Source organism: Spermophilus citellus (assembly GCF_964194105.1).
Source record: "Spermophilus citellus genome assembly, chromosome: 1".
Lineage (NCBI taxonomy): Eukaryota > Metazoa > Chordata > Mammalia > Rodentia > Sciuridae > Spermophilus > Spermophilus citellus.
Genome location: NC_138182.1, coordinates 25,706,685 through 26,765,952, shown reverse-complemented (window position 1 = coordinate 26,765,952; position 1,059,268 = coordinate 25,706,685). Strand labels below are relative to the sequence as shown.

The following is a 1,059,268-nucleotide window of genomic DNA, read 5'->3' as shown; positions in this document are numbered from 1 at the left end:
TTAATCATTTCTTTGTGTTAGAACACTGAAAATCCTCTCTAGTAATTATTTGGAAATATTCAATTAGCTGTTGTCAACCAGAGTTACCCTACTTGCTGTAGAAGGCTAGAAGTTTCCCCCCATCCGGCTCCACCCTAGTGTCCTTAACCATCCTCTCTCCATTCCTTCCTGTCCCACATCTTTCCTGGGCTCTGGTGACCACTGTTTTATTCTTTGCTTCTGTGAGATCAACTTTTTAATGAATTTCATTTTTAATCATGCCCACTAATTATGCAGAAGTTTTTATTAAACTTTGGCTGTTAAATTTGTATTTTCCTTGATGTTAGTTAGTTCTTGAGAATTAATTGGAAGGTTGAATTTTATTTTAATAGTTCAAAACCCACTGAACTTCTTCCTTTGGAAGATTTTTAAACAAAAAGAATTGTTTCAAGGGGGATAGTAGAGGATAGGAAAGGTAGCAGAATACAACAGTTACTAATAGGGCATTATGTAAAAATGTGGATGTGTAACCGATGTGATTCTGCAATCTGTATTTGGGGTAAAATTGGGAGTTCATAACCAACTTGAATCTAATGTATGAAATATGTCAAGAGCTTTGTAATGTTTTGAACAACCAATAAAAAAAAAAGAAAAAAAAATTTTAAAAAGAATTGTTTCAAGTTTAAGTTGCACATATTAGAGTATTTAATACGAGACTGTTTTTGGCAACAAAATCATGTAACAGTGGAAATATTTCTCAATATTAGTTCTCTCCACATAACAGATTTCTTTCAACCAGTAGTTATTTTCTCATACTAAGAAATTTGTAAACTGAGAGTAAGCAATTCATTTTACATGGTATGTATGTGAGTGCATGTAAATATAGGTACAACTCGAGTTTGGTTTAAAAAAAAAAAAAAATGTGCCCTTATCATGTGCAATGCATTTGACATTTTCCAGTCAACTTCGTTTTGTGAAATTGCTGACCTGATGCAGGAAATTGATTTCATTATCACTGACACCTTGTGATTTAAAACATTCCCTCCTGGACTGAGCCCTGGATGCAGCCCTGGCCTTCCTAGTGCCTCTGTGCCGATTCCTTGGTGACCCATTTTAGACTGGAAGTGGCCACCTGCACCTGGTCTTCTGGGCACCCAGGGGCCTGTTCTTCACCATGCTCTTCCTGACGGGTTATTACGGGTATATTTATTGCTTGAACGTCGTTCTCAGGTTCCCAGTGTGAAGCACTGGATATTTGCCCTCTCCCTGCCTTCCTCCCTGACCTTTATATGCCGACGTATTCCAGCTGCTCATCCCACTGACTGGTTTTCTGACAGCTCTGTCTAGACATGATAGTCCTTGGATAGGACAAGTTGAATTCCTATTGAATTTTCACTTCTCCATCTTAAAATAACCCTTGATAACATATGAACCATGTGAAGGTTGACAGAGCCACACACTTTTGGTTTTACTTGGCTGTGCTTCCGGCCACAGCATCATTCCTGATTTTTAACTAGACACCTATTTACAATGAAACATCCTTCAGATCACAGGTTGTGAAAACTCCCCCTCTGGGGTTGAGGTTGTGGCTCCATGGGTGAGTGCTCATTTAGTATGTGTGAGGTCCTCGGTTCCATCCCCAGCACCACAAGATACGGGGAAAAGAATCTTTTGGAGTCAGAAACCTGGATTTTAGCCCCAGCTCTACCACTTCCAAGCTGTGGGATTTTGAACAGGTTACTTGTCCTTTCTGTGCCCGTGTTAACCCACGGAGACAATGACAATAATAATGTCTTTCTCATAGCACTCTTGAGAAGATTAAATGAGGTAGTAAAGACCTTTCAGTTTCTGACACCCTAATAAACCCTCAGCTCAGTGTTAACTGCAGTGGTGGCCCTAGTTGTAGATTTCTGAGATCCTGCTGGATAGGAAGGAGTGTTTCCAGCCTTTGGACTTCTGAGAGCTTGAAATTAGCCATGGGGAGGACATGTACACCATGGAAACCAGCAAGCACTGCAGGTCAGAGCTTTCCCATCCTCCAGCCCTTCTGGAGAGCTCGTTTACCAGCATGTCCCTGGTTAGCAGTTGTCACTCCCTCTAAAGCAAGTGGACATTGTCGTGAATAACACGACTCATCCTTGCCAGTTACAGCATCTAGGATCAGCTCGACTGTAATGAACCCTTTTGACTAATGACTATTTTGGCATCTGCCAAAGTGAGGGGCCAGATTGTACCAGATAACTTTTATTACAGTCACAGAACTCTTAGGACACCAGGAGTAGACCAGAGGGTTCACTCCCTGTCATTCTAAATACCTTCTGAGCTACCTCTAGGCTATGTCCACACTGCTTTCAGCCTTTTGCCAAAAGTGGGACTCTTCAGTTGTCCAAAAGGTTCTGGACCCCACCAACTGGCGTGGCTTACTAGTGGTAGCAGACTTGTGCACGCAGAAGTGTATTGGCCAAGTTTTTATGAAAGCTAGAAGGTTCCTTTCCCAGCAAAGGTGGGGGAGGCAGGAGGAAGAGGCTTCTTTTAATACGGGTTCTCACCTGCATTAGTACCTTTCCTGAACCAAAAGCCGAAGGTTGATGGTAGTGCCCAATCAGAACCCTCTTGCTTCATGTAGCACAGTGAGAATCGCATTTCTCCCTATTTTCAATAGAAACTAAAAAGCAAACATAATTTCTCAGTAAGAAGTGCCTCAGTAAGGAGGCACTTTAGGGAATTTACAGAAATTACACATCGTCGTCCTTGTTGCAGATATATTTTAGGGAATCTCACAGATGTCTGTGTACCTCGCTTAAAAATCACAGGCTAGAGTCACAGTGCATTGACTTTGCACAAGAGAGGAAAAGCATTACTTGATGTCAGGAGGGTTTTAAAGTCTTCCATAAGATAGTTTCTGTGTGATCCAGAGGGCGTGACACAGAGTCTGGAGGGTCTCGCCAGGACATCTTTCCATCATCCAAATTTGAATCTTATAATTTTTGTTATGTAGGTCATTACTAGACTAGAACATGTAGCAGAGTTGAAGCACAACCCTTGGCCTCAAGGAACTCAGTCCTGGTGAAGAAAGCCATGAGACCATCACAGGGACTCTATGCAGTAAGAGCAGGTAGTGTGCACCAAGAGGTGGTCCAGAAGAGAAGGACCAGGAGCCTTAGCAGGACATGAGGGCACAGGGTTCTGAAGCCAAGACATTTACAGGTGGCATGGAAGGGGACACCAGTGTAGGCATAGGCACACGTCCCTGCCTTCCTGGCCCTTGTATTAGAGCTGTATTTGCCTCTTCCTTGAGTGAGTCCCTTGCAGAGCTGTTACTTTGCTAGATGTCATGCTGGGCAAGGATTGGAGCACCCCCTCTTCATGGCTATCTCCACAGGATTTTTCAGGTGTTCAAGTCCCCTAGGGACCCGGAGGATCTACAATCATACATGAAGGTCTCTTTTCTTCAGCACATCCCTGTAAGCATGAACCCAAAGAACACAGAGCAGATACTTTCCAGCCATGCTGGCAGAGCTCAGCTTTGAAGCCAGCTCCTAGGGAGAAAGCCCAGAGCAGAAGTCAAGGCCTTGTCTGTGAACAAGGCCCAATAAATACAAAACTTAATTGCCTTTCATTGTTGTGTAGCTTAAAGGAACCTTCCTGTGTGGACCCATGGAGTTGCCGAGGAGCTACTTAGCCTGCTTTCTCAAGAGGGAAAGTGGCTGTCCTGCCACCACAGTCCCTGTGTGGTGCACCCACTGCCACAGCCCTGCTCTCAGGGGTCTAACAAGTGCTGTGACTGATGACTCCACGCCACCTTCATGGTATTTTTTCATTGCTGCAAAATTTCCCTCCCTTTTCCCAGATCCACGTGCAGTCTGTTAACCCATATCATAGAATCTTCTCCTCTTACGAATCAAGCTTACTTTGAAAATCAAAAGGCGCTTCCTAATTTGCAGTTGTATATTAAATTCACACATTTCAGATTGAAATTCGCACAATCTATTTTGCACTACTCACACTTAATAGTAATTTCTTTGGGCTATTGCCCCCAGGCTCTATGAGAATGAAAAAAATAGAATTGAGCTCTTGATTTTGACTTTGTTCACAGATTGTACATCTAATTAGTTCTCTGGGTTTTCTTTTTCTCCCTTAAAGAAACATACACATTGCCCACCAAACGAAGACTGATAAGTGAGGGTAGTTTCGCCTACAGCCACATTTATCTTAAATGGTCTTGTCAATTCATTTGGAAAATTCATGTGCTGCTTTTTTTTTTCCTTCTGCCCTAATTTGCTGCATCAAGTTGATGTGTGCCACTAATAGATATGGTATGCACCTGTGAAATGGTGAGGAAAGTTATGTCTAGATTAGATAATGCTTTAAGATTCATCTCTTCCAGAGCTGGGAGGAACCTATGGATCATTGAATTTAGTATTTCTTAGACTAAGCTAGAGAGTCCATTTATTCTATGAGAAGTTTTAAAATATTTTTATTTAGATGAGCAACAACAAAGGGCACAATCTGGCCCATTGGAGAAGACTTCCTGGTGATTTTGTAAGGTCATGTGACTTGGCTCCAGGGATAAGGTCAAAGTCTGCAGACTTAAAAGAATTCAGCAGTTAGTGTGGCCTGGGACTGGGGAGGGGGTGGCGGGGAATAAGTCCAAGGTCCTCTTCAAATTGGACTCCCATTGGAGGTAGCAGTGATTGAGGATTATTCCTATAGCAGGCAACTATGTTACACACTTGAATGGTTTTGCATCTCTGGTGGCCACAGAACTAGTAGAATTACAAGGCTTCTGCTGCCAGGAGCTTACATTCTGAGGGCATGTATTATTAGTCAAGTTATGCCTCTCATGCTTTGAGCATTTGTCATGTATGTGGAGTCCACCTTCTCAAGGCAGGACTCCGGTAAGGAAATGACCCCAAAACACCAGGTGACTTGCAATAACAAAGTTATACTTTTTGTTCACATGTCTGTGTCACCTGCTGCTCTGCTTGGGCCACAATCCTGCTCTATCTATCCTGCATTATTTATCTCATTTGGTGACAATTGTGATGCCTTCAGGATGTCCATGTTCTCACAGCCTAGGAAAAAGAGCAAGAGGACTCAGAAACTTTCAGAGCCTCTCAAAACTGCGTTCAGATATGGTAGGTATCACTTCCACTCATGTCCCATTGGCCAAAATTCATTGTCATTAGAACCAGGAAATGTCACTCTCTGCTCAGGGCATCAGATGGTACTGTCCTCTTCCAGAAAAGGAGGCTGAATAATTGGTCACCCTAATGCTCCACCATAAGAAGGGTCCACCTCCTGACACAGCCATGCGCCCCACTCAGTGCCCTGGCCGGCTGCGCTATTCATTGCAACTTTGTGTTTTAATATTTATGTTTTCCTTTCTGGAAGTTTTAGGATTGGAAAGTCAGAAAGCTGTAGGGCTGGGTGGACATTTGGAGATCTTGTGCTCTTATGTTTCTAGCAGGGGAACCGAGGTCCAGTGAGGTGACTGGCCTAAGATCATACGGCATGATTTCATTCTAGCACTTTCTTCACATTAATTTGGGGAAATGGTTGGAAAATAATTGCTCCTTTGTTAATTATGAAAGAAAATGCTTTGTTGTTCCTGAAATCATACCCCTCTGGGAGACAGAGACATAAAACAGAACCTGAGTTCTGGTCAGTTTGAGAATGAAAACCAGCTCAGTGTTTGATCAATTTTCCCCCCAGCACATTCATGTTAGAGGAAACTCATTTAAATTTATTATGTAGTATCAACACAACACCAGGAGTTATTTCATCCTCTAATAAGTCACAGTTCCTGCCAAGGCAAATTGCATCTCTGTTTTACAAACCCTTTGCACTATGTGCTGATTTGATTTCAAATATAACCTGTATGTAGTATCCAGTATGTTTCCTTTCAACCTTTGTGTGGGGGAACAGTGGATGGATGATTCTTAAGACTGGAGAAATTAACATAGGTGAAAGCTATTCAGTGGGTATTCTGTGGGTGCCTTATATTTTCATGGTGCTCAGCTGATAATAAAATAACCAAGCCCAGCATCACCTGCATGAGATACAGATAACCTTCATTCAGTTATTGACGTTCCTGGCATCTGCTCTTCAGATTTCAAATCCTGAGGTCAATGATCAGAGATAAAGTAGATGGAAGATACTGGAAGGGTGCACAAGTAGAGCACTGAGGCCAGGAGACACCAGAAAGAAGAAAAGTAGAAGCCGCTACTGCTGCTTTGGAAGGGGATGGTGATGGGGGAGACAAATGTTGCATGAGAAGCTTCCAGATAAAACGGTGATTTTCACGTGCTCCATAGAGCCTCTAACTTGGAGCCATAATCCCTTTCTCTGAGAGCAGCTCATGGGCAAGCGCACCTTGATGAGGGACTGCATCATACTTCACATTCGAAGGTCTGTGACATCTGAGACTGACATAATTTAAATATGTGTCTGCAATTTTCAGCTTCTTAGATAACATAGATGCCCAAGATAGAGGATTTCTTGGAGAGTTGCCCATGTGGTTGAGGTTAAGTGGCTCACATGGGTAACGTTACAGGTTAGGAAGAGTGCCCCCATCCTGGATGCACACTGTTTCACCTTGAGCTTGTGGCAGTGAAATGGGTAAGAAAAAGGAAAAGAACACCCGAATGGAGTTCATTGGAAATGCCCTCGGCATCTGGAGATTTAAAGCAAAATTAGTTCGACCAGTTGAAAAGCCCTCTTTCTGGTTTTCTACTTCCTTCCACCTCCTAAAATGTCTCCCTGTGACCAAGGCCCCAGTGCTCCTAGGTTTTCCAAAGCCTCGTGTTGTAACAACCCAAGCATACTCATGCCATGTCAAAATCATGTCCCCGTCTGCATGTCAGTCAGAACACCTCTGCCCCTGGCCCTTGGTGAAGGGTGTTAGGCAAGCAATCCGATTAGATCCTGTTATGCATGTTGAAGTTCCAGCACTTCGTGCATCTCCAGAGACTGGAAACGCTTGAACGAAGATACGTTACAGTCCTTGGAACTGCTTGGCTTAGAAAAGTGGAAGTCACCCCTAACCCCGATCTTACAGATGCCCCTCTTCCATCTCCCATATCCCTTCTTTTTTTCCTCTTCTCCTTTTGGTCTTCCCTCTTCTTTTCCTCTCCTTGGCTGCAATTTCTAATTACCTCTGGGTGCACACATAATGGGTACAAGTCCACACACATGATGTTTCTCAACAAGGGTGATTATCAGAAGCACTTGGGGAGCTTTTAAAATACACATGCCTAAACCCCCTTCCTTGAGATCTGATTTGGTAGATTTAAGACTGTCTGAATTTTTGAAAGGCTTCCCAGGGGATCTGAATCAACGCCCCTGGCCGTGACTGTCGCATAGGAAGTCTGCTTTCCTCCTGTCGCTTGCCTTCGTGATGGAGGCACTTACCTTCCATGGGAGTTTCTCAGCACCAGAATCTGCTTCCCAGGGCGTCTTTTATTCCAGAAGATTGAACAAGTATTCTTAGAGTCTATCCCCTCTGCCCAAATTTCTAGCTTGTTCAGCCATCTCCAGAGATTGGAAACACTTGAACAAAGATATGTTACAGTCCTTGGAAGTGCTTGGCTTAGAAAGGATGGAAGTCACCCCTAACCCCGATCTTACAGATGCTCCTAATTCCATCTCCCATATCCCTTTTTCCTTCCTTCCTTCCTTCCTTCCTTCCTTCCTTCCTTCCTTCCTTCCTTCCTTCCTTCCTTCCTTTTTGGTACTGGGAATTGAACTCGGGGGCACTAGATCACTGATCCCTATTTTGTATTTTACCTAGAGACAGGGTCTCACTGAGTTGCTTAGTGCCTCGCCATTGCTGAGGCTGGCTTTGAACTGAGATCCTCCTGTCTCAGCCTCCTGAGCCACTGGGATTACAGGCATGTGCCACTGTGCCCCGCTTTCTTTTTTCTTTTAGAATGTCTCTTACTCAATGTGTACTCCAAGGATTTTTGACTATTTAAGGAAATCATTTCCGGCTTTATGGTGAGTGTCTTATCATTCCCATTTAACTATCATACAGCACAATCATGACCATGCATATTGTTCAACTGTATTGTATTTGCATAGTCTTAAATTTTGTTTAATGCTGCCACTGAAGTCTGTTTATGTAATGCCCCAATCCATGCCTGTTTGCTCACAAATGAACGAAACAAAGAGGGACCACTGTCTGGTTACATTTCACTCATGTTGGAAGATTTGGCACCAGGCAACAAAAACCAGCTGTGAGCAACAGGCCTCAGTGGGCCAGCACGGCAGAACCTGAGAGGTAGTGGTGTCACTTCAGATTTTAGATTTGAAAGCAATGTGGTCTCCCTGGCTTTGCACCAGGATTGTGTGTGTGTGTCCTTGACAGTGGACACAGGATCCTTGCCAAGATGTTGGTAACATCTCCAATGATGTCCTTGTGCACAAGGTAGAGAAATGCAACCTGGAGGACGGGGACCTGGATTCCTGGCTGGCTGAGCGACTGCGCCAAAGGGTGTGGATTAGTGGCTATTCTGGATTCCAAACAAGGCTCTGTATACATGCTCTAGGGTCTCATGCTCGATCCTGTTCTCAAGGTGTTGTAATCCAAGGCGAAGATGAAGATGTCAAATTTACAGAGGACCCAAACCTGGGAAGGACAGATTATGTTTAAGACTTTTAAACCAACTTTAAAAAGGCTCAGTAGGGATGCGAGGGAGAGCTGAAATGAGCAAAATGAAATGTGAAGAAAGAAAGTGAGGTGAGGGAGAGATGTAGAGGACAGTGTGTATCAGTTGCCTGGTGCATGAGGCAGAGAGACCACATGACAAAAGCCTGCTCCAATATTCCCCTCGAGAGATTCCAGCTTCCCAGAAGTTAGCCGCAAGGGTTCCAGAGTAAGTGTAGACAGGTCAGCCTCCAGAGACTCCTGAGGATGCCAGGCACGCCAAAGGTGAGTGAGAAGAAGCCCGGAACCCTGGCGCCCACAAGCAGCCCACCATGCACAGCTCTCTGTCCCTCCTTCTGGTCCAGCTCTTATCACAGGGCACACGGGGGTGCACGCCCTGCCTCAGCTCCTCCTCTACACCTCTCCAGGGTGGGGACCACGCTTTGCTGCTTTTTCTGATGTCCCAGGGCTTCAGTACCCCCAGTGGCACAGAGTCCCCATAGGCAGGGATTTTGTTGACTGTTTACTAGCGGCTGTGTCCGCAGGACTTAGAACAATGCTTGGCATAAGTGGGTCTAGGTCTCAGCACATATTTGTTGAAAGAATGAATGACACATAGAGCTGCTCCATAAATCCTAGCCATTCATTCTCAATGCGGTGTGGCGTGTCCTATTAATAAGGCACCATTTGGCTACTCTACAGGCTGCAGGCACTTTCCATCCTTTTTCTTTCTTTAGCTCTTCAGTTTTTAACGTGTTCCCATCTCTGACTATGGTGTGGATTTGAACAGAAAAGCCCAAACAGAACCAAAAAAAGTTTGGTGATCCTTTGTGAAGACATACTGTAGTCATAGCAACGCGTCCCCCTTTGGCGGGAAGTTAAGTGCACAGGTTGAAGTCAGACACATCTGGGTTCAGATCCTGACTGGGACAGAGATTTATAGCGTCGGGAAGAATCTCATTTTCTTGAAGCCTTGGTTTTCTCATAAATGTGGACAAACAAGTTTCTCCAGAGAGTAGATATGGCGTATATAGAACACAAACTACAGTCTTAATAAATGTCACTATTATTGTGACTCCTGCAAGGCGGTGGCTCAAATAAGAGCTGCAAGTGGAGAGGGCAAAAACTCTCTAGGAAGAATCAAGGAAAAAGAAATTGGAAATTGCTGAAGGCTTGCCTTCTGAGGCTTAATTCTTTTGTATGTCAAAGCACCTGCTCCTATTAGACAAGTAAGCTCCTCAGAGGGGGGAATAGGGGCCCCGCATTGGCGAGGGAGTGCCAGTCTCCATGGCAACAGCACATTAGATTCTGAGGCAGGCACACCTGGCATTCTCAGGCTGCTCTACCATATGGCACCTCATATATTTCATCAGGAAAAAAAAATTCTTCCTTGACCTCCCTGCTACCACCCAGGAACCCAGAGCCCACACGCCCTCATTCCCGGTCTAATCCACAGCCACCGAAGCGACGTAAATCTCTGTCACAGAGACTGGAAACACAGTTCCAGAAGGCATTCAACCAAACAAAGGGCCAGAACAGTGATTCGTGCTTCAAAGTGGTGCCCAGAAGAGGGGTACCTGACACCCACATTCGCAATGCACGTCTGATGAGACTGATGTAGGACTGGGTGGTCACCACCCATCCGCTTGTTCTTAAGGCAGCCCATTGATCACCGGCTGGAAGCCGAATCCCAGCCTTGACCATGACTCATCTCCTGACACTATTGGTAAAAGTGGCCTCGAAAATTCGCCCTCCATATAAATGGCCATTAAATGCTCTGCTTTGAACTAGTTTAAAAGGAGAGAGATTTTCTGATAGGATTTTTAAAAAGAAAGAAAGGGTGGGGAGACGCAGACAGCCCACGACAATAGCAAAAAGCTATGGCTGCTTGGAGATGTCCTGCTCTGCCTCAGAAACAGATGTTTAGAAACTTTGTGTTAAAAGAGATGTCAGGAATTGGGGGACAAAAGTCACCATTCCTTGCAGCATATCAAAGTCCTCCTTTTCAATGGGCATCTTATTGGTTTGGTTTCTTCACACCGCATTTCCCGGATCGCCCATTGGAATTACCCACGCACGCTGCTCCTCCGCTCGCTTGAGTGCAGCCCTGGTGCCTGTGAGTGTCATGCTTCATCAAGGGCTTTGAAGGCAATGTCGTAAGAAGCTGCAGTTAAGAAACGTTAGAACCCAGCCATCTAGACATGTTGGCTTACTGGGGTGCTGAGGGCGTTTTGCACAAGTACCCTGGGCGGCCGGCCTACGGGGTGATAAATAATCATAACCAAATGCATCTGCGTGACACGGGAAAGTGGGCTGTGCGCTATGAAGTTTGTACTTCATGTTTTGAAACCGGCTCAGTGTGCAAGGTTCCTGGATCATTACTTCATTTTAATTCCTGGAAAAGGCATGATGTTGAAAGCAATAAAAACCTTTTTCTCCCATGTCACAGCAGCCTTTTGGCCAGCGCCCTGGCTGTTCCTCTCAGCCACTCGGTGGTGTCAGCCTTGTAGCTCCAAAGGGGACATCTCTGACCTCTCCTAAAAGTACCAGGTATAATCAAATTTTTGGTTCCAACCTCGATGAAGTAGCCACATTCCTGGTGGCTCCTCGCTTCTACCACTGACCTGACACAAGGAACAAGCACAGAAGGCTGAAGAAAGTTGGAGGAGATGGCGGTCTCCCGGGGTCCCCAGGACCAAAGGAACAAGAGAGGGGTGGCTCTCCAGGTTTCCTATTGCCTCCTCCATATTCCAGACAGAGCTCCAACCAGAAGTGCCATCAAAAGTCTCCAAGAAAACTGGTTCCCTGCTGCTAACACGTGAAGGGTGACCTACAGGGGTGCCACAGAAAAGCTTCTTAGTGACACTTCTCCCCCTAAAGAAAAATGGAAAAACCACACCCCCTGGAATTTCCACAGGGTTGAACAGGGAGCAGACCCACCACCCGCCTGCGCTGAGAGGGTGGGCTCCAGCGCTCCAGTCCTCCTGGAGCTCAGCAGAGACCTGCCTCCCACCTCTGGTGGGCGGGGCCTCTCATTCTTGCACCAGGTGCCAGGTCTGGGCTGAGTGTGGCGTTGATCTTCCTCCTCTGCTCTTTCCTGTGGGAGCAGGCAGTGCTCTGATCTCCCTGCCAGGCTCATGATCCTGGAGTCCAGTAGCTGATCCAGCCTTGAACTTACCCAGCATCAAAGCTGTGGGAGGTGGGAGGCAGGACGATTGGCACTTCTATTACTCTCCCCTTCCCTAGTGTCAGCAGGGCCCTGCAAGGAGCTGAGCTTCTGCCCCAAGCCTGCAGAACGGTGTGAGCTTAGCCCTCCTCTCTTCCTTGCTCCTGGTGTCACTGGGTCCTTGGAGACCGTGGGGCAGTGTGAGTGGATGCCCTACATTTGCTGAGAAGGTATTTATGGGGTTCAGCCATAAATTTATAGATTCAAGAAACTGAATGAAAACCAAATGGGATACACCCAAATGGCATGCAACTCATGCCCAGGCACATTATCATTAAACTTTTAAAAGTTAAAGACCAGAAAACAAAAAGAGAGTAAAACAACAACAACAACAAATTTTAAGATGGCTAGAAAGATACAATTCATTACTTACTTACAAGGGAACTCCAATTCTCTTCCCATCTGAAGCCATGAGGCCAGGAGGAGCTGGTGCAATTTTTCAAGTATTGGAAAAAAAGAACTGCCAACCACAAGTTCTGTATCCCATGCAAATACCTGAAAGGTACAAAGAACGAAGGAGAGCTGGGTGTGGTGGTACATGCCTGTACTTCCAGTGACTTGGGAGCTGGGGCAGAAGGATTGAAAGTTTGAGGCTAGTCTCGACAACCCAAGGAGACGCTGTCTAAAAGAAGAAGAGGAAGAATGATGGGGAAATAAAGATATTATCAGACAAAGAAAAACTAGGAATTTATCTTTAGCAAACCTCTTTTATACCATGGAAACACAGGCTTTTAAAAAGGCAGGAATGGCTAGATTAATATCAGATAAAGTAGACTTCCAGCAAAGAAATTTCCTAGAAACAAGAGGGGCATTTTATAACGTTAGAAGGCTTGAGTCTTAAACTAGGAGGTAACAAGAAACTGCTGCGCTGTTGTGATGGCACAAGTCTCCCTCCCTCCTTGGACTTTCAGAACCTTGGAGGGCAGGGACCCCACCTGTTGGTCATGTTCTCTCGCCCCACCTGTTCCAGGAGATGCTTAGGAAACGCTTTTAACTAAATGTAATGGAAGCAGATTGCAGTTGTGGTCTGGCTCACAGACACGCACCCCTTCTCCCTGGAGTGAGGAGGACGTTGGCTATTCCTGGCACACAGTAGGCTGACAGCTGAGGTGCCCTTGGAGGCAGAGCAGGTGTTGACCGGCTCACTCTTGATGCTTGTGGCAGGGACCAGTTTTCCCATCATGCTGCTGCTTTAGGGTTTGGCTAGAGCCTTCCCTTTGGTATCTGTGCCCTATAGTGCAGAATCTGCCCCTAAGCTTCCCACAGTCTTTTTTTTTTTTTTAATAGGCCCTCCCAAGAAACCTAGAGGCTATTATGCAAATAACTGCCCAGCTCTCCTGAGAGCCATATGCAAATTAGGCCCTACAGTGACCCTACACAAGAAACCCGTATCCATAAATAATCCCAACTTGAAGACACATGGGGGTCAACCGTGAACCATTGATTAAGTGATGGGGGGAATGCAGCGAGGAGTCCTTCTGACGTGTGGATGTAAATCTGAGAGGGGCTAGCCAGGAAGACATGGAAAGCTTTCTAGTTTGTATGATCATGACACTTGGTGGTCAGAAAGGAAATTGTTTACTTGGGATATCTCACAGTGACATCATGAGATCATCTGGTACATTGCTAATGATTTCTGTGGTCTCATTTTATAGTTTTGTATTTGCTCAGTGCCCCAAATTGACAGGACGTGATGTGACATTGCATCAAGTTTGCCTTGTGATCCTGGTACTCACAGTGGGGTGAGCTTGGGGCTGAGGCCCAAGCAAGCTGGACTGATGCTGAATAATGACCTCCCAGGCCAGCAAAGTGCTGAGGTCCTCCCTAACATCTCCTGACCACATCCTCCTAAGGAATCCATCCTGGTTCTTCTTTCAATGGTGCCATCTGTACTCAGAGGCCCAGACTTCAAACTTCTACAGTCATTTTACCCCAACAGCTGGCTCTAGCTCAGACCCTCCCCCTCCTGGCCCATCTCAGCCCATGGTCTCAGGCAGCTGCATCAACTATACACCAGGAGGCCACAGCTGGCCAACCCCGGCCTTTCCAAATGGGATACTTTGGTTTGACTAAGTGTCCCCCTAAAGGCCCATGTGCTGAAGGCTTGTTCCCTAGTCCATGGTGCCACTAGGAGGTGGGGCCTAGTGAGAGGAAGTTAGGTGGTTAGGGGAGCATGCCCTTGAAAGGAGAAGACCTGCCCCCCCCCATTTCTTTCTCTCTTTGAGCCTGCCACAGTTTTCTGTCTTGGTACAGGGCTCAAGGTAAAGGCCAAGACCTCATGGACTGAAGCCTCTGAAACTGTGAGCCAAAATAAACCTTTTTTATTTTTAAGTTGGTTCAAGGATTTGTTACAGTAATGTGAAACTGACTAACACACAGAGCCTTGCCTCATTGTTCTCTTGGTCCACATTGGCTTCGGAACTTCAAAGCCCTGCTCCTCAGCACAATATTCACATGTGTTTTCACTTGTCTTCGGTCCCTTTTAACATTCTCCTGGCTCGTCTGCACGGATCCCGTGAGCTGCTCTTGGTCACTGCATATCCTGGCAATAGCCTCTTTGCCTAGAGCCTCTCCTGGATGAGCCCTTTCCTCTTCTCTTCATTCCCTCCCCTTACTTATCCTCACCCATGAATATTCATCCTAAGAATCCAGTCTAGCCTTTTCATGACCACAGATGATAGGGACCACCCTCTTCTACCCTGCATACTTTACCATGTGGCCTTTATTGCTAAGAGCTGGGATCACAGGGTGGCTAAAGGTGGCACTGGAGCCCAGCTGCTGCCCAGCCTCCTGGCCTCATTCTTGCTGTGTGATCCAGGGTAAGTTAGTGAGTCTTGCTGCCTCAGTTTCCTGTTTTATGAAATCAAGATCATCATCGTAGCTCCCTTACAGGGTTGTGGAGAAGATTAGGTGAGTCAATCTGTAGAGAGCACTTAGAACAGAGCCCAGCACACAGCAAGAGCCGTGTGTCTACTATTTTGCCAAGTTAATCATTAAGAGGTAAGCCGGCTTCTAAAAGCCCATGTCTGTAACTTTAGGACTGCTGCCGTGCCTTGTCATGCTTGGTATGCCATGGCCATCCAGCCAAACAGGAAGTCTAAAATAAAGTCAGCGTGGATGGAAGCAGAGGGAATTTCAGATACATTTCTGTAATTTTTGAGAAGCAATCTATCTCCCTGAGATTGAGCTGAGTATTAGGTCCTAAAGCAGATGACTCCTGAAGAGTCACTTTTAATGGAAGAAATGCCTTCAAAAAGTGGATGCCATTTCCTCAAATTCTCCATCTCCTTTGTCAACCAAGTGGGGGATCTTAGCTCTGAAACTCTTCTGAACGGCAGTCTGTCTTCTGCAGGCCGCCCCTTATCACAGCACTGGGTTCCTCGGCTCAGGGTTGAGTGATCATAGCGTCTTCTTAGCCGCAGGTGGCCTCTGCTCTCTGGCAAGATGTCTGTGTTGCTTGCGGTGAAGGCCGTAATTCATTTAGCGACGTTCTTGTGCTTCTAGTTAGTTTTCTTTCTCTAGCAGAAGAGGGAAGGAAGAGGTCATCTCGTGTTACCACTGAGAACAGGTGAACTGCTGGGGAGGCCTGAAAACCACAGCAGGTGGCCACGTTACCTGGAGGACCCTGCCACCCATGGTTGCCACACCTGGTTGCCCTCCTGTGCTCCCTGCCAGAGTGGCCTTTGACCATCCTGGCTTAGCAGGACCACACAGCCCTCTTCCTCACCCCATGGTGCCACAAGCCTTCCGTACTGCAGGCTCAGGCTTCGGCCAGGACTGGCAGAAGGACCTGATTCTCTGTCCTGGGATCATAACGGTGGTGGGTGCTAGAACCCACAGCTGTGCTTCCTGGGGCCTGGGAGTGGCAGGGGATGGGGCATCAAAGGAGGCTTCCTCAGAAAGGTGATGCCTGGGTGGAATTTTAAAATTAGGCAGGTGTCTGCCAGTTGACTGTGTGTGTGTGTGTGTGTGTGTGTGTGTGTGTGCGTACGTGTAGGAATGCACCTGGAGCTGAGATGCAGAAGCACAGGGGGCCACGTGCAGAGGAAATGGTGCAATGACAGCTGAGTGGGCAGGGAGTCCCCAGGGACCCGGGGCTGAGGGATGTTCCAAACCTAAAGTACACACCGTTCTGTACTCAAGTTTGACTCTGTCGGGTCAGAGAACAATTTTGCCTGCCAAAGAGCAAGAAGACTCCCTTCATAGATCCCTGGCTATTTCCTCATCTTTGGGGCCCAGAAGGAGATGAACTAGCATTGCTAGGCAGACACCCTGTGTGCAGAGGACCCTGGAGGATCCTTCAGGGGACAGCCATGGGCTGGAGAATAGACAGATACTCTGGAGAGAGGCATGAACAGGGTCTGCAATTAGATCACACGGACCTGCCCCTAGGATGGGCTAGACTGAACTAATTTTATCCTCCCTCAAGGTGGGACTCCCAAAGAACCTTCTGGACAGGTCCTCCAGCAGTGTATAATTAACTGTTGTAATTAATCAGGTAGCCAGACATTTATATTTAGTTAATTAATTAAGCATTTATTAAATGGTATCGATATGCCTGTCATTGATCATCCCAGAGGGGATGCAAAGAAGGGGAAAACTGGTCTCGCCCTCCAGGACCCTGCAGTAGGAGAGATGGGTCCATAAACAAGTGTCACCACCGCCATGTGATAAGTGCCTCAAATCACATCTTAAAAAGGAGGCCACTCCTGGGACTGGCAAAGGGCAGGGTTGGAAAGGGATAAGAGATACTTCCTGGAAAGATCTGATTATGTTGAATCCTGAAAGTGGGGTAGGAATTAAGCTGGTGGACAGAGCGGGAAGCAATCTTCAGTCGGTTGCAACAGCGCTTTCAAAGGCATAAAGTTAGGAAAACTCATACGGCATCTGGGGAACACCTAGTAGCGGCTCATTAACTCACAACCCGTCAAACCATCTCCCATCTCCAGAGCCCAGGAGGATGAGCCAATCGGCAACAGCAGCGCCTCCCAGTTCTCTACAAAGAGTCTGGGCAGCTCCCACAGATCTATGGGCTCAGTGCTCTTGCCAGCCTGGAATTTGAATTTTTGTGCGGTTGGATTATGAGGTGTTTGGAGAAGAATAGCAGGAGATGAGGGAGAGAAGGTAGTTTGGGTCCCGGATGTGCAGAGCCTTATCTTTCATTCTGGACTCCATCCAGTAGATGATGGAGGTTTGTCGGAAAAATTCATGTTTTAGAAATGAACTGTGCACAGTACAGGGTCCTGTCTTTGCTCTCCGGGCTGCACACAGTCCGTGTGGAAAAAAGCAACTAGGTTAGAGCACTGGGGCTTGCAAAGGACGTCCTTAAAGCAACCAAGAAGGGGAAATCCATTTTGGCCTCCATCCTCCTTTTGCTCACACTGGGAAGGTAGGGAAAGGGGCTGGAGTTCCAACTGCTGTACTGAGAATTCCATAGGAATTTGGGAATCACCCTCTTTCCACCCCCCTTGGAGTGCCTGAGCTGCTACTTGCTTCCTTTTAGATAACTGGGTTCCTGTTCTGTGTTACTTCTATTCTCTTATCTGTGAGCTTATTTATTATGCCAATTTGATTCTTCTTGGTCCATCAATTCCTACCTTTCTCTTTCCTGGGGTACCTTAGTCTGTTTGCACTGCTCTAGAGAAATAACTTAGACTTAGGGGCTTATAAACAACAGAATGTGTTCCTCACAGTTCTAAAGGCTGGGAAGTCCAAGGTGAAGGCAGATTTGACGTCTGGTAAGGGCCCACTTCCTGTTCATAGATGGAAACTTCTGACTGTGTCTCCACCTAGCAGAGGAGGTAAGTGAGTTCACTTGGGACTATTAGGGCACTGATCCAATTCACAAGGGCCCCGCCCTTCTGACCTATTTACCCACAAAGGCTCCCACTCCTAATTCCATCACCTTGGGGATTAAGATTTCATGTCTGTTGAATATTTATACCTTTTAATTATAATATCTAATTCATTTATATTTAAATTAATTATTGATATTTTATATATATATATATATATATATATATATATATATATATATATATATATATAAACACCTGACATGAAGGTCAGGGAAGAATTGGGTAAATGATAGGTTTGATGATGGAATATTTCAATATTTCTGGAAAACAAGTTGAATACTCCTGCTGTCAGGCTCAGAGAGAAGGGTGTTGGAATGCTTTTGTTGCAATTGTTCATTTTCTCATTTATATATTTACCTGATTGTTAACACTTTTTATTTTGCAAATAAAAAATAATGATAACATAAAAAAAGAAAAATATACCCCATAAAATTATCAGAAAAATTCGAGGATAAGAAGATAAATATAGAGACAGATAGACAAGCATTGACTAGAACAATATCTATTATTCCAGACAAAATATAAAGAATCAGTGTATAAAAAGAAAAGATTTCATGTCTGAATTTGGGGGAGACACAAATATACAGACCAGAGTGGAGGGTGTGGGCTGTTTGGTTTGATGTTTCCTTTACGATGGTTGTACTCCCCAGAGGTGCGGGTATTTGTTTTAGTAGCTCATTTCCGGGAACATGTCAGCTTCCCCATTTGGTAATGTGTATCAGCAGGAACCTAATATGAGGCCCTAGTGTGTGTCCCTCCTGGGGACTTCAGCAGAGGGACAGGAGTGAGCCCTGGAGTATGGAGTCCCAGGACCCACTATGACCCTCTTTGCTGCCTCCCCATCACTAAGGGCCCTGCTATACTCCTTGAGGTGGGAGGCAGCATTGGGAGGAGGAAGGTGCCCAGTATGCATGGCTCCAGTCCTGGGGGACAGGCCCCACTTGTCATCAGCATCTCTGTCCAGCAGGCACTGATGTTCCCAAGACCTGGAGGTTGCCACCTAGTTCTGTGACAGACAGCAGGTCCCAACAGTCCCAAGGCAGTGAGAGGGATGGTGAGTGCCAACCTGGAGGCCTCCACAGCTTCCTCTGGCTCAGTGCCCAGCACCACCCCTACCATGCCTCAGACCCCCTCGTCCCCAACACCTACAACAACCATGGTCTCTCTAGTATTTTCTCCCTGGTGTGAGTTCTGTCTTCCGATGCGCACGGGCTTGCCTCACACTTCTGCAGTTCCTCCAGAACTGATTTTGGGGGAATGTCCCTGCTCTTGTCCACAGTGCTAGCTCTCTCTCCACAAGCCACAGACACAAGCCTCTTGATTTGAAATATTACGTGAAAAACAGGTGCTCTAGGTACAAGTCTTCTAAAATGAACTACTGCTTCACTCAGATTCACTTAAGAAACTTTTGCAATATTACAATCTTTGCACTTATTAATCCACCACTGACCTTCAATTCCCTTAATAGGAGCTTCTTCCAGAACAACCTATATAGGTCGTGTTAAGTGCCTCTTGAGAGTTTATAGAAGAACCACCTTCCTGCACAAAAAGATAAAAACGGGCTCCCAAAGGAGGAAAATTTCAATTCCACAGCACCCCACAGGCTGATGTGATAGTCCTAGCTTTATAAACATCTGATTTCATACCATCATAAAAAGTGATGTCATCTTCAGAGAGGCATCCATTCTGGTGCAGGAAGTGACTTTTGATGACATGGTCTTCCTCTCCCTGTGCCAGTGACATTCTTATGTAACAACCAAGCCTGGTACCCAGTTATGATGGGAAAGTGCAGCTCAGTATCCACATGCAGTATCCACTTTGCCAAACACTATTGGTTTGGGCAACTCTCTTCAGCACCCAGGTGGATTGTAGTTGATTCCAGTCAATAGGTTAACTTTCTGGAGGTGTATTTGATGACTAGCTCAGCTTGGCAGACATAGAATGTGGCCATATAAAACACAATGTTGGAAAGCCACTTGTGGGTGGCACTGCCTGTAGCCCCAGCTACTCCAGAGGCAGGAGGATTCCTTGGGCACAGGAGTTCCAGGCCACCTGGGCAGCATAGTGACACTCCATCTCAACAAACCAAGAAGCAAACAAAAACCAAAAAAAATCCAAAATCCAGCATTCTAGAGAAGTTATGTTAAAACTTGTGGAGATCTACTTTCTTCTCTATAATGTGAAACCCTGGGGTTCCAACTATGCACCTCCACATTGGGATAAATCCAAGAAACGATTTCTAAGAAAAGTCTGACCCTGATTTATTTTCTTCTCTAATTCACCATCAGTGGAGATGAAATAATATTTCATCCAGCCAAGAGTATATTATTGATTCTCTAGTCTCATAGGAAATGGACACTTTAGCCTCCTACTGTTAGAGTCAGCAAAGTTTGGACCTTCCTTTTAAGCTGTTGCCCTGAATACCTGTAGGTCAGGCATTTCCACCTCCTGTCATCCTACTTTTCTACATCCCATGTGGAATGAATAAAAATGTGAAATGAGGAAAATGATTTTTCAGAAAGAACCACAGGGCCTGCCAACCTTCCTTCCCTCATAAGTGGTTCCTGGAGGTGAGGGTGTGTGCCCCTCCCCAACATCAGAGTCTGAAGGAGGCATGCCTTAAGGAAGAATATGCAATTTATAAAACCATTTATTTTTGCAGAATTTTAAAAAATGACCATTATTTTCTTAATAAAATAATGGTTCATAAAAACCCCCAGAGTATGAAGCTCTATAGCTTCTTCTGACCGACGGAGCGGGAGATGGGTATTTTGCATCTCACATCCATTCCCCCACGAGTGGAGTGAGATCTGTTTGTTAATCACAAAAGGGAATGCTTTCAAAGGATTATGAGAGAAGGCTCTGTCCCTAATTAAACACCACTTCTGAATGTAGAACCCAGAAAACACGTGGATACCCGTGGAAACATCTTTCCATTTGGGCCACATTAGCACCAAATAAAAAAGGAGAAAAGGCTGGGGTGCACACCCTTCAGAAGGCTCCACTGGAGCCTGTCGAGAAGGATGGCAGCAGAAGTTCTCAGGGAGAGGCGTGGAGGACATCGCAAAGCCAGACACCAAGGGGGGACCTGCGAACCAACACCAGTGAGCTCAGCCGGGTGATCCTTGGCCATGGCAGCTAACACATCACATCCTCTTGACCTTCACAAAGTCCTGCACCAGGCGGCGTTGTGTTAACTGTCCACGGAAATCCCACCACCCGAGATCTACAAATCCATCGCATCCTTGACCTTGAAAAAGCATCCATGCAAGAAATGATGGTATCAAATTTCTATTAGGTGAAGACTCATATGTGATTGTTTTCTTTCAAATTCATAAAACGGTGGACCTCCCCTTATTAAATAAAATAAAAGCTTTTCACCTTGTCTGCTTCTGATTTTCTCTTAACTCAGCCAAATTTTGCGTTCACTCATAAAACCTAGTATTAGCTTAGGATTTTGGACACAACTTTCTCTCCAAATTTGTTACTTTGTAGTTGGCATTTTTTCAAACTTCTGGAAGGGGATTTTATATATATATATATATACACACACACACACACACATACACAACCACACATATATACACACACATGCATATATATATATAGTATACAATCTATATATTATATTTTTTTTAACTTTTTTTTCTTTTTCTATGTCCTTTTGTGGAAGTAGGTGGCATATCACATTAACGGTCCTCTAGAAAAAATTCCATACTCTGGCTTCTATTACAAACTCTTGTCAAAAGTATCATTTAAAAAAAACCATGGAATTATAATACATTTTTTTTTCTTTTTGAGACTACTTTCTCTCTGATGCCCAGGCTGGCCTAAGACTCCTGGGCTCCAGCAATCCTCCTGTGCCAGCCTCCTGAGTAGCTGGGATCACAGCACACACCATTGCACCTGGTTTTAACACATTGTTAAGAATTAAATAAAATAGCTATATATGTTGATTTTTGATACAAAGACACATATAGCCACAGTCTTAAAGCAAATCTAAAAGAAGAGGATAATGGGAGTAATATTTTTAAATAAAATCTATTTTATCCTTGGGACATTCCTTTCTAAAGGACCACTGACCTTCATTTTTTCAAATTCCTTATTTTCAAACCCTGATCATAAGGAACCAAAGTCATTATGACTGGTGCAGTGGATGGGGTGCTCTGTGCTCCAGGTGCTGCTGCTACTCCTCAACACCCCTGCAGGAAAGGAATCACCCAACCTATCTCCTAGAATAAGAAACAGGCTCACAAGGGTCGGAAACCTTGATCAGTGTCATGAAGTTAGTCATTGAATCATTTCATAATAAAATGTTTTTTTTTTTCATTTGTTTGTTTTTAGCTGAGGATCCAACCCAGGGCCTGTGCATGCTAGGCAAGTGTTCTACCACTGAGCTAGAGCCCCAGCCCCAAGAAAAGGTTTGAGGTCACTGTGCCAAGTGTAATCTATCAGCCTGGGAGGCCATAGTGGTTAGTGAAATGCTTGTTGGCTCAGTGGGCAAGTGACCTCTGTAAACACTGAGAGGTGTGGGGTGTGTGTGTGTGTGTGTGTGTGTGTGTGTGTGTGTGTGGTGTAGACATCTAAGATAACTTCAGAGCAATTCTTCACCATCTTATCGTCCACAATCCTATTCCAAACTGTTTTCCTAAACTTTTGACCCAAACTGCTTAAAAGGCTCTAGGAGCCCAGATTCTACTTGTCAGACTTGTGTTTTCTCTCACACGGTCCATTTCACACCTCGTTGCAATTTCCAACAGAGGAAGCCTGGTTTTTAGGTGGCATTAATGAGTTAAGAGAAGACTTACAAACATGTGGGTTTCTTATGAGGCTAGTTGTTTGGTTTTAATTTTTTGGGAACCCTGTGTTTAGCCATCCAAAAACCTAATTGTCTTTTTCAACCCAAATAAGCTATTTCCTTCTTAGATCCAAGAGCTTTCAAGCTTTGAAGATGAAAGGGCAGGCTGGTGCACAGCCCAAACTTTCCACGGCCTGCATGTTGCTGGGATAGGAAGTGAATTTGCAACCCTGGCCGCATCCTGAGAGGTTTGTTCTAAGAGGCATGAGACTCTCCAGCAGCGACCCCTGTCTCTCTGAACTATGCAGGACACTCAACTTTGACTGTCCTGTGGTCCCCTGAGTCAGAAGCCAGCGCTTCATGGGGCTACTTGGGACACATGCTCTAGCACTGGAGTGCCCCTGAGAAGCTAGACTGTGGCCAGCCTCCGTGACATCCTCAAGAGAAAGGGTGGCATCTGTCTGGAAGATGAGGGACTCCTATTTGTCAATGACAAACCTTGGAAAAAAATGAAAGCCCTCATGTAGAAAAATGTGATCAAAATACAAAATTTAATATATTCATGTTTTATCTTCTCCATGAGAACCAAGAAGTAACCATCCACAAATTTGTCATGCTCAACAGAGCCTCTAGGGAGGTCAACACAGAATATTAAATATCGTTCATTAAAAAATTACATTTCACAACAGTGAATTAAAGGAAAAAACATTAACAAACAAAAGATGCTCTTCTTCCTCCCCGGGTTTATTTTCATGCTCAAACTATACTATTAGTTACAAGAGAGGAAAAAAGACAAAGTTAAAAGCTCTTAAAACTTAGAATATAATGGAATTGTTTCCTCTTGTGAAATACTGTTTTGAGTCTGTTTATTTCAGAGTAGGGTCAGAATGCCACCTGAAGGTTACAAAGTGTCGTGACTTCTAACACTGCTTCTTAGTTACTAGGCACAAATCTTTAGAAACTTTTTAAAAAAATCCCTATATAATTACAGGGAAACATTTAGACATATACTTGCGCTTTCAAGAGTTATTGAACAATAATGTAAAATAGTCACTAGGGCCCCACCTGCCAGTGTGGCATTAGACAAGTCCATGAAGTCACTACTGGTAACCTGTGGTGAGAAAGGAACAGAGGTAACATAGTCATCAGCCTGTCTCCAAAGGACAACCTGAAGTGGCACCGGAGGGCCTGTGGGTTCCACAACCTTGCTCAAGTGATTTTTTTCCAGGGGCCAAAGGACTTTTCAAATCAATGAGCATGTGCATAGATCCAATGTGGCCAAAGACTGTAAGCAACCGTGGGGTGTCCAAAAGGGCAGGAGACCAGTCCCACCTTTTCATGTTCATAAGTGACTAAGTGACTGACCCAGCACATAGTACACAATGACCCTTATGGGTAGTGTAGTGAGGCATGTCCAGGTGGTCCCCATGCAGATTTACCTAATGGTAAAGAGGGAGGTCACTGGGGTCAGACTCCCCGGGCTGCCGTCTCAGCTTCCCTGCTGGTTCCTGGCTGTAGGAACATGGGGGTACAGTGTGGCTATTATTTGAGTGTGCCCCCAAGTGTGCATGTGTTGAGATTTAATGGGTATGGAAGGTTTTGAGAGAGTAGTCCAACTATGGTGTTTAAGGTGAGGCCTTTGAGAGGTAACTAGGGTGAGACAAAGTCAACAGGCTGGGGGCCCACGTGATTGCGTACCAGTGGCTTTGTAAGAAGAGAGAGAAGGACCACTGTACGTACACATGCACGCTTCCTAAATGCTGCCCCGCACCATCTTTGGACTCTGCCAGAAAGAAGGCCTTTGGCAGACATGGCCCCTTGACCTTGGCCCAGATGGTGAGTCGGAATAACTTACCCGGACTGTGGTGTTGCTGTGTTAGCAACAGAAAATGGACCAAGGCACACAGCACCCTCCTGTGAGGGCTAAGATGCCTGGTATCTACCCACTGGGCCCCTTTCTCCAGCTCTCCGCACCCTGGGCACCCCTGCCTGGTGAATTTTCATCAAAGTCCACTTGACAGGCACATCACTTTCTCCCTGGATCAAAAATACCTAATGGCTTCCAAGTGACTACAGGAAAACAGTCATTGGTGTGGTTTTCAACCACCCCCATGGTCTTCATGCCTCGCCCACTCCCTCCCCACCATTCTCCAACACACTCTGTTCATGTTCACCTCAAGACTTCTCCAGCTCCTCCTGCAAGGAGGACTCTCCCTCCTTTTCCTATGTCCCTCCTCAGTGAGCTCCTTGGCCACCTTGAGCACCGTGCTGCACCCCCCAACAGTGCCTGCAGGCCTTGCCCCCTTCACCTAATCCCAGGTTTTGTAGAGGTGGCCTTACCCCTCTAATTCCCCCAATACATTATCTCTTCTCACTAGATGTTGGCTTTGCATAGGGACAGGGCTGTGCCTACTGTCTCCTGGCACCTCCAGCATCAATATGTGGCCTTAGACAAGGCTTTGGGTAACAAGATGCATCCTTGAGGTGATGAGAGGACTCAGAGGGACACATCGCATGCAGTTGGTTACACAATCAGAAGTGGGCCAGCTCCATCCACTGTACTCTGTGAGCAGATCTAAAATGGAAAGGCTCTTTTTATTTTCTCATCTTGGGAAAGATCATTTTGTCAGCAATACCATCTCTACGAAGGGAGAGTCCTCACTGGGACTGAGGTGAAATGGTCAAAATTAGCTCAGCAAATAGAGGTCATCTGGGAATGCCTCACCTTATTCTGAAGTCACCTACTCAGCCAATGTTGATGTGTCCTTGCTAATAACAGGACTCACCCAAGCTTCTGGAATCCCAGTCCCTGGCTTCCAGGACAGGAAAGAGAGACAGACAATAAATGAGCATTTATTTTCCTCCCACAGTTGGAAGAGGTATAGGCACATGGACATGTGACGCTCCAGGTGCCCTTGGGAAAGACACCTGAGGCAGGAGAGGTCTGGGAAAATTTTCTGAGGATGGGCTGCCTAAGTTAAAACTGGAAAGATAAGTAGGAGTTAGTCAAGAGACAAGGAAGTGAAGGGCCGTGGCAGCAGGGCTGATAGGAAGGCCAGGAGGTGAGAAGAGAGTTCCCAGGAACAGGGGTGACACCATAAGTTCAGGGCATTGCAGGAGGGTGGGGTGTGCAGGGACCTGGTTAGGAAAGGCCTTTAGTGCCCTAACCAAGGGCATTTGGTCACGCAGCTCCGAGGTGGAATGAGTCCCTGCCTCTTTTATTTTTATAAGAGTCCTTGAAGGATGGATGTTCATTAGTACAATTCACCAGTTAAGCTATGTAGTCAGGGGATTTTACTTTCAGGGTGTTTTAATTACTGAATTCAGCATCTCTCTTTATTATAGGCCAACTCAGATTATATATGCATTGGGTCCATTTCCCTAGTTTATGTGTTTCTACAATTTTTTTCCCATTTCACCTAGTATATCTGAATTTATTTGGTATATAATTGTTTATAAGATTTTCTTATAACTTTTTACTTCTCAAAGGTTAGCACTAATGCTGCTTTTCAGATCTGATTTTAGAAATTTGAGTCTTCTCCCCACACCCTTGGTCAGTCTGATGAAATGCTTTGCAGTTTTATTGGTCTATTGGTTTTATTGTGTTTTCTCTATTGTTTTCCTAGTCTCAATCTTATTTTCTCTAATCTGTATTAGTTCCTTCTTATGTTTGATGGGTTTAGTTTGCTCTTCTTTTTCTAGTTTCTTAAGGTAGAATGTTGGGTTATTGATAATTCTTTCTTTTTAAATAATATATTTTTATAGCTACTAATTTTCCTGTAAGTACAGCTTTAGCTGCATTCTTAGGTTTTATGATGTCGTGTTTTCATTTCCATTTGTCTCAAAGTGTTTTATAATTTATATATATATATATATTTATATATATATATATTTATATATATATATATATATATATACACACACACACACACACACACATATATATAATGGGAATATGATATTTATATATATTCAACAATTTATATATGTATGTATAGGAATTAGCTCACATGATTGTAGAAGCTGAGAAATTCCACAAAAGGGGGGCTGGGGTTGTGACTCAGTGGTAGAGCACTTGCCTAGCATGTGCAAGGCCCTGGGTTCAATTCTCAGCACCACATAAAATAAAAATAAACAGAATGTGACCAACTACAACTAAAAAATAACGATTAAAAAAAGAAAGAAGTTCCACAAAAGACTATGCAATCTGGAGAATCAGGAAGGCCGATGGCATAATTTAATTTGAGGCTAAATGCCATAAACCCAGGGATCAGATGATATAACCCTCAGTCTAAGACCAAAAACCCGAGAAACTGGGGCTTCATTGGTGCAAATTCCAGAGTCTGACGGTCCAAGAATCTGGAGTTCTGATGTCTAAGGGCATGAGAGGATGTATGTCTCAGCTCCAGAAGAGGAAGTGGATTCCCATCTTTTCTGCCTTTTTCTAACTGGGCCTTCAGTAGGTTGGATAATGCTCACCTACATTGGTGAAGGTGGATCATCTTCACTTAGTCCACTGACTTAAATCTTCTTAGAAGCAACCTCACAGACATTTGCAGAAATAATATTTTACTGGCTATCTGGATATCCCTTGACCTAGTCAAATTGATATATAAAATCAACCACCTCAGTCACTTTTCCTCTCAAAGCTTTTAAGATTCTGTTTTTGTCTTTTGGTGATTTAATCATGATGTATCTGTTATGGTTTGGATGTGGTGTCTCCTAAAAATTCACATGTGAGACAATGCTAGAAGTTTCAGAGAAAAAAATCATTGGGTTACAAGAGCCTTAATCCAATTGATGAATTAATCACCTGATGGGAATTAATGAGTGGTAACTGAAGGCAGGTTGGGTGTAGGTGGAGGAGGTGGGGCATTGGGGATGGGGCTTTGGGGTATATATTTGTATCTGGCAAATGGAGACCTCTCTCTCTCTGCTTCCTGACCACCATGTGAGCTGTTTCCGTCTGCCATGTCTGCCACGTCTGCCACACTCTTTCACCGTGATGTCCAGCCTTACCTTGAGCCCTGAGGAATGGAGCTAGTCTTCTATGGACTAAGAATTCTGAAACCATGGGCCCTCAAATAAACTTTTCCTCCCCTACAATTGTTCTGGCTGGGTCTTTTAGTCACAGTGGTGAAATGCCGCAGTCTGGCTGGGCACAAAATCACGAGCCACTCAAGCAGGAACAAACTTTATTTCCAAAACTCCCGCGAATGCCACACATGCGGCCTTCTCCCAGGACACACTACACCAACAGGAAATCCCTCCTCTGGAATTCCCTCCTACCGCACTTCCCCAACCAATGGGAACTCTCCGGGAGTCCTGCAAGAGCTCCAAAGTAGCAGGCCAAGGCGGACAGCAGGGGTCTAATCTCCAATTGAATGCACATCTTAACATAATCATTATCATCTCAATGGCTTGCTGGAGTCACCTTTCAACCAAAAATGCCATGCGTCATTCCTACTCAGCTATGGCTCTTAGCAGTGAAATGGCTGACTGAAAGAGTATCCATCATGGATCTCTTTGAGTTCATGCTACCTGGAGTCCCTTGACATTCTTGAATGTAGAGATTAATGTTTTTCATCTAATATGGGGAGGTTTTGGCTTCTATCTCCTTTCATTTTGTGATTTTTATTAAATATACATTGATACACATGATTGTGCCCCACAGATCTTTGGGGCTTTGTTCACTTTTCTCTCTTTTCTTCTTTTGGTTTCTCTGACTGAGTAATCTTAATTGGCCAGTCTTCAAGTTCACTCATTCTTTTTCCTGCCTGCTCAAATCTGTTGAGCCTCTCTAGTGTAATTTTCATTTCAGTCATTATATTTTTCAACTCCAGAATTTCTGTTTGTCTTTCCCTCCCAGAAATAGCTATCTCTTTATTCATATTCTCTATTTGGTGAGACATCATTCTCTTACTTTTCTTTAGTTATTTAGAGATGATTTCCTTCATGTCTTTAACACACTTGAAATAATTGATTTAAAGACTGTCTAATAAGTCCAGTGTCTGGGCTTTTTCAGGCAAAGTTTCTGTTCACCATTTTTTCCCCTTAATTCTGGTGTTCAAATCATACTTTCTTTCATTTTTTTCTTTGAATGTCTCTTAATTCTTTATTAAAACGGTATTTTATTGAAAACTCTGGAAATCAATTTTTTTATTGAAAACAGTATTTTATTGAAAACTCTGGAAATCAGATTCTGCCCTGTCTCTGAGGTTTGTTATTGTTGCTGTTACTGTTTCATTTAGTGACTTTTCTGAATTAATTAAATAAAGCCTATAGTCTTTGTCACATTTAACCATTAAACTCTGCTCAGTTAGCCTAGTGGCCAGTTAATGAACAGAGGTTTTCTTGAATGTCCACAACCAATAAATCTCCTAGTCTTTGTCAAGGGACTCTGTGTGTATATCAGAACATTTTTTCAACTTGAAATTTTGCCTTAGTTTTTCACTTCTTGTGTGTGCAGAGCTTCAAGGTCAGCAGAGGTGAGAGCTTAGGGCCTTCTTAAGGTCTTTTCTGAGCATGTGCATGACCCTGTATGTGCGCACTGCCTTCTAGATGCCCAGGAGTAAGTCAAAGACCCTACAGAGATGTTTTGGAGGATCACTATGTCCCTACTGTCTAGAAGACCCTGGGGTTTGGAAAAACTAGAATTAGGGAGATAGGTTGGGAGTTTTGTGGTCAACAGGCAACAGATCATTAATTCTTCAGATTTTTCCACTTAAGCTTTTTGCTTAGGGAATTGTTTGCCTCAACTATTATCCACTGCTTCAGGCAGCCACCAAACACCCAGTCAGAAAGTTAAACAGTTGCCTTCCTTCTTTTCAAGAAACATCCCTGGAGAAAAACCTTTTTCCCTGGGCAAGTGAGTCCAACAAATACAGCCTTGCAAATGAGGCCAACTAAGGAAGCACAAGAGAGGTCAAACAGTGGCAATTTTCTGAGAATCAAGCTTTATGTAGCCCTAACCCCATTTTTCTCCCTTTTATGGGTGCTGGTTTGCTGTCTTTCACTGTGGTGGTTAGTTCTCAAGGCAACCAAAGCTGGAGACAGAGACATAGGAAAAGAGCAAGTTAAGACACTCTTCTGTTCATACCAAGACCTGGCCATTTTTTACTGAAAAAAAAATCATCCTAATTAGTCCATTAGCCTTTGATTAATTTCCAGAGTTCTTAAAAAGTTGATGTTGACATTTTTTTTTTTTTGGATGTGTTTTCTTGTTGTCTTTTTTTTTTTTTGAGAAAAGGAATTTTCAGATTATAAGTGTTAATTGACTCAGCTGTTATTGACCAACTTGGATTATATGTTATCCATCATATTTATGTTTGGAGGATCACTATGGCCCTACTGTCTAGAAGACTCTGGGTTTTGGGAAAACTAGAATTAGGAGACAGGTTGGGAGTTTTGTGGTTAACAGGCAACAGATCATTAAGCAGTGAGCTGGGGGCTATGGGGCTGACCCTAAAAACAACTCATGTGTTGAATGACTGCAGATTGCCAGGTTCAGTGCTTTATATATGACAATGAAAACTTGTACATTATGGTACCTATTTTAAAGATGATAAAACTATATTTAGAGCCGGGTGCGGTGGTATACGCCTGAAATCCTAGTGGCTTTGGAGACTGAGTCAGGAGAATCAAGAATTCAAAGCCAGCCTCAGCAAAAAGCAAGGCACTAAGCAACTCAGTGAGACCCTGTCCCTAAATAAAATACAAAATGTGGCTGGGAATGTGGCTCAGTTGTTGAGTGCCCCTGAGTTCTATCCCCAGTATTCACCCTCAAAAAAAAAAAAAAAAACCAAAAAACCAAAAAAAACAAAAAACAAAAAACAAAAAAAAAAAACCCAAAAAATAAAAAAACCTATATTTAGAGAAGTTTAATATTTTCCCCCAATGTCCCATAGCTAAAATGGGGTTAAAAAAAGTTTTTTGAATTTTCATTAGACTAACTTTAAGATCCATGTTCAAAATCACTAGTGAATATTTCTAGAAGAAGGCTTAGTGACTACAGAAAAAAAAAAACCCTTCACTCAACAAATACTGGTTGATGACCAATGGTGTGCCAGGTACTGTTGTAAGGGCTAGAGAGATAGTTGTAATGAATAAAATAGAAAAAAATCCATGTTCTCAGGGAATTTACACTGTAGTTGGTAACGACAAACAATAAAGATATATGAGCACACTGTATTTAGTTAGAAGAGCTAAAATTGAGCAAGGAGAGAAAGAGGGTATCAGAAGGGTTGGTGGATTCAAGTCAAGTGTCTAGATAAGGCCCTCCCTAGCGAGTGGTGTTGAGTAAGGGCCTGAAGCTGAGGAAGCACTCAAATGTGTATGCAGGTGAAGAGCATTTCAGGCAGAGGAAACTGCAAGTGCAAAGGCCCTGAGAAAGGAACATCAAGGGGTGAGGGTAGGAAGGGAAGCTTAGTAGTATGAGAAGACGAGATCAGAGGTAATGGGGACCCAGATCACCTGGGCCTTGCAGGTCACTGTAAGGACTTCTATGCTGAGGAGTAACTTGAATGAAAGGATTGCTCTGGTGTATATGTTGAGAATCATGAGACAAGGCCAGAACCTGGAGGCAAGGTAGGAAAACTTCCTAACCCAGGAATGAGCAGGTGGTGGTTTGGCCCCAGGTGGAGGTGACAGAGGGGTTGAAGGTGATCAGATTCAGTATATACGTTGAAGGTCGAGGTCACAGAACTGACTGGAAGGATGGGAAGGAGTGGGAGGAGGTGGCTGGGGACTGAGGGCAGGCACGGAGTCTGGGAGGGTGCAGTTTGGGTTCAGTACGTTTGTGCAGCTGATAATGGGAAGCTTTATGTGCCAGTCTGTTGTTCAAGGAAGGCCTGGGCATGTGAGTGACAGGAGAGGACCCAGAAAAGACCAGCAGTGGCCTTGTGGTGGAGGGGAACGAGTAGAAATCCCAGACACGAAGGATGGAAAAGCACAGCCCTGGACCTCCTCATCTTATCTACCTCTACAGGGGTCTCACTCCGTCAGCCACATTCCCATCCGTGACCCATAAGAAGTCGTCAGTCTGTCACTACCAACCAGCAGAGGGCGCCGCTGAGCACCCATGGCGTGCAGGGTCCAGGCTGGACTCTCCTTGTATCCTCTCCCGAGAGACGCAGGGCAGAGAATTCTGACATCAATTTTTAAAAAGATCTCTTTAAAAAAATTGGACTTTAAAATAAACCAATGTTTGCGATTCAAATAGATCAGCCCTAGTTTTTGGTGAAATGAAATCTCGTGGACCAGGTCTTGCCCAAGGATGTCAGACAAATGAGATTTTGCTTGCATGATGGTTAAACCAAGGTAGGAGGAGTGGGCAGCAGAGAGGAACTGGGACAGACTCATCAAGTCCTCCTGGTCCAGGATAAATGGCCATTCATCACTTGGCACTCTTAGGGTGACAGTGGGCGCAGTCCCTGAGGGAGGGCTCCCGTCCCCTTGATTCCCTGCTCCTCCCCATCCTCCCTCTCCAGGGGCTTTGCCAGTTTGCTGAGGAAGCTGCAGCCATCAGCACTTTGGACTCAGTGAGAGCCCTTTGTTCCTCCCCTCTTCCCAGTGACTGGTTGCTGCTGGCCACGCGGGAAGCATCTTTTCAGTCAGTTGCCACATACTTCGGGCCCATCCCACGGTACTTGGCTCTGCAGCGTCTTCTTGCTGCAATCTGTGGTTGTACAAACTTAATAGACGGATGTATCTTTCTATCCCCGAGGAAAGAAAGGAAGGTTTCCACTTGGCGCTGTTTTCCCGCCACGGTGTTTCTGTTGTTGTTCTAGAAATGGAGCAGAAAACTTGCTGTTCCTCCCTGTATTGCCCAACTGCCCGCGCCGCTTCCAGTGCTCAGGAAGAAAGTCAATTGTTTTCACAGATTTTATTCGGACATTTGGGTCATTATTTGCCGAGATCTTCTCCATTCATTCTTCCCACCAAGCCATAGTGTTGTGATGGGAAAAGAAACCATGTTCCCATAAAGAAATACGATGTGGATGCACGTGACCAGTTACACTTAGAGAGATGGTTTGCATAGGATGGCAAGGCTTAGAACTCCCTTTAAATGGCTTATTTTTCAAAACTTGGCTCTGATTTAGAGCACATATTTCGTACCCCTTGAGAGTTCTTGATTGTGCAACAAGCAGGTCATTATAAAATCTGGGCTATGGGGGCATGATACATTAACTCCAGCTTCCTTTCAAGTGAAAGGAAGACATTCATGCTGGCCACTAGCAGCAATTGCCCTTAAATCTCAACTCCAGCAGACATTCTCCAGAAGAGGATGAGCCGGTAGCAAATATCACTAAGTTCCTTTTGCAGACACCAGGAGCACTTGCTCACTAAGATTCCAGATTGAATAATTAGGATGGATTTTGATTCCATTCTTAACTTAGTCACTGCTACATTAGAATCTGGAGTGTTCCCCAAAGGCCCATATGTTAAAGGCTTTGTCCTCAGGGGAGTGCTTTTGGGAGGTAGCAGAGCCTTCAGGAGCTGGTAGCTAAGTGGGGGGCCTCAGGCCATTGGGGCCGTGCTCCTGAAGGTGTAGGGAGTCTCAGTTCTTTCTTCCTCTCTCACTATTGCTTCCTAGTCATGAGGGGAGCATTTCTGCTCTCCCATATGCTTTCCCACCATGTTGTGCCACTGTCAGAGGCACAAAGCAACTGATCACGGACTGAAACCTCTTAAACTGTGAGCCCAAAGAACCCTTTTCTCTTTATGGATGATCTCAGGTATTTGTTATAGTAACAGAAGGCTGACTAACACAGTCGCTGACTTTCTTGGATAAGTCACTGACCCACATTTGGCTCACTCCTTGTAGGGTCTAGAACAGGTGGCTCTATAGGCGAGTGTAAAGAGAGGGAGGTAGGAGAGGGCAAGAAGGCTGTGCAGGGGGCAGTTGGGACCATGCAGGGTGGTCATTGCCTGACACAGTTCCTGTGGTTTATGAAGAACTCCACCCTGAGGCCGGTGGATGGGTGAGACTAGGAGCTGGAGATCCCCTTGGGCTCTGTAAGCAGAGAAGGATTTTATTCAGACCTATTCTCCTTCCCTCAGGGTTGAAATGAGAGTCCTTACATTGGTTGGATCAGGCTGCTAAAACAAAGTACCACAGTCTGGGGGGAGGCTCAAGCTACAGAAGTAATTTTCTCATGGATCTGGAAGGCTGGAAGTCTGATGCTAAGGTGCCAGCAGGGTTGGTTCCTTCTGAGACCTCTTTCCTTTGCTTGTAGATGACTGTATTCTCCAGTGTCCTCATGGGAACATCCCTCAATGTGTATGTGACCTAATCTCCTCTTCTTGTAAGGATGCTAGTCATATTGGATTAAGGCCCATCCAATGACCTCATTTAATGTTAACAATCATGCTAAGAGCCATAGCCAAGTAGTATGATGCATGGCATTTTTTGTTGAAAGGTGACGCCAGAAAGCCATTGAGATGATATGATTATGTTAAGACCTGCATTCTTATGGATATTGGACCCCTGCTGTCCACCTTGGCCTGCTAAGGGACTCCTGGAGAGTTCCCATTGGTTGGGGAAGTGCGGTAGGAGGGAATTCCAGAGGAGGGACTTCCTGTTGGGGTTCGGGGAGAACGCCGTGTGTGTCGGTAGGTCGGTCGGCAGTCCCCCCCCCCCCCCCCCCCCCCCCCCCCCCCGGGAGCGTACGGGGCATTGGCAGTAGTTTCAAAAATAAAGTTTGTTCCTGCTTGAGTGGGCTCGTGATTTTGTGCCCAGCCGGACTGCGGCAATAAGACCTTGTCTCAGAGCCAGGCTACTGGGGAGGCTGAGGCAGGAGGATAGAAAATTCGCAGCCAGCCTGGTCAACTTCGTGAGACCTTTTCTCAAAATAAAATTAAAAAACAAGAAGAAAGCTTTAACTTCAAACACAATCCCATTCTGAGGAACTGGGGGTTTGGGCCTTTAATGTATTAATTTTCAGAGGACACAATTCAGCTCACAATCTCCAGATCAATTTTATCAAACGTGTTGAGCATAAACACCCAGTCAGTCTGCTTACTTACTATAAACTGTATTCTAGTGGACTAATAGGTGTTGCACATTGTAAAACATCCCTGTTTATAGAATTTTGAAGGAGAAGCAAGACAGAAATAGAAGTTGCATTTTGTCCCCTAACTCCATGGATCATCCCAGTGTCCACTGAGTAGCAGGCACCCTTCCGTGGGGACCACTGCCTTTGTAGTTAGCACCACTGTCTTGCTGATTCTGCCTTTTCCCGGCCTCCTCTGGAAACCCACATGCACACTGCATTGATGTATTCGTTCCTCAGATGCAGACCTTCAGTTAGATCCCAGGGAGGTCTCCTGGCCCCTTCCAGCCTCAGAGCCATTCTCTGTCTTTAAGCAGATTCCTCCGCATCCCGCTCATCCTGAGTTGATTTATAGTTTGCCTCAGCAACTGGATTCCCTTTAGTTCTTAGTCCTCAAGGGCATGTGCCAATCAGGACCACTGCCTGCACTTACCACATGCCACCCTGCATTCCCTCTGTGACACACTTTCCATTCTTCTTCCATGTAATTCCCTCCTCACTGCTATGGTTTGACTCTGTCCCCGCAAAAGCATGTGTTGAAAACTGGGAGGTGGGGCCTAATGGGAGGTGGTTAGGTCGTGAGGCCCAACCCGTGAGAGCAGATTGATGCTGATTGTAGAAGGACTTCAGGCTGCAGATTTGATCTCTTGCTCTCTCTCACCATATGGTGCCTTCCACCAATTATGACAACAAAAAGGCCTTCACCAGACTACAAGAAAAAGACTACAAGAAAAAGGAAGCTTCCATTGTTCTGCTTTCAGAGAAAAGAAGGCCAGACTTATTGAGGATGTATTATCTGCTAGGCACTGTTCTAGTACTGTCCCTAAGGATCTCCTTTGATCAAACTGACACTGCAAGATAGAAAATATCTGCATTTTCCATGTCTCTGCTCACAGAAGTAACTTTCTCTGGGAGGCATACAGAGAAGCCAGGACGGCCTGACTCAGGGGACCAGGGCTTTGCCTAGACCTGGTGATTTTCACCCAGACCTGGTGATTCCAGGAAATGGCCCATGGTCTAGCATCTTTACTTGACTCTCCTACATCCATCAAATAGTGTCTTTGACTTATTTCCCTATTAGAGCTTTTTTCCTAATTTAGGTGGGCTGGTAGCGCAAAGGTGGTAATATGTGAATGTGGACTGACATTCTTCTCTGGAGATCTAGGTACATTTTGATATTGGTCTCTTAGGGACTGCTATAGTTTGCCCATGTATTTAAGTCTTGGTCCCCAGGATGGGGCTATGGAGAGGTGGTGAGACCTTTGAGAGGTGAGGTCTTGTGGGTGTGTGTCCTCAAAGGAGATTGTGGGATCTCAGCTGTTTCTCTTGCTTCCAGGCCATTAGGTGAGCAGTTTTGCTTTCCCATGGGCTCCCACTATGGAGCTGCCTCACCACAGGCCAAAGTAATTTGATCAAGAGCTGTAATCTCCAAAACTATAAATCTAAATAAACCTTCTTTCTTTATTTTGATTACTTCTGGTGTTTTGTTACAGTGATGGAAAGCTGATTAATGCCAGGACTGTGCTTGACGCAACCATGAAAGGAGATACTTGGGGGAAGGGAAGGTCAGCCTATGGGTTTTTCTCAGATCAAGTCATACCAGCAGCTGTCTTTGTGGCTCAGGCACCCAGGGGGTTTGTCAAGCTTAAGTCCTGACAGCAGTGGGAGACAAATTATGGGGTATTATGCTCTTAGCCACCCTTACCTTGGACTATGATGTAAAAACCACCAGCGTACAGAGCATTAGAATCAGAATGGAGGAATAATAGTAAGCTAGTAAGCTCTGTTTTTTGTTTTTTTTTTTTCCTTTCCCTAGTACTTTGTCTTGTCTGCAGGGGCCCTCTACCACTGAGCTACAAACCAAGTCCTTTTATTTTTTACTTTAAGATAGAGTCTCACTATATTGTCCCGGCTGTCCTCCAACTTGCAATCTTCTGCCTCAGCCTCCGCATCACTGGGATCACAGGCTCACACCACCACACCTGGCAGCAAGCGCTGTTTCAATCTCTCCTTGTGGCTCTGTTGCCCGGCTTAAGGAGGGATTGCAAGCTGTGCGTGTTTGTGGTTTTGACCTCAGTGGCCCTCGCTCACTGATGCCTGGATGGGGTGGTTTGGTTCTTCGTGACTCCTTCTTTAGTTTTTTTTTGCCCACAGACGTCAGTTTCTTGGGTAAAGTGACTAATGGGGACTTTCTTGTGTTAAGGGGCTCTTACTATGACTATATAAAATTGCACACTTTGTGACTGGACAGGACCTCAGGCCTTCTGACATCCTGTGCGAATCCTGCCCTCTGGTCTTTCTAAGTCAAGGAAAAATTGTGTCTCCACTCTTTTGAGCCCAATTCAGTATTTAAAAACTCAATAATAATTTCAACTACTATATTTCCCCTTTGTCTGCTGGGGATATGTTCTAAACTCCCAGTGAGTGCTGTGCCTGAAACTATGAAGTAACAGACTCTGTAGAGATGTTCCTTGATTTAGAGTGGGGTTAGGTCCTGATAAACCCATCAAAAATGAAAATACTGTAAGTGAAAATTCAGGTGGTCCACCTGACTTACCAAACATCTTAACTTAGATTGGCTTGCCTTAAGCTTGCTCAGAACACTTGACATCAGCCAACAGCTGGACAAAAGATCATCTGTTATGATTTAGATATGAGGTGTCCCCCCGAAGTTCATGTGTGAGATAATACAAGAAAGCTTGGGGTGAAATGATGGAGTTGTGAGAGCCTCAACCTAATCAGTGCATTGAGCCACTGAAAGGGATCCACTGGGTGGTCACTGTAGGCAGGTAGGTGTGGCTGGAGAGGTGGGTCACTGTGGGCGTGCCCTTGTGGTTTATATTTTATCTGTGGTGAGGGGAACACGCTCTCTCTCTCTCTCTCTCTCCTTCCTGTTTACCAGGTTCTGAGCCCCTTTCCTCTTCTACCATGATGTTCTCTGCCTCACCTCGGGCCCAGAGCAATGGAACTGGCCATCTATGGACTGAGACCTCTGAAACCTTGAGCACCAAGTAAACTTTTCCTCCTCTAAAATTGTTCTTGTCAGGTCTTTTAGTCACAGTGGCAAAAAAAGCTAACAACACATCATCGAATACAAAGCGTATTCCATAATGATGTATGAGTATATCATGTAACTCCATGAATACTGTATGAAAAGTGAATTGTACCATCACAAAGTTGAGGAACGGTTAAGTTGAACCATTGTAAGTCGGCACCATCTGTATATACTTTCTTTTTTTCTTTTATGTACCTACCTATGACAAAGTTTAATTTATAAGTAAGGCATAGTGACGATTAACAATAACTAATACCAAAATAGAATGATTATAATGATACACTGTAGTAAAGTTACGTGAAAATAATTGCTCTTGAAAGAATCAAGACAAATATCAGTATTTTAGGACCACAGTTGATCACAGGCAACGGAGATCATAGAAACTGAAACTAGATAAGAGGGGGACAACCATAGCAAAAGACAGCAGGGGAGTGCCTTTGGTGCCCAGAGCCCCACGGTGGGTTCAGGGATGTGTCCCGTGGGAGGCGCTGTTCTAGAGTGGACAATGGCCTCAGGCTACCTGCACCGAGTCTTTGATGCTCACCCTTGATTTCATTTACTCTTTACATCGATAAGAAGGCATGATTCTTCCTGTCTTACAGGTCAGGGAGCTGAGGTCAGAGACACTGCAGTGCTAGCGAGAGAGTCGGGATCTGAAGCAGGGCCTGGCTCCAAACACCTGCTGTCTCCTCAGCCTTTGCGCTCGGGGAAATTGTGACCTTTGATGCAGAGAGAGGCAGCAGAGGGCTGGTCACCCACAACTGCAAGGCCATGGTTTATCAGTCCCATGCCGACAACCTTTTGCCTAGGCAGAGGGCGTTCTTCACAGTTCTTCACACACACCTCTATTCTGGGAGCGGTTGCTTTGTTCTTTCCTGGTTTGGTGCCACATCCATCATCCATCCGAGTCAGTCAACCCAGCCCGGTGTGTTTTAGAGTCTGACAGGCATGCACGAGTTCATCTTCCTGGACTGGATGGTACATTGGTTCATTTTATTTCAAGGAGACAGGAATGAGAGGATACAAAGAGAGAGCAGCTAATGGGTTTCATCTTCCATTTTCTCCCCTACTAAATGTGATACCAAATATCACCCAGATCCTGTTGGCATAGTGGAGCCCATTGATGATCTGAGCCGTCCTGGGCCTGCTGGGGCTGACTCCTTAGTGATAAGGGTGTACATGTCAGATTTGCTGGAATGTCTCAGCCCCATCTTTGCAAGAAAGTCAGACCTGTTTTGGAGAGAGAAAGAGAGAGAGAGAGAGAGAGAGAGAGAGAGAGAGAGAGAGACAGACAGACAGACATGCATCTGTGCTGAGACCTTTTCCCCAGGGAAGACAGTGTAGGTCCCTAGTAAAGTCACCTCATCATGACTTTATCTTAGTCAAAGGAGTGAGTTTCTCTCCAAGTCGTTGATAGACGCTGTCAAAAGAACCAACACGAATAATTCCTAAAGTGGGGGCAAGAGGCCTTTAAGTGGGAAATTCATCAATGTCACATTTCTCCTCCTTCGATGCGGAGATGTGGCTCATCTCTTGGAAGGGACCAGTGATGTTGGTTTATTGACATTGCTGGTTTCCCAGAAGAAAGAAGAATCATGAGATGGTGTCAGGGTGACTCAGGCCATGTCAGGGAGTTTTTCCCCCAAGGACCTCGCACAGATGTGAAGCTCTTCAACTGTCTGGTTTTCTCGTTTTACAGAGAAGAAGACTCTACATGTTGCCATGTAGGATGTGACTAGTCAATGCCACAGTGAGTCGGGGGACAAACACCAGCCTCGAGTCTGTGGTGTGGCTGCCTTTGGCTTCCTGTGGGGAAATGACAATGTGGCCATGCCCCCTTCCCACCCTTTGGGGGAGGAGTTTGTGAGGAAAGCTCCCATGTCCACTAAAAGCAGAGCAGTGCTCTTTAAAAGAAGTATGTCTCCAAAATAAAGAGCTTCTAGAGCTACGGTGGACTGGTGGACAGAGCATTGACTGGGGTCGGAAGAACTTCTCGTTTCACCATGAACCATTTCTGTGAGCTGAGGAGAGTCTCCCTGACTCCAGGGACCTCGCCATTTTTAAATCTATAAAAAGGTATCAGTGGTTTTTGACATATTTGATGATGGGACAGCTTCTCAGATTCCACAATGGAAGAAAATCTCAGAAACCTGGCGGATACGTTGGGAGGAACACTCACTGAGGTGGGTGAAGACAGGGCCAGGAATCCACACCTTCCCAAATCCCAAACTCCCCGCCAAGCTACAGGACTACACCCATCATGAGAGTCTCCAGCACACTGCCACTTTTCCTACCAGGAGATGGCTCTCTTACCTCACGTCCCAACTGAATTATTTGGAGGGAAAGTTACTTATCTAACTAGCTTGTGGACTTCCTGCCGAAAACTATCTTCTGCATTAAGGAAACCTCTGGACAAAGTGCCCTCTTTGACCTTGCCCCTAGGTTTTTGATGATGTGCCACCTCCATCTGTGCAGGAGACCCTCCTTACGTTCTCTGTCCTGAGAATGTGTCCCTAGACTAGCATGGGCACCCTGGACGTTCACTCTCCCCAACCAACCAGTGAAACCGTCTTTAAATTAATGAGGCATAATCCTGAGGCCTGAATGTTTGTGTCTGCTCCGGCATATGTTGAAATCCTAACCCTCAAGTGTCGGGGGTTTTTAGCCCCCCCGTCTCCTCCTGACCGTTGGGAGAAGCGGGAAAGCACGCCCCCACCAGGACGAGCCAAGAAAGGCAAAGGTCGACTGGCCGCCCACACCCAGCCCTCCCTCGATGGAGGACAATCAGACGCACCAGGGAGAGGAGTCAAAGCAGGATCTCCTTTATTGAGGAGGTACACACAGCTAATATAATGCACAGGAGCCCATCAGGATGAAGGTCAGGGGGTGGAGCAAGTTCACGTGTACACCCATCCCATGGTTTGTAAGGGAAGGCACGAGCTGTCCACGAGGGTGGAAGAGTCCTGGACCTATCCTGGAGGTGGTCTGTTTTCTCTGTCACCACCCACAGATCCGCCTCCTGGCTGATCGCCAGGCGCCATCCCAGCCACATGTGCGGCCCCAAGACCGGGAAGCGGGCAGCAAGTCATGCCCTACACTCAAGGAGAAGGTATTTGGCTGAAGGTCCCTTGGGAGGTGATGGGGTCATTGCAGCAGAGGCCTGTGAATGGGGTTACTATCCCTGTAGAAGGGACCCTGGGGGAGCCACAGGTTGCCATGTAGACATGGCCAAGTCCAAGAACCACACTACACGCTCAAAAATGGCAATTGGCTTCAAGAAACTCTTGTCACAAAGACCCCAGGTTCCTGAGGAACATGCATTTCACCAAGAAGCACAAGGGCCTGCGGAAGAGGCCGGCCACCAATGCCATGACTGTGAGGGCAAGTGCTGGGACTATTAAGGCCTCCTAAAGCCCAAGGAGGTTAAGCCCCTGGCACCAAAGTGTGTCAGCTGCAAGTTCAATCAGCCTGCTGACCTTGCCCACTCCAACCTTGGGACACAAGCTTGGGCCCTCATTGCCAAGTATCTCAGACCTTGCTGTCCAGAGGCCAAGGCCAGGCCAAGGCCAGGCCAAGGTCAATGCCAAGCCAAGACCCAGACTGCAGCTTTGGCTCCAGCTCCAACATTAGTTCTGACTCCAGCTCGGGCTCCCAAAGGTGTCCAGGTCCCCAAGGGGACCCCAGAATAAGACCTCTGCCTGCCAGTGTGTGGACAATGTGTGGACAAGACTGACCCCCTGGACTGCCACCTGCATGGGGCTGGTGTCCTCTGGTGCTGTTGGTATAAATAATCCTGAAGCAGGTCCTGTTTTAAAAAGGGAGACCCTGGAGAGCTAGCTAGTCCCTTCCACCATGTGAGCACCCACAGAGGTGCTGCCTCTGAGGAACAGGCCCTCTCCAGACACGGAATCTACTGGTGTGTTGATACTGGACTATTCATACTTTAGAACTGTAAGAAACAAAAATTTATTGTTTATAAGCTACCTACTTTATGTTATATTTGCTATAGTGGCTCAAATAGACTAAGATATGCAATACAGGAAAACAAAATAAATTTTAAACAATACCTAAATAAGCATTAAAATCAAATAGACTTACACTTCCAAGATGGTGGACAACAATGGGTTTCTCAGACTAAATCTCACCTTGAGAACAACTAGGGAAACTGGGCAGAGTATTTTAAAAACTTTGTTGAGGTATCAGAGAGCTACCAAGGCAGCCAGGACTTGAGCCAAAATCAATAGGAGAAGGAAATTAGAGATGTGAGCCTGACACTTTCACTCTCCACACTGAGAAATTTGCCAATGTCAAAGTGCCCGTGGACAGGCTGAGACTCTGGGTGGGATTTCCAGCTGTCTCCGGAGGCTGTTAAAACCCATATTTCTGTTTAGGGCCTGCAAGGAGCAGTGTCCAGGTAAGCCCTCCAGGACTTCAGGTGTGGCTCAGCAGTTGTCCTCAGGCACAAAGGTGACCCAGGTATGGCCTGGCCTTCGCAAAGACTGAAAGCAGTTTTGAATCAGCTCATCCAGCCTGGATTAAGTTAATCTCCAGGGCTGGGGGTACAGCTTAGTGACAGAGCACTTGCTTAGCATGCTTAAGGCCCTGAGTTTGCTGGCACCCTCCCCTTCAAAAAAGATAATCTCCCCTTGGCCTAAGTGCCTGCCAAAAGCAAAAGTAAACCCCCCAGAGGCAGGCAGATAAGGTCATCTGGAACTTCAGATTATCTCTGTCATTTTTCATCAGAATAGCTAGTATTCAAACCAGACAGACCGTAGGTATAAAATCCAGGCCACAGAGGGCCCCGGTGATGTTGCAGGGTTTTCTGCAGCTCTGTGCGTGTGATGTGTCCCTAGGACGGCAGCTGCTTAGAAACAGGCCTACGTGCTGGGGCTAAATGTGGTCTCCATAGCACAGAGCACATGGGAGCTGAAAGCTACACTTGATCATTTCCACCAGACAACAACCCTAGGGTGTCAATATTATTATTTTCCTCACTTCACAGATGAAAAATTGGGCTAGGGGTTTTGACCTGCATCTCTGTCTGACTGCACAGCCTGCTTCCCCCCATGAGATGGTCTTATTTATGAATGTTGTGTTGTGACAGGCTGGAGGCGGAGACTCTGTGCTGTCACATCTGCCTGGCTTAAGGCTTGCCAAAGGAAACACTCATCTACCAGGCCCTGCATGAAGGCAGATTGTTCCTGAATTTAAGCTGTGGAGAGTCCGTGGCATCTGCAGGGGTAAGGCACCACACTATTTGATTGGGACCCAAGTGTCAATGTGCAGACAACTGTTGGTGCTGAGTGACATTTGTCCTGACATGGGACTAAAATCCTCAGCCTCCTGATAGACCCATATGGAAGATGGAAGGTGGATCCTCCACACCCCTGGGGACAGTGCCCAGAGTCTCCCTCTAATCCAGGCCTCCTGCTGATTTCCCAGTCTCCCTCCAGGGAGTCCAGTGAAATCCTGAAGCCTAGAGAAAGCTGCTCAGGAAAGCCCCTCAGCTAAGTGGGATGCTCCTCAGAAGCACTTCATTCAGGGCTCCTTGGGGCCCTGGGATTTTTTGGAGCTAAGGGGTGAGGATGGTTGGGGGCCAGTAAGTGGGCAGACTTGCCTGCCCAGCCTAATTCTGCAGTGGTCTTTCAAGCTGGTATTTCCCACATGGAGGCTCCACATCATATTTCGTTGTTTAGTATTTGAGTTAATTTTTCTTTCATCTTAAAATAATATACTGTTTAAAAAAGAGGTTGAAAGGCGGCCTTTCTAATCTAACTTTCTTGTTTGAGACAGGAAAGATTTCCGGCCCAGCAAGGGCAACATACACACAGAAGGTCACCACCCATGGAGGAGGTGGCAGAGAAACAAACCTGGAGTTCCTGACACCTTCCCCTGTAAAGATAGTACAGGGGCCTCCTGACCTGCAGACCATAGGCACCGAGACCCCAGTGGGCCTGAAGCTGGAGAGTACTGAGCCATAGATAGACTATGTATATATATTTTTTCCTATATTATATACCTGTGTCAAAGTGTAATTTATAAATTAGGCTCAGTAAGAGATTAACGACGACAGCAACAAAACAGAACAATATATATTAATACACTGTAATAATAGTTATGTGAGTGCTGTCCCCTCCTCTCTCTCTCTCTCTCTCTCTGTCACACTCTGCTGTCCTGTATTTTGGTGTCTTTTATTTATTTATTTATTTATTTATTTTTGAGAGAGAGAGAGAGAGAGAGAGAGAGAGAGAGAGAGAGAGAGAGAGAATTTTAATATTTATTTCTTAGTTTTCGGCAGACACAACATCTTTGTTGGTATGTGGTGCTGAGGATCGAATCCGGGCCGCACGCATGCCAGGCGAGCGTGCTACCGCTTGAGCCACATCCCCAGCCCCTGTCCTGTATTTTGGGGCTGCTGTTAACTGTGGGTAACTGAAATGACAGGAAGTGAGACCTCAGATGGGAAGGGACTGCTATACTGTGTGTGTGGTTGACACTGAGTCTCAAGGACAGACTGGAGCATCCCCTATGACAGACATAAGTGGGTGGCAGTTAGGCCCCTGTGGTGGGGCTGAGACTGACCTTGAACTTGTGATCCTCCTGCCTCAGCCTCCTGATTTGCTGAGATGACAGGCGTGTGACACCACATCTGTTCGGTACTTTAAAATCCTTAAAGATTTAATTTCTTTTCCTTTACCCAGACACTACCCTTTCTGAGCCCAGTGGCTTTGTGTGGCAAACGAACGCATGACAATATTGGCGAGGAGCTAGGAGCCCAGCTAGAGGCTGGCAGAGACCTCAGGTAAACAGTGATTGAACTGGCTGCCAGGGAGATGGTGCCGATGCAGGACAGGCTGGAGAGGAGTTTGGAGCAAGAACACTTGCTGATGAATGAGACTGGGTGGGGGTGCAGTGAGGGAAACCGACCCTCAGGTTTGCGGCTTTGGAACTGGAGTGTCCTGAGATTTCACTTCTGCAACATTCCTGTGAGCTGCCCAAGGTCACATGGGTGTAAGTGGCAGAGCTGGTTTCTAGATCCAGGTCTTTCCGGCAGTAGAGATGCTGTTCTCCCTGCTACATAAGCCAATTTCCTGGGACTATGGATCTTCCAATGGGAGAAATCTGGGAGGTGCCTGGTAAGCCCCGAGCCTCCTAGCAGGGGCAGCAAGGGTCAGGTTGTTTGACAGACGACCGCTCCCTCCCACCCTCCACTGCGGCTGACAGATATTCCCTGGTCCACACCACCCAGAAATGCACTTCCCAGAATGGCCCATGTGGTCTTTCTGGAAAGTTCATCACAGCTCCTCCTTGATTGCCTGCTTTCTCCCATGCTCCACTGTCCCTTTGCAGACGTTAACTTGGTGGCCAAGCTCAATTAAACCTTCACCTCCCTGGGCAGCGAGGGTGGGAGGCGGTGTGCCCAAGTGCAGCCTACTGACCCTGAGTTGCTAGTCAGCGTGACAACAGCCCACGTGGGCTCTAGGGGCACAGCCTGGTTATCCACAGGAGCTCACAGCGACTGAAAGCATTCACGTAGCCAAGCACCTAACCCAGTTTCCTGTTTATAAAACTCAGCATGACCTTCCCCATTCACTGTGATTTTATAGACCGAGCTCTCAGCGAAGCGCATGCAGCTGACCAACGTCCCCTTCATCACGGCTCTCTTTCATTGTGACGCACAGAGCCTCTGTTCCCACCCTGGACTGCTATAGAGTGTGTCCTCTCTCCAGGTTGTCATGACGATTCTCAATGAGAAGCTGTTTCTGGAGAGGGATCTGGAAGAGAAATGGGGGAAAAAACACTTATTAAAGTCAGGCTTGTGGCTCAGCGGTAGCGCACTTGCCTGGCATGTGTAAGGCACTGGGTTTGATTCTCAGCACCATGTATAAATAAATAAAATAAAGGTTTATCAACAACTAATATCTATCTATCTATCTATCTATCTATCTATCTATCTATCTATCTATCTATCATCTATCTGCCCATCATCTATCTATCTGCCTATCATCTATCTATCTATCTATCTATCTATCTATCTATCTATCTATTCAGGTCTCGTGAATCTGAGGATCTTAACGGCATTGATACGTCTCACTATGGCCTCTTGTGAAAAATTGCAATTTCTGTCATCTTCCAGCTAGCAGCTAGGAACTCTGCTGTTACATAGTTGACAAAGCATTAAGTTCAGAGTCAATTTTATTATGTTAATTTTAGCAATAATGATAATAATAATTAGACGTGAAACTTTCAAGTCAGGTCCCCCCGGCATAATCCCTTATGGAGAAAGGGTGCATTACTCAGATGATAGAGGCACATCTCAGTTTTGGGGAGTGGTTGTGTGATCCGGGTAACAATTTTGTTCTCTGCCTCTCTGTCACCGGCCATCTGCCCTTACAGTGTCTTCTTCCCCGATCTTAACCGTCTATCCAGCAACATCTCCTTAATCCTCACAAACAACCCTCAGTAACAGAGGAAAGTACAGGCTAACACCCCCCCTTCACAGGTTAGTCATCGATTCCTTAATAAGAGGGAGGATCCCAGAGGAAGTACTCCCAGGTGAGCATGTCCTCAGAAGAGTAGGACCCTGGAACTGTGTTTGGGCCAGACAAAGTGGAAATTGCACACTTGGTGAGGATATTTTTATTTTCTTTCATCACTAAACAAATACACATTCATTTTAATAAATCTAAAAATTCAGAAAATCATCTGAAAAATACAGTAAATATCATCCAAAAATCCTAACACATGGGTTTAATCTTAACACTGTGGAAGAAAGGCCTTGTCTGCCAAAGCCTGGCAACTGATGTGAGTCAGATCAGGATGGGTCCCGTGCCTCCCTAGGGCTGGCCTGGGCCGTGTGTCCTATGGGCGTCTGGCTGGTTGGATGCAGAGCCCCAAGGGTCACATCCAAGCTCACCTACCTCCCACACCTCTGCCTTGTGTCGTGCTGTGTGATGGGTCCTTGAGGTTCTGAATTTGCACAGCCTTCGGCTCATTAGATCTCAGGAACAAAGCAGAAACTAGAGGCTCTTGCTAGAGATCATCCAATCTTTCATATCACCTGTACGACATTTGCAGAGGCATTGTGGGGATAAACGAAGAAGAAACTGTAGACTTTCTTCTTCTTTTTTTCTAAAATATTTTTTTAGTTGTTGAGGGACCTTTATTTTATTTACTTATTTCTATGTGGTGCTGAGAATCAAACCCAGGGCCTCACACGTGCCAGGCAAGTGCTCTACTGCTGAGCCACAACTCCAGCCCCTGTAGCCTTTATCTTAAGGAGTTCACAGACTAGCCTGGAAAACAGGTGTTTGAAGCAACTAGTCCAACGGTGGGTTCTTGCCTGTGGATTCAACTAATTATGGATCAAAAAATATTTGAAGCCAGGTGTGGTGGTACAGTTTGTAATCCCAGCAACCTGGGAGGCTAAGGCAGTAGGGTCACAAGTTTGAGGTGAGCCTCAGCAATGTAGTGAGACCCTGTCTCAAAGAAAGAAGAAGAAAAAGAAGGAGGAGAAGGAGAAAATTTAAAAAAAAAATAGCTGGTGGCATACACCGTAATTGCAGCAATTTAGGAGGCTGGGGCGGGAGAATCACAAGTTTGAGGCTGGCCTTAATAACTTAGACCCTATCTCAAAATAAAAATAAAAAGGGCTAGGGATATAGTTCAGTGATAGAGCACCACTGGGTTCAATCCCAAGTACTGCATGCCAAAAAAAAAAAAAAATCAGAAAGTTAAAAAAACAAACAAAATTTGAATTTGCTGTGCTCTGAGCACTGTGTTGAGTCCGCGTGATTGAAACTATGCGTAGGCACACCTGCGGCAGCCTCCTGCAGCCACAGACCCTGTATCTCCAGGACTCCCTCTTGACTTTCCATCTCATATGTACATTGTGGAGCTGAGCCTACAATGGCTGCCCTTGTGTTGGACATTGTACAGACACATTTTTGACATTATTCCCTAAACAACACAGGGTAACAATCATTCATACAGCAGTCACGTTGTGTTAGGTATTAGAAGTATGATTTAAAGTGTAGGGGTGGCTATGGATAGGTTCTATGCAAATGCTATGCATTTCCTATAAGAGACTTGTGGGTTTTGGTATCTGTGGGATCCTGGAACCAACCCCTGCAGATACCAAGGGATGGCGGAACTTCGTTTTATAGACGAGCAGATGGAGCTACAGGCCACATGATTGTCAAAGTCTGGGTGCAGCAAGTCCCAATTTTTGGATCAATATTAGGAGAGAGACAACCCAGTGATCCTTGTATTCATACATGGGTATCTGTGTAGTCCCTTCCCATGCTGAATCAGGATGTGGTAGAGTTACTGTTCGTGACTTCCAAGCTGAGGTATGAGTGCCTCAAAGCTTCCACCTTGTTCTCATGGATCATTTGTTTCAGCCAAAGTCAACTGGCACATTTTGTGGACTCTCAAATAGCCACTTGTGGAGGCTTTGATTGAGGAGGCTGAGCTACTGGCCAGCACCAGTTTGTCAGCCACGGTGAGCCACCTCCTGAGCATATCCTCCACTCCCAGTGGAGCCTTCAGATGTAACCAAAGCCCTGGTTGACACCTAACTGCAACCTTGTGAGAGTCTCAGAGCCAGAGCTCCAGCCAAGTGGCTCCTAAATTTTCTGACCCCCACAAACTGAGAGATTAAAAATAAAATATGATTGCTGTTTTTAATCCACCTAATTGCAGGGTGATTTGTTATGTAGAATTAGACAATGAATACAGTATCTCCTATTGCTCCCTGGGCAGAAAGTCCACATTGGCTCCATTGATAGAGTACTTGATTTTGTGCCATGCACTAAGCTGGGGATTTATATTCTTAATCTGATTCAATCCTCACAATACTAGGGCAGTGAGCATCATCAGTATATCCACCTAATAGATGAGGAAGTGAGGGTGTGGAGAGGGGAAGGGTTGGCTCAGAATCAGGTAGTTAATAAAGTGGCAAGGCTGGCATTTGAACTTAATGCCACCTGATCCTAAAGCCCAAGGTCTTAACCACATGCTTATGATATTTTCTTGTAAATGTGCAAACCAGAAAATGTTTATTGAGATCCTGGCCGGGTATAACCAGCTGTCTACCTTAGAAATTGACCAAGCAGTTATCAGGGAAGGATTGCTCAGGGAAACTGCAAGATGGTGGTTATCAAGGATGGGTTTCCAGGTGCAGTGGTGCACACCTAGATTCCCAGCCATCAGTAGCCTGAGGCAGGAGGATTGCAAGTTCAAGGCCAGCCTCAGCAACTTAGTGAGATCCTGTCTCAAAATAAAGTGAGCTGGGGGTGTAGCTCAGTGGTAGAGCACCCATGGGTTTAATCTCCAGCACTGGGGGGAAAAACAAAAAGAAAAAAAAAGGGAGGATGATTTTGTGATTTTGGGTCCAGGGAACATTTGGCAATACCTGGTGACATTTTTGGCGGCCAAACTACATGCTCCTGGCATCAAGTGAGCAGAGGCCAGGTGTGCCGCTAAACATCCCACGGGGCATAGAACAGCTTCCCCCAGCAAAGAATTAAATGTCCCAAAATGTCCATGGTGCTGCAAGTGGAGTTAGCTTGATCTAGGTTCTTGGCACTTAGTTCCTGATTTACTCCTAAAATGTCATTTGCTTTCTGCTTCCCTTTCCTATTCCTGGGGAAGGAATCGTCCTCTGAATATTCCTAAAAGGATAAAGACTTTGTCCCTTCTTCCTCTAGAACGTGCCTCCACTCCCAGTACGTTGGCCCAGGGAAGTGCAACGCCACCCCAGACAGCTGTCCCCATCATCCCTACCTCCAGCCCAGCCACCTTCAGTTCATCTCCTAAAGAGGAATTTGGTGCCAGCCACCCAGCAGGTCTTCCAGTGTCTCCAGGAGGCCACTGGCTTGAACTGGATTCTCCTTTTGCAACAGTCCTACCCCGTCTGTGCCAGGAGGCAGTTCTTCAGCAGAAAGTTCTGGAATGGTCACTGGGCTCTGGCTTAGGTGACCAGGCTATATGGAAAAGGGAGTGCATTGTGTTTACCCTTTTGCCACATTAGGAGCTTCAGATGTCAAGATATCTCCCTAGACCCTTAGGAGAAACTGGGGCTAAGACTTCTTGGCATCAGCCATTTGAAAATACGACCCCTCCCTGAACAGCTATTCTCTCCCCCAACTGTCATTTCTCTGTGGGGATTGACACTCAGTCCTCTACGTCTTACCACCCCTGGGATGCTGTTATGGTTTGGATGTGAGGTGTTCCCCCAAAATCTTACGTGTGAGACAATACTAGAAGGTTTGGAGGAAAATGATTGCATTATAGCCTTAACCTAATCAGTGAATTAATCCCATATGGGATTAATGAGAGGTAACTGGAGGCAGGTGGGGTGTGGCTGGAGGAAGGGGCTCATTGGGGGCATGGCTATGGGGTATATATTTTGTCTCTGGACTATGGAGTCTCTCACTCTCTGATCATCCTGTGAGCTGCTTCCCTCTGCCACACTCTTCCGCCATGATGTTCTGCCTCATCCTGAGCCCAGAGGAATGAAGCCGGCCTTCTGTGAACAGAGACTTCTGAAACTGTGAGCCCCTTCAAATAAAGTTATCCTTTTCCTACAGTTGTTCTGGTCAGGTTCTTTAGTCTCAGCGGTGACTAAAGCAGATGCTGACAGATAAGGGAAGCCAGGAGTCAAGGGGTCCTGAGCTATGTGGCAGCCTTAGTACTTGGCCTCATGATCAATTTGTGAGACAGAAGCTGCTGCTTTTCTTTGGACCCCAGCTTCACCTGAATAATCTCAGGTCAAGAAGGAATACGATGTGTTCAGTTTGCCATTTTAGATGCCCTGGGGTCTTAATATAAGTATGGTGAGGGCTGAGATCTTTCAGACAGGCGTCAATGATTTGGGTTTCATTGATACCCATGCTTCCTGAACTGTGCCAGCCCACAGTGGAGTCTTGATAAGAACGTGTTGATATGAACATCGTTAAGAGACTCTGCAGCTTGAGGAACTCCCTGGCATGCCCCGCTGTAGGATCCTCCATCTTTGAGATAGTGAAGCTCAGGAGAGCTACCCCCTTGACTTCTGGGGTGACTGACTCTCCGTCCTAGATCCAGTGCCTGCCGTCCCCAGTGAGCAAGTGTTGCTTTCTGAAGTCTCCCCATTCTTCCTCATTTCTGTGTCACCAGGGTCAAGAACAGCCCCTAGCACACAGTAGATGTTCGATAAATATTGGGCGATTGAAGGAATGAGTGAGTGATTCAGGCTCTGGTGAGCTCTCCTTAACTCTCTACCTATAGCCAAGAGCTGGCCAGGGAAGGCAAGGGGCAGAGCTCTGTACTCTTGTTTTTCAGAATGTGAAACACAAGGCTGGCTCCTGGCTCCCCACCCTCTTGCCTCTTCCCATTGCCAGGCAGGGAATTGCCACTGGTGACAAATGCTGGATGGCGTGGCTGACAAGCCGGTCCCATGTGTGCAAGGCCCTGGCACTGCTGAGCGCCAGGCTTTTGCTCCTGTGCATTTGGAGCCGTGAGTTTGGAGAGAATCCACCACTTAACAGAGTGGAGCTGCCGAAGTGACAAGCCACCTCCTCTCGCCAGGAGAGCCTTCCTGCCCAAAACGTATGGTGCGTGTCCAAGGGCTCTCAAGGTACCCGGAGTTGTGCCAATTTGCAATAATTAAGCAGTAAGACCCAAGCGAATGGGTTTGCTATTGCTGTGTGACAGCCAGATGCCTGGAGTGTGAGCCGAGGCCCAGCACAGAGTCTCTGCATCACACTGAAAACTGTCTTGTTGAAACTATAAAATTGTCAGTGACGCAAAGAGGGAACAATAATGGTAGTGATTTGATGCTAATGTGGCAGCTCACTCCAAGGGCTTCACACATCATCTCCTTCGCCTTGATAACATCTCTGGGAGGTAGGAACTTGGCCTGGCCTCTGTCTTCCATTATCCACCCAGAACCCAGGTGCAGCCAGAGCACACCTGGGCAAGTAGGCCCCATCTTTTCCTCTATGCTCTGGAGGCCAGTGGGACTGTGAGTGCCAGATCCTGAGGTGATACTTTCCCTCCATCACTTGTATCAAGGCTCATAACAGCTCTAGAAAATTGGGTCTTGCTGGACACAGTGGCTTACACCTGTAATCCCAGTGACTCAGAAGGCTAAGGTATGAGGATCACAAGTTCAAAGCCAGCCTCAGTAACTTGGCGAGGTCCTAAGCTATCTAAGACTTGTTGCAAAATTAAACACACAAAAGGGGCTGGGGATGTGGCTCAGTGGTTAGCACCCCTGGGTTCAATCCCTGGTACCAAAATAAAAGAAAAGAAAAAAGTTGGGTCTTGTATGTTTGTCCCACAGATGAGAAAACTGAGGTTCTCATTTACCTGGATCACAGAGTAGTCAATGCATAGGAAGGAGCAAAGCCTGGGTCTGCTGGAATCCAAAGCCTGTGCTCTCAACGACCCCAATTCCTTGCCTCATTTTAACAAACAAATGGAGGCCAGCCTGGTCCTGGGTGTTGTATTAGTTGGTATTAGCTGCCAGGGAGCTCCTCAAGCTGCAGGCTGAGCAGAAATGTACTCTTTCACAGTTGTGGAAACTAGAGATCCCAAATCAAGGGGTCTGCAGACCATGCTCTCTCAAAGGCTCTGGGGAGGATCTGTCCCTTGCCTCTCTTAGCTCCTGGTGTTTCTGGCCATTCCTCAGCTTGTAGCTGCATAAATAACACTGCCCTCGATTTCTTTCTTCCTTTTTTTTTTGGGGGGGGGTAGGGTGAGGGGAGTACCAGGGATTGAACTCAGGGGCACTCCACTACTGAGCCACATCCCCAGCCCTATTTTGTATTTTATTTAGGGACAGGGTCTCACCAAGTTGCTTAGCACTTTGCTTTTGCTAAGGCTGACTTTGAACGTGCGATCCTCCTGCCTCAGCCTCCTGAGCTGCTGGAATTACAGGTGTGCACCACCTTCACCGACAATGACCTCCTTTCTATATGACATTTTCCCTGGCTTCACAAAGTCCTCTTCTTCATAGAACATGTGGCACATTGGACTAAGGCTCCACCCCACACTAGGATGACATTATTTTAATTTAGCTAATTACATCTGTGAGGATCATCAAAATCCTTCTGTATTTTTCTTGTTCTGCCCAGAGTTGGGGACTCAACCAGGGTCTTCCAGAGGTGACTGTACTCTCTCAGTTCTGCATAACCTCCTTGGATTAAATTCAACCCATCGGCCAACAGCTCTTACCCTCTTAGAGGCCCACCCCACCACAAAACAAAATAACAACGAAGAAATCCCTCAAACAAAATGACAACCTCCTGATGGTCAGTCTGCCTTGCCTGGGACATCTGAACAAAGGGAAGAAAGGGATGACATCAGAGATTTGTCAGGATTGGGAGAGAGGCAGGATGACTTACTGTTGGTGACACAAATTCATCTTATTAAGGAGTAATGAACAGGTTTGCTTGGCAATCAATCACCAGAACTTTCTCCCTGGAGCTAGAAGAAATGGGAAATGCCAAAGTAAAGCAAGTTGGAAAGAGCTATGGTAGCGGCTTTAGCAGCAGGTTCTGATGGAGGCTGCGCATTCCGACCACCAGAGACCCAGGGTCATGATGGTTCCACCTGCTGGGCCTTCCCCTGGGCCCGTGTGCTCAGATGGGCTCACTCACCAGGGTGCTTCTTACTGGATTATCCATTTCTTATTCCTCTTTCCTCTGATGTTGGGGTGATCTAGGGGATTTTGAGAGTCATTTTGATGAGGTTATTTTTGGTAGCTCTTCTGTATAAGACTCTTAGCAAAATACAAAAATGGATTTTTATTGCCAAGAAGTCAGTACAGCAGATCTCCCTGAACCCTAAGCACCCAGTTCCCAGAGACTGGCCTGGCAGGATTGAAAGCACGAAGTGAGAAACAGCGAGTCCTGGGTGTGGGCAGAGAATATCTGTGACATTGATTACTTGGTAAGAAAAAGTTTTGAGCTTGATGGTTTCTGTCCATATCAAAATGTCCTTGGATCAAAGCAAGTACAAGTATGTCAGAATGTCCTGAGTCTTAGCCCATCTTGTGCTTCTATAGCAGGATATCTGAGACTGGATAAATTATAAAGAATGGAGATTTATTTCCTAAAGTGTTGGAGGCTGGGAAGTCCAAAGTCCAGGAGCCTGCATCTGGGGAGGGCCTTCTTGCTGCAGCACCCTGTGGCAGAGCATGGGAGAGCAAGAGAGCGGAGAGCAAAAGGGTTCTAAGCTGGCCTTTCTGGTGGACCTGCTCTTAGGACAATGACATTGCTACATCTAGACCTAAGCACCCCTGAAGACTTCCCAGCCCAGCCTTCATGTAAGAGAGTCATAAATGTCTACCTCCTCAGCCGCTGATACACTGGGATTTTTCAGTTATTCATGATCGAGCACAACGTTTCAATTTAAGATTAACCAGTATTCCACCCGGGATTCAGCCTACCAGAAGACCTTTCCAGAGGGCCTGGGATTCCTTCTGGGCAGTCTTTCTCCTAAAGGAGGAAAACAAAACCCCAACAGGAGGAGTGCTTGTGGCTCTAGGACCCCTGTCCCACCCCAGTTAGGGCCAAGTCAGACCCTAAACCACTGGAGGCTCAATAAGAAAACAGGGCAGAGGGAACGGGCTGGGGACAGATCTTTCAGTAGTGCTTAGGGTGGGGCCGCACTTGGATGCATAAAGAGGGTCCACATTTCCTGTGCTAATGGAGACAGTGTCCTCCACCACAGCGTCCCCACGAGGGCCCTGTGCCCTCCACGCTCAGTGGTGGGTAGCCTCTGGATCACAGCTGCTGCTCCGCTTTCAGTAACAGGAGGAGCAACAAGAGCTCAGGGCCCGGGGGCGCTCCAGGAAGCTCTGGTCAGACAGCCTTACGTGTCCCCCAAGTCATCAGAGGGAAGCATCCCAGGACCCCTGCAAAAGGGGCGGAACCAGAGCAAGAGAGACACGGAGCCCCAAGGCTGTGGCTTGGGGAAGAGGGGACAGAAATCAAGCTGGCAGGGCAAGGCCTGCGCAGGCGCCAACCTCGGGCTCACATCTGGGCGCCACCAGCGCCGCTCCCACAAAGTGGAGCTCTGTTCCCGCCAGGGCTCGGGGGGCCAGCTGTGCGCCCCCTCCCTGCCCACAGCAAATAGTTCCCAGGCTGCTCCCAGCTCGGAGGCTGGATGTGCCTGTTCATCAAAGGCTCTGCGGGCCCTGGGGGCTCAGGGCGACCTTTCCTTTCTCCTCCAGTGTGTAGGGCCCCTGGCAGGTCGCAGCCCCCACCCCACTCCTGTTCTCCGGGGAAAAGGACTTAATGACTCATGAAGACACATGCCTGGCAGTTTCCTTTGTTTCTTTTCAAGTGAGGAACAAGACACCCATGGAAATGGCCCAGTGGTTTATGAATAGAGAGAGGCCCTGGAAAGTGGCGAGTGGCCTCTCCCAGCTAAGGAGGTGCAGGGATCCCGGCTGTGCCTTCCAGAGCCCGGGTTCAAAGGGAGCCCGCAGAAGGTTACTGTGCTGGGGGCTTTGGCAAGCAGGTGGGTTTGGAAGCACTTTTGTGGCTCCTGGTCAAGGGTGGGTTTGGGGGGGAATTCTCTGAATATTTCTAGAAACCGCTGAAGGGACCTCACTGTTTTTTGGCTACGTTTTTTCATCAAGGCTAACTTGGGTTCGGGCTGATGAGGAAACTTGTGGATCACCCTACAGGGCTCAGCGGGGGTTCCAGGACAGAGTTACCTGTTTCCCTGGCTAGAACAAAAGGCTCTCCACCTGGGCCCTCCCCTCCCACCTGCAAGCCCCCCTCCTGCAGGTGGCACCCTGTGAGAATCGCTCCTTCCTCCCCTGGGAAATGTCCAGGAGCTGCTCTTAGGTTGCCTGGGATACCCAATGGCTTAATAACCCTGATGATGCTGAGAGAGTATGAAACGATGATCAAAAGGAACATCCGCCCTCTAGATGTCCTCTGAGCCTGACGGAGGATTTCACTTGTGAGCAAATGAGTCATCTCTCAGGCAAGCTGCGCCTCTAAAAGCTGGAAGAAATCAGGGTGTGAAAGAAATCAGGCCGGGCCAGAGATATCAGTCCTCGGGTAAATCAGGGTGCTAGTAAAAAGAGGAACCATGAGATACCACCTGTACTATTTTTCATAAGTTGAAATATCTGCAAAATTGTGAGATTTGGGGTGCACAAGCCTGCCACCCCCACATGTGGTCTATTTATCTGCACAGCTGACTTTATACAAACCAAAGGGGAAATACCATTTAATCATAAGCTGTTTTACCTCAGGTGGATCTCCTGACCTCTCTGGTCTGTTTCTTCAGGTAGAAATGAGGGTGTTGGACTGGGTACTCCATGGTTTATCTCCTCTTTCTCCATGTTTTCTGACCTTAAGATGTTTTTCAAATTGAATACATGAAACAATATAATATCTAAGTCAGGCACTATGATAGGTACAGGAAATACACAGTGAATGAGACCTTGTCCACCTCCATTAGAGCCCAGTGAGGACAGAAGGGGATTCTTGGCATACAATGAGATTAAGGACATTCTGGAATTACATACAAGTTGCTTCAGAAGTCTCAGAGAGAGTCCTACAACTTTTATGTGTTGGACACTTAAGCCCCCAATTCATATGCTGATGGTATCTGGAGATGACTGAGTCATGAGGCCTCTGCCTTTATGGATGGATTGACCCCTTCTTGGGTGAATGGCTTAATAGGTTATCACGGGAATGATTATTGTAAATCACTTTATTGTGAGCTCTCTGTGACAAGCTTGCTGTCTCGCCATGTCACGATGCAGAAAGATGCCTTCATCAGATGCTGGTGCCATGCTTTTGGACTCCCTGACTACAGAAATGTGAGCAAAAATAAACTTCTTTTTAAAATAAATTACCCAGCCTCAGATATTCTCTTATAGCAACAGAGAACAGAGGGTGTCCTGAGAGTCTGATGAGGTTCAGGTGGGCCACATGGCCCAAGTCTAGAAGGAGAGTCGGGCAGACTCCAGGTGGTCATGAGCACCCTAGACAGGGCCATGTGGAGTGCTGGAAGATGAAGGGGAACAAGAAGTGTTTTGGGGTTCTGCAAGTAGCTTCTTGTGAAGAAGGATGAACCAGAATCTGAGGCTAAGTCCAGAGGGACCTGGGGCTCCACTGCAAAGTGATACCCTCAGATTTGGAGTCTAAGGTCATCTGTTTTGAAGGAAGAAAGACTAAAGCGTGGAGGCCAGGTACCCAGGGCTGGTCGGCTACAGGAACCACAGATAAAGGCCTGGATGAGGTGGTAGCAGGGAAGGTAGGTGGGGGTGGGACACAGCCAACGTGACGGGAGTCTGGGGGGAAGGGGAAGGAGTGGGGATGATTCTCAGGGTTTGGGCAGCGGCTGGACGGAGTCGCCACTGACCTGTGGAGGGGAGTAGAGAGGAGAGGCTGAGGCCTGGAGTGGCCTGCTGCCTAAACAGCTTGGAGCTTGGATGGAAGGGGCTGGGCAGAGCGCCACAGAGAGCTCAGTTGGGTGCTTCTGCCCTGGGAAACCCGCTGGCCCAAAGCCACAGACTTGGGGGCCGACGGCCCTGGGGGGCTGGTGAAGGTGAACCTGTTCCAGGTGTGCATGAAGGCCCCGGGCTGGACCTGGGGGCAGCAGTCTGCATGAGCAGGCCCAGCAGGTGCAGGGGGGCTCTTCTTGGAGGAGGAAGAGCCAGTTTCAGGACAGAGAAGGCAGGAAGGACACTCAGTCCCCCTGTGAGGACACTGGCCCAGCAATAAGAGACCACTTGACACCACAAGGCAGGCGGGAGCCAGGCAAAGGGGAGGGACAGGCTCCTCTGCCCGGGTGGCCCACCCTCACCCGACACCGTCCTTCAGCCTGTGAGCTCCTGATCCTAATTCTCAACGGAGGCTGTACTCAGGAATGTCACAAAAGATCTCCTGGGTCCTGAGATGCCTAGTGTGGCCTCTCCTGCCTGGGAATCTTGCCTCTCAACTGCTCAGGTTACTACTCCCTAGAGAACAGCTTCAAGCCAGGCTGGGGCTTGACACAGAGGTCAGGGTGGGCCAGTGGTGACACAACCCAAAGCTGGTCCCACACCAATATCTCCCTCCTAATTGCACACTCATGTACGCTTTTTTAATTAAAAATTTTTTTTTAATTGTAGATGGACACAATATCTTTATTTATTTATTTTTATGTGGTGCTGAGAATTGAACCCAGGGCCTCATACCTGCAAGGCAAGCGCTCTACCACCGAGCTACAGCCTCAGCCCCATCACACTTTATTTTTTTTTAAACAATTTTAAACCTACAGAAAAGTTGGAAGATCAGCACAATGAATGTGTCCATCATCTGCGTTCACCAATTAACATTTGTCTCTTTTGATCTCTCCTTCTGTAAATGTCCTCCCTCTTCCCATTCACCCTTCTCTCTACAGAAACACTGCAGGAGGTTCAAGAGGATTCCTAATGCTGTTATTGGTAATGCTAACTTTGATAACAAGTAATGACAGCCAAATCTTTCCATGGTAAAGGCATCTTTTACATTGTATGATTAATGAGAAATTAGTGGAGTGTTACTATCTTAGTCTGTTTTGTGTCACTATTACAAAACGCTTGAGGCTGGATACTTTACAAAAAAAAAGAGGTTTATTTTGGCCAATTGTTTCAGAGGTATGGAAATTCAAGAGCATGGCACCAACATCTGTCAGACTCCTGATAAGGGCCTCATGGAGGTTCAATTTGCAGTGGAAAAGCAGAGAGAGAAAGTGAGTACATTAGGAGAGCACATGTGTGAGAGAGAGCAAGGGGCGAGGTCAGACCTGCTTTATTAGAACCAGCTGCCCTGGTGAGCAATCCAGTCCTGGTAGGCCTAACCCCGTCCCATAAGATGGGGGTTAATCCCTTCCAAGGGTGGTATTCCCTTGACATAATCACCTTCTCCCAGGTTCGCCTCTTAAGATCCCACCACTCTGTAACATTATGCTGGGGAGCCCCCTCCACCCTAGAGGTTCAAGAACCTTGGAGAACAAACCACATCCAAATCATGGCAGTGACTGTCAGGAGATGTGTTACCCTGTTCCCCAGCAACCTTGAATGATGGGCAGCATTGATGCTGTGACCACCAACCAGTAAGTGTGCTTATCACTTATTAAACATATTTATTATTATTGGTGGCCTTATTGTGCCAATGTCTTGGCTGGGCACAAGATCACGAGCCACCACACAGCTTTGTAGATTCAAACAGCAATCTTTATTCCCGAACTCACCCCGGCCTCTACACACACGTTCTGGGGCAATCCCAGTTCTCCTCCACCCAATTCACCTACTCCACGAGGCTTTTTTCCAATCTCCCATTTGAATCTCACGAGAACTCAACGGGAACAAGCAGCAGGAACACCCTAATCCCGGCAGCAATAATCTTCAACCTCCAACTTCCCTAAAACCCCTATTGTCTTAAACCGGGAACGCCTTAAAACCAAATTATCTTAAACCCGGACACTTCCTAAAACCTGGATCCACCCTGGTCCTTGAGCAGGGTCACCTTTCTCAAACACACATGCAAGGTCACAGCAAATTTCCAAGGCAAGTCCATTTAACATGGGGTACGCTGGCAAGGAAATATCGATGCGTCATTCCTACTTGGCAATGGCCCTCAGCATTATTGTACCAAATTTGGTCAGGGAGTCCCCCTCAAGCTGGGTCCTGTGTATAGTGTGACCTGTTTCCCTTAATCTGAACCTTTCCTCACCTTCAAAACAGCAAATATGCTAGGTCACCTGGTACTTATCTTGTCCCAGCCTGGTCTGGCCACTCCCCTAGGAAGTCCTGACATTCTTTAGTGGGGAATGGCGTTTAGAAAGCACCACGTGGATTTGGTGTGTTTATTATTATAGGGACGTCATTGCTTCTAGGCCCTTTGATAGTGTTAGAAAATAACCACGACGTGAGTAGCTGAAGGCTCAGTTGTTCATCGCATCATTTTATTTGATTCCCACAGCAGCTCTGTAACATAGGGACTTTGGTTATCTCACTTTACACTTCAATAAACCAAGCTGGAAAGTATTAAGGAATCTTCTGGAATCAGGATGCAAGGTGCCTGGCTCCCGAAGCCCCTTCCTAACTGCGGCCTGTATCCCGAGGGACTGGGATGGGGCTGGTCCCACCTTCGTCTTGGTGATCACTAATCTTGAAAAGTTACAAAGATCCGTGTTCCCACCGTACAGAAGGGGGGACCCAAGGCTCCCAGAGGGTCCGTGATCTGCCTTAGGTTGTCGTCAACAGATAGAGACAGAGCCTGATCCTGGGTCCTGGCCAGAACCCCCACAGGACTGTGTCAGCATGCTGGGGGCCTTGTCTCAGCCAGGAAGGTCAGGGAGTGGGGCACTGAGCCTATTCCCCCAGGCCTGCTCTGAGGACTGAAATGCCCACATCTGTGTGGGGAGACAGGAACCCTGGGCTGTAGGGTGGGCACTCAGGGTGCCAGGGTTCACAGGTGCAGGCTTGAACCTCATCTCTGTCTCTTGTTATCTCTACGATGTTGAGTTGATCACTCACTCACCTCTCCAAGCCTCGGTTGTCTCATTTGAAAAATGGGGTAACAGTCTTTACCTCCTTCCCTGGGTCGCTGGGAGGAGAGGATAACACATAGGGAACGCTTGGCACGGGGCCTGATCCTCTGTACTAGCTTGAATGAATGTCATCTGCCTTTACGGCCACTTCAGGACTGTGGAGGCAGCAGCTAGCCGCAAGGAGAGGAAGATCCGGCGGCACAGGATCCGGCGGCACAGAGCTTGTTTGGCAGGGCTCTGCCTCTCCCTAATCAGGTCAGTCCCTTCAGAACCGAGCCAGTGGCTTTTTAAAAAATTAATTCTTAATTAAGTTGAAGAGAGAAAGCAGTTCTGGAGCTTCCTTGCGCCCTGGTGGAACTCAAAGCTGTCAACAGTGGGAGAGACACCTGAGCCCGGAGCCGGGATGGGGCTGAGGGCCACAGGAAAGGCAGGCAGGTCGCCTGTGCCTCGAGGGTGCTCTAGTTGTTAGGCTGGAAGTCCTCAACAAATCTCTTCAGTATTTTCTCCAACTGCCTACTTGACATCTCCTCCTGGAGGTCAACAGGCATCACAGACTTAAACAGAACTCCAATGTTCCTCCACCACAGTGCCCACTGGGCTTGTCGCAGTGAATGGCCATCTAATCATGCTCTTCTCTAAGCCCCACAATAGGCAGCTGTGCATTAGTATAATGGAATACCTGAAGCAATTAACTCACGCAGAGAAAAAGTTCATTTTGGCTCTTGGCTTCCTATCCAAGAGAGGCAGCAAAGATCTAGGGAGGGCGGCACATCTTGGCAGAAGCAAACCATGAGTCAGAAACAGAAGGTGGGAAGAGAGGAAGAGGCCAGGGATCCACAATCCCCTTTGAAGCCATGCTCCCAGTGGCCTAAAGGCCTCCCACTAGGCCACGCCTCTTGAAGTTCCCACCATCTCTCAATAGAGCCCCTTTGGGACCCAAAGCTTTAACACATGCACCTTTGGAGGACTCTCATCCAAAATGAGCAGGACCCAACCTCACAGGAATCTGTCTTCAACACCCACATTCCTCATCAGCCACGACAAGAACAGGTTGGTAAGTGCTAGCTGGCTCTTCCTCCAAAAAGCTCCCCAACTTGTCATTTTCTATTGGGTGCCTAGGGCCCCCTCTTTCCCTCCAGAGGCAGGTGGTGGCTGGAGGGCAGCCATCTGGCAGTTGGCCAGCTGAGGCTGGGTCGCAGAATGAGCCGGTCTCAGCTTCTCCCCGGAATCAGGCAGACTCACTCCCTTAGACCAGAACTCTGATCTGACATAGTCCAGTCACCAGCCCCAGGGACAGAGCCTGCCCTTCCTGAGGACAGAGGTGAGACTAAGCTGCGCAGTCATCCATTCCTGTACCTTCTGGTTCCTCCAGCTCCCCCCTGGGCTGGAAGTGCCTTTCCAGAACATTCTCTCCTTTATTTCTGGGCGCTTGAGCCATGGAGGGTGCTTCCTCCCATGCTGTTCTCAAAGGGGAGTCACGTTCCTCTCTTGCTGGGTCACCGATGCCCACTGGACCTCTGGTTTTGCCTCTCAGTGGTCCTGAAGCCGGCAGAGGTGTGACCTCTGAAGGACAGCGGTCAGGCCCCATTGCTTGCCAACTTCAAGTCTGTTTCCACGTGGGGCCTTTGCTGGGCCTGGACTGCGCCCGAGATGGCTTAAGAGCTCTCCTTCTTGAGCAATATTCCCAGCAGTAGGTTCAGACTGAGCTCTGAGTCTTTTTTCCAGAAAGACTGTGCTGCACCCAAACCAGAGTTGCTCCTAGCCCATCCCAGAATCGCCCTAAGTTTTCAGCATCACCCTAAGTTGACCTCCCTTCTCACTTAGTGATTTATTTTGCTCATCTGTTCGCTGACTTGCTTATGGTAATGGCATGCTTATTCCTCTCCTAGAGCACAGTTCATCAGCATAAGGACTTCGTCTTGTTCCCTGTTCCTGGCAAGAAGTAGGTGCTCAATTAAACATTTGTTAGGGGAGGAGTGGCCGTCAGGGAAAATGCTGCCCGTGGCCGTTCTTCTTCCAAGAGGACTGAAGGCTGTCCCAGGAGATGGTTGGTGTCTTTGTTCAGAAGCTGCTTTAAGGCTTCCCCACCCTCCAAATTAGGAAATTTTTTCTGCCTGGCTGGGCTCATCTTTGTTTTCAGCGCCTGGTGGTTTTCCAGCTGAAGCAACAGAGCAATGCAGTTTAGACTGTGCTGGGCTTTGGAGGACACTCACATCTGGGTTTAAATCCAGGTTCTGCAACTTGCTAGCTTTGCAAATCTCAGGAAGTGATTTAACCTCTTAAGGCCTCCATTTCCTTGGCTGTCACACAAGAATCCTACAGGTGGTGACAATTCCATAAAATGACGTGAGCAGAGTGCCTGGCACAGGGCCCAGCACCTTGAAGGGCCACTGACTTTTTTCTGTTATTGTAGGATCTGCGGGGGTTGGGGGAGGGGGCCAGCAACTGGCTTCCTGGGGTGGTCAATGGACCTGTTTGTGATCCCTGCTTTAAAATCTCCTCTGAAGTTGACCTTGTGCCTGTGTCCTTCTCTGCTCCCTGGAAGGAGGTTGAGGCCCCACCTGAAGTCCCCTCATGCCGCAGCACTGGCAGGATCCAGGACCCTTCCCACTAGACTCTTCCGATGGAAGGAATCACAGGGACGAGTGTCCCTCAATGTCAGGAGACCAAGTGACGCCAGGTTCCTCTGCAGACATTGCCTGGTGTCTTGTCACCAGCCTGCATGAAGCCGGCCTGTTTTGGCCATTAGCTCCAGTTCTTTCAAGATAAAGAGAAGCCACAGTTGAATCTGCTTCTCTGAACAGGAGCTATTTTTAGATTTCTGGCTTCATAACAACCTGGGAATTTCCTATTTTCTCCCACTCTTCCTTTTTTTTTTTTAAAGCGCACAAGGCAACTTAAAACGCTGAATAAATGACACAGCAGAGAGAGCACAGGACGGTCGGGTGAGCCCAGAACGGGGAGCCAAGGCCCACGTCACTGTAACCAGGGGGATCTGAGGGAGTTAAGGGACCTCTGTGGTCCAGCTCCAGTTGTCTGAAGACACCTTCAGGAATCGGGGCCTCCACTAAGGGGGTCCCAGCCCGGGATCCTGGCAGCTGGAGGGGGCGAGTGTCACAGAGAGTGGCTGAACCAGGGCCAGCACCTCCTTGGTAGGCCCTGGACGCATGTTGCCGTGGGTGCTGGCTCTTTGGTCCTGCCTGGTGTCAACAGGTGAAGATGAAGGTCATCATTTAGGGGTGGACTCTCCACAGGAAGGAAATCAGCACTGCCCACAGTCTGGCTGCACAGGCCACACAAGGTCCCCATTAAAGAGCTACAGGTCTGTGTTCCTGCTTCAGGGGCAAGACAAGGGCCGGTTCCTCCCCAGGTGCTAATGTGGCCCCAGAACCACAGGGCTACGCACTTTCACCAGGCCCTCTGGGCTCCCGGCTGGGTCAAAAGAGCAACAAAAATGAAAAGAAGGGAGACCCTCAGCCTGGGCAGCCGGCAGCCGCCCGAAGGACTTTGTATATGAGTGGCCCCAACTGCAAAACCACTCGCACCAGGTGGTGGCCTGGAACGATGGACAGCCACTCATGGGTAACCGGCTGCTTTAGGTGGCCAGGAAGAGAAGTGGGATTATGAGAAATGTCCTTCTAGTAGCAGAGGAAGTCCCGTGGTTGGCCCCGTGGAATGGGAGGAGAAAAAGGTCAAACCAAGACCCGGCCCATTGGCTGCACTATAAGGGGGAAGTGGGGAGGCTGCACCAGGGGCCTAGGAGAGGCCATTGGGTCTTTCCCTAAGTGCAGCCCACGCCAGGGGGCAAGGGATATGTGATGCCATTGGCTCTCCTGGGCTATCTGTCCTGCCTTCGGGCTCCCCTTGCTCTGTCCATGGGCCTCCCATCCAAAGACAACTCCCAAAGAGCAAGAACGGGTGGCATTCTTTGCTGTCATCAATGCCTAGTGTCAGGTCCAAGTCTCAGAGAGTGCTGCAGAGAACTGAGAGCAGACAAACCCGGGTGCTGAGGGAGGACCTTGGCCAGGGCCATTGCCTCGCCATCCTTCCTACAGAGGCAAAGGCTGAGAAAAGAGTGATTTACAGGGCTGGGGTTGTGGCTCAGTGGTAGAGCGCTTGCTTAGGACGCGTGAGGCACTGGGTTCGATCCTCAGCACCCCATAAAAATAAATAAAGGTTAACTTCTTGAAAAAAATAAAAAAGATTTACAGTTCGTGGGGGGGAGCCTGTGCTTAGGCACACTCCATTTAAACCTGCCTTCTCTGAAAAATAGGGCTGTGAGGCTTTCCGCTTGAACAGAGAGAAGCTGCCCTCTGCTGGCTACAGTCAGTAAGGCCAGGAGAACTCTCCCAGGCTCATAGGACTTGACTTAGATTTTTGGGTTTTAAAAGCTTTGATTTTCTTCCTCTTTTTTTTTTCTGTTTATTTGTTTCCTAGTGTCCCATCACCCCATACCCGACTCCTGGTCCTTCCAGTTCCAACAATTGACCCTGTGAATGCCAGTTGAAAGTCAACAGCCTGTTTTGGATGTAATTTTTATCTTAGAAAAGATCAGTTAACAACTCCAGGAAAGGAAATGAAAACATAATTTTAAGTCTCAAAGCTCAAATTCACTACTAGGGCTATGAATTTTTAGAAATGATTATTTATTTCCACACAACAGAGACACTATTCTCTTTGGGAGGCATTTTTTCTCCAACATAAGTGCAAATGTATTTTTAAAAACTGATAGTTGGGGGTTGGGGTTGTGGCTCCGTGGTAGAGCGCTTGCCTAGCATGTGTGAGGCACTGGGTTTGATTCTCAGCACCACATATAGATAAATAAATAAAATAAAGATCCATTAACAACTAATAAAAATATTTTTTTAAAAAAACCTCTGATAGTAGGCAGAAAGGTGTGTGTATATTCCTATTTGTGGGTGTATTTGGTTGACATCGAGTCTTTGGATTAAAGTCTGCTCTTCCAGTTGGGTCCACCTGGCTGGCATGACAGTGAGGTCCTGGAGAATGTTGATTGTGCCTTATGCCAATTGCAGCCTTCGGTTCAACGCTGTCTTGTGCTCATTTCAAATAACGTACCCCACCAAGGGTGCCCTGAATGTGTGAAGAGTTGATGTGAATAAAGTCTTGGCTTATCTCTGCAAACTTGCTTCTGCAAATAGAGCCATCTGATCCCTGAGGAGAAATCCTGACAATTTGGGGACAGAAACCCTTTCACATCAACCAGCCGAGGTGTCATCAGAGCATCAGTGGGAAGAGTGCGGGCTGTGGAGTCAGCCTCTCTCCAGATCTCAGCTGTGCGTGCCATGAGTCAGCTGGGATTAAGGCCACTTCTTTAGCTTGTGAGAGCCTAGTTCCTCTTCTGTGAAATTGAGGTACTGATACAACATCATATGGTGGGTGTGAGAATCAGATGTGGCATTTGGAAAGGCAATGGTCAGCTCGGTGAATGGTGGACATTCATTGTTATCACTGGCTGACCACCATCAGTGTATGTCGGAGGTGACCATGGCAGAGGGGATTGGACTTCTGTTGGCTGAAAACCTAGTGTTGTTTCCATATCAGTATACACTGTTGGGATCCTCAGAGAGATGCTTTCCTTCTGCCTGGGGTGACACCTCACCCTGCTGGGCTACAAGACAGCCTGCTCACATCTCAGGGTGATTGTAGTTTACCCCGTGCCTGTACCTGCCAAGCACCCAGGCATGAAGGGGGCTGGCTGCTTCTCCTTGAGTCAGTGGTCTCCAAACTATTCTGTCTACTCCTCCATCAGTAAATGTTTCTGAGCATCTATACTACCTGATTTTATATATATTCATTCCCCTGTATCTGTGGGTCTTCACCCACAATTCAACCAGCTGTCGATCAAATATTTGGAAAAAATTGTGTCTGTATTGAATATGTAAAGACTTTCCCCTTTTGTCATGATTCCCTAAATAACAGAGTATAACAACTATTTGTATAACATTTACACTGTATCAGGTATTACAAGTCATCTGGCGTGATTTGAGGTAAACGGGAAGATGTTCCTAGGTTCTGTGTGAGCACTAGGTCATTTTGTATAGGGACTTGAGTATTTGAGGATTTTGGTATCCCCAAGAAGACTCGGAACCCTCCACCCCAGCCCCCACCAGATTCTGAAGGATGACTACACATGCATGCATGAGAACACACACGTGCTCTACTCTCAGTCTATATGTCAAATATTTATGTAACTTTAGGTTTTCATTTTTTATTTTTTTGGTACCAGGGATTGAACTCAGAGGCACTCAACCGCTGAGTCACATCCCCAGCCCTATTTGGTATTTTATTTAGAGACAGGGTCTTACTGAGTTGCTTAGCACCTTGCTGTTGCTGAGGCTGGCTTTGAATTTGTGATCCTCCTGCCTCAGTTTCCCGAGCTGCTGGGACTACAGGCATGTGCCACTACACCCAGTTCTAGGTTTGTATTCTTAAAGAAAATAATTACCAATAGAATTTGTGGTTTTATCTTCCTACATCTCAGCATATTTCCTTGGGCCATACACTTGAGAGATCACATCTCTGCAGGGTCTGGGAACTGTCAAACTGTCCAGACTTCCAGAGGCTATACTTCCTATCATCTCACTTTGGATACCCAAATGTGAGGATGCTACAGTCACCCAGATAAAGGGGCCTAGTATTGTGTAGAAGCCATGTACATTCTCCTATATACTAACTATAATCATCTCTACATTATTTACAACAGTTAATTTAATACAATGCAAACGCTTTGAAACTATGCAACTTAGCAACTCTGTAAGTAGAAAAATGACAAGAAAAGTCTGCATGTGACAGTACAAATGCCATTTTTTCCTGAATAATTGTGATCTAGCGTCTGTTGAATCTGCATGTTTGGAAGTTGGGGCTCCACCATCCACCTGCCTCCCTGTACTCCCCAGTGCTTTCCCTCGGTTCCTGGGATGTCCATGTCTGGATATATGGATGACAGCAGGCTGCCATCACTCACTAGGTACTTAAGCATTTCTAGGAAATGTCGTTTGACACAAACACCATGCGGGCTCTGGGGAAAAGGGATGGGAAGAGGGGTGCTCAGAGGCACCTAAGGTAAAGGATGGCAGCACCTGGCAAGGACCCTGCGAGGATTTTCACCACTCCTGCAGGCCATATCCCCATCTCTCCATGGAGCTGAGTGCCGATTTCAGTACCTGCATCCACACAGGGACACTTGTGCGTCTCCCAAAGATGCCTGAACATGAGATGCTGTGACCGTCCTCATCAATGAACATTCAGGAATCTGTCGTCACATAGGTCATGATTAAGATCTCACCCTTAATACGTAACATCAATTTCTTGGAAAATCATATGCATTTCTAAACTTTTTGTAATCAGTGTTTTCAAAGTCTGAAGCAATTAAAAATGGCAGAGCTGTGTTCAAGAAGTCAGAGAGGTGTAGAGATGGCACACACTCGTTGGAAGAGGGACTGTCACTAGATCAGAAGAGCGAAGTGCAATTTCACGAAGACGGACCGACAGCATGGAGAAAAACTGAGAATGAAAGAAAGACGAGGGAAACTGCAGGATGAATCGAACCGATGACCCAGGTGGAGTATCGACCAGCAGCATTGACTTGGAGGCTCCAAGGTAGGAAATGTGGGCTACGGTATGAGCAAAGATGGACCCTGGGGAGAGCCTCTCACCCATCCAATAAACACAGTGGTACTTCGCTAATAATCAGGAGGGTGTTCTACCAAGCTCTCTGCCAAATCAGTGGCAGTGAATGTCATCACTACGGCAACTGCTACCTAGAGAAGCTCAGGGTCCAGGAGGGAGGATGTACCCAGAGTAGTCCTGTTTCCTTCCATTAGTTAGGGGGATGGGTTTGAATAATCAACTACAGGTTGAGGGCAATAACACCTGGGGCTAGGGAAGGCCCTGAGAGCTAGGTGGTTGTAGGCTCAGTGGAACTCAGGGGTAGAGAAGTGCATTCTGGGCAGGGGAGCAGCAGGAGCCAGGGGCTTGGTTCAAGGAAGAGCTCGGCTGGTTTCTGGGAGTGAAGGGTTCAGTGTGGAGGGAGAGCAGAGAGAATGTGAGTCAGAGAGGAAGGAAGCCAGGGAAGCGGGTGGTAAGGAGAGTTCTGACCCTGCTCTGTGGGCAACAGAGGGTGAGCGGAGGGTCTCCGGAAAGGCAGCAGCAGGGTTATCATGAGGTAATCATTGACTAGCATTGAGGAACTTCTCTTATGGACAGAGGTTTGTCCCCAGGCAAGTGGGGCTAGGAAGCTGTCCTGGATGGACTGGCATGGTCTTGGGTCTCAGTCTCGGCTCACCTGTGTTCTGGAAGTGGCTTTAATGCAGTGTGGCTCCTGCTGGGGCAGCCCCCTTAACTCCTAGCACTGGGTGGCTTGCTTGGGACATTTGTCCTGGAAAAGCCTTCAAGTACCTAGATGCCCCAGACATGGCCTGAGTCCTCAGTCACGAACAGGCCACCTGGTCTCTGGGGAGGCTTACGTGTGGAGAGGCAATGAGTTGGGTCTGCCATTTGACTTCAGCCCTGGCCTGCACAGCACTTCACACTCAGGCTGAGGGGACCGATGGCCAAATGCTAAAGACACCTCACTTGGGAGCTCCCACCTTGTGGTGAGGGAGGAGGGAGAGGTCCCCTCCCTCAGCTTCAGGGCCATGTACACAGGGTGGAGCCCAGTGAGGTAGAGGAGGAGAAGAGTGTCCATTTGGGTTTGAATTCTACTCAGCTGCTCACTAATGATATGCCCTTACTAATGATCCAGTCTCCCCGGCCTCAGTTTTCCTGTCTGTAAACTAAAAAGGCCATAGTGTTTGTATTAGATTCTACTACCGAGGAATTGCAATTTAATAAGATACATACATAAAAAGCTTGACATACAGACAGGTGCACAGTAATTGATAAATGGTAGCTATTACTGACTTATTTTAAGGAATCTCATTCATGATGGCATTTTGGGGAGTAGGGTTGAGCTGGGTATTGAACCCAGGCCCTTGAGCATGCTGAACATGCCCTCTAATCATTGAGCCACATCCCTAGTCCCCATTGATGGTGTTTGTTTTCCTGTAGTTTTATCCTCCACCCTCTTTCACCTGGCTTTGCCTCTCTGTGTTCCTGGTAGCTGGGGACCACTCCCTTGTAAACTCTGGCTGCTCAACTTTGCTCCCTAGGGAGGACCAGCAAGGCCTCAGCCCCTCCTGGAGTGCTGACCTAGCTTCCAAAGTATAACTGGCAAAAACCTAAGAAGTAGTTACTGAGTTGGGTGCAGCATGGAAACTCTGGTGTATTACCAGCCTCTGGCTGGCTGTGGCTTAGGGGTTGGCTGGATTCACAGCATGAAGCCTTGCAGGACAGGATGTTCCAGGAACTCAGTTGTGGAAGCAGGGTCAGGAGAGTGCAGGTGGGAGGCTGGAATGGAGAGATCATTCCCTTGGGCTGCACCCTTTGTCCAGGTTGGGAAATGTCATCAGTAGCAGGAGCTAGGGTGAAACTCAGGTGATGATGGTGTTTGGGGAGGTCAGGATGAGCTGGGAAACATGCAGGCATCTGTAGAACTTGGAGTTCAACTGATATGTTTTATGGCTTCTTCTGACTATGCATTTAGTCCAGGGGCAGGAGAGGATGGCCAGAAGGCAAGGCTGAAATCTCTAGGCCCTAGGCACAGGCAAATAAAGAGACATTGATATGGGCAGGAGCCACACGAGATCATTCAAATTGTGATCAATAAAAAGACTTTCTTGTTAACCCCCAGTACTCATGAGAGATGGGCAGATCCCCCGGAGAGCTAGTGCACATCCTGGGCTGGGTGGATTGAAGCATTAAAGGTGGTCCGGTTATAAAAGTGACATGCATTTTAGGGGGTTTGGACTAATTCAGTCTTTAAATCTCCAAACTGCAAGAGGTCATGATTAAAGGCATCTCAAGACTTTTAGCACCCTGGGTGACTCTGGCTGGGACTGCTGGCTGCAGGCCTCATTCCCACACTATAATAGGGAGGGGTGGCAGGATCTCTAAAGCTCCTTCCAGCTCCCCAATCTCAGGATCAGTTGTAAAAATCTGAGAAAAACAAATCATAGGGGAAAAAACCTCACATTTTCTTTCTATTTAATCAGAGCTCTTTTTAAAAAAAAATGTAAAAATGATAAACATTGGACCATGAATTTCTAGAATGACCAGTACACTCTTTCAGCTAAGTCCTCTGCACATGATGCCCAGTCTCAGTCTCTCCAGATCCCTTTGTTTTCTTCTTGCAGTGCTGGGGACTCCAACATTACTTTTTAAATTCTATAATCAGGAAGGTTTTACCAAGGATCCTTACAATTCATGAACTCGGGGAACGTTCTTTACAACCCGGCCCACAGACTCAAGAACAGGACGCATTTCTGTGAGTGTTCTGAAGATGTTTTTACCGTCATGCCTGTGGCCTCTCTGTGCTCCGTCTTATTTTTGCCAAACCTGTGCGAATCACTCACATTTGGGCCAGAAACTTTCATCCATCTGCAGGTTTCCCCCAAGCTGTGTTGACAAAGGAACACTTCACCCTCTTTATGCAATATTGAGGGGTGGAAGAAGCAACGAGGGACCAAGAGCGCATAGAAGTCAGACTCACACACGCATCGACCCAGGGCTCAGGGCAACATTACTCTTCAAAGCACCTGGCTCGCAGAGTTAATTTATGGAAGGCAGGAAAAACGTTCCTCCAGAGGACGAAGTTAATGCACGACTGAAAAGTGGACAAGAAGAAAGAAATGAATATTTATGGAGTGTCGACTCGGTGCCAGGGGCTGATGGAGCTGTCACATCTGGGAATGGAGAGGCAGGTGAGTTGACCACAGAGCAGAGCGACAGGATCAGGCAGATTATGGCTGCGTGGCCCTGGGCAAGTGGCCTAACTGCTCTGTGCCTCGGTATCCTCATGTATAAGTAGGGATAACAGTAGCCTGTGGTACAGGATTAAAAAATTAAATAGGATAACACATGTGCACATGACTTAGCTCCGCACCTGGCTCATACTAGGTACTCACTACAGGTCAGCTATCATTTTTGTTATCTTATTTAATCTTCACAAAAATCCCTGTGAATTGGCAATGTTAGTCCTTTTTTTTTTTTTTGTAATAGAGATTAAACCCAGGGGTGCTCAACCTCTGAACCACATCTCTAGCCCTTCTTATTTTTTATTTTGAGAGAGGGTCTTGCTTAAGTTGCTTAGGGCCTTACTAAGTTGCTGAGGTTGGCTTTGCACTTGCGATCCTCCTGCTTCAGCCTCTAGAGCCACTGAGATTACAGGCGTGCACCACCACGCCTTCTTGAGAGGTTGATCTCTGCCTGTAGCTCTCAGCAGAGTCTGCAACACCTGGAGGGAACAGGTCAATTTCAGTCTCTCAGTGCTTTCCATTTTTCTCTCTGAGGAGAGAGTAAACCTAGCACCTAAAGGCTCCAGCCACTTCCTCACCAAACCCTGACGTGGGCCTGTTTCCGAGAAGCTTGTCTTCAGAATGTGGGTTTGAAATGCGGCCAGCATTGCGAATCCAGAAAGGACTGTAGAGATCATTTCAAAATCACCCCAAGTTTTCATGAGAAGAAACTCAGGGTCCAGAGAAGTGGGACCCAGGGTAACATATCAGAGCCACCTGTTGACTGAGTGCCTCCCCCGACGGTCTCTCTGTGACAGACCGCACACTTTCCACAGGCTGGTCTCCCTTGGTCCCATCTGGTCTTCACTCTTTGGACCTCCTCCTGTTGCCTTTCACCCCATTGTGGTGTCTCACGGGGGAAAGAAGGTGGCTGGTTCAACAGCAGGACCACCCATCGTCCCTTCAGGCACGTGGTCTTTATGCAGCACTGGAGGTGTCAGGCTCCCGTGACAATAGGAACGCTTCCCCTCCGGGCTCTATTCTATGCCCAGGACCCATGGAGACCAGGACAGGCGGGCTCTGAGCGCGTGGAATGTTCATTCTGGTGAGAGGTGGTAGACAACCAAAGGGCAGAACAGACCCAGCCGTGGAAAGAGCAGAGACTCGGGGCAGGTGCACTGCATGTGATGGAAAGAGCCTGGCTCTGCCACCAGGGCTGCTTTGGCACAGGTGGGGTCAAGGACAGCTTTCTGAAGCAGCGATGTTTAACAAAGACCTTGAGTCTCAGGAAGTGGACATTGGAGGGGGTTCCAGGGCACCAGGGTCAGGGGCCTGCCTCGGCTGGCCCTTTGTTAAAATGCTGTGGAAACTGCTGAAGGTGCTAAGCAGGGGAATGACTTGATACGGTTCATTTAAAATTTTCAATGCTCATTCATGGCCACTGCCTGGAACAGATTTCAGAGGACTTATTAGCAGGCTTTACCGTGGTATCCCAGGACCTCAAATTGCCCAAGCTAACAAGACATTTAGCCCTTGCTCACCATTTCGGAAGGCCGACAGCTGGCCTGGGCTGGGCCCAGCTTCCCTCTTGCTCCAAAAGTGTCCTGAGGAGCTGAGACTAGGCACAGAGGCCTGGCTCTGCTGGCCAAAGCAAGTCATGAGGCCCAGGCCAAAGTCAAGGAGGCAGGAGATACGAAGCTCTTTACTGCAAATGGTAACACCACCACCCAGTGAGGACGGCGGGAGCCAGGGGCCCAGTGAGGGGAGGCCTGCGATTGTTCAAGGGAAGATGAGGGTGACTGAGGCCCAGCTCATGAGTGTGGAAATGGACTGAAAGTGCCGGATGGGGAATATGTTTGGGCGATATGGTCCATGTGAAAGGGGCACTGGGAAAGGGGGGAGTCCGTGGTATTTTGTGGCCATGGTGCCATTTATTGAGATAAAGAGCCCAAAGTCCATGTGTTATCTTCATGGTGCTCATGAGCCTGGAGATGTCACAATGGTAGTTGGCTTATGGAGCTGGAGTTCCAATGGGGTAGGGGACAGATTGGTGGTAACCTGATGCTGTGGTTTGGAGGTGGCTTGTCCCCCAAGGGTTCATGTGTGGGAGGCTTAGTCCACAGGGTCATGGTGTTTGGAGGTGGGGCCTCATGGAGGTGATGGGGGGATCAATGTTGTTCTTGTGGGACCCCTGAGCACTCACAAGAATGAGTTGTTATAACAGCAAATGTGATCTCGGAATTTCTCTCTGGCTTCCTGATTGGTGATGTGATCTCTGCCTCTCACACATGCTCCAGCCATCTGCCATGAGAGCCCAGATGATCAGAGCCCAAGAGATACCAGTGCCATGCCCTTGCATCTCAGACCAGGAGCCAAAATAAACCTCTTTACTTTATAAAGCTAGTCTGCCTCTGGTATTTTGTTTTAGGAACAGAAAAGAGGCTAACACACCTGACTTTGTGCCCATCCTTTTGTTCCTTTCAGAGGTGGAGAATTTCTGAACGTTTGCTGCTATGGGGGCGGAAAGAACTATGATTTTAACTTATGAAAATAAGGAGGTAAAGTATGTGATGCTTTTGGAGTAATTTATAGTTTCATGTTCTCTCTGTTAGCGTAGGAGTGTGCAAATCAGTTAGGGGAAACCTCTAGGCAGAGGGGACTCTAAATGAGGTGAAGGATCAGAATGTAAGCACAGTGAGGGGAGTCCCTGCCAGTGGAAACCAGCCCGGGACTCAGCCCAACCAGGCGCAGAGGGCCTGAGAAGCGTGTCCCCACATGGGCATAGGGGTGGCCTAAGTAGGGAGCTTGGTCAAACAAGCGAATATCCCGAGCCTAGCGGAACCAAGTTTCCTACTGTCAGTGAAGGGAGGTTCAATATGAGAATGGAGGAAACTAGAATTTGTAATTAGTTTGGAATTGGAGGTATTTGTGAGAATGCTCAGTTTTCAGTTGATAAATAGTCTGCCCTAAAAAAATACCAGACTGGGGGGCTTAAAGAACAGACGTTTATTTCTCACATCTCTGGAGGCTGGAAAGTCCAAGGTCAAGGTGCCAGCAGATGTGGCTTCTAGAGAGGGCTCTGTCCTAGCTGACAGCTCCCCTCTCTCTGCAGCCTCACGTGGCCTTTCCTCTGTGCAGGGGGAGATGGTGAGTGGGGTGAGGAGGAGATAAACCTGTCGATCTGGTGCCTCTTCCTCCTCTTAGAAGGACACCAGTCCTAGTAAAGTCTCCACCTTTACTACCTCATGGTAATTACCTCCCTACACACCTTTCTTCACATACAGTCATATTGGGGGTTAGGGATTTTGAGAGGACACAACTTAGTGTGTAATGAATATGGACATAAATATACCTATAACTGTGTGCGTGGATCTGTCTATGTCTATATCATGCCTATGACTCTACAGGAATATATCTATGATGACCTCTGTCTATATCTCTACTTATATAAAATTATAAGCATATCTGTACATACATATCTATAGAGCTATGTCCCTTATCTATACATCTACCTCCAAATGCCTGTAGGTATATCTATGTATCTATACCTAGTCTGTACATATACCCTCTGCTCTGTCTCTCACGTCAGTCTGAGAGCCATGACATTCATATAACCATGAACACATTTAACACTCAGATCTGAATTGTAAAAGACACTTAAAAGAGCTCCCAATGGCTGAACTCCAGAGACAACATAAGCACCAAAATAAAAAGCCAGAGTAAGAGATCCCTATTGAATAAAATAGGAAACCACAAACAGAGAAATGGATGAGTGAATTGAAAGTGATGAGGAACATGGAATTTATATATTAAACCTCCTTATAGGGATGGGTTTGTGGCTCAGTGGTAGAGTGCTTGCCTAGCACACATGAGGCACTGGGTTCAAGCCTCAGCACCACATAAAAATGAAATAAAGATATTGCATCCACCTACAACTTAAAAAAATAAAATAAAATAAACCTCCTTATAACACAGTTTTCCTAACAAAGTAGAAATGTGTTATTTTACACAGGAGAACACTGGTTGACACAACTCTAATCAGGGGAGAAAAAGTAGTAGAACAAGTCAAAATTTTGTGCCACCTGATAGGATACAACAAAAACACAGTCTTGCAGCTGTGACATTCCTTCCAAAGATGTCTGACCCGAATGTCACCATGAGGGGACATCAGACAGACCTACTTTGAGAGATACCACAAAATACCAGGCCTGTCATTTTCCAAAGTTTCCAGGTCCTGAAAGTGGAGGAAAGACTGAGCCGTTGTCCCAGACTGCGGGGGAATAAGGAGACAGGACAGATGAAGCAACCCTCGGCCAGGACTGATCCTTTTTCTAGAAAGGGCTGACAGGTGAAGCTTGAATGGAGGCTGAGGTCCTAAAGCATCGGTGTGACTTTCCTGATGTGGAGGGTGCACTGTGGTCTCGCAGGTGACAGTTCTTGTTTGTAGGCATTACATTGAAAAGGGTCAGGGGCTGGTCAGGAACAAACTGAGTTCCCTGAACCGAGCTTATGGTTCCTGATTTTCACCACAAATGTAAGGATGTTTTATTTAGACTTCATAAGTCACAGGGCCGAAAGACCATTGGCCCAATCACCTCAGTTTTACAGATGAGGAAATTCAGGCTCAGAGACCTTAAATTCCCAGTGTCCCACGGCTAGTGAGAGGACCGAATCTAGTGTCCGTGTTTTCTGTGGTCCAGACTAGGTAGAGAAGAGTCCCTCAGCACTAGGATGTATCCAAGAGAAGAGGAATCTTGAAGGTCATTCATCAGGAACTGGAAGGCAGAGAAAGAGCAGGGTTCCTGACAAGATTCTGATAGAGAGTCTTTCAAATTGATGTAGAACTCTCAGAGTGTTTTCTTGAAAGTCTGCTAATTGACTATGCAGTACCTTCAGTCTGCAAGTTAACATTCAATTTTAAAAGTCAAAACAAGTCAAGTGTGGTTGCACACACCTGTAATTCCAGCGGCTTGTGAGCCTGGAAGAGCCCAAGTTCAAGGCCAAGCCTCAGCAACTTAGTAAGGTCCTAAGCAACTTAGCAAAGCCCTGTCTCAAATTTAAAAAGGGCTGGGGATGTGGCTCAGTGGTTAAGCTAAGTGCTCCTGGGTTCAATCCCCAATACTAAAAATAATAATAACAAATGAAAACAAAACAAAAACAGAGCAAAGTATCATTTCGAAAATTTAAGCAATCCAGAAAATGCAAAGAAGAAAGTTTGAAAAATCATCTTGGGTCTCACACTCATTGTCTCATTCCCTTTTCTGTTGCAATAGCAAAATACCTGAGGCTAAATAATTTCTAAAGAAACGATGTTCATTTGGATCACTGTTTTTCAGACTGAAGATTCAAGATTGAGTAGACTCACCTGTTCAGTGTCTGGTGAGGGTCTCCTTGGTTGCATCACAACATGGCAGAGAAGCAGAGAGAAAATGGCCTCATGCAAAAGGGATCAATTGCACCAGGTGGCCCCACTTTGCATCAATCACTCTTGACAGCAGTATCTGGGGACCTTGGAGAACTGCATTAACCCCTTCAGAGGGCAGTGCTCCCAATCACCTTCCATCAGGCTCCACCTCTCGAAGGGTCCACCACCTCTCAGTATTGCCACACTGGAGTCCATGATCTCCCAGCAAGTGAACATGGGGACTTGAACCATATCCAGACCATAGCACCTGTGGGTTATAACCACTGTTGGCTTTCAGTGAGTACCCTTGCAGAGAGCTTTTTCTGCATGTATAATTTATGTGCATGAAAATTATATGTGATTTTGCATAAATGTCACACTTCTATGTCTGTGGACATAGATCTATGTGGGACTTATGTTCTGCTGGAATGTTGTGGCAGAGCCTTCAGGCTGTGGCTGGGTCTGTTCAGCTTCCCATACTTCTGTCCTCCCAGTTGTTAAACATTTTAGACATTATCCCTTTATCTACAACATCATTTGTAATGTTTATCATTATCATGGGTAGTGACTAGAGATAATTCTCTTATATAAACATATGATAATTTATATTATATTAGTTATATAATTTATATAACTTATCCCCTATTGATAGGTATTTAGGTATTTAGAATATTTCCCACTATTTAGTATAAATAATGGTTGGATATGGTTGTACATTTATGTACACATCTTTGTATGCTGTGCTCTGAATTTCCTTACTTTTTTTTTTTAAGGAACAAATACCAAACCCCAAGACAATACAGGCACCCATTTAGAATTCACTCCAAGCAACCTAGTGTTCTGGAGTTAAAGAACCTATCTTGTTATTTAAAGTAGAAGAGACATTAAAGGCTAGTTCTACTCCCAGCCCACTCAGGAATCTTCTGGAATCATTGTCTAGGCAGAGATTGCCCAGCCTCTGCTCCCCATTTCCAGGGACTGCCCAGCTCCCCCCCCCCTTTTCTCTTGATATGGCCTGTGTCTTTGTCAGATGTATTTATCGGAAGCCTAACTCCTTTTAATTCCTATTTTTCAGGTCTAAGTTTGCTCTCTGGTGATCCCCTAAGCATGTCTAACTCCTCTTTCGTTCACCATCCGTTTAATCATTTGAGGATAGCTCTAATCTTCCCCTGGAGATTTGATTTCATACCCCAAATGCCTCCAATTCTTTATGTCACTTTGTGTGATTTGACAATAAGAAGAATAAAGCCTAACAATACTATCGTTTATTGATTCTCTCCTCCGTGCTAGGCTTTGTCACAAGCATCTGCATGCTACAGTATACTGCCTTCTGCCCTCGAAATTAATTGCTGTTGTCTGGAATTCATATGTTAGGATGCTGAAGCCTGCGCCAGGTCACAGAGCCAGTAAGTGACAGGTGCAGGAATCAAACCAAGAATGCCTGTGTCTGAGTCCTTGCCCTCTGAGGGTCGGCCATGGATTCTCCCAGGAGTCTCTGGTAAGTGGCTCCCACCAGCCAAAGCCAGTCTTCTGAGGTCACAGGTGTGAGCCCTGAGCAGCAGGGTTCACGAAGTTGGAGGATGGGGGCACCGGCCGGTGGAAGGAGGGGGCTGGCTGTCAAGCGGCTTGGCTACAGGTGAGGACCACCTTCCCACCTGCGGAGAGTTGGAAAGTCCCAAGGAAGGGCATTGAGCTTCACGCTTGTGCTCCCCGACTCCAGGCCACCAAGAGCCTCTCTGGAGACTGCCACCACCTCCAAATTGAGCATGACAATAGCCAGACATTTGTCATTTCTTTACCTAGAGCTTTAGCTTGAGTCTGGGCCACTGTCCTCCTTTCCCCTGGTCTTCGGCACAGACCTTCCTGAGATCTATTATATTGCTTCAACCCAGGGTGCGCACCCCTCCCCCACCCGTTTGGGGCACCCCGGCTCCTCTTTCCAGAGCGCCCGCTTCTCTCTGCTCAGCTGGATCCGGCCATCTTTCACAGCCCACTTCCTCAACACAAAACCAAAAACGTTGATGAATCCAGCCTTCTTTGATTCCTTCTTTTCGACCCTTCTTCCCATATCTTTTCAAAACTCATTACTAGAATCTTATTCTTTAATTATCAGATGTGTTCTCTGCCCTCTCCCAGGGGAGAGCTGTCCATCTATATTTATTTTGCCCGTGGCTCCTGGGTCAATGCTCTCTGTAGGCAACTAATAAATACTCTTCTCTCTCCAAATTCGAGCTGCTGCCAAAGACTGAGTACTTAAGCCTCCAAAACCTTTTTAAAAATGCATTCCTTCCTCCGCATCTCCAAAGCCACATCCGTGCATGGGGTTAATCATCACCTGCTCAGGCTCTCACAACCTTTTGGACCTTCTTGCTTCCTGTCTACCTGGCTCTAGTGAGAGCCAAGAATGGCTGTGCTATCCTGTCAGCTCAGGATCTCTGGGTTCAGAGGGACCTTACCCAGCATCTAATCCACCTCCTCTGGGGCTTGAACTCCTTTTACATCGTTCACATTCCTAGCAAACTGCTGCTCCACTGTTTGCTTACCTTCAGCCTCGGAGGAGTCACTATCTTTTTAGGCTATTCATTCCCCTTTGCCCAGAGGGTACTTGAAACTTGTCACCTACCTCACAGCTTCTGAATACTGGTGCTATTTTTTTCCTCCAGGGACCACTCAGAAAACTCTTAATGCCTCCCTTGATAAATTCATCTCCTGGAGTCTGGTGCTCAGAACCAAGCACAGTGCAGCCTAAAATTCTCTTCTCTCTTCTTGCATGACTGTCCTGGAGCTGCTGGAACAATTTACCACAAACCTGGTGACTTAAAGCAACAGAAATTAATTTTCTTACATTCTGGAGACCAGAATTCCAAAATCAACATCACTGGGTGCTGTAGTTTAAACTTAGAATGACTCCCAAAGGCTTGATTCCCAACCTGGGGATATGAGGAGATGGTAGAATCTTTAAGGAGTAGGGCCGAGTGGATGTCCTAGGTCACTGGGTTGTGTCCCCACAGCGGACAGTGGGACTCCAGTGCTTTCCTAGCTCTCTTTGCTTCCTGACTGCAATGAGGTGAGCAGTCTTGCTCCACCATGTGTCCCCCTCCAAGATGTGCTGCCTCACTACAGACCAAAAGCAGTGGAACTGCCAAAAATGAACTAAAGTAAACTCTCCTCTTTTTAGATTGATTGTATCAGATGTTTGTTATAGTAATCGAAAGCTAACACCTGGGGCCAAAACCAAGGTGTCTAAAGCTTCTCCATAGACTTTAGGGGAGAATCCATTCCTTGCCTCTTCCAGTGTCTGGTGGCAGCTGGCATACCTTGGCTGGGGCTGAATCACTCTGATCTTTAAGGGTAGCATCTTCAAATCTCTCTGTTCCATCGTCACGTCCCTTACCTTCTCTGTCTGTCTTTCATACTAGGGATTGAACCCAGGGGTACTCTACTACTGCTACTACTGATATATATATAAATATTCAGACAGAGTCTCACTAATTTGCCCAGACTGGGCTCTAACTTGCAATTCTCCTGCCTCAGCCTACTGACTTTCTGGAACTACAGATATCCACCACTGCCCCCTGGCTTTACCTCCTCTTTTGCAGGAGGTCAAATCATCCTCTGCCTCTCTTTTATTTTTTGGTAGGGGGATATCAGGGATTGAACTCCGGGGCACTCAACTACTGAGCCACACCCCCCATCCCTATTTTGTATTTGATTTAGAAACAGGATCTCACTGAGTTGCTTAGCATCTTGCTTTTGCCCAGGCTGGATTTGAACTCATGATCCTCCTGCCTCAGCCTCCCTAGTCACTGGGATTACAGGTGAGTGCCACCGTGCCTGGCTCTGCCTCCTTCTTATAAGAATGCATGTGATTGTGTTTACGATCCACCTGGATATGGCAGGATAACCTCTCCTTCTCAAGAACCTTCATTCAATCACATATGTGCCCTTCCCCACCCCCACACACTGCTTTTCCACATAAGGTAATTTTCTTTAGGGGAGGCAATACTTTTTTCTCACCCACCACAAGGGACGTGGCCAATAAATCTTCCTATAACAAGGACAGATTGATGAGAAACAAGTTTTCATTTAACCAAAGTTTGCATGACCTGAGAATCTTCCAAAGTGACCCAAAGATCCAGGAAAAACTTTGTTTTTATGTTGTTTTGATGAAGAAGGTAAAATATGACTGGATAAAAAGTATGGACCAAAGGTGCTAATGTGAGAGGAGAAAGCCGGCCAGGGCTGTCTGCAGATTCTTCTTCAACCTCCAGGTACAAGACAGGTGCCTGTCATGAGAGCGTCTATGACCTACTTTCTAGAAAGGCAGTTTGGAAATTCCATATGATCAGCTCTTGGGGGAAGGTCAGAGAGTGACTTTTATGCTTCTGCTAATTTCTCAGATTACAAGATTCCACATTTGGGGGTGGTGTGTTCTGAGCCCAGACAATTCACAGGTTCTGGGGATTAAGGTCTGGATATCTTGGGGGAATTTTTTTTCTTTCTCATACTCCCTTTTAAAGGCTACACTTCTTTAAGAGCCCCTGGTATCTCCTTAGCTTTCTGGTGGACATTGACTTTTACAGTGAGTGTATTCTCTGACTCTAATTATTTAGCATCAAGGCTGATCTTCGTTTGGTCCTGACTACGGAATGTTATACTAAATGAATATCAGTTAGCTTTAAACTGCTGTTCCAATTCTGTCGATAGCCTCTTAGAGCCATCAATCAAACATTTCTGCCAACTAATTAATCTGGAAATTAAAATTTTGTAAGCACTTGGTTAGCTTTGTCAATGATTGAGATATTAAGCAGGCCAGACTGAAAGCAGAACCCTGGGGCACATCATCCAGAAACCTCTCTCCAGATCCATTCAGTCAGTTTTCTTCCCGTTCCATCCTCTCTCCTCATGGGATCCCTGCTTATCTATGTCTTGGAGTTGGGAGTAATGATTTCAGATCAAATTTTATTCCCCATATTCCAAACCCTATTTTAAATACCTTGATTTTGAATCTACTCTGACTTTTGGAACTAGTTGAGCATCTGACACTACAAGAAGACAGGAGATAGGACAGTGGGTCTCAAACTTCAGGGTACATCAACATCACCCGGAGGGCTTGTTAGAGCAGACTGTGGGTCCTAGCTGCTGAGTTTCTGGGTTGGCAGTCTAGGGAGAGACCTAAGAATTCACATTCTTGTGAGTTCCTGAATGGTGCTGAGACTGTTGGCCTGGGAACCCACACTGAGAACCACTATAGTTTCATCATATCTTCACATAAACAAAGATGTCAGGACTCTCATTGCTTCTCTATAAATGTTTGGCCACAACAGGTGTTTAATATTTGTTAAACAGTGAATCAGCACTTAATGACTTGAATTAAAAGGCTGAGCATAAACACTAAAGCATGGTGTCATGCTGTTTTTCAACCAAATAAAGTGGATTTAAGAAGATCATTCTGCACCTGTGCTTCTGGGGCATCTTTGCTCCTTAGATCCATTTTAAGCTCAGGGCCCCGGCACTGCCTTTCTCCCAACTAGGACTCCAGGAGTGCCAGTCACTCACATCAGATGTGGCCTCCTCCAAGTAGAAGGATGGCCCTTGCTTTGACAGCTGGGTGATGGAAATTTCAAAAGGGGGCCTTCTGGGAGATGTTGGAGAGGGATCTTCATGTTGCCAAACCCTGAGGGTGGGAGTTCCTCCAAGGTGGGCTCAGCCTTGGGCCTCCCAGGAGACCCACCTGCCTTAGCTTCTCTGCATAAGTTTCCCCAGGTTTGAAGACCCCAAAGCCCTGAGGGACACATCCCAACCTTGCTTATTTGATCTAAAACAGAACTACCTGTAAACTTACTTTACAAAGTAAGAAAGTGACACGTATTTTCTCATCTTCTTTCTTTTTGCTGTGCTATTCAGAATCATTCAAATGCTCACGGCTGCTTCACCTTCTGTGAGATTTCAATCAACAGCACAGATGTCCAGGTGCAGAGGAAGGTACAGGAGAGGGTCCATGTCACAGGAGCTAACTTTCATAGATGATTGAAATTCCCAGGCATTTTCACATTTATTTTTTTTATAAGGAAATAAAACACAAGGTTGATCTATACTATGGCTGGAATAGTTTCCTCTAAGTCAGTGTTAAAACCTAAATCACCTGGCTCAGGAGGCTGAGGCAGGAGGATCTCAAGTTGAAAGCCAGCCTAAGCAGTTGAGCAAAGCCCTAAGCAATTCAGTCAGACCCTGCTCTGTCTCTAAATAAAATACAAAAATGGGCTGGGGATGTGGCTCAGTGCTTAAATGCCCCTGGGTTCAATCCCCCAAAACAAACCAAAACAAAATAAAACCCTAATCACCAAGGTAGTGGTATTAGAAAGTGAAGTCTTGACAGAGCCCTCATGAATGAGATTAGTGCCCTTGTAGGAGAGAAGGAAGAAAGCTCTTTTCTCCCCTTGCAAACCAGATATGAACATAGTTAAAAGGTGCCATCTATGAAAACTTTTAAACTTACTCAAACTATGTTCTATGGTACTGAACTTTTATTCTTTGATCCTACATCATTCATTCCTTGTTTCTATCTAAATCCTTTATGAAGATTGATGTTACATATTCAATATATTTAAGAAAACGACTTGCACCTGTAACTCATTGGTTCCTTGCCAAAATGTATGAAATTCCACGAAAGAGAACCAATAGTGTTATATTTGCCCTGATGATGAGCACAAATGCAATGAGGAGCATTTCGTTGATACTCGGTTCACGACACGTGGTGGCATGGCCTTCTCTGTCCTTACCATTCTTCCTTTCTCTGGCATCTCGGCTCCTTCACGCCTTACCCTGCGTGAATCTTGCTGCTGCCAAGATCTCTGAGGTCTTCAAGGGAAAATGCCCCTAAACCACTGATCAGGAAAGTCCCCAAATCACCTGGGACGCGTTAGGGATCTGGCGTCCAGCAGGGGGAGCCCTGGTTGCTGTCTGGGGGACGACCTAGCTCCGTGCCAGCAGCGGGCGGCTGAGACAGCGGCGCAGGGAAGTCCCGCGCGTGTTGGAGGCGCTGCGAGGTGACTCGGGCCCGCAGGGAGCCTGGAGCTCAGCCGGGCGACAGGCGACTGACGGCCCGGCCCGCGACGGGCGGATGATGGACAGCGCGGCGCCGGGCTGTGAGCGCGCGGGCGGTGACGCTGCGAGTGAGCGGGGTCACCGAGTCACTAATGGCCCGTTCCTGCGCCGGCGGAGGAAATGGCCCTGCCTAGCATTGATCTTGGAAGTGGCTGAGTCGGCGCTGCGGTTCTGAGGAGTCCAGCCGCCTCGCGCCAGATGCCCTTCCGTGTCCATCCTGCAGCCCTGTCCCCACCCCCTCCCCCTCCCAGGTCTCCCCCTTCTTTCTCCCTCTCTCTGTCTCTCCTTCCATTTTCCCTGTCTGTCCCCACCCCCCTTCACTCCTCTCTTTCCCTTTTAAAATGTTTCCAAATTCCCAGCCAGGAGCCCCTGTCTTTGAAAAGGGATATAACTTAAACATTGAGATTTTTAGATCAAAGATCACTGGAAAGCAATTTTGTAAACTTTGCTTTTATCCGTGGATTGTGGCTCCAGGAGATGGGGCTGTTTAGATGGCTACAGCCCCAAACAGCCTCTTCTCCTCTACTTTGAAACTATGAGGAAGGTCTGAGTTCTGAACATTTTTGCTGGAGGAAGTTTGGGAGTTCTGATGTTCACTTTCTCAGTAAGGAGTGGCTGGTGGAAATGTACTGGGCAGTTACTACATGCCAGATGCTGTGCTGGGTCCCCCACACAATGAGCACATTTCATTTTTCTGACAATCCCATGATTCTCTTCTAAAGGAGGACAAAATTAGGGCTCAGGGATGCATGGTAACTTGCTAGCTAACCTACCTAGTCTTGGCCACAGGCAGATGGGGCATCCAACTCCAACTCTGGAAGGGTCCTGATCCTCCCCACACCTCCTTCCAGGAAACCAGTTCCAAGGATAGACTGAAGGAAAAACAGCTTCTAACAGATGGGAGTGAGAAGATGGCAAAGAGTGGTCCCAAATCCATTGCCCTACACTCCAAGGTCAAGAGGTGTACAAAACAGGGACACAGAGCTTGGCTTCAGGCACTGTTAGCATCAACATGATCAGTATTTCCTCCAGTGTCCTAGCATTTGCCTAGCTTGGGGTGAGGGTGGGGTTAGGAGCTATATTAATTTACTAGGACTGCCATAACAAAATACCATAGACTGAGTGGCTTAAACAACAGAAATGTACTTTCTCACAGTTCCAGGGACTGGAAGTCCAAGCTCAAGGTGTCTGCAGAGTTGATTTCTCCCAAGGTCTCTCTCCTTGGCTTGAAGATGTCTACCTTCTCTCTTGTGTTCTCATATGGTCTTTCCTCTGGGCATGCATGGTGCTGTCACATTTTCCCCCAAACACATTCATAATTGGATAAGCCTGATTTTAACTTGATTACCTCTTTAAAGACCTGGTCTCCAAATGGATTCAGGACTTTACCCATGGATTTTGTTGGGGGTCAGGAGGGACACATTCAGCCCCTAACAGAAGCCCAAATAGGTTTTAGTTGCATGATGGCACACCCTGCAAAATGTGCACTTTCATATGCAAATCGGTTATTTTTTTTATGCGTGCACATAAACATCTTCCTTAAAAACAGACATCCATGAGAAAAATGTCCAAACACTCTGTACATTCCCTATTCGTTGTTTGTAAGAGTCATGAGTCTTTGGTTTGGCTCAAGAAAAATTATGTGTGAAATCCAATAAATGAGAAGTCTATTGCTCAACCACTTTTGAAAAATGTCTATCACAGAGGCCAATTTTTTGTCTCGATCAAGTGTTGTGATTCTCTGTGAACCAGATCTTTGCAAGAAAAGGCTTAAGAGGGCTGGAGAGTGTAGTACAGGATTTAGGACACTAGATGGCGCCTGGGTTAGAGGCGAGGAGGAGACAAAATGTCCGCAGGCTCACTCGGTTCAGGCTCTTGTTTTGGTTTGAATGAATGCATCATTCTCAAAGTTGAATTTTTTTCAATCAAAAAGAAACCTACTGCTCTGATTCTAGTGAAAAAGTCAGATTTGCGTGTGCGCTCGTGCGCCATGTGTTTTAATGAGCAGTCTGTAATCTAGGGATCATAATTGAACCAGACTGTAATAGATATTATAATCAGGAGCTCTTTTTCTCTATCAGAAATGTTAGGCATCTTCTGTGTTCTCTTTGAGATGACGCTTTCAAATCTCGTCCTCCTCTTGTTCCCACAGGACTGTGAGCCTCTGGGGTACAGACACTCCTTCTACAGTGGCGAATACAAATTCATGTCTCTGCTGAATACATTGGCTGTCTGTATGCAGAGGACCATATCAATTGAGTGTTAGAGCATAATGTTAGGAGAATAGGGGACATCCGTAGAGAAGGAGGTGAAAAAGTGTTTGTGAAGTGCAATGCTCATTATGTGCAATTCCCCAGGCCATGTACTACAGAGCTTCACCTTAATTTAAGTTCTGGGGTTGTAAATATCAGGATGTTGCTAGGATATGACTCTCCTGGATTCTCATTCATTTGTTCTCCTAGGCTATTGTGGGTTGGTTGGGGGACTCTAGATTACACAGCTATAGCTCCTCCCTCCATGTTGCTGGATGAGCAAGGGCAGGGCAATAGATGACATACACATGTCTAGATAATGTTCTCCTGAACTGTCCCTAGTCTGCTAGGTCTGAAGTCACAGGGCTTCTATTTCAACACCAGGTGCTCACACCATGTTCTTTGTTCAGTGGTAAAAGACAGATTATTCCATGATTCCCAGTTGCAGCTTCACATTTTACCATTTGTGTTGGCTGGTCTCCAGTGTTCCCTTCTATTTATTTGAGAACTTTCTCCACTCTCAGGGCCTCAGAGACTGTTCTGTTCTTTGTGAACTGGTCTGGTCTCTGTCTCCCACTCTCTTGACTTCTGGCTTTCCAGCCGGGCTCAGCCATTGGATGGAGGAGAGAAAAGTGATGTCTGTGCCTGTGGTCCCCTTCTGCTGGTGGTGGCAAATCCCTCTGGGGCCCTGCTCCTCTCAGCAGCCCTTCTGGGACCTCTCATGAGCTTGCTATGACATCACCTTCTGCCCTTACCCCTTGAGACTTGGTGTGAAGCAGCTTCCTGCTCTGCTGCTCCTGGTTGATTTGTTCACCTGTCCAGGCCTCCCTCCAGCCAGCCCTTGGAGACACTGGCTCTTTCCTGGAAGCCTTTGATGGATTCACTGTCCAACCAAACTGGCGTTCCTAACTTAGCCTTATTGTTCCTTCTGAAATGGGAACATTAATATCTACCTTGCTGGTTGTGAGCAACAAATATAATAGCCACTATAAAACAAGATATATTAAAATATTAATTTCATATAAAAACTTGTAGTTATTGACACAATGAATGCCACAGGTTATGTTGATTTTTTTTCATGAATGGATAGATTTATGAATGGATGGATGCATAAGCACCCTAGAAAGGACAGGAGTGCCAGCACACACCATGGTCCAGAGCATGGACTCTGAGGCCAGACTGCCTGCAGTAGAACCCCAGGCCCTTTCAAGCTCCGAGGGACCTGTCTGTGCCTCAGTTTCCTCAGCTCTTAAGTGCAGCCAATGATAGGACCATCCCCTCCACAATGTGGCTGCAGACAGGATTATACCAAGTAATATATATGCAAAGCATGTGTCTTTGATTATTTCTGAAATGTACTAAACTGATGTTGCCCCTCCTTCTTGTTTTGGGTGACTCCCTGCCCCTCTACCAGTCAAAGCTACACAAGTCCAATTGCCACTTGCAGCCACATTCAGCAGGAACCTTGCTGGTGGCAGGGGGCAGCCTTTGGGTCTCATCTGTCCCAGTGGCAGCTTGAGACTGGGTCCCCGATGCTTTGGAGTAACAGTTCAGAGGCTGGGCCAAACTTGAATGCTAGACTCAAGCTGTTATCTCAGCAGGGAGCAGGCTGGAAGGTTTTAGCCTCCAAGCTCAGAGTCAGCCGACGGTCCATGTGGAACAAGTCTGCAGATGGTGGGATGAGATGGCCACATCCCTGGCCCTGTGGTGTTCCTGCAGTCTGGGAAGATGGGGGCAGCCTGAGCAAAGAGGGCTACCGAACAGGGGCCTCCTCTGGCTCCTTGGGATGAAGGGTCCTGAAGATCATATTCCACCTTCCTGCCAGGATGCAAAAGTGTCCTCTCCATTCTTGAATCCCGGGAGTTGAGTGGAATTTGCTGCAGAAGTGTCATCCATCCTCTGAGGACTTCCTTCACTGTAGTTCCCATCCACATGAGCTCTGGGAGGATGGCGTCGGAGCCCGTCTTGGTGGGTGTCATGAATATTTAAGTGTGGTTGCTGCAGAGAGGGGAAAGTGGGTTCCTGATCATGCAGCCGCTGGCCTTTTTGTTGGTTTGTGATGGGGAGGACGGGAGCACATGAAACTCCTGCCTATGTTATCTCAGTGCTTTATTAACGAAATCTCTGATGACCCAGTATCAGACGGAAATCAGCACTGCTCTACCTAGAATTCCAAGAAAACTGAGTGTACCATCAGGATGGAACCCTCTCTCACCTCTTTTAGTGTAGAGTGGATGATTTAGAATGTTTTACTCTTCCTTCATCATCCCATCTTTTCCATCCCTGTGGCAATAGCCGTACCTGTGCAGGTGTTCAGTCAGTGAGAGATGGTGTGCGCGACCGTGGTCCCACGAGGTTAGGATGGAGCCCAAGCAGACCTCTCACCTAGTGATGGCTCGCAGTCTTAATGTGTGTCACAACAACATTGTTGCCCAATGACACGTTCTCAGAACGGGTCACTGGGGTTGAGCTGCATGTAACTGCCTTGTGTCCCCTGTCCTCAGGCCCTCTTTAATTTTTCCACTCCTTTCCAAAAGTTTGATTCTTAGCACAGAATAATTATGTCCTGGTAAATTCTTTCATTTGTAATTTCTTAAATTCTTTTGACATAAACACATGTAGGTTATGTTAGAGTTTTCCATTTATTTTGTCTTAAAATAGCATTTTATTACCAAGGCACATTTGATCTGAGATGTGACGTGACCTCCCAGGCTTTTTACGGTTGACCCATGATTCACATTTTGGGTCTGTAGCTTTTTTGCAGGTTCTAAATGGGCCCAAACCTTGTCCATAGGGGATGTCAAATCATTTCTGTGATTTTGAGAAGCCTTTTTATTTTGGGGGTGGGTGGGTACTGGGGATTGAACTCAGGGACACTCGACCACTGAGCCACATCCCCAGCCCTATTTGGTATTTTATTTAGAGACAGGGTCTCACTGAGTTGCTTAGTACCTCACTGTTGCTGAGGCTGGCTTTGAACTCATGATCCTCCTGCCTCAGGCTCCTGAGCTGCTGGGATTATAGGCGTGTGCCACCATGCCTGGCTCGAGAAGTCTTTTTGACATCTCAGGCAGAGTCTGTGTCTGTTCTCCCTCTCACTGATGTTCCCTATAACTTCAATGGGAAAGTCTCAATTTCGTTATTTCAATTCCTCGGGGATGGGGATATGAAGTAGTTCATGCTCCACTTCTGATCCCTTTGTGAGGACCCCCAGGAGGCGCCTGCCTGGCCTGTGGGATCCTGGGGACTTCCGCTGGGCTCATTTTCCTTCCAGGCTGGCCCTGGGGGGCCCTGTGACGGCAGAACTCCACCTCTTGCTCTGTGCCCAGGTGACCCTGCTCCTGCTGCAGTTATTACCAGATGAAACCTGAGGGAGGAAGGCCAGGTATTTCCCAAACGTCACGGAACACGAGGCCCCAGATGACTCAGCAAGGTCAGAGTCTGCAGCGGCTGTGGCAGCAGCTGCGATTGGCAAGTGGGAGCCTGGAGGGAGGGGGATGTTAATGCCTGACTGTCTCCTCCCCACCTGCCTTGTTTCCGGCTCTGCCAGGCCTGTGATTGCATCATGCACACCTTTGTAAACAATCCATTTAGCAACCAAATTATACCCCGGGTAATTATAGCTTCCAGCCTCCTGTCAGGGGTTCCCAGTTCTACAACCTGCCTCTGGTGATATCACAGCCTGCAACAAGAGGGGGGACCGGCTTTTGCTGAAATCTTGACTGAGACATCGGGGAGAGATGGCACGTGGGGGTGGGTTGCCTTGACTTATGCTAATTGTCTGCGGATCTTGTTTTGACAGTCCCGAAATTGTGTTTGGACTGTTGATTAGATCAATATGGGAAACCGGGCTGGAGCAGTTTGTCTTTGAGGAAATAACAATCTGGGGAAGATCAGCTTCTCTGGTGTGAAGGAGGAAGTTCATTCCTAGCTCTGGCCACCTTCCTGTTCCACTTGAAGCTGCCTTTTTCTACTGTAGCTCTTAAAATGGACAGGGGACACCCTGGCACAGGCCAGGAGCTGGGCAGTGGGTGGAGTAACAGCAGAGGGCAAGACTGGATGGGTGGCCAGCCTGTGCATTTAGAAAGAGGACTCCACGGGGGCAGGGTCATGGCTTAGTGGTAGGCTCATGCTCCCATGTGTGTGGCCCTGAGGTCCGTCACCAGCTCCAAAAAAAAAAAAAAAAAATTAAATCAATAGTAGTAAATAATTAAAGCAATTAATAAAAAGAGATATCCAAGGGATTATTCTGAGCCTCATTCGGTGGCTCTATAGACGATGGTTCTATAAAAAGGCACCGTGGGAGGGGAGAAGGGCACCAAGTAGGAGACGACAGCAGTAGGGGGGACCGTGGAGTAGCCACAGGCTGAAGAGAACCTGATTAGGGCCCTGTGCCAGCAAAGGAGTGGGAATGTCTCAGATTTCCTAAAAGCAGCATCTGCTGGTGATGCTTGGGTTTATGACCTTGCTGTTCGCTGAGATCTGATGACTCTGGTGACAGGAAGATTTCATCCCTGGAGCTGAGGACAGGAAGCCCCACAGCCATTTACACAGGCCACATTCCAAGGCAGAGCGGGCCTGTGCAGCCTGTGATTCTGTGGCTGGGATTCCCTCTGCAGGTGTGCCGTCTCTCTGTGGCAGAGGCCCAGAAGCATGGAAGGCGACAGGGAAGGGAATGAAAATGAGCTGTGTATGAGTGTCTCCAGGCTTCCCTCCCTGCCCGTCAGAGAGCTTTGCATCTCAGCTGACTGGCCTTCTCCATCCTGTCCACTGGGAAGGGGCAGCCATGTTTAGGATGCTTCTCTGCTTGCTCAGCTGTGGCTGGCCAGGGGTCCTTTGGGATGATTTTAGGACAGAGTTGCTGGAGTACAAGGGAAATAGATGGGAAAAGAGAAGGAGATTTAAAGAAGTATTGCCGTGAGCCCTGTATCTCTGTCACAGTGTTTAAGAGATGTATATATAAAAATATAGACAGTCATTTTGAGGGTCTTTGCCGCAGCACTGGTCTGAGACTGGGCCACATGGATCATGGAGTAGCAGTATGTGGAGGCAACGTGATCAGGAAGGCTGGACAGTAGCCAACGCTTCCCTGTCTTTTGGGAGAGCCTGGCAATGGAGCTCTTCTGGCTTAGTCTACATCCTTGAGAGCTTTAGCACACACACAGACCCTGGGATACAGGCTCTGATCTCAGTCCAGCAGGAACTGAGGGGAAAACATTTGTTTCCTTCGGAAACTCAGCAACACATTCATGCAAGCTTTCCAAAACGCTGGGTCTGGAGCCAACTCCACTGTGCATTTAGAGGCCTCTGCCCATTTTTCTAAGTCCATTTCTGGGACTCTTTGTAGAACTATGATCCCATTTAAAAAATTTGCCTGAGTGCTTCCTCAAACGCAATGGATAATTTGCTTGGCTGTACTATTAGCATATATTTGCATATTTGTTTCCTAATTAAAATATGAGTAAGAAGAAAAGACTAATTATACCCAAAGTGCATGAGTCGTCATGATTAAAACCACATTTAATAATTTTACTTACTGGTTTTGAAATCCTGAGTGATCTGCTATTCATCATTAAGTTCTCATTCTTATCATGTTTTAGCTGTGTACTTAATGTTGTGGGGAAGACTCGAGATCAGGTGCTGTGGAATTGGAATTTGAAGCTATTCCTAGGCCTCAGAAAGACTAGAAGCAAATGGAGGAGAAAGGACCCATGTAGAAATTACACTCACACCAAAAGAGGACTGGGCCCAGGTACCTTCAGTGGTACCCTCGGCCCAGTGGGCTACTGGATTCGACCCCTGCAGATACCAAATTCTGCGGATGCTCAGGTCTCTTAAATAAAAAGCTGTAGTATTTGCTTATAACCTACTCACATCCTCCCATAGGCATTAAAGCATCTTTGGATTACTTATAATACCTAACGTAATGTAAATGCCATGTTATCCTGTGTTGTTTAGGGAATAATGACAGGTGGATAAAGTCTGCACATGTTTAGTACGGACAATTTAAAAAAAATTTTTGATATGCACGATTAGTTGAATTCATGGATGTGTAACCCACAGATACAGGTATTATTGTTAAGAATCCTAGTCTTAAATTGGGTGGTGGGCTTCTTAATCAAATAATATTATTGAATTCATAATAGTACAAATTTCATCAGGTACTCTTGAATATGCTGCATATTACTTGAGTGTGTGTGTGTGTGTGTGTGTGTGTGTGTGTGTGTGTGTTACTGGGGATTCAACCCAGGACCTCACACATGCTAGGCAAGTGCTCTATCACGGAGCAACATGCCCAGCCCTTTTTATTTTATTTTGAGACAGGTTCTCACTAAGTTGGTCTTGAACTTGTGATCCTTCTGCCTCAGTCTCCTGAGTTGCTGGGATTATAGGCATGAGACACTGCCTTGGGCTCAGGTTTTTTTTTTAATTATTATTTTAAAATGAGAACTAGCATCTCAGGAGAGTTGCTGCTTTTTATTCATGATAAGGAGCCAATCTTTTTAAGAATACTGAGTTCTGAAGAGCTAACTTTTAGAAGAAGGGAAAGCAGAAAGTCCTAATTTGGACACATTTCTATGAGACTCCTGGAGTCTCCATCAGCTCTGGGGAGTTTAGGTAAGTCAAATAAGCAAGTTGGGCAGAGTCACCTTCTTGGCCTGCATGGGCCTCTGGTCCATTAAGTGACACAGATCTGAGTACAACTGGGGCTCCCTCCCTGGCAGACACCGTCATTGAATGCCACCATGGTAGTACTATTGCTTGGGTCTCCAGTGGAAAACTACATGGCTCTGAGCCTTCTACTGAGATTGAGTCCTGAGGTTGAGGCCTGTAGACCTTCTCGTCAGCCCTGTGAGGGGTGCTGAGAAACAGGAGGGGAAGAGCCAGCGGGAAGGGCCGCTTCGCCTTTGCTCCCCTCAGTCCCCACTGGTCACACCTCAGGGGTTGCTGTGGAGAGGGTTGGCAAGTGTCAGGGACTGAGAAGGGCCACGGTGCCACCAAGCCAGCACTGACCACCCTCCTGGTCCAGCCAAACTCCTCCCCTTCCCGATGCCACCACCCTCTCTCAGTCCTTAGGGGTTCCTGCCCCTTCAGTGACGCAGTTTCCTGAATGATGGATCTCCCTACCTTTGGGCTGTCCCTCCCCATCCAAAACGTACCCAGAGAGGGAGATCAGCTTTATTCTCTTGCTCAAAATATTCCAGGCTCTGCCCGTTTCCTTGTAGAGACGAGTCCCCTGTCAGCTAGTGTTGGGGGCCTTTTAGGCTGTGGCTCCAGTCTCCCTCTGAGCTCTAGGGAGACTTGGCTCCCAGTGGGTCTCTCTGTGCCCAGTGGGTCTCATCTCTTTGCAGATCCTTCTTGGCTCAGTGCCCAGGCCCAGAGCCTGGCTCCTGCTTGCACAATTATCTCTTGGTCTGTTGTCTTCTTGCCTTTTTTCTTTTGGCATCCTAGATGCTTGGAGAAGACAAAGCGTGAGACTAGGGAGGGGTTACAAAGACCTTACTGTGGCCACTAGTGTAGCTCAGTGGTAGTGTGTGCGCTTAGCAGTTTTGAAGCCCTGGGAAGAAAAGGAAGAGAAAGAAGAGGAGGAAGAAGGTTCTAGGCACTGCCTAATAAAATAAGGGCTGACTATGATGGGGCAGCAGGTACACTGAGCATTCAAGTACTAATCCTATATCACTCAGGCCTGTCTGTACCCATCGCTACCTTCCTCTTGCCCCTCACTCCATCCCCTTTCATGGCAGATCAGCCACCAGGTGACTTGGGGTGTTCTTGTGTCCCAACCTTAGTCCTAATCAGATCCTTGTCTGAGTGTTTTAGAATTTCTTCCCAATTTCTCATCCTCCCTGCTTAACTGTCACCATGAAAATCTCCCTAGCACACTGGACAAAGAAATCCACCGCCCACACAGACGGAGATCCACATTCCTTTACCTGGGGCATACTGTTTGTGCTTTCCTCTGTCACTACACAGGCCACCCTCCTGTCCTGTGACAACCTTTGTTGTGTCCTGACCCTCTTTCTGCAAGTGGGCCCACGCTGTCACCCTCCCTTCCCCCGACACCTCGGAGCCCTTGCTTCGTGGCAGGCCTTACTTTACACAGAGAAAAGAAAGAGATGGTCCTTGTCCTGTCTGTTCAGACTCCACTCAAATCTCCCATTCTCCATGGACTGATTCGGGATCTATCTAGTCTAGGTCGCTGGTCTAGACGCTGCGAGGGCTGCCACGTTGAGTAAGGACCAGTTCTTTTCCTCCAGAGGCTCCATGCTGCAAATCTGTCTCTCTCCATGAAACTTTATGTCCCTTCCCACTCAAGCCCGTGGAAATGCAGCTAAATTCCTACTGCTCTGTGTTAAGCAGGGTCTACGGGCGGGCGGGCAAGAAGCAGGGATGGATTCCAGAGTGACCTTTGACCCAGCAATTCTACTGCCAGGAGATGACTCCAGGACCCCCCACAGGGGACGTCAAGGTTGATGAAGAAGGATGCCTGTGGCACCACTGTTTGCGTAGCAGAACAGCCCAAGTGTCCACCAAGAGAAATCTGGTTAAATAAACGATGGCACATTCTTAGACCTGTTACAAAGATTTAAGAGGACTTCCATTTGCTGATGCCAGGATAAAGCCACCTCTGAGTTAGATTATGGAGTGAGAAGAGCAGAAAGCAGCCCAGTGTAAACAGTGTGATCCATCTCCCGTAATTTAAAAAAATGAGACGCTATATATTTTGGTAAATGCACACATTTATTTTAGTAGAAAATAGACAAGAAGCTGATAACAGTGACACCTTTGGAAAAACGGATAGAAAGAGAAGTTCTTACGTTTTATTAGATACTGTTCGATTTTCTTACTTTATACCATTGACTACATTTACTGGGAAACTTCAATAGGTGTCAGCTGGATAGTGAAATCAGGGGACAATTCTGGTTCCTCCCTTAGAGTTTTCCATATAAAATGAAATTCAAGAGTTGTATTCTCAGGCCGTACCCCAGGAATCCTGAGTTGTGCCGGTGGGGGTGCTGGGAAGGGATGGGATTCAGCTTGTCCTGAGATTTTGCTGATGGGTCAGGTTTGAAAGTCACTAAGGAGCTTCTGGAACCCGGCCACTCTCTTCTCTGGCTCAGGGGATGTGAAGATGTGAGGTCTGGCTCACTGTAGCCCCTTTGCTTCTGTGAAACAAAACTGGTGGTGATTCCACAACCTAAGGACAAGCAATGAGTGGTGACAGAGAAACAGGGACCCTGGTGACATTTTTGGGCCGTAGAAGCACGCCTCACCCAAAGGACAGCCCTGTCTCTAGACTTTTCATTTATGAAGCCAATAAATCCTCTGTGTTGTTTAAGGCAGCTCGAGTTCAGTCCTTCGTCACCTGTAACATTAAGAGTCCTGACTGATAGACTTCCATTAACTGAGACAAGTTGAGGATGTCTTTATCCCTCGAAGCCTGAAATTGCCTAATTTATAAAGTATTTAATGATGTTTCCAAGATAAACCCTCGCCTGGCACCCTGGGCTCTATCTGATTGCCTGCTATATTTCTACCTCTAGAAATGATCTGTCAAACCGAGAAGGATGTCGTTGGGATGCATGCAGCCTCCATGCCAGTGAAAGAATTATGCTCTCTGGTTACCCTTTGTCATGTAACTCTTGAATAAATTTGGGTTCGACAGATTAAGGGCATAACCAAGAAATATTGCTTGTGATTTAACTGGTATTTGGGTTTGTTCATTGAATCACTTCCTTTGACAGCCATGTGTCGAGGACTCACCGTGAGCTGGAATCCCTGCTAGGCCCTGGGTGTAGACAGAATGGTAAGTAAAACAGACCTGCTCTTTACCCTCATAGGGGTTAGGGGCTAATGGGGAAGATAGACACTAAACCAGTAACCAATATTCACACAGATAAACAGGGCATTTATACACTTAGATAAGTGTATAAAAGACAAGCACTGAGTACATAGAGAGCATTGCAGGGATTTCTAAGATAGATCCTTCTAAGGAGATCACTTTAAGCTGAGAGCTGAAGAATGAATTGCTATTAATTAGGCAAAGAGTGAGGAAAAGAATGTTCCAAGAAGGAATAAAGGCATGAGCAAAGGCCCTGAGGTGTATACGAACTTGACTCATTTGACTGCTTTGTATAGCCAGTGAATGAATGAGGGGAAGCTCTGCAGGGCACAGGGTCCCAGGGGCAGGGAGAAGCTCTATATTTTAGCCTAAGGGAAATGGGTGCCACTGAAGGTGAGAACGCAAAGCAGGAGAGAGACATGTTCTGAGTTGTGTTTTTAAAAAGATCTCTTTGGTTTATTGTGCAGAGAATGGATCCAAGAGGCAAGGGTGGAAGCAGTGAGACTAGTTGGGAGTTTTGCAGAAATCTAGGTGAGTTTCTGGGGACTAGGAGTCAGGTGGTAGCTGTAGTGGGAGAAGGTGGAGACATTCACTTTCAGGTGGCATCTGTAAGGTTCAGGACAGTGGCTCTGTGTTCTGTGGCAGGTGGGAGGGAGGGTCAAGGAGGACCACCAGCCTTCTGCCCTGAGCCACTGGACAGACTGGGGAGGGGCCCTTTGCACATTGAGCGTTCATTTTGAGCTTTGTCTGTGTGTATCCTTCTGCTGGGACAGGTGGAAGTTTTGTCTTCCTGTCTCAGCTGATGGGCAGATCCCAACCCTTTACAGAGACAGATTTTTCTAAGCTTGTCTAGAAGCCAGGCAAGAGTGGGATAGCACACTTCATTGCTCTCCTGGAAGAGCAGGCGGATGAAGGAGGCAGGAAGCCAGTGCAGCGTTAGGGGTTTGGAGGGGAGGGGCTGGGAGGACGTCTGGCCACCCTGTCACTTTCTTTGCAAGACCCCTGGATCGTTGCCTCCTTTGTCCAGGGCCTCTAGTCCTGGGATAACTGAAGGAAGAATCGTGGTCCAAGAACCATCAAGGGCAGACAACCTCTCAGCCCTGGGGACATCCTAGCATCCTAGTTTTTAAAATTTCTTAAAGATTTTCATTCCGTTGACCTATGTGGACTAGAAGCATATAGGAGTCTAATTTTCAATTTATTAACTTATTTCCCACAAACTATAATAACTATAAATTTTTTTTTTGGAAGGAAACATATTCATGAGTCCATGACCTAAGAACAATGATATCTTTTTAAAAAAATATTTTGCATATAACCTTCTAGTCCTTAATACATTAATTCAGTTCACCAAATTCTAATGAAGTACTCAGGACATACCAGGCCTTATTCTCAGTACCAGGGATACAGACAATAGCAAAATGGACCAAAGTCAACAAACATGCATATTTCAAATAGTTAAGCAAACAATATGCCATTTTAATCTTTAGGAATTTTAAATGGTATTTACATTTTTCTAAATTACTTAATGCCCACATGGTATGCTAACATGTTAAGAAAATAATTTATTAAAATATTCACCAGTTGGGACCACTGTCTCTGCCAAGAGACCCTGGGAATGATTCTCACCACTGCATCCCCAGCTGCCGGTACCATGCCCAACAGACAGAAGCAAATATTCAGTAAATATTAGCCGAAATGGCTCTTTGTTTCTAGTTTGGGAATAGCACTAACACAGCAACCATCATCTGTGTACCTAGAGGCTTCTGTTGAATGATTCCCGCAGACAGATCTTTTCAAACTTGCTCATCAAAGTTCTCATGGCAGCAATAGAAATTGAACACTTGGGGGCAGGCGTGGGGGGGGGGCTGTCAATGGTGGCTACAAAATACACATGTATTTAAATATAATTAAAACGATGTGGTCCAGGAAAATGTTTGTAACTACAGCATTAAGTCTTTTCTAATGACTTTGGCATATCCCTGAAGAGAGTAGTGCCTCACTTTGGTCTTCACAACAGGTTCAAGATGCATTGAATTGTCTTTCCCAAACATGCTGGAGTCCCGATCACCAGGACACCAGGACCCATGACGACAACCCAATGTAGAAATAGGGGTTTTACAGATGAGCCAGCTAAGATGAGGTCAAAAGGTAGTCCCCAACCCCATATCTGTCCTTAAAATGTGGGGACATTTGGATACAGAGACAGGTGATTAGCAGGTAAGACACCATGTGTACCTAAAGGCAGAGATCTGGTGTAGCACCTGCTGTGGGTGGCTGAACTAGCCCGTGACTGGGTCTGACTCCCCTGCTGAGTGATGTGGCATCTGGCGGCCATGCTGCTGGATAGCCCCGGTCTTCTAGGGTCCAGTGACTGTGTCTCCTGCATGGGCGTGCCTTCCTACCGGCCTATAGGTCGAGCTACGCTCACCTGTTCCTTTGTGACATTACCCTGTTTGGGATAGAGTGTTCCATGGAAGCACCTTTTGTGTGTCCCCTTCTCTTACTCTGCCCTTGGATGTGGCCTTCCTAGATGTCAGTCAACCTGCTGACTTCAGACATCATGAAGCTGGACTCAGCCCCTTGAAACCTGATCCCTTGCCTCATTTGAATGGCTTCTCCTCAATAAAAGGGGTCAGCACATGCTTGTTCTCTCTTTCTTTCTGTAGACTCTTAGGGTCAGAGGAGCCGTTACAGCACCCCCCAAAGAAAAAGGTATCTCTGTCTCTTGTGTGGTTATTTCCTGCAGCCCAGTTCCCCTGGAGTGACCCTGAGTGTTTTAGTCGTGAGCAACCCGGCAACCTGCAGGTCAAGATAGGCCAAAGTCCGCCAGCAAATGCCCAGAAGCTGGGAGAGGAGGCCTAGAGGATACCAACCCTGCTAATACCTTGATCTAGGACTTCTGACCTCCAGACCAGGAGACACATTTCTGGAGTCAAACCATTCAGTCTGTGGCACTTCACTATGGCAGCTAGGTAAGCAAACTTGTACAGATGTTGTGCAATAAACTGTCCTCCCCCCCCAATCTAGTGGGTGTCCAATGACTCCTTAATCCTGATTTTATTTATTTTTTATTACATAACTTGAGAGAATGAACGCTTGCCCGGGAGTCTGTTTGCTTATTGAACTCTTCCTTGTCTGTGTATGTCCTGAGGTGGGGTCTTACTCCCATTTGGGAGATGCCTGGAGTAGTCTGTGCTCATTTGATGAAGTAAAAGATCCATTAACAACCTAATTGAATTTTATTTCATGGAACATCTGTCCAATTAAGTCTGACCAAAGAAAATATGGTCTTTAATACTTACATTTCCTGTCAGCACCTATGACTCCTTTGAATTTGCTGAAACAAGGGCTTTGAGACAATTCTGCAGGGATCATTATTTTACTCTCACCACCTAGACAGGTCTGCTCAGGAGTGCTCATTGTTTTCTAACAGACTGTACCATTCCTTAGGGCAGGTATGAGTTCCTACCTCCAGGCTCAGGAGTGCCTGCACATAGTAGGGCTTCATACAAGATATAAGAAATGAGCCTCGGATAATAAGTTACACCAATAACCTGTTATCATGTGGGGGTCTGAGGAGGTCTTTCCAGAGACTGAGGAGAAAAGAAGGTTCAGAAAAGAGTTTAAGGACGTCAGATCTGAGAAACAGAGCAGAGATTCATTGTGAAGGGGAGGTACACATACCTGGGTGGGGGGCAATCTCAAGGGCAGGATGCTTCTCCAGGGCTGGCAACCAGGCATCTATTAGGGTTCATAATTAGGTGGAATATGTATGACCCAAGAGGCGGGACTTCCTTAGGGGTTGGAAACTATTGGGCAAGATTGTGTTTCACCGTTAGGGGGTCTGGTATGTAGGTTTCAGTTTGTATCAACATCTCTGGCTGTCAGGTGGTGAATCCAGTGATGTGGCCACAGGGTCATGGTCCAATCAAACATTGGCCCCTGGCCTCACGAGATTAATGGTCTTTTTCTGTCCAGGACTTGTTCCTGTTTTGCTACATTCCAGAAAACTTATGGGGAACTGGAAAGTTACAAAGTAATTTATGGGCTGTTCTGTGCATCCTTACATTCTGGCCCTTTCTGTCCCTTAGGTTCCTTTGTCCAGCTCACAAATTGTTACGAGTTGTTTGTTCTTGTACTTTAATAGGGATATTTTTCTTCAGAAACTCAGTGTTCCATGAATTTGTATGTGTATCCCTATATCCCTGAATTTATATCTTAGATCTACTTCTAAGAATGTGAGATGACTGAAAACCAATCCTATGATGAGTCCGGGTACTAAGACTACTTGCTACAACAGATAAAACTTCAAGTCTCAAGTTTGTATCTCACAAGGTCTGATGTGGGTCAGATGGCCAGCCTTTCTTGCAGCTAGAGGGTCTGTCTGTGGGGGATGAGTGAGGAGGGGTCCTTCAGGGCAGAGAAAGAGGGAGCTGGAGGAGTCCCATTTGCTCTTACCTGGCTCAGCCTGGAAATCGAAGCTGGTGGCCGATGCTCACATTTCTTTGGCAACACTAGTCACACGACCCCACTCTAACTGGGGCAGGGTGGCCGGGCAGGATGTAGAAGAGTTCAAGTGTGTCTCTGTTGAAGTGTAACAGGAAAGTACCTGGGCCCGTGAAGGGGTTCATGCAAGTGCAAGGGTATTCATGATGGAAATCTTTTTAAAAAGTAGCCTTGAAAAAAAAATCAGAGTTTTTACGGTAGAGATTTGGAAACAGTCCACATCTCCCATGGAGGCAACCCTCATGTTCCCCTTTTGGAGGACAGAAAAGGAGATAAATGAACTGAAACCTCCCCCACCCCGCTGCTACCCCTGCCAACTGGAAACCAGAACGGAGCCTCAAGGCAGAAAACAAAGTATGTTCCTGCACGTTCCTGCGGCCGCTTTGACAGGTGTTCACCTTTGTGTGACTGCATTGGAGTGTGGGTGAGGTTAGCACTGGAGGCCCCAAACTCTGATTGGTGAGTTTCCTACAACTATCTTTATTCCACAGGGGCTTCACGTCAGAGGCACCTGGGTTCCAGAACAGAAAAGTGAAAGGTTGGTCTGCTATTGAGGTGCTGGGACTCTCCCTGAGTGAGCCAGGGTGCCTGGGCAGAGTCTGAGAATCACCAGTGAGGAGGGTCCTTTGGGGGTAGAAGCATTTCTCTGGAGGTGACTCTTGGCATGAAGGAAAGGTATTCTGGTTCTGAGTGCTACTTTGTAACACCCACATGGCACCAAGGGAAGACCCAGGATGCCAATTCTAAGGCTTTTCCAAACCTGCCTTCCTTTCTTTGAAATAAATGGCAAGTATTGATCAGCAAAACCTTGCTGTTTTTCGCTTAAGGCCTTCAGTCATTTCTAATTATGGCTCTGCCCTGGACGTTTTTTTCAAACTCATTTTACCAGGAAGTTGGTCTGGACAAGAGTTGCAGGGGCGAGGTCTCGCTGTACTGGCTTTGTGCCAAATACACTCCTGATGTGCTTTACCAGCGCTATCAGGCGAGGCATTTGCAAACCTTGAGTTTGAAAAGTGATAGAATCGGCCTGTTTCACAATTTTATCCCAAGGCGAAGACTCATAAAACTAACAGTGATAAGAATTTTTGCTACTTAAATGCCTGTCTGCGTGGCTGGCACTGTGCTAGATGCTTTATATGTGTTATTTCTAAACTTTAAAAAGGACTGCAATCGTGCCCATTGTATAAGTAAGAAAAATTGGAACTTGGGGAGGGTTTACATATATGTCACTAGCTTGAAGTTATATACTTAGCAAGTGGCGGAGTCAGTTTACAAAGTCACAGGACAGTAGTGGATTTATAATGCAGGCCCCTGTTTTCCAAATGAGGAAGGAGCTGCAGGGAGGTTGTGGGACCCTCCCAAAGCGACTCAGTTTATTAGTGACCAAGTCATAACCAAAACCTGGGTTCATGATTCAGTCAGTGGTCTGCTCTGTGTTACCCAATGCACATTTACCCAGGATGCCCTTATCTTTAGACAAGAAGAGAAGTCAGGGACTGGCCACCACTAGGTAGGTTCAGGGTGAGTGCTGGTCACAGGCAGGATTAGAGGGTTGAGACTTTCAGCCTTATTCCCACCCCAACCTCTGAACTGAGCCATGGCGAGTGCTGTGATCATGCATGCCTAAGCAATGAAGCCTCCCTGAAGACCCCAGAGGGTGGGTTCGGGGAGCTCCTGTGCAGCTGAGTACACACAAGCTCTGTGGCCCTCCCGGCAGACCCCGCCCTGGGCTTCTCCTCCATCCGGCAGTTCATCTGCATCCCTGTGGTGTCCCTTGTGGTAGATAAACATAAGTAAGGTGTTTCTCTGGGTGCTGTGAGCTGCCCCAGCAGCTCAGTAGGACTTGAGCAGGGGATTGTGGGAGCCTCAATTTATACCCAATTGGTCAGAAGCAAAAATCACCACCCATGTTTCCAATTAATAACTGTAGGAGAGGTCAGTCTTGTGGGACAGAGTCCTCGGGCTGTGAGATCTGATGCCGTCTCCAGGTAGATGAGGTCTGGATTGGCCTGAACTATTGGACACCCAGGTATCTTCCTCTGTAGCATTGATTGCTTGGTGTGTGGGAGTCTGTGCATCGGAAGTATTGTATTGAGTGGTCAGTGAGAACAAAGGAAAAACATTTGTTTTCCTTTTCCTTAAGCGTCCATCACTAGACTGGTGGCCATCCTTCTAACACATATTGAGTTTAACATAAAGAACACAAGAAAGGAGAAAAATAAAAATTAAAAAAAATGAGGCAAGCATTTGAAATGTTATAGCCTGAATATTTGTGTTCCCCCCAAATTCCTATGTTGAAATTCTAACTCTAATATCATACTAGGAGGTGCTAGGACTGGGGAAGTGACCAGGTCATGAAGGTAGAGCTTTCGTGGATGGAAGAGTGCCCTTATATAAGAACCCCAGAGAGGTCCCTTTCTACCACATAAGGACACAAGAAGATTGCCCTTTGCAACCAGAAAGGGGTGACTCACCCAAATCCACTCATGCTGGATCCCAGACTCCCAGCCTCCAGAACCGTGAGGATCGATTTCTGTGTTTCTAAGCTGCTAGCCTGTGGTCATTTGTTATAGCTGCCTGAACTGACCAAACCTGAGGTTACCTTCTAGCAGAGTTGGTAAACCTTGACTCAGGCCAAACATGACAGCCCTTGCACAGTAGGTACCTTACCAATCTTTCAAGGGTTACCATGAGGATGAAATGGTAGGCTATTCTGTCACAAGTGTATATATACTATAAGCGGCCCAGGGCTGCTCTGCTCAGCCCAGCCCTGGTGCTTTTGCTCAGCTGTTAGCAATCAGCACCCCCACCCCCCATCAGTGCCCATGGCTCCTTCACTTGTTCCTTAGACAGGTGCTATGGGCAGCCTCACTGCTGGACACAGTGACCTGATGGCTTTAGGGGCCACGTGGTTGGCATGAATTAATCCACCCAATCTCCATAACAATCCTGGGAGGCAGGTCCTACATTCAGCAGAATTCTTCTTACGGTGACTTAAACAATCGAGACATTTATTATCTAACTTGACAAGAAGCCTGTAGGGAAGTGATCCCAGAATCGTGCCAGGGGTTCAGCAGTGGATTGGTGTCTCTGAGATTCTTCAGGTCCTTCCTTGTAACAGCACGACCGCGGCAGGGCCAAACATCTCACCTCACGTGACAGTATCACACTCTTATCAAGGAGGACAGCTGGCGTCCAGTAGCTCATTGACCAAACTGGGCCACAGGACACCCCAACCACTACATGGAGCTGTGAAGGGTCTTCTGACATGACATAAAAAGGAGCAGGAACGATAGGACGATGGAGTAGGGGAAGTGGAGTCTGGAAGTCACCTCCGCTTGTTACTCAGTTTCTAATGTGGGCTACTGAAGGTACCCAGGTTTCTCAGTTCACCCTCCAAACAACTGGGTAAGTGATGTCTTTGTCAGCTTGGGCTGCACAACCAGTAACCGTGGACCGGGGGACTCAACACACAGACATTTATTTCTCATAGTTCCTCATAGTTCTGGAACCCCAAATTCTGGAGGCTGGAAGTCCAAGGTCAGGATGCCAACTTGTTCTGGTTCTGATGAGGGTGCTCGCTGTAGTTTGGATCTTAAGCGTCAGGTGCATCTCAAAGGTCCTTGTGTTAAAGCCTTGGTTTCTTAAAAAGGCACTGTCCAGAGGGGGTACAGCCTTTAAGAAGCGAGGCCCATGTGAGGTCTTTAGGTCTGTAGTGTCCTTAAAGGACATAGTGGGATCCCAGGTCTTTCCTCTTTATCTTTCTCAGTCTCTTTTGCTCCCTGGGCATGAAGTGAGCAGCTTTGCTCTATCACGTAATCACGCCATGATGTGCTGCTTTACTGCAATCCCCAAAGCAGTAGGACCAAGAGACCCTGGACTGAAACCTACACAACTGTGAGCCAATAAACCCTTTCTATTTATAAGCTAATCATTTCAGTTATTTGTTATAGTAACGTGAAACTGACTAACACAGTCCTCTTCCTGGCCTATAGACAACCAGGTTCTTGATGTAGCCTCTGAAGGTAGGGAGTGGGGGGAGACAGAGAGAGAGAGAGAGAGAGAGAGAGAGAGAGAGAGAGAGAGAGAGAGAGAGATTCTTCTTATAAGGCTTCATGCCTATCAGATTAGGGTCTCACCTTAGGACTTCATTTAACCGTATTGCCTTCTGAAGACCTGGTCTCCAGATACGGTTACATGGTGGGTTAGGGCTTTAGCCTAGAGAGTGTGGGGAGACATAATTCAGAGCATGTGGGAATTAGGATCCCCATTTTATACATGAGAAGACTGAGACTCAAAGAAACAGCTATTTGCCTAAGGCCACCAGGGGTCATTGGTGGAGCCCCCTCTGCCTGGTTCTTCTTCAGCACTGGGGGCTTCAGGCTATCTTACAGAGCCTCTGGGATTCATGGAGGGGCCTCCAGACAGGAGTGGGGAATTCGAGGGAGTCCTAGGAAGGGAGAGGCTGGGAGAGTGAGGTTTCTGCCCCTGAGCAGCCAGACAGTGTTGAGAGCTATCTGTGAAATGTGTGTGGACAAGGTAGGCATAGAAGCCATTGAGTGGGAAAGTCTGGTGCCTGGGAACTCAGATCAGCACTCCTTCTGATGAGGTGGCCCAAGTACATGTGGATTCCCACCCAACTCTGCCAAAGATCCCACACACCACCCGAGACGGGGTAACCTGCTGCATGGGCACAGAGACACAGCCTCTCAGAGATGGGTGCGGCTTGCCAACATGCCAATCAACCTGTTGACGGAAGCAAGACTCCACCCACTGAAACCTTATCCCTGCCTTTGATGTACTCCCTTAAATAAAGAAGTGGAGCCATTTTTTAGCTGTTCTGTTCCAGCTCCTGTGTGGACTTGGAAGAAACTATCAGGTGCTCTGCTTTTAATAAATCTATTGTATGACTCTGACTCTTATTTCTTCACTAATTATTTCAGACTTTATTTTTCTCAGGTGGCTTATCCCCTTCTGAGCAGGCAAAATTTACCCTAGCAGGGTGCTGACTACCCTGCGATAAGGCGGATCCTGGCCACCCAGAAAATGAGCTCTGCTCTGATCACCTTTGTAGGTTAGAAGTTGGCATCAGATTTCCCTGACAGAGCCTCTGGAGGAAGGGCCTAGAGCCTGGTCTCTTCCCACATCCAGGGCCTTCTCCAAGACAGGCCCCCGAACCCCAGGAGAGGTTTCCTAGGATTGCCATTAACCATGGCCCCCCAACAACAGGAATTCATTCTCCCACAGCTCTGGAATCTGGAATCAGTCTCACTGGCGAGATTAGCTCCTTCTGGAGGCTGTGAGAGAGCCCCACGCCTCTCCCCTAATCTCTGGTGGCTCTAGACATTCCCTGGATCGGAGGCCAATCTCTTGCCTCTGACTTTGTTTCTGGGGCTGCTCCTCTGCTTCTGCCACAGAGCTCTTTCTCTCCTCCTAGTACCGCAGTTGATCTTGAATTCCTTGGCTCATTACACCTACAAAGACTCTGTTTCCCAATGAAACCACATTTATAGGTACTGGGAGTTAATAAGCTCTATGTCTGTTGGGAGGAACACAATCACTGCTATGGGTCATCCAGTTCACAGAATCCAAGGCCAACATGGCGGATCAGAAGGGACTTACTTACTATGTGTTCCTTCTGGCCCTCTACAGTCCCTTCCTAAAACAATAGTTTTGTCACCATGCCTGAAGAACTCATGGTCATGAACCAAGTTCCTTCTGACCTTGTGGATGGGCAGCAGGAGGGCAGCAGAGGAGAGACACACTCAGAGCCCGAAGGGCTGTCTTGGTACCCTGCGCGTGAAGATCCATAAATGGCCTCCTTGACGTCTCCCACTTGAACAGGTTATCCGGCGCCTGAATGTGCCTGAGGTAAGTACCTGAGGTGTGACAAGGAAATTTATTAAAGAAAAATGAAAGGTTCAGTTGAACTCTCAATTGCTTTTTTGGATGCATCATCAGATGGGATTCAGAACCGGAGGGGCTATGAGAGATGATGGAAGTGAAAGTGAGCAGGGGGAGGGTGGGAAGCCCAATCCAGCTTGGCTTCATTTAGCAGGGTCAGCAAGGTCAGGAAGTCCAGTGGCCAGGGCCAGGCAGAACGAGAAACGGTCCTGTCGTGACCTGTCCTCACGCCCCTCTCCGTCCTCCCACCTGCATCTCTTTAGCTGTTTGGGGAGGTCTAAGGAATTCCTGTACTTTTCTGTCTCATCTAAGAAACTATGAGTGTGTTAAGTCGCTCAGTCCCTAACAGAGGCACCAAGAAAAGGGGGACCAGGGAGAAGCACCCAGTGAATGGATCTTCCTTTCTGGCAACTCCTAGGTACCATTATCAAGTGTAGATAATGGTAGAATTGGCATAAGACAAGCAATCACTTTTAGAGGGTATATAATTAATTTTTTTTTGTTGTTGTTTGTTTGTTTTTAAAGACAGGGTCTCTGGTACCCAGGCTGGCCTGGAGCTCCTGAGCTGAAGGAGTCTTCCTGACTTAGCTAAGTGCTGGGACTACAGACACTTGCCAACCCTGGCTATGATGAGTTTGATGAACCAAATCAGCTATTTATCCAACACAATTACCATAGGGAACATTTGTATCACCCAAAAAACCCCTCTGTCCCCCTCTGTAATCAACAGCTTTTGAACAATCCTAGCTCCTGGCAATCACTATCTCATTCCCCACCCCCACCTCTGTGGTCGGACGTTTCCAGAAATCTTATAAATGGAACCATAGAGTGTAGAGCCTTTTGTATCTAGCGTCTTTCCTGTAGCATGACACTTTTGAAGTTCATTTATTTTTTATTTTTTTTTGTTTTTGTGGTACTTGGGATTGAACCCAGGGACTCACACATGCTAGGCAAGTGCTCTACGCCTGAGCCACATCCCCAGCCCTTCTTATTTTATTTTGAGACAGGATTTTACTAAGCGCCCAGGTTGGCCTCAGACTTACAATCCTCCTGCCTCAGCCTCCTGAGTAGCTAGGATTACAGGTGTGGTCCGCTGCTCCTGGCTGTTGTGTTTTTTCAATATCTTCTTTCTTTTTGTCCCCTATTTTGGGCCTACATACTCAAATTTATCATTTTAGTCATTTTTAAGTATGTAGTTCTGTGACATTAGGCTCATTCACACTGTTGTGTGGCCATAGCCACCATCAGTCTTCAGGACTTTATCTTCTCAAACGGATTCTCTGTCCCCACTAACTGCCAACTCCTATCCCACGTCCCGGCTCCCTCTCCTTCAGTTTTAAGTGGTGGACACCGTGACTGTGAGAGTGAGAGAGAAGGTGCTGGAAACCCAAACTGTGGCCTGCTGGTGCGCCCACCCAATCACTCCATCCCATGTGAGAATCTCACCATGCCTGGGTTCTTTGGGTCTGAACTGTAACGTGGAAGGAAGAGCAAGTGTCTTACCTATCACGTGGATGTCACCCATGAGAAGACAGGCATTCCTTAATGTGTGCAGTAATAGAGCAATGGGTCCCAGTCATCCCTGCCCCAGAGGGCATATGCTTTGAGGAAGAGTTGACATGATGCTTTGTCCACCAAAGCCATTGTCATTTCCATATCTCCAGGTCCAACCTTGCATTCTACCAGGAAAGAAACTGTAGGGACAGCCAGAGTGGCTGGGGGTCGGTGTCCCTCAAGTTTCTGACCCATTTAGATCCCGCTGCTGTGGGGCTGGAGCCATCTGTGAGGCTCTGCAGCCACAGGGGGATTTAAAATCTGGACTAGGTCAGCAGAAGAGGCCCCCCTGGGAGCCATGCAGAAATAAATCCAGGTTGTACTGGAAACAGAGCCCTGTGTTGGCAGGATGCCTTAGGGAATGCGGAAGAGCCTGACTCGTTTCATTTGACAGCATGCGCTTCCCAAGCTGAGAAGCCTCGCGCTTGCTGAGAGAAACAATCGAGACAGCCGAGAGCCCCCTTGTCCAGGGAAAGCATCCTGAGAATGGGAATTACTTCTGTCCCTTCACTCTAAGCCCCAGGCCTTGGTGCTTCAAGACCATGTGGGGGTGAAGACATTTGCTGATGATGAGCGACACACATTAACAACGCGGCCCCCCCAGGAGTGCCACCGTGGGGGCGGTCAGTGCACTGGGAGATGAAGGAAGGCTCCTATCCATGGGCACACCCATTGCTCCTGGGATTTTTTAATGTCATAAGCAGAATCAGCCTGGGAGGGTGAAGGTGTTCCTTGCCCAGAGACTGCCTCATCTGCTTTCATCTGCGACTCCAGAAACTATGAGGGGCCCATTGTCGATCCCAGTATGTGTGGGGGTGGGGTGGGGGAGGGAGGGGATCCTAACAGGAAGTACCTCTTGATCACAACACCTTGAACTTTAAAATGGTATTTAAAGGCTTGGGGTGTAGATCAGTGACAGCACTTGCCCTGTGAAGGACTGGATTCAATTCCTGGCACCACAAAAATGAAATGAAATAAATCGTATTCAAGCAGCGAACCTGAATCATGAGGTTTCCCTGAAACCAAAGGAGACTGTAAATTCCACGGAGAAGACATTCGGGTTTTTTTTTTTACAGCCGCATTTCCAGAACCTACAGTAATGCCCGGTACATAGGTGTCCACAAAACACCAGCTAGAATGAATGAATGAATGAATGAACCAACGGACAAACAAGAACTCTGCTAAAATGCAGGGGTCAGCATGACAGTGAGAACTCAAATTTCAATGTCTTTGAAGGCTGTTTAGACTTTTGTAACCTCTTTTGAGGCTGCAGGTGAAAAACACAGCATGCAGGTTCTGCAAGAAAGACCCCCCAGGGGCTCACCGCTCAAAACCCACCTGAGTGAAGTCAGGACATTTGGAGCAGATCACACCCTGGCACCAAGGGTGTGTTGGGTTGATCTCAAGACAATAGGAGACCAGGGGTTAGAATGGCTTTATCATGTCCAAGGTAAGTGTCTTCTTGATAGGCTTGTGTCCTGGCAGGGAGAAAAAAATGGTACTAGGACAGATCAAGGAATGTTTCATAAAGGGGCCCTTCACAAAAGGCTCAAGAGAAACCTGCTAGGATTGGGGAAGGCTCCAAGGCTAGCAACAGAGGGAGCTGGTACTGCCTGAGACCTGAAGGAGCAAGGGCTGCCATGTTTCCAGAACCCAGAGAAGAAGGTTAGAGGAGATGTCCACCTGGCAGGTGACATGGCCCTCAGCAGTCCTCCCGTGGTCTGGCATGGAGAGAGGCTCCTACTAAAATGACACCAAACCCTTGATATGTCCCATGATTCAAGACGTCTTGCAGCCACTTACTGACATGCATTCACTTTGTAGTCACCAAAGCTCTTTAGGGGTTTTTCCTCTAAGAGTAAAGTAAAAACTCGCACGCACAGTCCTGGGACCTCTCGTTTGTGACTTGTGGGTGGACACATGGTTTTAAGCCTGAAAAGAGGGACTCTAGTGCTGATGACCTAGTATATCTGTCACTGCAAATCCTGGATCATTTTGTGGCAGTAATCTGCAAAGTTTTAATGCCAGAAGACTTTCCTAGCCACTGGGTGAATAAGTCACACTGTAAATCACACATGATTTAAACGGAGGATGGGGAACGCTCAGCAGAAGTCTGCCTGGGGAAATGAAAGCACCTCTCCTCCTCTACTGCCTTAGAAGCTCTAATCAAGTCTCAGCTAAGACTGCAGCCCTCACCAACATCTTGATTGCAAGCTCAGGAGAGATCCCCGTTTGTCATCTGTTGTGGCTGCTGAGTGTTTGAGACCCTTTTGTAAGGGAATTCCTTCCCACGTGGGTCTGGGTAACTGAAAGGCCAAATACTTGCTTTCTGTAGCAAAGACTCATAGCTGATTACTAAACCCATTTCCCAGTCCCCCTTTGCTATTAGGTCATGTGATTGAATCCTGGCCAATGGCATGAAGCCACTCACAGGGCAGACCAACAAGATCTCCCACACGTGACCCCCTCTCTTACCTTCTTCCTCAGTCTCTGAATGTTGATGCCCTGGGCAACCTTCAAGGTTATATGTTGAAGTTGATGGAGTCTTTTTTAGCCTAGATCCTTGTAAAATAATCTGGATTAGAGTCCCTGACACCCTCTTGTTGGGCATTCTGTGAGGTTCTTGGGCAGGATCAATTTCTAGAGCTTGCAACTTAGAATTCAGACTTATATAGCATCAATAAAAATGATGGACCTATAAAGAATTTATTTTATGGGTAAATTGAATTGTTAGCCCGGAATATGGCGATCACTGTAGCTCTCCATAATTCACACGGCGCTCGTGGGAATTGTTAACACAGCACCATTGGCTGTTAGCTGTGACTTGTGGCCTGGAATTAATTCTGACTTTGAAAGCCTGTCTACAAGGATAACAGGTCATATATCAAACCCTTTAGACTGGTTTTCTGGAGAGGGAAAGGGAAGTAGAGATCAGAGAAGGAGAAGAAGAGTGTAACAAAAATAGTAACGAGAGAGCAAACCCACAGCTCCTACTACGCGCCTGCCAGAGTGCTAAGGGTTCTGTGTGTAATAACTAAACTGATCCTCACAGCAGGCTGCTGGTGGTAGTATCACTGTTGCTTCTGTTAACAGAGACCAAGCATGTCACCGAGCTAACACCAAGTGGTAGAGCCAGGGTTTGAAACAGAAGGTTCACAGCTACTGACAACAATTAAGGACTGAGGAGTCTAACTCAATTTTCTGTGTCCTTGAAGCACAATCAGAACAACTAAAAACAACTAAGAAAATAAAATCCCAGCTAGTGATACTTGGCAGGGTACTTGGAATAATTTGCCTGAAGCACTTAATGTTCCCTCAAATATCACCAAGAATCTTTATTTCATAGGTCATTTCAGGCCAAGAAGTTGATTGTGGATGATTTTTCAAAATGGCCTGAAATGCTCCCAGCTCCCTCCCCAGTCTGGCCTCAGCCTGCATGTGTGCCTCAGTTATTTGCAACACCCAGGTCGTCAGAGCCAAGATGTTCTGAAAGTCACCTGTTCACCCAGCTGAGCTGTGTGGACAGGAAGTTTGTCCTAGGGTAGTCGCGTGCCTCATCCCTGCTGACCAAAAGGCTGAAGGGAGAAGGTGGGCACTGGGGGGAGGGGCCCCAGCTGGATCCATGGGAGAGAGAAGAGGATGACTGCTAAGCTGTAGAGGACCCGAAGGTCTTGCACGGCCTGGGGCTGGCAGGGCCAGTGCTGTTGGCTGGAGCTTATCTGGGGATGGCAAAGGAAGAGCTTTGGGGGAGGAGAAGCCACGTGGGGCTCGTGTGAGAAACATCTACAGATGTATCCTGGGATCCAGGCCCTGGCTCTCGAGTCTGTCTCCCACCCTTCATGGGCCACTAGAGCATTTCCTTTCGGACTATTTGGAGTGGACTTGGCAGCCAGACATCCTCCCCTGAGCCACAGGTGCAGGGACCCTCACTTTTAGCCTGTGGGAGTGCCTGATATTCTATACAGGGGAAGCTTCTGGAAAGTGAAAGCTTCTGTGGCCTGAAAGGTCTGGGAGCTGCTGGGGGAGGGTGTGGTCTAAGCCAGGGGCTCAGCTCCTTGGACAGCGTTGGAGCCATTACAACTGCAGCACAGGCTGAGGCTGGGGAGGCCTGATGGTGTCCCCTCCTGCCACCAGCCTGCTTCTCGTTCCCTCCATAGCTTACCACGCACCAGAAATAGAGCCGAACCCTGTTGGACTTTTTCAGGTCACATGGCTTTCCAGGAACAATCGGAACTTTGTCCTGCACTGTGCTGCCCCCTGCGCCATGTGTATCTTCCATGGCGCTGGGGACTTAGAGCTTCAGAACAGCTAGTCTTCTGAGAGCCAGGGCTCTGGGATCAGGCTGTGAAGAAGAAGCTCCTAGCTTTGCCTCTTCTGGTCTCCTTATCTCGGTCTTCAGCTCTCTCTGCCTTGGTTTCCTTCGGATAGGCCGAGTGTTGCTATTTCGTAAGGTGCTCATGGGCATCAGAGGAGGAGATACTGTATTCAAAGCCCATGGACAAGGCATTTGGTAAGCCCTAGGCTTTGTTCGATGTCATGGTAACAGTGCCCCTTCTGTGCGAGAATACATTAATAATAGCAGCAGCACAGGCGCTAATGGCCAGTACCTACCCAGAGCTTGCTTTGTGTCCTGTTTCTCTCTGTGCTCAGAAAGCCTCCTTGGCCCTCACTCCTTGGCCTGGTTAATTCCTCCTCATCGTTCTAATCCTGCTCTAGTGTTGCCTCTGAGGCTGCAGGGCTTGTCTTCTGTGTCCCTAACACCCCTTACTTAATTTTAGTGTGGCTCTTCCACCCTGGACTGCTGCTGTTTTCTTTTTCTTCTCTGGAAGTTCCTGAGGTTGGGGATTGGGCTTTTATTATCTGAGTTTGCTGAGGGAATAAGGATGTTTTCTAGCCCTGGCCTCAAAGGCCATCTCTATCCTGACTTCTCCTTCCCAGAAGGAGCTCCATCAGCTACAGTGAAGACCAGCCAGCGGCTAGAGGGGGCTCTGAATCCAGAATCCACATACTTCCTGCTCAAGGTCACAGTGCTAGAGCAGCTGGAAGCCTCATTGACTGACTCCTAAGCTATGGGGTGGCCTATGGCTATCAGTCCCCTTCACTGGCTCTAAATTCATTAGAGCAAGCAAGAAAAGGTGATCCCCAAAGGAAGCTTCTTGAAATAAATGTATTTCAGATGTCACTGTCATTGGCCAGGTGGGGGTGGGGTGGGGGTAGCTGGGCCTGATAAATAAATATCCTCATTAGGTCTCATTATATTCTCCCTGTGAGTCATGGTATCCCACAAAACAGAGGCCACCCCAGCCTGGCTTTCAGCAGAGCCTATCTTAAAAATGCATTCGATGCAGATGGTTACATTAACGTAAAAGGCAGGCCATTGTGGCTATAAATAACTCAAGCTGAGTCCCGCTGACAGTGGGACACCTGACAGGAAATACTGTATTATCCTCCCTTCTGAACAAGGCAGGGACATACACATGATCTTCCCATTTTCGAAGGCAGGGTCCACAGGAGTCCAGCAAGCTCCCTGGGAAGGCAGATCCTTTACCATGAGACCCATGAAAGGGAGCTTTCCAAAGCAGGTGCACGAGACATAAAAATAATGACCCCTTTCTCCAAAGCTGTCCTCACTGGAATCCCTGGAACCTGGGAACAAAATATTATTTACACGGCAAAAGGAATTTTACAGATGTAATTAAAAGACCCCAAGGTGGGGAGATGATCCCAGATGGCCTGAATGACCTCAGTTAATCTCTAGGTCCTTATAAAGGAAAGAGAGGGACAGGAGAGTCAGAGACGTGAGGCGGGCAGCAGAGCTTGAAGGGAGGCGAGATTTGAAGATGCTGCACTGCTGGCTTTGAAGATGAGCCAGAAATGCAGGCTTCCAATAAAACTGGAAAAGGTGCATCAGTGTATCCTCCCCTAAAGCCTGCAGATGAAACAGACACTGTGGCTTTAGAATTTCTGACCTCCAGAACAGTTGGATTATGAGTTTGTGTTGTTTTAAGCCACTCACTAACTTGAGATAGTTATAGAAACCATAGGAAATTAATACACAAGGCGCTTGATCTAAAGTGATTCTAATGAAAACATTTTTTTCAGACTGTGTACTTTTTGCATTTCTTCCTTGGTGTCTGGAGCAGGATGGACACGGGAGGAGAGGGGATGCTTGGTGCTGGCCAGCCACTCCCCCATCTGCGGTGAAGTTGTACAGTTTGGAAAAATTTCCACAACAGTTGTCATTTTGTTTTATTTTGTTTTTGTTGGGGTGAGAGGGAATGTTATTTTTAAACACTTTTCTTTCATTTAAAAATGCTTCTGTAGGACTACTGTGCCCAGCCTCTTCCACCCGGCCCCACCCCTTGTTGGTTTCTGTCATGTGAAACTCTCAGTCCCCACTTCTCCCACCTGGGCTGTCGGCCATTTCCAAATGTAGGGAGAACAATGTTTCTAAGCTGCATTGGCATGTCACGAGGCCATCTGAAGAAGGTGACTGGCTCTAAGATATCGGCTGTCCCTTCACATCAGATGATCTCCCAGAGCAGTGTCACTCATGTTCCCCACCAATGGATGCAATGGATCTGGGGTGGAAGCTGAGATTCTGCATTTCTAACAAGCTTCAGAGGATCCCCAGAATGTGGGTTCCGGACCACATTTTGAGTGGAAAGGACACAGAGGGCTGAGGTTCATAATCTAGGCAGGTGGGGAGCTCATTCACAATCTACCAGGGGCACACAACTTTAGGACAATCTTGTGACTCCCAATGTGGTCCCCAAAGGGGCAGCATTGGTACATCCTAAGAGCTTGTTAGGAATGCAGCTCCCAGACCCCCTCCCCCAGACTGAATCAGAACCTGCAGGCTAACAAGGTCCCCAGGGGATTCCTGGGCACATTGAACTCAGAGAAGCGCCGCCTTAGAGCCTGGTTCTCAATTTAGCCTGCATCAGAAACACCCAGAGAGCTTGTTAAACAACATTGCTAGACCCCACTCTCAGAATTTATGATTCACCTCACCATGGACGGAGCCCAAGAATTCATATTTCTAACAAGTCCCCGGGTGATACGAATGCGGCCCAGGGACCCCACGGTGACAACCACTGCCTTAGAGTGAGCTGATGCCTTGAGACTGGCAGCCGGTATGCCCCAACCAGGAGTCCCAGAGTGGACCCTAGGGACATACTTGCTTGCGTATTTGGATGGCAAGACCTACCCATTCTTTTGACTGCTGAATTTTTGGTGGTTTTAATAAAAGTAGCATATGTATTTTCATTTTGTGGAATTTTTGTCAAATGAAGCAACAGGTGTCAGCTGTAGCTTCACAGAGAACTGTTTGACCTTGACAAAGAATTCTGTCTCTGGGTCTCTATTCTTCATCAAGAAAAGGACTGGGTTGAATGAGGATCATAAAACTCTATGCTTTAGAGCCCACTTTCCATCTCCCAGGTGAAGGCAGAAGTTTCAAATGACTGAATCTTGTTTTGTTTTTTTTTCATAATTGCTTGGTCATATCCAAGATTTATTTAAGTCAGGAAGGCAACCCTCTACCTTATGTGGCGCCACGGGATAATAAAATTCTGTTTCCCTCCCCATTTTATTTATTGTAAAAACAATATTCTAAAATAGGGAAGACAACTGGAGAGATTAAAAACTTCATTCCACCCTAACACAACAGCTGTTTTCATTTCGCTGTGTTCCCTTCGTGTGCGTGGATGATCTTTGAGTTTATATCCATTTGTATTCCACATCTTCACCGCATTTGGTCATAAACATGTCACCAGCAATATACAAATAAAGGAGTTCAGCATGAAGTCACTACTACTGGCATTTAACTTTGTTTGGCTAATGTGATCAGGGAGGCTGGTCCCTCATGGATGCTGTAAATTGTAATTTTTTTTTTTTTGTTCGGGAGGCTGACCATTTTCCCCATGTGTTTGTTTACAATATGAATTCACTAAAGTTTCTTCTCTGTGCCCTGTCTGTTCATGGGTAATGGAGGAAGTCATTAACAAGGGCCTTGCACTAGGTCTGGCAGTCATCAACAACCTCAACAATACTAGTTTGACTCCTGTCTGAGCCTCATTCCTCCTCTGGGAACCACTAGGGCAGTGGAAAGTTGGGGCCGGAGAGTTTGTGGCAAGGGTCTAGCATGGAGTCTGGTGGGCACGGAACACAGCTCTTCTGGGGTTCTCTATCTGCCAGGGCTTGGTAGTGTTCTAAATTTAACAGACACTCATTTAACAATGACATTTCCGCGAACACATTTTGGGGAAAAGTGACATCTTGTTGAATCTAGTAGCCCAGTTTTCCTCATTTGCAAAATAGAACTAATAATATACCTGCTCTTTGACTGGTGAGGATTAAATGATACGATCCCGTATAATATGGCCTCAGGCCTGGCACCCGGGGAAACACGCAGGGAACATTAGCCTCATCGTATGCTCTGCCACATTTATAACCGAAAAGATGATTATTTTTAATTTTAATAATCATAGCCAGATTGCTTTCCAAAAATCTTAAGTGGATTTCATTTAAATTTAGAGAATATTCTGAACTTTGAATTGAAAGACTTATTTGCATTTTGAAAGTCTCCAGCTACACATTGTACTAAGCCTGTTCCCAAAGCTCTCGTTTAAGAAACAAGGAGACAACATTGTGGAAATAAAGGCATATGCATAGTGTCAAGAAGAAGTAACTACGGTCAAGAAGGCATCTTTTAAAACATTCCTATTTGTTGGTGGTAAATATTACTTTCCCTGCTCCTTGGACATTTATCAACAGAAACTCTTCTTTCAATATTGCAAAAAGATTTACCAGGAAACTTGGATCGACCATGAATGATTCCCAATTGAAGACGTATATTCATGTGTATATGTATATGTATATGTATTTTTTCATATGTTCCTAAAATAGAGAGCCCCAGGGAGGAGGCTTCTCATTTCCTATGACATAGCAAATCAATAACAACTCCTCGTGTGTCTAAAGTGCTTTATGGTCTGCAAAGCAGATTCTCATAAATTTTCTAGTTTGATTCTCACAATGATCCACTGGGGAGGTAGAGCAAATTTTACAGTCCTTATATTACAGTTCGGGACTCTGACCCACAAAGTTGTTCTAGCTTATTTGAGATCCCATAGTGGGATCCCACAGCTGGGTCTGTCTGCAGATATATAGTCTCCAAATCTAGGGCTCAGCTCACCACTCACTCTGACCACTAGCTCTACTAAAACCCATTAGTCTTGATCAAAGGCACCCAACTTAATGTAAATATTGAAAGAACATTTATGAACCTCTAAACAGAATTCTCAATCCATCTTCAAAAGACAGGATTTGAGTCAGGTATAGTGTTACACACCTCCAATCCCAGATACTTGGGAGGCTGAGGCAGGAGGATTGCAAGCTGGAGGTCAGCCTTGTGATTTAGTGAGATCCTGTTTCAAGATAAAATTTTTTTAAAAAAGACTAAGGGTGTAGCTCAGTGCTAGAGTGTTTCCCTTGCTTGTATGAGGTCCTGTGTTCAATCCCCAGTGCAGGAGGGAAAAAAAAGAGACAAGTTTGCCAGGAAAGCCAGGCGTGCACTGACTTCCATTGAGGATGATAAGGTGTGCAAGTTAGAGCCAACTGATCTGATTCCACCTGGAGCTACCACTGTGGTTTGTTTGACCATGTCAAAATGCTCACTTAGTTTTTCAGGGACTTGGACATCTCTCAAGTAAGCACAGGGTGTGTGTTTGTTAAAGATGCTGATACAGCAAAGGAACATTACCCACATCTGGGCCTCAAGGATTTCCTGCAGGTAGGGGGCTTGCAAGGTCTTCACCTTGATCCCCTGCTGTGGAGCCAGCAGAAAGGGCTTAGGGAGGCACACTGTTGATAGGGAGAAAGGACACATCAGGCACCACTCCCTCTTCCCCACAGCAGATGATGTTTATGAGCATTCTTTTGGCAATGTGACCTAGAACAGCCCCATGAGAAGGCCCAGATGATGTAAGAAGATTACTGGCAAACACTGGGTGCTTCAAGTCAGACAACCAGCTTCTTAGTTACCCATGGTAAATACTGATAATTGTGCGTTCATCTTTGTTTTATGTCAGAGGCAGGGTTCCAGGGTTCATTCCCAACTGTAGTTGTCTCTGCCAAGAAGATACCATTGGCCACTGTATTAGTTTGTTTTATGTTACTCTGACAAAATACCAGAGGCAGACTAACTTTATAAAGAGGTTTGTTAAGCTTACAGTTCTGGAGGTTCAAAGCAGCATGGCACAGGCTCTGGGGAGGGTCCTCTTGGCTGCATCACATCATGGAGGATGGCAATGGTGGGAGCACATGCAAGGAAGAGATTATAACTCAAAACAGGAAGCCAGAGATAGCTGAGGTCCCACAGTCCCTTCCAGATTCAGGCCCTCAATTGACCCAAGAACCTTCTGCTAGGGCCCCACTACCTCTTAAAGCTCCCAACACCTGCCACCACTGCCACACTGGGGACCAAGCTGCCAACATATGAAACTTTGAGAGGACAAACATCCAAACATGGCAGCCACCTTCTGCAGGTGCTACAGCTTGCCTCCTGCCATATTCTCTGGGGTACTTGCTGGGACTTCTGGAGCATGGGCCAAGAGACCACTATAGGAGACGGGTTCTACCATTCCTTGTCATGGGGTCTCGGGCAAGGTGATTACCATGTCTGAGTTCCAATTCCTCAGCCGTGGAGTGGAGATCAAAGTGTCTGTTCTTCCTACATAGGCAGGTGGGGCAAAGGTGATCATGTGTGCGAAGGAGCATTTTTTTCTCTAGGATTTTTTTTTTCAATTTGATGTCTTTCAAATCATGAAAGTATAACCCACTGGCTGTAGTAGTTCAAACAGTTCAAAGACATAAAAAAGAAGAATTCCACCATTACTAACTTTTAGTCCTACCCTTCTGAGCTATCCAGAGTCTTTATACTTATAAGCTTTTATGCGGCTCATATAAGCATCTGCAGGTCAATGCACACGTTTACTGGAGTTTGGAGTTTATTTCATTTTATTGAAATAGAATCATTCCAAACTTATGGCCCTGCAACTTTCTTCTTCATTTGGTAATAGAGCATAAATATCTCTATAAATCTGTGGGTATAAATTTAGCTTAGTCTTCATTTTCTTGATTTTTTAAATACATGCATACATGTATATTTGTGTATGAAAGTGAAATACGAAATCATTTTTTACAAACATTTTCCTCTACTCCCCCGCTACCACTTGTCACCCTTTCTCTATGTATCCTTTATACTTTCCTTCATGTTCATATCATCAAATATTTATAAACATATGTACTCCTCTGAGAGTCTCCTTCATTGTTTGTTTCAAAAATGAAATAGTACGCATCCTTGTCTTATTTTACTCAATGAAAGCTCATAAAAATACTTTAACTGGTTCAGTGTGTGATTTTTTTTAAATGACTATGTTATTTTATGGAGGCACTTTTGAGCTGGTAGATATACAGCTACCAGCTCTGACCGCAAGTGCTTGCTAATACCTGTGCCCTAAATATCCCCACTCTGGTTAATTTCAAACTTCAAACATGTTGGCAGTGGAGGTGGAAAGAGATGTGCACAGCATCTCTGGAGAAGTTTCCAGAAAACTACTGGAAAGAAGTTCCACTTAGAATTTTTCTCTCTACTGATGAGCAGTCATTGTTTCCAAAAAGGCGGATGTGTTAAAGCTGCCTTATAGCTATAGTCTTCAAATTGATGAGTTTATGTCTGTGGGCTGGATTCCCCTGGAGTGAGGCTGTTGGTTCATAATGAATGCAGATTATTATTTAAAAAAAAAAAAAACCTTAGTAAGTGCTGCTAGATTGTTTTTCAAACAGCCTTCTTAAAAGAGCAGTTACAATTACCTTTCTGCCAGTAATACAGAGAGCACTCTCTTTCCCAGGGTATCTGAGAGGGATTGGTAATTATGTTCTTTCATAATTTCTGCCAGTTGAATGGATTTAAAGGGGGAAATTGTTTGTGGTTATTTATTTTGTTTCCCTGACCACAGTCACATTTGAACAGCATTTCATGTTTTTGGACATTTAGATTTGGCAGGTCAGCACATATCCTGGGTGCTAAACTGGGGGTGTAATTTAGTATAACAGTGTAAAAAGGCCCTGGCTTTGATCCCCAGCACTCCCCACTCCACCACCAAAAACAGACACCTGGAGGGCTGGGGATATAGCTCAGTTGGTAGAGTGCTTGCATGACACGCACAAGGCCATGGGTTTAATCCCCAGACCCCCACACTCCTGCCCGCCCCCCCCACAAAAAAAACCCAGATACCTGGCTTAACATCATAGCTCTGCCACTTCTCTGTGCTTCAGTTTCCCCATATGCAAAAATTTAAATTATGAATAAAATTGCACAGAACTGTTGAAAAATTAAAAAAATATGTAAAGTCTGTAGAGTGGTGTATACACCAAGTACAAAAAAGTATTACCTACTCTATTCTATAAGCCTCATAGTTTAGACTTTGTTCATTTTACCAGTGGCTGGTTTGCCTTGATGATCTGTTAGCACTGTTTATATTTGGATCTTGGTTCTTGTTATTTGCATTGCAAACATATTTCCAAATTAGTTAGTGGTCCCCCTAGCAATCTCTATTATGATACTTTTTGCCACTTTAAAAAAGCATGTTTTTTTTTTAACATAGTCAAGTATCTAATTTTTTTTTAAAAAAGCACATCTGGATGTTCTGATTTGGCTAAGAATGTCAGGCATAGTCTCTGGATTTTCCTTAAAAGTATTTATTGCTTTATCTTTCCCTCTATCCAGTTCTTGTTTTATGTCTGTTAGTATGTCATCAGAGGGGTCTTCATGTAGACCTCTGTCTTATATTTATTAGCAAAGATTTCATAGATTTTTGTCATTATTATATGTGGATTTCTTCTAAGATTTTTATTTTAAGTACTTATTATTACAAAGAAAATAGCTACACACACACACACACACACACACACACACACACCCCACATGCACAGTTGGCCCTCTGTATCTTTGGAGTCTTCTTCTCCTCCCTCCCCCCCAACTCCCCACCCTCTTCTCCTTCTTCTTCTTTTTGTCCTTTTTTAAAAAATTTTTTTTTAGATAGGGTTTCTCTGTATTGCTTAGTTTGGTCCCAAATGGTCCTCTTGCCTCAGCCTCCAGAGTAGCTGGGGCTCCAGGCCACACCCTGAGAAATCCAGAGTTTTTTAATCACATCTATAGTGAACATTCACATTTATTGTTATTTCCTAAACAAAACAGTAAAACAAACATTAACATAGTATTTACGTGGTGTTAAGTATTGTAAGTAATGTAGGGATTATTCAAAGTATACAGTTGTATACAAATACTGGACCATTTTTTATAAGTGATTTGAGTATTTGGGGATTGGGCTATCTCTGTGGTTGCTGGAATCATTCTCTCCTGATACCAAGGAACAACTACCTATGTAAAACCAGACTCTCTTACTGGTATTAGTGGTGTTGGTGTCTGAGTTTCACAATACTTTTGTATTTAGCTATATTCCCAAACTCTCCTATTAATTCTAGTAGTTTTTAAAATTGATCTCTCCCCCAGCCCCACACCAGAAGTGGCTCATGGAGGATGAGCAAGGTGGCCGTGTGACAAAGGAGTGAACTTGTTGAGTCAGTCACCACGTCAGCCACCAGTCTAATCCTGGGAGTGTACACAGCTCAGAATAATCCTGGCCACGGAGCAGGAGAACTGGAATATTTATACCCACATCCATTAGTCATCCTTTGGTGGCCATCCTGGGGTGGGAAGCCATCGTGCCTCTCCTGCCTTTACGTGAAGTGTCTGGAGGGCAGAGGAGAATAGAGCCTAGTTCTTAGAGTCTCTTGGTCCAAGGCAGTTACCTACCTTGAACTGGAAATTCAAGGTAGGTAACTGCCTACTTTAAACTTTATATGAATTTTGCATTCTACTCTCTCTTTTTTATCAAGCACATAATGATTGAAATAATTTCATAATGAGGGTTTTTACATAAAATAACAGCCATCACGGACCTTTCAGGAAGATGCCCTATATGCACCTCATGACCATTAGTGGCCCAGTACCCATGTGGTCAGCTTGGGGACCCAGCTCAGGGGCACTGTGGGAACCGCCTCCTCACCTTGCCCCCACTCTCTGGTGCTGTGCTCTTATCCCAAGCACAGAATGGAACTACGCTGCGTGCTCCAAGGCTAAAGCCCAACTCTTGACCTCCCTCTCTCCCTTGTTTCCATCACAGTCCTTCCCAAGTGCAGAGCTCTGTGAGCACCCGTGACGTTTCCCGGTGGACCGTCCCCTCCTCCTCCTAGGTATTGGCCCACTGACACCCCCTCTCCATCCCCGTCTGCGCCAGTTCACTTTATGCCGGCTCTTCCCAGAGAATGACTGCGTCCTAACAGCCCCCAGGTCCCCATTCCTGCCTCCTCAACCTCTGCTGTCACTTGGATCTGCTCCTGAGAGTCCTTGGCCGACTGACTCCCATCACCTGCAGGCCTGCAGGACAAGAGCTGCTAATGAAGCCTAAACTGTCTTTCATTTCAGTCCCCTGTCCCTACCCTCCTTCCCTCACTCTGCACAGTCCAAGCTTCAACCAATTTCTGTCCATTCCTACATATTGTCACTAGCCGGCTCCAACTGAAATGACACTGCATTCTTCAAGACCCAGGTGACAGGCCTCTTTTCCTTGATCTTCCTTGACACTGACTGGCTTTCGCCCTCACCCTCCAGAGCTCATTACTCCTTTTCTGTTTCTATTCCACTGTGTTCGTATTTGTATTCTAGCCAGCATATGAGGTTTCTCTCTCTCTCGGTCTGCCTCACTAAGAGACCCCCATAGCTTTAAAGAGGAAGCTCTATATCTTATCTTTGTTTTCTATGCCCTGGACAGTGCCTGGGACAAAATAGCATTTCAAAATATTTGAAGGCCACCCTGGGAAGGTAGGATGGATGTTGATCTTTTCTTTTTGGGGGCTCCACTTCTTTGAAGAAGTTTTTCTGTCCTTGAACTCTCTCACCAGATGTGCCAGAGAGGTCAGTCTGCTTTATCAGGGACCCAGGGAGCTAGCACACAGAGCTAAGACCCAGACTCTGCCTATTAGATCCCTTGTGTCAAACCACAGTGTGGGGACAGTGTGGTGGAGGTGTCTGCGGTAGTCTCTAATGCCTGGGGTCACACTGTGAACTGGGATATCAAGTCTTGTGGCATGTTTCCACCTGTCCCTGATTCAGGAAAGTCCATGAGATCCTCTTCATGTCCTTCAATGTGGTACCCTCAAACGATTAAAAAAATTTCCCATCCCTCAAGGACCGTTACTTTTGCAAAATATAATAAATGTGCATTGCTAGAGAAACAACAGACGAAAATCCAATAAAAAGTTGTCAAAACATACAAAATGCAAACACCAACTTTTATCATTAATTCAACAACATGCAATTATTCTGTCAAGTTGCTATAAATGTTTTTGACCACTTATTTGGGTTGGTGACAAACCACATGTAGATGGAAAGGGACTATAGCTCATGCTTTGAGCAGGTAAATTCCTTTTGGAGAACTGGCCAAAGTCGGCTCTGTTGATAGAGCCTGAGAAGCTTAGTTGGCCCAGTAGACAAGGTGGATGCTGTTTCTTTCTTATAATTAAGAAAACTTAGGATCAGTAACAGGTTAGAGGGTAACCGAGTGGGGAATACTCAGAATTGATATTTAAATAAAGAGAATGTTCAACAGGGAAATTACTTGCATATACTTCTGTTTAATATCTACATGTGTGACCATAAAGGACCGAAAAATAAGGACACTGGGGTCTCATAAAGTTGCAGGTCACTAAGGGAATTTTTGCAGTGGCCACAGGGAGCTGTCTTCAGGTGTGGACTGAAGAAAGGCTAGCAACTGGCAACCTCGTCCTTGGACAGCAGCAGCTGAGGGCAGGGTGGGTACCAGGGCTAATGTCCTGGCCACCCAATGCCTGGACCTGTGGGCACCTTTCCTCTCCGTGGGTGCTGGGAGAAGAAGAGTAACTGCCAAAGGCTCTGTCTCTCCTTTGGCGTTAGCAACTGCCCCATGGCTTGGGGTCACCAAGTAGGCACTAGGGAAATGGTCAGGTCACTCTCCACCCTGGCGTGGAGCACAGTTCCAGGTGCAGGAGACACCAGGAAAGAACACCATGGCCACCCGGGAAGGGCTCATATTCTGGGGAGTGAGATGCAATAAGTGACAAGCCTAATAAAGAATTGATGGTTATGTGACCATCAATTATGTGAATGCACCTAGTAACCCTGAGAATGCACTTAAAAATGGTTCTAATGGTAAATTTTATGTCTATTTTTACCACACTCAGATAAATCATCTTTTTGAAAAAATAACTTGTGTGTGGGGGGGTGCCTTTCAGCAATAGAGTATGCATTTAGCATGCAAAGGGCCCTGGGTCCAATAGCCAGCGCCAATAATGAGAATAAAGTAACAATACAGATAATAGTAAACTATGTGATTGGGTACCTCTTATCTGAAGTGCTACAGATTTGGGGATATTTCTGATTTTGGATTTGGGGTGAGGGATGTTCAACCTGTGATACGCTTGAAGATGATTCGTGCTATAGGAAAGATGCGACAGAGCAGGGTATAGGCGTGGGTCACAGGGGTTTGTAAATCTTGTAAATCAATAGGGGAGCTTTTCAGTTGTAAAGGCAGCTGCCAGCAAAGCCGGTTCTGGGCGGGGTATGGTTGAGAAGGGTTTCTCCTGGTTGGGCCTCGAAGATGTGAATGAGAATGTTTTAGACCCTTGAAGGCAAATTTGGAAAATGGAAAAACAATAGAGAGTTATTTTTGCAACCTCATTTAATAGTCAGTTTGTCGCAGGTTTTTGTTTTTGTTTTTTAAATCTCATTCCTTGGGTTTAGAAGTTCAAGTTAACAATCTTGTCATTCTGTTTTTAAAACTAGTTTGTTTTTCCAGGGCTGGGGATGGAACCCAGGGCCTTATATATACTAGGCAAGTGCTCTATCACGGAGCTATACCCCTAGCCACCAAATTAGTAAATTTTAACAATTGTTGTCAAAAGAATGTCATAATTTAGTAGATGACAATTTAGTAGATTGGAGTACCCTACTCCAAACTATGATGCCTCGATATATTGAATATTTTAAGCTGAAGGAATCTGAGTGTGTGTGGGAAGGTCTCTCTGACCTCCCGTGAAGAGGTCATAAGACCCTCTGTGAGCGGTGTCCTCCCTGTGTCTGAGGAAGGGGGCATCCTCATCTCTGTAGACACAGGGTTACAGAGAAGCATGTGAGCTGCCTGCAGACTATCACGTCTCCTTGATCCTATTGCATTTCTCTGTGGCCCTCTGAGCTTCATCCAACCTAGGTCAGTCAGATTTAACTCTTTCTTTGGGTCTTCATTTCCATACGAAGGCTCTAGCATCATGCAAAACTTAAATGAAATAAATGTGCATGTTTTCCTCTTGTTACTGTGAAGCTGAAGTTCTCTGAAGAAGCCAGATCTATGTTAAAGCTCCTGCAGAATGCTTGACCTTGGCGAGTAGGACATCGTGATTGCAGAGAGATGGAATGTTGCAGGTCAAGAACCAAAATTATCCTGGGTTATCTTAGGCCCTTTAATAGCCATTTACTTTCAACTTCTGCTTCTGACCTAACTCCTTGTGACTATTAGGTAAATCTCACAGAATGTGTCACTAAGCTTTACAGACCTCTTGACTCTCCCCACCCTAAACTAAGATGCTCCAAGGCAACATCTGAAACCTATAGAAGAGGCTTCCCTGCCCGCCTACCTCATGCCCTCACGGTTGTATTTGTCAAATGCATTCATCTAGGACTCACTATATTCTATAGCTCTACGAATTCATGTGACCTCTTCTGCAGCAGAACACATCATGCCATTCGGGGTAACTTGAATCTGTGTTCCAGGGCCAAGGTCCCTTGTATGTGGCTCAGAATAAACTATTGTCTTATTTTCCTAAAGCCCAATTGTTATTTTACATCAACATTATTCTGTCTTTTGTTATAGGGACCTTGGCCATGAACCTAGTTGGGGATGAGGGGAAATATATCTTTGCTTTCCTGTATTAACCTGATTCTTGTTACAGGGGCTTCAAACTATGATACTCTAAAATATGACTGTAGGAGCCAGAATTTGCCACCCCAAATAGACTTCTTTGGTATATTTTGAGCTGGTTATTCTGAGAAGCTGCAGACCTAGGAGTAGCTCTGAAAAGCTGTCCTTTGTAAAAGAAATTCACATCTAATTTTTTTTTCCTCTAGGTACTGGGTTTTCTCTAGGTACTGGGAACCCAGGGATTTCTCCATGTTGGGCAAGTCCTCTACCACTGAGCTAAACCTCAGCCACAAACTTATATCAATAAAAGAAATCTACATTAGTAAAAGTAGCTGTTTCAGAAAGAGGCGGCTCCAGACAACTTTTATCATCTGAGAGACTTTATCTGCGTAAGACCACTTTTGTTCATGGATAGGGTTTGGATAGGAGGTGTCCCCCCAAAGCTTCTGTGTTAATGTAGGAGTATTGAGAGGTATATTGGTTGGATTATGAGAGCTGTGACCTAATCCGTCCATAGCAGTTTGAATGGACTAACTGGATGGTGACCCTAGGCTGTATAACTGGAGGAGGTGGGTCACTGGGGGCATCCTCCCTGCGGCCCCTTCCCCTTCCTCTCTCTAATTCCCAGCTGTACCGAGTTGAACAGTATCCTGTTCTGCCTCACCTTGGGCTACAGCAATGGGATCAGCTGACCATGGACAGAACCTCTGAAACCACAAGCCAAAATAAGATTTTCTTCCTATAGAAGCAATGACATTTGGCCCTTCTTGAGTCTTGATGTTTTGTGGGACTCTTATGTCTACGTATGTAATTAAACATATTTTTCTCCTGTTAATCTGTATTATATCAACTTAACTCATAGCCCAGCCAAAGAGCCGAGAGGGCTGGAGGAAGCTGTTTTTCACTCCCCTGTGGTTCTCAGCTAATGCACCTAAGATGGGTAGGAGGAAATTACATTTTTCCTCCTCTACTCCCTTAAACATTTATAAATAATTCTATTTTCTTTTCCTTTTTAGCACCCCTAGAAGGTTAACAAAGCCTTCCCCAAAATGTAAGTCATTTTTATAAAATAAGTCAAACTTGTAAATATGATGACTCATAAATTCTCTTAGGTATTTAAATATTGTTTACCAGCTTTATTCTCTTGCTCTTTTTATCTTAAAATCTTAAGTCTAAATCCATCACTCAATTACGCACCAAATGGGAATAACAAGACTAACATACCAACTTCTCTTAGACATGACTAATCGGATAAATACCAGGTACACATAGATTATTCCTACACTCATATAAAAAGGATTGAGTTTGATTTCTTTCATCATTTTGATACTTGATTCTAGCCACAGAGTGAATGGCACTGACCTATAACCGGACAGTTGTGTCCGATGAAGCTGGAGTTTCCATCTCAGGAGGCCAAGGTTACGTACTCCTCAGTCTTTTGGCCAGGGGACAGGATTTGACTTATGCCCAAGCCCCTGGTGTGATGCCATGAACTGTAACTGAGACTCTGAGTCACACCAAAACATGCTCAGCTCATTCTTCTTCTGATGAGGATTTTCCACCTACCTCCTCCATGGATGTGGGCAAAGTCCTCTGCTGATTGGTGATTTTACATTTCTTTGAAAAAATTCCTTTGGCTTTCTTAGATAATATTCCTGATTTTAAAGACCCTTTAAGACAAGACATTGGACTCTGTGTCAAATCTTTATGATTCTTTGGTAACCTTTTAATTTCATTTCCTGACTTGGCAAAACAAAACAAACAAACAAAAACTACTTTCTCCACCCCCTGATGCTCATGCCAGATTGGGAATTGAACCCAGGGCCTCCCAGATGCAGGGCAAGCTCTCTACCGCAGACCTACATCTTCAACCTCTTCTATTGTTTTATCTTGAGACAAGATCTTTTGCTAAGTTGCCCATGTTGACTTTGAACTTGTGATCCTCCTGCCTCAGTATCTGGGATTATAGGCACGTGCCACTTGCTGAATTCTTTTCCCATTCTCCTCTCTGGCAGGTCCATGACTCTTATAGTTATTTTAAAAACATGCAATTGAATGCTTTGACTTTGTGGTCAAGTAGGAGAGGAAAAGATCTTCTCACCAATCGCTAGGTTCATGGATGAGGCTCCTACAGCAAAAGACAGATGAACAGGAGGAAAGCATACAAATCTATTTATTCTAAGTTGTACATGACACAGGAGCCTTTATAAGGGAGGAACACCTCAAGAAATAGGTAGACCTGTATTTTTTATGCTAGATTTAATTAAAAAATGAGTAGATGCAGAGAAGCATGATTGGATAAAACTATGATCTAATGGTAGTAAAGTCAGGGAATTTAGCAAAGCCAGGTTCTTCTCTGTGACCCTGTGTCTCCAGAGGAAAAGCACGTTGCTTTCCTCCAGGTAGAGAGAAAGGAAGTCGCCTCTTGAAGGAGGATCTTATGACCTGCTTCAGAGGAAAAGGGTGGAAGAAATTAAGAGCGTGATCTTCCTAGGTTTTATGATCTGCTTCAGGGAGAAGGGAAGGGGGAGGTGAGGGTGGCCTTCCTACTTCTGCTATTTTCTCAAATGTCAAGTTGCCATATTTGGGGGTAGAGTGTCCAGAACCCCATGATTCACAGCATTAACATCACACTAAAGGCAAGGGAATCAGCTCTGTTACTCCTGAGGGGTTCTTCTTTTAAAAATGACTTAATATTAGTAGATAGTACATGTGCACACTCAAACATTCAAAATCATAAAAGAGCAAAGAACAAAAAGGAAGCTTCCATCTCTCCTTCGTCTGTAGCCTCTTAGAGCTTCTTTCTGCAGGCAAGCACTGTGATCGTAGTTTGCCCCTCTTTCTGAAGATACTCTGTGCACTGCAGGAACATACACGGGCACATGCACACACACCTGTAGGAGAGCCCCGGTGGCATACCACGCAGCACCCTGCTCTGCACCTCATTTGTTTGTTTGTTTGTTAACAGTATATGTTGGTGATGGATCCTTAGCAATACACACAAAGTGACTCAGGAGGCTGAGGCAGGAGGACCACAAGTTCCAGACCAGCCTTCACAATTGATTGAGGCCCTAGGAAACTTAGTGAGACCCTGTCTCAAAATAAAAAATAAAAAGGGTTGGGGATATAGCTTAGGGGAAAGAGCCCCAGAGTCCATCCCCAGTAGCAGACCCCCCACACACACACACACAAAGAAGAAGAAGAGAAAAATAAAGGTTATATTATACTCAAGATGGCCAAGAACAATGGTAGAATGTAACTAGGTAGAACCATCCTACCTGCTCTGGGCCACCGACCTCTGGTATGAAGTATGATATGTCAAGAGCTTTGTAATGTTGTGAACAACCAATAAAAAAATAAATAAATAAAATCCTATGAAACGTAAAAAAAAAAACAATAAAAGACACTTTTAAAAAAATTTTTTGTTAAAGTCAGAACAGTCAAGCTTCTGTTACATGCAGAAGAATCAATTCTAAATGATGTGATACTCTTTGTCTGCCAATATCATTACTTATGTTACTAGCCTTTTAGAGTTGAAAAATGCTGTGATTAAAAAACAAACAACTAAAAAATAGCTGACCCTATTCTCTTTTTTCCACATATGAGAACATTATCTATAAGTTACATTCCTATAACTTTGAACTACTGGGTCAAAGGGTACTTTCATTTTTCACTTTGATTGGCATTGCTGGATTTTTCTCTGTACAGGTCGTACCATCTTGGAGACTCCTTAATGTGGGTGTGCAGGGCAGGAATCCTCCAAATGAAGCCTTCCGGACATATATGATCAAAAGCTTAACTCTGTTTTAGAATTTCTCTTGGTGAAATCATTTTCTTTTCTTCTTTAGAAGTAGAAAGGCTTCAATAGGCTGTATAACAGCACAAGACACTAAGATTCACTTACTAATTGAGTGGGATGTATCAAAGGAATACCAATAAGAACTCCGTCCTCAGAACGGGCCTTAAGGCACATTCAGATACAAATCTTAGCTCTTTTATCAGATAGGAATTATAGTTCCTTTAGCAAAGACCTGAATCCCTCCTTTTCTGACATATTATGATATGGTTTGGATAGGAAACGTCCCCCAAAATTCATGTATTGAGGGCGTGGTCCCCAAAGCAGCAATGTTCAAGCAATGTGGAGTTTTTGGGAAGTGACTGGATCATGAGGATGCTAACCTCATCAGTGGATTGATCCATTGATAGCTGAATTATCTACTGAGGGGTGACGGAAGCTGTATGTCATGGAATCTGGTTGAAGGAAACTGGTCACTGGGGGCATCCCCTGCAAGGATATTTCTTGTTCCCAGTGCTTCCCCACCCCCCATTTTCTTTCTTTTTCTCTGCTTTCTGACTGCCATGATATGAGCAGCTCTGCTCTACCATGCCCTCTCCGCCATGATGCTTTACCTCATCACTGATCCATAGTAACAGAGCCGACTAATCATGGACTGAAACCTCTACAACTGAGAGTCAAAATAAATCTTTCCTCCTTTAAATTGATTTTTTCCAGGTGTTTATCATTGACTAAGACAACAGGCTACTGACATAATTAAACCAACTTATTTTAGGCACCTATTGGGTCTTAGATACCAAGCCTGGTGCTGAAAAGATATAGATACTGAGTTGAACTGTGTCCTCCAAAAAATATGTTCAAGCCCTAATCCCTGGTACCTGTGAATGGAATTTTATTTGGAAATATGGTCTTTACAGATAAAACCATACTGGATTAATGTGGTTCTTAAATGCAGGGTCTTGTGTCTCTATAAGAAAATAGAAAAGGAGATTTAGACACAGAGTCACAAAGGGATGAAGTCCACATGAAGACACAGGCTGAGATTGGTTATGTTGACACAAGCCAAGGAAAGCCCAAGATTGTTGTGAACCACAAACCAGGAACCAGAAAGCAGCAAGGAAAGATTCTTCCCTGGGGCCTTCAGAAAGAACATGGCTCTTCTAATGTCTTGATTTAGGACTTCTCGTTTCCAGAAGAGTGAAAGAAAATTTTTCTGTTGTTTGAAGCTACCCAGTTTGTGGCACTTTGTTGTGTCATCCCCAGCAAACAGACAGATATCAGAGTTGAGCTCCTCATAGGAAGTGGAGGGGCCTCTTTCCTCCGTGACCATACAGAAGTTCCCAGCATATATGTCCATTTTTGATCAAGTCACAACACATGCATCACTCTCTGTTTCATGTCTGTCTCCCCTCTGGATTGGGTTTCCTTGGGGGAGAAACTGTGTCTTGTTTGTTTGTGTATCTCCAGAGCTGGGGGAAAGTGGGCAATATCTGGAGGCGTTCACTAAATATGGACAGGATCTATTTGTTGATTGACAAATCAACCATCTGGCTTTTGGGATTGGCCCCTTGATAGTCAGCTCAGGTTTGGAAAGCCTATCATTAAATCTCCTGTTCCTCTTTCTGCCAGTGACATTGCCATTCTCCATGTCACCCAGGACAAATTCAGTGGCTTCTGCCTCCTGCCTGTCCCCGGCAGCAAGCCAGTCACCTGTTGCTTCCCAGCCTTCTTTGACTCATCTCTATAACCTTTTCTCCCTTTCAATGCCCTCTCAGCACCCCATACTCCCTTGTGACCCTGTCCTACTTGGTGAGTTCCATTTTCCCCTTCAGGTGGATAATCTCCAGATCCTTATAATGGGCCCACGTGGCCTGAGGTCCAGACTTGGCTCTCCAACCCCTCCCACATCCCTGCTGGTCAGCAGTGGAGGTACTGAGCTCAACCTGTCCAAATCCATCCCACCATCTCCCCCTTCCAACCTGTCTCTCCCCTAATGGGTCCTACCTCAGTAATTGTCTCCATGATCTCCCTACCTGCTCACCCTCTCAAAGCCCAGGAGCCATCTTTCCCACCAGCCACGATGTGCTCAGGACCAGTCATCCTCCTGAACATCCTGAGGGTCCTTGGACTTTTCTTTACCACTGACTCGTTGAGGTTACTGTGTGCTCTCTTGGGCTCCAATAGTAAGCGGCCTCCAAGCTGGGCTCCTTGCCTCCGGTCTCCCTCCTCTGCCATTACTCCTCCAGGTTGTAACAAGAGTGATTGAAAAACAAAAAGCAAACCTGTATCTGAACATGTAACTGCCCTGTTTAAAACTGCGGTGGCCCCAAGTGTAAGACAACACTCCTCTCTGAGGCTTACCCCCGCCTCCCGACCTGGCACGTGCTGCCAGCGTTTCCAGCATGCTTGGTTCCCACCATATGAACATTTCCTGCAGTTCCTCAAACTTGCTCACCCTCTCTCACCTCCGCACCTTTGTATATAAGGTTCCTCTGCCTGGAGTGTTCCTTTCTCCCTGCTTCATTGATCTGCCCTCAACCAGTGCTCTGATCTCAACTGATAAACTGGGTTCCACTTTGTTGGGGAAGCCTTTCCTGCTCACCCGTACCTCTTAGTTTCCCATGATGTTGTTCCAATGTCCCCTGCCACCTCAGCTTCACACACCTCACCTGTACTTATTAGTTTGCATATCCATAATCCTTTCTAGATTGCAAAATTGCACAAGGATGGAGACCACTGTGTCTCCAGAGCCTGATGGTCCTCCCATATGGTAGATGCTCAATAAATATTTATCTAAGGAAAGAATGAATGAATCTCCAGAGCACCTAGTAAGCACTTAGTAAGAATTACTTGGGCTGAGGCAAGACAATCACAAGTTCAAGGCTAGCCTCAGCCATTAGTGAGACCCTGTCTCAAAATAAAAAACCCATACAGGACTGAAGGTATTGTTCAATGGTAAAGTTCCCCTGGTTTCAATCCCCAGAACCCAAAAGAAAAAAGTTGGTTAGATTAATGAATGTACATAAATTTTTAGATATTTCAGGTGCAATTGCTTCATTTTAACCTTTATCAACTCAAACTACATTTTTTTTTCATGTCACCTTTATTGGTCTCTCTGCTTCAACCCACACTGCAGAACACATCCAGATTAACTGTCACAAAGTATGACATTCATTGGGTAATGCTCAAGAAGAAAATGCATTTACAGCTCCCCAATAAATCCTGAGCAAAGTCCAAATGCTATAGCTGTGTCAAGCCCTACAGAATCTTTCGCATGGATTCTGTATATGTGTACTTGAGCTAAGGTGGGTACTAATGGGCTTCCATGGGCTGCTCTGCTGTCTAACCAGCACTGTTTGTTTGGAAAAAATGCCTCCCATATCCCAAGCACCCTCTTTGCAAATGAATGTTTGGAAATACAGCCTGTGATTAAGTTGAAGGTTGCTTGGTGTTTGAACTTGGTTGTTCCTGAAGGTCACCGGGGGACTGTGTCCAAGCTGTCAGTACAGATCAGCATGTGGGCTTTCAGTGGTCCTTAATTAATGGTTGTGCTTGGGAGGGCTGAGAAGATTAAGAGGATATGTTTGGCATGTTTGGATGGCTGACTCTCACAAAGCTCTCAAACTTTAAATTAAACGGTTACTTATTTATCTGATAACTTTTTAAAAGAAAAATTAGAAAGGCCACTATCATGGAGCTTGGGAATCCTGGACCTGGATTTTCTAGACTTGCATGACAGTTTCCCTACATCCTTTGTGATGTTACCTTGCTGGTTGCAGCTTGTCCAGGTGGGAGGAGGCTAGTAAGTTCTTTTAGGCCTTGTGTGTAGTTTTTGGCTCAGGTGTTGATCATGGTGCATTCAACAAGCATCTGGCAACCCCTGGCATAAACCACCTTCAGGTACTTCCTCTGCCAAGAAATACACAGCTGGAAATATGTGTGTGCATGTGTGTGTGTGTATGTGTGTGTGTGTGTGTGTGCATAAAATGGTAAATAAAAATTGTAAAGCTGGAGACTTTATCCTTTACCTTTACCATTTGAGCCTTCCTTTTCTACTCCTTCTGGCTTTGAGGTATACAATGTCCATATGACTTCAAGGCCTATTCCCTATCAAATTAAGAAATCAGCTTAGGTCGGTCTGTTTTACCCGAGAGACAGGATAGTGACCGGCAGAAGAAGATCTTTGACATTAGCCAAACCTGGATTCATCTCAGCTCTCTCTCTTCACGCACTGTGAACTTGGGGAGATTGATTTAGCTCTCTAGTCTCTGTTTCCTCATCTGTATGCTGCAGGTAGAACTAGTTTTAGCTCGATTTTGAGGATTAAATGCAATGATTAGGGCAATTATTTGCCTTGGATACAATAAATGCTCGTTAAGCATCAGCTGTTATTATTATACACCCTTTGATGCAATTGATTTGAAGTGTGAATTTGAAGCCCAGTTGCTGGTTCTGGGGTGGGTGGGCATCATTACCCTTAGAGCCACTGGTAAGATGAAGGGGTCTGTGGGTGGTGTGTCCTCTCTGGGGTTGGCTAATAGTGGTTGGCTCTACTACTGAAGTTTATTCCCTGGAGTTGTTGGAACCTGAGGGGCAGAAACATGACAGGTCTTTCTGGGGTTTACTGGAACCTGGAACAGCCCAGCCCTATCCTTGGACAGGTCCTCTTGACTTAATACTTGTTGAAGTCCCCCTTCTCCTTTTCTCATCTTGTTCCTCTTTCCCTACATTCTAGATTTAAAATTCTCAATTAGTTTCTGGATTGTACCTTATGGTAGCATTCTTGGGCTGGCTGTCCCCAACCAAAGTGTTATTGTGACCAGGTTAGTAGCCTCACCCCATGCAACACACAGAGCATAGTGACCAGGATTCCTATTACTCCAGACCCAGGAGATAAGTGGGGAAAGTGTTCCAAGTCCAAAGGGACTTGCACAGCTCTGGACCCACAGGCCTCCTACCAGGGGGATGTTGTGGTTTGGATGTGAGGTGTCCCCCAAATCTCCTGTGTTGATGCAGGAATCTTCAGAGACAAAATGAATTATGAGGGCTGTAACCTAATCAGTCTATCCCAGCTTGAAGAGACTAACTGGGTGGTAACTGTGGACAGGTGGGGTGTGGCTGGAGGAGGTGCACCTCTGGGAGCACGCTTGGAAGGTGCATCTTCCCTTGCTCTCTGTTTTCCAGCCACCATGAGGTAGCTTCCATGCTTATTTTTCTTCTTAGCATATCTCACCACCACCTCCTCAACACCTCCCCTGTAAGTTAATATCCTAAGGGTAGGATCTCCATGGTTTTAAGTACCCGAATTTCAAAGACTACATACATCTCTCAAAGCAATATTTTCCTCAGTCCACATTAATGTAGGAAAAATGTATACTTATGTCTCATGAGCTCAGTGTGACATCTTTAATAAAATGATGTGCAGGAGAATCTGGAGTTATTCTCCAAATACAATTGGTAGGATGTCAGAAGCAATTGGTCCATGTTTTGAAAAGTGTGCCAAGTGACAGCAGAGGGCTGGGCATCCCCTCCTTTCTCCATCCTCCAGTCTCAACATTCTTTGCTTAGTGAAGAAGAGTCCATTCCAGGAAACTTCTTTATATTTTTCACTGCAAGTATAAAAATTTGCAGTATATTTTATCTGCACTTTTACCTAAAAATTTGTAATTCTTTGCCATTTATGTATGTGTTTGGTAGGTCTCATTTCAAATGACATGGCATACAAACTGGATGTGTTGCTGCACATAGAATAACTGTTCAGAACTTTGTTAGTTATTGATTAGAGATGATGAATGGTTAAATCAGCCAATCCCTTGCCTTGATTGGCTGTCATGGAGCAAGCTTCCTTACTGTAGGCTGCCTTCTGGAGAGGCCACCATGACAAAGGAGACCTTTAGTCAACTAGTCCTGAGGCCTCAGCCCAACAGCTTTTGAGACACTGAGTCCTGCCAACAGCCACAGTAGTGAACTCGGAAGCAGATCCTTTGCCCCTGGAGCCTTGAAATGACTGCAACCTGAGACACTTTGATTGTCATCTAACAAGAACCTGCATTAGAGGACACAGCTTCATCATACCAGCATCCTGAGCCACATAAACACATAATCCAGGCTGTTGTTTTAAGTTACTAAATATGGGGGTAATTTTGTGTTCAGCAACAGATCTCCATTATTCCATGGAGTCTTTGCAGCAACTCACAACAACTCATTTGATGGGTGAGGACAATAAGGCTCAAAGTCGTACTACAGCTCCACTAATATTCACCCCCCAAATTATCTAGGTCCAATGTTCTTGTTCTTTCCCATAACCTTGGTCTTCCTCCAAATGTCCACCTTGGAAATGGCAGGAAAGCCCACCCAGGAGTGAGTCTGATAGTGTTGACCACGTGTCCACGAGTAGTAGTGGACTCCCCAATAGTAGGTCTACATGGAATCCCCCAGGCAGTAAAATGGGCTTATTTGGCAGCGGAATGTGTGTGGTGGGGAATGTGTGTGGTGGGGACTGAGGATAGGAGAAGAATGGCATGTGCCCAGGCTTCTCAGGAGAACAGAGCTAGGTCACCCTTCCGTCTTCCCCTCTGGAATGGTCCCCTGCCCCCTGCATTATGTATATATCATATTAAGCTTGGCAATCATTTGAGTTAACGATATAGAGATTCTCTAAATAAATCCCGCCACCAGCACTCAGACCTTTCAGTGAAAGACCCATCGTCCAGGAGTTAGCACTGAAGATAAGCCATTTTATAAGAAATTTGGTCCCATGAAAGAGAAAATGGGAAAGAAAGGAGAGTGCGGTGTTCTTCCCCTCCCACCTTCACAATGACAGAGAGCTTCCAAATAAACATGCTGTATAAAAATCATAGCTGGCTTTTCTTTTAATGCTGAAGTATGGGAAAATCTTTAATTTTTACCAATCCTGGGGGCTAGAAGTATGAAACTTTGCTAAATAGGATGCACCCACCAAGCACATTTTATTAGCTCCACTGTCTGATGGTGCTTTCAATTTTTAAAATGGTTGCTTTAAAAAGCCTCTGGGGGCATGCACAGCAATCTCAGTTAATCCTATAATAATAAAAACCAGCTAAAGTGCTGCTGTAACAATAATGACCAGAGCATGGGCTTGAAGATGGATAGTGAGGAGGCTTTCCAGCCAAGGAACACCAGGGATCCACCTCCGCTCCTTCTCCTTCCTTAGCCAGCAGAAGCACGCTCATCCTTCTTGTCCAGCTTTGCTGAGCTTGCCCGAGGCAGAGATAGATGAAGTGACCTCTCCACATCCTTTTCTATCCTGGGAGTCTGAAAATATCCCTGACGACCTATCCCAGAGGGAACTGACGTTCCGTTCCAGGCTGTGAAAATTCAACTCATCCAACAACACTCATAACCCAGCCACGGTTGGCAAAGCCCGAAGAAGTTTTGGGGAGGGGAAGAGTGGGATATTAACCTGATGCCCAAAGAGCACACATCTAATGGGATCTGGGTGTTCCTGGGAACCTGAGGGTGAATGAAATAGGTAATGTGGTAGATGTCCCAGTCAAGTGTGCAGTTGGGAGGAAGATATCATTCATGTTGTCTCAGGGTGGGTCAGTCTGCCAAAGGAGGTGGCAGTCGTGTAGCTGAATACCCAGTTTGCTCCTTGGTGGTGCAAAGTCAATGAGCACAACAAGGAGGTAAGAGTGAAGCGGTTTATGACTTGCAGCAAGTAAGGAAAGCACTGGAGATGAGTCCCAAATCAGTGTGTCCCTCTGAACAAAGAAAACAGGGCGCTTTAATTTGGGAAACTCATGTATATTCATATTGGAAAGACTTGTCACGTGGAGAGGTAGGCATGTTCCTGAGCGACTCCTGCTTCTTCCATACATCACATGTTAAAAAATGGCTGACAGGAAAGCCCCTGGGTGGAGAATTTAACATTCAATGAGATTATAATGAGCAAAGCTGATTCTAGGTTACCTAAGAGAGTGAGTGAAAGTGACTCGGCAATTTTGGCAGGTTCCTCGCACTTTTTCTCTGGAAATCTCTACCTGAAACAAAAGAACAACTTAGCTTGAAGGAACGTTAACATTCATTTCCAGGGCAGCAACTCCCACAACCCCAGCCCTGCGAGCATATGATTCCCCTCTAAAAGTTCCTGCCTAGAAGCTAACCATTGGACGACTTTTTAAACATTTTTTGTGGTACTGGGGATCGAATCCAGGGGCGCTCTACCACTGAGCTACATCTCTAGTTCTTTTTGTTTTTTAATTTTGACACGGGGTCTCACTAAGTTGCTGAGGCTGGCCTTGAAATTGTGACCCTCCTTCCTTAGCCTCAGAAGTGGCTAGGGTCACAGGCATGTACCACCACACCTGGCCCATTGGAATGAGACTTTGCTGGCTGAGAAGGGAAAGGGACACCAGGCTAAGGAAACAGCATCAGCAAGGACACAGAGGTGTGGGTACATGGGTTGTTTAGGCTCTTCCTGGTGACACTAGTAAAGCCCAGAGATATGTGGAAGGAACATGGATCCTGGAGAGTAAAGGAGGAAAGGCTCAAACATAGGCAGTCTTGAAGTCACATTCAAGAGTTTGGTCTTACCCTGTAGATGATGATGAAGATTTGAAAGGAGGGAATGAGTTAAACCTGAAGAAGGTCCATCCATGGTGTTATGGTTTGGATCCAGAATTTCGCCAAAGGCTCACGTGTTGAAGGCCTGGTCCTCAATGTAACAATGTTCAGAGTTCGAGCTTTCGGAAATGAGTGGATCATGAGGGCTCTAGCCTCATGTGTGGATCAATCCATTGATGGATTCATAATCAGAATGGTCTATTGGGAGGTGTTGGAAACTATAGGAGGTGGATAAGAAAGTTGCTACTGCCTGAGGAGCGAGGGTAGCTTCCACTCATCTCAAGATGTTTTTTAGATCAGACCTTGTTCTTGGAATCTGAGGAGATGTAAGCAAAATGGAGGCCCATTCGCCAAGACTTTAATCCTGGTTTTAGACACCTTTCATATATTTCCAGGCAAAAATGAAGAATCAAAATCCTTGTTATAGTGTGATAGCTATTCCCACAACATTTACATTGTATTGATATTATAAATAATCTAGAGTTTATTTAAAATATATATGTATTATACCATTTATATGAAGAACTTGAGCATGCATGGGATTTTTGGTATCCTCCAGGGTTCCTGGAACCAGTGGATACCAAGGGATGACTACACTAAAAAATGATTTATTTATCGGTAACTGGAATTTAACTGTGCATCCTGTATTCGGTTTGGTTGCCACAGGCCCAGAAAAGCATTAATTACAAAGCTTCATGCAGGGCAAAAATGCTCAGGAGCCAGGCCCAGAGGCCAGCATCTAAGTGAGGAGTCAATAGCACCAAGACCAATGCTGTGGTGGACACAGGAGTGGACACAGGGTGGCTGAAGCTGCCCGTGGCAGAGCAGAAAGAAGAGTCCATTTCTGGAGTGATACAGGGGGATGTGTAGGGTACCGATCAGGCATGAATATTTCTCCATCATTCCCAAGAGCAAGGGTTTTGTCTCGTCAGTTTCCATGCAGCTCGAATCCTATTGGCAAGGCTGGTAGAGCCCAATTCATTTCTTTTGATTTCATTTAGAGATGGGAAAAAGAAAGATACATCTCTCTAAAGAAAGGTACCTGTGAACCTTTGAAATGCAAACAAGCAACTCCTGGGCAACCCAATGCACATCCTTGGCCCCCATCCTTGGCCTGCAAGAGTAACAGGAATCAGGCGATATGCAAGTAACATTGTGTAACTCCTCCCTGGCTCCACCTCTAGTTCATTCCCTGGCTACTGAACCTTTATAAATATTAACATCCCGCAAAAATGGATTGCTCTCTCCTTTGAAGTTGGCCGCCATTCCCTCTTGAATGTATATTTCTTTCTTTATCCCAGAAGACGCCTCATTTTTGAAATAGCTGCCTTCTCTCTTGAATGTGTATCTGTTTTCCTCAATAAACCTCTGTGTCTCTGACAGGGCATGCTGAAATTCTTTCCTATCACATGTGCCAAGGAACCCACTTGTCCTGAGTTGAGGTCCCCCTCTCTGAGAATTCCCCTGGTGACAATTTTATTATTAACCTTCAATGCTGCCTTGTTCTCTACGCCTCGGTCCATAGACACAAATGACACTCTATGATCATCGGCTGATGATCAGCTGATTATATTGTGTCTGAGCTCACGTTGGCCACTGGCTCTAGGGTGGTTGGTAGTGAAGACAGAAATGTCCTTCTCCGCATCTCTGGAGAGTGTATTGGTGTAGTGGGTGTGTGGAGGATTGGGTGGACAGGGTAACAGTCACAATGACCCTCTCAACCCACTTCTCACCAAGTCACCGCTTCATAAACTCATTCAACAAAAACTTACCAGATGTTTCCAGTGTGGGGTGCTGCATTAGCTCCTCTGAAGAGAAGCAGGCATGCTTCTTGCCCTCAAAGAAGTTGTATTTCAACAAGTTATTATGTGGGTTATGGGGGCATAGGGGTGGCACGAGCTATGGGGGTCCAGGGGTCCAGCCATCAGACATGAGGCACAGGAGGGACAGTTCTGGGTGGCCAGAACTCAAACCCAAGCCTCATGATGAGAGAAAATGGACAGGGTGTGTCTGAGGACCTGAAAGAAATCCAAGTTGGCCAGAGCACAGGCTGCCAGGGGCACGGGGGAGGGGAGGCTGGGAGGAGGGCGGGTGTGCCTGGCCTTGGACTGCGTGGTTGAACCCAGCTGTTTCCTTAAGCTCTCCATTTCCCTTCCTCCCTACAGAATAAGGTTAGGGTACTAGACCTGGGCAGACCAGTCTGTTGGAACAGTGACCTGAGAAGAGAAGCTCTGTAAACATTACATTATTAATGTTAATAGACAACCAGTATAGCCTAAAGGGTTGGGTGACTCCAGGATCTAGAAGACACGTCTGACTTCATGATATGGTAAATCTGTCAACCCACACCGGAACCACCAAGCCCAGCGCCCGGCACTCACTGAATGCGGGCTGAAGAGAAGCGTAGGGGCAATTGTTAATGTCAGTTACCATGGACAAGAAGACGGCGGGGAGAGAGGGAGGAGGTTTCCAAAGGAAGTGGGACTCGGTGCCTCTGGGACCACAAGTTAGTCGGGTTTGAAGTAGCCACAGATCAAACAGGCCATGTTCTGACTTCATAATGAGTCTGTGATTCAAATGAAATAAACTTTCTAGATGGATTCATTCTAACCCAATTTATTTCACTTCAGTTCGTTTTAAATTCAATTCGATCAATACAATTCCCTACATGCCAAGGAAATTGTTTACAAATCGTATGGCCTATAGAAGATTTCCATTCCTGTAGCTACTACAAGGAAAAGACAAAAAGAAGAAGCCTGGAGCACAGGGTATTTATAAATAGAGGAGAGAGTTTATTATCACCTTCACCCAAAGAGAGCCCAGGTGAGCCATATCTAAGTAAGCTCATTAACAGTTTGCTTGTATTTTTCTTCATTTGTTTAAGCTGCATGGAATATACGTATGCTCTAAAGAAAAGTATTGGGAACTGGTTGAAAGCTATTTAAAAATATTTAGAATGAAGTGCAATTTAAAATGTTCAGGGGGTATAAGCTTTATTTGGAGGAGACTCAAGTATTTAAGGGATATACCTTTTATCTCAATACTTGTTGAAAATCCCTCTAAATTGTTTATTTTTTCCACTTTCTTGCCTCAGTGAGTAAAGAACTTAGAGGCGATTTTACTATTTTTCTGTTCCTTAGCTCTTGCTTTGTCTAGGGCAATGTGGACATATTGAACACCATCATGCACTCCCAGAATTATGGAAAGTCAGACTGAGAAGCAGCAAGAGAGATAATCTCATAATCCCCTCCTTTGTCAAAGAGAAAACAGTTCAAGGGAGGCAAAGTGGCTTTCATCAGATGTAGTCAAAGCCAGAACCCATGTTTCCCTCTTCTGCACAGGCTCCTTCCACCTCTCATTTCCCACAAATGTTTATCCCATAAGATGTGGCTAGATTTATGCATACCCCAGAATGCAACCCTGAAGTGATTTTTTTTTTTGCATGAATACCTGGACTGTGTGTATGTAGGTGTGTGTGAGAGAAAGGAGAGAGATTTGCATTTTAAGTCTTAGAAAGTGGCTTTATTAACATGGTGATTTGAAGATTCTATTTAGGTATACTCAAGTCATTTGTAGTTTTACTGTAAATACATATCACTGTGTATTCATATTGTGAAATCTATAGACAATACTCTTTCTGAGTTTTCAAAAATTGTGATGATGGAAACTAACAAACCAAACTACATCCAAATCTCCTAATCAGCCCTGTGGTTTATGTGACAGGGATGTATAGGGCCCATGTGTGAAGTTTTAAGATGACTGACACACAGACATTTAGGATAGTGCTGGGCAAATCAATCAATCTACTGACAGTTAGGTTAAGAGCTACATAGATGCTACAACAAAGAAAGACCTTTAATATGATGTATGTTATTTAGAGGTAAGGAAATCATCTCCCTTGAATATATCTAAAATAGGATAGGTTCTTCTCAATATAGATGAGGAGATAATATCGGAAGACAGCACACAGGCCTCAAAAAGAGTGTCCCTGAACTGTAAGTGAGCGGGTAATACATATGACCATACGGCACCAGGACTGCAAACCCAAGTGCCCCCGAGATTCTGAGGAATCTGTGACCGGCAAAGAGCTTTTAAACATCAAGACAAAATAGATCATCTTGACAAAATCAAGTCCACTGGAGGTCACTCATCATCGTTATTATTCACATGGTGATCTTAACACACAACATAACCATCCTCATGGGGCATGAACCCAGGAATCTGATGAAATGGACAGGGGGCAAGGCTGCAGTGTATCCATAAATGTCTGCAAGGGCTGAGCAAATGGGCCCTGTAGGAATTAAAACCCACACAGACCCAACTTAATCTGAAGCCCACCTCCCTTTAATATAGAGAACAGCTTGGAGCCCTCTTCCTGGGGCAAGTGCCACGTTGTGCCCCCCTACTTCCCCCTGCCCTGGAAGACTCCAGTGTGATGGAATACGTCTAACAGTAAGTAGCCTTAGCACATGCAACACAGTTCTGGAAATTCATGAAAAAAAATTTGCCAGAAGGCGATCCTTGTTCAAACATCTCTCTGCCCTGAGGCAGAAGTAGGGAGGACACTCCTAAGAAATTTCCAGAATGTGTCCCGAAAGTGCTGCCTTCATTCAAGTCTGCTCTCTCCTGGAGCAGGCACCTTCCTTCTCTGACTTCAGAGTGCGTGGATGTCTCTCCCTCTTCTTCTCTCTCCTTCCAGCTATAGGAAGAAATGACAACAATGATACCTTCTCCAGGTGCCTTTCATCTCATGGCTGCATTCGGGGGAGACCTTGTCTGGCTCATTCACAGACTGTCAAGGTTTTCCAAGAAGTTTAAAGATGTTTCTGTGATAGGGACTTAGACAAGCTGCCTCTGCCTGCAGATGCTCCATGGGGAACCGAGAAGCAGGATGAGGCTTGGCATCTCTGCCTTCGTTTTGTGTGTCTTTCTAGTATTTCCAGATGTGCAGCACTTTGGGTCAGGTTCATGTCCAGCTCTCCACGTAGCCATTTTAAGGAGTGTTCAGAGCCACTCACAGAACCAGAATTGAGAAAATGATCAGCCAGACCACAGTTTGACCAAGACAGCTTTGTCATGCACACCCCGTCCCCATCTCAGAATTGAGATGCTGGGTGTCGCTTCGTCTTCCCAGTATGGCCATGTGGATTAAGGTTTCCTTTCCTGCTTTTCACCATTACCTTATCTGTTTGGTTTCTGGGACAAGTGGCTGGACCTAGTTTATTGGGACCCCCGGAGCCAGGCCTGGGTCTAGGACTGTAGTGACATTTTTAACTGTGCCGCCATTCCTGAGGCCTGAATGAGGAGCTCCAGCACCAGATGCATGGTGTCACTTCTGTGTGACAAGCCATAGCTGTCTTAGCCAAGCATGTCACTTTCCTTCCTATTGAAGGTCCTCTTGACATCTCTGGAAATGGGGGAGGTGTGGGAGGAGGCTGGATTCTGTTTCATGGAGCTATGAGACATTGCAGACTTACCATTGTAGTTATCAAACCGTCTGTTCACACAAACTTTTCATCTTCATTCTTTTGATTGCCTTTAACAAACCTCTCTTGCCTACCTCCTAGTGCTAAGCATAGGGGATACAACAGGGAGACAGGCAGAGCCCCACCCTGGAGCCCCTCACATCAGTAGGGGGTGGGGAAGGAGATGCACATTGAAAGCCTTCCTCTCAGGAAAGTTTAAGGAGTGGCTTCCTGCAGGGTGGGCAGGGTTAAGGCAACCTGTGAGGGATGTTCAGACCCCCAGGGTAGGAACAGGAGGAACCATGGCGGCCTCAGCTGGAAGGGATTAGAGAGCAAAGAGCATTATCAGAACCAGTAAGCACCGGAGCCCAGAGGAAGATTCTGGAAGAAGATTCTCTTAGGAAGACCTGCCTGTCAGAAACTGTAGAAGCTGTAGCCAGAAGGGAAATCAGCCTTTGCCAGAAACGCATCTGGCAGGGAGCAAGTGGGAGCTGGTGGACACCTCTCGATGGTGAACCACATTGGTCGAGGGCAGGAGAACCCTTGTGATGCAGACCTCAGTTAGCTTCTGGGGACCAGAGGGGACAGAGAAAGGGGGAGGGTGGACCTGAAGAAACCAGGAGAGCCCCTGTGTCGTCTGGGTGGGGTGAGGATTTGAGGTGCTCATGTTGTATTTCTAGCCAATGACGTTTCAAATGTGTAACCAGAGCATAGAAAAGGGAGGGCTCAGTGGGTCCCTTCCCCTGTGTATCACTGTTGACATTCTTGCACTCACAGCTGGCCACTGGGGTCTGCACCCTTCCCCTTGCTCTGCAGATATGAAAAGACTTATTCGAGGAGGTAAAGCGAAGCCATAGTGATATATTTACCTGGGGGTCAGGGAGAGTCTGCACAAAGATCAATCAGAGCAGCTGCCCTGGAGCTGTCTCATAATCAAACAAAATATGATGCAGTCTTTGTCCTTGAGCAATTTATAATCTCACTTGGGAGAGCAAACCTATCCAGAAAAAAAAAAAAGAGAAACAATAATCTCAAAGACAGTAAAAATAAAACAGTGAAAAGTGAGACCCAGCAGCAAAGGAGTTTCCAGTGGTAAATGCAGCCCATTCCTCTGTGTAGCTGGCAGGCTGGGTGGCCATCAGCAGTCAGTGACCTCACAGCTTTCTGTGCTATGTGCTACTCTTGGTGTGCATACGCAGAGACACACATGCACACACAAGCACCTGTGATGCACAAGACATGCAGATTTCATGTACACATATGTACCCATGTGCCATCATACCCATATTCAGTCTCTGCTGAAATGAAAATGCAGAGAGGTGTAGAGATGATAAAAGGCATTGTTATTGGTGCCCACTCAGGCTCCTTTTACAATGCTTATGGCCCTTTTGAGGTTATCCTCAAAGAAAACAAACACTCATCTGCCTTTGCTGGATGTTTGGTGATTTTTCAGCTGGACGCCATGGGAATTCGGGAGCCTGTTTTGTGGTGCTATAATAGAATACCGGAGACTGTAATTTATAAAAAACAAAAATTTGTGTCTTACAGTTTGGGAGGCTGGGATGCCCACCAGGGTGCAAGCGGGTTTGGTGTCTAATGATGATCTGGCCTCTACTTCCAAGATGGCGCCCAGAAAGCTGCATTCTCCAGAGGAGAGGAGCACTGACAGGGCAGAAGAGGAGAAGAGAGAGAACTCACTCCTCAAAGTCCTTTTTTATAGCAACATTAAACTCTTCATGAGGGTGGACCTCTCCCAACCTAAGCATCTCCCATCAGGCCCCGCCTCTCAACACTGCTGAATTAGGGATTCAGCCTCCACATGAACTATAAAGGGGGCATATTCAAACTTAGTACAGGACTTGGATGATTCAAGTCTAGCTCCATCGTAAGCATTTATTTACTCTAAGCAAGGCTTATGCTAGAGGAAAACACAACCAATTTCAGCCTCCAACCTCCCTGACTTCCCAAGGACCATCTTGATGGGATGGATGGAGGGTACATCCCTCTTGGGACATGTTTACCTTTGGATGTCCTTCCATCTCCTCTTCATGACATTGACTTCAGCCCCTTAATACCCTGAGTCCTCACTGTTCCAGAATCAGTCAAACAGCAGGGGCTAAATGACAGTTACTACATGTCAGGTGGCATGTGATGAGGAAAAGCCCTAAGGGGTGGGGGAGAAGGATGGCAAGTTATTACCGTGGGGTCTTTCTAACTAGTAGGGGAATGGGGAAGCCTGGGAGAACAATGAGGAAAAACATTCCCTAGAGCCACTTCAACACCCGTGGAGGACACACCCCGGTTCTCCTCTCAACTGTCTTCAAAAGACAGCTGGAAAGTTCTACTATCCCCAGAAAAGTCACCACGAGTGTGACTGCTCTGCCGAGGTCAGACTGTCGGAACATATTTTCAAAAATGGTTTTATTTATGAACATGCCTGAGGCCCCGCCACCTTGCCAAAAATAGCATATTTCATTGAGCCCATGTAAAACCCAGAAGCTCAGGATGCATGAGAAATGCAGCACAATTTCCCAAGCACCAAAAACTGATTGCTGACTCTTGGTCATGGGCGTTCTTGAGCTGCTCCATGCAAGAAAGTTGATTCTGATAATTGAGTTCCCCTGCAAAAATTGATTCTCCATACCTGGTCAGTGGATTTTATGCACAGGTTTATTATGAGCTGACATCTCATTTGGAAACTTGAAAGAGGCTAATTTCATACTAGACCCAAACCCATTCTCTGGGGTAATGTCTCTGCTCCCATTGCCCCGCCCCCTTGGCTCACTTTCTAAACTTATTTAGGATCTTGCTGTCCTCCTCCATCCCTGCCAAGACACACGAAGGGTGCAGATTGGAGATTAACACACAGAAAGGCACATAATACATGTTTGATAGAGAGGTGCTTGACCAGGGTTGGGACAAAGGAATCACCAATAACAGCAGCCACCATTTGACTGGTCTGGTGCCTTTCTGTGAGTGCCATCTTAGGTGCCATCTCGAGCACAGCCAAATCCCTGTCAAATCCCAAGTCAAGTCTGACTTGATAATTCAGTCTTTAAACTGGTATTTGATTTCACCAGAGGCTTCTCGTGCTGGCTGCTCCCTCCAGTTGACCTTCCTTAGCTACTGTGTTAGTAAATAAATCCTGTTCCAATACCTTGGCATGATCTGGGTCACGCTAGCTATGCTGGCACCAAACCCCCCAATGATTATGTGTGACAGTGAGGGACGTCACCCTCAAGGCCACCCGCCAAGATCTCACTGGAACTCCTAGAAGACACTTGTCCCCTCTCCTGGACAATTTCTGAGTCCTCTACTGGCCATCAGTAGGAGACCGTGGCCACCTCTCTTCCTGCAAGACTCAACTTTCACAAAAGCTCTCTCCTCCCGCTGGTCCCGAGAAAGCAGGACGGTAGGGGGCGCGAGAAGGCGATGCCAGCATATAGAGTGAAAGGCATTGTAAGCTGTGTATTCTTTTTTTGGATGTGATGTCAAGAAAGCTTTCTTCAGTCATAGAAATTCCTTTTAAATAAACAAAAACCAGTAGGTCACATTCTTTTGTGAAGGCTCACTGTTCTCTTGTTCCTTTCCATTTGCACCATACGAATCTCTAACCAGGCTAAAAAACAACTCTTCCTACATAATATGAAAGCAAAAGAACGACTGGTGGTAGTAATAGCACTTTTCATTTACAGAATATTTTCCATCTTGAAAGCCCTTTATAAATATTAACTAATTAATCCCCTTAGCAACAGTCTTCACTGTGCTTCTAGGCATAAAGTGAGTAGTGGACCCAATTACAAATCTCCCTGGGAAGTGACCGGGTGTATTTTTCAAATTGACAACTTTGGATGAGATGCTTTTTCTGTCCAAATCTGAAGTCGAATTTTAAAAATCACTCTTTGAGAATGACTGGGGGTGGGGTGGGGATCGGGTAGATGCTTCCTTCTCCAGCTGATCTATCCTCCTGGTCAGCCTTCCTGTGCTACAGGCAGGAAAACTTTTTAGCACCGAATCTCCACTATAGCTTTCTGGTTATCAAACACTCCCTAGACGCTATCATCTCTGACGGCTCAAATAGGAATTTCCAGGTACAAGCATCTGTGGTTCTATTTGTGTGTTTTTGAAAATAAAGCTGACAATAATACTGATATTGCTATGGGCTATTACTGCCTCAGGTGCATTCTCCTCTTCTTGTTTGGGGGTTGATCAACAGACCAGAGAAGTCCCCGTCCCCAACTTTTCTCACTTCTGAAAAGGAATCACCCTGGGATCCTGTTGTGGTAGTACATTTTCTGGCACATAGTAATTGCTCAATAAATACCAAATGAACCCTGGCAGACTCGAGGAGTTTGATATTGCGTAAAGAACAGACGTGCCAGCCAAGCTCGCTTGATCCCAAGACATCCCCAGAGGTCTTTATGATGTGACTAACCAGGCTTCACATGCGCTAGGAGCCAGTCCTATTTTAACCAGATGCTTGGATTGGCAGCCTGTGGACAGGAACTGGCTCTTTAAATGGTGCAAAGAAAGAAAGAGACCAAAAAAGTCCTTACCCAACACAAGGGTGAAGCAGTGGCCCAGCCTTCCCAGGCTCCGGATCTATCACTTACAACAAGTGTTGCCCTTCTCTGAGGACCCCTCCCCTCTTTCCGGTTGAATGATTCTCTTTAATTTTATTTTAAGCAGACTCTGAATTAGAGCACTAAGCTGGGAAGTGAGTTATCCTGGGTGCTTTGTGGGGGCTCTGCAGCCACCCTCACCTCTCCACCCAGGAAGTCTCCGATTTCAGCTCAGAGCTGGGAAATGGCTAAGGCTTCCGACGGGTCCTGACTCCTAAGCACAGACTTGAATGGCCTCCTCAAACTGCCTGCTGGAAGTAACTCCATGATGAGCCAAACCCAGGGATTTCTCCCAGCCAGGTAGTGCTGAGGGTGTCTGAGACACTGGGAGTATTCAAGATTCTATCCATGCACATGCTAACTCACAATAAGTGGGGGAAGGGTACTAGGGAAGAATAGAGTTACTTTAGATTAGGTAGAGGGGTGTGAAGGGAGGGGAGGGGATGTGGGAATAGGAAGGATAGTAGAATGAAACAGACATTATCACCTTATGAACATACGTGACTGCATGACCGATGTGATTCCACGACACGCACAATCAGAAAAATGAGAAATTATACCCCATTTATGTATGATACATTAAAGTGCCTAAATGCATTCTACTGTCATGTATAACTAATTACAACAAATACAAAAACTTTTGAAAAAAATTCTAATTCGGATCCATCTCAAAACTGACCCAGTGGCCAAGCACCAGGGGCTGGGACAGGACATCATTCACCTCCCTGCTCAGGGTCAAGTTCTTCTCCAGCCTCTCAGATGACACTCTGCGCAGTGCTTCTTTAGTCCACCCAAGAGGAACAGAAGTCACTCATTCAGTACAGACCTTCAGACACCTTCATTTACTAATCTTCTAAGAGGTCCCCCTGCCCCCTCTCTTCACAGTGTGACTGGCTGACATTTGTGGAGCACTTAGTACTTAATACCCTATTGGGACAGTGCTTTCTGAGAGACTCTGTCATTTAAATGTCACAGCTACTTTGCATGGTACGTTTGTGTCAAAGTCCAAATTCCAGGAGGGGTCCTAGAATTCAGCATGTCTGCTATGGTTCTAATGGGCCCCCCAATTTTATTTGTTTAAAACTTAATCTTCAATAAAATAGTATTAGGCAGTGGAGCTTAAGGAGGGTGATCAGGCCATGCCGGTTAGTTATTTGAGGTTGGATTGCATATACAAGAGAGTTGGTCTGTCGTATCTTAGTGAGCTTCTTTGCTCCTGTGACTAAAAGACCTGACCAGAATAACTGTAGAGGAGAAAAAGTTTATCTGGGGGCTCATGGTCTCAGAGGTCTCAGTCCATAGACAGCTAGCTCTATTCCTCAGGGCTCCAGGTGACACAGAACCTCATGGCAGAAGGATGTGGCAGAGGGAAGCAGCTCACATGATGATCAGAAAGGGAGAGAGAGAGAGAGAGAGAGAGAGAGAGAGAGAGAGAGAGAGAGAGAACACCACTCCACTTGCCGGAATCTGTTGAGAGCCACAGCCGAAGGGGCCCCAGCAAACTTCCAGCTGCCAGCAAACTTTCAGACTGCCAGCTGATGATTGGCTCACAGCAGCCCCAGCAACATCTAGCTGATTGGCTCCTCTGTGGTGATGCTCATTGGGGGACTTCTTTGGCTCCGCCCACGCGACCCAGCCAATCGGCCTCAAGAGCAGGAGGATTGTGGGAGGTGGTGAGGCTTGTGTGAGAGGCTTGTGGGAAGCCAGTGGTGGCAGTTGGGCTCTGAGGGTTTTTCCTGAAGAGCTGTTTTGTTTGGCCTGTGTGGTTCTAAAAATAAAGTTCGTTTCTTTTGACAAGTGGCTCCTGAATTGTGCCCAGCCAGACTGCGGCAAGAATCAAAATGTAAACCATGACCCCAGTGTCCACCTCCAGCCACCCTCTACCACTCAGTCAATCCCTATCAGGGGATTAATTCACTGACTGAGTTAAGGCTCTCACAACCCAATCATTTCTCCTCTGAACCTTCTTGCATTGTCTCACATGTGAGCTTTTGGGGGACACCTCACATCCTAACCAGAACATGCTCTTTTTTACTTTCCCCTTCTTGGGAAGACATTTGGACACTCACCAGATGCTGGTGCCACGCTCTGACCTTTGCTTCCAGAAGCAGGAGCTAAATAAAGTCCTATTGTTTATAAATTATCTGGTCTTGGGTCTTCTTTTATAGCAGCAGAAAACAGACTAAGGCAATGTTGGAAACAGAACTCATGGTTTCCCCCACAGAGTCTAGTTCTCTGTCACCATCCCTCCGTTTCGTGAATGGCACCATTGTTCTTCTGATGGTGGATGACAGAAACCTGCTATTTCCTCAGCCCCATGTCCACTGTCCGTTGGTTTTACTGTCCACATGTGTGTCCATCCACGCCTGCTGTCCCTTGCCATTCTTGTACCTTTCTCCACCAGAATATAAACTTCCTGAGAACAGAAACCAGGTCTGTCTTGCACCTTGCAATCAACAGGCCACAGAATAGTGCCTGGAACCCAGAGCAGAACTGCATGAAGAATGAGTGAACGAATGATCACCACGGCTTCAGTCCAAGCCACTGTCATCTCTCACCGCAATGATCCCTCGACTGGTCTCCCAACGTCTATTTTTGACACCTCCAATAACTTCTCCACTCTGAAGCCAGTTTGATTCTTTATAAAAGGCATCCATAACTCACTGTGACTCGTAATGGCTTCCCAGGGCTCATGATTTAGCCCATCGGCCTTAACAGCCTACAAAGTCAAGTGTGTCAGTCAGGTTTCCATCACTGAGACCAAAATGTCCCTCAAGAATCACGTAGAGGTTACTGTGTCTCATGGTTTCAGAGGCTTGGTCCATGGTGGGCCCAAGGTGAGGAGAACATCATGGCGGGGGATGCTGCTCTGTTCGCTTAGGCAGCCAGGAAGTGGAGAGAGAAAGGCCACAGGGAAGAGGCACCCTTTTGGGGAACCTCCCCCAGGGACCCACCTCCTCCAGCCACACCCCACCTGCCCACAGTTACTGCCCAGGTAGTGCATCAACCTGAGATGGACTGATGGTTACAGCTCTCATAATCCAATCATATCACCTCCCAGCATTCCTGCCTTGACACAGGAGCTTTCGAGACACACCTCACATCCATGCCATAACATGGAGCATGGTCCATATCCACTCATCTTTACAGCCTGTGCTCTGTCACACCACCATTTTTCATTCTGGAACATTCCCACTACTCTCAGGACACTTGCTCAGGACATTCTCTTCCTTCAGCCCCACAGTCCACTCCTTCACCTAAAACACCTCCACATCTCCTTCCCATCTTAACTACTTATGACTCCTTGTCTGGGCCTACTGTGTAATTTGCATTACCCATTAGACTTTTTCTTAACATATTACCTATTATAATTTGCAATGATATAATTATTTTCTCTCTGTCTCTCTTTTTCTTTCTTTTTTGACCAGTGGCTCCCCAACTACACAGTGACAACTGTAGCGACTACACTGAGTGCTTCATCTGTATCTGCGGACTTACTGCAGAGTTTGGTGCTGGAGGGGAAGAAGAACCTCCACAGATGTTTTGATTGGCACACACCCCATCATGAAAGACAGATTTACAGGAGAAAACCCAACAGCAGTTTATTAACATGTGTATTTTATATACACATAGGAGACACCCAGCCCCGAATACTTCTCAGCGGGGCTGCTCTCCAGATTATATAGCATCCTCAACAAAGAGGAGGGAATTTTCAGGGAAGTGATAAGACAAAGGAAAAAGACTTGGAGTCTCTAGGGGTAGCAACTTAGGAGAAGGCAAATAACTGTGAGATAAAGCTCGGTTGGTGCAGCCTGTTAGCCCAGATCTGCTATATCTGCAGGGCTTAGTGGGGTCTTCAGTGGTTAACCTTTTTCTCCCTGGTAGAAGGCAGAGGAGGGCACTTTTGTTCTTGTGATTGCATGTCTGACTTTCATGAAAGTGGAGGGAGAGCAGAAAACCTTGCTGCATCTGTTTCTTCTTAATTGCCTTCAGCTCACCTCACTTTCGTATTTTGGGATGGTAGAGTCTGGTCTCCCAAAGGTCTTTCTTGGCACTCAATAAATTATTTGTTAAGGGTCCCAGTGATTTCCATTAGATCTTTCAGGTCCATCCTCCGGCCTTCTCTGCCCTGCCTCATGCCCTGGAGGCAGATTCTAATGAACTGCTTCACTCAGGCCCCTTGGGCACTGGCTGCTGACTGATTTTGCAGAAGGTGGGAGAGGGGACTGTCCTGGTCTGCAGCAGCAGTGGGTGTGCTCTGCCACCTCCAGCCTAGCTCCTGTGGGCTCTCCTCCCTCTCGCCTCTCTCCACATCTCTCCCCAGGCTCCAACAAACTGTCTTCTGTTGCTGATACCCACCTACACACTCTTAGTAAAGAGTCTGATCAAGGCTGAGCGTGGTGATGCACACCTGTAATCCCAGCAGCTTGGGAGGCTGAGGCAGGAGGATCACGAGTTCAAAGACAGCCTCAGCAACTTAGTGAGACCCTAAGCAACTCAACAAGATCCTGTCTCTAAATAAAAATATTTAAAAAGGGATGGGGATGTGGCTCAGTGGTAAAGTGCCCCTGAGTTCAATTCCTGGTATCAAAAAAAAAAAAAGTCTGATTGAATCCTCAATTCCACTCTGGCATCACGACACCCTTTTCTTGCTAATACCCTGATGTGATTATTGCTACCCCCTTTATTTACACCTGAGGAAATTAAAATTGGTTGCCTTTTTTTTTTAGAAGGGAGTCATTAGATTATCAAGGCTGACCTGGAACTCCTAGGCTCAAGTGACCCTCCTGCCTCAGCTTCCCAAGTAGTTGGGACTATAGACATGTGCCACTTTGCCCAGCTCAAGTCTAATGACCTCCTCCTCCTCCTCCTTATTATTATTATTATTATTATTATTATTATTATTATATTGGTAATGGATTGAACCCAGAGATGCTTAACTACTGAGCCACATCTCTGGCCCTTTTTAATATTTTTTTTTTTTTTAATTTTGAGACAGGGTCTCACTATGTTGCTTAGGGCCTCAATAAGTTGCTGTGGCTGACTTTGAATTTGCGATCCTCCTGCCTCAGCCTCCTGAGCTGCTGCGATTCCAGGTGTGTGCCACTGCGCCCATCTAGCAAGCCTGTTGACTTTTAAAGTTTGTGTTCACTTCACTACTGTATCCTGTAATGGACTAGTTAAGAACTGAAGCCTCGGTATAGAAGGAACTGTAGATGTTCCCCAATATGATCATAACCCCTGTGTGAGTCTGCAGTTAGCTCCCATTCTCTCACTGTCTTGGAGTCGTCTGAGAAACCCCAGTGTTGAATCTCTTCTTGCCCCAGACCTCTGGGTTCTGCAGCTAACTTGCGTCGTCAGCTTCTCTGTCCACCCAGACTCACCCAGCCTGGGCCTTCCAGGTATAAAAGTCAACTTTTCATGGCTGTGCCTGAAAATGAGTGAAGTTGAGACCTTAAGGTAGCAGGAATCCATTGCCTTTCTACTGCTCTTGATCTTGACGTTTCTAATTGCTTTTGCATTCAACCAAGGTGCCCAGGCACTGTAGGGGAACATTCTCCTGTGTAGCTCCTGCAAATACCCTCAGGGAAGCCATCTGCTGAATGCTAGGGGAGGGAGATCTGGGACAGTGCTCTGGCTCCCGTTGCTCGGAACTCTGTCCCCAGGTTCTCCCAGCTCCCCAGCTGTGTCAAACTCTTATCTTTAAACGTTCTCTTGACCACACCTAGTGTTAGAAGTCTCTATAATAAAATTCTACTTTTACAAAGGCTTTGCTGTTAGACTCTGCTACCCCAAGCTCCACTGCATGTAGGTTACGGTGTCAGTTGGGCTAAATATCTTCCATTCTTAGTGACAACTAGCTTTGAAGCCTGGTTCTTTGGAAACCCCTACACTGCTTAGAAGTTTGGGAGAGGTAAGGACAAAAGATGTGATGTGTCATACCCATAAAAACACCTTGGCTAACAACATAGCCGGGTGTCACGGACATTGGAGTTGGATGGACCTGGTCCCTGTCCCAGTTGTACTACTCTCTGGGCAGCCCCAGTTCACACGGTTAGAAATGCACAGTCAGAATTCCAATTCTCGGACCAGTTGCTTGACTTCTCCTTGAGCCTTGGATTTCTCATCTGTAAAATTGGTGCTTAGCTCATTCTGAGAGTGTCAAGTGATTATACAAAAGTACCCAGGTGCAGAACTTGAGTTGGCACCTAGTGAATACAGATGGTCCTCAACTTAAAGATGAGTTCAAATCCCAATAAACCCACTGTAAATTGAAAATATTGTAAGTAAAAAATGCATGTCATGCACCTAACCTACCAAACACCCAACTCCACAGCACAGCATGCTGTGTGCTAGGAGCCACAAGCATATATACGATGTATGGCACCTTTGGTTGTAAAGTGACGCCAGCTAGCCACTGAGATGATTATGTTAAAATTTACATTCATATGCAAACTGGACTCCCGCTGTTCACCTTGGCCTGCTACCGGACTCAAGTTACGGGACTTTACGGGACTGCTGGAGAGTTCCCATTGGTTGGGGAAGGATAGTAGGAGGGAATTCCGGAGGAGGTGGGAGGAGACGGGGGGGTTTCGGTCGGCGCGCGGCTCCGGTCGGACACCCTCGTGGGAGGACCGGTTTTTGACTTGCTGGCGCTGAGAGTGTTAGCGGCTTTTTCAAAATAAAGTTTTGTTCCTGCTTGATTGGCTCGTGATTCTGTGCCCAGCCAAGACTGCGGCATTTGGCGGCCCGTACGGGGAACGCCTGAAGCTTAGAGGTGAGTAAATTGCTCGCCCCTGAGGGAAGGCGACAGGATGGATGACCTTCTCAGAAAACAATGTGTTCTTGTTTTGATTTATTTTGTTTTCATTTCGAGCTCCCTAGCCCTAGAATTTTCTCAGGCGAACTGGAAAAAATGGTTGGCTCAAGGTTTGAAGTTATTCAGCCCTGAGAAAGAGAAAATTGATACAACCATTGTCTGCTCCGTCTTTGTTTCATTCTGCTTCGGCTTTGTTTTATCCTACCTTATTGGGTTAGGTTATAGTAGATTAGAATCCAATAAAAAACAAACCGAAAAACTGTTAAGTAAATTGTTAGAGGTCCAGACTATGGTAGAAAAAACGCTAGGTCAAGCAAAAGAGAAGGTCTCTCAAGCTAGTCAGACAGAGGAGAATTTAAAGAAAGCAAGCTTAGAGGACAAGCAGCCATCAGGTGGAGAATTACAACAGGAGGTTGCTACCAACTCCGTTCTATCACCAGAGGGCGTAACTCAGCCAACAGCTCCATCTACCGCTGAGCGGCCCTCAACTACCGTAGTTGATGGACGGAATTCTGAGGCAGGACCCCAAAGATTAGCATGCCCTGTACTTGAGCAGGCAGGAGGGCAACGAATTCACCGTGCTTTAGATTTCAAAACAATAAAGCAATTAAAGGAGGCTGTAACGACCTATGGGCCGCAAGCTCCCTTCACAATAAGCATGGTTGAATCTGTTACCAACTTGGACATGACACCAGCAGATTGGGCTAACATGTGTCGATCTGTGCTAAACGGAGGACAATATTTGTTATGGAAGGTTGCCAATGAGGAATTTTGCATGGAGACAGCTAGGCGAAATGCAGAAGCTGGGTACCCTCAAAGAAATATGGACATGCTTTTGGGGAAGGGACCTTATGAGGGTCAAAGACAACAAATTGAATATGACCCTGGTGTGTACGCACAAATTGCTGTAGATGCAGTTAGGGCATGGAAAACTTTACAGGGGCATGGAGACTTACAAGGTCAATTATCTAAGGTAATACAAGGAACTAATGAACCTTATGCTGAATTTGTAGATAGACTTATTCAGTCAGCCTCTAGGATATTTGGAAATACAGAACAGGTAATGCCATTTATAAAACAACTGGCTTATGACCAAGCAAATCGTTGCTGCAGAGAGGTCATTAGACCATGGAGACATGAGGATTTAAACACATATATTAAATTATGTAGAGACATTAATGAACAGGGGCAAGTCTTAGCAGCAGTACAACAGGCTTTAGATGCCAGGCCAAGAACATGCTATAATTGTAATCAAACAGGACATTTTAAAAGGAGTTGCCCCATAAGAGGAGGGTTTAACAAAGCTGGATATCAAAGGAATAGAATACCAGGTATTTGCCCACGATGCCGTAGAGGGAGACATTGGGCTAATGAATGCCGTTCTCAAACCACCATAGAGGGTATTCCGTTATCAAAAAACGGACAAGGACCAAGTGTTTACCCACGATATCGTGGAGAAAGGTATCAAGCTCCATTGCCAAAAAACGGACTAGAGGGCCCAATGCCCCGGGGCCCCAAACCACAAATATATGGGGCAATGGAGGAACCCAACAGCCCCATCAAGGTAGTGCCCAGGACGCATTATCCATTAAATCCCTCATCAGACAAACTAGAGGGGGCGCAGGGCTGGACATCTGCGCCTCTGCCAGAGCAGTACTAACCCCAGAGATGGGAATTCAAATCATTCCCACAGGAGTAAAAGGACCTCTTCCCCAGGGAACAGTAGGCTTATTATTGGGACACAGTTCTTCTACACTAAAAGGACTTATGATAAGTCCTGGGGTAATTGATCCCGATTATGAAGGTGAAATAAAAATTATAGCTAGTTCTCCAAGAGGTATATCAGTAATTTCACCAGGAGATAGAATAGCACAGTTATTAATAATACCCAGCCTGCATGATAAATTTTCCAGTTGTAATGTAGAAAGAGGTTCCAAGGGATTAGGCTCCACAGGTGTAGATTGGGCTATGCTGTCTTTAAATTTAGATTCTCGCCCAATGCTAAAATTAAAAATTCAAGGACATGACTTTAATGGGCTGCTGGACACAGGAGCTGACCTCAGCATCATATCTCGTCAAGAATGGCCAAAACATTGGCCATTACAACAAGCCACTCAAACGCTTCGAGGCCTAGGAGTGGCAACAAATCCCCATAGAAGTGCTATGGTATTAGATTGGAGGGATCCTGAAGGATGTGAAGGAACTATACAGCCCTATGTATTGGATCATCTTCCTGTAAATTTATGGGGACGAGATGTCCTAGATCAATTAGGATTGACATTAACAAATAACATCAATCCTAACGCGCCCACTACTAGGGCTAAACAAGGCTTTAGGAAAGAAAAAAGATTAAGAGAACAAGAACAAGGTATGACAGCACCTATTCAAATAGATCAAGAAATAAATAGACATGAATTGGGTTTTCAGAAAGGGCCACTGAGACAATCAAAATTACTTGGAAATCAGAAAGACCAGTGTGGGTTCCTCAGTGGCCCTTGACTAAAGAAAAGATACAAGTAGCCCATGACTTGGTCAGACAACAGTTAGCGGAAGGACATATACAACCTTCCGTATCCCCCTATAATACTCCCATTTTTGTCATTAAAAAGAAATCTGGTAAATGGAGATTATTACAAGATTTAAGAGCCATTAATAATGAGATGGTTATTATGGGACCTGCTCAATCAGGGATTCCTCAATTGTCTGCTTTACCAAAAACCTGGCATGTTTTAGTTATAGATATTAAAGATTGTTTCTTTTCAATTCCAATTCATCCCGAGGATAGTCCACATTTTGCATTTACTATCCCTGCACTGAATCATGAAGGTCCTGATCAGAGATATGAATGGAAAGTACTCCCTCAAGGGATGGCTAACAGCCCAACTATGTGTCAAATTTATGTTAATAAAGCAATCCAGCCACTTAGAAACCAAAATCCTGAACTACAAATATTTCACTATATGGATGATGTGTTACTGGCACATAAAGATAAAAACACATTACTAGAATGTTATGCCACACTTACAAATTTATTGAAAAATTATAATCTAGAGATAGCAATAGATAAAGTACAATTAAATCTTCCAATTAATTATTTAGGAGTTCTATTATCCTCAACCATGGTCCGTCCACCAAAAATTCAAATACGAGTAGATCAACTCAAATCACTTAATGACTTTCAAAAGTTATTGGGAGACATAAATTGGATAAGGCCTTATCTAGGCATACCAACAGGAGAGTTAGGACCCTTATTTGATATTCTAAAAGGTCCATCAGATCCAAATTCACCCCGCATGTTAACGCCTGAAGCAAGAAAAGTATTAAAAATCATTGAAACATATATGGAAAAAATGCATTTGGATAGAATTGATATAAGTTTGCCTTTATTATTTATTGTACTACCAACAAAAAATATTCCTACAGGAGTATTTTGGCAAGAAGGTCCATTATTGTGGATACATTTATCTTATTCCCCTAACACTATTCTTACTAGATATCCTGAGGCTGTAGGACAATTAATACTCAAAGGAATAAAAGCAGCTAAGGGAGTGTTTGGGATTTCTCCCAATAAAATTATTACTCCATATACTATGGATCAAATTGATGAGTTAGCTAATGAGTTAAATACTTGGGCAATAATCCTGTGTAAAACTAGTGTTTCATTTGATAATCACTTACCATCTAATCCTTTGTTGTCTTTTTGGTCTAAGCATCCTGTAGTTTTTCCAAAAATGACAAGAAAAACCCCTATCATAAATGCTCCAAATATATTCACTGATGGGTCAAACAATGGTACAGCAGCAGTAGTTACTCCTGATCAAACTTTTACATTTTTAGTACCCAAACAATCAGCTCAAAAGGTAGAGCTTAATGCAGTATTACAAGCTTTTATGATGTTTAAAGATTCTGTATTTAATTTATTTTCTGATAGTCAGTATGTAGTTAATACTATTAATTCCCTTGAAGATGCTGGTAGGATTTCCCCTTCCTCTACTGTTTTCTCTTTGTTTTCCGCTATACAAAGTCTAATCTGGGACCGAAAAGATCCATTCTTCATAGGTCATATCAGGGCACATACAGGATTGCCTGGAGCCCTTAGTATGGGCAATGAACTAGCAGATAAATCTACACATGACATACATATTTTCTCCACAATAGAAGAAGCTATAAATTTTCATAAAAGGTTCCATGTCAATGCTAATACTTTACAAAAGCGTTTTAAAATAACTAAAGAACAGGCCAGACATATAATAAAACAATGTCAAAATTGTGTGACATTTTTACCACAAGTTAATCTTGGAGTCAATCCTAGAGGACTAATACCTAACCATATTTGGCAGATGGACGTCACACACTTGCCAAAATTTGGAAAATTAAAATATTTACATGTTACAGTTGATACCTCTTCCGGATTTTTGATGGGCTCCCTTCATGCCGGAGAAAAAACTAAAGATGTTATAGCTCATTGCTTACAAAATTTTGCCACTGTGGGCGTTCCAAAACAGTTAAAAACGGACAACGGTCCTGGTTATACTTCCTCCTCTTTTAAACAATTTTGCTCATCATTTGGTATTACTCACATAACAGGAATTCCATACAATCCACAAGGACAAGGCATAGTTGAAAGAGCTCATCAAACTATTAAAATGTACTTATTAAAACAAAAGGAGGGAATTGGAAAGGGGTATATATCCCCCAAAGATAAACTTAAAATAACCCTTTTTACTCTAAACTTTTTAAATTTAGATTCATCGGGACTTAGTGCTGCGGAAAGACATTTGTACCCCAAAAATGTACATAAGCCTAAGGTACTTTGGAAAGATATTCTAACAGGACAATGGAAAGGCCCGGATCCAGTGATAGTCTGGAATCGGGGCGCTGTCTGTGTTTTCCCACAGGATGAACAGCAACCGATTTGGATTCCAGAGAGATTAACTAAAACAATTTCTACAGAAAAAGAAGATGATTTGACTCAAATCCATAACAGCTGACATCCAGAGCTCCAGCTTGGCTATTCTTACATCTGCGACAGTGATTAACCAAGGTTTTTTTTTTTTCAGTATCTATTTTATTATTGCATTTTTCCACATCATAAAGTTCTATTTTATTTTTGAGCTCATACAAACCTAGGTTAATGTTTTTCTGATCAGTTTTATTTTTTGACTGTGTTTTATTTTTTATTTATTTATTTATTTATTTATTTATTTTTTTTTTTTTTTTTTTGACTGTGGAGTTTTTAAACATTGCAATGGAGATTTCACCTAAGTATAGTTACAAGGCCTTTATTTACTATTGTCTTATGTGTTGTATGTTGTGTGCACACTTCTGTTTTGTGTTGTATGTCTGTATGTGTGTATGTCCATATTTCTTATATGAGGAGCGCTCATGAAAAAATGGATCCGAATTTTTTCTTTATTCACGTGATTTATATGGTTTAATTTAAATTAGGTGAACAGCTGTTTATGATTGTTGTTAAAGATGGTTAACAGATCTGTTTGTTTACTAATTTAAATTTGGTAAACGGCTGTTAAGGATTGTTTTTAAAGGAGTTTAACAGATCTGTTTGTTTACTTTCACCTTTTCTTTTTATTATATTTAATAATTCTGTTCAGGATAATGTCTCTTTACCATCATTGCCAGAATTTCCATCTCCATCCCAATTCCAGTGAAGACTGAGATAAAACCAAACTACAGCTTCTATGATAGCTATCACAGTAAACTGTATAAACTGATGCATCAATGAATATAACTCAACAAGTAATGCTATCAAGGACTTGATTTACTTTGGGAGGATATGGACATATTGATAGACTCCTCCAATTTGAACTGCTTGCAGAACTTGCCTGGACTATATATCAGTTGCATACATTGTGAAATATCATCTGGTGCACCGAATTGTGGTACTGCTGGCATATTTTTGCTGATGGTGTCACCAGTGATGCAATTTCCTTGCCAGCTCACCCCATGTTTATTGTGGTAATACTGGCATATCTTTGCTGATGGTGTCACCAGTGACGCAATTTTTCCAAAGGAGCCGTCAATTGGCTTGGTGTCGTGGCATTTCTGTATCCTCCTCCCTTCTACTAGTGATGGTCTAAATTTGGGGGCCAACAGAGGTGAGGCAAAGAACCTCACCCCCCCACTGGCACCAAGGCTAAATTTGGGGGCCAACAGAGGTGAGGCAAGAACCTCACCCCCCCACTGGTGCATAGGCCTATCCACAAGCATGGCTGAATGCTGGACCGGTAGTCAGCGACGGGTTGCTCTGATTACAGTGGATTCAACCTAAGACAGGAAGCTGACGCCTAAAGGTCAGTTCTCCCATGACGGGTAAAAACCATATGTTAAATTGGACAACCTACCAGGCACGGTCCCTAGCCACATTGCTTGTTGCTTAATTAAACAGAAGGGGGCAGATGCTAGGAGCCACAAGCATATATACGATGTATGGCACCTTTGGTTGTAAAGTGACGCCAGCTAGCCACTGAGATGATTATGTTAAAATTTACATTCATATGCAAACTGGACTCCCGCTGTTCACCTTGGCCTGCTACCGGACTCAAGTTACGGGACTTTACGGGACTGCTGGAGAGTTCCCATTGGTTGGGGAAGGATAGTAGGAGGGAATTCCGGAGGAGGTGGGAGGAGACGGGGGGGGTTCCGGTCGGCGCGCGGTTCCGGTCGGACACCCTCGTGGGAGGACCGGTTTTTGACTTGCTGGCGCTGAGAGTGTTAGCGGCTTTTTCAAAATAAAGTTTTGTTCCTGCTTGATTGGCTCGTGATTCTGTGCCCAGCCAAGACTGCGGCACTGTGGGCGTTGGTTGTCTCCCTTCATGATCATTAGTTGTTCCCCTCCGCCCAGCATCACAGGAAGATCAGACTGCATATCACTAGCCCAGGAAAAGATCTAAATCCAAAATTCAAATCATTGTTCCATCTGAATACATATCACTTTCACACCATTGTCAAGTCAAGAAATTCTACGTCTGTCTACACTGAACAACTCCTTGTTCTCTTTCTTCTCTATCATGACTGCAGATGTGGTGTCTGTCCTAGGTTCTTTATGAATGCAAGCCAGGCTTTTGATGAGACATTCAGGTCCCCAGGGAGAGGGGACCTACTGAACACTCTGCAGGGGTCTCATGCCCACCCAGCTACCCAGGTGCAAGAGTTCTCCATTTTTCTGCCCACATCCTCGCCATTCACAGTCACTCTATTTACTAAGCAATGCATTCCGGTGCAGCTTTGTTGCCATGGACGACAGTGCCTGTCCCACTGTTATTGAGAGCACTGCTATATTATCTGTCTCACAATAAAGAGAAAGGAGACATGTTCTAATGAAGAGTGGAAATGAAAGGGCTCAATCGCATCAGGACATACTACACGGCAAATCTGAATGCCAACCTCACAAGAAAGAGGCGCATTTATACCAGCATGGCAAATGGCCTGGGCTAGCCAGTTGACCACATCTTCAGCCCTCCGTTCCCTGGTCCAGGAACATCCCAGTCTATTGCTATTGCACAAATTTGGAAGCAGTCTCATGGTGTCAGGAGCCCGGCCTTATCGAACAGCCAGATGTCTGGACCCTTTCCACTCAGTCTCTGGTGACATGGATGTGCTCTTACACGTGATATCCATACCGATGGTCAAGGGTTGTCATTGCCCCAGCTGGCCAATCCCTGACATCCAGCGGGGCAGAGGGAGAAGGCATTCCTTGAGGACTTCTGATAGATAGCCTTAGAAATCCAAGATAATGAAAAGGAGCCCCTCAAAGGGGAGAGCACAGTGACAGGGCCCCAAACAGAGGTCCCTGGATGTAGGGCAGACTGGAGCTGTCCTGGGACAGTGTCCAAAGTGCTGACAGGAGACAGACTCTGCACTCAGGAGTGTGATGGTTTACATATGGGGTCCCCTAAAAGCTCACGGGTGAGACATTGCAAGAAGATTTGGAGGAGAAATGGTTGGGTTATAGCTTTAGTGAATTAATCAGTGAATCAATCCCTGATGGGATTAACCAAACTGTAGAGCGTGGCTGGAGGTGATGGTAGTTGGGGCATGGCTTTGGGGGTATATATTTGTATCTGGCAAATGGAGTCTCTCTCTCTCTCTGCTTCTTGATCACCATGATGTGAGCTGCTTCCCTCTGCCACACTCTCCCACCAGGATGGTCAGCCTCACCTCAAGCGCTGAGGAATGGAGCTGGCCTTCTCTGGACTAAGACCTCTGAAACTGGGAACCCTCAAATAAACTTTCCTCCTGTACAGTTGTGATGGTTGGGTCTTTAAGTCACAGCAGGAGAAAGCCGGCTGAAACATGGAGCCCGGATTAGCAACAACTCCAGAGAACGATTGGCCCCAGCCTTTGGGTCAGGACACAGGGCAGAGCCATATGGCTACAGGGAAATTAGGTACCAACCCAGGACAAGGAGCCAATCCCAGAGCGAGAGCAGAGGTCAAGAGGGTGGGAGAGTTTGTGACGTGCCTGCAACACCTCAGGTGTCTGTCCTTCATTTTAGGTAGTTTATAAATGGAGGGAAAAGAGAACTGATTCCTCTGGACCAGACTCAGGCCTAATGTGTGCCTCCTGGAGAAGGCAGGGAAAGCAGGGACTGAAGACATGGGGGCAGATGAAACCTGTCTCAACTCACAACTAAGCCTGCCTAAAAGAAGGGTGCTAGAGAGCAAAGGAGGCCAGCCAGGCATCTGCTGGTGGGGAAGGGGTGGAGAAGGCCCGGATGTATGGAGACACAGCTGTGGCCTTCGCAGTGTTCGGTGGCCCTCCCAGAGACCACAGAGCCTGCAGAGTTGGCATGGAGACCGGTCTAACCACTGTGGTGACAACGAGTAATTTCAGGTCAAGAGCACTCCAAGGAACAGTAAGGCAGAGCTGTGCTGCAGAGGAGGATCCAGCTAAACAATGGAAAGATGGGGACAGCAGGCCGACGGGGAACGGCACCCCTGCTTCCGGGAGAACACTTGCAGAAACTCGAGCAGAAATCAGTAGTTTCTGATTGAAATGATCACAAAGAAGCTCCTCTTTAATTAATCAGCATTTCCAAGCCTAAACCTCCGTTAACAAACGTGCTGACAAATTTGAGGTTGAACCTAGACTGCATATCAACCTTGGGCTATGAACAAATGTCAAATAAGAAAGCGGTTCGTGTGTATGGCCTCGGTGTGCTCCTAGGAGACTGTTTTAAATCACGTTACTCAATCCTCCTATGTAACCTTTCTATGGGATGTCTGGAAAGTTCTCCCAACTTAAACAAAATAAAAATACCAATGAGCTGATTAACCCTTTAAAAACTGGGCTTTTAAGAGGAAGTTGTAATCTTCTGGTAAAGGGATTCATAACATTTGATCTCAGCCCTAAGAGGTGGGGCATTGATTCAGAATGGGGCCTGGGACTGGAGCCCAGGAGTCCCCCTTCTTATCTGGCACTTAATTCTTCAACTCTGCTCTTCTCTAAACACCCCCAGTTTTAAAAAAAAATGCCAGCCTTTAAGTGACTTCTCAGAATGCTGTTTATCTTCTGGGCTGTCTATTAATTGTCAGTCTATTTAGCCAGCCTGCTTTGCCTGGGGTTGACAGATCTGTTTAATATCCTTCTATAAGGTGAAACTGACTTATCTTTACGGAAAGTGTTGCCCAGGTGCAGGATCATTACCTTGATTTATTATTTCCTCTATGGCAAATATCCCATAATAGTTTTCTTTAAGCCATATCTGGCCCTCCCCCAGCCCATGTATTTTCAGTGCCATTTTTGTTTCTGTTTCTTAAGTGTTGTGTGGATTTGGGGACCAGGAAGCCTCAGGACTCTGTCACAGGCCCTGTTCACAAGACCACTGAAGGGCAAAAATCATTTCCTGGGCCACAGGGCTGGTGTCAGAGCGGGAGGGGAAGTGGCTTCAGTGCTCCTCCTGGCTCCAGTGTTCCTATGACCTTGGGGAGGACCTTCCAGAGTGGCCTGCAGCAGGCACCCAGGAGCATGAAGGTGCAAGTTCTCAGCTGGGCTCAGTCCAAGAGCCTAGATGGAGAGAGGGTCAGGATGGGGGAGGAGTGAGACCCGGATTCTGAAAAGGAGATAAGGTCAGAGCGGGCCTGGGGGATGCACCATGTGCAGCCCACATCCTCTCCCAGGGGACACCAAGCCCTCAAACTTCAGTCCAAATCCAAAGACCCAAGAGAAGTCACTCTAACACTGGTTTGCTCTTTGTCTCAGGAGTTGGGGATGAATCACTGCTCTCCCTTTGCCTTCCATTTTTAAAATAAGTGTATGAGTAATACTCTTAATATTTTCCATTTTAAGAGAAACTCAGAAAGTTAAGGCAGACTGTGGAACTGTTGTGTGGTTTTTACCAGATTTTTCTTTCTTTAAAAAATGGAGATAAAATAAACCTCTCTCTCTCTCTCTCCCTCTCTCTCTCTCTTCTCTCTCCCAGATACATCACAGATAAGCACTTCCACTCTCAACCTTTAAGGCATCACATGGGAGGGCACGGAAAACATCTTATTGGTGTCTCTGAGCATGATCTCTAAATACTTGTTATTTGGAGGAAAAGAAAGGAAAGAAAAGATGGTGGAAGTTTTAGCTTTTCCTAAACTGCTGAAGGACCCAATCAGACATAATCAGCTGCCTTGGAAGTTGTAAGGGACAGAGATACGAACTCTGAAGCAGCAAGACCGAACTTCTTTATGGAAGAATAGATCAGGCTACCAGCTCTCTCTGTCCCTGTCTCTGTCTGTCTGTCTGTCTGTCTCTCTCTCTCTGTGTGCGTGTGCGTGTGTGTGTGTGTGTGTGTGTGTGTGTGAGAGAGAGAGAGAGAGAGAGAGAGAGAGAGAGAGAGAGATCACCAAGAAGGAGGAGCCCTTCATTCTTAAGATGCTACTTGTCAATGGCCAGACCCGACAGGATGTCCCTGTCATTCATCATCTGGCACTGTCTCTGCTCCTGTTGCAGGAGGGGTGACAACACCACGCCCTGGCACTCCTGTAGCCTTCTCTCTGTGGGACGGAGGAGGGGGTGGGAATGCGGGGTAGCTCCCTCCATATGTGAGTCTGAGCCCTGCCTGTTCCCAGGGCTGCCAGTTTGAGGAGCATGTGGGTTGTGATCCTTTTGTTCCTTTGGAAGGAAAAAAAAAATGTGCTCAGGGTAAAAATAGTGCTTTCAAGACTTAAAAAAAATAATCATGCCCCATCAGAGCTGATGACAAAGGAGGTTGTTCCCGCCGTGGCACCTGGAGGGCCCAGCCCGAGCCTGCAGGCTGGAGTTCCCTCTTCACCCCACCCTCCAGGCGTCTCCCCCTTCCCTGGAGTGTCGGGAGTGAGCCCAGGTTCCCACTTACTCCTCCTGTCACTTGCTTTAACAATTCACGGACTGTTCATTTGCTCAGGAAATTTCACTGGCGGCAGAGACGCTGCCGGGGGCTCAGCCTGCCTGGCGTCTGTACCTGTTTCTCAAAATGTCCCTCACGGCCTCTTTTTGCTCTTTTGCTGCTCTCCCTTGGGTCCCTTATATTTGCCTCATTGTCACCTAAGAGTTCCACACCTTGTCATTAAAGTGCCCCACTCACTCCCCATTTGCAGATTTTGTCTATTTTCCTCTCAGCAGCCCTGGTCTTCTTTACTTGAACACAGAAATTGTTTAAAGAATTTTAAAAAAACATTTATTTTTTAGTTGTAGTTGGATCCAATACCTTTATTGTCTTTATTTATTTTTATGGGGTGCTGAGGCTCGAACCCAGGGCCTCGCACATGCTAAGTGAGTGCTCTACCACTGAGCCCCAGCCCCAGCCCCATTGTTTAAAGAATTTCAGCTCTAAACAGAAGAACAGACTTCAAGGGGCTTGTTCTGGAAGCAGCTTCCCTGCTCCGTGACATTGGGAAAGGACACATTAAGAGTGCCAGGCAGGTCTGTACCTCTTCCGCCACGGACCCTGCAGCAGGTCTCTTTCCTGGCATTTTTCTGTTCTCTATGGGGGCAGAGACTATATTTTAGTTAAGTGAAATGCAAATCAAAACCACCCTAAGATACCATCTCACTCCAGTAAGATTGGCAGCCACTATGAAGTCAAACAACAACAAGTGCTGGCGAGGATGTGGAGAAAAGGGTACACTTGTACATTGCTGGTGGGACTGCAAATTGGTGCGGCCAATTTGGAAAGCAGTTTGGAGATTCCTGGGAAAGCTGGGAATGGAACCACCATTTGACCCTGCTATTGCCCTTCTCGGACTATTCCCTGAAGACCTTAAAAGAGCATGCTACAGGGATACTGCCACATCGATGTTCATAGCAGCACAATTCACAATAGCTAGACTGTGGAACCAACCCAGATGCCCTTCAATAGATGAATGGATAAAAAAATGTGGCATCTATACACAACGGAGTACTATGCAGCAATAAAAAATGACAAAATCATAGAATTTGCAGGGAAATGGATGGCACTAGAGCAGATTATGCTTAGTGAAGCTAGCCAATCCCTAAAAAACAAATACCAAATGTCTTCTTTGATATAATAAGAGCAACTATGAACAGAGCAGGGAGGAAGAGCAGGAAGAAAAGATTAACTGTAAACAGAGACATGAGATGGGAGGGAAAGGGAGAGAAAAGGGAAATTGCATGGAAATGAAGGGAGACCCTCATTGCTATACAAAATTACATATAAGAGGTTGTGAGGGGAATGGGAAAATAAATAAGGAGAGAAATGAATTACAGTAGATGGGGTAGAGAGAGAAGATGGGAGGGGAGGGGAGGGGGGATAGTAGGGGATAGGAAAGGTAGCAGAATACAACAATTACTAATAGGGCATTATGTAAAATTGTGGATGTGTAACCCACGTGATTCTGCAATCTGCATTTGGGGTAAAATTGGGGGTTCATAACCCACTTCAATCTAATGTATGAAATATGATATGTCAAGAGCTTTGTAATGTTCTGAACAACCAATAAAAAATAAAATAAAATAAAATAAAAAGAAAATAAAACCGAAAAAAGAAAAATTAAGGGGCTGGGGTTGTGGCTCAGTGGGAGAGCACTTGACTAGCAGGTGTGAGGCTCTGGGTTTGATTCTCAGCACTGCATATAGATTAATAATAAAATAAAGGTCCATTGACAACTAAAAAAATCCTATTAAAAAATAAAATAAATAATATAATGTTCCTGGTTCTGGTGAGGGATCTCCCTTCTGTCCCTACCCTTGGGTCCTTGGCAAGTCCCTCTGAGCATGTGGCATGCTCCTGTGCAGCCTAGGTGCTCAGTCACTGGCTGCTCGTCATTCTTGACCTTGAGGGAAGAGGCTGGGAAGGGGGAGGGAAGGCATGTGTGAAAACCAGTTGTAGAGGGTCCCTCTTGTGGGTAAAGCCAATAGAGGCTCTTCCGACCCTTGTAATTTTATAGACCAGGAAAATGAGACTTAGACAGGCTACGTTACTTGCCCCGTAACTCAGTTGGTTGGTCTAAGAGATGTGGAACTTAGATACCTGGATTCTTTGCTCATGGCTCTTTTTACCTGGTCACTGTATCTCCACATCTCCACAGTTGTGTGCTTAGATGAAATCATTTGGCCACTAAATTTTTATTTTGGTACTTTTCCCAAGAGTTGGCTAAAGGGGACTAATTGGCCTTCTTTTCCAAGAAACACACATCACACACATACACACACACACACACAAACACACACATTGTGTATATACACAAGCACATATGTATGTGCATACATGCTATATACACACACATAGAATACATATACACAGATAGTATGTGATATATATATATATATATATATATATATATATATATATATATATATATATATAATGACTTTGAAAAAAAATCAACGTAGGCCATGCAGGGCTTGACATGTTCCAGCTCCTATAAGTTACCCAGAAGGACACCAAGTGAGCGGTTAAGGCCACTGAATATATTTGTGACAGTATGGCTTGTTGTCCCCAACTTCAACTGCTTCCTGAAAATGGCCCTTAAAATTCAAAGTAGGTCCCTTTTGTTGTTGTACAAATTGAGCGTCTTAGATGAGAACTGTTTTCTTAATTTCCTTTGAAAAAAGCTCTGCTTTTTATTCCATAGACATTTATCACCTGCCCACTCTATGCTGGGCACTGACTTGACAAGATCCTGGTCCATGGGAACCGGCCATTCATCCCGTCGGCTCTCAGCTGAGCTTGGGGCTTTACTCTCAAACGATGTGTGTTTCTCAGATCTGCTCATAGCTCTACCCCTTGTCCTGGTGCCTAAGTCTGTTTTCTGTTGTGATAACAGAATACCACAGACTGGACAATTTATAAAGAAAAGAAATTTATTTTTTGTAGATCTGGACTGGGAGTTGGGGAAGCTTGCCTGGGATTAGCACAGGAAGCATGGAAGACTGCACCTGGCCTTCAGGCTGTTGAGGGGTGTTGGGAAGGAGGGTGTTTGGTGCTGACTACATGATGCCACTCCATAACTTCTAACTTGGAAGGGGGGGGGCAGTGGTGTGCCAGAAAGGGCCAGCAGGGACAGGAGTCCTCAGTATGTAGCAAACACTCAGCTTCGACTTGGATTGTGTATTTGGGAGGCCAGTTCTTGGGTCACCCTCTACTGGGGAGAGGTGGCTTTTGCCCTTGCTATGGGCTATGTGTCTCCTCCCCAATTCATAAGTTGAAGTCCTCACCTCCAGTACGTCATTGTGACTATATTCAAAGATAAGGCCTTTAAAGAGGCAATGAAGTTTAAAGGAGGTCATCAGGGGTAGGTCCTAATCCAGTATCACCCTGGTAATAAAATGAGATTAGGACACAGATAGGTACAGAGACAGGACCACACGGGGCCACACCAGGGGAGGGGCCTCAGGAGAAACCAATGCTACCTGCACCTGATCTTGGACTTGTAGCCCCCAGAACTGTGAAGAAATGAACGTCTGTATTTAACCACAGTCTGTGGTCCTTTGCTAGGGCAGCCTAGAAGGTTGATGTGGCCTCTATTAATCAGGGTTCTCTAGAGAAACAGAGTCCATAGGATACGCGAAGACACACGAAGGAGATTTATTATGGGAGTTGGCTAATGCAATTATGGTGGCCAAGACATCTGCAATCCATTCTCTGCCATGATGTTGATGGTATCGTTCGTCTGAATCTGAAGGCTGTGTAGCCAAACCAGTCTGAAGTTGAAGGCCTGAGAACCTGGGGTAGGAGTGCTGAGTATACATCCCAGAGTTGGAATACCTAAGACCCAGGAGCTTAGATGCCCAAAGGCAGGAGAAGATGGGTGTCTCAGCTCCAGGAAAGGAGGGAATTTGCCCTTCTCCACACTTGGGCAAATTTGGGCTATTAGGTGTCATCAACAGGCTGGATGAGGCTACCCCACATTGGTGATGCTGGATTTTTCCCCCCCATCAGTCTACCAATTCCAAAGCTAATCTCTTCTGGAAACACCCTTATAGACACACCTAGAAAGAACAATTTGTGCTGGGTGTGGTGGCCCATGCCATAACCTCTTCAACGTGGAAGCTGAGGATCAACTTGGGCTGGAATCACTTAGGGAATAGCAGAGAGCACCCCTGTGCTGGGCAGGGTGTGTGGAGTCCAGAACCCTGGATCAGGAACAAAAGCAGCCTGGAGGAGAGACCACCATGGGCAGCTCAAAACCTATACAATTTTCACCTAAGTCCTTTATTGTCTCCAAAGAAATGGGACCTCCTTGGTCCCACAACTGCCTCAGATGTGGTCCTCATGTATCCTCTCAGCCATGGCCATGAATCCTCTCCCCGTCAGCATTATCTGATTCAGTTATGGCGCCTGTTCTCCCTGTCCTCCTCATGCTCATTGCGTGATCTTCTGTCATGGCTACCTTCCAGCGTGGGGTACTTTCCAAAGGCCATGTTAGCATACCAACTTGTCTTCCACCAGAAAAGCTCATTGTTCAGATCAGTTTTCCTGTGTAAAGATGAAACTTAACAATTCCCTAGGGGGTACCTGCCATGTTAACACCACCATCTCACTCCCTCCTCAGGTCCCCTGGAGAAGCAGGCTGGTGTCGCAGCAAGAGCTCAGGGGTTTTGGAGTCCAATCCTCAGGCTTCAAATCCCAACTCTAACAGTTACTCTGTTTCACTTTGGGTAGGTAATTACTGAGTCAAAATTTCCTCTGGAAAAATGGAGTTAATAACACCTTCCTTATGAGGACAGAGAAGGCTTTGGGACCCATATGAAGTTTTGGGATGAATCAGAACAAGAAGACTTTCCCCCCAGACATTTTATTTCCTTTTGTCAAAGAATCATTGTAACCAAGGTTCAACACTGCAAGCGAACACAGTGTGACAGGTGTCCCTCAGACAGGGCTCTTCGTGTGGTTTCAGAGAACCTGTGGGCTCTCTGCTGTCAGCAGGTGAACAGCCTTTACTGTGTCTGTCTCCTGAGGAGACCTGGGATGACAGGTAGGGCCAGGACTGAACCCAAAGTCTGCTGACTTCTCCTCCAGCTCCTCTTTCTTCATTCTGAAACCCGTCTTCAGAAAAGATTTCTCTCAGTAGAACACTCAGCTAAGCATTTTGCCTGAAACAAACAAAAAAAAAAGTCCCCATATTTCAACTTTCCACAGGAATTATTCATCTTTCTCTCAGCTGAAATGTGGCATTCAGAGAACAAGTGTTGTGATTCCTCAAAACACAAGAGATCTCAGCTGGTGAACCAGCCCATAGTGGGGGTCCCAAGCTGCCAGATCCCATCTACTCTATTCGTGGTCTTGATGGAATGGTCCAACCTCTGATGTATATGTAAATCGGGAGAATAACACTCATCTTCTTTCCGAGATATTATCAGTTGGAATTTATGAGCTTCTCAAAGAACATTTCAAGAGAGCCAGAGGTAAGCTGTGCCAGAGAGGCTCAGCATGTTAGCCTTGCTATTGTTATCAGATCATCACCATTGTTCATGTTAAAAACATTTTGAAGGTCTCTTTTGAGGAATCTCGTCTAGTAGGAATAATTGAATTGGCCCAGGAAGGAAATATAAAGTATATGTAGTGCTTCATTCAGTCAGTCAACAATTTTTAATTGAGTTTCTACTATGGGCAGGATTGCCGTGGTTAACAAGAAACACATGTCTTTTCTCTAGGAGTCTGCAGACTAGGGGCCATAGGACTTGAGACCCAGATAAAGCAGCTGGGAGAGTCTCAGTACTACTGGGTGTGGGGTAACAGGGAAAAATGAATCACTTTTATCTTGCTGCCCATGGAATAAGTTGCAGTGGGTCTCTGTTTTATCTGTACAACACTGAGTTTCTCTGTACACATGCAGATGGGTCATACATACACAGATGTCTCCATCAACGACTGACCACTGTACTATGGTGGTCCGGTAAGATTTGAGTGGAGCTGAAAATTCCCATGGCCTAAGGATGTCATTTTCATAGGTAAAACAGTGTGGTGTGTTCTGCCAGCAGCAGCTTCGTGCATTTTGTGTTTACTGAGTCTCTGGATTGCACAGAGAGGCCACATGGACTGACTAAGGTAGTCCGTCTTCTTTTGTGTAAGCACCCCCTGTCAAGCTTGCACAATGATGAACTCACCTAATAAGGCATTTTCTCCATCTTTAAGCCATGCACAACCATACTGGATTGGTGATCCACTCACTTCTTACTCCCTGTCCATGGGATGGATTGGGGAGGGCTGACCTCACTCTGGGCTCCAGTTAAGCTCCCCATCTGCCTAGCCACATAGAGTGGTGTGGGGATGCATTGCCAGATAAAATACAGGATACTGATCTATGCCAAATTTAAATTCATAATTTAGCTAAATAGTGTCTTATACGTCCCCAATATTGCATGAGACACACTTAGAACTAAGAAATTATGCGTTGTTTATGTGAAATTCAATGTAACAGGACATCCCGGAGTTTTGATTTGCTAAATCACTAAATCCGCTCTTCAGGAGAATCCATGGGACATTTTTGGAATTATTGGGAAAAAGGCACTCTTTCCCCAGTAGGATTGTGGGAGATGCTGTTACCCACCTCTGGGAGGCCTTCCTGAGAAGGGAGGGTCTGAATGATGGGTTGAGAGATGGAAAAAATGTCCCTGTAATGTCTCCTCCAGACCCAGCTGTCCTGATGAACCCCAGCCTGGACACTTAGGTGAGCTAAAATCATTCCTTTGTTACTTGTAATGGAAAAAGCCTTGTCCAGAATATCCTGCCTATGTTCCCAACTCTGGACTGCAGCTCCAATTTCCTCAATTTTAAGACAATTTTTTTCTATCAAAAGCTTTTTCCATTCCTCAAAGAAGTCTACTCAGTTCCATTCTTCTCCAGGATCCTTTGCAAACCTTCCAAAAAGCCTGCCCACAGCCATAAAGAAAATGAAATCATGTCGTTTGCAGGAAAATGGATAGAACTTGAGAACATTGTGTTAAATGAAATAAGCCAAACTCAGCAGATCAAGGGTCTTGTTTTCTCACATATGTGGAAGCTAGAGAGGATCAAGGAAAAGAAAGGTATTGGGGTCTCTCATAAAAATCGAAGGGAGACGGGGATTCCAACATGGCGGCGGGCGCAGAGAGATCAAGTCCCTGACCTCTTCAGCTGTGCAGGCATAGGGAGTCGTAAACAACCTAAATCTGTTTGCTCAGGATCACTAGGCAATGCTGAGCTGACGTGGATCTGGGGCGAACAGTCTGGGCCTCTCAGAACACACTCTGAGCCCGGATCGGCTGAATTCAAGCTCCCGTTCGCCTGCTTCCCGCAGACAAACAGCTGTGACTCAGCACTAATCCATCCGGCTGAAACAACTGGTCAGCCCTTCTCATCCTACGGAGGTAAATGCCTACCGAGCCTTCATAGGTAGTGGCCACAGGTTTGAAACGGGGCTTGGGAGAGACAGTAAGGACCCACCCGTTGCATTGGTCGCCCGGCAAAGGGAAACGAACTGTCGCCATTTACAAGAGATACCACCATGGCAGAGAACTGACGTCATCAGACTGCAGTGGAGGAGATAACTTCATTGAAACCTGCGGGTACAGGTGTGTAATTCCCTAGCCTTCCCTCTCCACACATCGGGGAAACCTTAAGGGTCCCTCCCAGCTCTCCCGTAAGGGCCCCTCCCAGCTCTCCCGTGAGCGCTATAGCCAGCCCAAGGGAATCAGCCGTGGCGCGGGACCCAGGGCGCAGAACTACCGCTCCCACCAGTGCTGACAGCTGAGGTCTCTTGCACCAGCTACCCAGGGAGTGGCTACCGGAGGGCAAGTAAAATTCGCTGAGGATTCTCAGCCCCAAGCTCTACAAACTTAGGGTCTGAGGGAATGGCAAACTGGAAGAGTGTGCCCAGTCGTTCATGAAAACAGGGCTCCCGGGAGCAGCAGACCTGGCGTGTAGCCAGTATTGTGGTGAGCGGCACCCGTGAGAGGGGCCTGGCTAGAGGAAAAGTGGGAAGTGACTAGACACAAGAGGAGGCCCTAGGCACTCAGGATTGGAGACTCGCCCAGTCTGGGAGGAGCTGCTGCACAGTGATTGGTTCCCGCGTATTGACAGGAGAAACTTGGCCTGGTGGGCACATCGCCACCTACTGGAAGAGAAGTTAAACAAACTCTAAGACTGCATTTATTAGTTTTTTTTTCTTTTCTCTCTTTTTTTTTTTGATTTGGGTTTTTCTTTCATTTTCATTTTTCTTTCTTGATGTTTTTTTAAATTTTTTTTACAATTTTTTTAAATTTTTTTCTTCTAATTTTAATTTTAATTTTTTTATTATTTTTAAATTTTTTTTCTTTTTTTATTTCCTATTTTTTTCTTCTTTTCTCTTTTCATTTCTTTTCAATTATCTTATCCCCCCTTCCTTGAATTCTACCTGCTTACTCTCATTCTCTTTAGTGACTTCTTCCCTTCCCTTCTAATACCTTTCCTCCCAAGCATCTAATAAATTTATAGGAGTAAACAGTAACTCAGCAGTCAAACAGAACAAGAAGTAACATGAGCAGCTTCAAAAAGCAAGGAAGAAAAGGAGTACAAACAATGCAGGACAGCCTAAATATTTAGGAGGACCTAGAGTCATCAGAAACATGGTCATATAAAGAACTCAAGGAACAACTTAGACAGATGGAATGGAACCTTAAAGAGGATACAAGACAGCAAATTCAAGCAGCGAAAGAACACATTGAGAATGAATTACATAAACAGATAAAAGAAGAAGTTAAGCATCTTTATCAGGAGATAGAGATTATAAAAAATAATCAAACAATAATTCTAGAAATGAAGGAAATAATAAACCAAATTAAAAACTCAATTGAGAGTATCACTAACAGAGTGGAGCAAGTAGAAGCCAGAACGTCAGATAATGAAGACAAAATATATCATCTTGAAAAGAGTCTAGCCAACTCAGAAAGGCTGGTAAAAAATCACGAGAAAAACATCCAAGAGTTATGGGATAACATAAAAAAACCAAACTTACGAGTCATCGGGATAGAAGAAGGTACAGAGATTCAAACCAAGGGAATGAGTAACCTGCTGAATGAAATAATTACAGAAAACTTTCCAGAAATAAAAAAGGAAACAGATACACAAATTGAAGATGCATACAGGACACCGAGCACACAAAATCACAGTAGACCAACGCCAAGACACATTGTTATGAAGATATCCAATACACAGAACAAAGAGAAAATATTAAAAGCCACAAGAGAAGGGAGACAGATTACATTCAGGGGTAAACCAATAAGGTTAACAACGGATTTTTCATCACAGACACTGAAAGCAAGAAGGTCATGGAACAATGTATTTCAAACACTGAAAGACAATGGATGCCAACCAAGAATTCTGTATCCAGCAAAATTAAGCTTCAGGTATGACAACGAAATAAAAATCTTTCATGATAAACAAAAGTTAAAAGAATTTGCAGCCAGAAAACCAGCATTGCAAAGCATTTTGAGCAAAACACTACACGAGGAAGAAATGAAAAACAATAACCAAAACCATCAGTAGGAAGTGCCTCGGTAAAGACAGAGGGCGAGGGGAAAGATAATCATGAAAAAACAAACTAAATTTTTTTAAAAAAGGATAAATAATCAAACATGGATGGAAGTACAAACCATATATCAATAGTAACTCTGAATGTTAATGGCTTAAACTCTCCAATAAAGCGACATAGGCTGGTATCATGGATTAAAAAAAAACAAATCCAACAATATGCTGCCTCCAGGAGACACATCTGATTGGAAAAGACATACACAGGCTGAAGGTGAAAGGATGGGAAAAAATATACCATGCACACGGTCCTCGTAAGCAAGCAGGGGTGGCCAACCTCATATCGAATAAAATCGACTTCAAGACTAAGTTAATCAAAAGGGATAAAGAAGGACATTATATACTGTTAAAAGGAACCATTCACCAACAAGACATAACAATTATCAATATTTATGCACCAAATAAGGGTGCTGCGACATTCATAAAACCAATTCTCCTCAAGTTCAAGAATCAAATAGACCACAACACAATAATTATGGGTGACTTCAACACACCTCTCTCACCATTGGACAGATCCTCCAAACAAAAGTTGAATAAAGAAACTATAGAACTCAATATCACAATCAATAACCTAGACTTAACTGACATATATAGAATATATCAACCATCATCAAATGGATATACTTTTTTCTCAGCAGCACATGGATCCTCCTCAAAAATAGACCATATATTATGCCATAGGGCAACCCTCAGTAAATATAAAGGGGTGGAGATAATACCATGCATTTTATCTGATCATAATGGAATTAAACTGGAAATCAATGATAAAAGAAGGAAGGAAAAATCCTACATCACATGGAAAATGAACAATATGTTACTGAATGATCAATAGGTTACAGAAGACATAAAGGAGGAAATTAAAAAATTCTTAGAGATAAATGAAAATACAGACACAACATATCGGAATCTATGGGACACAATGAAAGCAGTTTTAAGAGGAAAATTCATCGCCTGGTGGTCATTCCTCAAAAAAAGAAAAAATCAACAAATAAATGAGCTCACACTTCATCTCAAAGCCCTAGAAAAGGAAGAGCAAAACAACAGCAAATGTAGCAGAAGGCAAGAAATAATTAAAATCAGAGCGGAAATCAATGAAATTGAAACAAAAGAAACTATTGAAAAAATTAACAAAACAAAAAGTTGGTTCTTCGAAAAAATAAATAAGATCGACAGACCTTTAGCCATGCTAACAAAGAGAAGAGAGAGAACTCAAATTACTAACATATGGGATGAAAAAGGCAATATCACAACAGATGCTACAGAAATACAGAAGACAATTAGAAATTATTTTGAAAACCTATATTCCAACAAAATAGAAGATAGTGAAGACATCGATAAATATCTTAAGTCATATGATTTGCCCAGACTGAGTCAGGAGGATACACACAATTTGAACAGACCAATATCAATAGATGAAATTGAAGAAGCCATCAAAAGACTTCCAACCAAGAAAAGCCCAGGACCGGATGGGTATACAGCGGAGTTTTACAAAACCTTTAAAGACGAATTAATACCCATACTTTTCAAGTTATTTCAGGAAATAGAAAAAGAGGGAGCTCTTCCAAATTCATTCTATGAGGCCAACATCACCCTGATTCCGAAACCAAAGACACCTCAAAGAAAGAAAACTACCGACCAATATCTCTAATGAACCTAGATGCAAAAATCCTCAATAAAAGTCTGGCGAATCGAATACAAAAACACATCAAAAAAATTGTGCACCATGATCAAGTAGGATTCATCCCTGGGATGCAAGGATGGTTTAATATACGGAAATCAATAAATGTTATTCACCACATCAATAGACTTAAAAATAAGAACCATATGATCATCTCGATAGATGCAGAGAAAGCATTCGACAAAGTACAGCATCCCTTTATGTTCAAAACATTAGAAAAACTAGGGATAACAGGAACTTACCTTGACATTGTAAAAGCTATCTATGCTAAGCCTCAGGCTAGCATCATTCTGAATGGACAAAAGTTGAAGGCATTCCCTCTAAAATCTGGAACAAGACAGGGATGCCCCCTATCACCACTTCAATTTAATTTAGTCCTTGAAATACTAGCCAGAGCAATTAGACAGACAAAAGAAATTAAAGGCATAAAAATAGGAAAAGAAGAACTTAAATTATCACTATTTGCAGATGACATGATTCTATACCTAGAAGACCCAAAAGGGTCTACAAAGAAACTACTAGAACTAATAAATGAATTCAGCAAAGTGGCAGGATATAAAATCAACATGCATAAATCAAAGGCATTTCTGTATATCAGCGACAAAACTTCTGAAACGGAAATGAGGAAAAACACTCCATTCACAATATCCTCAAAAAAAATAAAATACTTGGGAATCAACCTAACAAAAGAGGTGAAAGATTTATACAATGAAAACTACAGAACCCTAAAGAGAGAAGTAGAAGAAGACCTCAGAAGATGGAAAAATATACCCTGTTCATGGATAGGCAGAACTAACATCATCAAAATGGCGATATTACCAAAAGTTCTCTATAGGTTTAATGCAATGCCAATCAAAATCCCAATGGCATTTCTTGTAGAAATAGATAAAGCAATCATGAAATTCACATGGAAAAATAAAAGACCCAGAATAGCAAAAGCAATTCTAAACAGGAAGTGTGAATCAGGCGGTATAGCAATACCAGATTTCAAACTATATTACAGAGCAATAGTGACAAAAACAGCATGGTACTGGTACCAAAACAGGCGGGTGGACCAATGGTATAGAATAGAGGACACAGAGACTAATCCACAAAGTTACAACTATCTTATATTTGATAAAGGGGCTAAAAGCATGCAATGGAGGAAGGATAGCATCTTCAACAAATGGTGTTGGGAAAACTGGAAATCCATATGCAACAAAATGAAACTGAATCCCTTTCTCTCACCATGCACAAAAGTTAACTCAAAATGGATCAAGGAGCTTGATATCAAATCAGAGACTCTGCGTCTGATAAAAGAAAAAGTTGGCTCCGATCTACAAATGTGGGGTTGGGCTCCAAATTCCTTAATAGGACACCCATAGCACAAGAGTTAATAACAAGAATCAACAAATGGGACTTACTTAAACTAAAAAGTTTTTCTCAGCAAGAGAAACAATAAGAGAGGTAAATAGGGAGCCTACATCATGGGAACAAATCTTTACTCCTCACACTTCAGATAGAGCCCTAATATCCAGAGTATACAAAGAACTCAAAAAATTAGACAATAAGATAACAAATAACCCAATCAACAAATGGGCCAAGGACCTGAACAGACACTTCTCAGAGGAGGATTACAATCAATCAACAAGTACATGAAAAAATGCTCACCATCTCTAGCAGTCAGAGAAATGCAAATCAAAACCACCCTAAGATACCATCTCACTCCAGTAAGATTGGTAGCCATTATGAAGTCAAACAACAACAAGTGCTGGCGAGGATGTGGAGAAAAGGGTACACTTGTACATTGCTGGTGGGACTGCAAATTGGTGCGGCCAATTTGGAAAGCAGTTTGGAGATTCCTGGGAAAGCTGGGAATGGAACCACCATTTGACCCTGCTATTGCCCTTCTCGGACTATTCCCTGAAGACCTTAAAAGAGCATGCTACAGGGATACTGCCACATCGATGTTCATAGCAGCACAATTCACAATAGCTAGACTGTGGAACCAACCCAGATGCCCTTCAATAGATGAATGGATAAAAAAAATGTGGCATCTATACACAATGGAGTACTATGCAGCAATAAAAAATGACAAAATCATAGAATTTGCAGGGAAATGGATGGCACTAGAGCAGATTATGCTTAGTGAAGCTAGCCAATCCCTAAAAAACAAATACCAAATGTCTTCTTTGATATAATGAGAGCAACTATGAACAGAGCAGGGAGGAAGAGCAGGAAGAAAAGATTAACTTTAAACAGAGACATGAGATGGGAGGGAAAGGGAGAGAAAAGGGAAATTGCATGGAAATGAAGGGAGACCCTCATTGCTATACAAAATTACATATAAGAGGTTGTGAGGGGAATGGGAAAATAAATAAGGAGAGAAATGAATTATAGTAGATGGGGTAGAGAGAGAAGAGGGGAGGGGGGATAGTAGGGGATAGGAAAGGTAGCAGAATACAACAGTTACTAATAGGGCATTATGTAAAAATGTGATGTGTAACCGACGTGATTCTGCAATCTGCATTTGGGGTAAAATTGGGGGTTCATAACCCACTTCAATCTAATGTATGAAATATGATATGTCAAGAGCTTTGTAATGTTGTGAACAACCAATAAAAAAAAAGATTAAAAAAAATCGAAGGGAGACCAGGATGGGAAGGAGGAGAAGGAGAGGGGAAATACTGGGGAATGATATGGGCCAAATTATATTGTTAGATTTGTGTAGGTATGGATGTGTATCACCAAATTCTACCAGTATGTACAACTCTAAGGCACCAATAAAAATGTGGGTAAAAAACACAAAATAAAATAAAACTCTAAAAGCAAAGCAAAACAGAAAGCTTGCCCACAGTATTTCCGGGGTGATACACAGGTTGTTTCTGGGTTCTGGAATGTAATATGTCTGCCCCAGAGGCTTGGCTTATTTTAAAGCCTTGGATGCTCTCTGGGTTTCAATTTTCTCCAAGTTACATGAAGCCCCAAAACATTCTTGAGCACGTTTATTTAACAGACAGTGAGCAAAAGCAAGAGGCGGTCACTGGGAGTCAGCATGGTCTCTCTTAAAGTGGAAGGACACTTTGTAAAGACCCTTGTGTGTGGGGTCAGGAGCCCAGGTTCAAGTTGACCCAGGGTCACTGATCACACGCCTGGCCTGGAAGTGTGATGGTGCAGGTGAGCATTTGGGTGAGGAATCATTTAGAGTGCAGGCGGTTCTCCTGATCTGTCGGCTCTGTATCTGTGAATTCAACCAACCTCAGATTTTAAAGAGAATTTTTATTTATTTATTTTTTATTTCTTACATACATGACAATAGTGAAATGCATTACATTCATAATTATCCATTCACAGCACAATTTTTCGTAACTCTGTATATAAAGTATGTTCACGCCAAATTATGCCATTATACATGAGCTCTCTTATTTTTTTTGCATTCTTAATACACCTTTATACCACAATTTATCATACCTATGTTTGTATATAAGGTATGTTGACACTAAAATTGCATCTGTACTACTGCCAGTACAGTCTTGTTTCTTGTCATTCCCCTAGACAATATCACATCATAACTATTTGCAGATCATTTACATTGTACTGATATTATAAGTAATCCAGAGATGATTTGAAGTGTGTGGGAGGATGTGGGTAGGTGTATACAAATATTCCACCATTTTATACAAGGGTCTTGAGCATCCTTGAGCCTTAGTATCCACAGGGGTCCTGGGACTGACATCCTGTAGCTACTGAAGGACGACTGTACTCTCCCCATCCTTTTCCTCCTCTGTGAAATACCAAGGTTACAAGGACATCTAACACGCGTTCCCACCTCTGCGGCTCAGTGACCAACGTCATGCTAAGATCCAGGGAATTGGCGTGGACAAAGCCGATCTGGATTTCAGGGAGTGTTTTTGTTTTCCTTTTTGGATTTTTCGTTTTTGTTTTAAATGCTTGGATCTAATCCTGGTCCAGGTAAATGCTCTACCCCCTTGCCACATCCTGAACCCTGGAGGCAGATATTTTACGAGATTCTCTTTGGGAAGAAGTCAGGGATTTTTGAGGAGAAATGAAAAACAGAGAAAGAGAAAGAGCAAATCAATCTAAATGCCAGGAGATGGGTGCAACTTGCCTCCGAGAATTCACAGGCGCATTCTTAGGGGTGAGAGATGGCCCATCATCCTGGGGCTTGTTCTGTTACCCTGAGCTTCATCAACAATTTAAGGTAATTGGAAGCATTCTTAGCTGACAGGTGACAGAGAACTGAGAGAAATGGGCAGTACATTACATTGGACAGAAACTAGATTCGAACCCATTCAAGACATTCTGAATCAATGATTTAGAGTAGTGGGCAGTTTGGTTTATGATAATCGGAATGTGAGTCATCAGCAGTTGTCCAAAGAGCAAACATAGCACTAGTTTGTATTATCAGCTCTTCAGGGTCAAGTTCAAGGGAGACAAAAGCATCTTGTGCTCTGCTCTAGACAAGCCCCCCGACATTTTTTTTTTTTGTACTTGGAATTGAACCCAGGGACACTTAACTACTGAGCCACATCCCAGGCCCTTTTTAAAATTTTATTTAAAGACAGGGTCTTGCTAAGTTACTTAGAGCCTTGCTAAGTTGCTGAGGCTGGCTTTGCACTTGTAATCCTCCTGCCTCAGCCTCCCAAGCTGCTGGGATTATAGGCTTGCACCACAGTGACCCAGCTGGATGCACCCTTTTATTGTTAGGGGTCATCCTGTGGAGATCAAGGTGTGATGGGAGAGGTGTGGGAATCACCTGTTCACTTGCTCATTTGCCTGTGCAAGCCTTTATTCCTTGAGCAAATGGATTCAGCAAAGCCCTGATTGGTAATGATCTCCAATCCTCTTTGAAGTCAGATAGGGTATAAGTGAATAAAAGACAAGGAAATCATTAAATATGCCAGGAACTGTGCTCCAGCTGTGGTGTTCAGAGTGGGCTCATCAGCTTTGCATGACTGTACAAAATACCTGAGACAGACTTAAAAGGAGGACAGGTGTGTCGGGCTCCTGGTTTTGAAGAGTTTGGTTCACAGATGATTGGCCCATTGCTTCTGGGCCTGTGGGAGGGAGCACACCATGGGGGTGTGTGAAGAAGCTGCTCTGCTCATGGTGCTGGGGAGCAAAAGAAGAACGCCAGGAGGAGGCCCGAGTCCTGATATCCCAGTCAAGGGACGCCTCCAGGTCCTCCTTCCTCCCAGTAGACCCCAGCTCCTAACGGTTCCGCCACCTCCTCAGAGCCACAGGGGCTGGGGACAAAATCTCTAATACAGGAGCTTGGGGGGACATTCAAGACCCAAACTCTAGCACAGAGTAAATCAGAGTTCCGGCCTTCAAGGATCTCAGCCTGGAGGAGGGAGAGTCCACAGAGCAGGGAGACAGCAGAGAGTTGGGAACAAGAGCACAGAGAGAGAAGACCCAGGGCAGGTGGGAACAGGGGCCAGGGGGGTCAGTCCAGACCTGGGCGTGTGGAGGCAGGAGCTCAGTTCCCCCACTCGGAACCCACTGGCGTCTCTACTCTTCTCTGTCCATCATTTATTCCTTTTCACCTCCAACCCACACGCGGGAGGCAGCCTTCTTAACGGGCTTGAGAGCATCCTCCCATTTGGATGGGTTGTTGGAAGTGTGTGTGGTGGGCTTGGGGTACATTTTGACATCAATGGTCTTGTGCTAGGTATCTGATTCTTTCTCGCTTTTAGTTTTTTCCCTATTCAATCGTATGTTTGAAGAACCAACCCGGTTTATGAGTGTCCGACCCATCCTCATCATTCACAGATTCTGTATTTGAGATTTGACCTGCTCACTATAACTTATCAGCAGCCCCCAGATCAACAGTCGTGGCACTTTCCGTGGTCACTTGCAGACACACACCGAGCAGGGAAACCTCCAGTCCCCTGCTACACCAGGGTTCAGCAGAGGTAGAAACCAGTGTCCTTTTAGAAACTATCTAGTGCCATGTTTCCCACTTGAGTGCTTTTTTTCTTAGAAATGTCACTGCTTCAAATGGTCCCCAAGCATAGTGCCGAAGCTGACGAATGTCCCAAAGTGTTGGAAGGCTGTGATGTGATTGAAGGGAATATCCATGCACTAGACAAGCTCTGGCCAGAGTTATAGTGCTGTGGGCCACGAATCCAGTGTCAGTCAATCAGCGGTATGGATTAGATAAGTTGTCTTGAAACACACATGAAACAAGGTCATGTATTAGTCAGTTGGCAAAAACACTGTGACCAGAGGATCACAGAAACCTTACTTGTATATCCCCTAGAAGCAGCGATTCAGTATTTGTGAGACTTAAAAGAACAGAACTACTGTACATAATGAAAATTGACTTTATCTCTGTTTCTTGGCTTTTCAGTGCTGCATCGTACTCCACACCACATTTCCTTCGTGTATCTATTCCCCCAACAATGAACACTCAGAGTGCCTCCAACTCTCAGTTTCCGTTAACAAGACTGACTCAAGCATTTCCATGTATCTTCCCTCAGAGACCAGCTTGAGAATTTCTCCAATGGCATTCCCAGGAATGAGATCTCTTGATCCTGGGGTAGATGCATTTGACTAAGTACCACCTTATTGCTCTGAAGAAAGACTGCCCGTCTACACTCCCACCAGCATCACACAAGAGCCCTATTATGTGACCTGAAATTTCCTGAATTTCTAATCTTTACCAAATCTGTCAGGTAGTATTTTGGTCAGCTTTTTTGCTGCTGTGACTAAAAGAACTGACAAAAACAATTAGTGGAGGAACAGTTTATTTGGGGGCTCACAGTTACAGAGGTCTCAGTCTGTAGCTCCATTCCTTGGGGCTCAAGGTGAGGATGAACATCATGGCAGAAGAGTGTGGTGGAGGAAAGCAGCTCACTTGATGATCAGGAAGCAGAAAGAAACTCCACTTGCCAGATACCAAATATATACCCAAAAGCCACACCCCCAATGACCCACCTCCTCCAGCCACACCCTACTCACCTTCATTTACCACTCAGTTAATCCCATCAGGGGAGTAATTCATGGGTTGGGTTAAGGCTCTCTTAACCCAGTCATTTCTCCTCTAAAGCTTCTTGCATTGTCTCACACATGAGCTTTGTGGGGACACTAATAGCTTAACCACAACAGGTAGTAACTCACCATTTGTGTTAGTTAACTTTCCACTGCTGTGACAAAATACCTGAAATAATCAGCTTAAAAAGAGGAAAGGTTTATTTTGGTTTGTGGTTTCCAAGTTTCATTCTGGTCACTTGGTTCCATTGCTTTGGGCCTGTGGTGCCACAGTACACCACGGCAGGAGCACAGGGTAGAGGATGGCTGCTTGCCCCAGGGCAACCAGGAAGTAAAGGGGAGAGAGGAAGGGACCACAGCCCTGTTCGAGGGCAGTCTTCAATGACCTCACTTCCTTCCATGAGACCCTTCTTCCTGAAGATCCCACCACCCCCTGGTAGTGCCTCAGGCTGGGGATCAAGCCTCTGCCATAGGGGTGATTGGGAGGTTTGAGAGCTAAGCTATCCCATAATTCATTATAGTTCTTCTTTTATATCTCCAATTAAATGAGTCCGAGCCTTTCTTCCTTTGCTTATTATTTTGAGTTTCTCATCTCATGAACTGCCTACTCAAGAGTCTTTGCCCATTTATCTAGTAGGGTTCTTGTGTTGCTTTTAAAAATTAATTTGCAAAAGTTCCTTGTATCATTTAAATATTTTAACTACTCCAGGTTCTGACATTTTAGATATATTTTTAAGTGGTTATTTGCCTTTTAATTACAAGTTCATGATTTCATCACAAAACTGGAAATTCTTAATTGTGATGTAATCAAGGAATGTGACCTTGGCCTTGGGTCACAAAGGACCGAGGCTTCCTATAAGTAGAAGAAGGGGCAGAAGCTTCCGAGTGAGCTTCCATGTGAGAGGCCATTTCATTGAAGAAAGGGGAAAAGGACATTTTTTTTTTTTTTGAGGGGAGAAGATAAAATGTAGAGAGCAGAAAAGAATCTGAGAAGGGCTGTGAGTCCAAGAGGCCTTAGACTTCGTCGTACGCACGTAGCAAGACCAGCCCTGCGAGCCGGGGAGCACAGATGGCTACTCAGCTGCGAGAAGAGTGTCGGGGAGACGCCATGGAACTCAGCCTTGATGAGCCTCAAGTTGCTGTCAACCCTGGGAGCTTGGAGTCTGGGAAGAGACGGAGGGAGGCGGTGGTGGGGTGGGGGGACTCACACACAGCTCGTCCCCATGGTCCTGTGTAATGTTTTAAATGCTGGCCTGGCGGAGCTAGCCTTCCCAGATGGGTCAATAAGAGGGGACATGGTCTTGCTGTACCCCAGCCCCACCCCACCCTCAGTCACACGGCACAACTCATCCATCTCAAGGACATGGCATTAAGTGAGCCCCTCTGATGGTTTTTCCTCTAACTCATCATCTAACTGGAGGCTTCTAAATGGCTCTTCTACTTCTAGGGTCTGATGCTGCAGTCTTGGCTGGGCACAGAATCACGAGCCACCACACAGCTTTGTAGATTCAAACAGCAATTCTTTATTCCTGAACTCACACCGGCCTCCACACACGTTCTGGGGCAATCCCAGTTCTGCTGCCACCCAATTCACCTACTCCACGAGGCTTTTTTTTCCAATACTTTCTGAATCTCACGAGAGCTCAACGGGAGCTCAGGTAGCAGGAACGCCTATTTCCAGCAGCAATAATCCTCAACATGGAACTTCCCTAAAACCCAAGGTCTTAAACTGGGAACGCCCTAAACCCAAGGACCGGGATACTATACTTCCTCAAACTGCAGGATACACCCTAATCCTGGATCCACCCTCGTCCTTGAGTAGGGTCATGTTTCTCAAACACACATGCAAGGTCACAGCAAATTTAACATGGGGTACGCTGGCAAGGAAATCGATGCGTCATTCCTACTTGGTAATGGCCCTCAGCAGTCTGAGTCAGAACTGGGTTGGATAGACCCCAGCAGACTTAGGAGATGGGTGGAAAGGGGCGTTCCTGTCCTGTCTTTCATTCATTCATTCATTCATTCATTCATTCATTGCACACTGATGAGTGCCGTCTCCATGTGAATAGCTACTGTCCTGCCTTCCTGGAGCTCAGTGGAGAGGGGCAGTAACTTGCAAAACACCAAATCTATGAACATATCCACATTTCCACCCACCTTCTCCCTCCTTTATGTCTTGAAAACAAATAAAGCACATGCAAATTAGAATTAAATAAAAATACCATTTCACCTGTCATATTGGCAAACATCCAGGAGTTTGACAGCCTGCTCTTCTGCAGAGGGTGTGGGACATCCGGCACTTCCAAGCCCTGAGAGCAGGAATGCAAGTGGGGGGCAGCTCCCGTTGTCCTGTGGAGGAGAATGTGGCAACGTTGAGCCAAATTCCATATGCATTTAACTCTGATTTAGCAATCCCACTCCTAGGAATGCTCCCCTAAGACAAGCAGGCAAAAACAGTAAGGTAGGTGTACAGGGATATTTATTACTGTGCCATTTATGACAGCCAAAGTCTAGAAAAATAACCCAGATATCTGTCACTAGGGCATTAGTTGCAGAGTTATGGATTAGTCAGATCCGCACAATGGAGAATCCTGCGTTATAAAAATACTGATGGAAACTCAGAGGAATTAGGTCAGATGACCTTATAACCTAGTCATTAGACTGTGTACCCCAAGGACTAAAAGAGTCTTAAATTGTTTACAAAAATATAATTGTTAGTAATAATAATTTTAGTTATTAGAAACATTATTATTACTGTTATTATTACAGTGTTTTTATTTTGGAGCTTTATATATATATATAAAATATAACTTCTGTATTTTAACTATATGTATAATACAATTATAGCACAGACACAGTAAGATAAACCAAATAATTTGTAATAAAGTTAATGTCTAAAAAATTTTCAACATAAAAGAAAAGACATACAGTAAAGTCATAATGTATTTTCTCTTAGATTTTTTTTTCTAGCTCTCTCAGCTAGGAAGGTCTAGAAACAGTAACTACCTTGGCGTCTAACAGTACCCCTGACCCCCAGACTGTGGTCCTCCAAGATCATCTCCCACTGAGAAGAGCAGGAAGTCTTGCAGAAAAGGCAGTTTACATATCTGGAACCAGAAGAACCAGAGATTTATTATTGTTCCCAAAAGCAAAACAGTCCTCACACTACTGAACTGTCAGGCTTCTGGAAGGATGAAACCATCATCATCAAAAAAGATGAATAACTACACCGGATTGAGATAAAACAAACACTTAAAAGCCATATGATTTTAAATTTTTTTTCTTAGTTATACATCAACCCAATATCTTTATTTTGCTTCTTTATTTTTTATGTGGTGCTGAGGATGGAACCCAGTACCTCACATGTGTGAGGCAAGGGCTCTTCCACTAAGCCACAACCCCAACCCTTAAAAGCTGTATGATTTTAATAATATTAAATTTACAAAAACTCTGCAGTCACCTTTAGAGGATGCCAGAGAACCATCCCACATTCCCAACACTAGAAAATACAGGGAGGAACCAAGCCTGTACCCCGCATTTCCTGTTTGAAATGCATCTCAGAATAACAAGGAGTTGGTGAGGAAAATCTGTCTCCCATCTCTCTCAGATTCTCATCCCAAACTGAAGCAGAGATGGGCGCTGGCTTCCTAGGGCGGCTGTAACAAGGTACCACAAGCTGAGTGGCTTCGGCAGAAATCGCCTCTTGCTTGGTTCTGGACTGGGAGTGTGAGACAGAGGAGTATGCACTGCTGTGCTTTCTCAGAAGGTGCAAGGCAAGGAAGGATCTGCTCCAAGCTTCCCTCCTAACTTCTGGAAGTTTCCATGGCTTATGGCAGCCTAGCTCTTCCCACGCTTTCTCCCTGTGGAATAATGTGTCTGTCCCTGTGCCCAAATCTCCCTGTTTCATAAAAGACACCATTCACATTGGAGAAGTAGAACCTCATCTTAAGTAATTCCATTGGCAGCAAGCCTATTTCCAGATAATGCCCTATTCTGACGTACTGGAGGCTGAAATCTCCACCTATGAATTTTGAGGAGACATAATCCAACCCATTGCAGGATGTTAGATTATAATAGTATCATTTTGTGATTCCCAATGAAATAATGGATCTGGTAACTGGCCAACACTAGCAGGCCAAACCATTTAGTAAAAAGATGATGAGGAACTTTGTAGTGACAAGAGCAGGCTGACAATACCAAACCTGATCCGTCATTTAATTTATTTACTAATTATTTAATTAAATTAGTTTAGCTGGTACATCAAAACACAAAAGTTGTATATATAAATGGGGTACCACGTGATGTTTCAATACATGTGTACATTATGGAATCAGGTTAAACATATCAATCTCCTCAAACATTTATCATTTCTTTATGGTAATAAATTCCCAAATCCTTTCATCTAGCTTTTTGTGACACTATCTATTGTCACCTTACTGCGTAATAATTGCACACTAGAATTTCTTACTACAGCTGGAACCCACCCATCAAATTCTGCCCATCTCTCCCTTCCCACCCTGTCATTCCACCCACAATTTGTATTGTTTTAACTGACAAATAAAATAGTTTTTATTTATCATGTGCCACACATCATTATGAAATTAGCATGCATTGTGAAATGGTTAAATTGAACTATTTAGCATATGCTTTACTTCACACATCATTTTGATGAGAACATTTAAAATCTATTCTTCTAGCAATTTTCAAGAATACAATACATTGTACAGTCAGGTTAAACAGGTCTGTCTCCTTGTTAGCCATAGGTACCACGTCGTACAACAGAGCTCTTGAACTTGTTCTTTCTACCAAACTAAAAACTTGTATCTCATGATGGATATTAACATCTGGAGACACAGGACAGCCTGACAATAATATACCTCCTGAGACATAGCGCCACCAGGGAGGTAATCTCACCTCCTTCTGCTCCAAAGGAAAAAACAGACCTAAATCTGATCAAGCCCTTAGCTGTAAAATATAAACTAACAGTTTAGGAAAGTCTCAGTGAGAGAAAAAGGTGTTAAATGACACCTCACTTGTACACTCAGCAAAATCCAGAAAGTGAGAAATTCTATAGGACAAAAGATCTGGTTTCTTCCACATATGTCAAAAAGAAGAGAGGAATTTCCAAATCAGAAAGACCAGTATGGGTTCCTCAGTGGCCCCTGACTAAAGAAAAGATACAAGCAGCCCATGACCTGGTCAAACAACAATTAGCGGAAGGACATATACAACCTTCTGTATCTCCCCATAATACTCCCATTTTTGTCATCAAAAAGAAATCTGGTAAATGGAGATTATTGCAAGATTTAAGAGCCATAATAATGAGATGGTTATTATGGGACCTGCTCGGTTGGGGATTCCTCAATTGTCTGCTTTGCCAAAAACTTGATATGTTTTAGTTATAGATATTAAAGATTGTTTTTTTTCAATTCCAATTCATCCTGAGGATAGTCCACGTTTTGCATTTACTATCCCTGCACTGAATCATGAAGGTCCTGATCAGAGATATGAATGGAAAGTACTCCCTCAAGGGATGGCTAACAGCCCAACTATGTGTCAAATTTATGTTAACAAAGTAATCCAGCCACTTAGAAATCAAAATCCTGAACTACAAATATTTCACTATATGGATGATGTATTATTAGCACACAAAGATAAAAACACATTGCTAGAATGTTATGCCACACTTACAAACTTATTAAAAAATTATAATCTAGAGATAGCAATAGATAAAGTACAATTAAATTTTCCAATTAATTATTTAGGAGTTCTATTATCCTCAACCATGGTCCGTCCACCAAAAATTCAAATACGAGTAGATCAACTCAAATCACTTAACGACTTTCAAAAGTTATTAGGAGACATAAATTGGATAAGGCCTTATCTAGGTATACCAACAGGAGAGTTGGGACCTTTATTTGATATCCTAAAAGGTCCATCAGATCCAAATTCACCCCGAATGTTAACGCCTGAAGCAAGAAAGGCATTAAAAATCATTGAAACATATATGGAAAATATGCATTTGGATAGAATTGATATAAGTTTGCCTTTATTATTTATTGTACTACCAACAAAAAAATATTCCTACAGGAGTATTTTGGCAAGAAGGTCCATTATGATGGATACATTTATCTTATTCTCCTAACACTATTCTTACTAGGTATCCTGAGGCTGTAGGACAGTTAATACTCAAAGGAATAAAAGCAGTAAAGGGAGTGTTTGGAATTTCTCCCAATAAAATTATTACTCCATATACTATGAATCAAATTGATGAGTTAGCTAATGAGTTAAACACTTGGGCAATAATCATGTGCAAATCTAATGTTTCATTTGATAAACACTTACCATCTAATCCTTTATTGTCTTTTTGGTCATCGCATCCTGTAATTTTTCCAAAAATGACAAGAAAAACATCTATCATGAGTGCTCCAAATATATTCACTGATGGGTCAAATAATGGTACAGCAGCAATAGTTACACCTGATCAGACTTTTACATTTTTAGTACCCAAACAATCAGCTCAAAAGGTAGAGCTTAATGCAGTATTACAAGCTTTTGTGATGTTTAAAGATTCTGTATTTAATTTATTTTCCGATAGTCAGTATATAGTTAATGCTATAGTATCCCTTGAAGATGCTGGTAGGATTTCCCCTTCCTCTACTGTTTTCTCTTTGTTTTCCACTATACAAAGTCTAATCTGGGACAGAAAAGATCCATTCTTTATAGGACATATCAGGGCACATACAGGATTGCCTGGAGCCCTTAGTTTAGGCAATGATTTAGCAGATAAAACTACACATGACATACATATTTTCTCTACACTAGAAGAAGCTATAAATTTTCATAAAAAGTTCCATGCCAATGCTAATACTTTACAAAAGCATTTTAAAATAACTAAGGAACAAGCTAGACAAATAATAAAACAATGTCAAAATTGTGTGACCTTTTTACCACAAGTTAATCTTGGAGTCAATCCTAGAGGACTGATACCTAACCATATTTGGCAGATGGATGTCACACACTTGCCAGAATTTGAAAAATTAAAATATTTGCATGTTACAGTTGATATTTCTTCTGGATTTTTGATGGGCTCCCTTCATGCTGGAGAAAAAACTAAAGATATTATAGCTCATTGCTTACAAAATTTTGCCACTGTGGGCGTTCCAAAACAGTTAAAAACAGATAATGCCCCTGGTTATACTTCTACCTCTTTTAAACAATTTTGCTCATCATTTGGTATTACTCACATAACAGGAATCCCATACAATCCACAGGGACAAGGCATAGTTGAAAGAGCTCATCAAACTATTAAAATGTACTTATTAAAGCAAAAAGAAGGAATTGGGAAGGGGTATATATTCCCCAAAGATAAACTTATAATAACCCTTTTTACTCTAAACTTTTTAAATTTGGATTCATCAGGGCTTAGTGCTGCAGAAAGGCATATGTGTCCAAAAAATGTACATAAGCCCAAGGTACTTTGGAAGGATATTCTAACAGGACAATGGAAAGGTTCTGACCCAGTAATTGTCTGGAGTCGGGGGTCTGTTTGTGTGTTTCCACAGGGAGAACAGCAGCCGATTTGGATTCCAGAGAGATTAACTAAAGCGATTTCTACAGACCAAAAATAAGATGATTTGGCTCAAATCCATAACAGCTGATATCCAGAACTCCAGTTTGGCTACCCTTACATCTGCGACAGAACCAGGATGCTTTTTTCAATATCTATTTTATTATTGCCCTTTCCCACATCATGAAGTTCTATTTTGTTTTTTGAGCTCATATAGACCTAGGTTAATGTTTTGCTGATCAGTTCTATTTTTTGACTATAGAGTTTTTAAACATTGCAATGGAGATTTCACCTGTAAAAAGTTATAAGGCCTTTACTATTATGTTATGTGTTGTATGTATTATATTATGTGTGCACACTTGTGTTTTGTGTTATATGTTTGAATGTATCTATGTCCATATATCATATATGATGAGCGCTCATGAAAAAATGGATCCAAATATTTTTTTTCACATGATTTAAATGGTTTAATTTAAATTGGGTAAACAGCTGTTGAGGATTGTTTTAATATATGAACAAAAAAGGAGGTTAACAGATCTGTTTGTTTACTTTCACCTTTCCTTTTCATTATATTTAATAATTCTGTTGAAGATAAGGTACATTGTTAAGAAAATTGTTTTCTTTTAGTGCCTTCTGGAATGCTATATAATTTTTTTTTTCTTTAGCCATTATTGCCAGAATTCCTATCTTCATCCCAGTGCTGGTGAAGACAAAGATAAAACCAATCTACAGCTTCTGCAATAGCCATCACTGAACTGCTTGCAGAACTTGCCTGGACTATGTATCACTTGTATGCATTGTGAACTCACTTGTATGCGTTGTTGAACTATCTGTTGGTACAGCGACTTGTGGTAGTGTTGGGGTATTTATGCTGATGGTGTCATCAGTGGTACAATTTTTCCAAAAGGAGCCATCACTGAACTGCATGCAGAACTTGCCTAGACTATGAATCACTTGTATGCATTGTGAACTATTTCTTGGTACAGCGACTTGTGGTAGTGTTGGGGTATTTTTGCTGATGATGTCATCGGTGGTACAATTTTTCCAAAAGGAGCCGTCAATTGGCTTGGTGTATCTTCCTCCCTTCTGCTTGTCATGGTCGTTCAGCTAAAATTTGGGGGCCAACAGAGGTGAGGCAAAGAACCTCACCCCCCCCCCCCCCCCGCTGGTACAAAGACCTATCCACAGGTGTGGCTGTATACTGGACCAGTAGTCAGTGACGGGTAAGATCCAATTGCAATGGTACCAACCTAAGACAGGAGGCTGACGCCTTGAGGTCAGCTCATCCGATAACAGGTAAGAACCATATGATGTACTATTGGACAACCTAAGGCAGGCAGGGTCCCTAAGACACATGCTTGTTGTTTAAACAGAGAGGGGGAGATGTTGAGAGCCACAGCCGAAGGGGCCCCAGCAACCTTCCAGCTGCCAGCAAACTTCCAGCTGCCAGCAAACTTCCAGCTGCCAGCTGATGATTGGCTCACAGCAGCCCCAGCAACTTCTAGCTGCCAACTGATTGGCTCCTCTGTGGTGATGCTCATTGGGCTGTTTCCCTGCCCTTTCAGACCACAGAGCTGCTCATTGGGGGACTTTTTTGGCTCCGCCCACACGACCCAGCCAATCGGCCTCAAGAGCAGGAGGAGTGGGGGAGGTTGAGAAGCTTGTGGGAAGCTGGTGGTGGCAGTTGGGCTCTGAAGGTTTTTCCTCAGGAGCTCTTTTGTTTGGTGTGTGTGTTCTAAAAATAAAGTTCGTTTCTTTTGACAAGTGGCTCCTGAATTGTGCCCAGCCAGACTGTGGCAAATTTCCCTTAAAAATACCTTAGAGCCAAACTCAACGTGAAGACCAGGTTTTGGTTTTACTTTGAACGAGTCAGCTGTTGAAACACAAAACAAACACACACACATCTAAGGGACAGTCAGGGAAATTTGTGCACTGACTAGAATGCTTGGCAATGTCAATAAACTGGTTATTTTTAAGTTGATAAAAGTTTTGGCATATTTTTTAAAGTCTTTATTTTAAGAAATACTACCTAAATTATTTGTGAAAGATAATTTATAGGAAGTTGGATTGTTTTCAAATAATTCAGGGCTGCAGCTGAGGGTGCAACTCAGTGGTAGAGCATGTGTTTGCATGCACAAGACCCTGGGTTCAATACCCAGCATCATCATCATCATCATCATCACCATCACCATCACCATCATCATTTAGGGATGATGGATTGGGCAGGATTATAGAGCAAATGAGATTGGTCATGAGCTGAAGCTGGCTGGGGTGATGAGTACATGGAATTTCATTATATTTTTCTCTCTACTTTTGCATATTTGCAGTTTTATAGACTAAAGAGTTAAAAATCAATGACGCGGTTTTCAGACTATAAAAGTCTTCTCTCTTCATCTCTGTTTTGGATCCGTCTTATCTTCTCAAGGATTTGACTCTCTGCTGCTTCTCTGAACATTGTAAATCTCTGCCCCCTGAGTCAGCTCCACAGCCTGTAAACATGGTCTACATTCTCCATCTGAATTTTAATCAATTGATCAAGCAATTAATTAATTCAGGAAAACCAACTTCGATTCCTCCCTTAGCCTTTCTTTTCTCTCTCCATCCACTCTATGCTTCTGTTCTGCACAGCCCACACTTCTCTTTACGGAAGCAGGATTTTATTTTTCCTTTTTTAGATGCAAGCTTTTTAATTCCTCAGCCCCCATTTACTTTCCCACCCATGACCATCTGACTACTGCTGGAGCGTGGTGTCCCCGACACCTCTGACGTCTGTGTCGGCAACCCTCAACTCTCCCTTTCCTGCTGCCTCAGCTGCAAGGGCCCAGCTCCTCGTCATTCACTGCATGCTCTGGCCATGCTCTGGCCCTGTCCATCTGTCCTCATCTAGCATCTGTCTGTCTCCCCTCCTCCCCTGCCCTCCCTCCATGAAGCTGCCATCAGTTCCCTGATACCCAAGTGTCTACCTTCCTCATGTCTCCCTCTCTTTTCTGGGATCTTCCTGTGGGCATCTCCTTTCTCTCTTCTGACCTTCAGGATGACCTTAACCATCACTCTTTCTGCTGAGGTCCTTCCTTCAATCTATGTCATTGCACCTGCTTCACTTCCTTTACTTCATCCACAGCAAATTTCAAATGTATTTATATTTGTTTATTTCCCACTGGACTCCACGCTCCACAAGGAGATGAGCCAAATCTGTTTTGCTCTTCATTGCATCCCAGCAAATAGAACACTTCCTGGCACATACACAGGCACTTAAAAATATTTGTTGAATGAAAACATTGCATGATACATTAATCAAATGATTACGGAAGTTGGTATAATTACAAAAATATATAGCTGGTTGCTGTGGTACAGTCCCAGAGAATCAGGAGGATGAGACAGGAGGGCTGTAGCAGGGAGGTCACAAGTTCGAGGCCACTCTACAATTTAAGAAAACCCTGTTTGAAATTTTAAAAAATTAAAAGGACTGGAGATGTAGCTCAGTGGTAGAGCACTCCTCCTGGGTTTAATCTCCAGTATTTCTGGGGGCGGGGGGGGGTGGATTACAAAGTATAGAAAGCATTCTGAAAAAAAAAACCATTCTGGGAGTGTTAAAGTAGTTTGAGAGGTCATCAGAGCTGCCATGGAGAAATCACATTTAAGCTGGGATCTGGAGATAGGGAGAGAGCTCCTTGGGAGGCATGGGGTAAACATACTGAGAAAAGTTTAGCAGACCCAGTGAAAGACAGTGAGGACTTTTAAAACCAAAAAATCACCCCAAGGTGTTCAGAGGTTCATGAGACCCTTAGGAGGGCGAGTCTGTGTGTTTCTTAGGAGCACAGGACACAGGAGGGAAAGCTCAAGTTCAGGTTGAGCAGGCTACCCTAGCCGCGAGTTTACCAGCAGACCAAGAGCCCCAGGAAAGTTGCATTGTCCTTGCTCCTTCCAAGCAGGAAGCGTGTGGAAGGCTTTCGTGACGCCAGGACAGCTAGGACCACAGGGACAAGCACCAGCTGAGCTGAGGGAATTTTTCTCCAAAACTCCAAAAATCAACAGAGCTGACTGGCCTTGGACTATAACCACTAAAACTATGAGGCAAAATAAGTCAATTATCTCAGGTACTTGTTACAGACACAGAAAGCAGACTAAGGGGTTTGAAATGTCCATCAGCAGTATCAAGTAGCGGTAGATACCACATTTTTGTGTTAAGTCTGGAAGAAAGGTGAGTGAAAGATAATGCTAAGGCTCATTTTGATTGAAGAAAGACCTGGAAGAGGTCCACTAAGCCACTCTTGTTTCACAGTATTCTAGGGAATCTAAATAAATAATGACCTATTGCACTAGGGAGATGGTACAGTGTCATGATCATATACTTCCAGGTTGGTCTGAATTCCAGCCTGGCCTCTGGGACCTAAGTGACCTTCAGGAGGTCATTGGCAATCTAGGCACTGTAACTACACCCACCTCATTGAACTGGGCAGGCTAAATATAAAGTGCTTCAAATAAGGCCTGCCAAGAGTAAATGCCCAATAAACAGTAAGTGCTATTATTATTTCAAATTATTACTGTTGTTTGGTGCTGGAGCCCAGATGAAAGCTCAATTTTCTGGACTCCAAGGCCAGAGCTGTTTTTACTAAACTCTTTTTTGCTTTCATATTCTTCCTTTGATCCTTTACCCTTGACCATTTGTTCCTCTTTGGCTTTCCTGGCAGAAGTCTGGACCTTACAGAAGAGAGAGAAAATGAGAGAAATAGGAAGATAAACGGGAAAGAAGAGAGAGAGAGAGAGAGAGAGAGAGAGAGAGAGAGAGAGAGAGAGGGAGAGAGAGGAGGACATCCCATGTACAGTAGTTCACATCTTCCCAGAGTAATCAGGAAACAGGCAAAAATCAAGAAATGGTCACGGAAATCTCTGTTTTGGAATTTGCAGATAAAACTCTAAATCCTTTCCTGCATACTGGTAGTCAGAAGTGCCAAGAAACATCTATATATTCTGCATCTCATTTTGTAATGTAGGTCAATCTTCTTTCAAACAGAGAGCAGCAGGTAAAAAACATCTTGGTCACATAAAAGACCTTGATGGACGTTAACTTTTTCCAAGTTGTATTTAATGTGGCGTTCAAGGGTGGGGAGAGACACCTACATTTCTAGAACTTTCTATACATTATGATTTTTAAGATTAATCGTAATTCCCTCAAAATTCCAGTGTGTGACCTTTTACCGTATCCTCTTCTTCCTCTGAAGTGTCTGTTTATGAGTGTTCCCCTCTAGAAAGATCTCTCTCCTACGCCCCTCCTGGCTGGCTGCTTTGCCTGGCTGGGGAGCAGACTCTGGACTTCTGCTCCCGAGGCCTCGCAAAGTGCAGGGAGCGGTCCAATTAAAAAACTGGGCACACAAGAAGGGCGATCATTAAAGAACAACTCTGTGCTCTTAAAAAAGAAAGAAAGAAAAAGAAAGAAAGAAAGAAAAAAATAATGGGGTATAAATATTTTAAGTTTTCTTGTGCTAATAAGGGAATATTGGATGGTTGTTTGAATGGGCTTAGCAACCACACATTTCGAGAGCAATCTTCAGGAGGGACGGGTGTGGGGAAAGAATGTATTAATGGGGAGGCTCATTCCACAGGCACAGTCCCAAGCCATGTGCCTCCGCGGTGTCGGCGGCCTTCCAAGACGTGGCGCACTCAGGCGGCAAGCTGTGTCCCCCACGAGGCGACTCTTTCAGAGGGCATCTGCGTGGGAGCAACACGGCAGGCTCGGGCACCAAGCGTGCCCTTCAAGAGTGTCATTCTGAACCCCTGAAGCGTCCCGTTCATTTCTGAAAACACACGTGCCAGCTTGGATTCTTGCTCAGGGGACATAAAATAAATCAGGAGGTGGAGGAAAACAACCAGAGCCCAAATGTGTCAGTGACGTCTATTTTCTCTGCTTCTGTCCCCTCTCACCTCTCCTACGGGACCTTCCCTGTAGCACCATTAACGTGACAGTTGGGAACATGCCCTCCCTCTCAGCACTCCCGCGGGCTCCGTGTTTCTGGGCTGCTGCTGAATTCCGTGAGCATGGGCTGGGCATGGGGTGCTCCCGGCTTGGCTGAGACCCCCTGGCTCTGCCCAGGACTGTGAGAGATGCAATCCGGAAAAGGAAACAATATCTCCGTGGAGAGCAGCTGCCCTTGGCCTGAATTCGTCAAACAGGATGTATTGGGACAGGACAAGGGAGAGAGGGAGGAGGGAGGCAAAGAGAGTATACTCTGTAACAGTTGAGGTGTGGCTCTGGAGGTGTGGCCCTGCAGGGGGACACCGTAAAAGCAGGAGCCCCTGAGCAAGTTGTAAACACCCGATGGAAACCTCTCCTGCAAGCAGATTACTGAGGTTTATACCCAACAAATGTGCTAGGCACCCTTCTGGGGGTGGAAGGGGATCTCCTAATCCTCCTAGAAGGACCTGCCAGGGCCATCCTATTATTTCTGGTGCCCTGAGAAAACTGAGACTTGGAGAGGTTGACAGGACCATCAAAGTTAAAGCTCCCAGGACTGAGGCCTTGTGGCTATGGCCCGGTGGTTACCCACATTCTGCAGAAGAAAAAATAATCACCTCTTCAAAGTCCCCTGACATAATTAGTCAGCGTAACATAGATGTTCACTATTGGGGGAAACTGGGTGAGAACTTTGTGTCATCTGCATCTTCTCTTTAAACCTGAAAGTATTCCAAAATAAAAAGTTTATTTTAAAGAAATAGGCCACAATCTGGCAGTACAAATACTTCCAACAGACACACAGTGCAGAGAACTCTCATCTGCTATTGTTCAGCCCTACCTTGGTGTAGCTCAGTGCCCGCGTGCCCAGAGTAAGCATTCACTAAACACACCCAGAAGCACTCAAAGGAGGAAAGACACAGTGCACCAGGCAGTGAGGCCAGGGAGCTCTGTTTAGATTAGATTAGAGGGTCAGATAGGACGGCTCAGAAAATAATAGGCATGGATTTTAACTTATTGATTTGTGGATATGCTAATAAAGCTTGAATATGAAGTGATTACATGTTGAAACTACCTTCAGCTGACGTGTCTTAGGTTTATTATGCCACTGCCATAATAATATTTAATAAAAAATTATGATTATCAGTCTCTTCAATCTCTAAAATGAAAGAGATTGTCATTGGGATGGTATAACTTGGGGGGAAGAGAAGGTGAGAGATCTGAGTTCAGACTCAGAAAACTGGCTTTTCTACCCATATGATCTTAGCTGAGTGGCTCATAGTCTCTCTTCTTCATGTATAAAATGGGGAGTATGTTTACTGTAGGCATCAAAAAATGTAAATGCATTATAATATAGTGCACCTGCTTAGGAAATACATACATGAGTGAATGATTAAATATGGTTGAGATTGAAGATTGGAAACTTATGCTTAATTTAATAACAACAACAAAATCAGGTGTCAATCATGAGACAGACTATTGGTTAAAATAAATCACATGGATAAGTATGGAAAACATCTCCAGGCAGTGTTTTTAGTGGACGGTGGGCAGGGACTATTCAAGTGCAGGGAGAAATCACAGGGTACCAAATATAGATGGGGCTCCTCTCTCCTTGGGCATTCATTATGAGCAGAGCCAGAGGCAGCACAGACACTTGGAGCATCAGTATCCCACTGAGGCTCTGGACCGGAGATGCGGGAGATCCCCCGGGGGCTGCCATAAATATTTCTACCCATTGGTTGGCATTGTGACTGCAATTCATCATGTGGCTTCAAAAATCTCTGCCCTGGGTATTTGAGGAGGCATCAGGATACCAGAGAGTGGTGTTAAAAGGGGGGACCATGACCAGGTGCAACCAAGTCACACTGGGAAGGGAAGTAGCCAGGGTGCCTGCAGGGGATGAGGCACCCCTCAAAGCACCCCCTACCCCCCAACGTGCCACAATGGCATGAAATCTTCTCTTCTTGCTTAGAGAAACTGCCTTTTTTTTTTTTTTAATCAGCTATCAGTATACCCGGCTGTTGTCCTTCATGTCTCATAAAATTAGCCTGACAGTCAAGGAATGCAAAGACAGACACATAGCCTGAATTTATTAGCCAGAATCTGGCTCCCCAAATGGCCATGACCTGGAAGAAGTTCTGTCTGTCACTCACTTGGCTTTCTTTTTTCTCACTCTCTCAGTCCTCAGCAGAAAATACCAGTACAGCTGCAGGAGAGCAGCCCGTGTCTGTGGCCATTTCTCCTTCTATAATATGTGCATGTTTGAGGAGCAGGGGGCAGACCCAATCAGTGGTTCCCCAAGCCCCATGTGAACTTAAATCAGAGATATAAAAACACAGATCCACAGACCCCATCTCAAAATGCCAAGTGAGAGGCTGTTCAGGGGGAGCCCAGGAATCTGAATTTTTGAAAGTTTCCCCTGTGTGATTCTGATTATCATTCAGGATTGTACCATCACCTATCTACCAGGCTACTTTGGTCTGCAATAGTCTAGATTCTGGAAGCCCGGCTCCTCCCCTACACCATGGATGTCAATCCCAACTATGTATGAAGCTTAGAAATCATTTGCTAACAACCTGGGGGAAGTTCTACAATCAAAGAAGCTTTCTTGCTTTCCCAGGCACAATTTTTGCCTAAAGACATGGTTTCTTTAGGATTCCCTTTCAAATCACTTGGTAACGAATACACTCCAAAGTCAGCGGCTCCAAGACCAGCAGCAACAGTCTCACCAGTGTGCTCTTTGGAAATGCAGATTCTAGAGCCTGACCCCAGACTTCCTGAATCAAAATCCCCATTTTACCAGGATGCCCAGGCCACTCAGGAGCTCATTTTAGTTTTAGAAACAACTGGTTTGGGTCACAAGTTGCTGGGAGATTGGGACCCTAGCTCAGTGGTAGTGTAGTGTAGCATGTATGAGGCTCTGGGTTCAATCCCCACCACCTCAAAATAAAACAAAACACAAATGACTGGTTCTCAGCTGGGTTGTGCTTTGGAATCATTGGGTGTGTTTAAAAAATGACTGACTCCCAGTGACCAGGGTTTGAAGAATTTTAAAAACTCCCTAGGTGAATCTAACAAGAAGCAAAGCAACAGCAGAAAAAAAATGGTTAAAATAAAAAGTGGAGGGAACTTTTTATTAACTTTTGTGCGAGTTGCCAGGGGGTTGGGGGGCGGTAACGTGGAGGAGGTGTAGCAAGGGAATCTGTCTGTCATCACTGGTTGGGTTTTTTTGTTTCTGTTATTTTGTTTCGTTTTGTTTCCTTCACTAAACTGAGGTCAATTTGTGAAACAGCGATGGCCATGAAACCCTCTGATTAAAACAGGAGGAAAGAGGGGCGGGGCCCTTGGGACAGGGCTACTTCCGAGTAATGACACCATTTCAGATTTCCTTGGGTGCCTGCAGGAAAGGGCTGGAGTTTTCTGGGCCAGGCTGGTTTCTTGCCTGTCTTGGAGCAGCACACACCCCAGTCCTAGTTGCACAGGAGCACACACCCCATGCCATGCATACCTCTCCGTCCCTGTAGCAGAAAACTTCTTCCTCTACCCTCTGCTCTAGTTGAAGCATATTTCCTTTCTGTCAGAAGCTAATTTGCATTGCATACTTACTGGGACATTTTACAAAAATAGCAAAAGGCTCTGAGTTTTAATTAAACTTGGTTCCCATTGCATCAAAACTCTCACAAATGCTCTTGCCCAGCCCCTGGAATCAGCCTTGACTGCACCACTAGGTGGATGAGCAGGGGGTCCCTTCCAGGAGGGCTCATAGAAGGCCAGGGGAGGCGGGTTGGAACTGACTTTGGTTTGGACACAAGCTCTGGGATCCCTCATGTTCTGGATTCAATCTGACAAACTCACAGAGCAACTGCCAGTGGGTGAAGATTAGTGAGACAGCCTTGGACACAGCACTTGGGCTTTCCTGCTGCTCTCTGCCTTTGCTTGGTGCAGCCTCGGTGCCGAAGTCCAGCAAAGACCCAGAGCTGCACCCTCCAGCGGACTGACCCCAAGATCAATGTCAGGCTCCAAAAAGCTTCATAATAAACCTGGCTTGAGGAAGGTGGCAGCCTCCTTTCTTGCCGGCGTGGTGTGGGTGATCGCCTTCCCACTCTGCTCCCTGGGGCCTTCGAAGACACTCCTGAAACTCCAAATCGAAGAGCAGCCCTAGTGCACTCTCCCAGAGCTGGGGGTGCACCCTGAACGTTGGGGGACCGCATCATTGGAAAAAGACTTTCCGCATCACTGGAAAAAGAGCTCCATCTATCTGCCTGGCCCTCTCTTTCTTTGGAGTTGAGTTGAGACACAGACCACAGTGGACTCGTTGGATGGGATGGAGTCGACCAATCTGGGGGACACAGAGCAGCGGCAGCAGTGACCTGGTGGTGAAGTTTGGGGTCACCTCCTGATCCTCTGATCTGAGATTGGTGTTAAATGTGAGTGGTGGGAAATGTGGCCCGGCTGTTGGTTCAGACCTGGGCTCCCCAGGGCCACCCACGTGCACCCTTTGTGTGGCGCTGGGAAAGGCACTCACTCTGCCTTCAGGAAAAGAGGCGGGGCCTCTCCTGTCTCCTAGAGCTCTCCAAGCCCTGTGACTCTTTCGAATTTTCAGCCCAGGAAAATTAAAAAAAAAAAAAAAAAAAAAAAAGAAAGAAAGAAAGAAAGAAGAAAGAAAGAAAGAAAGAAAGAAAGAAAGAAAGAAAGAAAGAAAGAAAGAAAGAAAGAAAGAAAGAAAGCTAGTGAGACTGGAAGATGCTATTTCAGGACAAGAAATAGTATTTTGGGTGACTCCAAGGAAGTCATTTGTGAAGTTTCAGACAGAAGGGGGGAAAAAAGACTGTATCTGAATCCAAACAGCTCAGAAGGGTTGGCATGACAGAATAGAGAAGAGGTTTGTCTCAGAATCTTCCACAGGAAGCCTCAGGAGCAGCTCACAAGTGCAGACCAGCTAGAGCCCAGGCCCAGGTCAGCAAGCCTGCCCCACCCAGCAGCACAAAGGAAACAAGCTGGGAGCAGACACCAAGGGCACCTGAGGTGGCAGCCAGGAGGGGAGGGAGGGAAAGGGAGAGGCACCCAGAGGTGGAGGTTCTGAAAATAATTCTGCATTTTACTCATTTTTGCCGTGTGCCAACCATGTGCAAGGCACTCTGCTAGATCCTGGGCCAATGAGGCATTCTCATTTCCACAACTAAGAGTCAACTTTTGATTTTAATAATAATAATCTGCTAAGAGCCACAGCCAAGTAATATGATGCATGGCATTTTTGGTTGAAAGGTGATGCCAGCAAGCCATTGAGATGATATGATTATGTTAAGATCTGCATTCATATGGATATTGGACTCCTGCTGTCCACCTCGGCCTGCTACGGGACTCCTGGAGAGTTCCCATTGGTTGGGGAAGTGCGGTAGGAGGGAATTCCAGAGGAGAGACTTCCTGTTGGGGTCCGGGAGAACACCGAGTGGGTCAGTCGGCAATCGTCCCAGGAGCATACGGGACATTGGTGGCAGTTTCAAAAATAAAGTTTGTTCCTGCTTGAGTGGCTCGTGATTTTGTGCCCAGCCAGGCTGCGGCAATAATCCACTATTGTGAACATGCAGTAGGGACCAGCCACTGAACTTAACTGGGCACATTCGTTTCCCAATTTAATCCCTCTGACAAAGCCATGAATTCACTTGCCCTGACATTGGATAAGCGCACAGACATCGGAGCCAGATCAGAGTTCAAATCCTGCCTTGGATACTTATTAGCTGTGTGACCTTGAGTGATTTACTTAACCTCTCATGTATTCATCTGAAAAGCAGGAAAAGCAATTATGCCTGTGAGTAAGATTGTTGTGAAGATTAAGTTACTTTATATATTTAATATATACATAAGTTAGTTTATACATAAAGCATCTAAAAAGTACCTAACATACAGTAAGTACCATGTAAATGCCATCTACTGTTTCGCTGATGGGACAACAGGCATACAGACATGAACCAAGAGACTGGGGAGCTGGCCTCTGAGCTCAGGGTTTTCTGCCTGAAGGTTTTGCTACAATCCTTCTAGGCAGGCTAATCCTGAAGAGCTTGGTTGCCTGTGGGGTTATCAGTATTATCTCTTCTAGGAGCATATGCAGAGTGTGCCTAATACCGCCTGCCTCCAGCCAGTAATTTTTCTGAGTGGGGCCAAACATTGACAGCTGTAGACAGATGCCACTGCTCACCTTTCCCAAGTAGAGATGACTGGTCTGGCTGACCAAGCACAGGGAATCAGCATTTTTTTGTATCTGTAGACCACTCAAGGCATCCTAGGCTTCCAGAACCCAGTAATCTGTATTACCTTTCCAGAAACTTCCTTCTACTCTCGTGGGAAAGATGTTTCTCTATTTCTTCCAGGTCCCAAAAATGTTATTTGTCAGCATGATTTTAAAAGTACTGATATGTGGGTCCCACCTCCAGGGACTCTGGTCTGGTTGGCCTGGCACACATCCTGCATGTCAATTTTCAAGTTCTCCAGATGATTTTAATGTGCAGAAATATTTGAGAAGCGTGTATGGAAGCAGCCTTCTGCTAGTAGCTGTGATTGTGTGCAAGGATCTCTCCTTTCTACCTGCCCTTAACCCATAGTTAGCTGGCTCTTGGATTTAAGAGATGAGATTTCCTACCCTCCCTGCAGCAAGTTGTGACAGGAGATTTATTTCAGGTCTTGTCTACCCTCCACTTTCCACTGACTAGGACGTAGACCTTGAGAGGGGCTCCAGTTTCAGTCACAAGGACCAGAGCTTCCCTCTAGATGGTAAAACCTGCATCCCAGGACCATCCTGAGGAGTAGTGTCCCCTGCCTGTCCTAGATTGCCTGCCCACCCACCTTTGGGTGTTCAAAGAGAAAATAAATTCCCATCTGCCTGAGCCTCTGTGATTTTAGTGTTCCTTATCAAAGCACCTAAGCCTATCTCTAGAGAATGTTGAATGAATTATTTTCAAGTAGGGGTGAACATCACAGTCATCTGAAGAACTTTTTAGAAAGTTAGAACTTTTTAGAGGCCCACGCCAAGTGCAATGGGGCACCCTTCTAATCCCAGCAACTCAGGAGGCTGAGGCAGGAGGATCAAGAATTCAAAGCCAGCTGCAGCAACTGAACGAGGCCCTAGGTAACTTAGGGAGACCCCGTCTCAAAAATGGTGAGGCAATCCTGGTACCTGAATAAATAAATAAATACAGATGCCCAGGACCCAATAGAGACCTAGCAAGTCAAAATCTTCAAGAGTGAAATGGGATGTTTTAAAGACCTCCAGGTGATTTTAAGAGTCACTGTGGTGGGGACCCACTAAGAGAAACAGCCAAGACAGTTGGCTGCCCTGGTGAGACAGCCCTGTGCAAAGATGTGCAATTGAGTAGAGACCCAGGAAGCCCAGGGCTGCCTGGCAGGGCCTCTGGAACACAGCTGTCCCCAGCTGTTTTTCAGCACCCAGCCAGCCTCTCTTGATTGTATTGAGGGTGGCTTGTTGTCATCAACTGAGCCAGGAGCAGTCTGAATGCAGTAATCATGTCTTGTTCATTCTTTATCCCCTGTAGCACCTCCAGTGGTGCTGGGGCCACCAGGGGAGCTGAGCGTGCATTTGCTGATGGCTGGGTGAACCCACAAGTAAAGGGCTCCAAGGAAACAGAAAGGGACAAGTGAACAATCCCCATGTTTTTAACTCTTCTAGCAACCACACCTAGCTGACAAAGTTAGTTGTTCTCAAAAGGCTGATTTTATTTGAATCAAAAAAGAGAACTCACAAAATGCATATTTACAAATGTCCTTCTTTGAGTGTGAAAGGTTGCCATGGAGACCTGTGAGAGTGACATCAATTTCTGGCTTAAGAGCATGCCAGCCTCCTTGTATTAAGCCAGGTAGACTGCTGGGCTTGCGCGGCTGCAGCTGCAGCAGCACAGAGTGGCACTTGTGGGTGCCTGGGGACAGAGGGGGAGTGCTTGGTTCCTTCAGCTCAGAAACTCTTGCTGCACTGAGGATGCTACATTCTTTCCTAAAATGGATAATTAGGCAAGAGAAGCAGCATCTACCTCCCCAAGATCAAATCCTCTTCATTGCAAAGCCTTTGCCTATGTGAGCCACTCCAATCCCAGTCTGGCTTTGGCTGGCAGGATTTGGCCTTCAGAATCCACAATCTCAGTTCATCCTCCAGATCCCAGATAAGCAGGGCCTTTGTGCAGTGCCTATGCCTGCCCATAAAAACAACCCAATTAGCAAGACCATTGGCATGGCCACGGCTTGGCAGGGGATACCCATGATGCTAGTAATTAACTGCATATCTGATTGGGTGGAGCCCTTGCCTAAACTGTGAAGACCTACCCCAAGCTCTAGCTGACCTGCATTTTCTGGAACTCAGATGCTACAAACAAAAACAATAGCAGAAGTCAAATACTGCAGAGATGGTATCAAGGACCAAGGTATCCCTTAGATACATATCCTCAGCTCTAAAGCCCAGGGTATGTTCGAGGACTGTTGTAGATGGGATCTGGAATATTTCCCCAAAGCTCATGTGTGGAAGACTTGGCCCCAGCGCTCAGAGATGGGGCTCTGGGTCATGAGGTTTCTCATCTCATCAATCGATTAATACACTAATAAATTCATACTTGAAGGGACTGTTGGGAAGTGGTAGGAATTGTAGGAGGTGGAGACCGGTTGGAGGAAGTAGTCACTGGGGCCATTCCCAGGGAGGGTATATCTTGCCCTTTCCTTTCTCTCTCTGACTCTCTGCTTCCTGGCCGCCGTGAGGTGAGCAGCTTTGTTCTGCCATGATGCTCTCCATCACCACAGGCCCAGAAACAACAGAGCCAGCCGACAATGGACGGAAACCTCTGGAACTGTGAGCCAAAATAAAACTGTCTTCCTTTCGGTTGTTTCTCTCAGGAGTTTGTCAAAGCTGTTGTCATAGTTCCTGCTTGGCCACGTGGAAATGACCCTTTCCTTATCATGTGTCGTTTCACTAGGGATTAGGGGTCATATAAGTTTCTGCAGAGTAAGGATTGAATTAATTTACTTTTATTTATTTATTCATTTTGGTGCTGAGGATCAAACCTAAGACCTCATGCAGGCTAAGCATCTACTGAACTGCACCTCATCTACTGAACTGCACCCCCAGCCCAAGGAATGGATCTTTGATTTCTCTCATAAGGGACTCTTTCATGTTGGAAACTGGTGGATACAATTGGTGACATATCATTTGGGCCCTGAGTCAAATTCCTCCCCTCTGAGATTGTGACAGGGCTTCTCAGTGCCTTTGAGTACTTGGCATCTCTTTTTTTCTGTCCCAAAGCATTCCCCTTCTCTCAAAAGAGTGCACACTGCTTTCTAGCCACAGTGGGATATAGCATAAGAGCCACCCCAGAGACTGTGCCCTCTGGGCCTATTAATGCCTATGTCTTCAAGTGTTGTACAAGAGCTTTTCTGCTTTCCTTCCAAAACAGAAATTAAAGTAGATTAAGAGGTGTGTGGGTTGAGAACTAGCATAAAACACTGAATTGATCCAAAGAGTGGCACTAGAAATGCCTGGAAAGACAACTTAACTCTAATCACTCCAATTACCCCCAACCACCACTTACCCAGATTGATATTCTAATCTGCTCTGAGTGTTTGTAATGCAAAGTCTCAGACTACAAAAGCTCAGGAAGCTTCTTCAAATGTGCTTGTGAGACAGGAATTTGGGGATACAGAAAAGGAAAGATAGACTGAATCTCAAGAGAAGTGCCCATGAAGCACAGATATGCAGAAAATGGCCATGAATATCTGCAACTCCTGAGTAATCCTGCCAGTGCCGTTGACCCATGCACTTGACCCATCACCCTGCCTGCAAAAAGTAACTTGAGGGCAGTGTAAACGCACAGGGAAAACTTGTTGGAAAGTGTGTTGCTGCACCCCAGCTCCATCTCTAGTTCAGCCCCCAGAACCCACCCCACACCAAGAGGTTGCTCTCTCTCCCTCCGGAGATGGCCTGAATTCTTTGTAGAATGTGTCTCTATTTTCCTAACTTAAACCTTTTTCTGGGTCTCACACCAGCCTGTGTTGAAGTTCTTTTCTATCATGTCATGTAAGCCAAGAGTCCAACCTGTCCTTAGAGGAAGTCCCCTCTCTGGGAATTCCTCAGAACTCCAGTGGCAGTCCCTGGTGGGTAAGAACTGCACCCCAGTTGAGCACTATCTTGGTTAAGGAAGACCAGAAACAGAGGATGCCCAAGTGAGCTTTAATGTAGAGAACAGCTCGAAAACCACCACTGAATTAATTCTTCCCCGAATTCAGGACAGAATAAGACAGATTCTAACAGCATAAGGCAAGACACGACCATTGGCAGAAAGCAATTCATGATTTCCAGGACCATGACCCTTCGATAGGGCCACTTGGAAACACCCTTGAGTGCCCTGCTGTGCAGCACTCAGCAGTCAACACATGCTCAGTGCCTGTAGAGGTTTTACCCTCATGGCACCTAATTTCCTGTTTTCCAGAAGGTAACTATTAGCCAATGATTCATTGTTTAAAATGGCAGCTATTCTTTTTGATTCCAGGCAATACCCTATCAGAAAATTCCTTAGAATTCTCTGTCCAACTTACATCCCTCTGAGGATATCTGGAATATAAATGTTCTAAAATGTAAATGCACAGTTAAATGTCTGCCTGCCTTCTATTTCAACAGTTTCATCAGCTGGTAGATGAATCTGAAGGACCCAATCCCAGTCTTATCCCTTGTCTTGTGGGGAGGAGCATGGCTTGGAGGAGATGATCAGCATAGATTGGAAAAACCACCAGTGCTCCAGAGCCTCACAGGCATGGAATCAGGTGTGAGGTTCTCCGCTTGATACTGCTGTGACCTCTACACCTCAGCTTCTTATTTCTGAAGGGGGACTAGCAATGGTTCTCATCTCATGGGATTCTTGTGAAAATTAAACAAGATATTGCATAGATGGTGATTAGCCATCTTTATCCTGATTATTATTATTGTTAATAGTAGTAATTTGGGGCAGAGAGTTTGATTAGTCAGGCTTTGTCATTTACCATCCACTACCACCTTGCCCTTTTCCTGTTTTCCTCCCCTTGATCCCCCACCCCAAGGCTACCATTTTGACCTACCATATTTATCCATTCTCCTATTTCCATGGTTGCTGTTTTATTACACGTTTATTAACCTAAACAATATATTACCTAGTGGGATGGGGTTCGGGTCAGTGACAGAACACAGGCTAAGCATATGCAAGAGCCTGGGTTCAATCCCTAGCAACATACACACACACACACACACACACACACACACACACACACACACACAAATTTATCTCTGTATTGCTTAGTCTTCACTTTTGAACTTTTAAGAGTATCGGTCTCTGTAGTTTTCTTGTGCTTGCTTTTTTCAGTTAATGATACCAATGTTACCAACATCCATCTAAGTGCATGAATATAACTGCTGTTCTTTCATTTCTCATTATTACATAATGTTCTCTCTCTCTCTCTCTCTCTCTCTCTCTCTCTCTCTCTCTCTGTGTGTGTGTGTGTGTGTGTGTGTGTGTGTGTGTGTATTCTCCTATTTGCAGGCATTTGGATTTTCTGATTTGTAAATAATTTTATTTACATCAGACAAATCATCTATTAAAATGTACCATTTAATGGTTTTCAGTATATTCACAAACTTCAGTAACCATCACATCAGTTGATTTTAAAACATTTATATCACCCCAAGAAGAAACCTCATCTGCCCATTGGCAGTCTCTCCCTATTTCTCCCCAACCCCTCCAGCCCCTGGCAACCACTAATCTACTTTGTCTCTACAGATTCACTTATGCTGGACATTTCATACCAACGAAATCAAATTCTATCTGGCTCCCTTCACTTAGCATAATATTTCCAAGGTCCCTCCATGTTGTAGGATGTGTCAGTTCTTCATTTTATTGCCAAGTAATCTCCCACACTTTATTTATCTATTCATTAGTTTATGGACACTTGGGTTGTTTGTTTATAGCTTTCTGCTCTTACTAACAGTGTTATTGTGAACATCGTACCACATTATTTCCTGGGCACATGTGCAAGAGTTTCTCTAGGGTATATTCTTAGAGCTGTTGAAATAAAAGGAAGGCAAATGTTCAACTCTACTAAGATAATGCCAAATAGCTTCCCAAACTGTTTTAGCAATTTACACTCTCGACAGCCAAATAAAAGACACCATGACCCACATCCTTGCTAATATTTGGCATGGCCAGAGTACCTAGTTTTTATAAAGTTTATTTACATTTTCTTTTTGTAGCAGTCAAACCTCTGCTCTGTATTTGACCCTTTGCCTGATAATGAGATTCTAATGGAGATCTGGGCAGAATCAGCCGCCTACCCGATGGTTCCTTCCATAATTAGCAACTCTCTTCTGTAATAGTCCTAGCTTTTGCTTCCTGACCCAGAATTCAGATGTTGCTGTTTATGCTAATGTTCTTCCTTCCCAGATGGGATCTACGTTCCATCTTCTAGCTGATCCTGGAGTCCCGCTCCACCCCCAGGGCTAGCCTGTGTTCTTGGTCCTGGTAATAAACACCCTCCTCCCCACACAGAGACACACAAATATTTCCATCCTGGGCATCCAGCCACTTCCAGACAGGAGGAGGACCGTGCAGGGAGAGCAGATTTGACGGCTCCTAATCCAGGGAGAAAACCCTGTTCTTCATTTGAATGGCTCAGCCTGTGAGTGCCTGGAGAGAAGGGCCTTCTCGGGTTTTGCTTTTCTACTGTCCATCAATTTCCAGGCCATCAAATTTAGGTTGCAGTGAGCTTGGTTACAATTCCCATGCACTGAATTCTCTCCAGAATCTCATTTTATTTACTTACTGTCTTTCCCATTAATTAAATTTCAATAGCATTTTCACTCCAGAGAGCTCTACAAATAACTTCTACAATAAACACTTCATAAAAAGACTAACTCTCAAAGTCAGTAGAGACAACAAAGCAGAAGAGAAAGCCCAAGAAAAAGAGGAATGGGGTAGGGGAACTTTTAAAATGATTACGGGCAAGGATGTATCTGTTGTCCAGATAGAAGCCCCGGAGAAAGGATGTGCATATGGTCACCAAATCCTCCTCCTCTCCGCTCCTTCAGGGAGGGCTCAGCTGTGAGGGCCAGTGACCTCTAATCTTGCACCCAGCTAGCGCCTGGGTGAGGGGTGGGTCTGAAAATGTGGGCCTTCAACCTGAGCCCGCTTGGGTCAACTGAGGCTCTGCAGGGTCAGATGACTGTTCTCTCCATGAATCCTGGCTCATCCTGCCCCTTCGTACAGATCCAAAAATGTCCTTTTGTGTGTGTGTGACTGTGTGATTGACTGTTTAGCTAATCTCAAGTGGTTTAACATAGACTAGTCCCCCTTTACCAGTGGGGCATATGTTCTAAGACTCCCAGGAAATGCTTGAAACCCATAGATGGTGCAGAACCTACATACACTGTATATTTTCCTATACATACCTATGATAAAGTTTAACTTTTAAATGAGGCAAGGTGAGACAAACAACAACTTACTATAGACCTTAACAACCTCAGCAAATAAATTTTTTTTCTTTCCTTATTAAGTAAAGAACTCTTCTACCTTTTCACTTAAAGGAAGCTCTATAGGTCTTTAGCACATCCAAATTGCCAACAACATTACTCTTATGCTTTGGGGCCACTAGTAAGTAAAATAAGGGTTACTTGAACACAAGCACTGTGATACCATAACAGTCAATCTGATAACTGAGGCAGCTACCAAGTGACTAATGGGCAGGTAGTGTATACACACTGGACACACTGGACAAAGATCAACCCTGCCCTCGGTGGTATGGAACAGGATAGCACTAGATTTCATCATATTATACAGAATGGGGTGCAGTTTAAAATCTATGAACTATTTATTTCTGGAATTTTTCATTTTATATTTTTTGATCTCAAGTACCTGAAATCATGAAAAGCAAAACTATAAATATGGGGCCACGGCTGTATAGGTTATATGCTTTTTTTTCCCCAAAATATAAATAGTACTAAAATTATCCTCAAAACTGTCTTTCTCAGGTCCTAAGATAGGAAATATCCTCCAGAGCTAATTCCTAAAATGGACCGGGTTGAAATGTAAGGCACATTTTGATGGCTTTTAATATTTATTGGCAAATTGCCTTTGGAAATGTCAAACCAATTACCGCTCCCAATAAAAAAAATGTATGAAAGTGTAGGAGTCAATTTCTCCGCGTCTACACTTGCATTTCTTGTTTGTAAAGTTTTCCGTGCCTGTGGAGGTGGTGGTATTATTTTTGTTTTAGTTTTCATTTCTTTGATTATGGGTAAAGCTGAACTTTTTCTAAAGATGTAAAGCAGCAAAAGGCCACGGTATATAAGATAGAAGATTGCTGGGAATATGGGAAAATGAAAGGCAATATTGCAAGAAGAGCAGATTTTTGTTATTTTTTAGCAGTCTAGTGAGGTAAAATTGACCTTCAATAAACTGCACATATTTAATATATATATATATATATATATATATATATATATATATACAATTGGGTAATTCAAAATATGGTTATATCTGTGAAATGTAAGGGTAAAGGAAAACCTTATCCTTTGTCCTCCAGAGTTTTGCTAACATGAACTGACAATGAACAGATTAACAGGAGAAAAACAAATTAAAATTAAGTAAAATAAGGGTTACTTGAACACAAGCACTGTGATACCATAATAGTAAATCTGATACCTGAGGCAGCTACCAAGTGACCAATGGGCAGGTAGTGTATACAGGGTGGACACGCTGGTCAAAGATCAATTAAGTCTACTTAATGAGCATGGGGGAATCACAGGACAATGTTGTCCAAGGACCCAGTGGGTTTGGGTGCTTCTGTGCTCTTCTTCCCAGGGGAGACGGAAATGAAGGAGTAAGTGGGCCCAGGGACCAGACAATGGTTTGTAAACGATTCTTTTTGGAAGTTGAGTGGGCCCAAGAGATGAAAAATAGGTGTGGACAAGCTATGAGTAGGTGAGGGCCACATGCACTGCCAATAAAGCTTGTCTTATTGTGCAGATACTCTCCCAGGGAACCTCTCTGAACTGTCTTCAGAAGAATAGAAAGAAAACTCTGTCTGAACATTAGTGGATCTCTTCTCCAGTGGTTAATCTTTCCTGACTACTTAATGAGAGTGCCAGGGAGGGAGGTTTAAGACAATTGAATTTCTTTTGAAAAAAACTTTCTCTGTCTCATAAGGTGAACTTCAGAGAAAGTCCCTGTCTGCTGCCCACGGGAGAGAAAGGAGTTCAAGAAATGGGGAGCAGGGCAGGGGAAGGTCAGAGAGAAGTTGGTCTTTCCAGTGCAGCAGGTCACACATGGCAGTATTGATTTCCATGTCCCTACAGAAACAATCAAAGAAAAAAAAATCAAGGTAATGAACATACCCATGTCCTGACCCTTGGTAATCACACCCTCTCATTCCCCTACTGCCCACTCTGCCCTCCACTCCCAGGCAGCAGCTGCTGTCTGTCATTACAGATTAGTTTTCATTTTCAAGTATTTTAAGTAATCAGACACTATTGGCTATTTTTTTTTTCTTTCATGCTATATAATAAATTAAAACTCATCCGTGTTGTCGCATGGATCAATAGCACCTTCCTTTCATTTCTGAGTAGCATTCCATTGTGCGGATGGATCACAGCTTTTTAATCTGCTCACAGCCCGATGGACATTCCTTTCCTGATAGACCACAGTGGAACATCGTTGACCACGGAGATGCAGTTCTCACTCAACCCTGGTCTGAGTCTGGGGCAGGATCGCCTGACTTCTGCCCCCGTAACACTTTCATTCCTTGAGACTATTCAGGATGCACAAGCACATGATTGAAGCTATAGGAAGTCTCTAGGGTTTATGATTGGGGCAATTCCTCAGTGTGCAGATTCCAGGAAGTTCTGTCAATTGGACTCACCACTCTCTTCCCCTTTGATGAATTCCTTATCAGTTAGGAAGAACATGAGCGGCTTCAACATGCCAGCCAGGGGCATGGAATTATCTTTGTCTTATGGGTGTGAAGTTCAAGGTCCATCATCGTGCCTGCTTGTGACAGACTTCCTTTCATTCCATGGCACTCCCGAACCTCTAGCCTCACCACCACCCTGTGCCAGGCACGGTATACAGCATGAGCTCCTTTCAGTCTCACTTCTCACTCTCTCTCTCTCTCTCTCTCTCTCTCTCTCTCTCTCTCTGTCTGGTACTGGGAATTGAACTCAAGGGCATTCTACCACTGTGCTACATCCCCAGTTTTTTATTTTGAGACAGGGTCTCTCACAAAGTTGCTGAGGCTGACTGGCCTCTAGCTTGCAGTCCTCCTGCTTCAGCCTCCCGAGTCATGGAGATTACAGGCATGCACCACTGCACTGGCCAGCCTCACTGCATTCTATAAGACAAAGGTATTATTTGCATTACATAGTTAAAGAAACTAAGACCTAAAGAAGTTAAATAGCTCTCAAGATCATTTCTCTAGTAAGTGGCAGGGCAGGATTTAAAACCCAGCCTGGGGTTATAGGAAAGGATAAGGACTTTTTTCTTCACCTTCCTGGGCTCACAAGCCAGGGACCTGCCAATTAGACGAACAAAGGGAAGATTAAAAGGAGAAAAAGAAGCAGAGTTTATTAACACACGAAGCACATGTATGCACAGGAGAAATTCAGTGATGAGTAACTCAAAGGGGTGTCTGGATCTGGGGTTATGGTTCTGTGAAACCACAGGTTTCACATCTGCAGATTCAACAAACCCTGAATCAAAAATATTCACAGAAACCTTTCATCTGTACTGTGTATAAACTTTATTTCTTATTATTGTTTTCTAAAACAGTATAGTATGACAACTGTTTACACTGCCATAAGTCATCTAGAGATGATTCGGTTGTGCAAAGGTTATGTGCACCAACTACATCAGTTAATGTAAAGGATTTGGGCATCCTCAGATTTGGGTGTCTGCAGGGTGTCCTGGAACCCCATGGATACTGAAGGATGATTGTCTACAGTGTCTTAACAAAAGAGGAATAAATGTGTATAAAACTGACAAGACAGAGGAAAAAGACTTTTAGGCCTTTAGGAGTGGCAAATTATGGGATAGTAAATACATAGGGGAAATTAACGAAAGATAAGGTTACGTGGATTCCTCCGGTCAGAGGAATGATTCCAGAGAGATCTGGAATGATAAAGGCCTACAGTTGTCTCCAGTGATGAAGAAGCACAGACCGAAAATTGGTGGAAGTGGAGGGCAGAGAGTTTTTCTTGTGCCTATTTCTTCTCAGTTACATTCAGTTCAAAATAATCCTTATCCAGGTCTGGGGATGTGACTCCATGATAGGGCACTTGCCTAGCATGCAGAAGGCTCCGGGTTCAATCCCCAGTACCACTGTATATATAGTGATTTGAATGGCACACTCTGAATCTCTTCAACATCATAACAGTTTAATGGTTGAGCATTTTTCAAACTGAATGGCAGGCACCACACTAAAGATCAGGAAGCTAGCTAGTTATGCATGGTAGCACACAGCTGTTCCCAGCTAATGCTGTAACTGAAGTGGAAGAATCACTTGCACCCACACTTTTGAAATCAGCCTGGGAAATATACTGAGACCCTGCCTAAAAATAAATAAATAAAAATCCAGGAAGCCCAAAGAACACTAAGCAGGATCCATACCAAAAACTACACTGAGGCATATCATATTCAAACTGCAAACAACCAAAGACAAAGAGAAAATCTTTAAAAGAAGCCAAAGAAAGCAAGAATAAGAATTACATTCGATTTCTCACCCCAAACCATGCAAACAAGAAGAAAATGAAGTGTGATATTTAAAGTCTTAAAAGGAAAAACCATCAACCTAAAATTCTGCATCCGTTTAAGTGGATCACTTCAAAAGTGATGGGTAAATAAAGACTTTCTCGGAGAAACAAAAGCCAAGAGAATTCACCACCAGTAGATTTGCAATGTCAAAAGAATTTTTTCAGAGAGAAGGGAATGATACAAGTCAGAAACTCTGGTCAATGTAAAGAAGGAAGAATAAATGAAAGTAAAAGTAAAATATTCTATTTTTCTTATTTGATCTGATAAACCACTATTTGTTCCAAGTAAATAGTAGAAACAATGTACTGGATGATTCCAGCACATGAACGGGTGAATTGAAGGACAGCAATGTCACAGATATAAGGGAGGGTGTGTTTGTATACTAAATAATAAGGCCCCTAACCTGCCCATGAAGCTAATAGTGTGCATTGAAAGTGGTTTTTGATTAATTGAAAATGTAAATGTGGATAAATTATTAAATTTTTTAAAAAAATATATTTCCTCAAAAAGGAAAGAAAATATAATCATATAAAATGCTCTATTAAAACACCAGGAAAAGCACAGAAGGAGGGGAAGATAAAGCAGGGAGCAAAATTCAAGTGCAAAACTCTAAAGAACCAATTTTAAAAATGAGAAAAAAATCAAGAACAACCGATAGAAAACAATTACAAAAGTATTGCTATATGAATCCAAATAATTGATTTAAAAGTGTATGATGAGAATATGCCAATTAAATGACAGAGACTGTCATAGTGGATTAAAAAATAAGACCCAGTTTAATTTGAATTGAAAAACATAATGTCATTTACATTAGCACCAAAAAAAAAAAAAAAGGAAAATATTTAAGTAAAAATCTAGAAAAACAGTCACAGGACACATATGATTAAAACTAAAAACTCTGGTGAAAGAAATCAAAGAAATGAAGACATGAAAAGGCACATACCATGTTCATGGACAGGAAGACTCAATTTTAAGATGTCTTCTCTTCCTGACCCGATCTTGAGATTCCACACAACCCCAGTCAAAATCTCACCAACTTATTTAGTGGGTATCAACATATCAATCCTAACATTTCTGTGAAAAGGTAAAAGACCAGAGTAGCCAACACAATACTGAAGAAGAACAAAGTCAGAGGACCAACACTGCCCAAGTTCATTGTCATATTGCAGTCATCAAGAGAGCACAGCATTGGAGAAACTGTGAACACACAGCTGAATGGAACATCACAGAAAGTCCAGAAATCCACCCATACAAATGCAGTCAACTGATCTCTGAAAAAGCAGCCAAGGCAATTCAACAAATGATGATAGAACAATTGATCATCCATGTGTAAAACCACCATCACCATCATCACCATCACCATCATCATCATCATCATCACCATCACCATCACCATCATCATCTATAGATCTTATGCCATTCATGAATTTAACTAGAAATAGATCAAACACCTCACTGTAAAATGAAAAACTATGACACTTAATAAAAACTATGTAGGAGAAAAAAATCTAGATACCCTTAGGTGAGATGAACTTTAAGCATGATGAATTTTAGCTTTTGTTAACAAAATGCTAATCCATGAAAGGAAAAAAAATAGGAAATTTATTAAAATTTTATTAAAACCAAACACTCTAGCTCTGCAAAAACCCTATTAAAATATGAAGAGATCCATAGGCTGGGGGGAAACATTTGGAATTTACATATCTGATACAGGACTTCTATCTAAAATATACAATCTGCTCTTAAACTTAATAAGGAGAAATAAAACAGATGAAAAATCTGAATAGACACTTTACTAAAGAAGATACCCAAATGGTAGGTAAACATTTGAATGATGCTCAGCATCATATTTTATTAGAGAATTGCAAATTAAACAATGAGACAAACTTTTAGAATGGTTAAAATCCAAAATACTTCAGTTAGGAGGAATAAATTCTGCTGATCTATTGCAAAGTATGGTGACTAAAGTTAACAAAAATGCATTGTACATTTTAAAACTGCTAAAAGAGAGGAATTTGAATGTTCTCACCACAAGAAATGATAAGTATGCAGGGCAATTAGGTATGCTAATTAGCCTGATTTGACCATTTTACAATATACATATGCCAGGAACCATCACACTGCACCTCATAAACATACACAATTATTATTTATGAATTAAAAATAAAATGAAATAAGATAGAAGTCACTAACAGCACCAACTGCAAGAGAGGATGTGGAACATCAAGAATTCTCATTCATGCTGCTGGGAATGCCAAATGGTTACCCATTTTGGAAGACAGCTGGAATTTCTTACAAAGCTAAACATCATCTTACCATAAAATCCAGCAATCACTCTCCTTAGTATTAATCCAATTAAATTGAAAAAAATGTCCTTATAAAAACTTATACACAGATGCCCATAGCAACTTTATCTATAATTGCCTCCAAATGGAAGCAACCAAGATGTCCTTCAGTAGGTAGATGGATAAACATACGAGTACATCCTGACAGTGGAACATTATTTGGTGATTAAAACAAATGATTAGCAAGCAATAAAAAGATGTGGAGAAACCCAACTTGCATATTGTTAAGTGAAAAAGAACCATTGTGAACGGGCTATATACTATAGAATTCCAACTGTATGGCTTTTTGGAAAAGTTAACACTTCAGAGACAACAAAATCAGTGGTTATCAGGGATTTGGGGAGAAAAGGAGAGGGAGCACAGGACAGTAAAATTTTTCTGCATAATACTCTAATGTTGGATGCAGGTCATTATGAATTCATCAAAACCCATAAGAATGAACAAAAGAGTAAATTTTAATGTGACTATGGACCCTAGTTTATGGCAATGTTTCAGTATTGTCTCATTAATCATAACCACTGTACCACACGAGTGCAAGATGTTGATAACAGGAAGCTGCGCACAGAAGAGGGTCATGGGAACTGTACTATCTGCTCAATTGCTCTGTACATCTGAAGCTGTTCTAAAAACTAATCTATTAATTTTTTTTAAAGTCAAAGAGAAATAAACAAAAGCATTCAAGAAAAATCATTAAAAACATTAAACACAAAGTCCTGCCTGACTGCAGTGATCAAACCCAGGACCTTGAACATGCTCTGCAAGCATCCTACCAGCGAGTCTCAGCCCCAGGCCTTGCTTCCAAGTTCTTAATCATCCCTTCTAAGAACTATCCCAGATCGCACATTCTTATCTGACTCACCAGGACTCAAGGATCCTTGCTTTTTCCTAAGATCCTGGGTGAGCCCGAGACCTTGGGAGGAGGGCTGCTGGTGTTATCTGGTGGTATGTTTTTGCAATGGAATGCTCACTTACGAGAGAGGGACTACCTTCTTGGTTTGAAGAGGGTTGTGAAAGCCCACTGTCCTGTATCCTGAAAGACCAGCTCCCCCGTCCTGCCTGAATCAAATCAGCAAATCCTGTGGTCCCCTCATACTTTGCATCCAGGCCTATGCAAATGAGGATATTTATTTGGTGATGGATTGGTCATACTAAGAAATGCCAAGCAGTATCTGGACACTGACATTCGTTCCTCTATTCATGTCACAAATTTTTATCAAATACTTACTATGGACTTGGAACAACATGCTAGCTTGGGGAAGATAGCACTGAACAAGATATGGTTCTTACTCTCAATTTAATCTTACCCTGGAATTTAATCTAGTGCATAAAGCAAACAATGGAACACTAAAGAGTAAGGAGTGTCTGGCCAGGAGCCTGCCGAGTGCTGTGGGAACGTGTGCGAAGACATGGACTGATTCCATGAGGCAGATGTTCTGGGGCAGAACCCAGTAGCAGGTGGTAGGTAGTACCCGTGCCAAGGGCAGGGAAGCTGGTGACAGGTGGTGTGAGGAGGCCTGGTCAGAGGAGAGTGTGCAGAAGGCCAGCAAAGGAGAGCAAGGGGCTGTCCCAGATGCAGGACAGAGGAGAGCAAGGGGAGTCAGCCAGCTGGGTGTGGAAGTACACGGGCAGAAAGACCATGGCATCCAAGGGCCATGGCAGCTGTGACACAGTCCCTCATGGTCCAGTGGAGATAGGAGTGGGACTACAGTGCTCAGGAGAACCAGAAAGTGGAACCCGGGAGAAGCAAGACAAAGCTCTGAGCACCAAGACCCATGCCAGAAGGCTGTGCTGAGGCCAAGGCAGAACCCAGCTCCAAAGAACAAGGGCAGAGCAAGGGCAGCGGTGTTGGAGCTGACGGAGAGCCTGCTGGGCCCCTGACCTGGCGCTCCTGCTGCCATCCTGACAGGGACTGCCTCGGTGGGAGGGCCTGCGCCTCACGGGGTCTGCCAATGAGGAGCAAGCAGTACCCGTGCAGATGGCCGGCTGTGGCTGAAAGGCTGAGGGTCACAGCTCTGCAGCACGTGGGAGTCCCTAGGAGAGTGTTTTTTTTATTTTTATAAATCTTTGAATATTTTATTTATTTATTTGTTTTAATTGGGCATATATGACAGCAGAATGCATTTTGACTCGTTGTATACAAATGGAGCACAACTTCTCATTCCTCTGGTTGTACATGATGTAGAGTCACACCATATGTGCAGTCATACCCGTACCTAGGGTAATGATGTCCATGTCCATCTTATTCCACCATCTTTCCCCAGGAGAAGTTTTTTCTTTCTTTCTTTTCTTTTTTTAATGCCAAGGCTGAGGTCCTGACAGAGTTGGTCTGAGATTGGTATTTTTTTTAAATGTGGTTTTTGTAACTTATTAAAAAATCACTTAAAAATTACCAAACATCCTTTTGATAACTTTGAAATGATTTTTCCACCCAGATTTCCCAATTATTAACATTCATTATTCTCCCTCTTATGTGTGCATTCATGTAAGTGTGTCCCTGGCCGTTATTATCCTTATTCCTTATGGGAACTATCAGAGACCCTCATCATCCTTAATCATTTCTATGTGTATATTTTTGGAACATGGACACTTGCCTACGTAACTGGCATACGACCTTGCCCAGGAGAAGGTCAACAGTTCAACACAACTATCCAACCTATAGGCCCATTCATAGTTTGCCAAGTTGCCTTAACACTATCTCAGTATCTCTCTTTTCTTTCTGGTCAAGGATCCAATTCAGAATCACGTGTGACAATCTCTTCATTGTCACATCATCTTCATCTCCTTCAATCTGTAATGGTTCCTCCGTCCTTCCCTATCTTTCATGACCTTCATGGTTATATTTGATAATATGTCTCCCAACCTACATCTGTAGATGTTTCCTCATCACTAGAATCAAGCCAGGCATTCTTAGGGGGAATACTACAGAAAAGACACTGTGTTTCAATGAATGACACAACGTCAACCCCTCCTGCCATAGTAATATATTAACATATTAAATATATAGTATAATGTAATTTATTTTAGCCTTGGTCACTGGGTCAAGTTCGGGGGGCGGTCTGTCAGCCTTCCCCACTGTAAAGACAGCATTTCCCCTCTGTGATCCATAAGCAATCTGTGGGGAAAACACTCTGAAACTATGCCATTAGCTTGTTCCTCAGCAAATATCAAAACTCTACCCACCAGCATCCATTGATGATACCCTCAACACCATTCATGATGCTTGCTTGCTGTTAGTTGGGGTCTCTGAGAAGCAAACACCAAGACAGGATTCTCCCTACAAGGGATGGATTAGGGGAGACACCTGGAAAGGGCAGTGGAAGGGAGCCAGAAGAGGTTCAGGGCACTGTCAGACTGCGGTGGCTTAACCACCTTAGAGGATGCAGAGGAAAGGAAAGTGGGACAGAAAAAGTCCTAACCTGTAGTGTTCTAAGAATTTTGGCAGAGCCAGGGGGCAACTTGAGTGAAAGTTGTTTATCAAAGGAGTCCCACGTCTCTAAGGAGGGAGTCTCCCTTCACGTCTTCACCTTCCACAGTCATTGGAAACATGATCCTTGGGCAAACTCAGCAATGTATTTCAGATCACAGCATCTGGGGCTGCAGGTGGGTTATGCTCCCTCACAGTTGGGGAGCAGGTGCTCTTTCAAGACCGGCAGAGTTGCCAAATGGTGAGTTTCACAAATGTATCAACAAGTATGTTGATGCTATCATGGAGAGTTTGTTTTGTTTTGTTTTGTTTTTATGGTGCTAGAGATGAAACCCAGAGCCTTTCACATGCTGTCAGGCCAGTGCATCATTACTGAGGCACACCTCCAGCCAACTACTGAGTTCTAAAGGTCCATGCTGATTTTCTGACTAGTTGTTCTGTCAGTGGTTTTTGAGACAGGTATTGAAGACCCCAACTGTGATTTTCATACTTCTCCAGCGATGTTATTGCATCATATAGTTTACAACTCTGTTGCTTGCTGCATACATATTTAGGTGTTTTCTTGGGGGACTGGCCCTTTTAATCATTATATAATATCCCAATCTGTTTCCACTAATTTGCTTGGCTCTAAAGTCTACTTTATCTGATGTAGTACAGGTACTTCTCTTCTGATTATTTGCATAATATATCTTATTTCTATCCTTTTACTTTAAGCCTGCCTATATTGCTATATTTGAAGTAAATTTATTGGGCACAGTATATATAATTGGATCACAGTTTTTAATCCACTCCATCAATATCTGTATTTTAATTGGTGTATTTAGACCATTTACATTTAATGTAATCATTAATGTATTAGAGCCCAAATCTGCCATTTGTGCAGGCTCTTCTTGTATGATCTAATGGAACTTTTTATTACAATTTTGTCAATAAAATATTTGTATATATTTTTGCAATTCTAAGAGAGAGGGAATTATATCTTGTATCACTCAGGGTCCTAGGAGAGAAAGAGCAGGGGGATACATATAATATAATATAATTTATTCCAAGCTATTTGTCCACACAATTGTGTGGGCTGGGAATCCTGAAATCTGTAGGGCAGGTCATCAGGCATGAGTTAGTGCTGCAATTTTAAGGCAGAATTTTTTCTCCAAGTCACTTAAATTATTGATATTTAGGCAGTAGTCAGCTAAATGGACAAAGTACCACCACATTATTGAGGGGAATCTCCTTAACTTGCTATATTTACATAATACCTTCATAGCAGAACTTTGATGAGTGTCTGATTAAATAAGTAGGCGTGCTTGTTTAAAACAAAGATAACGTCATATATTTTATCCCATTTAGTTATTTTTCCTATTTAAGTAAGTATTAAAGCTTTTTAAGAGGTGAAATCATCTCCTGGTTGGGTTTTTGTTTTTATTCAACCAAAAGACTGATGAAGTACAGGAGGCTTTGACAGTCTTATGTGACACTCTAACATTCCATCACCTGAGCTGAGGGTGGCATTTGGAACCTATAATATGAAGCAAAACTGAAGGGTAACTTGGAATCCCAATCCTGCATTGGATGTTGTTTCAAGCATATCCAAGCCAATTTTTGAAAGACTTGCCTTTTGAAGAAAACTGCTCCTTGAATCAGGTACTGTCTGTGATGGCATTTGTAGAGTGCCATGGTTTGACTATGGCTTGTTGCCCCAGCAGGCCATCTGCTGCAAAGACAGTTTTCACGTCAGCCTAGTGACGTTTCATAAAGTTTCAAAAGTCAGACTCCTTTTGAGGTTCTGATCCAGTACACAGATGCCTTCCCAGAAAAAATGCATATATGCAAATGCAAATAATTTTACTATCAACCTCCAAGGATCTGGAGACAACCCTGACACCCCATAAGAGTCCATGAAACTCTCATGGTTATCTGCAGATAGGTAAAGGAATGTCTTGATGGGAGAGACTTCTGCTGGACTCCTCTGCAGGAAAACGCTGGGCCCTCTGTAGTACAAGAACAGGTCAACTGCCCTGTGACACTTAGGGAAAGCAGAGCCTCCACCTGTAACTGTGGCTGCAAATCCAGTATCAGTCATTGCCTGGCTGCCTTCCCTTCCCAAGGCATAGAAGATTCCAGGATTTAAGGTGTTACATCCTGCCACTTGTGTCCTGGAGGTTACCTAGTGTGCCCAGAACTGGTCCTGCTCATCTGCTGGGGGCTGTGGCTGTAGCTCAGGTCACTTACCTGCATGGCTTGTAGCCAGGTGGTCCTGTAGAGACACCTGCCCGTCTGGCAGCTCCACTCACTCTGAGCCTGGCTCAGTGTGAGGGGACCTTCACCTGAGCCAACAAGTTGGTCCGGACCCATGGTGGTCAGCTCTGCACAGTCATTGCAGCCTGAGAACAGGCTATCTCAAAGAGGCCTTCCCTTTGAGATAGCCAGTTTCCTGGGGAATCTGGTGCCTACTGTCCCCTTTCCCTATTTTTGAGGTTTTCCAACTACCTCCTTCCGTGTTGGCTCACTCTCCCTTCCTCTTGCTCTTCTTTGTAGGGCAGGCTCAAGATGGCTAGAGTCACATTCCCTTGCCAAGGCTTTGCCAAGGTCATAAACACCTTGATCAGCAAATGTACTCAAGATCCTAAATGTTTGCTCCTGAGCATGTGCTTACTTATGTAACCTGTTGGCCATGCACCTTATTTATCTGGCTTGCATATAAAAAAGGCCTTTGGAAAGACTTGGGGGGCTACTGCCACCTCTGAAAAAAAAAACATTTCTATTAACCCAACTGTGTCTCATGTCTTCTTTCACCTGCTGGGATCCCAATTCTGTTTCCCAGGGTCTGAGCCTCTGTAGGACACCATTCTTTCCCTTTTGGAAAAATCCAGAGTATCCTCTTCAAAGGTCTGGGATTTAGAATATGAATACCTGCTTACATCTGTGTCCCAGGCACAGACCATTGCCCCCATTTTACCATCAACTGCCACCCCCAAAAGTATTATTTTTATCTGGGGCAAAGAAATTGTAACCAACACCATCCAATACCATGCCAGCTACATACATATTGAATAGTAATTTCTAGTAGCCACATTTAAAAATAGAATTGGTGAAAGTAACTTTAGTAATATATTTAATTTAACCCAGTATTTTGAAAATATAATCATTTCAACATGTGATGAATGTAAAAAATTATTAGCGAAATAATTTGTGTTCACCCCCCCCACACACACACATATGTACATATATGGATACATATTTCTTTGACATCTGGTGTGCTCATACCAACAGCTCATCTGGATTCTCACTAGACACATTTTAAGGGCTAGAAAGCTGCATGTGACTGTCCCACTAGACAGAGTGGCTGATTCTGGAGCTTGGCTGTGGAGATGGTTCCTAGAGAGGAAAAAAAATATTCATTGTAGTTAAAAAAGGTGAAAGCAGTTTGCACAAAGCTCCGGGTAATTTCTCCATAAGTCATTGTGCTGTGCTAAATTATTAATGAATCACTTGCTACTTAAGGAATAAGCCTGGGCCTCAGCCACTCCAGGGGCAATGGAGAAATGAGATGTAAAAAAAAAAGGGGGGGGGGGAAGAGGAGAGGGTGTCACAGACATGCTTTTGAAAAATGACACCTGAGACCCCAGATTTCCTCTGTATCTCGGCTGTGCCTGGACCAATCAGCTCCTGGTAAAAGGTCCAGGCAGGGTAGCCTGGGAAATCTAAGCAGGGCCATCAATCTCTTCTCTGCTCCATTACCAGGAATCAAGATCCTGCAGAGAGTTCTCACGGCCTCAGTGGATCTCACACATGGCTGCACATTGGACCCACCTAGAAAATTAAAAATCATACCAATTCCAAAAATGTATCGATGTTACATTTGTTGAAGTTGATAATAATATGACAGAAGTAGAGGAGAATGTCCCCATTCTCGAACATAACACACTGAAGTGTTTAGAGGTAAGAGATCATGATGTAATTAACTTTCAAATGGCTCAGAAAAAAAGTAATTTTTTATTTTGTGCGTGTGTGCATGTGCATGTGTGTAGAAAGAAGTGATAAAGTAAACAGATTAAAATGATTGTGTTTGGTATAAAGGAGATATGGATGTTCTTGCGGTTTTCATTAAATTTGAATTTTTTTCCAAATAAAAATTTTAAAAGACTGGGTGCAGTGGTGCACGCCTGTAATCCCAGCGGCTTGGGAGGCTGAGGCAGGAGGATCAAGAGTTCAAAGCCAGCCTCAGCAAAAGAGAGATACTACACAACTCAGGGAGACCCTGTCTCTAAATAAAATACAAAATAGGGCTTGGGATGTGGCTCAGTGTCAAGTGCCCCTGAGTTCAATCCCAGGTATCAAAAAAAAAAAAAATTAAAAAGAAGTTTTTTTTTTAAACACTTGATTTTTAAGTCCCATCCCCAGAGGTTCGGTTTAATGGATTTGAGGTTTTTCAAATACCCAGGTGACTCCAAAGTGTGCCAAGATTAAGAACCCCCAGCTCAAAAGCTGAGGCACCCACTCACTTCTTTAGGTTCCTGGACTCAGTCTGTCTTCAGCCAAGAAGACCAGCCTCTAGGCCTCCTGGTGAGCACCCGCTACAGAAATGCCTCTGCCCAGGGTTGTGCCAGACTCCTGCTGAGTATCCATTTCCCTCTCATTCCCTACAGGGCTGGACACTGTGACTGCTGTCACCCCAACTGTCTCAGCTGTCTAGGTGTCAGAGGTGGCCTATTTGCCGTAGAGTAGTACCAGAGGTCACCATGCTGAGTGATTACTTAACACCTGTGCACCTTTGTGCCAGCTGCAGGGACGGGTAGTGTCAGGGCCGAGGGACGGGCTTTTCTCTTCCTGAAGAGCAGTGGTTAGTTAGAGAAGGGACAGAGGAGGCTGAGCGCAGGTGGTGACTTGAGAAAAAGCCCCAGGGGACCCTCCTCCCGCCTGCTTTAGCTGAGAACTGAATTGTCCCTCTTCCACTTTCAATTAGCAGAAATGCAGCCTCCTCATCTAGTCTACCATCACTTCCCTTCTGTCCTCTCTGGAGACCAATGACATGCGTTAGTGAGGTGAGAAGGGCAGTCTGGGCTGCAACATCCCGCCTTCCCTGTGGCGCCATTAGAAGCCTTTAGTGGCGCTCACCTGGAGCTCATTAACACCTTTTAAAGTGCTGGCAACCCAGCTTGCTCTAGGTCTGTGTGTGGTCCACTAAGAGCATCACATCTTTGTTGGCCACCTCATCTTCTCAGTACTGTTTGTGTGATGTCTTTTGTCCCTTAGCTGGTATTGTTTGCATAGGATAGAGTCCCCCTTCTCTGTAACCTGGAGCAGGTTTCTGGACCTGGCTGGGCTCAGGTCAGTCTGTTTCTATTTCATCTTTGCACATGTCTCCCCTTCACAGAGTAGCCACCCAATAACTAATTAGATTGGCACCAGGACAAATGTGGGAACAGAGCAGTGACCCATCACATCTCCACGTGGGAGGAGTTGGAGGGCCAGGAGCAGGGTAGCCCATCAGATGCAGAGGAGCAGATTGACAGGAGGAGTGGAGGATGTTAGCTACCCGCTCCAGCTAAGATGTGAGGAATACAAAGACTCACCACTGAAGGGCTCACGCAAGACTGTGGGAAAGAGTGCCTGGCAATCAGAGAGCTTAGCTAGGCAAGGGTGGGCAAGAGGAAGAGCTGGGGAGAGATGAATTCTTGATGGGCAGGGTGCTAGACCTTAGATGGTTCTCAGGGGAGGGGGCATTTGGGTTGAGATGCAATTTCTTTTTCTTCTTTATCTACATATAAAATGACTTTCAAGGGGGATTGAGTTTAGGGGCATGTGCTACCAAAACAACTTCTTTTACTCTCCTCAGGGTCCATGCAAAAGCAGGACTGGGGGACAAGGGGACAGATGAGGTGTCCCAGGTCCCTGATGCATTGCAAGAACACACTGCAGGCCAGGAGACGGGTGGGCTTTTAGGAGGAAGCTTAGAAGCCTGGCTCTCTGGAGAGTGTCCTGGATATGTCTGTCATGGGCAAGTCATCTGGCTCTGGCCAGCCTGAGGGTGATGACAATCCTCTCCAGAGCCCAAGGAGCCTGGGGTTCTCCCAAAGCAAATCAATTGCTTTTCCTTTACTTTCACCATGTGTTTTCATTAAAGATGTGCTCCAAAGCCTTCCTAACTCAAAACACTTGGCTGCATTATTCCTGTTTTGGTGTGCAGCTTGTACTTTTTGCTAGTGCTCCTCAGAAGGTCTCAATGTAACCTTATTCTCATGCTCACTGGTCACTGTAGCAATTTCTTATGCAAACTGTCTGTGCGTGGAAATGAAACCATGAATCCAACTCTTGGCCTTGGCAGCCGGGAATCTGTGGGAGGTCAGCCCTCCCCTTCCTACAGAAGCTGGGGATGGGGTGGGGATGGAGTGGGGCGCTTGGAGATGAGACAGAGTCTGCCTTCTGTATCCACTAGTTCTGGATGTCTGGATTCAAACAACTGTGAGCCCATTTTTTTTTTTTTTAAGTTGCATCTCTACTGAGCATCAACAGACTCCTCCCCGCCCCCCATCATTATTCCCTAGACCACACGGTACAACAACTTACATTGTGCTCACTATTATAAATACACTTGAGATCATTTTGTGTGTACAAGAGAAGGGCTGGGGCTAGCTCAGTGGTGGAGCAATTGTCTAGTATTCTCAAGGCCTGGGGTTTGATCCCAGCACCACTAAATAAGTAAATAAATAAGCAAACAGCAAAATGTGCATAGGTTATATGGAAATATAACCTATGGGACTTGAACACCTGTGGGTTTTGGTATCCTCAGGAAGTCCTGGAGCCAATTTCTGTGGGTACCAAATTAAGGCTCTACTGCTTATTTAAGCCTAGGTTTTCAGAAGTAGGGTAGAACCATCACTGCAAGTGAGTGGGCACTGGGCCCAGCGGGCTTCCTCGGATGTTGATGGGTCTGGGCAGGCACCAAGGGAACCTTGTCAATGTCAGGCTGGACGTCAAGACTGGAGGCAGCATTTTCACTATGTCCCGTGCATTTGGGCCTTTGCTTTTTATTTCTTTGTGATATAACCTCTAATCACTTCAAGCAGGTTTGTAAGTCTGTAAGCTCCTTCAGGACAGGAATGACAATACTTTTTTTTTTCTTTTTTTTTTTTTTCCTGAGCCTCACAGTGTTAAGGAAAACACCCAGTCTGTAGCAGGTACTCAATAAAATAAGTACTTGCTAAAGGGAATCATCTTAAGTATGACACACCTCTGAAAACTTTTAGAAGTTTGCAGGCAAAAAAGGGGCTGGAGCTCCCAGGTGTCCCTGTCTTGTTAGTGCAGGAGAAAAAGACTAGAAAACTTTTATTAATTAGTTATTTATGTATTATGTTTATTTGTTTGTTTGTTCGGCTCTGGAATTAGTATTGAATAGTATCAGTGCCATTTATTTAAGAACATGTAGGAAAAAAAAATCCCTACCTTGTGCCATTTATTATTTTAAGTCTTTGTGACCATTCTTTCTTTCTTCTGGTTTGTACCTCTTCCCTTCTGGACCCAATATTCTAGCTTCTTTTCAGCCTTGGAAACCACAGGATTGGTCTTGGACTTGTCCTTAGAGGGGGGGGGGGCAGTTGGAGGAGCTTCCCTCTTACACCCTTCCCCAGGAAAATCTGTTTCTTGTACCCACGTCTCCTGGCTAACTAAATGTCTGTTTAGTGCAAGATCAATCTGCCCAATGATGGCTTCTTACTTTCCAAAATGGACTGGAATATTTAAAGCAGAGATGCCTCCTAGGAATGGGGAGGGTGGATGTGAAAGCGTCTCAATATAAGTTTCCTTCTTCACATTATTTCCCCAAGGTGCTGAAACCTGGATATGGTTTGATTTTGCTTCTCCTGCTATTGATTTTTTTTTTTCACTCAGAGTGTCTTGCTGAGAGAGAGAGAGAGAGAGAGAATCCCAACTCAAAGGACTTTGAGATTTCTTATGTAATTTCCTCCTCACTGGCTGAGTTGTCCCATTTGGGCACATCTCACCGGAGCAATAGAGTTGCCCTTATAGAACTTTCTCTGTTCCATCATTCTCTTTTGATGTATTGGAGTCGTCGGTGATGAAGGAACTTATTTTTCAAATACAGACAGAAACCCAAGCGGCTGGTCCCCAGCACAGAAGGAGCAGGAGAGTGAAATTACAACCCGCAGGCAGTTTGCATCTTTCTCCGACAGTAGGCACACACCGTGTTGTGAATAATAAAACCAGAGCCTTGTAACTGTCTTTCCTCCCAGGAGCGTGGAGCAGTTTGCCAACACGATCATATCCATCCTTACAATATTTATATCAGGCAGGCATGAGGCGCTGGCGTCTCTCCGTGGACTCCTCCAGGATGAGGAGAGGAGGTGCCGATTGCATTATCTCCAGTCCCCCTTCCCAGCAGCACTTGGATCAGGAAGCCCTTGCTCTGTCCAGGCTTCATGTTGTCTTTATTAAAAATATAAAATGTGCATGGGGATAATTAGGAATATTAAAATGCCTTGCTTTACCCACTGAGAAGGAGGAAGCAAAATGAGCCCAGGGATGCGCCTCGGAGGGATTGAATATGTCACAAACACTAAATGCATCCCAGCCATCTGCTCCTCAGTTAGGTCTCCTTTGCACTCAGGCTATGGCAGAGTCCATGTGCTGGGCAAGATCCAGCTGGTGACATTCAATCCATCACTGTCCCCAACATCCGGGGACATGTCCCTGGGAACCCCAGCAGCCCGACAGCAGGGGCCCCCAGCAGATCTGCAACAAGGAAACACACTTTCCACCATGTTGGAGCCAGAGCTTAGCAACTCTGCAGAATTTTAGTTCCTCTTTGTCTTCATTTCTCACTTCCTCCTCTCTGATTCTCGCACCCCTTCTTCTCGCCACTCCATATTTTACCTGACTTTCAATCTCATTTCTTCACTCTTTCTCTTCTCAACAACTTCCATTTATCTTTTTTTGTTTGCTTTTCTTCTCTGAGGATATATGTGAAGAAAGAGGAAATCCTTTAGAAAACTCGATCCAATTTCCATTCAGGTTTTCAATAGTGCAATTGCAGGGGCCCTTGCAAGTCGGTCTTGTTCACGAACCTGTTTGAAATCCAGTCAGCAAGCAAGTGGTTGGCCTAAGATTTGACTCTCAGAACATCTGATAGAACCTGACAGAACCATTTCTATGATCACAACAGCTTTGGTCTAGTCGAGGGTGAATTGTCATTATTTTACTTTTTAGGCATTAAAAAATGGTTAAAGCTTGGATTAAATCCTCTTCACATGGCTCAGATCATGTGTGCGTGTGTGTGTGTGTGTGTGTGTGTGTGTGTGTGTGTGTATAGCCACAAAGCAGCTTCTGTGGCAGACGAGGAGAAGAGAGATCATGGATATACATATCACCAAGAACCAGCCATCTTTCTCCTCCTTGTTTGCCCAGAAGCTTGCTTCTCATGAAGACTGGCTGGATTTTACCTTCTGAACATGTTCTTACTTTAGGAAAAGGGCCCCCTCTAGCAGTGTCCATGAGAAGCATGTGGCTTTGACTAATGCATATAGAGGGGCCCTTCGATTTATAAGCACTCAGGTCAATGAGCCCCTGTTCTGGTGCTTCTTGACAGGGCAAGACCTGTCCCATCAGGTATTTTCACTTTAGTAAATACCCATTTCCCCTTCCACCATGATGATGCTGCACAAGGTCCTCACTAGAAGCCAACCAAATGCCAGTACCGTGCTTTCAGACTTCCAGCTCCCAGAACAATGAGCCAAAATATACTTCTTTCCTTTATGAATTATCCAGTCTCAGATACTCTCTTATAGCCACAGAAAATCAACTAAGATAATTGCTATGACGGATTATCTGGACACTGTATCTTCATTAATGGAGCCTACAATTACATCAGCTTTTTAAAGAAACCACATCACTGTATTGGATCACATAAGCCTTTGGCCAAAGAAAGACGCCAGATATTTGGAAAATAGGAGTTAAACCAGTTCTCCCTTGTTATGCTACTATGTAACAATTTTTGGACCTAAATATTTATGAACCCAATATCATCTGAATTGACATAGGATATTGTTTTCTTCAAATTAGTCTCAAGCTACTCTCTGGCTTTCCCTTTGAACCCAAGTCCCACTTCTACTCCTGCCTGAAGCTGGAATATGAGGTCACCAATTGGCTCCACCAGCACCAAGACCATATTTCTGCTTTTTTTTTTTTTTATTCTATCTAGTACCAAGCAAAGAGTGCTGTGGGAGAAGTCAGTTCCCAGCCAATGTTTGTTGAATGACAGAATGAAAGAACTGTCTGAGGCCTGACCAGCAAGGTTGTTTGCCAGAATGATTCCAGTTTGCCATTTAATGAATACACTCCTTGTGTGTTTTATATTCCATCCCTTCAGATCTTTGTCTTGCAAAAACTGTGAATTCATTTCAATCATGGAAAGTTCCCATGCTTTGGGGGAGAACTTTGAGCAATTTTCTCTCTTTAAAGAAAGGGGTTGGGTGACAGTGCTCATCATTATAATTTAGTTGCTAGAACTACTTTCTAAACACACCAGGATGGGAATATTACCTTTCCAACATGTTGGCTTAAAAAAAAAAGGATGTTGAGAAAAGCAGATTGAGCATAATAATCACAGCCTGTGGCACCAGTAATTTATAATCAGTATGGTCAGAGCTGTGGCTTTGAGTGTTTTGTCCTCTGAGTGCTTTGAGACTAGACAGGCCTTGGGAAAATACTTGCACATTATCAAAACTTGCACATTTTCTTGCAAGAGAGAAGAGGAGGGCAGATTTTACTATCCAATCCTATAACCATAATTGTCCAAGCATTTCTTTTCTTTCAAGGTCATGGGGCATCTTCTTTTTTTCTTTTCTTTTCTTTTCTTTTGGTACTGGCTACCAGGGGCTCTTTAACCACTGAGCTACATTATGGCTTTATTTATTTTTATTTTGAGGCAGGGTCTCACCACATTGCGCAGGTCGGCTTCAGACTTGTGGCCTTCCCGCTTCAGCCTCCAGAGTCACTGGAATTACAGGTGTGCACCATCATACCTGGCCTGATCATACAGTTTCTAAGACCACCACATTATCACAGAAATCTGAGAGCACTGGTATTCTTGATATTTGACTGATACCTGTAGTCTGCTCCGGGCTTCCAAAAAATTTCAAGGAAAGATTGGTAATTACAGGGTGGAGTAATGTTTGTGCTCATACAATCCTTGCCCGGGTTGGAACTGGGCTGCGGCGTCATTTCCACAGATGCCAAACGCGAACATGATGAGTTTGTGCAATCTGTGCTTATCTTTAGGAGTCTGCAGGGGCTGAGCTTTATCTGGTAATGAAATGGCATCGGGGTTTTCCCTGAAACAGAGAAGAGGAAACATTCAGAGAGCAGGGACATGGGTAAGCTTGGCTCTCAGAAGAAATCCAAAAGGCAAATCATTTTACTTTCTTTCAGCTGTCCAGACATTTCCAGACCCTAGAATGAGAATTGCTCAACATTTAGGCCACTGAGAACGGAGAAAAAGAGCTTCGTTTCCTCTTTGATGAGTTTTTCTTAAACCTTAACAGTCAAGAAGGCATTTATAACAAGAGGCGTTGAATCACTAAATTGGAGTGAGACTTATGCTGGGGCGTGGTTCAATATCCCTTAGTGAGTTTAAAAATGCATGTGACTCTGCCGCCTGCCCTCCAGTGCCCCTTGGATACCATGGAAGTGACGGTTGTGCTGAGTTCAGTTGCTTGGAAAGGAACCTGAGGACATGCAGCCTGGAGCCCCGTGTGTCTGAACATTTACCCCCGCCCCCCATCGCACTGGGACCTGCCTTGTCGGCTCTCAGGACCCTGTGCACTGGAAAGACAATGTTTACAGAGGCTAAAAGTACATATTTTAGAGTTAGCAAGACATGGATGGATTAAAATCTCAGCCTTACCATTACTAGGATGGCTTCATGAACGAGACCTTGACACTTGGTTTTTCTCACTGTAAAATGTAAAGTCTATTATCTCCTAAGTCTGTTGTGAGGAACAATCAATGAATGCTCATGCACTTACCCCAGAGCCTGCCATGCAAGACAGAACAGTCGTCACCCATTATCCATGGGAGACATGTTCCAGGACCCCCAGGGGATGTCTGAAACTGCAGATATTACCACACCCTGTATGTACTGTTTTTTCCTATACATATATACCTATGATAATGTTAGGCACAGTAGGATTAAGAACAGTAACTAATTATAACATACAACAATTACAACAACAAATTGCAATGAAATTGCTAACATCTCTGTTCTTGTGCTAACAGAGCATTATTAAGTAAAATAAGGGTAAATTGAGCACAAGCACTCTAATACCTCAATAGTTGATCTTATAACCATGAGGGTTACAAAGGACTAACTGGCAGGTAGCAAATACAGCATGGATACGCTGGACAAAGGAGTGATTCAGGTCTCTAGCAAGGTGGAGCAGGATATCATGAGATTTCATCAAGTTAGAACAGTGAGCAATTTAAACTTATGAAATGTTTATTTCTGGAATTTTCTATTTGATATGTTCAGACCACATATAACTGAAACCACAGAATTATGTAGAGAATAACTATAATATAATGCCTTTAAAAATAAGAGTTAACTATTAGACTTGGAGCTGAGATTAAGTGTGTGTGTGTGTGTGTGTGTGTGTGTGTGTGTGTGTGTATGTGTGGTACTGGGGACTTAAACCAAGGATGCTCTACCACTGAGTTACATCCCCAGCCCCTTTTAATTTTTTTTTTTTTTTTTTTGAGACAGGGTCTCACTAAGTTGCCGTGGCTAGCTTTGAAGTTGTAATTCTCCTACTTCAACCTTCCAAGTCACTGGGATTTTTTTTTTTTTAAAGAGAGAGTGAGAGAGGGGGGAGAGAGAGAGAGAGAGAGAGAGAGAGAGAGAGAGAGAGAGAGAGAGAGAGAGAGAGAGAGAGAATTTTTAATATTACTTTTTAGTTCTCGGCGGACACAACATCTTTGTTGGTATGTGGTGCTGAGGATCGAACCCGGGCCACACGCATGCCAGACGAGCGCGCTGCCGCTTGAGCCACATCCCCAGCCCCCAAGTCACTGGGATTTTAAGCATGGGTCACTGCACCCTGCTCAAATATATTCTTGAGAATGCAAAGATATTCCCAAGAGAGTTGAGTACATTTAGTGAGATACTACTATGAACTTAACCTAGCACTATACCTCGTGGGGCATTTAAATGAAAGAAACATTTTCAGTATCAGCCACTCTCCTTTGGGTTTTCTTTGTTTGCAACATTCCAATCAGTAGGAAATTGAAGCTGTACACAGACTCATTTTCTGGACTGCAAGGAACACTCTCCAAAATCGGTCACTGAAATCTACCATGAGCCTACAATATCAAATTTGTATTTCTACTCTCAAAATCCTTTAAAACCCAAAATATTTCTCCTTTTTTTTTTTTGTACTAGGCATTGAACTCAATGAACTGAGCCAAAACCCCCATTCCTTTTTTTTTTTTTTTTTTTTTGTTTTGAGACAGGGTCTCACTACTTGCCAGGTTGCTGAGGCTGGCTTTGAACTTGTGATCCTCCTGCCTCAGCTACCCAAGCTTCTGGGATCCTGGGCCACTGAGCCTAGTGGCACCAAAAAGATTTCTAAGAGCTGTGTTGAGAAGGATCTGACCTGAGTGTCCCCTTCTTCCTCCTCTTGCGTACTTTCTGCAGACGTACTAAGCTGCCCTGTTAAATGAGGAGATACGAGACAACAGAGAAGAAAAAGGGAAGGAGACAACCTCGGTGTTCACACCATGGGTCGCCTCCAGGACAGGACCGGGAGGTGGAGGGAAGGAGCAGGACGGCAGCCGGCAGACTCCCGGGGCTCTGGTGTCGGCTTTTCTGGGAGCTTAGAGAAAATTCGGGGGGTTATTGTCCGTTGCTGAGTAAATTCTTAAGAGGAACTGAGAAGAGAAACAGGCGTGAGATTGGTAGTGGGGGAGGAGATGGGGACTCATAGGGTGTGGGGGGGGATGGGGGACAGAGAAAGGAAGAGAGAGAAAGGAAGAGACACAGACACTAGGCTCCCACCCACTGCGGGAACTCAGATTTGGTCCCTTTGGAACCTTGGCCAACGTGGCTAAAGTTGGAAGTGAGGAATCCAGGATCTCATTTTTTTTTTATTGGTTGTTCAAAACATTACAAAGCTCTTGACATATCATATTTCATACATTAGAATCAAGTGGGTTATGAACTCCCATTTTTACCCCAAATACAGATTGCAGAATCACATCGGTTACACATCACATTTTTACATACTGCCATATTAGTGACTGTTGTATTCTGCTACCTTTCCTATCCTCTACTATCCCCCCTCCCCTCCCCTCCCCTCTTCTCTCTCTACCCCATCTACTGTAATTCATTTCCCTCCATGTTTGTTATCCCATTCCCCTCATAACCTCTTATATGTAATTTTGTATAACAATGAGGGTCTCCCTCCATTTCCATGCAATTTCCCTTTTTTTCTCCCTTTCCCTCCCACCTCATGTCTCTGTTTAATGTTAATCTTTTCTTCCTGCTCTTCCTCCCTGTTCTGTTCTTAGTTGCTCTCATTATATCAAAGAAGACATTTGGTATTTGTTTTTTAGGGATTTGCTAGCTTCACTAAGCATAATCTGCTCTAGTGCCATCCATTTCCCTGCAAATTCCGTGATTTTGTCATTTTTTTAGTGCTGCGTAATACTCCATGGTGTATAAATGCCACATTTTTTTTTTATCCATTCATCTATTGAAGGGCATCTGGGTTGATTCCACAGTCTAGCAACTGTGAATTGTGCTGCTATGAACATCGATGTGGCAGTATCCCTGTAGTGTGCTCTTTTAAGGTCTTCAGGAAATAGTCCGAGAAGGGCAATAGCTGGGTCAAATGGTGGTTCCATTCCCAGCTTTCCCAGGAATCTCCAAACTGCTTTCCAAATTGGCCACACCAATTTGCAGTCCCACCAGCAGTGTACAAGAGTACCCTTTTCCCCACATCCTCGCCAGCACTCATTGTTTTTTGACTTCATCATGGCTGCCAATCTTACTGGGGTGAGGTGGTATCTTAGGGTCGTTTTGATTTGCATTTCCTTGACTGCTAGAGATGGTGAGCATTTTTTCATGTACTTGTTGATTGATTGTATGTCCTCCTCTGTGAAGTGTCTGTTCAGGTCCTTGGCCCATTTGTTGATTGGGTTATTTGTTTTCTTATTGTCTAATTTTTTGAGTTCTTTGTATACTCTGGATATTAGGGCTCTATCTGAAGTGTGAAGAGTAAAAATTTGTTCCCATGATGTAGGCTCCCTATTTACCTCTCTTATTGTTTCTTTTGCTGAGAAAAAACTTTTCAGTTTAAGAAAGTCCCATTTGTTGATTCTTGTTATTAACTCTTGTGCTATGGGTGTCCTATTAAGGAATTTGGAGCCCGACCCCACAGTATGTAGATCGGAGCCAACTTTTTCTTCTATCAGACGCAGAGTCTCTGATTTGATATCAAGCTCCTTGATCCACTTTGAGTTGACTTTTGTGCATGGCGAGAGGAGGGGATTCAGTTTCATTTTGTTGCATATGGATTTCCAGTTTTCCCAACACCATTTGTTGAAGATGCTATCCTTTCTCCATTGCATGTTTTTAGCTCCTTTATCAAATATAAGATAGTTGTAGCTTTGTGGATTAGTCTCTGTGTCCTCTATTCTGTACCATTGGTCCACCCGCCTGTTCTGGTACCAGTACCATGCTGTTTTTGTCACTATTGCTCTGTAATATAGTTTGAAATCTGGTATCGCTATACCACCTGATTCACACTTCCTGCTTAGAATTGTTTTTGCTATTCTGGGTCTTTTATTTTTCCATATGAATTTCACGATTGCTTTATCTATTTCTACAAGAAATGCCATTGGGATTTTGATTGGCATTGCATTAAACCTATAGAGAACTTTTGGTAATATCGCCAGTTTGATGATGTTAGTTCTGCCTATCCATGAACAGGGTATCTCATTTTTTTAATAGTTGAAGTCTTTCTCTCTAGGTCAGGATACACTGAAATAGGAGTTGAAGACACCCATTTCCTGCGGTTGTAAACCACGAATCAGGAGCATCTCAGAGCACCGGGGGCAAAGCACCCACCGCCTGCCCTGGCTGTGTCCCTGGGAGGACTCTGCTGCTCACCACTGCAGGGAAGGCGTGGAGCATCCAGAGTCCCAGGCCCTGAGCACTGGCTCCCGTCACCTGGGCCTGGGGGTCAGGCGGGGACGCAGACCTTGGCAAGACCCAGGCTATTACTCCAGTGCCCAGGAAAACACCCACCCCGAGAACACCAATCATTTACCCGGCCGCCAAAAATAGCACCCATAATTTACTCCTCACTTCCAGACTTCTCTTCTCCAAACAGTCCCCACGGCCCGAGGGATCTCTGGACGCCACAGCCTCCTTTCCCCATTTCTGCCTGTGAGTTTTGCTGCTGAGGGCAGGAGAGGTGTTTCCCTGAACAGCTGCCCCAGGGAGTCAGCTCTCTGCAGCTGCAGCTGGGTCTGGAGCTGGAAGTAACATCCCAAATGCAAAAGAAGGGGCGTCTTTGATGTCAATGCCTGCTTTGATTCAAGGACTAAAATCAAGAGGGATCTCAGTCTCTCCTCCAAGGCTAGATTTAGTGCCTGTAGGGTCTCCCCCTGTGTGACTGTGGAGCTGAGGGTGTGCAGTGGGACCAGGCGCTGGGCCTCCCTCCCTCCAGCTGGGTGGGTAGTGAAGAGGCCTCTCCCTCTATTCATTTTGCTTTCTGCACTGACAGATCAATCTGGAGTAATTTATTTACAAGCTGGATCAGAAACTCTCCGTAGAGTAAACCTAGTGCTCCTGAATATGGAAATGTAGAGGAAGCTTCCCAACTGTCCCCTAGCTGGAAGCCAGATGCCTCGGGGACTAGAACTTAGTGGGATGATGAAGGTGGGTCGCTCATGTGCACTTGGGGTTCAGCAAATAAGAAACAAGGGTGAGCCATCCTGCAGGGAGCAAAGACATCCATGAGCCCTTGAGAAGAAGTCCCTCCTCCCTCTGAAGAGCTGTTCTTACTGATGGCTTCATGCCTCTAACTAATGACCCATCCTTGAGTTTCTGCCATTGGTGAATAAGGTGGATCATTTAATATAGGAACCAACCCCTGCCTGGTCTTTGAGACTTGTTAATGTCACTGGCTCCCACCCTACCCACCCCCACCCCTGGTCCAGGTTAGGAGGTAGAAGATTCTGCCCAGGTACAACCTCTGCTGTCAAACACAATGGTTGAGATTCTAAAATGAGGCCTGTTCTGTGGGCCCTGGGCCTCCTCATGTTTTAGAGATGTCTCATTACAAGGGTATGTGCAGTGTGACATCTCTCTGAAGTGCAGTGACATGGTCATCACACATGGCGATCGGATGGTCGGTGGGACCGTCACTCACAATGCTTCTGGAAAAAGTCCATGTTCAGAGAAATATGGCATGGCCTCCCTGGCCTCAGGGACCCACCAAGAGGCAGCATCAACCTGAGCACACCTGGAGAGGTGCACAGAGGCCTCAGTTGAGGATTTAACTTCACAAGGGAGAGCCAGGAGGGAAGGAGAGTAGATGACACTGCTTTAGGAGCCGAGAGATGAGAGACTCTGACCAGGTCGGTCCTCCTCGATGCTCCTCATGCAGACACCTTCATTTAGAGTGTGGAGTCGGTTTCGTGCCACACACTTCCAAAGCATTGCGATGCATAACACAGTCTAAGAGTGTTGGGAAGAAGATTCTGCCCAGGTGCCATGGTTTCCCTTATGCTCTCACGGATGCTACAAACTGGTGGGAGGAAGACAAAGCATTATTTTTTCCTCTCATGGTTGGTTGGGTTCATGCTGAGGGCCCTCTAACACACAGCAGATTAACAAGAGAAAAGCACGTGTGTTCGTTTAATATAAGTTTTATATGAAAGAAGAGTTTACAAAAATGGAGACCCCCCCCCCCACTAAGAAACAGGGAAATCCTTGTGTTTTTATGCTCAGGTCTGATGAAGAATAGACAATAGTGCAGAAATATGATCAGACGAGGAGGTCTGATCTCATGGTAATAAGCTGGGGGGCGCTTAACAAGCAAGGTTTGTTTAGATTCTTCTTTGCATCCCTATGTCTTCAGAGACAGGAACATTCCTGTTGCCAACATATAGAGGGGCTAGAATCTCTCACATGAAGGTCTCATGATCTAAATTGGAGGAAGGTCAGAGAATTCCTTTATGCCTATTTCGTGAGAAGGCCAAGGGAGACCTTCCTGCCTGTGCTGCTTCTTCAAATGCCAACTTGCCAGACTGAAGAAGAGCCTGCCTGAGCTTCATTCATTGACAGCTGTGGTAGAGACGCCTCCATCTCAGTCGACGTTCATATGAAGTGCTTTAGAGCCCCCTTTAGAATGAGATTGGCCCTGAGACGATCTCAAATGTGTGTGTGAGGCAAAGAATGAGAGCTGGAAAGGGCTCAGAGAGATTATTTGAGCTGGGCTTTGAAGCAAAGAGAGGGATTCAGAAGAGCTAGGAGACAGAAACATGAAATTCTGAACTGAGACGATAAAGGACGATGAGCAGGTAGGAATGGAGTGGCATTTTTGTCCCTTCATAGTGGCCTTGCTTGTGTGGGGCGGAGTTGGGAGCGGCTTTGGAAACGTGGTCAGTTCAGACAGATTTTTATGGACAAGCAAGCTGAGGCCCAAGGAGGACGAGCGAATGTTCTGAGCATAGGTCGCTTGCTGGTGGAGAGAAGCCCTATTATGAACAGGATGGATAAAACCTGATGTGCGTCTTGCTTCATACCTGCAGGCTGTTGTCTGCCTGTGGCACCTCACCTGATGCTGCATTTGTATAAAAATGAGAGATTGGGGCCAAAAGGATTTATGGAAGACAGTGTCAGCCAGCTTTCCATTACTACAACAAATGCCTGAAATAATAAACTTGTAAATAGACAGAGCTTACTTTGCTTAGAGTTTTGGAGGTTTGCAATCCCCGATCGCTTGGTCCCTTTGCTTGGTGGCTATGCTGAGGCAGCACGTCATGGTGGCAGCATGTGGCAGAGCAGAGCTACTCACCTCATGGCTAGAAAGCAAAAGAAAGATGATGAGGAACAAGAAGAGGGGGTCAGGGTCCCATTATCCCCCCTCAGGGACACATAACCAATGACCTAAAGACCTCCCGCCAGGCCCCACCTCCCAGAGATTTCAGTAGCAACATTCTGGGGACCAAATCTTCAACACACGGGCCTTTGTTGAACATTCAACATCCAAACTGTTGCAAGGACTTTTAGGGCTTTGGAGATCATCTCTTTCAGGACAATGCATGCCAAACCAATAACGGAAGTGGGGAAATGACTCTGTGGGTGGCCAAGGAAGTCTGTCTCCTGCTTTTATATGCTGAACACCTTTGATTAGAGAATCAAGTTTACTTCAAGAAAAAAAAAATGGAAAAACATCTGTGTCTATAACTAATTAAAAGATGTGTGATCAACAAACACCCTCTCCTCCTTCGCCCAGGGAACAGCTCATTATTGTCGTTGAAAGACATCCTGGAAATCTTTCCCCCGGGAAGTGCGCTGAGCATGGATTATCTGCACCCACAATAGCAACGTGGCACATCATTTGTGTTTGTTGGCAGATTCTACTCTACTGGGTTTATTATTATTTTGGGGTGCAGGTAATTAAGCCCAGGGTCTCACCCCTACCAGGCAAGTGCTCTACCCCTGAGCTCTACCCTCACTCCACTCCACCCAATTGGCAGAACAGAAAGCAGAGTCCTCGCTTCCACCCACAGAATGGGACTTCAGAAATCTCCCAACATTTCCACCACCTCATCTGCACATTGGTACAAATAAGTGGCATCAATTTGATTGCTCTTTGCCTCAGAGCAAATGGAACCAGGAGCTTGGCAACAGGAAGCCAAGACATTAGCAGAGTGTACCTCCACCATGGCCTTCCCGGGCTAGGATGATGACAGTATTCCCTAATGCATTGCCGTTTCTATTGGATTGCTGTGTTCATAAAGTTGTGAAGGAATCTTTGACCTCTGTAGTAGATATAGGGTCCATCTGCTGACATTAATGATATGTGCCTTCGTGGTGAAGGCAGAAGGAGAAAACTAGCCAAAGAAAGTCTCACCCTCTTTGAGAAGGGTTTGAGGAGTATTGGAAGAAGATGGGGTGACGAGGAAAGCTCAGAGCTTCCCACTGGGAGAATCACCTGTGGGATGGATTTGATGAAGGTGTAGGGTGGGGCAGGCTCCGAGCACCTCCCAGACAGAGGGTCACAGTCAGAGGACCTATTCTATCATCCCCAATCTTACTTCATTCTTGCAAATTAGGTCATGGCCCTTTCTCCAGCCCCTTCACAAAGCACCCAACCCTCATCCTCTGACGCCACCCACTTCCTCCCTCCTCACTGAGCGTTTCCAGTCAGGAGGAAGTGAGGGAGGACCTCAGGGTGCCAGGCACACTCAGCGGGTCCATTACCACAGTCTCATCAGCCTTTAGACAGAGAGAGGATGTTTCCTTCCTCTCTTCCTCCTCCCATTCCCCACAGAGGCTAATGGAGTGCGTTGTACAGAGAGCAGTGATTTATTTGTAGAGGAAATGGATGAGCAGCAGAACCTGGGCTGTGTGCAGAGGAGTGTTTTCCAGTCTCTGAGTCATGGTCCACATCGACCTCTTCCACTGTGTTCCAAAGATGTCACTTCCCTTTTCTGTCACTCTCGGGGGCCCTGAGACCTATGAGAGCCACTGTTCTCTCAACCATGCGAAAGCTGACTCAGCAGCTTTGCTGGATCCCAGCCCCGGGGTTTCCCTGGACCCAGCTCACCCTGCCTCAGGCAACTGGCCCAGTGAGCTCCCCTGAGCTTCTCCAGCAAGATGTTAGGCAGGGCCGGTCTCAACCTTTCTTTCATCTACTTCTGCTCTAAGTTCCTCTCTTTTTTTTTTTTTCTTTCCATGGATTATTTTATTTTCCTGCTCAGAATAGTAACTTGTTGTCATCATAAATTTTTTTTTTAATAAATCACAAAGAACCAAAACCCCTTCACAAGTGGGCCTGTGTCTCCCGTTCTTTCTCCTTCCCATCAATTCCCTCCTGCCTCCTCTTCCCACCACCCCCCAGTCCTTCAGCTTCTCCCTGGAAGGATTCTCACATTTGCATTTTCAGGTCTCTTTATCTTCAGGTACAAATATTAGCATAGGGATTAGCATATTATAACCCAATTACTTTTCAATCACAAACAAACGCAACCAGATTAGGGTCATTCATAGTTTGCATGATTTTTGTCAAGAAGGTAAGAGACACAAGGGGAAACTATGGTGTCCTAACATGTCTTACACACACACACACACACACACACACACACACACACACACACACAAATGAAAACGTAAGAGGAAGCATGTGAACATGTAATAGAGAAAAGTCCAGCCTTCTGCAATGGGGAAGTTCTATTTGCCCACAGACTAAATGATTTCTCACGATTCCTTCCAGCCTCATGTAATATAATTTGAGAGCAATAATGGGATTTATTTGAAAGAGTTCTTCCACAGCAGAAAGGGCAGTTGCTAGTACTGTCTTCCCTGGAGGTTCCTTGTGAAGGTCATGTAGGAAGCCTGCCCAGGTCAAGTAGCGATATTGAAGAACTTCTGGAGATACTCCATTCTTATCATCCCAGGAAGCCAGGCTGCTCCCAGGATTCCCCGTGTGTTCTAAATTGAAATCTACATATGTGGGCATTAGAGGGCTATCACATGGCTGGTCAATGTGAGTGAATGATGGAATTGCTACTGCCCCCAAATAAGCATGTTATCGAGTTACCATAAGATCCCAAGAATTTATTTCCTGTATGAAAAGAGCTGTACGAGGTAGGTTCAGCTGGGTTTGTGGATGCATCTTAGGATCAGTATAAAAATGAGACTGAGAGAACACCTATTGAGGGAGGAGAACCTAGATATCAACAGCTAGATCACTAGATTTTCTCAGAGAAGGCCAAATGGGTTGTCTTGTGTTACCCAGGGGTTGGGTAACAACAAGTTTCACCCCCGCAACACACACTCACCTTGAAGCAAGATTACGCATGAACTTTATTCCTGCTCTGACCAAAATTCATGTGTTGAAAACTTAATCCCAAAATTCCTATGTTGATGGTACTTGGAGGTGGGGCCTCTGGGCGGTGATTAGGATTAGATGAAGTCATGGGGGTGGAGCCCCCACAGTGGATTAATGGCTTAAAATGAGCTGGCACCCTAGCCCTGTCTCTGCCACGAAATGGCACAGCAGGGCTTCCTAATATGTAGCCCTTCCATCTGGGACTTTCCAACCTCCAGAACACTAAGAAATAAATTTCAGAAACGACCCAGCCTGTGGCATTCTTTATAGTAACACACACATACACACACAAAAAACAAACAAACAAGCAAACAAAACAACAACAACAAAAACAAAACAAAAAAACAGGCTAAGACAATTCCTCCAAAGGAAAACTACTCACAAAGTGAGTGAGCTCTGTAGATTTTACTATAAGGACCGTGTTAAGGGATGAAGTGGAAAACAGGGAGCAGGACCCATGGCATCTGGGTCCACAATACCAAATTAGACACCTGTTTCCTCGGCTTTGTTCTTGGCACTATGAATTTCCTCTTTACATTGTTGATTTAACAGCATTTCTTAGGATTCAACCTCTGGTTCTCTGAACTGGAGCTTCTGCTGTGGCGGAGCTGGCCGAGGGTGTGGATGCTGCCTAGGTGGGGCTGAGTGGGCTGGTGGGGGCAGGAGATGCGGTCCAGGTAGAAAGCCAGGCAGCAACTTCCTGCACAGTGACATGAGATGAGACCTTGCCTGCACCGTGAGGAGGTTCGCCTTAATCCGCAGAAGGAGAAGTGAGCTGGCACCAGTGGAAAATCATCGGGCGATTTACTTACTGGTCTGGTTTTCATCTTTATTTTTGTTTTTTTGCCTTGACTTCCATGGGACCAGGAACACATAATCAGCATTCTCCTGCAAAAAACCTGTCAGACATTTGAAGACAATAATATCTCACCAGTTTTCCTCTTTAGGTTCAACCGCTCTGATTCTTGACGCTTTCCCCAAGGGACCTCTTTCCCATCAGGCGTCTTGTCTGTTCATTCATGTCACTCTTCTCCTGGTTACCTCAAGTGTCTCTATATCTTATGAAAAGTGATAGTCAAATTAGGATATGGCTTCCTATGAGAAGACAGCACAAGAGAATCACTGCTTCTTGTGCATGTAATTTTCCTTTTAATGATCTCTAGAGTCTAGAATATTCTAGAATATTCTGGTGTGTCTAGGACATTCAGAACATTCTAGAATATTCTGGTATTCTCCCCTCCCCCAAAACAATACAGCTGCATACTTTCCAGTCAGGGGTAGATTATAAATTCTACACTCCTCCCCCAGGTTTTTAAAATTTACATTTTACCATAAACCTCCCATAACTCCGGAATCCCTTCCCTTCCACTCCTAAAATATCCTGTCCTGGTCAGATGTGGTGGTGCATGCCTGTGATCCCAGTGGCTTAGGAAGCTGAGGCAGGAGGATTGCTAGTTTCAGGCCAGCCTTAGCAATTTAGCAAGGCCCTAAACAACTTAGTGAGATTCTGTGGTTAAAGACACCTGGGTTCAATCTCTGGTACCGAAAAAAAAAAAAAAAAAAGAAAGAAATGAAAAAATCCTGTCCTAGAATACAAGGCCCTGGATATCTTCTGATCATAATTAAAACACTATATTACCTATAAATCTTCCAAGTAGTTGAAAGACAAGCTCTGCAGATGACCTAAATGTGAATTACTCATTTCAAACCTAATTTCTGATTATGATATAATTCCCTTTCTTCAGATTCCCATCAATTTTCATTTCTTAAGGACCATCTCAGCTTTGGGGCCTCTGCTAAATTGTTGCTGTCAGGATTTGGGGAATTATTTTGAAACCTATCAGGGGCATGTGACCTCTTAGCCTCTTGATTCAGGATTTTCCATAATCCCTGTTAAATTGCTACTTTTGTACAGCCTTTCCCTTTATTCAATTGTGTAAAATTAATTTCCTTCCTTCCTGGTGTAAATGTAGTTTATCTCATTTACCCTTGTTGGGAAACTATAATGGTGTTAATGAAATTAAGGGTCTCACACTGATTCCAAATAGCTTATTGTGGGGAGGAGTTGCTCAGAGGTTTTCTCAGGGGCTGCTGAACAAACTCAGGAGAAATAAAGAGCTAACAATGAGGGGAAATAGGAAGTTCTTTTGAATGTGTAAACAGCCTTTAGGTTAAAGAAATTCATTTACATGTGAATTTTCACATGGAATCGAGAGTTTTCTACAGTGTAAAATTCAGTGGCTGAGAAACTCAGAAAATGATTTTGCCTTTTCTCTTCTTTTTGAGTCCTGACTAGAGAAAAGTAGAGGAGGGAATACAGGAATTTTTTTCCCCATTTAAGGAAAGGGGTGAGCGTTATGGACAAAGCTAAACGCTAAATGTCCCTAGGAAGATTTCATTCACTAGAAAGCATATTAAACAGAATATTAAACTTTGGGGAGGGAGGATAGGGAGGGGCATGGGGGTGAGATGTACATCATTACTCTAGATACATGTATGACTGCACACAGGGTGTGACGCTACATGGTGTACAGCCAGAGAAATGAAAAGTTGTGCTGCAATTGTGTACAATGAATCAAAATGCATCCTGCTGTCATAGATATCTAATGAAAATAAAGACATAATTTTTAAAAAAAGAATATTAAACTTTTCAAAGAGGTTTTCTGCTAAAATTTGGGTCCTGAATGTGCCCGAGAGGCCCCCCGGGTTGCAGGCTTGGTCTCCTGCCTGGGGTGCTCTTGGCAGGTGGCAGAAATTTGAAGAGCTGGGGCTTAGTGGGAGGACGTTGGGCCACCAGGGGTGTGCCCTTGAAGGGGATATGGGGACCCGGCACCTTCCTGTCTCTGACTTGGCTTCCCTGCTGCCTTGAGGTGAAGGCCTCCCCTGCCACATGCTCCCATCATGGTGTTCTGTGCTGGCACAGGCCCAAAGCAACAAGGTCAAGTGACTGTGGACTGAAACTCTGAAGTCTTGAGCCACAATCAACCTTTCCTCTTTAAGTTCCTTCTTTTGTGAAAGCTGACTAGTACATTTTCCATCAGGTTCTCTCACGAGAACCTCGTTGGTGGCCAAGTGTATCCCGCCACCCCTGATCTACAGCAGAAGGACCGAGGTAGGAGAATATAGGCAGCTTGCCTAAGGTCCCAAGGTCCCCGAATGAGTTGGTGGCAGAAGTAGAGATGGATCCATGCCCATCTGTTTTTGGCCTTTTCATCACTAGTACCATGGTATTGGTATCATTAGTTCTAGTACCTTTAGTTTCACCTTAGTACCAGGACCCAGTAGGCCCCTGCCCTCCCCCAACTTCCCACTCAAGAGAATATCATAGTATCCAATTTGAGACCCAAGGATCCAAGTGGATGCCTTGAAGGTATCCTATGTGCTTATTGGTGAGGGTGACCACTCTCTGGAGACATCTCTGCCCTAGAGCCAGGGCGGCTGATGATATTCTGAATAACACAGTGGACACAGCCTGAAGGATCCCACTCGGAAAGACACCATGAACGAAGGACAAGCTAGGAGTCGGAACAGTTCACTGAGGAAGAGGGAGAAGTCAGCAAGATTCATGGGGGAGATGGGAGGTGGGTAAGTGACTCTCCAGTTTTCATATTTCTGATTGAATTACTGGGAAAAGCTAAGTCACCAGGCTCATTCATTTATTCATTGATTTTTTTTCAACAAATGTATAATCAAACAGCAGCTATGGGCCACGTACTGCAGCTAAGGGCTGATGACATTAGAGGGCTGGTCATGGTCCTGCTCTGAGCATCATGGAAGGAGAGCAGAGGCAACAACTGTGTGTGGTTTGTCTCTCCTGGTGACAGCCTGGGTCTACCACAGTCACCACCTTTGCCCCTCAGCCTTCACATCTGAATGATTTACTCAATACCCCTCAAAACTCCAACAGCATCCAACTCCAACTCCATCATCATCATCATTGGCAATTTAGTTTTTAGTGAATTCTTCTGACAAAATGTACTCCAAGATGTATGGGGGCATGGATGGTGAAAGAATTCCCCACGCAAAGACACTTCGCCGGGAGAATTCCAATTTTATTGCAACAAGCTGTGTGCTTATGTAGAACTAAAGGGGAGATGGTAGGGCTTAGATAAATGGCAGGCCACCCATCTATTGGCAAGTTCTTCCAGATATCAGCTCCCGCGCCCAGGAATTAGCTCTCATTGGGGCTGAGGTTCCCCGCCAGCAAGATTTGAAATTGGCGCCCGTGGGAGAGTTCACAAGGGCGGGAACTTTTCGTGCCACTGCAGAGAAGAAGGTAGGAAGAAGAAGTCCTTAGGCACCATGTTGGGGTTTTTTCTCTGGGGTACGGCTGCCGTTTATACTTTTCCCAACATTCCTCCCTTTTTGTTTTCTTAGGAATTGGGGCGTCGTTAGTCAGATCTGGCTGCTTCCTGCTGTGTGGGGGCGCCGTAGGGCCTAGAAAGGGAAGTGGAGGAATGTTTGGGGGGCAGGTCTGGGGATATCATGGCAGCCAGAAATAAAACCCAGTGGCTATAGATAGCTACTTCCGTAGGGGTGAAGTCTATGAAAGTTCCCTGAAGCCACAAGTCGTCGATGGCATCAAACCAGTCCTGTATGGAGGAGATTGTTGGTATGAGCCACTGGTCCTGTAACAGAGACTCTAGGAAATACTGGAAGCGTTGCCTGGACATGGCGTCACCAGCACCTGAAGAAGATCAGAGCGAATAAAAACAGAATGAAGATAAAAATTAAAGCAAAGGTCAATTTTTGGCAGAAGTTCCATGTTGGGGGACTGACAGAGAAGAGGCCAAGGGCCATGAGGAGGCTTAAAAGGACATAAAGACTCATGAATCCAGGATGGCAGATTAAGAGGTTCTCCGAGCTCGTTGTCTCCCGCTGTCTGATGTCCGTTGCGTTCCATCGTGCCTGGTAGGGAGCCTCAGCACTGAGTGAACTGTTCTCTTGGAGATGTTGGGGGTTCATTGGTCATCAGAGGCTGGTAGTGCCTAAGCAGAAGCTGGTTGAAAGTTTGATTAGAAATTTTCTGCAATTGGGTTTGAAGGAACTTCATTATGCAGGGCAAGAGAGCACAAAAAAGGAGCATCCCAATAAGGGGCCCCAAGATAGGTAGTAAGTACGTGGCAAGAGAGGATTGGAAGAACCCCGTTATGGGATTAGAGGAGGTGGGTTTGAACAATTGGGTGGATAATTCCTGCAATTTAACAACATTTTTTTTCTATTAGCCCAGACTCATTAACATAGTAGCAACATTCCTCTCTGAGGAACAGGCATGTACCCCCTTTTTCTGCAGTGAGAAGATCAATCGCTCTTCAGTTTTGTAAAGCCACTTGTGCCAATGAAGTAACCTGCCGCTGCAAGGAGCCCAGAGACTCAGCAGTGGTATCGAGTGCTTCCTGCAGTTTTTGTTGCAGGTCATTGGATGCCCATAGAGCATGACCTATAGCTCCACCGGAGAGTCCGAGACTCGCCACTGAGGTTGTTAAAGTGAGGCCTACCAGAACCGGCAGAAAGACTGCCCTACGGGTGCGGGAAGGCAGGGCCAACTGTTGGAATTCGGTGGGAGTATACAAAGACAGCTGAGGGACTACAGTAACCAAGAAACAGGTGCCAGAGACATTAATTGTTGAGGTACTTAAAGACCCGTTACACCAGAGGAAATGTCCAGGTTGCATAAACACAGGGCTCGATGGGGTGCTATAGCTCAAGGAACAAATGGGTAAAGGATTCATTGTTGGCAGGTGGAAACAGATGAAAGGAAATGAAGTATTGGTGAAATAACTTTCCCATAGTGGGATACGTGTCACGTGTAGGGGTTGTCCTTTCTTAGAGAAATTGTAGATTTTTGCTGAAATATTTCCTGCTGCTAATGGGATCACTGCTAGAAGTGGACGACTAAGTGAAGCACAGAGAAAGCACTGAGAAGTAGGCACAGAAAGAGGGGTGGAGTTTAATAATCGAAGAGTTTGGTGTAGCAAATTGAGCCATGTGGGAGGGAGGCCTGAGGGGGTTGAAGGCTCTGAATCCTCTTTGGATGGGCTATGGATAAGATCTCGAAGCAAACTCAACATAGTCCCAACGTTTGGCCTTGGGGTCAGGTATATCTAAAGTATACCATCCATGGTTATCAGATGAACAGCCTTTATGCCATTTTAGGTAACTAGAAGTCCACCCTTCAGGGTAACCAAGTGAGTGGTAAGAATAGCTACCACGTTCATCATGGAACCTGCATGACCAATAGGGGCACCCATTATATATCTCAGGCCACCAATGGCAATAGCCTTTGGTTTGATCAAAAAGGAAGCAAATGAAAGGCCAGTTCCAGCTACCAGGGACGAAGGTCCTGGAAAGTGGCAATTTTAGGGAAATAGAGGTGCAGTTGTGGATGAAGCAAGTAGTTGCATCCACTTTGCGGACCTTCAGCATGCCATGTTCTGAGTATCGTTCCCAAAGAGTGAATAGATACATGGTAGGAGAGGAGGGTAAAGACCGGTCCCGGCAGAGCACAGAAAAGAAGCAGAGCACAAAAAACAAGCAGAGAGAGAAGACTGAGGTGTTGGGAAAGCTCATTGTGCCTTCTTTAAGAGGAATTGGGCTGCGGGGAACACCGTGTGAGCCGCAACTTAAAGGGGTGAGATGGGTGTGGAGAGCAGGAGTAAAGGGGAGGTTCAGGAGGTGATTCTTGGAGTTCCTCTGGGGTGGTCCTGTCATCAGCAGGTGGGGCCTCCTGGTGATATGGCTTCAACCTAGAAATGTGAATCCAGGGAGTGAGACGGTTGTCTGGTAAGGAGAGTTTGGCGGCGGTGGGGGTACAGAGAATGACAGGATAGGGGCCTTCCCATTTTGGGGTAAGAGGCCCTTTCTCTTCTGGGGTATTATAGTAGACTAAACTTCCAGGTGTTAAGGGAGGAGTGTTTAGAGAGGAGACTGGGTCCGGAAGAAGCCAGTCTTGATATTTCCAGAGTTCCGAGCGGAGATGAAACAAGAGAGGCAAAGACAAATCTCGGGTGAGGTCCTTGTGAAACGACCAACCCAGGGGGTATGAGAGGTCTTCCATACATTATCTCAAAGGGAGACAGCAAAGATGGTTTCTTAGGGAGAGCTCTGCAACCCAGGGGGTATGAGAGGTCTTCCATACATTATCTCAAAGGGAGACAGCAAAGATGGTTTCTTAGGGAGAGCTCTGATTCGAAGCAAAGCCAAGGGAAGGAGTTTGACCCAGTCTAAGTTTAATTCCATTGTCAATTTGGTAAGGACTTCCTTTAGAGTCCGATTTACCCTTTCCACTTTCCCTGAAGCCTGGGGGCGATATGGACAGTGGAAATGCCACTTGAAGGAGAGGGCTTGAGAGACCTTTTGTGTGATCTTAGAAATAAACTCAGGACCATTGTCAGATTGTAAGGAAGTGGGCATACCAAACCTAGGGATGATGTCTGTCAGTAAGATTGAAGCTACAGTGGAAGCCTTTTTATTGGAAGTGGGAAATGCCTCAACCCAACCAGAGAAGGTGTCCACAAAGACAAGGAGGTATTTAGTGCGCCATACTGTGGGCATGTTGGTGAAGTCTACCTGCCAGTCAGCAGCAGAAGTGTGTCCCCGAGCTTGGTGGGAGGGGAAAGGTTTAGGCCTTAAAGGAGTATGAGGGTTGGTCCACTGACAGATCTGACAATTAGAGGCTATATTCTGTAGCATGGCTTTGTCAGAGGGGGTGAGGGAAAAGAAGCTCTGTAAAAAGAGGGTCAAAGACTGAGAGTTGGAATGGAATAGAGTATGAAGGAACTCGAAAAGATCCTTGTTCTTACTGGAAGAAGTAGGGGCTTCAAATGAGCTGTCTAAGGTGGCCATTACATGTCCCCCAGGGGGGCCATAATTGGAAGTGGTAGCAGCCATTCGTGCCGCCTGGTCAGCCTTGGCGTTGCCCTCAGTGATAAGAGAGCCGTCCTTCTGATGGGACCTACAATGGACAACTCCCAACTGGGTGGGTAAGTGGGAGGCCTCTATCAGATTGGTTATAAGAGCCGAATTAGTGATCGCATTACCTTTGGTGGTAAGTAGGCCTCGCTCCTTCCATATTGCAGCATGGGATAATAGAATATGGAAGACATATTTTGAGTCAGTATAAAGGGTGAGGGATTTGCCTTGAGCTGGAAGGCAGGCACGAGTGGCTGCTATGAGTTCAGCCTGCTGGTTGGTAGTTCCTGAAGGCAGAGCTTTGGCCTCTATAATCTCAGTGGCTGAAACTACAGCATATCCAGAGTAATGAGTGCCGTTCTGTCTAAAGGAACTGCCGTCAGTGAACCAGATAAGGTCAGGCTTGGTGAGTGGTCCCTCAGAAATGGAAGGATGACAGGGGAGGAAATCATCTAAGGTTTCCAAGCAATTACGAGTTGGCGTGTCAGACGTGGGAGTCGTTGGGAGCAGTGAGGCAGGGTTCAGTGCAGAGCAGGGGAGGAACGTAATATTAGGGTTTTCCAGAAAGGAAGTGAGGAGTGACAGAACTCTGGATGGAGGAAGGGTTTGAAGGCCCTTATAAGCTAAAAGATCCTTCAAGTGATGTGGGGAGTGGATAGTTAAAGGGGCCCCAAAAGTCAGCTTAGAGGCTTCTTTGTGTAAAATTTGTCCAGCAGCCAGAGCTCTTAAGCAAGGGGCCCACCCACGGATGGTAGGGTCTAGTTGCTTGGACAAATATGCCACAGGTGCAAATGTAGGCCCATAGTTTTGACCTAAGACCCCAAGTGCTTGCCCCCTTTTTTCATGGACATATAGATGAAATGGTCTTGAAAGATCAGGAAGGTGAAGGGCAGGTGCCTTTAAGAGGAGTTGCTGAAGCCTGCGGAAGTGGTAGTTGGGGGAGGAGGCAAGAGATTCACTAGGGGGTCCCTTTGCTAGGTCATACAGGGGTTTGGCTAGAAGAGAATAATTTGGGATCCAGGCCCTAAAATAACCTGCTAGTCCTAGGAATGATAGTATTTCGGCTTTCGTATGGGGCACTGGAAGATTAGAGAGGAGTTGCCTCCTATCCAGTGTTATTTCCTTTTTCCCGGGTGTAAGGTGAAAACCAAGATAGGTGACAGAAGACTGGGAAACCTGGGCCTTGTGGGGAGACACCCTATATCCCTTGTCTGCTAGGAAATTAAGAAGCTGGGCAGTGTGGGATTGAGAGTGTTCCCAAGAGGGACTACATAGAAGAAAGTCATCGACATATTGAAGGAGAGTAGAGTCAGGACAGGTGGGGTGAAAGGATGTGAGGTCCTGGGCAAGAACTTGGCCAAAGAGATGGGGGCTATCCCTGAATCCCTGTGGGAGGACAGTCCAGGTAAGCTGACAAGAATGGTGGGTGTGAGGGTCAGTCCACATAAAAGCAAAGATATCCTGAGATTCTGAGGACAAGGGAATAGAAAAGAATGCATCTTTCAAATTTAGGACCGAGAAGTGGGTAGTAGTGGCAGGGATCTGAGAGAGGAGGGTGTAAGGGTTGGGCACTAGTGGGTGGATGGGGACCACAGAGGAGTTGACAAGGCGAAGGTCTTGAACCAGCCTGTAGGACCCATTAGGTTTTTTAACTGCCAGAATGGGGGTGTTGAAAGGAGAGTGTGTAGGCCTAAGATATCCCTTTCGTAATAAATCTTGGATGATGGGTTCTAATCCGAGGAGGGCTGTGGTTGTGAGTGGATATTGTGGTTGACTAATATATCTTGAAGGGTCCCGTAAGACAATATGAATAGGACTGCATTTAGCCATAGAGGGTGTAGTTGTGTCCCAAACCTCAGGGTTAACTGGTTTAGATAGTTGTGGAAGAGTGTGTGAAGGAGGTGTATCTGCCCCTAGGAACATCATGAGGAAATGAGAGGTAGGAGAGATGTGGGGTGATATGTGAATGGTGACTTTCAATAGTGAGAGTATGTCCCTTCCCAGAAGGGGAGTGGGGCAATGGCTCATAACGAGAAAGGAGTGTGTGAAGGACAAAAGGGATCCCTGCATATAACATGATAAGGGGGGGGGGGGTTTCAAGGGAAAATCTGTTTACCTCCTACCCCGACAATAGGAGTTTTTGAGGGTGTGGTAGGACCCCAATACTCCCTCAAGACCGAAAAAGCGGCACCAGTGTCTAAGAGGAAGGTAATGAAGTGTCCATCCACCAGGAAGGTGACCCTAGGCTCTTGCTTCTTGATGGTAATAGTCGGGAGGGAAGGCCCAGGGCTCCGTCAATCCTCCTCTGCCAAGCCCAGGAGAGGCTGGGGTTGCCGGGCGGCTGACCAACCTCCCTTCCGGGTTGTTGGGCAGTCCACAGTGTCCCCTTTGGTGGCATTTTGGGCAGGGGGTGGAGGGTGTCCTCGGCGAAGGACAATCCTTGGCCCAATGTCCCTCCTTACCACATTTGAAGCAAGCTCCAGGGGGTGTCTTATTAGGACAGCGTGGTGATGACCTTCTCTGAATGACCTGGGCCAACATTTGGAACTTGGCATTTTCAGCCCTCTGCCTACGGCGTTCGCTTTCATCCTCTCTACCATGAAAAACCTTGAAAGCGACAGCGAGGATTTCGGTCTGAGGAGTAGCAGGGCCCTGTTCAAGCTTTTTAAGCTTTGGCTTTAATGTCAGGGTAGCTTTGGGCCAGAAAATATGTCATTAAGACATGACGACCATCAGGGGTTTCTGGGTCGAGGTTTGTGTACTGTTGAAGGGCCTTGGTTAGTCTATCCAAGAATTCTGAAGGTGTTTCTTCCTTTCTTTGAATGACCTCCTGCACCTTTTGAAAGTTAACAGCCTTGCGGGTGGCCTTTTTCAGGCCCGCCAAGAGGCAGGATGTAAAAAGATCACGAGACTGCAAGCCTTCAGGGGTGTTGTAATCCCATAGGGGATCCTGCTCTGGGACAGCATGAGGGCCTGTGGGGTGGTTGGGATTGGTCCTATGATTTTCATCAGCATGGGCTTGGGCTAGCTCCCAGACCCGTCGCCTTTCCTCGGGGAGAAGTGTATTGGCCAAGAGCATGTAGATGTCATGATGAGTGAGGCTATATGCTTGCAGGACCCATTGAAACTCCCAAATGTAAGTGGTGGGGTCAGTGGTGAATGAGCCTAGCTTCCTCTCTAGCTGAGTAATGTCCGACATGGAGAAGGGCACGTGGACTCTGATAACACCCTCAGGACCAGCTACCTCAAGAAGGGGTGCAATTGTCTTGGGGGTGGGAAGGAGTCCCTTAGACCTGGTAACAGGAGGACTGAAAGAGGCAGGCAGCGGACAGGAAGGAGAGGGAGGGGAAGGGGGTGTCTCTGCGGAGGAGGAGGTGGAGCAGGCAGAAGAGGGCGGAGGGGAGGGGGATGAAACGGAAGGCTGAGGATCCGTGGAACCAGGCGGAGGAAGAGGAGGGTATAGCGGGAGAGAAGGAGCAGATGGGGCTGGGGGATAAGGTGGGGGTTCATCTGCTGGGTCGAATGAGGAAGAATCTGCGAAGTCAGATTCTACTTCAGGAGTAGAAGTAGGGGAAGGGAGGGGTTTGTAAGCAAGGAGGACTTGAGAAGGAGAGCAGGAGGAGCAGAGAGCAGGGTGCTGTGCGAGAAGGCTAAAACCTTCAACGCAGGGAATCTCCCTCCACTTTTTCAGACACTGGCAGTAGTTAAAAAGGTCTCGAAGGAGGTTTGGATCTAAGGAGCCTTCTGAAGGCCAATGATTGCCATTATCCAGTGGATATGTAGGCCAATCTTGGGTACAGAATTTGATTAAAAGTTTGGGCTTGATGTCTGGTGTGAGGGAGAGTGTGGCCAGATTTTTTATTAAACATTTGAGAGGTGAGGCTTCAGGTACAGACGAAGAGGTGCCCATAGTCACAGGGAGAGATGGAAGAGAGAAAGAGAGAAAGAGAGAATAAGCGTAAGCGAGAGAGACAAAGGGAAAACCCGGGCTGGAACGGCTTCCAGGAAGCCCAGGGCGAATGGGGGTCAGGTGGGTGTCCCCAAAATGACCAGCCGTCGCCAGGAACTGCAGAGGGCACTACCCGGTTGTCACCAGTGAAGTGCGCGATCTGTGAGACCCAATGGGGTCGGAGCCACGGGCAACCTGACGTCAGGAAAGTTTTCGACCACAGCGGAAAAAGTCAGTAATGAAAACAGAACTCCGGCTCCGGCGGAACGCAGTTCCAGGCAGGGAGTTCAGTTTCCCTCGAGTAGAAAGGCAGCTTTAGCCGGACACAGGAGCCCGGCAGGAAACAGCAACTCTAGCTGGCAACAGCGGCAGCGGCAGCAGCAGCAGCGGAGGAGGAAAAAAACTATAGAACCTCTCGTGTAAACTCAGAAGCCTCACGCCCCAAAGGGAAACGGATCACCAGAGGGTCCACTGCAACCAGTAAAGGTCTTAGTGGTGTGAATTCTCTCCCCCCAACAAGCGTCTGGAGTGTGCCAGACGATCAACGATCAACGGTCACAGTACCAGCTGTAGCTCGAAGGGAGTTGGCAAGCTGGGGTCAAGGGAAGGTTACCTACGGTCGGATCAATGGTGAGTGCAGGGAAGCTGGCATCTGAAAACAGCGGACCTGAGCAGAGAGTCTTCGGTGGGGCAGGGGACGGGGCTCTTGTTGGAAAGAGCTCACCCGTCTCCTCACACGGGGCACCAGAATGAAAGCATTCCCCACGCAAAGACACTTCGCCGGGAGAATTCCAATTTTATTGCAAAAAGCTGTGTGCTTATATAGAACTAAAGGGGAGATGGTAGGGCTTAGATAAATGGCAGGCCGCCCGTCTATTGGCAAGTTCTTCCAGATATCAGCTCCCGCGCCCAGGAATTAGCTCTCATGGGGGCTGAGGTTCCCCGCCAGCGAGATTTGAAATTGGCGCCGGCGGGAGAGTTCACAAGGGCGGGAACTTTTCGCGCCACTGCAGAGAAGAAGAAGGTAGGAAGAAGTCCTTAGGCGCCATGTTGGGGTTTTTTCTCTGGGGTACGGCTGCCGTTTATACTTTTCCCAACAGATGGGGCTTTTTTTTTAATACACATAATGCCTTCTCCATTTCAAAGAATTTGCAAATGTGTTTTTCTTTTTCTTTGTTCCCTTCTTTCTTTTATCTCCTTCTTTTTTTGGGGGGAGGGGAGAATTGAGCCCCAGGCTTCATTCATGCTAAGCATATGTTCTATACTCCCAGCCCCCATGTCAGTATTTTTAATTTTTTGGCCACAGCCAACTCCCAGGCGTATGGCTCTCTCCCTCTTTACTTCTCCCTTAACATTTTAGTTGATCCTCCTCTCCCTACAGATGATATTAGTCAGCTTTCCATTCCAAAACACCAGAGACAATCAACTTAGAAGGAGGAAACCTTTATTTTGGCTCTCAGTTTCAGAGATTTCAGGCCATGGTCGGCTGGCTTCTTTGCTATGGGCCTGTCGTGAGATGAGCATCATGGTAGAGAAGGGAAGGTGGAGTGCAGCCGTTCACCTCAGGGTGGCCAGGAAGGAGAGAGAGAGAGAGAGAGAGAGAGAGAGAGAGAGAGAGAGAGAGAGAAGGAGGGAGAGAGTAAGGGGCGGGGGCAACATATACCCTTCCAGAGCATGTTCCCAGTGACCTACTTCCTCTGACTAGGCCCATCTCCTCCCATTTCCACCACCTGCCAATAATCCATTTAATTATGAATCTAACAATGGATTAAACCATGGATGAAATCAGAGCTCTCATGATCCAGTCCTTTTCCCAAAGCCTCACCTCTGAATATTTGGGACCAAACTTTCAAAATAGACACCCTGGGGGACATTCCAGATCCAAACTGTCATAGTAGAATATCTGAGTGAAACTGGGGAATAAGCACGGCAGCTCGGCCAGAGAGTTCTGCCACTGACCTCTATAGCAACCATTGCTTCCAGGCAGCTCTCCCACCGAGCACGGTCCTGAGGACCTGGGGCACCAAACATGAAGTCCAGATGGGGAAGTGCATCAGGGAGGCCAAGACAGCCGGCTAGGACCTGGGCCTGACGGGGTGTCTCCCCAGCAGCTCCTGAGCTGCAGGTGGGAGGGCGACCCTGAGGGAAGAAAAGCGGGGGTGGATTAAAAAAAAGGACAGAGAGAGCTCAGGGTCAGTTCCGCCCACTCATCACCTTTGCCTGATGACTATTACTAGTCACATTTGAGGGTTTGGGGAGAGGCAGGAAGCCTGGGCACAGTCAGATTGAAGCGAGAAACTACTCCCTGGCTGAGTCTGGCTGAGCAATTAAAGCCCTGGTGTCTAGTGACAAGAAGAAAAGAGAAAACAAGTGCTGGAACCCAACTGGCAGCTGTGCTTATTGTGCTGAGACAAACTCACAGAACACTGGGCACCATCTGGGTAGAAAGCTCACTGGTTGAAGTGGTTCTCACTTAAGAAGGAGGAGGGTCTCACTCCCCGGGGCCCTGCGGATCTGCCTCTGTGTCAGGTCAGCTGGAGGGGAGGGCACACATGGAATCCAACATGGCGCCATGAGTCAGCACACCCAGGAGATCCATCTGTGATCCTTGCCTAGGGGGTTGGGAAGCAATGTGGGCGTGGGGGAGCAGTCAAAACAAAGCATCCCAGGACAGACCTTTTATATAATTGAAATAAAAAAGAAATACATATATATATATATTTTTTTCAATTTAAATTTTTTTTGACACAACAAATAATTGTCCATTTCATATGTACTATAATTTCCCCTTATCCAGATTTGTCTTCTAAAACTTCAGTTACCTGTAACTAACTGAAGTCAGTAGAGTGCAGTATGACATTTTGAGGATACCATATTCACATAACTTTTCTTACAGTGTATTGTTAACATTGTTTATTTATTATTAGCTATTACTATTATCTCCTATTGTGCCTGATTTATAAATTAACTTTTTCAAAGCCATGTATCAATGTGGTTCAGTACTATCTGTGGTTCCAGGGATCCTTTGGGGTCTGGGAATATAACCCCTGTAGACAATGGGGGACCACTGTATACTGTAGGCAGACATACTAGAAGCTCTCAGGAATGTTCTCCATCTCCAAATAATGTCCTTTTCATGTGTTTCTGTTCCTCCAGGTGGAAAGGAGACAGAACTTCCCTTGCAGAGCCAGGTTGGCCTGAATGGGATGATCTTGTAAAGAAGCCTCCTGGACCTAAGCTATTTCACTACTGCTGTCAATTTTCAGTCTCATTGGCTGGTGACACATGGTCAGATAATAAAGAGGCGTTGGGGATATGCCTCAGGGTCTAGTTAGAGAAAAAGAAAGGAAGAAAAATAAGTGACACTTAGGGAGTGGGTGGAGATAGAGTAGGCATCGAGGGGGCAGCTTGGGCAGCTCTGTTGTTCACCCCAAGAGGGGAAAAGAGAGAAGAGAGAAGGTAAAGACTCTGTAGCTTATCTTAAGTGAGCCAAATTGGATCACAAATAACAATATTTAATGAAAAAAAAATCATCCAACTCCAACAGCTCTCAACATAGAAGGAGAACGGCATGACACGAAACAAAGCATAATCCAGCTAGAGGGGACCCCTGTCCCTAAGAAGATGACAAACTGGTGGTGGTGGTGGTGTTGGTGATGGGGAAGGTGAGGGAGGCTTTCAATTCCACTCTGAAGGGGAGGATTAAAACACCCAGGGAAAGGACATTCAGAGGAGAGACGGAACATGATTGGTTGACAGCATATGAGGGTCTTTTTCCTTGTTCTAGTTTCTCACGTGTTTGGAAATTTCCCGGATGAAAAATTTTAAATGACAGGAGGAGCAGAGGAAGGAGAAGAAATTCTGCCATCTGCATTTTATCGGGGCCTACTTCGTGTTGTTAGTGCAGTTATCTTGTCCATGTAGTTACCTCGGGCTTGTTGGGAAAGGGATGGAAGGAGATCTAAAATTGGTTTGAAATGGGAAAGAAGAGGAGCAAAGATGCGGAGGAGAGGAAGGAATCACAGTGAGCAGGGCCAACTCTGGGGAAGACAAGTCGGGCGGGGCCTTGAAGACCCATGAGAGAAACCACGAGAACAGTGCCAGGCACACTTGTCCTGTTAGCAAGTATCTAACAAGTGCCGCTGTGCTGCTCTAGACCCTGGGGATAAGAGCATGAAGCAAACAGAGGCATCTTTGTCCTTGTGACATGATGTCCTAGGAAGGGGAGTGGCAAGGACTGAGCCTCTCTGTCCTGTGCATGGAGGCTCCAGTTCCCTATGTCAGCCTCTGTTCACGGATTGATTCTGCTGTCTGGTAGGTCACACATGGACCAAGGAGTTAAGACAATAGATGGGGTGGGGACCTGAGTGACAGCCACCGCTGTCACTCTGAGCTCTTCCCCTCCCTTCTCTTTTTGAGAGTTCTGTTAATGCCAACCCACTCAAGCTGGCCTAAAAGAATTGGCCAAACCCTGAAGGGTTTGCTTCATGGCCCAGAATGACAGCTGGCAACACAAGTGCAGTATGGGAGAAGGCTGAGTCAGCACTGAGAGCAGATCAATTATAAACCAGAGCTTCGGACTTTCTGGCGGGAGGGAACGTGTCAGGGGGCCAGGAAGCTGTTGCAGGAAGTGTCTGAGACCTCCTCTCCACACTTTAGCCTTGACATAGCAAGAGCTTTCAGCTCTGTTTGGAGGCTGCCCTTCATCTGCTGGGGCGCACCCTGCCATGCATTGCCCTGTAGTGGGAGGCCCTGTCCGCAGCATCCCGACCTGGGGCTTCTCAATTCAAGAAAGTTGGGAATGTGATCAGCTTCCCCAACAGGCAGGTCCCAGAAGGCACGTGCTGTGAGTCTGCTCCTGCTACACAAAGGTCCAGCCCAAACCTCAAATTAGAACTCAGTAGTCAATAGTGGAAAAACTGCAGTGAGACTCATTTGTTCGCACAATAATGAGGCCTTCCAGAATGGAAAGGCTGCTTTTATTTTGACCATTTAAAGCTGACACCTACAAATATCTACCCAGACAGCTGCCGGTCAGAGAGGGACGGCAGAGCTCAGGGTGTGGGTCACACACACTCACGTTAACTGGAAGGTCATGATGCTCGGGAGAGAGGTTTGGTGGTTTGGGGAGCAGCAGGGTGCAGGCTGGGGAGGATGACAGTGTTCACATCTGCTCTCTCTGGAGCATGATGAAGAACAGGTCTGACACAATGAGGGTCAGAATGCCACAGTCCATTCTAGGGTGGCATGAAAAACCCCAAAGGGAGACTCTTGCCCTCTTACTTGAGTGGCCCCTCTGAACAATGGGGCCCCAGTGCCTTATGCTGCCACTGGGCTGGGCAGATGCCATGTGCTCTGCCACCTGTGGTCTCCTGCCTTTGTTTCGGCGGGGTGGTTGCTATTGTGGGCAGGTTCCCTACAGAGCAGGACCCCAGCCTCCTTGCAAGACTGCCTCACTGTGTCACCTGCTGTCTGGGGCTGCCCCACCAGGAGAGCTCCCTGCCTCTGTTTGCTCACACCTGTTCTCAGGCAGGCTGCTGCACACCAGCTCTTTGCTGCTGCATCCTCTGTGGCCACTGGGCCTCTTGTTCCTCCCAGGCAAACACTGAAGAAACATGCTGCTGCGCTACTATATTTAGCCCCATTGTGTAATATAGGGCCGGTAAGACTCTGTACTCTGGATATGCCTTTGATCAGAGGAATGTAACGTGCTCTGCAAACATCACTGGCAGAATACCCTTGAGGAGGAAGGAACGTGCCAGACCTTGGGATTCCAGACTTAGAGCCACCCAGAAAGAGTCCAGGGAGGGGGCATGTAGCCAGGGTCTCCTAATGAGTCAGGGGCAGGATGCAACCATGAGCTGCTGCTAGAAGGTTCTCCCTAGGTCTGCCTCTACTGCCCTGTGGCTCCCCAGCACTGGTCCTCCTTCTGTGCCTGGCAGAGAAGTTCTTTGCTCACACAGGCGTCCCTGTGTCCAGGCATGTTGGTAACTGGGCTTTAACACCCACAGGCCATTTGTGATAGAAACACGGAAGTGCTGCTTACTATCTGTGCTGCAGCCAGCAATCGCTTCCCCCTAGTACCTTGGGGGAGATGGCTCCGCCCAAACCCACACCTGGGTTGAGTGGAGAAATGAGGGCGTGGTGGCAAAGGGAGGGCTGAGGGCTGAGGCATTTTTATGACACCGAGTAGCCAATCAAATGCTCTGCTTCCTTGAGTAGGCCCAGGTGAGAGGGTCCTAGAGAGGGGTCCTCAGGAACTCCTCGGGCACAGGCAGGCTCTCTCTCTTCAGAAAGAGCAAAGGGCACCACAGGTTGGGAACTCCAAGCCACTGGCTTTCTCTTCACTGTGTTATCACAGAAAATGAATGTTCCCTTGGAGAAGTTGCAACTGTCCTCATGCCTTAGTGAAGGCACGAGTGACTGAAGGTCGAGCTCCCCAGAACAGGCTTTGGGTGTGGAGTGGGAGGGATGGGATGGGGTGGGTTGGAACGGTGGCTAAGGATATAGATTTGTGTTTCACAAACCCCAATATCTACGGTACTTAACCCTAATTCACAGAGAGGTGATTCCCATGTCCTCTCCCTTTAAATCTGGGGGGGCCACATCTGCAGCTTCGTCTTCTGCTAGAAAATGGTAGACGTGTGGGGTATGACCTTGCATAAAAGGCAGCACCACGCCCACCTTGGCGCCTTGGGTTGCCTCCTCTGGAGGAAGCTGGCCTCCACGCCCTGCACTCAGTGGCCCTGGGATCAAGCCCACGTGGGAAGGAGCTAAGGCACCTCCAGTTACTAGGAGCTTCCAGGCATGTGAGTGGGCTGCCTCCGAGAGACCACGCGGCCCCGTCAAGTTGTGGGGCGACTGCAGCCCCAGCCAACGGGACTGCCACCACCTGAGAGGTTCCCGAGTGGGGACTGCCAGGCACCTCTTTCCTGAGCTCCTCATCAACAGAGGCAGACATTAGTATTGTTTGTAAAACGCCACGGGGGGATTCAATGAAAATACCAGGGGAAGACTCTAAGGAGGAGGAAGCTAGGAGAAGGTGTATACTAGGAATGGCTACTTCATAGAAGCCTTGTAAGTATTCCATGAGGCACCAGATGTGAAGGTTCAGAGCAGAGACGTGTTCATTAGCCATTATTAACTTCATCCTAAGGCAGGCTAGTCAAAGGTGCTGTGAGAAGATAGAGGTAGGATGACACAGGAAAAAAGAGCCATTTAAAAACCCATTTCTTCTCCATTCATACTCTCCCTGCTCAGCTGTTACTTCATTTAGAATTCAGTTCAGCCATAGGAGTAGGAAACCCAGGATAACAATGGCTTAAGGAAAGACAAATAGCTTTCTCCACTGTAAAAAGCCCATGAGTGAGCTGTTCAGGGATGGCTTGGTGACTCTATGATGACACGAACCCAGGTTCCTTGTGATTTTTGCATTTGCAGCTTCCATTTACAAGGTTATTTCATGGTCCCAAATGGCTACTGGTGTGCCAGCCATTACATTTAAACTCCAGTCCCAGAAGGAAGGGATAAAGAAGAGCATGCCCCTTCTCGTAAACGACAGTAAAAGTTGCACACATTAGTTCCGCTTGCACCCCACTGATAAAAATAAGTAACATGGTCCCATCAATCTGCGGCCTTTATTCTGGGCAGCCAAGTGCACAGTTAAAAACTGGGGTTTCTGTTACTAAGATGAAAAAAATGGATATTAGGGAAACAACATGCATTCTGCCGCAGATACCAAATCCCCCATATGACCGTACAGAAGAATTCCATGTTTGCAAGGAAAATCTAGGTAGAATTTTGGATCAGAATCCACTCCTCTGATTCTGCCTGGTAACTTTAAGATCATCAGCAGTTTTTTGTTTGTTTGTTTGTTTGTTTTTAAATTTCAGCCACTGCTGCTGACCAGCAATGCGTGGCCTGTGACCAACTTCAGAATGCTTCCCATCCTAGTCATGCATGAGCAAATGCTAGTCCCTCAGCTCTAGCAGGGACCTCTCTGTTGAGCTCTGCCATAAGACATCAAGGGGCCAGAGAGGGTCTACAAGTGTACATCAGAAGTGAGGGTGAGTTCTTCCTTCTGGGAGACACCTTTGACCACTGGAAGATGGAGCAAATGGGTAAACTCTTTCCACTCCCCTGCATAGAAATGCTGTCCTGAGGGATTAAATACAGTTGAGCTTAACAAGGAGCAGTGGCCACCTGGGTGAGGTGCTCTTCCTTTGCTCCTCTCTCCTTGGACTGGTACCTACCCTCTACTAGAGTACTCTGCATAAGTTTGGCCTCTGCCTCTGCTTTCTAGGGAAGCCAGGCTGAGGGAAGGCAAGAGTGCCAGCAGGTCACTCCATCCATCCAGACTCCCTGCCCCGGGTCCCCACCGCCTGGTGGCCAGCTGGGCCTGAGTGTTTCTGACTTAGGAATATGTAAGAAACCACTGCAGAGCTGAAATCAGTCTTCTGGAAGGTTCAAATGAAGTCCTGTTTTGTCTAAGGCTTCCCAATCTTTTTATCCTACCAGCCTTCCCAATTTAATAAGGTTTCCAGTTATTTCAGGTGAAACAAAAATTTTCTTTGAAAATTTTAAAGTGGTTATCTCTAATCAGTGTCTTTAGGAAGAAAATTCATTTACAGAGCTCCTTTTTTTTTTTTAATAGACTGAACTGAACACATGAAGAAATATGAGCATAAAATCCAGTTTTTCTAGGAACTTCACTCCAATTTTCTTGCCATCCCCCCGCCCCCACATACACTTTAAGGGTCTACCTTCAGCTGGACTTTGATTGGGCCCTCTGGCTGTGTCTACAACACCTGGGAAACTGGAGCTCAGAGTAAAGCTTAGTACTTTTCATTGTGAGCCAATTCTCAATGCAACTCCAGCTCACAAAAATGTAGATGGTAACTCTTATTTTTTTCACAGAGACAAGTCCATAAAAAATTCAGAAATCTTAGGCACGAGTTCCTTCCCTACATACTCATTCATCAACCGACTAATGATTTCAAAGCATTTGGAGGACATTTGGTTAGCAGAAAATGAATTTAATTCCCAAATGGTGTCGTTTCATAGGGATTATACTAAATGAGATCATTTGTTTCTCAAGAGTAGCCCAACCTAATGGAATTTGAGGGACAAGGTCACTGTCATCTATATGACCCCCTGGAAGGAAATCCCACTCTCTGGAGCAGTCACAGGGTGCTCCGGTTTGCATCTTAAATATCTCCCAAAGGCCCATGTATTCAAAGGCCCATGTGCTGGTTCCTGGCATGGAGCTATTGTGAGGCAGGGAAACTTGAAGGGGGGAGGCCTCAGTGGAAGAAGTCAGGCCCTTGGGGGTGCCCTTTAAGGGGATTGTGGGTTTCTGGCCTTCTCTGCTTTCTCTTTTGCTTTCCTGACATTGAAGTGAATAACTTGTCCTGCCACATGAACCCACCATGGTGTACTGTGCTGCTACAGGCCCAAAGCAATAGGGCCCATCAGTCACAGACAGAAACAGAAACCTCCAAAACCACAATCCAAAGTATAGCTCTCCTCTACGTAAATTGGTTATCTCAGGTATTTTGTTACTTATAGAAAACTGACTAACACAAACGGATAAAGCAATTCCAGACCTGTGCAGAGCTGGAATTTCACTGACTACACTAATGGCTTCATGCTGTAGGATTCTATTTACGTGGGTCAAGGTAGCATCAATTTAATAAGCCATTTTTCCATAGCAAAGATGCCTTTGTTACATCTTTTGGATTTCAGCTGCTCTAAAACTTGAGAAAATAGTGAAAACTTTGAGGAAAGTATTTCCTTTCCTTCTTCCTGCTTTCAGATTTGAGGATCCCTGGTTATTCCTGACTTCCTCCACCATCCAAAGTTGTCATCTACTGCTTGGCTGTCACTGGGGGGAGGCATCGTTATTCTAAGAGATGGCTGTTCTAAACACTGTGAAATTACAGTGGCTTTTAGGTTGCAGGTTCCATCTCCTGGATGGTGGCCAGCCAGGGTGTCTTCAGAACATATATTGACAATAAAAAGCTGCATCCTAGCTGCCAGGTGAGGGTGCACCTCCCCAGCTGGCTTCGGGTCATTTCAGGCTCTGTGGGTTGGGAAGCGGCGAGATAGTACAACATCACCCAGATTAGTAGGCGGATTCTGCTCCAACTGTAGAAGTCATTCTTGGAGAAGAAAAAAAATCCTTTCTCTCCCTCCCTTGGCTTCCCTTTGCTCGTGTTTTCCTGAACCTGAGAAATGTATTTGGTCTTTACAACGCCCACCTTCAAAACAGAGTCTTTCAACTCAGCCAAATTTTCTGCTGAGCCAACCACTAGGAACAAACACTGGGGTCTATGGCAACCACAGACACGTGGGCGTGTGTGCACAAGCATGTTGTGTGTGATTTGTATACATATGTCCATATGTGTGTGTTTGTGTGTGTGCATGAGTGTGTGGCATATATGTTTGTGTATGTGTGTGGTGTGTGCATGTATGTGTATCTGTATGTTTTTGTGTGTATTGCTTTTCCCGTTCCTCTTTCTCCAGAGACATCAGCCAACGCAATCCATGTTTCCTAAAACAGATCCAAATCTCTACTTCAGGACATGGAACTAGAATAATTAAAAAAAAAAAAAATCTCTCTCTCCAGGATCAGACTCCCAGGAAAGGAATTAGGTCTAGATTGAAACCCACTCTCCCACATCTGTATTCCTCAAGTGTGAGAGAAAGTAACCTTTATTAAATATCATGCTATAGTCTTCCATGTGTGATTCATCTATATTATTCTCCTTCCTTAGGGCGAGAAAATGCTTTTCTATGTTTAATTAATGCCAGCGATTCAGCAGCTCCAGAGAGGTGGGTCCTAATTAGTCAAGTGGGGTTTCCATTACACAGAGAGCTTCAGAGAAAGATTTTAGCATTTCCTCAACTAGAAGCCAGAGCCTGAGCCAGACCAGAATAGGGAGGTACAGTGTTGTTAGTCACCGAGAGAACCAGAGAAAGGGTTGCGAAATCAGGGCTAAATCCCTGAGCCCTGGCTTCCTTATCTGTGCATCGAGGGTGTTGGACTTGGGTTCTGGATCTTTGCCAGCTCACAGATGAGATGACTCCATGCCATCATTAGTGTTTGGTCAATATTAGGAGGTCCCCACTGGAAAGCAGGTTAATAGACCACTTGTAGGTATTAGTCCCAAGAATACTTAATGGCATAGCTAATGAAGGTGTCAATCCAGAGAGGAAAAGGCAATATCTACCCACTTCAGTGGCATAAATAATTTTTTAAATGGAAGAAGGGTAAGGTCTGGGAAAAATTATATGGTAGCCCATTTTTCCAGCTCCTACATAATTCTTTTCTCTTATCAATGTCAGAAAAGAATTGAAAACCAGTGACTTATGGTTTAAATAGGTTGGAGGATCACTTTTTTTATCAGGAAGCTATGGGAGTTTTATTGTTATTTTCAATTGAAGAGTGGAAGGCTTCCTTGTCTGCCCCCTTGACAGGAATTGTGGGAGTGGCTGAATGCAGCAGGGCTTCTAGATCTCCAAGCTGATTTCCTCACTTCTGGTGCTGGGGCTTTGTAAACTGTGGAAATCTCAATCTCTCTCTCTCTCTCTCTCTCTCTCTCTCTCTCTCTCTCTCTCTCTCTCTCTCTCTCCCACACTTTCAGGGCCATTGCCTGCCTGACAGCTGGGGACCTGTGTGGCTGGGCTCTCCTCCTCTCTGTTTCTATTTTATTTGCTGAGGAGGCTGGCCTCTCCACCCTCCCAGCTGGGTGGACGGCAGCCCATGGCTGCAGGCTCTGATGTGCCCTAAAGGGATGGCGTGGGGCTCATGGGAGCATCACCTGCCTCCAGTCAGGAACTCCACCTGTCCCAGTGTCACCCAGAATGCAAGGGAAGGATGTCCTCATCCAACCCCAACCACTCCCAATTTTGTTTTCTTCTCCCTTTGAGAGGAAGGGGAAGAGGGACAGGGAAGACATGGCATCATGGAGGCACTGAGCATTTTAAGCGAGTGGCATGTCTTGGAAATAGGGAAGGGAATCCTGTTGGGGAGCCATTCCAGGTTGGTAAATGCAGAGGAGCAAAACCCCAGTAGGGGACGCTGGATGAGGCTTGGCTCTGGGTGTCACACAAAGGGTGTCAACGGAGGGTTGAGTCCTTGCCCCAGGCAAGACTCCAGACTGGTTCTGACTCAGGTGCTGTTGTTGATAAGAGGTGTTGATTAGAGGGGTGGCTAAGGGAGAAATCCTGAATCACGCTGGGCACTTAGCTGGCCACGTGGCACCATAATCACACACTTAGTGAGATGGTGCCGGTGCCCTGAGCCATTTCCTGGTACAAAACAAATATTTGAGTTTGAAGAGCAGAGTGAAGTTGCAGCACTATTTTGGTAGATGGATTTTTCACATTTTCCCTGCAGCAACTAGAAGCCTCTGGAGAACCTTATTTGTGGCAGTCCTGTTGTGCAGGTAGTTTGCCCTGAAAGCCTGTGACTTCACATATTAAGAATGTCCTCCCTCCCCGACGGACTCTCTCGGTCTCCTCTTGCTCTTCTGTCTTATTTGTGTAATTGGTGTCTAGAGAGGATTTCCAAAATCATCCCCCCAAATTGAAGTGCCAGAGGGAGTATAGCCATGGAACTGGCTCCTCCTCTAGCCTTTGGTCATGATGCTGGCCTGGTGCCCTCCAGCTCAGAGATGGAAGGCAGCAAATGGAAGGCACGGTTGCTGGTCTAGCTCAGGCGTGGGAAATAGTCAGGATAACTTACCTCTCGAGGCCTTAGTTTCCTGATCTGTAAAAATAATGTCCAAGGTCATATCCCAGTAAACTTTTAAGCGTGACCATGTCGGGAATAAGTTCAGGGCATGTGGGGGCTCGTAGGAACAGCTATAGGTCCGATCTTGGTTTTGAGCTCTCTTGAGTGTATGGATTGAGGCTGTGGGGACTGTGTCCTCCACCTAACCCAGGGCTCAAGCTCCGGAGTGAACGGAGCCAAGTCTCGGAATCACCTTGACATTCTGTGGGCCTTTCAGTGGATTTCTAAGTCACATTCCCTGGCCTGATAGAAAGGCCAGCCAGGAGCAATGGCACACACCTGGCATCCCAGCAACTTGGGAGGCTGAGGCGGGAGGGTCACAACTTATTGAGTCTCTATCTCCAAAGTAAAAATAGAAAGGGCTGGGAATGAATCTCAGTGGTAAAACACCCCTGGGTTCAATCCCCATTAATGAAAAGAGAAGCAACCACAGCCACCAGGGACCATCCAGGAACTAGAAAAATCTAAGGGAACAAGGGGAGAGGGAATCTGGAGAGGGGAAAGGGTGAATTCCTGATAGCACGGCAGATACTTTCACAGCAGTCTTCTTATAATGGGGCTGCCGTTTGTCCAATACCCCCTGCCCCCTCAAGAAAGCTGTCTGTCTCTCCCTCCCCACTTCCCATAGAGATCACAGTTCCTCTACCTTTTGGTATTATCTCCCACGTCTCAAATGTAATCAACTTATCTCTCTCTCTCTCTCTCTCTCTCTCTCTCTCTCTCTCTCTCTTTCCATCTTGGCAGTGAACCCCTGGGCTCAACTCTACTGAAGTTACATGAGTCCTCTGGTTCAGAGAGAGCCTGAGTCAGCAGAGCTACCCCGCCTCGGCACCCCAGGTTGGCCACAATGGGACCAATCCTCCAGTCCTTTCTTTGGCCTAATTCCCACTGAAATCCAATGCCCAGGAAGAACTACAGGCCTTATACAATACAGTTATGAACAAAGGTTTTTAAAAGGCTTGAGGGCAAGAAATGGGAATCTGCATCTCTCTCTCAGCAATCACCCTGTGCTTATTATTATAATAGCCCAATTATCCATGCATCTGCTCACAAGGCGGGGGCAGGGCAGCAGGGCCACTCTGGCCTGTGCCCTCTCTTTGGCCCAACCCTCTCCTGGCAGATGGGATCAGCCCACGTCTCATCAGGAGCGAGAGAGGAGAAATGAGAAATGGAGAGTCAGAAGGATTTAATATGTCCATCAACCCCTCCTACTCACTCTCCACTACTTTGTGTGTTTATTACTTAGCATTTTATGTGGTAAGTTATCCTGGACAAATACTATCATGGGATTGAAAAGGGAAACCAAAAGGTATTTAAAAATGCCGAGTCATGGAGGAAGCCTGAAAGGAATGATGGGAGTAGATTTAGAGAACAGGGAGAAATTATGTCTCTGGACATTAACGGTGGATATTCTGGAGACTGATTTCCCCAAATGATAACTCTTTATTCTAAGAATAAAGGACCCAAAGGACATGAGGTAGAAATGGTAAACTTGCTAATGGTTTATAGGGGTGCTCCACCCTGGCTGTCCATGAGAAATGCTTGGGGAATAAAAATTAGTTATGAGGGGACCCACCCATCAAAGGAGGATTCCTGGATGGTGGGGCCCAGGCATTAATATTTTTAAAGGCTCCACAGAAGATTTTGATTCACAGGGAAGGCAAAGAAGACCAAAAGACAGCACTGTTTTCTTCAATAAAGAAGGAAGTTGGGAGATGCCCAAAGCAGAAAAGAAACCATTTGTGGTTTTAAATACATGATACCAATTTAATATAATACTGACTTTAGTAGCAACTAACACTTTGTGCACTAAGCACTTTACTCACATAAATTCATGTAATTCTGATAATAATCTCTATGAAGAACACGTAATTATTGGCCCCATTTTACAAATAAGGGCACCAAGGCTTAGGGTAACTTGCCCAAAGCCAACATATTGACACTAATGTGTAACAGGCACATAAACGTAGATAGCATGGAAAATGCCAAGATAACAAGACACAGGCTGACTCTCAAGTTGCTACCTTGGAGTAGAGGAGCAAATAAATGACGAAAAGTCCAAAGTACAATATGACAACTGCATAGAGTTACAAAACATGCTGGAACCACAGGACAGGGAGAACCAGCAAAGGCTCTGGGGGAGTGGAGTCAAATAGGAAGATAAGCTGCAGATTCTGCTAGGCAATGAAGGCCGCAGGGTAGCAGCAGAAGGAGGAGGTCCCAGGGAGAATGCACAGTATACAGAAACCCAAGAAAGAGCTGAAAACTGGCAAACAGCCCAGTGCACTGAAGATTTTTTTTTTTAAAGGCATAAGGCTGGGGAGGAAGTTTCCCTGAACTGTGGGAGTTTTAATGGGATCTTGAAGGTATAGGATATGCACAGGTATCCAAACAGGGGGTGCCATGGCACAGTGAGTGTTTCAGGAGATCTTCCATAGGAAGGTGAAGCAATCCCAGGCCACCAGGCTTGGATCTCAGTGAATGCAAGGAGGACAGAAGGACTAAGGCATCTGGGAAATATTTTGCATCCAGCTCTGAAGCTTGATCTTGCACTGAGTTATTACTCCATGTAGGAGCCACAGCCCTGGCCTGGCTGGAACTACCCTGATAAATCCAATGACTGTGGTTGCTGCTATAGTTTCTAGAGTAAAAAGAGGGTGTGTAGTTATATTCTCTACATATTTTAGATTTCGGTTGCTTTTGACTTTTTCTCAGTGTCTATGAGGACACATGATATTTGATTTTTCCCATCAAAAATGAAATGAAGAGAATGAAAACACAGGGTGCTGGCTAGGGGAGACTTCTTTATATTTTTCATAGGGTAGAGTATTTCTTACTTTCCACTGCAGAACTTCCACTAGGACCTGGGACTCTGAGGGTGTCACAGTTTGGCTAATGAAAAATATATTTACTTGCAACTTTATGTTTTATCTTTAAAATTCATGTAAATTCTATAATCCTGTGATATATCCAGGCTTTCCTATTATGACATACCTGGTTTATCCCATGACTTTGTAGGAACTTCTGGCTCCCCACCATGGATTGCCCTTTGTCAAAAGACCATCCTGATAGTTTCAGTGTAGGACTGCATTTTTTACTTGAACATGAGTCACTTGAAAGGCTACTTTAAGTTATCTATTTCACTGTAATCAAAGAAAACAGCTTGCAAACCTTATTTGCTCTTTTTTCCTCTTCTGCACAGGCTAACATAGACATTAACGTATATGTCATGGTGCCACTTGGTGGAAAAATGCTCTTCAGTTAAAGACCCCCTTTGTTTACAAGGTCAGTAAAGATATGATGAATCTATTAAAAGTCTATCACCTTCTCCACTGTGCAAAATCTATGCAGGGGAAAGACCAGAGGGGAAGGAGAGTTTCAGAAAAAGAGGTCGACTTGGACATTTGACCAATATAGAGTGACAGCAGGAAGACATCCTTGATCTTCATGAAAAGTAGGTACCCTTGGTAGATCTTCATCTTCATGCACAATGACACCTCCTGCTCCAAAAGCTCATGGCCCCCACAGGTATATTTGCTGTTGCTTCTCTCCTTTTCAAGGTTCTGGCTTCCTTTCAAGCCATTAGATTCTCACATCTAACACCTTCTTCCCAGCCAGCTTTTCTGTGGCTTTTCTTCCTTATGGGCCTTTCATAGCTCATTCGCTGCTTCTTTTTGTTCTTTTTGGCACTGGGGGTTGAACCAGGAATCTTTACCACTGAGCTACATCTTTAGTTCTTTCAAAATTTTTTTTTTAAATTTTGAGACACAATCTTGCTAAGTTGCTTAGGGCCTTGCTCAGTTGCGGAGGCTGGCCCTGAACTTGCAATCCTCTGCCTCGGCCTCCTGAGCTACTGGAATTACAGCTACTGCACCCTTGAGCTTATAGCTCACTCATTTCTATTTTTTGTTTGATGTTAGGGATTGGTCCCAGGGCTTTGTGCATGCTAAGCATGCTCTCCATCCAGTGATGGAGAGCCCTACACCCTTAACACCTTTATCCCATCTTGATAAAGCACTTAGTAGAGTCCATCTTCCCACCCCGTCTGTTGCTTCTCAGATTTCTCCAGCGATGTTGCCTCTTTAGTGGACAGTTAATGCCAGGATTCCCCAAATCCTGCCCTTTTCCACTTGGACTCTCCAGTTACTGCAGTGGGCTCACTCTCCATGGCAAGATTGTGTTTGGCAGGGCTTGCCCCTTCCTGGGCTCCTCACCACCAGAGCACTCCTGCCCTGATCTCAGTCCAATGACCAGACACGACAGTTGGTTGTGGGATAGGTGGTGTTCATTCTAAATATTACAATTGCTGGCCCATCCATTTTCTTTCCTGCTCAAGCTAAACTACAACAGATAAAATGTATTAGTCACTTGTAAAATATTTCTTGACTCTGATATGCCTCTATCAGAGACCTGTATTCATGAAAACACTCATAGGCGAGCCAAGAAGACAACATTGTATGGCAACTACCGCATTCTCCTATCCTTCCATCCTCTTCCTGTTTATTGCTTAGGACTTGATCAACCTGTATCTATTACTGCCTGGGCACATCAGAGTCACCCAAAATCCTGTTAGATGACTATGTTGAAAGAGTTGCTCCTGCATAGGACGGGGGACAAATTTTGGACCATTGAGTGGCCGGGTTGTCCTACCCCAAGGAATTGGGAAAAGGGAAAGTATGTCTGGTCAGAAATTCACACACAAGGAGTCTCAACTGGAAAGTTTACAGTGAGGGAAGAAACACTGAAGAGAACTGTAATCCCTTGAAACTGCCTGAACCTAATACAAGGGACACTTTCAGGGGACACGTTGGGGAGAGTTGAAGCCACAATTGGATTTGTTACCTGAAGTCAGGGTTGGATACAAGAAAATGGTTGAGCAGAAGCAAAAGGGAAACACGAGAAGAGCTCAGGACATGGGGAGAAGAGAAGGAGGAATAAACTCTTAAGGTCAACTCAAAGAAGAACCAAAGACCCAAGTGTTGGGTGGGTAGAGGTCGGACCAGGTACCTTGGTCAAGTCCCTCATTTCCTTGCAGGAGGGGTGGAAATCATTTCAAGGAGAGGATCTTGGCACCCACCACAGGCTGCTAGGTCAAGCAATGACAGCAGAGAGGTTACAAACAGCCCTGGTGTGCTGGCTTCCCTGTGGAGAGAGCGACATAAGCACAGATCCTGGCTAGTAGGGTTTTCTCTGGACTCCACGCCCACCAGCTCCCAGAGTTTCTGCTCACAACAGCAGAAAACAATTACCAAAGATATAAGGTGAGGACGCTGTATTATTTATACACCGACTGTCCACCTTTAGACTTTCTAGACAGCAACGTCAATGTTTTCTACCCCACAATAAAAATTTGTGAATGGCCATTTATTTGAAGAAATAAACATAATCTCAAAAGGACCGTAACCAATGAAACTCTGTTTCTGGGTTCCATGACTTTTCTGAAAGGGCCAATTAAATGCATCACGCAGGGAAAGCCACTTAGAACAGACCCTGTCAAATGTTCTTCATGAAAAGGGACCTGGAGTCATAGTATAAAGACTTCCTTGGGAGGCCAGGCCTTCCCTGATGCTTATCTGAAAGACTCGCCATTCTCTACATGTGAATGAGATTTCTTGTTGTCATGGTTACAGTTAACAGTAATTCAATTCAACATAATGACATATATATGCATCAGTGGTGACATCAGATTTGACCCCTCTGTGTCTGAAAAGAAGCTCTGATGCCTGTCTTTGGAGGTCCCAGGAGGGCACTCTGGAGCCCTATGTAGCCTTGGGCTTCTATGCCTTCCTCTCCTTCACGGTTATTGAAATCTACTATGTGACAGGTACTCTGCTGGACCTAGAGATACTGTAATAAATACCTCAGTGACTACCCTTAAGGAAATTGGAATTTGGATGTAAACAATAAGACCAAGTAGTCTACCCACAGGATAGTGGTGTCAGGTAAAGGAAGGCACTGCAGAGGCCCGCTCCAAATGAACCGCTCAGGTTCGTTCAGTTATGAAAAATGGCATGCATTTCTTTCCTGTAGTGTCCCAGTGAACTACTACATTAGTGACTTAAAATAACCAAAACGTGTAGATTAGAATTCTGATGAGGGTCTCAAAGGGCTAAAATCAAAGTGTCGGTAGCCCTGTGTTCCTTTTTGGAGCCTCCAGGGGAAAAAAAATCTCAGTTTTTTAAAGGCAGCCCACATTCCTTGGCTCCTGGCCCCTTCCTCCATCTTCATGGTCAGCAACGTTGCATCTCTCTGATCATTCTTCCAGAGGGACACTTCATATGGACTGTGGCTGGTAAGGGTTCTCTTTTTTTTTTTTTTCAGAACTCTTATAATTAGATTGAGCCCATCAGATGAATCAGGCTCATCTCATGGTTTCAGGACCCTGAACCTAATCACATCCACATCATAAAGTGATGCAGTCATAGGTTCTAGAATTAGTACATAGACATCTTTGGGGGCCATGGGTCATGTGGCTTAAATGACAGAAATTTAATTTCTGGAGAGAGAAGATGGAAATCCAGGTGCTGGCAGGGCTGATTTCTTCTGTGGCCTCTCAAATGGCTGGTTACTTCCTGTGTCTTCACTTGGTCTTCTCTCTTTTTGTCTGTATCCAGATTTCCTCTTTTTATAAGGACAACAGCCATATTGGATGAGGGTCAACTTTAATAACCCCATTTTACCTTAATTAGTTATTGAAGGCCCTGTCTTTAAATATAACCCCTTTTTTGGGGGGTGGGGGAGTTATTGAACTTAATGCCTTTTACCTTGAATGATATAAACTGGGCATCCCTAATCCAAAATGCTCATCAAGTAAAGTCTATGCAAATATCCCCAAATCTGAAACACTCAGAGACCAACATTTGGGATAAAGGATACTCAGCCTGTATCATGTTACATTGGCTTTACTTTGTATTATACCATCCTGTTTTATATTCCTCCTGGGCAGACTGTATCTCTAACTAACCTCTGTCTCTCTCACGTGGCTTGACACAGTGCCTGAAATATCACAGATTGTCAATAAATATCTGATGAATGAATAGAGTTGATGTCAGAGCACCATGAAGCAATCACTGGAACAGGAGATGAGTTCAATATGTCATAGACACATTTATTTCTTGCTTCAAATACAGTTCTTACAGGACAAGGAAACAGAATCATGTGCAAATATGTGGTTAATAAATGACTTCTGACAAGACTAACATTGTGTACCAGAAAACCTGACTGGTCCCATGGTAGCAAAATCCAGTGGTATGGCTGAGAGGTGAAGGGCCTATGTACCATTGTTGAGAGCTCCAGTTCGAGCTAGACTGCCTGGGTTTGAGCTTGACTGTGTGACCCTGAAAAGCTGACATAACCTCTCTGTGTCTCAGTTTCTTCTTCTGTTAATTGAGGATAGTAAATATATCTACCTTATAGGCTGTTATAGCACTTAGAATAGTGGTGGGCATGTAGTAAGCAGAGGGTGAATGTTAGTTGTTATTATCACAGTGATTTCGTGTTTTAAAATGTCTCCCCTTCTGCCGCTCACTGCTACCCCTTAAATGGGGTCATTATATTTCAGTGCAAAAAAAATGAAAAGTTCTTCAAAAACATGACACTTCCAGCCAAGGATCTGCAATTAGCACTGGGTGTAATTCTCCTTTTTGTGTTTTTGGACATTGTGCAGGGGCAAAAGCAAGAAGAACTTGTTCACCTAGTGGTTGGGCCTTTGTGAAATGTGACAGCCAGGTCCCTAATTATTCTTAGAAATGTCAGAACTCACTGGACACAATTAGGCTTGACAGTTCAAGGGCTAATTAACTGCAAACCCTGCTCCTTGGGTTGCCTCATTTGCAATCCTTGGTCATTTATTGTCTTAAGTCCTTTTTAAAAGTCCTTTTCCAGTTTGGTAGTAGGTGAGGAGCCTGTGTACCACAGATCTGTACGGGGCAGGGGTGACTCAGCCAGACCCCGGGGCTCGGCTGGGGTGTAGGTGAGGCGTAGGTGGCCAGGCGCATCCCTGTCCAGAGGCAGAGGACAGCTGCAGCGTGCACAGGGTACCTAGAGAAAGTCACACCAGCCCTTATTAAGTTCTGATTCTTCCAATTCAGAAAAGCCTTCCTTTCCCTCTTCTCCTCTGTCTCTAGTGCAAGACTTTCAAGGTCACACTATCAAGATCTCCAGGCTCACTCTCTATCCTCATTAAATACAAAACAAAACTACACTAAATGAAATAAGTCAGATGCAAAGAGACGTATACTGTATGATTTCATTTATATGAAATATCAAGAATAGGCAAATTCAGAGAGAGGGTGAGTAGATTCAAGGTTTCTAGGGCTGAAGGGAGGGAGGAATGGGGAGTCATGGCCTCATGGATGCAGAGTTTTTATTTGGAGTGATGTGATGAAAAGGTTTCAGAGATAGTGGTGATGGAATCTCAACACTGAATGCAATGAATACCACAGAACTGTATGTATGTGTGTGTATATATATATTTTTTTTTGAAGGAGTTGAATGGCACATTTTATGTCACATCTATTTTAGCATTAAAAAATTATTCTATTAAATTTTTTTTCAGTCCTAGGGATTGAACTCAGAGCCTGCACATGCTAGGCAAGTGCTCTATCACTGAAATCTATATATCCCCAGCCCTATACCTGGCCCCCACCATTTTATTTTATTTATTGTTTTGAGATAGGGTCTCCCTAAGTTGGCCAGGTTGGCCTTGAAGTTGCAATTCTCTTGACTCGGATTCCTGAGTAGCTGGAATTACAATGTACACAGAATACCTGAACTAGCATGATTTTTTTAAAAAATGCTCTGGTTTAATGTGCCCACCCCTGCAATTCAGTTGTGGTCATTGGGATAGTAGTAGGAGGTGGAACCTTTAACAAGTGGTTAGGCTGTGAGGGCTCTAATAAAAGGAATTTAGGCCCCAATAAAAGAGGAGGCTTCCATAGTAGGTTCAGCGTGCTTGTCCTTCTGCCTTCCACCATGTGAAGACAAAGCATTCAGGGTGCCATCTTGGAAGTGGAGAGTGGCCCTCACCAGACAACTGAACCTGAGGGCACCTCGATCTTGGGTTTCCCAGCCTCCAGAACTGTGAGGAATATATTTCTATTTTTTTATAAATTACCCATTTCTCAAGTATTCTGTTATAGCAGCCCAAATGGACTAAGACAAAAGGGAAACAAATCCCTGACTTTTCAGCATCACCTATAGGACTGTCCATCTTCAGATTCCTGTGGATGTACCAACTATACCAAACAAAGGGAAGCTGGCAGAAAGCAGGTGTGGCTGCCTAGCCTCCTCACCCTTGCATGCTGGTCCCGGGGAGGGGAATGTCCTCTCCTGCTTGTCTCTCTGGCACACGCCTGTCATCTTTAGAATCACAACTCAAGTGTTCCATTCTCTGAAAAGTCTTCCTGACCCTTTTCCCTACCTTTCCAGTCACACATTCACAGGATCCTTCACTTGCTCTAATACTAATCTGAATTCAAAGAAATAAGACTTGTCACATAGCCAGTTGAGTTACTATTTCATGCTATGGTTTTCTTTTTTAGTCTTTGCAGAGAACCCTGGGGAAATCCTCACCCCCACATTTCAATCCGGTAAATTTGGTCTCAATTGGAGCAAAAGTCCTGAATGCTTATTTTTTCACTTTCCTTCCATGCTTTACTAAATATTTAATTAGCCCCTCAATGGGAGATCCTTGAAGGCCAGGGATGTACCCAGGCCCTGAAATTATGCGTGAGCACCATCTATTATTAAAGAGAACTCATAACAGAGGAAGGGCCACATGTTGAACACTACATAAATATCTCTTAAATAAACAGATATAGTAGTTTAGCATCCACAGGGACAGACTGTGGAAACTACCTACTTCTTTCTCAGCCCTCAGATTGGGATGATCTCCATTTGTCTTTCCTATCCTGGTGCAGAGAAGAAGGAACCACCACTCCTAAGGGTACCAGTGATCTTGGTTCAACAGTACATGGTCAAGGAGAGTTGAAACTAATGGTTAGAACATCTGGAAAATATGGTATGGACTCTAATTCTATTTCTTGTTACTGCAATCACTGAGAAATGGCTTTAAAAATAATTTTTATTTTTCTGTGGAAGTGAAAATTAAAAAAAAAAATAACAATTCCTAGCATGGGTCAGAAGACCAAGAATATGTTTCAGATTTTCATGATTGCGATGACATTTCTTTTTAAGTTTTTATCTTTTGCATTACCATCCCGACAGGTGTGTTTACTTTTTCTTTCAACTCTCAGCTCTGCTTAGTCTACAGAAATAAAGGAGGTGAATTGCTTGTGGAGTCCTATGGGTGTCCTGGCTTTTCTAATCAGAGAGACCCTGCTCACATAGGCAGCTTAATGGCCCAGTCCCTTTCTGGCAACAAGTCACTGACTCTCGACCCCTTCCTTGGACCACACCACTGGTAGGTGCATTTCTTTTTTTTTTTTTTTTTATTGGTTGTTCACAACATTACAAAGCTCTTGACATATCATATTTCATACATTAGATTGAAGTGGGTTATGAACTCCCAATTTTTACCCCAAATGCAGATTGCAGAATCACGTCGGTTACACATCCACAATTTTACATAATGCCATATTAGTAATTGTTGTATTCTGCTACCTTTCCTATCCCCTACTATCCCCCCTCCCCTTCCCTCACATCTTCTCTCTCTACCCCATCTACTGCAATTCATTTCTCTCCTTGTTTATTTTCCCATTCAGGGAGGAAGAGCAGGAAGAAAAGATTAACATTAAACAGAGACATGAGATGGGAGGGAAAGGGAGAGAAAAGGGAAATTGCATGGAAATGAAGGGAGACCCTCATTGCTATACAAAATTACATATAAGAGGTTGTGAGGGGAATGGTAGGTGCATTTCATGGTGGTGCATTATATCTATTAGAACTAATTTATTGATCCCATAAGCATGTGCCAATCACCAGGGATGTAAATTCTAGTCACAATACTGAGAGCTTTGCAGAGGGAGAAAAGGCATCTCTGGTAGTAACTTGAGCTGAAGGAAACAGGTATAAGTTGCCATCAGAGTCTCCACACCCAAGGCTGGGAGCTTTATGGCCTCTCTAGAAACCAGGAGCCATCACACCACGTGGCAAGCACCCATGGTGTGACACACAGGACATAGTATGCTGTAAAGGAACCTCTAGGCCAACCACAACCCACCAGCCTGAGGCTCCTACTACCAATGCACATGAGAATAAGGAAAGCACCCAAGCTTCAGAACAAACTGAGCTGGAATCCTGGGTCCACTCTGGGTAGGCTGTGAGATTTTCAACAAATTCCTTGACTTGTCTAACCTTTTCTTATGTGAGGTATGGGGCTAATGGTCAAAACCAGATAGAAATAGCATGTGTCCCCCCCACCCCAACCACCCCCAAAGAATGAAAAGCCCCGCTGAAGGACACTGATGGTATCAGGGAGGACAAAACAGAATACCACTCTCAGGCTGGGTGGCAGAGAGCACATTTTGCTAGGGACAGGAGACCAGAGAGGTCTGCAATGTGGCACCTTGCAGAAATTGATGGCACAGTTGGGAGATGGGCGTTGTAACGGTCAATTTGAATTGTCAACTTGATTGAATTAAGAGATGCATAGGATTAAGAGGCTTATGATTGTGTCGATGAGGGTGTGGCTAGGACTGATTGGCATGTGGAATAGCCAACTGAAATAGATGCCCTCCCTAAGCATGGGCAGCACCATCCAATAGGATGATGGCTTGGATGGAATAAAAGTTGGAAGAACGAGGAAGCAGCAGCAGATGCAAGCTCGATTCTTCTTGAATGGGTTCTTGATTGCTGCTGCGATTATCTGAGGCTATCAGTCTCTCACTTCTTCACTCTTCCAAAGCAGTCTCCACCGGTGAGTCTCCAGAAGCCTTCGGTCTTGAACGAGGGTAGCACTTCTTGCTCTGGGGCTTCAGCCTCTTGGACTGCACATCTACTGGTTCATCCAGCTCTCTAGGCTGAAGACAGCCATTGTGGACTCTCCAGCTTCTGATCACGTAAGCCAACCTAATAAGTTCCCTTTTTATGATTATACTTCCTGTTGATTCTGTTCTTCCAGAACCCTGACTAATACAGGCATACTTCTGGGGCTCACCAAAACAGAGGAAGGGGGAATAAAAGAAGTGGGGCATTCCACATAAACCTGGTCTCCCAGCACTCTTTGACCTATAGCTACACCCATGTGCCTCGCCCAATGTTAGCACCTGAATCAAAAACTCAGGCGATGCCCCCCATTTATAACTCAGAGTTCTTGTCTCCTCCTTCGACCTGTTCCTCCCTGACACAGGGCTTTGACTTCTCCTCTTGCTCCTTTTATGCAACCTTAGCACTAAAATGATGTCAGCCAGACATTCTGGTGTTCACTGAGAACCCATTTGTGGCAGGCAGAAACAAAAGGGCTGTAAAACACACAAATGGAAATCTATGAAGGTGGCCATTCATCAGTCCTTGGAGTTGAATTCATCTCTTCCATCAGCATGCCGCCCTGCAATGGGGATAGTCTTAGCAGGTGCCTCCTCCACACTGTAAGAGAGAAGCCAGTCGTCTGGTGACAAAGCAGGAGGTGGAATGTGCGGGGTGGTGAGACTTTAAGGGACACCGTGGTGAAGGGGATGGCTTCAAGTTCACGATCGCAACAGCTCCCCTCATTTCTCAATGCTGGGCCAAGTGAGCATTTTTACTCTGCTCTGCTCACTCTGTGCTTTGTGCTTTTCGCTGCTTAACTTTTGAATGCCAGGCCAACTGTTTCAATGTATGTATATTCTCAGCAAAGCTCCCTGGGAGCATTTGCTGCACTGAATGTAAACTAGGAGACCTGGCCTTATGACAGGACGCAGAACCCCCCCCCCCCGCCCCCGACCAGAGGTCTGCATCTCAGGTGGAACCTGAGAGATGAACCCCAAATTCAAAACTTGATTAGAAAATACAGACTTCCTTTTTGAATATAAATAAATAAATAAACAAAGGACTTTTTTAAAAAAGACGATCATGATAAGCCAAATAAATACATGATTGATTGTCTCTCTACATAATTCAATCACACGCATCCGGTTGCAAGCAAGCATTTGGACCCGGTTGCCAGTTTTGGTTTTTTTTTCCCCCTCATTTAGCAGCTCTGACTGGCTCAGAGGTAGTACCAATAAGATATTAATTTCCCCAGGGAAATTTTCTTCCGGTAGTGCATATTGAGCTTGAAGCCTTTAGGCATATGCAGATTCTGAGAATTTATGTTTTTTCACCTGAAGTCATTTTTTTGTTTTTGTTTTGCTCTGACAGTTCCTAGTGTTTATTACATTAGCTGGAGGAAATGGCCCTGTACCTTCTACACTTTGTGTCCTCAGTCATTTTGGCATAACACAGGATGTGACATTCTAGTTGCTTCTGACCACCCCTCTGGAAGCCAGAGATGGCAGCTCTCTGGGCTCTCCCTGCCCGAGGCCCAGATATGACAATATGAGAATGTGAGAAGGTGAGCAGTTGCTTTCATGGGTTAGTATGAAGTTCAGGCAACTGGGACTCATCCAGCACTGTCTACAATAAAGCTTTTCTTTTCGGGGGCATTTTTAAAGGATAGAAACTGTTATTCTTGCGATAAATCATAGTCAGAAGCTAATTACTAAGCATCTCCCTTTGCCTCCAAGGCATGCTTATGTTCCATAACAAGTAACTAGTTAGAGAGAGGGGAGTTGGCGAGCTAGTCTTCATTCTGCACATCAAGCATAAACCAGTGAAGCATCTTTAAATAATAAAAAAAAAAAATTAAGAACTCCAGATACAAAAGTAGACTAGGTCAGCATAAGCCTCTAGAGTCCTTTAGCTATCGGGCTAGTGCAAGGTCAAACGGTAGGATTAATGTAAATCTACTTCACTTGGACTGCCCTGGGAATTCACCTCCTATTTCGCACACGATTTGATTTGGGTTGTGCCATTGCCCAGGGAAGCTGGAATATAGGTGTAATTTGTTGGGAGCAGTAACCAGTCCAATGGGAGACTAAGGTGTAGATTTGAGGGGCAATCAAATGAGGATGGATGGAGGCAGCCAGTAAAATAGAATTTACTTCCAGTTTTTAATAGGTATGTTTTTTGTTTTCTTCTACGTTCTCACGGTACTAACAGCCTTGCTTCAGTGTCAGTGGAAAGACATGGAGAAGCAGCAGGGAGCCATGGAAAACTTGTGGCCCAGGAGTCCCAGTGTGGATGCTTGGCAGCCATGCGGGAAGTCACCCATCTTTGGCCCTTCTGCGGGGGTCTGCTGGTGTATGATGCTAAGTGATCGTCACGTGTTTTAACAGTCAGCGCTCCAGATGAGCGCTCTCCAGGTGTTTGTTGGAAGATTTAAGAAAGTAGTTGTTTGTGGTTGAATTGTGTCCCTGCCCACACAGAAAGAGATATTTATGTCCCAACCCTGGGCACCTCTAAGTATGACCTTAAATGGAAATAAGATCTGTGCAGATGGTCATCAAGCTGAGATGAGGTATCCTGAATTAGGGTGGACCCTAATCCAGTGACTGGTACAGAGGGAAATCTGGACACAGATGCATAAAAAATGCCATGTGACAAGGGAGGCAGAGAAGGTAGAGATCAGAATGATGTTTCTATAAGCCAAGGAACACCAAGGAGTGCTGGGTACCTTCCAGGAGCTAAGGGAGAAATATGGAAAGGATTTGCCCTCTGAGTCTCCAGAGAAAAACCAACCCTGCCACCGCCATCAAAGGGAACCCTTGTCCCAAAGAAATCACACATGAATCTTAGACTTTTGGACTTCACAACATGAGATGACCAATTTCTTTGATTTAAAGCTGATGTAGTTTAGATTTGGAATGTCCTCCCAAATTTCACGTGTTCAGAAGTGAGTACTTCTTTCAGGAAGTGGCTGGATCATGAGGGCTCTGACCTCACCTGTACAAGGATCCACTGATAGCTGAATGAACTGCTGGGAGGTGGGAACTAGTTGGAAGAAGCTGGTCCCCAAAGGGTTTTCTTCTCTTGGGTGCTTCTCCCTGTTCCCTTTACAGCTGCCGTGAGCTTTCCTTCACCATGCCCTTCTGCCATAATCTTCTGCCTCTCTTCAGACCCAAAGCAGTAGAGCCAGCCAACAAACCTCTAAAACCATGAGCTGAAATAAATCTTTCCTCCTTCAAGTTGTTTATGTCAGATATTTTTGGTCACAGCACTGAAAAACTGACTAACACAAGAGCCATCCAATTTGTAGGACTTTGTCATGGCAGCCCTAGCAAACTAATACAGCAATCGTCTCAAAGACAGACTAATGTGACTGGTACAAGACGTATTAGATCCTTCACCTGTCGGGGGAACATGTTTTGGTCTCAATGATGGCCACTCTATTATGATTAAGAATATTGTCTTGGCAGTTCTTTACTGGGAGTTTTGAGGATGCAAATTCATTTCATGCTTGTGTTAAGTCAGTTTTTCGTTGTTACGATCAAATACCTGACAAGAACAACTTAGGAGGAAAAGTTTGTTTTGGGATCACAGTTTCAGAGGTTCAGTCTAAGGTCAGCAGACTCCATTGCTCCATTACCCAAGGTAAGACAGAACATCATGGTGGAAGGGCAGGGCAGGGGATAACTGCTCAGCTCATGGCAACGAGGGGGTAGAGAGAAGGAAAGGAAGGATGGAAGGAAGGGAGGGAGGGAGGGAGGGAGGGAGGGAGGACACAGGCAACAGAAACCAGGAACAAGATATAATCCTCAAGGGCAGGTCACTAGGGAGTGACCTACTTCCTCTAGCCACGCTCTGCCTGCCTACAGTTACCACCCAGTAGTCAATTCAAATTATTAATCCATCAAATGGATTTATCTACTGATGAGGTTGCAGATACATAATCTAATTATCACCTAAAATCCCTACCTCTGAATCTTGCTGTATTGAGGATCCATGCTTTCAAAACATGAGTTTTTCAGAGGACATTAAAAATCTAAACCATGCTGGGTGCAGTGGCACATACCTGTAATCCCAGCTTGGGAGGTTGAGACAGGAGAATCACAAGTTCCAAGCCAGCCTCAGCAATTTAGAGAGGCCCTAAGCAACTCAGTGAGACCCTGTCTCTAATAAAATACAAAAAGGGGCTGGAGATATGGCTTAGTGGTTAAGTGCCCTGGGTTCAATTCCAGGTTAAAAAAAATGTAAACCATAACACTACTTTTAAAGAGATTAAGCACACATATCTACATACCTATACATATATATTCATTTACTAAGGTATATTTCATTTTTTTGTAAAGATAGCTGTGGACTGGGGCTGTGGGTCAATGGTAGAGTGCTTGCCTGGCATGTGTGAGGCACTGGGTTTGATTCTCAGCACCTCATATAAATAAATAAAATAAAGGTTTATTGACAACTAAAACAAATTTAAACTTTTTAAAATTAAATATTTCCTATCTTTCCCACACAAAAGGTGACCCTCTTTTACACCTTCAACACTGTATTTAATGGTGATGGTGTGGGGTTATTGCATCCTTTAGTAAGGTCGCCGGCCACTCCCTGACAGTGCAACGTGCTATCAGAGATGTCTGCTTGCCAGGGTTCAGCAGAGAAGTCACTTGCCTGTGACAGTGCTGATGAGGCACCACTCTATTTAAAGGCATTTTGAGGAACAGTGATCATCTGTGTGCAGAAGGCCAAGTTAAGACACAATCAGATCCCCTGGAAATTATTCATCCCTAGAGGAGACACCCCACCTTGGAGTAGCCACACAAAAAGACGTAGACATCTAATGCCAACGTGGTGATGGTATCAATGAAGACTCAACAAACTTGGTAACTTAGACCTCAGAGTTGATCTTACTTTGGACTGAATTATCTGGCTTGAGATTTATTTTAACCAGTTGTTCTGCTTTTCAGTCATGTTGTCATTTTTTCATGGATGCATGGGGCAACCTTGGAGCTGTGTACTAAACACAATTCACAGTGGTCCTTCAAACCTTTCTGTCCCATCATCTCTTAGTGTTTTTGTGTTCCAGCCTACAAGTGATTTCAACAAGAAGAATTGAAAGGAGCTTTTAAAAATGATACTAAAAGCATTTAAATGATCACTGGGAATATATATGTGTATATACATTCCCTTTAAATGAAAAAAGTAGAATGCAAAATCAGCTTAGGATTCTAAGTGTCACTTGTTCAAATCAGCTTTCTTCAATGGAAAAAATTCAAATCTACTTTGTAACATTTTTTTTTAAATAAGAAAGAGGATTTCTGTCAACTTCACAGCTGAGAACTTTCTGTGCCCTAGAATTGAGAGCGTAAACTACTCATTGCAGGTCAGTTGGCCCGGCAGATTGAAAAAGATGGCCTTTAAATTGAAAGCCAGGAAGCCATCTTTTCTTGTAGACATGTTTTGCAGAAGACCCAGATCTATATGATCATCATATGTATAATATAAACAAATAATCCCAAGCATGGAGTCTGAACAGCAAAACAAACCGAAGCAATGTCAATGTCAACACGTTGTTATGACTTGAGACGCTGGAAATCAAACCCAGGGCTTCTCGAATACAGGGCAAGTGCTCTGTCATGGAGCTACGCTGCCAGCTTAACAGGGTTATTTTTAGGGTGTTAAGAATATGAATGATTTCTCCTTATTTTCTACTCTCATGTACTATCTATAGCAAATGTATTTCTATTATACTGGTAAAATATGATTAATTGTTAAAACAGTTGAAGAGCAAAACTGATGCTCTGAAACATGTCTACAGACAGCTGGGAAACAACCACAGTCGATGGGACCTGCTGTTACGCTGATATCAAGGATGAGGAGTGGTCCAATTTGGTTGAAAAATGCTCCCACCAAGGCCCAAAGACAGGCCAGCAGCAGCCGGCTCTCCAGGTGAAGTCCCAGCTGGTCAATGGCCCAAGACCAGCCTTCTCAAGGCTGAAGTATCGTGGAGTCCAAGCTGGCACCATTTTCCTAGCGTCAAGCTCATTTTGTCTTTAATCCCAGCCTGCTTTGATGTGTTCAAATGAAATGCTGAGAATTTTTAGAGCAGAGAAAGCAATGAAGAGTCTGGCTCCCCAATCTGTCCATCTGGATAGACACACTTTGAATCCAGAGAACTTCTGGCACCTTCACAGTTGAGAACTTCATGTGCCCTGGAATCAGCAAGAGAGACTAAACTATTTATCATAGGGTATTTGGCCTGGCAGGATGGAAAAGTCTGACTTCAAATGGAAAAAAATAGGCATCCTTTACTGTAGGAAGTTTGAATGCAGGGAACACGCTTGTGCCAAAATGATTGGCCCTAAGATATCAAAGAGGGTGCTAAGGAGGACTGTTATCCAACCATCCATTCATCATTCATTCATTCACTCATTCATACAATTAATCAGTAACAACAGTGGGGTACCAGTGAGTACAACAGTCCTTAAAGCAGCAGTTCTCAAAGTCTGGGCCCAGGACCCTCAGCAAAGTCATCTCCTGAGAATTTGTGAAAATGCAGATTCCCAGACTCAAACCTAGAACTATCCAACCGAAGTCTCCGGGGTTGGGGTCCAGCGATCTGTGTTCTAACAAGGTCTCCAGATGGTTTCCATGGCTGCACAAGTTTGAGAACCACTGCTGTGGGGTGCACAGGTGTGCTACGTGAGGTGGAGTGGAACTACTGATAAGCATTTCAACTAACAAACACAATGGTGAGGGGTCAGAGCTCATTGCTCTAGGGAGGCAGAGTGCAAGACAGCCCCTGACCTGTGGGCAGGGCTTTCTAGAGGCTGTCCCTTTGCTCCGAAGGCCCGATTCTGTGGCAGCTGTGGTGTCTATTTCTGTGAGATCCAGTAATATTACTCTCTCAGGATGCCAGACAATATGCCGTCTTCTCCATCCGGTATCGTATTGATTTGAAGCCTCCTTTTCAATTGGCTTCTAGAATGAAGTAAAAGGACCCAAATGAAAAATATGTCTACTGTTTCTTGCTGATGTTCCCTGATCAGAATGTCTTTATTTGTGCTCTTATGAAATGGCTACCGTCCAGTCCTCATGGCCCAGCATAAGTTTGCCAAAAGGTATTCTGGGAACCCTTAATGGTTGTCAAAGATGTCATCCGATTTAAAAAAGAAAAAAAAAAATAGATGTCATCCAATAGGTAGCTAGCGCTACATAATGTGCTCAGAACAAACACTTCCCACTCACAGTGACATCCTCTTATTTTCTTTTTCCTTTTCCCTTCTTTCTTCCTGATTGCACCATCCTTAGTGAAGAAAGTACTAATTCTGCAAACAAACCCTCCTATCAAGTTTAACAAGCTTGGACACAGCTGTGTGGGAAGTCAGTGTGCCTGTGACATGGGCTGCCCCCAAGATCTCCGGGGTCAAAAGGACTTGTTCTGTACTAAAATGTGCTGCGTCTCCAGTGTTTTTCTGCTTCTCTGGAGAGGAATGTCCAAAGGGGCGTGGCTGAGAGGTTAACCACAGCTATGCAGACAACAGCTGGATGCTTGCTTCTTTGCCTGCTAAGGGCTTAATTTTGGATCCTGTCCAAAGAACCCTGTTTTGGATAGGAAATGTGAAAACAGTCCAACTGAAGTTGTTTTCATTGCCTACACAGTGGACATTCTCATAAGCTTCACCTGAAGGATTGAAGTTACGTTTCCAATTACTCATGCACATCTTTCAATTCCATCACCAGAGAACCTAATACTGACGGCTAAGCACGGCCCTTGAAAATAATGCAACTACTACCATTTATTGAGTGCTTGCAGTGTGTGGAAGATTATGCAAATTTCAGTTTTATTACTCCATTCTGTAGCTGTGGAAACCAGAGCTCTGAGAGGTTAAGTAATTTACTGAAGGTTATACAGCAAGTGATTTGCAAGACTGGGATTTGAATTCAGGTCGGTCTGATTTGATCACATTATGGAGTCTCTGTTCTGCCAATTATGAAGGGACGAAATGATGGCAATTCATTTGGCTGCAGAACATGTGATTCTGTCCTCTTTAAGTGTGCTTGGGCCAGGGCTCATACAAAGAAATCTAGACCAATGACTACATCACAAATTTCTTATCAGCCCAAAGCTGGCAAAATTGGCTGAGGGGAAATTTACCAATAAATGATAGAATCCAGAGCTGGCACATAGAATTCATTTCACTAATTCTGATATTTATTAATGGGCGCCTGGGATGCTGTATTGAGAAAGATTTTGAAATTCAGAGTCAAGGATTATAGTCAGCTTTCCACATCTATGGGTTCTTCAGATCAAAATAGGGGGAAAACTGTATCTGTACTGAACACATACAAACCTTTTTTGTTGTTATTCCCTGAATAACTCAATATAACAATCACTTACATGGCATGTGCATTATATTAGGTATTATAAATAATCTAGAGATCATTTAAAGTATACAGGAGGGTGTGTATTATGTTACATGCAAACAATATGCATTTTGTACAAGGGACTTGAGCATCCCTGGGTTTTGGTATCCAAGTGGGGACAGTCGTAGAACCTACCTCCATTGGATACCAAGGATGACTCTGCTCTGATGGGTGAGGAACATGTTTCTTGGACTCAAGGGGCAACTATAATGACCATCCTGAATCTTTCCTTTCTTTGAGGAAACCTTTTGGATGCTAGGAGTCTTAAAACTAAGTCTCAAACCTTGAATTTAGATCGTCTAATGATGACTATAGGATATTATGTATATAAAGACTGTCTCAGGGACTGTGGTGTTACTTCAACAGTTCTGGGGACCATGGGGGGAAGATGTAACACCACAGTAGATGAGATCAGAATCGGTTACAGGCAAACTACCTTTGAAAACTAAAATTATACTTTACAATATTCTCAACCTTAAAAAGGATTGTTGGGATGCTTTTAGTAGTAGGATTGCCTCAACACCGCCCCATATGTGTCCAATGCATCCCTTTTATGATGGAAGGAATCTTTTACCATCCCTTCTATGATGGAAGAATGAAGCAGAAAAGAAGCTGAACGGTTGCTACATTATTCCAGTGCCCATACTATCCAAAACAGTCTCCAGATTCAATGCAATCCTTATCAAAATTCTAATGACAGCTTTTACAGAAATCAAAGAGCAATACTAAAATTTACATGAAAGCACAAAGGACCCAGAGTAGCAAAAGCAATTATAAGCAAAAAGAACAAAGCTGGAGGTTTAAAAATATAGTACAAAGCAATAGTAATCCAAATGCTATGGTACTCACATAAAAACAGACAGTTCAATACAACAGAACAGAGAGCCCAGAAAGAAATACATGCATTTATTGTCAATTGATTGTTCACAAAGATGCCAAGAACACAGTGGAGAAAGGTCAGTCTTTTCTCTAGGGTATGTTGGGATAACTGGATATCCACATGCAGGAGAATTAAATGTGACCTTTATCTCACATCATATATAAAAACCAACTCAAAATGTATTGCAGACTCAAATATAAGACCTGAAACTATAATGTTACTAGAAGGAAATGGAAAGAAAAAGCTCTATGACATCAGTCTGAACATGGCAACCAAAGCAAAAACGGGCAAATGAGATTTCATCAAACTAAAAAGCTTCTGCACAGCAAAGGAAGCCGTCAACAGAACTAAGGGACAATCTATTAAACAGGAGAAAACATTTGCAACCCATATGTGTGATAAGATGTTAATACTCAAAATATACAAGGAATAGAAACGACTCAAAAGTAAGAAAATAAATAACCTGATTTTAAAACGGGAAAAGGATCTGAATAGACATTTCTCAAGAGAAGATATACAGATGCCCAACAGGACTCAAAAAAATGCTCAAATCACTAATCATCAAGGAAATGCAGATTAAAACCACAATATGATATCATCTGGAACCTGTCAGAATGGTTATTAACCAAAAGACAAAAGATAGCAAGTGCTGGCTGATGAGGATAGGGAGCAAGGTGTTGTGGTTTGGATGTGAGGTGTGCCCCAAAAGCTCCAATGACAGCTTTTACAGAAATCAAAGAGACAATGCAAGAAGGTTTAGAGGTGAAATGATTGGGTTATGAGAACCTCATCCTGAACAGTGCATTAATCCCCTGATAAGGGATTAACTAGGTGGTGACTGTAGGCAGGTAGGGTGTGGCTGAAGGAGGTAGATCTTTTGGGCGCCTTTGGGATATATATTTGTCCTTGGCAAGTGGAGTCTCTCTCTTCTTCTTTTGGTGGCCATGTCTTGACCTGCTTTTATCTGCAACACACTTCCACCATGATGTTCTGCCTCGACTGGAATGGAACCAGTTGTCTATGGACTGAGACCTCTGAAATCGTAAGCCCCCAAATAAACTTTCCCTCCTCTAAAATTGTACTTGTCAGTCTTTCAGTTGGAGCAGCGAAAAAGCTGACTAAGAAAAGGAAATCCTTGCACATTGTTGGTGGGAATGTAAATCAGGACAACCATGATGGAAAATGGTAGGGAGATTCCTCAAAGCTTCAAAATACAACTACCATATTATCTGGGCAATCCTGCAACTGGGTATATGTCCAAAGGATATGAAATCATAGTGCAAAGGGGCATCTACACAGCCATATTTATTGCAGCATTATTCACAATAGTCAAGCTCTGAAGTCCATAAATGTCCATTAGCAGATAGATGAAGAAAATGTGCTATAGATACAAAATGGAATACTATTCAGATACAAAATAAGAGGAAACCATGCCATTTACAGCAACCGGGATAAATCTAGAGGGCATTATGTTAAGAGAAATAAGCCAGGTATAGAAGAACAAATGCTTCATGATAATACTTATATGTGGAATGTTTAAAAGTTAAACTCACAGAAGCAAAGAGGAGAATGCTGGTTACCAGGATCTGGTTAGGTAATGAGAAAGTCTCATTAGAGAGGAAGAAAACTTCCAGAGATCTAGTGTCCAATATGGTGACTACACAATATAATCATGTAACATATTCTTGAACATTTCTGAAAGAGCAGATTTTGTGTTCTCATTTCAAAAAACATATGTATGTGAGGTAATACATAAGTTAATTAACTTGATTTAATCATTCCATAATGTATGCACATTTCAAAACAACATGTTGTACATGATAAATGTTTTTGTCAATTACAAACAAACAACCAGGTAAATAAATAGAAAAAGAAAAGAAAATAGAAGTTTACCTGTGGGGAGACATTTTTTTTTTAAGAACAAGCATTTATAAGACTAATATAGGAGTATTAGACAAGGGGAACTATGATTTAATGTATCAAAATTTAATATACATGACTTTTCAAGAACATATCTATCAAAGAAAGGCTTAGCTATGATATTCTTGAGGAGAAAGAAAATGTCAGTAATGGAATGATATTTATACAAAAATCTTCGCAGTGCACTTATTTGGTCTAATTTTCTCAACACACCCTTGGAGTAGGACGACATGTCTCGTGTGATCCAGCGTCTTCCAGTTGGGCACCCTCTGGTACAACCCTCTCATTCAAATCACCCTGGAGGCCTGTGGGCCAAGGATGACCTAGTGTGAAAGGCTTTCTCAAGACCACTGGACCTCCCTGACCCACGGGGACTAGCTATTACTGGAGGCTGGAACCAGACTGGAATTTGGTGTTATCTATACAAGCATGCCGAAATTAACAGAAGTTCTGTGTAGCTTTGCTCAAGGTATTATGAAAAATTGCTCAATTTTCCTATTTCTGATTATTACTTTTTTTTCAACAATTAAAACTATCCAAGAATCACTGCAATGATTAAAGCAATAATTTCATATGGAACACATCTTGTATTCAAAATAATTTGAGATATTGTTTATATCAAGGGGCTTTCCAAGCACATCTTTAATGTACTTTACTACCAAAAGAAGAGGTAAGCAAATGGCACTCGATCAGAATTTCAAAGCAGGCAAAGTTAATTGTACACTTCACTTATTGATGCTGATCTTCAGGGACAGTTTTCTTTGGGTTAATTGGGTACTCCATGATATTCTGTATGTACCAACCTCATCTGTGGTTAGTAAACTCTTGCAGAGGGAGTGGATATTATGGGCTAGGACAGGTTCAGAAGCTGAGAATAACATCTGTAGCTATACAATGCCACTGTCCACTACTCATTTGGAAGGATAAACTTATAGGAGCTACATATACTTATGGAGATTAACTCATACTCCATAAAGTCTTACACAAGATATGAAGAAGCATTAGGTTTACAAAAATCCCATTTGGTCTACAAAAGTTCTTATTTATCCTCCTCCCTATCCAGCCCTCCTTTCCTCCTCTGTGCTTTCACATCCGCTCTACCCAGAGATAACAGGAGTCTCTCCCTGTAACAGAGGCTTTCCTGGAGCACCTGGTGAGAAGAGCACACAATCAAGGGCACACATACACATTATTAAAACAAAACTTTTGCAAAACCATGGCAACCCTTATGTGTAAAGCACTCTGATGTTTTCTACTTTATTTATTTATTTATTTTTGAGAGATGCTAGAAGTCAGTTTGAACATCACTGTCCACTAGAACATCCTGTGATCATGGAAGCATTCTGTGACTCCACTATCCATTACAGGAGCTTCTGGCCACATGTGGCTACTGAGCACTTGTAATATGCTTTTGTGAATAAAGAACTAAATTTGAAGTTTTATTTTAAATTAAGTTAAATTTAACTTAGAGTTAAATAAGTGTATTTAAACTTAAATCACCATGAAGATCACCCAGTGGCTATCAGAATGGATAGGTCATTTTTGGAAAATTGGCAATATATAGTAAAGCTAGAACTGGGAGTGGAGCTCAGTGGTAGAGCACTTTCCTAACATGCCCAAGGCCCTGGATTGGGTCCCCAGTATTGGGGGGAAAATTAGTCAAACTAGATGTATCTCTACCATAGGACTCAGTCATTCCATTTTTGAAACTCATCCCCAAAGAAAAATGAATGAATTCATTCACCAAAGGACACATAAAACAGTAGCCCAAACCTGGAAATAAACCAGGAACAGTGACATGCACCTTCAGTCCCAGCTGCTCAGGAGGCTGCGGTCGGTGGATTGCTTGAACCCAGGAGTTCTAGACCCACCTGGGCAACATTGGAAGACCTTCTCTTGAGAACAAAAAAAAAAAAAAAAAAAAAGCAAGAAGACAAAACAACAAACAAAAATATGGAAAGCAAAACAAAAAAAAATATGTTTTGGGGTTGGGGATCTTGCTCAGTGGTAGAATGCATGCTTAGCATATGTGAGGCCCTGGGTTCAATCCCCAGCACCAAAAGAAACCCCCCACAACCAAAAATAAAGAAAATTGGAAATAGTTCATTTTTTATATAATATACAATAAAATGCTCTAGGAGTACTTTTTAAAAAAAGGAACGAACTATTAAAAGGAAAGGTACTGGGGAATGAGATTGATCAAATTATGTTATGTTCGTGTATGAACACAGCATAATGAATCCCACTATTGTGTATAATTATAAGGCACCGATAAAAATAAATTTTGAAAGGAATAAGATGAAGGAAGCCAGACAAAAAAATTACATACTCTGTGACTTCACTTATACAATGATTAAGAATCGGCAAGGGTAATCTACGGTAATAAAAGTCAAAAGACTAGTTGTGTCTAGGGGTGGGTAAATAGCCTGACCCATCATATGAAGGAAACTTCTGGATGCTGGAAATGTTTTATATCTTTATTTGGATGTTGATTACATGAGTCTATAAATATGTAATAAATATCATTAAGCTGTATACTTAAGATTTATACACTTTGTTGTATACATTAATGTATCATAGGGAAAAGCAGACTTTTTTCCTACCTTACTCTCAACACAACACAAAACATTTACTTCTTGTCCTAAATTGGGGTGGGGGCAAGCCTCCCCCCAATGAATCAATTTTTCAGCAAACACCCACTGGGTGTCCCATAGTTCATTTCTCACACCATTTCCAATCAGATCCCACTGGGCTCCCACAAGACTATCCACGCTTCATTCGTCAATCACAAGTTCCAGGTTGGGAATGACCTCAGTCAGGGTTCCTACCACTCACTCTTGGGTTTTTTCTTTTTTTAATATTTATTTTTTTAGTTTTAGGTGGACATAATATCTTTATTTTATTTTTATGTGGTGCTGAGAATTGAACCCAGTGCCTCACGCATGCTAGATGAGCACACTTCCACTTGAGCCACATCCCCAGCCCCCTCCTCAGGTTGGATGATTTGCTAGGATAGCTCACGGAACTCAGGGAACACTACAATTACCCATTTATCATATGGACTATTTTAACAGCCAGATGGAAAAGACTCATTGGGCATGGCTTGGAAATGGACGTGGAGCTTCATACATACCACCCTCCAGGAACATCCATGTGCTCAGAAACTCATAGGCTCCCTAAACCCTATCTTTTGGGGGTTTTATGGAGGCTTCATTATGTAGACATGCTAGTGTCATCCCAAATTACTGGCCATTGGTGAGCATCCCAAGCTTCAGACCTCTTCCTTCCTAGAAGTCAAAGGTAGGGGAGGGAGGTTAAAAGTTATGATCCCCAAGCCCAGTGTGGTGGTGCATGCTTATAATCCCAGTGGCTCAGGAGTCTGAGGCAGGAGGATTGAGAGTTCAAAAGCAGCCTCAGCAACTTAGAGAGGCCCTAAGTAACTTAGTGAGACCTTGTCTCAAAATAAAAAATAAAAATGGGCTGGGATGTGGCTCAGTGGTTAAGCAGCCCTGGGTTCAATCCATGGTACCCAAAACAAAAAAAAGTTCCAACCCTCTAATCACAAGTTTGGTTCCCCTGGTAGCCAGCTCCCATTGTGAAGCTAACTAAGAGCCCCCAAGCGACCAGTCATCTCATTAGTGTTTAAAGACACATCACTTCAGGAAGAGTGCAGGAACTGTGTGCCAGGAAACAGGACAAAAACTAAGTTATTTCTCATCATAAATCACAATGCCACAATGTTGCTTTAATTTTTAAATTTTTTAAGAAATGGATTCTGAGCCCTTAAGTTGATTTCAGATCCTCCAAAGGACGGGGATGCTGTTAGAGGAACAGTGCCAAAACAGATACACTGAGCATCCCTCCCCAACACATGATTCAGTCCCTTTTTGAAAACGAAGGGCAGAGAGTATTAAAGAATGTTTTCATAGTCTGTCCTGGGTTTCCTTAAATTTGCTCCCTGCCTCTCATTGCTTTTATATCCCGATTTTTTTTTTTCTGCCTTTGGGTAGAAGAGCTAATAGAAATGTATATGAAATCATGTCAATCCGCCCCTCACCCCCAGGCCTTCTCTCTTTATTCTGTTCTGCTTCCCCGCCTTTACCTGCCTTGCAGGGTCACAGTATGACACAGTGAGAATCAGGACAGTCATTGCAGCCGAGAGGGAGGTGCTATCTAATCACAAGATGGCCTTTTATTTTACCCCTCCTCCTCCTGCTCCTGGGAGGGACCACTGACGTGCAGACAGCAACTTAACTCATCCGTACTCCCTGCAGGCACAGAACAGCCTAATGACAGTGCTGTCCTCCCCAGCTGGCCAGAGGGCAGTGGGTCTGCCCCACATTTGCCTAATAACTGACATTCCACTGGCACTGCCCACTTGCTGACCGATGAGTTCTGACGTCCCAGCATGACAAGCAGCACAGCTTACCTAAAGGAAGACAGGGCAGAAAGGGTACGAGGTAGTTGCCCATGAAAACACTGGGATGGGAATTGCCAGGAAAGAGAAAGCAGTTCATTTCAACTACTGGGAAAAGAAGCAGGAGGCAGGAGCTAGATGGTCTAGTGCCAAGCGTTTTGGGTAAGAAACATTCAACCTGTGCTAAAAATCAGGATTGTTAGTAATAATTCATGTTGGTAATAATTCATCTTGAAAGAGCTCATTATAGGAAAAATAAGAAAATAGTTTCGTAGTAATGCTAGTGTCATCCCATGAAAAAGGACAGATTATTGAAATGATTTATTTGAAAAGTTCCTTACAAAAGCTTTATTCATGTCTGATGGAGATAAATTTAACCTTTAAAACAAAAAAAACTTCGTAAAGAGTGAGAAGTTGAAAGATGTCTTGTTAATAATAATGCTAATGTGAAAGTGAGAAAAACTAGATGGGAAAAGCAAGAGACACAGACAGGAGGCAATGATTAAGGGGTACATAGTCTGAGCCCACTGGTTAGGGGATCAGGGAGGAGAAGAGAGATTTAATGAATGTCTACAATTTGTAGATTCTGTGATGCACCTGATCTCATTTAATCCATGATACCCCTATGAAATAGTGGCATTCTACCCACTGTATGGATAAGTAAATTGAGGCATATTTATTACAGTGGACTGAATGTGACCCCACCCCCAACACATTCAGATATTGATATTCTAACCCCCAAGGTGATGGTATTAGGAAGTGGAGACTTTAGGAGGTGATAAAGTCACTAGGGTGGGGCCTTTCTGAATGGAACAGAGCCCTTATTAAAGAGGCCCCAGAAAGACCCTCTCCCCTCTTCTAGCAAAGACAGCTATCTATGAATAGAATAGAAGAGAAGAGAATTCTTACAAGGTACAGAATTTGACAAGACCTTATTCTTGGACTTTCTAGTCTCCAGAACTGTGGGGAATAAATTTCTTATTTATTTCTTGTTTATAAGCCTAGCGTTCTGCTATAACTGCCTGAACTGACCAAGATATTCATATAGAAGACTGTTACCAAGTGACCCAGCTAATCAAAGAAACTTTCTAATTGTGATGTTCATGTTCCTTCCACTCTCTAAGTGACAGTCTCCACCCTGACTCTTTATTTCCAACACTCCTTTCACAGACTACCAGGGGGCCTAGACTAAGGAAGTGGTAATTTATTAAAGAATAAGGCAAGCTCTAATATTTGGAAAACAAGAGCTAAACTTGTGTTGCTCAGGATACTCAAATGCATGTTATTCCAGCAACTCAGGCCAAAGAGGATTTCCTGGACCCTGGGAGTTCACTATACTCTCAAACATCCCAAGGGATTCTGGTTCCCCACAAAGAGAATTGAGGTCCTGATCAAGGGTCCCTGGAGCATGGTATGAAGCATTCCCTCTCCACTCAGAGGGTACCCCAGAAAGTAGAGTAAGTTCCTTTTCCAAGACTTCTCCCAGATTTCCAAACCAAATTGTGTCTCACAGAAACATGAGGCCTTACACCTTTCCATAGAATTTCCACAGTAAATCAAGACTCAAAAATTCCTCTGTTTTCCAGGATTCCCCAGCACATTCCTTTGGCTCAGTGTGGACGACATTAACTTGTTTGATGATTTGGGAACTAGATTTTGATTCAGCTAACACTTATTAAGGCCTGTTAGGTGCTGAATGTACCCACATTGATTACCTCATTACATCTTTGCAATAAACTTGGAAAAACCATTATCCTCATTTTGCAGAAGAGAAGTAAGGGAGGTGAAGTCATCTGTCTAATATGGAACCACGCCTAAGGGGCAGCACTGGCACCGAAGTCTCGAGCCTCTAGCCATGTGTTCCAAGCCCATTCCATGCTATTGCTTGGCTTTACATGGATGGTGACCAGTTGAGAGACCTTCACTACCTAGTTTTCATACTAACCTACTAACCTTAGCTGGCATTGAAAAGCTCATGACAACACCATGCAGGAAGGATAAGATACACTCACCTCGAGAGGAATTCAAGCATGAATACAGATGGCAATGGCCACCAGAGTGTAATCAGTGGGCACTCATTCTGTGCATGGTGCTCAGCCCACATAGTAAGCCTCTGATATAGTTATCAGAGATAACTGTTCAGCTTCATGATAAAAATACAGTGCTTATATACATAAAGTTCACCCCAGGTTACCCCTTAATCTTTTGATATCAGCCCAACAGAACCTGTAATATTAAAGGGTTATGTTAAGAATCACTTCATTCCTGGTGATTGTCATAGGGCTCCAAGAAACAGCATCTTGAATAGTATCACAGTCCCCTAAATTGAAAGATGTTGTATTTTAATAAACTTCTGAACGGGGAGTCAGAAAAAAGTACATATAAGTGTGTGTATATGCTTGATCCCTATCTGAGAAAGCTTTGTAAAATAATAAAACCCAAATTATTAAAGTATTAACTGAACTTCAGTGTTTTCATCTCAATTTTCTCTAGAGCATCCGGAAACCAGATGACACAATTTTCTAGTTTCAGTAAGCATGTAGGAGGTAGATTATTAACCAGTTAACAAATTCAATCTGTGCCAGCAGCACTATTGTCCAGGTAGTGTGGTCAAGCTTGACCATCCCTGAAACACATTGAGATATGGTGAATGCCCCTTTTGTAAAACCTCATTGATTCCGACAGGTCCTAAGTTATCATATCCAGGTAATTGGTGATCCTGAGATAGAATAATTAATGAAGTTGATCTGGACACAGTGGCTCACATCTGTAATCCCCAAAATTTGGGAGGCTGAGGCAGGAGGATCACAAGTTCAAGGTCAGCCTCAGCAACTTAGTGAAATCCTATCTCAAAATAAAAAATAAAATATAAATGGCTGAGGATGTAGCTCAGTGGTAAAGCACCCCTTGCTTCAATTCCCAGTATCAAAAGGAAAAAAAAATTAAATGATTAAATTTGGAGTGAATGCAAACATTATTCTTTCCTAGCCAACAAGTAATTGTTTCAAAAGACTCAATAATAAACATTTCCTTCATCACACTGGAGGGGAAGTATTTAATGATTTTTCTACTTATATATACTTATGAGTAGATAATACATTTAATTTTATTTCTAAACATGTATACTTAAATATACAAATTTTTATTACACATTGAATATATTAATATATTAACAACTTATTTTAAAAACAGCAATCCTTTAATGTGCACAATGAGTTACCATGGGACCCTCTAATAGCTTTGTTAAGATAAAACTCTTGGTCTATATATGGTAAGGTCTATTAATCCATGCAGAACCAATCAAAGTTAAGTAATATAAGGAAAACAAGCAAAAAAAAAGTTTAATATTTTCTCTTTAAAAATTCAATTAATAAAACTTAACATACAAAATGTTACTAGTAGCTCTTAATGGTGTTTGCCATTTATATAGTAAGGATATTTTGGTTAAAATCCTTTAAGAGATACAGCCCCCAAAGCTATCACCTTAGGGTGAAAGTTCTTGGTTTCCATCATTGGTTTGCTTAGATTTTCGATTACGTTGCTGATGCTGCCTGTCCATAGTGATATTTGTGGCACTCGTGGGGAGTGAGGAGAGAAGGAGGAGGGTAATGAACTTGAACAAACAAGGCATCAGTGATAACTGTAGACCTTAGGAACATGTGTCCTTTGCCAAGAGAAGGGAAGCTATTAAACTGTGAACAGAAGTCACATAGAGTGTTGAAAACGAACACGAAGTGGGGCAGCTCTGCCACAATCAGTGGGGACACCAGGGCAGTTGCTAGGGCCTCCTGTGGCTACTAATGAGAACAGCGTGGCTCAGAGTCAGTGTGAGCAATATGCCATTAGCCAGGTCCAAGGTCATGGTCACAGGCAGCTTTAGGCCCTCAAAGCAGAAAAAGAACAATGGCAAGATCTTCTGAAATCCATATTCAGCAGTGGATCAGAGCCTGATTTTGAAGAGCTGCTTCCATTACTCATGGGGCTTAGCAAAATCAGGAGCACCCTGCTCCGATCTAAACTCCTTTTTCATCAGTTCAGAAGGGAAACAAATGCCTCGCAATTCCCAACATTACTGAAGTGACATTGGCAAGAGGCGTGTTTGCAATTAATACTGCATCCCTTTCTTTTGACCTTCTCAAAGGTTCAGTGAAGTCTTTGCCTTTCAAGGATGGAAAAAGAGCTTCTCAAAAATTAAAGATTTTTAAAAATTCATGTGAAGGTGAAGGATGAAGTGAGATAAGGAAGTTCTTGGCAAATGTCACAGACTATGCCTACACAAGACAAACTAAACGGAGGAAAAGAAATGAAGTCTTCCAGATGTAGTATCTGCATAACAGGGAAAGCTTCTGTGCATTTTTCATTTTTGTTCACATGTTTGACAAAGTCACAGACACAACAGTATGAGAAGAAAAGGAAAGGTGTGCAGAAATACATCATCAAAAATGCCTTTTGATGATAATAAAGTTCTCCTTTAATATTTTAGAGTTTTCTCCCAAGCAAGATCTGATGGGTTTCATGTTTATATAGGACATATATTAGCATGTCTTTGGCCTTTGGAAACAGCTGATCTCAATATTTAAAATCAAAAAGGAACAAGCTACAGACTGAATTTTGAAATGTCTTCATCATTAGAAAGCTTATTCCTGGTGGTTATTTTAGAAAATGAATAGTTAAACCAAAGTGAAAGCTAATGCAGAAAAACTGAGATTAAGGAGGAAAAATCATGAAGTCAGAGGAAATGCACATACCAGAGTAAACAGAAATGGGAACAGGAAACAGAAAAACACAAATACAGTAGTAGCCTTAAAGGGTCTTCTTATGGAGAAATGTCGATGCCAGGCTGGGGAATAAGTATTTATCTCATGAGAAGCTATTCAATATTCCTGTTGTTGTTGTTATCATTATTATTTGCTAACAACAGAAATCACTCCACCTGATTTAAAGAGAAAGAGAATTTATCAAATAATACCTTATAAAATCTTCAGCAAACAGCCAAGTTCTGAAGCTAGGTAACAAGAACTGCTGTCCTGAGAACACATACCACTAACACTGTTGATGTTCTAGAAACTTCCAACACCCCATACAATGGAAGAATGAACCTCTGCATATAGCCACCTCTTCACATTACTCACCATTGGTTCCTCATCTCTTGCAAGGATCTGAGGTTGCCTATGATTCACAGAACTGGAATCATATGTCTGAATTTTAGCTGCAAGGGAGTCTGGGAATATGAAGCTTCTGTTTTAGGAAGGTATAACCCAAAATATGAGAGGATGTTCAATGATATTGGCAGCCACAGAGGACACATGTCCACTACAGAAATCATATGACTGTAATTGGGCTTTAGGAAAAGTCATTTGGCATGATTTATGTTGAAAGAATTGGGATGGGAAAAGGCCAGATGACAAAAAGTTAGGACTTTTCATAGTTGTCAAGGGAAGAGGTAAAAAAGGTCTCATCTTGGAGGGGAATACAAGGGAGAAAGAAGATTCATAAAATAAATAGAATGGCCACTTCTCATGATGATGATTGATGCTATTAGCAGAGATAAGGGAAGTTTGGAGGAGGTGTCAGACTAAAAGCTGAGTTTAGTCTGGGCCACATTCAGTTGGAGGGGACAGCCAGATACACAGGTGGACAAATCTAGCACACCACTGGAAAGGTAGATCTGTAGCTCCAGAGAGCAGCTTCCAGAACTGCAGGAATTAGAGTCACCTACAGAGAAATGAAAATTGAAAGAACAGGATTAGAAGTTGGAATCTCAAGTTGGATTTTCATTCTCCCTGAAGGTTGGTTTCTTTTTGTGTTGGTGTTTCTGATTACCAGCCTCAGCGATTTAAGGAAGGCTTCACCGGGAACCTGTGTCTCCCCAGCCAAAATGGACCAGTTGAAGTTTTATTCTTGTCCAAGTAACACATTCTTTTCTGTTTTGAGTAACTTATCACCTGCCTTGAAACGACTCCCCTTTTCTTTTTATAACTATGTCTTGGGGGTTTGAAGATCTCATTGTTTTTGGTTTGGGTGAAGGGAAGAATCATAAATAAGGAAAGGCAAGCCTTGTTTTTACTGCAGTCATTTTTCACCTGGTCTGAGACGACACTGAAGAAACAGTTGGTGTGTCAAAAGAGTCTTCGTCACAACGGGGAAGTTTCTTCAGCCTCCCATCTGACAAATCTGTCCACAAGGAGAGGCTGGGGCTTTCTTCCAATTATTTAAGTGCCATAAAGCTTGGGGCATAGCTGTCCCCACTCCACTCCGTGTCACTGTTCTCTAGTCCCCAGAGAAAGAGAATCGATCCCACCACCCACCACCCTCCGGAAAGTGAATGGGAGGTTCATTGTCCACAAAGAGAAACCAAAGTTGGAATCAGCATTTTCTCTGACATCAAGGGGCACTTTTGTTCTAAAGGACAAATCTACATCAGAGCAGCCCAAACTGCTCCACAGGGAAGGGGCCTGAGCTCTGTCCTTCCCTCTGATCAGGACGGCAGAACTCACGGGGACTGACCAGGGCGGTGGTCATCAATACCCCTGGGGGAATCCCAAAGCCAGCACCTCTCTGGAAAATGGAAGCAACAAGTTATTCCAGACCACTGATGTGAGCACCATGTCACCGGTGCCCTCCTTCCTTGGAGAACTCACTTCCTGAGTTCTTCTAAGAAGCCTCTCAGAAGATGCGAGAGAGATGGGTGTGTACACACCAATGTGTGCAGGACTTAGTTCCTGCTACAGAACCAGCTCTCACCACACGTCACCTGGGTTTTTTGAAAAGTGAGAGTAGGTGTGGTTGTTCAGCAGAGAGGAAACCACCAACACCTGGTCACTGAGGCAGCCGGGACCTACTTCCCTACAGGAGCAACTAGCCCTGTCATGGGAAGTAGTAAAGTCCCAGAGAGCAACAGGAGAAGCAGGCATTATCTGTCATTGAATCTCCTGGAACACCACAAGCGTGCTTTACTCTGAACCCTGACTGACATTGTTCCTGAGACAGAGAGTCCTTCACCCACCCCCAAAGACAACAGAACAGCTGGAGCAGGACAGGGCACGGCAGAGATTAGGGTCTCCTTCAGGATGTCAGATGACTCCTCTTAGGCCTCGGGGTCAGGACTGGCCTCTTGAAATTGGCTAATGTCTGGACACACCTGGACATATATTCCTTAAATAGCAAAGCGCTTAAGTTGTTTTCTCGGAATCCACTCAAGGACGGTTGGAAACCGGCTTTTTAAGAACAGACATGTGCAGAAGCAGCAGAAGCCAGTCCCTCCGGTCAATGACCTTTTGATGTCACAAGCTCAAAATCCCCCACGCAGAAATTGATATCTTCTGTCAAAAGAAAAAATAAATGAAATCTGTAAAGAGGTCTGATGGCTGTTTATTCCTGAGCAAAAGAACCCTCCAACCCTGCTTCTCCCTTCCAATGAACAGGTAGCATTGCCTCTCCTGTCCTCAAAACTCCCTTGCTACCAACCTATCAGGGCAGCAACTCTTATCTTAGCACTCCTGGCCTCCTTGCCAGTTTACCATGCAATAAAACTCTTTCTTTTTTGCAACGATTGATACCACACATAGTTTGGGCCTGTACAGCCATGGGGTACAGTATCAGACTCTGGCTCAGTATAAGACTCTGCCTTGCTCAAACTCAAATTTTACACTTCCCTCAATAAGGGGGGCATTTTGCTGTCAAAGGTTGTCATGGGTGGTTCTGGACGTGGCAACAGATTATGAAATGGAAAAGCAGCATCTTGCTCGGCAGAGCTTATGCTTCTCAAGTGTTGGTCTGGGTTTTAGATTTTGCAACTGTAATTTCAGAGGATGGGGAGCATTTGCAGAATCTGTTTTGGAATAGCAGGAAGATGAAGACAGACACGCTGTGTACTGTCCTCAAGGCTGAAGAGCAGTGGTCACAGAGTGCCAGAAACGTGGGCAGAGCACGAGGAAGAAATCAGTGGTGTCAGAATCAGCATGGATTATTTTCCTTCCAAACTGGGACATCTGTTCAGACCTTCCTGGGGTCCCCTAGGAGTCCTCAGCAGTGGCTGCATTTTACATGTAGGCCCTGACAGGGCACTTAGGGCTGATGTACACAGAACATCTGTCTGGGAATGCCATAGTAGGGAAAAAATATGATATTTGCTGCAGACATCTGCAAACTCCCTAGGTAGCAGTAGTTATGTCCATAGTAAGCTTTTCTGTCCCCTATGTACTAAGTGAGCCACAGGGACAATCTCATGATCCTACAGATAATGAAATGAATCCCAAATATACCTGGCTGCATCCTCGGGGAAACTCAAGATTACAAAGAGGCTCTAGTTTTCAGAAGAAGAGAGAAGTCTGAATTAACAGCTTGTTTTAGGATTGCCCAGGACCAAAAAAGCCAGCGGGAAATCTGGGGGTGGGAGTGGGGCACTGGCGAACAAGCTCCAGTGTGGTAAACACGTGCTGGGATTATACAAAGCTGTCGTTTACCCACCAGCCACTAAGCAGACCTCTCTTCTTGTGTGGTCCATGACAGTCCCTAGGTGGAGGTGGAGAGAATAATACAAAGGACAGGATGACATAAGCCACTGACCTTTCACCTTACCACACATTTCAGGGTGGACTGATTCTCACTGGGCTTCAGAAAAAACCTAGGTGGTCCAAGCATCTCAGCACTTCCCCCTCCTATGGTGGGGGGGGGGGCTTCCTTCTCTAGGGGCCAGCTGTAAGCCTGGCCTTCACACCTGCCCTTCTTGCTCTGTCAGGTGGTTGATAACAGCATCCTCACATCAGGAGAGACTTTACAGACCACACAACACATGCCTGTTAATCCTCACTGCAGCCCAGGGACTAGTGATCATTGTTCTTGCTGTGGAACCTGAGGTCCAGAGAGGATAAGAGACTTGTCCAACATCATACTATCTATAGAAAAAAAGTAGTGGCGACTAACGTGATTTCAGTACTTACTACCCCCCAATGTAACATTTTATTTGGATTTATTAGTTCATCCTCACGACAACCCAATGTTACAGGTGATTTCTTTCCCCTGGTGTACAGAGGAGGAAGCTGAGAGTATGCATGCACCTTGCCCAGGGGCTTGGCATTTGTGGGAAATCAATAACATGCGAACCAGGCAGTCCAAATTCACAGCCTCCCTATTGGTCCCAGGGGTCGGTCTCTGCCATAGCTGGAAACAGATAAAGGCAGAATTTGAATGAAGGTCCAACAGCACTTTTCCCACCAGACTAGTGTCTGGTGTTTCTTGAACTTCAGTGTGTACGTGAATCACCAAGGATCTTGATGAGATGCAGATTTTCATCCCACAGGATGTGGTCCAAGGTTCTGCAGTGTGTGTGTGTGTGTGTGTGTGTGTGTGTGTGTGTATTGCTAGGGATGGAATACAAGGCCATGCACATGCTCAGCACCGACTCTATCCCTGAGCTATACCCACAGCTGGGTTCTGCATTTTTTTTAACAAGCTCCCAGATGACGCTGATGCAGATGGTCCACAGACCTCACTGTGAGCAATGATGTTTTATACTAGGCTTCTTTTGATTGTTACCTCTAACTGCCAAGATCATCCTCACCCACTTCCCATCTCTATATACATTGCTACTGTACCTACTCCTAAAGGTACCTTTCTCTTCAAACCTGACCTATTCCATGGTTGCATCCATTAAGGCAATGACCCTTTACCAGCAATGAATCTATTAATTATTTGGGAGCTCTTTCAACACATCAACAACCTCACCTCAACTGCAGCAATTCTGATTCATTATTTTGGGAGCAGGTCTGAAAGATGGCACAGTGAGTCTCTGCCCTTTTTGGTATGAATCATTCCATCCTATCTCTCATCCTTTCAATTCACCTATAACTGAACTGATCCGTATGACAAGACCCAAGAAATGGGCTAGCAAAATCAGAGTTCTTTTGGGTGAATACGTATCCTGAAATTTTTTCCCCCATCATACCTGGTTAGGTTGACTTCTCTGTCAATCACAATGTGCATGCACGAAATTGGCTCTCTTGTTTCTACCCATCCCCAACGACACAACTTATGGTCTTCTGCTGCCACATGTAGCCAATAGACATAAATCTGAGTCTTTCTGGGAAGAACTGAAATCATTTCTGATATAACAAAAGTGAGTGAAGTAGCATAAATGTTTTTATGTCCCCAAGTCCTGAGCTCTGGTAATCTAGCGGTTCTGAGCCTTGGCTGAGAAATAATAATTCTTCAAGAAGCCTCCTTTTGCTTTAAGGATTTTCAAAGACCAGCTCCCTGTATAGTTGCATTTTCCCCTGAGTCTTTTTTTTTTAATTCCAAAGACAGCCTCACATTGAGGAAAATTAGAAAGACATGATTCAGTGATGTCAAACGCTCACAGGATCCCTCCTTCCAAAGTCTTTGTTAATTGTACCCAAGTATCTATAGTGATAAATTTAAAGACACTCGAAGCAGTGGGTCTCAAAGACACTAGACTATTGTATGGTCCCATTAAGTTGGAACAATGAGCGGAGTCTTGAGCCTGTCTCCAGGGCAACAGAAAATGCCAGTCACAGTCAGGTGGGACTTTCTGATGAATTTTTTAAAATACAGTTTCCCATGCTTTGTTACTTTACAGATGGGAAATTTAAATCAAAAGTATTCAGATAAAATTTTAAATCCTTTGGATTGAAAAAAATATATCTCTTTGACTTAATCACAAGTTTGTTGATGTTTCCCCCCCCTTAGGCATTTTCGTTAATTTCTGGAAAATAAATTTTCTCATATCAGAAAAGACCTCATGGAGAAAACAAAAACAATGTACAGTCATCCTTCCAGTATCTGTGGGTTCTACATCCATGGATTCAATGGACAGATGGAAAACAAAAATTTAATTGTGTCTGTATCAAATATGTATGGACTTTTTTTTTCTAGTTCTTATTCCTGACACAATACAGTACTCAACTATTTACATATCATTTACATAGAATTAGGTACTAATTATGGAAACAGTACACCATTTTATATAATCCACAGACTTTGGTAACCTTGGGGTTGGGGGGAAAAGGAAATTCTTGGAACTAATCTCCTGTGGATATCTAGGGACACCTGTATTAGCAAAGAAAAATTATTTAAACATCGATTTTAGTATTTAAATATCAACAGATCAACTGGCAGCATAGTAGAACCTGTTGAGCATTCTGACATGTGGTCATAAAATCTTTCTCATCCAACTACTTCATTTTGCTTTCTAAAGAGCTCGAGGCAATCAAATATAATGTCAGGAGCTCTTAAAGACAGAGCTGTAGGCAAAAGAAACTTCCAGTGTGTCCCATTGGGACTCTGCCAGTCACCTCTCTCTGGCCCTACTGGTCTTCTACACTCTATTTTCAATCCTTGTAGTCACTCCCATGCATGACCATCTACCTTGGCTAATTTTTCATTGGTGACTTGGCATCCTCCTTTGGATAGGATTTTATGTGCTTGCTCTTCAGGTAAATTTTTGATGACCCAAAACGTCTATTTCTAGAGCTATGCTCTCTGTATATAGTCACTAGCCACATATGATTATTGACATTATTTAAAATTCAACAAAATGAAAAATTCCAGTTCCTGGGTCATTGTAGCCATATTTCAAATGCTAAATAGCCACACATAATGGACAGTACAGACATAGGACATTCCCTTCATTGAAGAAAGTTCTATGGAACAACACTGATTTAAAGACACTCCGGATCCCACCCCCAAGGGGCTGACCATATTGATTTTAGCATCTTTACAAAATTCCTCCAATTCAAGTGATGTGAAACGGAAATCAATGAAGTCTTTAGTAATCCTATTAGGATTCTTTGGAGATAATTCCAGCAGTGGTTCAAAATTCTTTCAGATGACTGGAGAATGCCTATAGTACCACTCTGGCTATCTAGATCTCCAGAACCAGAGAGGATAGATCATTAATAAAAAAGATTTAGATTCAGGAACTCAGTGACGCATGGAAAAGAGATCTTAATGATACCAAGCAAGGGCTCCCCGCCTGCTGCACAGAGAAGCCACTACAAAGGCACAAGTATGTGCAAAAAGGAAAAGCTTTGTTGCCTATGGTTGACCTGCAAAGGGACCAGGAGCTAAAAGATCAGTTCTGTCTACCTGATTGTATGGTAGCAGGGGAGAATTTATAGGTGAGGAGAAGGGAGAAGCTGTTTGTCAATTGGATGATGAGAAGCGGGGGTTAGGGTTCTTCTGCACAGGCATAGCTGCCTCCGTGCTTCTTCACAGATTGCATATTTCTTTTGGGGAAAGATATCGTGGTCTTCATGGGGGGTTTTGAGTTTAGGACATCAAAGGATCGTTGACTGGACAAACTGGCTTCTGCTGCTTCTGAGCATGTTCATTCTTAAAAAGCCGGCTTCCAAACTGTCCTTGAGTGAATCCTGGAAAAACAATTAAAGTCCTTTGTTATCTGAGGAATTTATGTCCAGGTATATCTAGACCTTAACTGATTTTTGTAGGAGCAGTTGAATACCACCTGCATTCCAACACACTTAGGCAGAGCCAGTCCACATTAGTTGGCTGCTTGTGTGCCTCTTGATCAAAATGCCTAATATTCCACTATAAGAGATTCATTTCTTTGGGTTTTAAAGTGTCCTCTTTATTCTCCACACTAGAAGAGGATACATGGACTATACCAGTTGGGACATAGAGAAAGAAAGGGAACTATTAGGTATGGAGGTGCATATTACCAGTTGACTTGCTGCCCGCCCCCCCCCCCAAATAGCACCATAGGAAAGACAGAGCAGAAGAAATCTCAGCAGCCCCCAACCATACATACCATAAATGAGAAACAATTTTTAAATGTTACTCATTACATACCTAACGTAGTGTTGTGTCCATAGGTGTCATCACGTGCCTAATGGAATAATTATAGATATCCAGTTTTAAGCATAGTTTCAAAAATATTTTAGCATCAGAATTGGAATTTAATACATTCAAATCACTCTGAATTGTGTTAATCTATTATACACCTAAAATTAACTTTTGGACTGGGAATGTAGTTCAGTGGTAGAGCACTTGCCTGTTATGCATGAAGCCTGGGTTTCGTCCCCAGTATCACATATAATGATACTAACAATAACAATAATTTTGAAGATACTCAAAGCAAATTTTCTCAAGCGTTTTTGGCTTAATGAACAAAAATAAATCATTCCATTCACACCTACCAGCCCATCAACTTTTTTTTTTTTTGATGAGGTCTCCCTATATTGCCCAGCCTGGCCTCAAACTTTTGGGTTCCACTCTACCACTCTACTATCTCTCAGCCTCTAAATTTGCTAGGGCTATAGACACTCATCACTATGCCCAGCTAACTTCATTTTATTCACTCAGGTTTTGAAATTTCATTCAACAACAACTTTTATATACCTACCTAAGGATGGTCCAGTCTCTACAGAGGATACAAAGCTGAATAATATCCCTTGGTCTAGAAACTTGACAGATAACTATACAAAACCAATATCGTCCTGCAATTTCTAGAATAGAAGACTCCCGACCCTCATGATCTCTGATTTGCCTGCACTATCTTCAGTTCCAGATCCCCAGCCTATCAGTTAGAATTCATCTTGGGGTTCTGCCACCATCTGGATGTCCCCTCTGAACTCATGTTGGAATGTAACTGCCTTTGCGACAGTATTTATTGGTGGGACCTTTAAGAAGTGATTAGTTCAACAGAGCTCATGAATGGATTATCATGGAGTGGGTTAGTTATCACAAGTATGGACTCCTGATAAATGGATAAATTCAGCCCCCACCTCCCCTCCCACACGTCCTCACCTCGTGTGCACAGGCATAACATGTGGGGGCTTAGCTTGGTTGTGATGAAGCAGGCAGCCAGCACCATGCTTGGACTTCCCAGCCTCCACAACCATGAACCAAAGAAATCTTTCTTCTTTACAAACTATCCAGCCCAGGTATTCTTTTATAACTGCCGAAAAGAGGTTAAGACAGCGCCTAATTTAGGAGAACCTAAAAATAGTGCCCTACACAGATAGAACTTCATTTCTCTCTCAGGAGAAGAAGACAAAGTTGGCCTCCAGACCAAATTTGGAGGCTACCTGTCCTCAGTAACCCAAGTTCTTTCAGTCTTGTTTTACCAGTCGTGGTACATCCCTTCAAAGATCTGCATTCTAGATGACAGAAAGAAGGAAAAGGAGAGAAGAGCATTCTCTTGCCCTTTTAGGAGGCTTCCTGATCCTTTCACTGGGCAGAACTTGGTCCTATGGCTGCAACAGAGATTGGGAGATGTCACCGTTTTCCCACCAGGCTTCTGATACAAAAGGAAAAGTCTAGAACAGACAATAGGGCAGACATCTAGCAGTGTCTGCCACCTACCACATGCTGGGCCTGAGGGACTGTCCTACTCTAAATACGCTACTTACAGAGGCAAAAGTAATAATCCATGCCCTCTGATAATGGGAACAAAAGCCATTAAGCTTGAAGGATTTTATTCACATCACCAACATTCTTTTCACAGTGTCTATTGCAAAGTGGTAATCTCATCTTTTGAATGCTTTTTTTTCCTGTAAAGTAGGAGTGAAATTGATATCAGTAGGCATGACTATTATAAATGTTCATGTATATTAAGACAAAAATGCTTGCCAAAGCAATAACAAAGCCATAAAGCACTAGAAGCAGTGGAATTAGAACATCTAAGTTTTTATATATAAAAAAAATAAATTGTTCATATGGACCATGGTGCTTTGCATTTCCAATTATCCTGCTAATTGCAAAATCTTAGACCAAGATGTGGAAAATGAGGAAATAAATTAATGTTACCATGAGAACCCTAACTTTTTAGAGCATAACTGCGAAATAATTCCATGTCTTTGGTTTTATGCAAAAAGGGAAGAAAGAGGGCAGAGTAGAAAATCTAGTATGTGTGACACTCACAATGAGTCCATGGAGGCTAGGATGTTAATACCCACCAGAGTCAAGAAAGGACCCGTTCAGTCCTCACCTGCTCCTAATATTCAACTACTGGACATAATTAGCTTTTCAGCCAGGGAACAGACACATTTTCTCAAGAGAAGTAAAATACTTCTCTGTGGGGCTGGGGATGTGGCTCAAGCGGTAGCGCGCTCGCCTGGCATGCGTGCCGCCCGGGTTCGATCCTCAGCACCACATACCAACAAAGATGTTGTGTCCGCCGAAAACTAAAAAATAAATATTAAAAATTCTCTCTCTGTATCTATCTCTGTATCTCTCTCCCTCCCTCCCTTCCTCTCTCTCTCTGTCTTTAAAAAAAAATTTAAAAAATAAAATAAAATACTTCTCTGTGTTCTGCCCAAATGTTATCCTAAATACACATAAAGAACCTCACTTTAAATTGAAAGTTTACTGACATTTACCATTTGTAGCCAGTGCTTCATTTGCTTTCACCCTAACAACTCATGTTGGTGCCTGAGTCCCCATCCCTATACCCATGCGTTTCTGAGTTCCCATGGTATTTCATGTGTGCATCAAAAAGCCTGGTCACATTTCAGAGGTGGCTGCCATGTTTGTTTCTTTTCCCAGGCTCCCTCTTCCCCTATGGACTACCAGGCTTGTCTTAGCTCTGCAGCACCTATCAGTTGTGCTGGTCACTCAAGTCTCCCGGGTCCCATCCCTCACTGACAGAAATCATACACTGCTGTCTAGTACTTGCTATAAGATCAGTGGAAATGCTGAGGTGTAACTTAACCCCAACAGTGGGACCAACTTGGGAGTTGTAATCCTGTGGTAGAGACTCATGACTCCCAGGATGCTTACTCCCCTTTTTCTGTAATAATAGAACCCATAATTTTAGCTGTGCACATGGCCACCCAAATTAAGAACACAGCTTCCAGCTTTTCCTGCAGTTAAATACAAGAGCACATGTCTAAGTTTGGCCAGTAAGATATAAATGGAAATGGAAGCAAAGGGTTAGACCCATTTTCCCTTTCCCTTTTTCTACTGGGGAAAATGTAAATTAAATGGCTGGAGCTCCAGCTGTTAGCTGGAACCATGTAATGACCTGGGAATCACAAATTATCCATGAGGTAGAGCAAAATTAATTAGTTAATTAATTAATTTGGGGTTCTCCTGACACTATGGAGAACAATCTAGCAGAGAACTAATCAGTCCTCTGGACTTACCAAAGTAAGAAACCATTTTCTTTCTTATTGAAGTCACTGTTCCCTACATGTGAGTTACAGTCAAATTTAATCCTAACTATACACTAAAAATATAGTCAAAATAGTGGCTAGGTAAAATGATTTGCCATCTTCTGGGTCCTCCTTAGTTATCCTTCTGATGCCCCCTGTCTCTGCATTGATGCCTTCCTCCAAATGCAGCTACCATGCTTTGCAATTTTTTATTTTTTAATTTTTATTTTTGGTGCTGGGGATCAAACCCAGATCGTCCACATATTAGCCACATCGTCTACCATTGAGCTATCCCCCAGCCCTCTGCAATTTTTTAATCACCTGTCTTGTATCCAGATTTATTGATGAATGAAAATTAATGGATGATCTTATTCCAGTATAGCATTCTGACAAGGACTTGGGTGACTAGATTCAAGGAATGACTAACATGAGCACCTGGAAGGTAATTATGGTGGGAAATTTCAGGCAGGCAAGCTTTTTGACATTTGATATAAGAAATACAGTTAGGCAGACTGTCAGACAGCTCCAAGTTTACATACATAACATGCCAGATTCAATTAGGATTTCCAGATACTTATCTCAACTTTCTCCTTATATTGCTTACTAGAGCAAAAGCATACCAATGTTGTTCAAAATAGGTATGTGGTGTCTGATAAGAGAATGTATGGAAGTTGACAGGGAAACTTTTTAAAATTCCAGAAATTATATTTTTCTGATTTTCCTAACACAAATTAGAAACAGCAATCGCAAAAAGCTCCCAGTTCCAACACAACATTGCATGTTGGAGAGTCTTTGGCTCCCTGTTATCTCCACCGGCTAGCCCTCAACCACTCCAAATGAACTTGTAATCTAGGTAGAACCAGTGCTCCACGTGGACATGCTGTTTCCAGACAAGTCCCCTGATTCCAGTCTCTCCAAGAAAACTGTGACCCCCAAGACCTTCCATTTAAAAATTGTAGGCAACCACTGATTGACACAATATAGTATTTCTTACTTCTTCAAATCCAGATATATCCAGATATACCAATAATTGGTGAAATGAGAGAGTTTGCTGTTATTTTGGTAGCTGATTTTAATGGACTTTTCTCCAACATCATAACTTATAGTTAGCTAAGAAAAAAAGAAGGAATAAGGAAATAGTGGATATCTCTTGGGTCATCAAATACTGCCTGAATAAACATCTACTTTTCCTTAGCCTCCATCGGCATCCCCTCCAGTAGAAATATAGTAATTTGAGTCTGTGTCCCAGACCCCCACAGCAGCAGCTTAGGAAAGACGTGTAATTGTAAACCAACTTCCTTAAAGATAGCAGTGCCCTGAACACCAGGGAAGCAAGTAACCTCACGCTAAACCTTTTATCCTTCCTTTCAATGCCTGGATCCTCCTCTTCTTTTTCCCTCTTTTATCCCATTGCTATTTACAAAAAGGGACTCCTGACAGGACATGCATTTAAAAAGCCTATCAAAGTATGTTGTTACTTACTATATATATATATATATATATATATATATATATATATATATATACACACACACACAATATATATATACACACATACACACACATATATATACACACATACATATATACATACATATATATATATAGTTACATATATTTTTTTCTTTTTTTATTGGTTGTTCAAAACATTACATAGCTCATGACATATATTTATATATATATACACATATATGTATATATATATGCAAACACACACACACACACACACACACACACACATATATATATAAAAGATCACTTGTCATATCAAGATTCACACACACCTACACACAGAGGTTTATATATATATATATATATATATATATATATATCTCCCATAAATATTACCTATGCATAATATATATTAAATATTACATATATAGAGAGAGGTCATTTATATGTTATAGATATATATATACACATATATATTCTCCCTTATGTACTTTAACAGTTTATATTTTAAGGTACACTCCCTCTCTCCCTTACTGTATAATATTGGTTGTTGTTCTCAGTCCTTATCTCCTAAACTCAGCAACTTAGAATGACCCTTGCTTGAGATCAAAGTCCCTGGACACACAGTGGAGAGCTGGAACACACTTGCTGATAGTCAGCACTCTCCTAGGCGTTGTGGGGGAGGATAAGGCATCTTGTGCCATGACTGTCACAATTAACTGGTCGTCTTGTGGGAGAGGAGACAGACGGGTGAAGCAACAACCCAACAATGCCAATTGAAGATAATTAGCCATGATGTCATGCTGTAAATCGGTCTTTGCAATCATGACCTACATGCCTAAAAATAGATTTCACATGAGTAAGGACCTCAGTGGGCAAAGGGGTATAAGAACAGGCCTGGTTCCGTGGGGCAGATGTGAGCCAGGTAACCTTAGGGAGAGTTTTCAAAACTGCCAATAGGGAGTTGCTTAGTTCACAATGTAATTCCCTTTCAGGTCTTTTGTGAATTTTCAGTTCTGTGGGTTGGGCACACTGGTTAAAAGGACTCTGACGTGGAACCCTTCTTTCTTCTTCAGGAGTGGGAAAACCACTCAGGTAACAGCGTAGGAACGACCCTCCACCGTCTTCTGTACCCACCTGAAAAGATTCTGGGGTGTTCTTCTTGTGCTAAATCCTTTGAGATTCAAGGAAAGGAAGGAAGGAAACACTTCCATCAAAAGCTGTTAGAGGAAAATAAGCGAAAACAAAATGAGTTTTAATCTTACTTCCAAGGCATATTATGCATAATAATGTCTAATTCTAATATTTTTGTAAAATGAGCAATAATTTAGATACACTAAAGCCAATATTTAATTAACCATGAGTTCAAAATAATTTGTCCCTTTGCAAATGTAAAATTCTTGCCATAAGGAAGAAAAATCCAGTCTAAGATTTGACCTCTAATTCTAATTCTAAATTTAAATAAAGGTTGCTTCAAAATATGCCTTAAATTGTTGGGCTCATCCATTCATGGTTTTATATTAAATAAGATAGAAGGAAAATGCCCAGCCCACTGGCAGCCATAGAGTATGGGACTCAGAAAATATTAATTTATTATTTTTAACAAATCTGTACAATTAAACAATAATCTGCTGTGATACATGTTTATTGTGTGTTCTTAATTTTTCGTTAACTCACTCATCCCTTGTTTTCCCATTTGTATAAATTTGACGTGCACAATGGGAACTATTTGAAAATGTTTAATTTTTAAATTCTACAAGACCCTTCCTAGAACTCTCACTTAGCTCAAGACCTGGTGTTAGAAGTCATTTTCCTTTATGTTCTTTAACAACCGTGTTATCTCACTCAAGATCACAGATTTGCATCTTGTAATTATCTCACCATGTCAAACAGGTCTTCATTGACTGACAAACTATTCTACTTCCCCAAAGAGGAAGCACCATAGTGCATATGTAGTGGACATCTGTTTGTCATTCATTTTTAAAGAAACTACTGCTGATCCAGTTGATCTCTATAGTGGTTATAATAGCCTCTTTCAGACTTTCTGTAGTAAGTGGTGAGCGTCTTCAGTATCTTTTGGTCATTTGTAGGACATTTCAGGCTTTGCCTAATAGAAGGGCTTTTGGTACATGTAGGAAAACCAAATTATTTTAAATGCAATACAGCTTTCAGATAAATCCTCTAGTTGCTCCTTTGCAACGTGAAGGATTCTCTTACAAAGCCAATAATTACTTCCTAATGCAAGGGTTTTGCAGATCGGGAATCCAATCCATCAAGTTTGCTTAAAACAGGTAGACCCTTCTTTATTTGCTAATCTAAGGATTGGCCTTTGGGCTTAAATTCAATTTAAAGAAGAAGAAGAAGAAGAAAAAAAAGAATAATCAGAGAAGATGGCTCTTGTTTTGATGAAGTTGATTGTTGCTATAAAGAATAACGTGGTCCATTCACAAGGAAGGAAATGTGGGTCTGGAGAGGGACTGAACTACTTAGAAGCAGAATAGTCAGGTTTGCAGCACAGCCAGGATCTGAAGACCTTGGATTTTTCTCTTCACATTTATTAGGCTGTGTGGGAGACTACTCCCTATCAAAAGCGAGCAAACAAAATTGCACTTATTCCATATCCCCCAAAAGGGAGGATCTATGTGTAACTGATTTTATACAGAATGGTAGCAATAGGATGGATGGATCTAGCACAAAGAGATAAGGACCCCCAGCAAGCATATTTGTAAGTTGATGTTGTAAATCAAAACCACTAGGGTGAAAAAGGACACAGCTAGTTGGAGAGGCATGTTTTTCTAACCTGGAGAATTTAAAACTGAAAATCAGGCCTCCTTCCTATCCAGAAAGGCTGCACGGTGCCCTTTAAATTTATCCTTTGTGTTCCTCATTCACATGCCTCTATCTTGTATTGCTGCCATCTGATCCTCAGGGAGGAAAAGAATCTTGCTTTGTCTCTGCCAGACCTTCAAAGCAAACGTAGTGCTTTGTTTCAGAGCTCTTTCTCCTTCACAAAATGCTGATATAGTTTCTACAAATGGCAAGAAATCTGATGGTGGGAGCGGGGGCAGGTTGTGCAAGAAAAAGAATTTTCCTTTTCTGCAACTGAGACAGGATGCTTTCGAGTCCTGTCCCCAGGGATAAGGAACATGTTCAATTGGTGGCCTAGACGCTAGATGCTTAAGAGTTTCTTTCTGGGACTCTGGGCCAAGCAGTGTAGGAATGGGCAGTGGGAGCGGGGCTGGGGAATCTATGCCACCTAAATGTTCAGCCCAATCTCTCTTTGTTTAAATTTGTCTTGAGTTTTTTAACTGAATGTTCTTTAAGGTGACACATTTTCAAAAGGAAACCTCCAATGCTGACTGCTCAGCTTAATCAACCTCTTTGAACTTTCCTTTCGGGTTTTCTAAATCCTCAGTGTGCTTGACTGCTTGAAGTTGAGCAAGAGGGCATTTCAGGAGATCCATCAGAGATAATAGGAGGCTTCTGAGCTTTCCTAGGGTAAAAGAATGCTGTTTCCAGAAATCATGAACAAGAGTACTATTATGAGCATTTAATTATTTCTATGAATACATTACAAACTCCTCCATCACTAGAATATAATAACTAAAAACTGCCTTATAATGAAATTTAAATGAATTTCTTTCCATGAAAATGAGACTTAAAAATAAGACAGGCAAACACTGGCGTCCCCCATTCCACCCCACCCCCGTTGGTTTCTCAAAAAGTTGTTCCATCAAAACAGAAGAGGAATGTTGTCCCTGACATGTATGACATGATATCAACATAACTTTCATTATCATTTCAAGACCCTATTTATATAATATTCCAGGGCAACTCCAACTACTTCAAGGATATTGCGAAATGCCTTTTTACAAGTCCAGGTAAAGTTTAATGCCAGGTGTGGTGGTATTCACCTGTAATCCCAGCAACTCAGGAGGCTGAAGCAGAAAGATGAAAAGTTGGAGGTCAGCCTCAGAAACTTGAGGAGACCCTGTCTTAAAATAAAAATAAATAAATAAATAAAAAGGATTAGGGATGCAGCTCAGCGCTAAAGTGCCTCTGGGTTCAATCCCCAGTATTCTAAATAAATAAATAAAGTTTAATAATAAGTTAGTTGGAAAGGTAGATACATGTCATTAAGGATTTTTAGAGATAGAAGCATACATCACCAATTATATAAATATATTTGTTCTATTTATGTACACACACAGAACATAAATCTTTGCCAAGAAGCCAAAGACCTGAGGTCTAAACAATATTAGATTGAGTTTAAATTCGAAAAGTAAGAAAGTAAATGAAATACATTTAACTTTGACTATTTAAGCATTATTTATGCAATTTATGGAGCTTTTCTTTTTATTCCTGATTATACTTGGATTCTGGTCCATTGAGTCTTAGGAATATCCCAAGATGGTTGTTTTGGTAGGAGAGCAGATTTCAGTCATATTGAAGTATCTGTTCCAGCTCAGATCAAAATGTTAAACAGGGGGTGGGGAGAGCCATATTTTTAAAAATATACTTATGTTGCAACCTAGTATTATAGTGGAACAATAGGCTGTCATTTATTAGGCTGTTTACAAGGAGTTTTGATGCTGGCAACATGCCTGTGGTATGTAAAAAAAGGTAAGATTCTAAACTGTACATAAAATATGAGTTCAAATATGTAAAAGAAATATGGAAACCAAGAATACCATGATGGGGTTAAGGTTCCTGGCTTCCTGTTCCTGGCTTTTTCTGGCTTCCTATTCTTTCATGCTTTTCTAATAAGGATGTATTATTTTGCTATTTGTGATTTTTTTAAGCAAGTTTTAAAAGCTAAATCCACTTTTATGCCTTCTCTGGACTCCATGATTCTTAACCAACCCTTGTATATTTTTGCAAAGTTTGGGGTTAGAGAAGCTCTTTAGGCATCTCCATAGAGATTACCAAGGACTATGGATTCCCAAGAATTATGGTCACAATCCAGTTTTACAAAGTGTGGATCAAAAGGCTGACTTAAGCCCAGTTATGTCTACATGTAGTGCATCACATACCTCCCAATGATGTTTTGGTCAATGACAGACTGCATATGTGATGGTCGTCCCTTAAGATTGTATGATCTTAAAGAAGAATGAAATTATGGCATTTGCTGGTAAATGGATGGAGCTGAAGAATAAGCAAAATAAGCCAATCCCCCCAAAACCAAAGGCCAAATGTTCATTGATATGCAGATGCTAATAAACAATGGGGGAGTGGTGCTAAGGAAGAATAGGGGTACTTTAGATTAGGTAGAGGGGAGTGAAGGAAGGGGGGGATATGGGGTAGAAAAAATAGTAGAATGAAACAGACATTATTACCTTATGTATATATATGCATGACTGATGTGATTCTACAATATGCATAGTCAGAAAAATGAGAAGTTATATCCCAATTATGTATGACATATCAAAGTGAACAAACGCTTCCTATTATCATGTATAACTAATTAAAACAAGTTTAAAAAATTTAAAAAATTATATGCCCTAGTGACATCATAGCCATCTTAGTTGTGTTAAGTACACTCTATGATATTTACACAATGATGAAACCACCTGATGATGCACTTCTCCGAACATGTCCTGTTGTTAAGCAACACATGACTATACATTGCATATGTATTAAATGACTGTAATTGATTACCAAAGCTTACATTTTAATGAGTATTAAATTTAATTTTTTAAATTCCTCCAGGAAAAAGCAGATGGTTTACAGTCTAGTGAACAACAACTTAAAAGGAAATACAGGCAGAAAACAGAAGACAGTTCCAAAAGAGAGTCTCAATTGTTATTTCATAGAGATTAAGCATTAGAAGAGACCTCTTTTTTTTTGGGGGGGGGTGGTCAGAGACGTTTAACTGGGAGCTTTGCCAGAACTGGGACTAGAATCGAGGGCCCAGCAGAAACAGTGCTCTGATAATCAGGAAGACTAGCTCCGTCTGAAGTTAGAACAAGAAGAATAGGAGTCAAGAATACAGAGTTTGAGGGAGTCTTGCTGAAGTCAGGGTGACACTTGATAAAAACAGCCCTGACTCATGTGGCTGGACAGAGCCATCCTCACCTTGGGATCCGAGTCACTGAACCAAACTGACTCAGTTTTATTACTTATAACCACCTGCCTGAGGCCAGATTGCACCCTGGTTGATTACCATCGGGAGGAAAGTTGTTTCCATCAGCACACTTGCAAGGATTGGCAAGCATGTGTGCTGCTCTCCCCATGGTGGCCTCCAAGGGAGAGAAGTACAGAGATCTTAGCCAAGGATAGGAGCAAGAATTCCAAGCAAAAGCTTGGGGCTTGGGGCTGCTGCTGCTGCACGTGCCTCATCCTACCTGCTCAAAGCAGTGATGCTAATTAATGCGAACATTCACATTTCAATCTGTAGTTTGTCTCTGTGATATCATTATTGTCTCTTCTGTAATCCTTTCCCTTATGTGACCTCCTGTCATGGCTGCTGTAGGGGGACAATTTGGTTGGTCCTGTCACTTCTACCTTAAACATATCCAAAAATTGATCCCCAGTTCTCCTCTACTCCCTCCTACCCAGATAGTCTAAGTCATCATCATTTTTAAAAAAGTATTTAAATGACAAAGATTGAATATAATCAAGATGTTCAATGTAATGACTTGACATAAATATACAACCTGTGTTATGGATTATAACATTGTCGCCTCTCCTGACCTTAGATCCTTAGAATTTCTTCATCTTGTAACCAAAGTGTTAATTGTTATACCTTTTGGCCAGTGTCTCCCCATTTCCCTGTCCCCTGTCCCCTATCAACCACAATTCTATTCTCTGTTTCTATCAGTTCACCAACTTTCATTTCTTTCCTAGATTATGACAAAAATCTCCGGATGATCTCCTTGTTTCTTGGAACATCCCTCTATGTTTATAGTAGCCAGAGCAATTTACATAAAATATGACTCATTTGTTGATACTGCCCTGCTGCTATAGGAGTGTCTCCTCAAAGCTCATGTGCTAAAAGCTTGAACCCAGAATAGCACTATTGGGAGATTTTGGAAACTTTAAGAGGTGGGGCTTCAGGGGAGGTTTCAGGTCACTGCGGGCATGGCTTTGAAGGGGTTAATGGGACTTCAGTTTCCATATCCTTCCTTGCTTTCTTTTTCCACTTCCTGGCTACGAGGTGAGCAGCTTGACTCCAGCATGAGCTCCCTTCCATGATGTGCTGCTTCGCCACAGGCTCAAAGCAATAGGTCGTGAACTAATACCAGAGCCAAAATAAACCTTCCATCTTTCTATGTTGATTATCTCAGGCATTTGTTACAATAATGGAAAGCTGACTAACACACCTGCCTATTAAAACCTGCATGCTTTTCCTGTGCATGAACATCAACCCAAAGCGTTTGCTGGGCCTCGGAGGCATGACCTATTCATCTCTGACTTCTCTGAGGTTATTCCATGTCATTCCCTCCCATAGCTATCAAGCTCAGGCTATCCCAATTTTCTACCTTTCTCTGGAACCCACCAATTCTGCTTCCATCTTGGGGTCTTAGCACTTGCTAATGGCTTTGCTGAGAAAACTCTTACTCCCTACTCTTTTTTTTTTTAAAGTTTGATTTTGTTATAGATTTTTTTAAAACTATAGTTTTCAAAACAATGACCATACCTAATTATTTTCTAAAATACTTACATTTTGTTTAGCAAAATATTTTGCAATCATTTGAAGTCGGACAGCATGTATAATGAAGGGCCAGGGGTCTTGCGTGGGGAAAAACACCTCATGGCCCCCCACTATGCCTTTTGGGTGACATCTCTTCAGTAACTTTACCAACATCTGGGTTCTGGACGTCAGTTTTCAACCTCTTCTCCCTACAGCTCATCTGCTTGCCACCCGGCATGAACATCCTCCCTCACAGAAAACTTCCCAACCGCTCCACCTGAGTAACCTTGTCCCATCACTTTGTCTTTCTTTGGTCATTTCATTCACAGCACTTAGCACAATCTGAAGTGACCTTATTTATTTTAGATATTTATTTGCTTGTTGGCTCACCTGTTTGTTTTTCATTTCTCATATTGGGATTCCAGGTTCACTAGAGCAGGGATTTTGTGTCTTCTGCTCGCTAATGTGCCCAGATGCCCAATGCTATGTCTTTTCATAAATAGTGCTAAGGGTTTATACTAAAGCAATCTGTAGTCAGTGACTTTGCATAATTTTTATTACCTTTCTCCAAATGTACCCCATTTTCCAAAAGACTTCTATTTCCTGAACTGCATCGATAAAGTTTTTACTGATAGATTTTCCCATGAGATGGGTATCTGAGTATGCCCCAGCCCAAATCCAAGGAATCTGTTATTTGAGTTCCCTGAATAGCTGTATCTGTCATAAACACAGAATTCCTTTTAACTTTTTTAAAGTTTTGAAAGTATCTCAAGGATTCCTCCCTCTGCTCTTCCCGATCACCATATTTTCAGATCCCTTGTGCCAAAAAACCCAAGCAGGAAACCTACTGGATTAACCTCGAAGGATTTTGCCACTTTAAGATCCTATGATTCTGTGGGGCACTAGAACAGGTCAGCTGATTAAAAACTAAAAAAAATTTCACCCTCTATCCGAGAACATCCTTTCTTTTATTAGTCTCTGTGGGTAAAATGAATTTAAGATCCACAGCCAGCTGGGTTATCTGAGCTAAAAACAAAGGCTAAAACAAACAAACAAACAAAAACAAAACGAAGAGTAAAAATAAAGGTGAGCATACGCTTTAACTAAGGAATCCCTGGTAAATCATCCCGTAAAAAATGATCCATTCCCCAAATGGTAGGTCCCTGTCCTTGATAGAAAAGCTCGGTCATATCTTGCAGTCAGCAAAAATAAATAAGTAAATAAATTTTTACAAGAATGAAAATAAACACACCCATGGTGCTATACATAGTGAAAAACAGAGACCGCTCAAAGGCATACCAACACTACCAAAGCACAGAAGATCACAAGCAGCTGTTTAGAGAACTGCTGCACACCCTTGACAATGGAGGTACCAATGGTTCATAATTACGAATTTTAATTTGAAGCTCAGCCTCAAAAGAATCATTACTAATATGATTTATTCGTCAACTGGAGCTTTCACACATCTGATTTTATTGCAGGAACTGGAACAAAATAGCACGTGCCCGTACTCAAACATAATTGGAGTTGGATTTTTTGAAAAGATGAAAACTTTGCAAGAAAACCCTTCCCAAAGTATTTTTATAACTGTTATTTGGCATATTCCAAAGGCATGACCCTATGAAGTGTCTGTTAATTGAATTGCTATGCAGTTGAAGCCCAGTGGAACCACCAGGTGGGAGGGAAGCTCACACAGCCTTCTAACAAGATCATCATTCATTTTGTTCAATGGGCAGCTTGGAAGGAAATTTGTATTTGAAATTTGACAAGCACTTCTTTAGAGCACTTGAAAACAGAAAAAAGAGCTTTGAGCCACTTGCTTGTGTCCTAATGGGAGGGAGCTGGCGAGAAGGAGGATAAAAAGTCACTAGATGCATTCAGTCTGCCAAACGTTTCATAGTGTGAGGAGATGGGTCTGAACTTGACACTTTTGTTTCTGTTTTTGATTTTTGGGGTGCTGAAGAATCGAACCCAGGGCTTTGCAGGTGAGTACTCTACCGCTGAGTCACATCTCCTGCTTGCCATTATTTTATACTAACAAATGTTAATGGTTTTAAAATAAAATCAAATTTGATTTCAAATTCTTTTTTTTTTTTTTTTTTTTTTTTTTTTACTACTTAGAGATGCAGAATGGCCTGTAATCACGTTTGTGTGAAAGGTAAGAACACCTCTCCAGGAATAAGATAAACCCAAGAGTAGATACATCATATCCTTTAAGAACATAAACCAAAAGACCAGCATTTTATTAAGCTATATCTTATCTCTGGGTCCTGGAAGCTGCTTACCTGTTTTTGTTTTCTGTCATGGAAGAAAAGTGCACACACATGAGCTAGAAACAGAAGCTCATGTTCTGGATTTTAATTCAGCTCTGTATTAGTCAGTTAGGGCAAATTGTCACATGGCACCTTTTCTAATTGTCCCTTTCCCTTGTCCTTAATCTTTCTCAGAGTGAAACAGGCCTGAATTTGAATCCCAAGACCATGTTACAAGTATTTAATTTCTGACTCACCTTTCTACATCTATAAAAATGGGCACAATGATGTGACTTCATGGGGTTGATGAAACGGTCACATGAAAAAAAAAGCTGATGAAGCCCACATGGTGTGCAACGTAGGGAGGCCACCTAGAGATTGTTGCTGTCATCTACTGCCCCCCCTTCCCTTCTCCTCTTGTCTTATCCTCATTTTGTTCTCTTTCAACATCCTTACTACATCATTTGTGTGGTAGAGTCCGACAAGGTTGGTGGGGCATATTCCATGTTCTTTCCCTCTTTTCTGCTGTGACACAGCAATCTGTATACGGGGTAAAAATGGGAGTTCATAACCCACTTGAATCAATCTGTGAAATATGGTATATTAAGAACTATGTAATGTTTTGAACAACCAACAATAAAATAAAATTTAAAAAAAAATGGGAAATTACAAGTTAAAGAGCTTCACCAATCAATTCATCTTCATGCCTTTGCAATTGGTGTAACTCCCCCTGAACGAGGTACTTATGCTCAGGTATAATGTGCAATGCAGGAACTGAGGACTACAAGGGGTGGAGAGGGTCACCTGCCCCGAGCTCCTCAGAGGTATAGCAGGACAACCTCATGGAGTTAGCATCCTCCTCTGCCTCTTGCCCTGGGCAGGGCATATATTTATTGCTGCTGTTTTTCAGTGAGCTTAATCTTTTGCAACTTTATGTTGCTTCTCAGTCTTCCATTTCCCTGCTGTTAATGATCAACCTGTATTCTATGCAGCACCCAGGGTTTCTGGAGTCAAGTATGCTCTGAGCTCCCTAAGATTTAGGACAAAGATAACTTTGTTAAAAGATAACCAACAATGGAGATTGCAATCAATCATAATGAAAACTGCTGGGGTTAACTATTCAAACCTTAGGCTGACATGGAACATCATCTAGTGTATCTTTGATTGCAGTGTTTTGAACTCTTTATAAAATAAAGTGTTTGGGGAAATTCCTCATATTAAATTTTCTATGAGTCGGAACTCATAGAAAATCATGAAGCGTGATTTGGAACTTATGTGTGTTTTTACTTTCAAGCTAAATAGGAGAGTTTGTTATTTCCATTCTGTTTAAAGAGGGCAGAAAAGCATTCCACTAAATCATTATGAAATGTACTTGGGGGCTTAAAAATTTAACAACTCTCTCCTGTGAGAAGCTGGGCTCAGTGAAGTCCTTCTAGTCTCACTTTGATATCATGGGTATAAGATCAGGGACAGGCAAGTGAAAACATAGCAGTCAAGCTGGATCCAAACTCACTCTGTGAGCCACTGTCTGGGCCTCAGTTTCTTTATCTGTAAAGTGGATGTAAGAATAGAATCCACCCACAATGTGTTATCAAGATTCACACCTGCAGAGTCATGTAGCCCTGTTCTAGGCACATGGAAGTGTGCAATTTTTAGTTTTGATGGTCAGTATTGGGGTTAGCATGATTATTTTACATTTTAGAAAGAGCCCTCTAGCATAATTGCAAAGCAGACATTGACAGGTAGGTTTTATGAACAGAAAAAGAAAACAGTTAAAAAAAAACTTTATAGAAGTATAATCTACGCACAAAAAGGTGCACCTGTTTAAGTATACAATTGGATAAAATGTTTTCGAGAAAATTTGGAGACCAATGCAGGAAAGTCAACTTAAAACATCTATTTTTATGTCTTTGTGTATCTACTTATATCCTCTCCATCAGACGAGACCCCTGCCATGCCACCACTGTGGATGTGAGCCACCGTGTAGCCCATCAAGCTGGACAGGGTCACCATTGGGCAGGACTCACTAACAAGAACAGTGTGCACAAGTGGGTGTGGAATTTCTGGGTAACACAAACTACTCCATTTTTCATAATGTGAAAGGCCTTGTGTGGGAAGGTGACACAGTCTCCTTGTTGGAGTCAGAGTGAGAGGTAAGAGGCTGGGTCCTGGACATCACCATTTGGCCCACGGGCTGATCTGTGACTACTAAAGAATGCATTTGTATTGTGTGTAAAGAGTAAATATATGTATACATACATAGGCATATGTATTAAAGATGATGTACTCTTGACCATTTCCTAAGATATCATTTTAACATCAAAGTAGGAAGAACGGTCTCTTTAAACAAGGTGAATGTTGAAAAGTTTAAATTGAAAAGTTATACTTTATGAAATGCACATTGCATGATTTTCAACACTTCCCCTTAGATTCATGAGCATTCTATCCTAGTTTGGTGTTTGGTAATCTCTGATATTCAGACTTTATTAGAGAGTGTGGGCCTGGTGTGGAGAGGCAATATAAAAAAACAATTGGTTCCACAGAGAACTTGTGAAGAAATGAATAAGAGTGTGAAAATGTGGGTGTTCAACTGACAACATACAAAGAAGGAGGATTCAGCAGGACATGGATGAGTGATGGGAAAAGGTCAAGGTTGGACAATGGGAAGATGGGGGAGATTTGATGGACTAGCATGGGATGCTTTAGTTTATAATACGCTGGCTTTGGAGTTCCAGCTGGACGATCTCATAGAAAGGTCTAATGGGAAGCGGGGATGTAAGATCTGGAGCCCAGAGAAGCAGCCCATGCCTAGGATGCAAATTTGGACCTCATCAACCTCAGTGAAATGTTGGAAGCCACTGGAGTGAAGGGCGTGCAGATGGAGAAGGGGAAAAGCAAGGAAGGGGAAGAGATGAAAAAGAGGCCAAACTTAGCAACTTGGGGAACATCAACATTTAAAGATCAGACACGATATAGAAATTAGAGAAGGAAATGGAGATGGAGCAAAGAGATGGTCAGAAAATCTGGAAAGGGCTGGGATTGTGGCTCAGTGGTAGAGCACTGGCCTAGCATGTGTGAGGCCCTGGGTTCGATTCTCGACACTGCATATAAATAAATAAAATAAAGGTCCATGGACAACTAAAAAAATATTTTTAAAAAAATCTGGAAAGGGGTGATCTCATAGAAAACCCCGTCATTTTTTTTTTTATTGGTTGTTCACAACATTACAAAGCTCTTGACATATCATATTTCATACATTAGATTGAAGTGGGTTATGAACCCCCAATTTTACCCCAAATGCAGATTGCAGAATCACGTCGGTTACACATCCACAATTTTACATAATGCCCTATTAGTAATTGTAAACCCCGTCATTTTTTAAAGGACAATGACCTCAATCCTTTCTAGAACACCTTACCTCTACCAGGCACTACGCTAAGTGCTTCACAGACTCTGTTTCCTCTGGGCCTCACAATAGCCCTAAAGTAGATGCTGCTATTGGTCATATTTGGTGCTTGAGACACTCTCATTTTACCCAGATTCAGGGCTAGTGAGTGGCAGAGCTAGAATCCAGCCTGACTTCAGAGCCCATCAAGGGCAAGGGAGTGGCCTCTGGTGTCAAAGACTCAGGGCATTGGCCAAGGGTGACAAGTTCTGGCAGGTGTCTATGGCATTTGGCAAGTTGAAAATCTTAGCTTGAGAGTCAGGCGAAGTGCGAGGGAACAGAGAAGGAGGATGCCACATTGCAGTGGGTAGTGTCCCTAGGTATGGCCTTCACAGATGTGCTTTGCTCAGCTCCAGAGGCAAAAATTCACGTCTATTTCAACATGAACCACTCCTGGAGCTGCGTGAAGTGGAATCCATGGGTTATACTCCCAGAAACAGTCATCCCACAGGATTCCCCAGGGATTGTTCCCAGGACCTCTCCAGAGAACTCACATCCCCAGGTTTTCAAATGCCTTACATAAAATGTCATAGTATTCAGAACTTAAACACGTCCTCCTGTGCACTTTAAAGCATCTCTTGTTTAATTGTAATGACAAATACTATGTAAACAGTAGTCATTTTGTTTTGTTTAGGGAATCATGAAAAGAAAAAAAGTCTGTATATGTATAGTACAGATGTAACTTTTTTTTCCAAATGTTTTCTATTGAAAGTGTCAAGGAACCAGAGCGTTGGCTATGGTGGTTGATTGAACCAGAGAATACAGAGAGTCCCTGAATGAGTAAGAAGTCTGACGTTAAGGAAAGGAACAGAGAGGGGAGGAGTTGGAGAAGAGCACTGAGAAATGAAATAGGTTGGGTTTTTAAGAGGGGAGAGCCGGGAACAGCAGCACACACCTGTAATCCTAGCGGCTCGGGGGGCTAAGGCAGGAGATTGAGAGTTCAAAGCCAGCCTCAGCAATTTAACGAGGCCCTAAAAATCCAGTGAGACCCTGTCTCTAAATAAAATACAGTAAAGGGCTGTGGATGTGGCTCAGTGGTTAAAGTGCCCCTAGGTTCAATCCCCAGTACCAAAAAAGAAAAGCAGAAAGAGGGGAGAGATTGCTTCTATGGAGAAGTAGATGGGAATAGTCTCAGCTTACCTGTTTCTCCCTGCTTATGTATTAGTAATGTCACCTTTCCTCTACCATTGACTATAAGGTCTATGGTCAACCCTAGGTAGAAGAACCACGAGAGAGAGGGAGAAGCACACAGAAGAATGAGAGAAGGATCATTTGTTGGAATGAGTGTCCAGAGACAGAGAAGGAGCTTACTGGGCAGGTAGAAGGCTGATCCTGGGAGAGAGGGCTTCCAGGTAGGGCTTCCCCTGAAACAGAGGGTGATAAAGTTAAGTGTGGGTACCAAGGGGTAATAGGATGGATACAAATCTGTGAGATTCCTTAATTGACTCCTTTTCTCTATGAAGTAAATAAACATGAGGTCACCGTTTGGGGTTCAAATTCCTAGGCCCAGTGGCCACCTTCTGTTAGTCAGGGGCAAGCCTTTTGGTAAATGTGGTTCCCCTGGTCTCTATGAGAAAAGGCAGATGCTGTGGATAGAAACCTGTGCTGAGCATGAACAAATAACTGAAAGCACATTCTCTAAGAATAACTAGCATAGTAATGCTCCTGTCCCAGGCAAATAGTGACATCTCATTTATGAGGATAATTGCAACAGGAGCTTATTGAGAGCTTCTGCTAGAAAATGTTCTAAGTTTTAAATTTGTATGTTTTGATATAACATTCTAAATTGATGCACTTTTCTACTTTTAATGTTATCATTTCCTTTTTTAATTTTTTAATAGATGAGGAAAATGAGAAACTTACTCAAAGCTTCCAAATCTAATAAATGTCAGAGCCAGGATTTGAATTTAGGGCCACATTCACCCAATATATTCTTTCTCTCTTTCTCTCACTTTCCAATCTATTTAAATTCATTTCAGGCCATCTCTTTTCTCAATGGCATTAAGGCAAAGGTTGTCATTGTGATAAATTAATTCTGTCTGAAACTTACAAAAAAGATGAGCTGGTAATCTGACATGAAGGCTCCTGACGTTCTAGACTAAAGGCCAAGTTAAATGGAGTAATTGGTTCCTTTTATTATTGCTACCACTGTAAGACACTGAGGGCCCAGCTCTTTCCTGAAGTCTCTAGTCGGCGTTCTAGAAGATGTAATCTTAACTGCATTATTCATCTTAAGACGCATGGCCATGAAATCCAGCCATGTGGGTGCTTGCGGAATAAGGCCTGACCCAAGAACTGAATCAGGAGTGACAGAGGCATGTCTCTGGTGACACTCATTCTCCAACAGTGGTAACCTCCCTGCCAATGCAGATGCCTTCGAGGGCAAACTTGAGGCTTTGGAGAAACTTCTTGATTCTGCTTGTCTGTTGTTTGTTTTGGTACCTGGGATTGAATCCAGGGGTGCTTAGCCAAGCGACATCCCCAGCCCTTTTTAAAATTTTTTAATTTTTTTTTTTTTTTAAGACAGGATCTCACTTAGTCCTTAGGCCTTGCTAAGTTGATGGGGCTGGCTCTGAACTTGCGATCCTCCCACCTCCGTCTCCCAAGCCACTGGGATCACAGGCTTCTTGATTCTTTATGTTGCTCTCTTAAATATTAATATAATGTTCAATATGTTTATTGATAATGCCACTATCTTTCTTGATGAATACAGAGAAACACAACTTGAACTTGTAGAATAATTATGGATCTATCAAAATCAGAAATCAAAACCCAAAAATATATGCCATGACAATGCTAAAAGTTATTGGGGTACAAAATAAATAGGATTTAGAACTCACAGCATGAGATTAGTGTTAAGGAAAATTAACTTGCTCTGATGGAACTCTTATGCTTAAATAGATTTTGAAAAATTTTGGATACTTTGATTACTTTTGTCATTAATTTTTTAAAAAATTGTGGGCTGATTTCTGTGGCAATGAAAACCGAGGATAATAACTGTGCTTTATGATACCAATTTGGTCATAAGTTCTATATTTTTTCGCATAGTTATCATGATTTATCATACATTATATAATAATTCAATAATTACATCGTGCTGTTAGGAATGATTCTTTTTGTTTCTTGGAACATCTTAGAGGAAACTCACTCACGTACATTTCAAAATTACAAAGAAAATGTGGCTGCTTCTCAAGAAGTCTTTATTTCCTCATTTATTAAAAAGAAAAAGAAGGAGATGATATTATTTCTAAGCTTCCTTCTCGTTCCAGCCTTGGATGATTCAATGACCCCATCATATGGGCAAGAGAGGTTAGGTTGGTCACGGTCGCACACATCTGCAATCCCTGCTACTCAGGAGGCTAATTCAGGAAGATTGAAAGTTGAAGGCAGCATGGGCAACTTAAGGAGACCCTGTCTCAAAATAAAATAAAAAGGGCTAGGGGATGTATCTCTTTGGGTTCAGAGTCACTGGGTTTAATTCCCAGTAGTCCCTCCACTTTCCAAATTTGGGATCAGGTCAGGAAGAAAGGCATGGTGGGCCATTAGCAGGAGACAAACATAACAATTACTTTTCTGGCATTCTATGAATTTTTAGACTGGCCAGTTCACATCATAGTTTGTTTGTAAAGGTGACCTGTGGCCACAGTCTCAGTGGCTTATGGAATAATCATATCACATTTCCTCCCCTGCCACCACTGCATTCATTTAGTAACTAAAACATCCACCTGTCCTTGATGTGGTCTGAGTTCGTCCCAAGATGCCCTTCTCCTTTGCTCAGAGGCAGTAAGAAATTAGGTGAAAATTAAAAAACCAAGTGATGAATTAATAAACCTTACCGTTGGAATAAACACCAGGCACTTTGACGGCTCCTTCTCCTGCATGGGAAATAAAACCAACTCAGCCTTAAGGTGTGTGGAGTTTAAGCAGGTTAAATCCAGGTGAACAGGTGGGTGTCAGGAAGGGAACTTATGGACCAAGACTCCAGGCTGGAAGGGTTGAGGGAGGGCAAGTATCTGAAGTTCAGGTGGCAGCTTGAGAGAGACGGTAGGACTGGGGTCAGAAGAGGGAAACTGGAGGCAAATCACCCAGGGCTTTGTGATCTAGGATGAGTTGTTTGATTTCCTCTGATAGCAACGAGGGCCACCGAGAAGTTTTGAGCTAGGCAAAGCCCTGATAAATTTTTTTTTTTAAATGACAGGATGGAAAAAGACTTCTGAACTCCAATAGTACCTTTTGTTTGTGAGTTTTGTGTCAGTCATCATGTTGCATGAGTATAGTGTTGAGAGCCACAGCCAGTCAGAATGGCCCCTGGCCATTGAGAGGCAAGCCATTAAGATGATGCTGGATTGATTCAATTGTATATTAGACCTTTACACCAGTAATAGGGCGGCTCTTGCTGCCTTGGGTGCCCGCTACTTTGGAGTTCCTTGAGTTCTCATGGGGTTCCGAGAGTGAATGGGCACACAGCCCAGGGGAGGGAATTCCGGTTGGTGTGTGGTGTTCCTGGGGGCCATGTGGGGGTGGCGTTTGGGAGAATTCCCGGGAGCGTGTGTGGTGTGATGGTGGAGTTCGGAAATAAAGTTTGTTCCTGCTTGAGTGGCTCGTGATTTGTGCCTAGCCAGACTGCGGCAGTATAGTGTGATTTTTACATAGTAAACCCAAAGTGACTCTCTGGCTGCAACCAAAGGAGACACTTAGTGTAAGAACTTTAGGTGTGGCTAGGGTCCTGCTTATCACATTGGGGTCTTGTCCCTGGGACACATAGGATCCCAGCTGCCAGCTGCTCTTTGTTAAGAAATCCCAGACTGTACCTGGGATTATGGGCACCTGAAGGCCAGACAACCTTGGGTGAAATCAGATAAATGTAGCCAAGGCCATCTTCATGGCCCTGTCTCTGTCTCCACAGTGCATGGGGTGTCCTTGAGGTCCCCCACCAGGCATTGTTGTATCCTTTCTCTGCCTCTTGTAGCATTTTTGTACACCCTGATTCTTTGTAAATGACAATAGATGGCATAAAGAGATAATTCGCTAAGGAAATGCTTGGTAAAGGTTACTGGTTTCACACAGAAAGCAATGTTTCCATCTACTTTAAATTCACAAGTTTTCTTGAGAAGACACTTAAGGAATGACCCTAAGATGGAAATCCTTATAGAACCTTTCCAGGGCAGATGGGGAGACATTTTCTGAAACAGCTTTATTTGAAATACAAGTTATATATTATAAAAATCCATCCACTAGCCATAAGGTTTTGAAAGCAACCAGGTGTCTAACCACGGATATGAATACTTTGGAACATTATTCTGCCTTTAAAAAGAAGGGAATTTTGTTACATGCAACAACATGGATGAACCTCGAAGACATTTTGCTAAGTGAAATAAGCCAGTCACAAAAAGACAAAGACTGCATGATTCCTCTTGTATGAGGCACCTAACAGAGTGAATAAATTTAGAAACAGAAAGTAGAATGGTGGTTGCTGGGTGGGGGAAGGAAAGGGAGATGTTTAGTGAATACAGTTTTACTTTTGCAAGATTAAAAGAGTTCTGGATGAAAGGTAGCAGAATACAACAATTACTAATAGGGCATTATGTAAAATTGTGGATGTGTAACCGACGTGATTCTGCAATCTGCATTTGGGGTAAAATTGGGGGTTCATAACCCACTTCAATCTAATGTATGAAATATGATATGTCAAGAGCTTTGTAATGTTGTGAACAACCAATAAAAAAAAAAAAGAAAAAAAGGGGAAAAAAAAGAGTTCTGGATGGTGGTGATAGCTCCATAACAATATACTGAACTGTATACCTAAAAAAGGTTAAGATGATTATTTTTTTTATATACTGAAGGTCAAATCCAAGGCTCTTTACCACTGAACCACATCCCCATCTTTTTTTATTTTTTATTTTGTGACAGGTTTTTTCTTGCTTAGGGTCTTGCTAAATTGCTGAGGCTTTCCTCAAACTTATGATCCTGCTTCAGCCTCCTGAATTGCTGAGATTACTGGTGTGCAAGACCATGCCCAGCAAGATGCTAAACTTTTATTATGTATTTTGCCACAATTTAAAACATAAGATATTTGCCCATTTAAAACACACAATTTAGTAGTTTCTAGAATTTTTATGGTTGTGCAACCACCACCATAATCTAATTTTATAATATTTTCATCATCCCCTTAATCCCACCCCCCAAAACCTTTTGTACCCAGAGTGGTCACTTGGGGGATCTATTTTTTAGCAGGCCATGGGTGTCATGCTCTGTTTTTTAGGACTTGACACTCACAGATTCTTTTAAGGGTCTGTAGAAATTTAGTTCAAGCTCCTTAGATGAAGAAATCCAGGCTCAGAGGAGCAAAGTGTTTTGGCGAAGGTCACACAACTAATTCGTAGTAGAGCCAGGTTTTTGATTTCTTGTGAAGTTATTTTTCCATAACAAAAATGCTGTGTCATTCACTTCCTTCCGACTGATGCTGACAATAGGTTCTTGGTATGGAGAAGATGTTACCCTCCCCTGCTGTGGACAGCTGGGCTTCTTTCTGCAGCCTCCCCATCTCATCCTCCTGAGCTAGGAAGCAGAGAGTAAAGGGAATAGAGTAGAAAAATCTGCAGTTGTGTTCAATAATATTCCTTTATGCTTTAACTGTGTCAGAGAGAAGTTATAATGAGTTTTATTGAGAATAATGTCTCAACCTCTCCTAGAAGAGTAATTGGAAACACAGGTGCAGGGTCTTTACTTCTGAAAGATGTGGCCTTTTTGTAGAGGTGACAGTGGTAACTGGTAGCAAACAGCAATTCCAAGTGGCAGAAATGCCAAGGTCTTAGGCTGGCAGTGGGTGGTCATTATGTCCCTGGTGGACTGGTGGCAAGCATCAAGAATGGGCAATTTGGTGCTTTGATATGTCCTGCCAGCTTATGCTTCTCCTTTCTACTTACAATAGTATTTAGGTCCAGCAGAGCCATGGCCAGGGCAGGCAAAAGTTATGGTCCAGGGGTGGGGAGGAGGACTGATGTTAAGTGAGTGCCAGCAAAATTTGTTCCAATGTTTATGGTTAACTGAAGCATCCTCATCTGCCATGATTTCCTGGAGGACTGGTGGAGGGATAGAGAGGTTTGTGGTTGCTGAACATGGAGAGGCCCTGGAAAATCACGTAACTACAGATTCAAAGTTCTGAAGCCTAATCATGGCAAGACTGGGCCCCTTGTTTCCTCTACGATTGGGAAATTCTTTAGGAATTTGATCTATCCTCCTCAGGGTGATGTAGGCTTCTAGGAGTGCTTGGAATTTATCCAGCCAGGCCACTCAAGAGGCAGGTACCCTTGTGAGTTTCCATGGGATGAGACAATCCTGACTGGAGAGACTGCATAGGAGAATGACAGAGGCTCTTAGACAATGATCTCCCCAAGTGCAGTCACAGGACCGTTCATTCTAAAACTCCCAGTGCCTAGCAGAGTGCCTGGCACATTTGTTTGCTGAATGAGAGAGTGAGTAGTGACATTTCACGTCAAATGATGCATTGTTATTTACAGTGATTTATTTCCCGTGTATGAACTCATCCTCACAAGTGGCCCTACTTTACTCCTGGAAGATAGGCAAGACTGCTTTGCAGATGAGGTCACACAGCTGTAGGTTGGACAGGTAGTTTCCAGATTCTAAATCCCTTGGCATTTTTAATACAGGTGACTTTTTGAGACTACCCTTCCTAAAGGACTAAGAAAGATATGAATAAGGATTCAGATAGACCATTGTAGCTCCTATATTCCATTTCTAAATCTGGGGTAGACATATTTTCCACCTAAATCTCTCGATAATGACATTATTCAATTACACATCATGAGTTACAACAGAAGTTAGAGGCTAGCTTGGTAAACTGGTGAATCCACATACAGTTTGTAGTAGCTATTTCCTGATATAGATTTGGCATGATAACACTATTGTATCTAATACAGTTTTTGGTAATTTTCAATTATCTAGATTGTAGCTTTATGGCCCTGCTCTTCAAGAAACATATGTTCGAAATTCTCACTGCTTAATGAGATCCTTGTTCCTGTTGAACTTCTATGACCTTATTGGAAATCAATGATTGCTTCTGCTCTTCAAAATGCAATGTTGAAGAGACCTAGATGAAATCACTCTACAAAATGGTTTGAGATTGCAGGATGTGGAGAGAGTGCTGTAATTAAAATGAATGCTTCTCTTTGGAGATAACACCATGTTTTAACTCTGAGTGCATATTGTGCAAAAGGGGATTTCTCCGTGCAGAATTATCTTCCCCCAACAATTCGCACGATCACAGTACTCCTGACAGCAGGTATCTCCTAACTCTGAGCAGTAGATGAGCTCAAGCAAGAAAAGGGAGCTTTCCTTTTCTAGCAACTGTTGCTAGGGGGCGTGGTTTTGGAGCCAGCGAGGCCGCTTCGGGGGCCCCTTCCCCCCACCCGCATAGACTACACTTCCCATGATGCTCGAGGGTGGTCTCCGTAGTGACGTACTTGGTGTCCGCGGGGGAAGGGAGTAAAGGTGGGGGGGGCGGCGGCTGCGGGCTCGGGAGGAGGGGGGGCGCTCTCCCCGTGTCCCCTGCTCGCGCTTAGGCAGCCGCCGCCGCCGCCGCCGCCGCCGCCGCCGCCGCTGCCGCCGCCATGTTGATTTGAGAGGCGATGACAGGCGGCTGCGGCGTGTGGAACTGAAAAGTGGAGGAGGAGGAGGAGGAGACAGAAAGCTCTGAGAGGGAACCATTCCTGGGCTGAGAAGAGGGAGGACCCGGCCGCTTCCGGGGACCCGCCGAAGTCGGCGTCGCGGGAGCTTGCGAGGGGAGGGGAAGGCGGAGACGGGGGAGGCGGAGGCGGGGGAGGCGGAGGCAGCAGAGGAGCCCCGAGGAGCCGGAGACGCTGCGCCCCGATCTCCGCTGCTGTCCGGAGGTGCCTGCGGCCTGAGCCCGGAGGGGCCGTGGGGGGTCCTGCTCGCTTCGAACGTCGGGCGATCGTCGCCCCGCGCCCGGGGTCACCGCCCCCGGCTTTCGCTTTGGCTTCCAACTAGTTAAATGCCCTTGAGCGCGGGTTTCCGCGGTCCGGCTCTCCGCCCGGGCGGCGCGAGTTGAGCCGTCTCCTGCGCGCGGCTCCGGGCGAGGGTGCTCAGCCGGCGCCCGACCGCAGCTCCGGGCACTCGCTGCTCACGCGTCGATGTGTAGCCACATAGTTATCTATGAACACTCGAGCCAGGGCATTTTTCTCCTGCTTAATGAGGACTTGACTCGGGAGCGAGTGTGAATCATTGCTGGGGCTGGAAAGGAGGAAGGAGGATTTAACCCCCTCCCACCCCGCTCCATGTCCGTGTGTCACTCGGCTCAGTCCACCTGGCGCGGCCGGTCCTGGGGTTGCTGCTGCTGCTGCTGACGACGGAGACGACGACGACGACGACAGGGGCTGCCGCTGTTGTCCTGAGAGTTTCCTCTGGCCACACAGCTCCTGGGGATTGTTCCTCTTCGCTCCAGAACCTTGGCCAGAACGGCACTTTGGCTCCAAAATAACTTCTTTTTTTAATACTTTTTGTTTGTTTGTTTTTTGGAAAGCACATCACGAACCAAGCAAAATTGTGAAGGTTTATTTCTGTTGCTTGAAGACTTGTGTTCTTTTGTGTTTGTTTTCTGCGTAAATATCTGGGTATATCTCAAACGGCAAGATGTCCAGTAATGTCCCGGCGGATATGGTAAGTGAACGATGTTATGACACTCTGATTTAATTGTGGTTGCCAATCTTATTTAATCAGAAAGGACGCAGGCGTGGGGCAGAGGTTTGCTGGGGACTGTCGAAAAGCCGGTTTGGAGAAGTTGCAGCTTCTGGTTTCCTCCTTTTAGAAAGTACTGTTTTTAATATAGGTTTTCTCATCTTGGCTCTTTTCTAAGTCATTGAGGACAGCGGAGAAATAGGGAAATGTAGCAGGGGCTTGAAGTGGAGAATACATCTCCCTGTTTGCTAGAAGCCTCCGAACACTTGTATTTTAACGCTTCTGCAAACGTCAGTGACAGTGGGCAGAGCTGAGGACGGGCGTCCGCACTGGAAACCCAGGTAGACAAGGAAACGGGAATCTTGCTCAGTGACACACATGATAATGCGTAGGGACATAACTGATATTTTTCAACAGCAGGGATCTCTTTGAAAAAAGTGTACTAGTATATTGCTGTGAGCTCTTTTGAGGGTCTTGGTGAACAAAAACATTTTAAGTTGTTTGGGAATTTTCTCAAATCTAGGCTGACTGTGTATCGGTACTTTTAAATGAGTATTCTAGAGCTTTATAGTGACGGATATTTTAAAACATGTTCTTGAGCCTTGACGACTGAGTATTGAGAACTTGAAACAAAAGTACTCTTGTTTATTGCGCTTTTGTTTTGGTTTATAAAGGTGAAGGTTTTGAGTCTTGACTACAGTTACTGTGTAGCTTTTCCGGGCTGCGAGGTGGGTTTGTGGGAGTGTGAAATTACACTTTGCAGTGCTAAGGACAGACCTAATGCAATTAACAGGAAGACGAATAATCCTATTGATGAAAGAATTGAAGTTAATGTAATGGTGTTCACATGTGTTAAGTTGACATGTGAGTGTTCCTGCATTCCAGTGAAAAAAACAGAATTAAACTTTGTTGATGATTAAATTTTAAAATGTTAAATATCTCTGTAGGACGACACCACCTTTATAAATTTTAAAATAAGAAAAATTGTACTCTGAATGATGTATTTTGACCTTGGTTTAAAGACATTTTGCTTATGTTTGATTTCACTTCTAATATGCTTTATAAATGCAAAGCAACCACAGTGTTCTGTCTCTGGGGTGGCCATAGGGCAGCCTTACACTTTCCTTCCTGAGTCTTAAAACTCATGCATTGTCCTTTTATTTTTTCCTTCCCTCCTGGTGTGCACACTTGAGAATAGTCTCCTGCCTGGTAAGAGTGGCTGACATGGTTTGCTCTACACTGCTCTTGAAGTTGCCTAGAGAGGTCTCTAGACAGTGCTTGGAAATGCTGTTTCCCCTGTTTGATGAGTGATTCTGTGGGCTCATCGCCTCTGGCAAAGATTTGCTCTCTCTAAAGCCTCCATTTTATATCTTCATGTACTAGGCAAGATATGTTCACCTAAGTACCATTTATTCTGTCACAGAAGTTGTAATGCAATAAATTTGTGTCATTAAACAGAGCCACTACTTTCTTTAGGCCCAATGATAATGAAAAGCTGGAATGTGCGTAGCATCAGTGACAAATTGAGATGATTTGGGGAATGGTGTTTCTAAGTCAGAGAGAGGGAGGGATTGGAAGATAATGTTGGGATCAGGGGCCTGGGGAATAAGGGCAAGGTTTTATTAATAGCTTCGATTATAAAATATAACTACTTATCTGTTTTAGTATGTTAAGGCCTTGATGATTCTGTGGTGCTTTGAGATCACTTGATTAAAGGTGATATGCAAGGGCAAAGCAGTATTATGTAATAAACATATAATGCCCCAGTGATGCTCTGATGTACTGAGGTATGAACAGGTTAAGATTGTTAGGTATTTTTTGTATCTCAGTTTCAACTTGTTGGAAATTAAGATGTTTTTCTTTGTGCAAGTCTTTTAAACCTTCATTTGATGTTACTTATTTTCATCTTTGCTTAAGAAGTGCCTTCATTGGATATATGCTTACAATTCCCAACTTTTTGAAATATAATAAATTGGTTAGAAATTGTTGATTAAATGCTTCATATTTGTTCAATTCCTCATACCAATAATTGACAATTGAATACACATTCATGACTTAAAGTGAGAACAGTTAACCACTCTGAGTTTGAAAAGCTGGTCTCACCATTCCTACATCTTTCCACAAATTAATATTTCCCTTACAACATAACTAAATCGATTAGGATCTGTGTGCTGTTGCAATCCTCTAACCTTGCAAGTATGAATATATACATTTTTTGCTTGGTACAGTAAAATGTTATGCTTTCCATGAGTTGACAGCTCGAATGTGTTATTTCAAAGCAAATGTTATGCTCTTTTATATTTTAATGGTGCTCATCAGCTCCATAGGAAATCCTATCCAGGAGCTGGGGTGGGGCAGTGAAATTATAACCCCTGTCCTGTTTTCATTAGCATTAATTCTTTTTTTGAGCTACAGTAATTTCAATTGATATTTTGTTATTCTTTTCTGACTGTGGTTGTTACTTTAAAATTGATTTTTTTTTTTTTAGCATCTGTTTTTGTTTTGTAAGTGGAGATCATGTTTAAAATTGTTTTTAAGCATTTACTTTTTGTGTTTATCATTAGGAGTCTCACTTTTTATAATTCATATTAAGTCAGTTGTTTGAAGAGGATAGTGGCCCTGTAGTAAGTGGATTTGTAGTACTACTAAAAAAATAATTTGCATTGGTACTCTTCCAATCAACATTCTGTTATGTCCTATAAATATTATAAGTGTGTTTACATGAAGTGCTGGTTTTTCTTTTTCTAAGAATGATTGAGTTTGAACTACATTTCCTAACATTTTAATGTGGTAACATATGTAAGAAATTTGAAAATATCTGAATAGTATCATTACAATATTTTATATTTAAATGATTCATTTCCTTTATTTTTTTCCAACCAACGTCATAGTATATGATGGGCATTATTCATTGTTTATAAGTATATCATGATTTATGTTAGCAGTTGTAGGTTTTCTGTAAGACAGTGGTCATTGGTGTTAGTAGTAAGGCCTAAGAATGGGTAATTTTGCTTTCTGGAGTGGGAAAGTTATCAAGAGATACATTCTTGTATTTAGAAAAGTGGCTTATAAAACATTTGGGGTATTGTTGAAGGCTTTGGACTAAAATTATACTTTATGATATCTATTTCATTAAAAACTCTACCTAGGAAAGAAACTGTGAGGACAATAGCAAAGCATTGCTTGTATTTGAAACACTGTAGTTGATAAAACAGTTAAAAGCCTTGAGTCTTTAAAACTAATTAATGCAGATGTAACAATTTGTAGGCGGGGTTAAATGAGATAATGACAATTCAAAAAAAATTTTTTAGTATGTTTTATGTGCTTTAATTAGACTATTTTCATTGTAATTTTAATTCTATTTCATTCATGGAAGAAATATTGGAGCCCTCTTGTGGACAGGAAATTACTAAAATGAACTTCCTTTCAAAGTGAACTTCTGTCACTTTTCTGGGTTAAAGTAATATGTCCTGGGCTGGGGATGTGGCTCAAGTGGTAGCGTGCTCGCCTAGTATGCATGAGGCCCTGGGTTCGATTCTCAGCACCACATAAAAATAAAATAAAGATATTGTGTCCACCTAAAAAACTAAAAAAACAAATATTAAAAAAATAAAGTAATATGTTCTGCATATCAGGGGAGAATGCCATGCTGCATAAAATCCAGAGAAAATAAAAATTCTAACATTGAGAGAAGTACATTGAGATCTGATGACAAATGATTTTTCTCTTACAGCTCCTTTTTATTTTTCTTCTGCTGTACTCTTTATTTTCAAGTCTTAAGTTGGAAGATTTTATGAAGCTAATGGGTAGTTTAAGCACTGTTTGCAAATGTGTGTGTGACTAGATGAACGTCTTAATCAGTAATATATTCCTAATTGAATGCTTCTCTAAGTTGCTTTACTTGAATATGCCTTACAGTTGATGTTTTGAATTAGAAGTTTTTTTTTTTGGGGGGGGAGGGGTGCAGAGTACTGGGGATTGAACTGAGGGGCATTTGACCACTGAGCCACATCCCCAGTCCTATTTTGTATTTTATTTATAGAGACAGGGTCTCAGTGAGTTGCCAAGGCCCTCAATTTTGCTGTGGCTGCCTTTGAACTCATGATCATCCTGCCTCAGCCTCCCCAGCCACTGGGATTACAGGTATTCGCCATCACAGCTAGATTATTTTTTTAATTGAAAAAACAAATTATTTCCTTCAGCTCTTCTCCTTTCCAGTTCTGAATTCTAACCCAGCTCATGTCCTCTCATCTGTGAAATAGTTTAGTTTATTCTAGCCCATAGTGAACTTTCCTTCCTGTGAATCATTTTACTTCGATGTTTTTGGCATTCTTCTTACATTGGTATCAAATTTATATGGACATAAGTATCTTTTGTTATATTTTCCATTTTTTTTCCTAAACCAGTAAACATTTAAAAACTATTGAGTGACTCTGCTGACTCATAAGTGTTATTGTCTTTGTTATGGAAGAAGAAATATTGTTCTGTGTTGTTAGAAACTATCAAGTATATGATGACTGCTTCTATTATCAATTTGAATGTGAAAAATATTTTTAATATTAGAGCTTGAAGTTATTTTAAGTTAGTGATAAAATACTGATGACTCTCCTGGTTTTCATAATATGAAACAGTGTGTTTAGGTGACTGATGTATCCACTCTTAAATATCCTTTTTGATCTTTAATTTCTCTTATTCTGGGGGTAAAATGAAGTGGAATGGATAGTGATGTGGACACCTTGGGTAATAAGTCATTCTGAATCAGTGAATTTTCTGAACACATGAAGATTATGTTTTGAAATAGCTTTACCTTAACAATTTCAGATTACTATCTAAATTGTTTAAATAGAATGTGCCATATATGGTTTAGCTCTTTTTTGGTGACTGGAGCCATCATTTGAATAATATTTAATTCTGCTCAATTAGTGTTTATTGCATACCTGTCTATTTAATGTAGTATTCATTAATAACTGATGCTCTCAGCACTCAGAGAGGAGGCATGTTAATTGAGGTATGAGAATAAAAATATCAGAACTTCTGTTTATTTATTTAGTGCCCCTATGGCCAAGGGTGAAGGTAAACTTTTGAACTAATATGGACGCTCTGAGATTTTCCTAGATCCACATTCAGGTCGTCACAGTGAGTGTGGTTTGCTGAGAGGAGAGTGGGAATTCTGAAACGTAGGGTCCAATAGCAGCACCATGAGTTTAAGTGTTTGCAATTTTTCTATTATGTAGTTATTTTAAAAATATTTTTAAAAGGAAGAATCTATAACATTTAGTATTAAGATGGCAAAGTTTCCTGTCAAAGAAGTTGAGTTGTAGAACTCAAATATGAATTAGACATTTTTATGACAAAAAATTATAATTCTTAAAAAAAAGGATAGTTCTACATGTTGATCTGTTCTGTCATAAGAAGAGGCTATAATTAGTGTGTTTTCCAAGCAGCTATTTTTGAGAAAACAAACGCCAAGTTGTCTCTTTAAAGGCAATACTGATACTTTAACCCTAAATGAGAAAGTGCCTACTTTTCAGAAGAAAGTAATGTTTTGGAGAGGACATTTTGACAGCATGTTTGGTTATTTCCAATTTATTGAAAATCCTCCTTGAAGAGGATTTGGACCCATTTATTGGAATTGCACACACAAAAAGTGAAACATTTATTTAGTTCACAAAAAAATAGACAATCTGTACAAACAAAATTTTAGTAATGTATCAGATAGATGACTTTGATAGAATGGAAAAGTAGTATGATTTAGTAAACTAGTAAATAATTCATTTATATGGATCTGTACATCTTTGTGAGCTAGGATTTTCATTTATGACTTAGGATAACAGCTCTTAAAACCAGTGTCAAAATAGAACTTCACAAACTAAGAAAAACAAGGTTTTTTTGTTGTTGTTTTTGTTTTAAATAAAGAGGCATATTCAATAATAGTGCTTTCATTTAATACATTAATAGTGGTAATTTTTTTGATGGCAAGATTAAACAAATTTATATTTAAAATAGTTAATTTAAATAATATGAAATTAAAACTTCTTTTAATTTGTTTTAGTATAAGTTTTATAGTATGCATATGAAATATATGATTTATAAATGAATACACATATGGTGGAGGTATGCACTCAATTTATTTTATAAGTGGGATAGTCAATCTAAAAATGTGGCTTCTAAATTTAGTGACTTTCAGATCTGAGCATTTTAACTTTTTGTTTGATATTTGTAGCTTTTGCCTTGAGCCGTTATTTGTTTCTGTGGTCAGTATGCCTGCCTATCCTTCTCTATTTATAGTTGTTGATCCTAATTTGCAATGGGTGTAGAAACTAGTGTTCTCTAAAATATGTGTTAAAAAAGTAAATGATGTCTGAGTAGGATTTTTAGGAGTACTAAAGTAAAAGGCCCTATAGCATAGTAGCAGGGTCTCTATTTTATGGACTTGCTCATATTTATTTTGGTTGCTTAGAGTTCTTTTTATGTGGGGGCTTTATTTTCTGGCTCTTAGCAGAGTTTTGCAGAGATAAGGTGTTATTGTTTTTGGTTTTTTTTTTGTTTGTGTGTTTGATGCTAGAGTTTGAACCCTGGGCCTTGTGCATACTAAGCACAGGCTCTACCAGTTCCTCAGATTGTCTTTTTTTAAATTTTGAGACAGGATCTCACTATGTTGCTCAAACTGGCCTTCAACTGCTGGCCTCTAGCCATCATCTGGCTTCAACCTCCGCCCTAACCCTGAATAGCTGAGACTACAGAAATATGTCACTATGCCCAGGGAAATATAAGATTCTAGATAGTAAACGACTAGGTAGATGATTCAAAATATAAAATTGCCTTTTGATAGCTTTATTTTGATCTAATAAAGGAGAGAATTAATGTTTCTTGTGTACTTGCTATTTACCAGGTAAGTGTTTGGCATTTTCTAAATGATAGTATTTTATTTAATTCTCAGAGTGACCCTGCATAAGTATAGAAACTGCTAATACCCACCTGGTGAAGACCACCAGCTTAGGTGTAGTGATTTTAGTGATTTCCAGCTAGGGAGAGCCCTTACCAGGGGAACCCTGCAGAGTCTCAGAGGAGAGGGGAGGAGTTCTAGAGTTTGGTCCTTGCTGAATGCTTTAAATTAGAGACTAGGGAAAGTGGAGTCCTGGTTTGAAGTAAAGGTGGGTTAGTAATTTAGTCTCTCAACAGTCTTTGTTTAGGAGACAGGAGAAATTATGGGAACTGGGTAAATCAATGTTGAAAAGTGGTAATCAGTCAGAAAAGAAGATTGTTAATTTTGAAGTTGTAGTGTGTGGCCTTAGGAGAAACTTTTGTTACCTGTTGGTCTTTTGTTGGCCTTTTTTGTATCTATCAGACATTATATTCTGATTTGTATCAAGTGTGTGTGTGTGTGTGTATATATATATATATATATATATATATATATATATATATATATATATATATATATTTTTTTTTTTTTTTTTTTTCCTCCCAACTAGGTTCAGAGAAGGTAAGGAACTTATTTGAGGCTACATAACTAGGAAAAAATTTAGTTAGGGTAGGAGTTTGGTTCTCATAACATAGTGATAAACATTCTGCCCACCCTTCCCTGCTGGTATACCTGACAACAAACATTGCTAAATCCCTCAAGCACATTTTCCTATGTAGAATGCTTCTGATTCCCTCCAAACTCCTTACTGCAGGCAGTCATTGCTGATTACTTTGAGCTAGCAGTAGTAGAGAAGAAACTCATTTTATGTACCTTATACTATACCATGTCACCTCTGGATGGTAATTTTAGTAAAGGTTGGTTTTCTTACTAATTGCTAAAATTAAAGGGAGATTCCTTTAAACTTGCTGGAACTTTTTGTACATATTCGGTACATAATAGATTTTTCCTGTAACCTGGGCTCTTTGAATGTTTTATATATGTAACAATGTGTAACAAATGGACTTTGCAAAGGAGTTCATACTTTGGGGCATTTTATTTTTTTCTTCATACTTAACTGCTTATATCATGCAGATTATCTATTGATTGATTCAAATTGATAGTTTTTTTTAATGGTCTGTTGTCTACAGGTGATTTTCTGACTAGATTTTTTTTTTTATGACTAGAGTTTGAGAAAATTATTGAAGTCTGGCATTCTATCTTGTACTTACATTAAAATGGCAGTTCCTTGTGTCTTTACAAAATGTTCTCACGATATATGTTTTCTTTAGTATAAATGTATTGGTTTTGCCGTAGAAATATTCATGCTCTTTTAATTTAATAAATGAAAAGATTGTAAAAAAAACTTCACCCATACAAACAAGTACAGAACCACCTTATAATTTTGAAATGATTCTGGTAGAAATATATATGCTAATTCCATATTCATGAGCATTGTCTTAGTCCCTTTTCTGATGCTATAACAGAGAACCACCCACAGGGTAAAGGAGACGAGAGGGAGGAAAAAGAGTAGGAAGCTGAGTGAGAGGAATAGGGAGCTGTAACTTACCTACTCCTTGATAATGACCTTGGTTCATTAGTGCCTCCGTGACCTATTGCTTCTAGAAGGTCCTGCTACATTAAGGATTGAGTTTCCACCGTGAATTTTGGGACACAGATTTAAACAATAGCAACCATTTAAAAGCTGTTACAAACAATTGTATAATGGATATACTTAGACATATCCCTGTGCCTTGTCGGATTATTCTCTTAGGATAAAATTCTTAGGAATGTAGTTGCTGTGCCAAAAATATATATGTTAATTTTTGGTGATGAGGTGGGTGGAGGGAGGCTATGTTTCCTAATTTTAAAGCATCCTGGACTTTCTGGATAAACCTGGCCTTTTCATTATGCATTATCCTTTTACTATGCTAGATTATGCTTCATTTAAAATATTTGCATTTTTGTTCATGGAAAAGATTGACTAGCAATTTAATTTCTTGTAAAATCTTCGGCAGATTAAGGTATTAAGGTTACACTGACCTCTTAAAAGGAGCTGGGGAATGTTTAATTCTCTGGAAGAGTTTGAACATTGATTTTATTACCCATAAATGCTTAAAAAATTTTACTGGTGGAGCCATTTGGGATTTTCTTGTGGAAACCATTGATTCTATTTCTTAATATATACAGGACTATTCACATTTTCTATTTCGTTGTCAGACTTGACAAATTTTACTTTTTTAAGGGTTTTCCCATTTCATATAATTTTTCTGAGTTGACTTAAGTTTTCCACAATATCCTTTTATCATTTTTATCTCAGAGTCTCTATGACACCTGCTGTTTTGTTTCAAACTCTGCTTGCTGGTAATTTGTGCATCTTTTTTTCCCATCTTTTCAAAGAGCCAATTTTTAGATTTAAAAGTTACTTTCTTTTGGTTTCTGCCTTTACCTTTATGTCTTCTTTTTAAAATTTAATTTGCTGTTCTTTTTCAAGTTTGTTGAGATGGGTACTTCAGTCATTAATTATCAGCCTTTTTTTCCCCCTTTCCCTCTTCTTTCTTTCTTACTTTACTCACTGCTCCCTGCCCCCTTTCCCCATCTCACCCTGATGCCCAGGCTGGCTCTGAATTGCCTCCCAGTACCTAGGACTACAAGCATGTGCCTTGAAATACTGGCTTCTTTTATTTTCTTAATGATTACATTTAGGTATAGGAAATTTCCTTCTAAATGAAACTTTACCTAGATCTCATGTGTCCAACAATATGTATTATTTTTATTATCATTTAATTCAAAGTTTTAAAAATTTCTGTGTGGTTTCTTTTTTGACCCATGGGTTATTTAGAAATATACTGCTTAATGTTTAAGCACTTGGGGATTTGTAGCTATACTTTTATTACTGATGTCTAGATTAATGTTATTGTCTGGGACCATTTATCCTGTGATATAAATTGTGAGTACATTTGCTGACTCCTCCCTGTATGGTCATTTTTAGAAAATTGAGTGTGATTTGCTATATACATCAGTTACATCAAGTTTATTATGTTCAGTCTACTATGTGGTTACTGACTATAAAAGCATCCTTTGCAGTGCTGTGTGTCAAACTAAGGCATTATGCCCCGAGGCAAGCCCTCTACCCTGAGCTGAGCTATGCCTTTAGCCTGCTGCTGACTTTGTCTTTTTCTTCACTCAGCTGAGAAACCACAGTAAAATCTCCAGCTGTGAGGACTTGTCTACGTGTTCTTTTAGTTCTCTCAAATTTTGTGTAACATCCTTTGAGGGTAAGCTACGAATAAATTTATTATTGTTATATCTTCCTACTAGAGTGGTCCTTTCATTATTTTTATCACCTTTTCTCTTTCTACCCTTTTCCTTTAAGTCTTTCTTTGGTCTTAAGAAGAGTCTCTTTAAGCATCACATAGTTGGTGTTGTTTTTTTTTAACTAAATCTGATAATCTCTGTTGTTTTACATTAAAATACTATTATTTGGTTTTACATGAATGTATTACAATATTTGGGTTTAATTAATGATCTTACTATTTTTTCTACTTCCACCTCTGTCCTTTTTAACTTTTCCTTTCCATTGATTATTTTTAATCAATTAAAAAGTATATCAAAGTATATCTGAAAAGTGTGTCCACTTTTCTTTATCTCCATAGTACCACCTATTCCAGCGCAAGCACCTTGTCTTTCCTGGACTACTGTGTTAGTCTTGGAACTAATACTTCTACTTCCATCCATGTTCCTCTAATACTTTTTCCAGAAGTATCTTGAGTGTTGCCATTGAAGAATAAATTCCCATGAATGAAATCACAGATCCTTACCACTCTTCAGACTTATGCATAATTTGGCTCTTACCTATCTCTATGATCTCATCCCATTTGACTTATTATGCTTCTGTTACACTAAGTTCCTCTCAGATCCTCAGACAAGCTGCAGGCTCTTCCCCACAGCTGGACTGAGCCTTTGAACACACCAGCCCCTTGGCCTAGGGCACTTATCAGTGTGCTTATATACCCTTGTGTATGGACACTGCCTTCTTAGCTTTTCTGTGCAACTACTTTTCCTGACCATATCTAAAGCTGATTGACCTAATTTCCTTGGTTTCTGTCTCAGGACCTTATTGGCCTCCGTAGCACTTATTACACTTTGTAATTCATTCCTCCTTTGCAGGAGGGTAGGTGTATATTTTCCTTTGGCCTCTTTGGAAGGTGATTTTTTATAGTAGGCTCTTATAAATGTTTGTGGATTAAAGGAGTAAATGACTAATAGGCACTGTGCTAAGCTCATTACTTAAAACAGACTTAATCCTCCAAAAAACTCTCAGAATAAGCCTATGAGGTACGTAGGTGCTAGTTTGTTAACTGCTTACTGATGAGGTAAGTGAAGCTTAATGATGATGATAATTTTCCTGAAGCCAGCTAACTAGGTGGGCATTTCTGTGCTTCTTTATTTTTACTTTTCTAATCTTTCAACTGTCCTTTACTTTCTTTGTTAGATCCTCATTATTACATCTTGAAGCAAATGATTATGCTTATAGTAATATTCTGATATTTCAACTTTAGCTTCTTGCCTTTGTTTAATCTTTAATAATACCCCAAAGAAAAGAAACTAGAAATTTGTAATGGAAGTTAAGAAAGTGTTATCTGAGATTTGGTGCTTTTAATAAGACTTAAATCCTTGAGGTGGTGATTTCTTGTGTGACTGTCAAGTATTGTGAGTGATTAATCAAGCTATTGATTATTATTATTATTATTATTATTATTATTATTATTATTATTATTATTATTTTGTGGTGCTGGAGATTGAACTCAGGGCCTTGTGCATGCAAGGTAAGCATGTACCAACTGAGCTATATCCTCAGCACTCTTTCATTACTTTTTTTTTTTTTTTTTTTTTAAGAGAGAGTGAGAGAGGAGAGAGAGAGAGAGAGAGAGAATTTTTAATATTTATTCTTTAGTTCTCGGCGGACACAACATCTTTGTTGGTATGTGGTGCTGAGGATCGAACCCGGGCCGCACGCATGCCAGGCGAGCGCGCTACCGCTTGAGCCACATCCCCAGCCCTCTTTCATTACTTTTTGACTGTAAGCAGAAAGACCTGTTATAATTAATTTTATGTGTTCAAATATATTATTTGTGTTTGAAGAAAACATCTTTTGAGCCTTTTATATTTAAAGAATTGTTTAGTTATACACATTTTAAATTTTAGGTCTCAAAAAATTAAAATAATTTCCATGTTAGATATAATTTATATGTATTAGTCTACATATAATATTTCTACTTTTCATTTTTCTCCATTTTTGACTCAGTCACCAAGTGTGTGTTGAGTACCTCCCACACGCAAAACACTTTTTTAACCTTTGTTGTATTGTGATGAATGAAAGAGGACCCTCCCCCAATACCTCTTATTTTTAAATAATAGGGATACAGACATTAAACAAAGTAAACAAGATAAATATGTATTATATTAGATGATGGTAAGTGCTACAGAGGGAGTCTAAAGAGTATGCCTGTGTTGTGTAGCTTTAAATGGTGCAACCAGGGAAGAGCCTACTAAGATGTTCACATTTGTGCAAGGATTTGAAGGAAATGGGGAGCAGGCCTGCAGCTGGCCTTGGAATAGTATTCTAGATAGTAGTGACTATTGTCTCATTTCACTCTTTGTTTCTATTCAATTTCTGTTTATTCTACCAATCCTTAACATTTTTGTGTTGCTAGTGGTTTTTGCTTTCTGTCCTTTTGTGTGATCTAAAGTAGTCTCATCTTCCTCACTGAATTTGGGCAACAAACATTTTTTTGGGTGCCAGTGTGCTGGATAGATTGTGTCAATAATTGGACCACTTATTTTCCTCTTATTTCCCCATCTTTTTTTCTACTACCTTCGATAGGTTTCCTTCTAGATTTCTTTCCTCTTTATTCATCTACTATTATGTACCTTCGTTCCTTTTCCCACATTTGTCTTTTGGAAACAGATCTCATTATCTGACTTTTCTACCTAATAATGACTGCATATCACTCACAGGCCACTCTAGACCAAGCTGGTTTACCTTGGAGGCATGAAAGCTCTTGGCAGTTGGGCCACAATCCCACTCTATTTCCTCCTGTTGTAGGAAGTGTTTGACTTGTAGTGAACCCCTACCATCCACAGATCTTTCTGTTTACTTTTATGCTTCTCTCTTTCATCCTTGCAGTGCCTTTCCTTTTGGTTTAGAAAGTGCCTCTCCTCTCCTCTCCTCTCCTCGGTCCATTGTGCTTGAGATTTGTCCTCAACTTCAGTGTTAATTCCTTGGTATTGTCTTATGACTTGCACATGCTGGGAGCTCTAAACCAAGAGTAATGGTTCAGGCAAAGGTATTTTCCTGGGAGGGACCAGGGAATAATAGCCAGAGTGGCAGGATGGCTTTTTCCTTCAGGAGTTGTCAGCGGTGTACAGCACCAACTTCAGAGGGACAGAAATCTTGTTCGGGTGTCAGCATCTTTGGTTCTGATGGTCTGGGTTTCTAAGTAGTAGTTGAGTCTCTGCATCAGTTGCTGTATCATCACAATGCTAAATGAAATGAATACAGCCAAGTCTGCAGAAAGGGAGGTTTTAGAAGCTAGATAAAGGAACTAAAATCTTAGCTAAGTGATCTGGAATTCAGTGTAGGGATGCAGAATCAATTGTTGTCTCATAAATATTATCTCTGGGGCTGGGGATGTGGCTCAAGTGGTAGCGCGCTCGCCTGGCATGCGTGCGGCCCGGGTTCGATCCTCAGCACCACATACCAACAAAGATGTTGTGCCCGCCGAAAACTAAAAAATAAAGATTAAAAAATTCTCTCTCTCTCTCTCTCTGTCTCTCACTCTCTCTTTTAAAAAAAAATATTATCTCTATCTTAGCAATTGTAAATTATTTTTATCTGTTTTTTCCACTTTACTAGCTATGTGCTCTTTGAGGGCAGAGAGAAGCCTCATCTGTACCTAGCACAGTACTTGATACATAGGGAATATTCAAAGGATGGTGAATTAGCCTTGTAACACTGTCCAGTAAAACTGTGTGCAGTGATTGAAGTGTTCTTGTGTATTGTGCAGTAAGGTAGCCACAAGCTGCCAATGGCTTCAAAGACTTGTAATATGACTAGTATGACTGAGGAACTGAATTAGTGATATTTAATTTTAATGAAAATAACTACATGGCATTTATGTGATTTATATAATCATTCTCTCAACTTTTCTCTTTTTCGTTCTTTTTTTGGGGGGAGTGGGACAGAGAGGGGACTTGTATTAATGATCCCATATTGCTAAACTTTGGGTTTTACTTTTAGTGATTTTTCTGCTTTTTTTTCCCTTTTGATGTCTCATCCATTTTTTGTTTCTGTCATTATGCTGTCATTAGCTTTTCTTTTAACTTTTCTGATTTTAGTTTACTATGAAATAGAAAGACACATAATCAAACCCGTAATTACTAAAAGAGTGAGTAGTAGAGGAATCTGGGTTGGCTTTGACCTCTCCTTAATTTCAGTAAGAATGTGAAATTAGTCATCAGGAAGGGAGAAAGAGCTGATAGGAGTATGGTTGTTCAATTGAAGAAAAAAATATCAGTATGATGTAGATGAATTCACTAAGGAAGAGAGTATAGCCCAAAAGTACAGTGGCTCTGTTTGGGACAGAGGGATTAAAAAAAAAAAAGTGAGAAAAGGAACAGTTATAGCAACACAGGAAAAAAGGTTGAATTGTCAGAGAAAGCCATACAAGGAGGAACTCAAGGAAGCAGGGAGGTCAGCAACCACAGATGGTTCAGGGAAAAGAAAAGGACTAAAATCCATTTTGTGTATAATTTCAGTGAAGGCTATATGGCTTTTAAAACATTGCCAAATATTTCAGTTTGGTCAAAGAGTGTTTTAAATATAATTCTTCATTGTCCATGTTGGCCTCCTAGATATAGAAAGATTTAGTGTGTCTACTGTTTTGAAGTATTAATTTTTCAATTTTTGTGTCTCTGTGTACCTTCGTCACTTTTTAATTGTCAAACTATTTTGCTTAGCTACTATATATAATCTAGATAAGCATTAGTAGTAGTACTTTTTGTTTTGAAATTGATCCTTTTTAACTTAACACAGGTGTATTTCTCTTTTACCTAATAGTAATGTTATTGGTTCAGTAGTGACCATTCAGTTCATGCTTATATGCAGGGTTTACTTAGAGACATTATTTCTTATTAAATTCTTCATACCAAGAGAAGTACAGTTTTACCAAAAATTGGAACAGCTTGCCTTTCAGAGGTGCTGTTTGATTCCCATGTGGCATAGGAAGCAAGCAAAAGGCTCTTTTATTCCCCAAAGTATTATCAGCCTTACTCCTTTGGGACTGGACAGACAGCCAAGAAAAAGAAAGAACTGGAAAGATATTTTTCTAACTAATCTTTATTCTGTGTTCACTTGCAGGGTTGTATGTAATACAGAGTGCAGATGTAAGCTTATTATTGTATTTTTGTTTTGTGAATTATGCCAACATTTGAGTCATTTCTGAAAGAAATGCTTATGTATCTAATTTCTTAGAACCACTAAAACAGTCTTCCTATTTCTGAAGTAATTCAAGTGGCCATCCCAAGATGGACAAAAGGGACAACAGTCTACCCTGAAATTGCAAGACCCTTTTCTTGCTTCCCAAGTGAAAGTTGTATAACTCTCACAAGATACAATTACCTGAGAAATACATCAGAGAGAACCACAGGTATAAAATGAAGGTATTCCCAATTGATACATTGGCATTATAGACAAGAACAGTAGTAATCCACTTCTACTCTACTTGAAAAGATAGCTAGTATGTGTATGGCTATATATTATACATATATATATATATATATATATATATATATATATATATATATTAGAGAGAGAATATGAGAATTTTAATATTTATTTTTTAGTTTTCGGCGGACACAACTTCTTTGTATGTGGTGCTGAGGATCGAACCCGGGCTGCATGCATGCCAGGCAAGCGCGCTACCGCTTGAGCCACATCCCCAGCCCCAAATATATATTATATTTTTAATTTTAGCTAGAAGAGTAACTTTCCTAATTTGACCCTCCTTGTCTTAAAATTTATTATTTTTAAAATAACTTAATACAAAATAACAGTACATTACTTATTTATAATAATTTATATAGATTTGATAAATAATAAAATACACTTTTAAAATTTAATATTTTTAAAATTAAACTATTTAAAGGGAAACATAATCAAATTATGCATTATGAAGTAGTTTAGATATATGAACTTATCCTCCATAGTAAAATGCATGTTTATCCTTTCTGTGATCTTGTCAGTATATTTGATCAGTTAGTTCCTATTTTTCCTTATTTTGTTGTCCTGGGAATTGAACCAGTCCGTTCCAGACAAGCACTCTCTACTACTTACCTACACTCCCTTGCCTGGGTAGTTCCTAAAGGAAAGTGTTTATGTGTCTTGTCCCATTTTGCCTTTTTTTTTTTTTTTTTTTTTTTTTTTGCCATACTGTATTCATTTTATCTGTCTGCATTTAAAAATCTAAGTTTATTATCTTATTTTATTCTGGTTTTATGACTAATTAGGAAAACAATAGGATTATTAAAAACAAAACATTTTTTTAAAAAGTACTAATGTGTGAGTGTATATATATATATATATATTATATATATATATGTACATATTTGTATGTATGTATATGTATGTATATACACACACTGTTAATGTTTTCCTCTCTACACTTTGGACCTTTTCTGTGTGATGTATATGTGAGTATATTTGTGTATAGTTGGATGGTTTATTTTGAAATATTCTAACTTGGGGAAATCTTAAAAATCAAATTTAACTGTCCTTTTATAGGACAGTTTATCTTCATTCATTAAACAAACAAAAGCCTTTAGTCTTCATTCTTTTCCTAAAAGATGAAGCTGGATCCTTTTTCACATACTTTATCTGTACCATGTCTCTTTTTAAAAATGCAGCACTCTTTTCTGGGGATTCTATATTCTAATGAGTGTTTCAGTGACTATAAATATTTTCTGTAATTTTAGTTCAGTAATTCTACTAAAATGAAAGTATAATAAAGTAACACTCACCTAAACTAGACTACTCTAATTCTGTAGAATAAAAAAGAGTTTGAATTTATATATATTTGACGTTTATAGGAGCACTTTATATCTGTTTGATTTTACAAAAGCATTTACCTTTTGTAATCTTTCTTCCCTCCAGATAGTGCTTGGCATTATCTTGAAAATACATGTGTGGTAGCTATATAAAAATCTATAGAACACAAGATTTTTTTCAAAGACCTTATGCTTTAAATTATATATGTATGTTATTTATTTCCCTTCCACCTGCCAAAAAGTAAATATTAAGAAAAAACATTTTTAAATATATGATTTACAAATTTTATACCTACAGTTTATTTTTCAAAAATCACATTTGTGTAAAATTTATTTACTGAGCTTAGTATTTGACAGTTTGTTTATAAGCTACTTTGCCTGCTAGGTATCTTTAACCAAGATAATATTTTATTGATGGTATTGTATTGTTAATTATACCAGAATTATGAACATCCGTGCTTTCTCAAAAGCCTTGAAAGAGAGCATGTTTCTGTATCTTGTAGTTCAAATAATTTAACTGAATGCATGAAAAGGCCCGTTGAAATCACCGGGTAACTACTTATAAAATAATTCTTAATTTTGTCTGACTTCCTTGAGAAACACTGTTCATCACCATTTCTATTTTAGGGATTTATATGCAATTAGATCATTCAGATTATGTATTGGTGGAACACCATAAACCTTATAAGATTAAAGCAAAAATTTTTATATGACCTTGTATTACAAGTAAAAGGTTTTTATTAGCATGCTAAATGTTGCTATCTGTGGAATAAATGGTACACACAGAGAATGTTAGAAAACTCAACTGAGAAAGTTAGAATATTATTTTGCAAAGGAGAATATCTTCATGGCCAGATAGACCTTGGTGTCTGCAAAGCAGTATATAGCTCAGTCTGACTTCAGAGGTTTTAAAGTTAGAGCTACCAATTAACTTTTGCAGAATGGCTGCAAAAGACATTGCATCTGGTTTCATGAGCAATTTGATTAGTTACTTAAGAACTGTGATTATTATGAGATGACATAGTAAGTTATAAACAGTAAATACAAATTTAGTCCTATGTACTGCTTTGATAAGTAACAAGGAAGGTATTTCATTTTTTCTCTATGATGCGTTTAGTTTAATAAAACAAACACATACAATGTCATAAGGATGAATTTTCACTGATGGATTTAGTGTAATTCAACAGATAAATAGTCTGCAAATAAATTAAAGAAATGTTGTTGTTGTCTTTGTGGTGCTAAGGGTTAGAATCCATAGCCTTGAACATGCTTGGCAAGCGCGCTATGATGGAGCCACATGCCCAGACCCAAGTTAAATTATAAATACATGAAAACACTGTTCAGATTTCATAGTCTTTTATAATGGATCCTTTTGGTACCTAAGTTAGTAAGCCTTCTTGTTTTGTGTTATTTTCAATAATTAAATATGATTTAGTTAGCATGTATTCATTGCCCAAGTGAGTCCTGTTCTAAGTGCTTCACACATAGTAATAAAATTTCCCTGCAATGCTATGAGCTAGATATTATCATCCCCATTTTACAGATAAGAAAGCTGAAACTTGAAGATTTTTAAGCAATTTGCTGGCAATTGGCAGAGCATTCTATTTCCAGAGCCTATTGTGTGACCGTGCAACATCTCTAGAATTCTAGGAAGGTGTAGTGTGCTCTTAAATACTCATGTATTAGAAATGAGGCAGTTCATTTTATATATGTATGCTGTAAACTTAGAGAGCAAAAGACATCATACATTTAATAACTGTAAATAAGCTAAAGAATCAACTGAAATATCTTTAGTGTTTGGTTCAGTTTAATGTTGTGTATAATGGGCAGAAATTAATTTATTGGTTTGAACAATGTTCATAGTTCTTTAGAATGAAGGAACAAAAGTAGAATGGAAAATAATTCATGGTGGGGGGGTCTTGATATAATATTTTAAAATGTTTAATACCATTTCAAATTATAGGACCCATGAGAGCCCATGAGTGAAAAACTCCCTAATCACAAGGAATTTGAGGCTTATTCTAAACCTAGAGTTCACATTACTGTAAAGTGGCTGAGGACCTCTGACTGAGATTCTCCTCATCTCTGGTACATGTCTTTCTCAGGTCACTAACATACTACTGTCACTAGGGACTTGATTTGAAAAGCTTCTTTCCAGAAAAGCAATAAAATGCCATGCATGGAATTACTGTGAGTTAAGAGACATTATTAAGCTTATCTAAACATTATAAATTATTCTGTAAAATTTATTTGTAGAACCTTTTGTATTTCTGAAGTGATTTTATCCTTAGAATTGTCTATAAAAAAGTAGAGGGAGTAGGAAAGAAAGAAGAGGGAGTAGAGAGTAGCAAAAGAGATTAATAGCCTTGAGTTATTCCTTCGAACAAAGTTCTCAGGTCTTTTAACCCACTCTTTGACATTAATGAATGTTGTTATTAATTCTTTAGGGGAGAGGGAGCATCCTTGGATTCTTTCTAAATTGCTAATCTGGTTCTCTTCTAATTTTTCCTTTAAAAAAAAAAGGTGGCCTTTATGATGCAAGAATACTTTTTTTTAAAAATACTCATAAAAAGGAAATCTACACATGTTGCAGTGTTCTAGTATTTTAATTCACTATGAATGATTATAATTATCAGGATACAGATAGTTACAGAAAATAACTGTTTTATTATATCAAGTCTTCAGACCCCATGGATTGGTAGAGAATCATTTGTAACAACTTCCTTATTTTATGGACTTGGCCAAATCTTGGATTCATAGGTGGCTGTTGCCTTTGAACTCTGTGACCTTGTTTCTGTATTCAAGACATCTGGTATGTTTATATCAGCAAAGTCTTACTTGGCCTTTCACCTCCATCTTACATTGCGTATTTATCATTTTCTAACCCAAAGCTAAATGACCATCTTTACATGGGATTTGAATCCATCTTTGAGACTTTACCATTCAAAAAGTCACTGAGGGGATTTTGTAAACAGTTAATTTTTATGAAAAATGTCAAACATATAGAAGTAGAGAGAATATTATAGTGGAACCGCCATGTGTGTTCCTCCTAAATTATACTGAAATAAATTTCACTAATCATATTTTATTCATAAATATTTCTAGATATATATTCTAAGATAATATATAGTGGTTGATTTTAAAAAGAACCATAGTGTTCTTATTGCACCTAAAATTAGCAGTAATTACCTAATATTATCAAACAGAGATATAAAACATATAAAGACAGATTTTTATGCTGTCCTTTAGCAATTGGAAATGAAGGCTTTGGAAATTCAGCATTTCAAATATGTTTGTCTTGTGAACATTGAAAAGGAAGAAGCATAGGAACATTCTCTTAATTCTGAGGTAAGATTATCTTAGAGGTCTCCAGTGTTCATTTTTACACTAAAAGAGGTAAAAAGTCTTTTTTAGCTATCAGTGTTGTATATTGGCCACCAGTGTTGAGCACGCACACATATGTAGCATACATTGTGAAATAAGAACTTTTTAAATACCATATAAATTTTTTTAAACTCTAAAAAAGGGATATCTACACTTTAGAAATAGTTCTTGAACAAAGAAATCTCCTTCAGGTAATTGATTGGCTTTATTTGAGAAATCATTAGTTTTCTGTCTTCCTTTTTTTATTAAAGGAAAAGGAAGAAAATAAAATAGTATTTATACCTCTGGTCAAGTGATCTAAACAGTTCTCTTTTTCCTTTGCTCTCTAAGAGATCAGGAGTTATTTAAATAATTGATGTTAAGTGTTTCTGAATTCCTGTGGTTTGAAGGCTTTACATTAACTTTCTCATCCTGACTGAAAAGGATGTGTGTGATATTTTCTTTTTTTTCTTCAGTCTAAATTTAGACTTGTTGATCATGAATTAAAAAGCTTGTGAGTGGTAGTGTATGACTTTTCTTATTTTTAACTTTTTTTTTTTTTTTTTTTTTGCTTCTGAACTTCTTGTTTTTGCTCCTTGATGTAGTTAAAGGTGAACACAGAGCTAAATGCGGGTGTGATGCAGCTTCTAGGCCAGAGTATTTGCACATAATATGTTTTGTTCTAGGGATGTGAGATAGGGGCCTAAAATAAAATTTCTGAATGAGCTGCACCAATTTGATAAACTGGCAGTTAAGTTGCATTCAATCTTAAAAATAAACTTCTGCCAATAGTTCAAGCTAGAATGAGTTATTTTCCATAACTGAACTGAATTAAAAAAAAAGTTTGAAACATCAAATCTTTTGAATCCTTGGCTTGTAGAGAAAACATTTGTTTGTATCTGGTTGCCATTCACTCCGCTCTGTACTCTCCATCTATCAGAACCCTGCCTCAGTTTGGGATTGAAGTAGATAGGAGTTGACTCTATGCACAATTTTATATGTGCCTGTGCACATGTGCATATGAGTTTATATGTATATATTTGGTTCAGCAAACTTGATTTTAACATTGATTTTCCACTGATTGGAAGGTTTTTTTTTTTTTTTAAATTATCTATGATAACATTCTGCTTTTAGAGTCGAATTACAGATTACCCCTCAGACAATAACAGCAAAGTAGCACTGCCATGGTTTTTGTCTTTAAGGGATGGTTGGATACAGCCAAGATAGCTTATGTTCCACATCTTGGATCAAGATATGAGGGATAACTCTCAATTTACCTAGTGCTTATTCATACAGTAATCTCTGCCCTGTACAGTTTAGCCAAGACAAGGGAAATAACAAAGTTCTCCGAACAGCAAAAATATTACATAAATTCTTAAAACCAAATTTATAAACTTAACTACTAGATGGTTTCCAGAGTTCAATATATAGAGTATATTTTCTCTTATTTTAGACACATTTGCTGCTATTTTAGATAAAGAATTTAAATAGTCTCAGCCTATAGTTAGAGATTTGCTTTGGATAATCACAACAGTAAACTTCTATGATAAAAGCTATTCTATTATAAAAACTGTTGATTCCAAAATTAAATATTCTAAGCTCCATGGTTATATTATGTAATCTAATCAATTTATTCACTTGCTTTCTCAAATTGCTTTGAGAGGAAATAAGGGACTTTACACAAAGTAACGTAATAATAATAATAACAAATACTTTTCAAAATACTAATGCAATTGTAGTGTATTACAGACTACCCCACAGTTAACATACTTTCATTTATATATCATTTCTTCCAAGTCGGGGTCTGCTGACAGTGGGGGTAGGGGTGGGGGGAGGATCCAATAAAGCTGGCAGAATCCCTAGCATAGCATCGTGAAAGTTTAGGGAAAAGTATCAATGTCCCTGAGCAGGTACCTAATAGATGCTAAAGACATTATGTGTGATAAATGATGTTTATGATGGTTCCATGTAGAAAGTCATTATTTGGCAGATACTGAAGGGTAAGAAATTTATTTACTTTGGAAATGTATAGATTATTAAACTGTTCATAAATTGACATAGTCCCAGAAGATAAAACTAAGATAGGAATGCATGAGTTCAGTTCCTTCATTGCAATAAGAGTGTTCTCCTAGACATCCACATTGCATGTTTTTCTCTTGAGATTAGAATCTGTTCAATCCCCCTGTAAATGACATAGGGTATGGAAATTCATCTAATAACTTCAAGGTAGATTTTTTTTGTAGCCAATTTGGTATGTACGCCGAAAAATTTCCTCAAGTATCAGTAACGTTGCCTGAAGTTTTGTTCTATGATTCTGGACTGCAAAAATAGTATATATTTGGACATAAAGTGGCATTTAAAATAGCAAAAGTAAAATAAGGATTTTAAACAAAAATAAATTTTTTAAAAAATGGGTTGTTCATATTCTGTGTCTTCTGGCCCTCATGAAGTTAATTAACAAATGTCTACCTTGGGTTAAGTAATTTTGGTGTGACTATCTTTGATACATGGGTAAATTGGTAATTCATAACCATTTATTTTCATTCATTCATTCATTTATTTGTTTGTTTGTTTTGTGATGCTGGGGATTGAACCCAGGGCCTTGTGTATGCAAGGAAAGCACTCCACCAACTGAGCTATATCCCCAGCCCCATTTATTATTTTGTAGCATCCAGTATTAGAGGATCTGAGAAATTTGAAGTAGATTTATTATAAGAGCTAATTCCTCCTACTTCCTGCTTGACTAACTCCTATTTGAAGTCTCAGTTTAGGAGTCCCTTTCATAAGGGATTTCTTAGGATATTATGTGCCCCAGTGACACAGGAGTTCTGTTGTAGTAAGTACTTAGTACTGGATTAACAGGGTTAGGCCAAATCATATCCACTGGGAATCTAATGATGATATTCTTTGAATGTTTACTCAACATGTTTTTAATGGAAAAGGAGTAAACTGATTTTCTTTTCAGAGCATTTCCATAGAGAAACAGATGCCTTACTAATTCGTTTCTACTTGCAACTATGTATTCTAAAAATAATTAGACAAAACATTTCCCCAGTTTTGGAATTATAATTCCTTTTACTTTATGATTTTTCTGAAGCAGAAGACGTTTAAATTTAGATAATAAGATTTATTGATTCTGTTTAAAATCTCTATACTGTTCAGTTTTGGAACTCCAATTGCCTTCTACCACACAGAGTATTCTAGTGGTACTTTAGTGTCCCTTACATATCTATTTCTAGACAACAGCTCACCTGAGTCACTTTTATAACATTCTAGTCTCTCCCACTGGCCCATGTGCTAAGAGAGTGTGGAACATGTATATCTTATTCAGCCATATATTTTGAGCCTGTTAAAGCTCTTGGAAAAGAGTGTGCATGCATCTGTATTTGTAATTGTTGGAAGAGTATTAGTCTATCTCCCCTCATATGCAAAATTTGGCCTAGAGCCTCAAAACCAAAATTTTGTCATTGTTTTTCATTGCAAAGTTGGTGTATATCTCTGTATATTATATAGTTTCTTTGTGTGAATAATAGGAGTTTTTATCAGGCTTTCATGTTGTTACCATGATTTTCTTTTCTAGATTTGCTTTCCTTGATAACATTTGGAAGCTAGCATACAGACTTAGTTAACAATTAAAAAGTAAAATATGTAATTGCTGAATGACCTTGTTGCTTATGATTATTGAGAGGTAATTAAAACAGTTGGTATTTATTCATATTGTCTGTAAAGTAAATGAGATAATGTCCCAAAATTTATAACAAAATAACATTATGCACTTTTTATCTTTAAAAAGTTTCTAAAATTACTGTTTTCTCTTAGGTTAGACCTAATCACTCAGAATGGGAATTAATTCTCTTGAATAAATTGAGGAAGCCTTATTTGCATTTCTTCTTTTGTGATTCTGAACATTATTTCATTAGCTAATCAGAATAGTGCCACTAATATTCACTAATGACATCTTTTTCTTCTGAGGATTTTCATCTTATTTCAAAAAGTGACTTTGATTCTCCTTCCCCAAAGCATGTGAGCATTGTGCAGTGTTTGAAGTTTGCTTTTATGTTCATTGAAAAGAATGAATTAAGCTGAGTGAATTTAAAGATAGCAATTTGAGGAATTGAATACAACTTTTTATATTTTACTTAAATAAGTTTGCCTTTGCCTTAAATTGTTTTTTAGTGTTTATCCAAACTCTGATTCTTATGGAGGATAATTTTCTTCTTTGTTTCAAGGAAAGATTTATGACTTTGGAAAAGGTAGTTCTTTGTCCTTAATTGTTTGCCTTCTCTTCCTCAAATATGCCAGGTTGTTTTTTTCTTCCTTTTCTGTCTTGAAGTATCTGTACGTATTGATTTTTTCTACTGCTTAGAACATTCTACCTCCTATTCTGCATTTCTGGCTTAAGGTCTCAGTGCAGGTGAGACCTCTGAGGGCTTTGCAGAGGGCTTGCTTGCTCCAGTCGCCTCCTCAAGGTTCCCTACTTTGGAGAGCTGCTGTTTTCCTTATAGCGTTTTCCCACAGGGTGTCTTTGCTGGTTTGTTTGCCTTCCTCTTGGAGCATCAGCTTCATATTGTCAGAGACCTATCTGTTCTTTAGCCAGTATATCCATAGTATGTGTTCCAAAAAATATTTTTTCTGAATGCATGATTAATACCAGATGCTTAACGGTATTTAGAAAAGTTAATATCTCTTGAGTATTATCTCACTATGTTAAAAGAGTTAATATTCTTAAGGTGTTTGGAATCCAGTTTTTTTTTTTTTTTTGGTACCCAGGATTGAACCCAGGGGACACTTAACCACCAAGCCATATCCCCAGCCCTTTTTTAAAAAAAGAGTATATTTTATTAGAGACAGGGTCTTGCTAAGTTGCAGAAGCTGGGTTTAACTCGAGATCCTTCTGCCTCAGCCTCCTGAGTCACTGGGATTACAGGTGTGTGCTAGTGCACCCAGCTGGAGTCCAGTTTTTAAAAATTAACTTTTATAGTAACAAAACACAACCCTTCTATTTGCATTATATCTATACATAACTTTGGAGATTGAACACAACCAATGACTCCCTTAAAAAGGGGATGGATAATGTGCACTTTATGGTTTTTACAAAAAACTTTTGAGTTTACATAATACTTTTATGTAATATTGCTTCATTTGAGCCACACTCAAATGAAGCAATATTACATAATAATCTTTTGAGTGTAGAGGATAGGTAAGTTATCTGCAAATGAGAAATGAGAGTGGTATGGCTATTTAGAAAATTAATATACATGAAAATATTTTACAAACTCTACAGTACAAAACAGATAATTCATACAGGTTAAATATCCCTTATTGGAAATGCTTGGGATCAGAAAAAAATGTTTTGAATTTTTTTTCAGATTTTAGAATATTTGCATATACATAGTGAGATTATATTGGGGATGGGACCCAAGTCTAAACAAGAAATTTATTTATGTTTCATATATGCTTTTCACACATAGCCTGAATGTTGGATTAAAGAAAAATTAGTGTGTGTGCATCTTGACTGAGACCTGTTACATGAAGTTGGATATGGAATTTTCCATTCGTTGCTTCACGTTCGTGCTCAGAAAAGGTTCCAGTGTTTGGGATTTTAGATTTTTGGATTATAGATACTCAACTTGTAGTAATGGTATTACAACTGAGAAACTTAACTACTGGAACAATGTCTCGGATGTCACAGCTGTTAAGTGGTATGGTTGATAACCAAACCCAGACTGTATATAGCAAAATGAAAAATGTTAAGAGTTGGTGTAGTAACATAATATAATGTCTACCGGATGTGTATTTAGGTAGAATAAGCCCTACTTTTTTACCATGTACTTTCCTAGGAACCATGCAATAAATTAGAAGTTTCTTCACTTTGATACTGTCATATTGCATCCCCAATTAAGGACTTAGAATTAAGTAAATAAAAATAAAAATATGGCCAGCATTGTATCTATAAAGATGCACCTACAATAATTGAAATTCTGTAATTATTTAAAATATGAAATCATGCTTTAAGTTTATTACATATGTACATATTTGCAGTTTGTGCATTGAGTATCCATAGTGAAAAAGCATATTATGGCATCTTTTCATAAATTTGATACAAAATTAAATTGCTTAAGTTGTTAATATTTAAATTTTTCCATCTTAAAAATTATAAGGGCTTTTGGAAGATGATTTTAGTGATCTAAAGTAGATCATTATAAAAGCTAACCAAAATGTTTCCCTCATTTTTTCCCTTTTGTAAACAGGCATTGAGAATTTTACCATAGACCTGATTCTTCCTAGAAGTACTGTGAAAGCTGTTTGATGTGTGTTTATGATGACGATTGTAGTTTTCACCCACTTCAGAAAATAGATTGTTACATAATAATCTGTAAAATGGTAACAGATAATTCTTTTTAATATTTTGTAAAATATAGACAGTATTAAATGGCATTACCCAGAAATAATCATCAGAGTTATTTTGGTTTATTTCTTGCCAATTTTGCAAATAAGCTTTAAAGGCAAATCTTGAATGAACTTTTTCCTTCTCTTCTTCAAAGTGCTTCAGTGGGTATTTTTTTGTTTTGTTTGTTTTTCCAGACAAATAAGCATATCTGATTGTTGTTAGATCAAATAAAGCCTTCCAAGAAGAAATGATGCTATGTGGAGTCTCTATTAGATATTATGTTTGCAATTATTAGACTAATTCATACTTCATTGAACAGTAGTAAAAGCAGTTACTGGGAAAAATAACAACCAAATGAAAAAGCTTCAAAAATTCATAGAATTGATAGGACCCAAAGACAAGCTGTATGTACAATTATGATCAAAACCAATAGTGTGGTAGAGGTAGTAAACAAAGGGGTAAAAGCAATGAGATTTGAAGAGTGGGGAACTAGAATCATAAGATAAGCAATAAGGAAGCTAGATTGGTAATCCAGATTCTTGTCCAACTCTCCATTTTATAGGCCAGGGAATTGGGACTTCAGCAGAAAATGATGTTTCTAGCTTGTATAGCCAGCTAGTGTAAAAGCCAGGCATAAGGGAATCCAAGGCTTCCAGTTTACTCTGCTGTCTTTGTATACACAAAGCAGCAAAAAGTGGGCCTGACTTTATAGAAAATAAATTATACATGATTTCTGTGGTAAGGGAATGAAACACTATTAACTTTCAGATTCAAACACTTAAATTCAGATTCTGACCACTTCTTTCTTTGTGACTTCATCATTTTAAGATATATTGCATGTTAGAATCATTGATAATTACAATTGAAATAATATGGTATATATTAAATATTATTTTGGAAATACAACCCCACAGAAGGGAGAAAAAAGATAGAAATTGTTTTATAAGGCCTAAAAACTTTACCATTAACACATAATCTGCTAAGTAAAGCAGTGCTGATTATGAAAAACAAAGTGAATTATGAGCATGTGGACATATCACTGGATCAAGATAGATAATAAAACCAAGACCAATATATCCCTTTAGGCCACATGAAGGAAATTTTGGACTGAATAAAAAATTTTTCAGTACAGTCTGTATTTAAGCCAAATAACTCATTACTTAGTCTATACAATGAAGCAAAGATCTGGTTTAATGAAAAAAAAAAAAAAAGAAAAGAAAAAAAAGCATTAGACTGGATTCCTTGCACATATGACCACATATGACCCCCTTACAGATTGGCATTGTACCCATCCTCACCCCTCCCCCACCCTCACTCCCCGTGCTGTCCTTTGCTCATGGCAGACATGGATAAGAACAACTTATTTTACGCTGAGCCTAGAATGGCTTCAGAATCCTTAATGGAGCATTTGTTTGGCAGCCACTATAAATCAATAGGATTTTGCAGCCTTACATTAGATATTCTCTGATTATTTTCTTTTCTAAAGTAGATTAACATAAAGGTTAGTCATCAATCAATCTTCATATAACAGAAGATAACTACCACTAGTTGAGCAAAAAACTTTTTCTCCATGGCATAATTTTATCTAATTGGATGACTTGTTTATAATTTGTTGATATAGAATGCAAGATGCTGCTTTGGATGTGTAGCAGTTTATTGTAGAATGGCATTTCTAATGATTTTTTTAGAAATCCTTTTTTTAAAAAAAATGATAGATTGCTTAAGAATTTATTTTTAAATGTAGTCTGGATGATTTTATGTTGGTAATTGCATGGAATTACTGTATAATGAATATTTAAAACTGTGTCTGTCATCTCAGTTTCTTGAATGTTGTGATATTTGTTTCAACCATTCATACAATAAAAAAATATGTAAGGACAAATTTTCTTTTTTTTTAATTTGTTTTAATTAGTTACACATGACAGTACAATGATCTTGACATATCATACATTTAAGAACACATTTTCTGAAGATGTAAGAGCAATGTGCCAGGCGCAGTGGCGCAAACCTTTAATCCCAGCAACTGGGGAGACTTGAGACAGGAGGATCATGAGTTCAGAGTCAGTCTCAGCAAAAGTGAGGCAATAAACAACTCGGTGAGACCTTGTCCCTAAATAATATACAAAATAGGACTGGAGATATGACTCAGTGGTTGAGTACCCCTGAGTTCAATCCCTGGCACCCCTCCAAAAAAAGAGCAATGAAGTTCATAATTGTTCTTCCAGTTGTACTAAGGAACGATATACCTTATCCAAGCAAAAGGAGACTATTTCTTATGAAAAGATGAAGATAGCCATGTTTCTCAAAGAGAAGGTGGTGTTGATGACATAGGGCCCTTTTCTAAGTGGAGTTACCCAAGGATTTTAAATACTTTTTAATCATTGAGTAGCCTCTTTAAGAGTTTTGGGGGTTTTGTTTGTTTGTTTGTTTGTTTTAAATAGTTGGTTTCACTTAAGTGGCCCCATGTTTCTGAATCAGAAGGCAGTTTTGAAATTTAATTTTCTGGTTCTTTAAAGCTAGTTCCGATGCCTGAAATACAGTATTACATGTAACTAGTTGTGTGTGCTTGTGCACGTATATGTGAGGCAATATACCATGTATTGAGCATGGCCGAATCATTGTAATGTGAGGTGGCTGTACCAGGAAAATTCTGTTTTCGTGACTTCATAGATATGAAAATAAATTATGCTCATTGTAGAAATTTGGGAAAGTATAGAAAAAGATAAAGCCGAAATTTTAAATCTCTCATCCTCTTATCCAGAAATAATAGCTATTAATATTCTACATATTCCCTTATTTTTTTTCTGTCATACTGTGTATAGTTTTATGTTTTGCACTGGTATTATGGAACAAGTATTTTCTCAGTCTATTAAATACTTTTTAAAAGCAACTTCTTGAGCCTTATTATCTTAAGAAAATGTGTATAAGATGTTTAGCATAGTGCCTGACACAGTAATAAACATTCAACAAACAGACGTTCCTGTAGAGTTGGAAAAGTCTTATAAGTTACCCTGAGTCCAATCTAAGTCTTGATGAAACAAGTAGTATTCTGGGTCTGCAAAATATTTATTGGGCTGGGGAACTGATTTCTTCATCACCCAGCCTGTTTCTTGTATTTCTAGTTTTGATGATTTGTTTTTCTGTAGGCCTTCCATTGGCCCTTGGTATGCCTTGACAAGTACCAAGGTAGCTGTCTGTGAAGGTAGCTTTACTGTGTTCATTCTTTGCCTCTGGATTTTCCCTCACTCTCCTAACATTTATTAATTGAATGAACATAATTTTTTTAAAAAGTAGTCATAATCTCCACTTTACCATAGCACTTTTTTTTTCTGTTATAGGTTTTAATTCTTATTTTAAAGACTTTTAATCATAGCTGAATGTTCTGTTTTACCTCAATCTGATAGGTTATAAGTTTAATACCCTTCTTTCATTGTAGAATACATCTTTCTTAAAATTTTAACTAACTTTTACTTTAAGAAGTTCTGAGTTTTTAGAGTATCTATAGCTGTTTGTTGGTTTTAAAGAATTAAAAAAAACTACAAAATTCCCCCAATTTTTGATTCAAACTTGAATCAAATGTATGAAATATGATATGTCAAGAACTATGTAATGTTTTGAACAACCAATAATAAAAATTTAAAAAAAAATCTCCAATTTTTTTTCCAGTGCTTGTGCTCAAACCCAAGCCTCTCCTCATGCTAGGCAAGCACTCTCCCTCTAGCCCCAAAATTCAGCTTCTAATAGCAATTCCAGTTTTAACATTGTCCTCTTAAGTAGTAAATGAATCTGATGTAGACTTTTCATTCATGAAAAGTGAAAAACAAAGACTTTGCATTGGAATAATTCATCACAGCAAACTAGTTACTGAATTTGTATGTTTAAATTTTAAAAATCTTTCCACTTTAACATACACACATGACAGCCATTGAGTTGAAGTTTCCATGTTAACTGGTCCAGTCAGGCTGCTTTGGTCAACAGGTTTAGGTTGATTGCCTGCCTCCTCATCGGCTCCAGTTTCTAACACAGGCTCACTAACAGATTGTTAAGTATAAATTAACCCTTATCGTACACTGAAGGAAAAAACTAAAAAATATTTTTTAAAACACTGAGACTATATAATAATCTTTTTTTTTTTTTAAAGCAGTGGGCCTTTAGTATCTGTCCAGAAATTAATGATGAATTTTTCCTAAGCCTTTTAGTGTGATTGTTGCTCTTTGAAAGAGCATTGTTTATTTGAATATATACATGTCATTTAGGGTGGTGCTGCTCTGACAGTTTCATAGATGAACACATTCCATCCCACCAAAAAGTTGACTTGACTTCTTCCATCCATATTTTTTCCACATTTTGCAAATTTTTGCAGCTACATTAATATTCTATCAAGTTGGTCTGCCATAACCTTTTCCTGTTTTCTGAATGTATCAAACCCATTCACATGTTCTTTATCATTGTTAGGTTTTAGGAGAAAACACTTGTCATAACTTTCTTTTTTATTTTGAATTATTTTTATCAAATCAATTTCTATGAATGGAATCTGTTAAAGAGAGGGCATTTTTGACAGCTGATGATATTGACAGTAACATTTCAAGCTCACCTCTCTCCTGAAATCTGTCTACCCCCTGGCCATCAGAACTCATTAGTTCATGTGATCAGGGTTAGAATGTGAAACAAGAGACTGAAATTTAAACCCAGAGGCTGAAATTAAACCCCATCAGTCTTAATACTTTGTTGGTATCTCTTATCATATATTCAGAGGAAGATATCAAAACTAGTATTTCGAAATATATTTTTAAATTATATATGAAAGTCAATGATTTCTTGATTTAAATTGACTATAGAGTATTTCCTGGAATAAAATTTATATATAATGATAAATATAAAAGGAACAACTGTTCAGCAATTAGGTTTTAAAAATTAATTCCTGAAGCCTTTGGATAGTAGTGTAGTCAGCTTAGGGATTTTGTCCTCAGTTCATTGATTGTGCTATTGCGTAAAATGCTTCCACTTTTTGGACTTTTATTTTTTTAGTGGTAAACTTTGTCCTTTTAGAGTTGGACTTCTTTTGAAAACAGGCAAAAATCATTCAAAACTAAGTCTGAAACAATGTGGTCGTAAAAAACTGCATATTATTCTAGGGTTAGAAAAAGCCAAATGTGATTTATTAGAAGGTATGATTTACAGGTGGATAAAACATGGAAAGGAGGTGATGGAGAACTAAAGAGGGAAGTAGTTTTAAACTGAGCTTGAAAATACTTCCAAATCATAGAATTCGACTCTTTCCCACCTGCAGTGGTAGCAGTTTTGTACATCTTCCAAAGGGAAGTATTGAAGAACCATATTCATGCATGTAAAAAGACTCATGATTTTATGGTCTTTATGGAAACAAAATGATATATGCACCAATGTAATTATTGAGTTTGGATACCATATGATGTCTTCAGTTAGTTGTATTTTCAAATGACTTCCAATATCCTTTTTTTTAAAATAAATTTTTTAGTAGTCAGTGGATCTTTATTTTTATTTATTTATTTATATGTGGTGCTGAGGATTAAACCCAGTGCCTCACATACACGTGCTAGGCAAGTGCTCTACGACCGAGCTACAACCCCAGTCCCTTGCAATATCCTTTTCTGCTTAGTTTAAAATGCAAAATCATTGTATTGCCCTAGATTTCTCCAAGAAATATCTTGATGGTTCAACAAGTTAAAGGGCTTAACCTCTTGAGCCTCAACCAAAGTGATTTTGCTCCTTAGGAGACACTTGGCAATGTGTGCAGACATTGTTTTAATTGCCATGGGTGGGGATAAAGTGACACTTGTATCTACTTCCTTGAGATAAGGGATGATAGTAGGCATCCTACAAGGCAGGACCCCCACCCCCCTACCCCCATGAATTACCCAATTTAGAATATTAGTCATGCTGAGATTTAGAAATCTTGTCTTGGGTTCAGAAATAGAGCTATATTAAATTTTTCACTTTAGTAAACTGTAACCTTAGTTAAGCCTTAGTTTCTTCATGGAAAATAAAGATAATACCTATCTTGTATAATTGTAGTTAACGCAGTTTCAAACACATGGTAAGCAGTCAATACATATTATTGTCCTTATCACCACCAATAATAATATCACACATTACAAAAATTGATGAGTACTTATACCCATCTTAAAATTTGGGGATTTCTTTGCTAATTTCCCTCAATACTTATACTGAAATAAGTAAACCAGTTAGAAGTTTTTGTCTTCTACATATTTTCTATTTATATATTTTTCAGTCTACCTTATTCACATTTAAATCACCAAAATGATTTTAAATACTGGGAAAAATTTTATACGGTGATTGCAGACACTTCGAGGACCTTGCATCTTTGGAATAAGAACTGATAGTAAGCATATGGGCTGTAGCCTCTTTGGGGGGTTACCTCTTCAGTAGTTGCACTGGCTTGGTTAGAGATCTTTTCTGAGAATATGGTAATCCTGTTTTTCTCTTCCTTTCTAATGGCCCCTGATGATTTTATTGACGCACTTTAGGGAGGATGATTAGCTGGTTCAGTCCTTGTACATGCCTATATTAAGGATCTTTAATGTGCTACCACAGATATCCACTCTGAAAAACTGGCTAATGGTGGGGAAAAAAAGAATGAAGCAGTGAAAGACACAGAAGGAACTGAAGGCATTGTGATTCTGCCCTTGAGGAGTTTGCAGTCTACTTGAAGAGATTTACATATATATGTTTAATACTCAGGATTTGTAGGTCCAGTGTCCTGTTACATGTATATTACTGAAATAGTTTAGAAGGTTGACTATAGTCCAGCATACACTGTTACATTATTCATGCATCCTTCCAGTATATTATATTCCAGTATATTACAAACTTCATATAAGGTGGAAAGTAATTGTGAAGGTTAGGAAAAGGACAAGTCAAGGACAGCCATTTTCTAAAGCTAATTATTCCTCACATGTAAATCTAAGACTAACAACGGGTCTTTGGACTTAGAATTTACATCAAATGTTCATATTTATTTTCTTTGATCTTTACAGTGATCATAAAGGGTAAATTAACAGTTATGTAAAGTGCATCCCAAGTTCATTATGAGTATGTAAACTGTTTATTCCATGGCATTGTAATTGATATGTCACTGATTAATGTCATTAAGTTCTACATTTGGAAATGCTGAGGTTGTGAAACTATTTGGAGGAATGTTAGTGTGGAATTAGAAATGTTCTCTCTCCAGTGCTGTTTTAGCTAGTGGAAGTAATGTATTGGGAGCCCTTAGGATTAGGGGGATCACCAGGTAGTTGCATCAGTATGAAAATATTCTGTAGATATTAAATTCCTTTAATTTTAAATCCTGTCTGTACTATTCAAAACACATTTCATTCATCTAAGAAAGTCTTTTTCCCTAACCATGACATCACATCTTTTTCACAAGGTAGCCAAGTGCCCAGCTCATAATTTTCTTTCTTATTTTCCTTTTCTGCTCCAAAGAAATGTAGTTTTGATATGAGGCAGAAAATAAACAAACCAACAGAAAATAGGCAATAAAATAAGAAAAATACATTTTAAAAGTTTTTCTTTACAACCGGTATGATAAGGTTGTATTTTCATAAAACATTTCTACCAATTTTGTGTGTATGTGTGTATATATATTAATTTATGAATATATAAACTGTTTACTCCATGGCATTGTAATTGATATGTCACTGATTAAAGATTGAGGAGACATTTTATAAACCATGTTCTCTTTATACACCATGTACTTCTTTTTAAAAATATTTTTTTAGTTATAGATGGACACAATACCTTTATTTTATTTATTTTTATGTGGTACTGAGGATTGAACCCAGTGCCTTTTGTGTGCAAGGCAAGTGCTCTACCACTGAGCCACAACCCCAGTCACCACCATGTACTTCTTTATGTAAAGTTTTTCCCCAAAGTCTTCCTGTAATTTCTCTAAATCTAGAATATGAAGCCTTTGAGGACTAACAGCTGAATTTACAATAATATCTAGTGAAACATTAAAAGAATCTGCAAATAATACCTTTTAGTAGAATGACCAATCTGTTGTCTGAATTCAGACCAACTAATGAAAGAGAGAAGATTAAATCATTTATTATCACCTAAAAGAATCGAGGCCCTAAAAGATAATAAAATGAAAAGACACATATTCTAGCAAATTCAGAGTTCTTGTGTAGATATATGAGAAGACATTCTTTATATTAAGATTCAGAAAAATGTGAAATCAAATTGGTGGCATAACCATTAGAGTAAGGGTTATAGATTTCTTTAAGTCAGTAGAAAAATTAGGTAACATACAGAGTTTGAACACTGTTATTCGGGTTGTCCTCTTCACAGTGAGGACACCATTCTTATCAGAGGGATCTTCAGCCTTTTGGTAAAGCTTAATTTTTATTATGTATTATTTCTATTAGGCCAGCTTTAACCTTCCTTTTTAGCAATGGATCTTCTGTTTGGGGATCGGGGTTGTGGTTTCTTTCGGGGGGTGGTGAAGTGGCTTTCTATAAAAGAAATAAACAACAGAACCTTTTTAAAAATAAAAACTTTTGAGAGCTTGAGTTGTAACTCAGGGGTAGAGCTCTTGATCAGCATGTGCAAGGTCTGGATTTGAGCCCTAGTACCACCGAATAATAATAATAATGATAAAGCTTTAAAATTACCCCTTCCTAAAAAACAAAACACTTCTCACTACTATCAGTACTCATATTTTTTAAAAAATGATCCCAGATATTGCTTTTTCATATAATTGGAAGTTTTGACTTGTTAGAGATCTTGGTATTTTAGTTTAACTTGTTCTTGGACCAGTTGAATTGGAGCAATCTTGGGCAAGTTATTTACTTAAAAGAAGTGCAGTTTCAAGAATACCAGTATGATTCCCAAGGAGTTAATTTTTTAGAGAGACTAAAACTTTTAGTTTTCATTATAGAAAGTTTTAAACTCTTATCAAAGTAGAAAAGAAATCTTAATGGGCCACTATCTATATTTCTCTTATTGATAATCCCCTTTTTGAAACCATCTGCTTTTTGTATTACAATACAATTTGTTTTGCTTTCTATATTATAATTATTATAATACTAAATGTTTTGATGCTGCTGGATTTATATTTATAGTCTGTAACAACTTATAGTTTATGAGCATTCAGGGTTCTGTTTTTTTTTTTTTAAATAATGGTCTGAAGCATTCATCTCCAATGACTAGTGATTATGCTAATCTTAGTTTAGAAAGTATGCATAGATGCAGAGCTTTATGCTCTATTTTGCTGATGCTTATATTTAATGACACAGCAACACTGATGCATTTATCACTTTCACTTGTCTCTTTGCCTGCTTGTTGTTATGCAGAACTGTCCTGCTAAGTAGCTAAGTAATTTGTTATGTAATCCAAAGTACGTTGATAAATATTCTGATTTTAAATTTTAATAATATAATTAATAAAACACCATTGTATTCAAGTAAGAACTCATGAGTATTCAACAGACATTAATTTATAAATAAGAACCTCAATTTAAGAGCACATGAGGTCGTGGTTATCTGGGGCACCACTAAGTGACAGTATCACTAGTCACAGGTTGAAGCAAATTGTCTGTGCAAGCTGAATAGGACTGCAGAGCACAGGCAGCATGAGACAATCGTTTTCCTCATAGGCAGACAGAGTGTATTATTCCTAAACAGGAGAGCTTGCTCTCACTTTTGAATAATGAGTTGACTGATAAACATATTGTAAAGAATAGGAGGATTTTTAAACTGTTTTTTTCTTCCCCATTCTTCAGGCAACTGTGCATGTCTTGTTTTTTTTTTTTTTTTTTTTTGTGTGTGTGTGTGTGTTGTCATCACTGTGGTCTGTGTTAGAACCTATATTCCATGGTAGTTGTAGGTAGAAAAATATCCTGTTATCACCTAACTACATAAAAATAGTAGAAAGCTTTTTTTTTTTTTTTTTTTTTTTTTTGGTTTTTGGTCATTTTTGGTAGATCTATTTCCTGGTTGTATCTAGTATTCTGTTACATGTATATTACTGAAATAGTTTAGAACGTTGACTATAGTCCAGCATACTCCGTTACATTATTCATGCATCCTTCCAGTACACTAAATATCTACTTTTTCTAGAGTCATCTGTATGAATTTATTTAAAATACACTTTTTTAAAACCTAAAAGCAAGATTTAATTGAAACAAACACAAAAGTAATTTATCTTTAAAATTGTTCTGTAGCCACATAGGTAAGACATCAGGCTTGCGCTAAACATGAAATAAAGTTTTGAGGTTACTTTTTCTGCTCTCAGAGACTGTGACTTAACTGGTGAGTTAAGATTCATAAAACTATATCTTGCTACATAAAATAATTAATGTCATATACGCAGCATGATCTTACAATTTATTGTCTACATTGAGGTACTTTGGGGAATAAAAGGAGACATTGTTCATAATAATAGTGACATAATAAGAATAAATTAGAATTGTCCCAGGCAAGCATGTTGAACAGAGATTGAATATGCCAGTGATTAGATGGAAATTCTCAGTAAGGAATAAGTAGTGTAGGCTTGATTGAGACTTAAGTTTGAATGGTGGCTTTAGAACTAACCATGAGCAATCAGGAAGATATTCTGGTGATTCTTGTTAGGAGGAATTTTTAATAAATATATTGATTTGGTGGGGAAATAATAGTAGTTGGACTGGAGAGTTTGAATTATGAACTGACTAATCTTAAGAGTTACTTTACCTCATTGCCCTGGTTTCCCATCACCTATAGAGATAATAACTCCTGTCTCATACTGTTGGTTGTATGATGCTTAACTGTGTACTTTATATAAAATACTGTGCATAGGCAATCAATAAATGTTAGCTGTCTAGAATATACTGACAAAATATTAGGACTGCATTTTTTTAGAGTGTTTGAGAATGTACAAGGTGGATTAGGCTGAGAAATTGACAACATGCAGAATCTGAAAGCTAAAGACTGGGTAAAGGACATGTGAGAAAGAAGGATGAAAGTAAATGATGCCTCTAATCTTTTAAGCCTGTGTGACTGGGAAGACAGGAGAATTCAGCGGAAAGATACCTGTTGTTTATGAAAAGTGAGTTCAATTTTAAATATATCAATTTTGAGGGGACACCAGGATACCTATTTAGAAATGATCACCTGGCAATTGGAGAAATTAAAATGGTACTCCATGGAGAATTAAGTTGGGATTATAGTCATATTGCTAAACAATGGGAGCATGTTCTGAGAAGTGTGATATTAGGCAACTTTGTCACACATGAACACTATAGAATGTTCTTAAAAATCTGTCACACACCTAGCTCTATATGATGTGTGTATGTGTGTGTATGTGTTACAGCTTTAGGATGTATACATACTGTATGGTAAAGTCCATTGCTCCTAAGACCATGATAAACAAAGCAGTATGAGATAAGTCAAGCACAGAAGAAAATGATGCAGTTCAGAGATGGTGAGCACAGGGTGTAGGAGGGCGCTGTTGGGGTAACACAGCGCAGTGTTTATAATCAACATTTTTAAAAGTAGGAACACACTCTAAAATAATGATCAAAGGAATAGTATAGTAAATACATAAACTATAAACCAGTAGCATAGTCATTTAAGATCATTATTGAGTTATGTAGTGTACATAATTGTGCAATGCTTATGCGTGACTTGTAGTGCAATAGGTTTGTTTATACAAGTGTCACCACAAACAAGTGACTAATGCTTTTGCTGTGATCTAATTCTATGATGTGATGATGGCTCCAACATCACTAGGTCATAGGAATTTTTCAGCTCCATTATAATCTTATGGGGCCACCATGGTATATGGGCCCATTGTTACTACACAGTGCATGACTATTCTATGTAGGTGGCATTTGAAGCCTTGGGAGTAGGTAAGATCCCTCAGAGATAGGGGACAGGGCACAAGAGAGATTGGTGAGGGAATTTTGGAAAAGCACATGTTTAATTTATAAGAGGGAAAGCAAAGAGGATCCAAGAATTAAAGCAGGAACAGTCTTCCCAAAGTAGGTTTTACCAAATGGTATAGCTATGAGGTGATAACAGGGAAAGAAAATGGTTCTGTGGCTAAATACTGCAGTTGTGTTAAAGACTAAACGAATGAATTCACTATTCTCTGAGTTTTTAGTTTGTTAAACATACAGGAAAAATCTCCAGAAGTGAAATAAATGAAGTTACGTTTCACAGGTATATCTGATTGCTGAAGTCTTTTCTCCCTGGAATACCTTATAGGGATTAGTATTCCAGAAGTCACGTTTTGGAATTGTATAAACCCAATGAAGAAAAATTTTCAAAAAGGAAGGAGTTAGATGTGTAAAATGTTGTGGAGAGACAAAGGAAGATGAGAAACGAGAAGAAGCTTTTCTATGTTTGTAGTAGATGATCATAGTGACCTGTAAGACTGCAGTTCAGTAGTGGAATCACAGACAGTGATAAGGAACTAAAAAGGTAGTGGTTTACATCATTCTACTTCTATTAACTCAAGTATAAAGGCAACTGATAGGGATGACTTGTTCATTACTGAATATCTGTATGTACCATGTATATTATTTTATTATATATAATAAAGTTGATATTTTTCTAAATAATTTGCCTTTTTTGTAATGCATTCTACTGTCATATATAATGAATTAGAATAAATAATTTAAAAAATATTATTTTCATGAAAAAAATAATTTTCCTTTTTTTTAATGTTAATCCTATGATATTTACACTGGAAAGGACTTTAACAGTCATCTAGAACAATTCCTCTGAGGATCACTAGTTTTCCTTTTCATAGGGTAAAGGTACACATTAAAATTATCTTCTTTCCAGGTCAAAGTTACAGTTATCAACTCTAAACCTCCCCCCCCCCATGTTTTCTTTAAAATGTATGAAAAAGAAAGAAAAAAGTATATGAGAAAGATAAGCCTAATCAATTGTGTTTGTATTGTGTCCATCTTATGTGAATCTTGGTTTAATATTAAAGACCATCTTTGGTAGCCTGGTGAGATAGTGAATGCCTGTAATCCCAGCAGCTGGGGAAGCTGAGGCAGGAGGATCACAAGTTCAAAGCCAGCCTCAACAACTTAGCGAGGCCCTAAGCAACTCAGTGAGACCCTGTCTCTAAATAAAATACAAAAAGGGCTGGGAATGTGGCTCAGTGGATAAGTACCCCTGGGTTTAATCCCTGATACCAAAAAAAAAAAAAAAAAAAAAAGAAAGAAAGAAAAGAAAAAGAAAAACACCATCTTTGTGTATATTCTGCTCTTTTATAAAACAGAGATAGAAATATTGAATTCACAATTATGCTGCTGTAAAAGGTAAAAAGACACTTTAACATTCTCTAACAATAGGTCTAAGCAGATTATTTTAATTATAGCTATTTCAACATTTTCTAAAAAATATAATACCATAGAACTGATGGTTTACTTTCCATTACAACTAACTTTTTTTCTCACATCAGTATATAATACACAACAAATTTTAAAATCTCTCAACAAACTTGAATTTCAGTGACCTATTTGTGCCTGTCTCCTGAGATTGTGAATGCCTTATAGCCAACCCAGAGTACTGTGGAATTAGTGACTGTGTTTGAATCATTTTTGTTACAGCATCTAGCCTAGTGTCTTTACACACATTAATGTTTTCAGTCTTATGAAGAGTAAGCTGAAAGTAGAACAGTCTTTCTTGACCACCCTAGGCCTTCTTGCCCCTTGAAAATTTTGACATGTGAAAGATTCTGAGAGGTTTCTGCAGTTGAAGAAACTGGTTTGAATTTTTAAAAATTATTATTATTATTTTTGAGAAAAAGGAAAAGAAGTTTTATTACTTTGCTAGTAAAGGAGAAGCACAGGGGACTCCAGTCTCAAAGGCTGTGATTCTGCCCATCAGCATGGATGGGGCTTTTATAGAGGTTATTCAAAGGCTATATTCCACTGTTCTCTGGAGTTGTAATTCACTTGTTAATTTTGGAGAAGTTATTTCTGAGATCTTCTAGTATTATCCCCAAAGTCCGGATTATTTCATTCCCATGGTGGGTGTGTACTCAAGAACAGATAAATCTGCATAAAATGGGGAAGAAAGGTGATTCTGTTTCCTCTGAGATTAGGGAGGAAGAGAGATTAAGGAGAGCATGGAGAGAGGAAGAGAAACATTTCCCTTTAAAAAATAAGTTGCAGTGGCAAAACAGCAAGAGCTATCTATATTCATAGCATAAAGTGGACCACTGTTACATTTCCTCACTGTCAATTTTTATTTCTACATTCCATTTTTATGGAAAAATGGGCAACAATATCTCCAAACTGCTTCCTGTTAAAATACAGTGAAGTTGGGGGAAGTAATAAATCCTTCTTCTCTGTCAGTGGGGCATGGACAATTAAAGCATTCAGCATCAGAGCAGTCCTGAGGTCCACAGTGGCAGATGTCAAGTGACTAGCCAGGCATACATAGGGCAGGGATCATGCTAAGACAACAATATACAAGATAGCAAAGCATTACATTTTTATGAACAATTAGCACAAAAGCAATTCATATTTCAGCCAGTCTCTGAAAACCATGAAGACATAAGTAACTCATATCTTATGAGTGAAAAACAGATCAAATTTATCAATGTAGGAGTAAGAAGATTTATAGGTCTATGAGATCAGACTCAAATTAACTCAGGACAAACTTGCAACTCTAACATACTTTGTGATCATTATTATTAGGCACTCCCACATAAGGCCCCTTCCTTTATAGCTTCCAGCTTTACTTAACTTTTGGTATGGCTGACACAGTGTACATCTTGAGTTACATTTTAAAAAGATTGTTTTTCCTTTTAAATGTTCATGTAGGACTGTGCTCAGGCTATACTCTCTTGCCAGATGTTTAGGATCAAGTTGGTCAAAATTGAGCTTGTTCCTATCTACTCTGAAGAGTCAGCTGAGATTCCTCAGAGATCACTCTTAGGGATGTATGCAAAGCCTCTTGGCTCCTTTAGCTTTCCTCTACCAATAGTGCCATCTTCCAGGATGGGTCAGGGTCCTGCTGACCATATGAGGCTTCTCTTGGAAGAATCAGGGACATTTCTGGCTCCAGTGACCCTCCTCTTTGCAGGATGTGCACTGATTGGCTTCCTGTTCTCTAGGGTCCTCTCTCTCTCCCTGATCAGCAGATCTGGTGACTCACTGGAGTTGCAGGGACCAGAGAGGTGTCCTGTTGTTCTCTGGGTCCTGGCTGACCTTAAAGGGCAAGGGCCAAAATGTTGGCTACTTTTTCCTTGGTCTTTTTACTTCCTTGACTTTGGTCTCCCAAGTTTTAAACACCCAGCAAGCCAGTTTCACCAGTCTTATAGAGGGAGTAACAAGTTATAACTTGAATATCTATTACATTACAGTTACCCTTTTCCTTTAATTGGGGTCAGTATTAGTACTGGTAGTCAGCTGTATATATACTGTAGGAGATGGCTTATTATCTCAAATTAACCCAGTTTTGTTTGTTTGTTTGTCTGGTTTTTTTTTAGAAGTACCTATACAAAACACTAACATGCGTAGTTAAAAGGTTTACAAGGAAAATACAAAATGAAATACACAGAGCAAAAACATTCAGTTATTTTAATTCTTATATTGTAAAATGCATATAAAATTTGCTATTAACCATTTAATAATTATAGTTCATTGGTATTAAATATATTCATAATGTTTTGCAGCCATCACCACCACCCATCTCCAGAACTCCTTTCATCTTGCAAAACTGAAACTTTATACCCATTAAGCAATCACTTCCCATTATCCCCTCCCCCTAGCCTCTGGCACCATGTTACTTGAAATTTTAAATACATTTCCAAACTTATTTCACAGTAAATAAAAACCCTTTTTCTCATAGTAACTATTTCTCAGGAGTTTCCTGGCTCAGAAGGACACAGGATTAGTTTTCAGTTTGTATGTAGCAGATTAAGGAGTTTTTTTGTCTGAAAAGTTATTTGAATCCTAAGAGAAAATCAAATCCTTCTAGAGTAGCTATTTGGAAAAGACTGGAATCAGATATTTAGAAGGATCTCAAGGGAGTGTTGAGAGGGTATTGTTGAGGATATGCTAGAAAAAACTCTAACCTAAGAGAAAACTAGGATTTTCTAATTGTTCTTTGCCACTAACTGGCCTCTTGGGCTCTCTTCCCTGGTCCATTCTCTAGCTGTGAACTAGATGAATTCTGGGCTCCTTTCAGCTTTAAAAGTTTATTGTGTTGAAGGATTGAGGAGTTTGTGAAGGCATAGCATTGAAAGTAGTATTGAGAAATTGATAATAGTATAAAATAAGTAAAAGGAAGAGAATCTGGGAATGGACACAAAGGAGCAAACACTTAGCTCAAGAGGAATATTGTGGAAGGTTAAATAATGGTACAAAGCCAAGACAGATTTAAGTACAGACATTTGAGAAACTCATCCTGTGTCATATCTGGATTTACTGGTGTAATTAAGTGATTAGAAAAAATAGAAAGTACTGAACTAAGTGTTGAAATATGACACAAGCAAGAACTATTCCAATTAAATAATATATGTGAGGAAAACTTCCTGGCACCTTATTGATAGTCAACATTAGCTTCCTTCCATATGATTTCAGGCTGCCTCGCCCCCAAAATCTACCATCCATCGTGTTTCCACTAATGGGAGATGGGCAGAGTAAAGACAATTGTCATCTCCCTGAAATACATAAAAATATATCATGAATATGGGAAAAATTTACTCTCCCCCCAGGGTCCCCTATATTGTTATTTCTTTTGCCAGCTCCTTTTCTTCTATCTTTAGTTTAATATCTTTAGCATTTAGATCTCAGGACAATTGTACTGCATCCAGTAGTTCTTACTTTAGTGAGCCAGGAGACCTGAAAATCCCTCAGAACAAAGATTTCCCTAGACATAAAACCAGTGCCCTGCAGTGGGTGCTTTGGCTTCATTCAGATTTGTTACTTAGTTGACAGTGTATATAGGAAATTAGACTATCATTAGCATGTTGAAATCCAGTTAAAGCAACTAGTTTGTATCCTATCTGCAGGTCCTAAAAGGATATAGTCAGGTTTTAAAGTGATACAAAACTGTAGCTTGATTTCAGAGCCACATATTTTATAGGAAATTTTATAGGATTTGGAACTTGAAAAAAAATTAATAATATTAGGAATAATTTACGAGAATTGCCATGAATTGTCCGTCTTTCCATGGAAGTTTAATTTTATCTGCTTCCCAAACTTATTCTAAATTAAATGTATATTATAAAGGACTAAGAAAGTACATTATAAAGTACTATATAAAATGTTATATAGTAGTATTATGTAATTTAGTAAACTCTTACTCTGATGGTAGATAATTTGTGATAATAGCTAATTAGGTACTTATTGTGTACCAGATACTAAATGCTTCATAAATTTTGAACTGCATACTTTGATTCTAAAATGTACTTACAAAAACCCCAAGTTTTCTTTGTTTTTTCTCTGATGAGAAGTAAAAAATCAATCTGCATAGAAAGCATGTAGGCTAATTCACTATTATTCATTCATCTTTATAACCCATCAAACTTCTTCATGTTGTGTTCAAAGTGTTTTTAAAATAAGTAGTCAAATGACTCATAATTTCAAAAATATTAAATATTGCTTTGGAATATAGCTCCAGAAATTCACATCCCTAGTAAATGAGGAGATAGAAAAATTTACTTAGGAACTTAAGTTAGAGACCTCTCTGCTTTTCTTAGAACAGGTAAAAGTTTCTATATTTTCAAATAAGGTATTCCATTGAATTTCCCACCTACAACAGTTTTTAGTATGTAATATGTTAGAATGTACAACATGTTAAGTGCTAAAGGAATGTAGAAAAAGATCCTATAGCTTTTTGGTGGATTTAGCAGATCTCAGTGTACCTTAGTTTGTAATTCCATGCCTTTGTCCACTGAGTATGAGTGAATTCCTAGATAGGAATTCAGATGTATTTTCTTATGGGTTAAAATCTGTTTTCACAGCTGTCTTATATTAAAATTTCTTCAAAAATATAGATTTGCTTGCAACAACCCCATTTGGTGGTAGGGTGGATACCAATATTTTCTTGACTTCTCCACTTCTCCTTTAAATTATTTTCCAACTCTTTTTCTCAAAAAATTAAATTCATTATTTCATCTAGGATGATTAAATTGAGGATTGATTTATGCCATCCTTTTCAAGCATATGTAAATCATTGAGGGTGTTCAGCGGACTAAGACACTGAGTAGTAAAGTATATTGAGATTTGGAAGTGTGGCTTGGGATGGGGAATGCAGAGCACAGAGTATTCCAGGCAGAAGGAACAAGTTAGGTAAAGACCTTAAGGCAGGAAGAATTGGTAGTTTTAAGAACCAAATGTAGGTATCTATGTTTTTGGAGCATAAGGAAGGCAAGAGTGTTCTAGAGGATGCTGGAGGATAAATAGGACTGTGGGGGTCCTGGTAAGAATTTGCTGAGTGTCATTAGCAGAGTGGTCAGGTAGGTAGATACTAAAACCCCGGCCTTTCCCACAGCTCTCAAATAGAGGTAGTAATGCCTGTTTGAGAGATGGCTGGGTGGCCTTAGTAAATGCTGTACCTGAAATATAATAAGTAAGCCACTCAGTAAATGCAAGCTGTTGGTTTTACTTTTTAAATTCACTCTTCTACATCTTACTCTGGACATCTCAGCCCCTCAGATACTTCCTTTTTTGTTATTTTTGAATTTCATTCGGCAGACATTTATTGAGCATTGTAAATAATTTTATATCCTCGCTATCCCTCTTTTTCATAGTTCTTTCTTTGTCTGAATTACCTTCAAGGTTATAAAATCCTCAAGCTTTTGTGCCAAATCTTTATAATCCAGACATCAAGCAGAGTGTGTGTCAGAAAATGCTTGAGTAAATGAATGAATAAAAGAAAGATTATGAAATATATCAGCACTACATTAAGACTACAGTTACTTGAATAATTTCTATTTAAAATCAACCTTATTTAGAAAAATAGTTTCTCCATCATTTTTTTCAGTAGAGTTAATAAAAATTTGAAATACACCATTTACAAATCTATAACTGTAGAATAAAGAAAATGTTCATCTATTTTCAAATTTGTTTATTTTTTAGAAAAAATATAGCTATTTTAATACAATATATTTTTTTAAATGTTCAAGTGGAAATAAAAATAACTACAGACAGATACATACTAAATACCATGTAAGTTTTTAGGAAGCTAAGGGCTTTTAAAAAATTTTATTTTGAAATAATTATAAATTTCTTTCCAGTTGGAAGGCATAATACAAAGAAATCCCATATATTCTTCACCCAGTTTTCCCTAATGGTAGTGTCTTCCATGACCACAATTATCACAACACGAATCTGATATTGATAAAATCCGAAGACTTTACCCAGATTTGCCCAGTTTTACAAAGCCCATGTGTGTATGTGTGTTTAGTTCTGTGCAGTTTCATCACATGTAGTTTTTGTGAGCATTACCACATCAAGGTTCAGAACAGTGCCATCACAAGGATCCCTCATGCCAGGCTTTTATGGACACAGCATTTCCTCCTCCCTTCCCTCTCCTAACACATGGCCACCCCTGATCTGTTCTCCATCACTGTAATTTTGTTATTTCAAGAATCTTATCATTTAAGTGGAATCATACTGTGTATAACCTTTTGGGATTGGCTTTTTTTTCACTCAGCCTGATTCCCCTGGGATAAGTTAAGGGCTTTTAAAAAGTGCTTTGCAAATAGGGTCTAACACCTTTCCCATTTGCCATTTAGCGGAAAGGCAGATATGAGGTCAAATGTTCTTCTGCTGATAGTTTTCTAAAAATTCAACCATAAAGTAGAGAACCCCGGTAATCACTCTCTCTCAGATTACCAGAGGAGAAGTGGGGAGATATATATATATATTTTTTTTTTATCAACATGTTAGTTTCTTGGTAGAAAACAGTCATATTTCTTTTTAAAGGACGTTGTCCATCTTGATTTGTTTTTGTTTTTGTGGTGCTGGGGATTGAACACAGGGCCTTGTGCATGCGAGGCAAGCACTCTACCAACTGAGCTATATCCCCAGCCCAGGACATTGTCCATCTCTATAATTGTCTTTTATTTTCAAAACTGTTCCAGTCAGTTCTGTTTTCCATTTTCCCTCTTTCTCTCCCCTCATTTTTCTATACTGACCAATTAAAAAAAATTATTGTATGAATTAAATTCTAGATTAAATTCCAAATTGATTTAATCTAGCAAGTAGAAATGACAGTTTGAAAACTTTTTAAAACTTGAATTACATGCACTGAAGAGTTCTTGTTGTTCTATTGGCCTTACAGGAAATGATCATGGCAGTTTTTCCTTACTAATAGTCTTTGTTTTGCCTCAAAAGTAATTATAAAATGTATAATTCATTTAGATGGTCTAAATGCCATCCCCTGGGAATTCATTACATAATGGGAACTCCATCTCTTACCAAGTCATTCAGAGTCTTGATAACAGTTTTCTTTTTAGACAAGTATGTACACAAAAGTATATCACATTTTAAACTGTAAATAAAAGTCTTATTTTAAAATTATCCTTATTGTATGAGGATCCCACTAGCCCACAAGCAGAGATTTTTATTAAAAGTATTTTATAGATTGACTTAACTTGGCTTCAAAGAAGTAAAAATGTCTTTCATTAGTAAATATTTAGATAAGTGCATAGTATTTTAAAGCTTACTGGCTCACATAGAAGTTGCCATGCATTAACTGAGAGGAAGTATGATTAACATTATTTATTTTGAATAAGTCTGAGAAGATTCTGTTAATATTGGAAAAATAACTGCTGATCATCCTGGGTATGTAGGTGTTTATCTGGGTGATTGCTTTCAAAATTTCCTCTAAAAAAAAAAAAATTAGGAAATTTAGGGTTTTCCTCCATTAATGTTACAGCCTAAAATATACAGCCTAGGAGCAAGTTTATTTCATACACAGAAGCACAGAACCAAGTGGAGACCAGTCTCTTCATCTTCTATATCAATAACCCAGTCTTTATCATTATTTGAAAACCAGGCCCAACATATAGGTTAATATGTAGTCCAGAATTAATTTTACTTCTCAAAGTGTCTTTTTTTTTTGTATTGGTTGTTCAGAACATTACAAAGCTCTTGACATATCATATTTCATACATTAGATTGAAGTGGGTTATGAACTCCCAATTTTACCCCAAATGCAGATTGCAGAATCACGTCAGTTACACATCCACAATTTTACATAATGCCCTATTAGTAATTGTTGTATTCTGCTACCTTTCCTATCCCCTACTATCCCCCCTCCCCTTCCCTCACATCTTCTCTCTCTACCCCATCTACTGTAATTCATTTCTCTCCTTGTTAATTTTCTCATTCCCCTCACAACCTCTTATATGTAATTTTGTATAGCAATGAGGGTCTCCCTTCATTTCCATGCAATTTCCCTTTTCTCTCTCTCTCCCTCCCATCTCATGTCTCTTTTTAATGTTAATCTTTTCTTCCTGCTCTTCCTCCCTACTCTGTTCATAGTTGCTCTCATTATATCAAAGAAGGCATTTGGTATTTGTTTTTTAGGGATTGGCTAGCTTCACTAAGCATAATCTGCTCTAGTGCCATCCATTTCCCTGCAAATTCCATGATTTTGTCATTTTTTAGTGCTGCGAAATATTCCATGGTGTATAAATGCCACATTTTTTTTATCCATTCATCTATTGAAGGGCATCTGGGTTGGTTCCACAGTCTAGCTATTGTGAATTGTGCTGCTATGAACATCGATGTGGCAGTATCCCTGTAGCATGCTCTTTTAAGGTCTTCAGAGAATAGTCCGAGAAGGGCAATAGCAGGGTCAAATGGTGGTTCCATTCCCAGCTTTCCCAGGAATCTCCATACTGCTTTCCAAATTGGCCGCACCAATTTGCAGTCCCACCAGCAATGTACAAGTGTACCCTTTTCTCCACATCCTCGCCAGCACTTGTTGTTGTTTGACTTCATAGTGGCTGCCAATCTTACTGGAGTGAGATGGTATCTTTCGGTGGTTTTGATTTGCATTTCTCTGACTGCTAGAGATGGTGAGCATTTTTTCATGTACTTGTTGATTGATTGTATGTCCTCCTCTGAGAAGTGTCTGTTCAGGTCCTTGGCCCATTTGTTGATTGGGTTATTTGTTATCTTATTGTCTAATTTTTTGAGTTCTTTGTATACTCTGGATATTAGGGCTCTATCTGAAGTGTGAGGAGTAAAAATTTGTTCCCAGGATGTAGGCTCCCTATTTACCTCTCTTATTGTTTCTCTTGCTGAGAAAAAACTTTTTAGTTTAAGTAAGTCCCATTTGTTGATTCTTGTTATTAACTCTTATGCTATGGGTGACCTATTAAGGAATTTGGAGCCCGACCCCACAATATGTAGATCATAGCCAACTTTTTCTTCTATCAGACGCAGAGTCTCTGATTTGATATCAAGCTCCTTGATCCATTTTGAGTTAACTTTTGTGCATGGCGAGAGAAAGGGATTCAGTTTCATTTTGTTGCATATGGATTTCCAGTTTTCCCAACACCATTTGTTGAAGATGCTATCCTTCCTCCATTGCATGCTTTTAGCCCCTTTATCAAATATAAGATAGTTGTAGTTTTGTGGATTGGTTACTGTGTCCTCTATTCTGTACCATTGGTCCACCCGCCTGTTTTGGTACCAGTACCATGCTGTTTTTGTCACTATTGCTCTGTAATATAGTTTGAAATCTGGTATCGCTATACCGCCTAATTCACACTTCCTGCTTAGAATTGCTTTTGCTATTCTGGGTCTTTTATTTTTCCATATGAATTTCATGATTGCTTTATCTATTTCTACAAGAAATGCCGTTGGGATTTTGATTGGTATTGCATTAAACCTATAGAGAACTTTTGGTAATATCGCCATTTTGATAATATTAGTTCTGCCTATCCATGAACAGGGTATATTTTTCCATCTTCTAAGACCTTCTTCTACTTCTCTCTTTAGGGTTCTGTAGTTTTCATTGTATAACTCTTTCACCTCTTTTGTTAGGTTGATTCCCAAGTATTTTATTTTTTTTGAGGATATTGTGAATGGAGTGTTTTTCCTCATTTCCGTTTCAGAAGTTTTGTCGCTGATATACAGAAATGCCTTTGATTTATGCGTGTTGATTTTATATCCTGCCACTTTGCTGAATTCATTTATTAGTTCTAGTAGTTTCTTTGTAGACCCTTTTGGGTCTTCTAGGTATAGAATCATGTCGTCTGCAAATAGTGATAATTTAAGTTCTTCTTTTCCTATTTTTATGCCTTTAATTTCTTTTGTCTGTCTAATTGCTCTGGCTAGTATTTCAAGGACTAAATTAAATAGAAGTGGTGAGAGAGGGCATCCCTGTCTTGTTCCAGATTTTAGAGGGAATGCCTTCAACTTTTGTCCATTCAGAATGATGCTAGCCTGAGGCTTAGCATAGATAGCTTTTACAATGTCAAGGTAAGTTCCTGTTATCCCTAGTTTTTCTAATGTTTTGAACATAAAGTGATGCTGTACTTTGTCGAATGCTTTCTCTGCGTCTATTGAGATGATCATATGGTTCTTATCTTTAAGTCTATTGATGTGGTGAATAACATTTATTGATTTCCGTATATTGAACCATCCTTGCATCCCAGGGATGAATCCTACTTGATCATGGTGCACAATTTTTTGATGTGTTTTTGTATTCGATTCGCCAGAATTTTATTGAGGATTTTTGCATCTAGGTTCATTAGAGATATTGGTCTGTAGTTTTCTTTCTTTGAGGTGTCTTTGTCTGGTTTCGAAATCAGGGTGATGTTGGCCTCATAGAATGAATTTGGAAGAGCTCCCTCTTTTTCTATTTCCTGAAATAACTTGAAAAGTATTGGTATTATTTCTTCTTTAATTGTTTTGTAAAACTCCGCTGTATACCTATCTGGTCCTGGGCTTTTCTTGGTTGGTAGTCTTTTGATTGCTTCTTCAATTTCATCCATTGATATTGGTCTGTTCAAATTGTGTGTATCCTCCTGACTCAGTCTGGGCAAATCATATGACTTAAAAAATTTATCAATGTCTTCACTATCTTCTATTTTATTGGAATATAGGTTTTCAAAATAATTTCTAATTGTCTTCTGTATTTCTGTAGCATCTGTTGTGATATTGCCTTTTTCATCCCGTATGTTATTAATTTGAGTTCTCTCTCTTCTTCTCTTCGTTAGCATGGCTAAAGGTCTGTCGATCTTATTTATTTTTTCGAAGAACCAACTTTTAGTTTTGTTAATTTTTTCAGTAGTTTCTTTTGTTTCAATTTCATTGATTTCCGCTCTGATTTTAATTATTTCTTGCCTTCTGCTACATTTGCTGTTGTTTTGCTCTTCCTTTTCTAGGGCTTTGAGATGAACTGTGAGCTCATTTATTTGTTGTTTTTTTCTTTTTTCTAGGAATGACCACCAGGCGATGAATTTTCCTCTTAAAACTGCTTTCATTGTGTCCCATAGATTCCGATATGTTGTGTCTGTATTTTCATTTATCTCTAAGAATTTTTTTATTTTCTCCTTTATGTCTTCTGTAACCCATTGATCATTCAGTAACATATTGTTCATTTTCCATGTGATGTAGGATTTTTCCTTCCTTCTTTTATAATTGATTTCCAGTTTCATTCCATTATGATCAGATAAAATGCATGGTATTATCTCCACCCCTTTATATTTACTGAGGGTTGCCCTATGGCATAATATATGGTCTATTTTTGAGAAGGACCCATGTGCTGCTGAGAAAAAAGTATATCCATTTGATGATGGTTGATATATTCTATATATGTCAGTTAAGTCTAGGTTATTGATTGTGGTATTGAGTTCTATAGTTTCTTTATTCAACTTTTGTTTGGAGGATCTGTCCAATGGTGAGAGAGGTGTGTTGAAATCACCCATAATTATTGTGTTGTGGTCTATTTGATTCTTGAACTTGAGGAGAATTTGTTTTATGAATGTCGCAGCACCATTATTTGGTGCATAAATATTGATAATTGTTATGTCTTGTTGGTGAATGGTTCCTTTTAACAGTATATAATGTCCTTCCTTATCCCTTTTGATTAACTTAGTCTTGAAGTCGATTTTATTCGATATGAGGATGGCCACCCCTGCTTGCTTACAAGGACCGTGTGCGTGGTATATTTTTTCCCATCCTTTCACCTTCAGCCTGTGTATGTCTTTTCCAATCAGATGTGTCTCCTGGAGGCAGCATATTGTTGGATTTGTTTTTTAATCCATGATACTAGCCTATGTCGCTTTATTGGAGAGTTTAAGCCATTAACATTCAGCATTACTATTGATATATGGTTTGTACTTCCATCCATGTTTGATTATTTATCCTTTTTTAAAAAAATTTAGTTTGTTTCTCCATGATTATCTTTCCCCTTGCCCTCTGTCTTTACCGAGGCACTTCCCACTGATGGTTTAGGTTATTGTTTTTCATTTCTTCCTCGTGTAGTGTTTTGCTCAAAATGCTTTGCAATGCTGGTTTTCTGGCTGCAAATTCTTTTAACTTTTGTTTATCATGAAAGATTTTTATTTCGTTGTCATACCTGAAGCTTAATTTTGCTGGATACAGAATTCTTGGTTAGCATCCATTGTCTTTCAGTGTTTGAAATACGTTGTTCCAGGATCTTCTCGCTTTCAGCATCTGTGATGAAAAATCCGTTATTAACCTTATTGGTTTACCCCTGAATGTAATCTGCCTCCTTTCTCTTGTAGCTTTTAATATTTTCTCTTTGTTTTGTATATTGGATATCATCATAACAATGTGTCTTGGCGTTGGTCTACTGTGATTTTGTGTGCTCGGTGTCCTGTATGCATCTTCAATTTGTATATCTGTTTCCTTTCTTATTTCTGGAAAGTTTTCTGTAATTATTTCATTCAGTAGGTTACTCATTCCCTTGGTTTGAATCTCTGTACCTTCTTCTATCCCGATGACTCGTAAGTTTGGTTTTTTTATGTTATCCCATAACTCTTGGATGTTTTTCTCGTGATCTTTTACCAGCCTTTCTGAGTTGGCTAGACTCTTTTCAAAATGATATATTTTGTCTTCATTATCTGATGTTCTGGCTTCTACTTGCTCCACTCTGTTAGTGATACTCTCAATTGAGTTTTTAATTTGGTTTGTCGTTTCCTTCATTTCTAGAATTATTGTTTGATTATTTTTTATAATCTCTATCTCCTGATAAAGATGCTTAACTTCTTCTTTTATCTGTTTATGTAATTCATTCTCAATGTGTTCTTTCGCTGCTTGAATTTGCTGTCTTGTATCCTCTTTAAGGTTCCATTCCATCTGTCTAAGGTGTTCCTTGAGTTCTTTATATGACCATTTTTCTGATGACTCTAGGTCCTCCTGAATATTTAGGCTGTATTGCATTGTTTGTACTCCTTTTCTTCCTTGCTTTTTGAAGCTGCTCATGTTACTTCTTGTTCTGTTTGACTGCTGAGTTACTGTTTACTCCTATAAATTTATTTGATGCTTGGGAGGAAAGGTATTAGAAGGGAAGGGAAGAAGTCACTAAAGAGAATGAGAGTAAGCAGGTAGAATTCAAGGAAGGGGGAATAAGAAAATTGAAAAGAAATGAAAAGAAAAAAGAAGAAAAAAATAGGAAATAAAAAAAATTTTTTTTAAAAAATAATAATAAAAAAAATTAAAATTAGAAGAAAAAAAATTTTAAAAAATTGAAAAAAAATTTAAAAAACAACAAGAAAGAAAAATTAAAATGAAAGAAAAAACCCAAATCAAAAAAAAAGAGAAAAAAAAACCTAATAAATACAGTCTTAGAGTTTGATTAACTTCTCTTCCATTAGGTGGCGCTGTGCCCACCAGGCCAAGCTTCTCTTGTCAATACGCGGGAACCAATCACTGTGCAGCAGCTCCTCCCAGACTGGGCGGGTCTCCAATCCTGAGTGCCTAGGGCCTCCTCTTGTGTCTAGTCACTTCCCACTTTTCCTCTAGCCAGGCCCCTCTCAGGGGTGCAGCTCACCACAATACTGGCTACACGCCAGGTCTGCTGCTCCCGGGAGCCCTGTTTTCATGGATGACTGGGCACACTCTTCCTGTTTGCCATTCCCTCAGACCCTAAGTTTGTAGAGCTTGGGGCTGAGAATCCTCAGCGAATTTTACTTGCCCTCCGGTAGCCACGCCCCCGGTAGCTGGTGCAAGAGACCTCAGCTGTCAGCCCTGGTGGGAGCGGTAGCTGGGAGTTCCGCGTCGCTTGTCCCGCACCACGTCTGATTCCCTAGGTCTGGCTGTCGTGATCACGGGAGAGCTGGGAGGGGCCCTTAAGGTTTCCCCGATGTGTGGAGAGGGAAGGCTAGGGAATTACACACCTGTAGCCACTGGTTTCAATGAATTTATCTCCTCCGCCGCAGTCTGCCATGATGGTATCTCTTGCAAATGGCGACAGTTCGTTTCCCTTTGCCGGGCGACCAATGCAATGGGTGGGTCCTTACTGTCTCTCCCAAGCCCCGTTTCAAACCTGTGGCCACTACCTATGAAGGCTCGGTAGGCATTTACCTCCGTAGGATCAGAAGGGCTGACCAGTTGTTTCAGCCGGATGGATTAGTGCTGAGTCACAGCTGTTTGTCTGCGGGAAGCAGGCGAATGGGAGCTTGAATTCAGCCGATCCGGGCTCAGTGTGTGTTCTGAGAGGCCCAGACTGTTCGCCCCAGATCCACGTCAGCTGAGCATTGCCTAGTGATCCTGAGCAAACAGATTTAGGTTGTTTACGACTCCTTATGCCTGCACAGCTGAAGAGGTCAGAGACTTGATCTCTCTGCGCCCGCCGCCATGTTGAAATCCGAACACACTTTTCAAAGTGTCTTAATGAATGATAGTGTTAAGGAAAAACATTTTGTTTATTAAAAAAAAATATCCATGGGTTGCTAAGCAAATAACCTGTTTTTCCTTTCTAATAATTTGGTTTTAGTTTCTATCTTATCCAATGTTGCTTTCCTTCCTAAAGGTAGTCTCACATTTCTTATATCTTTCTTAAAGTATTTGGCTGCTTTGGCTGCCACAACAAACAGACTGGACAGCTTAAAAAATATTTGTTTCTCACAGTTCTAGAGTCTGGAAGTCCAAGATAAGGATGCCAGCATGGTTAGGTTCTGGTGTGGGCCCCTTTTCTCTGTCCTCACTGGAGCTGTGGGGCAGTGGGCAATGAGAAAGTGAGAGAGGGGCTTGCAGGCCAGTGAGTACACAGTGCTCTTCCTCTTCTCTTTCTCCTCTTCTGAGGCCATAGTGGTAGGAATCAGAGCCCCACCCTAGCACCTCTCTTAACCTCTATTTCCTCCTAAAGACAGTTGCTTGGGAGTTAGGTCTTCAACATAGGAGTGAGGCACTAGGAGTGACATTAATCCTGAATGTGATTAAGTAGTAAATCTGTGACCCTGGTGTCTTCATGGTACTGCAGTAGCTACCAATTTACTCATTGTAGGCTGAAGTATCTTACAGATTATCTGGTATTTTTAATAATAAAAATACATATTTTGGTAACTGAAGAGAACTAGGATAACCTGGGACTTGGCACAGCTTGAACAGGAACAGTGCCATTCTTTGTTCTTTATATATAACAGCACTAGGCTAGACTGCCTAGTTCCAGGGCTCAGCTCTCAACCAGACCCAACTTATAGTGAAGTTTTTCTGATGCTTTACAGAAGCCCAGAGCTGTAGAAAAGTACACTTATATTTCCATGACTTATGTGGAAATGAATAGATAGGGTGATTTTTTTAAATAGCATTGTTAATTATGGCAAAAATATTAAAAAGTGAACATTGTGAAAAAAAGATGTTTAGAATGCTATAAGCAAATATATATTGTCTTGGAAATGGGAGTCAAATGGACCTCAGACTATTGTCTCTGCCCTGTTTAAGTGATAAGATCCACGTGGTCTACACTTTTATTAGTTTCTCAATAGAAAAATGTGTATTCTGTAGGAGTAGTGATAACCTTGCAAAAGTCCAATTCTGAACATTGTCAAAGTAGTTAAATTTAAAAGCATAATTAAATTTGGTTTGCCTTGTCATTTTTCCTATACAAGTCATTTTTTGGTAAGTTTTCAAATTTTAAGACTTTTATTAAGAGTATACTTGTCTTCTTTCAGATAAATTTGCGCCTCATCTTGGTGAGTGGAAAAACAAAAGAGTTCCTGTTTTCTCCCAACGATTCTGCATCTGACATTGCAAAGCATGTGTATGACAATTGGCCAATGGGTAAGTGGCGTTTTTCTCTTGAGGATGAACACTGTTAACTGTTGATGCTGTCCCTTGTTTTACAAACATTTTGTCAACATTATATATGCATCGAATGAAAAAGAAGGAAAATAATTGAGGACTTGTATCCTTCCCTAGATTTGTGCCATTTAGTTTTCTCATTCCAAAATTGTAAAGGAGCTCAGTATGCAGAGTTCTCCTTTTTCCTTGGAATTGTTTTAGTGTAAATGAAAAATATTTTTTAAATAGAAAAACACAAAATAATTAATACACAGATTGCTATTTATAACAAAAACAAAATAAAAGGAAAAAAACTATCATTAACAGATTATAATACATTCTCTTTTAACTACTCCATACAAAGTCTATTTAAAATTAAGTTTGAAACAAAGTTGACTTCTCATTTATGCCAGTTCATGTGTTTCCTGAACAAGGTTAAAAAAGGGGAAAATTCGTTTATGCTTTGCATTTTCAAGCCAGTGTCTATAACGAGCAATTTTGGAGAGTGTGTGGTGTTCCTTCTTTCTCTGCTTCTTTCCCAACTAAGAAAGACTCTGTCTTGCCTCCCTTAAATGAATCTTTAGTTTATGCTCTTCCTTTGAACTTCGCCAAGTGTCGTCATGACCCTTTTATGGCATGTACCATAGGGATAAGTCTGTTTCAGCTGATTTCATTTAATTTTATTAGCAAAGCATTTTGAACTTTTAAAGGACAAGGCTTGTTTCAACAAAGATCACAGTGTATACAAAATGAATCAATTAGGTCAGTGTTTCTCAACTTTAAATAACATAAGGAACCTTTTTTAGAGAAAGAAAATTCTTACATATTCCCTAGTACTAACTTATTTTTATTATAATGGATGTTTTTAAAATATAGAAGCATAAAACCCAATTATAATTCCTTATTAAGCCATAAAAAAGCACAGAACTAAAATGCATCTACAAAGAAAATGCAAATATAACTCTAAAACCAATAATGGTCAAATTAAGAACATGAATGTGCCAGATGATGTATTTTTGCTAAAGCCAACTCATTGTTTGCACCATGAATACTGTTGAATTTGGCATGCCTGTGTTCCTGCATGGTGTATGATGACCCGTTTATCTGCAAGCTCACCACAAAACCTTTATTCATACTCTGTACCAAATTGTCATTCAGTCTTCTACAAAGAATGCATCATTTAAGTATTAAGTCACCCTCTCTTCTTTTTTCATTAATCACTTGACAATTAAAGAAGTACTGACTGCTTGGCACCAGTTCAACCATAAACCCAAAGCATATATGGTACTAAAATCCCAAGGGTGCACCTGTTATCAAGTGATTATTTGAATCATCTAGAGAACTCTTCCAGATTATCATTAAAATTTATACAATTTGAAAATTCTTAAAGAGGACTTTTAGGTCATATGGAGATATCTTTGTGGGTTTGTTTATAGGCCTGAGTTTAAGAAACTGATTTAAGCAAAGACTGTGGAACTACTAGAATTTTCTTCACATTGGTAACCCAGGGGCTAGTTCCTAAATCAGGAAGGAAGAGAAGCTAAAGGTTCAAGGAATTTGACAAAAGCTTGGGACTTTAAAAATGTTGTATTTTTTTACAGCCAGACAGGATAGATAACTATCAGTATGAAGAACATTTTTTAAGTACCTAAGAGTGATATTGTGTTAGGTATGATACAAAAAATTTATTTATCTTTTTTGTTTGTTTTTTGCGGGGGTGGGGTGGGATGGGGAAACAAAGATGGCCTTCTGATATAGATACTGTAGAAAAGGTAATGAGACAAAAAAGGTAATCCCACTCAAATTTATTTTATTTGGACAATATTATAAATTGAGGTAAAAGAAATACTGTGACTTTCATAAGTATTTGACTTAGGTAATAAAATTAGTTTTAATGCCTTAAAATATTGTAATTCAAGGGAAAACATCAAGTGCAGGTCTTTGCTATTAAATCATATCCTAAATGAACAAACTATCTACCAGTATTAAAGATTGATTGTATCAATTGAATGCTACTTACTTGCATGGGCTTCATACTGCTAGGCAGGTGCTCTACCACTGAGAAAAAATTATTTTATTTCATATAAAATACTTAAATTAAAATTTTAAGTATGTATATATTATGTAATATCTTTAAATTTAGTAAATACAAATATTTGATGCTCATAACCAAGGTATGATAAATATCAGATCAATAGAAATAATTTGTGTTCCATATACTTCTAGAAGGCATTAGTTTTCTTTAGTATACTCTATGCAGTTTTGTGGAAATATTGCTAATAAGTAAAAACAGACGTGTTAGGTTAGTAATATCTGAAATCTGAAATTCCAGTTTGTTTTTAGGTCTCTTTAAATGTTAGATCCTTGGAGAGGGAAGTGGAAATACCTTATTAAATGGATTAAGTACACGGAAGTAATGAGACTCTGTATAAGATAATGAACTATGTGGCTTTAAGTTTTTGCATTTTTAAAACAGTTTTTAAAAGATATTTAGAATACCAGGCTTCCTTCCTTCCCCTTGTGATTTAGACAGGTCCTGTCATTTGCCTTCTTATCTATGGAATACTTAAATCTTGACCAGAAATATTCTATAAAAGAATGATTTTAGAAGTGATAAATTCAGAGTCATATTAATGCAGCTTATTTGATCTTTCTTCTAGAAAAGGAGGTCCCTAGAATCAGTGGAGTCAGAAGGCAGCAAAGGCTGTTACCAGGAGGAAGCGAGAAAAGGCAGGAGGCACTGGTACAGGAAATGACAGATTCATTTCTCCTCTGCTGATTTCTGCTGTGCCTGAGTCACTTTGAGGCAGTGATTTTTCTCACATTCATAGTGATCATTTTGAAAACTTTATCAAAAAGTCAAAAAGTAAAGTCTATGTTTACCTTATCTCCTGTTTTTGGAGTATTTAAATTATTTTTGAGTCAACAGTTATCTCCTGACAATAGGAACTTCCATAGGAAACAAACACATCATACTAGAATTGCTGACAAAGATGAAAAAGGAATTCTTAAATTGTTATCAAAACCAGAGCTTAAATTGTTCGTCTACAACTCAATAAAAATTACTAACACCATTCCTGCCATAATACCAGTGTCTTTAAACCATTATTTTCATGAACTGATATTCCATATTTTACTATTAACATAAGTTATATGCTAAAATTAAATATTCTGTCACCCATTTTATAAATTTTTACCAGTTTGCTTTTGATTTTTTTTGTGTACCTTCCTAGCTTTCATATTTATATAGTATCTTCTATACATATTATTTGGGGAGTTTATTCTAAGTATTTATCATGGAAAAGGTGAGCTAAAGTTGTGTCATTAATAATTTTTGCCTGTTGGCCTCAAAAAGATGATAAATAATATGTGTCCATTATTTACTATCTTAAGTCCTTTAACAAGTCTTTTTTAAGTGGGTTGTTTCAAGCCTTGAATATATATTTTTTAACAGATACAGATATTGCAACATTATAATATTGCCTGTTATTTACTGGTAATTGAAATTAATTTTCAAATGATATACCTCTACACAGGGATTAGATTTGTTTCAAGCTGTTTTTTTTTTAATTGTTAAAACTTCAGGTCTACAATTTGACATACTTTAGTATTCTTTTTTTTTTTTTTTAAAGAGAGAGTGGGGGGAGAGAGAGAGAGAGAGAGAATTTTTAATATTTATTTTTTAGTTCTCGGCGGACACAACATCTTTGTTGGTATGTGGTGCTGAGGATTGAACCCGGGTCGCACGCACGCCAGGCGAGCACACTACCACTTGAGCCACATCCCCAGCTCTTTAGTATTCTTTAAATAGCAAAAACTATATACTCTTGCATATCTTGCTATTTAATAGGAAGAGTCAGAAAGAATAAAGGCTGCAGCAAATGCATGAATAGTTATCTATTTCAATTATTTGGAAGCTTCAAGTGTCTTCTTCGATATACTCCAACTGACTTGAATCTGAATTTTTTAAAAAATGCAGGAGCAGCACCTCAGGTATGTGTTGAAATGCACTTAACCTTTGCCTTGCATTCTTTTCAGACTGGGAAGAAGAACAGGTCAGCAGTCCAAATATTCTACGACTTATTTATCAAGGACGATTTCTACATGGAAATGTCACCTTAGGAGGTAATAGTCACCTTTGTAATGAGATTTCATGTCTGTCTCATGGTAGCATTGTTCATTTATTTTAAATGCTTAAGTCTTGGATTTTACTAAAAACGTTACAAATTCAACTCTGAATTCTGTTTTCAGTATGCCTACTCCTTTACGTTTTGCATTCTGTTAAATTAGTTTTAGCTCTATTTATAAAATAAACTCTATCCCAGTATAGTTAGAAGTTTATACTGTTACATATTGGATGTAATTTTATTGTACTTCTGGATAATGTAATTTAGATGTAATTTTTAAAGTTAAAATTGGACAAACGAAAAAAAGTCTGATAATTGGTTTTCAAATATAATGAAGCGTTCTTAATTTGACTGCAGCTGATCATCGTTGTGATCATATGAGAATAAAAGTAAATGACAGCCATGAGTCTAATATAGTAGTTAAAAGAACAGATTTTGGAACCAAACTGTCCACATTGTACCCTGATTTCGCTGTGTAACCATGAATAAATGACAACTAAGATCTGTGTCCCAGTAACTTCATCAGTAATAGGGATTTCAATAGTGCCAATTTCATAGGTTAGGAGGAGTGTTAGTGTATATATTCAGACACCTTAAAATGGTGCTTGACATGTAGTAAACACTTTAATAATTAGCTACTAATTGTTCTTTATGTGTGATTAGGAGAATGGTAGCTCAATAGTGCCCCCTTATGGGGTGCATTTTCTACCATAAATAGGGTTTGTTTTATTTTTAGTATAGAATTTCAGATATATTCAGATAATTGGAAATTTGTAGGCAGACAAAATATAAATATATCTTTTTCATTATTGTCAGATTTTTTTTCCATTAAATCTAACAGTGAAGTATTTAATGTATTTTTCCTTAAAGGTAGAACAGTTTTATTCACTTATTTAGCAAAGTTTATTGAACTCTTCTTATGTGTCAAGACAGTAATAAAATCTTGGGAATTCTGGGATGAAAGATAAAATCTCCTTTTAAGGTGCTCCCGTATATAGGACAGATACAATCTGCTGTAAAAGTTGTGTGTGATAAGGACTAAAGCAGATGCATGCAACGCTTTAGACAGTGTCAAATGGTACATTGCATATAATCTTTCATATAACTCAGTTTTGGTGTTATAACTGGCCTGAAAATATGCTGTGGCCTACAAGAAATAGCTGTTATTTAAAACTAAAGCTGTTTTTGTTTGCAGCTCTTTTTACAGTTTTTATATAATTAGATAAGCCAGCCTTCATGTAAAGATTGACTAGGAGTTCGTTGGATGTATTGTACATTCATTAAGAATGGAGCCATTTTTAGTCTTTTTTTATTTTAATTCTGTATGGCTCAAACAAGATGTTATATTAATTAAACAAGATGTTATATAAATTGGTAAATGTTGGTTGAAATTTAAGCTTTTAACTATATGAGTTAATTTTGAGATTCTCCATCTCCTCTGAGTATTGATCTATATGTGCGGTTTCCCATCAACTCCCATTTCTTAATTATTTTTCTACAGTGACCCAAATGATCCAGTGTTACATTAAAGTTCATAGAATTTATGTTCAGATCAAAATTATTGACTTATTCCCATTTAATTGCAAATTTATTATTGTAAATTTTTACTTATAGTTTTTTGGAATTTATTTTAGAATAATTAACAGGTTGACTCATATTTTTATTATTGTCATTCTGTGTTGTTTTTAATCTTTTCAGAAGCAAAATAAGCCATCTCTGGCCTTAGTGATTTAGACAGTGTGTAGGAGCATAGCCAGGACCTGTGCAACTCGGTGTTTGACCAGAATTTTAAAATGCCATTCAGCTGTTTGCCTTTTTGGTTTCAGTTTTTCTTTTTTGTCCCCCTGTATATTCTTGGATGTCCACAATAAAGGAGAACAGCATACAGGACAATAGCAGGTTTTTCAAATATTTAAATGGCTAGTATGGAAGAAGTCTTAGGTCTGCTTTATATGGCCCTAGACTTGTTCTTTGTAGCCCTTTGATTGAAAGTGTATAACCAGTAACTGCAAATCAAAGGCAGGCATTTTATATATATATGTATGTTGTTGACGAACCTTTATTTTATTTATTTGTATGTGGTTCTGAGAATTGAACTCAGTATCTCACACATATTAGGCAAGCACGCTACCATGGAGCCACAACCCTAGCCCCTATTTTTTTAAATTAGATATAAGGGAAAATGTTTGAATACATTGAGCTCATGAAAGAATGAGCCACCTTGCAAGAACTGAGATGCTTCCTTATAGGTGATATTCAAGCAGTGAAATGAATATAAAATAGTGGGGCTACTGCCTAGGGTGGGGTTCAGTTCTGTAGGTGATTCAAGTAGGAGACCTAGGCATTCTCAGCAAATTTATTTTTCTTTTGGGTCTTGCTATGTTGCTGAGGCCTACCTCCTTCTCCTGGGCGCCAATAGTCCTCCTGTCTTAGCCTCCCAAGTAGCTGGGACTACAGCAGCATACCACTGAGCCCAGTTTTTCTGCCATTCTTGAAATTTTGTGGCTCAATAAATGTCAAGCTTAAATTTTTGGTTATAAGTCTCTTAAAACATATCCCTGTATCCTTTCTGCCTGCCCCCTGCCTTAGTCCTATACTGAGAAAAGAATCCAGGGTGGTCTACCACTGTGCTACATCCCCTGTCTTTTTATTTATTTATTTTTTGTAGTTGTGTATGGACAGAATGCCTATATTTGTTTATTTTTATGTGGTGCTAAGGATTGAACCTGAGCCTCACACATGCTGGGCAAATGCTCTACCACTGAGCCACAGACCCAGCCCTGTCCTCTGTATTTATTTATTTGAGATAGCATCTTTCTAAGTTACTCAGGCTGGCCTCCAACTGATGACCTTTCTGCCTCAGTCTGCTGAATAGCTGGAATCACAGGCTTGCTGAATCCTCTTTTTTGAGGTGTAGCCTTATAATTACATGGAATTTCAGGTCACTAAAAGAAAGATGTGGTGACAGCCTTACTAATTAAAGGATGAAGAAGATGATGGTGACCAGTCAAATCTTTGGTAGTCAATGAATTCTAGCTCAATGTTTCTCCAAGGGTGGTTCTGAGACAATGGACATAAGAATCACCTTGGGGATTTTTTTTCAAAACATTTTCATCTGTTTATGATGTGTGCGTGTGTGTGTGTGTGTGTGCGTGTGTGTTGCTAGGAATGGCACCCAGAGGCTTGTGTACACTAGGCAAGTGCAGTATCACTGAGCTATGCCTCTGGTCCCCAGGGATACTCATTTGCATGTTTCTGCCTGCACCACCCTCCGCCATCTCCCAGTTTTACTCCCCATTGATTTTTGTGTAGGCTAAAGGTTGAAAACCTTTGTTCTGGTTATTGTCCAGTCATAGTGGGAAGCCAAGCATCTACAGTGAAGAAAGGAGAAAGCGTTTTTAATTCTATTCCTCTTCCTTCACCTTTACTATTGTGTTAATGTCCAGTATTTCTGGCTAAAATTCATGTATGGAGAAGAAAAATAATAGTACCTATCAATTAAATTTATAGCTTCCAAGGGTGAGTTACTCAGGAGCACTTTGGAAATTCACCTTGCTTCTATGGATTAGTACTTAGTATTGAAGACAACTGGGATTTTTAAAATTCTACAGCAGCATACCACTGAGCCCAGCCTAGCCTATGCAGTGGCACTCGACTGTAATCCCAGCAATTCAGGAGTCTGAAGCAGGAGAAGTTCACAAGTTCAAGGCCAGCCTCAGCTAGAAGTTAGATATACTGGCTGCTTCTAATTTTATGTATAGAATAATAAAGTGATTTACCATGAAAGCTTGATGTTTGTATTTACTCCATTAGGTTCATCAGTATATAGGTGTGTGGATTATTCTGTCTGAAATATTTTATATTACAATTTTTATTATGAGTGAGAAATACCTTTTAAAGGCTTAATTAGAAAACAATGATTATTAATAATACTGAGTGAATTTGACCTTTTAAAGATTATTTTCTAAGTAAATAGTACAAGGTTGAGAATAAATGTCTAAAAGTAAGTTTGTCATTTTTTTGTCTTTAGTCTATTCGGTGTAGTAATTTTACTAGACAACTGAAATGTTATTATATTTAAAAGCAAATCTTTTTTAAAATAAATTTTTAAGTTGTAGATGGACACAATACCTTTATTTTATTTATTTTTATGTGGTGCTGAGGATCAAACCCAGTGCCTTACACATGTTAGTCAAGCGACCCACCACTGAGCCACAACCCCAGCCCAGAAGCATATCTGAACATCTTTCTAATCTAGGAAAAAGTATGTTTAAAATAAATTTTATATTTCTTTTTATTGTTTTCTCTAAAGGTGATCACTGATATTAACCAATTGTGTATTTTCTTTTATCCCCTTCCTTCCGATGTATATTTAATAAATTGTCTTCTACTTTTTATGTAGCATTAAAACTTCCTTTTGGCAAAACAACAGTGATGCATTTGGTGGCCAGAGAGACATTACCAGAGCCCAACTCTCAAGGTAAGCCTAGCACTGAAGGAACATCTCACTTTAATCACAAAGACAGGCATTTAAAAATGGCTGGGTTTTTCTTGGAATTCCAGAGGAAAGGAAGTGTTTATAGTTTATGAATAGATTGTCAAGCAAATAGCCAGACATTTTGGAAGTGTGCTAAAATTAAAGAAACTTTTTTATAGCTTTTTAATGTAAAAAAAAGATGCAAACTTTAAAAAAAAATGTGTTTCTTATACTTAGGTGCCATCTCTTTCCTCCCTGCAGCTCTAGCGCTCTTATAAACCAGCTGTTTCTTCCTTTTCCCTAGGTCAGAGGAATCGTGAAAAGACTGGAGAGAGTAATTGTTGTGTAATCCTGTAAACACTGTCTGCCTAGTGTGGTGTGACACAGTCTTTGTCTTTCATGCTGCTGGGACAGAGGAGACCCAACATAGCTTCAGAAACCTTTAGGAACAGTCTGCCTGCAAATCCATGGAACTGAATTATCACATGAACACTGTCATCTTTTCTCATGAAAGTAAAACAAAACAAGAACATTTTTCACTATGATTTTTTCTTTTTTATATTTTTGTTTATGTTGAGCAGTTTTAAATTGTATTGGTTTTCAAATGCAGTCAATCTCCAGGGGAAAAGCTAACAAGTTATCTTTCATAGCAGAACCATTTTGCTGCCACAAAAATTTTCATCATCAGAACTAACAAATCAAGTGTTCCAAATACAATTTGCACTAAAAAAGATTGACATTATTTTCCTCATCAGCAGAATTTATAACAGTTTATTGTACCTAGAAATACTCATGTATACAATTCCACACTGGAAGATTCTCAGCAATCAATCAAGTTAATTACCGGGCCAACTTAAGAGGAAAAAAATGGAAAAGAAACTAAAATGTTGGGTGAATTCTACCAAAGTCAGCCATGGTGGCTGTACTGGCACAGAATATTAAACTGAGTGTGACTATTTTCACTGCAACAAATGAAAAAAACAAAAACAAAATGTGCCTGTTGTTTAAAGCACTCAGTAGAGGGCTGATGAAACTATTTTTTTTTCCTTTAATACATGCACTCTTGAGTCCTAGTCACTGAGTGCTTGTTCAGACAGCACACGAGGGGTGAGAGTGCGTCTCCTAGCCTTAAAGTGGGAGGTATGCCAGGCGCTCAGAGGCTTTCGTTAGCGCGCAGAAATATTAGAAAACCTCATTGACTGATCAATTTTATGTATTTGAATATCAGAAAATTGAAATTTTCCATAATTATTGCTCATCCCTAATCGTGTTCAACATCATACTTACTCATTAGAGATTTCAGATGAATTCTTAAAATTAAAAAAAAAGATCTTATAGTACTAATTTTGTTTCTTTATACAGTTTGCATTTGGTGTTAGTGCTTACAATTATATTAAAATCAAAAGCTGATTTTTAAGGCATACATAATTAAGGATGCCACTCTCTTGTTTTATACCAATAATTTAAAGATTGATATGCTAAAAAAATCAATGCACAGCACTAAAGCATGAGCTAGTTTCACCTAAATCTGTAAAAAAATATTAAAGATTTTATATTTTTTTCACTGGGAAGAAATTCTTCCTGGATGAAATTACAAATATGTGTAGAATATATTTAATAAAAGACTTATAAAATAGCTAAATATAGAACTTCAATATAGATTGGCGTGTAGTATATAGAACAAGATTCCATATAAATAACTTTAGCCTTTTTAAAAATGAAGTTGCAGGCTGACATTATGTTCTATACTCAGTAAGTGTTCACAGCCCTTACAGACATTAAGTGTAAATTGTTTCAGATGTTCAGCTTTGTTTAAATGCAATCAGGTTGTTTGTTCATTGTTAATGCTTTGATGAAAAGGCTTTATATGCAGTAGATCTACAAAAATATTGTTCCTACTGATCAGAATTAAATTTGTATAGAGCAGAGTTTTAAAATGAATGTAAATAGCACTAAACATTTTCTTTCTGCAACCTGTACTTATAGATTCCTTCTGTAAACTAAATTAAAAAAAATATATTGTAGTACATTTTGGTGGTAATTTTAAAGGTGTTAATTAGGTCAGTAATTGTTTAAGCACTGTCTCATCCATGTTAAAATTGTTTTCTACTTTTATTTCTGAATCTTTTAAAATTCATTTCAATTAATATTCTGTTGTTGGTTTGGGAGTAATCCCAATGTATCTTTGATATTTAACCTGGTTAATTTGTGCACAGTCACAACAGTGGATAGAATTATGTAGTCTCTGTTATACTAAAATGTTATAGTCAAGAGATGTTAAATATTTATATGCTTTGTTGATTTGCTCAAATGTGAATCCTGTTAGTGTTGACTGAAGAAGAATCTGGTAGTTTCTTAATTGGGCAATTAACCATTTATGGCTCTATTTTTCTTTTGGAAAACAAACTACTGGTAATTATTTTTAGGACTTATTTTGATTCTAATTACTCCTATTTTTCCAAAGTTAAAGACTATCAGTTAATCATGATTACATTTTTCTGGTGGTTAAAAAATTCTATGTTCGTTTTCAATACAGTTTTTTGTGTTTCCACATTATATATTTTTCCCTTTTGCAAGACTTCAATTTAGAGTTTGCTAAGTGGGATAAAATGATTCATTAGTAGAGAAAGAATTATGTCACTTAATATCTAATATTATAGTTGTACAAAATGGAAAAAGAATAAAAAGTAGCAGTAAAATTATATACTGAAAACACCAAAAATTTAGATGCCTTAATAGTATATACATGAAAATACTCAACTATCCCTTTAAAAACAATTCCTCGGATTGCCTGATGGTTAAAATATAATTGATCCATATGCAAGGCTACTATTGAAGATCCTCTGCCAAAAATAGCCCCTCACTTAACCTGAAGGTGAGAGCTGCATAGACCCAGTCATGTAAATAAAGCCTGAACTTCGGGCCTGTGCCCCTGCCCGGCACTTGGCATCTGACTCATCTCTTACCTGAAGTGTCCTGGACTTAAGTATTCTGGACAAAGCAATGCGTTTCTTTTATTAAAACCTCAGCATGTCTCCCTGATCTGAAATATTTGCTTTCTTTTCAAAATAAGTTGTATCTTATCATGAAAAATATAGTATCTAACATCATCATTCACATTGAGGTTTTCTCATAACAAACATCTTTAGTTTTATGAAGTCATCTTGACCAATGTTACAGTAATTTCTGTTAACTGATTGTGGTAAGCAATGTTAATGTGAAAAGAAATTAAAACTTTCTTTATCTGTTGTAGAATATTTCTCTTCTTTAAAATGACTTCAAGTCAGAATTTTGGTGTATTCTCCTGTTCTTTATCACACTACTCTTTTTATCTTTGCTCAATTTATTTTACGACATTCTTCAGTAAAATTCAACATGGTGCCAATGTTCACTCTGTTCTATTTAACCAAAAATCAAAGAGAAGTGGCCCCCAAAATTTAATGTGTCATACCATCCTCAGTGACTGTTACAGGCATTCCACCTTTTTTCCACTGTCATTTGGTAATATGTCACATGTTAGATTGGATGGGATCGGAGGGGAGAGGGCTTGAGAGGAGACATGTAATTTATAATGCAGTTGAAACAAGACCACAGACTGCTGGTGGTTCCTGGTACCATTTCCATGGCCAGGGTGACTCGACATTCTTACTCTTGGGCAGCCTGTGATTGGCTGTGACTCCTTGTGTACCAGGTCCCCAGCCCGCTTTCCTCAGAAGGCTGTCACACATATGCAGCTCTTTTATACATAAAAAGAGCTTCTGAAAGAGTTTGTAGATAAAATTGGGAAACATCTAATACTTTGATATCAAACTTTGTGGTCTTTGACAGTGATGTTAAATGTTTGTCCTTTAAGCTATTTTTTAAATAATCTGCCACTTTTTAAAAAATGACAGCTTTCAAGAAATACAAAGTAGACATAATAAGTCAACATTTGGGAAAGTAGAATGTCACACTCTTTTCTATGAATCAACCAATGAAAAAGGAATTGAGTAAATACGCGCAAACACACATTTCCAAAAATGGTTCCGCGAGGCTCTAACTGGTTTTCTAATGTAAAATTCAAGCATGCAATGTCTGGGTTTTGTTGTCTGCAAACATTTCTTTTTTCTTTTTTATTTTTTTTGTTTTGTTTTGTTTTTCTTTTTTTTATTGGTTGTTCACAACTTTACATAGCTCTTGACATATCATACTTCATACATTAGATTGAAGTGGGTTATGAACCCCCAATTTTACCCCAAATGCAGATTGCAGAATCATGTCGGTTACACATCTCAAAGCTTATTTGGCTGGGGAAGTCTGAAGAAACTGCTGTAAACCTGCAGGGAAGTCGCGGGATTCAGAGGGGAAGGGTGGAACGAATCATCAGCAGACCTGGGAACTCGGGTTCAGGCCGTCAGTCAGACATTACGTACAGGAATATAATTTTTTTTTCTTTAATTCTCAGGCAAGAGTTCCCAGATAAGCTAGACAAAGATGGCTGTTTTTCCTCTGCATTCCTGAGCCTGGCTCCCCTCACATTCCCTTTATCACATGGCTTTCCCTGGGGACATCACTTAACTGTGTTCCACTAATTAGTGTGCCATTCGCCCTCACTGCTTCTCAGAAGCATTTTTTGAGATCTGATAATTATCTACAATTCAACATATTATTCAGTCCTCAGATAATACCACAAGAATAGCTGAGCTTTAGAGTCAGGCCTGCCTTTGAGCCAGTTGACTTTGAACAAGTTGCTTAAGATTTTAGCTTCAGTTTTTTCATATGTAACATTTAAAATAATACCTCTTGTCAGTGTGGTGTAAGGATTATTCTTAAATATTTAGAGCACCACTTTGCCTAAGAACTTAATGTGACAAACCTGTCAAAATACAAGTTGAAAATCAAGTACTGGCCATCAACATGTTCTCGAAGCTTTATGAAAGTCGCTTATAAAAAGATCAGAGAAAAATAATGTGGATGATTCTGTATTCAAAGAATGGGGGGGAAATGTAAAAAATAAGTCTATGTTAGAATCCAGCAATCCACCAAATAGACACGACCTCAGCTGAGCGCTAACCAGGGCGTAGAGCCTGGACAGTTGGTAGAACTGGATGTGCTACCAAGAGGACCCAAATCTGACTGGCAGGTAACTTGAGGTGGGATTGCACATCTGCATTGCTCAAAAGGAAGAGGAATAAGCAAGGAGAAACAGCACCCTACGTCAACAAGACGTTGCTGGGACTTCTTCCTCCTGGGAGGGGAGTGAGGAGTGCTGCGTGATGATGAACCCAGAATGGTGATCATGGGTTACACTATATATTTCTTCCACTAGACAGTAGCTGTCAAGGTTTGTCCCCCTACAGAGGACACTGAGACAGGATACTGTGAGGATGCTACAGGCGGATGACAAACCTTACTTGCCAAGGGTCTGATTAACTCTTCCTGCTGATAATGCCCTCCTGTGGGGGTGAGAAAAGTGACAAAACTGCTATTCATTTTGACCCAGCAGAAAGTGATCCTAGTGGAAATGTTAGAAACCTCCAGAGAAACATGGTAGTACCCTCAGATTTGGGTGATGCTTAATCGAATAAAAAAAAGATGCTTGGGGCTGGGGTTGTGGCTCAGGGACAGAGCACCTGCCTCACACATGTGAGGCACTGGGTTCAATCCTCAGCACCACATAAAAATAAAACATCTATAACTAAAAAATATTTTTTTAAAAAATGGGATGCTCCTTCAATTGCATTTGCTTCTCCAGCCTGCCCATTTCTTCCTAGTGGCTAAGCTCTGATTTTCTGAAGGGGAGGGGTCTATTAACCCTTCCCCCACATGTCTCAGGGGAGTAAGACCTTATCCCACCTCCAGGGGTAAAACCACTTCCCTTTGTTGTGTTTGGTTTAGCACTGGGAAGCCCCCCCCCCCCCCACTGCTACACACGCACGCACACCTAGCAATGGGACTTGAGGGGAACTCTGCTGACAGAGTTTCTGGGGGAAAGCTCCTTCACTCCCTAGGAGACCTTGCAAGAGACTTTTTCTTTTTGCTCCTGGTGAGGCTTTCTTTGGACGTGATGATTGAAACTGCTGTAGCCACCTTGCGCTGGCCTGGGAGGGGCGCTGGCCTGGGAGTAGAGCCCGCCCGGACCCCAGTATTAAGTTGCAGGATAGGAAGATAGAAGACCTGGCCTCTGGGGACTGCTGCTTATTTTGCCCAGGAGGAAGCCCCAGGGCTCTGGACTTCTTGATAGGTAATCTAATAATATATGATTTTTTTCCAACTTCCAGTCAAAAAAGTGTCTCTAATGATACAAAGGAGAATTTAGGCATTAACCTATGTGTCTATGATAATAGCTTACAAAAAGATCAGAAAATTTGAAGATGCCCCTCTGTTCACATCTTTCAAAAATAAATGTCTGGACTATATATTCCCAAGTAATCCTGATGATAAAAAGAAGGCATCTAGAGAGATCATCACCACGGCTTCAAGGCAGAATACCTTGTTCTCAATTTTTTAAAAGGTACAAGCAGAAAATGGGAGTTTGGATAGATAAGTCAAGGACAAAAATGTCAAGTGTCAAACTGCTCTGCGAATAATGTTGGGAAGGCCTGGGATAAGCTCGAGTTAGAAAGCAATAAAAAGGCACAGGCTTGAAAACAAAAAGCACAAGACAAGGCTACACCACTGGTTCTCAACCCTGACTCCAACAGCGACACCCCCAGAGCTCTCATTTCTAAAACGTCGTGCTTCGTAGTATTTACCTGGGTGTCCCATGGTCTGGATTGAACCTGAACATGTGTGAATTGGAACAACTGCCTCATTTTTTTGCAGATGACTGAAAGCAAAGCCACTTCAATAACAGGAGTACAGAGAAGGACGGTGACACTGATGGAAACCAAGTGAGAAGGCAGGAAGGAAGCAGGCAACCAGCCACCTTGGGTCCAAGTCACCAGAGGAGATCTAGCTCGGGATACTCAAGGGACTAATACTCAGTGGCTCTGGCCCTCTGCCCACTCTCTGTCCCCACCCTGAGACCTCAAGAAACCACACACAACTAGGCTACCTCTCAATGTCCTCACTGGAATCCCCTCAAGGTCCTGGGATGTCCACTCTTCTGTTCCCATTTCCCACCACACCCTCACTCCAGAGCCCCCTTCCCTGTGCCACCAGGAACCTGACAGAGTGCCCCAGCCTCTTCTCCGGAAGTTCCCTTCACTTTCTCGCCCTCATTCCTAACTCTCCCTGAGGCCACTACCTCCTCCACAGTGCAGGAAGTAGTACCTTTTAAAAGCCATCACTTCCCTGTAGAAAAGCACTCCTTGTTGGTTGTGACATAGGCCCATTGTACAGACGAAAGGCCCAGAAGAGAACATAGAAGGTTGAATTTCCCAAAGACTATTTTTTTTAAATGACTAATGTTTTTTCCTGCTTTCAAAGTTGATATTCATCCATTGTAGAACATTTCATGATTACATGAAACTGTGAACGGAAAAAGTGATTCAGTGAATTATTTCTAGTCCTCAATATCTTGGTGAATTACTTCAAGTCCTCTTTATTAATATGCATATATTAAAATAAAAATGTAAAGTTTATATATTAGTTTTCATCTTTACATATCACAAGTATGTCCCAGAATACTAAATCTTCTTTGAAAACATTTGTTTATAGCTATGTAATACTCCATTTTGTAGGCATATGGTTTTAATTTAGTCATTTAAGGTTTAATGTTGAAACCATTCCATCCCTGCCAGAATGCCTAAATGAAAAGGATTAACAATACCAAGTATTAGCAAAGACGCAGAGCAACAGAAACATACCTCTAGAAGGAAATTAGAGCAATCATTCTACAAAAGAATATTTTTCTGCCAAAGCTAAAATTATGTCCACCCTCTGATCCAACAATTCTACTCCCATATAAACAGCCAACAGAAAAAAGCGTGTCTCTCCACCAAGGATTACACAAAAGTCTTCATGTCTTCATAACTGCTTTACTCATACACAATCCAATGTTCATCAATAACCGAATGGATTTTTATTATTTATTTACTTTTATTTATATATGACAGTGGAATAGATTACAATTCTTATTACACATATAGAGCACAATTTTTCATATCTCTGGTTCTATACAAAGTATATTCACACCAATTCGTGTCTTCATACATGTACTTTGGATAATAATGGTCATCACATTCCACCATCATTTCTAACCCCATGCCTCCTCCCTTCCCCTCCAACCCCTCTGCCCTATTGAGAGTTTGTCTATTTCTCCCATGCTCCCTCTCCCAATTTCATTATGAATCAGCCTCCTTATATGAGAGAAAACATTTGGCATTTGTATTTTTGGAGATTGGCTAACTTCACTTAGCATTATCTTCTCCAACGCCATCCGTTTACCTGCAAATGCCATGATTTTATTCTCTTCAAATGGATTTTTAAACCATAGAGTATTCATATGATGAAATACCACAAAACAAGTTAACACACATGATACATGCAGCAGTATCAAGGAAAAAAAGCCAGATATCAAAAAACATGTACTATATGAGCTCATTTACATAAAACTAATAAACTTGTCTATGATTATAGAAATCAAAATAATGGCCAAACTTTGGGGGAGCTGTACTATTAACTAAGAGAGAGAATAAGAGGCTTTCTGGGATGCTGAAAATGTTCTAAATACTGAAACAAATTAGAGTTACAAGGGAATATTACTTAATTTGGGTATGTTAAATTTATATTTAATATGGATATATTAAATTAATAAAGTTAAATTATAATTTGTGTGTAAAAATCAATTGAGTTGTATGATTGATAGTCACAGATTTTGTGTGATTTCTACACATAAGTTAGATCTCAGCAAAACAAAAACAAAAAGAACATTTAATGAGCATCTACCATGTGTCAGGAAAAATACAAGGCACTAGGAATACAGTGACAGTCGTTCCGGCTGACTCGGCAATGACTAGATTTCAACCATTTGCCTAATTTTGAACGTTTGGGCTATTTCACATATTTCTACATGTGAATCAATAGAAGAGATTGTTAAAGAGAATATCAAATGCTTGATTACATGAACAATGTAAATTTTAAAAATTTCCCTCACTTCGTACTTCAAAAACTCCAAACCTAAACAGAAGTTGTGAAAAATAGCCCAGTGAAAACCTACAGAGTCTTTGTGTTAGATCTTCCTCTATGTGGCCAAAATACCTGACACCAACAGCTTAAAAGGAGGAAAGATTTGGTACTGGCTCATGGTTTTAGAGAATCGAGTGCATGGTCAATTGGCTCCATTGCTACGGACCTGTGGTGGGGCAGAGCATCATGGCCGCAGGGAGTGGCAGAGGAAGGCTGCTCACCTGGTGCAACCAGAAAGCAGAGAGGGGAGAGAAGAGGCCTGGTTAAATATTTATCTCTTCCCCTCTCTCCCTTCCTCTTTCTCCCTCTCTTCCCCACCCACCATCTCTGTCTTTGTCTCCCCCACCCTCCGCAATCCCCACCTTTGTCTCTTTCTCTCTCTCTCCATTAGCTTGATGCTGGTTGGTTCTATCACTCTGAAAGCAAGAGCATTTTGTTTTGTTGTTTTTGTTTTCTGTTAGTTACCCATTTTCCATTTCATGGCTCTCTACTCTTACTTTGATTATCTCTTTGTGTCTTCCTACGATTTTCCTGTGTTCTTTCTCATGTCTTAAGGTGAAAATTTAGATTGATATTTTCTCCTTGCATTTTAAATTTTTTTTATTGTTATCAGGGGCACTTAACCACTGAACCGCATCCCTAGTCCCCAGCTCATTTTTTCCTGTTTTTTTTTTTTTTTTTGTTGGTCGTTCAAAACATTACAAAGTTCTTAATATATCATATTTCACAGTTTGATTAAAGTAGGTTATGAACTCCCATTTTTACCCCGTATACAGATTGCTGTATCACATCAGTTACACTTCCATTGATTTACATATTGCCATTCTAGTGTCTGATGTATTCTGCTGTCTATCCTATTCTCTACTATCCCCCCTCCCCTCCACAAGCCTCCCCTCCCCATTTCTCTCTCTACCCCCTCTACTGTAAATCATTTCTTCCACTTGTATTATTCTTCTCTTACCCCTCATTTCCTCTTATATGTAATTTTGTAAAACCCTGAGGATCACCTTCCATTTCCATGCGATTTCCCTTCTCACTCCCTTTCCCTCCCACCTCTCATCCCTGTTTAATGTTAATCTTCTTCTCAAGCTCTTCGTCCCTACCCTGTCCTTGGTTACTCCCCTTATATCAAAGCAGTCATTTGGCATTTGTTTTTTAAGGATTGGCTAGCTTCACTTAGCATAATCTGCTCTAATGCCATCCATTTCCCTCCAAATTCTATGATTTTGTCATTTTTTAATGCAGAGTAATACTCCATTGTGTATAAATGCCACATTTTTTAATCCATTCATCTATTGAAGGGCATCTAGGTTGGTTCCACAGTCTTGCTATTGTGAATTGTGCTGCTATGAACATCGATGTAGCAGTGTCCCTGTAGCATGCTCTTATTAGGTCTTTAGGGAATAGACCCAGAAGGGGAATAGCTGGGTCAAATGGTGGTTCCATTCCCAGCTTTCCAAGAAATCTCCATACTGCTTTCCAAATTGGCTGCACCAATTTGCAGTCCCACCAACAATGAACAAGTGTACCCTTTTCCCCACATCCTTGCCAGCACTTGTTGTTGTTTGACTTCATAATGGCTGCCAATCTTACTGGAGTGAGATGGTATCTTAGGGTGGTTTTGATTTGCATTTCTCTGACTGCTAGCGATGGTGAGCATTTTTTCATGTACTTATTAATTGATTGTATGTCCTCCTCTGAGAAGTGTCTGTTCAGGTCCTTGGCCCATTTGCTGATTGGGTTATTTGTTATCTTATTGTCTAATTTTTTGAGTTCTTTGTATACTCTGGATATTAGGGCTCTATCTGAAGTGTGTGGAGTAAAGATTTGTTCCCATGATGTAGGCTCCCTGTTTACCTCTCTTATTGTTTCTTTTGCTGAGAAAAAACTTTTTAGTTTGAGTAAGTCCCATTTGTTGATTCTAGTTGTTAACTCTTGTGCTATGGGTGTCCTATTGAGGAATTTGGAGCCCGACCCCACAGTATGTAGATCATAGCCAACTTTTTCTTCTATCAGACGCCGTGTCTCTGATTTAATATCAAGCTCCTTGATCCATTTTCAGTTAACTTTTGTGCATGGCGAGAGAAAGGGATTCAGTTTCATTTTGATGCAAATGGATTTCCAGTTTTCCCAGCACCATTTGTTGAAGATGCTATCCTTCCTCCATCGCATGCTTTTAGCCCCTTTATCAAATATAAGATAGTTGTAGTTTTGTGGATTGGTTACTGTGTCCTCTATTCTGTACCATTGGTCCACCCGCCTGTTTTGGTACCAGTACCATGCTGTTTTTGTTACTATTGCTCTGTAATATAGTTTGAAATCTGGTATCGCTATACCCCCTGATTCACACTTCCTGCTTAGCATTGTTTTTGCTATTCTGGGTCTTTTATTTTTCCATATGAATTTCATGATTGCTTTCTCTATTTCTACAAGAAATGCCATTGGGATTTTGATTGGCATTGCATTGAACTTATAGAGAACTTTTGGTAATATAGCCATTTTGATGATGTTAGTTCTGCCTATCCATGAACAGGGTATATTTTTCCATCTTCTAAGGTCTTCTTCTATATCTCTCTTTAGGGTTCTGTAGTTTTCATTGTATAAGTCTTTCACCTCTTTTGTTAGGTTGATTCCCAAGTATTTTATTTTTTGGGGGGATATTGTGAATGGAGTAGTTGTCCTCATTTCCGTTTCAGAGGATTTGTCGCTGATATACAAGAATGCATTTGATTTATGCGTGTTGATTTTATATCCTGCCACTTTGCTGAATTCATTTATTAGCTCTAATAGTTTATTTGTAGACCCTTTTGGGTCTGCTAGGTATAGAATCATGTCATCTGCAAATAGTGATAATTTATTCTTCTTTTCCTATTTTTATGCCTTTAATTTCTTTCGTCTGTCTAATTGCTCTGGCCAGTGTTTCGAGGACTATGTTGAACAGAAGTGGTGAGAGAGGGCATCCCTGTCTTGTACCAGATCTTAGAGGGAATGCCTTCAATTTTTCTCCATTCAGAATGATGCTGGCCTGTGGCTTATCATAGATTGCTTTTACAATGTTGAGGTATGATCCTGTTATCCCTAATTTTTCTAGAGTTTTGAACATAAAGGGATGCTGTACTTTGTCGAATGCTTTTTCTGCATGTATCAAGATGATCATATGGTTCTTATTTTTAAGTCTATTGATGTGGTGAATAACATTTATTGATTTCCGTATATTGAACCAGCCTTGCATCCCAGGGATGAATCCTACTTGATCATGGTGTATAATTTTTTTGATATGTTTTTGAATCCGATTCGCCAGAATTTTATTGAGGATTTTTGCATCTAGGTTCATTAGAGATATTGGTCTGTAGTTTTCTTTCTTTGAAGTGTCTTTGTCTGGTTTAGGCATCAGGGTGATGTTGGCCTCGTAGAATGTATTTGGAAGTTCTCCCTGTTTTTCTATTTCCTGAAATAGCTTGAAAAGTATTGGTGTTAGTTCCTCTTTAAAGGTTTTGTAAAACTCTGCTGTATACCCATCCGGTCCTGGGCTTTTCTTAGTTGGTAGTCTTTTGATGGTTTCTTCTATTTCCTCTATTGTTATTGGTCTGTTTAGGTTGTCTATATCCTCCTGACTCAATCTGGGCAGATCATATGACTTAAGAAATTTATCTATGCCTTCACTATCTTCTATTTTATTGGAGTATAAGGATTCAAAATAATTTCTGATTATCTTCTCTATTTCTGAAGTGTCTGTTGTGATATTGCCTTTTTCATCCCGTATGCTAGTAATTTGAGTTCTCTCTCTTCTTCTCTTCGTTAGCATGGCTAAGGGTCTGTCGATCTTATTTATTTTTTCAAAGAACCAACTTTTAGTTTTGTCAATTTTTTCAATTGTTTCTTTTGTTTCAATTTCATTAATTTCAGCTCTGATTTTAATTATTTCTTGCCTTCTACTTCTTTTGCTGTTGTTTTGCTCTTCTTTTTCTAGGATTTTGAGATGAAGTATGAGATCATTTATTTGTTGGTTTTTTCTTTTTTTAAGGAATGAACTCCAAGCAATGAATTTTCCTCTTAGAACTGCTTTCAATGTGTCCCATAGATTCCGATATGTTGTGTCTGTGTTTTCATTTAACTCTAAGAAGTTTTTAATTTCCTCCTTGATGTCTTCTAAAACCCATTGATCATTCAGTAACCTATTGTTTATTCTCCAAGTGATGCATGATTTTTCCTTCCTTCTTTTATCATTGATTTTCAGTTTCATTCCATTATGATCAGATAGGATGCATGGTATTATCTCTACTCCTTTATATTGTCTAAGAGTTGCCCTGTCACATAATATATGATCTATTTTTGAGAAGGATCCATGTGCTGCTGAGAAGAAAGTGTAACTGCTTGATGCTGGGTGGTATATTCTATATATGTCAATTAAGTCTAGGTTGTTAATTGTGTTATTGAGTTCTATAGTTTCCTTATTCAACTTTTGTTTGGAAGATCTGTCCAGTGGTGAGAGAGGTATGTTGAAATCTCCCATGGTTATTGTATGGTGGTCTATTAGACTCTTGAACTTGAGAAGAGTTTGCTTGACGAACGTAGCTGCACCATTGTTTGGGGCATATATATTTATGATTGTTATGTCTTGTTGGTGTATGGTTCCCTTGAGCAGTATGCAGTGTCCCTCTTTATCCATTTTGATTAACTTTGGCTTGAAATCTATTTTATTAGATATGAGTATGGACACTCCTGCTTGTTTCCGCAGTCCATATGAGTGGTATGATTTTTCCCAACCTTTCACCTTCAGTCTATGTATATCTTTTCCTATCAAATGCGTCTCCTGTAGGCAGCATATTGTTGGGTCTTGTTTTGTGATCCATTCAACTAGCCTGTGTCTCTTAATTGGTGAGTTTAAACCATTAACATTTAGGGTTATTATTGAGATATGGTTTGTTCTTCCAGCCATATTTGTTTATTAATGTTACTAAACCTGATTTGTTTTCCTCTTTGATTACTTTCCCCCCTTTACTGTCCTACCTCCCACTGTTGGTTTTCATTGTTATTTTCCATTTCCTCTTCCTGTAATGTTTTGCCAAGGATTTTTTGAAGAGATGGTTTTCTAGCTGCGAATTCTTTTAACTTTTGTTTATCGTGGAAGGTTTTAATTTCATCTTCCATCCTGAAGCTTAATTTCGCAGATACATGATACTTGGTTGGAACCCATTTTCTTTCAGTGTTTGAAATATGTTATTCCAGGATCTTCTAGCTTTCAGAGTCTGTGTTGAGAGATCAGCTGTTATCCTGATTGGTTTACCCCTAAATGTAATATGCTTCCTTTCTCTTGTAGCTTTTAAAATTCTCTCCTTATTCTGTATGTTGGGCATCTTCATTATAATGTGTCTAGGTGTGGATCTCTTATGATTTTGCACATTCGGCATCCTGTAGGCTTCTAGGATTTGGGATTCTGTTTCATTCTTCAAGTCTCGGAAGTTTTCTCGTATTATTTCATTGAATAGATTGTTTATTCCTTTGGTTTGGAGCTCTGTGCCTTCCTGTATCCCAATGACTCTTAAGTTTGGTCTTTTAATGTTATCCCATATTTCTTGGATGTTCTGCTCATGGTTTCTTAGCAGTCTTGCTGAGCTGTCTATGTTCTTTTCAAGTTGAAATACTTTGTCTTCATTGTCTGATGTTCTACCTTCTAAGTGATCTACTCTGCTGGTAGTATTCTCAATTGAGTTTTTAAGTTGGTTTATTGCTTCCTGCCTTTCTAGGATTTCTATTTGTTTGTTGTTTATTACCTCTATCTCTCTGTGTAATTGATCTTTTACTTCTTGTATTTGTTTATGTAGTTCCTTGTCAAAGTGATCTTTCATTGTCTGATTTTGCTGTCTCATGTCTTCCTTGAGACTCCAGATCATCTGAAGCATGTATATCCTGAACTCTTTTTCTGACATTCCATCTGTTGCAGCTATTACCTCTTCTAAAGTTGAGTTGACCTGCATTGCTTGTGGTCCTTTCTTTCCTTGTCTTTTCATACTGCTCGCGTTTCTTTCTGCTTGGTGAAACTGTTGTGTTTTTGAAAATTTCCCCCTATTTATTTATATTGCTCTTGTATTGTTGGAAAATCTCCCTTGCAGGGCGGGTAGTGGCTGTGCTCCTCCTCTAATTAGGGTGATCTGTCTACCACTCTGGTCGGTCGCAGGTCTGCCCACCCTGCGGGCGCGGGTGGAGGCTCTGCTCTGCCCGCACTCCAATTGTGGTGACATAACTACCACGCCCTCGGGTCGTTGGTCCTGATCTGGATATGGGCGGCGGCTCTGCTCGGCCCCTACTCCAATTGGTATGACGTGTCTACCACTTTGGCAGGCCTCTAGGCCTGTTCCGCCGGTGGGTCGCAGGTCTGCCTACCTTGCGGGCTCCGGCGGCAGTTCTGCTCAGCCCCCACTCCCAATGGGGATACCTGACTGCCTCTCCAACGGGTCGCTGGGTGCTGGGCCTTTTCCAGACACGGGTGGCGGCTCTGCTCCACTCCCGCTCCAACCAGTGTGACGTGACTGCCTCGGTGCTACGTGTCCACCACGCTGGCAGGCTACCGGGCCTGTCCTGCCAGTGGGACGCAGGTCTGCCTACCTTGCAGGCTCAGACGGCGGCTTTGCACAGCCCCTACTCCAAATGGGGTGACTTGGCTACCACGCCATCGGGTCACTGGTCCTGTTCTAGGTGTGGGCGGCTACTCTCTTCGGCCCCAGCTGCAGTTGGGGTGTCGTGATATCACACCGGCGGGTCACTTGGCCTCCTCTGGGCGCAGGCGGCAGCTCCACTCTGCCCCCCTGGCCCCCACAGCACCCAGCAGGACCCGGACCGAGAAGCAATCATCGCAGGTTCCCCAACCCTGGGCCAAAGCAGCTTCGGGAGCCAGAACCCGGCCTCTCCGATCCCGGCTCACGCTCCGCTAGGAGCAGGCTCCAAGGAGCGACCCCCGCGGGTTCCCCTGCCCCAGGCCAAAGCAACTCCGGGAGCCCGAGCGCGGCCGCTCCAAGCTCTCCGAGCTCGGTGCACGCTCCGCTGGGAGCAGGCTCAAAGACGCAGTCCCCGCGGGCTTCCCAGCCCCGGGCCAAAACTGTTCCGGGAGTCAGAACCCAGCCGCCCTGAGCTCAGCACACACTCCACTTGGAGCTGGCCTCAACACGCAGTCTCCGCAGGTTCCCCCGCCCTGGGCCAAAGCAGCCCGGGGAACCAGATTCCGGCCGCTCAGAGCCCGGCGCAAGCCTTGCCAGGAGCGAGCCCCACGGAGTATTCTCCTCAGGTTCTCCAGCCCCGAGCCTGAGCGATCTGTCTGCGAGACGCAGGCAAATACCAGCCTGAAATCACCTGTTCCGTAGCTGAATGAGCTGAGATCAGTAGAAAACAGGGATGATTACATCAGCTCTCCAAGATGGTGGCTGCTGTCCTCCTCCGTGGTCCGACCGGTGTCGAGAACTGAACTGGACCGCTTCTCTCCTCTGTCTCAAAGCTGGAACTCAGCACTAAGCACGGCCATTGCACCACTGGCAGGAGCCCCCAGAATCCGCATCGCTGCACCCCCGCTCTGGCACCTCGCCGCTTCCCAGCGCGCGCCGCAGACTCCAGCTGCGGGGCGCAACCCTCCATGCGGAGAAATCGCCCGCGTCCGAGCAGCCGAACCTTGCGTGATGGAAATCCGTCCACTAGATTCTGGAGCACCTCAATTTCACTGGAAATTCCCAACAAGATAGCCTTCAGCTGTTTCACCTCGTCTTTCTCCCGCACAGTGACTCGGCACACTGGGGTGATGCACTCCCTTCTCCGCCATCTTCTCTCTCCTTGCATTTTAAACAGAATATAATTTCCCCCTAGGTATATTAAGTTGCATCCCACAAACTTTGCCATGTTGTGTTCTTGCCTTCCTTCCGTTAAAAAAAACATATATATTTTTGCTTGTGATTTCTATCCATGGATTATTTAATGATAGGTAGTTTATTTCTAAGTAGAAATTTTACAGATGTCCAAATTCTAATTTAATTCCATTTGAGTCTGAAAATCTCCTCAGTAAAAAATTAAAATCAGTATGGTTTCCAATTCTTTCAAATGTGTTAAGTCTTGCCTCATGGTCTAGCCCAGGGTTATGAAAATTCTATGTGCCTTGAATAGAATGTGCTTTTTTTTTTTTAGGTATATATGGAGTGTTACCCTATTTTTCTTCTAGGAGTTACCTAGTTTCTGCTCTAATTTCCAGGTCTTTGATCCATTGAGTTGATTTTTGTGTAGGGTGAGAAGTAAGGGTCTAGTTTCATTCTTCTGTATATGGATAACTAGTTTTCCCAGCAATACATTTTTTTTTAATCTTTGTGCTGTGGAGTTCAAAAGTCTGCAGTGGGTCTCATTGGACCAGAATGTGGGTGACAGCAATGCTGCATTTCTCCCTGAGCCTCAAAGGAGAATATGTTGTCCTGCCTTCTCCATCTTAAGAGGCTGCCCACATTCCTTGGCTGCTGGCTCCTTCTTTGTCTTCAGAGCCAGAAAAGAGTTGAATCCTTCTCATGTTGCTTCTCTCTGACCCCATCTTGTTCCTCTTTTTTTCTCCTTTTAAAGACCCTGATATTACACTGAGCCACTTGGATAGTGCAGGAGTTACCCTATTTAACATATTCCGATTAACCACCTTAATTCCAACTGCAGCCATTGCTCCTCTTTGCAGTGGGTTCCAGGAATTAGAAGGTGAACATCTTTGGGGAGCTATTACTGCCTGAATCAAACCTTGCAATTATTGACATTTATGAAAATAATATAGATTCCAACAGGTTCTGTTGGACAGCTTTTTTTGTCACTGTAACAAATACCCGAGGTGGGGGGAGTGGGGAAGGAGAAATTTATTTTGGTTCCATTTCAGAGGTTTCAGTCCACGGCCAGATGGCTGCATTGCAATGGGCTCGTGGTGAGGTAGGAAATCAAGGTGGAAAGGATGTGGTAAGGCAGAGCTTCTCACCTCATGGCAGCTGGGAAGCACAGCAGGAGATAGGAGTGGAGAGGAGAGGGTGAGAAAGAGAGAGCGCATCTGGGGGTGAGAAATGCCCCCAGGGGACCCACTTGTTCCAACTATGCGCCACCACCGAGAGTCTCCATTCAGCTATCAATGGACTCGTCCACTGATGAGGTCAAAGCCCTCATGGTCCATCACTTCCCAAAGGCCCTACCTCTGGATATTGCTGCATTGAGGACCAAGCCTTTAACCACGATCCTTTGGGGGACATTCCAGGTCCAAACCATAGGACAGTCTTATTGCATATCAGAAGACATCAGGAAAGAACTTGACGCATGCCTACCTTGAGCCCTGGCTTCCCCACCAACCAGCAAGGTAAACTCGGGTAAGTAATGTAGACCACCCCCTCCTCTTACAAAATAAGGAAGATGATCCCTGTTTTACGAGACTGTTGGAGAAGGTGGCACCCACAGAATGTGCAGTTCTGTCATGTGCCTAGTGAATGCATGTTCCTTCTGGTATCTTCTAGGGTCCCAGTTTCACAAAAAACTTGCTTCCCTGTGAAGTAATATTTTTTCTTCATTGATTTCTCCTACATTCTTTAATCTCTATTTTATTCATGAACTTTCCCCCAGTATAGCTCACAATATTTCTTATCCTTTATGTCTAACTCTTTTTAACTTGTCTCTTGGTCACTTTCCATCCCTATCGTGAAGTAGCTAAGACAATGTAGAAGAGGAAAGGTTTATTTTGGCTTACTGTTCTGAATGTTCCGGGTCATGATCAAGTTGACCTCTTTGCTTTGAACCTCGGATGAAGCAGCCCCTCGTGGCAGGGGAAAAACTGCTTGTATCATGATCCAGGGAGCAAAGAGAGAGAGAATGGGTCAATGCCCCCCCATCCTCTTTGGAAACACACCCCCAGGGACCTCAGTACCTTCCATCAGGCCCCACACTCTAAAGGTCCACCACCTCCTGATAGCACCAGGCTGGGGACAAAGCCTCTAGCACATGAATCTTCTAGGGACACTTATCCAGCTTCAGCAACTTCCAATTCATTTATTTGGATCACATTTTACCTCCTTCTCTTCCAGATTTTTCTCCTTTTCCTTTTTCAAAGAAAACGTTAATGGCCTTTCAAATTCTTAGGAGAAAGGGTAAAATTTTAAACTTCTCCTGCCTACTCTTTCCCTTTTTTCTTGAATTATAAAACAGAAATGTAAACACTTTGTCAAATGAGAAAGCCTTAGTTTTGTATATTCAAGTTTTTTTTTTCTCTAAGGGACAAATAAATGAATTCTTCCACTCTACACAGATGCTCCACATCTAGTTCCCAGGAGTCAGCCACAGAGAAACGTTCTGCAAAGAAAATGTCTAGGATCTTGGCTCCATGTGGAAGGTCAGATGCCTTATACCCATGGCTTTGCTTTATTCTCACTTTTCTCCAGTTCTGCTTAACTACAGAGCATAATTTTATCAAAATAAGGTTTGAAGGCAAGAGTGGGGTTGGGGGCCCTTTGTTTGCTATGTTGGATAGGTTTTCTTGGTCAGCCATGCTCGTCAGCCCCCAGCCCTGGAGTCGGATGGTGGCTCATGCTCATGGGCTGTGAAAAGAGAGAGTAGTGAGGACACACCGAGGGTCCATGTCTCTGGGAGCAGCACTGTCCCCTTCCCTAAGCCATGGGCTAGTTCCCCCTTACTGTTATGTCCTCATTGAACCCTCGTGTTGGATCCCAAAACTGACCATATTTGTGACAGGGGAAGCTACGTGGGATGGGTCATTTTATGTGTCCACTGGACTAAGCAACAGGGTGATAGAATATTCAGTCAAACATCGTTTTGGGTTTCTGTGAGGGTGCCTTTAGATGAGTTGAAACTTATACCAGTAGACTGAGTGAAGGAGATCCCCCTCCCCATGATGGATGGGCCTCGTCCAATTTGTTGAGGGCCCGAAGTCAACAAAAAGACAAGGCAGAATTCTTCCTGCCTGATCATCTTCAAAGTGGAACATTGGCTCTTTCCTCCCTTTGGACTCAAACTGAAACATCAGCTCTTCCTGGCTCTGGAGCCCGAGGACTGGAACGGTACCATCAGCCCTCCTGGGGCTCCAGCATGCTGACCGCAGACCTTGGGACCTGCCAGGCTTTGCGAACTCGTGAGCCAATTCCAGTAAGAAACCTCTTTCCTCTGCATACACATCCTATTTGTTTTGTTTCTCAGGAGAACCCTGCTAATCCACTTCCACTAAGAGTTCTCAAGAAGTTTTAAAGACTCAGCAATGCGCAGGAGCGACTTCTAAATGATGGCTCCCTGGGGGTAGGACATCTTCCGAGACCCTGTCTCACTGTTTTTGTTTGTTTGTTTGTTTTGCAGTGCTAGAGATGGAACCCAGGACCACGTGCACGCCAGGCAAGTGCTCAGTCACTGAGCTGCATTCCCAGCCCGATTTCTTATTTGTATGGTTTTTGGATTTGTTTTCCCTCTTCTCCCCACTGCCCTGCCCTGAGCTTTGGATTCTGACAAGTCTGCATATTCGAATGTCTGGGGTTCTTGTGTTCTCTGACATCAGTGGTCTGGCTGTATTACTAGCATATGCTGTGACCCTGGCCAATAAATCCCCTTCCAAAACCTTACTGAGTGCTGCCTGTGTTCCAAGCAATAGGAGAGTCACTAGGGATTCTGAATCAAATGAAGTCATTCCTGCTCCCAAGGAGTCTGTAGTCTAGTGGGGAAGATGGTAAACAGAACTCAGAAACCAGCCATTTATATAACCTGGTAAACAGTGTATACGCAAGGTATCAGGAGAGTACAAAAAGGCAATCGCCAACCCTCAATAAGGAAACCAGAAATGATCTTCAATGATGATGTCAGAGTGAAACCCTTAAAAAGTGGGGATAATATATGGGTGTTCATAGCAGCATCATTCACAATAGTCAAAATGTGGAAATGACTCCCATGTCCATCAGTGCATGAATGCAGAAACCAAAGGTGGTGCAGACACATGGTGGAACATTATTCAGCTTTGGTAGGGGAAGGAAAGTCTGATGCACACCGCACTGCAGATGAACCTAGAAAACATTTTGCCAAGTGAAATAAACAGGACTAACATTATGATTTCTCTTGTATGAAGCACCTGGAATAATCAAATTCAAAGACAGAAAGCACAATGGTGGTTGCCAAGGAACCAACGAAGGGAGAATGGGAGGTTAGGGGTCAATGGGGAGAATTTCAGTTGGGGAAGAGGAAAAAGTTCAGGACATTGAAAGTGATGATGATTGTATAACATTGTGAATGTACTTAATGATCCCCAAAAGGGTTAGAATGGTAAATTGTGTGTTATATATATTTTAATATAATAGAAATTATGTACGTATGTGTTTTTATTTATTTATTTGTTTGCTTTTGCGGTACTGGAAAATGAACCCAGGGTCTCATGCATGCTAGGATAGAGCTCTACCATGGAGCCACATCACAACCCAATAATATTTTTTGTTCAAAAATAGGCACTAACCATGGAAATGGAGTCTGGTGGAGGGGCAGAGGGTGGTGCAAGCAGAGCAAAACAGAAATGCAAAAGCCCAGAATTGCAAAAAAGGGACCTGGGCAGGAAATGGCAAGCAGCTCCCACGGCTAGAGTATGGAATGCACGACTTTGAAGGGGAGAGGTTATGAAAGTGGAGGCTGAAAAAGCAAACTGAGAAGATGACAAGGAGACTCTCGGAAGCCCTGGCAATGACTTTGAAGTCTGGACCTTTTCTGAAGACCATGGCACAAGTAAGAATGGTCCATATTTCAACCTCCCTGGATGAACTCCTGTTGTCATCCTGGCCTGCTTCCCTCCAATTGCAATAAATTATGAATTACTTTATTGTTCCTGTAAAACTACTAATTATAAAGAATTCAAAGAGTCCTAGGCATGACGAGATAAAAGTGTCTCATATTACCGCAAGCGGCTCACTCATAAATAAGAACACCAACTGAATATTTTTAAATTCATATCGGTAGTAGAAATGGTAAACAAGCAAAATCGCTTTTATAAACTTGGACTCATATACCAGCAGCTGCTTTTAATTTTTTTCAGGCATTTAATTTCAGTTGAATTTATAAAAGAAACTCAAGTGACGCTAAAGGCATCACTGGCGATCACATAAGGGCATCTCCACCAGAGAGGTTTGTTTCCTGGGGTCCCTCTAGGAGGAAGGAGAGAGTAATTTTGAGAATAAGAAGGAGGGGAAGGGGGGAGACAGAAGCATCGAGGGCTGGGGTTATTGTTTGCTTTTGTAACTGATCAATTTCAGACAATACTGATCAATTCTCTGCTCTGAAAGATGAAAATGTTACTACATCTTCCATCTGATGCCTGTGAATTTTATAGGTTCTGTAATTATTTTAATAATTTCCAGATGTTCAACACTTTCACGAGGCTTGATATGTGTTCTCATAGTTATTTAGGGTTTTTTTTTACAGCATATACTTATAAAAGTATTTATATATATTTTCCATATCTTGTATTGGTATATTATAGCTGTACATTATAATGGTCAGATTTATTGTGACGTATTTGTACATACATTTAAGTGGACTCCCTATTCACGGGCCAGTCTTTTTTCAGGGTTCCCCAATCCCAATGAGTTTTGTCTGTCGTTTTTTAAATCATGGTTTACATGTCAGTTGGTAAGGTTTAATTGTAAAACACTTTTTCAAGGAGACTTGCGTTACTGTCTGAAAATGCTGCCCCCTGTCCTTCCATTTAGATGACATCTTGACAGGACATGATCATCGTCGGTCATGCCTTCCTTCCAATCTTTGCAGACATTACTCCATTGTTTTATGGCTTTGATTGTTGGAAGAAGACAGAAGTCAGCCTCATTTGTTTATTTTGCAGCTAATTGGTGTTTTTCTGGATGCCTGAAAGAGTTCTTAGTGCGTCTTGGCACCGAATCTTCAGTATCGAAACCTCTAAGAACATGGGGTATGCTTTTCATCTGCAGATTCAATTCTGTCTGGGAGATTTTATTTATTTATATTTTTTCCCTTTCTTTTGCTTTTTTTCTCCCCTCCTTTTTTTCCTTCTTTTTCTTGAGCCAGGGTCTGGCTATATTGCCCAGGCTGTTTTGAGACCCTGGGCTCAATTGATGTCCCACCTCAGCCTCCCAAGAGCTGGCAGACTTTTTAGTCCCCTTACTGACCCCCTACCCAGGGCCTCCTGTGACTCTTCTGTTGGATCATCTTCATCTCTGCACGGTATCTTTTCTCTTCTCTGCTTGTTTTAACATCTCTTTTTTATTTGCTTTCTCTTAGTTTATTGCCAGTTTTTCTCTGTGTCAGCACTTTGATTTTCAGTTAGGTCTAGTCCTTTGGTTTTCTAAACTGGGCACCTTAGTTTTCTAATTACAATGGCCTGCAGTTCGAGGAAATGGGGTGGGGGAAGGGAAGGGGAGGAGGTTCAGCTGTGGCAGGTGCCCTCTCTGCTGGAGAAGACCCACCTTGCTCTCTCTGCCGATGTGGGCTCCCTCCACCTGGCTGGTGGAGGTGGGGATTAAAGTCCCCACATGGAGTCACCTCCAGGTTCAGATGGTTCTCCCAATTCAGGTGCAGTCCTAGATCCTCATTTCTGCTACAGAATCAGCTCTATTTTTTTTTTTTACTTTCTCCCATTTCCCCCTTTCCTCTACCTCTCCATCTCTTCAGTCCCCCCCCCCTTGACTCCTTATAAAGTGCTCTTTCTATTTCCGCCTTATGCTGCTGGTTGTAAAGAGGGAGAAACAGCAAACCCTTTGGCTCTTGTTGCTTTAAATAATTATTGAAGGACTTGCCATTGGATGATCACTGTCATCTTGACTTGTCCTTTTCACTTTCTTGCTAAGCATGTGCCACATGGTGGTAGAGGTGCTAGAAATTCAGGGACAAGTGACATAGTGTCTGCTCACAGTTTATGGCTCATCCCCATTGCTTCAGGCATCGAATGTTCTCCACCTGCTGCCTGCTCCTGCCACCCTGCTCGGAGCCTTCATTACTACTTACACATATTACAGCCACAGTCCCCTACGTATTCCTTTTTCCCTGGGATTCCTGATGACAAATCTTGCCAGTCTAACACGTTAAGAGAAACCTTCACAATCACTTGTCTCTGCACTAGAAATTATTAGTCGCAACTTCTGACCACATAAACCAAGCTCCTGAGCGCAGGTTTCCATCCAGCGACTGGCTCCAAGGTCTCCAGGTGTAATCAGCACTCTGGATCACTCGGTTTAACATCCACTGGAAACCCTTCCAGCACTCCTTCCTGAGCACACACGAAAGCTAAGAGTCATGTTTTCCTGAACCTTAAGTTCCTCCCATCAGATGCTCCAAAGTAAGATTTTGATTTGTAGCTGAGACTAAGTGTACAGAATGAGAAAGTGGGCATGAGGTGTCCATGTTGCTGGTACAGGTTGAGCAAGGGCAGAGGGCTCTGGTTTGGAAGTGGTGACTTCCTGGTGTGAGGGAAGTTTCTTAAAGGGCCAGCTTGCTGGTCATCATGGAACCCTCTTGGTGACCCATCTCTACAATGTGTCCAGGGAGTTTATCTTGGAAGTTCAGTTAAGAAACTGTTTACCCTTCCCATTATCTGAGTAGCATATACCACCATGTTCCTTCTGCTTGATCTAGCTATCATGATGCCTGGTTTCTGCAATTACAATTGGTCGAGTCTATCTGTGGATTTCATACTCGCAGATTCAACCAATGACAGAATGGGAAAAATACGTCTGTACCAAACATGGCAGACTTCTTTTTTTTTTTTTTTGTCCTTATTCTCTAAATAATATAATCTACTTACATAGCATTTACATTGTATTAGGTTTTATAAGTAATCTAGAGATGATTTATAGTATTCAGGAGGTTGTGCATGGGGTACATGCAGACATTATACCATTTTATATAACAACTTGAGCATCTGTAGATTTGATATTTGTTGGGCATCCTGGAATCCATCCCTCAAAGATGTCAAGGAAGAAGTCACTGCGTTAATGCTGACTGACATACTATCCAACTTTAATTCCCACTTTTCCCCAAAACCCATCTGGCCAGTGTCCTTGCTGGCCCTCTGCATCTAAACTTCCATCTTACTTTCCCCCTGACCCATTTCCACTGGGTCCTCTCATTCCAGATCTAGACTCTGTTCCCAGAGTCTCCCTGTGGTTCCTGCTGAGCGTCCCCAAAGGAAAGCACAGCACAGAGAGTGGGGCTATCATCTCTGCCCGTCCAACCACCAGTTGTGACACAGGGAAAACTCATCCTTAGTTCCCTTCGCTCTGAAATGTGCAGGTTGGACCAATGAACACTATACTCTCTCTTCCGATTCTAAAGTTAAGACTCAAAACCTCCAAGAAAGCTACTTCCCAATTCAAGAGAGTCATGCTGCTCTTGAAGGTATTTCATTTCGAATTCTGTGACATCTTTATTTCCTGACACCTTTTTCTGCAAGGTTGACCGTGCACATGTGGAACTGTTTATTTTAATTGCTGGAAAGAACGTCTGTGCCGCTGGCAGAGGCAAGCACCGAGTGATGAGGAACAGAATTATTATTTATTTATTTTTTAAACAAGGCCATTCCTTCTCGGAGTGTGGTCACTGCTTTATAGACAAAGTAAACAACTTGCATATGCTCAATTACCCAGCTTGTCTACTGAGACCTCCTGGCTACAGTAAGGCCTGATTGGTGATGATCCAAAACAAGCTCTCAGTACATGTTCCAAAGAAGGCAGACGACCAAACTCAGAGGACGGACACAGGGCCACGCTGAGCTTCATTAGAAGCTCTGCCCGTCAGCGCCAAAGAGCAAATGCTTATGGAGCCTGGGGGATGATTGACTTGGCAGAACAACTAGACCATTGTGTGAGATCAGACCCAGCCTTTCCCTTCAGAGTGGGAAATAAGATGTGCTCATCTCCACGCCACGGCAGAGGGTGTTGTGGTCGGGCAGTCAGGGTTCCAAGGGGAGATGAACCCGGGCACCCTCTAGGCAAGTTCAGCAGGTCTCCCAGGAGCAGGGGAACCTGGGAAATGCTCAGCTATTTTTTAATGCTCATTTGTTCCCATGAAGCTTAGCTTTTTATTGAAAAGCAATGACCCTACGTTGCACAAATTTAACCATAATTACAAAATCCCATAATTACAAAAGTTTTTGTAGCAAATTTTTCTGATGGCATCACTTCATGGAACTAGATTGAAGTCTTACCTTTAATCAAAGGTAATGTACACAAATGGCCGACTGAAACTGCTTCCACCTCTTTCTTTACACAAACCTCACATGGACAACCTAGAAGCCATGGGTCTTACTTTAATCAATGCAGCACGTGAGTAATACAGCTGGCTCAGGGTGACTGCACTTACTGTGTACCCATCTACTTTGGTCTCTCAAGCACTGATGCCTTCTTTCACACACAAACACACACACATTCTGTCTTTGTCTCTCTCTATCTCTCTGTCTCTATCTCTATCTCTCTCTCCTGGGCCCAGACCCCTGTAGCCTGGGAATCTGATGTTGGCTGGTTCATACCGACTCAGGCCTGGCTTCTCACTGGGGCCCTATTTCTAGTAATTGCCACTCAGCCTCCACCTCCCACAAATGGGCCAATTCATCTTGACCCCCACCTTCCAAAGGAGGGAGCTTAGGCAGTTCCTGAATAGTGCAGAGCATTGCCCATAACTATATGGGATCTCATAATTACAAAAGTTTTTTATAGAAAATTTCTCAGAATGTTTATTTTTCTCAAGAAATCGTGGTACTAGTCTAATTTTTTGTTGTGAAATACTCAAAGTAGGGTAACTTTATGAAGAGAAGAAGTTCATTTAGCTCACAGTTCTGGAGATTCAAGGGCATGGTGCTGGCATCAGCTGGGCTTCATCAAGGATGATGCAAGAAGGTTTAGAGGAGAAAAGATTGGGCCTTAACCCAATCTGTGAATTCATCCCCTGGTGTGATAAACTGAGTGGTAAAGGGTCCCTGGGCGAGTGCCTTTGGGGTATGTTTTGTATGTGGCAAGTGGAATCCCTCTCTGCTTACTGGTCATCAAGTGAGCTGCTTCCCTCTGCCACACTCTTCCACCATATTGATCTGTTTCACCTTGAGCTCCAAGGAATGGAGCCGGCTGTCTAAAGACTGAAATCTCTTAAACAGTGAGCCCCTAAAAACTTTTACTCCCCTAAGGTTGTTCTGGTCAGGTCTTTTAGTCATAGCAGTGCAAAAGCTGATTAAAATACTAGTTAATCCCACAAACTAGTTAGATGAATGTGGGCACTTCGTTTAACTTCTCCAATGTCAGTTTCTCCATTTGAGAATAGAGATATAATAACTAGTTTCCCAGTAGGTTTTTGTCACTGCTGTGATTCAATGAGCTAATATCTGTATAGAACCCAACATATGGTAAGCGTTCACAACATGTGAATTCCCCTTCCTTTTCCTTTTTATAACCCGCAACTATTTTTTTTTCTGATGTGTTCATAGGTGCATTTGGGAGGTGGATGGAGTATCTGTGCCAATCAAAGAAATATTTAAAAATTTTTTAAAAAATGGGGCTTTGTGTTGCCTGACCCATTATTGCTCAGATGTCCAAAGTTGAAACAATGAGAGAGCCAGAAACTAACACTTGACAAATGGGTTAGCAGCATTAACTACAAATGCAAATGTGTCCTCTGCTCTCAGTTCCCCAAAACCATTATGGTGATCCCTCAACTTAGCATCCAAATACTAAATGCAACAGTAGCTGTAAATAGTTGAGCAAGGTCTGCAAGATCATAAACAAGTGTGAAAGCCAGAAACTAATGTTAGTGTACCACTTGCGCCCAGCCCAGGAACAGATGCTGAGCTGGGTAAAAATATGTGCCCACAATCAGGAACTTTCTGGTAAGCCCTAGGTACTTGGTCGTAAAGCTCACAATTTCTTGTTACTGGTGTTAACTTTCAGCAAATGACCATGTTAGCAGTACTTCAAAAAAATATTTGACCATCAGAGGTAGAGTAGGGCACTTTGCAGTATAAGAAGCAAGTTTTATTCCTATCACCCTTGATCCTATGCATTCTTGTCCCAAGGAACAATGGGAATGAAATTCAGCAAATATTCGTGCGAAGCACATTGTGTGTCCAGGTATGCCTGTTGTGTGGGGGAACTCAACAGTGATCTGGCTTGCGCTCTGCATTGATACCGACTGCATTGGTTTGCTGGAGCTCAATAATATAGTGCCTCCAACTGGCAGACTTCAATATAGGACTTGATCATCTCACCATAATAGGATCAGGAGGGGTCAGCAGGACTGGTTCCTTCTGAAAGCTGTGAGAAAGAATTTGTACTAGGCCTCTCTCTGGCTTCTGATGATTCTGACAATCTTTGCTGTTCCTTGGTTTGTAGATACATCACCCTACATGTTTATTTTTTGTGTATGTGTGTGTGTCCAGATCTTGCCTTTTTATAAGGACACCTGTCATACTGGATTATGGCCCACCCTACCTCAATGTGGTCTCTTCTTAACTAATTACATCTGCAATCATCCTACTTCCAAATAAGGTCACATCTGTAGAAATTGCAGGTTAGGACTTCACCATGAACCTGGGGTGTGGGACATAACACCCACTATGTGGCAAACTTGTGCTAGAGTTGATAAATAGTCTTAACGTGATTTACCTGCAATCCAGGGTGGGCCAAGTCCTGCAACCCAGAATACAGTCAAAGAGCAGGACAATGGAAATATGAATGAAGTTTTATGGGAATATGAAGGAAAGAACCTCAGAGGAATGATATTTGAATCCTGAGTGAAGCACACCTTTCAACTGTATCCTAGTGAAGCTGAGGGGGATTTTGCTATCCAAGACTTTGTTTACATGTTCTAAATCAGGTACCCAGCGATGTAATATAAAACTACATAATTATTGTTGAAACCAACAGTGTGTGGTACGTGAGTAATTTGGTCTAGAATTGAAAATGGAAATACAAGCTTATGGCCCAAATTCTATCTTTACAATTCATAGGAAATCCTAACCCCCAGTATCTCTGATTATAAACAATTTTAGGGATAAGTCTGTAGGGTGGGCCTTAATCTTATATGACTGGTGTCCTCTAAGATGAGGAGATAAGAACATCCTAGGAGAGAGACACTGGAGATGCCCAGGCACAGAGGAAAAGCCATGTGAGGACACATTCAGATGACAGACACCTGTGTGCCGAGGAGGGGCCTCAGGAGAAACCAGCCTGCCAGCACCTTGAACTTGGAAGTTGAGCTTTCCGACTGTGAGAAAATGGAACTCTGCAGTTTAGGCCACCCAGACTGTGGTATCTAGCTCTGGCAGCTGTAGCAGACTAAATGATGTTATTAGTTCAGAATTTTTTGGGGGGAGGTGGGGGTGTTTGATGACTTTGGTGTTGCTTCCTAATGTTTAGCTTCAAAACAATACACGAATATATCCCCTCTATTAACCTCACTTCCTCTTCCCAGTTTGGGGTTGTGTGTGTGTGTGTGTGTGTGTGTGTGTCTAGGCATGTTTCCACGCATCCATTTATATGATTTCTTTTTAATAAATATGGTACTGCACGTTGCATTTGGCAACTTTGGTTTTTGCTTAGTAATGTCGCTCTGAGATCTTTCTATATTTTTTAACATCCCCTTTATTGATGTACTTTTAGATGGTTTCCAGGGTTTGCTATTAAAGTCTTTATTTTAAAATCATAACTCTTGAGGTCCAGTTGACAGTTGAAATAGTTCAGTGTTTCTTTAAACTGCCTGGGGAATAGAATGGTTATCTTGAATAAACTGTCCATGCCTCAGAAAATTGCAAAAATAACTGAAGTCCTGAGTTTCTTAGGAATTCAGTAAAACCATATTCCTTAATTTTATAGCATGAATAAAAAAAAGAACCCTTCAATAGAACAGTGTTACTTTTTCCAACACATAGAACTTACATCCAAACCTAACTGGATTTCTAATTTATTAGTGTTTAACTTTCTAAAAGTGGATTGAATGTTTAGCAGACAGAGTTTGGTGGGTTTCTGTTTCTTTGGTCTGTGGCTATCGTCCTGGGGACGAAGAAGGCCTGATAATCATTTGCATTTTATTGTAACCCAGTACAGGTCTGAATTCTTTTTAAATTAAAATCAATCTCTAAGCTAAGAAAGGCTGATATGATTTATTGTTGGCCTGAAATGACATACCAGATATGACAGCCCCTTGGATCTACTATTACCTTTGAGAGACTAAATTCTAAGTGTTTTACAATACTTTTGGAGCATACAATTGTTTTAAACTTCTTCCAAAGTAGTTTAACCATTCCATGAACGTTCAGTCAATTATCCCTTGTACATTTTACCCACTCAATTTAGCAATAAACAACTTTTATTTGAAGTTTAAAACAAAAGCAAATATAATAATTGAATAGGATGTATGCTGAATACAATGAAAATCTAGAAACTGTATTTCAAAGTCAATTTGAAAAAAGAAAACAACAACATACAAAATGTCCTAATGCCATTTTGACACAGTATGAAGTACCTATTAGATGGTGGTTAAAATACATACCCTTAACTAAAAATATTAGTAATTTAAAGATACTTCTTTCAAATATTTATATCAATTAAAAATGTGAACCTCGTGTTTCTGAACACAGTAAAAAATAAAAGCTTATATTTCACATCAACCTTCTCTTCCCTCCCTCCAGAGTTCCACCGGGTTCTCTGCAGATCCACACGAAGCTGCAGGTAAGGACTGTAGAATTAGGACTCACAGGAGCAGCAGTGGTAGCAGTGGTATTGACAGAATAACAGGAGTGCTCACCCAGTTTAATAAATAAGACATCCACAATGAAAATTACATATAGATTTTTTGCTATTTTCAGGAATTTGAACTTATGGCAAAACTCCATAGAGGTGCTCATAGGTGAGATTTTTCTCTGTCCTCCTACTGGGCCAACCATCCTTGGAGACAAGAACAAGACAAAGAAGTCACTCTTCTCCTTTTGAGGTTCAGCTGGGAGCTAGCACAGAAGGAAGGGACCCTCTGAATGGTGCCCCGTTCAAGGGTTGGGATCACAACTTAGCCTATGCAGCGGTGGCTTTGGTTTTGAAATTCCTTATTAGTTCCAACATGGCCCCAAACCACTTTCCCTTCTTTTCTCTTAGAAAGGACGAAGCCCAGTTATTGCAAAAGTACAATGTCTGGTGGCTCCTGCTGCAGGAGGGAGGCGCAGTGGAGAGGGCTTTGGTGTCAGACAGGCCTGGGCTCAGCTATGTTCTCACGCCTGCTTGCTGTGAGCCCTGGAGAATTACTTAATCTTTTTGAAGCCTGTGTCGTCAGCTGAAAAATGGTATGGATACTACCCACATCACAGGGCCACAGTGATGGTTAAAAGAGACACAAGTCATGTGCCCCATGTAGGTTCCTTTGTTTTTTCTGGATATGTGACAGTATGATCGGCATTTGGACCTGATACACCAGCCCAATTAAGATCAGAGGAGATGGGAATGCAAACACCTGTTATCATATCTTGATCAACATGGTGCATCACATAATGGACATCTCAGTCAGGACAGGGGTAGGAAGCAATCACAGTTCTGTAACAAAAGAGAAATGTTGTCATGTTGTCAACATCAATTTATATTTATAATGTAATGTGGGAATTAGTACTAATAGCTTTACCAGTGTGGAACTTATAAAACAAAACAAAAATCAGTGAAAGCAGATATTCAATATTTCAGAGAAATTGTAAGCATATTATAAATAACAAGAAACATAATTGTCACTTTTTCCTCATTCAAGCGTGAAATTATTAAAGACAAATATATTAGAAATGAAGTGCTTGAGAAAAGAAAAACTGTATAAAATAAACACTTAATCATATTTAATTGAAAATAAAAAAAAATATATATTTGATTTTTTTTCAGAGTTTAATCTTAAAAAGCAAAGTGACTCAGTCATGTCATTGTTTAACAGTGAACATATTTTTGTTGAAAAAATTGCAACCATTGAAAAAGCTTTCTTTCACCTTACACTAGGTAGAGAAATCACAAGGAGCTAGCTAACCCCAACTATCTCCTTAAACTCCATCTTTAAAGCATCTCATCTAGATTCCTCAAAAAAACTAGGAATGGAACCACCATATGACCCAGGTATCCCGCTTTTCAGTATTCACCCAAACGATTTAAAGTCAGCATACTATAGGGATGCAGCCACTTCAATGTTTACAGCAGCACGATTTACAGTAACCAAATTATGGAATCAACCCAGAGGCCTGTCAAGAGAAGAATGGATTTAGAAAATGTGGTATATATACACCACGGAGTTTTACTCAGCCATAGAGAAGAATGAAATAATGGTATTTGCCAATATATGAATGGAAATAGAGAAAATCATGCTAAGTGAAATAAGTCAGACTCAGAAAATATAAGGTCAAATGTTTGCTCTCAAGCTAGAGCAAAATAAGGGAAAGAAGGCAATGGGGGAGGGATCAGATATCATAAAGATCTCCAGAACTGGGGGAAAAAGAAAAAAAGATAGCTTTGTTCCATTTTAAAACTAATGCAAGGTGGAATTCTCTAGGTGTTTCTTAAGGCAAAAATTATCCCACTCCCATATTATTTAAATCTTTCAAAAAAAGTTTCATCAACAGAAATATATATAGTTCAGTACTCAGAACCAGAGCTTGGAATGATGTACTCTTGGTTATTAATGATACCTTTAAACATTTGTTCAAAAATCATTCCTTGAGCACATAATATCTGCCAGATATTTCGCTAGTCATTAAGAGTAGATCAAGAATGTGCTATGTCATTGTCCTTGCCCTTGGGGTGCTTATCTAATGTGAGGCGTTATAAACAAATGATTGCAAATGGGGATTTGTCCTTGGAGAGAAATAGCTGTGTGGTAGAGCAGAGGATGGTGGGATCAGCAATGGTCTTTCTGAGGAGGTGATATTTGGGTGGAGCTGAGGCATAAATGATAAGAAAAAAGATAACCATAACCAAGAAAATGGAGGTAAGCATTCCAGGCTGGAAATGAACGAGTGTAAAGGCCCCAGGGCAAGAAAGATTTTTGCATATTCCAGGAATTTATGGTTGACCCGGTGAGTGGTGCCGCGTGAGAGATCAGGAGACAGTCATGGGATGAGGTTGTAGTAGATTTAAAAGGGGTCAGAGCAGGAAGAACTTCCTGGGAATTTATCTTTAGGGCATTGAAACATCACTGAAGGATTTTAAGTTGGCAAGTGGCATAATCTGACTGTCAAAGGACAGTTTGTGGGAAAATGGAGGGAGGAGGCAAAGGAGGGACAGTGAGACCAGTTAGGAGGACGTTTCCGCCAACCACAGGAGACAGGACAGTGGCCTGGCCCCGAAGGCTGCGGGGAGACTGAGGGCGGTAGGCCCACACCAGCTGCATTTTGAAGATTGGCCAGCAGAACTTGCTATTCAGTGAGAGAGGGAAGAGCAGAAATGCGAGAAGTGCAGGGTGGACCCCAGCAGGCAGGGGCTTTGGTGACCAGGTGGGCGCTGGGGCCTCTTGCTGAGACAGAAACAAGTGCAGAGGATCAGCTTTGGACCCAGAGAGGCGCTTCATGGGTTCTGTTTCTACATCTTCATTTGAGATGCCAATGAGACGCCTAAGAGGGATATTGATGAACAAGTCTACTTAAAGAGAGAACAGAGGCAGAGACTTCAGGGGGTCCCGCATCCAGGGGGCCAAAGGAAGAGAATGAAAGACAGAGGTCAGGTAGAAGGAGCAAAACAGGGACCGGGTGGTACCTCAGAAGCCAAGAGAGATGCTCAGATGCTCCCTGGTCAAGTATGTCCATCCAATAAAACAACTTGAGGACCAAGATGTCCAGTGGAGTTGGCAATATGGATATGACTGACTGGTGTCCAGCTGGCCTCCAAGTTTCAGTGCAGAGGTGGGTACACAGCGTGGGTGCAAGTGGGCTGCTTAGGAAGTGCAGAACGGCTTTTGCTGAAAGGCTCCTCGGAAAGCTTCTCATGTCTGCCAAGCAGGGCAGAGCAGGGCAGAGCAGGGCAGAGCAGGGCAGAGCAGGAAGACCCCAGCCACAGGGAATGAGGATCATTTCCCTCAATGAACCACTTTCTGCCTCTCAGCCTGGACACTTTCTCAAGCAGCAAAAGCATCTTTCACAATTCAACCCCTGTCTGCAGGAGGGTGACCCAGAACTTCTCTCCTCCTCCTGCTGACTCGCCCACCCCTGCCCCACGCCTCCTTTGACTCTGGCCAGGGCAAATTGAGTTCCCATCACTCACATCCCGGAGACCTTAACTAATTCACCCTTTCTTCTCAAAGGGTTCAAAGCCGACTCTCACGGGCTTTCTCACTTAGCCAGCAAGGAGGTTAAGAGATGAAAAAAGTCTAAGAAACATCGGAGGGTAGGAAATTAAGGAGAACTTGTAAGAATGCAATTGTTCTCACAACGCTTTGATTTTTCAGATTTTATTTGGTTAAACTAACCACATTATGGGAAATTGCCAATGGAGGAATATTGACTTTTCAAAGCAGAACAGTGCTTTAGAAAGAGATTACATGGCTTTTATTGAAATCACAGAATAGCTTTATTTTGTACCTGCCCTCTGTAATGGCCTGAGGAGGGGGACGGATGTGTAATAAATGTTAGAAAAAGAATAAGAGAAATTTCATTAAGGGCCTAGGAGGCTGGGAACGAAGATTGTAGCTCTTATGTAACTGAATAAGCGGAGAAATTGGAGATCAGGAACTAAAGGAAATAAATGAAATAAGATGAGCAGATGTAACTGATACTCACATCACCAGCCAATTAAACTCTGCGAACCAGACATCTTCACTCTATTTGCCACAAGACTTCAAAGCCTCAGACTGGCATCAGACTGTCAGACTATCGCTAACTATAGTGAAGACATTTCTAGAAGCCCAGCATCCCTTTTCCCCAAACATGAAAAAAAAAGGTGAAAAATATTGTTTTCTTTCCCCTTCAATAATCTCTATACCTCTCGATAGCACTTGTTCCTTGACTCTTGCAAAGTTTCCATGTCCCACGACTTACAGACAACTACAACCAGCAAGGTCTGGGCAGACCCAGGAGAGCACGCGCCTTGATCTTTAAATAGCTGTGGGAAGTTTCCTCAGTTCTGTGGGGTAAAAACAATGTCTGTGAAGGCCAGTCTGTCTTTCCAGGGCCTGGCACACAGCAGACACTCCACGGCATTCCTTGAATGAATAAACGGATGAATGAAGGAAGGTTTCCAAGAGGATATATTCACATGCGAAGCACTTCACCTCTATGTCCATATGCTCCCATTACCGCTAAAGAGGGGTCTCCTGTTTGTCTTTGTGTCTATTCCTTGAAGGGGATAAAAAAAAAAAAATCAAAGTAGCCAAAGATGTTCTTGCTGGATCAGGATGCATGAAAGTAGAAGGATCAGAGCCTGAAGATCTGTGGAGCTGGTGGAAGCTTTGAGGCCTGACTTCCCTCCTGGGGGTCTCATCCCACTCTCCACCTCTCTTTCCTCCCTCCTCTCCTGCTCTCCCAACCTGGTCCCCTAATCTCCAGGGTTTAGCCTTCATGTCAGCCGCCTAACGTGTAGTTCCTGAGGACTGAGCTCACAGAATCATTCGAGTTTTAGCAGAAGGTTTCCAATTCAGGGGAATAACACCGAGGGGTGAGATATTTTCCCAGAGGGGGAAAGCACGTGATTTGGGAGGACTTGATTTTCCCATTTCAGGTCCTCCCACACAGGCCACTTTATATTCTGGTCTTTTATTAAGCCGTACCTGCCCACGGATCACTCTGATGGGCCAAACTGAATCAGGACCCAAAGTGACAAGATTGTCTTTCATGAGAAACTGTCACGTCCATCTGTTCACCCATCTATTTATTCTTTCACCAAGGACCAGTGGTGAGATAGAGAACTGTGTATCTGTTCTCCAGTAGCTAACAGCTGTCGGGGGAGAGGTGGGGGGCAAGGGAATGGTCCAGCAAGTGGAGGAAACCCCTCTGGAGAAGGGAGCGAGCGAGGCTGTGGGAGTGCCCGCCAGAGGGACCGCAGGGAGGTCAGGCCAGGCTCCCCTCTGGAGGAGGAAGAAGAGAAAGGACGGGGAGAGGGACACGGACACTCAGTGGGGAGGAAGCATGAGGCCCACAGAACAGGCTGGAGTTCAAGTGTCCAGAACAATTAGCACAGAAGAAGGCAAATGCCAAACCAGCTGGGTTAGCCTGGATCAGGCTTAAGATTTGATTTTTTAACCGTGTGAGTCAGTTTTTCCATCACTCTAACAAAATAATTAAGACCATCAACTTAATAAAGGAAAAGCTTTATTTTGGCTCATGGTTTCAGTCTGTGGTCTCTTGACCCTGTTGCTTTTGGGCCCGCGGTGAGGCAGAACATCTTGGTGGAAGTATGTGGTGGAGAAAAACTGCTTACCTTGTGGCAGCCGGGAAAGGGAGAGAGAGGAGTGACCAGGTTTCTATTGACTAACTCCCTTCCATGAGGTCCCCCTCCTAAGGGTTCCATCACCTCCCTCTAATGCCAGAGGCCGGGGACCAAGTCCTCAACGCATGGGCTTTTGAAGACATTTAAGATCCAAACTCAACCATTATCTTTTTTTTTCTTTTTAAATATTCTTTTTAGTTGTAGATGGACACACAATATCTTTGTTTATTAATTTATTTTTATGTGGTGCTGAGGATCGAACCCAGGGCCTCACACATGCGAGGCAAGTGCGCTACCACTGAGCCCCAGCCCCAGCCCCTCAGGCATTATCTTAAGAACAGTAAGAAGCCATTCACTAGTTTCAAAGGAAGAGGGGCAGTGACGCTATGGTGCACAGAGATGTGTTAGGGTACAGTCACGACTCGCTCTGCTTTCCTGTGTTTGCACTCCAAGGGCAGAGCTTCTATTCCTGGGGAGAATTAAGACTGTGCTTTCCTGGAAAGCCAAGACAAACAAGGGTCAAGGTTCTGCCATTGACTTCCACTTCAGAGAGAATAGAAATATAAAGCCAAACCTCTGATTTTCAAGAGCAGAGCTTTTAGTGAATCGAAAGGCAGAGCCCCAGTGAAAGCCAGGTGATAAAGTGCTTCCAAAAGTGAGCAGAAAATAAACTCCAGCCTGTGGGGGAAGAAAGAAGTGAATTAGGGGAATGAATGCTGTGGCCAGAGGGCCTTCCTGACCCATCAGAACCACGTGGAGAACTGAGAAGAGACTGCCCAGAGAGCCGGCCTAGCCTCTGCCACGGTGAGTGTCAGTGCCATGTGGGGTCCCAGCCAATGCCCATGGATGGTCCACACCTGCTGGAGAGCCCCCAGCCAACACCTGCCAACTCTCTCCTCCTGCAGACAGCACAGCACCTGAGACAGCCTGTGCTGAGGAGGGCCATCTTTCTGTGCCATCATCGTTTGCCCAGCAGGAGTGACATCACCTTGTGTTCAGCACACCCAAACTGTCCCCCTAATTCAATGCTCATAGAATACGCGAGTGTCCTTCCTGGAGAGATAATGGTAACAGTGACAACCCTAAAGAGCAGCCATGCTGCCGCGGGGAAAACCCCACCCCCACTGTCTGCCCTCGGGTGAGAGGAGCAACCCTTTGGGCTGAGAGAGTGTCGAAACCAATCCCTGTGATTGGCTTTTTCCAAAGTTCACTCTGGCTGCTGGGTGGAGAGCTGAATGCCAAGTAGCCCAAGCAGAGGCTCTGAGAACAGACAGGGTTACTGCCGTCGTCTAGGCAAACATGGCAATGGCTTGGGCTAAGATGATGGAGATGGAACGTAGAGCTGGATTCCAAGATTTTACTGCAGTACAGTAACAGCACTCAACACCAGAGCAGATGTAAAAATACACCATATTTTGTTTCCACTCTAAATGAGGTCTCCTTTTGAGTGATGAATAACAACTTCAGATTTCCAGCAGCTTAAAGTAGTTATTTATTTTTCTTGTTAGTAAGTTTACAGGTTGACTGAGGTGTTCCTGCTTCAGTTTTCAGGGGAAGCTCAGGGTGTCTCCATGGGCCTCTTGTTCCATGATCTGCAGCCACGTGGGGACAAGCTCTCCCATGGTGGATGGCAGAAGAACCACAGGCCAAGCCAAAACACACAGCACATTCCAAGCCTCCACCATGTCTTCTTATATTCTCTTGGCCATAGGACATCAAGCGGCAAAGCCCAGAGACAGGGAACTAACTCTACCCTCATGAAACCATGGCAAGAATGAACTATGAAAAATAAGATATTTATATTAAGAATCAATGTTGGGCCAGGCGTGGTGGCTTACTCCTGTAATCCCAGCGGCTCAGGAGGCTGAGACAGGAGGATCGTGAGTTCAAAGTCAGCCTCACAAAAGTGAGGCACTAAGTAACTCAGTGAGAAGCTGTCTCTAAGTGAAATACAAAATAAAGCTGGGGATGTGGCTTTAGTGGCCAAGTTCTCCCTAGTTCAATCCCTGGTACCCGCCCCCCGCCCAAAAAAAGAATCAACATTGGTTCTTAGGATGGAATCGAAGTTGGCTCCTAGGGTTCTGGTTTGCTCAGCTGGGTAGATTGTGGTGCCCACTGCTAAGGAAAGCAGCACCAGAAGTGGAACAGGGGTGGGAGAGATCATGAGCTCAGTACTGGACATTTGGGTTCAGGACGCCTTTGGATACTAGAGCGCAAGAGCTTCAGAGAAGTGTGGCCTAGTGGTGTAGATTTGCATGTTGTAGCAAAGGCCGCCATTTTTATCTTCACATCCTTCCGCTTCTTCTTTAGTATCAGAACACGTGATTTCTAGCTGGCCACCATATCTCCCGCTATGACTTAGACATGCAGTGTCCCCCCAAAGCTCATGTGCAAGACAATGCAAGAAAACTTAAAGGTGAAATGACTGGTTGTAAGAGCCTTAATCAGTGCATTCATCCTCCTGATAGGAATTAACTGGGTGACAGGCAGGTAGGGTATGGCTGGAGGAGGGGGGTCACTGGGGGACATGCATGGGGTGGTGTATATTTTGTCCTTAGTGAGAGGAGAGGTCTCAATTTCTGCTTCCTGGTGCCATGTTCCCAGTTGCTTTCCTCTGCCACACACTTCCACCATGATGTTCTGCCTCACTCCGGCCCTTAGGAATGGAGGCAGCCTTTCATGGCCTGAGACTTTTGAACCCATGAGCCCCCTCTTTTGGTCAATCAGGCCTTCTAATCTTTTGAGATATAACATTCACTGTCGCCTCATATTTCTACATTATATCTCAGCACCATCCATATTGCTCTTGTCAGGTCTTTTGGTCACAGTTGCAAAAATGCTGACTGAAACATCTCCCTTGAGCTAAAGTGCTCACCTGACTAAATTTTAGTCAATGAAATATAAGAGATGTCATGTGTGGTTTCCATTAAGTATCCTGAACCAAATAAGAGTGTGGCCATTTTACTGCCTTATTTCTTCTTTCTAGAAGAAATATGGCTGCAACGACCAGAGCCCAAGAAGACCAGAGCCCATGCAGACCATGAGGTAAAGGTCCTGTGTTAACAATGGCGGAACAAAAAGAGAAAAGGGACTAGTTCCCTGTTGGTTCTGCCATAACTGGTTTTTTATGATTGCAAAAAAATACACTTTTATAATATTTAAGTTACTGACTGTGAGGTTATTTTGTCACCTGCAGTCAAATCCAGTCCTATCTATTACAAGAGTCAGGGGAAGACACTTCCAATAGGAAGACACTGAGTTTAGAAGCAAGTTTCCAAGAAGAGAGTATGGAGTAAGATGTGAGGTGAGCTTAGAACTGAGATCTGAGGAACTCAGGAAAAGTACTGCTTGGGAGTAGCCCTATACTTGAAGAAGGCCAGTACCAATAGGAAAAGTTCATGAGTCTCAGCTTCACTTTGTTCTTCTCTACCCAGTGCCTCTGACTTCCAATCAGCCCCTGTCCCCCTGGCCTATCTCTTGTCCCTAACCCACAATGTTTCTTTTCATCTTTTGGATGAGCTGTTGACAACCTTATTTCCTTGCTCAACATTCTTCTAGAAATTCCTATTGACTGTTATAAAACTTTCACTGGCACCTCATATCTCTACATTATATCTCAGCACCTTCCATACCTACCTGCAATCATATGAAAGACCCCAGGGGTACCACTCAGCTGTGAACAGCCAACTCATAGAACAATAAGAGATAATGAAATACTGTTTTAAGGGGCTGGAGCGTATCTCAGTGGTAGAGTGTGTGATTAGCATGCGTAAGGCCTTGGGTTCAATCTAACATAAAAATTAATTAATTAATTAATTTTAAAATATTGTTTTAACACCCTTAAGTGTTCATATGGTATCCTATACTCAAGAGATAATCAAAACAAAAATTGGTACCTGGAGTAGGTTGTTGATATTAAAAACTTCAACATCTGGGCTGGGGCTTTGGCTCAGTGGTGAGGTTTTGGCTCAGTAGTAGAGCACTTGTTAAGCATGCACAAGGTCCTGGGTTCCACCCCTGCCACACACACACACACACACACACACACACACACACGATTTAAACATACAGTATTGCCTTACAACAGGCCATGGCCTATAGAGGGTTGTTTCCAGGGACTGTAAAAACAGTGAAGAAATTGTCACTGGAAGCTGGAGAAAAGGATTTGAATGATATATCTTTCAGATGTAGAAATGTGGAAAATTAAAAAATATATTTGATAGAGAGTGGGTTCAGTTAATGAGATTTCAGCAAATGTTGGAAGTTTAAACTAGTTTATTTTTTTCATGTATTTGAAAGGAAAGGTAATAGAGAAATGCACTAAAATAGGCATCACTTTGTTTCAAACACAATTTAAAGAACATAAAAAGAAGCCAGAACTTTCTAGTTTCAAACTTTATCCATTTCATGTTCTCAAACTTCCTACATAGCAAATTATTCTCCAAAGTCCTAAAGCCTGGAAGCAAAAGATTGTGATGGACATCATTATACAAAGTACACGTATGAAGACTTGAATTGGGTATCAACATACTTTATATACAAACAGAGAAATGAAAAATTGTAGTGTATATGTATATTAAGAATTGTAATGCAAAAAAATAAAGTATGTGTATAAAGGCAAAAAAAAAAAAAGATTCTCTTAAGGATGTGGCTCTATTTTAAGACTTCAGAAAGGCTTAAGGGCATGGCCCACAGACCTCTCAGCTAGTCAAAAGACTTCTAAGAATCTTAGGGCTATCCTTACTATCCTAACTTCTATCTAAGCCAGGCAGGATGCTGTCTCAAAAATACTTGTGTCTTCAGTAACTCCAAAATGATTCCTAGAAAACCCACAATGTTTGTATGAGATTTGAATTGATGGATACATTATTGTCTTGAACTAAATGTGACAGGGACAGTGCAAAAGTGGAACCCTACAAATGTAATATGGGCAGGAAGCAAACTAAGGAAGCTCTCCAATAGCACATATGAGGTGTTTCTTACAAAAGCAGAGCCAAGGTCCACGGGCAGTGACCCTGAGTGCAGGAGCGTGCCCTGACTTAGAACCGGAGACCCATAACCACCTGGGTTTCAGAATTACCATGACCGGTGCTGCTGTGCCTCCTATTTCTCACCCTGGAGGGTGAAGAGGATTGTACATTACAATAACACTGCACATACACCCCTCTGTATGTTGGGCGCATGTGGCGGGAGGGGGAGCAGATGGCCTGTCTAATTCCCAGGTGCTCATATTGAGGGGAAACTCTTTGAGGACCCCACCTGAGAAATCTCATTTGAACCTTGATCTGATTTAAATGACAAGAGCCTGGTCTTCCCCATATGACTGTGATAAGGATATTGAAGTGTTGAGGAAGGATGTGAATTCTTGTGCCCAGGGCATAGATTGTGACAGATTAGATTTTCCAAAGATAGCCACAACAGCCTCTCCATCTCTCTGCTCTGTGAGTTTGCCCATTTTGTCATAAGGAGGGGAGGACTATTTCTCTGCTCCTTCAAGTTGGAAAGGTCCTTTGGGTGCTTTGACCAATGGAATATGGCAGAAATCATATGGTACCCATTTGGGACATTGTCCTTAACTGATCTCGCAGCTTCCATTTCCTGCTTTTTGGAGCGTTTGTTTGTGAGACTCCTTCTCTGAACCTTCTTATGCTGTGAGAAGCCCAAGTCACATGGAGTGGCCTCAGCCAATAGCCAGCATCAACCGCGTCTCACATCATGCACCGTCTCGCCTGTCCAGCCCTGGTTAGCCCTTCAGATGATCGCAACCCCAGCCACCACCTTACCAAAACTGCATGGGACACCCGAGTGAGAACCACCCACTGAGCCCAGTCACAGAGATACCAATACACGGTTGCTTTTATGCTGCTGAGTTTTAGCAGTGATTTTTTTAGATCCTTAGTACTTATTTGTTGAATTTGTGACCAAATTCACTACAGTTTAGAGATTCTCAAGGAAGCACTAAAAACTAAAGATCAAAGATGACCCATCAGCAAGCAAATGGTTTGAATTAAAAGCTGGCAAATATATTTTTTTAAGTCAGAAAGTATATGAGGCTTTGCCTTGTAGATACACAACTCTGCTGTTGTGGCACAGAGGGACCTATAGCCAGTGTGTAAACATATGAGCCTGGCTGTGTATCAAAAAAGTCATCTACAAAAACAGGCAGCGGCTTATTTGACTCATGGGTCATAGTTTCCTGGCTCTTAGCTTAAACAATAATGGGACCCATTATTTTGTTGACAGGAAGTCAGAGAGGCCAACTCAATGGATCAACAATGTCAGCATGAGCAGGGATTCTTTCCACCTTTTTGCTCTGACATCCTCAGTCCTGCGGTTTCTGTCCTCAGGCCAGTGCCCTTGTGATCAGGAGAAGGCTAATGCTGCTCCAATCCAAGCCATCACATCTTGACCACATGTCCCAGTCAGGGGGAGAAAATTGTTCTCCTGTGTTCTTTTTGAACTTTTCACGAGGCCCTCCAGGAGACTTCTTATGCCCCCTTGGGCAGAGGTCCATCTCATGTCCATTCATAAACTGGGAGTTATCCTGATCGGCTTAACCTTAGACTACTCAAGTTTCACCCCACTGGAACCTCTTGTTCCCAATACAGGAACAAGATGGGGTTCTAGCCAGGAATTAAGCTACCAAGCAGGTAATCGATAGCAGCTGCCACATATAGTTACCAGGTGTCGTGCTATGTCATTAACATGGGCTAAACACATCCGTGTCTTTCCACAATGTCAGAATTTATTGAATAACAATAAATTCACAGGCTTCACCACTTTCATCAGTGACAGTTCACTGGATACTGTGGTCACCTGTTAGTCATCAGCCAAGGGATTACAGAGTCTTTTATTCCAATCTTCATTTCTAGTATCGGGAACCCTCAAGACACACCTCACACTTTACACTATTATATACATATAGGTAATAGAAAGGCAGCCACAGGGGTTCAGAAGACTGAACTGAGAGCAAAGGCAGACAGCAGATATGAAGAGTCACTGTAGGGGGTCAGGTAAGATTATGAACCAGCTGAAGAATCTGTTCAGGGTGTAGAGCTGTCAAAGCACAGAGACTTATTCTAGGCCAAGGTCTGGACAGCAGCAGTTTCACACTATTTGCTTGGAGTGATCTTGAGACGTCAGCTTGGAGTGGGTCTCCCCTGCTTGTCAAGGGGCGGAAGAAATTATACTCTGCTAAAGCTCAAGGACAGAGATTTGGAGGTTTGTCGCTAGAGTAAGGCTCATGATGAGTGACCAGGTAACAAGGTCAAGGTGCCACCGTGTCCAATTGTGGGGTCTTGAGTGAGGGGGTTATGTAATCTGGTGGTCTGGTGTGTTCAATCAGCTCGTGGGCCTGATTTTTCCAATATGAGTTGATACACTCATGTATTCTTATGCTTCTGCTTAATTGGGTAAGTTCATGAGAGGTCATTCTTATTAGCTGTTTAATTTATCGGTTCATGCCTATGGTTGTGCCAGATAGATGGTGGGTTTTTTTTACTTGAACAAACAAGGTGTGGAGTCATTCCACTTCGGCACTTAAACTGAGCAGCTTATAGGAAGCTACTGCTTTATAAAATACAGCAATGAAGGTTTAGGTGTGGCCTACAAACTGCTGTCCTGTGCATCCTGGGGAGACTCAGAGAAGAGCACAGCCAGCTCTCCACACCAGGGAAGTAGAAAAGGAAATGAATGAGATGGGTACTCCACCTCAGGGCTACATATGCCCCAAGCACACTAGTTACCCATCCCAAAGAAAGAACCCGAAGGACCTAGTGGAGATGTTTTGGACATTCTATTCTTCATGTAATCCTTAGAATAGCTGGCTGGGTGACAATGGAGGGCAGCACTGTCCCTACAAGCAGGGAGCATATACGGGGTGGGTCACATGCCCTCTGTGCAGATGGGTTTCTTCAGATGTTTGATGAGTACATTCTTTTTCTTTACAACCAAGTTTGCTCTGCTTAGATCCCCACCTTAGCACTGGGGACAAGGGAAGCCAGTTTCCCCTCTCCATTTCCTTCATTAGCATGTTCTTTTTTAAAAATATATTTTTTTAAATTAATTTTATTTTTATTTTTTACACAAATGGAGCACAACTTTTCATTGCTCTGCTTGTACATGATGTAGAGTCACACCATTCATGCAATCATACCCATACGTAGGGTAATAATGTCCGTTTAATTCCACCACCTCCCACCCACATACCTCCTCCCCCTCTCTCCCTCCCCTCTACTCAATCCAAATTTCCTCCATTCGTCCCTTGACCCCCCACCCCCCACTATGGATCAGCATCCACTTATTAGAGAAAATATTCGGCCTTTGGATTTTGGGGATTGGCTTACTTTGCTTAGCATGATATTCTCCAACTCTGTCCATTTATCTGTAATTGCCATAATTTCATTCTTCCTTAAAGCTGAGTAATATTCCATGGTGTATATATATACCACGGTTTCTTTATTCATTTATTTATTAGAGGGAACCTAGGTTATTTCCACAGTTTAGCTATTGCGAATTCAGCTCACTAGCACATTCTTTAAAGCCCTTATCTCACTGCAAGCTTTCCTAGGCACTGTTTAGTGCTTACCCTAAAATAGGGTTTTGGTGAAGAAGGGGATCAGATTGGTGTCAGCTCCAGACACAACAGAGGCTGGAAGAGATAAGTTCACTGTGTCCCAGCTGCATTTAAAGAGCAAGGAGCTGGTGGTATGGCCCAGTGGTAGAGCCCTTACCTGGCATGCGTGAGGACCTGCGTTCAATCCCCAGCACTGCAATAAATCTAAAACAAAATAAAGGACAAAACAAAGACTCACCTCTTGTCAGGTGTCCAGAAAAGGCATTGACCAGGGTGGAGTATAGGATTCCACTAACCAGAATCCTCCCTTACTTTACCAAGTAAAGGTAAAGAACCTGGTGAGATGTGGTTCCCTCCTCGAGGCACCTCTGCCACGCTGTGACTCTGAATGGGCCAGGTCAGCATCTGGGGAGACACATGGTCTGACTCTATGGTGGCCAAAGATTGAGGCCACCTTTATCTTCAACAGCGTCAGTTGGCTCTGACCTGTGGGGGCCTGTGTGTGGGGGTGGAGCCACACCCAATGGATGTTTGAAGAATTTCATTGCTTACTGATGATCAGGGGCGTGGGGACTTTTTATGCAAGTGCCACCAGGAAGCTGCGTCTGCAGATCATAGTGACAGGAGGGCTATGGGCTGCTGACCTGCTCCCTGGTGGCCTTTGGACCTCTGGAAACTCCAGGCAGCCAGGAGCAACCACGGCCTTGTATGTAGGAAGCTTCAGCACTGTGGTGATGGCAGTGACACCACATGTATTACTTGAGGTCACCTCCATGGAGATTCTTCTAAGCCCTCCAAAGGGGACGCTGCCCACTCCCTGCTTTTGTGAACCTACCCTTCTCACTGAGCTTCACACAATGGGCTTTGGACACTTACCTGTCAACTACTACTGTACTAAGCTGCATCTTCCTCGTTCTGATGTCACTAGGAGCTACTGCCATCCTGACCCACAGGAGGATCTAACTATGCAGCGTGGGGGCAGTGTGGGGAACAGCGTCACCCCTACCCCCATTCCCCTGGGCAGTGCCACGGTGGACACTGTTCCTACAATACTCAGCTCACACGTGTGCTCTTGAGGCAGGATCCTGCAAGTTGAGAAGTCCAGGCTGCTTGCTTTCCTGTGAGTGTTGACCAGGTAGGTCCAAGGTGGGCAACAGACTGTTGGTATGTTGCCCACCAAGGTCCTGTCAATGGACCTTGCAGGATGGCTTCCTGTGCACATGACCTCAGGCTGGGCTCCCTGGGACTGCTTCTGCACAACACTGGCCACCCTGTATAGGCTGTGTTTGATTAGTCAGTCTCTCACTCTGAGAGGCCGGGAATGCTCTTGGAATCATTTATGAATCTGGTACCCAGAGAGGACAGAACCACGTTTGGTGAGCAGATGGATGTCAGCATGCGCACACACATGCACACAGCATTTGATGGCCCGGAATCAGTTGGTTGAAGAATGGTGGTGTCTGCATTCTTTAACCCGGCATTCTGCTGAGCCTCCCTGGGCAGAGCGCTGAGGCAACCCACCTGTCCTGGGAAAGCCTCAAACCTTTGCAGTAATGCTTATCTGCTCATCTCGGTGCCTGTGGGTCCTGCAGTTCCTGACCAATGCTCACCTGGCCGGGATGGTACAGACTTGTGCCACCAGGGAGATGTGGTTACCAGTCACAAGTCTCCAGAAAGATGCTAACACACAGCTGGCCTACTTCTTGCCCAGGTGTGGCCTCCTACCATGGACCAACATACAGCAAAACTGGTAGGAGTGTGAGCCACAAGGCCACAGTCTGCCAGAATCCTGGAGTGGTCAAATCAAGTAAGAAGGGGCAACATCTGCAATCGCTTTTTTTTTGGAAGGGGGAAAAATGTCTTTGTCCATATTATAACCACTGAGCTGGAACCCTGGGCCCTGCCTGGAGGCCAGCTTGAAAATCCTATTATTTCACTTAATACCACACCTAGAGTAGAAGCATTTCATTTCAGTCATATCTGCATTTCTTTTTTTTTTTTTAAAGAGAGAGTGAGAGAGAGAGGGGGACAGAGAGAGAGAGAGAGAATTTTTTAATATTTATTTATTTTTTCTTAGTTCTTTGGCGGACACAACATCTTCGTTTGTATGTGGTGCTGAGGATCGAACCTGGGCCGCACGCACGCTAGGCGAGCACACTACCGCTTGAGCCACATCCCCAGCCCTCTGCATTTCTTTTTCTTTTTTTTTTTAACCCTTATGATCAACAGTGTACTTCATTTCACAGAAGAGGAAGTCGAGTCTTGGGGAGGTTCCGCAATTTGTCAAAGATCATGCGGCTTGCAAGCAGCGGGGCCCAGACCAGAGCCAGCCTCACTTACTCCAAAGTCCACTTTCTTGATCTCTGAAGGGTATTGTTTGCAAATAATCAGTCTGTCCACAGTGTCTAAGTGCTTCTCTGTGGACACAACCTGGCTGTGGGGGTGACCCCCAACTCAGAGACATGTCTCACACACAGCACCTTCCTCAGGAGGGGAGCCAGCCCTGGTGGACACAGGCTCAGGAGGACCCAGGCCCTTGGCCCTGGGGGCCTTGCAGCCTCAGAAACATCTGCTCAATGGCCTCAGCTGCCTCAAAGCTGAGGAGCTGGACTATCTGGAGGCCACACTCATGGCCTTGTTATGTCACATTGCTTCTTTCCCTTATCTGTTTGTAGACAAGGGCAGCCATAGGGCAACACCTTCTGGAAATGGGGCCAGGCCAGAGTCACAGACCAGTAATGTGGCCTTGCAGGGTGCCACTGCAGTCATTTTCTTGTCCACCTGGGAAGGCAGCATCTGTGCCATCCTGGGAAGTTCACAATGACCAGTCCGCACAGCAGGTTTCAGGGACCAGATCCCCACCATGTCCCAGCCATGAGAAGAGGAATGGCCAAGACAACACTCAGAGTCCTGGCAGGCCACTGACTACACCTGGGTCTCTTTGCAGACCTCCTTGGGCCAAGGCTTGAGGCGCTGATTTTGATTTACATCCAATGAGCCTCATCGGTCAATCCATTCCTCAAGCTGTTGGTTCTCAGATGTTTTCCATGTTGGCAGAGCCTTTGTCATGGAGACCTCGTGACCTCTGTGGCTCAGGACAAAGTCACCCAACTCCTGGCCCCATGTGACTTCATTATCAGGCACAGCTGGACCAGCCAAGTGCCCTTGAGCTCTGTACTCTCTCCACCTCTCTCCAGGCGTCTGTGATGTAAAGAACAGCTCACAATTCCCCCAGGATGTGCATCTCTGCCCCTTCTCTGTAGGTGACCTTGGACAAATTCTCCAACCTATTGAAGGTCTATTTGAAAAGGGGGCTCAAATGACATCATACATGGAAGCACTTTGCATACTGCCTGGTATATCACATGAGCATCCTTTCCACCCTCAAAGCCAACTCCGTGCTGGTGTGTGCCAGGTCACTCCCTTGGCTCTCATGACCCCAGCCTGTGCACCTGAAGAGCAGCAGTACCCGTTTTCCTATGTCAGCCTAGAAGTAGGGCCATGACATAGTTACTCACGTTCCTTTATCCCCAGTGCCCGAGCTCCGTGTCCCTTTGGCATCTGCATCTCTCTGGCAAATGCACACTCTCCTCCCTCCTACTCACTCAAAAGCCATCTTGGGAAAATGGTATTCCGCAGCATTTCTGCTTACCAGGCTCTGCTTATCTTGCAGATTTCAATGGTCACAGAAATCACAATATCTGGCCCCAGCCTGCATCATGACCTTCACAGGGTTGCTTATTCTTAGTGGAAGATTTCAGCAAAGCTGCTCCCACACAGCAGGACATCCACACAGTTGCCCTCCACTGTGTTCACATCCGTCTCCACCTCCCCATGCCCATGACAGGCACATTATGCCCAGCTGCCCGAAACACACACTCAAACACAGCTTCTCTCTTGGACATCACAGTGATTATCTTTCTGTGTTGTTGTGTTTGTTATTTGACTCCCCCCTCCACTGCAAGCCCTGTTAAGACAGCATCTTTGTGTTTCCAGAAACACAATACTCTGGATATATTTGTTAAATGATTTTCTATGAGGAAGCAGAGTGATATGGTAAAAAGAAAAAATAAGAGAGAGAGAGAGGAAAAAAAAGAAAAAGAAAAGAAAGCACAGGATATTTATTCAGATTCTGAGCACCAACTTTACTGTGTACCACCTCTGTGACATTAGGGAAATCTGTTTTCCCAACTATAAAATGTGACGAGTAATGCCCATCTTCTAAAAATATTGTTTGGAAGAGGCGAGACCTATGAAAAAGTTCTTTCCAAACTGTGAGGTCTGAATAAATAGGCACTATTGTAACAGCCCAAAGCCGGCAACCACCCATTTAGATGGCCATCAAGGTGTGGATGGCTAATCGATGTGTTATAGCCAGTCATGGGGTGCTACGCATGGTATACCACATGAGTGTGCACAAATAAACTGTTGATACAGGCAACAACATGGATGAATCTCAAGCAAATTATTCTGAGTAAAAAAAGCCAATCTGGAAAGGTAACTACTGAATGATTCCATCGATTTAACATTGAAATGACAAGTTTATGGAAACAGGAAGCAGATGAGTGGTTTCCAGGGGTTAATGGGAGGGGGGGAGCTCCAAACAACAAGAGGGACCCTAGAGTAAAATGCTTTGTTATTTTGACTGTGTCAATGTCGATATCCTGGTTGTGAAACTACTATAGTTTAGCAAGATGATATCATTGGGGAAAACAGAATAATCCCTCTATGCTATTTCCTAAAACTATAGATGCAAACCTCAAAATGAAAACTTTAACTTGAAAAATTACCATGGTAATTTTGTTGGATGCTTTTGTAAAAATGCATTCCATTGATTGTGCCAATTGTGCCAGTTAATTTATCAGCTCTTGCTCATTTGCTCTTTTATATTGTTGGTGTCCTATTTTACATTTCAGAAATGGTAAGGCCACAATGATAGTAGCAGAGCTGTGGATGTGTCCCTGAACCATTGCACTACAGACCCTTCCTGCAAAGACGATGGGCAGAGTCTGGATTTGAATCCAAACAATATTTAACTCTTCAGCCATATTTAGGTACAGTTTATTAAGTGCAAAGATCACCCACAATGACAAGACTAACTAAAAAGGTCATTGAACCTTTTAGGGATAAGGACACTGTTCTGAAATTAGATGGTAGTGATGGTTTCACAAATCTGCAAATATTCAGCAAGCCCTCTGTATCCGTGGGTTCCACATCCATGTCTTACATCAACTGTGGATCAAAGGTATTTTTAATTTGCATTTATGCTGAACTGGTACAGACATATTTCTTGTCATTACTGCCTAAACAATACAGTGTCACATTTGTTGACATAGGATTTGCATTGTATTAGGTCATGGAAGTCACCTACAGATGCTTTAAAATGTACACGAGAGGGACATCGGTTCTGTGCGAATAAACACACTATTTTGAGTAAGGAACTTGAGCATTGTTGGATTTTAGAATCTGCAAAGGGGGTTCTGCAACCAATCCCCTGAAAATAACAAAGGATAACTCTACAAAAACACTTGAAAAGGGTAAATTTCATCCTATATGACTTCTATCTCTATTTTAAAAAATCTACCATCTTCCTTAAAAAAGTTATCGACATGGTAAAGTTATAAGACATCGACCTGTGATGGTGGTATCAGTGGTAAGAAAACTCCTAAGAAGTCACTTATTAAATACAAGAAGGGGTGATGACAAAGCTGTTGCAGATGCCTGAGGTTTTGAGCCGAGTGACAAGAAGAAAGAGGAGGCGGCCAGGGAGAAGACCATAATCGATAGGCTGAATTTGAGATGTCAGCAGGCTCTCTGGGGACCTCCCGTAGGTATTCGGAAGAAGAAGTCTCAGAGCCTCGAGGCCGAGGAGGAGATGAACTATTTCAGGGTGGCAGGATGGAGACGGATCATTCATTAGTAGAAGATAAACTGGAAGGAATTTATCTCCACCAGAAAAATAGAATTCAGCATGTGAAATCTCCCGTCTCTAACACACTGAAATCACAATTTTTCTTCTCTTCTCTGAAGGGTGAAACCAGATTTAGTGAGGGAAGAACATGACTCAGGAGTAATGGAAGAAAAATCTCCCCTGGGGAACTACACTGCCTACTTTCCCTATCGACCTTAGTTGGTGTAAGGTTTTCTCTTGTCCCCAGAGCACAGAAAAGACAACTTTTAAAATTTTTTTAAAGTCACATACTCTAAAACCCAGATTTTCTCATTTTGAAGTTAAACTCAACAAATCTTAGTATTTTACTTAGGAATCTATTTTAAATTCATGCAATCATTTATCAGAGGACTTTGGAACTTGGGTTAATTAACTTCCCTTGAACGTTTCCTAGTACATTTATAATCAAAATGCATTTACATTTCTTTTTAAACGCTTTGGTTGTCTAATAAGCAAAAATTTCCCAAATACTTACCAAGAGAATAAGTCAGACTTTACACATGTAGTAGGGATCAAATTCCTTTAAACAGGAGCCAACGGCTGCACTGGACAACCCCACAGCTCCTGGCAGCCAAGGGAGTGGCCTGTCATTACATTTACGAGACAGCAGGCCCAAGAGGGCAGTTGCTCCCCATAAAGAGCAGAGCAGGCCTGGGTAACAGAGGATGCAGTACAAACCTGACCATGAGAAAATTCCCATGTTCCCTCCATTGGACCCTGATGTAGGCCCTATCTTCCACCAGGAAGACAAGTAGAATGGCCTCTTTGTGTCCATTCACACTTCCAAGTCAAAGCATCATTCTCTCCCCACCCCCCACCACCGACTATCCAGATTTTGTCTACAACCCAAGACAAATTTAAGACCTCCCTACCTAGGGGTGTAGTTCAGTGGTAGAGCCCTTGCCTAGCATGTGCAAGGCCCTGGGTTCTACCCTCTGCTCCACTAAAAATAAACAAAAAGCCCAAATGGCAGCACCAACAAAATATTCAAGACCTCCATGCGTCATTATCCGTGTCTCTGGTTATAACTTCTATCCTTGAACTCTTCCTACATCGGCTGCCCTTGGTTTTATTGACAGGCTTCGTTCCTCCCTGTCACCTTGCAACAATGACAAAATATTTTAAGAGTGCTTGCAACCAACGAAACCCAGACCAAGCAAGCCTGTAACAGGACTAGAGAACATTCCAAAGCCCAGGGAAGGGTTTGAAATCCAGGCTCCAGAATAGGCAAGTCCAGAGGTGCTTTATTCTTTGATGGAACAGCTGGGAGGTCAGGAGAATGCCCCCGGTGTGGACAGATGGTTAAGGGACAATAGCTGGGGCTCTGAAGCCAACATGGAAACCCTCCCCCTGCCAGCTTGCAACCCGCACTTCAACCAATTAGTCACACTTAATGTGATTATTATTTAGGGAGATGGGGAAAACTCAAATACGCTTTATTCTGGATGAAATGTTGGACTAGAAGTCTGGATGAATAAAATCCTGTCACAGCTTAGCTGGTGGCACTCATCCCCCACCAGCTTCAAATACCCTGGTTGGAAAGACAGAGACACTGAGTGCTGAGCGCAGGATCAGGTCCCTGAGTGCTTATGTGCTTACAGGCTTAGGTTGTCACCAACTCGCCCCTTCTGCTCCCCTCTTGCTCTCACAGGCAGTTCTACGGTGGATATTTCGGTGGCAGCAGCTTAATAAGGGGATCAACTCGGCCCTTTTTAAAACACATCTCTACGATTCTGAGCACCTCTGGGCTCCTGCTTGAGAAACCAGAGATGAGATGAGTGTGTCCCTGCTTCCAACGCGCTTATTACCTGGCAGATGACAGGAGGCAGGAGCAATGGCTGAATTCTCCCAAAGTAACTCTGGTGGTGCACGGAATTGAGAAGAGAAATCTGGGCCCAGGGAGGGGAAGAGGCTGCTTCCGGCTGGGGAGGTGGGGAGGTGAACAGAGGGCCCTGGGAGGTGTAAGAAATGCCCCCCAGGAGAAGCCCTGAGAATTCGCCTTGGGCTGCCTGCAGGGCCATCCCCACAGACAGGTCCAGGCACTGGGCAAAGCCACTTTCTTCTTTTGCCTTCTCCACTGTGGTCAGAGCCTAAAAATGGCAGTGGCTGCTCTTAGGTGGCTCTTGCTATGGAGCCAAGGACTCTTGGTAATGGAGGCTGACACCCATAGACTCTCATGAGTGTGGAGACCAGAGGGAGACAAATGCTTGGGCCCCAAGACTGTGGTAAGAAATAATGAGCATGACTTCCTCCCATCCAGGTGCTAGCCCTGGCCAGGGGGCAGCTGGGGGTATAAAACCATTTTATTAGCCAGGCACAGGAGCATGGGTGTGGGGGATGAGAGGTATGAGCAGTGTGCTTGTGATTTCCAGGGACTCCTCTTAGGAAATCGGGGTGCTTTGGTTAACAACACATAAACAGTCCCTTCTGACTGGCCGGGAAGTCTGCATTTGCCTGCAATTCCTACCTCACAAAAGCGCCGTGGTGCCTGGTTGGTTCTGGCTTTGGAAATCACTTCCTATCTGGAATTCATTCAGTAATAGAAATGGGTTCTTGTGCTTTAAAAGAAAACAAAAAGTTATGGGCTGAGGCACATCTGCTATTAAGACAGACACCAGAAAAGATCTTGATTTAGAATACAGACCTAGGTTCAAATGCCCCTGCTGTCAGTCGCCTATGGTGAGACATGGGCAAGTTATTATTTAACCCTTTTGAGGCTTGGTAAATCCTAGCTTGCAGGGTTTGTGAGAGCAGAAAAATGCCTCTTAATTTTTAGTGTTTATACAAATCTCCTGGACATCTGTTAAAATGTAGATTTTGACTCAGGCCATCTAGAATGGGACCTGAGAGTCTGTATTTCCAGCATGCCTCCAGGTGACGTGGATGCTGCTGGTCCATGGACCTTACTTTTAGTAGCAAGTTATCAGAGCTCCGTTTTATGCAAGTTCTTCACAAAAGCTATTGCCTTCCATAGGAAGGATCCCCACCTTGTGGCACAGAGTAAAAGTTCATTAAATAATAAAGAATATATAATGTGTGTGTGTTTGTGTGTGTTATAAAATGTAGTTATTGGAAAGCTGATAATTGACAGTTGACATATGAGAGATAGGTTTATTCTAGAAGGCCTGATTTTAGCATTAACTTGTGGTGATGGGACCATTGTTGGCCATATTTGATCTCTCTTTTCCTCAGACTCTCGCATCAATGGCCCCTCAGGTGACTTGGGTCACGTTGCTCCTGGTCAAACCTCTCTGCCTTCAGGTTTGACCAGGAGCTCTCCATGATAGCTGTATTTTGTATAAAGAGGGCTCCATAGGCCCCCAGAATTCTCCGCTCTATGCTCCACTCTGGCTGGACTCACCATACCTAGAAGCCATGTGGAGCATTCCTCATTGTTCCTGGGCAGCATGAAGAGCAGCTGTCTTTGGAGCCAAGAATCCTGGAGATAAAGGGAGGCCATGACACAAGGTGGCTAGCAGTTTGCAACTGGTAGGTAACTCCTTGCATCAGATTCACCATGGCTCTTGTTTAAAATGCAGATTCCTGGGACCCACTGAAGAGATATCCCTGAGAATAGATTGGAGTCCTTTTGCATATTGAATTTTGAGACTAGCTTCTCGGTGGGAAGCCAGGGGAGGCCTTTGTGAGCATGAATGGCCAAAAGGTACCTGCTCTGGCTCTGCAAGTAATGAGTGCTTGTCCTATGAATGAGAAATCCTGGAACATTTGTATCTTTTTCCCCCCAGTGACACAAACACCTGCTTTATAAGGATTCTGCTGAGTCCCAGCCAAGGGACTGGTTTCCCTCTGGTGGAATGATAAAACCACTTTTTCTCCTCTTTCCTAGAACTTGATGATAAGGCAGGAGATGATGGTCCCATCTTAAACATGCTACACACCTTGAAAATATGGTGGAGTTTGCATCTGAATAGGCAACTGAGTGGGAAAGAAGTGCTCTGAGGCTTGAGGGATGGGCCTGGCCCCTTACTGGGAGACCCTCCAAAACACATCAACCTTCCCAGAAGTGGTGTGCAGTCAAGTCTGTGAGGAATGCTGTATCAGGAAAGACACGCAGCAGTCAATCACTCATCTTTCAGCCATGTGAGAGATCGGTCCACTGACCAGTGTTTAGATTTTCATCTGTACTTCTATGAAATCAATACTGTTTTTTTTTTTTTTCCTTTTTGCCTGATGAATGCCTTTGGGGATTGTGCCAGGACCAGAAAAGTTTCCATGGATTTCTTCTAGGATATTGAGGGTCTGTAAATCCTGTGATTGGCTGGGAGCCTAACTTTGAATATCTTCAATGCAGAAAAGGATGTATTTGAGCATCTGGCCCAGAAATTGACTAAATCTGTCTATAGCATAATTGGTGCAGAAAAAGCTGGAAGACAAATTGCGAATGGTGGGTGTAAACAGAAGAAAAGGTGGCAGAAGGGGAGCCAGATGGATGAGCCCAGACACAAAACACACATAAACAAAGGCTGCTTGGGATACCAGGGGGGCACATTTGCATGCGGGGTCCAGACCTGGCATCAGAGTGTCTCCTTGGCTTGATGGCACCCAGACCTAACATCTGCTCCCAGGACAGAGCCTGAACCTAAACAGGAGCTACCAGCTCCAGCTTGCACATGGGACAATCCCTGAGCATGCTGGGACAGGTGGTCCAAATTGGCCTTATTCATAAATTCAGAACACAGATAATTCCTAGACAAATTATTCAATTCCTTAGAGAATTGGGGCTCAAGGCTGGTGCAGGGGTCTCGTTAGAGGGAAAGATTAACAGAAAAGGATTTCTGGGTTACTATATATAATTTTTCCTTTTGCAATGTCACATTCCAAGGCAGTCTAAATATATTTGGTTTTCAGTTTGGACAGAGTGTGGTGGATGTACGTTCTCTGCGAAAATGTGTTGCGTGCGGTGGACCCACAATACTATATTTGCTGATAAAGAGATTTCCTTATTTGATCAAGCCTTCCTACAACACGGGGAGAATCGATAGCTAAATGTGCGTTGCTGAACTATATCTTGGGCTCATTTGTCAGCAGTAGAGGGACAGGGTGTTGCCAAACAGGCTTAACCTCTATCTGGACCCAGCAGATACTTATTAAAAAATAATAAATTCTGCATTTGCACAAACACTGGGAACATATCCCCCCAAAACAGCCCGGGAGAGACCGTCACAGTGTGAGATGACACTAAGCCAGGTGCATTTAAGAGTACAACAATAAATAATTATGTTGCCCTTTTCAGAGCTGCCATGCATGACCCACCCAATTAAGCCTCCTCGTGTCTCGTGCGGATGGCTCGTCCTTCACAGCATCCCTTACGCATTTGTCCTGACAGCTTTGTCTTCTGCGTCTGCTTTCATTCGCTGCTTGCACCCCATGCAGTCAAATTTTGTGCATCCAAAATGAAAAATAAAACTGCCAGTTCTCATCTCTGGGGGAAAATAGACTTATTTATCCCATAAATCATAAGCATGCTTCAGCTGTAAACAGAACATTAGCAACTCTGGAAGTAAATTAACTCTCCGTTCCTGGAGAGACCCGAGGTTACCAAGGGTGATTTGGTGATTTTGATTTAGGGAAGGGGAGTAGGCAGTTTCAGAATGGGTGAGAGGGGTGGATTATTTAACTATTCTGGTTGAAGGTGGGAGCCTAGCAATGGTGGTGTCACAGTGTAATTATTGAGAGCATCCTTCTCTTTCTGAGAGTGTCCTAGTTTGGATGATAAATTATATGGTCACTCTAATTAAGGTGCAAATAAAATATGGAGCAAAAGCTTGCTTTGTGAAAGAAGTCAGACACAAAGGATGACCTATTGTATGATTCCATTTATGCGAAATGCCCAGGGTAGACAAATCCATAGAGACAAAGAGTAGATTAGTGGTTGCCAGGGGCTAGGGGTGCCTGGGGGAAGTGGGAAGTGACTGCTAATGGGAAGGGGATTTCTTTTAGGAGTAAGGAAAATGGTCTAAAATTGATTGTGGCAATATGACTATGCTAAACCCACTGTATCCTACAGTTTAAATGGGTAAATTGTATGGCATATGAATTATAGCTCAATAAAACTGTTAGATTAAAACAAAAGTTTAAAAATAGTTGAGCTGCAGAAATACCAGAAAGGGTAAAACAAAAACCTTGTTCTCTTTCTTCCCTCTGTCCTCTGAGGGTTGGGCCGTCCAGAAGAGGCCACTCACTCAATGGAGGGGTGTGTGACCCTTGTTGGCCTCTGGAGGGCCCCTTGCACACAACTCCTATATTTTTGTGACCTTTGTTGGAGCAAGAGAAGGAATGTGGATTTTTCTACAGTCATTGCTGGGAATCAAGGTGAGTGGGGGTTAGCCTTGAAATGGGGGGCAGCAGGGGTGCGGGCAGCAGGTAGTAAATGATCCCAGCAATGAGGGTTTGTCTGTTAAGGAAGGCCCTTCTCTCATCTCACCCAATGCCAATGAGCTTCCATTTACAGAGAAGAAGGAAAGAGTTATGGGGTCGGGGGATGGAGGCATAGGGAGACAGGAGCTTAAGTCTTCCCAGAAAATTTAAGCCCATCACTCCACAGGTAGGACAGGGTCAGAGTAGGCGAGATCTGCCCACTCAGGTTGGGAACTGTGGAAAACACAGATCAACCACCAACGGACCACCTGATGCTTGGACCCCTCAGGTGGTCCTCTGAAATGGATTATGGGGCCTAGCATGATCCCTGTTCCTAATTTATCTATCAGCATTAGGATCCTCCTTCAAAAGATGAGAGCTGACCTTGAAACCTGTGGAAAGACCAAAAATTGAGCCTGTACATTTTCATATCCTCAACCTGTAGAATAAGGCCCAGCACTCAGTGATATTGGAGTGGATGGAACTGCTGAATGACAGATAGATAAAACGTACATGATAACTCTCTGCATGATTTCCAGGCCAAAGCCCGGGGTACTCACTCTAGGTCACCAACAGAGGGTGCTATCTACCTTAAAGAACAAATCTACATCCGCAGGCCACAGCCTGTTGGAAGGTAGGGCAAGGGAGCTGTCTGCTCATTGTAGACCAGAGGCAGAGATGGGGCATTCAAATACAGGAGCTGGGGCAGGCCCAGAGGCCCAATATCAGCATACCTGGGGCAATAAGGAGAGAAACCTATTCTCTGCTTGGGCACTTCCTCAGCATCAGGAAAGGAGAGCCTACCATTTGAGTTGGTTGAGGACAGGATTCACGCAGGTTTTATTCTGCAGTCTATGCCCTATTCAATGCCTGGCTCAGAGGCAGGCCAGAACCTAGGAATCTTAGATTGGGGCTGAGCAAAATTATCTCTGGCCCTTGCTGGAGAGTTACACAAAAATTCCTGTAGACCACCCAGTTGTCTCTGCCTGGGCTTGTCTTTTCTCTGAATGAAGCTGAGTACTGAGAAAGTCTGAGTGGCGGGTCCTATTAGCCTTGTAAGGGACAAAATCTCAGGAGGATCACACACCCTCCCTGTACCCTTCCCTACTCTCCAAACCAGGGTAGACAAAAGAAAGAAGGAGGAGTGCAAACATGAGATGGAAACTGACCCCTAGAAGGCAGCACAGTAGGCCACCGTGTCTGCAGGTCAGAGCATCCATCTGGGGATCTGAGATGGGGCTGTTGGGCTCAGAGATACATCCATGAATGGAGGAAACGGAGCTAGATGTAGCTGCTAGAAAGATGTTCACCATATTATTTTCTGTGTTTTCACATCCACATATCTATTTCTTCCTTTATTGTGAGTCCTTGGTTTTATTATTTCTCTCTGTTGTGGTCAAGGAAATCTGAAAGCACACAGAGGGCAGTCAGGAACCAATGGGAACGCAGGACAAAATAAGACCGTGCTGTTCTTGGGAGCAATGCCTGGCAGCTTCCCCTGGGGCCGGTGGTGAAGCACACACCCACCCTCAGGTATCCCTTCTGTGGTCAGCAATCTTGCCACCTGGAAGGTTTCTCAAGGGCAAATGTGGTAAAAACAAATCAAAAAAAGCTTGTGATGTTGTCTAACATGGGTTCCTTGTAGCAGCCTGTTCTGCAGAAAGGACTAGGTATGGTAGATGGTAAATCGATGAGGGGGAAGGTCTGAAAGATTTCTTTTTTCCTATGAGTTTAGAGTTCCCTTGTGAACTAGATCTGTTGAAAATGCTTGTGAACTCCTTATTTTCTGTGTTTAATTCCTTTGGGAAATACTCTTCAACACATTAGGATTTTAGAGCTAAGGGTGAAAAGAATAAGACTTTCAAAGTTTCTCCCTTATACTTACAGTCGAAGAACTCTAGAAACTTACTGGCTAGTGGCTGACTCCCACCTCCACACAGACAGACAGACAGACACCACACACACACACACACACACACACACACACACACACAGAAAGAAAAGAGTAGTAATGACAATCGGGCCCTTCGTTAAACAACGATTAAAAGACATAACTTTAGAATTTTGTTTATGGGTGCCCAGCTCACATCAAGAGGACAACCTGTCCCAGGGCTGTAGACCACACAGGACCCTGTCAGCCATCTTGCCAGTGAGTGTGAATTCCAACCATGTGGTACCTCCTCCACCCCACAAGAACTTGGAAATTCTTCTTACAGTGAAACTAAAAGATCTACTCATAAAAAACAGAAGTATCCATCTGTGGCAACTAAGAAGAACAGTTGGTAAACATGTGACCAAAGAGATTGGAACCACCTAAAACTCAAGGTAACTCAAGAAGGAAAGTGGCTTATGGTGATAATGTAGCAAGCAGGGTCTTGATCATGCCGTTTAGAGAAAAGTGATAAGAATCCATAGGGTGGCTCTCTAGGCCTAAAGTGCAAAGAGAGAAAAGAAAGTCGAAAAAACCAAATTGGTTATGTAACCCCTGCAGGTCATGAGAGAGCTGGCTAAGCCTCCAGAATCTTCCCAACAAAGCTCTCCCCAGAGTTGGGAGGAGATCCTATCCAGTGCCTGGGCCAGAAGAACTTTCTGAAGATCCATCATCAGCCTCTGATTTGTTTCCCTAGAACATGGCCTTCAGGGGGAGGAGGCAGTGGGCAGCCGGTAGCCTGCTCCTATTCAGCGCATTTCTCACTGTAAACACATGCATCTTACTCTGGGATGAAGAGGTCCAACTAGTAAGACACACAGGGGCTGTGCCCTCCTCTGTTAGTTTCCTGGGGCTGCCGTAATAAATGACAACACACATAGTAGGTTAAAACAAGAGAAATTAATTTTTTTGCAGTTCTGGAGACCAAAAGTGAGAAATCAAGATGTCGGCAGTGCCATGTTGTCTCCGAAGTCTCCAGAGGATAAGCCTCCTTTGCCTCTTCCTGCTTCTTGTGGCTCTAGAGGTTCATTCCTTGGCTTATGGCTGCATTCCACTCTGTTTCCACTTTCACATGGCCTTCTTATTTGTGTACCTGTATCTCAAACCTCTCCCTCCTTTCTATTAAAAGAACAACTGTCATTGGATTTAGGGCCCACCCCAAGTTCAGGATGATTTTCTCTCAAGAGCCTAGTGACATTTTCAAGGACTCTTTTTCCTAATTCACATTCGCAGGTCCCAGGGGTTAGAACTTGGCCATTGCTCTTGGGGTTCATGAGTCAACACTCTACAGTGCCCGTATCAGGTTCCCAGTCTTGTCATGCCGAGCCAGCCTCTGTGGATGCAAGTTTTCACAAGGACAAAGTGTGGACCATGTGGGTGCCCTGGCTGTCACATCCTGCTATTATTTTGAACCAATTTATTTTGACCATATCCTTTCTATTGCTGCATCTAAGAAAGCACCCAGGGACTCAGTTTTTTCATATACATGAGAAAACCTGTGAGTCGGCCTGGCTGGCCCAGGATCCTTCCCTCTGACCAAATGTTCCGCCTTGGTCAACCCACCATCTAAAAGACAGAGCTAACTTTAAAAATAAGTTGGAAATTCTCCCCCTCTTCAGGTAATATCTCACATCTACCTAGAAAGAAAATTCTAGAAATGGATGAACTTGGGTGTGTAGTATAAAAAAAAAAGTCAGGCTAAACTTGCTCATAAAAAGTATAATTTCCTCACCTTTTCCCCTAAGGGGAGCATAAAAAGAGATTGGCCTGGCTCTGCCAATCCTGGATTTACCTTCTGTGTTGGCTTTCATTCTGACAGTGCAGGTTGGCACCTCAAGGGATAGCAGCTCCTGCCTCAACAGGCTCAAGCCTAGGAGCAGCTACCAGGTGGGGAGAAGCTCAGAGGGAGCATCACCCAATGCAGGGGGTGGCCTGGAGGCCTGGAGACAGACACGGGAGGGGCACAGCCACTTAGGGTGAGCACACACAGTAGTTCAGACCCAGGACTCTGGAATCAGACATGGTGTGCATTCTACATCTACCTCAGGCCAAGGATATGATGATGGGCAAATTCCTTGACCTCTTGGAGCCTCATGTGAAAAATGCGTGCTTGTGAAGCTTAGGCAAGTTTTCCAGGTATGCTGATGCATGCCCTGTGCTTGGCTCACAGGTGTTCATTTTTCAGGCGATTGTTATTAAAGAGAAGAAAATTGGCTTACCACACCCATTTATCCAACCCTCCAAAGCTCAGCACCAACGCACTGGAAACAGCACCATGAACTATTCACCTCAACTATGGGCACCTCCTCTTTCTAGCCCATCTCCCATAAAAGGGCTTTTTTTCAATCCTGCGGAGCTATTCAGAGACCTGATCATCTAATTTATGTAAAATGCAAGGTGGTTTTCTAGATATAAGGAGCCAGGAGGAAGGAATGTCTTACAAAATGTTCCGCCATTGTCCTTTAACAATAGTGCTGGATGTCCAGAAGGATTTCCATACATCACCTTCTCAATCTGCAAGACTCTCATTGTGTCCTCTGAACGGGAACTAATTTCTTTTTAATAAAAGTTTCCAGTGGAGTCTATGGAAGATTTGACAGCAGGCCTGGCCAAAAGAGCTCAACTTGAGAGACTATGCAGAGAAGACCAAATGCCCACTACAAGTGGCTTCCTGACCCCTTCAGCATGACAGGGCCTGTACACACAACATTTGCTCTATCCTTGCTCCACAATGGGAAGTCATTAGATGAAGTCTGCCTTTTATCACCCACCTCCCCATAGTACTGAATGGACTCACTTTAGCCCACTCACCAGCCCCTATATCAGTGGGGAAAAGGGAAATCTTTTCACAACTGGTGCTAGAGCCACTGGATGTCCACAGAGAGAAAAATGAATCTTGATCCCTACCTTACACCTACCCTAAAACTAATTCTGGATGGATTATAAACCTCCATGTCAAAGCTAAAACCATAAAGCTTCTAGCATGCCTTTGTAAGCTGAGAGGAGGAAAATTGTACTAGGTGAAATGCCATATTAACCATAAAATAAATTGGACCTTATCAAATTGAAAACTTCTCACCAAAAAGTATTTGTTAAGAAAAAAAATAGGTAAGTGGTAGAATGGGAAGAATGTTGTGGGATGTGTATGTGTGACTAATGTCACAAGCTTGACAATTTTACTGCTTTGCTCTCTTTCCTTCAAATGCTGACTTATTTCTACCTGGACCTTGCATGTGCTACGACTCCCGACAGATGCTTTCTTCCTCACATCTTTGCAAAGCTGGTTCTATTTCCTCACTCCAGTCTTAATTTGGAGCTGGGGATATAGCTCAGTTGGTAGAGTGCTTGCCTTGTATATGTAAGGCCTTGGGTTCTAATCCCAAGCACCATGGGAAAAAAAAAGTCTTGATTCAGACCTCACCTCTTCAGAGGTTGTGTGGCCTACATAAATAGCCCCCACTTCATTCAGTAGTCACTGAGCCTGTTTTGTTTTCCTCAGAGCACTTTCTGTATTTTAAATCCTTATATTTATATGTTTACAACTTTATCGTCTGTCTTCTCCAAGGAGAGCAAACGTGTGAAGGGTCTTGCTAAGCCATACGCATCCTTACGTTCTCGAAGCTCAGAGGAAGAGTATGGAGGAGGGAAAGGTCAGGATGGTCTCAGGGACATAGTTGTCAAATTATAGGCACTGGATATTTAATGAGGAAGTGGAAGAGCATTCCAGGTGAGGGAACCAGATGAAACAAAGGCTCTGAGGCTAGACCGATGGCCAAACTTTGTAGGCACTGTAGGTTGGCAGTAGAGTTTAGTGAATAAGACAAGCAACTTGGCTCTAGAAACTTCCAGTACCCTGAGGGACAATGGAAATGAAGAAGAGGAATGTGCCCAGGAGGGGTTTGGAGCTCTGGAAACCTGGGAGAGGCCAGGGAACAGCAGGGGTGAAGGAATATAGACCCTGGGAGGGGAGTGTTTGCTGCATGCTGCAGCACAAGCCCAGGAGCAGGAAATGAATCACTGAAGACACCCAGAGGCAGTCAGGCAGGGGAAACTTTTAAAGTGAGCACCCACAGCAAAACTGCATGCCCTGACATCCCTGAGAGGGAGTCAGGATTCAATAGCTGTCTGCTTACTGAGAGGGTGGGTGTGTCTATCAGAAAGTATGGCACCAGGGCCTTTACAGTCCTTATCCTCGGCCCCAGGCCCCATGACACAATACGTTTGTCCATCTGCCAGGAGCTAAGGGCCCTGGGTTCCTGGCTCTGTCTCCAGCTGCAGCGGCCCGACAGATCTTTCCCTCTTGATGGGATTATGCCCAACTGCTCACTCCCTTGCCTGTCTTTTAAGGAAACCGTGAGGATTAGCTGCTTAATCTTTCCAAAGACCTTTGGAGATCTTTCATATAGAATATACCAAAACTTGCTGGAATAGCAACACTGGACTTTGAATTTATATAACTATTTTCTTTTGAAAATCTTGAAGAGCCTTACTGATTGATGATAGAGTGGATTTTCTTACAGCACAGTTCAATTTTCATTTCTTAGCCTCCAGACAAAGATAAAAGGTGAATACTGCCCCAGGATCTTCAACAATGATTGCTAATTCACTTATTGGGTTATTAATCTTTTTTATTATTGAGTTGTACAGTTCTTTATATGTTCTAAACACAGCTCCTTTCTCTCTCTCTCTCTCTCTCTCTCTCTCTCTCTCTCTCTCTCTCTCTCATACACACACACACACACACACACACACACACACACACACACTTTCTTCCAATCTATGGTTTACCTATTACTTTTCTTAAGAATATATTTTGATGAGAAGAACTTTTCAAATTGATGAGGTCCAGTTTTTATTATATGGTCGATATTCTGTGTCTTATCTAAGTGATTTTTTTCCCTATTCTAAGCTTACAGAGGTATGCTCAAATGCATGCATATAGATGCTTTATGGTTTTAGCTTTGACATTTAGGTTTATAATCCATCCAGAATAAATTTTAGGGTATGATGTAGGATAGGGATCAAGATTCATTTTTTTTTTCTATGTAGACATCCAGAGCTTTAGCATTAGTTGTTGAAAGGTTTTTCCCTTTGGCCCACTGAATTGCTTTGGCAGTTATACTGAATGTAAATTAATCACAAAACTACAGATGTATTTCTGGACTTTCTATTCCATTCCATTGATCTAGAAGGATATATTAGAAGGATATATTTATGCCTCTGTTGTATATTCTTGATTACTGTACCTTTATCATAACCCTTGACGTCTCGTTCAAAGTTGTAAAACCTTTTAGTTTATAGACAATTTAGGCACATATCTGTAATCCCAGCAACTGGGGAGGCTGAGGCAGAAAGATCACAAGTTTGAGGCCTGCCTGGACAACTCAGTGAGATCCCATCTCAAAACAAAAAGTAAAAAGGGCTGGAAATATAGTTCAGTGGTACAGCATCCCTGGGTTCAAGCCCCAGTACCACAAAATAAATAAATAAGTCTTTAATCACATTCAAAACTGGCTCTTTTGAAAACATGTTCACACATAAGCTGGATACAAATGATCATAGCAGCGTAGCTTATAAAAGCCACAATTCCTTCGCAATCCTGTATATATTCTAGAAAGAGCTTGTCAATTTCTTCAGTAAAGGTGTTCTTGAACTTTGTATGGGATTGCATTAAATTTACATATGATATAAGCACAAATGACATTTTGACAATATTGCCTTCTAATCTATAAACCTGACGTACTTTTTAATTCATTTAGATCTTTAATTTTTCTCAGAAATATATGTACTGGTCAGTGTAGAAGTCTTGAACATACTTTAAAATGATATTTTGGCTTTTGATGTAATTGTAAATTATAGTCTTGTTTTATTAAATTTCAGTTTCCAATTATGCATTGTTACTATATCAATGCATCTGACTTTTGTGTATTAACTTTGTACCCTGCAATATTATTAAATTTGCTTATGGATTTGAAAAAAAACTTTTTGGTAAATTCCTTGGGATTTTTTTCTGTAAGCAGTCATGCTAACTGTGAAGAAAGACAGTGTTCTTTCTTCCCACTCTTTATGCTTTCTCTTATTGCACTATTTAGATCCTTTAGTACAATATCGAATATCTTAATCCCTATCTAAGGGAAAATAATTCAGTTTTGCACCATTAATATGATGGTAAACACAAGTTTTTTGTGGATGCCTTTTTGTTGAATTGAAGAAGTTTTTCCTATTCCTAGTTGCTGAGAGCATGTGTTTTTATTTTTATTATTTTATTTGGTACCAGAGATTGAACCTAAGGGCATTTCACGACTAAGCTACATCCCTGAACACCTTTTTAAATTATTATTTTGAGACAGGTCTTACTAAGTTGCCAGTAGCAGATATATTAAGGGATGTATTCAAGGAATTGAATTTATGGTAAGAAACACGTGCCTGTAGAGGCTGGCTTGGCAGCTCTGACAGGCAGGCCACCAGTAAGGACAATTTGGAACTCCTGGGCATGAGTTGGATCTGCTGAGCACCCGTGGAATTTCTTCCTTAGGGAAGACAAAGTTCCGCACTTAAGGTATTCAACCCATGGAACCACCTTACTCAGGTCATCTGGGATCATCTCTCTTACTTAAAGCGAACGAACCAACAAGTTGGGGACATAGCTCATTATAGAGCACTTGTCTAGTGTTCATGCAGCACTGAGACCAATCCCCAGCACTGCCCCCCCCCCCCAAAAAAAGTCAACTGATTATGGGCCCCAATCATGTCTAAAGAAGACCTTTGCAGCAAATCTAGATTAGAGTTTGATCAAATTATTGGACTGTGGTCTAGCCAGGGTAAACCTCAAAACAGCATCACAGTGTGAGGCTTCCCACACTGGATGAGTAAGAAAACGCATCCTCTTCCCACATCTGTTCCTTAAGACATAATTTACATATTGTCACATTCACCCTTTTAAAGTATACAATTCAGTGATTTACTAGAGATTTTACACAGGATGGTACAGTCATCACCACTACTATTCCAGTGTATTTTTTATCACTATTCAAAAGCCCCTGTATCCACTTACAGTCAGTCTCCATCCGTCTCTCCCCATTCTGACTCTATGGATTTGCCTATTCTGGACATTTCACATAAATGGAAACCTACGCTGGGTAGCTTTCTGTGTTGGCATTCTTTCATGTCGTGCAGACTAACCCACATTGAAGTGTGTATTAAAATTTTATTCATTTTGTGACTTGACAATAATTCATTGTATGATATATCATTTTTGTTCATCTATCCACTAGTTGAAAACCATGGGAATATTTCCGCTTTGTGGCTTTTATAAGCTATGCTGCTATGATCATTTGTGAACATGCTTTCAAATCTCTTGGGTATATACCTAAGAGTGAAATTGCTGGGTCATATGTTGATCCAGTGCTTAGATATTTTAGGAATTTCCAAAGATTGCACCATTTTGCATACCCAACAGCAACGCATGAGGATTCCAATTCCTTCACATCATTTCCAACACTTGTTATTTTCTTTTTTTGTCCTAAATAATTGTCATTCTAGTAGATGTGAATCAGCATTTTATTACTCTTTTGATTTCCTTAGTGACCAAAGATGTTGAGTGTCTTTCATGTACTTATGGCCATTTGTTTATCTCTTTACCTCAAACAAAAATAAAAGCAAAAGACAATGGAATTTTTGATAGGGACATCTCATTGAATTCATAGATGACCTTAGGGAGTATTATTTAGTCTTTCAATCCATGAATAGAGGATGTCTTTCTATTTATTCAGATCTTTAATTTCTTTCAATCTTCAGGTACAAAAGTTAGATTTCCTTGGTAAAAATTTTTCTCCTAAGTATTTTCCTATTTTTTATGCTATCATAAGTTCAAATATTTTTTTTTAAATTTCATTTTTAGATTTTTTGTTGCTAGTGTATAGAAATTCAACTTTTTAAAATATTGATCTTAGATTTGCAACGTTGCTGAACTCACTTATTAACTCGAATAGTTTTGTTGTGGTTTTTTTTTTTTGTCAGTGTTGATGATCAAACCCAAGGCTTTGTGCACATTCGACAAGCACCCTGCCATGGAGCTACATCCCCAGCCCTTGCTGTGTATTCTTTAGGTTATTCCTGTTTAAAAGATCATGTTATCTGTGAATAGAGACAGTTTTACTTCTTTCTTTACAATATGGATGGCTTTTATTTCTGTTTCTGGCCCAGTGAGCCTGGCTTGAAATGCTATTCAATGTTGACCAGAAGTAGCCAGAGCAGATATTCTGATGTTGGAAGAAAGTATTTAATATTTCACCATTAGATACAGTATTAATTCTGGGTTTTATTAAATTGAGGAGCTTCCCTTCTATTCCTAATTTGTTGAGTGTCAAGAATAGTTATAGATTTTGTCAAATGCCATTTTTGCAGCTATTATGATGTTTCTGTGGTTTTTGTCATTTAGTCTATTGACTAAGTGATTGATTTTCCTACATTAAATCAATATTGCATTTCTGGGATAAACTCTGTTTGGTCAGGGTGTATAATCTGTTTTCTATGTTGCAATATTTGTTTTGCTAATATTTTCTTGAGGATTTTTTTTTACATCCGGATTTAAAGAGGATTTTGAACTGGAATTTTATTTTCCTATAATGTGTTTGTCTGGTTCTAATATCTAACTATTACTGATTTCGTAGAACAAATAAGGAATACCCTGCCTCTTCTATTTTTGGAAGTGTTTATGAAGAATTGGTGTTAATTTTTCTTAAAATATTTTGTAGAGTTTACCCATATAGCCATCTGGGCTTTTCCTTATGTAACCTCTATAATTTATTCAATTTCTCCACTTATTATAGATCTATTTGGATTTTCTATTTCCTCTTGGTTCAGTTTTAGTAGTTTATACCTTTCTGCAAATTTGTCCAATTCATTTGTTGGCACAATTTTTTTTGTAGTATTCCACTATATATACATTTTGTCTGAAAGATCAATAGTGTCAATGCTTTCATTTTGGATCTTAATAATTTATTATATTATTTTTTTCTTATTCAGTCTAGATAAACATTTGTACATTTTGGTAACTTTTCAAAGAACAGATTTTTGGTTTGTTGAGTTTCTCAATCGCTTCTCTATTTCACTCATTTTCATTCTCATCTTTATTATTTCCTTCCTTTCTATTGCTTCACATTTATGTTGTTCTGTTCTTTCTAAGTTCTTAAAGTGGAAAGTTATTTTTTAATGTAAGTATGTATAGAAATAAATTCCCCTCTGAGCATTGCTTTTCTACATCCCATATGTTTTGATATATTGGGTTTTTATTTTTTTAATCTCAAAGTGTTTTCTAGTTTCCCTTGTGGCATCATCTTTGACCCATCAGCTGTTTGATTCCCACATATTTGTGAGTTGTCCAAATTTCTTCTGTTTCTGCTATTGATTTCTAATCTCATTTCATTAGGGTTGAAGAACATTCTTCATATGACTTCAGTTCTTTTAAATTTACTGAAATTTCGTTTATGAACTAAAATGGTCTATACTAGAAAATGCTTCTTCCACACTTAAAAAGAATGTGTATTCTGCATTTATTGTGTTAATCTTCTGTCTAGTTGTTCTGTCCATTATGGAAAGTGGCTTATTTTAGTCTCCAACTATTACCATTGATGTTATGGTTTGGATGAGACAATTCACAAAGGTTTAGAGGAGAAAGGACTGGGTTATAAAAGCTGTAACCCAATCAGTGAATTAATACCCTAATGGGATTAAACTGAGTGGTAACTGAAGGTGGGTAGGGTGTGGCTGAAGGAGGTGGGTCATTGGGGGTTTATATATATTGGATCTCATGAATGGAGTTTCTCTGTTTCCTGATGTGATGTCTTGAGCCACTTCTCTCCACCATACCTTTCCACCATGATGTTCTGGCTCATTTTAAAGCCCAGGGAATGGAGCCAGCTGTCTATGGACTGAGATCTCTGAGACCATGAACCCCCAAATAAACTTTTCCTTCTTTAAAATGTCTTTTGGGGGGTTGGGATTGTGGCTCAGCAGTACAGTGCTTGCCTAGCATTTTGTGTGAGGCCCTGGGTTCGATCCTCAGCACTACATAAATATAAATAAATAAATAAATAAATAAATAAATAAAGGTATTGTGTCCAACTACAACTAAAAAATAAATATGTTTAAAATATCTTTTGGTCACAGCAGTGAAAAACTGACTAAAACAATTGAACTGTCTACTTCTTCCTTCAATTCTGTCATTTTTCACTTTTTATTTTTTGGGAGTCTTTTGGACTTTGCATATGTGTTTATAATTGCTGCATCTTCTTAATGAATTACATAAGGTTATTCATATTTTCTATTTCTCTATTGGTTTTGGCATTTTGCGTCTTGTTCAGTTCAAAGCTGTCAAATTAATTGGCATAGGGTTTTTCCTAACATTCTTTCATTTTTCTTTTACTACTATAGGATGTGTAATGGTTCCACTCTTTCTTGATATCATTAGATGCTATCTTCTACTTTCTTTGATGATCAATGTAGTCAGGAACTCATCAATTTTATTAATTTTTAAGATAATATCATTTAATTTCCATCATTATTCCTGCTTTTTCATTTAATTGATTTTTACTCTTAGAGTAATTACTTCCATTCTTCTACTGTCCTTGAAATGTATTTCTTCAGGTTCTTGTCATCAATGCTTAGGTCACTGATTTTCTATTGAAAATCTTCTAAAATGCGTATTTTCTTCAAAGAATGATTATGGTTACATATTATAAGTTCCAATATTATAATTAACTATGTTGTTTATTTAATTGAATATCATCATTATTAAATTAAATTATGTTCTTATTTTCCTGTGATTTATTGTCCAATGACTGGGTTCCTTATAAGTATGTTAGTTTCTTCCCAAATATTTTTTTATACTTATCTTATTGGTGGTCCTTTAACTTATTGTGAGCAGGGAATAGGCTCCATTTGTCTCATATAGAGTATTAACTCTATATGGTGTCAAAGCCTTAAATTTGTTGAGACTTGGTTTTTGTCTCAACATGTAGTCAGTCTTTGTGAATGTTCCCTGAGTACCTAAAGATTTATACTCTGAATGCTAAATCAATTTTAATTAAGTTGGTGGATAGTGTTATTCAGATCTCCTCTATCTTTACTGATTTTTCTATATAAGGCTTAAATCAATTATCATGAGAAGCATGTTAAAATCCTGACTATAATGTGCATTGGTCTTTTCTCCTTTAATGTATATTTCCCTGTCAGATTTTGATTCATAAATTTTACAATTCTAGGTTCAAATATATTTAGAATTATTATGTGTCTTTTTTAATTTGTTGTTTTTCTTTTTTGCAGTGCTAGGGTCCAAACTCAGGGCATCACACATGCTAGGTAAGTGCTCTACCACTGAGGGACACGCCCAGGCCATATTATATTATATTATATTATATTATATTATATTATATTATATTATATTATATTATATTAATCTTCCTGGTGATTTTTCCCATTTATCTTGATGGCATGACATTTTTGTACAGTTCTTTGTCTCAAAGTCTACTACAACTGATATTAAGATAAGCACTCCAGGGCTGGGGATGTGGCTCAAGCGCCTGGCATGCGTGCGGCCCGGGTTCGATCCTCAGCACCACATACAAACAAAGATGTTGTGTCCGCTGAAAACTAAAAAAAATTAAATAAATAAATGAATATTAAAAAAAAATTCTCCCTCCCTCTCTCTCTCTCTCTCTCTCTCTCTCTCTCTCTCTCTCTCCTCTCTCACTCTATCTTTAAAAAAAAAAAGATAAGCACTCCATGTTTCCTATGATTGGTGTTAATACCATATATTTTTAAATTTAATTCTGCTTTAATCTATTTGGGTTTCTGTATTTAAAATATGTCTCTTATAAGTGTGCCTCTAATCCCAGTGACCCAAAACACTGAGGCAGGAGGATTGCAAGTTTGAGATCAGCTTCAGCAACTTAGGGAGAAGGACTGTAGTTTAGTACTAAAGAGCCCTTGGTTTCAATCACCAGTATAAAAAAAAATTGTTTGATCTGGCTTTTTTCATCCAATATGATAGCCCCTTTTAATTTAAACATTTCGTCCACTTAACTTTAACGTGATCATTTAGATCTTTGTGCTTAAGTCCACGTCTTCCTATTCTTTCTGTTGATCCCTCTTCATGTTATTTCACTTGACAGGTTTTACCTGTCATGATGTCTTTTGATTATCTGCATATTTATCAATATCCAGTTTTTCCTCTTTTATTGAATTATTAATTATACCTCTTTATTTCATTTTATTCTTTTTCTGTCATCAGCTGGCAGTCTGAAGGGCAGGGAAACAGCCCAATGAACATCACCGCAGAGGAGCCAATCAGCTAGATGGCTCACAGCAGCCCCAGCAACATCTAGCTGATTGGCTCCTCCACGGAGCTGCTCATTGGGGGACTTCTTTGGCTGTGGCTCTCAACATTCTATAATGTATTCATTGGATATTTGATTTCTTCATTGATAATCAGTTCCTTAAACCTGATAACGCCATGAGATTGTCCAAATAGGTGGAAAGTGCAAAGTTACTAAAACAAGGGTCAAGACCTAACTATAAGGTACTCTACCAGAAAGGGGTGGGAGGCTTGGCAGAGTCAGCAAAAGAGTTTAGAAGCCTTGAGCAGAGAAATGCAGGCAGAGCTAGAGACTGGTGTTGGAAGAAAAGGCAGACAGGAGTTTCAAGACAGAAGGGATGGTGAGAGGTGTCTTGGATAGACTTTCCAAAGATATACAAATGGCTATGAGAACATGAAAAGATGCTCAACACCACTAACCATCAGGGAAATTCAAATCAAAACTACTACAATAAGATACTACTTTACACTAATCAGGATGGTTGTTATTAAAAAAGAAAATAATCAAAAGGTAGAAGCAACCTGAATGTCCATCCTTGGAAGATTGAGCAAGCAAACTGTGGTGCACACATAGGATAGACTATTGTTCAGTTTTTAAAAGGTATGACACTGTAGTAAGTGAAATCTGTCAGACATGAAAGGATAAAAATTATACCTAGAATTGCCAAATCCGTAGAGACAGAAAGTGGAATGGTGGTTACTAGGAGCTTGCTAGAGGAGGAAATGGGGAGTTCATGTTCAATGTGTACACTTTTTCAGTTTGACATGATGCAAAAGTTCTGGGTGTGAATGGTGGTGATGGCCACACACCAATGTGGAGGGACTAAATGTCACTGCATTATACACTTGAAAATGGAATTAAAAGTGCCAGCAAGGGCACTGCATTCCTTATTTTACTAATGAGAAAAACAAGACAGAGATCAGGGAACTTGCTCAAAGTTGCAGAACTAAGGAGGAATACAATTTTCATACTAGAATTTTCACAAACAACAGCAAGTTCAAAGCCTATGCTCTGAATCATTAAGTATATGGTGTCTTTCAAAGACATCTATTATGGTAATGATTATAAAAATGGAAAAATAGAAATAATTTAAATATCCAAATATATGTCTCCGTGTGGATCATCCATTTAGTGTAGTATAAAACCATTAAATATGTTTCTGAACATTTTTCTAATAGCATGGATAAATAAATAATTTACTCATACATTCAATGGGGGAAATACCAATATATAATAATGAACTTACAGTATGATTCCAGGGTTTTTTTAAAATTATATACATTTAGTTTAAGTATGTTTAAGCATTAAAAGAAGAGATTATACCCAAGTTGAAATGAATTTATTTTGGAATCATATGATTAGAAATGATTGTTTTTCCTCATTCTTAGTATTAGTTAGCATTTTCGTATTCATCATCTGTCGTGACACTCGAATACACCAGTCAGGGTCACCCCAGGTGAACTGGGCTGGCACACAGAGACAAATACCATTTTCCTTGGGTTTTAGGACGGCCCCTCTGACCCAGCTCCCACAAAGGAGGCAAGGCAGGCCAGAAAGAGAAGGAGCACGCCTCGAACCTGAATTTTATTAATGGGGGGAGCTAATCCATAGAACATTCAAAAGGGTAGGATTACAACAAACAGGTGGGTGTAATTCAACCCCATCGGGTGTCACCCACTCCCAGAGCTGCATGTTTCTTATTCCAGCGGAATAGGTGCAATACCAATCCACTACCTCTTTACTCTGGACTTAGCTCCTGTGCATAGCTCCTGTCCAGGGCGGCCCCCCACAATTATCTAATTGCCATGTATGTTAGCTTTCTATTATTACAACAAACACCTAGGATAAAGTGGTAAAGAGGAAGGTCTATTTTGACTCATATTTTTGGAGGCTTTAGCCCTTGGTTGGTTGACGCCATTGCTTTTGGGCCTGTGGCAAGGCAGTACCTCAGGGTAGGGAGCGCATGGTGGAGCAAAACTCTACTCATCTCATGGCCAGGACACAAAAAGAGAAAGAGGATGAGCTGGGGACCCCCATTCTCTTCAAGAGCACACCCCCAATGGCCTATCTTCCTTCCACTAGGCCCCACCTTGATAGGTTCTACTGCCCCCCCTCAGAGCTACAGGCCAGGGAGAAGCGTTAAACACAGAGACCCATGGAGGCATTCCAGATCTAAATGGGAGCACTGGGAACAAGTTGCCCCAAATTTAGTAACATCAACAATTCATAAAAACCTTTCCTTTTCCTCGCTGTTTCTGTGGGTCAGAACTTTGGGACAACTTGACTGCATAGTTCTTTGCCTGAGATTCTCCTTCAGATCTGTCAGCTGTTCGCCAGGGCTGCAGTGACTGAAGGCTTAAATGGGTCTGAAAGACCCACTGTCAGCACGTCTCACTCAGATGGCAGCAAGCCAGGTCCTTTCCACGGTTGTGCTTGAACATCCTCATAGCACAGCAGCTGACCTCCCCCGTGACTTTTCATGACCTAGCCTAAAGTGTCACACACTGCTACTTCTGCAATGTCCCACCAGTCACACAGACTTCCCAAGGGAATGAATTCCAGGGCGTGAGCCTTGTCTAGGACCTTGACTACCATGGTTTCACACTTTGTAAATAAACTAAAGTGGAATCGCGTAGAATCAGGATGAGAAGTGTAGATTTGGGAACAAGACTGTATAGTCCAAACCCAAATTCATAAGACTCATTATCGTTTTATCAAGTATCAAGATGGATAAAAGTCTAAGTGACACACTTAGCTGATGAGTGTCTCATTTTCTTCATCTATAAAATGAGGACGAAAAATCTCACAGAATTGCTGTGAGATTGTTATTTAATGAGTTAATATACATAAAACTAGAATTCCACCAACTTCATGGCGAGGGCCACATGGGTATTAACACGATTACTTGCTATTTTTAACATCAGAGAACAGGGCTTGGGATGTGCTCAGTGGTGGAGCATTTACCTAGTAAGTGTGAGGCTCTGGGTTTGATCCCTAGCACCTAAAAAAATAAATAAACAAATTTTTGAAAAATAATAAAATCAGAGAATTGATTATGAGAAAAAAAATTTGGTTTTCTTATTTTTTTATGTCAGACCGGTAATGTGCTGACATCATAGCAGGTTTGATGGAGACACGTCTCTTACAGTGTTGAGAAAAAGCAATCATCATGCCTAGGGACCACAAAAGCATCTGGCATAATAATTTAAAAGTTGGTTGTATAGTATCATTCTTGTTATGTAAAAATAAATCTATACATCCATACTGTTTGAGTCAGATTTTTCACTACTGTGACTAAATAGACCAGCCCAATTGTAGAGGAGAAAAGTTTATTTGAGGGCTCGTAGTTTCAGAGGTCTCAGTCCATAGTCAGCCAGCTCCATTCCTTGGGCTCAAGGTGAAACAGAACATCATGGGGGAAGAGTCAGCTCACTTGATGATCAGGCAGCAGAAAGAAAGAGAGAGAGACTCCACTAGCTAGATACAAATGTGTATCTTAAAGCCAGGCCCTCAATGCCTCACCTCCTCCAGCCATACCCTACCTACCTTTAATTATCAATTCATCCCATCAGGTGATTAATTCACTGATTGTGTTAAGGCTCTCACAGTAGAATCATTTCCCCTCTGAATGATCTCATATTACCTCCCACATGAGATTTGGGGGGATACTTCACATGGAAACCATAACACATACAAAGGAAATTCACCATTACATTAATGTCATTAACCTCTGGGTTATGGGATTATTAGGTATGGCTTATTTTTGTCTTTCTACTTTTGTGATAGTGATGCTTTCTATAGATTTACCATTAATTTAAAAATCAGAAAATAAATAAATTTGTAAACTTTTATTGCACTATATTAAATATTTAATTGTCTAGCTATCTTGAAAATGACCTACTTAATAAGGTAAATTCTAGTCCCCCATCTCAGACTTGAAATAAGGAGCCCAAAGCTAACATCAGCAAAAAAAAAAAAAAAAAAAAAAAGCTGAACTTCACCCACAGTTTGGTTGTGTTATTTTCCCATCAAGCTAAGTGCGTACTATCCTGAAATGGCTCACAGCAAAATACAGTTCAGTAAATATTTATGGTGCCCCAATAGTGTGCTAAGTACATTTGAGAGAAATAAGCCATGCTCTTTATTTTAATATTTGTCAGAGAGAGTTTGATGCTGTGAGGTTTGTGATTCTCTGTGCCTTTAGTTTTTTACACTCAGTCCTGAAGAGGTTGTCCCACTTTCTCAAAAGCTGATTTTGCCCTATAGTTAGCCATCCTTCAGCAAAGCCAGATAAGGTAACAGATAGGTAAAGTTTGTCCAGTATCCAAGCTGAACACAGGATAGGAACCATGCGGGCTAGATGGTCAGGATCAGATCCAGAGGGTGTGGGCTTCCACGTGGAGGGTGGTTCTGTTTGGCACCGTGTGGCTTAACTTTCCATTTTCTGCTCTCTTATCAAGAAAAAAGATATCATGCTGGGGATGTTGCTCAATAGTAGTGTTTGTCTAGAATGAATGAGGCCCCAAGTTTGACCCTTAGCACCACAAAAACAAAACAAAAACCAAAAAAACAAAACAGAAACAAAACCCAAGGTTTTGATCTACTTCTATGATAAATCGAGACAGTCAAATATTTATCTTTATTTAAAAACATCCCTCCAGCTGAGGGTGTAGCTCTGTGGTAGAGCACTCGTGTTGCCCTAGATTCCAATTTTAATTTAATTCAAATAAAACAAAATAGATTTCTTTGTAAAATAAAGCTGCTCTGGAATATGTTAGTTTTGCAGAAAAGTTATAAATATAGTAGACAGAGTTCCCATATACCTCCCATGCAGTTTCCACTGAAGTTAACATCTTTCACAACCATTGGAACATTTGTCAAAAACAACTCAACTCCAGGCATTATTTTGATTTCATCAGCTTTTCCACTAAAGTCCTTTTCCTATTCTAGGAGCCCATTCAGAATCCTTAGTCACCTCCAACCTTTGACAGTTTCTCAGTCTTTTCTTAATTATCACAGATGCTACTCAAGTATTTTGTGAATGTTCCTCAGTGTACTTAGCCTATTCTCACAATTAGACTGAGATTATAGGGGTTGAGGAAGAATTCCCAAAGATGAAGCACCCAAGAGGAAGCTTTTAAAGCTTCCTCAATGCCTTTGATGTATATGGCATTGTGAATTTTCAAATGGTAAAGGTATTTCTTGTGGAATAAATTTCAAGAGGGGAAAAAAAAGTCCAAGTGTATTTCCCCTTGATCTCTTATAGGTGTTTATCTCAATCATATTTTCTAATCAGGTGACTGAGTTTGTCCTCAACATTTTAAAGTGAACTCAGCAATAAGAGACTTATTATGGTTTAGATCTGGAATGTCTCTGAAAAGTTTGTGTGTTGAAGTCTTAGCCCCCGGTGTAGCAATGTCCACAGGGGGGCTTCAGGGAAATGACCTATCAAGAGAGCTCTGATCTCACCAGTGGACTAACCCACTGACTGAATGGATTGCTGAGAGGTGGTGGAAACTGTCAGCAAGAGGGTATGGGTGGAGGAAGTAGTCACTGGGGTTGTACCCTTGGGGACTATTTCTGTCCCTAGCCCCTTCCTCTCTGTCTCTCTATCCCCAGCTACCATAAGCTGAACAGCTTTCCCCCACCATGCTCTTCCATCATGGTGCTCTGTCTTACTTCAGGCCCAAAGCAAATGGAACCAACTGACCACGATTGAAGCCCCTGAGTTCAAATAAACTTGTCTTCTCCAAGTTAGTTGGGACATAGCAACAAAGAAGCTGCCCAACACAGAGTCTTTGACCTTCTTTCTTAGTTGAATACCTCCCTGTTAACTAGAAGCAGTGTAGGATCTGGAGTCACAAAGATGATTAATATGGGCTTCTAGCTCCCTTTAGATGGATTGATAAAGTACTGCACACTGACCTAAAATAATTTGGCTTCAAGGTCCTTTTTGGTGGATGGCAGTACCTGGAAGGGTACAGATGCCTCCTGCCCAACCACTGGCCTACCAGGTGTCACATTAAAATGAGAGCAAGAAGCTGGGATGTAGCTCAGTGGTAGAGCTCTTGCCCAGCGTGTGTGAGACCCTGGGTTGGAGCCCCAGCACTGCAAAAAGAAAGGGGTGGGGGGGGGAGAGAGAGAGAGAGAGAGAGAGAGAGAGAGAGAGAGAAGAGGGGAGCACCTCTCTCTTTGGCCACATTTTGCAATATGAATCAACTTTTATTAGAAAGCAGGAAAAAAATCCCAACTCTCTGACCCATTCTGTGATTTTGGTGGAATTCTGCTCTCTGTTCTCTCAGACACTGCCACAAACAAGCTGCAAGAAAGTTTCCCTACTGTGACTGTGTCCCAACAATAGAGCCACTGAATCAAAGACAGAATCCTCCAGGGAGTGGGGTTTAGATCTCAGATGCTTTCTATTCTACCCATGAAGGCCAGAGATGCCAACCATATATGTTGAACCCCAATTGTTCTATAGGTGAAAAATCAGTTTACATATCCCTTACCCAAGAGCAGATTTAGATATAGGTATTTTAAGTTGCTGAAGTCCCTCTGGGCTGTGGACTCCTGCCAGTATTCTCAGATATTCACCAACCACCCCTGGTATAGTAGTTTCTGATTAACAGATTTTAAATACTAACTAGAAGCTTTGAGTGGAGATAAAAATTAATTTACCTGCACATACTCTTCTGTGAGGGAAAGCAGAACAGTATGAGTGAACTAATTAGAATATAGTGTGAGAGGAGCAGATCAAGACCTGGAGCCTTGGGTGGGTTTCTAGAGCTGGCCATCTTACATGGAACTGCAGAGGAGAAGGGATATTTATCAGGAACCAAAAGGAGTTGGGGTTTCAGGTCAAGAGAGCAGCTGAGAAAGGATTGGGAGGCAGGAGAGAGTGGATTGGGATCTGAGGTGCAGGGCCAGTGAGAATGGAGATTGAAAGGGAATGGGGAGCTCATCTTGAGAGTCACACCAGACTGAGGAATGAGGATTTGATCCGGTGGGAAACAGCCGTTAGAAAATTTTAAATAGCATTCAAAGTGCACGGTCAGTTTGGGATTTTCAAATATCTCTGGCAGCCACACAGAGGAAAGGAGAGAGCGAGAAGGAACTGGAATTATGGCAGAGAAGTAGAAGTTGCTTTTCCTAAAAGCACTGACTCTTCCCTTGGGGTTGCAGAAGCCCAATGGGTAACTAAAAGCAGGATAAAGCCGGACACCTCTGCCTTCATTTTGTATCTGTCTTCAAATTCCTCTCCATTCTGCACATAGGCATGTTCATCATGTTAAGGTATGTTCATCTAAAAACTGGTAATACAAGATTTATTTGCCCTAAATTTACCTAATCTATCTGGTCCCCTTTAAGACTGAGAACACAAAGTTAAGAGTAGGTAAGATATTTTTAAGACTTACAGAGAAATTCAATGGCCAAATTTTATTGCTTCCTGTTCCAGACCCATAGAGTGGGGCCCAGAAGTCTCCAGGCATTGCCCTACAGATTCCTGGAATACTAGAACCTTGCAGCAGATCACCTCATGATGAGACTGCTCCTCTAGGCAGGAACAGTTGTCTCTTGGGAACCTGATTTCCACCTCCCAGGATCACAGGACTGTATCTATCAAGATACACATCCTCAGCAGCAAATGAAGATTGTCCCCTCAAGTGATAAGGACTTCTCTAGAGCCACCTCACCGAACCAGAACTGAGATAATGATCAACCAGACCACAGTTTGACCCAGACCATTCAGTTATGTATTCCTCACCCATTGCCCCAATTCTTCTTCTCTTTAAACTCCAAACTCATGTCAGCGTCCCAAGACAAGGCTGAGATGCTTAATCTCACTTTACCTTCCCAAATGGACCTATTGGTTAAAGTCCTTTCCTGCTTTACACCATTACTTTTCTGTTTGGTTTGCAGGGCAAGTGGCTAGGCCTGCTTTGTTGGAACCTCCAGGGTCGGACCTCGGAGCTGGAACTCCAATAGCAGAAACAGGGTGAGCAGTTGAAACTTACTGTAATCTAGTGAGACAGAAAGATAGATCACCCATAGGCAACCAGGAAATAGGTCTTGGAAAAGAAAAGGAGGAAGAGAAAAGTTCCCCTAGACAAGACCATCTGTGAAAATTATTTCCTCTTGTGCCAACAGACCCCCCCCCATTCCCATTCCTTTGCTAATAAATTCTTAGCAATCACTTTTTTCTTTGCTGAAGAAAACATAATAGAGAGAGTTGATCTGTCCCCTTTCTGAATCCCATATCCCACCATTCACCTATAGGGACAGATCAAACCCATAAAAACCCCTAGACGACAGACGCCCTGGGCAACCTCTCTTGGGACCCTTCTTCTTTGGGAGCTCTTCTTTTTTCTTTATATTACTCTTATAAATCCTGTTCCTTTGCTTTCACCCTTGTGTCCTTGGATTTCATTCTTCGATTTCACGGGACAACCCACCCATTCACATTTTGTGTTACACCAGCAAGACACAGACCTTGACTGTGAGGAAGTAGCAGCGAAGTGACCTTTTTGACGTTCAACCCCAGGGCTGCAAAATCCCCAATGTACTTCACTAATCCAAAAAAAGAACCCAGAGGGCTCCACAGAGACGGTCGAGACATTTTGTTCCTCTTGTGCTCCTCAGTGGCAGTGGCAGGTTGGGACAAAATGGAGGGCTACTCAGTCTATAAGCAGGAAGAATGTTTAGAATGGGTTCATGCCCAACGCACAGATGGATTTCTTCAGATGTTTTATGAGAACATTCTTTGACTTTACAACCAAGTTTGCTCTGCTTGGATCCCCACCTAAAGATGGTAGACAGTTTTCCTTCTCTCCTTCCTTCATTAGCACCTGCTTTGGAGTCCTTCTTACCTCACTGGGAACAAGCTCTCCTAGGCACTGACTTGTGTGACTTGTGTTGATGCTGGAGCATGGACTCTATGCCGGTCTCGATTTTACAGACTTTATTTCTATGAAGTCTTTCATCCTCACTACTTTACAACGTAGGTGTAATTATCATCTCCATTTTAGACACGAAGAGAAAAAGCCCAGTTAAGTTTGCCAAATGAACTACGGGATGTCCGATTATATTTGATTTTTGGATGAACGAAGTATGCCTTTTTAGTATAAGTATGTCCCGTGCAATATTTTATTTGTTAAATCTGGCATCTTGAGTCCCGGAAAGGTGAAGCAAAGTTGTCCAAGATACCATAACTACTGAGTGGCAGCTGGGGGATTGGCCTCAGCTCTGCCCCTGCTTGTGCCTGGCTGCCTCTGTAGGTGGGACAGGAGGACTCTGTGGGGTGGAACCTTGGCCAGTCCATCAGAGATAATCTCAGGGTGCCTTCATCTACCCTTTCAATCTGCACGTTCTCAGGGGCATACTTAGAACAGTTCTGCAAACCTCTTATAAGCCATCTTAATGCTTAGAGCAAATTCCATGCCCTGTGACTAAGTCACTAAATCCCCTGAACTCTGGAAGTTTCTCTGCCCTAAGGGTTCAGAACCCTTTTAAAGGTTTCCAGTTCCTCCAACCAATGGAATACTGTAATTAGGAACTTATTCAGGCCTGATCTGCAGACGATATGCCTTCATGCTCTATCTACCTGTTGCTACTGGCCTGGGATATAAAATGCAGTTTAAACAGAACCATTTTAATAGATTTAATAAGGTTTCACCTGAGGTACAAAATACAATTATACTTTCAACATTAGAATGTTTCAAATGTTCAGCAAATGAATGCTAAGTATGGGCAACACAATGAGGTACGGGGCATGATTACTACCCGAAGAGATTAGGACCCTAAATGGTTTCATGAAAAAAAAAAAAAAGAACAATGTTCTGTTGTAAGGATGAATGTTGTAAGGAGGGAATGTGGAGAAGGCTGTGAGAGTCCAGAGCCAAGAGTTCCTCCCATTGCCCAGGAAGAAAGTGGGATCATGAGATCTTGGCTACTCCAAGCATTGCCTGAGGACTAGGCCCCACACAGCCCTGGAAATCAGGCCCTGCCTGCATTTTAGTAAGGTCTTCCAGTGAGTGCTAGGAACAGCAGGCTTGAGAACATCAGGTATGGAACAATGAGCAACCGTCACACCAGAGAGGATAGATGAAGTGGATCTGGAAAGAGAACTAGCTTTCCCTCTGGGGTCCAGCAGAAAGCCAAGCCCAAGCAAAGTCATGGGCCTGTGAGAAGAAATAAATTCAGGAAATAACCCTGAACGTTGGTACCTCTAGAGCCGAGCCCAGCGGTACATGGAGAGTGGTAGATTGGGAGGACTCCAAGGCCGGCAAACAGCCTAGGAGGGGGGAAGCTCGTGCTCAGCTTTATTGCCATACTGAAGAGCTTGACTCTTTTAAATAAAAAATTTCAAGCATACAAAAAAAAAGTAATAAAAAGGGCAAATGAGTACAAAGTATAAATCAAGCATGATAGATGCATCCTCCCATGTATTCCCATCTACCCCCTTTCCTGGACCCAACCATCGTCCTGAGTTTTGTTGTCACCTTTCTCATATATGCTTTTATAATATTTGCATACATGTTTGCACATATAAATAACGTAGGATTGCTTTGCATGCTCCATTACTAATACATATTTTACTACATGAAAAACACGTATTTTATTATAACTTTACTTTCTGGTTCAACATTATGTTTTTTGAGGTTTGTCTATGATAATACATGAAGCTCTGGTTAGCGCGCGTGGGTGTGTGTGTGTATGCCTGCGAGCCCTGGGGAGGGAACCTGGTCCTTGCATATATTTGGTACATGATCTACACTGAGCCACATCCCCAATGTCCCAATGAATTTATTTTTAACTCTCATATAGTTCTTCCTTGGGTAAATATATCACCATCTATTGTATAAAATGCTCTTATCATTGAAGCCCAGTGGACATATTCCCAACCCTCACCCTGCTGCTGGTATTTGTGGGAAGCTGGTCTTTTTTCTGACTGGCATCTAGGACAGTCCAATAAACCTTTTATTTCAGAGAACCCTTGGTTTTGAGAGTTGGCATTCAAGAGTTATTTAGAGATCTTGAATAATATTCCTTGATATCTGTTTTTAAAATTACTCTGACAGGATTTGGTTATTTGCTTTCCCCTGTGATTATCATGTCTTTTGTTGGACTTGAGCTTCAAGTTTTAGTACAATTAAATCATTCCATGTTTTCCTTTCTGTTTTGTGAATATACCTTTGACCTTATTCCCTATCTCCATATTATAAAGCGATCTTCCAGTTTTCTTATAAAAGTTTGTATTTTCTTTTCACATTTGGCCTGTGACTGTATGTCTTTTCATGTTGACAGTTTGTTTTCTCATTGCCATTTACTGGAGAGTTCATTCCCTCGGAACTGTAATGTGCCCTCAGTCAGAGACCAGCATCACACGGGTCATGATTTGTCTGCTGCTGTTCTGCCTTCTTAGCTGTGTCTTTCCCTGGTCTTGGATCACACAGAGCCTTTTAATAAGGGAGGACATCTGAGGGGCCAACAATTCCAAAAGCCCTAGCAATTCTCAACACTTAGCTCTTCCACGGTTACTGTGGATCTTGTCAAATTTCCCCCCCTACACACACACACACACACACACACACACACACACTGACTCACTCATACATATTTACACATTTATTAAGTGTTGATTTCCATTGCTCTGAATGTATAGAATAATTTTGGTGTGGCAAGGAGAGATTTGGAATCTTTAAAATAGTCATTCCACCCACAAACATGGAATAACTTTTAATTTATTAGATCTTAAGTCTTTCTTATAAAGCTTTACCATTTTCTATGTAAAGGTTTTGCACATCTTTACATATTTAAGGAAACCTATTATAATTGTAAATGGTTTATTTACAATTAAACTTTCTACGTTTTGTCAGATTTGTTTTCCAGGTGATTTGTGCTTTCAGAACAACTATATTTTTCAATGTGAATGGAATGATATTCTTTTAACATCTGCTGAGAATCAGAATTGCTGATTCTCCTGTCCATCATTCAAAACTGATGCAACCAACCTTGCACTAACTCAGTTGCTGGTCTGCCCCTTTTATAAAAATAGCTTATCTTCTAGTTTCACTTCTATGTCAGAACAGCAACTTCTTTCACTTCTAAAAAATGCAATATATTTTGCTTTGCTTGGTGGCTTTTAGATACAAGCAAGAGTCATCTCTGAGAGTTGGGCTGATTTGATTAGCCTCCTCTAGCAGCTAGGGCTGAGAAAAGAACCCATGTAGGGGGCTTCTTCCATTTTTTCCAGAACAGTTTACAGATTTATTGCGCATTCAATTTAACTGCCCTGAATTCATACATTCATGAGACTAGCATAGTTTCTATCTCCAACTAAGTCTTCATTACTCATTTTCTAACTTTCCCAGGAATATAAAACACTTGGAAAAGAAAAATTGTGCTTTGTCTTGGGGCTGTGGTCCTCCACTCTGAGAGAAGACTGGTACCCTACTCAGCTCTGGAAGAAGGGATCCCACAAGAATAGCACACCTGAGATTCCAACATGGCAGCGGGCGCAGAGAGATCAAGTCTCTGACCTCTTCAGCTGTGCAGGCATAGGGAGTCGTAAACAACCTAAATCTGTTTGCTAAGGATCACTAGGCAATGCTGAGCTGACGTGGATCTGGGGCGAACAGTCTGGGCCGCTCAGAACACACACTGAGCCCGGATCGGCTGAATTCAAGCTCCCATTCACCTGCTTCCCGCAGAGAAACAGCTGTGACTCAGCACTAATCCATCTGGCTGAAACAACTGGTCAGCCCTTCTGATCCTATGGAGGTAAATGCCAACCGAGCATTCATAGGTAGTGGCCACAGGTTTGAAACGGGGCTTGGGAGAGACAGTAAGGACCCACCCATTGCATTGGTCACCCGGCAAAGGGAAACGAACTGTTGCCATTTGCAAGAGATACCATCATGGCAGAGAACTGACGTCACCAGACTGCGGCAGAGGAGATAACTTCATTGAAACCAGCGGCTACAGGTGTGTAATTCCCTAGCCTTCCCTCTCCACACATCGGGGAAACCTTAAGGGCCCCTCCCAGCTCTCCCGTGAGCACGACAGCCAGACCTAGGGAATCAGACGTGGTGCGGGACAAGCGGCGCGGAACTCCCAGCTACCGCTCCCACCAGTGCTGACAGCTGAGGTCTCTTGCACCAGCTACCGGGGGCGTGGCTATCGGAGGGCAAGTAAAATTCACTGAGGATTCTCAGCCCCAAGCTCTACAAACTTAGGGTCTGAGGGAATGGCAAACTGGGAGAGTGTGCCCAGTCATTCATGAAAACAGGGCTCCCGGGAGCAGCAGACCTGGCGTGTAGCCAGTATTGTGGTAAGCGGCACCCGTGAGAGGGGCCTGGCTAGAGGAAAAGTGGGAAGTGACTAGACACAAGAGGAGGCCCTAGGCACTCAGGATTGGAGACTCGCCCAGTCTGGGAGGAGCTGCTGCACAGTGATTGGTTCCCGCGTATTGACAGGAGAAACTTGGCCTGGTGGGCACAGCGCCACCTACTGGAAGAGAAGTTAATCAAACTCTAAGACTGCATTTATTCGTTTTTTTTTTCTTTTTTCTTTTCTCTTTTTTTTTTTTGATTTGGCTTTTTCTTTCATTTTAATTTTTCTTGTTGTTTTTTAAATTTTTTTTACAATTTTTTAAAATTTTTTTCTTCTAATTTTAATTTTAATTTTTTTATTTTTTTTAATTTTTTTCTTTTTTATTTCCTATTTTTTTCTTCTTTTGTCTTTTCATTTCTTTTCAATTATCTTATCCCCCCTTCCTTGAATTCTACCTGCTTACTCTCATTCTCTTTAGTGACTTCTTCCCTTCCCTTCTAATACCTTTCCTCCCAAGCATCAAATAAATTTATAGGAGTAAACAGTAACTCAGCAGTCAAACAGAACAAGAAGTAACATGAGCAGCTTCAAAAAGCAAGGAAGAAAAGGAGTACAAACAATGCAGGACAGCCTAAATATTCAGGAGGACCTAGAGTCATCAGAAAAATGGTCATATAAAGAACTCAAGGAACACCTTAGACAGATGGAATGGAACCTTAAAGAGGATACAAGACAGCAAATTCAAGCAGCGAAAGAACACATTGAGAATGAATTACATAAACAGATAAAAGAAGAAGTTAAGCATCTTTATCAGGAGACAGAGATTATAAAAAATAATCAAACAATAATTCTAGAAATGAAGGAAACGATAAACCAAATTAAAAACTCAATTGAGAGTATCACTAACAGAGTGGAGCAAGTAGAAGCCAGAACATCAGATAATGAAGACAAAATATATCATCTTGAAAAGAGTCTAGCCAACTCAGAAAGGCTGGTAAAAAATCACGAGAAAAACATCCAAGAGTTATGGGATAACATAAAAAAACCAAACTTACGAGTCATCGGGATAGAAGAAGGTACAGAGATTCAAACCAAGGGAATGAGTAACCTGCTGAATGAAATAATTACAGAAAACTTTCCAGAAATAAGAAAGGAAACAGATATACAAATTGAACATGCATACAGGACACCGAGCACACAAAATCACAGTAGACCAACGCCAAGACACATTGTTATGAAGATATCCAATATACAGAACAAAGAGAAAATATTAAAAGCTACAAGAGAAAGGAGACAGATTACATTCAGGGGTAAACCAATAAGGTTAACAACGGATTTTTCATCACAGACACTGAAAGCAAGAAGGTCATGGAACAATGTATTTCAAACACTGAAAGACAATGGATGCCAACCAAGAATTCTGTATCCAGCAAAATTAAGCTTCAGGTATGACAACGAAATAAAAATCTTTCATGATAAACAAAAGTTAAAAGAATTTGCAGCCAGAAAACCAGCATTGCAAAGCATTTTGAGCAAAACACTACACGAGGAAGAAATGAAAAACAATAACCAAAACCATCAGTGGGAAGTGCCTCAGTAAAGACAGAGGGCGAGGGGAAAGGTAATCATGGAGAAACAAACTAAATTTTTTTTAAAAAAGGATAAATAATCAAACATGGATGGAAGTACAAACCATATATCAATAGTAACTCTGAATATTAATGGCTTAAACTGTCCAATAAAGTGACATAGGCTGGTATCATGGATCAAAAAAACAAATCCAACAATATGCTGTCTCCAGGAGACACATCTGATTGGAAAAGACATACACAGGCTGAAGGTGAAAGGATGGGAAAAAATATACCACGCACACGGTCCTTGTAAGCAAGCAGGGGTGGCCATCCTCATATCAAATAAAATCGACTTCAAGACTAAGTTAATCAAAATGGATAAAGAAGGACATTATATACTGTTTAAAGGAACCATTCATCAACAAGACATAACAATTATCAATATTTATGCACCAAATGATGGTGCTGCGACATTCATAAAACAAATTCTCCTCAAGTTCAAGAATCAAATAGACCACAACACAATAATTATGGGTGACTTCAACACACCTCTCTCACCATTGGACAGACCCTCCAAACAAAAGTTGAATAAAGAAACTATAGAACTCAATACCACAATCAATAACCTAGACTTAACTGACATATATAGAATATATCAACCATCATCAAGTGGATATACTTTTTTCTCAGCAGCACATGGATCCTTCTCAAAAATAGACCATATATTATGCCATAGGGCAACCCTCAGTAAATATAAAGGAGTGGAGATAATACCATGCATTTTATCTGATCATAATGGAATGAAACTGGAAATCAATGATAAAAGAAGGAAGGAAAAATCCTACATCACATGGAAAATGAACAATATGTTACTGAATGATCAATTGGTTACAGAAGACATAAAGGAGGAAATCAGAAAATTCTTAGAGATAAATGAAAATACAGACACAACATATCGGAATCTATGGGACACAATGAAAGCAGTTTTAAGAGGAAAATTCATCGCCTGGTGGTCATTCCTCAAAAAAAGAAAAAACCAACAAATAAATGAGCTCACACTTCATCTCAAAGCCCTAGAAAAGGAAGAGCAAAACAACAGCAAATGTAGCAGAAGGCAAGAAATAATTAAAATCAGAGCGGAAATCAATGAAATTGAAACAAAAGAAACTATTGAAAAAATTAACAAAACTAAAAGTTGGTTCTTCAAAAAAATAAATAAGATCGACAGACCTTTAGCCATGCTAACGAAGAGAAGAAGAGAGAGAACTCAAATTAATAACATACGGGATGAAAAAGGCAATATCACAACAGATGCTACAGAAATACAGAAGACAATTAGAAATTATTTTGAAAACCTATATTCCAATAAAATAGAAGATAGTGAAGATATCGATAAATTTCTTAAGTCATATGATTTGTCCAGACTGAGTCAGGAGGATACACACAATTTGAACAGACCAATATCAATGGATGAAATTGAAGAAGCCATCAAAAGACTACCAACTAAGAAAAGCCTAGGACCAGATGGGTATACAGCGGAGTTTTACAAAACCTTTAAAGATGAATTGATACCAATACTTTTCAAGTTATTTCAGGAAATAGAAAAAGACGGAGCTCTTCCAAATTCATTCTATGAGGCCAACATCACCCTGATTCTGAAACCAGACAAAGACACCTCAAAGAAAGAAAACTACCGACCAATATCTCTAATGAACCTAGATGCAAAAATCCTCAATAAAATTCTGGCAAATCGAATACAAAAACACATCAAAAAATTGTGCACCATGGTCAAGTAGGATTCATCCCTGGGATGCAAAGATGGTTCAATATACGGAAATCAATAAATGTTATTCACCACATAAATAGACTTAAAGATAAGAACCATATGATCATCTCGATAGACGCAGAGAAAGCATTCAACAAAGTACAGCATCCCTTTATGTTCAAAATATTAGAAAAACTAGGGATAACAGGAACTTACCTTGACAATGTAAAAGCTATCTATGCTAAGCCTCAGCCTAGCATCATTCTGAATGGACAAAAGTTAAAGGCATTCCCTTTAAAATCTGGAACAAGACAGGGATGCCCTCTATCACCACTTCTATTCAATATAGTTCTCAAAACACTGGCCAGAGCAATTAGACAGACAAAAGAAATTAAAGGCATAAAAATAGGAAAAGAAGAACTTAAATTATCACTATTTGCAGATGACACGATTCTATACCTAGAAGACCCAAAAGGGTCTACAAAGAAACTACTAGAACTAATAAACGAATTCAGCAAAGTGGCAGGATATAAAATCAACACGCATAAATCAAAGGCATTTCTGTATATCAGTGACAAAACTTCTGAAACGGAAATGAGGAAAAACACTCCATTCACAATATCCTCAAAAAAAAAAATAAAATACTTGGGAATCAACCTAACAAAAGAGGTGAAATATTTATACAATGAAAACTACAGAACCCTAAAGAGAGAAGTAGAAGAAGATCTTAGAAGATGGAAAAATATACCCTGTTCATGGATAGGCAGAACTAACATCATCAAAATGGCGATATTACCAAAAGTTCTCTATAGGTTTAATGCAATGCCAATCAAAATCCCAACAGCATTTCTTGTAGAAATAGATAAAACAATCATGAAATTCATATGGAAAAATAAAAGACCCAGGGTAGCAAAAGCAATTCTAAGCAGGAAGTGTGAATCAGGCGGTATAGCGATACCAGATTTCAAACTATATTACAGAGCAATAGTGACAAAAACAGCATGGTACTGGTACCAAAACAGGTGGGTGGACCAATGGTATACAATAGAGGACACAGAGACTAATCCACAAAGTTACAACTATCTTATATTTGATAAAGGGGCTAAAAGCATGCAATGGAGGAAGGATAGCATCTTCAACAAATGGTGTTGGGAAAACTGGAAATCCATATGCAACAAAATGAAACTGAATCCCTTTCTCTCGCCATGCACAAAAGTTAACTCAAAATGGATCAAGGAGCTTGATATCAAATCAGAGACTCTGCGTCTGATAGAAGAAAAAGTTGGCTCCTATCTACATATTGTGGGGTTGGGCTCCAAATTCCTTAATAGGACACCCATAGCCCAAGAGTTAATAACAAGAATCAACAAATGGGACTTACTTAAACTAAAAAGTTTTTTCTCAGCAAGAGAAACAATAAGAGAGGTAAATAGGGAGCCTACATCCTGGGAACAAATTTTTACTCCTCACACTTCAGATAGAGCCCTAATATCCAGAGTATACAAAGAACTCAAAAAATTAGACAATAAGATAACAAATAACCCAATCAACAAATGGGCCAAGGACCTGAACAGACACTTCTCAGAGGAGGATATACAATCAATCAACAAGTACATGAAAAAATGCTCACCATCTCTAGCAGTCAGAGAAATGCAAATCAAAACCACCCTAAGATACCATCTCACTCCAGTAAGATTGGCAGCCACTATGAAGTCAAACAACAACAAGTGCTGGCGAGGATGTGGAGAAAAGGGTACACTTGTACATTGCTGGTGGGACTGCAAATTGGTGCGGCCAATTTGGAAAGCAGTTTGGAGATTCCTGGGAAAGCTGGGAATGGAACCACCATTTGACCCTGCTATTGCCCTTCTCGGACTATTCCCTGAAGACCTTAAAAGAGCATGCTACAGGGATACTGCCACATCGATGTTCATAGCAGCACAATTCACAATAGCTAGACTGTGGAACCAACCCAGATGCCCTTCAATAGATGAATGGATAAAAAAGTGTGGCATCTATACACAATGGAGTACTATGCAGCAATAAAAAATAACAAAATCATAGAATTTGCAGGGAAATGGATGGCACTAGAGCAGATTATGCTTAGTGAAGCTAGCCAATCCCTAAAAAACAAATACCAAATGTCTTCTTTGATATAATGAGTGCAACTATGAACAGAGCAGGGAGGAAGAGCAGGAAGAAAAGATTAACATTAAACGGAGACATGAGATGGGAGGGAAAGGGAGAGAAAAGGGAAACTGCATGGAAATGAAGGGAGACCCTCATTGCTATACAAAATTACATATAAGAGGTTGTGAGGGGAATGGGAAAATAAACAAGGAGAGAAATGAATTACAGTAGATGGGGTAGAGAGAGAAGATGGGAGGGGAGGAGAGGGGGGATAGTAGGGGATAGGAAAGGTAGCAGAATACAACAATTACTAATAGGGCATTTTGTAAAATTGTGGATGTGTAACCGACGTGATTCTGCAATCTGCATTTGGGGTAAAACTGGGAGTTCATAACTGACTTCAATCTAATGTATGAAATATGATATGTCAAGAGCTTTGTAATGTTGTGAACAACAATAAAAAAAATAAAATTAAAAAAAAGGAATAAAAAAAAAGAATAGCACACCTCTTGTCCACATCCTATCCCACACTGATGTTGCTGCATTCACCTCTCTTCATCTCTCTCTGTAGTAAGTTCTTATTGCTGCTGTGACAAATAACCACGAACTTGACAGTTTAGCCACATGCATTTATTATGTCACGGTTCCTGAGGTCAGAAGTTCTACAAGTTTCTCTGGGCTAAAAATCAAGGTGTCAGAAGGGCTGCATTGCTTTTGGAGCAGGACAAAATCCTCTTCTTGACCTTCTTTTTCTTCTGATGTTGTCCATCTCTTTTGGCTAGTGGGCCCTCCTCCATGGATAGTAGTTGATTTCTCCCTGATTTCTCCATCACATCTTCTCACACTGACTTTCCTGCCTCTTTGTTTACTTATAAGTATTTTCATGAACGCTTTGGACCTTGCCGGATAATCTGGGATTATCTCCCCATTTCAAGAACCTTAACACAATCATGTCATCTAGACTCCTTTGCTATGTGAGGTACCATATTCCAGGTTCCATGAATTAGGATACAGACATCTTTGGGGCAGGGTCGTTACTCTGCCCACCAAACTCCTTAGACAAAAGTTTTTTAAACCCAAAACTATGACTCATTAGTGACTCATAGAATCAGCTTCATGGTTTGGAACCAGCATTTTAAAATAAAATCAGAGCACTTTGCTTCTAATAAAGTTAACTATTTCATCAAGTAAGGGTTTATGTTGTTTCATGGACTGTGGGTTTCCTTTATATGTATGTATATGCTCCTGGTTACCAATATAAATAAAAAATGTATTTCTTACTGTGAATTGTATTGGGGAGGGGATGGGAAGGTAAGCAACCATGGAACTAGCTAATAGCCTCTTAATTGGTCTTTCTGCCTGCAGGCTCTCTAATCCATCCTTAACACTGCTGCCAAAAAGTTCTTCCTAAAAATAAATTGGACATGTCATTCTGCTTACTAATCTTTAATGGCTTTCCATAGCTGAGCCAGATATTCTCTGCTCCTCCAAATTCAATGTCCATGTTCCCAACCAGGAGCTGACCATTATGGGCTGCCTCAACCAGGCCCCTCCATTTTGCAATTCAGGTGTGCACACTGGCAGAGGTCAAAAGGCTTGTAGACAGAGTAGTCTAGGGTAGTTTTTCTTTCAGTTTCTTTCCTACCGGTCAAGGCCAGCTTCATGGGCATTTAACCTGTCCAGTCACAGAGTCTGCTCAAATAGCCTGCACATTTATTTTATATTGTGACATCGTCTTGAAATTCTCGCTGATTTTTGAATAAAGAGTCCTTGTTTTCATTTTTGCACTGGGCCCTCCAAATTATGTCACTGATTCTATATCTAGGGTGCATGTCGCAATGACAATCTTCTACCAGAAACACACTTTGAGAGTCATTCCCTACAACCACAGCTGTTGGCTCCAGTAACTACTCTTCCACCTACCTCTGCAATCCCAGCGGAGGTGGCAGCCTCCTGCTGTTACTGGCCCTGGCACTTAACAGCCCTTGTTCATTTTTCTCAATTCTTCCCACCTGTTGAAAGGTTCCATTTTTAAATTTACTTTGCCCCTTTCAAAAAGTGCCATCTGTTTCTTCTCAGGACCTTGGCTGGTAACCTCAGTCTTCGTGATACTATTCAACATCCTAACAGGATAAAGACTCTTCACAATCAGCCCCTGCTTGCTTTTTAGCTGATCTGCCATGTTGCCCTCTTCATACTGTGACTCTGATGAGTCATGCTGTTTCCACAAATAGGCTCTGCTGCTTTAGTATCCTGTAACCATGGTCTTTAGTATCCTGTAACCGCTAAAGTGATAAACCTTTAGCTAAACTAATCAAGAAAAAAAAAAAGAAAAAGATTGAATCTTTAGTATCAGGAATGAAAGAGGTGACATCACTACATATCTCACAGACATTAGAAGATCAATGGAGGAATGAAGAACAATATTCCAAATGTTTCATTAACAAATTAGAAAGACATAAAGTCCCCCAAACTTACTCAAGAAGAAATTAATAATTGAATAGACTGATATCTATTAAATAAGTTAAATTTATAGTTAACAACCTTCCTACAAGTCATTCTAGTCCCAGATGATTTCCCCAATGAAGTCTACCAAAAAGTTAAAAAAGAGGATCTGGGGTTGTGGCTCAGCGGTAGAGCGCTCACCTAGTGGTGTGAGGCCCTGGGTTCAATCCTCAGCACCATGTAAAAATAAGTGAATATATATATATATATATATATATATATATATATATATATATATATATATATATTAAAGATATTGTGAAAAAAGTTAAAAAAGAAATAATACCAGTTTCACACAAATTATTCAGAAAAATAAAAGCTACGGTAGCTCTTCCTAATTCATATTATGAGGCCAATACTCTGATACCAAAACTTGAGGAGAACATTATATGAAAAGTACAGATCAATATCCCTTGTGGACAAAAGTACAAGGTCTTTAACGCAATATTAGCAAGTTAAATCCAGCAATAGGAATGTTTTATACTGCCCAAAGGCAGGAAGTGCTTAAAGAACACAGGAGTTGATTTGACAGTGTTCCCACTGGCCAAACCTGGGACAATTTGAGCATCAAAAAAGAATAAGGGCAACAATGGATTATAGCCTATTGACTAAAAGAGAACCCAGGAGTTTATACTAGTACCAAACAGAAAGTAGGGAAAGGGAATGCTCTTTACAACGCACACGTAACTACTGATTAATGTGGAAGGAATAATTTTAAAATCTAGTTTTTAATTCTCAATATCACAGAATTGTGATATCATAGAATTATCCTAGAATCATGAAGGATTGCTGAAATAATTGGATAAATGTTATTGGATACTGGATATACTCCTGGTCTTGAAGTACTGTGCTGCAATAATTATTACTCTTATTATAAACTGCAATAATTAAAAAGAATTTTTCAAATAGAGATTGGCAGAAATCACAAGCAAGTGACAAAATCTAACATCTGAGCTATTTCTACAAAAATTCTACATCGTGCACCATCCCAAAAAATGCAATAAATTATAAATGATCATCATTTATTTTTTGTAGCTGGCATAGCTGTGAGTTGCCCGGAGTGTGGCTGATCTAGGCTGGGCTGGACTGGGTGACTCTGCTGATTTTGGCTGAATTCCATTATCTGCAGGTCAGTTGGGGAGCTCTGCTCTAGGCTTGGGTTGGCAAAACTTTTGCTGGGGAAATTTTGGTCACATGTCTCATTTAGCGTTCCTAGAGCCAATGGGCTTGGCCAGACACATTCTTCTCCATGTACTAGCACAAATGCATGAGAATAGCCCAAGTGCACAAGCCATTTCCAAGATTCTCCTTGCACTGTGCCTGTTGCCATATGGTTTGTGTTAATCAGCTTTTCATCACTGTGACCAAAATGCGTGACAATAACAATTTAGAGGAGGAAAAGTTTACCTGGGCTCACATTTTTAGAAGTTCGGTCTATGGTTGATCAACACCATTACCCTAAGCCTGAGGTGGGGCAAAACATTGTGACAGAAGGGAGTGGTGGAGAAAAGCTATTCAGCTCATGGTGGCCAGAGAGGAGAGAAAGAGATACAGAGAGAGAGAAGGAGAGAACTTCCAAGGGCATACCCCCTCCTCCAGCCATGCCCCACCTGCCCACAGTTACCACCCAGCTAGTAGTCCTTTCAAATTATTGATTCATCAAATGAATGAATTTGCTGATTGCATTACAGCTTTCATAAGCTGATCATTTCACTTCTGAACATTTCCACATTATCACCGGAGTTTCAAGGAACACCTCCTATGCAAACCATAACAATGGTGATCAAAGCAAGTCACGCAGCTGAGGCCAGGCGCAGTCAACTGTGCTCTGTGAGAGGTCAGGGGTAAATGTGGTTTGACTTTGGTTTAATTTAAGTTGAAGAAAAGTGAGATGATTGGATTCAGAGACGGTAAGAGCTTGAACCCTGTCATTATAAGATTTAACCATATAGCACCTTCCCCAAGTATGAGACAAAAAGAAATGAGAGGGGCAAAGCATGTGGGTATTTTGATTGCTTGAGCGTTCAGGATGGTCCTGAAAATAACACATCAGAGTATTCATAGCTGAAGCCTAACCTCTGTTTAAGTTATCAAAGAAAAACGTTTGCCACATTATTATAAATAAGTAACTCTTACCAGCTTTCCCCATTCAATGGGTTACTTAAAATTCAGAGTCATCAAAATGACTCATAGTTTAAATCAAGTGGAGAAATGTACATATATACCGTCAGGTACATCCATACATAGGTTTCCCAGTTTCATGGGGAAAAGAACATAACCAAGAAATATGAGAAATTAGAAAAAATGGTGAAATTTATCATCTAGGACAAAAAATTTCATTCATTTTAATATGCATAAGAGAGCAATGCTTGAAGTTTCTAGTTTCATCTTGAGTGATTCATGGACTGACTCATTTCAGAGTGTTGCCAGGGACATAAAAGATGTATTCCAAGAAGCCGGGAGCTGCCATGGAACACCAGGATGAAAAAAAAATTCACATCACAGATTCTATGAGGAGACTGCCAGCTTCTGGGGCGCTCTGTATGCAATCATGAAGGAGCTGAGTGGGAAACTAAAGTAGCAGCACGCCTAGGAGGGAACCTCACATGCCTGAGACTGAGTCCAACCGTCTCTAAAAATAGGTGCCAAGTAACCACTCCACCAGGAAACCGTGTGTCAGGAAGCTAAGCTTTCACTTAAGAAATTCAAAAGGCTTTATCTTTTTATCCATTGATTGACTTTATTCTGCTGTGACCCAAAACCTGGACACGTAAGGACTCAGAATTTGGACGCAGGAGAATTCTATGCCTCTCCATCTGGGTCAGTCTTTTATTTATTTATTTTTTAAATGAAATTGAAACTTTCAAGAAATGAAATTGAAACTCAAAAGCAATCAAACCCTTTAGCTCAGAGTCCAGTCGGTGTTATATTTTGAGTCTTTAGTCCTGGGATCTGGAGTCCTGTAAAAGCTGGTTCCTTGTGCAAAAAAACAAAACAAAACAAAACAACACTCCCACCCACCCTCATCCTTACTTTCATCCAGTGATTTTTATCAAATAAGAATGGTAAAAGCATTCTTTTGAGCTAAAGATAGCTCCAGCATAAATTATTGCAGATGTTGACAGGAGGAAAAGTAGCACAGGGAAAAGTTAAGACAAAGGGGAATGTGGTAAGACTGGACTGGATTCCCCACAAAACCGACAAGTTGACGCCTTTGCCTCCAGGAAACAGGGCTTTTAAGCAGATAATTAAAGTTAAATGGGGTCACAGGTTGGGTCCCTAATCCAATAGAACTGATATCCTCACAAGAGGAGGAAGAGACACAGATGGCTATGCAAAAAGGGACGGCCATGGAGGATGCAGCAAGAAGGTGACCATCTGCAAGGCAAAGAGGTAGGCCTTAGGAGAAACCCAATTTGCCAACACTTTGACTTCCAGACTCCAGAACTGTGGGATAATCAGCCTGTTGTTTAAGCCACCAGTCAGTGGTGCTTTGTTATGGCAGCCTGAGAAGCCTGCTGTAGTAAATTGTATTTATTGATCATTCACTAGGTGGCAAGTACTGAGACAACAGTTAGTGCACGCTGTTAGCTTAATCCTCACAATGACATGGCAAGGCACAGAAAAGTCAAGAAAACTGAAGTTCAGAGAACAGCAGCTTGCTCAAGTTTATGCAAGGCTGGACTCTAGATCTAAAATGTCTGTTGATTTCAAAACTTACAGTTTTTACTGTTAGAGGTTCTCCAATATTGGTGTCCTGTGGAATCACCTAGGGAGCTTGGTAAAGTTTTAGAGGGTATATACACAATGGTGTTTTATCCTGCCTATAAAGAAGAATTAGATTATGTCATTTGTAGGAAAACAAATGGAACTCGAGGCCATTATGTTAAGCAAAATAAGCCAAACTCAGAAAGTTAAGGGTTATGTGTTTTCCCACATCTGTAGAAATTAGCCAAAAAGAAAAGAAAAGTAAGAGTGGGGGTCTCGTGAAAATTGAAGGAAGACCAGTAGAATAGAGGAAAAGGACCCAGGGGAGGAGGAGAGGAGGAAAAGGGGATTTTATGGTTTGGATATAAAGTGTCCTCCAAAAGCTCACATGTGAGACAGTGCAAGAATGTTCGGAGGTGAAATGATTAGATTATAAGAACTGTAGCCTAATGAGTGGATTAATCCACTTGAATGGATTGACTTGGATGGTAACTGTAGATAGGTAGGATGTGGCTGGAGGAAATAGGTCACTGGGGGTTTGCCTTTGAGATTGATATTTTGTTTGCTCTCTCTCTCTCTCTCTCTCTCTCTCTCTCTCTCTCTCTCTCTCTCTCTCCTTCTATCTATCTATCTCTCCCCTCCCAGGATGTCATGTACTGAGCTGCTTCCCTCTGCCAAGATGTTCTACCTCACCTTGGATCCAGAGCAATGGAGTCAGTTAATCATAATCTGGACTTTTGAAACCATGAGCCCAAATAAATTCTTCCTTCTCTGTGGTATTCTTTCTAGGTCTTTTGGTCACGGTGATGAAAAGCTAACTAAAACAGTAGAAATACTGGGGAATGATATTGACCAAATGTATTGTTACATTGTGTGCATATATGAACATGTAACAAGAGATCCCACTTCTAGGTATAATTATAATGCAGCAATAAAAGTAGGGAAAATAAATTAAAAAATCTAATTAGCTTAAAACAAGTTTTAGGGGTCTATATCCTCCTCAAGATCTGCTAAAGGAGCTAGACCCACTCTTTATTTTTCATAAACTCCCAGGAAATGCCAGTTCATACCACTGCCCTCGTGCATGAGGCTGGGCAAGGAAAGTCTACCTGTCTGGTGGTTTTTCAGTGTTCCACAAGTAGACGAGTCGATGTCTAGAATCGGGAATTTAATTTAGTGTCTTTTAATAACTCTGCTGGGATTCGAGGAGAAATAATTTTCATTAGTGTTTGTGATAAAAAGTTTCCAGCAACATCAATTTCAAATACAAAAGCCAACTCTGATTTGGCTCATGATCTTGGGCAATGGCATAGCTGTCCTGTCCTTGGTTCTGAGGGTTCACCTGGCTGCCCAGGCTGAGGGATTTGTATTCAAGTCTAAAAATCATTAGTGTGGAAACCTCTGCTGCTTCTGGCTTCTTCATTTTCAGCCACATCCAATATATTTAAGCAGCATAAGAATGTACAATTGTTTTGGAAAATGAATAAGCACTCCTTAATTGTTAATGTTTTGTGAATTTGGAACTCTTTATTGCATTCTCATCAAGTTATGTCACCCGTAATTACTTTGGACTATTGGAATATTTTGTGCAGGGTGTCAGACAAATACCAGATCCTCCTTCTATTTCCTGAACTGTCTAATTAGTCTGGTGGAGAAAGATTCTCAGTCGTAGCAGCCAGCCCATTATTTTCTTAACATCAAAAACCCTCCTTTCTCAGCATTTGTTATATCCCTGAAGGTATGGATTTGCCAGAGTGCTCCACAGAAAGACGGGAACATAATTTGCTTCTATGTGATATTTTTTTGAGGCCCAACTTTTTATTTCTTTTCCACTATTTTAGCAATGCAATAAATTCAGAAACTTGGTTTGGCTTCAAGGATTGTTAGCTAGTTTCCTAACTCTTTCTCCAGGGAAAAGGAGGGAGTCAGAGGAATGGAGAAGATGGCAAAGATCAATAGAGGCTGCGTGAATTAGCTCCCTTCTTCCATCAGGTACCACAAGGCTGAGCTGAAGGGGCTTCTCTGCATCTGGGAGCCTGTGGGCACTTGGGTACCCGTCAACTGCCCCCCTGCAGGTGGGAGGCTGAGGCCAGCTGGAGGCCGCGTTGGAGGCCAACCTTCAGCTTTGTTCTAGCTCCTCTTTGTCACAGGGAAACAAGTACTTTATAAGGACACTGCTCCCCAAAATGAGCCTCGACAGAGGACAGCCTGCAGCACCCAGAAGAAAAGTGAGCTTCCCCCAAGGAACAAATCTAGGCTAATGCCACTGAGTGGTACCCTTTAGAAGGGAGGATTGCTGATGAGTGAAATTATTATCCTCAATGCCAAAAATGTATGAGAAAAAAGCTCTGCATTAAGATGTTCTGTTGGAGATGCACAAAGAAGGAAAAGAGATGTAAGGGAAGGGTAAGGAAGTACACACACACACACACACACACACACACACAGGACGAACTTGGAAGCACCAAGAGGTAGAAGATCACCAAAGAAAGGGCAGTCTAGCTCTAAGGCACTGTGTCCACACACACTGTCATGGGTCATGTGTGAGTCCTACTATATGCTAAGGGAGTCCTATTTCCAAGGAGCTGAAAAAAAAAGCATTTTTGTTCCAAAAACAGCCATAAAATGGCAGTATTCCCAGATTTGATATTTGTATCTCTCACTACTATCCAAGGAGTAGAAGGGAAATCTGATTCAGTTGGAACTCTGTGAATTAATCCATTTTCTATTACTATAACAAAATACCTGAGGCTAGATACTTTATAGAGAAGTTTATTTTGCTCCCAGTTTGGGTGGGGGAGCTTCAAAGCTTATTGGCTTAGCTCTAGTGAGGACTTTGTTGCAAATGGAATCTCAGTGACAGGAACATGAGTGAGAGGGATAGATCCCATGACAAAACAGAAAGCCAGAGAGTAGGGAAGGGCCAGGCTTGGTTTTTCATAATGAACCTCTCAGAAGAACTAACCAGTGGCTGGAGTTGTGGCTCAGCAGTGGAGCGCTTGCCTAGCATGTGTGGGGCACTAGGTTTGATTCTCAACATTGCATATAAGTAAATAAAATAAACATCCATTGACAACTAAAAAATATTTTTTTAAAAAAACATAAAAAGGAACTAACCAGAGTCCCATAGGAAACCCTCTGAGGGCAGTACCCTTAATACTCCAATTCCTTCCCTCTAGGCTCCTCCTCTTGAAGGTTCTGCCACCTCCCAGCATCACTATACTGAGGACCAGGCTGCCAGTACCTGAACCCCTGAGGGACAAGCCACATCCAACCATAGCACTAGCCGTAGCACTACAGACCACAGCCTGTCCTTCATGTGTGATCCGTGCTGTGCTTAGCAGCGAATCTCACCAATCTCTTTGGAGTCAGCTTAAACCACACAACTGGCTTCACTACTGAGCTTTGTCCATTTGTGCCTGGGTCATTTAGGTCCATGTCTCAGCCCCCAGCCCTTGAGCCAAGTGGCATGCTGGTCCTCCAGGCAGGACTGAGTGGTACGCCAAGGTACCAGGTAACTGTGGCCTCTCTGTTTCCAAGCTTTGAATGTCTCACGCAGGTAAGGACTTGCTGCCGTCTAGGACAAGTTCAAGGAACTAGGATTCTCGTCACACATCTTTCCATCAAGATTGTAGTTGTCCCTTGAATCATTAAGGTTTTCTTTCCAATATTCTTGTCCCTTCTAACCCAGGACATCAGTTCTCCCATCTTGTTGACAATAATTTATGAATGCCCAGGAAAGATGCCTAGGCAAACACTGGCATTCCGTTTAGAAGTGCAACCTGCAAATATATGTACATTTAAATGCAGAAGATGATCTTGAAGATCTGTAGAGAGAGAGAGAGACTGGATATCTTTGGAGAGAGGCATGATGCTGAAAGAGGGGTCAAAAAGGAGTTAGTGCTTTGCTTTTCCTATTTTTAATGTATATTTTTATAATTTCAAGAATGCCAGGAAACAGGAAATGTTTTATAAGTAAAGAAAATTTTGATTGTGTGAAATAATTCTTGCCTGGAGTAAAAAGAGCCATAAATCACTTAAGAGGATTGAATTAATCCCCAAAGCCCTCATATTTGAGTTTAGTTTTCTCAAAAATAATATGCCATAAAATATTTAAGATTTGTTAAAAAAAAAAAAAGAAAAAGAAAGAAAAATCCGGAGAGGTGGTGGTAAAGAATAATACAAGGTTGGGGGTAGAGCTCAGTGTTGATCACTTGCCTAGCATGCACAAAGTCCTTGGTTTGGTCTTCAGTATCACGTGTACACATAAATAATAATAATAATACAGTGACAGGGACTGTCACCTGCTTACAAATTAAAACATTGCTACAAGTGGAAGCAGCCTGCTCAGGCACTCTGGGTCGAGGCTACTCAGTAATTCCAAGGGAAGCGAGAATTATTCATCTGGACCAACACGCAGTCACTGACGTAGGAGGTGTCCTGTGTTATCCAGATGGGAAGTCTAGCAGATGCCTTTCAGGAAGTAGAGAGATTTGAGAAAAGCCTCGGGCTGACGATTTACCATTTTGTTATCTGCAATATTGCTGCTTCCTTTAGCAAGCGGGCCTGGGTTGAGAAAATGTCTATGATAAAATAAGCCAAGCACTCTCTGTGCGACAGATGCTAATGGCTGTGCCAGATGAGCCCCACTTCCTGTGACCACCTTCTCCAGGACCCTGTGTCTGCAGTTCCCATGCTGAGGAAGGCCTGGCTGTCGAGCCCTCATTTCCACTGTACCTCAGGGCAGGTCATCTTATCAGTGCTCCACCGGAAGGCAGCTCTGTGACCCTGCACTTGAATGACACTGTTGCTTCCTTAAAAACCAGAAACCACAGGAAAGGGAGATGGCTGGCAACCAGAGCCTTTTGTTTATGTTTATTATTATTGCTTTCTTCCGTACCCTTTTATGCTCTGAAAAATCAAGTATGATCAATAGGCCTTTAGAAATTAATGATATAATTAAAGAATCTGCCCGCTCCAGAGCTCTTGCGGGTAGTTACAAGGTAACTTCCATCTTTTTTTTCAGAGTTGATGAAGCCTAAGTTGATTTTATGTAAATAAGATAAAGTGCTCACAAAGACTGGATATAAATAAGACCATACTGAATTTTTTCCAAATGACAATGATCCATAATTCCAAAGTACACATGCTCAGCCCTCCCGTGGTGGTTGTTTTTTGTTTTGTTTTGTTTTTTGTTTTGCTTATTTTAACCAGTTGTTGTTTATGGTCTTTGATGTTGTCTGTTTTCCTGAAAGAAATGCAATGTCCATAATGCTAAGCATGTTCATATACGTGTACGTCCCTGCCAGGTGAGAAGGCTTGCTGTACCCTCAGTTTTATAATGATAATTAGAACCTGGCACAGAATTTGTCTAAAAAAAGAAGGAGACGCAGTATCAGCTTTTCATGTCAGTTTATGTGCTTCAAAGTGAACGGAGAGCACACCCATATGAGAAAAATGCCCTCTGTGTCCTATTTATTAAAGACAGGGTGCTCATGGAGTCTTCCCTATCTATCCATCCAGGAAATGGACCATTGATGAAAATATCAGAAGTAGATCCATCTAGTGCAGGTCTTTCTCCTTCATTTAGAGGGATTCTCTACCTGGAAAACTTAAAAGATAATATGAATGTCAGTTCAGAACAACCAAAACATCACCTTCTTTTCTATTTATCTAGAATCATGTATACCCTAATATGTTGTGTAATTTATACACAACTTGTCGACTTAGATGTAATCAAATATATCATAAAGTTCAACAGTTGTGTTTTCAAAATGGCTCCCACCAACCTCCACACCCTACCCCCAACTGTGGGGATGGGGTCGGGGGTGATATTTTCGCCTTAGTCCAACCACTCTTCTCTTTCACCATCCTTATTAAGTATCTTTGATCCATGTCTCATTCTCAGTTTCATCCACATTTCATGCTGATGTGGTCATGACATTTGTTCTAACAAATCAGGAAATAAATAAGAGCCATAATTCTGCTCTCATTTTATAGACAGAAAAAAGGGGGGGGGGGTCCAGAGATGCTAAGACTTGCCCAAGATCCTGTTAGGCAGTGGTGAAGTCAGAGCTGGAATTCTGAAATCCTAGCTCACAGTACACCATTCTTATTCCCCAGAAGGCCCTTGTCTTCTAAGAATGATGCTAATTAAGATAATGCTAATTATCGGGTGCATGGCGGGGAATTCTCCTGACATATAGAGAAAATATCCACTTCATCAGCTTCATCTTTGACATGGTTCATCTTCCTGGAAATAGTAAAACCATATTCTTGGGATGTTTCTATTGAGATTTAAGGATTGACATTTGCTTACAACAAATGTCTGTTTTGAAGAACCCCAGAAAATCTGAAGTCTTATGGGTTTGTACCGTGTTTGAATCTGCCATTAATTTTTCAGCAACCATGTTAGCATTTCAGGCCAGCTGGAGATAAGCCAGAAAATGAGAAAATTGGCTAGAAGAATCCAGTGTTCTTGAATTAATAGCTACTTTTATGGAGTTAATGTCAGGCTCTTTTTTTTTTTTAAGCCAATGATGATTAATTCTTATAATGATTCAGTACTCTTCTGCCACAACTTGTCTAAAATACTTTTCTTACATAATCTTTTGTCAAAACTTTTCTGGTTTAAAAACAAATTCCAAGACAACAAATGAATATAAATGGAAATTTTTAGCCGTTTCCACAAAGTGTGGTTAAGCTTAGGACCTAGTTTCATCTTTTTCTTGGACTGGACTAGTGCCAATGAGGTAACATGGCGGACAAGTATGGTTTTATGGAATGGGTCTGATCCTTCTTCTTCATATGACAGAGAGCACTTGGGAAGCAGTTGACATATGCCACACTTTCCATTGCTCCAAAGCAGTGGGTTGATTGATCCCCCCAAACCAGTAGATTTGCACTTCACACTTTTGATGAAGCCTGGCGAAGCTCACTTTGGAAGACAGGTCATGAGGTGGAGATACGACCTCGCTGTCTGAAGCTGAGCGGTTATGATGGGAGAGATGGGGACACCTCTTCTAATCTATTCCTACTGCTTTGAAAGCTGTTCCAAATGATAGCATAGGCTCTGGAGAGTGTTCAGGGTTCCGTGTTTTGTCCCTTACAGGCTTATGGAGCTCTGGATGATCTCTAAGGGACCAAGTCCTGGGATGCACAACCCTTTCCCTGAAATGTAATGTGGCTGTCTGGTGTTGGCAGTTTTCCCTGGTTCAGGGGCAATGCATAGACACTTTCAGAAGAAGACCGAGGACTGCTGGAGATGAGGTGTCAAGTGTACAGATTCCCATTCCCACTCCAAGTTCATGATTCTCATCCAGATGAGGGAGTTTAAGGAAACATCTTCTTCATGAGAAAAAAAAAAACAGATTGCTTTGTAGTATTGAAAACTACATCCAGTCATTTTCAACCACTAAGTGATTTCTCCCTCATATTTTGTGTGCATCAAAGGTTGGCTGCAGGGCTGGGGGTGTAGCTCAGTAGTAGGGCAGGTGCTTAGCATGCATGAAGTCCTAGGGTTGATTCCAGTGTTGCACACACTCCCTCTGAGACCCAGGCTGCCATTGCAGTCTCTGCTTGGGGTACTGCTGGTTATCTAGGCAGAGGGGGAAGAGGACCTGGAAAATCATTCCTGGGCCCTTAAAGCAATATGCCTAAGCATTTCTGCTCATATTTCATTGGCCAAAGCAAGTCATATAACCATGGTTGCACTTGGGACTAGTAAGTAAAAAAAATTCAAAAAATAGCGTTGGAAAAATTAATGGTACAAGAAGTTATCTGCAACATGGATAGTAAGAGACAAATGATGAAGATACAGAATATCTAAGCAATTTCTAAATTTCTCTATATACCAAGGCCTTTTCCTGGACTCCACAATATGTTTCATTGATCTATTTGTTATTCCTTCCCTTTAGGTCATACTTTTAAAATGACTATAACTTAGAGTGTACTTTGATATCCTCAGGCTCCTATTTCAAAATAAACTTGGCTGGTCTGGTGCATATTCTCTTTCAAATAAATTTTTAGGAAGACTGGACATGTATTGGGGAGGAGTATTTGACTAGTACTGCAAAGAATTTATAGATTAATTTAGGTACAAGGAATGGTGGAGTGAATATGTAGTCCCAGCCACATGTGGGGGGATGAGCCATGAGGATCCCTGAAGTCCAAGAGTTCAAGGCCAGCCTGGGCATGAGCCCATCTGGGAAAAAAGAAAAGGTTAATTTGGGGACAACTGATATTTTAAAAATATTGAATTCTCCAAACCAGGAACATGTTATAATCCTCCGTTTATTCAGAGATTCCTTTTGGTCCTTTACTAAGTTTTATTTTATTTATTTATTTGTTTTTATTTATTTATTTATTTATTTATTTATTTATTTATTTATTTATCTATTTATTTTGCAGGACAGAGGCTTGAACCCAGGGTGCTTTACCACTGCAAACCTTTTTAAAACTTTTTGAGACAGTTTATGATTAAGTTGCCCAAAGGCTGGCCCTGGCTTGAAACTTACGATCCTCCAGCCTAAGCCTGAGTATCTGGGATAACCCCTGTGTGTCCCTGAGTAGCTGGTATAACCCCTGTGTGTCCAGCTATTTTTTTGTTCTTCTGTTACATTTCACTTGTGTTTATTCTCAGGAATTGTGAAGGGTTTATTAGAGGTGTGAATGGAATTATTTTTCAACTGCATTTTCTAATTGGTTTTGGTTAGTTTACTGGGATGATATTACTTTTCATAGTTGATTTCATATCCATGTACACTGATGAACTCTTTTATTGGAAAAACAGGCTTTAATTTAGTCTCTTAGACAGCGTGAGTGCATAATCATGCCACTCTGAACTAAAGACAGTTGGGTTTTTTTTCCTACCCAGCACTCACTTCTTTTTCTTATGAGCTTGGCTAAAAATGTCCAGCCCAATGAATGGCATAACTACCTTTCCTTGTTCCTTTAATAGAAATGCTTCTAAACTTTCATCATTCAGTATGATATTTGCAGATTTATGGCATATACACTTATTAAATCAAATTCCCATAAGAAAGTGATGGCATTTTGAAATAGCAAAATCTGAGAAGAATTTGTTTATAGAGTTGATCCCCATTATTCATGATTCCATATGTGCGAATTCACCTACTTACTAAAATTCATTTGTAACCCTAAAAGCAATGCCCACCACATTTCAGTAATCTATCAACTTGGGAAGAGAGTGAAAAATTTAAGTCACCCATGCACAAGTCCCCAGGTGAGAGGAGAGGCAAAGCTCCTGTTTTGGCTCTCATATTTCAATGTCACCTTTTTTGCATTTGTGTGCTCTTTCTTCTTGATTTTACCACTTAACTCGGCTCCCAGGCATAGTGCTGAAGAGATTTCTATTTAGTGTCCCTAAGGGCAAGATGGCTAGGATGTGCTTTATGAAGATGAGCTTCATTCAGGCATGAGTTTTGGTGCTCTTGGCTCTGAGTTCAAAGTCAGGGAGCCAAAGATGTGGGTTAAATAGATACTGTTAAACAAAAACAGACAGAAAATAAGGTTGTATATTAATTAGTTGGTGAAAACATTATCAGAGGCTCGCGGGAACCCAACCCTGCATTTCCTTCAGGAGCATCTTCAATATTCACTAATTCCGTATTCACGGTGACTTTATAGAGCAGAGCTACCTTGGATAAGGAGAATGGACGTGTTTATAAAGGTTTGGGTGCAGGGTAGAGCAGCAAACCAGGATTGAGGAGGAGAGGCCTTTCCCTACCTCTAATCACAAGGACAAGGGGAGGGAGCAGGTACTAGACTGCAGAGGGAGAGTCCTGTGCTTCTGCTGCCTTCAGAGCTATGCCACAGCTCAGGTGGCCACGGAGAAGGGTGATGAAGGAGCAAATACTCTTTCCTCCTGCTTCCTGTTATATGCCAGCAGGAAAACAGAGGACCCAGCAGGCAAGGAGAAACTTTTGCCATGGTCTAAGCCAAGGAGTGAATACTGGAAATTGGGGGCCCAGGGAAGATGGTCAGCATGAGGCATCATCTAGAGGAAGGAGCCCCATGTTCCTAATTTACCAATGAGCTTTTTGTAAGTAAATAAATAAAATAAATTAGGAATTATTTGAATTCTATTAAATTATTTTTCAGTATTTATAGTTTTCTTCTTGAAATCTCTTAATGTTATTGATTTTATTAAAAGATTTTTTTAATGTGAAACTGCCTTGTATTACTGGACAGTTCAACGTGGTCATCTTGTCTTATTCCTATAATGCACTGTTTGTTCATATTTTATTGTGGATTTTTTTTTTAAGAGAGAGTGAGAGAGGAGAGAGAGAGAGAGAGAGAATTTTTAATATTTATTTTCAGTTCTCGGCGGACACAACATCTTTGTTGGTATGTGGTGCTGAGGATCAAACCCGGGCCACACGCATGCCAGCTGAGTGCGCTACCGCTTGAGCCACATCCCCAACCTTATTGTGGATTTTTGAATCACTTAAGACCATAAGTGAAATTGGTCTCTCTAATTTTCTTTTCTAGTTTTGGCATCATAGTTAATCTAATGTAATCAAAACTTACATTAGAAAGTATCTGTGTCTTCTAGGCTCTCTAATAGTTTTTCTAGCACAAGAATGATTTCTTTCTTAAAGATTTTTTTAGAACTCACAAAACTTTCTGGACAATCAGTCTTCATAGTTTTATCATTTTGTTCCTTGGATTTCATTTTTACTCCTTTATTTTTATTCTGTAATCACCAAAGTATATATGCTGGCTGTAACACGTGCAACAATTAAAAATATATTTAAAATCTGAAGAAGCTCCTCCTAGTCTTGCTGTGATTATAATATATTAAGATCATCATTTTGGGGGCTAGGGTTGTGGCTCAGTGGTAGAATGCTCACCTAGCACGTGTGAGGCCCTGGCTTCTATCTTCAGTACCACATAAAAATAAATAAAATAAAGGTATTGTTTACAACTACAACTAAAAAATAAATATTAAAAAAAGATCATCTTTATTGCCTGGGGTACAGCTTAGTATTTGCAAGGCTCTAGGTTCCAAACCCAGCCCCCTTTCGCCACAAAACTCATAGAAACATACAGAAATAAGCAGTACACTGCTTTTTTTTAACTGAACACACTATACGCATTTCCCTGCAATCCCTTTATTTTTCACAAATAATATATAATAAATATACCTTCAGATGTTGATGTAGTAAAACTCAATATTTTTAATAGCTATATAATATTCAGTTTGCTATGGTTTGAAGGTGTCTCCCAAAGTCCAAGTGTTGGAAACTTAGCCTCCAAAGTCATATGTTGATGTATTTGGAGGTAGGGCCTTTGAGAGGTAATTAGAATTAGATGACATTGTGGGGTAGGGTCTCCATGACGGCATTACTGTCTCTGCAAGATGAGGAAAGATGAGCCAAACTAGCATGATTGCTCTTTCTCACTCTGTGATGCCCTCCGCCATGTTATGATGCAGCAAGAAGACCCTCACTGGATGCTGGTACCTTGATCTTGGATTTCCTGGCCTCCAAAACCTTGAGAAAATGAGTTTAATTTCTTTATAAATCATCCAGTCTAATATTCTGTCATAGCAACAACAACAAAAAAAAGAACTGAGAAAGCACTGTATGAACATACCATGGTTTAACTGAGCATTCTCTCATTAAGATGTAATATTATGTTTCCTTTCTTCATTTTTTTCACTACAAATATTGTTGCTTTGCACTCCAGTATTGTTATAGACCAGTACTTTTATATTTTGAAATAGATTCCCCATAAAAGTAGGACTAATAAGCAAAAGGAATGTAAATTAACAAGATGCAAAATAGGACCTAATCTTGGCCAAGAGACTGAGCACCGAGAAGGTGGGGCTGTTCCCACGCCACAGGAGCAGTCAAGTGCCGGTTTTGAAAGTCAGACACCAACACCTCCCAAGAGTCAGGAGTTGAGGTACAAGGGGTTGGGGCCGAGGGAGCTCTTCATTGGGCAGAATTATGGAAGGGCTGTGGCAACTTCCTTCCCATGTTCTCAGGAGAATATGGGGAAGGTGCTTCCCTCTCATCTCCATAACAGTTGGCCCTGCATATCTTGGTTTCTGTATCCATGGATTCAACCAACTGCAGATGGAAAATATTTGGAAAAAAATCCAGAAAGCTGTGGAAAGCAAAACTTGAGTCTGCCATGCACTGAGCCCCGTGTTGTATCTATGCAAATGAAGTGACGTGTGGGCCTGTCCCAGGGCAGCCTCTTACCATTCATAGAGCCTCCATCTCTAGGACTTGTTTAAACATGGTTCCCCTCTTATCTTATGCATTACATGTAGTTAGGCCGACCATGGAGCTGCCTGTACTGAACATGTGCAGACATTTTCCATAATATTTCCTAAACAACACAGAATAACAACTATGTGGTTTTATAAAAACATTTGCATTGTACTAGGTATTATAAGTAAGATAGACATGACTTAAATAATATGTGATACGAGGATGGTCATAGGTTCTGTGTAAGCACTGTGCCATTTATAGAAGAGGCTTGAACATCTGCAGATTTGGGCATCCTGGAGGGCCCACGTACCAATCCTCCAAGGACATGAAGATCAGAGAGATGACTATGGAGAGAAGTACTTCAGGAGACCACAGGGAGAATCCCATGCATGTCCCTTAGAGTTTGATATCACAGTGTATTGGTTTCTAACCTTAGCCCCCCCAAATAAGTCTGCAGGTGAGGAACTAACTGTGGCCACAAAGGCAGCAAAGCAACACCTAACTGCTTTGGCCCAGTCCCCGTTTCCACTGACCATGGGACACAGAAGAGTGGGTGTCTCCTATGGACCAGATGTGGCCCACACAGGACAGAGGCAGCCTGGGGCAATTTTGAGTCCCACTCAAGAGCTGCCAAGGGCTGGGGCATAGCTCAGTGGCAGGGCACTGGCCCAGTAGGCCCGAGGTCTGGGATCCATTTTAAGCACCACCAAAAATGGGAAAGAGGTGTCTGGAGGGGTGCCAGGACCTGCACACATGGAGGGTTTTGGGAAGATAACCCTAAGGGGGAGGCAAAACTATTAGAAGTGCTTTGCAGGTGGCACTTGGCACATCATGGAAACAGCAACTGGGTGGGGGAGTGGGAGATGGATCCCAGTAAGAAAACCTCAGGGAACATGCTCTATTGGGGGAGGGTGAGTTGATGTGAAAGACCCACCAAGTCTAAAGCCTGCCTACCCCGAGCTCAACGATACCAAACAGGAGATATGTCTGTGGCTGTCCAGCCCTGGAGATGCCAGAAACCCAGGGCAGCTGTAGGAATGAGGAGGCACAGCTGGGTGTACAAAAGGCAGTGTCCCCCTTTCCTTGCACAACACCTAGGGCAGGAGGGGTTTTGAGAAAAGTCCTAAGTTTTGACTTTTACACCAAGAATACCTATTTTCAATGTTGAAAACAGACTCTTATAAATAAAGGTGATCAAAATTTTTTTAAAAATTTAATAATGAAGGAAAAGGTTATGTTACTGCCTGAGATTTCCAGTAGGGACAAGGAAAAAAAAAAAAAACATGAGAGATGTGAAGTGCCTGTGGGAGGGGCTGCTTTCGGTTGGTGCCTTTTGTTATACCGCTTTGATAGAAGGGATACATGATTTATTCAATGCCACAGATATTGTTGGACTGTCTTCCAAAACAGACAAACAGTTCACACACCCACTGACAATACATGAGAATGCTTCTGTAGCTGGATCTTTGCCAGTAGTGTTTCTTCAAGCTCTTGCAATTCTTTAGTGTAGAATGCTGTTGTTTTACTTTGCTCCCCTTGGCTCCAAGTCATAGAATATGCTATAGTTTGGATGTTGAGTGTTCCCCAAAGATCCATGTGTTAAAGGATCTCCGGGGTGGTGCTATTGGGAGGTGGGGCCTAATAGTTATTTTACTGTCATTCAGGGCATACCTTCACAAGGGATTGTAGGAGCCTGGTTCCCTCCTCTCTCTCCTTTGCTCCCTGGCTCATGATACAATGGCTTTGCATCATGTGCTCCAACTATGCGGTACTATTTGCCACAGGCTCAAAACAATTGATGATGGACTGGAACCTCCAAAAGTGTGGTCACAAATTATCTTTTTCTCTTTATAAGGTGATTATCTCAGTTATCTTGTTATAGTGATGGAAAGCTATAGAAGGATAGCATTTGAAACCCGGAACAGACAGTAGAAATAACTGAAGCCTACAGAAACAGAGGACCTGTCAAAGTTTCAAAGTGAACCATTATCACTCCAGTAGAATAGTTTATAGATGTGTGTCAATCATAGGGGAAAAATTCTTCTTGAAAATTCATTTTTTGAAAAGGAAGGACAATCCACTATGACTCTAAAATTTCTGTAATGCGAACTGATCATTATCAAGGTCCTCGGTTATGTTTACTAAGTTCCCCAGGTTGTGCCTCAAATATTTGGTGGCTTGTTGTATGCTAACATCCAGATTTATTTAAAGGAAACTCAGACTTCATCTGCATTTTACTTTTTTAGGTTTCCTATTTTTTTGTGGGGGGGAGGTGGGGGGATTGAGCCACATCACTGAGCCACATCCCCAGCCCTATTTCATATTTTATTTAGAAACAGGGTCTCACTAAGTTGCTTAGCAACTCACTGTTACCGAGGCTGGCTTTGAACTCACCATCTTCCTGCCTCAGCCTCCCGAGCCGCTGGGATTACAGGTATGTACCACCATGCCTAGCTAGGTTCCCTATTTTAAAATCTCCAATTGGTCACTTTCCTTTTAGGATCAAGTTAGATCTATTTGTGTTTGGATGGAGGATAAGAATAAGAGCAAAGTAGTCCCTGCAGTATAAAGCTTTGGGTGTAAAGCAGTTACATAAAAGCTTCCAAAACACAGTTGTTTTTTTTTTTTTAAATGTCTAGCTTAGTGGGTTTCACAGTGTCACAGTAGGATTTCCAAATCCCTTCTCCTCTGCCCAGAGGCAAGGGGAGAGGAACACCTCATCCCCAGGGACTTTCTCTTCTGATGCTGGCTGATTGCACCACAAACAAACAGCAGAGAAGATGTTTGAAGAGCAAGTAATACAGTGATTGGTTCTTCTTCAGAGGGAATAAGAAGAAAACCCCACAATGACACCACACCTATCTCCTTGGGCGAGAGCCTGGTTGTTCTTAAATTTCTCTTGTGTTTCCGTCCCTAAGAGCAAATTCATTCCAGCTTATTCCAATTTAGCTTGCTGTAAGATGGCATGTACTTTTAGGATTTCTTTTTGCATCATATTCAAAAGTCAGTATGGATTTTGTTTTGGAATATCTAATACAAATAAGAATATCTAATACAATAACATGTTCACTCTGAAGTTCTCTCAGGCCACTCTTCTCCAAATTAAGACAGCACTGTAACACTCTCAAATTTGTCACATTGACATTTTCTCTTCTCTGAGTTTATTCATTCCCTTCTACCGCAAGGGTTAAGTCCCGGGTCCTTTTGCAGAGATACAAAATCATAAAAACGCCCAGCTGTCCTGAAGCATCAATCCTTATGAATTGCATTAGCTTAGGCATAGGTGGCCTGTGGTCAGGGCTTAAACAGCAAAGTTGCTAACTGAAGAGAAATATTTTAGTTTTCACAGAAAAATCATCACTGACAGAGTTTAGGAGTACTTGTCTAGAAATGAGAACACTTTCTATATCCAATGGTAGTCACTCAGTGTAGTTCCCTGGTCTCCGCAGTGCTTCTTACCTGCCTTTCAGACAGCCAGTCTCAGAAACCACTTCTTCCAGCTCCGTCTTCCCTGGTGTCTCCCCTCCACCTCCTCCCTCCCAGGACATCAGAGCATCAGCATGGATTCCCCTGTTCTCTGGTCCTTCACAGTCACTCCTCCAGCTACTTGATGGCCCCAACCCGGAAAACACCTCCTTTTCTTTCATCTGAATTTAAAAATTTCTGCCTCTCTACCTTTCTCTCTGACTTTAAAAAAGAAAAATGTTTTTGGCATTTGCCTATTCATTTGTTTCTTGTTTAAATTGCAAAATTGTAATGCAATCTTGTAACAGCATCAACAGAATCTCAGCACATAAGTAAAAAGGCCCATCACAGTTATTGTGCCATCATTTCAGCCTGAAGGACTCACTGAGCATTTCTTACAGTTCAGATCTGCTAGTGATGAATTCTCTCCTTTTGGGGGGCTTATTTTATCCACTTTTGAAGAGCAGCTTTGATGGATATAACATTATTAATTGATAGCGATTTTAAAAGTTTGTTCCCCTCTCCTGCCTCTCTTTTTTGAGAAGACAGTCTGACTACGTTTCCAGGCTGGACTTGAACTCCAGGCATCCTATCCAGCACCTCCCCACTGAAGCCTGGAGTGCCCGTCCAGCCGCTCCCACTGCTCAGGCCACTGAGTGGGTAAGAACCACCACCCAGCAGTCTTGAGCTGTTCTGCTGACACTTATTAATAAGCAAAATGGAAATAAGGTTAGGGAAAATAAACACCAGCTTCTAAAAAAAACTTCCCCCTTCCCTGTCCTACAATTTCATTACTCTGAAGTGGCAGCAGCTGTGGCAATCCAGCATGCATTTTTTAAAAATCAGACACTTAAAAAGCAAACATGTATCTATTTCTGTAGGGTCTTTGTACTCAAATGGGACCTTGTTCTGCAGTTTTGCAGCTTGCTTTCTTCTCTTTTGTTGTTTTTAAAGTTATTTGAAGAGTGCAAACATTATATAATACATGCTATAAAACAAAAAGCAGCCAGACTCAGTGGTGCATGCCTGGAATCCCAGCAACTCTGGAAACTGAGACAGGAGGGTGGCAAGTTCTAGAACAGCCTTGATAACTTAGTGAGACCTATCTCTAAAACCAAACCAAAACAAAACAAAAGGGCTGGTGTTACAGCTCAGTGGTGGAGCATCTCTGGGTTTAATCCCCAGTGCCATACATAAAAAAGTAAAAGCAAAAAATCATCATCCAAATAACTGCAAAAGCCCTTTGAACATTTATTGCACTCTTTCTCTCTTTTTACACTCCTTCCTCCCTCTTCCTCTCTCTACACACACACACACACACACACACACACACACACACACACGTACTACTGATAGAGATTCAGACAGTCCTGCAATAAACTGCTTCATGAAGTTTCACTTCGGACATGTGTAACTATTCAGCAGCACACATTTTCTAGAAGTAAAAATGCTTTCTCAGATCAAATCGAGATACATTTAAAATTGGGCTAAAGCTGGGCACAGTGATGCACACCTGTAATCCCTGCCACGTGGGAAGCTGAGGCAGGAGGATCACGTGATGCCAGGGGTTCAAGTCCAGCCTGGGCAACATAGTCAGACTGTCTTCTCAAAAAACAGAGGCAGGAGAGGGGAATATACTTTTACAATTTCTATCAATTAATAATTTTATATCCATCAAATCTGCTCTTCAAAAATGGATAAAATAAGCCAAAAAAAATGAGAGAATTCTTACTAGCAGATCTGAAATATAAGAAATGCCCAGTGAGTCCTTTAGGCTGAAATGATGGGACAATAACTAAAATCCAAATGGACAAATAAACAGCACCAGAGAAGGTCACTATATGTGTGTAAAATAAAGACAGTCTAAATATATTTTTTGTTCCTTCCCACGATCTGAATTAAAGATAATTGCGCAAACCAATATATATAAAGCTATAGGGTTGGGCTTCCAATGCATGAAGATATAATTTATATAATAATAGAAGTATAAAAAGAAGGAGGGAATAGAGTATAATGAAGCAAAGTTTGTGTAGACTATTGAAATTAAGTGGGTATTAATTCAAATTATTCTGTTCTAAGCTAAGGTTTTATTATAATCTCTAAGGTACTAAGAAAATATCTCAAAAATATGTGGTTAAAAGAAGCAACAAGCTAATTAAAATAGTATATTAGAAAATATTCTTTTAACACAAAAGAAGGTGGTGATGGAGAAATAGAGGAACAAAAAGAACATAAGGCACAAAGAAAATGCATTTTAAAAATTAAAAAAACTCTACTAATTACACTAAATGTAAATGGACTAAATAGTCTAATCAAAAGGTAGAAACTGGAAGGATGGATTTAAAAACAAACACGACTCCTCAAACTATACCCAAAGAACTTAAAAACAGCATACTACAGGGACACAGCCACATTAAGGCTTATAGCAGCACAATTCACAATAGCTCAACTGTGGAGCCAACCTAGATGCTCTTCAGTAGATGAATGGATAAAAAAAAATGTGGCATATATACACAATGGAATATTACTCAGCAATAAAAGAGATTAAAATCGTGGTATTTGCAGGTAAATGGATGGCATTGGAAAAGATAATGCTAAGTGAAGTTAGCCAATCCAAAACAAAAAACAAATGCTGAATGTTTTCTTGATATAAGGAGGCTGACTCATAGTCGGGTAGGGAGGGGGAGCATGGGAGGAATAGATGAATTCTAGATAGGGCAGAGGGGTGGGAGGGAAAGGGAGGAGGCAGGGGATTAGCAAGGATGGTGGAATGTGATAGACATCATTATCCAAAGTATATGTATGAAGACACGAATTGATGTCAACATACTTTATATACAAACAAAGATATGAAAAATTGTGGTATATATGTGTAATAGGAATTGTAATCCAAAAATAACCAACAACAAAAACAAAAAAACAAAGTACATGTAAGAAGACCTGAATTGGCATGAACATAATTTATATATTCAAGGATGTGAAAAATTGTGCTCTATATGTGTAATAAGAATTGTAATGCATTCTGCTGTCGTGTATTTAAAAAATAAAATCAATTAAAAAATATCTCAATAAACTAGTTTTATAAAAACAATAAGTAAATAAATGAAAACACAATCCAAGTATATGCTGTCTACAAGAAACAGAGTGTAGAATTAAAGATACAATAGATTAAAGGCAAAAGTATGAAAGAAGATATAACATGCAAGTGGAGTGGCTATATTAATATCAGACATAACAGACTGGCAGGCGAGAATGGTTAGTGGAGAGGAGAACATTTTATGATGATAAAAGGATCAGCACATCAAGAAGACATAATAATTAAAACATGTTATTATATCTTAAAAGATGGTGTCCCCTCCAGAATTCATATTAAAATTCAACCCACAGTGCAGCAATATTAAGAGAGGTGACTTTTGAAGGTGATTAAGTCATGAAGGCCTCACTCTGATGGACAGGGCTAGCACCCCTATGAAAGACTTGGGGTTAAAAAGACTGTCCTCTTGCTCCTCTGCCTTGCATCATGCGAGGATTCAGCACCTGCCTTCAGCAGAGGGTGCAACAGAAAAGCACCACCTTGGAAACAGAAAACAAGCTCCCGAGGCACACAGCCTTCCAGCACCTTGACCTTGGACTCTTCAGCCTCTGGAACTGTTGAGATAAGTGTCTATCATTTATGAATTACTTGCTCTGTGATACATTGTTATAGCAGCACAAATGGAGTAAAACAGCTTCTAATCACAAAGTCCCCACACATGTGAAGTTACAGCTTGAAGAAATGAATAAACAAACAATTTGACAATAATAGTTGGAGATTAAAATAAATCACTGTCAATAACGGACAAGACAACTAGACTGAAGATCAGGAAGGACACAGAAGGCCTCAACAATACCATAAACCAACCAGACATAACATTAGTGTGACACTCCACACCACGACAACAGAACAAGTGGCCATGGCACGTATGCCAAGAGGAACTGTGTGTTAAACCATAAAATAAGTCTCAATAAAATGCAAATAACTTAATTTCAAACAATGTTCTCTTACTATCATGGAATCAAATTATAAATAAAAAACAAAAAGACATTTGGGGAATTCACAAATACATAGACACTAAGCAATATACTCCTAAATAATCAATGGGTTGAGGAAGAAATCACAATAGAAATTAGAATATACTTGGAAATCAGTGAAATACAACATTCCAAAACTTATGGAATGAAAAAATACATTTCTCAGAGATGAGTTTATAGTATTAAAAGCTACATTAAAAAGATTTCAATTCAATAATTCATCCTTCTCCCTTAAGAAACAAGAAGAGAGTGAGTTAAATGCAATGAAAAAAAATACATGTTACAGCAGAGACAAGATAATAAATAAATAGAGAAAATCCACAAAACCAAAAGTTAGTTATTTTACAACAAGATCAACAAAATTGACAGAACTATAGCTATACTGAGCAACCAAAAAGAAAGAAAATCCAAGTTTCTAAAATCAGAAATGAAATTAGGGACATTGCTAATTCCACAGAAATTTGAAGGATAGTAAAGTGAGTACTCACAATTGTGTGCCAACAAATATAATAACTCAGATAATCAACTGATTCCTAGTAATGCACAAACTACCAAAACTGACTCAAGAAGAAATAGAATATCTGAATAAGCCTATAACAAAGTGATTGAATCAGTGACCAAAACCTTTAAAAAAGAAAACTCCATAGCAAGATAATTCCTCAGGTAAGTTCTATAAAATATTTAAATAAAAATGAACATCAATCCTTTAGAACCTCTTCCAAAATATAAGAGAACGGTTCCCAGCTTGTTCTATGAGACAGTATATTACTCTAATACCACACTAGACACAGAGACAACAAGAAAACAACCTAGAGCCAATATCTTTTGTGAATATAAATGTAAAAACCCTCCACAAAATAATAACAAACTGAATATACCAAATAAATAAATGGAACAACAACACAGATTATAAAGCATGACAAAGTAGAATTTACAAGCTGGGTTAACATGTAAAAATTAATAAGTTGGGCTGAGAATGTAGCTTAGTAATAAACACACATTTAGCAAGGGCAAGGCCTTAAAACTTTTTCATTTAACATAGCATCAAACACTTAGGAATAAACTGAGCAAAATAAGCTCCATGTTTATATATGGAAAAGTACAAAACAATTTAAAGAAATTAAAGAGGTATGTGTTTAGCATGCATAAGGCCCTAGATTCAATCTTTAGCAAAAAAAAAAAAAAAAAAAAAACACAAAGCAAGAAAGGGAGAGAGAAAAGAAAACATGGAATAATAAGTAAATGTAAATAAATGGAAAGACATTCCATGATTATAGATCGGAAGACTTAATACTGTTAAGGTAGCCGTAAATTCCAAATTGATCTACATATCCATGCAATGCCCATCAAAATCCCAGCTGTCTTATTTTTGTGTAACAATTGATAAATTCTACATTTATATTTAAATGCAAGGAAACAGTATAATTAAAAGAATTTTTTAAAAGAACAAAGTCAGGCTGGGGTTGTGACTCAGTGGCAGAACATTTACATTGAATGTGTAAGGCACCAGATTTGATCCTCAGCACCACATTGAAAGAAATAAAATAAAGGTCCATCGACAACTAAAAAAATATTAAAAACAAAATAAAAACATAATAAAGAGCATAGTCAAAGCCCTCAATTCCCAATTTTCAAAACTTAACAACAAAACTACAACAATCTAGATAGTGTAGTGTGGGCATATGGATAGAAACATAAACTCATATTTTGATCCATTCATTTCTGAGAATTTAAATCTTAGAAATAAACCCTTACATGTATAATCTTTACTTTTAAAATGTCACTCTTTAGATTTTTTTACTTGCATGGCAAGCTCTTTCAAATAACACTGAGGAAACAGGATGCTCACCTGTTAAAGAATTAAGTTAGAGCTTTTTCTTACATTATACACAAAAAATAATTGAAAATGGATAATATATCTAAACATAAAAGCTAAAACTATAAAACTCCTAGAAAAAAATTTCAAGTAAATTTTTATGACTTTGCATTATGCAAAGCACAGACAACAACAACAATAACAAAAACAGATAAATTGGACTTCATCAAAATTAAAAACCTTGGTGCTTCAGGGACACTATCAAGAAAGTGAAAAGAAAACCTGTGTAAAAGGAAAAGATATATGCAAATCATGTATTGAATTGTAGCCACAATACATAAAGAACACTTACAACTCAATAATAAAAAGAAAAAACATCTGATTTAAAAATAGACAAGGATTTGAATAGACATTTGTTCAAAATTAATATCAGAATGGCTGATAGGCCCATGAAAAGGTGCTTGACACCATTAATCATCAGGAAAATGCAAATCAAAACTCTTGAGAAAAATCAATACCCTCATTATATCCTCTTTTTCTCACACTCCTGAATTTAAATCATTTCTGCTCTATGGGCATCATTCTAGATGTGCATATATGCATAATTTCTTCTGGGTTCTCTCTCGAGACACTAATTCTCTCTTTTGCTGTCTATCCTAATTTTTATCAAATTTACTCATGGACCTTTGCAATACAGACATTATATTTTTCAGTTCTAGGACTTCCATTTTGTTCATTTACATAATTTCTAATTCTCTGCTAAAAATCTTCATCTTTTCTTCATTTTTTGCATGTAGTACATTTGACTATTTAAAAGTTGGTATTTGGTATCACCAATACTTGATGTTGGTGGTCTGTCGTTTCTGCTGAAGTTACTACTGATCATCATCTATTATGCTGTTTTCACTGGTTAGAGTCTAGGACATTTTTACTGAGTGTTAGGGTTGTGTTTATAAACCATTTTGTGAATGATTTGATGTTTGCTACTTGCTGGGGAGCAGCTGCAATCTGGGATCAATTTAATGTAATTTCGGGAACTGATTTGATTTGAAGATCAGCCGTGGGCTTTGAAAGGGTCTCATTACCCATTGCTAGGATTCAGCCCTGGAGGGGGCAATTCAAAGCAAGAGATGTTCTCCAGTGTCCCTGTTCACCTTGCTAGCCTCTGGGCCCCAGTCCCTATTCCTTCCCCCTGTGATGGTGTTCAAGAACTTTCTCAACCTCTCAGTGAGTCCCTCCAGATTTGGAAAATGCCTCCAAGCAAAACACAACCTCCCATTCAAGAGAAAAAGCAGGTTCCCCTCCCCAGATCCCCCTTTTCCCACATGGAGGCCTGGTAACTTCTCAGGCCCTCACTCACTCTTGCATGTGATCAGGCAGATGCTTTGCATTTCGTCTACCTTGCAGCCCAGTGGAAGAATGAGCAGTCTAAGTCACCTAGTTTGCCATTGCTAGAAGTCTCCATTGAATTTTCTTTTAATGAATTAATTGATTATAAGTCGTGGTAAAATACATATAGCATAAAGCACACTATCTTTATCTCTTTTTTAGGGGGAGAGGAATACTAGAAACTGAACTCAGGGGCATCTCTAGCCCTATTTTGCATTTTATTTAGAGACAGGGTCTCACTAAGTTGCTTAGAGCCTTGCTGTTGCTAAGGCTGACTTTGAACTCTGGATCCTCCTACCTCAGCCTCCCAAGTTGCTGGGATTACAGATGCCTTTATCATTTTTAAGTGTAAGGTTCAAAGGAATTGGATGCATTCACATTGAAGAACAACCATCACCCCAACCATCTCCAGAACTTTTTAAACTTTCCAAACTGAAACTTCATAGCCATTGAGCAATAACTTTCCTTTCTCCCTGAAGAGCCCTAAGGAATCTCAGCCCTAAATCTGGTGCCCAGATGTGCTAATTGTTTTAAAACGAAGGTCCTTAGGTACCAGCAGAAGCTGGGAGGGGCTTTCTTCTGATATCCCTTTATCCAGCCTAAGACCAGACCTGACAAAGAAGAAGACGGTTGCCCTGCATCCCTTCCCCCGAAGTTTCATTAACTAAATTCATATCACAGGTAGGAAGCCTAGGGAATGTCACCACACCTGGATGGACTTTGTCACCAGCTATTGTTTACCACGGTGGTGGGTGGGGGGAGCATGATCTATTTGTTCTTTCAAGGAGAATAATTTACCAACTATTATCTGTCCTCTTCCCTCATTCATTCTCCCTGAAAATCCCCTTTACTACCTCTCAAAAGGGGTTACCTACATTCCCCCACCACAATCTGCTCCACATAAAAGGTAGATCTGTGAGTCTCTCGGTCAATCTCACTGGACTAGTGGATAAACCCATTCCTGTGGTTTCCCCTCCTCCTGTGCACATTGAATATGTTTCTATACCTTTTTCTACTGTTAATCTGTCTGTTGTCAGTACATCCCAGAGTACCTTCAGGAGTCAAAGGAAAAATTCTCCTTTTGCCCCACACCTGCCTCCCCCCTCTATCCCCTGGCAACCATTTATTTACAGTCTGTCTCTATGAATTTAATTTCTCTATGCACCTCATGTAAGTGGGTTATTTAATATTTGTCTCTTTGTGTCTGGCTTATTTCTCTTAGCATAATGTCTTTAGGGTCCATCCGTGTTGTAGCATATGAAGGTGTCCAGGGGCCTCAAAATATGGCACCCTGGGATGCTGATTATTTTAAGTTATGGGAATCTAGCAGAAAATGTGGAAGAGATATTCTTCTGATGTCTTGTCTACTTGAAGTCAGCACTACCCAGGAAGAGAGCAGTTACCTCTGGTCCCTTCCCCAAGTTTCCATTACTAATCTAGTATCACAGGAAGAGACACTGAAGTCTGTCAATACACCCTGACAGATTTTTGTCACACACCATTGTCCTTCTATTTCCTGAACCAAAGAGGATCATCCCACCAACAATGCACAAGGATTCCAATTTCTCTTAATTCTCATTAACATTTGTTATTTTCTATTTTATAGTAGCCATCTTAATGAGCAAGTTCAATTGAATTCTATTTTTCATTCCATTTTTTTAAGCTTCTATCTTGTTTATGTAACAATATAAAGTGGTTCGATACCCTGGATAGCTCTCTATCTGAAGTTTTTGCACATCCTTTTCTGCAAATTATCCCTTTTTAGTGATGGTGGATTTTTCTTCTGTGGCTATTTGTTGTTTTTTTTTTTTTAAATTAAGAGTTGCTCATTTTTGTTGATTTATGGGAATTTTTCTTTTTCTTCATTTTATTTATTTGTTTATTTATTTTTGGTACTGGAGATTAAACCCAGGGCACTCCACCACTTAGTTATATCCCCAGGCCTTCTTATTTTTTATTTTGAGAAAAAGTCTCACTAAATAGCTTAGGATCTTGCTAAGTTGCTGAGGCTAGCCTTGAACTTGTGGTCCTCTCGCCTCAGCTTTCTGAGTCTCTGGGATGACAAGCGTGCACCACGGCACCTGGTACATGGGAATTTTTCAAGACCTCAGTTTTTGAAGTTTTCAGTTCCCGAGACAGGATTTGGGTTTGCATGTGAAAAGCACTACCAATCTGGAAGTAGTTTAAATTTAATTCTGACTTGAGTTTGTTCAGATTACTAATAGTATGAACTTGTACCAAAATTTCTGTGGAGGCTAGACTGAGACTAGAATTCCTAAGAGAATATTTTTTTGCCCCTCCAGGGAAGAGCCAGTTCAAGCCAGGCATGTTTTCTGATTTCCATCTGAGTGTTGGTTTTGTTTTATATTTCATTTCATTTCATTTTATCTTATTTTATTTTTTTACCCTAACATGGACTGCTGCTCTTGGGATCCTAGCTAAACGCAGGAAGGAGTGAGTCTCACTAGATTTACCAGTTTCCCCAGGCTCTCAGACCTGTCTGAATCTAATTAAGTTGAAGGATATTTCACATTCCTTGTGGCGAAAGGGATAATAACAAAGATATAAATTCTGTTCAAATTAATGTATAGCTTTAAAGAAATTCCACTCAACATTCCAGAGTTCTATGCGTGGCAGGAAAGAATGTGGTAAAAGGATTTTGAGAAGAAATTGGTATGAAGATTAAGAATTTGACAAGGCAGTGTGGAACCAGCCTGTATCCCCACTATTTGGGAGGCTGAGGGAGGAGAATCACAAGTGTTAGGCCAGTCTCAGCAATTTAATAAGACCCTGTCTCAAAATAAAAATTTTTTAAAAAGACAGGGGATGTAGTTCAGTGGTAAAGCACCCTGAGTTCAATTCCTACTACTAAAGAAAAAAAAATTAAAAAACTGAAATGGGCAGAACATCATTCTAAATGGAGAAAAATTGAAGGCATTCCCTCTAAAACTGGAACAAGATAGGGATGCCCTCTTTTACCACTTGTATATAACATAGTTCTTGAAACACTGGCTAGAGCAATTAGAGGAAAGAAATTAAAGGGATACTCATAGGAAAAGAAGAACTTAAATTAGCACTATTTGCTGATGATATGATTCTATACCTAGAAGACCCAAAAAATTCCACCAGAAAACTTCTAGAACTAATAAATAAATTCAGCAAAGTAGCAGAATATAAAATCAATACCCATAAATCAAAGGCATTTCTGTTTATCAGTGACAAATCCTCTGAAAGGGAAATGAGGAAAACTACCCCATTTACAATAGCCCCCCCAAAAACAACAACAACAACAAAAAAAAAACCTTGGGAATCAACTTAACGAGAGAAGTAAAAGATCTATATAATGAAAACTACAGAACCCTAAAGAAAGAAGCCAAAGAAGACCTTAGAAGATGGAAATATCTACCTTGCTCTTGGATAGGCAGAATTAATATTATCAAAATGACCATGCTACCAAAAGTGCTATAGAGATTTAAAACAATTCCAATCAAATTTCCAATGACATTCCTCATAGAAATAGAAAAAGCAAACATGAAATTCATCTGAAAAAAATAAGAGATCCAGAATAGCTAAAGCAATCCTTAAAAGGAAGGGTGAAGCAGGTGGCATCACTATACCAGACCTTAAACTATACTACAGAGCAATAGTAACAAAAACAGCATGGTATTGGCACCAAAACGGACTAGTGGACCAATGGTACACAATAGAGGACACAGAGATTAACCCACAAAATTACAATTATTTTATATTAGACAAAGTTGCCAAAAACATACATTGGAGAAAAGATAGCCTCTTTAACAAATGGTGTTGGGAAAACTGGAAATCCATATGCAACAAAATGAAATTAAACCCCTATCTCTCACCATGCACAAAAATCAACTCAAAGTGGATCAAGGACCTAGGAATTAAACCAGAGACCCTGGGTCTAATAGAAGAAAAAGAGGCTGTAATCTTCATCATGTCAGATTAGGCCCCAGCTTCCTTAATAAGACTCCTATAGCATAGAATTAAAATCAAGAATCAATAAATGGGGTGGATTCAAATTAAAGTTTCTTCTCAGCAAAAGAAACAATCTGTGACGTGAATAGAGAGCCTACAGCTTGGGAGCAAATTTTTACCACTTTCACATCAGATAGAGCACTAATCTCTAGGGTATACAAAGAATTCAAAAAGCTAAACACCAAAGGGTGGGGAAAAAAACCAAATAACCCAATCAATATATGGTCCAAGGACATGAACAGGCACTTCTCAGAAGAAGATATACAATCAATCAACAAATATATGAAAAAATGTTCATCATCACTAGCAATTAGAGAAATGAAAATCAAAACCACTCTAAGATCTCATCTCACTCCAGTCAGAATGGCAGCTATTATGAAGACAAACAACAATAAGTGTTGGTGAGGATGTGGGGAAAAAGGTACACTCACACATTGCTGGTGGGACTGCAAATTGGTACAGCCAATATGGAAAGCAGTATGGAGATTCCTTGGAAAACTGGGAATGGAACCACCATTTGACCCAGCTATTTCTCTCCTTGGTCTATACCCAAAGGATTTAAAAACAGCACACTATGGGGACACAGCCACATCAAGGTTTATAGCAGCACAATTCACAATAGTTAAACAGAGGAACCAACCTAGATGCCTTCAGTAGATGAATGGATTAAAAATGTGGTATATATACACAGTGAATATTAGCAATAAAAGAGAACAAAATCATGGCATTTGCAGGTAAATGGATGGAGCTGGAGAAGATAATGCTAAGTGAAGTTAGCTAATCCCCCCAAACCAAATGCTGAATGTTTCTCTGATATAAAAAGGCTGATTCATGGTCAGGTAGGGAGAGGAAGCATGGGAGGAATAGATGATAGGCCAGAGGGGTGGGACCGGAAGGGAGGGGGCATGGGGTTAGAAATGATGGTGGAATATGATGGACGTCATTATCCAAAGTATATGTATGAAGACACAAATTGGTGTGAATATACTTTATATACAAGCAGAGATACGAAAAATTGTACTCTCTGTATGTGTAATATGAATCGTAATGCATTCTGCTGTCATATATTAAAAAATTAATTTAAAAATTTTAAGAAAGAAAGTGAAAGGGGCAGAGGGAAGAATTTGCCTATTTGATAAGGAGATACATCACAAAACTGTTCAAAGTAAAATGGTATAATACTGGGCTGGGAATATGGCTCAGGCGGTAGCGCGCTTGCCTGGCATGCGTGCGGCCCGGGTTCGATCCTCAGCACCACATACCAACAAAGATGTTGTGTCTGCCGAGAACTAAAAAATAAATATTAAAAAAAAATAAAAATAAAATGGTATAATACTTAGTTAACAATGAATCCATGAAAGAGCCTGAATAAGGTTTACCTTATTACATAAACTTAATATGTGATAAAGTATTCATTGCAAGTCCATCCATAGAAAGGGATGGATTATTTAACAAAAGGTGTTGGTAAACCATATCCACCTTTTATTGTACACATTAGAATATATTTGAGATAAATTTAAACCATTGAACATAAGAGAGGTTGGGAAATCTTATTTGATATGAGTGACTGACAAAGGTCAGGGGATTATGGGGCTTTAGTACACATTCAGGTACATTAGAAGACCTCTTGTTGTTTTCAGCCTTGACTTATTAGCTCATTAACCTCCGCTATTGCTGTTCCTTCCATCCTTAGGTCCTTCCAATTAAATGTAGGACATCTCATAAAAATTTTCCCTTATCATTAATTAGATAAAATTAAAAGTTTGTGCAGCAAAAGACATGCTATAGTTTGCATCTGAAATGCACCCCAAAGACCCGTGTGTTAAAGGCTTGATCACCAACCTGTGGTGTATTGGGAGGAGGCAGAACCTTTAAGAGGAGGGGTCTAATTTGAGAATGTTAAATCACTGCAGGGGTGGGGGGCACACTCTTGAAAGGGATATTGGAATCCTGGCTCCTTCCTGTTTCTCTCTGCTTCCTGACAACTATGTGGTAAATAGGCTCCTCTGCCATATATTCCCCACCATAATGTACTATGCCACCTCATTCATAAAATAATGGAGCCAACCGGTCGTGGACTGAAACCTCTGAAACTGTGAGCCCAAATAAACCTTTCCTCTTGTTAAGTCAATTGACCTCATATATTTGTGACAGCAGCAGAAATCTTATACAAGTCATGAAGTAAAAGGCTTACAACCACCCAGAGGAAATCTATTTTAAAACCATATGTAAAAAGGGAAACAATCTCTTTGTCTTCTGACATGGGATGTCATTTCGTTCATTTAAAATACTTTTATTTTCATTTTTTTTTCTGCAGACTCTCTCACAAACCCTGAACATTCTACATTCTGTTTTCATATATCATAAATGTGTGTGGTACATAGGACGTTATATAATGTTTCTTTACTTCTTGTAGATCCAAGTTGCTATGGCTTAAAATTTCCCGATGGCCCAAAGAATATCCTTTAGCTTTCTTAGAGGGTAAGTCTACTGGCAACCAATTCTCTTAGTTCTCATTTATTAGAAAATTTCTATTCCACTCTCAGGAGATATATATACATACATACATATATATGTATACACACACACACGTATTATATACATACACACATGTATTATTTATATTATATATATATTTTTTTTTTCTTTTTCCATATACAGAATTTTGTATTGACAGTTTGACATTATTTTGCATTTTTCTTTTTTTTTTAAATGTCATCTCTTGGCTGGACGCTCAGTGATAGAGCATGTGTTTAGCATGTGTGAGTCCCGGAATTCAATCCCCAGCACCCAAAAACCAAAATGAAAATAAAAAATGTCATCCCATTGTGTTTTGGACTCCATTTTTTTGTCATGAAAATTCAGGAGTTCTTGTGAACTTTTTCTTCCTTGTTTGTGATGTAACTTTTCTCCTCCTCTGACTGCCTTCAAAATTTCCTGTTTTAGTCTGACTATGGTAGAGTAGGTGAGCTTCTCCTTCTATTTGTCCTGTTTCTTGTTTGCTGAGCTTCTTGGGTCTATGAATTATATTTTTCATCAACTTTGGAGAGTTTTTGCTGCTATTTCTGCAGGTATCTTTTTCTGCTGAGAGTGTGATTTTTGGACAGAGACAAATTTATCTTCTGGCAGCATACTGTCCTGAGGGCCCTGGGCTTTGGCATGCCTCCCCTGTGTGATAAGGCTTTTGGGGAAAATTGTTTAAGCATACAGAATATCAGTTTTTTCTTCTACAGGAGAGGAAATTATTCTTCTCACTTTGCGGGATTTCTTTGATAAGTGGAAGAGTTCTCATAAAGGATTTAGAAGGTAGACATGAATGGTGGGCATTATTTTGTTAAAGAATTTCTTTAGGAAATTCTCAGTTTTAAAATGCACATCTAATTAGTTATCCTCTATTACTTCCAAAACATTCATTTGTTGAATTTTTCAGCAAAGGGCAAAGGACCAAAGGAATGTGCACATTCTTTTGTTGGGTGTGGGGGGTTGGGGGAAGCACAGGAAAAGTCCCCAGGATTCTGGGAGAGTGGACAAAGCTCAGTGAACACAGATAGGCCCAGCTTCCCTGACCTGTGGGCACAAGAACTAATTCATCAATCCTTATTGTCAAATGTGCACGTCAGACAAGAAAATGGGCAAAATTAGCAATCTCCATAATGTCACATGTTCTGCTATAGCAAAACCAAAAGGCAGAGCAGACGGACTGTCAGAACCGACGTCTTCCGGTTCTCTCCACTCCATCATCACTGGTTTAATCTGACAAGTGTTTGTTTTAGATCTCTGTTTTTGTCTGGGAGCATTGTAGTCAGCTTTTTGTTGCTGTGACCAAGATACCTAACAAGGACAACTTACAGGAGGGAGAGTTTCTTTGGGGCTCGTGGTTTCAGGGGTCCCAGTCCATAGGTGGCCCACTTCATTGCTCTGGGCCCATGAGGCAGCACATCATGGCAGAAGGGTGTGGAGGAGGAGTACTGCTGCATTCATGGCTGCTAAGAAGCAAAGAAAGGGGGTGGGGAAGGAGTCTAGGGAAGAACGACCTTTTCTGGTGTAAGGGTCGGGGAAGAGAAAGAGACCACCAAGAGACTGACTTATGGAAATGCAGAAGGGGATTTATTGAGGCTCCAGGCTCACTCAAGAAGACAGAGCAGCCCAGAGCCCAGAACAGAGGCTAAGCAGTGCTTAAGTACACTTTTGGGGGAGGGCGGGGGCTTTGCATACATCAGAACAAATCAGCATGAGGCGCGGGAAAATTGAACAACAACTGTCATACATGATTAGCACATTCATTGGCAGGAACAGATGGGGGGGTGTGATTGGTCACTCCTAGGCAGGATACACATTCAAACTGATTGGTTCGGGCCCTGTATGCTTACGTGACAAACTGCACAGGGCCCTGGGCTAAATGGCCAGTAGGGCGTTGTCTTAACTATCTCAGGAATTTCAGGTTCTGGGTGTAGCAGAGGAACTTAACAATACCTGGTCTTTCACTTTTTAATTCAGGCTTTGCAGCTTAGAAACTTTACCCTTTCACTGGGGCATGCCCCCCCTGACCCATGTCCTCCAGCCACACCCCACCTGCCTACAATTACAATCCAGTCAGTCCATTCAAAATAGGACGGGCCGACTAGGTTCCAGTTCTCACAATCCAATCATTGTACCTCTAAATAGTTCTGCTTTATGGGAGCCTTTAGGGGGGACACCTCACATCCAAACCATATCAGTATGTAGTTTTAGCACAAGAAAGACAATAGTGTCAAAATTGCAAGAGAAAAACAAGATGTCCTAACTACATATTTTATTCCTTTATTCTACTTAGAATGTCAGAGGGAGCTGCTGGCTTGCTGTGAGTAGGGGATGTGGCTCTTGAGTTGTTCCCTTAGTGATTATTCATGAAGCACAGATGGACATCAATCCTGGAAATAAGTGGGAGTGACGGAGGTCTACCAGGAGGGAATGTAAGGGTCCGGCGAAGAGTCGGAGAAAGAGACCACACGAGACTAGCTTCATGCAATGGCAAGGGGGATTTATTAGGGATCCGTTCCAGCGTGCTGGGGCTCCATGCTCACTCAAGAAAGGAGAGCAGCCCAGAGCCCAGAGCAGAGGTCAAGCAGAGCTTAAGTACACTTTTTGGAGAGGGGGGGGGAACAGATCATCATGAGGCCCGGGGAAAATTGAACAACAACTCTGAGAGGTGATTAGCACATTCATTGGCGGGAACAGAGCGGGCGGGGGTGATTGGTTACTCCTAAGGGGGGGGGTACACATTTAAACTGATTGGTTCGGGCCCTGTGACAAACTGCACAGGGCCCTAGGCTAAATGGCCAGTAGGGCGTTGTCTTAACTATCTCAGGAATCTGGGTGTAACAGAGGAATTTAATAATACCTAGTCTTTTACATTTTAATTCAAGCTTTCCAGCTTAGAAACTTTACCCTTTCATTCCCCACTCCTTTTTCTGACTACTTTTAATCTTAAAAGTAATGAATCATAATTATTGGGGAGTCTCATTTTTCATCTCTGTCAGTGGAGCATATTGCCTTCTGATTACCATGGGTTGTCCTGTGTTTCCTGGAATCATTTTTAGCATGGCCTCCATTTTAGATTTCACTCGGTATTAGACCCCGATTTATCTAACTACACTGACTACCTAACTTTAAATCTGGCTTCATTCCCCCCTCTAATTTGGGAACTCCTTACTGCTGTGAGGAAGGGGGATGAAGAGGATCTCTCTGGCTTCTTCAGGCTGAAAAGGGACGGTGTGGGGCAAGCAGTTTGGAGTCCCCCTTAAAAATATCGGGTCTATCGAGTGGTCCATGCTAAAAGTCCAATTGAGAAGTAATAGGCTGGAGGGCCATTCGAGTGATAGGTGGTCTATAAGAGAAACAAGAATTCATTAGTACTGGAACCAGATTGATGCAGCAAGAAATGCCACAGCACAGAAATATGCCAATGAGTATAATGGCCAAGACAAAGATCAACAATGTTTTCTATCAGCTGCTGGTAGGAGGTTGTGTTGACACAAGGCAGGTAGAGAGGATGTAGGTTGGGGAAAAGATGGGAACCCGGCCACGACATGAGTCCACATGCTTCTTATGGGTGAAGAAGTCCAAGAAGGTGTTGAAATGCTATCTGCCATGGTATCTGCCAATATCTATGTGCATAGATTGCTCCTTTTGATTGGCAGTGTGTTCTATGTATGGGAGGAAGCAGATGATAAGGCAGCAATGTGGACACAGTGAGTTCCTGCATTGTCGATGAAGGTCTCTCTTCTTCAAGATTTATAATTCTACTCATAGTCGACTGGTGAGTAAACAGTTACCTTCATTTTTACATTGATGTTTTATCTATAAGGTTTTTTTTTTAAACTGGAGATTTCTTTCATAGGAATCAAAGTCCCCTGAGAAAGAATATAACAGAAGGATAAATTTGTATATCTTGTCCTTATAATAGTCAATCAATTCTATGCAGGGACTTCCTCTTCTAGTTCCAGGCTCTTTGGAAACCCTGAGTTCTGGTGCAGACCTGGCCAAGTCCACAGCATATACAATCAGTCCCCCAAATGGCACAGACATGGCATCAAGAAACCCCAATCATGAGCTGGGGATGCGGCTCAGTGGTAGAGCGTTTGAGTAGCATATGTGAGGCCCTGGGTTCCATCCCTCTTACCAAGAATAATAGATAAGTAAATAAATAAATATTCCTAAGGAAAATAATTTTTAAAAAGAAAGAAATACTGATCACAAAAACGTGCATTGATTAAGGGGATGGACTCTGAGTTGCTGAGGAACATGGAACATGTGTTTTGCCAAGAAACACAAAAAGAAGGGCCTGAAAGAATTGCAGGCTGCCAACACCACGGCCACGTGTGCATGTTCCAAGGGCATCAATGCCTCATAAGGCCCCATGAGCTTGAGCCCCAGATGCCAAAGGGCTGAGTCAGCTTGTCCACATCATCCACCCCACTTTCAGGACATGTGCTTGTGCCCTCATTGCCAAGTGTCTTAGACTCTGCAATCCAGGGGCCAAGGCCAAGTTCAAACCAAGGCCCAGGCTGTGGCTTTGACTCCAGCTCCAGCTCCGGCTTCAGTTCTGGCTCCAACTCAAGATCCCAAAGGCGCTCGGATCCCCACGGGGACTTTCTCTCTGCAATATGTGGATAACAACTGAGGTGACCCCTGTGGCCGGTGTCCTCTTGTGCTATTTGTACAAATAACCCTGAGGCAGGGCGAACGAAAAGCAACTTCTACCCCCTCAACCTGGTGGACCGTCAGTGGTGGGGTAACAGCTATTCAGGATGACTAACGACTAACTAGTGAAGGAAACTTACGTAGGAAATCTAGCCAAGGGAAAGATAACCTTCTTGAAACAGGCACAGCAATGACCTCAGCTTTACACTGTGCCGGGTTATCTAGTCTGACCTGGAGAATGTGGAGCTGACCTGCCTGAAGCGTATTGGCACAAGAGACCCTGGAACTGTCTGGGAAAGCATTCAACCTAAGGGGGAAAAGGTCCAAGTCTACACGTCTGGTTCAAGACCATGTCGAAAGGGCAGGAAGGGCATTCCTGATCACATCTCTGGCTCCTGTTGCCTCCTTCTGCCTGATTGCCAGGATTATATAGAGAAAGGAGGCTAAGAAGAACAGAACAAGTCTCTCCAGGGAGAGGGAGCGCGGGGGGAAGGGTGTGTGGTGTTCAAGGTTGTGGGACAGAATTCAAGTTTATTTTCCCTACTTGGAGCCACACTGGAGCCTAGGACACAGGTAGCTGGAGAGATCTCTGGGGCTGGATGAGGGTCATGTGCAGATCCCCTGGGCCCTCTGGGAAGGAACTTCCAGACATTTGAGTGAGCAGAGGAGTGGGATGGAGAGTGGACACTTGGTCTTCACTTGTCTGCTCATCCCGGGAGCTGCTTCTACCTCAGCAATGCTGATGGCACTCCCAGCCAACATCCTCTCATTGCCTCCACGTCCCGCAGAGGTAACTGTGCAACCCAGGTTAGCCAACAAGACAGCACGGTTCCACGGAATCGGCAAGAAGTGCATGTGCATGGGCATCTGACCCAGCAGAGCCAGAGGCTTTTGATCAGGTTGAAATGATTGCTGGAAGGTCCTCTGCTCTTTGCTGCAAACTGTAAAGACCACAGTTTCTGCCAATGGAAGGATTTGAGATGATAAAGTCATCAGGGAAGCTGTGAGAGAGAGAGAGAGACCAGGCGGATTTTGAGGACCTGACTCCAGCAACACATGGCTCAAATCCTGAATTTATTAGTGACATAACAATTACATTTCAAAATTTCTAAAATTGTGTTGCACATTCAGAGACTTATAATTGAGTGATTCCTGACTAACACAGATGAGGGGTTTTGGGTGACCATTAAAAACTGTGGGCTTAAGAGGCTGGGGACGGAGCTGAGTGGTAGAACTCAGGATTAACTGTGGGCTACTGTCTCCTGTGGAAACAAATCGCAAAGAGCAAAATCAAGGGGGTTGGGAGATGTAGCTTAGTGGTAGAGCACATGCTTGTCATGCGCGGGGCCCCCAGATGGAATCCAGGAAAATTATTGCTATGCACACGCCATACTGATCTGGAGTGGATGGTGACTGCTAAATCCCATGTGTTCCCTCTGAAGTATTCACTCCCTTCTCCAGGATGGAGTCTTACACTGTGGGCTTGGAGACTCTGCAACAATCTCAGTATCTGTTTCTCTGAGAAATGAAGGGAATGGAAGGCAAGGATATGTCTTTGAGAGTCAGGAGATTTCTGTCTGAATTCAACTGGGGAACCATTGAGAGAAGATGGGGGCGGGAGCTTTATCCCACCCCCCACCTCTGACATTGCTTCAATTGAGCCTATGATTCGCATCTGGAATCTCCTTAGATCATTCATCATTCATACATTGGGTGCCTACTCTTGGCAGCCACTCTGCTTGCCACACAATGATGGAGAGATAGGACAGGGTCTGTGCCTTTATGGAATTTACAACCTAATTAGGAAAGGTGGACGATGAATGATGATGAATGTGACGTGTTTTACAAATAAGGATGTAGAATACATTAATCAAGATTTTTAGTGAAAGTGAGAGAAACCAAATTAGAGATAGTTCAAGTAACAAGAGGCTAGTTCCTGAATGTGTAATAGCCCTCAAAACCGATGTCTTCAGGCTTGGCTGGATCCAGCATGCCTGTACTCTAGTCTCTTTCTCCCCCTCTGTTTCATTCCTGTGTTGCTATTTTTCTGACTTCTGCTTTCTTCTGCATCAGCTTCATTCTCTATTGGCAAAGCAGCTTTGGACAACGCTGGAAATGCATCAGTCTTAGCATATGAGATCTCATGAAAAGAGCAATCCTCTTTCAGTCTCCATAGCAATCCCTTCATTATTCAGACAGACTCTTTTTGAGCCATGCTCACTGCTGGATCAGTAATTGTATCCAGAGATTTTGGACTTTAGTTATGAATGGGCTGATTTATAGGGGCATTTTCAGGCTGCACAAAGACTTGAAGATTTTAGGGTCAGCCCCTAAAGATAACATTCAAACCTCACATCACCAGTGGTGGGAGCACACAAGAGGGTAAATGACCCACTGTAGGCCCTCAAGAGAGATATACTGGAGGAAATTGGCATGTGAAGGATGAATAACGATTTTTGGAACACTAGCTAATATTTAGTGAATCTTTGCTGTGTGCCAGGCTCTGTGCTAAGTGCTTTCACATATACTATCTCATTTAATCTTCACCACAACCTCTGATGTAAGAACCTGCAGTGTCCATTTCAGAAAAAATAAAATTGAGGGTCAGAGAGGTTAAATAACATCTTGAAAATCCCACAGTGTGTTATGTAGGTTAAGTGGGAGGGGAGAATATTTCAGGTGAGGAATTACATGTGATCAGACTCAGAAGCACCTCTGAAGAATTGGCTATAGCCTGGACCCTGAAAAGACAAGGAATTCCAGATGGATTAGGCATAGACACAAGCACATTGGGCCCTTCGGCATCCCTGCTTCCCCAGTGTCTTGGCTGTACTTTTAGAACTTTGTTTTCCAAAACTGAAATGCCTGCTCAGTTTGACCAACAATCTGGATGATAAACTGCGTTAAATCCCTTGCTCATTTCTAAAAAGGAGGCCCTGTACTCTGACCAAAAGAACATAGGTCGATTAAAATCGGTCTTTTGAGAAAGTTTGCCCTGAGTGGCCCATTCTTCCAATGCATCATCCTTAGCATAGTTAACAACGTTGCAACAAATGGTATTGTTGGTTATTGCAGTTGTGTGTGACTCAATTTAGCGAATGCGCTAATCTGAGGGAGATTAGCCAATCTAATTTGTCTGTAATCTTTCCCTTGGTCCTGAATTTATAGCTACTCCAATGACCTGGGTATTGTTTTCTTCTTGGTTTTTTTTTTTTTTTCCCTTATTGGAGTATTCTTCCGGGCACAGAGCAAATGCAGTGGCTATACCTCTGGATGTCTTTTATTTTAACAGCAGATCGCCACCCCCACTGCAATCACGGTGCTACCCAAAGTGTGTCACCATCCGGGAGAGAAACGTGGCATGCCCACACTACCCTGCAGTGCATGGATACAGAAATGGAATGTTTCCATTTACAGAGTCATTTAGAGGGAAAGACTCTTAAAACCTGCCTTGCAAGGTTCAGAACGAGTTAAGTGGCTTGTGGTCATCACTAGAGTCAAGCCGTCTGAAAGGCCGTTCTGTGATATGGCTGGAAAGACCAGGAGAGGATAGCAATGGGTGAAAAGACCCCCGGGGCCACTGAGGTGCGGTGGGTGGGATGTCTTTAAGGAGGTGTTGCTCAGGCAGCACCGTGCAGCAGTGTGGGATGCCTCCAAGGTAGAACAACAACCCTCCAAGACCTACCTGCCCTAAGGCTCTCCGGTGAACTTAGTCTTCCCTAGATCCTGATTAAAATTTCATCTTCACTTCTTTAAAGAGACCTTGACCAAAGGCTCCCCACAATGTGGGGCTTATATAAAGCATCCTTAACACGGCACAGGCAACAAACACTCCAAAGAGGTGCTGGGTTCCCAACAATGGTTCCACTGAACTGGAGTTGACCAGCTGACCTTCAGCCCTACCTGTTGGGATCACATTATTTTTTTACCCAACAGACAGTACCCAATACCCACTGAAAGACAACCAGATATTCCTCTAGGCCAGTGGGAAATGATTTTTCTTTCAAGGGGACATCAGTGCTGTCGGGAGACATATTTGCCTGTGGGAGGATGCAACTGGCATCTCGTGGGTAAAGACCAGGGATCTTGCTAACCATCCCACAATGAACGCAGCAACCACCTACAGTGCAGAATTATCTGGCCCAAAATGGAAATAATGATAAGACTGAAAAATCGTGCTCTAATTGTTAACCTCAGTCTGAGCGATGGCTGCCCATGCTCTGAATTACAAGAAGTCTTTTGCAGATGGTTTTGTTGGAAAGTTCCTATCAGCTTTTTAATGTGGGGGCATGCCATTAGTTCATGATAAAAAAAAAAAAAAGCTTGTTATAAATACCACTGCCCCTGGAGTTATTTCCACATTAGTAGCCAAAGAATAAAATAACTAGGTACTGAGAAGGTATTTCTGGTATTTCCTTATATCAGCAAAGTATGCATTAGGTGAAAATTATTTCTAATAATAATAATAAGTTGCTTTTTGGAGTCTTTATTGTTATGTGCCAGGCAATGCTTAACTTAGGGAGTTTTGGGGCTTTATATTAATTCCTAAAGCAGATCATTAAACGTCCCACTTTTTAATGGGGAAACCAAGGCCTAGAAAGGCCAGTTACCTGCTGAAAGGCACACAGATGGCTCGGTCGCCATCTGTGTTCTTTGCAACTGCATGATGCTCTCTGCTGTGAAGCGCATTGTTGCAGGAGTAGTGTTGAGACCTAATTCCATTGCTGAGAGGTTAGAGCAGCACAAGGCAGGAATGGGGCAGTCTAGGGTTCTGGACAAACTGTTAGGCAGCCCATAGTGTCTTTGCATGAAGATTATACTTGTTTCACTGAGTAGAAGTTTCTAGGGTGTGCAAGCAAGAGAGCTGAAATCTTTTATGCCTGTATTTTTTTTTTTTTTAATATTGGAGAGCCAACCCAGGGGCACTTTAACAATGAGGCAATCCCCAGCCCTTTTCACTTTATTTTTTTATTTTTTTGAGAAAGGGTCTCACTAAGTTGCCCAGGCTGGTCTGGAACTTGTGGTCCTCTTGTCTCAGTCTCTCAGGTTGCTGGGGTTACAGGTACACATCACCACACTAGGCTTTATGCCTGTCTTAATGAAGGCAGAAAGTTGTGCCTATAATGAGTACTGTCAGAGTGGAAGAGCCACTGTGGCTAGGAGTTGGCATACCTTTCTAGAAATATAAAGAAGGGAACTGTGTCATGCCTTGGATCTGAAATATGCTCCCAAAGCTCATGTATTGAAGGCTTGGCGCAGAGTGTTCAAAGGTGGAGGTCTTTGGAAGGTGATTGGATCATGAGGGCTCTGAACTCATTAATAGGTTGATCCTTTGATGGGTGATTGGGATATGGTGGAAAATTAGGAGGTGTGGACTAGTTGAAGGCAGTAGGTCACTGGGAATGCACTCTTGAAGGCTCTATCTTGGCCCTGGCCCCTTACCTTTTCCCCCCAACATTTCCTGGCCACCATGAGCTGATCAGCTTTGCTCCATCACACTCTCCCCACGGTGATGTTCTACCTTAGACCCAGAAACAATGGGGCCAAGTGACCATGCACCGAAACTTTTGAAATCATGGGCCAAAATAAATATTTCTTCTTCAAAGTTTTTTTATTTCAGGTATTTTGTCACGGCAACAGAAAGCTGGCTAATCCATATGACCTTTATCAAGTCAAACACCTACAGAAATCAGCTAAGCCCCACAAAAGGTGAGGATCAAATGAGCCTTCTCCAGGTGCCACATAGAATCTTAAGGTTCACTGATCTTCCCTGTTCAGTGAGACAGGCCTGTTTTAGTGGAGATGGCAATGGAAGAGAGCCAGAAACCTGGGCCTACATCTTGCTTGCCCTTTCTTCGATTTCCTGCCATCTGGAAAGAAGGGGAGAGGAAGGAAAAGAAGGATGCAAGGGGTGGGGGGAATAAGATTAGGAGTGAGCTCATGATTTTGACCCCTCCTTTTACACAGTATCTTATCTAATCTCAAAACAATCAGTCACAGCTGAATAGGTTGTCTTCCTGTAGGGAGACTTTAAGAGGTCAGAAAAATTGAGCAGGTCACAAAGTTGATTAACAGTGCAGTACAGATTCAAACCCTCACCTGTCTGTTGCCAAAGTCCTGTTTTTTTCCTACTCTGCTGTCAGTGGGAAGTGACAGCCCTCTGAAGCCGACAGCATTGTTCTCGTATCATTTCAGAGCAAGTGGACTGCTTGGCTTGGCAGCAGAATTGTGACACTGCGGATGAGACCGATGGGGAGAAGCTGTAAGACTTTCCTATCGTCTATGCTGGGCACCTGGACCAAACAACTGGAAATCAACAAATAGATAAATAAGCAAATGGAGCTGTCAGTCTTAGACTGTGGAAAGAGCCCAGATCTGTTAGTTTGAGGGCTTAGTTCTGCCTCTAATTGGGCCTGTGACCTAGAGGACCCAAGACCTGGCACAGGACGGACTGAAACCATAAAACTAGGTTTCCTCTGGCAATCAGTCATTCATTTCTCTTTCAGCTTTGACAGGCAATCTTTTAAAATACGATTTCTACCATATTTCTACAGAACACACAATAAAGCGTCACAGACTGGTGTAAATAACAGACTCTTATTGTCTTGTACTTCTAGAGGCTAGAAGTCCAAGATCAAGCTGGCTGGGGTTTCGGCTTCTTCCTAGGCCTCTTCCTTTGACCCACAGATAGCTGCCTTCTTCCTGTGTCCTCTTGTGCGTCCCTGGTGTCTCTCCCACCATGTCCTAATTTCTCCTTATAAGGACACCTCTCAGGTTGGATTAGGACTCACCTTGAAGACCTCATTTTACCTTAACTACCTCTTTAAAGCTCCTATATCCAAATGCAATCACATTCTGAGGTATTAAAGGTTAGGACTCAACATATGGGATGGAGGGCCACCATCCGTCCCATGACACATCACGTTTTGAAATATTCTCTTTTTGTATTTTCTGAATTTAAATGTCACCAGATCAAGTGTTCCTATGTCAAAGAACACAGCAAATGTATGGGAAATCAAAGACTTTTTCATGGACAGTTTAAGCCTTCCAAACACTGTAAGAGCCCATAGGAAACATGCACCACGGGCCTTTAAATTGGAAGCAAATTTAAATTGAGAATGTTCTTGAGAAAGGACCCTCTTGGTGGCAACTTGGGCCAGAGCTCAGGTGAGAGGGTACCAAAAACCAGTGCTGGAAAAGTAAGATTGTGCCAAGGGTCCCAGCAAAACAGGGCCTTTAAATATAATGTGATGTTGAGGCTGGGGGGCAAAGGACAGTCAGTGTAGGTAATGAAGGATTGGGTCAGGAAGATGGGGGCTGATTCAAGAGGAAATGAAATGCTAACACCTCCAGAGCACCCCCCCCCTCCAGCCTGCGGCTAAGGTTTCCTGCCTCGAGGGCAAGAAGTTGTTAATGAGTAGCCACTTCAGGGCTCTCTTCCTGCCCCTGGTCACTCCACCTTTGGTCACTGGTCAAGATAAGAGGAGGAGGGGGTGTGAGAAGAAAGGAAACCTAAAATGTATAAAAGGGGCAGGACACCCCACTCCCTCCCAGGCACCAACTCAGACGCGCTCCTCTGGGAGGAGCCTCTGTTCCCACCTACCCCGACCCCTCTCTGTTCTATCCTTTAAATAAAACTTTTTGCTCTTGCCTCTGCATTTCTCGGATGTTCAATCTTCAACACCCTGGGGAACAGGATTCTTAACAGCTGTATCAATGTCAAAGGGAAAAAGCTTTTTTTTAAAAAAACAAAGTTTTATTTTTTTATTCTAATTTGTTATATATGACAGCAGAATGCATTACAATTCATATTACACATATAGAGCACAATTTTTCATACCTCTGGATATGAAAAATTCTATATAAAGTATATTTTTCACACCATTCGTGTCTTCATACATGTACTTAGGGTAATGATGTCCATCTCATTCCACCATCTTTTTTACCCTATTGCCCATCCCTTTCCCTCCCTGCCCTTTGCCCTATCTAGAGTTCATCTAATCCTCCCATGCTTCCCCTCCCAACCCCACTATGAATCAGCCTCCGTATAGCAGAAAAAACATTCGGCATTTGGCTTTTTGGGATTGGCTTGCTTTACTTATCATTATATTCTCTGACTCCATTCATTTACCTACAAATGTTATGATTTTATTCTCTTTTATTACTGAATAATATTCCATTGTGTGTGTGTGTGTGTGTGTGTGTGTGTATATGAATATATATTATATATATGAATATATATGTTATATATATATATATATATATATATATCACATTTTCTTTATCCATTCATCTACTGAAGGGCATCTAGGTTGGTTCCACAGTTTGGCTATTGTGAATTGTGCTACTATAAACATGAATGTGGCTGTGTCCCTGTAGTATGCTATTTTTAAGTCCTTTGGATATAAACCAAGGAATGGAATAGCTGGGTCAAATGGTGGTTCCATTCCCAGTTTTCCAAGGAATCTTCATACTGCGTTCCATATTGGCTGCACAATTTTGTGCATTGCACTAGCAATGTATGAGTGTGTCTTTTTCCCCACATCCTCACCAACACTGTTGTTCGTATTCTTGATAGCTGCCATTCTGACTGGAGTGAGATGAAATCTTAGAGCAGTTTTGATTTGCATTTATCTAATAGCTAGAGATGTTGAACATTTTTTCATATATTTGCTTATTGATTGTATATCCTCTTCTGAGAAGTGCCTGTCCTTGGCCCATTTATTGATTGAGCAATTTGTTATTTTGATGTTTAGCTTTTTGAGTTCTTTATAGACACTAGAGATTAGTGCTCTATCTGATGTGCAAGTGGTAAAAATTTCCTCTCAAACTGTAGGCTCTCTATTCACCTCCCAGATTGTTTCTTTTGCTGAGAAGAAGCAAATAGGGGTTTCCATTTTCATATCAAATAAAGTAGACTTCAAGTGCAAGTTAATCAAAAGGGATAAAGAAGGATATTTCATACAGCTTAAGGGAACAATTCAGCAACAAGACATAACAATAATAAATTTATATGCCCCGAACAATGGCACACCTACGTTCATGAAGCATACTCTTCTCAGGTTCAAGAGTCAAATAGACCACAATGCAATAATTCTGGGTGACTTTAACACACCTCTTTCATCACTGGATAGATCTTCCAAACAAAAGCTGAACAAAGAAACTATAGAACTCAATAGTGCAATCAGTTACTTAGGGAAAAAGCTTTAAAAGGATTCAGGCCAGCTTGGCAGAAAGGATAGAAATCACTGGAGTCTCTCACAATTATTTCAGTATGTTCACTTTGAATTACTTATGGGGAAGACAGGGCACCACCATCATTGCCATGCTTTATCAGGTTCTTTGGTGCCAATGGTTTGCAACACTCATCAATATCGTATACTAGGCCTGAGCCTGTTTCCTGGCAAACCACAGTGTTATGGTTTGGATGTGAGATGTGCCCCAAAAAGCTCATGTATGAGACAATGCAAGAATGTTCAGAGGAGGCATAATCAGGTTATGACAGTCTTAAACCAATCGGTGAATTAATCACCTGATGCGGTTAACTGAGCGGTAACTGAAGTCAGGTAGGGTGTGGCTGGAGGAGGTGGGTCCTTGGGGGCGTGCCTTTAGGGTATATATTTGGTGTCTGGAAAGTGGAGTCTCTCTACTTCCTGATCACCACGTGAGCTGCTTCCCTCTGCCACATTCTTCTGCCATGATGTTCAGCCTCACCTTGAGTCCTGAGGAATGGAGCTGGCTATCTATGGACTGAGACTCCTGAAACTACGAGTCCCCAAATAAGCTTTTCCTCCCTTAAATTTGTTCTGGTCAGGTCTTTAGTCACAGCAGCAAAAAAGTGGATTAAAACACACAGAAACTGCAGGAGTTGAGAGTGAAGGCTTGGAACACACCTTTGCTGGGTTCTTGAATATAGGAATGCTTGCTGACATCTAATTTTAAGAAAAAGGTGAGAACATTCTGGAATATGTGGTATGCTATGGGCTAAATCATGCACCCCATCCCCTTTCATTTTCACACTCTGACATCTTAACCCCAATTCCTCAGTATGAGATTGAAGGCTTGGGTGGTTTTCGGTTATACAGACTTTTGGAGGAGGATAAGGCCAGCATAAAATTTTATTTTGGGGTACATTTTTTATTTTTAATAAGATCTTTCGAGTTTATTAGAAATTTTGTTGTAGAATTTTGAGGTAATATACCAAAGAATTAAAACTCCCTTTAGGGGTACATTTTATGTCTCCATCCTGATTACATGTAACATGTATGTGTATATGTATATGCATGTATAACACATATAAACATAAAATGTTCTTAAGGGCATGTATGAATATATAGTCGTGTGCAGCATAACAATGTTTTGGTCAATGATGGACTGCATATATAAACTGGTCCCATAAGATTATATCACCTATGACATCATAGTCATCTTAGTTTGTATAAGTACACTCCATGATATTCATACAGTGATGCCCAGTAACATATTTTGCAGAATATACTTATGTCTTTAAGTGACCTGTGACAGGTTCTATAAAAATGGGAAGTATATTGCAGACAAAATGTTATAATATTCTCATAATATAGTCTGAGTCCTTTCCATAACATTAAACATTATTTGAAAACACGGTTTTAATGACTGTTTAATATTCTGTTTTATGAATATATCTGAATGTATTGAACCAATCCTTTGTTTTCAGAGATTTATAAAGTTTCTGCTTTTGCTATGAGAAATGTACAGGCACATACATACGCTTTGGTAAGCATCACTCCTTGTATTGACAGAGCTGTATTTTCTTCCAAAGACACCCCTGGTGGGCCCATTTCTCTGATGGCGGAGAGAAAGCACTTTCTATCATGATGCAGGTATGCAGGCAGCTGGTTTCAAAGATCTGCAGAAAATTTTGGCAGAAGTATAATATTATTCCCTAGGGACTGATCAATAGCCAGAACTGTAGGCTCAGTGTTGTGCTTTTTAATCTAAGTGTCAGGTCCTCTCACAGTCTTTTCTGCTTCATTGTCAAAGTATTTCTAACTCCTCCTGTCTGGACAAGGACACATAATTCTAAAGATAGAAATCTGTACAAATCAGGACTCTAGTGGACATAAGTGACAGAGACCCAAGATCACATGGGTCCAGCCAAAAGAAGCACCTCGCTGGTTCACATTTCCAGAAGGGGTGACCTCCATCAGCAATGCATGGGGACACAGGACTAATGACACTTATTTTCTCTCCTTTGGCTTCTTTTGATATCTTTACTTCATTTTCCTCAGGGCTGGAATGATGGCTACAGTAGCACCTGCCTGATGACTGCCCAGCTCTCCCCACAGGGAGCAAAGAGACTTTTCCTTATTCAAAGCCCATAAGTGCTTAGCGAGGCTTCCCATGTGACCTCAGTTTAGGTCATCTGCTCACACACTGGAGGACTCCCATGTGTGGGGGGGAGGGCCATTGACTGGGAACTTCCTCTCCCCAGCTCAATTCCCAGGCCGAGGGAGATGGGCTTTTGTGAAATGGAAGTTCCTCTTGAGGCCACAGCAGTGGGGGAAGTTGGGAGAAACAAGAATTTCTCAGAAGAGGAAGGAGTACTGGTTCCAGAAGAATGGAAGGGAGCCACCCAGTCAGCTGCAGAGACCTACCTTGGAAGGCAGCAACAGCTACACCTGCACCCCAGGAGCCAGGCGGGAAGGTTTGCCCACACAACCCTTGCAGAGCCAGCTACTGGCAAAGGCTTCTGTGTGTTCATTGTGAAGGACAAAGAAGAATTTTTTATTATTATTATGGAAAAAGAATTGTTTCCTCCTTAGCCTTTTATGTGACACTACAAAGAATCTACTGTCATATGTAATATTAATGTGCACCGGGCATTTGTTTGTGCCAGGCATGGTGCTAAATGCACTGGGTGAATATCACCATATATTTGTTACAGAAACTATGATCCCTATCTTAGAAATGCAGAAACCGAAACCTGGAGAAAGGTGAAATAATTTGCTAAAGGATGTGTGGCTTAGAAGTTCCAAGGTCAGGATCGGGACCCATGTCATCCAATTCAGAACCCACAAGCTTAACCTATCTGATATATTGCCTAAAAACACTTCAGGAAATAGAGGACTCCATGTCCTTAGTCAGTTTAATTTTAAGTATTATTTGTATATTGGTGCTGGGGAGGGAATCCATGGTCTTGCACATGCTAAGCAAGCAATCTACTGTTAAGCTACAAGATGAAGTGCTTTCTATATACAGATCGAAAAGAGGTGCCACGTATGTGTGTATATATATATGTACATACATACACATATGATATGTATATATATGTTTATATATGTTTGAATGTTTTTTTTTTAAAGAGAGAGAGAGAGAGAGAGAGAGAGAGAGAGAGAATTTTCATATTTATTTTTTAGTTCTCGGCGGACACAACATCTTTGTTGGTATGTGGTGCTGAGGATCGAACCCGGGCCGCACGCATGCCAGGCGAGCGCGCTACCGCTTGAGCCACATCCCCAGCCCTGTTTGAATGTTTTTAAGTTTCTAAAAATATTGTGCAGAAAAAACAGAAAGTTTCCATATATTCCTTTACTGATCCCCCATTTCTCCCTGTTATTAACACCTTGCACTCATGTACTAAATGTGTTATAATTGATAAACCAATATTGATTTATTAGTCAAAGTCTACAGCCTATGTTAAGATATGAACCTTAATTTTGTATTGTATGTTCTATGTGTATTGACAAATACACAATGATACATATTCAACATTATAGAACTATACAAAACAGTTACACTGACCTAAAAATCTGTATGGCTTTATATATTCATCACCCTCAGCCCCAACTCCTGGCAAAAATTGATATTTTTAAGGTCTCTGTAGTTTTGTCATCCAGTATCATATAATTAAAATAATAAATCACATAGCTTTTGTGCCGCAGTCTTGGCTGGGCACAGAATCACGAGCCACCACGCAGCTTTGTAGATTCAAACAGCAATTCTTTATTCCCGAACTCACACCGGCCTCCACACACGTTCTGGGGCAATCCCGGTTCTTCTGCCACCCAATTCACCTACTCCACGAGGCTTTCTCCCAAAATGCTCTCTGAATCTCACGAGAACTCAACGGGAGCTCAGGCAGCAGGAACGCCCTAATTCCAGCAGCAATAATCCTCAACATCAAACTTCCCTAAAATCCAAGGTCTTAAACTGGGAAGCCCTTAACCCAAGGAGCGGGATACTTCCTCACACTGCAGGTCACACCCTAATCCTGGATCCTCCCTGGTCGTTGAGCAGGGTCACCTTTCTCAAACACACATGCAAGGTCAACAGCGAAATTAACATGGGGTACGCTGGCAAGGAAATTTCAATGCGTCATTCCTACTTGGTAATGGCCCTCAGCACTTTTGCAGACTGGCTTTTTATATTTATCAGTCTGCATAGTTCCTCTATGTTTTTTCATGGTATCATGGTGCATTCCTGTTTTACTATTTAATACTATTCCATTGGGTAGATGTACCAGTTGGGTTATCCATTCACTTATGGAAGGATATCATGATTGCTTCCAAGTTTTGGAAACTGTGAATAAAACTGCTACAAATATTGATAGGAGGTGTGCTAGTCAGTTTTGCATTATTGTAGCAATTGTTACAATAATGCAAAACTGGCTAGCACACCTATCAACTAGCAATGAATGAGAGTTCCTGTGGCTCCATATTCTCACCAGCATTTGGTGTTATCAATGTTTTGGATTTTAGCCATTCACTGTATAGTGAATGCAGAGTCATTTCACTGTTGTTTTAACTTACAACTTCACAATGGCATATGATGTTAAATATTTTTTCCTAAACTTATTTGTGGTCTGCATGTCTTCCTTGGTGATGCATCCATTCAGATATTTTGCTATCTTTCAGTTGGGTTGGCAGATATTCTAAAATGTATATTTGGTATATTTGGTCATCATTCCATATGATTCCTAACATCTTTGGGATTTTCAAAATGATAGTATGCAAATATGATGATGGGTGGTTGGGGAATGGTCACCAGAAAGACAGGCCAATTAAGGTGTTGAGACTTTCAGTCCAGCTCTCAACCTCCAGGGAAGAGAGAGTGGCTGAAGGTTGATCCCATCATCAATGGACAATGATTTACTCAACCATGCCAACATAATGAAGCTTCTATAAAAATCCAAGGAGGACTGGGTTTGGGATCTTCTGGATAGCTGAACACATGAAGGGTGGTGGTCCAGAGAGGGTGTGGAAGCTCCACGCCCTTTCCACATGCCTAACCCTATGCATCTCTTAATTTTTATTAATTTGTTTATTGGGGCTCACCCAGGGCCTTGTGTCTGTTACCACACTGTCACAGAGCTACACCCCTAATCTGCATCTCCTCACCCGTAACCTGTATATTTTTAAAATAATAAACCAGTAAACATAGTTTTCCCTTGAGTTCTGTGAGATGCTAGAGAAAACTAATTGAACCTGAGGAGGGAATCTGGGTCTCCCCAATTTGGCCAGAAGCACAAGTAAAACCACCTGGGCTTTTTGATGGGTGTCCAAAGAGGGTGGTGACAGTCTTGGGGATGGAGTCCTCAACTACTGTCTCCATGTAGTTAGTGTCAGAACCAAACTGGATCAGAGGTCACTCAGCTGGTGTCCACTGTAGAATGGATTGTGTAGTGTGTGGGGAAAGAAGATGCCACATATTTGTCATAAAGTCTTCCTGGTGTATTCCTCAGGTGTCTGTTTTCTTACTGAGTTTGGAGAGTTCCTTGAATACTTTGGATACTAGTCCTTTATTAAATATGTGTTTTGCAGAGATTTTTCTGTGGTCTGTCCTTTTATTACCATTTTATTGTCTTTTGCAGAGCAGATTTTAATTTTAATAAAGTTCGATGTCTAACTTATCAGTTATTCCTTTCATGGATCATATTTTGGTGTTGTCTTTAAAAAAAATCATCACCAAGTTCAAGGTCACCTAGATTCCCCCCATGTTTATTGTCTTCTAAGAGTTGAGTAGTTTTGTGGGGGGTTTGGGTTTTGTTTTTGGTGCTGGGGATGGAGCCTAGGGCCTTGTACATGCTAAGCTTGTGCTCTACCACTGAGCTACATCTCCAGCCCTGAGGTTTGGAGTTTTTATTTTTATGGTTTATGGTTAATGTTGAGTTAGCTTTTGTGAAAGATGGTGTAAGGTCTACGTCTAGATTCATTTTTTTCCATGCAGATGTCCAGATATACTAAAACAGTTTATTGAAGAAATTATCTTCTCTCCATTAAACTTCCTTTGATCCTTTAATCAAAGAACAATTGGCTGTATCTCTATGAGTTTATTTCTGGGCTCTCTATTGTACCCATTTATATATATATATATTTTCCATATTTCCCATGGAGTTTGTACCTGCCCACCAGGTAGCTAATTTCTTATTTGAAGATGAAGAAACTGAGGCTTAGAGTAGACAGGCATATACTCTCTCTAGGCCAACAACTGGTAGAAAGTAGAATCAGAATTCCAACTCACATCTGTCTGACTGATTCTAGGACCTTCCTGTACCTAGTGTTGCCCTGTGGTGCTAACTGGAACATGGCCAGTCAACCTTACCCTTAACTTTAACCATGGCCAGTGCTCTCCAAGGGCTAAATTCTAGCATCTCCTTTCTTTAAGCGTCTTTGGACTCTTGACCCAGCTACTCTTTGATTATAATCAAGACTGCTTATCACCTTTGACATAAGCTCTGACCTGTCAAAATTTAGTTTTTCCTAAAACAGTCAGCCTGTTTTATCAGCACTCTCTGTTTTTCTTTTTCCTTTCGTCCATCTGTGTAACCTTGAGCATAATAATAATTTTTTTTTTCAGGTTCATACTGATCCTTTCTGCTGAGAAATCACTTTCTCTTTGGCCTTGGCATCGAGGGGATCTTATTGTCTTTCTGAAGGCCAAGTCTACTGAGTGGGCTTGCTGAACTGAGCAGTGTTAAAAATCTCTGTCAAATTAACTCTATGTGAGCTCTCTGTGTTGACCTAGTAGAGCATCCCTACCATCTACTAAATTCTATTTTAATGTCAAAAGTCAGTTAAAAAATTGTAATCATATTTCAAAAACCAAGGGATAGTCTTTTGATCAGAATTGTCAAAGGACAAAATTACAACAATTTAAAGTTCTTAATTGGTTTTCTTTGCAATTCTAGAATTGGGCAACATTTCATTCTATAAAATAGATTGAATTCCAATGAGCCAAGGAGAAGTTGGTTTTATAGACAGAAAAGAGCTGTATAATGTAGGAACAAGGAATGAATCGTAGATTGGTCATTTCAAAGTTAATTTTCTTATATATGAGGACAGGGAGATAGAACAATAGAAAAAATAACAACAGTTAACCTCAGTTTACTTCATGCTTCCTTTTTTAGTGTAAAGATTAAGGCAGAGAGAATTTATTATCATGCCAATTGAAATTAACTGCATGGGAAATTTGGCTATCTCTGTAATCTTAATTTCTCAAAAATTTAGGTAAATAATTTAGTTTTAGTTTGGTGACATGGAACTTAAAGGTGAGTAGCTCCATTTTGATTTTTTTCCTGGTCTATGGGGCCTACTACAGGAGCCCTGTCCAAAACAATGGTCCCTGGAATTTTTATTTAACAGAATATAAGTGGTGATATTGCAGTATATCATCCAGTAAATGAAGTGGTAGAGTTCAGATCAAATCCTCACCTGTTGCCAACGGCAGAGCAGGTGGACTTTGAATCACCAGCCTCACCTCTTGAGAAGCATCCATCCTTTGATGCCAGTGTCAGGAGGTAGAAGGGATTGTGAGGGTCTTAGGATACTTACTCATGTGGCTAAGGTGTCATTTCACCATGGTGTAACTGAAACTGAAATTCATCGTTTTAAAACAAAGCATGTGAGGTGGCTTATTATGATTCCAAACGGGGTTCAAAAAGCTTTACAAATATGAACTCATCTCCGTGTGTTCAATAAGACATTTTCCTACCCCGCTGGGTGGCATGTGCCTATAGTCCCAGCTACGGAGGAGGCTAAGGCAAGAGGATCACTTGAGCCCTGGAGTTCAGGGCCAGACTGAGCAACACAGAGAGAAAGAACCCTGTCTTGAAAAAATAAAAATGAAAAGAAAAACAAAACAAAAGCTATGCAGTAATGTACTTTATACATTGCTTGTCAAATTCCAAGGGAGGATGATACTATCGGCCAATGAGCCCCGATTACTGACCGAGGCCGTTTGGGGCCATGGGCATCAAACGCTTTTCTTTTGCTTTTAGTTTTGTTTTTCCTTACAGAGATAGATGGAGGATGGTGGTGTTCATCTGTTACCTATTTACTTATCTCATGCTACAGATTATAGAATCTTTATAGTTTGTGGCTGCTGCTTGGTTTGGAGAGCAAAGAGATGAGATGACAAGGAGTGAGACAGTGAGGTGAACAAGGTAGGATTGTACTAAAGTTTCTGCAAGTCCTGCAGAGTAACTCCCAGAAGTGCACTGCCCTGACTGGCCCACCAGCCAGGCATGCCTATGCCACAGCCAAGGGACACACAGGTAGATGCAGGCTTTGGGGCCTTTCCTGACGATGGACAAGAATAAGGTTTTAGCAAGGGCAAAGGAAAAAAAAAAAAGATAAAGTATTCTAATGACAAGTGAAGATTTATAATCATTGTCTTAAAATCCTTGACGTACGCCCTAAATTTTAAAATTTGGTAATAGAAACTAGTCACCAGCCCGGGAGTTGGCACCGCGGGGCGGAGGCACGCGCCCTGACCCCCGCGCGGTTGGGGCTGCGGGGGACCAGAAGATGCTGCAGCGCCGCGAGCTCGGATTGGCGGAGAAAAGGCCGAGGGAAAGCGCTAGGAGGTGCCGCCCGCCGGCGGGGGAATCCCAAGTTGGGGCGCGCGAAGCCTCCGCCGCCCCGCCTACCATGGGCGCGTCCGCCCTCGGCTGCCGCGCCGCGCTGCCATTGGTGCCCGGCTGTGACACGGAGCCGGACGGGGCCCTGGGCGGGCGGCGCGAGGGGCGGGGGCCGGGTGCGCGGCTGATGAAACCGGCGCCGGATCCCGCCCGCCTCGGCGCCCCATTCACTCCGCGCGGGCAGGTGTGAGCTGCGCATCCAGCCGGGCAGGCGGGGCACGCGGGCAGCCGGCACGCTTGACCTCCGCTCCGGGCCGATCGTCCGCCAGTCTGTGCGTCCGTGGGTCCACCGCAGTCCTGCTCGCATCCTGCCGCCCGCCGCCGCCCGCTCGGTGAGTGCCAGAGCCCTCAGCGGAGGGACAGCTCCCTGGTGCGAGTCACCTTGGAGGGGCCTCGGCGCCGCGTGGGGTCGCTGGAGGAGGGAGCGGGGTCAAGGAGGGTCCCGCGCGGGGGGTGTTGGTATCCTCTCGGGAGGTCCCCGGCTGACCGGGAGCGGGGACTTGCCCGCGGGGCCGGTGCCCATGCGGCTGTCGCTTCCACGGAGTCCATTTTGGTTCCCTGAAGGCGCGGCGTGGTGCATGATGCAACACCGACAGAGTAAGCCGGGGCGACCTGGCGCCTCACGATGCCCGCTCCGCGCGCCTGCCCAGGGACCCTGGCGCCGGGGCGCTCGGGGTGGCCTGTGTGGCCCGGGGCGCGCGGCGGGCTCGGGGGGCCGGCCTAGGAGGCATCCCTAGCCCGCCTGCTGCGAGGGAGACCTTCCCTTACATGGCGCGGTGCTGAGCACCCCGCCCCGCCACGAGGTCCTGGGATGTGTCATCAGCCGCGGGTGGGGACCCCGCCAGGACGCTGGGAGAGTGGTCGCGGCAGGTGGCCGACCTGGGGACCGTGCTGTGCACCCCTGCTTGGTGGTCGCGGCGCCCGCCTCCTGCCTCTCCTCCCTTTCATTATAGATCCCAAGAGACCCGCCCTGTCCCCCAGCCCTTATCCAAGTTCCCCAGGGTTACTTTGAGGAGGTCACCTCAAGGTGGGGCTTCTTGTGCCCGGATTGGCCTGAAAATACAGGGTTCCTCAGGCCCTCCAGATGGTTTGGAGTAGGAGGAAGTTCTTCCGGCTTCATAAAGACAACCTATTCTCAGCGTGTTTCTCTCTGCGTAGTAGAAAACTTCCCGGGCACTGGCAGGTCACCAGCCCTGCGTGTCCACGTAGTAGCACCTGCTCCACAGTACTACCACCGTGGCCTGCTGGGTGAGCCTCTGACCCTCCTAACGGGGTGTGGGAACCAAACAGGAGCTGTGTTTGACTTGTGTCATTACGATAGCCAGACATGTGCCTTCAGGAAGAAAGAACTACACTTCCCAGTACCCACAGTCATGCTCTCTGTTGCTAGGTTTTCTCCCAGAGGACAGGGCTGGGATTTCAATCCCAGATATATTTCCCTAAAATAAATATGCTTTTTAAGTAAAAATTCACTACAACTGTGTACATTGCCTTCTGGCTGAATGTTCTAATTGTAATTCAAATTATAATTTAGTTGGGTTTGTACCTTAACATAGCTTGCCCTTTATCAGATAAAAGGAAACCATGATACATTTATTCCCGATATTTTTTGTTGGTCTCAGTGGAAACTATCATTATTTTCATATGCATGCACCTGCCTGGCTTTAAAACAAAAAGTCTTATTTAAGTAAGACACAGGATCTTACTTAGAAATTTAGGGGAAAGGTCAATAATGGATTAAAATTCCTTTTAAAGGTTTGGCATATTGAGATGTTTAATGATTATAAAGGTAAAAATTCAAAAGGTGTCAAAGAAGTTTTGAGTAAACAAACAGGACAGGGCTTAATAAGAAGCCATCAGAAAAGTACTAAGTTGGCTGGATATGAATCTTAGAGCCACATGGCTGTTTTTATGCATGTGATTATTGGCTTTAGGTGAAAAAAAGTCACGGAAGACAAGATTGATGGCCTCAGGAAGTCTGAATTCTAAGACACATATGTTCATTACATTTTATAGAAGATCTCATCCTCTGATGGAATTAGCACATGGTTATTGGGTATTCTAGTTTCTTTTTATCGAATCCAGGAGGGCCCATTGCATCCAATGAAACGAATCCTTTCTTATAAGTAACCATGTATTTGAAGGTATTGCTTATTAATGCCAGGGAGGAGTCTGAATAGGAAGAAGTCCTTGTTATGGAGGGCACTGTTTCCTCTCACTCTGGGGATACCTGGGTCTCTGTCATCTTGCCCAGAGGCTCTCCCCAGATACCCTTCATTTCACTTGGCCCTTCGTCCTTACTTCATGGAAGACCTATGGATGAGACCCTGGCCTTATCTGAATGATTGGCTCCTTCAGGCCTGGGTAATGTGTGTGTGTGTGTGTGTGTGTGTGTGTGTGTGTGTGTGTTTTGCTAGGGATCAAACCCAGAGCCTCTCTCGAGCTACTCTACCACAGGGCTGCACTCCCTGTCCCTGGTCAGCGTAAATTTAGAGGCATACCCAGCCAGATTGGCAGTATTCCCATGTGAAGTGTGAGAGAGGTCAACTATAAATCCAAGCATGGGGGAATCATGGTGGAGGTGGGAAGGCTAGGAAAAGAGCATGTTGGGTGGAAGAAAGATTTGAAAAGACACAGCTAACATTTTTAGATACTTCTATCCCTAAGGACAGGCCTGGACAAGATGGATCCTTTTGGGGCCCTTCCAAGGTGTATGAGTGTGTTGCAGCCACCTGTCCCAGAGTGGTAGCCTTCTTCCCATTCACCTCACACTAAAGTTGGGAGCTCATTGAGCTCTATTTCTTTTGCTACCTATAACCTCCCTTGCCCCTCCAGAGTGGGCAGCTTGCTGGTGGACTTCCCTGGTAGGATGGGGATCCCAGGTCAGGGTTCCCAGGTTTTAGTTCTCCTCCAGGGAGGAAATACAGTAGAAAAATCTTTGGCTTTCAGCCTCATGGTAAACTTGAGCTGCTTCTCTTTCTATTCCTCCATAATCTGTTACCTGTCCTCCCTCTGCCCTCCAACAGTTTGGAAAATAATGGCCCCTGCACTTGTTTGAAGAGAGTCAGAATTTGTCAAGGGAGGTTCAGTGCATTTGCTCTTGGAGTGACTCTGCCACAAGGATGGGCACAAATGGGGGAAACCCTTTGGTGGACTGCTAACGATGTCTGTTTCCCTCCCAAGGCGTTGGTTCATTGCAACACTGGCAGACTAGGGGGACACTGTTTTCTTGATCCACTGGTCAGGATTCGGTCCTCCCAGGAACATGGGCTGCTGGAAAGACATTTCTGGACATTGGAAGGTTCACCCTACTGCCACACTCAGTGGCTTGCATTGGGCTTTTCCTCTCTGGTTATTATGGACAGGGGGGACCTGCAGATGGTACCTTCAGGGATCACACTGTGCAAGCCGAGTACAAGCTGTGACTGAGGGGCGAGGCGTCCACCTTTCCAGCTCAGGGCAGGCCTGCTGCTGCTGGTCTGAGGAGCCCTGAGGAGGGGCACCGAGCCTGGGAAGAGTGCTGCTTTTGACTTCTGGACTCAGCTTTGCCCCTCTCTCCATGTGCAGACTCTGGGAAGTCATTGAGACTTTCTGAAACACATGCACTTATGGGGACCTGTCCTTCCTAGCCTCCCTGGCGAGAAGCTGGAAAGCTTGAAGTCCATTCAGTCCTTTGACAAAGGTATCAAATTCATGCAATTTCTTTTTTGAAATCAGCTCTATTTCCAGTTTAGATAGTGGTGGGAGAAAGAATGTCCCCTCTCTTGATAGCACTGTGTCTTTCTCCGTTGTCTCTTTTTCCAGGTTGTGTTCCCTTTTCCCCTCCCTTTTCTGGGGGTGCAGAGGGCCTGGGCAGACGCATTCCCTTTCCTTTCCACATTCCTTCTGCAGCGCTTTTTTTCAGGATGTTCAGATAGTTCTTGACCATACAGACAATCAGACATTTTTCCTGTGTGTTCAACAGTGAGTCCTAGTTCCGGATCATAGAGACCATGTAGCAGTGGTGACTCTGGGAGGGGCCTCTGCTCGATATAGCCAACCTGAGCTTATGGCCCCACTCCCCAAACTACGGGGTCAAAGTAGAAGCCACGACCAGTCCCCAAAGAAAGGGCTGAATGACAGAGTGAGCCCCGCTTACAGGGATGCCTGTTCTAAAGTATTTCCTGTACCACATGGAAATCCTTTCCCACGCTGCTTGCATAGTAATTGGCTTTTATTTTATTTATTTATTTATTTATTTATTTATTTTTTGAGACTGGCATCTCTGCATTACTGAAGCTGGTCTCCAACTCCTGGGCTCAGCCTCCTGGCTAGCTGGGGGTACAGGTATGTGCCATTGCCCCTGGCTTTTAGTGCTTACCTTTCGGGATGGAAAGGATTTCAATGAGATAATTGATGTTACACACTTACAGCATCTGGTACCCAGTATTTAACATAAATGTTAATAGTTATAATGGAAGGAAAGGTTAACTCTTTGATTTAGGTGTGGGAGAAAAATGATTTTTAAAACAACTTAAGTTCGCTTCCCCATTTGCCATGGCAATAAAATGTAGTCCCCTTTCCTTGGAATGTGCCCAATTCAGGGTGTTGTGGGGCGTTTGGGCCTTAGAGTAAGCTGTTGACAAGTTCCCCATCCCCTCTGGTCCTGGGTCTGGAGGGAATGATGACCGCCCTGGGCTTTTGGCTCTATTGCCTGGATGTGCCTGATGAGATCTAGGTGCCACCTTGGGGTCCACAGTCTTGGGCTTGGCCACTCTGAGCACCTCTGGGTAGCCCCTTTCTTAGTGTTTGCTGTGTGTGTGTGTATGTACATGTGTGTGTTTAGCAGGGGGTGTGTGTTTAGTGGGTGTGGGTATAGTGGCTGTCCTTATAGTCATCTTCATTCCCAACATTGAACCCAAATTACCCGAAGTCCTTGGGTTTGAGAAAAGCTAAACCCCAAAACCCAGGGCCATCTGTTTCCATCCTTTCTTTGAGTAGGTAATATCCCTACTGGGGTAAGGGAGATGGGTTCATCCCTCAGTGGGGCTCAGAGAAGGGAGGGAACTGAACATTGTCATTTCCTCCAACGATTGTGACTGTTCTCATTCTTCCCATGAAATGGCTTGAATTGATCTGTTAAGGTTTGCTTGGAAATGCTCTCTTTCTCTTTCCACACCTTCTTCCTTGCCTACCAAGTGCCATCTACCAGTCTCACACCAGATAGGAAGGAAGGCGGGGACAGATGAGGTCAGGAATCACAAGTGCATGTTTAGTGCTTTCTGAGTACTTGGCGCTTGATGTATTTTCTTCCAGCCTCGTAACTGCTTGTCAAGTCTGGTCCAGCTGTTTTGACTGATGGGGAAGTGAAGGCAGGTCCTCTCTACCCCACTGGGCACACAAGCAGGTAATAAGTGGCAGAGGGAAGATTGGAACCCAAGTGGCTTGGCTCCAGAGCAGCCCTCATGTGTGTGATGGGACTGTGAAGCCAGCCCTGCCTGGGCTCCAGCCTCTCTTGGAATGTGCCCGGCGTGCCAGGTGCCTGCTGAAATGGCAGCACACACCTCTGACAGCTCCCGTTTGTTTCTGGGTAAGTTGTGGTGATGCTTGCAGGGCCTCTCCACCTTTGGCCAGCTCTGGTTATTATCGTGGACGGCGGGGACCTGCAGATGGAGCTTCCCTCCCTGGCCCTGATTTCTCTCTAGCATCTCTGGATGCAGATCTTCCCTGCACAGCTGGAGCCCGGGGGCTGCTGGGGCAGCTGTGCTGGGCAGGTGGCCAGACTCAGGAGCCAGCATGTGTGGCAGAGACCCGGCTGCATTCTTTGGGGGTCAGTAGTTTGTCATTCACGTCACTAGCCTCTGGCTGGACACATTGCTTCCTGCCCCAAACCACAGGGGTGCCCATCCGGTCATCCCTGAGCTCCACCTCCGTGTCTCTGCAGGGAGAACTCCTCGCAGGGGGTCTTGTGGGAACCAGAAACTGTTTACACTCCATTCTTCTGAGGCCTGTGGTAGTTGTAGTTCTGCCCCCAGCTTTCATTTACTGATTTCTGCCATGTGGTGACATGGGGAAGTGTCCCCTTCCGTAGAAGACACCCCTTTGACACCCTTGGAAAGCCTAGGGTGGCCGCTTTCTAACCTCAGGAGTGCTTTCCTAGGGGCCAGAGCTTTTCAGGTGGCAGGGGAACCTCCTACCCTCCCTTGGGATGAGACCAGGTCCAGGAAGCTGGGAGCTTTGGGTGCAGGCCTTGGGGACCCTCAGAATTCCTAGAAAGGAAGATGGACAGGTGTGTAGTAAAACTCTTTCCACCGCTTTCCTTCTTTCTCGTTTCTTTCTTTTCTCTTTCAGCTTTTTTTGGATAGCATTTTGAACTTAAGGAAAAGCTTCAAGAGCCCAAGGAACCCTTGTGCCCTTTCCTCCAGGCCACCAGTTGCCACCATTTTACCCTGCTGCCTTTTCCCCCACATAGACACACACAAGTGCACATATGCACGCTTTTCTGACATGTCCTGATGCGTTATTTGCCTCTCCATACTTTATCACGTATTTCCTAAGAACAAGAATGGCTTCAGTGTGAAATCTTGGCTTTTTCCCCCTTTTCTCAGTGCTGGGATGGAACCCAGGGCCTTGTGCATTCTCCGCAAACTCTGTTCCACTGAGCCACACGAGCAGCCTGACAGTGAATCAAAATCAGGAAGCTTAACATCAATGCAGAGGGGTTATCAAGTTCACAGCCCTTGTTCAACTTTGAATTGTCCACGTGGTGTTCTTCACAGCTATTTATGTATCTTGGGGAATCGGAGCTCAGAGGAACCCTAGTCTAGTATTCTACCGTGTTTTAATTTTCTGCATCACAAGTCTTTTAATTTTTAAAGGCTCTCACTTTAAGAAAAAGTTCTTAAAAGTGGGACTGCTTATCGTGAAGAACTTGGAAACTAGTACAGTGACAGGAGAAAATAAAAAAGCCCATGATTGCTGCACAAAGCCTTGGCACTTGGCCAGGTGAATGGATTGTAAGAAAAGTGGTTGGTCACCTGGTCACCTGGCCCTGCAGACCGCAGTCCCCACTTCTGGGAAGAGCCCCCTCAGCTGAGTCCTCAGGGTGTCTTTCATGCCCCTGCCCACTCTTTGGGTGGTTGCCCACATGAGCAGGCTGACAACCTCCCTTGGTAGCACTTTCCTCGTGCGCACAAGTAGGTACTTGGGGTGGGGAAGGGCGGAGATCATTATCACATACGCAGGACTTGTTTGAGACTTGAAGTATTGCAGGTCCTCTCTTGTCTGCTCTGTACCCCTCGCTTCCTCGACTTGGCAGAGGTTAAGGATGCACATGGGCCTGACAGAGGGCTGCAGGCATGGGCCCCCGGTGGCTATTGCATATAGTTGCAGACTTGCCTCTGGGTGAGCCTCTCATCCTTTCTAGGAGGCCGCTGGAAAAGTAAAAGGCAAAATTCTAAATTGTGTTGCTTTGTTAATGACTGTGCTACTCAAATGCAGACTTTCCTAGGGGAAGGTTTCAAAACTCCTGTGCAGTGGAATTTGGACCTTCTGTTTGGGTTGTCCCCTCTGCCGTCACCGCCAGCACTGAGAGTGGATCCCCTTTTTCCTGGCCTCGAATGGGTCCTCCTAAGTGAGTCAGCTTTCTGGAATGATTTTGTTGGACACTATTATTTCAGAGTGCACGACGCCTCATTCTTTGTACCTCAGTTTCCCTGAGCTGTGAATCTACGTTGTGTGTAAGAAGGGGCCTCTGAAGGTCATGATCAAAAGCTTCAAGTATTTTTCCATGTGTTTGTTTGTTCTTCTCCTGCCCCAGACCCTCTCCTTGAAGGAGCTGGCCTTGACAGTGACTCCGGTGGGCAGCCGCCCAGGGTCCATGCACCCTGCTGAGCCCAGTAACTCCTAACCTGGCCGGACCAGCACCAAGGGCTGCTCTTCAAAGAAACCCTTTGAAGTGCAAACATTTCCTTTCCTGAAAAGAAGGGAAATTGAAATGAAAACGTATTGTTCTGGTCAGACAATGTTCTCTTCGATCAAAGAGGGAGTGGGGCTTATAAAGGGAGATTCGAAAATTAGACCTTGATGTGGCAAAGCCCGTGAGTATCCATCAGTGTGGAGGAGTGCACGGGGTCTCTGAGGTTGGTAAGATTGCATTTTTCCTTATGCTCCTAAATTGAACATATTTGATTTAACTATATCTCTTTGTGTTTTTTTGGAAATGACTTTAGGTGAATTATAATTCTGTTTCCATATTAGAATATTGTGTAGCCAATAAAAATGGCATTTTCAAAGAACATTTGATCTTAATGGGGAAAACTTTAACGTTGAAAGTGAAAAAAAAAAAAAAAACCCTGATTGTAATTTTCCATGTTCACCGTTATCTTAATGAGATCTGTGTATTTGCACAAAAAGAAAATACGGTCACATTGAACTTTGGGAGCTGGGAGTGTAGCGCAGTGCTAGAGAGGATGCTTAACATTTGAGAGGCCCTGGGTTCAATCCCCAGCATCTCCTACTCCACAAAAGTCTTTTGTTTTGTTTACTGCTGTGTTTGTAGCACCTATGATAGTGCTCAACAAATATTTATTGGAGGAATATTTATATAGGTTAGTAAAACAGTATATTTTAAAGGAAAAATAACTGAGGTGAATTGTAACGGTTGGCAGGTACATAGGACAATAAGTTATTTCAAGTTTCTATTACAATTCTGCCCAATCTCAGTTTGGAGTTTATTTTGTTCTTTGGTATAAGTATGCACCATATTTTGTACTTCAGTACAAATCATATGGTGAATTGTTTGCTCTGTCATTTCGATTTGGAGTAATCCAGCCCTGTTCAGATCGGAGTATCAGGATATTACATTTTTGCTAGGTTGGTTATTAGATATCTTCACAGATCAGGTAAAATTAGAGCTTTCTCTCAAATCACCATTGGGCCAGCCTGTCCCATCCTGTTGTGGAGATTTTTTGCCTGATTTGCCTAGGATTTTTTATCTTTTGAGTATCAAAGATGACCAAGATACACTGGATGATTTCTAAATTTATAATGTTTTCAGAAAATACAGCTTTTCATTTCTACATACAATGAAGATAAGCTTTGGAAATGTCCCTCATTTAGGCTGTCACCTGTCTCTCTGGTCCTGCAGGAGGATATAGGCACGTGGGATTCAAGGCTCTGGTAGTGCCTGTCCTAGCTGTCAGCACAAAGTTCTAGAAGCCTTTCTCGGGGGTGTGTGGAATGTGACTTCTGCTACCCACACACTGGTGTTCCCAAGGACAGAAACTTTGACCGCTATCTACAATTAAGAACTAAATTTATATTGCCATCAAGTCCACACATGGCGACACACATATTGATAAAAAGATTGGAAGTTTCCATGAAACAGCACCTACCCATTATTCTTTCCTACAGTGCACTCTGATAATTTTATTTTTTTTACAGTCCTGGGGGTAAAACGCAGGGCCTCACATGTGCTAGGCGTCTTAAGACCTCTGCCACTTTCCTATACCCACAAAACTCTTGATAATTTTTATTCTTTTCTATTTCATTAAAGACATTAAAAAAGAAGGGTGCTCCTAGTGGCCACTTCCAGTTTGCAAAACACTGCCACGCTTGGATACACCTAGCCTGCAACTTTCCAAATCTCAGGTCTGCTGCAGGCACTAAAGGTACGAGAATAATTCATCTTCTAGGAGGAGAAAATAGTGCAGTAGAGGTTTCTTTTGTGGTGAGAGTTTCTGTCTGAACTGGACTTTATTCCTTGTGATGATTCCCAGCAGGGGAGCAGGTTTACAGGACACCTGTGAACTTCCCAGCTTGCTTTGAGTTGCAAACTGAGTAACTCTGGCATCAGCTTTCTTTTAGAGGTGGCCTGGTCAGGATATGTGTGTGTGTTTGTGTTTCTCAGAAATGGGCCTGCCTTTATTTATTTATTTACTTGTGGCGCTGGGGATTGAACCCAGAACCTTGTGCATGCAAGGCAAGCACTCTACCAGCTGAGCTATATTCCCATCCCCCTTACATGATTAATTTCAAGTACTTTGAATTTCCTTGAATTTATTTTTTTTTCAATGTGTTTTAAGGAAGAACATGTCTGAAAAGTTTGCCTTATCTTTCAGCGTTAAGGATTTGTGAGTAGAACAGGAAAAAGATGCTTTAATAGAAAAGTTAATTTGAGGTCTGTCCAATCTATTGGATTAAAGTTGAACAGAGTATTGCAAATATAATATTAGCAATGACAATTATATTATTAAATAGTTCTTGGAAAGGTTGAATGGATTTTTGCTTAAGAAGAATTTGAATTTTATTTTGATTTAACAAGTAAGTATTCTTAAATAACAAAGCCCGTGAAAACAATTGTAAATCAAGGGAGTTGGTTCCATTGAAAAAGGGCATAGTGACATAACAGAACTAACACAAAATAAATCACCCTAGTTTATTAAAACACTGTACAAATATCTGTCCTGTTCCTTACAAACCTCTTTTATTTACTATGCTCAATAAAAATAAATTTGCTGTAAGAATTCAGAGTACTTAATTTACAGTCTTTTAAAAAATGCATGTATAAGTTATAAATTGCCACCACTGTTAGTATTTGAGTAGGAACTTCATAAATTTGGTTTTATGCTGTTACATACATATCAGTATTATTTGCAATAAGTGATAATCTTTAAATGTAGTTGAGTGTCGCACTCCTCACAAATCTATAATGTCAAATTTTTTTTGTTGTTGTTTTTTTTTAATTTTATTTTTTTTATTGGTTGTTCACAACATTACAAAGCTCTTGACATATCATACTTCATACATTAGATTGAAGTGGGTTATGAACTCCCAATTTTACCCCAAATGCAGATTGCAGAATCACGTCGGTTACACATCCACAATTTTACATAATGCCCTATTAGTAATTGTTGTATTCTGCTACCTTTCCTATCCCCTACTATCCCCCCTCCCCTTATAATGTCAAATTTTTAACAGCCATTTTGGTTTTTTTAAAACCACTTTTGTTAGAAAACATTTCTTTTTCATTTTACTTTCTTCCTAAAGGGCTATCTTGGGGAGATATTAAGTAAGAATATCATTAATTCTTTGAATAATTGTCCTGAATTGGGAAATGTTCATCATATTGGTCTTAGCGTTTGCAGTCAGAATTTAGAAAGTGATCAAAACTAATTTGTGGTAGGGATTATGTAATCACTGAATGCCTGTGAGTCTTTGGTCTGGTGAGTGCAACTGTGTACCTTGGGCAATTTTGAGTTGGGGCAGTGCCTGGTGGAGAATAACACTCAACATGAATTCAAGTCACTTTCCTATTGCACCTGGTTGCCCCTCCACTGTCCCGGTGGAGCCTCTGCAAGGGAGATCTTGCCGTGCCACCGTATAAGCTCTGGTGTTGGTGGTTGAGTTGGGGCCTCTTAGGGGCTTCTGGCTCTGATCCCCAGAGCTGTCTCTTTCTGGTGAGGTGTCCAGTTATGTAAAGGAAGCAGTCATTTTCCCTTGAGAGGCACTAGGAGGCAGGCACAGAGGGAGAGAATAGGATCCTCGACACCCGTTGCTTCCTGGGAGCAAGAAGTGCTGCCCCAGGTCCAAAGGAAGAGACTCAGACATTTTAGTTCTTGTCCCTTTTCCTAGAATTGCTCTTGCTACTGGATTTCCTTGAACTGGCAGAACTTTGTGCCCACTTGATAGTGAGTGTGGACATGGTGCAGGCCCCCTGCCTAGGCCTGAGGGCCGTATTCCTCTTAGGTCTGGACTTCTCTGAAAGATGCAAGGTGTACACTACTAAAAGTAAAACTCTAAACTTAGGGCAGGACTTACTGTAGTACATCGTTTCTGGAAATATAACACACAAGACTGGAAGTGTTTCCATTGTAGTTGTACGTATTAGGTGAACTCTGTGATGTGCCTCTTAGTTATTTCTGTCACTCCTTCATCACTGTCTAAAGGCCATAGGTAGGTAGGTGTACAGGGACTGGACAGATGTGCCAGTGGAGGCCGGCAACAAGGGTAGAAGGAGGGATTATATCTTCCTAAGCATTTAAGTAAACTATTTTGCATAGTATGACAGGGCCTTTCCTATCTTAAAGTCAAACTCTGGGTGTCTTTATGCTATCTAGACCAGGGTTATGTACAAATCCTCCCCTGGGGATTTTGTTGGAACTCAGATTCTGATTCAGGAGGCCCAGATGGGTTCTGAGAGACTACATTTCTAACTCCAGGATCACCTGGAGTGGCAAGCCCCTAGAAAATGCTGGAACTTGCAGTCATTTAGGAATACCACGGATTGAAAGATCTCAGGCCATGCCTGTCTTCGTGTCTTCTGTACCTGGAGGGATGACTGGTACAGAGTAGACATTCAAAAAGTGCCCTTTCAACGGAAGTGAAGAAATTGCTGTCCCGTGCCCATTTATTTTAGTGCCTTTGGAGGGGCCTGGTGGCCCTGTCTGTAGTCTGTGCTTTCATTTTGACCAGCCTGCTTATCTGTTTACAGCAGATAGGAAGTGATAAGTTCCACTGCAGAGGTGGGGCTGCTGACAGTGCTGAGAACTGATAGCGAGGGCCTGACAGCGGGGGAGAGGACAGAGTGCTGCGGAGAGAAAGCAGCATGGTGGGGAGAGTTGAGCTGAATGATGGACACCTTCTTTTCTGTTTTAGGAGATCCCTGTTGTGTGACCAGTGGCAACTCTGTGCCTTAGTTTCCCTGCGTGGAAATGGAGAGTCATGGTTTCCCACTTGGTGGGCAGTGTTGAGGATCAAAGCTTCAGGGCTATTGCCAGGCTGAGAAAATGGGATCCCCGTTAGGAATGGTGTCTGCAGGGTTAAACTTCAGGCTTCAGAGAGGTTTCTGCCAGATGAAAAATCCCGTTCCTGAGGTTGCCCATAAATGTGTCTTTGCTTTGCTAGTAAAAGAGTAGGTGTCAATTAACATGCAAAGTGTATTCTCCAGACGATGGAGCGGTGGAAATGAGCTAAGGAGAGGTTGCTACATGTTCCCTCTTCGTCAGGAAATTCTTCATGGAAGAGGCAGATGCAGGAACTTCCTAATTAAGGTCGGGCAAGGGGAAGATGAACCTGGCTTGGAGAGGGCCTGTGGGGGTGGCCATGGTGTTGACAGAGCTGGCATGGATTGCCAGGTTTCTGGGCCCCCTGCTCAGAAGACCTGAAACTAGGGTGCCCCTTGGAAGAGCTAGCATGCATTTGGGTGTATGCCCTTGTGGTTAAACCTCCTTGCAGTTTACTTATTCTTGGTTCTTAAGAAATCTCAGGAAGGGATGGCTAAGGGGAAAAGGGGTGCTTGGGCACAGTTCCCAATCTGTTCTACCTCCGTGGAGGTGCTGGACTCTGCCTGGGGGAGAGATCTGACTTGGAATACTCATAACTACATCTTGGCTGTGTCTAGCCTGTCATTGAGTTCAAGGATCTCTGCCCAGCACATGAGTTGGTGGAGAGAAATTTAAAGGGGATGAAGCGGAACAGTTTCTTAAAGAGCCTCAACATGGTCTTAAGCTTCCCAGATGTTCTATTGCACACACCTAGAAACACCTAAGAGTTCCCTGAAATTTCTTAATGTAAGTGGTTTTCTTGCACCTTCTCACAGGAAAGTGGTGCGGGGGCATGAGAATGAGGTGTTATAAAATGCAGGTATGTGGCTTAGTTTTGCTGTTGTTTCGTTCACTAACTCATATACTCATTAGAAGGCTTTTTGTTGAGTAGGATATAGAAATACCACTTAACAAAAAACTAAAAATAAATCAGAAAGGCAGGAAAATGTAAAAGAAATGTCATTTACATGTTTCTTCAAAATCTGAAACTTGTGATCACTCCTATAAAGTGCGAGCCAAGGCTGCCTGTTCCAGGGAAGGCCCGGGTAGTTGTGGGTATGGTGGGGTGGGGGGTGGAGGGACTTAGGATTTATTCTGTGCCCTTAGACAGTTTGTGAATTTTGCATGAGGCACGGGTTGAATTTATAAAAATCCCATCATGGCCTTGTTTGGGGGAAAAAACCGATTAGTTTTCATGGTACGTCTTGAAGGAATTTAGAGATCGCTTACGATCACCTTTTCAGTCACTTAAGAGGTGCATACTGTGTATTCGCCTCACCAGGCATTAAGATGGACAACAGATCGTATGGGTGGAAGTGTGCAGTTGGGCTCATGAACAGTCCCTCTGCTTTACAGCACTTTTCACCTTGCATGGGGGATCGGTCAGCTGAAGACATGTGTCATGACTGTTCAGCGAAGCGGCCAAGGGAAGAAATCATGACACGTTCAGAAGTGTGAAAAATTCCCGTGACGGAGAAGGTTATGCCATTATGCCACTCGTTGCGAGGTGTATTGATGGACAGTGCGCGTGAACAGAGTGACATGGAATGGTCACAGGAAAGGGCAGGCATTAAAGAAGGAACTAGGAGACCAGGTGAAGGGAGGTAGAAGAAACTTGGTGGAGGAGTCCTCGATTCTTAGCAGGGCCTCATGGGCCCCGAGAACCCGAAAACCCAGACAGGCCATCTCTGTTGTCCCCTGCTGGGTTCGCCACACTCTCCTCAATGTTCAAAGTGAGGCCACCTTAGGGTGTGTATCTACCCTAGACTTGCCCTTTCAGTGACCTGGAAGCACATAGACCACAATGCTGTGGCCTCTTGTCACCCTGGGCAAGACATATGCTCAGGGCCATCTTTTCTGCTTACCGATTTAGAAGGGATTACATGAAGATGTTACTTACTTTGGGATTTCCAGCTCTGAAAAGGGTAGAGGTGACCAAAGACCCATGGAAGAGCACTGTGTGGTTTGGTGACATGTGAAAGCGAGTGTCCAGGGGTAACAGTGATCAGGTGTACTGGGGACAGGAGTTCTGGTCTTAGGACATGAAAGATTGTCATTGAGACTCTGGGCTTTGTCTGCGTAGGCCCGGAAATGCTGAGCAGGACTCTGGTACTCCCAGAAGGCACAATGACTCTTATAAAGTGGGGGCTGGGGGTAAGGTACCTGGAGCTAGTGTCCATGTGGTTCACCAAACTTGTGTTCCCTCAAAGGACTATTCCAGAATACCTTCTGCATTCGGAATGGTAAGTTTCCTTGTTGCAACTGTGGAGCGCGTGGTCTTGGATGCAGCATTTCTCAGTCTCATTGCCCACTAGTGGATGCTAATCCATTCCGGATGGCCGCCAGCCACTTCCTGGTGTTGGGTGGAGCTGGGCAGCAGGGTTCTGTTGTGCAGGGTGACTCCCGGGGAGGGCTGGGATGTCAGGATAGGCCATGAGAAGTTTTAGCTCCAAACTGTCTCACCAGACAGGGAGCCTGTCAGAGGTTATTTTTCAAAAGACTTATGAGCCAGTCCTACACATCAAAATACAGACAGCCCTCATCAAAGGAAAGGGAAAGAAATCCCACCTGTGTTAACCCACGCTGCGTGGACTGGGGGTGAAGCCTTGCAGCAGCAGCAGAAGCAGCAGTCAAGCCCTGCTGAACCTCTGTAACAAAAAATCTAGCAAGAGCTGCCTTCTGTCCGAAGCGCCTTTGGCAAACGCTTCATGGTGCTCTTGCTTCTGCTTCTCCCCCACCTCTTGAGCAACAGACTTCCCCCTGGCAGAGTAAAGAAAAGCACAATGTGAAAGAATAGAGAGGGCTTCCTGCCTGCCTCCAGGTCCTGCATGCAGAGGAAAGGGAAATAGTATGGAAGGAAGTCTTGTGTCTCCGAATGAGAGGACTCTTGTCAGCCCTGCGGCAGGTACCGAATGCATCTCCTCAGGAGCATGGAGCACTAGGCGTATCTGGTGTAGGACAAGAGGATACCCACTGTGACCTCACAGCTCTTAGTCTTGTCCAGGAAGAAACTGTCGTTGCAAGGAGATTGTACCACATTTGCCCTTGTAAAAGCCTCTGCAGCTATTCCCTGGCCTCCCCTGGACTCCTGGATAGACTCAGCCTGGAGACAGGGTGTGGGACACCTGGTGCTTTTCATTGGCCTCAACATTTTGCCCAGGGTCCTTTAGATTTGCTGAGCAGGTCTGATCCAGCCATGAAAGGGCATTGTTACTCACATATGCACATGTGTGCGTGTAAAAACAGCATGCCCTTGTACTGAGGAGCGTGCAGAGCAGTGCCCCCAGTTTAGGGAAGGTTTTTAGGAGGACAAAGGATGGCAAATAGTCAGATTTAGGGGAAGGAAAAAAGGGCACCTCAGTTTTGCAGCCCAAGTTCAGATGTCTTCAATATCTGCTCTCTGGGCAGAAATGTGATAAGGATTATGTTACCAAAGAAGCCTTGACTTTTGTTTGGGGATAGCAGAGCATTCCTAAGAGTCACCTGGAAGAATCGTGATACCCCAAGGGTCAGAGATGTGATCAGAGTTTCAAATGCCATGGGCCACAGCGAAATGGGCCACACTTACCAACCAGCTTTGAAAATCAGCCATGTCCTTTGTCAGGTCTTGCAAATGTTTTGGAATAAATAAAAAACAAAAAAGGGGGCTGGGGATGTGGCTCAAGCGGTAGCGCGCTCGCCTGGCATGCGTGCGGCCCGGGTTCGATCCTCAGCACCACATACCAACAAAGATGTTGTGTCCGCCGAGAACTAAAAAAAGAATAAATATTAAAAATTCTCTCTCTCTCTCCTCTCTCACTCTCTCTTAAAAAAAAAAAAAAAGACTTTGCGTGGCTTGTAACACACTCACCAAACCTGGAAAGCCTTCGGAGGAAGGGAGGTAGGCTCCTGAAGAACGTGGTTGTGGCTGCACAGCACACAGGGGCCAGGAGTGTTTGGGGTTTATCAGGAATCTTTGGACAGTACTATCGTGGGACATGCCTGCTCACAAAGCTTGCTTTGTGAACTTGTCCCAAGACAGGACGTTTGGCTGGAGTAGACTAAGTTTGACCTGGATATTATTTCTTATGTTCTTGGCTCCCCAGACAGGTGTTTGAGAAAGGAGCAGGGGTAAACTTGGCCCCCAAGACCCCATCCGAACTGTCTTTTTTACATTCTTTTGGGATTGTAGAGAGAGTTGCACCCCAAGGTGGACACTGCCTCTTTGTTTGACTTAGGAACCCCCCCTCTTGGAGGCACTTGCCCTCTCTTTCCCATGTCCTCCCTTCCTTGAGATTTCACAGCCACATTCAGAGGACACTGCTGCCTGGTACCCTGTTACTGTTCTGTCCGGAGTCCGCTGCTTCCTCCACCGCCCCACCCACTCCCTGCACGGAGAGAAGGTGGCTTCCTCCAGCTCATCTGACTGTCAGGTTCATTCTACCGTTAGCACCTCAGACCACAGTTAAAGAAGACTACATCACATATGAAATTGTCTTCTAGAAGGGGCCTTGTGTTGTGCTCTGGATATAGGAATTTGTAAAGACCCAGATTAACACTTCTCTTAAGGCATTTAAAGAGAACCCAGCAAGGACTCCTCTGAACTGGAAATACCTGAGTGGCACGTGGAAGGATAGAGGTGTCAGTGCCAGACCTTGGCTCTGGTGTGCACATGATGTAGGAACCAGCTCCCAGCCTTCCCCTACTTTCCTGGGGCCTGGGAACTGAGGGAATGTCTGACCACTTCCCAGTGTGGTCCTGCACACTTAGCGAGTGGGCAGTAGATCTTCCCTCTCTCTTTATTCTTCATTGACTTCATCATGGTGCTGAAGATGGTGCATCTGTTGTCTAAAAAGGCCCCTGGGCGCTCTCCTACCAAGGCCTCTTCACAAATGCACAGGTAAGGCTGACTCTCTGGAACACCTCCCTCTTCCCCTTCTCTGTCTACAGTTGCACAAAGCTTAAGTTTGATTTGAAGTTGGTACTGGTGCTGGCCTTTGGAGAGTTGGTGACCCCAAGAAGCAAGGGACTGATCCCAGATTGTGAGACCATGTTGACCATGTTGGTTGCATTAGCTAGTTCTCTGCTGTTAGAAAATTGGTCATTTTTATCTGAGCTATTTGGGTGGTTCTTTTTACCTGCAGAAGGCTTTGTATTTCCTGATGATTTTGCAAGCCCGTGAGTTTATGCCCATTCTGGAACATGAAGAAGGCAGACCGTTGATAATACTTGGTAGAAATGACTTTCAAAAAATCCGTCTTCAACTGTGAACAGGGAGCTGATTGGCTGATAGGTCCTTCCTTGGAAGTTGCAGGACCCTAGCGGATGACCACAGAGGCTGTCTCTTTAGTGAAGACAGAAATGTGTTCCTTTGTGTCATGTTGAAAAAATTAGAAGAACACAGACTACATTTGGAATCTAAATTTTTTTGGGCAGTGGCACAAAACCCTTATGGATTAACTTGTACATAAATTCAATTTTCAGCTTAATTCTTTTAGCTGTATTATAAAATACCTAACAGTTTAGGGCTAGAAGCATGGCATAGTTGTTTTATGCCAAGTAGTGTATAATAGCATATCCAAAAGCTAGATACACTTCCCCTTGGTCCAGGCTCAATTATTTGTTTGTAATTCTAATTTTGGGCTGTTTGGAGGAATAGATTGTTGACAGTAATAAAGCAAATAAAAGCTTCTTTTGAAAAACTGAAAATATACTGGGGATTTATCATAGGTTGAAAGGAGTACACAGTATTATCTTTTAAAAATATATGTTGTCGTCATCTTCTCTCTCACTCTTTATCTTTTTTTTTTCTTTGAGTATATTGTTTTGATAAGGTGTCCCTGGGAATTCTTCCAGCATAGATCAAGAGAAATTGGCACTGGGTTGAGTAATAATAAATAAGAAATTAAATAATAATAAATAAGAAAATTGTGGTGTTCTCAGATGTTTGTTTAGTTACATGTTCCTGCTCCCCCTAACTAAAGGACAGTTGCAATAGTTACACAAAGGGGGCAGAGAAAAAAGTGCATCCTGGGAGGTGGTGGCCTTGCTCCTCTGCTTTGTTGATGAGAACTTACCATGTGCTCCATCAGGTGGGTGGCAGGTGTTTTATTCATTTGTTTGGTACTGGAAGTAACCTTCAGCAGACAGACGAGTTAAAGAATGAAAAATGTTAGGTGCACTATGAAATGTCGAGATTTACTCTAGACTTTGTTTTCAATTGTGCGATTTTAAATTTTGAGGTAGGCTCTTTGAGAATTACCGTGTCCATTCATTTCCTCATTCCTGCAGCAAACACTGGCCAGGTGCTTTTCAGGTGCCCACTTTGAACGCCAAACTTCTTGCCCTTAAAGGGCAGTCATTCCTTGAGGTTCTGCAGATACGGTGATAGCACAGCGGTTGGCCTTGAACCCTGTTTCCTTGTGGTTAAGTGAGCTCTAGAGAAGGTCAGTTCTCACCCCTTGAACACTGAACTGTAGCCACTAGGCTAGTTACTCATAGTACCCCTTTTTCTATTAAGGCAACCTAGGGATCTGCTCTCAGTTGCCACCCCCTCTTGTGTCTGAGTTACTTCATGTGGTTGGCTATTCCCTTTTCTGCATCTTTCAAAGGCCACTTGCTACAGATCCACAGGCGGGAGGGCTTATCACATAAGCCAGGCATTACTTATTAGAGCGGTCTGCCGAGTGCCTTTAGAGTGGAGATCTGTGACAGTCAGGCCCCTGGCCCAGACCATTCGCCCTGCTCCAGAATGAGTGAGGGTGCAGGACCTGAGCTCTCAGCACAAGACATAGCAAATAAAAGGTGCTCAGTTAAATTTGAATCATAGGTTAACAGTGGATTATTATTATTATTATTTTAGTGTAACTTCTTACTGCTGAAAGATTGTATGTTGGCATACTTGGGACATAATGATGATCTACTTGGGATATACTTATATTCAGATTTACCTGTGCCATCCTATATCTGATGTGATGGCTACACACTAGGCTACCATCAAGGTGTGCCCTGCCTGGCTCTTGGCACGCTTGGCAAGGTGAGGGTGTGGGGCTTAAGGGCAGCAGACAGAGTTGGACACTCTGGTGGCATAGAAGTCCGCCTGCCTTTGAAGTCCTTAGACTTGCTCGTTTCCCCTTTGTTATTGTGATACTTCCTTCTTCAGCTCCTGAAATGTGGCTGTTCCCTTGGTCCTGCAGACAGCCTTCTTGGCCCCCTGGAAGCTCCTCTTGCCTCCGGTGAACCAGCATCTGTAGTCCTGGGTGCAGAGTCTCACACGCCTAGCTGCGTGGCAGGTATGTCCATCTGCTTTGCTGGACACAGAGCATTTGGACAACGCTTTTTGGATCTGAGGATATTTTGACTCTTAGGAACAAAAAATATTTTATCAGAGATATGTCTCCAGGGATTTTTCAATGAAAATAATTTTCTTAGTGGACTTCAGTCTAAGGTTTTAGGTATTTAGAGCGCAGATGAACCATTTAAACTTTTTATTTTTATGAAGTTATTTTTACCAGAATAGATTATTTCCCAGTTATGTTTTTATGGAAGTTTCCTCTGCCCTTATCAGCCATTTGCCCACAGCAGATGGCTCAGATGGATTTTAGCTTTTGCCACTGTTTTCTTTTGTCTCTTGTTCCTTCAGTGCCCAGTCTGCGTCCGTCAAATTTGGCAGATGTGCCTTTTGACCAAGCAGAGCTGGCCTCTGCCTGTGATGCTGGCTGGTTGTTTCTGATTGATTTGGCTGGTGGCTGCTCTGTGCAGTGCTGATAGCAGTCCCACACAGATTTCCAGTTACCTTCATCCACCAGCCGTTCGATACGCTGCACACTGGCGGGGTCTAAGTGTCAGAGTCACGGTGTCTTACCTAGGTCTCTGTGTCAGCTCAAACTCAGCACCTGCAGATCCCAACTTGGGATTTCTTCCAGTCTTGAAGATTTGGAGGTCTGAGAGTTAACCTTGACTCACCTGACTCCTGCCCCTCAGAGTCCATAACTGACTGCATCTGCTCCGTCCTGTCTATCAGATCATCTGTCCAATCAGCTTCTCCCTCCTCCTTCCACCACATCCCAGGACAGTCATCCTGAGCGGGGTCTTCCCGTTTCCCATCCCTCTTTCTGACATTCTCCTTTGCTTTTTTCTATGTCTTTTCTCCTCAGTTGAATCATGAGCCTCTTGGGGGCGGGGGCCACGTCTACAACTTTATCTGTCACCCGCAGCTCCTCACGGAGGGTGTGCATGGAGGAGGAGACACAGCGAGTACCCCTGAGTGAAGAGTCCTGGCTCGGCCACTGGGGTCTGGGCCCGTGCACTGGGCTTGTCCGGCTGCAGGTGGCCTGGAGAGCGCGCTGCACTGGGGCCGTGCTCACGGCCAGCCCTGTCCACCTGCCTGTGCCTGCGTCAACGTGTCACCTGTAGCCCCAGGTCTGGGCGCTGCCTCTCTGGCTGCTGGCCACCTGGCATCCTTCCCAGTGACTTTTTGTTTTGACCTTTCCTTTGAAAAAGGTTTCTGAAGCAACACTGTACACATAAAGGTCAACAAAAAAGAGTGGGTGATAAGTGGACAGAGATGTAAGTTAAAAGGCCGGAAGCAAGGTTGCTCCACAACCAGGCCGGAGGGGATGCGGGAAAAACAAACGCCTCGCAGTCGTTCTGTAATCATGTGTCTGCAGAGACGTCAGGCGGGACGTGGAAGCAGACGTTTCCATCAGTGTATACACACGGGTTGGCAAAACAAATAACTGGGCTTTGTGACCATGCAGGCCTCCTGGAAGGAGGACTGGCCTCTCTGCCTGACTTCAGAGCGCAAGAAACTGGAGAATCCACCTTACAGCGGAACTGGCGAAGCTGGCTCCTTTTCTTAATGCAAGTTCAGGCTTCCAGATTTGGCCCAAGCCAGACTGAGGTGACAGGGCCTCCGGCTGAAGCGTGACCCACGGCAGGTGACGTGTGTTTACTTCATGGAGTCTGAATGGCACACACGGTGACATTCACGATGGCCACGGTCACTGCCAACCCCCCAGGTCACGGCCAAGGGCAGAAAACTGGGAAGTTCAAATATTTAATTATTTTAAAATAAAAGTTTGGTGTTAAAAACCTGAGTCATTATTAGTTATGCTTTTAAGGTTTATCCCTTTTGTTCATACTTTTAATAGTTTAAATTCAGTTTTAATATTTCCAGACAATAGCCGTCAAATCTTGTGCCTTCTGAATTAGTGCAGATGGAAATACATCTAATAACTATTTTTGTTTTGGGTGATTCTGGAAATTGAACCCAGGGCCTCCTTCATTCTAGGCAAGCATTCTACCACTGAGCTACACCTCTAGCCCTTGTAATTTAAGTTTTCAAAATTGGTTCTAATTAGTTATACGTGAGTAAATTTAAAATTTTAAACCACATATTTGTATAGTGTTTGTCAATTACAAAATACCTTCATACTGTAAATCAGTTATTTGGGTTACTTAATCCTCATAGCACTTTTAAAGTTGGCTACTAGTAAGACTTCTCATAGATTAAGAAGCTAATAATACTACAAATTTATTGAACTCACTAATGCCTGACATATTCAGTACTTTACACACATTAATTCTTTTGACCCTCTTCATCTTGCAGAGATGAAAGAGTAAGCTCAAAGAAGTTAAGTAACTTCCCCTTAAACTTTCCCCAGTTTAATTTGAGATTTTTAACCTCTATCTTGCCTCTGTCCGTTGATCCTCACATTAGGAACAAGATAGGCCTGGGGTAGGGATGGAAGTGTAGGTGAACCCAAGTCATGATTCCTGTTTCATGTAGGAAAACTGAAACAGAGACATCTAGTGGCTTGTCCAAGGTCACACAGCCAGGGTCTGATACCTCTTCAGATCTGTGAGCTGTTAAAAATGTGACATGAAAATTCTTCCATTCAGTGAACACTCCGTTTCAATGATGCAGTTTGGTAGTAGCTGCAGATCCACAGGAGGCCCTGGCATCCTTGTCCATGCCGTTCAGAGCAGAGAAGGTTCAGGAGAGGGACCTCTGCATGTAGCATACTGGTCATTTGTTTTATGCCATGGAAATGGCGTGACTGGACCTCCCAGGATTCACACTCGGGTCGAGCTCTGCTAGATATTCTCGCCTGTTGGCCCACCCAGGGGCTGCAGTTATATGCATGGGGCTGCCAGGGGTTTTCTGTTATTTGGGAAAACGTTCCTCCCTGGTCCTGTTTTTCCTTTTATTGCTATAATGTGACCAGGACGTCTGGACAGATTAGATTGCTGAGAGGTGTCACTGGCTGGATCCTGGCCAGCCTCAAAGGTGGGTCCAAGGTGGCATCCGGGCAGACTGAAGAGAGCTTTGGGATGATGCCCGTCCCAGCCACCGAGAGCTGGGATAAGCGCCATCGATCGACACTTGAGGTTCCTTGCTCTCATTTGTGAAGTGAGGCTTGGTGGCTGAGTTTCTAAGTGCACCAAAGACCTAGCAACGTGTCTGCAGCATATTAGCTGCTCAGATGTCATTCGGTTAAACTGAGGAACTTTAAAAAAACCAGATAGTTGTTTTGATAATACAGTGATCACCAGACTCTAGGAACTTTTGCGACTGCGGTAGTGGCTGTGGGTCTCCTGGAGCAGCTCGTGTAACAGGAAGGAGGCTGTCTCAGTACCACACTGCCAAGCCATCCTCCTCGGAGTGGGCCTGCGTTCCGTGAGTTGTCATCAGTAACTGCAGGCATCCAGAGCTCACTGACCTAACTTTAGTCATCAGGGGCCCTGCAGGGAACAGGTGGCATTCTCAAATTGGGCAGTTTGAGATGAGTTTAATGAGGCAACTACTTATAAAAGCAGGGCAGGGTGTCCGTAGCCTAGGGTAAGTGAGGGAGCACCTCCCTGGGCACCTCCAACATCTTGGACCTGGAGAAGGTTTGGTGACTGCAGCTGGCTGTGTGACGGGTGATGTCACATCAGACACCTCGAAGTGGGGTCTCCTTCATTCGCCTCCCTCCTTTCATCTTCCCAGAGAGACAAGGATGAAGGTAGGTTGGCCGGAGTGAAGTCCCACACAGGTGAGCCCCCGGTGGGGAAGTGGCTCTGGGGCCAATGGATGTGACGGGTACCTTCAGTGGAGTTGAGGACAGAAACAAGTTAATGAGTTATGCAGCCCCGCGTTCTTTTTTTCTTCTTCTTCTTGACAAGACGCTCTTAAAATGTCACAGTGACTAGACAGAGCAGCATTTGGAAGGCATTGGAAAGCAGCTTCTTTGGAAATCTTCTTTCACTCTGAAGCTTGAAGACCTGTGTCAGAGTGCCTCCACGTCACTCCGTGCACTTGAATTTGAGTTCAATGGCACAGATGAGCTCAGGGGTTGGCAAGCGAGTTCTATAAAGGACCATATCACAAGTATCTCAGTCTTTGCAGGCCACATGTACATGTGCCTCTGTTGTAATGATCGTCATCTCTTTCTTCCTCCTCCTCCTCCTCCTTCTCTTTTGTTACTTTTATTTTATTTTTTTAGTTGTTGATGACCTTTATTTTATTCATCTATTTATATGTGGTGCTGAGAATCAAACCCAGTCCCTCACATGCGTGAGGCAGGTGCTCTACCACTGAGCCACAACCCCAGCTCTTTTGTTCCCTTTTAAAATATGAACCTTAAAATAAAAACAAAACCATTCTTAATTCGGGGTCAGTGTTAAATCGGGCCATGTGCCGTAGTTTTTTGAGTTCCTAGAGCAGATGGTGGTTTGCCTAACTGCTCTGTGGGGGCTTCTGTCTGTAAGATAGGTTTTAGGGATGGGAGAAACATTTCTGTTTTAATGGTGTGTTAAATCCCACTGTGAATTGGAAAAAGGTAGATAGGAGACACATCAAGGGCACCCTAGGCTGCAGCCTTCAGGGTCCCCGCAAGGTGGCTGCCTCTGAAATTGGGTAATGGAGGTGAGTTTAACATCTGACTTCTGATGATTCTGTTGTGCTCCATTTATGAGAGTAATATGTAGGGTTTTTTTTTTAAATTGTTTAGGTGATAAAGAGGTCGATTCCCTTAGGGGAAAATATCAATGGTGGTGTACCTACCACACAGACTGTGGATTGGAGTGGATTAGAGCAGCTCTCATTCCTGCCTGGCACTGCCTTCTTTGATTATTTCATGTTTCTTATGTAGCCTCTTGGGACCATTTTGCACAAGAGAGCTGGTTTATAGTGAAGTCTTGGATTGACCTATGCCAGGTGTGGGATGCCCAGCCATCCTCCCCCTCCCCGTGGAAGCTCAGGGGCCCTGGACCCTCCACGGTGAGCACAGTCCCTAACTGTTCCAGTCAGCACAGTCCCTAACTGTTCCTGTGTGGAATCGTAGCAACCAGCTAGTGCTTTAGCGGAAGAACAAATTACTCTTAATAAGTCTATAAAAGAAGTGCAGAAATTTAGTGGCAGGGCTTGTGAGTGCTTGCTTAATTTCTTTCGGTGATGACAGGGCGGCACCAGCTCCTCGTTCCTGGACCTGTGCCGCCTGCCTGGGCTCCAGGCCACCTCCAGGCTGGTTTGTCTTTATGGGCATCTTTAGTGCCTCCGCCACGCTGTGATGCCTCGTGGGAGGGAAAGGGTGGGTGGAACTGCCTGCAGGGTGTTCCACCCAGCAGCCCCACACTCCCAGGAGAATGGCAGAAGTCCCAGTCAGGTGTGTCCTGGCAGTGGAGGGGCCGTCACCGAGCCCTGTGAGCGTCCCCAGCATTCAGCATGGGAAGTGTCCCCAAGTCTGCCTTCACCTCACTGAGCTGGGTGTTTCTTCCAGCCTCCCTGGTGCCTTATTTGCCCTAAGAGTGCCCTTTGATGGCCTCTGGTATCAGTACCATATCAGGGCCAGGAGGTGGGTCCGTTTCTTCCTGCCTGATGGGCTTTTACAAAAACTTCTTCTTCGTTACCTCTTAAAGCATCCCATTTTCTCTGATCCTGGACCACAGGCATACACAAGAGGACTTCCCTCTCCCCTGCACTCTGTTGGAGCTGAAAGCGTAGAAACTCTGTGTGTTATGTATTACATTATTTAAACCAACAAATGCTGCAGTATGCCTTAATTTTTATGCTGTCCTCTGTCACCGTGAACTGCTCAAGCTGCGTGTTGAGATGGGAGCTTGCATTCACCACAGAACAACAATAAAAGACGAGGCAGTGCTGGTAGGGAGGGTTTATTACATAGGAGATGATTCCACGTTCCTGAAACTCCGATAGCAAAACGGCTTTACATATAATAAACAGCTATGTGAATAGAGTGGAGAGCCTCTTACCAGTTGGAGCTGGAGCCACAATTATTAATTTGGGGGTGGGGTGGGATGGGGTGGGGGATGAGAGTTTTGACTTGAAGCTGGTTTGAAGTGTGTGGGGGAGAGCCCTGAGGGAACAGCAGAGCTAGCTTAGAAGGCATTGGGTTGGCCTGGGCACGATCCATAGGAAACCGATCCTGTAGCTCCTCACTGAATGGGTTCCTCTTAGCTTTCTTTCCAGCAGCTTTTTAAATACAGTTTACACACCCTAAAACTCCCCCATTAAAATATACATTTGCTGGGTTTTAGTATATGCAGAGTTATGCAACCATCAGCACAATTTTAGAATAATTTCTTCCCCCAGCCCCACCTACCATTCACAGTTCCTCTCCATTCCCTTCCTGTATCCCCACCCCAGCCTGAGGCAACCATTAATCTCCGTTCTGTGACTGTTGGAGACATTTCTTATAAATGGAGTAACCCAACCTGTGGCCTTAGTGACTGGCTTTCACTTACTGTTTTCAAGGCCTATCCGTGTTGTAGCATGTATCAGAACCTCTGTGGATGAGTGACCTCCTGTGGTATGTATGGGTCTGTCACATTGGATCTGTTCATCATTCCGTGGACATGTGGGTTGTTCCCAAGCTGTAGCTGTTAGGAACAATGGTACCGTGAGTGTTTGTACATGTTTTTGCATGAATTATTTTGGGTATAAACCTAGGAGTGGAATTGCTGAGACATCTGAGGCAAACCTGAGTTAAACTTCTATGTTTAACCTTCGTGACATTTTTTTTTTTTGAATTATGAGCATTTTAAAATTGTGGTAAAATACGTGTAAGATTTACCACCCCAACCATTTCTGAGCTCATGTAGGTCAGTGGCGTTCAGTATATTCACAGTATTGGATCAGTATTCTTCTAGGTTTTATTTTTACCTTTTTTTGTTTGTTTTTTTGGCCTTGCTGGGGGTGGAACCCAGGGCCTGGTGCATGCTGGGCAATAATTCTACCATCGAGCTACACCCTCGACCTTCCTCTTGAGTTTTGATGAAAATCCTCACCATCTCTTGAGCCCCAGAAAGGGAAGTGTGACTCGGGCCTTCTCTTGGTAAAAAGGTGGGTTGATAAGAAGCAAACTCAGTATCTTCTGGGAGCTGTCAAGGTCTAGATAGGGAAATGGGTCCTCTGTCTAGAATCGTAGGGCCCCTCTCTGTGTAGATGCTGCTTGGGCAAGAGGAAGAGGGTGGGGTTAACTTGGAAGGATTTCCCAAGAATTGGTAGAAGGGAAATAGCAAGGCAGGCTAGTGTCTGTCTGCATCCTGGGCGGGAACCCACTGGGCGGGTTTGAGGGCCACCGTCCTTCCCTGGAACCTCTCCTGGGCACAGCTGGATGCACAGGGGGGCTCATTTCCATGGTGGTGAATCTTCTGTCAATCCTTCTGGGCCCTAGCCCAGAATAAGTGGGTCCTGTGTAATAAGGATCATAGATTGTATTCACTAAGTCATGGGAGAGTGCACCAGCCTGGAGTCCAAGTATGTAAGTCTGTATTCTTAGGGAAAACCATCATTGAGATGGAAGAGACCTTGAAGAAGCTTGGCCTAGACCCTCACTGTCCCTGAGCCCTGTCTTGTACCCAGGGATGGCTCCCCGACCTCCCCGGAGACATTCCCCCAGGCCTCTTTGCTCTCTCTGCTGCTCATGTTGGAGACGGCCCCGAAGTATGTGTATGTTTCGCGAGCAGCGTTCTCACCTTCCCAGTCGCACCTTCTTCCCTTGCTGGCAAAGACTGTTTTATATTCTTGGTTAAGTCACGGGCAGACAGCCATGTCCCATGTCCAAAATCGGGTCGTTGGGCCACTGTCTTACCGGAGCAGCTCGTTAATGAAATAGTTCTTTTAAAATATTGACAAACTGTGTAATTAAGAGCTGATTATTTACATGTCAAACAATTCTTCATTGAAACTGGAGAATTTCTTTAAATAGCAGCTCCCCCTGGCTGCATGTATCTATTTGTGTGACTGTTTTGGCAGGAAAATCTCAAAACACGAGCTCAGAGCCAGGGCCGCTAAGAGCAGAATGAAAACCCAGAGAAAGCGCTTCTGGAATCGTGTCGTTTACTCCGCGAAATTCCCCCAAATGTATGTATTTCAAAAAGTGCTTCATGGGCTCATACGCATCATCTCCACTTATGGATTTCTACGGTTCCGCGAGCTTAGCTTCCCCATTGGGAGAAGTGAGGAAACTGAGATTCAGAATAATTCGTCCGGCTCCTTCAGTGTTCTGTGGTTGGCAGGTTGATACCGATGTCAGCTTCAAAACCTTTGCCTCCTGTTCCCTGGCGACTCAGTGTATTTGCTAAGTGGGAGGATCATCCTTATATTCAATTAAACTTTCACTGTAATTACATTATGGCCCGCAGCCCCAGGGGACTTATTATAAGTCTCAGGAAGAGTTTTGCTAGTATTGAAAATCCTGGAGAGCCAGACACCCTGAGGTTCGAGCCCCGTCTTCACTCTGTGTCCATTTATACAGCCGGGCTTTTCACGTGTGAAGTGGTGTAATGGCTGTGTAAATGCAAAGGCTTGGTTTGAGCGTTAAGTGAGGTCACACACCTAGAGTGCCTCAGGAGAGGGCACTGGTATAAGGCAGGTGCTTGATGTTATTATTGTAGTTATTATAGTAGGTGCCTTTATCATTATTATGTCAGGGGCGCTCTGACTTCACGTATGCATTTATTGTCGCTGGGTCAGAGGCGGAATCAGAAGGCTGGTTGGGAGAGCCCATGTACATAGGGAAATGACCGAGTGGAAAATCAGTGTGTCCTTCCATACCTCCTTCCTGCGGCCCCAGCCCCCCCTTCCTCTTTCTCCCACTCTTTTCCTGCCCTGGCCATTTTTTCCTTTGACAGTCCAAGAAGATTTCTGCATTCCATGGCTAGTTGGTCCCTTCGACCTCCTAAAACTACGATTCTGTTTTACAGATGATTAGGTGTTGAATAAAGAGGTCGCGGCTCACTGGTCAGGACAGTGTCCCTGGGTGAGGAGCTGCCTTCCCCACCCTGGGGACAGGGCCTCTCACCAGTGACAGCTGGCTTCCACTCAACGCCAGAGCGCTATCTTTGATGACAACAGGGTGTTTTGATGAGATGGCATTTGGGCCTTCGTTCTACCTTCCCTTGGTGGCAGCGCCTGTCTGTGAAGTGGGGCTGGGCGTCCTGCCAGGAGGCTGTCGTGAGCACCCTGGAGACACCTGACAGGCCCCCAGCACCAGCAGGTACCTGGCAACCCACCTCTTCAGACGCAGCCTCCCTCCAGCCGTTCTAGAAGACAGCTCACTCACTCCTTGAAATGAGAACCCGGATTAGTATGGGAAGCCTGTCTTCGTCCGCACTCCGTCTTTTAATCCTTTACCTCTGTCTTCCTCGGCTTGCCTCTTAGTTATTCTCTGTGCTGCTTTGGGGACGTCCAGAGCTCTCCAGGGAGGTGATGACAAGGTTTGGCTTTCTCAGGAATGTGTGCACATTTGCAGACGCTGTTTGTGGCGGTTGTTGTCAGAATGTCAGTAGTGAATCATTTAACAGCTCAAGTCAGTTCCACCTGTAGAACATGGCCAGCCCCCAGTTCTGTGCAGTAAGACAGAGTTTCTCCACCTTGCCATGATGGATAATTCTTTGGAAGGGGCTGCCCTGCATTGTAGGATATTCAGCAGCATCCTCGGCCTCTGCCTGCTAGTTGACCCCCTTCCCTCGATTGTGACAGCCAAAATCTCTCCCTCCCAGTGTCTCTAGCCACCATTCTACTTAAGCTGCTTATCTTCAGATTTCTGAGCATTTTGCATCTCACGGGAAGGAGGAATCGTCAGATTTGGGGCCATATGGTGTGGGTGAAGAGAGGGCTGGGGTGGTTTTAGTTGTAGAAGGATTGGGATAGGATAACTATCTTGCTGTCATCTCCTTGACCTCATTTCCTTTAGAGTTTGTAATTTTTACCCCCTCATAACTATTGTAGAACCACAAATCTCTATATATAGATTGTGCGGTCTCTCAAACAACTTTCACATTTAAATTTTTTTGCTTCCTTAGGGGATGGATAGAAGAAACTGGTATAGGTCCCAAATAAAGGTGGAATCAGGAGGGACATGAGATGAGGAGAATACCACAAAAAATGATAACTATGCAAGGCAGTGTATATGTTAACTAGCCAGATTTAGTCATTCCACAATGTGCATATACTTTGAAATACGCTGTGCACAGTAAATGCATGTATATTTTTATCTGTTAATGTAAAAAGAAAAGAAATTAAAAGAGGCAAGATACTTATATTCTCAAGCAGACAGTGAAATCTATTCTATGAATTTGTAGAAGGAACCATGATTGACAACTGTAAAAGCCACTCTTGCCAGGTAGAAGACAGTACGTTTTATCAATGAGAAAATGGTAAGTGGGACTATGTGGTGCTGTGACAGAACTGTGGAAGTGGGAACATGTTTCTGGTCACTGTCCAAATCTGTTCCTTTTGAATATTTCATTTCACTTAATAATAGTCTAGATGAATCTGAAATGTAGTGTGTTAACTTTCTGTTACTGTAACAAAATACATGAGATAATTAACTTGAAAAAGAGAAATGGTTTGTTTTGGCTCACAGCTTTAGATTTTCAGTCCATGACTGATTGGCCTGGTTGCCTTGGGCCTGTGGTGAGGCAACACATCATGGTGGAAATACATGGTAGAGCTGAACCACTCCCTTCATATCTGGGGAGCAGAAGAGAGAAAGGGGCTGGGGTTCAGCTCTCCCCTTCAAGGGTACACCTGCAATGACCAGAAGACCAGTAGGCCCCACCTCTTAAAGGTTCTACCCCCTCCTAATAGTGCCAAGCCTTCAACACATGAACATATTTTTAAAATTCCCACAACAGCACTGCCTCTCCAGACCGGAAGGCTGAAAGACGGGAGTCACTATCAAGTTCTGTGTGCTTCTCCAGATCCTTCTGTGAGTGTGAACTCAGAGTGTCTGCAGGCATAGCAAGTAGGGGGTCCGTTCTCAGCGCACCCCACGGGGCTGCAGAATCCTCAGGACAGTTCTGGACTCTCTCCTTATTCCCTGGAGTTGCTTTGGGGGATCCAGAGTGTGCCACTTCTGGTTAGTGTCTCATGCATGCTTATTTTTTTGAAGAGATAATCCCAATAATCCAACGTAAACTCTACAAAGACAGGGACTGCTTGTTCCCTGCTGCGTCCCCAGTCCTGGCACTCGGTTCATACTTGTAGAATGAAGAATGTTCTACAAACTCTTGTGGCTCTGTGAGTTACCAGGAAGTTGGGCATTACGTTTACCAAACAAATCCAAGGACAAGGTTAGTTGGTGCTTCCATTGTACTTCACGGAAAGACCCGACTCCTTCTGACTGGTAAATCGGTCGATGCAGTGTGTTGTGGGTTGCCCGTGTGTGCCAGGTGTCCACTATTAACACATGGCCATACAGCCACCTGATGTCACAGTCACACTCTCACAGTCCCCACTGCTCCCAGAAGCCTGTCGAAGGCAGTGTTGGAACGCTGCTGGCTATATATATAAAATAAACGAAATTGAATTCTTTGGGTGTGAGGTAAAGCATTTTCTTTATTCTGCTTTTAACAAAGGAATTCTCGAATCTGGGAAATTAGATTGGACCGCCTGGAACATTCTTGGATTAAGAGAAGCAGTCCTGATGAATGTTCGCTGTGCATTCCAGTCCCGCTAATCCTGATGAGTCCGTCCTGGATTAGCGCCTGGCGGGCCTTTCCTGGGACTCCAGTTTAGCATGAAGGGCTTTTAAACCATGACAGGAGAATGTGCCTGCAGCCTGCCTGATTCATGGCTCATGAAGCAGGAGGGGAGCCCTCCTGCCTCCCCGTGTCCAGCCTGCATTCAGCTTGGCTGTGTTCATTTCGCTGGACCACACTTCCAGCCGTGGTTCTCAAACTGTGTGGTCTCAGCACCCCTCCTGCTCTCTCTTGAAGACCCCCGAGGACTCCAAGGGGCTTTTGCTTGTGTGCGTTGTATCTATCAGTATTTGCCATTCAAAAATGATGATTTAGGACAATCGTATATTGGTCCTTCCACAAATGACAACGAAAAACTATTTCATGTTAACTATAAATGTTGTTTTTATGAAAAATTAACAGTTTTTTCAAAACAAAAAAAGATCCAGTGAGAAAGAGTGGCATCTATGTTACTTATAGATTTAATGTTTAGCTTCATCAAAGAAACTTAGTCTTGCTTCATCAAAGAAACATAAGTCTTTTTTCTTTTTTTCCCGTGCTGGGGATGGAACCCAGAGCTTCCTCATGGATGCCAGGCAAGGGATCTACCAGTGAACGACATCCCCAGCCTTATCTGGATTCTATATCTGCCTCTGCATTCAGTCAGTTTTGATGTGTTGTTTTAGCTTGGTATGTAAAGAAAATATGGCCTCCAAGGTACCTTCTTAGAAAAGGGTGAATGCTTTTGTAGCTTTCTTTCCCCTTTTTTGTTAGTGCTAGGGATTGACCCCTGGGTTTCTTGCATGCTAAGGAGGCACTCTGCCACTGAGCTGCACCCCAACCCATGGTATCTCTTTTAGATAACTGTGATTACATCAAAATTCTACAGCCAGTAGTTGGTTTCCCTGTGGAGTCTGAAACCCTCAATGAGCTTTTTACACTCTAAGACCCATGGATGTTTTACACTTGGAATCAGTCTTTTTACCCATGCATTTTCCTGATTTACTTAACTACATTGATCTTATAAATCTATGCATTTCACATGTATTTTTTTTTAAATATCACATTCGTTAATATCATTCTGAGTTCATTGGAAAATTCAAATTTCAAAAGCTGTTGAAATCTCAGTGATGGCTATAAATTTTGCAGAATTCTGATTTTTTTCTTCAAGCTCATCTTTCATCCTTGGCAATGAATGCCAGTTCTAGATTCTGTCCCTGTAGCTCCAGAGTTACCTCCCCAGATGACAAACCTTGATCACGACTCCTGGTTCTCCCTCTTTTCTGTGAGAATAAAGTGGCTTTCCTGTCTTAGCAAGAGAATTTGACGACTTTACTCCCAGAGCCCAGTGCTCTGACAGTTTCTACCCTTTTTTTAACCTTTTACAATTTTTTAAAAGTGGGTTAAATAACACAAATTTATTACCTTATAATCTGAAGTCTGAGATGGGCACAAATCTAAGAGTTGGCAGGGCTGTGTCTCTTTCTAGGGACTCTGGGGGAGAATCTCTGTCCCTGCCTCTCTGTTCCCACAGGCTGCTTGCTTTCCTTGGCTCGTGGTCCCTTTATATATTCGTGAATTTTGTTAGTTGTCCAGGCTGACTTTCAACTTGGGATGCTCCTACCTCAGGCTCCTGAGTAGCTGGGATTACAGGCGTGTACCACCGTGCCTGGATTTCCCCGTACGTATTCAAACCTAGTGATGCTGATGGTCACTTCGTTCCCTCTGCAACCTGAATAGGCCGGGTGACCTGGCATATCAAAGGACATGGACATTTTGGGGGTCATCATCACATTGGTCACACTCAAGCTTCTTCATCTTTGCACTCGTTTCCCACTCTCTGGAACGTTCCTGCCTCCTTCCTTCTGTGTTTGTGAACTTGTTCTCACCTCACTGCAGCAGCCATTCCTGGGCCTGCAGCTGCTTTTTGCTGGCACATTGTGAATCCCCACCTTGGTGCCCAGCTTGCAGTAGGACGTTTGGACGTTTGGACGGTCTCCCTGCTGAGCTGTAAACCTGACCTCCCTGACCTTCCTTTTCCTCAGTCCTCTTGTGGCACATGAGGGTCCAGCAATAGCACCAATTTGGCATTTAGGAACATTTGATTATGGGCTGTGTTTGGATGTGATTGAATTAATGCTCAGTTTGTTGGTGGGATAAGGTCCTTACAATTGTGCAGGACAGTGTCATTCTTAGAAGTTATTGACTGAAATACCTAGAGGTCAGGGGTCAGATGCCCGTAACAGCGACAGCTCACTGACCACATGGTTCGTGGGGGCAAGTGTGTATTTACCTACAGAAAGAGAAAGCAAAAATGGCAAGATGTTAAATTTTAATAAGTGAAGGGTTTCGTTTAACTTTTCTGTAAGCTCAGGCATTTCCAAAATAGAAAGTGGGAAGGGATGAAATGTCACTGTAAATGTGCAGAAGGGTTTGGTGGGAGCAGAACAGGATTCTCATGGTTGGAGATCCCTGGCTGCTCAAGCTGCTGATGGGCGCTGTTTGCATTCTTGGCGTAATGAGAATCCTCTCTGGGTTCACATGTGGTGCGAGTCGCACTCGGGCAGCTTAATTAAGCCTCACAGGCACTTCCAGGCCCCGGTCAGCTCCAGTGCCTTTCCCTCTGGGACTGCAGGCCACCCTCTAGTCACCAAGTCCTGTTTTTCATTAGATTGCTGGTGTTTAAGGGTGGGCTTGTACTTGGCACGGACATGCCGGCTGGCCCATCCAGGACTCCATCACCAAAGGCCAGTTATGTGAGTTGGAGTCAGATTGAAGAAACCAGCCGTGGCTTTCTGCCCCAACCCCTGCCCATGACCTTGACCTCTGTGCCTTGTATTATTCCCTGTGCCTGGTCGATGCCTGAGAGGGGACCTTCTTGCGTCCCCTGTGTACCCCTGTCATCAGTCGGCCTTGCAGCTGGCCGTCTGCCTGCTGCAGTGCTGAGCCGACTCTCTCCTCCCTCCGCCAGCCCGTCGGAGGTTCTGGGGCCAAAACAAAGCATCTGACCGCTCTTCCTTGCTTTGCAGGAGTTTGAAGCCCCCTTCAGAGCCCTCCAGAGACGTCTTGGCTGCCAGGTCCCAGTAATTCTCGGGGGAAGGTGACAAGTCCTCACATTCTGTTCCAGGTACAGTGTGCCCATCAGCCCCCCACCAGGTGATCTCTCTGTGCTAGAATTTGTTACTCACTTTTGACCCAAGTTAACTGACAACTGTAGACCTAAGTCATTTTTTTTAAAAATCTTTTTCTTTTATTTTTTCTGTGCTGGGGATGGAGCCCGGGGCCTTCCACTTGTCAGGCAAGCGCTCCACCACTGAACCACACCCCTATTTCTGTCTTCTTTTTAAAATTCTTCAGGCTTCTTGAGTCCTTTGGTCCCCACTGACACAGCAGGAAACAGGGTTGCCTTCCTCATCAGTGTGTCTTACAGCCCTACCTTTCCCTCACACATAACTCTTGATGCCCCGAAGCTGACAAGTTCTTCTAGCAAGAGTGGTCACCAGGGCACGCTCTGGGAGTAGGATTACCTTCAGGCTGTCCCCTCCTCAGTCCTGGCCAGATGCCTGGGCAGTGCTGTGTCATGCTGCTCTGAGCCTTTGATTTCTCTGCACAGCGCAGTGGCATCTGCTCTGGGTGCTCCTTCTTGACTTCTGGAGACTTTGCATATCTCAAGGTCAAGGGCCAGTTCCAATTTCCTTCCTTTTGAAGTACTATTCTTGCTGTTCCTCAGGCTTTCACTGAAGAATTCTACACTGGCTGGTTCCTGAGTTTCAGGGCTACAAGAAGCTGCTGTAGCTCAGTTTGTTTGAGCCTGGGAGTTCGGAGTGGGGAATGTGGCAGTGTTATGGCTTAGATATGAGGTGTCCCCCAAAAGCTCACCTATGAGACAATGCAAGAAAGTTTCAAGGTGAAATCACTGGGTGTTGAGAGCCTTACCCTAATCAATGCATTAATCCCACTGAATGGATGAGCTGGTGGTAACTGTAGATAGGTAGGGTGTGCTGGAGGAAGAAAGTCCCTGGGGGCATGCCTTTGGAGTATATATTCTGTCCCTCGTGAGGAGAGCCCTCTTTGCTTTCTAATTGTCGTCTTTGCCACACCCTTCTGCTGTGATACTGGACTTCCTATCAGGCACAGAGCAATGAAGGTGGCAGTCTGTGGACTGAGACCTCTGAAACCATGAGCCCCAAATAAACTTTCCTCCTCTTAAAATTGTTCTTGTCAAATCTTTTAGTCACGGTGGTGATGCTGATGAGATCTGGGAAGGTCAAGGCTGGCCAGGGAGGCTGCTCATCCCCCATCTCTCTTTAAATAACAGTAGCTTCACTTTTATCTGAGTCTTGTATTTGGGTGCAAGATAGGATGTAGAAAAAAGGGTTCCACCACAGACATATTTTTAAAAGTTATTGCTCTGGTTATTTCCTATTAGACTTAAAAATTGAATATGAAGACTTTATCATTATTGTCATCACCTCGAAGATTTTTCAGTTAGGACAAAGCATGGGGTAGAGTGTTTGTGTGCACAGGAGCATGTCTATAACGAGTGTCATCCTACCCTTCATCCTCTCCCACACATTCATTCAGTCATTTGTGGCCATTCATGTCCTTAATTCCCTCCATTGCTATGTTAAAAATGTTTACATAATCAGGATCAGCAGCCCCAGCTGAATCTGTAATCAGAAGGACTTTGTGGGGGATGTAGCCAGTGGCCTTTGCCACATGTGAGTAACTTGGAGGGGGCTGACTTGAAGTGAGAATTAAGGGGGAAGGCGGAGGGGCCTCCCATAAGCTCCAGTTCCGGGGAGGATTAGGCTATAAGTAGGCACCTTGTTTATGAGGCTGCTGCAGCCTTGTAAATGTCAGAGACAAAGGTGCAGAATTGCCAGGTGCACTTTCCCAGAGACAGTAGGTAAAATTAGATCCTTGCCAGTGGGGGAGTGGGAGGATGTTCTGCCTAGACTGAGCCATTGTGTGCTGGACCCTGTGAGCCTCCAGGGTCCTTTTCTTTCTTTCTTTCTTAATTGAGGTGCTTATTTGGTAAAAGTGCTTAAATTAGAGTGGTTCATTCTGCTGCTTGCCCTGGCTGCACCAGTCAGACGTGTTTCTGCTGTCCTAATAGAGTGTTGGAGAACATCCTCCATGTTACCTGACACCAGGGCTGGACCTTGACTTCTAAGGGCAAAGCCCGACTCGGATGTCGGGTTCTGTCTTCTGGCCGGGAGGGCACAGAGCTTCACCTGTGCTTCCTGCTACTTCCCCAGCACCTAGGAGGGGAGAGCACATAGTAGGTGCAAAATAATTATCTATTGTGTTACCATCTAGGGGCGCTGGGTTTGTTGTCTCATTCTGCAAAAAAAAAAAAAAAAAAAAGATGGACGGGACACAGAGGTAGCAAGCAAGCAGCAGGTTTATTGCAAAAGTGACAGAGATAGACTTCTGGAGAGAAGGGGCCCCAGCTGAGAATCCTTGGGGGCATTTTGGTCTTTTCTTTTTATAGTCTCTAGAATTTCCTCCTTTCCTTATCTTCTCCCCTGTCCATGATCTCCTCACTGCTATTGATCCATGCCTCCTCTGTACATCTGTTTTAGTTTTTCTATTGGGTCCCCAGCTTAGGCGCTCAAGTATGGAGGTGTCTGTCTGATTGGGTCCTCTGCTTGTGTCCATGGGCACTTTCATCAGGAAGTGGACCTCATCAGAGACCCTCTCCATGCTCCTTTGTCCTGGCCCTGCACCAGCCTCCTCACTCGCCATCTTGCACTGGCTGCCTAAGCCTTTCTATCTCTCACCAGATGGATGCTTATAAATATAGTTGCTTTCTTCTTTCTAGACTGTGAGCTCTGCCAGGACAGGGACAATGTGTGGATGCATCTTTTGTACCTCCTGTGAGTCCTCAAGCGGTGGCCCAGGATAGAGACCTTCACGATTTTTTTTTTTTAATGAAACAACAGCCATTTGATATACACCGTTTTCCTAGAAGGAGAAAATTATATTCAAATCACTGAACCTTAACCAAAGAAAGGCAGTTTCAGGTGAAGTAAGGATTCGCCCTGAAGCAGAGACCCTTAAAGAAAGTTGGAGCGCTGGGGTTTAGTTCGGAGAGGGTTAAGGAGAGAAGAATTGCACACTTGCTTATGATCACACATGATCATTTGAAACGTACAATGGTCCTCCATTGCAGCAGCTTCAAACCACACGCATCTATTTTCTCACAGTTTCTGTGGATCAGAAATCAGCATGGCTTAGCCAGGGCCTGTGCTTGGGGTCCGAGAGGCTGTGGTCAAGGTGTTGACTGTTGATTATCATCCTGAGGTTCTCATCTGCTTCCGCGCTCCCTCAGGTGGTTGGCCAGATCCATTTCCTCATGGTGTAGGTCTGAGCCTAACCTGGCTGACCTGGAGGCTGCCCTAAGCTCGTTGTCACCTGGGCTTTCCCAGCGTGGCTGCTTGCTTCATTGAGCCAGTAAGGAGGCTGTTCGAAAGCTGGAGCCTGGTGTAATGTGATTAACCACAGTCCTGACAGCCCATTACCTTTGCCATGTTCTCTAGGTCTGAAGCCAGCTCCAGGCCCCACCCATACCGGGAAATTAGGAGGTGAGGTCCTGGGGCCCTGTTGAGGGCTATCCATTGCTGATCACCCTTCCTGGCTCCTTGAAATATAGATTGAAAAGCGGTTCCCATCCGCTGTCTATTTTTGTAAAAAATTATTTCATTCTTTTCTCTTTTTTCCTACAATGATCCTGATTTTTAAAACTTTTCACAGCTCTGTAGGCCCACTTCTCCTCCAGCCAACATAGCTGTCCTTGGGCCATCACTGACCTGCTGGCTGGTGACTGGCTCCAGAGTGCATGGTAGGTTAAGTTGTTCTTTGTTAGCTGCCTCAGGGTCTAACTGATTTTATTACATTGTGTAGGAAAATGTGGTCCTGGGTGTCCAAGGACTTGCTCATCAGTGAACTTGTAGCAGGCAGGATATCTTCCTAGCAGGTTTTTCTGCAGCAAAGAAAAGTAAATGAAAAAGTTATGTCCATCTACACCTTAAAATTAAATATGGGGACCATCAAAGGTATTACTTAAGGTATAAGTTGGAAAGTCTGTTTTCAGCTTTTTAAGAATTCCTTTTAAAGGGTGTAGCTCAGTAAAAGAGCTTGTGGTTGGCATGCTCGAGGCTCTGGGTTCGATCCTGAGCACCGTAATGGGAAAGGCAAAAAAGCCTCAAAAAAAAAAAAAATAGTGCAGTCATTTGTGCATGCTGTTCTTGCTCTCTAAAGTGTAAGAGAGTCAAGTTATCCACTGTCCGGAACATTGAGTTGAGTATCGAGAGTCTCCAGGTTCAAGTTTGAGTAGCATTTTGCAGTGACATCTGTGGCTATGGTGCTACCCCAGAGCCTTGCAAGGAAGCAATGCAGGTGGCACAGCCTGTGTCCTATGATTAAAATATGGACCGTGTCACAGGATGAGAGCCCCTTTGCATGTGACGCTGTCTAGTGTTTGGTGGAAGAGGGAGATTTCATTAGTAGGAGGTGGCGGGGCCCATTTATTCAGCATTTGGAATGCCGTGTTCATTTCTGGTCCACCTGGTCCTTTGGTGTTTCCTGTTTTTTGATCATTCAGTCAGATACTCTGACATTTGAAGACCTTTGTGTCATTGGGCATTTACTTCCTGACATCTGGAAGGAATGTCGGACAAGTCAGATCCCCTTCTTTCTACGAGAAGCTGTTTTGTTACTGCCTACTCGGACGCCTGCTCTAAGTTTGTTACACAAAGAGGAAACCTCATGACTGGGAAAATACGGCAGGTGGTGGTTGAGGACTAAAGATAGGCAAGGCGGTGAACTGGGCCAGGAGGCTGTGACATTTCTTTCAGATTATAAATGCTTTCCTTCTGCAGAAAATGTCTGAGATTTTGCCAACAGTGAGGTACGGTTGTGAATAGACCAGAAAGACCTACCATAAAATATGGCATTTCCTGCTTAAGGATTATTTGTGCATGACATATACCTCGTAGATAATTTCCATGGTAACCAGGGGCGTGTGTGTGTGTGTGTGTGTGTGTGTGTGTGTGTGTGTGTGTATATGTGTCTCTCAGGGCTGTATGGGGGGGGGAGCCTGGGACAAATGGCAGGTAAATATAAAAGGTCATGGCATTTGCTTGTGCAAAGGTGCTTTATTACTTGGATTAAAATATCACGCTCAGAGGCAAATGTATTGATCTGTTACCAGAAAAGGAAGTCGAACACCAAGCAACTGGAAGTCCTACGGTTCAGTTTTTCTCTCCAGTGACTTTCATGACAGTATCAGATAAATCCTGCCACAGTATTATTTTGTTTTGATGCCCTTATTTTATTTTATTTTTAATTTTAAGGTGTAGATGGACATAACTTTTTCGTTTACTTATCTGTGGTGCTGAGGATCGAACCCAGTGCCTCACACGTGCTAGGCACGCGCTCTACCGCTGAGCCACAACCCTAGCCCCGATGCCCTTCTTTGATTAAAATTTTTGCCTCTAGGGCTGGGGCTGTAGCTCAGTGCTGGAGTGCCTGCCTACCATGTTGAGGCACTGGGTTCTATCCCAGTACCACATGAAATAAATAGAAAAATTAAAAAACAAAAAACCAAACAGATAAATAAAATAAAGGTATATATTTATGAAGAAAGGACAAACCTTAAAATAAATTTTTACCTCTCAGTAGAGGTATAAGTCCCTCAGATGGCTGGGCAAGATTCCCCTTTGGGGCCATTCTGTCCCTTCCTCCTGCACCTCACTGGCCACTCACTGGGCACTGGCCGGTGCTGCAGTCCCACCTGACTGCTCTCTGGTGTGCCACAAGTGGATCCACCGAGGGTGCTGTGTCCCCCCAGTTAGGTTAGGAGGAGAATCCCAGAGTTCATTCATGTCACTCACGTGTACAGCACAAGGAGGTGGCTTAACAGCCTCTCCCTCTCAGCAGTCACCAGCTTTGGAATAACCTATAAACCATTCTGTTTTTCCGTAAGTGTGTCCTTTGGAACTCCTGTTGGCTCCACCAGTACAGACTAGTGTGAGACTGGTTGACTTTGAAGACTATTTCCTCATCTATTCAGACTGAAGCTCAGAGACAATGGCTAGAAACACAGCTAGGAAGGGGTCAGGTTAGGTCTGATGATCCAATCAATTAAAAATATTTGAATATTAACAATTCTATATGGTTCAACCTGATCCTATACACAAGACTATTTAACTCAAGTTAATATGCAGTGGTGGCTTACAGCATCTGGGGCTATTTTGGCTTTTGGGACATGGGTCGGGTGCTTGGTGTAGGTGGTAGAATTTCCTCAGGGCTTTCTGGGTCAGTTCACGATGAATTTCTTTTTGCATTTAATTTTGGAATTTTGAAGCCTATACAGGTATACAGAGAACCATAATAAAATTCCATGTTACTTATTATCAGCACCTCTTGGAGAGGCGGCGGCTGCTGCTTTTTTTTTTTTTTTCTGGTGCACTCTGGGCAAGTGCTCTGCCACCGAGCTACATACACCCCCAGCAAGTCAGAATCTTGAGATGGCTTTGACTTCTCTTTGTACCCTCCTGCTTTCCTTTTTTCCATTTTTTACTTTCATTAAAGGAATTTTCTTTCCTTAATTCAGAATCATCAGTGTACATTGATGATAGAAAAAAATTTGTCGAAGTGCAGGAAATAAAAACCACCTGTAGTCTTCTCCCCAGCGACAACTGTTTGGATCCCCACTCCCCACAGACAGTTCTTTGTCTACCTTTATTATTTTAAGGGATGCTAATGTGCTGTCTTGACACTTCCCCCATTTTTATCAGAGACACAGTATGGCCAACATCGTATTGAATCTGTCTGCCTTATCTAGCCCTTTCTTCTACATACCTTTTCCAAGCCTCTGCTGTCTTTATGCCTTCTAGGACTTTCTGCCACATCCCTGGGTGGGCCCTACAGCCAAAATTATCCACTTTTCCTCACTCTGGAATAAACCACAGACTGCTTCAAAGCCAGTGGGTCTTGTCCAGCAGGAAGGGAGTGGATGGGTTATACTGACTCAGCCCACTGTGTGTGACTAGTAAGCAACTTAATTTAACTGGGATGTCAGAAGTTAAGAAGTTGTCACCTGACCCAAGTCAGTCTTGTATCTGTAGAATTTCAGATAGAGTAACAAAAAAGGAAGACTTGTCAGGCAGCAGGGGGAGGCTTGGTCAAAGTTGAGGCAAAGCTGGGTGCAGCAGTGTACCCTGTAGTCCCAGCTGCTCAGGAGGCTGAGGCAGGAGGATCACGAGTAGCACCCAGCTTGGGCAACTACCCAGGCTTATAAGAAAATGAGCGGGGTGGGGGATGAGCTCAGTGGTAGAGCACATGCTTAGCATGCTCGGGGCCTGAGTTTGATCCCAGAACTATCCACACCATCCCCCAAACAAAAAAAGTTGAGTCAGTTTGGCACCTGTCATAGGTGATGGCTTCTAGAACTAGGTGATCTGTCTCTGTTCCTCCCACTACTGGTGACTTAAGTGATTGAGGGCATCTGTCTGCCACCTAAGCTCCACCCTCCTAGTCTCACGAGAGGACTAACTTAGCTGCTTCATTGATCTCATGAACTGTAAAGGAAGTTGTGTATGTATCCAGCATGGCTTTAAATTAAGAGCTCAAAGTTGATGTGAAGCCTGTTTCATGGATGCCCCAGTTCTCAGGCCCTTACTGAGTCTAGTTAATCAGCATAGTACTTGGGAGGCCTGCAGGCCTTCCTGTGCCCCACTTTACAGTGTGTGGATGGGTGCTTATTTACATGCCACCAAAGTGAGTGCGATTGGCAGTCACTTGGCAGCAGAGCTCTGTGTTCCTGGGAGAAGCCATTACTGTCATGCATTTCTGCACAGCGCCAGGCGGCTCCCACGTGATGGTGGAAAACGCCATCCTGGAACTAAAGTGCTCTTCACTCACATCCCATTGGCTCAGGGAGGAATCGGCTCTCCGGTTTTATCCAGTGTTTGTGAAAGCACACCTAGGAGTTCTCCCACCAGCTTCGCGTTTTTTTTAAGTCATTCTCTGATTTGGGTAAACAGCATTGGAAAGGATCAAGTGCGGAGAAGGAGGTGGAATTCACAGTGACTGTGGCCAAGCCTGGAGGGATGAAGGCCCCGGTGAGGTGAGCCCTGAGCCCGCTGGGTGGCTTGCCCTCTGCTTCCCTGGCGCAGAGACAATTGACCTGCAAATTGTAATGGAGATTTAAAAGAAAGAAGTTATGAGGAACTAGCGTGGTGATAATAATGCTTCTTAGCATTTGAACGAGAGCAAATTTTGCCTTTCAGAGTGTTTCCTAATGGGCTGTCTCATGGTCCTTATAAGCAACCTGCAGTTCCATCCCCATTTTACAGATGGGAAACTGAGGCCCTGAGTACTGTGACTTGTTTTAGACAATGAATTTGGGCCTTACAGAAACTCAGGACAGGGGGAGTGGCAGGGACTGGAGCTGGTCCCCACAGTGGAGCAGGAAAGAGGGTCATGTGTGGGTGCCGAGGATAGAAGTCACCTGTGAACTTTACCCAGTGGTCCCACTCCTCAGCACATACCCAAAGGACTTAAAATCAGCATACTATAGTGATGCTTGGGAACTAGGTCAAGGCCTTGTAGGTGACTTGTGTTGCCTGTGTTTGAGTTTATGCTAAGTAGCATCTTTACACATCTATATTCATTTGTAGGAACAGAAACTTGCATCTTGGCCAATTAAACCATTACGCATTGGGCTACTACACTGTCCCTTGATAGACCCTCCCAGGTTGTTGATAGCTTTCTAAGACAAATGTCTGCGTGTCTTCTTAGTTTCTTGAGTTAGAGGTAAAACAGTGGGCAGTTACTGAGAGTGCATTAAGGGCACTGCACATGTTACACTCCTATAAATACTATCTGCCGCCTACTAGGGGCTGTGGGACGGAAGAGTGACTAGAATGTGGCCTTCCCTGGAGACCACTGCATTGCGTCAGCGGGTGTGAGGGGCTCAGCCCCTGTGAGGCAGGTGCAGTCCACTCCACCTGGACACAGTGCCATCTGTCCCCACGTCTTTTCCACACTACCTCTCCCCACCCAGCCATGCTATCCCTTGGGCCCTGTTGATCCAAAGCAGCTCAGGGCTCTGAAGGGAGGAAGATGATCTTGGCCGCACCTGTCCCTGGCTGTCTGCCCTTCGGGGGGTGACCTGGGGGAGTGACACTGACGCTCTGATCTGTGGTGGGGCCTGGCATCGCTACTTTATAAAACCTTCCCAGCTGGTTGTGATACACGCCCAGGGCTGAGAATTACTGAGTTGTGCTCAAGCCTGAATCCTTGTCTCTAGAAAACATGGCACTGCTTATTTGGTGATGTGGCAGGAAGATTAAATAAAATACATTGCATGAAACATCTCTCATGGCTGGTGCCCCAAGATGGTCGTTGTTCTTCATCATTACTGTTGTTTTCTGATTTTAAAAGTAACATTGAAGACAGCATGACAAGTGCAGCAAGGGGGAAAAAGACAAAAAGGAAATCGCCTGTAATCTGAAGACTCATCTCAGTCACTGCCTGGATGTCTTCCGCCCACAGACACGCCCCATATGCACCACTGGGTCCTGTGCCTGTTGACCTGGTGTGTGGCGGTGACATTACAGCTATTGAGAATGGTTGGCAGACAAATTACTATTTCAGCCACAGATTCACTTTAAGGCTCAGCTCTGTTCTCTCCTGGGTCCAGGGTCCGTCAGCTCTTGCCCTGGGGGTTATCTGCAGGTGTGTGCAGGGTCCTTTCGTCCCTCACGTCCCTCATGGTAATCTTGGATCCAGGAAGGATTCCCTGCTCAGGCTGAGAGGTAAGTCTCCCCTGTGTTGGGACCTCTGATCGGTTGTTCCTGGATTGATTCCCGCTGTTCTTGGGCCATGGCTGTGCCATTCAGACGTCACGTTCTCCCTGTGCCCACCCATGCCAGGCACCAGAGGTCACACTACCTACAATCTGTGGGGTTTAGGAGAATGCACGTCTGGACTCACACTTCTCCTCTGGACGCCACTACCCTGGCTGCTCATTCCTGGAGCCATTGTGTCTGTCGGTTTTTAGTGGCTACATTATTGCACATTTTACTGTATGTTGTACACAATTTCTACTGTTATCCAACAAAAGGATTTCCCTTCTTTTTTCCACTTGGTGACATCCAGAGTGATTTTAAATTTTATTCAGCCTGTGTGAGTATAATCCTCATGATGTTCCCAATTACACTGTTCTTCACACTGTGCATGAATAGGGTCTTTGTGAATGGCGTTTCCCTGTGGTGTATATTAAACTTGCTCAGTCTTTCTGTTAGCCACCCCCAGCAGTTGGTAGTGGCTCCCAAGACTTGGCTTTGTTTTGTTGTTTTCTCTGAACCTTCTCTGTCAAGAACTAATGACTTGTGAACAGTTAAATTATCCCTGTTGGCTCAATTCTTACGTAACCTTTGATAATCTTAGGGGCTGACCATGCTCCTTTCTTCCCTTGGTCTCTCTCTGCCCATGAAGTGACTTTGACTGCTGCTTCCTGGGACCTTATTCGCGTCTGTCATTTTCTCTCCTTTCATACCACCAGTCTTTGCCCTGGTGTCTACCAGGCCCAGATGCACCCTGATATATATATTTCTGTAAGTTGAAGTTCTGGCACCTGGGCCTCCTAACATCTGGAGGGAAGTGACACCACCTCTTCCCTGTTATCGATTCTCCTTCTCCTCCCCCACAATGACCAGCATCCTAGAAGGCTCTTGTTTTGGACCCTTCCTATCACCTCTGGTTCAGGTCACCCAATCATAAGCACTGTGGCCCTGCTTCTAAAAGCTGCATGCACCCTCCAGGGCCCTTCACACGCCCCTGGGGCAGTGCCTACATGACAAGTCTGTGGTTTCCCAGCTGCTCTTGCCTTAGGGGAGGGGAGGTAACTACACCCGACTCGTGGTCTCCAGGAATGCCAGCATCCTAGCAAAGACGGAGTTTCTTCAGCCCAGTACAAATGTAGATGGCATTCTCCCTGCCACTGGAATGATAGGTTGTACTCCAGATATTTCCTACCAGATGTCTGGTGGGAACTGGTGGTTGGGAACCTGAGCCATTTGGAGGACCTCATAAAGATTCCTAGTGAAGATTTCAGGGTTAAGGTTTTCTTCCAAGGATGACATTTAGGAATATGGTCTCACAGCCTACTTCTGACCCCTTTCCTCCCTCTTTCCCTCCAGCCATTAAGCTGGAGTTTTGAGGGATAGAATCAATGATTAAATTTGAGACTAAAAAAAAAAAAATCACCCCAAGGATACAGCCCACCTTACCAGAAATCTTTAAAACAGAGCCCAGGAAGATCTTTCTCTCTGAAATCCTGACTCATTGGGTCATTTCACTCCTATTTTTACGTAGTGATTACTCTAATGAAATTTGGAGTCAGACTTTCTTTGGGAACGGGACAGATTTTCTTTTCAGAGAGAATACCACCTAAGGTTAGCGTTCTTTAATAATAGGTGACTAGGCAGTTGAGATGCAGCTGACACGCTTGGTGTGGCAGAATTCTTGTCAAAACTTCAAATAGAAGTACAAGTCAGCGGTTGTACAAATTATCCCTCCCCATAAGAAAGGGCAACGTTGTTTCTAGATCATGTTTTCAAAGCATGCCTGCAGCTTTCCATGCCAGAAGTCCGTCTCCACCGGACACTGCCGGGATTGGCATGGTTAGATTCGTTTTATGCAGTGAAGTGTAGATTTTTTGCCTCACTGTTGGTTGAACAACTCGCTTCAGAGTACTGGCACGAGCGGAAGCGTAACGTGTGCAAACTGCTGATAGAAAATGCCAGTCGGAGAACAGTTTTTTGCAACACCTCCAAAGAGACACAAAGGATGCTACTTCAAATAAACCCAAGGCTTAGTTATCTTACTTTCTCCTGACTGGGGAAGTAGAAATGAACACCTAACTTACAACACTGATGTTTCCCCATTATCAGCTCTGCCCCTCTACCCTGCAATGGGACGGTGCTTATGTTCCTGCACCTTCAAAGGAGTTGAGCTCACCCTCACCCCAGATAGCAAGAGATACTTAAGAAGTCATCAAGGGAGAGGTGATGGAAAGTGAGTCCACTGTCAGAGTCTCTGCTGTGCCTTCTCCCACTGATACAGGGAGCATTTCCCAAGTGCCCAGGGCAGGACAGAAGACAATGAGCCACCATTTGCTTATTCAAGAGAAGTGAACTGCATCCATGTGGTCACGGTTGTCTCACCAAAGAACTCCCTTTCACCTTGTGTCGAAAAACCAATATCTGTATCCAAATTTATAGTATTTATTAACCTGCCTCCTTCATTTTGAAGGTGGAGGTGAAGTTTGCCCAATGGTAAGTAAATTGGTTCTTTGAGTAGCCCTTTCCCTGGCACGGGCCATCTGCAGGGGACGATATGGGTACACGTGTGCTTCTGTGCTTTCATCCATGCATGTCCAAGTGGGTCATCTTGTCCTAACACAAGGTCCCAGGATTACATTCTGTTCTAAGGAGGCTTGGAATTCTGTTCCTGGGGCATGAACCCCTCAACAAGAATCCCACTTCAGGCCCCTTACAGCTTTTGGTCCTGCCTAGGACTAGAGCACACTTTCTGGAAAGGAGTGGGAACTGTGGGCCGGCCTCCCAAAGGGCCTGGGACAGAAAGGCAGAGCCTATTGAGTGGTGTTGTCTGTGCCTTACATCTGGCTTTTAGAATCTGCCCATTATTAAGAGGAAATGAAATCTGGGACAGGAGGGAGCTGGCGGGTACTGTGTCTGTCAGTCCATCCAGCAGTCACATCTACCAGCCAAATTCACAGCTGTGCAAGTACATGGAGCTTACCCACATCCACTTCCCATTATGCTCCTTTCTATTTACAGTACTCTTCTTGCCATAAAGAGTGATGTTGCGAAGTGCTCTACAACTTGTTTCTTTGTGGTTGTTGTTGTCTACAGTGCTGGGCCTTGAACCCAGGGCCTGCACATGCTAGGCATGCGCTCTCCCACTGAGCTGCACCCCCAGCCCTGCAACGGTTTTTGCATTCTCAGCACAGCCACTGAGTGGCATGGCAGTGCTGTCCCTTCCTGTCAAAGAACTTCACCACCCCAGAACTGTTCACTAATCAGTTTGTTGTGATTTATAATTGGATTTGAGTTAACCAGGTTAAATCTTCTACAAGTGAAAAGAAAAAAGCAGTTCCAGGAGAAATTATCTCCTGGGCTTGCTTTAAGAGGGCTAGAACCTTCCAGAGCCTTCTGCAGGCCCCAGCAGCGGCAGGGCCTCGGTACCTCCTGCTGTTCCCTCCTGCCTCCAGCAGCCTAGAAAACCCACTTCTTTCAAGCATCACGGGCAACTTTCTGGAACACCTCAGAATCTTCTCTGCGGGCTTCCAGAGGGGTGGCATTGCCCTGCTGAAGGCACCCGGAGCCATGAGCCTCTCTGCTTGTTCTCCTGGGCGCCCCCTCAAACTCCGATTCTGTGATTTTCCCACTCAGCTGCTGCTCCACAAACAATGCTCTTTCCTTTTCCTCCCATTTCCCTCCATCTGTCCCCACCTTGCCACACCAGGATATCATTTCCCTCCCACCTGCAGTCCCACCGGAACCCCAAATGAGCCAGGGCCACTGGCGCCTTCAGAACTGCGACCTTATTTGGCACTTGGCTCATCTGTAGTGAGGGGATTCCCCGGTCTAGCTTCATACTTCACAGATCTTCAGATTTTTTCCCTTCTCTTCTGGTTCCATTAGGTGAAGCACAGGAAGAACCACTCCCAGTTCTTCTGTCACCTGGAGTTGGCCAGGGACATGAACAATGCTAAGGGACCTGAGCCTGAGGTCTGGGAGGGAGGGTGCACGGCGTGGGCAGGCGGTGAAGTGTCTTAGGTGGCTAGGCAGGGGCTTTTCCAGATGTGTGGTCTCCGTTTAAATGGTTTCGCTTACTGATGGCTTAATTGCAGCTGAGTTAGGTCAGTAAAATAAAATATCAACTGATAAAGATGGAAAAAAAAATCAATGGTTTATTTCGTGGTACCTCAATGGCCTCGTGTCATGATGTGCACGAGTTACAGCTACTGACTCATGTTGTCACCTAAACTGAAGTCCACACTTTACTCAATTCCTGTAGTTTCTCCCTGTGGTTCCTTTCCCATTCCAGGATCCCAGATTGAGTGGCTCTGACAGATTTGTTTTTGATGACCTTGACAGTTTTGTGGAGTACTGGCCAGCTACCTTGTAGAATGCCCGATGGTCATTTGTCTGGTGATTTTCCCAAGGTTCCAGTGGGCAATGGGTTTGGGGAGGCAGACCCCAGAGGTACAGTGTCCTCATCACAGCCCATGCTCAGCATGGCTTCACAGGGTTGATGTTGACCTTGCTGGCCTGGCTAAGGCCATATTTGTCGGGGTTCTCCAAGCACAGGAGCTGTCCCCTCTTCCATACTGTGCTCTGTGTGAGGAGGTCACTATTTAGAGCGCATCCTTCAGGAGTCAGGAGTGAAACTCCACATCCCCAAGGGTGGCCGCTGCCCCAGGACCAAGGCATCACTGTAGCACCTGCCTGCCTGGGCCAGGAGGCCCTGTCCGTCACAGGAAAGTAGTCTAAAGCTGCTGTGAGTTCACAGGTCCACCATGTGTTCCTGAGGCCCCTGTGGAGCGTGTTCCATGTGGCAGCAGATGACATGAGCCAGCGTGCCAGTGAACGCGTGCCTTCTCACGAGTAGCCAGGTGCATGTCACTCAGCACAATGTGCCATGGCGTGGCCCAGAGGGAAGCGCTTCCTGGAGTAGGATGGCTATGAAAAGCCCTCACTTGAAAGAACTCAGTGCTTTTCTGCTCTGGACCCAGTTCTCCACTAACTTAAAAGTGGAAACAACTTGTCCTTGACCTCAAAGGGGCCTAGAAAGATCTGGAAACATCGTCAGTGCTATTCAAGACCTCTGGGTTTCAATAATTAAATAAGATAGTTTCGTGTGTCTTCCGTGACAGTACAGTATTCAGAAATGACATCTTGTTTTCCTTTTATATAATTACTGCAGGTAGGAACAATGTCATTAATTTGTGTTTCCCATACCGCATAATTTCTGCCCATGGAAAGTTCTCAGTTGAGAACTGAAATAAACATGGAAGCTCAGGGACTTTAAAGCAAAGGCAGCTGGGTACAGCAACTTCCTGCTGGGGGGCCCTGAGACCTAAGGAGTCTTGGTTCTGACAACCACAGGTGGAATGCTATGAGTTGGAACATTTTAGCAGGAAATAATCATAAAGGACCTTGTGGTCCTGCCGTTAAGATGAGGTCCAGGGGCTGGGGTTGTGGCTCAAGGGTAGAGCAGTCGCCTAGCACGCTTGTGAGGCACTGGGTTCCATCCTCAGCACCACCTAAAGATAAAGGTATTGTGTCCACCGACAACTAAAAAATATGTATTAAAAAAAAGAAAAAGAAAAAGATGAGGTCCGGGTGAAACTCACAGCAATGACAAGACACCTTTATTCCTTTTCTTTCTTGACAGACGTGAACAGCACAATGGGGTGCAAAGTTCTGCTCCGACTTGGTCACCAGATGCTGCGGCGGAAGGTGGTGGACTGCAGCCGGGAGGAGAGCCGGCTGTCCCGCTGCTTGAACACCTTTGACCTGGTGGCCCTGGGGGTGGGCAGCACACTGGGCGCAGGTGTCTACGTCCTGGCTGGAGCCGTGGCCCGTGAGGACGCCGGCCCTGCCATCGTCATCTCCTTCCTGATCGCTGCACTGGCCTCCGTGCTGGCTGGCCTGTGCTACGGAGAGTTTGGGGCTCGCGTCCCCAAGACAGGCTCGGCCTACCTCTACAGCTACGTGACCGTGGGGGAGCTCTGGGCCTTCATCACGGGCTGGAATTTGATCCTCTCCTACATCATCGGTAGGTCCCAGCAGACCTCCTCCACTTGTTCCCCCCTCCCGAGTGGGCCCCTCTTGGCTCTCCAGGAAGTCGGGCTGCTCCTCCCCAGGAGCTCCTTCCCTTCAGGGCTGTCCATGTTGCCTTTCGTGTTTATGAAAGGTGTTCAGCTGCCCGTGGGTATCGCTGTAGTGAACTGCCCCGGAGGCAGGGGCAAGCCAAGCCCGCCCCCTTCACTCAAGAGACATAGAATTAATAAGCTGTTTCTAATTAGTCAAAAAGTAATTTAGTTACTTTGAGTATTTTTTCTGGTTATTCAATATATCACCAATTAAAAAAAAATTGGAGAAATAGAGAAAAGCACCAAGAAAGCAGAGCTGTTCAACCTGAGAACCCAGAGAGACAGATTCTCTTATTCATTCATTCATTCATTCATCCATTCATTCTTTCTCTTAAGAAGCACAGTGTCTATTGAGTGTTTATTCTGTGCTGAGCATTTTGCTGGACATTCGGGATACAATAGAAGAATAAGAGTTCATAAGAACTTACTATCTGGAGTATAACAGATTTGTATTGCTAATACATTTGTAAATTTAAATGTCTATTTTTGTGCGGTATGTCTCTTTATACAATAGGATACATTAATTTCTCATCGTTAGCCATTTTTTGTGGTCCTATTGCTAATGGTTGCATACCATTATATAGATTCATAAACATAGCACAGTTGTATTGGATGTCCTTGTGAGATGTTCAAATTGTTTTCACATATGTTATTATTATAACAGTTAATTACTCTGTCTTTACTATCTAACAAGCAGAATGTTTCGGTCCATGCACCTACGTGTTGCCTCTGACCCTCTGTCCTCCCAGGGAACCTGTTTCTCACTGGGCATCAGCATTAAACATGACCACCCAGCAAGCAGAGCCACCAAACATATAATCTTTTTGACGGGGTAGGGGAAACTGCTTTACTTCTCTTGATGATCTTGGTGTTTTGATCACAACTGAAGGTGACCACATCAGTGCAAAAGAAAGACCTAAATATAAGAATAAGCAAAGGATATGAATGGTCACTTCACAAAAGTAGAAATTCAGGTGGCCACTAAATGTTCTTCTTTTCTTTTTTAAAACAAGCTTTCTCTTAATATTGTTCAAAAAAACAGATGAGGTAAGTAAAGTCTTGTGACTCCTGGCTCACTTTGTGTCCTTCTCCTGGGGAGCCTGTACAAGGTGCTGCCGTCTGGGACTCTTGTGGCCTCATCTCTGCATGAGGGACACTACTGCTGCTTCACCAGGCCAGCTGGCAGAGGTCAATGTGCAGGCCCTTTGAGGAGCACCTTCTCTTTCTTTTGAGTATCTGCTGAGAGCCAACAGAGCTTACTCTTCTGAATTCTAAAATAAAATTCACAATGGTTTTCTTTTTTTTTTTCAGTGCAACATCAAAACTTGTAACCACAAATGGCTCTCACACTACACTGCAGTCTCTCAGTGACAATGTAGCTATTTTAAAAGGACTGTTATGTTTTCAGAGGATTTACCTGGGCATAAAACAAAAACATTGAGCATGAAGTGTTTACTGCTTCTAGACCAACAAATAAGAGTCTTTGTCAAAGTGCTATTTGCTTGTGTAAGGCTGATGCATGTATTATGGAAATTTATTCCTAGCTTTAGCTATTGGGGAAGGGCAAATTTTCCAACATTTTTTTTTTTTAAACCATGATTCAGAAATGGGAAGTGGGTGGGCTGGGAAGAAAGCCCAGGGCAGTCCCTGGCATCCAGCAGGGTGGGGTCTGGGAGCTCAAATGCAGTGATCTAGCCTCATTAGGGGTACAGGGGAGACAGTGAGACCAAATCTTTTCATTTAGGTTGTGATCTTCAGAAGCAGAATTCATAATAATTGTTGTTTAGGATAAAGAAGCGTGGTTACGTTTTTGAGATGTTGGAAAAATACTGAAACCAAGTAATGAAATTGAATCCTGTGCAGATCACTATGGAAAAATTCTGTGGATAATTCAGACCAGTCACTGGCAAGGCCCTGAAAGTAAAGGAAGATACTATATGCAAATATTGGAATTTTAGTGACATTTCCTGACAAACACTAGTGGAAAAGCAATGACTCTCTTTAGAATTAAATAAGAGAGAGAGAGAGAGAGAGAGAGAGAGAGAGAGAGAGAGAGAGAGAAAGCAGCCAGCTGCTGTTGGCCTTTGGGGTGCAGCTTGTGTCTGTGTTCCTTGTGGCCTGGAGATGCATGGAGATGCATGGGGCTTCATCTATTGTCCTGCACGGTGGGACACTGTGGCTTCTGGGTCAGGTGGTAAGAGCTCAGATTGAGACCCAGAGTGGCACTGCCCTGGGATAAGTGGTGACCTTGCTCCTGAGATGGGGTCACCCCCTTCAATGCTGTCCTTGTAGAGGGGATCTTGGGGTTCAAGTACCATCAGCCCTGCTGCCAGGGGGTGTTCCTGCAAAAGGGGTTTCTTAAGCAGACTGCCTGCTGCATCCCAAGACTACATCATGCAATCAATTTCTCAAGTTGTCATCAGTATTTTTTTTTTTTAATGAAATCAAATAAAATTGAATAAATGTTGTCATAGTGCCTCTTAGGTGGTAGGGGTAACTACTTTTTTGTAGGAATTTTATTGTTACATATGTATATATGCAAACATACGCTGGGTTTCAACTATACATACAGATGCTTCCTGACTTACAGTGGGGTTCACCTTGATCAACCCATCGCTAATATGAAAATATCATAACCTGAAAATGCAGGTCATCCTTCTAACATCCTAGCTTAGCAGCCCAGTCTTCTGCAGTCTCACTGTGTCCCCCTGTGATCATGGGGCTGACCAGGAGCTGTGGTCACTGTTGCTGACCAGCATTGAAGCAGAGGACCACACCAAATGTTGCGAGATCCCGCAAAGATGCAGATTCAAACTTCAAAGTAGTTTCTGCGGAACGCTTGTTGCTTTCACCCCCTTGTAAAGCTGAAATACTGTTCAGTTCAGCCATTGTGAACCAGGGCACATAGTTGCAAAGATGACCATGTGAACATGAGGGTCTGCATGCATGTTGCGTTGAGGCACACACATGCTTCTTTCCAGGCCCTGGAAGCCTTCTCACACTTTCCCCTTCCCTCCAGTTGCTGGTTGAGCCTCTCTTCTGGCTTAGTACCTGCTGTGGTGAGGCTGCTGTTGTGAGGTCCCAGCACTCTGACTGTGACCCTGCATGGTGCTGGGAACATTGAGCCTGATGACGCACATTCTGTTGACAGTTGTCCTAGAATTACCGCATGTGCTTTGTGGCAGGTACGTCAAGTGTAGCGAGAGCCTGGAGTGCGACCTTTGACGAGCTGATAGGCAAACCGATTGGGGAATTCTCACGGAAGCACATGGCCCTGAATGCCCCTGGTGTGCTGGCCGAAAACCCTGACATATTTGCTGTGATTATAATCCTCATCTTAACAGGTAAAGCCACACCTTGACAGGGACATGGGGCTGGTGCAGTGAGTGGAGGAGGTTCCTTGACAGGCTTTTGTTAAGTTTGTCTCTCTGCTTTTTTTCTTTTTTTTGTTCCCCTGTGGATGGAACCAGGGCCTTGCACATGACTGGCAAGTGCTCTAGCACTGAGCTATACCCCGGCCCTCTTCCTTTTTTTCTTGTCTTTTTATCCAACCTCCCACCCGTTTGGTTTTTTTTTTTTTTTTTTTTTTTTTTTTTTTTTTTGGTAATGCATGGAGACCTCTGTTCATTTGTCCCTGTGCTAATGGCTTCTCATAGATTCACACAGAGTCGGCCTGTTGAATAGCCATTGCATTGTATGCCATTTAATTAAAAGACAATCTTACGCTTTATCCATGTAAGAATATATCACAATGAATCCTATTTCTATATATAATTATAATGCAGTAGTTTAAAATAATAATAATAATAATAAGATCAGTAGAGAAGTGGATGGGGAGGGAGGCGGAGAGGGGAATGAAGTCTATTGAATTATGTTATGTTCATGTGTGAATATTGCATAATGAGTCCCACTACTACATAAAACTAAACTGCACTAATGAAAAGTGTTAAAAAGAAAGAATGTAAGGTATTGACTATAACTGTTCATAGAGTGAGATTTTGTTAGCACTAAAGGTTCTTTGTACAAGTGACTCAGGAATAGGAATCCTTTTGACCCAGTGGGTGACCATTTGAAAAGAAAAAGTAGTTGTTTGTCTGCCAGGAAAATGTGGAGGAATGAGCTCTGTCTGTCACACCAAGGTGTGTCAGGGCATTTAAAGACTTCTTGGTGGTTTTACACCGAACAACCACCAAAACACTCTTTCAGAAGTAAGTCGTGGCTATAGTATTTAAAATCCCAGATACTACTTGAGACAGGCAATGACACCTTCTTATTAGTGGTGGTAGTAGGTGTCTTGGCCACTAGAATGAAGTTTTCCTTCATGGAGTGTGAGGCTAAAATGCAGACAGATTCTCATCTGGGGTTGGAAAACCTTGGATGAGTTTTAAAAACAACATGCCTTCCTTTACACGCCACGTAATTGAAATAATTTCACACTAGCAGTCTCAGCAGTATTTTTGGTCCAGTTGGCAGAAAAAACATGTATCAGAAAATAAGTTTGCCTTACTGTCGTGAGATTTTCATTTTCATAAACATGAGAGGGAGGGACACTAAAAGAATATATTGGAGTGTGATGATATCTCTTCCCCCTCCCTCCTGTAATTAATTACTCAATTTTCTTTTAATGTCTGTATTTCACAATCCAATCTAATATGTACAGCAATTTTTTTTTTTTTTATTTTAAAACATATGAAAGGTGTCCATGGTAGGTCAGTAGTCTCAAATTAGAGTGGTGGTTGAGTGGCGCTGGGCCCCTTTTCATGACCATCAGGGTCTAGCCCTGTGTGTTGGTCAGCTTTCTGTTACCATAACATGTACCAAAAATAGTCATCTTAGAAAGGGGAACGTTTCCTTTTGGCTCACTTTTAGAGATTTCAGTTCATGATGGTCTGCCTTGTGGCTCTGGGCTGGTGGCGAGGCAGAACCTCAAGGTGGGAATGTGTGACTAAGCAAAACTGCTTCCCTCATTTCTGGAAAGTGAGAGAGAGGAAGAGGAAGGGATTAGGATTCCCATTTGCCCTTCAGGAGCATGACCCCAATTCCCTAAAGACCTTCTACCGGGCTCCACTACTCCCAATCATGCTGCTTGGGAGAGCAATCCTTGGCCACGTGGGGCTTTCAGGGACACTTAAGATCCAAACTACAGTACCATGGAAGTCCCCAGATGGCATGATCACCTCAAGGTGGTCCTGGAGCCCATGCCTCAAAAACAGTGCCGTCATGATGCCCCTGAGCTATCGTCTTATTTCACTTAGTACGGTTTTATGTTTGTTTCATTTTGTTGTCTTTAAAGTCTGAGTTTACCAGCTACAGTTGGTCTAGCTTAGACATGATTTTATATCCAGAGTCCCAACGAGGAACCATCTGTGTTCGTGGTTCCAAAACCACAAATGGTCATTCCTGCCAGCATGGCTAACATCCCAGAGTCCCTCTGAATAATTTTTTTGTCATCTGAAAAACTCTCCTGGTACCAAGAAACAGAGCACGGCATCTCCTCAGAGAAAGTGAGACTCTGCCCGAGCAGATCGTTTGTCCTTCCCCAAAGCGGGAGTGACTTGGCGTGCAGGTTGTCAGTCCTCTGCTTGCTCGACACGGAAGGTGGACTGTCGTGCTCCGGATCGCTGCGGCCCTTTCATGCCCCGTGGTGGGGGTCCTAAGTTCCCAAGAGGATCTGGAAAGCCAAGCCAACTTGGGTATCTGGAGAAGCACTGCCTTGATTATTTAGGTCCCTGTCCTGTCTCTGGGGGGACTTAACCTAGCGTGTGGTTAACACACTCAAGAGTTATCTCTGTCCCCTTTTTCAGGACTTTTAACTCTTGGGGTGAAGGAGTCAGCCATGGTCAACAAAATTTTCACTTGTATCAATGTTCTGGTCCTGGGCTTCATAGTGGTGTCAGGATTTGTGAAAGGATCCATCCAAAACTGGCAACTGACACCGGAGGATATCCGGAATTCATCCTGCAATCCCCATCACAACAAGTGAGTCATTTCTCCAGTTTCTTGGCAGGTGACAGTTTTCCATATTTGGTATTTAACACCACACACACACACACACACACACACACACACACACACATATTTGGGGATGTAATTGATTAAGATAATATTTGCCTTTCAAAATTAATATCATCTGAATTTGTTAAGGTGTTTTGCTTTGCTGTTTTTTACAGTGAAGGAGCTGAGGGTCTTGGGTGTGTTTGGAGTTTCTGCTCAGGTTTATTCCCTGGACAGAACATTGCCTGGAGGAACTTCAAATTTATGTAGTCCGGGGTGGTTGTGAGACTCTTTAATCTTTTCCCTTATTTTTGCTGACAAGACTAACCTGTGAATTTTCATATTCAAAAGATTTTCTCTGCGGTTCCTTGGTGATACCACTTTATTTCGAAACACCTTCCTATAATATCATCAATGTGGAACTTTGATCAGGGGATCTCTCTTTCACATCTGTCTTGAGCTGCCGAGCCCTGACACAGGAGGGCCCCAGCACCCTGACGTTTGCCATTCCGGATACCCAGAGCTGAAGGTGGGTGGAGAGCTGGCTTCCACCCAGGAAGCCCTCCCCAACCAGCTCTTGTTTAGGAAACAAAGGCAAACAATCAATGTATCTTTTTTCATCCTCTGTTAGATTTTCAGGTGAATCTTAGTCTCCCAGGATGGAGAAGAGTTTGGTTTTATCTGTGATTGTTTTCATTAAGGCTAATGGTTCAACTTCTATATGGTGGAGACCTTCCTCATATGCAGTAGCTTTACGTCATTACGTTGATGTGCCAGGTCCTTTTGTGAGCATTCCTGCAGGGGCTGGCCAGCTTAGAAGCCCAGACATCTGTCCCGTCTGTCATCCCTAGTGATGTCTTTTGTTGTCCTCCCCTGCCTGGTCAGTGCAACGCTATGGGCACAAGCATGAGCCCGCTTTTCCAGAAGGGAGAAGGGAGGATTGGGGAGAGTGTGCCTAGGGCTTCTGAGGATGGACCCAGAAGACACATGTCGCTCTGTCTGCATTCCTTTGGCAGGACCTAGTGGGTGGCCACATCTAGCTGCAAGAAAGGCAGAAGAACACTATGTCCCACCAGGACCTCGGCATTAACGCGAACCAAGTTGGTCATTGGTTAAGGGCCAGGGGTCTGATCAGCAAGAGTGTGATGTGTGACTACTGGAATGTGAACAGGGAGGTGTTGAATGAGATGCATGAAACGTCACTAATGCTGCTATTATGTGGTTATCAGTTCCAATAAAAATCAGCCTTCCCTTTCCAAACACTATGACAGAGGAATAAGGACTTTTACCATATCATTCCCCAGCGTTCCAGAGCCGTATTTATACCAAATTTATTAATTCAGGGTGGAGTAAAGCCAATTCAAAATATGCTTTGAAGTACTATCATAGTAGACTTTGAAAACTTTGAGAGCATATTTTGCTGGTTCCTGTTTTCAGGTCAGGAATGAAATACAGAGGGCTCTTCTTGTTTCTTGGTTGCTAGTCAAAATTTAATTTTATTATTTCTATCAAGAGATTGATTGTGTCAGCCACGGTATTGCTTTCATGGGTCATCCTTCTCTGGTTGCCCTGGAGATGATGAACTGCCCTGGTCTTCCAGACAGAGAAGTGTTTGTTGCCCTGGCCTCCTGGTCACGGGTGGTGCTCCTCAGTTCCAACTGTAGACCTGGGACACTGCAGTTGGGGTGGCAAGGGACCAGTCACTTTAAGAAGTGGAATTCTGTAGGCCGGCAGAAGAGCTGGTTCTTTTGTTTTATTAAAATCTCCACGGGGGCTGGGAATATGGCTCAGGCGATAGCGCGCTCGCCTGGCATGCATGCGGCCCGGGTTCGATCCTTAGCACCACATACCAACAAAGATGTTGTGTCCGCCAAGAACTAAAACATAAATATTAAAAAAAAATTCTCTCTCTCTCTCTCTCTCTCTCTCTCTCTCTCTCTCTCTCTCTCCTCTCTCACTCTCTCTTAAAAAAAAAATCTCCAGCTGCAGATTTGTGTCTATGACAATGGCCATGAAGTCTTGCATGAAATTGCTTGTCCCACTGAAATAATGGGGCTTTTCCCAACCAAATGATGACACAGGAGCTTCAGAGTGAGAGGTTGGGAGGATTTTCTGATGACTTTTCTTTCTGTGACTGGTAGGGAAGCCTTCCAGCCTAAGTTGGTTTGTCTCTGGGTCTGGGACAGGAGTGACACCCTCTGTCTGGATAGCTCCTTGCCGCTTTGACTTGTGCATCCTCTGGCTTTACCCCCATGTCCTGGAAATGGCTAACACATGAAGTAACCCGAACTCGATCCAGGCCACATGGGAGTCTGCTGAGGTTTTGTTGGGTGGTGTCTGTTATGGTGGAAAAATCACATGGACTTCCTGAGATAAAGACATAGCTTTCTGCAGTCAACATGTGGACATGGTCAGTCCAACATCTTCCATTCCTTGGATGAGGAATCCACTTCTTGCATTTCATCGCTTTGTCCATGACCCACATCTCCAAGACGACCCCAGAGCCCACAATGGCTGCTCCTCCCACTCCATCCAGCAGGAAGGAGAAAGGAAAAGGAGAAGAGCACCCTCCCTCCCCGCCCTAATCTGGGGCATTTCTCAGAAGATGTGCACACCATGTCTGCTTTGATGTCCTCGAACATAGTCGCGTGACTGCACCTACAGCTGGAGGATCTGAGAAGTGCACAGTCTCGATTCTGAGTGGCCATGTGGCCCACTAAAATAATGTAGAAGAATTGGGAGATGTCCCGGTCAGGGACAGCCAACGGTTATGTCAGGGTGTCAGGGAGATGTTAGGATACCGGAGGGTGATACCTAGTGGCCCAGACCGGGACGTTGTCAGCTGTCTTTCTTCTCACTTTTCAGTAGCCCGTTGAGTGGAATGCAGAAAGGCTGGTCACCCAGACTGCCAGGGACAGACGCTGCACTGAGGCCTGGGTGTAGCTTCTCTTGGTCACCAGCTGCCATTGGTTAGGCGGCAGTGGTGGCAATATCTCACATCTCCATGAGCCTGTTTACCCAAGGTGGCAGTGCCAGTGACGCATGGACCCGTGCCCCACGTGCATGTGCCAGTTTAATAATTGATGGTACATGAGGAGGCTCTAAAAATACTTGTAATCACTGTGGCTTGAGGCGCCGTGGAACAGGGTCTGTGCTTATGTTTCCATCCCTGCTGTGCCTCTGGGACCAGGAAGACCCAAACTTAAAAGCTGAGTTTAACTTTTTGAGTAAAATAATCCCATGGTTCATGTATCTTAATGTTAAGATTTCCATTGAAAAATCTTGTTCCCGTTTCTTTCTTCATCTGCCTCATTCTCCTGCCCACCCCCAGTGGGGAGTCATTTGTGTTATTTTTTTGTGTGTAAGCTTCTGGTTTTTCTTTTCACAAATACGATCCAGTGCAAGAGCCTGCATCCTATTCCTTTCCTTTCTCCTCTGTTGTTTTGTGCATGGTCAGTCTTACTTGCCAGTGTCCCCTGCAGATCTTTGAATGGCAGGACCTTGCTCCTATTTGTAGCTGATGGTGTCCCGACATCTGGCCTCGCTAGTGTCAGGTGGGATTTGAGGAGCAGGTGCAGCGAGGGCCACAGCTGCAGTGGTTTACCTCTGCTCACGGCTCCAGGAGTCCACCTGGCCCTCTGTCCCTCAGCTTCAGGGGTCATCCGGTGCCCCCCACCACAGTCCTGGAAACCAGTAGCTGTGTTTTCCTTTGCCTCCTCCCTGCGTGCACCACCCAGAGCCCTTTCCTCCCCTCTCTCCCACACTTTTTCTGTCATCTGTCTGGATGAGAGCTCGTTCGGCTACTCCTTGCCCTTCTGTTTGCCCGTCTCTCTGGGGTTTAGTAATGATGCAGCCCCCTGTGCTCTCCTCCTCCCTGGCATGGGGTCCTCAGCCTTCCCGGTGCCCTGCCTCCCAGTTGTTTAAAGCAACCATCAAGGGTGACATCCTTCATTTTTATTCAGGGCATGTCAGCAGCTCACGACCTGGTGGATAGGGGCACCTCAGAAATACTAGGGTTGACAGGGACAATTCACTTTTTTTAACCTTAGTCTCCAGGAAAATATCTGTTTTGAGAGTACTGATAAATAGGGGACCTGGGACAGGGACAGTGCGGTTGACTGGCTGCTCATGTCTTTCCCTGGGGGTCTGGGGAGGAGGGCGTGGGACCAGCCGCAGTGGCTAGAGTCTTCCTGTTTCCTGTTGGACTCCCTGCCTGTCCCTCCCAAAGTCAGTACATAAAAGATGCTTCTGGAAGGGTGGATAGTGTGTACCATCGTGGCTCTGGACTTGGAAAAACAGAGTCCTGCTATCCACAGAGTTAAAATGCCCCGGCCTAAGGATGATGGCCCAAGGGGGTCTGAAGCCCTGGGTCTAACAGGGTGGTGGGGGGACAGTCTGTGGTCACTTTTCTTTAGGAGATACACTCCACTCCTCGTACCAGACTGCACCACAGGTGTCCTAATCTTTGACTCTTTTTCTAGTGACACAAAAGAAGGGAAAGTCGACATGGGTGGATTCATGCCCTTCGGATTCTCCGGTGTCCTCTCGGGGGCAGCGACCTGCTTCTACGCCTTCGTGGGCTTTGACTGCATCGCCACTACAGGTACGCCCCCGCCGGGATCCCCCAGCAGGCAGGCGGGACTCATGCCACCCGTGGCCAACACGACGTGACACCTCCCTTCCTGCTGCACCTTCTGATGGCTGCTCTTTTGCCCACTAGTAACGCATAGATCTGTGATTCCTGCTGATGTCCCCCCACCCCCTTTATCACCTCCTCGGGTGGCAGTTCCTGCCAGGAAACTGCCTCATGAACATAAGTGACAGAGCTGGTTAGCAGGGGAGAGCGACGGCCTGGCTGCAGCCTGGTTTCATGTCTGCGTCATCTGGGAGAAACGAGGCCATTAGAAACAGTGTGTCATCCTGGTGGACTGACTAGGCCCTGCTCCCTGGAGCCTTTCACGTTTTCTCGGCCAAAGGAAACAGGTGTCTGCCTTAGCCAACTACAGCACAGGGGCACAGAGCACTGACCCTAGGCTGTGGGCCGTCCTGTGTGTGTCACCGAGGGCTGCCCCTCCACAATAGGAAGCAGAGAGGGCCCGTTCTGTGGGGCTGAGCACCGTAGGGGGCTGTTCTTGGTGTTGCCTGGGTTCCCTGACACTGAGGGGCCCTGGGTGTCATGTGGGTGGGTGGGTGGGCTGCCTCGTGCTGGTGACCCTCCTCGGCTGAGGGCTGAGTCCTTGCTGATTCTAGGTGAAGAAGTCAAGAACCCCCAGAAGGCAATCCCTGTGGGCATCGTGGCCTCCCTCCTGATTTGCTTCATTGCATACTTCGGGGTGTCCGCCGCCCTCACACTCATGATGCCCTACTTCTGCCTGGACATAGACAGCCCCCTGCCCGATGCCTTCAAGCACGTGGGCTGGGAGGGCGCCAAGTATGCAGTGGCTGTGGGCTCGCTCTGCGCACTTTCCACCAGGTGAGAGGGGCTTCTGTGGCTGCTTCTCATGGGAGCCTGGCACTCTGGGGAAGGGGGGACACTGTATAAACCATGAGAAGCCTTGACGGGTGGATTCACCACTAAAAACCCTCCTTTCTCTTGAACTCAAGCCAGCACCCCAACCTGGACTGTGTATTTTTTTTCCTTCACTGTTGCTTTTAATCATCCCCAAAGTTGCTAGTGTTATTGATACAATCATGCCTCCTTATCCATGGGGAGATAGGCTCCAAGACTCCCAGGAGATACGTGAAACCACAGACAGTATCGAATGCATACATATATGACATTGTTTCCAATGCATATGTACCTGTGATTAAGTTTAATTTATGATTTAGGCTCAGTAAGAGATTCACAACACTGGCTAATAATTAAGTAAAACAATTGAATATAATGCAATACAAATTATTCAGCATTTGTTAATGGTTTATTTCTGGAATTTCTCATGTAATACTTTGGGATTGTGGTTGACCACGGGTAACTATAACCACAGATAGCAAGACCATGGACCAGGGGAGAGAACTGGGTCTTCATCCTGAAGAGCCTGAGGCCAATGTTTGGATGTGATCTGGTTAACAGGGGCTTACACCTGATCCTAACTTTGGCCTCTGGACAGGGCCCCCCCCCCCCCGTTGGCCCTTAGTTTGACTATAAAGCAGGAACTACTTTGGAAAAAAAGGAATAAGGGCCTTATAATGAGAAACATTTTGCCCTGGGTATTTCCTGCCAGCCTGCGTAAACAGGATCTATTTGCTAAATATTGATTTGCCAGAGAGAAATCCTCATGAATGCGTGATTGCTTTTATTTTGTTTGATTCAACTAGAAATAATTGTATGAATAAATACAAAACTTCCCTTTCCTAATGATTATGTCTGGATCACAAGCTAGTTTACACTAGACGTTCCGCATTCCTTACCCTAGCCCACTCTTGCAGTATGTGCTTTTCCTGGGGTTGAGGTGGGCTTTGCACAGTTTGGAGAGAAGGCAGTTCTTGGTGAGAAATACCGGCTTCCCTCCTCTCCTCAGTGGTAAATTGTGACGGTAGCATATGGCGCCTTTGTTCCCGATGAGCGCATTTTGTTTTACTCACGTGTTTTGCTGTTTCCTCTGCCTAGTCTTCTAGGTTCCATGTTTCCCATGCCACGAGTTATCTACGCCATGGCTGAGGATGGACTGCTGTTTAAATTTTTGGCCAAAATCAACGATAGGACCAAAACCCCTATAATCGCCACCCTGACGTCAGGTGCCATTGCTGGTAAGCTCGGGAACTCACTTCACATGGTAGCATCTTAATAATTGAGTTCTCCCTCCCCAGGGAGACTGGGAAGGCACCAATCACACCTGTCTGAGAAACCTTCACCGGCCTTTTTAACTCTTGGGTTTTGCACTTCGAACTGGTTCATTGAAAGATAACTGCCCCTTGACAGAAGGCAGAGAGGCCAGAGGGCATGATGGAATTCCCAGACAGTGTGAGCTCTCCTTACCCTCTCCAAGGACAACCTTTAGCTTTCCCACCTTGAACGTGTCCCTCGGTAGACGTCAGCAGGTTGGCAACTTGCATGAGACAAGCCAAGTGAGACATTGGGCTATTCCCTGGAAATCCAGTGTCTTTGAATCTTCTACTCATAGGTTCTCTGGAAAAATGAGTATCCCTAAAAGTTGGTGTTTAATACAACGTGCCACCAATTCCCTGGAGGATATTGAGAGTGTTGCTGATGAAGCCTTTTGCTTCTAAGTTTATAAACAATGGCAGACCCAGAGGAGGGCTCTCTTATCCAATCAGGTCCACCTCTGAGAGGCCAGTTTTGACGGATGAAATCAGTGGAATAAGGGGCTCTCTGAACTGTGTCGAGTTCCAGGGACCCAGTGAAGGAAAGGGGAAGTGAGAGGTTGCTTTCATGCACACTGCTCCATTAATGTGTTCGTAGTTTCCTTCTTTCTTGATTTTTTCATGATTGCATGAGCACTGAGAGTAGGGTTCCATCCCATTGTACAGATGTACAAATGGAGGCCCTGAGAGATGGAGGGAAGATGCATACCCAGGAAGGGCAGAGGTGATCCTGGATTCCTGGTTTGTGTTTATGTTCAAAGCAGCCAGGCCAACTAGAGCTGTGGTTCTTTCTGATAAATCGGGACACGTGACAGTCACACACCAGTCAGGATTGGTACTTCTGTGATTTGTGGAATGGCCACTGGCAAGACACTTGACCATCTTCAATGCATGAATTATTTACTAAGTTATGTTACTTAGGCCCTAGCAGAGCGTGCTTAGTTCTGTGGGTAGATAGATATAAAAGAAGAAAGCAATTTTAAAATTATTCAATTTTTTTTAAAATGTAATTTACACTCTTGCAAGTGATCCAGGTGGTCAGGTTGAAGGGGGCTATATATCACAACATGACCAGTACATCTGAAGGACTAAGGAATTGGAAATAGTAATTTTTTTCAGTGTTTACATGTGAGTTGATCATACAAAAGACGAGCCTTAGTTTCCTCCCCTTGCCAATAAAAGGAGATCAAACTGTAATCTGTCAAGTAGCTATGAAGCACATACCGCTCACCAGGCCAGGGATTTGCTTTCTCTTCATTTGGCAAGAGTGTTAAGTATTTGGTTCTCTGAAATCACCTCACATGGAAGAAATTTGTCTCGGGTTTCTCTGTGAGTAGGAACGTAGGCATCTGTGGCATGCACAGTTGGATACTGTTCTAATTATCCAGAAGGCCTTCATTGCTCTTTAATCCTATTATTTATCCTCAATTTAAATCTGTGTGGTGTGCAGTGATCTAGTGGGGCTTCAGAAATATTTGTGGAGAATAATGTTTTCATGTTTATGTTTTAACTTGTATTGATTGCATGTGATCTGAAAATATCCCAAGGCAGGTCTTGCCAAGTTCCTTTTTAAAATGGGAAACTTGACATGTACCCTGACATAAATAGACACACATCTTGCAGAAATTATAAATTTTCAAAACCCACACTTTAAAAAAATTTTTTAAATTTTATTTTGCAATGCTGGGGATCAAACCCAGGGCTTTGTGCATGCCAGGCGAGTGCTCTACCTCAGAGCTACAGGCCTAGTTCAAGCATGCATGTTTAATTCTTTTTGAGGCAGGGGGGGATATGATGATGGGGCTGATATCATTTGGAAAAAAAAACTCTTCCAAGTTTCTCCCATGTGGAGCGATTTATTTAACATGTGAAGAATAGCTCCACTTTCCCTGCTCACCTGCCTGGTTAGGAGCCCTGTGAGGCTTCCCAGAGCACCAGACTGGCCTCTGCTGCCTCCTATTCCTGTTGCCATCGGCCTGTTTAGTGGTGTATACCTAGCACCCAGTGACCGTCACAGTGCTGGATGGATGGAGGACAGATGAGTGGATGATAGATGGATAGAAGAATGATGGATGAGTGTTGGATGGACAATGGATGGATGGGTGGATGACTGATTGGATAGATGAAGGGTGGATGATAGGTGGATGGATAATTGATGGATAGATAGACGGATGGACTGACATGACTGTCTGTGAGTCAGTCGAGTGTAGAGGACTCAGTCACAGGAACCTACTTCAGATTCCAGCACTTCCGTTCACTTGCTGTGTAACCTTAGATAAAGTCTCCTAAACCCTAAACTTCTGTTTCTCCATCTGTATGTAGGGATGGCTTGCAAAGTTTATCAATGGGGATCAAAAAGGATAAAAGTCCTCTTTATACAAATGATAGTCATTATTGTTAATTATGGCTACCATCTGTTGAAAACCACGTCTATGTTTTAATCCTGAACACTGTCTTCCCTTGAAGCAGTATCTTTCCATGGAAAGGCTGGGGTTGGGGCTGGGAGTGAAAGCAGTGCCCCTCGTGTGCCCTAGATCACAGGTGGTGGGTGATGGTTCTGGTGTTGACCTGTTCAGAGGACCATCTGTGGATCCTGATGTCTGTCTTCTCCGCAGCTGTGATGGCCTTTCTCTTTGACCTGAAGGACTTGGTGGACCTCATGTCCATCGGCACGCTCCTGGCGTACTCTCTGGTGGCTGCCTGTGTTTTAGTCTTACGGTACGTATGGCGTTTCTGGGCTCCATGACAAATGTAGGTGCATGTAGCCATTTAACATCCTAATAAAAGGCTTATGTGGATGGGCATGGTGGCACATGCCTGTAATCCCAACGGCTCGGGAGGCTGAGGCAGAAGGATTGAGAGTTCAAAGCCAGCCTCAGCAACTTAGCCAGGCACCTAGCAACTCAGCAAGACCCTGTCTTAAAATAAAATAGGAAAAAAAAATGTGTTGGGCTAGGGATGTGGCTCAAGCGGTAACGCGCTCGCCTGGCATGCATGGGGCGCTGGGTTCGATCCTCAGCACCACAGAAAAATAAAATAAAGATGTTGTGTCCTCCAAAAACTGAAAAATAAATATTAAAAAATTCTTTCTCTCTTCTCTCTCTCTCTCTCTCTCTCCTAAAAAAAAATTTAAAAAAATGTGGCATAACTTTTAGGTTGGCGATAGCTCCTTTGGAAGTTGCCAAGGACAGTGAGTGGTGTGGCAGTTGGAAACACTTGAAAAGAGTCAGGGTGGCCCCAGCCTTCCTGAATCATGTGCCCTCATTTTTTCTGGGTAGAAGTTAGGAAGATACAGATGGTTCTCAGTCCACTGTTGGGTCTGGATCCTGGGATTAAGATTTTTGAAGGTTTAGGGTAATGTCTAAAACTGTCCAAATTCTTGGGATAGAGGGGACTGGGCCCTGGCCCTGGAGGGCACTGGGAGGATCCAAGGAACTGTGTGATGCTCCTGGAGCCTGGTTGCACTGTGACTGGGAAAGTGAATCCCCTTGCTTGGTGTGAGTGGCCTCGGTTGATTTTCAGGGACACGTTCCAGGGTCTGGCTGTTTCCATCCTGAGGACAGTCACAGTGAAGTGGTTCCTGGGCCCAAGATCAGTGCTTGGTGTTCTCACCCACCCCAGTACCTCCTCCCAAAGCACAGCTCTAGGCTTCAGTTTTCCTTTTACTGTGGGGAGACAGAGCTCCACCCCAGAGATGGCCCAAGGTGGCACTTGTCATGAGACCATGTGCTCATGGAGACTCTAGTGTTGGTCACCCTGCAAGAACGTCCACATTTCTTTTCAGGTATTTATACTTGTGAGGCTGTTGGTCCCATTTCTGATGTACTCAGCACCTAATTTCCATAAGACCTGAGCTGAGCCTCAGTGGTGGCTTTGTAGAATCAGCTAAAACTATTCTACATGCCTTTTATTCCTTCCTTCCCTTGGCACAACGCTAGAATGTTCTCAAAGGTTCCTCCACTTTCTTAATTGACCAAGGTTATGTTACACAGGGGACTCTGTGCAAAAACAGTTAACTATCTTTATGGCTCACTCTTAGAATTGATAATATGCAAAAGAATTTAAAAGGCATTCTGTTTTTCGAAGCTGTGGAAGAGAGTTGCACTTTGTTCATTTTGGGCAAAGATAAGGAACCACATTTAAAATGGAAGCTTTTCTTGCAGGTAGCTCCTGTCCTGGAAATCATGCCTCAGGCTCGGTCCTTCACCCAGCTCTATAGAGTTATTTACTCCAAGGCTCTTGGAGTTTTAGAATAAATTGATCCAATTAGGTCACGCAAACAGAATTTCTCAAATCCATCAGCCTGCAGACAGGATTCTCTGGCTCTGCACCAAACAGGACTTTAGTGTTATTGCTTTCTATTTCTGTCCTTACTCTTAGCTCTCTGCAAACATGGTTTTGTGGGAAGTGGCCTAATATCTTAATATTCAAAGGCCCCTTCTTCACAGACGTAGAGAAACTCTTGGGACATTGACTGAGTTGCCTTACAGTGGAGGTCATATTCCCCCAAAACAGACATTGAGGGTGTTACCGAGAAGCTGGAAGAAGTACGCAGGTCTCTTCCCAGTCTCTGTACCATTCTGATCCTCTCTGTCCTATTTCATGCCTTGCGTCTTGGGCAATTTATCTTTATTTAAGGCTTGCTGAGAATTTCAGTTGTATGTGCTCCTTCCCTTAATGAAAGCAGATAACAATGGTCATGCCTCATGCATCTCTTTCCAGATATCAGCCAGAACAGCCGAACCTGGTGTACCAGATGGCCAGAACCAGTGATGAGCTAGATCAAGTCGACCAGAATGAACTGGTGAGCGCCAGTGATTCCCAGACAGGCTTTTTACCAGAAGCAGAGAAGTTTTCTTTGAAAGCTATACTGTCACCCAAAAACATGGAGCCTTCCAAGTTGTCTGGGCTAGTTGTGAACATTTCAGCCAGCCTCATAGGTAAGAGCTTGCCTCTTCCCTGTAAGGGGTGTGGGGTCTTGCTTGTTGGCACTGTAGGGTTTCTTGTCCATGGGGATGGGGTGGGTGGGGGGAAGTTGCTGGAGAAGATGAATATCTGGTTTGCTAACAGACTGTGACATAAATTTTTCTGTCCAAATTGTAATTGATTCCACAGAAATGAAGTTCCCTCTGGACAGGTTTCAGGGGAGAACTGAGGGTACCTGTAGGAACTTGAGAACTGGTTGAGCTGTAGCCCTCTTTTTTTTTCTCTCCCTCTCAGCAATTCTTATCATCATATTGTGCCTGGTGGCCGTGCTTGGACGAGAGGCTCTGGGCAATGGGGAGCTGTGGGCAATCTTTCTGGTCACGGGATCTATCCTCCTCTGTGCACTGGTCACGGGCATCATCTGGAGGCAGTCTGAAAGCAAAACCAAGCTCTCGTTCAAGGTGAGCACCTCAGCTTAATAGACCTGTGGGGAGTCTCCTGGTAGATCTGAGACCTGGTCCTGCTGGGAGGCTGTTCCAGACCTTGTTGCTCCAGAGGTGCTCAGGCCAGCTGTCCTTGGGAAATGGGGCAGGGATCCTTAGGACACAGAGGGTGTCTGCTGAGGAAAGCCATGACTCTCGTGGTGGGGTGCACCTCGTCCACGGGGACTTATTGTAAATGTCTGTCTCGGTGGATTACATGTCATTTCCAAGCTTCTACATTTTTAGATTCTACGAATCATAAAATAGTTCTACCTTAGAGACGAAGTGGAGAATAATGAGAGAAAAATTAGAAAGAAGTTCACTTTGGCAGTTAGTGGCTTGGAATCCAATTCCACCTGCTGGGATTTGCCGGTGGGCGTGTCCGTGTGAACTGGAGGTGTGGGGATGTGCACTGCAGTCGTGGGCCACCCTCTGTGATCTGACACTGCCTTTTGTCTCTGCAGGTCCCCTTCTTGCCGGTGCTTCCTGTCCTGAGCATTTTTGTGAATATCTATCTCATGATGCAGCTGGACCAGGGCACGTGGGTCCGGTTTGCTGTGTGGATGCTCGTAGGTATGTTAGGTCAGGGGTTTTTCCACCTTCTCCTGGGGCCTCCCCCTGCCCTCAGGCCTGTGAGGGCTGCTCATTTGTCTTGCCTGCTACTTGGCTGGGAGGTTAATGCCATAGACCCTCCTTCGTTCCAGATTTCATAACACAAGGAAACACGTCATCAACTGTTTTGTCTAAAACAATGTTAGGCCCCCCCTGGTAGGTTGTGGGTTCTCCCCTCCCTTTTAGATACTTTTCAAGGTAAGAGTCTATTGCCCAAGCTGGTTACCTCGTTAGGCTGGGGCTGGATGTTACTAAGTACCAGGCTCGCGGTATTGGTGACAAGATACCTGTTACTCCATTCGGAAGAATCTGGACTGGGCCTTCTGCAGCCTGGCCCGCACCGGGTCTGTGTGAGACTGTAGACCCCGGCAGGCATGGGATCACCGACTGATGACAGTGTCATCCTCACAGAAGGACAGCACTTCAGAGCCCGGGGAAGGTATTGCCAGGGCCCGGGAGGCTCTTGACAGGACTCATTCTCTTGTTCCTGACATGTGACGCCCAGGGGTGCCTGGTCTGGGGGTCTGCTGCCTGGGTGTCAGTGAACCCTCTCTAGGGCTGTGTCCCATTCCCTGTGGGCCTCTGACCCCTGGTCCTGGAGGGGCTCTACCTGGGTCTCTCTCAGTGTCTGAGTCCTCACACTGATGCCCAGGAGCCCCTCCTTGACCTTTGCCCTGAGGGCTGTGTCCTTGCCAAGACTGTCAGCCCTGGGTTCAGGTGCTGCAGCAAGATGGCTGCCACCTCTCGGTGTCCCAGGGCTCCCCAGCGGCACTTTTTCTCAAGGACATGTGCTCCTCTTTAGGTGAAGGGACAGGTCCTCCTCTGCAGTCTCGCCTGTGACATTAGACAGACTCTATAGCACTCGTTAAAACAGCTGCTTTTCGCCCACTGCGGCCACGTGCTGTTGGTGGTGAGGACCCCCCACTCCCCCCCCCGTAGAAGTCCCTGTGAGCTCACTTCCTGAGCTTCCTCCCATGTGTCAACCGCACAAGGTGGCCCTGGGGCCGCTGGCCAATCTCTGGGTTAGAAGCCTAGGCTGCAGGCCCCACCAACACCTTTGGAGTCCCAGATGCTGGCTTTTCGGGTTGAGTAGGTCCCCTCACCTGCAGTGGGATAGGCAGAAAGCCAGGAACCTGCCCCAAATCCCTCCTACCTGGAGCAGTAGGGGTTAAGCTGGGGCCCTGAGGCTCTCCCTGGCCTTACCCCCAGCAGCTCAGGAAGGGGCAGCGTGAGGACGCCTGGAAGGATGTGGGTAGCTCTGCATAGGAGAAGTAAGACGATGACCTTGGCCGACCTTATTTACGTGCCCAGTTTGTGCAGATGGAGAAGTCGGCGCCAGGGCGGCCCTCTGCACCTGAGCCCCCATGTGTGCTGGGCAGCCCCGCCCACCCTGCTCACGCCTCTGCTCTGCTCTTGGCCCACAGGCTTCGTCATCTACTTCGGCTATGGGCTGTGGCACAGCGAGGAGGCGTCCCTGGGCACTGACCAGGCAAAGACTCCCGACGGCAATTTGGACCAGTGCAAGTGACGTGCAGCCTCGCTGGCCAGAGCTGTGGCAGCCCCCGAGGGATGTCTGCAGAGGACTGGGCAGCACCTCACTCTCCACCAGTATCATAGGAACCACCCTCGTCTGCAACACCCCCAGTGCCACCAAAGGTGCAACTAACCGTATTGCAGCCGCAGCCAGCGCCTGAGGCCTCGGCCTCCTCCAGACAGCTCCCTGGCCAGGGCCACCTGGCTGTGGCTGGCCATATATCTCCTTACTTCCCGCTGAACAAAGAAAACAGCCCCTCTCCTCCCCAGACAGCTGTGCTGCTTTGACCTTTGCCCTGAGGGCTGTGTCCTGTGTCCAGGCAGAGGGGAGGTCACCTGGGCTCCCTCCCTGGGGACTGCTCTGGTATTGCAAGCATACATACTCCAGACCTCCATAGCCATTTCCCCCTCAGCCCCAAACAGCCAGCCATAGATGCAAGATGAGTACCACAAAACAGTGTGTCCCCAGCAGTGCCATCCCAGAGCCAAGTGACAGCAATCCACTAGAATAATAACAGGGCTGTTTGACTTCCCTTGCTCCTGCCCTCTGAGTTGCTTTCAGGTGGGGTGTTAGGACTGGGCCTCTGCCCACAGTGCCCTCTGAGCAGGTTGGCTCTGACACCGTCACAGACCCAGCCCACCGCGGGGGAGCAGGACCGAGGGCAGGCGGTTCATCCTAGGCACAGAAGACGGGAGGCTTCTGGTGAGAACAAAGGCCTTGAGGTCAGGGGAGGGCTGGCTGTCTCGTGCATGCCCATGGACCAAGGGACCTTCTCCAGTCCCGTTCCTGGAGGTCAGGAAGAGTTCCTGCTGCTCTGGTGTCTGTCGCTGCTGGCCATGTGTCCTGAGTAACTGGAACACTGTGTTTGTGTAGGACTGGCCCCAGGAGAGTTTCACACTCTGGGGTCTTTTCCATTCACTAAGTCTTGCCCTCTGGTGGCTTGCACACCAGTCTTTTGGATCTTATAAGGTTCTCAAAACAGGTGGCAGCTCGGTCTGCGGTTGTGACACTTCTGCCCCCTGACATGGTCTGTTTGGCTTCTGATGTATAAGGAAATTGAATCCTCCTGTTAGTTGTGAATCACTCCACCAGATTAAGTTGGGGCTTAACTTTAACTTGGAAAATGGCCAAACAATGACTGCGAGCCGCTGGCCTGTGGGTCGGGGTGTGTGGTCCACAAGGAGGCAACTTGGAGTCCTGTTGCCCTGGTGTATCTGTGGTCCAGATGCTGCGGCCTTCCATACCCTTGAGGTCCAGCGGAGACCTCAGTGTCCTTCTGTGACTCCTGTCTACACCCTACACTCTGTCCCCTCCTGTAGCTGGGGTGGGACCTAGGACCAACACCATTTCACACACTCCTTGTAGATAGAAGCCCAGGGAAGGGGAATGCTGATGGAGCCTCACTTCCATTTAAAGTACCACCGGAGCCCACAGGGAGGGTGAGAGAGAGCCGCATTTTAGACACCACAGAGAAATAGCTGCTGCTTTTAAAGCTTAGATTCCTGTTTCTTTCCTGCCTGACCATTGATGCAAATCTGGTGGGAAGAAACTTGATTGATTGATGGCACTTGTCTTTTCCCCTCTGTTGCAGGAGGTTCTTAGAGAGATGTAAGCAATAGTAAAACTGCTGGGGCTGTGGCTCAGTGGTGGAGCTCTTGCCTAGCATGTGTGAGGCCCTGGGTTTGATCCCCAGCACCACAAAATAAAAATTAGGAACAATTAGTAAACAGCTAAAAGACCAGGTCAACCAATGGAGGGTGGCCCATGGCCAAGAGCTAGGTAATTATGTCCAGTTCTGACCACTTGCTGGAAGCTTTATTCCAAATTGCATCTGTGAATGTCCCAGAGGGAGTATCCTAAGACCCCAAGGGTTGGGTTTCCAAAGAAAGGTATTTAAATTTATGTAGATTGGTGCTGTAAAATATTTTCATAAATATTAACTTATTTTGTTGGGGGTTTTAGTTGTCTGTTGTCTTCTTATGACCTATTAGGTTTGTTTGCCTGATTTTTTTATTCCTGTTATTTTTTCAGTATAGGCAAAGAGAACTTGAAGGAATGAGGGTGAGCAATGAGGTGGTGGGGAGAGAGCATTCTGTTTCTTTAACTTTCTTTCTGGCTGAAATTTTTGTGCAAGCAGCGCTTGATGGTCTGTTTACAAGTTGATGTGTCGGCCTGTATCAGTCATCAATCTGCACGGTAGAAAGGGGTGTTTGGGGGTTTGACCACAGTCAAACAGTCTCCCATCACGGGAACATGCTGACAGCCACAGATCTGCCCTCCTTTCCTCAGTCAGATGCTTACTGTGCAACACAGAAGCTCACAGGGGTCGGGGGTGGGGGGATATGGTGCCCCTGTACCCTCCCTTGTTAGAGGAAAAACTTCTTCAGAAGGCACACATAAGGTGACTTGCATGAAGAGTTCATTGCTTTTATTAAAGATTGTGTGCATTTGTCAGGGGGCTTTTCTGTGTAATAGGGGCAGTGATACATGGAATGGTATTTGGAGTGAGCCTCTCAATTTTAATAAGCCTTTTCTTACCACGTCCCTCATTCCTTCCCCGAAAATAAAAACACACAGGCAAAAAAAAAAAAAAAAAGAAAAAGAAAAAAAGAAAGAATAGTTTCACATCTCTTAACCCCTTGTGCAAATAAGAATATCATTCTCAGTTTCAGGACTTGGGTGGTATTTTCCTACGTAGTCAGGATGTGCGAACCTTCTGAAGATGCACACGTCCTGCGGAATGCCCTGTCTTCTCTTGTTGTGCACTGGGACCAGATACTCAGATTAGAAAGACTCATTTTCAATGAGTAAGCACCCTTTCTCTCGCCAGGCTCAAATTTAGGAAGAAGCCAATAGTAGGAACCCCCAAGAGCTCTGCTGAAGAATAGGGGTGATAGATGTCTCCTGAGCAGCAGCGGGGGAGCCCAATGATGGGCTGGGACGAGAGCTGCCTTCTGGATGGCACTCCCATCATCCCGGTCCACGCCCGTCAGGTGGACTTTTGTGCATTGGACAACATGGTTTCAATCCAAGAGGGAAAACTGTATACTCCTCTTTCCTGGGCCATCTCAGAATCAGAAGACTGTTAAATTCATACTGTTTTCAGAATTGTTCAAATCTTCCCCCATTTGGATTTTGGTTTTGCAAAGGCAAAAACTCCATTGAATCCCTTATCTCTATCTGGCAATCAGCCACCTAGTTCCAAGTGCTGAGGCAGTGTTTAGCTCCACATGTCACTCCCCTGCCTGTGGCCAGAAGTGACTGCAGGACGAGGGGTCTCTGGGATTCTACACCCATCCTTCCTGACCAAGGCTCTGGAGCACCCCCTCCTGCACCTTTGGTGTGGCTGCGTGCACATCTGGAGGAGACCCTTGGCCACCCTGCATTTTGCTGCACTTCAAGCAGGATACTGGGAGACTTGTGAGGGGCCTGCTCCCCCCTCCCCGCTGACACTGAGCAGGCATTCTGAATTAGCTGTAGGCTCTTGCCCAGCACGGTGAGCCTTGGAGAGCTGTGAGTACTGGACAGGAGGCTGGGTTCCATGTGTGGACATGCCCTGCACAGACCCCACCCAGCCTTTCTTAGGCATTGCTGGACATACTGGGCTCACTGCAGGAGCGTTCCTGGCTCCCCGCTGGGACCCACCTTTTTGATTTGAATGTGCCCTGTTCACTGACACTTTTTTCTTGCTAATAGGAGCTGATGGTTAAGTGCCAGGGCGCCTGTCCTCGGTGTTGATGGACGGATGGAGAAGTGTGTCCAGGTCCACCCTCTAGTAGGTTCCTGCGCTCCCAGGACAGGGGAATTACTGGGCAGAGAATGTGTGATGCGTGTGCAAAACTTACAGAGTTCAAGTTCAGACGGAACTGAGTATATGTTGTGTATAGTTGTGTAAAATTCAAACCCTATCTGTTTGCCATGGTCATGAGTATTCTATGTGAGGCTCCCAGGGGAGAAGTACATTTGTCAGACTTTTTGGGGGATCATGAAATGCTTCATTGATGTGGTGGTGCCAGATGCTACACTCCAAGTGACATTGTGGTTATGGTGCCTAATGGATTCTCAAGGCAAAAATAAGTCACCCGGCTTTCATCTTTGTCACTCTTAATCCAGAGCCTTTTGGTGCCCATTGCTTCATTGAGCCACAGGCTCTCTTACCAGAGGGACCTGGTGGGACCAAGGCGCTCTAGGCACAGTTCCCAAGGAGCCCTCCAGGATCATCCTGTTACCAGTTGAACTGCCTGCCGGCCAGAAACCCACGTGAGACAGAGACCTTGTCCAAGAGGATGTTCTCAGGGTGTAATGTGTCCAGCAGGGTCAGGAAGCAGGGGTGGGGAGATGCATTCAGACTTTGTTAATTGATTAACAAGGTATATGGTTTCATGTTTCTCGATGACAAACTTTTTCAGTTTGGGGACTTATTTTCCCATTTGAGAAATTATAATATATATTTAAGATATGTTTCCTGCTTCCGTTGTGCCTTTCAGCTTCAGTGGGTTTAAGGATCACAAAAGGGTCATGATACTAATGAGGGTTGGTTTATTATCAAACCTGAATAGCTGTGGTTTCTCCAGGAAGTTTTTTTCTTCTACTGAATATGGAGCCATTACAAAAGAGTTGTGTGTTTTTTATTATGTAAATTGTATGATATTTTTTTGCTCATTTGATGTTCTATTTTTCTAATAGTTTTCTTATAGTTTCTTATAATGGTGATACTAGATTTAGATTCTGATGCAAACTGCAAATGAGGTTGGTCTCCGCTGGGCCCCTCCTGTTTTCTTATTATATTTTATTTTATTTTAAGGACAAGCGCAGGTGTCATCCATCACCTTTAAAAAAAATGTGAAACTGCTCTGTTTCTCTTTTTTGCTGACTACACTGTACATTGACAACTTCCTACCATACTTTATGTTGTAAAATCCAACTATTTTGTGGTACATTATCTCATGCTTCTGCAAAATCTAATAAATTCTGTCTGTGGCTTCCATGTATACTGTGTGATCTCAAGACTTCTAGCGGCTTTTGGCTGGGTTCCTCCCAAGCGCGCCCCACTGTGGAAAGTTACAGATCTCAGCTCCTTCAGCGTCTTCCTGCTTTCCCATAGCTGATGGTTTTAATCATATGGCCTCATTTTCTTGTAGCCAGTGGGGGAATCCTTATCCCGATCACTTGAGCCTCAGCCAGGGAATCCCTCAGACCCACATTTGTGAGTGTCTTCTTTCTGCCTTATCTCCAAACCTGCTTGGCTTTGGGGTTCCAGAGGTCACCAGCCATCGGACAAATACTGGAGGACATGGGACTCAGCAAAAGCCCTTCCACTGACACCTTGGCTGACATGCTCACTATTTTGTTAGGGGGATTGGGGTACATGCAGGGCATAAAGGAGCTGGGGGCAGGATTGTAGCTATTCTAATGATTGATATCCCACTCCTCCAGCTCCCTGGAGAAAGGACACATTGTTTTTGCACAGAAGGCAAATTCAGCCATGTGGGTCTTAATTCCCAGACATTGAGTGCAGTGATTCATACTGGAAGACCGGTTGCCTGGAAGATAAGGTTTAACCTTTGCGTTTGCTCAGCTGATGGATAGCACTGGAAGCAGACATGCAGGGGGCTGGACAGGGAAGGACAGCAAACTGCTCTTTCTGGTGCCCATCATGTTTACGATCAGGACGGTGTGATGCGAATCCGTGCCAGGGCACTGCACACACATTTTGGGTTCCTTGGCCACACAGGGAATCAGACCCAAGCTTGGGCAGTGTGAAAAAAAGGATGTGCATGTGTCTCAGGAAGACAGGGTAGCTTCCACCCCCAGTGTGATTACTGTTAGACACGACTTAAAGGAAGGAGAGAACCAACAGGCAGCCCTGGTCTTACAAAGTGGGCTGTCTTAGCAAGGCAGCCCAGAGTGCTCAATGCATACTGGAATTTGGAAATGGGCACAGGCTCGGGGCACACCTTGTTCCTGGATGTCTGTCTAGTAAGAAGGCAAGCTCTGGACCCTGGTTCCTGCAGTGCCACACTGCCACCTAGTGGTTGCTTCTGGGTGCTGCAAGGCAGCCTGGAAAGATGCTTCAGTTTTTCAGCAATTTCTTAGACCGGGGCTTCAAAAGCCCCCTGTGCAGCCATTCCAGTCTGCAGTACCAAGGGAACTTCACGTAGGCAAACCTTTCCTCATGTAGTTCGATTGTGAGATGCTTCTGGTGAATCAAAAGCTGTCCCCCAAATTAGCTCAGCATTCCAGGTAACCAGGAATCCTATGGAACTCTAGCCCGGGGAACTCCCCTAGCCTTTCAGACCCTTCAGTCACCCCAGATCTGGGCAGAATCTGGGGCTGCAAAGGGGAGGATTGGAACCAACTGTAGATAAGCATGTCTGTCCCCCCAAAGGGATTTGTTTAGTTTTACAAGCCATACATAGAGCTGTAAAAAAAAAAATACAATGTGAAAAAAAAAATCTTCAGAATAAAACAGTGTCTTTGGTACTGGAAAGAACAGCCCCAGCAAACTCCTTGGCCTCTCAGCAAGCCAAACCCCTAATCCCAGAGGACTGAGGATGAGTAGGGAAGTGGGCAGGAGCCATGCTGGGGGGTAGGGGGCAACTGCCAGCAATGCTTTTAAACTCTGCACAATAAGAGTGTGTTCTTCCACTAGCACGGTGGGGGAGGCAGGAAACTAAAGACTGCTCCCTGATACATTCATTTGGGTGCAGAGAAATGAGCAGTCACTAGGCAGAGACAGCAGCTGTGTTACAGGACTTGCTCAGGTGTCTGTGTGATGCATGCCCAAGAGGAAAGAAGGGGGTCACACACACAGGTGTTCAGAGATACAGAGCATTCCTACCCCACTGGAAACACTTCCAGACACAGCGAGGAAGCGAATGGATGGCATCTCCATGCTGAGATGGGAATGACAGAATTTGGCATTTAGAAACCCCAGATGTCTTTCACTGTTTTGTTTTTATGAGGTCTGGGTCAAGAGGTTTCAGAAAAGCAGACTGGCTTTTTAAAAGATATTTGGCAAATGCAATTTAAGTGAATTAACTCTTCCTGTCTTAACAACCAGAATGGCTTGCCACTCTTTAGTGATGGTGGCGCTGTGATGGTAATGGTGGTAATGGTGGTGTAGTGGTGGCCATGGTGATAGTGGCAGTGCTGCTGCTGATGGTGCTGGTGATGATGATATGGTGGATAATGGTGATGGTGGTGGTGCTGTTGATGGTGGTGATGGTATTGGTGGTGCTAGTGGTGGTGGTGCTGTTTGGTGATGGTGGATAGTGGTCATGGTGGTAGTGGTGTGTGTGTGTGGGGGGGGGAGTATTTAAATAAATGATGCAGACTCAGGAGTGAGCAGGATCCTCACCTTCTGGTCACCATGAATGAGAGGACAAGTCATTCAATGTTTGATGCCCATGCACTGATGAAGCACCAGCTTTGCAGATGACCTTCAACTGTGCCTGCAGATGGGAAGTCATTCGACTCCTGGGTTCCTCCTGCACTTAACTCCTCCGTAGCAGCTCTGAGATGATACAAGACTCTAATATAGGATAGCCAAACTCTCCAAGGCTTCTTGGTACAAGGAAGGTGACAAATATTGGGTTGATTTCAGGGGTCTCCTCTGCCTGCTCTACATCAGCCACAGGAGGGGACAGTTTTTTCTCTGCAGACAGGACAGAGTCCATGCTAATCTCATTTCCTGCCCATGCCAAGGATGAGTCACCACTTGGCTCCTTTGTTAAGTGGAGTTGCTGACATCTGCTTCATTTACTGCACAGGGATGGGGCAAGGACAATGGTAGGCAGCTACTGTAAAAGTGTGAGGCACCCAACTTGCCCCAGAAGAAAATAGGTGGGGACATGTTGACAAATAAAGCATTAATCCATAGGAGGTCACCATCGATGATCTGGGAAGCACAGGTGATCTGAGGGGGGTCCTTAGGTATTCCTCACGAGGACAGGAAGTGGCTTGAAATGTGTCCTTTACACGGGGACTCTTCAGTGCTGTTTGACAATGTTGTGCAACACCTATTCATGAGGCAGGCTTGCTGAGGTCTCCCAAAAGTAGCTGGCACTCCCATGTGCTCTAGAACCACCACAGGGAACTGGCAAACTGAGCTGCCAACTGGACACTCCAGGGTCAGGCCTGGTGGCCAAACCTGCCATACCCCAAAGTGGCAGGATGGAGGAAGGGAGCACTTTTAGGTTGGAATGAGTGAACATGTATCCCAGTTGCACTTGGTGTTACAGAGAGAGTCACCAAGATTGCCAGCATCCTGTTCCCCATTGTCAGTGTAGACACCCACCAGGAGGGCCCAAGACAGGGGATACAAATACAAATCGACAGAATTTAAGGCAGTTCGAGCTCTCTTTGGAGTAGAAACATCCTCATCCAGGTCTGAATTTTAAGTAAATGGTGAGGGGTTTCACTCCATTCTTTGCGTCCTCTTTCTAGCCAATTCCGGCTCAATCCATCTGGGTAGAGCAGAGCCATGAAACTCCCTAAGTCCACAGCATGGGCTGCCAAAGGCCCTGGACTGGAAGAGTGGATGGAGGGACCTGCTAAGTCTGGGGACAGGGGAGTCTCTAGATTTCTCTCAGTGACACTCTGCTGACCCTGGCCCACACATAGAAAAGGAACCCCACCTGCAAAACCCCTCCCTTGCCTCCTGCCTGGGATCCCCAGCCTGAGAAGGACAGGTCTCCAGTTACATCAAGTGGATATCACAGAAGGTCCCTCAAGTTTGTTTTAATAGGCTTTAGATTTAAACACAAATATGCAACACAGAAACTGGAGGGACAGGAAGGGGAATGTTGTGGCCCCATTAGACTAATCCCAGAGAATACAAGCCCCAGCCCCACCCCATCATGACATCCAGCCAGAACCTCTTTGTCCCCACAGTCAGTGGGGACAGGGCTGGGCAGGTCTCCCAGCCTCCTGAAGAGACCAGTGCTGTTGGGCAGGTCTGTCTGCAGCAGGTGGGGACACTGTGGCATCTATATGAGGACACAGCACCCCAGCCTGGGAGGCAGATTTCCATGTCAAGAGAGGTCCAAATCCTAATGGTGTGGGGTATAGGTATTAAGGAGGAGGCATGGCTGCTACTGCTGCCTGTGTTTTGGGGAGCAGTATTGGCTCAGATGAGGAGCCATATGTGATGGGTGTTGGTGATGAAGAAATTAAGCCAGGGCCGTGTGGAAATGAGCTCGGAGCCCCAGTCAGGGCTGCTCAGAGCACAACTCTAGTCCACCGAGTAAGGGATTCCTTAGTTCTAACATTGCTACGACTTTGACCGCAACAGCCTAACACTGTACCACATTCTAGCATCACACACTGAAGTCTGTATTGCTGTGTAACTGCTTTTAGCATGTGCGGTTATGGAAGCGGTTCCTAATTCGGAGAGCTAAGCTGCTACCGAATTTGTGTCGGCAGGTTGTGCCTGCTGAAAGAATAAAGATTGTGTGTTTAGTCAACGTGGCATGATCTACTCTACTGGAATGCCCAACTCAATACCACAGATCATGCAAAGCCACTAAAGGGAAAAGAACTGTTTTTCCACGGAGAAGCTACTGTGTGTGTCCCCAGATCGGGCAAAACCCTCAGAAGTTCGCTAGAAACGAGGCATGCCTGAGGCCAAGAAGCCCAACTTGGAGCATGTGAGGCATATATACCACGTCTGCCTCCAGGTCAGCCACATGTGTGACACTGGGCAAGCCAACCCTTCCATGGGCCATTTCTTCCTGCTCAGTGGCTCTTCTTGCCATGGGCATGTTAGAAGGTAGACCTGGGCTCAGGACAACTTTGAGGGCTTTGGGGAGAAAAGTGCAGGGTCTTTGTCACAGGGAACAAAGGCATCGTTATCATCATCATATTGACTGTTTAAACTACTTCTTTCTTTTGTGTATCATGCTCCTAATCGTCCACAGCACTACATGAATATCTTTCACATTCTAATTCTACCATTTCAGAGACAATGGCCAGTCCAGTAGCCGAGGACTGCTGGCTGGCTGTTTCACTGGGCTTCTCTGTTTGGGAGATCCTTCTGGTCCTAGATTAGGACCACGGTCAGATACAGAATTGCTCAATCATCCGGGAGAAAGTACAGCTGGGTTTCGGGGAGATCATGTGATGATCTAGCACCTCTTAGACAGTTTGGTTTTCTGGAAGTCCCTGCTAGAACCCCTGAGCCATCTCAATGTGCAATGATGGGATTGAGATACAGAACCAAATTGAAATGGGGTTGCCTAGGAAATGCAGGCCTGAGGGTCAGATTTCAATGAGTTGACTGTTCACAGCATCCTTTAGAGCTGTAATGGAATGAGGAGGACGCTTTTCTATTCTGTGCCTGGTCAAATATGGATCCATCAGCAGTATTCCTTCATGAGGATAGGACACGAATGGTCTTGGTCATCTCCAAGGTCATGTCCAAGGTCTCACCCTCACTCTACAAGGTCATGCTCCTCCATGTATTTTTTTTTTTGAGGGTGCACTAATAGCTTATGACCAATTCCAAGATGCCATTTAGGAAAAAAAGCAAAACTTGTGTCACAAGACTGTATCGATGAGTCACTGTCATGAGTAACACTGGCAAAACGTTTCAACCCCCTTAGGGCTTCCCACTGTTATCCCTCATCCACTCACGACTGGAGGATTTGTAACTAAAACTTGCAGATGGGATAGTAGTGACCTCACGTCATGTTGACTATGAAGCCAATTGTTCCAAAGGCAGTTATCATTCACAAATCGCTGGTGTTTGTGTTAGAGTACCACTTGGTGGTAGATCAAAAGGCGCTTCTTCTCTGTATCTTTTTTTTTTTCCTTTTTCTATTTTGGGTAGAAATATTCCTAGGAAGCTGGATAGAAATGCATTTTCATTTCCCAATAATTCTTAGGCACAAGTTAGAAAACTGCTGACCTTCACTAAAATATGTCAGCAAATCACGTTATAAAAAATGCAATTCAGAACCGCTGCATGTGTATATACGTATATCTAAATATACACACATATCGGTGCAGTACACAATGATTATTCAATGTATATTCAAAATTGAGCTATTTGAAACTAACCTGAAATTCTGCAGTGACAGTTCATCACTCAAGAACAATTGGAGTTGTCTTTTGGCTCTAACTATGGTAAAACGTTTTTGCACACCAGACTCTACCGTTTACACCTTCCTAAGCGCCAACACCACGACAGTCTTACACAGGGGTCAGAAGAGGATGCTGCCTAGGATGCATTATGCAGCTACTGAGCATGCGCGCATGGCGGCCGCCGGCACTTGGCCAGCACATGGTCAGCACTCCCCGGGGTGGACAGAAGCCTGAGCTCCCGCAGGCTGCGTGGTGACGTCATCTGGGCGTGGTGCTGACCCTGGCTGGGGAGGAGGGCCCTGATGAGGAGCCTCTGTAAACCGGGGATGTGGGGGAGAGTTTAATTGGGCTGGTTGGGTCCCCAGTTTGAAGCTTCCAAAGCAGCTCTTCATTGGTTCGGCTCAATCTCTTCTTCTCCTGGGTCTCTTTCTCCACGTATTCCTGGAGATTAGCATTTTCCTCTGACAGCTGTCTGCATGGGGGAGGGAGGTGACAAACAGTTAGGCAGCAAGAAGCTAATGACACTGAGCCTGAGATCAGGGATGGGTGGAGAGCAAGGAGAGGAGGAGGCCATCGCCTTCATGGGGAACAAGGACAGGTCTGCCCCAGGGACCAAGAACTTTGGTTGAAACTTAACTTCCGTCTCCCTGACTCATTAATTTCCAGAGCCTCTCTGCCAACACCTGATCTGCCCACAGGGCTTCTGGAAGGTTAGGGGTCCATACTGGTTGCCCAGTGCCCACAGAAAATAGCAGAGACTGAAGAAGAAAGGAGGGAGGCAGGGGCAGTGCTGGTGTACTGCTGAGAGGCTCGGCGGAGGGAGAGTCAACCTCATGGAGATGGACACTGACCATGGCCATGGCACAGGTGGTGATGGCCTCCAGGCAGCTGGGGGTGCCATGCCCTGGTCTCCCACCCCAGGCACTAGCCTTCACCATAGAAACTGTCCACCCTGCTGCAGAAGCTGTCTGTGTATCTGTCCACTGATGGATGGGAAGCCCTAGAGGACAGGGGCCAAGGCTCTGCTTGTTGACTCCCTGGGTTCCCCCATGGCACATGGCACATAATAGATGCTTGGTCAGTGTTTGCTGATAAAGGATGCTGGATGAAATACGATTATGCTTTTTGTGCCTTCCGTCATGAAGACTGAGGTGCTGGTTTGTTGTACGTTTTACAAATTGGTAGCACTTTTGAGGAACTGACAGGGGAAAGTACATATGCACCTGAGAGTTGGACAGATGGAAGCCCTCTAGGACAAAGCCTGCATTTGCTCTTCTGATGAGGGTGACTTGCGCATTCCTGGAGGCCAGTGCCACTCTGACACTTCCTCCCACTCTCAGCCTGTGTCTGCAGGAAGGCAGATGAGATAGCCCACCTATAGCCTAGGGCTTGGGGACCCACAGGACAAGGACACTGTGACCTGCACCCTACCTTCAGGCTTTTGTGTGCCTCTGAGGTGGGAACCAAGAGGCAGCATCAGGGTTCAGTTGCAGAGCCAATGGCTGTGTGTGTGTGTGTGTCTGCCTTTGTGCAAGAGCATGTGTGAGTGGGTGTGAGGTTAATGTGTGACTGAGGGTAGAGTGTGAGTATGTGTGAGCAGGAGGGCAGGTGAGTGTGTCCAGTGTGTGTGTATGTGAGTATGTGGGGGTGTTTGTACAGCATGCCCTGTCTAAGTGTATGTGCAAAGGAGGACACACCGTGGGTGCACCAAGGAGCCCAGGTCAGTAGAGTGGGCAAGGCTTCCGGCCTGAGTCTCACCAAGGTGGCTCAGTCCTGTGGATGAAAGAGCCTCAGCAGGCCCCAAAGCCAAAATCCTGCCTCGGCCCATCTGCACTATGGGAGTGAGGAGCCCATCCCCTTCCTTGTAAGTCAGGGCTCCCCAGATCAGATCCTGCGGGGACAGGCAGGACTGAGATGGAAAGGGAAGGTTCTGGAAGCCAGGAGGAGTAGGATGGTTGGTTCTCTTCTGCCTGGGAACACTCTACTGCTGTTTTTCTCTCAATCTCCTCCAGAAACAAATCTCTTGACCTCCCAGTGCTGGTGGTGGCCCCTGCCACCTGCTTTTGCCAATTTTTCTCATTTCTCTTGGTGGGGGGGGCATTGCTCCCCAGCTTCCCCTCCAGGTTTTAGGCTAGAGGGTCACAGCTACGCGTTTTGTTTTGTTTTTCTGATCATATGGGAAATGCTACAAGACTACACAAGGAATCTTCGAAGCTCAGAGCAAGGCAAATTAGATGAGAAGATGCTTAAGGGAAAGGCCATTTTGAGGGTGACATGATCTGTAAGCCCAGACTCCTACCTGGTGACAACTGTGTTCTGGTCAATCCTTGCTTTAAGGTCTTCATTCTGTTGTTGGAGGACTTGGATCTTTTCTTCCAGAATAATGTTCTTTTCTGCCTATAATGGAGACAGTATATAAGACATTTTCAGCAAGGTATGCAATAAAACCAGTACCCGCTGCTTCTGGGCGCTGGAGAATTATCAAGAGCAGAATTTTGCAAACTGCCCTTTACAATGCACTCGTGGGTTGTAAAATCAGGTTAGAGGGATGTGATCAGCATTTTTGTTTTAAACAAAATAAAACAGAGTAGAAAATGCCAGAGTATGTAGTAAAAGTAAGCACTGTTGTCTGTGTTGTGGATATAATTTTTTTTATTTTGTATATATTATGTATATATGTGTACTGGGCTCTGTGTAAATATATTTCTTAGAGTGAGTGTCCCAGGCTACTGTCATTGTCAAATACAAATGGTGGCTAGCACTAGGACCTAATGTGACCAGTGGGTCTTATAGTTCTTCCCAAAGGGTCAACTCTACTGCACCAGTGCCCCTGGCCGTAAGCACACACTATCCCATAGAGACTCTTGTGAATTCATGGAAGTACAAACGATATGAACGTATTTTTTTTTTCCTATTGGGGTCAAGGGTAGCCAGGAACACGAAGCCCAAGATCCGCTTGGCACATAATCAGAGAATCCCACCAGATCATGGTTGTATTTCCCCCACAATTTATGACATTTTTGCTGTCAGTGTGTCCCCCAGGGCCTGAGACCTAGTCTTGTGCAGTTTCATTCTAGAATGATTTAGAAATAAATTATATTTTGAAAGAATGGACATGTTCACTGTTCATGTAGTTAATCTTTCAAGAAAATTGTCACTTGCCCATGATGAGGGCTTGGGAACCCTAGCCATAGGACTGGCCTCTGTCCCTAATCTTTAGCAAGGGACCCCACCTGACCCTCAACTTTGCTCCCAGGAAGGGAAGTGAGCAAATCAATTCATTTGTCTGGAAAGATTTCTGAAATGAGAAGTGGTGCCTGCCTGCAGAGAGCGGGAACATGGTTCAGGACAGACTAACCCCATGGCTGGTGCATGGCCCAGGGCAGACAACCCAGCCCGGAGGAGGAAGATGGCTGTTGTCCCCACACAAGCCAGGCCACACAGCAGCAGCAGGAGTGGGAAAACAAATGCATTGCACGTCCCTGGGCACATTGAGCATCGTGATAGATGCTCCTTCGTGCTGATTCACCAGTCACACATCCTTCAGGGATGAGGGAGGACCTGGCACTTACACAGGAAACCCAGAGTAGAGAAGACACAGGCAACGAGGAAGCCTCAGAGATGGACAAAGTCAGGCCACCTCTGCGACTCCTCATCAGAACCCCGGGCCTCCTGAGAATGGCCTCTGGGCTCAGCTATGGAATTTCCTGCTCACATGTGAACAATAGGCAGGGAAGGGGCACGTCTGGCTAAACACTGTCAATGCTGAGGATATCGATGACAACGGCAGGAAAATCACAGCAGTTTGTCTCCTGAGCAAGTCACCAACTCACCAGCTTTTCCAACTCAATAATCTTCTTTTCCTGCTGGTGTATTTGCTGATTCTTCATCTCTAACACCTGCTTCAGGCTCTTCATGTCTTCCTCCAAGTGCTGATAAGGGGCCAGTGCAATCTACAGGGGCAAAGAGCCAGGAGCTGTTGGCCAGGTTCCCCAGCAAAACCTAGCATGACCCTAGGCTGTGAATCCAGCTAGATGTGGCCTGTAACAAGCTCTCTGGTGGGCAGCTGCAGCACCAGCCAGAGAGCCAGGAGGCTCACAGCCTCCCCAGATAAGGTGCCCTGCTAGCTTCCCGCTGAGAACTCTCATGCAAACCCAGCTCTGGGTGGTGGGGAGCTGTGAGACATGGCCATCGTTCACTAAAAAATCTGGATACTAGATTGGCTGGATGCTGCCACCACCCCCAGAAGGAGACTCATGGGGCAAAAAGAATCCAATGCTGCCTTTGAACCTGCTCCTAGACACCTTGATTCACCAGGCAACCAGGGACCTTGTGGATGCCACGTGAGCCCATGGCGAGGTCTTGCCCTCATACATGGGAAAAAACCAAAGTGGCTGAAAGAGCAGAAAAGTCATTTAAGAAAAAGACACGTTAGAGCAGGGTTTAGGGAGGCAAGCAATAAAAACCCAGGACAACTGCAAAATCTGAATTTCAGACAAACAACATGAAAAAACATTCTAGTGTATTTCATGGGAGATACTTATCTTCAAAACATCACCTACCTTCGTTCAGATTTAACTGGGTGCTGGACATTTCTCCTGTCAGCACTACACTAGAGGGACGGGGGTTTCTAGGTTTTCTGGAAAAAGCTTCCCTCAATTCACGCCTCAGCTGGTGTCCTGGGGCCAGCCTCAAGAGGCTTGGGGTGGAGTGTCTAGACTGTTCCTATCGTAGGAGCCTAGGGACCCTGTCTGGGGGGGTGCTTTGGGATTTGGTAAAAAATGACAGGTTGATGGAGAAGCACACAGCTGTGGCCTGTCTCAGGGGACAGGCGCTGGCAGGCATTGTTTAAGCCTCCCAAGGAGGTCGTGATCAGCTGTCACTTTGGCAGCAGATCAGCACAGAAGCCTTATCCTTGGGCTGGACACCAGGCCTCCCAGGTGCTGGGAGCCTGGACAGCAGTGACTACCTCCAGCTGCTCTTCGGTGTTTTTCCTCAAAGCCTCCTCGAAGCGATGGGCTCGGTCCCGCAGAGACTGGCTCTGGAAGGTCAGTGTGTCCACCTGGTCCTGCAAGTAAATAACGTCCCTGTGCAGTTAGTCTATCGCAAAGCATTGTTCCCAGTTATAAAGCTGAAGCTGGAAACCTTTGCACCCTCCTAGGCTTCCTTCTCTGCCCTGAGACCCCTCCCACCACCACCACCAAGACCTCTAATTACCAAATCAACAATTAGCAAGTCCGGCCTATTCATGTCCCTGGACCCATGACCTCTGCCATTCCTGCTCCCTCCACCCAGGCTCAGGCACCTCGGTGGCTCCTTCGTAGCCCCAGCACTCCTTGGTTGTTCTCTTGCCTGCAGGCCACAGCCAGGCTGCCCTTGTAGCATGCAGACCTGAACCTGCGGTCCCATTAGCTGCACCTCCACTGTCCTCAAGGTGAATGCACCTTCCTCATACAGCATCAGAGCCAGCCGGGTTCTAGACCTCACATTCCACCTTCCCCATTGCCGGCACCTTCCTCTGCCCGTTCCCTCTCATCCCCTCCTCAGTTCTGGGCCCCAGCTGACCTTCTGGGCTCAGGGCTGGGTAGCAGGTCCCCAGCACAAGTCACTCTATGAGCCGAGCCACCCAGCATGTCCTACCTTCTCCCCACTAGAGTGACACTCCCAGTCCCCAGCACATGCCAGCCACAGGCGGCTTTCTGTGTATATATTGAAGGAACAAAGGTGGGTTTGAGGAGTCACTGTGCCCCTTCCCCAGCTCCCAGGGCAGAGGAAACTACACTGACCCCTCCCCACCCAGCCTCAGCTGTGGACCTCATCACCATGGAGTGAAGGACGCTGGACAGTGACTTTCTTATGATGCTTAAGGACAGCCTCATTCTTCTGGCTCACTCGGGCTGAGTATTCCAAAGTCCTCCACCCCAGGACTCCATTTCTGTACTATTAAAGCACAGAGACTAGGGTCTCCCATGAACTGCTCTGGCAAGAGAAACGGCCTCATCCCACCAACTAGTAGGAGCAGGGTACTTTAAATTCTGTAACTCCACACAGGGACTCTAGTGTCAATGTCTGCTTCCTTCCTTCATCCTGGCAGATGCTCTGGTTTGCAAACATCCCTGGGCGGGTTCCTTTTTCCTCTTTCTTTCCTTTTTTCTTTCTTCCAGTTACTTGCATTTCCTTTTGAAGAAAGTCCCCACGGTACCATTAAATGCAAATGCTCGTACATGGGGGCAATAGAGTTGTCAGTGGGAGTTTGTATGCACTTGACAAGCGCAGGGAAATCACCGCCGCTGAGGGCGGCCCCGCGGGGCTCAGCGCAGGTCCACTGTGCTGCTGCGGCTGCCTTCCAGTATGTGCCTATAAAAATGTCTGCATGGCCACCTGAGGCTCACCCCACACCTCGTCAGAGCTGTCCAAGGAAGCATTTCCTTTCACCTCTTCCTCATCATTAAAACGCCAAACATCAGACAATTACCACCCAGGATGGATCTAAAATACCAAACCGATTTTTCTGACTTGTTCACCATTATTCAAAACAGACCCACAGGGACAGAACAGTGCTGCAGTAATCAGACAAGACAGGCTGATTCTCAACTTGGGTTTGCTACTTTATGTCAGGCTGAGACACAAAGACCCAGCTGGTGGCCCTACCCAGCATGGACCACTCACAAGTCAACAGATGGCATGATAACAATAGTGATGATAATCATAAATGTCACAGCGGTTGCAGCTATTGTCATAGCAAGAGCTGCTACTTATTAGCACTTGGCACAAGCCAAGGTAGTGCTACTCACTTTCCACATATTATTTCCCTTAATCTGCCCACACGTTGAGAGAGGTACCGCTGTCATCCCCATTTCATAGGAGAGTAAACTAACATTTACAGAAGTCATGTAATTGTCAAAGACCTCAAAGCTAGTAAAGACAGGCCAGAAAAGTCTTAAACCCAAAGTTCAAAATCTGTAACTGCCCAAACTAGCTATTTCTCCAGCAGCCAGTAGCCCAAGGAAGTTGGCTGTAGCTATTCCATACTCCTTGTACTAAATCGTCTTCAGCCCAGATGGATTAGGCTGAGGGAAGAGCTATGACCAAAATATGCAGAATTTATGACCATTTGATGTTAGTGGCAGAGGAAAGATGAAATGATGAAACAAAACTGTGTCCCTGTGCATGTTTGTGTGTGTGTGTGTGTGTGTGTGTGTGTGTGTGTGTGTTGCTGGGGATGGAATCCAGGGCCCTGCGCATGTGAGGCAAGCTCTATCACTGAGCTACACCCCTACCCCCTAAAGTTTTCCAATAGTGCACTCCATAGCTGTGACACTGGTATCCCCACAACCCTGGGTGCTTTGCTTTTCTGGGCAGGGGAGCATCTATATAATGTATACTGCCAGGGAAAAGGGACCCCACATGGAAGAAGCAAAATTTCTGCTTATATATTAGTTATGGGAATCATCTTCTGTGATTTCTAGGTACAAGTCTCCCTAATATTTAGAAAAATAATCTTTTTATGGTCAGACTTTCTCCACTTGGAAATGAAACTGGTTCCCCCAACCCACTACCCTGCCCCTGCCCCTTGCTTTCATGGAAGCAATTCCTTAGGGCTGGGACTGTCACTGGCCTCTCACAGAAGTAGCTGGCCTGGGCCTCTGGAAGGTAGAAGGGAGGTGCACGTGACCTGGGAGACCTGCTGTTCCCCTGGAGACCAACGGGAAGCCAGGCAGCTTCTCTGACATTCTCTTTAGGAGGCGGTAAGGGGCAGAAGGGGCATTTTTCATCTCGCCAACCTGCAGGTGACTGAAGTCTCTTTTAAAATACCCAGAGTGTAATCCATGAATCAACCTTGCAGCTCCCCTTGCACCACTGCCCCGGCCTAGAACGTTCTCTTCCTTGAATGCACCCGTTCTTCAAACACAGCTTAGTTACCCATCTGTCTCCAGCTACAGCACTTCTGTGGCGCTCACTGACGGTGCTCCTCATTTGGAGCAATTATGTGTTACCTTTTGTGGCTGTCTGATACTATTTGTGTCACAGCTCTCTTACCACCAATTCCTAAAGGGCTGGGAATATGTCTTATTTACCTGTATATTCTAGTGTTTAAATCAGGATCTAGTATTTCGTTGGTGCTGGATAAATGTTTGTGAGTAGAAATGCTGCAGCTGCTGCTCCTGCTGCGTTGGTATCAGTTAAGAAGATCAATGAAACACTAACCTGTAATGACAGCCGCAGCTTTTCAAAATTTTCTTCTAATTCCTTTTTCTCAAGTTCATGGGTAGATATCAATTCTGGAGTGAAGACATTGTTGATACCAAATTATTACGTTGGATTTTCTTTTGAAAAGGACAAAACAAGGCTCTGGGCCAAATAAGGCTAATAACTTTAGGTAAATAAATAAATCCTGGATATAACAGATTTAAGGCTAAAGAGTCCGTTACTCCAGCTGGTACGTGATGACCAGGTTGCAATGTAAAAGAAACAGAGCAGGAAGGAAGGAGGGGCAGGAGAGAAAAAAGGGGAAGAGGAAAGAGGGGGAATCAGAGCACATGTATGCACTGTGCTCACGCACAGGTCCACATCCATGTCCACATACACACGTGCATACGTATACACACACACACACACACACACACACACGCACACACACGCACCCTGTGCATCCTGTGGCACAACCAGCCGGGCCAGGTCAGATCCTTTGTTGCCAGTGCTCATCAATCCTTTCACTTTTCCTAATGGTAAAACAACTGGGTACTTCACATGAGATGCCCATTTTCTCCCCATCACATTTCTGGGGCCTGGGGAAGGAGCCTTCCCAGGACAGTGGTCCTGCAGAATAGCTGTCCTGCCAGCCTTGCTGGAGAATGGACGGCGTGGATGGGACCTGTGCCGGGTCTACAAGGACCCTTTGGTGGCCTCTGGGCCATACTCAGAACTACAGACCCTGAGAATTTGCTTGAGCCAAGATCCAGTGTGAAGTACTTGGTCAGAATGAAACTGGTCCCTCTTGGAGGGTTTGCAGCAATTCTGTTCCATGAAATGTGTCATCCCAGAAGTAATTTGCAAGTTAGGCAGAAAGAAATGTCATGTAGGAGTTATTAAGCAAATGGATTCTATTTTCCTCCAGATGGGAAGAGTCTTATTAGCTGGGTGAAGCCCATTTCATTCTGGCTATACAAGCAATTTGTTTTCATGTTAATAACAAGAGAGAGGAAAGGTCATTAATCAGACCGGATCATATGCTTAGAAGAGGTGAGTACTGGAGACCAGCAATTACCATTTTGGCTGGCATGAACTGCAATTAGGAAAAACTCTGTGGTTTCCATTGATCCAAATCTTTTAACTAGTGTTGTAAGGGTTGCTAAGAAATCTAGTTGCCATAGCTGAAATTTGCATTTAGGGGGGAAAAAAAAGAGTTTATGCTGATTTCTCTGACATAAAACCAAGTAGCCTTCTGGTCTACCTGCTTGTGTGTAAATGATTAGTTTTCAGAGTCACTGAGGCTCTACTTGGTGTACAACCAGAGAGATGAAAAATTGCATATGAATAATCTGTAATGTGTATGTGTAGTATGAATTGTAATGCATTCTGCTGTCATATATAACAAATTAAAATTTTAAAAAGAGTCATTGAGGGCATCATTCTAAGCATAATAATGATTATTTTAGCTCTTATCACATATACCCACATTGTCTTCACATTCGATAATTCAAAGGCCTTGGATGTGATGTCTAAATAAGACTTCATTTGTGAGAAAAAAACCTACCAGGTTCATTTACGTGAAATTCACAATCAAAAGACAACATAATATCATCGATTAGCACACCATTTGCATTCGTATTTCCTTTCCTGAGATCAGGTTTCTCTGGTGCGATGATGGACATTTTCAGATGACCCTAAAACCCCAGGGGAAAAGGAAATCCAGCATCTATTCTGAAGATGACCCAGACATTGCTTCTTACATAATATGTGTCCCCATAATGTAGTTCTTTATTTCACGACAATCTGTCCTAGGTAAATACTGTGCTCCAGAACCATGGCTCTCAAATCTTGCTGCATGTTAGAATCACCTGAGGGGTTTTAGGAGATCCTGATGCGGAACCTAACAGCAATTACATTGGAATCTCTGAGGGGATTGGATGAGTTGTTTGTTTTAACTCTCCAAGTTGTTCTAATGTGCAGTCAACCATAGGAACTAGTACTGCAAGGACACAGGTAATATATTTAACTAGTTCTCGGAAAATAATTCTTTCTTGCCTCCAGCGTGGACTTTTTCACTTACTAATAGTTCCCAGAGGTGGTGGGGCTGGCACTTGAGGGAGGTAATAACATGAAATGGATTACTGCACTGTGGGTTTTGTTGTTTACTAAGAATATTTTAATAATAAAAACTTCTGCTGTTCATTCTCAGATTTTAAAAACATTATTAATCCATTGTTAAATTTCATTGTTTTTAATATATACATTTAACAACCAGCTCTACTGAGGGAAAAATTAAAAGACAGGGAAATTAAAAAAAAACGTAAGTTGCATATATTAATATAAATGCATTTGAAAGTGTAAAAAGCTTCTTATTTCCCAAAGGAAAAATCCAAGTAGAATCTACTAATGTTGTTTTTATGGCTTGCATAAAACCTTATCCAAATTACATTCATCTGTTTTTTGTTACTCTAATGAAATACCTGAGGCAGGTTTCTTTTATAAAGAAAAAAAAGTTTTCTGTAACTCACAGTTCAGAAGATTTAAGGGCAAGGTGCTAACATCAGCTCAGATCTATGCAGGACTCATGGTGGGAGAATGCTATAGCATCTTGAGTGTCCCCTAAAGATCCATGTGTTAAATGCTTGGTCAACAGGCTGGTGGTGGCAAAATCTTTAAAAAGTAGGGCCCAGTCAGAGGTCTTTAGATATTGGGGATATGTCCTACAAGGAGATTGGGAGATGCTCGCCCTCTTCTCCTTCTCCTTTGCTTCCTGGCCATGAGGCAAGTGATTTTGCTCTGCCACACACTCTCATGATGGACTGCCTCACCACAGGCCCCCAAAAATGAGGCTAATTGATCTGGATTGCCACCTTTAAAACTCTGACTTGAAACAAAACTTCTCTCTCTTTAAGTTAATTATTTCAGGTAGTTTGTTATAGTGACAGAAAGGTGACCAACACAGAGTACCAGAAGAAGGAGATCACCTCATCGAACAGAAAGTCAGGGTGACTGGGGCCCCACAATCCCTTCTGCAGGCATAACTCCAATGATCTAAGGACCTCTCACGAGGTGCCACCTCTTCAAGATTCTATTATCCCTTCTATTGCTACACTGGGGACCAAGCCTCTATCACACAAATAAGCCACAACCAAACCACAACACACAGATAATTCATTTGCAAAAATGTTGAAATAAAGATCTGGGGACTCAACTTATCTATATGGTGGATAGGGACAAGGAGGACAAACTCAGGAGATGGTCCTGAGATTCGCCACACGTGTGGGAAAAGTGCACCCTCACTGGCATTTCCACTTGGTTTTATAAGACCATAGCACAAGAGGAAGCCCAAGATTTCTTTGCCTGCTTCAGAAGAGTGGTCCTCAAGTCAGGCTTCATATTAGACTCACCCAAGGAACCATAAGAAATCCTGATGCCCTTGCCACAGCCCAGAACAACTAAATCAGGTTAAGAAAATCTGCTCTGGAATAGAGAAATTATCTACATCCTCCCCCCCCCCCCGCCGCCCAGTGCTAGCGATCAAACCCAGAGCATCATGCATGCTAGGCAAGTGCTCTACCACTGGTGGACATCCCCACCCCTACCTGAATCCTTCATTTCTATTTCCTCTTTTTACAGGAACCAACACAAAGGATGCACCAGGAAGAAAAAGAAGGAGAGAAGGGCTCTTGCTTGGCTTGCACAGCTCCCCATTCTCTGCTGCACTCAAGGCTGGTAGGTACCTTGGACTTTGTGGTCATGGTCATCCTGCAGAATCGCGATGGCAACCGTGTGGTTATTTTCCATCTCCAGAAGAGCAGCCTCATGGCTGGCGGTGATATCTTCCACCTGAAGGGGAGTCACAATACTGGTTACCAGGGAAGTGGGCAGTGGTTGCCAGTGATATCCTCACTGCTAAGGAAACAGAGGTTCGATTCAAGGAGAAGAAAAAGGCCAGTGGCCCTGGACATCAGGTGACAGTCACCCTCAACCTGGTGCCAAGGGAGAGTCAGGGTTTGCTGGAGATGTGGCAGTTCCCAGAGTCATAGGGGAGTCACTGCTATAATCTGGCAGTTGGAAGAAAGATGGCGGCTCCACTTGGTGATGGCTACCTCATCCACTTCTTCAGAGCCCTGGTCTGGTTTCTCTTTCCACTCCTATCCCTTCCTTTTGTACCACTCTATGAGATAAGGATGGAAAAAGAAAAACAAAGCATCCTCCCTTCAAAATGGAGGGAAGTAACATTTACTAAGCTACCTAACTTGGGTTATTCCACTTAACCCTCAGAGCAACTTTATAAATCAATATTTTTATGCACTTTTTACAGATGAGGAACCAGAGGCTTAGAGAGGTATAAAATGTTTTGCCCAAGGGCTAGCGAATGGTGGAGCTCGCAGCAGGGTCCAGGTCTGCCTGACCCCCAAGGTGAAGTTCTCTCAAACACACCACTGTGGCCTCTACCCAAGCCAGACCAAGAGTAACACTTTAGATCCCTTCATCAAAGCCTAGATGAGGCCAGCAGATTTGCATGTGTTTGTAAGTTCCTAAACATAAGCTTGTCCCCTCTCCCCAGGTGACAATGTGCAGGCAGTCAGGACTTTTAATTTTCACATTTCCTAATTCTTCTACCCCACCGATTCCTACACAATCTTGCCTATCATGTTCACTGTTGTGTTTTTTAATCATGGCTATGGTTGTGTTTAACTTCAAATGTAAGATTACTGGAGTAATGGCATAAAACAATCTCTCCCTAGGATAGCAAATCTCTCCTGGACATAGTACACCATATGATGTTCATCTAAATTCTTTGAGAGTGACCCACTGCAAAAAAAAAATTCCACCGCAGACTGCAACACAGCACACATGTACACACATGCATGCACAACTCCATATCTGAAACCAAACTGTCACAAGATAATACTCCTCCTGGAACTTACAATAATTTGGTTTTAAAACTTTTATTTTATTTTACAGAATGCTAGTTGAAAGCCATTAAACTTATTTCATGACCTAGGAATGTATGAAAACCTGCCATTTGAAAACCAGAATCAGACAATGTGTCTGGGTCCTGAAGCACTTAGGTGGACTGATTAGGAACCCACTGCTTCTCCTTGGTAATATTCAGCCACCTCTGCAAGAATCTCATTTCTCTGGGGGATAATTCTTATAATTTCTTCTATGATCTAAAAGGAGGAAGGGCTCTTTACAAGAAGGAAAGCCTGCTTACCAACCCATGAGAGAATTTTCATTTAAAAATGGCTAGATTCCCATTGTGGATCATATAATTTTATGGGAAAAATGTCCTGACTTTCCTTTTAAGGTAAATGAGATTTTTATTCTCTAAAATAGGAAGAATCATTGGATAAAAGCAATAATGGAACCCACGGAATTACCTAGGAAAGCTATATCTCATTGTGAAAATGAACTTGTTACGCAACAATTCACTCTTATTTACTGGACATTCTTGATTAAACAATATTTTACTTGAGGCTCAGAGCTATGAATCCACTCAGCAGAAAGGCTGATTACAATGGTATTTAATTGTCCAATTCCTGTTTATATGAGGTTTTAATGGAATCTTTGTCCAAAGCCTTTCAGCCTGTTGGAAAAATAAATCAATGGTTAAATAAAAGGACAAGGAAATATCATTTCTTTCTGCTCAATTACAGATGTCAGTTAAACACACAGTATATTCTCCTCTCTTTAGAAACAAGTACCCACACATTATCTGGAGATGTTACAGAGTTCAGTATATAAATGAAAAATCTCTCATTGGTTCTCACTATGATTCCAAGTCACTGAGCTTTTACGTAAACCACCAGGTTTCAGAAAGATGGAAGGACTAAGTTCCAGAAGAATCCATGTGTCCTTGGAGGTGGACATGTCCCACTTGGCAATACCACATTCTGTTTGTGACTAAAATGAATGCCTTTATGGTTTGTTGGAAGACGCGTCTTTGATTGAGTTGTGATGGAAATCCCCATCCAACATATTAGGATGGCGTAAGGGCATGATATACCCAATGCTGACGCTAGGAGGTGCTTTTATGAATGAAATACTGATCGCCTAAGTCTAAAAGTCCATATGGAATTAGAGGGATGACCAGTATATTTGGAGGGAAACCAGTGCCATTCTGTGAGCCCAAAGTCAAACACAATAATCCTCACTCTTCGGCGATTTTCATGCACCTTTTTAAAGGAATGTTTATGGTTTTTAAGGAATGTTTCCTCAACGAGGAAGAGATGCTATCCACTATGTGCTATCCCCTCTCCTGCCATCGTTTAAATCACTTTGACTTCTCTTCCTATGGCTCCTGGTTCTTTTCTTTCTTTCTTTCTTTTAATTTTAATTTTTTTATAGTTGTAGAGAGACAGCATGCTTTTATTTCATTTGTTTATTTTTATGTGGTGCTGAGGATTGAACCCAGTGCCTCACAGGAGGGCAACAAGTGCTCTGCTACATCCCCAGCCCCTCCTGGTTCTTTTCTAGATGACCGGCTCACAGTTATGAAGCAGCCAGGAAGAGTCCCCGTGTGAGAAGACCCTGAAACCCTCTGAAGGTTTTTGAGCAGATTTAGAGAAGTGGGCCAACGGAAACACAAGATGACCTACACATTATAAATCAGGGGAACAGAGACAAAGGCACTAAACCATTGCCAGCCTACAGCAAGCTTCCTCTGACTGAAGCACCCTTCTCTTTTAGTTAGAACAGTTGGTACAGCCCCCATTAAACCACTGCTGGCCCACCTTCTGCTTTCCTCCACAAAGATGGCGCTCTGGATTGCGCCTGTAGGAGTCTGTCAATTTGCCCATCAAAGAGCCCTGCTTGTTCTGAAAACCAGCTATTCCCTGTGACGTGACTCCATTCCCACTGCCCCTTGCTATTCAGGTGGGCTGGTTAAAATAGAGCCAAGGGTTGGAAAGCCACCCTGTGCAGTTTACTTCATTTAGTCATTTGCAAAATTTAATTATCTGGGACTTTGGCAATTCACTTAGAGAAGACTTACATTTCAAATAAAGAAGCACGTGCTCTATATTATCTGGGCTTTTATTACTAAACAAAACCAGATTAAACTCCCACTGGTCCTCCTCCCAGACATGTCTCATACTGGAGGAGACAGAGGACGCTGGCTTATGCCTACTCTCTCTGGCGCTCTGCTGATGACTTTCCTTTGCCTGATTACTAGAAGACCCTCCTTCACTCTTTCCCTGCTATCATCAGCTCAGAGAAGGTGGCTAGCCGTGCGTGTGGGGGCTCCCAGTCCCACTCCATCCCTCTGCTTTTTGCACTCTCTACAGCCTACCCCATGGGCACGTGTCCACAGAGGCTCCATCTCCCGTGCAGTGCCTCCTCCTAGCATAGGGAGCTCTAGTGCTGGATGCTGGGGAAGTGAGGCCCCCCCGGGATCTCATTCTATTTGATTACAGAGAATGTGGTTTCCTCTGCACGGCAGCTGGGAGCCTGCTGGACAGGCGGGTTAAGGAGACCATAATGCAACATGATAGACAAAGTGGTGTCTGCATTAGAGGAATCATAGGGATGATGTTCCTGCCATTTAGTCTAAAAGATGACTTCATTAAGAAAGGGTAGGACGGATGTCCTGGATTTGAGATGAAGCAAATTTCAACTCCAAAGGATGAGCCCTTCTCAAGGAGAAGGAATCTTTGCAAAATCCACAGGGCATCCAGGAACAAGCAGTCCCCAAAGCGAGTGCCTTAGGGCAGTTTGCAATAGAAGACAAACTGTCCAAGGGTCCTGGGGGACAGGCAAATGTCACGAGTTTCATTTTTGAATACCAGGCTCTGGGGAACAACTAAAGGTGGCCCAGTATGGAGCACCAGAAGCTGGGTGGAGAAGTGACAATGTGTGGTGCGAAAAGAGAGACACACGTTTTCAGTGAAAATCCGGTTTGCATGCTTCGAGAATGGGAATCTGTGGCAATGTGGCCTCTGTTGCTATAGAACTCATTCTATCTGATTTTAATTAAACACCTTTACCACCAGACTTTAGAGTTCTAAGCCAGGTGTGGTGGATCACATATGTAATCCCAGTGATTTAGGAGGCTGAGAAGAAGATCGAAAGTTTGAAGCCATCCTTAGCAACTTTAGTGAGACTCTGTCTCAAAATAAGAAATAAAAAGAACTGGGGTGTAGCTCAATGGTAGAATTCAATCCCCAGTACCAAAAAATAAAATAAAAGCCCCGTCATACATTTAAAGTCAATTTAAAAAGCCAAGATACAAGGTCCTGTCCCATCTCTGCCCAAATGGTCAGGCCCCTAACTAACACATGCTAGGCTGAGGAAGAAGATCTGTTCTTCTAAGAACAAATGTCACTGTACACAGGAAATCTCCTGGGGATCCAAAGCAGCCCCCAGCGAGACCCCAGGCAGCAAGTCCAATTCAACGGGTATGAATGTTCTTCAAGTCCTTCAGCTGATTTCCATGTGTCTCCAGAGCAGAGACCCTGGCCAGGGAGACAGTACTTGCCCCTTGAGATAGTGGATGGCTAAGCTAGGAGGAGATTCGGCTGCTTTTGTCGTGGAGAGATCCTATGGTGAAGCAGAGGTCAGCCTGCCTTGGTGAGCAAGTCCCAACATCAGTAAATTCCAAAGCCTCAGAAAATCCTACAGGTTGGAACTGAGGCAGGCCCCTGCCCCATGCTGCTGGCCTTAGGGACACTGGATTTTGTGGAGAGGCCAGACTGGGTAACCTGATTTTTAAAGGCTCCAGAAGGGCAGAGATGCCACTATCCACGGGGTCAGCATTGCCACATGTGACTGTCCATGAGAAGGAAGATCCAAGGTGGAGAGTCCAGCCTGGAGTGACTGAGTCACCACCTCAGTTATCCACTGAGTCTCCCCTCCCATGGGACCAATGAGCATTTAATCTGCCTGGAAATCCAAGTCTTGAGCTGATGTGCATTTCCTCTTCCTCTCCTCTTGAATGTTCTGCTGCAGAAGCTGAAGATCATGGAAACAGCTATTTGGCAGGAAGAGCAGAACCAGGGGTCGAAATCATTCATAGACTCGAATCATTGTTCCCCCAGGCACTGGGTCCCTGTTGGGAGGTTTCCCTCACCCATAGAGCATGCAGGTGGTGTTTCCACCATCCACTTCCCCTTGTCCTCAGAGTGGACCGTCAACTGCCCATGCCTGAACATATCACCTGTGTTCTTCACCCTATCCTACCATTCCTTGGGTACTTGTCCCTGAACTGCCCCTATGAAATAAGCAAGCTCACATTTTATAAATCTTTGTATCTCTTGCTAAACCCTGACATGGTGTTCTGCATACAGTGGGCACTCAAATACTCTTTGCATAGGAGAATAAATAAATAAATGGTTTCAACTCTCATAAAGGATCAAGTAGAACAGAACCAGTTCCCCCATAAGACTGAGCACTTTTAAAATAGACATAGGTAGCTAACGTAACTCATTCTCAAATGCAGAAGTGAAGGGCTTTTTTCCTTTCAATTCCTTCCAATTTGAAATCTCCAAAAGGTTGTTGAAACCCAGCTTAATGAACAGGTCTTGGTGTGTGCATAGAGAGGACCTGGCCCTAAGATGCCTCTGCCGATGGAAAATGTTTCACTCGGTAGTGGCCCTGGCAATGTGGCATCACTATGTCAGCCCTTGTCCCAGGGGTTCCCCTTGCAGCTGACCACCTCCTGCCTACCTCCAACTTTTGGCATCTTCACAACGGCCCCAGACCTATGGATCAGAAGCTTTTGGGAAACACAGTTACAAACACGTTCTCTGTTTAACAGTGAGATGAATAGCCCAGGGATGGAGACACAGGACAAGCTGATATTTGCAACAGGTTTGAGGCCTCCATTTACACCAAGGGGCCATGAAAGAGGTGAGATCAGGGACTGTAGCAGGTGCTCAGTCTACGTCCAGCAGTTGCACTCAGACAGCTTGAGCAGCAAGATGCCAAGGCTTCAGTTTCCACTTTTAGCATCAGCAGGTAACTTAAGCTGCGACCTCTTCTATGTCCTAGACTTAAGTCTAAATACCTCAAGCAGGGAGGTGCTGCTGTATTTCACTGGCCTCTAGAAAAGGAGAATGACTAACTTGAGATGCTTGCTATATCTAAAAGATACTGTGAAGCAAGAGATTCTTTTTTACAGTAATGGTACTTACTATTACTCTAATATTTCTCCTATGCTTCCCAGCATTCCCAAGCCTCTGGGGCAGCAGGGCAGGTGGTGCATGGTATTGCCATCTGGGCTGTCTATTTGGAAGTGACCTTGGGAGACAGCTGCAAAGTTCATGATAATGAAGGGCCATGAAGCACTACCCTGAGTGTCACTGAGATTTAAAGGGCATCTTCATGAATGTCAGTTTCCTTGGGTGTATGATGAGCAGAACATATAAAATAATCACCAATTAGAAGGTGGGTCTCAAGGCATCTGAGCTTGGGAATGTGAAAGAAGAGAAAATCACCGTGCAGTTTTTGCGGAGGGAGATCTGTTGGAGTCTGGGTTCCACCTGTCTCTCTCATCAGTGCTCTTGGCAGTAATGGCCGTGGGGTGGGCACATCTGGCTCCTGCCCACTTTTCACATTGACAGGTCCCCGAGGAATCACTCCCTCATTATTCTATGGATGAATTTCCCTGTCCAGTCAGATCGCCGGGCTAAGGCTATCTCCCGGAGCTCATTATTTCATTCCACAAACATGTGTTCTGTGCCTACTTTTTACAGGCACAGTTCCAGGTGTGGAGATCTAGAGAAAACCTGGCAGACCATTCTAAGTTAGTGATTGGCAGCATGGACTCTGGAGCCAGTCAGAATTCCACTGTGGCTTTCCTAGGGGCAGCTCTGGATCCCAGGGACCCAGTTATTTCACCTGCAAAATGGGGCTAACTATGGTCCCTACCAGATAGGGTGATGGTGAGGATTCCATGAGCTGCTGTATATAAAGAGTTAAAAGCAAACCAGGGCTAAATACATGTTTGCCTGTTATCATCTCTGCCCGCACAGAATATATGCAGATGATAAATAAGGGACAAAAGAAACATTTATAATATGTCAGACTAAAGCAGGGGCGGTGGGACAGGAAATATCTGCATGTCAAGTGGGGAGGAAGTATAATTTTCAGATAGGGAAAGACCTCACTGAGAAGATGATGTTGGAGAAAAACTTGGAAGGAGGGGAAAGAGGGAGCCATGCAATGTCTAGAGGGACATTGTCTAGCATTCCAGGCAGAGCGTTAAAGCCCCGAGGAAGAGCAAGGGAGGCCACCTAAGGCTGGGGGAGAGGTGGGGAGGGTCAGAAGAAAGAACTGTAGTTGGAGAGTGAACTTGGCTACAGGCTCACCTACCGAACAGGACTTTCTGCTCATGTGACACTGGCCCCCCTCCGCCTGTCACCTGAGTTGCCCAACAGCAGAGCCTGCTCCCATGGGGCCCTACTGACCTGCTCCTGGTGCTGGCACCGGATGCGCAGCAGCTGGCTGTGGTGCTCCTCCTGCAGGCGCGCCATCTCCATCTCGAATTGCCCCTGCAGCCGCTCCTGCAGCTCCTGGAGCTCGGCCTGCTGCTGCCAGCCCAGCCTCCTCAGCTCCTCCTCGAACCGCCGCTCCAGGTCCTCCTTCTCCTTCTGCAGCTTCTCACATTTGGCTGTGTTGAAGGCTGGCAGGGAACAAGATCTTCTTAACTCACTGGGGAGGAGGGACCCAAAGGGCTCAACCCGAGTGGCTCATTCACCTCCACTGTGAGACCACCAAGGTGAATGCGAGAAACAGGGCAGGGTTCCCGGACTGATTGCCTGAGAACCAGGCGTGAGCCTCACAAAAGACCCTGGAGGTTGATTTAAAACCAGGGCCCAGGGAGCTCTGGGGACTTGCCCAGCAGGTGAAAGAGCGGGGAAGGCCAAGTTGAGCTTTCTGATTGCAAAGCCTACAAACCTGTAGCTCCTCAGGTGGTGTGTGGATCATGGGCATCAAAAATGGTGGGCAGTTGTTAAAAATTCAGATTTCGGGTGCATCCTGGGGGAAGCAGAGCCCCTGGGCCAGGATCCCAGGACCTAAACCTCTAACAAGGGACATGAGTGACTGTTATGTCCATCAGGCTTTGAGAACTGTGTGCATACGCATGGGCACTAGACACAGGATGGTACCTGTGCTCAAGGCTCTTTTTCATGGTGGAAATGTCAAATGGGACATTCTCAGAGAAGGTGTGGGGGTTTCCTTTCAGGTAACCTGAAGCTTTACTAACATTACTTTCAGAGGAATCTGTTCTTCTCCACCAATTTGTTCAGGAAGATGGGAAGATGATTAGTCACTGGTTACCCCTTTGCATAAACATTCTGCTCTAGTCATAGATCATGTTTTGCATGGAGTGGGCAAGCAGCCAGCAGGGCACAAGACATGAATGGCCACCTTTGCTCCCAGGCTCAGATCCTGCCCAAGGTCTGCTCTGCCTTGGTGCTTGTGCCTCCCCTGGGCTGTGGGCAAGAGCAGATGTTCACTTTTTTCAAATCTCTTGCTGAGCTGTAAGCCTCCTTTTCCAAGGAGAAAAGGATCCGGGCAATCCAGGGTCTAGGTCAAATGGAGTTGATTTTACACACACACACACACACACACACACACACACACACACAGCATGAAGATCAAGCATCCATGCTGTATTCTCTAGGATATAAACTGGGGAGAGATTGTCACTTACTTTAACATAAAGTGAGCAAGTATATCTGTTGGTTAACTTTAACTTGCACCAAGGGTGGCTGCCTGTGACCAGGAATACATATCCAGGGTCATTAGATAGCATTTAAAACACGTAATCCAAAGTCCTACCCCATAGAGGCAGTTCATTCAAAGGCTTCTTTGCCACATTCATCTCTAAAAGAGTTTAATTAGCATAAGGGACATTGAATTATGTTTTCGCCCTGGAAGAATGAGTGGTTGACTGGCTAGATATTGTACAGGTACCTCACTTTTGTATGAACAGTGTGTAAAAAGTTGTTCAGACCGGCCAAACACTGTCTCCAATAGTCTTCCTGGTCAAAGGCTTCAGTTGGCGCAGGGTTTCTTATCTCACCACTTAATGGGGATTCTGATCTGCCAATGTAATCAGGGTCTACTGAGGGCAGACGAGAGGTATCCACTCCATATGTAGGTAGTGAGGGGTACGCTGTCTACAGAGAACTTAAAAGCAAAATCCCAAATCATTAATGCCAATGGTTTTAAATGATGGTTAAAAAAAATACTCTGTCTCAAAAAAGTCTTTTGTTGGTTTACATTATAAATGATTATTACAATTACTATTGAGGTTTTCAAAAACAATATTTTTTAAAATTAAAATTAAAACCCCAGGGCTGGGGGTGTTGTTCATTGGTAGAATACTTGCCTAGTATGTGTGAGGCCCTGGGTTCCACCCCCAGAATCAGAAAAAAGTAAACAAGTAAAAATAAAAATAAAAGCCACAAACAGATAATTTGGAAATATTTTACAAGGATATTATTATAAAAGTGACTTCGTCATATATAAGAGCGATCAAGATTATTCTGATGTACAGGAAAGAAACTGGCACTGAGTGGAGATTGTTAATGGGTATATAGGTGAAACAGCTGCTTCAGAGAGCAAAGCTGTCTTTCATAATTTAAGAGAGAATTGGGGATGACAGATGAAGAACACAAGTTTCTTTCTGAGGTGATGAAATTATTCTAAAATAAACTTTAGTGGTAGTTCTACCAATTGTGAATATACTGAAAATCACTGAATTGTGCATATAAGCCTTATATCTCAATACAATTTTTACCAAAAAAAGCCAGGCATGGTAGCACATGCCTGTAATCCCAGCTACTCAGGAGGCTGAGGCAAGAGGATCACAAGTTTCAAGGCCAGCCTCAGCAATTATGGTCATAACAATATATAATTAATAATATCCTAATTATTTGTTTGCATGCTTTATGAGTAGAAATATCTTAAATATTCCTAACATAGTTAAGGTAACGTTGGGTTTTGGAAGGTGATAGTATCCAGTGGTTGGACTTTTTGGTTTTGCTTCTGGTTTTCCTCATTTAGTGGCAGGATGATTCATGGACTTGGCACTCTGTTGGGAGCTCACAGATACCAGTTTCTGTCTAGTGTTGTCCCTGAACTGCAATGTTGTCTTAAATAAATCATGAACAGTGCATTCCTCAGTTTTGCAGTCTATAAAGTGGCAAAGTAATCTCTTAACTGCACATAGAGTTCCAGTCCTCAATTTTTTCCACTTGGTATAACATTTTGAGAGAGGTGAAACTTTCATTCTTCCAACGACCCTGTGTTGAAGCCTCAGGCCTCCAGAAGATATTGGATAATAAGAGCAGCTGAGCACCAAGGGAAAAGGCACCAATATGGAGTCCTCAAAGAAATAAATATCTTCTTGCTTCTGGTAAACCTTCAAAAATGTATCCACTTGGGCATTTTGCAGCAGAGATTAATGTTGGCTAATTTGATAGCATTAAACAACATTTGGAATCTGGAATCTTACTTGCATCATTTCTCTATTTCTATTCCTGGGAAACACTGGTATGTTATAATTAAGAGGCTAATGCCACCATAATAAATCCTAGATACTAGCTATCTATTTGAGAATATAAAATTTTCCAAGTAATAGGATTATGATTGGCCAAGAGAATATAACATTTTAAACTTATAATCATGATTTTGAAATGCAAAAGCATAATTAGGATATGTTCTATAGGTTTTTTCCCCCCTGGGAATTGTACCCCAGGGGTGCTAAGCAACATCCCTAGTCCTTTTAAATTTTTTGTGTTTTGAGATGGGGTCTTGCTAAGATGCTAGGACCTCACTAAGTTGCTGAGGCTGGCTTTGAACTTGCAATCTTTCTGCCTTAGCCTCTCAAATCACTGAGATTACAGGCATGTGCCACCATGTTTAGCTTGTTCTACCATTTTAAGTAATTGATCCTCATTGATAATGAGCAATGCTCATACACACTGAGAGAGAGAGAGAGAGAGAGAGAGAGAGAGAGAGAGAGAAAGAAAGTGTGTGTGTGTGTGTGTGTGTGTAATGTAAAAATACTTCAAAAGCTATAAAACTGTATGTGAAGCTGGGTCCAGTGGTGCACACCTGTAATCCCAGCAATTCAGAAGGCTGAGGCAGGAGGATCATAAGTTCGAGGCTAGCCTCAGAAATTTAGCGAGGTCCTAAGCAACTTAGTGAGAACTTTTCTCAAAATAAAAAATAAAAAAAGGGTTGCAGATGTGGCTCAGTGATTAGGAACCCTTGTGTTCAATCTCCAGTATCCAAAAAGAACAGCTGTATTTGGAACATCCTTAGACATATGTAATATGAAGAGAACAATCTTATTTATACACACACACACACACACACACACACACACATACACACACACATACACACACAATCATATATAATATAAAATGACTTATGAAAGTAAAGTATTAATGGGAGTATGATCCTTGAGTTAACAGCAGGGTGTACCTGCTCTTGGAACCATTTATAATACAAGCTTAACTTCAACCATAGATCATATTAGTCAAGTGAGTAGTTGAATATTCTGTGAGTAAGAGCAATTTGCTTTAAATGACTCTCCCAAGTGTCTCTTGAATAATTGTAACTTTTCATTGGTTTTCCAAAGAGGTGGTAATGATACGTGAATACAGCATTAGACTCAAACTGAAGAATACAGCATTAGACTTAAACTATACAACCATCTGGCTGTATAGCTTGGGTTAAAGGCATAAAGAATATACTGCCTTTTGTGTCCTAATAAATGCTTTATATATAATGGTTATAAAATAAGTTATCAAAATATGATGAAATGATACTATGTATATACATAGTATATATACATGTTATTACTCTATATTTACAGTATATATTATGTTCATACACATAATAGATACAGTATATATAGTATGTACATATTATACACACATAGTACATACCATAACCATACACATAGTATATGACGTATGTTACTATTATCATTACATATTGATGGAAAGCAATATGCCACAATTAGAAAGATTGTTTCTTTATAAGATGGGGAGTCACTGAAATAACAAAATGATAGTTAAGGAAACAAATTAACTTAAAAAATGATGCATAAAGACTGGGGGTTTAGTTTAGGAGTAGAAGGCTTGCCTAGCATGCATGAGAGCTTGGGTTCCATCTCTGGCACTGCAAAAATAAACCACCGAATAAATAAACAGACAAAATGACATGTTTCATTTAAATACATAGAGAAAATAGAATTTTCTTTTTTTAAATTTATATTTTATTTTTAGATGTATGGACACAGTACCTTTATTTAATTTATTTATGTGGTGCTGAGGATCGAACCCAGTGCCTCACATGTGCAAGGCAGGCGCTCTACCACTGAGCCACAGCCCCAGCCCCAATTTACCTTTTTCATCAGGGTTAATTCCACTTTAAATCCTATGGGATTTGAGAGTCTTAAAAAGTGTGAGCATTCTGTGACCCTCAGGAGAGGTTCAGCACCTGAAAATGCCATCTGGTAGCCAATGTCCTTTGTCCAAACTTGTTAATCACAGTGGACGAGGTTGAAACACGGCGGCCTGGGATACTGGACCCACTGCCCAGAACCACCCTACTCTCCCTCAATTCTTTTTGACGAGAATGTTAAGAGAGGGAAGGAGTGGCTGAAAATGAAGGATGTGAGTGTTCTTGGGCTGAGAGAAGAGCCGGAGAGAGTCACTCAGTGTCTTGTCATCCTTGCAGATCCATGCAGCATCTCCAGGGCCAGGTGACCGAATAAGAGCCAGCAGGTGACAATAATAGCATCTGCAGAGAGTGCTTCCTGGGTGCAGGCCCTTGCCTCACCTGGACAGGTATCATTGTCCACAGCAACCCTGCTTGCAACGACGAGCAGGTGAGGACTCAGAAAGGGTAACTAACTGATCCAAGATCAAGGTGTGGGAGGGATGGACCCTAAAGAACAGAGACTGGAGCCTGACCAAGGGAGCCTCCATGTTGCTCAAGCATTGTTGTGTGTCAGAGGTAAGACAATGCCTTGGCATAGGTTCTTTAAAACACTCTCCATTTTGAGCCGTACTGCATCTCTCCATCTGCCTGTCTTCCTCACCAGCAGGGAAAGCCAGCGCCACAACCATTTTTTTTTTTTTTGTACTTTGTGTTCGGATAGCAGGCCAGCAGTTAAAAGCAGATTTTGGGCTGAGGATGAAGCTCAGTGGTAGAGCATATACCCAGCATGCATGAAGCCCTGGGTTTAAGCCACAGCTCCAAAATAAATAAATAAACAAACAAATAAATAAATACTAAGTAGTCATTAAGTTTAGGAAGCAAGTGTCAAGCATGGTTGTAGGCACAGTGGAAAACAGACTCCTATCATGGAGGGAACATGATGAGTATAAGATTTAGATAGCAAGATTTTAGATAGCAAAAAAACTGGAGATCCTGCCAGTGAAGAAAGTCAGATAGGGACATGCTAGGGAAGGACAGGGGAAACTGGAAGCCTGCTTTCTAAGGACAGCTGCTCCAATGAAGCATCATTTCAACAGACTCCAATACCAATACAGAGAGGGGGAAATGGAGCTCCAGGTAGACAGCACTGAGAGTGGAAGGCCCTGAAATGGAAGCAATTCTGTCAGGCTGAGGGACAGATGGACAACCAGCGGGGCTCGAGCATCCATGGAAGAGAGGGAGGCAGGGACAGGGCATGCAGGGCTGGTCTTTCCTGGAAAGAGCAAGGATTATACTTTGGCAACAGCAGAAAATCCCTGGAAAGTCTCAAACCAGTGTTAACAAGAACTAATTAAACTTTTAAGTCCTTCTGGTAGCTGCATGGAAAATACACCATACTTGGCCAGAATGTTTCCAAGGCCCAGGCACTGAGACTCCATGGTGATTTGGACCAGGGCTAGAGCCAGTGGACTGACAGGGGGTGCATTTGAGATGCCAAGGCAACCCGTCTTGTGCGTGAATTGGAGGAGGAGGTGAGGGCCAGACAGGAATCCAGAATGCACAGGCTGTTGGTCTGAGCACCTGGAAACAGTGGTGGCCTTCAAGGAGATGGGAAGGTTGAGGAAGTCCAACTGGGGCAAACACAGAGTCTAAATCTTCACTGACTTCCTAAACTAATTAATGTACACGTAGAGACCAATCATTCCCAAGTGAATTCTCCTCTGACCAACCATACCTAGGAAGGGCCTTTTTGGATGTTGTCAATTAGTATGAAAAATAAAAAATTCAGGCATGCTGAGTTTTGACAAGCCCTGTGCTACTTTAATGATGAATGATGAAATTCTACAGCACATGTTCATACACTATTTTAAAACAGTATTGAGATCTTCAAAGCTTGAAGCCTCAGGGTAGATGTTAGGTAGTGAGAATGCCCTCGTGAAGCTGGGCCAAGCCAACAGATATGTTTTTCTCCCTGTGGATCTGTAAAGGGTTTTGTGGAAGGACATGTAAGATGTAGTTATTACAAAGTGAAGAGTAATTTTTTTTTTTTTTTTTGGAACTGGGGATTGAATTCAGGGGCCCTGAACCAGTGAGTGACATCTCAAGCCCTATTTCGTATTTTATTTAGAGACAGGGTCTGAGTTGCTTAGTGTCTCACTTTTGCTGAGGCTGACTTTGATCCTTCTACCTCAGCCTCCTGAATCACTGGGATTATAGTTGTGTGCCACCAAGCCCAGCAAATAATAGTATTTCCTAACTGTTAGGGGGTTTTGAATGCTTTGTAAAATAAATAAATAAATAAATAAATAAATAAATAAAAATTTCTTATCAAGGTGACATTTTAAAGTGGACTTGCAGTTTATTCGCTGTGGGCCAAGTTTTAGAATTACAGCTTCCAAACTAGGGATTTACAGAGGTCTCAAGATCCCCAGATAGATGTCTGAAGAACTGCACTGAAGTCCCCAACCCTTACTTTTCTCACTTAGAATGGTATTAAATAACACTGGCTGGGGATGTGGCTCAGTGATTGAGCACTTGCCTAGCATGTGCTAGGCCTTGGGTTCGATTCCCAGCCTCAAAACAAATACATACATACATACATACATACATACATATCACAAACAGGACCCTAAAGGGCAGAGTTTCTAGATAATAGGAGATTAGAAAGGGTAGTGGAAAAGTATAAGCCCAGGAAGGGAAGAAGATGACAGGAGAAGAGAGAAGGCAGAAACCGAGGTTCCTGGCTGGGCCTCCAGTGCAGGAGGAACAGACATGAGCCTGGGGGCTCCTGCAGGTTCTCAGCCCCTCTGAGTCTCAACATGGCATCTGTTAAAGGGAGAGCCTGGGCACCTCTCCCGTCCAGCCCCTCCTCAGTCCTGGCATTCTGTGTGTATTACCAAAATGACCCAGGGTCACCCAGAAGGATTACATTATGTCCACTGTTTTCTGCTCAAGAAGATGGGGAGGGGTTACCATTTTAAAATGGATTTCCCTCCAAAATAGACCTCTAAAGAGAAAAGCTGAAGTCACAGGGAAAATGTGCTTTTTGCAGAATCACTCACCCCCCAGGGACATGAGAAATCAGTAGTAATATCAATGCTTGGCAGCTTTGTGTGTTTTATAGTGTAAAACATTCTTTAAGGGGCTGGGGAGGTGGCTTAGTGGGTAGAGGGCTTCCCTAGCATCTGTGGCCCTGGTTTCTATATTCCCAGCAAAAAAAAAAAAAAAAAAAAAAAAAAAAAAAAAGTCCTTTAAGGCACAATATTAATTTGTTTAACCTCCACAGCAAATTGTGAAGCAGGATGAAGCGGCATTTGGATCTGATTTTATAGAAGGGGAAAAGGAAGTTTTGAGAGTACTGCTCTTTTGAACCACAATAATACTGTTATTCTGCCTTATATTATGGAAAAGGTGGAAACAAAGAAATATAAGGAAGAGCTGATACAAAAATCCTGAAGGTCCACTGTAATCATTAGCTGGTGTGCCAATCGATGCGTTCTTTAAGATAAAAGCTGAGCATTTCAACGAATGGATAATGAGTGATCCTGGGTGGGAATAAAACTACGATGCTTATAAGTTACTTTCTTGGTCTGAGAGGAGAAAATTACAAGAATGATTTATGGGCAACAGAGGAAAGAGGAAATGGACTTAAGAAGGTGCTTCTAAGTTTTTGAAGAGGAAAAAATTGCTGTCCAAATGAAAACTAATAACACCACTGGCCATAAACAGGAAATGGCTTTGTGGGGAATGGTCTTGCCTGGAGCCACTCCTTCCTCTCCTCCAGGTTCGTGTTGGCTTGCTGAGCTCTAAAAGCATCTTCAGGCACCAGTTCGGATAACACACTACCCAGGGGCCAGTCTGAGGCCCAGGCTTTGGAAAGAGCAGATAATGGCTCCATGTGGTTAACCGACTGTTTGCTACTTCTAATTTCTTTTTTTTTTTTTTCCCGTTAAAGTGGCATCAAAAGATGACCCTTTTAATTTTATCTCAAATCAATATCCTTTCCATCAATTATCCAGGTAACAACATTTCCAAGTTCAAAATCCCTTTTAGAAAAAAACCTTTCATAAATCACTGAAAACTGTGTCCAAAAGAGGCAGGAGTTTCAGTTCTGATTCCTCTTCACTGTGTGGAATTTACCCTCCCGACTTCTAAAACATGAGCTTCTGCCATCCAGTCATCTGAATGACCATCCAGTCATTCCCTGGACGCAGACTTCCACAGTAGGTGGCTGACCTCCATTCTCCACCCCATAGTGTGGGCAGCCCAATCCCGTTATTTACTTCCAGGTGGGTAGAGAGATGGTGCTAGAGGATCCATCTGATGGTGACAGGCTCACAGGTTGTCATTCCTCCTTAGGTTGACCAACGCGATACACTGGGCCCTGGGCAGTCTATGTTCTCCATGCGACTTGGGAGACGTCTCTATGAGATCTGCCTGGCGCTGTGGTGGTTTTCATTTGTTGCTCACGGGTTTACCACCTTTTGTTTTGCATGGAATGAAGCATTCATGTTTTAAATCTACAAAGCCTAATTTTAAGCATAAAAGGGGTGGTTTCTCCATCGACTCATCCCACCCTCTCCTGCTACTTCCAAACACATCCGATGGATCCCAAGGAGCAAAGCAGGCCACCTCAAATTGTTTCTACCCACTGATTTTTAGTCATAGATGGAGAGGAAGCAAGGTGTTTAGACCATCAGCAAGAGCCCAAGAATGTCCGTACACTTATAAATTAGTAGCTTAGAATATTAACAGGACTGACCAATACTAATGAAGTCTGACTCAGGTGTCCATTCAACACTGCCATCAGACTTCTACTGGGCTGCTATGATGGTTGGGGTCTAGAATGTCCCCCAAAGGCACTGTGCACTGTGCACTCAGTCCCTAACGCAGCAATATTACGACATGGGGCTTTTGGGAAGTGATTGAAATATGAGGACACTAACTTCATCAATGGGTTAATCCATTGATGAGTTCATAGCTTAATGGACAATTAAGAGGAGGGCCCAGGTGGAGGAAGCAGGTCACTGGGGCATGCTCTGGAAGCATCTATTCTGTCCTTGCCCTCTTCTTTGCTTGTTCTCTACTTCCCAGCTGCTATGACAGCTTTGCTGCACCCTGGCTTTTCACCATGTCACCATGACATCCTGCCTCACCTCAAACCTAGAAACAATGGAGCCATCAGACCTTGGACTGAAAACTCTGAAACCATGAACCAAAATAAACCTTTCTTAACTTTAATTTGTTCGTCTCAGCTATTCTGTCACAGCAACTGAAAGCTAACACAGCTGCTTTCATCTACGAGTTTCCATCACTTAGCACAGTGCCAGCCAAGTGGGACATCTCCGTAAATAGGCACTGATTTGAAATAAAGCCAGAGTCACAAGCTCTCAGTCTGCTGAGGAGATAGGCAGGAGGCCACTCCTCCTAGCAGCAGGCCTGTCTGAAACAGCAGTCTGGGACAGCAACACCCCCTTCAGGATACCTGAGCACTCCCACCTTTACATGGTGGGTTGTCTTGGCTGGTGGCTTTATGTCTCCACTGTAGATTTCACTCAATTGGTAACTTTTTCCTCTCTAAGATGCATCTAGAATAGAACGGCCTCCTCACTGCGTTCATGGGGACATTGCATCTTTAGTAGTGGCTTTTCTGGGAGCCCTGGCTTCCTGCCACCATGCACGCTGCTCTAACCTGTGCAGTGACCAAGGCAGACTGGACGCTTAGAGAAGTGCCCTTCAACAGGAACGTGAAGGTAACGCTACCTCTTAGAGTGGAGGCCAGGGTTAAGTGGATTCGTGTTCCTGAAGCAGCCTGCACCCGTGTCTGGCTGGCTGAAAGCCACCACTCACTGAGGTCACTGATGGCCAAGCACAGGGTATGACTAAGAGCTTTAGAAGGTGGGGCTAGGAAGGATGGCGAGTTAGAGGGAAAACGAAACAGAACTGAGACCAGATTATGAATCACACTGACCCCTTTTCAGGATAGGACATGAGACTGGATACGCAATCCCAAACAGGGACAGGATAATAGTATGCAAAGATTAGAAGTTCAAGAGAAGTCTACACAATGACCGGGGGTAAAGTGTATTAGCTGGGATCCCTCCAGGTGAGCATTTCTCCAAGTGCATTGCTGTGCACTATGTAAGAGCACTGGCTTTAGTGCCCAACACACCTGGGCTTGGGCCCTGGTCACTGCTCATTGACTGATATTTTCCTTAGGGGATTAACTCCCCTAAGCCTCAATTTCCTCATCTGTAAAATGAAACTTATACTAGAACTAACCTCCTAGGCTGCAGTGTGCTCTGAATGGAGTAATTCCTAGGAAGTGCTTAGCGCAGTGCTGGTCAATGAGTCATTCCATAAATGTTAGCCAAGGCACTTGCTGTTCAGACTTTGAAGACTAACAGGTACTGAGTGCTCACTGCGCACTGGGTGCTGTGCTGAGTATTCTATGTAGAGAAGATTATTGAACTTCACAAGAGCTCTGTGAAATAGGCATGATTCTGACTTCATGTTCCCATTTTCCAGAAGAGCCACCTAAGTAGCAGAACCAAGTCAACTCAAATCTCTGAGAATCTCCAGTTCATGCTTGTTACTGCCACATCATTCTGTCCTAAGCCAGTGGTTCTCAAACGTGAGCATTCATCAACAATCACAGGCAAACAGGGCTTGTTAAAACAGTCTGTTGGGCCCCATACCCAGGGTTTCTGATTCAGTAGGTTTGAGGTGAGGCCTGCAAAATCTGTGTTTTTAATGAGTTTCCAAGGGCTGCTACTGCTTCTGGTTCAAAATCCACATTCTGAGAACCACTGCAGTTAAGAAGCAAATACAGGGCTTCTTAAACTTTAATACAATTATTAGAAGATCTTGTTAAAAATGCAGACATTAATTCAGGCTGTGAATTAGCTGGGGTCAAGTCTGGGTGGAGCCTGGGATTCTGCACTTCAGACAAGCCCCCAGACGACACTGTTGCTGCTGGTGAAGGCACCACCTTCTGAGTATCAAGGCCCCAGGACTCAGGACTCAGCACTCAGACCCAGAGAGCCCTGCCTCCTCTGGTGTGCAGCAGACCACTAACCTTTACCACTTGCATCAGGAAAGGCATTTTTTTTTTAAAAAAAAGCACAGATCCAATGGTGTCTATGAGGGCATTTCCCACTGGAGGGGAAACTTGGTCCTCAGTGTGGTCGGGTTGAGGTGGTAGAATCTATAAGAGGTGAAGCTTAATAGGAGGTTCCCAGGGCATCTCCTTCACCAAGAAAACTGAAGTCCATAGGTATGAAGCTCTCCCATTGCTCATTCTGAAACTTAAAACTCAAAACACTCCCCTCAGGAAGATATGTCTTGTTCAGGTGACCTTCCTTGATGGGACTTCATACCTCTGTGTGTGCTTCCTGTGGTTGCTGGAGCAAATTACCACTAACTCAGCAGCTTCAAACAACTCAAATGCACTATCTCACAGTTTTAAACATTAGAAGTCCAAAATGAGTCTCACGAGGCTGAGCTCAGGGCGTTCTGGACACCTGGCAGAATCCATCCCTGGCCCTCTGCAGCTTCCACGGACTGCCCTTAGTCCTGGGCTCATGGCTCATCCTCCAATTGCAAGGCCTAGAGCACAGCATCCTCGGATTGCTCTCTGAGCCCTGCTTCCACGGCACATCTTCTCCTTTATCTGAGCCTTCTTTTTTATAAATACTCGTATGATCCACTAGACCTTAAGACTCCTCTCCCCATCTCAAGATCCTTAACTGGATCACATCTGCAAAGTCCCTTTGCCAGGAGAGGTAAACGAAGCCCAGGTCCTGGGGGTCGGTCGTCACTCCGCGGATGTGCCTCTCAGCATCTTCAGAGCCTCGTCTCTGCTACCGCGGTCACTGGGGCTTTCCCTCACTGGCTTCATGCACATCACCTCTAAAAATGGGCAAAACAAAGCCCCACCAAAGCCCAGCCTTCTTCCTTCCTACCTCTAGCCAGTTACCCTCTACTTCTCTTTGTCTTCGTCTCTGGACTCCTCACAAAACAAACACAAATCTACCATTCTGCCTCCAATCCCTGATCTTTGGTTTGCTTTTCCAACTGTTGCAATGAAGCAATAGCAATGTCAGCTCTGCCTTCTCCATGTGTCTGGAATTTGACAGGCCTCCCCCTCACTGCCACCATCCTGACCTCCCCCTCACTGCCACCTTCCTGCCTCCCCCTCACTGCCACCATCCTGGCCTCCCCTCACTACCACCTTCCTGACGGTAGCCATCCCTCACCCATATTATTACTGAGCTGCCCCTGAGGCTCCAGTCCTTGCTTCTGAACCCTGTAGTCTCAATACAGCAGCCAGTTTGGGGCCTTGAAGGTAAGGCTACAGGTCAGTATGCTGCTGCTGTGCTTACTCAGGATCAAGGCCAAGCCCTCACAGCAGTTCACCAAGCCTGCCCCAACTGGACCTGGTGGCCTCCTGGCCTTGTCTATTAGAAATCTCCCTGTGTTCACTCTGCTCTGGCTGCTTTTGCCTCTTTGCAATTTCTTGAAAATGTTTAAACCTATGGTTCTCAAAAGAGGTTCCCTAGATCGATTGCATCAGCAGCACTTGAAAAGTTGTTGAAGTATAAGTTCGTGGACCCGCCTTCTTTCTACTGAATCAGACACTCTGGGCTGGGACCTGGGTATCTGCATTTTCAAAACCCCTCTGGGTGGGGGAAGACCACTGCTGCAGGCACTTACTACCCCAGGGCCCTTGCACCTGCAATTTTCTTCACATGGCAATCTCTTCTCCCGGCTTCCTCACCAGACACTAGGTCCCCTCTCTTTGGCTCTAGTTCTCAATCCCAGGGATCCCTCCAAGCTCAGAGATGTGAGTACCGGCAGAGCAGTGCCCCATTAGAGGTCTAAGATTCAGCTCCATGATATGCCTTAGCCAGGCTTCCAAGTCATAATAATTACAACTTCTTCCTGATAGTTCCAGCTGTTTGCTGCAATCGCTTCCTTAATGACACTGTAGTAGGTTTTTTTTTTCCTTTCTAGTTGCCTAATTAATATTTCTTCATACAGGTTAGCATCCCTAATCCCAAAATGCAAAATCTGAAATGTTCTAAAACCTGATACTCTTGGAATGCCCACATGATGCCCCAAGTTTTAAAAAAAAAATCTGTGTAGACTTCACAGGATGGGTTGTATTCAAAATGTAGGTGCACTGAAAGCACTATATAAAATCACCCTCAGGCTATGTGTACAAGGTGTACAAGAAACATAAGTGAATTTCATAAGTGAATTTAATGTTTAGACTTTGGTCTCATCCCCCAAATATCTCATTATATATGGGCAAAAAAAAAAAATTCTGAAATCCAAACACTTCTGATCCTAAGCATTGTTGATACGGGACATTCAACCTGTATTCAGTTCTCACTGGTGAAATAACTGGTGTGGTTTCTGACAGGACCTACCATAGCAGATGCACACCTGAGGCCTTAACTCATGGCATAGTACCCATTAAAAGTATGATGTGTGTTCTTCCTTAACCCCCTCACTCTCCCAAACAATCTTATCACCCAGAGCAACCAGGTACATCAAAAAAGCCAGGATGCCTTTGCCATAAAGAATAAATGAGAGAATGGGACTATTGGGGGCCACCACCCAAGGACAGAGGGCAAACACACTCCTGGGCCCCTGACCTGTCACTCATGAAAAGCACCACGTGCATCCCCCACCTCCCACCATGCACTCTCTCAGCAGCTGCAACAGCTCAACCTTATCGAGAGGCCGAGACATTGGTGCAGACAGAAGGAATAGAGCAGTTGCTGGGATACGCTGACTGCCCATTCCTCAAGGCCAGGATGTTTAGTTCATCCCAGAAAACCAGTAAAGCTTTGGTTTCTGCTTAAACAGTGCTGTCTCCCATCAGCTGAAGCCCCAGGTGAGCCTGGCCTGTGTGGGTTCCCAATACTTGGTCAGTCTTGCTTCTATCACTTCTAGGCCCAGAGATCCCATCTCTGTGTTGGGATGTTGCTGAATTTAGGGCTCCACACACATCTTGCAAACCTGGCCAAATGCCATGAGTCCTATCCCTAAGAACAGTGACTGGAACAGAAGATTGCTTGTCATTCCAGCAGATCTCTGTTGGTATACTTGGATGTACCATTTAGTCGTCAGTCTGTGTGATGTGTTGGTCTATAGTCTGTATATACCGTGGGGCTGCCTCCTGGGATCAAGTGATTTGTTCTCTAAAAATAAAACTCTTTAAAACGACCCTGTCATTCCCTAAGAAGCTGCCTGGTTTAGAAAATCATTAAAGACAGAAAAGTATAGAATATTTTTGCCATTTTTTTTCCAGATTATTGATCTTGTCTTCGGGCCATGGAACTATACTACTAAATCTATGAATGTGCCTTTGAATTTCTTTAATAAGAAAAAAATCGGTTCATCCCCTAATGAACTGGGCTTCTCTCTAGATAAATAAATGCTGCATAAAGGTACAGAGGGCCCACCATTCTTTCAGCCTTTCCTGGGCACCACACGTCTCTGGCCCCTCTGGTCACTGGGCTGCCCACGAACTTTATGATTCCACGTCACCTGAGAATGGAGGGCACACTTCCCAACGTGACAGATGACACTTTTCATGATTCTCGTAGCTGCTAGGAATCATTTAGGAAGAAGGAAGGTCTGGAGATAGGAAAGGAGGAGAAATTCTTCCATGGAGAGGGAGGTGATACAGAGGGAGGAGAAAGTATTTGGCCGAGTGGCAATAGAGACTTTTGCACTGAATCTTTGATGGGAAGAATAAACTGAAGAAAAATAAACTCGGACTCAAATATCAAATGCCCTGCTGTTAGGAGGAGAGAACAGAAAACAAAAATGAGTGGCAGGTGCTTGCGCCTTTGGGGGCTGTGTGTCTCTGGGGCATAAGGAGGGACCAGCACACCCAGTCATGACGCTGGGAACTGTTATCACGTGGGTGGTGAAGCTGAGACTAAAACAAATCAGAAACTGAGCAGACACCGGAGGCAGAGTGCTTATGGGGGACCCAGTTTGAAGACACATTATCCATGGATCAACTCCCTGCTATGCAACTTCTGGCCTTGGGCAAGTGAAATGCGTGGTCCTCTGAGCCTCAGCATTCTTGTCTTTAAAATAGGGATGAGGTGACTTGACTTTCATGGTTACTGCAAGGATTAGAGACCATGTGAAGATGCTCCCTGCTAGTTCACAGACATTCAGTGAATGGCAGCCTTGATTATGAAGGAAATCAAAATATTTCTCTCCCAAATATCAAGGATGGTTGAGATAAGAGAATCAAAATTTAGGGGAGTGGGGGCGTTTTTTCTCTGTTTTGCCTGAAGCAAGTCAGACAAAAGGTCTTTCCACTCTCCGACTTCCGAAAGAGAGAGTGTAAATCCTCCTTTACAACCTTTATGAACTCAGAGGAGGTGTTATCGGTGAGTAAACTTTACCCATCAGTTCATTCCCAGTATATTTTCTTTCCCACACTTCCCTGCCTTTAAGCTGCTTTCTCTTATTACTTCTTTAAAATTTATTGTTCTTTAAAGACATATATAAGCCAGACTCTAAGGCATTGCTCTGAGTTACTTCTCTCCTGTGTGATGTGTGCGCTGCACTTGTTAATAAACTTGCTTGTTTTTCTCTTGTTAATCCATCTTTTCTTGCAGGAATCTCTACCAACTATGAGCTTCTGAGGATTTTGGGGAAATTTATATCGTCTCCCCTTCATTTATGAGTGAAATTTATATGGCCTGCAAACATCTGGTGAAAATCCCAGGCAAGAGATTAAGGGATTCCCATTCCCTCTCTTAGGGAATGGGAATAAGAATTCATGAAAATGTATAAAATGCCATAGATGTTATTTTTATTTAGTCTGCTGTATCATTTCATTTTGGTGAATGCAAAAGATACTTTTTAGAGATTTTTTTTCCATCTCTGTTTTCCCAGACAAATGTCCCCATGTGCTGTTAAATTCCTCCATGTTAAAAGCATTCAGGAAGGTAACCTTCACATTAAACATGGTCCCTGCCCTTAAGTGGCCCTAGTCTCTTAGTAGGAAGGAGAATGGGTGAAGGGTGACAGAAGTGGGCCACGTGCTATACCAGTGTGCCATGGAACCCGAGAAGTGCTGGGGGCAGGAATTCTTCCATGGAGAGGGAGGTGATACAGACTTGAGCTTTCCGGGAAGCCTGCAGAGGTTGGGAGGTGAGTGGGAGAGGACAGGTCAGGAAGAGGCCACTGAAGTCCGAAGAACTTCCATAGAGACTGTGGGTGGGGAGCAGCAGGAGTTATACCTGGGACCAGGCAGAGGGCAGTCCACAATGCCCTGCTGGAAACTCGAATTGTGTTCATTCCATGAATGATGGAAAGCTGCTGAGCATCTCTTATGTTTTGATTTTTAGTTTTGCATGCAAATAAAAAAAAAGGTTGGCACTATGAAAGGGAACACAGTGAAAGGTCATTTCCCCCCTCAGCCCAGGTCCTCCAGTCATAGACAACCCTGTTTCTGCTGGAGCAAGCATGTTTCTGGTTCTGGATGGGTTCTGACCAGGTGTGGGGGAGTGCAGGGTGAAACCATAGCTGCATTTCAAATGCATTCCAGCTGTAGAGGTGGGAAGATGGACACAGGGGCAAGGAGGGGGTAAAGAGACCAGCGAGGAGGTTTCTGTAATATGAGAGACTAAGTCACTCTAGAGAAGAGGAGGAGAAACCAGGGTTAGGATGCATTTCCAATAATAGCCACCATGTCCGGTGGCTTACTGGATAGGAAGTCTAGGGAAAGGAAGAGGTAGGGTGCAGGAAGACTCCCAGATCACAGGTCACTCTGAATTGTGATGCGTCAATAAAGCCACCAAGTTGTGGCTGACCCTTTGAGCTGTCCCCTACATCTCTTTCCTTCTTTTATAAATAGTCCTCTACAAGTTTAAAGTGCTGAGGTCTCTCCTACCAGGGGCTCTTTTTCCAACCTCCCTGTTTGATTTATGAGACCATCTGACTCTGGACGAAAGGGATATGAAGGGATATGAAAGGGATATGAAGCAGTGAACTGTGTAACTTCTAGATCAGATTATTCCAGAGAATCTCTAACCCTTTACTTTCTCTCTTTCCCTTTCCCTCAGGCTGAAGTATGCCTTTTGTGTGTATCAGCCTCAATCACAGGATAGGGGGATCCTGGGGACGGTGGGGCCTTTGTGGAGCAGGACACGTGGTCACACCAGGACATGTCTCACCTTTGGACTCTTCCATGAGAAATTAATATGTATCTTTTCTCCTCTATGTATTTGGAATCTAATTATCATAGAAACTGACCTTGCACTTGCACTAAGATGGGCTTACAGGAGAAGAAGGGATTTGTTTTGCTTTGAGGTGGGGAATATGTGGTCATGGGAAGAACTGAGCTGCTTGTGGTTCACAAGAGGTGGGCTCTGGAGAGAGGCGATGGATACAGAGGCAGACCTGGGAGGAGCAGCTCAGAGATGGTACTTGAAACCACAGACATCACCAGAGAGGTCATGGAAAGTGTGAAGGAGCGAGGGCCCCGAGCAGCATCCAGGACCAACAAGGATTTGAAGGAAAGATCGTGTACTGCATCCTGGGCTACCATCATTTGCAGGCATGTGTCTTCCTACCTGATCATAAATTCTCTGGGTTCATGGATTATAATCTCTGAATGAAACACCTAGAATACATCTATTCAGAACAGGCATTGGAAACTATTTTAAGAGCTCTCTTAAAATGCTTTATAACTTAGCAAATGGATTTGCTTTTTATTTTTCCATTTCAGGAGGTTCATTCTGAAGTCAGTGTTCTGTTTCGTTTTATCTCATTAATTTTATTTTTGCAATGCCGTGGGTCTCACACATGCTAGGCAAATGCTCTAGGCCACTGAGCCACACTCCCAGCTCACTTTATAAAATTTCTTATCTGCTATTTTCAAAATCTGGGTTCTTTAATACCCATTTCCATTGATTACTTTCCCCCCTCAGTTGTGGGTGGATCCTTCTTTTCAGTCATTTTTTTTTTTAATTGTGAGTGCAACACAATGTGTGCTACACTGCAGGGGGATTGTGTTACCTTGTCTCCCAAGTGTCCAGTTTTGTTCTATAAGGAAGTTAAATTCCTGGACTCCTTCACCCTCAAAGACTTGGCTTTGTTCTTTGCTAGGGTGGTTATCTTTCCATCTGTCTTTAGTCCTAGAAAGTCTTCCTCTGGGTTGGGGTCCTTGCTCCTAAACACCGGCCTTTCTCAGATTCGGACGGATTTTTGCACAAGATGCTCAATGCGATCTGCCCACCCTGGCGGGCTGGGATCTCCCCATCCCAGGCATGGCTTAACCCTCTGCCTCTATCAGCTCTCACAGCGGCAGCAACTGCCCTCTGCAGGCCTCTCTGCGTAAGTGCAGCCTATTCTTCTAGAAAAACCCAACCCCCAACCTGCCAACCAAGCAAATTCCTGGGACCCTTCTCTGCTCAGGTTACGCCTCTACAATGCTAGTCTCACACGTTCTAGTCACTTCTAGTCACCTCTATCGCCCTGAACTCTGGTATCTGATTTTTCAGCTCAGTAAGATGATGGCCACTGCTTGGAGCACCTGCCAGTTCCAGGTAGGGAAGGTGGCCCAGGCAGACAGCTGGGGCTACCATGGGACTTAAAATGATGTTTCTTATTTCTCAAGGATAACAGTCTTGGGCATCTACTGTCCAATGCTTGGAAACAGTTGCCTCTTATATTCTGCCTGTTTTTTAGCTGTGTATCATGGGGCGTAAAATCCAGTAGCAGTTAACTCTTACGTGTCTGGAGGAGGAAGGTTGAGCATGAACAGTTGGTAAAAGCTTCGAACAGGTTTCCATCTCCTCCCATAGGGACTCCTGACTGTTAACTGAGGGTCTAGAAAGAAAGGCTTATGGGATGGACAATCAAGGCTATCTCAGTGAGATGCTGTTAGTATTTATAGCACACAGTTGATCTTGGTCCACAGAGCAGCCTATCATGACAATTTTGGCAATAGGTAGATCTGCCTATAAGGATATACCTTTCTCATTGTAAATTAATAAATTGGTGTTTTGATTTTCTACATTATACTCTATACATTTTTCCTGGAACCATCATTCTGATTGGCTAAACTCTGACCACACTCTTTATCAGAAGCTTTTTAAAAAGAAAACAGCTGTGTTGAGAAACACTAAGAATTTTTTCTCCCCTGCGATGCTCAGAGTCTACACCTGAGGCTGTGTTAGGTAAGCACTCTACCACTGAGCCTATCTCCTGGACCCCTATCACCTTATTACACTGTATTTTGAAAGAAAGCTGTAGTTATTCCTCTATATTAATGGGGGTTGGTTCCAGAATCCCCCAAGGATAGCTCAAATCCCTTATATAAAATGGCACCTTCAGCCCTGGGAGCCTTTGGATCTCGATCAGATTTTCAGATTCATTTTTGCAGAAAACTAGTAAATCTTGCATGGTTACTTGCAATGCAGAATTTGCCTAGTTATCATCTTAAGCAGAATGAACTTCCCAAAGACTGAACATTTGGCTGAAAAAATGGCAATTATTATCAAAAAGAGTCACTTGAATACTCTATAGGCATACACTACAATTTACATATTATTTTGTTCATATAACTACCAGATTTAGCAAATGGATGGATGGTACTCTTGGATATCTGAATATGGCCCTGCAGCTCTTTGAGTGAATGAGAAAAATTCATAACTCTATTAGACATGACAAGAAAATCAAGTGTTAAAAAATCTGCCAAGAGAAAAATAACTCATTCTATATCTCGAACACGGACTTTACCTTTTATGCGAGTGATTTAAAAAGTTGCCCTACAACAGTCATAAGGAAAACATAAAACTATCTTCACAATTTTTCCTATTTCCCAGTAGGGAAGTTAAGTCATTGACATCATTAGTACTATCTTTGTAAGGGATCAAATGAATGGAAGAATCATTTGACGTGGACACTTCCTTTAGACCTAGCTATTTCACCCTTGGAGCTTTTACTGAACCCCTGATTGGGTTACAAATCTTCCTCTGAACTCCTGGACCCCTATCACCTTACTACACTTGTATTTTGATTATATTTATTTCTCTGTATTAATGGGAGTTGGTTCCAGAATCGCCCAAGGATACCGAACTCTGCAGCTCAAGTCCCTTATATAAAATGGCATAGTATTTGCATAGAACTTATGCACCTCCTCCAGGATACCGAACTCTGCAGTTCAAGTCCCTTATATAAAATGGCATAGTATTTGCATAGAACTTATGCACCTCCTCCCATCTATTTCAAATAATCTCCAGATTAATTATAATACCCAATATGATATAAATGCAATGAAAATAATTGTTATTCTGTATTGTTTAGGGGATAATGACAAGAAAAAATCTTGTCAGTACAGATGCATTTTTTTTTGTTTGTATATACATGATCGGTATAAACATTTTTTTTCCCAAATATTTTTGATCCTTAGTTGATTGAATGTGTGGATGTGGAACCCATAGATACCGAGGACTGATTCTGCCTGCTTCTGTGTGTCTCACCAATACACAGGCATTGTTGGAGGGCAGAACCTTTGTCACATTCCTCCCTTCCTCCTGGCATAGTGAAGGGGATCCATGTGCATGAGAAACTCACAAGTGGGAGTCGATTATGTTTGCATAATTTGTATGTGACAGAAATTTATAACATGCATTTTGCAAAATGTTCTCTAGCAACTTCTAAGTTAAATCTATAATACATCATATCTCTTCCTTGCTATTTATTATCTTCCTCCAGACACCATTTAGCTCTTATAACATGAAGGCAATCTGGTATGGTCATGGTGGAGAGAGATAAGGAGCCTGCTGTGTTATTCTTCATAGTTACATGATTTGGGGTTTGCTTCAACTCTCTGTAGCCAGGATTTATTTCCTGTTAAAATGGTGGTGGTATTATCTACCTTACCTACTTCTTACAGTTATTGTCAGAATCGAATGAAATAATGTATATGAAAGGGCTCTGTCGATTATACTCCACTATTTATGTATTAGATTTATGGAATACCAAGTTCACAAGGAGCTGGCTCCATATCTTAAGAGGCTGCTCATCCATGGCAGCTGGCTTAGGGGCAGCCCTTGGCATCTGAGCTACGCTAGTCAATCAGTTCAAGTTTGTTAAGAATCAAGCCTGAAGACTATCTTTTTTTGTTTAATTAGTTAATTAAACTAGTGAACAAAACCAGATCTCTCATAGTAAGTATACATTGTACCACTGAGCTATATCTAGCCCTAAACCTGCAGACTCCAAAACACTAACATTCAACCTTAACATATGTCAGAAAGCAAAATTATCTCTATTCATAAAAAACTAAATATGTTAGAAGCTAACAAAACATCTCCCACATACAATAACTAGAATTTGCTATGCATATAGATGTAAGAGGATTTTATAAATATCAAAAAAATGTGTTACTGCCAACTGGAATAAATCATTGTCTCAAAGAAAGTGTAGTAGTTTCATGGAATCGTAGCTGATAATGTATTTTCCATGGCAACCAAACCCAGTCTCTGGTACACTGAAGGGAGTTGGCAGTTTTGATATTACTGTGCATGGGTGAGCACCTGTTTGGGAGAAAAACTAAGATGACTTAGGAAAATTACATTTACTAGAATAAAATTTAATCATGGCAGCTGACATCATTGGTTTGAATTCTTCCCAACTCAGAATGGATACCATTTTCTATAAGGGGAGCAGGATTCCCAGATCTAGCTATGCTGGATGGTCCAGGTTGCAATGAAATCAGTATATTGCAAGTATATTTCACATTCAGATTTTTGACAGTGGATTAGGCCTTCCAGAGCAAAATCTTTTTTCAAATAACCCTGCCCACTGCACCATTTGATTACCTATGACGATATTCAGTATGTTTGGGGTGCCCTCTTAAATTTTATTGAACAAATTGAATGAGAAGATTCTACATTCCACAAAATTTGGTATGCTGTGTTTATATTTTCATTCAATTTCCACATATTTTCTAATTTACCCTGTAGCTCCCTCTTTGATCCATGTGTTGTTTAGAAGTTTTTAGGGCTGGGAGTCTGGTTCAGTGGTAGAGTGGTTGCCTAGCATGCACAAAGCCCTAGATTTAATCACCAGCCCTGAAAATAAAATGAAATAAAATAAAAGTATGTTACTTAATTTACAAATTCTTGCATCCTTCCCATATACTTTCATGATACTGATTTATAAATTAATTATGTTATAGTCAAAAACATTTTGTATGATTTAAATCCTTATGTTTGTTGAGGTTTGTTTTATGGACCAGAATATGGACTATTTAGCAGAATATTCTATGTGCATTTGGAAAGATTGTATATTTTGCTGGAGTTGGATGGGATGTTCTATAAATGTCAATTACATTAAGTTGGTAGTAGTTCAGATCTTCAGTATCCTACTTCTATCTCTACTGAGAGAGGAACACTGAATTCTGCAGTCATAATTGAAGACTTGTCTATTACCAGTTTTTGTTTAATGTGTTTTGAAGTTCTAGTATTAAACACATATATGTGTGTGTATGTGTGTGTATGTGTGTTTGTGTGTGTGCGTGTGTCTATTTTGTCTTTTTGACAAATTGGTAAATAACAAGTTTAGAAAATGCATATGTAATGTTCATTTTTACCTTTGGTAATATTTCTGGGTCTAAAGCCTCCTTGTTGTGATTTGAATACAGACTCTACAATTTTACATTGGTATTATCATATATCTTTTCCTTACCTTTTTACAGTACAATATCTATGTCTTTCTATTTGAATAGATTTCTTTAGGCAGCACATAATAACTTAATTTTTCTTTTTATACAATCTGAAACTGTCTTTAAAATGTGCTTAGAAGATATTTTTGGATTGAAATGTACAAGCAAGTGGGGCATGGTTGTGCAAGATATTTGATATTTTTATAAATATCTTTATAAATTATAAAGTGCATAATATTTTTATAACCCTAGGGTAGGCTACTTTTCTGTTTAGTTGACTTCTTGTTGTCTGCAATTTAACTCAGTTGTTTTAAAGTTTGGAGAGGGAGGAAAAAGTGTCACCTGAAATTTCAGGGAATCTACGTGTAATGAGTCCACATTATTCTTCCAAACTCTCTTCCAGATTCTTTGCTTGCTCCCACCTTTTGGAATAGGACTATTATCTTACTGTCAAGGCAATTGGGAAGGGATGACACAGGCTGCTGGTGCACTTTCTCCCTTTCTTCCACAATAATAAAATAATATCTGGACAGGGTCATCAAAAAAAAAAAACCAAAAAGCACATTTCCCCATCTTGGCTGTTTGCCTTGTGACTCAGTTCTGGCTCCTGAGATGTAAGGTGCAGTGCAGCTACTAAAACTTTCCCCCAAGGAGAGCTGATCCACACTCTGACCCCAATCTCTGCTCATTTGGTGGTAACCTCCTGCTTTATATAACTGAGAAATGAGCAGCTACCCTGCTTAAACTACCACTGTTTGGAGACTTGAGTGTTTGCAGAGGAACCCAATCCTAATGGACACAGTCAAGGACCAATTAATATCACTCTGTGTCATATAATTACATTTTTCATTTTTTTCTGCATCAGAAATGGAACCCAGGGACACTTACCACTGAGCTTGAACTACATCCCAGCCCTTTTTATATTTTATTTTGATCAAAGTTCTTGCTAAATTACTGAGACTGACCTTGAACTTGTGATCTTCCTGCCTCAGCCTCCCAAGCTGCTGGGATTACAGGCTTGCACCACCATGCCCCACTTGCTTGTATGTTCAACAAGACTTCTGGTCAGATTGGGAGACCATCAGGGGTCAGCTAGGAGTGCCAGCCAGAAGGCTCCATTTGTACTAAGTGCTGTGTTGCACGACTTTCTCTTTGGTAGAGTTGATCTAATTAATAGCTCGTTCCTTGGATTTGTTGCCCTGGCTGGTCTTGAACAAGTGATTCTCTTGCCTCAGTAACTGGGAGTAAAGATGGGTCCCAGCCAGGCTCCATTTTGATTTTTAATGCCGAGTTTTTCTAGCAAGGCAGTAACAAAGAGCTGATGTCTTTCTCTCTCAGCTTTGCAGACAGAAGACCTTAAACATCCACCTGATGGCAGCAAACAGAACTTGAGGCAGGAGCTCTCCAAAGGAAATGATCTGCCTCTAGGAAGCACATCTCTTATTAATTTATCAAGGGTTATATTTTCGAAACTACATTTTCTGGAAAAATTGTAAATGTGATTTAAGAGTCAAATGTTAACGTCCTTATCAGCCTGATTGAATGAAATTAGACCAATTAGCTACAGAGGAACCGGTTTAAACAGCTCTATTTCCCTTTAGAAAGATTCTATGACAGTTCATCACGAAAAAGGTCAAAATACTCCCTCCCCATGTGCTCTATAATCTGCAAGACTGTGGTAACATGGAGACTTGGTACAATTTTTTAGCTTAAGGTTTTTCAGTTCATGAACTGTACTTTCGTATGCACAATAGGCCCTCAAAATTCTACCTTGGCTTGATTTAATTTTTTATGCCAAGAAACTTCGTCCCCGAGGAAATAAAACATAACACAGATATTGGCAAATTCAGCCACCCCACAGGGACTTGACTGTTGGAACACAAATGACTTCATTCCAAACCACGCCCCGACACACAATTAGATATCATGTGTGTCTTCTCAGTTGTGTGTGGATGAGCGAATGAGTCAGCGAGAGATTTAATTTCCTTTTTTACAAGGCAATCCTAGCCGCATTGAGATTAAATCCACCATGATATTTTATCTGGGTTTACAGAAGAAATATCAAGGACTTTTAACACGCACATGAACTTAGAATAAATATGAAATCCTCTCAAAATTATTGATCCATGCTTTTGAGAACATACTCCCTAGAAAATAACCCAAGAGGAAAAAAAGGAATTCGCAAACACTACAGTTGTTATTGCATGACAGAGGGGAAAAAAATTGGTAAAAATCCAAATGCTCAAAGGAGAGAAGCTTATTCTAGTTTGTCAGCACTATAGAATGTTTTATGACTCTGAAATAACAAATGTGAAAACTCTGATGCGTGAAAACAGGGTGGGAAAAATGATAAATAGTGATTTTCTTTGCTTAGGTGTGCAGAATGGGCTGTGCCTGAAAACAGTATTGGCATCCACGGTGCAGGGCACGTTCACCGGAGCAGCAGGAGTCAGTAGGTGCTCAGTGATTGCTCTCTGTCCTAGCCTACAGGCCTCTGTGTCTTTGTTAGTATACAGGGCCCATTGTAGCACCTCCTCCTTGGGGTCTTCTGTATATAAATCCTGTAAAGATTTCAGCTCAGTCTTGTTCTCCATAGAATCTCCAGCACACAGTACCGGGTCAAGCTAACCTGCAGAATCACATTTTGTGCAAATTAGAAAAAAAATGTCCTTTCTGAGTGGCTGTGGCCCCATGCTGGGACACAAGGCTTAGTGAGTCCTGCATGGGGGATGCATTTCAACCCCCTCTAGGAAAGTACTCCTCTATACATAGGAATGCCACCTAGCAGTACCTGGGGTAAAGTAAGTGCTCAGTAAATATTTGTGTCATGAATGAGTAGACCGAGATGAGGAGGACTAAGTTTTTCTTCTGGGTGCTCTTTACAGATGTCCCAGTTCTATCCAAGATCTTTGAACAAGTCTGTTTACCAGTGTCTAAAATGGGAAGGAACAGGTCACTATGATCCTCATCAGCTCTAAAAGGCTACGACTTCTGTGCCTGCTACTTGTAAGGTGCTCACAGGCTCCTTCAATGAGCCATTCTTCACGACTACAGTACCTTGTCTGGAGGGTGGAGATAATATAGCTCTTTCCCAACACAATCTCCTAGAATCCTGGGAATTGCCTGAGTGATGGCATATCTTATGTTATTGTGCATTCCTTTGAAGACAGATAAGTCTTGTGCTAATGGAACTTAAGATGAGTCTCCTAGATAGCCCCAGGACAGAACTAGTGATTAGAGAGGTTAGAAATTTCAACCCAACCCACTGACTTCCACAAAGAGGGAGGAGGCTGAGATATGGTTACAAAAACTCTAAAAAAAAATAAAAAATAAAAATAAAAACTCTCAAATGATAAGATTCTGAGAGCCTCTGGGTTGATGGACACATCAAGGTGCCGGAAGGTGGCTCCCCCAGAGAGGGCATGCGAGCTCCACACACCCCCACCTCACATACCTTGCCCGTGCTTCATTCTGGTGAATCATGGAAACCAAGGAGGGGGCTGGAGGAAGCTTTGTGTCTTTATGGCCAGTTGGTAAGAACCACAGGTGGCTCCTGGGACTTACGCCAGGAGTCTGAAGTGGGGACCGTGTTGTGGAATTGTGTCCTTAGCTTGTGGGGTCTGTGCCAACTCTGAGTAGTTAAGAGTCAGCATTAAGTGGAATGGCAAGTAAACTTCAAGACCATTCTCAGAGTGATGTTTCAGACACCAAATGTTGGGGAGGGGCAGAATTTTCCACATCAACAACCAATTCTCTGAGACTCTGGACTCTTCCCCCTGCATGTGAGTTTCTTTCACTGTTTCCTCCCTGCAGCCCAGAGCGAGCCCTCAACCATGGGAGCCCACCCTCTCAGGCCTGTCCCAAGTTACCTACTGCTGCCCCTTGACCTTGTTTGTGACCCAGATCAGTGTGTTCACTGGTTCTCAGACTTCACTGTACTTCATAATGGGATGTGAGAAAGTTTAAGCAGAAAGCTTTAGATTTGCAGGACAAGCCAGCCCTGTTCTGGAATCTGTGATAAATATGCCTGAATGATTCTGACTTTTGGCAACTTCTTCCTTTCTTCTGTCTGAATTCACAGTTTTAGAAATTACATTCCCTCAGACTCTTTCTACATCCCCTTACCTCTAGTGACTTCTATCAGACAAGCTGATAAGAGGTAGGACTAAGGGTAGGGCTGCTGGTAAGGGCTTGCGGCTGAAGATGTCTCTCTCAGGATCATTTAGCAGTGAGGTTTATCAGCTTTATTCTCTTCTTATTCCAGGCAACACAGGGCAGGTGGAGACTCCAGAATTTACGGGCTTTACAGTTGACAGTGGATCCCCACATTCCCCATCCCCTGCCCCCTAACATATGCAATATGGACAGTGGATCGGGACCTTGCTCATGAAGTATCCTTGGGACAAATGCTGGGCTGAACAGACAAGGTGTGCTGCCAGGGCTTTCTGCCCTGCCTCCACGGGCTTTTTTAATTTGGCAGATAAATTTTGGTTCTATTCTTAGCACAAATGCAGAAAACAAATGACTTCAAAAAAGAAAAGATGTAATTCTTGAGAAATGCTTGTTGCATTTAGAAGTTTTCAGAAGTGCAAAGAGCTGTGGCCTTTGGACTTGGCTCACTAAACCCAGCTGCATCAGTTGTACCTCCCCAGATCCAAAGTTTGCCTGTGGTAGGGTAGACATCTCTCTGGGGAGGGATATGTTGTATCTTTTCCCAAGATAGAAGAGAATTCTGTACTCTATTTTTAGATTCAAGGTGCTATAGTTATAAGAGTCACCTTTGCTGAGTGCTGTATCAGCATTTTCTTCTGTAATTGACTTTCCATTTTATGAAAGGGAACTTGAGGGACAGGGAGGCCAAACAACTCACCCTGTGAAGCCCATGCTGGGAACCTCCAGCCCTTGGAACCACCTACAAACTCGTCCATTTCATGGAGAAACGTACTCAGAGGCTGGCTTATAGTATTTCAGGTCTATGGACATGATACCTCCCAATGGAAAACTTCAGAGAAAATCTATTAAGTCAATGTTTTCATTGACTTAACTTATCACTCCCTAAGTTAATACCATCGTGTCGTGTCTTGCTCTAAGAGGAAAAGAAGGTGGCAGGAGGTGTAATTCACATGGATCAAGATTGTATACTTTTCTGCATGAACAATCATATCAACAACTTTCAGTTCCTGAGTCTCTAAAGACCGCCCCCCCCGGCCTTTTTTTTGGGGGGGGGTACTGGGATTGAACCCAGGAGCACTTAACCACTGAGCCATACCCCCAGCCCTGTGTGTGTGTGTGTGTGTGTGTGCGTGTATGTGTGTGTTATTAAGATAGGTTGTACTAGGTTACTTAGGGCCTTGATAAGTTGCGGAGGCTGGCTTTGAACTTGTGATCCTCCTGCCTCAGCCATCCAAGTCACTGGGATTACCATTCCTGGCTGACCTACCCATTTTCATCCTCAAATCTCTTGACCTCTGAGAACAGAGGAATGACACTAAGCTTGTGCTTCCAAAACTGTGTGCTGGCAAACTCACAGAGACATTGTGGGGCATCTTAAAATTCCCAGGGTAGCACATCAGTGCTGGGTCTTTGTTGACCCTCAGGAGCTTCAGTTCACAGTCTGACATTAGTGCAACACTAGCTCACTTCATTCCTTTTGGTGATACCTAATCTTAGCAGAGCTGAGGTTTTGGATGTTGCTGTAATAAAAAGTACACACGGAAAAGCTGTGAAACAGGAACTGAAGGTAGCATGGTCCAACCTGCTTCTACACAGTTTGAGAAGCTGTGCTGGGCCCCACAACCCACACCTACCACTAGCAAGTAATCACGGTTTCTCATATGAAATGGAAATATAATTCTTTTCTTTCAATTTATGCTCGTTTTTCAAAATGGCAATTACGTTGTTAAGACATAGACACCTAAGTCACCTAGATCTACCTACTTAGTAAATGGAGTTGTGAGTATGTATTTGGCCTTGGGAATCTGAAAGAAAAAATTATGGAGACATTGGTCACTGTGAATCAAGAATTCTGGAACTTCTACCCTATGCCTCAAACAGTGCCACTAGGGGCCATCTTGAGGGGGAGGGCCATGATTCCAGAAGGGGCAAGATCAAGGGCTCACAGCTGTCTTCAAGCTTAAATTACATGGGAATTGCCCTAAGGGTCAGTTTAGGTCAAACTCATTCTTTTGCAGCTTCACTGGGAGGGAGATGTCTCAAGTCACAGTACATTGCAAATAGAGCCTGAGGTCGGGAAATTGGAGGGGTGGGTCTCTGCAGTTAGAATCCAGGAAGGAGATAACTCTTTTTGGATACAATGGAAGAAGAGGGAGGAATGTTCTTTTCAAGAGACCATGGGGTGCTGAGGGTTCAATCCGCAGCACCACATAAAAATAAATAAATTAAATAAAGGTATTGTGTCCATCTATAACTAAAAGATATTTTTTTAAAAAAGAATATTGAATACTAAACATCCCACTTTCTCTTTTCTACTAAAAAAAAAAAAAAAAAGAGACCATGGGGAGTCATCAATGAGAAGGTCCCCTGTGTGTGCACAGGTATGTATGACGTGCACATTCACAGTCCAACTGTGCAGGGAACCAATGGCTCCATTGGTGGATGGATGGGAGGCCTCCTTGGAGGGGAATGAAAACAGTCCCCAGCATTTGGCAGGTTCACCACCAGCAAGTGTGCCAGGGGCTTCCCTTCATGAAAAAAAAGTGTGTGGGGGGGGTCACTCTCCACGCGAGCCCTTGAGAACCTAAGTGGGGTCTGGTTCATGGGGGACCACTATGGGAAAGGAACTCCAGTGGAGACAGAGGCTGCAAGCTTGGGAGCCTTGGCAGTGAGGCCTTGGGAGCTGCAGCTGAGAAGGCCCTGGTTGATACCCAAAGAAAAATAGATGGGAAGGGAATGGTGGTGACTTCAGGAAATGAGACTCAGTCACCAGGGAAACAGCAGCTGCAGTAATAAGCAAGGATGAGACTTTCCAGAGTGGAGCAGGTGTCACCTCTCCCTCCCTGGTGGCTGCTCTTCCACCCAACAGTGTCAGCCCTGCTCTCCTGCACCCCAGCTTCTCCAGAGTTTCCCTCCCACGTGCTGCCATTGCCTTTCCTGGCTGGGATCACCATAAAAGCTTATATCTGGATTTTTAATTCCCTGGCTCCTTCTCAGTGGTGGCCAGGAGCAGGTGCCCTGCAGCTGTAGGTCACACTGGGTGAGACTGGCATGGAGCACTGTTATTTTTGCCTTCCCACAGGGGCCTGCTCTTCTTAGAGGGGAGTAGTGACCATTGCTGATCTATTCCAACTACAAAAGAAGACACAAAACCCACCAGAAAGAAAAAATAAATGTTAAAGAAGAGGGGGAGGAAAGAAATCAGTGGAGGAAAGCTAAGTTTGAAACTCACTGCCCTGTCCACAGCACAGCTGCAGGCCTGTGGTCCCAGGGAAAGGTGGCATTCTGCCTATCTGTGTGGCTGGCCACCGGCTGAGGATGGCTGGGATGGTCCAAGTCCCTTCATTGGTGGAGGGGCCACACCTGTTCAGGTGAACTGTTCCCAGGACCACACCAGATGGAGAAGAAAAGCAGGCCAATAGGGAGGGGCCATGTGTATTTCACTTTTGCTGATTGATTCCTGGAGAAATGGAGTCATGGGTGGTCAAGAAAGAAAATAGGATCAAGAAGTGAGAACATGCAAATACTCCAACTAGTCCTTTTGAAGCCAGATTTAAAATTAGGTAGTCAGTGTACTTAGGTAAATCAGGTCTAATATGGAGTGAAATCTAAAATGGAGGCCATGAGAATGAATTCCTGGAAAAGTTGAGCAACTCAGGGAATGTTAATGAAGTCCAGGAAACAGCCCCCAACAGATTTGAAGATAGCCCATCCCAAAGAAATGTTAATGAACAGCAAACTTAAAGATGCCGACTTGGAAGTGCCCAGATTACTTCTTTGGCCACCTGTGCCCCAACCCTTCGGGCCTCCCCACCTACATTCCATCACGAAAACTATAAAATGGAGGGACAACCGCACTTCCACGGATTCCATCTCTTGGATCCCCTTCCTCCTCCGGGAGAAATCTTTTCTGCTGTCCTTTAATAAACTTCTAATTTTCCACTCTGACCTTGCCTCGGCGTGCTTCTCTGGTGTTATTTTTCAACATTGGGGAAGCAAGGACTCGTCACCGGTCAACAGCGGTAACACTTTGTCCAGAGGGAAAGCCCATCTCTCCTCACATCCTCAGTGGTTGGGGATCACCCTCTTATTGGGAAAGCCTCTCGTGGTTCTGACTGAACTAAAACACTCCAATGGCCAAATATTAGTCCTTTCAACATGCATCCTCATAGTTTTGACCCAGACAGATCTGTTTTTGATCTTGTTCTAGTTCACAGGGTATTTCATGGCAGGTTGTATACAGTGGCAGGCAGCCATGCAACATCTGCATTTAGCAGGCAGCCCCACATATTATCAGAGGTGCTTAGATAGAGGGGTGCTTGTCACAGCCAACAACACAGACTGATGTATGTGCTGCCATCTGTGAGTAGCAGAGTCAAGGCGTGATTAGTTCCACTGCTAACTGTTATGAGGCTTCAGCAGCCTACCGCTGTGCTGGGTAAGCCACTTCATTTGTTCAGGCAGGTTTGCTCAGGCTTTTTACAGGAGACATAATTGCTTTTGTTACACATTCACAGGAATCAGGAAAAGACATTCTTTATGGTCCTCATTTCCAATGCCCTACTTACCAACTTCATCCCTGATGTTTGCAAGTTCGATTGACAGCTCTTTTTCTTTCACAAGGGCACTTTCATTCTGAAAAAACAAAACGGATACCGAGAGTCCCCTAGTTTTATGCTAAATAAGTATTTTCACATGTTTAATTAATGAATCATATTAAGCAAATATTTATAAGTCCAGCCCTTAAGGAGATAATTTTTCTAATTATATAAGCATATAAAAACTTACAAAGCCAACTCTGACTCATTCATTTGTATTCATTAAAATGGCAAAGCCTGCAATATAATATTAATAACACCCATGGTTGTGCTTTTCTGTTACACTCTTGTAAATCATCCTGCCACAATTTCTTGCACATCTGTCTCCTACACATCAATAAACTGTCATATATTATTAAACACCACTAACTCCTGTAACTCGTTGAGATTTTTGACCTTGAAAAAGTCCATGTTTTCGTTCTCTGAGGGACAGAATCTTGCTTTGCCACTGTCCCCTTAAACTTACCCTTTTGTCCATACCTGGGTAGCTACCTAATGAATAATGGCGATCACAACAGAAGCCTTGACTTGAAACATTCTCAGCAACAGTACATCAGGTTTCCATTTTTTTTTTTTTGTTCCACTATTGACATTAATAGAAGGGACAGGAAGAAATCACACATAGTGCAAAATATGCCATTTGCAACTCACTGACCACCACGTTGTTTTCAAATCAAATATTTTCCGTGACTCATAATAGAGAAGTAGTTGAAGATGGGCTGAATGTGTGAGCTGGGTGACTGAGTCACCATAAAGAGTTTATTATGATTTTATTACTAAATAACATCACTAATATTAGGAATGCTGGCAATAAGTCAGAGGTACCAGCCCTTCAAAGAAAATCTGTCACTCAACAGAATGTAATCCCCAATAAGCTGATGTCCAGAGAGAGAATTTTGGCTAAAATGTAGACCAACTACCTAGTTTAGATCGAATTAGGACCTTGGGAATATTTTTTATGCTTTGCATGTTCAATGTCCTCCAAAGGCCCCTGTGTTAAAGGCTTGGTCCCCAGGATGGTGCCATCGGGAGATGCTGTGGAGCCTTTAAGAGGTGGGGCTTACTGGGAGGTTCTTAGGTCATTGGGGGCATTTAAGGGGATTGTGGGATCTCTTTCTCTTTTGCTTCATGAGGTGGCCATGAGGTGAGCAGTTTGCTCTGTCACATGCTGCCTTCACTGTCTACCACCCAGGAGAAGCCCAAAGCAATGGGCTCAACTGATCTTGGGCTGGAACCTCCAAAACTTTGATCCAAAATAAAACTTTTCTCTTTTTTAAGTTAATCATCTCAGGTATTTTGTTATAACGAAAATAATGTTCTTTCCTTACTTTGCTTTTGGTTTCAGCACCTCTGATGAACCTGTGCTCAATGAATGAAACTAAAGGTGATTCTCAGAATCTGCATGTGCTGCATTTGGACTTGGGTAACAAGGGTTGCTACTTTGAGTTCCTAGGAGAATCTTGGGTTATCCAAAAGGCCGATGCTAAGCAAAGTCATAATATTCTTAATACCAAGAATAGAACTTTTTTCATAAAAAATCGAGAATTATTATTGTCACAAGTATCAACAATTATTAGCTAATATTTCTTTTTAAGAAAGTAGCAACAGATCCATCCTTTGAGGGACAACGGACTCTGCTGTGGTCTAAATGTTTGTGTCCCCCAAGTTCATGTGTCAAAATCTTAACACCCGAGGTGATGTTATTAGGGGTTGGGGCATTTGGAAGGTGATTAGGTCAGAGGGTGGAGCCCTCATGAATGGGATTAATGCCTTTCTAAAAACAAAACAAAAGTCTCAGAGAACAGCCTTGCCCCTTCAGCAAGTGAGGATACAGCAAGAAGCCACTATAAGTGGGCCCTCACCAGGCCAGATCTGTTGGCACCTCGATCTTGGACTTCCCAGCCTCCAGAACTGTAGGAAGTAAATTTCTCTTGTTTATAAGCCACCCAATTTAAGATATTTTGTGATAGCAGCCCAAATGAACTACGATGGGTTTCCCCATCTCATCCAGTCTCCAGCAGCCTTGCTTTCCCTGAACTCAGGTCTGAGAGTGTCCATCTTCCTAATGGTTAAATGATGCTACCTCCATGCCATACCCACTGCACAGGGTTGCCATGAGGGCTAAATAAAGTGACATATGTGATGAACTTGCAAGAGTGTCCGGCAGTTAGCAAGCTCATTCCAGTGTGAGGTGTTGTTATAGTTGTAGGGTTTCTTTTTATTTTATTTGCAAGTAGATAATATCCTATAACTAATAGGTACTTTTCCATATTAATTATCAACTGTGTTTCTAATTTACACATCATTCTTGTCCTCTGGGTCTGGAGCACCTCCCTGGCTCTGCCCAGACTCTACTCAAAGGTGTTTTTTTTTTTTTTTTCCTGAACTGGAGATCAAGCCCAGGGGTCTCACACATGCTAGGCAAGCACTTCCTCCCGAGCCACATCTCCAGCCCCTACACTAAGTTTTGATGCAGCTCAAAGAATACAGAACCCAGAAGAGGGAAAAACGTCCTAATCAAACTGATCCCAGGGATTATACACTGTTCTAACAATATTGCCAGCTGACAACCAACTTGTTAGTATTTTGGACAGTGGTCATTGCATTATTTACCATAAGATAATCTTAATTAAAAAAAAAAAACTAACTTGCTTCTCCTTATCAAAGACAATTTTGAATACTCATATCCTCTAATTCCCAAACACAGCCAGAGAACTGAAATCCTGTATTTATCAGTTGAGAAATAGCCTCAGCCAGGTGTAGCAGGGAACCGCCAGAACTTAACAAAAACAACAAACTAACTTCCATTTCTATTCCAAAGCCAACATTTTCCTGAGCTCCTGTAGGCCTATCAGGTCTTAGCAGAGTCCTGCCCCAGGGGTTTTCCACATCACAACAGACCATTCTGGCTAAAATGCAGACCAAATACTGTGTGCAAATACCATCAGGGCCTTGTGAATGTTTGCTATACTTTGCAAGTTCAATGTCTCCCCAAAGCCCATTGTTAAAGGCTTGGTCCCCAGGGGAGGTGCTAGTGGGAGATGCTGTGGAGCCTTTAAGAGGTGGGGGTGGGGGGCACAGAATAGTCAGGCATTTGGGGAAGAGTGGCTGGAAGGCCCCTTGAGAGGGGACTGGACTCAGCAGGTACCTACTGGTGATGGAGGAGGTGGAGGATGAAGACTGAATCACTTCAGTGGAAAGCTAATGCCAACGCTTGGTGGCCAGGCCTTTAGGAGAAACAAGTAAAATTGACAGGGAAGGGGTGAGAGAATTAAAAAAAAAGGAGAATGGGGGGGGGAAGAAGACGGATGGGAAGAGATGTAGAAGGAGAAGTGGGAAGGAAACAGAAGTGAGACTGGAGACCCTGAACCTTCCCCACCTGAGCAAGCAGGCTGCCATCAGAGGGATGGGTTAGCCTGAATAAGGGCTGGGGTGTGGCTCAGTGGTAGAGTGCCTGCCTCACAAGCAGTGGATCCCCAGCAGCACAAAACATTTAAAAATAAAATAAAGACTGAACAAGGCTGACCCCATTCAGTCTCGCATGGCCATCTTATTTTCAGGTTCACACTAGAAAACCAACCAGTTTCAAGTAGAGTCATCAGATGCCTCAGCAAGGAAGGGTGGGCTGCCGAACATAAGCTACAAACTCCCGACTAAAATTATTTAAGGAACATACGAGGGTCGGGGATGTCATTCAGTGGTGGAGTACTTGCCTAGCATGCAAGAGTCCTGGGTTCCATCCCCTGCACAGTACCGAATAAAAGATGGGTCTGTAAGTTCTGGCTAAAGATTATTCACTAATTAATAAAGATTATTATCCATGCTAACCTCTACCTAGCACTGATTATAGGCCAGGCCCAGTGCTGGGTGAGCCTTTTCCCTTATACTACTCAAAGTATAGTTGTCTCTTGGTGTCAGCGGAACTTGGTTCCAGGATTCCCAGTCCCAACTAGGATACCAACATTCATAGATGCTCAAGTCCCTGATATAAGATGTGTAGTATTTGCATATAACCTATGGATACTCTCCTGCAGACTTTAAATCATCTCTAGATGATTTATAATCCCTAATTATAAATTTTGCCTAATAAGAGTTATAAATGGCTCTTATGCTGTATTATTTAGGGGATGGTGACAAGAAAAAAAAAAAAGGTCTGCACATGTTCAATCAGATGCGATTTTTCCCCCTGAATATGTTTGATCTGTGATTGGTTGGATCTGTGGATACAGAATCCACAGATACAAGGGCCAATTATACTGTCCAGGTTTCCTCTGGTTTATTTCCCTTTATGGGTGAGGGAGCTGGGGCTCTTCAGGGAAGTAACCAGCCCCTCTCTGCACAACCTGCTAGGAAACAGCAAAGGTGGGAGTTCCAATCCTGCACCCCCACTGTTCTTCACTTTCATGGATTCAAATTGCATTTGCCCTCAGACTGGATCTTGGCACTTGAACCACTCAGCTTTTCACGTCTGACTCAGGGAGAGGCAGAGCCAGCTCCTGACTGATCTGGCCCCATGGAAAATTCTCTGGCTGCCTCACTCCCCACCAGACAGCCTGCACTCCCTGGGTTTGTCGTTGCTATAGATTTGTGGGTTGCATCTTGGTACATTTCCAGTGTGTGGACCCTCTTCAGTACAGCCTCCACGGGGCTGTAACTTCAGATAGGGTAGCTATTTAGTTATCCCTGACAGCTCTGGAAAGACCTTTCTGATGGCCTCTGAACACATTCTTGTCGGGCACAGCTCAGCCCGAGCTCCCAAAAGCCAGCCAGCCGGTGCAGCCTGGCAACAGCTCTTCTTTCTTAAGTGCTTGTTTTTGAAATGATATCAACCCTCCTAATTTATAAATTCTCTGCATCAAGCAAGCTGCTCTTTGCTTCCTGCAAGCCAAACCAGAATGATGTAGTGTGACCCTGCAATGAAATGAGTCAACAGCCGTGAGTGCACGAACAGCGGTCCTCAGACAAGAGGTGAACTTCAAGGAACCTTCCATCACTACTCTGTGCTGCAAGTGTCACCCCATGCATCCTGGCTCAATGGAATCCAGCAGTGGTCTTCTCTTACGAAGCCCTTAGGTTCTGAGGAATATTCAGGAATCCCTCTAAAAAGTCACATCCAGTTGCTTGAAGTTAATGAAATGTTGTTTCATTAAAGGTTGTTCCCAAACCTCAGGCAGGTCCAGGGCGATGACAGGGTGGGATGACTGGACTATGAGCAAGGACTCCTCTGACAGCCCAGGGTTAGATCAGCGCTTCCCTACTAGGGGATGAGTGGAAAATTCCTAACTGGTGCCAAGCACATGAGATCCTGTGTTCACTCAAGATAGCTAAAAATAGAACACGGTACTTAACCATCCAAACTATCCTGGTGATATAGTCCAGGAATCACAAAGCCAAAGAAGGCCATTCCTCTAAAGTGACTGTTTACTCCACGGCAGGCTTAACTGGAACTGGACACGCATTGGAACACTCTTCTATAATCCAAACCAGCAGCTGCATCTTCTTAGCCACCTCTTTTATTTAGTCACGTCTCTCTCTCTTTGCACTCCTAATTCTCCATTCTTTTCTGCATGGTCTATGGAGGCCATTCAAAGATGGAATCCGAGATGAGTTAGTCCCATGAAACATCCAACCACCCCCTTTACTCCTACACCCAAACGCACCACTGCAGATCTGCTCTGGTGGAGCCTACCCTTCTTTTTAGACCTGGATCCCAAATGCCAAGGTCTTTCCCAAACTCCTGGGAGAATGCCGCCTTTCGTTTTTCCTAGCTAGGGAAGCCTGATAAAGCATACAACCTACTCATCATTTCATTAACTTCAAGCAACTGGATGTGTGGACAAGCCCCAAGCAAAGCTGCCACACTCTGTTATTTCAACATGCTTGGTCAATGAGAGTTCTCTGCTCAGATGGTTGATGCCACCCTGTGAACACGGTGGGGACAGGGAATGAAAATGCCTCTCATTGTTAGCATCACCCGTGAGATTCCACACTCGGGCGCTGGCCACCTAACCCCTCCTCAAATAAGAAACCAATACTCATTTTTAAAACGCCTGTTTTAAAAATGAGTACTGGGTGATTCTGAGGTGCACTCACCCCTAATTAATCCAGAGATAGGAAACTCATACAAAACAACATATTCTTCCTGAGTGACTATAACGCACCAGGCAGGGTATTTCTGCTTTTGAAGAGGTTGTCTCTCAGAGTTAGTCAGTGCATAAACAATGCCAAAACAACATGATTTAATTCACTGGGGCAAGGCTGTCTTAAAGATTTAAACTGAGACCACAGGATGAATAAACAGAGGGATTTAAAGTGGCACCCCAGAAAAAGACCAGGAGAACCAGTGACACAAAATAGCACCTGGGTCTTTCTGGTAACTTCTGTCATACCACTAGATACTATTTATTTATTTTGCAATAGTGGGTATTGAATCTAGGGCCTGGCGCATGCTAGGCAAGTACTCTGCCACAGAGCTACATCCCCAGCCCCTTTTATGTTATTTTGAGACAATGTCCCCCTAAGTTGCCCAGGCTGGTCTTGAACTTTTGATCCTCCTGTTTCAGCCTCCTGAGTAGCTGGAATCAGAGGCATGGGCCACTATGACTGACCCAGGGCCTTTCTTCTTTTTCTCTCCAGGTTCCTGCTCTGCTTGTGATACTTCCTGTAGGAATGCTTGGTTAGTTTCAAGGAGTACTGAGGACAGTTTCCTAAAATTCACTGTAGTGCTGAGCATTTTTATCAACTCATTTTCTCCCTCACAAGATTGTTTATACGTGTGTGTGTGTGTGTGTGTGTGTGTATGTATAGATATAGATATACATACATACTTACATATATACACGTGTGTGTGTGTGTGTTTGTATCTATGCACACACATATATTAAAGAAAAGGAAAGAAAATTTACAAATGTAAGCCAAAAGACTGTCTTAATTATTCTTTCCTATTTTTAGCTCTGAAATCAGTGCAGATCAGGAAAATCCAACATGTAACCTCTGTCATATTTTTCAAAGCCAAACAAAAGAGGGATAAAATGCAAAGTTTATGGAATTCTGGCATTTGAGGAAATACATGCATCCTTTCTATTGTGAATTTTAAAAATTCACACACGACATACACACATACTAAATGGCATAGAGTTTAAGAAGTTTTCTTTCTTCTCTGAAACAATACTGCTTTTCAACCTTGAATTTAGGTTAGGGTTTATTGCAACACAGTGCAACTTTGTCTTACTAAGGAAATATTTGCTTTCATATTTCTAAAAGAGCCAGCCACAAGGTGACATCAGCAGAACATGTACGTCTTCAGAGCTGTTTTCAGGGCACCTTTGTGACTACTGCATTCATTTTCAATATGAATATTATGAAGACTGGCCAGATTCATAATATGGCTCTGTGGAAAAAACCCTTGGGAGGTAGACTGACCTTTTATTTTTCATTTTAGTTATTATGGCTTGAAGGCAGCACTGATACTGTGTCTCAGTTCATCAATAAGTATTATTTATTTCACATATAATTAACTCTAAGACCACTGTAATTTTGTATAATGATTTGCTTTTGAAATGTAATTTAATATAAATCCATCAAAGGCAAAATATCATTCAAATTTAATGCTCTTCAATACATTTAAATGTCTAATTGTGTGCAAAACAAGCAAAGCCAAATCTTGTATTAAAAGAACTAAAAATGACTAAACTCAGAAATTCTAACCTTCGACCTCATGTACACTGGGGAGAGTCCCTGGTTAAACAGAAACATCTAGTTTACCTAAGAGCCTGTAGGTAATGAGGCAATATCGTATCTGAGATATAAGAGAAATCCATATCTGGATTACTAATGAGCAATTGGAAAGGACAGAGATTAATTGGGCCAAGGGGAAAGAATGCTAATCCAAGGAAGTAATGATGAGAAATTGGGAAATTCTACGTCCCTGAGTAAGTGCAGAAGAAAGGAAAATTAGCCCAAACCATGATTTTTAATCTATTTATGTTGCGCTGTAGAAGTTCTTGACCTTTTCTGGACCTACCTGTCTCTAATCACCTTCCCAAATGCATTATGTCAGAGCACCACACATACCTGGGAGGGACAGAGAGGTTGTTGTCTCAACTCCCACCTCTACCAAGAATTTAAAGAAAAGGTAGATAAGATTAGCTCTAGTTGTAACCAAGATTGTAATCAACTACCTGTGTGATTCTGCACCATGTTCAGTCAGAGGAAGGAGAAGCTGTGCTCCATTTGTATACAATGTGTCAAAAATGCATTTTACTGACATGTATAATTAGAAAAAATTAAAAAATGAAAAGTTTTTTTTTTGACAGATTAGTTTAGAGATATGCAAGTAGCTTCTACAGGCCTCAGGATAGATCCTAACCCAGCAAGACCTGGCAACATGATCAATCTGTTAAGACAGTATGAGAAAGGACAAATCCATTACAAGGAGAGTTGGCCAGCAAAGGAGCTTAGAAGAGACAGTCACCAGGGCCAAGAGTAATCATGCAGCCCTCTCAAGTGCATGTCAGGCAAGGGGGCGTGGGGGATGGTCATGGGCCCTTGAGGCCAGAAGCCACTGGATTCTTCAATAACATGATTTGTGGCTCAGATTCTATTTATATCAGAGCTTCTCAAAGCTAGACTCTTGATTCCAAAAAGAAATAACAGGTTTGTTGCCATTCATTTGCTTGTTGAATTATACTTCTGATTGTTAAAAAAAAAAAAAAAACAGGTTGGCATTCTAGTTGGTACATCTAGTTCTCTTAATAATTCAGCCTTCCTAAAATCCATCACTTCTGGGAAGTTAAGAAGTTTTGGTACATACAGCATCATGCTTCATCCTGGACCACACTGGGTCCATGGTGAAGGGACCCTTTGGGATCCATCCTGATGTTCCAATGGCCAGAATTCCTGGGTCATGCCTTTTAACTCAACATAATACAGAGGAATATTTCTGCAGATTTCAGTTCTGCTCAAAACCCCAAGATAAGTCCCTACTTTTTATTAATTATTTTCAAGTTAAAAGACCAAAATCTGAAATTTTCTGAAAATCCCCTCAGGCTCCCTCTGTGCTGTATTTCCTACTGTGTTTGCCCTCTTGTATGTCATCCGATTGGGTGAAAACACTTTTCCTCATGCACTCCTTGCTTGAAATTATATTCTTCTCCTCTCGAGTTCAATAAAATTCCACCGCAAGCTTAAAGTGTAATTCATGTTCCAGTTTTTCCAAGAAAGTTAGTCCACGGTGCTGTACTTGCTTTTCCTTGGACCAGAAACAAGTATGAACAGAATCACAGAACTTTCACCTACTCTTCCTCAGACTTTTCCTACTGTTTAATCAAGTGCTCTGTATGCACTATTGTTGCCTAGCCAACTTGTGGTTTCTCTGGAAAAGCTAGAAGTACAACGAAACCAATAACTGACAGTGCCTTTTTAGAATACTTTACTAGTTCCCATACTAACAAGGGACAGAATCAACCAGAAATAAATATTGCTAATTGGATGGGTTTTTTAAGTTGGAAGTACATAAACACAAAGAGCTTTTGCAAACCATTTGTTCATTGAACAAAAAAATTTTTTTTTCATTTTATACTCTAGACAAGATTCTAGTTTTCCCCACAAACGTCAGTCCCAATAAACAGATGCTAAAGAAAGAAGCATCCCCAGATTCCTATTTCTTAGTCCAACCTCTGAAACTGACTGTTAAGAGTATCTCTAACTTACCATGTTTTCCAAAACATCTTTGTACTATGAGTGAACTATAAAAAAAAGAAAGAAATTTTTACTTCTCAAAATAAGGATTTCTATTCTGTACCTATATAAGTTGCTGAGGAAATGTTCTTTTTTAAAGGGTTATTAAGCTGGACTAAGGTAAACAGAAGTTTTATCAGACCGCTCTCTTCAAACCATGCTGATACCGGGGTAGATGAAGCTGATTAAGACCCTGAAGGGTTCTGTGGCATTTCAGTACTGAGTTCTGAAGTTGGAGACTTCAGTGGAATCCCGTACTGTCCCAATACACAATGCTGATCTATTAGGTCCTTATCAAGTAATAAATGATTTGGGGAGACTGCCTGTGAATTTATCCTACAAAGCAAGCAAATAAACAAAACAATTCCTTCTCTTGTTTTAAAAAAGAAAGTCTTCAATTCCTTTAAAAAGCACCTATGAATATATATCTGTAAAACCTCAAATGGAATACTATTCTGAAATATAGGAGTATGAACATAATGGAAAAGTTTATAGGCATAGCATAAGTCTTTAAGTTTTCATCCAGGAAGAATAATTTGTACTGAATTTAATTTCAAGGCTAAAACATTTAAAAGCTACTTAAACGTCACACTGCTAAAGAGAAAAAATAACATTGAATTATTTTTCCCAAACCTCTGAATTCAAGAATTATACAGGGATATTTATTTTCAGGAACTTGATTTGAAAGACAATTGGGGACAGACTCACTTTAAAATATATTTTCTTAAAGGCCTAACATTTTAAAGACCCTATTTCTCAGACATTCCTATCAGGGCTTGGGAATAGAAACTTTATACTATTGCTGTACACATGGTGTATCTTTCCCTTTTATCACAACCATTGTTATACTTCCTTGGACTCTTCTTTGTGACCACTTCTCTTACAAAAGGGCTTAACCACTTCAATGTGGGGTTTGCAGATGATTGGGTGCAAATATTTTATATTTCTGTTTGTTAAAACAGAAATATGGTTCATACTCAGGGTGGCAAAAGCCAAACCCACTGAAATGGTTATTTCTATTGGAACAAAAATACCAAATGACTTTAAGGTACCAGTTTAATTTTCTGGGGTGGGTATATAAGCCTACTTTAGGTCAAAGTTCATAAGAACTGATAAGTAAGATGTTCCCCAGTGATGGCCCTGTAATGAGTTTTAAATTAAGCCATATATTTTTCCTTCACCTGGTCACATACTATACCCCAAGCTATCTAGTAGCTGATGCCCACATGAGTAGAAAGGAGGCAATTTCACCCCCTGTGAAATCCCATTTCATGCATCTTTGAGAAATTCGAATGTGCATGATAATAAAATATATCACAGAGACAAGAGCCCTTGCCAACAGTTATCGAGTGCTGAAATTAAAAGCATATCCTAATCCCTCTGTAAGCGCACAGATCAGGCAAGTGTCAAAAGCAAAGAAAGGCTTTGTGCAGGAATTGCCTTACAATTCTCTGCATACTCTATTTTCAGTTCCCTGGCTGTGAATTTTCCTTCTAGTGAATCCTTGAACACACCCTCAGACTCCCTGGTTCTTCAGGTTTTCATCTCTGTGTTATTCACCACTCTCTGATGTGATGAAGTACAGAAGGAAGAACTACACCTGGGTGTGCTGTTTTTTTCCTGACATGAAGGATACAAACTACAGGGTTATGCTATGGGTGGGGGATGGGGGGTGGAGAGGGAAACTTTCAAAGTTCCAGCTTGGGGAAGAAGAACATGCCTAGCTAACCTGCAATCCCCTCTTGGACGTTCATCTTAGGTCTTCCAGGTACGTTACAATGCATTAAGAATATTCCAAGGATTTCTTGACTGTTGGGGTTTTGAGATGTTTCTACTATTTCAGGAAAATGCAACAGTTCCATTGGTGACTGCAGAATACCAAATTATGTAAGGCACTGCAGAGTATGTGAGACCAAATGTTTCTGTGAACACCACTCACAATTCAGCACCCTGGAACGGGGAAAGGGAGGGTCCTGGGCACCAACAAAGCGCACACGCATGCTGGGGAGCCGAGGGACAGAGGCGGTCGGCTGGCGGCTTTCTCTCTGCCCTGGCCAAGGAGGAGGGGGAAGAAGAGAGAGAGGGAAGGCAAAGTACCGTCTTGTCCAGGCACTGAAGGCAGTAATAAGGCTTGCAGCAGCAATGGCCCATCCCGGCAGGCTGGCTGGTAGGGGGACCTCCTGCTTTCAACGTGTCAGCGGTGATTCCTAAGCCGAGGAACTGGCACTCGAGAAAGGGGCGCGCCGCCGGGAGCTGTCACAACTTCCATGTGGTCCCTTCGGCTACCTTATTTCTCCTAATAACTTCAGGTATCCAGGCGCCGGAGGGTTGGGAGGCAGAGGAGGGCGGAGCGGCAGCCTCAGGAATCCTGCTGCGGGAGGCCACCCTGGCGGGCGGGAGGAAGGGAGGCGACAGGCAGCAGGGAGGGTCACTGTGCCCCCGGAATCCTCAGAGTGAGGCAAATCAATAGTCGCCTAACAACGGAGCATCCGCCAGTGCCATCTCCCCCGGAGGACAGCCAGCCTGCTCTCAGCCGGCAGCCGCTCCCAGCCCTCCCGAGTGCGGACGCGCCCTGCACCACGCAGACACGCCTGGAGAGGACGCAGGACGCACACAAAAGGAGCCGGGCTTCCAGGGACGGTCTGAGGACCACCGGGCCGAGAGCGGTCAGATCCGGGCTTTCTGCTCTTCTAAGAAGTAAAGACCTTTGTAAGTGTCATGATGAGGCCTCTCCTCCCCGGCAACTCCATTTGTTGCCCATGAGAACCATTTTCCAATTTCATGCCATAAACAGTTTTTGACTTTCTTTGATGAAATCTTTACATTTGTAATATAATTTTTAAAAAAAATTTTTTTTTAGTTGTATATGGACTCAATGCCTGTATTTGTTTTTATGTGGTGCTAGGATCGAACCCAGTGCCTGATTTTGAGACATAATTGTGAAATCACGTATACAAACCATCCAAGTGGCTTCGGTAATTAAAATTGTGGTTGGGATATATTTTTCCAGGTATTTCTCCAAAGCAAATGGGCATAAAAGCTGAGAGGACTTGATTTTTAATTGATTAATTATTTTTAATTAAAAAAATTAAAAATAGAAGAGGGCAAAAGATATTTTCAAAACTGACTTGGTATTTAAAAATTATATTTATGTAATCCTGAAATTAAAGATGCAAATATTGGCAAGATTGACTTTGACCCAGAGGAGAAATTCCAAAATTTGTCATGAGCAGAAATACACAATTACATTTTCATCCAATAAAGTTGCCTGGGCTAGAAGCAGACAATAGTTGCTGAAATTAGGTGATTTTACTAATTTAACTGAGATTTTCTAAGCAGATTTTAACTAAGTAGCTAGTACAGGCAATGTAGATTTACTTGTAGAAAGACAAAAGTATTTGGTCAAATATGGACAAAGTGGAATATTTGGAATGCTTGTCTTAAATGTGACAAAATAAGTGCAAATCTTTTTAAAGCTAGCAGATAAATTAGCATAATCCTTTAGGAAGGCAATTTGGCCATACCTACCACATTTTAAAATATCCATATACTTTTTGACCCAAGATTTTCCCTTCTATCCTACGGTAATACACTAATATGCAAGAGTGTGTGCGTCAGGATCTTCAATTCAACATCATTTGTAACAGCATAAAAATAGGAAATACCCTAGGTTTCTGAAACCTTCCCACTATATGGCAAGGTGATACACTGTTGAGAAAAAGTAAACTTTTTTTTTTTTTTTTTTTTTGTGGGGTTGTAACCAGGGATTGAAATCAGGGGCACCAAGTCACATCCCCAGCCCTATTTTGTAGTTTATTTACAGACAGGGTCTCACTGAGTTGCTTGGGATCCTCCTGCCTCAGCCTTCTGAGGAGCTGGAATTTCAGGTGAGCACCACCATGCCCACCCAGGGAAAGTAAACTTTTATCAAAAACAAAGCAAGCAAGTTCATTTGTGGATGCATTTGTTTATGTTTAGAATGACGCTTTGAAAGCACAAATGCTATCCATGAAATAGTAGCCAGCCCTTGGAGATGGGAAACAGGTGAATGAGCTCATTTACACTTTCAGCCTATTGCCAGTATGTTTTAGTTTTATTGTTTTAAAAGAAGTAAACTAGGGAATAGGCAAGGACTACCCACTGTCCGGGCTCTGTGATGTTGAACAGAGCTGCCTCCTCTCACAGTCTTATATGCTCTTTGGTGGTGAGATTGGGCTGGCCTAGCGTCCAGTACCTTGAACATGAACCTGGGATGAAAGATGTCCCTAGAACTTTTGAAACCTTGGGAGAAAAACTTTAAATTGCAAGAAGTAGTTGTTTTGTACACCCATGTTCATAGTGGCCTTATTTACAAGAGCCAAATGTAAAAGTAAACAAGTGTGTATTAAAGGACGAATGAATAAAGAAAATGTGGTGCATACCTGCAATGGAATATTATTTAGCCCTAAAAGGGAAGTTTTTTTTTTTCCCTTTGGTTCTGGGGATAGAACTCAGGGATTTGTGCATGCCATGTGCTCTACACTGAGCTGCACCCCCATACTGTAAAGGGCAGGAAATTTGATGCTACAAATTTCTACAACTTGGATGAACCTTGAAGATACTGTGCTAAGTAAAATCAGCTAAATACAAAAGGATACATATTGCATGATTCCACTTATATGAGAACCTAGAGTTAGCAATTCACAGAAACTGGTTGTCATGGGGAGACGGGATCTGTTTAACCGGTTCAGACTTTCAGTTCTGCAAGATGAAGAAGGTTCTGGAGATGGCACAATGTGAATATATTCAACAACACTGAACTGTGTGTTTAACAATAGTTAAAATGGTAAATTTTATTTGTATTTTACCATAATTAAACAAAAATGTGGTGGCTTGAAGTCCCCTGGAGGCAAAGAGCCCCTGTACAACAAGTATCCACCAAATCAAGATAGGCAGAGGCCCTTGTGGAAGAGCCAGAGGCCCTGGGGGAGGTTGCACAAAGCTAACCCTCTCCCCAGCATGATGGAAAGAATGATTTCTTCAGGCAAAAATGATCTTACTTCAGATAAAGTTTGCCTTAGGAAAGGATTTCTTTCTAAATTAGAATTTAGACTGCATCTTAGGAGAAAACTGCTGCTTATTTTTGGGCCATGTATGAGAGCTCTTGCTAGCAGTTGTCCAAGGAGAAGAGGGTGAGACTGCAGAATCCCCCCCAAAGAAAGTTCCGCTTCTCTTCCTGTGCTCAGAGAGCACTAAAGGACAAGCGCTGGGGTTGGCTCAGTCCATCCTGAAACCACACATGTGGCGTGATCTCAGCCCAAATAACCCCCATGATGAGAAATGTACCAGTGTTCTAGAATTGTGTCTTCTTTGTTTTGTTTTCATGTTATAAAAATAATATGCATACCCCAAATAGAGATAAATACAAAGGACCTTCCTCTTCCCGTGTCCAGTTTCAACAACCATCAAGATTTTGACATCTGTTGAAACATCTGTTTCATCTATCCATTTTTTACCTTTTCCAAATTAACCTTTCATCACCCAGATTCCACCATCACCAAGATTTTTGTCACCTTGTTTTGTCCCTTTCTTTTTCTTTTTTCTACCTAAAATATTTTAAACGGTTGCTAGAGTATTTTAAATAGTTGCATATGCTTCAGTAGACATGGCTAAAAATTGTGAACATCTTCTTACATAACCACAGTGCCATTATACATTAAATAAAACTGACAATATGTCCCTGGCATCGGATACCTATGCTATAACAAAATTTTGGTTTCTAATTTTTGTATATAGTTTGTTTGTGTGAATCAGGACCCCGACCAGGCTCATGTGTTTTGTTCGGTTTTAAGCCCCCTGGGTCTCTTACGGGCAGCAACCTCAGGCTCCCTTCTTTCTTCCTCATGCCACTGCCTTGCTCAGAACTGGGCCAGCAGTCTTGAGGAAGGTCCCCCAAGCTGAACTGGCCTCCTTGCTTCCTTGTAGTATCATTTCACTCCTGCCTACATCCCTTTAGAGGAGATTTAATCCTCAAGTCTGCATTAGATTCAAGTTCAGTTTTGCAGGGGTAATGATACTTCAGATGTGACGTGGACATCATGTGGCCCAAGCACACTGTCTGGGTTTCCTTGTTAGTGAGTTACAATGAATCAGGATGTGATAAGCTCATCTCTGCCACTTCAAGTTTCCCATCAAACTTTCACCTAAGAGTTGCATCTATTAATAACTACTACCCGAACTCGTTATTTCACTGGAGGGGGTATAAAATGATGTTCTGATGGTTTTTGTCTTTTTACACTTATTAGTTAAAATTGTTATATAAAAAACAAATTTTCAGGTTGGGATATAGCTCAGGAGCAGAGCACTTAACTAGCTTGTGCAAGACATTGGGTTTTATCCCCAACACAGCAAAATCCTCCTCCTCGACATCAACACTATCCCAGCGTTTGTCAACTCAGGTTATTTCAATGCCCTACAATGTAGTATGTACAGGAAAGACAGACTAAAGGCATCTTCCTCCTTTCCTTCCATGAGCCAATTTTTTTTTAATAAACCCCTTTCCTTGCAACAGTAGCCACTGAGGCTGTCGTTGAAGTGGTCATTTGCCTTCTCTCACATTTTCAAAATATCATCATAAATTATGAAGTGATGTTTTAATTTTAATATATACAAGATGCTTTGTTTGACTGAACTTATTCTTTTTAGGTGCTCAGTGACTCCCAATTTTAACCTATGGGCACCACTTCCTGTCCCCTGTGTCCGTCAACACAACTCATCAGTCTGATTGACTTTCTTCCTGAAACTGGAAGATACCCCAGGCTCATCTTGTACATGTTCTTTTTATTCTATTTTAATGTAGATGGATACAATATCTTTATTTTATTTATTTTTATGTGGTGCTGAGGATGGAACCCAGTGCCTCACACTTGCCAGGCTCTCTGCCACTGAGCCATGACCCTAGCCATCTTGCACACATTCTGCCACAGATCTGCAATCATTCATCCTCCCAAAGCCCTGCTTCCCTCTATTTGTGAATGGTAATTAGATCCCATACACAATGGGTGCTATTATTCCCTCTCACCACCTAATGGGGGTGAAATTCTCTTGGAAGAAGTTGTCCTTCCTGCAGACAAACCTCCGCTGAAGAAGAAATCAGGATGGGACTTTGGGCTGCGGTGAGAAGGAAACGATTCCTCCTTTGGGGCCTTCAGAAACTGTAGCTTGGAGTCCAGGTAGAGGCAAAATGCTCAATGAAATTCATTTTAGGAAGATCAGTTGGCTACTATAACACAGTGGCAAGGCAGGGCTAGGAAAGAAGACACCTTCTGAATAAAGATTCTCAAGAGGCTGGCGGTATAGCTCAGTGCTAGAGGGCTTCATATGTGTGAGGTCCTGGGTTCAATCCCTAGTACCAGAAATTTATTTATTTTTCTCCAGGAAGTTCCCAGAATACTTAGATACCTGGAAAAAGACCAGACTTCTTGAAAGCAAATAAAACAGGAGTTTAGACTGCTGTAATCTGGGATAATAAGAAACTGTGAACTTAAAGGCTCTTGAAACCAGGGACATTTTGGCTCCCAATATTTAAAAAAATCTGTGATAATTTTTATTTCTGGCATTAGAACAAGGATTTAGAAAAGCTCCATGAAAGCCTAATGGTAGGTCTCATCAGAGAAAATCTCACACATGCTCTCTGATTTGGAGCAACAAATGATTGATAACAGATGTCAGGCACTGTGCTCAGGACTGCATGAAATATTTTATGTAACTTTTGCAAAACTATGTGAAATGAGCAGCATTATCATCTCCATTTTACAGGTAAGAAAAGGGAGGCTTAGAGATTGTACAAACTTGCACAAGAAACTAAGAAATTATTGATAGAATGGAGCGTTGAATGCCGGTCTGCCTCTCAAGCTCACATCCTGTAAGCTGGTGTTATAACCTGGATAAGGGATCTGAGTATATGAATACATTCAAACATGTTTATAGAACTACTCCATGTTTTCACAGCTCAAAACAAGAGCTTCCATTTTAATTATTTGTAAGTATGTTTACAGAAAAAAAATGTGCCAATAACAATGGACATAATAGAAATCAGGTGCATGTCAATGTTAGAATGTTAAATTTTATTATCATTTTTGTCTTAAGCTGGGAATTCCTTACCCATTCCCAGTGAGATTCAAGTCTCTTCAGCTCAAACTTGGCTCCCCAGTCAGCTCAATTTCACCTCTTCCAGGACCTCTGCCTGACCCCATTTGTTCTCTTTCTCTTGATTTCACATTATTCTGTATGCAGGGCCCCACAGCATCTTGTCTCATGTAATAATAATGGTTCACATTTGTATTCTGCCAAATATCACAGCCCCCTTGCTGTGCCTCATTCAGTTCATCCCTGGAGGCTAGCAATCTGCCTTGAGATGGTCTCAAGGAAAACTTCTGAAGTGTTGCAGGAGGGGACCCCGTGACTCAAACCCAGTAAAGGTGGCTTATGGGAAGAGACATTTGGTGCTTTGTCCAGTTTGTGAATCTTGGTACCATTTGCAGGTGGTAGATGAGATTTAAAAAAAAAAAAAAGGTATCCTGTGTCATTATTTATTTGAAAAGAAAACCTTGAAAAATGATCATGAGAGAGTCTCCTGCAGATCGTCAAGGCAACCATCTGTTTATTTTGGTCCCACATCTATGCCCCTCCTTTTTCCATGCATCTAACATATGAGCTGGAGTTCTGGTATGGGATGTTCGCAGAGGATTGCCAGGAAAATACGAGTAGCTTTTACCAAATTCAACCCATCTAGAGATTCTAATGAGGTGAGAGTGGCCCAGGCAGGGGAAATACAAAACAGGAATCTTAACACTGGAAGCAATTGGTGGTTAAGATCATCTGCACATAGACATATAGAGAGGCTTTGGAACACCTCTGATATAACAACTTGGATTTAGAAAACTAAAAGAAAAAGGAAGACACAAGTGACTTAAGTGCTTCTGTCAATCCTTAGATACCTTCTTAGATACCTGTCAAAAGAAAACTAAAAATAGAATCATTTTTTCTGTAATAGTCAAGTAGTAAAATTGTTATCAATAAGATAAATCTTTTTTTCTAGTAATTTAGTCTTTGACAGTACTTTGATTTTATTTCATTTTAAGCCAATGACTAGCATCCTCAAGTCTCTGCCTTATATGCAGCTGAGTTGGCAACTCTCATAAGAGAAATGAAATTCAGTACTTTCTTAACAGGGTAAACAGGTTGGACAAGGTTGGACAATTGATAGGTAGACTCAGATATATGGATGGAAAGAAGTTGGCAAAACCAGAGAGTGCATTTTTCTATTTGTCACTTATTAGATGAGAAGAGTGATCTGTGAACCATAAGTGGACTGCTAACACAAAGAACGTGAAAGAAAGAAAAAGAGCAATTACAAAATAGAAGGCTTATGGATTTCAGTCTGACTCTCGTGGCTTTGGGTAGTTCACTCGCTCTGTCTCAAGGCCTCAGCTTTCTCTTCCATAGTATGAAGATAAAATTTTCTACCCTGTAAGGTTTCTGGACTTGGCTTTTTCCTTTAATTAGGTTGAAAGATGCTAATGATTCTATTTATAGTAATAGAGACAGCGCTGACAGTTCACAGCTAAACTGTTGATAGAGAAGTGCAAATGAGTTGGCTTTGGATATTCCGAATATTTTGGATATTCTTACTCAACCAGAAGTAAGGAGCTGGGTAAGCAATGAATATCATGACACTGGCTCCTAAGCCATAGCATGAGAAAGGACGAGCTCAGGAATTCAAATTCCTAGCTCAAGTGTCAGATAAATAACCTAAGAGCCTCTACATGTACCCTGAAAGAGATCCTTATCCTCTGTAGCTTCAGGGCTTAAATTGCTGAAAATCAAATACAAAATCTCATTCTGTCATGGTGTGAATGACAACACAAATTGAACTTCCAGTCCTGTAGGGTGTCTACTCTTTTACTTCATTTCCTGCAGTACTGGGGATTAGACCCAGGGCCTTAAACACACTAAGCAAGTGCTTTACCACGGAGCTACATACCCAACCTTTTTTTTTTTTTTTCTGAGACAGAGTCTTGCTTAGTTGGTCACAGATTACAGGCTTGTACTGCCGCCCCTGGTTTGGGTGTCTACACTTGAAATGAAAGCACTACTTGGGAAAGAATGGATCCTATAAGTTGGCATGGGGACATTGGGCCCCTAAATCATTTTTAAACATTTTATTAGTGCATTAGAGTTATACATAATATTGAGGTTCATTCTGACATCATCTCACATGCATGGAATTTAATAAGCTCCATTTCAGTCCCCAGTGCTTCCTATTTCCCTCCCCTCTTCACCCCCATCCCTTGTTCCCTTTCCAATTACTCTACTGGTCTGACTTGTATTTATTGACTGTTTTTTAATTGGTACTTTATAGACAACGTTGAAATTCACTGTGGTATATTCATATATTGCATAGCATAATTTGGCCAGTGTTATTCCACAGTTCCTTCCCTCTCCCATCCCTCATCCCTCTTCTTCTATCCCCTCTCTACTCCATTGGTGTCCCTTCTATTGTCATGGAATCCCTCTCCCTTTTTTACCTTATTTTACTTTAGCTTCCACATGTGAAAGAAAACATTTGACCTTTGACTTCCTGGTCTGACTTTCCCCCTTAATATGAGGTTCTCCATTTCCATCCATTTATTAGTAAATGTCGTAATTTCATTCTTCTTTATGACTAAGTAAAACTCTATTGTGTGTGTGTGTGTGTGTGTGTGTGTGTGTGTGTCCCCGTCCAGTCATCTGAGGGCAAGCAATTGGGATGGTTCCCTAACTTGAGCCCCTAAATTCCGTTGTATCTTCAACACCAAAGGAAGAGGTTTCTCTACTTATAACTGAAGTGGCTCACCTAACCTCACAGGAAGTGGCCCTCCTGACTCCAGTGGCACCAGCCTTGGAGTCTCAGCTCTTGGGGGGATTAACCTTCATCGCCTGGGGAAACCTTGGTGGCCTCCCTCGAAGTGGCTGTCATGCAGGACAATGCTGACTGTCGGGACCAACCTCCACCTTCCCTCTTTACTTCTAGACCTATAATGAGATTTCAGTTCCAGAAGCCACCCAAGGAGAGGTACAAAATGTGACCCATTACGAGATGCATTTCATTCTGAAAGAAATTTCTGGAAGAAATTATTTCTCTAATTTATATAGACAAAAATCCAGGGAACAAATGTGGGAATGGATACTCAAGGTGTAGGATGATGATGGAAGTAACATAAGTAATTCAGGCTGAATTTATTACCATGGGCTACTAAGGAGAGATTTTGTATTCAGTGTTCTAGCTGAGGGAGTTAGAAAGGGCTCTAACGGTTTGGTTGGTTGGTTGGCTGAAGCATGGAACAGAAGGTTGCTCACAGTGAGAAAACCGGAAGTGCTGGACGGGCTTCTGTTTAATGTAGAGAAGGGACCTAAAGGCTTAGGGAGACTGGAATATTACAGTGGATATTAGACCTGCACTGGGAGGGTCTACAACACGTGAGGTGAGGGAGAACATCATGGTGGAATAGTGCGGCAGAGGAAAGCAGCTGAGGACATGGCTACCAACTCATAAAATATAGACCTCAAAACACACCCTCATGACCCATCTCCTCCAGCCACACCCTACCTGCCTATAGTCATCACTTGGCTAATCCCTTCCAGGGCATTAACACACTGATTAGGATAAGGCTTTCATAACCCAGTCATCCCACTTCTAAACCTTCTTGCAATCTCTCACCCAGGAGGTTCTGGAGGACATCTAACATCTAAACCATAATAGATGATCTGACTTTCCCCCTGGAGCTTTAGCTCAGATAGAAAATGGCCAATTAATCATGACGTTCCTAGATTGTTCTGGAACTGAACAGTCAAGTAAATTCTTACTTGAGAAGATACACAGAGAAATTCTAAGTCAAGTAAACAAAGTGTAACCTTCATCATAATAACAGAGACAAATTCCTTGATTCATTTTTAGACTTGCAAAAGAAATGTGAAAGAATCAAGAAGGAATTGTTAGTGTCAATCCCTACTGAAAAAATTAAGACAAGAGGTTATGGAGGAAGGAAGAGCTCTTACACACGATTGCTCCAGAGTAATTGTCACAGAAGGCCAATGAGAACCACAAGCACAGATGTCACTGCCCCCTGACACAGTCCTCTACAAGGACAGGACCAGTATCTCTCTGTTCAAATCTGAATTGCTGTCACTCAACATTGTAGCCAAAGATTATTGTTTCAAAATATCTATACAATCCTCCTCATTTTTGTCCTAAAAAACTTCTCCCTGCCTCAACCCTTTTGAATATGCCCATGGTTTACTATGGTTTGTACATTCTTGTTGCAACGGCTCTGTAATATACAATTAAATAGCATTATTCTTTGGAGACTCTCTTCCTCTGATTGCTTTTATATTTAGGTTGACAGACTCAAGCCAGTTTATAGACCCAGAACACTGTGAGTGAAGGGGATGCTGGACCCCCTTGTGGGAGAACCTTAGTATTCTACGGAAAACTACACTAAAATTTCTAATCTTTCTCCTAGTCTTCTCAGAAGGAACCTATATCTGTTCACTGGGGGAAAAGAAATAATCAGAGCTTTGGGGAACAACTGTAGCCTGTCTGTGAACTGACACTAATTCCAGGAAATTCAAAATGCACTGTGGCCTACCAGTCAGAATAGGGGCTTATGGAGGTCACATGATCCATGGAGCTTTAGCTCAGATAGAAAATGCAGGATTCTGTAAGACAAAAAGACTGAAAAATCAGAGGACATAAATCCCTGGCTCCATTCACCCTCTCCCCCAATTCACTACAGAATCTTGACTCTGTAATACTGAATAAAGGCAGCAACAACCCAGGAATCTTGAAAACCATCCCCAAACTACACAAATGGAAAAAAACAGAATAATCAGATGCAGAATTACTACAAAGAATCAGAAAAATGAAATCCAACACATTTACCCCAAGAAAACAACCATGAAACAAGAATACTGAAAACTGAATTAAATATACTAAAACTAGCATTTGGGATACTAAAAAAAGATCTTATGAGAAATACAAAAATGAAGAACAGAAATGGACAAGGGAAAGAAACTAACAATAATTTTAAAAAGAGTTGATTGAATTTTGAAAAAATGGAAAAAAGAGGCAAGGTTATTTCCAAAATGAATATTAAATTATAAAGTGTTCAAAAGATAAACCAAGATGAAACCTTACTAAGAGACATTTTAAAAGTTAGGAAGACAATCAATAAAATAAAAATGAGAAAAGTCTAGAAGTAAAAAGGGTCATAGAGAAAATAGTGGAAGTGGAAAACAGAGAAGAATTAGTGCTCATATTATTAGATTCTCTGAAAAGGAAAAACAAAACAAATACTTAAGAATTATAATGTAAGAAAACTTTCCAGAGAATGAATCTGCATATTGAAAGGGTCTACTAGGTATTTGGAAAAGTTAACCCAGATTTATCAACCTGTTAGAATTCAGAGATTAAAAAAAAAAATAGGCAGATGTTTTGCCACTCTTGGTTCAAGATAGTGAACAAAAAAATTAAAAAAAGGAAAAAACCCAATATAAAATATAATCAATTATTTAAATGTTATGCATTTATATTATATTATATAAATATATTTGATGCTAGCAAATATATCTTTTTATAAATCACCTTTGAATCATTCATAAAAATTGACCACATAGAAAACATCAGTAACTTTCACAAATTTGAAATATTGCCAAAAATACTCTGATGAAACCACAATAAAATTGATTAACTAAGGCAATAAAAACAATGCTATAGTTTGGATATGATTTTAGAGTGTCCTGCAATGGTTTATGTACTCAAAGATTGGATCCCAGTGTGGAGGTATTGGGGTGGGAAATTTGAAATGGTGGGGTGTCCTGGAAGGTGTTAGTCATGGGGGAACCACCCTCAGAAGGAATTAATGCTGCTGTCATTAGAGTGAGTTAGCTTTCTCAAGACTGGGTTATTATAAAGGAAATCCACCCAGTGCACTGGGCCCTTTCTGCTGGTTCTTTTTCTGTTTCTTTTTCATCTTGAGACACAGCAAAGGGACCCTCATCAGGTTGCTGAATGCTAACACCACACTTTTGGAACCTTATACCATCAGAATTGTGAGCCAAATACACCTCTTTACTTTATTAAATATCCAACCTTTTGTGTCATAGCAGCACAAAAAAGACTAAGAGAAATAGAATTCATTAACCCAAACTAAAAATAAAAAGCTCTCCCCCTGAAAAATTTAAAAAGCCTCCCTTTAAACAACTCTTGGGTGAAAGGGCAAATACAAACTGAAATTAAACAATTAAAAAAACACTAAAAAAAGTAACAAAAACAACAATACCCCAAACACTAACATATGAGATATTGTAAGCAGTCACTAGGGGAAGATTCAGAACATTACACACTTTCATAGATTAAAAAAAGAAACAATGTAAACAAATGATTTAATATCTAACTTCAAAAACTAGAAGACAACAAAGTAAACTAAAAGCAAGAAGTTGAAAAGAAATAACAAATATAAAAGCAAAAATTAATAGAGAATTGAGATCCAGTAGACTTAATTGGAAAACATTGACAAAATAGCCAACTGCTAACTAACCTAAACTAATAAAAAGGGAGAAAGCATAAATTAGCAAAATAAGAAATGACAAGAGGAAAGAGGCTATGTTGCAGAACTCTCTATACAAAGAAATTCAATATTAAATGGATAGTTTTCTCAGGAAATAAAAATTGTGCAAATTAGTTTATCAGGGAGAAAAAGTTTAAACACAGCAAATTTCAATGGAATATGCACAGACAATTATTAAAGAACTACCACACACAAAAGCTAAGGCATTTCACCACAGTCTTCTACAAAACTTTCAAAAATAAGATAGTTCTAATGTTCTAGAAATTGTCCTAGAGTGCTAAAAATGTGGTAGGCAAAATAATGTTTCCCTCCCACTGAACAATGTTCAGTCCCAAACTCCCAGAACCCAAGAGTCTGTTATGTTATATTGCAAAAAGTAATTAAGGTTACAGATAGAATTAAGGCTCCAATCAGATGACCTTGAAAAGGGAAGATTTTCTGGATTATCTAGGAGGCATAATGTAATCATTAAGAGTCCTTAAATGTGGAAGAGGTAGACAGAGTCAATGTTAGAAGGATGGAATACAAGAAAAACTCTATTCCTACTAGCTTTGAAGATGGAAGGGGTCCATGAGCCTAGGAAAAGCTGGTAAAAGCAAGAAAATGGATTTTTCCCTTACAGCCTTCAGAAATGAATCAATCTGCCTGTACCTTGATTTTAGCTCAGTGAGATCAACTTTGGACTTCTGACTTCTGGTAATAAATTTGTATTGTTCAATGGTATATTATTATAAACAATGAAATCTTGTCATATATAGGAACATGGATGGAAATGGAAGTCATTATGTTAAGTGAAATAAGCCAGAAATGGAAAGACAAATACCACAAGTTCTCACTAATTTGCTGAAACCAAGAAGGTAATTTTGTAGAAGCATGGAATGGAACCATGGTCACTAAGAGAGTGGAAAGGTCAGGATCAAAGGACAAAAGAAAGATGTTCAATAATAGGCACCAAAACACACTGAGAGAGGAGTAATTAGTTCTAGTTTTCCTATTGAACAGTAGGGTAATTATGGATTAAAACATTCCATGATATATTTCATGATTACTAGAAAAGAAGAACACAAATTCTGATTATGTAAAAGTGATTAATGTCTGAGAATATGGAAATGCTTCTAACCTGGATATGATTATTACACACTGTATAAATGTATTAAATCGCCATAATGTGGCCCAGAAAGATGTACAAATATTATATCTCAATAGAATAAATAAATAAATTTGTGTTGTTTATGCCACTAAGTTTGTGGAGATTTGTTATAGCAGCAAATAAAAAAATAAGTTAAAAATACTAATATAAAGATAAGAAAATCCTTTTCTTTTAAAAAATTAAGAATAATCTAAGTTCAATACTTAAAACTAAAAAACACCACAAAACAAGTAGAAAAGAAAATGAAACCTGCCTACCAATGTTTCTCATGAATAGCATTGCAAGAGGGCTAAATAATATATTAGCAAACAAAATCTCATACCACATAAAGAAAATAATATACCATAATCAAGTGGGACTTGTTTCAGTAATTTAAGGTTGGCTCAATATTAGGAAATCAATATGATAAACCTAAGGGAAAATATGATTATCTTCATAGATTTTGAAAATGCCTCCCACAAAAATTCAATACTCATTCCTACTAATAGCATTCAAGAAAACAGGAATTGAAGAATTCTTTCTTAACATGATAGAACACCTTGCCATGATAAAAATCTTTACTCCCAAAGCCACTATTTGACTTAATATGGAAACACTAAAAGAATTTTCATTCAAATCAGGAATAAGGCAAAGATTCTTACTATCACCACTACTATTCAATATTAAACTAGTAGCATTAGCCAATGAAATTAGAAAAGAAACTAATTAGGATCATAAGATTTGATAAAGAAGTAAAATAATCTCTATTTTTACATGATCTGATAATAGATCTGAAAAGCCCTAAAAAAATCAATAGTCAATGATAAAACTGACTCAAACAACAAGAATTCATTGCTCCCATTAAGAGAGCAAAATACAAATGTAGTCATAATCAATACACAAACATCGACTATTAGAGAACACATATGAGAAACCCCCAATTTATACATAGCAACAAAGATTAGATATATAAGAATAAATCTATCAAAAATATGTAAAATTGCCATGAGTCTGGAAAGATATAAAAATAGACTAAAACAAATTAAAAGCATTTTTTATTATTGGAGAAATTACTGAGCCTCATAAAGATGCAAGTTCTCAGTAAGTGAGTTTGTAAGTTTAGTGGAATCTCCATGAAAATACCAACAAGCCTTGGTTTATGGAATTAGACACATTGATACTAAAGTCCATTTGGCAAAACAAACATGCTGGAATGCTCAGGAAATTACAAAAGAAAAAGAAAGAAAGAAAGAATATTTTTGAAAGGAAGTTAGATCTATCATACATTAAAACATACCACAACACTACTCTAATAAAAATGCTGTGGCATTTTTACACCTGGCATATGTATAGACCATATGCATCTAGCATGTGTGTAGACCATAGCTCAGTGGAATACAACAGAAAAGTCCAGCAATAGAGTTAAAGACCTTGGAAATTTAGTATATAATAAAGCTGGCATTTCAAATCATAGGACAAAGATAAACTTTCTAAAAAGCAGTAAACAGGTCAGGCACAGTGACTTTCACCTGTAATCCCAGCTACTCAAGATGCTGAGGCAATAGGATCATAAATTCAAGGTCAGTCTGGGCAATTTAGTGAAACTCTCTCTCAAAATAAAAAAGGCTGGGGATGTAGCTCATTGGTAGAACACCCCTGGGTTCAATCTCCACTAAGAAATAATACCAGGTAACCATTTCGCTAAAGATGAAATTATACCTTATAACATACTGAAGAATAAAAAAAGAATAAAATCTAGATGGGTAGAGGAAATAATTTGAAAACAAACCCATACAATTACTAAAAAAAAAAAAAAAGAGAGAGAGTAAATTTTTAGTATTACTATGGGGAAAACTTTTTAGATGTGACTTAAAGTACTCACATTCAACCCAAAACTAATAATGTCACCACATGAAAGTTTTATCAGTTTGGAGAGTGAAAATGTCATAGTCATGTGAGACAGACAAATGAGGAAAGATTGTGTGTAGCATGTGTCACAGATTAAGGGCTGGTGCTTCTAACATGCCAAGAACCCTTCCCGATGGAGAACATCATGACAGTGAAACAAGCCAGACCCAGAAAGTCAAGGACTGGACGCTTTCCGTCGTGAGTGGAAGCTAGAGCAAAATGGGGAAACAAAAGTGGGGGATCACCTGAAATAGAAGGGTGATAAGTGGAGTAGAGGAAGGAGATAACAGGGGGAGGGAGGAGGGACGGGAAAGGGGAGGACAGGGAGGAGCTGCAGAAGGAAACTGACCAAAGTATGCTGTGTACTCTGTGAATGGACTACAGTGACCTTCACATTTCTGCATATGTATAAAGTACCCACTTAAAAACAATGAGTGAACAGAAGGAAGATTAGTAGAATTATTGGAAAGGGAAAGGGCAGGAAGAGGGGAAGGAAAGAGGAAGTACTGGGGACTGAAATGGAGCAAATTATAATCCATGCATGTGGAGCAAATTATAGTCCATGCATATTACACATAACTATAAGGCACTAATAAGAACATTACAATATTGAACAGCCAAGAATTAAAAACCCCAACAGAGAAATGGGAGATAATCAATGGACAAGAAATACAGAGATGGCCTTTAAACATAGGAAAACTGCTTAAAGTTTCTCCTAATTAGGGAAATGCAAACTAAACACCAAGATACTATTTCTTATCAATCGGGTTGGCTAAAATAAAAAAGTATGAGACTTATTTAATTTAGCAAGGCTTGGGGGGAACAGCACTGCCAGTGGATATATATAAAAATACTAGAAATCACACATCTAGGATTTTACTCGGAAGACACAACTCTAACAATGCATAAGGTTGTTCATCATAGTGTTGTTTGTAATTGCAAAATATTTAAAAACTAACCCAGTGTTTGGATGTGGTGGTGTATGACTGTAATCCCAGTTATTGTGGAGGTTGAGAAAGGAGAATCACAAGTTCAAGACTAGCCTGGGCAACTTAGTGAGACCCTCAAAGTAAAATAAAAAGGGGTAGGGATGTAGCTCAATGGTAAAACACTTGCCCAGCATGTGTGAGGTCCTGGTTCCACCTCCAGTACTACAAAACAACAATAAAACACAACCACCTAAATGCCCATATGTAGAAGGGTTCAACAAATTATGGTGTATTCACAAAATAGAGCACAATGGTTGGGAGAAAAAAAAAAGAAAAAAAAGAATGAAGAAAAATTTCATGAATTTATTTGACACAGTTTCCAGAACATATTGTTATGTAACAAAAGCAAAATACAAAAAAATATTTGTACTATTGTACAGACAATCAGGAAGTTTAGGGGCCTATTGAGAAGTGGAGGGATCTTTAAGGGTGAGACCTCGTGTGAGGTCTTTAGGTTATTGGGGGTGTACACTTGGAGAAAATGGTTGGATTCCAGGTCCACCTTCTCTCTCTCTTTTGCTTCCTGGCCATAAGGTGAGTGGTTTTGTTCTACCATGTGCTTCTACCATGATGTGCCACCTCCCCACAGCTCAAAGCAATGGGCTAATTGATCCTGGATTAAAGCCTCTAACACTATGAGCCAAAAATAAACCTTTCCTCTTTATAAACTGATTATCTCAGCTTTTTATTTTGTTTCTTTTTGCAGTGCTGGGGATTAAACTTAGGGTGTTCTATCACTGAGTTACATCCCCAGCCCTTTTATATTTTATTTTGCTAAGTTGTCCAGGTTGGCCTCAGCCTCTCTAGTAGCTGGAATTACAGACCTGCACCATTATGCCCAACAGGTATTTGTTATAATGATGGAAAACTAACACAGTAGTTTCTTCCTGGGAGAGATGATCATAAGATCATGGAGCGGTACACAGAGGCACCTCATCTCTAACTGAAATATTTCATTTAAACCATAAAATATCTAAAGAAAGTATGGCATGATATGTCAAGGTTTATTAAACTTACATAGCAAATGGTCATCATTACATTATTCTTTGCATTTTTCCAAATGTTTGGAATATTTCATATTCTGAAGAGCTTTGCAAGCCTTGTACCTCTCTGGTAGCAGGACACTCGCCATTGCCGTGGTGAAATTGCTTTGGGTAGTTTGTACTCTCATAACTAAATATGTCAAGGTTTTTCTGAAAGGGTTCATAGGTCACTCATATTTGGTAAGATTAAAATATAGAACCTCAGAAGCTTTTTCTTTTTGTTTTTGTTTTTTGAGTGGGCTGGGCAATGTAATTTGGATTCTCCTTAGAATAAATGAGAAACAGAATTGAACTTGATATTTTTATTTGAAAAAATTGTGACTCTTACAAACTTGTTAAGTTTCTTCTTTGAATAATGAAGAAGCCAGGAACAGGCAGGCAATACGATTTATAGCTGAAAATTTTTGTATAGGTTCTGGTAAAATGGTTTAATTAAGTAGCAAATCAAAATGCTTAAGCCATAGCTATTTAACATGATTTATAAGTGCTGATTATTCAAATGAAATTAATTAGTCACAAATTTGTGAAGAACATTAAGCTGTTCCCTGGTGGCAGAATAACGGGTGATTTTACTCTTTATTTATTTGCAGTACTCAGGATTGAACCTGAGGCCAGGGAAGCACACCAGCACTGAGCTATATCCCTAGCCCTGTTTATTTTATTTTGAGACACAGTCTCAGTAAGTTGCCCAGGCTGGCCTTGAACTTGGGATCCTCCTGCCTCAGCCTGCCAAGTAGCTGGGATTGCAGGTGTGGTTCACTCTGCTTTATTTATTTATTTATTTATTTATTTATTTATTTATTTATTTATTGGCACCAGGAATTGAACTCAGGGGCACACAGACACTGAGCCACATCCCCAGGCCTATTTTGTGTTTTATTTAGAGACAGGGTCTCACTGAGTTGCTTAAAACAGCTGAAGATTTATGGGAGAATGTCTGTAGAAATGTCAGAAACAGTTTAGTTCCATAATCAATACAGGAATGGTGAACAATAAGAAAGGCTTCTTGAGGTTTAATAATTAAAATTTACAAAAAGAACTGGTCCTTGGCGCACATCTCCAGTGACTGCTCATTCATATTGAGGTGAGGATTCCAGAAGGGAGAGGGAAACCAGGCTTTCCTGTTTATAAGGTTTAGGTTACAGTACCACTTTGAGCCTGCCTTCATTTTGGTGGCTGGCCCGCATGCTGTGCCATTCATTTTGTTTTGCCATGAGGCCAAGCCCTACGGTAGGTAAGAAGGCTAAGGCCTGTCTTCTGTCCACCCTCCATCCCTTCCTTGTTCTGTTTATAACCTAGATAGAAACTCCGGAGGTGGCCCCAGAAAGCTGATGCTTCACCAAGGGACTTACCACAGAGTGGAGTCTGCCAGTTGGGAGGCCTCAGTTGGGGCAGAATGAGGTGCAAGCGCCACCCCAGGCACTAAGACCAAAGTTCAAGTGGGATCTCTGTGGAGACAGGTAGGCCAGGGGCTGAGGCAAGGGGCCAATAGTGGCACTGAGCCTCAAAGAAAGGAGGTTGTCCTGCTGTGTATTTTTAATAGGGAAGGGACACGTTCAGATTGGGCCTGTTCAGATTCAGGCAGTGTCCTTGTGAAGCAATCAAGGCTTGAGACAGGCGCTGTAGCACATGGAGTGGCTTAAAAGGCAAAGAACGTAAGTGAGCATATAAAGGTGAGAAAAGTTACAAAGGAGTAAAGAAAGGAGGGTGTTCTCCAGAGGAACAGAACCAATAGGATTTTATAAAATTTTAGTGGCTCTGTCTCTCTCTATTTATATATATATACATACATGTATGATATATATATATATAATATGATTTTATACATGCATACATGTATATCTAACACATATATGCATTATAAAATACATATATGTGTACTATATAATACATATGTATGTATTTTATATATATTATATATATATTTATATATTATATATATAAAATGAATCAGCTCATGTAATTATGGAGGCTCAAAAGTTTCAAGATCTGTAGTTGGCAAGCTGAAGATGAGGAGAACCCATGGTATAGTACAGTCCAAAAGATGACATACTCAAGACTCAGGAAAAACAGATATTTTATTTTGAGTTCAAAGATGGGGGAAAAAAAAAAGATGTCCCAGCTCAGAGTCTGGCAGGCAGAAGGCGTTCTCTCTTACTCAGGCTTTTAGTTCTATTCAGGTCTTTGCTTGCATGAGGGCCATTAGGTAGGGTAAACTATTCGACTAAATCTATTAGTCAAATGTTAATCTCGTCCACATCACCCTCACAGACACACCCAGAATAATGTTTGGTCGTATGTTTAGGCACCACACCTGGTCAGGGTGATACATAAAATTAACCATTACTGAGTGCTTAGTTTCCTGTTTAAGTGACTGTAGTGCCCAAATACAACAGAATAAACAAAATTAGAAGCAGGAATGTCAGGAAATCAATTAGCATGGTTTGGGATCTGTTAAACTGATGTACCTGGAAACAGGGTGGAGACAAGGTGGGTAGTTGTATGCCTGGGTGGGGATGCTCAGGGCTGGAGTCTGGGGAGCTCTTGGTATAGACGTAGTATCCATGACAGGTTTGTGCAGAGATGGGTTGAGAAAGAAGAACCCAGTTGTGAAAGAGTGTGAGAGAAGAAATGGTCAGAAATGGTGTGAAACAAGGAGGATCAGATGAGTGCCACACCAGAAGGTGAGCTCTTTCAGAATCAAGTCATGCCCAAAATTATCATTAAAAGAGTCAAGAAAGCAGGGATGGAAAACGACCCCTCGTGATGGGCACAACAAGGACATGGTCAGGGATGAGCTCAGTGAAGAGAGAGCTCCTGGGTCTTGGCATAGGAGCAGATTCCAGTGGGTGCAGAGCAGAAAGATTAGAGTAGCAGAGAGCTGAGCGTGCTTACAGGGTGGGACGGGGTCAGGAGGGAAGAAGTCAAGGAAACAAGTGAAAGAGGAGATGATTATGAAAGACAGCCCCAGCAACAGAGGCCAGGGAGGCTGATCAAAGGTAGAGAATGGATATATGGGGCCAGTCGGGGCATGGGGGATGGGAAGAACATGTTTAATTTCAATCATAGATTGGAGAGAGCAAGTGAGAATTAACACAGATGGGTATAACTGTGTAGCAGGGTAGGTCCGTGGGAGCCAGCCCTGGAAGGGTGTATCTTGTCTTCAGCTCTTTCCTCTCTCTGTGCTTCCCCGCTGTCACAAGGAGAACACCTTTCCTGCACCATGTCCTTCCGCCATGATGTTCTGTCTCACCTCAGGCCCAGAGCCATGGAGTCAGTCCCTCATGGACTGAGACTTCCGAAACCATGAGCCCAAATAAACCTTTCCTCATTTTAAGTGGTTTATCTCAGGTATTTTGATTTTGTCAGCAACAGACACAGCTGGCTAACACCTGGGTGAATTTTACTGCCTCTGGTTTGGGCTTGCTCCTTTCCCTTTCTCAGCTTCTGACTTTACTACCAACAGATATTTCAAAAACACAGTCCAGAAGAGAAAGGCTTTGGCTGGTTCAGAGTGGGCACGTTCCAGTACAGAGCATGCTCCTGGGTCCACTTCTTTTCTTGATGCTGGTCAGAATGGTGGGGTCTGGGTACCACAGTGATGTAATAAAAAAAAAAAACCTTGGATATAGATGACTCTCATGTAAACTGAAAATATTAGGGGGAAAATTGTATCTGTACTACACATGTACAGACTTTTTACCTTGTCACCATTGCCTGAACAATACAGTACAACTGTTAACATAGCATTTACATTGTTCTAGGTATTATATGTCATCTAGAGAGGATTTACAGTGTATAGAAGAAGCCAGGCGCAGTGGCTCGTGCCAGTAATCCTAGCTCTCAGGAGGCTGAGGCAGGAGGATTACAGGTGTGAGGCTAGTCTGAGCAACATAGTGAGACTCTGTCTCAACATAAAATTAAAAGGTCTTAGGATGTAGCTCAGCAAGAAAGTGCCCCTGGGCTCAATCCTCAGTTCCAAAAAGAAAAATAAAAGTACACTGGAGGCTCTGTGTAGGTTCCATGCAAACACTATGTGACTTTACATAAGATTCTTGAGCATCTGTGAATTTTGGTGTCTGTGGTGGGTCCTGGAAACAACCCATCATAGATGCCAAGGGAAAAAAATGTCTATATTATGTGTGTGTGTGTGTATGTGTGTGTGTATTATAAGATATATAATAATTCCTGAGTTAGTTGATATCATTTCTTGAGCATCATTTATGATATTTCTAGTATCACACGTTTATAAGTTTTCTGTATGTGCTTCTGTTATTATTGTTTCTGTTGACTCTAATGTTGAGGGGTGTGTGTGTGTGTGTGTGTGTGTGTGTGTGTGTGTGTATTGTGATTTAATAAAAAAAATTGTGTACGTCTGTTTTTGGAGCTGTATGCATGGGAACCCTTTGAGGCCTGGTTTGAGAATTTATTTCTCATGGGGGATTTTGATTTCTTCTGCAAGAGCTTTTAGAATCCAAGAACATTTCAAATTTAAATTCTTAGTGTACAGTTTTCCAGACTAGGTAAATATTAAACAAAAAACATAAGGGTTGACTGCTAGCAGTTATAAATTATCAAGGGAAACTTCTTAATTTTTCTTTGAACCAGCATGACCTTTAAGAATCTTATTTTAAAAACATACCAAACACACAGAGAACTACAGTAAGTAATAGAACAGACATATGTAGATATCACACCAGGTCAAACAGATAGTTTTGCTCTTTTTGTTTTCAAATTCTCTTTCTAATTTCTGAGTGTTCCAGAGTGTTCATTCTTAGAAAATTGACCACAAGTGTCAATTCATATTAACCAAACATAACCATCACATTCAAAGAGAAGGCAAATGCGATAGAGTATAACGATTTTACTGTAACACACATTAAACAAAACTAATTTATAAAGAGGATTTGTGGTTTGAGTCAGGGCTTGAAGGAAATGGAAAACACAAAAGGATGGTGAGCAGCTCTGAGAGCCCCACTAGGCTTGGAGGCTGGGTGGGTAGGTGTTTGCGACTGTGGGCTGCACTGTCCGCCGTGGCTGGGCTTCTTATGTCTGGGGCAGGCACAGGAGAGAGTTAGGGAGCTCACAGGTAGAGTAGTTGACAGCAGTGATTCTCAGATTTAAAGTGCACACCAGTTACCTGGGATCTTGTTAAAACGTAGATTCCAGGTCAGTGGGGCTGGGATAAAGCCTGAGACCATGAATTCCCCAAAGTTCCTAGGCATTGTCAACTCTGCTATTCTGGGGACTGATTCTTTGAGTCGCCATTGATGCTGGTTATGGAGGGACTGAACATAAGAAAAGTCCTGAGACAGAGGAAGAAAGTAAAGGGACCAAGGAACTGGAGAGAGGTCTTGGTGCGGAGTGGCAGGAAGACCTGAGAGTTGGACAATGGAGGAGACCAGGCAGAGGAGGCAGGAGTGCTCGGTGGAGTCCGGGTTGTCGAGCATTTCTAGGGTAAGAGAGAATCCAGGATATAGATCATGGAGGATCAAGAAAGATTGTGAAGGCTTCTGGAGGTAAGGTGCAGGAATTGGAGGCTGCTGAGAGCCATAGCCAAGTAGGAATGACGCATGGCATTTTTGGTTGAAAAGTGACCCCAGCAAGCCATTGAGATGATAATGATTATGTTAAGATCTGCATTCAATTGGAGATTAGACCCCTGCTGTCTGCCTGTGGCCTGCTACTTTGGAGCTCTCATGGGACTCCAGGAGAGTTCCCATTGGTTGGGGAAGTGCCGTAGGAGGGAATTCCGGAGGAGGGATTTCCTGTTGGAGGAGGGGTCCCGGGAAGAGCCCCATGGCATGGTTCGGCATATTTCCCAGGAGCGTGTGTGGAGTGTGCTGGTGGAGTTCAGAAATAAAGTTTGGTCCTGCTTCAGTGGCTCGTGATTTTGTGCCCTGCCAGACTGCGGCAGGAGGCTTCGCTTTCAGTTCTCAGTTGGGTTGTCATTCTCATGAGAGCTACAGTTATTTCAGGAGGGATTGGGGTAGACAAGAGGGAAAGCCTGCTGGCAAATCTTTAATCCCTGGGGCAACCAGACCTATATCTAGGGTCAAATCAAGGCATGACTCAAGTGGAAAGAGCTGGGCCTGCTTAACCTGTCATGACAGGTATGGGAAAGGAGCCCAGGAACAAGATCAAGGGCAGGAAGAAAGTGTCAAACTGGATAAGGGAGATATGGGGTACTTTCCATGACAAAGCACTAAATGCCTTGTAAGGACCATGGGTGTGGTTATGGTATGCTATTGGAATGTCTCATAGAAGATTGGAAAAAAGTGATGGCCCACAATAAATAAAGTGGTGATGCCAAAATTGCCATGGAAGACTGTGGAGGAAAGAAATGGAAGGCTAGAGAAGTAAGCATGTAGAGGAGATATTTTATATAAGATTGGAAGGCCGACTTGGCTGACTGTGCTCCTCAGGAGGGCCCTGAGGACACACCTTTTACTAAGGTGATATTGAAGCCAGATTTAAAGTTAGGTAGTCAGTGTAGTTAGGTAAATCGGGTCTAATACCGAGTGAAATCTAAAATGGAGGCCAAGCTGAGAATGACTCAGGGAAAACACAGGACAATGGAATGTTAATGAAGTCCCGAAAAGACCCTAGGCCAAAGTCCATCCCAAAGAAATGATAATGAAGTCCTTCCTGCCCAGATTACTTCTTTGGCCCACCTGTGTCCCAACCCCTCCCACCTACATTTCATCACCAAAACTATAAGAAGGGGAAACAACCGCACTTCCGCGGATTCCACCTTTTGGGTCCCCTTCTTCCTCTGGGAGAAGTCTTTTCTGCTGTCCTTTAATAAACTTCTACTTTCTACTCTGACCTTGCCTCGGCGTGCTTCTTTGGTGTTATTCTTCAACATCGGGGAAGCAAGGACTCGTCACCGGTCAACAGCGGTATCATATTGGAGGTCCCACCGAGACCTACACCGAGGTAAGCGCCTCTTTACGCACCCCATGTCTGTTTGAGGTGCATCTTTTTCTCTTTCTTTCTTTCTGGAGGATAAGGTGGGCACCCGACGGCTACTTAAACGCAATTAGTGCAGCCGCCACTCTACAAGACTCGGGTGAGAGGTTTCTCGGCCTAGGCAGCTCTCAATCACCTGTTCAATACAGAGCAGGCATGTTGGGTTCTGTCAAAGCCGCTTCCAACTTTTCTGTCTGGGCCCGGAGAGCAATTGGCGTGAGTACACAGTGTCCCGAATCCCGATCTGCCTCGGATGCGTGGAGGTGGAGGAAGGAGTTTGGAACAACTTCGGAATTCCGGTCTGGGCTACTCTCAGAGGATTCTTAAAGTTCCTTTCTCTTGAGCCCCCTTCCGACAGCCCTCAGGGGTATCTAGGGTGATCGGTAGATGAATGGCACTGAGGGAAAGCCCCAATCACATTTGCCTCCTTGTGGGCTACACAACACTCCCAACTCCGCATCCATTCCTCCTGGATGCTTCCCTTCCTTCGCAGGTCAGAAATGTTAGCAATTCAGGTTGCAGGACTGAGAAAGGCATGAGATAATTAGTAAAATCTGCCCAGGTTCCCTAAGATGCATAGGTAATTTTTACTAGTCTGTTTTACCGCCCCAATGTTTAAAATGTTCTGTGTTCCTTAAGCTACTAGAGAGGCATTTTTTGAATCAACTCCTTAATTTTATCAACTCCTCCGGTAATCTGCTACCTTACAACCAGTAGATATCCCTTAACACTTAGGCGGCTCCTTTAGTCTACAGAACAAAGACAACAACAAAAGAGCACACAATTCTCTTTTGCAATGGGTCTTTAGTGGTCGGGAGGAAAGCAGTAAGGCCCTTAAGTCTGAATCCTCCCAGGGTCTCTGGCACAGGGCAAACTGAGACCCTAGCAATTTGCTAAAGGGGACCAGAAACCCCTTGGCAAAAGCAAGGTGAGAGACGGGTTTTCTGGACCGTTTAGGAAGCTCAAACTTAGGGAGACGTCCCTAATGAGAACAGTTTTCTCTGGCGCAGCATGGGCGCCTGAATCCTGTTTTCTTCTCACTCAGAAGGGAGCTTCTCTCTCTCCAATACGCCAGGTGGACCACTAGCCTGCGTATTGAAAAGTTGGGATAAATTTGAACCTCAGATGCTCAAGAAAAAGCGCCTCATTTTCTTGGCCTGGCCTCAAATACGAGAAACCTGGCCACCAGAGGGAAATATCAATTTTAATGCAATTTTACAGTTTGATAAAATTTACAAAAAAAAGGAAATGGTGTGAGGTGCCGTATGTTCTTTGCTCTAACGGAAAATCCTAAATTATGTCAACAATGTGAAGTAGACTTAACTATGATATCTGCCATGTGAAGGAAAAATCCTGGACTCACTGAGGAAAAGAATCAAGAGAAAAATTTGGGCCGATCAAAGTGCATACCCCCTTCCCCCTTCAAGACCTAAGGCAGATAAAAACTGACTCTACTGGAAAGTTAGGAGATATGCCAGATTGCCTAGGATTGGATCTATCCAAAGGAGCTAATCTTGCAAGTGAAAGGGAAACTGAGGAATTCCCAGCAGCTGCCAGAGCCATTTTCGCTTTGGGGAAATTTCCTCATAATTTCCTTCACTGTAAGGATTACTCCACATAAATGCAGTAAAGTCAGTCACACTGAGACCCTTAATTTTACACCTATAGTTGCCCTTATGTGAGAACATCTGGTCCACTCATGGGGAAATCTAAGGTGCCACTGATAGGAGTCATAATTAAATGGAAGTTCAAAACCTGGAGAGATTTTTTTCTTATCTGGTCTGTTTTAAAGGTTATTATAGATTGTTTCTTGGAGATAATCTAGGCTAAATGTGTGTCTAAAAGATGTTTCATTGTAACATCTGGTATCTAAATGAGTTTGAAGCATTGCGTAATCTTGCAGTTAAAAGTTAGGGTTAGGTAATTGATTAGTTTGATTTCAGATAATTCATGCAGGAGAAATTAAACACTTCCAAGTTGGCAAGTAACTCCCTATCATTCAGTTTTATTTTTTCATCAATTTTTGAACTGGGTAGCCTAAGGAGATTTCACTAGGTATACAGTGCATTGATTTGGGCAAGGATAGTAAATTATGATTTGGTATCTGTTTCTCTCAGTGTGTAAGATTTAGGAAAAAAGTGTTGAATTAAAACGTTGGTCTGGCTTATTGAAATGACATTAATTAGCAACAGTCTTGGGAATTTTCAAAGTTTAATTTTAGATATACATGGTAGTGTGTGGATTTTTTCCAGGTGATTTAATGTAACTTAATACTACTTTAGGAACTTCAGAACAAAGAAAGTAGCTTAATGATCCTGAAGGAACTTCTTCTGATGGTGGCTTTTATATTATCAAGAAAGATCCTATTTTCAGTTTTCTGTGAGCAAGTTTTTCTAGTATAGGAAGATATAAAGATGAAATTTTGTAAATTGTATCTTAAACTTTTAACATATTTTTAACTTCCAAACCTGAAAATTGTGACTTATGGTTAAAATGCCTTAGACATGAAGTTTCTGCTCAAAATTCCAGTTTTCCCAGTTCCTTCCAGACCTCAGCCAGGACTTAAGTTGATATGCAAATAGAAGAAGCCTGGAGCACTCAGTAGGAGACAGATCTGAGGCCCAAGAAAAAAAAAAAGTAAAGGTGTCTTACCTGAACTCAAACTAGATTAAACCAAAGAGTAAATTGTATGGCATTTACTAATTACTGGCCAGTCAATTTTTTCTAGGACTTTTGCCTTTTCTTAGATTCTATGTTTTTTTTTGAGCTCATGATTTTTATTCTACAGACAAGCTAATGTTTTTCTGATAAGTTCTATTTTTGATCAACTGGAGCTTTTTAAACATTGCAATGAGATTTCACCTGAGAAAACTGCAAGGCCTTTTGTGTTATGTGTTACACTTGTGTTACGTGTTGTATGTCGGTATGTCTGTCTGTGTGTATGTCCATATATCATGCAGTGATATGACAATTGACAGATGAGGAGCGCTCATGAAAAATTAAAAATGGATCCAAATATCTTTGATTCACGTGATTCAAATGGCTCAATTTAAATTGGGTAAACAGATGAAAGTAAAGATGTCTTTAAAATTAAGCTTATAAGTTTTTTTAGGTGTTCAAAAAGGCCCTAATAAAATGTTGATGTCTGAAATAATCTGCTTAAATTCAAAAGTTTACAAGTATTGTTTCAAAGTGTGAACAGAAAGAGGTTAACAGATGAAAAAGAGAAACTAGAAGGTTCTAGGTATGGATTTAATAGAGGGAAAGTGTGTTTCTGGTTAAGAGTTTTAAGTAATTAAGAGGGTTTAAGTAAATGATAAAGAAGGTCTGTGTAAGTTTTTGAGCAAGTAATCTTAAAGACATTAAACAGCTGGTTAAACAAGTGCTGTCGTTTTAGGGAATTGTGCTATGTTATTTCTTTAAAAGCTAAACTTGGTTAATATAAAAACATCAATGTAATTGGTGCCATTAATGTGTTCATATCTTCCAGGTATACAAGTCTGTAAGGTAGAAGCTTTAGAAAGAGCATTATATCAAGCTGGTGTTCTAAAGTTATATGGTAATTTTAGGCTTAAAAGAAAAACATGTTGGAAATTTATTTATATCACTTGTGTTCTATAACTGTACTTATTATCAATAAGTTATGTAAAGTTCCATGTTACTTTTTACACTGAGATACAATTTAAATGTATTTTTAAGTCAATGAGAGCCTAATCTGGGTGAAGGTTTTATTGTGAGACACAGAAATACTTTGCTAATTTCCAACAAGAGGTTAGAAGCTTTCAGCCTTTCTTTAATTCATGTTTTAGACGTGATATTATGTTGTTAGCTAATATTCATGTGAACTTAAGCAACAATTTATGTAGGCTTTGTAAAATGATGTTTAAAAAAAAGCAAAGATCAGCTTCAGAACTATAGTATTTAAGATTTATGAAGAGCCCCACCTTACTTGAGACAAGGCTCTATGTCCCAACTCACTGCGTGTGAAAGTGACTATGAAAGAAGTAGGCCAGATTTCAGTGCATTTAAAGTTGTGCCCAAAAGTTGGTTTTTGTCACGATTGCCAGGATATCAAACAGGGGATTATAATGTATAACTCTGCCAGAATTCAAGGTAGCTATTATGTAAACTAAATATGTTTTTATCCTAGTTAGTTTTGTTTTGAAGTTTGCTTTTAGATGGTCTAAGGATTGCCTGTTAATTTTTTTTAAGAGGTACTGCTTTAAGAACTCACAACCTGGGTTAACTTAAGGTAAGGAGTTATCACCTACAGGATAGAGAGATAGACATAAAAGTTCAGCACCCTTAATATAAGGCTGTTAACTTATTTTGCTGGATGTTTAAGATTAAGTTTTAAAATTAAAAATTTGGCTCTTGCCCTCTGAGTCAGTCTGAATCAGGGAATAGGGGACTTCTTCAAAGGGCTCTGCAACTCTAGGCCACATAACCTCCCGATCAGGGAGATTAATGAGACCAGTGGAGGACAGGAAGCCAGTCAGTGCATTTGCTGTGAAGAGGAGGGTCATCAGAAAAGGGAGATATCCCTGATGCTTCCGAGGGAAGCCACATGGTCAAGCAAGGCCTGGACCCATCCTAGCGCAAATGGCACTAGCAGAACTGAGAAGCTGCTGTGAAGTTCCCGAGGACTTCCCAGAGACTCAGCTGACTGTTAACAATAGGAAGAAACAGAAGTCAGTTTGACTTGCTTCATCTTAAACACTTAGCAAAGACAGTCAAAGCCAAAGCACAGCTGTTCCTGGACATCTTAAATGATAATAATAGTTAAATGTAACTTCCATAAATGAGTAGACTGGAGGCTACAAAAGAGATTCTTAGACTGAAATGCCTGATAACTGTCAAAAAAACTGCCAGAGTAGTTTTTAGTTTAAGGCCCACAGATATTCCTAACCTACACAGGTAGGCTTGGTGTTTGCTAGTATGAGTATCCAGCACTAGGTAACAGAATTAAAGATTTCTATTAGACACAGGTCATACTAGTAAAAGGATTTTGCAAGATCAGATGATATTAAATTATTAAACTATATCTTAAGGGAAGGACAACTGTAACCCTAAAAGTTAAATGTTGTGTTTACATCCCTGACATTTCTGGCAATGTGACAAATATCCTTAAAGATTTACATGCTCAGATAAAAGCCATGTCCTCAGCAACTTTGTCATGGAGACAATATCTTAGCTCCTGGTTCTTGGTACTTCCTGGTGGAAAACATTGTTAGTCTTTGTCTTTGCCATCATACTTATTGGCATATTCCTGTGCTATGGGATTTATTGCTACATCAATATGGTTCCAGTACTAATGAATTCTTGTTTCTCTTATAGACCACCCGTCACTCAGATGGCCTTCCAGTCTATTACTTCTCAATCGGACTTCTATCATGGACCACTCGATAGACCCGATTTTTAAAGGGGGACTCCAAACTGCTTGCCCCAACATCGCCCCTTTTGTCAGCCTGAAGAAGCCAGAAAGATCTTCTTCGCCCCCTTTCCTTACAGCAGTAAGGAGTTCCCAAATTAGAGGGGGGAATGAAGCCAGATTTAAAGTTAGGTAGTCAGTGTAGTTAGGTAAATCGGGTCTAATACCGAGTGAAATCTAAAATGGAGGCCAAGCTGAGAATGACTCAGGGAAAACACAGGACAATGGAATGTTAATGAAGTCCCGAAAAGACCCTAGGCCAAAGTCCATCCCAAAGAAATGATAATGAAGTCCTTCCTGCCCAGATTACTTCTTTGGCCCACCTGTGTCCCAACCCCTCCCACCTACATTTCATCACCAAAACTATAAGAAGGGGAAACAACCGCACTTCCGCGGATTCCACCTTTTGGGTCCCCTTCTTCCTCTGGGAGAAGTCTTTTCTGCTGTCCTTTAATAAACTTCTACTTTCTACTCTGACCTTGCCTCGGCGTGCTTCTTTGGTGTTATTCTTCAACATCGGGGAAGCAAGGACTCGTCACCGGTCAACAGCGGTATCAATATCAGAAATGTGCTGGTAAGGGTTTCACCAGGATCACTAAGGAGTTCAGCAGAGGATCTCCTGGGAGCCAGGGATGATAGTAGAATATGTTATTATGAAACAGGTTGCTACAGAATCATTGGAATGAGGAATGTGTACATCCATGTGGTGGCACTTAACCATCAACCAGATTGGGATGACAGTATAATAGACTGTCTGCAGGCATCTATGGAAGAGAGCAAGATAGATAGATGGATAGATAGATAGATATCTCCAAAAGAAATCAAGAATGAATGAAACAAAGACTGAGGTGAGTTACTGCAATGGAAAGTCAAGATACCTTGTCCAGTTTCCAGACGGGAGCCAGTTTTTAGACGTAAAACTCACCAATCAAAGAAGCTGGGTCCCAGGATTCTGTAATCCCATGGCAAGTGTAGGCAGGAGTGAGTATTACAGGTCTTCACCAAAGGAACCTGTGCTCTTGACTTGGCTGAATGTGTTGTAAACAAGGTAATACCTTGACCTTCCTAGAGGGGATGTTAGTTACAGGACCATCACAGACACTGATACCTAGTATCCTGGTTCTAAGTTCTATCATGGCCATCCTGTGAAGTAGGAGCTTATGGGGATCAGGTAATTAGTGGGTTCCTGGTTCTCAAATTACAGTGTGATGTACTCATGGTGTACCACAGTGCCTGGCATATATTAGGCATTATATAGTATTTGTCAGATAAATTAATAAATTAATGTCATGAAAAAGTCAGTGCACTATACAAAGTATCCTACAATTTGTAACATACATTTGTGTGCTTACAGGAATTAAGATGTGGCTATTGTAGTGGTTGATACAGGTCTACTTTTTAAATGAAATTAAATTCAGGAAAAATTTATTGTGTGACTGTCTCCCATCATGCCTGCATGGGATCCAAGGAAGGAACCTAACTGACTCTCATTTTTGAGTACACTGTGGTTTGGGGGATTTGCAGCACCTACCATCAAAAATATTTTCCCTGGCTAGGGATGAATTCAGTGGTAGAATATTTTGCTTAGCATGTGCAAGGCCCTGGTTTCAATCCCCAGCACCACCAAAAACATGTTTGTATATTTGTTTGTATATAAGAGTACTCAAGAATGAAGTGCACTTGGGTTCCCTCCTTGGGACACAATAAATTTTTCCTGAATTTAATTTCATTAAAAAGTAGATCTGTATCACACACTATAATAGTCACATCTTAATTCCTATAGCCACACAAACATATGTTACAAACTGTGTGATACTTTGTGCAGTACACTAATTCTTTTTCATGACATAAATTTATCTGGCAAATAATACTGAATGCCTACTATATGGCAGGCACTATTCTGGGCTAAGTCAATAATGACTCTAGGACTTTTTTCCAACACCTCATTTATCCATGCAGATTTAAATTCCAGAAACTGAAAACGTCTATACCAGGAGTTATTCTGTACAGATGATATGATTGTTGTGTTGGTGTTTTTGAATGTCTTGGGACGGGGCACTCTCCTTTGGATTTTCAGTGAGGAAGACCATGTGACTATTCTTTTAAAAAAGTCTTTTCATCCTAGTTGGCAGTGTTCTGCTCCCAGTGGGTGTTCTACAAATGCTGGTGACTGAGTGACATCCTAACTACAGTTGAGCGCAACCGTACAAAAGTGCAAGGGTTTTTTTTTTGTTGTGTAAACAACTGTGATGTGTTTCATAAAGCTTGTAAAGTAAGACCCTGACACTGTCTCAGTGTAGAAGTACTAGATGGGTGTTATTTCATTTCAAACCTGACAGCATAAGACATTGAGAAGGATATTTTTCTTCTTTTCTCAGTGTACAGATGATATATTTTGCAGGGTACCAATTTTTCTTAAAGACCATAAAGACATCACATTTTGAAAGCATGACATGACAATGTTCTCCTATATAATGAATATAATGGTGAATTCTGACAAAAAGAATTATGTTCTTATCTTCTCAAAACAGCTATTTAAGTAAAACAAGTATGGCCCCCCAAAGGGCTTACTGAGTTGCAGTAGAGCATAGCCTAGTGGCCCAATTATAGGTAGAGATTTTGGGTATTCTGATTAATAAGCCAGATCCTGCCGTGTGTAAATGCTATAGATTTTCTTAATGTGGAAACATCAGGCTGTGATTCTAAATGCACCTGTACAGTGAGGAGATCCTCCCTCTTCCCTGGCCCTACATTTCCTCATCGTGGTTTACAGCACCACAATTCATCCACTGTCCAGACTGACAACTGAGGAGGCATCTCCAATCTCCTTTGCCCTTTAGTGGCTTCTCCAAACCAAATCCATCACCCGTCCACACTGTGCATTCCATCTTCAGAATACAGACAGTCCACAACTTACAATCTTCAACTTAACAATTTTTTTTTTTTAGTGTAAAAATGATACTCTTTCAGTAAAAACGATACTTGACATTTTGAATTTGGACCTTTTCCTGAGCTAGCACTATAAGGTCCAATCCTCTCTTATGATACTGGGTGGCAGCAGCAAACAGCTCCCAGTCAGTCAGTCCTACGATTGTAGGGGTGGGTGTGAGGGTAGTGGGATGGTGGGACAAGTGTGTCACTGAGCTACGGTGTCCAGCAGGTTAGATAGACTAAGTGAACTTTGGATTGTGATATTTTCTAGCCTTTTGGTTTGTAGTGCTGGTGATAAATCTAGGTCCCTGTGCATGCTAGGCAAGAATTTTACCATGAGTTATACTTCCCACCCAATATATTTAACTTCCAATGGGTTTATCAGGACATAACCCCACAGTAAGTGGAGGAACATCTATATATCCCAACTCTATCTTTCATTATCTCCTCTACCATCGCCCTGGTCCAAACCCAGACCTCCTCTTACTTGGGTCATGACAATAGTTTCCTAACTGACCTCCCTTCATTCACTCTGGCCTCTCTACAATCCATTTTCCACACAGCAGCCAGGGTGATCTTTTCAACATGGAAATTAAGTGAAGCACTGTCCACATGACATGGCATTTCCAATGGTGCTTACCATAGCAAATAAGCCACTCCATGGATGATGAATCCTGCATAATTCTTGGCTTGACTTCTTCTATTCTCCTCCTTATTTCTGGAGTTCCAACCACAATTTCTCACTATTTCTCCAACACATGAAAACCACCATTGCCTCAGGACCTGTGCATTTTGTGACCCTGTTGGCTGAAACTTCTGTCTGCTACGTTTTCACAAGGCTGGTTTTTTTCATTTCACTCAGGTCACTCTTTAGATGAACTTTCCTGATCATCCTCATTCACAGCAGCCCCCACACCCCATGCCTGCCTCATTCCCTTACCCCAGCTTTATTGTCCTCACAGCATTTATATGAAATTCTATGCTATTATCTATGTATTTATGTCTTCCCCACTGGACATAGGGTTATGCAGGCAATAACACTGCATTGGTAGGATGTTTAATTTTCTAGAGCCTACAGCAGTGTGCCTGGGATACAGTAGGCATGCAATGTTTGTGCAATAAATTCACATCATGAAAATAATTACAAATTGAAAAATCTCTTATCTGACAAAAGCAATAATAAAAATCTTTCCAACAAAGAAAAGCCCAGGATCAGATGCATTCTCAGTTGAATTTTACCAAAAACTTTAAAGAAAAACTAATGAAAATATTCCTCAAATTATCCCATAAAATAGAAAGAGATGGGATACTTCCAAACATTCTATGAAGCCAGTATCAGACTAATATCAAAACCATATAAGGACACATCAAGGAAAGAAAATTACACACCAATATCTCTGATGAACTTAGATGCAAAAATACATAATAAAACATTAGGAAATAGTGTTCAACTACATATTAAGGAGATTGTACACCATGACCAAGTTGGTTTCATTCCAGAGATGCAGGGATGGTTGAAAATACACAAATAAATAAATGTAATTCATCACCTAAAGAGAATTAAAGACAAAAATCACTTAGTTGTCTCAATAGATGCAGAGAAGGTCTTGACAAAATTTAGCACCCATTCATGCTAAAAACAATAAAGAAACTAGGAATAAAAATAAACTACCTCAACATTTTAAAGGCTATATATGAAAAACCCAAATCCAAGCTTATAGTAAATGGGGAAAAACTGAAAGCATTTTCTTTAAAATCTGAGATAAGGATGTCTACTCTCACCACTCCTATTTAATATAGTTCAAGAAATTCTAGCTAGATGAGTTAGGCAAGAGAAGGAAATAAAAGGGATTAAAAATAGGAAAGGAAGAAATCAAATTATCACTGTTCTGAGATGATATGATCCTATACCTAGTATCCAAAAATTTCAACCAAAAGACTGCTAGAGCTAACAAAAAAATTTGGCAAAGTAGCAAGTTACAAATTCAACATACAAAAATCAATTGCTTTCCTATATACCAACAATGATTCTTCTAAGAAAGAAATCAGAAAAATAACTCCAGTCTCAACAGTGTCAAAACAACAACAAAACCTAGGGAAAAAAATATAACCAAGACCTCTACAATGAAAACTATAGGACACTGAAAAAAGAAATTGAAGACCTCAGAGTATGAAAAGACTTCCCATGTTCATGGATAGGCAGAATTACTATTGTTAAAATAGCCATACTTCCAAAAGCAAGATACAGATTCGATACAATCCTCATCAAAATACCAATGATGTTCTTCACAGAACTGGATAAAACAAAAATAGTCCTAAAATTCATTTGGAAGAATAAATAATCAAATAAATTCTAAGCCAAGAAAGCAATGCTAGAGGCATTGTAAGACCTGAATTCAAATTATACTACAGAGTAACAGAACTGCATGATACTGGCATAAAAGCAGACACATAGACCAATGGTACAGAGTAGAAAACAGAGACAAACCCAAACATCTGTAGTCATCTGATTCTTGACAAAGGTGACCAAAACCACACATTTTAAACTAATGATGTTAGGAAAAGTGGTTATCCACATGTAGAAGAATGAAACTAGACCCTTATTTTTCCCACTGCACAAAAATCAACTCAAAATGGATCAAAGACCTAAGAATTAGAACAAAAACTATGCAACTCTTAAAAGAAAACATAGGGTCAACACAGGCAACAACTTTCTCATTAGGATCCCTAATGCTTGGGAAATAATACCAGGAGTTGATAAATAGGATGGTATCAAATTTAAAAAGCTCTTCATATTAAAGGAAACAAGTGGGAATTTGAAGAGAGAACCTACAGAATGGGAAAAAAAATTTTCCTAGCTACTCTTCTGACAGAGGATTAATGTCTAGACTATATAAAGAACTAAAAAATAACTTTACACCAAAAAAATGAAATAACCCAATTTAAAAATGGGCAAATGGATTAAATAGACACTTCTTAAAAGAAGAAATACAAGTGGCCAATAAATATATGAAAAAAATGTTCAACATCATTAACAATTAGGGAAATGCAAATCAAAACTACACTGAGATTCCACTGCACATGAGTCAGAATGGCATTTATCAAGACTAAAAATAATAATAAATGCTGGAGGCCCCTGCTGCCTGCACGAGAGCCCAAGCCCAGGCCCAGGCCCAAGATTGCCCAGCAGACCCACCTGGGAGCCCAGGCCTAGGTCAGGCCCAGGAGCACCCCCACTGAACTGTGTGAGAGCCTAGGCCCAGGACCACCCCTGCACACAGTGGAGGGCCACACTGGGGCTCTGCATTTACCAATGCATAACTTCCCCAGCCTGCCTCCATCTTGGGACACTGCAGCCATCGCCAAAGCCCTCCCATGTAGTAGACTCCACTTTGGGACAACAGACAGGGACTAGAGGCATTTGCCTGCTGTAGCACAGTAGGCCACAGTGCTGCATCTCCCAACAGGCAGCCCAAAGCCATTAAAAGACCCACACTTTCAGCTCCATCTATGAAAGTAGTTGCATCCATCTTGGGACTCCCCTGCTGCTATCTTGAGTTACCTCTCCTACTGCTACCACCACCTTTAATCGTAGTAGCATCCATCTTGGGACACCAGCCAGAGACTAGAGGCCAATACCAAGGTGAGGTACTGGTAATCTGCAGGGACATTATAAGATTATAGGGTAGAAACTGCAATACCTCAGTCCACACTGCAAGAAAGGAAGACACACAGGCAACACGAAAAAACAAGGGAAGAAAGTGACCCAAACAAACCAGGACACTACAATAATAGCACAGTTGATGAAATATCAGAGAAGGAGTTCAGAATGTTCATAATTAAAATGACCTGTGAATTAAAGAATGACAAAAGAACAAATACTGGCAAAAATGGATCACTCCAACAAAGAGATAAGAGAGTAAATACAGGTATCAAAAGATTTACTTCAAGAAAGAGAGATTTCACCAAGACACATAAAAATAAAAATAACAAAAGTCAGAGACAGAAGATTCTGAGAACATCAAGAGATAAGAAACATCACATACAAAAAGGACTCGATTACAACTATTGGTGGATTTATTAGAAGAAACCCTGCAGGCCAGGGGAGAGTGAGATGATATATTCTAAGTGATGAAGAAAAAAATGGCTAAAAGCAATCCTTTACCTACTAAAGGCAGCTTCCAAATGAAAGATAAATAAAATACATTTTCCTGACAAACAAAAACTAAGAGAATTTATCCCCACTAAGCCAACATTACAGGAATTGCTAAAAAAATATTTTTATGCTGCAACAAAAGACTGTGATAGTAGAATGAAGAAGACATTATTATTACTGTGTGTATATATGTGAATGCATGACCAATGTGATTCTGCAACCTGTATACTCAGAAAAATGAGATATTATATCCCATCTGATTCAAATGTATGATATGTAAAGGTCATTGTACTGTCATGTGTAACTAATTAAAACAAATTTTAAAAAACGAAAAAAAAAAGAAAGAGAGATTTTGAAAACAAAAGGCAATCAGAAATCCTTGAAATGAAGGAAACAATAAACCAAATAAAAAATTCAATAGACTAGATCACTTGGAAAACAGAATGTCAGACAATAAAGACAAAAGACACAATCTTTGCTGAGAAGATTTTTAGTTTGAGTCCATCCCATTTATTGATTCTTGATTTTAATTCTTGTGTCAAAGGAAGATTTCATCTCACTCCAGTCAGAATGGCAGAAGTTATGAATATAAACAACAATAAGTGTTATGGAGGATGTGCAGAAAAAGGCACACTCATACACTGCTGGTGGGACTGCAAATTGGTGCAGCAATATGGAAAGCAGTATGGAGATTCCTTGGAAAATTGGGAATATAACCACATTTGACCCAGCTATCCCTCTCCTTGGTGTATACCCAAAGGACTTAAAAACAGCACACTACAGGGACACAGCCACATAAATGTTTATAGCAGCACAATTCACAATAGCTAAACTGTGGAACCAACCTAGATGCCCTTCAATAGATGAATGGATTTAAAAATGTGGCATATATACATAATGGAATATTATTCAACAATAAAAGAGAATAAAATCATGGCATTTTCAGGTAAATGGATGGAGTTAGAGAAGATAATGCTAAGTGAAGTTAGCCAATCCCCCCAAAATAAATGCTGAATATTTTCTCTGATAGGAGGCTGATTCATAGTGGAATAGGGAGAGGGAGCATGGGAGGAATAGACAAACTGTAGACAGGGCAGAGAGGTTGGAGGGGAAGGAGGGGGCATGGGGTTAGAAATGATGGTGGAATATGATCGTCATTATTAGCCAAAGTACACATATGAAGAAATTAATTGGTATGAATATACTTTGTATACAACCAGAGATATGAAAAATTGTGCTCTATATGTGTAATAAGAATTGTAATGCATTCTGCTGTCATATATAAATAGAAGATTAAAATATTATACAATCCTGAAAATAAAGTTGACCACACAGTGAAGATGGTAATAAACCATGAATAGAACATCCAATAATCATGGGATAGCATCAAAAGACTAAACCTAAGATTTATTGGGATTGAGGAAGGCACAGAGATTCAAACCAAAGGAATGCACAATCTCTTCAAAGAAATAATAGCAGAAAATTTTCCTAACATGAAGAATGAATTGGAAAATAAAATACAAGAGGTTTACAGACACCAAATGTACAAAATTACAACAGATCTACACCAAGGTACATTATAATGAAATTGCCTACCATACAGAATAAGGATAGAATCTTAAAGGATGCAAGAGAGGAATTAGATCACATATAGGGGGAAAACCAATTCATAACTCAGCAGATTTTTTTCAACCCAGACCCTCCAAGCCAGGAGATCCTGGAGCAACATACCAAGCTCTGAAAGAAAATGAATGCCAACCAAAAATCTTATATCCAGCAAAATTAAGCTTCAGATGTGATGACAAAATAAAAACCTTTCATGATAAACAAAAGTTAAAATAATTAACAGTGAGAAAGCCCGCATAAGAGAGCATCCTCAGCAAAATATTCCAGGAGAAGGAAATGAAAAACAACAATGACAGCAAATGGAGGAACTACACTAAAGGAAAGTCCAATCAAAGGAGAAACCAAGTCAAGTTAAAAACCAAAATTAAACCAAAATGTCTGGGAATATAAATCATATTTCAACAATAACCCTGAATGTGAATGGTCTAAACCCATCAATCAAAAGACACAGACTGAGGGATTGGATTTTTTTTAAAAAAACCAACAATACGCTGCCTTTAAGAGACTCATCCCACAAGAAAAGAAATCCACAGACTGAAGGTGAAAGGGTGGGAAAGAAAGTACCACTCACATGTACCATGTAAACAAGCAGGTGTTTCCATCCTCATATCAGATAAAGTGGTCTTCAAACCAAAGCTAATGAAAAGGGATAAAGGAGGACATTTCATACTGCTTAAGGAATTCATCATCAACAAGACATAAAAATCATAAATATCTATGCTCCAAACAATGGGGCATCTATGTATATCAAATAAACCCTTCTCAACAAAAGAATCAAATAGACCACAACACAATAATGCTTGGTAACTTTAATACACCTCTCTCACCACTGGATAGATCTTCTAAACAAAAACTAAACAAAGAAACTATAGAACTCAATAAAATAATCAATTATTTATACTTAACAGACATGTATAGAATATTCCATCCATCAACGAGCGAATACACTTTTTTTCTCATCAGCTAAAGGCTCCTTCTCCAAAATAATCATATGTTATATCACAAAGCAAGTCTTAGCAAATACAAAAAAATAGAGATACTACCCTGCATTCTATCTGACCATAATGTAATAAAATTAGAAATCAATGGTAAAATAAAAAAAAGAAGTTACTCCAACACCTAGAGACCAAGTAATACACTATTGAATGATGCATGGATAACAGTAGACATCAGGGAGGAGATAAAAATATTCCTAGAGGTAAGTGAGAACTCCAATAAAACATATCAAAATCTCTGGGGCACTATGAAGGCAGTGGTATGAGGAAAGTTCATTGCATTAAGATAATTTGTTAAAAGAATAAAAAGTCAATAAATAAACAACCTGACATTACATCTCAAAACACTAGAAATAGAACAAACCAATACCAAAAGAAGTAGAAGACAGGAAATAATTAAAATCAATGACATTGAAACAAAAGAAACAATTTAAAAAATTGACAAAACAAAAAGCTGGTTTCATGAAATAAATAAAATTGACAAACCCTTAGCCATATAATGAAAAGGAGAGAGAAAACTCAAATTACTAAAATTTGTGATGAAAAAGGAAATAACACAAAAGACATAATTGAAATACAGAAGACAATTAGAAACTATTTTGAAAATTTATATTCCAGTAAAATAGAAAACCTCAAAGACACCAACAAATATCTAGAGGCATATGATCAACCCAGACTGAGTCAAGAGGACCTACACAATTTAAACACATCAATTTCAAGCAAGGAAATAGAAGACACTATCAAAAGCCTACCAACCCAGAAAAGCCCTGGATCAGACAGATTCATAACTGATTTCTACAAGATACAAAGAAGAATTAATACCAATACTCTGCAAATTATTCATGAAATGGAAAAGGAGGGAACCCTTCCAAACTCATTATACGAAGCTAGTATCATCCTGATACCAAAACCAGGCAGAGACACATCAAGGAAAGAAAATTTCAGAGCAATATCCCTGATGAACATAGATGCAAAAATTCTCAATAAAATTCTGGCAAATCACATACAAAAACATATTAAAGAAATAGTGCACCATGATCAAGCAGGGTTTATTCCAGGGATGCAATGTTGGTTCAACATACAGAAATTGATAAATGTAATTCATCACATCAATGGAATTAAAGATAAGAATCATATGATTATATCAATTGAGGCAGAGAAAGCATTTGACAAAATACAGCACCCTTTCATGTTGAAAGCACTAGAAAAACTAGGGATAGTAGAAACATACCTCAACATTGTAAAAGCTATCTATGTTAAACCCCAAACCAACATCTTTCTAAATGGAGAAAAATTGGAAGCACTCCCACTAAAAACTGGAACAAGACAGAGATGCCCTCTTTTATACTTCTATTCAACATAGTCCTTGAAACTCTAGCCAGAGCAATTAGGCAGACAAAAGAAATTAAAGGGATTTGAATAGGAAAAGAAGGACTCAAAATATCATTATTTGCCAACAACATGATTCTATACTTAGAGGATCCAAGAAACTCCACCAGAAAACTTCTATAATTAAAAAACAAATTGAGCAAAGTGGCAGGATATAAAATCAATACCCATAATTCAAATGCATTTCTATACATCAGTGATGATGCCTCTGAAAGAGAAATTAGAAAAACTACCCCATTCACAATAGCCTCAAAAAAAAAAAACTTGGGAATCAATTTAACAAAAGAGGTGAAAGACCTCTCCAGTGAAAACTACAGAACACTAAAGAAAGAAATTAAAGAAGACCTTAGAAGATGGAAAGATCTCCAATGGTCTTGGATAGGTAAACTTAATATTGTCAAAATGGCCATGCTACCAAAAGCGCTGTACAGATTCAGTGGAATTCCAATTAAAATCCAAACATCATTCCTTATAGAAATAGAAAAATCCATTATGAAATTCATTTGGAAAAATAAGAGACCAAGAATAGCCAAAGCAATCCTTAGCAAGAAGAGTGAAGCAGGAGGCATCACAATACCAGACCTTAAACTACACTACAAAGCTACAGTAACAAAAATGTCATGGTATTGGCACCAAAATGGACCTGTAGATCAATGGTACAGAATAGAAGACACAGAGACAAATCCACATAAATACAGTTATCTCATACTAGACAAAGGTGCCAAAAACATACTTTGGAGAAAAGATAGCCTCTTCAACAAAAGGTGCTGGGAGAACTGGAAATCCATATGCAACAAAGTGAAAATAAACCCCTACTTCTCACCATGCACAAAACTCAACTCAAAGTGGATCAAGGACCTAGGAATTAATCCAGATACCCTGCACCTAATAGAGGAAAAAGTAGGCCCAAATCTTCATCATGTCGGATTAGGCCCTGGCTTCCTTAATAAGACTCCTAAAGTGCAAGAAATAAAATCAAGAATTAACAAATGGGATGGATTCAAACTTAAGAGCTTCTTCTTAGCAAAAGAACCAATGAATTAGTTGAACAGACAGCCTACATTTGGGGAGCAAATTTTTGCCACAAGCACATCAGATAGAGCACTAATCTCCAGGACATATAAAGAACTCAAAAAGCTCAACACCAAAAAAAAAAAAAAAAAAAAAAAAAAAAAAAAAAACAACAAAAACCACCACCACCAACAACAACAACAAAACAAAAGAAAACCAAACCAAACAAAAACCCAAATAACCAAATCAATAAAATGGGCTAAGGAACTGAACAGACACTTCTCAGAAGAGGATACACACTTGATCAATAAATATATGAAAAAATGTTCAATATCTCTAGTAATTAGAGAAATGCAAATCAAAAATACTCTTTAAGATTTTATCTTATGCCAGTCAGAATAGCAGCTATCAAGAATACAGACAACAATAAATGTTGACAAGGATGTGGGGAAAAAAAGGCACACTCACACATTGCTGGTAGGACTGCAAATTGGTGCAACCAATCTGGAAAGCAGTATGGAGATTCCTTAGAAAACTTGGAGTAGAACTACCCTTTGGCATATACCCAAAGGACTTAAAATCAGCATACACTATAGTAACACAGCCACATCAATGTTCATAGCAGCCTAATTCACAATAGCTAAACTGTGGAAGCAACCTAGATGCCCTTTGGTAGATAAATGGATAAAGAAACTGTGGCATATATACACAATAGAATATTATATAGCATTAAAAGAGAATAAAATTATGGCATTTGCAGGTAAATGGATGGAGTTGGAGAATATCATGCTAAGTGAAGTAAGCCAATCCCCCCCCCCAAAAAAAAAAAAAAACAAAGGCCAAAAGTGGACGCTGCTCCATAATGGGGAGACATGGGAAGAATGAAGGTACTTTGACTGGGCAATGGGGGGTGGGAGGAGAGGGGGTATGGGGTCAGGAAAGATTGTGGAATGAGGTGGACATCATTATCCTAGGTACATGTATGACTGCACATCTGGTGCATCCTTACATCATCAGAGAAATGAAAAGTTGTGCTACATTTGTGTACAATGAATCAAAATGCATTCTGCTGTCATATATACATAGTTAGAAAAAAATGATTAATTAATTAAAAAATAATAATAAATGCTGGTGAGGATGTGGAGAAAAGGGAACTGTTTTACACTGTTGGTGGGACTGTAAATTAGTATAACCACTATGGAAATCAGTATGGAGTTTCCTCAAAAGACTAGGCATGAAACCACCACATGACCCAGCTACACCACTTCTCAGTATTTATCTTGAAAAATAAAGTCATCTTAATATAGTGATGCATGTGTACCGATGTTTATAGCAGCACAATTCACAATAACCAAACTATGGAACCAGCCTAGATGTCTATGGACAGATAAATGGATAAAGAAGATGTGTTCTATGTACACAATGGAGTTTTATTCAGCCACACACACAGACACACACACATAAAAATGAAATTATTTCATTTGCAGGAAAGTGGATGGAACTCTCAGGTCAAGGGTTGTATGTGTTCTCTTATATGCGAAAGCTAGAGAGAAAAAAAGGAAAAGAAAGGTGGGGGTGGATCTCTTGAAAATCAAAGGGAGATCAGTAGAGGAAAGGGATCAGGGAAGTGCTGGGGGTGATACTGGCCAAATTATATTTTTACATTGTGTTCATGTATGAATATGTAACAACAAATCCCATCCTTATGTATGACTATAATGTACCAATAAAAATGTGGGAAAAGTAGGGCTGGGCATAGAGCTCAGTTGGTAGAGTGCTTGCCTTGCATGAACAAGGCCCTAGGTTCAATCCCCAGCACCACACACACACACACAAAAAAAAAAAAGGAAAAAAATAAACACTAGGTATATCACTAAGAACAAAATAATAGTTATTTTTAGATTTTGGAATATTTGCATACACAAAAAGAGATCTTTTGAGGATGGAACCCAAATCTACACCTTAAAATTCATCTATGTTTCACATACATTTCATATATGTAGCTTGAGGAAATTGCATGTAGCATTTTGTAGTGTGACTGTGTTTTGACTACTATCTGTAACATGAGATCAGGTGTGAAATTTTCAACTTGTGGCATCATGTTGGTGCTTAAAATGTTTGGGAGTTTGGAGGAGCATTTCAGAGTTTGGATTTTCAGATTAGAGATGCTCAGCCTGTATTACAAAGTGTCACAAAATTTAGAACATTTATTTAAAAATACAGTCATAGGAATGAAGATTGTGACTATCACAGTGATTGATTTGTATTTTTAATGAAATTAAATTCAAGAATTTACTGTGTAATTACCATGTGCTCATCAGGTGCTTGTGGACAAAACCATATAGGAGACATCCTGAATCTTCAGTATTATCCAAGAACTGAGATTTTTCCCTTTGTTGCTGGGACTTGAGGACTGATTGGCTACAGGTGCAGAGAGGGAAGAACCCAACATCTCACTGGGGATCTGAGCATGGGGCCTCCCTGACAGTGGGAATTGCCAGATCACCAGTGTTAATCGGGAAATCAGAGGGCAAGTGGGTGTCCATTTTTGGATAGAATGTTCAACAGTGGTTTTCAAAGTAAAAGTTCTACCTGTAGCCAGGAAGCAGGCAATAAAGAGATGTGCTCAAGGTCATTCCCAAGTCACCTTCACTCAAGCTTCCCCAGAAAACACTGTGGCTTCTCTCCTGTACTGATTTCTTTAGTCCAGCTCAGTAAAAGGATTAGATTATTTTTTCTCCTTTCTGGATTTTCAAATATTAGATATCATGGGCAGATTCTACTTATCAGTTTTTAAGTGAATTTTTAAATTGTGACAAAATAGACATGGCATAATACTTATGCCTGTGGCCATTTGGAGGTAACACAGCTCAGAGGCATTTTTGCGTTCATATTGCTGCATAGCCATCACTACCATCCAGCTGCAGAACTTTTTCATCATCCCAAACTGAAACTCTCCCCATTACATGGTAAGATCTCGTTTTTCTTTCCAGTATCCTCTGGTTATCACCATTCTAGGTGCTGCCAATTGCTATTTGTCAGTTGAAAACATTGCTTCCTCAAAACTAATAGGCCAGGTGTGGTGGCATAAGCCTGTAATACTGGTGATTCAGGGGTTGAGGTAGGAGGATTGCAAGTTCAAGGTCAGCATGGGCAATTCAGTGACACACTATCTCAAAAAAAAAAAAAAAGGGCTGTGGATGGAGTTCAATGGTAGAGTGTGTTGGGTTTAATCCCCAGTAACACACACACACACAGAAAACATACAATAGGAATAGCTACCCAAAGGGTGTGTCCTAATGGTGTTGGGAACTCAGTTATGTTTTTCCAGAACTCTGTACAGATCTCAAAACCAAGAGTGCACATACTGCAACGAGGATGGACCTTGAAGACACTGTGTTGGTGAAATGGGCCCACCACTGAGGACAGACACAGTGGGATTCCACTCTAGGAGCTACCAGGGGTGGTCAAACTCAGGGACAGAATGTAAAAGGGGAGGTGACCAGGAACTGGGGGGAGAGGGCAATGGGGGTTATCATTCAATCGATCTAGAATTTCAGTTTCACAAGTTTAGGAGATGAATGGCAGTGGTGATTACACAATGATATGAGTGTTAAGGTCACTGAACTGATGATTCAGACTAAAATTGATCAAAATATAGCACATTTGTAAATACGTATTTTATATTTAAGAATTTATTATATTTATATTTTATGACAATAAAAATAGAAAAAAATTTAAAAAGAAAAGCCAAAAACAAAAGACAAAAATGACCAAGAGTGTGAGAAAATTGGGTGTGGTGAGCCATTTTGCTGCGCTGCCTTGTGTGGGTGTTGGCTTAGTTCTTGGACAATAACTCAGTGCTTTGTGGTCGGCCAGTTCCGGAGCGAGCCGATATGATAATGTGCTGAGTGTTCTAAGAACCAGTAAAAACTGGTAAGAACCAGTTGACCTGTACTTCCTGGCTCTGGGCGCCAGTGCTGAATTCCTTGCCTTATTGGCTGCTGCTGTGTTGCTATGCGCTTTTGTCCAATCACATGAGACTTAGGCCGCGGCTCTAGTATATTAGGGGTGGTCTTTTCGGGCTCAGGGTCCTTTCTCTCAACGAACCATAATGAAAGCTCCCAATAAAGCGTGCTAGAGAAGAATCCTGTTTTGTTGTCGTCATTCCTGCTGGCGGGTAGACGCGACAATTGGGGAGATTCCCATAATGTTTCAAGGGTACCCCATTCTAAGATATTGTCCCTGAAGCCATGGAGAGTAGGAATTCGATCTGACTTGACAATTCTTTGAGGCACTACACATTTGGATGGCACTACAGAATCCCTGTCACATCATGACCCCAGCAAAGTTCTGGGAGAGCAATGCCTTTCATTTTGTGAACACCCACTCCAGATGTGACCAGAAGCTTTGGGGTTTCACTGAGCCTGAAGCCTGTTGTAAATATAAACTGATCTTTAGTAAGTTCTCCAAAACAATATTGTGGAATTTGCAGTGGTTGGTTCTGTTCCTAAGCCTGGCAAGCTCTCTCTTAGGGCTTATTGAAAAAGAACTGTACACACCCATCTTTCCTCCCACACATCAATTGAGTCAAGTCAGAAGCTTCTCTTATCTCTTTCTTTCACACTCCTGACCCTACAAAAAATTTGGGCCTCATGAATCCTTACTCCATTCCTTTGAGTTGTTTCTCTTAGGGGGAAAAAAATCTCACGTATTAGCAAAACAATCTTTGATTCCTTTTCTCTGTCAATAAAAGAAGCTATGATTAAAGTAACCCAAGTCATCTTCAGTGAGAACTAAGGTATCAAGTATGTAGCATTGCCTAAGTGTTAATTAGCTTCTATCACTGCCATGGGCAAAGGAAAGGGTGGATGGACATAGGAGGCCCTGTCACATGGCAGTTCTATTAGGAAATATGGCCTGGGTAAAACAATAGCCTAAGGCAAGCTACATATAGAGACAAAATAGGAAGATGCCTTTTTTCAATTCAAGTAGATTCAAAAGTTGAGAAAGTGGCCATCACAAATCATGTACCAATGCAGCCAAACTCAAATTCTGAGAGGTTATAATCCAGTATGAATTGCTTGTGTGTCATGGACTTAAAAACATTTTCCTAACATGTAACCCGATTTACAATGTCTGCAAAGGTGGCTTAGTTATTTTTTAATTTTAAAATAAAATGATCCTCACCAAGGAAATCAGAATTGACTTTGATGAGTGAAAACAATGTTGAATTCTAGTTGTTTGATAACTAGGAAACCAAAACAAAATAAGAATTTAACCCAAGTTCTCTGTGTGTAGGCAGAGTTTAGACTTGGGCTCCTCCAGAGCAAAGGTTAGTCTCAGTCACATTCCTCTTAGGGAGACCACAAAAGAAGGCAGCCAGAGGTACTTTGTTGGATTTCATTTTAGAAAGCTCACTGTCTACATTGTATCAAGTATTGCCTCATTTTACCTGTAAAATCAATCAGGTAAAACTATAAAGAGTAATTAGAAAACCCGTCTCCCTGACACCATCTTAATTTTCCCACCTATGATATTAACAATTTTACGATACCCTGTCACTGTACTAATGTGAAGGTCAACCAAGGAAAATTCACTGGGATTGAGTCAAATAAACCAGCAATGAGTTTCATCCTCCTGTCTTGATTGTCTGCCAACCACCTGGATTAATTCCACCTAGGCTAGTGGAGTTGGGGGACCGTTCATCTTGAGCTTTGTGGGTAGGGAGGGGTCAGAGATCAAACTTGTAGCCTCCAGACCTTTTACAATCAGAATTAATTCATTCATGAGGGTGGAACCCTTATGATCTGAACAGCTTCCATTAAACCTCATGTTCCAACATTGCTGCATTGAGCTTTTAATTTTCAACATGTTCCTTTTGGGGGACATGTTCAGATCATAGCAACAGGTGTCTTTAAAGTTCTATATAAATTCCATGAGAGCAGAGGCTATTACCCTACCCTGACAATCCCAGCCCAGTGCTTAGTATTCTACACAGCACATATAGATACTCAAGAAATCTTTGATGAATTAATAAATAAAAACTTCAGGATTCTAGGCTCTTAAATCATAACTCTTGGAATGAAAAATCTACCAAGACCCAAGTAACAAGAATTATTAGCAAAAGGAAACATCCCTAAACTCTTGGTTTTTGGAGGAGGTAGCCCTATCAGGGACCGAGAATCTTCTCTCAATGTCCTGTTGGCCTTTGTAAAACAACTAGGAAGGAGTGGTCATATATTTCTATTTCTTAAATTTCTGCTGTGTAGAGCAGGCTTATTGGAACTCTCTTAGGAATAACTGGGCAGTTAGACTCAGTTGTTTGAGCATTGTGTGTGTGTGTGTGTGTGTGTGTGTGTGTGTATAAATACAGAAAAATAAAACAAATTCATTAACATTTTTTACCAAATATAAAGTGATAAAAACTATCTTCTTGATAAAACGTTAAACAGGCTCCCCTGAGCCCTATTTTTGACTATGCCTTTTCCTGGGCTTTGTCTTCATCCTGGAAACATGTAGCAAGAATTGTTCCCCAACCCACCCTTGATATCTGATCACCCTGGCCTACATTCTGTAAGAATCCCATCAAGTCAGGTCGCAAGAATCCCCTTACCCTTGATCTCTTCCCTTAGTAATTTTCTATCCACTGACCCCATTGCTCTGCTCCTTGGCTATAAACCCCCAGCCATCCCTGCTGTAATCAGAGTTGAGCCCCTTCTCTCACATCCTATTGCAAAGTCCTGATGCTTATCACAATAGTCCTGAATAGTCTTCCTTATCATTTAAACAGGTGTCAGAATATTTTTTTTTTCTTTAACAAAGGGAATTATTTTATCTGGTGAGGGCCCTATACCTTGACATGTTCTTTCGTTTGTTCTTTTGTTCATTCTATACACGCATTGTCCAAAATGGAATTTTAAATTGGTTCACTCAATCCACTCTTTGAAAGCATTCTGAATAGGTAATGCCTCCATCCTTCCTCCCTTGGGCTACTGTGGATTTTTCATGAAATGTGCTGTATACACTGAAATGGGGCTCTCTGCTTGAGACAGAGGGCACAGTTTACCTTGTCCAGTTTGGGACAATATTAGGAAATGTTTGATAAGAAAGCTCAAATAATCATGTCTTTCTCCTAAGAGGTGAGATTCTTTCTCTTCTGGTAAACTTTGATTCCGTGTGTGAAAAAGATGGTGTTTGGGGTGCTGCTAGTGGTGCCATCACTGATTGGGCACACAGCTGCTCTTTGCTGCAGTTCATTTATCCCTCAGCTTGGGTAGAAGGACAGCCAGCAGTGAGGGGAGGATTCCAGGGTCAGGAGGCAACAGACACTCTGAATTACAGACTTCCGTGATAAGGAATATTGGGAGCTACTGCAAAGTGTGGATGGGATGGGAGAGGGGTGGCTGAAGAACTTCTCTATCCCCTTCATCTCCTTCCCTGGAGAGTAAAGAAAGATAAGAAAATGTAACAAAGAAAGTGATGGGAAACTTCTTGGTTGTCCTTCTCATCTCTATTTTCTGACCACCTCCTGCCTAGGCATTTAGATCACAAGGACATCTTAGGGATCTATAGGTATGGAGCATCCAGCACCCAGGCCTGCTCTGAGAATCACTGAGGAGTGATGGGACAGAGGCCAGAAGAGTTACTAAGTGTAGGTCACAGGGACAGTGAAATCAGATGTGGTCTTGTTGGGCCATAGCAGTTCAGCAGCACTGCCTACTATTCTTAGAAATGTTGGCACATTGTAGCCTGTGTGGTGATGCTCCTGAGAGCCTCTTTATCTCAGACTGACAAGCTGTAGCCTGGTAGCCTGTGTTGGTCTTGCTCCCTGCTAGAACCTGGACCACAGCAATGTCTGGCCCACTATGGACTTTGAATAAAAATGTAATGAAGGATTGAATCTGACTGGGATTGAGCTTAAGACTTGATCGAAACACTAGTGCTACATACTGATAAGGTAGTCTCCCCTTCTGCATTTTTAAAACTACAGCTAGATATTTTTAGGCCACCAACAGCAAGAGATATGATCTGTTTTCAGCTAGAAATAACTGTTAAAGGCAGGTTATTAAAATGAAGACAGGCTAGGAGCATGGTTGACTGAGGAACAAAGCTGGGGGCTGCCATGTTTGAAGATCTCCAGGCTGACAGACAAGGCTGTGTCTCATGGAAGCACTGGATATCTGCAGTACCTGTCCCTGTAGAGGTGTTATCAGCTGTGCAGAGGACTCATGTACCCAAGCCCTGTTAGGACTGAAGGTAAGAGGCACATAGAACATAATCCTTAGCTAACACAGGTAATGGAGGCTCCTTCCTTCCTTTCTTTCTTCTTTTTTTTTTTTTTTTGGTGGTGCTGGGGAAGGAACTTAGGGCTTCATGCATGCCAGACAAGTGCTCTACCACTGAGTTACATCCCCAGTCCAAGGTCTTTAATTCTTTAGCTCTTTTTAAAATTTATTTATCACTAGTGCATTATAATTAGACATAATAGTGGACATTATTATGCTGTATTCATACATGCACACAATTGGGTCAATCTCATTCTCCAGCATCTTCCCTTAATCCTTTAGCTCCGGAGGGGTCCACACTCTCTTAATGGATGTGGAAATTCATTACATGGTTTGTATTGAACAATTCTTATCACCTGTTTGGATTTCCCCCTCTCTTGGTGCTAAAACATTATCAGAGCATGAAGGAACATATGAAGTTCTGCATCTGAGGATACTTTCTTCTGGACAAAATGTAACAGGTCAGCTTCTGGGTTACAAAAAGTTTATTTTTTTAGGCAAAAATAATGGTGATTAAATCAGAAAATACAGATGATACTAGAAGATAATACCAGAAGTCCAAAGGACATAGGGTTTTTCCTGAGCTTAGAAAATAATGGACTTCATCATTACTTTGTTTTGATACAAAAATGTCTTTTCCATTGGAAGAGAAGATTCTTCTCTTGACCATGTATTTTTCTCCATATTGTCTACTTCTCTCAAAATATGACTGCACAAAGAGGGTGTTTCATAAATACACACAGAATTTTTCCTCCTTTACTTTGGGGATTTTTCTGTGGTCTGATAAAAAAAAAAAGAAACATTCATTAGCTTAAAAGCATTTTCAACATGCAACTCCACTCCAGGTTTAATTATATACAATATAGGTCACCTTATTTTAAAAGGGCCCCAAAGTGGCTGTCCCTGAACTACTTTATAAATTCTGCATGAGTCAGTTTCACTTTCAGAGAGAGAACAGGCAGTTAGAAGTTAAAGACAAATGCTTCCTCCATGTAAGTAGCAGTGGATGATTTTCCAGGGAGATGGAACTGGGAGAGAGAATAGGGAGATGCTGGGCCTCCAGGTCCTGCATCTCCCTTCCCAGCTGATTTGCAAAGTGAACCTCTCCCTCTGCACAGCTCTTGCCTTGGCGGTGGGGGGTGGGGGAGACTCTCCCTCTCCCTAGGTTCCCATGTGAGCACCTTCTGAAAGGATCTAAAACAACAAGGATGGTTCTGTCACCTGAAAGAGAGGAAGGAGGATAGCACAGGCCTGATGTAGCAGAAAGGTAAAACAGACTCCCAGGATGAGAAATCTTCCCTGTACAGGAAGCTGTGGTCTGGATCGGTGACTCCCAAAGTGCTGTGTGTTAAAGGCTTGGCACCCACTGGTGGTGCTGTTAGGAGGTGGTGACACCTGTAAGAGGTGGAGCCCAGTAGGAGGTCTTCTGGAGGTCATGGGGATGTGCCCTTGACCCTGGCCCTTCCTTTCTCTCTTTCACTTCTTGGTTGCCATGGGGTGAGTAGCCTTGCTCCTCTGCATGCTCCCTGCCACCACGTTCTGTCTCGCCACAGGCACAAAAACAAGGGGGCCAACTGACCATGGGCTGGAGCCTCTGAAACCATGAGACCAAGTGAACATTTCCTCTTTCCCAGTTGGTTACCTTGTGTATTTCCTTACAGTAATGGAAAGCTGACTAGCACAGGGACGCTGTTTATTTAGAGCAAAGGACATTTTGTAAGTGAACCCAGATCAAGAAGAGTCTTATTCATTCTTCTCTTAGCACCACACCTCTGCCTTGGGTGGTAAAGTTGTCCATTTCTCTTGCTATAGAACCTCCAGATGAGCTTGCAGGTTCACTTTGGCTATCCTGATACAAGAGATTACAAAGGAGTCTGCCAATTTATATGCTGGGAATTTAATCCACAGTGCACTGGGTGTTGGGAGGTGGGGCCTAATGGGAGATATTTTGGCCACAAGAGCTCTGATCTCTGAATGGATTAACATTGCTACAAGAAGTGTTTTGGGGAGTAAGGCCTCCTCTTTGTCCCTTCTGTATTCTGTTATGAAATAAAACAGCGTGAAGGCCTTTGTCAGAGACTTGTGCTTTGATTTTTCATTTCCCTCCAGGAATGTGAGAAATAAACTTCTGTTCCTTATAAATCACTTAGTTTCTGGTATTCTGTTATCGTAGCAAAAGCCAGATGGAGACAGTCAAAACAGACAATATGTTTCCTTTTCCCTTAGACCCTCACACCTATTTTAAAATATCAGTCTTTAATAAAATGGCTGTTAGACACTATAATTTCTGAAGCTCTTCCTGGGGTGTCAGACATTTACATACATATTCAACTTTTATGTCACTTGAACATATATTTGTCATTTTCCATGAGTGGTCTGTCTGTGAATGAAATAGAAAATCCCTAAGCTCCCCAAATATATATCTCATCTTCAAACACATGTCTGCTGCTGAGGGCCATTGCCAAGTAGGAATGACGCATCGAAATTTCCTTGCCAGCGTACCCCATGTTAAATGGACTTGCCTTGGAAATTCGCTGTGACATTGCATGTGTGTTTGAGAAAGGTGACCCTGCTCAAGGACGAGGGTGGATCCAGGTTTAGGGTGTATCCTGCAGGTTTTAGGAAGTATCCCAGTTTAGGATAATTTGGGTTTAGGGCGTTCCCGGTTTAGGACAATCTGGATTTAAGGCAGTTCCAGGTTTAAGGTTATTGCTGCTGGGAATAGGGCGTATCCTGCTGCCTGAGTTCCCGTTGAGTTCTCGTGGAATTGAGAAAGTATTTGGGACGTGAATTGTGCGGCAGAACTTGGATTTCCCCAGAACGTGTGTGTAGAGGCCGGTGTGAGTTCGGGAATAAAGAATTGCTGTTTGAATCTACAAAGCTGTGAGTGGCTCGTGATTTTGTGCCCAGCCAAGACTGTGGCATTTGGTGGTCCATACGCAGGACATCTGAAACTTGGAGGTAAGTGAAATTGCTCGCTCCTGAGGGAAGGCGAGAGAATGGGTGACCATTTCAAAAAACAATGTGTTCTTGTTTTGATTTATTTCGTTTTTGTTTCAAGCTGCCTATCCCTAGAAATTTCTCAGGCAAACTGGGAAAAATGGTTGGCTCAAGGTTTGAAGTTTGTCTGCCCCAAGGAAGAGAAAATTGATACAACGATTTTTTATTCAGTTTTTGTTTCATGCAGTTGCGGTTTTGTTTTGTGTTATCTTATTGGGTTGCGTTATCTTTATAGTAGATTAGAAATTAGTAAAAAAACAAACCGAAAAGGTGTTAAGTAAATTGTTAGAGGTTCAGACCATGGAGAAAGACATTTTAGATCAAGCAAAATTTAAAGGAAAAGGGGTTATTAGGAAAAAGGCCACAACAAGAGGCTGTTACTAACTCCGTTTTATTACCAGAGGGCATAATTCAACCAACAGCCCCACCGATGGAGACAGCTGAGTGGCCCTCAAACCCCGTAGTTGATAAGTGGGATCCTGAGACAGGACCTCAAAGATTAGCATGCCCTGTACTTGAACAGGTAGGAGGGCAGCGAATTCACCGTGCTTTAGATTTTAAAACAGTGAAGCAGTTAAAGGAGGCTGTAACAACCTATGGTCCTCAAGCTCCCTTCACGGTAAGCATGGTCGAGTCCATTACTAACTTGGACATGACGCCAGCAGATTGGGCTAGCATGTGTAAATCTGTGCTAAATGGAGGACAATATTTATTATGGAAGGTTGCCAATGAGGAATTTTGCATGGAGACAGCTAGGCGAAATGCAGCAGCCGGTTACCCTCAAAGAAATCTAGATATGTTGTTAGGAAAAGGACCTTATGAGGGTCAACAGCAACAAATTAATATGATCCTGCTATATATGCACAAATTGCTGCAGATGCAGTTAGGGCATGGAAGACTTTACAAGGACATGGAGATTTACAAGGTCAGCTATCTAAGGTAATACAGAGAGCTAATGAACCTTACGCTGACTTTGTAGATAGGCTTATTCAAACAGCTGCCAAAATTTTTGGGGATACAGAACAAGCAATGCCATTAATAAAACAACTGGCTTATGACCAAGGAAATCGTTGCTGCAGAGAGGTTATTAGACCATGGAGACATGAAGATTTAAACACATATATTAAATTATGTAGAGATATTAATGAACAAGGGCAAGTCTTGGCAGCTGCAGTACAACAAGCTTTAGATGCCAGGCCAAAAACATGCTATAATTGTGAACAACCAGGACATTTTAAAAGGAGTTGCCCCATAGGAGGAGGGTTTAACAAAACTAGAAATCAAAAGACTAGAATACTGGGTATTTGCCCACGATGCCATAGAGGGAGACATTGGGCTAATGAATGCCGTTCTCAAACCACCATAAAAGGTACTGCCTTATCAAAAAACAGTCAAGGATCAGGTATTTACCCACAATATCGTGGAGAAAGGCATCAGGCTTCATTGCCAAAAAATGGACTGGGGGGCCCAATGCTCCGGGGCCCACAACCACAAATATACAGGGCAGTGGAGGAACCCAGCAACACCATCAGGGTGGTGCCCAGGACACATTGTCCATTAAATCCCTCATCAGACAAACCCGAGGGAGCGCAGGGTTGCACATCTGCGCCTCTGCCAGAGCAGTACTAACTCCAGAGATGGGAGTTCAAATCATTCCTACAGGAGTAAAAGGACCTCTTCCCCAAGGAACAGTAGGCTTATTATTGGGACGTAGTTCATCTACATTAAAAGGACTTATGATAAGTCCTGGGGTAACTGATCCCGATTATGTAGGTGAAATAAAAATTATAGCTAGTTCTCCAAGAGGTATATCAGTAATTTCACCTGGAGATAGAATAGCACAGTTGTTAATAATACCCAGCCTACATAATAAATTCTCTAGTCGTAGTGTAGAAAGAGGGTTCCAGGGGATTAGGCTCCACAGGTGTAGATTGGGCTATGCTGTCTTTAAATTTAGATTCTCACCCAATGCTAAAACTAAATATTCAAGGTCATGAGTTTAATGGGCTACTGGACACAGGTGCTGACCTTAGCATCATATCTCGTCAAGAATGGCCAAAACATTGGCCATTACAACAAGCCACTCAAACGCTTCGAGGCCTAGGAGTGGCGACTAATCCCCATAGAAGTGCAATGATTTTAGATTGGAAGGATCCTGAAGGATGTGAAGGAACTATACAGCCATACGTATTGGATCACCTTCCTATAAATTTATGGGGACGAGGTGTCCTAGATCAACTAGGTTTGACGTTAACAAATAACATCAATCCTAATGCGCCCACTACTAGGGCTAGACAAGGTTGTAGGAAAGAAAAAAGATTAGGAGAACAAGAAGAAGGAATAGCAGCACCAATACAAATAGATCAAGGAACAGACAGACATAGGTTGGATTTTCAGAAAGGGCCACTGAGACAATCAAAATTACTTGGAAATCAGAAAGACCAGTGTGGGTTCCTCAGTGGCCCCTGACTAAAGAAAAGATACAAGTAGCCCATTATCTGGTCAAACAACAATTAGCGGAAGGACATATACAACCTTCTGTATCTCCCCATAATACTCCCATTTTTGTCATCAAAAAGAAATCTGGTAAATGGAGATTATTGCAAGATTAAGAGCCATTAATAATGAGATGGTTATTATGGGACCTGCTCAATCAGGGATTCCTCAATTGTCTGCTTTACCAAAAACCTGGCATGTTTTAGCTATAGATATTAAAGATTGTTTTTTTTTTTGATTCCAATTCATCCAGACGATAGTCCACGTTTTGCATTTACTATCCCTGCATTAAATCATGAAGGTCCTGATCAGAGATATGAATGGAAAGTACTCCCTCAAGGGATGGCTAACAGTCCAACTATGTGTCAAATCTATGTTAACGAAGCAATCCAGCCACTTAGAAATCAAAATCCTGAACTAAAAATATTTCACTATATGGATGATGTATTATTAGCACATAAAGATAAAAACACATTGCTGGAATGTTATGCCACACTTACGAACTTATTAAAAAATTATAATCTAGAGATAGGAATAGATAAAGTACAATTAAATTTTCCAATTAATTATTTAGGAGTTCTATTATCCTCAACCATGGTCCGTCCACCAAAAATTCAAATACGAGTAGATCAACTCAAATCACTTAACGACTTTCAAAAGTTATTGGGAAACATAAATTGGATAAGGCCTTATCTAGGCATACCAACAGGAGAGTTGGGACCTTTATTTGATATTCTAAAAGGTCCATCAGATCCAAATTCACCCCGAATGTTAACTCCTAAAGCTAGAAAGGCATTAAAAATTATTGAAACATATATGGAAAATATGCATCTGGATAGAATTGATATAAGTTTGCCTTTATTATTTATTGTACTACCAACAAAAAATATTCCTATGGGAGTATTTTGGCAAGAAGGTCCATTATTGTGGATACATTTATCTTATTCTCCTAACACTATTCTTACTAGGTATCCTGAGGCTGTAGGACAATTAATACTCAAAGGAATAAGAGCAGCAAAGGGAGTATTTGGAATTTCTCCCAATAAAATTATTACTCCATATACTATGGATCAAATTGATGAGTTAGCTAATGAGTTAAATACTTGGGCAATAATCATGTGTAAATCTAATGTTTCATTTGATAATCCTTTACCATCTAATCCTTTGTTGTCTTTTTGGTCTAAGCATCCTGTAGTTTTTCCTAAAATGACAAGAAAAACACCTATCATGAATGCCCCAAATATATTCACTGATGGGTCTAATAATGGTACAGCAGCAATAGTTACACCTGATCAAACTTTTACATTTTTAGTACCCAAACAATCAGCTCAAAAGGTAGAGCTTAATGCAGTTTTACAAGCTTTTGTGATGTTTAAAGATTCTGTATTTAATTTATTTTCCGATAGTCAGTATATAGTTAATGCTATTATATCCCTTGAAGATGCTGGTAGGATTTCCCCTTCCTCTACTGTTTTCTCTTTGTTTTCCACTATACAAAGTCTAATCTGGGACAGAAAAGATCCATTCTTTATAGGACATATTAGGGCACATACAGGATTGCCTGGAGCCCTTAGTTTGGGCAATGATTTAGCAGATAAAACTACACATGACATACAAATTTTCTCTACACTAGAAGAAGCTACAAATTTTCATAAAAGGTTTCATGTTAATGCTAATACTTCACAAAAGCGTTTAAAAATAACTAAGGAACAAGCCAGACATAAAATAAAACAATGTCAAAATTGTGTGACCTTTTTACCACAAGTTAATCTTGGAGTCAATCCTAGAGGACTGATACCTAACCATATTTGGCAGATGGACGTCACACACTTACCAGAATTTGGAAAATTAAAATATTTACATGTTACAGTTGATACTTCTTCCGTATTTTTGATGGGCTCCCTTCATGCCGGAAAAAAAACTAAAGATGTTATAGCTCATTGCTTACAAAATTTTGCCACTGTGGGCGTTCCTAAACAGTTAAAAACAGATAATGGTCCTGGTTATACTTCTACCTCTTTTAAACAATTTTGCTCATGATTTGGTATTACTCATATAACAGGAATCCCATACAATCCACAGGGACAAGGCATAGTTGAAAGAGCTCATCAAACTATTAAAACGTACTTATTAAAGCAAAAAGAGGGAATTGGAAAGGGGTATATATCCCCCAAAGATAAACTTAAAATAACCCTTTTTACTCTAAACTTTCTAAATTTGGATTCATCAGGACTTAGTGCTGCGCGGAAAGACATATGTATCCAAAAAATGTACATAAGCCTAAGGTACTTTGGAAAGATATTCTAACAGGACAATGGAAAGGTCCTGACCCAGTGATTGTCTGGAGTCGGGGCTCCGTTTGTGTTTTTCCACAGGGAGAACAACAGCCAATTTGGATTCCAGAGAGATTAACTAAAGCAATTTCTACAGAAAAAGAAGATGATTTGACTCAAATCCATAACAGCTGATATCCAGAGCTCCAGCTTGGCTATTCTTACATCTGCGACAGTGATTAACCAGGATGCTTTTTTCAATATCTATTTTATTATTGCATTTTTCCACATCATAAAGTTCTATTTTATTTTTTGAGCTCATACAAACCTAGGTTAATGTTTTTCTGATCAGTTTTATTTTTTGACTGTGGAGTTTTTAAACATTGCAATGGCGATTTCACCTAGGTAAAGCTACAAGGCCTTTATTGTCTTATGTGTTGTATGTTATGTGTGCACACTTCTGTTTTGTGTTGTATGTCTGTATGTGCGAATGTCCATATTTCATATATGAGGAGCGCTCATGAAAAAATGGATCCAAATTTTTTTTTATTCATGTGATTTAAATGGTTTAATTTAATTTAGGTAAACAGCTGTTAAGGATTGTTTTTAAAGGTGGTTAACAGATCTGTTTGCTTACTAATTTAAATTAGGTAAACAGCTGTTAAGGATTGTTTTTAAAGGTGGTTAACAGATCTGTTTGTTTACTTTCACCTTTCCTTTTCATTATATTTCATAACTCTGTTCAGGATAATGTCTCTTTAGCATCATTGCCAGAATTCCCATGTCCATCCCAGTGCCCGTGAAGACTAAGATAAAACCAAACTACAGCTTCTATGATAGCTATCACAGTAAACTGTATAAACTGATGCATCAATGAATATAACTCAACAAGTAATGCTCAATCAAGGAGTCGATTTACTTTGGGAGGAAATGGACATATTGATAGACTCCTCCACTTTGAACTGCCTGCAGAACTTGCCTGGACTATATATCAGTTCTATGCATTGTGAACTATCGTCTGGTGCAGCGAATTGTGGTACTGCTGGCATATCTTTGCTGATGGTGTCACCAGTGATGCAATTTCCTTGCCCGCGCACCCCATGTTAATTGTGGTAATGCTGGCATATCTTTGCTGATGGTGTCACCAGTGACGCAATTTTTCCAAAGGAGCCGTCAATTGGCTTGGTGTCGTGGCATTTCTGTATCCTCCTCCCTTCTACTAGTGATGGTCTAAAATTTGGGGGCCAACAGAGGTGAAGCAAAGAACCTCACCCCCCCACTGGCACCAAGGCTAAATTTGGGGGCCAACAGAGGTGAGGCAAGAACCTCACCCCCCCACTGGTGCATAGGCCTATCCACAAGTATGGCTGAATGCTGGACCGGTAGTCAGTGACGGGTTGATCCGATTGCAGTGGTATCAACCTAAGACAGGAGGCTGACGCCTAGAGGTCAGTTTTCCCATGACGGGTAAGAACCATACGTTGAATTGGACAACCTACCAGGCACAGTCCTTAAGCCACATTGCTTGTTGTTTAATTAATCAGAAGGGGGGAGATGCTGAGGGCCATTGCCAAGTAGGAATGACGCATCGAAATTTCCTTGCCAGCGTACCCCGTGTTAAATGGACTTGCCTTGGAAATTCGCTGTGACATTGCATGTGTGTTTGAGAAAGGTGACCCTGCTCAAGGACGAGGGTGGATCCAGGTTTAGGGTGTATCCTGCAAGTTTTAGGAAGTATCCCGGTTTAGGATAATTTGGGTTTATGGCGTTCCTGGTTTAGGACAATCTGGGTTTAAGGCAGTTCCAGGTTTAAGGTTATTGCTGCTGGGAATAGGGCGTATCCTGCTGCCTGAGTTCCCGTTGAGTTCTCGTGGAATTTAGAAAGTATTTGGGATGTGAATTGTGCGGGAGAACTTGGATTTCCCCAGAACGTGTGTGTAGAGGCCGGTGTGAGTTCGGGAATAAAGAATTGCTGTTTGAATCTACAAAGCTGTGAGTGGCTCATGATTTTGTGCCCAGCCAAGACTGCGGCAGTCTGCATTGAGTGGCTGGACTCTGAGATTCAATATTATATAATATATACACTGTATTCTACAAGCATCTACAATTTCACTGCCCCCCAACACAGAAAAGTATTTATTCTGACTTTGTTCTCCTGCTCATGATGCTGTATTGCTAACTGGCCTCCCATTTGTCGGGAGTCTGCCAGGTTTCTCTTATTTGAGCCTCACTTTTTGCAGGAAGCCCCTCGGCTCATTTCCACTGTACCTCAATCTTTGGTAATTAATTTTCTGCTGACTTATGTTTTTCCGCTGTGTTAAGTGTTCAGCTAATCTCACCAATGAGGCACACTCTAAGGGAAAGCCCTGTGTCTTATATGCAGGAAGACTGTCTTTGGACCCATCCTATGAAGGCTCACAGAAGGCGCTTAAGCAGTCACTCCTTAAAGTTGGTATCAGACAAAAGGTGCCAGCTAGTGGTTTTAAGAGGCCCAGCACTATCTGACCTACGTAACATCTCCAACTCTGCAGCCTAAGAGCCTAATTCATGAATCTCCATGAATTCCAGTCTTCCCACCATTTCTGACTCAATAAATGGTGCTCTGTTCATCAACATGGTCCCCAGCCAGAGACCTCAACCTCATCCTTGGCACCCCTCTTTTCTTTACCCCTACTCCAGCATGTCACCCCCTACTAGACTTACCTCCCACATCTCTCTCCAACCACCCATCATCTTCTCTCCATCTCCACATCCACCACACAGGTCCAGGCCCATCACCCATTGCCATGTAGACTATTGCCTTGGCCTCCTGTTGGTCTCTTTGCCCATCTGTTCAGATCACCCTCCACTCAGGGGCTCCCTTTCACTTTCTGATAAGGACTGGGGTCCCATCACTGCTGAGGGTCTGCAAGGCCTGGCAGGTCAGCCCCTCCCCTGCCTAGAGCTCTAGTGTCCCCTGGCCTCCTTCCAACTCCATGTGCCTCCACGTCTCTCTCTCTCTCTCTCTCTCTCTCTCTCTCTCTCTCTCTCAGTACTTTTCACATGCACACCCCCACCCCAACCTGCTGGCATTATTGCTCCTGGACCATTTTCTCACTTCCTTGGGGGAAGTGACCACTTCCCTGACCTCCTGGACCTAGACACACTCCCCCAGATGGCCTTTGTATTAAAAGACCCCAAGCTCCAGGAGGGTACTTGCTCTGCCTTGTGTGCCCAGTTTCCAGCCCAGAGCAGGCATTCACTTATGACTTTGTGAATCAGTGGTCATCAGCATGGAGTGACAGTATTTCAAACCCTTGTCATGTGTGTGATCTCAAGTCACCCTGTTGATAGACTCGTTTTATTGAAACAGAGAGATATTCTTTCCTGATCATCAGAGCTGGGGCAGACTTCTGATTCCCAATTTTGTGCTTTCTCCACATTGCGTTCCTCGCTTCTTTGTACTAAGTATCATTTCAAACCCAGACTAGTAGGAGGCATGTGGAACGTCACCACAAACACAGGCTCTTAACGTTCTAGCCATCTGCTTCTGATCCTGGCCCTGCTTTCATTTCCTGTGTGTCTTTAGGCAAAGTCATTCATCTCTCTAAGCCAGTGACAGCGCCCACCACAGGGTTGATGAGCGAATTAAAGAGGACAACGTGTGGCGAGCACCTACCCAAGTGTGTGCCACAGAGTAAGCATATATAAACGTCAGCTGACAGTACTAATGAATAGACGCTATGCCTTCTTCTTAGCTCAATGCTTGTAAGTAATCTTACACTTTGGCAGGTTATTTTCTGTACTGCAACCTTGTTGTAAGCGTTTGTAGCTTCTGATTATGTAATATCAACCTCTTCTGTCTCATTGTGTTAGGGAATTTTGCCTCCCTTGGCTTGTCTTGGTTGCAGACTTTCTCCTCTCTCAGCCTAGTCTCCTTTGCCCTGGATTTTTTCCTGGCAAGGAACCTCCTCTCTCCTCGTCAGTACCAGCTCCTGCATCTGGGCAATAGCCCAGATGTCTGTTCCTTTAGGACCCCAGTTATAGATGACCAGCTGCAGAAAGGAGGATTCTAGCAGCTGCAGATTCTAATTTGGGTCATTTCACCTCCTTCTTCCCTTGCTTATAGCAAGATCTTCCTAAAAACTAATGTCCATTTTCCTAGAAAGGAAAGCAAAAGTGGGCAGTCACAGCCCTCGCCTGGCCCAGGAGCTGCTTAAACTGCATCCATTTCTTCTTCACTGTCAGGCAGAGCACCCATGAATCGTCCCTGTGAGTTGAGTCCCCTCTTGTAGCACCATAATTGAACCATTAGAAACAGAAGGTGACAAGATGACCAACATGTCACAACTCACTGGGAATGCCAGGTCAAACCCCCAGAGAAAGAAGGGGAGGTGGAAGAATCCCCCTTTTCCTGGGAGCTCCCCTTGTTGAACTGTTGTCTGTAAAGAAGCAGCAAGTGTTACCATGTCGACAACAACACAGACTCACTGAAGTTCACCATCTGAAACCATCACCCAGTGCTGACTGACGGTCACCACCGTCCAAAGTCAGGGCCACATCGGCCACTCTGACACCAGCATTCCCGGAGCAGGACACCATCTCTGCAAGGTTCTCGACCTCCCCTGCCAGGGGCAAGGGTGCCCTAATAACTGAGTGACAGGCTGCCTGTGGTCACTTCTTGTGAGAGGCAGTGGGGCCAGGGGGGGAAGAGCACAGGGGAGGGCCAGACGCTTTCCAATCCTGTGCTGCTGCTCCTCAGGTCTTAGCCTCTCTGAGGTCCAGGTTTCCATCTGGAAGACGGTCTCCTGTACAGGACGTGTGATCACCCTGGGGCCTCGTCTAGAGGCTGGAACACACAATCGGTCTTCCATACCTGTGGGCGCCACACCTACACATCCAACCAACTATGATTGAAAATATTAAGAAAAACAAACAAACAAAAAAACCCCAAAACAAAACAGGAATAAACCTCTCCTTTACTGAACATGTTCAGTCTTTTGTCATGATTCCCTAAACAACACGTATGACAAGTATTCCCACAGCATTTGCATTTTATGAGGTGCCATATGTAGTTTAGAGATCATTTAGAGTGCACAGGAGGATGTGCATGGGTTCTAGGTGAACACCACACCATGTTACATAAAGGACATGAGCTTCTGTGGATTCAGGTGCCCTCAGGAGATGCTGGCATCAATCCTCTTAGAATAAGAGGGACCGCAGTGGCACACACTTGTAATCCCTCACCAGAGCCAGTGCTGTCCTCTTTGGAGTTTCCACCTTTAAAACTGTGAGCTAAATAAGCCACATTTGATTATTATAAAGTATCCAACCTCAGGTCTTTCATTATAGTAACAGAAAACAGACTTATATACTCCCCTTTCAAGCTTGGATCATTTCCGTTTAACTGAGAGTGAAGGGAGCCTGGAGATCAATTTCATCCTGGATTCATTGACCATTTCAAATCTTTATATGTCTGTCACCTTTTTCAGCATGAAGCTGAGCTCTGTGGCCACTGCAATGAGAGTCGCCTGTGTGCCTAACACAGGACGGCAAGAGCACACTAGGGAATGCAGCCGGCCTCAGGTGCCATCTGTTCCTGTGAAGTGGGACGCCCACCCCATCAAACACTAGTAAGTTACCTTCCTGGGAATTTCAAATGAATATTTCAAATCCTAAAGGACCATAAGAAAATGACCATGGGAATCGTGATCTTTTCTTTTCTTAAAATTTATTTTAAAAATTGACATAAGCAATTGCATCTGTGTTGTTGACTTTTTTTGCATATATAGTACTAAAATTTTAAAATCATCTATAAATGATAACATGAGCACCACAATCAGAATACAAAATATAATTTTCCTCTTATCCTGGCAGCTACTAAGCTGTTGTCTGGCAGGGGAGTTTTGTCTCCCTGAAAATGTCATATAAATGGAATTGAACAGTAGTAACCCTTGGAGACTGGCTTTTGTCACTCAGGACAGTGGCTTTGAGAATCATCCCAGTTGTGGTGTGTAATCAGAGCTAACTCCATTTTAATATCTGGAGGAATAATCCCCATTTCATTCTGAAGCTGGAGATGTTGACCTTTTTTTGGTCACTTTTATCACAGGTTTGTCAATTTTATTGCTCATTTCAAAGGTCCAGCTTTTAGTTTCATTGATTTTCTCCATTATTATTTTTTTCTGTCTTCTATTTCATTGACTTCTTCTTCCATCTTTATTATTTCCTCCCTGTATTTGATTTGTGTTTGTTTTGTTTTTCTCCTTTCTTGAGGATTAGATGATTAATCTGAGAACTTTCTTCTTTTCTATCTGTAATATAAAATATTAATGCTCTGAGTATCTTTACAACCACCACTTGGCACAAATTCCACAAATTTTGACATGCTGTATTTCCATTTTTCTTCAGTTCAAATATTTTCTAATTTTCCTTAAGACTTCCTCTTTGGCCCATGGTTTATTTAGAAGTGTACTCTTGACCATCTGAGTGTTGGAGAGATTTTCCTGTAATCTTTCTCTTATTGATTTTTTAAAAAAATTTCATCAGGGTCAGATCATTTACTTTTCATGATTTTAATTCTTTCAAGTTTCTTAGTTTTCTAACAAGGAATATGTTCTCTCCTGGCAAATGCTCCATGTGTGTGTGAAAAGCATGTGTATTCTGCTGCTGCTGATGGGAGTATTTGCTGAACATCAGCATCATCCTATCGATTGGTGGTATTACTCAGTTCTTCCATATCCTTGCTAATCTTTTGTCTACTGCTTCTGTTTGGTACTGTGAGGGGGGTATTGAAGTCCCCCAAATAATTTTGGATTCATCTATTTCTCTTTTTAGTTTTTTTCTTGATATACTTACAAAATCTATAGTTAGATGTAAACATCTTTAGAGTTCTTAAGCCTGCTTGGTGAATCATTAAGTAATATTCCTCTTTATCCCTGGTAATTCCTTCTGCTTTGAAACCTGCTCTGTCTGATACTCATAGAGCTACTCCAGTTTGTCTTGATGTTTGGTTCCTGCCACATCTTTCTCCATCCCTTTACTTTTTTTTTTTTTTTTTTTTTTTTTGGAGAGGGACATGCTAAGGACTGAGTGTAGAACCCTGCTCATGCTAGGCAAATTCCCTACTACTAAGCTACAACCCCAGACCCTTTTGCTTTTAACCTTAATATACTGTTATATTTGAATCATTTTCTTGTTGACAACGTATCGTTAGGTCATGCTGTTTTAGCCATACTCTGACCATCTTGGTCTTTGAATTGGTGTATTTAAACCAGAGATCAGCAAAGTCTTCCCATAAAGGGACAGGATTTGAAGCCGTGTGGCCTGTAGGTCTGTTGTACTACCCAGCTTTACACATGTAGTGAGAAAAAAGCTGCCGACTATGTAAGGAATGAATGTGGCTGTGTTCCAATAAGACTGCAAATACAAAAGCAGGTTTGGACCAGGGCCACGTTTGCTCACCACTAGTTTAAATCATTACATTATTTACATGTTTAAATTTATATCTGCCATTGAATCGTTTTCTGACTGTACTCCTCACCACCTCCTTTTTTTAATTCTGGAGATTTATTTTGGATAAAATGATTGAAGACAGATTATAATGATGCATTGTATAAAAATACTAGAAAGTAGTTTGAGAACATATTTTAAGTAGGGTTCTTACATACTCATAAATATAAGTTTGCTCCCAAACCAGCTGGGTGGGGCTGGCTGCCTTCTGCTCAAGCGGAGATACTTTCTTCTCAAAAAAGTACAATTCATGAGTGTGGAGCTGAAGTTCCCTCATATAAAATAAAGTAGTTCCTTTTTTTCCCAAAAGAAACAACATCATTACACTACTACATCTTTCTAGTTCGGCAAATCTGAAGCAATCAATCCTCCATTAAGTGCATAAATACTTTCTACCCCAAATATTTGTAATATTGTGCAGAGACACAAATCTCCCACACCCATATAGGTCAACCCCTATTCTCAGCAAAGCAACAAGCGCTTTAGCTATTTTCATGGCGTAGGTTATGATTCCACTTTATGAACCTGCACCAGACCAGACCAAGAAACAACAGCTGCCGACCGTCTAGTCGAACGAGGACAGCGGAGAAGAACACGGCCTCTGGTGTTGTCTCCAGCTTTCCTCTTCCCAGAGGCAAGTCCTTGACTTCAGATCCAACATGTCTCCCACCCTCCTCGCTTCCCCAGGCCACGCAGCTTCTGAGAACTCTTCACCGTAGTCTTGGTTTTCTTCCCCATCCTGACATCTTGAAGACGCTGAGTTTGAGAGCAACTCTGACCCCAGCTACAGAAGAACCTGGGACAGTCTGGGCTTTCCCTACCAAGTAGTGCCCCAAGTTCGTCTTTCCTGGACTGTCTAGGTGGCCTTGTCTTTCCATCCCTGTCACCGTCTATGCGTCTCATTCTCCAAAATTGTGCACTGAACATCTTAGTAGTTTGAGGCATCCTGGGCTCCTGTGTATTTTTTCTTTTCTTTATTTTTTTTAAATTTTTTCTTTTTAGTTATACATGACAACAGGATGTATTTTGACATATCATACACACACGGGATATAACTTCCTATTCTTGTGGTGGTACATGAAGGGGAGTTACTCTAGACATGTGTCCACATATGAACATAGGAAAGCTATGTCCAATTCATTCTACTTCTTTCCCATTCCCTTACCCCCATACCCGCCTGTCCAATCTGCTAAACCTTTACACCTCCCTCCCCCGTCCCCATCTGTGTGTCAGCATCTGCATATCAGAGAGTTTTGGGGGATTGACTTATCTCACTTAACATGATAGCTTCCAGTTCCATCCATTTACCAGCAAATGCCATAATTTCATTCTTTTTTATGGCTGAGTAATACTCCATCGGGTATATGTAGATTTTCTTTATCTATTCATCTAATGAAGGGCACCTAGGTTGGTTCCATAGCTTAGCTATTGTGAATTGAGCTGCTATGAACATTTATGTGGCCATGTCACTGCAGTATGCTGATTTTAAGTCCTTTGGATATATGCCAAAGGGTGGTTGCATTCCAAGTTTTCTGAGGAATCTTCATACTGCTTTCCAGAGTGGATACACCAATTTGCAGTCATACCAGCAGTGTATGAGTGTACCTTTCCCTCACATTTTCGCCAACATTTATTGTTACTTTTATTCTTTCTTGGGGAGGGGAGTATGGGGTGATTCCAGGGATTGAACTCAGGGGCACTTGACCACTGAGCCACATCCCCAGCCCTATTTTGTATTTTATTAAGAAACAGGGTCTTACTGAGTTGATTAGTGCCTTGCTTTTGCTGAGGCTGGCTTTGAACCCTCAATCCTCCTGCCTCAGCCTCCTTAGCTGCTGGGATTATAGGCATATGCCACTGGGCCCGGCCATACTTGTATTCTTTACAATTGCCATCTGATTGGATTGAGAGGAAAACTCAGTGTAGTTTTAATTTGCATTTCTCTAATTACTAGTGATGTTGAACATTTTTTCATTTATTTTTTGACCATTCACGTTTCTTCTTTTGTGAAGTGTCTTGTTAGTTCCAATTGTATCTTTTTGTTCTATAGCTTCTTTAGCTTTTGTTTGGAGGATCTATCCGGTGGTGAGAGAGGAATGTCAAAGTCACCCATTATTATTATGTTGTGGTTTATTTGCTTTTTGAAATTGAGAAGGGTTTGTTTGACATACGTAGAGGCTCCATTGTTTGGGGCATAGATATTTATGATTGTTATGTCTTGTTGATGGTATAATTCCCTTAAGCCATATGAAACGTCCTTCTTTGTCCCTTCTGATTAACTTTGGCTTGAAGTCCACTTTATCTGATAGGAGGATAGAAACCTCTGCTTGTTTATGAGATCCATGTAGGTGATACGTTTTTTCTCCTCCTTTTACTGTCAGGCTCTGGGTGTCTTTGCCTATAAGGTAAGTCTCACGGAGATAGCACATTGTTGGTTCTTGTTTTTTAATCCAAACTGCCAGTGTTCGTCTTTTAAAAATATTTTTATTAGTTGTACATGGACCTTTATTTTACCTACTTATTTATATGTGGTGCCTTGCACATGCTAAACAAGCACTCGACCACTGAGCCACAACCCCAGCCAAATGTTATTATTGAGATATGATTTTTATTCCTTGTTATTTTGATTTATTTCTGGTTTTTAATTTGAATGAGTTTCTCCATTGATTCACTATTCTCTCTCTCTCTCTCTCTCTCTCTCTCTCTCTCTCTCTCTCTCTCTCTCTCTTTGTACCAGGCATTGAACTCCTGGGTGCTCAACCACCGAGCCACACCCCCAGCCTTATTTTGTATTTCATTTAGAGACAGGGTCTCACCATTGCTGAGGCTGGCTTTCAACTTGCATCCTCCTGTCTCAGCTCCCCAAGCTGCTGGGATTACAGGCTTGCCTGCCTGGCTTGATTCACTGTTCTTTTAGTGTAGTTCTTCCCTTTGCTGGTTTTCACTTTTATTTTTCATTTCTTCTTCATGAAGTATCTTATTGAGTATTTTTACTCAATTCACAATTTAGTTGTGAACTCTTTTGGTATCATGGAAGGTTTTTATTTTATCACCAATTCTGGAGCTTAATTTTGTGGGTGTAGTATTCTTGGCTGACATCTATTTTCTTCTAGAGCTTGGTATATATTATTCCAAGACCTCCAGCTTTGAGGGTCTGGATTGAAAGTTCAGCCAAGATCTGGATTGGTTTCTCTCTAAATGCTACCTATTGCTTTTCTCTGGTAGCCTTTAAAATTCTATCCTTATACTTTATGTTAGGCATTTTCATAATAATATAACTTGGTGTAGATCTGTTGTAATTTTGTATATTTGGGGTCCTGTAAGCCTCCTGTATTTGATTTTCCATTAGGCTCTTTAGGTCTGGGAAATTTTCTGATATTATTTCATTGAAAAGATTGTGCATTCCTTTCCTCTGTATCTCTGAGCCTCCCTCTAGCTCCATAAATCTTATATATTTTTTTTTTCATGTTATCCCATATTTCTTGGAAGTTCTGTTCATGGTCTCTTAACATCTTTTCTCTATGATCAACTTTGTTTTCAGGATTATATATTTTGTCTTCATTGCTTGAAATGCTATCTTCCAAGTGATGTAGTCTGTTGGTGATGCTTTCAATTGAATTTTTAGTGTGGTTTATTGTTTCCTTCATTTTGAGGATTTCTGCTCCCCTCCATCTCTCTTTATTGAAGTGATCTTTCACTTTCTGTATTTTCTCTTTGATTTCATTCCTTATACCATCCTTTACTTCACAGATCAGTTTAACTATGTACATTCTCTGAAATTTCTTCCACTGTGGTGGCAATGGATTGTTATTGGATATCTTGGTGTGTGTTTGGATAATTTGTTTCCTTGCTTTTTCATGTTGTTTGTGTGTCTATCCATCTAACAGTGTGGATCTTAGGCAGTTGAGTTTCTACCCTGTGGACTTCTGGTGTCCCTGAAGGTTTCTGGTACCTCACTGGCTGAGAAGCTGCCTGTCTGCTTCCTTGGTTTTATGCCATGCAGCAGCCAGGAGAATGATCGCCTCTATTTCACCATAGTGAGCATAGTGAGTATTTTTTCCTTTGGTTTGTGAAATTTTCAACCTTTTCCTTTAATTAATTTCCCCAGCTGTTGGATTTCCTCCATTTCTTGTCTTCACTTTCAGATTCTCTGTCATATTCTTCAGCGCTATCCTTTGCTCATCTTCCTTTTCTAACTCTTCTAATTGCTCAATGAGGCAGAGTTGATATAATCAGCTGTATTATGACCTTCTCAGGTCTGTGGTATCTTATGTCCAGATGGATTAATTAAATCCCAATGTTACACACATACACACACACACACACACACACACACACACACACTTCTGACTGAAGATCTCATTCACCTTTCTCCTTAGATACCACAATTTCAATTCTCTTTTTTTGAGATAAAGGGAAATTATTCTCTATCTTTTTTGTTGTTTGGAACAGCTAAATACAATCCATTTGGTACCTCATTGACTTTATTTCCCTGTATTTTGTTTTCCACTAGATGAGCCAAAAGTCTACCACAAGCCTTTCTATTAAATTTAATAATACCATCTTTGGTTAGAGTCCTGGTCTCTGTTATCTCAATTACAGGGAATTCTTCATCCTGCAAATCCATAACTATTTTTCAATCATCTTCAGAAAGTTAACTCATCATATCCCATTGCTATAACCAGAATAGACTTGTTTGTAAATAGAGGTTGGATATTCTGGGAGCATTCTAGTAGTCCCTTAACCTGTGTCCACACTGCTCAAACACATCACAGAGAGAACCACAGTGCTGAGATGGGCCAGGGATGTGATGGCTGCATTTTTACAGAATTCTGGCATTCTGATTCCTCTCAAGGATAATCCAAAATCCCTGGAGTACCAACAACCTGCTCACATAGATACTTGTAATCCATGAGCCCAACAGATGCTTGGTTATAAATCCATATGGTTGAACATCAACATTTACTCTCATTACTTTATTGATAATGTTGGATTTCCCAACATATGGATATCCAATATCCACATGTTAAGGTTTGGATGTGAGGTGTCCCCCAAAAGCTCATGTGTGAGACAATGCAAGAAGGTTTGGAGGATAAATGATTGGGTTATAGCCTTAACCTAATCAGAGAATTAATTCCTGGTGGGATTATTTGAGTGGTAACTGGAGGCAGGTGGGGTGTGGCTAGAGGAAGTGGTTCATTGGGGGCGTGGTTATAGGGTATATATTTTTATCTGAACAGTGGAGTCTCTCTCTCTGCTTCATGGTCATCATGTGAGCTGCTTCCCTCTGCCATACGCTCTGCCATGATGTTCTGCCTCACCTTCAGCCCCAAGGAATGGAGCTGGCCTTCTATGGACTGCTGAAACCATGGGTCACCTAAATAAATTGTTCTTCCTAAAATTTTTCTGGTCAGATCCTTAAGTCACAACAGCAAAATAGCTGACTTAACACCACACAAAAGCACAGTATTCATATTTGGATTAGTAGTTGGCAAATGAGATAGACACAGATGCAAAACCAAGTGCAATCATAATCTGAGAGTCTGTCATGGTGATTCCATTGAGTAAATTTGACTTTTAATATGGCAAATTTGGTAATATCTATAAATAATTGCTGATGTCTCTAGTTGAGGCTTTGATAATATCAGGTCGATAAAATTCTGAAGAAGACAGTCATGTGAAAATGTGCACACTATAGTGGATTAAATAATGTTAGCAATTCCTCCTCTACATTTGTCTCCCAGGTGGAGCTTCAGGGTGTCATCTTTTGGAATCGGGTCATCTTCTGTGTTGTTCCATGCTAGTGGTGGGCTGCATGTGGAGATGCAGCACAGTGAGTGGGACTGTCTCCTCCATTTAAATTTCTCTGCTTTCTCTTTTCTGCTTTCTTTTGGGTTATTTGAACACTTTTTTAGTATTCCATTTTCATTTATTTATTGAACTTATGAATGTAGCGCAAGTAATTTTTAGTTGTTGGTCTGGGAGCTATAACATGTAACTCAACTTTTCACAGTCTAATTAGAATCAATCTTTGACTCCCTAGGTGGACTGAGGAAACCTTACCACCATATGGATCACTTTACACTCTCCCCTGAGTAGTAGTTATCTTATGATGCACATCTATCTGTACTCCAAACTCCATCAAACACGTCATAGTTTTGGTAAATATACTTTGAAGAACTCAATAAGGAAATAATACTCCATTATATTTACCCAGATATTTACCATTTCTATTGCTACTTGTTGTCGCTATTCCAAGTTTTCTTCCAGTATCAATTAGAGAACTTCTTTAACAGTTCTTTCAGACCAGGACTACAGACAATGAATTCTTTTAGTTTTCCTTCATCCCAGAATGCATTTATTTCATCTTCACTTCTTAATATTTTCACTACTGGATAAAGAATTCTGGGTTGAGTTCTTTCAGCATTTTGAAAATGTTCCACTGTCTTCTCATCTCCATGATTTATAATGAGAAATCTGTGGTAATTCAAACTGTTGTTTCCCTATAGGTCAATGTAGGTCCAGTTTATTCTTTATTTTCTTTCTTTCTTTCTTTCTTTTGCAGTGCTGGGTGATAGAAGCAAGGAAGGCCTTAAGCATGAAAAGCAGATGATGTACTACTGAGCTATTTCCTCAGCCCTATGTCTAATTTTTATTTGGCAGATTTCAATATTCTTTTCTTTGGCTTTATTTTTTTTATCAGTTCGATTAGGATATATCTGGGCATGGATTTCTTTGACCTCATCCTGTTTGAGGTCTACTGGGCTCCTTGAATTTTTAGGTCTGTCTTTTGCCAAACCTGGGATATTTTCAATCATTATTCCTTTTTGTTATTCAGATTGGACAACTTCTATTGATCTGTCTCCAAGTTCACTATTTTCTATCATCTCTAGCCAGCGAGTTTCTTTTTTTTCAGTTATTGTATTTTTCAGTTCTAAAGTTTCCATTTTTTCCTTTATAGATTCTATTTCTTTGATAAGACCTCTGTCTTCCTGTTTTTATTGTCTGTGGATTGGCTTTTGCCAGGCAAGTTGAGTTTTCCTGGTTCTTTGTATGGTGAGTAGTTTCAGATTGTGTTCCAGGCATTTTAAGATATTATGAGACTCTGGGTCTTGTCTAAACCCCATGGAAAATCACTAGCAGGCACACAATCAGACATAGGTTACTAGCTCCATCCAGCCTTCTGTGGGTTGTGCTGCCAGAGTCAGTGTTGTTTTCAAAGCTTTTGAAGTACTATTAGGATCTGTCCCACATATGAGCCACATGATGATGAGTCTGGCACTTTGGGGGTGCTAGTCTATAGTGTGGCTCAGTTCTCAAAGTCTACATGTGCTGTGAGAATGAGATGCACACATGTGTAGCTCAGGGGTGAGCCCAGAGGTTCATAAACATTTCCAAGGGGTCACTGTCTCAAGCTCCTCCTTCACCCCAACCTCCATAGTTCTTTCTGGTTCCCTGATTCCTCACTGTTAGTCTCCAGTTAGTTCACCCTCTCTGAAAGCCAGGACTTGAATTTCCCTGTTCTGCAATGTGTTGCTACAACTGTGCTCATATCTGTGGCTGAGCAGAGGAAAAACAGAGGATAAAAAGCAACAGGGGAATCTCCCACTGTCTTGGGATCACAGATCCATCCTCCACGAAGACAGAAAAGTCCTCTTCCCTCAGAGTTTGGGTTTAGCAGGTTCCTGCTGCTACCACAGGAGAGGAGAAAATGGAGGAGTGAGGGGCGGGGGGAAGAAGAGGAAAAGGAGGATGGACAGAAGGAAGGAAGAATAAGAGAAGATGAAGAAGGAAGAGGAGGAAAGAGAAGGAAGAAGAAAACATCAAGGATGACCAGGAAGGGAGAGAGAGAGAGATCTCCTTAGCTCTCTCTGAATAGTAGAAGTTCCCTTTCCCACTTCTCTGGCCCAAACTAGAGAGCCTCTCCGGTCTCCCTCTGTCCCTGTGCAGGTGTCCACTCCCAGGGTCCAAGCAGCACTGAGTTCAGGATGGGAAATATTGGAGAGAAACACTTGTAAGCTCACCAGCAGTTCTGTGATGCTGTAACGTTGTGGTTTTTCCTGATCTGCCTGTCACAGTTGCTTTCCGTGGGAGGGGCAGGGGGCACGGGAGCCTCTTCTACCTCACCCAGACCTGGAACTCGGTGGAGATCACTTGGATCACCTACTTAATTTTGGGTTTTGGGTCTTCAAACAAGAATTGGTCATTCGGGGAGCAGGGCATGGAGCATAGTTGTAGAGTGCTTGCTGATGGATGTGCAAGGCCCTGGGTTCAATTCCCACCACTGCTAAGCAAAAAAAAAAAAAAAAAAAAAATCAATCAAACAAAAGAAATGGTTATCCTGAGATGTTCATTGCCAATAATATATATATATATATATATATATATATATATATATATATATATATATCTGAGGAAGAAAAAAAATCTGATCATATTAGGAAGAAAAAAAAATATAATATCTTTGGTTTAAAAAACTCTCAGGTTTTTACTTTTGAGGGAAACATAGACTCTTATGACTTAACAGCCAGCTGCTTTGACACCTGAATCTTTTTCATGGCTTGCCATGGTGGTGGACAGCCTTCTATAGATGGTTACTCACTCTCAGGTGACAGCGTGCCAGGCTTCTGTCCAACCTCATAGTTAATCACAACATAGTACCACCATTACCTAGGATTTGATGATTTAGAGCAGCAAGAAACCAATAAATTTTCTCCCTCACTCATGGTGCCAAATTGTTGTGGAGTTTGAAACGTTGCTGTGGGTACTGATACTATATCTTCACTGTCAGAACAGAAATCTCAGCTTGAGGTCAAGATGCGATTTTGCACTGAGATTTTGGTTTGTTGATGTTAGACTGATACAGGGGTAGGGGAAATCAAAGCAAAAACACTCTCACTACTGCCCAAGAATAAGTCAGGTGTTAATACCCAGATGGCATTTTTGGAAAATTGTCTCTTTTTATGTCGGTCTGGTCTGAGGCAGGGGTTTGCAGTAAATGGTCCACATGGTTCCATTTGACTCTGCTGATAGGCCAAACTCCCCTCTTCATCATTCTGGCCACTGCTGAATTCTCAAGGCAGATGAATTTTATGTCTTTGTAAAAAAATACCCCAGTTAGAATAGCAGGAAGGTGCACACACATTTGGAGGCAGGAGATTTGCAAGGAAATCTTTTCCCCCAGCTTTACTACAAGTGACAAAGTTGTATATTTTTAAGGTGTGCAATGTGATGTCTCGATACATGTACATATTGTGGAATGATGACCACAATCAAGTTAATTAATAAAGTCACCATCTCACATAGTTAACCTTTGTATGTGTGTATTTGGTAAGAACACCCAAGATCTACTCCCTTAGAAAATTTTAATATGCCTTACAGACATTAACTAGTCACTGTGCTTTATATTAGGTCTCCAGAATTTAACTGCATGAAGTGTTACCTCTACTGCTTACTACCTTGGAAACTTTTTTTATCAGATCTTTTTAGTTTGAAGCAGCAGGGCTCTTAGAACTACAATAATTAAACATCACCTGCATGTACAAGTAACTGGAATGCAACAGAGTCAGCCTAAAATATCAACTGCACCCTTCATGACTTTTCTTGTCTTCTTGGAGAACCAACCCCTTTATAATTATGTAGTGCCCCCTTTATCCCTGATCATCTTTCTTTTTCTGAAGTTGCTTTGTCTGTAATTAATAAGGGTATTCCAGTTTTTTTGATTAGTGTTTACATAGTATCTCTATCTCTATCCCTTTACCTTTTCGGGGGAGGTACCAGGGATTAAACTCAGGGGCACTCGACCCCTGAGCCACATCCTCAGCCCTATTTTGAATTTTATTTAGAGACAGGTCTCACTGAGTTACTTAGCACCTTGCTTTTGCTGAGGCTGGCTTTGAACTTGCGATCCTCCTGCCTCAGCCTCCTGAGTTATTGGGATTACAGGCGTGTGCCACTGTGCGAGGCTCCATCCCTTTACTTTTAATCTGACCTTTATATCTAAATTGTGTTTCTTATGGACAACACATAATTGGGTTCTTAAAAAAATTATTTCTGACTACCCCCCCCCCTTTTTCCCCCAGTGCTGAGGATTGCACTCAGGGTCTTGCACTAGGCAGTGGGAGCAACTCCCCAACCCTCCTCCTGTCTTTCCATTGCTTATTTAAAGCACTCACAGAGTGAGTGATGTGGTTAGAGCAACATTTACCATCTTTGCAATTTTTTTTTTGTTCACTGCTTTTTTTGTGCTTCCTGCTCCACTGGTTGTCTTCTCCCTCCTTCATTCCTTCAAAGCAAATATAGAATGTCTTTCACATGGAAACCAACATTGGAGAAATACCATTGAAGGAGAATTCGAGAGATAATAGTACTTCATTTCTATTTTATCAGCATATTACCTATGATTAGTCTTTGTTTTCAAAAGAACATTGTCAGGTAATAGAGTTTCACCACTTGAGATTTTTAAATGATTCTTTTTCTGTTCTTGGTGGGGCAGAAAGAATGGACTTTTATTCTCTCCAGGGACTAAATTACATGTACAGATAGTTTTGACAGTAGCTTTGTGCAATGTATAATTGTTTTTATGACTTATATCACAGGGAAACTGCTTGCAGTATACCACATAAATCTTATTCTTGCTGTCTTAGTAATATGATTGTCAGGAATAAAATGATAAATGAAAGGAGCTGTGCGGTTTTAATTTCAAACCCAGTTTCAATTAAGTTTGTGGAATAAGCGGGTCTGTGATTCACACTTTATCCGACACTGGGGACTAGTACTTGGTTTTTGCAGTTCCTTGGAATTGAAGGTAATGTTTGGAGATTCTTTTCTCTTGAGCACAGAATTTCATTTCCAGGAAGCGTCCTGTAGATGGCGCCATTGCCACTAATCACAGGGGGAAAGGCTGGCCTCACTCAGATGGTCAAGCTTTGCTAAATCATTTGATCATAGTGGGTCCAGGACAATCTGTTTTTTTGTTTTTGTGTGATTATTATTATTATTATTATTATTACAACAAATACTTGCTTCAAATAGCCAAATATTAGGTGTTTCCTTATTTTGTAGCCCTTTCATCCACTGTCTAGCTCCTGGTATTACAATCACTCAGAACGTTCAGAAATCCCTCCCTCATTTGGCTTTCCTGAAGCAGGTTCTTCCATCTCCCCCAGTCTCTGAGGCTCCTTTCTGTCTTCTGTCTCCTCTGGGGCCCTGGTCCTGAGCTGGCTCCTACAAAGGAAGTTTCTCAAGACACCGTCCAGATCTTCTTGCCTCTCCTGTGTGCACTCTCCTGGCGGTCCCATCCCTTTTTATGTGACGTCTCTGTAAATGACGCCAAGTTACTTTCCCAGAGCTCCCCTTTTTCTTGCCTAACATCTCAGTGCCCCCTGAACTCCTTTATGAAAGGAGACCCCAGCATCATCACCCAGAAAGAATCCTGGAAACTAACCTGGGACGCTAGACCAGTCCTGGAGGGACACTGCCTGAACACGGTCAGCACACACAGGGTGGCACTTAGAATCACACTGAAGTTCCTGGAGAGGACGGGGGAGAGACTAGAATACCCCCAGCATGTGGGCTGAGGTTCCAGGCTGTATCTCCTGAACTTCAAAGGGACAAGTGATGTCTGAGTTAGAAGCACAATTTTGGAGAAATGCCCAGCCCTATAGTGCTGTTTTATTTTTCCCTGGATCTTGAGCATTCATGGTTTCATAAAGTGTACAGTTCCAGAGATTCATTCTCCTCTTTTCTTCTTCATGGTGTTGGGAATCAAACCCCAGGCCACATGTGTGATAGGCAAATATTTTATCACCAAGCAACACCCCCCAGCTCTTAGAGATTTCTTAAAAGGGTCCTCATGACCCTTAACACATTTCTGAGATTCATAAACACACAATCCCTAAGTTCTTAGCACTAACATTCCAGTGTTGCTATTCCCATGTATTGTTGGGGCTGCGTGGATAAGGATGGTTCATCCTTAACATGTGGGTGTGTCATACTTGATCAACACCACCTTCTCCCCCAATCCACTTAATTGTCAGGCTCACAATGAGGCCCTCAGTTCCCTGGCTCTGTGCTCTCCGTTCCATTAAAGACCCCGGTTTATTATTATTATTATTATTATTATTATTATTATTATTATTATTATTGGTGCTGGGGATTGAACCCAGGGCTTTGTGCATGCGAGGCAAGCACTCTACCAACTGAGCTGTCTCCCCAGCCCTCGCCTGCATTAGTATTCTACTAGCAGAGCCTCCTATTTATTTTCTGTACTGGAGTTTCCTTTCTATCACCGTCAGACTCAGGTACAATAATAATCTTTGTAATTCATAGCTTATAACTCTTCCGTGTTCTGTCTGAAACCTCAGTGCCTTCTGGTGGTCTCTAATACAGCAGCCCTTCTCTTTGTTATTTAAGGTCCCCGACTCTTCTGTCCCATTCCTGTCCTCAGTTTCATGCTCCAGGCCAACTGGGCTCATCACCCTCCACCTATGGCCCTGCCTTTCCGCTGGCTGTGCTGCTCTCTGTGCATGTCCCCCCGCCCCCCCCCCCCCCCCCCCCCCCCCCGCGCTGCCTGGGGTCACCTGATTCCTCCACCTCTGCCTGCTGAGATTTTATTTCTTCTTTCAGGCCCAGTTCACAAGCATCCCTGCTCTGTGCAGGGCCTCCAGTTAGCGTGGCTGGAGGCATCTCTGCTTCCTCCAGCTCCCTCGGTACCCCTCATCCCCGTCCTAGTGACTTAAGTGCCTCAGCTCTGGAATGGGAAGTCAGGGCCCGACAGGTGATCTTCCCTCTCTTGTGCTGGCAAAGCCCACCAACGTAGGAAACAGCAATGTTCTTAGAAATGGAATCAAGTTGACATTTCACAGCGGTTTGTTATTTAAGTGATTTTCCTAAAGAGAGTAATCTAACACATTTTCAACAGTGTGATGGTCACTTTGCAGGTGTGGGTTAAATTGGGCTGCACGATTAACAGTCACCTCCACCCCCCAAGGTACTGAGAGCTGTGTCCGGTATGAGATCAGGAGCTCTCAGAGTTAGAGCCACCAAATTAAACCACAGAGCCCAGGGTCAGAGAGCCCTTCCCTCTAGTCACCCCCGAGGATGGGCTGATTGTTAACTCCATTTTTTAGAAAACCTGAGTTCTAGGAAAGTTAATGAGCCCCTTTCTCACAGGGAAGAGGCTCTGGAGCTGAGGCAACCATACTCATCTCCTTCGATACTAATTAGTTTCTAAAATTATCTAAAATAATTCTAAAATTAGTTTCTACTTGTTTTTATTTGGAGGGGAATTTTATCATTTAATTGATCTAGATAAGTTTCCAGTGACATTTAAGAGACACTTTGGTATTTGTAGAGGCCATGGGTCTAGAGAGGCTGGGTGGTGTGGCCTTGTGACCCACGCTGTTGCTGGTGGCCTGCAGGAGGACTGCATTGAATTCTGAATTGCAGAGTATTTTAAAGGCATGCACTTTGACTGTCACCAGTCTTAAACAACTGCCCACCTGGGTCTGGGGAAAACGAGCAGGTCACCTTTCCAAAGTGGCTAGTGAAACTCACACCTGCCCCCATGGTGTCCATGTGTCCCTCAGAAGGGTGTCAATTCATTTGAAAAAACAAATGAACCATTTATGACAAAGCGCAATAGAGATGGTTCAGTAATGGGGGCAATTAGCTTTTACCTTAATCAAGTATCAGTTCTTATTGTGAAATTTATATTATCATTGATAAAGTTGGGTTTTATCAGCCTCCAGAATTGAGGATCTTCCATAAATGTTTAGAAGACTTTGCTCCTGAGTTATATTTTCCTTCCATTGTGATGTTTCCAGGCCAGGGGTTCTTATGACTCCAAAGAGCTGCTAGGGTATGCCCGGGGTTGTATCTCTTGATTTGGGGAATACATTGATATCTGGGGGTCGGCTATGAAGTTTCTTTGAGTGAAAGCAAACACTCCACTGTATGAGGCCTTACTCCTGTGACACTTGACTCTCTTCAGACTAGTGATCACTGGAACCACCTGTTTACCTTGCGTTTACCACTTCACCAACATTTCCCAAAGGTTCTGTGCTGATAACTGTCAGAAGTGCCAAGTGAGGTGCTCACATTTCCAGTAAGCTTTAGGTTATTCAAGATAAATTAAGGGACCAAAAGAGGATAACTGCAGGGCACAGTTTATAAGGGGGTGGTACGCAAAATACTATATTTACGTGTCCCTCTTTTAGGATTTAAGGAGCTACAAAGAGCTTAAAATTTCTAATTCTGATCAGGTGGAATTATTGCTTTGATAGCCCCACTGAGCGGGGACGTCTCTGAATTGGACTCCCTTGGCTGGTGGGCACAATGGCTTCTCTCCTGCTTTTAGAGCTTGAGGGCAGACATTCATCTTGATGAATTCCCGAATTTAAAATCCGAAAGCATTAAATGGTTAAGGCAAGGAAGTAAGCATTTTTAAAAAAATATTTAATTTTTACTTGTAGTTGGACACAATGCCTTTATTTTATTTATCTATTTTTATGCGGTGCTGAGGATCGAACCCAGGGCCTCACATTATGCTAGGTGAGCGCTCTACCCCTGAGCCATAATCCCAGCCCCACAAGTAAGCATTTTATAAAAAATTCTATCTGTTTCTCCTTTCTTCCTCTTTAGTCTACCCTCCTGACCTGACCCAAGAATGGTAAAGAGGAACAGAGGAAAAACAGGTAGAACCCTTTTATAAAGGATTCTGCTTTCTTGTGGAGCATTAAAAATGGAGCTGGGCCAGATCCACATATCCTAGAGAATCACTGAACTTGTCAGAACAGTTCCCCAACACCTAACTCTGTTCATAAACCATTAACCGATTTGCCAAGAGCTCACAGATAGGGAAGGGGACCCCAAGCAGCAGACCCTGGTCTTTGGGAATTCCCTTCCCACATATGCTCCTCCTTCCTCTGGACTTGCCCCAAGTCCCACCCCTCTCCCCATCCTGGCTCTCCCAAGCCTCCTTCCTCTTCACAGCTTTCCTCCAAGCACATAGGATTTCTATGGCAACCAGCTTACGATCATTTAAGGGCCTTTTCTGTCCGCATGCCAGGTAAGTGTTAACTTTTAGATTAACCTCCCACTTTTTGGCAATTAGGTTTCCCCCCTCTTAACCATATCAAAAGCACCTCGAGGGCTGTGGGGAGAGGGAGCGCTTGTATTTTCATATAGTGGAAAGCTTGGGACTTGGATGTGGGCCGGCCGGTATTTATATCTTGGCTGCAGCACTTTCTAATTATCTTCGGAGGGCTACACAATCTCCTTGAGCCCATTTCCACAAATTCCACGTGAGAATTGTACGAATTTAATTCTGAGAATTCAAACAAAGTATGGAAAGAACCTAGGACACAGTAGGTGGTACATCAATAGGTGCTCTACTGTTATGTATGAACTCTGCTTTTTATGTAACTTTTTGAATCCTCCATAGACACTTTCATATGCAGAGGCAGCATCTGAAGCATTGACAAAGATCCACTGATAACTCAAGTGAATTGAGTTTGAAAGGTCAAAGTCAATACATACAAAATACATTGAAAATACACACCCCTGACTAACAACAAGGACAACTAAACATAGATAAAGCATATGTGATAGGATGTTAATAAGTGCTAAATATAGATGATGGGCATTTGGGTCTAATTCTTTCCACTCTTCTGAATTAAAAAAAAAAAATTTGGAACAAAAGATCAGATAGTAAAAGCAACAAGATGATTTTATACTTTGGGAGAAAGAGGGTTGATGCATGTTGTGGTTTAGATGTGAGGTGTGCCCCAAAAGCTCACTGTGAGATAAAGCAAGCATTTTCAGGGGTGAAGTGATTAGATTATGAGAGTTGTGGCCTAATCAGTGGATTAATCCATTTATAGGGATTAACTGGGTGGTAACTGTAGGCAGGCAGAGTGTGGCTGGAGGAAGTAGGTCATTGAGGGCTTGCCTTTGGGGTTTACATTTTGCACCCAGTGAGGGGAACTCTCGGCTTCTTGTTGTCACGCCCTGAGCTGCTTTCCTCCTCCACACCCTTTCGCCATGGTGTTCAGCCTTACCTCAGGCCCAGAGCAATGGAGGTGTCCATCTGCAACTCTGAAACCACGAGTGCCAAATAAAACTTTTCTTCTCTAAAATTGTCCTTGCCTGGTCTTTTGGTCACAGTGGCAAAAGGCTGACTCAGACAGTGCTATATTGATTTTTTTTTTTTTTTATTAGGCACAGCAAGTACATGCTACACTTTGGATATGGAATGTCTACCAAAGGTCCATGTGTTCAAGGCTGAGTCACCACAGTGTACTATTAGGAGGTGGAGCAACCTTAGGAGGTGGGAATTAATGAGAGGTATTTAGGTAATTAGGCGGCAACTCCGAAGGAGACTCCTTTGGTCTTTCTCTCTTTGTTTCCTGGCTCCTGACATGAGAACTTTTGCTCCATTATATATTCCTGCCATGATGTGCTGCCTCACAATAGGCCCAAAGTAAGAGGGTCGTTCTTGGTCTGGAATATCCAAAATGTCAAGACAAAATAAACTCCCCCTCCCTACCCCCCCCCCCCCAATCTCTCTCTCTGGTACCAGGGATTGGACCCAGAGGCACTTAACCACTGAGCCACACCCCCAGCCCTTTTTTATTTTTTTAATTTTGAGACAGGGTCTTGCTAAATTGGTCTTGCTAGATGCCTTGCTAAATTGTTGCCATCCTCCTGTTGCAGCCTCCCAAGCTGCTGGGATTACAGGCGTGTGCCACTGCACCTGGCTAAACCTTTTCTTTTTATGAATTGATTATCTCATGTGATTTGTTATAGTAATGGAAATCTTACTAATAAAGTACAGAAAATTTTTTTTGACATTAGTTTTCATGCTTTTTTTGCTTAAACTAATAATAACTAAAAAGCAATTTTTAAAAGCATCACCTACTATCACATGTATAAAATTAATGTTAAAAGGTGACAAAAGCCAATATGAAAAACATTTGAAAATATAATAAATATAATTAAATTAAATACACCCTCACATGCAACATGTAAAACTTGATACTGCAAGGTGAAACAACCACTTTGTACAATAGGATCATCTGTTGGATTGTTTCATGGATTAACCACCAGGGGACACTAGAGAGTAGCATGCTCAGGAACCACATAGCAAGAGAGAAATTCAGACCATTCAACCTGACACGGAGAAGTGTAAGTCCCGGAGAGTCACACTTATTACTACACCAACTCAGAGGTCTGGGGCCATGGATTTCAGCAGATCTGTTTGGTCTGTTGGGGAACATGCCTGACTGCAGGGGCAGAGTTGCCTGGAGCCAACGCAAGTGTGAGGCTGGTGTTGACACCTCAATGTGGCATCTTAGACTCCCTGGACGCTGGGCTGAGGCAGTGTCAGAGCTGACAACTCTTACAGCCGCTCTGCCGTGAGCTATAAGCATGGGGCAGAAATGGAAGATTCTTATCTGGGCTTCTAAGCCTTTCTTTAATGAAGAGACTTGTTTTTAATACATTCTTAGTGGCACCAGCACATTCAGAAAAATATACATATTGAAGAGCTATAGAAAGCATATTTAGAAAAGTTATTTAGAAAAATTATTTCTATTCTTAAAGTACCATCCAGGCCAAACCCTTTATGTATGTATATAGGTTGAGGATCTCTTATCTGAAATGCTTGGGACAGAAGTGTTTTGGATTTCAGATTTTTTTTCAGATCTTGGAATATTTGCGTATACATAATGAGTTGTCTTGGGGATGGGACTCAAGTCTAAACATGGAAATCATTTATGTTTCATATATACCTTATAATACGTATATATCCTGAAGGTAATTTCTTACAATATTTTAAAAGTGCACCTTGTTTTGACTGCATCCCGTCACGTGGCTCAGTTCATTGAGTGCTTTAAACAAAACAGAAAAGAGCTGACGAAAAAGAGCAGCTCAGGCTTCCATGCTGGAGGGGAGGGAGGGTGTAGGATACCATAAAAGCCAGAGTGCTCTACACCTAAAGGCTCAGATGATAAATAAAGCCAGAAGCCAGTGGACATAGGGCTGCTTAATATTCTTCTGCGTTTTTAAATTAGCCAGAACTTCAGTTAGTTCACTTTCTTATTTGGGAGGAATTTATATTGCATTTCTACTTCTTCCTATTTATAGGCACCAGAAGATCCACATGTAAAACTCAAAATGACCATTCATTGCTATGTTCAGATGTGGTTTCTCCCCCACCCACCGCAAAACACATGTAGAAATCCGGTTACCAAATGAGTCTCAAGACCAGATCAGCTCTTATGGGAACAGATGAGTTCTTCAGGGAGTGGGTTGTTGATATAAAGCAGCTCAGCTCCTTTGTGCCCTCCTCTCTTTGCAGGTGTTGCTTGCCCTTCTACTTCCAATCATGACCTCAACAGCACAGGGGCAGGCCCTCACCAGAAGCTGAGTAGATGCTGGCACCATGCTCTTGGCTTTCTAGTCACCAGAACTGTGAGTCAAAATGAACTCCTATTTTTTTTTTTTTACTAACACCCAGTCTCAGATGTTCTGTGATAGCAACAGAAAATGGACTAAGATATTCACAGTATTTAAATCTCCAATTCGGTTGCACCCCCAAGCACTCTTGGAGTTGGAGCACTAAGAGAGTCAGATACCAGGCTGCTACCAGCCTCTATGCCATGGTGAGATGGGAAGCTTCATTCTCCACACCTAATAACAAACTCAGAGTCCAGATGGCCCCAGGAGCCCCAGACATTTGCTGAGAAGCAAAAAACACTTTCTGCAATTTTCAGAGAGAAAGCGAACACAGAAAAGATCCCCCCTACCCCCTGCTTCTGAACACTGAGACCAGGGCCCTGATAGGAGGCCTCAGACCTGCACATTCCATTTCCCACCAGCCAAAGAGATGGTGCTGTGGCCCTGCCTCCCTTTCATTGGAAATGAGCTGAAATTTCAGAATCTGTCCATTTGTTTTTTGAAAACAATTCCACTTTCATTTCACTTCAAAGATCTCAACTTAAAAATATTAATGTGTACCCTTCCCTTTCATTTTTACATAATTTTCTCTTTGGGGATAATGGTTACCTAGTATTTTTTCCAGAATACATTTGTTGACACATGAGAATAATCTTGGCCCCTAAACATTACAGGGTGCTGCAGAAGATTCTGTGTGACCTTCTGACCCCAAACTCAAACTATGACACATACTCAATGGCCATCACCATATACGCCCTTGTCAAAGTCCCCAAATAAGATGTCCTTACCAAACGTGGCCTTACCTTTCCAAAGAAATGTTGAGTGGAAACGGCTAAAGCATCAAAGCCACAGATGGCCCTCCTCAGCTCCCCCTGAATGAGGCCAAGCTGCCGGGCCTGCCGTTCACACCTGTCCTTCAGTCGCTGGACCAGCTGCCGCTCAGCCTCCCGGGCCTGCAGGTCAGGCTTGGGTGCAAACCCATTTCGAGGAACCACCGTCCTCTGCTTTGGGTAACCTATTTAAAAAAAAGAAAAGATGCATTCAACACACATGTGACAACAGTTTCTTATAACAGAGTTCGTTAAGAACAAGTTTGGCAGAGAAAGAATTGCTGCAGTTTGCCATTTTAAGTATTAAAAAGAAAAGAGAATAAAACCCAGCCAGGGACTTAAATTATTCACTCTGTTTATTTGGTTCTAAGTGCAAAGTTTTATGCTTAGAAAAAGGATAACAGACAAAAATCACAAAATGCCTTCCAGCTTCTGGCATTTCTCTTAGGCCTGCTTGGAAAGACTGAAGCAGGTGTTTTTTCTTTCTTTTTTCTTAAAGAGGATTGATTGGACAAAGGAAAGACAGTGGAGTGAATCTGAATATGAAAACAACACAATGAATCCCACCACTGTGTACATCTGTAAGAATGGGATCCTAACTAGAGTAAGATATAATCCATGCTTATATGATCATATCAAAATGGACTTTGCTGTCATGTTTAACTACCAAGAACCAATAAAAAATAAAAATAAAAAAGGGGATTGCTTTTAGAAAATGTCAAATGGGAAATCAATCAATTCATACAGATAGAAGTCAGACTCAGGAAACATGGCAACCTGGTCCTTGGACCCCAGGTGGCAATCCCTCCATATTCCTTCCCTCCTTCAGATGGCTGCTCTAGTACCCTGCCTTCAATGCCAGGTTCAAATCACAACCCAGATCTCCTCTGCTCCAAGGACTTCTGACTTTCAATTTCTACACAGCACCCATGTACTGGCAAGTCCCCTCCAATTTGTTCCCCAGTGTGACTTTGTGTCACCTTAATGGCTAAGAGTCTTGTCCTTGCCACACTCACCTTTCATGGTGCTTCTCAATCTTCCCTGCCCTGCAGCCAGAGTGACCTCTACAGACACAAGTTCATCACCTGCATGGACTCCTTTGCTGCTCTCCACGGCAGTGCAAGGAAAGCCCACCCTCCATGCCTGCCCCACAAAGCCCCCCCCCAGGCACATGGGGGAAGCTGCAGGACCACAGAAGAAGGAACCAGGAGCCCCACTTGGGACTGAGGGCTGGTATGGTGGCAGTGGGGAGAGGGGCATTAAGGAGAGGTGACTTTTAGGCTGAACTTTGAAAGAAGAGAGACTCCAGGAGAGAGCACAGAGGAAACCAGTCCACTCTGAGCAAGAACCCCCAGGGGAGCAGCATCCTCCTGAAACCCCTGTCACACTGCTTAGACTCAGGCAAGCAGAAAGTCAGTGGTCAGCCGTGGACTTACACCCAAAGGCTGTTCCTTCCTGTGCTCAAGTATTTACCCTTCTAGAGGACAGGACTCGGACACTGACCGTCACGATCATGAATCACCTGCAATATTTCAAATGTTCCTTCTTCCTCTTTTGTCTTTTTCCCTTTCTTAAATATCAGGGAACAAACTATAAAACAAACGAGAAAATGATAGCTTCCTCAGTACCGGATAGGACACACGGGACAGTAATAGGCTTGTAAATACACAGGTGGCCTCATTTTTTTGAGGGGGAAAGTGGTTTATGGATCTAAATACTTCTGATTGTTCATTTAATGACAACCATGCTCATTTTCCCTAAATCTTCCTTCTGTTCCAAGTCATCAGAAATTGCAACGCAATCTTACATACGACATATCTCAAATTCTTGGAATTTAATGGAATGGCAGGCTATGAAAGTATTGCTTCTGTTTTTATGAGATCAGAGTATATAATGTTTCAGAAAATTCACGTGCATGTTATAGGCAAATCAATCTTCGTGTGTGCTTCATCTACACACTCTCAGTCCTAAATACAAGACTAACATAACCACCTAAAAGACACAAAAAGTGTGGAATTTTACAGCCTACATTCAACTCTAAGACACAGTCTAAGACCTAAAGTAGATTTTTCCCCCCATAACTACTACTGTTTGTCATGTGATTGTTGTGGCTGGTGAATTTATAAAACACTTCAGGGCTTTAATCAATGCATTGAGGCTCCAGGTAGGTACCTGACACTGACATGGAGGGTAGTTCTTTAAAGGAGTGATAAAACTTGCTTCCAGCTCAGTGAATTAAAGCTAATTGCCACCTATATTTTATAGTGTCGCCTTAGAGCATGTGGCCCTTAGAACTCTCACTGTCCTGTATTTTCAGCTGTCAGATTTGTTCCTGGGTGGAATGCCTCTTAGGACTTATCATCTTTAAAATGATTATCATCATTATCTTGATCATTGTTAATCATTAGGTTAGAACACATCCTCAATGGTAAATGGACAACATAAAAGGATTTCATAAAATCCCCTTATTGGCCTTTAACTTTGACATCGTTGACATTATAATACTGCTTTTACTCACACTCAAAATTCTAGTGTTCTGTGGAAAAACAGTGCAGTCAGCTGACATTTCTACTCCTGGGGCCACCAAACAGCTGGTGTTCTGAGCCAAGACAGAGGCTCCCAAAAGATCAACTTTTTGGATCAACACACCAAGCAGAAGTTGAACTGCTCTGGGACCCCCAACCACCTCGTGAAAACAATCCTTGTTTGGGAACCTTGTTAAATGGATCATCGTGCTCAGTGTCTTCTATAACATGACAAAGACCCAGTCCCTAGAGCTAAGACTTTGGAAGAGCTGAGAAATGAACTTGGCTGTGAAGTTCTCTACTGATTTTTAGTTTAAAAGGGTCCAGCCATTTTCTAAATACAGTTGGTCTTCGCTGTTCACAGATTCTGCATCTGAGGATTCAACCAAGTACCCATGGAGCTTCTTCCTCTTGTCAGTATTTCCTAAACAACGGAGTTGAGCAGCTATTTACATAGCACTTACACTGTGTTAGATAATATAAATAATCTAGAGATGACAAAGTATACAGGAAGATTGTGTAGGTCCTCTACAAATACTATACCATTTTATATACAAGGACTTTGGTATCCAAGGGAATCCTGAAACCAATCCCCCCTGGATACAAAGGGAAGACTCTATGTAAAATGTTACTTTTCCTCAGACAAATAATCATTTTTACTGTTGGAGACCCATTTTTACTGTTCACTAGAAACAAGATTTTTTAGAGTCAACTTAGAGTTAACTCCCTGAAGTATCATTCTGTCATCTGTTTTCCTGTCCCCAGGATGGTCCATAAAGACAGTGTCACAGGCTCCTTTGCCAACGGGGGGAGAGACAGCTTGTGTGGGAAGTAGATGACAGACACCTAAGCAATCTCATCTGTGGCAAAAGAGGTAGACAGCACAAAATGAGGAGAAAATGCCAATCTGCTGGGAAATACAGGATTCATGGCACGACTAGAGGGTGGTGCTCTGAACCAAGACAGAGGCTCTCAAAGGATCAACTGGAGGGTGGTGGTCACCTGGAGCTCACAGACTGCATGGTGGGCAATGGGGTGAGAAGTGGTGATGGCCACTCACTCCCGACTCTGACAAATGCTTTTCTTGGAAGAGCTGCCACTCAGGCTTTAAAGGAGGGCATGCTGTGTCCCTGAAGACACCTCTACATGCTGGATCTTTGTCACCACCTCCTTTAAACCTGTTCTTTCAGGGTTTATGGTGCTTCTCCTAAATGTCAAAAGCAGCCACACAGGCGGGTAGAGCCTGCTCATCTGGGCCTAGTCTCTTGACAAGGAGCCAAAGCTCTGGTCTCCTATGGTATCGTTCTAATTCCACCCAGTGAGACTAGGAAACTGAGATTAGTGAATGAAGACCCTCAATGCAGGGCTTATCAATGGTTTTGAAGTCTTCATTTTTTTTCATATTTTTTCTTGGTGCATCATAGTTGTACATAATGGTAGGAGTCATTGTTATACATTTGTACATGCACACAATATAACAATTCAATTTGGCCAGTATCATTCCAGTGTTGAAGTCTTCTTCCTCTTGTATTTGGTAAATGTCCTAACAGAAGAGTAGAAAGACCAGTTTTATATTGACTGGCTCTTGTACCCTTCTCAAATATTTTTAAATTTTAAATTTATTTTTAAGAGATGCATTAAAACATAAAAATTGTACATATTTATGGGGTGGGGGCACCATGTGATTTTGTTTTGTTCTGTTTCACATTTTAAGGAGCTGGGAGTTGAACCCAAGGCCTCGTGCATGCTACGGAAATGCTGTGTCCCTGAGCTTCACCCTCACCCTCCAGGATGTTTTCATGCAAACCTTGTCCAATGTCTGAAGGTGAACACATTGTCTCCTCAAACACTTATTATTTTTTTGTGGTAAAACGTACAAACTATTTTTTCTAGTTTTTTTGAAATAGATAGTACATTATTGTTATCTTATTGTACAACAGCACCCCCGAACTTCTTGCTCCTATTTAACAATAATGGTACCTATTAATCAACCTCTCCCCATCCTTCCCAGCCCCTTCTTTCTCCAGCCCCTTGGTAGCCACCGTGCTCCTCTCAACGTCTTTGAGATCAACTGTTTTAGGTTCCACCTATGAATGAGATGATGTGGTGCCTGTCTTTCTGTTCCTGGTTTATTCCCTTTAACATAACGATTTCTAGTTCCTTCCACATTGCCTCAAATGAGAGGATTTTATTCCCTTATAAGATTGACTAGTATTCCACTTAAGTGTGCATGTATGTGCATGTGTATCACATTTTTTAAACTATTTATCAGTTGATTCCATATCTTTGCTATTGTAAGTAATGCTGCACCCAAAATGGAAATGCAGGTATCTCCTTGACACACTGATTTCATTTCTTTTGAGTATATATCTAGTAGTGGGATGGCTGGATCATATGGTAGTTCTATCTTGAGTTTTTTGAGGAGCCCCCGTGCTGTTTTCCATAATGATGTACTAATTTACAGTCATACCATCAATATGCAAGTGTTCCCTTTTCCTGTTAATGAGTCATATTCTCAAAGTACTGCTTTTGAATGAAATATAAAATATACCAGGCCCTACAGAAACCTGATTTCTCATGGATGCTTCATGTCTTGAGGTTTGTCGGGGACCAAAATGCTTGGCTACTTTTGTTGAGCACTTTCTCTGTGACTGATAATAGCAAGGCACAGTGGTGTGCATCTCGGGTCTTCCGATTGTCCTTCCTGGGTTCTTTCCCCTTCAGTGCCAGCACTGCTGAACAACTCTTGCCCATTCACAAATTCTTTTCATCCATTGTACTGGCTGCAGCAGACTGGTTAGGGCAGATTGAATCTGTGTTGATCTAAGTGACACTGGCAACCTGGAGGCCCCGGGGGGGGGGGGGGGGAATCCAGTACACTGGCAGCATCACCAAGGTGAACGCGAACAGTTTGCGTGCAGAGGTTGAGCTGTAAACAGTTTGCGTGCAAAGGCTGAGCACTGAGGAGGACACAGGGTTTGAAAATGGAAAGAGAATATTAAAAATTCATCCACAGCCATCCGGGCACTTCCAGAGGATTGGAATGGATAGAAAAGCTTGGTTTAGTTTTTAAACTGGAAAGCTTAATGGATATAATAACAGAGAGTGCCACACTGGAGCCTGCATATTTACATCCGAGGAGGCCTGCGACCTTCACACTTGTAAACCAGAAGGCAAGTCATTAGGGGACACGGCTTTGATAGCTTCTCAGTTTAAGGGAAAGCACTCTGTGAATTTGGTCAACATTCTAACAGACAGCAGGACATCCCAGGGGACACATGAATTGAGTTCTTTGAGGACTTAGGGCTTATTTTTATTAAACCAATCTAAGTGTATTTCAGAAAATGTTTCCTGTGTCACACAGTTTTTTTTTTTTTTTTTTACGTGGTCTTGGCAACTCTTTGCCTGGGATTGGCTACTGAGGGGGAAAGGAGGTGGAATAAGGGTGGGAAATGTCCTTCCAGCCAGTCTGAAGTATGGGTGGAGGTAGAAATTAGGCAACTGGACAGCATCCAGCCATACAACAAAGGAACGATTTGTTATGCCCCAGAATGCAGAGGTCTGTGTCTCCAACCTCAGGGAGGGAGCAGATTCTTTTCTATTTTGATGTAAAGGAGAACAGAAAAAATAGGAAGGTACAATCCAATCGGGGCTTCTAAAGCCAACTATAAAAAATTCATTAACTAAATAAACACTATTTACATAAAATATAAGTTGGTATAAAATATTCTCATTTTCAGAAAACTTATTTATAAGAAGCATGGGTTCTATGTATCAGGGTTAAGCCTGAACTTCTTCTTTCTCTGAGTTTGAAAAATAGTGGTTCAATAGTGACATGGCAACAGCCAAACTTTCATACTAAAAAAACACAGCTATCTCTGGACATGGTAGAGTGAGCAGGATCAGACCTACCCTCTCCCCCCAAACTACCAAAAAAATCATGGCCAAAATACATAAGCCAATGGTTTTTCAAGACACTGAACCTCAGGTGATGAAGCCCAGTGATCCCTAAGAGTTGGAAAGAAAGGGGAGAAGGCTACCATTAACTCTGTGGTGCAGGGAATCAGGGGACCTTAGCGAAGCTAGGGACATCCGTGAGTTAAGGAAAGAGAGGGCAGAGCTCCACAGAGAGAGAAACGTGAAGAAAGCACCCGAGGCTGGGGAAAGACCCGGGTCAAGGACAAGAGGAATAGTCCTCAGAGTTCACAGAGGTCAGACACAGACCGCGTTTTCACCAGCCAGAGTACAACAGCTCATGTTCATGGGCACCAAGGACAGTGCTCCGAGGGCTTTTGCCTCATAGTACGGTAAAATCCTGAAACTACGACTAGTCTGTACCTACTCGATGAAGCTGCAATGCAAGACCCAAATTGATCCAACTTTTTTTTTTAAAAGTAAATGCAATTTTATCCAAGAAAAAGCTTAAAAATGGAAATGAAGATATATGTAGCACACAAAGAGGAAAAATTCACTATGTTTGGCATCTAAAGATTTATCAGGCATGCAAAAAAGCAGGGGCATACAAACCATAATGAAAATTTCAAACCATTTAAACTGATCAATGACACAGGGAATGGAATTTCTAGATAAGGATATTAAAACAATTATTGTGGTTATATTTATATGCTTAAGAAATACAGGGATGGCTCAATATATTACATAGAGACAAAGAAGATGAAGAAGACCTAAATAAAAACTCTAGAGATACATCCCCCAATGTCTGAGATGAAAAATAAACCAGATGAAATTAATAGTAGATTAGACACTACTGTTAGGAAAAGATAAGTGACTTAAATGTTCATGACAGCATTAAAAAGAGTAGCCAGAATGTCAAAAACCCCAAAATGCTAAGTGATGCATAGATAAACAAAATTTGGTATGTCCATTCAGTGGAATATTATTCAGACATAAAAAGGGATGATTCATGTGATGACATGGTTGATCCTTGAAAACTTAATGCTAACTGAAAAAAGCAGATAATAGAGGCCACATATGGAATGATTCCATTTATATGAAACATCTAGGGTAGTTACATCCATAAAGCAGAGAGCAGATAAGTGGCTGTCAGGGGATGGTGTATGAGAATGATTGATTATGAGAACAAAATTTTTCTTTGGGGTGATGAAAATTTTTGGAATTGAAGACGATGCTTACATAATCTTGTGAATATACTAAAACCCACTGAATTGTAAACATTAAGCATGAACTTTATGATATTTGAATGATAATTTACCTAATAAAAAAGACTTGCTAAGGATATTTTCATAGACCTATTTGAAGACAGGGATATTTTACTGCCATTTAATCCAAAATTTTCACTCATCTTTAGCTTGACACTGTGGTATAAATATTATTCCCATTTTAGAGAAGAAGAAACTGAGGCTCAGAGAAATTATGCAATTTTCCCAAGGTCACAGATCATGTTGGCCACTGAACCAGGATTTTGAGCCAGTTCAATCACTTTATGTCACTGGGAGTGTAGAGAATCAGATGTAACTGCATTACTATTACTGTCCTTGATGGAGTCTGCCTGCAAACAGGATATTCTGTCAAGGTATAGATAAGTAACAGCGGACATGCTTGAAAACGAGGTGTCTGCTGTCCTTGGGAGGACTTGCCTGCAAACGGGATGTTCTGCCAAGTGGGCTAGGAGGGCGCTAAGAAAAATTTTATTATCTGTTCTTAACAAAGAGCAGAGCTCAACATACTCCGGGCCAAGAATAGATTAGCCATGAGAAGCGGGTCACTTCTGATTAGAAAGTAAAACTTCTGTATGCTATGTTTAATTAGCTGAAAGACCTGATTTATTGATGCTGGAAGGCTGCCTTCTTTGTTCACAATACTATAAAAAGATTGCTTGTACACAATAAAGGACTTTTTTTTCTGCTGCTGCTTCGCTTGCTCTGCTTCTTCTTTTTCTTTCTTTTCCCATGCTGACCTGCAAGTGAATTACTGCAACAGGGAGCATGCCCATGAAAGGGATAGTGGGACCCTGGGGACTTCCTCTTCCTCTTTTGCTCCCTGGCTTGTGATGTCAGTGGTTTTGCTCTACCACACACTCCTGCCATGATGCTCTGCTTTGCCACAGGCCCCAAACAGTGAGGCTAATCATGCACTGGAATCTCAGAAACCATGAGCCTTTTTTCTTTATAATTTGGTTATCTCAGGTATTTTATTATAGTGATAAAAATATCTGATTAACCCACAAGTAAAGGGACACAGATGAGGAGCATGAACAATTCTTTCATAAGCCATACAAATGGGGAGAGAAAAGTATTAGCAATATGAGGGTCAGGGGAAGTTTATTCTAGCTTGTTTTGTTTTAGGGATGGAAGAGATGACGGAAAATATAGCCCTTTCCCTCATTCAATTTATGGATCAGCAGGAGAGAGAACTCCTTAAATTCACCACCCAGAAATCTTCTCCTAGCTTGATGTCATTTGAAGGCTCAAAGACCTGATATAGGCACTAAGGGTTTCAGTTGATCCTTGATATTCAGTAATGTAAAGAAAGAAGAGCTATTATGAGAAAGGAATAAAGGGTAATCCCAGAAGCTTGGGAGGCTGAGGCAGGATGATCACAAGTTCAAAGCCAGCCTCAGTAAATATGAGGTGCTAAGCAACCCAGTGAGATCCTGTCTCTAATTAAAATACAAAATAGGGCTGGGGATGTAGCTCAGTGGTAGAATGCCTCTGAGTTCAATTCCCGGTACCAAAAAAAAAAAAAAAAAAAGGAGTAAAGAAAGAAGCAAGGAGCAAGTTTTTCAGCTTAGGAACAGAAAGATTATATCTCCCAGATCTCTCCACCATGGCTAGGTAGCATTTTCACATTGACCATTCTCCAGGGGTAGCTTGACTCCACCTATGACAGGAAAGATCCTAAACTGAGACTTTTCAAAATATTGCTCCTACATGTGAATATCCTGCTGCTATAGATTGAACGTTTGTGTCACCTTGAAATTTCCATATTAAGGTCCTAATCCTCAAAGTGATGGCATTTGGAAGGTGCCTTTAAGAGGTAGTCTATGGAGTCCTCCTGAATGGAACTAGTGTTATCATAAGAGGAGGCAGGAAGGAGGATGATCTCTTCCCTCCCCATGTAAAGACAGAGCCAGAAGACTTTCACTTGCTAGGGAGGAAGAGGGCTTTTATCAGGGATCAAATCAGCAGTACCTACTAGTTGTGGTGTTTGAGGTAGGGGGAAGTCTTGTGACATTGAGTCCTTCACCTGTGGGGTTTGTGCTAAACTATGAGTAGTTAGTGTCAGAACTGAAATAAATTGTAAGAAATCCAGCTGGTATTCACAGAGAATCAGGAGAATTTCTTAGTGTGAAAACACCACACATTTGGTATCAGAGGTAAGTAGACAGACAGGGCTTTATTTTATCTTCCAAAGGATGTCCTCCAGCCACATGGAATTATAAATTGAAATAAATAAGAGAAAGATTTATTGAAAGTTCCCAAACACTGGCAAACAACAACAAAAAGTCACACTTCTAAATAATCATATGCAAAAGGAGAAACAAAAAAAGGAAGTTTGAAAATATCTTGAACTCAAGAAAGATTGAAACCCAACATATCAAAAGCTGTAAATTGTGTCAAGTCCATAGAGGGAAATTTATTATACTAAACACGCATATTAGAAAATTAAGTACATCAGCAGTTAAGCCCAGTCTAAGCAGAGAAAAAAGAAATCATAAAGATAAAAACAGAAGTCACTTAGTTGCATATCCTCATGCAAGAAAAAAAAATTCAAAACACATCTCACTCTACATACAAAAGTCAATTCAAATGGATCATAGACTTAAATGTGAAACTTATATCTTTAGATCTTTTAGAAGAAAATGAAGGAGAAAACCTTTGTGACTTTGAATTATGCAAATATTTTTCAGATAAAGCAAAAATCAAGGTGCATAAAAGAAAAAAAAAGAATTTAGCTTCATTAAAATTCAGAACATCTACTTGCAAAAGATCCCGTTAGAAGAAGGCAAAACAAGCCACATACAACATAATAATCAGTTATTAGGCAAATGCAAATTAAAACCATGATGAGATACCATGACACATCTATGAGATGCCAACAATTAAAAACACTGACCATACGCAGTTCTGGGAAGAATGTGGAGGAACTGCAAGTCTCATAGATCACTGTTGAGGATGTGAAAAGGGAAACTACTATGGAAAACTATTCAGCACCTTTTAAAGAAGTTAAACATCTAAGCTACCATTTGCTCAAGAGAAATTAAATCAGGAATTCATACCAAGACTTGTACAAATGTGATAGTAGCTTCACTTATAAAAGGAAAAGAAAAAAGTTCCCAAATGGCCATCAACAGGAAGATAGGTAAATTGTGGTAGCCACACAATTCTATTCCAATAAAATTCCAATAAAAAGGCATGGACTGTTATTACAAAGTTGGATTTTAAAATAGTTACGGTGAGTGAAAAAAGTTGGTAAAATAACATACGTATGATATGATTCCATTTATACAAAACTTTAGAAAATAAAAATTATAGTGACAGAGCAGATCAGTGATTGGGGATTGTGATGGAACCGTGGAAGGCTAAGCAGGAGGGATTTCCAGTAGGCACCATGAAATTTGGAGGATGAGGGATGTGTATATTATCTTGATTGATATAATGATTTCACATGTCAAAATTTATCAAATTGCATGTTTTACACATGGACAGTTTAGTATTTGTTAATTATAATAAAAATGTTTCCAAACTATAGCACCACAGATGTTTTTAGTATTTTCTTGATACTAATATTTCCATAATTTCAAATTTTTAAAATTCATATATTTTAGGTATGTATTTTGGAAATAGTCCAAATTTTTGGAAATAGTTCAAAAATAGATTTTACAGCATATATTATCCACTTAAATACCTTTGGTTGTTCTATAAATGATGCAGACTGGGAATCTAAATCTTTTTTCCTTCTCTCTTTTTAGTGTTTTTATTAGTGCATTAGAACTATGCATAATAGTGGGGTTCATTTTGACATATTCATATATACATATGACATGATTTGCTCCATTCCAATCCCCTTTCCCTCCCCCCGATCTCTTCCTCTACTCTATCGGTCTTTAATGGGTCTAGAGTTGGTTCCTGAACATTCATTATGACATATTTGAGTTGTTTTGTGATGTATTATTTGATTCTTTTAATTTTTCTTATCTCTCTTTCTCTCCCTTCCTTCTTTTTCCTCTTCCTTTCCTTTTCTCCATTTGTATGAATTCCCCAAAGTCATATTAATATTTTTACTTTTTATTTTAACTTTTTCTCCTGTACTTGTTCAGAATTATACACTCTTTTATTGTTTATCCTAGAAATTTTAACATAAATATTTGAACTTAACAAAGTCTAAGATGACATAATACCTTCACTCTCTCCCGTTGAATATAAAAACCTTACTCGTGATGGTTGTCTCCTCGAGTGTGTATTCATTTCCTATTTTATTTTGCTACGTGGACACAGATCTATAGCCTTTAAAATGGAATCTTCAGAGCACAGTGGGATTCCAGGTTTTAAATTGCAGTAGGATAGACTTGCTGTTATAGTTTGGATGTGAGATGGCCCCCCAAAACTCATGTGTGAGACAGTGCAAGAAGGTTCAGAGAAGAAATGATTGGGTTGTGGCAGCCTTAAATCAATCAGTGAATTACTCCCCTGATGGAGTTAACTGAGTGGTAACTGAAGGCCGGTGGGGAGTGGCTGGAGGAGGTGGTCACTGGGGACATGGCTTTGGGGTATATATTTTGTATCTGGAGAGTGGAGTCTCTCTTTCTTCTTTGTGATCATCATGTGAGCTGCTTCGCTCTGCCTCATAATCCGCCGTGATGTTCAGCCTCACCACCAGCCCTGAGGGATGGGGCGGCCTTCATGGACTCAGTGAGTCTTCAAACTTTTCCTCCTCTACAGTTGTTCTGTTGGGTCCTTTTAGTCACAGCAGCAAAAAAGCAGACGAAAATACTTGTGGTTAGGGGGTCCTCAGGGAGGGCTTTGCTGTCCTTACCCTTCTGTCAGAGCCAGAACTGCATTAGGCCAGTTTCCTGCAGGGTGAGCTTTCTTTTTCTCCCTAGTTCATCCAGCAAGGGTGCTGCCCTTCAGAAATTCCAGACCTATGCGGGGTCATGGATCTGATTTCTCACTCTCTTTAGGCACCAAGCTATGTCTCTGGACCCTCACTAATGCGCCTTTTGTCTATTTCTTGTACATTTTAATCAATCACAACTGGAATAAATCCTGTATTCTTCAGCTTTCTGGCAAATGGTACAGTAACTAAGGATGCAAGTTTGGGATTCAGAATGCCTGGGCTGAGACCAAGTTATGGCTTGGATCTGGAATGTTCCGCAAGGGCTCATGTGTTGGAAGCTCCATTCCCAGGACAGCCATGTTCAGAGGTGGGGCTTTTGTGGTGGTTAAATCCTAAGGGCTCTGACTTAAGTGGATTAATCCACTGAGGCATTTGAAGCTGAAGGGATTATTGGGAGGTGGGGAAACTGAGGGAGGCAAAGCCTAGTTGAAGGGAATGGATCCTTGGGGGTGTGCCCTTGGGGACTGGGTCTTGTCTCCATTCCCCACCTCTCTCTGTTCCCCAGCTGTCATAAGGTGTCATAGGTGAGCCGTTTTCTTCTGCCCTGCCCTTCTGTCATGTGGTGCCTTGGAGCCAGCTAACCATGGACTGAAGCCTCTAAAACAGCAAATTGAAATACGTCTTTCTTCCTTTAAGTTGTTTTTCTCAGGTGTTTATCACAGTGATGAAAAGCTGATTAGCACACCAAGGCTGCACTCCTATGTCTTTATTGCTGGGACATTAGGGAAATTAGTTAAAATCTCTGGACCTCAGTTTTGTCACATGTAAAGGGAGGGACAATATGGTACATGTTTCATGGAGTTACTGGGACATTAAAGAAGTTAATCCATTTAAAGAGTTTAGGATAGTACCTGACATTTAATAATAGATTAAATAAGCTACTGTTATAGTCACTATTTTCTGGTAAAAAAATACATTAAAATTATATTGCAGACTGTTCTGCAGAGGAGTTAGTGCCTCATAATATGAACGTTCAAAATTAAGTTTCAACTTATTTCAAGGGATCTTACACAACCTATTCAGATCTGAATGTAAACAGCTGTTTTCCTCCCTGACAAGATAGCCATCATTTGTTATCCATTGTTTCTGTTTTTCTGTTTTAGGAAAAAAAAATATTTCTCAAGGTGAGATCTTTGATGTCGATTTCCAATTATAAATTAGTTCTACATGCTGTTGGAATAGCACACGCAACTACACAAAGAAATCCCCCCACCTAAACACAGCATCACATATTGTTTTTGAAGGTGAAGATGATGCCAGCCACTGGAGTCAGACAACATCAGCCTATGTACGTCCACCCCTGGACAATCACCACTAACACACAGGCTGGCCTTGCTCTGTCAGCAGCATTTGAATCAAACTGACTCCAAGTTTCCTCCCCAAATAACACAGATCACACCTCTGAAATACCTGGTGAATGAAGCTTGGTGGTAGAAGCTGCTGTTCTCTTAGGAGATGAAACAGTAGGTTTATTGGCATCTTGATCTTTTTGTGCTTCTTTCTTTGCTCCTATATATAGTTTTGAGAAGAGAAATAGAAAGAAAAAGCTAGTTACAATTCAATGGTAAGGGAGCATACATTGTGCAAAGGGCAGTTTAGCAAAACAATAATAACAAAATATTTGGATGATTTGTTGCTATGGTCACTACCCCCTGGGTTGGAGGGATGACATATGTGTTTATAGCGAAGGGAATTTAGTTTTGAGTGGTCAGGGGAAGGATCATACTGCTATCTCTGGTTTGATGAAAAATGCCCCCTTCTCTGAGGTCACTGTCACCTCAGTGACCCTCACAAAGTATCTGGAAATTAAAATTTTACTGTCCTTAGCCAACAACTTGGTCTGCTGGCCTCTCGGCTGAAACAATTTTTCAGAAGACAGGAAAAGAAGCTGTAGCTAAATATCACTGCTAATGATTTCAGCATCCTCCGGAGCCCGGCCCCAGGGGACACAGTCTGACTAATTAATTTCCATGCAGCTGGTCCACAGAGGTGACCCAGAAAGCCTTCTAGCTCTTAGGGGCAGTTGAGACTTTATGGAACCTGAGCACAGGTGGTATCTGGGAACAGCATGTGGATGTGCCTCAAATCATGTCAGGGGCTGACGTGACACAAGGTGGCTTCTCCCTTGTGTGGTGGCCATGACACTTGCCTTCATGTCACTTTCATTGCAAAATCAAAGAACAGGATGGAAGATTAGCAAAATCACAGACATAAGTGTCCCCAGACCTGCCTCTGCTTCACCACTATCATTTTGAATACAAAATTTGGGATGGTGTCAGACACAGAATGTGAATGTCTCCCAAACCCAACATCCAAATTGTCCTTTCCAGAGTAATGAATGCTAGCAATTTGGTGTTTATTTCCCCTCATCTTTTAATAAGTATTCATAAATGCTTACAAACACAGCTACTGGCTAAATGAATTAATCAAACACAAATTTCTTTTAAACCAATCACGTTTGTGGAAGATATTTTACATCAGTCTATTTACAGATCTTTTTGAAGTGCCACATCATATTCATTTTACCACCCTCCCCTGGATGAATGTGTAGATCGTTTATAGGTTTTACCTATCAAAATAACTAAATGTGCTACAGGAAGCATTCTGCTAATCTCTTTGTACACGTGCACCAATTTCTTTAGTGGATAAATTCACAGACACAATTTTGCTGGATTACGGGTCTACTCCTTTGCAATGTGCTAGACAACACAACTTTCCACCCAAAGGATGCACTAATACATACTTCCAAATGGCAATGTGTAAGAACAACTCTTCTGACAACATACCCCATGCCTCACCAATATTGAAGTCTAAATCTACTTTTGCCACAAACCAAGAATCTTCACATATTGGTCATATGCATTTCTTCGTTCGAAAATCACCTAATTACACACAGCTTTTTTTATAACTACTTTGCCCATTTTCTTATGAATATGTAAGAACTCTTCATTTATTCTAGGTAGCAATCCTTTATTATTTCATAGATAACATTTTCTGCTTTTCAGTTTTTAAAACATATTTATAGTATCTGTAGTTTAAAATTTTCATGTTGAAATATGTCAATTTTCCCCTTTACAGATTTAAAATCACTATTACAGATTTCTATGGCAATCTGTAATTTACTTATTGTAGGGCTCTGGAAGGTTGGTATTTCACTTCTCCACTCCTCAGAGGTCCCAGGCACACATTAGGATATCCCACATGGGGCTAACATCACCCATCTCTGCGTCCCTCTGCTTTGACTTTAGGTATCAACAAATGTGGAAAGATTCCATGATTTCTGAGAACTGAGAAGGGAGATGTGTTAAAGGCCAAATATCCACCAAACATGCTTCCTAAAAAAAGGTGAACATGAATATTTATTTAGCCTTTCAGTATTTTCTATTCAGGTTTCATGGAGTACAATTTATGGCCTTAATTAGAAATTTAAATATTGAACCATTTGACCCTGCAATTCTTCTTTCTTTTTCTCTTCTCTTTTCTTTTATTTTTCCATTTTGAGAAGTTCTGGGACTTTTATACATAATGGTACTATGGCACTTACAATTCAATAGGAAGCAAGCTTCCTGAGCATAGGATCTGGCCACGTGTGATGATGGATAGAGCCTTATGCTTCACACTAAATAGCACTCATTATATACCCAATGACCTTGCAATTCTATTTCTACCAATGTCTTCTTGAAAACTTCCATAAGTGTGCAAAGATGCACACTCAAAGACATGGATCACATTGCTTACGAAAATGAAGATTTGTAAATAACTACAAATGCACATTGGAGAATGATTAAGTAACTTTGGGCATATCCAAACCATGGAGTACTATTAAAACTACCATTAAAAATAATGAGGCAGGCCTGTAGTATACTGGCATGGAAAAATAGCCATAATAACAAAAACATTAGTTGTTGAACAGAATGCATTATCCCATGTTTATAACACAAAATGTCATCTGAAAGACCTGCAAATTTTTTAATAGTGGTTACTTCTGAACAGTAGGATTGAAGGGCTTTTACTATTTATGTCACTATGCTTCTGCAGTATTTCTATTTTTTTATGATGATCACACATTACTTGTATAATAAGAAATAAAAACAAAAAAAAGAGAAATGAAAACCTAAATGAAAATAATTTGTCTGATCCATGAAAGGACAGGAGACACCAGTCTCGTTTAAGCCATCCTAGAGGAATAGCTTGGATGGAGAGTTTCATACTCCTTCTGCCAACAAACCTCCCTATAGGACACAGGCTGCCTGGAGGGGGAGGGGTGTGCCTGTGTAGTTATGGAATTCTTGATGGTCCAGAGAATTAAAACCATTAGTCAAGACAGTCCCTTCTTCTTGCAGCCTTCTTCAATTTAGATTCATCCTAAATGTTTTCTAAGTCCACTGTAAGCCACCCTTACATGGGGTGCTGAGTGTCTAGTAATGCTAGTATGGTCCTTGGTCTCATGGCTTTCCCATTGTCCTTGGTCATTCTCTCTCAGTCTCCTTTGCTTCTGTTTCTTTCTTTTCCTGCCCTTGAGCAAAAGTATCCCAGGCTGCTGCCCCAGCCTTCTGCTGTCTCCTCTTCTGGGTGAGCTTGTCCACTCAACTTGCTTGCACCACTGATGTATACACACCAGTGGCTACAAAATCTGTCATTGTCAGTGAGGGTAGACCAGACATCTCCCCTGAGATCTGGACCCGTTTCCACTACACAGACATCACCACTAACCTACAAGACAACAAAACCATCATGACCCAAATGGAGCTACCAAATCAGCTTTTCCTTTCAGCCCTCTTCCTGAGCCATCTTTCCTGGTCCACTGTTCCCCCAGTCACCGACATCAGAAACCATTTGTCCTCATCTTTATCCTCCCACATCTAAGCAGTCACTGGGTCTTCCTGCCTCTGCATCTGTGGTGGTGCCTGAATCTGACCCTTGATTCATTCTCACTGTTTACCTAGCTCACTTCTCCCATCATTTCTTGCTGGCACAACTACAAAACTCTCCTGAGTGGTTTCTCTGACTCGTGTTTTACCTTCTTCATCTTTACCTAACTCATCCTCCTTCCCACTGTCAGAAGGATCTTCCCAAATCATTAACCAGATTACATGTGTTTATTTTCAAAAGCCTTTCCAAAGCTTCTCATGGTCTAGGAAGTCCCAACTCTATGGCATGGGCTAAGTGACCTCCAGGATCTCATATCCTTTGCCCCTTGCCCCATCTTTCATATCACAGATCCCGGCCTGCAGTGTCATAATCCATGTTTGCCCCTTAAGCTAAAAGGTTCAGCCTCTCTTGGGTCTGCCTGGTCTGCTGCTCAGTCTCATATTCAGCTTATTTTTCTTATTGGAAACCTCTGTATTCGTTTCTTATTGCTACTGTAATGAAAGACTATAAACAACCCAAATTATAGGATGCAGGGGTGCACACCTGTAATTCCAGTGGCTTGGGAGGTTGAGGCAGGAGGATTGTGAGTTCAAAGCCAGCTCCTGCAAAGTTCTAAAGCAAGTCAGTGAAAGACTCTGAGTCTAAATATAATATAAAAAAGGGCTAGGGATGTGGCTCACTGGTTAAGCACCAGTGGATTCCATCCATGGTACCAAAAAGCAAAATCAAAACAAAAACAAAAAACCCAAATTTACTCTCTTATATTCTGGGGATCATAAATCTGAGATCATTCTCACTGAGCTAAAGTCAGTGCTTCAGCAGGACTGGTTCCTTCTGGAAGCTCAAGAGGAGAATTTTTTTTTTAAGCTTCTAGTGACTTCCTTTATTCCTTGGCTCATGGTTTCTTCTTCTATGTTCAGAGTATGTCATCCAATCCCGGCTTCCATCAGCACATCTCCTCCAACTCCTCCTGATTCCCTCTTAAAAGGATGCTTCTGATTACCCTGAGCTAATCTAGATAATCCAGGATAATCTTCCTGTTTCACAATGTAACTTAATCTCATCTGCAAAGTCCCTTTGCAACACTCAAAGATTCTAGCAATTAGCACATGAAGTTATTTGGGGGTCATTATTCAGCCTATGACAACTTCCCCATCTAACTGAATGAAATAATGAAGAAACTCTTTTTACTCATAAAAAAAGAAGAAAGCACTAACCGCTTGGTCTGTCTTAGTTCCTTATGTTCCCAAAACTTATTTATGAAACTTTTTCTAACTTCCTTGACATTTCTTGCATAGCAATCTTTCCTTAGACTTTAATCAGCTTTTTTTTTTTTTAACTTTCTTTCCCTTTGCAGTTTACACGTATCTTGCCTGGTCTGGCCAGCTTCTTTTAACAGTATCCATGCTGACCTTGGGAATCCACCTTTTCCTCTCCTTGATGCACGTGGTTCAGTGGGGCTGACCCACCTGGATCTGGAGGTGGGCATGTGGTCCAGACCTGCCTAATCGGAACTCGGCATCACTCTGGCATTATATTATGTCTTAGTTTGAGAATGAAAACAAGATCTGAACTGGAACCATGATTCCTGCCTTGGAAATATTGCTGGAATTACTAGAAAAGAACACCATTTCTGATAGATGCCTAAGCTGGTGGGAGGTAAACCTGGAATTGTTGTTGAGCATTGTATTATCAGGGTTCTTTACAGAAACAGAATCAAAGATTATGTACTTATGTTGCATGCGTCTACATATATATATGTATAAATATGAAAACAAGACCATATATATGTACACACGTATATATATTTACCAGGAAATAATTATTTACTAGGAACTAATTTTATTTACTAGGAAATAATTATGATTACATAAATTTAAAAGTTTTATGATGGCCAGAGAAGAGAGCCAGAGAAGCAAGTCTCAGAACAAGGAAAGCCAATGTGCAGCCTGCAGTCCTTTGGAGAGTCACTGGCACAAGTCTTAGAATCCAAAATCTAAAGAATCTGAAGTCTGACGTACAAGGGCAGCAGCAGAAGAAAATTAATCCCTGCCCCCACCTTAAGGAGGAACCAGAGAGAAATTCCCCCTTCTTCCACTTTCCTGTTCCTTCTAGGCCCCCAGCTGAATGGATGATACCGTCCACATTAAGGGCTGGTCTTCCTGATCAGTTCGCTGACCCACCTGCCAATCTTCTCTGGAAACGTCTTCACAGACCACCCAGAAGCATGTCTTACTAATTTAGGTATCCCTAAATTCAGTCAAGTTGACACCCCAAAATCAACCATTACAACTTTCTTTGTCCCCAGCAGGGACGGGCTTTCTGAGAAGAAACCAGCAGAGGGGAAAGAAGGACCAGGAGATGGAATGTTGAGTACCTGGGTACAGCTGTGCCTCACATTAGCAGGACTTCCTGAATGGCTCAGTTATGTGAGCAAAAGCCCCTCTTCCCCCGGTTTCCTTTTTGGCCAAGGCAGTTTGAGTTAGGTCTCTATAACTTGGAACCAAAAAAGAGCTGAATTATATATATAATGCCAGCCAGAGAAAAGAGCTCTCTAATAAATACATTCAAGTGCATCTCTCTCACGGGGTTGTACATTGGTCAAAACTATCATGCATGCAACTTATATAGAGATGAAGAGCCAAATAAAATGATGTGCACATAAAAAGTCCAGACCTTACCTTTAGAGTTTCTGTCATGGGAAGAAAACCATAGAAGCAGAACAAAATGTCAGTCCCAGTCTAGTCTCAGAGGAGAAGCCCATTAGTTTAATTTGAAATATCATCACTGATAATATGCACCCAACTCCAGACAAATTACTACAAACCCAAATGGTCTCAAAATGTTTCATGATAGATTGAAAAGCAAGAAGGAGCCTAAGGCGAAAGATACTGCCTGGCAATCCATAAGTAGCTCAGTCTGCCCCGTGGACAAGGGCCTTCCCCATGATATGAGTGGTTCCGACAAGAGCTGTTTAGAGCTGCATTTTGTATTTTATTTCTGAAGTGGCCATTGTAATAGCGACTCATGACCTGTTCATTATGGATGCTTTAAGCAAAGACAACTTGCATGGCAGCCTTCAGAATGGAATTTGGCCCTAAAACGGCCCAATCAAAAGTGATGGCTCTTTTTATGATGAGTAATATTCCATAAATAAATTAACTTTAAAACAAAGAGAGAGAGAGAGAGAGGAAAAAGGGATGGCTCACTCTGGGGACGAGGCTGTCATTTTGTTTTTTTAAAAAAGATGAAATGACATGTGACAACAATTAATTCGGAATCCTCACTAGGCACATCTAAATGACAAAAAATAAAAATAAAAAATAGATTTAAGATAACAGTTAAAAGAGTGTTATATGTGTTTTTTAATAAAAGGAAAGCACATCAAAAAATCAAAGGGAAATTTTTATAGGCTCTTAAATTCACAAAAGGTGGCAAATTTCAGTAAGTAAATCTCAGTATAAGTAAAAAAGATAAGAAACAAAAAAGGATAAAGAAAATACATAGCCACAGACTTTATCCCTCAGCCGTCTTACGTTGTCCCTCCAAATGCCTAGGAAAGCCAAGGTGACAATTCTGATCCATATCCTGGCCTGACAAACCCGCTCCCAGCCCCAGGGCAGGAAATCTGCAGACAGAACGGGAAGAGCAGGGAGAAGAACCATGTGAAGTGCAGCAACAGTGCAGGTGGTCAGCATCGCACCAGTGCGACTGAGAGGAGCTGAACAGAAACCATGAACCAGGTCACCAGGAGGCACAGAGTCTGAGGCCACTTTCCAGATAAATTGAATGGAGTGACACTTCCAGGTAAGATTTACAGGGACTGAATAGAATGCAGGAAGGAAACATTAACTGGGTAAGAATATATCAAATGAAAGAGAAGCCTGAACGAGTTATAAATTACAGGAGAAAGAAAAGCAGAGATGGAATTAGGTGCAAGGACAAGAGGAGAAGGAAAGGGTTTTAGCTGTCAGTAGTAACTTAAAAAACCATCCCAAGAAATACCTGATTTTAGATGGGAAGGAAGTTAATTGAGGGGAACAGCCTGACTCTATCAGGCTGTACTTGAGAGGAGAGTGGATTTTAACCTACTGAAGGTTCGTTTCAACAACCATTTATCGCCTGTTCCAGGACAGACATTGTAGCTGGGAATATAATAGAGATGAAGGGAGTCTCTATCCTCAAAGGTCTACAAATAGAGACCCACAATAGAGACCTATTATTCTCTGGGGTAAGACTATGAAATAATTCTGAACTAACTATGGAAAGATAAGGATAAAAGAGTGAAGAAGTATTTTTTTAAAAAAATGGACGTAGTGTTAAAAGCTTTATAATTCCCTCCCTCTCCAATAAATTCCACTGATTCATTCTTTATTAAGTACCAAGGACCCATTAGGCACAGTCCCAATGTATACAGAAGCATGAACTGTTAGGGAGGTCACAATTTCGTGAAGTATATTTATCGTAAGTATTTATAAATGCCAGGTACCAGGTAGCAGTTGCTTCTATGGGTCTGATCTCACTTACTCCCTCTGCATCCCCTGCTGGTATTATTATTGGTACAAGTTGAGCATCCCTAATCCAATAATCCAAAATCCAAAACATTCCAAAAATACAAAACTTTTTAAGCACCCACATAACCCTACAAGTGGAAAATTCCACACCTGACCTCATGAACAGGTCACAGTTGAAACACAGGTGCCCTAAACATATTGTATAAAACTACTTTCAAGCTATGTGCATAAAGTATCATAAAGTATAGGACACTCAACCTGTATTATTACTTTGCAGTGAAAAAAACCAAAGGAATGTAAGTTGTAGTACAAGTAAAAATCTGAACCTATGGCTTCCTGTCCATTTCACTACACCACTGTGGCCTCAGTGAATGATATGTTCTATTGCCTGTCTGCCCACTTGCGACGGGGACTCGAGAGCGTACAATGAATCCAAGAGAGTCCAGCTCCGTAGGGTGTTTGAAGGGAAGGATGCGGCACGAGTGAGTAAGCTTTCAGAGGGTGGGTGTGAGGAGAGGGGAAGGTGAACACAGATGGTGAAGGTCTTCTGTGTGTGTGTGTGTGTGTGTGTGTGTGTGTGTGTTGCTAGGGATGAAACCCAATGCCACATGCATGCTAAGCAAGTGCTCTTCCACTGAGCTCTAAACTTAATTTTTTAAAACACCATAGTTCTGTCTGTGCCTGTTCTGTATCTGTAACTGTCTCTATCTGTTCCTTTCTGAAAGATCATCCCCTATTGCTTTAATAAAAATAAGCAGTATCTTGTCCCATCCCTACATATGTCTTTGTACTTATTGTTTTCAACTCTTTGAGCTCTTTTTTTTCCCACAGATATATAAAAAAATACTTTTATATCACAATTTCCTGACATCTTATCTTAGATGTGTTTTGTCGACTTTCCAATACAGAAAATGACAATTTTGTTTTCTGTAGGCTCCTTAATACACTACCTCTTTGTCATCTCATTATAGATATATTTTTTAGTCAAATAAAAATTAGTTGTTTACCTTGCTACAGCTGTGTAAATATTATTTACACTGAGATATTTTTCTTACTTGAATGACCTTTTGTTTTTCTTGGACTTAACAGCTGCCTTGGTTTTTGTTTGTTCAGTTTTCTATGGACCCATTATTAATTCTACCCCAAACTGTCATCAGAGTACAACTTTACAGTCACAATTATAACATGTAAGGTTATATACCTCAGTTTTACTTTGTTTTTCTTAAAGTCATTTTTCCTGGAGTCCTCATTTTCCCATTTTATTCTAGACTGGTTATTTCTAGGGCTGTGGCATAGCTGTATTTTGGAATCTTCATCATCATTTTGGGAAATTCCTTTGCCTCTTCCCTAAGTTGGGTTCCTATCTTCTAGACTCCCATGATGTCTTTCTTTTCATTAATCTGCTTCCTTCCTTTGGTAGAGCACTTTTTTTTTTCTTTTTTAGTTTCTGGATAAAGATGCATGGGAAGAAAATTATGTAATAACTTCATAGCTTAGAATGTCTTTATATAATTGTTAGGGTTAACTCAAAATTTTAATGTGGCCATCATTTCCCTAAGAAATTTGAAGATATTTCTCTTTTAACTTCCAAAGTTGCTACTTAGCAAATCTGATGCTTGATATCTTCTCCTTTTCCCCACATGCCACTGTGTCTTCATGTGGGTACTTTTTTTTACCCATTATACTGGACATTGGTAGATCCTTTTAACTTACCAACTCTTATTTAGGAAATTTTCTTGAAATGTTGCTCCCCTCTGATTTCTCTGTTCTGTTTTATGGAAAGCCTGGTATTTGTGCTCCAGCCTCTATGAATCTCTCTCCTTGGGTATCTCTCGTGCACTCAATCACACTCGATATGCCTGAAGTTGAACTCAATGTCACCTAAAATAACTTCTTACTCTTATCTACTCTCAATGTGCCTTTGGTCTTCTCTTTTTCTCCTCCTCCTTTCTCACATTTTTTCACTGAAGAGAATGTCTGATCCTGTTAATAAGCACCTTTTGTGCATGTGTGACGCCTGGCATTAGGGTAAGCACCATTAATGCACTATCCCATTTTTTTCTCATGCACCTGTGGAGTAGCTTTATTATTATTACCCATTTACACAGGAGAAAACAAAGGTTCAGAGAGTTTAAGCAACCTGCCTGAGATCTGACAACTAAGGACACAGCAGCGCTGAATGTCTGAGCCCTTAACCATGCACTAAACAACCTCCCATTATATTTTTTACCTATGTCCACTTCCAACTTGAAAATAACTTAATTATCATAAGTATTTGTCTAGAACCCTCTGTGATCTGAATATTGGTGTCATCTCCCCTCTCCTCACCAATTCATATGTTGAAACCTCGTCCTCAGGGTGGTGGTGTTAAGAGGTGAGGGCTTTGGGAAGTGATCCCGTCAGAACAGGATTGATGAACAGGATTGATGAACTTGATGAACAGGATTAGGTCCTGATAAAATAGGTCAAGAGCATTGCTCACCCCTCCCACCAAGTGAGGCTGCAGCAAGAAGGCACCATGTATGAAGCAGGAGACACTCACCAGAGTCTTCCAGTACCTTGACTGTGAACTTCCCCACCTCCAGAACTGTGAGAAATAAATGCTAGCTATTTGTAAGCCAGCCAGTCTATGGAATTTGTGATAGCAGTCCTAATGGACTAAGACAGAACCTATGGATTTAAGCATGGTGCTAGTATATTCAATCACTACTAAATGAGGTTGCTGTTATTCTCCTTTCTCTAATGAGGAATCTGAGGGTCAGAGAAGTTAAGTATTGAATCAAGGTCATATAGCTATTAGTGGTTCAACTGAGATTAGAATCTGGGTCTCATTTCAAAGCTCACTCCCTATTACCTCTGCCATTCAATTCTACATGATAGAAACTAACAATTCACTGTGACTTTTTTATAAGTTTGTTCCCTTCTTTCAAACAGTCATTAGAAAACAGAAATGTGTCCAAAGTGACTTTTAAAAAAGCTACAGCCAATTGAAAATAAAGAGGGCTTATAATGGGCCACTTTTTCCCAAGTTAAAGGCATAAAAGTGCTACATATCTGTTCATGCTCTGCTGGGTGAATTCTGAGAAACCATCAGAATCCCCCTGATCGGGGCTATGGGAAAGGACACTGTGCAGGTAGATACCACTTTGCAGTCAGATGCCTGAGCTTAAATCCAGTGCTGCAATCTCCAAGTTTTGATACCTTGGGAAAATCACCTGATCCTCTAATCTGAAGTTTCTTAATCTATAAAATAAGGTTAATATAGTACCCATGAATCATGGGTATATACGTGAGGACCCAATGAGATGCTGGACATAGAAAGTTCTTAATAAATGCTGGCCATTATTGTTATTACAGCTGCTCCTCAAGGAACCACCATATCAGTTTGGCCTGTTTAAGGCTGTTTATCCCATTATCCCAGCTCAGACACCCAGAATGGTGTTGTCACATTGCTTTAAGTTGCATATACAGAATACTTAGGCACTCCATGCTAATTCATGCCACTTATCTTCCCTGATGTGCAGACTGTTCAAAGTAGTCAGAGCTCTTTTAGGTCAGAGGACCCTGTATTTCAGAGTCCTATCTCTGAGGTCATGTGCCATCTTCTGATGTTCAGTACGTGTCTGGGCTATTGTGGTAGACCGTAGAGTAATGCTGTAACACATGGCTCCAGACAAATTATATTGATTTACCGGATATAGGAATAATTCTAATTACATCATCTAGGGTCTTGTCTTCCACATTAAGCACTTTACCAAAAAAAAAAGTGGCTTTCTTTTGAAAAGAAATTCTAATTGACATTTTCATGATATTTTATATTCTGGAGTCTGAAGTCAATGTCATGGTCAGCAGTCATAAGTCAGGGCCAATTTCTTATTCATCAGCAGATATTTCAATAGGTAAATGAATGTGGTATGTTTAAAAGAGGAGAGGGTCAGGGAAGAGAGAGACCTCACTGCCAGCTTGGGTCAGTGTTCTAGTCAGTTTTTCCACTGCTGTGACTAAAGGACCCAACCAGAACAACTGTAGAGGAGGACTATTTGGGGGCTCACGGTTTCAAAGATCTCAATCCATAGACAGCAGGCTCCATTCCTTGGAGCGCAAGGTGAGGCACAACAACCTGGTTGAACAGTGTGGTGGAGGGAAGCAGCTCACTTGATGATCAGGAAGCAGAGAGAGATCTTCACTTGCCAAATACAAATATATACCCCAAAGCCATATCCCCAATACCCCGCCTCCTCCAGCCATACCCCACCCGCCTTCAACTACCACTCAATTAATCCTATCAGGTGATTAATTCACTGATTGGGTTAAGGCTTTCGTGACCCAAACATTTCCCCTCTAAACCTTCTTGCATTGTCTCACACGTGAGCAGCTGGTGGACACCTCACATCTAAACGGCAATAGTCAGTTACTCTGACTCTGGGAAAGCCACAGATTCCTCATCTCTGAAAATGGTGTCACTGTTACATTTCAGAAGAGGGTAAGGCAGCCCTTACAGCAGACCTTGCATGTTTCAGTGTTATGAACTGTAGGGATCATACTCAGGATGATGGTAGTCATCAAGATGGCCACGTGCTTGGCTAGCAAAGGAATCATCGTGGCTATGCAGCCATTATGTGGTCATCTGGAATGAGCATCAGAGGGTGGGGTAGTGGTTGGGAATACTCAAGAAGGAGAAAGGCATAAGGGACGGAAGGAACAGTGTATATAAGTGAGGACCAAATGAAATGATGAGATGACGCAGGTGCAAGGAGATGCCATGGCGGGAGAGAAGGCGGGTGGTGGGTGAGAGGCAAGCATAGTTCAGGGTTTGGATTTGTACCTGAAGGCAATGGGGAGACACCAAAGGGTCCTAAGCAAGGAAATAACAGGACCAGATGTTCATTTAGGAAGATAAAAGACCTCCAACAGATGTTCAGAGGCTGAATTTGAGGACTTTCTACTCATATCAGTAGGCTGGTTGGATGATTGATTAGCAAAGTGTGGGGTCCACCGTGGTTCTTAGTCCCACTGAAGGCTGATGACTGATGGATGGATTAAAAATGAACAATGTGAAGGCAATGCAATAGCTGGGAAATATGTTTTTCTTTCCAAGTTCTCTTATAAGATGGGTAACTGGAATTTGTCTCCTTTTTATTATAGTAGCATGCTTTTCTAGACCTCCAAGTATTTCAAATACTATTGCCAATATTCGGTATTTCATCAATGCAATACAGGAAGAAGAACATGTAAGTCTGAAAAGAAATGCAAGGCTTTAAGACAATGACAGGTAATTAAAAGTTGCAGGTTCATCATACTAAGAGATTGGGCCAGCACTGTGGGGTAATTTCCATAACAATGCATTTACAACCCAGTAGGCAGATTTCTGAAACATACAAGTGTCAGAAATCACAATGGAAAACACAGCTCCAAAAGACCATTTGCATTAATTACTGCTGGACTAGCTCCCACAGCTCCTCAGGATGACAGAGAGTGGGCAACATACCAGGTGTATAACCTTTCAGATAGATTACATGTAGAACCTCTTAAATAAGAGTTAGGAGCTTACTGTCCTACTTTTGAAGAGTCTCTATAAAATAAAAGGTTTCACATCAGCCTGAAGGTGGTTTAATATCAAGGCAAGGTACAGAATTATATGGCACTATGCAGTCTGGGTATGTCCTATATGCTTCTCAAATGATCTAAAACGTTATTCTTGCTGGTGTATCAATAAAAGTATTGGAAAGGCATAACCTTTTCTCTTACTTGGATCTTTCAGTGGCATTTCAATTATTATAGCTAAGTTGCATGCTGGGCCACTAACCTGGCAAGAGAGGATAAGGTCATCAGGGTTTTAAATTTGAGGACCCTAAAATCATCAAACGGCTCATTGAATTTTACAGGACTTACTAGTAAAATTAGAGACTGATGAAGCTGCTGTGAATTTTTTGCGTAATTATTTTTCCTGCTCTCTGTCTTTTGACCATTTTGTAGCTTTCATGCTCCTTCATAAGAATTGAAAGAAGAACAGGACAGTGCAAATATACAAATTAACATGTATTTAATTGTTAGCAGACCTAGTCCTAGATTTGAAGGGGAAAGCTTGGAAAGCCTCTAACTTTACAAAGAGGGAATTCTTGTCATTCATGTGGATAAAATGATGTTCCCCACCATCACTGTCTGGCAGCTTCTATCTAAACTTGAGGTTTCCACCTGTGGGCTTTGTGCACCCTGCTCAGACCTCATTGTATGCATGACTTCACAGCATTTAGCATGACTTCAATAAAATAATCAGGTATGTAAGCACGAATTTATGTTTCTCATTCCTGACATGCCATCAGCTCCACCATCTCATGCTTTGCCATCCCCCCCCCCCCCAGGTATCTAGCATGATGCTCAACTCAAAGAAGGTGTTCAATACATATTTGTTGAATGAATGAATGAATGAATGGACGAATCCAAACCTGCAGCTATCCTCACTCCCTGAGATGTCAGAGGGTCTTTGGCTTCTGATCCACAGTGCTTCCTGGCCTTCCTTAGAGTGGCCAGACAGGACAGCAAATGGGCCATCCTGCATGCCCCCTCAGATGCTCTCTTAATGATAAAGTGGACAGCTTCGCTCACCAGACACCACATACATCATCCCCATCTCATCTTCATATCTTGGTCCTCATGCAAAGGAATGGGTCTCATATTTATTGCCCTCATTTTTCTCCTACAAAGATTATTTTTTAAACACCTTTTTTTCCTCCAACCTCCTCTATTCCCAAACTGATCGGTAGTTTCCCTGTTGGCTTTGCAATGACAAATAAGTCCAGGCTACCATAGCAATTCAGACCCAGCCTCAGGGAGAATAGTCAACAGCAAGCAATAACACCATCTCAAGAAAAGCCCAGGGCAACCTAATTGCTTTGAACTTGCCTCTTCCTGGTCTCACTCCTGGGATGCTTCTGAAAACTTCTGAGTCGAAAGGAACTTCCATGGGGGTAAGACGCCATTATTCTTTCATTATCAGAAAATAACCTGCTCTCGGAGCTATGTGTGTTAAGGCAACCTAGATTATACGCTACAATAAGAGCAACCCCCTCATCATCTCCAACCAAGATTCCAATAGCAGTCAAGTGACTCTTTTGCTTGCCCTGTCTTTTTCTAAATCTGAATATTTTCTTTCCAGAAACATCTTTCTCGGTTTCTTCATTAAAAGTATGCTCAGATAGGGGAAGTCATTTGTGAGTAGCCTGGAGGAGGGTGGGGAGAACTTTCACGGGCAGCTCCAGAACAGCTTGATAAATTTTGAAAGTTATTTTGAAAATTATAGTGTGCCCTGTAATACCTAAATTTGCAGAATTTAACTGGAGATAATAACCTGTCTTTAAAGAAGAAAAATTAATCTTCATGATCCAAGTAGAGTTTCTGTAGTTCACAGATTAGCGGCCTCATGATGGCTACAGATTTCTTTTTTTTCATTAGGTAGGAGGAATCCAAGTAATAAGACACCAGCTGTTCCTTCTCTATAAGACCAGAGGAAGTCCTTCCATACCCTAGACTGAATAAAGGAGTTCTATTTTCATGCCAACATAATAGAATCAAAGGACCTATTGTCCAGGAAGTAATCTATCTCCAGATCAATATTTTCAACTGAAAATATTTTCTTACTTGCTACAATAGTATAAACCAGTTAGAGGAGTCAAGGGGTAAAAGCCCAACTATTTGTGTACAATTGTATGGATCAATGAATGCACTGCAGAGATTTTATATTTGACATGTGAATAACGGAAGTTCGAATCACTGAAAGACCCACCAAGTATTTGAAAGGCTTGTAAACCTCCCATTTCCACAGCCATGGATAGGGCAGTTGGTGTGTATATGTATATATTTTATCATTAGCACTAAACCCACAACACCTCCTTTTGGTATCATGTTGACGTCAATGAGGTAATGATCATTGACTTATAGAAGACATTAAGAGAGTGGGTCAAACTGGGTACAGTGGCACACAACAGTAATCCCAGAGAATCCGGAGACTGAGGCAGGAGGACCACAAATTCAAGGCCAGCCCCAGCAACTTAACAAGGCCCTAGCAACCTAGAGAAATCCTGTCTCAGAATAAAAAAAATAAAAAAGGCGTGGGGACTTAGCTCAGTAGGAAAGCACCCCTGGGTTCAATCCTCAGTATCCCAACACCCTCACATACAAAAAAGAGTGGATCATATTTCCACCTGCAAACATGTATAATACAATGCATTAGTTCTCATCCTATATCTGAAACCCTGGGAGAGAGGGGTAAGGAAGGATCACAGAGTTGTTGCACATGATCTGGGAAACCATATGTGACATAACTAACATGCAGAACTAAATAGCTAAGATTCATTTATTAACTGGCCTCCATCTAGGGATATCAAGCAGCAGAGCACAGAGGTTAGGTCTGTAAGTTTTAAAGTCAGACAGACCTAGGTTGATTTTTCTCTGTTGCATGATTTGGGGGGAGTTACTTAATTTCTCTAAACCCCAGTTTCCTCTAGGATCAAATTAGGTAGAGAATATAAACCCTTAAGCATACTGCATGGTACAAAGAGAATTTCCAGTAAATAAATTTTTTTAAAAAAAGAAGTAAACGACTTAACAAAATGATGTTATTTTTATGCATTTTATAACATTATTTCAGTTATCAACATATAATATCACAGTTTAGACAAATTTACCATCATAAATTGAACTGAGATAATTATCACTTTAGAGGGACAGTTGTACTCACATGTTGACCATTTACTTCTATAAGTTCTCTAATCTCTTGCTTATAAGTCAGATTTCATAACAGGGAGACTCCTAGATTATATTAGTCTAGCTTCCATAATAAATCTTTTCACACAACTATTATTTACTATCGTATCACTGATTTGACTTTTGCTATAAGAAATAGCCAAGGTCAAAATATTTACTATTTTTAAAGCCTCATGTCAATGTAACTTGGTATTTCCTCTTTTAGAAATTTAGCCTAGGAACATACAGGGAAACTTACACATCAGTATGTTTGTGGGGAAGGGATAAACCAGCAGGCCTGTATTATTCAAAGCCTGCATGCTCCCCAAAAGGCCAGCTTCATGACTGGCCATTGGTCAGCTCCTGGGAGCTGAGCTCTTCGAATATTCTGACTGATCAAACGTGAGCCAATGCTGTAGCAATTTGCCTACAGAGTTCATACACGGAATAGGTGCTACATGTCTGTGGGACTAATCTATAATAAAACCCTAGACAAACAGGCTCGGATGAACACCTCTCAATGGCAAGACTTTATTCATGCTGTTGAAGCACAACTGTGCAGTCCACTGTGGGAGACTTTTGGAAACTTGCACCTGCTTTCATTTGAATCTTGCCCCACAAGCTTTTCCCCTTTACTGATGTTACTCTAGATCCTTTTGCTGCCATGATAATAAAGACAACAACTTCTGAGTCCTACGAACTCTTCTAGGGAAGTCATCAAGGCTGAGGGTAGTCTTGATGAACTCCCCAAAAATATGTTTTTGCAAATTAAATGCTCCAGGATAGTAAAACATTGAGAATAATTAAAATACTGAAGACATAGACAGTTCTGTAGGTAAACAATCCTATAAATTATGATTAATCAATATAAACCTATTATAACATGATAATAATATTTTTTACATACTTATCATGATATTGGAAAATTCTTGGTTATAATGTTAAGTACAAAAGAAGGACACAGAGCTGTATACAAAGCACCAAATTAAGTATGAAAAATCCATATGCATATAGAGAAAAGACTGGAAGGAAATATGTCAATACACACTGTGGCCATTTGATGGACTCAGAGATTTTTAGATTCTTGTTAATTGTATCATTTTTTCTGAATTCTTTGTGATTTTTTTCTCAGAACAAATCACTATCCTATTTTTTATTCAGTTACTTTTATGTATTTGATCACAAAAATGAAAACATGTTTGGAAAATTTCTGTCAAGATAGAAGAACACACTTTAAAAGTGAGTTCTCACTTCACAGAAGAAGAAAAACAATTGATCCACAAATATATGAAAAGTGCTCAACATCTCTAGCAATTAGAGAAATGCAAATCAAAACTACACTAAGATTTCATCTCATTCCTGTCAGAATGGCAATCATCAAGAATATAGGCAATAACAGATGTTGGCGAGGATATGAGGAAAAAGGTACACTCATACATTGTTGGTGGGACTGCAAATTGGTATAACCACTATGGAAAGCAGAATGGAGATTCCTCAGAAAACTAGTAATGGAACCACCTTTTGAGTCAGCTATCCCACTCCTCAGTTTATACTCAAAGGACTTAAAATCAGCACACTACAGTAATGCAGCCACATCAATGTGTATAGCAGCACAGCTCAAAATAACTAAACTGTGTAACCAACCTGGGTGTCCCTCAATAGATTGATGAATAAAGAAAATGGGGTGTATACACTCAATGGAATATTATTCAGCTTTAAAGGAGAGTGAAATTATGGCATTTGCCAGTAAATGGTTGGAGTCGGAGAATATCATGCTAAGCGAAATAAGCCAATCCCACAAAACCAAAGGCCCAATGTCTTCTCTAATATGTGAATGCTAATTCACAATAAGGTTGGGGGGCACTAGGGAAGAATAGCGCTACCTTAGATTAGGTAGATAGAAGTGATGGGAGGGGAGGGGAGGGGATATGGGGATAGGAAAGAAAGTAGAATGGAACAGACATTATTACTGTATGTATATATGTGACTGCATGACCAATATGATTCTGCAACAGGTACACTCAGAAAAATGAGAAATTATATCTCATCTCTGTATGATATATCAAAGTGCATAAATGCATTCTACTGTCATGTATAACTAATTAAAACAAATAAAATATTTTTTAAAAAGTGAGAGTTCTATCTCACAGGCAACTTTTCCTTCCATTTGACATGATACTAATAATAGCTACAAACACCTTAAATGACATTTTCCACCTCTTTGTAGAAATTAAAAAACATATATAAAAAGATATATTTCAGGTTTAAAAAATAACATAATGCTGTGGGCTTTTCTCCCTGTAGTAATAATAATACATTATGGAAATATTTTCATAAGTGTGTAAGTGATATTTCCTTACTTATTTATATATTGACAGAAATTTAGATTATTTCCAACTTTTTAGTTTTATAATTAATATTGCATAAAAGTTGCTGTTTAGCTGGGCATGGTGGCACATGCCTGTAATCTTAACAGCTCAGGAGGCTGAGTCAGGAGGATCATGAGTTCGAAGCCTTCCTCAGCAAAATTGAGGTTCTAAACAACTCACAATAGCTAAACTGTGGAACTAAACTAGATGGCCTTTAGTAGATGAATGGATAAAGAAAATGTGGTATATATACACAATGGAATATTATTCAGCATTAAAAGAGAATAAAATCATGGCATTTGCAGGTAAATGGATGGAGTTGGAGAATATAATGCTAAGTGAAGTTAGCCAATCCCCAAAAAAACAAATCCCAAATGTTTTCTCTGATACAAGGAGGCTGCTTCATAATGGGGTCAGGAGGTGGAGCATGGGAGGAATAGAGGAACTCTAGATAGGGCAACAGGGAGGGAGGAGAAGGGAGCGGGTGGGGGGATAGAAAAGACCATGGAATGTGTTGGACATCACTGCCCTAAGTACATGTATGAAGACTCACACACAAAAGTGAGGTGCTAAGCAACTCATTGAGACTCTGTCTCTAAATAAACTACAAATGGCTGGGGATGTGGCCCAGTGGTGGAATGCCCCCCATCCCCCGCCCCCAGCAAAATAAAGTTGCTATGTAGATATGTATGTTGCTTAAAAAGTATCTTTGTAAGAGAGAGTCCTAAAAGTAGAAATTATGGATCACATATTGTATACACTTGAATTTTCATAGATGTTGACAAATTGCTCTCCAAAAGATTGAACTTATTTACATTCCCAGTGATCATTCTCCATGTTCTTACCATCACTGGATGCAATTTTTTTTTTATTTTTTAAAAACTCAATATTAAAAAGATACTTAGTAATTGTTAAATTTGAACATCTTTTCATGTTCATAGGCCTTGACCCCTTCATACTTTTACTGTGTGAAGTATTCATTCATATCTTTTACCCATTTTTCAAATTCAATTGTCTTTCCTCTTAATTTTCAGTTATTTAATCTGCCAGCATATTAACATTGTATTGCAGCATTTTTCTATCAGTTTACTATTCCTTTTTAAAAATATTTTTAGTTGTAGATGAACATAGTAGCTTTATTTTATTTATTTATTTATTTTTATTGGTGCTGAGGATTGAACCCAGTGCCTCACATTCTACCATTGAGCCATAACCCCAACCCAGTTTATCATTCTTTTCAATGCTAGGATGACTTTAATTGTATGTAGAAATTTTTAAATTTTTATATAAGTTAAATCTGTCGTTTTAAAAATGTTTCCAGATTTCCTGTCTTGCTTAAAAGAGGCTCTCTATTCCAAAACTTTAAACTATTTTCTAATTATTATCAGAAACATTTAATTCATGGTCAGTTACATTGTTCAATATAATTATTTATTTATTTATTTATTTTTTAATTTTTTTAAAGAGAGAGGAGAGAGAGAGAGAGAGAGAGAGAGAGAATTTTTAATATTTATTTTTTAGTTCTTGGCGGACACAACATCTTTGTTGGTATGTGGTGCTGAGGATCGAACCCCGGTCGCGCGCATGCCAGACGAGCGCGCTACCGCTTGAGCCACATCCCCAGCCCTCAATGTAATTATTTAAAACTCCAAAAATTTGTGCTAGGAAATAAGTTTTTCTCTTTTGGTGAAATGTAGGCTCTTTCCTCCTGACTATGTCTCTTATTTTGCCCTTGCAGTCAGGGAGCTCTGAGCTTAGTTTTATCACACTTTTCTCTTTTTTTAACTTGCATGTTTAGCCCGTGCCTGTTATTCTAGGCCCTTGTCTGTAAACTACCCTGGATCTTTCCTGAAATCAGAAAGTGAGCAAATGACAAATAAATTACAACGTGATTTAAGAAATAATAAATAAGAAATGATTAAGTAAGTCATCAATAAAAAAAAAACCTATTAAGTTTAAGCATTTTCTGGTCATTCTTTTCTTACCCCATCTTACTATGAATTTTTGGTCTTCTAGAATGAACCGAAATCCAGATAATAAGATTATAGGCCTCTCTCACTCTAATTATTAGGTTACCAATCCATTTACCTTATTGTGAGTCCCTCAAGGGCAAAGGTTGTTCTAATTATCCTTAGACACCTGTGCCTTAAAGCAAGCAGAAGCAAGCAGATGTTTGCTGAATGAGTGAACTAGAAAAAAAAAAAAACTGCAAAAAACTCACATTAGAAATCTAGGTTAAAGGAAACAGCCTGGGTCTGTCCTGTTGCTGGTACATGTTCCAACAGTGAATGGTAGTCATTGAGCAGATGACACTGAGACACTGAAGCTCAGCATCATTAACTTGGAAACACCAAGGGATGCAAGCAAAGAATCACAGGTTAGAAATGTTTCCGGGGCTGGGTGTGAAGCTCAGTGGTAGAACACTTGCCTAGCTTGTGCAAGGCCCTGGCTTCTATCCCCTGCACTGCAAAAGACGTTCTGCATGCCTAACGTCTGCTGTTTAGTTTGCCTGATGGCAGAACAAAGTACCATGAAACTAGATTTAATTTAAATTAGAATTTCAAACCCATGGAATACATAAAACATTAAAATTCTGTAATAAAATTTACTTTTCAACAACAATGATCTTGAAATGCAAAGAGGTCTGAGAGTTACATTAGACTTAGAAAAGAATGACTTGAACTCATTCTATTTATTTATTTATGGTAAAATGTTCTCAGTTTAAGTATTTTAGCAGTTTGAAAGTCCTTAAAAATTTAATTAAAAAAGTAAGTTTTCTTTTTCTTTTCTTTCTTTCTTTTTTTTTTTTTTTTTTTTTTTGCGGGGGGAATACTGGGGATTGAACCCAGGTGTCCTTAACCACTGAGCCATGTCCCCGCTCCCTTTTTATATTTTATTTAGAGACAGGATCTTGCTAAGTTGCTTAGGACCTCACTAAGTTGCTGAGGCTGGCTTTGAACTCACAATCCTCCTGCCTCAGCCTCCCATGCCCCTGGGATTACAGGCATGCACCACCACACTGGGCAAGTTTTTAAAAATATTTATATAGAAAATCAGAAGACTCTTTGAGAAGTGTAACCGATGTTTAACAAAAGCAGAAAAAATAGTTTTCAATACCTCAATATCATGTCTGTTAATTTAAAATTTCTCATAAGAACTGAAACCAAAACAATCATTTCTGGAGATGATTTTCAAATGAGCTTTCTATTTTGCTTTTCCCACCCCACATCCTGCTCTGATAATTCCATGTTCCCTGTTTTTTAGGTGATATCTGTATCCCCTTCCTCACCCCACCTGTGCAACAAAACAAAGTCTCTGGTGCATCTCGGTCTCCTGGTGTTAGAGAAAGGACAACACAGACAGCCCTAGAACCTCACAAGGTTGGCGGGACTGAAGTCGAGGAGTCTGTGAACCAGCTGCAGTGTTCACAGGGGCCACAGCCAGGCGCTAACACAGTGGCTAGAGTGGGTCCCCTGCCTAGGGCATCTGGGGTGTTATAATCCTTATTGCAAAGTACCTAGCTCCTCCCCGTTCAAGTCAACAATAGATTAATGTATAAAAAGTTTTATGCCTTGTGGAAATCAAAGGCAGAGCCTGTGGAACCACTGAAGTTAAATTTCTGAGTAAATTCACACACTCTGCTATGCTCCACTCCCTCAGTGCAGACCCCAGAGGAGGAAAGAGGCAGCTGGCAGCTGTGGGTACCTAGGGGCCTTCTAATTTGCAATCAGTGGTGCGTGAGAAGCCAATCTCCCTGCGGTAGTCCCCAGAGGCTCAGGGCAGGTGTGTTCTAGAGGTATCTGCTAGAGCCTGTACTAGCAAAAAGGGAAAGGGCACTTTCACTTGCCCTAGGGAACTGGGTGGTCTTGATGCTTCATTATGCAACCACCTGTGGCAAGTCACAAGTACTTTCTCAGCACACATTGTGATCTGTGCTTCCCAACCCTTTAGGGGAACTGTGACTTCTATTCATTCAACAGGTATTTGCTGAGAGCCTGCTCTGTGCTGAGCACCCTGTTGGTGCTGAGTTTGGGGGAGAAGAAAGACAGGCATACTATAAGGATCAGGGACAGAGAGATTTCAGACATAGAAATCCTTAGACAATTATACCAGTGAGAAGAGCTATGAAAGCGGGAGGTCCCTGAAGAAAGAAAATTAGGCTAAGATCTGAAGAAAAGACAAATGTCATCAAGAAGGAGCAATGGGGTTGTATAGGGAGAGGGGGTCTGTATTGGCCTATTTGGGCTACTATAACAAATCACCTGAGACTGGGTAATTTATAAACAACAAAACTTATTTCTCACAATTCTGGAGGTTGGGAAGTCTAAGAAAAGGTGCCAATAAGTTCAGTGTCCAGTGAAGGCCTCACAGACAGCCCGTTCTATGTGTTTCTACAAGGCAAGAGGTGAAGAAGCTCCCTTAGGCCAGTTTCTCAAGGGCACTAACACCATTGATGAAGGCTCTGCCCTCATGACCTAAACACATTCCAAAGTCCTCCCCTCTTAATACCACACCTTGGGGATTAGGTTTCAACATAATGAATTTTTGTGGGACACAAACATTCAGACCACAGCAAGGTCAGATACGAGGGATAAGGGATGTTCCTAACAGGGACCTACAAGAAAAAGTCACTATGGTGCTGCCTGTTTTCAGAGAACTCCCAACATGAAGGTAACACAAAACAGGAAACTTAGCTATATTTTTTGGGAGATTGAACTCAGGGGCACTTGACCACTGAGCCACATCCCCAGCCCAATTTTGTATTTTATTTAGAGACAGGGTCTCACTGAGTTGATTAGTGTCAAGCTTTTGCTGAGGCTGGCTTTGAACTCACGATCCTCCTGTCTCAGCCTCCTGAGCCGCTGGGATTACAGGTGTGCACCACCGCGCCTGGCTTTAGCTACCTTTTAAGTAGTAGGTAAGTATAAAGGACTTATGGACAAAAAGCAGCAACAATAATCACTTAGAGAAAGAGCTATGGAGATTTTCACTTTTTCCCCCCTCCTAGCTTTGGAAATATGCAGACCATTTTAATTGAAAGGATTTGGGACCATGCATGTATTATGGATTGCAATATGGGTTTACTCTGCACTAGTGAATGACTGTTTTTGAGGAAGGAAGTTAGTTTAGAGGGAAAGGGCAGATTATTCATGGTCAGGTAAAACTGTAGGCAAAACAGGGAAAGGAAGACCAATTTCAGTGAATACCTAGTAGTTTTCAAAAAAGGCCTTCTTCTGCCTCTCAGAGACTGGAAAGAAACCATGACCCCTAAAATTTCTTCACATTCTAATTAGCCCTCCCAGACTAAGTAAGACTCAGAGAGCACTTATTAAATATATGCCATGTTTTATGTCTTTTCATTTATATTAATTTTCAAAATATTAATCCCATGGAGTGTGTGCTACTATTCCCCCATTTTGTTTTTTTAACCAATTGAGAAATATGAAGAGTTTACCGCAGGTCCAATGGCTAGGATGGGTGGAGCCGGGGCGGGTGCCCACCTAGGTTCCAGGGGGAATGCCGCACATTGACCACCTGCCTCCAGTCCACACTTGACCTGCCCTAGGAAAGGATGTTTGATCTCCTGCCTATAAAAATTAAAAAGTTCATATCATGTGCTTTAATTACTGCTTATTCCTGGAGCTCCAGCAAGCCCCTGGGCTCCAGTAAAAACATCTTTTACAACCATATGGTTGGAGAAGAAAAGGTATTTCAATTTGCTGTAGAAACACAGGAAAACCTTTTTTTTTTTTTTTCTTTCAGTTTTGTGAAAGACTGGCAACAACTGGGTTTGTTTTATCACATGCAAGTCAGTCTAGCAGTGCTGACACACTGCAACCCTTAGAAGGAAGAGAGGACTTGGCTTTGCTGCAATCTCTGAGCCTGTCCTCTTAAAAAGCAGTGGCTGTGATGATAAGAGATGCTCCTCCTTGGTTTGGCTGGGTGGGCCCCTGGGGGGTGCACTGGGGTTGTTCTGATGTCATGGCTTCCCAACCAGCAGGGAACACAGGGTCAGAAAACAAGGTGTCAAAACTCCCTCAGACCCACCTCCAAAGTCAAGTGGAGCCTTGGTGGGTGGGCAAAGAGAAGAAGTGCAGGTCCTTTCCTGCACCAGCCCCTCACCCAGCTCCATGCTGGGACCCCCCAGTCTCCTCCCCGCCCCTCCCCCATACCTAACAGGCCTGGCTCCCCTTCTTCACCTTGGCCCCCTCCTCCTTGGTTCTTCTAAACACAAAGCTGAGTACCACACATTCTAAATCCCGGGACTGCCTTCATCTGTGCTTTCCCTTCAAGTAACCCCCCCACCCCCGTTTTCCTTCCTTCACCTTTCCCATTCATCAATAATCGGTCTCCACTCCTGGTTTGCATTTGGTCCTCTGAAAGCTCTTCTTCCTGCAGGAGGGCTTTGTCTGCCTGCTTCTCCCATTTTGGTGATCCCGCCCTTCCTTTGTTCTTTCCTAGGCAAATTCACATAAAAAGCCATTGCTTCAGCTCCCAGTGCGAGTGAGTAGAATGACCTAGAAGTTCCAGAACTAGATCTCCAACTTCCTTCGAGCTGCAGGCTGCCTAACTTCCTGTTCTTTCTGGACAGTATCATCTCATCCAAAATCAAATTTACCAGCGTTTCTCTAAACGTGTCCTCCTTTTGCTTTCAGTCTGGTAATTAGAGGCAGCATCGCCATCCAGTTGTCTGAGTGAGGAAGCTGTTAGCGCCATCCTTAACAGGCCCTCCACATGTTAGGCAATACAATAGCTCACTACAACACGTATCTACAAGGTTTTAAGCAATTGTGTCTTTGTGCTTCTCCACCACCAACTTTGGGAGACAGGAATCATGTCTCATTTATCTCTCTATCTCTAGAGATTCTACCTGCCAGCATTATACTCAGTTATCTGGTCACTGAATGAATAAAGATAGAACAACAACATTTCCTGTCCTAAGCCTGGAACTAGTCATTTCTTCAGGACCCCTGTGTCCCATGAATGGGAAATGAATTTAGAGATGACAATTTGTGTACTAGGGGTGCTCCCTACCTGTGGTTCAGTCATAGTTTATAACTTTCCAGTTGTCAGAATTGAGATTTTTTTTTAAAAGATAAATTTCAGATGAGTTCATATCTCATCCCATAATACTTGTATCATATTTATTCCATAATACAGAAATTCAGAATATCAGCAGATGCAGAACCACAATACTGACACTACCACCAATATTATAATAACTTAAAACAGATTAGGATTTTTGTTGCAATACTTTCTGAACCCAGGGTAGGTACTACTGGAGATGAACATCAAATTACTGGATTTTAAAGTTACTTGGATAGTTCTTCTTAGTGTAGTCATCTCACCAATAGGGTACATATTACTTTCATCTGTTTAATGTCATTTTTGTTACTTTAGATATCATCTTTTAAAGTTCAATGTGAATATATAATTACATAAAACATTATGTGGTTTCAAAGTCAGATCTATAAAATAAGGTTAATTCAAAGATTATTATTAGCCTCTAACCCTATTCCCTCCTCCTCATCTTTCTTTTCCCCTATGGGTAATAAGTTTTAAAAAATTGCAACTTATTTTTACATAGTTTTCTCCTTATAATAGGTGCATAGATAATATAAAATGTCCCAATTGTTAGATAAAAGGTAGCCTACCATGCACACTTTCCTCCACTTTACATTTATCCCCTAATGGTATGTCCTGGAAATCACTTTGGGGGGGTAAATGGAGCTATTTTCCCATCCACCTAACAGCTGCAAGTACTGCACCCTGGGGACCCATCACAACTTATCCACCTCCCCAGTCATGGGTACTTGAGTCTTTTGCTATTCTAAAAAGTGCTGCCCTGAATCACTTTGTGCCCTGTATCTTTGCCCCTCTACCGTTGGGAGAGAGTCCTAGGACAGGGACTACTAAGTCAAAGAATAAATGTACCTGTGATTTTGTTAGCTACTGCCAACTTCCTCTTCATAAGAGTTGTACCATGTTAAATTCCCACCAGACATGTATGAGAATGCCTGTTTCCCGGAAGCCTCACAAATGCAGTATGTGGTCAAACTTCTGTATTTTGTGTTCAAGTATAATATTGTGTAGTCCATTGTAGTTTCATTTTACATTTTTTCTTATTATGAGTAGGGTCCATCATCCTTTCATATGCTTAAGATCCATTTGCATTTTTTTCTAAAAACTGCCTCTTTGAATTCCTAGTCTGTTTTTCTATAATAGTAGTTCACAGAGTGTGAGTCCCCAGACCACCAGGAACAGCAATATCACCTGGAAATTTGTTAGAATGTAAATTTATCTGATCCCAAACTGAACCTAAGAAATTCTGGGGATAGGCCCCAGTAATTTTTTTTCTTTCTTTTTTTTTAATCCTACAGATGACTAATGCATTAAAGTTTGAGAAACATTTGTCTACAGGGTTGATTCCACAACTGTACTTTAACTGACCATGGGCTTATGTAATTATTTTCTAGTTAAAGCAAGGCCAAACTATTGAGAAGCTGGAATTGAAAGATTGAAATGCCAGGCGACATTCATTCATTTATTCAATTGTTGATTCATTCAACCATCAACAAGCAGATGTTAAGTACCTACTATGAATCAGTCCCTGGTGGCAGGCAAGGGGGAAACTGTTTAACCAAAGAGACATGGTCACTGCTCCAAAAAGTTACCTTCCCCAAGGAAGAAAAAAACTCAACAACTTAGATCTTTCCAAAGGAAATTATGAATATTACTGCAGCATAAAGCAGGGTTTTAAGCTAGTCTAGTGATAGCACTTTTAAATAATTTTGAGATGATACTTTAGACCTATCAAGGAGATGAAAATTTTAGACAGGGATAATACCAATTGGATATGAGGTGTCCTCCCAAAGCTCTTGTGTTAATACACAATGTTCAGAGGTAAAATGATTGGATTGTGAGAGCTATAATCTCACAATCTTAGTTCATCTTAGTTTGAATGGATTAAATGGGTAGTAACTACAGGCAGTGGGAAGAGGCTGGAGGTAGGTCACTGTTGTGCACTGGAAGGGTGCATCTTCCCTGTGGTTCCTTCCCTGACCACTCTGCTTCTTGACCCTGCCATGAGATGAGCAGCTTTCCTCCCCTGGACCCTTCCCCCATGATGTGCTGCCTCACCTTGGGCTCTGAGCAATGGAGGTGGCCACCTGTGGACTGAGACCTCTGAAACCATGAGCCCCAAGTAAACTTTCCCTCCTTTAGTTGTTCTTGCTAGGTATTTTGGTCACAGTGATGAAAAGATAACTAAAACAGAAACTGGTATACTGAGGAGGAGGGTCCTTGCTGTGACTAATCTCACCATGGGACTTAGAAGCTTTTGGAGTTTGTTTGCAGGAAGAATTCTGAAAAGATTATAGAGATGCAGATTTTTGTAAGTGGGGCTTGGTGGGTGACTTTGGTGGGAGCTCAGAAGATCAGAATGCTTATGAGAATATAGACTGTGCTCATGAGGTTTCAGAAGAAAATGAGAACTCTATTGGGAATTAAATTAAAGATTACTTGTGTTATCTTCTGGCAAATAAACTGGACTACATTTTTCCTATGTTTGGAGACTTTGTATGAATCTTAATTTTAAAATGATGGACTAATTAATCTGGGGGAAGAAATTTCAAGGCAGCACCACATTCACTCAGTGGCATGGATTTTATTGGCAGCTTTTAGCCAGGTTTCATGTGAGAATTAGGAGCAAGAGATAGAGATAAAAGGATTTTACAATTTGCAATTTGGCCAGAAGAGTGGATGTAAAGCTGGGGCCACAGAAGGTGTGTTTAAAGAGATTACAGTTCCTAAAGAGATGCTAAGTACTTTGCACAGAGACAATTGGAAAGCCAACTCAAGGGCACCTTTTTAAGGAATTTGCAGGACCATACCTACTTCAGGTTCCAGGATGTAGAAGGAAAAATTCTTTTGAGAAGAGATTGTGGGACTGCCCTTCTTGCATAGAGAGTCCTAGGAAGTTGTTCATGCTGAGCCACACACTCAGAAGAAACTACAGACATGATTCCCAGGGGCCCAGGCATTGTGTGAGCTGGCAGCAAACCTTATCATCATTCACATGATGTTTGTTCTGCAGGAATGCAGGATGCTCAAGTTAAGGGATCATAGAAGCTTCCACTGAGATTTCAAAGGGAGGCCTGGAAAGTCAGCCAAAGTGTAGTTAGGTGGAGTCCTTGCAGGCTGCTCCTGGGAGGGTGATTTGTGAAGTTGCAAAGGTAAAGCTGAAGCTGGAATGGAGACACCAGTAATTAAGAAATGCTAGTAATGTGGACCATGGACTGTTTGCTGAGAGAAGCTGCTGGCTGCAGAGAGAGTCAGACTAAAAGAGAGTCCCTTCGCCCTGCAACCAGCAAGGACAAAGGGGCCGGGCTGTCAAAGCCCTTTGGAAATAACATCTCACAGCCAGATGCTTACAAGGAGTTGTGGGACCTGTTTGCCTGATGGGGTTTAGGTCTTGCCTTGGCCCCATCCCTTCTTTCTATGCCCCTATTTCTCCCATTTGGAATGGGAATTTTTGTGTCACTGTATATTGGATACATGTAACTTGTTTTTGGTTTTCAAGGGGTTCAAGGCCAAGAGTTTTTATTGTTTCTCAGAAGAGACTTTGGGCTTGGACTTTTGGGCAAGGCTGGAACTGTGAAGACTATGGGACTCATGGAGAGGGACTAAATGCATTTTGCGTTGTGAGAGGGATACAGACTTTGAGACCCAGGGATGCAGTGTTATGGTTTAGATATGAGGTGTCCCCTAAATCTCTTGCATGATACATTAATGATTGGTTTGTGAGAGCTATAACCTTATCTAACTGGATGGTAACTGTAGGCAGGTGAGGTATGGCTAGAGGAAGTGGGTCACTGGGACTCTTCCCTGTGTCCCCTCCCTTCTTCCCCCTCTCTCTGCTTCCTGACCCTGCCATAAGGTGAGCAGCTCTCCTTCTTGGGGCTCTTCCCAGAACAATACAGTTGGCTATAGACTGAGACCTCTGAAACTGTGTGTCACAAATAAACTTTCCCTCCTCTAAATTGTTCTTTGGTTACAACGATGAAAAGCTGACTAAAGCACCAATCCCAAGTGGAGAGATTGGAGTGGAAACAAACATCGTAGCCTCTTTGCAAAGGAATCTAGAGATACCTATGAGTGCTTTAAACAAAGCGAGCTCATTCCTAGGAATTGATCTCATGCAAAGAATGCTGCCCATTGAAGGTTACTTACTGCAGCACTGATCATCAAGGCAAACACCCACGACAAAGAGAGTGCCCATTTAGCAGGGAATGGTTGAATAAATCATGCTATATCCACACCCGGCAGCCATTGAAATGAATAGCCACATCATTAATTTGAAGGTATTTCTATGATATATTGAGTAAGAAATGCAACATGTAGAAAAATGGGTATATAGGTTGAGTGTCCCTTATTCAAAATATTTGGAACCAGAAATGTTTCAGATTTTAATTTTTCTAAAAAAGATTTTAGAATATTTGCATACAGATAATATCTTAGATATGTGACTCAAGTCTAAATATGAAATTAATTTGTGTTTCATACATACCTCATACTCATAGCCTGAAGGTAATTTTATACAACATTGTTAGTGTGCCTGAGGTTTTTTCTTTTGTTTGTTTTTTCATCCTTGTTTTGAATGCAACCCATCACATGAAGATAGGTGGGAATGTTCTACTTGTGGCATTTTATCAGTGTTCATAAAGTTTCAGATTTTGAAGCACACTGGATTTCGGACAAGGGATGCTCAATCTCTAATGCCATCACATTTTTAAAAGCTCATAAAATACATATGTGTGTCTCTGTGTGTGTGTGTGTGTATTAATATATATGATTATATTCACAGAAGAAAAATATGGAGAAGAAAATACCAGAGTGAAACATCTACAGTAGATTGGGGCTCAACACACAATCTGCTTTCCTGATAGCAGATGATGGAAAGCTGACAATATGCTCAGATGTCCCTGCTGGTGACAGATGCACTGTGTGAGACAAGGCAGGAGAAAGCACAGGCGGGGCCACACCTGGATGGCCTTGGCAGAGTCTACAGAAGTACTTTCCTTCCCCTCATCTTTACATAACTGAGTTCCCCATGTCCAGCCACTTGCTTCCTGGCACTGGAGAGGCAGGACATGGGGCTCCATGTTGCTTGCATAGCATGGCTCTTGATTCAACGTGTTGCAGTAGAAGCTAACCTCTGGGTCCTGCCAAGTTTTGGGGGTGTGAGCCTGGAGCCAGAAGGTGGCAGCAGTGCTAAGTGAGGTTCGGGGCTCATCCTGGAGGCACAGCCTGGAGCTCGCTTATGCCCCCGCCTTTCTAATGATCTCATGAGCGCTCGCTTCCCTGAGCCAAATGACAGTCAGCTTAAGATAGCTTTATTCTTGCTTTCTGAAATCAAGACTGTGATTCAAAGGGTTACTAAACAGGGGGAAGACAGGAGGCAGTTGAGGATTTAAACATATGGACATATGAAAGCACCTTGAAAACAAGAGCATTATTATTAATTTTAAATGCCCTTTAAGACTCATCTGTCATCTCACTTAAATAACTGATGTACACAGGGACTTTCAAAAGCCTTTTCACGAAAGCAGAAAGGGCACTCTGCCACGGAGCCTCTCCAGGACAGAGAGTCTTACCAGCAGGTGCAGAAGTAGACTTCGGCGCTGGAAGTAAACTCCTGCGGGGTGTTGTTACACTGGAGGATGCCGGAGGGGTCACTCGGCTGGCCCCCTTGGGTGTGTCCTTAGAAGGCAGAGCTGCCTTCAGAGCTGGCTGTTCTTCATTCCCAAAGGTTGAACCTGTGGGAGGCAGGGAGGCAGACAGTGTGTTAATTATAACTTCATGAAAAATGGATGACCCCTTTGCCTTTGGCACGTGCCAGCCAATCCTAAGCCTGCCATCTGCTGTAGAACTTGACCTCATTCTTAGTGAGTGGCCTTGAAAAGTATTTCTCTGGAACAGATATAGAAAAGGACTCCCTTTAGCTACTGCTTCAATGTCTGTCACTCAAATCCCCTGCACCAAAGGGGGCTCCACAAAAGCCAAGAGCCACCTCTCTTCTTTGAAGAGAAGTTGCTTATGTACGTGGAGATTATATGTGGAGATAAGCATGCACAGGATGACTCACAGAAGGATGAGCATCCCCGTTTTGAAACAGACTGTGAGCGACCCAGGAGAAGTGAGAATAAAAAGACAGTTGTCCCTTGACATCAGTGGGGGATTGGTTCTAGGACCCCTGGGGCTTTCAAAACCTGGAGATGCTCAAGTTCCTTATGTAAAACAGTGTGGCATTTATGTAGAATCTACACATATCCTGACATATAAAAATCATTACTCAATGACTTAACATCTCCAATAAAATGTGAATGCTGTGCATATCATTGTTACGTTGCACTGTTTAGGGAATAAGGATAAAAAAAAAAGTCTGGCCATGTTGAGCACAGATGCGACTTTTTTCTAAATACTTTTGATCCACAGTTGGTTAGACCTGCTGACGTGGATAGAGAATGACTATTTATACTTGCCCTACACAACCAGGAAGTTTGTTCAGAGACCCCCAAATTCCTGCTCATTTTGCCTCTAGAATACGAGGTGTGGGGTGAAGGTAGACGTTGGTAGCACAAAACCAAGGAATCCTTTTGAAACTCATGGAAGTCTGAAGAGCTGAGGCCTCACCAAGCTGGTCTTCTCACTAACCTCATTTATTTCAAAGGGAGAAGACATCTATAGATAATTGCATTGGTATTCAGTATAGAAATAGTCTTCTTCTATAGGACAGCTTATTATAATCCTAAAGACCTAGCATGAGATGTGTGGCCCAGATTTAAATATGAAAAGTTGTTGTGGACCAGACTTTATTTCTAAATCTTCTCAAAACTTTTGTGGTCTATATACTTGCAATTTCTTATCAATGATGCCACCATCAATTCCCTGTGAAAAGGTAATCTTTTAAATATTTCTCTGTGTATAGCTATGAGGTCTAATCTCCAATCTCTTCATGTAGAGCGCCTCAGTATACTGAGGCTACTGCTTGTTTGGAACAAACCTGTCCATTCATAGGACCATCACCATCTACCATGAAAAAAAAATAAGCAGTGACAATTGGGAGAAGCACACAGCATTGGAGTGAAAGATTGTTTGTTTTTATCATTTTAAAATGAGAGTCAGAACATTCGATTTAGATAGGACCTGAACAAAATTGATAGCAACATACTAGAGTTTCATTCGATAATTTAGAGTAAGAGATTGTTGCTTTTCTCCCTCAGAAGAACTGTTTAAAATTGGTGAGATGTGTGTTGTTCCTAAAGAAACGCATATCCGGAAAGGAAAAATAAAGAATGTGCTACTTCTTAAAACAGAACTTATGTACTGTAGTGCTTTTAAGTTCCGTGCAAGGATTTCAATGCTTCTAAATGTGGCTAAGAAAATGCATTTGACCTCTGCAAGCTGAAAAAATGCACTGAAACCCCACTGAAAGGATTTGCATTGTCCTGGGTGTCAGAAAAGAAGCATGCACCTGTTTGCTTCAAACCCAATCAGGAAAAGCAACACCTTGAACTTGCAAAATAGTAAGTCTTAAGAGCTTCAATTATCACGCAGGCTTACCAGCCCAGTGCCAGAAACCAGAGAATCTGATTTGTGTGATATATCAGGTGGGGGTGGGGCTCACCCCCTAGAAATATTCCACGTGGGATTATCTGATGTCCAGCCCACTGCTGACATACTGCCAGAATAATGTATTCACTGAAATATGTAGGAGAAGCTTAATCAAGCTCAAACTGTTCACACAGTCTTTTATTTAACAATTTATTAAAATTTCTTAAAAAGAGAAATATTTCATATCATTTGCAGAGTTCAAATGTCCTTTGATCAAGTCCTCTTGCATCTGGCATCATTTTCTTATATGCAATTTATCATTCAGTGAAATATCAATTTAGAGATTTGGCTGCTTTCCAGGCTGGGAAGAAATTCATCTGTGAAGTGTGTGTTTCTGGGAAGGTATGTACTCCCCTCTCAGGACTTGAAAGTACCAAAAACTAAAATACAATAAAGAACTATTATTTTGTCCATCACTGTGGGACGCAGCTGGCAATAAACAGTTCCACTCTTCAAAAACCAGCTTCCACTGGCCAGAAATTAAAGCTGCATTATTCAGTAAACGAAAAGCATTCTGAATTTGGAAATAGTTGCTGCATTCTATAAATGTTTCAAGTAGTTCATGACAATGCTGACAACATTAAACCATTCCTTGTTAAGAGAAGAAAACAACTGGAAATAAGCAAACTGCTTGTGTGAGTTAGAAAAATGTGCTGGAGAATCGAGACAGCGGCAGTGGTTCATATTCAGTCACCTCATTTCTGGCCAACCCTAATCGACTCTAGCCTGAAATTCCCAGGCAATTTATCTACCCTTCCACTTGGTCACAGGGCAGCAGAGACATCAGCAAGGTGAAATCATGGGAGCAAGCTGATCAGGATGTGAACATCTCCTCTACCGACCACCTCCCTGTACCTCAGCGTCTTCATTCCTAAGTGGGGATCATAGCAACCTACTTCATAGAGCTGTTGTCAGAATCGAAAGGGACTTTTTAAAAAAAGGTTGATGCAAGAGTTAATTCAAGAAAATAGTGTCTGGTGAATCGTACGTCCTAATTTTAAGTTCTTCAGATAGTTATTTGATAAATCAGTTTTTATAGGAACTTAGAAAGTCTTCAAGGATTGATATAAACAGGTTGCTCTAAGTGAGAAGAAAGGAAAGGACTGAGGAAAATCTAACCATACCTTTTGGATGAAGGACTAAAGAGAAGAGCAAGGTTGTCTTAAAAATATGATGAGCTATTTCAGACACAGAAAGAGGTGAGAATAACAACGCAATGGATTACTGAGATTAAGAAATACAAAACATCACCAATCCCACAGCCAGTGAAATTGCTTAGACCAAAGGAAGTTTTTCAGCTCTCCGTGACATTCAAAACTGCCTTCCAAGTTGCGTGGTGGGACTCACATTTTCTACAGGTAACTAATGTAGCATCATTGTACTTTACTGCTGGCAATCAGGTAAACATGATATTAACTTGTTCAAATTAACATGCTTTTACATCTTTGACAGTAATGGCATTAAGATTTTTTCATATAGTTATTGGACATGTAAGCTTTTTATTCACTAATAATTTTTGCCCATTTTCTGCTGGGGTTTTCTGCCTTAATCTTCAAATATTCTGTATATTAATCTTTTATTGGATATGCATTTCAAATACTTTTTCTATCTTTGGCTTGTTTTCTTATTTATGGTGCCTTAATTGAGAATTTTCTCATCTTAGTGCTCTTGATTTTTATCAGTCTTTTCCGTTGCACTTTGTGTGTATTAGACTTTAAGTCTCTATGCTGATACCATAAAGATATTCTTCTATGTATTCTACTAAAACATTTATGTTTCACAATTAGATCATTAGTCCACCTGGAATGGGGCATAGCACAGTGACTGAGCTCGTAGATGGTTTCTGCATAGGTAGAAAACTGCCTTGTACATAGTCCATCATCTTCTCAGCAATATCTGCTATAGCCAGATCTTGTATGCCAAGTCTTCATTCAGGTAACATGTATTAGGGTAGGCCAACAAATAACTCCCAAGTCTCAGTAACTTAAAAAAAATGTTTATTTTGGGATCATGAATCATCTGACACAGGTACTCCAGATGGGTCTGCTGTCCTGGGGAGCTGTCCTCCAGGTTAGGACCCTAGCTCCTTCCACATTGTATTCTTGCCCTACTCTGGGGTTTTCAAAAGAACTTAACATTCAGATGGTAGATGGAGGGAACATAAATTGTTCACAGGAGGATTTTATGGGCCCTACCTGAGAGAGGTACATCATTTATGCCTTTATCCCATTGATTGGGATTCAGTTACAGGAGATCAGTAAGAGAGGCTGGTAAATGTAGTTGAGTTTGTGTCCAAGAGAAAAGGGAAATGGTTTGATGAACGCATATCCTCTCTGCCATATTAGGCCCCATTTCTAAGCTCTCTATTTTGTTTCATTGATCTATTTGTCTATCGCTATGCCAATGCCATTCTGAATTTATTTACTCTAGTGTAAGATACAAAACAAATGACCCAGCTTTGATCTTTTCCCCTTTAAAACTACCTTGGCTTCCATTGGCTCTTTATTACTGCATATAGATTCCAGAATATGCTTGTCAATTTCCATGAAAAAAAAAATGGTCAAATTTCAATGAACACAGTTAAGCCTTTTTCCCCCCAACTGCAAACTAAAGGAAGTACAAACATAGATATAACTAAGACCAGCAAAATGCTGAAATCAATTATACCCTAGGCACCATGTTAGATAATGAAGATACAAATGAGGTTAAGAACATAACACAAACAGCAAAACAGGCAGTTCTAAGAGGGGCAGCACTCCATCATAGATGATTAGACTTATAAAGATTGAAGGAATACTGGCATTTTTATGAATGGGGCTCTCAATACCTCTGTCAGAAAACGTGAAAATATGAGAGACCAAGGAGAACAGAAGTCAATAAATGGTAACTGGGAAGTGTGAGGTAGGGAGAAAAGAACATTTTCAACAAACAATCACATGTCATTAAAGGAATTTCTGTATACTATTAACTATTGAGCTGGTTAGTTGGCAGGTCATTCTTCTTATTCCCTTGCTTTGTCCATACAAACAATATGCCCCACATTTCTTACACTATCACCCCAAAATGTAAAGGTATTCCCCTGCCACAGTAACTAAAGGACTACAGCGTCTAGTGTCCTTGCTGTGCCATCTTTTGTAGATGTCCAAATTATATCATCAACTTACCATTTGGTAGACAAGTTCTCCTTCATTACAGCATAAGAATTTGCAAGGAATAGCAAGTTTATCAAAATCTCATGGGCTTGAATATCTACCTCACGCCATATGCAAAAATGAATTTAAAATATATCAAAGTAAGCTGTTGATATAACTTTGTGGTAGAATTCCTGCTTAGGATGTCCAAGGTTCTGGGTTTGATCCCCATCATGCAAAAATAAATAAATAAATCTTAAAAACAAAATAAAATAATCAAAGACTTAAGTATCATGGCAAATAAACAAGACTTTTAGAAAAAAATAGAAGTAATTTTTAATGACCTTGGATTAATAAGTGCTTTCTTAGAAGGATATCAAGAGCACATTTAACTTAAAAAATAGATCAACTAGACTTCATTAAAATGAAAAAAAAAGAAACTTTTAGTGCTTCAGAGGATTATTAATAAAATGAAAAGACAACCCACAGTATTGGAGAAAATATTTTCAAATCATATATGTGATAAAGGTCTAGTGTCCAAAATATATAAATAAATTTTATAAATGCAAAATTGAAAAGACATATAACACAATTTAAAAATGATCAGAGGTTTTAAATAGAGAATTCTCCAAGTAAGTTACATAAATGGCCAATAATCACACAAAAGGTGCCCATTAGGCATTAGGGAAATGTAAGTCCAAATCACAATGAGATATCACTTTAAGTCCATTAGGATAGCTGTAAGAAAAAATACAGGCAACAAGAAATACTGGTGGGGAGAGGGAAAAGCCAGAAACTTCCTTCACTGATGTGGGATGGTAAAATGATGCAACTGCTTTGGAAAACAGTCTGGCAGATCCTCAATATGTTAAACAGAGTCAGTGTATAACTCGGCAGTTTGACACCTAGGTTTAGGCCCAGGAGAACTGAAAACACACATCCCACAAAAACTTGTACACAAATATTCATAATCATAGTAGTCCAAAAGTAGAAACAACTCAAATGTCCATCAACGACTGAACGGATGAAGAGAACGTGGTCTATCTACACAATGGAATGTGATTCAGTACTAAGAAGGAAGGAAGTACTGACCCATGCTGCAACACGCATGGGCCTTGAAAGCATGGGGACAGATGGCAGAAGCCAGGCACAAAGGTCACAGAGTGTATAATTCCAATTGTATGAAATGTCCCGAAGAGGTGATATAAAAGTGGAGTAGTGGTTGCCAGGGGCTATGGGGAAGTAGGATGGGAAGTAACTGCTAAGGGGGTGGGGTTTCTTTCTAAGGTGATGAATATGTTTGGGAATTAATAGGGATTACCTCACATAACCCTAAAAATAAAAAAGAACTGTACACTTTTATGATATTTGAATTATACCTTAATTTCAAAACCCAGCTTGTCCCAAAGTTGTTCTGTCTCCTGATGGTATATTCTTATATAAGGAATAAAAAAAAATTACTCAAACTCACTACACATCCCATTCATTACAGGACACTGATCAAGCTCATATGAGAAAGAGTGATATTCTATTCATCTCTGGGGCCCTTCAACCTTCTTATCTTCTCTATCAAATTAGGTGTGACTTTGACCCACTCTGATCCAACATTACTGCTACCGTTTGAATGTGTACCCTCAAAATCCAGATGTTGGCAAAGTGATTGTATAGAGGGGAAGCTCTTCAGATGATTAGGCCATGAGGCCTCTTCCCTCATGGATGGGATTAAGACCCTTATGAAAGAGCTTCATGAAGCTATGGTCTGCTTACCCTTCTACCTTCTGCCATGTGAGGATACAGCATTCCTGTGTTCTAGAGAATGCAGCCCTGATCTTACAAACAGAAAAATCTCACCACTTGATCTCAAGCTTCCCAGTCTCCAGGAGATAAACACTGTTCTTTATCTAGTCTATGGCATTTTGTTACAGCAGCACAAAGCAGACTAAGACAACCACAGAGAGAGGAAGGCACATGCAAATTCAGATCAGAAAAGTCTGTGCTAAAGAAAGAGTAGTCTCTCACAGACTTTTGGGCACTAGGAGGGAGGAGGATATATTATATATTCATAGGATACCACAGAGTAATGAGCAGAGCTTACCAGCCTCTTACAAGGAAAATCCTAACTATGACTGAAGTCAGGATGAGCACTCAGGGTTCCTGATCCATATTCAATGTTCTTTTTACTTGTTCATTTATTGGGAATGTCAGTTACTGAGGCTGAATTTTAGAAAGAAAAAATAATGCCATGAGGAAAAACTAACCAGACCAAAATGAGGTTTTTTAAGACAGGGGAAAGCTATTGGGGTGGGGGGGGGATCCAGTTATTAATAATATGGGAGCATTCTGAGAAACACGTTTTACTGATTTTGAATATTTATCCATATTATAATGATTAAACTACTCTCTTCACTGACTTAAAAAAAATAATCCCAGGCAATCAAGTTGTATAATGTTCTGGCTGCATGATTAGCTAATTGATGCATATTTCATTGATTTAGCAGCATTTACTGCTTGGTGACAAAATTTAGTTTAATTATTAAAGTATCAACTGAATGTTTTACTTCCTACCTTCTGCATATTTTAACCTAGATGTATATGTCTTCTCACATTAAAGAGCTAAAGTAAACAGGCTATCTTGCTATTTCAGCAAAGCTATTTCTTTTTCAAGATGAAATATTCCATCAAGAAAAGATGAGATTCTATAGCAAAAAAAAAAAAAAAAAAAAGGTAAAGTCTTAAATTCTGGACCTTTTACAAAAGAAAATTCCAAAGTCAAATTATTATGGTTTGGATACGAGATGTTCCCCAAAAGCTCCTGTGTAGATGTCAGAATTCTCAGAGGCAAAATAATTGGATTGTGAGAGCACCTTAAATATGAGCAGGTGCTCCCTGTAGAAAGAAGCTTGTGGCGCTGGCTCGGTAGCCCCCTGGGTACCAAGTCCTGGCTACTAGTCCATCCTAGTTTGAATGAACTTATTGGGTGGTTAACTGTAGGCAGGTGGGATGGGGCTGGAGGAGGTGGGGGACATGCAACCTGGAAGGGTTCATCTTTTCTGTGGCCTCTTTCCCTTCTTTCTCTCTGCCCCTTGACCCCGCTATGAGGTGAGTAGCATTTCTCTACTGGACCCTTGGGCCATGATGTGCTGCCTCTCCTTGAGTCCAGAACAATGGAGAGACCTCTGACCTTTGAATCCCAAATAAACGTTTTTCTCCTTTATTATTTTTTATTTTTTCAGCACTGGGGATTGAACTCAGGGGTGCTTACCCACTGAGCCACATCCCCAGCCCTTTTTATATCTTATTTTGAGACAGTGTCTTGCTAAGTTACCAAGGATCTCACTAAGTGACTTAGGCTGACTTTGAATTTGCAATCCTCCTGCCTCAGCCTCCTGAGCTGCTGGGACTACAGGTGTGTACCACCCAGTGGCTGGCCTAAGTTGTTTTTTTCAGGTATTTTGGTCACCATGATCTAAAACTAACACCAAGAGTGAGAGGGAATTTTTTTTTTTTAAAAAAAGGTTTATGCTTAATAAATCCTCACAAAAGTTTTGGTGCTTATATAAATCCTTATATTATCCTCTGAAACATTGATGTGTCAGGCGTTGTGCTCAGCCTCAGCAACAAAGAGATGAGGGACATTTTCTCTAATCCTGAGAAGTTCACATTTAGTATCAACTTGCAGAAATTCAGGAAAGACACAGTCAGCGTTCAGCAGATGCTGGCTGATGTAGTTATTATTGTTTTATGCCCATCCACGGGGAATACACCGACCAGCACACAGACTCTCTGGTACAGTGAAGGGGCATCTTGCAATGACCAGGAAAAAGTGACACAGACCTTAACTACCAATAAAGAACAATGAAAGCTCAGGCCACGGGCCCAGGGGAAGGTGCTACCGAAGACACAAAGGTGAGTCTTGACAGGTGGGCGAGATTTGGATCTGCCAAGCCAGGGAAAAACTGCTACCTAGAAGAGACAGTAAGGAAAGGCCCGCAGTTAGGCAAGCACATTCCTGGCAAGGAGCCTGGTTTGGCTAAAGAGTAAGATTCCGGGGGGAAAATGGAAGCAACAGGAAGAAAGACCGAACCAAACAGCAGAAGCCCTGGGGATATGCTGAGGTTCACAGAGGTTTTGAAGGGGTGATCAGGAAATCACAAAAGAAGCCAGGCATGGTGATGCAGGCACTAGTGTCATCCCAGCAGCTCACAAGGCTGAAGCAGGAGGATTGCAAGTTCAAGGACAGCCTCCGCAATTTAGTGAGGCCCTAAGCAACTTAGCAAGATCCTGTCTCAACATTTTTTTTTTTAAAGGGGGTGGGAGCACTGCTGTGGATGTGGCTCAGTGGTTAAGTGCCCCAGGTTTAATCCCCAGTACAAAAAAACAAAACAAAATAAAACAAACAAAAACAAAAACAAATCATAAAACAAAGAGGCCTGGCTAGACATGGACTGGTATGTGTCCATTTAAACCTGGTGCAGCCCAGTCTGTGTGTTTCCATTGCTCTCCTGTCACTGGCCTTTCTCACCTACCTCCAACTCAATCATTGTGGTACGGACAGAAAATAAACATCAGGCCCCAATTAGAAGAGACTGTTGGTGGGGGAGGCCAGGGGATGCCACCAGAGACTGAGAAAAGAGATCAGAAAGCCAAAAAGCATTGCAAAGATTTAATTCAAGCTCTATTTTTTAAAGGCATAGAGTACAAGGATGCTTGAGGTTACAGACCCCAGGAGACAGCCTGAAATGAAGGAGAGGATATAACATTTAATTTTGACTTTCTAACTTAATGTTTGATAGTAAAACATATTCAAAACTCTTCCGTCCTGAGCCAGGTTGAGAGAAGTCAATAATAGAAGGGACGGAGGACAGGCTAATGGTGACAGATGAAAAGGGAGATGCCTGAGCTTGTCCTGAGAGCACATCACAAATTCCCGACATGCCCAGCCATCTGCTCAGGAGGCTGTGTGCCCGAAAGAGGGTCATGCCAGCTTCAGCACTATCAGGCACCAACCAGACACAGGATAAGGAGCAACAGTGTCCGCAGAAAGGGCCTGGTTCCGCCCAGGGGCACCAAGCCGGTGCCACAAGCTTCTTTCTACAGGACGCACCTGCTCATGCTTTGCGGTGTTGTACAAGCCCCACATGTCTGTCTCCACAAAATCCCTGAAAATGAAAATCCCTGACACTCCAAAGAAGGAAGTTCCAGTTTAACTCTCCATCTCCCTCCCCTTTCATCCCTTTTCTGAGGAAGACCCTAATCCCAGGATTCACTGTCACTAAACTGCACATGGAATTTGCTCACAGGCCTCTAAGGAGTATTTCTGGAAACTTGCTCATGCTTGTGGGGGAGGATGCTGTCCATCACACCCAAGACTTCCCTTAGACGACTCCTGGGTGGAGGGAGCTCCACCTCAGGGGCTTGTGGGGCTTTTTCTTTGAGTTGGCACTTCTTGCAGGTCCCTGTGATGTACATTTTTTTTTTTTAATATTGTGGTAGGAACACTTAAGGTGAGTGTTTAAACTTTAAGTGTACAATGCAGTATTGTTAACTATAGGCACAATCCAGACCTTACCTATCTTGCACCTGTGGAACTTTATATCCACAGAACAGCAAATGCCTTCTCACCCCTTCTTGCTCCCCTGGCATCCACCATTCCCCTCCCTGCTTCTAATGAATCTGAAGATTTGTGTGTGTGTGTGGTGCTGGGGATTGAACCGAGGCCTTGTGTATTCGAGGCAAGCACTCTACTAACTAAGCTATATTGCCAGCCTTGAGTCTGAAGATTTTAAATACCTCATATAAAAGTGAGGTCATGGAACATTTGAGCTTCTGAGGATTGGCCTGTTTCACTTTGCTCATTGTCCTCAAAGTTCATCCATATTTTTGCAAATGGGAGGATTTTCTCCTTTTCTTGAGACTGAATAGCCTTTCATTGTATGAATACGACCCATTTTCCTTATCCATTTATCTGTTGATAGACATTGAGATTGTTTGCATATCTTGGCTATTGGGAACAATACTGAGGGCAAATATCTCTTTGAGATCCTGATTACAATTCTTTGGGATATACACCCAGAAGCAAGGTTGTTGAATCACATAATGCTTCTATTTAAATTTTTTTTTTTCTAGGAGCCATACATGTTTCCCATGGCAGCTGCACTATTTAACTTCCCCACCAACAATGTACAAGGGCTTCAGTTTCTCCACATCCTCATCACCTCTTGTTATCTTGTTGTTTTGATAATACTGGTCCTAACAGGTGAGGGATGGTACCTCACCATGGTGTGGTGTTCATCCTGATGTACTGACATTGACTCTGACTTCGTCTTATTTTCTCACCCTTATTTATCTTCCCTGATGTCCTCACCTATTTATTATCTATAAAAGTTTGTTTGTTTGTTTTTTAGTTTGAGGAATAAAAGCAACAACAAAAATACCCTGTCACGAATGTGTAGTCTCATTTCTTCGAATCTCAGTCTCCTTTTAAGAAAGAAATATACTAGATTTAATACAACTCAGTGGAATCTTACCTACTGTCCAACAGGGAAAGGAAGGTACTTCCATTTGTAAGAAGTCAGATGAGGGTATTTGCCGCACATGTGCAGGGTTCTGGGTTTAAGCCACAGTATGAACCAAAAAGAAAGAGAAGTGGGGTGAAGAGCCCACTCCAATGACAAGTGGGTGCTGGAGAACAGCTGTCAGCTGTGAGACTGGTACTCAGGACATTTCAACTTGATGGTACTCATTACCTTTATTATTTAATAGTATTTCCTGAGACACTGTTTTGCCACTGTCCTGACCTGTTGGAGCTGAGGTTCTAGAGGGTAGGGACAGACAAGAAGAAATGGAGCAAATCACACACAATGACAGACAGTGCAAAATGCCACACAAAGGATAAGAGCGCTGTGGGGGGGGGGTAATGACTGGGGGTGGGGGGCTCACCAAGAAGGGGACAAAGACTTGAGAAGGGAGGGAGGGCAGGTTGTGGAAAGCAGGCAGGGGGCATGGCTGACCAAAGGGAGGGTGCAGGCACAGACAGGGAGGGGAGAGCAGGAGGGAGGTCCTGATGCTATGAGAGGACTTGTGGGCCTGGACCAGCACCAGGAAGCCTGGGCTTTTATAGAGTGAGACGGGAATCATGGGAGGGATGTGGTTTGACTCTCAGTCTCTCCTTGTCCTTTAATTCCTTCCTAAAAATGAGCTCAAATATTTTTTCTCTCTCTCCCTCTCTCTCTCTCTGTCTCTCTCTCTCTCTCTCACACACACACACACACACACACAAACACACACAAACACACACACACAATTGCAATGGGGTCTTGCTCTGTCGTCCTGGCTCAAGCAATCCTCCTGCCTCAGATCCTGTCTCATCAGGCCCTACGTGAATGCTCTCAAGTCACCCTAACTCCACCAGATCAGTAACTGAAACAGATTTCTACAAGTAGCAGGTTTTGATGCTGACAATCTTCTCTGCCACTGTAAATTCTTAACTGCTCCAAGATATGTTTTCCCAGTGTCTGATGGATGGTCTTAGGATCTCTGTGTCCCTGAGCTGGGCACAATTCTCCCAAGCTTACCTCTTCTGACTCATATCACAGCTAGATCTTGTAGAGGGGCCAAGTCTTGCTTCCTTTATTCTCCATCCCTCTCCCCACCCATCCAGGCATCTCATGTCTCCTGAAGTTCTTTGTAATATATGGCAAAACAGAATCATCTGTCTTTTTTCTGCTCAGGAAATCGGAGGAATATGGGTGCAGATGAAATGGTAAAATAAGATTGAGAGTCCTGGACACACTCCTGAAAAAAATGGTCTCTTCCACCTGCAACAGCTGTGGCATTCTGCAGCTATGAGCAGGCCCACCCTCCTCCACAGACAAGTGCTGCATTCTCTATCATGTCTTTTCAGTTCTGCTATGGTTTCTCCCTACCAAAATTCCTGTGGAGGCTTAATTCCTCACTCTAGCAGTGTTGGGAGATGGGCCTAGCGGAAGGCATTTGGGTCATGGGAGCCGAGCCTTTGTGGATGGCTTGATGCTTTTCTTTGGGAATGGTTATTGTGCTGGTTTAGCCGCCTTTTCTATATTGCCCATGCCTGCCTGTCTGCTTCCTGCCAGGTGTGGAGCAGCAAGAGGTCAGCACCATGCTCTTGGATTTCCAGAACCAAGAGCCAAAACAAACCTTTTTTTTTTTTTTATGAGTTAGTCTTAGGCATTCTGTTATAGCAATAGAAAATGAAGTAATACAATTCCCTGTGGGTAACAGAACTACTCTAAGAAGGACAGAGCTAGTTAACAAAGAAAGCAAATGCCAGGGGTGCTTACACTGACTCTCTCAAAGTCATAGAAATAATCACAGAAGATCAAAGCCAGCATCACCCAGCCCAGGACTTCTGAACTCCCAGCACATAAGTGACTTAAAGCTTCCCTTTGATTTGGGAAATTCTCTTTAATATTTGCCAAGTCACACTCACAAAGGCGAGAACCTAGTCAAATATTGATAGAGGTTAGTTACTTAAAAGACCAAGGGCTAATATGATATATCAAGAGACCTTTGAGTAATTAAAAGCAACCTTGTACCATTCCTCTCTTATATCAATTAGACCAGTTGTAATAAATCCCTTTTCCCTATCCAAAGTACTTAAAAGCTTGAGCCATCATCCATGAACACTCTAACTCTGATTCTTCATTGTGTGAATCTTTGAGTAGTTAGTACCTTGGGGAAAATATTTGAACTGGAGCATTTTAATTATATGCTTAATATGAAAGTTGTTAAAAGATAACAGCATCTGATTTGAACTCAATTTAAATTCTCCTGAAGTAACTAATACAGCACAAGAAATTATAGAATGATCAAGGGCTTATAAATCAGCTTTTATTAATAGAATAATAATAGAGTTAGGTGCTTCATTTCCATAGCTTGGATTTTGTGTTCTAAAATGAGATACCTTTTGTGTCACTGATCTGTTTATTTAGTCGTTTTGAGGCATCTAAAGGACTCATAGATTATTATTATTTGTCAAATTCTCCTTAGTGAGCTAAATTTTGACAGCAAACCAAGTTCAAATCCTGAGAAACCAAGTCAAATGTTCAAAAGTGGATCACTGCAGTGAAACCACAAGCCTCTTTCTCATGGATGTACCAATCTGGGGACTACTGGAAGGAGTTTGGGTTTCTCACATTCATAAAAAGAACTCTTCCTACTTAGTTGCTTCTAAGGAATATGAAACCTTTAAGGGGGAAGAAATTGAACAGCCTCCTAGGAAACAAACAACATATTGGCCTTAAGGATATGTGCCAACTTGTAAATCAAAATGATATTTCTCCCTTGAACTCTGAGCAATTTCCTCTCCCAGTCTGGGAATTAGAAAACTCCATCTCTTCCTCCAGAGCCCATGAGGATGGCCGCTTTCCTTTTTTCCTTTCAATGCGCTAGTTTTATTTCTCAACACAAATGCAGGGCTCTTCCTTTTTAGCCTTTTTCAGCAGGGGCACTATTCACACCTTGGACCATACCATTGTTTCCTGGAGGCCAGGGGCATCCTGGGCCTTACAGGATGTTTGGAAGCATCCCAGGCGTGGACCCACTAGATGCCAGTAGTGACCCAATCTGCCTTCCCACCCCAAGTTGCAACAGTCAAAAAATATCTTCAGACATTCCCAGACGTTCTGGGGGCAGGGAGGAGGGAGCCACCCCCAGCTGAGAACCACCGCTTTAGTTGAATGAGGGACTGAAAGATTTGTTAGTCCTTACTTGTCTTAATACAACATATAACTGGTAATATAAAAAATCCTACTGGATTAGATTCTAGCTAAAAACACTCATTTTGTTGATGAGTTTTTTAGATGAACTGAGACTGTATAAAGATTTTTTTAAAAATATTTAACAGCATATTAGTGATTGGGAATGAAGCCTTCTCTGCTTCCCATATTTATGACACTGATCAGTCCCAATCAGAAACTGGGAAGCTAGTCTGAAATTTCCTGGCTCTGATAATCCCAGTCCAAAACTTGGATTCCCGCAGAGATATACTAGAGTCCAAATAAAAAATAACTTGACACCATAAACAGCCACTGATTTGGATTGAATCGGCATGGGAGAACCCCAACAGAAAACAGGTGGTGGTGCTCTTGAAGCAGTTTAAATCATCAGGATTGAGTGGAGAAATACTGCATTTGTTGGAAGACTCCTGGAGTTATAGAGAGAAAGAAACAGTTTTCAGCATGAAAAATTACTGAACTCATAAATCAAAACAAAGCCAACTGCCTTTCTTTACTCAGGCCATACCTCCCTGGCTGTCGGCTCCTATGAACGGAAATCATGGTCACAGAGCCCTGTGGTCACTGAGCCCTGATAGATGCTGCCATAGCTCTGAGTACCTGGGACAATCATTAACTTTTCTTCACCTGCATCCTCTTTTGAAACACCAGAAAATCAAGCGTTGTTGGGTCTTAAAAATCCTATGGATAGATTTTGATGCATGCCAAGCACTAAAGAAATGCTAGGCTGCCCTCTCCGAGCCTCTAAAAACCACAGTGCCCTATTCCTTGGCTTAACACTATTCTTTCTTAACACAATTCTTTGAAAATATTTTTAAATATAATCAAAAGCTCTATTTCCACTCATTTTAATTGATGAAGCTGTGACTGTTGTCTGCTGTTCCAACCATCCTCTGTGCAAAATAAAATCACAGCTATTTTAAAAATCTGTCATAAAATCACTCAAGCAAACAGTATTCAAACTGTTTTTGCAAATTATCATAAACACTACAATAAATGAACTTTATAACCCTTAAAAAAGCCTCTAAATTTTATGAGGTATAAGCAAAGGTTCAAGTTCATCGTCTTCCTGAGGGAAATTCCCCTGGGAAGATGCCACAAGCCTCAACATGAAGCTAACGCAGTGAGGACAGGTGTGTCTGTTGGCTTGTGAATTTTATTAGTCACTGAGACCGAGCTGGGCTCGCGTGCACTTCAGTGCTCTGGCACACTCTTCTGCCTCTTCCTGCTTGCTTTTCCAACAAAGGCAAGATGTGATGCTGGCTAATTGGGAGGGTGCCCATGAGACGCAAGCTGACACCTAAGGGTCCCCTGCTTTTCCATGGTGTCCAACCATCTACACAGCCCCACAGCACCACACATTCCTCCCACCCCTCCACTCTCAGCCCCCGACTCCATCAACAGCAAGTTAATGCCTTCTCTTTCACCTTTTATTTTTGCTATTTCCGGATAATCCATACAAATGAAGAACGTCTGTAAATGGAAAATAAGTAAATACTCCTAGAATTCAACACTTATCCATTGAGATTAATAAATGAAAGCATTTTAATCAGCAGCAGAATGTAGACTTTCTATTAGTCCCAACACATGGCTGCAGGGCACAGAGAAATTCTGTCTTGACTAAGTAGCTGTAGCTTTGGGCCAGCTAGTTTGGAGGGGTAGTAACTGAAACCATCTTTGTTTCCCACCCTGAATAGTAAGACACAAAGGCTGTGTGCACAGAAAGGAAAGAGTGGAACAGTCCGCAGCCCTCAGGCTAAAGCAGGAGTGGAATAAATTGTTCTTTAAAATATTTATGAAATGCAACATCTGCTGAGGGCTTCTTCCCCAAGGAGACTTCTGGTAGTTAGGCAGCAGATAGGAGCAAAAACCCAGGCTACTCCGAGAATGAACTTTATTTAAGAAATGGCAAATTCTGAACATACATGTAACCAAGGCACATGTGGTAGATGGGATGCTAAGCTGGGTTCCCCCTGGTGGATGCGCCCCTCATCATGCCCCCAACTGTGAATATGATGAGATTAGGTTATATTCTGTGGCACAGCTGAGTTTAAGAAAGGGCAATGGGGCCTGGGGTTGTGGCTCAGCGGTAGGGCGCTTGCCTAGCATGAGTGAGGCCCTGGGTTTGATTCTCAGCACCACATATAAGTAAAGAAAATAAAGGTCTATTGACAACTAAAAAATATTTTTTTAAAGGGAAATGTGCTAGGTGGTCCTGACCTAAATCACATGATCCATTTCAAGGTTTAATGTTTTCTCCATCTGGATGTAGAAGAGAAGCAAGAAATTCAAAGCAAAAGATTCAACACACTGTTGATGGCTTAAAGGTGGAAAGGACCACACAGCAAGGGATGTGGGTGCCTCTAGTGGCTGACTAGTCCCTGGCTAACAGATGGTAAATAAAGGGGGATCCTAGTCCTATAAGCCCAACATGAATTCTGCCTACAATCTGAATGAACTGGGAAGTGGATTCCTTTCCAGATCCTGGAGATGAGAATTCAGCCCACCCAACAGCTCAATTTTATCATTTAGGGTCCTGAGCAGAGAATTCATCTCTGCCATATGTTAGCTAAGAAATAAGTGTTTTGGGTGGAAAGGTTTGTGTTTTATTGGGTAGCAACAGACCTCCTAAAGACCACTGGTGCATCAACCAGGTAGGTATTACCAGCGCTGGTCCAACGTAGTGTGGGGTGAAGGCGGGCGTTGGGGAAAGGGAGGCTGCCTCAGGGTAAGGTCAGGCTGTGAATCCATGGTTCTCCAGCCCCCGTGGACTTATAGCATTGAAGGGTTTGGACTCAGTTCTTTAAGCAACAAAATGCCATGAACGGTTTCAATAAAGGAATGTCATGGCCACTTGTACATTTTAGAAAGATTGCCAAAATTAGAATGAGGCAAGATAGAAGGAAGGAAAAAACCCAGAATCTGTTTCAGTAGGCAATGAGACAAAGTATGGGTCCCATCTGAGCCGACTCCAGATCACAGAAGGACATGCAGGAGGCAGCTAGAGAGGATAAATTTGCATAGGAAAGAATACTGGGATACACCGCCTGTTTTGCAGCCATGGAAGGCCCCCCGCAGAAGAAAGCAACCTCAGACAGGAACTGTCTGGAAGCACGTGAAAGGGACCAAGGTGATCGGGTGAACATACTCTGGTTTGAGAATACTTACTTGAATAAGTCTTTAATGGGCTGAGAAGACCTGATCTGGACCAGTTCTAAGTCATGGTCCAGCCCTGTTTGAGGTGTGAGAAAAGTTCATTTCAAAGCAGATAAAATTGGTTTAGGATCAATTAAGTCCAAACCACAGAAGTTAAAAGTGACTGTACTGCTCCTTAGTAGAAGAGAAGTTGGTGGTTTGTTTTTTGTTTTTTGTTTTCCCAATGAAATACTCATCTGTCCTCCTTATAATGATTTCCGGCACCATGTATATATATAGACCCTAAAGAAATTTAGGACCTGGAAATACCATGGTGACAATAGAAGGTATTGCCCTCTCTCCTAAGTTGCCTCACCCCTCCAAGCCTGGCCCAGGCCCTTTCCTGTGACTCTGCCCACCCTGAGGTCAGTGTTATAGACCTCACCATATGGGGGCAGCAGGGCCACCTTCAGTGCCCCTGACACCTGCACCATCCTAATAATCTGGCCCAGGACAAAATGTCCCAATGCTGAGACCAGATTCCTGATCTCTGAGTCATGGTGTCATGGACATAGACTCAAACAGAGTTGGCTCCCCCTTTGGTCACTGTCATGACTGCCCTTTGACAGCTTCACAGCTGGAATCCCAAACAAGTATTTTTTTTTAAAAATGTATTGTCTTGATAGTATGTTAATCTTTCTAGAATAAGGCCTTTTAGACTGCCCTGATGTCCAGGCCTGGAAGAAACAGGAACTGATATTGTCTGGAGGGCGGATACCTGTCAAATCCTTTTATTCAAGTACCTACATAGATTACCTTATGTAATTGGTGCAGTTCTTCTGCTCCTTTCACAAAACTGAAGTGGAGTAATTTGAATCAGACTAGATTATCAAGTTCATGGTCAGGATTCAAATCCAAGTCTGTCTGACTCCATAAATGATGGCTGTCACAATTCACAGGGCCTGTACAAAAACTGAGGGGCTGCTCCTGACTCTCAGCAGTCTCGTGTCTGGGCCTGCTGGCTTTGGACTTACATCCTAGAAATTACTGTTGCCCCACCCATGACCTTCTATTGGTCCACTCTCAGACTGCCCCATGGACAGTAAGTATGAATTTGCAAAAGCATGGAACAGTGCTCTCCTGTCTTCTTCAATTGAACATGCAAGAGTAAAAGAGAGTAAAATGCATTCACATTCCAAATGAGCAAGCCCAAGGATTTTAAAAGTTTGGTCCTTAGAGACGCTTTTAATATGGTATATTTCTTACCGTATTACTGCGTCTTTGATTTTATTTTCCAAACAAATGTAAAATCACCATGAACAACGACACTAACAAGCCCAAGGAAATTTAGAACGAATATCTAATGGGGGGAAGAATTCTTTAATTTTGTGTATAAAGAGAATTTATATTTCAGGATGACAGAGTAACAGATGGATTAAGGCTAGGGGGGGACAGTGTGGGGACAGTGGCTATAAGTAATCCTAACAGAAACTCATTGAACAGAAGAGGGAAGCCTTGCTTAATCTTGTCTGAAATGGCAAAGCCCCAGGATTAATCAGTCTCAACTGCAAGGCTAACGTGCTCATCAAGTCCCCTTCTTTTCCCTTCCCCCATCTGGATCCTCTGTGTGCACCCTGCTCAGAACCCAGAGATGCAGCTCCCCGGCCATCCCTTACATCTGCCTCCAGCAATGAGGATGCAGCAATTACAGTGGCTGCATCCCGAAAATACTCACCCGGGAATGACTTCCTGCTGATGCAGTGTGCACTAAAGGGAGAAATCATTTTTTTCTTGTGCACTAGGAAATACTCAGAATTTGGCATGTTTCAGAAAAAAAAAATCCCAGGCCACAGTTAATTCAAGTAAATAATTCAGGGAAACAAAATTTTTAAAAGAAATGCATGTTGTTCTTTTCAGGTATTTTTTTTTCCCCCACAGAAATGCAAAGCTGACTAAAGAGTCTCTATTCCAATGCTGAAACTGTTGAAAAATCTTTGCAACAAGCATGTGGATCCTGGACTGTAAATCAAAAAGTTTGGATTGCGTTCCGCTTCTAACCACTCACTGTGGCCTGGGGAGAGTTACCCTCTCCATTTTCCCACCTCTAAAAGGAGCACTTTGGATGGAGCAGAGCCTTCTCTGCTGGGCTGCCTACTCCCCCTAGTCTTTGCTTCTTTTCAGACCTCCAGCTTCAGCAGAGTTGAGGCCAATTCAACATGGTAATTGCAAAACCTTCTCCCATCCTAACCCATTGATTCATACTGACTTTACTTTTAATAGCATCACCAATGCTATAAAAATTTCCAAAGGAGATAAAATCATGACTCCCATACTGATATAAAATGAACGTGTGTATGGGTTACCCCGTGTGTGTACCCAAAATGCAAAAAGAAAAAAAATAAGTAATGCATGGCTTTTCTAACTTTAAAAACTACAGGATACACAGGGAGAGAGGAGAGACAGAGAGAGAGAGAGAGAGAGAGAGAGAGAGAGAGAGAGAGAGAGAGAGAGAGAAAGAGAGAGAGAGAGGAAGGAAGTAGGCAATCCACATTGAGGAGTTGGATCGCTCGCTTGGCTGGCAGTTACGCATTTCTGGATCAAGAGTACTGAAACTTGTAAAACTGCAGGATGAGGCGAGGTGGAGGTAATCTGAGCTGGCAGTGTTTTCCTGTTTCTGTGAAGTGCTTCTCTATTTTCTTGTCATGGGAAGGAATCACTGGTGCAAACAGAAAAGGCTAAGTGGATCAAAGGTTTAGGACACAGGAGAGGCACCTCTTTCTAAACTGAGATGAGACTGGGAAATTCTTCCTTGAGCGCATTGATGGTATGTTTTTCAGAAAGGAAATTCCACTACCTACACCAAGGAAGCACAGAGAAGGCCTTGCATGTCTAGCCTCCCCAGAGCAGCAGCCAATGGCTATGTGTTCCACCCGCCTTCTCAGTCAGAAAGCTCAATGCCAGCAACACTCTGTCCTGCACTGTGGTGCATCAAGTCAGCTTGATGTCAAGTACCACTGCCTATTCCTGCATGAAGCATTTCTTAAGTCCTTTCTCCTCTTTCATCCCACAGCCTCAGTCCAGGTCCAGGCCATCTGCCTCCTCTATCCTCGTGTGGTTTATCTGTTCATTCACTAATTTCCTTACTCCCTCACACATCCCATGCAACAGAAGCACCCCACTCCATGGTCAGGAAGACCACAGAATGGAAGCCCAAGCAGAGCTAACCACTTAAGAGGGAAGACACTAAACATATAATAACATTTAAAATTATTCATAGCCATATTGCTTCCCGATCCCCCTGTCCTCATTATTGGCCAGCTCCCCTAACTTGCTGTATTTCTTTTCACCTTCTAATATACTATGTCATTTGGGGGTATACTATGTTTATTTACTAGGTATTCTTCTCCTGTTACAATCTAAGCCCTGAAGGAAATTTTGTCAGTTTTGGTTACTAATGGATCTCAAGCACCTGGGACTCTACCTGGCTCATTGGAGACATTTGGTAAGCATTGCTGGAATGAATGAATGAATGAATGAATGAATGAATCTGATAAAGCCTACAGAGAAAAAATATGAGAAACTTGTAGAAAGAAAAACTATGGGCTATAACATCATCTTTGGGGGGGGAGAGAGTGGAAAGCCCCTTCAAAGAGGTCGCTGAGTCCTGGAGGATGCTCCACACAATTAGCTCTGCTTCAGAAAAGGTGGATTATCAGGATGAGTCCCAAAGGTTTATTATTGTTATCATTTGTGTTAACATTATGTGTTAACAAGGCCTTCTGTCAGAGAACCCAGAAGATACAATGTGTACTTGGGAAACAGTATTTCACAGACTAATTAGGAGATGGGGCTAGAAAATACCTCTCCATCAAATTATATAAAAGGGATTTCTACATCTGAAAAAGTAGTTTAGATAAGACATGAGAGGCTAGGGGGGAAAATCAGTTTTATCTTTTATGCTGAAGGTTGAATGCAAAGTTTAGAAGGATCCTAAGTACACTGTTCTAATTTCTCATTCAAAATTCAAAAACAGTATGGTGTTTTCTCAAAAAATTAGAAAGTAATTACCGTATGATCCAATAATTCCACATTTAGGTATATCCTCCAAAGAACTGAAAAACAGGGATTTGAACAGATATTTGTAGACCTATCTTCATGCAGCATTATTCACAATAGCCAAAAAGAAAACAACTCCAACATCCATCAACAGATGAATGGATAAACAAAATGTGCATGTGATATTATTCATCCTTAAAAAGTTGATCATCTCAACTTAAATATTCCCATTGTCACAGTAATAGGAAACTGATTAACACAGAGAGTTTAAATTCAGAAGTTTGGACCCCAAAGCTTGTTCTCTACATTTTATGTTAAATGATGTTGTTGTTCATATTTAGTTGGCTGGATCTTTTCACTTTACCATTTCCACCAGGGATATACTCACAACTTTAAATGATAAGTCACCGTCTATTCATTTTCTTCTTTTTCTGCACTTTGAATTGCCAGTAAAAATCAGAGGCATTTCATGTAGTTCAGGAGAATCCGTGTTTGAAGGTCTGAGGAGAACAAACCTCCTGCATGGTGCTCATTCTGGATGGTCTGATACGTGCTGCTTTGGTGTTTATAAGCTTGGTCAATCCAGACAGTTTGCTCAGATCTATGGGAATCATACATCTGAGCAATGAAGATTTTTCCCCCTATGGGTAGGTGTTAAACTGGACTTTGTAGATAAGAAAAATTTACACAATTTTAACTAAGTCCATCTCTCCAATATATAATATTAATTTTGAAAAGTAGTTTATCCAAAGAGAGACCAGAGAAGGCAATGCTGATCAATATTTTTCACACAGAGTAGACATAATTAAACTAAAATGTCTGAATGTCTAAAATCAAAGTTGTTTCTTCTAAACTAAAGAACTAAAGAGAAGAGAGAGAAATGAGAGAAAAGAGAGGTTTTTACTTTGCTATGAGACTCTGTCTTCCTTCTCAGCCTATACATTTGGTGCTTCACTGCGGAGAAGTGCTCATGCGAGGTGCCCCAAAATTATCCAGAGTAGAAAATCAGCCACACAAGAGAAATGAACTGCTTGCATGATTTCCAGAGGCAGATTAAGACAATAAGGCAACTCCTCATTTTTCAAGTCAGTAAGAAGCATATTGTTCTGAACGGCAGTAATCAATACACTGCTCTGAGGCCTTTACAAAGGCACCCTGATATGGACGCTTACTAATTTTCCTTGTTGCTAATCACACTAGCAACCAAGCTCCTTGGGCTGATGGAACAGAAGGAAAGGTGCCCAGCTCACAATACAACTGTCAGGGCCAGTGTCACTACAATATCCTCAGAACATTTCCACTTGAACATCTTTTCTCTTTCAATGCTTAAGTATCACTGGATACCTGTTTTTCCCTATCCATTTCTTAAAAAAACAAAACGAAAACTTCAATATTGCTTTTGTTTGATTTCACTCTTTAAAAACCTAAGAATCCTTCAGCTACACTCACTTAGAAATTTGTTTCTAGAAAATGAGTGTTGGGAGAGAAGAAGCCATATAGCAAGGCACTTTGGAAGATTGTCAGGTCTGTGGCTCTGGCCATGTGTTCATTAAGAACTTTCATGAGTTGCCGCAGTCTTGGCTGGGCACAGAATCACGAGCCAATCAAGCAGGAACAAAACTTTATTTTGAAAAAGCCGCTAACACTCTCAGCGCCAGCAAGTCAAAAACCGGTCCTCCCACGAGGGTGTCCGACCGGAACCGCGCGCCGACCGGAACCCCGGGGTCCCCCGGACCTCCCCCGGAATTTCCTCCTACTATCCTTCCCCAACCAATGGGAACTCTCCAAGAGTCTGGTAACATGAGTCCGTAACATGAGTCCGGTAGCAGGCCAAGGTGAACAGCGGGAGTCCAATTTGCATATGAATGTAAATCTTAACATAATCATCTCAGTGGCTAGCTGGCGTCACTTTACAACCAAAGGTGCCATACATTGTATATTTGCTTGTGGCTCCTAGCATCTGCCCCCTTCTGTTTAATTAAGCAACAAGCAATGTGGCTAGGGACCGTGCCTGGTAGGTTGTCCAATTTAACATATGGTTCTTACCCGTCATGGGAGAACTGACCTTTAGGCGTCAGCTTCCTGTCTTAGGTTGAATCCACTGTAATCAGAGCAACCCGTCGCTGACTACCGGTCCAGCATTCAGCCATGCTCGTGGATAGGCCTATGCACCAGTGGGGGGGTGAGGTTCTTGCCTCACCTCTGTTGGCCCCCAAATTTTGCCTTGGTGCCAGTGGGGGGGTGAGGTTCTTTGCCTCACCTCTGTTGGCCCCCAAATTTTAGACCATCACTAGTAGAAGGGAGGAGGATACAGAAATGCCACGACACCAAGCCAATTGATGGCTCCTTGGAAAAATTGCGTCACTGGTGACACCATCAGCAAAGATATGCCAGTATTACCACAATAAACATGGGGTGAGCTGGCAAGGAAATTGCATCACTGGTGACACCATCAGCAAAGATATGCCAGCAGTACCACAATTCGGTGCACCAGGTGATATTTCACAATGTATGCAACTGATATATAGTCCAGGCAAGTTCTGCAAGCAGTTCAAATTGGAGGAGTCTATCAATATGTCCATATCCTCCCAAAGTAAATCAAGTCCTTGATAGCATTACTTGTTGAGTTATATTCATTGATGCATCAGTTTATACAGTTTACTGTGATAGCTATCATAGAAGCTGTAGTTTGGTTTTATCTCAGTCTTCACTGGAATTGGGATGGAGATGGAAATTCTGGCAATGATGGTAAAGAGACATTATCCTGAACAGAATTATTAAATATAATAAAAAGAAAAGGTGAAAGTAAACAAACAGATCTGTTAAACTCCTTTAAAAACAATCCTTAACAGCCGTTTACCAAATTTAAATTAGTAAACAAACAGATCTGTTAACCATCTTTAACAACAATCATAAACAGCTGTTCACCTAATTTAAATTAAACCATATAAATCACGTGAATAAAGAAAAAATTCGGATCCATTTTTTCATGAGCGCTCCTCATATAAGAAATATGGACATACACACATACAGACATACAACACAAAACAGAAGTGTGCACACAACATACAACACATAAGACAATAGTAAATAAAGGCCTTGTAACTATACTTAGGTGAAATCTCCATTGCAATGTTTAAAAACTCCACAGTCAAAAAAAAAATAAATAAATAAATAAATAAATAAATAAATAAATAAAAAATAAAACACAGTCAAAAAATAAAACTGATCAGAAAAACATTAACCTAGGTTTGTATGAGCTCAAAAATAAAATAGAACTTTATGATGTGGAAAAATGCAATAATAAAATAGATACTGAAAAAAAAAACCTTGGTTAATCACTGTCGCAGATGTAAGAATAGCCAAGCTGGAGCTCTGGATGTCAGCTGTTATGGATTTGAGTCAAATCATCTTCTTTTTCTGTAGAAATTGTTTTAGTTAATCTCTCTGGAATCCAAATCGGTTGCTGTTCATCCTGTGGGAAAACACAGACAGCGCCCCGATTCCAGACTATCACTGGATCCGGGCCTTTCCATTGTCCTGTTAGAATATCTTTCCAAAGTACCTTAGGCTTATGTACATTTTTGGGGTACAAATGTCTTTCCGCAGCACTAAGTCCCGATGAATCTAAATTTAAAAAGTTTAGAGTAAAAAGGGTTATTTTAAGTTTATCTTTGGGGGATATATACCCCTTTCCAATTCCCTCCTTTTGTTTTAATAAGTACATTTTAATAGTTTGATGAGCTCTTTCAACTATGCCTTGTCCTTGTGGATTGTATGGAATTCCTGTTATGTGAGTAATACCAAATGATGAGCAAAATTGTTTAAAAGAGGAGGAAGTATAACCAGGACCGTTGTCCGTTTTTAACTGTTTTGGAACGCCCACAGTGGCAAAATTTTGTAAGCAATGAGCTATAACATCTTTAGTTTTTTCTCCGGCATGAAGGGAGCCCATCAAAAATCCGGAAGAGGTATCAACTGTAACATGTAAATATTTTAATTTTCCAAATTCTGGCAAGTGTGTGACGTCCATCTGCCAAATATGGTTAGGTATTAGTCCTCTAGGATTGACTCCAAGATTAACTTGTGGTAAAAATGTCACACAATTTTGACATTGTTTTATTATATGTCTGGCCTGTTCTTTAGTTATTTTAAAACGCTTTTGTAAAGTATTAGCATTGACATGGAACCTTTTATGAAAATTTATAGCTTCTTCTATCGTGGAGAAAATATGTATGTCATGTGTAGATTTATCTGCTAGTTCATTGCCCATACTAAGGGCTCCAGGCAATCCTGTATGTGCCCTGATATGACCTATGAAGAATGGATCTTTTCGGTCCCAGATTAGACTTTGTATAGCGGAAAACAAAGAGAAAACAGTAGAGGAAGGGGAAATCCTACCAGCATCTTCAAGGGAATTAATAGCATTAACTACATACTGACTATCAGAAAATAAATTAAATACAGAATCTTTAAACATCATAAAAGCTTGTAATACTGCATTAAGCTCTACCTTTTGAGCTGATTGTTTGGGTACTAAAAATGTAAAAGTTTGATCAGGAGTAACTACTGCTGCTGTACCATTGTTTGACCCATCAGTGAATATATTTGGAGCATTTATGATAGGGGTTTTTCTTGTCATTTTTGGAAAAACTACAGGATGCTTAGACCAAAAAGACAACAAAGGATTAGATGGTAAGTGATTATCAAATGAAACACTAGTTTTACACAGGATTATTGCCCAAGTATTTAACTCATTAGCTAACTCATCAATTTGATCCATAGTATATGGAGTAATAATTTTATTGGGAGAAATCCCAAACACTCCCTTAGCTGCTTTTATTCCTTTGAGTATTAATTGTCCTACAGCCTCAGGATATCTAGTAAGAATAGTGTTAGGGGAATAAGATAAATGTATCCACAATAATGGACCTTCTTGCCAAAATACTCCTGTAGGAATATTTTTTGTTGGTAGTACAATAAATAATAAAGGCAAACTTATATCAATTCTATCCAAATGCATATTTTCCATATATGTTTCAATGATTTTTAATACTTTTCTTGCTTCAGGCGTTAACATGCGGGGTGAATTTGGATCTGATGGACCTTTTAGAATATCAAATAAAGGTCCTAACTCTCCTGTTGGTATGCCTAGATAAGGCCTTATCCAATTTATGTCTCCCAATAACTTTTGAAAGTCATTAAGTGATTTGAGTTGATCTACTCGTATTTGAATTTTTGGTGGACGGACCATGGTTGAGGATAATAGAACTCCTAAATAATTAATTGGAAGATTTAATTGTACTTTATCTATTGCTATCTCTAGATTATAATTTTTCAATAAATTTGTAAGTGTGGCATAACATTCTAGTAATGTGTTTTTATCTTTATGTGCCAGTAACACATCATCCATATAGTGAAATATTTGTAGTTCAGGATTTTGGTTTCTAAGTGGCTGGATTGCTTTATTAACATAAATTTGACACATAGTTGGGCTGTTAGCCATCCCTTGAGGGAGTACTTTCCATTCATATCTCTGATCAGGACCTTCATGATTCAGTGCAGGGATAGTAAATGCAAAATGTGGACTATCCTCGGGATGAATTGGAATTGAAAAGAAACAATCTTTAATATCTATAACTAAAACATGCCAGGTTTTTGGTAAAGCAGACAATTGAGGAATCCCTGATTGAGCAGGTCCCATAATAACCATCTCATTATTAATGGCTCTTAAATCTTGTAATAATCTCCATTTACCAGATTTCTTTTTAATGACAAAAATGGGAGTATTATAGGGGGATACGGAAGGTTGTATATGTCCTTCCGCTAACTGTTGTCTGACCAAGTCATGGGCTACTTGTATCTTTTCTTTAGTCAAGGGCCACTGAGGAACCCACACTGGTCTTTCTGATTTCCAAGTAATTTTGATTGTCTCAGTGGCCCTTTCTGAAAACCCAATTCATGTCTATTTATTTCTTGATCTATTTGAATAGGTGCTGTCATACCTTGTTCTTGTTCTCTTAATCTTTTTTCTTTCCTAAAGCCTTGTTTAGCCCTAGTAGTGGGCGCGTTAGGATTGATGTTATTTGTTAATGTCAATCCTAATTGATCTAGGACATCTCGTCCCCATAAATTTACAGGAAGATGATCCAATACATAGGGCTGTATAGTTCCTTCACATCCTTCAGGATCCCTCCAATCTAATACCATAGCACTTCTATGGGGATTTGTTGCCACTCCTAGGCCTCGAAGCGTTTGAGTGGCTTGTTGTAATGGCCAATGTTCTGGCCATTCTTGACGAGATATGATGCTGAGGTCAGCTCCTGTGTCCAGCAGCCCATTAAAGTCATGTCCTTGAATTTTTAATTTTAGCATTGGGCGAGAATCTAAATTTAAAGACAGCATAGCCCAATCTACACCTGTGGAGCCTAATCCCTTGGAACCTCTTTCTACATTACAACTGGAAAATTTATCATGCAGGCTGGGTATTATTAATAACTGTGCTATTCTATCTCCTGGTGAAATTACTGATATACCTCTTGGAGAACTAGCTATAATTTTTATTTCACCTTCATAATCGGGATCAATTACCCCAGGACTTATCATAAGTCCTTTTAGTGTAGAAGAACTGCGTCCCAATAATAAGCCTACTGTTCCCTGGGGAAGAGGTCCTTTTACTCCTGTGGGAATGATTTGAATTCCCATCTCTGGGGTTAGTACTGCTCTGGCAGAGGCGCAGATGTCCAGCCCTGCGCTCCCTCTAGTTTGTCTGATGAGGGATTTAATGGATAATGCGTCCTGGGCACTACCTTGATGGGGCTGTTGGGTTCCTCCATTGCCCCATATATTTGTGGTTTGGGGCCCCGGGGCATTGGGCCCTCTAGTCCGTTTTTTGGCAATGGAGCTTGATACCTTTCTCCACGATATCGTGGGTAAACACTTGGTCCTTGTCCGTTTTTTGATAACGGAATACCCTCTATGGTGGTTTGAGAACGGCATTCATTAGCCCAATGTCTCCCTCTACGGCATCGTGGGCAAATACCTGGTATTCTATTCCTTTGATATCCAGCTTTGTTAAACCCTCCTCTTATGGGGCAACTCCTTTTAAAATGTCCTGTTTGATTACAATTATAGCATGTTCTTGGCCTGGCATCTAAAGCCTGTTGTACTGCTGCTAAGACTTGCCCCTGTTCATTAATGTCTCTACATAATTTAATATATGTGTTTAAATCCTCATGTCTCCATGGTCTAATGACCTCTCTGCAGCAACGATTTGCTTGGTCATAAGCCAGTTGTTTTATAAATGGCATTACCTGTTCTGTATTTCCAAATATCCTAGAGGCTGACTGAATAAGTCTATCTACAAATTCAGCATAAGGTTCATTAGTTCCTTGTATTACCTTAGATAATTGACCTTGTAAGTCTCCATGCCCCTGTAAAGTTTTCCATGCCCTAACTGCATCTACAGCAATTTGTGCGTACACACCAGGGTCATATTCAATTTGTTGTCTTTGACCCTCATAAGGTCCCTTCCCCAAAAGCATGTCCATATTTCTTTGAGGGTACCCAGCTTCTGCATTTCGCCTAGCTGTCTCCATGCAAAATTCCTCATTGGCAACCTTCCATAACAAATATTGTCCTCCGTTTAGCACAGATCGACACATGTTAGCCCAATCTGCTGGTGTCATGTCCAAGTTGGTAACAGATTCAACCATGCTTATTGTGAAGGGAGCTTGCGGCCCATAGGTCGTTACAGCCTCCTTTAATTGCTTTATTGTTTTGAAATCTAAAGCACGGTGAATTCGTTGCCCTCCTGCCTGCTCAAGTACAGGGCATGCTAATCTTTGGGGTCCTGCCTCAGAATTCCGTCCATCAACTACGGGAGTTGAGGGCCGCTCAGCGGTAGATGGAGCTGTTGGCTGAGTTACGCCCTCTGGTGATAGAACGGAGTTGGTAGCAACCTCCTGTTGTAATTCTCCACCTGATGGCTGCTTGTCCTCTAAGCTTGCTTTCTTTAAATTCTCCTCTGTCTGACTAGCTTGAGAGACCTTCTCTTTTGCTTGACCTAGCGTTTTTTCTACCATAGTCTGGACCTCTAACAATTTACTTAACAGTTTTTCGGTTTGTTTTTTATTGGATTCTAATCTACTATAACCTAACCCAATAAGGTAGGATAAAACAAAGCCGAAGCAGAATGAAACAAAGACGGAGCAGACAATGGTTGTATCAATTTTCTCTTTCTCAGGGCTGAATAACTTCAAACCTTGAGCCAACCATTTTTTCCAGTTCGCCTGAGAAAATTCTAGGGCTAGGGAGCTCGAAATGAAAACAAAATAAATCAAAACAAGAACACATTGTTTTCTGAGAAGGTCATCCATCCTGTCGCCTTCCCTCAGGGGCGAGCAATTTACTCACCTCTAAGCTTCAGGCGTTCCCCGCACGGGCCGCCAAATGCCGCAGTCTTGGCTGGGCACAGAATCACGAGCCAATCAAGCAGGAACAAAACTTTATTTTGAAAAAGCCGCTAACACTCTCAGCGCCAGCAAGTCAAAAACCGGTCCTCCCACGAGGGTGTCCGACCGGAACCGCGCGCCGACCGGAACCCCGGGGTCCCCCGGACCTCCCCCGGAATTTCCTCCTACTATCCTTCCCCAACCAATGGGAACTCTCCAAGAGTCTGGTAACATGAGTCCGTAACATGAGTCCGGTAGCAGGCCAAGGTGAACAGCGGGAGTCCAATTTGCATATGAATGTAAATCTTAACATAATCATCTCAGTGGCTAGCTGGCGTCACTTTACAACCAAAGGTGCCATACATTGTATATTTGCTTGTGGCTCCTAGCAATGAGTGACACATTCTAACTTCAGGGAGCACAGCTGGAAAAGGTTGTCCTGGATGAGCCAGCTCTCCGCCTGGTCTCTGAATTTTGTGTCTGGCAGCATCCTGAGATCTGGGTGGAGGAGCTCTGAAACCTCTCTCTGGTTCTGGAGACTCTTTCAGAGAACCCTGAGGAATCTGACTGATCTCAGGCAACAGGAGACTCATTTCAGGTCCTCCTACATCAGATCTTTTATCTTTTCCTTTTCCAGTGCTCTCTTAACCACTGCTTGCCTCTTTTCCCAATCTTTCCCCTGAATCTTGTCCTGTATAAACATCCACTGGATCAATACCTCTGAAACCTCAGTCATTCTTGTGCTATCTTTGCTATTTTTGCTGCATCTCCATGCCACCTCTTCTGTTACTTACCAAATACTTAAAAAACAAACTCACTTAAAAAAATACTTAACCACACTTTTATATAGGATCTGCTATCATGGCATAAACACATCAGGCTTATTTTCCACAAATACAAGGTAACTATTAAAATAAATGGAAAGCCTGGTAGAGTGGCATGCACCTGCTGTCCCAGCTACTCAGAAGACTGAGGCAGGAGAATCTCTTAAGCCCAGAGTTCAAGGCCAGTCTGAATAACATGGAGAAACCCATTTCAGGAAAAAAAATGCTTAAAATAAATGGAAAGCTTACAAGACCATATGGAAGCCCGGCTCTGTGCTTGAGGCCTGTTCTTTGCAGAAAGAAAAAATTAACATGTAGCAGAGGGGTCTTTAAACAATGGAGGCATAACCTAAGACTTTCTTATTGATGAATGACAGGATGGAAGGGGACTTGAAATGGAAATCAAGCTCTCACGTTGAGGGTGCCTGTCCTATATTCGGTTACTGTTTGAGACTTTGAGAAAGTCTCTCCTCCACACCAGCCTCTGCTTAGGACCCACCCTGGATTTCTTGCCTACCTCTAACTGATCTCTTCCCAGGATTTCTTTTTCCTGTAGCCTCTTCTGGTGGAAGAGGCTCACTGTTCCATAGCCCAAGGTGAAGGAGTTGAGTTAGAGGATAGCTCGACCATCAGTGCTCTCCTCAGCCCAGTCCACGTCACTAATTCGTCACTGCCTTCCTGGCAAATGCTCCCTCACCCAAGGCTCGTGGCTGATCATCTACTTCTCTTTGTCCAGGTAACTCTGATATGCTGCCATGATTGTTCCCTCTTATTTACTAAAAAACATGGGCATCTGGCTCATCTTTTAACCTCCTAAACTGTGCCCTTGATGGAATGTTTTCAATCTTAAACAATGCCTATGTCCAATACCCTACCCTACTGGTTCCTTTGCATCTTTCATTCAATTCACTTTTGCATTTACTCTGCCTCACTCTACCTCTACCACAGTCAAACCCTTAAGATGATCCCTACCAGACACCCTGCATTCCTGTATCATGGGGGCAAACCCAAGCTCTCATTCCTACTGTCTCTCCATGCCAGGAACCCCTCAGCTTTTCACTTAGGTCTCAGCAGCCCATTAGCACCCTTAGTCATTTTCTCCCAACCATCCTCCTCCTGCTCTGGATTGATTCTCTATTTACTCTACAATCCATGGCTGAAAACCTGAACAACCCCATCAGTAGGTCTTCAGGATCTGCCATTCCATCCTTACTGAGCCCTCCCTTGGCAAAAGTCCATCCCTGGATCATCAGTACCATCCTCTCCCCTGCCCCCATCCACCCCCATGCACACTCCAGCCTTTATTTGACATGCCAGCTTTAAGTAAAAAACAAAACAAAAACCTGTCCAACACATTTCCTCAATTGTCCGTGGATCTCAAATTTAGACTGCTTCAAACTATCTACAGTTTTCCATTCCTTCCCCTTAAGAATTGCTCTTCTTTCTGCATTTCCTCAATTACTGACCGTGTTAGTCAGCTTTCTGTTACTGTAATGAAATGTCTAAGAAAACCAACTTAAAAGAATAAAGGTTGATTTAGGTCCATGGTCTCAGAGGTTTCAGTCCCCGTTGCTGAGCCCCACTGTCTTTGGCCCTGTGGTAAGGCGGTCCAGGAGGGTGGGAGTGCATGGTGGAGCAAAGCTACTCGCCTCATGATGCCGGGGAAGCAAAAGAGAGGCAGAAGGGTCGAGGGTCCCAACATCCGCTCCAAGGGCATATCCGCTATGAACTAACTTCCTCACACTTGGCCCCACTGCCTAAAAATTCTACACCTCCCTGTAGTGCCACAGGCTCAGGACCAAGCCTTTCACACAGACGTTTTGGGGACATTCCAGATCCAAACTATAGCACTAGTTCCATCATCCAGTCTCCCAATCCAGAACCAGAACCTGGGCAAGTTACTTCACCTCCAGGGCCAATTTCGTCTTTAAGAGGGGGAGCACAATACTATTTTCCTCATAAGTTAAAGTTAGGATTTAATGAAATCAGGCCTCTAAAGTCTATATACCCATACTTGGCAATAGTAGGTGTTTAATAAATGTTATCATTAGATGGTAAACTCCTCAAAGGTAGGTATGATGTCTTGTTTTGTTTTTTATCTTGAGGATCTAGCATAAAGGTGCTTGATAAATGTTGATATGAACTCTTACTGGAAACCACCCAGTAGGCAGGTTGGACTACAGCCAGGGTGATGATATCCTCTGAACACAGCATTCAGGGAGAGAAAGGTGGCACACAATAATGAAATTATATAGCATTTTTGAAATATTTGTTACCAAATAATTGGTTTTAAATTCTAACACAATTCTATAGCTGAAAAGATAAAAAATGTGGAATACTACTCAAAATAAGAAGAAATGAACTACTGATACGTCTACATCATAGATGAGCCATGGATACATTATGTTTAAGGAAAGAAGCCAGACAACAAAGAGCCTACATTGTATAGATGTGATTTATGTGGCATTTCCAGAAAAGGCAAAGTTTTAGAGACAGAAAATAGATTACTGGTTGGGGGGAGAAATGGGAATGAACTAAAATGAGCATGAGGAATCTTGGGATGATAAAAAATATCCTAAAACTGAATCTGATAATAGCTGAACCACTCAGTAAATTTACAAAAACAAAACAAGACATTCATATCACTCGTGAAACTGGTGAATTTTATGATATGTAAAGAAGATACTGATGAAATTGTCAAATAGTATACATAAAATAAATGATAATATAGCTCTATTAAAAATTAATTTTAACAAATTATTTCTTAACTATTGAAATATATGTTATATATGGATATATTTATATCTGGGTGAATACAAAACTGAACACAGGGGTGAGCAGGTATGCGATGGTCCTGTAGTAGACAAGCCAGCACAGACAGTGTCCCTAACTATGGAGCAATTCTCAGAATAAGTCCACTGCCAACCCCCAAAATGGGCTGGGCTGTGGGGATCAGGCAGCAGAGTTCCAGGGCATAAGTCAAGTCACCTACTGTGCTAACATGACCTCCACAATTTTAATGTCTTGAGTCACCTAAAAATTAAGCAAGTAGTATGGACAGGCACCATCCTAGATGCTAGAGACATAGAGAGGAGTAAGAACATCCTGGTCTGAGACAGACGCTCGATGAATTGAAAGAAGAAAGAAAATTAAATAAAATTAATTCAATCAACGTAAAAGAACGTAACATGTTCTTTTTCAGAAATTTGTGCTCGGTAGGCGGGAACTTAAAAATAGACAGAGATGTTAGTTCTACTGAGAGGGAGAGGATCAGATCAGAAAAAGCCTTGGGATGTTATTGGAGAAGGATCAGAGAGTTGGCTAGCGTGTCAGGCACTGTGTCAGATACTGTCCCAACAAAGTGAAAAGGCAGGGCACAAGTAAAGAACCAATGCTTGAGTGTTGGCAAATATGGCACCTACCAAGAGGAGAGAGCACTAAGGTGTGTGGGTGTGAGCTCAGTGGGGTGATACTGTGGAAGGCATTTAGTATTTAAAGTTTCCACAGTACTCTTCTGTCCATTTTACAGAGAAGAGAAACTGACAGAGATACGTGTTTTGCTCAAGGACGGAAAGTGGCCAGACTCAGAACTGGGTACCACCTCAAGATTCTGGCACCCAGCCCTGGGGATCTTCTGACTCTATCAAAAAGGGTCTTCCCCTTTTGATAATTTCACATTGGGGCAAACTGTATTGATTCATATTAACTGTAAAATATATTTAAACTTCTTAACCATTAAATGATAGTATGAAAACAAATATGTAATGTCATTAAAGAAACTGAAAAGGGCAGAGAAAGGCAGAATGAGGCATTCTTTTTGTCCTTTAAAGAATTATAATTTTTCTTTTTCTGTAAAGTTGAATTTTTATATATAAGGTTTTTATAAAACTGTCACAGCTGCTGGCCCTTCAAAAGGAAAGCAAATCAAAGGCAAAGGGATATATGTGAGATAAAAACAAAGGCAATTCATCAAAAGTACTCTCCATAAAATAAAATCCTAAGAAAGGTGAAAATTGTACTTGTTTGCTGAAAATGTTCATTCCACAATCAGAGTCATGGGAAATTCTACCCCTTGGGAATTCTAATCATATGCAACTATCCAGAATCAAATCACCTACCCATGATAAAGCACCGAGATTCTCACAGTGTGTAGAGAATCCAATTAAATAAAAATAAACATTGTATTTATTTTTTGCCTAAATTTTTTTTGGACAAAACTTATTTTTTAGCATTAAGACTGAGATTCATGCAGGGAGACCGCAATGGAAAAATAGCCAAAGTGGAAGGAATCATGCTCAACTTTGTAAGCAAAGATCAGATGCTGAGCATCTTGCTGAGCCTCTTCCAGACACTGTCACACCAGCAATACATTTCCAGACGGTTTCTACAGCCTCACGCCTAGCAGCTGGGGGTTTATATGCTGGATGTCTTATAGTTAAGCTAGGTGGCCAAGGAGACCAGAACTATCTGTGTGGGGACTGAGTTTATAAACACCTCCACAGTTTGCTAGTAATAATGCTGGTGACCATAGACAGTGCTAGGAATAAAAAAAGACATCCTCGTGAACCAGTGGGCATGTTAACTGCAATTATGTCAGCCACTGGGTATCTGTTAATTGATTGTGTGGGTTGAAACTTAATCACTTCTCTTTCCTGAAGCACTTGCTGCCCAAGGTTGGGACAGGTTTTGTCTTACGTTGACTTCAGCAGTCCCTCCCCTGAAGGGGATCTGCAGAGGGTCTTCAAAGATCCAGAACATGGAGGAGTGTTCTTCCAAGAACAGGGTCCATAAGAGTTATTATTATTTTTAAAAGATTTTCAAAGAAGTCAACTTTGGATTATACCCATGTTTGTCCATTTTGCTGAGTTCTAATCGACCCCTCCCTGCACACAAGTGGTCTGACCCATGGTTTACTCCAAGCACCACAGCCGAAAATGCATACTCCACTTGTTTACTGGGAAAGAAAAGTATGGAAAGAATAGGATAGACGGGGAGACATAGGATAGAATAAAAGCAACTTAAAAAGACAGAATAAAATAGGGGGAAAAACATATTATTGTGCTTTCTACTGTTTATCAGAACTGTCCCCCCAAATGCACACAAACATGTATGCTCCTTTGTATCACAGCTCCAACTGCCCCCCTGCCCCTCCCCAACTAGATCATGAGTCTTGGGCAATCAAGACTAAAACTCTTATAGAATCCAATGTGGTACCGCCCCAGAAGAGATTCCCATAGAATTTTCTGAATTTAATGGAAGTGAGCTAATAGAAGAAGCAGATATATTATGTATAGGTAAACTGAGGACCAGAACTGAACCACTGACTGTCGGTATTGGCATCACAGTCAATCCAGACTCACAGGCAGTTGTGCAGATGGAAATGACACATAGGCACCCTCTCCCTACCTTTGCCCCTTTGTTTATCACACTTGAAAATTCTGGATAAAATAAATTTTGCTTGGCTTTCTAGAGCTTATTTTTTCCAGCTTTACTGAGACATAATTGACAAATAAAACTGCATAGATTTAAGGTATACAACGTGATGTTTGGATATACACGTATATTGTGAAATAATTACTATAATCTAGCTAATTAATACAACAGTTGTGTGTGTGTGTGTGTGTGTGTGTGTGTGTGTGTGGTGTTTGGGTGTCTGAGCATGTGTTTATGGTAAGAGTATGTGAGATCTACTTTCATAACAAAATTCCAGTACACAATCCAGTAATATTACATGGTGAGCTGCAGTCATCATGCGGCACATTAGAGCTCCAGAGCTTTTCCACTCTGCATAACTGAACCTGTGTTCCCTTTGGCCATGTTTTCCACCTGCTAGCCCTGGCAATCACCACTGTACCTTCTGCTTAGTTCAAGATTAATAAATGTCTCATGTAAGTGAGATCATGTAATATGTGGATTTTGAGTCTGGCTGATTCCACTTGGCATAATGTCTTCAGGATTCATTCATTTGATGTTAATGGCAGGATTCCTTTTTTCCCTTAAAACTACATTATATTTAGTACATTTTAATCATTTATATATATATATATATATATATATATATATATATATATATATATATATATATATTACATATAATATTTTCTCTAGATTTTTACCTGACCGTAGATAATTACATTGTGCCTACATCTTGGCTATTGTGATGAATACAGTAAGGATGACATTATTATAGGAGTGCAGATATCTCTTTGACATATTGATTTTAATTCTTTGAATATGTACTCAGTACCATGGTTGCTGGTAATTTTATTTCTAATTTCTGTGGAACCTCCATGATGTTTCCTATGACAGATACACTAATTTACATTCCCTCCAATAGTGTACAAGGATTTCCCTTTTTCCACATCTTGTCAACACTTATCGTCCATATTTTGATAACATCTCTCCTAATGGTATGAGGTGATATCGTGGTTTTGATTTGCATTACCACAATGACTAGTGATGTTGAGCATATTTTCCTGTACTCATTGGTTATTTGCACGTCTTGATTTGAGAAATGTCTATTTGGGTCTTTTGCACATTTCTGAGTAAACTAAATTTCAATTGTACAGCTGGTCCAAAACCAAGAAAGGAAAGCTCCAGGTACAGAAAATCAAGAAGGAATCAGTCACAGAACCAGTACCAGAGAAGGAGTCAAAACCAAAATGATATCCTCTTCACTTTGGGGGTTCTAATAACCTTGTGAACACCAAGTGACCACAGTCCACAGACCACAGGGAGTTGTAATGAATGACCTGCTTAAAATCAGGAAATGCAGTGTCCAGAGAATTCCATGCTCAGTCTGGAGAGGCAGCAGAGAAGCTTGAAATCTGCCTGCGTCCTGGGTGCTAGAGTCAGCAATGAAACAAATTCCCCTTAGCCTGAGACTGGGTGTTGAAACCCAGAAAGCCCAGCCTGAGAAATGATCATAAAAACAGATCTGGAACTAGGAAATCCCCAGGCAGCTCTAGGAGAGACATGAATGGTTTGTAGTGATGCTTCTTACTTCTTTCAGTTTGGATTTGGAATGTCCCCCTAAAGCCCATGTGATGAAGACTTAATACAAAGTTTGGCCCTATTGGGAGGAGGTGGAACCTTTAAGGAGTGAGGCCCTGGGGGAGGTCTTCCAGGGTTAGACGTGTGCCCTTGAAGGGGACTGTGAGACCCCAGCCTCTTCCTCCTTTTCATATTCCACCCAGAAGGTGAACAGTTTTGCTATGAAATATACTGCCTGCACCCCAGCCACTACCAAAGGCTTAAAAGTGATGAGTCTGCCCGATCATGAACTGATCAAAACTGTGAGCCAAAACAAACATTTCCTCTTTATAACTTTGTTTATTTCAGGTATTTGTTACTGTAATGGAAAGGTGACTAATACACGTCTACATTCCAGAGAAGACAAGACTGTACTGAGAAGCCCAACACACAGAACATGAGTCCACAGTAAGTAAATGTCAAAAACATTGCAAAGCTTTTAAATCACCTCCAGGGATCATACTCCTAGATGACTAGACATAAATACCTAAAATATAAATGAGCTGGATCAGCTGGAAATTTTTAAAATGATCTTGTCAACAACTCTTAGCTCAAGGAAGGCATTAAAACCACATCCATAAATAAATAAATAAATAAATAACATTTAAGCGGGTACAGATGAAAGCAGTTGGCCTCTAGGAATAAGTTTTTTTTTTCTTTCCCAGGTATATCTTTTTACCTCTTCTCCTGCTTTTTCCAACAGAAATTGAGACTTAATACAATTGGTTCCATTACAGGAGTCTGATGGGATTTAACTGCCAGTGTCCAATATTAAAAACAGATCCATGGTCTAGGTGTTCAGCACCTCTTTTCTAGAAAGCTGGGGTAGTGAACACAGCACCTGCTCCTTTCCCCTTCCTCCATGGGAGACTGTGGCCAAGACCTACTGGACACCAGGTGTTCTGGGCTGCTGGAATTTTTCTTGCTCCTCAAATCCTTTCTCTATTTCCATTTCACATAATGCTGCTGGTTACCCACTCTGCTTTTCAAATGTCCTGTTGGGTTTAAGCTTGCTTATTGGAAAGAATAAAATAGAATAGACCTCACCATTACCTTAATCAGAAGCTACTGAAGTCTATGATACAAGGTAAGAAAAATTAGTGTTCTACACAGTTCATACCACTTTCTTGCCTGAGTTGCAATAGGACTGAGTTCTCAGGGATGGTGTGGGAAAGGTGAAGGAGTGCCTGAGGTCAGAATTCTTTGATCCAATAGCACCAACCTCACACTAATTATTTAATAAAACCTATAGAATACAGTTAAAGATATATTCAGAATAAGGTGTAACTTCCACATTTCTGTGCTAACTGAAGGAGGATAAAATAAATGAAGTAGGTGTTCAACAGAAGAGGTTATAAAAAGTGCAGAAAAAGAAGCCCCTGGAAAGTCAAAACATTGACTTAAAAATACAAATGCAAATAAAAAAAGAAAAGAAAGATCATCTAATAAATTAAGAAATTCTTTTAGAAAACCACCTTGACATATCATACAAATCTCTAGCTAAGAATAAAATGTTCATATTTTAATATTGGATATAAAGGGGAAAGACAGAAATGCAGATAAAACTTAAAGAATGGAATGCTAATAAGGTGCAATGGATAATTTTGTAGAAAAATATGTAATAAAAATGAACTGGAACATGTAAGCAGACTAAAAAAATCATTGATAAAGTTGTCAGTTACTGATTTATAATAAGCTCTAGGTCAAGATCATTTCATGAGTAAATTATAAATATTTAATATGCAAATTAACTAGTCCAACTGCACAGAGAAAAAAATCTCCATATTAGAAAATCTGTTTGAATAATTTACTATATGAACAAGTCAAGGAGAAAAACATGGAAGTCTGTCAATTATTGATTTAAACAAACACTTGGACAAAATTTAACATTTACTCCTGATTAAAGACTGAATAGTATCAGAAAAGGGAAAATTCCTTAAAACAAAACAGAAGCATGTGTTTCAGAGTATCAGTTAAACCCTGAAAATTAACAAATATCAAAAGCATTCCCAACAAAGTCCAAATGAGATTAAAATATTCATGCATGCAACTATAATTTGATATTATATTTAAGTAGAACAGCTTAAACAAGAGAAATAATAAAAAGTTTTAAGAATTAGAAATGAAGAGAATTATTATTTGCAAATAATATTCTAACATTCCTGGTGAGTCCAAAATAATCCACTGAAAATGTTGTAAATGATAAGCAATCAAATAACCAGTTAAAAATACAAATAAAAGTGGAATAGACTGATTAGTTTAAAAGATCTTATTCAAATTATTTAGAAGCAAATAAAAACTTGTATATAAAATTTAACTGAGAATGTATAAGACTAACAGCAAAAAAAAAGTGCTAACTCCTATTTTGTGAGTATGTGACCTTGAAAACTTATTTTAAAAGACAGCCTTGTAGAGTAAGTATGTGAGAATAGCAGGGGTATGGGGGATAGAAGGGAAGGCAGAGCTGGGGGCTGTACCACCAGAGAGTAAATGCTATAGTTCTACACAGTGTGAAATAAGCAAATCCATAAACTGGAGATTCCAGAAGAGATCCCAGCAGGTGACAGAGGTGGCCCTGTAAATCAGTGTGAGAAAGAAGCTATTTCCTAAGTTGTTGTACAATTGGCTAGTCGTTTGGCTACAAATCAAGCTTGACCCTATCGGGGGCTTTCCACCAAAATAAATTTCAGGTGAACCAAAGATTTATATTTCAAAGACTACAGGAAAATATGGCTGAGGAAAAATCCAAGGTCAAAATCAAAACAAACAACGGAGTAGTTCAAGAATAAGGAAAATCTTTGTGGGCACTATAAAAAGAACCAATCACAAATTAAAGATAGGGATGAATATATTTTACTACAAAAGGCAAAAGTTTAATAACAAAAATCCCACTGTAACTACGGTTAAAAATAAATAACATACCTATAAGTAAACATTAAGAAAACATAAGATTCACAGATTTACTACCCCTAAAACAAACTTCCTCATAAGTTAAGAGGAAACAGATGAATATCCCAATATAGAAATAAGTGTAATCTGCACAGGTGATTAATAAAAATAAACATAAGAGGATAATAAATGTGAAGATAGACTCATGGTTAATCAAATATCTGAAAGTGAAACAATGAGGTATCACTTTATGCTTATCCACTTTAAAAAGATACAAAAATCTGATAATAATATGATGAGAATGTACAGAAAAAAGAAATTCATCCATGCTGATCTGAGTATAGCAAACTTACTATATGGAAATTTAATCAATATATCACTTAGCATTTTGTATAAGCTTTGATTCCACTCAAGGAATCATTCTGCAGAAGGTAACGGGTCATTATCTGTATCATGTCTATATTGACAACCATAACACACACACATACACACACACAACCAAAAACTAAAAATTAAGCACTTTTCAGCATGTAAGGAACTTGGAAGCCGTCACTCTGTTTCACACAGGGAAAACAAAACAAAACAAAACAAAAACAAAACCATGAACATACTTAAAATCAACAACTGTTCTTAGATTGATCAGGAATTTCTGATCGGTTACCCAGATCACTGGATAATTGTTCCTCCCCAAATTGAAGAGACAGAAGGGCAGATGCAGAATGTTATGGTTTAGATATGAGATATCCCCCCAAGGTAGTGTGAGACAATTCAGGAGTGTTCAGAGGTGAAATGATTAGAATATGAGCTGTAACCTAATCAGTGGGTTAATCCATTTGAATTGATTAAGGGATGTTAATGGTAGGAAGGTATGGGATAGCTAGAGGAAGTAGATCCCTAGGGATGTGCCTTTGGGGATAATATTATCCCTGGCTCCTGGCACAAAAACTCTCCTTGTTTCCTGGCTACCATGAATTTAGCAGTGCTCTTCTGCCATGCTCTTTGGCCACAATGTTTTGCCTCACCTAGAGCCTAGAGTTAGGGCGTCATCTGACCATAGATTGAATCTCTGAACCTGAAAGCTTAAGTAAACTTTTGCTCCTCTTAGTTGTTCTACTTGGATCTTTGGTCACAGAAATGCAAAATTGACTAAAACACAGATAATCACAATTTAGTGGAGCAGAAATCTAGGAGCAGAAGCCTCCACAGGAAGTAGTTCAGGAATAGGAAAATGAAACTGCAGTTGCTGAATTGCTAGAGGGTTAGTGGAGAACTTAGTGGAGAACAGTTAAGAACTCCAAGCAGACTCAGTCTTTTGGAGACCTGCAGACCATTAAGAGTTTTACTTCTAAGATCTGTATCAGAATTTCACAGTGAATGTCAAAGAAAATTCACTTGTGCTTCTGATAGGTGGAAGGGAATGCAGCCATTTCAAAATAATCCCAGAGCATTGTGTTCTTAACAAGGCTTGATTGACTATAGAAGAAGTGCTATTACCAGGTCTAACCAACTGTTGCTTGAAATATGAATATCAAAATTACTTCTGGTTATACATCTGAACCCAGATGGTAACAAGGAATTCAAAATTGAAAACTAGAGAAAAGGCAGTTCTCAGTATAAAGCTTCTGAGAACTTGGTAGAAGTATATCCTATTATCTTGGGAAAAGTAGAACTTGTAAACGATGAACTCCTATATTTAGGTGAGCAGAGTTCTAAGCAAAGTATGGAAGGTGAGGTCTGGTTTTTGCTGCTTATACTAAAGCATAAGAAAGCAGGGGTATGGAAGGATTTGTTAAACAAAAAGAAACCCAAACTTGAATATTTAGAAAATTCTCAGCCTCTTCATGTGAAAAACAAATGAGAAGGCATGCTCTGGATAGCAATAAATGCATGACTGGGTGAAAAACTGCTGGAGAGATTAGGTGTGGAACTTGCAGAGCCACAGCAGGGACATGGCCAGCTTGGACTGAAGCCAAAGAGAAGGGATGAAAGGAGGACAGACAGCTGCTGGACTTCCAGGATTCCACGGGAAGGAAATTTCAGATACCATTCAGCTGTGAACACATGTTGTCCTTCAAGAAAGAGAAGGGTGACACAGATGGTGGCTCAGGGGCCAGTTCTTCCTTGGGTTCTAGAAAGCAGGGCTGTCACCCTGGCCTGGGAGGCAAGGCCACTGCCCGTGGTGAGCATGGATGGCAGAGCTCTCACCCTTGTAGGCCCAGAAGACAGAGTGTCCAGCCAAAAAAAAGAGTATCCTCAAGGCTTACGACCCAGTGGATTTCACACTGCTAGGATCCAGACTTGTGTGAGACCTGTGACTTTTTTTCCTTAATTCTCCACTTTTGGAAAGGGAAATGTCCAATCTATGCCTGTCCCAGTCCTTGCAATTTGGAAGTAGATAACTTGTCCGGCTTCAGAAGCTCACAATAGAAAGGAATTTTATCCTAGGATGATTCATACCCAAAATCACATTCACACCTGATGAGGTAATATTTAAATGAGAGTTGGAACTTAAATTTGATGATGGAATGGGTTTAAACTTTTGGAGAAGTTGGCATGGGTGGATGTATTTGTATGTGAAAGGATAGGAATTTTCAAGAGTTGAAGCATAGAATGTACATACAGGATAGCAGGATGGCCTCTCCCAAATTCATATGTTGAAGTCCTAACTCTCAGAACCTCAGACTGTAGATTTATTTTAAAATAGTGTCATCGCAGATGTGATTAATTAATATGATGTCATTAGGGTGACCCTCTAATGCGATATCACTGATGACCTTAAAAAGGAGAAATTAGGACATAGACACATACACAGGGAGAATGCTGTGTGGCAATAAAGGCAGAGATAGGGATGATGTGTCTACAAAACCAAGAGCACCCAAATTGCCAGCAAACCACAAGAAACTAGGAGAGAGGCAGGGTAGGTATTCTCCCTTAGAGACCATAGAAGGAAGAATCTAACTCTGCTACCACCCATCTCAAACTTCCAGTGACCAGAACAAGCAGACAAAAATGTCTGTTGTTTAAGCTTCTTAGTTTGTGGCACTCTATCACAGTGACCTAGTAAACTGATACAATGATCAAATGGGATTTATTCAAGATGCAAGATTGGTCCAGTATTCAAAACTAAACTGACATAAACAACATGCAAAAGAATAAAAATTATATGTTCATATCAGTACATGCAGAAAAAAATTTGACAAAAGTCAATAACCTTTCAGGATAAAAACTCTAAGCAAACTAAAAATAGAAGGGAATTTCCTCAGTTACATATAGGACATCTATAAACACCCACAACTCACATCACACCCAACAGTGAAAAATTACATACCTTTTGTGTAAGATCAGAAACAAAGTAATGTTGCCCAGTCTCAGCACTTTTACTTAACATTATGCTGAAAGTTCTGGCTAATTCACTAAGATAGGAAAAGGAAATAAAAGATAGTCAAGTAGGGAAGGAAGAATTAAAACTTTCTTGTTTCCAAATGGACATAAAGATAATCCCAAAGAATTTAGAAAAAAACTCCTGAAACTAATGAATGATCTTGACAAAGTTAAATAATACAAACTTAATAAAAGTCAATAATATAATTATTCCTTGTATATCAAGGAATAATTGGAATTTGAAATAAAAAACACAATACCATTTATATTAGTACTCTCCAAAATCAAATACTAACATGTAAATCTTACAAAATATGTACAAGGTACACATAAAGAAAACTATAAACTCTGATGAAGAAAATGAAAAAATCTGAATAAATGAAGAGATATTCCATAAATATAGGTAGGAAGACTCAATATTGTCAAAATATTGGTTTTTCTCAACTTGAACTGCAGTCAATGAAATCCCATTCAAAATTCCAGAAAATTATTTGTGAATATTGACAAACTGATTTTATAGCTTATATGGAGAGGCCTCAGCCCCCCAATATACCATACACAACTCAAAATGGTTCAAAGACCTAAATGTAAATAAAGCACAAAACTATAAAACCTAGAAGATAAAAAGAAAGATAATATCTAGGTGACCTTGTTTTGTCAATGACAATTTAGATCCAACACCAAAAGCAAAAGCAAAGTCCATGAAAGAAAAAAAAAAGTTGGTAAGTTGGTCTTCATTAAAATTAAAAAGTTTGCTCTGTAAAATATAATATTCATAGACTGAAACCATAAACTACTGTTACATAAAATATACAAAGAACCCTTAAACTGAACAGTAAGAATACAAACCATTTATCTAAAAAGTAGGCAAGAGATCTGAAGACAAATTCCTAAAACCAGAATACAGAAGCAAATAAGCATATGAAAAGATGTTCAACATCCTGTGTGATCAAGGTGGAAATTGAAACAGTGAGCTATCACTACATACCTATTAGAAAATCAAAAATTCAAAACACTACAAACTCCAAATGCTAGCAAGGATGTGGAGTAAATGAAACTTTCACCTACTGCTGGTGGGAATGTAAAATGATATAGTCACTTTGGAAGACCTTTGGGCAGATTTTTACAAAACTAAGCATACAATTTAGCAACCTCACTCCTTGCTACTTACCCAAATGAGTTGAAAACATGCTCACACAAAAACCTGCACACAAATGTTGATAGCAGTTTTATTCATAACTGCTCAACTTGGAAGCAACCAAGATGTCCCTTAATAGGTGAGTAGATAAACAAACTGACAATTCTTACAGGAGAATATTATTCAGAAATAAAAAGCAATGAATTATCAAGTCACAAAAAGCCATGGAGTTACCTTAAGTGCATATTGCTAAGTGAAAGAAGTCAATCTGAAAAAAAGCTATATATTGTATGATTCCAAACTATGTAACATACTGAAAAGGCAAAATTATGGAAACAGTAAAAAGAACAGTGATTGACAGGTGTTTGGGTATTGGCACAAAGGTAGGATACAGTGGTATTTCACTGGGGTGAAACTTTCAGTCTGAAAGTGTAATGGTGGGTGCATGTCATTATACATTTGCTAAATCCACAGAATGTACAAGACCAAGAGTGAATCCTAAGATAAACCAAGGATTTTAGTAAATAACAACCTATCAATCCTGATTCATCTATTGTAATAAATGTACCATACTAATGCAAGATGCTTTATCCTTTTCTAAAGAGAGAAAATTGGGGAAGGATGAAGAGATATATGGAAACTTTGTACTTCCATTCATTTTTCTGCAAACCTAAATCTGTTTCAAAAGGATAAAAAGCTATCAATTAAAAAATAGCGGGGAGATCCAACATGGCAGCGGGCGCGGAGAGATCAAGTCTCTGACCTCTTCAGCTGTGCAGGCATAGGGAGTCGTAAACAGTCTAAATTCTGTTTTCTCAGGATCACTAGGCAATGCTGAGCTGACGTGGATCTGGGGTGAACAGTCTGGGCCTCCCAGAACACACACTGAGCCCGGATCGGCTGAATTCAAGCCCCCGTTTGCCTGCTTCCCACAAACAGCTATGACTCAGCACTAATCCATCCCGCTGAAACAACTGGTCAGCCCTTCTGATCCTACGGAGGTAAATGCCTACCGAGCCTTCATAGGTAGTAGCCACAGGTTTGAAACGGGGCTTGGGAGAGACAGTAAGGACCCACCCATTGCATTGGTCACCCGGCAAAGGGAAACAAACTGTCGCCATTTGCAAGAGATACCACCATGGCAGAGAACTGACGTCACCAGACTGCAGCAGAGGAGATAACTTCATTGAAACCAGCGGCTACAGGTGTGTAATCCCCTAGCCTTCCCTCTCCACACATCAGGGAATCCTTAAGGGCCCCTCCCAGCTCTCCCGTAAGGGCCCCTCCCAGCTCTCCCATGAGCACGATAGCCAGACCGAGGGAATCAGAAGTGGTGCGGGATCTGCGGCGCGGAACTCCCGGCTACCGCTCCCACCAGTGCTGACAACTGAGGTCTCTTGCACCAGCTACCGGGGGCGTGGCTACCGGAGGGCAAGTAAAATTCGCTGAGGATTCTCAGCCCCAAGCTCTACAAACTTAGGGTCTGAGGGAATGGCAAACAGGGAGAGTGTGCCCAGTCGTCCATGAAAACAAGGCTCCCGGGAGCAGCAGACCTGGCGTGTAGCCAGTATTGTGGTGAGTGGCACCCGTGAGAGGGGCCTGGCTAGAGGAAAAGTGGGAAGTGACTAGACACAAGAGGAGGCCCTAGGCACTCAGGATTGGAGACTCGCCCAGTCTGGGAGGAGGAACTGCTGCACAATGATTGGATCCCGCGTATTGACAGGAGAAGCTTGGTCTGGTGGGCACAGCTCCACCTACTGGAAGAGAAGTTAATCAAACTCTAAGACTGCATTGATTAGTTTTTTTTTTCTTTTTTTTTTTTGACTTGTTTTTTTTTTTCATTTTCATTTTTCTTTCTTGTTGTTTTTTAATGTTTTTTAATTTTTTTTATTTTTTTCCTCTAATTTTAATTTTAATTTTTTTATTATTATTATTTTTAAAAAATTTTTCTTTTTTTATTTCCTATTTTTTTCTTCTTTTGTCTTTTCATTTCTTTTCAATTTTCTTATTCCCCCTTCCTTGAATTCTACCTGCTTACTCTCATTCTCTTTAGTGACTTCTTCCCTTCCCTTCTAATACCTTTCCTCCCAAGCATCAAATAAATTTATAGGAGTAAACAGTAACTCAGCAGTCAGACAGAACAAGAAGTAACATGAGCAGCATCAAAAAGCAAGGAAAAAAAGGAGTACAAACAATGCAGGACAGCCTATATATTCAGGAGGACCTAGAGTCATCAGAAAAATGGTCATATAAAGAACTCAAGGAACACCTTAGACAGATGGAATGGAACCTTAAAGAGGATATGAGACAGCAAATTCAAACAGTGAAAGAACACATTGAAAACGAATTACATAAACAGATAAAAGAAGAAGTTAAGCATCTTTATCAGGAGATAGAGATTATTAAAAAAATCAAACAATAATTCTAGAAATGAAGGAAACGATAAGCCAAATTAAAAACTCAATTGAGAGTATCACTAACAGAGTGGAGCAAGTAGAAGCCAGAACATCAGATAATGAAGACAAAATATATCATCTTGAAAAGAGTCTAGCCAACTCAGAAAGGCTGGTAAAAAGTCACGAGAAAAACATCCAAGAGTTATGGGATAACATAAAAAAAAACAAACTTACGAGTCATCGGGATAGAAGAAGGTACAGACATTCAAACCAAGGGAATGAGTAACCTGCTGAATGAAATAATTACAGAAAACTTTCCAGAAATAAAAAAGGAAACAGATATACAAATTGAAGATGCATACAGGACACTGAGCACACAAAATCACAGTAGACGAACACAAAGACATTGTTATGAAGATATCCAATATACAGAACAAAGAGAAAATATTAAAAGCTACAAGAGAAAGGAGGCAGATTACATTCAGGGGTAAACCAATAAGGTTAACAACGGATTTTTCATCACAGACGCTGAAAGCAAGAAGATCATGGAACAATGTATTTCAAACACTGAAAGACAATGGATGCCAACCAAGAATTCTGTATCCAGCAAAATTAAGCTTCAGGTATGACAACGAAATAAAAATCTTTCATGATAAACAAAAGTTAAAAGAATTTGCAGCCAGAAAACCAGCATTGCAAAGAATCTTGAGCAAAACACTACACGAGTAAGAAATGAAAAAAAATAACCAAAACCATCAGTGGGAAGTGACTTGGTAAAGACAGAGGGCGGAGGGAAAGATAATCATGGAGAAACAAACTAAATTTAAAAAAAAGGATAAATAATCAAACGTGGCTGGAAGTACAAACCATATATCAATAGTAACTCTGAATGTTAATGGCTTAAACTCTCCAATAAAGCGACATAGGCTGGTATCATGGATTAAAAAACAAATCCAACAATATGCTGCCTCCGGGAGACACATCTGATTGCAAAAGACATACACAGGCTGAAGGTGAAAGGATGGGAAAAAATATACCACACACACGGTCCTCATAAGCAAGCAGGGGTGGCCATCCTCATAGCGAATAAAATCGACTTCAAGACTAAGTTAATCAAAAGGGATAAAGAAGGACATTATATACTGTTAAAAGGAACCATTCACCAACAAGACATAACAATTATCAATATTTATGCACCAAATAATGGTGCTGCGACATTCATAAAACAAATTCTCCTCAAGTTCAAGAATCAAATAGACCACAACACAATAATTATGGGTGACTTCAACATACCTCTCTCACCCCTGGACAGATCCTCCAAACAAAAGTTGAATAAAGAAACTATAGAACTCAATACCACAATCAATAACCTAGACTTAACTGACATATATAGAATATATCAACCATCATCAAATGGATATACTTTTTTCTCAGCAGCACATAGATCCTTCTCAAAAATAGACCATATATTATGCCATAGGGCAACCCTCAGTAAATATAAAGGGATGGAGATAATACCATGCATTTTATCTGATCATAATGGAATGAAACTGGAAATCAATGATAAAAGAAGGAAGGAAAAATCCTACATCACATGGAAAATGAACAATATGTTACTGAATGATCAATGGGTTACAGAAGACATAAAGGAGGAAATAAAAAAATTCTTAGAGATAAATGAAAATACAGACACAACATATCGGAATCTATGGGACACAATGAAAGCAGTTTTAAGAGGGAAATGCATCGCCTGGAGGTCATTCCTCAAAAAAAGAAAAAAACCAACAAATAAATGAGCTCACACTTCATCTCAAAGCCCTAGAAAAGGAAGAGAAAAACAACAGCAAATGTAGCAGAAGGCTAGAATTAATTAAAATCAGAGCGGAAATCAATGAAATTGAAACAAAAGAAACTATTGAAAAAATTAACAAAACTAAAAGTTGGTTCTTCGAAAAAATAAATAAGATCGACAGACCTTTAGCCATGCTAACGAAGAGAAGAAGAGAGAGAACTCAAATTTCTAACATACGGGATGAAAAAGGCAATATCACAACAGATGCTACAGAAATACAGAAGACAATTAGAAATTATTTTGAAAACCTATATTCCAATAAAATAGAAGATAGTGAAGACATCGATAAATTTCTTAAGTCATATGATTTGCCCAGACTGAGTCAGGAGGATACACACAATTTGAACAGACCAATATCAATGGATGAAATTGAAGAAGCAATCAAAAGACTACAAACCAGGAAAAGCCCAGGACCGAATGGGTATACAGCGGAGTTTTACAAAATCTTTAAAGAAGAATTAATACCAATACTTTTCAAGTTATTTCAGGAAATAGAAAAAGAGGGAACTCTTCCAAATTCATTCTATGAGGCCAACATCACCCTGATTCTGAAACCAGACAAAGACACCTCAAAGAAGAAAACTACAGACCAATATCTCTAATGAACCTAGATGCAAAAATCCTCAATAAAATTCTGGCGAATCGAATACAAAAACACATCAAAAAAATTGTGCACCATGATCAAGTAGGATTCATCCCTGGGATGCAAGGATGGTTCAATATACGGAAATCAATAAATGTTATTCACCACATCAACAGACTTAAAGATAAGAACCATATGATCATCTCGATAGACGCAGAGAAAGCATTCGACAAAGTACAGCATCCCTTTATGTTCAAAACATTAGAAAAACTAGGGATAACAGGAACTTACCTTGACATTGTAAAAGCTATCTATGCTAAGCCTCAGGCTAGCATCATTCTGAATGGACAAAAGTTGAAGGCATTCCCTCTAAAATCTGGAACAAGACAGGGATGCCCTCTCTCACCACTTCTATTCAATATAGTTCTCGAAACACTGGCCAGAGCAATTAGACAGACAAAAGAAATTAAAGGCATAAAAATAGGAAAAGAAGAACTTAAATTATCACTATTTGCAGATGACACGATTCTATACCTAGAAGACCCAAAAGGGTCTACAAAGAAACTACTAGAACTAATAAATGAATTCAGCAAAGTGGCAGGATATAAAATCAACATGCATAAATCAAAGGCATTTCTGCATATCAGCGACAAAACTTCTGAAACAGAAATGAGGAAAAACACTCCATTCACAATATCCCCCCCAAAAATAAAATACTTGGGAATCAACCTAACAAAAGAGGTGAAAGATTTATACAATGAAAACTACAGAACCCTAAAGAGAGAAGTAGAAGAAGATCTTAGAAGATGGAAAAATATACCCTGTTCATGGATAGGCAGAACTAACATTATCAAAATGGCGATATTACCAAAAGTTCTCTATAGGTTTAATGCAATGCCAATCAAAATCCCAAAGGCATTTCTTGTAGAAATAGATAAAGCAATCATGAAATTCATATGGAAAAATAAAAGACCCAGAATAGCAAAAGCAATGCTAAGCAGGAAGTGTGAATCAGGCGGTATAGCGATACCAGATTTCAAAGTATATTACAGAGCAATAGTGACAAAAACAGCATGGTACTGGTACCAAAACAGGCGGGTGGACCAATGGTATAGAATAGAGGACACAGAGACTAATCCACAAAGTTACAACTATCTTATATTTGATAAAGGGGCTAAAAGCATGCAATGGAGGAAAGATAGCATCTTCAACAAATGGTGCTGGGAAAACTGGAAATCCATATGCAACAAAATGAAACTGAATCCCTTTCTCTCGCCATGCACAAAAGTTAACTCAAAATGGATCAAGGAGCTTGATATCAAATCAGAGACTCTGCGTCTGATAGAAGAAAAAGTTGGCTCCGATCTACATATTGTGGGGTCGGGCTCCAAATTCCTTAATAGGACACCCATAGCCCAAGAGTTAATAACAAGAATCAACAAATGGGACTTACTTAAACTAAAAAGTTTTTTCTCAGCAAGAGAAACAATAAGAGAGGTAAATAGGGAGCCTACATCAAGGGAACAAATTTTTACTCCTCACACTTCAGATAGAGCCCTAATATCCAGAGTATACAAAGAACTCAAAAAATTAGATAATAAGATAACAAATCACCCAATCAACAAATGGGCCAAGGACCTGAACAGACACTTCTCAGAGGAGGATATACAATCAATCAACAAGTACATGAAAAAATGCTCACCATCTCTAGTAGTCAGAGAAATGCAAATCAAAACCACCCTAAGATACCATCTCACTCCAGTAAGATTGGCAGCCACTATGAAGTCAAACAACAACAAGTGCTGGCGAGGATGTGGAGAAAAGGGTACACTTGTACATTGCTGGTGGGACTGCAAATTGGTGCAGCCAATTTGGAAAGCAGTATGGAGATTCCTGGGAAAGCTGGGAATGGAACCACCATTTGACCCAGCTATTGCCCTTCTTGGACTATTCCCTGAAGACCTTAAAAGAGCATACTACAGGGATACTGCCACATCGATGTTCATAGCAGCACAATTCACAATTGCTAGACTGTGGAACCAACCCAGATGCCCTTCAATAGATGAATGGATAAAAAAATGTGGCATTTATACACGATGGAGTACTACGCAGCATTAAAAAATGACAAAATCATGGAATTTGCAGGGAAATGGATGGCACTAGAGCAGATTATGCTTAGTGAAGCTAGCCAATCCCTAAAAAACAAATACCAAATGTCTTCTTTGATATGAGAGCAACTATGAACAGAGCAGGGAGGAAGAGCAGGAAGAAAAGATTAACATTAAACAGAGTCATGAGATGGGAGGGAAAGGGAGAGAAAAGGGAAATTGCATGGAAATGAAGGGAGACCCTCATTGTTATACAAAATTACACATAAGAGGTTGTGAGGGGGATGGGAAAATAAACAAGGAGAGAAATGAATTACAGTAGATGGGGTAGAGAGAGAAGATGTGAGGGAAGGGGAGGGGGGATAGTAGGGGATAGGAACGGTAGCAGAATACAACAGTTACTAATAGGGTATTATGTAAAATTGTGGATGTGTAACCGACGTGATTCTGCAATCTGCATTTGGGGTAAAAATTGGGAGTTCATAATCCACTTGAATCTAATGTATGAAATATGATATGTCAAGAGCTTTGTAATGTTGTGAACAACCAATAAAAAAAAGAAAATAAATAAAAAATAGCAAAAAAATCAATCAATAAAATAAAAATTAACTAACTCTGGAAATAATATATAAGTTTTCCAAAATGAAGCTATTTTACCCCAATAATGATGGAACCATACAACTGAATACTATGTAGTCATTAAAGATAATGTGGTTCTATTCATCATTAAAGAATCATCGATGGGATAGATAATATTATGCTGTAGAACTGCTCCAATAATATAAGACAACATGCTACAAAACTACCCACAAGGTCCAGGTGCATTTATCAATATTGAGTAATGCCTAAGGGAACAGGGGAATTCTCAGACACTAGTAAGAGGCCAGGGTCACTTACCACTTGGGCTGCATGTAGTAGGTGCTCATTAGGCACTGATCTAGTGAAAAACTGAAAGTAGTTCTTTTGTCTAGTTTTTTGAAAATACTGTTTGACTTGAAAAAGAAAGAAAGAAAGAAGGAAGGAAGGAAGGAAGGAAGGAAGGAAGGAAGGAAGGAAGGAAGGAAGGAAGGAAGGAAAGAAACAAACCATGTTATCATTCCAATGGAAGAGAGACTGGAAGCTATTTTCACTCCAGAAAAGTCCATCTTCATACTTCAGGGCACTGACTCTTGACACTGTTTGAAATTCATTGAATAACTGCTCAGTTCCCCATTTTATCTTAGGAATATTGGCCCAGACCTGCATAGATTTTCTTCTGAGAAGCACCTACAAAAATAATTGCCTATTACTTTCTTTCGCCATGTGAGGTACAGCGGTGGCAACATTCCATTTCAACCTTTCAAATGTCTTTTTCTGAAATGGGAATAACTAAAATGGCTCATTTTTTTTCCCCTTTTCAAAAGCATTTAAGAGAGTTGTTTTGCTTCTTTTCTTGTCAACCTCCAGGCAATAGGGTGGATGTACCTTTTCCTTTCCAAATTATGGCAGAAATGTTTCCCTGGAAATAGCAACTTCTCAGACAGAATTAAAAAGCTGAGATTGGATCACCACAAATTCAAAACGTCTGCAGGCGAGTGAAAATACAAACTCGCATTTCTCCCAGCATGCTGAATTACAACTTGTCCTGGGCACCTCCCGCCCCATGGTGGTTAACCTTTAATGGTGATATAGTTATTTAGCTTTGTGCTTCAGACTAGCAAACCTATAGTAAAAAGGAATCCAAAATGACCTCAATGTTGACTGTAATTCTACCTATTTTACTTTTGGGTAGATTCCATTACCCAATGACTCAGTCCCCCAAATCCCACCACCATCCCCACTGTGACGTAATATGTCTGGCCTCAGTTGCCTGAATAGGACCTCTTCTTAGTCACCTACTCCCAGCCCCCATTATGAGGGGTTCAGGGTGCTTCTACGTCACCAAAAACATTTTCTTAAAAAATACTGAAACCAGAATGATACTGAACAGTAACTAAACTATATCTACATCGCCACTGGAGGGATAAAATGGAAAGAAAGTTAAAACTTGTTAATTTAATTTTTTTTTAAAGGCAACAGCAAGGTCAACATGAAATCAAACACACGTCTCGTATGTTATTAGCTCTGCTATGAAATGACATCAGAATCATCTGAGTGTTCTTTTTCTTAAAGTCCAGGCACAGTGGTTTCATGTTCCCTCTGGGCAGGACACACTGAACTTTAGGAACACTCTCTGTCAAATCTCTCTTAATTCAGTTGGAAAAAAAAAAGCCATTCTAAGTTTAAACACTTCAACTCTTTGGAAGGAAATGTTCATCTCACTTAATACAAATATTTCTCCCAGAATAGTGGTCTATGTCGTGAAAACATAATTTTCTACTTACCTAAAAGAAGCAGAAAGCATATAGCAACTAATTCTGGATCATAGGTCATGTAAGAAAACCCAGAGAGACTAACCCACACCCCTCTCCCACCACAGTCAAATCTCCTGGGGGAAAAATGAGCAAAAAAATGGATAGAGTTGCTCAACTATTTCAGGTAAAACATAAGCATCAAGTGCTTTTTCTTGGACTATTTCTGTTTTGACTATCTGGTTATACCAGGGTTTTGCATTAACTGTGCAGATCAAAAACATCTACTGCTAAGAAACCTGTAGTACCCTGACTGGGAGTCAGGAGTGTGATCTGGTCTTAGTTCCTCAACTCAGTAGCTGTTTAGAGTTTGTACACCAGACAGTTCATCCCAGCCCTAACATTCTTGTACTTTATAATTATAAATCCCATCCAACTAAGGTTCCAAATGTACACATGTAACTCCAACAACCCAACAGACATGTCCTGTTTGACTCACACATTGTTTTCAGAAATGACAGAATTAACTAAAATATTCAAAGTTGTAGTAATTCATACAAAAGTATAAATTTCAAGCTTAAAAAAAAAGCCAGAAGATCTGGACAGTTTATGACACCTGCTGGTGTAGGGTAGTGGCTTCCTCCTTCAGACAGTGGCCTTTCCACTTGGCCACGGTCCCCTCTGTTCTCTAGTGTCTCCACAGCTCTTAGCCACTTCACATTGCATTGCTTTTGTTGTTCTTATATTTGAATGAAAAGAAAGTGGATGGTTTTAAAATTAATATTAAAAGCAGGAATATGAAAGATCCGAAAAGCTAAATGTGCCACAAAAATTGAAGAAAGTAATGTTCTTCCTTTCCATATGAAATTATGCTGTTTTTCATTTTTTATGTGTTTTAATTAGTTATACATGACAGTAGAATGCATTTATGCACTTTGATATATCATACATAAATGGGGTATAATTTCTCATTTTTCTGATTGTACATGTTGTAGAATCACATTGGTCATGCAGTCATGTATGTACATAAGGTGATAATTAATGTCCGTTTCATTCATCTTTCCTATCCCTAGATCCCCTCCTCTTCCTTCACTCTCCTCTACCTAATCTAAAATAACCCTGTTCTTCCTTAGTGCCCCCACCTTATTGAGAATTAGCATCTGCATATTTGAGAAAACATTCGGCCTTTCATTTATTGGGATTGACTTATTTCGCTTAGCATGATATTCTCCAACTCCATCCATTTACCAGCAGACGCTATAATTTCATTCTTCTTTAAAGCCGAGTAATATTTCATGGAATATATATACCATATTTTCTTTATCCATTCATTTATTGAAGAGCACCTAAGTTGATTCCACCAATCTAAGTGTTTAACATAAAATGAACATTTTTGTGTTGAAAGAATGCAATATAAGATGCCATTTGGAAATAAACCACAATAAATTCTGGCATAAGCAAAGATTTGTCATAAAAACTTAATTTCATAAGAAAAAGAAATGCAACTTCAATAAGATGTGCTTCTATTTAATGTTAGTCATCTTCTCATGCTCTTCTTCCCTACTCTGTTCTTAGTTACTCTCCTTGTATCAAAGAAGACATTTGACATTTGTTTTTTAGGGATTGGCTAACATTAAACAGGGATGAGAGGTGGGAGGGACAGGGAGAGAGAAGGGAAATTGCTTGGAAATGGAAGGAGACCCTTAGGGTTATACAAAATTACATACAAGAGAAAGTGAGGGGAAAGGGAAAAATAATACAAGGGGGAGAAATGAATTACAGTAGAGGGGGTAGTGAGAGAAGAGGGGAGGGGAGGGGAGGGGAGGGGGGATAGTAGAGGATAGGAAAGGCAGCAGAATACAACAGACATGAGTATGTCAGTATGTAAATCAGTGGAAGTGTAACTGATGTGACTCTGCAGTCTGTATACGGGGTAAAAATGGGAGTTCATAACCCACTTGAATCAAAGTGTGAAATATGATATATCAAGAACTATGTAATGTTTTGAACAACCAATAAAAAATAAATAAAAATAAGTAAATAAAAAAAATAAAGAAAAAAAATAAGATGTGCTTCTAAATGTGGATGAAATAACTGTTGCAATTGCAATATAATGAGTTAAGTGAAAGAACTGCTGAGCATTACTTCTTTAAAGGATGGTGAGTTTTTAAAAGTGTTGAATGTGGCTGAAATTATGTGTCCTACTCACACAGCAATAACCCTTTGTAAATATAAATGTAACCTGAAATACTGTTGTCTAGGGCATTGAAGAATTAGTGGAAAACGTATAGAACAAGTAGCATTGAAAGATAAATTACTTGTGACAGTTTCTATTGCAGCTGATGAGAGCACTGTAAACTCTATTTATCTGTAGCATGAAGAGAAATTTGATGTGACCGAAGAACTGTTGGTGCCCATGAAATAGCAGCAGGAAAGTATTTACTTTTGCGTGCTGAGAAGAGTTTCTAAAAGTTTTTCTAGAAACTTTATGTAGTAACAATGTTTAAAATAGTTCTCTGTGTGGTTAATCCACAATATTATAAAATAGAACATGTTTATGCTATACAACATTCAATAACAACGTGTGTGTGTGTGTGTGTGTGTGTGTGTGTGTGTGTATGCGCGCGCATTGCTGGGGATTAAACCCGGGGGACTTGTGCATGCATGGCAAGCACTCTACCGACTGAGCTATATTCCCAGCCCCAACAACAACATTTTAAAAGGGTCATTTAAGTCAGTTCATTGAATCAGCAGGAAAAGCTTTGTATTGAAATGTTAAAAACAAACATAATAAAATGATGAACGAGATGGACTCTGATGACAGGAACGACATCCATATTTGGCTGGATGAGCTGGACATACATTATGGTATTTAGTTACACTGAATAAAGTTAGGTGTGCAGATATTTTTGGAAAGCATAGAAAGGAATCAATTTGTTGTCAGGAGAGAGGCAAAGTTCTGGTGATGGGAAAGTGGATCAAAGACCTGGTGTTCCTGGGTAATGCTGTGACCCACCTGGATTCTTGGAGAATTCTTCAGCATAGATGTCCACCAGCGGTTCCCAAATAGAGATCTTATTGGTAAGGTTACCTGGCATGAGTACTTTAGCTCACTTTCCTACACTGAAATCAGTCTCCAAAGAAAAATAAAAATGAAGGCCTGAACTCTAGTCCCCAAATTGTGAAGTTCTCATTTTATTTTTTTTATTTTTTATTTTTTTTAAGGTGGACACAATACCTTTATTTTATTTTTATGTGGTGCTGAGGATCAAACCTAGTACCTCATACATGCCAGGCTAGCGTGCTATGACTTGAGCCACATCCCCAACAATCAAGTTTTCAAATATTAATAATAAGTTAAAATCAAGGCAAAAGACCTAAAAACAACTCAATGTGTTTAAATATTTTCATTACATTTAATGCCTAAGAATATCTCACACATAAGAATCACAAGTATGTTCTTAAGGAAGAGAATTCTTTAGGTATTGAATATTGAATAAAAGAAGTCTTTGAATAACACAATGTTTTCTTCAATAGTTGGGTACAGTGGAGCACACCTGTAATCCCAGCAACTCAGGAGACTGAGGCAGGAGGATCAAAAGTTCAAGGACAGCTGAAGTTCTCATTTTAATTCTTCCAAAATTCTATCTGATTTCAAAGATTATGAAAGTAAATACACTTGACATTTCTCATTATCATGTGTGTTCAGCCTGCTTCAATGAGGAAGCTGCTTGTATCAAATCAACCCTATTACTGAAAAGAGCAAAACCTACAAAAAATACAAAAGTAAGGCCACTTGAAAGCACTGGAAAGCAACACAGCAGCCAAGATTTGAGCAACTCATGTACCAGCATGAAGGAAAACACATTAAGATGTGAGTCAGACCTTCCCCTCTCCCTCCTCCTCCTTGGATCCAGGGCACTGAGTCAATGAAGAAAGCAGAGTTTCTAACACTCTCATAAAGGTATTATTATCAGTTTTTTTCCTCTTAGTTTTTAGTTATTTGGTCCTTGATCTTGGAATAGTTGGTAACATTTTTTTTTTTTAAATCCAAAGCATTGGGGAGAAAACATTTTAGAGGCTCTTGGTAATGTTATCTTCATTCAGAAAGGGTCTAATTTTTATTTGACCCTGAAGTTTCTGTTAAATTTCAATCTGGCAGATTACTGCCACATTGAAGTTTAACAGAAATAAGGAGGAAATGTACAGATAAAAATGTTTCACCTCTGGGGATAGTGAGTTTCCTAGAATGACAGGAAAATGCTCAGATATTTTGGCCAAGCACTTGTTGGAAGGGTTTCAGAAAGGACTCTTATATTTGAGTTATGTTTGGATTATATGCCTTTAAAAAATCTCTTCTAAAACTGGGATCCTAAAAAAAAACAAACTGGGATCCTGTGAGTTTATTTGAAGGCAAGGAAATGAACATGCTAAATTGAGACAGAATCCAACCCAAACATTCAAATTCAACCATGGGATTCATGTTGTTATCAATAACACAGTTGTTTCTGAATGTTCCATGAAAGTTGATAGTAGAGGAAACTGCATGTACGGTAATGTGTATTTGGTGACACTGGAAATTGTTCATGCTAAGAAAGATGTCCTTGAACCTGGGTCATGGTAAAATAGATGATGGAGATGGGCTGTTGTAAGTAAGACCAAGAAAATGAGGGGAAATGCTGGAAACAAAGTACTTTACAACAATAAGTGGGGGATCAGATGGAGAAATTACAGGACAGCTAGAGGCCCAGACCAGATGAAAGTCAGTGACCAAAGATAGAGCTACAAAAAGAACCAGAAATTATTACTAAATGCTAGAAGTCAAATCAGGTGATATGTAAAAGATACAGGAGCCAGTAGAAATCAAATCCTAGGACCAAGGTACTGAAGTCTAGACAACCTACAAATAATCACTATCTGTCTCAACCAAAAAGTGTCTTCGTGAGCCCATCATGGAAGAGTCATCAGAATCAACAGCTGTGGGCAGCTATTCTGTGGATTGAACTGGCAGATCTTTGTTGTTTTCTTGTCTATTTTTCTCAAATCAATATACAACTGAAAGATCATGAAGAACATAAAATGTTATCCTTTATATCTGGGGGAGGTTGTTCCCTATGTTGTTATGGGATAAGGAGAATGCAAAGCCACTAAGTATGAGCCTGAACATTTTTCAAATCTATAAATAGGGAGAGACTTTTTTTATTTATACTTCATATTGCATATTTTGTACATGCATATGTAATTTCACATGATTATATAAATGTGATGTGTTCTTCCTCACTTCTATCTTTCTATTACTCTCTCTCTCTCTCTCTCTCTCTCTCTCTTATTTTTCTTGTCTTCTGTTCTCCCTACAACTCTTCTATCTCAGATAACCTGGTGAATTACTTAGTTTCTTAGGTTAATATTAGCTACAAAACATATATACACATGTAGAGTTATTCTATAATTGCTTCTTCAAAATGGGTTTTTATATATAACTTCTTGCATTTTGCTTTAATCATAGAAATCCCTTCAAGACATCTTACAGAGTTCTAATTCGTTCTCTTTAAAGGCTGCACAATATTCCATGATGATAATCCATGGGGACTCCATAATTTCTAAGGCTCTCAAACACTCTCTTGTTGAATGTTATTCACTTTACTCCCATGTTTGCCATGATGTGTAGTCATAAATATCATTATGCATATATCTTTATGCACTAATGCTTTTATTTCTGTGAGTCAGATTCCCAGGAGAAAGAATGCTGGGTGGAAAGGTGCATGTATAATAGATACTGACAAATTGCTTTCCAAAAAGGCTGTAGTAATTCAGAAATGGCAGTTAAAACAGTAAACTTCCATTAGTAGAAAGCTGGATATATTTTTAGAATAAAACACAAAATTTACATAATTGTTTAGAAAGCACATAAGACCTCATTGAAAATTTTGGACATCCACATTCTAATACTTTCTAGGACACGAGTTTCTTCTTACTCTGCCAAGTTTGAGAAGCCCTAAATCACATGAAGAAATAGCACATGATCTGTTGGAATAGAACATGACCCTTGTTCAGAGCAATGTGTAACAGCAAACCCTTGGTCCCATTCCAGGGATAAAGTAACTTCTCCTGGAGGTTAAAGAGAGATCTGCCCTGTTTATCTTCTTGCTTTTTACAGAAGGAAAGAGTACTCAAGTAGCACTCAGAAGTTACCTTTATCAAATTCTTGGCTTCTTCCCCTGCTGGAAGAGAGGGTCCTCTCTATGCAGCTCCACATAGCAGGGGCCTGAGAAACAGACCCTAACATTGCAGATACATCCACTGTGGCAAGGGGACATTTAATCAATGCTGTCACTCCCAACCAGAGGCAGATCTCTCTTCATTTGTCACGACATAATGGATTTTTCTCCTTGGGATGGAGCCACCTCTATCCAAATTAGAGTACAAGGTTCACAGGAAAAAAAAAAAAAGAAGTCCTTAGAATCAGCCTGAAACTTGAATCACCTATCTAAGTATTCCAGGATCAAACATCATCTTCACAATGGCTTACATTTAGCATCTAAGAGAAGCTCAAATCATTACTACATGATGGAAATAGTCTACAACCTGTTGAAGTAGCACATAACTCTTTTTTTGTTGTTGTTGTAACAGCAATACTTTGTTCTCGTTCCATAGGTAAAGTAAGTTCCTTCCTAGAGGTTAGAAAGATATCTGCTCTGCTAATAATTTTCTTAAAATTGTATCTTTGTGGCTATTGATTATTTCCATTTATTTAGATGACTTTCATTGGTTATTGAAAAAATAGGTAGAGTCTTTCTTTCAGAAAAGATTAAAATATTTCTGAGGCTATGAATATAAACAAAAGTAATTCAACTTTTGAACAATTTATTTCTACATCCTATGAATTTTGATGAACACTATTGAATTCTGTAATCTTGAAAGCTTTGGGAGAAAAAATAATGTTTATTTCGTGTTTAAAAATTTTAAACATCAAAGAAAAGAATCTAGGTTCTGTCTCAAATGGAATGTCCTTGAAGTAGCAAGTGATGGTGGTCTCTGACAGAGAGAGAGCGTCAGCTCTTTGAATTCTTCATCTGAAAAGCTTTGATATTTTAATATTTAAAACCAAATGCTGTATCTTCTTCTCTCAATCATATAAATGATAACATAAAAAGCCACTTAAAAGTTTAGCACTTGCATTTTACCATACATATTAAATATTATTTGGTGGAAACCACAGTGAGCTATCCCTGAGTACTTTTGCATCATCTTTCATCTTTTAAACATTTATCATTTTTTTTAACTTTTTGTGGTGCTGGGGACGGAACCCAGGTTCAGTGAATGCTAGGCAGTCACTCCACCACAGGCTACACCCTCAGTTCTAAACATGCACCTTTTAATTTAAGCTAAAATTAAGTGCAAATCTGCAAGATCATGAAGAACATAAAGTGTTATCCTTTATGTCTGGGGGAGGTTGTTCCATTAGCATGTTAAGATCGGATGGCATGATGGTGATGAGATCCAAGCTAATCTTAACTCAGCAAAACACTGGAAAAGCCAAGCCAGTGTTAACCTCAATTTAATATGGCATTTTTGAGACATAATACTAATTTTAAAGGACATAGCAATTCCAGGTTGATTGCCATTGTTGCTCTAAAGCAGAAAAGCAATGAATACAGAGAGTTAACTAAAGAGAAGGTATGATTTCTCATTTACTTAGACTGCTGACAAATTGTTGAAAAAAATGCATAGGATATGGTACATCCCCCCAAAGAATACTAATGCCATAATATCATTTTTGTTTCAAAAGGCAAACTAGGTAATTAATTAGTAGAAAGCATTCTTTCAATCAGTGCACGAATGCAGCAGTAATTTACAACCAGCATAGCAGTTAGACTTTTCAACACCGCCTTACCTAAGCTGGTAAAAACATTTTGATGCTAATTTAGTAAGACAAGAAAACCAAAGAGAATTCATTTCAGCTATTTAAATCCTGTCACTGATGTCCATGCCTTATGGATCAGATAAACTATTCAGATGTCTCTTTCTAATCATCTTTGTTGAATTAATCTTTCAGCTGTGGATCATGATGTGATTCCCTGAAAGAATGTCACCCTCAATTTTGTGTTTGTAAAGACAGATGGGACCTGGGGTTGAAAGGCTATAGAATTGCACTACGGTGATAGGCGAATGTTAGGATACCACCACATAACTTTGGAAATTAATATTTTTTAGTCAGGCTTGAGGACAAGTTAAGATGGCAAGATATGATCATACAAAATATGATCATAGTTTCTGCTTTGAATATACATCCCTATAGCAGGTTAACGATAAAAACAGAAATAACCATGGTCACTCTTCAGATGAAGAGAGTTGAGAATTGGAAAAGGGCACAAAGATGCGAGTAGAGCGTGAGCACTGAGTCCCAAGCCCATTGTGGGGTGCAGGCTTCTCTGGGGAGATGAGGACTCATTGTTCTCCATTGTCCAAGACAGGCAGTCAGAGGAGTCAGCTTTGTGAAGGAAGCAGAGCCTAAGCTGGTGCTCACTTCTAGAACATGGCAGACCTAGTGAGGGTGGAGGATATAGATAGAGCCTGGTGACAGAACCCTGGCAGCTCTGTCCCATGACATCTCAGTGTGGTGATTGGATCAGCGACAAAATTTCACGGGACAGGCAGCTCAAATCACCTGTGAAGACCTGGTTCCAGGTTGGTGGACCAGAGCTCAGCAGATACAGCCACTAAACAGAAAGGGCAGACATCAAATCTTGCAAGGTTAGCACATATCAGTTCTCGATGCAGAGGTGGATCAAAAGCCACATTTATAAACGCAAAATGAGCCTGTAGAGAAAAGTTATGAAACATATGAATGCTGAAAGACATCCAATAAAATCTATATGAGTTTCCTGTGAATGAATTAATTTTATACATCAGCCTGACAAGGATTTTTAAATAAGTATGTTTAGGATAGTCAGAGAAATAAACTAAGGCACACCGTAAAATAAGAACAGCCAGGCATGGTGGCACATGCCCGCAATCCCAGTGGCTCAGAGGCTCAGGCAGGAGGATCGCAAGTTCAAAGCCAGCCTCAGCAAAAAAGCAAGGTGCTAAGCAATTCAGTGAGACCCTGTCTCTAAATAAAATACAAAATAGGTCTGGGGATATGGCTCAGTGGTTAAGTGCCCCCTGAATTAAATCCCTGGTACCTCTCCCCACAAATAATAACAGAACCCCAAGACATTATGGCACAAAAACAGGCAGAAATAAAAAAACATATGGATACAGCAGAGAACTAACTAGAAATTTTTGAAATGAAATATTTGGCCACTTTACATACATAAAAACAGTCCAGATGGGATAACATTCTAGACTGGACTATATAATACTGCACAAAAAGAGTCAAAAAAAGAATAGTTACAAAGAGGTTAAGAACATGGAAAATAGATGAAGGGAAGGAGAAATGTATTAGAAGGAATAACAGCTGGAGAACTTATTATAAGACACTCAGGACTAAATCTCACAAAAAATGTAAAGGACTTTATTGAAGTAAATTATAGTACTGAGGAACATACAAGGACATTTAAATATATGCAAAGAGGTAGCATATTCATGGAAAAGAAAACAATATCATAAATATTAGTTGTCCCCAAGTTATTCTATTAACTCAAAGATTAATTTAATTTACCATAATGGATACATTACACATAATCGTGGTAGTAACTATGCCACATTATACATGCACATATTTTTTTTTTTGGTACTGGGGATTGAACTCAGGGACACTCAACCACTGAGCCACATCCACAGTTCTATTTTGTATTTTATTTAGAGACAGAGTCTCACTGAATTTCTTAGTGTCTCACTTTTTTGTCGAGGCTGGTTTTGAACTCACAATCTTCCTGCCTCTGCATCCCAAGCCACTGGGATTACAGGTGTGTACCACCTTGCCCAACTTATATATGCACAAAACTTTAATAAAAATCATAACATTTTAAAATTTTTAGCTGAACAAATTTGGTCCTAAAACTCATATATAAAAACAAAGGTTCAGGTCTGGGAGTGTTCAGTGGTAGAGCACTTGCCTAGCATGGGTAAGGACATGCGTTTCATCCCTAGTACCACAAATAAAAAAACAAAAAAGAAAAAAAGAGGACTCTCCCTGTCAGATCTCAAAACTTATGGTAGCTATAATAAGTAAAACAGTGTGATATTGGTGCAGGCATGAAGAGATGGAATGCAATACTAGCGAAGAGTGTTCAGAAACAAGTCTACCCATGTGTATGCCATAAACATGTGCAAAGAGAACTTAGCAAATAGTTCCTAGATCACCAGTTCTGTCTATGAAAAAAATAAAATAAGACCTTCACCTCAGCCTATACACAAAAATTGACTGATCAATTGCAAGAGAAATAAAAACAGCAATGTAAAAAGTGCAACTTTATAGAAAAACATATTGGGAAAAATACGACCATGGAAGAATTTCTTTTCGCATATTTTTGGTGCATTATTGTTGTACAGAAGGGTGTGATTTGTTGCCACATATTCCCATGTGCACACAATATAACTGTATAATTTGGCCACTATCATTCCCCAGAATTTCCCTTTTCCCTCTCCTCAGTCCCTTTCTTCTACTGATCTCCCTTTGATTTTCATGAGATCCCTCCCCTACCTTTCTTTTCTTTTTTTCCTCTAATATAAAATAATTTCTAAAGAAACAGCACAAATCATAAAGGAAAATAATGACAATTTGATATAATTAAATGCAAATGAAAAACCATGATCTGAAAAAAAAATCATAAGTATTATTAAAATATATTTTTTGTCATTTAACCAACCAAGGATTAGTAGCCAGAATATACAAAGAAACCTAAGTAAGTAAAAGACAAAACTTGAATAGAAAATTTGGATATATATATAATCTGGCAATTTATAGAAGAAATCCTAATCACCAAAAGTATATTTATGAAAGAGGTGTGCATAGGGGCAAAAAATTAAAATTAAAAATTAAAATAATTTAAATTTAGTTTAAAATTAAAACAATAAGATGCCATTTATACCACTATGTCTGGCAATAATAACCACTGGCCCAGGATGGGAACAAACAGCTTCAACAGTGGTGGAGAATATGAACAGGATATTCATGTTGAACAAAGACATTTGAGCCTACCTGGTTGAAGGCAAGAGCTATGAAGAGATACTATGACCCCAAATTCTACTCAGAGACTTTCTCAACCTGTGATTTCTCAACTGAACCACAGAAGCCAGAGATTGATTTGGGGGATTATTTTCTCATATCTCTCAGGGAGGGTGTTTAACTCTTTCTAGATGTACCAGTAGGCAAGAAGCTAATTCATACAATACAGTCTGATGTGGGGCCATAGGGCTTAATTCTCTAGGGAATCCTGGATGAGGAAGGCTGTGAGATGAACTGTGTAAAGGAATGTTCACAGTCGCATTATTGGAAATAGTTCAAAGTGAAATGGACTATATCCAACGATAGACGGTGTATACATTTTGTAGTATATACATAAACTTCAGCAGAACAATACATAATAATTATTCAGAAAAACTCAAAATATATAATGCTCCAATGTGGATACACTTTTAAAATAATGGAAAATGAAGAAAGTAAGTTACAGAATAATGCACCCAGTCTCATACTGCTATAGTTTGGATCTGGAATGTCACGTACCCTTAGGGCCCCTATGTGAAAGGTTTGGCCCCCAGCTTGGTGCTATGGGGAGATTGGGAAACCTGAAAGAGGTGGGAACTAGTGGGAGAATTTAGGTCATGGGGAGTGTATCCTAAAAGGTGACTGTGGGATACTCTTTCTGGTTTATCTTTCATCCTGGACATTGGATAAATGGCTTTGTTCTGCCACATGCTTCCTGCCATGTTAACCTTGTCTGCCACAAGTCAAAAAGCAATGAGTCTGCCTGGCCATGAACCAAAACTACGAGCCAAAACAAACTTTTTCTCTGTTTAAATTGATTTATCTCAGGCATTTGTTATAGTAATGGAAAACTGACTAAAACAGATAGCAGTGGTAGAAAAGTCAAAAATACATGATAAACAATGTCATAATTTAAGTATAAGTACAAATACAAACAGTAAATATATAAAGTACATGCAAGGGTTGATTAGGAGCAAATTCAAAAATAGGTGAACATATTGATATTGAGGTGAATTTCACAGGAAAATTCAACTGAACTAATTAATGTTTATCTCCTTAAGAACTAAAGATTATGGAAAAGATTAGTCTCTATTAACCTTCTTGGTTGGAACATGAGTTTTTGCACTGTTTCTTAAACTTTTCTACATATTTGTAATACTTTATATTCTTACCCATTAGGATAGCTAGTATATGAAAAAAATTGATAATAATAGGTGTAGGGGAGATGTGGAGAAATTGGAACTCGGTGCTGGAGTGGGAATACAAAGTGGTACAATAACTGCATAAAACGGTATAATGGGTTCTCAAAAAATTGAACATAGATGTTTGTATGATCCAACAATCCCTCTCTGGATATATCCCCAAAATAATTGAAAACAAGGTCTGAAAAGATATCTGCACTCTTATGTTCAAAGTAGCATTATCCACAGTTGTGAAACATGAAATGGACCCATTGATGGATTAGGACATAAGCCAGATGTGGTATAGGCATACAAAAGAATGTTATTCAACCTTAAAAAGGAATAAAATTTTGACATGTGCTACAGCACGGATGAATATTGAGGACATTATGCTAGGAGAAATAAGCCAGTCACAAGAAGACAAATACAGTACGATTCTACCTCTATGAGACACCTAGAGTAGTCAAAATCACAGACACACAAAGTAGAATGGTAGGTGCCATGGTCTCTGGGAGGGGAGAATGGGAAATTGTTGTTTATCCAGTCAGAGTTTCAGTTTTGCAAAAATGAAAATGGTTATGAATGATGGTGATGGTTTCACCATCTTATGAACGTATTTACAGTCACTGAACTGGGAAATGTTTATAATGGTAAACGTGATAGTGTATGCATTTTTCCAAAAAAAGAAAAATCAGAACAAGTAAAAGTTCATCCTTTCAAAAAAAATAAAAGACACTCATAAAATTTAGGTCTACACATTTTTCTGGACTCATAAAATTTGCAGAAGTTTAGGCATGTGTCATCTCACCTTGGTTTTCCTGATAGCTTCTGTGATTCTGAATTTCTACCTCTCAAATCCATCCTCCCCCCTACTGCCAAAGTGGTCTTTAAAACATAAATGTGATCATATGTACCCTTTCAAAGGACCCGGCTTTAGGCTCCACAGCGAGCACAGAGGCTTTCTTTGAGACCGCCTAGAAATCCATTTCAAGGCTCATCTCTCAGTATCCCCTCGTCATTTGATGCTCTTAAAATACCAGTTTCTTTTAGTCCCTTGAACACCTCACACTGTGTTTTTGCGCAAACTTGTTTGCTTTTATGACACTCTCAACTCTAACGCTGGCCTCTCCTTCACCAGGATGACTCCACTGATTGGCTAGACAGCCTTTCTCTAGCTTCCAGTGGGTCTCCCACTTTCCTCCTTTTTGGTATTTGATACTCTGTCTCTTTCACCACTAACCCAAAGGCCCGTGCCATATTAGTTATTACAGCTCTCAAGATTTAATTCAATTCCTAGCTCAGAAGTGCTTAACTGAATCAAAGGGTGTGTTCTATCTTTACTCCTACTTTCCTTCTTTCTACTTTTGATTCAGGTCTCCATCACTGTCTGAGAAAATTAAAAAAAAAATATGCACAGGGAATGGAGAGTCACTCTCCCATCAACTTCTGCATTGGGTAGTAATCACAGAGGGATCATCAAGGCATATATTAACACTAGACATGACCCCTGTCAGTTGTGCTTATTGGCTGAAATGCAAATTTATGCTATTGACTCAGTCTCCCCAAAGAGTTAATCCTGGATAAAATATGGACTGTATTGTTTGCTATTTTCTTCCCACTCCTTCCCCTCACACCCATGGAGTCCTACTATTTTTCTCTTAAATTGCAATTTACCATCCATATTTTTATCCATTCTGGATCTAAATTAATTAATTCAAACCATCCTGTATACCTGTTTCCAGTATGCCTGTGTCCAAGTATACTGTAGGCAGCCTCATTGTGACCTCTGAAATAATTCATAAGTTTAGGTTTAAAAATAAACTAAGTGAAATATAGAAAATGTGACATGTTTAACATTTTTTAACAAATAGGTATCACACCCTTATCAGAATCATTTACCTATTGTTTTGTACATTTAACTAATCTAGTTAAGGTTTGTGTACTTAATTAACCCAGATGTTTACCAAGGCATGTCTTTACTACTAAATCCAGATAGTTTCATAAAATCTGACCCAAACATTTAAGACCTAGATGAAGTTTATGAGCATATACACATTCTGAAATTACTTAATTTGAGTGATTTATGACTCAATAAATTTCCCCAAGTACTTTCAATGCTGTAATAAAATATCTTAGCACAAAGCAAATTTCAAGATTTATGAGAGCCTATGGACTTCTATGCTGTTAACATCTCTCCCAAGCTTTATTTATCACTTGGGAAATAACTCACTGCATTATCCTCACCACATCACTGGCAAATATTTTTCTTCTACGCTGTAGAGAGTTCTTTTTTACACATACTAGAGGCTTTTCTATGGTAAAGGAGAAATGGATAGTTAAATAATTTTGAAGTCATTAACAGTTACTACCCAACCATAACCATTCAAAATAGAGACACTAAGGGAAAATGTACTCAGAGTTATTTAATTTTGTTCCCGTGTGTGAATATGCAGGCTCTCCTGTGCTGCGGAATGGTGAGTTGACACTTTGCTCCGCACCAGTTTCTTCAGGAACTAGCATCTTGTGAGAGATCTGAGAATTCCGATCTGGCTTGATTCAACTCCAGATGGTCTCTTGGACACAGCAGCCTAGTCACCCATTTTTCCCCAGCCTGTCATTTGCACAGTAGGTGGCCCTCCTTCAGAATCACTATAAAGGAGTCTTCAGGGACTTAAAGAACACAGACACAAACTGTAGCTGCAGGATGTCAGCATCTCAGTTATGCAGAACCCATAAAGATGAGCTTTGAGGTCTGCTTTAATTATCACATGTGTCTGCTTAACATCATTATTTTATAGATGCAATTTCACTCTTAAGTTAGTTTTCCTGTGACATCGTTATCTTAACAATATTGTGCCATGGAAATTCTAGTAATAATGATGGAATGTGGAAGCCACCAGAGACTGAGATTCATTGTGACATTCTCCCATTTTCTACAGCTTGTGGTCTGAAAAGACACTCTCAAACTCATATGTGAGAACAGAATGGCTAACCATAAATACAAGTTGGGCAAGCTAAAGCAATACAAGATTCTAGAGAATGGGTCTGGAAGGTTCTGAGAATGCCCGTGGCCAAACCTCCTGGGCTTCCCCCCACCACAGCCACGTGGCAGCCGTAAGATAAAGCTGTTCACTTTTCTGAACAGGATTCCCCAAAGACTCTCCTTTAATGAGCATCCTATGTTGGCAAGGCACAAGCATGGTGTATTCTTGGGGTAAGTCACTCGAATCTGATTGTTTGGTTGTGTTATAGTTTATATGAGGTGTCCCCCCAAAAGCTCATGTGTGAGACAATGCAAGAGAGTTCAGAGGTGAAATGATTGGGTTATGAGAGGTTAGTCTATCAGTGCATTAGTATCCTGCTAGGAATTAACTGGGTGGTATCTATAGGTGGGTAGGGTGTGGCTGGGGCAGGTGGGTCACCAAGGGTATGCCTTGGGGTTTATATGTTGTCCCTGGGGAGGGAGCTCAGTCTCCACCTTCCCCATTTCCTGGTGCCATGTCCTGAGCTGCTTTCTTCCACCAGTGCCCTTCTGCCTTGAAATTCTGCCTCACTCCAGGCCTAGAGCAATGGAGTCAGCCATCCATAGACTGAGACCTCTGAAACTGTGAGCCCCCAAATAAACTTTTCCTCCTCCAACTGTTCTTGTCCGGCCTTTTGGTCATGGCAGAGAAAAATCTGACTAAAACAGATTGAAAGGCAGAAGAGCATAGTTGCCAAAGTCTACTACAAGGATAAAGCTGCTCACAGGAAATGCCTCCTAGCCAAATGAAAGTCCAGGCCCTGCCATTCTTCCAGAAACGCCGGGGAGAGCAGCCCTCTACTGACAGAGTGCCAGAATAGGGTCACCACAGCCACCTCCAAAGTACCCAAAGGACCACAGATTCAGTTATACACACGAAAATGCTCCAGCCTGAGAATTACAATGTGTAATTAGAAAACAATGCCAAGTTCAGTCAACGCACCACCACAAGTCAACACAGCACAGCTCCTTGTCTTCACCTGTGTCATCCGCCACAGGCCCCTGAGCAACATTTCTGTCACTGCCAAGGTCACAGCAGGGCCAAACAAATCCCATCCTGAGTGAGACAAATTTCTCAACTAGCTCCACAGTACAAGGCTCAGCAGAGGCGACGGAGCATGAAGGCTACAGGTTCTAGAACCAGATGAACTGGGTTTGAATCCAAGCTCTACCACTTGCGGGCTTTATAAATCTGAGCAGGTTACATAAGCTTTCTTTGCCTCACTTTTTCCATCTGAATAATGGGGTTAATGAAACATAACTCATGGGGTGTTTGTAAGAATAGATTTGATACATAAAAAGCACTTAGTACTGAAAGTGCCACACACACGTTAGGTGTAGGAGACAGAGCTCTGGTCTCTTTCCTTATTCTGAGGGTACTGATCCCGTCATGAAGCTTCACTCTCATGACCTGATTTAAACTAAATTACTTTGCAAAGGCTCCACCCCCAAGTATCATCATAAATATCCACCTCCAAATATCATCACTGGGGGTAGGGGATTCAAGTTTTGGGGGACTCATACATTAAGCCCATCACAATAGGAAAGAAAAATATAGGTGGACCCTCTGAGGGTTAATCACTAAGGAAGCTTTGGTCCCTGGCACCAAGTGCTGAAGAGCCACCTCGGCTGTATGCTGGCAGTTCCTAGTTTAATTCAAGGGACAATGAATTATATTTTAAGTGGAATTAAGTAGAGCAAACACAAAAACAAGTGAAGGAGCCATATCAAGGAGCAAAAGATTAGTCAAGTCAATTGGCAAGTCACATCCTTAGAGGTGAAAGTTTCTTCTTTCATTTTTAGTAGATTACTTTTTTCTATCTCCTTGCCTCTGATAAAGAAAATAATTTTCACGCTAGATAGATATTACCAGTTTTAACAGCTTAACTGAAGCAAAGAAAGTTTTATAGCCTTAAAATGATGAGGAACATGAGGAACTATTGTGGGAGTTTAATTCATAGGCACATGTCACTCCACAATGCAAGATAACTTTTAAACATTGCCATTGTCTCTTCCTTAGGAATGATAAAGACCTTTGGAACAAAAGAAATTACTTTTGGTTTTCTATCCTCTGAAGACATTTAGATTTTTCTCAAGTAGTAATCTTGAACCTAATGTTTGTGAAAGTCCTAAATATTCCCTCTCCCCTCTCCTGTGGGTCACACCTTCCAGGGGTGAGATCAACATTCATTTTATGAGATGCAGACAAGCAACAGAGATTATGGGAAAGTCCCCAGCAATCCCAGGATCTCTGAACCACCCAGTTCCTGGGCACTGATCTGCCAGACACAGAGGTGTTTTCTCAGGACTACAGATGACTACATCTTATTGGCTACTGGTACTTCCCATTCTAATTTTTTCTGACATCCAGAATCTACACATTGTCTATTTGTCCCTAGGATGCCTGGGGAGGGGGTTCAAGTGATCCCATTATTCTGCCTTTTCAGATTGCCCCCTTGAAACAATGGGGGCTTCAAGGCTGGAGAGGAAGTGTGGGCTTGAGCCATCCTGAGGAGGGTCTGTCAGTCAGAAGAGAGAACTTTGACCTCTCTTTTCCAACAAAAATTAAGGAAATATCAATAGGAGAGCGAGGTAAGCAGAACATCATTCTAGGAAGCAAAGTCTTGGTGTCCCATAGATGTAGAGAAGAGAATTGAAAGACAGGCTTGCAGCTTTATTATTATGGGAGTTATTTCTTATCTATTGTGAAATAAAGGCAGAGAGCTTAAAGATATTGTACATTTTAAGGAGTAATAAACCCAGTATGTATCATATGTATAATTGAAATCCAGGCTACATCTGAGAGGCTAGAACTCTATCCAGGAAGAGAGTCAGTTGTAGCTGACATATGCTACAAGGGCAAAAGAGAATGTAAAATGTCTCATTAACCGTTTCTTATATTGATTACAAGTTGAAATGGTATTTTAGCTCTATCGGGTTACATAAAAATGTTATTAAATTTCATCTGCTTCATTTTAAAATGTGACTGCTAGAAACTTTGAAGATGGCTTACATATCTCCACAGGGCAGTACTCTTAGAATTTCTCCTGATTCTGCCTCATTCCTGACTATACAGACAATTTTTTTCTTCTAAAGCATCCTATGTATATTAACATTATAAAGGCCTTAATATATTCCCAACTTTGGCTTGTGTAGTCATATAGCTCTGGATATTTTTAGGCCTTGGTGCTTCACTTGTCCCATTCACATCATATGAACTGACAGATGCATCTGGAATAATTCAGAAAGTGGCATAAGGCACCCACAATGCACAAGCCTCATCCCTTCCTAGTAGATATTATGATTATACTCTGCCTATAAGGCCAGTATTCAAAATATATTCTCCAAATTAAAAAAAAAAATGCCTATTGCTGCTATTTGATAAATGCACATACAAATGTTTCTGTTAACAACTATCTGGAAAGCAAGGCTGGAAGGTGTCTTCTCTTTAAAATGACGCTTCCTTGCCAAAGCTCTGCTCTGTTTTCAGTTTATATCTTAACAATCACTATTTGCTTGGTTTTCTTGTTATTTTGTTTTTTCTTTCTTACCAACAAAATACATTTTAAAAAATCACACTGAAAGAATAAAAAGTTCTCTCACTTTCTCAGGATGGCATTGGTGGTGTTCTCACCTTCCATTACTTTGCTAAGTTGAGGATATTTTGGTTAAAGTAATGTTTAATTAAGACAGAGCATTTAATTTCAACTTTGTGTGCGGTACTCAAGATGTACAGTCCAATGTTAAAATGGAGGCTTGTTTTAGTCAGCTGTGCATCACTGCGACCAGTATACCCAGCATGAACAATGTAGAGTGGTAAAAAATTCATTTTGGCTCACAGTTTCAGAGTTTCAATCTATGGTTGGCCAACTCCATAGCTCTAGGCCTGAGATGAGGCAGAACCTCATGGCTGAAGGGCATGGTGGAGGAGAACAGTTCATGACAGCCAGGAAGCAGAGAGAGCCTGAGTGTAATGTAATCCCCAAGGGAAGGCCCCCCCCCCACCTACTTCCTCCAACCATCCCTGCCTACAGCAACCACCCATTAATCCACTCAAATTATTAATCCATTAAATGGATTAATCCTCTGATTAGATATAATTCTATCATTTCACCTCTGAACATTCCCACATTGTCTCACACATGAGATTTTCAGGGGACATCTAATATCCAAATCATAACAAGGTTTAAACAGAAGCACTCTAATATGTGTAAGTTAGAAGCTCTGAAATTCTTTTCTTTATATGATTTTATGCCACCTGCCCTCCCTCCAATGGAAGAAAGAATTCAATTACGATAGATACTCAACACAATGTGTATGTGAATCTAAGTACATTATAACACCCAGTCAAGGTATCCACTAAATAATGCATTCCCACAATAAACAAAGAAAATAATATTGTACATTGGTAGAATACATTAGAATTCATGAACTGTTTTTAGTATTTCATTTTCTCAAACCTTGTGAGATTTATAATCTCATTTTATGGATGAAACATTAACTGACTTGCCCAAGGAAAGGAAGGAAATAAACATTTATTTGATGAACCCCTTATTTATATGAGAATATGGGTTAAGTACTTTCTTAAAATTATTTTATTTAATTACATTCAATTCCAACAGCCTTGAGACAGGTGAGGTTGTAAATTTCTAGTTGATGATTCAGAGTCTCAGATGGCTAAGTAGTCGGCAGACACATAACAATGGGGAAGTAAGAAATCACACATGCCAAGTCAGTTCCAAATCCATTGTTATTTCATCTGAAGTGAAATGGAGGATATTGCAAAAATTGTACTGACCTTTTTTATTGGACACAGGGTCTCTCACTGTGTTGTCCACGCTGGCCTTGAACTCCTAGACTTAAGTAATGCTGCCTCAGCCTCTGGAGTAGCTGGTTTTATAGGTATATGCTCCCACACCCAGCTATATTGACTCTTAAATACAACAAAACTGCTATGAAAGAGAAAGCAATCAAAACTAGGAGTTAGGAATGAACTCAATTTGGAGATGAATTAATGTATGTGTATTATTAAGGTTTTAAACCTTAAAAAAAAATAGATAGCAGTGAGATTTCTACTCTATGATTCAATAGTTATTAAAATAATGAAATGATAGAAATAGAGATAGAGAAATATAATATATGACAGGAAAACATAAGAAAAGAAAAAATACTCAACAAAATCCTGAAGGGGTTTCAATGCATTTAGAAGAAGACACAAAGAAATGGGTACTATTTCTCTTTTGGTTTGTCATGATCCAAGAGGAAATGATACCAACAAGAGTTAGGTATCAAATGCCACCTCGGAATGGAGCAGAAGAAGAGAGAAGTGCTAATTTCTTCTGGTTACTGGTTGGCCTGTCACTGAAGATATTAGGGCAAAAAAAAAAAAAATCCAACATAGGTTTGTTAGAGTTTGGTGGTTAAATGTCTCCCCAAAGCCCATGTGATAGTGGCTTGGCTGCCAGCCTGTGGCACTACTGGGAGATGGAGAAAGTTTTAGACAGTGGAGCCCAGTGGAAGGGGGTTAGGTCACTGGAAGTGCACCTTTGAAGGTAATATTGGAGTCCCCACCCATTCCTGTCTCTTTGTTGCTCTTCCACCATGACATACTGTGCTTCACAATCCCAAAATGATGGGCCAAGCAACAGTGCATTGAAACCTCTGAAATCATCAGCCAAGGTAAGTCCCTCCTATTTATCTTCTATTATCTCAGGTGTTATGTCACAGTGTTAGAAAACTGACTTACACAGACATTTAACCTTTGTATAACTAGGTCCAGAAATTAAATTAAACTATTAAAGTGGGTAAGAGGTAAAAAAATATATTTTTTAAAGAATCTTTACTAAAGCCCATTTCTGAATTTGTAAGATGAGGGTGGCTAGAAATGAATATGCTTAAGTAGCTAACATTTTTTTTAGCAAAAGCCCTTGACCAATACTTATAATATTAGCTGTAAAAATTTCCTACTAATAGTTAAAACAATTTTCTTTCTAGAAATTTGTCCATTTTATTTATATTATTTATTTATATTATCTAATTTCTTATACTACCTAATTTCATTTTATTTATATTATCTAATTTCTTGGTATATAATAGGCCATAGTATTTCCTTAAAAATACTAAAAATTGTACTAATTTGCTAAAGTTAGTTGTAATATCCCTCTTCTTACCTGATTTTAATCATCTGGGTTTTCTCTCTTCTTTTATTGCCAAATATAGTAAATGGTTTATCAATTTTGCTGATCTTTGCTAAGAAACAAGTTTTAGTTTTGTAATTATCTACTTCATTTATTTCTTCTCTAATCTTGTTTCCCTCCATCTGCTTGTTTTGGATTTTGCTTATTCTTCTTTCTCTACTTTCTTAGTATAGAAGACTATTTATATGAGATCTTTCTTTTGTTTTAACATAATCATTCACAACTATGAATTTACACCACACTCGAATTAGCTGTGTCTTATGAGTTTTGGTGTGCTGTGTTTTCACATATCAATCTTCTCAAAGTATTTTCTAGCTTACCCCATGTGATCTCTTCACTCACCCATAGATTATTTGAATGTGTTACTTAATTTACATGTGTTTGTGAATTCCCCAAATTTCCTTCACTGGTTGAGTCCTAATTTTATTCCATTGTAATTGAAAAACATACTTTGTAAGATTATAATCCATCTTAATTTGTTGAGTCCTGTTTATGGTCTAGCCCGTGTTCTTCTGCAGAGACTGTTCCATGTACCTGTGAAATAATGTGTGTTCTACTGCTGTCTCATGGATATCTATAAGGTTTCTAGTGAAAAAAAAAATCATAAAACTGAACAGTGACTGTTTTTGGAGGATGGAGCAGACAGAGATTACTGGGAGATGAAAAAAGAACCTACCTGGAGGTGCCTTATATAAAAATAATAAAAATTAACATAAAATATAAATTAACATAAACTAAATTAATAAAAATTACTGGAAAATTTTTGTATTTGGTCTACATGTCCCAGGCATTTGCCAACATTAACTGAACAGTATGCTTGAGAATTAAAAGTTTCACTCTAGGTAAATCTTATTTTTTTACAAATGGTAAAAAGTATTGAATGTTATATGATGATCTGCATGCTGGAATATTTAGGAGCAAAATGTTCTAATGACTGCAACTTACTTTAAAATGTGCAAAAATCATTAACATGGATTGATATATACATAGAGAGATGTGATAAAACTAATGTGAAAATAAAGTTGTTCAACCATTTTATGTTTGAATGTTTTTATAATAAAATATTGGGGGGAAAGCAGAATAGTAAAAGACATTATCTTCTGCTATTCAGACTTTGAAATTCTATTTGTTATAAAACTAGGAGTCAGATAACACAGAAAAAGAGTAAAGATACAGAAGACCTAAGTGATATTAACCCTGTTTTTTTTTTACCCTAATATTTTCAATGATATGACCCAACTGATCATTCTCAACACAATGTCTTTCATTGAGCTTCTGGAACACATACTCTTTAAATGTCCCTCAATTTCACCTTCTGTTCCTTCTTGGTGTTCTTTGCTGATTCTTCTTCTCCTCAAACATTTGAGTGTCCCCATGCTTCAACCGTTTAACATCCTCTTTTCCTACACTCATTCTCTTGGTAACCTTTTCTAGTCTCATGGTGTTAAATTCCACCTCTTTGGTTACAACTTGAAATTTTATCTCCAGCCACAATGTTATCCTCTGAACTTCCGATTCTTTACTTGATCTCTCTTTCCTTATGGAAAAGTCTAACAGATAATCCCAATTTACCCAATTACAAAATGCAATTCTTGAGTCTCCTCCAGCACACTCCTAACCTGCTTACCCTATAGTTTTCCTTATTTCAGTTGATATTATCTCCATCCTTCCAGATATTCAGATCAGAACCCTGACCTGAACATGGTCGCTTTGGTAACCACTCTTGACTCTTTTTTCTCTCATACCCCAATACCCAATCCATCTGAATATCCTGTTGGCATTGACATCAAAAGGCAGCCAGAACTTGACTGCTTCTTACCACCTCCACTGGGCCCACCTTGGTCCAATGCACCATCACACCCAGCCTGGATTATTGCAACAGCCCCCACTGAGTCTCTTTTAAACCCAGTAGCCACACAGATCCACGAACACATACTTCTGTCATTCCTCTGTTAAAAATTTCCACTCAGAGAAAGGCCAAAGTGTGTATGTCTCCGAAGTCCTAGATCATCCTTCTCTCCAACTCTGTCCCCAACTCGTCTTTCCTGGCTCATTCCCCTATAGCCACACAGGCATGGTGGGTGGCTACCTGTGGAAGTCACCAAGTTTGCTTCTGTCTTAGGATCTTCCCAGTGGTTGTTCCCTAGATATGTGCTTGATTAACTCCTTCACCCTTTCCAAATATCTGCTTAATTCAACTTTCTACCCAATTTAAATTTCTAACTTATTCTGGTATTTCCAATTTCTCACCTTTACTTTCTTTTCCCTTAATATTTATTACCCACAAACATGTGCTTATTTATTATTTTTATTAAAATCATCTCACTCCTTCAGTTAGAAAGTGAGCTTTGAAATGGCCGAGAGCCACCCCATCGCCGCCCCTTGCTCATTCTTATATTCCAAGAATCTAGAAACTAACCTGGCACACAGTTAGTTTTCAGGAAATGCTTGTTGAATGAATAACGGAGGACTACAACATCCAAGGTATGAAGTTGATACTGAGAAGGAAACAATCAATTCTTCCAGGGATGATCTGGAAGACTTAGTGATGAGAAATGTGGCATGGTTTTATTGGCAAAACTGCATCTGTATGTTATTGACATTGTGTGTGCCTTATACAGAGAGTAAGCACACTTTACATACAGTTCTTGATAGCACTAGGACCTGCTGTTCTCCTGGGGACCACAGCATTAGCAGAGACTGTGCAGATGAAGATACTGAAGCCCAAGCAGAGCGTGTGCCCAACAGGCAGTTCTGGCTATGGGTTGAAGTGACCACCAACATGTCCTCTTGGATAGATGTCAGATGAGAGTGAAAAGGAGAGAAAGGATCAAGGATGACCCCCAGGATTTTGTCTGAGCAGGAATCAGCCTCAGGTTAAGTCCTCTGCAAGCCTCAGATATTGTGGCAGCCAGCCATGGGCTGTGTGTGTGACCTATGAGCACCGAGCACATGAGTGGACTGGACTGACACTGCCTTCTGTTTGGGCTGGTGACACATGTATCCTTTTCGCCTGCTCTCCCTATGATCCCCACACAGCACCTGAGATGGGCGTGGCCTTCCAAGATGTCAGTCAACCTGCTGACAGCAATATATCACAAAGCTAGACTCAACCCCCTGAAACCTGACCCCTTGCCTCATCTGAATGGCTTCTCCCCAATAAAATCCAGGTCAGAGGTGTGCTCTTTCTCTTTCTTGCCTGCCTTGCCCCCATTGTGGGAGCTGTGGCTGAGGAGCCACTGAACCCCAAAAGGTACTTTCTGTGTCTGTGTCTTCATTTAGTCAGTGAAAATTCACTTGGAGTGACCCTGATTGATTTAGCACAAACAAAGGGGGGGCAGGAAAATGGAGTAAATCCTGTACTTCTTCCTGACTCTATCATTGTAATAAAAAGAGAAATAATGTGAGTGCACTTTCTTAGGAGTGTTTAACCATAAAGCAAAATTGACTGTTATAATTATTTTCTATTTTTAACCCCAAACCTATGTTTATTGAAAATTCCCTGATCAAAAACGAACACACACACACACACACACACACACACACACACACACGGGCCAATAGGGCACAATTAGAATTATTTCTGAAAAAGTTCCATATATATTAAAATTTCAAAATGCCTTTCAATGCTTTTTTATTAGAAAACCTATTAAAATCATTCATATGGATTTTATTGTTTTGATAAAGAGCCCTGGTAACTGGATAATATCGTTTTGATTCATTAATCACACACATTAAAATAAATCTCAAAACCACTAAATCCTAATTCCCAAGGCAAGCCATCTGAGGATCTCTTTGCCAAGAGTCACTTCTTTGGGGATCAAAACTGGCAATACGTGCCCTTCAGAGCTTTAAAACACTGGCATTAAGAAACCAGCTTTGTGCAGTTACAATCTATTTGCACCCAGATCGGTGGGAGTGGGAGACTCAGGGGTCCCCCGTCTCCTGGCTGAGGTGAAGTGGCACACAAAGGTATGGTCCTCCCCGACACCCACTCCCTTATCACCAGGTTCCCAGTTTCAGTGGGTCCCTGAAGATCAGTTGTTCTTGTCACCTGTACAGGTGATGGACACATCAGCAGGGCACCTGTCACCACCAGTGGCTGATGGGGTAACACAGTATATACTAAGGATACAGCTTCCAAAGCAGAACTATGGCCATCAGGAAGGTCAGAAGAATAAGGCTGTGGTTTCATGGTACCACGCATCACCAGCTCTTTCTCTGACACTTGGGTCTTCAGTTGGAGAAATGATATAAAGGGACAGAATTGCTTTACTTGGAAGAGTTTAACACTCTCTTCTATAGAAAGAAAGGAGAGAGTTCATTCACAATATAATTAAGGACTTTTAGAGAAGATACTGAAAGCTGTTTTTCAAGATGACTCTTCGGTCCTACCATGCTTGGTAGAAAGATACTGCCATCAGAAGAGGAGGCTCGAGTGCACTGATGAGGTCAGAGGTCCATCCTGAGCCATGGTCTCTCAGGACCCTGTTCCACGCACAGGGGCCAACCCCACATACCCAGCTCTGAACTCTGTGCATGACTGACTGACCATGTCCGCCTGACTCTAAGAAGCTGATTCCTAGGCAGGGAGCAAAATGATGAGCTGGGTGCTGTAGATGATCGGAAGAGCAACACAGGTGTCCACATAGACCAATAAAAGGTCCAATTGTCCCAGAAAAAAAAAAAAAAAGGTCATGTGCTTCTTTTCCAAGCTGAGTGAACTCCACACCCTAAGATTCACCAAAGCAAGGCTGTAATTTATTAATTTGCTTTTAATAAAGCACAATTTCTATCTTTGCCCTACATTTCACTTTTCTTTCTTCATCTTAGGGATGTTTGTTTCTTTATAATCCTTGTGCCGGGCGATTAAAATCAATGTTGTGTGGTTGTCTGCATTATGTGACCCACTTATGTGCTTGGAGGTGTGTGGGTTAAGTGACGCACTGGGCCACATGCCTCATGGAGGCATCTCGTTGTAAGTGTAGAGATCAATCAACCATGGCAAAGTGGTTATGAAAAGCTGGCCTTCGAGGAATAACTTTCCTCTCCAATATTAAAGATGCATAAATTATTCAACCCCCTTCAAAGAGGGCTTTACAGAGAAATAGTCAAAGTCATTAAAAATCACTTTTCTTCCTTGTCTTTTTTTTTTAAAGAACATCTTTGGAAACCAACCAAAGACAAAACAGTTAATCAACCAAATTTGGGACTGAAAAAGCTTTCTCTTCACTTAACACATTTTATGCTCTGAGTTTTGGATAAATTTTATCCACCTTGAATGCCTACACATTATTCCTGCTTTTTAAGAACTCAGCAACTGTTACTAGTTTTTATACTTTATTTATAACTCTTCCTTAAAATTTTTCCTCTGTCCAAGGGGAAAAAAAAAAAACAACTTATACAGATATTTTTAAATGAAATGGCTTAGCTGTTTGTACAGACCAAGTGAAATAAACCTGAAAATTAAAAAACTACCTGACCTGATTAAAAACGTATGTGTGTGTGTAACTATAAACAACAATGTACCTACTGAATAATACTACAAGTCAAATATACTTTTCAATTTTCAAAGCAAGAATAACAATTATCAGATTTTCAGTTTTGTGGGGGTTTTGTTTTGTTTTGTTGTGCAACTGGGGTTGGAGCCCAGGGCTTCACACATGTAAGCACTCTACCATACAGGTATATCCTCAAACACAAATTTCAGTTTTCTATTTAATTGTTAAAGAAATATTTCTTCCTATGTTTTTCCCTAGAAAATTTCATGGATAGAGGACACATAGCATCATTGCATATTTTTTTTCCTTCTCTCTCTCTCTCTCTCTCTCTCTCTCTCTCTTTTTCTTTTGCTGCAGATACACATAAGAGACCCTTCCTCAGTCATCAGTCTCTTTTTGTCTATGGAAGAACCTCTTCATGTTTATGACTCTACAGCTACCACATATTTTCAATGCCACGTGTCTGAGTAAAGGTCTTCCATCAACGACACCGTTTCCTATAATTAAACAGCAGCATGTAGGAAGCCACGTGGAGTCTTCCACTGGGAGAACCCACATACCTGCTGGATGCATCTGCCCTGGAACACTCTCGTGTGACTGAGCCCCAATTTGTTCAAATTCTGGTGCTCCACCTGATTAAATCTTATTCCCAGAAGACCATCCTCTCTCATGTAATCCTAGAAAACCACCAGATTTCCCTATGATTTGCGCAATTAAGCCCTGTTAGTCCATAACACTCCCATAGGACAGGGAAAAGATGAAAAGAGATGTGGGACAGTTAAAATCTGCACATGTGAGTTTGAATGTCTTAAATATGTTTCCACAGAGAACAAAAAGTAAAGTATTTTAAAAAATACACTCATACATTGCTGGTGGGACTGAAAATTGGTGCAACCACTATGGAAAGCAGTATGGAGATTCCTCAGAAAATTTGGAATGAAACCATCATTTGACCCAGCTATCCTACTCCTTGGTTTATACCCAAAGGACTTAAAACCGGCATACTAAAGTGATGCAGCCACATCAATGTTTATAGCAGCTCAATTCACAATACCAAACTATGGAACCAACCTAGATGCCCTTCAACAGATAAATGGGTAAAGAAAATGTGGTTCATATACCCAGTGGACTATTATTCATAAAGAAGAATGAAATCATGGCATTTGCAGGTAAATGGATGGAGATGGAGAATATTATGCTAAGCAAAATAAGCCAATCCCAAAAAACGAAAGGCCCGATGTTTTCTCTGATATGCAGATACCAATTCACAATAAGGGGAGGGTGGTAGGGAAAAACAGAGGTATTTGGATTAGGCAGAGGGGAGTGAAAGGAGGGGAAGGGGTTTGGTGGTAGGAAGGATAATAGAATGAATAGAACATTATCACCCTATGTACATATATTACTACATAACTGGTGTGGTTCTACATCACGTACAATCAGAGGAATGAGAAGTTATGCTTCATTCATGTATGATGTGTCAAAATGTATTCTACTGTCACATATATCTGATCAGAACAAATAAACAAAAGAAATCACTTCTGTTGACTGTGGTTCTCAATTGGAAGTGATTTCACTCCTCCAAGGATATTTGGCAGTATCTGCAGATATTCTTGGTTGCCATGACTGGGATTGTGGTGATACTGGACTCTAGTCAGTGCGGACCAGAGGTGGACAGAACAGCCCCACAACAAAGGATTACCTGGCCAGAAATGCCAACAGGGCCAAGGGAAACCCTGTTTTTACACAATGATTCCTAATTCTGGTTTTATAATTCTTATTATAAAATAATAGAGTAACTCCTGGGACTTCCAGGGTTACTCCAAAAGTCTTCATTAAAAAAAAATTATAGCCCATTTTAATTATAGGAAAAAAAACCAATTATGGTTATTCATGTGGTGGGAGGAGTGGAGGCCATCAAACCAAAACTGGAAAAACAACAGAATTGAACAAGTATGAGTTTCATGGATTTAAATACTTTAGCCAAATTAAATAAGTCTTAGCTTTAAAATTTTATTGCATTCATATTGCCAAGCATTCAGTATGATCTATAAACCAAATTTCCAGTAGTTCATTGTCAGTTCTACAGATACTAGCTGATGAAAAAACACACCAAGCAACTAGAAAGCTCTCATAAAGGACCAGAGCCTGGCACCCAGGCTCACAGACCGCAAGGCAGCTCCAGGACCTTGACCTGTACACTACCAAGACTCTCATGGACCCCACAGTCAATGGGCTGGGAGTCTTGATGGAAAGATTTTAAAAAAAATGACCGAAGGGAAGCTAGCTCCCACCCACGCTCGCCCTTCCCAAGTGGCATGTTTTACTGCTGCTGTCACATGTGGGCATGGGATACCAGGTTCCTCAGTCTGTGAATGTGGACTTGCAACAGCTGCTCCCCAGGGGTCTTTTAGGCTCTCAGTCTCAGACCTGGGCTGCATCCTGGGCTTCTCCCCCATTGTGAGCTTCTGACTTTGTGGACTGAACAGCTACCAGGTTCTGGGGCTCTCCAACCTGCCAGACTCTGTTGGTTCTGTTTCTCTAGAGACCCCTACTACACAGAGAGTTAGTTCTCACCAGACTCCAGATCTGCTGGCACCCTGCTTTCCAGCCTTTAGAACTGTAAGCAGTCAATTTCTGCCATTTATAATGGTTCCAGTTGAAGGCAGTTTGTTAGAGGACTGTAAATGGACTAAGATACTGGCCAAACCATGGGAGCAGAACCAGATACCATCTACCCCAGGAGAACAGATAGTGGGCACCAGAGTAGGGGCTATCATGATCATGAAGACTGACAACAGACCAAGCAAGGGGAGACCTCGCAGAGCAGCAAAGCCTGGAAGAACAAACCAGATATTACTCCCCATCACGATGCCACATAAGCCTCTTTCTCTATAACCAAGTGCTGATAGGGGAAGTAGAAAGAAAACCTTTTAGCTTGAAGAGCAAGATAGTCAGACATTTTAAATTTGCCCTGAAATTAAAATGGGAAAACACTGAACTGGGTAATTAAATTATATTTTCAACTCTGCACTAACTGAGCTACCTCAAACAGGCAAATTCACATACTCTATTATCCGTAGAAATTTTCTCTTGCTCAAGTTGAGTTCAGTTTTTTTTTTAAAGAAAATTATGATTCTCTCTATGACAAGTTGGGACTAGAAATTTCAAACTCATTAAATAAGGGGATCATGTAAATGTATGAGACTGATAACAATATTTATAGCAGCATGCTTCACAATAGCAAAGCTGTGGAACCAACCTAGATGCCCTTTAACAGATGAATGGATAAAGAAGATGTGATATATATATATATATATATATATATATATATATATATATACACACATACACATACATATACATACACACAATGGAGCATCACTCAGACTCTAAGAAGAATGAAGTCAGGACATTTTCCAGTAAATGAATGGGACTGAAGACTATTGTGAAAGAAGCCAGATCCAGAAAGTCAAAGGTCAAATGTTTTCTTTGATATGTGGAATCTAGTCCAATATAAATAAAGAATTTAACAAAAAGTAAAGAAAAGATTGGGGGGGGGGGTTTCCATCAGAACAGAAGAAAGATCAGTGGAGTTAGAGGAAAGGAATTGATGGGGAATAAGGAGGAAGAGGGTAAGTAAGACAGAAGAATGAATCTGACCTACCTTTCCTATGTGCATATATGAATGTATCATAGTGAATCCAACCATGATGCGTATCCACAAGGCACTAATAAAAAAAAATCTATACGTAAATTACAGATCAGGGGAGTAGGGGGAAGGGAACAGGGGGATGAAAAGGAGAAGTACTAGAGTCTCAATTAGAGCAAATTATATTCCATGATTTTATAATTAAGCCAAAATGAATCCTAGTGTTATTTATAACTAAAAAGAACCAACAAAACAAATAAATGCACGTGGCTGTCGAGATCACCCCCAACACCAACTTGTCTCGATTATAGTTGCACTTTCATGTTTCAGTAAGTGATAATTTTAAAATATGTGTGATATTTAAATAAATGTTCAGCAGCCACAGTGTGATACAAGGAAACCTCTGCTGAAGGATTCAAGAAAAAAAAATGAATTGTATTATTGAGAACCTGAATAGTGTGGAGCTTTGTGTTTCCGGACAATACTTATTGGCTCCCGTATTGAAGGCTGAATATCTATTTCTGTGAGCATCACTATCTTTTGCTCAAAGGCTCTCATTAGTGAGTTCCATCTATCCAGCAATACAATAAAACACTAGAAACACTGTAGCCCTCTAATGTTGCGATGCTTCCCAAAGTTATGGCCAGGGACACAAAGCAGTAATGGCAGATAACTACACAGGCCACTTTCTTTGTTACCCTCCTAAGAGCAATTTTTTTTAAGCCCACACATCAAGTGGGGGACACACATTGTCCAGGGTTATTGCAATGCAGTACTGTTATTTTCTTCTCTATTTCTGCCTATGAAAGTTCCCAGTGGAATTGACTGTAATTATGGAGGGAGGGATAGCAAATCCACCTTCCCTGGGGGTAAATGGAATCAACCCCCTTTCCTTTATAATCAGCCATAAATATTTATGTTTCACTGTCCATTAGTCTTTGCATTCCAAAAGGAAAAGGCATTTTTTTTCCTGTATGACTTTCATTATTCAAAGAAAAGATATAGACTTTATGTTGATAATATACAAAATAATGTTGGATTTCCATGTCAATTTTTGTTTTAAATTATTTTCAACTCATAATAAAAGAATACACATCTTCCAAAATCAGAAATAAACAATGATATATTAAGGGCCTCAAAATATGATTCTCAGATCCTGGGAACATCTAAGACTTAAATATCTCACTGAAACTATCCCTTTGATTTATGAATATATTATTGGATGAAAATATAATTGAGGCACGGAGAAGCTGAATGACTCTCAGCAAAGGAATAACAAGCTGCTTCAATTTGGGAACTAGAAAGGTGCTGGATAGGCACAGGCATCTCATATTTACTCTACAAAGAGTTAATCCTTATAAAATATAAATCTTTGGGAATCTAATTTTCATGAAATACAGGCCATAAACAATTGCTATTTGTTCAAGGTTCTGGGCTTGACCCCCAGCATTACAAAAGAAAGAAAGAAAGAAAGGAAGGAAGGAAGGAAGGAAGGAAGGAAGGAAGGAAGGAAGGAAGGAAGGAAGGAAGGAAGGAAGGAAGAGAAAGAAAGAAAGAAAGAAAGAAAGAAAGAAAGAAAGAAAGAAAGAAAGAAAGAAAGAAAGAATAAAATAAAATAAAAAATAAACAAAAAAATAATTATTATCAATCTCATGAGGACCAAGAAACCAGAACTTCAATCTATTCCATCCAAGTTTTATAATACTATTTAGAGGGGAAATTCTTGTCTGAATGTCTGTAGACTATGTTGATGGTAGGAGAGAACTATGACCCATACCATAAGCTAAATTAAAGTCACTAATCAATGGGGAGCAATATATTTATTAGACAAATTGGGGATAATTTTAGAATGCAAAGCAGAATGCAGTTTGGATAATCTTTTATGCATATGTCACTTGTTTTTATGATCCAAACTCAACCCTGTTTCCACAGCATAAAATACTTTCACATTCCATAATTTAATATGTACAACCATGACAAACACTAATGAATAGAGCATGCAAGCTACTCTGGTTCTGAGAGATTTTTTTTTTTAATGTGAAGGATTTAAATAGTGTGAAGGATTTCTCAAGGGTAAAACAGTAAATAGAAATGTGAAAACTGCCATGTGACCCTCCTTTTGTCGTCAGTAAATTGGTTTCTTGATGATCTCAGAGGTAAACAGAATACATTAAGAGAGCACCCAAACATGCAATATGTCACATTATGCAAAATAGATGGTGTAGGCATATCATTGTGTTTCTAGGTAGCGTGGAAACATATGGGATAAATGAAGCATATTTTTTTCCAATAAAGCAAATAAAAGCTGATTTAAGGGGAAAATAGAGTGAAGCAACTGTTAACTTGTAGGTGTGATTTTTTTTCTTAATTAATAGAAAATTAAATGAAATCAGTCTTCATTGCAAGTACCATATCACAGCTTGTGGTATGCCTTCTATGGGAGTGTAGAAGTCTGTATTCCCTGAAGAGAACAAGAAAAAAAAATCATCTAATGTCTAAATATATAGACAGAGAAAGGTCCATTAACACTTGAATTTAGTTCTAAGAGACTAACTCCAGGTTAACACGTATTGAAGATATGCTGCTGTAATTTTAATTCAGCAAATAGATAAAGGGGTGGATGGTTTTTTTAAAAAACTTAGCATATAATAAAAGTGAGAAAAGCAATATAATTTCTTTGAATAGTAGTGCTGACCCACTGCTAATCCTCTCAGAGGAGTTCAAATAATTCTTCATCGTTCATCATCTTAACCTTCTCCGGGAGAGAATCAATATGATACTTCCATCTTAATCATTCATCCTGAACTATATTTTTTCCCTAAGGAAATGAAAGATGTTTAACAGCAGTAAAGACTCCAATGTCTCAGATTACTAAGTCTTTCCACTCATATAAAATTATGGATGGTCAGACAATTGATCAGACAACTTAAGCTTTCTTATTAAATACATAGATTAAAATGTGATGGGGAGCTAATTTTTAAATATTTATTATCATAGAGACTTCTGAAATTGGGGTTGTTTCCTTAAGACCATCCACATTTAGACCTGAAGAGAAAACAAAATGAGCTTCAAAATCGAAGGAGGTGACATGAGAATCCAAGCTGGTCAGTACTTTCTGCTTTGTTATTCACACATCCTGGGACTTGAACTTGCCAGATAACAGTGTCCTTTCTCAGTGTGTATTTGTGAACACAAACCAGCCCTGACAGTAGAATGACTGACTCCCAAAAGCAAAGGTTGAGGATGCCGAGATATTGGTTTTAACACATTAAGCAAAATATTAATAAAGAAAAAAAAACCTATTAAAGAAAATCTTTACAATAAAAATGCCCATGTGCAAACGAAGTCCCAGATATAAGAAGTAGTATGTAGAAAGGTGCCTGCACTTAGGGGCACACAAGATATATATGTTGGATGGAAGAATGGATGAAAAAATGATGAAAATCTATAGAAGATGTGATTCAGTGATTTATTTATTTTTATATGGGACTACTATATAACTTTCAGGACCAGTGCAGAATATCTTGTTTAAAAATTATTAAAAATATTAAGATAGTGACAACAGAATATTAACACTCATGGGGCACCTCTCCGTGTGATGCTCTGTACAGCTGCACAGGTTGTCCACCTCCCTAAGCTGGCCTTGCTCCTACTCATATCATTGGGAGCTGTCCAAAAAGTCCTCTAATGATTGCCAATCATCATGGTTTCAAGTTCAAACAGCTCTTTTCTCTTCTTTTCCCTCAAGTTCCAAACACACACCAGGACCTCCTGTCCTAATGTGCTACTGTATGTTTGACCCTTAACTCTCTCACCTTCCCTTCTTGATCCAGAGTGGTAGAGTGGATATGTCCACCATAACTCCCACTCATTTCTCGCCTACTCCAATACTTCTACTCTTGCTTCAGTCTCTTATCTCTCCAAGTGTGATGACTCTTTCTACCTTTGCCCATATTTATACACATAGGTATACATTTGCTCATCATCCATTCATTCCTCTAGTCCTCGTGTACTTACTAAGAGCCTCCATGGCTATGATGCTATGCTGCATACTAGGCATCCGGGGTGGCCAAAACAATAGCCACACACTGTGAATGGACTTCTGGACTTCTAGGAAGCTTTCGCACCCAAGTTCCATCCTACATTTAAGCTCCTCTCCAATTCCTTCCACTGACTTTTCTCAGTCATCCTGAGCCCTCAGTCAAGGTCCTCCTCCTGGGTGGGCTCAGACCTCCCCATGATTTTTCCCACCACTTACACAGTGATGATCTCTAAGTCTACATTTGTACCCTGAACTTGACCCTACAGTCCACTTGCCTGCTGCACATTCTCATGTAGATGGCCACCCACGTGCCAAACATAGCCCATGCCTGTCTGAGCTCATCCTCTTTCTCTGTCCATTCCTCTTTCTCTACACCTGAGCGTGATTTTGTTGTCTGTGACCTCACGCTACCTCAAGAAGGTCCTTTTGTTCCTAATACAGTTCCCAGCTCTTGGTAGATACAGTTTTAATTGAGACAAACAATGCTCCTCTCTGGAACTCTCTTTGTAATTTTACCTCTTTTAAGAATGTCAAGCTTGAGTGTGCAATTGAATCTTATTATAATAAATTATAATGTTAATTTAGCTAGAGCCAAGAGTCCTAAATTAAAAAAGACACTGAACTGGACATCGCCAACATTTAATTCCCGGTGAAATATCAGGTCTGACTAATCCTTTAACTCATTACACCATTTTATTCAGTTTATTAAATGCTTCAGTTTGCTGGATATGTTTTCTCTTTATAGGCCCAAATGCATTCGCATGGACAAGAGTAAATCCTTGATAAACTAAACCCCAAATAACTAAAATCATGAATCAGTCTGGTCCTGTTTTGACAATCTACTTTTATGAGATGAGGATAGAAGATCTAGCCTGTTGGAGGTTCTGCACAGTGCTTTAAAAATGATGGGACTGAGTCCTGGGAAAAATAGTGACGTGACCTGCCTAATGTCATGTAGGGAGTCAGCAGCAAAATCACCATGAGAATCCAGACACAGAGTCCTCCTGTACCAGAGGCGCTGTTTCCATGAGACCATTACCATCCTTTGTTTCCAAACCTTATAGCAGAGACTGTGGGATGGATCCCCAAATACCTTCTCCCTTCCATCTTAGAATACAACCCATAATTCTAGAGAAGCAAGTGGCCACCTGGGAGACAGAGGTGGGACTTGTGGCTAAGTTCTGACTCAGAACCATAGTGTGCATCTTTTGGAAGCTGCTTTTAAAAGAAAGGGTATAGCCCTTCTTTGGATCCTATTTCTTTCTATGGGCTGGAATTCTGACATAATAACTAGATTGTATGCAACCTTGTTTGGACCATGAAGTAGAAGTACTAAGATAAATTTGGTTCAAAAAGTATAATAGAACTTGGGTCCCTAATACCATGCTATATAAGCCCCAGGACTCCCTACCTCATTTAATTCATAAATATTTTATATTTGGGGTCATATACAGACAAACCTAATCCTAATTGATCTGATCACATGCCCTATATTTCCACGTGACTTCCTCTACTTGTAGATCTCACCCCCCCACACTTCTACCCCCTTACCTGCTTTACCTTCCTCCTTGACTGTCCCATGGCACCCCACAAGCCCTGCCACAGCTCACTCACACGCAGAGTTCCAGGGCAGATTCTCTTTCAGCCCCATCACTTATGCCTCCTAGATAACAACCCGCAAAGTGCACTGGTGTTCAGAGCAAGTGCCTCTAAGTTCTGCTGGATTCTTACTACATCAAGATTCAATGTGCTTGATGTGCTGTCTTCATATGCCCAAGGCATACAATACAACATTAAAGAATTTTTTTTCAGTAGAAGCTGAACACAAAAATGTTCTAGTTAGCTCCATGTTGACCAGAAGCCTTAATTTACTATAACAACTTCCCATGTCAATTGCCAAACTTTCCTGCTAAGTAAGATCCAGTTTCCATATTATCCTCCTGAGAACACACACAGCGCTCCATTGTATACATGCAGAGAGAGCAAAGTTGGGAAAGGTACAGTGAGGTTTTTGTTTTGGTTTTTTTTATTGTTTTGGTACTGGAGATTGAACTCAGGGGCATTCGACCATTGAGCCACATCCCTAGCCTTATTTTATATTTTATTTAGAGACAGGGTCTCATTGAGTTGCTTGGTGCCTCACTTTTGCTGAGACTGGCTTTGAACTCAAGATCCTCCTAATCTCAGCCTCCCAAACCACTGGGATTACAGGCATGCACCATCACGCCCGGGGGTACAGCAAGCTTTTAAAAGTCAAATCCCCAGTCCATGAGCATCTTATTAACGGATGCAAGGACTTGTGAAATAGAGAGCCATGCAGCCTCCCAAAGCAAGCCTGGGATGACTGTCATGCTTGAGAAAGAAGCTTTTATCAATGGTGCTAAAAATAGGAAGGTGTTTCGAAGAACTACACCACTGAACAACAACCGTACAAGAGCTACACACTTCATGGGAAGGAAGTAAAACATCCATGGCTGTCTGGTGTTAGGAGAAAACCTGGGGTCTTGCATTTCTCCAGCCACCTGCCTGTGGCCCTAATACTCAGGAACACCTGCAGGGGAGCAGACATCCTGTCCCATTTGGGAGACCTTGGGTGGAGATCAGCAAGGGAGCCCAGAATCTAGGGTTTGGTCAGAAATAGGTTTAAAATGACTAACATATATATTGTATTATATGTCACATGGCATATATATATATATATATATATATATATATATATATATATATATAGTGCCATTTGATTAAAAAATGCAGCCCCAGGGTTTCCTGGGCTCTATGGGGCTCTTAGAAGCACATGCTGATAAATAGTGGCGTGGGTACAGGGAGCCTGGGGTTAATGAGCCTCTCAACAGGGGATAAGTGCCAGTCCATTAGCACTCATGAAACCGTTCTAGGTTGTCTGTTCTCATGGAGGTAGAGTTAATAGTTATAAGATACCGATATTAATAACATGATAGAGTAAAAATGCACGCTTCCTCACATTTTCAAAGTGCTCATTAAGAAAAGCTTTTTCTGCACTTTTCTTCATCTTTTCTCAGATTCATTGCATTCTTGTCTGTTTTCCTCCACCTTTTCTAAATCAGCAGGTCCCTTTCCTCCCAGGGCTCTCTGTCCCCCCTCATAGTTCTCATTTCTACAGCAATTTGTATTGAACCTTTACTTCTTTTTATACATCATCATCAATCATTACTGTGACCCTTCCACAAGCTTTTTCTAACATCTCAACACGCTCCTGGCTGTGAAGCATCCAGAGGTCCCTCAACAGGGAGATACTTAGAGTTGACAGGTTTGGGGGACTTGGCTGTGAGTGAGCCACTGTGAAAGTCAGATGTAAAATGTCTGATCCTTGTTCTCCAGGTGTGTATTCCACTTCCTTCGAGTCACCTGTCCTTCCACCAGGTGTGACTGTGAAGCCTGTCTGAGGTCAGAGAGCAACTCTGAAGGCCAACAAGAGGATCAACTAGAAACTGTCCTTAATTATTTGTCAAAACTCAGGGGAACAACAGAAAATTAGACTTGTCCATCACAGAGTTCACAGTATGGGAAATGTCTCTAAATTGAGAATGAAATACGTAATTATATGCATGTAGTATTTACTTATATGCAATATCTATCTGAAATTTTGCTTCTGCCCTGACAAAGTCTTCTTGACTAATGCTTCCAACACATAAAAATTAAAATCCAGCCTTGTTTTTCTGATAAAATTCACTGCTGCAAGTATCACCTCTCATATTCCAGTAAAAAAAAATGAATCACACACTCAAAGCCATTTCTTCTTGCAAACAACTGTTATTTTTCTCTAAATGCTGAGCAGCTATGTTACCTAGACATAGTCACACTAGATGCTTTTTTTTTTTTTTTTTTTTTTTGTAAACTAGACTGGAAGGATATTTCACTAGAGGATCCATTAGAGGAGCCCATTCTTGGGCTAATATTTTACTTTGTTATTAAATTCTCCTTTAATAACATGACAAGCATTATTGTGTGTCTTCAACATCTCTGCAATTTGTGAAAATTAGTGAAGCCTAATTTGTATGACATTTTCTTTTTGACCCCAACAAGCCTGGAGCACATAAATCGGAACTGAAACCACCTCCTATCCTATCAAAAAGCTTTTGGGCAGATCACACTAAAAAGGAAAATCGCCTCATTTGGGGGTTCCAATTATCTGATTCTGCTCTGCATATCAGGGCAGGGATGACATGTGCGTGACCTAGAAATGATAATGGCCTTACAACATTCTTTTCACACATACACCTGGATTAATAAAGCAAAAGGAGCCAAACATGAGTGGTGGTGTATGCAAAACATTTGCATTCTCCCTGTGAGGCCAGCCTTAAATGGCAGAATGAGGAATCTGTAGCTTGAGTTCTTCCTCCTGCTTTCAACTTTAATACAGTGATCCTGGAATATGGTACTAAAAACTTAAGGCAATAAGGAAGGGGCAATTTGTTCACAAAAATGAAAAGAAAAGAGTCCAGATGTGAGCACTGTCACCTTGGAGGCCCTTTCCCATAGTCTCGCTCCCAAAGGTAGGTTTCTTTGTTTGTCCTACAAGTCAGCAGATGACATGAGTAAAATTAAGTAGGCAAAGCCAAGGACAGAGATTCTGAATCGCGAATCCCGCCCCCTTCCTGGTGCTGCTTATGTGTTAGTAAGTTATTTAATCTGTTCAAATACAAGATGAAGCAAATGGCAATTACCTCCCTTGCAAGAGTGCTGAGAAAGAGAACTCACAAAAGAACGTTGCTAGGCTGCCAAGTCCAAAACCTTCAGAAAGTCCAGAGCCATCGCCTAATATTATTTATGGAGGGACTGTGGACAAGGTGCTTTCCTAAGCAGCTGTACGTGTGGGGCTCTGCTGAAACATGAAACATAGTCAATGTCCCTAACAAGCACAGGTCACACTCCAGGGCGAACACATGTTTAGTAAGTCAGCAATTTCTTGTTTAATGACCTAAAGCGTCAAGGGCAGTCTTTTGAGTAACATGAAAAAAATAAAACTACAAACAGAAAATTTCTCCTATATTTTCTGAGATGTATTATGCTATGCTGGCTTATTTCAAAATTTGCTCATTAATACAAATGTTAAGTAAAATTGTCATAATAAATACCCTAAATGTCAACTGATATGATTTAAAATGATATTTGCTCCACAGAATTATAAACATGAACTTTTCTTCTTGTACTTAGGTAAAAAGGACACAAAGACATTGGTTTTGTTGTCCTCTGGTCTCTTCAGGGGCCCCTTCTAGTTCCTTCAGTATTATATATACACAAATTTGAGAAGGCAAATATAATATGACTTTATGAGGTCCTTCAATGTGAATTACTCCTAAAACACATTCTGATTTTAATTTTTTTGGCAAATGTAGAAGCCATGTAAATGTTTTTAGGGTTTTGTTGTTGTTGTTTGTTTGTTTTGGTACCAGGGGATTGAAGTCAGGGGTACTTAATCATTAAGCCACATCTCCAGTCCTTTTTATTTTTTATGTATTTATTTTTGAGACATGTTTTTACTAAGTTGCTAAAAGCCTTGCTAAATTCCTGAAACTGGCCTCAAATTTACAATCCACCTGCCTCAGCCTCCCCAGTCACTGGGATTACAGGCGTGCACCACTATACTCATTTTCGTTTTCAATACCAGAGGGACTTCCTTATAAATTTAACTTACACAAAGCACTAAGCTAGTTGATTTAGAAAGTAATTCCAAAAAAAAAAAAAAAAAAGAAAAGAAAAAACACGAAAGGAAAAAATCATTACATTAGAAGTATTTCATTTTTAAAGAGCTAATAGTTGGTTCTAATGAATACTTAAGAATTAGATCTTAGGAACATCAGAACCCATCTGTGACACAAGTGTAAAATATATGGTTTGATAGACAGATGATTCTGCTCTTCCATAAAATCACAAATAGCACAGTGTTAGAAAAGCTGAATTAATTACACGGAAGCATAATGAAAAGCAATTGAAGTTCATTTTTTTTTTTTTAAATCATCACTTGAGTTGGATCTTATTTTACAACAAAAATAAGTTTTTTTTTTTTTTTCAGGACAATAAATCTTTGCTTCAATAACAGAATTGTGCTAAATTAAATTTTATCATTAAATGGTAAAGGCTATTGCTATGGTTTTAATAAATGTTCCCAAGGGCCCAGATGTTAAAGGCCTGTCCCCAGCTTGTGGCACTATTGGAAGTGGAAAATCTAGGAGGTGAGGCCTAGTGGAAGGAATTTAGGTCATCAGAGGATGTGCTCTTGAAGGGCTTATTGGGACCCTAGCCTCTTCCCTTTCTCTCTTTAATTTCCAGGACACCATGAGGTAAGCTACTTGCTCTGCCACATATTTCTGCCATGATGTATAGTCTCATCACTGGCCCCAAACAATGGGTCCAATAAACCATGAACTGAAACCTTAAAACTGTGAACCAGAATAAACTTTTTCTCCTTACAAATTGTTTATCCCGAGTATTTCGTTACAGTAACAGAAAGCTGACTAACTCAGTTACTAACCTGACAAGTATTTAAACACTAAATCCTGAAAAAGATATCTGTATAAAATCTATTTTATTTGGAAATTATATAAATACCCCACTGCAAACAGTTACTCATCTGACTTTGAAGGCAAGTATCTAAAATCTATCAATTTTAAAAAATGTTCTAAGCTCAGAACAAGTAAATTGCACACATTTAAACTCTGAATATTCATTGTTGAGAATTACTGGAGAATGAAGAAAACAGAGTTCATAGTAGTTCTGGGCTGCTGTCCATCAGTAATAGCAAGAAGTCTCCTGGATCCTTCTGTCTAGAGCTGTGGGACCAGGAAGCCCACATTTTGGTCAGTATGAATGGCATTCTCCAAGCAGTGGTTGAAGGACTCCATTTGTCAAAAGGCTCATATCTGGAATTCCACTTCCACTGTCTATGACTTCCCCATGTCACTCCGTTTCCTTTTCAATTCCATGGTTCACTGAAATTGTGTTTCACAGCTCCTACAACATGCTTCCAGTCCAAACAGTAACATTATACATGAACTCTTAGTCCTGGGAAATAGTCATGTGATGCTGTTGGAGAGCAGGGATGGGCTACAGCTCACAGAAACTTAAAGGTCCTGTGTTCTCATTCTAATTAGGATGAGTAGCCAGGCTATCCTTTTGACTCTAAGAGCAGAGTTCTGTTTTCATTAGGAGCAGTACTCTGACATGAGTGTTTTGGTAAAAAAAAAAATATATCCGTTTTGTAGGAAGCCAATGTATCACATTATTTAACTATCACTAGTAGGGGGAAAAAGCTTCAGAGCAGCAGAAACTGCATCTCAAACATTTTCCATCAACTTAGAATAGAGTGGACACATCATTGATACTGCATTAATAACAGATGCTGCAATGATAGTCAAGTAAATGCAAAAGAAAATTTCTCTGCGGTACTGTCCACCACCACAAAATGCAGAAGCCTGTTTGAAACACAGCAAGTGTTTTAAAAGCAATTCCTTATATCCAATAAGTTAGCCACTAGGAAGGTCTGCCTCAAACTGACAGTCTTCACTTTGTACCAAAATTTTTATTAAGCCATTGGATAGACAAAAGGGATATTGGAAGAAGTACAAGTGGGTTTAAGTCCCAGCTCTCAAGAGCTATACAGAGGTCAAGAGACTTCATCAAACACTCTCAAATGTAACTGTAATGGTGCAGCTCTGATAAAAGGTATAATGGAGAGGCATGTGACAGGCACATCACATCTGAGGTTAGGATGGGGTGAGGGTTGGTCTAGTGAAGAAGGTCAGAGAAGGGTTCCTTGAAGATGACAGGCTTTAGCTGAGGTCTGTCAGTTACTGTAAGAGTGTAGGGAAGGTTAGCTCCAAACGGAAATAGAATATGCAAAGTCCCTGCTGCAGGAGAGAACAGAGAAGCGCAAGCACTTGAGGGACAGTCAGGGGCCACCTTAGTGGAAAGAATGAGAATGTAACTGACATTAAAGAGCAGGGAGGAGTCGCAGGTTACAGTGCCCACAGCTCCCACCGAGCAGGCAAGTTTTATTCTAAGTGCCATGGCAAGCCATCGAGGGTCAAGCTTTTCAATATTCTGGCTCTAGAGAAATATCCATCCCTGTTCTCAAAGTTGAAACTTTAAGAATTTAAAAAATATTTTATAACAATACATTCTTATCTTACATAAAATTCCTTTTCACCATTAAAATATTTAATCAGTAAAAACATTCTTTATACTCATTTCAAAAATTTTTTTTTATTTTCTACTAATGGGAGAACATCTGATTTAAAAGCATTTTTATTTAAGGTGGACAGAAATTATTTCCTATTTGAAATTACTCATTAAGGCTAATATATAATTATTTGCTGGTGCTAGGATTTCCCCCAGAGGGGAAAAAACATTTTTCATGAAAAGCATACTTTATTTTTCGTATTCTGCAAAAAGGGATCTTATTTTCAATGTTTTTTTTTTCTTTTTGGGTCCCCACTCCAGTGCAAGAGTGCTATGCATTAAATTCACACATATGTCATCCTAGACAAAGGATCGGAATACCTCAAACCATATCACATGATAGACTGACACTGTAAAGTCTTTTCTCCCAAGAACTCTGTCAATAACCAAGCTTAAAGATATTATCTTTGAATGCCACAGGAGTTTATGAGCATTGACCTCATTAAGATTTACGTAAGAAACCCACCTGTCTTCACTGCAATGCACATTTGCCAAAATTGCTGTCAAAAGTCTGAGCCCAACTGCACAGTGCTGCTAACTTTCAGGATAGAAGTAATGATGCAAATCAAGCAAGCAGACAGCAAAATATGGCACCAGGAAAACTGTTGAATACAGCCTGATAGAGACAAAGAAGGAGCTTTGCAGTCCATCACAGGCATGGGGGTCACTCCTGGGCAGGATTCACTTCTCTTTCTTCCTGTATTTTGGTCTTTGTTGGTGCTATGGATCAAACCCAGGGCCTCCCACATGCCTGGCCAGTGCTCTGCTACTGAGATACTCCCCTATCCCTAGTTGGATTCAGAGAACAGTGTGCCAATTTTCTGGTAAATTCTGCTGTTCCTTTTATTGGCTGGTTATCTCATCTAATCATGTCGCTGCTGCATAACCATTCTCTTTTTCTGGATTTCCTATATTCTTGGAGACAGTAGGGACAGGCCTGTGGACTTCCTATTACTCCTCTGAGCCATTTCAGCCCAACAAAGAAAGGGTAGGAATCAGAGTTTTCAGCAGCATTCAGTTAAAGGGTACTTGGGCTGGGCACAGAAGGTCAAGACAAGTTAGTGCTTCAGGACTTATGATTTCTGGTTTGGGGAAAAAGATTGTGAAGATGATTTGAAAATCTTTTTCCTAACATGTATGCTTGCATTTATGGTGAAGTCTACGAGTGTGCCATGCATGGGTTGCAAAGTCAATTATGAGTGACTAGAACACCCAGGTCACACATCCCTACATGGCTTGCTCAGGAATACCCTGGAATATCCTGGTCACATTACACTGCAGTCAGCCAAAATCACCCTGTCCCTCTAATGAAGCTAAAATAAAGGCAAACCTAAGGGGGAGCCTCTTTTTATTAATTAATTTATTTTGATTAGGTATATATGACAGCAGAATGCATTTTGATTCATTGCACACAATTGCAGCACAACTTTTCATTTCTCTGGTTGTACACGATGTAGCGTCACAACATATGTGCAGTCATACATGTACCTAGGGTAACAATGTCCATCTCATTCCACCATCTTTCCTACCCCCATGCACCCTCCCCATGCCTCCCTCCCCACGCCTCCCTCCCCTTTGCCCAAAGTTCCTCCATTTTTCCCATGTCCCCCCTCCCCGCATTATAGGTCAGCATCCACTTATCTCCTATCAGAGAGAACATTTGGCCTCTTAACAGAATCTGACCATGAAATTCCCTGCAGTTGTTCCAAAACCAAACCCTAGAATGGACAATGAACACTCAAGCACACAACACACACACACACAGGTGTATAATGGAGAGGCATGTGACAGGCATATCACATCTGTGGTTAGGATGGGGTGAGAGTTGGTCTAGTGAAGAAGGTCAGAGTGAGGAAGCAAAAAGTGGCGTGCGCATACACACACACACATACACACACACACACACACATACACACACGCTCATGTTGCTGTGCTGACCCAAGTTAGAATATGAAGTAAAAGGAAAAACATTTGCTCCTATAGACATCCACTGAAATACATTCCAATATTTTGAGCCAAATGGGAAAAGCAAGTAAAAGCTATTCAGTAAAAAAAAAAAAAATGATAACATGTAGCATTCAGATTGCCCAATCTGTCTGAACACCATTGTCAGCCCCCATGAATCCCATGACAGTGGAAAGGCCACCTGACCCCACAGATCAGGAACCACTGGCTTTTCCCAATGCACAATAACATGGCATCTTCAGGCAAACAATAGCCTGTTTTCATTTAAAATGTTGATATTTTGTTTGGTATGAAGTTTTACATTATTTTAAATTTTCTAAAATAGTACATTAAAATATTGTTTATCTTGATCACTTGGCTTCATGACACTTGAGGTGAAGGCTTTGCTTTATTCTAATATCTACACTGTGACACATGCACCACACACACCATCAACCACACACATCACCACACAGACCACATATACACACAGGTGTGTGTGCACATGCTGGGATGGTAAAGATCAAATGTTTAGAGACAAGATACAAAGTTACTGTTTTTATAACCTCCAGAATCCATTAGAGTTTGCAGGCTCATTCATAGCCTCAAGCAGACATAGATGAACTCATCAGTGACATCAAGGCACAACAAGGTAGGGAGGGGTGCCCCTGAGCTCTTTAGCATCTTCTCTCCCCCTGAGCCACTGAGGTTTTGGTCTGGCATTGCACGCTGTTTTGGACCTCTCCCACATGATGGATTGTGCAATGCATGTGACCTCCACCTTAGCTGGGCTAGAAGTCTGTTTTCTCATATATCTGGACCTGGGCCTCATTAGCTGGGCTTGGACACCCCACCCCCTGCCTTATTTGGTGAAGAATATTCTGTGGAAAAACCTTTGTGTATCCCCCATATAAATAAAAACCAAACGCAGGGTCATGCACTCTTTCCATTGTGGGAGCTCAACTACTAAGGTCAAAGAGCCAGCCCACCCTGCTTTTCAAAATTATTTCCCTGTTGTGTGGTCTTTTGTCTTTTATTTTCCTAGACTTATTTCGCCACCAGGCTACTCCTCGCAGAGGAACCCAGTTTCCACTGCCCATGCGGGATGTGGGCGGGAACAAGGGACCTCAGGTTCAGCAAATCTTAGATTTTTGGAGGTTCCATCTCCAGTGACTCAATAGTCCACCAGGAAGCAAAAAGTGGCATAGTTATCACTGAGGACAGTTTGTTAGCAAATATGTGTATATGGTTGCCCTCCCCCAACCCCTGCTATTTCACTTTCCACGGCTTAGTTTCCCAAACATAGTTAGAAAATATTAAATGGAATATTCCAGAAATAAATAACTCATAAGTTTAAATTGTGTGCCATTCTGAGTAGCACGATGAAATCTCAATCTGACCTGCTCCATCTTGCCTGGGACATGAATCATCATTTTGTCCAGCATATCCCCACTGTATACCCTACCCACCTGTTTTAGCAACTTAGTAGCTGCCTCAGTAATCAGATTGGCTGGCATGTTATTGCAGGATTTGTGTTAAAGTAACCATTTTAGTAGCCTAACACTATCCCACAAAGAATATGCTTCTTCCTACTGTGCTGCAGTCTGGCTGGGCACAATTCAGGAGCCACTTGTCAAAAGAAACAAACTTTATTTTTAGAACCACACAGGCCAAACAAAACAGCTCCTCAGGAAAAACCCTCAGAGCCCCACTGCCACCACTGGCTTCCCACAAGCCTCTCACACAAACACAAGCCTCACCACCTCCCACAATCCTCCTGCCCTTGAGGCCGATTGGCTGGGTCATGTGGGGGGAGCCAAAGAAGTCCCCCAATGAGCATCACCGCAGAGGAGCCAATCAGCTTGATGTTGCTGGGGCCTCTGTGAGCCAATCATCAGCTGGCAGTCTGAAAGGGTGGGGAAACAGCCCAATGAGCATCACCACAGAGGAGCCAATCAGCTAGATGTTGCTGGGGCCGCTGTGAGCCAATCATCAGCTGGCAGTCTGAAAGGGTGGGGAAACAGCCCAATGAGCATCACCACAGAGGAGCCAATCAGCTAGATGTTGCTGGGGCCGCTGTGAGCCAATCATCAGCTGGCAGTCTGAAAGGGTGGGGAAACAGCCCAATGAGCATCACCACAGAGGAGCCAATCAGCTAGATGTTGCTGGGGCCACTGTGAGCCAATCACCAGCTGGCAGTCTGAAAGGTTGCTGGCAGCTGGAAGTTTGCTGGGGCCCCTTCGGCTGTGGCTCTCAACACTACTGCATCTCATCACATAGGAATTTTGTCATCTTACATATCACCAGAAGAAGAAGGGTAAGTGCAACACAATACAGTATTTGGAGAAAGAAAGAGAGAGAAAATTTCACATAGCTTTGATTGCAGTATACTGTTATCATTGTTCCATTTTATTATTATTGTTAATCCCTTATATGCCTAATGTGTAAGTTAAATGTTATCATAGATATGTACACATAGAAAAAAAAGAGTATATATAAGTATAGGAAATATAGTATATATAGTTCCATCATATTATTTATTTTAAATGACTAAATAAGGTCTCTAACTTGGTCACTTGGTATTTGTCTATTTGTTGACTGACTTTGCCCACATGTAGGACACCATGGAAGGGAGCCAAGGAACCCCTTCCATTCATTATATGATAATATCTAAGCACACCATTTAGTTTATTGTGATGCTTCTACTTTCTAGTCAAAGTACTGAGAACTTGGTTTAATTTGGGACCAAAACAGAGCCTGAATCTAAGAATATTAAATTCTAAAATAAAAAGCTACCTGATGACACAATAAACCAACTAAATAATTGTCTAGTATATACTCTGGATTAAATTATGTTTACCTAAAATTTGGGTCCACCTGGCACATGGGAACATGATCTTCTGTAGATAAAGGGTTTTTGTAGATGTACTTGAGTCAAGTTGAGGTTATGCTAGATTAATGGGGATTCAAAAGCCTATTTGATTGGTGTCTTTATAAGAAGAGGGAAATCTGTACACAGATCCAGACATGGAGGGAAGGCAGCCCGTGAAACAGAGGGGGAGGTGGAGAGAAGCTGTCACAAGCTAAGGAATGCCAAGGATTGCTGGCAACCACTAGACTCCAAAAGAGGCCAGGAAGGATTCTCACCTACAGCCTGCCAAGGGAGTGTGGCCCTGTCTGTGCCTTGCTTTTGGACTTTAGGCTTCTAAAATAACAAGTTTCTATTATGTGACACACCCAGTCTACGGTACCTTGTTACGGCAGCTCTAGGAAACTAATACAGTAGGTCAAAAGATGGGAATAACTACGGAAATAAGAAAGTTGGGCAGGGTAGGGGGATTGGAAATGCTAAACAGGAGAAAGTTTCACTATTAAATAGGGAGCTGAAGTAGAGAAGATGAGAGTCCAGCAAAGATGGGAAGCGGCTCAGAGAGCTGGCAGTGTGGCCATCTGGGGGAGTGGGAACGTGCCTGGCATACCCGAGTGTGACTGGAGCAAGGAGCACGGGGCCGTTTAGAGGTGACCCAGGTCGCAGGGTCACTGCTGCAGGGAGGCGTACTGCATCTTGCAGTGGGAAGCTGAACAGAGGAGTGAGGTCATCTGACTTAGGTTCTCAAAGGATCCTGCCGGAAGCTATGCTGACTGCGGGGGGGGGGGGGGGGGGGGGGGGGGGGGGGGGGGCAGCAGAGGCCACTGTGGTAACCCCTGCAGATCAGAGTGGTGTGGACAGGGAAGGAAGGGATCCAGGCAGAAAGAAGCAGGGTAATCTGAATATGTTTTCAAAGACAGAATCATCATCAAGATATGCCCAGGGATGGGATGTTGGCGTGTGAGAGAAAGAAAGGGGATGGAAATGCCCTCAGGACTGCAAGGATTTTAGTCTGAGCAACTGAGAGAATGGAAACAGCATGGGCTGAGGGAGGGAGGCTTTGGGGCAAGAGGTTCTGTGGGGGTGCGGGGGTAGAGGTCCCAGGTTGGGATCCGTAGGGCTAAACTTTGAAATGTTAAGTAGATAAGCAAATGGAGAGGTCAAGTGTGCCACTGGCTCTCAGTATCCACAGTTCAACAGAAAATGAAACCGAGTTCTTGCTCAGTAGGCCACAACCTACTGCTGGACAAGTGTCAGTAGTTTCCTCATTTCTAACCGCTAAGATGCTCTGCAGAACATGTCCTGGGAGGCTCCTTCAAGTTTGACCCAAGGATCACCCCAAGTTGGATGGAACTAAAAGTCTCAGACCAACAGAACCTTAAATTCGGGATCAGCCACAATTTGAGCTAACATCCAAAGTGAGGGGTGTTGACCACAGTACAAAAAAAATAGTCAGAACCCTGGAAGATACAACTGTCCAATGAAGACCTCAGACATTGTCAGACCCCCCCCCCCTTAACTCCCCAAAGCCCTTAAGAACCCTATTCACTGGCCAATCAGGGAGACAGATTTGAGCCTACCTCCACTCTCCTAACCCATTGACCTTCAGTAAAGCTCTTTAATTTTGCAAAACCCAACACCATAGTATTGACTTCTATGTGCATCAGGCAGCAAGCCCTTGCTAGGTATCAAAAGAGGTAAAATACAGAAAGAAATACAAAAGTGAGCATCACAAGCACAGAAATGATATTAAAATGACAAGAGTGCATGCAGATAAGAGAGTGCATGCAGACATTGGCCCCTGGCCAAAAAAAAATTGCTGTATGAGGTGAGGTTAGGGAGGAGCTTAGAGGTCACACACAGAAGTATGGTAAGAAGGTTGTCATCAAACAGGGTGAAGACAGGCAGGACTGAGAACTGGCCTTGCAGTTGACATCATGTAGCTTGTTAGTAGCAGAGCTTTCTTTTGGTAAAACTGTGAAGGTGAAATCCTAGTTAATGTGAGTTTAGGAGAGAACAGGAGGAGAGGATCAGGTACCAAGAATGCAGACAATCCTCTCATTGAGTTTTGCTGAAAAGAGGAGCAAATTGTTAATTTTATGTTGCAACAAAACAGTTTAATATTTCAAATGAGTTAAGTTTTATCATTAATTAATACACTTATTATAAACACCAAACTATAAAATATAGTAATATACATTATATATAAATTATTTGCTATATAATTGCAGAAATATGTTGTATAACATAAAAAGTTGATATGATTTTTTAATTAGGTGTTTTGATTTAAGATAACTGTAGACTTAACATGCACTTATAAGAAATAACACAGAGAGATCTCATATAGCTTATACTCAGTTACACCCAATAACAACATCTTAGAAAATTAAAATATTACTATCAGGATATGGATACTGATAAAATTCACTGATCTCATTCAATTTCACTAGTTTTACCTGTACTCATTTAAGTGTACGTGTGTGTGTGTGTGTGTGTGTATTTGTGTACATACACATGCATTCAGTTCTGTGCAATTGCACCATCATCAAGATACGAAACAATTCCATTGCCACAAGGACCTGTCACATTGTACTTTTACTAACACACTCATCTCTTTCCACTGATCTCCCCACTCTATCCAGAACATTTTGAATTATTAGTCTGTTCTCCATCTCTATAATTTTATCATCTCAAGAAGGTAATATGAAAGGAGTCATCCCCGTCCCTGGGGATTGGCTTTTTCCAGTGAACATAATCCCTGGAGATTCATTCAAGTTATTGGGTGTATCAATAGTTGGTTACTTTTTTCCATTGAGTAGTAACTTGTGGTATGGATATACCACAGTTGTCTAATCATTTGCTCACTGAAGAGCTTCTGGACCACTTCCAGATTTGGTCTATTGCAATGAAGCTGCCATGGACTTTGGTGTACAGGTTTATTGTGTGAACACAGGTCTTAATCACTCTGGGATAAATGCCCAGGATTTATAATTGCTGAGTTGCATAGTAATTGAATGGTTATTTTTATATGGAACAGCCAAATTCTTTTCTGTAGTTTCTATGTCATTTTACATTCCCTCCAGCAGTGTGAGTTACCTGGTATTTTTGCATTCTCACCAGCATTTAGTGGTGGTGCTATTTGTTTATTTGAGTCATTCTTATAGATGTGTAAAATGACATCACATTGTTGCTTTAATCTGCGTTTCCCAAATGGCTAATGCTTTTGAACATCTTATATTTTATTTTCCATCCATATATCTTCTTCACTGAGATGGCTGTTTATACCTTTAACCTAAGTATTAACTGGATTATTAGTAGTTCATTATATATACTAGCTTTTGTCAAATAAATGGTTTGCAAATATTACTACCAACCTGAAGCTTGTCTATCCCCTTAATAGAATATTTTTCAAACAAAGGTTTTGAATTTTGATGAAGTCCAATTTATTAATCTTTACTTTTATGGATAATGCTTTTGATGTCCACCTAAAATTTCTTTGCTTCGTCCTAGATTCTTCAGATTTTTCCCTATAAACCTAAAAGTTTTATGTGTTAACATTTAAGTACATGTGAATATATCTATATGTGTTTGTATACACACACACACACACACACACACACAATGTCAAAATGACTCCAAACTTATTTCAAAATTGCCCAGTAGTTCTTGTTATATGCTCTTTCAGTTCTGTGTTGGTGTTATGAAGTTTACATTTCTAGGACTGGCAATGGAGCTCAGTGGTAGAGCATTTGCCAAGCAATGCACAAGGCCCTGGGTTCAAACCCCAGCATCACACACACACACAAAGTGTACACTTATAGATGTATATTTTAGAAATTTATATGCATACCCACATATATAACATATGTATGAAGGAACTTTTAAAACCACAATTAAGACAATATTACCTGAATTTTTCAGTTATCAGTCAACTCTCTCCCTAGTAATTCTGTGCCACCATCTTCACAGCTGAACAGTGTCCATCCTACCGCTCACCCCGCTGTTTCCCAGATCCCTTACTGTGGTAAGTTTATCAAGTTAAGCCCGCCTGTTTCTGGGCTCTGTGGACTTCTGCCAGTGTCCTCTCACTGGCCGGCCTCCTCTGAAGGAGGTGGCTCAGAGCACCCTGGTCTCCTTTGCTTCTTCTCATTACTGTCTTCCTTGGACAGTGGGTTCTCTTGAGCATCTTGAAATTAAAATACTTTAATTCTTTTAACCAGAGGAAAAGACAAGGCAGGCTGGGTGAGGGCCCTGGGGCAGCTCTAGGAGCCAGACAGCCCAAGTGGCCTGTCTTTCTCTCTTCCTGCCCATCTCTTTCTTGAGGGCCAGATGCAGTACACGGCTGTCTCGGGGGCACGGAAGTAGAAGCACGTGCCTCCCTTGTTCCTTTTCGTCTCCCTGAGGGAATGGAACTAGAGGTCATCATCCTCTGGGCCTTCCTTGCTGGACAGAAAACAGCTCTCCCTTGGTGGCTACAGCCTGTTCTTTCCCTGTGGTCCCCATGTGGCTGGGGTCTGGAGAGAGGGCAGAACTACTCCAGTGAGGAAGCACTCACGCCAGGAGTCAGCGGTAAGTTTTTGAAAGTCAGAGACATTTCACTTCATTTTTCACGTTTTGGAATGCTTTTCTCTTTTTTTTCTTTTGTCACTTGGACCACTTTACAACCTTTTTGAACTCCTCTTGACTGATGTTAGGACCATCACAGATCTTTTCTACCTCATTTGAGTCATGATTTATATCTATACTGATTTTGAGGTGAACATCCACCCCAGGAAATGTATCAAGGGCACAGATTCCTGGCTCTAGTTTTGTTGACTCTGACTTAGTGGCCATGTGTGGTACTTCATTTCCTCCTCCCAAGGGTTCTGGGTGGTGAGTCTCTCTAGGACAGGAGGTATAGAAAGCCTACAGTGGCCACAGCAAGGAGGGTCCATGAAATGCTCAGGGCAAGAGTTCTGGAAGGGTGCTGGCTTTACCTCTTACTGCCTGTGTAGCCTTGGGCAAGAAACTAGCCTCTCCAAGCTTGTTTCTTCAAGTGGTGGTGACATGTACCCTGTCTACTTTAGATTTACTTCTAGACTACAGTATAGGGAGAAAATCTCATAAACTCCAAAACACTGTTGGAATGGGTAGAATTATTACTTCATTTGTATGCAACATATCTACATTGATATCCTTCAAAAATTCTTCTAAAGTTTTGCAAACATATACTCAGTACTTTTATGAAATATGTATGAATTTTTGGATACTTTGTTTTCCTCCCAATCCACTCCACCTACCCCTTTCCAGAGCCAGAGCCACTGATAAATCAGATACTAATAAATATACTACCTGGACATGCTGTGAAATTTTTGCCATGGTTGTAGAGTATATTCATGAATAATATTATAGTATTGTCTTAAGGGTCTTGAAATATTAGGTAAAGATATCAAAATTGTGTTCTCCTTAACTCATTCCCAGGTTGGTAAGATTCATTCATGTTGGTATATGTAGCTTTATTCATTCATTTTCATTGCTGCAAAAACTCCACTGAGGGTACTCCATTCCACTGCCTGTGGGGATTCTGGCTGTGGACTACTGTGAACTAGGCTGCGATGACCTTATCTGCACATGCATCCTCATCCACCTGTACAAATGTTCCCATAGAGCTAGAGATGGAATTGTAGGATCATGTGCACATCTCTACAATTACTAGATATAGCAAAACACCCTCAAAGTAGTCCTAATAATTTTCACTCCTTCCTCCAACAAGGTGTGAGAGTTTATATTTCTTCACATACTTACCAGGACATGGTGTTTTTTTTTAATTTTAATAAGATCTGTAAGTGAGAAATGGGCCCACAAACACATTAGAATTTGATTTGTTTTAATCAAATGGCAAGAATGCTTTTTGTTTCAACATTCACCTATTTAATGTCAACCAAATTAAATATCTACCTTGAAGAAGTAGAAATCACCAGGGTCTTTATACATATCTCTATGATTAGAACTGTAATGTAATATAACTTGACCTCTGCTTTTATAGAGAGAAGTAAAAGAAAAATAAATATGTACACACACATGCAATTGAGTTAGGGGTGCAGAATTACTGTAGAGGAAAAATATTCTACATTACAACTTTTTCACAATCTTACTGATTTTATAGTTTGAAGACTGAATGTTGGATGTCTCATGTTAGCATACCTCTAGCCCGAGGCAGCCACTTCACGAAGCTGTCCTGTCCACTCTTTCACTCCACTCTACTCTTCCCACAGGACACAGTTTTGGGGGTGGGGGAGTCAGTGAAGTATGGTGCTTTGCTGAAAGAGGAGACTCAAAAGCTCTGCTTTGTCTTGGGTGATAAGATCAAAAGCTCTGGACTTATTTTATGTGTTTCTATTTTGCTAAGAGTACTGCAAATTATACAGTGATGTGAAAAGACCAAATGCTATCAGCCTTTTAAAATGAAATTCTGATCCTCTTATATTTCCCAGTTCACCCCAGTCTTTGTCTCCCTATTGGGGTGTTACGGAAACCTGCACAGCTCTTCAAAGCTGAGAAAGCATGCTTAGTGCTCTCAGAGAGTCCAGTTTCATCAAATAGGTAAACCTTCCAAATCTTATAAACCCTTGAGACAATATTATATTTTATCTTTATCAACCTTCCTAACCATGAGAATTCATCCTTACAATTCAGAGGAATAAAACTGGAACATTAAAAACTGGGTTCAGGTTTCCTGTTACAGATTCATAAATTCTCAGGGCATATTTTGTTCCATCAGTAGGAGGCAGCAGCAGTTAAACTTACCTCCTGCTCCACCTACTGTGATAAAAGGAACTATTTTAATGTGACATTATCTTTGTGCTACCAGCTAATTTTTCCCTGTCTTTTTGAGGTGCTTGGTTTCTTAGAAGATTGTAGACTCAAAAATATAATTGAAAGCAAAGGATTATAAATTGAGAAGCACAATCACCAAATAATGGAATGCTTCACTATGTAACAGCTACACATAATATCCAACCCAGTTCACCCATATGAAATAATTTCCAGCTGTATAAACCTGTAAAACAATTATGTAAGCAAAACATCTAGCACCTGGCATGATGATAGGCAATCTGAACTCTTTCCCTGTATTGCTACTCCTGAAATTTCAAATAATGTCCCAATATTTTTTTGTCTGTTATTCTAATGTTAGCTGTGGAAAAAAGCTCATTTTGCACTATCATTACAAAAGTATATTATTTATGAAATTGGTTCCTGACACATTGTGTTGTGAGAAGGATAATGGTTATTTGCTTTAGGCAGTGGTAGAACGTGCTATGTTCGAAAATGCATGAGATGATGGCCTTCTAATTTGTTTGTATTTCCAGTAAGATCATAAACTTGCAGAGTATTATAAGAAAGATCTGTAAAATTGCTGTATGAATTAATTCTTGTTGCTTAAACACTTGAAAAGCATTTTCAAATTGAAGAGTAACCAGACAAATGAGTTCAGATATTTTGCAATGATAGTATTCATGATGAAAACCTAGAGTTTGAAATTAATTTTCCCATAAATCTTATATGTTCTCATCTAAGAATTTATTTCCTATTACAAGTCTATAAAATGCAATAACATTTTGTTTTATCTTCTCTTGACAGTCAGTAACCAATGAGCAATGTGATAGAGAGCCAGACTGGATCAACACAGTATTAATAAACTGAACTTCAACACCTGAGCACACCTCTATTTGCCACCCCACAGAATCTTTCAAATTCTTTTAGGTATTCATGGCTAGTTTTTTTTTTTTCTTAACAACCTCAGCTCCATTTTGACCTTCAAAACTTCTTAGCTGAGCAATTGAAGGCGCAGGTGGGTATTAGCATTATATTCTATGTTTTCCTTCCAGCCAAATGAAATTGGAGACTTTAAACTATTAAAAAAAAAAATGACACTGTCACCTGATTCTTTTTCAACCCAAGTGTAACAGGTGATGGTTATGCTGATTCAATTACTACACATATATACATACATTGAAACACCACACTGTAACCCATAGATATGTACAATTATTATGACAATTAAAAATAAAATTAAGCTGGGTGTGGTGGTGTACACTTGTTATCCCAGCACTTGGGAGGCTGAGATGGGAGACTCTCGAATTCAAAGCCAGACTCAGCAATGTGGAGGTGCTAAGTAGCTCAGTGAGACCCTGTCTCTAATAAAATAGAAAATAGGGCTGGGAATGTGGCTCAGTGGTTGAGTGTCTCTGAGTTCAATCCCCAGTATCAAAAATGAATAAATTAAATTAAATTAAATTAAAATATAAAGGAAGAAAAGAAGAAAGAGGAGATTTGGGGAGTAGGAGTTGGGGTGCTGGTGCTCACTCAGCAAATGCCAACTGGAAAACCAGAGAAGGGGTAGAGTGGGATTGAGCCCAGATGTGCCAAGGCCAAATGGGATTGTCTTAGAGGTTAGATCAGCACTGTTAGAGAGGGACCCTACTGCCAGCCATGCTTCCTGGAGACGATGGCAGACAGTGGGAAAGAGTTGTGGTCTCGGGGTCTTCTGACACACTGCAAAGCATTTGCTGCTATAACATAGGATGAGAAGAGGTAGGGAGGTGGAGAGACAGCTAGAGAAGGGCTGTGTCTAGAAGCCAGTAGGGAATGAGAGTGGAATTTGCTAAATTCTTTCCAAAGTAATATGGTGTGGTACATTTGTAGGTAATTAACTTAAAATTTTCCATTAATTCTCTCACTAGAAAAGTGAGTTTGTTTGTTTTAACTTCAGGGTTTCCTTGGGCTCTTAAGTTAACAATAATGATCCAGCAACTACCTTGTCCTGTCTCTACAGGTGATTCAGCTTCCATTCAGACCGTACTGCAGTATACTCAAGACCCACCAGAACTGCTTCTTTGCCAAAATCAGTGGATTCACAAAAAACATGTGGACCACTAAAGTTGAAGGATTACTGAGTTCACCTGCTCCAACACACATTTTGTGCACGTAAATCAGTCCCATTAATGATCAGTCCCCTGAACCCATCAAGCTCTTCCTCTTCAATGAAGAAAAATGAAGTAATCTTTATCCTTCCTATCTGTGGCAGGCCACCTCTAGGACGGTGTCCAAGGATCCCCACTTCCTGCCATGCCCTTCTGTGAGCCCTCTCCTTGAGTTTGGGCTGGATTGTGGTGGAATGCAGAGGAATGGGCATCAGTCCCTTCTGGGAGGAGGTATAAGAAGAGTGTGGCTTCCATGCTGTGGGATCACTCTCTGATTTTAACCTGGGGGAAGAAGCTGCCCCATCTTGATGCATCCTCATGGGAGGGAGCATGGGGCCAGGACCTGAGAGAGGCTCTGGCAAGCAGACAATAAGCAACTGAGGCCCCCAGACCAGCAACTCACATAGAACTAAACAAATCCTGCCGAGAGCCATGGGAGTGAGCTTGGAAGGGGACTCTGCTTCCCAGGATCCTTCAGATAAGACCTGTCTCACAGCTTAGGCACAATCTTATGAGAGATCCTGGTCACAGACACCCAACTCAGCCACACCCATATTCGTGACCCTAGAAACTATGTGAGACAACAAATGCTTGCTGTTTTAAGCTACCAAGGTTTGGGGTCATTTGTTACTCAGCAGTGGATACCAAGGGATTTTTCTAAGTAGCACACTGACCACTCTGCTAAAATCCATCAGGTATTTTTTTCTCCACATAGTAAGCATTCCAGATTTTTTAAAATGAAATAATGATTTAACATATTTTAGAAAATCCCTTTCTATTTTAATTCCTCAGAAGGCATTTGTTATAGTGAATTTTAGAACTATTTTTGAAGAAAAATTGATTGTAAACAAATCATTGCTATTAGTTTAGGTATAGGAAATATAAATACAGGACACATAAAAGTCTGAAATACAACATGACCAGGAATAAAGGAAGTGTCTTATTTCAGATTTGGGGTGTGAAAGATGCATAAATGATAACAACCAACTAGCATTTTTCACTTTATCAACTATAGAAGTTTTCTAAGGAGAGGGGTTGATGTGTGGATATTGCAAGGTGCCAACCATAAACTTAACAATTTATATTGCAGCCTTGGTAGGTAAACACTACCTTCTTCTGAATGTACTTCACTGATGGTTAATGAATGAGGCTTAAAATCAACCTTGTAACAGATTAAACTTTGACACTGTGATGTATAGGCTTTATTTGAATATCTTTTACATACCAAGATTATTATAGATACCTAAGTTAACAAGACCATTTGTAACAACTGTTTTTACTTAATATTCCTTAGTTTGGAATCTCATTGGGCTTTCCCCCCTATCCTGATTGAAAATTGACTACCACAACAATAATTATTCAATAGGACATTTGTTCATTCATTCACTCAACAAACCCATGCTGCATACATAGGATATCCTGTCCTGTGCTAGGCACTTGGGATAAATGTGGTAGTTCATTCTTAGTCCAACAACACAGATGTTCTTATGTTTCCCATACCACAGGCAGGAGACCAGTGAACTTGGTTCTATATAGTATTAATCCTCTTTATCCAGCTTCACCAAGAAACATGAACATCACTGTCCAAATATCATTCATTTTCATGCTGGCATTTAGTTATGTTTGATAGGTAATAAGTGGCTTTTTCTATTAGACAATTTATCTGTCTCAGGTGTCAAGTAAATAGTCTTCTCCATACATGCTTACCAAACATTAATAAGGAGGTCTGACTTGAGGCTGAAAAATGGTGTGAATCTAAAGTAATTATGGCAGCTGCTAATATTGGGTGCACAATGATCTAGAGTTTGAACTGTGGTTATTTTAGTTCTGAAACAGCTGTGTGAAGAGTAAAAAAATCTTTGGATCAAAAAATGGGAGTGCAAATCTGACTTAGAGTAACTGCTTCTCAAAGATTTAATTCTCAAATGATTATTATAAAATAGTCTGTTTTAAGTGGAATGATAAGCATGCCACATGTGGATATCAGTATTAAAAACCAGAAATCTCATGTCCCAGTTTCCAAAGTATTTGTACCTCATGTTGTACCTGAACACTCCAGCCAGGGCAAAGGATGCTCAAGGTGTGATAGTCTGTTTATTACATAGGTGTTGGTATTCTGTGGGGGACAGTAAAAGTTTATTTAGCATTTTACTTAAAAATAAATTCATATTAAAAGCTTTATGTACTGAGCCAAGATAAATAAGAACCACTGTAGCAAGAAAGTTTTACAATAAATTAAGATGCAAAATTTGAAATGACAGTAAAAGATACAGCAGGTAATAGAGCTGGCTTGAGTCATGGACCCAGGTTCCCACTTAAGGAAATAACTTTAGTCCAGCTATCTCTTCCATTTGAAGGCATCTTTTATCTGCTACCATGGTCTGTTGTTCTTGATTCCTAAACTATTTATTCTAGTTATGCTTGCTATTATAATTTTGCAATTAATTTAAAATACACCAAAAGCTGAAATACAAATGCACAAAGAGAGATATTTCTATGAATAAGAGGTTGAATGTTTTGCAAAGATAATGCAGAGGCAAGTGGCAGAAAAGAGGTACTCCAAAGATAGTATCCACTCAGTTTAAATTCAACATGTCTTTATGAGCTTCCTCAATTGAAAAGAAACCTAATCTAGAAATTACAAATGGAGTTGGTCTTACCATGTTGACATATATTCATGCTTATAAAATTTCAGTTAAAATAAAACATGCGAGATTGTCCTTTTTGTCTTTACTTTTCTGACTGATAATTACAATAGCAATTGTTCTTATTGCTAGTATAAGTGATCTTTGACAAAAGTTGATAGCATAAATATAAAGAGCAACTAAATAAACATGATACTACAATATTCAATGATAAAATCATCCAGTAACTTTAAGTATTCCAAGGATGTCACCAAACATGCAGATTAATGGATGATAACCTTCCCAAAGTATTTGTCCTATACATGCTTGTGCTCTTCACAGCCTAGTGTGTGACTGAGGCAGACAGACCCTAAAGTATGAACCCATCCCTATAAAACTGGCCTCCTAATGTTCATGCCCTATGTAATTCCCTCACCTTGAGCACAGCTGGGACCAGTGACTTGCTTATAACAAATAGGACATGGCAAAGGTGATGGAATATTACACCCATGATTAGCTCATGTTAACGTGTCTCCATCTTAGATTGGAGTGAGCAATCCCCCTTACGAATTCAAGAAAGTAAGTTTAATAAGCCCCTTGTGACAAGGAACTGTAGTTGACCTCTAAGGAACTGCAGGTAGTTTCAGGAGCTGCTTTCCAGATACTATAAACAAAGAGCAGGAACCCCCCAGTTATATAGCCACAAGCAAATCAGTTCTGCTGAGAGCCTAGGGGAGCATGGAAAGGGATTCCTTCCAAGCTGAGCCCCTAGATGAGATGCAAACAGCCAATACCTGACTATAGTCTTCTGAGCTCTGAGCAGAGGACCCAGAGGACCCCACAAATATTTTGGCTTTGCTAAAGACCCTGCAAAACACTTCATTCATGCTCAGATCCCCACCCAGAGAAGCAAGAGATAATATGTTTTGTTTTAAGCCACTGGGTTTGTGTCATCTGTTACACAACAATAAAAAACTAACACAATTACCTATTTGGTGGTTTCATGGCCCTACCTGTTTATATTTATGTCTCTCTCTCTTATCTGTGAGCTAGTTTAAAGATAGAGAAAGTGTCTTGATTTACTTTCCCCTACTGTTTAGCATTTTTGTCTGATACAAATATGGTCAATAAGTGTGAGCTGAATGAAGAGTCCAGTAATGGACGTTTGAAGGCAGGACTTCATTATTTCAATACATGTTAACCACCATGACGCATGGCTTTCCCCTGTTCTATCTCCTTGGCTAGTCAACATGCTGCGAAAACAGAAACTATTTCCTTTTCTAAGCAAATCATTTATCTTCATTAAAATGGAGCTGCTGTCCTATTTTCTGGTCATACTGTTTGATCAGCTCCTTCTGGAATATTTTATAGAATTCTCTCTGGCTTTTACTAGCCTACATAATTTTGTGTCATCAGCTACTTCAATGAGCTAGCTACTTCTCTACAGCTAATTATTTCATACGCTAGGCACCAATTCCTGAGGCACCCCATTAGTTCCTTTCCATGAAGGGAATTCACACAAATTTTCTTTCTCTGAACCAATTTAAATCCACACGAGAACTTGATTTCTTATTCTATCATTAGCAATAATAATTATATCCAGACTTTTGGATGATCAAAGTACTTTATACCAATTATTTTGTTTATCTGTGTAATACCCAGAGGTAGATTTGCTATATAATCCCACTTTTTGGATATGAAAATAGAGGCAGAAAAATATTTGGGGGGTTATCCAGCAATTTATTTTTTTAGTGAATAATCCATTGCCTTTTAAAAACACATTTGAGTGTTTATTTAGAAAAAGGAAGACAGATCTGTCCTGTTTTATTAAATTACAAGTTTCTCATAGTTTTATCTATATTTTATCCATCCTATTTTTTTCTATTGGTATTTCCACATAAAATCTGGGTATGAGCCTTTATCACCTTCCACCTAGGAAAAATACAATAGCTTGTGTTTGTCCTACTGCTTTTGGCCTATCCTAACCCTTGTTTAACTGACACAGGATTTAGGAAACATCGTGCTAAGCTCTATTTTATTGCTGCTGCAGATCCTACAATGAATTCTGCCTGTTATTCAAGACACAAATATTTTGGCTTTGCTAAAGACCCTGTAAAACACTCCATTCACCTTCCTTCCCAATCTAATATTATGTTAATTTTTCATTAACTCAATCCAGGAATTCTCTGGACAAGCTAACCCCTGTAAACAAACTTCTTATTTTCTTGCTTTTTCACATGCCATCTTCTCAAGCCAATGTGACCATTTGGCTGGCATTTGGCAACCCAACTTCTCCCTCCTCCTTAAATGGCACGTCCAATATTCATCTCATTATCCTAATCATTCTGCTCTGACTAGGCCTTAACTTTTTGGTTCTCATATACCCGAACTTCTTCAATTTTCTTGCAATTATATAAGTGGTTCCTGGATCAGCAATACCAGAACCTAGGAACTTACAACAAGCACAAATTTTGCTGCACAACCATATAAAGTCAGATACATGAAGAGGATGCCTCCAGTTCTTTTAACAAGCTCTGTATGTATTTCTGATGCACTCAAAAGTTTGGGAACCCCTAATTAATCATTGTGTCATAAAAATATAATTATAGTTATCTAAATGATTTATCACTTAAAAAAATTAGTTAGATCCCCATGTAGAATTTGACTTATTTCAGACAGCAAGAAGCATGTGATAAAATTTAGTTAGTATAATCATTGTTAGCTAACATTCAAAACACTTAGAAAAGTATTTTGCATACATTTTATATAAACTACAGGTTTGGCTGAAGGTCCCTCATCTTTTTATTCCATCTTGATTCATCATCATTCAAGCAACCAACTTAAATATCAATGAATTGGTTCTGCACACAAAGTTCATTGATCTGAAGCTCTCCATGGGGTTATGTTTGTATATCCCATCTCATCCAGGCTCCTAGAAACACCAACTACAGTCATACTCAGTCTTCTGTACCTCCCTAGTGGCATCTCAAGGTTGTTCCTGCTGTCTAGGAGATTCTTTGTGCCTCTCTGCCTGCTTGAATAACTCCCATGTATCCTTGAAGGCCATTTTCAGAAAGCTACTCTAACCCTTTACTTCATAATGGTGAGATGTCCCTCTCTTATGCTCCTGGGGTCCTTTATTAACCCTTATCCTGGCCCTGACTACATATATTATGAAAGCATTTCTACCTGCTTGCTCCACTAACACATATTGTAGTAGCACATTGAGATCAGGATTATCATTGTTGTAATCCAGCATTATCACATAATTTATGGTTAACGCTTGTAAGATGGAAAAATAAAAGGGGGTAAGATTTAATACTGTGTATGGTTTTCTGTGCATCAATTTTTTTCAACCAAATATTAACATAATTTAGAATAGAATATAATTCACCTCTGCTGATTGAAGGGCTTAGAGTTCCCCTGTTTCTGTATCCCCCCTCATCTTTAGTGCTACCAACATCAATTTTGATGAGAAGGTATACAAGTAATAAGAAACATGATTTCAGACTTGGTATGGGCACAAACACAGATACTGTTATATTTTTAATACAATCTGAAAACCATGGACTAGTTTTCATGATGGAAGCATCCTTGAGAGTTCACCACATGGCTCTCTTTAAGATGAGGCACACTAGAGCTTATTCCTCCTACCTAACTTTGGGTCCTGTTATCCAACCTCTCTCTATTCCCCCTACTTTTCTAGCATTCAGTGACTGCTATTCTACACTCAGTTGATTCTGTATCTTGACTATTATGAAACAGTGCTATTCTATAGCACAGGAGAGTAACTATAATTTGATTAACATATATATATATATATATATAAATATGTGTGTATATATAGAGAGAGTATATGTGTGTGTATATAGATTCAACATATTTATATATAGATATGTAAATAAAATTATATATATATATATATATATATAGAGAGAGAGAGAGAGAGAGAAAGGTATACATATACACATACACACACAGAGACACAGATCACATACTGGAAGAGAAGAGTTCAATGGTTCCCAACACGAAAATGCTAATTCCTCTGATTTTATCATTACACATTATACACATATATTAGAATATATGCATCCCACAAATATATATATATGTCAATTAAAAATAACAATAAAGGAATATTTAAAAACTATACATGAAGATAAAAAAAAGTGGGCAGTTAACCAGTCATTGTGCTCCACAGAGAAAAAGTCAATTTCTAGAGCCTGATGCTGCCTACTCACCTCCCAGGCACTGGGGCAGGCAGAGGTGAAAAAATAAACGAATGAACAAATACATTTAAAGGATTATAATAAGTTTAGTACCATAATAAACATATCACCTGTAGGCCAGCAAGCCCTCATACCACAGCTGAGGACCAGGAACAACCTGTTCAGAACACCACTGAACGCTAGCAACTTGGTTTCCTACAAAAGGAGGACATTCCCAAAATAGCTGCAGCATTTAGGACTCGTGTCTGTTCTCCTTCAGGACTCTGGCATGCCTGTCTGACAGGACGTGGGACTGCAGAGGAGCAACCTCATGGCAAAGTCATGTTTGCGTTGGCCTCAAAGGTCTGTGAGCAGTGCCAGGAATACTGTGGTGCCTGGAGTAACCCAGAGATTCCTTTAGCAGCTGGCCATCCCGGGAGAAGCCTGCCTTCCCATCCTGGGGGTAAGAACCCCTTCCTAACTTATTCCTAAAAGCCTGAAGCTTCTAAATTTAACCGCTTCCTCATTTATCCTAAAGGAAGATATTCTCCTCATTTAAGAAACTGCTTATTTTGATGAAATCAGAAGAGATCTTATGCATATATTCACAAATAAATTGAATCTCTATGTTGATGGAGGGAAGCTAAAATGAGTATTTAAAAATGACTTCTGGGTAGCAGACTCCATTCCTCTGTATTTTCACAGATGTGCACTTTCATGTCTATGAAAATACAGAGGAATAAGAAAATGCACAGGAACAAGAAAACTCATGTTTCAACCAAATGTTTGGGGAAACAGAAGCTATTACAGGACAGGTGATACTCAATAGAGAAAAACTCAACCTAGGAAATGCAGTTATGATGGAGAGAGCCCCAGGAAAGGGAGGACAGTGAGTTTTCTCTGCCTCCCACACGCCTGATAACTCAAGAGACCCAGGACCTATACTAACTAGAAATTTAAGAGCAAAAGAATTAGGATGTCAGGGCAAAAAAAAAAAGTGTCAAAACCTGTCAAAACAAATAAGAATTTAAGTATTCCTCCTATATGTCTGTAACATGGGGCCATTTTGCTTATATGCTCTGAGGAATGTATAATCACTACCTAGATCTGAAGCCACAAAGTCCAAGAAGTAAAGAGAAGAACAATGACCAAAACAAAGTGTAGAAAATTCTTTGTTTTGAACTGGACTGATTCCATAAAAAGTAGAGAGTCCATAAATAGATAATAAGTTTAGTAACATAATAAACATATCACATGGGGCGGGGAGAATAGATATATACTGTTTTAGGATTGCTAGCTAATAATTTATTACATATTCATTCTTTCCTAATTGCATCCCCAAATTAATTCTGAATAGGTTTAAAGATTTAAGTATAAAATCTGTAAAGTACTAGAAGAAAACAGGAGTGTGTGATGTATAGAACCTTTTGAGCATCAACCCAATGCAAACATCCAAGACAGAAAAATTATTAACCTATAACCAAGGGTTTTAATTAATCTTTTTGCCTGAGATTTCTTGTCTATGGGATGGGGTCCAACAAAAGAACCTCTCATGTTAGGGTTGTATGTGCATGAGCTCAAATGTAGTCCAGCTTATCTGAAATAGCACACATAAAGAATCTAGTAAAAGACTGGGAACATCAATAAATAATGTCAATAAATGTCAGCAAAATGAGGCATACAGGAAGATACTGGACTTACGTGTTTATTAACATAGATAGGTCTTTACTCCATATCTTGGGGAAGAAAGGAGAAAACCAGTTTCCAAAGCCAGAAATCCTTTTTCATCAGGAAAGTTTGTTGTTGTTTTAAATTTTTTACAATGACTCTGAAACTTACTACAACACTGATTTTTTTTTCATTTTTAAATAACTTTGACAGCTTTTCATTTTACTTATTCCAAAATATCCATATGCAGGCTGAGCATCCTTAATCCAAAAATCCAAAAATCCAAAATGCTCCCCAATCCAAAATGTTTTGAGTGCCAGCATGTCACCACAAAAAGAAAATTCTGCTTTGTGTTGCACACAAAATTATTAAATACTGTGTAAAATAACATTGAGGTTCTGTGTATAAGGTATATATAAAACAAAAATGAAGTCTGTGTTTGGACTTAGAGCCCACCCCTAAGATACATCAGTATGTACATACAAGTATTTCAAGATCTGAGAAAATCCAAAATCGGAAACACTTATGATCCTAAGCATTTGAGATAAGGATGCTCAACTTACAGTTTTGGCTCATTTTCAGCAAAATTGCTTATACAGTGGCATTTTTTTAATGGGTTTTGCATTGACTTTAGCTGAGATTTTTGAAAACAGCTTTACCGAGGCATGTTTTATATACCATAAACTTCATCTTGTTGAAAGAATACAATTCAATGGGTTTTAGTGTATTTACAGAGTTATACAGCTATTATATACTCTAATTTAACAACATTTTCACCATCTCCACTCTTCATCTGCGCTCATTAGTCATCCTCCATCCCATTCATCCACATATTAATTTTAGTATAATCCAGTGCTTGAATTATAAAATTCGTATTTCTAGGCATGTATTGTAAAAGTGTATGGAGGATTCCAGGAAGAGGGTGGAGTAGGAAGCACCAGGGATCTGTTTCTTCACCTAGAAAACATTCACTTATATCAAAACCCATCTGATATAAATATTTTGGAACTCTGGAGTCTATTGAAGACTTTCAGCTTCCAGGAGAAGGTTAGGATGGTAAATCGTGGTTATTTTTGGTCACCTCCACCTCTTACCATGGTAGCAGTTCCCCATCCTCTAACCCTTAGCCTCACAGCAGGCAGAGGTGCTGCACATGTTGCTGGAGCAACCCACACAGGGACTGCAGGAGCACCTATACTTTGACTGTTATAAATCAAGGGCTCCCATAACCCTGTTCATGAGTTCACTAGAGCAGTTCAAAGAACTCAGAGAACACTTATCTTTTACTTATATTTGCCCATTTATTCTAAAGAATTTAAAAAAAGGATAAAGATGAATTAGCCAGATGAAAGAGATGCATAGGGGAAAATATGGGAAAAGGGGTATGGAGCCTCCAAAGCCCTCTCTGAGCACACCACCCCCATGTATTCAGCTATCCAGAAACTCCCCAACCTGGTCCTTTTATGAAGACTTTATTATGTAGGCATTATTTATTAAATCATTGGCCCTTGGTGATGGACTGGATCTTCAGCAGCCCCCACCCTGCCCTCCCTGTGGCTTAAGGGTGGATCTGAAATCCCACCACTCCAATCATGAGTTGATCTTTTAGGTGGGCAGCCCCCATCCTGATGCTATCCAGGGGCCACCAGCCACCAGTCATCTCATTAGCATACCAATGCCACTCACACTCCAGAGATACGAGGATTTTAGAAGTCATATGTTAGGAAACAGAGACAAAAATTTCACACTATCACCATCCTATATCTGGAAAAACTGTCTTTCAAAAGTGAGGGAGAAATCCCAGCAGCTCCAGAGCCTATGCAGGATGATCATGAGTTCAAAGCCAGCCTCAGCAAAAGTGAGGCGCTAAGCAAATCAGTGAGACCCTGTCTCAAAATAAAACACAAAAGAAGGCTGAGAATGTGGCTCAGTGGTTCAGTGCCCCTGAGTTCAACCCCTAATACCTTCCCCCCTCCGCTAAAAAATATGAGTGAGAAATTAAGACACTCCTAGATAAACAAAAATTAAGAAATTTCATTACCACTAGAGTTGGCCCAAGAAATGCTGAAGGAAGTATTTCAGTTTGGAATGAGAGGACACTGGAGTATAACTTGAAGCCATGTGAAGAAATAAAGATCTCAATAAAAATAAGTACTTGAGCAATTATAAAAGTCAGTGTTATTGTAACAATGGTGTGTAATTCAAGTTGTTTTCTACGTGGCTTAAGAGACTAATACATGTTAATAAAAACAATTAGTCTAAAAGCTAATATGATTGTAATGTTAGTTTGCAATTCAACTTTGTTCTACATAATTGAATTAATCACTGAAGAAAAAACTATTATTTTATGTTTGAGTATATAATGTACAACAATGAAATTTTATTATATCAATAACAGAAAGGGTAGGATGAAGTCATAAAGGAGCAGAACTTTTGTATGTTATTGAAATTAAGCTGCTATGAAATTCAAATTAGAGTGTTATAACTTTATCCCCATGATAATCATAGTGAAAACAGCTATAGGATATACACCAAAAGAAATAAGATGGGAGTTAAAACTACAAAACAAACAAACAAAATCATCTAAACATAGTAAAGACAGTCATGCAGTGAATATGAGACTAAAAAAGCTGCAAGCCATACAGAAAACAAATAACAAAAAGACAGCAGTCCTTTCTCATCAGTAATTACTTTAAATGTAAATGAAGTGAACTCTCCAATCCAAAAACAAAAACAAAACAGAGAATGACAGAATGGATAAAAAAAAAAAAAAAAAAGACAATCCAACCATATGTTGAATGAGAAATACTCAATTTAGATCTAAAAACACACATAAGTTGAAAGTGAATGAATGCAAAAAGATACTCCATATTAACCAAAAGAAAGCAGGGGTGATGATACCATCATTAGGTTAAACAGACTTTAAATTTTAAAATCTATAAAAACCAAAATAGGATATTATATAATGACAAAAATTTCAATACAGCAGAAAAATATAACAATTATAAACATTTAGACGCCTAATAACAGATGGTCAAAATACAGATGCAAAAACTGACAGAATTGAAGCGGGGGAATAATTCAGTACTAATAGTTGGTGACCGAAATACCCTACTGTTGATGGTGGATAGGAAAGACAGAAGATAAAAAGTAAAGAAATAGAAGACTTGAACAAATATTACAAGCCTAGTAGTTCTAAAGGACATACAGAACTCTACCCAACAACAAAAATTCACATTTTTCTCAAGTGCACTCAGGAAGTTTTCCAGAATAGACTATACTGTAGGCTACAAAATAACCTTCATTAGATTATGAAGACAGATCAAAAAAGCAATTTCTCTTACCACAACAGGATAGCACTAGAAATCAATCATAGAAAAAATACCTGGAAAATTTGCAAATTTGTGGATAATAAACAATATACTCTCTTTTTTGGTGCTGGGGATTGAACCCAGGACCTTGTGCAAGCAAGGCAAGCACTCTGTCAACTGAGCTATATCCCCAGCCCCCTACGCAATACACTCTTAACAACCAAAGGATCAAAGAAGAAATCACAAAAATAATAGATACACATGAAAATAAAAACATACATATCAAACTTATGGGACTAGCAAAAGCAGTGCTAAGGGACGAGTTTCTAATCAACAACCTAACCTTACAACTTAAGAAGACATAACAAGAACAAATTAAAACTAGAAGAAGAAGGAAATGATAAAGAATAGAGCCAAGGTAAATGAAATAAAAGATAAAAATTAGTAGAAAAAATTTAAAAAACCAAAAGCTGTTTCTTCAAAGAGATCAACAAATGGAAAAAATCTTCAGTTAGACTGAGGGGGACAAAAAGAGAATTGACAATACAAGTGGGGATATTGCTAGTGATTCTGCAGAAATAAAAAAAAGATTGAAAGGGAGTTCTCCAAGCAACTGGATAGAACTAGAAAGGAGACTGAATCAGAAATCAAAAATCTCCCTTCAAAGAAAATCTACAGATTGAATGCAATCTCTATCAAAACCCAATGGTGTTTGTTGAAGAAATAGAAAACAGCCAAAAATTCATATGGAATCTCCAAATTACCAAAAACAAGCTCGAAAACAACATAGCTGGAGGTCTCACACTTCCCAATTTCACGACTTACTCCAAAGCTATTGAAATTGAAAAAAAAAATTGTGGTACTAGCAAAAAGATAGAACAGAGACCAATAAAAAAGTGTCCAGAATAAACCTTCACATTTATGGTCCAATAATTTAAAAGGGGGTGACAAGTCCAGTAAATGGGGAAAAGGAAGCCACTTCAATAAAAGTGCCTTGGAAAATGGAATATTCACATGCAAAAGAATAAAGTTGGACTTTACCTAACACCGTCTGGAAAAATGAATTCAATTAATTCAAAATGGATCAAAGACCTCAATGTAAAACGTAAACTATAAAATTCATCAAATAAAGTAGGAAAAATTTTTTCACAAAATTGCATTTGGCAATGACTCATTGGATTTGATACCAAAAGCATATACAACAAAAGGGGAAATGAATAAAATGGAATTCGTGGAATTTCAAAAATTGTGCCATAAAAACTGCTACTCAATGCAGTAAAAATGGCAATAGGATGGGAGACAATATTTACAAATTACATATCTGATAAATGTCCAGAATATGTAGCAAATTCCTAAAACTCAACTGGAACCAAAAAACAAACAATATTATTCAAATATGGGCAGAGGACTTGAATAGGCATTTCTCCAAAGAAAATATGCAAAGGAAACGATGCTCAACATCACCTATCTTATGGAAATTTAAAAAAACTATATAAGATCCTAATTAGTATAGTTACAATCCAAAGAAATAAACCCCAGAAAATAGCAAATGTTGTCCAGGATGTAGAGAAATTACAACCATTTTGCACTGTTAATGGGATATAAAATGATACAACTGCTGTGAAAAACAGCATGATTGTTTCTTTAAGAAATTAAGAATAGAATTACCACATGATCTAAAAACTCAATTTCAGGTACACGCTCAAAAGGAATAAAAGCAGAATCTTGAAAAGACATTTGTACGCACATGTTCATAGCAGCATCATTCCAGTAAGATGGAAGTAATATTGACAGATGAATGAACAAACAAAATGTGGTACATTAATGCAATGGAGTATTATTTAGTTTTAAAGAAAATTCTGACACACATGGGTGAATCTTGAGGACATTATATTGAATGAAATATGCCAAACACAGAGTGACAAAACATTGTATGGTCCCAGTTACATAAAGTACCCATGGTAATCAAATTCATTGAAATGAGAAGTATAATGAAGGTTGACAAGAACTGGATGGGCTGGGGGAATGGGAGTTACTGTTTAATGGGCACCAAATTTCAGTCCATGAAGACAAAAAATTCCTGGAGCTAGAAAGTGTTGATTGTTGCATAACAATGCAAACGTACTTAATAACAGTATGAATTAACAGCACTGAATGTCTACCTAGAATGGTTAAGATGATAAATTCTGTTACATGCATTTTACTACAATAAAAAAAAAATTGGAAAAAAAACCCACATCTATAGAGAACACAATTAGGATTGTGAATGTAATCACAGTGAATCTATAGAATTTGAGGATAGTTTAGATTGTTATGATACTGAATCTGTCCATCTAAGATCAGGCTATCTCTCTCCAAGTTTGCTTTTACTCCTTCAATAAAGTTTATATTTTCCCCATACAAAAGTATATGTCTATGCGTATACAGCACATACACACACACACACACACACACACCTATAAATACTCATTCCAGAGTTCTAGAGTTGAGAGTCAAGGATAATCCCTCTTGTATAGGGGGAGATAAATAATAATACATATTAAAATAAGCAAATTTTATGTATAAATTGGATACACATAATGAATAAGTGTGCCAGAGGTGAAAATTGCTAGAGGAGATAAAAGAAGAGAATGTTAAATGCAGGGGCAGGGTAGGGGCTGTCATTGGTGTGGGTGGTCAGAGCAGACTACATTGTGCAGGTGACATGTGAGCAGAGGCTGCAGGGAGGGACTGAAGGTCTGGGGACAAGCACTCCAGGCCTCAGAGAGGAGCCAGGAGGCTGGGGCAGCTCTCGGGAAGACCAGGAAGGCCAGGAAACCTGGAGCTTTAGGGTCTGGGATAATCCAGATGTAGGCTGGTCTCTGAATGAAAGGAGAAGCGGGAGCTTTGGGAGCAGGAGAGAACTGACTGGAGTTAAATGTGTTAAACAGGACCACTTATCCCAGAGGCTCTACCTGCCTTTCATTGAAAAACAAGACTGCAACTTTCTCACCAGCAGTGACCTGTCACCTGCCTGTCGACCATAACTGTTCTATGAGGAGAGATCACAAAGAAATTAAAGATTTGCTCAAAATGTACAATGTTTCTGTTCCCTTCAATAAGGGCATCCAGGGAATGGCCAAGTCCATCCCTGCCCCCAACTCAGACTTACTCATTCTGTCATCAATCTGACAAGAGCAAGACAGTCCTAACCTGGTTCTTCAACTCATAGCTAAGCAAAGCTCAGGGTCACAAAGCTCTCTGAAAACACAAAGGGTGGAGATTCCCTGATAGCAGAAAGAGAAAACAGCAGATAGGGTCATCCCAGGATTCAGAGGGGCCGGAGGGTTTCATCTAAGTATAAATAGAAAACCAACTTCATTGTTGACCCTAATGGACCATGACTCCCCTTCTCTCCCCCCACCATTATTTTCTGAAAAGAGTCTATTTTCTGCTTCACTAAGTCAGCAAAGAATAAAACGGCACATCCCAGTGAAACCAAGGTCCTGCCCCCGAGGATCCAATTCTAGGCCCAGGACACTTTTGTTAACTAGCCAGGAGTGATTTTGTCCTCCTTCCACTCACAATCATATTCTACCAGCTAATAAAAAAATCCATCACTCACTGAATAGGCTGGACCTCTTTGTCTCCACAATAATGATATAAGGAAGGTAGATTTGGTTGGGCAATATTTTTTTTTTTTAAGTGGAAGATTACTCTCCAGTCTGTTACATAGGGAATTGGATTTCAGAAAAGACTACCATCGTGAACCCAAATTTTCTGTCTTATAACTTCAATTCTGAAAAGAAGATTGGAATATCATTCTCCAAAATCTGAGCCCTGGCCCAATGATAGAAACACAGAATTTCGGTTCTCCCAAATAACACAACTAAATGACAGCCAGTCCTTTCTGAATCTTAATGTCATTCCAGATGAAAAAACAGACTGCCAGGGAAAAATAGTTCTGCAGCAATCCCTGGATTTATGAGTAATCATGGTACTAAATATTTATAAACCAGGGAAAGTGCACACAGTGTCCATCACTGTGAAATTGTGCTTGCCACAACATTTAGAAAAATCTAAAGAAATGCTCTACCAGACTCCATGATGAGGGCCTTTTTTTTTTTATTTGTAATTTTCTTTCAAACTAGGGTCATCTTTTGACACAGAATAAAAAGGCACCAGAGACGAAGGGTTTCTTCTTTCTCTCATTTCCTATTTAATCACTGAATGCATTTAGTATTGGCTCAGTTTTAGATATGAGCAAAATACCAACACATGGGAAAAATAAAAGTTGGAAGAGAGCCCAATTTAACGAATATGTTGAAGGCAACCTGGCATTCTTTTATATTCAGACTAACTACCCAAGCATTATGTGGCTGTCATCGAATATCTTAAGTAGAGTTAAGAAGGAAAGGAAGAAAAAAAAAATCACCCCAGAGATTCAGCATGTTCACTACTGATTTGGGGAATGTGTTAGCTTTCTATTATTATAACAAAATACGTGAGATAATTAACTTCTAGAGAAAAGGTTCGCTTTGGCTCATTAGTTTAGAAGTTTTAGTCCATGACCAATTAGCCCCATTGATTTGGGTCTGCAGAAGCACGGTACATCATGGCAGGAACGTGTGGCAGAGCAAGCCACTTACCTCATACTCAGCAGACAGTGAAAGGAAAAAAGGCCAATGTCCCACAGTCCCCTTTGAGGACACGCCCCTAATGACCTAAAACCTCCAGGTAGGCCCCACCTCTCAAAGGTTCCATTACCTCCCAATAGTGCCCTGCTGAGGACCAAGCCTTAACTCTGTGGGCCTTTGGTGGCTATTTCAAATCCAAACTGTGATTGGGAAATTCTATTTTCATTCATCTTTGCCCATGTAAATACTGAAAATTCTTTATTTTTCCTTTTCATTAATGTATGATTCCCATACCATAAGATGGTTCTTTATTAAGACCACATTGAGATTTAATTTGGATCCTATGATATCTCTTTACATCCCTACATCTTCTGCTACTCTATACTGTATAAAGTGAGACAACCCTAACGTCCTCTTATACCCATCCTTCCTTTTCCATCCTACCACTGTCTGATTACTGGCATGTCACCTATTCCTGCTCAGTCTTCTCTTTAACAGTTTTCCTTCCCTCTAGTCCATGTCCATAGTGCCCATCAATCTAACTCACAAATATGACTTGGTGCCTGTGGATTTTATTTCATGGTTCCCCTCTCATCCATCCATGGCCTGAGCCTGACTGCGGTGTATGACAATGGGTCCCTGGATCTTGTCCCCATCTTGCTGCTCAGCATGCCAGGCCTCCATGAATTCACACCACTCTACTCTCTGCCCATCCCATCCCACAATCTCTACTCTTCCTTCAAGTTTGCCTCCTCTTCCACTGCCTTCTCCGGTATCCCACGCCTTTCCAACACAACCACTCTGGACACAACTCTACCGCAGCATCCTACAGACATTCACCAACACTAATTTCCCCTGCAGCTCTTCATAAGTAGGGTGGGCTCTTTCCACGCTTGTGTGTATAACACTTCACAGGGTATGTGACACACAGAACGTATTCCATCGACATCACCTGAATGTATTAATCTTCAGAACCGCAGTGTGTGGCAGGAAGGATGGGATTTTACACATGGAGAAACTAAAGCACAAGATCATCACGACTCTGGAGTGGCTCATTTGGGATTCATGTCCACACCATGTGAGCATTCTTTTTACATAATAGAGACAGCCTAAGCTGTGGCCAGGATGGGTAAATTTAGCTTAATATCCTGGTTCGATTTCAGGCTAGAAGTCATTCTACTAACAATTAAAAACTTTTAAGTCTTTGAGGATGAGAACCATGCTGCCTATCTCTTATCAACTTGCATGGGTGATTCATGCAGCAATACTCCCATCAGTTAGTGGTGAGGACACTGTCAAACATTCTCATGATTAAGTTCAAAACCCAGCTCATCCTCCTCCTCTACGACCCCCTTTGCCTTCATCTCCCCTAACTACATCCCACCTCCTGCTCACCAAGTCCAACCTGGGAACAGGCCCTCAAACTCTAGTGACCTCTTGAGATTCAGCCTCCCTACACTCTTTCTCGGCACTGATTCCTTTTTTACCCAGAGAAGAATGTGGACTGAAGAGATCCTTGGAGGACACAGGGCATTGACCTCTGCTGTCTAAACACAGTGTGGCTCCCTGGGCCTGGAACCAGAGAGGCTGTTTTCCAAGAAGCAGGAGACAAAATGAGCAGAGCTCTTCCCAAAAAGAGAAATGTCCTGATACATTTCTTTCCCTGTAAAGTTATTTTTAGTTCCTACAAGTGTCTCTGGATCCAAACAATTCAAGGAACTGCCTGAGTTCATAGCTTCAACGTGTTCCAACTTTGACAAAATACATTATGTCATGTGGAAAGAGATCCAGCCAGTCCTAATGGTCTCAAGGACCTACAATGTCAGCTCAGAAATAGGATCTTATCAGTGTTGCCAGTGTCTAGAGATGGTTCCTGCGCACTGGTGGCCTCTTGGTAATAACGTCAGTGAAAAAGAAAAGAAAAGAAAAGAAAAAATGCAGAGGTCAAACTTTGGACTTACGTGAGACAGCTTGATCAACTAAGAAATAGTAGAAACTATTACTAGAGTAAAGCAACTTCCAAATGAAAAAATAAAAATGTCATACAATAGCATTAAAGAGAAATCTGGACTTCAAAATAAATGCACATTATAAACCTACCCCAGCATCTCCAGGAGCATAGCTGGCCTCAGCCTGGGTTTCAACAGGTCTTTTGCCAGAACTCTCAAAGAATCCTATTATAGAAAGAGAAAAATCCTAGTGAAGGATGAAGTAGGAAACAAAAAAGTCACCCAGCTCTGAACAGCTGTTTATAAACTGTTCTCATCCAAATGATCTATGTGTAGGAAAACCAAAGAGCAAAGTCCCAAAATGGGTTGTTCAGAAGTGAAAAGGATAAATAATGATCTCAAACACAGGCTGAGTAGCCCTTATCCAAAATATCTGAGACCAAAACCATTTCAGATTTCAAAGTTTTTAAGATTTTAGTCTATTTATATGTACATAATGAGATATTTCAGGCACCAGACCCAAGTCTAAATATAAAATTCAAATGTTTTATGTAATGTACACTTTATATACATAGGCTGGAGGTACTTTTATACAATATTTTTAGTGCAGTACATTTTGACTGTGGTCTATTCCATGAGGTCAGGTATAGAAATTTCCACTTAAGACATGTTGGTTGTTCCAAATGTTCTGGATTTGGGATTTTTATATTAAGAGTGGCTATCCTGTAAATGAATGATTCTCTCTGAGGTCAGTGGGCAAAACGTAGGCGAATAGTCATGGCCCTTCACAGACAAGACAAGGACATTGATCGATGAGGATTCCCTCTGTAAGGGTGAGGGGAACAGTGCCAGCTTTCAGAGTTATTTTTGATAAGAGACCTTTCTTATTATGATCAAGGATGTGCTGTTAAACATTCTGTTCTGGCTTTTAATTCATTCATTCAAAAAAAATTAAGCTGCGGGACAGGCACGCAGAGCTGCTGTTTATCCCAAGCAGAGTACCCAAGAATATGACACACTCACACACACACACAGACACACACTCACACAGAGAGAGAGAGAGAGAGAGAGAGAGAGAGAGAGAGATTTCGGGGAAGGTCTTACTTCCAGAGTCTTTTCAAAATGCATAGTCCATGCCTGAGGGTGGAAACTCTGGGACAGGAGCTGACACTGAAGCCTTGAGGCCAAATTTCTTCTTCAAGGAAGCCTTTTTTGCTCTTAAAGTTCTTCAGAATGATCGGATGGGACCCACCTTGATAAAATACCTCCACAGCAACACCTAGCTTAGTATTTGATAAATAGGTACTATAGTTTGTATTAGCATTTGATTGAATAACTGGGTACTCTAGCCTAACTGCATTGACAGATGAAACTGGCCATCCCAGAGGGGAAATTCAAAGGTCCAGGAAATAGGATTGAAATCCCAAGTCAGATAAGGCTCCCTTAGAAGTTCTACTAAAGCCAAGACTTCAAGGCTGAAGAGACAGTAGAAGAGTGGTGTGGGAGCAGCCTGATGGCTGGGGTCAGGTGGAGCCAGAGGAAACCAGAGAATATGCAAAGGGGAGCCCAAGAACCAGGCAGAAGTGTACCCATGGCAGAGAGGAGAAAATGCTGCTGCTGGTGATCATGGAATTGAACCTGGCTGAGCTCTGACCTCATGCAGACTCCTTGCAAAGTGCTTCCCATGCACAATCTCTTTTAATCCTAACAATTACCCTACGATCTAGGGACCATTAACTGTGTCTGCTGATGGAAAGCTGGTACACAAATAGTTCAACTGACTTCCCAAGGTCACATGGCTCTTAAGTAGGAAGCAGAGCTCCAACCCAGGCCTTTTACTGGGAAGAAGGATCTTCAGGTTGAGGGAGGGAGTAGAATCAAGGTCTAAATGGAGAAAGTACATTAGCTTCGGAAAGAAACAGGGAAGAAAGAGCTAAAGATGGACATGAGGTGGGAAGAAGTCAAGAAGGAATTCTAGGTGGATGTTGAGAGCCACAGCCCGTCAGAATGACGCCTGGCATTTGCCAGAGGGAATGTTTGAAAGGTGATGCGGGCAAACCATTGAGATGATGATTTGAGTTAAGCTATATATAATTGTTGTGATGCTGGATTGATTATATTGTATATTTGACCTTTACTGTCGGGCAATGGTGCGGCTCTTGCTGCCTCTGGCGCCCCCTACTTTGGAGTTCTCGTGGGATTCCCGGAGAGTTCCCATTGGTTGGGGAAGTGCCAGAGAAGGGATTTCAGGTGTGGGGGTTTGCTGGAAGGGCCACGTGGGTGGCGTTGGCGGAAAAGCTTGCGTGCAGTGTCGGTGAGAGTTGAAATAAAGTAGTTGCTGTTTGAACCTACAAGGCTTTGTGGCGGCTCGGTTATTTGTGCCCAGCCAGACTGCAGCAGATGGAGATTTGGAGTAGCCTGTGGAAAATGGGGAGAGAGAAGAGGCTGGGACGTAGGGCCACAGAGCAGGCAGACAAGGCAGACAAGGCACGGAGTCTGAAAGGTCAGCTTGGAACCAAAGTTCACTGGAATCACAGAGTTAGAGAACAGAGAAGACCAGGTGTTTGATGGGTCATTCTATGGGCTGCCAGAAGAGGGCAGGAATCAAGGCAAAAAGGAAATTTCACATGTGAGGATTTCCAACATACTCCAAAAATATGCACAATTAATATGTGTCAATTAAAAATAAAAATAAACTTTAAAAATAAAAAATAATAATTCATCTGCTGAACTATATTCTGGATGGAGTCAGTTAAATACAATGATGACAGTAGTTGCTTTAAAAGAATCCACTATCTTTTACAGGGTACTGTAGCCAATCCAATTTGCTTTGGGTTGAATAGGGTTTGTCCCTTCGAAACTCATATTGAAGTTTATTCCCCATTATATGATATTAACAGTGAGACCAGGTAGGACCTTTAAAGTGATTAAAGCCTCCCTTCCATGAATGGATTAATCTAGTTGAATGGATTATGAGTGGATTAATGGATGGACTAATTAATTGAATTAATGAATTAATTAATAATGTAATGAATGGCTGGATTAATGGTTTCATGGGTTAATGGTTATCTTGAGTATAGGTCTGCTATAAAAGCCCAGTTTGGTTAGGTCTTGCATATGTTCCCTGACTCTGGCCATATGACACTCTATACTGCCTCAGGACTGCCCGAAAGAAGATCAAGGCCCTTACCTTTGGACCAGAACCATGAACAAAAATTAGCTCCTTTTCTTTATAATTTGTCCAATCTATGATATTGTATATCAGCAACAGAAAACAGACTAAGACACTGTTGAAATTCTTTCAGTTTTGAATTTTATTACTGACTATTTCTGTGGACCCTAGACTTTAGTGAGGAGATGCTTCAAACAAAAAGCTCTCTCACTTAAATCTTTGTTACATTGTGTAGGAAGTACAATGAGTGGCTTATTGTTTTTGTTTCTAAGCTTAAACAAAAGAAGTCCCCTGGATTAAAAGCAAATACATACACACACACACAAAAAAAAAAGAAAGAAAGAAAGAAAGAAAGAAAGAAAGAAAGAAAGAAAGAAAGAAAGAAAGAAAGAAAAGAACAACTCGTCATTTAGGAAAGAGTTTGCCATTTAGTTAGTGTCTTTATTTCACTGAGTAACTTCAGAAATTCTTGTATAAGCTATTAGTTCCCATGGGGTAAATCCAGTAGCAGGTATCCATGTATCACCTCTGGTCTCGTGAAAACTAAACGTGCTTTGGCAAAGAAAACAAAACATGAGGTTGCTCACGAAACATTGTTCTTGTAGAAATAGCACAGTATGTTCTTGACAAAGTGTTTATATTATTCAGTAGAATATGGAGAAATGAAAACATTTAGATTCAATATTTCTTCTATCATTGCAGGAGATATAAAATTAATGTTAGATTTGTTTCTGTTGACGGCAGTCATATGTTGCTTGGCAACCCTAAGTGTTTCTTGGGTTGAATTGCAAACTACTCAAGCAGCGCCTGATTTTAAACCAATGAAGCTACTCAAGAAGCTGAATCTGATGCCCGTTACATGTGGAGGTCTCGCATTTATACAGGGTATTTATTGGTAATAGGCTACCACTATTGGATACAACACCTATGCCCATTGCCCTATACACTGTCTTGAAGTCATGAAAGTGACCTCTTAGCCCACTCAGTTTCATTTTCTGTTTATTTATTAACTACTACATCACTGGCTCTTACTGGATTTTTAAAAATTAATTTTTAACTCTGATAAAATACATAAAACATAATATTTACTATCTCAAAATGCACATAACTTGACCATCTTAAGTGGACAGCTGAGGGGTATTCAGTGTACAACATTTACATTGTTGTGCAAACTTTACCACCACTAATCTCCAGAATCTTTGCATCTTCCCAAACTGGAATTCTGGATCCACTAAATAATTCCCCATTCCCTTTTCTCACAGCACCTGGCAACTACCATTCTGACTTCTGTTTTTATAAATTTGACTACACTAGGTACTTCATATTGGTGGAATCACACAGTTCTTGTCCTTTCGTGTCTGGCTTTTTTTATTTAGCATAATGTCATCTAAGTTCATCCATGTTGTAACATGTGCCAGATTTTCCTTTCTTTTTAAGACTGAATAAAATTCCATTATATGGTTGTATGATTTTTTTAATCCATTTATCCATTAATGGATATTCACTTATCCACTTAGGTTGCTTCCACCTTTTGTCTATTTTGAATAATGCTGCTATAGACATGGGCATCTAAACAAATTCACATTCCTGCTCATATCACTAATTCTTCCCATCAGAGGGCAAGAGAATGGGAAGAGAATTTTAAAATATAGCTCTTGTGGATGATACCTGATCATCAACCACTGGGTTGCCAGTGGTTCCACAGCTGCTCTATACTATGTGCTGAATACATGTTTTAAGTTTGGTAATAGTTATGGTGTGGATGTGAGGCATCAGCCAAAAGCTTCTAAAAGTTAATGGTTGGAGGAGAATTGATTTAATTATGAAAGCTGTGACATAATCAGTGAATTATCTACTTGATGTATTAATAATTTGGAAGGATCACTGTACTGGGTGGTAACTATAGGCAGGTGGGAAATGGCTGGAGGAGGTGGGTCACTGGGGGCATGTCCTTGGGCATTATATATCGTCCCCCTGGCTTCTCCGTGTCTCTTTGTCTCTCTCTCTCTCTCTCTCTCTCTCTCTCTCTCTCTCTCTCTCTCTCTCTCTCTCTCTCTCTCTTTTTCCTGAGCAGTTCTCTTCTGCCACACCATCTGCCATGATTTTCTGCCTCATCTTGGGTCTAAAGGGATGGAGTCTGCTGACCATGGCCTGAACCTCTGAAACTATAAGCCAAAATAATCTTTTCCTCTTTTAAATTATTCTTGTCAGGTATTTTGGTCACCGTGACAAAATGCTAATGCAGAAATAATTTTAAAACTATGGTAAAAATCAAATTATAATTTCTAACTCTCCCATCTCTTTCTCCTTGACCTTTGTGTGGTTCAGTTTATTTTGATGCCTCATGTTTTGGATTACTGTTTGCCCATCAATGCTTAATACATTTTATTCAAATTTGTACTCGGAACTCACTTAGTTTCATTACAGAAACTGTTTTGCTTCCTTTCCCTGTTCTTATATTTAAAGGTTACTGCTTCCCATTTATATCATCAACTGATTTCATTTTGTCATTTTTCATGACATTTTAAAATACTCTGATTCATTGTGTTCTTAATTTTCATTAACATTTGTTCTCATTTTGAGATTTTATCATCATTTCTTAACTTACCACGATGATATTTCTATTTTCATATTCAAAATACAAACATTTGAAAAGTACATTTCCCTCAATCACGTGTGGAGACTGCTGCATTAATTACTCTGGCAGTTTCCTTGGAGAATAAAGCCATAGTGTTTTGAGATTATGGCCACAGTCTTCCCCTGAGTCCTTCTCATTCTTATCCAGACACTCACTATTCCTATCCCAGGTGTGACTGTCCAGCTAGGTAGCTGGACTGGCTCCAGGGACTCTGGTCACCATGCCATTGCTGAATGTTGGGTTACATTATCCCTTCACAGAAACAACAGATAGCTACTCTCCCTGTTGGTAGAATAAACACCTTAGCCTGGTACCCAAAATCTTCCTCAGTCTACTCTGAACCTATTACCCAAAGCTTTCTCATCCATTGGTAATGAGAAATGGGACAGATTTTCGTGAGACTTACATTTCAAGACTAGACATGGCCTTGGTTCTCTGTTTTGATTGGATGTTTTAAGGATGAAGAAGATGTGGCTGTTACCATTGAGGAGGTTGTAAATTAGTAGAGGAGGATACAGTCATTCTGTTAATGTAAATTATAACAATATGGTGCAATATTGAAGAATTCAGTATAAAAAATAAAGTATATAAAATCTAGCTACCATATATATCCATTAGAATGGCTACTGTTATTTAAAAAGAAAATAACAATGTTGGTGAGACTCTTATGCATTGTTGGTGAAACTAAAATGGTACAACTGCTATAGAAAACACTTTGGCAATTCCTCAAAATAAATAAATAAATAAAATTACCACGTGAACTCTCAATCCCATTTCTGGGTGTATACCCCAAAGAATTGAAAGTGAGTCTTGGAGAGATATTTCTCCCTGTAAGTCCTGTATTCTTCCCATATCCCAATAATAGCCTGAAATTCACCATGTACAAAAACTAACTTCATTTTATTTCTTTTTAAAATCCCCCATAAGTATGTACCTGACACTATCTGTGCAAAATCAACCTGTAGTTGTTTTTCTTGGTATCCACAGGGGACTGGTTCCAGGACCACCCACCTCCTTGGATACCAATGCTCTGGATGTTCAAGCCCCCTTTATAAAATAGCATAGCCTTTACGTAAAACCTATGCACATCCTTGCATATACTTCAAATCATTTCTAGATTACTTATTATACTTACTATAATGTTACTGCTATTTAACTAGGTTTTTGTTTTTTTTTTTTTGTCATTGCTCAGGGACCAGTGACAAGAAAAGAAAGTGTTTGCATATTCAGTAAAGATACAGTTTTTCCCACAGTTTTGATCTGCAGTTGATTGCAATCATAATTTCAGAACCCATGGACATTGTATATATAATTCTTCATATAAAATTAATTTTATGTACGAAAAATATTTTTAACCAACTTAGTTATAAGCTTATTAATACCCAGACCCTTACCTCAAGTACCCAATACAGAATAAAGCCAATAGGATCATAATTGATATTTGTAGAGTTTTTAAATATGAGAGCAATCAAAGACATTTTCAGAAAAAAAATTTTTAAAAAGACATTTTTAGGGATCCACAACTGACAACTTTTGACAAATCTATACTAAGAGTTTCCTGACGGATGAGTGAGAGTTGTTTCTTATAAATGTCCCATAAAACATTTATACTGTTACCACTTAAGATAGTAATAAGGAATTATGCAGAGCTTTATGATTCCTGAAAAAACATCCCCCTGAGAAATACAGGAATACGGCAATATTTCAAATATGCAGTGTTTTTGGAAGTGTTAACTGATCCACTTTGTGATTCAAGATGCAAACTGGAACAGACCCAAGGGAAAGAGATGCTTGGTGGATGCGGGGGGGGGGGGGGGGGGGGGGGGGGGGGGAAGATCCAGTTGCTTGACCAACTCATTTTCATACTGGTTTCAACATACGCCATTGTTCAATGGGGAAGAGATAGGGACTAGCTTTGTATTTATTTGGAAAATGTAATACAAATGCTGGTTTAAAAAATTATAAATATTACAAGGGGAATTGATTCCTCATGTTCCCATTCTCACATCCCCACTCCTAGAGCAATCCTGCTACCAATTGCTAATAAGTTTTTCCAGCGATTACCTATGCTGATGCAACCTAACTTCCATTTTTTGCACAAGTAGTAGTAAGCTCCATTTTTGCACAAACACTGCAACTTGCTTTTTTCCACTTTAAGGTTTCTTAAAGATCATTTTGCATCAATATGCAAAGACCTACTTCATTTCTTTTTCTTTTCTTTTGGCTTGATCATAGTTTAGTCTTTTTGGTAAGCATTTAAGATATCCTTTCCTTCGTGCTGCTGCTTGTCCACAGTGAACATCTTTGTACCAGTGTCGTGTCGCACAGATGAGAGTTATATACATAGAATAAATATCTCAGAGAGGAAACTTCCCAGTTAAAGTTTGGGTGTATTTTAATTTGGATGACTATTACCACATCCCCCTTTGTGAAATTATGTCTATGTATCGTCCTACAAATATGAGGGAGAAATGTTTGTTTCCTCACTCCCTCACCAACATACCATGTTATTACATACACTTTTTTGATCTTTGTTAAAAAAAAAAAATCCCAGTGCTCCTACACTTTGTTAGGAAAGTGCTCTGACATTTTGTTCCATGTATTGTCAATTTCATAACATGACATGACTTTTAAGAATGGCTTTTATCAAAGTCTTCTGTGAACGTACAGGCAGGCTGTGCTTTCTCTTGCGCTACCAATTATTTTATACAGTCTTCTTACATCTTTTAATTTTTGTCTGGATGTTGTTGAGATTACGCCTGCCTCACTTTGATCTTCACTGCCAGAATGAACGGAATTCAATAACAGGGAACTGCAAGGCACACCAGTCCCCTGGGGGAATATGGCCACCAAAGTGACTCCCCGCTTCATATAGGGATTTAAGCTGCTCCTCCAGTCCCTGGTAACTGTGGGGCAATTAGCCTTCTTTTCATCCTCCTTTCTTTTTATCATTTCCTTCTTTTCAAGATGTGATATATTTCCACCTTCCTGTGTTTCTTCTCACTTCAGTTCCCATGTTTAGGAAAGCGAAGCAGATATGTGAACTTTTTTAAAGTCTCCCAAAACTCAGAGAACAGAATCTAGGCATTTATCTCTTTGTTTTGTTTTGTTTTGTTTTAAATAGGCTCATACACACACACTGCTCTGATTTTTCCATTTAAATAATGGACCTTTGTGAATAAATATACACCTCCATCGCCACTTTTAAGGGTTTCATAGTATTCAATTATGTGGATATATTAGGTTTTGCTTAATCAAATATTCTCTCATAGTCTTCAGCTGTTGTAATATTTTACCATTAAAATAAGAATGAAGGAGCATTGCTTAGATACAATAGTTTGATTACTCCTTCAAGATAATCTCTCACATAGAATTTTTTAAAAACAAGGTATTCATAATATTAAGGATTTTCTTTGAAAATATTACTAAAGAATCTTCCTTAAATACCTCACCAATTTGTGAATTTGACCTCGGTATGTGAGACTGCCCAGTTTCCCACGTAGTCACCAATACTCTTTCATAATCCTTTTTAATCTCTGTCAATCTAATAGGAGAAAATGTCACATTTAATTGGTTTTATTATACAAATAATAATGGTAAAAATACCATAAATTGGATAGACATTGGCTTCACTGTTCTCATTGAATGTCCATCTCTCCTCTGCCCATCTTACCTATTGAACACAGTTGGTCTTGTGTACTTTTACTGATTTGTAACAGTTCTTTATAGGTGAGGCATGATGATTTATTTGGTCAACAACTGGGCCATAGGACACTCAGATATCTGGTTAAACATTTTCTGGATGTGTCTATGGAGGTTTCTAGAAGTTATTAGCATTTGAATTAATGGACAGAGTAAGGTCTGCCTTCCTCAACGTGTGTGGGCATCATTCAATCCTCTGAAGGTCTAAACAGAACAAAAAAGATGGAGGAAGACTGAATTTGCTCTCACTCCCCACTGGAGCTAGCACACCCATCTTTACCTGCCCTCAGTGCTCCTGGTTCACAGGACTTGAGACCTGGACTGGCATCTAGCTGGCTCTTCAGCTCTCAGGTCTTCAAACTACACCACCAGCTTTCCCGCTTCTCTCAGATGGTAGGACTTCTCAGTCCATAACTGTGTGAGCCAATACCTTATAATAAATCTCATTTTATATATATCCTACTGTCTCTGTTTTTCTGGAGAATCCTGACTAACATGCTAGGGATAGTAATAATTGTTCAAAAAATTACAAATGCTTCCCATTTTATTATTTTCCTTATAATATGTTTTTTGGGGGATGCTAGGAATTGAACTCAGGGGCACTTGACCACTGAGCCACATCCCCAGCCATATATTATATTATTTATTTAGAGATAGGGTCTTATTGAGTCGCTTAGTGCCTCACTTTTGCTGAGACTGGCTTTGAATTTGCAATCCTCCAGCCTCCGCCTCCCGAGCCTCTGGGATTACAGGCATGTGCCACAGCACCCAGTGCTTTGTAATATTTTATCACCTATGGAAGCTTTAATTTTTATTTGGGTTAAAAAAATTGAAAAGAACTTTTTCATCTTTTAATGTAAATTAACGTTATTGAAATATTTTTTAATCTTTTTTCTTATGGCCTCTATTTTGGTGTCATGATTAGAAAGACCTTACTCTATCTTAAGATTATATGAAAACCTGTATTCGGTGTTTTCTGGTTTTATTTTTGTTTTTAGTTTATACTTATAATTCATCTTAAAGTCATTTATTATTGTATGATAGGAGATAGAGATCTAACTACTTTTTTCTAAATTATACATATTTTAAAATCTGCATTTTCCATATTAAATATGCATATTATATGTATATACACACATATATATATTTACAGCATATATAATACACAGAGATTGGCTGTCTTGACTGGTTGACTGGCTTGTTTCTGATCTTCTATTTCACTCCATTGAGATGCACGTGTGTATTGTAATAATTCCAAATATTGCAATATACTGCAAATTGGAGTGGAAAATATCTCTTAATTACTTTATGTTTTCAAATATTTTCTGATAATTTTTATAAATTTATTTCTTTGGATGAATCTTTTTGTCAAGTCCTGCTGAGATTATGATTGACATCGTAGTAAACACCTTCTTGGGTTCATGGAGAAGGATTCAATGTTTTTACCATTTTGAATCTTCCCATCCAGACACTTGGTGTATTTTCATTTATGTGAATCTTCAATTCCATCCCTCAGCACATTTCTTCAGTTTCCTTCACAGTCCTGAACCATATCTAGTTTAATTTTTGGATTTTTGTTTCTTTGTTGCTGTTATCTGGGGGCTCCCCCACCCAACCTTCTCTTTTAGCAGACAGATAGACTACTACTATTTTATTCTGTATATTGCAAATGGGCTTCTTAGTTACTGATTTTAGATTTTTGAGTTCCTTTGATTTTCCATAAGCAGTGTCTTATATCAAAATGATTTTAACAGTTAGCCTCTTCCTTTACAATGTTTATAGCATTGCTTTCTTCTACTTAATTGGAATTCTCCAGCATTTTTAAAACAAGAGAATTAATACTGATGAAGAAAGATTTCCTTGTTTCATTCCCAACCTTCATAAGATTGATGTGGCTATTCCCAAACTCCACAGTCATGATCCAGGCATCTTCTGACACTTGCTAATTGCATGTCTTTATGAATTTGCTTCATCTCCTAAAGTTCTAACTACAGACAGAATGTTGGGGGGATGAAATTCTACAGTCACGTGTTTGAAAACTAGACAAGCCACTACAGTAGCAAGCTGGAGGGCACTTGCTGGTGTTAGACTACAATCTGTCTTCAGTTAAAATAGGTAAGTCAGGGTTCAAAGGTGGGGGTTTCGGGGTGGATTAGAAATAAGGATATTTCCTTCTGTTGCCAATTTTCCCATATACTTTAATTAAATTTTTACCTCAATAATATAAACATAAAATTCATACATATTAAACTTTTAAGTTAGAAAACTTAACCAAAGTTTTTAAATTACTAAATCTTATTAGGCGTATCTTGCTAAATATTTCATAAAAGAATGTATAAAAACATTTTGTCATACATACTTCTTAAATTCATAATTTGTAACATTAAATATCTAACTACTTTCTGTCCTGTACTAGGTCATTTAGGTCACTTCTTTGCATGAAGTTCACACAAGGTAGAGCACCAAATAAACTATATGGAATCAATCAAACTTTACCACCACTTAGATTTCTTAAGTTAGTTTTAGAGAATTTATTCCTCAGCTAAACTGGCCCAAGGTACATTCATGAGACTTAGGATTAGATCCTCTTAGTAACACAGTCCTTGTGTGTCATTTAATCACAAGAATATATCACAGTGTGTATTTATACAAACCTACCACAAGCTGTATGACCTGTTGCTCTCAGAGCCATGATGAGCAAAACAACAAGAGATCAAGTCAAACACGAGTGAGAAATGCTGTAAGTGCAAGATTAATGAGGCTGCTGCCAGCATCACAAGGCATATTTATTAGATCATGAGAGCTATAACCTTATCAGTGGATTAATCCACTAATATGAATTAACTGAGTGATAATTATAGGTAGGTAAAGTGTGGCTAAAGGAAACAGCTCACTGGGGGTATGCCTTTGGGTTTTAGATGTTATCCTTGGAGTGCGCTCTCTCTCTCTCTCTCTCTCTCTCTCTCTCTCTCTCTCTCTCTCTCTCTCTCTCTCTCTCCTTCCTGGTTGCTGTGTCCTGAGCTGTTTTCTTCCACCACATTAATCTGCAATGACGTTCTGCCTCACTTCAGGTATGGAGTTGACCAACCATGGACTGAAGCTCTAAAATTGTAAGCAAAAATAAACTTTCCCTCTACTAAGATTTTCTTCTTAGGTATTTTGGTTTACAGTGACATGAAACTCTCACACAAAAAATACATAAACCACTATCATAATCATATATTATCAAGTATTATATACTGTATAAAATTATGTATAGTATGTTTCAATATGACTGGGAGTGCAATAGGTTGGTTTACCCCAGTACCTCCACAAGCATTTCACTAGGTGATGGGGATTTTCAGCTCCATTCCAATCTTATGGGACTACTGTCACATATGCAGTTTATCCATGACAGTAATGTAGCTATGTGGTACATGACTACATTATCAAAAGGGCTTAAATTTTCTTAAATGGAAAAATGTAATATTTGTATGCTTAAGGTATACAGTCCTGAGATTATCAGTTTTTATTGAAATTATATGTGTGTGTGTGTATATATATATATATATATATATATATATATTTATATACACACACAAAAAAATAACTTTTATGTCCTCTAATTGTGATTTTTAAAAATATAGAAAATATAAGCGGTTTTTCCTGATAGCTTATAAGACATGAAAAGGAGAAAACTTGTGTTCTAGGGGTGCTGGGACCTCAGAGAACCCTCTGCTTTGAAGTCATGGGACCAGATACTTAGGATCCATAAAGGAATCTTGGAAAACACTGTCCTAACCCCTAATTTTATAGGGAAGACACTAAGCATCCAGGAGGACTGTATGATTAATCCAGGGTGATAGCCCAGGATAGTACCTGGCTATCTGCCCTCCTAAACCCTCAGACACGGCTCAGCCACCTCACTGCCTCTCTGGAGTCTTTGCGAAGGATCACAGCTCCTGCTGATTTCTGCGTTCACCACACACCCTCACCCCCTGCCCTCTAGGGATGGCTCTTCAGGATCTTGAGCCAATATCCACATGCTATTAGTGGATGGGCTTCTATACCTTTAGAGCAGCTGAAAAAAGAATATTAAGGGAAAGAGAGAATCTAGTGGTTATCAATTTATGTCAACATGGAATCCCCTCATCCTGAGGTTCAACCCACCCACAGAACAAGTATACCTCCCTTCAATGAACCCCAGAGGTGTGTTTTGTGCTTCTCACCCTGGTGTGTGCCATGGGATGGGGATGTGAGAGGACTGTTACAGCCTGGATCCATTACTGACTCCCCCTAGATGGTGACAAGTCTTCTTACCTCTTCTCCACCCATCTCCTCTTCTGTGGAATGATCATGATCATTTGAATAATATCTAAGGTAATCGACATTCTAGCCTCCTGTGATGGTGAACAGGGGCTCTTGGAAGAACCACGCAGCTAAAGACATGTGAAGAAGGAGCCGGTGCAGAAGGTAAAGGTTGCCTGAGAGATGTAAAGGACTATTCAAAGACAATTTACAGTTCCTGGACAAGTAACCGGTCTCTGGTCAGTGAGCACATCTTTTCTATTTCTCATGCGCTTTTAGAGCCACTATCAGACACAAACTAATAGCACCTGCTTGAAACAACAGCTGCTCCTTGACCTCCAGCTTAATTAGCCAATTTCTTCAGGGAAACCATTGTGACAGGGTCTATCCAGGCTCATTTGCCTTCATTAACAAACCTTACTGGTGGCAACAGAAGTCTCCTCTATCGACACCAACTTTAGAGGCATGCCTTGCAGCTGACAGCACCCAAGATGTGTTGGCGTTTTTCATTTTCTAATCAAAGGGGTCAGAATCAATGGGTGTTGGCAGCTGACGGCTGCAGCTGTCTGGCATGTCAACTCCCTGCCACACACAGCTTCAAATAAATCGTGCTAGGAAGAGGATTCAAGCCTCAGATTTCTGTCAGAGTGGCTATGTGGGAGATCCTAGGGTGGCTGCTTCCTACCATAAATCCCTCAGTATCCACTGGGTACTGGTTCCAGGACCCCTGGAGATACCAAAGCATGCATAGAGCCTGTGCACATTCGTATGTGCAATTTAAATCATATCTCTAGATGACTATACTAGAGAATACTGTGAAATGTTAGGTAAATAGTTGTTTGCTTTACATTGTTTAGGGAAAAATAGCAAGAAAGAAAAGTCAGGGCATGTTTAGTACAGATACAGTTTTTAAAAATATTTCTGATCTAAGGTTGGTTGCCTCCGCAGATGCAGAACCCATGAATACAGAAGGCAGCCTGTATCTGGCAAGAGTGAGAGGTGGAGGTGGGAAGACTTCATCTCCACTTGGGCAAACTTCATGTCCACACACTTATACACACACACACACACACACACACACACACACACACACACACAGGAATGTGATTGAGAAAGCCCAGGTAACCACAGACATATGTTTAGTAGCCAACAATTAAAACTAAAGAGTAGGTGGGGAGAGTGCTGACATAACACGGCCCCGGAAGTTATGAAAGGATGAGGGAGAGCAGGCTCATACTCTCTCACAGCTCTGGGCTGCAAGTGGTTCTACATGACCACACACTGGTGTTAAGGATGGGCCCTGAGGCTAGTTAGGCTAGGGCAGATGTACTTAAGCAGAGGTCCCCATACTGGCAGCAGGCAGGGAGACACCAAACACTGAGGCCACAGCAGTGCTTCTAGAACACTTCATCTTAACTTTACACCCATATTAAGAACCTATATAAGAAGAGGATTATAAAATATCTCATTTTTGTTCACAGGACCACACTACATAGAAAGGAAACATAATACTCAAGCTAGAGAAAGCTCCATGACACTAGAAAAGTGCTCTCATGTAGAAAAGGAAAGGAAGCAAAAGAATTTCTAAGAACTTTTTGGAAGAAGTAACCCAACTCAGCAATACGGTGAAGAAATGCTGGACTGGAATGCAGCTTTGAATTAGTACACAAACACAACATGGACTAAGGGTCCTAATGTAAGAAAGCAAGATCTCCGTGTCTCAGATATACTGTGAGAGGTTTCACACCAGTTCCTAAAAAGAACTAGACATTTACATCCAGACCTACCATAGATCCAAGTTTGTTGAACATATTTAGGATAAATGCATATAATTCTATCTTGTAGGTTGAGCTTTTTCCTGTTATCTTCACAGAGTCCTGAATTGCTTGATGAGTAATCTATCTGAGCTGAATACCACGCAGCCCTCACACAGCTGAAATGGTGGGGCCTGGTGGGTCAGGCGTGGAGGCAGATTTATGGAAGGCTGGATTACATTTTATTTATGTCTCTGTGTGCTCCAAGTTAAAACAACATAGTATTCACACATCTCTACACATCAACACAGAAAAGATTTAGTAATAACCCCCTAATGCCTAGTTGTTCTGGTTGATATCATGCTCTGATCTGGCACCATAAGCAGTAAGTAGAATAAACACACACATCCTGACATTCAGCTTAACCTTTATAGGACTTGTGTGTGTATGTTAGAATCACTTGGAAAGAGTGTTCAATATTACTGAGTACAAACACCTCTTTTCACCAATGAAGAACCTGAGGTCCAAACAAATCAGTTAACCTGTCCAACACCACAGAGCTTATTAGTACCAGGGTCCAGTAGTCCTGGCTATAGTCCAACTCTCCTTCTTTATACTTCACCACCTTGCTAACTTAAAGCAGGAAGAGGAAACCAGTACAAGAAATTCTCATATACAATTGCAAGAAATGCATTCTATACATTTTATATACAAAGATATAAAAGACACATTATCTTCAGTTCATGCAAACCATTTTTTTCCAATATTTATATTCATCATTTTTCTTTTCTTTTTTCTTTTTAGAATTTTTCAGTTTAATTTCACATAGAAAATAAATACGATGAACTAAATCTAAAGGAAAATAAAGGGCAATGCCTAGTGTTTAACAATGCTGGTTACTGGTTACCCTGCGACTAGTTGACAAGCCGCCTGGTCAAAATTATCCTGACAACGTGGCTGGAAAGAAATTTTCAGATGCCAACTTTCAATGCCAAATTCACACATGCACGCAGCGCTCCTTGATATTCAAATGCCAATTACTGAAGCTCTTTTACTGAAATCAACAACAACAAAAAGAAACTCACACACATGAAACCTGCACACCCTCAACTGTATAAGAACATTCCGTAAATGTGCCCGTTTAGCACTGAGAAGTTGTCACACTCACCAGGTACAATTTTTGGTGTCCATTGGTTGAACAGATGTATTAATTGCTTTACAAGAGTAATGAGATCTAGACATTCTTGATTGCAAAGGCTATAATATTCCATTCCAGCAGCAGTAGCCACTAGCAGAGAGAACTCTGGGCTCACTTCTTTCCTACTCTGTATCTCCTCTTTTCCACTCGGGCTGCTCTCCTTCAAGAAGTACAACAAAAGGTACTTCAAGTGATTGAATGGTTCCCTCATCTGGAAGGCAAATTTAAGGAGTAAGATGTGCATTTCACAGGACCAAAGTTTTCTTTTACTCTATAAGCACCCATTTCAGATTTTCTGTTTGTTTGAAGAGTACCCCAGCAGTAGTCTGGCAACTCTCTTAACTGAAAACAGAAATGTCTGCCTCTCAAGAGAACTAAAGGGCCACCTTTAGCTCATACTTTTGTCTCTTTCTTCTTGTGTCTCTGCCTTGGGGAGTGTAGGACAGGAGAGCAGCTGGGGAGGGGTCATCAAGAAATCCAGAAAGAGGCTGAGGACCCCCCTTCTCAGTTGTTTCCCACCACCTGAACCTCCTCTTCCATCTTTCCTCTGACTTCCAATATTTCTCTTCTTCTCCCACCTTTTTCCTTCTAGTTTGGTATTTTCCAACTCTTAACTCGATAGAGTTAGAACTAAGTTATGATGTTTATACTCCATGAAGGTATATTGAACAAAATGTTAAATTATATTTATTCTGCTCTTCTTATATATGAAGATGTTGGCTCTCTTCCCTGCTGCAATGGATGATTTACTCCATTTTCTGTGACCTAGTCTTATAATAAATTTTATGAACTTATTAAACAACCAAAAAGGAATAGAGACAGCATCTATGGTTTTAGAAGAGTCTCCTCAGCCCTAACCCATATGGAAAGATTTAAAGGGAGCAAATTGAGGTCTTAATGAATTCTGTGTCATCAATCTAGGATCCTGAAATCATGAAAGATTCATGTGAAACTTCTCCAAACAAAGGAGGAAATACCTGTTATGAATCTTAACAGATATTATGATTAGAAGTATTATTTGTCTTTTAGGAAATCCTAACTGATAATATAATCTAGAACTGTCTAACAGGGGAGCCACTAGCCACATGTGGCTATTTAGATGTTAGTCATTAAAATGAAAGGAAATTGAAGATTCAGTTCTTTGGTTACACTAGCCACATTTCAATGGCTCAATAGCCCACGTGATTAGTAGTTACAGTACCAAGAACAAGATACAGGACATTTTATAACTGCAGGAAATTCCGTCAGGCTGAGCTGATCTAGAAACACACAATGTCCTTCCTGCCAACAAGTACTAATGAAAATGTCTTAATTGGTAATAACAATTAGGAGTTTAAATTTTAGAAGAGAATTTACTCTTCTGACAAAAGAAATAAGTTCTTTCTCCAATTCTTGAATCAATTGGACATCCTTGCCATAAAACCAGTGATTTCCAATTATGCTCCATGGGGTCCCCTAGGGATTTGTTTGATGAGATTGGACAGGGAAGGGAAGAAGCCCAGAGAGGGCTCAAGGCTCCCTCCACCAGCACCTTGGCTTCCATGATGTTGTATTTAATTACTACTTTATAGAAAATCCTGAGAAATGTTATATTTTCACTCTGGATTTTTAATTGTTATAATTTATAGTATAATTGATGTAATAACTAAAAAGAAGTATGGTCTCCCACATCATGAGAGAAAGTCCTAGTATCTGTTATATTGTTCCTAAAAAAAAAAAAAAATCATGATCTCTGACCTCAAGCGGGTCTTTTGTCAACTCTGCAATTCTCCCATTCACCTCACTGACTTGGAGTATACTGCTCAAAGCAACCATTATAGCTTTTTACTTAATGCAACCCCACACCCCAACTCCATCATGTTTGTTCTTTGTAACAGCCCTACTTTTGAGTTACTTGGGATAAATAAGGTCATCTAATATGGTCTTCTATCTAAAATTTCTCTGTACTCATCTTTTATCCCTTTCTTTATGTCTCACCTATTATCATTTCATTGCTCTACCTACTGTCCTCACTTACTTTCATCTCTAATGTCTTTGATTCCTTGCTACCAGATCCTACCTCTAAGCATAAACATTCTTATATGTGCTTTAGAAACGTTGCAAAAATTGAACATAAAACAACTTTTCCTACAACTCTACTGAGTCCTCCAAGATCCTTCTCTTTCCCTCCACCAAACTTCTCATCTGTTGTCTATATTCTCACCTTTACCTTCCTTGCCCCCCTACAACCCCAGTTCTATCCTTCTACATTTTGTTCAAATTCACTTCAAAGTTACCAGTGACTTAATCGTTAAGTCTGGAGACCCATTTTACTCCCTGTCCCTTCCTCTCACCTCCTTTTCTATGCTCTGACTTTGAGCCAGTAATCCAAGATGTCCAGCATCAGGTAGAGGGTAGGGCAAGTAAATAATTTCCAAATATCTCATGGCTCTGGCCCTGCATTTTATAGAAAACATTTGGGACAGTAAAATCTTTGGGCTGTCTTTTTTTTTTTTTTATCTGTCTGTTAGTGTTCTAAAATTTCCATCTCAGTGTGACATGAACAAAAAGAACAAAAGTCATGTCTGGCTCAAATGGGAAACATCCATAATGTTGGCAGAACCATGTCTTCTGGTACCCAGTTTCCTGTCTCCAAACTTTACTCACCATTATCATGTTGATTTTCCTCTGAATAGAATTATGATTATTCCTTACTTAAGACCATAATGATTTCCTAAGTTTTACGGTAAAAAGTCACGGAATCCCAGTTCTCTAAAGGCCAAAGTAGTCAATATATTTAACCTAATCCCTCCAAACTTTATAGTTAATATTTGTCTTGGTTGGCTTTCCATTGCATGGACAAACAGCTGATAAAAAACCTGTAAATGGAGGAAAGGTTTATTTGGGGCCATGGTTGCAGAGGTTTCCATCCATGATCTCTTGACCCTGTTGCTTTGGGCCTTTCGTGAGGCAACACATCATGGTGGGAGCACACGGTGAAGAGCCTGTTCACCTCATGGCAGTTGGAGGCAAACAGATACAGGAAGGATCCAGGATCCCAACATCCCCTCAAGAGCATGGCCCCAGTGACCAAACTGCCTTCCACTAGGCCTCAGTTCTGAAAGGTTCCACCACCTCCCAATATCTTACCGGCTGGTGACCAAGCCTTTAGCACATGACCTTTGGAGGATATTTATCCAATTATAGCAATATCTGAGTCCAGTGAGGTTAAACTGACTTTTTATAAACTCTCCTACTATTTCTGGTTTTGATACATGCCATGTATGCAAGTATGGCCTCATCTTAACTATTATCCCATAGCTCATCTTACCTATTATTTCCTCATCTTAGCTATTATTTCCTCATCTTAGCTATTATTTCCATAGCTCAGGGGATGTATCCTTTCTTCATTAAACATCTTAAATGAGCTACAACAAGACAAAATATAACATTTATATGCCATACAAATCTCTGCAGGGACAATGTGATTTCTAATAATTTCACCCAGATGTCTGAGTGGGAGAAGGATAAGTGATACTTATACAATAAAGAAATTATTTTCACTTGTACGAAATGCTAAATAATATCAGGGTGGGGGACGGAATCATGTTCTCCTTTGTACATGTATGTGAAGAAAGCAAAGAGGAAGAAGAGAACTGAATGTTGGGAATCATTGGGAAAGTTATCAGCAAGATTCAGTGAAAATGGTTCTATTTTTTGCTTTATAAAGAATACTTTAAGTTGCAAAATTACAGATTCAGGAACTAGATACTTAAATCCATCAGTGACATTTGTTTGACTTCCTCATTTCCAGAGAAAATCAGATCCTTATTTTGGTTTTTGTTCACACCCTTCACTTTTCCCCACCCACCCTAATTGGATTGAGATATTCAACAAAGCCAACCCTAGTACAAGGGAAATTAGACTCTAGCACAATGTGGAGCCATGTGAAGCCCTTCTCATACTGTGAAATCAAATGTTCTCATTTTTCCAGCAGGCACTGGGAAGGCACAGAAACAGAGTCAGATCCAAAGTCTCAGTTCTATTTTGAGCAGAAGTTTTAAATGCCATCAGCTGAGATTAATGTGCGATGTATTAGTCACCCCAAATGAATATGTTTCATTTAAAGGAAAGCCAGTTGAATGTATTTCCTTAAATGATAATGTGCTACAGACCTGGCACAGCCCTCAATAAAACAGAAACACAACTTTCCTTGCCTTTATCTTATAACTGTCCAAACAAGCACAAGTTCATTGCCCAGAAGTCGGAGGTTCCCATGAAAATCAACTTATCAACGTCTACTTTATGTCTCATAAGTGATACACGTTTTCAATACTCAGAAAACATGTGAGAGGTGATCATAAAACTTTAGAACTGGAATGGATGTCATCTCCCTGAATCAAATGTTATCACAGCTATTTTCCTTACCCTCCACAGATACTTCTCATGCAACTCGACCACGTTTTCAAATCAGCTTTTAAATCTTCAACATTGGACTTTACGCACATGGCCAAGGATAGAAATGGCCTCAGCAAGATTATTGTTGTTGTGTAAAGTCCTTTTCTAAGCACTTTGCACATATTAATTCCATTTAATGTTCACATCCAACCCATTGATGGTTTTAAACCTCACTTTCATTATTATTGATATTACTATTTTTTATTTAATTGATTTTATTTTTTAAATACACAACAGTGGACTGCATTACAATTCTTATTACACATATAGAGTACATTATTTTCATATCTTTGTATATAAAGTTATTTTACTAGGAAACAGAGGAACAGAGAAGTTAAGTAACTTGAACAAAACCACAGAGTTAGTAAATTGCAGGGGTAAGATGTAAACCCAGACAGCCTGTCTCCAGAGTACATGTCCTTCACCATTATTCTGTATCATCTCTTAAAAATGGAGAGATATTGGTGAGCCCAGTGGCGCGTACCTTTAATCCCAGAGGCTTGGAAGGCAGAGGCAGGAGGACTCAGAGTTCAAAGCCAGCCTCGACAAAGTGAGTTGCTAAGCAACTAAGTGAGACCCTGTCTCTAAATAAAATACAAAATAAGGCTGAGGATGTGGCTCAGTGGTTGACTGCCCCTGAGTTCAATCCCCAGTACCCCGTGGCCCCAAAATGGAGAGATATTGATCAGAGGGTACAAAATTTTAATTATGCAGAATGAAATAAGTTCTGTAACTCTAAGGTGAAGCATGGGGTCAATAGTCAACAATACTGTATTGGGTGCTTGAAATTTTCTAACAGAGTACATCTTAACGTTCTTCTCCCTCCACATACATAAAAGGTAACTGGGTGATGATGGATAGGTTAACGGGCTTGATTGTAGTAATCATTTCACAGTGTATGCATATATCAAAATAATACATAGTACATTGAAAATACAGACAGTATTTTTTGTCCATTATATCACAATAAAAGTGGGGAAGAAAAGAAGGTAGTCATCTAAGATCTTTTAAATGCAAAAATATGAAATCCAATAAATGAAACAAAAGAAATAAAAGCCCATACAGGTAGAAAGTAAGACTTTAACCTTTCATATGGAAATTTTAAAGTGAAGTGTGAATGAGCCCTCAGAGTTCTGTCATCCAGCTTCAAAGATTTTCAAAAATTTGCTAATCATTTTTCACCTATCCTGTCCCATGCTTAGAAATTTTTTTTTCTGTACAGCAAGACAAAAAAACCTGTCTTTATAGCAAACTCAGAATGTTGTTATTCCCTGAAACTAGTAGAGAATAATCAAATCTAAAGACATAATTTAGTAGCACTGAGTCAGCCTGGAGAGGCCTTTTAGGATGTGAGGTCCTTCCCCACCCCACCCTGCACTCCAGACGCTGGGTGGTCTTTAACACAGCTATGCTGACACTTCCATGCACAGGTTTATGTGCACAATCTTACCTCCCCAGTCCCCACAAGAGCAAGGACCTTGGTGTCAGGGTCGAGTAGTCTCAGCACTGAGCTTGTATTTAGCATTTGTATTTAGATGCTTAAAGTGTGCAGAATCACAGAAGAGAAAGTGAACAAGCTAATCTTCATAAAACAGGACAGTCAAGAAAAAAAGCAGCCGCCATTGAACTAGATGTTATTTTTTTATTTTTATTTTTTTAAAAAAAGCTTCTCCAACTTTTAGTTTATGTTACAACTATAAATGGTCAACTTTCTTAAAGGCAAAACAAAACAACTTTACACTTTCATCCTGTCTCTGAGTGGATTTGATCATAGTCTAAATGTTTTGAAAAAGAATGAACAAAGCCACCAGTAAGGGCAATCTCAAACAGGCAATAGCTTCCCTGAAATCTGACCTCCCAAGCCACTTTCAGCTCCTTTTCCCATGAATAAATAATGACTCCCTCTTTGCCAATGGAACATGAGATAGGTTAATGGCTGTTTCTGTAGGAGTTATTAATAACACTTCTTGTCAACCCTGATCTTACTTAAAATGCATATCAGACATAGAAAATCAAACGAGCTATGTATGTAAATGCATTTTATAATATTAATGAGTATAAATGCTGAGATAACATTGCAGAAAGCTTTCGTATTAACCCTCATTTTCATTGATTAACCTTCCAAAGAAGCAAGTAATTTTCCACCTCAGATTATTATCTCCAGAACCCAAATCCTATTCAACAATTAAAAGAAGACCTACTTATTTAAATATTAAAACAAGAAATAAAAACTCTAGAATTTAATAAGGATATTGAACATTTCTGAATCTAGACCTCTAATTTTGGAAACTTTGAAATTCTCTCTTTAATAGCCTTAACAGTAAGAATTTTAGCCCAATTCTTTTCAAATGACTGATTATCTGCAAGAGACAGGTTATTAGATATTTGTGAGACTCAGATCAGTCTATACTATAATTTATTTCTAAATATAATTATACTTAAATGACCTATTGTCTTTTGTACTCTTTGACTTGTATAAATTATGTATAGGTATACCACAGTTAATGAAAATAATATTTTAGACATCCTAGAAATTGTGAAAACTGTAATTATGAACTTTGCCAACTATCAAAATACATGCATAAAGTAAAAATGTATTCCTAACACAAACCATTCTGAAACTATTCTTACATGAGAGAACATATTGCTATGGGTAGAGGTCTTCTTTTAAAATTCTACTAGTGTGAAGAGCACTGTCTTTTAGGGGTGACAGATACTAAAAATATTATGAAGTGTAGCTCCTATGCTGAAAGTGTTTACAATCTATAGGGGAATGGAGGATATAGAAACTAACTACAATAGCTGATGTGGTAAGTGATACCAGCAAGGAGTTCAAGGAGTTCCCAGGAGAAAAGAGATCACATTTGGCTGGCTTTTTTGAGGAATCTAAAAGGCACCTGAAGATGATGAACGAGAGAGAGAGAGAGAGAGAGAGAGAGAGAGAGAGAACGAACTTGGCAGAGGTGGGAGGGAAGGACATTCACAGAGCATGGTTTAAACCTAAGCCCACAGACAGAAAAACCCAAAATCCCTCATAGAAAAATGTGAACAACTCCAGCTAGCTGTGGCTGTCTGTTGGGGTATGTTGTGCCAGGAATTGCTGAGATGAGAGCTACCATAAATTTCAATTAAGATGATGAGCAAAGAAAGATCCCCAAGAGAAAGAACTGACAAGAATTGATTATTGAATAAACGAAGTCAAAAGCAGTTAAAATGTAATGTTCACTCTGAAATGTCCAGCCCCAGTTGTCAGAAGATCATAGGTATCGTTAAAACATGGAGAAACTTTGAAAGGAGGGTTTTTTTGTTTGTTTGTTTTTGTTTTTGATTTTTTTTTTAAACTAAGAATTCATTTTGTGGAAAAAAATCAGTCTAAGGTATACATGGGTCTGCTGATTGGAAATGTGTGATTGATCCTTTGAAATGGAGGTAAGTGGTTCTACAAAGAAGCACTGAAGAGATGGATATGAGATTCGCATCCAAAGTACTAAGAGCTGCCACTGTAGATGAGATGACCGAGGGGAATACTGGAGAACCAGAATAGACACATTCTGAGAACAAACTGTGGGGAGCTCAAAAAAGGTACTTAGTAGTTGTGAGATAGCACCATGTTGAACACCGGGCTGTACCTGGGGTGGCAACTCCTTAAATTCCAGTGGGTTTCTGGATGCACCAATAGCTTCTCCCCTAGAAAATCAACCATCTCTATCTCCCAAATACTGCCCAACTTTCAGCTCTCTTCAAGAAATTCCCTCATGGTCCTCAACAGGAATTAGCCCTCCACCTCCAACCCTCAATTCTACACCATATTTCAATATCTGAGAACACATATCCTTGCATCCTGAGTATTTATGCAAACTACTCCCCTCCTTCTTCCCCATCTGTCCCCTGCCTCCCCGCCATTCTACTAGTTTTCTGACAAGGAGAAGGAATAGGAGAGAAAAAATAATTTTCCATTTATACCTTTCAAATTCTTTGTCTTATTGACACTAGTCTTAGACAATCCCAAAGAGAAAATACAACAGTATTTAGAAAAAGGAAGAGGAAGAGAAATTGAAAAAGACAGCTGCAAGTATCCTACGCTGCATGTACTCTTCTGATAGGAATTTTCATTTCTTAAGCACCTAATAATTCAGGCACAATTCAGAAGACACAACAAAATAAATCCTTTATATAAATTATTTCATCCTTGGGTAATAGAATCTATTTCCATTAATGACTGCTTCATGAAACCCTGTCTTCCAAGTTTTCCTCCACATATCCACCTGGAAGATTTGACTTAAATTATACCTACCTATTCACTGGAAAAATCAAGTCTACACTTAATCATTGATTAATTTGGCAACCAAGTATAATTCAGTCTATAGTATATCACCAACACTAAACTCTAGGGCAATTGTTTTCCTTTTTAAGTTTTTGTCATTTAAAGTATATCTGGGATTTTTTTTTTCTTCTTTGAAAACCATCAAAGAATTAGGAGCCATATACTGGGTCAGACGTGTGTGTTTGAGTTTAGAGTTAAAAGTTCTAAGTTACAAGAATGCTTCTTCCTCTTCAATTTAGAATTAAAAAAAAAAAAGCTGTGGGACACTAACTAGCATAATTTGAAATTTTATTTGATGTTCTAAACAGGCCAACCTCATCATCATCAAGTGATGAATCTGCAAAGGAAGGAGCAGTCTGGGCTGCTGGGAACCTCAGGAACAGTCTGGTGCTGTGGGAACCTCAGGAACTGCGGCTGGGGGCAGAAATCACAAGGAGGCAGCTTGAACCCATTAGGAGCACTTCCCAACAATGAGAGCTGCCCAGCCTCAGGGGTTGCTTCTTTGCCCACAGGATGCTTGCAGCAATTTAGGGAGCTCACCCCAGGGCTGGCTGACAACCTGGGAAAGTGGGGAAGTGGTAGGTTTGGCCTGCAAGACTTCTCAAGACAGCTCTGACCTCAAGATTTGCTTAACTAAGAGAAAGGAAAGATGTTTATGAATATGTCCTCCCGGCTTTAAAAAGGAAACAAGAGCCCGGGGCAAGGCATGCTGATCTCAGTTTGCCTAGTTATGAAATGAAGGGTGACCCGGACAGTAAGATACCTTCAAATTCTAACACTCTGTGAACATAGTTCATTTCCTTGTGTCTGCTCCATTTACCAAAATTTTTTGAAAAAAAAAAAATAGACAGGCACATGACTCTGAAAGGCTCTTCCCAGCAGGGTTGAACTAGAGGCACAAGCCTGAGCCAAGAATAGAGAGAAGAGTCCACACGGAACCACTGAGACCCAAACAGCCCCTGCCCCTCATATCCAGGGGTCCATTCAGGATCCCCTCTCCACACTTATCATCATTTGTCCCTCAGAACCTAGGAAGACAACATAGACGCGACACAGTTGAGGCAAGGTTACCTAGGAAACACTAATAAATTCATAATGAATCACCTAAAAGTGTCCCAAATATAGCATGCCACAGTCAGTGGGAAATTGTTCAGAAATGCATATGAGCATAAGTATTTAAAAGTACGAATTACACACTTGCAGAGAGTTCCCTATTATAGTCATGTTTCTGATTTTGAGTTGTCTACTGTGCTATGATGTAATGCCTAAATGCAGTGTATTCCTAAAATGAATCCTATGTGACATAGTGTCTGCAAAAGACCAACTTTCCAAGAAATAAAAATGAGCCCATTCTGATATCAAATTGGCATTATCACAAGCTGAACCAGCAAAGCTTTGCTCATAGGATATAATCTAAGAACTTCCAGCTCCCTGAAGAACTTCTTGTTTTACATAATCCCTGTCACTAAAGCATCATACACTAAAGAATTGAAACTGCTTTTCTTTGCATTAAATCTAATAACAAGTATAGGTATAATAGTAGGTGGTGCTAAAACAGTAATTCAGATACATGTGAGGTTTTTCTGTAGCTCATTGGTGAAGTACAAATTTTATTTATAATAGGTGGCAGATAATTATAAATCAATTCTATTTTAAAAGAACAGAAAACAATTCTGAATACAGTAAATATCATTTTTACTATGAAGCCGTTAAAATTGGAAGTTATTTTCTCTGGCACATAACAACTCTTGTCCCCTCAGGTCCTCAGGGGATCCCTGTCTACTCTTCTTTGAAGTAGTGGTCAGAGTGCCCTAAGCATACCTAGAATTACTCTACCCACGCCTGTCAGCTTTTCTTCAGCAAAAGCTGCTATCATGGATCAGTTTGCTTCAAGGTTATCTATTTTTTTAAGAAATCAAAATCTAAACTCCTCCCTTAGAAAGATGCATACCATGAGATTTTTTTTCTTTCATGCTTTCTCTAAAATAGAAACATATTATTGGAAATTTTGTCACTAAAACTGACGACAAACAGTTTCTCCTGTATTTCAAAATCTTTAGAGTGTTAATACACATATACATATAAAAAATGGAGCATACATTTGCAAATAGTTATTTATCATATTCATGTTTCATATTTTGAGGCAGCTACTGTATAATGTTGTAATGCCTAATTACAGTGACATTCCTAAAATGAATCCAAGTGAAAGCAAGTCTGAACCACAGCCTCTTCAGGAAACCAAGAAAACATAGGAAACAAACTTCAAAGCCACTACCTAAATATGAAGATAAATTAAAACAGTATTATGAACAGGAATAACTGGGTAGATTAAAAATTAGAACTGTAAAGGTACAAATGTTCCACATATCATCTCTGGGAACCCAAAAAAGGAAGGAGAATGAAGAAGCGTGAAGGACTAAGATTGAAAAAAATAATCTCTGTCTCTTGCATACTACTCCCACTTGATCTGATTTCTATAATCCCATCAAAACAGCTCTCCACTTGGAAACCTCTAAGACTTTCCTGGTCCTCTGGGCAGTTCTTGACAACCAACATCTGCTATGTCACGGCTTCAGACCGGATAACAATGACTTTGAGGTTGGTGAGGCTGAGGTGAGGTCTGGTCATCAAAGGTTCAGCCAAAGGGTCACCCTCCCGACCTCTACTGACAGTGGCTGTTGTGTCTGGCTCAGAGGGCTAGCAGTGCAAACATAAGATACACTCTATAATCTCAGTCCCAGGAAAGAGCCTTGAAGTGGCCCCATATCAGCTACAAATGTTCCCAACCACAGAACTTGAAGTTGTTCAACCCTCCTTCCTATTTTTAACCTCATTTAGTTAACTTTTGGAAACATAGTTAAATGCTTCACCAATTCCAAGGCACTATAGGTAATCACAGGTGACTAATTCTTTCAGCAAATATTGAAAACTCGGTAGGTTTCATGATAACACTCCGCAGGGACACCTTTCTTGGATCTTTCTTTGTTGACCTCTTACCTAAGAATCCGTGAAGCAAAGGGTTTCTGGAACCTGTCTCTGGGTAAGTCATTTTCTAGATGGTAAGAGGTGCAAAATCTTTTCCTGGCAAGTTAACTCACCGAAACTGAAAAAAAGATAGTGCCAAATAGGCTATTTTCCTTAAGTGGATGGTAGAGTAAGGAAACTGATCAAAATTATTAGTCACACAAAGAAAATGACACAAGCAGGTCAATTTACCTTTAGGGCCTGGACTGGCCTGCAGGAGCTGGGCACAGGTGCCCAACCCCTCCCCCTGCCCCACTTACGGGTGGCTGGCTGGCTCTGCTCGGGCGGCACGTTGTCCGCTGACTGGGTGCTGGAAACTGAGGACACGCTGGAGCTCCGGACAAAGCCAAAGGCCGCCAGCTTGGACGCTGGGAGACGCGAGTATCCAGGAGGTCGAAGTCCGGATTTCGGTAGACTGGATTTTGCAGCATTTGAACTGGAAGCTTTCTTTAAATCTGCTTAAAAGAACCAAAGCAAAAACAAAACAAAACAAAACAAAAACCTGAGAATATATATATGTGTATATATGTATATATATGTAGCTAAAATTAATCTTGAAATTCAATTCTATGCATTTGCAACAAACAAATCTTTAAGAGAAAGGTCTCTTATGTGAGCCAGGTGCTTCAGAGAAACTCAGGAAGAGGAGAAGTAGCTCCTGCCCCAAGATGATCACAGTCCAGTTAGGCAAACAGGTTGACCCTACTATAAGGCCATAGGTATAAAGTGCTTCAGATGTTGAATGGAGAGAGAATATTGACTGTTAAAGCTACCTGTAGGTCTCTGAAATTCAGATACACCTTAATATTTGACATATGATAGGCAAAGAACTCTTGCAGAAAATACTCATTGGTGATTTTAACTATTATGCGATAAGTCTTACAGAAACATGTTCACAGAATCATCCTACTAACCTTCTGCAGGTTGTAGGGATGGGAGGGGGGGCTAGCCAGACTGAAATCTGACCTCTCTGTTACTAGCTATGTAACCCTGAGCCCTAGCCCTAACACTGAGAACCAGCTTCCTCTATAAAGAATGATGATAAAGCTGGCCTCCAAGGTTTTAGCATTACTCTTTGTAACACAGAACTTGATAGGTACTCAGATGAATGTCAGTTTTTCTCCTTTTTCTGTTTTTATTTTAGTCCAAACTTCAAAATCAGTTCCTAGATATGTGCAAAACCAGTCTGTTTTAGGATGATAAAATATGCTGTCAATCCAAGATCTCAGAAACACCATGCTCTAAGTCTGAGCTGGGCTCCATCAGCAGCTGCCAGGATGATCATTCACAACCCTACGAGAAGGCTCTCAGCACAGAGAAACCCCAAACCAAAAAATACTAGGATATGAAATTTAAAAGGCCCAAGTTTCCTAATATTTTGTGTGATTGACCTTCAGGAGGTATTTAGCAACTTTGACCTGCAAACATATTTACCCTGAGGGTACACGAAACAGTCCATAGCATTCTTATTCTGCCGTTAGTCTATTCTTTATTATAAAAGATTAACTGCGTTTCACACTAAACTTAATTTAAATAATGGTCGATTCATAAAACCCCCAAAGGCCATGTCTAAAAAGATCATTGAAGAAACTACATATTAGAAAGCATCTAAATGTAGAAATAGAGAACCAGTAGATGTCATGCTAGGTCTATGGTGGCCCCCCAAAAGGCCTCTTCTTCTACCAGCAAGTCCTCCTGGAAGAGAGGCCACAGCCCGATATGAGTCCAGATGAAGATGGGATCCACACAGCTGTGGTCTCCTGACTCCTGGGTCAGGACTGGGAAGAGAAGGAATCAGGTCAGCACAGAAGAGAAAGGGAACAAGGAGCTGGAGTTGCAGGTATCCCCAGTTCAGTTCTATTCTAATGCTTAAAAAATGTTCCACTAATAAAAAAAGAAAAGAAAAGAAAGAAATACTGCACCATTTAACAAGTAGTAATGGCCCTTTTGTATCAGCTATCAATGCCATATTCAATGCCTTCATATATTTGGGAGAAAAAAAGTCAGTATTCCTAACCAAGAACCTTGGCATGTGGAAAGCATTCACTTAATATTTTTTTAAAAATAAGTTTGTTACATCATTATGTAAGACAATAAAGTCTCTGAGTGTGTAAAACAAAAATGTGTCTTATTCCACCCTTACCTACATCCAGTTGTTCATTCCATCGGTGGAAAGGTAGCTTTGGGACACACAGAGAGAAGGGAAGGGTGGACAACACAGGATTCTGTGTATAGGAAGCAGTCTCCAAATTATTTTCTAGATTTTTTCCTCCCTATTCCTTTTGGTAAAGGTAAACAGTTGGCTTTTCATATCCATGGGTTCCATATAGACAGATTGAAATGAGCAGATTAAAACTATTTGGAAAAACACTGCATCTTCTCTGAGCATGTAGGAACTTTTTTCTTGTTGCTGTTCTCAAAATAATACAGAATATCAACTACTTACCTAGCATTTACTTTATATTAAGTATTATATGTAGTCTAGAGACAGCTTGGAGTACTGGATTTGCATTGGTTACATGCAAATACTCTTACCATTTTATATAAGAAACTTGAACATCCATGGTTTGGGGAGGAATGGGGATGGGCAGTATATTCAATCTGCTATGGATACTGAGCAATGATTGTAATGCTCTGTGTTGTGTGTGTGTGTGTGTGTGTGTGTGTGTGTGTGTGCCTGTGTTGGTGTGCTCATGTTTAGGCTACTTGTAGGAGTATTCCTTGCCCCAAATCTGTGTGTAGAACTTTTGTAAATTTAATGTGACTTATACTATACATCAAGTTACTATATAATTGTCTTTCCTTCTACCAGATTAATATCATGAATAGTACAGATGCTTACAGGATTGGAGGAGCAAATCTTATTCTTTTTATATTACCAGCACCTAGCACAGTGATTATACAATTTCTTATTATAAATGTTTCATTGAAATCTATCACCAAGGTTGTACTATATTAATTTAACCCAAAGTATGAGTCAAATATCTCCACAAATTTCTCTGCATAAAAGAGTAGTCTGGAGAGGACTAAAAAAAAATTCTGCCTTTCAAACAAATGATTAAATATTTTGATTCAGGTGGCTGTTGGAACATACTTTAAAAACTTCAACAGAAAATGTCAACTCACTTGTGAAATAATTTCATTTGACAACTCTGATCAAATTGCATTAACTTAATCTTAGCTTCTTATAAAAATAACTATTTACATATATACACACAAAAAAAACCCCCTATATTCCTGGCTATTTTTCAAACCAGTCCAGCATTTTAGACTGAATTTAGTATTTACAAAGTAACCCCAATGTGATGGTGTTTGATGTCAGGTCCTTGGAGAGGTAGATAGGTTGTAAGAGTAGAACTCTCAATAATGAGATTTGTGCACATATAGAAAGGTGTCTGAGGTCTAACTCACTCTCTTTCCATCGTACGGGTAAACAATAAGAAGATCATAGTAACCCTGATCTCAGATTTCCAGTTCCCAGAACAGTGAGAAATACACTTCTGTTGTTTATATGCCAACCAATATATACAGTAACCCCAATAAAGACATCTAGCATGTCAGAGACATACATTTTCCAAGTATTTAGTGTCCTTGCTCTAATCTAGGACATATATTTTGACAGAAATAATAGTGTATCAAGTGCATAGGAAGCTCTCAATAAATAAATTATATAATAAATTAGTATCAAATAAAGCTAAGGTAATACATAAGAAAGATACTTCATAGAATGATAGCATGCAGATCTCTATGCCACTCTCTCCAGTGAAACAATCATAACTGGTGAAAACTATTTTTAAAAGTTTTAAAGTCTTTGGTAAATATTCTAAGAGTATATCACACATAAGAAAATTAACAAAAACTCAATGAAAACAGTGAGAGTTGCACTTGAACCATGACCCCCTTCCTTGTTCCCCATCACCAACCTCCCACCACAGAATGATGGAAGCTCTACTCTGGTACATGTGGCCAGAAAGATAGGTGTTTTTTTTCTCTCTGGAGTTAAGGGTTACTGTATCTTCCTAGGATCATTGGGATAACACCACTTCTCATCCACATCCCACCCATCTTCAGTTCCATGTTGCAGAGGCTAAATTCTATGCAAATGTTGTCAACAGGTCAGGGGGACCCTTTCTTCACCCAGCCACAACTTATAGGGTAGAGGACTACGCAGGTAGAACAGGCCCAAAATACTGGGGCCTAAATCACACTGCCTTGTTCACTTATAGGCTAGAAATTCACCCCCAGGAAAGATAAAGAGAGAAAACTAGAGGGCACCATCCCTATCTGGCATCTTACTGGTAATGTAAGAGTTTTTGTCTGCTTTTACAACCCCTAGCACCAAAGTCATAAGTAAGAGATTTTGCCCAAGGACACAGGCACACCAGAAGAACAGGGATCTCTGAAATGCTCTTCAAAAGAACTGAGTTTATTTGAAACAATATTTGTATGAAGTTCCAACCTAGGGGAATTCTTAGAAGCAATGGAGATTTTGATGGTAAGCAACTAGAAGGAGGCTGATAGCTCCATTAAAGCAAGATGATAAACTGTAGAAAAGCTAGTTTACCAGAGATAACTAGTGAAAAAGCTAAGAGAGATATCACTACTGATCCAACAGAAATAAAAGGGATTATAACAGAAGACTATAAACAACAATATCTCAATAAATTAGATAATCTAGTGAAATGGACAAATTTTAGAAAGACACAAACTATGAGAATTGACTCCAATCTGAATATATGTTTACTAAAAAGATTGAATTAGTAATTTAAAAACTTCCTGCAAGGTCCAGATTCTTTAGTGAATTCTATCAATCATTTACATAAAAATTAACAACAAAAAACTAACAAATTAAAACCAGAAGCATATATAAAGAATTATATAACAAGACCAAGCAATATTTCTCCTAGAAATATAAATTGCTTTATTATATATAAATCAATATACTATACCATATTAATAAAGAAAAACAAAACCCATGATCATCTCAATGTGTAGAAAAAATACTTTACAAATTTCAATATCAGTGCATGATTTAAAAAAAAACAACCTATTAGTGGTTAGTGAACTAGGAATAGAAGACAGTGCCTTTGATCTGATAAAGGCAGGTAAGTTTATACTTAATAGTGAAAGAGTGAAAGCTTCCCCTCAACATCAGGAACAAGGATATCTTCTCCCACCCTTTCTATTCACATTGCAGGGAAGGTCCTGGCCAGAGCAATTAAGCAAGAAAAGAAAAGATGTGCGTATTGGAAATCAGAAGCAAAACTTTCTCTTTGCAGTTAACGTGGTCTTGTATAGAGAAAATCCTAGGAAATTCATTTAACAAACTATTTAATTAATGAATAAACTAGCTCAGCAAGGTCACAGAATAAAAATATTCACATGCAAAAATTAAGTGGACTTCTATACTCTCACAATAAATAATCCAAAAATGAAATTTGGAAAGCAATTTTATTTATCATGGGCCAAAAGAGAAGAAAATGCTTAAGAATTATAATAAAGGGTCAGACTCCATATTTTTTTTTTTAATATTTGACTGCTAATAGCTACTAGCCTCAACACCTCACAACCTTGCTCTACTCTCACCTACCTCTTCTACCCCTCATCTGGGAAAGCTGAAAAGAAAGTCCAGGGGTCCCTCCTCTGATGCTGGGAGGTGTGAGGATATTTATATTCAAGCCACGTAAGCCACTACCCATTTGCATGGGAATGTTCACCGCTCCCCTACCCCCATATGACAAATAAAACCACAATCCAGCTTGCTTTCCTTCTCCCTCAAGCCATTTTCAGACTTGTTTGAGAGGCCTATTCTGCTCTCCCCACAAACCCCAATTACATAAGTATAAGCTTTTCCATACCCTCTTGCTTTGTTTGTGGCTTCATCATCACTCTTGACATTCAAACCAAATTTTGGCTGAGGGTCCACTCTGCCTCTTTGGGGTGGCTACAACAAAAGGTGCAGCAAGCAGGATGCTGCAAACACGGCCACCATCTCTGGGGGTCTCCCTTCTTGCTTTGGCTTCTTAACTGGCTCTGCTGCCTCAGCGTACGCAGGCACCTTCAGCTGTGGCTTGCTGGCCAGCTTGTGCTTGAGCTGTGCGGCTGTGCTGCACTGAGTCCTACAGACCTTCTGTCACAGCTTCTGCTCATCTAATTTTGAAGTTTGAATATTTAATTGTTTTTTAGGAATAAGAAAATGGGATGGAGGAGGGGCCTCTTTAAAGTTTTTCTGAGGTACGTCTCATGCTGGACCTATCTGTATATCTGAGAAGAAAGTTGTCTGATGCTAGACTTGGGGCAAAGGCTATCCTGTGACCAATTGGTTGCATTTCTCAGCCAGGTCTTGGCTCTAGATTTATAGAGCTCTCTGTAGACCAACTAGATCCTGTACAAGATACAGGATGACTGGGTAGAAGCTCATGAAAGAGCAGTCATTAAGGAAGATAAGAAAAACATAAAGGAAATGTTTGCATTCCTACAAGCAGTTGATTCTGTGGGATCATTAAGTAACTTGGTGGCTGTTGCTGCCTATGCCTCTGTTGCTACAAAAATTCCAATCCTTAGACTTATGGAAAAAGCACCCACGACTCCCATTGGCACAGAAAAGGGGTTAATTCAACCTTACTTAAACCCAGTGTCTTTACTTAAACCCCCTATAAAGCAACCATTGTATGGGGGAAGCCCCTAACCATAGACTTGAAGCTCCATGAAGAAAGGAATTTATAAATAGGAGCAAAGCAGAGGAAATTCTCAGGAAGCACAGAAAAGAAAGAAAGAAAGAAAGAAAGAAAGAAGAGAGAGAGAGAGAGAGAGAGAGAGAGAGAGAGAGAGAGAGAGAGAGAGAGAGATAGGTGGAGGGAAAGAGAAAGAGAGCTGGATCCAGAGGTGGAGAAAATCCTGAAAAAAGTTCATGACACATACAAGTTGATGTGGCAAAATGCCCACCCTCCACCCCGGGCCAATCCCCCTGTAAAATAGTGAACATGGTTCAATGTAAATTTAAACAAGTTTTTCCAGGGTTGAAACCCATTACATGCCTCCGCTGCTTCCCAATTTAATAGTCCAATTTGGCCTTAATGTGGAATTAGTAATACCTCACAGAGGATTATGTAACCATAATGCTATGATACTACTCATAAAAAATCTCTAGACATGATATTATTGAAATTACTGACTTCAACTAATAACATATTGGAAAACATTTTGCTATTATAGATTTGGTTAATATGTTCTACTCAATTTCTATTTTTAATAGCCTCTCAGTCACAGTTTTCCTTTACCTTCAAAGGAATGCAGTGTATCTTTACCTGGTGGCTACCCACAAGATACCACAGCATCTGCCACGGCACACAACCTATACAGGGAAAATCTTAATTGCATCCAACTTTCTCCAGCCCCACAGGTATGTCATTACATTGATAACATCCTCTTTGAGGACATTCATTTGACATAGTCATTAGGAACATACAAATAAAAACAAATAAGTTCACAAAAATAGATAGGCCATTGTCCTGTGCATGATGCATGGTCCTGTCACCTTAAATTTCTGAATATTGCTTGGTAAACCATTGGGCATTTTATCCCTAAAACTCTCAAGAAACAACTAATATTTGAACAAATAAAAAAAAAGAAACAATTAATGATCCTATCAGCATCCAAAATATTACAGGAAGCCCAGGATATTTCAGAAAGTGCTAAGGTTCAGGAAGCAAAAGTATTCCTAATTTGCTAATTTTAATCAAGCTCATCTTTAATAGGGTCCCCTCTGCACAAAGGTTCTAGAATCTGTCCAAATTGCAATCAACATGCATTCCCTTTCTGTCCTACAGAAACCCTCTCTGTGAAGGTTTATCAACCTCTTCTCATGCTTTCTGGTACCTCTAGAACAATCATGGCTTCTGATAAAAGAAACGGTCCCCCTTGGCTCTGCCACATACAACATGAGACTGGCAAATGCTGGCAACATGCTAATCTCTCCTAAAAAGGCTAGCACCTATGTGCCCTGAACATGTGACTCTCCATACCCAGGTTCCATTACATCTTGGGTTAAATAAGTCCATCCTGCAAGCTCAGCACAGCTACCAAGGCCTCCTTGCAGTAGGATGGAGCCAAACCTGGACCTTCCTGCATATTTCACCTCCAGGAGGGAATAGTCTCCCCTCTCCCCAGCACTTTGCCACAGTGCCACAGGAGGTCACTCCTCTCTCGATTCCTTGGCTACCTATAGAGTCACTTGAAATAACTGATGAACAGCATTGAGAGTTTGTACACTTTACAGATGAAATCGTCACCATCCCACGTGATGGATCTCACTGGACAGCTGGTGCGTTTCATTTGTTAACCAGTATTTCTCTGATAAGAAATGGGACCAATCTCAGTCAACTCAGGTTGCCATAACAAAGAACCAGACTCCGTGCTTTAAACCACAGCAATTTGTGCCTTATCTTTCTGGAGGTTAGAAGTCCAAGACCAGGTTACCAGCATGGTTGGGTTCTGGTTGGGTCTCTCGGCTTTTAGACAGCAACCTTCTTGCTGTGTCACTGAATGACAGAGAGAAGAAGCTCTGATGTCTCCTTGTCTTTTCGTACATCCAGCATGGGCTCCACCCTCAAGACCTCACCTAAATCTAACCCAAAAGCCCAAGTCCTAATACATCACATTGGAGAGTAGTGCTTCAGGATATGAACTTTACAAGGACACAAAGATTCAGTACATGAAAGGACCCAAGGGTTAGCATGACTGGACAAATTCCAGGCAGTTGTGTAGCCCTGGCTGCTCTGGTCACAAGACAGTTACATCTGTGTGTTTTTATACTCCTTAGCCATTGCCAATACTCTGAATGTTGGTCTAGCCAATAGTAGCAACGATTTCTTGTTCAAGGTTGCTCCCGGTGGGATGAAACAAAAAATAAAACAAAGAAAAAATACAAAAATCCACAGAACATTCTTTGGTCCAAATAATATACATTTAAAATATGAATTATAAGGAAAAAATGGCCCTTGAATAAGAACTCAGAGTCATTCTGCCTGATGGTCTTACTTTCCTTGAATTTTCCCTCCGTAACCCTACTCTTGCTTCTGTTCTGGCCTCGCCCTCCCCTTTATCTTAGGCCATGGTTATGCTATGACTATGTTCCTGTGCTCCAAGGGGTTGTCACCCTCCTGTGAGGACCACACCTTCTTCGAATTTCCCACAACTTGTGAAATGCCTTGCCAACAGTAGGTGGAAACTCTACCTGGGAACGTCTTGCCTCACAGATGCCCAAAATATAAGTCAAGGTCACTCATCTGCAGATCTACTAAAGCCACAACCCAAGGTCTCACCAAGGCACTCCTTATCTACTTCCGGTGTCCAGACATTACTGACAGTAAAGAAGGCTTTCATTTCATTTCTTAGAACATACAGCACTGGACTTTTAAATTAGACATTCTATGGAACTTTTGCCTTCCTTCAGAACCATAATGGCATACTAAACAAGTTCAACTTCAACTAAATGAAATGTACATTTGAGTCATCAGTCAAACATCATGGGTGAACTGTAATATGAAGTCAGATTCCAACTTTTGAAGAACAATGATAACAACAACAAAAAAAAACCCCACAAGAATAGTAGGAAATATTTGCAAATCAAATATCCGATAAATGTCTAGTATACAAAATGTATGATGGACTATTTCAGTTCAACAATGAAAAGAAAAAGAACCAGATTTTATAATTAGTGAAACATTTCAATAGATACCTCCCAAGAAGACATACAAATAGTCAATAAGCACATGACAAGATGCAAACATCTCTAGTCATCAGGAAAATGCAAATCAACAGCACAGTGAGATTCTACTTCACCTCCATGAGGATAGAAAGATAGATGATAAAGAGTGTGGTCAGGAGACAGAGGGATTGGTATAGCAAGTTTGGAAAACAGTCTGGAAGTTCCTCAACAGGTTAAATACAGAAGTATCACATGTCTGGATAATTCTACTCCTAAGTACATTCTAGTGAAAACACGTATCCATGTTCAACTCACATGTCAATTTTTATAGTGGCATTTGATAAAAGGTAGAAATATCACAAATGTATGTTCACTGGTAAATGGGTAAACAAAATGTGGACTAACTACATAGTGGAATGTTCTTCATCCATAAAAATGATAAATACATTCAACAATATGGATGAAACTTGAAAATACTGAAGCCAAACACAAAAGACTGTGTATGATGTAATTTCTTATATGAAATGTCCTGAAGAGACAAATCCAAGGACAGAAAGTAGATTCGTAGTTCCCCAGGACAAGGGTTTGGGGAAATGAGTAGAGCCTACTAATGGATTCAGATTTTCTTTCTTTCAGGGATGATGAAGATGTTCTAAAATTAATTGTGGTGATGATTGCAAAATCCTGTGACTGTCCTAAAAACCAATGAATTGTGACTTTTCAAAGGTGAATTATATATAGTCTGTGAATTATATCTCAATAAAGCTGATATATTAAAACAAAAGATTAAAAATAGAAAACATAATCTTTTTTTCTTCAGGTAAATAACAGACTTAAGGTAGATCCAGGATGAGTTCCCCAATCTATATCAGTATCTTCACTTTTAAGAGCCTGTGTCAGAGAATCTAATCTGTTATTGTGTGTCCTCTATAACAACACTTCTGTTAGACAGGTAAAATGAATGTTTTGTTCAGCAAATCAAAAACCTTTTCAAATAAACATAGCTATAATGGGAAAACTAATTAAAATAAATTCAAAAGTTAATAAACACTTTTAGAAACTCCAGGATCAAATATTAAAGTCTCATTCAAAAAAGCTATAATGAACTAATTTCTTTTATTTTAACAAGGCTTTATACTTCGACAAGATTTTTCCAAAAAAATTAAAAAGATGAAAATTTCTGTTTCAACAACAAAAGATATTTTGCTGCCTACTGAAGTTGTAAAAGCCGTGTTGCTATTTCAAAGTAATATTATTTTTCTCTTGAAACATAAATCCTTTGAAGAAAGCAAAACTTCCCATTTTAATGAAATTTGAATTCTATTTGTTTTGGCTTTTTCCTTTTTGTATTGATTCTCTTTTTTAAATTATGACTCTGTAAGGTTAGGAAAAAAATCTCAATCAATTAGAATCTGATTGTAGTGCTGAAGGTTCAATATTATATTAATAACGATCCAACCATCATGGCCCAACATTCTTGATATCCCAAGGAAAAAACTACAGAAAGAAGTAAATGCATATTAATTCAATTCAATATGTATCCACAGACACCTATCGTAGGCAGTCACTTCACGGAGCTGTGTGAAATTCAAAGAAGGCGTGGTCTGCACCTGGGGCTGACAACCCCCTGGACTAGAGGTGTATATTCATAGACAGCCACAGCCCAGGATAAAGGGGTGGGCAGGGCCCGAACAGAGGTAAGACTAAGGCTATGGCGAGAAGAACTCAGTGAAAGCAAGACCATCAGGCAGGATGACTCGGGGTTTTTATTCAAGGGCCATATTTTTCCCTTACAATTTTGGATTGAAGAGTAGTGTGTGTGTGTGTGTGTGTGTGTGTGTGTGTGTGTGTGTGTGTGCATATTTACACATACCTTATTGGGCCAAATTATTTTCTTTAATTGTACAATAGTTCTTCCTCATTGCTTTTATAAGCAGATGATTCTTTCACAGATATTTTGTAGGGAGGTGATTTGCTTTGCTAAAGGCACGTGCCTGGGAAGCAGTTCTGCCTCCCTTCACCTTGCTTGGGAATATGAACAAACAGCAGCTTTCAGCAAGCTCCTGTCACACTGAGACAAAACTCTGCAAACAAAACCCTTTGATATTAAGACTGCAGCTTCCCAAAAGGAGAAAAGAAGGACACAATTAAGCAAAGCAAGGGAAGTAGCATATTTGAGAATTGTACTACAGGACTGGATTTGATGTGATTATTACTAAGTAGATGGTCCCAGACTACATTCAGACTCTCTGTACCTCAGTTTCCTCATGTGAAAAATGAAGATAAGACCCTCTACCCTTATCATGATAGAAGAAAAACTGCATCCAAAGTGCCTATCATGTTGTCTGACATTGTAAAAACACCTGATACATACAAGGCTATTGCATTGCTATTTTTGCTATCACTAATGACACTGTTGCCATTATAATTGCAAATCAATTTAGGTAGAGGTACATCCCCCCACCAAAGAAATAAATAAAACGCAGGTCAAGGTGCAAAGTATCTAACTTCCAAGATGGTTCTGCAATGATTCTTTTTTTTTTTTTTAGAGTGAGAGAGGAGAGAGAGAGAGAGAGAGAGAGAGAGAGAGAGAGGAGAGAGAGAATTTTTTTTTTAATATTTATTTTTTAGTTCTCGGCGGACACAACATCTTTGTTGGTATGTGGTGCTGAGGATCGAACCCGGGCCGCACGCATGCCAGGCGAGCGCGCTACTGCTTGAGCCACATCCCCAGCCCTGCAATGATTCTTACCAGTGAGTCAGGACTGATCTGTGTGACCAAGACTGTACTGTAGAAGTGACAGTGTGCTGCTCTCTGAGTCTAGGTCACAGTAGATACTGCAGATTCATCCTTGTGCTCTAGGATGCTCACTCAAGGAGAAGCCAGCCATGCCATAAGGATATTTAAACATCCCTTTGCAGAGGTTCACATGGTGAGGAACTGAGGCCTCTGGCCAACAGACAGCATCAATTTGACAGCCATATGAGTAATCACTTCATCTTGGAGGTGGGTCCAGCATACTTGGTCAAGCCTTCAGAAGATGGTAGACTTAACCAGATCTGACTGCAATCTCTTGAGAGGCTCCAGGTCAGAATCACCCATCCAAGCTCTTCCCAAATGCTGACCCACAGAAATCAGTGGATGATAAATATTTGCTATAGTTTCAAGCTATTACGATTTGGGGTGATCTGTTATTCAGAAATATATATGATGCAGATTTTGAAAGAGGGTTGCTACCAGAATAAGAACTTAATTATGTAAAAATGGCTTTGGAACCAGACAGAAGTAGAAACTGGATGGTATTTTCATGTAACAGTAGTGTAAGTCTAATGAGCTTAAAGAAACTTAATTTAGTCCTTGAAATACTAGCCAGAGCAATTAGACAGACAAAAGAAATTAAAGGCATAAAAATAGGAAAAGAAGAACTTAAATTATCACTATTTGCAGATGACATGATTCTATACCTAGAAGACCCAAAAGGATCTACAAAGAAACTACTAGAACTAATAAATGAATTAAGCAAAGTGGCAGGATATCAAATCAACACGCATAAATCAAAGGCATTTCTGTATATCAGCGACCAAACTTCTGAAACAGAAATGAGGAAAAACACTCCATTCACAATATCCTCAAAAAAAATAAAATACTTGGGAATCAACCTAACAAAAGAGGTGAAAGATTGAAAGATTTATACAATGAAAACTACAGAACCCTAAAGAGAGAAGTAGAAGAAGATCTTAGAAGATGGAAAAATATACCCTGTTCATGGATAGGCAGAACTAACATCATCAAAATGGCGATATTACCAAAAGTTCTCTATAGGTTTAATGCAATGCCAATCAAAATCCCAAAGGCATTTCTTGTAGAAATAGATAAAGCAGTCATGAAATTCATATGGAAAAATAAAAGACCCAGAATAGCAAAAGCAATTCTAAGCAGGAAGTGTGAATCAGGCGGTATAGCAATACCAGATTTCAAACTATATTACAGAGCAATAGTGACAAAAACAGCATGGTACTGGTACCAAAACAGGCGGGTGGACCAATGGTATAGAATAGAGGACACAGAGACTAATCCACAAAGTTACAACTATCTTATATTTGATAAAGGGGCTAAAAGCATGCAATGGAGGAAGGATAGCATCTGCAACAAATGGTGTTGGGAAAACTGGAAATCCATATGCAACAAAATGAAACTGAATCCCTTTCTCTCGCCATGCACAAAAGTTAACTCAAAATGGATCAAGGAGCTTGATATCAAATGAGAGACTCTGCGTCTGATAGAAGAAAAAGTTGGCTCTGATCTACATATTGTGGGGTCGGGCTCCAAATTCCTTAATAGGACACCCATAGCACAAGAGTTAATAACAAGAATCAACAAATGGGACTTACTTAAACTAAAAAGTTTTTTCTCAGCAAGAGAAACAATAAGAGAGGTAAATAGGGAGCCTACATCATGGGAACAAATCTTTACTCCTCACACTTCAGATAGAGCCCTAATATCCAGAGTATACAAAGAACTCAAAAAATTAGACAATAAGATAACAAATAACCCAATCAACAAATGGACCAAGGACCTGAACAGACACTTCTCAGAGGAGGATATACAATCAATCAACAAGTACATGAAAAAATGCTCACCATCTCTAGCAGTCAGAGAAATGCAAATCAAAACCACCTAAGATACCATCTCACTCCAGTAAGATTGGCAGCCACTATGAAGTCAAACAACAACAAGTGCTGGCGAGGATGTGGAGAAAAGGGTACACTTGTACATTGCTGGTGGGACTGCAAATTGGTGCAGCCAATTTGGAAAGCAGTATGGAGATTCCTGGGAAAGCTGGGAATGGAACCACCATTTGACCCTGCTATTGCCCTTCTCGGACTATTCCCTGAAGACCTTAAAAGAGCATGCTACAGGGATACTGCCACATCGATGTTCACAGCAGCACAATTCACAATAGCTAGACTGTGGAACCAACCCAGATTCCCTTCAATAGATGAATGGATAAAAAAAAATGTGGCACTTATACACCATGGAATATTACGCAGCACTAAAAAATGACAAAATCATGGAATTTGCAGGGAAATGGATGGCACTAGAGCAGATTATGCTTAGTGAAGCTAGCCAATCCCTAAAAAACAAATACCAAATGTCTTCTTTGATATAATGAGAGCAACTATGAACAGAGCAGGGAGGAAGAGCAGGAAGAAAAGATTAACTTTAAACAGAGTCATGAGATGGGAGGGAAAGGGAGAGAAAAGGGAAATTGCATGGAAATGAAGGGAGACCCTCATTGCTATACAAAATTACATATAAGAGGTTGTGAGGGGAATGGGAAAATTAACAAGGAGAGAAATGAATTGCAGTAGATGGGGTAGAGAGAGAAGATGTGAGGGAAAGGGAGGGGGGATAGTAGGGGATAGGAAAGGTAGCAGAATACAACAATTACTAATAGGGCATTATGTAAAATTGTGGATGTGTAACTGACGTGATTCTGCAATCTGCATTTGGGGTAAAATTGGGAGTTCATAACCCACTTCAATCTAATGTATGAAATATGATATGTCAAGAGCTTTGTAATGTTGTGAACAACCAATTAAAAAAATAAAACTACAAAAAAAATAAAATAAAATAAAATTGTGAGCCAAAGTAAAAAAAAAAAAAAAAAAGAAAGAAAGAAAAAGGCTTTTGGCCCTTGAGGAAGCCATCAGTAAGGTCTAGCTAAGAAGATTTCAAGGTAGAGTGCTGAAGGTACTACCCGGCTTCTTCTTACTTTTCTGGTAATGACAGTAGGGCTAAGTTGAAGACTTCAATATAAGGGAGCCATTGAACATAAAGGAGCTAGGATTTGCTGGGTTTGAAAATGCTCAGCCTTTCCACGTAGTAAATGATACCCAACGTAAGAAATGCTGGCCATGATCATATTCAGCAAAACACGGCCTAATGATGAAGTTAAAGATGTATTTGTAAAATCCTTTGGTAAAACTTCAGAAAAGACCTAAGGTAGTGTCTTAAATGATTGTCAAATGATAAGACTTCTAAAAGCTCAAGGTTGTTATCCTTCACTAGCCTTAATAAAAGTCCAAGACAGAGAAAGGCTCATCTTGAGGTAATTTGGGGATATGGCTTTTGTCTAATGGAGTGAATCCAATAACATATACAGGAAACTCACATACTTCTTAATACCACTACACATGCTGTTTTAGTCAGCTTTTTCACCGCTATGACCAAAAGACCCAACAAGAACCATTAGAGGAGAAAAAGTTTATTTCAGGGCTCAGGGATCCAGAGGTCTTGGTCCTTGGACAGCTGGTTCCATTGCTGTGCACCCAGAATGAGGCAGAACATCATGGCAGAGGAAAGCAATTCAGGACATTGCACAAAGAAGCAAAGAGGGAGATTCCATCACCACTGATAAGACCCCAAGGGCACCCCCACGTGGACACAGCTTCTCCAGCCACACCCTACTTGCCTACAGTTACCACCCAGTTAATTCCTATCAGAGGACTGATGCACTAATTAGGTTAAGAGTCTCCTAACCTGATCAATTTCACCTCTACACTTTCTTGCATTGTCTCACACATGAGTTTTTTAGGGACACTACATATCTAAACATACCGTAACACATGCACTATGTACATATCACTGTACCCAGCAATCCTATTTCTAGGTATATACCCAGGAGAAATAAAAATTAATGTCTACACAAAAATTTATACACAAATATTCACAATGACATTATTAATCGTGAAAAAATCCAAATGCCCAATAACTGTTGAAGCTATAAATTGTGGCAAATCTATACAACGGAATGTTATACAGCAACACAAAAGGAATTATTATGGACTGCCTTATATCACTACAAAATTCAGATGTTGCAGCCCTCATCCCTAATGTGACCTGGATTCAGAGACTTTAATGAGGTGATTAAAGTTAAGTGAGGATATAAAGATGGGACTCTAATTCATTTTGACTGCTGTCCTCATAAGAAGGGGAGGAGACATCAGTGTCCCCTCTCTCTTTGTATATGCATAGAGAAAAGGCCGGGACAAAGCAAGAGGATGGTCATCTGTAAAGCAAGGAGAGAGGTCTCACCAGAAACCAACCAGGCTGGCATCTTGATCTTTGAACTCCAAGTCTCCAGAACTATGAGAAAGTAAGTTTCTAAGCCATTTCACTTGTGGAAGTCTACACAGCAGTCTAGAGACCACTAACACAGGAATGAAATATTGATGGACGCTGTGAATTGGACGAATCTTTGAAAGCATTTAAGGCAAGCGAAAGAGCCACCTGTAAAAGGCCACATATTAGATGCCTCCACTCCCCGAGATGTCTGGAAAGGGCAAAGCTTTAGAGACGGAAAGTAGATTAGTCGTTGCCAGGTGCCTGAGGAAAATCTAGGGCGACAGCAAATCGATGTTTCTTTTTGGAGCAATGAAGTGTTCTAAAATCTCCACCGTAACGGTGGCACACCTCTGCACACAGAGGTAAAACCATTGGGTTTACACTTTAAATGGGCAAAATATCTGGCATGTGAATCATATCTCAATAAAACTTCTGTTTGAGAAAGAGCTAGAGTGAGCAAAGGAGTGAGAGGGAAGGGCTGAGCGCACTGGAGCTAGCTGTCTAGTTAAGCAGCTCCAGGAAAGGAATAGAGACAGAAAGAAGGTAAAGAAGACGGATGAGCAGGTTCGCCCGTGTCCACCCAGGAGACAGACACTAAAGTAGAGGCATCTGTGGTGGCCACAAGTCCAGCAGCCACTTGACCACAACCCAAGGTCAGAGAACGGATATTACCTCAAGCAGAGTGAAAAGAAGACATGGGAGAACAAGAGAAAGGAGCAGAACCGCATCTCTTCTGGCTTCATTCCATTCATCTGAGTCCCAGAAACACGGAACATGGATCATGGGACATGCCAGTTCTTGCACAAATATAGAGAAGAAATGGGCCACCATCCCTGCCAACACCACTGTCAGACTCTACAGCAGAAAAGGACAGGCGCAGCAGGAGGCAGGCATGATCCCAGACCTGGGGGAGCACAAAGAGGAGTGGACCCCTAACCTGGCCTGGGCTGCTCAGGGACCATGTTCTTGGAGCAGGTGGACTTGAGCTGAGTCCTACAGGATCAACCAAAGCAAGCCAGCTGGGAGTACAGAGGGAAAGAGGGTATTTCAGGGAAGGGTCCTGCAAAAGTAGCTGCATGAGACTTGACTGATATTAGGGCACCTGGTCTTTCTCCTCAGGGCAAAATAGAGCCAATAAAGAATTTTAAAGAAAGAGGAACAGGGTTTGATTTGCTATGTGGGGGATAGTTTGGACAGGGCAGGACAGAAGGCAGGGAGATCCTGTGGGGGCAGCAGGCAGAGAGAAGTCCGGTCCTGCTGAGAGCAGGGAGGAGGTGGACGGATGGATTGAAGGTGAAGTTACAGAATCAGCAGGTCTTGCCAAGTGCTTAGTTTTGAGTGGTGGGATGAGGAAAGGGTAGTCCTCTTTGTTATTGGAACAAGAAAAAGTCTGCATACCCAGAAGATCTCCATGGGAACCACTGTAATTAAACCAGGCCCCCACTGGGAGCATGCACACCTGAAAATACAGCAGTTTTTAGGGACTTTAGGAAACTGGTCATAAAAGTCTTCTGGAAGGCTCTCCTACAGTATGGTCAGTCGGCTTGCAAGATCACTCCTTCTGCCCATCAGAACAAACTCAGAGACATGCACAGTGAAGAAGTGCAGAATGTATGCATGATGCCCCAGTAGGCCCGGTTGTGAACAGATGGAATGTGCTTAGCCCCTAAGCTGTTGATTTAAAAATTCTGTCTGGCCAAAAGTAAAGGACAAACATGTGTAAAAACACATACACACACACACACACACACACACACACACACACACACACTTTCTTTAACCTCTTTATGCAAGTGTACATAACATGAGAATAAGGAGCAAAAAGAAAACCTTATCAGATAATGGGAACTCACTGGCATTATTTGATATTCAGCCCAGAAAGAGAACCTAATGAAAGTTTGTTGTGTTTTATTTTGTTAATGCTTTTGGAATTGTAAACAGATTGGTGTAAGTAAAAATTGAAAACTGCGCTAAAGGGAATAATAATCTTCAAGACCAAATAAGGCTATTTATGCAGTTTTTAATTGAGGTCAAAATTTTGAGTTTACTGACTTGTGACAACCTAAAAAATAAAGATGACCATTTTGGAGTTATTCGAATAAATAGGATCCACATATCTGCATTTTCATTTCTAATTAGGTCTTATTAATATCACCTAAAGTGACTTGGGTTTAATCCAGAGGTTGACAAGTATTCACTGACATATTTTCCACTGGATTTGAATAAAACAACGGCCAGTATAAAAATGAATCGAAACCTCTGGGTCAGAGAAGGGAATTGAAAAGTGGGAAGGTCAGGAAATAAGCATCAAAGGACAAGAGCAGAAGGTACAAGCAATATCTGTCCCACAAATGTCAGGCTTTGTGGCTGGACAGGGCTGCTTATAAATAGAAGCTATTTCAAAAGATATGTCAAATCTAGGGTGACCTTGCACTTTCCCATCTCCCAGAATTAGAAGAATTAGCCAACTATTAACAAATTCTGAATTTATTCATGCCACTAAACTGCTGCATTAGAAATGCAGACTGATAAAGCCCTGGTCCTGTTTATACTAGTGATTCTCAGGGAAATCATCCTAATCTGTTTTTTGATTATGCATGACTTTAGCATTTCAAAATGGAAGGAGAATCAAAGCACATACTCTATTCGCCAAGGGAAAAAAATCAGAAAATCATAATATGACGACATAAGAGGTCATTTCCATAAAGTACATAAAGTACATTTAAAAACACCATTCTCATTAATACTTTTACAATAATGCAGTTGTACTACAATACTGAGTAGCACCCTGAGGGCGGCTGGACACCAGTGTTGACTTAAGTAGAACCGGAGACCACTGTCAGCTCAAGATGGTAGACAGAACACAGGTCGTTTTATCCTCTTTAACCAAAGATGCTTAAAAATGAGAACAATTCAATTTTAAGAGGTAAAATTTAGAATCATAGTTAGCATTTATGAATGGCTTTTGATTAAGAACTTTATATATTTAAGCCTGAATAAGAGAAAGGAAAGAGATGGGTACTTACTGAGCCAGAAATCCCAACAATTTCTGGAACATAGAACACAGATGGAGGCCCGTGACTGATGAGCTGAGCAGAAGCGCAGCCTGCAGCAGATGAGACAGCAAAGCTGCAGTAGAGGAAGCTACCTGCTGACCTCCCAGCCTGGACTACCAGGGGCTCAGAGATGCAGATCTGGGAGGTGGAGCAAGAACCGTAGTGAGAAGTGAGGGTGCAGTTGTGCCCCACCACCTTCTCCTCTAGGCATGGAGTGTGTGCCCAGGACCCGGTATTTACCTCCTCCCTTGGCCCCCGGACAAATCCCAAAGTAGGAGGAAACACACTGCTTAAAACTTTGAGCAAATGAACTCTAAGTTCATCCAACTCATCTAGAGTCAAAGACCACATAGAATTTGGGAAAATCTTCCAGCATCAAACAAATAAACAAAAAGCAAAGAGAAAAAAAAATTGCCCTAGAGAATATAAAGAGAATCCAAGCAACCAAATGTATGTTTAAAATGTATATAGCATCAGTATCCTCAAAGAATCTGGGGAGATGTTATAATAATAAGAAAAGAGCAATATGCAATGGAAAGAAGCAGTGAGAAACCAAGAAAGCGTTCTTTGAAATAAAAAATACAAAACCAAAAATTCAACAGAAGGGTTAGGAAAAAAGTCAAGTAAGATTGTCTAACAATGTAGAAGAAAAATACGAGGTAGGGAAAATTATGCAAGAAAAGGGTAATAACACAGGTAATCATTTGAAGTGGTCCAAAACCAAATAACAGAAATTCCAGAAAGAAAAACAGAAGAAACAGAGAAGCAGAAATAACACAGGATGACTGCACTGACCTGAAGAAAGACATAAGCCTTCAAATAGTTCAATAAGTACTGAGCAAGACAAACCTCTCTCCCTCTTTTTCACTCTGACATACATGGGCACACAAATGGGCACACCTGTGTGTATGTGTGTGCACACATGTACATACAACTAGAAATTGTCAAAATACCAAGGATAGGAGAAGATTCTAGAACTTTCAGAAAAAGAAAAAAAATCGGATCACCTACAAAAAGGATTACCAAATTGACATCATCACGTCTCTTGAACAACATTGGAAGTCTTTACATTTTGAAAGAAAATCTAGAAAATTGCTTTTAATTTAGTGAACACAAACTAAAAGCAGTTCCAAAAATGCAAAAACTCCGCAGCTTCGCTTTCTTTGAACTGTCTGTTAGGAAATTACCAAGGATGTACTCCAGCAAAACAAACAAGTAAACTGAAGAGTGGAAAACATGGATCCATCTCAGGAGAAAGATAAGGAGAAGTTTCAGGACTACTTCTGGTTGAGAAGGCAAACAGGAACTTCAGGATCAAAAGTCTAGGGGGAGGGCTGGGGATATAGCTCAGTTGATAGAGTGCTTGCCTCGAATGCACAAGGCCCTGGGTTCAATCTCCAGAACAACAACAACAAAAGTCTAGGGGGAGGCACCAAGAGAAAAAGAGAAACAGGAAAGGGCATCCTGAGAATAGAAAGGCCAGGACACAGTCTGTACCCACTAAATATTTATTACAGTGATTCTATTCCCTCACTCCAGTAGGAGACTCAACCTACCCAAACCTCTCAGTATTCTCCAACTTCTGAAACTGTGCTTAGAAGTCATGGTTTTGGAATAAGGAAGGAGGAGAAGAGTACATAAAGATAAGGATACAGCCCTGTGTTGGTCAGCTTTCCATTACTATAACAAAATACCCGACATAGTCAACTAACAAAGAGAAAAGATTTATTTTGGCTCAAAGTTTTAGAGGTTTTAGAGATCTATCATGTTTAGGTAGACCTGCTGCTTATTTAGATCTCTGATGTGATGCTGAGTGGCAATGACAGGTAGCATGTGAAAGAGCAAAGTGCTTCATGGCTAGGAAGCAAAAGAAAAGAAAGAAGGAGTAACTGGGATGCCAAAATCCCTTTCAAGGGCACACCATAATTACCTAAGGATCTACCACTAAGCCCTACTCTCAAAGGTTCTAGCACCTCACAATAGCGCCACTCGGAGACCAAACCTTCAACACATGAAACTTACAAGAACATTCTAGATCCAGACTATAGCAAGCTGCTCTCTATTACATAAAATCAATAAGATGAGCTTTGTGTCAGGTACTTGTATGCACCAAGGAACAAGATAGACATCTTGAGATTCCATATTAACAAAGGTCAAAGATAATAGAATGAAAATATCCAAATTGTTTACCTTTTTCATCTTACAATATTTATTCATTTAGCAGTATTGGGGATTGAACTGAGGGGTGTTTTGCCCTGAACTACATCTCCAGTTCTTTTTATTTTTTCTTTTTAAGACAGGGTCTCACTAAATTACTATCATGTTGAAAAAAAATTACAGATGGATCAGTTAACTGCAAGGATCATACTTCAGCAGGGTTCCTTAGAATAAGTAATGGATCTTTGCCATAGAGTTGAGCTAGGGCTGTTGTTATTCTTCCTTGATTTTTCTTCTGTAATTCTTTTCCTTTTGATCCATTCTGATGTGCACCTGGCCACAGGTTCAGGAGGTGTATTTGTTTAATTGTATATGTCCACTTGATGGGGGCATGGGCTACTCAGGTGTCTGGTTAAACATTATTTTGAGTGTGTCTGAGGGTGTCCCCAGAATAGGTCAGCATTTGAATTGGTGGACCTTCCTCCATGTGAGTGGGCACTACCCCATTAGTTGAGGGTCTAAATAAACCAAAAAGATGGAGGAAGATTGAATTCATTCTCTGTGTGACCACTTGGGAGCTGGACATTGGTCCTTTCCTATCTTCTTGGCTTCTAGTTGTTGGGCTTTCAAAGTATACCATCAACTTTTCTGGATTTTTGTGTTTGCAGGGAGCAGGTCACAGGACTCCTCAGCCTCCCTAATCACAAGAATCGATACCTTAAGATATTTTTAAATCTCCTATTGATCCTGTTTCTCTGGAAAACTGATGAACACAGATTAATCAAATCCACCTCTAAAACACATCTACTTCTCTCCATCCATTTCAACCATCATACTGGTTGGGCTATACTTTCTGGCATTCTGCAAAAGACTCCTACAGGGTCTCTGTCCTCAACTCTTTTTACCTGCATCCAACCCATTCTTGTCCTCCAAACTTCAGTCTGATTGATATTTCTCAAGCAGGAATATGATCTTATCAATGCATTGCTCAAATCCTTCAATGGTACCTTCTTGCTCTGGGCATAAATGGCAAAATCATGAGCACAGTGTCCCCACAGTCTTCTCCAGTTTTTGTTCTCATCCTTCCCCCAATACTGGATGGTCCCTCTCTGCATATACATTCTCTCTTGCCTCCAACACCCTTTCTTCCATTGTTGGCATGACCTCGTCCCTCACTCCCTCACTGACTCCTTCACCCTTCATACTAAACTACACTTTCTAGACCCAAACTTGGCGTCAGACTTACCTCCTAGGTCCTCCTGATCTCAGAAGACTACCATCACAGCATTCAATCATGCTGTATTGTAACTGCTTGTAGGACCTCTTATGCTTTGTACATGAGTGTATCTTCATTGCCTAAGATTCCCTGACATATTGCAGGTGCTCAGTAGATACTTACTAAACACAAAGATAATATTGTCTCAGTTAATGGAGAAATACTTACAATGTCTGGGATCTACTCCAGAACCATTGAAGCTGGTTCTCTGGGTCTGGTAAAGGAAACTTATTTTTTTAACATGTTTCTCCAAGATATTATTAGGCATTCTCAGTTGCAATTAAAAATAAGAAAGATAGGGCAGCTTTATTTTCTCAATTCACAATAAAAAAAATTAGCTATGGTCTATGTCCATTTCAACAGTATAGAGAAATGGATAACACTGACATATTCTAAGAGGAAAGCAGAACAAATTAAATGATTCTATTGCAGCTTCCAAGATAAGTCCCACGGTCATCTGCTGTCACTAAGATGCCAAACGAACTGTAACTGGGCTATGTTCTCTTTAACTGTCTCAGTAACTCACCAGTTTGTCATCTGACTTGGTCTTCAGTGAAGTGGCATTCAGGTGATGTGGATAAATGGTTTTCATTCTTAACTCAGGAGTCAACACTCTATTTTTCATCTGCCCTTGCCCCATCCTTTCCTTTAGTAGAATCAATGTTACACTTATTTCGTAAGGTTCACCCTTTTGAACATGATCTTGATCCATTATTCACCACCGTCCAGGGGGACCCTGTCTAACGGTTATCACCACCAGCACATTTGTCACCAACTTCTCTCCATGGACAGGTGTGTGGGTCTGTCTCTCTCGCCCCCTCCCTCCCTCCCTCCCTCCCCATCTCCCCATATTTGGAATTCGTTCCAATCTCTCCCACCACACTCTAAAAAGCAGCCCTGCTCCGCCCTCCAGATAGCACCCACGGCTCTTTTCTCCGTCCACACATTTTTAGAAACAGCAGTCTATTCTCATTGCTTCCACTTCCTCACTTTTCATTCACTTCTCAACCTACTCATACGTGACTTCCACCCCCATGTTTTACTAAAATGGCTTCTTCAAAACTAGGTCACCAACTGCTGCCTAATTTCCAATCCCAACAGCCCCTTGGCATTTTTTTCACTTGCCCTCTCTCCTGTGAGACAGTCTGGCCATTTTCTACTTTAGAAATTCCCTCTTACTTAGACTCACACACATTTTCCAGATGTTTCTTCACTCCCACCAAAAAGTGTTCTCCCTCTGGCTGGCTGTTCTCTTCAGTTGCCCCTTAAGAGTGCACATAAAGCTCCTTTTGTGACCTCCTCTTTTTATTCTTCCTTTCTTCCCCACTGCCATGGGGAATTAAACACAGGGGTCTTAATCACTGAGCCATATCCTCAGCCCTTTTTTATATTTTATTTAGAGACAGAGTCTCACTAAATTGCTTAGGACCTCGATAAGTTGCTGAGGCTGGCCTTGAACTCGTGATCCTCCTGCCTCAGCCTCCTGAGCCCCTGGGATTACAGGCCTGCGCCACCACCTGGCTATTCTCCCTTCTTTTCCCTGAATCTGCTCATCTCTCCTTATGATGTCAACTCACATCTCTCAGATACAAAAGACCCTGCATTTATTCTTTGCCTCAGACTTCTCTTTAGCCCCAATTACTGCCTTTTGGAAATTTCTATCTAAAAGTCCCTTAGGAATCTCAAATTCTGCATGTGGTCAAATAACTAATTGTTCACTCCCACTTTCAATCCTACAAAACATTCCACAGCAGTCCCTACGGAGTAACTGGTCTCCAAGAGGGATACTAATTGCCTCAGGTGATGGCCTCTCTCTTTGACAGGTATACATATACATTACATCATTATCCTTTCCCAGTTGGCAAACTCCTATTTATCCTTCAATATTCAGCATGAATATTTTACAAAATTTCAAATTTTAAAAATCTTTCCAGAGCCCCCCTCTGCCCAAGTTGCATGGGGCACCCCTCCCTGTGTGCCTGGTCATGTGTCCCTATCACGTGCTTCTCTTTGTTTGGCAACTATTTATTTATTATTCATTAGATCCCCACAAAGTCATGGGCTACACATTTAATTTAAGCATCCCAAACACACGGACCAGAACCTGGGAACAGGACCTTAAAAGATCTCTGAAGGAATACTGCATTGAACAAAAAGGAATAAATCTGCTTATCTCAAAGGCTGGTGATTCCTCAAAACAGCAGTCATTTGGCAAACTACCATCCCTGGTCTCAGCACCTATTCTTGTAAAAAGAGTTTTACGGAAGTGCATCCATGCCCAGTGTTTTCATATTGTCTGTGGCTGCCCTTGGACTACAATAAGAGTTGAAGAGTCGAAACAGAGAGAGTGAAGCCTGAAATATTTAACATCTAGCCTTCAGTTTGCCCACCCCAGCTCCAAAGTATCTCAGGATCTTATCATCTCCTCCTCCTCCTCCTCCTCCTTCTCCTCCTCCTCCTCCTCCTCCTCCTCCTCTCCTCCTCCTCCCCTCCTCTTCCTCCTCCTCCTCCTCCTTCTTTTAATTGTTTTACGGTGCTGGGGATTGAACCTTGTGCCCGTGAGGCAAGCACTCTACCAACTGAGCTATATCCTCAGCCCTCACTTCTTGATAATGATGAAAAAAGTAATAAGATCTACCATTACTGGGCTGTTGTTATTAATATTAATATTGTTTCAACAGATAGAGAGGTTTTAAGTTCCTCTGTTCTCACAGACTATGGAGTGCAGTGGGGTAAGAGATAATCAATAAGTAAGAGCAAAATAAGATAATTACAGACTATGCATTGAAGGAAACACATAGGATAATGTGGTGTCAAGTATTCGGCTAAGGAGAGGTCAATGGAGAGAGGGTGATCAGGGTAGCCTGTCTCTCTGAAGCAGAGGCATTCATGTTGAATCCTAAAGGAGGAGAAGGAGTTACCCTTGGAAAGTGTTGGAGGAAGTGTGTTCTAGAAGAGTGGCAAACACAAAGGATCTTAAGTCACTAAGTGCATGCCTGGAAACCAAATGGAGTTCACGGTGGGGTACGTTCAGTGAGAAGAGGAAAAGGGGTGAAAATAGGATCCAGGGAGAAAGAACAGCAGACCTGACCTTGGAGGCCTTAGAGGTCAGGTGAGATGTTTTGATTTATTGATTATATGTTGAGTGCCAGACACTAGACTGAGAGCTTCCATTCAGTCTTCCCAACAATTGAAAGCTTTAGGTTCTATTATTACTATTATCTTAAAGATGAAGACACTGAGGCTCAGAGGTACAGATGAAGTAACTAATATATAGGGAATTGGGATGAGACTCAGCACTAAGAGACTAGGCACTCTCTCCATCTGACTTCTGAAGTGTTAGCTTTTAATCATGAGGACCACAAAAGTAATTTATGGCATTATTCAAATACGGAAAAAGTATAAAAACGTTATCTCATGCTAATATAATGAAAGTAGTTTCCTTGTTGCCTCCCTACAATGATCTACCTCCTTAACTATCTCTTCAAAATATATAATTTATGCCAATTCTCTATTTAAAGACCTAAAGGTTTCCCATTCCCTATCTCCCACCCCCCCAAAAAATTTTCTAAATAAAAAAAAATCCCTCTAAACTTAGCTTGGAACAGAAATCTCTTCACCATCTGGTTTTGTTTCCAGTGACACCAACCCGAACACTCCACATCCACCCATGAAACTGGTCCCTGCCTCCTGAAGAGGCACAAACTCCAGTCTGTCATTTCCTTCCTACATGGATGTCACTGTTTCACTGTGTCCATCCCATGAACTCATCCAGACTCACTCTCATTCCTCTCGGAGCTCTCCTGCACTTGTCAAAGCAGGACAAGCTGCCCCCTCACAGTCTTCCTTCCCTAAGACACTTTTCTGCAGCACACACCAGTGCTCTGCACAGAGCCAGTGCTAGGAACAGGCTTCCTACAATGCAATAATAAAAGCATTTAAAAACAAAATAAATGGGGTGAATCCTACCAAGTTTTGAAATGTATATAATGAAATTACTAACATATTTTGAAAAGCAAATAAACTTGATGGAATGATTTAAGCTAGCACACCTTGATTGGTTTTGATAGTATTAGAAATTTAGCAAAATGTATGAGTGAATCAATGCATCCCAGGCCTCATTCCTCCTACCACTGAGCTCTGCTAGACTATGAAGAGGCAGAGACAGCCCTGCAGCTCTCAGGGGTATGGATATCCTAAGGATTTCATATTAATATCCTTCACAGCTATTAACTGCATTAAAACTTGAAAATAGGGCTGGGGTTGTGGCTCAGCAGTAGAGCGCTTGCCTAGCATGTGAGAGGCCTTGGGTTAGATCCTCAGTACCACATAAAAATAAATAAATAAAATAAAAGTATTAAAAATAAATAAATAAAATAAAGAACTTGAAAATGGTCTGCTTATACAAATCAAAAGATTCAGAATTATTACATACTTTGGTACTAAAAAAAAAAGCAAGTGTCATAGGGGAGAAAATAACATTGCCATTTTAGAATTATTATACCAGAAATACTGGTCATATACTTACATTTTACTAAATTTCTAATACTATCAAAACCATTCAAGGTGTGCTAGCTTAAATTATTCCATCAAGTTTATTTGCTCTTCAAAATATGTTAGTAATTTCTTTATCTACATTTCAAAACTTGGTAGGATTCACCCCATTTATTTTATTTTCAAATGCTTTTATTATTGCACTATAGTTATTTATAATACTGAGGTTCATTTTGACATAATCATGTATGCAGAGAATACAATTTGCTCCATCTCAGTCCCCAGTACTTTTTTCCTCTTCTCTCTCCCCCATTCCCCTTCCTTTACTAGTCTTCGTTCTATTTAAATCACCAAAAAAGGAAAGTTTACACGGCATGTAAAGCCCCAAAATAAAATCTATTTTAATAAGCAGAATCCATAACAAAATCGTATAATTGAGCAAAACTATCTGAGATTTTCTCATCTGACTGAATTTCTCTGGTTATCTATAGAATGAAGTATTATCCTCTATTCCTAAAAAAGAAAAAAGACTTTTGACCTTTCAACTATTCTGATCAAAAAATATTATAGTCCTTTTCTTGTATTGGTTCATATAAAACCTTTTAGCAATATTAGGTGTATTTTAAGTGCATATATTACACCCCCAAATTACACCCCGCCATGCTGTACATGGTATAGGTTAACATCTTTTACATGTTTCTGGCCATTAGAGATGTTTTTCTGAAGAAAAAACATAAAACATATAGATCCTACTAAAAGGCAGTCCAGAGTGTCTTCACTCCTTAAAAGTAAGGTCTCTAACAGCAAGTTGTTTCTACACCCATCTTGGGTTCTACTAACCGGATTTTATATCCACCTAAAAGGAATTAAAGACCAGCTGATGTCTGAGCACTGAAGACAGCATCTTTAGTTTCTCACCCAGGCCCAATGGCTGGAAAGCATTATAGCTTAAAGCATGATGTAGAGTCAGAAAGCACAGGAGTCAGAAACAGAAATGATCAATAACAATACTAAATAACAAAAACAAAAACCATCAGATGTTTTAAATGGCCCAAGTATTTGAACACATGTTTCACCAAAGTTGTTATATAAATGCAAGTAAACACATAAAAAGATGTTCAAAATCATTAATTACAGCTGAGGGCAGTGGCAAACATCTGTAATCCCAGCAGCTTGGGAGGCTAAGACAGGAGGACAGTAAGTTCAAATCTAGCCTCAGCAACATAACAAAATCCTGTCTCAAAATAAATAATTTTAAAAAGGGCTGAGGATGTCACTCAGTGGTTAAAGTGTCCGTGGGTTCACTTTCTAGTTCAAAAAAGAAAAAAAATAGATAAATGCAAATTTAAACTACAATGAGATTTTGTGCCCGCTAGAATGACTAATATTGAAAAAACTAACAATATCAGATACTGGTGAAGATATAAAGCAACTAGAACTCTCATAAATTGCTAATGGGAATACAAGATTAAAAAAAATTTTGGAAAATAGCTTGGAAATTTCATATAAAATCAACATACACTTGCTGTATAGCCCAGCAATTGCACTCCCATGTATTTGCTCAAAAGAAATGAAACCACATGTTAATGAAAAGACGTATACATGAATACTTGTAGTACTTTCATTTGTTATAGCCAGACACTGAAAACAACTCTAAGATACAATACTCAGCAAAAAAAAAAAAGGAACAAACTATAGATACACGTAACAAAATGAGTGGATCTCAAAAACATGCTGAGTGATAGACACCAGACATAAGAATAGTATATTCTGTGTGATTGCATGTATATGATGGTCAAGAAAAAATAAATATAATACATTACTACAGAAAGCAGATTGGTATTTGCCTGTAGCAGGGAAATTTGGTGGATTTGGAAACCAATCTGTGTTTTGATTGTGGGTACAAAGGTACACATTTGTCTAGGTTTAGCCTTAACTTGCATCTTGCCAATAATATACTGTACCTATCTGCTCCAAGGAAAGAGCAAATTGAGCCCTCTAGTAGCAGTTGAATGGCAGTGCTATCATCCTGATGATTAATAACATAAATTAACAACCACACAGATCTCAGTTTGAGTACTACTTCCCTGAATCACAAGATTTGTGATCTGAGCCTTACTCCTAAAACAAGTTCCTTATTAATTGAACAGAAAGCAAACAACAAAAACATATCTCATAGGGTTGTTTGCAAATGACATAAAAATATGGTTTTATATGATAATCATTCTGCATAATGATAGTGAATTATCATCTTCATCATCATTATACTGAATTTGTCAAAAATAATTCTGTATACAAATTTATCCTTAAAACAAACCATTACTTTCACTAAGGTGATTCACATTGATTCTTCTCCTTCAGCTCTTGGCCTTAGAGTAAGCATCTTTCCCTGCTCAAGACCACAGTTTGCTTAACTTCTATTTATCTTCTGAAATGCTGTGATGGTAAGCCTTTCAGATGCATTGTTCCTTTGCTTGGGCCATTTTCATTTTCTTTGCTTATCTAAGTTCTCCTTTTCTGGCTCTTTTAATTTTCTAAAAGCTGAGCAAACAGACCAGGAAAATAACTGCAGAAAATATATTTCACATTGACAGCAATTAGCTGAATGTGTCAATTACCTGGAAATTTAATAGATTTGTTCTGATCCATAACACACTTGGGTACAGCTGACAGCGCTGCTTATGTTTGAGTCACAGTCAATACAGAGGCAGCTTTCAAGGAAATTCTGCACATTGATTCAATCATCCCAAATTACCAGAGGTGTTTTCCAGAAGCCCTGACCAAGTCTCTTCTAGCCATATTTGCTATTTGTCTCTTATATGCACAAGCTTGAGTTGACGACACATGGGTGTCAATTTCCTTTTATCTGGATTATGAGGCTTTGTCCATTTGTATTGTTCTTATGAAGATAATCAATGGCTTCCATTTTGCCTAATTCATAGATCCTTTCTTTGCCCTTAAATTACCCAGTGCATCAGTGGCATTCAAAATTGTTGACCTCTTCTTGAATCTGTCGGCATTTTCTTCTTACAGTTTTTAGGTCACCACATTCTCTAGCTTTCCCCCTTTTACACTGATTGCTGCTTCCCAGTCTTCTCTGTTATGTCTCTAAATGTTGTGATGTTGTAGGGCCCCATTCTGGGATGCCTTCCCCTCTTAGTTGTACTTCTCCAACTTCAGTTAGTATTTGATGAACCCCAAATTTTAATCTCCAGCCCTGACCGCTCCCAGAACTACAGACTCATCTTAATTACCTCCACGAAAACCATTAGAATTCTCAAAGCAGAATTTTAAAAAAATGACCTCCCAGGTCTACTCTTTCCCTGTGCCCTCGTTAGTCAACCTCTGTTAATAAATGGCATTACCATCCACCTCATTGCTCAAGCAAAAATTCCAGAAGTCATAACTGAGTCCTCTCCTTACCCATCACCCACTCTCAATGCCAATACTATGGAATCCTACCTACAAAATATGTCCCAAGAATTCCATGCCTTTTTCTTTCTATCCTACCAGCTGTCAGTATCCCTCATCTGCACAATTTTGACAGCTCCTACTTGATCTCCCTGCTTCTACTTTTACCTCTTCTACACAGACTACCAAGGTTGATCTTGGTAATAGATGCATACATACATACATACATACATCAGATCATGTTTAAAACTTTCACACTTAAACTCCTTACCTGGTCCTTAATCTCTCCATCATCCATCTCCCTACTTTCTCCCCTACCATGTTCCTCTCTAGCTGTAGCTGGCTTTTTTCCTCTTCTCTGATCAAGCCAAGCGCACTGCCACCCCCAAGGTTTTGGGTGTGTTGTTCCCTCTGCCTGAAACGTACTTCTCATGCAAATACCTAGAGAGGAAGACATCATCTTATAAGAAGATAACTGAGAATTCAAAAAACATGGCACATCCTCAAAGATTTCCTAGACATAAGGCAGAAAGTCTACTGACTCACCATCCTTCCCCTGTGGGAACACAGGACATGGTGGAACCACAGTGGGAGGTCTGGTGGTGACTTTGTGTCTCATGCTTACTCTGGTGAGGCTGGTGATGGGGGAGGGAGAGCTGAGAAGATCCCAATGGCCACAGCCAGTGTGGGTGTCAGGGAAAATTGGAAGCATTCCTGGGAGGTATTTTTAAATCATGATTAAGAGAGGGACTCAAAAAAAGTAGGGCATGAGAAAGGAGAGGAGAAAAGGGAAATGACATTTTTAGGGTGCATTGTAAGAAGCAGGTGTAGATTGGAATGTCTTATTCTCATGGTACCTGGGAATGAGCCCCCAATGTCTGTATTGAGACTGTCCCATCGAGGTCCCAAGGGTGATTAAGAGAGAGATCCAGCCTCTGTACCTCATTTGAATCATAACAAGTAAAACTCAAGGCTTAAAATGTTAAGATCATGAGAGAATGCAATAGAGGGAGTGAAAATAAAAATAAAGATATTTTTGGTGTTTCCTAGAAGACCAGGTCCCTGAAGGTGGGGCCTGATGGAGTGTATAGGTGAGCAGAGGATGGGATGCAAGGAGGTGAGGACTTGATTCTCACTCATCTTCCTGTTTAGCTATTTGCGAGCCATTAATTGAGAAGAGGACCAGGCAGGGTCCTTAACCAGCAGGAACACTCACTGCTCCACAAGAGGCTTCAACTCCCTGAGGTTGTGTGTGTGTGAGGCACAGGCTCTTTCTTCAAGCTGTGTTTCTCGGTAGATATATGAAATTGGCAGCTGTAGGGCTGTGTATTTTAGGGTCTCTTGACACCTGACCTTATTATAAAGATGTATGTGCTCTCATGCAATCCTGTCCTCCTGCTGTCCTGTGGACCATGGCCACTCTTACCTCCTGCCCATCCATCCTGCCCATTGTTCCAACACAGGACACCTGGGTCCTATCCCTCAGGTAAGTGCCCTGCTCTGTGGGCTCCTCTATAACCTGTCCTGAGACCTGAAGCTGAACTCTTCCTCTGCGTTTGACTGCCCTTCATTAATTATAGTAGTTTGGACATACAGATTGTAAAGTTAATTTTGGTTGTTGACTATATCAAGGGAGACCTATAAAATCGCAAAAGCATTCTAGGTGTGTACTTCCATGGAAAATTGGCACATGGGTCAGCAAACTGACTGGGGAAGACCAGTCTTAAACCTGGTGGCACCATCCAGAAGGCTGGAGACCTGGATGGAATCTGAAGGCAGAAGAGGGAATTTTGTGCCTGTGCACACTTGACTCCTAAGCAGGTATTGTTGTTGTTGTTGTTGTTATTATTATATTGTTGCTCATTGACATCAGACTCCAGCCTTTGAGTATGGACTTGCACCAGTAGCTCTAAAAGGAATCCCAGGGCCTTCCGTGTCAGTCTGGGGCTCCATCATTGGTCCCTCTTATTCTGAGTTTCCAGCGTCTTGGACTGAGCAGCAACCAGTTTCCCTGGCTCTACAGCGTGCAGGTGGCCACTGTGGGACTGTCAAGCCTCTGACTGATCAATCTCCTAATAAATCTTCTCACATAATAGTCCTTTGTTTCTGTTCCTATGGAGAAATTTGACTAAAACCCAGATATTTCTTGGTTTATTGAAGATGACATTTACATTGTTTTCTGTTCTTGTTGTTGTTGTTGTTGTTTTGGAGGGGATTTCTTAGAAAAGAAAATGGCTAAAACGTCTTCATTCTACCATCCTAAAATTATCTTACCAAGAAAACTAGGGGTCTTGAAAAGAGGTAGGAGAAGAGTCCTAGAGATCACCCCAATGCTTTTCTGTTAGATTTTTTGCTGAGAATCTGTTGTGGTTTGAATATAAAGAGTCCCCCAAAAGCTCACATGTAACAATGCAAAAGGTTTAGAGGAGAAATGATTGGGTTATGAGAGTCTTAACCTAATCAGGGAATTAATCCTCTGATTGGATAAATTGAATGGTAATTAAAGGCAGGTGGGGTGTGGCTGGAGGAGGTGGGGCATTGGGGCATGGCTTTGTGGTATCTATTTGTATTTGGTAAGTAGCAATCTCTCTGATTCCTTCTGCCACATTCTTACACCACGGTGTTCTACTTTACTTCAAGCCCTGAGGAATGGAGCCAGCCTTCTATGGACTGAGACCCCCTAAAACCATGAGCCCACAAATAAATGATTCCTCCTCTACAGTTGTGCTGGTTGAGTGTTTTAGTCACAGCAGTTAAAAGATGACCAAAACAGCATCTCAACCACAGGACTCAGTTTGTCTAGCTGATATTTCGTGTGACGACTGAGAGTCACCCAGCAGATGTCCTGCCAATTTTCCAGAGGTGTGTAACGTCAGACTTTCTAAAGACCTACCATGTGCACAATACCCTTGAGGCCTCCCTGACACCAGTACAGTCCTGCATCCTGTGTTGGAACAGCTAAATTCAAAAGAAAGAGAGAGGGAAGGAGAGAAAGGGAAGGGAGAAAGGGATGGAGGGAAAGTTCTTTGAAACAGATTAATCATACTCCAAGTATGGATGACATCTAAATTCCTCTTGTCTTCCATACCTAAACTTTCATTGATCAAAGAATTTCAAAGTTTGTCATTACCTTTTCACCTAAATGATGCCACTCTAAATGGCGAACTGACAATACCCAAAGGCAAGATCAAACTACTTTTTCTTAGAGGTCCAGACAGTAAATATTTTAGGCTCCTAGGCAAAATCCTGTTTCCATAAGAATAACTCAACTGTGGCAGCAGCCAGTAAAAAAATAGAAGCAGGTATATAATAAAATTTATTTTTAAAATCAGGTTTGCAGCCCATGAGCCATAATTCTGCAGCATAGAAAATCTATAAAAGTTGGCCTTATAAAATAAAGATACAGGGGCTAGGGATATAGCTCAATTGGTAGAGTGCCTGACTTGCATGCACAAGGCCCTGGGTTCAGTCCTCAGCATCACTAAATAAAAAAATAAATACACACACACACACACACACACACACACACACACACAGGGCTGAGGTTGTGGCTCAGTGGTAGAGTGCTTGCCTAGCATGTGTGAAGCACTGGGTTCAAAATCTCAGCACCACATGTAAATAAATAAAATAAAGGTCTATCAACAACTAAAAAAAATTTAAATATAAAAATAAAAAGATATTGCAGGACAATAAGATTCTACCACAGCCAGTTGATGGATATTGTCTTGTGTTGGGGTTAAGAACAAAAATGCTGAGATAGAATTTTGATTTCTAATCTTGACAGTATGACTGACAAATTGCAAGAAGAAGAACAAGGTAATTAGCTTAAATTTTATTTTCTTCATCCATAATGCAAAAATAAAAATAATACCTAACTTATGGTAGGTACTACCTGGGTAGCACAGTCCTTCAACAGTGCCCCTGAACTATATTCATTATTCTATAGCAAAATGCATAAATATTTGCAATAAGTAGGGTAAGTAAAAATAGTTGGAAAGTTAAATGCTCTTAGCTTTCAAGTTAAGGAGAACTATTAACAGTTTTTAGGTGGATAAGGACTTTGGTTCTGCATTGCATGGAACATGGAACATCTAAATCTACTGTGAAATTAAAAAGAAAAAAAAAACAAAGTTTGAAGAATATCACAAAAGAAAACACTAAGAAAATGAAAGGATTTCTCCAGGGGAAGGAAGGAAGGAAGGAAGGAAGGAAGGAAGGAAGGAAGGAAGGAAGGAAGGAAGGAAGGAAGGAAGGAGGAGGAAGGGAGGAAGGAAGGAAGGAAGGAAGGAAGGAAGGAAGGAAGGAAGGAAGGAAGGAAGAAGGAGGAAGGAAGGAAGGAAGGAAGGAAGGAAGGAAGGAAGGAAGGAAGGAGGAGGAAGGAAGGAAGGAAGGAAGAAGGAGGAAGGAAGGAAGGAAGGAAGGAAGGAAGGAAGGAAGGAAGGAAGGAAGGGGAAGGAAGGAAGGAAGGAAGGAAGGAAGGAAGGAAGGAAGGAGGAAGGAAGGAAGGAAGGAAGGAAGGAAGGAAGGAAGGAAGGAAGGAAGAAGGAGGAAGGAAGGAAGGAAGGAAGGAAGGAAGGAAGGAGGAGGAAGGAAGGAAGGAAGGAAGGAAGGAAGAAGGAGGAAGGAAGGAAGGAAGGAAGGAAGGAAGGAAGGAAGGAAGGAAGGAAGGAAGGAAGGAAGGAAGGAAGGGGTCAAGCTACTACTAAAGCAAGTGATAAATGCTTGGGGGATTCCAGCAAAGTTTCCCAAGAAAGGGGAAGGCCTGCTGTCTGGGGTCAGGCAAGTGAGCCAACCAAGCAAAAGCCAAGGACAGCTCCACTGGACGGGAACAATGGGAGCTGCACCACTGCCCTCTGCAGCCCCTTAATCCCTGGTGTAGGAACCTCTCATAGTCTATTCCAGAGCCTCTGCCAGGTGGTCCTCCCAATAGCACTAAGAAGGGATCCGACATTTTCCATGTCCTCATGTTAGATTTTCTTAATCTCCAATGATTACTCATGGGGGCACACACTGTTCTCTGAATTAAGACACACAGAAGCCCTAAAAAGAGTTGGGAGTCTGAAGGAGCAGGGAGAAGAGAGCCCCTCACATGTGTATCTCCAGAACCGAAATGAACTTTAGAGTGTCACCCTGACCATAAATGTGTGAATACAAATAAGCCAGCCTCAGAAGAACTCCATCTGTCTGCTTCTACTGGCTAGTGGTATTTTTATGCAAGTGGTCTATTCTTAAATCCTTGACTATTGCAAAATGAATCCCAACTAAGTTTATTTTTAGGGATCTGAAGTTTTTCCACATTTTGTGTAGAAAATAGAACTATTAACATGTGTTACGTCATAATATTTCAGAGGCACATAATTCAAGTTCACATCATATCTATAGGTTAATGATGGAAGTGCGGCGGCCGGCCAGTGAAGAGGACCATCATGGTTGTAAATGCCAACTACCTGCTGACCACTAGCACTATTAAATCTCTAGCCAGATCCTGACTTCTCAACTCCAGTCCCAGAGATGCAGTACTTTCTCCTATATGATGACCAGAGGCATTTCCATTTTCACATGTCCTAACTTGGCTGCTGCCTGTCCTTCTAAACTTCCATCTCTCTATGTGGCATTGCATTCTTCTAGTGGCTCAGATGTAAAACCCCGTTGTCACCCTACATTGCTCCTTTTCTCTCATGGCCCATATCTAGTCAACGAGAAACTCCATTTTTTTTTTTTACTCTCTCTCATGGCAGATGGTTCAAGGTCCTGCCCTCTCTCACCTGGATCACCACATTGCCTCCTGACCATTCTCCTTGCTTCAGCCTTTGTGCCCTTATAGTCAGTCGGCTTTCAAGAAGAGAGATCCTGCTTAACTAAAGTCTGGTCATGCCAGCCCAGCTCGAAGCCTCTGCGGGTTTATTCTAAGAGTTAAGAGGCAAATCCCTACAATGGCACTGGGCCCTGTACATCCCACATTCCCCAAACCAATCCCCTCTATTCTCATCTCCTGCCCCTCACCTCTCTACTCACTCTGCTCCACTTTCTTGCCGTTCTTACCCCACTAGGGCTTTTGCTCTGGCTCCTCCCTCTGCCTGGAACGCAGTACCCCTGTCATCCATGGGGGTCTCTCTTACTCTGGGGATTGATTTAAAGTTCACCTTCTCAGGAAGGTCTTTTCCAACCACTCTATTCAAAATTGCAATATCTCTTCTCACTCCAAACCTTCTATTCCCTGTCTTTAATGTTTCACTTTATGTGATACTATTTCTATCTCCCAATCAGCCATCTAATTTATTAAATTTTTAAAAGCCTGCCCCCTCCATTCTAAAATTTAAACTCTACTTGGGCAAGTTTTTGTCTATTTTAATTCTTTGTCCTCACACCTGGACTAGGTGCTGACAGTTCCTCAGGAACCACTGCCACGTGAGTAACTGAATCACATAATTGAGTCATACCACCCTGCAACAGGAAAGCCCATACAATGTCCACAAATCATGGAACCATGGCAAGTTGGTGTGATTTTAATAGAAATTCTTGCAAAAAATTAAGACTCTCAGTGATTACTTGAGTAAATGATAATGTATAAAGTTATATAATACTATCAATCAATCAAATAGACTTACTAGACATGTAAAGAATATTTCATCCATCAAAAACTGAATTAAGTTTCTTCTCAGTTACACATGTAATCTTCTTCAAAATACACCATATTTTAGGACACAAAGCAAGTTTAGCAAATACAAAAAAAATCAAGATAACATCTAGAATCTTGAAATTTAGATATCAATGACAAGATTAAAAACAAAACTAATTCAAACACATGGATATTGAATAATAAATACACTTTGAACAAGGAATGAGTCACAGAAGGAATCAGGGAAGAAATAAAAATTTTGGGACACGAAGAAGAATAGATACAAAATATCAAAAAAAAAAAACAACTCTGAACATTATGAAGCCAGGTGTAAGTCAAAAGCTTTTAGCATTGAGTACCTACATTAAAAAAAAAAGAAGAAAGATCCAAAATAAATAATCTAATGTTATTTCTCAAGACCCTGGAAAAACAAGAACAAACCCATTCCCAAGCCAGTAGAAAACAGGAAAAAAAATAAGGTTAGATATACAATAAATATAATTGAGAACAAAAAAAATATAAAGGGTCAATTCATAAAGAGTTGGTTTTTTGAAAAGATGAATAAGATTTATAAACTCTTATCCAAACTAACCAAAAGAGATAGAAAGAGAAGATCCAAATTAACAAAATCAGAGTGAAAAAGAAGATATTATGACAGACAATTCTGAAATCCAGAGGAACATTAGAAACTATATTCTGAAAATTTATACTCCATTAAACTAGAAAATCTATAAGATATTTACAAATTTCTCTCTGTATATAACCTACCCAACCCAAATTGAATCAGGAGGTTATAAAAAACATAAATGTACCAGTATCAGACAACAAGATTGAAGAAGGAATAAAAAGTCTCCTAACAAAGAAAAGTCCAGAACCAAATGGATTCTTAGCCTACTTCTAACAGCCTTTTAAAGAACTAATGCCAACCCTCCTCCAATTATTCCATGAGATAGGAAGGGTGGGAACATTGCTAAATTCATTCTTTGAAGCCAGAACCCTAATACCAAAACCAGAAAAAGACACATCAACGAAAGAAAACTACAGAATATTAACCCTGATGAACATAAACACAAAAATTCTCAATAAAATGTTAGAAATCTGTACTTTAAAAAATGGGAGTTCATAACCCACTTGAATCAAAGTGTGAAATATGATATGTCAAGAACTATGTAATGTTTTGAACAACCAACAATAAAAAAAAATTTTAAAAAAATTAAAAAAAGAGTGTATACCATGACCAAGTTGGTCTCATTTCAAGGATACAAAGTTGGTTCAACATACGTAAATCGATGTAATTCATCACATAAATAGAAATAAGGACAAAAATCACATGGTCATCTCAAAAGATGCAGAAAAAGTCTTCAACAAAATCCAGTACCCATTCATGTTAAATACACTAGAAAAACTAAGGATAGAAGGAACTTAACCTTAATATCAAGCAGTATATATAAACTATAAACCTAAAGCGAACATCATACTGAATGGAGAAAAACTTAAATAATTTCCTCTAAAATAGGAACAAGAGAAGAATGCCCACTGTCACCACCCTATTCAAGATGGTTCTTGCCAGGAACAGTGGTGCACACCTGTAATCCTGGTGTCTTGGGAAGCTGAGGCAGGAAGATCACAAGTCAAAGCCAGACTCAGCAATTTCGCAAGGCTCTAAGCAATTTAGCAAGACCCTGTCTCAAAGTAAAAAACAATAAATGGACTCAGGATGTGGCTTAAATACCCCAGGTTCAATCTCTGATACTCCCAAAAATATTAAAATAAAAATATAAATAAATAAATATTAAAAATATAGTTGTTGAAACTCTAGACAGAGCAATCAGGCAAGAGAAGGAAATTAAAGGGATGTAAATAGGAAAATATGTCAAGTTACCTATATTTGTTGATGGCATGATCCTATACTTAGAAGATCCAAAAATTTCCACCAGAAGACTTCTAGAACTGATAAGCAAATTCAGCCAAGTAGCAAATTCAAGACCAACATACAAAAATCAGTCTTTCCTATACTACAATAATGAATTTTCTGAGAAAGAAATAAGGAAGACAATTTTATTCACAGTTGCTTAAAAAAATAAAAGACTTAAACTAAGGAGGTAAAAGACCTCTACAGTGAAAATTATAAAACACTAAAGGAAAAAAAATTGAAGAAGAACTTAGAAAATGGAAAGGGCTACCATGCTCTTGGACAGGCAGAATTAATATTGTCAAAATAACATATTACCAAAAGCAATATACAAATTCAATGTGATCCCCTCCAAAGGACATTCTTCACAGACTAGAAACACACTCCTAAAACTCATATGAAAGAATAAAAGACCCAGCACAACCAAAGCAGTCCAGATCAATAAGAATAATGCTGGTAACAACACCTGATATTAAATTATACTACAAGGCTATACAGTAACAAACACAGCATGATGTTGACGTAAAAATGGACATGAAGACCAATGGAATAGACTAGAAGACTAGAGATGGATGTAGATATAGATATAGTCATCTGATTCTTGACCAATGTGCCAAAAATATACACTAGAGAAAAGATAGCATTTTTATTTATTTTTTTATTTTTTTATTATTTTTTTTATTTTTTTTTCCATTTTTTTTTTATTTTTTTTTTATTGGTTGTTCACAACATTACAAAGCTCTTGACATAACCCACTTCATACATTGGACTGAAGTGGGTTATGAACCCCCAATTTTACCCCAAATGCAGCTTGCAGAGTCACATCGGTTACACCTCCACATTTTTACATAATGTCCTATTGGTAATTGTTGTATTCTGCTACCTTTCCTATCCCCTACTATCCCCCCTCCCCTCCCCTCCCAGCTTCTCTCTCTACCCCATCTACTGTAATTCATTTCTCTCCTTGTTTATTTTCCCATTCCCTCACAACCTCTTGTATGTAATTTTGTATAGCAATGAGGGTCTCCCTTCATTTCCATGCAATTTCCCTTTTCTCACCCTTTCCCTCCCATCTCATGTCTCTGTTTAATGTTAATCTTTTCTTCCTACTCTTCCTCCCTGCTCTGTTCATAGTTGCTCTCATTATATCAAAGACGACATTTGGTATTTGTTTTTTAGGGATTGGCTAGCTTCACTAAGCATAATCTGCTCTAGTGCCATCCATTTCCCTGAAAATTCTATGATTTTGTCATTTTTTATTTCTGCATAGTACTCCATTGTGTATAGATGCCACATTTTTTTTATCCATTCATCTACTGAGGGGCATCTGGGTTGGTTCCACAGTCTAGCAATTGTGAATTGTGCTGCTATGAACATCGATGTGGCAGTATCCCTGTAGCATGCTCTTTTAAGGTCTTCAGGGAATAGTCCAAGAAGGGCAATAGCAGGGTCAAATGGTGGTTCCATTCCCATCTTTCCCAGGAATCTCCAAACTGCTTTCCAAATTGGCCGCACCAATTTGCAGTCCCACCAGCAATGTACAAGTGTACCCTTTTCTCCACAGCCTCTCCAGCACTTATTGTTGTTTGACTTCATAGTGGCTGCCAATCTTACTGGAGTGAAATGGTATCTTAGGGTGGTTTTGATTTGCATTTCTCTGACTGCTAGAGATGGTGAGCATTTTTTCATGTACTTATTGATTGATTGTATATCCTCCTCTGAGAAGTGTCTGTTCAGGTCCTTGGCCCATTTGTTGATTGGGTTATTTGTTGTCTTATTGTCTAATTTTTTGAGTTCTTTGTATACTCTGGATATTAGGGCTCTATCTGAAGTGTGAGGAGTAAAGATTTGTTCCCAGGATGTAGGCTCCCTGTTTACCTCTCTTATTGTTTCTCTTGCTGAGAAAAAACTTTTAAGTTTAATTAAGTCCCATTTGTTGATTCTTGTTGTTAACTCTTGTGCTATGGGTGTCCTATTAAGGAATTTGGAGCCCGACCCCACAATTTGTAGATCGGATCCAACTTTGTCTTCTATCAGATGCAGAGTCTCTGGTTTGATATCAAGTTCCTTGATCCATTTTGAGTTAACTTTTGTGCATGGCGAGAGAAAGGGGGCGAATCGAATACAAAAACACATCAAAAAAATTGTGCACCATGACCAAGTAGGATTCATCCCTGGGATGCAAGGATGGTTCAACATACGGAAATCAATAAATGTTATTCACCACATCAATAGACTTAAAGATAAGAACCATATGATCATCTCGATAGATGCAGAGAAAGCATTTGACAAAGTACAGCATCCCTTTATGTTCAAAACATTAGAAAACTTAGGGATAACAGGAACCTACCTTGACATTGTAAAAGCTATCTATGCTAAGCCTCAGGCCAGCATCATTCTGAATGGACAAAAGTTGAAGGCATTCCCTCTAAAATCCGGAACAAGACAGGGATGCCCTCTATCTCCACTTCTATTCAATATAGTTCTTGAAACACTGGCCAGAGCAATTAGACAGACGAAAGAAATTAAAGGCATAAAAATTAGAAAAGAAGAACTTAAATTATCACTATTTGCAGATGACATGATTCTATACCTAGAAGACCCAAAAGAGTCTACAAGGAAACTACTAGAACTAATAAATGAATTCAGCAAAGTGTCAGGATATAAAATCAACACGCATAAATCAAAGGCATTTCTGTATATCAGCGACAAATCTTCGGAAACGGAAATGAGGAAAAACACTCCATTCAAGATATCCTCAAAAAAAATAAAATACTTGGGAATTAACCTAACAAAAGAGGTGAAAGATTTATATAATGAAAACTACAGAACCCTAAAGAGAGAAGTTGATGAAGATCTTAGAAGATGGAAAAACATACCCTGTTCATGGATAGGCAGAACTAACATCATCAAAATGGCGATATTACCAAAAGTTCTCTATAGGTTTAATGCAATGCCAATCAAAATCCCAACGGCATATCTTGTAGAAATTGACAAAGCAATCATGAAATTCATATGGAAAAATAAAAGACCCAGAATAGCAAAAGCAATTCTAAACAGGAAGTGTGAATCAGGCGGTATAGCGATACCAGATTTCAAACTATATTACAAAGCAATAGTGACAAAAACAGCATGGTACTGGTACCAAAACAGGCGGGTGGACCAATGGTTTAGAATAGAGGACACAGAGACTGATCCACAAAGTTACAACTATCTTATATTTGATAAAGGGGCTAAAAGCATGCAATGGAGGAAGGATAGCATCTTCAACAAATGGTGTTGGGAAAAAAGATAGCATTTTTAATAAATGGTGCTGGGAAAACTAGCTATCCATATACAGAAGAATGGAACCGGATTTCAATCTCTTACCCTGCACAAAATTCAACTCAAAGTGGATGAAAGAGCTAGGAAATAGACCAGAAACACTGCAACTGCTAGAAGAAAATAGAGAGTCAATATTTCAACATACTGGAATAGGCACCACCTTCCTTAATAAGATTCCTAAAGCTCAAGAAATAAAAGCCAAAAATCATTAAATGGGATGGCATCAAATTAAAAAGCTTCTGCATAGAAAAAGAAACATTTAAAAGTGAAGAAAGAGCTTACAGAATAGGACAAAATCTTTGCCAGCTACTCTTTCAACAGGAGATTAATATCCAGAAAACATACAGAACTTAAAAACTTAACACCAAAAAAAAAAAAAAGAGAGAGAGAGAAAGAAATCCACACAAGTAACCATATCAATAAATTGGAAAATGAACTAAACAGACATTTCTCAAAAGAAGAAATGCAAATGGCCAACAAATATATGAAAACATTTTCAACATCCTTAGCAATTAGGGAAATGCAAATCAAAACTATACTGAGATTTCATCTCCCTCCAGGTAGAATGGCAACCATCAAAAACACAAATAATGACAAATGCAGGAGAATAAGTAGGGGAAAAGGTATACTATGTACTGTTTGTGGGACTGCAAATTAGGACACCACTTTGGAAGGCAGTGTGTAGAGTCCTCAAAAGACTAGGATGGAATCCCCATATGGCCCAGCTCTCCCAATCCTTGGAATACTCAGCCATAAAGAAGAATAAAATTATGTCATTTGCTCGTAAAGGGATGGAACTGGAGAACATCAAACTAAGTGAAATAAGCCAGACCAGAATGTCAAGGGTCGAATGTTTTCTCTCATGCACAGAAAATAAAGAGAAATGAGAAATTTTAAAAAGGGGAAATCTCATGAAAATAGAAGAGAGAACTGTAGAAGAAAGGGATTAAAGAGAGGGAAGAGGGGTGGAAAGAGGGAGAAACCGTGAAATGCAACTGACCAAATTAAGTTATGCAAACATAGGAATATATCATAGTGAATTTCATTTTTATGTATAACTATAATGTACCAATTCAAAAATAAATTTTGTCAACATACTTTATATACAGCCAGAGATGTGAAAAATTGTGCAGTATATGTGTAATAAGAATTGTAATGCATTCCTCTGTCATTTATTTTTTCAATTAATTTAAAAAGTAATTAATTAATTAATAGAAGGAAGACCAATAGAATAGAGGACAGGGCTCAGAGGAAGGAGGAAGTAAGGAAAGGGGACAGCACTGGGGATTGAAATGGAGAAAATTATGTTATATCCAATTATGAAAATGTCAGCGTGAACCCTGCCATTATGTATAGCTATAATTCACTAATAAAAGCATGAATCAATAAAAAATAATACAGAACTTTTAAAAAAGCATTAGGACAGTCAATAATTTCCTCAGTAAATGATGGATGATATATAAAGTGTTACAATGGCAAACAAAGAAAACTTTCTTCTCAAACAAAAGAAGTGAAACAATAATAATGATGCTAATGCTCAATACTGGCAAGGATATGGCAAGAAAACAGCACTCTGAAGAAGCACTATCATGAAAACAATTGTTGCAAGTTGTCTAGAAAATTAGTTGGTCTTAAAAAATGTTCAGATGTACTTTTATCCAATAACGAACTTCAGATCATTTGTACCAAGAAAACAATATAAATGAAGAGAAATAATTATATAAAAAATGCAAATGTTAGCATTATTTCTAGTAGTGTAAAATAAGCAGAACCCCATTGGTAGTTGGAAAATGATTAAATAAATTTTATTTTCCCACCAGCCAATCCTCTCTTCCTTCTTCCTCCAAGAGGCTACCATGAAGCACCACAGGAGTTTTCTGGTTACAATTTCTCAAAACATTTTCTTCCATGATTTCATAACACTTGTCAAACTTATATACCACATAGTATAATACACAACATACTTTAACATCATGTCTAATATACAATAAGATATAAGAAAATATTCCATGATATCAACACCAGCCAGGTTCTAATAATGTAAGCAGAATGTTTTTCTTCCTATTTGTCTATATAAGAATTTGGTCATATTGGTCTATGTTTGTCATATTTGTCCATATCCAAACTTTTTGACAAATGGAATGTATTATTTATATAATAGAATAATATATAAATCCTAGAGGAAATCACAGGAGCAGAGGACAGCAAAGGAGTACAGAGAGCAGAGGGGAGACCTGGCCACTGGCCACTGGCCACTGCTGTAGTACAGGAGCTGAGGGCTGGGAAGGCAACAGGCTTTCTCTGCAAGAAAATGTGGGGCTTTCAAGACTGTGAATGGGTGGAAGGGTGAAGTGGCCAGTGTTGCACCCTAGGAAGATCTCTCCAACAAACTACAGCCAACTGAGGACGGGCAATCCATCCCACACCTTGTTTGTAAGTGACACTGCACCTGCTCACTCACATATGGCCTGGGACTGCCTTCAGGCTATAATGGCAGCTCTAAGTAGTTATGACATGGGGGTTTGACCCTAAAGGTAAAATATTTACCACCTGGCCCTTGGCAGAAGCAGCCTCTGAACCCTGGTCGACAGGGTGTTTTAGAGAAGGGAGAAACTATAGGAAGCCAGGAGATGGTGATAAGGGCTGGCATTGTAAAGGTGATAGAGAGGACAGCAGCTGATGACAGATGAGTTTTAACAAATGTCTGCATCTCCTGACAAATGGATGAAGATTATGGGATGGGAGGCATTCCCATTTTCAAAGGTTACCGCATTTTTTAAGAAAAGGCAGCGACTGTTGGACCGTTACCTGCAGGATCAGAACTGTAGAGACTGGCAGCTGTTGTTATGGGTCCCGGTGGGTGGATGGCACTTGCTGAAGACCTCTGACTCGCTATCAGAATCCTGCTCTTTGCAGAGGGTAGGCGGGACATGGCGCCCAGTCCCAACTGCGGCTTCAGAAGCATGGCTGACCGATAGAAAGTCGGAGGGACTTCGTAGTGAGTGTAGGGAGGAGAACAAAATTCTTCTTTTCCAGGATGGTCTGTCACCTACAATAAATGATTAAAAGCTCAGTCAGGATCTTCATACCACAGTGTGACACTAAACAGGGTCAGGAGACTCAGGTTCAAACAATATCCACTCTGGTACCACTGAGGGGCTTGATTGCAAATCTCTTCCAGTCTCTGAGCCTCGGTGTCTTCATGCCTAAGTTGACAACTAGATAATCTCTTGGATAGTTCTAGGAATCTATATTCCTTTGGGAGAAAATATGAACTCCCTCTATAATCTTTAATTCCATGGTTACAAAATCACCGGAATTGGAATCAGCATTCAATCTTTAAATAAATAATGGCAGTGAAACAAGAATATAGCAAATGTTCACAAAATTATGAAACTTTCACCACACCTGTGGAGTAAAGGTACCATTGTGAATATAACTTTATCTTAAAATAAGTAGATAAAATTTATTAATTTATATTGTCTTTACTTGTCTATGTATAAAACAAAATGTGCATTGTTATTAAGGGAGAAATGGCTATTCTGAAAAAATAAAGAAATTATAATGTTCCTGTTACTTTTCCTGTACTTACCAGTTTGGGCTGGAATAGAACTTGTAGGTAGGTATATACCATTTATAAAGCAATCCTGTTTTCCCAATGTCTGTTTGCACAACTAGTGTTTCTTTCTTTATTTTATTTTTATTTTTTGCCATCCAGAGGATAGAACCCAGGTCTTGCATATGCTAGGCAAGCACTATGCCACTGAGCTACTCCCCAGTCCATCTCTTCTTTAAATCAAACCAGAAAAAAGAATCAGAACTACATACTTATTTTCTTAAGTTATAATGGGGGGAAAAAACGTGCTAGGGGCAATATGTGAAAAGATACATCTGTAAACTGTGCTCAAAATCACAATGCATTTTATGTGTCAAACGTCTATCTATTCAAGAATCACAAACATTTAACAATATTCTTTAATAGGGGTTATGAAAGATTTGATCAAAACTGTTGAAGAGGTAAACCCTTCGTGTGATACTTCATTAATGTTGAAATAAAGTTCTCCTGAAAACTGACATTATTGAAACAAAAGATTAAGTGTTTAAGCTTTTATCATAACCACATTGCCTGACTGTTCGAGCAGATAGATGTATGTAACTCAGGCTAGTAAATTATATCCCAGAGAAAGGGCATCTACATCTGCTGTCTAATAAATTTTTGTCCTTACTTTCTCACTATTGATCTCTAGATTTTTTTTCTTATATCCCTATACCCTCTGTTTGTTTTTTTTTAATTTTAATTTCTAAGTTTTGAGCGCTATTGCTCATTGCTTCGAGCATGTGCTCTCATGGGAAATTAATATCAATTCCAACCCACATCAGTAGGGTTTTTAGTATTAAAATATGCTGGTTCTCAATAATTACTCAGTTCTTTGGAACTGGACACTTTTCAAAGGTCAAAACCCACCGCACTCTCACTCCAGAATGACTTTTATGATTTTGATAACTTCAATGCCTGTCATTTGATGGGGTAATTTATTTCTGGTAAGAGCATAAATTCTTCAAAAAGTCAAAAAGTGTGCCTTAGATGCCTGGTTTATGCATTTTTAATTAGACAAGGGAATCTACAAAAAGCTTCATACTCCTTTCTTTCATCTTTACTGACAGAACATAACAGGGCACCCGGCACTGTCGTAAACATAGACATCAGTGCCAAGAGTTGCCCTTCCCCCCCTTCTCCAGTGGAGGTTTTTAAGAGAAAGAACTTTGAAAGCAAACGAAAGAACCGTATGATTTCAAACAAATTCCTAAAATCAAGGTATGCAAGCAAATACATTCTTCCTGTACTGTCCCCCTCCTAGCTCCCACACCCTGTGTTCACTGGGATTGTGGCTGGGGAGACTCAGGGTAAATGAGGCCTCCCTGAGCATTCACTGGGTCAGGGGCAGGGAGAAGGTGTCCGTGATGGTTAATATTATCATCTTTCAACTTGGGTGAGCCCCAGAGTCCCAGTAATGTTCCACCAACTAAAGGTTGCTGTGAAGATAATTCTTAGATGAGATTAATATTTCAATCAGCAGACCTTGAATAAAGCAGATCACCCTTCACAGCATAGGTGAGCTTCAATCAGCTGAAGTCCTTAATTTAAAAAGACTGACTTCCTCTGAAGAAGAGGGAATTCAAATTCAAACTGTGGGACCACGTCTTTCCTGGGTGTCCAGGCTGCTGGCTCTCTGGCCTGCCTGCAGAATTTGGACATGCCATCTTCCACAGCCACGTGAGACAGTTCTTGAAACACATTTGGCCCTTGATATCTGAAAGAGACTGGGTCCAGGACGCACTGCGGATACCAAAATCCATGGACATTCAAGTCTCTTGTATAAAGTGGTAATATTCTTTACAGATACCCTACTCACAACTTCCCATATGCTTTAAATCTCTTGATGATTTATGATACCTAACACAATGTTAATACTATGTAAACATTGCTTTATTCATAGTTCTGGGGAATATTCACACGATTTCTTCCTGAATGTTTTCAATTCACAATAGGTTGAATCCAAGGATGTGGAACCCCTGCGTGTGAAGGGCTGATTATAAATCAGTTTCTGTGTACATGTATGTACATGTATGCTGATCTCTCTCTTGTGCGGGTGCTTACACACACACACACACACACACACACACACACACACACACAAAATCTCCCATTGGTTCTATTTCTCTGGAGAGCCCTGATCATAATGGTGTCCCTCAGAGGTGGAACCAGGCAGTGGCGAGGGGACCCACCCTGCACTGCATATCTGCAGACTGTGAGGCACCACCTTCCCCTGTCCTTCCAATTCCTAGTCCCTTCTTCCCACCTCCCTTCCCCTTAAAATCACCAGTGGAAGAGTGTCCCTGGGACCTGTGGAGAACCTAAAGCAGAGACCGGTATAAACAGGTGAGCATATTTCATTATCCTGACGTGATGATCTCAGAAGTCACTTCTGGAAACTTTCAATGTCTGTGCCGTTTCTGCCAAGCAACAAGAGACTCCCTCACACGAGCACTGACTCTGGATTTCTCTGTCTTTATCCAAACTCTCTAACTTGGGGGGAAATCTGTCAATAATAATGGAAAAACATGAAGCTAGTTTGGGTTTTTACTTTTAAGATTCTCCCACTTTATCAAAAATTATATGGCTTCAATCATTGAAAAGCATTTCTGTTGCAACCGGTCAGAAATGTGTTCTTTTCTCAGCGGCCGAATGGAGCCGCTGGTGGAGAGCTCAGGACACACTGGCAGGGGAGGGTGGCTTTTGGATCTCCCTGCCCTGGGTCTGCTGGGTTCTGACAAGTTGCAGCTGTAGGAACAAATGCCTAAGGGCCAGGCTACTCCCCACTTTTGATTAAAGAGAATTATCACAGAAATGAGTATAATGCCCAGGTGCCCAGGGCTCCCTGCTGCATACTGAGGCCTGAAGAAAAGACTGCACGGCCAGGATGTTCTGATTACAGCTGAAAATGGTCCCCAGATAGTGTGCCTGGCACAAGGCTGTGAGGCTTTCACCACTTCAACAGGGTCTCTCCCTCAGAACCACTAGTGCCACACACGTCCACACACTCCCACTCCCTCAAGGCTTTCTCCTTCCAGTTTTCTGGAGGAGGAAGGAAGAAAATGGTTTGGGGAAAAACATGCCTAGGGTAATCATTTTCAGAGAAAACAGAAGCAGCATAGAAAAGGAACATACAGAAGAAAAACCAGAGGCCCCTGAGAAAGAATTGCCAATAGTAACAGGATATTTGTCCTCATCTCCAAATCAAGTTTTCCTCGTGAGCATGTTTGGCAGAGAAAAATCTAAGGTCCTTTCATGGAATGTCTGCAGTGATACTTTGAGAAGAAGGTGCCTGCAGGCCTCGGGAGGGTCAGCTCCCAGGGGCTAGTGGGAGTGCCCAGCAGCAGAGCATGAGGCTGGCCTTGGAGGCCCAGGTGAATGAGTATTTGAAAATTTGAGAATGACTCACCTTAACCAAATTCAGAGACTGATGTATAAAACCAGAATGGCAGTTGGTCCAATGTTAGTGAGAAGCCACTGCCTAGAGCCAGACCCAAGGGTCATCTTGGCTAGAATATGATGTCACAGGGTCAGTGCAGGAAGGCCCATAATGAATAGGAGGCCATGCAGACAACACTGTGCAAGCCTGCATTCTTTAAGTGATCTTTAAGTATGTCAGCACTTTCAATCAAGTTGGAGTCCAGCCTTGGACTCAATCATTCTATTTCTAGTCTTAGTGTATTATTGTTTGGATCCAGACACATATGGAGCTCATAAATGAACTGCCATTCAGTATTTGTGTATGTGTGGTGCTAGGGATTGAACCCTGGAGATCAAACACAGGCTAGGCAAGTGCTCTACCGCTGAGCTACACTCTGTGCCCATTCAAAATCTTTTGAGCATTCATTTACATCAAACACCATTATAGATCCTGAGAACCAGTAGGGAACAACACATTGAAAAGAATATTCACTTTGTGGAATTGACATTCTCCTCAGTGCAGAAATAACTGTATGTCAGACAGAGGAAAGTTATGGGAAGAAATACACCAAAGAACATGGATTCAGAGGGAAGGTGAGGGGATTGTTCAATGAGATGACATCTGAGCACAGACCTAAAGAAAGTGAGGGAGAGAGCCACTTGGATAACTGGGAGAACATTCCAAGCAGAAGGATGTGCAAAGGTCCAGAGGCAGCAGAGTGAGGAGTAGAAGGTGAGGAGGGTGGGTAGGTAGGTAATGCAGCCACAGGAAGCACATCCTAAAGGCTGAGCCATCCTACACATTCTGGGTTTTGTTCCAGGTGTCCTGGATAACCCTGGAGGATGTTAGAAAGAAGATGATCTGATTAACCTTCATTTTAACCCGGGCTCCCATGAAGAGGTTGTTTCAGCAGATTACTGATGTCTTAGGGGATAACTTACCATAGCACCTGGGCACTGTTGGGAATAGCATGGAGCAGTTTGCAACTGCACAGGCTTGAGACTCAGTGCTGTCCTTGATTTGTAGCCTTAGGTGAATGGTTTACACCCCCCAAGTCCACATGTTCATATCTACAATGATAAACACTGTAATACCAACCTCCAGAGAATCACTGTAAGGGTGAGTGGAGACTGACAAAGACGATGCTAGGTGGGCCCAGAACATAGTAGACAATTAGCTAAATGCCATAATCATTTTTACTAAAAAAAAAAACTAAAATCACATTATGTTCCGCTCATTCCCAATGTTCTTCACATGTATGAACAGGAGATTCTCCTAAAATGGAAATACTTTCCATCAGAGGATGTCTGTTCAATTTGAAGAGAATCCAATTATTTTGAATTCTTTCTTGCTTTAACCTGGCTTACAGAATTATGCTCACTTATTTAAACACGGAAACCAAATTAAATGCATACTTATCTAATTTCGTATGGATCACACTAGGTGAAATTAAACCGGGTCTCTTTAGATGTTGGGTGTGTCTCATCTTGACATTCAACTTTTCAAGCCCAAACTATCCATTCCTCTAGATGATCTCCTCCCATCAAAACCATGGACTTTGGAGCTGGGGTTGTGGCTTGGAGGTAGAGTACTCACCTAGCATGCATGAGGCACTGGGTTCAATCCTCAGCACCACATAAAAAAATAAAGTAAAATAAAATAAAGGTATGGTGTCCACCTACAACTAAAAAAAAATAAATATTTTTTAAAAAAATTTTTTAAAGCATTGACTTCTATAAATGTATATGCATGAACATTGTCAACTTGCTTAGAGAGGATATTTTGTTTCCATAATGTATTAAACACCTGAAAGTCTTCATTGAAGACTTTCAGACACACAACTTACAGGTCATATCAGAGGGACAATCTCTTACCTCCTGCAAAAACTTTTCACTTATTTGACTGAAGTGATGTCCTGGGGGCTTGATGCCAGACACCATCAATCCAGAACTGAAGACCCTTGGCTTCTGCAAGTCTGGCTTGAATTTCTCATAGAGGCTAGCTGATGGCTTAAGGTCTCCACTTGCCACCTTGTCCTCCTGGGGAAGAGGCATGCTACATGCTGGTGGGGCATAGGGAAGCCCCACAGGGACCAGTGACGTGTCCACCTGGCCCAGGGCTTGTGGATTCCTCCGGATGTAGGTGATGATCTTGGGCCTCACATGCTTGGGCTTGGGCATGATCCTGGGCTTCACGTCTGTCCTTTCTTCTGTTTTTTCAACCTGATGCTTCTCCATTCCTTCCTCTGAGAAAGGTGTGTCCTTGCAAGGTGCAACAACAGGCTTGGGGATCCCACTGGGGCAGGTGTTCTTCTCAGGCACTTTTGGGGATGTGTTGAGCAGCCGCACACTGTCAGTGGCGGGTGGGACTGCTGAGGGTAACCCTGCGTTCACACTGAACACACCAAGGTCCTGAAAACTGCTACTGGGTGGCGTGGGCTGGTGGGTCGTGTTCACAGTTGTCTCTGGGTGGAGAGGAGCCGGGGTACTGAGACTTGACTCTGCTCTTGATGGGGTGATTTCACTCTTGGCTGCATCTTCTGGAAGGTTCCCATTTTCCACCACGGGTACTGTGGTCTCTTTTCCCCCTGCTTCTAAGCAGCTGCTTTGAGGGTTCAGGGACTCCGTTTTGCTCTCTCCGGGAGAAGGATCTGAGGCCAACACCATGGTCCTTTCCCTGTTCCCACTGCCCATCCTCTTTGTCTCCTCGCTGACATCCACGGGCTTGCTGTCCGTCAGGTCATTAGGAACAAAAGCTACGTGGCCATCACTGGGCAAAAAGTTGCTGGATGTCATTTCCTTCAACTTCTTACCTATACTCGGTGACACTTTGCCAGTGGGAAGATTTCCAGCCACCTCCAAGGAAGCAGGACCCTGTTTGGGGGTGATCTGGAGAAGACCCTCCACCCCGGCACCGACTCCTGTCCTCTCCTGGCTGTTGCCTCCTCCCCCCGCAGGATGGTGCTGGCTGCCATTTGAAGCGTTGCTAACTGCAAACATGGCTTCTTTGTGTGCTTCCCCACGTGACTCCTTTCTGTCTTGGTGTGACATACTCTCTTCCTTGCGACACCCCAGACCCCCTGCCTGGGTCGACCTTAGCTCCTGCCCGGTCCTGGGTTGAACATATTTCAGTTCCAGCTTTGATTCCCCCTTCCCCTGACCTAATTGTGCTTCTGGATAACTCAAGGTTTCCTTCAATGACAGAGTCGAACTCAGAGCAGGGTCTGCAGGGGCAGCACGTGATGCGTGCTCGTGGCAAACATTCAGTCTGTGTGCCCCCTCTGTCTGGGTCTCTGAGGGACTGGTCTCCTTGGCTTCTGAGGTAGATGGTTTAGGAGGACGCACACTCTTTCCCTCTGAGGTATTATCAGCTGGAAGGAAAGCTGCCCCTGGAGAGTGGTCAGTCAATGTCCTCTGTGGCCCTTCTCCACCCCCAGGCACATGACCCTGGGGCTCAAGGGCATCCAGTTGTGCAGGCTGCTGATGCTGCAGAGTCAAGCTCCCAAACGCAGCTGCAGAGCTGCTAGCTCTTTCCAAAGAATGCCTTTTCAATTCCTCATTGTCCAGGGTCTTTGCCAACTTATCCTTGGGAATGTGCCTGGGAATTTCAACATCCCTTTTAGCCAGAACCTCTAGACTAGCCTCACCCATTACAGTCCTCCAACTTGACAGGCTTGGTCCCTGCACACTCCGAGGGTTCTGCAGGAAATCTGTGCTTCTCTCCATCGTATGCTCTTCAGGTAGCTCCCTCTGGATGGTTGGAGAAAGTTTAAAATCTTTCAAACTGGTGGAGGCAGCCTGAGGTCCTTTCCCAAAGCCCTGATATTGGTGAGGTTCCTTAAGGAAGTGGGTGTGATGTTCTGGCCCACTTGAATTTTCATTTCCGATTTCATCCACCAGGTCCTGTGTCTCGGACTCACCCTGAGAGGAGCTGACCTCCAACATGATTTGATTGGCATTTGTATCTCCCAGACTTAGGATGCTCTCATTATTGTTTTTCGCACCATTTCTGTTGTCCCGCAACTGATTGAAACATGATTTCTTAGGAGCTGCTGGGACGCTCATTGTCAACCCTTCAGTGGGGACTGCTGGCCATGCAGTCCCGCTTGATGGAAAGGGGCTTCCTTCAAGCTGTGATGTGATTAACAGGAAATTCTCAAGCTGTTTGTCCTCCTCTGACCATGTCACATTGCAACACAGCTTTGATCATTTTCAGAAGTTTTTCAACCAAGCATGGTCTTGATACACAGCAGAAGGACTTATCTGTTAGGTTCCTGCTGAACGAAAGCCAATTAGTCCATCAGACCTAGAGAGAAATAAAAAAAAAAATGCATTCGTGTTAGATTAACAAGTAGAGATACTTGGGGGAACACAGGGTAAGCACAGATGTGTTCCTCTCTTCATACTGTTCTTTCCTTCATTTGATAATTTTTTTTCAAAAACTTTTCTGATACGGGCTCCTGCTGGCCAAATATGGAAAAACAGAAACTTCAAAATGACAAATGTGTGTATATACATGACTGCATAACCAATGTGATTCCGCAACCTGTACGCTCAGAAAAATGAGAAATTATATCCCATCTGATTCAAATGTATGATATGTCAAGATCATTGTACTGTCACGTGTAACTAATTAAAACAAATTAAAAAATTATAAAAAATGACAAATGTCAGAAATGGGTTATAAATAAATGCATACTCTCTTAAATTTAAATATTTTAAAAGTCCACAAACATATACTGATTAGAAAATGTAGAGCAGAAAGAAAGGTTCTTCTTCAGAGAAGAATATCAACTGATGCATAGAGAATTACAGAATTTGAAAAACCACTATTTGGTAATCACCAGAGCAATAATTATCTAAGTCAGGACACAGAGAGACAGTAGAAACAAAGGGTAAAATGTCACTGGGGAACAAGATATTCATAGAATCTCAAAGTATCATCCCCCGGACTAACTTATTTCCCACAAAAGAGAAATTTTACCAATACAACAGAGAAATCTGGTGCACAGCATCATAACTAAATGATCAAATTTAACACCATTGATAATGGAAATGGACATCATGTGTTCCTCCCGTGAGGTATTTTCAGTGTTTTATACCACCTTAGTAGTACTCCTGCATGAATGTTCAGCCTGAATTTAATCAAAAAGAAATAATCAGACAAAGTTAAATTGAGGAATGTTTTACAAAATAACTGACCCCCAAAATGCAAGCAGATCCTGGGTTTCTTCTTGTTGTTGTTAGCAAAGGACATTATTGGAACAATCAGAGACTTAGATACAGATTGTGCGTTAGGTGACAGAATTTCATCAACATTAATGCTCAGTGTCCAATAACACGGATTATTCAGAGATTATCTCTGTTCTTGGAAAAATATTTGCTTTAAAATTTAGGGGGTAGAATGATATAATCTCAATTTAGCAAAGTGTATGAGAGAGAGAGAGAAACTGGCAAATGTAAACCATTTGAAATTCTAGGTGATTGACTTTACCTTATCTGAAGATATTTTGAGAGGAAAAAAAAAAGAGAAAGTCCACATCTTCATAAATGATATTACAATATATTGTTATAATGATTCTATTATCACTCATTGTTGTTCATCTCTTTCTGGGCCTAATTTATAAGATAAATATTACTATGAGTATGCATTTCTTATGATTTGGATCTGAAATGTCCCTAAAAGCTCATGCATTGAAGGCTTGGTCCCTGTACAGCAGTGTTCAGAGGTGGCCCTTTGGGAGGTGATCGGGCTGTAAGGGTTCTGGCCTCATCAGTGGATTAATCCATTGATGAATTCATACCTTAATGAACTGTTGGGAAGTGGTGGGAACTTTAGCAGGAAGTAGGTCATTGGGGGTGTGTCCCTGAAGGATATGTTTTGTCTCTGGTCCCTTCCTTCTTTACTTCTCTTTGTTTCGAGGCCACCATGATGTGAGCAACTTTGCTCCACCACATATAACTCCTCATTGTCAAGGGTTTTGCCACTAGGATGTCTTGCCTTGCCACCAGCCAAAGTAATGCGGTCAAGAGACTGAAACCTCTGAAACTGTGAATCAAAATAAATCTTTCTTCTTTTAAGTTGTTTTTTTTTCCTCAGGTATTTTGTCATAGTGGCTATTACAATTTGTGTAGGAGAAAACACAGTATAGGCTTTGCTACTATCTGCAGATCCCAACATCTACCAGGGGTCTCTGGATGTATCTGCTATAAATAAGGGTGAGCAACTATATAAATGAACACCAGAGAACCCCTCACCCAACTCAAAAATCTTGCAGGTACTCCAGTATCCCTCTCCATCACAGCCCCCTAACTTATGAGATGAACTTCTGGTTTAATATCTTACCATGGGCATCCCTGTGGCCGATAGAACTCTCTTTTTTCCCCCATTCATTTCTTTTGCATTGATACCTAAGCATGTATTATTTTACCTAAGTGAAATTCTTCCCTAGAAGCTGTTGGATTTTTCTGGTCAGATTTTTTTTCTAATTTGTCTATTTTCCCCTTTACCCTAAGAAACATTAAGACACCCGTCTAGATCTTTCCTTCTCTTCCCATGTCCATGTGATCCTGGATCCTGGGGAACACACACACACATGTACATGCACAGGTGCATTTTCATTCCCTGCTGTGCTGCTCATTTGCTCTTTCCATGTCTCACTTGTGGTCCTCATCCTCCACACTCCCTCATTCTTTCTCTCCTTCTCTTCTTCTGCTCCCAGACCTATCTTCAGAAAGCCAGTGGCACCCCCAGATGTAGACTGACCCTCAAACAAGGGGCTGATACCTGATCCCAGTCTTAGTTTCCTGACACAAGAGCAGATTCTCTGCAACTCCTGTTTATTTATTCAATTTTGAATATGTTTCCCTTGAAGATACACATATCCTCCGGGCACGAGTACAAACAGCATGTACGCAAATCGATAAGACAGCTATTTAAAAGAATGTTGTGCTCTCTGGGCTAGGAAATGGGTGTCCCAGAAAGCCCAAGGAGATCAAGAACTTCCACAAAAAGGCAGCCCCTCAGAGCTCTCTTCGGAGAGACATATAAACGTGAAGCCAAGGGCTCTCTGGTTTGAACTGTGTCAGCTGGGAGAAAGAAATAAGTTCTGTTCAGCAGGGAGAAACAACAGAATATCACGAACCACAAGGCACAATATAATTGCTAGAAAATGACAAGCAGGGATAAATCAGTGTCTTGCTAGAAAAAAATTGTAAAAATTAATTTTATAAGAGTTACATCATAGACATTCTTGATCAGTAGACAGTAACTATTGCTCATTTATAAGGGGGTGGAAAAGTAAACCTTCCAGAGGCCAGGAATAATTCTCAATAGAGAGACATGTGTAAAATTTAATTTTAAAATTACAGTTGTATGATTTTCTATGGTTTTTCTCTTCTGATACTCATGTTGAAATTTCTTCCCCATTTTGAGATATTAAGAAGGTGGAAACTTAATCCAACTATGGTGTCTAGAGGTGGAGCCTTCAGGAAGTGAGTAGTACTAGTTAAGGTCATCAGGATTGCGCCCCAGTGATTGAATTCTTGGGACTTTAAAAGAAGAGGGAGAGACCAGGGCATACACAGGCACACTCCCAGTGCTGTGGTTTGGAGCTAGGGTCCCCCCCCCCAAAAGCTTTTGTATGTGACGATGCAAGGGTGTTCAGAAGTGAAATGATCAGGTTGTGAACACTGGAACCTAGTTGGTATTAATTCACTTGAATGAATTAACTGGGTGGCAACTGTAGGCAAATAGGATGTGGCTGGAGGAAGTAGGTCACTGGAGGCATGCTTTGGGTTTATGTTTTGTCCCTGGTGCACACTTACCCCCACCTTCTTTCCTCCTCTCTCCCTCTCTCTCTCTTCCCTTCCTGGTTTCCATGTTCTGAGCTGCTTTCCTCTTCCATGCCCTTCCACCATTATATTCTGTCTCACCTCAGCCCCAAAGCAATGGAGTCAGGAGACCATGAACTGAAACTCTGAAATCATAAACCAAAATAAACTCTTCCTCCTCTGAGTTGTTCTTGTTGACTGTCTTGATAAAAGAGATGGAATGTTGACTAAAGCAGAAACTGGTACTGGGAAGTGGGGTCATAGCTGTGACTAACCTATGTGGTTCAGAGCATTTGGAAGAGGTTTCTGGGAGGAGTTTGGAAAATTTTGAAAATTAAGGTTAGAGAAGCCCCAGAGTATTGTAAATGGAGCTTACATGGAAAATTCTTACTTTGCCAATCCTATCAAACTAAGACAAATATTATGGTGGCAACTTCATATTAGAAACAAAAACAAATACAGTCATTCTCAAATGTCAAAAACTACATAGAATTTAGTAGAAGAATCATATGTGTGAATGGCATAGCTAACAGTTTCAAATATCTGTTTCCTGAGAAATAACTTCCTGTTATTTCATGTTATAAATTCATTAATTCATTTATCCTTCCAGTCTTTATGAAGCAACTACTAGATTCATGTACTTTCATAAACACTGGGTTTCAAGTTGAAATTTATCTCGGAGGGATGGGCTGTTGTACAGGTAGATAAGTAGAGCACAAACTGACATGTAGTGGAAAGATTTAGAGAAAAGTGACCATTTAAATAGTCACAAAGATGAGTGATATAAATAAAATATATAGGACAGAATGATGAAGTTACAGTGTTATGGAAGTGTCCACTGAGATCGCAAAGAAAGGCCTGGGAGGCTAGGCAAAGTTTATCAGGGTCAGAATCCCTGTAGGCAGCCCCTGAGAGGGTGATGCATGCAGATGTGAGAAGCCAAAGCTGCAATGCAGATTTCTGCAATTAAGAGATGCAAGTATTCTGGAATATCTGCCAAGGAAAGCTGCAACAAGCCAAGAGAGAGGCCATGTGGGCTACAACCAGCAAGACCATAGAGAAGGAGCTAAACAAGCTCTTTGGAGAGAACATCACTATGCCATGTGCCCCAGATGCTGGACATGGAACTAAAGGACTTGTTTGCCCTGTTGGATTTCAGTATTGCTTTAGTCCACTCACTTCTTTCTATGCCCCTATTTCTTCCCTTTGGAATGGAAATGCTTATTCTATGCCATCATATCTTGGATATATGTGACTTGCTTTTGATCTTTATAGGGGCTCATAGGCAGCAGTTTGCCTTGAGTCTCAAATGAGATTTTGAACTTAGAATTCTGGCAATGGTAGAACTGTTAAAACTATGAGGATTCCTGAAAATGGGCTAAATTAATTTTGCACTGTGAGATGGGCAAGAGCTTTTGGAGCCAGGGATGGAATTTTATGGTTTGAATATGAGAAATCCCCAAAAGCTCTGGTGTGAGGCAATGCAGGAATGTTGAGAAGTAATGATTAGATTATAAGAGCTGCAACCTAATGGTTGTGATAGGTCTTAATTTTCTCTTTTCTTTAGTTTGTTTTTAATCCAAATGAATTGATTAATTGGATGATGACTGTAGGCTGGTAGTGTGTGGCTGGAGGAAGTGGGTTACTGGGGGTGTGTCTCTTGGGTTTATATTTTGTCCCTGGCACCTCCCCCAGTCTCTCTCCCTCTCTCTCTCTCTCTCTCTCTCTCTCTCTCACACACACACACACACACACACACACACACACACTCTGCTTCCTGTATGTCATGTAAAGTGGCTTTCCTCAGCCACACCCTTCCACCATAATGTTCTGCCTCACCTTGGGCCAAGAGCTATGGAGTAAGCAGTCACGGACTGAACCTCTGAAACCATAAGGTAAAATAAACTTTTCCTCCTCTAAGTTTTTCTTTTTTGTGTGTACTGGTCACAGCAATGCAAAACTTACTAATATATCCTGTCTCTTACCACGTCATGTCCTCTGTCACCTCAGGCTCTTCCAGAAAGAAGCCCATCACCACTTGAGGAATCCTCAACCTTGAATCAGAACCATGAGCCAAAATAAACCCTTTTTACTTTTAAACTTACTTAGTCTAAGGTATTGTGTTATTAGCAACAGAAAATAGACTAACACAATTATACTTTATTTACACTTTAATTTAGAATTAACTTAAGTAAAATGGTATTTATAACCTCATCCAAGGATAAGTCTTAATATTCTCTTTTCTTCTTTTTGTTTTTCTTTTTGCTTTCACTTTTGGATAAGGAAATGAGGCACAGAGACGTGACATTTCCAAGGTCACACAGCTAGGTGGCAGATCAAGGACAGAAAAACAAAGAGCCATGAAAAAGAACAGCTGCTAATGAATGACTGATAATGTAAAAGTAAAATCAGAAACCAAAAAGGAACAACACTCACAAGACAGGAAAAGCCTTTTTTCTTTTCTTTTTTTTTTTTTTGTTTGGGAGATTGAGTCCAGTGGTACTTAACCCATATCCCCATCCTATTTTTATGTTTTATTTGTGACAGGGTCTTGCTTGGTTGCTTAGAGCCTCACTAAATTGCTAAGGCCAATTTCGAACTTGTGATCTTCCTGCCTCAGCCTCCCAAGACAATGGGATTACAGGCGTGTGCCACTGCAACCGGTTAATTTTTAAAACAACTTTAATTATATAAGCAAAAAGTACAGACAGAAAGCAATGTTTCTCATTTCCTTCCCTCTTTTCTTGACACCCCCACCAGCTCCATCATTTAGTCACAAAGTAATTCTGAACAAGGGTTATTTTTTTATGAATCTAAATTTCATTCCAAGATCTCCCTACTAAGGTAAACATTTTCCCCAACATGATCATAAACACCCCAATTCCTAATACTGGATTGTGTGTGAGTAAACAAAATATGCAAATATCCAGCCAAGTGAAACCTCAACTGAGGTGCATTTTCCTGGGGTGAGCCATGTAGATTTCATGTGGATCAGATCCAACATTACAAAAAAAGTACAAACAATGGCCTTAGAGATAAATAGTATTTTTTTCTTGAGGAAAAACATCCTAGGATTGAAATGAACTTAAAGATCTTCTAGGCTTATAACCCGTGTGATGCCTGATCATCTCCTACATGGATTCCCCTGGCACTAGGTCCAGGAAATTCGCCAGCCCTCTCAGCAACCCCTCACACATATGTACAGGGCTACAGTGGGCAAGTTCCGCCTCCCTGGAGCAGAACAACCCATCCTTCTGCCACTGGACAAGCTTTCAGGTCTGTAAAGGGCTCTATATTTCCTTCTTCCCCAACTCTACTCTTCTCCTTGTTAAAAATCTCAGATTCTCCCAAGAGTTCAAGGAGCTTTTGAAAGCTGACTCTCTAAGCAGTTTCCCTCAAGTTCAGACAGCAGAGAAAGTGAAGTCCCTCCTAAACAGGGTGCTTGGAGAACACACCATGCTTTAGTTTAAATTGCATCGACCAGAGTCACGTAGAAGAAAAGCTTGCATTCCCAGTTATCTTTCCAACCACACATTCTGAGAGAGTGACCCCTCTGTGGGCACACACAGCACTCTGCTAATTCTATATCATCAACTAAAATACCAAAGTACAAGTTGAGTACTCTGAAATGTTTGTGGGACCAGAAGTGTTTCAAACTTCTGTGTTTTAAAGATTTTGGAATATCTGCACAGGCTTTGCTAATGATTAAGCAACGCTAAATTGAAAATCTTAACTCCAAAATGCTCCAAAAAGATTTTTGAATTAAGGTTGCTCAACCTGTACCACATATGTTATCCTAAACTGAACTGACTCAATCCTACATTTGTTGCTGGCTTTTAGCACCCCTGGGTAGGATCCTAAGAAGACACACTTCAAACTTCATCTTGCTGGTCTCACTGCATTTTTCTATCCTGTTTAAAACTTTTGGTGCCCGTTGTTAATTTTTCATCCAAAATGTTTGTAATCCATTCTGTTTTCATATCATCTTTGAAGAGATGGAAGTGGCTTCCTTATCATCATTCATTTTTTCTGATACTAATGTTAACAGGACAAGAGATAAAGCCACAGTGGCTGGTGCCATGGGGGGTCACCTCAATACAATTCCATGATGCTCCTCATCTGACCAATCCTCTCTGCCCACCTGTCCCTGCAGTCACTACTCATGTCCTTCCCTTGTTCATAAGAGCTGAATCTTAAGAGAAGAAATCCCGTCTGCCATGTTGTGAAATGTTAATAATGCTAACATCCAAAATGTAAAGAAAATGAAAATGAAGAAAGAAAAGGGAAGGAGGCTGAGCTATCCACCTGTTCCACATAATCACCTGTCATCTTGCAGGGCCCACTGTTCATTTCCTCACTACTCAGAACTCATCAATTACCAATGTTTTAGGAAAATCCACTACAGGCTCAGCATCCTGGTAACTGGTATGAATAATTAACTGTCACTAAATGATGATGCACCTTAGAAGAAATGCATCTTAGGTGATTGCATTATGTGAACACCATCAAATGAACACAAACCAAGATGGTCTGGGTCAATCAATGGTGTGGCCTCCTGATATAATCAAGAGACATGGCAAACATGAGAGGATGAGGCTGCTGCCTGCATAACACAGCATACTGCTTACACAAAACAATGTTTATATAAGTGGAAGGAGTAAAATCTAAAATAATGATAAAAGCATGATATAATAAGTGCATAAACCAGTAATATAGTGGCTTATTATCATTATTACGTATCATTACTGTACATAATTGTATGTGATACACTTTTATATGACTGGAAGTGCAGTAGGTTTGTTAACACAAGCATCACCTCCAACATACATGTAAAGCATTATTCTAGAACTTACGATGGCTGTGATATTAATAGGTCATAAGGAAAAGCTCCATTAAAATTTAATGAAACGTTTCAGATATGTGTACATTGTTGACCGAAATGCCATTACGCAGCCTGAATATAACTGAGCACCATGCTATCTCCTTGCTAAAAAACAAAATTGTCTTTGCCCATCTTTAATAATCAGGCTTTCTTCGGCTGTCCTGAGTTCACAATCTCCAAAAATGGTTTGACCTTCTCATTTAGAAGTTTTTTTCAGTTGGATGCATATTCATTTTTGAATCATGAATTGATCAATAGCACCTTGATGCTCATACATAATCTCTTCATCCATCTTAGGTTTCAATTTCCTGTTACCCATGTTTGTTGCAGCCAATGGAGCATGAAAGGCATTCTCAGAGAAAGAGAAATGCTGGCACAGCCACTGTACCATCCCCAGCATCAACCCGAGTTACCTGTTAAATGACAGGCTAAAGCCAGACTTCTCAGCTTGACATACAAGGTCTGATGAGCACTTGGCTCATCTATGGTCCCAGACTTAAACCCCTTTATCTTTCCACCTGCTGAGTAAAATCACCCTCTCTCCACAATAGCTCCAGCCAAGTATAGAAGAAATCCAACTCAAAGGCCACTTCTCCATAAAGCCATTCCTGATTTATCACCTCTTCCCCTCCCAAAATGGTCGGGAAGAGCTAGATATTATCTCTCAAGTCCTGAATCTGCAGGTCTTTTCTTTGGGGACTGTTATACTACACTTTTTATCATAACTATGTACACTATTCCCTCAGTGTCCACAGGGCATTGTTACTAGGATCCTTCCTGGATCACCATCTGAGGATAATCAAGTCCTATATAAAATGATATGATAGCTGGGCACAGTGGCGCATGCCTGTAATCCCAGTGGCTCAGGAAGCTGAGGCAGGAGAATCCTGAGTTCAAGCCAGCCTCAGCAACTTAGTGAGGCCCTAGCAATTTAGCAAGACCCCTGTCTCTACATAAAATATAAAAAAGTGCTGGGGACATATCCCACTTGGTGGTTAAGTGCTTCTGGGTTCAATTCTCAGTACCAAAAAAAAAAAAAATATGACATAATACTTGCATGGAACCAACACATCCTCTTACATACCTTAAATCATCTCTAGAGGACTAATACAACATATTACATTGTTTAGGAAAGGATGACAAGAAAAATCTGTACATGTTCACTACAGATGCATTTTTTTTCTTTTTTCCATATTTTTTATTAGTGCAATATAATTGTTCATCATGGTGGGATTCCTTGTAATATGTTCATACAAGTACATGATATAGCAATATGATTTGGAATTCCCCTTCCTTCCCTGCCTCTCCCCCACCCCCCAGGTCCCTTTTCTCTCTACTACTGCTCTTCCTTTGATTTTCATGAGATCCCCCCTCCACCTTACTTTTCTGTTTTCCTCTGTAGATTCCACATATGAAAGAGAACATATGACCCTTGGCTTTTTGACTCTGGTTGATTTCATTTTGCATAATGTCCTCAAATTCTACCATTTTCCTGCAAATGACAGAACATAATTTCATTCTTCTTTGTGGCAGATGCATTTTTAAAATATGTCTGATCAGTGATTGGTTGAATCCACAAATCAGAAATCACAAAGATGGAAGGCCAATTCTATGTCTTTTTAAATCGCAGCTATGTGTCTTGTTAATATACTATGTGTGTCTTATTCCCTCTAAGTTAACTGCTCAGATGCTTCTGTTTCCTGAGTGGTTTCTGGGACAGCACTTTGCACATGGTAGACACTTCACATGAAGCAATTTCATCCCAACTTGAGCTCAAAAAGTGAATGTTCTTGCTATTCTCAATAGAACATGGAGTCTATCATTTTTCAATGTCTTAATGTAGAGAATGAAAAGTTATCCCTCTCAACCGAGGTGAGCCCCCTCTCCCAAACCAGGGCTGAGTATAATAAAAAATACATTCTAATCATTATGTATATTTGTCCTAATAATTATTTAGAAAATAAACTAAAGGAAGTGTGAAGATTTTGGTGTTACTAAAAGGAGGAATGAGTTTTAAAGGATTTTTGAGAAATATGGTCTTATAGCATTTTTTAGCTGCCTGGTCTACTATGCAATGTTTAATCAGTTGTGAGTTTTCATATACATACACAAACACTGTGCCTCTCTGCATGTGAATACAATTCCATCTGACACAATAAAACTTAGTTGCCAAAGAAGCTTCAACTGCAGTTTCTGCCATGCAATAAATTATCCTTCAGAAAACTCTAGGATATAGAAAAATCTATAGACTGAATCTGAGAAACTGATGTGACTCCATTTTTGAAAACCCAGCTTCTACCTCAAGGCCCTGTCCAGAGGGAGGGGGCGTGACCCTTATCCTTGGAAAACCCCACAGAGTACTCCTAGGCAGATAGCTACCCTGCTGAGTTGTTCCTAAATAACAGGAGATATCTGTAACAGGTGTCCCTGACTCAGTTAGGCTAGGTGAGGACCCATGGCAACCCCCTAGCAACCACCAATCTGCATGAGACAGGGAAAATACCTGGGATGCCAGATGACCTCCCAGTAGTTTATGGTGGTTGATAACATGTTGGGAAACTGCTAAACATGAAGTTTAGCAGTACACCCCTCATGGATTAAACCAATCCCCCTCCTGTATTAACCAATCACCCCTACCCACCTTGTTCCCACCAGTGAACGTGCTAATCAATGTTAAGAGTTAAGAGTTGTTTGATTTGCCCACGGTGTAAAATGATTTGCTGTGTGATGTTGTGACACATACAGTATCCCCCCAAACCTATAAAATCTCACTGAACAAAGGACCAGGATTCACTCCTCGGGACCACTGCGTCAGAAACGGTTGTGAGTCCAGGCTCGAGCTTGCAATAAAGACTCTTGTGTGATTGAATCGGATTCGGCTCCTGGAAGTCTATTGGGGTCCCACGAATCTGGCATTATAAATCCAAATTCTAAGCATAATAATAATGCAAAAGAGTCCAAATCCTAGCTTTAAAATTTTACTTCATATCTCTATTAAACAAATATTTGGAGTCTATAATGTTATAACACATTGAATAGGATACTTTATATGTAATCACACATAATATTTACATATAAAATCACTTACATTAGCAGCACAGCAATAATTCCTCTGTAATTACAATTACTTAACAATAATCAGGTTCTAGATACTATTTTATAATAATTTATAGGTTAAGTATCTCTTATCCAAAATGCTTGAGACCAGAGTATTTCAGGTTTGAGTTTTTGCCCCCAGGTTTTGAGATATTTGAATACAAACAATGAGATACCTTGGGGAGGGGACCCAATTCTAAACATGAAATTCATTCATCAGATCTTATATACATACCCTGAAGGCAATTTTATTCAACATTCTAGTGTGGCTGTGTTTTGACTGCAGTTCATCACAGGAGGTCAGGTATGGACATTTCTGCTTATAGTATCTTGTCAGTGCTCCAAAACTTACAAGTTTTGTAGCATTTTGGATTTCAGAATTTCATATTAGGGATGCTCAATGTGTACATGTCTATTCTCGATAGGCATGATGGTAGCCAGTCTAAATTTTGATGTTCTGCAGACTAAATGAACCGCACAACTTCAGTGTCCTGATAGGGTTAAAAATTAAATTACTGGTTGGGGGATGTTAAGATATATATTCATAGATTCTGGAGCTGTCTGTGGTGCTGAATTCTATGAATGTGTGCCAAAGAACACAAAATGTAACAGCTCTCTGGAGTCCTCTCTGCTCTCCTTATCTTATGTACATAACATGGATAACTATCAAACTTTATTCTAATATACAAACAAGACTGTATTCAGAACATCCTCTTTTTAGATAGTAGAGGCTATTTTATTTCTATTTTGCTTGAATAAAAAGAGTTGAAATGCTGCTATTTTCCACTTACAGAGGACCAGGAAAGAAACAGTTTTTCATAAGTTAGATGAATCCAATATTTAAGCAAAACATCCATTGATAAAATCTCCCCAACAAAAATGTTATGTGCTTCTCCAAAAGAAGCTTCATTCATACTTGCCAACCAAAAACATTTGTTTTCCCCATTAAAATACAAATCCTTTCCAGAACAGAACTTCACCCACAAAATTCAGGGTGTTCACTCTTTTCCTATTCTGATTAATATTTATTTTGTTTTGGTTTCTTGGATGATTTTTTTCTCTTAAGTGGATATGTTTATATTGCCAATTACTTTTAAAAGTGAGCTTGTATTGCATTAAAAGGGTAAAAATATACCCAAATCCTTTAGCCCCACCCCAAGTAATTAAGTTTAATAGGTAATATCTCAGACCTTTTTTTTTAACACCCATAAAATGAGTTCTGTAACTCCAATTTTTGAGTTTGATGTTATGGGCTTCTTCCCATACATGTAGTTAGTACATCATCATTTTTCATGATCACCTGTGCCATAACTTACCACCCATTTCCCCTATTTTTGAGCTTTAGATTGTTTTCGGGTTTCACCTTTTAAAATTATTCTTCCCAGAAAATCAAGGATCCTAAAGGCAGAATGGTATGGAATGGTATGCATAGCACATTCGCATCTCAAAACAGAACTCTAAGCTCCATCAGAGAGGTTTGTTTTGTGGCCAGGAGGGCCAGACACATAATGGATGCCCTGTAATCATCTGATGAATAAATACATACTGCCCTCAAGGAAAAAAGTGTCAGTCTTCATCCTATTCCTGGACTTCCCCACATCCTGCTCTATCCCCACCCTTGAAAAACTGTAATTAGAGTGACGACATCATTTATCATTCAAATGGAAACATATTTTTTCTTGCTCAGGAACATTTTTCATTTTTTTACTAAACTGTAATTCACATAGAGTTCGCCATTTTTACTCTACAGTTCTGCAAATTTTAGTAAACACAGTCCTAGGTCTCACACCACCGCAATCAAAATGCAAAACAGTTCCATGGGCTCAAAACAACCTGCTCCATCCCTAGCCCCTATCTGTTTTCTGCTCCTACAAATTTGCCTTTTCCAGAACATTCCTTCCATGGAACTATCTAGCATGTGGCCTTTGTGTCTGGCTTCTTCACCTCACACAGTGCAACTGAGATTCATCCAGGAGGTTGGGTCATCTGCAGTTCATTTCAGTCCAGGGCAAAAAAGGATTCCACGCTTCACATCAAGGTCTGTTTGTCCACCCCTGTGGGAGGGACCCTGGGTTGTTTCCAGGTTTGGGTAATTATGAATAAAGCTCCTATAAACATTCACATAGGTTTTTGTGTGAAACTGGAACACTTTCGAGAGATCAAAATGCTAAGGCAAAGAAATGCCACATGGACATTGGACAGAGGGTGGCTCCGCACTCAGAATGCTCTTCTCCTGTTTACTTGCTGTATATATCTGCCTCCCCTGAGTCCTATAGGGGGTCCTGGGGGACAGGCACCTCCACCTCTCCTTTGGCCACTCTATCTCTAAGCCCACAACAGCCCACTTACCACTACCAGCTGCTGTTTTTTTTTTTATTGTTGTTGTTGTTCTATTATATTTAATCTGTGTAACAATCTAGTGAGCAGCATTGTTATTCCATTTTACTGACAAGGAAACTAAGGCAGAGAGAAGCTAAAGGAACTCTGAAAGTAACTAGAACAGCTGGGTTTGAACATGTCATCTATGTCGTTTATCAAGCCACCATTTAAACCTCCATAGAATCCTAAGGTTTCAAAGTTGATAGGAAAAATAAATACAAAAAGCCTTGCTACTTTATTTTTACTTTACCTCGAGTGACATTTCACATGGAATTTGCTCATTTATATTTCTTCATTTTGCAAATCTCTGAAGTGAAATTATTCAACTATTATTTTACATGGTAAATCTGGGAGACAGGCTATTTTTCAAAGTTCAGATTTTGCCAATGAGAACTGAGATATTAGAAATTAAGGGACTTGCTCCAGGGTGTTAGGGCTAGAGGAAAGACCCCTTCTCTTGTGCCCAGCTCATACTGCCAGTCCCTAGTCTGGGTTATTGGTGCCCTCGTCTCCCTCACCACCAAAGCCAGAAATCTAGAAACTATAAGAGAAGAGTTTGAAGGCTCAAACACAAAGAAATAATAAATGTATAAGGAGATAGATATGCTCATCACGCCAATTTGATCATTATACCTTGTATGCATTTATTAAATTATCATACTTTAGCCTATAAATATGCACCACCATTATGTGTCATTTTAGATAATTTTTAAAAAACAAATAAAAAGAAAAAGCCATTCTCCCTCCACAGGACATTTGCAGGCTACAAACCTTCCAATAGCACCCTTGCCCTGAACTCTGTGACCCTGTGAAAATTCCCTCACCTGCTGCTCCTCTCCCTCCCACATGGCCCTAGCCACAGGGGTCTTCCATGCCAATGCCTTTCTGTCTGGAGTCTGCATTGCTGTCCTTGCAGCTCTGCACACTCCGTGTCTGACTCTACAACTGATGAGACTCTTCTTATATTTCAGATCTCAGCTTAAATGTATCCTCCCTCAGCAGGCTTTGAGTGTCATCCTCTATCCCAATCCCAGGCCCTTATCAGTTATTTCACAAGCTTTATCAGGTATTCTCTGTATTGCTTATTGGTTCACTGTCTTTCTCACTCAATAAATAAAAGCTCCATTAGGATAAAGATAAGTCCTACTCACTACAGATCCTGGCGAACAGACTAGTACCCAACACACTATGGACACTCGATAAATATTTGCTGAATAAATTAATAAGGTAGCATCATCGAATCTTTCCAAATTTACTTAGCTCTCTGGGTAACACCATGCTGAGAGTATATTCATCACAGAATCACGAAGCGTTAGAAGTGGGAAGGAACTGAGAGCTCAGTCCTCTAATTTTGTAATTAGAATCAGGAAACTTCAGACTGAAGAGGCTGCATGATCTACTCAAGTCTTAGTAATAGACTCTGTGCAGGGTAGAGCCAAGCTCCTCATGTCCCAGTTTAGTGCTCACCCACCTTCTCAGACCCTGAACAGGCCTCCTGGGCTAGGAAGGTAAGAAAAACAAGCAACAGAGATAAAGGATTCAAGGCTCTGAGATGGACCCAATTTATTGAGCATCCAATGAGTTTTTAAAAGCACACAGGGCGAGAGACAATAGGAAATAAAACATAAAGAAGAGTCCTAATCTTACAGGAATTGCAAACTCCTGAAGGAAAAGGATTTAATTACATACAACTAATAACAATGGTGATACAAGCAAGGCAGGGTGTAGTAAAATGTGCCATTAAACAGACACACCAAGCACCATGTCATGGCAAGAAGCAGCTAGAAATTTCAGTTGAAAGAATTGGAAGGAAAGAAATCTTTGGTTCGTCTTTCCGTGTGTGTGTGTGTGTGTGTGTGTGTGTGTGTGTGTGTATGTGTATGTGTGTATGTGTATGTGTGTGTGTGTGTTTACAGTTTTAAAAAGATTCAAGCTGGCCCCCTGGCACACAATCCAGAGGGATGCCTCACTCCAAGCTTCATTGTTGTCTTTGCAGGTGATGTTGGAGTTGCATGACCCTCAGTTCCCCCAGTTACCCACTTCCTTAATCTCTATTTACTTATTACCCCCCCCCCCAGTGATGAAGTGCAAAGGAAAGGAAGCCACTATGAAACTCAAATCTGTCGAACACTGCTTGCTCTAAAAAGTATTTTACGAGGAAAGAGGGCAAAATAATACCTAAAACGAAGCCTGGGGATTATCTATGGATTTCAATTATCTTTGCAATCCCTATCTTCTTTGCCAGAAAAAAAATTGGGAGTTATCTCTTCTGGTGAAGGAGGAATAAATTTTTTTCATCTTGTTTAAGTGATTGACAGTTTCAAAAGGCAGCAAGAACACTGCCCTGACCATCAAGAGCTTGTGATAAATTCTCTGCCATGACTTTGGGAGACAGGTGAGAAACGCTAACCCCTTGAAGATTCATATGCTATCCACAAAAACACTAGATGAGATGGGAACTGTTCCAGTAACAGTATTTTGTGCTTGTGTTTACTAAAATGAGATCAGAAAGAGAGACATGAATTCCAAATCTAGATAAAGACAAACAATTTCTGAATTATGGAAAAGATAATATATTTTGATAAAGGTATATTAATTAGCTCTCCAGGGGCTGAATCAGATGAGTTTTTTTGTTTTGGTCATAGTGGAGGAGCCAGCAGCAGTTGTTTAAGAATGAAATGCAAATGTCTGGTTGCAGGCCAGGAGCTCTCCCCTTCTGCAGCAGCTGCTGGACCTATTGACCTGGTTGCTCCACAGTCTCTGCTACCCAGATGGCTCCTGAACACCACTGAGGCTGGACCCACTCTTAGGTTTAGAGAATGTGCTTCTATTTATTCACCTGCTCTAGTGTTGATATGACAGGGTGATACTTCATTCATTATTCCTTCCTCAGGTTTAACCACATATACTTTGAGTACATCCCAAAAACCCTCTCGGTTCCTTTGTTTCCTGCCCCTGATGTGATGGCCCAGCCTGTCTCCTCTGCCAAGTGGACAGACTAAACCAAGTAGCCACAAAAATTCCCCTAAATCTACATGAGCATGGAGGGAGGGAAGCTGCTTTCAATGGAAGGGGGCCGGGGGTGGGTGATGCTGATCATGGGTAGGTGGGGGCTGACTTGGTACAAATTGAAGACAAAAAAAAGATTCTCTCTCAAGCTCTGCAACTGGGCCCTGCTCCACCCAGCCTCTCCAAGAGGGCTCACTTTACAGCAGTAGGAATGCTTGACTCTCCTGTGCTACAGGGCCTCACAGAATGCGTTCATGGAGGAGGCAGCACATGACCCTTGCTTATCTGTGGGACCACAGGCTATAATCCTCAGGGATCATGTGCTATCTGAAAGGAAGAAAGAAATATTGCTCACATTATCAGCAATAAAGTAATGATCACCCAGAGCACCAAAGCCTGCACCAGGTCACTGTCAACAGGGCGCCTTCCAATTTCTCTTTTTTTCCCCCCCCAGAAGGCGAATTTCTTTTATCTTGCATCAAAAGTTCATAATCTTTCTTCTGTCAAATAAACCAGATGGCTAGAAGGATTAGGCTATTTAACACCGTGATGCTGCCTGAGCAAAAAAAAAAAAAAAAAAAAAAAAGTCAACCAGAAACCAGAAAGCAAATAAACGCATGGCACAAGTGAGCACAAAACTTCCAACTAAATTGAAGTGTATATACTTTCATATCCCAGGACCTTTCATAAAGTCTATATTTTCATGAGTTACACTATGTAAACAACAAGGCAGTTTTGGATCACCATGCTTAGAATATCTTTATTACTAAGGAAGAGATAAAGAAATGAAGAGAAATAGAAAAGGAAAAGTACCTTAGATAGTTAGGAACCAACTCGGCCTGAAAACATGGAAGAAAAATAAATGATGTATGTTAGGGGGATTGACTGATTTTGCTGTGCACTGAAATAAATGAATAATATCATCTTAGTAAATCTGTAAGAATCCTCCAACATTTCACCAAAGCTGAAAGGAAAAATAGCAAAAATACCTATATTCCAGAGAGAATTGAACAATGCCTTTGAAAACAGTAACTTGTTGACTGTGTTGAATAGCCTCCAATTAACAGCCCCAGGTTAGGAAAATGCCTTGCTAGCATTTCTGTGGTGGCACATGACTGTAATCCCAGCGGCTCAGGAGGCTGAGGCAGAAGGATTGTGAGTTCCAAGCCAGCCTCAGCCTCAATGAGACCCTGCCTCTAAATAAAATACAAAATAGGGCTGGGGATGTGGCTCAGTGGTCAAGTGCCCCTGAGTTCAATTCCCAGTACTTAAAAAATAAAAAAAAAAAGAATAACTTTCCTAATGCCCAATACAAACCTGAGTATGAATTTTAATGGTGTGAATTAAATATCCAAACCACAACTTAGAAATTCACTGTTAATAATACAAAATTCCCAAACTCATCCATTTTAATCAAAGACACTATAAGAAATGCCATATGCTTATCTTTCAAATAAAACAATTTAGAATTACTCAATTCTACACAGTGATTTAGAATCACATCCTTACATATATGACATGTATGCATATGTGTTAGGCACAGAATGGGAGCGTAGATGCTAGTAGACCCTCTGTGTGGTTCTTCAGAGAGGGGCATCCTCAACCCAGATGGTTCTAGAACTCCCATGTCTACACACCAACCACTGACGAGAGGAATTTGTTCAAAGTCTACTATTTGGACTTGCATTAGTCAGCTTTGCCTTACCATAATGTTTTGGATTAGTCAGCTTTGTGTTATCACAATGAAATACCTGAAACAATTAATTTATAAAGAGAAAGGTTTCTTTTGATGTATAGTTCTATGAGGTTTGATAAATGTATAGATAAACCATTAATATAATCAAAATATAAAATAACTGCATCACACCAAAAATCTCTCTCAGGGTATCCCTCCCCACAACCACTAGCAAATATTGGTTAGGTTTTTCCCAGAATGTCATGTAAATATAATCATATGGCATGTCACCTTTAAATTTGGCTTCTTTCAATTTTAATATGGATGAATTTAAATGATATTATTATATTGTTAATATTGTTATATTAATATAATTGATTTGATATGGTATCCTATTTAATATATCAATATTATTAATATTATATAGAATGCACCTTGCATCCAAGATTTATCCATATTATTATATGTATCAACAGTTCATCCTTTTTTAAAAATACTTTATTGTATTTATTTACTTTTATGTGGTGCTGAGGATCGAACCCAGGGCCTCACACGTGC

General features: G+C 41.9%; 3 protein-coding genes and 2 long non-coding RNA genes across 14 annotated transcripts; 4 read left to right on the top strand and 1 right to left on the bottom strand.

The window, feature by feature from the left end:
* The first annotated feature begins 335,515 nt into the window (after positions 1-335,515).
* On the top strand, positions 335,516-404,566 carry UBL3 (ubiquitin like 3). The gene is made up of 5 exons (XM_081298598.1): positions 335,516-336,700; positions 392,605-392,713; positions 396,752-396,838; positions 401,243-401,320; positions 401,622-404,566. The coding sequence occupies exons 1-5, from the start codon at positions 336,674-336,676 to the stop codon at positions 401,672-401,674; spliced, it is 354 nt and encodes a 117-aa protein (XP_081154724.1). The 5' UTR covers positions 335,516-336,673; the 3' UTR covers positions 401,675-404,566.
* Positions 404,567-424,284: 19,718 nt separating this feature from the next.
* On the top strand, positions 424,285-432,560 carry LOC308651998. Its single transcript, XR_014022705.1, has 3 exons — positions 424,285-424,373; positions 432,090-432,129; positions 432,550-432,560. It is a non-coding gene; the product is annotated as an uncharacterized lncRNA (long non-coding RNA).
* A 117,501-nt stretch (positions 432,561-550,061) lies between these two features.
* On the top strand, positions 550,062-659,179 carry SLC7A1 (solute carrier family 7 member 1). Of its 7 annotated transcripts, none has more exons than XR_014021079.1 (15): positions 550,063-550,448; positions 584,900-584,997; positions 600,372-600,755; positions 604,038-604,196; positions 606,657-606,831; positions 611,328-611,449; positions 612,097-612,319; positions 613,454-613,593; positions 616,284-616,386; positions 618,391-618,608; positions 618,889-619,055; positions 619,541-619,649; positions 621,113-621,344; positions 644,137-644,232; positions 657,214-659,179. XR_014021079.1 is itself a non-coding variant. In XM_081286261.1 (14 exons), exons 4-14 carry the CDS (start codon positions 600,386-600,388, stop codon positions 621,214-621,216), a joined length of 1,890 nt encoding a protein of 629 aa, XP_081142387.1. In that variant the 5' UTR covers positions 550,062-550,448; positions 584,900-584,997; positions 588,630-588,717; positions 600,372-600,385; the 3' UTR covers positions 621,217-623,839. The 7 variants fall into 7 exon arrangements, 5 of the variants coding, with proteins under 5 accessions (XP_081142387.1, XP_081142389.1, XP_081142388.1 ...); XR_014021080.1 differs by lacking the exon at positions 657,214-659,179 and adding an exon at positions 646,987-647,492; XM_081286261.1 differs by lacking the exons at positions 644,137-644,232; positions 657,214-659,179 and adding an exon at positions 588,630-588,717 and having other exon boundaries at positions 550,062-550,448; positions 621,113-623,839.
* On the bottom strand, positions 629,439-1,039,901 carry MTUS2 (microtubule associated scaffold protein 2; the record flags this gene model as incomplete). 4 transcript variants are annotated; one of them, XM_081286221.1, is made up of 14 exons in its annotated part: positions 629,439-632,779; positions 634,607-634,704; positions 636,141-636,260; positions 637,277-637,375; positions 640,516-640,589; positions 644,241-644,346; positions 651,915-652,129; positions 684,376-684,442; positions 781,182-781,393; positions 795,242-795,340; positions 826,985-827,146; positions 985,995-986,192; positions 1,031,630-1,031,870; positions 1,037,712-1,039,901. In XM_081286221.1, 14 exons carry the CDS (start codon positions 1,039,899-1,039,901, stop codon positions 632,566-632,568), a joined length of 4,095 nt encoding a protein of 1,364 aa, XP_081142347.1. In that variant the 3' UTR covers positions 629,439-632,565. The 4 variants fall into 4 exon arrangements, with proteins under 4 accessions (XP_081142347.1, XP_081142346.1, XP_081142348.1 ...); XM_081286220.1 differs by having other exon boundaries at positions 985,995-986,189; XM_081286222.1 differs by lacking the exon at positions 985,995-986,192.
* LOC308644717 lies at positions 746,470-781,166 on the top strand. The gene is made up of 3 exons (XR_014021081.1): positions 746,470-746,630; positions 780,281-780,393; positions 781,053-781,166. It is a non-coding gene; the product is annotated as an uncharacterized lncRNA (long non-coding RNA).
* Positions 1,039,902-1,059,268: the final 19,367 nt, after the last annotated feature.

Excerpts from the sequence above, each read along its gene's own strand:
- UBL3 (XM_081298598.1), top strand. The coding sequence starts at position 336,674 with ATGTCCAGTAATGTCCCGGCGGATATG. Across the intron at positions 336,701-392,604 it reads GTAATGTCCCGGCGGATATG|ATAAATTTGCGCCTCATCTT; the intron begins GTAAGTGAACGA and ends GTCTTCTTTCAG. Across the intron at positions 396,839-401,242 it reads TGGAAATGTCACCTTAGGAG|CATTAAAACTTCCTTTTGGC; the intron begins GTAATAGTCACC and ends CTTTTTATGTAG.
- SLC7A1 (XM_081286264.1), top strand. The coding sequence starts at position 600,386 with ATGGGGTGCAAAGTTCTGCTCCGACTTGGTCACCAGATGCTGCGGCGG. Across the intron at positions 606,832-611,327 it reads TGCAATCCCCATCACAACAA|TGACACAAAAGAAGGGAAAG; the intron begins GTGAGTCATTTC and ends CTCTTTTTCTAG. Across the intron at positions 619,056-619,540 it reads AAACCAAGCTCTCGTTCAAG|GTCCCCTTCTTGCCGGTGCT; the intron begins GTGAGCACCTCA and ends TTGTCTCTGCAG.